Raw genomic sequence first — 1,131,351 nt, 5'->3', positions numbered from 1 at the left:
GACATTATCTTGGGTATTTTTAATGCAATAAAAATTTTTGTGTGTGGTCTCTATATATTTGTTTCCTGTGAATCTGATTTCGAATTGTTTTGATTATTATGAATTAAACATATTAAAAATATATCAATCTTATCTTAATATCAAAAATGTATTTAAGCAAAAATAATTTCACTTACACTTTTTGAAAAACAATAAAATATATTTTTCATGGAATGAAATAAAGCTGCTCGATTAGCGAACATATTTTTTATATTTCGTAATTGCTTCTAAATTATGATTTGTAAAAGCGGGATAAATTACCCCAATAATTCTTTACGAATGAAACAATAAAAGAGGGAATCTTGCCAGACGGAGTTAAATTACGTCTTGAAAATTTTTTAAAGAGCTGTTATTGTTTTTTTTGTGATCGTAAAAATACTTTTTATGGAGAGTAATAAGTGTCGGTGAGAATATAACAAAATCATTTTAAATGAACAAAAAACAGCATGTTAATTAGAGAAGGATAAGTTATACATATTTGTTTGTTCCTTTATTTTCCAGTTCCAGAAAAATTGTTTTTATATATTTTATATATTATATATATATATATATATACCAACGAAAATGTTTTCTTCATTATTTATAATATTTCTTCAACATTTTGAAACTGTGCCAACCATGCTATGCTGCATGGATTTAAACAAGTGGTAATCAGAAGGAGCTATGTCTGGTAAGTACGCTGGGTATGGCAGAACTTTTTATTTGAGTTACAACAGTTTATTCTTGGTAATTATTGTAACAGCATATCAATCTCTTGGAAATAGTTGATTCGTCATGCGCTAAGATGTCTAAAGCTCTGAGAGAGATTCAGCTGGGTTTTCGTCCAGTAAGTCTTACCTCGCCTCAGTCATTATCTTCGAAATTTGTTGGTTTTCCAGATAGTTTTTTATAACTTTCATCAAAATCGCCACTTTAAAATCGTTGGAACTAAAACAGACAATTGAATTATGATGGAGCAATATCAATATACGTTTCTAAAAGTGTTTCATAAACAAGTAAAACAATGAATACACTGCGTGGAGAAATACTTTTTAAACAGGCAAATGCCAAAACCATAGAAAAGTGAGATTTGAAGTTAAGTGAGTAAAAATTGCGTTTTCCCACAGGATCAAACTCTTTTGAGCTCCTATATAATTACGGGAATATTTTATAACATTTTATACCAGATTATTATGGATCCAGAACATTAATCATTCCAAATATGTATTGCTTAATTGAAATGGAAATAGTAAGTCTCATCATGCTCGATACACATAATCCAAAAAATTCAGAGTACAAATATAGAACATCTGCTTATTTACTGATATTTTACCTTAAACTACACATAACAATTGCAAGTTGTTCAGTCCACATTAGAATGTTCGAATGGAATTAGAGATAAATAGAAATAAATTTTCGAACGTATTTAAGTAAATTGATGAATTTGGAGACTGAAAATGATAATATGTGTTCTATCACAGTTTCTTTTGGCGAATCTGCATTTTTAACTTCAGACAGATATGAATCAGGCTTTACAAAACCAAAAAGACATGAAATAAGTGATAATAATGATTAAGTATTGCTTGTTTTGGTGGATGAGAAAATTCTTTATGTCCTGAAGAATAAATAGTTCTGTACATAAGTATTTTTATTGTTATTATTATCTGTATATTTTTATTTCCCGCTATATTCCTTGCTAGTGGCTCCGAATCGCATTATATTTATTTAAATTGAATGTATCTTCCGCCTCTATGTCTCACTATTCTCTGGATATTCTATTCTTTCACTCTATTAAATGTAAGCAACTTCTAAACAACCTAACCTAACAAATAAATTGGATGTTACTTTGCAATTTCACCAATAGATATCGCTGATGAAAATATCTGTCCACATCTGATACTTAATTTTTGATTTTAAAATTTTGTACGTAACTTATTTGAATAACTAAAACAAAAACAACCAAGTTTATTCGATAATATGTTGCATTAATAATGAAATTACAATATTTTATTATTTCAGTTAAAATAAAAAAAAAATGATTCAGAGTATGTGCTAATCCTTTTCCGGATTTGGGGAATTTTACCTCCTAAACTAAGTTATTCAAATTTAGATCCGCCATTCGGTATAGCTGAATATTATTTTATATCCCTTTTTTATTTTTATTTTTTTTACTCATGAATGGATATAATTTTTAGTGACGTTAATTATGCTTGTATTTTTGTGACTAAATTGTTTAGTGTAGGTTTTGAACCGCGGACATTGGTCATCGACAGCTTCGTACTATGGAAGACCACACAGTGGTAAAAATATGATATGACATGAAATGCAAAAATTCAAGAGCGTTAAATACAAATCAACTTTCATACAATTATCATTAGTCATTTAAAAGGGATCTATTAATGAGTTATTATCATCAACTGTTAAGCTGTCTAAAAGTTCTTTGAGTTGAACAATTTGATTAATAATTTGATTGCCTTCGGACTTTTTTTTTTGGTCCACCAGATCGTTTCATGTTATTGATATTAAAATCGCTAAAATCAATACTATTAAATCGTCGAAACTAACACCGACAATTGGGTTATCAGGAAGAAGCACCATTATTTGTTGATGTTGAATTAACCAACAAAAGTAGTGAATTTCGAAAATTCGCTTTTGAGCGTTTTATGATTAGAAAAAATGTTAGTTTAAGCAGAGAAATATTAAAACCATCGAATTTAACAATTATAGTCTATTCAAAGTTTTTTTTGTACATACATCGTCAAACCCGCCGTAATTTGTAGTTTCGTTTCAGAATCAGATAATACTTTCCTTCTCATTTTATTCTAGTTAAAAAGAGACACAAAGCTGTCTACTATGTTCAAACATGTAACCAAAGTCGTCCGGTTGTCAAACGTATGCAAAATTCTTGACAATAGTAATAAGAGGCTATAGATCTAACCTACAAACTATTATCGCTTTATAATTAACTGTAGTTTTTAGATATAGTATTTAAAAGACCCAATGCTGTCTGTTTAGTTCGAACACATAAACGAATGAGCCTGTCTAAGTCGTCCGGTTGTCAGACGTATGCAAAATTCTTGAAAGCAATGGAGATAAGAGGTTATTACTCTAACCTATAAACTATTGTGGCTGTATAATTAACCGTAGTTTTTAGATATAGTACATAAAATGTTAAAATAAATTATATTTGATAACATTTTTGTTTCATTATTTTATTTAGATTAGATTTTGTTTTAGGTCAAAGACAAAATAAACTAAAACTCAAAGTTGATAGGCAACATTGCGACATTTTGACGTCAAAATTTAGATGACTGTACATACAAAAAAACTTAGATTATAGGTTAGGTTGTTTACACTGATAAATTTCATCATTAGATGTTGCTGATAAAAGCGCACGCAAGTATATAATACTTTTTTTGCTTTAAGCTAAAAAATCTAAATAAGAGAGATATAAGCAAATGCCCTGAGATGGTATATACGCTGTTCAACATTCAATGTGTCAGACGTTCAATTTTTATTTATTGAAATTTGTTAGTTGTATTTCCTTTGTCAAATTAAATATGATTAATAATTAAATTTCAAAGGGCTAATGTTAAAACAAAATGTCAGAAAAATGGGGCTAAATATTTTATAAATAATTTATCAATTAAAAAAAATATATTTGCAATTAAATATGTATTATAATATAATAAATCACAGCTAATATCGTATTCGGTAAATAACAACGAAGTATAAATCAATCCATGATGTCAGATGATTATTCAAATGATTGGTCTTTCACTAAGCATTCGCAGGCGCTGGGATATGATATCGAATGTTCCTGAATTTTGTTGGTGTCGATGTTATAAACCAACAATTTTATATCTGATGTCCTTTGTACGCATTTGGTCTCGTAAGGGTAGGTGTTCAGTAATTTGTTTGATAAACAGGTAGAGTCATCTTGTTTCCTACAAAGAAATAAATACATGTTATTAATGCGAATTGATTTTAATGGAATTTTTAAAGTATAAGTATATTATATAAATCATATTTCGCTTTTAATTGTGTATGTGCCTGGTTAATAAAATTCCAGCATTACTTTGTACAAGAAGGATATTTTTGGAGTCTTTCACTAAATATATTCCATCGATACAAATGGTTGTTATATGGGAAAAAGAAATGGTTATTTAGAAAGCTGGTGAAGCTCAAAAACCTTTAGGGATATTGCTATCGAGTGCAGAAATGAGCTTGATATGACCAAAGAAGCACAAATGGTTCTTAAAGTTTTTCTTAATGGATTTACAAGCAGAAACGGGAATGAGACTAAATGGTTTTGCAGAATAACTACGGTCGGCTACATATTGCCATGTTATTTCCTGCAATAAAATAATTATGTTTTATTAATCCGAATTAATTTTAATGGATTATGTAAATTAAGTAAATGAAGTAAAGTAAATTATATCTTTCTCTTAGTTATGAGGAGCATAGTCAACAATATTCCAACAATACTTTGTACAAGAAGAATATTTCTGGATCATAAATTATTATGATTCAAAAATTGAGAGAAGATAATGAAGCTCAAAGATTTTTAGGAGGATTGCTATCGAGTGGAAAGAAGGGCTTGATATGATCAATGAACCAAAAATGGTTGTTTGGCAAGCGGATATAAATTCGTTTAGCAGCATCACCACTCTAGGCTACGTGTTGCAAAATGCACGAGAGATGGTGTTTAAATAAGAACAAGTTCAATATGTTCACTGATCAGACATGGTGATCTGACATAATCTGGAGAAATGTTATTTACACTTTTATTTGTAAAAAATCTCTCAATATTACTTCCTTATACAAGAACTACAAATATGTAAAATAAATAATGTATAACGTACGTGGAACATTTCACTATCCGTATATAAGATTCATATTTCTCCGTGTTGACCAAATACAGACTGTAACCTTTTCGGTTCTTGATCATGGTAGGAAATTCGGTGTAGCCACTCTCTACTAGACAGAATTCGCAGGATTTTGTCTCGGTGCGTTTGGTCTCTATCACGGTCGGTTTGACGGATCCCAGTGAACCGAGACTTTCCGTAATCTTCTTCTGTATATAGTCTGGCACAGGCTCCCAATATAAGGTGTCATTTTCTGATACCTCGAAGGATATTTGAGGAATATCTGCTGAGTGGTTCTGAAAAAGTAATCGTAGATAAAAAAGGTATTAAAAAGTTTTTCAGTCAATGAGTCTTCGGCTTTACAGATCGCTGGACAATCTTTGGAGTATGGGTATCAACTTTTATTGTATGTTATTCCAGCGATTAGAGATTTATGTGAAAAAGTTTTCATATTAAAAATTGTTTGGGCCGGAATTTCATTGAATACTGTATTATATATAAAATATATTACTTACTATATTGATGGCATGAAAGGCAATTAACAAAAATACACACAGATTATACATTTTCCGTTGCTTTTAAACCTCGAACGCTTGAAGACAGATACTCAATTGAGGAGTTACCTTCGCGCAGGGTTCATTTTATAGTATTTGTGGTTGAATGATCTGATTTGAATATTACATAGTCAGTGGTGATGACGCGACGGAAGTATACAGCAGGAATATTTGTGGCGTGCAGAGTATGCTGTTAATTTTTTTAGTCGGTATGTTTAAGGCGAAATTCTACCAACGTCAAACCCCGACAAACCGCAGCTTTTTCGATCTTATTCAATACTGTTATGATATACTGTTATTTAATATGTGGATAGCGTTTCCATGAACTGAGCGGTTTGGACCCAAGAAAATTTTACTTGACGTATATTGCGTATTTTGAGAGGTAATTCCTCTGGTTCTAATAATAATAGGGTTCTACAAAGAGCGGGACAAAACCAAAAGTGAATCGAAAATTTTTTTACCAAAAACGTCGTAATACTGCCACACTAAATTTGACCTGTAGTTATTTTGGCTTTGATATAAATTTGATTTTAGTACAAAATTCTAATGAAAATAAAACAATGAAACAAAAATAATGTTATCCAATATAATTTATTTTAATACTTGAGTACATTTAATGTATATATTATCGAATTATTTAAACTACAGTTAATTATATAGCCACAATAGTAGGTTAGAGTTCTTTTATTATATTTTATTACATTCAAGCATAAGTTCTGTTTTTATGTAGGAGGCCATATGGTGGAATTCAGTTGGTTCTTTCATTCACATTACCGGCCAGTTTACCGCGAGTGATTATATCGACATCCTTGATGATCAAGTTATTTATTTACTATGATTAGCTCTGTTTGGCACTGTCATATTCTAAGATGACATATATAAGATGACCCATACATAGAGTTAAAAAAAGTTCATTATGGGTCAGATGTTCATCTTGTCCAAACTGTTGTTTATATTCTATTTGTTAAATTATGAATATATGATCGGTTTTGTTTCAAAATATTAAAATAAAAGAAATACGGGGAAATATTTGCGATAACAATTTTAAAGTAATTTAACAATGAAAGAAATAAGTTTGTAATAAAATATGCATAATTATATATCGTATTTGACGAATAACAACAAATTATAAATCAATTCGTGCTGTTATTATAACCACTATTCACCACTGAGCACTCGCAGGCGCTAGGATATGATATTAAGTACCCCTGAACTTTGTTAGTGTCAATGTTGTAAAGTGGCAATGTAATGTTCGTTATCTGTTGCAAGCACTGGGTTTGGTAAGGATAGGTGTTCAGTAACCTATTCGATAAGCAAGGGGAACCCTCTTGATTCCTGTAATGAAATAAATGCATGTTGTTTATATATTTACGGTGCTTGAGGTAATTTGATTATTGTTGAAAATGCGTATGAGTAAGTATCAACTGTTTCCGAACCACCTAACTTAAACTAACTTAAGTTCAATAGTTTTGATATTTATCTACATAAATTACTACATCTACACAATCTACATATCTTACTATCAGTAATAGTAGCTACATGTGTTTTCAGCAGCTGGGCGAATAATTGTTCTTGATACTGATACTGATAATACTTGAAGATTTTTCCAAAATCTGTTCTGTTGTAAAATATTCTAACTGTCGAAATACTTCAAAAACACTAGTAATTTTGTGATATGCTTTATCACCTGAATTTCAAAAACGCTGTTCAGGTGTTTGAATTCCAACAAAGTCGTCGAATGTACTAGAGCCTCTAGAATGGTCTTACTTTGTATTTCGATTCTTCACAGCCTATCAGTCAGATCTTTGTCTCTTGCCTCAATATCTGAAAATATGGATCGCATTCTTTGGACGTAACCATGTAATGATTTGAAAAGGTGTATCCCGTATTAAGGTATTGATCAGACGACTGCAGCAAGCGCTCTGTTGTGTGTAACTGTCTTATTATGTAGAATTATGTAGAAATGTTTGCCATCATTATAGTTCAAATTTTCGAAAAGGTAGCTTCAGCACATTGTTCTTAAGGCATGCAAAATATTTTACGTTTCTATCTAAATTGATATTTTTTTACGGTAAGATAGGCGTTGGAGAGTGATGCACCCCCAATGTGCGGGGCCAGTAGCATCTGCTGCTCTTTATTACGTGCCTAATCCGGCACTGGTTTGAATTGAGGAAATCTGTTGTCGTAAGCTATCGAATACCTTCAGAAATTTATTGCAAAGCTGCTCTATTATATCCCAATTGTTGGTTTTGGTTTTAGTGATTTTAAAGTTGTGCCTTTGATGCCAATGTCAACGAATGGAGGACCAAAAATAAACTTATTGAGAGAAAATTCAGTTCAAAATCTCATAGGGCTTTAAGATTTTCTCCTCTTTTGAAGGGCCTATTTTCAGATGTATTCGATGGGAGAGCTTTAAAAGGAGCGAAAATGATTATTACAATTGACTGAAAATGCAACTTCGAATAGTTTCAACCTTTCGGTTACCTTGCTTGTCAAGTAAAGAAACAATAAGTTTTCTGTGGCTTGTTTTAATTGGAAATTAAGAGTTAATCTATTAAGATAATCCTAATCCTAAAGAGTCATTAGTTAGTTTATCAGAGCTATTCATGTTGATATCGAAGCGGAATATTAGTGGCCATAATTTTTTTTCTGCATATGGTGTAATATATTAAATCTGCTAAGATAGAATGAAATTCTTACTGCAGATGTCTACCGATGTCAGTAAATAAATTGAATAAGATATTGTTATAAAAATGATACCTGAATAACATATGCAAAATCATGCTCTTGCGTACCAAAGTTACATTAGTTGTGTGGAATACATAGCGTACTAACCAGATAATGTCTTCTGGCCACAGATCGATAAAGTATGGTTTGACTGGCACGAGGCCAGTCGAAAGGTCCTATAGATACTCTAAAATATTTAGAAACAAAATTTTTAGGCTAATATTTCACTATTTTTATTTTTTCTTTAAAATATCGATATTCCCCGATATATCGATATATCGATTTTTTTTGAAAAATATTGAGATATCGATATTTTTCTCGGTGGCCAACACGCCTAATTTGGATCCAATGCCATTGCCATCAGATATGCAGTCTTTTGGAAGCTGATCATGCTGATCAGTCTGGTTTTTTTGATGTGTTATTTTTCTACTGTGAAAAAACTCTTGCCAAAAATAGGGAAGCAAATTGAGGCTAGTGGTAGAGAATACCTTTATAAAAACATACTTGGCACATTCTGTTATCCGTAGGTATTTTTCCGTGTTGAACAAATTCAGGCTGTATCCTTTCCTCTTTTTGATTATATTTGGATATATCCTATAGTAAGAGTTTTCTCTACATTGACCACAGGTTTCTCTCTTGCTGTGCTTCGGCTTTGTTATCATAGTACCATAATAATTTTCTGATATCTCAAAGGAAATTTGTGGAATATTTGCTGAGTAGTTCTAAAAATCATATAAAAATTACGTCTTTCTTGTCGAGATAATCTCATTTTCTATCTTCAGGTTTTGTTTGTTTATATGATTCTGAATCTTGTTATCTTGTGAATTGACACATATATTAGAAATATATATAATACATAATATATGTTAATATTAAATCCTAGATGGGACCCTGTATGGTAACCAGATATTAAGTTAATATAAATGACCAAGTCCAGTTCTACGGAATGTATCCATAAAAACAGAAAATATCAACAAACTAGTATTTTTGTTGAATAAAGATCTTTTTTTTAAACATTTTTTGTTAGAACTTTGTATAATAAGCAGTAAAGCACAAGGAAGACTGGAAAATGGTAGATGAGATTGTGCCCAAACGTCGTCAATATTATGGTACTTTTAAGAACCAAACGCTGGTGGAAGCTAACTACTGTCGAATACTACTTGTATATAAGTCATGAAATGTGAAAGGTCTGGAACACAGTTTTTTTATATTTTACTTTAAAAACGATTTTATTTTACGGAAAGAAGAGACGGTATCCGTATCAGGATTCCCCTACCCGGTTCCAGGCCAAAAAAAAAAACTCGGGTTTATTACACTTGATCATATTCGAACACTGTTCCGAATCATCAACTCGTCGTTGTTTTTGGTCAAAAGTGAGCTCGCGCGGCACCCACTTTGTAAAGAGCTTTCTCATATCCAAATATTCGTGAATGACATGATGTAGACTTTCAGTTGATATCTTTAAAGTGTCTGCTATTTGATTCAGTTTCAATTTACGGTCATTCAAAATCATTTTGTGCGTCAACTGCGTTTACCGTCTTCGCTGCTCATTTCACCACGTCTAAACTTTTTTCCCTTTAAGAAGCAATATTTTATCAACACGTGAAATTTCTCTTAATCCATTTTTTTTTCATAATCACAAAACTTGCTTCACTCAAAATGCTATAATTCACAAACTAATGATGCGACACCTGTCAAATTTATACGCGCATCTTTTGAGGGTTAGAGCTAACTAAAAAACATATTTCTTTCCAATTGACCTGTTATGTTTATAGTATCATGCTTTTCTAGTTAGGGTTATATTATGGTACTTACAATATTAACTAAATAAGAAGCAATTAATAAAAACACACACAAAATATACATTGTTTTGTTGCACGTTTGAAACTAGAGATGAAATTGATGAGTTACCTTCATGTGGTAAGCATTTTATAGTGTGTATTTGCTGTTGAATACCACCTAGTCAGTGATGATGACGCGGCGGAATCTTTACAAACAGTAGGAATGCCGGAATTTACAATGTTAGCTGCAGTACTCTTTAATTGTTTTCTTAAGGTAATATAATATAAACTATCATAATCTAAGCTCGTCACAAATCGCATCTTATTCTAAATCATTACGATATATATAGTTGTTTTTATATTAATAGTATTTCTATGAACTAAGCGGTTTGGAAATAGAATTATTTTATTTGAATTAATCAGATTGTATAAAGAACGGAAATAAACCACTCTTTATTAATTCAAGTAATTAAAAAAAATTTTAAATCATATTTTGCAAATTGGTGATTTTTTCTCAAAATATCTATAGAATAATTCTATTCTGTATCTCTATCTATCCGCCACCAAATAACTTATTAAGATCTCTACAAAGTTCCTTATATTAAAATAGTTTTCGAAATGATTTAAAGACTTTTCCTTTTTTACGATCTGTAGTGTCAAAGATTCACCGTCTGATATTAAATAATTCTTAGCCAATCTTCAAGTTTTCTGATCGAGGTTTCTTATAATTATATTTCCATGTACAGAGGATTAAGAAAACCTTATAAATACTTAACATATACATAATATTTATTTATCAATAAGCTGTTGAGCCAACATTTGCTTTAAAACAGCTGCATTTCTTCACGGAATAGAGTGGTAGAGTATCTGAATAGTTTCCAACAGAATATTGTTCCTTTCTTGTATCAAAAGATTCGCTAATTATTCCAATGATATGGGAGATTGATATCTACTTCTCACTATGTCTTAAAACTGCTCACGATGGTTTTATATTGTTGTGTTTATAATGTGAGGTCTGGCGATTGTGGTGACTAGGAAAGATATTTGATTATAATATGGCAGTTTTTAACACTGATATACTAGTGATATCTGGCTGATTACTATGGCATTCTTGATTGTAGGAAATAGATAGTGCATCTTAGGATTTGGTGCTGTTCATGAGTCACAATGATTCATTGGACCATACCACATTCTTCAAATATAAAGTGTCCTATGTTTTTGACTGATTACCACTTTTTTCCCGCTGTTCCCGTTATAACGTGTTTCACACAATCGTAGCACCTTGATGAACGTTAACTTTGTGGAGCTCATAACTTGCTCTTTCTGTCGAAACAGTTTCACTTAAGCGAGTGTTGAGTTTTGCTCTCCCACGATTTGTTTGGCCACAATCCTTTTCAATGTTGTATTGTTTCTGTTAGTTAATTTTTGGTTTGACTTGAAATTCCTCTTTGCTGATGATGTTTTACAATATTTTGTGTATGTTGTTATTACTGTGGATACTGCTGTTCGTGAAAAATTAAACCATTCTTGCTCTGTTTCGTAGTCTGAGAGAGGTTCAGGGTGTATGGACACCAATAGCAGACTGAAGTTGCTGAAAGTATCCCCATCTGTGAAATTTGGAATTTCTTAAGTTGCGTGAACATCTCTTACCCCAATCTGCCGGAATTTAAGCATAAGCTTGTAGTTTAGAGTGTACGGCCACTGAAGATAGACTGAAGTAGTTTGGTTGCTCAGCTGTGGACTAGTAGAATTTGAGAACGCCCAAGCTTAGAAAACTACAACATAGCCTAAAGACTATGGACATGAACATCAAATGTTAACTAGCTGACGAAGGTTAGACTATTAATAGTCAAAGAAAATTTTGTAATAATTGTAAGTTGCCAAAAGCGAGTTACAATCACGAACATCCCTTGGTGAGTAGTATGGCGCTGGTAGGACTATATTCCTTTTCAAATGTTTGTTTTTATGAAATAATATAATTTTCCTAAAATAAAAGTAATGCTTTCATGCTTACACAATTTAAAACTTACATTTCACAAGCCTATGGCTTTTTTAGTCGTCAAAATAATAGATCTATAAAATATTTATCTATCTATTTAACTTTCAAATTCAATAACTTTTTTTGTTCTTTATAGTAATTGATCAAGTTAAAATATTATTATTAGAACAACTTAAAAAAAGCCTATATTTCAATATATTGATATATCGGAGAAAAAAATATCCATGTTTTTTGCAGTTAAGTGTCAAAATACACTAAACTTTTATAATTAAGTACTAATTAGAAGGTTTTTTTAAAAATAATTTAATGTTTTTTTTATGATTAGGAATGTGTTTAGGAAATATATCTATTTTTTTTTTTGAAAAGATATTGAAAAATATCGGCTAATAAAAATCGGTTAAAAAAATACTGATATGTTTCTATAGAATATCGATATTTTGAAAAACTATGTGATCTACCGGCCGGTTAAAATGATGTATGACGCAACGCTGTACTGATGTCAATACCGACGCTGTAAAAATGTATGAATAATAATAAGACTTCACGTAATCGAATGCAATGTTGTGTCAACAGTTAAAAGTGATCGGTGAAGAACGTATCCCGTTTTTCAAATATGTTTAAATCAACACTTATATCTTTATTAGTGTTATTAGGCTACTAGTATATTATTTCAGTATAATAATTATCTTTTGAATTTTAAAAATTATATTAAGTTCCATATATCAAGTAATACATATTCAATGAAGCCATAATCCATAGAATATTATGGACATTGGTTTTACTTAATAATTATTCTTAATAATAATTTTGCTTAGAAATTTTCGCTCTTTTTGCTCTCCAGGGTAGTTCCGTCTTATTTGATTTTTAGTGATGAGTATTTAAGGGTATGTCGTGTCGGAAATTCTCATTTTTGCATTAATGAGGTCAATGAAATTCTTTAAAATTTCGATGTAGCCACTACCAAACATTGACCATAAAACAGTTTCGAACTATTTACTTTAAAAAAAGAAACCAACCGATTATTTTACTCACAACTCAATATTATTAATAAAATTATATACCTTATTTCAGTTATTGCAATAATATAGTTTTTATGCAACAGGGAAATCACACATATGAAAATATTATTCATGCATTTGATTTACTGAGATAATTCTCTTTGGGAAAAACCAGGAATTCACCACATTTAATTAAATGTGCATATTAGATAGTTACTATATGTTTGCTGGTATATATTATACCGCGTCGACCGGTAATTCGGAACTCCCAACCGTTTTATTACTAATTACAGTAGCAAAAGGAATACAAATATTAAATAATAAGAGGAATTTAGAATGAACTTCAGCCAGAGTTCAGGATTATCTACTATTACGGAGAAACCAAGGAGATACAAACATTAAATATAAATAGAGAAAATTGATTGATGAACACTAACGAACACGGAACAAATGATAAAAAACCAATATGGAAAAATATTGAAAAAGGAAATATAAAATAATTAACGTAAAACTGAACGATGTCTCTTTATGGGGTATCAAACCAATCCTATGTTCAATATTGATAGACCATTTTTTTAACATTTATGTCCATTAAAAAAACTATCCTGCAAATTCTTTAAAATTCGTCTTGAACCTGAAATTGATCTGGCTGAATCTGAAAATCTGCTCAAAGGGCAATATATATGATGATACATATTGTCAATTCAAAATTATTTTGTACACACGTCATCTAAATTTGTGACGTCAAAACGTCGCAATATTACCCTATCAACTCTGAGTTTTAGTTCAGTTTGGATTTGATATACAACAAAATTCTAATCTAAATAAAATAATTAAACAAAAATACTGTTATCAAATATAATTTATTTTAAGATTATAGTAAATGCATATATTATCAAAGGACTTAAAACTACAATTAAGTACACAGCTATAGTTTGTAGGTTAGGGTTGTGTTTGATTATATTTACATTGAACTCTTTTCCATAAAACCTATGAGTTAAAGTTCTAGGCGCTTTTGTAGTTGTATCCCCTGGAGGTCTAATATATCTATTGAACAATGGTATATCCATGTAATATATTTTATTTTCATTAGAAAGCTTATTTGCCTTTTACGCTTAGTTCTTGTGTCCTTCGGTGTAGTGTTTCCTTGTAAAAACATTTTGATATCACTGTATTTCTACATCGTTTGTTCTGTTAATACATGTATACATATTTCTTGATATAACTAACTTTAATCACTGCATTCTCCTTAATGCATATGATACATCTGCAAACCAGTTACTATTCTTTCTCTCCTGACACTTTTAACTAAATACTCATATATAATATGAACAATTACACACATATTTCTGCATATAAATCTTTTACACTCTACAATAAGATTTGCTACAGTAATAATATTAATTAATATACTCACCATTACTTATTTCCATTCTCATCACCCTGTCTTAGAAACTGTAGCATTGAATCACATAATGTCCAGAAAGTTTCATTCAAGCGAATGTGAAGCCATTAATTTCCAATCTAACTAACGTTTGTTCACGTTTCTATCATTTGTCAATTTCTTCTTCAATGTTTCTTATCAAGTTCTTCCAAACCGAAGGTGTTATTAACCATTCCTGTTTTCATAGCGAAGTACAATATATCTGAAATTAATTAATTTTAATGCAATAAATTATTAATAAATGTTATGACTAATAAAACCTAATGTTGTTTTACCAATATTTACCTTTTCCATCAACTGTTGTTGACATAACACTGTTTTTATTATCATCTTGCGATAAGTGACCATTGGGTATATTGATCCTATTCTGAATATCCATGTCTCATCTAAATACATAAACTGAAATAACAGTTCTTTCTTCATTTTATTATAAGCTTATAAAAAATATATTTTTTTAAAAGCAATATTCGTAAGTTCCATTCAACCATCTCGATACTTTTCAGACTAGCAGTTTCCTTTGGAATAATTGAATTAAATTATGTTTATATTGAAAAACCACTCACTGTTTTTATACATTTCATAAATTAATCTCTGATGGAGCTAACATCAAGCTGATCTTGATTTGCTAAAAAATATGTTCAATAAAAATAGCAGCAAATTAATATTTGACAGTAAAAATGCTTACCCTTATTTTTATTTGTTGAGCATTTTATTGACACGAATATTGTTGCCACTTATTTTTGGAGGATTGACACTGTCCAGCTGATACCCTAGTTAGATTCAAGTTGTTATTAGATCCAATATGACTAAAATAGAATAAACTTAATCCCTAGGAAGATTTACATTTTTGTTGCCATCCCCAAATCTTCAAGTTATAATTCTGACAAATAATATCTAATGAAAGTATATAATATGTGCTACAACGCCACTCAGTGCATGCTGGTTTAAATGCCTTTTTTCGTTATATATTTCAAAATCATCTTGTTTCCGTTTATAGATTTTCATCAGCAAGTAAGATTGCGCAAGTATATTAATTTTATTTAAATTAATTGTTCAAATTACTTCTTTACAACCACTATTCAGGATATAGATTCAGCATGATTCAATCATAGTACGATTTTTATTAGGAAACTAGCGGTTTACCGCTTTAGAGTATTAAATATTGAAGTACTAAACTATTAAGACCAAGAGTATATACATTGCATTCACTGATAATCATCAACAACAAAAAACCCTTCATGTACCAATGTTATAAAATAATAGAAACTCTATGGATAGTTTGAAATTTGTTGCACAATCATGACACATGTACAATATACAATATACCTGTATTGTTGTGTAATGTTAAATAAAATTGCATGAAAATCATAAAATAACAGGTAGAGAGTTAAGATTAATTCATACTTTATGTAAAACTATATTAAAAAGTATACGTAACGACTTTGAGAGGGTTCTTTGCTTTAAAGAAAATTATTTTGGGTAGGTATCCTAATAAATATATTGGATTAAGGCCACTTAACTAATATAGTTTGGATTTTTTTAGAATATTAGAGCTCATGGATTCAGGAGTTACAAGAAGTATATATGAAAAAAAACTTTTTTTTATTATGAAGTATGAATGTCAGGGCGTTTTAGGTAATTTTTTACTAACAAGGAATTTATTAATAAGAGTTGAGAAATTGTAACTTGACTATATACCTTTGGTTCCAGATGTTCCTTATGATATGATTTAACTTTTGAAAAAAGAGAAATTAATTGTGATTTTTGTTTGCATTCAGTTGTGAGTAATTCAGTATATTGACAAGTTGAGACTGATTTCATAGAGGAAAGGCACCATATTTCAATAATAATGTTTTATTATATTGTTCCAAAGATTTATTTTGAGCTATTGGTTTTATTTTATTAAAAAGCTATTATATTCTTGTCTCGAATAAAGCGCATTACATCTCATGTATCCCTTTATGTTTCCAGGGGCATAAAAACAATTAGTGCCTACGATTTCATGGGCACAGTGAACTAATTTGTACTCTCTGTATGAAGGTACAAAATTTAACATCGATTAAAACCAAATTTGCGACATCCTACTAAATTTGTTTTCCTTGAACATCGATTATAAAATATTTTTAGACAATTACTTCTTTTAAGTAAAAGCTCATCTTTGTTATATTGTTTGGTCCTTTAATTTATCAGTGGCCAAAAAAATATCAAGGCAAACAAATAGCCTTCGGTAAGATTAGGGCACTTTATTCTCTACACCACCAAAAGAGTTTCCATATAAATTCATGATGTAGGACCGGCCGGAAATTCCCAACATCCCTCAAGAATTTCATTTTCCCGTCTCTTTCTTTTTTTTGTTCGTTAAACGTATTAAAACGGTTTCGGCTCCGCCACTAAAGCTTCATAACAAGCACATATCAATTTGCATGATATTATGATGTCTACCACCAAAATATAGTCTTTCCGATAAAATAGCCAATGCACGTTAAAGATGACGTCGAATATATTACCAAAGGCAGTTTGTAAAAACGTAAATTTCATACACTGGGACTATATTGATCTTTCTCATTTTGCTTATTAGCATTACTCTAAATAAAAAGAGACAGAATGCTGTCTGAAGCGTCGGAACATGTAATAAAAAAAATTAAAACAATGGTAATAATTGAAGGATATAAACCAGCATGTGTCTTATAAAGATAAGTATTGGTACTGATATTGCAGCTTATATTAAGTTAGTTTTAGTTTTTATAGTTAGTTTTTTAATTAGTTTTTTCTATATAAATACTGTTTAACATAATTATTTCAGAGAAAACTGTTAATCAGGTAAGTATATAAGTATAAATGTAGTTTCTAACATAATACTATTTTTGAAAGCATGTAATAAAAATACGGAAAATGTTTTATTTAAATTTATATATCTAGACGAAGACATGGATAAAATGGAACATTGAGCCACTCTAGCAAAAATGCTAATAAAGAGTGTAAGGGCAACAAAAGTTGATGGAAAAAGGTAAAAATACGAATAACACAGATTTTGTTACTCATAATGTTTTTTAATAATCAAATCGCAGATTCATTTTTGTCCATGATGGAAACAAGCAAGGCTTTATTCATGGAGCTAAGTTAGTTTTTTCACTCGTTAAATATAAATTAAAGGTTTACGTTTTCTGTGATTTATTTTTTAGAAACAAGCCCGTAAAGATTCTAGAAAGAATCATTATCCACAATAACACCTATGATTTAGATAAATACCATCAGATAGACAGATAAAGAAATTAACAGATGAAGGAATCATTAACAAGTGATAATTATCAAAATTAACAACTTATTATATATGTTAGTTTGTAATCAGATTATGTAATTCCCACCATTAATGACATGAACAAATCGACCCGAAATTCGTATCAAAGGTTGAGTTGGATTTCTTACGTATACAGAAATTAGTCAATTCATATAATTATTCAACTAAAATGCGTAGATCGTGGTTAAAGATGATTTTTCGGTTAAATTAGAGATTATAATGAACACTCATTTTGATAACAAAATCTACTATTTTGTAGCACATAATACAACGCTATAACTTGCTATAAGTTGGTAACAGTGACTAAATAATAAACGATCAAAAGAGTTAAAAATAACTGTATAAGTAACTACGTCATTGAACAATCAAATGCTAGTAATGTTGACCATTCCTGACGTAGATGGTGCAGGCAACTAGAAATTTAAATAAACTGATTTTACAGAACATACCAGTTCAATATTTTGATAATACATGAGGAAAAAGCAATATATAAAAGGCTAGAAGATGAAAGGCTAAACACCTCGACATTCTAATCTAATGAAGGTGAATCTGAGGGAATCTAATCATAAAAGATGGATAATTAGACTTACTGCTCCTAAATAAATTGCAAAGAATATATCAGATAACACTAACTGTAGTATACGCTAAGAAGGAGTTTCTTTGAGAATATATTTTAAATTCCGTATCTAAATAAGAAAGCTACGAAATGAAGACTCATCATCTTATACGTCTATTTCCTTTTTGTTTGTAATTTCTAAATTATTAGCAATAAATCTATTTAAATGGCTTCCATTAAAAGAAGATAACATAATTTCAGCAAATTAATATAATTGTTATTATATATTTTAAAGTCTCCTTTTTACCAACTAAGGTTTATCTGGATTGAACCTACTGTTAACTGGTCAGTGACCAACTAAGAGACTATTCCAGAAGACTCCGTGTCTTACTTAGCCTAGTCACTGGCGTGGCTGGTATAGTTTTTCCTTGTCGGATTTTCCATTGTTGCCTGTAGATACATTTACAATTACAATCACATACATAAAGTATATCCATGCCTGAGTTGGCGGCTGCATATCAATTTTGTTTCAAGTAAAAATATGCAACTATATACAAATTCATAAAATTCTGGATTTGTATATAGTTGATGTCAGGTTTAAATTAAGCAAAATGTTACCCAGATAGTCTTTGTAGATGTAATTAGTATTGGATTAAACCTATTTGATGTGCCAAGAAATCCATGATTAATCCATAACTAATATGTGGAGCTGATTCCCTAAGTGTGATGAATTAATCAATTGCTTAATTTGCTTGCTGGCTAATTCAACATTGGTGGCAATGATTTAGCTTATTTAATTTTATTTTTAATTTTATCGTCGATAATATAGGGTGTGGCAAAAGTCCCGCTACCATTTTGATTTGATATAGTTTCGCTTTAACCATTGTGTTGTGTAGACGTCCAAATTTTATTATGGATAAATATACGCCACAAGAACGAGCAGAAATAGTGACAATATTTATTGAAAATAGTTGTTTCATTATTGACACTCAGTGAAAATTGCGTCAGCAGTGCCCTTTTGTGGACTTTTGCCCCACCCTATATTGTTTATCATCTTTTTAATTGAAAGTCTTGTGTCGTTACAAAGACACGACAATTTCTAATATCAAAACGTACAATGAAATACAAGTGAATATAAGTGATTCATTGCGAATATAAGAAAAAAACATATATTTAATAAATATTTTTATTTATACGTAAAACAGTTAGCGTCAACATTTATTCAGGCCAGTCAGTTTTCATGTTACTTAATACATAACAATATTTTAATAAATATATAATACAAAGAAATGTATTAAGAGTGAGGACGCTTATTTACAGGAACATTTACAACCGCTCTGTATCCAGAATATGTCATAATCCAGCGTATAATTTTCATAAACCATCAAGTTAACTTTGGTGTACTGTTGTTGGCATTGTGATTTGAATACTGTGTTGCAATAGCTCGAGTCATTTTCTCTACGGTTATAAAAAGAATCATGAAGTATACGTTAGCATAGTTTGAACGTCAAAACTTACTGGCAAGTATGTGTCACGAACCATGATGAGTATTTATCGGTATTGACGATATATTTCCAATGATTTGCTGTATTTCTCATGATTTTCGGGTATCTCGGACGATCAGAGCTCCTAGAAAAAGAATCAATTTTAATTAGCTATTAAAACAGACACAAAGGAATTTTTTAAAGGAAACACATCTGAAACAAAACGAATATTAATTTACCTGCAAATATTTTCTTCTGTCACTGCAGTTTTAGACTCCAAGACGATTTCAAAAGAGTCTCTGGAGCTGTTCATCAGCGTTTCGAATATAGATCGTGGTGATCTCAAAAGGTTTTCGATGATATTTTGTGGATAATAGAAATCTCCCGTCTCACAAATGTTATCTTCACATTTCTGATATTCGTCCATGTAAATCGGCCGTATGTCGCGCAATGTTGTTTCGTTTACTATTTTGATTGATTTGGTTTGGTATCTAACCTGAATTAAATATAATCCAGATTGTACTATCGACATACGTGATATTCTGTCATTACTTACCGATGCCGCAGAAACATATACATTTTCCTGTAGTATTGTTAAAATACCTAAGAGAACGTATTTTAAAGCCATGCTTTCTGCTGTGGTATATCACTGAATATGAAGATTACTTGGCGAGTGTTCGGTTTATATACAATCAATCGGTTTACCAAATTCCGACAATATTAATTATTAAAAAACCGCAAAATATACGATTTAGTTAGTTTCGTTAGTTTAGTTTATACCAAACGGTATTTCCCGATTGATTTGTTGTGATTGGTTCATATGAAATTGAACCAGAGCCAATCATTTGCCAGCAAATCAGGTCGGACATCCCATAAGTTAGCTTCGAAATTATATATATTATATGCTGGTTTTTCACAACAGAGGGTGTTTAATTTTGAAGAATCTACCGGATTTATTTTAATTTAAACTTTTAAATTACTATTTCACATAATTAAAAATTAAATGCAATAGCTGCCAAAGGGCTAATGTTTTTTGTAAAGTATTGAAAATAAATTTTTAATGAAGATTTTTTCAGTTACATATTACATTAATATAATCATAATTTATAAGTTAATTTATTATTATTGTTCTGTTGTATTTGTATCAATACACATGTAAGACGAATACGTCAATATGCAAATTAAATTATACTATTTGAGATGAAGTTAAGGGCAAACATATAAACACTCTTTAAGCTCTTGTGGTTTGATTCAAAATATTGGATTAATTTCGTAAATATATTTGATTTAGAGATCACTGTGCAGTTTTTCGTTGGTTATGTAGGAATAAGCACTGCTGTGTGTTTTAGTTCAACCCCATCTTTGCACCCTATAAGTCCAAAGGCGCTTTATAATTGACTGATAAACCAACCTCTGTGGTTCTAGGTCAAATTAAAACCAACTTCCAACTTTAATTTTGAGTCCGATCTGCTGCTCTCTAATATGATGTCTAATACCATTTAATCTACCTAGTTACCGAGGTATTTTGATGATTCTGCTTGAGGAATCGGGCATCCCTCAAATTATATAATTAGGTTTCTGTCATTTCGCCACCTCAAAAAATTAATATGAACAGATTTAGAGCTATTAAACTGCAGAGTATAGAGTACATTTGGCCCTTTAGGCAAAGATATGTGTTTTGCAATAATGACTGTATCGCTGGCAAATGTTATTGTATTTTTTCTATTTTATTGGCATATCAGCAGCATAAAGCAGATACAGGAGTCCAAAAATACTACCACGGAGCACCAGATAAAATGAAGAAGAATGAAAGTAATTAATGGATATTCAATTATTCACCTCAAGGATTATATAATATTATTAATATATTATATATATATCAATATATAATATATATCAATATATAATATATATATATATATAATATATATCAATATATAATATATATCAATATAGAATATATATCAATATATAATATATATCATTGGAAGCTATATTCAGCTGGACTAAGTATGCGTTGCAATGCCTTGTAAGTTAAACGTGTTTGGTTTCTTAATGTTTGTGTTGAAGTGATGTTGAATAGACAATACGTTTGAATTTTCCCTCTGGTGTATACAGAAATAAGTTAATGTTTACTAGCGTATTAGAAATCTACCTATAGTTGTGCATGTTATATTTTAAGCTACATACAGTGATTGTTTCTGTGCCTTGTTAATGATCGTTGCAAATGCCGGATATCATTGTAATCGTTGCCGGACACTATTTGACGCTTGTGGGCTGCCTATTCATAACTAATATCGGTCGTCGATGTGATGAAATTATTATAGAAATTGCTAACCAATTGCTTAATTTGCTTAGAGGCTAACTTAACACTGGTAGATTCATCTTTTTGAATTTTACTTTTAACTTTATCGTTGATAATGTTGTTTAGAATATTTTTGATTGAAAATCTGGAGCCGCTGCAAAGTTGGTAAAATAACATTTGAGAGACGATAGAAATGACAATTTTTATTATCAAAACCTATGATTATATGTAAGTGGTTAAATGAAGTGAATTCTGAGATTTCAAATAATTCGTCTTATTTCATTGTAAGTTCGATTGACCTCATTACGTTGGATTAATACGACTAATATTGACGTCGATGGTTTTATCTGCTAAGATAGCTTGTTCACTGTGCGGCTGTTGATCTCTGTATATTCGCGATATTTTACAAAACTTTGTGAATCATTATGCCTATTGTTGCTGCAATTTTATAAAGCTTTGTCGATAATATGGTACATTTTGTGGATTTATCGATCTTACTTACCATTTTACTAGTACACAGACGTCAGCGCATTTTTATTTTTATGTTAAGTTATTTAACTGTGATTTTTCGATTGTTGAGATCCAGAGTTATCTGAAGAAGTATTTCTTTCTAATTTCTTTGCCTGTGTAGTGTGTTTGTGATTCGTCAATATCACAGTATCTGAATATCATTATTTACTATGTAGCTTACTCATATGTTGGGAAAAAGACTTATTTGTAACAAATTATGTGTATCACTGTACGTACTAAATTGAAACATAAAAAATATGTCTATGTTCAAGCGTTTCAAGTTTTTCCAAATACATTTGATTTATTACATTTGATTATCACATATTGTGAAAAAATAATGTTTTATAATTGTATATATAGTGTTGTGTGTTTATAATGTTTATATATGATATTTTATAAACGGAAAACATTTCGGAATTAATCCCAGTGAATTCCCAATATTAGTTATTAAACCAACTACCACGAGCTAAAGCTCATGCCGTGGATATAGTAGGTTGAGAACGTTGTGATAACCTACTAAGCCAAATAACTTAATAATATTTTCCACATATAGTTATGTTATATTGCATATTCTCATGTGAAGAGCTGTTGCTGAGTCTGACGTAACTAGATAATATCTTTAATTAACGTAACATAACGTATGTTAATATATTCTTCTAAAAACTTCTCTAGTTAAAATATTATTTTCATGACACAATTTTTTATTCTTATTATTTCTCAAATGAGGCTATGCTGAGCAAGTTGTTACGTAAACTATGCTGTTTTTATGGAAAATATATATTGGATAAATGATTTAATTTATATATTTTACTTTATACTATTCAAGGAAATAACAATGAATTCTAATAAAGGAAATAAGTTATTAGTTGTCAGATTAGATATTGTTTATTGGTGTATTTTGAAAATACACCTAAGTATTATTTTCCCAATTAGCTATTTTAAAAAGTATTGGTTTGCGCATAGATGAATGAATGAATAAATATTCCTGTTCAGAAGCTTCATGTAGAAGATCACAAGAGGTTTTCTGGAGTTTATTATTGTTTATTTTTAAAAACCGTTTCTGAGCTAGAGCGGTATCCTTTAAAGTAAAATATCCGAACAATCAGGCCCATATCAGTCTAGTTATATATAGTCTATTCAATGAAACAGCTAATGCATATCATTAAAATTTATGATGTCATCATGTCCCAATGTTGCCTCATTAACTTATACTTCTGGTTTACAACGTTTCCAACTTTATAACCGCTAAGCCGGTTAGGCCTCCCAGAATACCTAATCGTTCTCATCAACTCCTACCTATCGGACAGATCTGTCCAGGTTAAGATTGGGAAGAACCTTTCCAGTAGAAAATTAATCAAAGCAGGCGTACCTCAAGCCCAAGCCTTATTTAACCACTTTATTTCAGATCTGCCGAGAAAAGAGCACGTTTTACTCTGACGACACTGTTTTCTTCACGGCCTCCAGGCTCGAGTATACCATTCAGTGGTTTTAAATTTTGGAAGTTGCAAATCAACTGGTTGAAGACCCAGGGCATCATTTTCTATAAGAAGCGTTACGCATTGCGCGTCTCGAAACTCAAGATCGACCCCGCAACAATTCCATGGCAACATCACGTACCTAGGTCTCCACTTCGACCGACGATTCAGTTAGCATTCCCAAATCCAGAAAGTAATCCAGAGTGGCTCGGGCATAGCAAATCTCCTCTGCTTTTTTGGCAAAATTTCAATCTCCATCAAATCAGCTTATTTTACAAGATGTTAATCTTGTCCGTACTCCTCTACGGATCTAATGTCTACTTTAAGTTTGTTACACCCAACCAGGTGAAACGGTTTCAAGTTTTTTAAATAAGCTCCTCAAGAGAATCTTAAACGCTCCATAGTTGAAACTGACACTCCAGAAATCAAGCACTTTATATCTCAATCTTTCCACAAAAAACAACTCAGCTCATGTTCTTCTGAAAACTTGGTATTTTACGAGCTGGTCGACATGCTGGAAGCTTACCACCGCGTCACCGCTAATATCCCCTTTTTCCAGGCTGCAACGACTTCATCCATAGTTGCAGTCATATCTTTTGCGCTCATATAGCAGCACCGAGTCGTGTGTTAACTGAAGACCTCGAATTAATAGTTACTTTCACTAGCTGATTTTTGGCTGGGTCCTTGTGTCCATAACTTCCATCTGGTTGGCAAGTGTCATATCCCCAAATTTAATGCAGCAGCAGTAGTGACCTACAGGGGTAAGCTGTGGGCGGTTTCGGTTATAGTTTATTGGTAAGCTCAGAGCTAGTACCACATACCCGAGTCCTGCCGACTGGTATTAGGCCAGAACAAGAAAAGCTCTAAAAGAAGCTTACGTCAGAGATGTTGTAAAACCATCATTGAACAAATTTTCAAAAAATTATGATAAACTAAAAAGTTTATATAAATGACGAGAAACTTAACGACTTTTAGTACTTCGATGACTTTATACTGAGAGAGGCAAATTAAATGATTGATGGGTGGTAATCTGTATACCCCTAGCTTAAGATAGTTTTGAGAACTATCTTGGAAGGAACTTGTGGAATCACATTTCTGGATAAATATTTACTGATATTAAGTATCAATATAAGCAATTTTTAAATAATTTACGTTAATTATTACAAGTAAAATTGTTATATTAAAAATAACTATATAGTTGTCCATTTAGTACCATTGAGGCTCAAAATTACATTTTTGACATTCATTACCTTTGTTGTTAGATTTCTAGAAATCTGCTGGCGATTGTTTTTTGTCGGTTTTTGTTTTAGTGTAAAAAAAAAGACTAAAAAAGACAAGGATTTGCCAAACTTGCTGGACGAATACGCAGTTTAGGTTCTCAAATAACTTTCAGAGTGCTAAACAATTTATCTCTAGACATTTACAAGTGATGAAAAAGATAGAAAAGGACGGATAATAGCGACCATACAAGTAGACTGAAAATGCCATTTGTAATTGTTTCAAGATGCCTGTTTTATTGATTTTCACTAAAATGCAGTCAGCGTATTCATGAGACATGCGCCTTCAGATTACAAATTGATTGAGTAATATTCAATTTAATAGAGTAATATAGAGGGTTGACTTAATAGGCTCAATCGGAGAATGATTTTGCGTGGTCCCATCACTGAGTTCACTTTCTCGAGGCTCCTGCGTGGCTCGTTTAAATTATCCCCATTAAACATTTTAATAGTTAATTTCACTTCTATAACACGATTGTTTATACGTTTAAAATTAAAAAAAATAATTTAAATAGTTTATGTATTAGCGTATTTATATTTATACATATATTATTTTACGTATCTATATAATATTGTTTTAGTAAATTTTATAAGGAATTATGGGTTTTATTCTAAATCTTATTGGCCAGTCACACGATAATACAAGTAGATTGCGAAATGTCTTCATGATAAAATACTTTCCAGATGGGTAAAGACTGGTAAAGATGTAGAACATGAAAAGGCGTAGAATATGATGTAACATATTTTGATTAGTATATATTGTACCAATTTTTCTCAATGAATGCGTATTTAAAGTGTTAAAATGATCAGAAATTTTTCAAACGCCTTTAAACCCAATAAATCATCACCAATAAATTTGAATTTTCCAGTGAAAATCAGATATTCGAAATAGAAATGCGAGTAGAAACTATGTGAGTCCGTTCAATAAAACAGTGAACTTATGTCATCTGAGTTAATGCGGCAACATTGCGAAGTTTTGACGTCTGAGTTTTATTCATTTTGGCTTTGACCTACAACAATATTCTATTCTAAATCAACTACTTAAACTGTTAAAAATAAAAAACTATATTATAAATTAAAAAATACTGTTATAAGATATAATTTATTGTAACAGTAAACAGTAGACAAAGTTATGGTTATGTTTTATTATATTTACATTGAATTTCTTTCTATATCACCTATGAGTTACAGTTCCAGTGGCGTTTTTTATATAGTGGTATACCCTGGAGACTTAATCCATCTAATTAACAATTGTATATCCTAGTAATATATTTTACTTTTATTAGAGAGCATATTTAGTATTAATGCTTCGTTCTTATTTCCTTCGGCACAGAGTTTTCTTGTAAAGTTTTTTTGATACCATTGTATTTCTCCTTAGTTTCTTCTCTTGCTACTTTAACTACTACTTCTGTTACTGCTTAACAATTACACAATTACACACATAGCAATCATATATTAACTTTATACTCACCTTTAGTTGTTTCCAATCTCTTCACCCTGTTTTGGAAACTGTCAGCATTGAATCATAATCCTATACTCACAAAGTTCCATTCAAGTGAACTAAGATGTTATTTTCCAATCTATCTAATATTTGTTCACGATTACATCATTTGTCAATTTCTTCTTCAATGTGTCTGATCCATTCCTGTTCCCAGCACGAAGAACAATATATCTGCAATGAATTAATAATAAATGTTATGATTAATAGCACCTAATCAATTGTTATTCGAATGTTTACCTTTTCTATTAATTGTTGTTGTCATAACACATATTGGTCCCATTCTGAAATATTCATGTCTCATCTAAATATATATATTGAAATAATAAGTCTTCCTTGATTTTATTATATGCCTTTAAAAATTGTTATATTTTAAAAGAAATATCTAGAAGTTTCATTACACCTTTTCTTTGGTTATTTTTATACCATTTAAATCCTATGTCACCTAACAGTCTATGAAAGAATGCTCCTTTTCCCTCAAAAAGCTGCATAACCCTAAACTTTCAATTTATAGAAAATAGTACTCTGAAATAGTTGTTTTAAGTTGTATTTATATTGAAAACATTACTTTGTGTTTTTATACATTTCAGATATTTGATCTCTGATAGAGCTAACATATCTCTTTCGAATAAAAATGGTCTCTATTCGGTGAATCCAAGATTATATTTTTATTTTGAAATATTTCAGTGATCGTGTCCGTACTAATATTTGGTGCAGTTGCAACATGCTATAAATATTTTCAATAAAAACCGCAGCAAATAATAAAATACAAAAAGTAAAAGTGCTTACTTCTCTAACGAATTTTATTGGCAAAAGGCGACCTCCATTATCTCGTTCCTGTTCGAAGTAACTGATTAGAGACGTAATCTGTTCTATCTGGTTTCGAAATTTTCAGTCATACGAATAGTAAGCAGCGATTTGAAATTTATCAAAACAAGCAAAGCGTTAAAATGTTTGCCGGTTTATAACCTGTAGTTATTATAATTAATATTTTGAAGAATTTTGTGGACGTTTGACTACCAGACGACCTTTGCAGCGTGGTTCAAGGATATAATCGAACGTATCAGGCAGCTTTGAGTCTCTTTTTAACTAGAATAAAATGAGAAGGAAAATATTGTCTTATTTTAAAATCAATTTACAATTTGCGGCATACAATACATTAAATATCTTGATAAAAAACAAGTGAGGTAAAAAACAAGAATATCATATCATATCCTCGGAAGATAGGAGATAAGAATATTAGTAAGATAAGAAAATAGTGTTTGGCCAGTACGTCTGTCAGTATTCTCATATGACTCAGATACTCTGGGTTTAACTCTAATCTTCTCGAAAAAGACAAAATTCACGCGTTGCAGTTTGGAAACATTAGTTCTTGGATTGAGTTTACAAGACCATGATAACCATGTTATCGGAATATAGTTGGAAAGTAACTGGTAGATAGTTCTAATCGGAGGAGATCATCAACCCATTGCGAAGATCCATGATCAATCATGAAGCGTTACAGGAAATTCGGTTTAAGTAGCTTGCAGCAAATTACAATAGAAAATTATGAAAGTGCTATATGTCCAGCAGTGGTTGTTAGTTGTTGGTTAATGACGTTGATGGATAGTGTTTGTCAGTACCTTGAAAAGTAATAATATGCATAATGTTTTGCAATAGAGTCTGCACTATATACGTCAGAGATAAAAAACCGGAACTATATACATTTTTCGCATTACTTATTTTCGAGAAATTTTTCTGTACTATTTTTATTAATTACCTCGAATACGATGTTTACTCGCATTCTTTTTATAGTATATAAATATATATATTATTGGATTATATTATTGCGATTTAGTATTTAAATATAAATATTTGTAATAGTGGTTTGAATTATTGCGTGATGTGAGACAATGTTAACTTATATAATGCATAAAGAATAGGATAGTAGATTCTATTGGACGGATTCGCCGGATATTACTCAGTACAATCCTTTTATTTATATTCTAAAATTTAATTAATTTATGTATGTATGTATATATATATATATATATATATATATATATATATATATATATATGCATAGTGGGCATCCTTATTTATAAATTCTAGGAATTAATTGTGATTAAATAATAGGCCTCTTATATGTTTTTTAACAACTTGGTAATTTGGTAAATGAAATGTTTCGGTTATGATAAAACATAATATCGTCATCATTTGAGTGATGAACAATGTGTAAAATTACGAAAAAAATACATTCATATTTTCATATCAGCTTCCTTAAAAGAGCAAATTATTGACACAACTAAACACAAAGAGAGTGAATATTTAGTATATTAACACTGTTAATTTAAGCGGCATTCAGAATTTAATATTAAAATATACAAATTAAAAAACATCCATAGCGTGCCATACATACACCCACTATAATGTTTCTATGTGTATCTGTATGTGTATATATTCTATATATATATATATATATATATAGAAACATATATATCATATTACAATAACTACTCTAGGCCCAGGAGATCTATAAGTATAAGAAGCTTCAAGTCTTCGACTGGGCATCTTACTAATTCTTTCATTGACTCCATAAGGTAGACATCATGACTTTTGAACCATTGGTTTTGATATTGATGTTGAGATCGATGACAAGGGTTGTTTTAATTCAGCATAAGGAGACAGAAAAGTGTTAAAAACATTTTAGTGTTCGTTTAGAGTAGTTGAACGACAAGTCTGCAAGAAATCTAAAAAATTGAAAAACATATTGTTTAATAGAAAAATTGAAATACAAAAAGGTGACTTGTGAAATCCTTAGTTAAAATAGTTAAATTACTTTTAAAACTTAGGACAGCACTGGATAATATTAATATTCGATGGTTGTTAATCTAATTGTCAGTTTAGTTTTTCAACATTGTTATCTAAACCATTGTAATCTTAACCAATTAACTGTTATTAGTATTGTTCAATTTTAAACATCCATCCTTCAAGAATGCAATATATTAGGACGTATTTTCGTCGATTCACGAATTAATCTAAAATTTCATTTTCAATTTATGTCAAAATTTCGAGTTTAGTAAGTTTGGCACAAATCTTTTAAAATATACTAACTGTAATATTAAGAAATCTTAATTAGTAATTGAACTTTTAGGTCCAATGTTAAATTTTCTCACTAATACAAAGTGCTATTTCTTTGCAGTTTTATTTTCTTTTAACCATCGATTTGATAAAATTTTCTTAAATGTCTGTTCAGTGGTTTGGCAATATTCACAACATAACATAATTAATTTATTATCCTAAATAATTGCCTCCTAGGCTGGCCTGGTTGACGCAGTGGTAAAGGCGACAAGGCGGTCCCCCTGTTGTTGCTATAGTCGCGGGTTCGAATCTTTCTGGGGTATGGTTGTAAATTCATCTTTGTGATTTTTCAACATTTCTGATTGTCCTTAGGCATTTCTAAGTTGGTCACTAGCCAGTCGGTAGTCTTAATGACGAGGATAATGGTTTGGAGCCCACGTTAAATAGTGTATCCACTCCAGATAATCCCTAGTTGGTAAAAAAGGCATTTTAAAATATATAAAAAATTGCTTTCTAGTTAAAACTAAAATATTAATATAATACTTAACTTGTGTAGAATAAGTGACGTATGCGAATTAACAGACCTCTCTAATTAATAAAACCTGGTTATATATGTCTCTATATGTAAATTAACGATAAAGAGAAAAAAAAGCACACTATGAAAACCTATAGGAATATAAAGAATAACTATATATTACATTTGAGCAAGTCAGTAATACTAGAGATCTCCTCTGTTCCGTGCCAAAATGAAAAATCAGTATTTACGTGTTTGGATTCTATTTTTCGACCGTTTATAAAATGGCAACGTCGAACAATGACTCGAAAACTGCTCAAGTTAAATGAGTACTGATAATTCCTGAAGTTAGTTAATAATTATTAAATTCAATTAATAGATGTCTGAAATATGGATGGGCATGAAACTATATGGTCGGATATTCAGAACTTTGAAATAAGCTTTAGTGACTTTTGCAATTTTGGTACAAATAGAAGAAAATGTCATATTAAATTGTAATTGATTATTTTTAGGTTTCACTTGTTTTGGTTATAATTTTTTTTCACTGAAATAAAATTCATTTACTGATTAGAAACAACTATTACAAACTACTATTAGTTTCTGTTGTAACCTTTCATTTAGAATTAAATTTTCTTTTAGAATGACAAACTTACAACGACATAAGACGTTATTAATATAAGAATGATTATTTAGTTGACAATGAGGCATCAAAAAGTTCGGTGTATAATTTTCTGCATTCTGATATATTCTCAAGCAGAAAATAGCAGTTAAATTCTATGAATTACGAAAATTACTAGTTTTCATTTATTTGGATCACGTTTCACTGGTATCGACGTTTCTAAAGGAACATTAGTTTGATTTTAAATGTTTTTTCACTGTATTATTTTCTTCCGTTTTTAACTTAAAAATAACATTTATTATTTATTTAAATGTATTTTAACATATGCGGTATGTATTAAATGCTAGTTTTATATATTTACTATTCAACCGTAACTAATTAGGAAGAATGAATCACGTTTATTTTATAAAAAAAGCAAGAATCACTGTATGTATCATTCTGAATTTGTTGTATTGCTTTAGCTGTGAGCATATAACACATGACTTGAAAAGTCCCGGGCGTAACAAAGAAAATACTTTTTTTTTCAAATTTGGCTTTATTTATTAATATAATCTCCATCAACAGCCACACAAAAATTCCAGCGGTGCTCTAACATTTAAATAGCACTTTTGTGGAATGATTTATCTTTTACCTCAATATAGGCCTGTCACCACATGTTGTCCACTCAGATGACAATCGTTTGATTCCGGAGTGAAGTGATGGATCCATGTTTCATCCATTGTTACATATGAACGCAAAAATTCTGGTTAACACGTTCTTGTTGTTGGTCAACAGTGAGCAAACGCGGCACCTATTTTGGACAGAGATTTATTATAGTCAAATGCTCATGTATAAACATGTAACAATATAAACCACGTTCTTTTAATATTTTTATGATGTTAGCTAACTGACACAACTTCACTTTTCGATCATTCAAAACGATTTTGTAGATTTTGTTGTTGTTTTCTGGTGTTACTACCTCATTTGGACATCCACTACGTCCTGCATGATCGGTCTCTCTACGAATACGTTTGAAGTCAGCCGACCAGCGTTTTATTGTTGTTTCTGATGGAGCTGAGTCTTTATAACACTTTTGAAGTCACTGCTTCGCTTGAACGGTAATTTTACCATCAAGAAGCAGTCTAAAATTAATTTAAAAATAACATTGTTTTGAAAATAACAAAAGTAGTCCCCCTTATAACTCACAAACTTATGAGTAGAATGTCATGAAATTTTAACAGCTTTCTTTTGAAATAGTAACTGAACAAGCGGTGAATGCAATAAAACTAGCGCCATATATATGTTAGGCCAGGGCCCTTTCAGACTATGAGTTATAACCAATAGTTGCTATTTAAACATTTAATGATCTTTAATGATTCAAAAATTCTATGCAAAAGATGTTTTTTTTTGTGTAAACTTATCCTTCATTTGCTAAACGCCATTAGAATAATCGAGCACAAGTTCTATATAAGCTTTTTCTATTGGATTCTTGAAACTTACTAGATGTGCCTATAATTCCGTTCCATTCCAATACAACAGTTTCTTCTTAGAGCTAAACCGTAATTTTTTAAAAACATTTTGAAATTTTTTAAGTGCTGCTCTGCGAACCAGGTACGGTACTATATAAGTTGTCATCCAAATGATTTCAGCACTTCTTTGTCTATCTAAAGATATTTTGAATATACGTCATTAAGATTTTTAATATAATGCCTGCCGCAATTTGTATTTTTTTTTAACTGAGACAATATTTTTATTTTCTTTTTATTATAGTTAAAAAGAGACCCAATGCTGTTTGGTAAGTTTGAGCATGTAACCGAACCAATCTATAAGAGGTTACAAACCGGCAAACGTTGTTTTAACGCTTTGCTTGTTTTGATAAACTTCAAATCGCTGCTTATTATTATTCTGACTAAAAATGCTGATGCCAAACAGAACAGATTCCGTCTCTAATCAGTTGCTTCGAATAGGAACGTGATAATGGAAGCTCACTTTTGCTATAAAATTCATTAAAGAGTTAAGCATTTCTACTGCTAAATATTAAGTTGCTGCGGTTTTTATTGAAAATGTTGACATTAACATTGACATGTGCAGCTGCACTGCATATTAATATGCGCACAGTCATTAAAATATATCAAAAAATTAACAATATCATCACCCTGTCCATTAGTGGAAACAACTAAAGGTATATATAATTAATACACGATAACTCTAGGAAGTTGTATTGTAGAGTGTGAAAGATTTATGTAAATATATATGTGTGGAAATGTTCACAATTACACATGAGCAGTATGTTAGAATGTATGAGGAGAGGATGAATACTGAACTGTTTTGTAGATATGGTAAATACATTAGGGAGAATTTAGTGATACATTTTATGAAGAATACATAGTAGTACAAGAGTACATAGGTAGAACAGAAGAAATAAAATAAATATAGTGATCCAAAATTCAATTTTCTATAATGTGGAAAATATGTATTTTTAAAATGTTTCTGTCATATATTCACACCCTTAATATCTATTCTTTACGACTGCATTGTTTGACCAACGACTATAAAGTATAAGCATAAACACTATTAAAAATTTCAAAACAATATTTCGTGGAACATTATCAATACATTTTTAAAATATCAACATTGATAGAGAGTTCTACTGTTATAAATTTATTATATAAATGTTATATAATATAAAAAATAAATATCGAGTTTAACTTTTATAATATAGTATCAAAATAATTATTTATCATAGATATTATGAAAAGAAAATGATGAAGCCACTGTAGTAAATAATTTGGTCATATTTACGCTGTGTATATTTTCACTATAGCAAACGTGTAAGGTTTGGCAATATTCTCAATAAATATAGAAAGAAACGTGAAAAAGCAATACATTTTTTTAGAGTCTCGATATGTTTCAAAATTTTCTTCTACAATATTTTTCTTCTGGACGACAAAATTTTACTTCTTCAGAAAAGAGTTAAAGAAAAATAAAGTTTACCACTTTGACTCCTTTAGAGAACGGAACAGCTTTGTCCGTCAAAACGAGCACAAGGATAAAAATAAATTTTAATCACATGTAAGTATATTTAGAGTGGGAGCAGTTAAACTTTGTACTCAACACTTTATACAGTCTTTGTTTTTGACAAGTTATATTTTCTTAAAACAGATTTATGAATTAACGATTTGGTCACATAGTAAAAACCCAAATTTACCGTTAGCTACCGTAGCTTTAAAACTACTCTCAGCATTATTCTTCTAAAAAAAGAGATCTATCATCTATAAACTTTGATAAATTAAAGATGAAGTTGACCGCAAATGACGCTTATTCTTTTAAAATAAACGAAAATAAAATGTCATGCTGATGTAAAGAGTTGAAGATTATATAATTGAGAACTCTTCTTACAATCTAACAATTAAGTAATTATAATCTAATAATTAGTAGATTCTTTATTTTGTGAATGTTGGAACAATATCATCTCCAAATGCACTTCTAAGTTACATATATTTAAATAATGCAGACTTTGTGTTATCAGTGCAGGATATATCACAAGTATTTAAAAAAAATATCTAAAAAGTAGTAATAATATTGTTTACAGAGTAAAACAGGGATATAAAAAAATAAAAAATAAAGAGCTATTATATTCCCACTTTTTACCTTCCAAACTTTTTAGTTACTACTAGTTAATATTAATGAGGCATTGATTAGTTATAACTTATTAAATATTATAAAATGTTGTAACAAACTTGAGACAACTAGGCAAATAACTCATTTTTATTTCATTTGGTCCCATAAATTGTGAGTTGGTAGTAGGTATATTAATATTGGCATCTTTTGTTTAACGATTTTCATTACTTTACCTGTATATTTCTTGAGTTATGTTGAAATTTCCAACTTTTCTGTTGTCTATTGTATTCATATATGTCATTGTATTCGATAAAATATCAAGGTGCATAAAATAATCTCTAATATTTTAAATCTGCTCAAATATATTAGTCAGATCATAATGTTGTCCATATCATGACTTGTATTTGATATTATTTTTAGGTAATAGTAGGTTTTTTAAGAAAAAGGTAGGAAAGAACCTTCTATTACTTAATTAATATATAATTTCAAGTTATCTCCGTTGGTTGAAATCTATGTAGTAATCGGCTTAACGAAAATTTTGCTTGAGAAAGTAAAACACCATATATGCGAAAATATCACCCTAATATAGATTACAAAAATTTCAGAATAACAAAAACCGTCTATGCTCTGTTTACAAGGTAATTATATTTTCGCTATCGGTTTTTTAAGATTCATAATATAAACATCAATCAAACCATTTTTAATAATTTCAACTAATTGTATATCTTATGAACTCTAAGAATAAAATGTTCTTGCTTAAGAACTGGTCGTAACTGGAGATAGAGAATATCATATTGGATTGGAGGTAATTGGAAATGTATTAAGATTTTTCTGTAAATTTTACTGATATTAAATTTTAACCAATTTGAGGTTCCATTAGTAGATATATTTCGTAACAAAGCCGTCTCCTAATATTGCAGGTAATAAATGCATTCATTTATGCATCAAGAGTTCAAATGAATGTTTTAATTTCTTATTTATTGATGAGTTTTTAGTCTTTGTATGGGACACAAAGTAAAGTAAAAAGCAGTAGAATAACGAAAGCCGTAGAAGACACATTAAAGACGAGTTATCTCTAATAGTGAGATTCCATAATATTGCATAAGATGATAGTATGAGAATAATAATAATATGTCAGCTACTCTTGTAAAAATTGAATAGTGAAATAAATAAGTATATAAATAAATAAATATTAAAAATCTAATTTTGTTTAAAAATGTAGGTAAAGAATATGTATTAATACATAAATAAAGTAATGAAAATGTGTAGATAAAGTCAAATTACATAATAGTAGATAAAGTACATAATTTTAATTATATTTTAAATATATTATAATATTTATTTATTTCAATATTAAATTTTTATATTTTTTATATTTTTTATTTTTATGTTATATAAATACATATAATATCTAAATTGTAAAAGTGCCTAATTCTGTTCGTTGTTGTTTTAATTAATTTACAAATTAATTTATAAATATGTATTAAATATTCCATGTTTATGATTATAACATAAAAGTAAATCAAAATCATATATACTTATATTTGATGCTCTGAAGTTGTTGCAGTTCTGAAAATAATTCTATTCATGATACTTTTTTTTTAATGTTCAGTGATATAGTAATTTAAATATATTAATACTTTGTGGATTATTAAAATTTTATGGATATTCGGTTGATTTAATTAGCCTATAAAAAAAGGTTGGTGATGACATTTGTCACTGTAATATTATATATACTGCAACGTGATATATGCTCTAATGCAAGATCATTGTCAAGATCTTGATTTTTATGCTCCAGCTAAAGATCCACAATGCTTGGAAATATTAATTTGCTTAACTACCTAATCATGAGTACATTAAAAATTGAAGGAAACCAGTCGAAGAATCTATATTGAGATACAAGAAAAAGTTTAAGATTAATATGTTCTTTTAAAGTAATTCTCTTTAGTCTATTACAAGAGAAGGCCATTATTAGTTAAAATTAACGCTCTATTGCAAGATTGTACATAACGCTTACTAATATTAATTTAAGTGTCTAATTAGTACTCGTAATTGAGTACATAAAAATAGAAGGTATATATATATATATATATATATATATATATATATATATATATAATTCAGAACAAAGTCCTAAGAGGTATCGTAGATGCATCCAAATAATTACGGGGAAATTATTATTTTCATTAAATGCTTCAGGTACCGACTCTTGCTAAAATAAGATAATAGAAAAGTTACAAACTACTACAAACTACAAAATTAAATGTTTCGATAATTTGATGAACCTTTTTTTGCGATGCGTCAAGTATAAAAGATATAACGGAATTAGCTGAATGAAACAATTCGTTCTCTAATTATCGAATACTAATATAAGATTATTCTTTTGCTAGCTTGGGGGTAGCCACCAAGAAAATGTATGCTGCATTCCAAACACTGCTACTGACATGTTGCCAGTTGATTTTTAAATACCATTGCTTAACCTTTTGTTCAGGATGATGGTGGATAAATACTGATGAAGAAAAATTCTTTTTAATATATCAGCCGAATGTTGTTATACTCCTAATAATAATGGCATTTTGGGCATATATTGTGTCTTCAATTAAATTCAGTTCAATCAAAACATTTCAATTAAATATAAACTATTCATTAAATTTTGATCATAACATGATGCTGTGAACAAATATATGATGCTTTTATTTTAATAGAACAATAGCTGCTTCGGATTTAGGCATGTACTTAGTATACAGTTATGTTACACTACAATTCAATCTTTGCATTATATAAATTGATCTAGCTGGAAGGCGTCTCTACTATCTAGCTTAGGGTACTGGCCAGTTTCGAAAGTTGTTATTACTCTGCCTAATTTTTTCTATGATCGGTTATTCTCATGTTAATAGATATCTAGAGCAAACATGTTGACGATTGTTAGAAGAATAATTTTGAAAGTAAAACAAATTGATATCGCCTTTTTTATCGCGATTATGCATTGGCACCACATTGCAGTCACTCCCACTCAAGAGTAAAAGTATGGAAATGGCGAATAATGACATTACGAATTCGGTCGATTTTTTTGCGATTTAAATTTCACCGCCACGCCGCAAAAGAACGAACCGTACTTGACTTATATCACGTCGACGTTTTTCTTGTAAAACTTTTACCTTCAGTTACGACCAATCCTTACCGTCACTAGTGGTGATAATTATTAATAAGAAAATTATTGTTAAGTACGAATAATATTCATTCTGTTTTATGTTTTATAAATGCAACTTATAAAATATGCAGTTCAGAGAAATTATTTGGAAAATTACTGTGGTTATATATAAAAATTGCTAGGATCACTTTTAACGTCAATGGAAAACAAAGTTATCTATAAGAAACCACTGTTTTTATCAAGATCATTCTCGATAGTTTGTTGTATTATGTGGGGCAAAATCATTAATGTTGGTGTATTTATAATTGAATTGAATATATATATATATATATATATATATATATATATATATATATTTATTTATTTTTTTATTTTAAAGTCTCCTTTTTTACTAACGAGTACTCTTCTGGATTGGACCTACTGTTTAACGTGGGCTTCGAACCATGGTCCTCGGCATTAAGCCTACCCAATGATAATTGACCAACTTAGAGATCATCCCAGAAGACATCCGGTCCTACCTCGCCTGGTTGCTGGCGTGACTGGGATGGTTATTCTTTGTATTCCTGTTGCCTATAGAGATATTACAAACCAAGCCGTCCAACTATATATTTATTTGTTTTATATAAAATCAAAGTTATCTTTGAAAATATGTATAATTTTTCCAATATGGGCTTAAAATGTTAGAAAGTCTTAAAATAGCAATTAGATTGGGAATATATTATAATAAAAAGTTTCACAGTAAAGCTATATATTAAATTATAAATACGCTCCCCACCAAATAACTTATTGACTCATTTTTAACTATGCACTGGTATTCTATCTAATAATTTTATTTCAATAATGAATATTAATGAAAATGTTTCAAAGTTTCCCTAAGTATAGTATCTTCTACATTTTTATTTTAAACTAGCATACTAAAATTAGGCTATTATGAATTAATTCTAGTCTGAGGCTAATCTAACAGGTCATTTGAAAAGTCCTAGGCCTGACACATAGATGGCCCTACTAGAATTAAATCCATATGTTTTTTAGTTAGCCCTAACCCTCAAATGATGCTTGTATAAATTGTGATTTATACGGCTGTCGGATCATTAGTATGTGAATTATAGCATTTTGAGTGAAGCAACTTTTGTTATTGTGAAAAAAATTGATTAAAAGGAATTTCGCATGTTCATAAAATATTGCTTTTTGAAGGGAAAAAATACAGTTGAAGCAAAAACTTGGTTTGATGCCGAGTTTCCGCTAACACTTCCCCAGTAAAATCAACCATCAAGGATTGGTATGCTAAGTTTAGACGTGGTGAAATGAGCACCGGAGACGGTGAACGCAGTGGATGCCCAGAAGAGGCTGTTACCAACGCAAACATTAAGAAAATCCACAAAATTATTTTGAATGACCGTAAATTGAAATTGGATGAAATATCAGACACTTTAAAGATATCAACGGAACGTGTACATCATATCATTCGAATATTTGGGTACGAGAAAGCTCTGTGCAAAGTCGGTGCCGCGCGAGTTCACTTTTGAGCAAAAACAACGACGAGTTGATGATTCGGAGCAGTGTTTGAAGATGATTAAGCGTAATAAACCCAAGTTTTTGCGTCGATGGGTGCCAATGGATGAAATATGGCTCCATCATTTTACTCTGAAGCGCAATCGACAGTCATCCGAGTGGACTGCACCTGATAAACCCGCTCCAAAGCCTGGGAAAATGCTACAGTTGGCTGGCAAGATTATGGTGTCTGTATTTTGGGATGCGCATGGAATAATTTTCATTGACTACCTTGGAAAAGGAAGGACCATCAAGAGCGACTATTACATAGTGATATTGGACCGTTTGAAGTACGAAATCGCCGAAAAACGGCCGCATTTGAAGAAAAAGGAAGTGCTGCTTCACCAAGACAATGCACCGTGTCACAAGTCAGTGAAAACCATGGCAAAAATCCTGGAATTGGGCTTTGAATTGCTTTCTCATCCACCGTATTCTCCAGATCTGGCCCCCAGCGACTATTTCCTGTTCTCAGATCTCAAAAGAATGCTCGCTCGGCAGAAATTTTTGTCGAATGAAGAGTTTATCGTCGAAACTAAGGTCTGTTTTGATGCAAAGGACAAATCGTATAACCAAAAAGGTATCGAAAAGTTGGAGCGTCATTATAATAAGTATATCACCCTTCAAGGGAATTATGTTGAATACAAAAAGCAATTTTGCCAGTAAAATGTGTTTTACTATGGTAGATCGGTGAGTTTTCTATTGACCTGTTATGTTAAACTTAAATCGATATTGGCTTTTTATATAAAATTATTTGGATCACGTACGTCTACCGATTTTTTGTAACAACAATGCGATTTCGTTTTCTAACATAAAATAGTATTTATATAACGTTCGCTTTCTGATGGAAACTTTTACCCGTTCAAACCTCGCTGCAATAGAACCCGTTATGTCATCGTCGATTTTCATAAAACACATCGGCCATTAACCAAAATTACTCCAATTTAAATTTTAATCGGCCATTTTCTGTCAGTTTTTGACAGCGTCGCGCTCTTCCGCTTCTTGGATTTCCTTTCCGAGGACGGCGTTTTTTATGCAATTCAATTTCGAGTTAATTAGTCGGTTTTTTTTCCGCGCTCTTTACGAAAGCGCTTCGATTAACATTTTATCATCTCCGTTTTCGCCTTAATAGTAGGGGAGGTGGGGGGATAGACGAAATCGAAATCTGTAACCTGGCCAGGAAACGTATATTAAAATTGTTTATTAACTACCGTGAATGGTCATTTTTGGTGACACAATTACAAAAATAATTAAAGAACGCAATTGTTAATTATTTATGACAGTTTTAGTTATTATGTTATTAACTTTTTTGTTATACTTATCCTGAAATGACCCAATAACAATTAAGATGTATACAATTATCTATAATTTTTGTTATCCATAATTAAATAAAATTATGTATAGTATATTAGGTCCTTGCATGAATGTTGATCAGCGAGATCTATTCGTAAAATTGCGAACTATCTATATAAAGAACTGTTCACATTCTCAAACAACTTTTAGAGAATTTTCCAATTTGCCAATTTACATTTAAGCGAAAGATCGAACAGCGGGTAAATGGAGAGGAATTGACTGAAAATGCGAATTATAAACCGTCTCAACATCGTGGTTTCATTGCTTTCCAGGCAAAAAAGAAAGGGCTTCCTTCTATGGCGTATTGTGAGTGGCGATAAAAAGTGATTCTATTTTGCTATTTCCATTACTGTCTCAAAAACCTTCTGATTACTACTTTTCGTTTCATATTTTGTTCAGATGCAGCATAGCTTGGCTCGTACATTATTTCGAAATGCCAAACCAACATAATTTTTTCAACATGATATCGATATGTTACCAAAAAAAATGGAAAAAGGCGTTGGAAATGTCAGAAAACATTTTGACTAACATATATTGAGATAATTTTTATTAAAAATGCATTTTTATAAACCTATTACAGAATCCTATATTTTCCAATAATTGCTTCAGCGACTAAAAATTGTAGTGGTGTGTAGTACGGTCCGTGCTCTTTAAAATGGCTGACATGCTATAGTCAGTCGGGTTAAGATCTGGCGAGTAGGGAGGCTTTTCTGCCGATTTGATGAAGTTCGGAAAATTGGTTCCGCATCAGTTTTGCATCTCATTTACCAACGGGCCCTAGCAGTGTTCTGTTGAAATATCCAATTCGCACAGCCGCTGAGTGTGCTGCTGAGCTGACGGAAGCACAATAGCCTCCAGATTATTGGGACGATACACTTACAAAAGGTTTTGACAGTTTTATCTACAAAATAGCACTACTTTTGTTTGATAGCCTAAAAACACGACAAAATAAGTTAGCATAGAGTCGAAACTTAACATAGTGGTATATAAACGCAGGGAAACTCAGATGAAATGATTAGTTTATTACAGTACAAAACTCTATAGCTTATAGCTTAGGCTTAGGTTAACATTAGGTTTCTACTTTTAAGGTTCACGCAGATTATGATTTTTATTTAATCAGGTAATTTGAAACTAGTAATTCGAATAAAGAATACAGTGCAAGTGGTATTATTTATTTTAATGGGCGATATAATCATGAAGTGATTGAATGGTTATCATCTTGTTAAAACCCCATGCCGTATTTATCAATATCATCTAATTTAGGTAGTTATTGCAACATGAAGTACCAGTAACTGTCACTGCTTAATGACCATTTTCATTTTTGAAGAAGAATTGATGGTGAAATGAGAAGATTCATGATCACACTCACTCCTTTATTGAAATATTGTACTACAATAATAAATAGTAAATTTTTACTAATCCTAGAATTCTTTGCCACATTTAATTTATGGATATGTTTCTAATATAAAATATTTTAACTAAATCTTCAAGCTGAATACAATAATTTTTAATTAGTTATTGTATCAAAATACAAAATACATTATAGTGTACTCAGTTGTTCGGCTTCAAATATTAGAATTTTATATATGGATGTCGAGTTTAATTTTCAGTAAAACTAGCAACGGAATAGCACAAAGCGGTTATAATATACTTGAAAACTTATTTGTTTTAAAATATTATGGAAGTGATTTTAATTAAATTTGGTCTACTGGACTGTCGTTTACGCAAAGGCGTCAATATTTTACAAAGGGCATTATCTAATGCAACCATGAAATTAAGTCTTTTGAGGCATTCATAAATATTTAAAATAAGATTTAGTTGATTATAATAATATATAATCAACAATTTGAATTTCTTTCTTTCACTTGACTGTTAGCACATCAGTTATCATTGCGGTGTGTACATAGTGTATAGTTTGCGCGTTCAATAAACCTCAGAAGAGAAAGTCTAGAGGGGCCAAATCGTATGATCTCGGTAGCCAATTCTCGTCACCTCTGTAACAAATAATAAAAACCTCAAATTCGAAGTTATTGACTTGCGGATTTGAGGCGAGTTTATTTAGAAAATAGCCTTTCTGATTGCATCTTCGGAGCGAGACACCTAACACTTCTACCTGGTTTAGATATGCGATCGACACCTTTCTTATATATAATCATAAAATGTACAATTTAAACCGGTTCCTAATTCAGCTCAATTCTCGGCATCCAGCCATCCAAGGCATCATGGAATTGATGGAATGAAATTAGGCTGCTGTTAAGTATTAAGTAATTAAAGAAAAAAATGGCATCCAAATGATATCAAAGCCTGTTAAAAAATTGATTTAAATTTGATACAGTTGATAAATAACGTACTGGCCATTTCAATTGTGTTCAAAATAAACTCATAATTGTTCGATTATTATTTCAGACAATGTATTATATTTTGAATGTATTTAGAAATGCACGTTTTGTTAGTAAAAGGAAAATATTTTATATTCTATTGCTGCAATAAAACTAAACTAGCTGTAATAAACAAGGTACTTTTCGTATCTTAAAGTAATATTGTTTAATGCACATTATTTTACATAGAACATACAAAAAAAAAGAAAGCTGTACCGAAAAAACAAACAACAGCTTCCTGATATACGAGATGAATATCAACATATTTTAAGGATTATTTTGAATATATATATTTACTAGTAGGCTATTTACAGAAAAAATAAACTCATCTATATTAAAATAAAGAATACTTTATTAGATTTGTATATCTTAATAAGTATTAGTTTTGTGTATAAAATAACATTTCACTCAATAAATTTTTGGTCTGCTAGATAGATGGTGTTATCACTGTTGAGAGATACATATACAGCTCTGCAGCAGTGCTCTTTATATGTGCTATACAGCTATGAAGTGTTCTTTATAGTGCTAGGGATTGTTTAAAATGGTAGATATAACTTTATGCTATTATTAATCTCCATTGAAATTTACAGTGGTTTTAGTGACAACATTTATATCATTTTCAAAACTATGGTTGAAAATTAATTCATTCGTTATATATAGGAAACAGAGACAATAGTATTGAATCTAAACGGTTACTTGATAAATTGTATGATGTAAAGCTTTTTTGATTTGATGGACCTGCTAGATTGGAAATCAGAAAAATTTAAATTTCAAAAGGCTAAAGATATAAAGGGAAAAAAATTGCAGAAAAACATATATTTATCAAAATGGGGGATTTTATATTTTGTTACTTCATTCATTTGTTCTTATATATCTTTAACTTAAAGTTTACAAATATAAAACGCACCAAATAGTTTATCTATTAACTGACAGGCATTTTGATCAGCTATTAAATAATTATATAACCTGACCCAATTAATGTACATCCGATAACTTTTACATTTCTCTAAAAAATAGAGTTTTCTGTTTAGTATTTATATTTATAAGTTATTTCGTCTTCTATTTTCGATATTCAGTGTATATTTGATGTGAAGAAATATGCTGTTGAAGCAACCACTTTTAAAATTAATTTATGGTGATATTGATCCATTATATTTCAGATGTTTTTGACTTTAACGAATTAAAAGTGGCGATTGGACAGCCTGAGGATCAAAAAAGTAGGGAGAACGAAGAAGTAGCAGATCTTACAAGATAGACTTACAGCAAAGTTTAGTGTATTAAAAGCCGCTAAAACCAAATGAAATTGTTATTTATTGAAAAAATTATTAATAATGAGTAGGAGACGTAAACTCATCTATGCAAAGGGTTATGAAGGATTAACTGCTGTAGATATAATTGGAAGTTCTACCTTTCTAAACATATTCATCATACATAGCGCCTTTTTATTCCCACTTTATTAGATTGATGCATGACTTGGAAATGTTATACTGCCCTTGTTCTCATTATAACATTTTCGAATACCCAAAAGCATCACAATTGATAACGAAAATAATTCATGTTTTTCATAATTCATAATTTTATAATTGGGGAATACATATTGATGTATTTTCTCGCACTCGTCTTGCTTGTGAATTAATCCAAGTGCAAATGAAAAATAGTAATAAATTAATTTAGAATTAAGATTGTACTAAGCGTACCTAATAAAGATGTTATAAAAAAAATTGATCAGTAGGCTGGGATTGATTTGTTCAATAACATATTATATACCGGCTGTATTTTGTAATAAATATAAAAAAAACACTTGAAATACTGTATTTTGTGTTTTATATTTTATTTTAAAGTACACAGCTTATAAACATTTTTATTTCGTATTATAAATACATGCGAAATAGTATTTGTATTTTAATTGAAGCATCTAAATATACGAAATATAGCAGAATATCATTTCTGACTATAAACAATAGTTAATTTCTACACATTTATAACATACGAGTACAAACGTCATCATTTTATTATAACATTACCTAGAATAAAATATTGCTGAAATAAAAAACACTTTCCCTAAATTAGTTCAACAGTGTGAAGTATATATGAATCTAATTTACGGTAATTTTTGACTACAATAGTGTATTAATATTTAATTGCCAATCTCCAAAGGATTTGCGTGTAACTAGCTCAGGCATTTCTATTACGATATATTACTTTAAGTGAAAGGTATCTGGATAAATCGGCGGTTATGGTTTGAATCATTTTATACCGCATAATTGAAACTAACTGTCGCATTGTCGGTTTTTGGTTGTAATATAAACAACACAATTATCAAGAGATTACTTTTAACGTCATAGAAGGATAAATATGTCGCACCGGTTTTTATATAACTGATTATCGCATACAGTGTGTAAACATTTATTTAATACAGCTGTTTAAATGTAACAGTCATTAACTATTTCATTAATATAACAGGTTAATTGAAAAGTCCCCGGCCTACCATAGTAAAACACATTTTTTTGGCAAAATTAGTTTTTTTAGTCAACACTCCCTTCAAGGGTGATACACTGATTATAGTGATCCTCCAACTTTTCGATACCATTTTTATAGTACGATTTGTCCTTTGCTTCAAAATAGGCCTCAGTTTCGGCGATCACCTCTTCATTCGACGAAAATTTCTTTTTAGCCAGCATTCATTTGAGATCTAGGAACAGGAAATAGTCACTGATGGCTAAATCTGGAGAATACGGTGGATGAGTAAGCAATTGGAAGCCCAATTCATGGATTTTTGCCATCGTTTTCACTGACTTGCGACACGCTGCATTGTTTTGGTGAAGCAATACTTTCTTTTTCTTCAAATGCAATGAAAATTATTTCATGCGCATCCCAAAATGCAGACGTCATAACCTTGCCAGCCGACTGTTGCTTTTTCCCACGTTTTGGAGTGGGTTCATCGTGTGCAGTCCACTCGGATGACTGTCGATTGGACTTCGGAGTGAAATGATGGAGCCACGTTTCATCAATTGTCACATATCGACGCAAAAACCCGGGTTTATTAGGCCTGATCATCTTCAAACACTGCTCCAAATCATCAACTCGTCGTTGTTTTTGTCGGTAACAACCTTTTTTGGGCGTCCACTACGTTCACCGTCTTCGGTGCTCATTTCACCACGTCTAAACTTAGCATACCAATCCTTAATAGTTGATTTTCCTGGGGCAGTGTCCGGAGACTCGGCAGCAAGCCAAGTTTTTGCTTCAACTGTAATTTTTCCCTTCAAAAACCAATATTTTATCAACACGCGAAATTCTTTTTATCCATTTTTTTCACATTAACAAAAGTTGTAATTCACAAACTAATTATCCGATAGTTGTCAAATTTATACACGCATCTTTTGAGTGTTAGGGTTAACTAAAAATCTATGTGTTAGGCCGGGGACTTTTCAATTGACCTGTTAATGTAGATGATTAATTCAAGCAATATCTAGGTTTTATGGTACATCATTTCTTTCGAAGTTTAATGTTGGCTTCTGTTATAAAGGTTTGCAGATTTACAAATTTAAAATGAATGTTAACTTTATAGAGCTTTCCCGTACTATTTTTGTCGAAACTTTTATTAACCTTGGGTTTTGCCCACTATTCTTCTTCTCTGCTAATGTTTTAGGTATTCTACCAATATACTACCGACTATACTGTCGCACGTAAGAAGTTAAACAATTCAACTGTTTTCTTCACAAACGCAAAAACTATTTATTAACGATTTGCCTTCTTTGAAAGACTGAGAAATCACACATTTCACCGATCGCTTGTTTAACCCGTCGTAGAACAAAGTGTATAATACACTGAAATATAATCTATAGACTATTCAAAGTTATTTTGTAAGTACGTCATTTAAATTTTTGACGTCAAGACATCGCAATGTTGCCGCATCAACTCTGAGTTTTAGTTCAGTTTGGCTTTGACATACAACAAAATTCTAATCTAAATAAAATAATTGAACAAAAATGTTTTGAAATATAATTTATTTTAATATTATAGTACATCTTAAAACAGTTAATTATACAGCCACAATAGTTTACAGGTTAGTGTTTTAACCTCATATCCCTATTGCTTTAAAAAATTTTGCATACGTCTGATAACCGGACGAGCAGTACACGTGCGTATTATTTACACGGAAGCAGTGTTTCCAACATGCAACCTGATGTATAGTCTAGAAAATAAAACAGACAATATCGTAAGCCAATGTTGCCGAATTAATGTTTTCCGGTTTGTAATCTCTATTTATTTTCAGTAGTGTCTTGAAAAATTTTGTCTTTTTTTAGCTAGGGTAAAATGAGAAGGAAAGATACGTTTTGATTTTGCATATTTCAACGTATTTTACATTTTTACAAAATGCATTTGTAACGACTATACTATATTACATACTGTTCATATTATTCTGTCTATTCCTTATTTTTTATACTTTCAACGAAAAATGAATCAAATCATTAAAATAAAGATGACCTTTTCGTTAATTAAATATATTTTAACATTTCTTACATATATACAGCAATATTTTATGGCCATGAGTGAATATTCCTCTTCGGTGCCTATATGGAAAAGTTTGTTGCCTGACAAGCAGGGAAACTAAGAATTTGAAATGACATTTTTAGGTAATTCACCATTTTTCTTCTTTTTGAATCTTTTGTGAGCTTTTTTGGTTCAGCAACAAATATATGCTATCAAATAGACTAGGCTTACAGCTTATTATCTTTCATTCGGAGGTTGAGCCTCTGTTGGGAACAGCGATTTCGGTTCACCAAGTATTTATCTTTATAAAAATTAACATGTGCATCAAGTCGAATGACTCGAATTTGCTTTTAATATGCTTATTAAACCTTAGCAAATAATAAACTATATTCTCAACTGTTTATGGATTTATTCACCAATTTTAATTATACATTTTATGCTAGATGACTTATTTTTCCTATATTTCATACACACTACTTGTTGCTTTACTACTTTTCTTTATAAGCTCTCTTAACCTAACTTCTAATCCATATGTCAACACGTTACATATAATTATATCGAAGACATACGAACTGCTTTGAACCATCGAAGATAGAAATATTGCCTATCGACGTATACATTATAAATAAAAAAGCGTCTTTACACATAAAGACGGAAGAACCTTTTTTTTGCTTACACGGCTGGACTAAAAATGATCAGTGAATATATCAAAGAAATTAGTTATAAATAAACACCGATATTTGTTATATTGTGAGGCATGTTAACATCATTCGTCGCTGGTACTAATAAAAGATAAAGACTGCAACTGAAACAACAACAGGAAATAAACATATAACACATGTGAATATTTTGTTGTTATTAACAAATTTGGTTTTACAACCGTTGATAACAACTTGTAATTTGCACTCTTCTATTTGTACTGCGCTGTTTGTTGTTCTGTAAAAAATATCCATACCCGTTGTAACTGTAACGAAAATCCAGCTGCCCCATCTCAGATAGTCAAGTTTGCAGGAGAGAGATAAATAAACCGAGCGATCCACTTAAAATTTCAAGACTTTTTTACGCAATGTATAAGAAGATTGATATTGTGTTTATTTTAAAACATTCCAGATCCTATCAAATAAAATAAACAGCAACCGTTCAGAACGAGGATAATGTCAGTAAATCAAACGCTTATTAAGTTTTTTATTTAAGAAATATTATTTAAGCGAAGCAAAAAATAAACGCAATAAATAAGTTATTTACCGTTAACAGTTTCAAAGAATATATAACCGATAACACACCTTTGCGATAAACGGATGGATATATAACATGAGAAGGAATATAGTATATTTAAACTGTAATAGTGAACTCACCTGTAACAGTGCCTCCAGCAATTTATAAATTGGTTTTAGAATCAGAAAATATTTTCCTTCTTATTTTATTCTATTTAAAAAGATATACATTGCTGGCTGATATGTTCGAACTTTTGCTGAAAAGTTGTTGTGGTTTTTAATGAAAATGATTTTATCATGTTGCAGTTGCACATATCAGGAAACTGTTACTCTGAAAAGTATCTAATAGAGATAGATCTTTGAGGGTTGTGGGACATCGTTTCTTACACTATTGAATAATATAGCACTTAACTGGTTTATAGATAACCCAGGAAGAGGTGTAATGGAGGTTCAGACATTTGGATGAGACATGGATATTTTAGAATGAGACCAACATATCCGCTGGCCACTCGATGAACTTTCAGAATAAGGGATTATGATTTAATGCTGACAATTACAAGTTATTATTGTCCGTCATTGTTATTGACCACAATCGATTAAAGTTATTGTTAACCATCCAGGTTAGTCCGTCATTGTTATTGATTAACAGGTTATTTTTGACAAACATTGTCAGTTATACCACAACACAATGCATGTTTCAAGTCGAACATTTTATAAAAATACGTCAAAACACTCAAATTAAATATGAATGTGCTAGTTGCCTTGTAGAACGGTCAAACTGGGGAAGTATTTTCCGAACAATTACCGACATTGGTAATGGCAAATTTTCTGTTGACACATTGTTTGAATACATTAAATTTCCTGTCAGCTCTTGTCACTTTCAGAATCATAACTGAAATAAAAAAAAAGTAATGCGTGTCGCAAATACAAGTCTTCAAGCATGAGACTTAACACATTTAAAGAGGTATAAACCTATGACGGTGTTACTTTTGCAATATATAATATGTATAAAATTTCACGCTTGATGCTAGTAGAATAAAATGGCATATGTGTCAAATCATAACACTCCATACTTAAACCTAGCGACATCTGTGACAAAAACCGGTAATGACTTTTCAGTACACCTCGTATTGTCTTCAAAAAACCTTGATGTCAATTAATTTTTAAATTCAAAATAAGATATCTGGTGAATTGACGGCTTGATTCTGTTAGTACCCAAAGTGATATTAACTATCTGACGAGAATTTTTCATTCACTAGAAGTGCCGAATTACCATTTCATAATCTGCAATTAAAAGTTGGATCGACAATCATTATGCTGCGGAACATCAACCTGCTACGTCTTTTAATGACACCCGGCTTGCCCTGAAGAAATTAACGGACAACATCATCGCAGCCAGAAGGGAAGTACAAAGGTGAAGACGTTTTAATTCCTTATGATTCCGAACGAATTGTTATTCGACTATAAACGACTACATTTTGCAGTACGGCTTGTATTTGTAATGTAGAAAAATACACCGTAAAGGCAGTCGTTAAGTTGTGGCATCACTTTTAAAATTCCACGTTTTACACATATCCTATTGCATTTCTACTATTCCCGTGTCAGAAAACCATCAACATTATAATATTATGTAACTAACAATATTATGTATCAAAAAGCATTACAACAAAAACTATGTTATCAAAAGACAGTACAAAGTCTCTCGGATCAGTTAGTATGAATATTTTTCACCTGTACCACCTTAAAGATCGATATGATTTCCAAATTCTGTCACAAAAATGAAATAACGTACTAATTTTGGCCAAAGTTTTTTTACAAAGGACTGTGAAATTAACATTATTTACTTTAGTACAGTATTAACACTCTATATAATATTTTCATTCTTTGCGTGGTGATTTTGTTCATTAAATATGAAATTAGGGGTAATGTTTAAGGATATAAAAAATATTTATGTTTCTTTCATTTTATAATAAAAAAATAATTTAAGTAAAAAACAAACAATAGATTCTAAGCTATATACATAGTGTAAACAATATTAAATAAAGATCATTTCGTTAAACAAAGCGATATAAGCTGCACACGCAGGTGCTTGGCATGAAGAATTTTCCAAATTGCAGCTTCTTTTTGTCGGACACGGTCAGTAGCCTAACTTTGTTGTACTTCTGCTTACAAACGGTGGAGAAACCGAATGGTTTGGCGTCGTGATCCATGCATTTGCCGTCCTTGTTTCTGTAAAAAGGTAATAAAATTATTGTAAACATTTATGTGCAACTTGAACTATGTTTATTCTAAATTAATAGCGTTTTATTAATATGATATAGCACTTTAATATAACCTATATTTGACTGTATATCTGTATATATATATATATATATATATATATATATATATATATATATATATATATTGCTTAATTTTTTCATTTATAGAAGCTTATGGTGATACAGTTCTAAAATCTTGTTTATTTTATTAATTTTTGTTAGTTTAGGTGATTTTAATATCAGTGATGACTTAAGATAGAAAATGGGATAAGGGGACACCGCACGGGTTTCACATCACACATCAGCAGAAAATGTTTGGATGGGTTGAAAAACATTTTTTCTAATGGGCCTAACGCGCTTTCACGCCTTAGACTTGAGACAAGGTATCTAAATTCTGTCGGGATACTGTCAGTTTTCAATCCCCCAGTGCCCGTCAATTTGTTTGTTTCTTTTTGCCCTCCTTAATTACCGAATAATGGCCATTGACACTTGGTTATTACAATTTGTTTGTGTATTTATGTCAACATTATCAAGTAAGGTCCAGACATCCAAAATCTGCTTGATCGCGTTCATTGTTTATGTCTCTACCGACATTTTCCGTGTCTGATCTATCTGCCTCAGTGTCGGCGTTGCTAATTACTGCCTCCTCCCAGTTCTTGATCAGATATATATCTGAACTGTTATTGTTCCCTTGTGGATCTCTAAAGTGGTACGATCCCAGCATTCGGCCATTATATGCTTGGTGTCCTCTTCACCATTACTACATTCGCACAAACCTTCAATCTCCCTTAATATAAATCTGCTGATATATACAGCCATATTTATTTGTCCTATTGTTAGTTGTACCGCCTTTCTGCTTAAGCTCAATCTCTCGCATCCCACCCTCTCGCAGAAGTCATGGAGAGTTCTGCAATCGATTGAGTTGTTCCGTGCTAGCTGCCATCTACCGATTGTTTCGCTTTTTTCTCACATTTGAGCTGTCCCTTATTTATCCATCCCTGGTTATCGATGTCTACTATCGCCTTTCTTGTTGCCTCCTTTGCCAGTCTGTCTACCCTTATCATTTCTGGTGTGGACAGGCCCTTGTCCATTGTATGTTTATAATAATAGAAATTTTACTCAGCACCTTCAATGTTGTCCCGAGGTTTTCTATGTACATATTCTTCCCTTGCGTACCGTGTTCGGCCCACCATAGCGCTATCTCGCTGTCTGTTTTGATAATTTGTTTGCTAATTGTTTTATTTAATGTAGCATATTGCAACTGATGATATCAAAACTATACAGAATATTTGTATATAACATTTAATTGTGTATTCAGTACTTCATTTCACTAATACATGTGTTCCATGTTGGCAACATGGTATCCATATGAATAATACGACGCCAATATTCTGCTCAGTCAGGTGGCAAGTCTTGTAGGGCATCTTTCAGTGGTCTATACGATTTGTCTGCGAAATATTAAATCAGTAAAATGGTGACATTTCACTTGGTACTCGATTTGTGGCGTGAGTGATGAAAACAGCGACAACATCCACGTTAATGAACATTATCCAGCATACACAAAATATGGTAAAACATAATTAGTAAAGAGGAGTAGTAGGTGAAATCCAAAGTTAATCGGCAGAGACAGACAATAATATTGTTTAATTAAAAACAATATGGTGGGAGCACCACAAAGCTACCATTCGTGGACTGCAACTGCGAAAAGCTTTTGTAACGGAAGCCAAGGCTAAGTTGAGGAAGAAGAAGAAAGAAGGTTCAACAAAAGTGATCATGAAACGTGGACATTTGATGATTCGAAGAATGGTGTATGGTCCGATGAATCATCATTTACATTATTTTCTACAAACGGTCGGGCTTATGTTATCTATTGAAAGTCCCAATAAAGCTTACGATTCGGACTGCTTGTTTCTTGCAGTCAAGTAGAAGGAAGAGTTTATTATCAAAATCGTGGTACTCAGTTTAGTTCTCCCATCCACATCATAGACAAACTTCTTACTCTCACTAGCATATTGATGCCACTACTATATTCTAAGATGATAATGCGTCCATATACAGCGCCAAGAAGATTCTTCTTTGTTTGAAGATCATCTGAATATCATCAAACATCTTCCCTAGTCAGTACAATCGCTAGAGCTCGACATAATTAAATCACCATGGGGAGTTTTGGAGCAGATAGTGAGGAGTAGATTTTCATATCCAACATCAATGAAGGAATTGGTGGATATTTGGGTACGAAAATGGAACAATATTCCAATGGAAACTATTCAGATATTCTAAGAATCTATTTTGCGAATAATTGTAACTGATTTAATGGTGGCTCATCACCTTGATGATATATATATATATATATATATATATATATATATATACATATATTAGATGTTCATGTTATTTTGTACATTCTCTTTAAATCAAAACGTATTACGGACTAAAGGTAAACTCTTCATAGTAGTAGCAGGATAATATTTCTACATCTCCTTCCCCATTTTATGAATATGATATTGATGTAATTATGAACCTCACAGAATAAATCAAAAGCAGTTCTATAATGTTATTCAAGAAGAAAGAGAAAGCACGGTTTCTGGACTTTATATTGTAGCAATAATAATATAATAACAAGATTTCTTTTTAGGTTTATGACCAGTGTGACTGAAAATATAATTTTAATTTTTCCTCTGCATGTCACATTGTTATGTTGCTTTTTGTTATCTATGTTACATTATATTTTCTAATAATTATATATACTGCGCCAATTACTCATCGCGATATATATGTTATTGTTACACTTGACTTTATCAACCCAAAAATTAGATTTGACCCATCAAGTAAAGGAAGCCTGAAAATAGTTTTGTTGTCTAGTAAAAATGATCGTATGGCCACAATTATTAACATTTAGCAAGTAGATATAAATTGTGGTTAGTTAGTAATCCAATTAATTAGCCTTTCGTTAGCCATAGTCATTCTTAATATCTTTAATTTTTGATTTTTTATCTTGCCGGCTTGGTTGGTGCAGGGATTAAGGCGGCAGGACGGTGTTCTAATACTCTGATAGTTACGGGTTCAAATGCTGCTATGGCATAGTCATAAATTTATGATTGTAGTTTTTAGTTATTTTTAAGCAAGAGTATAAAATCCGACAAGGGAAATGATCTCAGTCACGCCAGTAAACAGGCTGGGTAAGGCCGGATGTTTTTTGGGATGATCTCCAAGGTGGTTACTCTCTGGTCGATATGCGTAATACCCAGGACCGTGGTTCGGAGCCCAAGTTTACCAGTTAGTCCAGTTCAGATAAGCCCTAGTTGGTAAAAAGGAAATTCTAAAATATAACAAAAAATTAACTTATATTTTATTTTAATTATTCCTTAAATATGATTAAATATCTAGTTGGAAACTGGATAGTAAAAATATTGTTTGTTTATTTCACTTGAAGATAACACTACACTCACTTAAAATTCATCCCGCTAGTCTAGAATCCCTAGAGTACATTTAGAATGTAGAACTTTCCGGTTCTTATATGAAATTATTTTTTAGAATTGAGAAATTATTTTGTCTTATTTAAATTATAATGTCTTGTCAGAGTAATTCGACGATTTATTTTTCAATGTACCTGCCAAAAGTTTACTTGAATTTGCAGGTGATGTTAACTAATATGGAACTTTAATCCAATTTTCTTTATGGATGACGATATGAATCAAGATTTCCTTTTCTTTTTATGTATTGTTATTATATATATTGTATTTATATATTTTAGATATATTGTCATACTGTTTAGATAAATTTCTACCTGTGAAAAATATTGAAGAATTTTTGTTTCCAATAATCAGATTTACAGACATTTTGATATTTGATAAGATCTGTTTAATTTGTAGTGAAATAATATTTTCGATACGTAATTTTACACCTATTGTGAACGTTCAGATATCCATGATGTGAGCTGGCGGTAATTTTGGGGCTATGATTTTTAACGAAGACATATACCATCAAATTCTATTGTTTTGTTTCTTCTGCTTATATGAGTCAAAATTCTTTATGTCTTCTACGGCTGAACTAGCAGGTTGTAAATTAAGATATATCTTTAAATATTTTTCGACCTACTTTCTACGATTTATTCACTCAAATTTTTGAAATCATTTCTGGTTTACCATTCTCAACAATTTTAGGTCGTTTATATTCACTGTTGGTAAGTTTTTTTTTATTATTTAATTAATACATTGTTACTAGTCGTTTCCGTCTAACCTACAATTTGTCTTTATGCTAACTTAAATCTAGGTATATAACTAGGAGGACCCATCGGCCCTAACTAAGTCTCTGGTGAAATAATGTTTATACATGTCGCTGCTGAATTTTTTAATAAATGCACTTCACTACACAACACTACACAAGCTCAGATGGTTTGATCTTTTGAGTCTGTGTCCTGTTCTGGTGGTATCCAAAAGTTGCAATATTTCAATATTGGTATGAGAATGGAGTCTTTCCTCATGCCCCCTTGCAATTCTCTTGTTTTCTTGACTGACTGTGGGTATTTGAAGGTCTCGATGTAGCTAATCAGTCCTATAATATTTGGGTGCACCCACAATACCTCTCAGGACTTTGTTCTGAAAAATTTGGATTTTATTAATATTACTCTTTGCAGAACATCCCCATAATTGAACTCCGTATGTCCATATAGGTTTCAATATTTGCTTATATAATAGCAATTTATTATGTACTGATAATTGTGATTTTCTTCCAATTGGCCAGTACATTTTCCTATATTTCAATTCCAATTCTTTTCTTTTCTTCTTTATATGTTCCTTCCAGCGAAGTTTTTGCATCGAGATTCATTCCGAAATATTTAGTGTTGTTGATATATGGAATGATAGTGTTATTTACTGTTATTGGTGCTTGTACGGTCTGTTTATAGGTGAACTGCACATGTACAAATTTACTTTCATTAATTCTTATTTTCCAAGCTTGTGTCCAATTATTTATATTGTCACTTGCCTGTTGTAATTTTCATGAGGCTTCTTCACTATTGTCTCCGACAGCTATAATCGCAGTATCATCAGCAAATGTAGCCATCGTGATATTTTCCATTTGTGGTATATCACAAGTGTAAAGTAGATAAAGTATTGGTCCCAGTACACTTCTTTGTGGTACACCTGCTTTAGCTTCTTTTATTGTAGAGTAAACTTCTTCTTGCTTGACTCTAAACATTCTGGTTGTAATGTATGATTTTAATAGTTCAGTGTGTTGTTTTGGTAGAATCGTCTGTAGTTTATGAATAAGGCCTTCATGCCAAACCTTATCGAAGGCTTGTGCTACATCTAAGAATATAGCTGAGCATACTTTTTGACTTTCGTAGGCTTTTTCAATAACATCTGTTATTCTGTGAACCTGGTCAATTGTTGAGTGATTGTTAATAAACCCAAACTGTTGATAAGTAAACTCAATAATTTAGATTTTAGAAGCTTTTTATGACTGACACTTTAAACCATTTTCGATATATTCTTGCTTTTCATAACAAATTATCCATATTAAAATAGTTAAGTAAAATTAGATACGTTTCATCATCACCAAGCCGAAACCGAATCTTGCTCTTTTGAGGGCTCTTTTGATCTTGCTATTTTTCAAAAAACACTACTAGTTACTTCCAGTATTACTGTCGTGATTCATTATCATTCCAATACGCAGCTTCTTATTAATGTTTATAAAAAAAAAGAGTTGCTAATTTATTTTAAAAACGTATTGTTTTTCGACTAAATTTAGATTCGAGTTTTCTTTTCCTATAAACAAAGATGAACGATGCACGTATGTTTTTTCAGACGAGTTTCATTTGGGCTAATTTGAATGAAGAGAGGAAAGTGGTTCGTGTATATACGTGCGTTGTTTATTAAATAAGAGACCTAAAATCCGATCTTGCGTATGTGAAAAGTAAATTTCGATCAAAATATGGAAATATCTTCAGATTGAAAACGAATTAATATACACTACCAACTTAGAAATGTATCGATTTAAAAGAGATATTTTGATTTCAAGATGTAATTTCATAAAAAATATTCTCGATTTCTCGGTTTCGACACCTACACAATTTAAAGCTCGTGATACAGATTTAAATAACAGGATGAGTATGTGATTAGGATACATCCATTTAGGAAGCCATAATATTATTATCATTACCATTTAATCTGGATCATTTTAATAAAGATTTCAGTAAATAACATATTTTTATAACAGAAAAAAATACTTAAAATTAGTTCTTTATAGTAAAATTCGTACTAAATTTTGAGCGAATTTTTTTCTCATTTTAACTTAGTTAAAAAGAGGCAGAACGCTGTCTGATGCGTCGGAGCATGTGACCAAATTAAGAAGTTAGTTCTATTCGAGAACAAATTTAGGAAATATATAAAAATAGTGGGTAGTTTTTCAAAAAATTTAATACAATTATTTCACAGCAAACTGTTAGACTGTAAAGTTCCCATAGAAAACTTAGAACAAGCAGTTCTTCGTGGGATCTTGAGTAATTCCTTGATACACTGTTAAGAAACATAGCATTAAAATGGTGTAGAACAAAAATATTTGTTGGAGCTTCCAGACAATGCGTTAAAAGAATACAATTTTTAGAGACATATAATCAAATTAAAGAGTATATATTATTTCAATTTGTATATCTAGACCATTTGGCCACTCTTCGCCAGACCTTAATATAAAGAATGTAAAGACAACAATAGTCGATGGAAAAAGGTAAAAGTTAAAATAACATTAAGTTAGTCATAATATTTTTGTGATAATTCATTGCATATATATATTTTTTTTCATGCTGTACAGAGAAATGAACTATAACATGTTTTTAGTCTAGTCTAAAAAATCGACCGTTAACATTTTGGAGGAACAATCAATTATTGCTATGGATAATACGCCATATTATACTGGTGGAAAAGATTGTACAAGTGGTTCGACAATGGCTTCGGATTAATTAATTATATAAATAACATATAATTTAGTTTTGAAGATACCATGTTAAAGAGTGAGCTAATTAAAATTGTTACTCGATAAATGTTTAATTGTATTTTATGCAATTTACCATTTCAAAAATAAGTCTGGAAAATAATACACACTAGAAAAAATTGCTGAACAATATGATCACAGAGTATTAGGTATTGCTATCACTGCATAGTCAGTCCAATCGATTGATATGGGGTGTAGTAATACATTACTCCTTTTTCATAAATATTACAATACAAGCAAGAACGGTTAGGATATGTGGAAAGAAGCATTGTCTACCATAACGCCTTCAGTTTGGATAAACTCCATCAGACACAAATAAGGATCAATTGGCAAATAGTGGAATGGTTAGATAGTGTTAGATTGGAAATCAATAGTTTATTTATTAGCTTGAATGATGACCCAGAAAGTGACAGTAATTGAATGAAACTTCTATGTGAGATTATTATTCAATGCTAACAATTATCAAGATAAGGTCATAGGTGATGAGAGTCGAAATAACTGAAGGTGAGTATATAATTAATATAGGATAACTGTAGAAAATTTTATTGTAGGGTGTGTAAGATTTTGTGCATATTTATGTGTGTAATTGTTTAGAATATATATTTGGTTAAGACGTATCAGGAAAAATTAATACTAATGGTTTTGCAGATGTGGTAAATATATTAGGGAGAATGGAGTGAATCTAATTGTATCAAGAAAAATATTGGCAGATAGTGACAGGAAAAGCAAAGAAAAAATACATTGATATCCAAATGACTTGACAAGGAAAACATAGCAACGACGCAAGCAAGAACTAAAGTAAAATAGTAATTATCCTATTTAATGAAAGTAATAAACACACTTGTATATGCAATTGTTAATTAGATGGATTATGCCTCCAAAGTTCAATTGGATAGGCTATAGTTATTCTCCAATTAATGACTTTATAAACAAAGTTTTACCCACTTTTATATTCACTTTCTTCAATATTTTTTGTAGATAGAAATATTCACGAGATTAATCCTGAATAAGATAAACTAATGCAAGTAAGGTTCAAGAAGAACATATTGATTTCACGCATTATTGCAAAGCATTTGCATTACAACATTTTAGCAGAGGAGTGTTTTTATATAATTCCTACTCAGAAGTTGAAGAAAACATTTAAGGTTGGTTTATAATTTGTCGTAGTCAGGTCGTAGTGATCGTTATCATTAACTAGAGTTAGTATTTAGAAGACGTCCGTTATCGTTTAATTTAATCTTAAGCTTCCTGCGAAGCTCTTCATTTATTACTAAAGACGACTTGGAAGGTAGGGGGTTTAAGTATGTTTTATATGATATTGCGATGGCTGGAGCTGGGGACGGCATCCTGGTTTTCACGTAAGATCGTAAAAATAGGTTAAGATTGGAATTTCAAAAAGTGTGCGTTCGCTGCGATGCGGTAAATGTGTTGTGTGGTAACCATGGCGACAGTCCCGCGTCGCCCTAAGTGAGCCTCTGAACTAATCAAAATATTTTATAAAGATCTTAGTGGAGCGAATTTTAGCAAAACCTTAACGTTATTATCGTTAACAGATATGCTTCAAATTCCCCGTCCACTTTACTTATTATATTTAAAGAATACTTGTAAGTATTTAAAATAATTCGAAGTATTAAAATTAATTCAGTGGCAAATCAAATTACATGTGACAAATTCCTAATTGCCTTGCTATTTTCACTCAATTGTTTTCAAAATGTCAAATATGAATATATTATTTTATATATTAAGCACCACCAGCGGAGGTGCAACTAATGATACCAATATGTTATTTTAAATGTTAATCTGTTTAAAAACATATAGGTTAGACATTTTAATACACTGTATTTAATTTACTTATTTTATTTTGTAAATAATTTAATTATTTGTTTTCGAAAGTCAAATTATTGCAAGCGACATATGATTGTTTGTGTTCAAATATAGAATGATCAACAATGTAATGGACTGATCAAGAACGCTTTGATGATAGTGAATTTGTGATAAATTGAAGATTTAGTATAGTATCAGTGGAATTAAGGATAAGTTTCAGAGGAAAAATTGAGAGGAAAATGTGTAGCACATTCATCTCAATAACGATAAGATAAAATATATAAATACAGTGAATAATTAAGTTTAATATATAATAATTAATTAATAATTTAATAGTAACGAATTAAAGTAATATAGTAATAGCATTGTTTCATCGAAGAGCCGTATCAGGGCAAACTAAGATTTTAATTGAAAAACTAAGTAATGAATATAAGATCCTCCTTAACAATTATGAATGTGGGGTGTAACTGGGATTCTTAAAGAAGTTGTTGCTTAGGAATCGCCAGGAAACGTTTGGGGGCGAGATGTTAAGAAGATAAGCCATTGTCGGGCAAATAACTACCACTAACAGTACCAAGCCATAGAGAAAAACAATGTTCACAAGAGCCAAGCAACATCAAGTATTCTGTTTAAAACAATGCCATAATTCCATAGCATAGCTACGATAAGGCCAGTTAATATGTTAAGCTGAACCAATTTTTTAAAATAAATCGTTCGCTAGAATAGTTTTAACAACTCCCTAATAATAACACCCTTTATATAGCCCGTTTAACAAAACAGCCAATGCACATTATAGAAGACGCCGAACACATTGCCAATTGTAGTTTGTAAAAATGTTAAATTTTTCCTTCTTATTTTATGTTAGTTAAAATGCCACATAGTGCAGTCTAAGGCATTGGAACATGTAACCGAATCAGCTTATAAAATTCGGTTTGGGTTTATAGTAGTAGACGATTAATGATATAGATTAGAAGTAAACCGGAAAACGTTGTAAACCATAATTCTAAGTTAATGTGGAAACATTACGACCTGTTAAGTCATGTCATGAATTATTTTAACGTTAATATCTACTTACACACAAATTTCGTAAACGATTTGCTGTTGATAATTGGGAACGTTGACAATATATCTTGGTTTATTAGTGTAGAGATCTAAAGCTGCTTGAGGGAAAACACTGATGGGTCTTGTCCTGCAAAGATTTTCTGGTTCTGGTTCCCGAAGAGACTGGAGTGGTGTTTCCACGGCAGGCTCGATTAAGGAGCCGTTGCCGAACAACGCCCGGAATTTGTTTTTGTTAATCAGCTTCTGGATTATCTTCGTGGGATATTTGGATGTATTGTTGCAAATCATCATATCGATGCATCCTTTGGATGGTAACAATCGGTTTCTGCTATTATTCGAATGTTCCTTGTTGTCGTGTTTTTTTGTTGCTTTCTGAAATAAATAAAATTATTTAGTCAAAAATTTAGTACGTGAGAGATTTCGTTACTTTTATTATTAACGAGGCTAAGAAGATGACCTGACTTAAGTTGTTTAAGTCAAACATGTGATAATTATACGAAATAATAATAGTTGCAGTGGTATGACATAATTGTTACGATCACTTATGATTCGGAATGAGCCGGAATTAATATCACCACTTATGTCTTTAGAACGAGAGAGAAACTTTATTTATATCGCTGGTCGTTTATATGGTCCATTTTTGAACAGTCTCTAGACAAATTAAAAATCCCTCTGCTATTACTATACTAGGAATTGGCTCTTGTAGCGACATTGATCATATTTTTCACAATAATTGCGTGGACTGGAGGAACTGTTGAGAATGACTGGAAACAAAGCGGATTGAATTGAGAATTAATAGTTAGACTTGAGAAATTGAGCGATTCAGGGCTTAGGGCTTTTCCTCTCCTTAATTTTCAATAGTAAGCAATTGTGCTAATGTATTCCGTCTTTGGTGACCATAAACCCTAATCTGTGATAAGTCTGTCTGGTATCGATGGCCTAGGGATATTTTTCAAAGCTTAGACGTTTCTTAGTTTGAATACTTAATTGTTAAGGCACTTTATCGCGAAGGTGCATTGAATTTTGTGATTTTACAGCCTGAACTGCAATGATTATTTTAATTAATGCCAATCGAATATGAAATCTCTTTATTTTTTGATATTGAGTTGAATCTGGAGAATACTTTCAGAAAAGATCGGTCTTATGAGCTTGGAATTATACCGAGTCAGATCTAAAATTCGTAGGTTTTATCACCAAAATTGCTACTTTCTACAAAATAAAACTGTTTAAGTTTTTACGGAAGGAAGTGGGACGTGTTGAAATGACTCTATAGACAAATAATTCACGAGTAAAGTCTCATAAATATGCACTTACGCATATCCTTTCCTCGGTTAAAGGTTTTTATTTGAAGACCTAAATATGGTTTTTTATATTAAAAGTGATTTATCGAGTTATCGAACGAGGAATTTTATTGTGGATATTCTGCCCAATTATCGAGGGTGTAACCGTTACACTTGTTTAATCTGGATAGCGTCCATTTGCAACACCATTCCCTATTACTATCGATTATACAAAGTGAAAAATATGTATTAATTGTCATTAATTTATTAGTTTTAGAACAATAAGTAATTCTTGACGTCTACATCGAAGTTAGGCGAATTAATGAGTTTCTGATGCTTTCATTTCGGATTCTTACGTATTCATTAGGATGAGAATTAATTTTATTAAACATATTCTTATTTTGGAACATATTGGAAAACGTTCAATTGCCTCAACTGGCATTCTTGGGATTTAAATTATACTATACTTTTAATTCTACCAAATTATACTAATATACTGATTATTTATGATACACTGAAAGGTGTGAGTAGACGGAATATACTGATTCTTCACGTTTTTTACAGTTGCTGTTGATGAACTTTCTTCCACCGTGTCAAATTGTCAAGAGGAATTAATATTTAAGTATTTGTGTCGTTTACACAAGTAAAGCTATTTATTTTTAGATGATGGAATTATGAACCGAATTATTGTTGGTTCGCTGATTATATTAATAGGGGAATTATCTTGAAGAATACAATTTTATATTAGACTATTTTTGGGTAAATTTGGTCAAATATTGGTATAATTTGTGATGACTAAAATTAAGGGGTATTAATTTTTGTTTTATTTTTCTATTTATTTGTAATAGCGCCTTCTACTAGAAATAATTTACCCACTTTAACTTGCTTCATGTTTATCTTTCCATATACACAGGATGTACGTAGTTCCATACAATACATCTACTATTTAATGGTCTAGAAATGTATTGCATCTATCTACGTAACCTTTCTGCAATAATGTAGCGGTGTTTATGAGGAAAACTTTTTCAGTTAAAAAATCACGTGTTTTAATTTTGGATTAGAGTGGTCATATATTTTTAAGCTCTTAATGAAAAGAATTTATAGGCACGAGTTCATTCTGTTTTCTGCCGGATCGGGTTTACATACTCTGTTGGAAGTTATGCCGTTCGAAATAGTTTGGAATGTTATTTATTAGACGATTTTTTCTTTCGAATATATACAAACTTGCGGATAATCTCTGTTATGATATATATTGGTTTTCTACCTCTTCAAAACACAATATTTAATGATGCGATCTGTACTAAACTGATAAACTGGGAAGAGAAATACCGCGTTATTTTTTCAGGCTAGACAACAACTGTTTATTCATTCAAATGTAAGTTTATTTGTATTGCTTGTTTTTAGTTTTTAATATACGAATCTGTTGAGGTATCATATAACCCTCAGGAATGAAAAAAAAAACGATATATTGCTTAACAAATATCTTCGGATTTGGCACATACGCACTATCCCGCATAGAAGACCATAGAAAAGAGCCTTCCTTTTCTAATGGCGCTACATTCTTTTTGGTACAGTCGGTCAAGTCAGAACAATAATGCAATCTATAATATTTAGATTTTATGTTACGTTAATAATTCTATATTAATAATAATTACATTGTTGTGTTATTCTTGGTGGTTTAACGTATATCGGTATTTAAAATATGGAAGAACAAGGGTAAGTGCAGAATGTAAGGTTACATTTTTAGAAGCTATAAAATCCAAACAGTATCAATTTTATTTTTAGTGGGAATCTTAGCTGGTTAATTTATAACATATTATAACCAGAACAGAGAAGAAAATGAATCTTGTTGTGTTGGAAGTAGTCAAATCATTGATGAGGTTTGTCAAGAATAGTAGTCATAGTCAATAGTCAAACATGTAAATTAATTTAAATATGGTGTTCTTATAAAAATGGAAAGGCATATAGAAATTATTTTTATTATTTAATTTTATTCGATAATTTTTTAAATAAAATGTTTTATTCCACAAAATTTTCAATGTTTATTTCTCTCTTTATATATATTTTCAACATTAAGTATTCTCTGTTCCAATAACAAATGGAATGCCGTAAGCGCATGCGCCAACTACGGAGATATTAGTTGAGTAATGTATCCTGAAAAAAAGTTCTACTCGACTAAATTTTGGTATACATTTTAAACCTAATAATAGTATTATTTGCTACGATATCAGGTAATATTATTCAACGAAAAAGCAATTGCTATAATGTTACATGTCCAATCAAAGTTAAATTTACTTTTATACTAACAGTAGTATTATAATTTCAGTTCCTTGAAGAATGTAATATCCAGGTGATTTTTTAAAAATGTAATACCATCCCACACACACCAGAGGCATGTCCATTACTTTATTCCCCAACCAACTACACCATTATTTAAATTAACTCTTTTTTAATTATATTCTTTATTATTATTATTTTTATTATTATTATTATATATTAATACTTCCTCTGTGAATATTTTTAGTGAAGTGTGTGACAGGCGATGTTGAGTCCTATGAGTTTATGGTAGATAACATTGATGAGTCTATTGGATGGTTGGAGGATATAGCCTCTGCTACCTGAACGGAATTCGCTAAGTTAAATTAGATCTGTCAGAAATCTGGATTACATTTCCTGTTGATAAACTTTTGTAGATTGGAATAGTTGGTCAATTTCTTTATCTTCTCTTTTCTGCGCCATGGTAATCTGTTCCAGAACGATAAGCCACTGTGTTGTTCGTATTTTAAACTGTTTGTTATTGTATTTTTTAATGACAGGGTCTCATTCTATGGGCTCAGCTCATATCTCACTACATCAATCTGTTTATGAGATTGAGTATGTCGCATCTCTTGAGTTTTTGCCATGCTGTTGTCCTTCTATTCTACTTAGCGCCGATGCTAGCTCGTTTATATAAACATTTGCGCAAATACTACGATACTACTGCTTTAGGGAATACTAAGCATGCTCTATGTGCATATTGCCTGTTGACGGCTTTCTATACCATCATTTTACTCTTATTACTTTAATGGGATTGGGGACCTGTTAACCAATTCACACAACGGAGCTTACTGTCGAGTTGTTTACACTTGGTCCAGATGTGTTTCTGCTAGGTTAACTTACTATTCAAGTCCCCTCTTGTAAGATGTTATGGTTAGATAACTTTACTGACGGAAATGTTTCTCTGCTCCGAGTGTAAGGAACTTGAGTGGTCTTGGCTAGGTTTGCATTTATTTTTGCATTGCTTAAACTATTTCTTGATTTTATTCAGATGGTATTGGAGTTGGAACAAAGCCGTGTATGGATTTGATGCACTGAGAGTTGGTCAACGGCATTCTAAATTTATTTCACTTTCTTGGGAGATACCTAGCAAACGTCCAATGAAGATTTTCCCATTATGACTATAGGATTACTAAAATATAATTGTAATCATTTAGGAGGGTATTTAATAGTTTAATGAAGGTTCAGTGAAGGCGTAACACTGCAGGTTACCAAAGGGGCTTTTCCATAGACTTCAAGAACTGGAAATGCTATACGAGTACCAGCTGTCGTCAATGTTGATTGATAGTATATTGGTTTTGTAGGAGAGAAATTTTATGATCATTAGGATTTCGTTAGTTTTTGTCTTGTTATGCTACTTTCATGTCAGATATTGCTCAAAAAAGTCTTTTGGGAATATAGTATGGATCAAAGTTGGGAAATCGTATTGAGCAAGTACTCAATTCTGCTTGATATTATCAGAGTCATAAGATATTGTCATAGAAGTTTTAGAGATCTCTTCTTTTATGTAGTTTTAACTTAATTTCATATAGTTCAAAACACTTGTCGGATTTATAGACAGATTTTACGTTATTTGGCATTATATACAAATAAAAATTTAATCAGTATAAATATATGTAAGTTTCATTACAGCGTTCATTAACAATCTGTTTAAACTCTAGTAGATCCAGTCAAAAACGATATAATAAATGAAATCTTGTTTTTTAACATAATCTGGCACATCAAAAGCCACCTTTCTACTCACAATTAAGAAAATTTTGGGATTTCCCTCGTACTGGTACAGGCATATTTAAGTTCACACGTTAAGATTATTTTTTTTGGCACAGTTCGTATCCAACTGAGGATATTTAACTTAAACGTTGAGTTCAAATGATCGTAGCGAAGTAAACCACGAACATTTTAGTACACTTTCAATTTACAAGTTAAAGTTTTGTGTTATGGTTGTGAAAAAATTGTAAATTCTCAAAATATTGTGTACATTTGTTAAATAGGAATTTCATGTAAAGCTACTATAATTTACAAAAATATTATGCTACAGTAATAAAAATGATTTCTAATATGGGAAGTATGTTTTATAGCCTTTATGTAATAACATATAAGCAAAATATTATGGAGCTTTTATTGCAATGAATAGTTTATGTCATTTGCCGTATGTATTTTGGCACCTTTTTTAATATAATTTAACTACTTTGTGTGGCATCATATTTTGGTGAAATTTGTTGAATTGTGAAATTTTCGGCAGATATATAGACTTCCTTAAAAGTTAAAAATAAACTAAACGACTATAAAGGAGGCGGCAAGATGGGAATGTGAAATTTGAAATAATATCAACTAAGATTATTCGGTTATTAAATTATTAATATGGGTTAAAATTATTTACTTCTTAATGCACATTATAATTGATATGCAGATAGAATTGACGAATAAGAATTTATGAACCTATATTTTTGTTGATAGATGTTATTTTTATTGAATACTGTATAGTTAGTTCTGGTTTTAAAAATATTGCAGCTATAATATATTTTGTGCCATTATTATAGCTAGTTTTATGGGGTAATACAATTATTAGTTTTAAACAATCTATAGATTTCAGATTTCAGATTTTAGACGAAAATACTGCAACAAAAATCTTTAAAATAGCTCGTAAAACATCGATAATAAAATAAGACGATAATTTAGGTAAAGGTGCATTATTTTATTGTATTGTCAGACATTGACAGAAATTGACAGAAAACACGATATCATTTGTAACTATTATTTTACTAATTATTATAACAACACAATTTTCCAGTTGTTGTTTCATTTTATGTTATAAATATGTATGTAAGGTATAGTATCTGTTATATCGTGTGATGGATATAGCTATGTGTGTTTTAAGACGGCACATCAGTGACTGGTTTAAGATATAGTGAGGGAATTGTTTAAGCGAAATTGAATTTGAATATAATTTACTGTTCAATGGTTAAAAAGTTGATGATTATAAAAATTATAAAAACTAATTATAACCAAAATAAAGCAGCGAGCATATGGAATTTTAAAACTACTCTACATGGTTGTCTCGACTTGGTGAAATCATTTTAATCTCAAAGTCCGGAAAATCAAGTAGTAAATATAAAATAAATCAAATAATAAAGTAATATATATCACCACTATGGGCAGTAACTAAGGTATTGCAAAACTCGTCTTAAAAAAATAAGATATGGGGAATAAAAGTGGCCAAGATAAGATTAGCTTGAAGATTGGCCATAAGATTTTTCAGAGTAAGGTCATATCCGCACTGAAATATTGTCATCCCAGAAGAAACTTTGAGAATGATGGAGTGAAATTGAGTGCTAAGACTTGTGAAGAGCTAAATAAAAAAAAATGAATCATCCGATTTACTTGGCAGGAAAAGCAATTTTGACTATCAATTGTTATCGATACAATATGAGTATTAATAATCTAACGAATATATTCATATCGTATTTCTGTATAATACTTCCTGTTATGTATGCGAATATCTACGTACAAGAAAATATATATGGTTTTAATGGCATTAGATATAATGTATTAAACTAAACAAAAAATAATGATCAATCATATTTTTTACAAAACCTTTATCTTGTTATCTCTACCTAGTTTTGCAATTGTGTTAATTGCAAATCTATATGAGTATATAATGAAATAATATATAATAGAAACGGATGGACAAAATAATGTCAATACCTGATGTACACACAATGTTTTATTAATTATTAGGATGTTGGCCACCATATGCTTTAAAAATATGTTGTTTAATATTGTCCTATTCTTGTACAAACACATCGGTCGATTGCTTCTATAATATTGGAGATGGAAATCTATTTCTCACTCCCTGCTCTAAAACTCCCCATAATGGTTAAATTATGTTGAGGTCTGGCCAGAAAAAATGTTTAATGGTATTCTCATGTTCCTAAAATGAAGACTGAATATTTTGGACTGTGTGTATGAGCGTATTATCATCTTGAAATATGGCAGTGTTTAGCTGCAGTGGTAATGGAAAGCAAGTCAAATTCTTTTTCAGCTTAGTGTTGACTTCAGTTATGAAGGGTTTCGTAATTGTAACCCAAGTTTAGTTCTGCTGTCACTTTTACCGTGGGAGTTTTATGTCGTTTAGCCACAATCCATTTCATAATGTTAATGAATCTCTCTCTGTTAACTTTGGGCTTCGTCCACTATTTCTCTTGGCCGACGATTTTTTACTAAATCTTGCAGCTCTTCTTGTCACAGACGTTCGGGCTAACCTAGCACCAACGATTTGCCTTCTTTTTAACTCTGGGACAATATATTTCACCGATCGCTGGTCTTAGCCGTCGTAGAAAAAGGCGTTTCGGAGTGAAGCAATGAAATATAACCGCATTTATAAGGAATCGGAAATTCTTTATAGAAATATCTTGGTATCCAATTAATAAGAATACTGCAGAAAAAATTGTTCCTAGGTAATTGTTTTGAAGACTTTTTGTGTTCAAATAAGACTAGCACTACTAATGTGCTTGCGATTGTCGCGAAATCAATTGTCGTAATGAATCATGGATAATCATTCATATTCATTCAATCATTAATTATTACTCTTTCTACAATTGCTATTAGTTACACTTTTAACCCATATTCAAAAATATATTAACACGTGGATAATTTTAAAAAACATGTCTATTTTTCCAATGTTGAATTTAAGAATTATAATTAATATTAATGCAAATTATTTGCAATTATTTCGTTCGAACAATAAACCAGTGTTCTTATTGTTAAAACCGATTTGACGTTTATGTACTTTGCAAAATTATAAAATCCATTATAAAATAGATGTTTGAAGAAGAAATAGATGCTGTAAAAGTCCGGAGGAATAGTAATTTTAGTTAAACAACGGTAGAGGCCTATTGATTAAAGTCTGACACGTAATTGGTTTAACAATGTGACGATTTTAGTGCTCGTGTAAAAAAATAAAATAGAAAATTACCGCTGAAAAATAACAATATTTTTCCTAGGCTGATATACTATACTTTCCAGGAATCTTGAAATTTATTTAGGAAAATTGAAAATATGGGAATATATATTAACTTTCCAGCTCTAAATATTATCATTTATGCATAAATTACAGCTTCTTAAGTTTTATAAGCTTCTAATAAAGCAACACTGTTAAAGCGGTTATAAATAACACTTGTAATAACTCATAAATCGAATTCGCCTCTGAATGCTAAACAAGTGTTCGAATTAAGCAAATTTCCAAATATTTTGTCGATTTGAATTATTGATATTATCCAAATTGTTTAATAATATTCGAGAATTTTAAAATTATTCCTTCCGGAATTATTTTCGTAGAGAAAGGTCTCTGTAACATGTATGTCTAGATGATTATATGTTATGTTGAAGTTTTGCTCGTTTATATTGTAAATTGGGTAAGGGGCACTTTAAGCAGATTGGTTATTACATTTGCTAAGGCTATTACAGTCAAAAGGACTTAAGTGGCTGTAGATCTGTAATCTGTAATCTTTAACATATAAATACCAATATAAATAAATAGATCCGGGCATGAATAACAAAAATTAATGGACAGTAAATCAATGTCAATAAATATTGAATTGATATACTTATGATAGTATTAGCACATTCACAGATAAAAATGATAGAATATAAAAAAAATATTGACGAATCGGAAGGAAATGAGTCAGTTATCCGCCAATGACAAATTGCTGTTTTAACCAAATGATTTAAAACCTTATGGAAATCCGTTTGATTTTTGCCCTATTGCCACTTTTCAAAAATAAAAATTAAGATTGTATTTTACACTGCAGAACTCTTGCGATTTCTGAAAGAAAATATTCAACAACTGAAGACACAAGTCCCTTTTGAAGCCATACCCTTGAGAGGGTTTTTCGGAGACCGGAATAAACGGTAGTCATAAATGAATTGTAGAATAAACAAATTAGTGTCAACTCGAGCTTTGAAACCTTTTGTGTGCTTCTACCACGATATTTTTACATATTATCGTAAACCTGTAGTCATTCTCTTAAAATAATTATCGATTTCATTTCATTTCAGCAGTTATTCACAATCTTTAGTGTCTACTCTCATATAAATAGTGAAAACCTGTTTTATAGAGAATTATTAAAGTATTCTGATATGTTTTAAACACCTTATGGCCGGCTTGATTGGCGCAGCGTTAAAGACGACAGGACAGTCCTCCTGCTGATGTTATAGTCGCGGCTTCAAGCGGGTTTAGCATTTGTGATTGTCCTTATCAATCACGCCATTAACCAGGCTGGGTAAGACCGGATGATTTCTAAGTTAGTCACTCGCCAGTCGGTAAGTTTAATGCCCCTTAATGTCCCCTATTTAAAAAATGTGAAAAATACAATTAGATAAAACGGATGGCAGCGGTGTTACTTGGAGACGAAGCTTGGGCAGTCGATGGTAGCACGTCTAAACCAAACGATGGTCGAATACAGAATGAATGGAAATAGCCTTCAATAACATCCCAGATAAACGTCTCGGGGTTGCCGCCAGCTATTCGTTGTCGGGTTCTGTTGGCGGCTGGCACCCCGACCGTGTTCAACATCTGGGATTATTTTTCTGGGTATTTTGTAGACCGTTATTCCACGATGTAAAATTCGACATGCCTCAAGGTCGCTACATTATCATAAGTAGCTTTTTTAAATATCTGTGACAAATGCGAATTAATAAGTGGATTAATATAATTTTTAATTATATTTACGTCTTTAGTTAATACATGAACTAATTATTTATGCTACTTGGACATAATTATTTCCGCTACTTAGATATGCATAGATTTAAGTCACTGTAGCAGATTATAGGTTAGCTTCAGTGACTAGTAGCAATATATTAATAAAATTTTAAAGAAATGTGAACTTAAGGTTGTATTGTCATGTATTTGTGCGGATTTGTATTGTGAGTTTTTGACATCCGCGGGTGATAAGTTATAAAATATGAAAGGGTTTAAAATAAAATTAGAACTTTTAGTTTATTTTAAAATATTATTTTATTTAGAGAAAGAAGATGTGACTAGTTGAACGGCGATACAAAACAACACTGACGGTATAAATCTATTCGAACATAAATCAAAGTGCCTATGTCTAGACATCTCACTCATCACTACCAGTCAGAGTAATATAAGCACCCCGCCTCATCTTCGAATACACAGTAGCACGGCACGTAAATAAATTACATGAGTATTTGACCATTAAGAATATTTCTTCTTAAGAGATCCTAAAAAAATTATGGACATTCGAATGAAATAATTTTTTGTCAAAAATCTTGGTAGGAAAATAAAATATCAAGGATAGACGAATTAAGATTGCCCACATCGACAATACAAATTTTAAGAAATCCTCTATAACATGAGACTTCAATGATTCGATATTCAGTGATTTATTGGTTTTTTTATTTGTTTAATAAATTATGGAGTTTCTTCTTTACCAACCAGGGGAAATTGTCGAATATTGGAAAAGTCGATGCCATTCTTAAACATATCAGAAGTAACATCATCACCTAAACATTGACCGCAAAACAGTTTTGAACCATTTACATAAGACTGGATACTAAAAGAAACCCGATACAGGATTTTCACATGAATTAAGAGTGAATAATTTAAAGATTCGAGTGTTCATTTGTGAATTACTGCTGAAGTGAAACGAAGTCGGGCCATTTTTAAAAAAATGAATACAGGTGAACAGGTATGACAATAATGTGGCAAAAAAGTTGATACTTCGTGTTCAGAATAGGATTAGATTGGTACTGTTCATCAGCAGCTGCTTGAACCTAATTGAACTCTCTAGTCTTAACAATTCATGGTCATGATCCTTGGTCATAAGCTCACTTATGTGACACTACATAGGCCATTACAAAAAATTGGATTTTCTGGTTTTATATGGCTTGGTATTTGCCAGAATTCGAAATGGCATGTTTATTCTTGAAATTTACATAATTGTCTATTGATAATCGCTGCCCCAAATATGCATTAGAAACATCCATGGCCAAGTAGGATTTGAACTTGAACAGCGGAACTCTCGCATTATTAGGAAGACCATTTCGTTGGCTTGATCTGTGAACCAACAAGCCGTAAATTATTAGACATTATTTTTTATTAATGTTCTATGTAATCTATTGATAGCTTTTATTTTGTAATACTAACGTGCAATACATTATTTCATTTGACACGTATATATTGTGATAAACTGAAAATAAATCCATATTGTTTGTTTATTGTGAACAATTTTATTTTTTTAATTGGTGATAATTTCGGAATGCAAGGTAATATTTTAAAAACATTCCAAGATGTTGAAAAGGGGATTTTTAAAAGTATATTTTTATAATCATAGCGAGAGATAACCGAAGATTTATTTGTTATTAGTGGTTTATATAACACATTGTATAAATCAATTATTTTAGCCTCTATGATTGATGATATTTAACAGCTGTAATTATATATTTAAAATGCAAGTATCTATATTTAGAGTTCTTGGTTAATTATCAGTTTAATTGATAATAATCCTTTTTTGATAGTGATAAAAACAAATATTGTTAGACTTTCAAAACTGTGTTTGTTATCGAGATAAAATGAAGTAAACAGAAAATATTATCGCTACATAGTGCGTACAATTAATCATTTTTTGGTTTTCAGTGTTTATATTATATTTGCGGGAAATTTGTTCCGGTAATAAATTTAATGTGTTTATTAACATTTATTTATTAATAGCAGCATATATTTTAATTCTGAAGGATTTACAAGATATGTTGTTCCTTTGTTTCAATTTGCTTCGTATATTTGTAACCATCTTCATGTTGAAGCATCACTGATACTGTACTTTTCAGTATATGTCATTTCGTCGAAGTGTGAACAAAACATGTATTCAATGCGTTGAAAATGTCTTAATTTGTACCGTGCAAATCTAATTGGCGGGAAGTTTAATTTTTTTGCCTCCATTTGAAGAAAAAGGCGACTGAAGGTCATCGAATTTTATATGGAGCTTATGGCAATCATGCTTCATGGATTTCAACATTAGAATATTGATTTCGACGTTTTAAAACTGGTAATTATCGCATTCCAAAATACAGATGCCATAACCTTGCTAGCCGACTATTGCGTTTTCTCACGCTTTGGAGCGGGTTTATCGTGTGCAGTCCACTCGGATGACTGTCGATTGCACTTCGGAGTGAAATGACGGAGCCATGTTTCATCCATTGTCACATATCGACTCAAAAACTCGGGTTTATTACGCTTGATCATCTTCAAACACTGCTCCGAATCATCAACTCCTCGTTGTTTTTGGTCAAAAGTGAGCTCGCGCAGCACCCACTTTGCACAGAGCTTTCTCATACCCAAATATTCGTTAATGATATGATGTACACGTTCAGTAGATGTCTTTAGAGTGTCTGCTATTTTATTCAATTTGAATTTATGGTCATTCAAAATTATTTTGTAGATTTTTTTATTGTTTTCCTCGGTAACAACCTCTTTTGGGCGTCCACTGCGTTCATCGTCTTCGGAGCTCATTTCACCACGTCTAAACTGTTTCCCTTCAAAAAGCAATATTTTATCAATACGTGAAATTCCTTTTTATCCATTGTTTTTTAAATAACAAAAGTTGCTTCACTCAAAATGTTATAATTCACAAACTAATGATCCAACAGCTGTCAAATCTATACAGGCATCTTTTGTGGGTTAGTGCTAACTAAAAAACATATGGATTTAATTCTAGTAGCGCCATCTATGTGCTAGGCCGGGGACTTTTCAATTGATCTATTAATGCGTGTGAGCGTTTGACCACAGCGCGAAAAGCACGCCCGACCACATGCAAAACTGTTAAAAAAATACTCGAAAACATTAAGTCAGGGCCGTCCTCCTTTTTATTGCCCTTTGTTCCGACGTACCTGTAGGAGCAACGCTTCACTTTTTTGTGAAGATACTAAAAAAAGTGGGATTAATTCGTGGATTTCCTCAAGAAATATACAATTCCTTCGAGATTGAAAACACGCAAATTGACGGTAACGAAAAGATGGGTAAGGGTTGTCGATTAACAGTATTTTGCATACAAGATATTATGAAGATTACACATTTATGAACTATTGGATTTATGTATAACTAAACATTTCTTCAGTATATTAACAATTAACTGTAGCACAAAAATATACAACGTAAATTTAATCTAATATTAATTAATACGCATTATTCTTAATAGATAGATGTTATTAGAAACATCCATATACATGTTAGTTTAAATATTTACATGAAAAGTTTTAGAATGTTCATTTAACAAAAATTGATTACTTATTGACATTTTTGTAAAAATATTTCTGATCTTAGACCAAAATATCCTCCCATGAATGTTGGTATTAAGCACTTCTATAATTAAGAAAAACTTACAAACACGGGTATTAGTCAGATATTAAGCGATTTTTAAAGCCGATATAGGGTTCAAAGATAATTTGATAACAAAACCCGGATGTTACCACGTAATTACCAATAGTATTAATCGATAATAAAAGGTAAAAATAAATCACTCACCGCTACGGTACAACACACAAATACACTGACGAGACAAAAACTTTGGATTTTCATCCTTTCAGTTCGAAGTTATCACAAAAATTTGACTAGACAGCGTTGTCTACGGTTGAGCTTCTATCGGGCTTGTGACGAGCAACATCGTGTAAGTTTGTTTATATTATTTTTTCGTTTGTTTATAATGTTGTGACGTAGTAATTTTCGCTAATCCCACCTATAATTTCAGGGCTGCGAATAACATGCTCGAGTTTGAATCATGCGGACGAGCTGGAGGTCTGGACGGCGTGACTTATAGTCAATGAGGGACTGTCATCGGTTCGTTATGTGTCAGATTAATGAGGTTTTGCGGAAACGTCTATTTTAAGATATGCAAAAAGTACGTGTGGTATGACAATATCTAATATTATTTGTTGTATGTTGTATTTTAGAATTCCCTTTTTAACAACCAATTTTTATCAGGATTAAACTTATTATTTAACGTGTCCCAGTAGAGACTAGTAAATGACCAAATTAATGATGTTATCTGGTCTTAACCAATCTCATCAATCAAATCAAGTTACTGGTTCAATTATCCATATTTTTGATATAGCTGTTTTTCGGTGTTTTAATTGTCTAGACATATTTAAATTAAATTGTCAAATTATGTTCGGTTTAATCCAAGTTGTCTTTACAAAGTTTTATGCCACTGTTATTATTTAATTTATGGAAGCAGTATGTGATGAGTTCTATGTGAGCTTGCCAGTGATGGTTTTTTTTTCTGTAGCTGCTTGCTTGTGTTGATTTTAAAGCGAAGCCTACATAGAATATTGGTTGATAGATAATGATAATTAGAACGATCAAGGAAAATATTATCTTGATCATCTTTGGAGTGGGAATGAATACATTTATTACAATTGACAAAATAATGAAAAACCATTTGCAATAGTCTGTGAAAAGAGTTTACTAGATTTGTAAAAAGTTCGTGTAGTATAACAATGTCTAATATTATATTTTCTCTGTGATATTTTAGACTTCCCTTTTTATCAACCAATTTTTATCAGTATTAAACTTAGTATCCGTATTTTTGTTAAAGTGAACTTTGTTGTAGGGGCGGTAATAAATATATTCATTATAATTGACAAAATAATGGAGAACTATTTATAGTAGCCTCTGAGAAGTATATACTAAGTTCAAAAGTTAATAAAATCATGTATTCTAGTATTTTTATTAATTATTTTAAAAAATTTAACAAATTTTAAACGCCTTACGTAGGGAAGATAAACATTTATTATTATGAATACGAATTAGTATGGTCCCTGTTTTTTTATTAAGATTTTGTATTTATTGGGAAAGAATAGAATTTTGTTTTTTATTTAAAATATTGTCATCGCCAGCCACAACAGCTTCTATATTTCTGGCAACAGGCGGAAAATAGTTTATCGACTTAATATATGCGTGAATAATATCTGGGAATTGCTGTTCAAACAAGCTAGGCGTTGTCAATTGCAACAAGGTTAGGTAAATACAGCGTGTGGACTTCCATATCAAAACGTTTTCATGTAAATATTTAATGATTTTGCAAGATATAATAAAATGTGTTCTTACTGTTAAGTTAGTTTTCCTGTGTTACAACGTTTTCCTTCAGTACGGGAATTAAATGTATTAATCTAAACTTAGAAAGATCTCATGATAATTTAATTTGATTTAATCCTTCTAATAGATTTATTGATTTTGTTTTTATATTCAGCTCAAAATCGTTGTTACTATCAGTAATCTCTGATAATATGTGATTTGTAGATGTGTTTTAATTTAAACAGATGAAAGAAACCTATAGTGGATTCTGAACTTGAATAGAAACAGATTTATGATGCTTTAAATTAGTAATAATTCAGATTACCAAAGGAGATCTCATCAATACACAATTTTTACATAAATTGTTGATGGATTATTAATTTATTCATTGTACTGAATTCTTCCCAAAATTCTTCCATTGGTTGGATGATGTAGTTTGCTAATTAAGTTTTCTTTTAATTTTGATGTTAATGAACAACTATATAAGATGAGTTTATTAACTATTGAAATTATAGGATTACGTTTAGGTTTTGGGGGTAAATGATGTGGCTCGGTGAATGGAGATAAAACGAAATGAAACAGTGGTGTTTACATTATGTGACCGTTATTTATTGAAGTAATATTGAAATGTAAAAATACAAATAAAAAACAAAGTTGGCAGCGGTGTTATCTGGCGAGGCTTGGGCAGTCTATGGTGGCACGTCTGAACCAAACAATGGTCGGTTACTGAATGATTGGAAATACCCTTCAATAACATCTCAGATAAACGTCTCGGGATTGTTAGCTATTCGTTATCGTGTTCTAGTTGTCGCTGCTGGCACCGTGTTCAACATCTGGGATTAAATTTCTGGGTACTTTGTTCAACCTCATTCCACGATGTAAAATTCGACGTGCCTCAAGGTCGCTACAGGTTAAAGAAAGAATCAGCCGCAAAAAAAAATATTTCTAAGTTCGCTTGAGTATAATAAAAATTATCAGAACAATGTGTCCAAGTTAATAGAGGGATTTTTAATGACTAAATTATAATTTGGAGTACAAAATACCAAAATATCATAACTAGACTAGTTGTTGCCTGCGATAATCGGAGAGATTTTCACTCGTCAGTAATCTTTCTTATTGACGTTATTGTGAAATTGATAGAGGCGAATTACTCCAAGAAATCAATATAAATCTATAAATCTAACACATAAAAACTACAAACTACAAGTTTTATAAAACACTGATTTGAAAATGAAATAATTATTATAAAAATGTTGACGCTGGCTTGGTAGCGCAGTGGCAAAGGCGATAGGACGGTAGTCCTACTGTTGCGATGGTCGCGGGTTCAGATCCTGTTGGGGCATGGTCGTAAATATATGCTTGTGATTGTTTAAAATTTGTGATTGCTCTAGGCAAGAGTGTAAAATCCGACAAGAAAAATGATCCCAGTCACGCCAGTAACCAGGCTGGGTAAGACCGGATGTCTTCTGGGATGATTTCTAAAGTTGGTCACTCGCCAGTCGGTAGGCTTAATGCTGAGGACCGTGGTTCGCAGCCCACGTTAAACTTTAGGCCCTGTCCAGATATACCCATAGTTGATAAAAGGAGACTTTAAAATATTAATAAAAAAATATTTGACAAAAAAATTAAATTACCATGGATTTATTAATTGCATATTACCTATAAAGTTGTTGTCATTTAATTCAGTTTTTTATTTGGCATTTATTTACTTAATTAGCTGGGATTAGGCATCTTATGTTTCCAGAAGCTATATTATAATATAAAATTATTTTTAATTGCTTCTAAATTAGCTTTACCAAAGTTCTATAAACATTTGTCATTTTTTGAGGAGGACAGGCCCAGAGTGAGTCAAGTAATTAATTAATTTTGTGAAAAGCACTTTGATAAATGAACTTTTTTAAACATTAATTTTAAAAATTTTACATGACTGTTGGATTGGAGGTTATTTTATTTTTAGAAATTTCAATCGCATAAGTTTATAATAACTAATTAAATGAAGGAATTAACATTTAACATTTCAAAGAAACTCACTTTAAAATGATTATTAAAAACATATTGCTGGTAACATTTGCATGATACATTTGTTACAGTTTTAACGAAACTATTCATGTAGATATTACTTTTAAAACATCTAGTTCACTCATTATTTTTGTTCCTCCAGTACATATTTTAATAATGTTTGTTTCAATTAGCACTTTTATACATACAACTGCTTTTCTTTTATTTATTCTTCAAAAGTATTCGGTAGTTTCTGTCGTACTTAACACATCTTGAGTTTAAATTTGTAGAGTTACGAGCGTATTGTGATAAGACATTAATGTTTTAAATTTCGTGTAAAGTAATCTTATAAGCGTCGCTGTTATCTATTAATAAGCTACTGTGATATTTTGACCAAGCTACGTCATTTAATGTTTGTTTGACATCCATTGACAGCAGACAACTATTCAAAATTTAACAAATATGAAAATAAATGATTTTCGTGAGTTGTTTAAGTATTACTGTTGCCCAAGAATGCCATCACCGAAATCATAGCTTTATAAATATTATAGGGACTCTGCATCACCAATTTTAATAGTTAATAAGGGCTTTATGATATCCAGTCATCTCAGCTCAGTAAGAATATAACATGACTATTCATATATGAAAAGGCTGTCCACGCGACAGGTGCCGCTATTCATCACTCGTGTGTTATCTCTTCAGCGAGTGATTGGCGATGTTCAATGGTTATATACTTGAGTGTATTGATTATTTTTGTGGATAAGGACGACTTGATACACTTAATAAACACATATTTTTTTCGTTGGGTTAAGTGAGTTAAATATCTTATTTAATAAATTATGAAAAATGAAATAACAGGTCAATTGAAAAGTCCCCGGCCTACTATACTAAACCACATTTTTTTGCGAAATTAGTTTTTTTATTCAACATAATTCCCTTCAAGGGTGTTACACTGATTATAGCGAGCCTCCAACATTTCGATACAATAAAATATTTTTATAAATATCATTTTGTGGATGATAAAATCATTTTGTGGATGTTTTTAATATTTTCGTCGTTAATAACCTCTTTTGGGCGTCCACTGCGTTCACCGTCTTCGGTGCTCATTTCACCACGTCTAAACTTAGCATACCAATCCTTTACGGTTGATTTTGCTGCGGCAGTGTCCGGAAACTCGGCATCAAGCCAAGTTTTTGCTTCAACTGTGTTTTTTCCCTTCAAAAAGCAATATTTTATCAACACACGAAATTTCATTTTATCCATTTTTTTCCAATAACTAACGTTGCTTCATTCAAAATATATATAGTACAATAATGTTTTTATGATATAAATATGAATATTAAAAGAATTTCGAAATAGTTTCTTAACATTTGGTTGTTGAACCTATAATATTTGATAATATTTGAATTTTTGCAATATAAATAACATTATGTAATGTTATATATAAGGTATCAAATTATTAATATTAGATTGTTTGTTAGTAATCCTGTTTTATATATTATATTAAAATTAATTGTGAATAAAATCAATTATAAGTCTCCATTCACCAATATATCGTAAATTGCTATATCATTATCTAACTAAGCTTAAAATATTAGGTTTAACGACCTTTAATAAAAAGTATAACATTTCATATTGTGCGTTGTTATGTCACTAAATTATTAATCAAGGATTAACTCAGTTCTTTCAACTCTACAAAATATTAGAAAAAGGAGACAATATAGTTAAAGCTTTGCTAAGGTTTATTATATGCAGGATAGTTTGCATGCTTCAAAATGTGGAGATATTTGTTAAGTAATGTATCCTGTATTAAAGAGAGAAATAATTTTGCCTAGGCAGCTAAAAAAGCAGAAAAATTAACTACTAGAGGAGGACAATATTTTGAATATCATGAAAGTTGCATAACGCCCAATTTTTGATAAAAACAAATGGCGGAGACTAGTACGAGCATAAAATTTAAAATAACTGACATTACATAACACCAAGTGAGGAAGTTCTAATGATATTTTAAAAAGTTATGGTCATTTTTATCAGTATGTTAAATAACATGATGTTAGCCTAACGTTTGATAAAAGTAAGCACCAGCAAATTTACCAGAAACGTAACCGGTTACGTAACTCGGGATTGATCACTCAAAAACCGTGTACCGATTACCAGGCGACAAAAATTCGACTTCCGGGGTTCGAAAGTGTTCGTTTTTTTTCCTGCCCTATCCTTCCCGTGATAAAAAGTGAAATTCAACGAACCCCCTCATTGCAATTCACGTGATGGCGGAGTGGTGGTATGATAAGGCCAATCTTTCGGTTTACGTATAAATATATAAAAGTAGGTCGTACGAATGGACGACATTTCTTCCACGAGCGTCAGTGAGAGTGAAGAAGTTCTATCGGCTTGGCTTAATCGTCGGTGAGAGAGTCTTCGACTACTATCGCGCTAGTTCTTGGCGTAGAAAGTGACCGCGAAGATATATCGTGAGTGCTTTGTGGATGGTAATTTAACTGATATAATGAAGGTACGTTCATTACAGAGAAAAATATAAAAATGGTAAATTATTTATGCCGAGTTACACTAATTACACCATCATTATATTAAGTATTAATAAAATATATTTTAAAAAATTAGAAATTCAGAGAACAATCTACTTTTATCGCAAGCACTAACAAATTTAATTTAACAACTTTGGAAGTACTATATTTTGGGTAATAATTGACACATATTTTTTAATTGCGAAAATAGTGAATCTTAAATATAACAAAATATTGTAAAAGGATTTAAAAAAATTGTCTGTGGTATTATATTTTAATATTATTTTATAACATATCTCATGGAGAGGACTAATTTGTATTGGTGCACTTTCGTAATTAATAGCAAACTAAGAAATGATTATCACAGTTGAAATATATATTTAGAGTGTTTTTAATATAAGTATATATACGTAAACATTTCGATAACGTAAACTACACTTGCTTTAACTGAGATTAAATTAACTAGGGTTTGTGCTTGATTCAGCCAACATATATTAAATTCATAACTAAATAACAAGATTGGTTCAAAGAATGAGATAATATATGACAAGATATATACACTTATATTGAATTCAATAGTTTTTAAAAATAACTCATTTCTAATGTATTTATTTAAGCTATATTTTGATAACGATGAGAAAATATCTTTGATTTTGAATATCTTTGATCTGCCAAACAATCAGCTTGCTTTGTTACAATTTGTTTTTTGTGTTTCTGTTCATTCGTATCAGACAGTTGTTCTTTCTTACTTCCTTTTGCATTTGGAGAATTGGGAAGTACAAGCCGATTTGTAAAAAAATACTTTCCAAAAAAAACCATTCCAGATATCGGAATCAACAAGTCATTCTTATACTGAAAACAACATTGGCATAAATACATTGTATATACATTGAAGCTGGCGAAATATATTTTTTTAAAAATCCGTTTTAATTTTATTTCAAAAGCCTGTATATAAAAAAAACTCAAATTTTAAGTATATAATATCTAAAATTTAATTAGTCAACTAAAAACAAAAATCGAAAAAGCATATATAAATAAAAACGTAAAAATCTAAAACTAACATATATAAAACCGAAATTGATTTTTTTCCAACTAAATCGTTTTAGAATTATCTCTTTGAGGATGTCGATGTGACTTTGCGTGTCAAGAAAAAGTTAAAATAACTAAATAAATAGTTAGTTTTGAAAAAAAAAATGGTGAAAAATAAAATGAATGTTAATTTCATTGTTTCAAACTTTCTTAATATTGATTTGGCAACTTTCTCTGTCTGTGTGTGTTAAATTCGAGTGCAACCTTAGGTCAAAATTAATTTCTGTTTTATTTTAAAGGAATATCTCGAATGTTTGTTTATGTACCAGTTCTAACACCTTAAAATATTTTCGTATCAACTAGTTTTCTGATATTTACACATATAATAAATTCAGTTGTGGGTAAACAAGCAACGAATCCTTGATGAAAAAGAAATCGAATAACGATTATGAAAATGTGTGTTGGTGTTTAGAACTCTTTCATTTGGCACTTGTTCTGTAGTCTTTGATCAGTAAACAGGTTCTAATTGTTTAGAAATAAACAGAGTTTCATTCGGTTTTCTAATATTTTTGTTGCTTTTAAATAGATGTCGGGAATTGCAGCATCATAAACTTATTTATAACTATTATATTTGAGAAAAATTTTAACATTTGTATTTTTACAACCATAAAGTATAAGAAAATAGAATTATATAATTTTGTAGTAACTATGAGCTAGTACTTATACAAGTCTAGTTACATTTAGCGTCATTACCTGTACATTACATAATGTTTATGACATTTTATCTAAAGTTCCAAATCGAGTAATGAAATAAAAATACTAAACTCTGATTAAAACGATCTTAAAGTATAGTACAGTTAATTAATATGTTATATCATAAGAGCTGAAAAATTTTGGGCTTAACAAAGAAAACGTGTTTTTTTGTTGTTATTCAAAATTGGTTTTATACATCAACGTAATCTCCGTCAAGAGCCACACACTCATTCCAGGGCTGCTCTATTATTTCAATACCACTTTTGGAGAACGATTTATATCTTTCCTCTTTCATTCGAGCGAAATGTCTTACCGGTGAGCATTCTTTTGAGGTCTGTGAACGGCCAGTAGTCGCTGTAATATCGCATCGAATACGATGGATGTGGGAGCAATTCGACGTTCAATTTATGTAGTTTTACCATTGTTTGCGGTGCTTTATCTCGATGAAACAACATTTTGCTTTGCCATAGGCCGTAATTTATTTGCAATTTCGGCCTTCAAACGCTCCAAAAACGCTTTATAATATTCACTATTGATGGTATTTCCCTGCTCAAGATATTGGATGAATATTACAGTACGCATATCTCAAAATGCCGAGGCCATAGCCTTTCTAGCTAATGTTTGTGCTTTTGGTCGCTATGGATGAAGTTTACCAGTTGCTGTTAGATGACGATCGTTTTGATTCTGGAGTGAAGTCATGGATCCATGTTTCATCCATTGTTGCAATAACATATATAATATTATTATTATTATATAATAATAATTATCGTTGCAAAAATTCAGGTTTATTACATTTAAACATGGCCAAACATAGCTCAGAATCATCAACAGGTTTTTGTTTTTGGTCAATAGTGAGCAAACATGGCACCCACTTAGAACAGAGCTTTCCTACAGTTAAATGCTCATGCAATATAAAACAAGTTCTTTTTATATTTTTAGGACGTTCACAAACTAACGCAATTTCAATTTTTTGGATTTTTTTTATGTTTTCTGGTGTTACTACTTCATTTGGACATCCACTGCGTTTTGCATTATCGGTGTCTCTACGACCACGTTCTCAAGCTGTTGCTTCGCTTGAACGGTATTTTTTCCGTCAAAAAGACAGTGTAAAATTAAAACACAAAATTATTTTTCATCCATTGTTTTGAAAATAACAAAAGTAGTGTCAGTTTTATAACAATAACTCACATACTTATGGGTAGAATATCGTGAAACTTTAACAGCTTTCTTTTGAAGGTCAGTACTAACTGAAAAAGCGATGAATGCAATACAACTAGCGCCATCTATGTGTTAGACCCGGGATATTTCAGCCCATGTGTTAATAGTATTTTGTCATATTTTTATAAATTTAATTGATAATGTTGCACTTAATATTAGTATAAAGAAATACGGAAATACCATATATGGTGTGACATATGTAATATTTTCTTTTCAAGTCGGCATATATATGATAGTGGTCGTTCTAGGGATTTGATTTTTAATTTTGATTACATTATTAAAAGCTTGTTAATTAAACTGTTTATTACCCTCGTTTGGTTTGGTACTTTGGATTTTACGTTCCTTTTTAACTAGCAGGGTTTATCTTGACTGGATCTGCTCTTTAACGTGGGCTTCGAAATACAGACATCGGCATTAAGCCTACCGACTGGCCAGTGAGCAACTTCATGAGAGATCATTCCAGAAGACATCCGGTCTCATCCACCCTGGTACTTACGTGATTAGGACCAGTTTCCTTGCCATATTGCGTACCTTTATCTTTTGAGTAATCACAGATATATATTTACGACCATGCACAGCAGGATTTGAAGCCGTGACTATCGCAAAAGTGCGAGGACCGTCCTGTCGACCACTTAGGGATGTTAGGAATGAATTTTTCTTCTAAATTCCAATCAGTGACAGAGTTGGGATCTTATCAATTAAAGGGTTATTGAAGCCGGTTGATCCTTTTATGAGTTTCTCTGTGATTGTTTTTGTAAATTCTGATACAGTATGGAAATATGGAGCTGCCTGATTTACAATGATTTTTATTGAGACTGGTAGCCATCATCATTCTCAATGACTTGCTGGATTTGACGTCATCATCTTAGCCTGCGAACGAAATGAAGCTCGAGATATATAACCACAGCATGGTGACATTTTCCATCAATAAATTGGTTTCAGTGGACGATACTCATATGGAATTAAACGGGTTTTACGTGAGTTATTAACGACTTTTTATTTGAAAGGCATTATGTATGGAATGTAATATTAAACAGTTACGATCGTTCAGTTGAATGGTTAATTTTTTCTATCCAATAGATTCGATTAAATTTGAACATATGTTGATTTAACACCCGGCATCTTCATATTTATATAGACCTAGATTACTTTTATGCGAGGAAGTCTATCAAATCGCATTTTCATTATCTTCATAACGTCCGTTGTACGAACTTCCATTGGAACATATCGTCTACGTTGAGTTGAATTAAATATGAAGAATCATTAACGGTGATGACATCATCAAAATGGTTTTCAAAGAAATTGCGGACCAATGACATGGCTGACCAAAAATCCCGACGAAATTTTTTGAGAATGCATTGCCACCTGGTGAAGTTATTGAAAGTTGGCGTAACTCCATGTATGGTTTGGTCAAAATTGCCCATTTTAGACTTGTCATGATGATTTTGGTATCAGTGAATGAATAATAGACGACAGGTTAAATAGATGCTGGCAAAGCAACATGGTCGTTACAGGTTGTCAATATCGACCCACCCTTATTGGAAAACTCTATATCTAAACTGTTCTTACCGATTTCCAATTATGTTATTTGGTAATTGAAATTGTATAAAGGTGTTAAAGAGTAACATATTTTAAATTATATATTTTAGATTCTTAAATGTTTTGATGACACCTCGTGTATAAAGTTGTAATAATTGTTTCATATATATTAATTGAACTCAGTTATCATCACGGTTTTCATTATGAAATTATTCAATGGTTGTCTAAAATTAATACTAATTAGTTTTTGTACAAGAAACAAGTCTTAATTAACTCTTTTTAGAAACTAGAAACTATTTAATATGTTTCTCTTTTCCAAATCTACACGAATTAAATTTAATTTATTACCGAAATCGATTTTATAACACAACACAGGTCTTGTAACGGTAGTTAAGTCGAATATCCTCTGATTAACAGCAATTCTTTCTCGAACGGAAATAAGAAAGCGCGAGATGATGTATGCTTGACCTCAATGTCACACCGTCCTGGTGACTTTGAACTTCACTTTATTTTTTATTTGATATATTTTACATAAATGTTTATATATGCGCATTTTTAGTTCTTATTAATAAATTATGTTATTGTTTTGATATTGTCACATATAGAAAGTAAGAAAATACGATTGATTTTTGTTTGAGGAAATATTCCTGCCTAGAGGCATATAAAATATTTATATACAAATTTAAAAAATTCAAAGAATATTTTTAAAATACTAATAATAATATGTATAAATAATTTAAGCGAGTAGTTGACAATAATGAGGATCCGATTCTCATTTAATATAAATCAACCTGTTAATTCTAAAAATTTCAGTCGTCATATCTTACAGACCATTTAGGCTGGACAGCATTTTTACCCAAATTTCAGTTGTCTGTGCTTGCGGAACTACATTTCCTAGTTTTCCTAGCTCATGGCTAGTGAATTTCAAGCACATTGAATCTACCTTTGGTGATCTTATAACTTGAATTGCTATTTCCTGGATTCCACTAAATTTCAAAAAAAAAAACAAAATTTTTACAAAATAAACTCTACTTTATATTTTCTTACACCGTTTCTCAATTTTTTGCTTTTATAAACAGTAAATATAAATCTATAGTTTTTCCAATCCTAGCATAAATTCAATCTCCTTGCTTCCATTACTTAAAATTTTGATTCCAATATATTCATTTGATTTATTTGAATTGTTTACTTGTTCTATTCTTGCTCCTTCAATTTGATTATTTATATCTTCTGGATTTCCCAACATCATCATGTTGAGCTTAGGCTTCCTCCTTGTCCTAGTTCTGCTTAAATTTTGAAGCTATTTGTTTTCTTTATTGCCTGTGATTCTATAACTCCTTGGATTACTCTTATCATTTTATCAGTTACATCGTCTTGTTCTAGCGTAATTCATAATATTTCTCTTCTAATTCTGCTAAATGCCTTTTCCAAATGTATTTTACAGTTGTATTTTACAAAGAAATTGTATTTACTCATATTGTACTCATATGTTACTTATACTCAATTATATTTCATAAAATCATTATTCAAACAATGCATAAAAATTTAGTCTATAGAAGAAGTTAAATATATTCTTTAAAATTCTATAAAAATCTATAATTCTCGAACTGTAATTGCGTTTTTCTATTAATAGAAGGACGTGGGAGGTTTTTTCTAACATTTATTAATGATTTATAAGAAAAATACCTCCAATTCCAATAAAATAGCTGATTCAACTATCCACAATAATTAGAAAGATACTAAAAATATCATAATCCAATCAAATAATCACCCGGGAACGATATATTATAAACGTAGCCTCGTTGTGGATTCCTACGATCCACCAACCGGAAATAACTTTAATATCGGGCGGAATGCTGTTTTGAATGTTGGATAATGACCAATACGAGCTAACTTGGTCGGAGTAGTAAACATTTTAATATCGTTAGTAAACGTCAATCTGTTTCATCGTCAGAGCAATTCCATCACATGGTATTACTGACATCATAATACGTGAAGGAGGAATGTTATTTATAAGAAACGACGAATTCAATTAACTTTTTATATAGACTATTATTAACTATAGTCACATGGTGCCTTTTTTTAAAAGTTTAATAACCTTCTGGCACTAGAACACCTACATTGTAACATAAGCGAGGATCAATTTGTTTTTAGCAACCTAAAATAATCTATACAAATCTCATTATTCTCTGTTATACGGTTCAAGAAAAGCTGGTTTTACCTAAAGCTTTTATGCTTTTAATGTCCAAATTTATAGTAACACTTATTCAATGAAGCCATACTATAGCTCGCATGACAGGTAACAATTCATATAAAATTCTAGGAACAAAGTTGGCATTATTCTGTCACCCACTGTCAAGTGTTACAGCGATTTGCAAAAGCGAAAGGAAAAAATGTAATGTGATCTTGCTGGAAAACTGCATGGTATTTAGGGGATGAATATTCTAGCTAAGATCAACGTCATATCTGATATGCTTGTTTTTTCGAAAGATTCTGGACTTTTCGATGTTAAATTTGAGATAAATAGTTGAAAAATTAGTCGAAATTCTTAAAAATATCGAAGTAGAACGACATATTTCATCTCGTGACATGACTACTCCACGAAATATCGACTATTTAATAGTTTTGAACAATTTATATAATAGTGTATATCAAAAGAAGCTCAATTCTGGCCTTCCACATAAATTAACATTGAAATATCTAAAGACAAGGACAGCGTGTGATTACTATTTACTATATTTCACTACACAACTACATAATATCACACGAGCCTCTCTTTGGTTCATCTGCGTCCTAGTTCAGTGTTATCAAGAGTTGCACTATTTCGGTGTTAACATGGGAATGGGGTCATTTCTCATGCTTTGTTGTGAATCTGTTAATTTTCTCTATGACAGTTGGTATCTGAAGTTCTCGGTGTAGGCAATTATTCCTATAGTATCTGGGTTCACCGCAATACGCCTCAGGATTTTATTCTGAAATACTTGTATTCTGTTCATATTACTTCTAGCGGAACTTCACCATAACTGAATTCCATAGATCCATATAAGTTTTAATATTTGCTTCCGAATAACCAATACTTTTATTTGTATTTTAATCGAAGTTCCTATCATATTTTTGATATGCTTCTTCAATAGGAAATGAGCTGTATTCACAAAGAGTTTGTAGAAATCTCTTCACTTGTTAACCCACGAAATCTAAAAATTCTACGGTGGGTTAATTATCGTTTTACTATAACCAGTGATTAACGACCATTCATTAAAATAACACACATATTATTAAATAATGTTGGAAATTTATATGAAATACTCGAAAAAATGAAAATTTTCTATATCATTTATTATTAGAAAACTTATCGTATTTGTGTTAATTAATAGGTTTACACAAATAAACCTGAAATGGTTCCTGAAACAGATTTTCAATATAACTTTTTAGTTTTAGTTAAATTAAATTTTATAACGTAATGCAAGTCCACTAAATAGTTTGTGTGATTTAAGAAGAGATACATCAAGGGGGGTTAAATCTACTGAATGAACTGTATGATGAAAAAAAAGTCTCACTTTATCTATATTAATTTTGTGTTGTATGAGCAAGTGCATTATTGTATGGTATTATTGATGGAAATGTATTGTCTAACCAGCTCTTCCCATTCTTCTTGGCAGTGTCTAGACTCAAATTCGCTGGGTCAAAATAACGGTGGTAAATACAAGCCCCATCTAGAGTTATCCATAAAACAATAGGGGAAATGTATTGCCAAACCAGCTCTTCCCATTATTCTTGGCAGTGTCTAGACACAAACTCGCTGGGTTAAAATAACGGTGGTAAATCCATCTACAGTTATCCATAAAACAATAGGCAATTTATTTTAACGTTTATTTAAATTGATATTCGAATGTTTTTGAATTTTTTAACAATAATGGATTTTGGCGACTTTCTGATAAATAATAACTATATATTTTATATAAACTATATATTTTAGAAGAATAATAAGGTCCCTAAGTCAAATCTAAATTATATGATTCGAAACAAACCTGGAGAAGTTTCTGAAAGCAATATTTGATTGACATGATATATTAGTAGATTAAACCAGCATAATTAATGTTATTGGTAACAGTAATCAGAATATAATATCAGAAGAGTTGAAAAGCACACAGTTGAAAAGTTTTGTCACACGTTTGATATTAATAATTAGCGGGTCTATTATTCTTTTACGAAATATCAATTTAGTCAAATTTACGAGTAAAAGGACAATTAAAAGAGAAAATTTACTGTCGCCACCGTTTCCAGTACTACATTTCGAATGATCATCAACATCTTTTAGAAACAATTACTGTGTAAGGACTAAATTTAGAAAACTTCTGCTTCTCACATCGACAACTGTAGGTGGCTTTTTCACCTGTCGGGGATATATTGCCTTATTTGTTTGCACAGCAGATGAAAAAATAAAAAATGTTGGGTATCCAAAAACACTGCAATAAATATGTTATAAAACCAAACATTCTTATTTTAAGTAAAATGCGTAGTATAGGTAGTAAAAATTTTGTTTTATATTTTCAGTTATGGTCTGAATTGAAATAAACTCTTGGGACTATAAATGAATAGATTTTGAATCAAATACTCCTATATGAACAGAATATAAGTTGATGAAATATACTATGATTTATTGTCAACAAGTTGGTGATTTCATACTAGGATTTAAGTTTTTAATTATTCGTTAATTAAAACCATTAAATATAAATATTACGTATACTTTTAGTGTGGTTTTTGTTAGATATGATAGTTATAGGTCATTTAAATAAATTATGGTAATGCACGGATACCCATTTTATTACCACTAAATTATTTATTGTGCCAACTGTAACTTAATTATCACTAATGTGGTTAAGGTTTAAAAAATATTATCTGACATAATTATTTAGTTTTATCATTTTAACAGTTTCAATAGTATAATAGTTTATAATTATATATTTTTTTATTATTATTTAATTATTACATTGTTACTAGTCGTTTCCGTCTAACCTACAATTTGTCTTTATGATAACTTAAATCTAAGTATATATCTAGGAGGGCTCATCGGCCCTAACTCAGTCCCTGGTGAAATAATGTTTATACATGTCACTGCTGTATTTTTTATTATATGCGCCTCACTATACAACACTACACAAGATCAGATGGTTTGATTCCTTTGAGTCTGTGTCCTGTTCTGGTGGTATCCAAAAGCTGCAATATTTCAATATTCTCATGAGAATGGAGTCTTTCCTCATGCGCACTTGCAATTCCCTTGATTTATTGACTGATTGTGGGTATCTGAAGGTCTCGCTGTAGGTAATCAGTGCTATAGTATTTGGATGTGCCCACAATTTGTATTTTATTTATGTTACTCTTTGCAGAACATCCCCATAATTGAACTCCGTATGTCCCTATAGGTTTCAGTACTTGCCTATATAATAGCAATTTATAATGTACTGATAATTGCAATTTTTCTTTCCTTTTTGTCTTTATATGTTCCTTCCAGCGAAGTTTTTCATCTAGATTCATTCCGAGATATTTAGCGTTATTTATGCGATTATATTTTAGCGATATTTAATGTTATTGGTGCTTGTACGGTCTGTTTATAGGTGAACTGCACATGTACAGATTTACTTTCATTAAATCTTATTTTCCAAGCTTGTGTCCAATTATTTATATTGTTACTTAACTGTTGTAATTTTCGTGAAGCTTTTTCACTATTGTCTCCGACAGCTATAATCGCAGCATCATCTGCAAATGTAGCCATCATAACATTCTCCATTTGTGGTATATCAAAAATGTAGAGTAGACAGTACACCCATTTTCTCTTCCATAATGACATGTGTTGGGTACACAACTGACAATTGTTACTTGCTTGACATTAAAATACTATAATCATTATTATCAGAATATACACGTTTAGAGGTACTATTATATACCTAAACTAATCTAATTATTTTTATTGGTTTTAGAAAAATAGAATAGTTTTATTATATATTAGTTTTGAAGATTTTTTTAAACAATCACAATATTAGTAATATTAATGATTATTAAAAACTAATGCTTTGTTAACAACTGAAATAATGTATGAAATTATATAAACTTCGAAAAAGTTTCTAAATACCTACAGCTCTTAATGATGTTTTATCTTCTTCATAGTCATCAAACCGCTTATTTTTATATTTTTAGATAACAATAATAGCTTTTGTATGCATATGAATAATATAACACTTTTTTAAAATATTGAGCTATCTGAAAAATTACACTTAGGAGTTTTTTAAAGGGCATAACTTAAACACTTAAACAAATAACCTAAAATATAGCATTAAAATGTAAGTTACAAATTAGGTGTTTGTTAATTAATTTATATCATCAATTACTCTGATGAAAAACATTTTTTTAAAATATTTTTTATTGCTATATATGACAACAATCATTTACAGGTCATGAGTGAGATCATTAGTCAATGTGCTAGATTGGCACCAGAAGTATTTTTTTTTAAAATATAATTTCTTTTATAGCCCTCATGACAAACATGTGACCGATAACAGAATTTTTGGCAAATATAAATTATACATATCAAACTGATGAACTAACGTTTGTACCATTTAATGTGCAATTTCAAATCGCTATTAACTATTATTTATTTTCGCTTTTTAATCGCTTGGTCAGTTATTAAAACTGAAACAGGAACCACCGCAATACCATTAGCCAACAGTTAGCATACGAGTTTAATTCATAAGAAAAAAGCAAATTGTGAAATGTCCTCAAACAAAACGAATTACAAGTAATTAACATGTGGTTGTTTCATAAAAAATATTTTATACAAATTTTGAATTGTAGTAATGCTTTTTTACTTATTTTTATATGAACAATAAACTACTTTTGAGAGGTTTTTGTAAAGTAAATGATTTATAGAATTTGCTAAAGGCTTAAACATTCTTTTTAATTTTTTTTTGTAATCTAATCATAATTTTATAGTTAGCCGGTATTTTTCTACATCATTCTAGTAGCGTATCAATGAAATCAGTAGATGATGTAAACTGAATTGTGAAATATCCTCAAATAAAACAAATTATATAATAATGATATATTATATTATATATTATATGATTATATAATGATATTTTGAATTGCAGTCATGTTTTATTACTTACATTTTGTATAAAAATTAACTGGTATTGAGGACATTTTGTAAATTTAAGGGTTTATATATTTAGCGAAATCTAATTATTTTATAGTTAGCCGTTACTTTCCTACATCATTCTGATAGCATAACAATTGGTCATGTAGATTCGATAGAAATTAATTATTTAAGAGCAAAAGGGTTTATGCTTGTTGATATGAATACACTTTGTCTTCGGATAAATGTTGTACTTATTAAGAGATGAAATGTTTTCGGATGAAAATTAGAATTAGTTTAAAGAATGGTAAGTTGATACTGACTGACGATAAAATATTAATCAAATATATAATGAAAAGTATACCGCAAATTTGAAACAAACACTTTCAGCAGTATTTTCCTTTGAATTAAACATGTAAGTTTAAGCTGCCTCTCATTTCTCTTTTACCTGCCTATAATTTAATATCCAGTTTAGAAAAGTATGGAGTTTAAACTTAACATAATTAAAACAACTACTAATAAAAGTGTGTCTTTGTGTCATTCAGGTCTTTAAACGTACTTTTCGGAGTGATTTAGAAGTGCTTAATACATTTTCCGGCATATTCCTCCTATATGACGTAGAAATCACTATTTTGAACATATTATTTTTACATTTTTAAATAGATCGGATTGTATATACAAATAGAAACCACAATAAATTCGGTAAATAATGATGTGATTGAAAATAGTAAGACTTTGGAAATAAATAGCAAACGGGTTATTCATTTATCTATATTTATTTCGTTACATTCAAAGTGAACTGTTGTTGAATTATGTTGCTGGCCTTTAAAATCTCTCTGTATTGGAATTCTAAATGATGCCCTCGCAGCAATTCTTTGAGTTTAGGGAATAGCCAGAATCTGGTCGGAATTCTTATATGAGAACTAAATCCGGATAATAGGTTGGTTGGGAATTGATATTCATATACATTTCTAGCAGTAATCGACTATGTATGTAGCATTTATCTTTGGTAATATTATAATTCCGTCACTATATAGTCACAAGTTATATTTGTAGAACAAATGGTAATCTCTAAATAATTTTTCTCAATTTTTGCAGAGTTATGAAAGACGTATGTGGTCGTGATGGAGTACAATGTCTTTCGTATCGTTCATTTCTGGCATAGAAAGTTGAATTAATTATTTGGCAATGTTGCAATTCCTCGTGATGTTCCCATATTTTATTTCTAGTGGGATAGAAATACTTAGCATCACCTTTCTTGGCGCTAATGAAGAATTTGCAACCATTTGTGAATATTTTCGAGACTTGATTCCAGAAATGGCTCGGTTTCGTTTTATTTCAGCTGCATTTTGCAAATGGAAACTTGATCCATTAAATTTTTTACTATTGATTTATGAGTAAGTGAGGTATCGTACCAAATCAGGTGCTTCTTTTGGTGTCTAGTATTAACATCAAGATTTCCTGAAATATTTGAAAGCAAAAAGATAAAAAAAGTTATTGTAGAGAACGAGATCTAGTTAGAGAAGTATTATTAATACCGAATTTATAATTTAGATTGATGGAAGAAATTCATAATAAACAACACCATATATACTTATGTATTACTATTTGATTACATTTTTTTCGCTTAAATGAATCCCAATATATGTGCAGTATATTCAAAAAAATTATAAGGATATTTAGAATTCGCTCGAAAATCAAAAATATAAAAAGTATGGTGAAAAATCAACAGCATTATACTGACCAAATATTAGTCACGTAACGTAACGAATACATGCTTATAAGGATAATAATTAAAAGTTATTTACTATGTATACCTTCATTTAAAGAAATATTAATGAATGCTATACTCGGATAAAAACAATAATAAAGCCATAAAAGACCATAAAACTGTAAAAAAAGTTCTAAAGACGTTTTTTTACTACTTTCATTAATAACCATTAATGGAGTATTTAAATAGTATATCTGTGAAAAATCGATTCATAAACATGTAGTTTTTAAATGAAAAAAGTAAAATAAAGTATTTAATTTGTTCATTGAGTGTAAACGTTTCGCGAAAGGTGATGCTGAATTTAATACTTTTACTTTTACGGTTTAATGTTACATTCGAATGACAATATCCAGTGGTTTATCGATATTCTCCACTACTTTTTCGTTATAAATTTCTAGTTTTAGTATATTTTCGCTTTTTATTGCATGTTGTGCTCATTATCAATGTTACAATACTGAATATGTTAAAAAGAATTTACCATATCGTTTATTAGGGTCATCGGACATTTATTTACTTTCTCTTCTCACTTATTGTCTTCCTACTATCATCTGAAATAAGTGAAATGAAATTATTGTAATATCAAGTGTTAAAATATGTTTATATTTACCTCTAGTGGTAATGGATGGTGAGACATTAAAAAGGTATGATTGTTTATTATTACTTTCGTTTAGTTTGCGGAAACTGCCGGAAAAGAAAATTCCATTAAGAAAAACGAATTTGTACTTGTAAAAGTGACAACGTTCTAACCAATGGTTTTTCAATTTATGTATCTTCTCTTTATACAAATAGTTTTCCACGGAAGAAACTTTCGCTGTGAGGGAAGAGCTGGAAGTCAGAGTGAACTAAATCTGGCGAATAATGATTGTTGACATAATTCTTATTTGAATTCGGTAATCGAGTGAGAATATGTTGGGCTTTGTGAGTAGGTGAAATATTGAGGGAATTTTTGTTCCTGAAGTTAACAATAATTACAATAATACAAATTTTTTCTTTTTGTTTTCATTTCTTTTGTTATGGTGGTAGACTAATAAGTCATATAGAGCGCAGTAGTGACACAGTATTATAGTGGTGATATATTAACGTTTATGGCTAAATATTGTTACAATAAACATGCATAGATAGTCCCACATACCAAAGCATTTTCAAATTAGCGATTTTTAATTATTTAAATATGAAAACATATAAAACTGTAAAACAATATTTAGGTTTAACACAATACCAAAATTTATAAGGTTATAAACATTAGATCAAAAACTACAACGTTAATTACAAAGTGGCATTCCAATTTAAACTTAATCAAGACAATTCAGATGATGTCATTGAACTTTCATTAGTCAGGGCAGTCATTTAATTGAAGGGAATATAAAGAAATCCGAAAAAATTATATGCTATGATATAATATCGTAACATTTCTCTAACTGTAACATCTAATTTGTCACAATTATCTGAGAAAGGATCTTATTAAACCTATTTTTTATCGTAATACGTTTACTTTCGATCTATTGTTTTTTGTTTTACCGTCAAAAAAATCGGTTTCTCCAAAATTACTGTGACCACCTTTTTCACCATGTCAGTACCAAACCATTTTACCGTTTAACTATTTTTATTGTTGTAGGTGTAGTGTCAACGGTCAGTGAAAGTAGTTGAATAAAAATGACTCAGTGTAATATTGTAAACAGTTGAACGTCTGTAATATTAATTGTCCTAAACTGGCTACTTTGTAAGGCGTTCATTTACATCTAAGCAATTGTTTACTTTCACTACTAGCATTTCTTGTCTTTTGTTATCCAATTGATGAAAGATAGTTGTTTAATTTAAATCGTTTTATGTCCTCTACTTTCTCAAAGAGAGTTATAGCGAATTGACACTTGTATAATTATGATCTTCTATAATATCCCTTATGCCTTAAGTGAGAAGTAATCAGTGTCATTTCATCTGCTCGTTGTGCGTGTTGCTTCTTCTTTAGCATCTTCATGCCTTGAAATGTTAATTTTAACACACACTAAATTTTGTCAAGCAGATAAAAGTCATCAGTCGAATGAGAATGATCTAACTTTAAAATTTTATTATATATTTTGGGCAAAGCAAATTCCGTAGTGAGAATTGATACTATTTTAATACTCACCAATTGGATATGGGTTTTGAAACATATTACCATGTTTATCAACGTTTTGAACCATTAATATTTATCCAAATATATATTGTAGTAGTTTTTCTTTCATGATAATGATAAATCAACTTGATTGCAGCATCAAATATAGAAGTGGAGAGAAGTGAAAGAGGTTACTTGATTATATCATATTACACATCTGTCGGATATACGACTTTAGCATAGGCCAAAATATATCAGTATATATACATTGAATCATGTTATATCATATACTCACCTTGTATTTCTCTGTTGGTGTTAAGTATGAATCTTTTGAACATAAGATCTTGTTTTTCTTCAATTTCATTTTGGTTTTACTGTTGACATACTGTTAATGATTTTAAATCGAAATGGTTAATAATTAAAATACTTCAAGCTCTTGTTCTTTTTTGGATGATTCAAGACGTATAACTAGTTTTAAGATACAGACAGAGCACATCAGATGTAACCCACATTTAATGCATATATATTTCGACATAATGCACAAATGGTAATGTTTTTATTTTGACACAAATGCCTTAAAAGAGAATCTAGGGGAATGTTATTATTTACATATTATGTCAAGGATTTTGGGTAATATAAAAAAACTATGACGGCCATATTTATATATGGCGTCTTATAACCCGTTATATTGGTTAATACAGTAAAAAATGGATAAAGACACTAATTAAATTTCTTGTTCTATATTAACCGATTTAGAATTTAAGATCGAGCTTAGGTATTCGATTTTATTGTGTTGATGATCATTGAGAAACCCATTGACCGAATATATTAACATACATAAAAATAATATTTATCAGTCTCTTTAACTGTTCTTTTTTACAAACACTAGGCAATTTAAGATAATTCCCAAATTCATACCTTCTATATTTTTTTATGTAAATTGCCGTAAACGGTATGGGACTTGTACAAATATGCGAATGAAAAGATTGAGGCTTTTCTGAATGATGATTTATACCAACTTAAAGAATAAGTTGTAGGAGCACGAAATGTTAATTAACCATTGGTTTAAAATATATATTAATGTCACATGAAAAAAAAATGAAACACCTTTATGAAATGTTCCCATTCAATATGGCGTTAGCTCAAGCCTAGCCCCTTCAGACTATTATTTGTTTTAATCTAGGTAGAAGGTCTTTACTGAAAGGTGGTTTACTCTGTTTGGTTGAATGAAATATTTACTGAATTTTGTCAATTTTTGGATGACATTCACTTGTTGACTGAAATATAGTAAGCAGTTGTATCTTCCAATAGGCAATAATTTAAATCTTATATTCTTTTTTGCTTCTTTCGGACAGGACTATTGTATATCTCATTGTATATTTTTTATTCAGGCCTTACGCTATAGACATTTATAAAGGATTTGGTGAATTAACGACGACAGTCGTTAAAAAATTGAGAAGTATCTGCATAGATGTTCAGTAACACCTATGTATACATATGATCAGTTACATACGGTTACATACCTCATATGTTATAATCGTTTATTTTTTTCTATTATTAAACTCATTAAATTATCTACGTCAGGCTGGCTAGACGATTTATGAGCAGCAGAAACATTAAGTAATTCATTTTATTTAAGTAGCTGTAAATATAAGCAGCATTGAAATTTCATTCATATTATTGAAAAAGGACCGTAGACCTGCCTCTTCTCGAAAATATTTAGATTTATCGAATAAATTCAACGTTATGCTTCCGATATTTATTACCTGCTAATATCTAACTTTGTTCTGATTAATGATTTTATTTGCATTTTGGAATTTATTTGATAAGTGTTTTATATGAACTATTATTTCAGTAATTAGCGCTAGTTTGTAATTCATTGTTACTTGGGTAATAATAATTTAGAGAACGCGTCATATATTCTTGATTTATTGGCTCTATACATAACTAATATTACTATTAGGTAATGCTGATTTTTAATTAAGGTTCTACTAATATCATTTATTACTGTCAATATTAAATAGTAATTCTTTTCATACCGCGGTCGAAAGTACGTACTTTCGTCCCTAATAATAGGGAAGAAAGTTAAACATTTACTCCCTGTTTGAAGTACATCCGCGCCCTCTATAACGGCGGGAGGAAATAATTTTTGATGAGTATTTATACTCGTAACTAGGGACTATTTATTCTGTCGCTACAACAAATTGTTTGTCGTTGCTACCTCTAACATTAAAAATAATCATCAATGTTGTTTTGTCGTCACTCGATTCATTAATCCAGAAAAAATTAAAAATACCTTATCACCGAATGAACCCACGGAGGAGCAAGAAGATGTTATACGAAATTTTGATGCAGAATCGCGATTAATAATAAATACATATATGTTGGCAGGCATCAAAAACATGCTCATCAACATTTAAAGTTAAATTAATAACGTACTTTCGACCGGCTATGAAATAAAAATCGTATACACCGCACGGGCCAAAAGTTGAAATGTCGATCCTTGTGGTGTAATATACTATTTTAATAATTAATAAATACGTTAGTAGCTTAGCGTAGTTAACTGTCATTTCTGTCGAAGCTTAATTAGCATAGCGTCACTGGTTAACATTATTGATTTGGATTCGTATAATGATACAACTTCGTCCGCAATTATTCAAAAAAAGCATATGCTCTATCTAGAGAATTTGCTTCTAATAGGTTTTCATTGCTTAAATAAACAACGTGTGGAAGGTGCTAAATGTCCTAATCGTCCCTCAGTATAAGTTAAAAGGAAATTTTAGTCTAGAGACATGAATTTTAGGTATTTTTTTTAATGAAATTAAATAAAAACAATATATTTACTAGAGGTCTATTGATGTATAAAGAACACATAAAAGAAAAAAGGTGAACGAAAGAAGAAATGGCGGGTTCCAGTTGATACGATTGCAATCTTCGTAATAATTTGAAAGCAAAGAATAGAAAATTCTTAATCTGGAGAAGTGCTGCTATCATAGAAAAGTGCAAAAAAACGAAAAACATTTTTTTTGCTAAACTACGACTGTTGTAAAAACAAGGCATTTTTTACTACTTTTTTATATAAATAGTAACATTTTATATTACAGTTTTTATTGAATTGTTAAGGCGAGAAAACAATGCTGAAAATAAAATACAATTTATTTTTACTCTTCTTTACGTAAATTAATTCACAAAGACGAGTTTGTTTATTTAAATGAACAATATAAAAATATGAATGAAAGATATGAAATCGATACGTAATGATGAAAATCATAACGAATTGAATGGAAATTGTTTACTATCCTCTGTTTGCTTTTGGTTATTACTGATTCTGTCCGGATTCATCGGACCCAACTGATGACTATACTGACGACATATAAGAATTCTACTATTCTGATCTTATTTTAGTGTTCTTGATTATTTTTTTCCTACTCTTAATACTTGACTGTTCTGACTGTTCTTGTTCTCGCTCCTACTTCTGGGTAAAATCTCGATTCTATTGACCATTATTGGTCCTACTCTTCACCTTTGTTCAGTTTCTCACTCACGGGCCAAATCTTGGAGATCATGCTTATCTCCCGGATCCTTTCTCATGGCTGAGAAGTTTGTTTCAAGAGACTCTTTCCTGAACTCAGATTCGTTTAAGTTATCGGAGCGAGAAATTCTTTATCAGCTAGAGTTTCTTATGCAGATGGAACAAGTGCATGCCTCTTAAGAGTTTTATTAATATAATAATACTAAAATATAAATAATAATACAATTAATACAAAAAGGGATTTTCCACTAGGTCCAAATTTTTACAACCCTGTTTTAGCGCTGGACTCACATTATTCGAAGCACTCGACAATGTGCCGATGCGACATACTTTTTATTAGTCATGTGATATTAATCGATTCCAAACATTTGATAGAACATCATATTGTATATTGTCTCAGGTCATAATTTCTTCCCATGTAACAAATATTACGAATAAACAGTTAAATAGTCTAATATATTATATCCCAAAACTATACGAAAACAAGAAACATTATAAATTTTAGTGTATAAAGAAAGCTTACACCAAATTTTAAGTCAAAAAAGAGAAAGACATGAGAAGGCTCATGGGCATTTTTTCTAAACCAACTTGACAAATTTCGCAGATACGCGTTGTTATTTGCGGGATTTGTTGTTACGAAGGAATCTTTTTTATGTTTATATGTTTATATGTTTGTTGAGGTAATATAGTTAATTATTAAATAATAGAAAACATTAACAGCAGACAATACGAAAATAGGCGTATAAAATGTGGATTTTGAGTAAAATAAACAAAAAGGTAAGGCACAAATGGCAACACATACACACAAACAATATAAATAAAATAATAAAACAAAAGTTACAATAAATAAAATTTACTTTGACATAGTATTTATATCAACAAATTCTTTATAAAAGGAGACAATTATAAATAAAAAATATTTTTAACAAGTAAATTGAACCATCTTCACAAAATAAATATGGAACTTACTAAAAATTTAAAAGTAATCAAACTTAGGTATTTGACACAAAATTTGACTTTTATATTTAATTTAGCTTAATACCTACCTAAACCTATTTATCTATTTAGAGTATTATTTTTACTACTACGAATGGATCACTTTCCGGTCGGTGCCCAACCCAAACAGTTATATAATTTTAAATTTGTTTTGTTGGTAATTTAATTTTTTATATATGTCACAATGTTATATTATTATTTCTGTATTATTTGGCTGTAGAAGTTGAATTTCTGAACTCTCAATCTGGACATTGTCACGTTTAAAGCGGTCCATAGACGCTCAATATTATTGTACAATACGGGTTGCATAATATTTTGTTGACGGTCCCTATCGACGGACCGTCTCAATATTATTGTGCAATATTTCGTTTTGTATAAAAGATTGTACTGCATGGAGGCGATATTGAAGATTGTGCAATATATAGCTCCAAAGCGAGCACAAACGTATAACAACATTCTACAAAACCAAAAATTGTACAAAAAAGGTAAAAAAAAAGATGTTGAGGATCAATATATTGCGTAACCTTTCAATCTTGTTGAACCTTCAAATATTGAACGTCTATGGACCGCTTAACGGTGAACGCATAGCCTTGTGAGTCAACAATTGAATTCCCATAAAGGTAATAATTTTTTAAATAGTAATGAAGTCTTCATTAAAAGTATAAACTGCTATAAAAGTTGCAATTTATATCGTTAAGTTACATCATGTATAACTTTAGGTGTAAACGTTCATATCAATGAATGTCAATTGCAAACTAAACAACAGAGCTTCCTAGAAATTTATTTCATTACTTGAATTAATATGTGGCCGTTAAGGGCAACTTTAAAATGATTTAACCGGAAATTCAAAACGTTACTGACTTATCAAACTGCCCTCATATATGGTACTAGCGACCCGCCCCGGCTTCGCACGGGTGCAATGCTGATACTAAATTAAATACACTACAGAAAAAATATGAACGTTGTATATAAAAACATAGCGGCCCGCTCCGACTTTGCAAGGGCATAAAATATATATGCCTATGTTACTCAATGAAAACATGATTAAAATCGATCCAGTATTTTTGGTTCATTCATTACTGCCCTTGGCCTGCACGCATTAAATTTGGAGTAAAACAATTCCTCTTCCCCTATACTTACTATGAAGATTTCCTGCTATCTTTGGAATATCTAAATTCATACAATTTTTATTACATTACACATTTTTAAACGCAAATTTTAAATTTGTAATATCTCCGAAAATATTTGTTTAATTTACATGCTGTAAGGAACCATATTGATCTATATTAATTGCACACTGTATTTAAGGTACTTAATTCGATAAGGATTAATGCCTTATTGCTTAAAATAGCTTCGTAAATAAGCCATTTTCTCACGTAAAATGTAAACAATAAAAATGGTTAATGTGGGTTATCCCTAAAAGATAAACATATACCATCGCGGACTTTTTTGTAGACCTTTTTATGGTGTACAATACTGTAGTACATTAATTTGATCTAACTCGTAGGGTTAGGCAGCGTTTTTGCTAATTGCTAAATAAGCCTAAAAAAATAGATTAATTTAGGACATCACGTTAGATACCTCTAAAATTAGCAATGTTGCCTTAGTATATTATGCATGTATTATACATATAAACCTTCCTCTTGAATCACTCTATCTATTGAAAAAAACCGCATCAAAATCCGTTGCGTAGTTTTAAAGATTTAAGCGAACATAGGGATATAGGGACAGAAAAGGCGACTTTGTTTTATACTATGTAGTGATAATAGATCCAATAATTCACTAACTTAACTTGCTTCTGATCTATAGTTGGTTTAACATTGCGTAATAATAAATTCATAAACACGGATTTAAAATAAACGTAAAAAAATAGAACTAATAAAAACATTAACATATATTCATAAACCGCGGGATGTTTACAGATAATGATTTGATTCCAATCGGACATTTCTTAATTTTATTTTGAATACGGATATATCCGTTAAATTCATAACATACAGAGTGTAGTCTAGACCTTGAACCATGCGGCTTTCACCTTGGCGTTCGTTGGCATACTTACTGCCAGAATGAGTTTAATTGACTATAGGAACGAGCTTGGTTCATATGAATGGTTTATGCATATATTTTAATAAACAACATATACATTATAGAAGATATGTTTCTAGAAAAAGTTATAGACAGCATATTTTAAGCATTTGATTTTGTTTCAGATTTTACACTTCCTCTTGATATGCACATGGGCAACGCTATCAGTTAACAGATGCTACGGTTCTGCAGTTTATGGGTCGCCATATTATCCAATCAAAATAGAAGATTTAACAGATGGTGACATAAAAGAAATCGAATACTGGGACGAATATTATCACAGGTAAATTCTAAAATATTTTAAATATTCTAAATCTACTCCTCACTGTATAATCTCCATAGCTGCCCTCATGCTTGACTATAGGAAGCAAGTAGTCCATACAGTAGCCTTCGTTTGGGGTTCTTCATATATAAATTCGGCCATTTCTAGGAATCAATGTAAACGATGATTCATTTACCATAGCACACTATTCTAATCATCAAGTGTCCAGTTTTTACTTTTTTTTGACAGTTGAACCACTTCTTTCACAGCTTAGCATTGGCTTCAGTTATAAAATCTTGGCATCTAAATTGAGCAATACGTGTCGAACTGTTTATACGGAATCAAAAATGTAACAATATGTACTATATTGCATGGTGTTCATGTTCTTTTACCCCTGTATATAAAAATGCTTAAACTTGCAGATATTTGAACAATATTCTTATATTGCATAACTTTTTTTTTTATTTTCATTTATTTTTTTAGTCCATCTTCGACCAATGTAGAACTCGAGTGACCTTGTGACAAGACGTGGTCAACGTCTGATGAGCGCGCGCCATTTGTATACAAACATGTATTTGTGTTAAGCACTAGTCGTGCGAACTGGCACGATTTATTTATTCCAATACTTTTTGGACAACTCTTGTACTTTATCTGTAACAAATATAATGTCGAATGTCACCATTTATTTTGTATTTTGAAATGAAATGGCAATTGAAACTGTAGGAATTCAGAAATTATTTTAGGCAACTGTTATAAATTAATCCTATACGATGAGCAATGAATTTTGCTGTATATGATTTGCAATTCAGCATTAATTACATTAACCACTTATCTTAACACTTATTTTCGTTCTGCACATTTCGGAGTACCTGACGATCGATGAACTACATCATTCCTATATCTTAGAACCTCATCAATTCTTAAACATTTGGAGGAAGTCGACAAAAAAAATTGATATAAAAACATCGACCATAAAAGACGTTTATACCATTTACAATCAATAGAGATGCTGTTGATAACATCATAAAATATGAAAAGTGAATCATATTCGACAATAATGTTTACAAGTAAAACATAACCCGTCTGGTGATATTTTTGTTCTTTCTTAGCATAACTCCATGTTTCTACAAGACCAAATGGGCTTTATAATTAACTGATAAACTAGTTCTTTGATTAAAAATCTAGAGGTCTGAGAGTCTCTGTCGATTAACCAGCACAGTTCTTTGAGATATTTAGAATTATTGATCATTTTGACTCTGGTTTGTTCTGTTTTTTTAATGATATTTTCAATTTTTATTACCATCAATATGGATAGCCAGGTATTTCGCTAAACAGCTGGGCATCCGTTAAGTGACATGGACAGGTTTCGAATTATTAAGTTGTATATTTCAGTGTAGTGCATTTGGAATCTTGATGACTGCCCCTTGTATTTGCTATAATGACACTTTTTTCTAAATTGTAATTAATTAAAATAATAATGTTAATAATAGGTAATGAATATAAGCTACAATTTGTTTTTTTTTTAACCGAATAGTTTATTAGAGATTAATTAAACAATATTAAGAAAATGTGTGTAAAAAAATAAATAAAGAATAAATTTAAAATAAATCACCATTTATTTATTTTGTTGCATGTTTTACAGACCAAAAAGATCAGGTTCTCCTTCAGGCTCCGGTGACATAGTAACTCAATTAAAATCAGCCGTGGTGTCTGGATTAAAACAAAAAATCGGTCAAGTTGCTAAAGCATCAGCTGGAGCGGTAGCTGGTGCATCTGCAGGTGCCAGTAAAGGCAGCGCTGCGGGAAGTGCCGGTGAAGCAAAGGGTCATGATACCTACGGACCTCCGCCTGTACGTGACAAATTTTAAAATAATGACGTTATATGATGACATAATTTGGTTATTTACAGGTCGAAAAGCCATTTAATTTATGGGAGTTGAAGAAATCTGTTCTTAACACTCTTCTACAAGCAGTTAAAGCCATACAGGGTGGCGTCCTAGCCATAAAAGGCCAGTTAATTAAGGGTAGCGGTTACTTGGTGTCGGGTGGTGGTAAGCTGTTAGCAGCAGGAGGAGACAAAGTTACTGAACTGGGAAAGAATATCATACATAACTCAGTTTTGGTACCACCAAGCAAAACACACCCATGGCATTCTGGTAATAATTTTCATTAAATAGTCGTTTTTTTAACTGATCTTATTCGGCAGAAACATATGGGGCGCCAGCAAGTTACTCTGCCCCAAGTGGGCCATCTGAGGTGTATGACTCACCTCCACCATCCGCCATAGGACCTTCATATATTCCAGAAAGCTCATACGAAGGACACTATGATTTTAATGATGGTAACTATCTAAGTCATTTTAATTCACCAAAAACAAAAATAGATCCGAATATTTGTGATATTAGTTTGTGTTATCTCCAGATATGCGATTAAGATTGCTCCAGCGGTAACCGATTTTTGCCATTATTATGTCAGTTACTTGAGTTATAACACTGAGCATACTATGAAATATTTCCACCAAGAAAAATGTATTTAAATTAAATCTTCTGTGTTATATTCAGTCATTACTTGAATTGAGATAATATGTATATATAGCTATAATTTTATATCAGAAAATACTAGACGTCGAGATTTAATAAATCCAATCAGTATTCTCTCATGGTTGGAAATATATTTCCATCTGAATAAATTGTTAGTGTAATAACATTTTAATTTATAATTTATTATAGTAATGCTGTTTTATTTTTATATATATTTTTTACAGTTAATACAATTTTCTCCAGAAAATTGAGACTACTTGTTACATTGTTTATGACTTGTACGATGTATGTTTTGCGATTGTACGATCTTCAGTGTTTCGGATACCTAAATGTTGAGTAATCTTTAGTAATTACAATAAGGTATGATACATACAAAATAAATGATCCATCACATGTTTAGGAACAATTATAGAGAAAAACATTTAATCAGAGTAGAGAATGATAGCATATTTAATTTACCGAAATTGCAATATTTCTAAAATGAGATATTTTATATGCAATATTATACAATATTATTAAAGTTAATTAACTGAAGACTTTAATTGAATATGATGATCGGTGGATATTTCAAATCTTCAAGATAAAACCAGTAATGTTATTAGTGATAGAGTTATAGTAAACAAGAGTAAAACTAATTATAATCCCTTTTGTCGACTTTCTGAAATTCCAGAAATATTTATACATATCATCAGCATTTATAGAAATGCTTTAAAGGAAAAACGACAAGAAAAGTGAAAGCTTCTTTAAAGAAATTTCTATATCCAAATAAACTGACCTTGCCTGAACCTGTACCTTATTTATTAAACAAACTTTCTGTTTTATAATATTATTCTAAATACATCCCGTAAAAGTGTTTTTTTGATGAACTCGACATCAACGATTTAAAAATTATATTTTTATATTATTAAAATTACTTTTGTTTTTCACGCTCTTCAAGTATCAAGGCTGCAATTTCTTTGATAAAATTTAGTTTTTTAACTATATTTCTGATGATGTCCATAGTAAAATTGTTGAAATCGTTTAACACACTTGCTTATGTTTCATGTAATAATACATGTGTTTACTATGCGTAACGATAAGTAAATTTGAAATTAAAAATTTTTAAAATATTGTGGATTACTCATGTCAAATTTTTCATATAGATATAACCTCATATTTTAAAATTAAATCATAGTTTCCCTGTGAAACATTTTATAATATACACCTTTGACCAATATAATGTACCTAAGTTAATGTGAAAGTGTCTGATCCAACTTGTTGGGGCGAAAATTTAGACGTTTAGAAATATACACGATGTTTGTTAAAACCAACAGTAGGCATATATGGGTTATAACTGTAATAATTGTCATTGTCCTTAGACAAAAGTGCAAAATCCGACAAGTAAAATGATCCCAGTCACGCCACTAACCAGGCTGGGTAAGACCGGATGTCTTCTGGGATGGTCTCTGGCTAGTTGGTCACTGCCATGTGGTAGGCTTAATGCTGAGGGCTGTGGTTCACAGCCCACGTTAAACAGTAGGCCCAGTTCAGATAAACTCTCGTTGGTAAAAAGAAGAGTCACTCACTCAGTCATAAAATCGTTTCAAATAGTGCTCTAATTCGATTATGATGATTAACATAGTTGTTATTTCATTACATTTAGGAAGGTTGACCTGGGACTTATTTAATAATGCGTTGCTTAAAATTAACATATCTCCAATTTGTTTAGATATATATAATAAGAAGACTATACGATTTTATATATAGAACTTTTGTTTATTTTTTGCTTGTTGCTATCTTAACTTTAGTGTTTGGTATATTTCATCGTTCTTGCACGTTACTGGACAAAAAATCAGCACATCGAATATGTTTATTTAAAATTTGGTGGTCAAACTTTCCCTCCTGGGTTTACAGTTTCGTTTTTTTTTCGACGATCTTCTTACTTTCTATCGTGATTCAAACCATTATTTATGGCAGAATAAATATGACGAATACTTGAAGGATGCAGGATTCCCGGAAAGTCACTTTTTAAATAATTTTTAGTCACTCGACATGTAAATAGTATTATTTTCCAATACATTTTCGTTATATATTAAATTGGTTTAGATGATTTATAAATATTAGTGTTGTGACTAATGTTTTTCAGGCTGTACATTGCAGTGTAGAATGTTTAAATATTTGCGGTTTTCGAATTATAGATCTGATGATTCATTAATAACGATATCTAATATTTATAATAACTAATAAATTAATTAGTTTTGGATTGCAGAACTTTATTTTTGTTTGGTAACGGCTGTTGGTCTATTTTTACTATTAGCATCATGAATGAATTCTTATCATTTTTTTCGTTTAAATTGGCATTTTCTGAGAAAAATGTCTGGAAGTTCGTTCGTTCGTAATTTTTTTTAATAGTTTTGCTGATAATATCACTATTGTTGAATCGATAACTACAATTTCTATCCGGCTCGAAGGACTATGGTGAATTACTTGTTTAATTCAAGTAAATAATTTCCGGAACGGTGGTTTAATAGGCCCAAAAAAATCTATTTTTAAAGACATCAGTGATTTACGAGTCTGACATCAATTAGTTCCTGTGTAATCGTTATCTTTCTTTAAATAAAAGTAAACAGTACAGTTACAATAAAATGCAACACTATATAATACCCTAACGGTCTTCGATCTTATCTTACAAACTTGACTAATAACTAGTCTTGAATAAAAACATATGAATATTTTCATAAATTGGTCGTGAATGCGTGCGAACCTCGTTTTTCTTATTCCACGATCACCAACTAGAACCAAATGGTTTTTTGCTGATGTCGCTTCAGGTTCGGGATAGTGAAGTGTTATGCGAGCGACAGAGAACCTGGGTTACGACTGGGATTGTCGTAGTTGGTTTAGTACCGAGGTTGGATAGGGATTGTATCAAGATGTTTTCGTGTTCTAAAGCGTCTATGGAGAACCTTACACTGAGCGTGTTCGTGAAACTCTTCACAAACGGGATGTCGTTCCTTATAAACCATGAGGCATTGAGTAATGCGGGGACTTTTTTTGGATTGGAACACTTGGAGTAGTTCATGTTTTCTTTCAGAGACATACCTGCACCACATCTGTGCTCCGTAGAGTTAGACTGGACGGACTAGCCTTTTGTAGAGTCACTTTCTGGGGTATTGGAAGTTTAATTTTTCTGCAGAGGAGTGGAAATTACTATAGTATTTGGGCTGTACGCGCCATTGCCTTTGCAAATAGCATGCTGTATTTGATCTGATGATTGGAATCTGCGGTCGAACTGGAGACCACGGTATGAAACTTTCTGGAACCAGGGGATAGGGACTTTATCGATTTAGAGGTGATAGGCGCGGAACTCCTTTTTGCAGTGAAACAGAATAGCCTGAGTTTTGCTCGGGTTTATCTGTAGCAGTCAGAATTTGTACCGCACATTTGTCTGGTTCAATTGGACTTGAAGTCTGTAGCGAATAGCGTCGGAGCTATAACCGTTTGTGGAGTGGGAAATCAGCCATGCAAAAATTTTACAGAGCAGGGGCTAGTGGAGCACCTTGCGGGACACCTGCGGAATTCTGTTTTCGAGAGGAGACTGCGTCACCGACCCTCCCTTGAAAGGGCCTACCGTCGAAGTATGAATATATTAGAGAGATTAGGTCATTCGTTAGACCTAGCTGTTTTGCTTTGAATATTAGACCGTGGTACCATACTTGATCGAAAGCTTTGGAAATATCTAAAAAAATGGCTCCGTGAGTGCGAACCTCTTGGTTAGCCCTATTTAAGATGGTGTGTATGTCACACCCGCTCTGAAAGTATACGGTATTTGACAATCACCTTTTCTTGGAACCAATAGTGACTTATGAAGGTTTTTCCTTTCACAAGTAAACTAATGGACAGGCAGTGGCAACAAAACGTGCCAGAGAGACCCAAAATACCGCCATAAAGCTATAAAAAGGCAGATGTTTTAAAAACGGTATTATAAGACATAAATATAAGAATTTTAAAGACATATTTGACATAAAGACTTGATATTCCCCGAACAACGATATCCTCTCGATGAGGTTTTGAGGGAATCGGTTCATCTAACTCTTCGAAATGTTTCAGCTATTGTGAAGCGTGTTAACTTGACCATACAGCACAATTTTGAAAATGACACTGAGGTAATTCTTCAATACAATTTCACTCTATTTCGGTACATTTATTTTAAGTATAACACTACTGTAGAGGTTTTTGGTAGAGGTTTTTTCGTTTTGATTTTGACTTTTTCCACAAAAGTTTTTGAGGATTGAAAGGCCAGAAGGATGCTAGATCTGATAAATAAGTTGCGTGCTGAAAGTTACTTTACTTTAGTTCAGCGGATTTTAGCGATTGCTTTGCCAACCATATGAATTGGTGTATCTTGAAAATTGGCTTCTTTTCCGTAAGACGCGTTTCTTTTTATGATTTATAATCAATCCCCGTATATTTTAAATTCTCTTTTTTATCAACGAGGGTTTATCTGAACTGGACCTACAGTTTAACGTAGGCTCCGAACCACGGTCCACCGTAGAAACCATACCAGAAGACATCTGGTCTTACCCAGCCTGGTTACTGATGTGGCTGGGATTACTTTCCTTGTCGGATTTTACCCTCTTGCCTAAGACAAGTGCATATATTAAACAATCACAAACATACATTTACGACCATGTCCCACCATAATTCGAACCCGCGACTATCGCAACAGTAGGCGGACCGTCCAGTCGCATTTACTACTGCGCCAGCCAGGCCGGCATATTCGATTATTAGTACCCATTACTGTACTCAATATTTTGAAATCAAAACCCTAAAAATTGCAAACTGTACTTAGTATTAAATCGCCATCCAAATGATGACATTCTTCTGAAAGACAAAGTATTAAAATGACATCGTACTTTTTAATTCCACTACAGGCGTATAGTGCTTCGCGATCTGATTCAATGATGTATTATACATAGAAGACGTCACATCAGATAGTGGATGCGTGAAAACGCATTTTAATCAAAATAAGTGGTATTCTTTGTGGCGTCTTTGCGTCTGCTTATTACTCGTGATTTCTGGTAATTATGACGACAACTCATCATTAAAATTATTCAATTACAGTCCAGTCATATTTTGATAGCATGTCAAGCTGGAGAAAATGTACCCAACGCAGTAGTTATTCCTTATAATAATAATTAAACTGCAGGTATATTTTAAAAAATTTAAAAAACTTTTATTTTATAATCATATAAAAAACTAAGAACATCTGTGTACCTCGGATCTTGGATTGTTATAGAAAAGTATCATTTTTAGTTTAGTGTGGAAAAAAGTGGCAATGATGATTCGATTTGTAGTTTTCAGTTGACTTATTTCTCCGCAATTTTCCTTTTTTCTTAATATTTTCATATGCTCTCATATACGTATTATCTTGTTCTTTCAGCTCATTTTACTCAAGCGTTTGTATATGATAAATAAAGCACCAACTAAAGCAAATTATTTGGGTACATAACCTTAAAATTACATTAAATACATGGCAACCTTAATAAGCTTGGTGCTCATATACAAGAATGCCATACGCATGATGGTGTAAGAATACCGTAGAATTAGATCATAACTTTAAGTACTACAATTTAATAGATTTAGTATATTAAGTTATTTACTTCAATACTGAATAAAAAAATTTAAAAAGTTACGCCCCCGGGTGGGCTCGAACCACCAACCTTTCGGTTAACAGCCGAACGCGCTAGCCGATTGCGCCACGGAGGCTATGATGGTAATTTTAAATTAACCATAATATAAACGAAGGTTCATTGTACGTCACATTTTAAGTGTAATTTACGGGTATTATTCATAAAATTAATCTATTGTCAATGACATAAACAATAACTTAAAAACAATTCAATGTATTTATATTTTAGCAATTCAACAGTGAATTTTTACGAATGTTTTTGGGGTGATATTTATATTTCAGAAACTAGAATGTTATTTCTAATAATAATATAAATTCTAAGGTCGTAGAGTTCATAATCAATACTTAGGTAGTTACTTTAAAATGATTAATTAATATTATCCGCAACTGGTTGACAGGCAACCAGAAAAACAATTCACTTACTAAAATATATTTTCAAACGCGTCGTTGCCAAACCTTGCAAAATATATGTATATTTGAGGAATATAATATAAATACAATAAATATAAAATGAAATTCACAAATTAATCTAAAATTTTCCTTCATCCTCAAGTTAACATTTTTTGGTGCAATTGTTTTTTCCATATTATAATAACTGTACTATGAAAAACCTATATTTATAAACATATTTCATTTTGAAATCATTTTCAAAACAAAAAAGAGAAAAAGACAATATAATTTAACGATACAACAATAACAATATAATAAATATAATAATTAATTTATTAATATATAAATATCTCTATAGCAACAAAAAGTTATACATCTATAAAAATATGCGATAAATTCCTTTCCATGGTACCCATGAGGTAGAAGTCTAGGTGAATTTTCTATGTGTTGTGTTTCTCTTAAGTCTATCCAACAAGCATCCATTTAGTTTTATAATTACATAATAATATTTCTATACAAATATACAAACTCCAAACTTAACTTATTAACTGATAACTTTGTGGTCGATATCACATCATCTTCGATTATATTTTTTCGATTACAATAAACAAAATCGAATCCTATCCCTGTTTAATTACTCATTTCAATTTTCCCTTTGACCTCATTTACAAAAGCTTCAACACTTGTATCGCCACTTTTGAATCTATCGAATTCAACCAAATTGTTTGCTATATATTGTACAAATCTTTACGAGTAAATAAACCTAATCCATTCAAATGCTCACGGATTTCATCTAATATTTGAATTTTTAGCTTTAGTTTGATATTAGTCATATATCTATATAACTTTAACAGAAGTAACCTTCCATCAAGTTATGTTATTGGCCTGTATGTTTTCCAAAGTGTTGTGTTTGATATTCCTTTCACTCTTGTGTCAATTTTACCCCAGCCCCCGAAGAATTAAATTCCTCTTATCCTTTGATACGCTCTTATAAATATGGGTTTTGATGTCTCCACTGTCACACAAATGGAGAAAACAACAAAATTTCCTCTGTAACCTCCCTGTAATATAAGCAATATACCAACAACTTTTAAATCAGCAAAAACTTTCCTTTTATATTCTTTGTATTTGATTAAGTTTAAAATTAGTTTCGTATTTTCATACATGTCTTTTAAAATCACTGAATATGCAATAGGTACAAAAGTATATCGGCTGCCATTGTGTAGTAATACAGGTTTTAAGAGTAAATAGTGCTCACACTACTACTAAGGAATGTGATATGTTAGACAACTGTTTCAATAGATATCGATTGATAATAGATAAAGATTTTAACAATAGAATAAGGAATTCAAAACACATACTTTTTTTTATTTTGGAAAAATTGCGTCACACAGTGCTATTTATAATTAAAATATGAACGGCGCAATAACAAATAAACTATAAGCAGATATAAACAATCAAGAGCTGCTCTATTTCCTACCAGTATTAGAAATTGCCGAAGATTTTTAATGTCGACTGGTACCATCTAAACATAACTCCTACTAAAATAATTTATTACTATATTTTAACGACTATATTTTATATTTCGCTTATCAACAAATTCAACCAGAAAATAGCACAATGAAAGCGAGTTAATAAACTGTTTTCCGTTTTTGTTTTATTTGTAACAATAAACTTTCAATTTGGTTGTTTTATACTTGCCCTAACCCCATATCTTCTTATATCCGCAGTGAAACTTCATCACCCCTCGGATGGACTGATTATATTACGACGAATAGCTCCGAACAAAGACAAATACTCGTCACAAAGTAAATCTTCGGACGTGGGTGGAGCAAGCCCATCGGCGTCGATAGGTTCAACGGCTCATGCTGGCGTCAGCAATCTTGTAGGTAAAATATTGGGACTGTCCTCTTTGGAGAAGCCCAATAATATCGCCAAAGAGCCTGCGTACGATAGCAAGGGGAATCAATACACTCCGGAAGATAGTCACACCGGTTTCAGTCCACCATCGCCACCGCACTATGAGGCTCAGTCAGCTCTCGCATCTCCTTCGCCACTTCCAGCACAACCTTCTGGACAACAGAGCACCGGAAACGTCGATTTCACCTTCACTAATACTCACCTCAACACCGTTTCTAATAACATTCCATTTGGAGGCGATTTAGCATCACAGCCTGCGGCCTATGGCACAGACGGTGCATTCGGGGGTTATCAGGATTACATGGGAACCCAAGCTTCGAACAAATACGAGAGTAAAGTGAAGTTCACACGCGGGGAACTGCAGGACACTGTCGCTAGCTCGCAAATTCAACTCCCAAATGATGCTCCTCAAAGTTTGGAAGCTCTGAAGGCACTTTTGGAGCAGGAGAAAACTAACGACCATCATCCAGCACCTATATATCATTACAAAGCACCCGAGGCTGCACCGTCAGCATCAATACTCGATCCCGGTTTGGCTTCGTTGGCTAATTTCTTGCCAACGGAAAGTTCCAGAGTGATAATGAATTATAAAGATTCTGTCAGGGATTATACCAAGTTGAAAACATATCCATCGACTAAAATACGAGCTAGCTCTCATTCCGGAAGGTATAAGACAACGCCTTCCAAGAAACGGAAGAGGACGTCTCAGGAAATTCGTTACACTAGACCAACTAAGTCAGATTACGAGGTCATAAAGTCGATTTCTTATAAGTTGACTCCAGGAGGACCAAAAAGACTGACGTAAAGACATGTGAGTTACTGACTAGACTAACGACCTTTCGTAGTATCACATCATTAACAAACGTAGCACTTTGTGTACATATATATGTTTAGACATCAGTTAGATTGTTCCTATTGTTTGTTAATTCATCCGCATTGTATCACGGTACTGTAGTAACATTTTGTAAATATTTTTCATCGACCTTCCAGTGTATAATATTTATTTCTCGTCAGATGTCATTAAAATTAAGGTCATTTCAATCCACTGCTAACGATTTTGTTAATTTTCAGAAAGCCTCCATAACATCCACAAAGAAAAATATTACCAATCACCCAATACGTTTCATCATAGTTAAAGGCAACTGAAGGCATAACAAGATGGACGAGGATAACGTTCCTAATTTCGGTCCAGTTAATATACATCAAAATGCTCAATATATATATTTTTTATTATTTTATTTAATTCTATGTAGTTCTTAAGTCACCATCATCTGTTAATACATTCATTTTGTAAAATTTTGATACATTTTAAGATGTAAATTTATTTATTTTTAGTTGTAAATAAAATTTGTTATAATAAAATTTTGAACAACTGACATTCCGACTGTATTTTACATCACCTCATATTAGCACACCCCACATCAGCTCATATTAGTCGGTAACTGCCGTACTATTTAACAACTGTTTGGAACATAGAGGAAATGTACCTTTGTCAGAGACACGGTGAAAAGACCCTGGGTCTTAGAGGATTGATCAAACACACTGTTTGAAATCAAAATCTCCTCGTCCCTATGCAGTGAAACTAAATCGTTTGAGACTGGGACATTGTTATTTCTCCCATGGGCACGGTTCTAATTCTTGTAGAAGAAAGACAATCATTCAAAAAGTAACGGTCAAAGACAGGGCAGATGATCACAAAATTCACAGCTTGCTGAAACGTATGGAGATATCATCATTTTTCATTTTAGGGTGATGTCTCCCCTAAGCCTAATCCATCTTTTGTAAGTTTTTGTTAATAGCCCTAATTAGATATCAATCCTAAAAGTAAGAAAAGAGAAAGAATTTCTTTCAGGTCTTGTAATTTAATCACTGTATTTTCTCCTAGAGCATTTACTATATCAGCTACAAAAGAACTAGTGTCCATTCTCTTCTCGTGCATTCGTACCAAAGGCATATGGTTACACTGATTAATCTTTGTCATATACGCTGGACAGCTACAGTCATATCTATACACACAAATCTAATATATATTTGTTGGTATTTATATTGTATGTTTTATTGAAATATTTTACTTAAAATTTGCCTGAATGTTGAACAGCCGTATGTACTTTGTACTTGTCTTTTGTAAATTCTGCTCTCTTATGGACTCTGATAATTATTTTGCCTTGATGGCTATTATTCGATAGTTCCTACTACTACGAAAAGTTCAAACTACGACTTTAGTATTTAACTCTCTAACTCTAGTACATACTGTTTGTTGAGGTCTTGTTAACACTTATTTTATTTATACCTAAATTTTTCTTTGTCATATATTTTGGCATGATTTATTGTAAACATTTTTTATACAAGTCTGTTGAATCTAAAGCCTCTTGTTATAAAGAAAAATCATAATTTTATAGTCGCGAGATGTGGAATTGATAAAAAGGAAAGTGGAAAAAGGAAAACTTTCGCAAACTAGAAAAAAATACCCCTTGCTTTTCAGCTTCGGATCCCAATAGTTCTATTACTTTACCTATCAGAGAGTGGGGAAATCCATTCCTTATCCCAAAAATAGCCCGAATACAATCCTGGTTGGTTATTCCTAGAAGAGCCCGGGGATCATGATGGTGATTCTTCCCATGGAGGTGTGGCGTAGCGATCAACGCGAGACAGTTACGCCTCGTCAGGTGGAGAAATTGGATCGATGTCTGGCTAGACCTTGGCCGCTTATTCATCGTATCGGCACTGTAAATTATATCGTGAAGTAGTTGTACCACGTCATCCGCTTCAATAAAACATAATTGTTTTACTAGTTTTAGCAGTTTTCTTTATAAGATACCACGTGCTCACTTTCAATTCTCACACCAGAAGTGATGTTCGAGTGGTAATTACAAAAGTACAAAGTTTTAAAAAAGAAACGTCGACACTAACTTCACACATTTCGTTTTCCTTTTTAGTGTCCGTCACTATCGTGATCTAGCGAAGGGACAAAATCCAGACGATAGTAGAGCTGGACAAAATATATATTTTGCTATAAAATTTGATTTGTGTTGGTAACCTACAAACTATTGTGACTGTTTAATTAACTGTAGTTTATCAATTAATATGTATTAGTTGTTCTATAGTGTTAAAATAAGTTGTAGTTTATAGCGTTATTTTTGTTCCATTATTCTGTTTACTTATGGAATTTTATCGTCAGAGTCAAAATAAAGGAAAACTTAAATTTGGTGCGATAACATTGCATTATAAATTTTGATGATGTGCGTTGGCTTTTTTATTGAAAGGGATATATTTGTATTTCAATTATTTACGTAATGCAATTACAAGTAATGTCCGACCCTGTACATTAACCATTAAGCAGCCTAACCTGCCGAATCATGGACTGGTACCCCTAGCTGATTTTTTATCTATGGTTACTTTATGACTTTTAATTGAAATGAGAGGAAAGTCGTCTGCATTTTAGTTGATAATTCGTGGAGTTTTGGCATATACATATCAGACTAATATAATTTGAAAGATCTTTTATCTAAAGTCTCCTCGTTAATTTGGATGCGTTAGACATATCACAGAACTAGAAGCTTATTTGGGCACTTTGGAGGTATTTTAGGGAACTTGAGTAAATGCTTGATCCTAAGACTCAACATTGGTGTGGATGTGTTAGATCTGTAGATGAGGCTATTTAGAAGGTTTGCAACACCTTTGGAATGGCGAGTTGAATTTGTGGATCAATTGAGTTTTTGGTCAAAAAGTAAATCTAGCTACATCGATCCCAGTAGTATAATATCTATATTGTATTCAGCCACCATAAGCAAAGTGGGTTCAATTGACTTTTAAAATTTTATGATTATTAAAAATTGTTTTAACATATGCTTAATTTTTCTTGCAGAAATTTTTTGAAATAATAATATCAATGACGGTATTATCATAGGTATATAATATATTCGTGTCTCATTGATCTTGTCTCCTAAGAATTTCCTTCACCATTTTGTGGATAATGACGTGTTTTAATTCTACAAATTAAAATACTATTCTGAATAAAACAATATTTTTAAGTAAACACAATATTAAAGCTTTATTTATTAAATAAATAAAAATAAATTCCGTTAATAATATAATTCACAACTAAATTTTGTGAATGATATTATTTATGATGTGATCATTCATTTATCTTAAAAAGAGACGTATTCAGAAAATTATTAATTTAAAAATATTTCGTGAAGAATGTAGGATTTTGATATCATTAATGATTATTTTAATAAAATACTATTTTTTTACAGTAATTTTCCGGAGCAACAGCGTCTATAACGGTACTACCATAGATATTTAATACATTATTTAATCTTTATGACCATTTACAATTTCCTTCACCATTTTGTTTTTAATACCTATTTTAAATCGTGTAACTCTGAAAACTAAGATATTCAATAAAACAACATTTATCAACGAACACAATATTAGAGCTTTATTTATTAAGTAAATAAAAATACATTCTGTTAATAATAAAAATCACAACTGAACTTTTGTGGAGATGTATGTATAATATACAATAGTTACATTATATTAATCAGTCTAATAATTTAATTTTTATAGACAGTTTTCATATAAGACGCATCTCTTTTAGCTGTTACTTGCATTGTTTAGCAGTAAAGACCAATATTGAATTTAAAAAAAAAAACAGAAAAGGAGAGTACGTTTTATACAAAAAAGCCTATCATTTTTCTTTTCCAGCGTTTTGTACAAATCAATTTATATTAATTAATATCTAAACTTTTTTGATCATGCATGTACAACATGACGGTACTTTGAATTGATCGAACATGATCTGTTTCGTGCTGTTTTGGTATACCATCAATCGTTTGGTGTCGTACTGTTGTACACATGTGCTGGTATAGCCGAATGAATCGAATGGTATTGAACATGCTCCATCACTAAAAAAAAAGAAAATATAAAAATGTAGCTAATGAAATATTAATTAAATATTTCTTAGGGAAAACAGTTTCGATATTTCAACGTTCTTTTTTATCCTGGGGGTGAATTATGTTTGCGCTAGTTTGCTTTTTATTTTGATTCAGAACCAATTAGTGATAAAACCAAAGTTATTACTTGTTGAACAAGAATGTGTGTATTTAAAGCTTTTGAATTTAAATACATTTAATAATAAAGTTTTTAATATGTTTTTATTTATTTTAAAACGAAATATTAAAATAGTATTTTATATAAATGTATTTGTTACCAACGACGGTTTATCTGGACTGGACTTATAGTTTAACGGGGGCTCCTAACCACAGTCCTCAGTATTAAGTTTATCGACTGGCGAGGGATCAACTTAGAAATTGTTCCAGAAGACATCCGGTCTTACCCAGCCTGGTTACTGGCGCGACTGAGATTATTTTCCTTGTCGGATTTTGCACTCTTGTCTGGGACAATCATAAATATTAAACAATCACAGACATAAATTTACGACCATGCCCCTGCAGGATTCGAACCCGCGACTATCGCAACAGTACTGTACAGAGGACCGTAGTGTTGCCTTCACCACTGCGCCGACCAAGCCGGCAGTGTATTTTTAGTTTCACTGTTACAAATGGTTGGTAGTGCATAAACTTATTGAAGAACCCATTATAGTAAAGGAGAAAGAAAAACCAAATATTTTTTCTTAACATTTCCTAAGAATTATTTTTTAATATTTTACCAGCTAACGGGTCTTAATGTTTGGAAATTCCGAGTTATTATTTAACTTATACACCAGATGCTATATCAGCCTTGGGGAGAAGGAATATACGCTCAATTATCTTTTTTTGGGCATGATAAAAAATCCATAACCTCATTAAGACAACACCAGTTATTAGGTAATAACCAACATGTAATAATTTTTCATCACGAAAATGATTCATAGGAAAAGTATTTGTATTTCCCTAATGGTACTAACTAATTACTGTAATAATATTCACTATTCACTCTCTTGATGGATCCCCAAATATTTTAGTATTTTGCATTGTTTGATTTTTTACCGTTGTATATATTTATAAAACATTGATGAACATCATCAACTTTGAAGAGACGGTGGTAGTAACACAAAGAAGGTGAAGGAGAAAAGGATGAGTAAGTAGTGTGTAAAAATTGCGTGTTTACGATGGAGACTGTGATATTTGATGAGTGATGTGTTTAGAAGTGAGAGCTTCGTTTATAAGTATAGTTGAAAAAAGTAGTATAGATAGTGACCTTAATTAGTCTATTCGGTCGACCATTCTTATTTTCTCTTCTTCTTTTTTTAGTGATTTTGATAGAAGATAACGATAGTAAAATATCAGCAAAAAGCTGGTGTATTAGATGTGATGATTAGAACAAAATATAATTTTTTCTTCAAGGTTCTGTTACCATCCAAGAAATGTATGCAAGAAATGAATTTAGTCTATTAAATCAATATCAAGGTGAATATTGTAGTAATTTAAAAAACTTTCCCAAATGCTAGAATGAGGAATCAATTATTTCTGTATGTAGTTGGGTGACGTATGTAAGTTCGAATTTTAAGAGAGTTCTAGGCTTACTGCCAAAAGAGACGTAGGTTTACTGTTTAATTTCGATAACCAAATTTTGCTATTGGTTATTATTGTATTACGCTATATAGCCATTATCATATATATTATTTCATATCAATAAATTTGTAATTTTTTAGGTTTAAAATATTTAAAATCAACATGACAATATGGTGAATGCAATAATATTATTGCAAGTATAATTATCATTTTAAATTAGTAAAATAAAGTTGATTAATTTCTTTGTATTTTAATTAGTTTTTATATAACACTTAATATTATTGTATGCATTAAATTAATTTATCTTCCGATAACTATATGTTGCAGAATGAGTTATACACCTAGTCGTATTAAATATTAATATTATTCTATTTTCTGGTTTTTAAATTTATTCTGATGTTAGGTACATACGTATAATGCAAAATATGGATTGTTGTTTTTATTTTGGGTTTTATAATTGTTGCAAGTATCAATATATATCCTTATAATTGTAATAAAGTTATCACAATGTTAACTTATTATTATTTATTAGCAAAAAATAATATTGCTGATGTTGATGTTATCATTTTTTGTCAACTGATATTAACTTGACTGTATTTTTATTTGAAATAACATAAAATGGTTTAGCTTGCATAAATAAGCTTTTACAAAAAAGTATCAGCTTAGAATGATCGTATAGTAATGATATGCGAGGTATGAGAGAACCTGAAACATCTTTAAATAATTATTTTGTCAGCTTATTGCAGTATTAACAATATATATGAGCGGATATGGATTTAAAATGACAATAACATTGAAACAACCATTGACATAAATAAATGCTTTTAGCTTGCACAAAATGTTATTTATTAAAATATTGTTAACAACATTTATTAAAACACGTTGTTTGTTTATTTTTATAATGGATAGTTTGACTAATTTACTGACGAGTTTTAGATTTGTTATTAGTTCAGTAATTCTATGTATTCAACTTAAAATGCTGAAACTACAGATGTATGAATAACACTTTATTGTTTCACATTCAACCAATTCTTTGTGGTAAATATTGCATGATGTATTGTCGTAAGGTACGTTATGGTTTAATATTATTATTTAAATTGCTATTATATTTTCTATGGTATTTTAATAATATTTCATCCGATAGGTATGGTATTAACATATTAATATCTTGCGGTTTTTCTCCTTACCTGACCGCAAGACGAATAAGAATATCATTAATATTAATATAGTAAATATATATGTAGGATGCATTACCAGATGATTCTTTTACTAATTAATTTCTTGTTTATTTTAAATTAACGAATAACTTTTTTGTATAAAAATCCAGCGCTTGGTCCGTTGGAAGAATAAATTTTCTCTCAATGAGCTTCAGTTCTTAGGCTCTGTAGTTCACAAACTAGTCTAATTTGGTACATTATAAATTCCACTGCTCTTATTCAAATAAAATTGAATTGTCTTTTTATTAAATTTTAGATCTTAAACAAAAACTGATTTTCAAAATTATATTTTCCTTATTCATTACTTTTTAGTGAAACTAGAAGTAATCCGTTGTTTAGGGACGTTAAACTCTTGTAGCTTACTGTAAACATTATTCTATTTATTTAATTAATTAATAGTGTAAAAATGAGAGATTTCATTCGTATATTCAACCGAATTAAATTACCAATATTTAAATCGTGAGGTTTTTCTCTTTAGGAAACACGCTGACTATATAATCAACAGCCAACTAATCGACACGAATCTAATGAATATTTATGACTCATTTTCATAGAAGAAATTAAATTGAAAGAAATTATCTCTGGAGTGGTATTATAGAAACACTTTCCGCGCTATATATAAGGTTGGTTTTAAGAGAGATGTTACGAATATTTAATATAAACATACTTTTTGTTTAATTTTAATATTGTCGGTGTCCAAATATGAGTTTTTTATGAAATTGTTCGCTATGAAGAAATAAAATGACTAAAGCATTGACAACAGACTTAGCCTGCTATTTCAAACTCTAAAACATCCAGTTAGATCAAGTATTCGGTATCAGTAAAACAGGAGAACATTTTCTTACTCATCTACGTCTGATCTAATTAGCCGATTCGACCAAGCTGTAGAGTATTTTTCTTCTCTAAGATGATGCATATGGTTGGGGGGACATATTAAAATTAAGATTAAAACTTTAAAGGCTTATTTTACCAATAGCTGCAATATCAGGATACTGTTACATTTTGAGATCGGTAAGTTTTTTTTTGTTTAAGGCAAATCGTATATGTGTGTCTGAGAGTGCCTATTAGTCATTCGATTGAGTGCGATAATCAGTGCAGAGTTGACGAACAATTGCAACGCAAATTCCAAAGGCTTGGGCATGATTATTGAATTAATGGTGAACGAATTCCTCTCAGATTTTTGTAGCGAATTTCTTTTTCACTGAGAAGTTGCATGAAAGAGACATGGATTAATATTATCGATAGCCCTAGACCAAGAGTTTAAGAGTTTTAAATTACCTTCATTTATTTTCTATGTTACCTCGATATATTCTTTAAAAATAATAATAAAATCATCGAGCTGTAACAAAATTGGTTATGGCCGAATAAAGTGATCTACCAACCATACAACTAATTAAATATTAATATTAAAAAAGGGACAATTGACTATTAATCATGTTTTAATAATTTTAGCTTTTTAATATTACTGCTTCCATGATTATAACTGTTTCGATTCAATGATTAGTATAAATCATTGCTAATAGATAGCTGGTTTTTGTTCATATTACTCCAAGATTGCAATTCTGAAAGTGTCTATTTTGATTAAATTAAAGCCCAATATTTTTCTAATAAAATACTGTTTGTTTGGAGTGACTTGATGTTTTTACATGCTAAAATTTCTTTCAAAAGTCATTAAAATAAATTGAAATTTGAAATTTCATACGAGCCTGTTAACAATTATGTTCAAGTTGTTGGCTTGTATCATGAAGTCTTGGCCATATTCGTCTGGATTTAATCTAGTAGTGGAATGTATAATATAGAGTAAGGTTCTTACGTCTTGTTTACATTTTAGTATTATATAGAGAGTCTCCAAGAAAGCCTAACGCCTTGGTGACATTTTAAACCGCAATCTTGTCAATTATCTCAGCTGTGCGAAATACTAAAGATTTATTGGATGAACGATAGCATCCCATTTCCTTTAACCGCATTTTTTCGAAAAAAAAATTGAAACACAATCAAATTCAAAGCACATCTATGAGATTTTTAGCTTTCTTTCTCTGGCCAGTAAAAGGAAATTAAAGGTTATAATTAAACATCCTTGTTCTAACTGGGTAAGACGAATCGTGACAAAAGAGCGTGCACTAGACTGTTGCCGTAGCTATTTTTTTGTAATATCTTAGTAATTCCATATAAGGGCAGCAAGCGTCGTCTTTTACATATTTGCATTTTAGATATAAATATTTCGGAACCACTTTATATTATCAATCATCTTATTAAATTATTCCTTAGTTAAAAGGTAATGTTTTGAAGAGTTTAATTTAATTTAATATTATAATTTAAATTAATTTAATAAATATTAGATCAACAATAATTCAGCGCTGTAATTCATGTTAACATTTTTTTAATCATTTTTAACATTTTGTTAATCGCATATAAACTATTATTATATTAGACATGATGATATTTACTCTTCTCGTCATACTTATATATGTTAAGTAATTTGTTTTTAATGTAGTGGTGAATATTAAACAATTTAGTAAATACCAAAAATATATATCTGATAATCTAGATTATTGTTTATAATGGTATATTTTACTAAATATTAAATTAAATATCATATTAAAAGGGGTGTCTTTAGTTAAAAGGTCATTTGAAAAGTCCCTGGCGTATCATAGTAAAACATATTTTTTTGACAAAATTAGTTTTCTTTATTCAACATACTTCCCTTCAAGGATGATATACTGGTTATAGCGACCCTCCAACTTTTTGATACCATTTTTAAAGAACGATTTGTCCTTTGCTTCAAAATAGGCTTCAATTTCTGCGATCCCCTCTTCATTCGACGACAATTTCTTCCCAGCGAGCTATCTATTGAGATTTATGAGCTAATTCTATTGAGATCTGAGAACAGGAAATAGTCTCTGGGGGCCAGATCTGGAGAATATGGTGGATGAGGAAGCAATTCGAAGTCCAATTCATGGATTTTTGGAATCATTTGTACTGATTTGTGAAGCGGTGCATTGTCTTGGTGAAGCAGCACTCTCTTTTTCTTCAAATGCGGCCATTTTTCGGCGATTTCGTCTCTCAGATGGTCCAATAACGCTATGTAATAGTCGCTGTTGATGGTCCATCCTTTTTCAAGGTAGCCAATAAAAATTATTCCATGCGCATCCCAAAATACAGACGCCATAACCTTGCCAGCCGACTGTTGCGTTTTCCCACGCTTTGGAGCGGGTTCATCGTATGCAGTACACTCGGATGACTGTCCATTGGACTTCGGAGTGAAACGATGGAGCCATGTTGGTGGTTGATTTTACTGGGACAGTGTCCAGAAACTCGGCATCAAGCCAAGTTTTTGCTTCAACTGTAATTTTTCCCTTCAAAAAGCCATATCTTATGAACACGCGAAATTCCTTTTTATCAATTTTTTTCGCAATAATAAAAGTTGCTTCACTCAAAATGCTATAATTCACCAGCTAATAATCCGACAGCTGTCAAATTTATACAGGAATGTTTTGAAGGTTAAGGCTAACTAAAAAATACGGATTTAATTCTAGTATCGCCATCTATGTATCAGGCCGGTGTCTTTTCAATTAACCTGTTTTATGAATAAAATATATTCGAGCGCGACTTTAAAATAATTATTTTGATGACGTTTCATCACCAAAGATGAGGCTTGGATCTGTCATTATGATTCTGGATGAAAATAAAAAGCTAATAATCGATCAGTTTTTGTGGATTCAAAGGGAATTTTTTTTGTTGACTACCTCGAAATCCGTAAAATATTAAAATCAGATTATTAATTAATTAAATATAATAATTAATAAAACTTTATTTATTGAAGATCAATTTTCATCAAGATAGCATACTTGGTCATACATCTCAAGCTCAAGTCAGTGAAGTTATGTAGTGTATTATAGTAAGCAAAATAAAGTGTACTAAACTAAGTATTGTATAAGTGTAATTAGAACTCATTAATATTAACATGCCGACCTCCAACTTCTAATTCTAGTATTCTTCTCATGTTTCAAAATGTCGTGTTTAGATTAAATATTCTTAATTTTAGGTACTAGTATCACAGATCATTGGTATATATCGCAATTAAGAAAATAAAGTAATTTTTAGAATAAAAAGCTAGGTTATTCATTTAATATCCTGGACATTTCTTTTTAGAGTTATATACATCTATATAAGCTCAAGTAATAATACAATAGAAGGTAAGATTACTATGATTCACTAACATTAATTCGAAATAAATTTAAATTATCATATAAGATTACATTTTATTGTAATTAATACAAAAGATTACATTAAAGATCTTACCTCACACATTTTTTGTACTCTATGGCTTGTCTGTAATTTTTATCGTCATTTATTACTAATACTTCTGTGTCTTGAATATTCTTCAACTTCTTGGGATAGAGAATTTTTATCGTCTGAGTCCGACATAAACTTTCAGCTCCTTCTAACTCATCTGGTATTCCTTGTCGGTTACCTTTAAATTGATATAACTTAAAACGTTTATTAATCAAATGACTAAATGTTATACCAATTTCTATGGTTTCCTCAAAATATTGTTTCAAGAATGGACTGGCTTCCAAAAATTTACGAATATCCTCGTATGGATAGTTTGGAACATCTTCTTCACCCATCGCCTCTGGTGGTTTCGTGGTGGTCTTTATGTTGCTTCTGGTTGCTGTCATCGGTTGAGGTGATGGCATTTTTTCAGGTGGGTTATAATGTTTGTGGTCTAAAAATAATAAAAAATTATAAATTATGGTAATATTCAATATATATATATATATATATATATATATGTATAAAATATACCTCGATAATGTCGATATTGATATTCAGGATATGGGGTGCCATAGTATGGATCAGGCGGGGGAAGATAAACACCCTTCCAGTTACGTTCTGTTGAAACTGCCTTGATAAGTGTTATATACTGAAATAAAAAGTTACTGTTAGTTCTTTAAAAAACTATATCTACAATATAGTTAATAAAAAACACATGAAATATTTAGTATATTGTTACATTTTGTTAAACCACAGGCTACTAAAATACAAAGAACATGCTTGAATTTGTCTATACGTAATTCCAAGTGATGAACCTTTATTTTATATCTCGGTCAATGTTTATAGTGTGATATAATTAATATATAATTAACAGATAGAACAAAACATCCAAATCAAGTGCTTGTGATATGGCGGATCCAAATGGATATGGAGATGAAACTATTTTAAATGCAAGGAGTTATGAGATCATGTATGATCGCCAAATTATTTGAATGCATGGTCATTAAAGAAGCTGGCATAGTAGATTAAAACACATCTCCTATTTAGGGTGTTTAGTTGCTTGTCACTATTAATTTATTTTACACATTACATTATTAATTATTCATTAAGAGTTATGACGCTGGTCAGATATGATTTCATTTCATTATATTGCAATGGCGCGGGGCAAATTACAAAGTGTAAATTTTTGTGTTCAGTTTATGAAGAAGTCATACATTGAGTTTATTGTTATATCCAGATTTGTGTAAATCGTTCTTGACAGATTTGTGGCATATTTGTCCATATTAATGCACAAGTATACATAATTCTGAACCTGCGGAACCATAATATATAGAAGGTATATTGGCGGCTGAATATAAATCAGCAGCCCGTTTGTGGAAATTGGGCCTAGTTTTTTAAATATTCAATTAATAAATATAATATAATTTTACTATTTATGACCATTAACAATAATCGCTGATAATGTCTTCGTCCCAAAATCCTGGTATCCTCGCTGGTATGTCACCCGTATCGCGCAAGTTTTGTGGGAAAAATTCAAGATCTGAATGCAGAACAAGTTTCAGACAGAGAGACCTTCGAGCCCCAATCTTGTGGTAATTTCGCAACAAATTGTCGATTACCGGTTGGTAATCCGGTGATTGGTTACAAAGAAAATTGGTGAGAAATTTGTGAATAACACTTTTAAACACGAAAGCCCGCGCTGTTGCTTGTTTAACAGACATATAACATGGTCCGAAGCACTTTTTTTGATCTTGTTCCAGAATGACCAGCTAGAACCAAATTGTTTTTTGCTGGGTTACGACTAGGATTGTCATAGTTGGTTATCTACCGAGGTTTGTCGATGTGTAGTGATTTTATTAAGATGTGTCGTGATCTAAGGCGCCTAGGGAGAACCTTACACTGAGTGTGTTCGTGAAACTCTTCACGAACGAGATGCCTAATTCGAGGTGAATAGTGACGTTCCTCATAAACCACAGGGCATTAAGTAACGCGCGGACTTTTTTGGATTTGTACACTTGAAGTATTTTGTCTCTCAGAACTGTATCACACCTGTGCTCAGAAGAGGCAGACTGCACAGACTATCATTTTGTAGAGTCACTTTCTGGGGGATTGGGAGTTTACTTTTTCTGCAGAGGAGTGGGAAGTGAATTGGAACATGCGGTCGAGCTGCACATCCTAGGTTGATACCTTCTGGAGCCAGGGGATAGGGTATATATTTATCGATTTGGAGGCGATAGGCGTGAAACTCCTTCTTGCGGTGGAACAGAATAACATGAGTTTTGCTCGGATTTATCTGCAGCCGCCAGAATTTGTACTACGCAATCGCCTGGTTCAGTTTGAGTTGGAATCTGTTGCGAATAGCTTCGGGATTGTAACCGATTGTTAAGAAAGCTGTATCATCTACATAAAATGCTGTGTGGGAATGTTCGTGGAGTGGGAAATCAGCCATGTACAGGTTGAACAAGGCAGGGACTAGTGGAGCACCTTGCAGTCTACTGCGGAGATTTGTTTTCGAGAGGAGACAGTGTCACCGATCCTCACTTGAAAGGGCCTACCGTCCAAGTATCAGTCTATCAGGTAGATTAGGTCATTCGGTAGGCCAAGCTGTTTCGCTTTGAATATTAACAAACTTGATCTTTGAACAGCTTTGAAAACGTCTAAAAGGATGGCACCAGTGTTTCGACCTTTTCTAAGACCTACGAGGCACATCACAACTGACAGCGGTTATAAAGCGCAGTGCTGCCACCATGCGCGAACTCGAAAATTAGAACTGATCTTGACACACGGATAGAAGAGCTCAGTTCAGGCCCTCAATTAAAGTTAAGACTAGTTCTCATCTGCTCGGTCCTAAAAGTTGATCAGAATTTGTAAACTTGCGATCGGCACTTAATTTATTTTAATTATTTTAGCGCAATATTCCATTATTTTTCTCCATTCTCAAAAGCGTACTTGAAAAAAAACTTTGAAGTTTGAAACTTGCCACTGTACCTCAACAATATACCGATTGATAAGTGACCAATTCGAAAGTATTCCGAAAGTATTTCCACAAGGTATCCGGTGTTACCCAGCCTGGTTACAGAAGCCACTTTATTTCAAGACGTACTTAGCAACGTTATGTTTTGGTTTCTTATAAGAATAATAAAGCTATGCCTGAGCTATTTCCGAATGCTGTAGCAACGATTTATTCTATATATTTTTTGTTTATTTAATCTTAATTTGCGTAACTTAGACTAAACGGATAATTCTAAGTGCTCATTGGAACTTCACTACTCGAATTACCTGTTGCCAAATTTAGGGCTAATCATTTTGTTGTATATAACCAAATAACACAGCTTATAAAAAATAAACGAAAAGTGAGAACTAGGTTATAAAAATTATAAATATTAAACGGAAAATAGTAAATTCATTACAACAATAGAAACATTAAAATAAATTGCAAAAATATGTACAAAATAATAAAACCTACTACACAATTAATAAAGCTTTTTATTATTAAATAAACAATGCAACTCTGCACGATTGCCTTGAAGAATGCATGTTGTGACTTTCTCGCTTATACCTTGGTTCTTTTATTATCTTCTTTTCTTGGTGTAATTTTAGATCATCACGCTATTTTAGAAGAATATCCTCATTTAATGGAATGTGATATTTAATATTTGTCGGTTGTTTTAGTGATCCGGGTGTAGAGGAGTGATCGAGTAATTTGCTAAAATTACTCGTTGCATAAACTTTCTTGAAACTAATAATTAAAATGTCATAAAAACAATGAAAACACGAAGGCTCGTTTAATTTGTATTTTTAGGCTTACATTTTTAACCGAATAATATAACCGTTAATAGGTGTTTAAATTAATAATTGATTTTATATTAAATTTCAAACAGTAAATTATTATAAATTATTATGAGGGTTGTTTTAAAAGTAATGTTTGTACAATATGAACAAGAGGAAATTGAAGACTTTACAAACAATACCTTGAAATATGATTATTAAGTTACAAAATAGTAATGTATCTTAAGACAGTGATGTTATTTTAGTGAAAAATATCCAGTCTTTGAAATGTGATTATTATCCCGAAAGATTATATTGCCTAGGTCAAAGAAACCAACATCGTAATTAGATGAATAAAGAAGACATGGAATTGGTTTAAACCCTACTCAAATAGGTTTGGCGGTACCTCCAATTAACGATATGAAGCATTCGATTTGACTAATACAATGTCAGGGACGTTGTAAAGTCTATATTTAATCGGAAAAATTGACTGATGTACCTTGGTTTCTGGCTATTTCTATTTCTATGGTTTATCGATAAATCTATCCGATCTCATAATTGAAAAGTGATGAGCGATATTTCATTAGTGATGGCTTTAGTTGTTCACCTGATTCGGCATCTTTACTACTGGCGGCTGAATTTCCAACAAGACAGTGACTCGAACGTTTAGTGCTTTAAATAGTGACGAAAGCGAGTGATTTTGCCAACTGGCTAAGTGATAGATAAACACATTCGTTGATCTTCAACATGATACAAATGGTGTTATTGATGATGAAGCAGACGCAGGATAATCCAAAAAGACAGTCGAAGTTATCGTAAAACATATTAGTAGGATTAGTATGTATTTTTGCTATTTCTAGTAAATGATTAAAAAGCATGGTTCTTCGATTTCCTCTGAAAAGATTGGAGAGTTAAGTTGTAGAGTTGCCAAATGCAAAAAAGTGAAAAATATGGTGACTGCGAACTACATATGACAACAATCAAAATAGAAAGACTGCTACAAAACTTGTCTAATAATGAAGACGATTCTGATGAAGATTTCTCTGTGAAACAAGAAAAAAATGTTCAAAGCCTAGATTAAGTGATGTGATATTTGGAAGATGACAGCGATAATGTATATCACAGGTCAATTAAAAAATCCCTGGCCTACCATAGTAAAAACAAATTTTTTTGGCAAAATTAGTTTTTTTTATTCAACATAATTCCTTTCAAGGGTGATACATTGATTATAGTGACCCTTCAACTTTTCGATACCATTTTTGCAATACGATTTGCCTTTTGCTTTAAAATACACCTCAGTTTCGGCGTTCATCTCTTCATTCGACCAAAATTTCTTACCACTGAGCATTCTTTTAAGATTTAAGAAGAGGAAATTGTCGCAGGGGGCCAGACCTGAAGAATGCGGTGGATGAGCAAGCAATTCAAAACCCAATTCATGCACTTTCTTTTACTTCAAATGCGGCTGTTTTTCGACGATTTCGTCCTTCAAATGGTGCAATAACGCTATGTAATAGTTGCTGTTGAAGGTCATTCCTTTTTCAAGGTAGTCAATGAAAATTATTCAATGCGCATACCAAGATACAAACGCCATAACTTTGCCAGTCGACTGTTGAGTTTTCCCACGCTTTTTAGCGGGTTTATCGTGTCCTGTCCACTCGGATGACTGTCGATTGGACTTCGAAGTAAAATGATGGAGCCATGTTTCATCCATTGTCACATATCGACGCAAAAACTTTGGTTTATTATGCTTTATTATGCATCATATTTAAACACTGCTCCGAATCATCAACTCGTCGTTGTTTTTGGTTAAAAGTGAGCTCGCGCGGCACCCACTTTGCACAGAGCCTTCTCATACCCAAATATTTGTGAATGATATGATGTAAACCGTCAGTTGATATCTTTAGAGTGTCTGCTAATTGAAAATTGAAATTTGAAAAAAAAATACGTATATTACTGGTATCAAGCAAGTATAATATTGGTCCAAAGTCCATTACATGCATGCATGGATTTCATATGTGAATATTCGAGGCCCTATATTCTAAAGTGATGATGAGAAATGTAGTATTTGAACATCCGGCTTATCTAATCAGTAATATGTTCGCTAGCATGTATTCGAAGTCTTAGAGATATACATTATCAAGTACTTGGACCACATCTAGAAACATAACTGAAAAAAAATTTTTTCTGCCAAATGTCTTGTCCATTTCTAACTCTGTCCAGGTCCTAAATCTAATTTGGTAAGCCGGATAAAGCAGACACGTTATTTTTAATGTTATTTAGTAATGGTAATATATAAACATATTGCATCAATTGTTCTCATTTCTCGCCCTTTTAAAATAAAAAAAATATCTGGATAAATACAAGTAACTAATAATATTGGATACATGTTATACGACTGGTAATTTATGTAATAGATGGTAATTTATGTACAAGGGGATTAAATGTTACACTCCTCTACATCAACAAACACGATAAAGTATTTTTATGAAAAACAGTTAAATATTGGAATAAAAAAAGGTCGACATATATAAAAAAATTTACCCTTAATACCAGATAAAAGTGATTACATTTAATCGTTATTTATTTGTCTAGACGCGAATTGAAACGTTTTACGTTCAGTAATAACAACGTTGCTATAAAAAGCCGCAAGAGCCAGTATGTTAATGGTATCGATCAAGGAATACTAACAACACAACAATAGCAATTTACTTTGTTCTATAATGATTGTCTTTGACCGCTACTGTAGATCGCAGTTTAAAAAATTCTTCGAGATACCGAACAACATGATCTACGCTTCCTATTCAGAGAAACCACTAACTAGTTTCTTTATAAACCATGCCAAGGAGTAAGTTGTATTTATGTTGTTGTTTTTTTGTCAGCACGCAATTATAATTACAAAAATATAGCCTTTTATTAACCTGCTCTGTGGAGCAAGAATAAACTATTTTAATTTAATAATAATTATATGTGAATACAAGTTGTCAGATACAGAAATTTTGATAGTAGGGTAAATGTTGGATAGATACCATGGAGGATAGCATGTAGCGACTTCTACGGAAACCAAGTCCGCAGTGTTTTACCTTTTGTAAGCTTACCCATCCTTCCCACCAGCGAATGCCGTGTACTTCACTTGCGTTGCCATTTTACGCGACGGCAGTGTACTGGATTTAGGTTTATGCGCCCGGAACTTTTGATAATATAAAGCAACTAGTTTTTTAAAAAATTATATATGCATCAAGTAATAGCAATAACATTTTTTTCCAATACAATCTATTTGAAAAATTGGTGGTAAATTACACATGGTGGTGATACAAATAATAGTAAAAATTTGTGATAATTTATGTTAATAAAAGAGTATCTGAAGTAAGTAATTGTCAAATATGATTGTGCCATCTGAAAAATTAAAATATTGTTTGGTCAAATACATTATTATAAAAATAAATGATTATTTTTATAATTTTTTTATCTTATCATTTAGTTAATATCGATTAAAATTAAGAAGCTCAGAATATTCACAATTTTATCTCAGGGCAACTATCCCACGACTCCAATTATCATTTCGGCATCTAATTCGCGCAGTAAGCATCTACCCCCGTATATAGGACATTTTTATTTTATAAATGAATAAAACTGAACTAGAATTATTAAATTATCCTGATTATTTTCTTCCTTAATAAATATACAAACCAACACTAAAGTATTGGATCATTAAATGCTTGTCGTCTATATATCCAATCTTTGTAGAAGAACATGTCCCTCAGTAAAATTGAATAATCATGAACTTCCGCAAGCGGATAACATTAAATATCTGGGAATGCATTTCGATCGATGCTTGACATCGAAAAAATTTACAGTGACAAAACGCAAACAGGTTGGGGTTAAACTAAACTAAATCTACTGGCTGATAGGGCGTAAATCTAAATTATCATTAGATAACAAGTTTTTACTGTATAAGTCAATACTTAGGCCCATTTAGACCTATGGTATTGAACTGTGGGGTACTACTAGCAAACCTAGATGTCCCCCAGAGGTTACAGAAAAAAGTGTTGCGAGTCATCGTCGATGACCCTTATTACGTGTCCAACAAGCTGATTCAGCGCAATATCCCCATAGAACCCATAACGAGTGTGATTCGGAGTGTTGGCGAAGTACTCTGAAAGACTATTAGTGCATCCCAATGCATTCGCCAATCAGTTAAATGTGCGCGATGACAATGTAGTGCATAGGCTCAAATGCAACGAACTATACGAACTGATTAATAGACATATAGAGTGAGATTTAATAATATCTTGAATAAGCTATAATAGGTTTTAGAATAAGGTAGAATATACTTTAAAATAAGTTAGAAGAGTATTTAGAATTATTAGTATTTAGAAAGATTTAGATTATAAGTTGTACAGTAGATCACTTACTGAAGTGATCTTTTACATGTCAGAATGTCTAATGCAAATTTACACCGATATGTAGTGCTCCATATATGAGTGTTGTTCCATGTCAGATGCGATGGGAATAATTCAGCCTCTTCATTTCAATATGCAACAATTTGTAGTTGTGGAATTTAGAATTATTTTTAAAACTAAGGCGCTAACTACGTCATTGCAGTCACGTCAGTAACCAGACTGGGTAAAACTGGATTGTTCAAATATATATCTCCAAGTTGGTAACTTGTCAGTCAATAAATTTAATGCTAATCAACCCTAGTTGGTAAAAAGTAGACTCTAAATCCTAATTTTATAATCGTACATTTTTTGTGGACAGTCATTCATATTCCACCATATTTTCAACAAAATATGTGAGTTCTAACGAAAAGGCCAGCTGTCAAACGACTCAACTTGTTTTTCGAACTATCAAAACTTCCAAATGTGGCGCAAAATTCTATTCTTATTTAAATTTTAGGTCATCCTTTGTAAGCACATTCACTTTGTAATTTTCTAAGCACAACATTGAATATATTAGCAGGAATATTGCAAATGTTAATTATGAATGTGTAATATCAATTTAAGAGTGCTATTATTTAAAGACAACCTTCTGATATATAAAAGTACAATAACTGACTCATAACGTTGGTAAGAAACAGGTCGTGCAAGTATAACCAGTTAATTTTATTACTCATTTAAAATAAATAATTAACCAAAATATGGCGAAATCACTTCCAAACCATAACCAAATCTGATTCACGTTTTGGTTCAAGTTTATAAACAAAAACGACTATAAATGGTCGGATATCGTATGCAAAGTCTTAAAAAATGCACTGTCATCAAATTTAAATTGATATTACAAGATTTTATACTAAAATACAAAAATATATCGTCACAATTCATTCACAAACGATCTGTAAGCGGATACTATAAATCAAAGTCTGCATCTGCAACGTTCATACATTTACCATGACTGTGTTCTGTCAAGAGATGTAGGAATCCTATTCCTCTCTAAGTTTCTAAGTAATTAAAGTTATTTTAATACCCAAGTTGTTCCCAATTAGTATACCAATTCTATTTGGTCTAATTGTTTTTTGGGTGACTTTTAGTTTAGCATGTTTTATCCAGCATAGACTGTGATCTCCAAATTTTTGATGTTTAATTACCTATTATTAACAGTTAGTAAGTACTATCATTAATCACCAATTCGATAAGGCACTGTGTCAGTATTACAAAATGATTTTCATGATTTAGAATAGATCGTGATTTTTCTAATTAAAGTTTGAAAAGTAGTTTGAGTGTTGTTCATCAATTGCCATCGTAAACTTTGATCTCCTGAGAGGTTATGTAACTTACGTAGCCTTGCTATTTGGTTTTCTGAAGCATTGGGTCTAGTGAAGTCGAAACATTAAAATATTTTGAATTTCTTTTATTAATTAAACTTTTAGGGATTATTTAGAAGGAACAATTAGAATGTTTCTTTCTTCTTTTAATTGGAATTATTTTAGGACATAATTATAGAGCAACACCCGTATATTTCACAAAATATATAATTACCTATCTCTTGTCTGTGGAGGTCAATAACATTACCATGTATAAAATTAGCTAAAAAAAGTCTACACGTGCTGGAATAATCTTCATTTACAGAAACACATCTTTTATTGAGGAGAAAAAATCCGAATGCCATTCACCAATAAAATTTGCCCTAGTTTATGAAACTGATCGAAAAGTATAATATAAACGATAAAAATAAACGACGCGCGGACGCAATTGAAGTATTTTTGTTTCAGAGCACATTTGAAAGTTGTTTCGTAGAATGTATCATCACTTCTATATTTTATATTAGCATAATTGCGGTTATACAATACAAATGTATTGTTCGGTAATGTTTGATGGTATAATATATCAGGTTGTCAGCTGGTATTATTAAAACAAACGCTTATTATAATTTAATCAAATGAAATAGAAAAAAACCATCAAAATAACATCTAAGATATATCGTTGAAATTTGTAAATTAGCGGCGATATGACGTAGATTTACATAAGACACCTGAGCGTTTTATTAACTAGTTTCCTTTGGAGGTAAATAAATTTCGAACTGAGTGCATTTCTGACAACAAAAATATTATTTGATATATTTACGTTATCCTGCAATGAACAATGACTCTCTCGAGAATAAACAAAAGATGCGCGGGTGGATTAAAGTTGTTGTTTTTTTTCACAGCACACTTGAAAGTCGTTTCTAAAAATATATTATCGCCTCTACATGAAATTATCATAAATGAATTAATTATTTACGAAAGGAACTGCGACTGTACGACAAAGTATTGTTTGATAATGGTTAGTGCAATAAAAATTCAGCTTGTCATCTGGTTCTATTAAAATAAACGATTAGCAAACGCTTATTAGAATTTAATTGAATATTGTAAAGTTTGAAAAAAATAGAAAAAACTCTAAACACGATCTTAGGTCTATTATACAAAATGGACACGGTTTTATGTTTATTTATTAGTTAGAATGAAATTCACATACGCTTTGGCAAAATTAAGTCCTGATTTTAATGTTTGTTTTTTTTTGCTAATTTATACTTTTTGTGAGGTCCAATGCAGGAGCAGATCTTGAAGACTTTTTCGGTTAAAAAATTTAGAATGTTGAGTTTCTTCAAACGGTATATAATAACTAGTATTTTTACTGGTACTTTGCTTCGTTCATATTTCTGATATTCAAAGGTATATATTGGGATATCGGACCATCGTTGAGTGATATACATTAACTGTTCTTATTCCCAAATATATTCTTATAGCGAAGAAAATTATATGAGGGTACAAACATAAGTATCTAGCCAGGAAAATTGAGACTGTGTAATGGTACAGGGAGATATCACTACTGAACGAGTGAAAGTTGAAAAAGGTTGTAAAAGGACCTGGTTGTCCGAAAATTGAATATAGTTTTTAAACGATGAAAAGAGATGATGGTTAAGTGTATTAACGTGAAAACGCAGTTATTTTGTTGATGTTATTATTAAAACAATATTATTAAGAAGTTGAGGCTTATTTCAAACGCATATTTCAAGTGTGTTTTTTCTCTTTTTGGATAGAATTGTTTTATTATTTAGGATAAATGATATCGTTGATGATTTTGACTTAAAGATGAGCGATCTAATAAACAATGATGGCAGAAAACTAATGTAGATTGATCCAAATCTTTCATATGAAATAATAGTCTGCTGCTTAATTTCAAGGTTGTTTTAGAAATGAAGGTGTCTGGGCTACAAACGAATGATGGCAAATAAAAAAAATTAAATAAACAATATCATCATATTACGATCATAATGCCACATAAGAAAATTTAGTTAGATTAAGTGAGATTGTTTAGTTTATTTATGTTTTGTAGTCATATAGTTATTTATTTAATGCGATTATTCTGTAGGTTTTAGGTATAAATAAATAAGTGACCACAGATTTAAAAAGCATTTAAAATTATTCTTTACTGATTCGTAAGTGTTAATATGACTGAAGTAATCGACATGAAAAATTGCAAAATTTTGGTAACAACAAATATTGGTTATATGTGATTATCTATGTTATTTACTGATACTTAATATTAAGGATAAATAATACCTATATTTGACAGATATTATATAATAAAGAAGTAAATATTTTAATAATCAGAATTTATGTGCAATAAAACCTTTCAAAAAGTAAATAATCATTATTTGGATGTTTCACAAATGAGTCATACTAAAAAAAGATTGAAGTTATACTTAGAATTGCATTGTTCTTTGGTAAATGTGGTTATTTGACGTTCAGCAAGTGATACCGGTGATACGATTGTTCTACCTCTTTTGTTTTATTAAAATATACATATAGAAACAGATCACCTACACTACTTAGTGGCGTAAAAAGTGTTTTTTTAATTAATTAATTATCACAACAGTATTAGGTTGTGTAACAGTATATGATTATAGAAAATATGTTTTTTTTTTAAATTATCACTTCAAATACACTAGTAGTAACAGGTCAATTGAAAAGTCTCCGGCCTGACAGATACATGGCGCTAGTAGAATTAAATCCATATATTTTTTAGTTAGCCCTAACCCTCAAAAGATGCGCGTATAAATTTGACAGCTGTCGGATCATTAGTTTGTGAATTATAGAATCTTAAGGGAAGTAAATTTTGTTATTGTAAAAAAATGGATAAAAAGGAATTTCATGTGTTCATAAAATATTGCTATTTGAAGGGAAAACATACAGTTGAAGCAAAAACTTGGCTTGATGCCGAGTTTCCGGACACTGTCCCAGAAAAATCAACCATCAAGGATTGGTATGCTAAGTTTAGACGTGGTGAAATGAGCATCAAAGACGGTGAACGTAGTAGACGCCCAAAAGAGTTGTCACCGACGAAAACATTAACAAAACCCACAAAATGATTTTAAATGACCATAAATTGGATTTGAATGAAATAGCAGACACTCTAAAGATATCAACTGAACGTGTACATCATATTATTCACGAATATTTGGGTATGAGGAAGCTCTGTGCAAAATGGGTGCCCTTGGCGGGAATGATATTGAATACTTTTCAATTGACCTGTTATATGTTATTAAGCAATCGTATTTTTAACTAAGCTAGCTACGTCAACTTAATCAAATCTCGATAAAAAACAAGCAAAAGAAGCTGTCTGAATATCAAAAGAGAAATCAGTATTGGAAGAAAATTATTTCTTCGAAACTAGTGATTGATAAAAGAAAGACGAAAAGCTAGAAGTGGATAACTAGAAGCTAGAAGTATAGAACCAGAAATACAGTAGACAAAACAATATTTAATGGGATTAGTAATCAAGTAATCAGGTTAATTAATAAAATATTAAAGAATATAAACAGAATTACGACGAAAAATATGTCAGTGAATTAAGCCTGAAGCAGACAAAGATTACTCGCTAGGAAAGTAACTGGGAGATTAAAAATACTTATAAGGAATTAAAAATGACTGAAATGAATGGCGTTTAGCTAACGTGTTCCATCCGAATGATATGGAATTTACAATAGCTATTAGCGCGGTATATCTGTAAATTTAATTTTTGTTTCTCCAATGGAAGTTGGCACGGAAATTGCTCCTGGAGTTGATGACATTTCAGCTTTATTGACTTACATATTCAATGCCTGTTTGAGATTAAAATGTGTTCAGGAATCTTTTAAGATTGATCAAATGATAATGCTTAGAAAACCTGACAGACCGGCCTAACAAGTCGAATATTTCAGCTACAGCCCTATTTCGCTACTGCCTGCGATATCAAAGTTATTTGAGAAACTACTGAACTTAATATAAATATCAGATTTCAAATTTGTAACCAAACCAAACCAAAGTAATACAAGACTGTTAAAATAAAGTTCCACTATTAATTAACAATGCTTCTGGCTATGAAACGAAGAGCTATTGGATGACTTCGAAATCAAATTGATAACACGAAATAAGGTTACTTATGGCAATACGAAGGAAACCAGAAGATTGAAGCAAACCAAACCACATGAACTTTCATATTTATAAGTGTTACTTTTAAGTTGACTCTTACCTGATATTTTACCCAGGTAATAGCTGAAAATCGTAACTTTGACAGAAATCTCTCAACCATCAGTCGGATGAAACAATTATAGTACAGATTAATTTAAGCAACTAATTTAGACTTAAAATGGGTTGCCCTCTTTACAGTCATTAAAAGATATAGGAAAATAATATGACAATTTAAAGTTAATAAAAAAAAAGAAAAAATTTAATGGCAGATCTGATTATTTAATTATTTATCTGAATAAATGTGAATAGGCAACAGTGTTTAATATACAGAAGTAACAGAATAAAATATTTCAGCTATTATAAAATGGCTACATTGTTTATTATTTCGTAAATTATTTAAATAACGGTTTCTTACAAAGATTTATTTTCGATGTATTTATAACCACTAATTTAGGTTACCAGAACCTTAAAAAATACCTATGAAACATCAATTCCTAGGAGGTGTGATAAGAAAAATCATAACGCACTTACTGGGAAATTAAATATACAATACAGCAATTTTAAAATCTATATATATTTTCGATAAAATAAACATTTCTGTTGATTGTTAAACATGCAAACCTACTTCTAATTTTTTTAAAATTTGAATTTTAATCTGTTCTCGCTGATCCTTTTTATTTGTTGTAAAAATGATTAAAACAATACGAATGGAAATGCGAATTTACAAAGTACGAAAATTAATTATTACATCTTAGAAAATTCAAGCGCACGCTATTGTAGAAATATATAAACAAGGTCGTTAATATAACACTAAACACATCTTAGCATTTATAGGGTGTCCCAAAACATACCTAAAACAGAAAACACAGCTGCACTGATTGAATTCAGTCGCAGACTGCATGACATCTATTGTTAACATAAATATCACGGAATTTAGACTGCTTGACTAGTTGTATTTGTTTATTTGATAATCACATGTGAGTTCTGTGAACTTAAGTTTGTTATTTTCAATGATTAAGGAACACATTGGAGTAAAATTTATTTTTATCTCTTAGGGTAATGTTTCTTCAAAAATTAGTGTACATTTTTTCCCTGTTTCATATCATTAGGCTTCAATTCTTGTTTCTATCTCAATTTCATAAACATATAAACATATTTTTGATGAGTATATGATGCTTGCAATTCATGCCCATGAAATATATCCTGGATTTTTACCAACATTGTTACCATTTAATTATAACCGTTTAACAGTCTTCTAATATTTTATTAGAAATTGGATTGAATGTGTAGTCGCTCAACATAATTCAATTATGTTTATTCGCTATTACGCTCTTCATTGTTCTTCATTTATTTATTTTTACTCCAATCAGCTATGAACTATTTTATTACAATTCAAATTTTGCATTAATTTTGGGACGCCTTATAGCAACTATTACACGAGTATATAAGCAGTGCTACAAGTTTTTATATTATACTGAATATAGTGCTGCTATGGGCTAATTTTGTATTTGTAAAATTCCATTAATTAAGTAACGGAATTTATAATATTTATAATGGAGAAATATTGAAACGAACTTACTATTATCCTACTATAGATTGTTCATTGGCACATCTCTCATGTTAAGTTCTTTTCGTAGCTTTTTCTACCGTATGTGAATAAAGATAACTAATTTCTTCGTTAGATTATTTATTTCACCCTTTTTTATACATGTCGTATTCTAAAGCCAATTATTTATTTTATACAATCGGAATAACACATTTAAAAATGTTTTGAAAATGCGAGTTGTAGTGGCCATAAATGATGTATGCATTTTGGAAAGGATTTAATATGAGGTCTTCGTCGAATTTTGTGTTTTATTGACCAAATTTCCGTTATTTTTGGTCGAGTGCTTAAAATAAATGTTTCTTTGAATAAATTATGTTAAAAAAGTTAAAATATATAATATAATTTACCTCCAATTAATTATAGAAAGTCCGTGTATCCCAACCTTTTTATTAAAATAATTAGGTACGACGAATAGCGGCAATATCTGTATCACACAAGCCGTTAGTTTAAAATAGCTGTCTCTCAATATATCAGTTTATGTATATTAATCCAGAATTCGTTTTGGTTGATAAAATTATTCTGTAACCAAACCAGAAGCAACACTTTTTCAATATTATTCAATATGCGCGCAAATGTTTAACACATATGTTAACATCAAATACGGTGGTGTTATCAGTATCTAAATAATACTCTCTTTATTCAGTAAAAGAATAAACCAATGGATATATAATTCTTGTAAGGTATATAAAAATCTGTATATAATAGTTCGATTGTTATAAGTTGTGATAGGTTTTTTAATAAATATATATGGTCAATATCTTTGTGGCAATATACTGTAGTCGCAACTAAGTTGATATTTCAATTAGCACCTCTCTCAGAGCACTCGATCTTATTTTTGTTAAGAAAAAATTCTGTTTATATTAATATACAACTCAAACATATTGATTACAATCTATATTAATCTGGATGATGTCGTGTTGGGTTTAAAGTTTCAATTGTACGTTTGTCAGTTTACTTACACATTATTGTTACTTTTCTTTTTACTGATTTCTATTAGCAATCTATGGTCTCGAAATATACACGTTGATACAAAGTTTATATTATTGATAATAGTCATTTATCCTATCATTTAACTTATTTGTTCTCCTAATAATATTGACTGCTAATGTTTGGCCCTGGCAATAATACTAAATGAGCTACTAAATGAAGGAATTACTGAGTTTGCAACGTTGATAAGATTTAACATTTCAAAGACCATATTAATGAAAACCAAACTTAAAAAGTGTAAAAACACTTGACTGTGAAACATTGTAATGAATTGTATGATCATATTAAAATTTTGGTGATAATTATGAGAAGAGATAATAATTTCAATAAATCACAAATTTTAAAATATATTTGAAATGTTGAACAATACCGTTAATTAAATAATCTGAAATATAATTATATTGTTATTGTCAAATATAATATAACTGTGTTATTATGTAATTTTGGCCAAAAATAATTTTTATCGAAGTGATTAAAAAATTAGTAGGAACTTGATAATTTTAAATAAAACAGTTGCAAATATAGTATAAACTACGTTTAAATTCCATATTTTTACTTACTGTTTATATATACCATCATTATATCTTTAGAATTACTGATAATGAGTTCTAAAATCTTGAACAAAATTAATAAATATAGGTTAAATATGAAGGACGTAATTTTTCCATGTAATATCAGTTCTGTAATTATATTCTGCGTTTCTATGATACAGTTGTTTTTTTATTGATTTATCGTTATAACAGGCGTGGTACTTTATACAAACATACATAATTTATTATCGATGGTGTTGGTAAATATTAAAAACAAGCGTTTTATTATGTTAAATATTTCCAATGACTTTTTTAGTTATATAAGATACTTAATAACACATTTAATAAAAACAAAGGATGAAAGTCATCGATACTTTGTTAAAGCTTATGGCTTAAGAGCCAATTATTTTATATAAATTAAATTAGAATAATTTGAGACAGTATTTAGTTGAACAGCTATGTATTAGGTCATGTTTGAAGAATATATATAATCAACAGCTAGTAAAATAAAATATCTCAGATAATTATTATACAATTTTATGCTTTTGGACATTTCGTAGTATTATATAGTTAAAATAACTAGTGTAGTTTATTATGAATTTCTTCCCTTAAATTTTTTTAGGTACTGAAGTTTACAAATTGAACTCAACTATTATTCTGCCACCACTGAAGACACTTCACACTTGAGAGACATTTCAGAAAGTCAATCAACAACTGATTTAATGACATTCGTATAGGATTCGGACTTTATTGATTAAAACAAACTGATCCATTGCATTAGTTACATATTACAATACATCTTTAGGGGGGGAACTCTGTTTCGGAGGCTCTATTAGCTAGGTTACCACTGTAATCATCAGTATTATGAGAGTTGTAAAAGGCAATAGTCTAAAGACCAATTTCAAGGCAACTTCCAGAATTCTATATCATAAACGTTTTTTGGTAAAATACAGATTTGTATCAGAAATAAGTTAACAAAATCGTAAACAATTACAGAATCAAGGACAAATGTATCACTTACTAGGAGCGCTAACAGGTCAATTCAAAAGTCTCCGTACTACCATAGTAAAACACATTTTTTAGCAAAATTAGTTTTTTATATATATATTATAGCGACCCTCCAACTTTTCGATACTATTTTTGTAGTATGATTTGTCTTTTGCATCAAAATAGGCCTTATAAGTTTCGGCGATCATCTCTTCATTCGACGAAAATTTCTTCCCAGCGAGCAATCTTTTGAGATCTGAGAAAAGGAAATAGTCGCTGGGGGCCAAATCTGGAGAATACGGTGGATGAGGAAGCAACTCGAAGCCCAATTCATGGATTTTTGCCATCGTTTTGAGTGACTTGTGACCAGGACACTGGCTTTTAGCGCGCTCTTCAAATGCGGTCGTTTTTAGACGATTTCGTCTTTCAAACGGCCGAATAACGATATGTGATAGCCCCTGTTGGTGGTCCTTCCTTTTTCAAGGTAGTCAATGAAAATTATTCCATGCGCTTCCCAAAATACGGACGCCATAACCTTGCCAGCCGACTGTTGCGTTTTCCCACGATTTGGAGCGGATTCATCGTGTGCAGTTCACTCGGGTGACTGTCGATTGGACTTCATTTCATCCATTCATTCCAATCATCAACTAGTCGTTGTTTTTGGTCAAAAGTGAGCTCGCGCGGTACCCACTTTGCACAGAGCTTTCTCATACTCAAATATTCATAATGTGAATGATATGATGTACACGTTCAATTGATATCTTTAGAGTGTCTCATATTTCATTCGATTTCAATTTACGGTAATTCAAAATCATTTTGTGGATTTTTTAATGTTTGTCTTCGGTGCTCCTTTCACCACATGTAAACTTAGCATACGAATCCTTGATGGTTGATTTTCCTGGGGCAGTGTCCGGAAACTCGGCATCAAGTTTTTGCTCCAAATGTATATTTTTCCCTTCAAAAAGCAATATTTTATAAACACGCGAAATTCCTTTTTATCCATTTTTTTCACAATAACAAAAGTTGTTTCACACAAAATGCTATAATTCACAGACTAATGATCCAACAGCTGTCAAATTTATAAACGCGTCTTTTGAGGGTTAGGGATAACTAAAAACATGTGGATTTAATTCTAGTAGCACCATCTATGTGTCAGACCTGGGATTTTCCAATTGACCTATTATTAGAACTATCAAATTCAGCTCTGGATGCTGAACTTGATAGGCGTTGTGCTTAGAATCCAACAGTGAAGCGCCTATTGCCCAAGAACTACAAACGTTTTTTTTTGTTCATTAGAACAACAATAATATTGAATAGACAACAATAATATTATCACGAAACCAAACAAAATACAAAATATACAATTGGTTGTTGTTATTGTTCGAGAAAATAGACGAGGTGATACGAAGTTCATCGGGTCATCTGGTATGCAATATATTATGTAAATAAATAATCAAGGGATCTACAGCTACTTTGAGAAATTTTATATGTAATAGGTAAATTTTTATTCATTGGTGGTATTCGCCAGACATTAGTTCATGTGATTATTATTTGGTATATCGATGAAGCAAGAATCCTTTGTGTGGTTCTTTGCGTCACATATTGACTCCAGAAATAAAGTTATAGAGAGCTTTAAAGAAATTTTGTATACTGGAGGAAAAATTTCCATAAATTTTCAATCATTTCTGAAAAGGTGATTATCTTAAAATGATTTCTATAATTATCATGCATTATAGTAGTGTAATATGGAGTAATCTATTGAACATTTTAGCTGTTTAAAGAAACAGTACTGACACTTACTTCAAAATCAAGGTTAAATCAATAAAAATAGCAAATCATATTGACATAGTTATTTATAATATATCTGCCAACTTTGTAAGTATTATTACTTATTGGCCATATTTTATTTCTACAGAAAATATTGTTATACTTTCTACACAATAATATTATTAATCATATAGGTGGGTTATTTTATTATTATTAATAATGGAGCATAAAATCCAAAGTTCATTAAGGATTCCCGGAATGAGTAACTTTATCAGCTTGTCGAAAGAATACAGTTATAATGACATGTTGTTGCAGTAAACATTAGTTTTATTCGAATGATGTGGCGTTACAAAATATTATTTTTGGTATGGCCTGGTTGAAATTATTTTCGAAGTACCAGACAGAACAATTGAATTAATAAATTGTGTTTATCTCCATTAAATTAGTCTGGCAGTTAGTTCGTTACGTAGTCATTTAATTTTTTGTTGAGATATGTTTGCTTAAAATATTATACTTTTTGAAGTAAAATAACCGTAATTTTAATGATAATATTGTATTTTAGTTTTAATAATTCGTGTTAATTAAATAATTAATATTGAACTGTAGTTTTTTATGTGATGGGAAATGTAAACTACAGTAAACTATTAGTAAGATCCATTGAGATGCTAACAGTTATGGTATTGTCCCATGGGTTGTGCCTAACATATTAAATTATCTTCTATTTATATTAAATTATGGTACTACTTCCCATTATTTCTCAGTACTTTGGGTTTTTTGCCTCTGACATATTATTCTAGAGCTCGAACAATGACATTTGCATATAAATAAAATGCAAATATTGAACGAGGTATATCTCAATATAGATTATCTTCTTAATGTAATATAGAAACTATTTTGAAGAGAAGAATGGTATAAAAATTCTATTTATGGATTTGTATTACATGCTGAATGTTAAAATAAATTAACGAATTTAGTATTAAACCAGTGGTTGTTGCGTTTTGTTAAATGTTATATAATTATTAATTTTTTAAATATATCATTACAAAATATTAATTTTATAGAATATGTTTTAGGGTGACTATTTTTATATAGTAATCATTCTTTATAGCTTAAAACTATATCTTTCTAACGTATTAATATATGATTTAATTAGCAGGGTATATTATTTCAATATAAAAAGTTGGAATTGGCGTAATCAATATATGATGTTCTACAAAAGATGACATCTTTCCCTTGTCTTCTTTAACAAATCTATTTTTCGTAAAATATATGGGGGCAAAGGTTCCGCTACCATTGACGCATTTTCCGCTGAGTGGTAATAATGGGACGATTATTTTCAATAAATATTGTCATTATTTTTGCTCGTTCTTGTGGCGTATATTTATCCATAATAAAATTTGGACGTCTACACAACATAATGGTTAAAGCGAAACTGAGCTAAACGTCACATAACCAAGATGCCGCGCAATTGAAATGGTAGCGGAACTGTTACCCCATCTTGGTGTCACAAAATGGCAGTGGGATTTTTGCACCATCCTATAGTTGTTATTAAGTGTTTATTTTTTTTATAAAATATAAAATAACAATTAGTTTGAATTATAAGTTTTCAAACTTGTAATTTTGACGAAGAGAACCAAACGAATCGAAGCATTGACAATCGCCAGTGATGAAGGATTCCTCTGTTAAAAATATTAAGTCCTTACATATTTTGTCTTTTTATTACTATTGCTGGTCTTTGTTGCTACGATTGATAGTAAACATTGTGCAATTGATGTCGATAGCTATTTGCAGCAACGGTTTCATTAAGCTTTCGCAGTTTGTAATAAAACTACATATGATCACATCAGCTACATCAGCATCGGTGAAAATACTGCTTCCGGGTTAACTCATGACATTTTGCCTTTGAGATTATTGCAGTAGATCCAAATTAGTCTTCGTGGCAAATCGTGATTCATTAATTTAATTGTTGAAAAAGCTGTGTGTGCTGTGGCCCCATATTGCTGAAACCAAATATCCTTTAGTCCTTTCTCTTCCATTTCAGGCACAAGAAAATCTCAAATCATGTATAGGTACCGTTCAGCAGTAACAGTAACAGCAAGACACAATGCGTCACATAGAATACTTCTTTTGTTGCCTGGTAATCAATGAACTGATGAAAAGTGAAACACTGCGAGTTTAAAATAGACCGAAATAACGGGTGCCTTTTCCCTTCGTTTGAATCTTTCATATTGCACATAAATATCTGGACATTGTTGATTCATCAACTGCTAAGCTACCTGATTTTTTTGGTAGAGTATGAGTTTGGTTTTATCCACGCTGTTCGTGTCATTTATAGCAAAATCGACACTTTTAAATGGTTGAAACCAAAATCAATATCACTTAGAGCTTCTAATTAGGAGGTATTTGATGGGCTTCGATATCAGACTTCTTCAAATCTGATAATAAAGGTAATGACTGTCGAAAATGTAATTTTAAGTGTTCTGTGATTAGCGTCTGCATAGACTAAATGATTCAGTAATTCTAAATAGAAATTATTATTTTATGTAGCAAAAAGGTCAATACCATTGAATTATAATGGTTAGGTTTGGCTGTTTAACATGTGTTTATTTTATATACTTTTTTCTTTACATTTATATTTATTTATTTTATTTTATGTTATATTTTTTAATTATTATTAGATTTAAAAAAAATTTTTTACATTTATTACTTTGCATGTTCGCACCTAATATTACGTAGTATGATGTGTAAGCGTAGGTCAGCATTAGTGGCAAAACGAACAATTTGTGGATATTATATCACGCTGTGTATTTTGCAGGAATCAAGAAGGTGTGATCTACTATGAATTACTAAAACTAAATAAAATTCTAACTGGCGATTACTATCCATTATTATTAATGACCTTGAAGAGATTATTGAAGGCAAATGTCTAACGAAACCCCTAACGATATATGAAAATTATTTCTGTTAAAATGCTTCTTTAAAAGTGTCGTACACCACAAGCTCTACTCGCAAGATATTGCTCCGTTTGACTATCTCTTTTCCCTGGGAGTTTGTCTTTATGAAGACTATTTTTCGTCATTGTAAACTAGAATAAAATGAAAGATGAAAATTGTTTCATGATTTTTTTTAATGCATGGATTTTATATTATCTAATATATTTCCTTAATATCTCTTACATCAAATAACTTAAAAAAACAAAAACAATTAAGTTATGTTAATGATAATAATTTGGTTTACACCTTTCATTCCATTTAATGTCTCTTGCCAGATAAGATTACATAAAATTATTGCAGAACATATACCAAGAAAGTTTATTATTATATATTAATGCGATTATTTTAATTTAAATACTTTTTTACAGTTTTTAGTAATTTTAAAAAAATTAAATACGTTATTGAATCTAGTATATACTTCTAGTATAATGATATCATATCATTTAATATAGTCATATTTTTATTTTTATAAATATTATGGACCTCAAACTATATTACTTAAATTCTTAAATATAAATTAAAAACGATATATTTGCTTACATAATTATGTCAGTTATATTTGAGGTCGAATGTAGAAATGTAGAAAACAAAGCAATCTCTTTGACTTTTAAAGGCGGTTACAAGATATGAAAGTTATGACTGTTAAACAAATATACCTCCTAGTCATAAAGGTCTTTATACTTTATATTTTATGGTGTTATATAGTCATAATAGGCAATAGTAAAATGCTTTTTATAGTTAGCGTAATTTAAGATAAGTTTTGTTTTATTGGACGATGGAAGTTTGCGGATATTTACTGAAAAAATTGATTTTATGAGAACACATATTTATTATAGTGATATATATTGATATTTGATTACAACATAAAGTTTCTGTATTGCTGACGTACCAGAATTACATATATTTTATCATTTTCATCAGAATACGAGTCATTTATTAGAGTGTTAAAGTTTTAAGGACAATGCATTTCGCGTCGAAGATCATTGGAAATCAAGGAAATGGTTACGGTTTGGTCAAGAATATAAGAAGAATCACTATCATCTGCAGAAGCAGAAGTTATTAGAAACTAGTGAACGTACAACCACATATTCTGGTGAAAACCTCTGAGGATACATTTACATGAATATCCTACATTACCCGCCGTATTTACCAGACATTGATACACTTGATGAATTCTCCTTGCGGTCTGATATGGCGCCTAATATGTCTGAACAGTACTTCGTATTATATGAATATATCAAACATTTAATGGATATGTGGATGGCTTCAAAAATTCAAGCATTCTAAATAGAACATTCTTCGAAATAGAACATTTATGGAAAATAACTAACGATTGGTAATAATTTGGATGAATCGAACTAATTTGTATTCTTAATATATGTTATAGTTCAACGTACTTTAATTAATAACAATGGCGTTTTAGTTTAAAAAATACATATTAATTATAATATTGATAATTTTTGATAACACCGCTAATGAGCATACATTTTTGACAGAATTCTAAGGTCTATATATTTTGTTGGTTAATATGTAATAATGTTAAAGCACTACTGACACATAAGAGATACAGAGGGATTTCTTGAATTGTCTATATTTGAAATTAATTAAAACATAATTACCATTATTAACATAGGTTAGGTATTCATTTTAAGATTTTATGTTCTTCGAATAAAGTAGTTAAAACTATAGTTGTTCATTGAAACTTAGGTTTTAAACCGTTTAAAATGTGTATTTAATAACGATGTTGTAATACGTTTTTATTCATTTATGAAATCGGTGCTAAAATTAACAATAACATAATAAAAAAAACTGTTTGTTGAAGCGAGTATTATAACTGACATGAGTTACATATTAATATACGAATGTGATGCTGTCTAACAACGTTGTTTGTTATTATAATCGATTAATTTAGACAGAGAAGAAAGGAAACAAAAACAGAATACTTACGGCGATCAGTACAAAGGCGACGACAGTACACCAGGAGTGCTGGTCCATGACTGTTGGCCACATCGAAAACAACACTCTATACACTTGACCTACCCTCAGTTGCTGATCGGTGTTTGGTTTTTAGTCGCGGAAACACAACGCAACTCGGACTAATATGGATGCGGAATTGCTCGTGGACGTACAGAGTCGGACTGGGATTCCCTCGTATTATCGAGAGCTTCGGTCGGGAGATGCGTGAGATGGTTTGAAAATCGACGGTTTTTTTGTATTCCTCATGGGACGCGAGCCAATCGTTCGAGGTCGACCGACAGCCACGCTTCGAATGGGACACAAAAAAACGAGACAGTTCATTTATAAATATTGGCATAAGCGCTCTGGTGTCGATGGTACGCGATGGCTGGATGATATTGTTTGTACCCCTCGCCAAGGGCTTATTCATGAAATTTTATGAACAATATGACTCATTAATTTTTTTTTATTCGTAACTAATTGTAGGTATTTAAAAATACGTTATTGCAACTCTTATGCAATATATAGAGGTTTAGTGTAAAATTTTAAATTTTAAAATAAAAATAAATGAAACAAATAATTAATTGTTAAATGTTTTTATAGTTTTACCGATTATTATTTATGTAATTCATGTTGATTTGTTAACTAAAATAAACGGCGTTAAAATGATCTACGTTCGAAGCATGAATCAAAACAATAAACTAAGAACAAGCGACCACCAACCAATTGCTGCTATAACTCATTGCAGAGTTGGAAAACAGGAAAAAATGATTGAATCCTACTCTGAAAGAATTACAAACAAAAGATTAGCAAGCAATAGGCTAGTGGCTTCAAAAATCAGAAATTATAAAATAACGATATTCGAATTGCAGTGTGGAATATAATGGAATCCAGCAACATCATACTGATCTACAAATATTCCTAGAATTGTAATAAATGGATATTTGCCTCATATCTGAAACTTATTTGACAAATGAATCCTTCATAAAATTTAGAAAATATTTGTTATTATATTTTACATCCTGCTAATACCGCAAGTGGAGGAAGTGCCATAATAATCAAAAAGAACATTGATCGCTATCAATAATCAGGAATCAGTTTAGAGGAACATCAAGTAATAGCAGTAAATCTTAAATTATCTGCTTAATTCAAGGGCAGGACAAGATAAAATCAACTTGTTTTAAGAAAACGGGCTATTATATGAATCAACTTTATTTATTTACTATATAATAATTAATTATCAGAACTTTAGTTATAAAACTATAATGGGTAAAACGCTAATTACAATTAATAAACAATAATGATTTTATATATTCTGTTGAACCGAGTTTTGCCTTTTTATCAGAAGTAACTGTCATTATCAGTGGTAAAAACTATGATTTTCTAACACCTCTTCTGAAATGCCTGGGACAGATTTTGTAAAGACAAAATATCAGTACTACTTGGAAATAGGCAATGTGCGATATTTTACATGATGTATTCACCCTATCTGGAGCCCTATCTATTTCTATTGCCGGTTTCGTGATAATTCCACATCAAATCAGATTAGATGCCTCTTATGCCATTGTTGTCAATACTTTAAACATAATTTTATTACGGTATTGTGAGTGCGATAAATTTTCAGCTAAAGTGCAGAATGGTTTTCTGCATCCTTTTCTCCAACTTTTTTTGTGGTAGACTACCACTGTAGGCAAAAGTGTTATTGAAAATTCAAGAATGCAAGAAGATATTATTTATTGTGGACGGTGAAAATAATTGTTATATTAGAGCGAACCATATATTATAGTTATAGGTACATTATTTTGAGAAATTAATCAGTCCTTAATTAAAATTTTAAAATTAATCAACAAGGTAATATTAATATAATAATACTATAACCAACAAATATGAATGGATGTTACAAATCACCATTTTATATTACTGTAAAATGTGTTAATGCAATTCTCATGTAACATATAAAGGTTTTGTGTAAAATGTTGTTGTTAAATGCTTTTATAGTTATTCATATCGATTTATTGAATCTTCTGGATATTTTATTGTTAAATGCACAACTTATAAGAAACTAATGAGAGTAATTTTAAAACTTACATGTAAATAATAATATAGGAATATTATAAACCAGGAAAAATAATATAAATTAAATTAGAAACTGACTTTAGAAAATATTAAAATAAAAGTATAAGGTACTTGTGATAAATATTAGAATTATATAACAGATGATTGAGGTGTTCAATAAGTTCATGAAGTCTGCATCTGTCTGTCAACAGTAAAATTAAATTGACTCCATAATATTTCCTACGAGGCTGTGCCAAAATTACAAAACATTGAAATATAGAATGGGTTAAATGGAAACTTAAATTGGTACACCCGTAACCATGTTTTGCGAATTTGAATCATTAGAGGGACCGTGTTAAAAAATCCATTCTTTCTGGAACTCTTTTAGATTCTGTTCTTATTTATTCTTATCCATTCTTTTTAGGATTAAACTTTATATTTGTTTTTTTACTTTTGTGTACATTTTTAAGGAAATTTGTTGCAATGATGTTATTTTTGTTAGAATTTAAAGTAAATATTATTTGTTTAAATTAAAATTACAACATAATAAAATATTTTCCAGGATGTGGTGGTTTAAATAAAATAAATTATTTTTACAGGAAATTATTAATACAGGAAACCTTTTATGATCTCCATCAAGATTCCGAACAGGGAGTTATAATCTCTATACTTCAGACCGATCAGAATCCAAATGTGGAATCATTCCTTTGCCAAGACGCTATTCCTAATCGTAATTTTAATAACAAGCCATCGATATTTTAATGTGGGCTAAGCAGTTGCTGATCTTCTTCAAAAAGAAGACAGAAAATACTTAGAAGTATGTATAAATTAAAATATTTTTAAAAGGATGTAAATCGAGATGTTATGTTATTGTTACATATTACAAACGGTAATAATGAAAAAATTTATATGGCGACATATAATATGCATAGTTTCCAATTTCCAAGTCCTATAAAAAATATATCACAAAGAAAAGGTGGTTTCCTAGTTCAAATTGTAATATGTAATTACCATATTCGATAAATTGAAATATTGATTTTTAAATATATTTTGAACTAATGACTTTTAATTTATAGTTTTTCGCTTAATATTATGTAAACAATAACAATATATAGTTAGGAAATAAGTTATAAGTTGTCAGACAATATAATGTTTTTTTTTATAAATTTTAAAATTGTTTTAAAGAAATGTTAACCAGCATTTAAATAAAATATTTTGATAATTTTTTTATTTTGTATACAATGAAGTAGTCTCTTAGAACATTTTTAATATGGTTAGTAATTTAGAGATTTTTTATATAGAATTTGTTAATTGTAACAAATAATTTTACAATATATTACTAACTAAATTTGTTTGTTTTCATTTAATTAACTTTGTGTAAAGAAAACCTAAATAATTTTAGATTCTTTAATAATATTAAATGAAATTTTTATGGGTTTTTTACATATTTTTTCCAAATAAGTTGTAAATGAAAATCCTTCCGTGGTCGTACTAATGTGGTTTTCTGTTATCTTCATAGACTCTTATGATTATTCCCGTGAATTTGTTATATATTGTCGTACCTACATTGACCGTGAAGTTTTATCAGTATCGTATGGTGGATTAATTCCACGTTTTTACCGTCCAAAAATTCCATTGTTTTAACCAATGTTTGAGAGCTTGAATTGTCGTGATAGATAATAATTCGCATCCTCTTCGACTTTTTCCGAATTTCTCCGAATACTCCAGGCAGTGAACTACTCTTATTCCATTTAGAATTGTTTCTTCTTATGATCGTGTTCTTTTAGACGATATAGCTTGATAAATAATTAATCTAAAGTGGTTATCGATGTAGTTCGAATTTATTGTACTTAAAAATAAATAAAACTCTTATATACTCATGTATCATCATTCATCTCATATATCATAAACATTATTGATCTATAAATAATAGTAGTTTAAAACTATGTTAAAATGAAACTATAGAAATAGATGAAAGTTATGCAAACTTATAAATATTCAGTATTACTTAATTCGACAATACGCAATTGGGTAAAAACTTCCAAGAAATGAATATATGGCATATTTCTTGAAATGCAGGCAGATACCATGATCTCAATGACCGGAATTTTATTGTTTATAAAATGGAAATATTATTTACGTTACACACGCAAACTTCCGTTGGATTATGATGAAATCGGTTCGGTCATTAGGAGTCTCTGGAAATCTTGTACGTACATTTTTACCGGACATTATCACTATTAAATGACCCATATGGCGATTAACAGAAAGCCCATCTTTAGATTAAACCTTTACTAATTTTCTGCACAATTAAGAGATCATTAACGGATCATTAAAGTTTTATTTGGATTATTGACCGACATAATACACTTCGTAATTAGTTTAGAAGCGAAAACCATTTTAACAAAATACCCGGATAGCTATTATCTACTTTCCTTTCTATAGAGTTAAAAGATTTTCAGATTTTATAATTCGAAATAAAACTTCTATATATATTGTATGACTCCTCTTAAAAAAAAAGAAGGAAGAATTGTTTAATTTGATGATTTTGAAACTGTTATCATTAAAAATAGTGTTGGGAACTATCGACTGAAATCGACTATCGACTGTTTAGTAATTGACTACTTTTTACTATTGACTGTTTCAGTCGCTATTTTTGGTTCGACTGATTTTGCTACTTTTTACCAGTGACTGTTTCAGTGGACTGTTTTCAGTCGCTATTTTCGGTCCAACTGATTTTGTTACAATTTACTACGGACTGTTTCAGTCGTACTTTTAGTTACTACTTTTGGTTCTACTTGTTTCATTCGACTGATTTTTAACGTTCTGACTGTGTCGTCCTAGTCGCGACCTTAATAAAAATGTACCCAATTTATGCTTACATAGATTTATATGTAATATATGTAGTTTTATGATTTAGTTTGGTAGTTTGCTTGTAAATAACAATATATTGTATATTAATACTATAGCGTTCGATATTTTTTAAGACTGTTAATGTAATAGAGTAAAAAGATTAAAATTGGGAATGATAAATAGTAAAATATTTTGACTTTGATATTTTTTTTTTGGCAATAATAGGTAATATTTCTTATTTTTGTTAAAAAATATTTCCGTTCAATAATAAATAAAGTAGTTATATATCATGCAGATCATTTTTAATTTGTCATGAATTAGTTTTTTTTATGATTAGGTATATGTTTAATTTTTATATAGCATTTATAGTTATTGTACATCTTTAGTTTTCAGATTTTGTTTAAGTTCTATTGTATTGTCTATATTTATTATAGTATATTATTTGAAAATAGCAATTAACACATTAAAATACAATAAAATATTTGTGGGGTTATTTTTCCATTCCATAGAATAATTCTATAACATTCTTTTAACTAGATCCACAGAACAGTCAAATACAAAATAATTCTATTTCGTTTAAAATTGAATTATAAATTGCATGTTATGTATTATTATTATAATAGTATTCAGTAATTAATTTTTCCTTTACTTTTTTAAAGTTAGTTCGTGAAGGAATTTATGGATCTCCGTCTCGCTTATACTACCGTTGAAAAATATAATCACATATAAAATTAACTGCCCCAAGCAATTAACTCCGTCCTTTCCTCTCTTACAATTCGTCTGACATTATGAATTGAAAAAAAACAGTCGAACCGTGCACAGGACTGAAAATAGTGTTTACTATTTTCAGTCGCAAGATTTTTTGACTATCAACTGTTTCGACTGTTTTGCGACTATTAACTGTTTCGACTGTTTTCAGTCGATAGTTCCCAACGCTAGTTAAAAGTGTTTAATTATTTTGAAGCATATAGTTGATGTTGGAGCCACAAGCAAGCTCACTAATATCTAATAACACTATCTCAAAACTTAAAGAAAGTTGTAGAAAGTGATGGAAAACATTTGAGCTAATATAAGTGACACCAGTTTTTAGCAATATATGTCTTATTAAGGTGAGAAAATGATCATCATATATTCAAGGATCTAATACATCTTAGAGGCATGAATAATATGTGAAATAGTGTAATTAGAACACAGTTTATTGAAATATCTTTTCCTGAATGTTTATCTTGAATTTGGTTAGGTTTATAAATCATAATTATAACTAAATAATGTTTATATCGGTAAAAAGCCTGCGGTACTTTTAAACCAAACAATACTTCCTTCTCTCGTATTTATTGTTTATTATATTTTAGAACATGAAGTCAGTCATCTCGTTTGGGTCGAACTTCCTGAATGTAAACCTGACATTTCACTAAAATTAGGTTTTTGTTTGCGAATAACGAAAAACAAAACGTATCTGATGACAGATTTCGTTCAAACTAAAATGTTATAAAATTACTCAAAAATGTTGTTCTAATATGGTTCTAAGCGACAAATATTTTATTTTATCAATTGACAATAATATAGTGTGCATAAATGAGTTTTGATTGTTTTTAACTTCGAACTTTTATTAAAAGGAACTCCTACAATACTTTTCTGTTAAGGAATTTGCGTTGAAACATTTTTTTTATATTGAGGTGATACAAGAACGATTCAAAATTTGGTTTCTTGATGAGAACTAAAGTGCTCCTCGACCAGTCCATGATTTAGAGACCGAAATATTTAGTAGTGAGTGGGAACAATTTCTAGTAAATACGGCAAGCAGGAGAGGGCTTTCAAATCATCAACATCATTTTGTAGCTGCATTTTAAATAAATGATTTCGTTCCTAATAAAATATTGGAAAGAACTACTATTAAGAAAATGCGTTAAAATATGTATCAGTCATAAGCAGAAAAATCTCAAGTTTACAGATGAGCCCAACATTTAAGTATTCAAGTTACTAACATTATTCAAGTATCGGAACTATATAAAAAGAGTGGCAAACATAGGGAAAAGACGGATTTTAGACTTGATGGTAATATTTTCTCTTTTCCACATCCACTATTTTAGAAAGGCAAAAGTTTGTGCAGCTTGGTGGATACCATATAGCGCTGATACCAATCAGTCATCAAGTAGTATGTAATACGTGTCACGTATCACTATAAAGTATCACGAAGTTGGTGAGGTCATATTGAACGTCGTGTCTGTTTTAGAACCTTTTCGCATAATTGCAATCACTGCTAATTTGAACAACAGTGTAAAGGCGACATCTTCCATCTTAAAATGCCTGAACAACCTTAATAACTGTTAAAAAGTTCCTCCATAAAAAACTTTCGAAAATCTTATCTACCGAACCGCAATTTGGTCTAAATCCTATCTACCCTTCTCGGTTTATCTCTTAGTGAGCCATTTGTATGATTTTCATAAATAATATTGATATTTTTCGAAAACTGGTAGCAGGCTTAGTATTCAATTCACCTATTCAGCATTTTTGTCATGTATATTTTCAGGGATTTTGCAAGATGTAACAGCAAATTCTCATTTTGTAAGAGTTCCCATTATTAATAGAATAGAATTTAATGTTTCATTTTTATAAACATTCGGAATTCATTTTGGAAGGTATATTTGATATGATTATTAACATGAATAAACGTACCTCAACTTACAACAAAACGCGCTGTAAATATATTTGATGGTTTGATGGTCAGTTTGGGATTTTTAAGATTTAAAAAACTAAAATAAAAGAACTAAAAACTAAATTATTACTCTGACAGCATATATTTTTTATATCTGAAACCATTTTTTGTAATTCTCATTTCTGTGAGCTCAGGTTTGTATTTATTAGCATTACGATGTACTTCACCATGACTGACTATGAATTACACACATTACAAATTACAATGGATAATATTTAATGTTTTAACTTTTTTAAATTTAATATATTCTAGGCCGTTAAAAAGAGAGGTCGTTAATAATTATCATGAATTTTATTAAGATTAATGTTTCTTCAGGTTATTCGAATTCATTAATAGATTTCGAAATTAATCAGATTTAAATGCTTGTATCTCAGCTCTGAAAGGTTTTGATATTTTTATTATAATTTCATTGAAAATCAATATTTGCCTGCTTATGTGAATAATAGAAGTTTTTTTATTATTTAACTCATGATTATTTTTATTCCTAAGTATATTAAAAGATAAGGGGATTTATGATTATTTTCTTTATAAATTGTTGTCTTTTTTCAACAACAAAAATATTTTGTATATTAATTTTTAACATTTTTAAATAACGAATCTAAATAACGTTTCTAGAAAAGTAGATTGTTTAGAAGCATGGGTCTTATATTTTAAAATATTCTCCTTTTTTTCAACTGAGATTTATATGGATTGGACGTAGTCTCCGAACCATGGTTCTCAGCATTAAGCCTATCGACTGAAGAGCTACCCAGAAAACATGCGGTTTTGCACAACTGGGATGATTTTCGTCATTTTATTTTACATTCATGCATTACGGACAATCGCAAATATAAATTGACAACCATATCCCAGCAGGATTTGAACCGGTTACTATCAAATATATACTTAATTTATGTTTGTAATGTTATTTATGCAAAAGTGAAAATTTAACAAAGAATAACCATCTAACTATTAGGCTAAACAAAATTGGGTATCCCCTTGGATGGTATTAAAACAGTGCGAAGACACGTTTATTTTTTTTATAAGGAGAAATTAAATTTGATTTTTCTCTTATTATGTACCACTGCATAACTATTATATTATTTATTGCATTATATTTGTAAAAAGTTGAAATGTTTTACATTATGGATTACTTTGTTTGTTACAATATTTTGTTGATAAAAACACACTTTTATTTAATTTTAGTTTATTAATATTTATGAATAGCATTACAATTTAGTAACATACATACATAATACAAAATTATTTTATAGATTATATAATAAAAATCCGGACTTTACACCTACGAAATACTGAAAATATTTTATAATCCGTTAAAAATAGCAGACAATCACTGTGGCAACAAGGGTAAAATGGGATTTAAAAAATCCACAATGGATCAACCGAAACCCGAATAATTAATGCTGGAACAATTTTGTATTATTCATAAATTCTTTTTCAGTTGTAAGCGTTCGTCATTTTACTGATGGGATTAACACCAACGCTTGAATATTTACGTTTTGTGGTAACAATTAGACGAAGATTTTATAGTATCATTTTCCAAAATAGCTTTTTTATATAAATTTTTTTTGCTTTATCCTGATTTACGGATTGTGACTGATATGTATAATAATATAATATTTTGTGAGTTATTGATATATATTATATTTAATGAGTTAATGATTAAATAACAGTGGTAAGGGGATATAAATTGGGATGAAATAGAAATTAGAATAATTAGAAGTTGGAAATTACGTTTGCTATTGTCGTTCATGCACTGTAATACAAATCGAAGGAAAATAATACATAAGGTAAGTTTTAACTGAAACCGGATAACATGAATTCTCTAGTTCTATAAATATGATAAAGTAGCTATCATCATTTAATTACATTTTATTAAGTACGAAAAAAAGCAGTTGAAAAGATCATTATTTGAATATTTACGTTTTGTGGTAACAATTAGACGAAGATTTAGAGTATCATTTTCCAAAATAGCTTTTTTATATAAATTTTTTTTGCTTTGTCCTGATTTACGGATTGTGACTGATATGTATAATAATATAATATTTTGTGAGTTATTGGTATATATTATATTTAATGAGTTAATGATTAAATAACAGTTGTAAGGGGATATAAATTGGGATGAAATAGAAATAAGAATAATTAGAAGTTGGAAATTACGTTTGCTATTGTCGTTCATGCACTGTAATACAAACCGAAGGAAAATAATACATAAGGTAAGTTTTAACAGAAACCGGATAACATGAATTCTCTAGTTCTATAAATATGATAAAGTAGCTATCATCATTTAATTACATTTTATTAAGTACGAAAAAAAGCAGTTGAAAATATTATTATTTGAATATTTACGTTTTGTGGTAACAATTAGACGAAGATTTTATAGTATCATTTTCCAAAATAGCTTTTTTATATAATTTTTTTTTGCTTTGTCCTGATTTACGGATTGTGACTGATATGTATAAGAATATAATATTTTGTGAGTTATTGATATATATTATATTTAATGAGTCAATGATTAAATAACAGTGGTAAGGGGATATAAATAGGGAAGAAATAGAAAGAAGAATAATTAGAAGTTGGAAATTACGTTTGCTATTGTCGTTAATGCACTGTAATACAAACCGAAGGAAAATAATACATACGGTAAGTTTTAACTGAAACTATATAACATGAATTCTCTAGTTCTATAAATATATAAAGTAGCTACCATCATTTAATTACATTTTATTAAGTACGAAAAAAAAAACAGTTAAGAATATCATTTTAATTGCTTATGAAAATGTTTTAGAAACTGTTAAGATATGTGAATCGTTTACAATATCCTAATTGTTAGCAAAGCAGTGTATTTTACTTATACATATTTTTCAAAATATGAAAATAGAAATTTCACTGCGAACCAAATCCGCTAAATACGGTAGAACTAAATTTGGAATCTAATATTATACAAGTGCTGTATTGTCGCTGTGGAAGGCTGGGGTTTCAAAGCCCATGTCGTATTTTAATATAAATAGATATTGCCTGTTCTTTTTTGTTTTGTCATATTTTAGAGTTCTTTCTTACCAACTAAGGTTTATCTGGACTAGGCTTATTTTTTAACGTGGGCTCCGAACCACGATCCCCGGCACTAAACCTATCAACTAGCCAGTAATAAACTTAGAGATCATCCCAGAAGACATCCAGTCTTATCCAGCTTGGTCACTGAGTTTTTTGACCGAGATTTTTATTCCTTGCTGGATTTTTCATTGTTACCTATAACAGGTCAATTCAAAAGTCGCCGGCCTACTATAGTAAAACACATTTTTTGCCAAAATTATTTTTTTTTATTCAACATAATTTCCTACAAGGGTGATACACTGATTATAGCGATCCTCCAACTTTTCGATACCATTGCTGTAATACGATTTGTCCTTTGCTTCACAATAGGTCGCAGTTTCGGTGACCACCTCTTCATTTAAGGAAAATTCCTTCCCAATGAGCATTCTTTTGAGATTTAATACAGAAAATAGTTGCTGGGGGTCAGATCTGGAGAATACTGTGGATGAGGAAGCAATTCGAAGCCCAATTCATAGACTTTTGCCATAGTTTTCACTGATTTGTGACACAGTGTCATTGTCTTGGTGAAGCAGCACTTTCTTTTTCTGCACTTACAAATGCGGCCGTTTTTCGGCGATTTCGTCCTCCAAAGGGTTCAATAACGCTATGCAATAGTCGCTGTTGATAGTCCTTCCTTTTTCAAGGTAGTCAATGAAAATTATTCCAGGCGCATCCCAAAATAGACGCCATAACCTTACCAGCCGACTGTTGCAGTCCACTCGGATGAGTGTCGATTGGACTTTGGAGTAAAATTATGGAGCCATGTTTCATCCATTGTCACATATCAACGCAAGAACTCGGGTTTATTACGCTTGATCAACTTCAACCACTGCTCCGAATCAACTCATCGTTGTTTTGGTCAAAAGTGAGCTCGCGCTGCACCCACTTTGCAAAGAGCTTTCTCATACCTAAATATTCGTGAATGATATGATGTACACATTCAGTTAATATCTTTAGAGTGTCTGCTATTTTATTCAATTTCAATTTACGGTCATTCAAAATCATTTTGTAGATTTTTTATTTTTTCTTCGGTTATAACCTCTTTTGGGCGTCCATTGCGTTCACCGTCTTTGGTATTCATTTGACCGCGTCTAAACTTAGCCACCAATCCTTGACGGTTTATTTTCCTAGGGCAGTGTCCGGAAACTCGGTATCTAGCCAAGTTTTCGCTTCAACTCTGTTTTTTGCTTTCAAAAAACAATATTTTATCAACACGCGAAATTCTTTTTTATTCATTTTTTATCCATTTTTCACAATAATACAAGTTGCTTCACTCAAAATGCTACAATTCGCAAACTAATGATCCGACAGCTGTCAAATTTATACATGCATCTTCTATGCGCCATCTATGTGTCAGGTCGTTTACTTTTCAATTGCACAAATAATGCGTGTCCCAGCAGGATTCGAACTCGCAACTATCACAACAGTAGGAGGACAGTCCTGTCGCCTTGATCATTGCGCCAACCATTAATTTCATCGCATATTACATCATTGCATACCTTGGAACTTTTGAGGACTTATATCGGTTATTATCCTTGCAACTTTTATTTGAAATTTTATGATTTTTCATATGCAATTTCCCGTGGAACCTTAAAATTAGGGTACATTATACTTCGCAGTAAAAAAATACTTTCAGTAAATTATATTTTTTATTGCCTGGGCCATAGCGAAAAGTAATAACGTGAACATTGCAAAAAGACGCACTCTATTTGGAATAAATAGTATATAATGCCTATGAAATAAGCTGCGAGAGCAAATTTTGTTACTAAGTTGTATTTTAGACAATTTTATATATTAAATGTTTATTAAATATTTTATTATTAAAAGAACTACATACAATGAAGAAATGAAAGTCTATTAGCATTTTATACATGCTTTGATCTATTTTCCTTATAATCTTTCGATAACTAATGGATTTACCTGGGAGGAAATAATTATAGTTTATGAAAACATTCATATATATTATATTATATTACATTACATTAAACTAAAAAGGTATTATGTAACGTTACATAATATACAGTACATAAATTACACATTTTATTACGTATTATTTATGAAATATTATTAAATAATTTATAACTTTTTATATGGCAAATGCGGTTCTTGCCACCATAACTCATTTGTTTAATAAGTTCGTTATTTATATTCATACGATATATTACATATATATACGGCAAGTGTTTTCGTTTTTCATAATAATAGAGGCAAAAACTCATAACCAAACTTAAATTATTAGAAGAGAAACACAAATACAAGAACGAGTGTAAAAATAATTTAAAATATATTTTATTTAAAAGGCACATGGTACACATGTTATAACTAGCTATTAACTACCTAGTAATTGTTTAAAAATATTTCAGACACAAACTTAATCACCCTTTAGTCGCTGATGCGCCAATGTGATAAATTATGATAGTGTTACGATACACTTTTCATAGACAGTTTCGCTATCATAGTACAAATACTTTGTTCAACTTCAATCTCCGAGTTAGTCCAATGTTATCAAGTAATTGTTGTACTTAGAGATTTTTACGTTCACACAATTTCACTTTGCTTAAGCAATCTAATTTGTTGGTCTTTGAGGATGCAATCATTTCTTGTACCACGGTGCCTTAACAAGGCTCCCAAGAATTTTGCTTTGATAAGTTTATATTAGATTGTTCGACTTCTTTGTGCAAGCTCATAGCTGCTTATTGTAGGTCCACATTGGCTTCATAATTTGTTTATATAATAAAACAATGCGAATTAGTAACTCAAATTATCATTCAAGAAACCGCCACATCAAATCTCATATAAAATACTTATGGTTTCATTTTAAAATGCGTTTGAGCTTGTTGGCATACGAAATTGATCTAAAACCAATTATGGCACGTAAGTAATCTATTTTTCTGTATATGAACTCTACATGGCTGGTATCACACACGTGTGTTCTGTAATGTATATATTGTTACATGAATAAAGAGTAGATTTGGATGTACTAATATGATTTTGACCAAAAAGAGGCTTAGAAGAAGTGGGAACCAGACTCTTCGGGTTTGTAATTAGTTCGTCGACGGCAAATTGGTCATGAAAAGTTTAGTATCAGTTCGGGACTAAATTTTTTAACCTTTTATTGGAGATTATTTACAAATTAATAAAAATGGATTTGTCGTTGCAAGTTTTTGAGTCATTTGGATGAAAAAAATCGTGAAAAACTTTCGGAAATTACGAACTGTTTCAACATCCAACTTATTTGTCAGATGTAGCTCCCTATGACTTCTGGTGTTCCATTAAAATTTCCAGAATCCAGACCGGACAATTGTTAATAGACGATGATAGAATAACTATTTTTACCATAAAACACTAACACACAGTAGCAGGAACGAGTTGACCGCGATTCGCCGGAAATCAAGAAAATTACCATATGAACATTATAAAATGGAAATGACATCTTGGGAAAACGAGAAATTCCTATGAACAATTGATATGCCGTATGGATATTTCGGCTTTTTCTCTATCGGATTTTTTGTGGTTTCAGTACCTCGAATGCACCGCATCGGCTTGGTTATGAAGAACTGATATGAGCGGAATAACGATCGGATTTGTCTTACTGCGAAATTCGACAAGTAGGAAATTATTATCGGATGTATATTAAGCTTTTGTTTTGAGATAAAGATAAATATACCAGGAATACACCTTTTGTGTGGGGGAAAATGTGTTTGCATTGTTACATGTATTTTAATCAGCGACAACTGCCGGTGAACTAACTAACTCTTAAACAACCTAGCCTAACTATTAATTTCGATGATTTTTTAGAGTTTCCAGTTTTGTATATGTAAACAGCCGCTAATTATGGAACCCCCAAAATTGTATTTTCAACATTCTTTACTTTTGTTGTTTGGCTTGAAGAAATATGTTTCCAAAGTCCATGAATCATATCACAATTCTCGGTTTGGTTTTCAATAATTTAAAATTGTTAGTAGCAAAGAATGGCCTGGAGGACTAAACGAATCGAGACAACGAATTGCAAAAATTATTTCATAAAAACTCAGGTCAAATTCGAGAATTTTCAGATATAATAAAAACATATAATGTTTATAACAAAAATTGGCTGAAAATGCAAATTTCAACCACGTTATTTTATTACTTTTGAGACACACAAAAAAGATTTTTCAGTGACGTACTATTTTGGTAGTTCCAAGTACAAAAATCTATGATTTAGCCCAGGATCGGGAGTGACATCCACATCGATACCGAAAGTATTGCTACCGCTATGATGAGATTAGTTAGGATATGGTGTTATGAGCTACAGCCCAATTAAACTGTTGCCATGAATGTTTACTGATCTATTAGATAAATGTAATAGCGTGTTGTTACAATAAGGACCAGCAATAGCGAATATCAGACGCAAAGTCATTTTCTTGCATGACAATGCTCGGGTAGGTAATGAGGGAAAAAAATTGAAGAAAATAATGTAAAATTTTTTTATTAATACATATTGTGGCAATTTTATTAGTAAAGTGAAAAATATCGTTCTAATACACACAAGTTACTAAAAATAACTGTTTAATTCATTTAATATTAAATATTGTTCGTTTTAGAAAAAAATATATTTTTTTAATTATTCTTTATACATTATTACTGGTCATTGCCGACTGACTTATAATTTTTCGCTACGGTGACTTAAAACTAGTTACTTATCTAGGAAGATCGAGTTGTCCTTACTCAGTCTCGAATAAAATGCAATAAAAGTTTTCAGAATTACTTTTCAGTGCTTATATCATTTAGTCCATTTCACCACTCAACTACACAAGATCACACGTTTTGGTTCTCTTGAGTGTAAGTCATATTTCATTATCCAATACTTCAGTGTTAACATCTTTCCTCATGCATTGTTGCGAATTTCATAAAATCCTCTATGACCATTGGAATCCGAAGGTGTAAACAATTGTTCCTATAGTATTTAGGAGTATTCACAATAATTCTCTGGACTCTTTTCCAGAATACTTATATTATGTTGATATTACTTGTCGCAGAACAACTCCATACCTGAAATCAATAGTCACATATTAAGCAGTAACATATTATGAATACATAATTTGGATTTTTTCCAAATAACCACTGCATACCATAATATATACAATAGATACCAATATAAGTTATATAAATTATTTTTAACAAAAAAATTGAACCGACTTCAAAAATAAATAGAGACTCACTAAAAAGTAAAAAATAATTAAACTTACATTATTTAATCAATCTACTACACGTATTTTATATTCTACTATATACATATAATTTAGCTTAATACCTACCTAAACCTATTTATCTATTTACAATATTATTTTAACTCCTACCAACTGATCACTTTGAAGTCGGTGCCGAGCAACAAATTAGATTTGTTTTGTTCGTAATTTAATTTTCTGTAACTGTCACAAAATTATATTATTATTTTTGTATTGTTTAAGCTCGGCACCGACAGCAGATATCGGCGAACATACATTAAAAAAATATACAGCTGAACATAGAACCCGTTCATTTTCTGAAGTCGGTTAATAATCGGAAAGTGTTTTGAACACGAAAACTATTAATTTGTTTCAAAAACTATTTTATTCAAGGGAAGAAGAGGTAACTTATTGAATGGCGGTACAAAGGAACACTGAGGCTTTTTATGTATTAGAAAATAAACCAAACCCATCTCACTAATTCATCATGATTCATATCAGTCTTAAAACAGACTGTCCTTGCACATAGTTTGGCCGTAACGGTTGCATTATATAATCTACATATCATAATCATAATTTTTTTGTATTTTAAGAGTATTTTTTGTTCTGCTTGATATGTTCTTTCCAACGGAGTTTTGCATTCATATTCATTCCAAAGTACTAAGCGTTATTACTGAGAAAAAAATAATAAAATAATAAGTTTACTAAAATATTAGTTTAATTGTATTATTTTCTTATGTATTATAACAGACAATTGTAAGTATGTAACCATAAATACACGTATGCGCTTTCGCTAATAGAAAGACAATTTATATTTTATTTAAGTATAATTTGAAAATATTTACTGGTTTGATCAACTGCGAATAATTCATTAATCATTAATTTATTAATTAATATAATTATTAATTATTAATATAATATTGTTTACGGTACATTTTATCAAAGGGAAATTATAAATATTCATAATTTTTAATTATATGTAATCCCAATTATATGTCTACTTGTAAGAAATAAATCACATCTAATAGTAAGTAATGATCAATTTATAGGAAACTATATTACATTGACCATAAATACACGCTACGAAATTGAGTATACTTCGGATGTGTGACGTCATTCCTTCATAATATTGGGAAATAACAAACTGCGTCATATTGCACACATATAATATTTATATAACGAGTTGCGTAATGATGACCATGAAGAATTTAATCTGGGTAATAGATAAAATTATAGAAAACATTATATAATAGTTATTGAATAAGGCTTTTGCAATATTTTTGTTTGATTCATTCATAACTTCTGAATGCTACGAATTAATAGGTGGGTATGAAATACGGAATCTGAAAAACGCATAAAGGAGCTTAAAATATAAACTATAAACAAAATTGAACTTAGTAACAAATAGATCATGAAATATAGTCTTTTTTTAATAAGATTTGAAATTTTTATTAGGCGCTCGCATGTATTCTAATAATTTTTTTAATTTAAAAAAGTCATTTAAAATAGTATTTTAAATCAATTCGCATGGTAACAATTTTCCTTTATTTATATATATCTTAAAATCTCCTTTTTACCAACGAGGGTTTATCTGGACTAGACCTATAGTTTAACGTGGACTCCAAACCACGGTCTTCGGCATTCAGCCTACAGATTGGTGAGTGACCAAGTTAGAAATCATTCCTGAGGATATCCGGTCTTACCCAGCCTGGTTACTGGCTTTACTGAGATCATTTTCCTTGTAGAATTTTGTACTCTTGCCTAAGGACAATCATAAACGTTAGACAAACACAAACCTAAATTTACGACCATGCCCGAGCAGGATTCGAACCCGCGACTATAGAAACAGTAGGAGGACCGTCCTGTCGCCTTTACCACTGCGCCAACCAGGTTGGCTTTGCTAATGTTGTTCATACCATGGTAATTTATTTATGGAGATTATTAATATATTTTTATTACATTTCTTTGTTTAACGTGATAATTTAAAGTTTCACTTTGTTTTATTTAAAGATTTGTAATGTCAAAAAAAAATTTTAAAAGTTTTTTAATATAATAAGATTTGTTATTTTATTTTTTAAGAATAAGTAAATATAAATACTATTAAATTTTTATTTCGATCTCTCTTCAATGCTGTTAATAAAAAATGTAAATCTTATCAAACTATAAACCTTATATAAGCTGGAAAGTTCTCTTTTTTGAATTAGTACTGAAATACAGTTACTAGTGACTTCGTTTTCAAGAAATTATGTCCAGCGATATTTGAAAAATTTAAAAAGTTTTCTACAGCTTTTGACAAGCCGATATTTAAAAAATAATAACATAATTTATTTCACATAGAGCTTTACTCAATTTGGCTAGAAGCTTTTGAAAAATACTCTTTGTGTAGTATTGTTTTAGAGAGTGTTGAAAAAGTAGTTGTTGCATCAGAATATTAATTTTTCTGATTAATTACCTTTCAAGATCATATCAGATATTAAATTTCGTTTTGGAAACCATTCAAGGGTGTACGAAAAATCTGTTTGCTGTTAATTTTTTATTTAAAAAGTTTTGATATATCTTCATCACATTAATGCTCGTTAAAAATACTCGTAGGTATTATTTCAAAAGCTTTAAAAATAATAATAGTTAAAAATAATAATAATAAAATAGTTTAAAAATAATAATCTTAAAATGAAGTTAGTGTAGTTCACACGACAAAGTTATATACTACAAAACTGAACATACCAAGTGTAGTGATGCCGTACAGGAACAAGCGTTTGTTTAAATATTTATCTCTCTTTCGTGATCGTCAATTCGATGATACAGATTAGGACGGATTAAGGATTATAGCGAAGTTTTATCCCTGTTGTCATTTTCGTACTACGAATAGGGGTAGAATAAGGGCTGATTAAGTTATCTAGCTGCTAATTCCCTCGGAACCTACTCGTTTCACACTCTGGCCTCCGAAAAAGTGATTTAAACTTCTCGAAGGAAACGGTGTGTTTCGGTTTCGGGTCATCAAATTCGGGGGCCATTTAAAACGGAAAACGAAGATTGGCGACCTTCGGACTTTAATGCTTTGTCGGGCATCTCTCTGAAAAATAGTCACACTTTCTGGTCACGTGCCTCGGATTTCGATTTATGATATTTAACAGTTTCCAGGTCACAAGCAATAATACGAAGAAAAAAAAAGATTAATTTAAATGGATAGGTTATTAGAACATAAAGTTGGAATTATTAAGAATTAGTAATTCATTAATTTCAATTTATTTATTAATATCATGGCCATGTGCTTATGTTCCTAATTAACTAATTAATTTATTACTATACATTTATCATGTGTAATGTGTATATATATTTATCAGGGAATTTTGATTAGTTTGAAGTGGTGCAGACTCAAAAGAACCAAGCCGTGTTATTTATTGTACTTGTGTATTGAAGTGTATTAAATAGTATAAAAACTAAGATCTTCTATTTGTTTAATTTCATTTTATCAGGACTAAGTAAAGATCAATAGGTACCTAGTTTCCTACATAAGTCGGCAACGAATAGTAATAATATATTAATAATAACAAAAATATATCTTTTCGAAGACAAAAATATATAACTATATTTAGTAATAAAAAAGTATTAATCAAAGGGCGCTATCACTGGTGAGTACGTTGGGTGCTATTTTGAGTTCTACCTAGTGTATTCTTCTATTCAGCAACGCCAGCATCTCTGGAGACAGTTTCCGCTAATGTCTTTTAATACTGCAACTTTATTTTTAGAAAATATTATTGTTAAATTCTATGTTGAAATATTATATAACGTTTGAATTAAATAGAAAAACTGTAATTTTTTTAATTAATAATAAGGTATGTAGTGTAGGGTTATATTTTAACCAGCACATCGGATATATATATTTTAGCATTCTGCTAGCCGTACGAAATTTTTTGCAGAAATTTTATGTAAATTTATCTCAATTACGTTAATATAACGTTGAATCCCTTCTATCAAAGTAAAGATGGTTGAGAGCTTGTTCAAAGGGGTTCTTTACTTCAAATTATCTTCAAGATATGAACTAAGTTACAATTTAAGTCAAAATTAACTAAAAAGCTGATTATTTAAAATTGTGACATTTTTCATTACAAATTTTGTCGAAGTAAGTTCACTGTCGAATAAACTATGTATAAATCTAAAAATCTGACGTGCATATGGTTATATAATGAAAAGTCCCCGGCCTACCATAGTAAAACACATTTTTTTGGCAAAATTAGTTTTTTTATTCCACATAATTCCCTTCAAGGGTGATACACTGATTATAGCGACCCTCCAACTTTTCGATACCATTTTTGTGGTACAATTTGCCCCTTGCTTCAAAATAGGCCTCAGTTTCGGCGATCATCTCTTCATTCGACGAAAATTTCTTCCCAGCGAGCATTCCTTTGAGATCTGAGAACAGGAAATAGTCAGATCTGGAGAATACGATAGATGAGGACACAATTCGAAGCCCAATTCATGGATTTTTGCCATTGTTTTCACCGACTTGTGACCCGGTGCATTTTCTTGATGAAGCAGCACTTTCTTTTCCTTCAAATGCGGCCGTTTTTCGGCGATTTCGTCCTTGAAACGGTCCAATAACGCTATGTAATAGTCGCTGTGGATGGTCCTTCCTTTTTCAATGTAGTCAATGAAAATTATTCCATGCGCATCCCAAAATATAGACGCCATAATCTCTTTTCCAAAAGGTCCACGATAGTGCTCTGTCAAAAAAAAAAAAAAAGGCCGAAAATGAACGCATAACTATCGGCATATAACGCGTGATAAAGCGATTTTGTAAAATTTTCGTGTTTGCTTGAATATTTTAAATATTCGTGAAAATTTGCGTGGAAATATAAAGCTCTACTTCACACGCTTTATTTACAAGTAATACTTTCGACTACCACTAGTTCCATTCGATCACTCATGGCCTGATGAAGCACTTTTTACGAAGAAGACCAAAAATTGGTACCGGGTCGTCTCGAAAGCCGGCGAATTTTTTTATCACAAAATCTGTCCACTGCTTGAGAAGTGAAGAAACCGTGGACAATAATTTACATAATTACATTCAGCTAATTATTTTGAATAAAGTTTCGAGGTTACAAAAAATCTCCAAAGCTTATTAGAGGAGATGTTTTGTTCCTATTTGTGTAGATCTTACCATTTCAGTTTTATTCAAGTTTCTAATGTTTTGATTCATGCGCATTCATGAGTTTGTTATTATTTATTTATAATTGTCTTTGAACCTGTATTGTTCTTTGATGGTTGGTGATTCAGTGGTTCTGAATTTTCATCAAATCAAATTAGAAAAATACATTAATAAACAAGGAAAAAACTAAATATCGAAATAAATGGATTTAGAGCGTGAATCATCGTTAGCTCTAAATATCATTAAAGTTATATCATTAAAACTACGGCCAATAGATGTGTCTGATAAGAATTAGTTACTGGTTTAATTTAAAAATTATTACATAATAAGTGTTTGATTAATATTTAAACGAAAACCAATCAAAAACAACAAATTAATCTAAACTCGTTAAACCTACTTCCTAATTCGTCTTAAAACAGGTTTTAATATCACAGAAACCTCTTTTGTATTTTTAGAATGTTGAACCCGTACCTTTTATACCGGTTCATTAGTTAAAAATACGAAACGCCAGATCGGAAACAATATTAAAATTTTTAATAGTCATAGCCCACTAATATGAATTAATTACTTCTATTTTTATGTTTTGGCAAGTCTCTCAAATAACATATTAACAAATCATCGTCAATTAATTTCAACTTAGTAGATTGGTTCGCATAGATACCATACAACAACTAGTTAACGTTGAGAAGGCGAAGGAGTGTTATTTTAAGCTAAAAATAGTAATCAGCAATGGCGCTGTGAATGTTCACGTGAGGACTATCTTGTTTTTCTTTATGCTGATGTTTGTTTTTGCCTATTAAAAGCCTGTCAATAAAATGTGTACGAGTATCGTTCAAGAAGTTGTCAGAAAAATAAAAACGAATTAACTTAGGTGAGCTCTTCATCAAACGTTTAACGTCATACAATAAGTAGGATTTCGGGAGATTCTCAAAATGGACATCTAATTAAGTGCCGAAATAGAAAAAACTACTGTAGCTGTTGCAATAATCCTAATTTTAATTTTTCATTTGTCAGTTTTTCTATCAATATATTTTAAAGTCTCCTTTTTACCAAAGAGGGATTTTCTGGACTGGACCTACCTTTAACCTAGGCTCCGAATCACGATCATCGGCATTAAACCTACCAACTGGCGAGTGACCAACTCAGAAATCATCCCAGAAGACAGTCGGTCTTACCCAGTCTGATTAGTGGCGTGACTGGGATCATTTTCCTTGTCGGATTTTGCACTTTTGCCTAAGGACAATCACAAATGTTAAATTGAAAAGAAATAAATTTGAAAGCTCAATTGAAAAGTCTCCGGCGTACCATAGTAAAACACATTTTTTTGGCAAAATTACTTTTTTTTATACAACATAATTCCCTTCAAGGGTGATACACTGATTATAGCGACCTTCCAACTTTTAGATACCATTTTTGTAGTACGATTTGTCCTTTATTTCAAAATAGGCCTCAGTTTCGTCGATCACCTCTTCATTCCACGAAAATTTCTCCAAGCGAACATTTTTCTGAGATCTGAGAACAGAAAATAATCGCTGGCGGCCATATTTGGAGAAAACGGTGGACGAGAAAGCAATTCGAAGCGCAATTTATGAATTTTTGATACGGTGCATCAAGACATTGATGATGCGGCACTTTCTTTTTCTTCCAATTTCGCCAATTTCGTCCTTCGAACGGTCCAATAACGCTATGTAATAGTCGCTCTGTTGATGGTCTTTCGTTTTTCAAGGTAGTCAATAAAAATTATTCCATGCGCATCCCAAAAAACAGACACCATAAGCTTGCCAGCCGACTGTTCCGTTTTCCCATACATTGAAATGGATTCATCGTGTGAAGTCCACTCCAATGACTGTCAATTGGACTTCGGAGTGAAATGGTGGATCCGTGTTTCAAGCATTGTCACATATCGATGCAAAAACTCAGATTTATTACTTGATCATGTTCAAATACTGCTCCGAATTATTAACTCGTCGTTGTTTTTGATCAAAAGTGAGCTTGCACGGCACCCACTTTGCACAGATCTTTCTCATGCCCAAATATTCGCGAATGATATGATGTACACGTTCAGTTGATATTTTTAGAGTGTCTGCTATTTCATTCAGTTTCAATTTACGGTCGTTCAAAATCATTTTATTGATTTTTTTAATGCTTTCGTCTGTAACAACATTTTTTGGGCGTCCACTGCGCTCACCGTATTCGGTACTCATTTCACCACGTCTAAACTTAGCATACCAATCCTTGATGGTTGATTTTCCTGGGGCAGTGTCTGGAAACTCCTTCCATCTTTGGGGTCTCTTTAATTTCAAAAAGAAATTGTCTCATCTGTGATTTTATCTCTATTTTATATTATCAACGGTTTATTCACAGCCACTGTTTACTTTTTTTCTTTTCTATTCTGCGCAATGGCAATCAGTCTCATAACAATAAACTAATGTGTTTTCCAACTTTTAAACTCTTTGTTGTATTTTTGTTGTAAGAGAGCTTGCTCCTGTGAATGCAGCTTTTATCACTCTACGTGAATATATTGCTGAGACTGGGGGCGTGACATCTCCTCAGCCTCACGTTCTCTTGCTCTCTTACTCTACTCAGCAGCAATGTAAGCCCGTTTGTACGTTATCTCCTGTGCTGTTTTATTCCATGATGATTTATTTCCTGCTTCAGTGAATGTTGAGCATATTCCTTAATGCTTTGCTCTGGAGTCTTTCTAATATATCCATATTGGTATTGCTTGCTTTAGTGCTTCCATAATTGAATGTCTTGTATCCACATTGGCTTGACGATGGCTTTATAAGCCATCATTTTGCTCTTATTACTTGAGTGGGAGTGGCAACCTATTAACCAGTGTACAGCGCGGAGTTTTGGTCCAGATGTGCTTCTGAAAATTTAATCTACGATCTATGTAAAGACTCAGGAATTCTGTATGTTCTTTTTGTGAGATGTTTTCGTTATATAATTTTACCGACGAACAAGTGCTTCTTCCGAGTATGTAAGTAAAAGGAATTGACTTGGTTTGGTTTGTCTTTATTCTTCGCAGCTTAATCCAATTCTCTGTTTTATTTAGATAGCAATAATGATGTTTTTGGGTCAAAATGCACTGACAGCAGTGTCGTTAGCATAGGTCTCAGTTACTATGTGCTGTGGCAATCTGGTAAGTCTTGGTATTTTACCTGTGTGTACTAAGTGGTAGTGTGAGTGCGTAAGTGACTTTATAGCTTGTATGATAGTTCAACCCTAAGACCTTGTCCAAGGCTTGAGTTATGTCCAATAAGACAGCAGAGCAGTACACTGTTTTCTGACAAAAAATTTGGTATCCATTTTGTTTATAATTTCTTATTCAGATTTAAATTGTCGTACAAAATTGAAAATACTATTTTTTTGCGATATGACTCTCTAGCATCAACTATTTTGCCCCTTTTGATTAATAAAAAAACGCCAATTTTATCAATGTCGATTTTTGTGGATATATGGCTACGCTTTTACTTATTTATACAATTGGAAGAAGTTGCAAATGCATATGCTGCTCTTGATTCCACTCATGTTTTATCTTTTGCTATATTAAGTCGTGATTGTCACGAAGTCGTGTGATTTCTATATGTACAATAAGTATTCGAAATAGAACTTTTTCGTTTTTATAAACATACATTGATCAATGTAACTTAGACTTTGATGATGGTTGTCTGGTGTTTCACGAAGGTTTTTAAAAACAATTTTTGATGTTAGGAGCGCCATCTCTTGGGTCTTCTAATGACTTACCGAACGACCTACCTATATATTAACTGTGGTACCAAAAAGGTAACTTTAAAGTAGGCAAACTTTTCCAATTACATTCTAACAAAGTAGTTCAGCAAAAAGAAAATTTCCTTTGAAATCGTCATTGCTTGTTGAGACACGGGGTAACTTAGATTTGAAGGGTTAATGGAATAATTTTGAAGTTCTATTTAAGTATTAAACCGAATAACCAAAATTATTAAATAATCCTAGAAGCCTGACCGAAACAGTATACAATAAGCTTTAAGTTTTTTAATTGTCTATAAAGTATATAAAAGGAAATGACAATTTTTAAAACGCAGACAAAAATTATATTCCAACTCTGCTAGTGTTTATTGCTAATATCACATTTGTTGACCTGATATATTAACTCAAAGGTCATAGAGATAAATGTTATATGAATCAAGTAGAAATTCCTTATTATTAAAACATATTGATATACTCACACGTAGAGCATCATTATCTTGTTATTTTATTTGGTTTATATATATATATATATATATATATATATATATATATATATATACACTGGAAGTTATATATCTATAGCTGAACATAATAGCTCAATTTTAAATTTACGCAACCTGTATCCATTAATATCACCAATAATTTGACTGGTTTAAGCCAGAGTAAATACAGATTCGTTTCGGCCATATATATTTTATTAAAGTATTTCTCTCTAATTATTTTAATATTTTATGTGTTTATCTTTTTTTTTTAAATTTCTGTTGATATATCCTTGATCATTTAAACAATTAAAGGATATCGCTTTGATTATTTAAAATTCAAACTTTTATATATAATTACATGTCATATGATAACATGTAGTTGTTATAGCTAATAATAGTTTCTACTTGTTAAAAGATAATGATTAGAGTAATGTCTATCGTTGGTCACTGTTTTTTGGCAGCATGCGAATAAGCATAATAAGCTGTCAACATTTAGTTGGTTGGCATGTAAGTAGTAGGGCTCCCGTACGTTTTACTCAACTTGGTATGAAGAGTTTTATGACCTCACGAAGTTGATACGTGTTATTTGAAGTAATAACATATGCACCCAGGATAGGAACATACATTTTTGTTGACTGGAATGCCACCTCTGTGTTAGGCTGAGAACTATTTTATCAAAATCATTTTAAACCATCCAAAATATATTCTTATATGAGAATATATCTTATCGTATATGAGAATACTTCGTCAGATCGGGCTGCAGAGTAGAGAAGCAATAACATCCAGTGTCATTTTAAATAGAAAATAATGTAAATACTAACGTAGTGCAAAATTAGCTTTTAATTATATGGAATTATACTGAGAGAACGCCCAAATATATAGAAATTGGTTCGAGATATATTTACTTCAACCACTACTTATTGATAAAATTATCTACAATTGAAAATTAAGAACCTGCATTTTCAGGTAATAGTCAGAAATAGCATTGTCTGATGTCTAACACGCTTCAGGTGTAAATATATAACAAATATTTAACTATATTTATATATTTTTAATATATCCAATAACACTTGAAACAATTAAAATGTAATTAAAAGCAACATTATACATCTAACTACACCATGCATATCCTTTACATAATAACACATGAATTAAAAACGTGTTTTATTGAATGTCCGGCTTATTAAAATTAATTAAAATACGTATTAATAAAAGTTATTGCTTCTGTATCTGATGCATACATGCAATATGTTTCATATAGCTGTAGGTAAAATGTGATACTATTTGATATAATTTACAATATCAATAATTGAAGCATTTGAACGCCAAAGTGTCCAGAAGTTAATTAGGAAATTATTGATGTAGTCAATGTATGTCCAGAAGGACATACACAGAACACTGTAATTAATATATAATGTTATATTTTAATGCTACGGTTCAATTTCAACCCCTGTTAAGTTTGGGGCCTCAAGACAATATATTAATAAAATATAGGCTTCCTCGGAATTTGTCTTTTCTACAATCGAAGTAAATTTCGTTAACACTTCCCTCCAGAGGAAACTAACCAAAATGTTGTAGGAGATACTGTATCTTCCTTTGTTAGTTTGCCTTTCATGATTTTCTGAATTGTAGTTTTTTACTGAAATTTCCATGATACAGGCTGTGTGGAATGGTTTTTTAGTGTCTTCAAATTGCAATAGTTACTGGCCGAGTAACCGATCTATTACGTTTGCATTGCTCAATCAGCGTTTGGTAACTTTACATCTTCAAATGAGATAATTGTGACATTAGTCCCACTATCTAGTGGTATTTTTCAAAGCACAGTCGTTTCCTAATTCTAAAGGTTTACGACTGTGAGTACTTTCAATCTAACTTTGGCTACCTTAAATTTTGAACTGTAATACTTTTGCTATGTTATGTTTGTTTTATTCATCTAGGTCAAAAGAATGGGTTGAATAACTGCGGAAGCCTTTATAGAGTAACGCCACTTTGTCTTCTTTTCATGAAGAGTAAGCTATTCAACTAAATAATGATTGGAATACTAATATCTTATCTGAATATTTTATTTTAGATTAATTAGTTGCCCCATTAGTTGAAGAGAGTTATAGAGTCTTATTCTATTATTATAGAGTCTTACTGGGTATCTCATCAGAAAAAGATGCAGAAGCAAGATTCTAAACAACTGGATAAGACAAAAAACTGGAAAACTGCATACATTAATACTGCAATAATGCATTACATTGCATGGCTTTCATTTATTAAAGTATGTGGTATTTAAAATAAATCTCCCAAGACGTACATCTTTTGGTTGTTAAGAGATTGATGTTGAAGAGATAATTTTTCTTAAATAATAGCTAAATTGGTTGATTTTAAACATTAAGATGGTTGACTCTAAACTTAAGTCTTTAGGTATTCTTTAAAAAATACCTGAATTTTTTTAAATAGATAAATCAACAATATAATTTGTTCGGTTTCGCAGCTTGTGAAATTTTTTATATTACTGTAATAATTTATAAATTGTCACAAAAATCAATAAACTAAAATAAGTGTCAATGTATTGTCCCTTTCTGTCCTTAGATCGAGCTACTTCTAATTCATTGAACGCTAGCGCGATAATTAGTTTACTCAAATTAAAAAAGGCTGCTTTTCAACCAGCAGGTAAGGATCAGGTGTATTAAATATACGGGTGCTATACAGTATAAAAATGTTTTTAAAACCATAAAATTGTTTTCTTTATCGGTTTACAAATATTATTAAACATGATAGTAAATCTTCAAGTTTCCTATTTAAGTTTTGGTATTGTTAATTCACTGTTTGCAATAAAATTTTGATGAATGCGGATATACTAAACAACTGGGGAAAAGGGTAAATTTGTATTACGACTACCTGACACATAAATAGAATATAACGGGATTTCCTAAGAGGAACAGAACAGCTTTACATTGACCACTACGCTATAAATAATCAGTGAATTCAGACCCGTTGGGCGTAGAAACGTAACACATTAAGTAATTGGGAAAGGATAAAAAAGTAACGTACCATTATTAAAAATTTTTTTATAACAGTTTAATTTTTCCGTTTTATATAGCAGAAATCATACAAAACGTTATTAAGTAATAATATTTTTGCTGTTTAATAAATATTTTTGTATTTATTACATTGTTACTAGTTGTTGTCGACTAACCTACAATTTGTCTTTACGATAATGGGTCATCCTGTACATATAACCAGATTTAGGTTATATATACAGGATGACCTATCGACCCTATTTTAGGGGTAGTAGGGTGTAATAATTTTGTGTATTAGCATTACTTTTTTTCTTAACAATAGCATGAATTTACATGTAAAGATGTATTTGTCCCTATTTTATGTATGTTTCCTATTTTGGTATTATAAAAGAGTTGTAATACTAGAAGTATTAACATGAGAATGGAGTCTGTAGTCATGTCTCCTTGCAATTCTCTTAATTTCCAAAGTGGCAGTTGGTATCTGAACGCATCGGTGTAACTAATCAATCCTGTAGTAACAGATCAATTGAAAAGTCAAATTAGTTTTTTTCATTCAACATAATTCCCTTCATGGGTGATACACTGATTATAGCGACCCTCCATCTTTTCGATACCATATTTGTAGTACGGTTTGTCCTTTGCTTCAAAATATGCCTCAGTTTCGTCAATCACCTCTTCGTTCGACGAAAATTTCTTCCCAGCAAGTATTCTTTTGAGAACTGATAATAGGAAATAGTCGCTGGGGCAGATCTGGAGAATACGTTGGATGAGGAAGCTATTCGAAGTCTAATTCATGGATTCTTGCCATCGTTTTCACTGATTTATAAGTCGGTACATTGTGTTGGTGAAGTAGCACTATCTTTTTCTTCAAATGCGGCCGTTATATATATATATATATATATATATATATATATATATATATATATATATATATATGTATGTGAATGTAGTTTCAATACTTGTTTGGATAACAGCAATTTATTATGCAGTGGTAATTGTGATTTTCTTAAAATTAACCATTTTTCTTTATTCTAACTCCAGTTATTTCCATTTCTTTTTTACATGTTTCTTACAACGAAGTTGTTTTATCCAGATTCATTCCGAGATACTTTGCATTATTACTATATGGAACTATAGTATTAGTTATTGCTATTGGTTTTTGTGTCGTCTGATTCACATATATATTTTCCAATTTTGTAATAATAATGCCTGATATAAGTTTTATGCGGCTTGTTCGCTATTGTCTCCGACAGGCTGAGTAGCAGTGTCATCATTAAATGTAGCCATCCTGATGTTTTCAATTTGTAGTATATCATATGTGTAGAGTAGGTAAAGAATTGGGCCCAATACACTTCCTTGTGATACATCTCCTTTAGCTTCTTTTATTGTAGAGTAGGCTTCCTCTTGTTTGACTCTATATGTTCTGACTGTAATATAATATTTTAGTATTTTAGTCTGTTATTTCGGTAATTTTCCGTAGGTTATCCGTCTTGTCATACTTTATGGAACGTTTGTGATACAACTAAGAATATAGCTGAGCATACCTTTTTACCTTCATAGGCTTCTTCAATTATCTTTGTTATTCTTTTAGTATTAGATTTTTTTCTCTATAATGTTTACTAAATATTAAACATTAATTAATATTAAATTAATCATTTTTTATAGTTAATTAATATTTTTATTGACTTTAATGACTATTTGTTTGTTATAAACTTTTGAAATCCAACAGGTTTATTATAAATATTGTCGTAATATATGTATATTTTATGAACACTTAATTATCGATAAGCTTTTTGACATTTTCCAAAAGCAAAAACTCTGGGAAGCATCTGTTTCAAATCAAATTATTATTTAATATGGAGTTCGGGTCGTATGTCATGTTAACAATGGCAGTGAAGCCATAAGAACGATCATTCTAGCAACATGGGACCTCAATTATAGGCATAAAGAAATGTGGTCCTCCATTTTAAAATATAAATTGTTTCTCGTAACGATTCGTTCTTTGGTGACTTCGAAAGATAATTTTCATTTTGTTGAATCCGTAAACAAACTGGCGACTGCATTTTCTTAACTTCTCTATATGTTTAAAGTGGTAATTTTAATATATTCTTTAATACGTTTGAAAGGCATATATATATATATATATATATATATATATATATATTTTTTTTCACCCTTTCAAAAATGAAATTATAATTGGAGTGTACTTTTTGTGGCTGATTTGTTCAAATATTTAACAAATGTATTATAGCTTTGTTCATTGACATGCCCTAATTAGCTCCGTTAAATTTTACTTGATACCTAGTAATATGTTGAACAAGTATTACAGCAATTGTTTACTTGTTAGATCTTATAACAACTCAAGAATAACGTGAGGTGATGCCTCATGTTGAATTTAAAGAACTGAAAGATTTAAATATTAATAACTTGAGTATTAACATAGAACGAGGTGTTATAATATATGACATGTAATATTATCTGATGGTATTAGCATCTGTTGCTTAGTTTTTATGTATTTAACAGTAAACTAAGAAATATTAATATTTATATTATTCACAGAATGTATCGTATATTTCTTTGTTAAATTCTTATTATTTTCAGTGTGGTACTTATAAGGTTTCTCGTAATACCAATTTTAGCTCATGTGATTGTGATGTAAAATGGCAAGACAATATAATAACATATGATTACAATAAATATATACTCGATGTATGAATAAGTCTATGTTTTTTGATGGCTCTACCTGTAATAAGTTCTTCATAATGATAGCTAATTATTTATTTAATTGATAGTAAGTCACCGTTTCTAATAACAAAATATCTTTCTGTCTTAAAAATAACAATATTTAAAGGAAATTAAAATGAAATTATTCCCCTTCTATTTTGTCGTATTTTTCTATGAAGATATCTCAAATATTGTGATATTGACGTGAAAACTCGAACCAGTTACAAAATATGGTTCATACGTTATGTTACCAACATAAACCTTAGAAAACCTACCTAGAAGACCACATACTCCTTGCAGGATTTAGCTATGTACTTCTTATTATAATCTTTCATTAATACGTTCCTTAATAACTTCTTCGAAGTTTTTATTCATGTGTTATTGCACTGAGAATTCTCACACCATCGATATATGTGAGAATACATGATTGTGGCTCAAAATAATTGTAAAAAAATATATTAAAGCTTCAGGTCACAGACATAAATCAGAGCAATTCTAGTATTTCAAATTTTTCTTTAAAATCATTCTTTTTGCAGAGAAATGTAGAAATATATTATGGCCAAAATAGATGCACCAATAAATCGACGAGTAGATGTTGAAGATCGATCGTCATTGTTTATTGAAATAAAGTTATATTTACAGTAAAAATAAATAGTGGGAATTTCAATAAATTTATTAAGATATCAAATTAGTAGCAGGCTTTTAAATTAACTTTAAAGGATTTACAATAGATGGAGTTACTAAGTACTAAATCGCATTCGGTACATTTGTAGACAACTTCACGTTGAAGCTTCACTGACAGGCTTCACTTTTCAGTATGTGTCATTTCATCGAATGGTGAAGGAATCGATTTTTGAGAGCCTTGAAAATATCCAAATTTTACCCTTTTTTACCTTAATTTCAAGAAAAAAATAACGGATGACGATGTTATGGAAAAGCTAAAAAAACTTCTAGACGAAGATTTGACGTCATTACTCAATGGTAACCCATATAAAATGCAAGAAGAATGTTGCATTGTAGGGAGTAATATAAGAAACCATTTCCAGTTGCTTGAAGAATATAGGAATGATCCACAAGGTTGTATATTATGTGCCGTATGAAATGAAGTCAAGAAACATTGAAAGTCGTTCACACATGATCATAATAAGCGAAAAAGAACCGTGGTGAACCACGTGGGGATACATCAACAGCAATTGCGAAGCTGAATAGCCATGGCTGTATTTTGGTGGGACCAGCTTGGTGTATTCTAATATAGGCTGCTGAAACTTAGTGAAGCCATCAATGCGTTAATATCAATAACAATAAATGCAAGTGAGGCTTTTGAACTGAACAATGCAAGAAAAACGACTGGTATTTGAGAAAAGACCCGACAATGTTATGCTTCCGCATGATAACGTTTGAATAGATATTGCAGAAATTGTAAAAACATACATGGAAACATTATAATTGGAAGTGCTACCTCAGTCTTCGTATTCTCCAAACCTTGCCCCTTTGGATTGCTATGTGTTCCGATATATGAATCACGACATCTGTGAGTCAGTAGTGCTTCACTTTTTTAAACGACCAAAAATTTAGTCGATTCGTGTAATGCTTCAAAAGATACACCCATCTATCGAGATGGAATCCGTAAATTGCCTGAATGATGAGAAATAATGCAACGGCTATCAATGGAAAATAATTTGAATAATATATATTGTACGGATTCTTTAAAATAAAGCTTTAAATTCTTTAAAAGTAATTTATATATATTAAATTAGGCACATTATTCCACTACTAATAATTATTAAAGATAAAATATGAAAAAAATTTTATATCAAATGTAATAGAATATGTTAAACTATAATAATTTCAAGTTAAAAAATCATCAGTGAAACTAGAAATCATTAAATAGTATTTATGAATTCGATTGATCATTCAAAAGAAGTAAATAAATATTAATGTTAACAAAAATCATCAGAATATTTTAAAATAAGGTTGTTTTATAATTTTATTAAAACAGATTTGTTTATATTCAATATTGTCAGATACATAAAAACCGGATTCCTTTTCATGTGCATCCTAGTACCATAAAATCAGGAAGCTGGCGGCCGTTAAGATTCGTGCTTGCGATACACCACCCAGAACAGGTAGCAGCTAATTCAGCAGGTAGTTCTAGTCGATCCAGTTCGATTGGTCAGTACGACGCTGGCACTCAAAACAGGTGCGTCGTCGTCGAAAACGAGTACCACCTGATCAGTGGACGCGATCGTCAATCGTTTTCCGGGAACCGTCAGGAACAACCGAGTTGGACGACAGCAACAGTGATGAAAACGTATCGCTAAAAAAATACGTACAGTGAAAGTGTTGTTGACGGACGATTACGTGAAGCGAACATTTAATTAATCGGCTCGGTTTCTTAAAGAGAACGAAGGACAATGGTAGCACCATTATGCACGATTCAATTATGGATTATATTGGTGGTATTGGTAAGTGAGAATATTATTTTGGTACGAAGTTAAGGTCGTTGCGAACCTTAATAGTTCTCTTTCAATATAAAATTATCAAAACCGAGTTTTTACGATAAAAGATAACATTTTTAACCTATATCTTGAAGTAATGATAACCATCGATATATAGTGAAGAAGTGATGGTTTGTTATTTTACTTTATATATACAGTATTCGATATTTATTAACGTAAATATACGCCTTCGTTGTATAGGAAAACCTATCAAAGTCTCATATAAACTAAGAAAAAAACAATTTGTACAGACGTAAGTGGATAAATTAATCGTTAGTTGGGTAAATAGTACAGTAATTATATTGAACTGTTGAAATTCTGGCAGTAGTTATAGTAGCTAGCGGAGTGAATTTATGAATACAAGTAAAACAATTTGTTATAGATAAATTTTCAGAAGTTTTTTTTTTTGATAAAACCTTTACTAGATACGTTTAGTACAGTCTTATATGCAAGAAAATACATCAATATGTAACAGGTCAATTTAAAAGTCCTTGGCCTACCATAGTAAAACACATTTTTTGCCAAAATTACTTCTTTTTATTCAACATATTTCCCTTCAAGGGTATACACTGATTGTAGCTACCCTCCAACTTTTTTATACCATTTTTGTAGTACGATTTGTCCTTTGCTTCACAATAGGTTTCAGTTTCGGCAACCACTTCTTCATTCTTCTCAGCGAGCATACTTTTTAGGTTTGAGAACAGGAAATAGTCGCTGGGGGTCAGACCTGGAGAATACGGTGGATGAGGAAGCAATTCGAAGCCCAATTCATGGATTTATGTCATCGTTTTCACTGACTTTTGACACGGTGCATTGGCTTGGTGAAGCAGCGCTTTCTTTTTTTTCAAATGCGGCCGTTTTTCGACGAGTTCATACTTCAAGCGCTCCAATAACGCTATGTAATAGTCGCTGTTGATGGTCTTTCCTGTTTCAAGGTAGTCAATGAAAATTACTTCATGCGCATCCCAAAATACAGACGCCGTAAATTTACCAGACGACTGTTGCGTTTTCCCACGCTTTGGAGCGGATTCATCGTTTGCAGTCCACTCGGATGACTGTCGATTGCACTTCGGAGTGAAATGATGTTTTACCATTATGATGAAGTAGAGAAGATCACATATCCTTTCACGTACCTTGGCACCCTAAGAAATACAATGATGTTCCGAAGACAACTTGAACATTTTAGCATGACAATGATTCCAAACATACAGCCAATATTATAAAAATTAAATATTTTTTAATTTTTATAACATTTCCAAAAGTTAATTGCTAAAATTGCCCAAAGTAAATTTTATTTAGTAAAATAGAGCTAATATATACAAGTAAAGATAGCCCATTTGCCACATTATTGTAGACTTGCAGTAAAAATTTTGTTTTATAAGGGTTAAAAAAGTAAACTAAATGAACCGTTGCCTCAAAAATACCTGAAAATAATAAAATACGGATCTCACACCGAAATATTTGGAAAATAAATATTTTTTTTTCAAATACATTTAAATATGTCAATATTACTTAGCGTTCTATGTGTTTAATGGCTGTTTAAATTTAAGCGACACTGCTTCATTAATGCTTTAATTAACCAAGATATGATGCTAAAGGTATATATTTAGTTACGTAGCTACTAATTACAAAAATCATGATGATCAGTTTAGGAAGCTAAATAAATAACTTATATTATTTTATATTATATATTATTTTAGAAGTGTTAAAATAAATATTTCAATATATATTTTGTTAGACATTGTATGTGTATATTCATCAACTCAAATAGAATCAAAAAATTCAGGGTTGGGATTTCATGACCAGATAAAGCTCAGTCGGCTAAAAACTAGCTGTAAAATATATATTTTGTTTGAATGTTTTTATTATAAAATTTTGTATAAACTATCTTCGTTAAATTTAATAAATAAAGTCATTTATTTTCTTTTTCTTACGATTGAAATTACAGTATTGCATTCTGACACTGATTTTTTCTAGCCTAAAATGTATTTTCTTGTTCCAAATAATAATTATTTTCAATAAGTTTTTTTTTAAATAACATACTAGATCATTCACTAAATTTTTCTGTTAGATGAAAGATCACAAATATATTTTATGATTTAACATGTTCTCCTTGATCGTAAAAATATATTTATTTCAGTGATCTATTAGAAGATTTCTTCCATAGCTGCTGTTATAATATCTTGAATATTGACATTGGATGAAAATAATTCTCCATTTTTGAAATGTGAGGTTATTTTCACATTACTAGAGGTAAATCTGACGAATTGGGTAGCTATATAAACAAATTGTACTATCACTTACTAATTTTTATGATTGTTTAGATGTATGAGAAGTTTGTTTGTTGACGAAAAAATTAATTTTGCTATTTTCTGTTGCTCGTTGACTTGCAGTTATGATATTTTTGAGATTTAGGTATAAAAATATGTACTTATTTTACATGGCTGCATACGTGGTGAAGTTAGTTCAGTTATGCGGTTTAATTATCTCAATATATAAATTTGTATGATCTCGAGAGTGAACATTACAGCATTAATTTAATTATCATCATATCCCGTTTCCCTTTTATTAATCTATTGATTTTTACAATTTTTTATGAACTTGTTAAATCCCTCTGTTCTGTTTATAATGAAACTTTATTTTCCGCAATATCATGAATGGACTATCGAGGTATAACTAATATTAAAATTAAGATGTATTTTAAATACATGTAATAGTTATTTGAAGGCTATTAAAATCCTAGCTAGGTCAATATTTCAAAGTCCATATGATATAAAACCTGACAAACTTGTATTGAAACTACGATTCAATAGTTGAACGCAAATATTTAATGCTATTTTTATATATTTCTATATATTATTATTATTACGCCAAATAATATTGATATAAAATTAACGGATTAAAAATTAATACATACTAATTACATGACCTTCCCAATTTAATTTTATATAAGCAAAAGTACAAGTGTCGAGACAAAAACACAGGGTATCTTATTATCTTTTAGAAAGTTTTAAAACGTTTCTTTTTGTTTATATAATAGATTTGCAGGTTCTTGGTTAATTGATTTAACAATTAATACTGCGTTGTTATGAAGAATATACACATTTTTGAGCATATTATTCTGTTGCGCTTAATTTTGAACACATTCAGATAACCATGTCCATAACTATGTCCCTGGACTATTAGCTTTTCATGGATTTTTGGATCGTTAATATATAGTTATAAAGTTAAAAAAGGGTCAGCGTATATTTGCTTTGTATTTCTTAATAATTTGTCAATATTACCATATAATTTCATACAATAAAAAATAATATATATTATTTAAGTTACTTATCTAATATCATTACACAAGTTTACAAATTCGAGTCAGTTTTGTATAATATGACAGTATTATAATGTAAGTATAAGATATGCTCATCTATGCCATTTAGATTCGTAAAGGCTCAGGTGTTAGGAAATAGTTCGCCCTCGTTTTGCTAATATGTCCAAGTTGGGTACTTTTGGAGCTGTTTTTTTAGCAATGAGCCGAATAACTTAATTTTTAATGTGATCGAGGAAAGAAACACTCACATTTTCCTTAAGGATTGCCTATCAAGTATTTCTGGATTGCAAATGATAAACAATGAAGTTAAAACATCATAACCACCACTTACACATTTTTAAAGATAGAATTGAACCAACAAAATTAAATGTTTTTCAAATTTTTCTTCGTTTTATCAAAATTATTCTATTTATGCACAGTTGTCCTCTTTGTTATAAACCTTCTAAATTAATTCGTAGTTCCAGGGTGGTTTTTAGAAGTAATTGGATCAAAAGTATGTTGTTGTATCGTATAATAAGTTGATTTTGACTTTGAGTTTATCGAGAACAAATTTTTTAATTATGTAAAAAAATAATATTTTAGTCGGAAAAGAATTGGTCGATTTTCATATATAGCCTATTCAAATTTTTTTTTTGACATACGTCATCAAGATGTTTAATATATTACCTGCCGCAATTTGTAAATTCGTTTTAGAATCAGACAATATTTTCCTTCTCAGTTTATTCTAGTTAAAAACAGATATAATACGTTCTGATTAGTTCTAAGACGTAAACGAATGAGCCTGTCAAAGTTGTCCGGTTGTCAAACGTATGCAAAATTTTTGAAAGCAATAGTGATAAGAGGTTATAACTCTAACCTATAAACTATTGTGGCTGTATAATTAACTGTAGTTTTAGAGGTACTATAATGTTAAAGTACATAATATTTGATAACGTTTGTGTTCAATTGTTTTATTTAGATTGTAGTTTTGTTGATTATCAAAGTAACTAAAACTCATGGTTGATGCGGCAATATTGCGACGTATGTACAAAATAACTTTGAGCAGACTATGTATAGTTCTTATATTATCCGACTGATATGGTCCTGTTTATTAAAAAAACAAGATGGTAGGTTTGTAAAATATAATAGTTTTAAAATAAAATGACCATCTTGTTTTTAAACCTACATGTTTCATAATTTACTCAAATTTTGTATTAAAGAAACCTTAATTTAAAAATAATGCCGTACAACTACTTTTTTATCAATAGTTTAACAGATATTTATATATTATTTTAATTTTGCAGCAAAATGAGTCATCAGCTAGGCCACAAGATGGCAATACTGGCAGCAAAACTATAGAGTTCCTCAACGAAACGAGATTGAGAATTTTAACCAATCCTCCCAAGAAAGGTATTAATTACAATGGAAAACTGGAACCCATCATGCATAATATATGATGTTACAGATCTACTCGATAATGATCAAGAAATAATATTTCCTGATGATCCGGAGTTGGTTAACCCGGTGTCCAGAATAGACGTATTTTCCAAATGTTCGGAGGATTTTCCGCTGTGCGAGAACGCAGAGGCCTATCCGTACAATCATTTAAAGACTGTACTTCAACAAAATCTTGTATATAAAGATCTTTTTGGTGCTGACGAGGTGCGGAGCGATTGTTTCCATTTTTCTTTTCAAATTTATTGTAGATCATGATTTTTTGTTTTAGGTGCCTGAAGTGGCAAACCGAATTGGTGAAGAAGACGATGTATTCGTGTGCAGATCGATCACCAGAACTATATTTCCGAAAATGGGTCAAAATAAAAATAATAAGTGGAAGTTTATTATTAACCAAGGAGATGAAGATGGATTTGTACAAGGCGTTAGGATAGAGATCTGCAGAAAGTAAGTTTTGATATCTGTTAATCATAGAAAGGACTTATATTAAACAAATTGTAAATTTTGGTAAATTATCACGATTGAGTGAACTATTGTTTTTTGTGCTTTGACGCTATGAAAGGGTTGTATTCAAGGTTTTAGACTATACTTGGCAAGTCTTCGTGTGTTACATAACATCTCAAAGTGGTAAATTTTGCGATGGCAGTTGATAAACAGCACATTTATTATAAGTTCCAAGAGAATAAAACTTCTGAAGAACTTATATTGTTGTTGAGGTTGATATATATTGTTGCGTGACTAACTATTGGCAAAGAGCCTTATAATTGTTAATTTTGATCTTAATAATCTGATCTGATATTGCAATGGTGAAGGAAGAGAACAGATATTTACAAATGTCCCTAAAATAAGAGAATTGGTTGATTTTAAATGTCTGTTTTATAAAGTTACGGAAGAAGTTATTTCGATTTTTCTTAAAAAATGGCTTTAAAGCTGCTTATTGCCCATATTTTGAAAGAGAGTGTCTTTGTGCGAAAATATCGTGATAGAAGTTCGGAGAAACTTCCCAAATGTTTGCAAGACGCTACGGAATGTGTCGTATGCGTTTGACGGGACTGACCAAACCATTAATATCTCTATTATTTATTATATCTACTATCTACTACCAACAATAAATGCGATTAAAGAAACGACAAGAAAACAGACATGTGTTGAATCACTCGGCAAATATTGAGCGAGATTTCCTGGGAGGTTTTGTTGCATCTACCGTATAGCCTGGACCTTGTCTAGGCCATCTATGATCTGTTTAGGTATCTGCAAAACTCTGCTGAGTGTGTAAATTGTGTAAAGCTGGCTATGGAAAGACTTGAAAATTAGTTAGTTCAGATTTTCAACCAGAAATGTAGAGATATTTTAAAGTGACATACGGTGACGTCAATTTAAACGGCACATATATAATTTATTAGTTCTTGAAATGTACATGAATATATTCGCTTTTTTTATCACATTACAATTCTTAGAACTGGCCAGACGGTAACTGAGGACCTGTACATTTAACAATTGATTAAAAAAATAGAATATTTTTAATGACGAAAGGCAACTTATGGCACAATAGAGTTGACAAGTAATATTGCTACATGGCTAAAGTTGAGATATAACTTGATTGGGAAGTCGAGTTCTGAACGCCGCTTATTTACCACGTGAACTTAACTATATCTGACATCCATTTATATATTATGTTAATATGTTATGTCTTAGATGTACTTTAAATCCTCATACAGAAAGCAGTTAACAATATTTCAAAGACTAAGTTCCTTGAGTATTTTTTATATGAAATAATATTATTCAAGAATCTGTATAAATTGAGTAGAACACTTAATATCTGTTATAACCCAAAAATTGTGCCATTTTGAATAGGAGCAACGTTATTCAATATGTTTTTGTTTAATATATTCCCATCAATTCTCACTAAATTAAAACAACACTTACGGGAAGCTTATACTCGTACTTTATTTACAACGAAAACAACTTTCAAAGTAAACTGTCGACTTTAACACGATTTAAATCCGCTTGTCCGGTCGTTAAACCAACAAAATAAAAAAATAAATAAAATCAATTTGATTTAATACATTTAGAACAGCGTGTGTGGGCGAATCGATCTAGTTTATTAGAATTTTATATATTAATTGTTGACTATATTAACTACCTTTTCATGTCTGTATCTTTTCCTTTAAGTGTGTATACAAGTTGGAAAATTGGAAAGCGTATAGGCCACAAAGAACTATTAATTTACTTATAAAACCATTTTATTCAAAAGGTGGCAATACAAAACGACTTTGAGTGTTTTCATCTATTTGAAAACAGACCAAACCCACCTGACTCGTTCAGTATTTACATAAGGCTGCGATGGTCAGGTCCGTAACTGTTGCATTATATAACATACATTCATTAAAAATGCTTCACTAATACACTTATATATTTTTTATCCATCTCAATTTTAAAGACAACAAAATTTATCGATTAAACCGATTATCACTAAAACTATCTATTGAAGGTTGGGTTGGTTAGAATTACAACTATAGCTTCTAAACTGTATTTGCTTTGATATATTACTACTTTCGTTAGAATGTGTATAGAGTAAGAATTTAAAAAAACAACAAAATATAATATGTAAGTTAAAATAATAAATTGTGGAAAGGAAACAATTTGTATAAGGTATTGGACATGAATATGAAGTTAAGAATTAAACATATTAAGGTTATAATAAATAAAACCCATCACGCTTTTATTTTACTGTATACAAATCCGAGGTTAACATGGTCTTTAGGCATGTTAATTTACATTTATCTTCTTTATTCAAAAAATTAGTTTCAAAAATAGAACGATATGGTGAATGTTATAATTATAAGCTAAAATGTGTTTATATATTGTTGAAATATTTTTTTGATATTCTATATCATAAATAAAACTTTAATAGGATATTTCAGTACTACTTTTTATTACTTTACGTTTAAACCCTGCAATGGTAGTTTGATCAATCTGTATAATAACTAATATCAATAATAATGATCTTTTTCTGTTTTAGTTTAGATGGAGAATGTGATTTTCCTGGATATCTTCCTGAAGGATACAAAACATCCTGTCGGCAAAAATATGTTTACAGGTATGTGACGAATTTAGCTTTTAATTACATTATGTGTCATTTCCTGTCAGCATTTAAATATCAGAGTAGTATACTATTGTAAACCGGATGCCACTTACAATCTCTCCTATACTACTCGTTCTATTTTGTTTCTATTAATACTCAATGAAGGTGTTACCTTATACTATATACATCAATTTTGTTACTTTTTTTACTATTCTTTGGTCATATTTTTTTTATTACTGTAAATAAAAATATTTCAATTCTCTCCATTGACTGAATCGAAATCAAATAACCAAACAAAAGCGAACAGAAACAAACAGAAGCATTTTTTTTTTGAGTCAGGAGACTAGATGCAAGTGTGACATAGATACATTGGTGGTATAAAAAAGTGCATATAAATCAAACTTTCTGTGTATGAAGCCGCTTTCGCGTGGAACCAAAAAAGGTAGCTATAACTATTGTAGCAATATATGCCGAAGAATATTTGTGACTGATGTAACTGAGATGATGGTCCTTTTTAGTGTTGGGCATAGTCGATATGAACTATTATGAAATATAAATAATTGTTCTAATCTAATGGGGATGTTGCGGATCTTTCAATAATTTGAATGTTTGGCATTTAAATCATTTACAATATGCTTTTATAATACAAGCATTTTTTGGTTTTTCTATAATGCGGTCGACTAGTAAGCGGTTTGAGATATTTAAAAAGATAAAAGTGGTGATAGACCCTTATTTTGATGTGCAAAATAATGACATTGCTTCATTTCATAGTATGTTGGAAAGGTCATGGAAGGCTGTGTTGAGTTATTGGAATGTTTCGAGAATGTGATGTTGGAATTTAGCAGCTCTCAGATCCTTATATATTCTGTATATCGAAAAACTCAAACACATAGCTGAAACACACAACTCTTAACAATTTCTGCGATCTTTTTTAATTTTATGGAAAGTGATTTATTTTATTTTTCCATTTACCTCATTGAAAGTGTTCTTTTTCAAACGAGTGTCTGAAGAAAAGAAAGAGAATGAAATACCAAAGATTGAAAACATGCGGAATGCCGTTAAGGATAATTAGAATTCCGGAAAAACTGATAATAAGGATATTAATAATAAGTTCTCCGAAAGAAAAACTGCAAAAAGTAAGATTTTGGAGTCCTTTAGTGATGGTAAGCCATTTATAAAATGAGAACTGTTTGAATCCCTATATTCGTCAAGCGTCGACGAAAGCCAAGAAGAAGAATTTAAAGCACTTGCAGTATTACTATATGTCAAGATGAAATTGCTCCTTTGTAGGAAGAGGAATCTGAATGCAGCCATATGAAATATTCTGTAGTTTATAGTACCCAGATATTTCTTGTCATCGTCAGTCAGTGTAGCCAGTAAAAAATTATTTATTGCTGCGTTACTAGACAGCGAATTTTTAGAACACAAAGAAGATACAACATTAACACTTGTTTAATATAAAGAAACAGTTTCAATATTAATATGAATAAAAATGTGATAAAAATAAAATAAAAAAATATTGAATTTACCATTATATTTTATTTATGCACTTCTAAATTAAGATTTTCCTCATCCCCATTCGCGAATGTTAAACTTATAATATCAGCCCAACACTAATAATTTTTTATAAATTATAACTGTTTTGCTTTACAACCTGAAAGACCTTGCAAACAAAACACTCGGTTTTGTCGGTCAGTATCAGTTTTGTCTAGAGAAAAAACAGTTGCAACCACCATTTGATTGATATTATTATGGAAGAATGTCATTATTTAAGTTAAAATTAATACTAATAACAAGTTTTGCTTTTATAAAAAGAACAGTCAATATTCGTTTATATTTACATAATTATATTATAAAAAGAAATCTATTTAATTTAGTTCACGCACTTGAAATCATGATGTGAGAAAATAATAATTCATATTGGATCCGTTAAACAACGGGGATTCCCCAGCAACTAAAAAGATATAATGTACGAATTTGAAGTATAAGTTGGATTTGTAGAAAATAGTGGTGCCTCATAAAATAGTAACAGAATAAGAAATAACTTTATTGGTGACTTTTCCGATGAAACCACCGCGCCCTGCATTTTATGACAGAAAACCCGCTTTTTAAATATTTGTTTCTTTAGGATCTATCTTTTTAGGGACCAATAAATTAATTTAGCTGCTGGGGAATTCCAAGTCTATTAAAGTTATTATTCTAGGTACTGGTTTTAAATAAAGATGTATGCTCGGATGTATATTAGAGGGATAACAAATTAGTTGAAGTTTTTCTAAGTTTTGAATAATACATTATTTATTACTATTTGTTCAAATTAATTTCCATTGTTGAACGGAAGTCGTTGAACATGTTGCCACTACATTATGTTGAAATTGGCTTTACTCTATTTGACGGATACCTTGTAACAGCATAAAGTTGAAATATTAATAATTATCATGTATTATATAAAAGTAAAAATATGATCATCATCAAGAGATTACCATTACTACCAGATACTGCTCTTTCTGGTTACTGCTTATTTTAAGACGTTGTATAAACGATTAAAAATAAAGCATTTTCTTAGTAACTTAGTTTCTTAGTTAGATTAACGAAAATATGTATGTGTATGATTTTAATATTAATTGGTTTAATTATTTTGTCAGAAATGTATTGTAGAATCAAGAGCAGTATAATGTTGTTGATTGTATGAAAATATATCACTAGAATGTTATATCGGTGCGTTATTGATACAGCTTCTCCACTTTTTCCACTTTATAAGCCTTTGTTAACATGCAAGGTGTACATATTACAGAAAAATTGGGGAGCTTATATGTTTATTTGAGGCGAAAGTATATTTCTGCATATGTATACAACTTTTTACAAGTCTAGACTATTATTTAAATATAATAGTCGAAGAAAAATATATTTCTTAAGAATTGTACTATATAGAGGTAAGATATAATGGGTTGAGAAAGTTATTTAAAGCCATTTTATTTATATACATTTAAATGTAAATCCTATTTTATCCTTTTTGGGTAAAATCGTAATTTGGTTACTGTAGATCTTCTCAGACGCCTGTGCCAAAAACTAAACCAAAGGATTCTCATAGGCTTCTTTTGTAATTAGCTTTACTTTATTAGCTTTTTGTTTCTCTCAATTTTTGCAGCGCCGTTAAGAATACGTGGTTTGGTGTTGTTGTGATGATGTTGATGATAATGCTATTAATCAGCTTTGGACCTTTTTTTGTTTGTTTCGTCGTTTTGTAAGGCTTCTCATAGTTTTTACCGATGAATTTTTCACATAATCATCATTATCATAATATTGTCGTCGCTCGAAGAAAGTGTTCACTTCTCAATAAAAACTCTGCCGTTGGTGCTGCAGTATTCCGGCAATTCTTTACTAAATCTCGTCTACTAAAAGTTGATGGTCAGCCGCAAATATTCTAGCATCGCACAATGGTAATCCCTTATGTTTTTATATTGGTTTCCATGAATTTGGCACTTGTTTTTTTCCGGAGCTGTTTGCTCAAATTCTTTTGTAACAATTGTAATTATTCCTTAAAATCAAATACCAAAAATAAAAAAAGGTTTAAAATTAAGTACCAATTTTATTATGTTTAATAAAGTTAATGTTAATTGTATGGTATGGCATCATTGAAAAAATTTTAGAGCAGAGCGGGATCATATAATGAAGATTTTGTTCAAATATACATTAAAGCATACAAATATAGGAAATAAAATCATAACTATATTTATGAGAGATTTCATGGAAATAAAGACAAAATGCCTATATAAAGTATTACTACGATTGCTTGTTAAGTGTTGTGTATAATCTGAGGATTAAATAGAGCAGCCTTGACATTACTTGCTAATTGAATAAATACTGTCGTACATTTTATTAAGAAACAGTATTAATTCCGCAGTGTCATCATTTACGTGGATCTCATAATGCTCTGAAATAAATGAAAATAATTAATAGGGCGTTATACTAAACAGGTTAGCAGGATATTAATTAGAGTTCATTTAATAATGACATGAAAAATAAAAAAAACTTACGGTGAAATGTACATCATCGAAATTCAAAAATCAAGTTTATACTATTAGCCATCTAGCTGCAAGTTAATAAAATAAAATAGTGTTTCATTTCACATGCGTCCCTGTAAGACCAGTTTCTGTATTCTTTATATTTTGTGAGCTCGACAGACTCCATTCGGCCCTACTAGAGATATACGTCTTAGTATTAGGGAAGAGCGAAATTACTTTTTCCTCAATAAAAATATTATGACAATAATATATAAAAACCCATTATATATATATATATATATATATATATATATATATATATATATATATATATATATATATATATATATATATATATATATATTTTAATATGAATATAATATAAAATTACCAATAATAAATATATTGAAAGGATTAATGAAATATTAGTTATAACATTAGATAAATCATTCTTTTTCTAAAATTAATGATCTGTTTCTTTTTACAGGAGACTGCTTTCGGTAAACAACGATGGAAACCCGATACCCGATACATTCAAGATTCCGTCCGCGTGCTGCTGTGCATACAAACAAAATCTGGACTTTTTGTCACGATTTGGAAAGCAATTCACCCCAGCGACAAAGCGGAAGAACAAAAAATAGCGAAGGCGGGAAGCAATATATTTTTCGGCAGCCCCCCGTCAACGGGGGGAAAACGCGCACCGAGGAAGGCCCAGTTAAAATACCAAAATTCGCGTTTGGTCCCGAAGCATTCTCTCTCATATTTCCGCGTTGATGATCTCTGTTTATGTTTTCGTTTAGACGATTCTTGTGTTGTACAAATTGTATATAGGTTATGTGTTAAAGTGTGATCGTTGGATGGCTCATGCGTTGCCCTGGTGGGAAATGTTTATAAAAATATCTGAGATATTTTATTATATATGATTAGTTTTTTTACATTTGTATTTGATGCATTTAGCTACTGTATATATGTAAATAAAATGTCTATTTAATACCCAGCATATATATTGTTCTTTTTGATGTATATTTTTTTAGATGTCATATATATTTTTTTAAATTTGTGTATTATATGGTTATTTAGGGTAAAATGATGTGGCTCGGTGAATGGAGGTAAATCGAAATGAAACAGTGGTGTTTACATAATGTGCCCGTTATTTATTGACAATATAAAAAATGAGAAAAATACAAAGATAAAAAGGATGGCAGCGGAGTTACCTGTTGACGAGGCTTGGGCAGTCGATGGTGGCACGTCTTAACCGAACGAGGGTTGAGCACTGAATGACCGAAATACCCTTCAATAATATCCCAGATAAACGTCTCGGGGTTGCCGCCAGCTATTCGGTGTCGGGTTCCAATTGGCACCCCGCCCGTGTTCAACATCTGGGATTATATTTCTGGGTATTTTGTAGACCGTTATTCCACGATGTAAAATTCGACATGCCTCAATTCGCTACAATACTCCCCTGCCAGAATTTTACATAAAATTACTTCAACAAAAATACAAAAATGTTTGCAAAAAATATCAAATACAAAAAAAAACATATACCAAACAAAATGTGCTGTGTAAACTGGGCTTTGAAAAAATATGATAGTTCGAAACGGTTGTGATCTGGTACGGCTGTTGATATCTTCCGGTCCTACAGATACCGTTGCATCATCGTCGCTTTGGCACCTGAATGTGGTCCATCGACGACGTTGAAAACAAGCTATTCTTCAGACAGGGCTCCCGTAATCGACGCTGTGGGAGGATCGACTGTTCGACGACGTGGTAGCTTATTTTCTTCGACGACGAGACGTTAGCAATTCTGGTACTTCAGCGAAGACATAACGAGTCTACGGTGACTGCAATCGGTACCTAGCTTCTGGAGCTGCTCTGTGACTAATCCGTAGTCACATACGTTAGGTTAATTCATAAAAAACAAATAACGACGGTATCCGACCGAAGCTGCCCAAAGCCTTTTAAATCAAAATATCTGCCATTATGACGGAGACGGCGAGCGAAGGAAGACATTATGATTTAAACATAGCGCCGAAAGAAATGTTTAGCCGAGACGCTGATGATTAGTGATGAAAAATATTCAAAAGATTGTGAAATAAAAATTTTGACAAAAAAAAATTTTAAAAAATTAATTGGAAATAATGAAATTAATCGGAATAAAATGAAAATGAATCTTGAAGGTAAAATTGAAAAGGAATCGAATTAAAAATATTTAAAATTTTGAAACAAAAAAAATATAACGGCCACGTAAAATACATACCAAACACCATGTTCCACGTACCCTCCATTCACGAGTCCAAACCCAATTTTCCGAAAGATCACGTCGGGGTCACCACTTTAGGGTAAAATGATGTGGCTCGGTGAATGGAGGTAAATCGAAATGAAACAGTGGTGTTTACATAATGTGACCGTTATTTATTGACAATATAAAAAATGAGAAAAATACAAAGATAAAAAGGATGGCAGCGGAGTTACCTGTTGACGAGGCTTGGGCAGTCGATGGTGGCACGTCTTAACCGAACGAGGGTTGAGCACTGAATGACCGAAATACCCTTCAATAATATCCCAGATAAACGTCTCGGGGTTGCCGCCAGCTATTCGGTGTCGGGTTCCAATTGGCACCCCGCCCGTGTTCAACATCTGGGATTATATTTCTGGGTATTTTGTAGACCGTTATTCCACGATGTAAAATTCGACATGCCTCAATTCGCTACAGTTACTAGTCGATACCGACTAAGTTACAATTATTTTTACAATAACTAGATATTGATACATAACATATCTAGGAAGACCCATCAGACTATCTTTGTTTTTAATAATGCTTAAAAACTGCTGTTTTTCTATTAAATGCACCATACTATATATTGCAGTACACAAGATTAAATGGTCTAATTCTTTTGAGTCGATGTCCTATTTTTATGTTATCCATTAATTGTAACACTTCGATATAGACATGAGAATGGAATCTCTTCTTATGTCTTGTTACGATTACCTTGATTTCCTGAGTGACAGTTTGTATCTGAAAGTATCGGTGTAAGTGCAAAGTCCTGGAGTATCTGGGTGCACCTACAATAATTCTCAGGACTTCGTTCTGGGAAACATGTATTGTATGTATATTATTATTCATATAGGGTTCAATACTTGCTTGTATAATAACAATTTAACGGGTAAATTGAAAAGTCTCCGGCCTACCTATAGTAAAACACTACACTGCCTATAAAAATTGGTTTTTTTATTCAACATAATTCATGATACACTGATTATAGCGACCTGCGAACTTTTCGATACCATTTTTGCAGTAGGATTTGTCCTTTGCTTCGAAATAGGTCCCAGTTTCGGTGAAAATTTCTTACCAGCGAGCATACTTTTGAGATTTGAGTACAGGAAATAGTCGCTGGGGGCCAAATCTGGTGAATACGGTAGATGAGGAAGCAATTCGAAGCCCATTTCATGGATATTTGCCATCGTTGTCACTGACTTGTAACACGGTGCATTGTATTGGTTAAGCAGCACTTTCTTTTTCTTCAAATGCGGCCGTTTTCGGCGATTTCGTGCCTCAAACGGTCCAACAACGCTATGTAATAGTCGCTGTTGGTGGTCCTTTATTTTCCAATGTAGTCAATGAGAATTATTCCATGCGCATCCCAAAATACGGATGCCATAAGCTTGCCATTTTCCCATGCACGATGAACCCGCCCCAGGTTCATCGTTTGCAGTCCACTCGGATGACTGTTGATTGGACTTCGGAGTGAAATGATGGAGCCGTGTTTTATCCATTGTCACATATCAACGCAAAAACTCGGGTTTATTACGCTTGATCATCTTCGGACAGTGCTTCTGATCATCAACTCGTTGTTTTTGGTTAAAAGTGAGCTCGCGCGGCACCCACTTTGCACAGAGCTTTCTCATATTCAAATATTCGTGAATGATATGATGTACATGTTCAGTTGATATCTTTAGAGTATCTGGTATATAATACAATTTCAGTTTACGGTCATTCAAAATCTTTTAGTACATTTTTTAAATGTTTTCGTCGGTAACAACTTCTTTTGAGCGTCTACTGCGTTCACCGTCTTGGGTGCTTATTTCACCACGTCTAAACTTAGCATAGACAGGATCAAGTCAAGTTTTTGCTTCAATTGTATTTTTTCTATTCAAAAACCTTTTTATCCATTTTTTCCACAATCACAAAAGTTGCTTCACTCAAAACGCTATAATTTGTCAAATTTATACACGCATCTCTTGAGGGTTAGGGCTAACTAACAAAACATATGGATTTAATTCTAGTAGCGCCATCTATGTGTCAGGCGGGGGAATTTTCAATTGACCTGTTATAATTTACTGATAATTGTGATTTGGCGCCAATTAACCAATTCTTTTTCCTATATTTGAAGTTCTTTCTCTTTTTGCGTGTTTGTTCCAGTAGAGTTTTACATCAATGTTCATTCTGACATACTGAGCGTTGTTGTAATATGAAATTATAGTATTATTTAGTGTTATTGGTGTGTGTACGGTTTGATTACACGTGAACTTCACATGCACAGATATACTTTCGTTAATTTTGATTTTCCAGGTTTGTGCCCTACTATTCATATTGTCGTAATTCGTAAATATGTATCACTAAAAAGAGAAAAATTAAATGTTTTTAACATAAAAATTGAACTGAGTTCAAAAAATAAATAAGGAACTAACTGAAAATTAAACAGTAATCGAACTTATATTTTTAACACAAGAAATATTTTAAAATGAAATATGTATATAATAATCGTTGTAACAGAAAATAATCAAAAACCTTATTTAACCTATCTACTACACGTATTTTATATTCTAATATATACATACAATTTAGCTTAATAACTAACTAAAACTATTTATCAATTTACAATATTCTTTTTAACTACTACCAGCTAATCACTTTGAAGTCGATGACGAACCGAACTATTAAGTTGTTACAACGATTATTATGTTCATATTTTATTTAAAATTTTTTTTGGTTTAAAAATCTAAGTTTGGTTATTTTTTATTAAGGTTAGTAATATACTTACCTTTATTTGTTTCCACTCCCTTCACCCTATTTCAGTAATTGTCAGCATTAGATCGTAATCTCACGTTGAGGAAGTTTAATTCATGTGAATAACTAGCTGTAAGTTTTCAATATATATCAAAAATTTGTTCATGATTCCACCATTTGTCTATTTTTCTTCAGTGTGTCTGATCAAATTCATGCAAACAGAAGGTGTTGTTATAAACAATGCTTCTTTGTACATATCTAAATAGTTATTGCTTATATATCCTTCTTGAGCTGCATGTTAATAGGAAGGAAGTCGTAATAACCTGTGACCATATTGTTCAGCCATCTGATCTACCGTGTATCTTTTCCTGGCCTCTTTTTAAAGCAATTAATTACCAAAAAAGCAACTAAACATTTAATTTATATTAAACTAGTAACAATGTGAAATAATTTACACTTTAGTATGGTTTCTTCAAATATTCAAATATAAAAAACTCTACTAAAAGACTAAAAGAACAAAAAATTCAAATACATATATATACATATATATATATATATATATATATATATATATATATATATATATATATATATATATATATATAATTGAAAAGCAATGCCTGGAACTTGCATTAGACCTATTCGTAGATTATTTAAATCATTTAAATCTTTTATTACTGAACAGTTTTTGAAGCAAAATGCTAAAACAGCACTTGCTAACTAAGGTTTTGAGGCCTTTACAGGCTGATCTGGTTACATGTTCGAACGTATCAGATACCAATGTATCTCTTTTTATCTAGAATACAATGAGGAGGAAAATATTGTTTCGTCTTAAAACTAATTTACAAATTACGATAGGTAATACATTAAACATATTGTTGACGTGAGTTTACTGTTATTTCGAATAGACTGAAGAACAAACATCAAATAACAATTAGGTATACCAACAGTCAGGTTCCTTTTATACTCTACTGTCGAATATTAATAAAATGACTTCCTTAAAATACCAAATTTCCCATTTTCCTTTATTTGCTTTTCCCTTTCCCCTTTTTTCCTAAAGGTGCGTATTTGGATTTCATTATGAGGTCTCTGGTGTCTTTATTTAAATTTCCTGGTAGTGTACGTGTTTTAATTTGATGACGAACTGAAAAGCGACCCCCGAATTTATATTCATCGCTGTCAAAATTATGTATTACGCACACAATTCTGCTATGTGATGAAAGGTTATATGCCATATTAGGAAAAATTAAGAATAAAACTCAATATTTTTGGTGTATGTATTTAGAATTAATTTTACAATTTAATCTAATACATTAGTTGGGAAGAGTAGTAGATAATTTATGGATCATGTTATTCATGGTTATTTTGTTATGTACGACATTTTATTGAAATTATGTTAGGGAACGCCCTGGGTAGTTGGAAATATAATAGATTTTTCTAGAATCCTTCAAAGAAAGAGTAAAATATAATAACTTATATATATGCGTCTTTGTTTGAAGTTATTAAATTTTAACTTTATGGCATCTAAGTATCAGTTGCTATATTTTCTTAATGTGTCATAGTGTATTAGCATGCATAAAGTTGGAGACTAGAATTCAGTGTTGACCTAAACTTTCTCGCTAGATGATTGTTTTTTATCCCTAGATATTGCAAATATTATCAATATCAAGCATATGGAAACCTTATAAGTTCGCATGATGAGCATCTCAAGCGATGGAATTCTATTCAACACTTAACCAAAACCTAACCACATGGATTAGTCACACTGCAAGTAATTAACATTTCAAAGACTTTATTTCCTGTCGATGACTGAACAATATTTTAATATAGAATAACAAATAAGTCACTAAAATATGGTAAGGTCTCAGGAGTAGAATAAATGACTTAAGGATATCAATTAATGAAACAAATCAGAAGCAAACATTTCAGAGCCATAGGAAAGAAGGAAGGTCCTGAGGCATAGGAAGCAGGAAATTAATACATAATATAATAACATAGAAAGAAGTTTCGGCAGAACTATATAATTTTATTTTCTATCGATAAGTCAACAATATATGAACATAAAATAATAATTAAATCACTAAAGTGTGGCAAGATCTCAGGAGTATACCAAATTACTTAGGGATATCAATTGATTAAACAAATCAGAAGAACATATTTCAGGGCGCTAGGAATGGCATAGGAAGCAGGAAGTGAATACAATAAGATAGAAAGAAGCTTTGACAGAACTTTATAATTAGATACATTTTGATATAAATATATGGGGAAAATTACTGATGCTTGAATGTATTCTGATCATTATTTCACCTTAGCTTTTATCGAGAAAAATTTGTACACTATATGCTTTCCGTGAATATATATATTTATATACTATCCTATATATTCACCTTTCTACAACACTCATTCTAATTATTTTTAAGTTTTAATAATAATAATTTAGAATTTTATATGGCTCGGTGAATAGAGGTAAGACGAAATCAAACAATTATGGTTACATTATGTAAACGTTATTTATTGACATTAAATATACAACATAATAAAAAATAGAAATAGATGAAAGATAAAATGGAGCGGCTTTGGTTTTACCTGAAGACGAGGCGTGTGAGGTGAACGATTGTCAGTGACTGAATGATCTAAACTACCCTTCAAAAATATCTGAAATCAACATTTCGGGGTTGCCAGATCTTGGGAAATCGTTTACTAGTCGGCGCTGCTAGCAACCAGCACCTGTTGAAAATCTGGGATAATATTTTCTGGGTATTTTGAAGACCGCAATTCTAAGATGTAAAATTCGGCATGCCTCAAGGACGGTACAATAATATAACATGTTCAGTTTAAAAAGTCATATTTTATATTTTTAGAAATCTTTCCATTCATAGTTTGTTAAAAATAATAATTATGTTCTTTTACTACACACAATGGTTATCTACGATTTAGATTTTTTTATAGAATTTAGAAAACCAAATACAATAGCCAGCCAATACCTTTATTCTTAAAAGAAAACAGACGTCCCTGTCGCAAATAACATGTCTATCTCAGAAAGAATTTATTCGGATTTGAATGGGAATCGTATGTAAACAGTTTACTACATATACAGAGAGAATTGTATATTTGTTTAGAATATCAGACGACTAACTTAAAACAGCAGTCTTTTGATTTATTGGAATATATTTGTACAATTGAATTTATTTCGACTATTCATAAAGTAGAAAGAGAAAAATTGATTTGTGATTGCAAAAGTTATCTTATGTCTCTAAGTTTCATCAGAGAAAATGAAAGCACTTGAGTTTAAATATAGGAAAAATTATTAATTAATTTGTTAATCCAATTAATAAATTAGAATTTTCATAATATAATAATTTGTTATTATACAAGCAAATATTGAAGCCATATGGACGTAAGGAATTCACTGATGGGGATGTTCTAAAACTAAGTATTCAGAGAGACCGTGTCACTCAGGAAAACAAGATAATGAGAATAAACTCATGTCAACATTGAACTATTACAACCCTTAGATAACACTAAAACAGGATGTATAATCAATTGAATCAAGCTATTTGATCTTCTATAGTGTAATGAGGATTTAAAAGAAAAACAGCTGTGTTAATACCTAAACATTATTTACACCAAATAGTAATATAGTGCCCATGGGTCCTCCTAGATATATTCCTAAACTTGTTGTAAGTTATTGTAAAGATAATAAGAAGGTTAGTCGACATAAACAAACAACAATGTGGTAAATAAATAACAATAAAAACAGCAACAGTTTTTACAGCTTAAATATATTATTCCAATATTAGGGATTATCCGTAAGTACAGCTGTTACTTCTCTGCTTGGCGAACAGTGTTTTATATGAAACTATTTCAGCTAGAAGTCAGAAGTAGTTAAATCTGGCGAATAATCTGGATGCAATACGTAGAATAATTGTACTAAAGTTAAGTAATAGTTTTTTTTCTCTTTGTGATTCCACAATCCGCCCTATAGGCAATATGTATTTCTTATGTCTATATTATATATACATGGCATGTAGAAAATCACTTCATTAAACGATCTCCTGTTTAAAATAATTAAATTATGAGTTTATTCTCAAGCCTATTATTTAAAATAATAGGCTTGAGAATAAACTCATACAACAACATCTTCTTATCTAATGATAACTTGGATTTGCTCCCGATGAGCCAATACATTTGATATAATTGTAGTCCCAGTTGTTTCAGTTTAAAGAGTATGTGCTTCTTCCAGGTTAGGCGTCGATCTAAATGCATACCAAGATATTTAACATGCTCTGCTTGGGGGAGTTGACGATGATTGATATTCACTGGTGGACATGTTCTTCTACGTAGGGTAAACGTTTATTATGGATTTTGTTTCATTGGCTTTAATGCACCATGTCTTCAACCATAATTGTAGTAATAATAAAAATAATTTGCATTCAATTGGTTGAAAATTTATGAATAATTTGAGATTATTATCATATACTCTTTTAATAAGAGTCCCTTCTTAATCTTAAAAAACTGTAAAAGCTTGCTTCTATGTCTGTGTATCGGGTTCGTTATTATCCACTCTTTTGGTACACCCAGTTTTCTTCTGCAGTTATTAAACTAATTAGAATAGCCATTACATAGCATCAATGTGATTTCAGATTCTTAATATTGTGCTGATATTCTATTATTATTTGTTATAAAGCAAATTGTTTTTTTTATCCAATTTTGGATGTGTGATGTTACTTGATGAGTTTTTGGATTATTTGAAGTGGACCTACTGCTTAATCTGGGCTCTCAACCATGGTCCTGGATATTAGGTCTACCAGCTGGCCAGTGACTAACTTAACAATTATCCTAGAAGACAAAGACATTCGGTCTTACCCTTTTGGATAATCACAAACATAAATTTACATGCATGGTTACCTTGGCAGGATTCGGAACAATGACGTAACAGTAGAAGGACCAAACCAGCTTAGTTAACCATTAAATGAATTAAATTAACAAACAAACTAAAATGAATCTACTATAAACAAATAAAAACACATGCTATTTTTTAACACTTCACACTTAACTTAATACATATATTCGTGCGACAGTGAAATGACCATTGTTGTGTTAAGGAAAGAGTTGGTTAAAACAAGTGACATTTTATTATTGTTCTTATTATGATGTTTCTTAAAAAGCAAGAAGAAGAAATATATTATAACCGTATTCAATTTTTAATATTCCAAAATTCAATGCCGAAGTCAATTTCAAATGCCAGGCAAGAACATGAATATAAAGGATAGTACGTAAGTAGTTCACTGCTCATAAATATGAAATGGGAGATAACGAACAAATAGTCTTTGGCGCACACTTCAATACACAACCAATCTGTCTCATCTTTTTTATCAAATTTTGCTTTAAATACCGTTATTTTTTTTTACTGTCAGTAGATAATCGAATGAACACTTTCGAGGTCCGGACATCTTAGATGAACATTTCTTACCATATTAATTTTTTACACATTATTCTTCATGCTTTAATGCATTGCTCGTTACTTGGTTTGAAATATAGGTTAGAGTTAAGGTTATAATGTTCCGGAAATAGAAACAAGGAAAAAGGGAGAGAGTCATTCTGGTATTTTACACTCTTTGACCGCATAATATCAATCCTTAAGTCGCCTATCGAGCTCTAGCAGTCACAGATATGTGAGTTTAAAGTCATTAGAAAAACCGAAATAGCACAGGATAATTTTAAATATAAATCACAAACGTCTCTATTTTATGGTAATAAATACGTGAAATAATAAATATCAATTGAATGAATTTACAGATATTAAAATGAGGCAATAAAATGATTTTACGGGTCGTTTTATAGTATTTCAAACGAACCAATCAAATGCCTTTTGAGCCTTTTAACAACAAACTAAAATGACCAATTAAACGTATCGAAGAAGTGAGAGAAATGTTTCTAGTGTACATAATAAAAAGTATTGATCTACTAAGATAATGTACTTTGTCCCTGATCTCTGAAAATAATTTATTCATATTAATTAAAATTAATTTCCTATGTTTTTAGTTGTTTTTCTATACTCTGTATTTACAAGATTTGCCTAAGTCATTTACTTGCTTCTTGCAAAACTTAAGAGTATGCGAAAAAAGCGAATCTGATGAGTCAAACATCTGATGAAACAAACAGAAAAAACGTTGAAATTGTTGAGTGATCTGTTATCTATTCTGTAATAATCCACTTGTTCGGCATTTAAAAAAAATAAGTAATCTGTTATCATGCTCGTAATATTCTACACCCTACTGACCACATCAAATACACAGCATAACTTGAATGACCATGAGTGTTCTGCTCCTGAAGATAAAGTTAGAATCAGAATATTTGTTACCTAAATTTAATTTAGTTTCAACACTAAAATAAATGGTGACGTAATAACTGAATATTGCAGTGGTGATTAATTTTTTTCGTCATGATATAATTATGGAATTATTTTTGCTTGTAAAAATAAGATTAAAGCCTATTTTTGGTCGATATTGGGTGCAATATATCTAAACAATCAATCAGCTAATGAGAACAATAATTCATATCTATGTCATTTAACATTTGGCAATCTTAATATCCTCCATAAAATATCAACTAGATAAGAAAATTCGATCCATATGCAGTCGAAATTGACTATCCTGATTGTTTATATATAATTGACGGGAAACAACTGATTCGTATTACGTATTTTTATTGATTTGAGCTTGATATAAAGTAGAATCAGAGTAGGCACAGGAAAAAAATGTTTACTCGGTTTGCTAGTTTGGATTTCGACCGGTCCAAAAATAACATTTGCGTTTTCGTGCATACGGCTGCCATTTTAAGAACAATAAGCAATTAAAATAGACCGTTCGGGTAAATATTTATCATATCACACTTAAACTTGATTTTTCAAAAAGGAACCTGTGGTTTTGGGAAACAGATCGTTTCAAACAGATTTAAATATATGCGGTACCTGTTTTATTGTATTCCGAATATATAGGGTAAACATTCGTTATAAATGTTTATTCTAGTAAATTTACACTTTACTACCCACTGAATGGTGAACGGAATAAAGAAACCGCAAGACGTACAGATTCAACTACAAAACTATATAAAATATATCGGTTAATATCTGGTCTTTTTCATGATATGAATTTTGTTTGTTCATACGAGAATTTATCTTTTTGGTTCTATATTCGGAGATATATCCCAAAATACAGACGCTATAAACTTGATACCCGACTGTTGCGTTTTTACACGCTTGGAGCGGGTTCATAGTGTGGAGTCGACTCGGATGACTGTCGATTGGACTTCTGAGTGAAATGATGGAGGCATATTTCATCCATTGTCAAACTTCAAACACTGTTCCGAATCATCAACTCGTCGTTGTTTTTGGTCAAAAATGAGATCGCGCAGCACCCACTTTGCACACCCTGTTTTTTTCCTTGTAATTTAATAATTTTGCTACAAATATATTTTTGAATGATAAACATTTGTTTAATATATATTAATGATTAAGAATAATAAATATTATTATACAAAAACGTTGTAAATACTAACAATAAGAATTTAAAAAAGGCTGAAACAATACTATAGTGACATGTTTCTTCTAATTTTATTTAGTTAATATATATATATATATATATATATATATATATATATATATATATATATATATATGCACTATATATATATGCACTAAACCGAAACCGCCTCATAGTTGACACCCGCTGATCGGGCAGCCGTTATTGGGTTCGAGGACTCTGTAAAATAACTAACTATTGATTCGAGAACTTGAGTTAACACACGACTGGATACAGTATCCAGTGCGTATGGGGCCAATCAGCCTGACAAAAGGGAAGGTCAGCGGTGACGCGGTTCCCAGCACGCCGACCAGTTAGCGAACAAGCTCATTTTCAGAAGAACTTGAGCTGAGTTGTTGTTTCTGGAATGATTGAAATATGAAGTGCTTTATTTCTGGAGTGTCAGTTTCCCTATGAATTAGATTATTTCTGACAAACGATGGCGCGCTTAATATTCTCCTGAGGAATTCTCCTTGTTTTGAAAAACTTGAAGCCGTTTGATCGGTTGGGTGTAACAAACTTGAAGTAGATCCATAGAGGAACCTTAACCGAATTAACATCTTGTTAAATAAGCATTTGATGGAAATGGGTAAATCTGCTAGAAGGACAGATCAGAAAAGATGGCAGGTTTGCTATTCTCGAACCTCTCTGGATTGCGTTTTGGATCTGGGAATGCTAACCGAACCGTCGGTCGAAGTGGGGACCTAGGTACGTGACGTAATCAAGCCATGGATTTGTTGCGGTGCCGATCTTAAGTTGCGAGGCGCGCAGTGCGTGGCGCTTCCTATGGATAATGATACCTAAAATATATAGTACAACCCATTAAACACAGTAATTTTAAAAAGGGGTCACTTACCTTTATTATTTTTAGATAGCAGTTATCATATCACTGCATCAATGTGTTGCTCGATCCAAATCGCCTTGTACTCGTCAACCTTTTTTTTCATATCATTTACCTTTTGTGTCTGAAATAATTTCAATATTGCTAACAAAAATTACACATTCAAATAGTGATTAAATTATTAGAGTAAAACCATTCACCATGCAGTAAATATAAATTTGCATCCGTCTATGTAATTCAAGACTCCATCCTTGATGGATGAATTGCTTGATGACTCCATTTATAAATTTAGGGCCACCGAATTTAGACAATATTTTTAATTTGAAATTTTATTATTTTTACTAATGAAATTTCCACATATGCATATACAGCCGTATTTCTCGGACCCGAATGTACCTTCTGTCGATTTTGGATTATTTGGTAGCCATTGCACAATTATAAATAGTTGACATCTCTTCAAAAACCTATATACAGTGTACTAAAGTTGTATAAACATAAGAGTTTTATGATATACTCTTACCATAATCTTCAAACGAGTTAAATTTTTATCTTATTAGTGTTTTCTCTCTTATTATAACTTTATTTATTATGTTACTAGCCATACTTAAAATAATTTAATATTCTTTAAAAAGCTCAGACGGTACATATTATTTTAGCAATAAACGTTGCTTTTCCAGAAAACGATACTGTACACGTAGCGTCGAAAAGTGATTTACAAGACAGTTTATTTTATTGGTCATTGTGAAAAGTATGGTCGTTAACCGTCAAATGATTGTTGGGGACCAATACTCTACGAGAAGAAAGCGCCATTCGCGTTTATTTGATTGAGAACGAGTTCATTTTGATCACTAGAAAATATCCTAAAAGGGAGAACTGTTCGTCGAATCTTTCCCGAATATTCGTGCATGATGTCGTGCAGAGCTTGAACGATTTGCTTCGTTCATGTCTGTACTCACCATATGCTGAACCTTGCCCCATTTTGCGAATATCATATATATATATATATATTTTTAATTTAATAAATACATTGTTACTAGTCGTTTCCGTCTAACCTACAATTTGTCTTTATGATAACTTAAAATTAGGTATATAACTAGGAGGACCCATCGGCCCTAACTCAGTCTCTGGTGAAATAATGTTTATACATGTCACTGCTGAATTTTTTAATATATGAACCTCACTACACAACACTACACAAGATCAGATGGTTTGATTCTTTTCAGTCTGTGTCCTATTCTCGTGGTATCCAAAAGTTGCAATATTTCAATATTGGTATGAGAATGAAGTCTTTCATCATGTCCCCTTGCAATTCTCCTGATTTCTTGACGGACTGTGGGTATTTGAAGGTTTCGATATAGGTAATCAGTCCTATAGTATTTGGGTGCACCCACAATACCTCTCAGGACTTTGTTCTGAAATATTTGGATTTTATTAATATTACTCTTTGCAGAACATCCCCATAAGTGAACTCCGTATGTCCATACAGGTTTCAATATTTGCTTATATAATAGCAATTTATTATGTACTGATAATTGTGATATTCTTCCAATTAGCCAGTACATTTTCCTATATTACAATTCCAATTCTTTTCTTTTCTTCTTTATATGTTCCTTCCAGCGAAGTTTTGCATCGAAATTTATTCAGAGATGTTTAGCGTTGTTGCTATATGGAATGATAGTGTTATTTAATGTTATTGGTACTTGTACGGTCTGTTTATAGGTGAACTGCACATGTACAGATTTGCTTTCATTAATTCTTATTTTCCAAGCTTGTGTCCAATTATTTATATTGTCACTTGCCTGTTGTAATTTTCGTGAGGCTTCTTCACTATTGTCTCCGACAGCTATAATCGCAGTATCATCAGCAAATATAGCCATCGTGATATTTTCCATTTGTGGTATATCACAAGTGTAAAGTAGATAAAACATTGGTACCAGTACACTTCCTTGTGGTACACCTGCTTTAGCTTCTTTTATTGTAGAGTAAGCTTCTTCTTGCTTGACTCTAAACATTCTGGTTGTAATGTATGATTTTAATAGTTCGGTGTGTTGTTTTGGAAGCATTTTCTGTAGTTTATGAACAAGGCCTTCATGCCAAACCTTATCGAAGGCTTGTTCTACATTTAAGAATATAGCTGAGCATACTTTTTGACTTTCGTAGGCTTTTTCAATAACATTTGTTATTCTGTGGACCTGGTCAATTATTGAGTGTTTGTTAATAAACTTAAACTGGTGTGTTGGTATTTATTTTTTTCTCTCTATGCCAATATCATATGATTTCTCATTTCAATATCACTATGATCTCCGCGAAATTTCATGTTTTAGAAAGATGTCAAAAAAATGTCGGAGGAGTTAATACTGAAATAATGATTTTACGCTAAAGTTTTATTTATTTTATTCTGCATTAAAATTAACAACTCAAACGCAGTTAGTTCGTAAATATATTAAAGAAGATTATAGTTATTGTTACTACACAATAAAAACATTATATAATTTATATTTCCGCAAGTAGTGCCTTATTTCATTCCGGTTTTATGTATATATGTAAAACTCGTGAAAATCACTCTATTCCGTTTATCTATCTCTATAAAAGTCTACGATATTCTAAACAGCGCCGTAAATGTTTAATGTAAAACCTGAGATAAATTTTAAATATATTTGTAAAAAATAATATTTACGCACTCGCTTAATTTGCTCCCCGTTCGAACATCTATGTTTCCTAGAACGTTACCAATGTTTCAGGAACAATGCGCATTTAAAATAGATCCATCTATAAATATTTATCATAATCCACTTAAATCACATATTTTTTAAAGAAACATTGCTCCGATGAAAATAGGTCGTTTCAAACAATTTAAAATATATGTAGTTCTTGTTTAGTTCTGTGTTAAATTTATGTAGTCCAATGGAAGTGGAAAGTTATTCTTTTAAGTTTGAGTGAAGTTATTTAAGTAATATTTATGTGGCCAACCCAGTCAGGAAAATTAATTTTGAATTCTAAATGAATAAGTATCACTTAAAACGATTGTTGCGATGCTTAAAACAAATGCTATAATCAGAAAATTCTAAGTTTCATACTCGTTATACCGTTGGATCTGGGAAGAACACACAAGTACTTCTTAAATGTTTGTTATTGATCTCTTAACTATAGTCAATTCAAAACAGCATTGAACCCACGTGATCTGTCAAAAACTTGCAATATTGCCGCAGCAACTCTGAGCTTTAGTACATTTTGACTTTGATATTTAACGATATTCTAATCTAAATAAAATAATTGAACAAAAATGTTCCAGCCACAATAATTTATAGGTTAGAGTTGTTTTATTATATGTGCATTGAGCTTTTTCCTACACCAGTATAGGTAGAGTTCTAGGCCCGTCTTTTATGTAGTGGTATCCCCCGAAGACCTAAACCACCTAATTAACAATTGTATATCAGAATAATGTATTTTACTTTCATTGGAAAGCATATTTACCTTACACTTAGTTCTTGTTCCCTTCGATGCAATATTTCCTTGTAAAGTCATTTTGATATAATTATATTTCTCCTTAGTTTGTCCTATTACTACTTGTATGCAACTTTCTAGATAAAACTACATTTAATCACTGCATTCTCCTTAATTCATTTGCCGTATCAGCAAAAGAGATAGTATTATTTCTCTGCTCATACATTTTAATCAAAATGTCATATATATTCTGAACAATAACACAATTGCTCATAAAGCTTTCACACTCTACAATATAATTTCCTACAGTTAAAGTATATTAATTATATATTGACCTTTAATTATTTCCTCTTTCATCACCCTGTCTTGGTAATTGTCAGTATTGGATCATAAACCAACATTCATAAAGTCTCCATAAAGTCCCAATGTGTCAAAGACTTGCTGATGGTTCTAGTATTCTTCAATGTATCTGATCGACCTCATCCAAACGGAAGGTGTTATTTTCGACAGACAGAATATTAAATTCAGACAGTTCTGGTTTGAGTATCCTCCTCGACCTGAAGTGGATTAAATATGCAGTGATAGGGAGGAAGATGTAATACTGTGTGGCCATAACGTTCAGCAATCTGATCTACCATATATCTTTTCTCAAGTTTATTTCTAAAACAGTAAATTACATAAATTCCAATTAAATATTTCATTTATATTTGCAGAGTAACTATTAAAACCTGTTCATTGCACTATGATATGGTGCATTTTCCATAACAATAACTCTTGGTTCCTCCAAATTCTTCACCCTTAGACTCACACCTGTTTCCAGCATGAAGAACTATATGTCTGCAATGAAATATTAATAAATGTTATGACTAACACAACCGATTCGATAGTTATTCCAACGTTTGCCTTACCTTTTTCCATCAGATTTTGTTGTCTTTACACTATATTTATTATCATCTTGCAATGTAGACCCAATGTACTATTTTGGAATATCCATGTCTCATCTAAATATACTAATTGATATAATTATTCTTCCTTGATTTTGGTGTATATTTTTAAAAATTGTATTCTTTTAAAAACAATGTCTGGAAGTTCCCTTAAACCCATTATCTTTACACCATTTAAATCATATACTACCCAACAGTGTATGAAGGGATGTTCTACATGTCTCAATAGATGCATGTCTTTTGGATTTTTATGGATACTTTCCGGACTAATTTGCTCTGAAATAATTGTATTAAATTATGTTTGTATTGAAAAAACTACTTACTGTTTTTATAGATTTGGTATATTTGATCTCTGATACAGATAACATCAAGCTGATTTTGATTCGTGACCTATTTCGCATAAAGACATTTTTTTTGGTGAATTTAAAGTTATTTTGTTTTTTATTTTCTGAAATATTTTAGTGACCGTGTCATTATTAATATTCAATGCAGCTATAATGCGCAAGAAATATTTTCAATAAAAATCCCGGCGATTTGCAATTTATTAAAACAAAGCGTTAAATCAACGTTTTCCGATTTATAACCTGTAATTATCATATTTTGAGGAATTCTGCAGTCGTTTGACAAACGGACAACTTTTGCGGGCTCATTAGGTTACATGTTCGAACAGCGTTCTCTCTCTTTTTAAATAGAATAAAATGAAAAGGAAAATATTGTCTGACTGTAAAACGAATTTACAATTTTCGACAGGAAGATATAGATGACGTGCGTCACTACTGTTTTGAATAAACTATATATTCATTTAGGATAACAAACTCTTGGGTTCTTTGAAAGGTACAAAGCCAGTTTATTAATAAAATTGTAAACATATTTCTACAATACATAAACAATTAATACGTATTTTTCACATTTCATTCGGAAATTTGTATAGATTTCAGCTTAACATAATTTTTCTCTGAAATATCTCTTTTAATATTTAACTTGGCTTTTATTTTTATTACTATTTCAAAATATATAAACTCTTATTTTTAAAATTTATGTCAAATGTAAATAATTAATTATTCGTCAAATGATTTACAAATCTCATCAACAAAAAGTAAAAAGTTGCTGGTAAATTTATCACAATTTTCAGGCATGACTTCTCATTTCTTTGTAAACTTGATTTTGACAATTTCTTTCACTATATCATTTCCCTCCAGACGTTTATTTTAAAATACATTTTAAAGTCTCCTTTTACCAACTATGGGCTTATCTGGAGAACTGTATCTACAGTTTAACGTGGGCTCCGAACTACGGTCCTAAGCATTAAGCCTACCGACTGGCGAGTGACCAACTTTAGAAATCATCCCAGAAGACATCCGGTCTTATCCAGCCTGGTTACTGGCGTGACTGGGATCATTTTCCTTGTTGGATTTTACACCTTTGCCAAGGACAATCACAAATATTAAACAATCACAAACGTAAATTTACGACCATGCCCCAGCAGGATTCGAACCCGCGACTATCGCAAAAGTAGGAGGACCGTCCTATCTCCTTTACCACTGCACCACCAAACCGGCTCTAGACATTTCGTTATTATTTCTAATATATTTAGCTTTCAGCCTGTAAAATACAGACACATTTAAATAACTTCTTTATAGTGCTGGTCATTTAAATTGAATTATTTTTATTTGGAATTTTGTTGGAATTATCACATGCACCTATAAAATTATCACATATTGTTTTCCAGTTAAGAAATAAGGGGTATAATTAAGAATAACTGAAAATCAATTCAATAGGAATATGATATAAAATTAATTGAATTGTTGACAATAAAACAAGCAAGTTTAATAAACTTTTTTTAATTCGTAAAATTTGCTATAAGATATTAGGTTAGTAATTACGTGAACTTAAAGAACAGTTTTTATTTTAAACTGTTATTGATTGCGTAGTGAACACTGTTTTATTACAGTGGATTCGTACGAAATATTTTGTTCAAATATGGCATCCGACAGATATTCCCAAATTATTGCAATCAGAATCATGAATAGTAAAATAAAGCAGGCAAATTTCACATTCTTCAAAATCTGAAAATTAAAGCATAACATAAAAAGGAAACACACAAGTATAGTTTTAATTGATATAGGATTTTTAATAAGTGCGAGTCTTACAGCGGTATTATACACTCACAGTGGTAAGTTACATGAATGAACAAATAACGCCAAATAAAAATTAAACTTATGTTGGGAACTATCGACTGAAAAGGATTATCGACTGTTTAGTAATTGACGACTTTTAACTATCGACTGCTTCAGTCGCTATTTTTGGTTCGAATGATTTTATTACTTTTTACCAGTGACTGTTTCAGTCGTATACTTTTAGTTACTATTTTTGGTTCTTTGTTTCATTCGACTGATTTTTAACCTTCTGGCTCTGTCGTCCTACCCGCAACCTTGAAAAAAATGTACCCAATTTATGCTTACATAGATTTATATGTAATATATGTACTTTTATGATTTTTTTGATAGTTTGCTTGTAAATTACAATATATTGTATATTAACATAGTAGCATTTTGGAACGACATGTTTCAGGATTGTTAATGTAATAGGGTAAAAAGATTAAAATTGGGAATGATAAATAGTAAATTATTTTGATTGTTTTTATGGCAATAATATGTAATATTTCGATTACTCTCTCGATTTTTGTTAAAAATTATTTCCGTTCAATAATAAATAAAGTATTTACATTATTTCATTCAGATCATTTTTAATTATGTCATGGATTACTTTTTCTATGATTAGGTATATGTTTAATTTTTATATTGTATTTATGGTTATTGTACATCTTTAGTTTTTAGGTTTTGTTTAAGTTCTATTGTATTGTCTAAATTTATTATAGTATATTATTTAAAAATAGCAATTAACACATTAAAATACGATAAAACGTTTGAGCGGTATTATTCCATTCTACAGAAAAAATTCATTCCTTTTTACATATTTACAGAACATTCAAATATAAAAGTAATTCTAATTCGTCTAAAATTAAATTATATTAATAGTATTCATTAATTTTTTTTCTTTTATTTTTTAAAGATAGTATGCGAAGGAATGTACATCTCAGTCTCGCTTATACTACCGTTGAAAAATATAAGCACATATAATATTAACTGCCCCAAGCATTTATCTCCGTCCTTTTCTCTCTCACGATTTATACAGGATTCGTAAAATATTCGTACATCTTCGTCTGACATCACCAATTTAAAAAAATCAGTCAAACCGTGCATTTGACTGAAAATAGTAATTACTATTTTCAGTCGTTAGTTTTTTGACTGTCGATTGTTTCGACTGTTTTCAGTCGATAGTTCCCAACGCTAATTAAAACTATGCTTAATGAAACGATGCCAACTCATACGAGGTTCACCAGGTTGTGACGCATCCATAAAAAGTTGTTTGGTGGGTTTTCGGGAGAAGTAGGTTTTTCTCGTAAGATTTTGTGATTTGCTCATTCATCTACGTGCTAGGGTCAAATACTGGATTAGTTAAATCCGTGTCACAGTGAGAATATATTGAGAACATTTGAGCGGTGCTGTTTTCTATACATAACAGGTCAATTGAAAAGACCTGACACATAGATGGCGCTACTATAATTAAATCCATATATTTTTTAGTTAGCCCTAACCCTCACAAGATGCGTATATAAATTTGACAGCTGTCGGATCATTAGTTTGTGAATTATAGCATATTGAGTGTAGCAACTTCTATTATTACGAAAAAATTGATAAAAAGGAATTTCGCGTGTTGATTAAATATTGCTTTTTGAAGGGAAACAAATACAGATCAAGCAAAAACTTGGCTTGATGCCGAGTTTCCGGACACTGCTCCAGGAATATCAACCATCAAGGATTGGTATGCTAAGTTTAGACATGGTGAAATGAGCACCGAAGACGGTGAACGCAGTGGCTGCCCAAGAGAGGTTGTTACAGGTGAAAACATTAATAAAATCCACAAAATGATTTTGTATGACCGTAAATTGAAATTGAATGAAATAGCAGACATTCTAAAGATATCAACTGAACGTGTACATCAAATCATTCACGAATATTTAGGTATGAGAAAGTTCTGTGTAAAGTGGGTGCCGCGTGAGCTTAATTTTGACCAAAAACAACGACGAGTTGATGATCAAGAGTAATAAACCCGAGTTTTTTCATCAATATATGACAATGGATGAAACATGGCACTATCATTTCACTCTGAAGTCCAATCGACAGTCATCCGAGTGGACTGCACACGATGAACGCGTAGGAAAACCCTAGCAAGGTTATGGCGTCTGTATTTTGGGATGTGTATGGAATAATTTCCATTGACTACCTTGAAAAAGGAAGGACCATCAACAGCGACTGTTACGTAGCGTTATTGGACCATTTGTAGGACGAAATCGCCGAAAAACGGCCGCGTTTGAATAAAAAGCAAATGCTGTTTCACCAAGACAATGCACCGTGTCACAAGTCAATGAAAACGATGGAAAAAATCTATGAATTGGGCTTCGAATTGCTTCCTTATCCACCGTATTCTCTAGATCTATCCTCCAGCGACTATTTCCTGTTCTCAGGTCTCAAAATAATGCTCGCTGGGAAGAAATTTTCGTCGAATGAAGAGGTGATCGCCGAAACTGAATCCTATTTTAAAGCAAGGGACAAATCATACTAAAAAATGGTATCGAAAGTTGGGGGATCACTATAATCACTGTATCACCCTTGAAGGGAATTATGTTGATGAAAAAAAAACTAATTTTGCCAAAAAATGTGGTTTACTATGGTAGGCCGGAGTTTTTTCAATTGACTTGTTAATAACATACTTGGTTCCTAAAAAAACATAATTTTATTCTGTTTTTACTATTCGTTATATATTAACATCGACCCAATGTTACTAAAAAATCCTTTATATTAATAAACATGTACAATTATATAATTAAAAATCCTTTATATTAATTAACATGTACAATTAAATAAAAACTAACCCAATCCTGCCAATGCCTGTTTTCAATGCAGTCGCGGTATCTCATGTGACTAAAACTGACAGAATGATATAAGGGCATCCAGGTATCAGGCATTAACTTCAACAGTATATTATCTATACATTTTCTGATTTTGAATGTACGAGTTGTGACAAGATCGCACATTTCTGTATAGTTATATAAGGCCAAATCACAAATAACGTGCGCATCGTCTTTTCTGGTTTTTGTAAAAATTTCAATAGCGTCTTTAATATTGTCCTTCGTCTGGTCTAATATTTTATTTAAATATGCACAATCTTCAAATCCCGCATTCATTCCTGGAAATTATTAAAAATAAATTTAAATAAACTTTGCATTAATATAAAGTTACGTTTTCACAGTTTTCAATTTCAAGGTAAAATGGCATTGTAATTGTTGTATATATAGTTGGACAAAATAATATGAACACTTGACATATACACAATATTTAATTGTTAATAACATGTTAAGTCACTAAACGAAATAAGAGCCAAGATCCTATATCATTGCTGCCAGTAATATTTAAGATTTTTGAAAAACTCCTGTTGAAAAGAATAAAACCGATCATAGATATGAAAAACCTAATACCAATACAACAGTTTGGGTTTATTAACAAGCACTCAACGATTGACCAGGTCCATAGAATAACAGATGTTTGGCATGAAGGCCTTGTTCATAAACTACAGAAAATACTACCAAAAGAACACACCGAACTATTAAAATCATACATTACAACCAGAATGTTCAGAGTCAAACAAGAAGGAGCTTATTGTACAATAAAAGAAGCTAAAGTAGGTGTACCACAAGGAAGTGTACTGGGTCCAATGTTTTATCTACTCTACACTTGTGATTTACAACAACTGGGAAATATTACGATCGCTACATTTGCTCATGATACTGCGATTATAGCTGTCGAAGACAATAGTAAAGAAGCCTCACGAAAATTACAACAGGCAAGTGACAATGTAAATAATTGGACACAAGCTTGGAAAATAAGAATTAATGAAAGTAAATCTGTACATGTACAGTTCACCTATAAACAGACCATACAAGCACCAATAACATTAAATAACACTATCATTCCATATAGCAACAACGCTAAATATCTTGGAATGAATCTTGATTCAAAACTTTGCCGGAAGGAAGATATAAAGAAGAAAAGAAAAGAACTGGAATTGAAATATAGGAAAATCTACTGACTAATTGGAAGAAAATCACAATTAACAGTGCATAATAAATTGCTATTATATAAGTAAATACTAAAACCTATATGGACATACGGAGTTCAATTATGGGGTTGATCTGCAAAGAGTAACATAAATCAAATACATATTTTTCAGAACAAAGTTTTGAGAGGTATTGTGGGTGCACCCAAATACTATAGGACTGATTACCTACATCGAGACTTTCAGATACCCACTGTCAGCCAAGAAATAAAGACAGTTGCAAGGGGGCATGAGGAAAGACTCCATTCTCATACGAATATTGAAATATTGCAACTATTAGATACCACTAGAACAGGACGCAGACTCAAAAGAATCAAACCATGTGATCTTCTGTAGTGTTGTGTAGTTAGGTGGATATATTAAAAAATTCAGCAGTGACATGTATAAACATTATTTCGCCAGATATTGAGATAGGGCCGATGGGTCCTCCTAGTTATATACCTAGATTTAAGTTATCATAAAGACAAATTGTAGGTTAGACGGAAACGACTAGTAACAATACATTAATTAAATAATAAAAAAAACATGTCGAGCCAATACTTGCTTTTAAAATAGTTAGCAAGAGTATGCGAATAATATACAATGGAATGTTGTCCAATTTTTGTACCAAAGCGTCTCCCAAGCCAATTGCCTCATTGTTGGAGATGGAAATCTACTTCACATTTTCTGATTTAAAGCTAATGTGTAGCTCAATTATGTTGAGGTCTGGCAGTTGTGCTGACCAGGAAATATTTTTAATGATATTCTGATGTTCCGCAAATAAAGGCTGAATATTTTGGCAGTATTTGATTGTTTGGTTGTATATGACAGCTTGGCTGCAATATGCTAGTGATGCTAAGTACTTCATGGATGAGAATGTCGAGATATTCGGCCAGCCGAGTATCATCCCGAGACATTGTCGTCTAAATCATAACAGAGACTCCCACACTCTTAAACTGCATAAAGAGAATCATCACTGGTCTAGGTTGTATGTTCGTTGCACCACTTCTTTCGCAGCTTAACGTTGGCTTCTTTTATGAAAGGTTTCACGGTCTCAGCCCTTCTATGACCGTAAGCTTTGTGGAGACCCACCGTATAGTTTTTGTCTAAATAGTATTACAAAAGTGAATGAAGAATTCCGCTATCACTTTTGTCGCGGTAGTTTTATGTAGTCTGGACAAGATGAACAAGATGAACTATATTGAATGGTGTTCATGTTATTTTATCTACCTACAATATATCGATATGTTTCCAAGTTAAAATTTGAAATGAATGCGTCATCTCTAATTTTGTAATTTCTATTTTTTAAACATCTGATAGCCGTTTTAATACTGACGCGATTTATTAATTATAAATATTTAATAATTTTAATATATTTTAAAATATGTGGAGAATGCGCCTTTATAATATTTTAAAAAATCCTCATAGTGTGGTAGTAAAGTTTACGAGTAAACAATCTAATTTTGTTTATCGATACCTGTCCATGTGTCAGCAAGAACATTGAAAAATCGTTTTATTTGCTCGCGAAAATCCACCGACCAACGAGAAACGATATTTTATGCGATTCAAAAGAATTCCAATATGTTTTGAAAAAAAAGTAACATATCGCATATTATCAACGGGCCTGCGTTATATACAGCTGCTATAGTTAAAAATATCCTGCTCATCTCTTCGCATACTATTTGGTATTTTATTTTATCATTTTTATTGAGAATGGATGAACGTTTAGTGTAGTTTAAGTAGACGTTTTATCGTTACATAATTACAATTTGTAATTTTGAGAATAAACTGACTTTTATACGAATTATAAATAAAATAATTTTAACAAAAAAATTGAACCGACTTCAAAAAATAAATAAGGAACTCATTAAGAAGTAAAACATAATCAATCTTAGATTTTTAACACCAAAAAACGTTTTCTATATATATATATATATATATATATATATTAAACTAAAACTAAATAAAAATAAACAGAAACCTTATTTAACACATCACACGTTACGCCCGTATGAGGAAAAATAGGACTAAGGAAACAGTGATTGAAAATAAGAAATCCTTCAGACCTCGGGGTCCGTTGCCTAATCTAGGTGATTTCTAATTAGAACAATAACAAAAAGTTGCTGCCTGCGCCGGGAATAGGACCTGTAACCTCGTCGTGTTAGCTGAACGCTCTAAAGCCTTAAAAGCAGTTGCCCGCAATATTTCTACGACTTATCATATCATATGGTTAGTGCTTTAAAAGAAAACTGAATGGCTTTTGCACTGAACGACTTCCGATTTTTCGTCACATCAGTTCAGCAATAACATTACACATATCTTATTATTTTAGATTAAAACAATTTGTGAAAACTTTGTATGTGCTTTTGAAATTTGAGGGTTTTTGAGATCCTAGATTATGTTAATTCACAGCAACTTGAATCCGCATTTGATAGCTTTACAGCTTGAACATATGGTGGAGATTAACGGACTACCACTGGGTGTTTTTCAAAGCCTGAAGGCTTCTCCCTTAGAATAGGCTAGGGGTATTTCAGCCTTCAATGCCTTCAATAATTTAGTTTCGTTTAATTGAATTAATTTAATACATATCTGGAATATGATCGCCCCGAAATTCTATGGACTGCGCCAAGAAAACAGAAGTCTCCATTTTGCCAACCAGGCTTTATCTGAACTGGAGCTATTCTTAATGAACTTAGAGATGATTCCATCTGGTCTTACCTAGCTTGGTTACTTGAGTAAATTGAATTACTTTCCTTATCGGATTTGCATTTTTTGCCTTTTAGATAATCACAATCACAAACATAAATGCGACCATGCCCCATGCAGGATTCGAACTCGTGACTATAGCAACAGTAGCAGCCTTCCTGTCACCTGGACCACTGCGCACCTAAGCCTTTAGCAAATTTTTGAATCAAAAAAATTACAAATTGTTTCGCAATGTGATGTTCAGTCATATACTGCAAAATTGGAAGGAAGGTCTACCCCATCTGTTGTATTTTCGAGAAGTACCAGTTAGATAACGAGTACTACAAAGAAGCTATTTAATTTAAATACTATAAAAAACGATTCAAATGTTGATGATGGATGATGAAAGAAAGTTGATCCGCAATGAACAGTGCTTTAAAGCTTTGTTATATATCTATATCACATTATATATCATACAAAATGATACAATAGGCTTCAAGTGTTTATAATTTTTGAATGTAAACTGTTTAAATATTATAAAATGATGCTTATTTTTATACCATATTGGTTTCAAATGTAACGTATGGTTTCCGCAATTGAAGCTAAATATATACGATATGAAAGATATATGATATTATCGTTCTATTGTTTGCATACAATATTGTCTCCTTTGTGCCAGATAATTATGCAATGACAGATAATTATGGTTAAATTAAACAAAGTATAGTTTTCACTGTTTATCATTTTTAAAATTAATAGATGCCTACCAATTAGAAAATGTAAACTATTTAAACGCTAACAGTCGAGGCAATCGTTATTATATTTCTTTTATCTGAAAATATATTATATCTTGTGCCTTTGCTCTGATAATGCTGTTGCAATTATATTTTGAAAATTGTCAACTGTGAAGCATTTATATCGGATGCATGCATGAATGTAATATGCTGAAAAGGTACTACATCTGAACTGTGCTGTGGGCCATGAAAAAATGATATCTCATATTGTTGAATGATTGTGGTTTAATGATTTTTTTGTAGGCAATGTTCCTTTTTAATGAGGAGCTCGTAATGCAACACATATAAATTTCAAAGAAAGGCCCATATAAAGTCATCTTTAGTGCCGATTTTGCTGGTATTCTAGCTAAGGATTTAGATTTCGTTTTTGATTATTTTACCATATCCACTTTTCATTACGAGTTACACAATTATGCAAAAACGACTTCTTTACTGTGGTTGAAACGATATTTGATACATGGTGAAACATGGATAATGACTTAACATCTTTCAATAAGATTCACAAATGGATTGGAGACTGCAAAATATAGCTTAACAACTCGGAATCTGTCCGTGACATTTTTTGTGTTAGGACTAAATTATATAAACTAAATTAAAACACTTACAAGTGGTCTAATTCCTTAAATAGAATTAGCGAAATACGGTATCCATCTCGATTGCAAGTTAAATTGGAAACATGTTAGACAAAAACTCATCTTTAACAAATCTGAATCAAAATAAAAGTACTGTATTTGATAGTCGGAATATACTGCTGAATTAACTAAAGAACAATTAGATTGCTTGACCAATCAATTACAAAGTCTATTTGAATTTGTGGGATATAATTATGGATATGCACTAGATATCACACAGGCAATATATTACCATATATTGTGAGTTACTGAAATTATCTAGAACTGCTACAGAATATTACCAAACAAAATGCAGACAATTTTGTAACTTTTTAGTAGCAGATCTCACCCTGCTAAACCTCCAAAAAAATACTTTTAAGTCATAAAATTGCCCCATTACCCAGAAACTATTAATATTTGTTTTTGTTGATGCCATCTAAGTTTTTGTAAATTTTCCTTAATTTTATATATATTTTTACATTTTTTATATATATTTGTGACGTCGAAACATTGCAATGTTGCCGCATCAACTCTGAGTTTTAGTTCAGTTTGGCTTTGACATACAAGAAAATTTTAATCTAAATAAAACAATTGAACAAAAATGTTCACAAATATAATTTATTTTAATATTATATTATATCTAAAAACTACAGTTAATTTTCCAGGTACAATAACTTATAGGTAAATTTAAAACCTCTTATCACTATTGCTTTCAAGAATTTTGCATACGTGTGACAGCTGGACGCCGCCTGGTTGTCAGATGTACGCTAAATTATTCAATATATTAGTTTAGTCGAAATTAGTTATTTCGAAAAGGAACGAGATAATGGCGGCCCTTTTTGCCGGAAAATTCTATTATATTAAATAATATAAGTCCCTACAATTGTATTGAAAATATTTTTTAGTAGGTTGCTGCCGATCTAAATATTAGTGTGAATAACATCGCTTACAAAATGAAGAATAATACATTAGATTCACTCAAGAAAACCCGTCTACATACAAAGTGGGTGACGAATTTTAACCATCTTAATGGAGACCAAATATACGAAATATATAAGAACAGTAAGTACACAAACTATTTTATCGATATAAACATAATTTAATAAAATAATTTTGGAGAAACTTGTCTCTTTGGAAAGTATATATAAAAGAATTAGGGAAATGTAGCTCTTTGAGGGATGTAAGACATCCTTTCATACACTCTTACAGGGCATAGTGTTTAAATGGTGTAAAGATGATGATGATGGTGATATAGAGGTTTAATGGCACTTCCAGACATTACCTTAAAAAGAATAGATTAGCCTTAGTTGGTCTTTATATTTATTAATAATTAATTGCCGATATGTTGCTGGTTGAGAAGGACACTTCATTAAAAACTGTTTGGATATGTGGAAATAAGCATTGTCAACCATAATACTTTCGGTTTGAATGAACTCAATAAGACATACAGAGGAAGTAACTGATAAATGGGGGAATCGTGAACATATTTTATACAGATTAGAAATTAACAGTTTGGTGTTTTAACTGACTGAATTCGACAGTGACTCGGAAAGTGAAAATAACTGAAGGAAACTTTCAGGATATCTGATAAAGCTGGAAATTCCTAAGACAGAGTGATGAAAGTGGAAACAACTAAAAGTATGCACATAATTAATTGAATGTAAGTGTAGAAAATGGTATTGTAGGGCGTATGCACAGATATGATTATAGTTGTTCAAAATTAAATATGAGCATTAAGTTAGAACATATGAAAGAATGAATAATAACTGTTTTGTGGATATGGTAAATGCATTAGACAGAATTCAGTGATTAATTTTAGGAAGAATGGTGTACACCTAGATGACTTGACGCACCATCGAAGGAAACAAGAACTAAACGTAAAAAGGTGAATATGCTCTCGAAGGAAAGTAAAATACATTTATCAGATGTATAATTTTTGATTAGCTGGATTAATTAGGTCTAAAGGGTGATACCACTACATATAAAAACGCGCCTAGAGCTCTACTTCATGGATGGCGTGGAAAACAGTTCAATGTAAACAAAATAATTCAGTGTAGTTCAATGTAATTCAAATCTAACCCACACACTATTATACCTGTGTGTTTAATTGTACTTTTAAGTCCTACGATAATATTTCCTACGATTTTGTATTAGATGTACTATAGTACTAAAATAAATTAGATTTGATTTTTGTTCAATTATTTTAATTAAATTAGAATTTTTTTGTATGTCAAGGCCAAACTGAACTAAAACTCAGAGTTGATGCGGCAACATTGCAATGTTTCGACGACCCAAATATCCATTACGCATTACTAAAAAAACTTTGAATCGACTATATGTATTGTGGAAACTAATTTAAGAGTAAGCTAAGCAGGCTCTTACCTTGTCCGTAAAATGGCACCATTGCATGTGCTGCATCACCAATAATTAAGAACTTATCGCCCATATGAAACTGACTGCATTTTATTGACAGTAATGGCGAAGGTTCGTTTGAAAAATAGGTTTCAACTAATTCCTTTTTTCCTATGAGATCCAAGCTGTCAGGAAATATATCAGAAAAAAAGGTTAATAATTCAGCTTGAGTAGTTAGGGATCGAAACTTTTCGAAAGGCATAAAAAGAGTTACTGTCCATGAACCATCTTGATTAGGTAGTGCAATCATCATGAATGTACCTACAAAAGAAGGTTTAAATTCTTTCTGTTGTTATGATTTTAGTCAGCTATATTTGATTATGCTATCAAAATGAGGGTTTTATTTATTTAAATTATAACCGAATTTAATCCTGCTTAAATATTATTAAATGTTTAAAATATAACGTAAATTATTATTTTTCTTGATTTGGAATTTAACATTACTTGTAAAATTGACACCAGCAGGATTGCTGCATGATTTATTACTCTTTGTAAATAAATAAATAAATGTTTCTTACTCTTTTTATTACCACTAGGCCTTATATGTCCAATCAGAGTAATGAGATCAACATTTAATAGAAATATCAAAACGATTAAATCTTTTGAAATAACATAACATTTGAATTTTTCCATTTAATAGTTTTTTTGCCTTTTTCAATGTCGTCAAACTTTTATATGTAATAATATATTCCTTGAAATAATAGATCTCTAAAACTACTTCAATAGATTTAGTACTCGCAGTTTGATTGATTTGAACCATATCAATCGATTCAAATTCGATGCCTCCAAAGCGAAGTTTGAGGAAAAGTAATAGCCAGTTCTTCGTTAAGAGTTAAGTCCAGTAAATAGGGAAGTTGCAAGAATATTAAACCCGATTTTTTAAAATAAATAAACCGAGAATAATTAACTGTATGTGAGGAGGTGTTATCAGGAAAAAAAAGCAACTAGAGCTCTTGGTACATAACTTCAGATTCGTGAGACGAATATCTTCATACAATAAAAATTCTGGTTGAGAGTTTGGACTGAAAATAATTTTATAATGACCAGAATTACTTATGTTTTGGTCACTCTGTGACATAAAGATAATTATTTTGGATCAGGACCAAGTATTTGATTTGGGCGATACTTTAATTGGCATAGCCAATTTTTCAAATATTTCTCTAATATATCTTTTAGATGAAGTTCTGGAATAACTATTGATTATTTATTAAGAAATATATATAAGTTGTATGGAATCTATCAAATAGTTAGTCAACTCCTTAAGAATTTTATAGGAAAATATAAGTCTTTTTCTTACATATAATACATTATATTGTAATATATTGATAATTCTAAAGAATTTTTCAGCTCACTTGAAGTAAGATGAAAGAATTACTATTGGACTCCTCGAGCATTTGAGATCGACTTGCTGTAAAAGGTTTCACCTTCATCCAATTGAAATTGTCGAATATATAATCATAATAAACTAAGCTATATAAATAGAACAAAATTTGACTTAAGTACTAAAAATAACAACAAAAAACTGATAAACGAAGAATAGATAAGCAAAAATTAAAAAAATATATATATAATATATATCTATTATATTTTTATATTATATTTTTGTTACATCTCGCTACGAGATCGTTTTAGGAATTCTTAATTTAAGACGCGACAATGGTCCCGACTATGGATTTATAATCATATTATACGTTTTAAGATTATTACTGATGTTTCTTGGTTTATCCACCTGTTTAGTAACAGATAGTACAAATGTATGAGTAGATGCGAAGCTATTAAAATCAGATAACCATTTACAAAGGCTTACCCGATATTATCATGATAGATTCTATGTTACAAAGAAAAATAGATTTACTGTGTATTAAATCACATTAGGTACATTTGTAACCAACTTAATGTTCAAGCTTTACCACCCAGCTTCACTTTTGAATATGTGCCATTTAGTCGAAGTGTGAACGAAAATGTATATCGGGTAAATCGCATTTACATGACCTTTTACTTTCTCACTTCGAATGCTTTGTAAACGACCTTTTACAAGTGATGATTTGGAAACCGAAGGCAAAGAGCATTCTAGGCAGGCAAAAAAATAAGACGAGTATTTGCAGGAACTACTCAATGAAATCATCAATGAGGATCGCTATTGACTACAACTAATGCTTGATGAAATGAAAATGAAAACAGCCGGAATACGAGCAAAGATACAAAAACTTTGTTATTCAGCATGACAATGCTTGACCATATGTTGCAAAACGGGATAAAACATACATTTACGACTAAAATTGGAAGAACACCCCACCCATTTTTCTCCAGATTTCTTCTATTTCACTACTTTCACTTCCTATGAAGATACCAAAAAATACGTTAATATATATGAATAGCCTCAAATGATACAGCGTCCTTTTGAGATTGAATCTGAAAATTATGTGAAAGATGGGAAAAATATGTTTAACCGATTTTTCTCAACAAAGCATCAAATGAAAAAAAAATCGTTTAAAAGTACGTTGTAGGCCCAATATAATAAATGAATATTATAATATTTTAATATTTTTAGCATCTAGGATAAGCCAATGCCCCTGTTAGAGGAAGTGAGCCTTCTGGCTAAATCAAACCTAATAAAAGGAAATTAAAATTGTTTCCATACCTCTAGGCCATATATGAAGATGGTTCTTTTCCATCTTATCCCCTCTTTCTGTCGGAATGGAAAGTTCTAAGTAGCCATGTTCAATGTATTTTTGTGAATAGCTAAACAACAACTGTTTTTGCATGTAATTCCTCATACATGAGAAAGCTCCATCAGCTCCAATTATTAAATCCGCAGTAACTGTAATATTTGTTGTAATATCGTTGGTTTTCTCACTAAAAAATTATTAATATAAATTAAAGAGACGTTAACAGGTAATTATGTTTAAACACCTACTTCCATAATGTAATAGTGTTTTCCATTAAATTAACACTTTGCAGTTTATGACTAAACAGCAATGTGGTGCCTTCGTATTTTTCGGCAGCTGAAAAAGTACTCAAATAGTTGTAAAATAATATTTTAGAGATATTGCAAAAATTACGACTAAAGTTTATTTAGATTTACAGGCAGTAGTTTTTGATTGTATATAAATTCGGTATTAATGTTAATCAAAATCCCTAGAAGTTATATCGTAAAAATGATCTTTAAAAATATATTTCGGTTGTAAAAATATAATTAGCTATAAAATTAGCACTTATTTTATTATTATAACATCATATTATTCAAGATGACATTGTGCATATTATCGTTAAATTAATCATATTTAACCTCTACTTACAGTTATGGTAAAATATTTGATTAAGGATCTATAAGACGCATTATTTCAATTGTATGAATGAGCAAAAATTGTACTTTTATAACGTCGTTTTATAGCCAATTAAATTTTATGGCCGCGGAAAATTTCAAGATTTTTTTCACAATAATATTACGTGCCATGAATGTTATTGTTTTATAGAAATATATCTTCGTTCTTCTCATTAATATCCAAATTAATATCGCGAAAGTGATACATACGTCAGAAAATTCAAAGTAACCTACACCTTTCTAATTAAAGTATTTTGGATCCTTGAAATGAATACAGCTATTCAATAGCTACTGCCGCTATTGAAGCATCTCTGTTCAGAAAGAAAATTGGGAGGTTTGGCAAAGTCAAGAAAGTCTAGAAATCTATGAATTCGGCTGACTGACCTTTTTAGGGTGTATAAAAATAGTGAATATCTTTTTGAAGAGCACTGGATTAATTTTAACAAAACGTTCTTTAATACGTATAATTTAGCTCCATTCATTATCATCACTATTAGCTATACATTGAAGTTCGTTTCAAAGATTTCAACTTCCATTTGTATTGTTTGTGTCACAATTTTTGCGTCTTTTAATATTATCCCTTCATAAAATGTATCGAAAAAGAATATTAGTGCATTTGGTATTTAACTACTTTGCATAACATTTACCTAGTTTTGAAAAGTTCATACATTGAAATATTGGGAAAAATGGGATTGGTGCATTCCGAGATGTTTTTATTCTAAACCAAGCATGGAAGATACTGGAGATAAATTTGGATGAATTTTAAAGAAAGTGGGGCACACGAAAACTTTGCACCAGATGTTGAAATATTCATTTGATTATCAACTCGATACTAGTTGATTAAAGAAGTTTGATCGTGAAAATAATGTATACATCAAAATAACTAATCTATAATATTACAATAACAAAAACAAGTTATACGTATAATTTGAAGCTACGATTTTGATTATACATAATACATACAGGTTAATTGAAAAGTCCCCGACCTGACACATAGATGGCCTACTAGAATTAAATTCATATGTTATTTAGTTAGCCTTAATACTCAAAAGATGCGTGTATAAGTTTTACAGCTGAGCGGATCATTAGTTTGTGAATTATAGCATTTTGAGTGAAGCAACTTTTGTTATTGTGAAAAAAATGGATAAAAAGGAATTTCGCGTGTTGATAACATATTGCTTTTTGAAAAATACAGTTGAAGAAAAAACTAGGCTTGATTCCAAGTTTCCGGACACTTCCCCAGGAAAATGAACCATCAAGGATTGGTTGGAAATGAAGCACCGAAGACGGTGAACGCAGTGGACGCCCAAAAGAAGTTGTTACCGATGAGAATATTAAAAAAATCCACAAAATGATTTTGAATGACCGTAAATTGAAACTGAATGACATAGCAGACACTCTAAAGTTACCAAATGAACGTGTAGGTCATATCATTCACCAATATTTGCGAATGAGAAAGCTCTGTGCAAAGTGTTTGTCGCGCAAGCTCACTTTTGATTAATGATTCGGAGCAGTGTTTGAAGATGATCAAGCGTAATAAACTCGAATTTTTAGGTCAATATGTAATAACGGATCAAACATGGCTCCATCATTTCACTCCGAAGTCCAATCGACAGTCATCCGAGTGGACTGCACACGATGAACCCGCTCCAAAACGCACGAAAACGCAACAGTCGGGTGGCAGGTTATGGCGTCGGTATTTTGGGATGGGTATGGAAACATTTTCATTGACTACCTTGAAAAAGGAAGGACCATCAACAGCAGGAAGGACTATTATATAGCGTTATTGGACCGTTTGATGGACGAAATCGCCGAAAAGCGGCTGTATTTGAAGAAAAAGGAATTACTGCTTCACCGAGACAATGCACAATGAATTGTATTCTCCAGATCTGGTTCCCAGCGACTATTTTCTGTTTTCAGATCTCAAAAGAATGCTCGCTGGGAAGAAATTTTCGTCGAATGAAGATGTGATCGCCGAAACTAGAATAGGCCTCCTATTTTGAAACAAAGGACAAATCGTAATACAAAAATGGTATCAAAAAGTTGGATGGTCGCTATAATCAGTGTATCACCCTTGAGGGGAATAATCTTGAATAAAAAAAACTAATTTTGCCAAAAAAATGTGTTTTACTGTGGTAGGCCGGGGACTTTTCAATTGACCTGTTCTGTATGATTATACTTACCATCTAAGAGAACCTGATTTAAATAATTTCGTCCCACAGAGTAGATATTCTAAAAAGAGAACAAAGAAGAAACGTTATCAATATTAAATGCGATATAAACAAGACAGTTTTTTATGTTTAAAAAATAATTAACAACGAACTAAAAAATTCCAGCTGAACTGTTAGCAGCAGTTTCCAATTCCAACCTGAAATCTGTTGAATTATATTAAGTTTTTCTGTTTTAAAACTTTCGAAAGGAACTAATTACCAGTTAAAAACTTTGTCAGTAGCTAAACTTCAGAATTTCTCGCTAGTGTTAGAGATTTATTAAACAGGTGTTTTTTTTGGAAAATTGCTTACGCATCTCAGAATGTTTAATCAATTTAAGTTGTATTAGATATCAATTTAATTACATCTTATGCTTTTTTATGCCGAGCCAAATTATAAACATGTAAAAGTTTTCATATGCCAAGTAGTTTTGAGGAAGTTACAGACATTTTTATACTTCTTAATTTTATATTAAATTTTTGTAAAAAGGTTATATGTAATAAAAAGTTTATATACATCTGAAGAAGCTAGTTTATACATGACTTAATTTTCTTAAAATTCTTAGTATAGAACAGCATTTTAAATTTATTATGCTTCTTTTGTAAAATTTTCCTACTGATACATAAAAGAAATAAATTAGAAAGAGGTATACTAAACTTGTTTCTATCTCAAATACATTCAAATTTTAACATTTTTTTGGGCATTTTTTAAATCAAATTTGATATTGATCATATTTGATCATATTACCAATATATAAATTAGTATAAAACACTACAAATCAAAGGCCTGTGTTTAAAATATTTTGTGAAAATAGAAAATAGCTATTGTTTAAAAGTTTTATAGTATAAAAATATACAACGTTAAAACGCTACCGAATTTACACGAAATCAAAATAAATGGTGTCAGCACATTACAATCTTGCCGCATGAAATCTGATTTTTTGTTTAATTATTATTGCTATGCTTTGCAGAATTTTACAGATATTTGGCAACATGGTCCATCAATACCAATCCAAATCGAATGTTATAGACTGTTTCGGTTACATGTAGTAAATTAAATAGCTTTCTATCTCATTTTTACTAGTATAAAATGAGAAAGAAAAAGCCGCTATGGGTTTAAAACTGAAATTGGTCTATATTCGACATAATCTATAATGTGCATTAGCTCTTTTATCGGGCGGGCTATATATGGAAATATATCGTATAAAAGGCCGCTTGTTTGCTAGAATGTACTACATAAAATAAATATAAGTCGATGAAATTTCTACGAGTTATTATATCTTAATTTTAAAAATAATAAACTATGAACGAGAAACCCTTAAATAAACATCATTCCAAGTTTTTTTACATTTTGTTATTTCAATACAAAATTTTTGACAGCGGTTTTGGTTTTATAAATGTGTTGCTAAATGATGTTGATGAATGATAAAATAACTAAACGAATTTGAATTTGTTATCTATCAGTGTCCGTTTAATATCTAACAGAATTTTATATAGAGCCAATTTGTTTTATAATTATTTTTATAGTTATTATGTCTTGATAAAAACTTATGCTTTTAAGCAATATTTTGTTTATCCCAGTTTTTCTCCCCATCAGTCCTATAATAGCCCAATGGATGACAATCAATTTTTTGACGCAGATTAAAACATCTGATTGCACCAAAGCAGAAGCAGGATGCGCTTAAGATGGAAAACGTGTGTAATTGGATCTCAAATTTATAAAAACGTATTGGGTACTTAAACGTAAATCTGAATTATTAATAAGCAATATTTTGATGCACATTAGAAAGCAAATTAAATAATAAAGTTTTTGGTGATTTTGAGACGGCATCCTTGGTCAAGCATTTCGTTAGCTTTATTTTATTCTGGCTGGAAATCCATGCAATATATTTATAGTATTTGGATGATCAAATGACCAGAATTTAGGTCTATTTTGGGATATTAAAAGTTAAGGATAAGGTTATACTTACTCATCAGTTTTTGATATAAATCTCTCATAATCGAAACTCCAGGACGAAGAGTTGTTTACTGTACCCTAGAACGAAATTTCTTGTAGATAATATGTGGGAGTTCAGAAGATATGTTATATGGAGGAGGTAAGTCAAAAGGTTAGGTTATTCATGTTGAGGAGACAGTTGAGTTAAGATTGTTTATATCAACTCTGAAGGCAATGTTGAAGTAATAAGTAACAAAAGACTAACCAAAAGAATAGATATACAAAGAAAATTAAAAGAGAAATAATACGTGTCACAGTGAGAGTAAAAGCTTCTAGTAATCTAAAATTTCAATTAAGACTAAGGAAAAATGTTGTATGTATATTATTAGATCTATTTATAACGTTCTAATAAATAATATTACTGTTGTAAATATAATTTATATATTTTTAAATAATCTAATATAATACATACGTATATACACTAATCAGACACAGGATGTGTTAAAGAAAATTTAACATGAAAGCATAAGCTTTAAATGATTATAATATATACCAAAATTCATTCGAACAATATTTGAAATGTAAGGTCAATTTTTGTTTGGATATGAAGGGCCATAATACTGTCTCCTGAATAAAACATTATTTACAATTCCACCCCCCATCAAGTATGTTACTTGTATTCAAGCTAAACGAAAAAAGATGTTTTTGTGTCGAAATTCTTCTCTTAAAAAACAAGAGGATTATTATTTTCTTAAAATACCGGAAGGTATTTTATTAAATATTTAGGAATAAGTATAGTATTTCCGTTCGAAGCTGTTTTTTAGGTTATGTTAATGATGAATGCAAAAAAGATAGCTAACAAAATGAAATATAATTAGATGGGATTATATCATTGTAAGGGAATAATTATATCCTTGTAAGGCAACAAAATGATGTAATAAACAAAAAGTATGACGTTACGTTATTTTTGATAATATAAATAATCTACCATTTGCCATTTGTGCATCAATCAAAATGACATTTCCTGCCTGTTTATTTATCGCAATATAAACCATATACAATATACGTGACTTACAATATCAGGTCTTATCACATTGGATATTTCGTATAACAGCGATATATAAAATAATTCAATTTTGTCATAAAATAGGAGTTAATAAAGCTTTAAGATATTTTTACAGAGCCATTTCCTATTGATCAATTCAATGTATATATATGAAATCAATGAAATAGGACGTTTGATATGCACTCGTTTGAATCAGATCAGGATTGCTTTAAGAATTATTTTCAAAAAACAACTTTTGTCATATTTGGTTTGATTGTTTCTTTTAGATTAAACATATTAGAGATGCCTACTTCCTCTTTTCTTTTTAAATTAATGGGATATCACAGCAGCAATATGTGCTCATAAATGTTAGATGAACTACTTTTACTTATTCAGTGAAAAATTGTTATCACCGTAGATGGCTTATCAATCAGGACGTTGGTGCTGGTCCCACAGAACTTCGAATATTCTTCATCAAATCTCCACCACTGTTGATAATCAGCTATAACCGCTCTGGTCTCGGATATGTTTATTCTTTCGTTTTTTAGAATGTTCTCTATGTTTTTTGATATATGCTTGCAGCTCGCTGTATCATTTCAGAGACTGTAACAATATCCAATCTAGGGAAACATGCGGAAGGATATGTAAAATAAGTATCAGAAAGGCCCGAATTTTGAAATGATTGCAGTATTTCCTATTTTCGATACGTTATATCTTAGAGAAGCGAAAATTCCTGCAGCTTGGCGGATTCGGCTTATTATTTTAACACTATTCTTTCTTCTTGTATATTATCGATCTTCTGTATTTTTATTCCAGACCATCAATTTGACTTCCATAATAAACACGGAACAAAAGAACAAACATCCAAATTAGTTAACCAAATTAACAAAAACTTAAATGATAAAAATATTTCCTCGCAGCATTTCTCGATATATCTCAAGCTTTCGACAAGTTGTGACATACTGGATTGCAGGTTAAATTGAAAAAGCTTTTACCCCAGACGCACTTTCAACTACTGAAATCATACCTTATATTTTACAAAATAGGATGACGAATACACTAATCTGCATCCAATATATTCAGGTGTTTCACAGGGCAGTGTTCTTGATCCATTGTTATATATATTTTCAACAGCTGACCTACCTACTCCAAGAAAGACTACTGTTGCTACATATCATCACCCAAGCATTCAATATAAGCCACAAGAAACCTCCAACTTCATCTAAACAAACTGGAATTATGGTTGAAAACATGGCGTATCAAAGCAAATGAGTCAAAATCTACCACGTCACGTTCACTTTTTGTGGAAGTCCCTCAACAAAAATGAAGAATTACGAACTCCTGCAAGTAGACAATGTTATATATATGGGAATATACTTTGATCGATGTTTAATGTGGAAAAAATATATAGTGACAAAACACAAACAGCTTGGGTTTAAACTAAACCAGTTTTATAGGTTGATTGGGGCGCAAATATAAATTAACCTTAGATAACAAGGTTTTGTCGTAAATGGTATTAACTCTGGTGGTACTACTAGCAAATCTAACATAGCTATTCTTCAGATGTTTCATAATAAAGTGTTGCGAGTCGTCGTCGATAACCCGTGTTACGTCTCCAGTAAACTAATTCAGCGCGATATCCCCTTAAACCCCGTAGCTATATATAAGTGTTAGTGCAAAGTACTCTGAAAGACGTCATGATGAAAGTGCGTCGCCATACAGTTAAATATGCGCAATGACAGTGAAGTGACTCGGCTCAAACGTAAACTACAATAGGAGTTGATTAATAGACACATAGAAGGAGATATAATAGCCTCTAAAATAAGTTAGAATAAGTCAGGATAGACTTTAGAATAATATTTATATTATATGTTTGTACAGCAGATTACTTACTGAAGAGATCTTCTATATGTCAGTATAGTTATATTGTATAATTTAATAAAAATATATAAAATTATACTTATTGCCCACGGGCTGATTGTTAAAGTGCTAAGAGATTAATAATAAAAAAGATCTCTTGTACTTGAACTTCCGTTAACATCCGCTGCTAACTGGACGCTGCTTACATTTAGAATAGCAGGCGATAAACCTGTTTCAAGGGTTTTAGTCTTTTCTTCATTATTTCTAAAACCTATAGATCTGTAATGCGAACTAACAGCTAACAACTGTCATCATAGGGCTAGCATCAGCAACAATCGGATCGGTTAAAGCGTTTGTTATATAACACTTTTTAAATATTTTCCGAGTAATTGAAAAATACCTGCTCTGAGTTCAAATGAATTTGACAAATAATTTTGTTAATGAATAAGAAATCTGGAGAAGTCAAAAATTTTTTAGGATATACGTTGAATTACCAAAGCTGTTAAAAGTAAAAGTCAGTGTATATCATAGTGTACAGTCGAAGCCAGAAAGAAAATTAATAAAAATGACAATTCTAATAGGTTATTTCATAAAATGTTTGGTCATGAGAATATCGTCTACTCATCAGCGATTCGATCTAAATTCTAAACCTGCTTGCGCTTTCGGTAGATTCTTCGGGAGTTCTTTGATATTCGTAAAATTTTCATTGGTGTGCTTTGCCAAAAAATGATATGAGACTTATTCCTTAATTTTTATTATCTCATTTTTTCAGTATTGGCACATTTATTGCCTTTTTCCATGGTTACTCTTTCCGATTGTCAAATTTGCATAAGCAAAACTTGAAGCCATTGAACTAATCTTTCATCACAGTTTTGATTTAAAATTGTATGAAAAATTAATTATTACACCTTGTGTTTAATACCAAAAGGATTGGACAAATAGCATTTATATAACGTTTGAAAATCTTGGACCTTCAAAGATATGGTTTTTTTTTAAATTGGAATTTAAATGTTGACGAAAAGAAGCAAAAATGTATCAAAACATATTAAGTATTTTTTTAAGGCGCCATTTAAATTAATTTATGTTTCAAAGTGTTTTGAAGTCCGCTATTAATCACATTGTATTATATAAACCATCGGGTTTATTTTATTGGAATGGAAACGAAGACAAATGCTTCTGAACTATATTTCATGTAAATCAATAAAATCCAATACTTTTTTATAAAAAAAATCTCGTTCATAAATCGAATAGAGATAAAGCTATCGTACAATAGATAAGTTAAACGAGTGAATTCTATTTTGAATAAAGGGGAATATTCTTTGCTTTTTTTACACAACAAAAGCAGACCAAATATAAAATATAGCGTATTTTCTGTAAAATTTTGATATACATTCTGAGAATTGAAAACTAGTGCTAGTTTTAGAAATAATTAATTAATTTCGCGAAGTTTTATAATGTTATATATTTTTAATTGGTAATAAATAAGTGACAATAACTTTGTTTTAATAAGTTTTGCTGACATTTGAGTTAATAAACAAGTTTTTATTTCTTGAAAAAACCGAATAGGTTTTTATTGTGTTGGTAAAAAGAAATTTTACGTTTTTAGAATAGTCTGGTTCAAATAAACTCATTCAAATAATATCAAGTAAAACAATAATTAAAATTATTTGTCTATCTATTGTTCGACTTAAAAAGCTATTTATTCAGAAAAATCGCTATTGTCGATCAAATGATGCGCATAGCAGGAGGAAAAAACAGAGGATATAATCTCCTATGGGCCCCTATAAGTTTACTATCGATAATCTCAAAAGTATTTTAGAAATATTAGAAAAGAATGATTATTATATTAATTATTAATTATATATATATATATATATATATATATATATATATATATATATATATATATATATATATATATAACATTAATTTGGCCTTCATAATAGGCACACGACTATAGAACAAGTGAATATATTTGAAAACACACATTTACCCTACTAAATCACATGTAAATGCTTGGAAAATTTGCAAGAAATATATTTATGAAAGCAGTAATTTTCTATGTGGCTGATCCTTAGATTTTTAAGAATATAAACAAATATAGCTGTTAACAGAAAAGTTATATTTACAAATATAATTATTTTTATGACACAATAAATTTATATCGTAAAATAAAAAAAATTTATAGTCTTATTTATTTTTGATTATCATGTATAAACAATCTTGTTTAGATCTAAAATACATACAAATATTTCTTATTATTAATGTTCCAATTACATACATAATTTGTGTACATCACTCAGTTAGAAAGTATATTCTGTGCATATAGTCTATCGGCCGATAAATGACCAGCATAAGCATTATTAGCGATGATATGGAAATGTTGTGTGCATCTATAGAAAGTCAGAAGAATACCCTGTGCAGGATTAACATCTATAGCTCTAACAACTATAGTTGCCTTTGCCATTGTGAAAAACTATGTATTTATATATATAAATTAATATAATGAAAATGGAAAAAGAGAAAAATTAAACCAGTTTTTCAGCTATAAATCCTTTGAAAAGTTGTTCAATTTCCTGAATTTCCCGTTTCATTTCCGTAAATTTATCGATGATCTATAGTATATTTTACATATATTTCTTGCAGATTTTATAAATTAATATAAACATTATTTATAATGTGTGACAGATTATATATAAATACGTAATTAATAATAATATGGGTGCACTAATATTGTTGGTTAAAATAACACAATACTTACAAATTCCATTAAAATAAGGAAATTTATTGAAAAATAGCTGACGTGAAAATATTTGTTGTAATTTAAGATAATTTAATGTAAAGCTGCTACATATATTTTGAAGATTTTGAATTTTAAAAAGATATTTATTGTGAACATTTGATGTGTGTCTCAATCTGAATGCTCTCTAGTCTGTGAAACTTATTATGAGGGTCACTATTTATATTTCGGGAATAGGAAAAAAAAACAAATAGTTAAGCAGCGAATGAATGCGAATTAGAGTATTAATATATTAGTTTGTCGATGCACTTTTGTCATAATCTATGTCGAAAATTTATCTATATCTATATCTATATAAAAATCATCGCACGAAAATGTCCTTGATTCAGTTCCATTTTTTGCGGAGACGAAACGTTCAACTAAATATAAAGTAAACAAATAGCGTTCCAAAATTTTCTATTACGTATATCGTCAAAAATGTGAAACTTTACGATGGAACCGTCAGATGGACTCACATGACAACAGTGTTGCCAATTCCCGAAATATAAATAGTGACCCTCGTAATTCTTCTTGAACGCTGCGTGATAGGTTCGATACACACTGATGACATATATATGATCAAAATAGATGCAAGCATCCAATTATATAATAATACAAGAGAGTAATATAAGAGATATAAGAGATTTTGTTTATACGTTATTTTTATCAAGTATTAACAGTATTAAGTAATTACGTGTAGTATAGAGTTGAACATATAGAATTACAATGTTTTAAGGCCTCATTGTTAATTCATAGGATGTAGATGCGAAAACTATAGCAACCTATCCGTACATATAAGCTGCAAAGGGTTCGAGGATTGCCCAAATAATACTTTTTCGTTCTATAGAGTCTTAACCCAAATTTCAGGGGATTTAATTGAAACCTTGATAAATAGTATATTCATGGTGATTTGAATTTCTATTGATACACTTCATTTCGTATTTTCCATTAATATTTCCTTCATGTTTTATAGTTTTAAATTAAATAAATAGAGCTGAACGTTGGAATTTAAATAAGGTATTCATGTCTTTACTTCTCAAACTAAACTGGCAAAACACATCAGTGACTGTGTATAATAATCAAAATATAATAGACCTACCTGTTTGTTTACTGGATCATATAGAACAGCTGCCGTGTTTCCACGTTTAGAATGCAACAATCGGCCTTTCATTGGTATTGCACCTTCCAGAACCTCAGTTTCCAAACCGATCAATTTCAAGGCCTTTCTTCCTCGATGAGACAAAGCCAAATTAATAGATCTGCCTCTCGTGAAAGCCGATTTTCTCAAGTCTATTAAAGCAAAATTCAGGTTAATACAGAGATATTAAAATTGAACGTACTATTGATAAGAGGAAAACAATTTTTTGATTCGAAACCCATTACATGTTATCAATGTTCAATATACTCTCTTTGAATTTTCCTACGTTTGTCCCAATGTTTATTGAGTTAATTTGAATATGTTCAGATATTTGAACAAAGTTTTTTATATACAGAATGCAATGAAACGTTAGAGGGAGTTAAATTTGGCGGCTTTTTTAATAACTAATCTTTTCCACTCTCTAATTGTCACAAAATTTTCTGAGCCATGTGAAAAATTATGAATATTAACTATTTTCTCAGTATATTTTACATGTATTTCTAAAGCCTAAGAAAAGTTCAGCTCATGAACGCTGCTAGACATATAGGAAATACTGAAATACCTTTGGCGTCCAAATCAAAACTTTGCCTCTAGTGTAGAAGAACGCGAAGAGAAACCATTAGATTAGAATAGGCTGTTGTTGGCATTATTAAGATTTATGCCACACTCAAGAGGAGTTTGCTAAAACATTGGAAGTCACAAATTAGTACCGAAAGAATTTTCAAATCGAATAATGATGGCTAGTGAGAAATATTACTACGATTACTTTCCAGAGAGTCAGAAAGTAAGAAAATGGTGAAAATCTGATCATACATCAACTTCAACGACCAAATCGAATATTCATGACAAGAAGTCAATATTGTATATCTGGTGCATCTTAAAGCACCCTATATAATAGTAACCTTAGTGTATTATATTCTGTAATAAGTCCTCTTGCATGTCATACTAAAACTGATGAACACTTTGGAATTTGTTTGATGTTTTGATCTAATCCGGCTCTTCATTTACTCCAGCTTGAGGTAGGCACCTATTTGTCTTCGAATCATAAGATTCATTTGATTAATGGCGATACTGTAATAGTAGCTATATGAAAAAAAAATCACAAATAATTTGCAGCTAATTTGCAAGCTCCAGTAAAAAATAACACCAGTAAAAAGAATAAAAGAAATAAACATATCTCTATATGTATAAATAAATATGTAGTTTTAGTATATACTATCCAAGTGTCATATACAGCAAACTATTGAAATGACATTGAACCCAAAGCTACGCTGGAAACTTCACCTGAAGAAGAAGAATGCAGAACCGGATACTAAATTAAGAAAAAACGGAAATTATTAGCCTTTTAGGACATATTATATATAAATATTGGATTGTGCCAAGAACAGTAATTATCATATAAATAATAACTTCAATAATAACATACAATATTAGTGAAAAAAAATTATAACCTAAGAAACCTCAGTGTAAACATTTTTTACGCTTTAGTTATGTCTATATTTTATAAAGAACAACTTGTTAATTAATAGCATAATAGCTGCCAAAATGAAATATTTATGGCCATTAAGTTCTGCTCAGTGTATAGTAGGATCAGCAAGCTGTAGTATGTTACGAGTTGCTAAAATTGACCCAAGCTGTTACTACCGTTGTCTACCGACCTCAGTTGAACAAATTGATTGGCATAGTGTTGTAAAAAATACAACTAACAGTAATAGAGGCAAAATCATCTTCTTCCATGACAATGCTCGGTCACATGTTGCAAGAGTTGCGAACGATGTACCATTGCAGCTCGAATGGGCAGTTGTGTTTCATCCATTGACTTGTTTGTATTGATATAATGTTGGTTTTGAAACGCAGTTTTGAAGTACCGAAGAAGAGTGAATGGTAAGAAATCATGCAGGCACCTAAACGTTAATATTATTTTTCCTTCATCAGCAGATATCATGGCGGCATTAAAATTATTTTTAGAAAAAGTGGCATGTGGATTAACAACTATTCGTTATTCATTATTTATATTGGTTTTATGGAACATCCCCTACTATGGGGAACTGCTAGCAAGTCTAATATATCCATGATACAACGCTTTCAAAATAAAGTGATGCGTGCAATTGTCGATCCGTACTATATATCAAATGAAGTAGTACAACGCGGTATTCCTCTAGAACAATAATGATTGTAATTCAACGTGTTTGTGTGAACTACTTCGAAAGAGTGTCAGTGCATCCCAATGTACTCGCTAATCAGGTAAATATGCCAAGTGACAACATCATCCGATGTGATTATTGGACATATATAGACGTTAAAATATGCTTTAGAATAAGACTAATTGGTTACCTTAAGTTGATGAAGCGATTTTCTACATGCCAGTTAGAAATAGATATAGTAGATATTTCTGGTGAATAAATACTTACCGGATCTTTTCTCATACATAGTTACTGTATATCCTCTGCTAGCCAGTATGCATACACACAAAGCACCCACCTAATTCAATCAATTCTAAATGACATCAATATTACTATTTTACAATGGATTCTCTTACCAGTCCGCCTCCGATTACAACTGCGGTTCCTTTGGAAGTTTCTTTATTTTCTTTAATAGTTTTGCGACTATGGTTCATTTCCATTTTTTTTATAGTGTAGTTAACAGCATAACGTTACAGAGACTGAAAATAAAAGTAAGGTTTCTCTGTACCTGTGTGGTTAGATATCAGTTTACCTAGGAATGAAACCTGACTTTACTTAGTTCAGTAATAAAATTAAATAAGAACGGTGCTATACAGTGTGAACAAAAAACACGTTTATTTCATTTTAGTATATGTATTATTTTCTAGCTCTTCTTTCGGATATCGTATTATAATTCTAGTAATTCGTGAAATAATCTGCGAAAAGCGTGAATAATTTGCTTAAGATTTTCTATTGCTTAAAATTATATTAATGTTAATTGCAGCAGACGCAATTTTTATCAGTTTGTCTTTGTTACTTCATTTCCTGGGTTGAGATTAAAAATCCTGATGTGTATATTGAAATATTACATTAGACAATAGTATATCTTTTATAAATAAAACAAATCGTCAGTATTATTTTGGGGCCACTAGTGTATTAGTTTGAACTGCCTTCTAATTTATCGCCATAACTTTATAATGTAGACACGTCACCTCACTAGACGCAACACTGAATACCCGATGCCGCACTATTCGTGCTATGTAGCATATGATGTAGTATACATTGCTAAAGAAGAAACACAACATGCTGGAATTTCGATGGGAAGGAATCGAGATCTAACATGTAAAAATGTAAATTTACAAAAGATCAACTAAAAATACACTGTACATTTCATAGGAATATTGTCTTTGTCTTGGTTAAAGAATCGTTGAAATTGTGGTTTTCGTCTCGTTTGGTTTTATATTCTGAAAGCAGTAATTAAACAAAGTCACCTCTTCTTCCTTTGTTTAAAACAGCTTTTTGTTAATAGTTTTCTGTGTTTAAAACCCTTTTCCATTATATATATATATATATATATATATATATATATATATATATATATATAATATGCTATAACTATATACTAACGGTAATTTCAAATCGTGTTCTAACTGCGGTCGAATAAATATAGATCAAGAATATAATTGAAATATGTAGTGACTGTTTGTGGAAAAGCAGCTTTGCAAACGTATCTCACATCTATTATAATTTAATAATAAAGTTAGTACGCCAGAAATGTCTTTTCTTTTATTATTAACAATACCAAGAAGAAGATGACCTAACTTCAAATCAATAAAATGTACGACTATCTTTCCTCATCTCTACACCAGATGTTAACCGCATTGATGATTAGCGAGAGACAGAAAGTACAATAGCGTTCGATAATACCTACAAATAAAATAGATTTACTTGGAATTTAACGACCGTCCACATCAAATACATCAACAGAGAGTACAACGCAATGACATTGAGCGACTCCGTAGACGCAGTGCTCCTGTGATCCAGGAATAAGCAGGATTCCACTACGATTCGGAAATAAATTGTGATGCCAATAAATCAGTTACAATTGTCAAAATGGCAATTGGTTTAATGACAATAGTTTGTCAATATTATAAGGTATTAAAATACAGCGGTTGTGTTAATACAATAAGTTATGCCGGTGGAAAAATATAATTACCACAATTAATCTTACTTCCAGACCTTTTACTCTCTTTAGCTTCAGGTAAATGAAATGATTTTAATCATTTCTTGATCAACATTGATATGTTGGTATGACCAACAGAAATATAACACTTTATTTTATTCCCATTTTAAAGGAACTGTACCATAAAAAGATTTTTGTAGTAATCAAATTGATATCAGAAATAGGTTAACAAAACTGTAAACAATTGCAAATACAAGGACAAATTTATCATTTCCTAGGAGCGTTCTTACCACTACAAGACGCAGATGTTGATATATATGAATTCTACAACATACAATTATTGTCCAAGAAGTGTAGGCACCTTGTTCATCAGAATAAAGATTTAGTCAAGATGTTCCATGGTGATAAAAAGTTTAACGGGTCATCAAGTTCGAAATATAAAAGAGGTATTGATTTTGATTTCTTGCATATTTAAAGTAAATTTGGGTGGCTCTTTTTTGTGATCCATACGAATCCATGTGATTCATTCTGAGTAATAGTTCTTCGTTCAAGTGAGTTTTAACGTTAATAAATTTTGCTTCTTGAACTTGTGTAATAGTGGAAGTTTTTGAAGCACTAAATAGATTTTTTCTTTTTGGACTCTTTATTTCTTACATTTTTGGTTTTATTTGCGTTATATTATGGAAGGCATATTCTGGTATTAAGTAAGTGGGATTTACCTAACAGGTCAATTGAAATGTCCCCGACCTACCACAATAAAACACATTTTTTGGCAAAATTAGTTTTTTTTATTTAACATAATTCCCTTCAAGGGTGATACACTGATTATAGCGACACTCCAACTTTTCGATACCATTTTTGTAGTACGATTTGACCTTTGCTTTAAAATAGACCTCAATTTCGTCCATCACCTCTTCATTCGACGAAAATTTCTTCCCAGCGAGCATTCTTTTGAAATTTGAGAACAAGAAATAGTCGCTGGGGGCCAGATCTAGAGAATACGGTGGATGGGGAAGCAATTCGAAGCCTAATTAATGGATTTTTGCCATCGTTTTCACTGACTTGTGACACGGTGCGTTTTTTTAACGAAGCAGCACTTTTTTTTCTTCAAATGCGACGGTTTTTCAGCGATTTCGCCCTTTAAACAGTCCAATAACGCTATGTAATAGTCGCTGTTGATGGTCCTTTCTTTTTCAAGGTCGTCAGCCGATAACATTGCTAGCCGAGTGTTACGCTTGAAGCGGGTTCATCATTTGCGATCCATTCGGATGACCGTTGATTGAACTTCGAAGTGTAATGATAGAGCCATGTTTCATCCATTGTCATATATCGAAGCAAAAACCCGGATTTATTACGCTTGATCATCTTCATTGCTCCGAATCATCAACTCATCGTTATTTCTGCTCAAAAGTAAGCTTTTGAGTGAGCTTCAACTATATTTTTTCCCTTCAAAAAGTAATATTTTATCAACATGCGAAATTCATTTTTATCCATTTTTTTCGCAATAACAAAAGTTGCTTCACTCAAAATGGTATAATTCATAAACTAATGATCCGATAGCTGTCAAATCTATACACGCATCTTTTGAGGGTTAAAAAGGATATGAATTTAATTCTAGTAGAGCCATCTATGTATTAGTCCGGGGACTTTTTAATTGACCTGTTATATCGAATAGTGGAGCATTATACTAAGATTGCGGCAAATCCAGGTTTTAGTTCTCCTCAAATATATATATATATATAATATTATATTGTTATATAGTATTATGGTTGTTTGTTCAATCGCCTTTAATTTGAAGAATATTCTAAAAAGATGTTATGCAAGAAACGCTCAATAATTAGTTCATCAAAAGATATCATTTTATATTATGTAATATTAGGTTCTACAGAAGTTATTCACATATTCTAAAACATATTTGATAAAATGCTTAAACATAAACAAAAATATACGATTATAAAGCGGAATATCTCGAAAGAGATTAAAATCAATATATAAGTTTTAATATTAAATTATTTGAAAATTTTCTGCAGATAGTCTTGTCCACCTAAGGAAGAAATGTAAAGGACTATGTGAATACATAAATGATGTATAAACTAACTATATAATTTGCATAGATGGAAAACATAACATAAATAGAAAAAGTTAATTAGTACTCTGTACATAAAAATAAATAAAGGCATGTATACTTATATTTGATGCTCTGAAGTTGTTACAGTTCTGAAAATAATCTTACTTATAATACTATGTTATAATGTTCAGTGGCATAGAAATAGTAATTTACACATATTAATATTTTGTTGATTATTAAAAGTTAATGGAAATTAGATTTAGTTTTGATAGTTTGCACTGAAAAAGAAAATTACTAAAACTTGTAACATATCATTTTTAAATTAGTCCTTTTACTCTATTATGAAATAATCATGACTAATTTAATATATTTTGTTCGAATTTCGACCACAGGGCTGTTATATAGTCCTTTAAATTCTTCCATACTTTATTCACTATTAAAACTTAATGGAAAATATATTTATTTAGATGCCGTTTATATGTTAATGAGTGTTAGTTCTTGAAATAGTTTGCATATATTTAAATATAGACTTTTGTTACTGTGATGTTATATAATAAATATATTTTTCTGATATTATATAGAAAATATTGTCAAAATAAGTTTTAGTGATATTAGCATGTTATTTTAAAATTATTCTCTTCACTCTATTAAGGTTGAAAAATGATTAATTTAATAAATTGTGGTCGAATTTCGACCACAGGAACTACGATCACTAGTCTATATAAGTTTATAAGTGTTTAATTTTTGAGGCTTAGTTATATTAATACTTAACAATTAATGTCGCAAAATCGAACGGTAAAAATGCCACTGCGATTTTTTGTATGCAAGAGCCGCTTTTGTGTCTGGTAAATCGTCGGATCTAGTGCGCATAGGAGCGCCTGGGCGCTCGCCAAACTTTGAGAAGTTGCCGGGACCGATCGTCAGTTTTGGCGCGAGCGAAAACAGACCAGCAGGACGGATCCGGGCATCTACCACAACCACCTGTACGCATTTCCGGAGAAATTTTTGATCTCGCGAACTACAAGTCGCCATCCGCCACCGAAAAGAGACCGTTAGGTGGATCAGTTAAATAGTGGGAATAAAACTGCTCTAGTTCAAAGGATTTTATGAACTTGTCTTCGCTGATTGTAAGTGTTATCGATGTGTTACCGTAAAGAGACCGCTATTTGTTTATTTCGCCGTCGTCAAACAATAGGAAGTTAATCCTGAGACGTTATAAATTACAATTAAATGGCGGCAATTAACAATCAACATGGGTCGGTTTAGATAATACAATTTTATATTTACTTATAAGTTTGTCAGTTCATATTCGGTGAGTGGGATTATACTTGCAGTTTATTATAATTTAAAAGTGTCTGTAATCCAACGCATATCATAAGGAACAGTCCTATCATTTTTTTGCTCCTTTTATTGCGTATTTAAATTTAATATTCTTAATATAACTAATATAATTGTAATAAATTAATATAACTTTAAAAAAGTGAGCTACTTTATTTGTTATTTGAGCTACTTTTTCAACACTCTGAATATTTTCTATGTATTTTTTATAAAAATACCACAAAATTAAGATAATTAATTTTAAAATAATATTTTCTTAAATAATACATTACTTTAAATAGGCCCTTTTTAATAATTTTAATATTTTTCAAGTATAGTGTTTTTGTAATATTTCAATTATTTTCAATATTGATATATTCAATTTATCGTAACAAAAACACGATTTAGTTTAAAATCAAACTATTAAACACTATAGTTTATTATTTTATTAAAGATGAATATCACATAATATAATATAGCAAGTTGAACATTATAGACATTTATTAAACAAGTTACATTTTAATCCAAATTATAGAGAATTAAAATTATATCACACATTTTTAGGTGCCTTTTAGTTAATATCGTGCGTTTTTATTTTATATCGTGCAGTGTTATCTTTATATATTAATATTGAAATGAATCACATTTATTATAAGCCCGATTGCAAGTGCTTCTTCTTTGAGTAAATATAAGTATTTATATATTGGATATAAAACATTACGTTCCAGCTAATATTGATTAATTATAGTTAAGTATCTCACAAGAAAACAGTAATTATTTCGTTTCGTTTCAATAAAAAACAACTAATTAGTCTCTCAAAATAAATAATATAATGATAATGATTCTGACTACACCAGATAATTAATTCCTCTTTTGACTCGAATAATTAGATTGATTTAATTAGGACATTTCATTTATATTACATATTATTAGTATTTGAATATATAACGTATGACAATAGAAATATTGGAATGATGGATTTAGAAGTTATATGATATTAAATAATTTTCAATATCTTTTATTGAAAGTCGATAGCACATATTATTTTAGATAGAAGTACTATTTCAGTTCTATCATAATTATATATAATAATGCTCTACTTCTACTATATGGCTGGAGAAAAAGTAATTTCAATATGTCCTAAGAGATGGTTTTAGAGCTGTATCTCTAATAATATTTTTTTAATGAAGTCTCTAATATGAATGTTTGAAAGGTTCCATAGAATATTTTCGATATAAAGGTAGTATTATTCATTTGCTCAGTCAATAGGTATTGTGCTTTTGCTACTGAATCGCAATATTGTTCTTCGTTTTGCTGTTTACAAACTTGAAAACATGAAAAGTGGAAAACATACAGCAACAATGTGCGAGAAAGATCACAAGCAAATTGTCGCAATGTTGGCGAAGAAGATAACACTAAGTGATTTTAAATATTTAGTTTTAGATATGTTTGATTTTTTTAGATATATTAATGAAACCATTAATTAGGTTCAACTGTCAGTCAATAATTTGGTTAGGTATTAGACGATTAAAAATCAGAATTGATCAATAAAAAAGGCGTTCTCTTCTATAATGACCATTAGACCATACCCATTTTTAATTACTTGACAAAATTGTAAAAATATTAGATGAAAATATTGAAGCATTAATTATATAGCTAGAGCAATAATTTCTTAACGGTATAAAGCTGTTTTTTTAGCTAGCTAGCTATACACTATTAAAGTTTGTGTGATTAGGTTCATTGTAATCTTTTGATTTCCTATGTGATGTCCAGTAGCTATGTTGCTTAAATGTTCCGGTGATTTAGTAGCCTTATTGGATGCTTTAAGACGAAATCTTGGATAGCTTTATAAATCCATTCGATTTATAGTTAGTCGTGCAGCTCTTCGTTGGTTACGTAGCGCTAAGAATTGGCAAATAATCGTAGAACTTTGTTTTGACAGCGTTGGATTTATACTTAGTCTGATATTTTAGTGCAACCCAATATTTGCACCTCATTGGTTTAAATTGTCCTTACGATGGAATTAATATAGATTTTGATCAGCACGGTCACTAATATCGAAATAACTTCTAAAATATTATTAATCAAAATGTACTCAGAGCTTAACAGATTAGTTTTTAAATAGCTAACAGAATTAGTTTTTTTTATTCAAATTAATTCCCTTCAAGGGTGATACACTGATTATAGGGACCCTCCAATATTCTATACCATTTCTGTAGTACGATTTGTTCTTTGCTTCAAAATAGGACTTAGTTTCGGGGATGAAGAGACGCATTCGCTGAAAATTTCTTCCCAGCGAGCATTCTTTTGAGATCTGAGAACAGAAAATAGTCGCTGTGAGCCAGATCTGGAGAATACGGTCGATGGATGGATTTTTTCAATTGTTTTCACTGACTTGTGATAGGGTGCATTGTCTTGGTGAAGCAGCACTTTCTTTTTCTTCAAATACGGCCGTTTTTAGACAATTTCGTCCAATAACGCTATAGTCGCTGTTGATGGTCCTTCCTTTTTCAAGGTAGCCACTGAGAATAATTCCATGCGTATCCCAAAATACAGACGCCATAACTTTGCTAACCGACTGTTGCTTATTATGGGAATACACGCTTTGGAGGAGGTTCATCGTGTGCAGTCCACTCGGATGACTGTCGATTGGATATCGTAGTGAAATGATGGAGACTATCGTAGTGAAATGATGGAGATATTTTTCATCCATTGTCACATATCGATACAAAAACTTTAGTTTATTTCGCTTGATCATCTTCAAACATTAACACGTCGTTGTTTTTGGTCAAAAATGAGCTTGCGCGGCATTCACTTTGCACAGAGATTTCTCATAACCAAATATTCATGAACGATATGATGTACGCTTTCAGTGGATATATTTATATACTGCGTTCACCGTCTTCGGTGCTCATTTCACCACGTCTAAACTTAGCATACCAATCCTTGAAGGTTGATTTTACTGGGGCAGTGTCCGGAAACTCGGCGTCGAGCCAAGTTTTTACTTCAACTGTATTATTTCCCTTCAAAATGCTGTAATTCACAAACTAATGATCCGACAGCTCTCAGCTAGTCAGCATCTAAAAAACATATGGATTTAATTCTAGTAGCGCCATCTATGTGTCAGGCCGGGACCTTTCAATTTACCTGTTAGGAGCATTTATCCTTGTTAGAATTCATACAGATTTTATCCAGTACTCTTTACTAGCTGCCATCATGAACTATGTTATTCTGATAGTTTATGAAACTAGCATAGACGTGTCATTCCGCGTTCTTGATCCAATCTTTTCAAAATAATAAAATCCGCGAGAATAATTTCAATTTCCAGAGCTCCAGAACCTATAAGATAAAATAGAAACAATAACAGCACTCCCTCTCAAATGTTGCTTTGCTAAAATAAATAGGCATTTTGAACATAACAAAATTATATTTATGATTTTCTGTGTCTACTAAAATGACTAATCATAATTTATAGGTTTCTAAAAATTCACAAAATCTATATATATTAAAATGTCAATAAGCTATAGCTCTCACAATTTCATGCTATTCCTTTCAAACCTTTTATGATTAATTACTGTGGAAAATGTTCTAAACTATTAATGCTGCTAACATTAAAAAGTATACATGAATTTTATTTCGTTGGAGTCCGAAAGCTAATAATATATCTTTCTTGTAACTGATATTGTTTCAGTAGCCATAATTAAATCAGTTTAATGATTATAACTAATATAATATCAATCAATATGGCGTCATAAATTTGATGGGGCTATAAATGTATTTTATATATCTATAAATTTGATATTTTCGTATTACTACATCCTACTAATAATAAATGAGTATACTAACTTTAATATACTTTTTTAAAGAAAACCAATTATATCTCGGTGAATACGATTTTTATTTTAAAATAAAGCATACATATTTAACAAGATTCTGAATTCCATAGGGCTCTATTACATTCAAGCACGCATTTCGAAGTCTGTAACGAAATGAAGTACACGTGGAGTTGAAGTAAAAAGTAAATTCTACTTAAGGAATAACATTAATTTTGAGATACTCAATGCTCGTGTATAAAATGAGGGTAGTTTTCTTTCTAAAAATACACAGTTCGAGCTATAGTGAGTTCAAATTTGTTAACCATACTTGAGTAATTTATGAGATTATAAAACAATATATATCTGTTTGTAACTATATATCTATAAAGTACCACTGAGATTAAATTGTAGCAACTATATAGCACATATAATTGCTTTGAAAACGATTTTAAAATCTTGAGCTGATGCAACACGATGTCCTCGAGGCGGCTTTTTGATTTTAGTGAAAAACTAGTAGTCTGACGGGGCTAAATCAAACAAATAGGGTGGCTCTGAAATTATGTTGGTTGCATTTTTAACAAACTGATGAAGTGCTCTCATAAATTTTGATTAGTTTTCATTTTAAACAGGTATTAATTGAGAAAAATTGGTATAATATATATTAATCAAAACATTTTCCATTATTTTCTACAACTGGCCACCTGGTGATACTTTGTCTAAACAAATATGTTGATTTGGTTGGAATCCAGTCATGGATACAACTTTAAATTTTTTCGCCATTTGGACACCTTGTATCAATCAAGTCATATTGCATCGATCTTAACAAGTGGTAATCAAAAGGCGTTATGCCTGGAGGGTACGCTGTGTGTGACAGAACTTCTCATTGGAGCTGCAACTGTGGTCGAGTTGTCATTCAAAAGAACTACTTTTCGTTTTTTTGTTTATTATTGGCCTTTAGATTGGACTTTCAGGTATGAATATTCCGCTTCAGCGTCGATGTGGATGGCTCTGCTGGAGTAACCCATGAATGTTTACTCTTGGTATAGTCGTAATAGATCCACGGTTTATCGCCAGTAACAATACGCAGCAGAAAACTCTTCTTTGTTTGCGTGGTAAGTAGCGAAACCGTGTATTTGAAACGGTTCGAAGTGACATTTTCAGTTAATTCTTGTTGTAGACAATTTTTCTCTTTTGGACCTGTCACATTGCATGTTAACGACTAGAAGCAGTTATTTTATCAATTACTAAGCTGTTTGAAAGTTCTTCAAAGTTTTTCCAATAACACTTGCCAAATATTTAGTTATCTGACAACTACCACTTTTAAATCGTTGAAAATGAAAGTGATAATTAGAATATAATGAAGCAGCATCAAAATAACTTTTTAAAGGAGCTTGATTGGCAGTGGCAGTAGCTATTTTCAAATGACACAATAAAACTGATGATGTTGAAAATGCAATTTTGGGTATTTTCGATATTGGCTTGGCTTAATATAGGATACGTTACTTCACAACTATCTCCGGATTTGGCGCATGCGTATATGCAGCTTTATTTACTTACCTTCGTGATTATTAGATTTAATTTCTAATATATATAAGCAGGTAAACAGGTTCAGGAGATAAATGAAAATGGTAAAATTTTGGAAATTATATATATATATATATATATATATATATATATATATATATATATATATATATGTATATTACTATTATAAGTTTCAGTTGTTTTTGTTTTATGTTTTAAGCGCCAGTAACATAAATAAACAAGAAAGAGTATAAATAAATCACGTACAATACTAAGAAAAAAACGAAAACAAAAACTTAACAATTCGTTGTAATATTTCTGGAATTCCACTTGAATGATTTCTTGAGACTTTCTGTAAAAGTCTTTGTGTCATATTAATATGAATTGAGACTTTACTGATACCAAATACACTTGACATCTTATCGGAGTGCTCTCTGATTTCGTAACGGCGAAGGATCCCGTTACAATATCGATGAAATTCCAGGAAAGAAAAATACTGGATCGCTGTAAAAAGGGTAAGGCGAAATCTGGTTATTTCCATTTTTGTGTGGGTTGTTATAAGAATCAAGTATGTTGTTTTGGAGGGGTAGAAGTGAGTCCGATGAATTGTATTAAATCTCATAAAATTAAATTCGAACCCAAATATTTTTATGTCTTCTAGAAACAAAGAAGGCTCGAGAATTGAAGAATTCTTGAGAATTTATTTTAATATTTTAATTCCAATTTCGGCAATCATATTTAATTATATAATATAATAAGTTTGCAAAATTTAGTTTTGATGCTTAATTTTTTTAATCAACAAAAGAGAAGAAACTACTAAAATTCAGCATCTTTAAAATATGTAAGAGTAATATGTGTAATATTTAATAATAATATAATTTATATCGAAGTGAATTGAATGGATTTTTTGAAAGCAATTGAGAATTTAAAATTATTTTCATCAAATATTATAAAACTATCTAAAGGAGACTGAAATATTATTATTACCTTGTAATTATTCTACATATCATAGTATGTTTTCCACTTTATAGTATCCTTTTTTTACCTTATCTTACTAGAATAAAACTAGTGCAGTATTGGGTTTAAATGTCATGCTTATTGGTTGTAATAGCTCAGCAATATGAATTAGCTATTACAAAAACTGTTAAATTATCCAACTGGGATCATAGGCAAGCTGAGAATATATCGATTGATGATCTCTCGAGCAATAAAAGAACCTAAGCTGTTAAATTATGACTTTTTATCTGTTCACTCCATATTATTCTCATACTCATGTAAAATTAACTATAAGCTCTTTTAGTTTTGTTCTTTATATTGTATGTTTTGTAATATTAAAATGTATATAGTGCATAGGTCCTAAATAGCCCTCGAGGCTGATGGACCTTTAATAAATAAATCTAATCGAGCAGTAAAAGGGCATTAAGGGACAATGGAGTAAAGGTAACCTGGAAAATGAAATTATTTAGTAAATTCCGATTCCGATTATATTTTTAGAGTAAATTATTTTAATTTTATATGCTATACAGAAACTAGATTTATATATAAATTATTAGATTTTAAGCATCTCTTTTGAAGAAACTCACCTAAACCTTTTAAATGTATATTCATGTTTGTATTTTAACCATATAATAATAAGATGTAATTGTTATTTTAATATAGTTAAATGTATTAACATTTTTTCAATTCAGTTTTGTCTTTTTAAAGGGTGTTAAAATAAAAATATGTTAGGCCTATAAATTAATTTTAATAGATTAGCAACACATAACGTTGTTGTGTATTAAATCGCATCGGCTGCATTTACAATCGTATGTTGAGGCCTCAATGACAGACTGAAGACAGAAAGCGCTCTGGATAGGCAACAACAAAGCAAAGACGAGGTTTTGAAGGAATTACTCGATGAAACTATCAATGGGGGATAGATGTATAACATATCGAGTACAATTGAATATTTGGGCACATGGCGTCAAAGAAAGAAACTGTTTGTTGTGTATTTTTCTTGTTATACAGAATTGACCAGAAATGTATAGTCCTGGCAATAAAACAGACAACGCACGTCATCAAAATTTATAGTGAAACTTTGTCGCTCCAAATATAAATTTTCGTTCATTTTGACTTTTACTTAACAAAATAGTAATATAATAACAATAACGTTATAAAATATAATATATAAAATGTATAAGGTTTAACATTGTAGCTCATCTAATGCATATATTTTCGAAGGAATTAAATTGGATTTAATTAAATAGCCACAATAGTTTGTAGGTTAGAGCTTTTTTCATTATATTTACATATTATATTATAACTCTTCTTCCACATCATCAATAGTAGAGTACTAGGCGCGTTTTTTTATGTAGTGGAATCTCTTGGAAGCTTACCATATTAATTAATTGTGTATGCAGCAAAGTAATTTACTTTCATTAAAGAGTAAATTAACGTTTTCACAATTATTCTTGTTTTTTTGATAGGCATTTTGATATTCCTGAATTGTTTCTTATTTCCTTTTGTTAATTTGTGTACATTTCTTTAATATAATTATATCTGCAAAACAGTTAGTACATTTCTGTCATCATAAATTCTAACCTAATGCTATGTATTCTAAACATTTGCACCAATATCTATGCACATAACACTTATTCTTCAGTGTCTTAAACTACTAGAATCACTCTTTAAGACAATTACTAAATTGTTAATTTCTAATTTATTGAACACTTGTTGATGAATCCACTATATGTCAGTTTCTTTTTCTGTCAGTAGAAGTTGCGTCAGCGAAGGTTGAAGACAAGCCTTCTTCCTACAAAAGCTTTACCTTTTTTCATTAACTTTTGTTGTGCTCACACTTCTTGTTACCATTTTGGCAAGAGTAGCACAATGTTCAATATTGAAATATCCATGTCTCCTCTAGATGCATAAATTGTAATGGTAATCTACCTTAAATATATTATAAGCCTTAAAGAACTATATTATTTTAAAAACAATGTCTCAAAGTTCCATTAGACCTCTTCGTTCTGTTCTTCGTGGGTTATATTCACACCACTTAAATCCTATGTTTTCCAAGAATGTATTAAAGAATGAATTACATGCTTCAAAAAGCTGTAAAACTTAGGCATTTTCTATGAATAATTTCCAGGCTGTCAATGTTTTCTCTGAAATAATTGTATTAAATAATATTTATGTGGAAAAAATTTGTCAATAATTCTATAGCTTTCATCAATTTAACTTCGAATAAAACTAACATCTAGATTATTTTGTTTCATCATCTGCTTTATTTTGGTCTCTCTTTGTAGTCATCCGCTATCAATCCTTCTATTAATATAAAGTGCAGCCGCAACAGGCTTGAAATATTTGCAATAAAATAGCATCAATTTAACATTTAATAATATACATACTTGCCTCTCTAATGAATTGTAATGGTAATTGTAACAACAGTTACAAGTTAAACCTTCTTAAAACAAGCACCAAGAGAACGTTTGCCGGTTTCTACCGTATGGTTATTATCATTAGTTTTGAATCATTTTGCAGACATATGACATGATGTTGGTTACATTTTCGGACGCCTCATGCTTTTTTCTGTTTCTTTTTAAAGTAATGTTAAGTAGTAAAATGAGATAGTAATATTCGCTCCGAGTTTAAAACAAGTCCTACATTTTTACAAACTGAATTTGGGAATTCATTCGACGGTATTGTTGTTGGAAGGATTATATACAATATTATCAACATATCACATCTAAAATAGGTCGCCGCGATAGCTGGATGCTTGATGATATAAACCCAACAGGACAGAATCCTTCTGTTGTTGTTATAGTATTTTGTTAGTTAAGTTTATTTATATACAAGTGTTTTAAAATTCTAACAAGAAGAACTGTAGCAGTCGCGACAGTAATCAGGTTGGTTCATGTTGAGTGTCATTTGCGATGGCCACAAAGTTGGTTTCATAGTTTCATAGTTTGGTAAAATGCAATAAACTCATATGTATCATTGTTCTCTTTTATTCTTCTTGATCTTGACGATATTTTCCAAACCAAAGTAGTAGTATATAATTTTCAAATTTTAAATTAGCCATTTGTACATTGAATATAACACAATATTTTGTTTAAAATATCAAAAATATTACGTCATTTTCACCAATGAGTTATTTTTAATCGCATATGATATCCAGCGTACATACAAAATGGGTATTAACATTAATGCCCTAGAACTAATCAAATTAATAATTAGACTGGAACAATACCGGATTAGTTGAATTCCTGGTCGTGTGTTTCCATTTAATTTCAAATTAAATATTTAAACCCACAATCGTTTTAGTTCCATTGGTATTGTCATAAGAGTAGAAGTACAGCAGGAAATACGTGTTAAATAAATGCGAATTAGGTATTTTCTATTATCTTATACGAAATACGATTAATACGAAATTATTGGGTAACTAAAATATGTTGTAAATGTAAAGATATGTTAATTTGCTGTATTATCCATAGCTACTATCCATTGAAGTGTCTGCTGCTCAACCGTTACTATAGAATGTCAAATGTTCTTCATCAAATCTTGTCGTTGATAATAACTAGACCCAAATCAAATTGCTTCTTGGAACTGACATCTATTCAAAACATCGATTGCGCTACAAGAAGCCTAAGATATTTGTTAATATTTTTCGTTTTGATAATTTTTGCCCTCGCATGATCGACAAAAGTGGTTTTACCATTTTGCAACTTTTTTTTGCTGCTGGTACGTATCTCGTCCAATGTTGGTTCATCGTCGGGATAACATTTTTCGAATATCATTTGAATATAAAGCGCATTTGGTAGATCGTATAATGACTCATGATCACGACCTGCATGAAATATTTCCTTCATTGCTAAAGACGCTCACCATGCCACTTTAGAAAGTATTTGCCAATAAATTAATTTTAAATGATTTGCAACATATGGTATTACTGTTTTAGGGTAAATGATGTGGCTCGGTGAATGGAGGTAAAACGAAATGAAACAGTGGTGTTTACATTATGTGACCGTTATTTATTGGCTATATAAAAAAAAAGTAAAAAATACAATTAGATAAAACGGATGGCAGTGATGTTACCTGGTGACGAGGCTTGGGCAGTCGATGGTGGCAAACCAAACGATGGTTGAGCACTGAATGAATCGAAATACCCTTCAATAACACCCCAGATAAACGTCTCGGAGTTGCCGCCAGCTATTCTAGTTGGCGCTGCTGGCACCCCGCCCGTGTTCAACATCTGGAATTATATTTCTGGGTATTTTGTAGACCGTTATTCCACGATGTAAAATTTGACATGCCTCAAGGTCGCTACACTGTGTATTAAATCGCATCGGGTACATCGGTACCTCACTAAACTTTCTCCGTAAACCTAAATATTCTAGAAGAGAAAAATATTAAAGTAAACATTTAAATTGCCGAATCGTCAGACGAAGGACATTGTTGTACGGTCAGATTGGTCGCAACTGCACATTTATTTTAAGCTAGAATGACAGATTCTCTGCCACGCATTGTTGTTTACGAAAGTTGTACGTACGTTTACGTACTTAGGAAGTAGTTTTTAGGTTAATTTTAAGTTTGCAATAGTTTGTTGAGGTAATATAGTTATTGATTATTTAACAGAGAAAATTATCAGCGGATAGTACTAAAATAAGTATATTACAAAAAAACATTGAAGATAAAAAGTAAATAAACAATCTGAAACCCAGAGTGCAAATGACGCATGTGCATAAAACAGACGAAACCATACGTATGGAATTGCTGGATGAGTATATTGCAAAATTAAAACAAGTTGAATTGTCAAGAGTCCTTGAACAATATCCTAAAAACAGATTCCCCGAAAAGACATGCTACGTTAACAGTTGGAAAATTATTATAATAGTTAGATAATGTGATTAATTTGAAAGTATGGAAAATAATTTTGGACACTGTACGACCACACTAATACGTATCAGAAAAGAATAATTATCTTAGTTAAACAGAAAATATAAGTCATAGAAGATAAGTGCTTAATCCATACAATTTTGCACTCTTTAGGCAAATTTCAATTAAAATATCAGAATATTGCAGTAACAAATAAAATAAATAATGTGTTACGCGTTAGAGAATAACTGTGTCGAAATACATTATATTCATTCTAGTTTTTGTTCGAACATTATATTTGTATTGCTTGTGTTTGTGTTTTATGAAGAGACCTTGAGGCTGTGGCCTGTGGTCGAATTTTACATTTTAGAATAGCGTTCTACAAATTTTCCAGAAAATATTATCTCAGATGCTGAACACGGGCGGGGTGCCAGCAGCGACGTCCAATAAATGGTAACGAAGATCTGGCAATCCCGAGACATTGATATGTGATATTATTGAAGGATACTTTGAATCATTCAGTCACTGACCATCGTTCAGACGTGTCACCATAGGCTGTCCAAGCCTCGTCTTCAAGGAACACCTCTGCCATCCCTTTTATCTCTTATCTAGTATTATTTCTATATCATCAATAAATAACGATCGCATAATCAATGAGTAACTCTCACTGTTTGTTTTCATTTTACCGAGTCATAACTTTCCTAAATTTAATTAGATTTTTTGTTTATTTAGAGATTATTATTTTATTTCATAGATTAATTAATTTTTTTTTGTTTCATTTGTTACAATACAATTTATTTTGCGATATATTATGTAAAATTTTCTGCACTGTTTGTCTGCTCTGGAGAGTTATATAAACCGAAAGAAATAATAAATCACATAATATTATGTTACTAATTTTTTAAATATTTTCTATTAACTATACGTTATATTCACACTGTCCTCAAAATTAATGACATTTAAATTTAATGATCATTTAAACATCTACTTGTTGTTAATTTTTTGAACTAGCTCCAAACCAGAAAATTATAGGTATACATTATAGTTAATATTTGATCTTTTTCGTTTTTTTCTTTACTATAACTTTCAAATAAATTTTATTTTCATGATATTTAACATAAATATCCCTAGGATTTTCTATCCCTAATAATTCATAGCTTATTTTCTTATTTTTTTGCTCCTAATTTCCTCTATTAAGTAATAAGTAGTTATATTACCACAATAATCTATTGTAAGCACCAAATTAACCTAAAAACCTATCACGCCAGTTTAAAATAAACGCACACGAGCACTTTTGTCCAATCCTCACGCATGTTAATGTCCTCCTCCTGTCTTCGTTCCTTTTACAAATACCATGACATACCATAGATTTGTTTGTGTTTTAAGAAAAAAAAACTCTAAAGAAAATAAAAATATAAAACTTGCTCTTACGTATGTTTAAGTACCATTCAATCAGCGGAAACTAAACATATCTATCGGTTCTTACGAAAAATATACAAAGTAAAAGCAAGAAAATTGAAATCGAACGGTGGGAAATGTACGAACGACCAATTCAAATAACGTTAATCAACAGATGCGGGAGAACCCTTTTCGTTTGTCATTAGACCTTCCTCCATCAACGTAACCGTAGATCTAAATCAATTTCGTCTCGTTTAAACTGTACGGTTTATATGATAAGAGCAAACCTACAAATTTGCAAACGTGATGAACTTATTAAGGAAAAAATATCTAAGCGAATGCTCATCTGAAACGTACACAATAATTTTGCTGTTTTGGACTTATCTTGTCGCTTTTTATACCAGAGTAGAGCGAACGAAATTATTTGCCAAAGAAGGGAAAAGAAGATGAAAAAAGACCTATAATCTAATAAGCTTAATTTTAGTCAATCAATTTTTCCTCTTTGTCTAAGTATTTTTCCCCAGTTTACTTTATTTTCTTTTTGTGCTAAATTGGATTTATGCCATATCATAAGAATTATCTAGTGTGCTATTGATAATAATGGGACACGTTTTATTTCTTATGTTATGAATTTTAGGAATTCTTTGTTATTAACTCTTCAATTGAATATTTACTTACTGAAAGTAATTGGTAAAATATAACTTCAAAGGTTTTCCTATTTTTCGGATATAAATATATTGTGACGATAAAATAACGGTAATTTAGAAACTATTGATGGATATAGCACATTTTCAATATTTCAGGAGCATTTTTCACCATGGTGGCGATGTCGGTAATTCTTTGAATCATCCCAATGTGCTTTCACGTTATATACTCAATGTAACTATTAGTTGCGTTATAATAAAAACACTCTTCTTCATTTTGTTTGACGTGCAAGAAAATGCTAGCAATGTCAATGTGGTTAGTTAATTTTTTATTTGTTGATTCAATAGCAACTGTCAGTTCAGATTTTTTTTAGTTATTGAAGGAAACAGAGATTTAATTGTATCGCCAGTTTTGGCAATATGCCTCGCGAAGTCAATATATAGATGTCACTACTGCGAATTCATTTGCTTGGTTAATTGTCTTTTTTTATCGAGTTTGGGCGTCCTTTTCAGTGGGCCTTACGCGGCGAAAAGTTTGTTTAGTTTTTTTATACGGCTTAATGTATAACATTAGTCGGAATTACAATATAAGTATAAGGCATCTTCGATCTACGAAGTGTTGTTTAACAGAATACACAGCTTATCAAGAAATGCAGTGAAACTTCAATGAAGTCAGGACTATTACATGTTACAGGTTACTATTACATTACATTACATGTGGTAAACTTTATCAAAGGACCACTCAAATGTCACACAAATGTGACAAATGTTAAAATGTTTGAAAATTTGTTGAATGATTTCCTGACAGGTGCCTATAATTGAGATTTAGACTGACAAATCAGATTTCTTGAAAATGAACTGTTATCGTTCACATCTACATCCACAACAACATCTAGATGTTGTTGAACTTAGCCAAACTTTTAATATAACAAAATATAAGAATAATATAACAAAATTTTAATACAAATGATAATAAAATAATAAATATTCTATTAAATATAATTTATTTTAACATTTTGGTACATCAAATGCATTTATTATCGAAGAACTTAAAACTACAATTAATTTTACAGCCACAATAATTTATAGGTTAGAGTTGTTTTATTACATTAGCTTTACCTTTTCTCTACATATTACTTTACATTGAGCTTTTTTCCACACTGGTATCGGTAGGGTTCTAGACGCGTTTTTGTATGTAGCGTATCTGAGTATATCTTTGTATATCTGAGTAATGTATTTTACTTTCATTAGAGAGCAACTTTATGTTTTACGCTTAGTTCTTGTTTCTTTCGATGCAATGTATCCTTGTAAAGTCATTATGATATTATTATTTTTCTCTTTAGTTTGTCCTGTTACTATCTGTATATATATTTTTCGATAAAACTACATTTAATCACTGCATTCTCCTTAATGCACTTGCTAGATCTGCAAAACAGTTAGTGTTATTTCTCTTCATACTCTACATGTTAACCAAAGTTCATGTATATTCTGAACAGTAACACACATGCTTATAAAGCTTTCACACTCTATAATACAATTCCCTACAACTAAAGTATATTAATTGTATACTGACCTTTAGTGGTTTCTTCTTTTATCGCCCTGTCTTGGTAATCGTCAGCATTGAATCATAAACTAGCATTCATAAAGTTTTATTCAATAACAGTCACTTTCAGAAATATTAGTGAAGTAAATAATCAAGCTTTTTATTTCCAATCTATTAAAAACTTGCCCAAGATTCTACCATTTGTCAATTTCTTCTTCAATGTGTATTATCGCGCTTACAAATTGAAGGTGTTATTTTCGACAATGCCTTTTTCCATAAATCCAGACAGTTCTGGTTTGAATATCCTCCTCGATCTGAATATCTGTGGTAACAATTCTTTGCAATACCCCATATCAACTCAATTGGTTTAAAAATGCAGAGATATCGAGGGAGAATTAATACTCTGTGGCCGTAACTGGTAATTGATAGAGAAAGCAATATCAAAGAAAAACAAGGAACCGTAAATGAACGCATGATTTGTAAGAAACAATTTCGAAAGCTAGAAAAATAAAAAAACAGGATAGTAACTCCAAATATATAAAATAACAATAGTATATCAGTATTTTGAAAACTGGACAGAGGCTGAGCTACTCCAAAGTATCTTGAAAGCCATAGTTCATGAAAATAATATCTCTATGTAATATTTTAAAACAAACATCAGTCGAAATTATTTTTCTATGATTAATTTTTTTTTTCATGCTATTGTTATTTTAATATATAATGTTTATATATTTCAAAATGCTGGCCGGCTAACCAAACAAAAAAACACCCGTCTAAGGCTATTCATAATCAGCAAAGCAAATGAAGTATTTTTTATCATTTTTAATTAAAAATCTGTTATTATTTACTGATTAAAGCCAAATACTTTGGAATAACAGTTTTTTTAAACAGCCGCTTGTCAGTTCCTGTGTGGATTATTCGACGGACCTCTTTATAAGAAAACTTGAAAAATTATGGTGTTAATATACAATTCGTCAAAAAATCCTCAAGAACTTGTGATTTAATAAGCCCACCTCATGTTTTTTTTTTATTTAATGAACGGTGTGGTTAATTAATGAGTTACAGTTGATCGATATGTTTTTTAAAATTAATTATTATTATTGATCTTTTTGTTATATTTTAGAGTCTCCTTTTTAGCAATTCGGGTTCATTTGGTTCATTTAATGTGCGCTTTAAACCACGGTCCACTGAATCCTCGTAACCAACTTGAAGATCATCCCAGAAGACATTCGGTCTTACCAAGATTGGTTACTAGTGTGTTTCGGATCATTTTCCTTGTAGGATTTTGCAACGACAAGAACAATTACAAATGCTAAATAATCACTAATATAGATTTATGACCATGTCCCAGTATATCGCAACAGCAAGGGAACCGTCCAGATACAGTTAGTAGTGCAACACCTTTGCAATAACGAAGTTCGAGTAATTTTGTTCAATTCAGTTAATAATCCTTTAATAAAATATTTTAAAAAATACAAGAAAAAGTTGATTGTATAATACTGTTGTTGAATATATTAATCTGGTAGAGTTTAAAAAGGGACAAATAGATCATTGAATGATATAATTAATTATAAAAACTGTGAGATTATAAGAAAATTAGGAAAGGAAATATCTTGGACATGATATTTATCATTTTTCATACAGCATATTTTAGGAGGACTCTTTATAGGAGTTTATTTCTAGGTTGTCATCAAAAGACAACTGTTTCTGACTAAACGGATAAAAGAGAACACAACCTAATAACTAACAAATAAGGGAACAGACTGGAAAATATTTGTAGAACTCGGTTCAATTGAAAATACTAGTCAAGACAACCGAACAATTAAACTTAGAAGCAGAAAAAATTGTTGCAGATATTTGATAAGCTTGAAATAATGCCCTATTTAGAAGAAAATCAAAGGAATCAAGAAAAATTAAAACTACGAAAAAAAAAAGGTAACAACGGGGAACGCCTGGAAATAAAAATAGCTGAAAGAATATAACGCAAAGATTAGAAAGGGAATTATTGCAAAATTAGAAACGAATTCAGAAATAAGTATCTTCGATAACTATTAGATGACTAGGATATAAACTATTCGCTCTGGAAGGCCACTAAAAACCTAAAGTGATTGCCGTGTGAAAGCATTTGCCGATTATTTAGAACAACTTGAAATCTCTAAACCTAATGAAACTGCGTTCGAACACAAGCTACCAATCAGCTGATGCGACAATAATTCAATAAACGAGAAAATCTCAAAGGTTATAAAAAGTGACATCAATCTAAAGAAAGCATCGGACTTAATGATTTTGTTGATGAAAAATTGTAAAAAATCAAAAGTCAAACCAAAAGAAAAATGAGGGTCTGGAATGCCTTGACTAAAAAATCTATTGGAAACGTTCATATATGTGAAAGGAGAATTCACGATTTTTACGACTGCAACAGTCTCAACCGTTCAGAAAAAAATACAAGAAATATTATCGATTTTTCGAACCAGCTAAACTAAACAGAGATATTAAAATCCAACCACTCATTTTGATAAGATAACGATAATCATTATTAATTAACAGGAAGTACACAGAACTTTATAAATCGCATTTATATAGATAATTTATAATGAGCAAAGAATAGTCGTAAATTAAAATGCGGTTGAAAGACCTCCCATAAATATTTGGAAGTTATTAGGGACGATGTTTTCGCGATGTTTTTCCTCATGATTTACGACCCTACACAAATGTTTGTTGTTTTAATTTTCACTGAATGGAATTTATATTAAAACAATTATGAAATATAATTAAAAGTTTTAATAACTGAAAATAGCAACTTGTTGTTCCTAATTGCATTTAAATGAACGTGATTAATTTTGTTATATTACGTTATTATTAAGTATATTAGTAAGACTTTCATGTTCATAAGTTTACTGTAAGTGTATTTTTGAAATGTATTGTAAAACTAGCAGACCCGGCCAGGCGTTGCTGCGGCTAAAGTATACGTTAAATTATATTGTAGTAAACTATTCAATACAGTGAAATTATCATTTACGAATAAAGACGAAAACGTAGTCGATATTAGAATCCACGGGATTGAGATTTTAACTTAAGGTCAAAATTTAAAAACAATTTGTAAAAAATTTCCAGGGAAGAGGTGATATTAAGCATAAATCAATATAAAATGATAGAACTGCACCCTAATACTAAATGCATTAATCTTCCAGACAATTTCTTCTCTATTGTTTAGGCAAAATATAAATTGAGACTAAATAATTGAGAGTATTTTCTCGGACAAACAAAATAATTACTTCGATTATAAATGACTCAGTGAAGTCGAGCTATTTTGACAGCCACATATCATGATGTTGACAAAATTAACATCAATTGATCTGATGTATTTTAAATCAATCGGTTCTGTCACTAAAAACAACTGTATGGTGTGGTATCCATGCTAGAAACATCATTGGTCACTATTTTTTTGAAAATGACCAAGAATTTTGAAGTTACTGTTACTGCTGAACCGTACCAAGACATGATTCGAAATTTCCTTGTGCCTGAAATGGAAAAGCAGGAATTAGATGACATGTGATTTCAGCAAGATGGGGCCACGGCACACACAGCTCATTCAACAATTCAATTATTGAATGACGTTTTACCATGAATACTAATTTCGTGAAGTGGCGATTTAGCATGGCTAACCAAATCTCCGAATTTAACGGCACCAGACCCTTTTTAAGGGTTTTTTTTAATCAAAATTTTATGCGAATAAGCCCCAAACGATTTAACATCTTAAAGACTGTATTCGACACGAAATTGCAGAAATTCAGCCTCAGATGTTGCAGGATGCCACGAAAAATGCCTTAAAAGGAGCCGAAAGTTACATAGCGAATCGCGGTCACCATTTAGCCGATAAACTTTTTATGAAAACCAAACTTACTTATCTTTCCTTTAAGCATACTCATAAGCAATCAAAATAGTAGCGAGACTTTTGCCTCACCTTGTAGAGAGTTTCACCAAATCACAACTTCTACAGATTTGTTTTGCAGGCATTACAAAATAATTTCAGTAAGCATGGTTTATAAATATTTATTGCAGCAAACAAGCATCTTTTCCACGCTTATCGAGCATAGAACATTAACAACTACGGCAAAGACACTTTGAATGGACTTTTACAACATAGTCTTTGCATTTTTGTATGTTTTAGCAGGCACATCACTGACATAAGTTCCAAATGATGTTTAATGCAACGCCATCAGCTGACAGCCGTTATAAGAGCTCAGTTCTGCCATCATGCGCGAACTGGAAAACTATTATTGAAGATTTGAGTTCATGGAACCGAATAACGTTAATTCTTATCATCTGTTCGGGTCTAAAAGTTGACCCGAATTTGTAAACTTGTGTTATTAGCAATTTTACGCCAGCAAAATTATTTATTAAATCGAGTTTTCCGCGAAATTTTTATTTTACTTATTTAATTTGACGACATTTGGGGATAAGATAAATCGATTGTTTTTAGAACCTCCAGTTAACGGACGTTTTCCGCAAATGTGTTCATGATCTTAAGTATGGTGTTGTTTTTTTTTTCAATAAAATATGTTACGCGACAGCGTTATTTCATTACGAAATATTTCAAACGAATTTTCTATATAATAAAAACGAAATGAGGGAAATAGGCTGAAATAAATGGAAAAAGACAATTTAGCTAATGAAATTGAATTTGTTAAATTATATTTTTTGCCTTCTTTTTTTGTATATCTCATAATACGGTTAGCGCCCTTCTGGATTAAAAGTTTGTGATCAAACCCTCTTGGGTGTATTGGCTTAATGGATAGGCAAACGGAATAAATTCTTTATTTAACGAAGATGTCAATTTACGCCAATCTCGTTAGACTTTCGGATATCAATTGAATATGTTACAGAAATACTTATTAAATTTTATTATGACAAAAGCGTTCTTACATTTCAGCTTAAATCATAATTATTGGGGTTTTAAAACTTTTTCAATTTCAAACCACAATCCTGAAATCAACCATGCAGTATTATTAAAGTAAGCAAATTACTTAACTACTACTGATGTGAGCGAATTGGCTAATTTCTAAACAATTCGTACTCTAACTCATTAATTTAAGGGGTGAATGTATTGACGGATTTTTGCATCCCATTAAATTCAAAATTAATATAATAAAATAATTTTTAAATTAAAACAATTTTTAAATTCAAAAGTTTATGATAATTATGTAATCTGATTGCTTTACCAATTTTGGACTGATCAATAAAAAACCCTTTTGCATCTCAAAACGCTGACCCTTGGTATATTTCCAAACACAAAGTCACTTAACCAATAAAGCAAGCAAACTTGAAAGAAAAAAGTCACTTCAGTCTGTTTACCTCAGTATCATTAATGTAAACTTACTGAGTAACTTTATAACTTATTCGTGTACTTTATTTGACATTTAATATTTTTTAAGAGGTTTGAATATTATTATTACATCAAGATTAATACTTATACTTTCTATATATTTTGCTATAATACTTTTATATCGTTCTGGGGAAAAGGGCTCATAGATTCTTATCTTACCCTGAGCATGTATTGGGTATGAGTAGTTGAAAATTTCCATCTTAGTGACAAGACATGAACTCCCGAATATTAATACCATTACGTTCCCTTAGAAAAAATCTCTGATCCAGGTATATTATTATTAGTAAATTGTTAAGCATATTTGTTACATTATTGAAAAATCTAAAGAAATTAATTAACTCAGATCAATCTATATAATACGTAATTTTATATAATTATATTATGCAATATCAAATATTTTTTGTTGCTGTTATTTATATGAAATAGTGACATATAAATTTTTATAGTAATATTAATAATACAATTTTAAAAGATCTAATTTTAGCCAAAATTTGAAATATCTGAGCCTCATTATAACATCTAGCATTGAAAATTGGAAGGAATATATAGCAGTGGGTGCTTTCACAGCTAGAAGTAAGAGTTATAATGCCTTATGAGCATTTATATATTACTAAGAATGGCAGGAAATATATAGTCTGCTATCTTAATATGATAAATTACGGCCATATATTTTATTTTATTAGTGCCATTTCTTTCTCATTTTGGTATTTATATTACCTAAAAATAATTTTTTTTATATTATTACAATTTTGCTGGGGCATGGTGTCAAATTTATTTTGTGATTGTTTAATATTTGTTATTGTCTTAGGCAAAGGTGCAAAATCCGACAAGGAAAATGATCCTAGGCACGCCAGTAACCAGGCTGGATAAGACCGGTTGTCTTCTGGGATGATTTCTAAGTTAGTTACTCGCCAGTTGGTAGGCTTAAAGTAACCATAGTTCGGAGTATATGTTAAACTGTAGGTCCAGTCCCTAGTTCCTAGTATCCTAGTTGGTAAAAGGAGACTTTAAAATACAGAAAAAAAAATCGAATTGCTTTGCAACAATGTGGTAAATTATTATTTACTTTAATCAAAAGAAAAACGACTCTAACAGTCATTGTTTGCTGCTTGAAAAGATTCAACTCATATGCACAACACATGAACGCAGAGAGACGGCCATTAAAACAGAGAAAGTGCGATAGTAAAGTAGAAGATAAGTGCCATCTGGTTTGTAGATGACTATAATACGAATAATCTAGATGACTATTTTTGAAAAACTATTTTATGACAATTCTGCGTATTTATTTTTCCCGGACTAAAAGTTAACTGACGGAAAAACTGAAACATTTTTTCAGCAGATTTTCCATCGATATAATTTTGGATTATCCTAGCAGATATAAAGAACTTGATTTCAATAATACTATTCCCAAAATTCCCATATGGCGGTTGTTTTATTATTGGGTGCTCTTTAGACTTATTAGATGCATTTATTAATATTCTTGCCAAGTGTTATACTGATAGCATTTTTACTTAATATGCTATCATATTTGTACACATTTTATTCCAGTGCGTCTGGAATACTTACTCATTTAATTTCTATAAAATCTCCAGTATTCTTTTTAGAAGATGTATTTAGGCTAGTTAAGTTTGTTAAGTTATTATTTTAGATACGGCCACAAAGTATGGTCATTATCAATTTTAACTATATAGGTCAATTTTTAACGGCGAAATATAAGATAAATAGTGATGATTAGAAAACGGCGAGTAACGTCAATGTTTCAAAGCGCTTCTGATAGGTGTTTAACTTTTCATTTGTATTTTAAATAGCCTCTCTATAGTATATTACTATTACTAATCAATATTTTTCTGATAGTCTCCTGACATATAGATCGCATCACTGCTGACAGATCTTCTAACGATATGCTTCCTTATATCATATTATTAGTTTATACATTTCACTAGTAGTCAAAAAATGTTTCTATTTTCAAAGTAATGGATAAAGTAATAACATGCTATATTAATCGAAGTAGTTGCTTGATGAGTACATGGTACAATTCGTTATCAATTACGCATCAGGAAAATTTACAAAAGTAAACAGAATTACTGGTAGTATGTAAAAATGATTAAACTGTGTTTGTTAGTATACCCAATATTATCCCCCCTTTACGAAACACGCAGTGGCCTTTGGAAGACAACCCTCCATGTTTTGACAGCAAATAATCATAGAATACTTCAAAGACACATCACATTGGCTGAGAATATTATTATGTCGAATAAGCAGCACATGCAAGCGTATCCGAGTGTCCAAGGCGATTCCTAATCGTACTCAAGAAGGTCTTTAACAGATTTCAAATTATCTCGGAACAGAAACAAGTTAATGATGGTAAACGATGTCGTAGGTTCGGTAAAATGGGACTGCAAATATACAACGAACGCTACGATGAATATTCACACAAAAATATATTTCAATATAGCTCCGTCCTTATTGAAAGGTCCGGTATAATAATAAGTTGCAGCGTTGAGTTTGCAGGTGCGTAAAATTGATTTTAATCATGCAATCACCTATTTCATCTCGAACCGCTTCCCTTAATTAGTTTCAAAGAATATTCCGTTTAACAGGCATTCTTATTTAAATGTAAATTGGAAAGCTATAATGGTAGTGATGAATGTCTGGAGGCATGTTAATGAACTTTAACGATATCAGGATTAGTTTAAGTAATTATTCTATTAAATATGGCTGTTGTGACGGCCGAGGTTCTAGAAAAGAGGATATAGAAGTTGTCCAGGTACTTGAAAGTGTTCTTACTTCCTTATCAGGAATTTGAAATAAATACGTTGTTAGATAATATTTACTTCAGTTTCATAAAACAAGAGGCAAGCAAATCTGCGAACTTAGATCATCAGCAACGAAAAGTACGGTTGGGAGAAATTATCAAAAAGGTGTTACTTTTAAATTGTTATAATATTAAGTTATATGTTGTTCGTATTTGGGGTTTTATTATATAGCTCGGTGAATGGAGGTACGACGAAATGAAACAATGGTTGTTTACAGGGTGTATCCGTTATTTATTGGAGTTGTATAAAAAGTTGAAAATACAAATAGATAAATGGGTGGGGCGCTGGGTTTACCTGTAGGCGAGGTTTGGGCAGTCAATGGTGACACGTCTGAAGTAGACCAGAGCCAGACATTAAATTAAGGAAAGTACCCTTCAATAATCTCTCAGATAAATGCCTCGGGGTTGCCAGATATTCGTTATCGTGTAGCCCGCCCATAGTCAACATATGGGATTATATTACTGGGTATTTTATAGCCGTTATCCCACGATGTAAAATTCGACATGCTTCAAGATCACTACAGTATATTACTTTCACATTGACGAAATAATATACTCAGATTACCATCTAGACTATTTAAACATAGTGCAGAATACAAAAATCATTGAAAAAAGGCCTGTTTTACAAGACAAACTAAAGTATGTCTCTCTTCTCCGTTGGATTTCTTCGATAGTTCTCGTAGCTAACTGCTATTGTAGCCCTTTTATTTGTTAGTTCATTTTCCGTCCTGTTTGTTCACAGCTGACGATCTCAGATAGACTTTCTTGCAAATTAATGAAACAATTTACTTTGCACTATTTTCTTGTACAAATTACAATTTTAGTGAAGCGAGGAGATCGTTAATTTGGGTCTTTGTATTTAGACTTCTAGACCCTGACTGACGAATAATCGCGAGTTGTGAATTTAGCGAATTTAAGTGAAAGAGGATTAGAAAACCTTTTTTGAATTAGCCAAATTGACCAAATGAACCAATTAGTCTTTTGCTGATTCCGCTTCGGATTGAGGATGTTTGGTTTTGTAGGTAGGGTTATGGTCAGTTATTATGTTGCAGGGTTCTAAAATGGATCTCACACAGCGTGTTGACGTACCGAATACCTGATTCTAGATGGTTATTCGCGTTTCTCAAAAACCATGGAGCATTGAGTAGCGCGCGGATTGTTTTTTTATTAAACCACTTAGAGTAATGTAGGTTGTCTATCGATGACGTACTTACACTGCACCTGCGCTACATAAACGCAGATTGATCGTACCGTCACTTTATAGAGAACCACTTTATGGGGGATAGGAAATTTACTTTTTCTGCAGAGTAGTGGATATGTGATGTCGTACAGGCCATTGCCTTTGCAGCTGGCGTGTTGGTTTTAGGCTGACCATTGGAACCTGCGGTCAAATTGAAGACCGAGGTATGACGATTTCTGGAGCCAGGGTATAGGAACTTTGTCAATTTGACGAAAACGATGGGACATAATAGCCTGAATTTAGCTGCTCGGGTTAACCTGCATTTTCTAGAATTTGTACCATGCTATCACTTGTGTTACTTTTGCCTGAAGTGTGTGTAGGAATGTTCGTCTGGTCGGTCGGTCGGAATGTGTACCTGTCGAAGTGCTACTGTCGTGCGAATTTGTACAAGAACTGAAAACACTGGCTGAATAAAAACTTGTTTATTGCGTTTTAATTTGATACATGTGGTCAACGGGAGAATTGACAAAATATTACGTTAGGTAAAGGAGGTGCGGTAGCGCTGTGGAAATGGTACTGTTACAAGGGGGTAGAGAAAAGAAAAGAGAGCGAGACGTCGTCGTGGTGGTCTTTTATAGCCGGTAACCACATGGTACCAATCCACCGGAGTTGCCGAACATTGAACTTGCGATAGGTGAATGCGTGGTGGCCTAAAGAGTCGTAGTCGTAAAGGCAATATCCGGTGGTGATGAATGCTGTGTTATCTGCATAAAATGCTGCGTTTGATAGCTTGGGTAGTGGGAAATCAGCCATGTACAGATTGACCAACGCTGTGGCCAATGGAGAAGCTTGTGAAAGATATTTGCTTCCGAGAGGAGACTGAGTCACTGATTGGTAGGATCTATCTTCCAAGTATGAGTGAATTAGGGATATTAGGTCATCCGGTAAACTTAGTTTATTGACTCTGAAGATTAGGCCATTGTGCCACCCTTGGCCGAAAGCTTTGAATACGTCTAGAAAGATAGCTCCAGTTTTGAGACAGTTATGAAGAACCTGATGAGGAGTGACCGCGACGCGGGCAGGTTGATGATGGTTGGAATATTTGGAACGGAAACCGAATTGTTCATTAGGAATTATGTGGCTTGCTCGAGCGTAATTATTGAGAGCGTGCAATATCGCTTTGTCGGCAAGTTTAATTAAATAAAATAACTATTTAGGCAAATAATTAACAATTTTAATTATTTATCTCTCCAGCGTCCTTAACAAATATAACGGACATAATTGCACAATTGACAGACAACCAAACCGGGAATCAGCAAATTAATGTACGAATTATTGACCTATTCAACATATTTACTTTTAACTGTAAAGTGTGAGAACCTAAACATTTCTTTCTTCAAAACAGTTATTATTAAATCAAATAATTATAGCCCTCGTAATGGAAACTATAAATCGAAGGGATCGCTGTACTTTCAAAGATGACGTAAATTTTTGTTTCATTTTCGTGAAATTTTTGAAACACCTAATAATTAACACATATGAGTAACTATCACTATTGTTAAATATATTAATATAAAAAACAAAACGTCATGTATTATGGATTTTCTATTACGACACAAAATAAAGTTCTATTCATACTTTCTAATTAATTAAGACCCAAAAACAACGGGAACAATGAGACTATCTGCGAAACCATTCATCTCCGTAAAACAAAACGGTCTTTGCCACATTCTTGATAAGATTGGATCTATTATATTGGCCTATCTCATCAGAGAATCGTGTCTATAGTCTTTTATAAAGGCTTAATAATGGTATCAATCAACTTTTTTTCAAAATATTTTCGTTTCCCATCATTTAAGCTTAAATATCTCGTATATATTTACATATTATAATGTATAATGGAATGGGTAAAAGGAATATGTATTTTTTATACAATTAAGATTTATATTTTAATTGTGTTTTTTAAAATTAACATACAGAATGAAAGGAAGGTTGATATTATAAGAAAAAATATTTATATATGATTTCTTGTTACTGTTATTGTTATAATAATTTTCCTTTAAGAAATAATGTGTTTGCTAATACATAACATCATCCATATTTCATTTTTATCTTGAACCAAAATGCCATTTGTAAAATGTGACGGAGATTATCGATTTTCTGATTAATAAGTATAGGAAAATGATCAATTGCTGTGTTTTGATAGGAGTGTTTTTCAGTGATTTATTAGTTTTCACTACTCAACAATCGACTATTTTCTGATATATAATAGTACTGAAAGAAATAAACGAAACGGACAGATTTATCTTGTTTTGTTACAACGCTAGCGATTTAGTAGATTACCAAAACCGACATATTTTTCGATTTTTCAATGTAAATTTGATGTATAAATAGATTAAAGGTATTTGAAGTTCGATTAAGATGAAATTGTGTTATTTGTCATGTATATTATATGATTATTTTAGTTATTATGATTGAAACTATGCTTGTAAATATATTTAATTGGCTATACTTGCTAAAAGACAGAGATCGATCGATCGAAAGATTGTCATGGGAATCGTGGATACATTTTCGCAGTTCTTCAGAAGAGAGACCGCCTGCCAGACAAACTATGCTGTATCGATATCGGTAGTCAAAAAGCGCTATGTCTGGTCAGTAAGCTGGGCGCGGTAGAACTTCCTACTCGGGCTAAAACACCGTATCCTCTACAACTTGCAATGTGTGGCTGAGCGTTATCATAAAGGAGGATATCTGGGTCTTTCGTCTGTTGAAAATTTGCAATTTTGGATGTTCCATTATTCTGCTGATACTTTTTAACTCAATAATACTAAGTGGAAATGTATTATTATATGTAGGAACATATTAATACCATCGAATTTAGTAATTATTTAATATTATTTAAGTACTCTTATTACCACATAAATCGTCAGAGTAAAATATTCAAAAATGTAATCAAAAATGTATCAATTTACGTATTCCACCTCGAAAGAATGAGATATGTTTTGAGGCCATCAATGAATCGATCAGTTTGTGGGAATCTTCATAAGAAGTGAAAGAAAGTACACAATTATTTGTGGAAGTAAAAAGCTTGCGTTTGGCTTGACATTAGCTTATTCTTTTAACTAATTTTTTGGGAATATTATCGAAGTTTGTAACTATAAAGTTATGCTATGGCAATTCTGACATGAGAGAGTAGAGTCAGCATTATAATATATACTAAGTGAATCGTTTCAAAGACTGTATGGCGCGTGAAACAGTATTGTTGAAACAACATGTACACCACATGTATATCGTCCTATTTAAGTACAAAGAAGGCTGTAATGATCTCCGAGAATTGGGTAGCAGTAACGGTGGCTGGTTAACCTATATTCGAAGAAATAAGGTCCAATGATGTACTATCATCTACGCAATAAGACGTCCTGGGTGCCTTTATTGTTAAACAATAATGTGTGTCTGAATTCCAAGTACAACATTTTCAATACTTAACTAAGTTGTAAAAATAAAAGCTTCTGCTGGAGAAGTATGTTATGTTGAAAATGTCGTTCAGCAATGAAAATTCGTTGCTGTTCTCTATAAGACTTCACTTTTATTAAAGTAACATGTGTCAAACTTTTTTTTACTTACCAACTTTAATAAACCAAAGTCGACAATTGAAAATGACTAGAAAAACGTTTTTTTATCTATTTAATTAATTTATTGGTCAACATATTGTTAAACGCCATAATTAAGAATATATTTCATACTAAAATATCGTTTTCGCAGTATGAAGTTTTTGACTAGCATAAACAGCATTGTCAGTGCTTTGTAATTGCATAATCTCTGTATACATTCTGGAAATAGCAAGGTGCAGAAAATAGACATATTATTTCTCAAATTCATACGAACATCAGTCTACAACCAAAGTCAAATTAACCAACCCAATTGATTTGATTCAACCCAACCAATCATTTTTGATACTGTATAGCAAAAGCAGATGGACAAGGCCAGCCGAGAAAAATATAACGCTTAAATTTTTTCAATCGCCCCATAAAGTTTATTTATCAGTTGGTTCGTAGATCATGTTAGGAATAAACGACCCTAACTTGCATGAGGCCTAAAATATGTGGTGGTTGCTTGGGCTGCAATTCGAACTATATTGCAAAATTATGATTCTCTAAACAAGTATTGAAGCCAGTGTGGATCTACAGTGTATAACTAAAGGGATATAGACCTGGATAAAGACTCAATATATATCTATTATATTCATATATATCATATATATGAATATTATATTATATATTATATATAGAGGACATCTACATAAGACCTTAAAAAATAAAAAACGACGAACTAATACTTAACGAAAATAACGGGCCTTAAAAAATGTTATATAGCAGAGGTTTAGATTATTTATTATTGGTTCTTAAACCAACGCAAAAGCAAATAATATACGGATAAAAGGGAACAACGAAGAACTGAATATAACTGATACATTTTGGTCGATTTTACATCATTAAATCCAGTCACACCTCTTAATGGATATCGAAATATTACGAATTTGCACAAAGAGAGTTCTCAAGGCAATATTTTGTGAGAAATCTTTCCTGTTCATTGAGCAATAGTCTCATTTAAATCTGTAACATTGTCATTGAATTATCTCGTTTTAAAGTTCATAAAACTTTCTCGGGGTCCATTATTCCTTCCCGATTAGGTGCGTCTGCCTCCTGGACAGATTTAAAAAATTTAATGGGCATTTATTCATGGTCCATAGGGAACGATTTCTTTTTAAGCATATTTTTAGCTTTTCCGATTATGAAGGATAATACGTGTGGTTTTCTCAACAAGCTTAAGTGAGTTTGAACTAATATGTACTCAGTGTTTTCCTTCATAGTGCATATTATTGATACTCCGAGATCTATATTGGAAAAAAGTACAGCTTTATGAAAAGTGGATAAAAGCTTGACAATGGCATATTCAAGAATATGAAAGATTGAATTTTGTATACTTTTCCGCTTCATAGTCGATAGGGAATAGGAATTATTGTATCGTATTCTGGCCGGTGATGATGGATTTAATAAGTACCCAATCTAATAGCAACTGTTTAACTAAATAAGGCTGAAAATCGATATGGCTGCAGTTTACAATAGATGAGATATGATAGATGAATCTTGCATCGAACACCAAAAGGAAGTTATTGTGGTAACATTTATGTATACGTCTCAAAACTGATTAAATATCGGGTGCTGCTATATTTTCGCCATAAAAATATATTACAAAAAATTGCTATAATATATATTAACCAGAATTTTTACCGTAACTTTTTTCATTTTTCTGGTATCATACCGTGCAAAAAGATTGTCATAGGAATCCATCTTCGCACTTCTTCAGAAGAGAGACCGCCTGCCAGCCAAACTATGCTGCATCGATGTCGGTAATCAAAAAGTGCTATGTCTGGTCAGTAAGCTGGGAGCGGTAGAACTTCCTATTCGGGCTGAAATACTCTATCCTCTACAACTTGCAATGTGTAGCTGAGCGTTATCATGAAGGAGGATGTCTGTGTCTTTCGTCTGTTACTATTTTTCTACTGGTCTATTTAGCAATAACAGGTCCTTTAATTTGTTCAAGTGACGTCCTGAAAATATTTGTAGTAACACTCTTATTCAGTTTTAGTAGCACGTAATATATGATACTTTGGATTGCTCTCTTAGACTATCCCTAACCTGTTCCGTTTCACCATTTTGTCTGTAAAATTATTTAATGGGTGTCGACAACATATTTCTTTTTATCAAATAATAGAAGTAATGTTGAAAATTTGTAATTTTGGATGTTCCATTATTCTGCTGATACTTTTTAACTCAATAATACTAAGTGGAAATGTATTATTATATGTAGAATATATTAATACCATCGAATTTAATAAGTATGTTAGATTTAACAGTTTGTTATATTGATACTTAGCATTTTCATGTGAGAAAAGTATACGGGAAAGCACCTAATATTTAAATTAATACCTTTTCTTTTGAATTATTATAGCGGGCCATTCGAAAGGGTAACTTGATGATTGAAGAGATCGGTTATATTACTATATTATTTAATATTATTTAGGCACTGTTATTACCACATAAATCGTCAGAGTAAAATATTCAAAAATGTATTAAACCTATTAATTAGTTTTAAAGGATTTTTTTAATTCCAAGTTTTGTTATGAAATAATAACACAATCTATTGTATTGTTCATCGATAGCCACCAATTTTTTTCCATTCTTCAAGCAATTTACGTATTCCACCTCGAAAGAATGAGATATGTTTTGAGGCCATTCACGAATCGATCAATTTGTGGGAATCTTCATAAGAAGTCAAACAGTCGGAACAAGTAATAATCAGAAGGATCAAGGTGAGGAGAACAAGGCGTGGGGTTCCACATTGTTATACTGAAGAACGACACTGTTGCGTCATTGCTCGTATTTCCGCCATTTTTCGCACGGTACTTGACCCAAACGCATCAATTGTAATCAATTACGATCCCCATTAATAGTTTTATCGAGTAATGCCTTCAAATATCCGTTTTCAATTTTTTTTGGCTGTCTAAAACGCTGTTTACCTTCGGTGTCAAAATCATTGCTTTTAAAACGCCGAGGCTGTATTGTCACGTTGGAATCGATGGAGTATGATTTCCACGATCTAAGCAGATCTTTGGATGACATTTAGCTGGATTTTTATTAAAATTGAAGCAATATTGAACAGTAAAACTGCCCTCAAGTAGGATTTATTCGGTTCAAATTCAAACATTTTCAACGAACTGAATAAAATTTTGTTCACACTTCTACAAAATGACACAACCTGAAAATTGAAGCATGTCAGTGAGGCTTCTACATGAAGTTGGTTACAAATATACCCAATTTAATTTAGTACACATTGTCACTATCTGCTTGAAATAATTTAAAATTGATTGATAGGCCTATTAAATAAAAAGGAAGAACCATTAGAACTTGTATTACTATTAAACACTTACCAACCTTCGAATAATCAGAGTAAAGCTCCATATTCCGGGTAGTGGAAGTATCACATATTAATAGAAGGACGAAATTCAGTTTACTGATAATAATTATGGATTTTCGTAGCATTTCAATAAATTTTTCCAACTATATTTTTATGAAAAACTTTGTGATAATTTGTATTTTACAATTATAAGATTCTGACAGATTTTCTGAAAAATACCCAAATGAATAAGACTGTATTTCCTTAAGAGTTATTTAATTTCAAACATTAAAAACTTTCTGGTCACACGTCATATAACTTCCATTACACTAATTTTCTTCTGATGCTGTTTTAGATACATGAGACCGGTTACGTCGCCGCTTCGAGGAATTAAATTTATTTTGTATACGTACACTAAAGTATACGGCCGTGGGACATATTTAAACTTTGGTTTTGCCGAGGAAGTCCTTAAAACGTTATTAACTTCATCAAAAAGTCAAATGATCAAACTTTTGTTTGTCGGCTGGCTGTTGTTATATTGAAGTTTGGGATGTCGGATGGCCATATGGCAATTTCCGGATACAAAGTAAAGGATAAAGCGAAATATAGGGATTATTAGCAACGTTTATGTTAGAAGATGGGAGGTTTAGAAATTAAACATTTATTTAATCATTTGATATATATGTATTGTTATATATATATATATATATATCCGGGTGCATCTCGGGTTGTTAGATAACCAAGATATATAATAGTAAGAGAAGATATATATAATACAAGAAGTGGATACGAACCAAAAAGTAGCTATAAAAAGTATTCTGATTGACCAAACAGTGGCGAATAAAAATAAAATCATGTTCATATCTGTGTGTCTGTTATTACCATATAATGAAAATAGGAGATAATTACATATATCCTTAGATGCAAAATTGAAATGGAGGGAGTATATTGAAAACTGAGCTGAGACCATTAGGTGCTTTGTTACATGTTGCATTAATCAGAAAAAGTGATATTCATCAAATGATATATGATATCTATGGAGTACGCTGGGTGTGGCAGAACTTGTCATTAGAGCTATAGCCGAACATTATTTACACTTTTGGTGTGTGATCGAGTGATTTCATTCTGGCGTCTTGCTCGCAATTACGTTAAATTTCTTCAATTTTGTTCGGTTTTTAGCAGCTCGTAATATAGCACACTTTTCTGATCACAACTCATGCATATGGATATTTCACTTCGAAATCGACGTGGATGGTTTTTCAGGACTCGTCCATGACTTTTTGCGTTTGGAATTTTCGTAGTAGGTCCAATTTTTATTACAGTAAGTCACAGAAAACTCTGCTTTTTTGTCCATAACAAGCAATGGAGTTAGTATGTTAAAACTTTTGGAAATTGCGTTTTCAATTCGTCTTTCTTAACTTTTCCTCCTTTTCTCCGACTTTCAGATCTCCTCGCATGTTAAAGCCTGAAAACAAATTATAATTGACATAATTAGTAAAATTAGTAAGTGTATATCCTCAAATTTGTTATTATGTATTTTATGTAAATTTGAAAACTCATCTTTGCAGGTAAATAATCTTTAATTGCCTTTTTACCTTTTTATGGCTTTTATTAATCTATAACTTCCTACTTTGCCTCATGTTCCACAGATGAACTATTTACGCACCAACAAATGAGGAATTAAAATACCATGAAACTATTTACAACTGTTAACACCCTTTGCAACATTAATTTTAAGTTTTGATGAACAAACTAATTTATTTATTACCTGCAATATTCCGTTAGTGCTATTTGTTATTAAAGGTAATTATTTTGAAGCATTTCGGCTACGCTTAACTTCTTCCGATTTGGATAGCTCTGCCGGACTTTTACGGTACATCTCCGCCAGATTTTGATAGTGAGAATTACGTGTCCCCGATCATATATTGTATATATTTTATCACCGACCTGGCAATTCCTGGTTGTTTGATATTGGTGTATCTCGTTCTACACCAATTTACTAATTTTTGGCGCATATTACATAAAGATATTTCCTCCTCCACATAGGCTTTCACCCTGCCATATTTCTAGTCTACACGTGCCACCGTTTTCTTCAAAAAGGAGGAAAACATACATAACTTGTTCTGCTTGTGTCACATAAAATATAGTGGGAATTAATATTAAATAGTGATGTTGCTACAGCTGAAATAAAAAATAAAAAAAAACATATAGAGAGACCTGCATTTTCAAACTCATCAGCATCTTAAGCTAAAGTATAAAAATTAAAAATAATAAACATGAGATGAAAATAAATGAACATCAATTGAGAATTTTGAAAAACAATAATTTCCATTCATTAAGAATTTACTTAAAATTCTATATTGTTACAGATATCAATACACTCTGCGTCCATCCTCCAACCCTGGCGAACAACACTACTTTCGCTGTTCCCATTAAATTCTACCTCATGGACAACGGCACATGCGATGTCATCGAAGAGGATCATATCACGAGGAATGTTGTGTTTTCCAGCTTGGTTTATACGATGTACGCCACCATTTTCGTGGTGGCTTTACTCGGAAATGTGTTCGTTTGTTATATCGTGCTCCAATCACCGAGGATGCGAACTGTGACCAATTATTTCATCATGAACCTGGCTGTTGGCGATATTCTGATCGCCTTACTTTGCGTACCATTTACGTCGGTACCGTTACTGCTACAAGAGTGGCTGTTCGGGAAGTTTATGTGTACAGTTGTGTGTTATGTTAGTGCTTTGAGTGTTTTAGTTAGCGCTTACACCTTGGTAAGTACAGCTACTTCATCTATTTGATTTTTAGAAGTCATAAACCGTCAGCGAATTCGCATTATTATTTTATAGATGAATCAGGAATACGTACGTGGCATATCGTTAAAATATACATTATATTTTATTCATGAATATATTGAATTAATATATAGTCTATTCAATAATAGGGTGGACTCACGTCATATAAATTTATGTCGTGAAAATGTCGGAATAATAAGCTTATTTTGGTTTTGATATATAACAATATTCCAATCTAAATAAAATAATGAGATCTGTTATGAAAAATGTTAACATATAATAACAGCAATAATAGCTTGTAGGTTAGAGTTGCTTAATTCACCTAATTAACAATTGTATATCCAATATATATATTAAGTAATGTATTTTACTTTCACTAGGGATCATAATTACCTTTTTATGTTTAATTGTTGTTTCCTTCGTTGCTGTTTCCTTGTCAAATCACTTCAATATCACAGTATTTGTGTTACTAGCTGTGCACAATTTTCATGTTACAGACTTGTCCATAACAATAAATGATGGTTCATCTTGCTTCTCAAAAACGTATGATTGACCTCTATATAGTAGCCGCTCCTAGACTTGGAGGAAAAATACTCTGCTCAAAGAATAAACTCATTCCTGTTTCTAGCTCGAAGAACAATATATCGGCAGTGAATTATTAAAAAATTATTATGATTAACAAAGTTTAATCAAATGTTACTCTAAGTTTTACTTTTTTTTGTATCAGCAATTTTTGTTTTTTACTCTATTTATTAGAATATTGCCAGGGATGGTCTAATATTTAATTTTAATATATTTATATCTAGACACAACTTAAAAAGAAATCAAAAAAGAAAAAAGAAATATTAATTTTATCACACCCTTTTAAAGACTGTATTTTTTTGAAAGCTATATCTGTAAGTTTCGTTAGACCTTTTCATGTTTTATCTTTACAATAACTAACGACTTTATTTGATGACCTACATCACTCAAAGAGCTACATATTCGTAATTTTCTCTGGATACTTTCTAGACTAACAATTAGCAATTGTATTAAATTATGTTTATATTGAAACACTCACTGTTTTTATACATTTCATAGAGTTAATCCCGAATAGAAATCCAATAATATATAGTTTTTCTTCTTTTGAGTACAGTGGAGCTGCAATTCAATAAAAATATTTCCAATAAAAGCCACAAGAATTTAATATTTAATAGTACTAATACTAACTTCTCTAACGTATTTTACTGTCAAGAGGGTACATCTGTTTCTGATTGACTATTTATTGGCTTAGGAATTTTCAGTCAGAGCAATCGCACATATTAAACAGCTATCTAAAATTTACCAACAAGCAGAGCACTAAAGCAACGTTTCCCGGCTTATAACTTCTTATGTTTCATATCACTAATGTTTTGAAGAATTCCGCAGACATTTGACAACTAATAATATTTATAAGTTAATACTGTTAGAGCACTATGTCTGTTTTTAGTTAGAATAAAATTAGAAAAAAAATATCCGATACTAAGACACATTTACATGCTGCAGTAGGCAACACATTCTTCATCTTGATGACGTAAGTTCATTTCTATTTTGTATAGACTAGACATAATCGCTATGTAAATTAGAGAAAAATATGGCCTACAGACAAACAATTGGGGGAAACTGAAAATCGGAAACTCAAACAAAACAAAACAGTTGTTGCTAATAATTCATGCATTTGGGCCAACCAAAACATACAAAAACAGCACAAATTTAACTAATTGGTGACATTTATCGTAATTATCATGTTAGTGGTCTTGATTATCATGTTATATTAATATGATATTAGATATCTACTAATACCATGAGTAATCATTAATCGTGTAAAATATTTTAGATATATACAGTAATAATAATATTTTGCAATATTGTCTTAAAATTGATGCTTGTGGTATTAGTTTTGTCACTATTTATACATTATATTTGCAATTACATTTGCATTAATTCATTTAACGTTTATATTACAGGTGGCTATAAGCATAGACAAATATATGCTGATCATGTACCCGTTAAAACCACGTATATCCAAACGATCGGCCACATGGATAATAGTAGTTGTTTGGGTATTTGCTGGTATAACCGTATTGCCGAGTGGTATATTTGCCAATCTGATACAGCCGGAGATGGAAAATGTAACAGTGAACTTCTACCAGAAATGTAATAAGTAAGTAATTGTTATAAACTAGTGTTGAAATTTTAGTTGAGATTACTAAAATATTAGAATTTAAAATTGTATTATATTAATAATTTTAAATAACTGCTTACATGCATTTTGACCTGCGATATCTGTTGGTAAGAATGTGAAGTAACAATATAAAAAACTATCAAACAACATTTTTGTAGTACGATTTGTCCTTTGCTTCAAAATTGGCCTTGGTTTCAGCGATCATCTTTTCATTCGACGAAAATTTATTCCGAGCGAGCATTCTTTTGAAATCTGAGAACAGCATATGGTCGCTGTGGGCCAGTTCTGAAGAACACGGTGGATGAGGAAGCAATTCGAAGCCCCCGAGATGAAACACGTTATTTTTCTTCAAATGCGGCCCTTTTTCGGTGATTTCATTCCGTTCAAACGGTTCAATAACGCTATGTAATAGTTGTTGTTGATGGTTCGTTCTTTTTCAAGGTAGTCAATGAAAATTATTCCATGCGCATCCCAAAAATACAGACGCCATAACCTTGCCAGCCGACTGTTGCGTTTTCCCATGCTTTTGAGCGTGTTCATCATGTGCAGTCCACTCGGATGACTGTCGATTGGACAGAGTGAAATGATACATCCATTGTTACATATTGATACATAATTTCGGCTTTATTACTCTTGATCATCAACTCGTCGTTGTTTTTGGTCAAAATTGAGCTCACGCGGCACCCACTTTGCACAGAGCTTTCTCCAACGCAAATATTCGTGAATGATATGATGTACACGTTCAGTTGATATATTTAGAATGTCTGCTATTTTATCCATTTTCAATTTACGGTCATTCAAAATTATTTTATGGATTTTTTAAATGTTTTCTTCGGTAACAACCTCTTTTGGGCGTGCATTGCGTTCACCGTCTTCGGTGCTCATTTCACCACGTCCAAACTTAGCATACCACTTCTTGATGGTTGATTTTCCTGGGGCAGTGTCTGGAAACTCAAAGCTCGCCGACGCCAGATTTTAGAAATGTCCAAATTGTCGGCTCTTGAGAAAAGAAGAACTTGAAAAATTAGCATTGGGAAAACCTTGGTTTTAGCCTTTTCCTTATGATTATCATTGTTATCGATATTTATGATGCCAAATATTTGAAGAGTTTCCATGCATTTGCTTTAAATATGTTTTGCTGTTGTAAATTTTTATTGTGTTTGTTAAATTTATTTTATTTACGAACATTCCTTCATTACGAACTCTGACAATGTTAATTAAAAATGAAATTATGAAAAGCATTTATTGAGAAAAATAGGTACAATATATATTAACCAAAATGTTTCCTGTCATGTTCCAGGATTTTGCCGTTTGATCGTTCTGTCAACATGTCGATACTGTATCGAAGGAACAATATTAGTTTGTCAGTGTTCCAGTCTCTCAGTTTTTTAGAACCGGTCCATTTGAAATCATGTAGCATCAAAGTTATTAATTTGAATTAAACTGAATTTCACAGCAGAACTTCCCATTCGAGATGCAATAGTTTACTATGAGTTATGACCCACTTTGCGACTATTACTGGTTATTGCTAGTCATTTTTGCAACAAAACGTCAGAAACAGTTTCATGCGGTGAATATTTCGCTTTGGTTTCAATGTAGATGATTTTTCTCGAGTAACCCATATCTTTTTGACTTAAGATTGTAGCTGTAAAACCGCTTTTTATCGGAGATGGCAAAATGTCACAGAAAGTCCTCCACTTTTGTCTGGTAACCGTTGAAACCACTGTGTTAAATTTGTTTGAAATAGCATTTATGGCCCTTTTGACTTCTACCCATTCCCATGTAATCTTCCGGAAACTATTGATTCTAAACTATCTGAATGTTGATTTTAATAGTTCGAGCTGTCTTTTCGTTCTGAAAGTCTTTGAATCCATTGTTTTCGAACATCTTTTGTCCACCAGGCCATTCTCTTGTATTGACATTAAAATCACCACTTTTAAATCGTCGAGATAGAAACCGATAATTAAAGTATGACCAATCAGCATCGCTATAGGGTTCTAAATGTACTTGATGGGTTTCCACAAGAAAATTTCATCAAATCAAACAACAAAATTAGGGAATGTCGTATATTTGTATAATTAATACACTAAAGAACTCAACAAAACCAAATAGTAACTTGTTATTCTATATAGACAAATCTCAAAACCATAAAATCTAATAAATTATCTATACATAGAAGGTTAGGCTATTTACATTGATCGAATATTCACAAATAGATATCGCTGATCAAAAAACATGGATTCATCTAAAATATGATATAAATATATGTTATATCGTGGAAGGGAACAATATTAATCTTTTTAAGTGGTTACAGTTGAAATAAAACTATTTTACTAAAGTAAAAGTGCGTTTTCATCTTTGCGGAAATCAAACCTTATATATCCATGATAGTATTCAATAAATTGACAAAAAATAACTGACAAAATTATTTTGAGCTCAGTAACAGGGACTTTATAGTGGACGTGTTATATACACTTTACAAACTTAATATACGGTCTATAGTCTCTAGGATATCGATTACCTTTCCGTTCCTAAACCCATATATCCACCCTCCCTATCGATCTTAATCCATCGTCATCTTAACGCCAATCTTAGTTGAGGCCGTGCTAAAACCTGAAAAATTGCCAAAACAAAAATTAATCAGGATACATTCGAATAATCGAGCTCGCTCATTAGGCTTAAGCGTTCCTTAAGAGATGGCGTTTATGCCCATTTCTGATTTTCAACTTCGCATTTAATACCAGCTGGTACGCGTAATCTCATCGCTTGATCTCGTTAAAAAGAAATTTTATTATACCGACCTGAAAATCTAATTCTAGATCGGCCTCTAAGATATTTCGTCCGCAATGATGTTGCTTTTAAAGAGGAATAATGGCGAGACGACAATTTTCCGTATGCAACGGTCGTAAAGGGATTTTTATTGTCGAGAAAATTTTATTGAGTATCGTAAATCGAATTTATTATATAATTGATGTTTATCAGTTATAAAATGTGTTGAATATAAAATATATTTTTCTGGATTAGTTGGACGGTTACTTTATTTTATAGCTAATATTAAATCTATTTATTGGTAAATTAATGGAAATAATGGAAACTTATAGTATAGTAAAATCATCCATGTAATATAATAATTTTATGATTATTATGATACTCTATTTCAAAAGCAAAGTTAAATTAATCAATTATGCAGGTATGTACTTTTCGATAACATTAAAATGACTAGAAATGGGTAACGTAACATTAACTAGAGACACAAGTAAAATTGAAGAAGGAATAATTTCGCCTAATCGCTATCTTTTTTGTTTATTCTGCATTTTATTTTCGAATCAGTGAGTTTTAATGTTTTGATCGATTTCATTTTTAAGCTGCAATCCAAAGAAAACAATTTTTTTGAAACAAAACACTTTGAAAATATTTTGTTTTTAGCAATATGATTTTTCTGTTGAGTTGTTGACCTAATTATATATAGTCTAAGAGCTACCAACGTTTTTGAGAGAATTTCACGTAAGCTGATCTTTTGATATATCATATCTTTCGCTCTCCCGGTCGGTACCCGGCCAATCTGACTGGCGGCAAGGGTTGCGTTTACTAGTGCGCATCATATCTAAAAATGTATAATAATTTATTTTTAAATTAATTAAGAATCGATTTTTTTACGACTTTTGATACGCTTAACAAAAATATTTAATTCCTTTTCAGATATTTTTATGATTGTTTATAATGTGACAGACGCTACTTTTTATTTATTAAAAAAATACAGTAGAGTATTTTTACCTATATACACATAGTATGCGCACTGATAAACGCAACCCCTGCCACCAGCCACATGGGCTAGGTGCCGACCTAGAGTAAAATATATGATATGTCAAAAGACCAGTTTATCTGAAATTCTTGTTTTCTCTACGTTGCTAGCTCCCTTACTATTAGCAGAGTTTTATCAGCTGGTGTTGGGTATTGTTACTATGAGTCAATTCTCTTGGTTGGATTATCCTTGTGTTTTATTTTTTGGTATTGGGTAATACCCCAATAATTAATATCCTTATTTCTTACAAAAAAAAAACGAAACCCCCGGTAGCTGCAAAGGAAACTTCTTTTATTTCAGTACTGTGCCATCTTCAAGTACAGGTAACATTAAATTACCCCTCCTTCTTAATGAATAAAAACGAAGACCAATAATATAAAGGACAATAACCAGAGCTAATAAAAATTATTATTCGCAATATTCGTTTTCATTACCCCAAAATTACTAGGAATTAACTAATGAAATGAAAGATCAAAATATTTAGAACTAAGATAAAAGGATGGCCACTAGCTTTCTAATTGTAACTGTCAAATTTCTAATTTGGCAGAATCAGATATCAAAAAACATCACATATAATTCTAATGAATTTTCCATACTAAAAACATATGATCCAATTACATCAGTACTGAAGATGATTACGATCTATCTTCACATTATTCTCCATTATATAACCATATACCAGGCCATGACTTAATATCAGGACAATTTCTGCAGAAACTGTGAGGAAAGACAATTATAAAACTCACAAACTGATAAATGCGGCATTTCGATTAAAATATTTCCTAGACTTCTGAACAATTATCAATAATTTCCAAAGTACTTGACAAAACTTTTATTGAAAAGAATAAAGTAATACAATTCTTGGATAACATTAGAGTTATAAAATAAATATTATTAGACACTAAGATGGGGTCGATGAGTCTTCCTAGATATATACTCCTATTTAAGTTAATGTAAAGATAAATTTTAGGTTAGTCGGCAACGACTAGTAACAATGTTAGTAATTAAAATCACTTTCATTTCCACATTCCGTTTCTGTGTTTCTGAAACAATTATTATACATTTTACTTTTGAATAATATCCACTAGGATCTTTTACGTATATCTCTTTAAATATTGTTAAAAAATTACATTCAAGTAACATTTTAATTGTATCTATTTTTATAATCAAACAACAAACTAAAAAATATAATTTATATAGATTTGAAATACGAACTTTCGCTGACATTATACAACCCATCAAAGCTTCATTATAATCGGATCAATGGTTTTGGTACCTATGGTTAATTTACCATAATAAATATATCCCATTTACCATCGCTAATAAACAAATGGACATATTGGAATGGATTCAGAGTGGATTTAGAAGAAAATATTAATTAAAAAAAGAGCTAAAAAGGACTGTTCAAATAACTGAGCTTTGGTATGACCGTCAAAACAAATGAATAATTTGTAAATAGCATGCGAGAGTTAATCAGTGAAATACCCAGGATCATACCTGAACCAATAAACACCGACAAAATATGCTAAAACAAATAAATACGAAACCATCACAGCAAAATATTTTTCGACCTCGAAAAAGTGATTAACTAAATAAATGTAATGATCAGAAATACTTAACGTGTCGCATATAGATTTGTAAAAAAAACAAGAAATATTTTGGAGCTCTTTCCTTGTTAATGTTGTGTTAAACGTAGATATATGAATAGTTATTAAATCAAAACTTAATTAATGGAAAATCTAAATATATATATATATATATATATATATATATATATATATATATATATATCACATCCACCATTATGTTAAAAAGCTGTGACTGACTGCGAAGACCTCAAGTGTAACTGACAAATCATCACGCCATCATTCAATCATTGTCTGTAAGTACAACTAATGGAACCATCGTATAGAACCAGCTTCCAAAATTGTCCAAAGTGAGGGTATATACACTAGCATATGACCATAACAGGGCGATTGAAAAGTCCTCGATCTGACACATAGATGGAGCTACTAGAGTAGTTATCCCTAACCCTCAAAAGATGCCTGTATAAATTTGACAGCTGTCGGATAATTAGTTTGTGAATTATAGCATTTTGAGTGAAGCAACTTTTGTTATTGTAAAACAAATGATAAAAAGTAATTTCGCCTGTTGATAAAATATTGCTTTTTGAAGGAAAAAAATACAGTTGAAGCAAAAACTTGGCTTGATGCCGAGTTTACGGACACTGCCTCACGAAAATCAACTATCAAAGATTGGTATGCTAAGTTTAGATGTGCTGAAATGAGCACCGACGACGGTGAACGCAGTGGACGCCCAAAACAGGTTATTACCGACGAAAATATTTAAAAAATTCACAAAATGATTTTGAATGATCGCAAATTGAAATTCAATGAAATAGTAGACACTCTAAAGATATCAACTGAATGTGTACATCATATCATTCACGAATATTTGGGTATGAGAAAGCCCTGTGCAAAGTGGGTGCCGGACGAGCTCAATATTGACCAAAAACTACGACGAGTTGATGATTCGGAGCAGTATTTGAAGATGATCAAGCATAATAAACCCGAGTTTTTACGTCGATATGTGACAATAGATGAAACATGGCTCCATTATTTCACTCCGAAGTCCAATCGAGAGTCATCCGAGTGGACTGCACACGATGAATCCGCTCTAAAGCGTGGGAAAACGCAACAGTCGGTTGGCGAGGTGCAGCTTCATCAAGACAATGCACCGTGTCAAAAATCCATGAATTGGGCTTCGAATTGTTTCCACACTCACCGTATTTTCCAGATCTGGCCCCCAGCGATTATTTCCTGTCATCAGATCTCAAAAGAGTGCACGTTGTGAAGAAATTTTCGTTGAATGAATAAGTGATCGCCAAAACTGAGGCCTATTTTGAAGCAAAGGACAAATCGTACTACAAAAATTGTATCGAAAAGTTGGAGGGTCGCTATAATCAGTATATCATCCTTGATTGGGTTATAAGGTATGTTGAATAAAAAAAATAATTTTATCAAAAAAAATGTATTTTACTATGGCCGGGGACTTTTCAATTGATCTGCTACAGTCGAAGACAGTACGAAAATTCGATATCTAATACACCCGGCTAAAATATCAAGACTCTCGTCAACTAGTCCAAAAATCTTATCTACACAATCGCGATTCAGTTCAAATCACGCAAGCTTTTAAATTACTACCTATATAATTTTCATAAATACTTTACCGAAAATTGATAGAAGATTTATTCTTCTATAGTTATAATAGATTCTTTTATAGTTTTTTTTTCTACAATCTATACTATGTCCTACATGGTTAATGAGTTAATACCATTCAAGAGCCATTCAATTTAGTTATCCGGTGATTATAAGTGACTAGAATAGACGAGAATACAGGGAGACTGGATCAAGATCTTTCTTGATACATCCTGATGCTAATATGCTCTAGTAATAGCGACTATTCACATTTCTCAGAAACAAAAATATTATTTTCAGTTATAAAAAATTATTAGTTTTTATTATTTATCACATAAAATTAAATTAGAATTTGCAGAATATTATCTAAATCAGGATCGGAATTTGTATTACTGGTCCCACTAAATATCATTATTAGTTAAATTATTATAAATTCATTATGTGTCAACCAGATTGTTGAGATTGCGACAGCCGAAACAACCTTAAATAATAAGAACCGAAATTTGGTCAATACAGCAAGGGTAACAGAAATTTGCCCTCATAAATATTTATACGTTTTATGTAAATACATTCAGTAGGGATGCTAAATCAAATAATTTAAATTTATTACATAATTCTTCATCGTTAGGGGAGCTTATTTCTATTTCAGTCGTGACATATATATCATTGTAATATATGGACTTAAATTCTATGATATTTCTGTTAATCTCATCAACTACAAAGCAACAAACAACTATCTTTATTAAAAAAATATTTATAGATGATATGTTGCATTTATTCGAATAAGAAATACATTAAGAGGTTATTTGTTGAAGTTGGCGGTTGGTATATAAATTCTTTTTTTCAGCATTTACAAGATGTTATTGAATTGGTAGCATGTCGCTTAACTTAATCGCTTTTCTCTATAACAACTATTTTAAAAATACTTTCGATAATGCAGTTGGAAAAAGAAAGTTATTCCCGGATAGTTTAGTTAGTTATTCCCATAATGATCTATTTAAAAGGTTGGCAAAAATGTTCGTCGGGTCGGTCGGTCGGAACGTGTGGCTGTCGATGCGATTGTTTGTCCGAACACTCATTACGATTTTGTGGAAGGAATTTGCATGAGAACTAAAAACACTGGTTGAAGAAATACAGTATAAATATTGATTCTATTATTTATTATAAAATCTGATTGCATTGCTTATTATCATTTTGTTGACAACAATATTATCCAGATAATGAAATATTTAATATTATTTATTAAATATGGATCGGTATTAAATATCTTGACAAGGAAAAACTCGACAGAATTGTTTGCGATCTGGTTAGGGATATTTGAAATGTAGCTGTTTCTAGGTAAACCGATTTATCATACAACCAAGTATTTTTTCGACAGATGCGGAAGAAAAATGATGTCGAAAATAAGACGAGCAACGATAGAGTATAAGCTGATTTCTATAATAATTGAATATTATATCATTCTTTATTAACAGGCCAATGGAAATACATATTCTGGTAAAAGAAGGCCTTATATTTAACTAAGGGATTTAAAAAATTGGATAATTTTTCATTTATTTATTAAAACGTAGATATATATATTTTTACCAGATTACTCAATTTATTATTTTACAAATTTTTACGATATATAATACTATATCTAAGAAAACTGGCGTCTAAATAAAACTTTATATAAGAGACTCACAATTGTACTGCTGATTTAATTTAAAGTATCATCTTTAACCTTTCCGGATCCGTGCTATAAAAATTACGTTTTAGATGGTGTGGGGTAACTATGATAACTAAAAGTCTAATAAAATGAACAGTTTGTTAATTGTTAACATATATTTACATTTTACATTAAATTATTAGTTTCGCTAAAATCATTATTTTTACTGTCAAGATATGAATATGCTTTAGTTTCGTTTCGGTGGTCATTATAAATTGGGTCTTATATTTACCGCACGATATTTTAGTCTGTCTATCCCGTGATCTGACCCAAAAGCTGCATCCTCGAGTTGCATAATGTTGAATCTCTCTAGCAGGATTTTCTTGAATCCTATCTTGAAATTCTCAAGAAATAAATCTATTGTAGTTGTTACAGTTTGGTGAAAATTATTGCTATTTTGTTTCCTTGTTAGAATATTTGGGAGTGCAAGTTGTTGTACCAAGTTTTATAAAAAAATTCCTCGTATAAAAAGCATATGATTTCACGGTAATTAATACGATGAATAATTTAATTAATTTATAATTAATGATCATGGATTTATATGGAAGCTAAAACTAAAAATAAAGACAAATTCTATAATTTAATGTCATTAGCGTAACTTCATAAAAGTTCCTTGCTGTTTAAATGCTTTCTACGTTATTTTTCCATTTTTTTTTTCGTAAAATAAATATATTACATTTCCAGTCAAATAAACAGGTTTTACTGCACATTCAATATATTTCTAAAAGTTATACTGGCAATATTTATCAAAATATAAGCAAATAATTGAAATCTCCGTAAATTGGCGAATTTGGTTTAAAAGATAAAAAACGCAATGTTGACGATGGTTTGATACACTAGATACCTATATAGTTAATAACTAGTAATATTCCTGCCATTTGCTTTTAAATAATAAATATTTAAAAAATGTCAATATAATATCCACTAATTTTATGATAAATAAAAGTCTAATAATATGTACAGTTTGTTTATTGTTAATATATATTTACACTTTAAATTAAATTACTAGTTTCGCTTTAATTATTATTTTTACAGTCAGGATATGTTTTAATGTTTTAATTTCGTTCCGGTGGACATTACAAATGGGGTTTTACATGTACCGCACGATATTATAGTCTTTCGATCCCGTGATCCGACCCAAAAGCTGCATCCTCCCTTTGCATAATATTGAATCTTTCTAGCAGGATTTTCTTGAATCCTATCTTGAAATTCGCAAGAAACAAATCTATTGAAGTTGTTACAGTTTTGTGAAAGTTATTGCTATTTTGTTTCATCGTTAGAATATTTGGAAGTGCAAGTTATTGTGGCAAGTTTTGTAAAAAAATTGGGAACATTTTAGTGTATATAGGTATAGGATATAGGCATTGCTATAACCAAGCTTTAATTATTCATTCAATGAACTTGTCTATGCTAAGCAAATGGTGTACAAAGCTTTTTGATATTTGCATTTCTGGTCCATGATGTAGAACTACTGCCTCAATGTCATCATTTGATCAAGTTTTCATAAATTATTCAATTACTCTCGCAGAGCTGATGAAATTAAACGAATATTTTAACCTTATATGAAGTTGGTGAGCTATTGCCTTCAAATTTTTATTATTTGTGAACTATTACTCAACAATCAATAGGACTTATTATCAATTTTTGCTGTTGAGAAATTTAAACCTGGCGTAGCCTTTGGAAGTCCTTTATAATGTGTCTGATACACAAGCAGCTTCTATCTCCCTACAATTCCTTAACGTAGATAGGTATAACCCTACTCAATATTCCCCACAGATTACACAATGAAATATAAAAAGCTGTATCTCTAGCATTAGTGATGATTCTATAGAATACATTGAGTTAGTATCGAATTTTGTATTTTTTGTATAACATTTTTTGACTCTTACTTTCAGTCAGAAAATCTGGTCTATAAAACTTAAAATTATATATATATATATATATATATATATATATATATATATATATACATACATATATATATATATATATATATATATATATATATATAGATTCTATATATATAGATATATATAGATATGAAGTTGTTCATTTAGCAAATGCTTTTTTCCATTTAAAATAACTTGTATGAGTTAATTAATTACTGAATTTTATTTCAATTAACAATAAGAAATTTTTTTAATATTCAACACTTCTTTTATTCCAGAAATAATTATTTTTGGTACAAAACGTCGTATATATAAACGCCTGTATTAGTTTAGAAATAGAACAATGTTAAGTTTACTTTCGAAACATCCACAGACTGTTACCTTTTTGCTGACCTATTTTGCTACTATTGATTTCCTTATAACAATAGACCCATATTAGTGTAAAATGAGTCATTAATTTTTTTTGTTCAAAATACAAACATGTCCAAATACAATCATTTTTGTGTTATTTTCAGATATATATGCCAGGAGGATTACTCACTTGTCGGCATTCAGTATGAATTGATTTACACCACAGTTCTCATGGTAATGCAGTACATTATTCCCTCCATTGTGCTCCTGTTTACTTACACTAGCATAGCTGCAGTAATATGGTGTCACAGGATACCGGGCGAAGCCGAGAATACCAGAGACAAACGGATGGCTAGATCAAAAAGAAAGGTAAAATAGTGAATTAGTAAATTGTTTTAATCGAGTTCAACTACTGGAGTGTTCGATAAGTACGCCAGTGGGTACCATCTACTTTTGAATAGTAGAAGCAAAATCCTTCGTCTAAAACTAAGAACTTCGTCGCCATTTTAACCCTAATTATAACAAAATTAATTTGAAAATATTGAAAGATTGTTTTGAAATGGCTTAAACACATGTACACAGTGAATGAGATTTAACTATATTACCATTGTTCTAAATCACAACAAGAGAACAAAAAATTGGTGTTTTGAAATCTACCAGGGTTTTTCCCTGAGTTCTTTTTATTCTATTATGAGAATTTTGGTCGCAAATTACCTCCAAGTTGGTTAAACAAGAAATACAAATTCTTATTGTAAGTTTTTGGATCATTTAATTATATTAATTTCCGTGAAAATTCTTTAAAAGTTCTTTGCAGAAGAAAAAAAAATATATAAAAATAAAACACCTTCACCGCCCAACCTATTGGCCAGATTTAGTTCTCTCATCTCATGATTAATTTTTTAGGAATGCATTTTCACTATTACGTATGTAAATTTGTATTGCATTCATTTCCGTTTTTAGACATATACGTTTAATTTCGTCAAACTTATTGAACACCCAGGTATACAAATTATTCTACATGCTTACAAACCTTTTTTTAGTTTTGAATAATTCTACCGTTTTCAAATAATATATTACCCCCTCAAGTTTAATTACCGTCGCAGCTTTTATTTTAGTTAGGTATATGCAAACACTGAATTCTATTCCTGTCTACAACTTATCGGATTTGTAACAGATGGTCTTTGATTTTCCTAAACAAATACAAACTATGTGCTTCGCTTTTCAAGAGTTCAAACTACGTAAAATGTTTATTGGGTTTATCAGATTGCGAGTTTTCAATTTTACCTTAGTTTAACATATGATATATACACATTCTGTCAAAAGACAAACCAAGATATCTATTTTAAAATTTATTGTATTAGTGTTAAAGTTCGGAATAATACTGCTATGACATCTGCTATGATAATCTAAATGTCAACGCATTTTTCGAAATATACTCCAATATATTATCTTCTATCAATTTTATCGTAGTGGTAGTTTGAGTTACAGTTGAGTTGAGTAACAATAGGGTGGTAAAACCATTTTAAGTAAGCTTTTTTGAGGTAAATAATTCCCGATACTTTTTGACATAATGTATATGATCAAGATATTTTACAACATTTAACGCTTAAAATTTAAGTTGCTCAAATATTTATAGGATTAATTCCTCATTATTATTTGTATTTTTGGTTAGATTTATATGACCTTAGCTGATATGTTTGTAGCTAATGACATTAGCGAGTTAATAGAATTTTGATTTAGTTATAAACTGTTCAAAATGTTGTTATTTGAATGGTGTTTGATTAGTACAAAGTATTTAAAGAAGACCGCCAACATATAGATGACAATCAGCAATCTGATCATTCTTCGAAATGTACCGATGTATACTAGCCATTTTAAGCAAATTAAATATTTGGCATTCAACATTCATCGGGTAACAAGTAGAGTATTTTTGCAGTTACTGTTGCAGTCAATTTACTTGATTTTAAATGACTGGTTAGGCGTCAAATGCGTATCACAAGTATGGACAAGAATTATATTTGAATGTTCTTCGACATAAGCGTATTTTTTAAAATGTAAATATAAATGTATATCTTGTGTAGTACTATGGGGATTTGCTTGATTTAATATCGGCGAATTTCATGGATTTCAGGCATTCTTTTTAGTATGCTAAAATATGTAAAACCGACTATAAGATACCATTAAATGACATTCGAGAAATCGAGTTCAATCACTGTTTCAGACTTGTAGACGCATTACATTGAATTAAATGAGAACTTGTTTTATTTAAAAATCGTACTGCACTTTGATCCTAGTATATTTCAAGATTAATTCTTTATAAAATATATTTGGTAATTTGGGTACGAATAATATTTACAGAGGCGGGAGGGGCTTTTAGTTTTAGTGTGTAAATATACAAACACAGATCAAAACAATACAGAAGTTCATATATTTTCTGATGACTTCTTGTTTTCTGAACAACAGCAGTATACGATAGCTAGAATATTTAAAAGCATGTTATAAGACAAAATTCGGCAAAATATAATGAATATATTTGTTTTCATGTTTAGTATAAAAAAGCTCTGCTAAAATATATTGAATATTGAAAATCGTAAGATGTTTTAGAATTTCGATTGCAAAGAATGTAGAATTGGAAGTTCAAGTCAAAAGCATCTATGTTGATAGATTGTTCGTCATTGTAACCGTAATATTTGTGCTGAGCATAAAGGCAAGGTAAAAATCCAATAACTACTACACCATCACCAATAAAAATCTACATAGGATCTCTAAAATTGGAACATATACATTGCCTTATTCACCAGATATTGTCCTTTCGAAAATTATGTTCCGAAAGCGTAAACGCAGGAATTCAAGTATTTAAGGTCAGTGGGACACCAGCAAAGAGTGGTTCTTCTGCTAAAGTTATAAGCCGAATCTTCTAAGCCAATACCACACTTCCAGTGCTTTTGTTTCTCTAGGATTGTGCGTGTATATGGGAGGAAATATTACAATCAAAACTAAAACCCGTCTATTTTGAACGCTAATCTTGGCAATATTTCTGTAGGGCTCCAATATTTTGATACAGTTACAAACTGTGACTTGAGGTTTTTCTTTTTTTACGCATTTACTTTAAGATCAACGCAAATTCTACATATCTCCCTCTGGTATCTTTAGAACTCGTTTCCATTAGAAATGTAGCTATTAAAATCAAAGATTCTTCCACAACTGTGCAGTTATGAAACATTCAGAGCAGCAGATTACTATGATGTAGTTATGTCTATTGAATGAAAAGTGAACGATAAATAAAAACGATTTATAAAAAATGTAAATCTTTTTTCTGAAATAAAATGTAAACCCAAAAAATTACCAAATATACCAAAACCCAAATAATTAATAAGGATATTAATTATATATGTGTTTCAATAATGTAATATATCTGTCATAAAAACGAATTACATTTAAACTGTAAGTGATAAAACATTATTGTTATTTTCGTTTACGAGGGAAAATATGACCGGGATTTAATGACACATCGTCTATTACTTCATTTTTCTATGTACATAACGCTGTACAAAATTGAAAATATTTCGGACTAAAAAATAACCAATTGTCATGTATTTTCGTCAGCTGAATTCTTCCGGAATTCCGGAATTCAAAAATCTCCATAAAACGTACCGATTCGCTCTAATTTTAGAGATACCTACAAGTATATTTTTTGCATTCAGAATTTTCACTTGGACGAAAATTTGTTTTCCATGTTCCATGTGATACCATTGCTGTAATGGATAATGTAGTTCCAATTTATTGAATAAGTTTTGTAAAATATGTATATTAACGGTTTCTTTATATAAAAGTGTTTAGGTTTTGTGAAAGCCAAGCTTTTAATTGCTCGAAGGAACAAATTCCTGTATTGAATAATGATAATACCAAAGAAGACAACTTTATTAGACCACAGGTACGTTAAATTTAAAAGGACTAACTCAGTATTGAAGGGATATAAAATATGATGATAGCTGATAAATAATAAGAGCCACTGAAATAAACAATGCTTGTGCATGGAAGCAGATTTAAGTGTAGCGATATTCCAGACATCATAATTATAATCAGTAATAAGAACCATAATTTAAATATTTAATATTTAACATTTTCTATGAAACAAAAACATTAATATAATAGATAAAATCAAATTAAAGTTACTTAAAGCTCAAGTTTGTTATATACATTTTTCTTAACTCAGTATCATCAACCAATGACTTAAAGATATGAGGGAAGCTTTAATTTTTTTGTAGGACAGGGCAAATCACGATATTTCTATCGAGGAAACAAATATTCCTACCTAAAATTCACCTAATATTTTTTATGGTTATTAGATTGCGAATTAATAAATTTTTTTAAATGTATTCTCATAAAACAATTGAATACTATTGATAAACTAAAATATATTGTATAATATAGAAGTATATTCTAGAAAATATTATATTTTCTGGTCACTTGTCGGATATTATATGATCTTGAGGCTAAAGCATAATCACTTAACTGTCCTATTGTGTGACTGTACCCCTTTAACAATTTATTTAATTTCATCACATCGTTATTAATGGAATTAAACAAGCTATATAAATTATGCCGGTGATTATACCACTAAATCTTTTTATATACTATATATTTCATCACTAAAATTATACCGATTAAAATTAATTAAAGATATGCATTTTTGTTAGTCGTTATTTTTAAACTTATTAAATTGTTTCATTAAAAATATTGTAACTTGAAACCTAAATCATGGAATGATATGATATTTTCTCAAATTTTAATAACTAGGAAAGTAGTGATAACTACGGCTAGGTTAACCAAAAAAAATGGAAAATATTTTAGATGATCAATTTCAATCTTTAAAAAGATCGTATAATTTGGTACCTGAATACGAAAACTCTTCAAAGCCGGAGGAAAAGAGTAGCAGGAACACAATATTGTTTTACGAATAAACAATACCAATTCTAATAATAATACTACAGTCACTACTTAACTTCGTTCAAAAAACAGGGCCGTAGTAAGACCAAAAAAATTGGGAAAATTCTATGAAGAAGATAATAGAAGAAGCAGTGAGAAATATAACGAAAAACAACTATATATAGATGAAAAATTAATTGGAGAAAATGAAGTGAGTAATATAGAAACAGGGGACATTTTCGCAAGAATTACTGGAAAAGTTACACATTGAGTTAAGAATATATAAAAAACAAAAAATAAACTCTAAAAGATTAGCAATATTAGTCTAATAGAGGCGAAACTACAATGAAAATGAATAATTGTAGATAGGAAATTGATCATTAATGGGAAATAAATCATTAAAGGATGGAAATTGGAATAACCGAATAAAGAAAAGAAGCTAGAAGTTGAAGAAAGGAGTGGTTTTGGATGAATTCTAACAATTTTAGGATTCCAACATAAGACTTTGATCTTATTTTTTCTTCAAAAGTACACAACTAAACTCAATAAAACAAGAAAACAAGGAACTTTGACATCAAAGCCAAAATAAAACGGTAAAAGGAGAAGGTTGAAAAGTGGAAGAAAATTTGCGATGACTGATTTAGAAGTGGCAACACCCTTTAATGGGTTGCTGAGCTAATAACTCGTTCATTAATTACAGTAATATATAATTTTATTCATAACCAGCTTGTTAATTTTATTCATTAATGTAAAGTAAGACAACATAAAAAAATCCAGCATATGAGAGAAGATATTTTTTAATTTTTATTTATGTTAACTGCTAATATAGCTAGTAAGAATTTTAAATAATTCAACTTAGAATAACAGTTTCTTTATTAAAATTGCTGATACGAAAACTAAATATTAACGAAATTAACAATAATTGGAGCTTTGGGACTGCAAACTGTACAATATTGAATCTCTATTTTACCGTGAAACCACTAAGCTGTACATGTAGAAAGAAAAAAACGAAACAAATACGTTCCACACAATAAGCTCCACGTTTAATTGGAATTTTCGAGGAAATTAGAAACTTTGCAGTGAAACAAAAGGCCTCGTTCTGAACAATTATCGCCTAATAAAGATTGATTATTCATTTGGGGTATTTTGAGGTGCAGCTTTGTGAAAATACTCGGTGATAATCGAATTTCACTTGAAGTTTTCGAACTTGAACGATCGACGAAAGACACTCGCCCCCCACCGAACCCTTCGTCACATCAGGATTGGCTGGGTGGACGCTTTTGCATAAATTAACCGGAAAATCTATTTTCCATGATTCTATTAACGATTATTGATGAGCTTCATTGGTGATTTTGTCGAGACGTTTAAGTGAAAGCCTATAAATAGATGATGATGTCAATTAAATTTGAATATGTTGCCGTATTATGGTTAACAAGCCCTTCGTATTAAAATAATAAACACTTAGATCTATGTACATTATCTATATACTTGGATCTTAGATTATAACTATAAAGGTTTAGAGGGAAGATTTAATTTTTACATTTTTTTTGCCAAACCAAATGTTAAATAGCATTAAAGGATAGGAGATACGGAATCTGTTGGATGCAGATTTAATTTAACACACAAGAATAGCTTAGAGCTCATTTATTCCCAAGAAGATATTTCTTAGTATTAAGACAGTAATCGCTTCGGTGGTACATATACTAAAATTTGAACGATACAGAGAAGATTAGCATGGCCCTGCGCAAGGATGATACGTAAAATCGTGAAGCATTCCATATTTTTCTATATGCCATCGATTATGCTCCTACAGGAAACCAACAAAGTCCCCTACAGACTCCTTCCAAGTGCGAGGCTATACGGTTAAAAGAAAAGACAGGATAAACCACGCGCGTCCTTCAGGAGGAGTTGCTATCCTGATTCATAATAAAATTTGAAACAGTGGCAGTCAGAGTATACTTGGATGGCAAAGATATGTCGGTATGTAACTTGTATCTGTCTCCTTCAGCAAGTGTCTAAGTCATCCATATCAGCTCACTCAGGGACACTATCACATTTAGATCTGAGCATATGCTCCCCCTCACTGTTTGGATTGACAACATGGACGGCAATTGCTAATCTGCATGGTAGTGATCACTTCCCCACCTTGGTGGAATTTACCAACACATCCAGCGTTTTAGTTACAATAACCGGGCTTAACACCAGGGAAATTAATTGGAATCAATATAGATCACTAGTGATAACTACACCGATCACTGAAGATATAGACACAACTGTGAAAGAGTTTACCGCTTCTATTATTAGTGCAGCTAAAAGATCCACTCCCACTAACACTACAAAAATAAAAAAACTTCCCGTACCGTGGTAGAATAACGATAGCGCCAGAGTGGTGAAGGGTAGGAAAAAGGCCCGCAATCGATTCAAGCTGTATCCAACAGCTGAACTATTTATAAACAATAAAAAATTGAAAGCATTCGCTATAAAAACCATCAGACAAGCAAAAATTAGCTCCTGGAGAAAATTAACCAGTAGTCTCACTCCGCAGACTTCATCCCATGCTGTATGGAGGAAGGTGAGGACCCCTGTAAATTTTCGGACTTGCTTGCGATACATTATCACTCCATTCTTAACTCGCACGAAGAAGAGAATATGAACAACATCACTGAGGTAAATACAAATACGTATGACTGCTTGGATGATGTCTTCTCAGTGGAAGAACTTAATAGAGCTATAAGTAGGGCAGGGATACATCCTGTGGATTTGATGATATTAGCTTCACTCTAATTAAAAATCTAACCCATTCCCAACAACTACATCTGCTTGGCATATAGAACGAAGTTTGAAGGAAGGGACACTTATTATGGAAGCAATCGTTCCTAGTCCTACCCAAACAGTAATATTAATTTATATTTGTTTTGTTGGTAATTAAATTTCTTGCATATGTCATAAAATTGTATTATCATTTTTGTATTTTTTGGGCTTGGCACTGACTTCAAAGTAATCAGTTGGTAATAGTTAAAAGAATATTGTAAATAAATAAATAGGTTTAGTTAGTTATTAAACTAAATTGTGTGTATATAGTAGAATATAATATATGTGTATTAGATAAGTTAAATATGGCTTTTGTTTATTTTTATTTAGTTATTAAAATGATTATTATGTACATATTTTATTATAAATGTTTCTTTTTGTGTTAAAATATAAGTTTGATTAATTTTTAATTTCTAGTGAGTTTTATTTATTTTTTGAAGTCGGTTCAATTTTTTTGTTAAAAATATTTTATTTCTCTCTTTTTAGTGTTAGATATTTACTCAATAAATTACGTAGTTATTTTATTTAATATTACAATGTGCAGGCCAATTAACGGTGCAGCCCGTATGAGGTAAAATTGGAATAGAGAAACAATGATTGAAAATAAGGAGCCCTTCAGGCCCCGAGGTCCGTAGGTAGCCTAGGTGATTTGACAAATGTTCTACTTAAACAACAAAAAGTTATCGTCCCGGTCGGGAATCGAACCATCGATCTCCGTTCGAATGCTAAACGCTCAAACTGCTATACCATAGAAGCAATTGTCTACAACATTTCTACGAGGTCTTATATGCTATAGCTAGCGCTTAAAAGCAAGCTGAATTGCTTTTCTATTGAAGGACTTCTGATTTTCCCTTATGTCACCTTAGCAGTTACATTATACCCTATTATCTGGTTATTTTAGATGAAAAATATGTGAAAACTTTGTACGTGCCTTTGCAATTTGAGAGTTTACGTTGACTTCCCACAGATCCTGATTAGATTCCAATAGGACCACCTCGGAAGAGCACTCTTTCGAATAAAAAAGAATTTTGAAAATCGGCCCACAACTGACGTAGTAATCGCCGAACATACTTTAAACATATATACAGCCGAACATAGAACCTCCTTTTTCGAAGTCGGTTAAATAGATAGTGTATATGAGCTGACATTTCTTAAACTACCATAAATATTGGTTGATGTAAATTATAATTAACAATAGCCGGAACGAAGATTTTCTATATTAAAATTGCTTATACATAAAGTACTTATGTTATATTTTATGTTTTTTGAAAGAATACTTCATTAACTATATAACGTAAACTTCTGTGATTTAAAGCGTTTTATCGTAAGATCAGACATGTATCAGCGATATCACCTTCAAGTTTGGCAAAAACATTTAATCAAATAAAATACATTGTATCAGATTCTCTAAATAAATAATGCTCAAGAATAATTTTTATCGTAAATTAATCCTTACAAACTTTGGTTTAGTGATTTCATGGTTGTGTTTTCAACTGGGTGGTCTTGATGAAAATTTGTAGCAAGCTGATTCTAAACGTTGTGACAATATTTTCACCATATTATATTACAAATTTAAAAGAAGAAAATTTGTTTCACATCCTACGAGGCTGATGCTAATGCTTTGAAGTCATACAATTTGGCGCCCTTTCTGGAGATTTAATTTCGTTGGTGAAACCGCTTCAAAAATTTGGACCACTACCTAAATCTAAAGCTTTTCGTGAACCTATTTAGTTTAATTACGAATTGTTCAAAACAATATCCTTTATTCTTGTTAAAATTTTTGATGCTGATAGATGGCTGCAATATTTATACGATATCCATATTTTAGTCCAGCAATCTATTTTTTTACTGATCTTATAGAAGGTGGAGAGTTCTTATACATTTTTAACGGTGGTCCATGGATTTATTTATATGCTATATCATTTAATAATACCAACATTACTACTACATAATATTTAACTTTTGCCATTATAAAAGTACAATAACAGATCAGCTTTAGACCGCTGTAAATGCACTATTTGAAACTACACATTTAATATTCATTAAACATAAATGAATTGTTTATATATATTTAGCGACAAAAGTCATTGGGGCCGGTCTTATTGACCCATTAAATATATCATTACAGATATTCAATCTAGTAAGGACATGTAATTATCTTTCTCATGCAAAATTCACTCGCTGTGCATTGATTTCTCATCAAAAATAATCGAAAAATTATATAAACAGTTAAAGTGTCTTTTAGTCATTGGTTAATAAACATTTCGTATACCGGTACGAATTCAGTTTTTACCTAAAACTAGATATAAATTAGTTATGAGAACAATACTATTACGTTCCAAACTAACGCAAAACTTCATTATTCATTTTTATTTTGTTACCAAAGTAGTGTTGTCGGTTCGTTCATACTACATCCTACGATAAAAACTTTTAATTGTAAAACTTCCTTAAAATGGCATGTACTTAAAATAATCGTCCAACTATTCAAAAAAATATGGTAGTTTGTGGATAATATTGTTTTAACTAAAACAAAATACAAAACCACAGGATACAAAATGATAACAGATAATTGGTTTTTCTATTTCTAGTTTTAGTGTTAAGATAACTTCTCTTTACTTTCGATGTTTTATAGACAAATTCCATTTTTTAAGCTTTTTTCGTGTGATTAAATACAATTAACCTGCATATAACAGTCAGGATATTCTGCGCAATATGATGTGCAATATAGTACATCGTGTTTTATGTTAGCAACACTGCTTCCGTGTATTATTGCGACGAGTATATATCGCTCAGTTTACATGTCAAATCTTGTAAGTTACATCTCAGCGTTTTAAAAGTTTTGTTTTGTGGCGATTAAAAGAAACGACCGGTGAAATGTGTGATCTCTCAGAGTTCGAAAGAGGGCGAACCTTTGGTTATCAGCTGAATATTATATGAAGTTGAATTATTTTAACAAAATGTATTTAAATTATTTTGTAGCGAATCAGATAAATGCAATTTCCCAAAATTAACATAACGTGTAACGAGATAAAAATAGTATTCATGACGTCGGAGATACGCTACCCCAACATCTTATCTAAATCTAAAATTTAGTTGGTTTAAATAAGTTTCACCGATTCTTATATAAAAATAACTCGATAAAGAAATAGGTTATTAATTCTTAAAATTAGATTGTGAACATAGTCTATTTTAGTAAATGAATTTGCCGAGTAATTTAACATCATCTGAATGTCCACCTTAATCCATCACGATTAAAATTGACGTTAAATCAATATCGCTATACAGTGGTGTGATCTCGGTAGATTATGTTTTTTTATTGGTAAGAACTGTGGTGCTGGTAAAGGCGGTAATTAATTCATTTAGCCACTTGACGTAATCGTAAAGGGGTTATGTCCGGTAAATGACCAAAGCTAATTTATTTTTCTCCTTTCATTGTATCGCATTTCTTATATCGTTTTATATATTAATTGGGCGAAATGGTGTAAGTTTGTAAGAAAACCTGCTCGGAATATTAAAATTTTAATATCCAACACTGCAGGATGGTGGAGTAATGGTTTCGTGATATTTGCATTTGATAATGCAAGTAAATGGAACTCTTTCCTTAACATCTTCTTCTGCATAATTATTTTAAATATGATGATATTATTAATGAAAATTGCATTAAAATAAAAAATAAATATATCTACTTTTTTAAGCAAAGTTGTCTTTATATTGTTCCAACATGCACACATTACGCTCATAATCATAAGCATTCATCACGCCAAGAGACAATTCTTTCTGAAGTATATTTAAAGTATAAGTATATATTCAAATCGCAATTAGTCATGTGGTACTATTTCGGCCTAAAAGGTTTTCTGAATTTCAGGTTTGAGATCAATCAATTCTTTCTATGAGCTAAAATTCTGCAAAAAGCCGGGCTAATGGCAAATGGATAAAAAGGAATTTCGCCTGTTGATAAAATATTGTTTTTTGAAAGGAAAAAATACAGTTGAAGCAAAAACTACGCTTCATGCTGAGTTTCCGGATACTACCCCAGAAAAATTAACCATCAAGGATTGGTATGCTAAGTTAAGGCGTGGTGAAATGAGCACCGAGACGGTCAACGTAGTGGATATCCAAATGAAATTGTCACCGGCGAAAACATTTAAAAAATCCACAAAATGATTTTGAATGGCCCTAAATTGAAACCAAATGAAATAGCAGACACTTTAAAGATATCAACTGAGAGTGTACAATATATCATACACGAATATTTGGGTATGAGAAAGCTCAGTGCACACTGGGTGCCGCGCGAGCTCACTTGTGACCAAAAACAATGACGAGTTGATGACTCGGAGCGGCGTTTGAAGATGATCAAGCGTAATAACCCCGAGTTTTTGTGTCGATATGTGACAATGCATGAAACATGACTCCATCATTTCATTCCTAAGTCAAATCGACAGTCATCCGAGTGGACTGCATACGATGAACCCGCTCCAAAGCTTGGGAAAACGCATCAGTCGGCTGGCAAGGTTATGGCCTCTGTATTTTGGGATGCGCATGGAATAATTTTCATTGACTACCTTGAAAAAGGAAGGAGCATCAACAGCGACTATTATATAGCGTTATTGGACCGTTTGAAGGGCAAATCGCTGAAAACGGCCGCATTTGAAGAAAAAGTGCTGCTTCACCAAGACATTGCACCGTGTCACAAGTCTGTGAGAAAGGTGGCAAAATCCATGCATCGGGCTACATCATTAGTATAATTGCTTCCTCATCCATGGTATTTTCCAGATCTGGTCCCAGCAACTATTTCCTGTTCTCAGATCTCAAAAGAATTCTGGCTGGGTAGAAATTTTCGTCGAATGAAGAGGTGATCATCGAAACTGAGGCCTATTTTGAAGCAGAAGACAAATCGTACTACAAAAAAGTTATCGAAAACGTGGAGGGTCGCTATAATCAGTGTATAGCACTTGAAAGGAATCATGTTGAATAAAAATAACTAATTTTGCCAAAAAAATTGTTTTACTATGGTAGGCCGGGGACTTTTCAATTGATTTGTTATGTTGACGCAAAGCAGAAAAAACAGTTTTGACACAAAAAACATTGTCAGTATGAACCACAAGAATCTAAGAATTGCTTACAAAAATATAATAATTGAATAAGAAAATTATTATATTCCGCAAACATCGTTTATTTGGTTTAAAAATTGATATTTTCCCGCATAGTTCTAATGGCAACGCGTTTAAAAGCATGACGTTTTTCTCTCGCAAGGAAACTTTTGTTTTAACTATTAATAGTCAATAGAATACTATTTTTTTCCAATATAAGATAAGCGACTTAATAAAATATAAAAAAGTTTTTATCCATAGCCAAAAACTCCTTTTTTAGTTTGTACCGTTAAAATATGGTACAAGTTAAAGCTCGTTCTGTTTCCAGTGCATAATGTTGTTTGCGTGATAAAGTATTTGTCGCAGTTGACGAAAATAGGAAATATATTTAGTTGTTGTGGTGTTGGTGTATCGCTTATTTGTACGACGAATCTGTTATATGATACTAATGTATAGTTGTAGGATTTTCCGATGATGGATTATCTTGAAACATTATTACATAACTTACATATGTCTAGTTAATTTAGTCGACGATAACGTAGAGGTTTTAGTAAATCTATTTTAGATTTTATAAATGAAGGCATCCTTAGGTAATTAGACATTATTAACTTAAAATTAAATATTCGGTTGATTTTATATTGTGTTTGAGTTACTTATTATTTATATTTAACAATACATGAAACAATAATAAAACACTGGAATAAGAACGTAAATAAACATGTTAGAATTCAAGACCTATCTTATGAAGCAGCAGATTCTGTAAAATCATTATTTTTGTTGAATTATTCTACATTAACCATAGTATTCATCAAATGTTTGGCGAACGATATTGATAAATAGGTTTCCGTGTATAGTGTAGTTACTACTAGCTATATTAAATAACGAGGTTGTTATTTTAAATAAGCCCGCACTTTCTCACTAAACATATTTTACCGAATAGATGACTTATTTTAAGACCAACTTTTCATAGTAATATTTCCAATGCGAACATATTTAACCGATGTCGTTTCCATAACGTATGGAATTTTCCAATTGGTACGAGTTGATAACGGCATCCTGTTAGAGTTGTCAATTATCCATATCAATATGGCGCGTTTTAAAACTGATGAGCGCCTCGTCAATCCGTACCTTGATGAGGTTATTATTTTGGCATCCAGATAATGCAATTAACCCTGCTGAACTTATTCTTGTGTGGTTTTCATCGTATACTCGTGTGTCCATCAGTGGTATCTGTATAGCTAAGATAAAAGGTATAATATCTTACATATAACATCGACGTGCTCGGGTTTATAAACATTAATAATATTTGCTATTTTTTATGATTTAATGTTCGCCAAAATTATTATTGCTCTTACGAGTTAGGAGCACGGCACAGGAGGTTAAAGACATGTGACATCTCCAGCCTCAGCGACAGATTCACATTCATGCACATGAAGGGGCATTTTCAATATTTAAACCTATTTCGGCTGGAGTTCCCAAGGATGGTGCCTTGGAACCACTCCTGTATCCGAGGCTGCAGAAAACGTACAAATAGCAGTCAACAAGATCTACAAATGGATTAGAGCGAAACTTGCAAAAATCAAGTACCTGCACTGGTTAGTCGGAATATCTAAAATCGGATATTGACCTAAAATCATTGAGATTGATTTATTAGTCAATCAGAAAGCCAATTTGGACCTGAGGTGCAAATATGGGGATACACTAAAAACATTAAACCAACTAGTAATCCTGCGTTGCCAAAACAAAGTTCTACGATTTATAACCAATGCGTATCGCTACGTAACCAACGAAAAGGTGCACGATGATCTCGAAATAAAATGGACATAGGAAGATTGATCTAAGATTTAGCCTTAAAGCATGAAGTAGAGTTAGTATATCATAGCAACGGGGAAGCAATAAAGCTACTGGATAACACGCAGAAAATCAGAGTATTGAAGTGGATAAAACCACATGAACTTGTATAGTGTATAAATGTTTGACCTTAAAACTTTACTTTAAGCAGTCTTGTTCAATTTCGGTAAATAGATTCTGATGTATTTATTCCACACTTGTCTAATTTGTATATTCATTGACATATATGGAAGCCACTGATGGAAAAGTTTTTATAATAATATTATAAATAAAAACCTTACACATAAAAAGCTGTCTAACATAGTGATTTATTGTACAGTAATGTAAGTAAAGAAAAATGTAGCCAAACCCTTTAAAGTGTGGCTGAGATGAACTGATTCTTTAGGGAATCTGCGAAGGCACATAGGTAATAAAGTATTAAAATGTATACGAAAAGGCAATATACGTGACTATGTGTTCTATAACGGTACTATATAGCACTATAAAATCTGGCGAGAATAGTCCGGACGGAGCTATATGATCTTTCCTATCTAAGATAAACATCTTGTAACAGTCGATTCATTAACTGCAAAGCAATCTGAAAACTCCTTAAGCACCCCTATTTTGAGTAGGACTTTCATTCAATATGTCTTGCAATTCAAACTTTCAAGCTTGAAAAATTTCTTTGGCCGTGCAGGTCATTATTGATTGATTTTTTATTATTATTATTTAATTAATACATTGTTACTAGTCGTTTCCGTCTAACCTACAATTTGTCTTTATGATAACTTAAAACTAGGTATATAACTCAGTCTCTGGTGAAATAATGTTTATACATGTCACTGCTGAATTTTTTTTACTATATTTTTTTAATATATGCACCTCATTACACAACACTACACAAGATCAGATGGTTTGATTCTTTTGAGTCTGTGTCCTGTTCTGGTGGTATCCAAGGAGTCTTTCCTCATGTCCCCTTGCAATTATCTTGATTTCTTGACTGACTGTGGGTATTTGAAGGTCTCGATGTAGGTAATCAGTCCTATAGTATTTGGGTGCACAAACAATATTTCTCAGGACTTTGTTCTGAAAAATTTGGATTTTATTAATATTACTCTTTGCAGAACATCCCTATAATTGAACTCCGTATGTCCATATAGGTTTCAATATTTGCTTATATAATAGCAATTTATTATGTACTGATAATTGTGATTTTTTTCCAATTAGCCAGTACATTTTCCTATATTTTAATTCTAGACAATTCAATTCAAGAGAAGAATTGCTCTTTTTTTCGTTATATGTTCCTTCCAGTGAAGTTTTTCATCGAGATTCATTCCGAGATATTTAGCGTTGTTGCTGTTGATTCATGTGAAAACCACCAACCTCACCATAAGTTTCACATAATGTTATCGGGGCTTAAGTGTTGCAGAGTTTATAGGGTTAAGGGATTCGACAGCAGATGTATTCAAATCAAGAAACACAATTAATGAATGGTGAAAATGTAATTCTGAACGTTCCACGTTTATGGTTTCGATTTTAAACTGAATAAGTCAATAATAGTAAATTAAAAACTGTTTAAGTGTTTGACTATATTTAATCGATGATATTAGAAAACCACCAGAACAGCTAAAAAGCAGTTTGGTTATTCGGCAATGGAAATAACTGAATTAGAACTAAAACAAAAATGTGGGTATAATGGAATAACGATACAGAGTAACACCATTCATCTAACATAAATAAGAGTATGTGTTTTAAAATTAATATTACATTGTTAAAAATTTTGTCTATTGATTTGGTTGTCTAACGCACCACGTTCCTTAGTAATAATAGTGTTAATACTATTTACTGTTAAAAATTAATATAAAATAAATAATAATAATAGAAAATAGCTTACATAAAAGTATTGATAAAATTGATTTCTGTTTTTAAAAATGAAATATTACTTTTCCAATATCGTCGGTCTATAAAACGGGAACGAATAAACACATAAATCCGGAACGATCCGGTGCACTGCTATGAAATTATCTTGCCATTTATTTTATGTCGGGGCACCTTTGTCGTATAACACCGACGTTCTCGCCTAATAAAGAAAATATTTTTACGAATTGTAATTTTGCGACTGGTTTAGTTAAATATTGCACATAATGCTCTATTAGATCTTAAGTATTCGGTCTGTGTCCCGTTTTTACGCTCGACAGTCGAAACAAAGCAAAATTCTGCACTTTCAGGGAACAATGAGCAACGGGTGCAAAGTAAATAAGCTAGCCTTTATTTAAATTATTTTGACGGTCGCTTGGACCGTTTAAATGGCATCTTCTTGCAACCACAATGTAAACTCGTTACGTCGAAGTTTTACAATTAAAAGTTTTTGTCGCGGGTCCAATTATGAAGCGATTTAGTGGAATGAGCGTTCCGATGGCGTATAAAATGATTCACTTCATTTTACGCTAAACAGGAACCTTTAAAAATTTATTTGTTTTTAACTTTTTTCTGATAATTAGAATTTTAATATTAGTACATCGTTACTAGTCAATGTACATTAATTTATAATTTGATTTTACAAAACACAATAATTAGTTATACTTATTACATCACGTGATTGTTACTGCACGGGCTACGGACTCCAGTGTAATCTGGGTGTTTGACAACTGAATTATGTACCGATTCAGATCGGTTTGGTCAATTTTCTAATAGATAAAAACCATCACTGTCGTTTTGTATCGCCTTTCAAGAAGTTGCCTATTTCTATTAAATAAAATAGTTTTAATATGAATATTTTGTTTGCACTTTGGTATATTAATGTTTTTTGTATTTTAAACCATTTCACATTTCAACATAATGTTCATTCATACTACAAAATCAATGGTTTAATTATATGAGTCTGTGTCCTGTCCTATTATTATCAAGGAGTTGCAATATTTTCGGATGGTCAATACATTTATGTACGGATACTAAATATAAACTTATACCGAAATAATTGTGAAAAGTGTGAAGTAACTGAACTAATGCCTCACTCTATTTTAAAAATATAGGAAGCAGAGTTTTGTTACCTTATTTTTCCATACAGTACAGTGAAATGTCGTAAAATACATATGTAACCTTTTATTTCTTCTATCTTTATCCAAAGAAATCGCAAGGCTATGGCTGCAAAAGATACCATGAAACGGAATTATAAAACACACCAACTTCCGCATTTAGATTAATTTGTAGCATTTAAACTAAGAAGTGTACAAGACTTTTGAAAGATGGCAGAACACATCATGACCCCAGCTACCTGCAAGACATCTGAAAATCTCTTATTAAAAGAATAAAACCGATTATAGAGAGAAAAAACCTAATACCTACACATCAGTTTCGGTTTGTTAACAAACATTTGACAAATATATGCGGCGGCCTTATTTATAAATTACAAAAAATATAAAAAACAACACACTGAACTATGAAAATGTTACATTATAGCCAGAATGTTTCGAGTTAAACAAGAGAAAGATTACACTAATCAATATGAGAAGCTAAAGCGTGTACCACAAGAAAGTGTATTGGGACCAATTATTTACCTAACTACTCTACACGTGTGATATACCACAAATGGAAAATATGACGATGCCACTGTGATTTTTGTTGTCGGGGACATTAGCGAAGAAGCTACACGAAAATTACAATAAGCAAACAACAAATAATTTGGGCCAAACCTGGAAAATAAAAATTAACAAAATTTAAACTGTGCATGTACATTTCATATGTAATCAGGCCTCACAGGCGCTAATAATAAATAATACTACTATTCCGTATTGCAACAACGCTCCTGTTAGTATCTTGGCCTAAGTTTTCTAGAACAATGTCCTGAGAATTATTGTAGATGCACCCAGATACTACAGGACTGATTACTTACACTGATATCTTCAGATACCGACTACCACTTAGGAAATCAAGAGAACTGCAAGGAGACATGGGGAGGGATTTCATTCTCATGTCAGTTTAGAAGTAATACAGCTCTTGGATAACACCGGAATTGTAGGTTAGTCGGCAACAAGTAGTATCAATGCAAAGAATGAATTATAAAAAATTGGTAGTAACCTACAGAATATTATAGATTAAGGTGAATTATATATATTATTTTATAATATACATCATATACTGTTTTAATTATTTTACTTTCATCAAAATTACTTAAAGTAACAAATTAAAGATAAAAAACTGATTATTACACGCGTATAATGAAATTATTATGACTATTGTCCTCATTACAACTATTAATGTAAAAACGTTATTTTAGTTGACTTAAAACTTGATTACCCTTAGAAAGTTTCTTGTTAATATCAAGTTCCTAGAAAAACTTATTAATTAAAACTTTTTATCAGTAACACGGGCCTAATTAGGTCGCGGAAACAAACTTTTCCTTAATCTGGTAAGTATCTACTACATTTTTAATGTAAAGAACCTAAATGTATTAAGTGTATTTAACACATAATTATAATCTCGAATATTAAGATATAATTCAAAATAAATATTACAACCAAAAATTATTAGAATAGCTAAATGGATCTTGGCACATGAATGAATAATTTAGGAAATCTTTTATGATGCCTGATATGATAACTGATGCAGGATATCTAATCTTATCAGAAATATCTTATTCTAAATATTACTCTGAAGCCTGTACTTACTCTGGCAGTAAACCTTTCAATCTACACATTTAACTGCAATTATTCATACTTAGATTTGGCTGATTTGATACTGATTGACAAGTATATTGTAGGGAATTGACTTCTTCGAAGACTTACAACACTAAGATTGAAAACTAAATAAGATTCGTTTGAGTTCTAAAGGGATATCCCCTCATTCAAGGCGCATGATTGAATATCATGGTGATTTATGATTGAATTGTGGGTCTATTAGATCTGCTAGAAGTATCCCATGGTTGTTTTCCGTATGACAAATGGGCCTAATTATTTCAGCAGTAACAGTGATCGGCAGATCAGCAGTATACAGCAAACATAATATGGTCCCAGTACGCTGTCTTCCGAAACTTTTGAATATATTGGATGTATTCATCATCTTGATTTATAGAAAATTGTTTATCTGTAAGAGTAGTATTTCAATAGCGAAAAATGCTGATCAGCGAAAAAGTTCTTTAGTTTAATCAAAAGCATGAGATATATTAGCTGTTCATTTAGTTTACCAATATGTAGCTCTGTGGTTATTGCGAAATCGAAATTGATGTTCAATATTAGTTAACAACATTAGTTTTGACATGTTATAATTTCAGTTCCAGTATTCTCTAACATTTAACTGCAATTATTCGTTCTTAGATTGACAAGTATATTATAGGGAATTGACTTCTTCGAAGACTTGACAACACTAAGATTAAAAACTAAATAAGATTCATATGAGTTCTAGAGGGATATCCTGTTACATCCCCTCATTGAAGGCGTATGATTGAATATGATGGTGATTGGTGACTGAATTATGGGTTCATTAGATTTGGTAGAAGTATCCCATGGTTGGTTTCCGTATGACAAACGGACCTAAATAATGATTTGTACAGCAGTATTCTGTTATCTAAGGACTGCTTTGATTTACGTCTGACTATTCAGTACAATGTTTCAGTCGTAACAGTGAGCGGCAGATCAACAGTATACAGGAAACATAATATGGACCCAGTACACTGTCTTCCGAAACTTTTGAATATATTGGATGTGTTCATCATCTTGTTTTATAGAATATTGTCTATCTGTAAGAGTAATATTTCAATAGCCAAAAATTCTGATCAGTGAAAAACTTCTTTAGTTTAATCTGCAGGCATGTGCAATACACTTTATCAAAAGCATGAGACATATTAGCTGTTCATTTGGTTTACCAATCTGTAGCTCTATGGTTACTGCGAAATGTTCAATATTAGTTAACGAAGGAATTCTTGACTGCAAACAAAAAGAGAAAACCAAAAAGGAGTAAGTGAATAACTAAAAATTAATAAATTTGTAAATAATTCGTACTAGTGATCACCATCTAAAAGTGATATCTTAATAATTCCAAAACATGTCTTCATTCATATATAACATTAATAAAATATTAACATATTAAAATATATACAAATAATTAAGACTAATTTCCATTAAGTTTGAATAATCAATAAGTGTTAGCAAGTTCAAATTACTACACCACTGAACGTTATAATAAATGTATAGGTTATAATAGGCATAAAATATTATTTTCAGATCTATATATTAAATTTATCTTTATTTATGGTTAAAAGATAAATATGGAATATTAAATGAACTATTAACTTTTTAAAACTTATAAATCTTTCTAACTAAATAATATCTTTAAAAGTTATACACACATTTTCATGAAGTAAATAAATACTTATAGAGTTACATATCTTGTTGTATTAATTGTTAAATACCTTAAGATTTACCAGGAGGTTAAAATATTTATGAAATTTCTGTTAATAATTCATAACTTCTATTTAATCCATGGGTTCCATCTGTGCAAATTATGTAGTTAGTTTTGTTTTACCTACATATTTTCAATACATTATTTATGTATTCATATAATTTTTAACTTGTATCCCTTTTTTTTTCGCCTAAAACTTATATTGAAAGACAATAAATATACCAGGCTTATTTGACAAAAGAAGAATTGCTTTACCTAGATTCTTAAATTAAACTGCATCATACTTCACTTATCTTTCCACTGTAGAATCTTTAAAACAGTAGCTTTCATTTCTTCCTATCAGTAAATGCTTTTATTTATAACTATTAATTACTTACAATCTCACCATTGCAGATAATTTATATTTATTTTATGTTGTGTTGCTGTATAATGTTAATCTTAATCCATGGTTTGACTTTCGTGGTATTGATTAACAATGAAATAGACAATATATATTCTAATTCCTAATTTGATTTTAACTTGATAATGTCAGACTCGGTGTCTTCATTCCCAGATTATTTTTGTTGTGTAGTCAAAGTCTTTGTCAAGGAAGTAATATATCTTTCGGCAATATTTGCGGAAGATTATTATGGAATAAAAATGTTTAATATTAACATTTGTGTTGTTAATAATAATTTGAGCTTAAATATATACTTTTTAAAAATGTATTTTTGTTATCCTATTATCAAATGATGTTTATCCTGACTAAACCTACTGCTTCGGTATTAACTCTATCAAGTGCCATAACGATGTCAGGTAAGTATGACTAGGATAGTCATCTGTCGTCGGATTTTACCCCCTTACCTAGAAACCATCACGAGCACAAGTTAATAAATTACTACTTATTTAGTCAATTTGAGCGAAAAATTTTTCCAATAGATTACAAACAGCAGCAAGTAAACAAGCTGTAAACGAAAACCAAGAGTCCAGGATATAAAAAAGAAAGTGGATGCCCATAAAGAATCTTGGGTACCTCACTGACAAACCCAAATACATATTTAATAGCCTAATAAAACTATTGCTCGTAAAAGTAAGATCGATTCGGGTCAAATGGACTTTTCTCATAGTACATAAATATAAAAACTAGTATGGTAAGGGAAGTAACATAGTCAATAGCTTCTATTTTTTCCATTTCCCGATACAACAGTAATTTGCATTTATAATAAAAAGCCTGCATTTAGAAGCCATTTTTATTTATCACTTAATAGTCGGTTTCCTTCCGGTCTGAGTAACGGCTTTTAAATCCAATGACTAGCAGATTTTTCCATATATTATGAAAAAAATATTACTGGTGTATTTATCCGTCCGATTTTTATTCACAACTGGATCTCACCCCTAGGTTCTCTGATTCCAGATTTGGGCAGATCTCCTAGGGGAATTTCTTGGTCTGAATGTTCCAAGTAGATGAAATATGCGCATAGAACTTATTTGACAATGTTAAATCTAAAATAAATATAAACAGCACTAGTAGTAATATATAGCAAATCGTAGGCAGGTAGAGGTTTTAATGAGATAATCTTAAGCTAAACTCAAGCTCTATACGCCTTCAGTCATTTAATTGTTGGAAAAATGCGACAAAACGGGCAAAGTTATAGTTTGAGAAGTAAGAAGTAAGTAGTTAGCGTAAATTGGATAACAGTTGATTAAGCATATATTATTGATGTTTACATTTTAACCAAATAACAGGTATTGAATTTGACGTCTCATAATTTGTATATTCGGAGAAGAGATGTTTTAGGGAATAATGGAGTTGTGTAGTGACTTAATAGACCTGATAGACTATTGCAGGCTGTAATTTCAGTAGCAGGAAACTACCGGTTGACCATACGCGAGGAGTGATGCCATGGCGAGGAACGCTATAACTTTATTCTCAACCGAACGCCGTAAAACAAAAACCATCCTGTTAATCTGCTTAAGGTTGAGATATTCAAAAAGTCCCAAACAAGGATAGATTCTTGGAGGTCATTAATTTGATGGAGCAATTTCCGATTCATAGATTATAACCTCATAAAGAAACTTTTCGCAACTGCTTCACTCAGACTGAGTATGAGGGAATAATTTAACCGCCTACCCTATAGACAACAGCACATTGACCAAGGTACTAGAGGTTGGAATATCACAGTGACCATGTATCTCTCACTCTTTCAGATTCTTGGAATACCACAGCGGTCACAATTGAATGAATCTGACAGGAGTGAAATCATGGATGTGATTTAGAGTTGTGATTATAATTGTAAATGTCTTTAGGTAATAGTGTAAAATCCGACAAGGGGTAACTCTTCCAGTAATCAGACTAGGAAATTAAAAAAAAGAAATCAAATAAGTAAACTGTCCCCGCTTGCATGTAAAATTAAAAGAGTAGTACTCGTTAAATGAAGCATTGGATGCTACAATTGTACTATTATAGTTTGTCCAATAAAATGGCGCCACCAAAATTGATGGCTGTTCTTAAGAATTTGACAACATTGTTGACCTCTACCGACATAAATAAAATTTTATACACTATTTCTCACTATTTAACTACTGTGTCTACTACTACTACTACTGTATGAGAAATAATATCTACTGCGAGTTTATATCGAATTTAACATTTTTACAAATTGCATTTGGCAGTATATTCGCTATTTTGTAGGAAGGATCCGAAGGACTCTCTCTCTCTCTCTCTCTCTCTCTCTCTTTTCTCTCTCTCTTTATATATATATATATGTAAAATCGATAGAATGGAGGAAAAGTAACATAATATACGATCTGCAATAAAAGTATAGAAAAAATTGATATATATCTTCTACATTTCCGTATTAGCACAGTATCACAATGCGGATGGAGTATCTAGCCATATAAAATTGCGTTCGACAAGCAGTAAATATCTGAAGTTATGGAAAAGCAAAAAAATATTAAATTTAATCTAACAGGAGAAACACCCACAAGCATGCACAAATATATACAGTTGGAAATATTATGTAAATTCTGAGCCAACAGGGGTATATTCTATGAACTTTTCTCGTTTACAGTGAGCATATATTAGGTCTATTTCCGATAAAACGTGAACGATATTAAAAAAGTTTCTTGCGGAGTTAAAAATAATTTATATTTAATGAATATCATTCGTATTTCGTATTATAATAATAGATGTTTAACATTGCCGCTTCAATTTTAATCTGACACAAACAGAACCTTAACAGGTCAATTAAAAAATCCACGGCTTAATATAGCAAAACACATTTTTTTGGCAAAATTATTATTTTTATATTCAACATAATTTCCTACAAGAATACGTATACATCCGTATACGTATATACGTATACCGACCCTCCAACTTTTCGACACCATTTTTGTAGTACGATTTGTCTTTTGCTTCAAAATAGGTCTCAGTTTCGGAGATCGCCTCTTCATTCGATGAAAATATCTTCCCAGCGAGCATTCTTTTGAGATCTGAGAACATGAAATGGTCACTAGGGGACAGATCTGGAGAATACGGTGGATGAGGAAGCAATTCAAATCCCAATTCATGGATTTTTGCCATCGTCTTCAGTGACTTGTGACACGGTGCATTGTCTTGGTGAAGCAGCATTTTCTTTTTTCAAATGCGGCGACTTCGTCCTTCAAAAGGTCCAATAACGCTATGTAATAGTCGCTGTTGATGATCCTTATTTTTTTAAGGTAGTCAATGAAAATTATTCTATGCGCATTCCAAAATACAGACGCCATAACCTTGCTAGCCGACTGTGGCGTTTTCCCACGCTTTGACGGATGACTGTCTATTGGACTTCGGAGTGAAATAACAGAGCCATGTTTCATCCATTGTCACATATCGACGCAAAAGATCGGGTTTATTACGCTTGATGATCTTCAAACACTGCTCCGAATCATCAATTCGTCGTTTTTTTGGTCAAAAGTGAGCTCGGGCGGCACGCACTTTGCACAGAGCTTTCTCATACCCAAATATTCGTGAATGATATGATGTACAAGTTCAGTTGATACCCTTAGAGTTCATTCAAAATCATTTTGTGGATTTTTTTAATGTTTTTGTCGTTAACAACCACTTTTAGGTGACCACAGCGTTCACTGTCTTCGGTGCTCATTGCGCCACATCTAAACTTAGCATACCAATACTTGATGGTTGATTTTCCTGGGGCAGTGTACGGAAACTCAGCATCAAGCTAAGTTTTTGCTTCAACTGTGTTTTTCCCTTCAAAAAGCAATATTTTACCAACACGCGAAATTCCTATTTATCATTTTTTTTTCATAATAACAAAAGTGGCTTCAGTTAAAGAGCTAATGATTCAGAAGCTAATGATACGACAGCTGTCAAATATATACACGCATCTTTTGAGGGTCAGGGCTAATTAAAAACATGTGGATTTAATTTCAATTGACCTATTATATTGCAAATATTTTAGTTATTATTATTTCAGTGACGGTCCCATTCACCGGTCCCAGGCAGCAACAGTCATAGTCGTACATGGAATAGGCAAAATAATACGAAAACCACGCTATAAAATATATCTTATTTGGCAATACTGCTTCCGCATAAATAAAGCGACATTAACAAAGTGCGTATTGTTCAATATACATGGCAAGTCTTGTAGTTTATTGTTTTATACGATTTAAAAAAGTAACCGGTGAAATAGGTTATATACCAGATTTCGAAAGGACAGAAAACTGTTGGTGTTCGATCATCAGAAACATCGATGACGAAATCACCTGAATTATTTTACATTTCTGGATTGACAGAATCTAAGATAATGACAACATATACGAAGCACCATTGCTGAAACAGTAAGCAAAAGACAAAATTAAATGTCAAAGACCGACATTAAAATGAATTGTGGCCTGACAACATAATATTACCGCGACAAAATTGACTGTAGAACCTAACACTCACTTCACTAATAACGTTTCTATAAAACACCTAGCACTATTGCGGGAGATCCATATCTCTAACCTTCATGAGAGGGCAGCGATGGTAAACCCTTTGAACGGAAGAAAACATTACGCTGCTAAATAACTGATGTATATAACTAAATATCTTGTAAACTGCAATGATAAAATTTCAATAGCCTAAGATACAACGTGGGGAAAAAGACCCGCTACTATTTTGATTGCCTATAACTTTACTCAAAGAAGAGATAAGTAAGTTTGGTTTTCTTTTTTTTTATTATGATTGAAAAATTATATCGGCTAAATGGTGACCGCGATTCGCTATAAAACTTTCGGATCTTTTTAAGGTATTTTTCATGACATCCTGCAACATCTGAGGCTGAATTTCTTCAATTTCGTGACGAATTTTGTCTTTAAGATCTTGAAACAATTCACATAAACTTTTGATTTACAAAAACCCCATAAGAAAATCTGTTAAATCCGGACATTTGGCTGGCCATATTAAATCGCCACTTCGCGAAATTAGTCTTCGTGAAAAAACGTCATTCAATAATTGAATTTTTAAATGAGCTGTATGTGTTGTGGCCCCATCTTGGTGAAAGCACATGTCCTCCAGTACTTGCTTTTCCATTTCAGGCACAAGACAATTTCGAATCATGTCTTGGTACCGTTCAGCAGTAACAGCAACTGCAACACCCTGGTTATTTTCAAAAAAATATGGAAAGACGATAGACGGAAAACAGCAAATTTCAAAAGCGCGTACAATGTTTTCACATATTTTTATCTAAAACTAGCTGACCCGACAGACTTCGTCCTGTCAAAAAGATTTGTAATGTGGCAGTTTTTGTGCCTACGTATTTTAAAAAATTCTCCTGAACAGAACCATCACCCTGGTGATAGGGCGTTGTGAATAAAAAATAATTAAATAAAACATATATAAGGATTGAAAAGTAAGTAATCGCTTTATTGTTAATCATGTGAATCATAATTATTATTATTATTATTATCATTATATTGCTTTGTGGTATACGATGTTTTTTGTTTGATTACCTGGCGCATAGATAAACAAATCTGATGGTTTTCCAACACGGGAACAGGCAACATACAATTGACCATGTGAGAAACATGGGTTTTCTAGATTAATACCACAAACACTTAATGATTGCCCCTGGGACTTGTTTATAGTCATAGCAAAAGCAAGCCGTCAACATGTCTATAGGAAATTTGCCATTACCAATGTCAATGAGTTGTTTAGAGAATATGTTTCCAGATTGGTCATTTTGCAACTCGACACGCATATTCTTGCTTAAATGAAGTACTTTAACATGTTTCCACAAATTGGAGGACTTTAGACATGCATTGAGTTCATCAGCTGGCGTTGATCGTGGAATCACTGGCAATGTTTGACGAAAATCTCCTGCTAATAAAATCATTGCACCACCAAATCGGTTATTATTGCTACGTAGATCTTTTAAGGTTCTGTCTAAAGCCTCCAAAGATTTTTTATGTGCCATCGTGCATTCATCCCAAACAATCAATTTACATTGCTGCAAAACCTTTGCCATTGCAGAGTTCTTCGAAACGTTGCAGGTTGGAGTTTCATTGCTTTGCATATTTAATGGCAATTTTAGTGCTGAATGGGCTGTTCGACCACCTTCAAGCAAAGTTGCTGCGATTCCCGACGAAGCGAGTGCAAGTGCAATTTTATTTTGTGAGCGAATTGTTGCTAATATTAATGAAATAAAAAAAGTTTTTCCTGTACCACCAGGTGCATCTAAGAAATAAATCCCTCCAGTTTCATCATTTGTTACTTTCATAAGAGTTTCAAATACATACTTCTGTTGTTCATTTAACAGTGGAAGATTTGTTTGAATTTATTCTTTCAAAGCGTTGAGATCATACAGTCTTTCTCGATGCAACTCTTGGTTAAAAGCGTCATGCATTGGACGATTGGGCGCGGTCAGGCCTAATTGAATTAATAGTTTGTTTGACATTATCAAGCACATGTCCTCAATTGAAATCAATGCTTCATTGTAAATTTCTTCACTGATTTGTATATTTGGATTTCCCATTCTATTCCGTATTTGATACAAAATATCATCACACATATAATCTTTGTACTTCATCCACAAATCAATTGGGTTTGATGGGAAGCATGTAGATATGATTATAGAAAACAATGTTCGTATTTGATGAGTGTGTGATGATATTACAGCATCATTGAGAGTTTGATCCCAATGAGCGTCATTTTCAAGCAATTGCAAACGTTGACAGGCTTCTCTGTAGGATCCACACAATTCACCATCAACAGTTCGTAACTGTTGGAATGATGTTGGGCCACGTACATTGACTAATAGCAGTCGTAAATAAAAACATTCATCATTGCTTGGATGTACTGAATAAATCCGGCCAATCGCATCGGTGGAATATACATCTGTATATCCTGGAACTGGTTTTCCTTGTTTCCGTCGTATAAATCTCCTTGAGGATTGATTCCAGGTATAATATTTTGGCATTTCAGAATATAGCAATGTTTGTGCGAAATCATCGTTTTGGCATGTCTCAAAAAAACTGGTTAATGTAGTAGATGGTGGCTGAGCAGCTCTTTGTACTGCGTTCTGTGCTGTAAAATACACTCTTTGTCCATTTTCTAAATGCACAGCTAAGTGAACAACAGAAGGGTGTCTCTCATGAATAGGAAAAGAAAATATTCGCCAAACTGCTTCATTACTACTGACATAGCGGCCCATTTGGTATTGGGTAACTTCATCATTATAATTCTCTGCACCAATTTCAATCACAGCCATATCACTCCCTTTGCTTACATATTTGCAAATGTATTTAATCGATTTCACTGAATGGCAAGATTCAACGTTGATGTGTGCTTTGAATGTCTTTGATAAAATGGGTGAATATGGAACAATCCAACGATTATCTATTTCAATATCTTGTTGATTTAATTTGACAATTGTTGATTTTCCATTGTCTGCTGTCGATCTGCGACGATACAATGGATAACCGTCATTACCAGTAATTGTTTCCGATATTAATGTCCGTGGATATCGTTTTGAACATTTACCATCCATCATACACGGTGAATTTTGATTAAGAGTTCCACAGGGACCATGTATCATGTTTTTGATAACTACCTCATGCAATCCAGGATCTACTTGTACATTAGGGATTTCAGCTGATATCACTGCATCAACTTCATTTGGCCTTATCTTTTCAACCAACCAAATCAAAATGTGTGCATGTGGCAGTCCTCGTTTCTGCCACTCCACAGAATACATCCAGCAGCGTGTCTCACCAAACACATTATGTTTTACGATGAAATTCATTAAAGATTTCAACTTTTGTCTAAAGACTCTGGCTGTAATATCATGACGATCAATGGATGATTTCCCAGGTAATAACTCCTGCTTAATTTCTATCCATTGCGGATTGCATGTAAATGTGATGAACAAATCTGCTGTACCATAATGACGAACATACGACATGGCATCTTGAGCATATTCGTGCATATGCCGAGGGCTTCCGATGTATGTTGCTGGAAGAATAGTCATCCGACCGACATTCTGTGCATTTCCATCAGTATTAATCGCATCTCGAAGGTGAATATACTCTTCAGATCGGAGTTTGGTTTGATTCAACCTGATGAATGTTAATCTCTCCGTTTCAATTTTAACATACATGTCATCAACATATTTGTGATATAATCGCCGACATTTCAATATGCGATTATCTGCATTTTCCCGAATCATTAGGCGGTATGAATAATAGTTCATTGAACTGACTTTTTTGTTGGTTTCAGAACCTGTAAACAGATTTTGTTTTAATAACATTCAAATATAAAATTAAAATACATAATATAGTGACTGAGATATTATCGCCATAGCTAAACTAATATTTTAGTTACCTGTAATGGGATTTATCATTTTTATTGATAAATCGTAGCCATCTTCACCTTGCCAAAATATAATGGGATATTGCAGTGCATCATATGAGCGGTGTGTTTCCTTTATAGGTTGTAATTGAAAATTCCGACGATGTAAAACAATATCACGGGATTCCAAGTTTTCTCCAACTACAACGATAGCAACTTCATCAATAGTTGGTGCATTAAAACGTCTTGTATGTTGACCTGCAGGTGTTTTATCAGCTCTGATTACAATTTTGTGATTATCGGATGGCATCAGATCCAGGGCAGTTTTAAACAATATAATCAATTGATTGTGTTGATGAAATAAAGTTTGTAATTGTTCTACAATAGACCTTTTTACTAAATTGTTATGTGCACAACGCAGATCAATTTCTTGTGGTGAATTGCCCATAAAATAAATTTGCAGGAATTTGTTGTCGCTATCTGACACTGGTAACAGTGAACCTGCTCTGTGATATATTTGCCCTTGTATCTGTAAATAAAAAAAATATTATGGTGTGGTATAAATTAATGGATTGTCAATGATCAAACTTAAATAATATTTGATCTTAAAAAGTATATATTTAGTTTTAACTAATATCTATCAAATATAAAATATAATAAAAGTGTCACTGAAACTGAATCACCATATAATATGATGACTAAGTGATATATTTCGTAATGATTAAGAAATTGAAGATTAGTAACACATCTTAACTTTGGTGACAGAAAATTTTGTTCGCTAAAATAATTATGAATAACTGCTATAATACATACCTTGAAAGTTGGCATAAAATTTTCCCGAACTGCATTTGTTGCCCCAAATGAAGTCATTTGAAAGCAATTGTTATATTGTTGAATATGTGTCAAAAAGTGTATAGAATCTGTTCCTATTCCTGAAACCAATGAGTACAATGGTTCTGGTGGTGGATCCAATTGTATCAATTTCACTTTACCATTTGCGCAACACAATCCATTGGCTTCGTTTTTGTATTTTAATGCCTTACAGTGTGAGCAAACCAAGTTCATAGAACCAATAACAACACATTGGTAGTTACTGTAGTCAATTGACACATCGTAACTGAAAGCAGCTGGATTCAAACTTGCGCGATTATTAGTTGAATGTCGCGCTCGCGCTTCACGCGAATCAAATATAAATTATTTTTTCACTAATCACGAACTAAACAAACACTAACTAACTAAACACTCTGCACAAAACACGATATACGAATTTGTTTCGTGTATCACTTGACAATTCATCTGTCATCTGTCAAAAGTCATCTGTAACAGACAACTTTTTTTTTTTAAATTTGATATGACTTGAACTCAAATCCTTTTAATCCGTACGAATTGTTTTATTTATTTAAAATTTTTTATTTGTTTAAAATTTAATTCAAATTTTAAATAAATAAAACAATTTGTACGGCTTAAAAGGATTTGAGTTCAAGTCATATCAAATTTAAAAAAAAAAGTTGTCTGTTACAGATGACTTTTGACAGATGACAGATGAATTGTCAACTGATACACGAAACAAATTCAAACAAAAAGGGCTATTTTTAGGGTTTTTCCAGCAATAATTCTAATTTTTCTCGCCGTAAAAACCATCCCTGAACTTCAACGAACATTTTAAAAAAAGATTTGGCCAAATTGGTCCAGGCGTTGTTGAGTTATGCGCTTAGGAACATATTTTGCGATTCATTTTTATATATAAGATAATCAGATATTTGGGAATAATGTTATTGCTGAACTGATGTGACGAAAAATCAGAAGTAGTTCAGTGTAAATGCCATTCAGGTTTCTTTTAAGCACTAACTATATCATGTGAGAAGTCGCAGAAACGTTGTGGGCAACTGTTTGTATGATGTAATGGTTAGAACGTTAAGCTCACACGCAGAAGTCGCGGGCTCGATTCCCAACCGCGGCAGCAACTTCTTTTGTTCGAGTTTGATTGGACAATTTGTTAAATCACCTAGATTAAGTAGCGGATCCCGGGGCCTGAAACGTTCCTTATTTTCAATCATTGTTTCTTTATTCCTACTTTTCCTCATATGAGCTGTACTTTTACTTGAGCTATCCATTGCAATATTTAATAAACTGCTTAATTTATTGGATAAATAGCTAATACTACAGAGAGAAAAATAAAATATTTTTAACAAAACAATTGAAACGACTTCTAAAAAATAAATAAGGAACTAACTGAAAATTAAAAAATTAACAAACTTAGGGTTTTAACACAAAAAAAAATTTAAAATAAAATATGTACATAATAATCCTTGTAATAACTAAATAAAAATAAACAAAAACTTATTTAACATATCTACTACATGTATTTTATATTCTACTATATACACTCACACAATTTATTTTAATACTTACATAAGTTTGTATAACTATTTATAATATTAATTGAACTACTACCAACTGATCAGTTTGAAGGCAGTGCAATAAGCTTGAAGGCTAAGCAATACAAAAATAATAATATAAATTTGTGATATATACACAAAATTAATTTATTAACGAAACAAATCTAATCTGTTGCTTTGTTTCAGGCTTATAAATAACATAAAACTTACAAACCGACTAAAAAAATTTTTGTTTAATATTTGATGTTATTAACGATAATAGTCTATCAATTTAGTATTAAAGAATCACAAAACAAAACTAAAAGCAATGGATCTCATTCACTCTTTGCATAATAAAACCGAAAAAGCCATTAAGCCCACCATAAAAATCCGATAATCACGTACAGTCTATCCAGTTTTTCCTTGGCTTTCCATTAATCCAGAAATATCCTTTCCATGCACGAAATCTATAATAGTCTTCTGAACTGAACCCACCTATGTTTCGAGATTGTCTAAGAGTGGGATTAGATACAAGTTCTCCATAAAATTTCTTAACATAAATAGGTTCCACATAAAACAATACACACAAAACAGCTTATTGCTGTTCAACTTTTTTTAAATCCTCTTATAAAATCCCAACTGATGCGAAAAGGGATATTTAGTGAATCGTAAAACGTGATTTTTTCAAATATAGCTTATCAAAGTTGAATTTCCTGTCGTTCACCAGATTAAATAAGCAGATACTAGGACTTTCAATAAATTAACAAAATGGAAATAAGGAAGATTTGTGGTTATAAAAATCTAATACACTTATTCGATCCTTAATTTAACTCTAATTTAGATAATCCGTTATTACATTGGTTTCCCGAAATGCTTGCATGTAGTAACCTCTATTCTCCATTTAATGAAAGCCATTTTCCAGGAAATAAACTGAAAGGGGATAGAAATCACAATGAGCTTAAACTAGTTGTTGAAATAATTCGTTCTCTAAGTCAATAATTTTAACGATAATTTTTGGCTCCCAATATCTACTTTTATCGTTTCATTATTAATGAGTATACATAAATTTTTTAAACTCAAAACTTTAGGCACTGTTACACTAAAGTCTATATACACTGAATAACTCAATAATGCCAAATGAGAAACTGCTATTTTGCGTAAAATAATGTCAAAACCGTCGAATTTTACAATAAGGTTAGGTTGTTTGACACTTGTAGCAATTATTAATCAAGTATTAATTTTTCATTTTCAACTTTAGCTAATCAAAATGAATGTAAGAACTCAATATTAATTAAAGTAAATCAAAAGTGGAATAACACTAATAAAATGTTACGAAGTCTGTTACTGATCAGTTCACTTATTTCATACAGAACATCATTCTCTTATTTCTGTATCCTAAATAAGCTAATAATTACAAACGACATAATATCTGTGGAAAAGATAATATGGCGCTCATGAATAAGCGGAATTGACTACACAAGTTTGGTACTAATAGCGCTAAAGTTTAACGGCTGTACGATGTTTAATGTGTTACCGTACGTTTAAATGATTTGTAAACAAAGAACGAATTGACAGAAATTGAATTTCGATTATGTTCACATAGCATAATAACTATAATACAGCGTTAAATTATTTATGGTACTATTGGCGAGCAGACCCACCGAATTATTTCAAATTTCTCATTTATTTGAATGTATGAGGTCAGGGCTTTGAGTAAGTTCTGTTCATGATGGTCGAATCCCAAGAATTTACTTTCCTCGTAGTTTATATCTTATATTTACTCTAAACTTAATGCTATGCAAATGCTTTTGTTGCAAACTGCTTCTGAATTGCACTGTTTTACACAAATTTTATAATATAGCATAGAATTTTTTTGCCCAAGCTCTGGTCTCCATAAATTACGACAGGCCTAATAAATTAAGAATTCGCATTTGAACTGTAAGTTTTTTTCTGTCCAAATTCGAGAAAATTAAGATTGTTTAAAATAACTTTAGGACGCCTTTGGTGGCTTTACATCGTGAACTACGGACTAGATGATTTTCAAAATACAAATAGTTTATAATACCAATATGCTAGGGGACGCAACTTTAATCCTGCTTTTGTGACCTTACATTAAATTAAGTTTTTCGGATTCTTTAATCGAATTCAATAATTGAATTAATTTACAATATCTTATAAACCTCCCGGAATAATACAGACTATGTCAGTAATGAAGTGTACAGAGACAAAAACAAAACATTTAGTTTACATGAAAATTCTTTTATTTCAAGAGAAAGGAGTTGTAAGTTGCTGAATAGACGGACCAGACAGTGTTTAACACGGATATCCTCCAGAGGTTCTAGAATAAAGTGTTGCGAGTCTTCGTCGATGCTCCATATTACGTCTCCAATAAATTAATTCAGCGCGATATCCCCTTAGAACCCATAAAGAGTGTGATTCGAAGTGTTAGTGCAAAGAACTCTGAAAGACTGTTAGTACATCTCGATGAACTCGCTAAACATTTAAATGTACCCGATGACAGTGAAGTGCGTAGGCTCAAACGTAAACTACCATATGAACTGATTAACAGACACATTGAACGAGATAAATTTCCACAAGTTGAGGCAGCTTTTTACGCAGACGACACTACTTACTTTGCTTCTTTAAGAGTAGCACCGCACATCCGAAGCAGACTCCGAAAACCATTCGATGAGACGGTCCAGTTGTGACATTTCTGGAAGTTGCAAGTCAACCCACAGAAAACCCAGGCCATCTTCTTCCACAAGAAGCGTTTTGCACCGAGCATTTCGCTTCTTAAAATCCAATGGTCAGAAGAAGCCACCTATCTGGGTCTTGTCATCGATCGCAAGTTTAGGTGGAATTCCTACATTCAAAGGTCCCTCCATAAAGGTCAAGGTATTGTTAATTTGCTGTTCCCGCTTCTCAACCGGGCCAGCAGTCTTCCTCTCTCAATAAAATCTCTCATGTACAAGATGCTAGTTCGATCAGTCGTTCTATACTGCTCCAGTGTCTATCTAAAATAGGTCTTACCTAGCCAGGTGGAATGTCTTCAAGTATTTCAAAACACAATTCTCAGGAGAATAATCAATGTCCCTTGGTTCGTCAGGATTCATAAAGAAACAGATGTCCCCCAGGTTCACGATTTTATATCCGAACTCTACTCGAGATATTTCTCCACTCTTCATCTCTCGGACAATAGATGTATTACCGAGTTGGCCGATATTTGGGGCCAATAAATCATTCGAATCTTCATGGCCTTATTCTATCACAGCCGACACTTCCCCGTCGTACTCTAACTCCAGATTCTCTCGACCTTCTCCGGCGAGCGATTAACTCATGCACCGCAAGCTGTGTGGTGTGTTTAGTGGGTAACCCAGAGGGAGTCACAACATATCCAGTCCAACTAGCTTACTTCTGCGGGTCTTCCCAACCAGGTATTCGTAATAGGATTCCCCTTCCCGGTTCCAGGCCAAAAAAAAAGAATGAGATAAAATAATCTCTAGAATAGGTTACAATAGTCTTTAGAATAAGTTTGGATAGAGTTTAGAATAATTTAGAATATTATCTAGAATAAGATCTAGATTATAAGTTTAGCACCAGATCACTTACTGAAGCGATATTCTACATGCCGGTAGCATTATATTGTATAACGGAAATCATATTATAATGCTTATTGCCCACGGCAAAAAAAAGTTTCAAGAAACTTGATAAAGACAATACAGTTTCTTTTTTTTTAATTGATGAATGTAACATTACTGGTATACATCCCATAAAGACTAACTTTATTTACTAAAAAATCGTAAAAAGTTATCGTGTCAATGTAACTTCGCACATATATGATGTCAAACCGCTTTCGAAATATACATTTCCAATTTCACAAGTGAAAAAAAAACCGCCGCTCAGTCTGACTTTTAATTACATTAAACGTTTTCCAGATTTATTTTCCTCCCTTTTCGCATTGAATTTATTTTCGGTGATGGACGGATTTAAACGTCTCCCAATTAGTGGACCGAAAAATATACATGACGTAATTTTTTGTTCGTATCCTCTAGTTCGAATACAACTAAACATATATGCGTGTGTTTTTATAAAATTGAATTTCATTTATGTGGATGATATTTTGTTTTATATTTTATTTTTATTCGGATATTGAAGCTGTTATGTCGGTGTCATATTTCAACTAAAATAGAATATAGGATAAATATTAAAATAATATCATAACGCTTGACTTATTTATATTTTTGTAGCTTTAGACCACAATAAAATAATCTACAATATTCTGATATATAGGAAACTATATCGATTCCTTCGAACTGAGAACATTAGTTCCAAGACATTGTTCATCCAATAAATATTTTTAATCTCTTTATATATTAATCGGCTTAACAAAAATATTGTCTCCCTTTTACAGGAAAACGGCAGGAAGCTTAAAATTTGATACGGTTAAAGCTTATACGGAGGAAGAATTTTTTTTACTTTTTTTATTTAGTGGTAATTAAACTCCAGTAAAACGAAATACGCCCAAATCAAGCAACCAGGAATAGCTGTCAGATTGGCGATGTAATATATAAACAAATATTATAGGCTTTATTTTCGTTAAACCTGACCGACCCGCTCCCAGCTCCAATTCTAATATAGAAGATTACTCAAGATACATTTCTCCACAACAACTCCGGTTTTTGCGCATGCGCATATTGGCTCCATTTTATTTTAAAATAGAGAATTATCCGAGTTTGGCGCATGCGTATACGCAGCTTACTTATTTTTTTAACCGACTTCGAAAAAGGAGAAAGTTCTATGTTCGACTGTATAGTTCTTTTTATCGTGATTATTAGATTTACTGTCAAGTGTATTAGGCAGGCAAATAGGTTCAGGAGGTAAATAAAAAGGGTAAAATTTTGGAAATAATTCTATTTAAGATTTTATTTAAAAAATATTGAATAGAACGAAATAATCAAAATATAATTAATATATATCCAACTGTTCTATTTTTATTAAAACGTCATATTGCACATCATTATTATTTTTTATAAATAAAAATACAGAAATATGATATATAATTGATTTAATGTTGAAACTACATATAGGAAGGGAAAAAAACATTGAAAATTATTGAAATAACACATTTTATTTAAGAAATTATTGAAGGATAATGATGAAAAAAATATTGAATTATTGAAATTATAAAATATGTTGTATTGACAAAAGATGTATGCAGAAGCAATGGAAAACCTACCTGTATTGATCCGTATGAAAACTATTTTGCCGAACTAAAAAACTACTTAATCAACATTAATAACAAATCGTTTTGCACTCAAATTCTAAAATATAAAAGTTAACCCTCGTGTAATCCACTAATAATCGATAAATCGCGAACTAAATAAATGTATCTTCAAGATTGTAGACAGCGAAAAACAGAATGAAAAAGCTTGAATTGGGGTTTTAATTATAAGCAACGTTTTATAGATGATTTATTTCTATTTCTTTTGATATCAGATCTGCTTTTACGGAGCTAAAATTTTGGCGCTTTAGTTATATAACAAATAATCTCGTTGTCTCTGGTGAAAGATTAAAATATTTCTTGAATTAATTTTGCCGTAATAGTCAAGATGTCATTCTTATAAAATGTTTGAAATAATTATTAATAACAAAAAATAAGGAGACAAATATTGTAAAGGCTTGGCTATGAAAGATTTCATAGCATTTTTATTTAGATAAATTTCAATAAATAATTTAAAGCCGGCTTGGTGGCGCAGTGGTAAAGGCGATAGGACGGTCCTCCTACTGTTGCGATAGCCGCGGGTTCAAATGCTCTTAGGGCAAGGTCGTAAATTTATGTTTGTGATTGTTTAAAATTTGTGATTGTCCTATATGTGATTGTCCTAATCCCAGTCCGCCAGTAACCAGGCTGGTTAAGACCGGATATCTTCTGGGATGATTTCGAAAGTTGGTCACTCGCCAGTCGGTAGACCTAATGCTGATGACCGTGGTTTGAAGCCCACATTAAATTTTAGGCTCAGTCGAGATAAACTCCTAGTTGGCAAACGGAGACTTTAAAATATATCTAAAAAAAATAATTTAGGAAAATATTTTTTTAAATTAACAGTTTCATTTTAAAACAATTTACTCTTAAAAGTTAGAGTTAATATACATATGCTTTTATAGATGAACCTTGGTAATACTGGGATATTTTCATTTACATTACACGGTATATTTGACGAGCGCCTTGTCGTATAAGGTAGTATAACTCCAGAAATCGGTTCACCTATAACAAAATACATTATTTTTTGCAATCTACAATTTGGTCTATTGCTGCGATACTTATAAGATCAATTTATCTCCTTTTTTGAAGAAAAGGGTGCCTCCTGGAGGCGTGAAATTTGGCACGGTTAAAGCTTACTTCGAGGAAGGTTTTTTAGGCCAAAAATGTATTATATGGTTGTTGAAACATCATAAATCTAAAATTTTGACGAAAATTGTTGCTATGTGTGACGTCATCAATTTTGATGACCAAAATTGGCTGTTTAGTTAACATCTTGCTCATCCATATGTGAAGTACCCCAGTGGGAGCACCAAACAATATTTTAGGTTGAGTTTGAAGCCTTAGATCTGGACTTGAAGAATAATGAATAAAGAAAAATTAATAAATTAACCGGAATATTAAAAACGAACTAGCAAAAAAAACTAGACTGTGAAAACTAGTTGTAATGGAACTGTTTTACTTCCATTTCTTCGATAACATTGAACAACTTAATGATACAGTAACTGATACATTTCGTAGAACAACAACACAATAAACAATGGGAGCAATTACAACAAAACAAGCAATTCAAAGTTATGTCTAGTAAGCATTCAATTAATATCATAAAACAAATCCATCATTATTATCAAAATACGAAACGGAAGGGAGGGACTCGATCTTAAAAGTTTAATTCGTTCATAAAGCCCCACTTTACCCATAAAACCGGGTCATCGTCGGAACTGATTTCGTTAGACTTTCGCTGCAAATTTCCACAGTAACAAAGTTAATGATATACGACTACAGCATTATCTGCCAGAGATAAGCTATCGTGGATTGGGGTGTTTCAACTTAGGAAGCAAAATCGAGGATGTCACTTCCGCTGCTAAATTAATTAACTGCATTTGTCGTTTAAATAAACGCTAAGCCGAATTGATTGGCTTATCGAAGGAATCATGTCCCATAGTGAGTGTTGTGTTAATAAAATATAATGAATGATTACGGGCCATCAATTATTTTCAACGTGTTACAACTTGATGTTATAGTCATATGTGTTATAACATGATATGATATAATGATACTGATATATGTGTACTAATTAATAAATATTATGACACAATATAACCAATAATAAGACCTTTGGTATTAGCAATGAAATAATTTGATGAATATTTAATGCTAAATTTTGTTCAAATCAGAAAACATTTTCTAGATCAAAAAATACTGAGATATATAAATTTTAGTCTATGTATCATTTTCAAATTGGCTTTTTTGTGTTATGTTGGTTATACCTTAACAACTACAATACACTAAAACACACCACACTATTGTCAATGTACTCTTTCTCATGTGCATTCCTCAACATGTATGCGTTTATTCCTTGTCTCTCCTTTAGGTAGATACGGCACATCTTCTCTATATATTAATTGAATTTTGCTTCCTTTTTAAAGCTTATATGAGGAAAAAATTTCGAAGCCTAACCGTTTTTGTGTAATATGCGATATTAACATGAAAATTGAGTGAGTTAAGATAGTATTAAACGATATTTAATTTTAAGCGGATTTATTTAATATTTCGTTTTACTTATGCTTATTAATTATTAAAGATTAAGAAAAGTACGATGATATAAAGTTAGCTTTTTATATGTAGGGTCAACAAATTATTTTAATAAAATTTGAGAATAATATTAATCGTCCGCCTGGTCGATTTTTCATATTCATAAATTAAACATTAATTAATCCATTTTCAATATTAAGATTTTCGATTAATTCAAAGTCTGATGAACTCAGAATAGCTAAGAAAATACCGTTATTGCTTAAAATAGGAAGGAGTTATTGCATAGTACATTAATGTTTTAAGAGGTAATTTTAAAATTTATTTAGATTTTTCTATATATTTTATCAATTTTAACTTTTGTTTTAGCATTTCGTAAAGAAGCAATAACCTTATATTATAGGTAATAAATATATTAATCTGTGCATTAAGAGTTACAATGACTGTAGTTAGTGAGTTGTTAGTCCCCATTTCGGACATAAAACAAAGTCAAAAGCAGTAGATTAAATAAAATTATAGAAGATAAATTAAAGACAAGTTATTTCCAATAGCGACATTCCAAAATATTACATTAAGCAATAGCTTGAAATAAATAATTATACCGACAGGAAAAAAGAGAAGAAATAAATACTGTTTCAATTAAATAGTGAAATAAATAAGTAAAAAAACGATGCAATATTATTAAAAAATTTAGGTAGTTTTTAGATATTATTCTTTCTTCAAATAAGCCTGATGTAATTTTATAGTATATCACTATGAAGATAAAATGAAACTGTCTACACAGTTCTCATAAATAGAACAAATGGGACAAATTTTATTACTTAATAAAAAATATAATGACTTAATAAAAATAAAAATTACTTCATTTAATATTCCATATTTATACAAAAAACTAAAGAAAAATTATATATACTTAAATTCAATGCTCTGAAATTATTAATGTTCTGTAAACAATCTTACTTATGACACTTTGTCATAATGTTCAGTGGTGTAGTGATTTAAACTTTAATCAACATTATTTGGTGAAACTTATTGGAAATTAAAGGAAACTAATGCCATTAAAAAATTAGATAGTGTTAGTTTATGAGATATCTTGCATGTTTTAATAAACACACATTTTTTAATTTGATTAATGTTAAATAACAAATATATTTCTAATGTTATATTGAAAATATTCTGAAAACTAATTTAAGTAACATTGACATATTAATTTCTAATTATTTTGTTTGCTCTCTTATGACAGAAACCTGACTAATGTAATACACCATAGCCGAATTTCGACCAGAGGGAAAATTTTGTTTGCAAACTGGGTAATAATAAAAAGCCTATTACATAAAAATAAAATTAATAAAGGCTAAGACTACGGACTGTTTAATGGTGTATTATTAAATTAGGATAATACAACTGATTTTGCAATTTAACGACTCAAGGAGTCAGTAGAAAGGAACAGAATACAGACAAAAATAATAATATAAATAATATTGTGATCGGTTCTTAGTTGCGATAATTTCATGTTGAAATTTTTTTTCATCTTGGTTCAAATTGAAAAAAGAAAGAAACAACTTCTCGAATATTAAGAATACATAAAATTAGCTTGCCTGTTGAAGTTTTTCTTATTTAGTAGTGTTATGTTTTTTATACGACTTAATTTATTACATAAATTTGTAATATGATGTTCGTAAATTTGATTATATTTTAATATATTTTCATTATTTATTTGCTAAAGATTATAATATACTAAGAAAAACTAATTATTTTAAATGAATATCATACAGCTTTATTCATATAGAGATATATTTTCTATTTTTTTAATTTTAGCTATCTCATGTTGAAGTTCAAATTGAATAAACTAATATGATATGAATAAAATTTGTATAAATATAGGATAGATATTGTAACAATTTAGTGCTATTGATCCGAACGTAGACTAGTGAAATCGCAGATCTATGCCAATAAACTGAAATTCATCTACACACGAAAGTCAACATAATACAGGTTATTTAAATTCAGCCAGAAATTGAAAAATAATTCTGTTGATATCTTATTTACTTATATTATATTTTAATATATCTAACATTGTATTGAACTCATCAATATATGTTAGTATTCTTAGAACAACAACTGACAAACTAGTCATACTTTGGGAAATGTTTCAACCCTTTTTCTTTTTGCCCTTATTTATATTTAAAGATTCCGTTCGAAAATTACATCAGGGCCAGTCACTGAAAGTTACAGTTTGTAACTTCCTGGCGAACAAAAGTTAAGGATACCACTCCTTATATTAAAAAGTTACTTATTCTGCCTCATTCAACTGTTTCAGATATAAGATTTAATATAATTTAATAATTTTGGAATATCTTTATACATACAACTTCTTTATATATCAGTGAAATACTAAACCACTAAACAAATTTTTCTGCATTATTTTTGTGTGTATTTGAATAAGTAGACTGTATTTCGAATAGGGTAAGATTGGTAGGAGGCATTGCTATAGGATTCCCAAAATATTGTTTATATTATTTTTTATAAAGAGTTAAAATCTGTCTCACCATTTTTTCCACCACCCATACTTCTTTTGACGGAAAAAAGCCATGACTGCCTGGTCCGCTAATTTTATACAAATATAATTCCAAGATAAGAAAGAAACCTGCCAGAAGCAGAATTTTAAATAAAGGAAATTAATAGTGTTGGCAGTAGACCTGCTCTGTTAACCGGAATACACTAGCTTTGCATTCAAATTACTTGCTAAGAGTCTTAGTAAACTTTCAGGGGCGAGAAGATTCTCCATATTCAACAACGTTTTCCTTAACATTCAGCGACTATATATCAGGGAAACTCGGAGTAGAACGAGACTAAGAAGAATTTCTTTTCTTAAATGATGACGTTCTTATGCATAAATTGACCGATGAACACATCGATCGATGACAATGTTGATGGCCAATCTAGCGTCCTCTGTATAGCATGTAGCGTCGCCCTCTTGGAACATCGTGTCGTCAACATCAATATCCTTCAATTTAGCTAACAATAGATCGAATCATTTTGTAGTGTGAGTGCTTTCCTGTGTGAAGTATAACCTAGATATTGTTCTAGAATTAACATCCGCCCATTAATTCGATCTTACGATAGCTCACGTTTTAGTATACGAACTTCATTTCCACCGCCAGCGTGGCCGGTTTGTACGGAATTTCCCCAATCTGCAACGAATCTCACGCTGATTGGTGAATGCGAAAATGTGGTGATTTTGACATCTCATAGTATACATAATATCGATATTTCACTGCTAATGAATTTTGATATCTTGTTTCAATGAGAAAAATCCCTTGTTTACAAACTAAAACCAGAAATAAGGAAATTTTGAAAACTCTGTCTAAGTACACCAAGTCCTGTGCTAATATTTGAAATGCTAACTTCAGCAAATTAGAAAATGTGGATAATTGGAAAAAAGATGAAAATGCACCTCGTATTGCTGATGCAGATATCTATAAAACATTACAAGAATTTTATATTATATTGACGTCAAATATTAACTTCAGCGATACATTATTTTCTTTTGTATCCGCTGTATATACATTAGGAGTTCAACTGCTACAAGCTAAGTTAATGATGTCAATGCTGAAGCGATTTCCAGAGCTTCATAAATGTGTTACAGAACAATAATTGGATGACGAGTGGAAAACTCATGCTATGTCAGATATTGATCAACACAGACTTGAACTTCACGAAGATAACGTAGATGTTGAAAATTACGAGAATAAAATGTATAGCCCTAGAAACGCTATGGAACAGTACCTGTTCCCAACCATAAAAATGTACAGTCACAGTTTTATCACATTTAATTAAAACACATAGCAAAACATCGTTTCGATTTTTTGTTGCTTCATCTGAACCTATGATTATCGTCCTGGATGTTCAATATAAAATTTCATGCCATGATTTTCCTTAGATAACACCACGTAGCTAACTTGACATTTGACGTTTTAAAAACTAAGAATATTGTTCCGTATCAAATGTTAACTGTTTCTAATTACTGTCTTTCCTGTCGTATTATTTCAGATAAAAAAACCATCCTGTCCATGTTGAGTAGCGCTGATTTATGATTTGAATGAATATATTTCGTTTTCCTCAGGTCTGATCATAATTTCCGTTTCAAAATATATCTATTGGGGCAATACATATTGAAAAGTCAGTGACTATATTTGTTCACTTATTTGAAAATATATTATTAGCAATTTGAGTGCTCGTGACACGGAACCGTGCCGCCGAAGTTTAGCATCCGACACTCGAGACACGGATCCCTGTCGCTTGTAATACAATTGTTACTATGATTAGTATAAAACCAGGGCGGAGAAGATAGCATCGCGCAATGAATAGCTTATAGTAAAAGGTTTCGGGCGTCGAAAAACTGAAAAAAAAACGCTAGTAAGGCTGGCCCGTCTGGGATAAAAAACGAATAAAAAATGAGAAACATGTTACTAATACTATATATATATATATATATATATATATATATATATATATATATATATATATATATATATATATATATATATAGTATTAGTAACATGTTTCTCATTTTTTATTATATATATATTCATATATACTAGCGTTTTTTTTTTCAGTTATATGTGTAAAATATGTAAAAAATACAATTTTCAATCCGGACGAGAAATTTTTGCGTCACACGCTCATGTCACCGATCCGTGCTGTATGTCAAAAATGATAATACATTCAGTAAAATAAAGAGTGTATTACCATTTTATTCTAATTTACGGCCTTAATTAAAAAAAAATGTTTACCTCTGGCCACATGTTACTGTCACAATATAGCAATCAAATGTGTTAATAACCTATTATTAATCTCAAATTAACGATAATTATTTGAAGGTATTCATCTTCATACATTCTTTGGTTTATCAAGTATTTGCGGTACTAAATGACATTTTGATTTTACCATAGAACTGTATACTAATAATATTGATCACAGCCAACGAATTTTTCTAGTTCAAAAATGTATTATGCAACAATAAACATTTTTATTTCAGTCACAATATTGTCCATGACTAATCCCTACTTATTCCCATCTTTTGAGATTAAAGATATTATGTCAAAGAGTACTCAAACCGTCCATGTTAGTACAAGACATTTATTGAAATGATACTAATGAGAAAAAATTAACAGTAGAAGGAAAATAAAATAAAATATTTCGTATGTGATACTGATACAAAATTAGCGAGAAGATTACGATTTATAAAATAAACCAATTTTCGGTTTTATTGAAATTTCTTCAAATTGTTCCAAAAAATATACTACTATTTTAATATATTAAATAATTACTTTCAAGTTTATTTAAGTTAATTTTTTTGTTATTAAATAATATTGCAGCTAAAACAAACGCGCCCTCACAAATTATAAGTTTTAAACATAATGTCAGCATTACAATTCAGTGCTTTCGCTTAAATTAAATATATTATTTTTGTTACAGATGATAAAAATGATGATAACAGTTGTATTTGTTTTCACCCTCTGCTGGCTACCATATAACATGTTTCTGGTAAGTTTTTATCCATATTTTAAGCTTTCTAATTAATGATAAAATTGCGTACGATATTATTTCATTTATCACAAAGTTTATTCAGACATAGTCAATCTGTAGCCGTTTTAACACGTTGTTTCGTGATATACCCAACGATGTACGTACGAGCGTCAGATTGTTGTAGCTTTGATATACGACTCATCCTTGTTGGATGATACTACAACGAAAGCAGGAAATATATTAGATGTTTAATAAAGACAAACGGGGCGGAAACGTTGGTAAACTAACAGGAGTTGTACTTACTGTACTGTGTATATTACATAAACATATTTAAATTCGGTCTAACAGTGTTGGAATCCCGTATTTCACTGCTTTATTTATAGATAATTTGAATGTACTATATTCAGCATTACGCATTCCTTACATTAGAATAATTATATCAGTATATAGCCACAATAAGGTGTAAAATGACAAATGTATTAATATTGAGAACAGTACATCTATTGAAATAATTAAAAGTTAGTCTCATTTATGGATTCACTAAAACTATTATTGACTTATATACCCATTTTTAAGAATTATTTTAAGTTGAAACTCTATTGCTAGGAATCGGTTGAATGTATTTTATTCAAAGTATTGTCTATTGATAGCCGCTACTTTTTCCCATATGTCAGGCAATGTACCGATTCCACCTCGAAATAACGATGTATCTATCGGGGCATCCAAAAGTCGAGCCATTTTTAATGTATTCATAAGCAGTGAATCGTTGCTTAGATAGGTCACGACTCGTATATAGGAACAAGTAGTAACAGGTCAATCGAAAAGTCCCCGGCCTACTATATTAAAATATATTTTTTTGGCAAAATTATTTTTTTTATTCAACATAATACCCTTCAAGGGTGATACACTGATTATAGCGACCCTGCAACCTTTCGATACCATCTTTTGTTGTACGTTTTGTCCTTTGCTTCAAAATTTTCGGAAGAAAAATTCTTACCAGCAAGCATTCTTTTGAGATCTGAGAACAGGAAATAGTCGTCGAGGGCCAGATCTGGATAATACGGTGGATGAGGAAGGACTTTTTTCACTGTCTTGCGACACAGTATATTGCCTTGGTGAAACAGCACTTTCTTTTTCTTCAAATGTGGCCGTTTTTCGACGATTTCGTTCTTCAAACGATCCAATAATGCTATGTAATAGTCGGTGTTGATGGTCCTTCTTTTTCAAGGTAATCAATGAAAATTATTCCATGCGCATCCCAAAATACAGACGCCCATATAGACTGTTGCCTTTTCCCATGCTTTGGAGGGGGTTAATCGTGTGTAATCCACTCTGATGACTATTGATTGGACTGCAGAGTGAAATGATGGAGCCATGTTTCATCCATTCTCATATATCGACACAAAAACTCGGATGTATTACGCTTGATCATCTTCAAACACTGCTTCGAATCATCAACTCGTCGTTGTTTTTGGTCTAATGTGAGCTCGCGCGGCACCCACATCGCCACAGAGCTTTCTCATACCCAAATATTCGTGAATAATATGATGTACACGTTCAGTTGATATATGAGTGTCTGCTATTCATTAAATTTCAATTGATGGTCATTCAAAATCATTTTGTGGATTTCTTAAATGTTTTCGTCGGTAACAACCTCTTTTGAGCGTCCATTGCGTTCACCGTCTTCGGTGCTTATTTCACCACTCCTAATCTTAGTATACCAATCCTTGATGGTTGATTTTCCTGCGGCAGTGTTCGGAGCTTTTTTTTGCTTCAACTGCATTTTCAAAAAGCAATATTTTATCAACACGCGAAATTCCTTTTTATCCATTTTTTTACAGTAACAAAAGTTGCTTCACTGAAAATGCTATAATTCACAAACTAATGATCCAATAGCTGTCAAATTTATACACGCATGTTTTGAGGGTTAGGGCTAAGTAAATAAGTTATGGATATAATTATATTAGCGCCATCCATTTGCCAAGCCGGGGACTTTTCCATTGACCTGTTATGTTTCCTGAAAGTGATTGTTTTATATTTCCAGAATTTGGAGAAATATTAAAAGTAATTTAAGTTGATTTTGCAGGCTTGGAAGAGGTAATCACGTTTTTTGCTTTCGTTTCTATCTTAGAGGTCGCGTAAACAGAGTTGTTTGATTTGAACCATAAAAAAATCTATTACTTAACGAAAACAATAATGTGCTATTTGTATTGAGTCATGAAAAACCGATAACGTGGAGTAAAATTAGGCTAAAATACTAGAAAGTGAATGAAGTACTATCAACTAGCGCTGCCCACTATTCATAAAACAATTTCCATAAATAAATAAAAATTGAAGATGATATAATATTAGATATAATGTGCACAAATATATTTTCAGTAATACACTAAGCACTACAAAATAGAAACTAAAAATGTTAGTTTTTTTCTCTCAACTCGTTATTAGAATGGGTTGGCGAAAAAGTAACTTCGTTGGTTTTTTTTCGTGAACTGAATGTATTCATATACATTTCAACCACTAATCGATGATATATTGCAGCGTTTCGATCGATCACCTTTGGTCACCATTCTGGTAAAATCATAATTCCGTTACGTTAAATTCCTGACATTTCTGTGCGAAAAAGTGAGTAGGGTAATCTTCACAAGCCTCTTTTGAAGCCAGCTTCACACCATAGAATATTCTTCAGAGATAGGGCCAATTGGTAATTGAACGGAGCAAAATCTAAACTCTACGGAGGATTTATCAAAACTCAATTCCCTAATTCCCGAGTCACTAAAGATTCATGTATAATAAAAATGTATAATAATTATATACTATATACCAGTAGGTAGTGTTATAATTATTTTAATACAGCACCTTTCCTTGTGATTAATTCTGACTGTTTCAAAAAACGCCTGCTTCAGTCGCATTAGTTATTGATAGTAGAGAATCGAATAGATCGTTTAGACAAGTCTGAGTCGTCAAGTTAGGATTCAGTCGTACATAATCCATTTTTAATCGACCGGAAGCATTCATTTAAAATATACTTATAAGAAAAAAAATTTACCAACTTTTAAATAAATAAGGAACTCAATAAAAATTAAAAAATAATCAAACTTAGATTTTTAACATAAAAAGAAGCATTTTAAATTAAAATATATACATAATAATCGTTGTGATAACTAAATATAAATAATCAAAAACTTATTTTAACATATCTGCTACACTTATTTTATATTCTACTATATAAATACAATTTAGCTTAAAACCTACCCGAAGCTATTTATCTTTTTACAATATTATTTTAACTACTACCAACTAACTACTTTAAAGTAGATGCCGAACCCAAATAGTTACATTAATTTAGATTGTTTTGTTGGTAATTTAATTTTTTGTATATGTCACAAAATTATATTATTATTTTTGTATTGTTTGGGCTCAACACCCACGTTAAAGTGATCAGTTGGTAGTAGTTAAAATAATATTGTAAATTTATAAATAGATTTAGGTAGGTATAAGCTAAATTGTGTGTATGTGGAAGAATATAAAATACGTGTATCACAACGATCAATATTTACACATTTTATTTTAAAACGCTTTTTTGTGTTAGAGATCTAAGTTTAATTATTTTTTAATTTTTAATTAGTTCCTTTTTTTTTTTTTTTTCTCGGTTCAATTTTTTTGTTAAGAATATTTTATTTTCCCTTTTAGGGTTAGCGTTAGTGTTATATATTTAACCAATATATTACGCAGTTATTTTATTTAATATTACATTGGGTAGGCCAAGTAAAGGTGCAGTTCGTATGAGGAAAAATAGGAATAAAGAAATAATTATTGAAAACAAGGAGCGCTTCAGGCTCCGGGGTCCGCTAACTAGCCTGGGTGATTTAACAAATGTTCTAACTAAACAACAAAACATTATTGTCCCTGCCGGGTATCGAACCCACGACCTCCCTTTGGGAGCTAAACGCTTTAACCATTACATTATACGATCAACTGCCTAAAATATCTCTCGAGGTCTTGTACGCTATAGTTGGTACTTAAAAAGGAAACTGAATGGCTTTTGCACTGAAGGACTTCCGATTTTCCCTAACATCAGCTCAGCAATAACATTATACCCAAATATCTGACTATTTTAGTTAAAAAATATGTGAAACCCTTTTGCGTGAAATTTAAGCGTTTCCTTCGATGTCCCTCCCTGTCCCCGCAAGATAGATCGCCATGAGCACTCTGTCGAATAAAAAAGAATTTTGAACATCGGCCCACAATTGACGCAGAAATTGGCGAACATATATAAGAAAATATATATACAGACGAACATAAAACCTTCTCCTTGTTCGAAATCGGTTAAAAAATGACTCTATATCGCTTGGTTTCAGCAGTGAATCACAAATAGTAATTTGGTCCATTGAACTATTTTACCGTTGATTCATGCGGAGACCAGGTATCGATATTCTTTTAATGTCCAGTTTTACATAATGGTTATTCCAGTCCTATATAGTGATTTGACTGAGTAAATGAGTGTAATATCTTTATATTTAGAATTTTCTTTAGAGTGTTTCAAACGAAATAGTACAGTATTGTTTCATTGAATAAGTATTACTAGAGTTAAGCGATTTTAAACACATCTGCTAAGAGAACCCAAATTACGAAAATACTTTTCTAATTTCTTTTTGCAATTAACTAAATATTAAGCTTTATTCCAAATTTGATGATATTCTTTAAGATATCTTAATTATATTTCATATATTTTAAATGTTAACATGAAATTTTAAGGATTTTTTGAACAATTAATGATATTATTAAGATACACATTTTATTAACATCCCTGTTGGGTTGTAATAATTGGGGTTAGATCCTCTGAGGCTTTGTGGTATTTCTCAATAATTTCTTATGGCTGTTAAATCTCTTGGGACGGAAATAGCGTGAGAGTTCATATTAAACTTCAGTTACAATTATATCTGGTATACGATGTTAATATATCTGTTGTATGAGCTTTTTGACCTTTTATTTTGAACTCCCTTACATTTTTTATTTTATTTTATTTTATTTGGAATAACACGTTATATCCCCTATTGAGTTTTTAATACAAATAATTATTGTTATCGATTAAAATTAATTTGGAAGAATTTTCCGTTGTAACTAATGAATTAATCCAAAAAATCTTCAAACTATTGTAATTGTTTAATTAATTGTAACTTTAATGTATATATTTGTACTTTATTTTAATTGACAATTTGACATCCGACATTTTCCTGTCAAAAGTCCCGCGAATTGAATTTTTAAAAAGCCCAATCATTTAAAATTCGGTTTTAACATTCGTTTTAAAAGGCCGAACGTTAAATAAGTATAAAAAATAACTCCTTGTGAATATTTATCTAGTATTTTTTATGTTAATATTATGTTCTTGAAACAATATTTTTCAAGTCAATTAATGATATTAAATATATATTTCTAATACGGTAATATCTCTCTCTAACTATCACTAAACCTTGGTGTAAGTTGTTCTCGTGTTTCGTTTTCGACTTCATGTGATACTTATCTGATAGAACCCTTTATACCTATATTTTATAGAACCTGAGATATTACAAAAAATAGATAAATGAAAGCCATAAAATGATTTGTTTTTTCTTCGTCTCTTTCAACTTCGACACTTTAAGTTCTTATCTTGTAGAAAACTTTAATGCATTTCTAGTTTAATTGGACTTTTTTATGAAGTTTGAAAATTAGATTTGTTTAATTACTCTTTTTTTGGTAGGGTCATGCACTACCATAGAATGTCGAATGTTGTTCAATAAATTCTTAAATACAAAACGCAAACATAAACTGCATTAGTAGCTGTAAAGTACGTTTTATTTTTCATTACAATTTCTCTTACCAACAGTTATATCAAAGATCCGCCAAAATTATATACATATATATATATATATATATATATATATATATATATATATATATATATATATATATATATATATTCAAAATATTTCTTTACGGTAAGCAGAAATGATAACTTTCCGTTTGATGAAGATTGTTTTCCATGGAATAGAGACCTAGATTTAACAAATAAGCTAGATGTTAATACTTTATATTATTAATTTTAATAATGGCCTTTTCAATTCTTTTCTTTTCTTTGCTTATCTTAATAAAAAAAAATAATGCATTTTTCAATAAATAGTGCCTTACTTCTTTTTTTCAAAATTTAATTGACCTAACAATTTACTATAGTTAATAGTAACTGGAGCAATATTCTTTGGTACTCCAAGAAAATCTTTCGCTAAACATTGTGGCTGTTAATTCGCAATCAGAAAGTAATTGCTTTAATTTACAATTAGGCTGTATCCATAGTAATGAAATAACATCCATAATGTTTTTATTTAATGTCCCAATGCTACATTGATTGCGTACAAGTATTGCTGTGTCTTCATTATTTTTATATTTAATTTAATTCTTATATACGAGGGTAGTTCAAATATGATCGAGACATATACGATTATTTACTATTAAAAAAATGTTTTCCCATGTATTTTCCCTCACGTAACTTCGCGTGTGTTTTCAGAGGGTTAGAGTAGTAGGCAGCATTAATAGAACATTGGGTGCGCAGAAAATCGACGTAAAGCAGGCACCGCCGATCCCGGAACGCCGTACACAATACCTTACCCGCGAACCTAGTTGACTTCGCATTGACTGGCACCCCATCCTAAAAAGCCGTCTCCCTCCGCCTCGCATCGCGCCAGCAAGCGGCGCCAAACTTTCAACCGCGCAAATGTTTGTTCGAAATTCAACAGTTTAGGTACCCATCGCGATGTTACTTTGCGATATTGAAGGTGTTCGTAGATGACAGACACTACACTACTAATACTGATACCGAATTCAGCAGAAGTGTCTCGAGCATTCATCCTACGGTCCTCCAAAATGAGTTGTTCTACGCGGCAAACGTTGTCTGGCCATTCTCGACGGTTTCGCGGCCATCCTTGAATGCTTTGGCCCATTTAAACACGGCAGCCCAACTCAGTCACTCACTACCGAACAGAATTCGCAAATGCAGAAAAATTTACGTCTTTTTAACGCCTCCACACACTAAAAAACGAATGACAATACATTGCGCAACGGCGGTCGGCACTTGACGTTCGTTCATGGTTGTAGCAGACGCGTGAAACATGCGCTCCCGACCAAAACTATGCCATACTGTTCGTAACGGACCCAGCTGTCATATACTCAATCCACGACTTCAAAACATACATGCGCGCCATCTACAACTTTTATCTCCATCATATTTGAACCACCCTCGTATTGCGATATGTTAAAATGGCATTGAATTTTTGTTCTACCGCTGGAGAACATTACGAAAATTCCACTATTTAAAATGATAGCTAGAATTAACATCATGGTCAGAAATATTTATTTGAAAAGGTATAAATTTTAAGATATTATTTTAAAATAATTGCATGTATAATCAGTTAATTTAGGATATTGAGGAATTGCATGTATGAAATAACTTTAAAATCAAAACTAAAGGTGTACAATGTAACTAGAGGGCTTATGTTTACGAGCATTAAAATTGACTACAAATCATATTTCATTATGACTGGCATACGATTTGCATACTATAGCAAACTTTATCTCGAAATAAATCAAAATTATGACTCTGTATTACACTCAATGTAATCTAAGTTTTTCGTGTCTTACCTAACTGCTAGTACAGCATATATTAAGCTCTGTTTGAAAATAGCACATAAATAAGTACGTTTTTGATAAATCTGCCGTGACAGTAAAATCAAACATTTTCTCAATGTAATATAAGGGTCTCTAGTAAGGGTGGATTTATATTAAAATGGGATAAAAAAACTGTGTTTTTGGTTTAATTTTATAAATACAAGTACCACAGATATTCACTGAAAACTGGGGGGTAAAGAAAAGAAAAGAGAGCTAGATGTTTTTTTTCGTTTTCTAGATTGATCAGCTAGAACCAAATGGTTTTCGACTGATGTCGCTTCAGGTTCGGGATATGTTTGTTTTGCGGGCGACAGAGACCCTGGGTTACGACTGGGACTGTCGTAGTTTGTTAACTACCGGGGTTTGTGAACGGGTAGGGATTTTATTACGGTGTTATCGTGTGCTAAGAAAAGCTTTAAAAAACTTTGACAAAAACAAAGACTTGGCATTTTTTTAGGAATAACAGCGACAAACGCATATCTCCAGGACTTTGGCAAATGCTTTAACCTCAGAATGGAGTTAGTCAAAAGGTTCGATTCGAAACGTCGTCGTGGTGGACTTTTATAGTCGGGAACCGCATGGTACTAATCCATTGGGCGTTGCCAACCTTTGAATTTGCTGTAGGTGAATGCATGGAGGCCTAAAGAGTCGTAACCGTCGATACAATATGATGTACAAAACTGGGATACTCCTCTAAAAGATCAGTGTTCAAGTAACTACGGAGCGATCACCAATCTGAACCTGTTTCCTTTATTTGAAAAATTGTTCCTTTTCTTGATTGCAAATAAAAATTGTCAATTGCTGTTAGATAGACGGTGTAGACAATATTGCAAGCTCAATAATATTATTAACATAATGTATTCCCTCTTCTATTCTATATTGGAGAACCTCCTAGGTAGTTGTCTTAGTGAAATTTCCTCTGAAAGCCGCTTTTGCATTTGCAAGAAAATACTAACTATACGCCAGACCGGTTTCCTGCGTGAAGAACAATATATCTGAACTGGATTACTAATAAACCTTTTAACTAACAAACCTTAATCAAATGTTATTTTAACGTTTACATTTTTTAAATTGATCTCGGATAGCGTTAACATCAAGGTGATCTTGATGGTTGGTTTGGTTTTCCTTTTTTTAAAGATATTTATCGGTGATTATCTCTAACGCATTTTACTGGCAAGAGGGGGCCTCCACTATCTCGCTCTTGTTCAAAATAACCAATTAGAAACGCAATATATTTCTGAGTCGGACTATCTAGTAATTTGGACATTTTCGATCAGACTAACAATAAGCAGTGATTTGAAATTAAATCAAGCAAAGCGGCAAAACAATGATTACACGTTTATATACCTGTAATTATTGTCATTAATTTTTTGAAGATGCTGGTATCTGACAACCGGACATCTTTTGTACGCTGACTTCATTACATGTTCAAATATATTGCATCATTGTGTCTCTTTTTAACTAGAAAAAAAAAGAAGAAAGATATTGTCTGATTTTAAAATCGATTTTATTAATTGTGATAGGCAATAAATTAAACATCTTGACTTGAGTACACTCTTATTTTGAATAAATTATAGCTACATAATCATAGGTGGAAGGGCGAGTCCAAAATAACAAAAGCTAATATATGTAAAACTAATGACGAATGAAAACAGTCGTATTAATTTGTTCGATAGTTTAATTCAATCATTTGCTGATGATTCCATAATTAACTATATTAGCTATATAAAACCATATTTCTATCAAAATCGGACTGGTAATACCAATTATGTGATTCTACCGACACCTCTTCTTTTATTTTTTTAAGTTTTATAAGTTTAAAATATGGATCTATCATAGCTTGGAACATATTTAAAGAATGTATATTTAAATCGCAAATTTATACTACCTTATTTCAAAAGAATTTCTTAGATGTTGAAGACCCTAGAGAATATTTTAATTTTTGAATGTGTAACTAATACTAGGCACAGGTGACAAGCAAAAACGTATTCGTGTGCGACTTTAGAAGAGATTTATAATCTAAAACCAGATCTCGGAAACATTAAAATAGCTGTTAAGTTGTCGTATTACCGACAGAAAACTCAAAGTGTTAAAAATAGTATTTCATTTTCCGATATATCGAAACGTTTGTTTATTTAAAAATCTCAAATTTTCTTCACCATTAGTTCGTATACAAAAGGAAAAAGGTTTTCTATGGCATCAAAGTTTGTTGTTTATGTTGTTGAAAGGTTTTTTTCGTAGACTTATATCGGAGGCGCTTTTTGTATTCTGGTTCTTGTCAGACTTCGTCGTGTGTAAAACCGAATTCAGACTCGAACGAATATTCTAATCGAAAAAATAAACTTTGCTTCGATTGTAAGACGTCGAAATTTGAATAATATTCTTGTAACGTGTTTTCTAGTAACACGTGGATTGTTATTCAAAACATGTTCGCAAAGAAACTAAATATCAAACAAAATTAATGTAAATTATTTTTAGATATTTGCAATAGAGTTTATAATTTTTTAAAAATGTATCTTAAAGTCTCCTTTCGCCAACTAGGGGTTTATCTGGACTGAACCTACAGTTTAACGTGGGCTCCGAACCACGGTCCTCGGCATTGAGCCTACCGACTGGCGAGTGACCAACTTTAGAAATAAGTAAGACCGGGTGTCCCAGAAGACACCCGGTCTTACCTAGCCTGGTTACTGGCGTGACTGGGATCATTTCCCTTGTCGAATTTTACACTCTTGCCTAGGACAATCGCAAATTTTAAACAATTACAAACATAAAATTACGACCATCCCCAGCAGGATTCCACTGCACCATCAAGCCGGCTAGTTTATAATTTTTGCGGTATCAATAACATTAGATATGTTTGTAACTATAATCGTGTCAAAATTTCGATTTTTCGTAGCTCCTAAAATATCGTAAGGAGCATCTTATATGTCCATATCCGAGATCTCATTAAGAAGAAATAATAAAGTGAAAGAATTCCTCACAAATCTTTATATCCAAGTCGGCCGATTTGAAGAATAAAATTTCAATAGAATACTAAGCTAAATATCCAACTTCGATATTGGGTAATGAATCATGATATAAGAAAGCCCTAGGACACAAACAATAACATTCTGATTGAAAGGTAAATATTCTCTCCTAGCACCGACTGTTTGTTGATGACGATGAAGCTTTTGATTAGATATATTCAGGCAAATCAGCAAAAAAGATTTAATGTTTTATTATCATTGAACTCGACAAAATATCATATGAAAAGCACATAGAAAGATACAACGTACCAACTATTAATGAAGTAGCAATTGTTCTGTGGCTGGTGATATATCTAAACATTGACATATACTGATACCACGTAAATATACTATGGTGCAGATGATCTAAGACAATCACCGTTCTGTTAACGTTTTACAATATCTATTGATATTTTGGAAATGAGAAGATGGATATTATTTAAACAGTAAACAAATAAATCCAATGATAGACGTTCAGGCTCAGAAATTATCAAGACAGTTAGCGCGATGAATTTCTACGTATATCAGTTAATGACCAGTCCCAATGCGAAAATTGAAAGTGAGCGATTACGGTGTACAAAATGTAATCAAGTGGAACTTTGCTTTGAAGACTATATACATTTGCGTAGTGGTATCATCAGAAGCGCAGATGGAACACAAGTCCATCAGAGATAATAAAAATACTTTACATCAAATCACATTACAATAAAAGAACGAAATTTCATTCCTGTTAATATTAAGATTAAACGGATTTCTAAAGGTTTATTTTTTTGTACAATAATATACCTAACACGAAAATTACATGAGTTTGTTCTTTGTTGCTCAATTAAAACGGATTTATGTTTATAGTATGGACTTATACTCAATTGATAGGCAAAGTTCTGATAATTGTATGCCTGACGATATCCGGTATTTTAACAACTATTATGTTATGTTATAGGCAACAGGTCAATTGAAAAGCTCACGGCCTGACACATAGATGGCACTACTAGAATTAAATCTATATGTTTTTTAGTTAACCCTAACCCTCAAAAGATGCGTGTATAACTTTGGAAGCTGTCGAATCATTATTTTGTGAATTATAGCATTTTGAAGTGAAACAACTTTTGTTATTGTGAAAAAAAGATGGATAAAAAGGAATTTCGAGTGTTAATGAAATATTGCTTTATGAAAAGGAAAAATACAGTTGAAGCAAAAACTTGTCTTGATGCCGAGTTTCCAGAAAATCAACCATCAAGGCTTGGTATGCTAAGTTTAGACATGGGGAAATGAGCGCCAAAGACGGTGAACCCAGTGCAGGCCCAAAAGAGGTTGTTACCGACAAAAACATTAAAAAAATCCACAAAATGATTTTGAATGACCGTAATTTGAAATTTAATGAAATAGCAGGCACTCTAAAGATATAAATTGAAGGTGTACATCATATCACTCATAAATATTTGGGTATGAGAAAGCATTTTGCAAAGTGGGTGCCGCGCGAGCTCACTTTTAACCAAATGATCAGATGATTCGGAGCAGTGTTTGAAGATGATCGAAAGTAATAAACCCGAGTTTTCGCATCGATATGTGACAATGGATGAAATATTGCTCCATTATTTCATACCGAACTCCAACCGACAGGCATTCAAGTGGACTGCACACGATGAACCCCAACCCATGCTCCAAAGCATGGGAAAATCTAACAGTCGGCTGGCAAGGTTATGGCGTCTGTATTGTGGGATGCGCATAGAATAATTTTCATTGACTACCTTCAAAAAGGAAAGACCAACAACAGCGAGTATTACATAGCGGTAGTCGCTAAAATCAGTATCACTTTTGAAGGGAATTATGTTGAATAAAAAAAACTTATTTTGCAAAAAAATGTGTTTTACTATGGTAGGCCAGGGACTTATATATACTAACCGTATATATATATATATATATATATATATATATATATATATATATATATATATATATACGGTTTGTTTTTCTTTTCATAATTTCTTTTATTATCATGAGCACTTTATTACCTTTCTATTTCTTTTTAACAAATATTTATAAATTAGGGAATAAAACATATATCTTATATATCCATAAGAATTTTATATATAAATATGGCTTAAGGGTATAAAAATGTTTTATGTGCATTTTGGGGAAAGGCAAAAATATTTGCTTATTACTGGAAAATATTGAATGGATTATTTTTTGAATAATACTCATATGAGTTAGCTTTGTATAATCTTTAATGTAAATAAGTGCCGATTCAGTTATAAAAACAGCCCTTCTAAATATTTTTATAGGGATACATAAAAAACCGAAACAATAAATCCAGAAAAATATCGGCGCTTTTTATGCGAGATTTTCCATTCATCATGTATGAGTTTATGTATATATTCTGATTTTTCATCATGATCATGAAAATGTTTATTAAATTGCATATATTTTAAACATTTTTAATTTGTAATATTCTAATAGTGAATAACCTAAAATGTAATTACTAATAATAATTTAAATTAATATTTAATTTAATTATTAATATTTATACATACCCTTTAAATCATAATTAACACACATCGTTACAACTCATTTTCATATATAGAGTTTATTACCAAAACGAAATATATTTTTGCCACCCTTTTTCGCAATAGTAAGATATTTATAGTTCCAAATTTTATTTGCAAATTTTTAGGATAATTTCCCTCGAGTCTCGCATTTATCTATTATTATTCGACCCCCGAGATGTTCTGAGACGCCACATCAGATTATACTTTCCAGAAACTTACCATAACGGTGAATAACTTTTGATTTGTTCTGACAAAAACAAGATGATGCACCCACTTTATCTTTTTTACTATCGGCCAATCGCAAGCTGTCAAATATTTAATGCATTTGCCAAATTATATTACAAATAATAGCCGAATATACTGAGTATATATAAATTGACTGCCATAATAAGTCGATCTAGCCATAATTACAAAATTAAGAGAGTTTTACAGACACTAGGACAAATGATCAGATAGAAAAAATATCCGCGCTATTCGGGGTCATATATCGATCAAAATATGTTAGCTAATCTCTTTCAATTTTTGCAGAAATGTAAAGCCGTCGATTAAAGGCAGTGAAATTCATAAAGCACCTACGGAGTTGTTAAATATCAACTGAAAAACCAACTCATTGGCCGCCTAATCCAGAGAAAACCTCCAAACCTGTAGGATTTCTTCATAATTTGAAATAACATATTCAACTATAAGTTCATATCACACATTAGTCAATCTGATATTAAGTGAAAATATGATTAGAAAATAACGAAACTCAACATTAACAAACGAGTGAACAGACTGGGAATGATTTGCTAACGAACTGAATAATTGAGTTCAACTACCTATGTACCACCTAAAATAGCGGAACAATTAATATCCAACAAGATACTTGGAATAATGCTCCAGATATTAAAAGCATAATTAAAGGAATTTATTATCCCAACGAAATCAAGCTAATGGTAGCTGAAAAACGAAAGCTACGAAAAAAATAGCAACAAAATGGAACTCCTAAAAATAAAAATATTTTAATTTCTTTCGCAAAATCGTCTTAAGCGATGAAGCTAATTTTTCTTTATCTTAATGGCTTTATTAAACGTGTTATTTGGATTTTATAAAGGGCTAATAATATAAATACAAGCATATGTAAGATCCCATTATCTGATGCGAATATTGGACTGGATACGTTATTTTACTTCTCCAAAAATAAGGCTAATAAACTGGTTACTTATGTTTCACCTATATCAGTATTGTTAAATATTCAGATTTATTCAGATTAAAGAAGAATAAATGATTAAAGAAGAATAAATATTTCTCAATGTTATGGTATAAAGTTTTTCTATATAAAATAAATAATATTTCTGACGACGTTTCTATAAAATTTCAATCATCAATCTAAAGTCGTTTTTGCTTTATTTCGCACTGTACTATTGGAACTCTCTGGGATATGAAGGGGGTTTATCGGCTCTAATGTTCAAACTTGAATGAGTTTTTCACCCGTTTTTCTTGTACGTTTCTATTTGAGTGATGAACAAAAATATATAAACCCAATTCTAAACATATTTATATTTTTAAAATATCTCCTATACAAAATTCCACCTAAATAAATGATGTAATTAAAATCTTAAAACAAAGTTTCTAATTGAAAGTTTAAAGTTTTTAAGGTAAATCATTCAAGAGGAAATTTAATCTTGAACTTATAAACTAGGGCGTGCAAAAATAATTTTAAATGGGGTTGGGTTTTGTTTATTATAAATTAGTTTTGCTACTTGAATTAGTTTAGATTTAAATTTTTAGTAAAATCTTAAGATAATTTCTAAAAATTTTAACTTTCAATTTTCATATATAAATCAATATGGTGCAGAACGTGTTTCATTTAAGCATTTCCATTTTTATATATTATTTATATCATATAAATTTTGCTATATATAATCGAACAGGTTATTGTTGTAAAACCACTTAAGTGTTTTTAACCTCTATAACGGTTTCGTTCAAGTTTTTCAAACAAATTTAGTTTCAATTGATAATGATCGCCCATGACGACTTAGATCAGTTTAAATAGATTATTTGCATCTAATTCCGCATTGCCATATTCATCTCATCTGAAAATTATTTTAAAATAAAGAAGTAAAAAATGATTTTGAAAATTGTTTACTGCTTTTAATAATTATGAAAATTACATTTTAAATTCAACATGTTCAGTTACATATTTGTCACTTGTTTAAGATTTCGCATCACAAGCAAAACCAAGGAATGTTAAGGACGAAAGTATAAAGGTATCAGTGAATAATAATTGTGATATTACTGGCCTCTCTAACAAATCCGGTAATATATCATATTACTGGATTTATTGATTTGTCTTTAAGTAGAGTAAATCGGTTTAAGATAATTAATTTAAGCTTAAATTTATTTGACAGCAAATAATTAACACGGAAGTTTTAATCAATATTCATGATTTTCTTTATTCCATAGTATTTAAGAAATTAATTGAATTGGTTTTCTGATTGATGAAAGACGTTGAAAATCATAATAGTTATTAATGTAATGTTAATTTGGGTATTTTGTTAAAATTGTTTTAAATTAAATTATAAACGGGTTGTACCATTATGAGCAAATATGAGTTGGACAAAGAAAATTAAATATTAGTTACTAAATTTGGATATTTTTTAGTGAATCTTGATGAATTTATTCTTTTATTGATATTCAATTAATAAAACATTCTTACAAATGAAATCTGCATATAGTTGTCTTTAGATAAGATTAATATGGAGTATTACCTACTATTCCTTCTCTTTTAGATAATATTGTTTGTCATTTTTTCTCACATACATCTCACTTCACATATATAGCATAATTCTACTCATAACAATTTTTCACAATTTTTTTCAACAATTTTTTTACGGGTTTATCTGTAGAGTACCTACTGCTTAACGTGGGCTCCCAATCGTAGTCCTCGGCTTTAAGCCTACCGATTGGCTAGTGGCCAACTTAGAAATCATCCCAGAAGACATCCGGTCTTACCCAGTCTGGTTACTAGCGTGACTGGGATCATTTTCCTTGTCGGATTTTACACTCTTGCCTAGGACAATCACAAATATTAAACAATAACAAACATAAATTTACGACCATGATGAATGCGATCCTGTAAACGCATTAAAATACTGATCAATGCGGGAAATCCTTTAAATTCTTCGTTCAAAAGTTCAAAATTCTTCGTTTATATCACTAATGATCTTTTATGTAACATTACGTAATTCAATTTGTTCAAACAACGATGACATACAACTGAAATATTAATTTTAGGTCTTGCTCACTGCGTATAAAAGTCAGTAAACCGACAATTGTCATATGATAGAGTGTCATCACAAGTTTCTAAAGTGATGGCCTTGGAATGGAAAACTTTTGTTTTACGTATAAAAATGTAAAAACCATCGAGTTTAATACTTAGATATAGTTTTTTTAATAATAGTGTCAATAATTATATAAATATATAAATATTAACAATTATATTTTATACGCAACTGCCCTCTTATTAAAAAAAAATTGTTTATTTAAAATAGATATCATCTAATGTGAATGTAACATAATTGGACTCTCGAAAGAAATACGGGGGCAGAGAAATCTCTGATTTGAACAGAGGTATAAGAGGGAAATGTATCTTGGGATTAACCGAGATTCTGTATAAATGTATGTGCTGGTTGGGTGAGATGGAAACAAGGCTATCCAATTACTAAAAGTGGATTTTGGACTGTCGCTTGTCGAGGAGGGTTTCCCCGGTGTCAAAAGCCGAGTAAAAATATAAAATATTTGTTTTCATTAAAAAAATTATGGTTTGCTTAACCAAAAAGTATCTGTTTCTTACAAAATATATGGTAGTCAACCAAAAACTCTTTCTAGGTAATTATTTATTGTCTACAAATTTTATAGACCCATTATTTTAATAATTATGGATTATAATTGTAATTTCTAATGCATATTGATGATGCACGGCTCATCAACCTATATGATAATTAATGGTACATTGGACAAATTCCCAATACGTTGTATATGTTCTAAACCATTAATGAAGGTAGAGAGCTATCGGCAAGGACATTGATTCTAAAATACTCAACATTTGCTTTAAAAATTAATATTTAAATAAATTGAAATAAAAGAAGTCTTATTTAGAAGAAATGAGTCAAAAAAATTTCCATTATGGTCTGATTACATAATTACAACAATAAAATGGTTTGATGAATCTTCACTATGTTTAGATTCAATTGATTCATTTGTAGTTGATTTTTGTGACTTGTTGAATTTTCGCTGTTTGTATAATAGCAGACAGATGCTTCAAATACCTCCAACAATAGGAACAATACAACACATGCCGGCTTGTCTGGTGCAGTGGCAAAGACGATAGGAGGGCCCTCCTACTGCTGCGACAGTCGCGGGTTCGAATCCCGCTGGGGCATGGTCGTAAATTTATGTTTGTTATTGTTTAACATTTATGACTGTCCTTAGGCAACAGTGCAAAATCTGACAAGGAAAATGATCTCAGTCATGCCAGTAACCAGGCTGGGTAAGACCGGATGTTTTCTGGGATGATTTTTAATTTGTCAATAACTCACCGGTCACTCACCAATGTAAAAATTATTTTCGACTTATTTCCATTCATTTCCTTTACATTTTACGTCAATTTATATAATCTTAATTCACATTGAAACATGCCTCTAAAATGAAAAGCTTAAAATTATACAATAATATTAAAGAGCTGCAATATATATTTTGTCGAAAGCTTTCGTGGTATACTTATATATGATTTTTAATTCAACATTTATCGTACAGTTATTACACATATTCTACACTTACAACTATTAAGAAATTTTCTTTGCAATTTTTTTAAATATAAATGTATTTTTACTGCTCAATTATAAAATATTTTGAATATTTAAAAGGTTATTTGGAATTATCACGAAATATCGTATACTTAAATGAACCTACGACGGTAAGAACCTGTTAAAATAGGAAAAAAGAAAAATAGTTATTAAGTTCTTGTATGTATTATAATATGATTTATTTAAAAAAGGCATTTATTGTGAGAATTTGAAACATAAACAAAGCGAAAAAGCCTGCAATAATGTGTCAATCTAAACCAATATATCGCTTAAGTGTTGATGTGTCCTGGACATTCTATAACATTTTGCACTCCAACAAGTCCTACAATGCAAGGTTTCACCACTATTAAATAATTTGGGAAATACATACCGATGTATTTATCCCGCACTCGTCTTGCTTCTGTATTAATGCAACAAAACAGTAATAATAAATTAATTTATAAATTAAGACTGTACTAAGCATATCTAATTTAAGATCTAATTACTAAAAAAAACTAAATATTTCAAGCCAAAAACCGACAAATGGGATATGACGGAGGAACACACTATACGTTTCTGAAAGCTTTTGATGAGTTTCGGCAACATATTTCTTCAACGTAAATATCGAGTGATAAAAGTATAAATTTGAACGTTCCACGATTAACGTCAACTCAATAATACTAAATGAAAACTGCTCTTATTATGGGTAAAATTAATCTGTTAAAGTTAATAAAACCATCGAATATATTCGTTCAAGTTTGGTTGTTTAACACATTCACATTCACATTTTTACCAATGGATATCTCTGATGAAAATATGCATCACTAACTGGGTTCAAAAATATATTATTAAAAGAATACACAAAAGTACACCTGACGGTAAAAACATTTGGCTGAATAAGGCAAATTAAAGCCAGATACTAAGATATTTCATCAAATTCTCTCAGAAAGTAACAGGAATTGATCATTAAAGGTCTCCACCCAAAATGAGTGTTAAACTCGTAATTCTCCATAACAAGGCATAACAATGACAGTTGACATCATTTAGTTCATGACAGTGCTCGATTTTGTTGATCATCTTAACTGCATCTTAATATTTTTATGATGAATAGAAACACATCGATCAAATAAATAATCATGTTTTAAATTTTACTTTTTAGGGTAAATGATGTGGCTCGGTGAATGGAGGTAAAACAAAATGAAACAGTGGTGTTTACATTATGTTACCGTTATTTATTGGCTATATAAAAAAATGTGAAAAATACAATTAGATAAAACGGATACCTGGAGACGAGGCTTGGGCAGTCGATGGTCGCACGTCTAAACCAAACGATGGTTGAGCACTCAATCTATGGAAATACCTTTCAATAACATCCCAGATAAACGTCTTGGGGTTGCCAGCTCTTCGTTATCGGGTTCTAGTTGGCGATGCTGGCACACCACCCGTGTTCAACATAATATAGAAATATAATCCCAGATATTTCTGGGTATTTTGTAGACCGTTATTCCACGATGTAAAATTCGACATGCCTCAAGGTCGCTACAACTTGTAATCTAAAATATTAGGTAAGGCCTACAATGAATTAAGAATGAAAGTAAATATAATTTGCATACTAATTTAAGTTGTGACTTATTCGAAATTAATTTGAAACATTTTATGCAACCGAAATTGTCCGATGAAAATAATACGAATAGAAACTCTTCATAGCCGCATGAAGTTCGAATTTTAAATTGAACTAATTTTCCGACTGTTTCAGCGTAACAGAAAACCACTAAATCAAGTAAATAATTTCTGAGGGACCCTTTAGGTAAGAGGGTCTGTCGTTGTGCTATAATTGAACTGTACTCAGCATAAATTATCCAAAAGCCAATGGGAAACTTCCGCAAAGCTCTACGTTTAACTTATCGTTTTCGGATAATATTTAACTAAATAGGTTACCGTAACTATATTTGACATTGTGATCGGAATAACATGGTGTACTAACAATATAATGTAATACAATGTAATAAAATACCTCTATTTATAAGTAGGATTTATTTATGTAGAATGCAAGTACATGGTGTCTACTTATTCAAAAATATCAATTTAGAGAGAACAATTCATAATTACAATCAATCAATAATTAATGTTAAAAATGATATAATAAATACTTCCCACATATATCTCAACTTATCCTGAAATAATAACAAATATCAGTAGATGAGTCTTATTGCATCCCCTCCTCATGCAATTCCCCCAATTTTCCCCCTGGGACCTTCACTACCCCGTTCATAAACATATCTTTATGTCTATTTTATAAAATGGAACATTGTCCTTATCGTATTCGGTCCAAGTTCTGTGAACTTCTCCACTCTTAATCAGGCCTCAAGCTCATATATACCGATGGCTCCAAATCTCGCAGCCGGCTTGGCATTGCATTTGTGAACAACCTGTCATTCCGTTTCAAGCTCCCTGAACAGGGTTGATTATTGACCACTGAACTCTTCGGGATATTCAAAGTTTTATCCTACACCACAATATAATACATCAAATAATGGCTAATCCTGACCGACTGTCGAAATGCTCTCGAATATTTCCTGAAACAGAAGTTTAACCATCCCCTCCGACTCACTGTCAATCATCCGTACCATCTATCTGAATGGGATCAGGACAAGTGTACTGTAGATCCCTTCTTATGTTAGTATAACGGGAAAGGAGCGCGCGGATAGTGCGGCTAAATCGGCCAAATTTGTGTCCATACTGACCTCAAAACATTCATTTCTTGTTTCAAAAAGAATGAGGTACAACGTCGTTGGGCCCAGCAGGCCAACCATAACAGGTTCTTTGAGGTTCAAGTTATTTTCTCCTCTTTTCGCGTTCCTTTCCTTCGTCGCCATGCCATATTTTTGAATCGACTGAGATTGGGCCACTGTCGTTTCTCGCATGTTTATTTGATGACTTCGAGCACGTCTGCTTATTGCGAGTTTTGTCACCATGCCGCTATTTCACTCTACCACATACTGAACGATTGTCGACGGCTCACCCAGGTTACAACTAAGTATGGGCTGCAAAATTTCGAAGCTTCGAAGCCAATTCTGATTTCCTAACCCAAAACATACACAACCAGGAAATGTCTCATGTTTTTTTTTATTTTTCCTCAGATAATTACGTGTGAGTTATTAACCTTTAATTAGGTTTTATTTCTTTTGTTTGAAATTTCACTGGTATAACAGTGGATGATCAATTGTTTCAGCAACAAGAACATAATAATAATAATAATAAATTTTATTTCAAACGTAATACATAACACGGTGTTTATTTTTAACTCAATTCCAGGAAAACATGTTCTGTTAAATTTTTTGTAGAGTAAAAATCTGCGAAATAAAAACAATTTGTTGTTTGTTTTCGCAATGTTGAAAGGACGTATATTTGAAAACAACTGTTTTCTTTCTTTCAATATTCCATTAAATGTTTTACATCTCTTATGTAAGTAGAATTGAACAGTGAGGGATCTGGAGTTAGGCCACTTCCGCCAAGAAAAAACCGAAACGAGACAAACAAAAGGTTCAATTTTGGGAGCTCCCTATTTAATCGATCGTGGAAATTTAAATAAAGGATTGTTGAGTTCGGCCCTTTGTCTTTTATTGGGATTGTTGCTGATAAAAGGAGAGGACTGTCCATTGTTTTCGGGGATTGGGTGAGAATCCTCATAAGAATTTTAATAATGTTAGGGAAGCATAACGAAAAAGTATCTTTTTCTAATATTGTTGTTTGAATGTAATATTCGATATATTTTTAAAACCGTATTTTAACAATATCAATTGCTAAAAAACAGAGTTCTTTATCATCGCCATAAATATACTTTTTAAAAATAACCTTTCCGAATAATAAAATTAAACTTTTTGGTGTTAGCATGTCCAAATAACAATTTTGGCTGGGCAGCTAATGAATCGTCGACCAAAATTCGCATTTCGTCAAATCCTTTAAAACGTATTCCATCTAAGCCATTCTGCGTCGATCTAAACAAATGTCAATCAGTAGGCAGTAGATATGGTGAGTACTCTGAATGCAGTAGAACTTTCAGTTTCAACTGCTATAGTGCGTCCTATATATATACATATGATAACTGTCGGATCATTAGTTTGTGAATTATAGCATTTTGAGTGAAACAACTTTTGCTATTGTGAAAAAAACGGAAAAAAAGTCGTCTGTTGGTCAAATATTGCTTTTTGAAGGGAAAAAATACAGTTGAAGCAAAAACTTGGCTTGATGCCGAGTTTCCAGACACTGCCCCAGGAAAATCAACCATTAAGGATTGGTATGCTTTAAACATTAAAAAAATCCACAAAATTATTTTGAATGACCGTAACTTGAAATTATTAAAATTCACTAATATTTGGGTATGAGAAAGCTCTGTGCAATGAGAGTGCCGCGCGAGCTCACATTTTACCAAAAACAACGACGAGTTGATGATTCGGAGTATTGTTTGAAGATGATCAAACGTAATAAATCCGAGTTTTTGCGTCGATATGTGACAATGGATGAAACATGGCTCCATCATTTCACTCCGAAGTCCAATCGACATTCATCCGAGTGGACTGCACACGATGAACCCGCTCCCAAGTGTGGGAAAACGCAACAGTCCGCTGGCAAGGTTACGGCGTCTGTATTTTGGGATGCGCATGGAATAATTTTCATAGACTACCTCGAGAAAGGAAAGACCATCAACAGCGACTATTACATAGCGTTATTGGACCGTTTGAAGGACGAAATCGCCGAAAAAACGGCCGCATTTGAAGAAAAAGGAAGTGCTGCTTCGCCAAGACAATGTACCGTGTCACAAATCAGTGAAAACGATGGCAAAAATCTATGAATTGGGCTTCGAATTGCTTCCTCATCTACCATGTTCTCCAGATCTAGCCCTCAGCGACTATTTCCTGTTCTCAGATCTCAAAACAATGCCCGCTGGAAGAAATGTTCGTCGAATGTCGCCTATAAAAACGGTATCCAAAAGTTGGAGGGTTATAGCGACCTCCAACCTGGAGGTGTATCACCCTTGAAGTGAATTATGTTGAATAAAAAAATTATTTTTTCCAAAAAAATCAGTCTTATTTTGGTGGGCCGGGGACTTTTCAATTGACCTGTTAATCACTACACACTCACGAGACTTGGCCATTAATCAAGTAATTTTCGGAATATACAAATAATATTGGTTGTATTTTTTATTTCAATAAATTATAAATAAAAGGGTATCTTGTTTTTTCCACATTTCCGCAATGTATTCTAGAACATACGATAAAATAAAGAAACTTTTCTAACGTAAAACTTTATAAACATAATAGGAGCAACGTCTCAATAAGATGTCAATATACAAAAAACAATAACGCGATAGAAAACGTTATTGCATTGTCATTTTAATTCAATGGGCACTAAAACCAAAACCCAAGTTTTGTCGAGTTAGTATTACCGTTGCTTTATGACTGACAAAAATAAAGAAGCAAAGCAAATAGACATTACTTTGTCCCCCGTTTGAAACGAAATTTCTTAAGAAAGAAGGGTTAAAATTAAAAGGTTACTGAAGCACGCTTTATTTTTATTACCCTACGAGATTTGGTGGAATTGTAAGATAGAAGACACTTCGGCATTTAATTGAGTAGCACAGTTGGTTCGGGTTTATATGGTTTTGCAGAAATAGATTCAATAGGAAACGGAATAGTTGTGAAATAATTGCTTATAAAATTTACATAAACCTACAATTGTTTTAAGAATATAAAAGAACTAAATAATAGTGAAGTTAACGTATATATTTTTTAATAATATTTTATACAATGTAGAAATAAACTAAGACAACGCTGAATTCGATCAAAATTGGGGCAGATTTTTAAATTATTATACAAAATCGCATCTGTGGAGGGTAGACAAATTTTTTATGTCATGGTACAAAAAAATTCAATGTTAATTCATGTAAATTTAATAAACAATTTGCCTTGGTAAATTTAATTAACCACCTGATCAGACATTTTATATTGTAGCTATTTACCCGCCCTTTGGATACTACCCATTGCATATAAACCTTTAGAAATAGTTGATTAATCGACTTTAATCTGTATGAAAGTTATCCTAGAGTTTGAACTGAGTCTTCCGTGCATTTTATTGCCTTCGAATTTTTTGGTCCTCCTATCCGTTCCTCGTCATTGGAATATGACGGAGTAACATAATTCAGCAGAGTTATTTAACTCCAACAACAAAATTAAGAAATTTATCGGCCTTAATAATATAAATTAATTGTAAACGATTTAATACCGACGGTGTTGTGTATTACATCGGGTACATTTGTAACCAATTTCACATTTTTTTATGTGTCATTTCGTCGAAGTGTGAAAAAAATGTTCAGTGCGTTTAAAAATGTCTTAATTTATGCCTAGTAAATCTCATTTACGGTGAGTTTTGCTTTTTTACACCAATTTGAAGAAAAAGGTCATCGAAGCTTATGGCAAACATACTCCATCCAGTTCAACATATTGTTCGATGTTTTAAACTTGCTAATTACTCTTCGTGAGTGCTATTCTGCCCTATTGGCAATAAGTATTTCTTATGTCTATATTATATATACATGGCATGTAGAAAATCACTTCATTAAGCAATCTTCTGTATAAAATATTATCTTAATTAATTAGTCTTATTCTAAAGCTTATTCTAAAGTCTACATATGTCCAGTAATCACCAAGAGACTCTGAAAAGCATTTGGTCATATGTAAAATGCTACTTCAACGGCAAAATTGGAAATGTTTTTTGCATCTTATTGGCGATGGTGATGAAAGGTGGATTAGGAAAACTAAAACGAAAAAATCATGGGACTAACTGGTTGTATATCAACATCAACGACAGAGCCGAATATCCATAGCTCCAAGCCAATGCACTGTATTGGGTGAGATTGGTTGCTGTAGTATACTATGTGCTGCTAAAACGAGGTATCGACTATAACTGATGCGTTTTAGCCTAGCACTGCGAAAACGTCTTTCTTTCGAGATAGAATACGTAAATTGTCTGAAATATCGGGAAAAGTATCTCCTATAGATGGACAATAGTTTAAATAAAATACATTGCAACTATTTATTATATAAAATCAAATTTTAATCATTCGTTGATTCTCGGTTGTATACATTGAATAGCTCAATAATACTAAATGAAAATGTACTATTTTATGTAGAGAAATGTCAAAACCAACGAATTTAATATCAGAGTTAGAATTAGTTAAATGTTTGATAGTTACTTTGATACTTCGCATTTTTACCAATAGACATCGTTGATGAAAAGCATACAAGCATCTATACAAAAAAAGAAAAAACATCAAAAATAACTAATAAAAATGTTGAATAGAACACTGCACCAGTAGTAAATTACTCGCAAGCATGTTTAGATATACTTTAAACCCAATGGTACTTAATATATTTCCTCTAGAACATATTGTCCATCAATTTGTTCAGCAGTGGACCTAGTAGTGATAAACATTAATTAGTAAAAACAAACTCTAAGAAGTAATAAAATTTAACATTTTTATATATTTTCCTCTGTTGGCTATTATTTCATGTTAATAATAATAATATACATAAATGATAAGCTCTTATGTTTCTTAGACATACAAATAATAGTGGAGTTGAATTTACTAGTATTTAACCGACTTCAAAAAAAGAAGGAGTTCTATGTTCGTTTGTAAATATATATATTTTTAATGTATGTATGTTCGCCGATTTCTCCGTCAATTATAGACCGATTTTCCAAATTATTTTTTTATTCCAAAGACTGCATTTCCGAGGTGCCGAGCCTGAACCATACAAAAATAATAATGTAATTTTGTGACATGTACACAAAATTAAATTACGAATAAAACAAATCTCATTTATTGTTCAGCACTGACTTCAAAGTGATTAATTGGTCGTTAAAATAATATCGTAAATAGATAAATAGATTTAGGTAGATATTAAACTAAATTGTGTGTATTTTTTTTTATTACTCTTCGTGAGTCCACAATCTGCCCTATTGCAAATAAGTATTTCTTCTGTTTATATTATATATACATGGCATGTAGAAAATCACTTCATTAAGCAATCTTCTGTATAAAATATTATCTTAATTAATTAGTCTTATTCTAATGCTTATTCTAAACTCTACATATGTCCAGTAATCAGATCAGGTGGTGTTAAACGTTTTAGTCTACGCACTTCACTATCACGTCGCATATTTAGCTGATTAGCGAGTACATTGGGATGCACTGACACTCTTTCGAAGTACTTCACACAAACACGTTGGATTACACTCGTTATAGGTTCTAGAGGAATATCGCGTTGTATAAAATGCTGGGTTTTTTTAAAGAAAGGTATCTTTTTATAGCTTGGACCGTATTGAAAATACGTCTTCACCCTACGAAGGTTGGAACTGGACTCCAAATTGTGTGTATATAGTAGAATCTATAATACGTGTAGTAGATAGGTTAAATAGGTTTTTTGTTTATTTTATTTAGTTATTACAACGATTATTATGTATTTTATTTTAAAACATTTTTCTTTTTGTGTTAAAAATCTAAGTTTGATTATTTTTTACTTTCTAGTGAGTTCCTCATTTATTTTTTGAAGTCGGCTCAATTTTTTTGTTAAAATTATTTTATCATTCAACATATTTACTGTTATATTAACTAAAGTAGCTATTCTTATTGTTTCAGATATTCAATGCCAAAATTCCCGATTTTGTTAAACCGTACCTGTTCTTCATCTTGCATGGATTAGCGATGTCTCATGCATGTTACAATCCTATTATTTACTGTTGTATGAATACCCGATTTCGAGACGGTTTGTTCCTCATCTTCAGGACACTGCCGTGTTTCAAAGGCTGCTACGTCCGAAAATCAAGAAACTCGCTATCATCTACATTCCACAGACATGTTGGTAAGTTTACCGCAATTTAATATTTCATAAATATTTTTATCATACCTATAGTGTTTTGTTTCGTTTACAAGTTTGTATAATTCTATTATAATATAATAAACAATAATTGTAAATATATATATATATATATATATATATATATATATATATATATATAGCCACAAAAATGCTTCTTTGGTCTTTTCAATAAATTCACGAAGCCCTAGCAATTCATATAAATAAAGTGAAACACCATTATACTATACTGAGATTAAATTATCACACTACATAGTTTTACACGTAATATTCATAATCCAATATATAAAAATCTAATATAGCCCGGCTTGGTTGGCGCCGTGGTAAAAGAGACAGGACGGCCATCCTACTAGTCGCTGGTTCAAATCCTGCTGGGGTATGGTCGTAAATTTATATTTGTGATTATTTAACATTTGTGATTGTCTTGCCTAAAGAAATGCAAAATCCAACAAGGACAATGATCCCTGTCACGCCAGTAACCAGGGTGGGTAAGACCGGATGTTATCTGGGATGATTTCTCAGTTGGTCACTGGCCAATCGGTAGCCTGAACCCTGGTTGGTAAAAAGAGATCTTAAAATATATTTAAAAAAATTATAATATTTTCCAAATAAATACCAAGTTTCCAACAATAATAATGTAAGAATTTTCTAATTGTATTAAATAATGTTAATAAAAAGTTGAAAAAACACTGGAAGCAAGTTAGGTATAGTTCCAAACAAAACGAAAGAATCGACTGCATACTATTTATGCCCCCTATTTCTTTTTCTTTGGAGGGTTGAAACAAACGCACTATTTCAGTAGTCACGATTTAGCCCACAGAAAGGCTTTTCTTGTATTATATTGTTGAAGGTTCAAGCGCCTCATAACACTTATTTAGGCAACGCCCTTCACTTTAGATCTCAGAGTAATAAAAATAACGATGTTAACCCTTATTAGCAAATAGTAAGCAGTTATTCATTTGACGAATTTGAAAATAACTAGAGCAACAATTTATTTTTCAGATATTTTATGGTATATATCTCTTAACGAGTTTTATAATTTTTGACTAATGCCTAAATTTTACCGATACTAGAGTTGTAAGAAGAAATATTGGGTTTGTTGTTTTCAAGGATACTAGCTGACTCAAAAAGAAAATCGATTTTAAGAACCGGAAGAGCCCTAATGAAGGGGTTAAATGAGAAAGATAATAATAGATAAGTAAATAATAGATAATAGAAAGATAAGTAGCTTAAATTGAAGCAAGCTTGTGCTTCGTATAAGTATATGGATCCTACCAGTATTTTATATTAGATAATGTAACTTTGGTTTTTCTTAACATATGGTTTTAAAGTCGCAATCCAAAACAGACAAAAATCATAAAATAGCAGAAAGACGATAATCTATGAAATATCATAAATATAAAGGTCCTTGATTTACTAAAGCAAAAGTTGGTGCGTTTTAAAAATGGAGATTCCGAAAAATAATTTTCTCGTTGGTCGTGAATTCTTAATATACACAAATAACATTGGATACAAAAACAAATCGTTTTCGAAACAAATAAGATTCCGTTTGTGAATGCACCATCTAGTTCAGACTTTACACTATCTGTTTACCCTTTGTTACGATTTCTTCAAAATTGCCTTAATGGTGTAAAATTGTCTTAAATGTGTGTTAAAATCACTTGCTTCATTTTATCGCTCATAAATCTCTAACTTTTTTATAGTGAAATTATGGTTTTTGACTTATTATAAAGTGAAAAGCGCAAAGTTAACATATCTTCTTGTATAACAACTTCTTGTCGTCCGCACGTTGCTACAGCTCGAATGGGAAATTCTCCCACATCCAGCATACTCATCAGATATAAAACATGGCGATTACAACTTGTTCAGATCGGAGCAAGATATCTTGGCTTGTACATGGTTTTATAATGCTTGTTTCGGCACTATCTTTATTTTATGGTATTATTAGTACTGTACTAACAGAAAACAAGGAAATATTCTAGATGGGAAAAATTCTACTACAATAACAGCTGTGCTAATATGAGAGCAAGAGCTTACAAAAAGAGTTTTTCAAATTTAACCGAAACATATAATACATTGGTCTTGTGTATGTCTTAAATTATAAAGGAAGGAAAATTACCGTAAGAGCGAGATTAGCGTAGGATAATTTTAATTAATTTTAGATTGACGACATAAAGAACGTTACAATAATGGGGGAAACTTCAAAATATGCGCTCCTACATGAGCGAGATTAAGTGTAAATAAGCAGTCATTATTTTAATGTTATTAAGAAAGTTTTCCGTTTAGAATATATTGTTCGAAACACACTTAACGAAATACCATCAAATAACAGCCCACTTTCCTACATTTATTTTTAGTCACAGAAAATCCAAAATTAATAAAAATAAATTATTAAGCGGAGTAGTCATATAAAATGTATTAGAAAAATTGCTACAACATATAACAATCAAAATTTACGCAAATAACTTTCTACCATTTCCCCTTTTCACGAAAAATGGCAATGTCGCATCTAAAGAACGAAATTGGTTTAGCAGTGATGGAATCATCAAACCATTTCCGCACTTCTTCATAATTTACAAACTGTCTGTAAGTCAACTCATGCTGCATTGATCTGAACAATCTGTAAATAAACGACGCCATGTCTGGTGAGGACGCTAAATGGGACAGAACTAGAATGGAACTAGACAGAACTAGAATATATTGTTCGAAACATACTTAACGAAATACCATCAAATAACATCCCACTTTCCTACATTTATTTTTAGTCACAGAAAATCCAAAATTAATAAAAATAAATTATTAAGCGGAGTTGTCATATAAAATGTATTAGAAAAATTGCTACAACATATAACAATCAAAATTTACGCAAATAACTTTCTACTATTTCCCCTTTTCATGAAAAAATGGCAATGTCGCATCTAAAGAACGAAATTGGTTTAGCAGCGATGGAATCATCAAACCATTTTCGCACTTCTTCATAATTTCCAAACTGTCTGTAAGTCAACTCATGCTGCATTGATCTGAGCAATCTGTAAATAAACGACGCCATGTCTGGTGAGGACGCTAAGTGGGACAGAACTAGAATGGAACTAGATAGAACTAGAATATATTGTTCGAAACATACTTAACGAAATACCATCAAATAACATCCCACTTTCCTACATTTATTTTTAGTCACAGAAAATCCAAAATTAATAAAAATAAATTATTAAGCGGAGTTGTCATATAAAATGTATTAGAAAAATTGCTACAACATATAACAATCAAAATTTACGCAAATAACTTTCTACTATTTCCCCTTTTCATGAAAAAATGGCAATGTCGCATCTAAAGAACGAAATTGGTTTAGCAGCGATGGAATCATCAAACCATTTTCGCACTTCTTCATAATTTCCAAACTGTCTGTCAGTCAACTCATGCTGCATTGATGTGAACATGCTGTAAATAAACGACGCCATGTCTGGTGAGGGCACTAAGTGGGATATAACTCAGAATAAAATGCAGCTTGATTCTGCAACCGTGAATATTTCACAATACTGGCATCGTATTTGCGTTCCTTGTTGTTTGTTGTCCTTCCTGCAACATAATTTCTTTTTTGTCAGGCCAGGAATGAAGCCGTAATGTTGGAAGTCAATTCGTGCAGTAACCATTTTCCCTCCTGGACGTATCTGAAAAGTTCCTCGAGTATTTAAACCGGATTTTCACCTAATAAGTATTTCAATTAATTACTATCAGACCCTTTTGGTTCTCCAGGCTGTTTTTTGTAATTGATTTCAAAATCTCCACTAGAGCATTGAAACCAAAATAAAGAAATTCAAAATTTGTCTTTCCATGATTAGCGTCGGTTTACTCTGGATAATTCAATAACACTACATGAAAATCTGTCGTTTTTTGGTAGCTGTTAGGGTACTAATCCTTCTAACAATTCTTTGCATTAATATTTCGCTTTATAAAATAGATATCACTGACCAAAATACGCGCAAATAACACGTCTTATAATGAATAAGGGAATTATGAACAAACCGTTATTACTCTTTAATAGTCTATTGTTCTTTAATTATTTAATACTGTTTATCATCGCTATTAATGTCGATTCAAATAAAGCACGAATATTCTGAGTTGGAAAAGGATTTCCCAGTTCCATATAGGTTTTCACGAATTTTCCAATATATAACTCTCATTTTATAAAATCACATTATTTTTAATAACCATTTTTCTTAAAATTGTTTGCTAAAGTGCAATGATTACGATTTATTCATTGAAAACTCCGTAAACATTTTTTTACATTTATTTTGATTAATTAGTGGTCTAGAAATTAATAAATGAAATTAAAATTTAAATATTAACAAAACTACTTAAATTAATAATTAATTCGCGAACTATCACTTGCTGGAATGAATTACCATGCTAAATTAAATTCTAATTAACGATAGCTCCAAACCGAATATATCACTGTGCCCTATCTATCTATTTTCATATAAACGAAGATTACTATTTGTCAGCATAAATTTCCTAACTGTTCTCACCACCGTAGTAATATTTTGGTTGGATCGGAAGAAACTTGTTTTCCATTAAAGAATTTCTGAGACGTGAGAAAAACCAGAAATCAGAACCAAATAGTTTAATGTTCTAATAAAAATTTAATTTTTTTTTAATAATTTTTACATACTTTTGATCCAAAAAGAAACTATAATAATCTGAGATTGCTGGTTTATCAATTTGGTTAATGAAAATTCCTTCTGCATTTCAAAAACATAATGCCTTTTTACCATAAACTATCTTTTTGATTATCAATTTTGACGGTAGACCCAAATCTCATCAGTAGTGATGATATAAAGCACAGAATCATTTTAATCATTGTTTAAATCGCACTCGATACTCAGTTCAAATTTAAATGTCTTCTTCATGTCTGAATATTTGCAGTTAAATATAGTTTAATAGTAAAATGCTAATTATATGATAATGAAATATTGGCGAATAAATAGATACAATCTTAAAGTTTCAAAATTGGTTGAAAATGAATACATGGAAACAATACATAAAATATTGTTAATCAATTAAATTAATTTATTATTATTAATTTAATTAAATTAATAAGTTCTTATGATACATGATTTATTAAGATGTTTGCATAATCATAGCGATATCTCATAATAATCATCAACTAAATTAGACTGTTACGTATGATAATCAGACAGGTCAGACAAAATGCAGGATATTTTTGTAATAATCCAGAAATAAATGCCGACAATATACGTTTCTTCACAAAATATTAATTAATAGGCTCATGATTTATTTGATTTAATAAATAGCAATAATATAATGTAGTTAATTCTAGACCTGATAATAGTTAATAAACACTTCTTGAAAATTAATTTTCCGTTATTCAATTGCTGATCAATATCAAAACCGCAAAAAATTCGAATAAAAATAAAACTTAACAAGGGAGATTCTACGAGATTGATGATATTTCTGAAAAGAAAATGATTGGATAAAAATTGCGCTATAACCGTCAACACTGTTAGTCTTCTCTACGTTTTCCGGAATCTTTATTAAGTTTTATTCGCTATCAGCTTGCCAGCGAAGTATCGTTCCATATTGAGTTATTGAGAAGATTCCTCGTGGCATAAATTATCTTTTGGATTTTGTTAGCTGACGAATATGTAATACAAAATAAGATTTCGGTCTATTAAGGTTTATCTTCCATATGTATCAATATTATTTTGATATTCAGCTAAAAAAAAATTATATTATTTTTTCAGTCGGTTTCCAAACTGTTTTTATTTCAAATTTTGCCATCCTTGCAAATGCCACCATTTTTCATTTCCAATTTTCTCATTATATTCTTCGGCACACAAATGGGTTAAAGTAGTCTTGGCTTCCCTAGTAATTGTATATAATTTTTCTTCTTCTGTTTAGAGCTCGAACGTCTACTCACTGAAAGGCCTCTGTAATCTTTTAAGTATAGTGGTAGCTTAGTAAATTACCGAAAGGATGTAGCTTTGTTGAAACAATAAGGTGAAAAAAACATCAGAAAGGTATAATAAATTATTAAATCGTCGAAATATTCAAAAAGGACTGATTTAAATATTCTAATATTAAAGGGGTTATATTTATAGACTGTCCAAAAACTTAAAATAATTTTTAATATTTCCAGTGAAATTACATATATGTTGCACCACATAGGAGTAGGAAAAAATATCCAAAAAATGCTGGGCTTTAGTTGTTTGTACATAATAGCTTAAAATTAATTTGTATTTATTGTTAAAATTAAGTGTGATTAACTAGATAGTTAATAGAATTAATGATTAGATAATCTGACGAATATACAGTTAAATTTTCAAGTATATGGGATGAAAATTTTTTAAGAAAAAGACGTATTTACTATACAAGCACCTTAGACATCCCAATGTTTTATTCTTCCAGCTCTTTTGTGGATAATGTATGAAGACAAATTTAATATAAACAGATATTATCTTTCAACGTCTTTATATAGAAATACTTGAATATCCTCACAAAAGATCGAATAAATATTGTAAATTATATAAGAAATCAAGATGTGTGTAAATTGTAATATATATATATATATATATATATATATATATATATATATATATATATATATATATATATATATATATATATATATATATATATATATATATATATTGTACTTATTGTACTATATATATATATATATATATATATATATATATATATATATATATATATATATATATATATATATATATATATTAGTATTAGTATACATTGAGTTATCCTTGTGTACATACTGGGAATATAGATTCCAAACAGACATTTTTTTATTAAAAATACCTTTATTATGAATAATTTCTTATAGTCATTACCAAGTTTTTAAAATATCCATAGAGAATAAAAGTTATTAATAATATTATTATTAATATGTGCGTCATTATGTTGCATTATGCAGGCCAATATCATTATCATCAATCACTAGCTGGCAATCTAACAGGTGTTACACCTTATTTCACATACAGTGATGGGTGCGTCTAGCTTTTGTACGAGTTGTAATCATGATGACTTATGAGGTATAAAAATTGATATGTGCATAATATTGATAAGTCCGTTTTTTGACACGATTTTTTTAAATTAAAAACACAGGTTAGAAAAACTTTTGTCAGCATAAATGTTAGATGTTTTCGTGTATTTTTATCACCGATATCATTTGATGAAATAGCCCAATATCAATGTAAACAATTTAACCTAACTATTAAATTCGATCGCTTTAACCTTTTTGATCATAGATAATAGTGTTCGATTTTATATTTCTATTATTACTTTTTATGAACGACAACAATTCTGATGTAGAACTCTATTAACACCTTTCGAAGCTTTTGGTGATGCTGCTCCGTCATAATTCAATTAATGTTTTTGGTTTCAACGATTTAAAAGTGGTGAAGAGTCTAATTGTGGGACTAATTATAAGTCTCGTTTGTATAACACGTTTATAAAAGCGATAGTGAAAGATCTAAAAGACGAAAAAATTACGGCCACACAAATTGAGTGAACATTTTGCTGTGAATATGGTGAGAAGTTCTATCTCACTCAAGGTACTCACCAAACATAGAGCCTTTTGAAAATAGCGTTTGTTACAAATAAATAAACATTTTTCTCTCAACGGAATATTTCATTCGGGATAGTTCATCAAAATATATATAAGTGCCTACATTTTCTTATTTTTGTTCCAAAAATTATCGCCATTTATGTGTCACCATTAGAACCGTTGTACGTTTAATATTGATACATCGGATATTCATCGAAATTGAGTCAAAAAATCGAATAAATACGTGGAATAAGCAAATAAGTCTTATTTCGTAAATTCATATTTGCAATACACTGTTATACAACGAAGTATTAAATTGTGTGCTATGTGCTATGTGTTTTTTTATTTGAAAGACCAATAGTTATATATTCTGAATGTATTACTGACTGTAATACCTGATAAATTATGTTAACCGCCATTCCGTTCCTTTCCGAGATCGTTTTATCATTTTGATTTAATGCTCAATGGTATAAATTAACCATGGTCGTTTGACATCAGTAACTCAATAATAACCCACAGGTTCGCAACTACATGACTGAAACAATATATATTTTCCGACTCTGTTAAAGTTAAAAAAACAAATATATTATTGTATACGCTTATAAAAAAATATAACTCTAAAAGGTAAAAGAATTCTTTCGGCACCATCATTATTTTAAACAAATCCCCTTTTATTTGACCTCAATAATTTAGGGTCCCTTTCAATAAGTTCGAATGTACTTTTTTCCTCGCTGGTCCATTTATTCCTTACCCTTTATAGAAGACTTCTGTTGTTTTGAGTTAAAGTTATTTCAGATATTCGGCCTAAATATGATTGAATATTTTCAGTACAAAATAAGATTTAATTCGTACAAAAAATATTTTCGTTTCACAAAAAGATATTCAGAAATGATGAACAATAAATTTTAGGTAATATTTAATAATTCGTGACTAATTTGTTTTGACTAAAATGTTGAAAATTGATTAAAATTACCGGCCACTATCATCAAATCTAGATTAGAATATAAAATATATTGATTCTTTCTCGTCAGTGACAAGTACTCGGCTTAATTTTTCTGAACATAATTATTTCAGAGTCAATTTTGATGCTGATGTTGATAGACATTGATAGACACATTTTGTCTGATTATGACGATTTGTTTTACTTCAAAATAGACCTCAGTTTCGGCGATCACCCCTTCATTCGACGAACATTTCTTCCCAGCGAGCATTCTTTTGAGATTAGTTCTGGAGAATACGGTGGATGAGGAAGCAATTCGAAGCGCAATTCATAGGTTTTTCCATCGTTTTCACTGACTTGTGACACGGTGCATTATGTTGGCGAAGCAGCGCACACGTTTTTTGGCGATTTCGTCCTTCAAACGGTCCAATAATGCTATGCAATAGTCGCTGTTGATGGTTCTTTTCAAGGTAATCAATGAACATTAATCCCTGCAATCTAGGCAAGAGTGTAAAATCCAACAAGGAAAATGATCCCAGTCACGCCAGTAACCAGGCTGGGTAAGACCGGATGCCTTCTGGGATGATTTCTAAAGTTGGTCACTCGCCAGTCGGTAGGACCGTGGTTCGGAGCCCTTGTTAAACTTTAGGCACAGTCCAGATAAACCCATAGTTGGTAAAAGGAGACTTTAATATATATATATATATATATATATATATATATATATATATATATATATATATATATATATATATATATATAAAAAAATGTAATTCGCTAAAAATGTTATAATTCACAAACTAATAATCCGACAGCTATCAAATCTATACATGCATCTTTTGAGTGTTAGGGTTAACTAAATAACATGGATTTAGATTAGATGATTAGTTAGAGATTTTTGATAGAGATTACTAGATTGTTGTCGGAGGAATGTTGCAAAACAGATGTAGGATATGCGATGTTTGCAGCCTCATGTATTTAGGTACAAAACTAAGTATATGAAATTATGTATCTTACATCCAATGATCCCAGAGTCTTAGGGACGCAAGTTTTGGAGTGAATCATTCAGCACCAAATGAAATTTATAAATTTGCCACATATTTAATGCAATCTGTTACGTATGTTTTGTTGTTATCGACACTGCAGACAAAATTATCTCATATATAGTCAACTTTCTCTTTGCGCATGCTCCAATTTCCCCATGTTCGTTCGTTCCCAGAGATGTGATGCTCATATTGTTTACAAGCAAAAGTTTAGACTGAATGTTTTCGGTTAACATTTACATTATTTTGAAATTTATCCTGGAATGTTTAGATAAAATAATGGGGGAGTATTGAAAACAAAAGAAAATATTAAAACAGTCTCTTGGAGTTCTCGAACATGACGCCGGTAATATATTCGTAGAAAACGATCCATGCAATTTAACTAATATTCAATGAATTTCGGGAATTAACAGAAATTCCCTTATATCCTAGTAATAGTTTTTTTAGCCGGTAAACTCTGAGGGGAGAATGCTTCGCCGTTTGGCTTTAAATGTATTTTCCATTAAAATTCTAAAATTTCTTTAGATTGTTATCTTTTATGTTGTCGGTTGTCTCTTTAATCGACGTGAAGGACCTTGCGTAACTGGTATTTTCGAAAGTTTTTGTAAATATTACACGTATTGTGTATTCGTAATATTACCGTTACACAGTTCTTACACGTATTCTGTATTTTTCTTACTTTAAAAGTAAGAAAAAAAAGTCTCATATAATGAGAAAAATCAATCTGGCAACATGGCGATATCATGTCGAAAATACGATTCTGGTTTGGCAGGGATTCAATTATCGATCAATATTCCCGCTTCGTCGGAAATTCGAAAGTTTGTTGCAGGTAATCCAAGCCATGTATGTAGCAAGAATAACAAAAGTGTATAGCTATATATATATTCTGCTACGGTATTAATACTCCTGAGGTAACCCATGCATTTTATGTTTTAACTTATTTTTGTACAAAACCCTTCTCTTTATCTTTAACAGGAATCAATTGATTATTAAGAAAAGTAGACGTCGTATTGGCAATCTCTTGGTAATTATTTGAAGCATTTCTTGGTGTAGTTGATTGGATTTGGAGCAAAAGTATGTAATATCCGAAAAGCTCAGTTGAAGATACTCAACAATCTCTAGCTGTAAACTATTCCAAGTAAGAAATATACAAGCTCTGAAAAACATCCCTTTTCCATGGATTCCCGGCATATGCTTTACAGTTCAAGACGCAAAACCACCAAAAGCGGGCTGACGTTGTTGTGAATAAATATAGTCTTCTGAAATTTGGACGGAAGCTTGCAGTTCAGGGTGAACAGCCACCAAATGTAGATTAGAATAGCTCAGTTTCTTAACCGTTTACTATTCAGTAGACGAGGACCATATCGAAATTTGGGTACAAAAACTATCGTTTCAAACATTTTCAAAGGCAAACTGGCGATCGAAGGTACAAGCGATATTCAAAAACTATTTTGATAAAAACTACATACTGTCTAGATGGAATAGCGACCACGTACATCCCTGTGGTCGTTCTTTTAGAAGAGATGTATTATATAATATCAGATTGCGGCTCTAAATATCGAGGCCATCCGGTTTAAAACTACGCGAATGGTAAACGACTGACACGCGTTGGTCTTTTTTTAATAACACACAAAATACTGGAACAACAATGTAAACGTAAAATGTTCTTAAAACATATCATCTATTGATCATTATCATCATCAACTTAAACCACATAATCACATTACTTGTCACTCTTGTCTGAACGGCAGACTAGAAACAAATAGTTAAGCTGAAAATTAAAGCAAGAGGAAAGAGCAAGCTGACAATATGTGATGAGATTTTAACTATATACCCATGGAAAATTTTAAGTAGAAAACCTTCGCGCCGCCTATCGTATTAACCAGACATTAATCCTGCCGACCACTTGATCTAATCGATAACTCATTGCGCGTGTACAGCACTTCACGAAGAACCTAAAAATTAGTACTATTGTTAGGTCGGACAAGACACAACGTTGCATCTTCGCTGAATAAAGCTTAAAGTTAGAAAAACACCTCCAAAATTATTTGTACACACTATTATGACTTCGGAATAAATACTTCCTTTATATTTTTTGTAAAAATATAATAGAACATTGATGTAAAAAATTGTGAAAATCCACACGAAAAAAAAAACATCACTTTATATATTGTTTTTTAGTTTTTAGTTGACAGTTAAGAGAAAAAAAGGCGGAAATTGAAACCGCCGAAACCAAATCCAGTATTCCTTGCGGACGCTTTGCAATTATCGAAAACCCTTGGGCAGGGCTCGAGAGAGAATGAGAGTGGGTGTATTTTTCAATCAAAATACATTAGAGATTTTTTCTTCATCACTTACCTTCACTCGCTTATCCCCGTTCAAGAACCACGAAATTTCTATTGCCCTTTTTTATTTCCAATTTAAGTGATCTGATTTATAGACTATAAAGAAAACAAGGGCATTCTTGTTTTAATTAATTTTTATTGATCTAATGCCCTGTCCATATATATACTCGAATATATCGAGGTCTTATAAAAAAACAAAAGATATTATGTTATACTGAGATAAATCGAATTTTTTGTTAAAAAAGATGGAATTCTAACGTTTGAAATGTATTTTTTTAAGGAAAAACGTGGCGAAATATTTGTTTTATGTTCACCATAATATGGCTGTATTATTTTACGACTTGCAACATTAACTTATATCATATCTATTCTGACTTTCTCAATATCCGCAATTTTATAATTAAAACACAATACAGGCCCGAAGTAGCCCCATTTAATATTAAAACTTTTGTCACTTCTACACTTTTGTGTTATTTAGGGGCTGAGAATAGGGTGTATAAGGTATTACAATAAATTGTATCACCTACATAAAAAATATGAATACAATAAAATGAACGTAACTGTCTCATACAACAAATAAAATACAAAAATAATACAAAGATTAATTATATCACTCAATGGGTGCCCGATTCCTCAAGCAGAATCGGCTAAATACCTTGGAATCCATCTTGACGGTAGATTAAATTGCATCACGTTAAACAAAAAGCAAAACACATTAGAACTAAAATAAAACAACTATACTGGTTAGTCGGAAGATATTCTCAACTTGATCTAAAATCAAAGAGGTTGATCTATAATACAATTATAAATCCAATATGGACTTATGTGGTGCAAATCAACTAGTCATACAACGCTGTCAAAACAAGGTTCTTCGATTGATTACCAATTCCTATCGCTATGTACCTAATGGAGAAATGCACGATAACCTGGAAATCAAATGGATTTGCGAAGTTATCCAAGATTTCGCCTTGAAACACGAAAGAACATTACTAAATCATACTAACGTGGAAGCAATACAGCTGCTGGACAGCGCTCAGGATGTCAGGAGATTGAAACGAACAAAACCATAGGAACTTATATAAAGTGTATACATTTAGTGTAAACTATAGCTATAAGTTAATAATTAATAAATAATTATAATTTTATAATTGAGGAATACATACTCATGTATTTTCTCGCACTCGTCTTGCTTGTTAATTAATCCAAGTACATCGGAAAATTAGTAATAAATTAATTGTAAATTAAGATTGTACTAAGCGTATCTAATAAACAAGTAGTGTTAAGCCACAACATAATATTGATTGACTTTGCGACAAAAAACTTTTTGTGGTATTTTCAACCTTTACCTTCATAATTTTAACATTATTAGGCCCTGATTTATACTTTTATAAATCACCCATTTAATTCTAACAAACTGAAAAAATATTAATTTTCTTAAAAAGACAGTTTATTTATATTCAAAAGTCGATACCACACTATATAATTATATATACCAGTTAAAACACAACATAGATGCTTAATCCAGATTACTTGGATTTTTTAACATGATTTAACCATTTTTTAAATAGTCGGAAGCTCTTGAAGGGAAATCGATCACTCATTTTTTTAGTTTCTAGGCACCCGCTTATAAAACACTTCTTAGATCGAGAATTATAACGAACTAATTTGCATCAAAATTTAGTCAGAAAAATGTAGAAAAATATTAGCTTACTCTTCTTGTCCTATGCAAAGAATATATCACCCAAAAAACAAAACAAACATAAAAGTCATCATAGAAATTATATTATATAGAATTAACCAATTCAAATGCCTTCAAGATTCTGAACATAACAATTCAAATAAGCCAATAAATTTATCCAAAAGGCGACTGCTATGTCGTCATATATATATAATTTTAAAGTCTCCTTTTTACTAACCAGGTTTTACCTGGACTGGTCCTACTGTCTAACGTGGGCTCCGAACAACGGTCCTCGGCATTAAACCTACCGACTGTCGAGTGACCAACTTAGAAATAATCCCAGAGGGTTCATTTTCCTTCCCAGATTTTGCACTCTCGCCTAGGACCATCACAAATAAAAATTTACGACTATGCCTCAACAGGAACTAGCCGAACCCGTGACTATCGCAACAGTAGGTGGTGGACCGTCCTGTCGTACTTACCATTGCGCCAACCATGCCGGCGACATCTAGATTCCGGACGTCGCGACTTCTGCACACTTGCCTGTAAAGTTAAATATCTATGTTCTCTGTGACAGTGAATGCGAAGCAAAATATGTCAAACAGAGTTTAAACTCCGCACTAGTTGCAATACAAAACTTTTATTACTTAAACTTATTATTAATTTATTAATATTTAAGTTTATATATTTAAAATATTTGTCCATAGCATTTTACCATTTAATATGGTATTTTTAGATATTTTGTGAACCTTCTCTTTCTAACTGATCCCAAAATTATTGGAAATCCAGGTGATTGAAGACCACCCATCGGGCCTTAATAATTAAATATTGTAATTACAGACAACCACCAGATTGTTGAAGAACATATCCTCGAGCACTAACTATTCCCATTCGTAATTAATGCATAACTATGGAAGAATTAGGGGTTGACTCAAATAGATATTGACAAATAATTGAGTGTTAAAAAAGTGTTGCTTAAAAACCCCATTAATATGGATACTACACAGTCCAGATATAACTCTACTTGAAAAAGCATTTCCTTAGCAGATTTAACAATTATATCAAAATCACTGATATCAGTGGATAGTTTTTTTCTGGTATGCAGTATTAGTTATAAAGTAGTATTTTTCCCCACCGGACTATGTTAATGCTCCTTTGATTGCCAACGTTCGAATGAAAAAATTACAGGCTGGAAGTTCAAAGTTATTTTTGAGTTAACCTTTTACAAAACCTTTGCTATTCTATAAGCTGTTCGAGAAAAAAGAGGATCGTTTAGATGTGGGATAATATTAGGATAATACTTCTTTTCTTCTGTTTCAGAAAGGATGGGGAGGTATTTTTTAACTTGATCTTTTAACGAATAGATCACCATATTTATACCAGCGCCGTTAGAACTGTATATATTTCTAGCGTTATATTGATTTTACATCAAAACTAAATTTATTCGTTATACATTTAATATAAAAGCCGAAAGGTTATACTTTAATAATTTAATTATTCCTTGGGCACTTTCTCTCAGCCAAAAGATATATTTCACTGTGTATTAAAATTAATCAGGTTTTGATATATATTCACCGACCAAAAAAGGACAAAAATGTCGTGTCTCGAATCTGTATTAGACTATTTGATAAAAAATGTGGGGACAAAAAAAGCCCGGGGGAAATCTGTTCGACCATAAATTACTTGTTTGTCGTAGCTAAAATGGGCATTTAGCTCAACAATGACAGTATCATTAAACTGATGACCTATCTCTCTAATATCCGACGTCGTAAATTCAGAGAAAGAAATGCACAGCATGAAAAATCTTTATCTGGATTAGCTTTCAGCTTATTTATATTCTCATACATTAAATAGTATTTAAAATAATTTAGGTATGTCGAAACACTAACGTAGAGTTGGGGGCTAATGAATAAAACAGTCGCTAGTCCCAAAATATTAGGACCATTCGATATTCAAAAAAGTACTCAAATAAAAATAGTAATTACTAATTTATTTAAATGCAGATCTGTTAATGTTTTTTTTAATCGCAACATAAAATCTATGCATTTCTTTTCGTACTAATTTTGAAAGAAGAAAGCACGGATATTATCTTGTGGCTCTCTATTTTGTAAACACCTGTGCATTCGAAATTATTTTAAATTGACAAGCGGCAGTAATGTTAATTTTGTATTTTAGTGTTACTGGGAATATCCAAAAAAATGGGACGAAATTATGGCCCCAAATATTTCTATTATATTTTAATAATTTTTTAAAATATTTTAGAGTCACTATATTACCAATCAGGGTTTATCTGGAATGCATTTGCTACTTAACATGGGAACCAACTTTGGATATCATCCCAGAGGATGTCCGATGTTAGTTAGTCTGGTTTCTGATACAACTTGTATGATTTTCCATGTCGAGTTTTACACTCTTGTCTCAGGGACAAACACAATTAGAAAGAATCACAAACATAAATTCACAACAGGAACGAACAGCATTCGAACCCGTGACGATAAAAACAGTATGATTGCCCTGTCAACTGCCAACTATATAAAGAAAATATAATAAAATAAAATTAAATATATAAAAACCAATAATGTATAATATTATCTCGCAAGTGTTAAAACAAATCAACTCAAAATTAATCTATAACTATCTATTAATATCTATTAACTATTTAACTACCGCACACATTTGAAATTAAACTGTATTTCCATTTATCGTTAACTGAAAATGCTTTCAAACAACAATTCGCTACTTAAGGAAGGAAGTTAATATGTAAAAGACTCAAACCATAAAATACTATGTTTGTCTCTACGTTTTGTGGCATGCAAAAATATCAAAAGATTTCGAAAATTTAAAAATCCAGTTACAATGGAGCTTTATGTGATGTGAACAGTCAACAATATTTCACTATTTATCAATCAAAGTTTTATTCCCTTTTCAATTTATCCTATTGATTAAAAATATTGAAAGTTAAAGTGTTCTTAAATGCTGCTATATTTACGTACATTATTATTTAAAATCATAATACAAAAAATAATAAAACCATATATTTTACTTATCAGACTATGTGGCATCACCTTAAATTCCGTCCATTAGGTCATGGGTAGGTTTTCACAGGGAGTAGTGATTTATAGTATTAGAAGAAACATTCAAATAGTAGTCAATTACAAAACATTTCGAGTCAATTTCATTATATATTTTATAATTTTGAAGTTAAACCTACTATATATCACAATTTTGATGTAATTCGTGCTTACAAATCTACGAATTATACAAAAACAAATATCTTACACCCAAAAACGTTTAGGTATCATGATTTCCTAGCAATTTCAACAATTGTTGAAAGGTTAAAATATTTAATTATTTCCACATTGCTACTAGTCCATATAGTCTATATCCTGAACACGAATATTGAAGCAAATATCTTTTAGATTTTTATTTGTCAATTAACAGCAATTCTACCAACAGGATTTTAAAGCTCATCGGTGGCTCGTAAAGTAATCTATAAAAATTCCCTTAAAATAGCTTTTGAATGTCTTTCTAAATATTTTTGAAGGGGTCCAAAGAGTGTAAGTCCATAATTTTATCAATGCAATCTTATTACGTAACAATTGCTAATAACGTAACAGCGCAATTGAAAAGTCCCCGGCCTACCATAGTAAAACACATTTTTTGGCAAAATTAGTTTTACTTATTCAACATAATTCCCTTCAAGGGTGATACACTAATTATAGCGACCCTCCAACTTTTCGATGCCATTTTTGTAGTACGATTTGTCCTTTGCTTCAAAATAGGCCTCAGTTTCGGCGATCACCTCTTCATTCGATGAACATTTATTCCCAGTGAACATACTCTTGAGATCTGAGAACAGGAAATGATCGCTGGGGGGCAGATCTGGAGAATACGGTGGATGAGGAAGCAATTCCAGGCCCAATTCATGGATATTTGACACGGTGCATTGTCTTCGTAAAGCAGCATTTTTTTTTCTTCAAATGCGGCCATTTTTCGGTAATTTCATGCATCAAACGGTCCAATAACGCTATGTAATAGTCGCTGTTGATGGTCCCCCTTTTTTCAAGGTAGTCAAAGAAAATTATTCCATGTCCATCCCAAGATTCAGACGCCATAACCTTGCCAGCCGACCGTTGTGTTTTCCCACGCTTTAGAGCGGGTTCATCGTGTGCAGTCCACTCGAATGACTGTCTATTGGACTTCGGAGTGCAATGATGGAGCCACGTTTCATCCAATTTCACATATCGACGTAAAAACTCGGGTTTATTGCGTTTGATCATCTTCAAACACTCATCCGAATCAACAACTGGTCGTTGTTTTTGGTCAAAAGTGATCTCGCTCGGCATCACTTTGCACAGAGCTTTCTCATACCCAAGTATTTGTGAATGATATGATTTACACATTCAGTTGATATATTTAGAGTGTCTGCTATTTCAATCAATTTCAATTTACGGTCATTCAAAATCATTTTGCGGATTTTTTTAATGTTTTCACCGGTAACAATCTCTTTGGTTCTCATTTCACAACGTCTAAACGTAGCATACCAATCCTTGATGGTTGATTTTCCTGGGGCAGTGTCCAGAAACTCGGCATCAAGCTAAGGTTTTGCTTCAACTATATTTTTGCCCGACAAAAAGCAATATTTTATCAGCACGCGAAATTCCTTTTTATCCATTTTTTCATAATAACAAAAGTTGTTTCACTCAAAATGCTGTAATTCACAAATTGGTGACCCGACCGCTGTCAAATTTATACACGCATTTTTTTAGCAACTGAAAAACATACGGATTTAGTTCTAGTAGCTCCGTCTATGTATCAGGCTGGAGACTTTTCAATTGAAATGTTAACATCTAAGGACCAAAGGAAGACCAAACTAAAAAAGTATTAGGTTTAATTAATTTTAATATTTAATTTCAATTAATTGTAAGGCATGTTAATAAAAATACTAATAATATTGATTGTGTAAAAAGGTTATGTCTACATTTTTAATAAATTTAACAATTTATTTCTCCACCCCTGATAAAAGCAATATTAAATTTCAATACTGCATTGTTCAATAAAAGAATAGTTTTAAAACAGACCAAGCTATGTTTATCATCAGTGAATTGTATATTTGAATGGCCTCTGTGGGCTTTACACTAAACAAAGAATCTATTATAAAACCAACGGGCTATTTTTATGCAAAATGTAGCAGTGGAAGCCCTTAGACGGCTCAAAGCAATATCAATATCATTCAAGATTCAAACGAGAGAAACAATAGGATCTGTATTTTCAGCTATTAAAGTTTACCAAGTTATTTGTTAGACAACATTGACTTTTTATGAAATTGTAAACTTTATTTACCACTAGGTTATATATTAAATTAATATCTGAGATGAAAATTTCTGGAATATATAGTATTGAAAATTGTTGAGTTCTTAAAATATTTCAGTATATTTTTGTTCTCCTTCGTTTCCTTCTTCATTATTAAGATATTTTTTAGAGAAATAATTGTTTAAGATTTAAAAAGAGGCAGGAATTACAGGGGTCTTCAAATGCTTCTGGCGCATAAGTTAGATGTTAAAAGGATTTATATTGTACTTCATTGTTATAGCGATGATTTCTAGAGATCTAGACTATAACATTCTGATGATCATTTCTTCTGCAAACCTAATTATTTTTCATGAATTTCTGCTTTTAATTTATCCAAAAGAATACAATAATTACAATAATAATGTGAGTTTATTATTAAATAAAATGGAAAGAAATTCTTGAAGAATCCATGATTGCATTCTTGCTTCAAATTGATTGATCAAATGATTCTTTTCGAAGGAATTCAAACACCCCACGATGCACAATTTTATTTATTGTCAAAAAAATTAAACGTTAGTTTCAAATATTATCTAAATATAAAATAAAAGAACAGAAATGAATGATTTAATGTTCTTATGGAAGACGAATCAAAATGTTATCAAATTTTGAGTTCCATGTTCAATAAAAGATGAATTCTAACATTTTTAAAAGGAATAATCTAAACTATATATACTATTTACTTTTTAATATAAATATGGCGCCTGAGCGTATTATTTAATAACAAAACAAAAAAACTATAATTAACTATTGGACAATAAGAACATAATCCTGTAAAAAAAATATCTTTATCCATATTAATTTCTTTGGCATGGATTATGGAGTTATTATGCAAAAGCTAACATTAATTAATTATTATAAGATATTTTTACTAGAAAGAATAATATGGAAGTGACAGCAGAGATAATTAATTTTCTAATACTCTTAATTTTATGTGTAACTAAAATATCCGTCAGTAAACACATCCCTTTTGTATCCCACAAATAGTATTCATTATTATGAACTCAAATAAAATATGAAAGTCACTTTATGAAAATTATATATAATCCGAATATAAGATAAAGGATAACATAATCCTATATAATAATAATCTTTATCCATATTAATTCCTTTGGCATGGATTATGGAGTTATTATGCAAAAGCTAACATTAATTATTATAAAATATTTCTAGTAGAAAGAATAATATGAAAGTGACTGCAGAGGTAATTAATTTTCTAATACCCTTAATTTTAGGTGTAACTAAAATATCCGTCAGTAAACACATCCCCTTTGTACCTCACAAATAATATTCATTATAATGAACTCAAATAAAATATGAACTTTATGAAAATTATATATAATCCGAATATAAGATAAAGGATAACATAATCCTATATAATAATAATCTTTATCCATATTAATTCCTTTGGCATGGATTATGGAGTTATTATGCAAAAGCTAACATTAATTAATTATTATAAAATATTTCTATTAGAAAGAATAATATGAAAGTGACTGCAGAGGTAATTAATTTTCTAATACTCTTAATTTTAGGTGTAACTAAAATATCCGTCAGTAAACACATCCCCTTTGTATCCCACAAATAGTATTCATTATTATGAACTCAAATAAAATATGAAAGTCACTTTATGAAAATTATATATAATCCGAATATAAGATAAAGGTGCATTAGTTACAGATAAAATTTATTACAGTTTAACATAATTTTTGTATATTTGGTGTATAATATACGTTCATGACCCTATTAAGTAAATGTTATAAATTGTCCGGCTTAAACAGTCATATTATGACACATCCGTCAATAACAAGAATTAGCGTTTAGAGCGTAACAAGAATTAGCGATTTTGTATCACTATGACGTAATTTCCCCTTTCCACTATTCGAGTTTTCAACTGAATGAACGTCATTTGCTGGGTACCTTTATTTTACCTCTCTTGGTGACAGATACATGGCACTGTGGAAATAAGTTGTTGAGGCGTGATTTTAAAGGCTTATGATTGACGAATTTGGAGTAGAAAGGAAAATATGTACTGGATATTCTAAAATATATGTAGAAAACAAATTAGAACTCAAACCGAAGCTAATTATAATGGGAGATATACAAAGATTTTTCTACATACGCCATCAAGATGTTTAATGTATTGCCTACCGCAATTTGTATATTCGTTTCAGAGTCAGACAATATTTTCCTTCTCATTTTATTTTAGTTAAAAAGAGGCACAATGCTGTCTGATTAGTTCGAACGCGTAAACGAATGAGCCTATTAAATCATCCGGTTGTCAGATGTATTCAAAATTCTTGAACTATAAGCTAGTGTGGCTGTATAATTAACTGTAGTTTCTAAATGTACTATAATGTTCAAACAAATTATACTTGATAATATTTTTGTCCAATTATTTTATTTATTTATTTTATACATATTTTAAGTCTCCTTTTATCCAACTATGGGTTTATCTGGACTGGGCGTAAAGTTTAACGTGAGCTCCGAACCACGGTCCTCAGCATTAAGCCTACCAACTTTAGAAATCTTCCCAGAAGACATCCGGTCTTACCCAGCCTGGTTACTGGCGTGACTGGGGTCATTTTCCTTGTCGGATTTTATACTCTTGCCTAGAACAATCACCAATTTTAAAGAATCACAAACATAAATTTACGACCATGCCCCAGCAGGATTCCAACCCGCGGCTATCGCAAAGGTAGGAAGACCGTCCCATCGCCTTTACCACCGCGCCACCAAGCCGGCTAATTATTTTATTTAGAATTGAATTTTATCGATGTTAAAGCCAAGCTGAATTAAAACTCAAAGTTGAGGCGGCAACATTACGACCTTTTGACGTCACAAATTTAACTGACAAATGTACAAAATAACTTTGAATCACGAGACCTGTCACCAGACGTGACAACTCCTGAGTAACACTTACTGAAGTCGATAACCTATTATTTTACTACTTGAGCAATTTTATTATTTTGACTATTAAGTCTGATTTCTCTCCACTCAATGAAGCCCCATTTCTTTTATGAAAAAATCTGCTAATTGCTCTAGAAATCTAGATATGATTTATAGATATTTAGATTGTGGTAACCATAAACTGACCTCCAACTAAGTCGTAGCAGGTCAATACTGTTGTAACAGATTTCAGTCCCTTATTGAGTAACATGGTATATTGAATAATAACATGTACTATTATTAAATATACAACCTTATTCATTTCACTATCAGGTGCTATCTATTTGACTATCACAATTGTTTTCCTCATTTACACTTAAATAACTCCATAATTCCCCCTAAAGCACTTATTTGTTTTTCTTTCAACAATAGCTTAAACAACTGTATTTAAAGAGCAATGCGCAATTAAATGTGATTTGTGTACCACGTTATCCAACTAATAACATGAATTTTTGTTGAATGAAGAGGTGATCGCCGAAACTGAGGCCTATTTGGAAGCAAAAGACAAATCGTACTACAAAAATGGTATCAAAAAGTTGGAGGGTCGCTATAATCAGTGTATCACCCTAGAAGGGAAATATGTTGAATAAAAAAAACTAATATTGTCAAAAAAAAGATATTTTACTATGGTAGGCCGGGAAATTTTATTGACCTGTTAAGTCCAGTTAAACTCTAGTTTTAATTAATTAAATATATTGGAACGTAAAAATAGGTCATGCTCGGATATACAGTTCGTAATTTAAAACGTTGAAAAATATTTGATGCCTAACCTTGCATCAGTCTATATCAGAAATTACTCCATAATTACTAACTTGCTCCAAAAGATCCTATTAATTGCCAATCCCTTTTCGATATCATTTATGCGAACCGATTCTGCCGTTGACGTTTCGAACAGGTTAGATCATACTGACGAAGGTAATTAGAAAAGTTTGAGTGTCAAGACTGAGTATACCCGCTAAAGTCACACCCCCTTCAACCAGCTATCCAATGCTGCTAACCGTACCTATATATTAACAAGGTTTCGCAGTTTATTTTTAAATCTTCCGGCTTGATGAGGGTATATTTCAGGGAAACCCTTTCAAAATAGTTTATGTAAACGGAGAAAAATTTTATTATAATATTATTTTAATTTCTTGTGATTCGGGGCATACCACTTAACAGGTTATGAACTTTAAAAACATATTGAGTTACCCAATGTTAAAGCGAGAGTAATGCTGCAGTTACTGACAATAAACTTGTAACAGGTCAATTGAAAAGGCCTCAGCCTAACACATAGATGGCGCTACTAGAATTAAATCCATATATTTTTTTAGTTAACCCTAACCCTCAAAAGATGCGTGTATAAATTTGACAGCTGTCGGATCATCAGTTCGTGAATTATAGCATTTTGAGTGAAGCAACGTTTGTTATTGTGAAAAAAAATGGATTAAAGGAATTTCGCGTGTAGATAAAATATTGCGTTTTGAAGGGAAAAATACAGTTGAAGCAAAAACTTGGCTTGATGCTGAGTTTCCGGGCACTGCCCCAGGAAAATCGACCATCAAGGATTGGTATGCTAAGTTTAGATGTGATGAAATGAGCACTGAAGACGGTGAACGCAGTGGACGCCCAAAAGAGGTTATTACCGAAAAAAAATTACACAAAATGTTTTTGAATGACCGTAAATTGAAACTGAATGAAATAGCAGACAATCTAAAGACATCAACTGAACCTGTACATCATATCATTCACGAATATTTAGGTATGAGGAAGCTCTGTGCAAAGTGGGTACCGCGCGAGCTCACTTTTGACCAAAAACAACGACGAGTTGATGATTCGGAGCAGTGAATGTTTGAAGATGATCAAGCGTAGTAAAACCGAGTATTTTCGTCGATATGTGACAATGGATGACACATGGCTACATCATTTCACTCCGAAGTCCAGTCATCCGAGTGGACTGCAGACGACGAACCCGCTCAAAAGCGTGGGAAAATGCAATAGTCGACTGGCAAGGTTATGGAGTCTGTATTTTGGGATGCGCATGGAATAATTTTCAATGACTACTTTGACAAAGGAAAGACCATCAACACCGACTATTACATAGTGTTATTGCACCGTTTCAAGGACGAAATCGCCGAAAAACGGTCGCATATAAAGAAAAAGAAAGTGCTACTTCACCAAGACAATGCACCATGTCAAAAATCCATGAATTGGGCTTCGAATTGCTTCCTCATCCACCGTATTCTCCAGATCTGTCCCCTAGCGACTATTTCCTGTTTTCGGATGTCAAAAAATCTCTTGCCATAAAATTATAAATTAGCAGGTTTCAGTTTTTTTTTCGATAAAATACTAAACCCTTCTCTCCTTTCATGGTTTGAAAACTTTTAACATGCTGTTTTAGGAATATGACCTCCATTATCGACCAGTTTATTCAATTTTTCCTGCAAATCACCTTGGAAAGTTATATATAGTAAAGCAGCACGTTCAAAATATAAATCTTCATGGAAAAATTACCTCAATTGCGACAAGAAATCAGCAATGTTTTGCGATTTAAACTGTTTATTATGAAATTTTCTAAAGCCGAAGGTCATGTCACTAAAACGTCCTTAAATACAACATAACTTGCTTCAAACTCCTACCCCATTTCAATACCGGCCCGCCGTTATTGAAAAATTTTATATAAGAAGTTGTCGTTAATGTATTAATGATGGTTAATAAGGTATCAAGAATAGTTGTTATTTATATCTGAGTCGCTATTTATAGTCCCATAAATTGTTTTTAAGGGATTTTTATATGAATGTTTATTGAAGTGAAAAATCGGTAGAACGTATTTTATTCAAAGAATAGTCCATCACTAGCCAGTACTTTTTCCCAGTTTTCAGCGAATTTACGGATTTCATCTAGAAAGAACGATGCATCTTTTGAGGTTATGGACGCATCGACCCATTTTTTTTGGTGTCTTCATAAAAATTGAGGCGCTGCTCAGACAAGTCATTTATATATTGTAATAATTGCTGTAATTGTTGGTTGTAATTGTGATATGTTATAGTTGTAATCAGAAGGAGCAAGGTCTGGAGAATAAGGCGTGTGGGTTAGCACATCCCATTTTAATATTCCAAAGTATGTTTTAATTCCGTAGTTATTCAGACATTTTTAACGATCTAAATAAATATTTTGTTCTCATTTGACGAGATGAAATATATTGAATAGTGAAGCCTGTTTTTTACCTTTAGGGAAAAATCTAACTCATTGATATATAATCATGATAATCAATACACTTTTACATGAGCTTGTACTAATCAGAAGTACTCGAGGTACCTCCATAACATCGATTTGGCACCTCTCGGAAGACCCATTGAGTGATTTGTTGTTTGTTTGTATTATATATATTTTTGTTTTAGAAATATTATACACAGGGTTTGATGTAACACGTCTATAATTCTGGGGTATTTCTTTGTACCAATTGACACAAGTATCTTTTTTGACTTTTTACAAAATATCTTTTTCGCAGCTATCTATAATATTTATGCGATATCTTATTGATATTCGTCATACTGATACCCAAGGATGACTCAGTCTTACGATAAGTCACATGACGATGTCCAAGGATGGAGCTTCATCGCCAAAAACCGAAAGAAATGTATCGAGATATTTCTGACCTGTTAATCCATCGTGTTAATAATCTACTTCGAATGTCGCAAAAAATCAGAGAAAATATTCAAGAGTTAGCTCCTTTTAATGAGACAATATTTTCAAATCAGTATAATCAACAGACTTGTGCTCTTAACTAATCAAAACTTAAATTTCACCTTTTATATTTTGAATCAAAATAAGATAGCAGATTTACAATTTAGATTCGGAAGGAATTAAAAGCTGACTAAGGATGTGCTAGTGTCCGTCGACACAGAGATATTTTTAATATTTGTCACCTTCTCTTGAAACTTACTATAACAAGTTATATAAAACTGTTAAAAATATTTATTTATATTTTTAAAAATCTGTCATCTAGTTTCAGCAGTATGTTTATTTGCTATAAAACAATTTAAGACTCTTAGTATTCAGCTATGAAATCATAAATATTATGATTGCGTCACTTCCCTATTAATCAATTTTTAATTAAACGCCGTGAATACTAGTTAGTATACCGTAAAGTAATCTATTTTATGACTATTCCAGTTATTCAAATGTCCCTTTTCATTTATTTTTGATTAAATATACTTTTCAACGGCGGTCTTGCTGGATATTAATTCAGTTAAGTTTGGTTTGATGAACACGGATTTCCAACTGTCATTCGAGATAATTTTCGGCGAGAAGGAAGAAGACGGAAACAAATTAGAACTTTTGGAAATAATAAATTTTGGTCGTGTCAAAATCTGATGGTTGTTTCTCCGACGAAAATATTTATGTTAATTTGCTTAATAAAAAAGTAATCCAAAGCAATGTTCAATAGTTTTAATTATTTTGTAATATTGTATTTTCACTTATATATTTGATCTCTTTTTATAAACATCGGTTTCTTTCAAAACACCTAAAGATAACCTCATTTCCTAGATGTATCGGTAATTATTTTTCGATTTTTTTTCGCTAGACGGTAGTAAAATTTTATTTATTCAAAGTATTGGTCATTTGATTCTATGCAGTTTGCCCATTTCTCAGACTATTAATGGATCGCATTAGAAAGGAATAGTTGCCCCTTTGAGTTAGAGCATACATCGAGCCATTTGTTAAGTTCAAGTTTAGTGTTAGTCGGATGAAGGCAGGTCTGGGGAGTACGGTAAAGTGCGATAAACCTTCCCATCAAAATGATTTCAAACTTCTTTGACAGGTTTTGAAGTATGAAATAGCGCATTGTCGTGCTGTAAAATCAATCAATCATTTTCAATCACTGCACAGTTCTGTAGTCGGTAGCGACCAAACTGTTTCTCCCGGTCCTACCGTAACCAAAGCATGATCATGCGACCAAAGGAGCTTTACAGTTGATGGGTGGGCTACCATAAGTGAAAACCATTTTTCGTTTGGTATTTTCGAAACAAATCTAATTTTCATCACTCATTATTTTAATAAATCGCTACCTTTCATACCTTGAAAACAGCATTTCACTAATGATTTTTCGAGCTTCCGATCTATCACATCGATTATAATAATTCACAAATTGCTCACACTCAACTTTTTTGTCAATTTTGAATTAAATTGTTAATGCCAGAATAATCAAAAAATATATGTATCAAATTATAACATTGCATGCTCTTATGGCTAGTAAAATCTGTAAAAAAAAACTAGAAAGTAATTACCGACACCCCTGATGTTATTAAGTGCTGTACAATTTTCAATCTGATATTTTCTAAATCACTTTTAACTTTTTGTCAAAAACGAACTCAATGATTGTCTTCAATCAGTTAGTTACTGTGTACCCTTAAAAGTTCATAATAAATACAATCCTGAGGAAACGTTCAATTGTGCCTTGGTTTCAGCTCATGTAGCAACCATTAATATCTCTAGTTTTGAATAATTCCAATGGTTTTAAAATATCTGGAAATTGTTGATTGTGAAAAAATACTTTCTACAAATTTCTACTAAACAACGATGATATTTTTTCATGAAATAATAATGAAGTAATATTCCCCGTAAATACACTTTCTTGGTGATAAAAGTGCAGATGTTGTGAGTGAGAGCAAATGAGGTGTGAAATAATATGAGGTGTTAAATATTAACTTCTAACTATCTAATATTGCTATTATTTCGTTAATATACCCATTACCATACGTCTATATTACAATTTAACGTCCTTCAGCTGCAGCTACTTTATAACTAAAAGAAAAAGCAATGTTTTCTAAAAATAGTGCTTGTTGGGTTCAAAACTAATCATGTTTACTCACTTATGAGCATCATGCTGTAGCTAATTCTCAAATATAATGATCGGGAATTGTAGACAAATTTTTTCCCTTGATATAACAAATTTCTGCTCGCCATTTAAAGCCCCCATTTTCCTCTAGTGACTTATTTTTTAAAATGTAGAATTTCAATTTATTTTATAATATATATTACTTAATATAAAGAAATAAAACGAGTTTTTAGGGGCACCAACATTAACATATCAGTCAGGAATTTCACTAATGCAATAATTTTTGCCAGAGACTGATGTTGAATCGGCCATATTAACAGACAAACACTGGTGTGGAACACATTTCAGGCGACGTAATGCATGGGACGATTAATTTACGTTTGTCTTTCATTGCGAGACAAATTAATTGGCGGTTCCTGTAGAGCCGTCAACGGAAGGACGACGGTATTATAGGCGGTGGGTAATTTAATAATGGAAAAACGAGATTACGAACTCTCACGATTTATTGTCCAATTTATATACCGGGGAGATCTGGACAGTACTTTATTTAATAGAAATAAAAATCATAGATCATGGTTTTTCTATATAACATCGATAATTAAGAATATAGATGCTAACACTGAAGTACATCAATATATGTCGGTATGACACTTTCATTAATTAGAAACTAATAAAATAATATAGAAGAATCAGAAGCAGCTCTGCCTTGGACTACAAGTGTAACGGTTGGAGTCGTGTTCTTCCGTACTCTATACATGTGTTAAACAACAAATAGAAAATGTTGCTATATCTAGAGTTGCTGATGACACTACCATACTTAGTACTGGAGACAATAGCAAAGAAATACCGAAAAAAAGCTATACGCAAGTTATAATATAAAAAACTCGACCCAGATATAGAGAATAAAAGCCAATGAAGGTATATGCATATTGAATTCACCTATCACCAAAATTGTCTATATACATATAATTACTACTACTATCCAATAGAGTACCAATACTACCAAGTATTTTGACATAAACGAAGAACAATTACTTACACCGAAACCTTTGGATTCCAACATAGAGACATAGCGAAACGTAGAGAAAGTTGAAAGATTCACAACAAGACATGCGGAAAGATTACACTTCCATGTAAATATCGAAATGGACAAGATTAAACTAGATCGTAAGCTTAAGAGAAATTAGATTGAAAAGTGCACTAAATGGTAAAAACACTGAAACATTTTACTAACTTTTACTTTATTTTATTTTATTAGCGACTAAGTAAGGACTATTAAGGTTTTCATAAATAAGTATCTAGTTTTAAGTAACTGTAGAGATAAATTGTAAGTTAGTCGGCAACAACTAGTTATAACATATTAATGAATAATTGCTTGGTAATTGCTGAAATTTATAATAATTTGAGATACTGAATATACTATTGTTACACATCTACTAAATAGCTTTGATATGGTATATTTATATACTATTTATATATTTATATATACTTGATAAAGACCAATGGCCTCTTGTTTTACCTTCCAAAGAATTTCATACAATCCTACTAACAGATTCTTGTCATATTTTCATACCTTCCTTATTTAAATACGTAAGTTGGCCTTATCACTATGATACGGTTACGGTTCATTAACTATCACTTAATAGACATTGGAAACCATAACAAATATATCTGCTCACTTGGTGTTCAAAGTCAAACAAATGTTCATGCAAATAGTAATGTCAAAGCAGAATTTACAAAACTTCATTAATTTGTGATTTTGTGATTGTATGTGAACCATTGAAGGAAATCTTAGACGACATCTATCGAATAGAGCACATGGCTAACCTGAAAAGTATTTTTTTTAATGTTTTTTTTTAAGATTTTAAAATAAAGTTCACTGACATAAAGTTAAGTTTAAAGTTCACTTCATATCGCATATGAAGAAAAGAGTGGAATGTGAAAAGGTCTGAACTCGTAGCTCAAATCAATCGTTACGAGATCCATGAAAATCTATGTTAAAGCGTTAACATGTGAGGGTTCCCATCTGATTCGCCACATTTTGACCAGTCCGAATAGATGAAAAACAGTTCTTCAAATATGGTCATAATGTGTACACTGCCAAAATATGGGAAAAAATAACGACTAGCAATAGTCAGATTTTTTTATCACATTATTTTGTTATTTCACAATAAATACCCAATGTTTCAAGAACTAAATATATACTTTATTAAACTTATTAAAAGAAATTATGCTAAGTTAGAACCCATCAATAATTATATAAATAATATTTAAACATCTTTTCTAACCGAGTTATAACTGATTAAGCCAATTTTAGTTTAAGCTACGAATATTTTCTGTTAGTTTCAAACAACTTACTTATCCTGAACCACCATTCATTCATTATAAGTAGCAAACTTGCACTTACCACTATGTTATTAATGGAGGTTTTGGAACGGATACATAGATAGCTTAATAACCTTACAGTTCATTATCTAATATATTAGGGAGTTTAACAAGTTTGCGGAAATGAGAAAAAATTATTCGATAATTAAAAAAAAATTATGGTATAATCTCTTTCAACTTCACTACGTTTATTCCAATGTATCTCTACCACTGTTGTGTTCTTCTTCTTCATTTAATTTTTTGTGACGAAAGAAGTACATTATTTTAGTTAGAAACAAACAAACAAAATCACTCATAAGCTTTTTATTTTGATTTAGACTTAAAATAATATATCAAATATTATCCACCGTGATGAAACAATGATCAAATTCTTCTTAGTGAAGATGCAGCTATTGAAATCTTTAATTTAATATTTAGTTCTGTTATAGTTTTTCCTTTGGAAAATAATCAATGGTTTAAGTTAGGCAAATAAGGACTCTGGAATAATATAAGTTGATTTTTTGTATATTGTAATTAAAAAAACTATAGACTTGTAACTCCTGCTTTTTGAGACATATTTACACAAACATACATAACGCTCAAATAATATTCCTTGGCGACAATTAAAGTAAGTGAAAGGAACTTAATAATGAGCAATAATATGATTTCTATGTCGTAATAATCAGGGTAATATTTGAAACAACGAATATACGCAAATGAAAATACTTTTCAATACCAAATTTCAAGTACACCCTCAGGTGATTCTAGGCAACATTTTCTAATGAAAAATTTTTACACTGTTTTTTAATTAAAATTAACTTTCCAGACTACCTTGATACTTGCTGATTTATGAAACTAATTTGATGTTGCGTGGGTTCCTATTAAAGGTATTTAACAATATCGATGATGTACGGTCTGTACCAGCAAGTAATTTTATTCTTGTTTTAAAATTTTAAATTTCTTGCTTAAAAATACCTTGTTTAATAGTTCCATGTGCTGTTGCAATTTAATTTCATGACATGGGTGATACTTCTTATTTACACATAATAAAATTGGACCACTGAACATAGAACTTTCAAGATTTATTAATTTTTCCAACAAATTTCAAAAAATCAGTTTGCGAATAACCTTTAATTATTCAGTAAAGTTTATAATTATGATTAGCGTTGGGAACTATCGACTGAAAACCGTCGAAACAGTCGAGAGTCGCAAAAGAGTCGAAACAGTTGATAATCGAAAAACTAGCGACTAAAAATAGTAATTACTATTTTCAGTCAAATCTACGGTTAGACTGTTTTGTTCAATTCGTGATGTCAGACGAAGATGTACGAAACCTTTCCTGTATAAATTGTCAGAAAGGAAAGGACGGAGATAATCGCGCAGTTAATTTTATATTTGCTTATATTTTCCAACGATAGTGTAAGCGAGACGGAGATGTACATATTCCTTCACGTACTAACTTTAAAAATGAAAAGAAAAAATTATTACTGAATACTATTAACATGCAATTAATAATACTATTTTAAACGAAGTAGAATTACTTTTATATTTGAATGTTCTGTGGATATGTAAAAAGGAATGGAATTTTTCTATGGAATGAAATAATACCCCACCAATGTTTTATCGTGTTTTAATATATTAGCTGTTATTTTCAAATAATATACTATAATATATATAGACAATACAATAGAACTTAAATAAAACCTAAAATCTAAAGACGTATAATAACCATGAATATTAAATAAAAATTGAACATATTTTTAATTTAATTTTGTATTAAACGGAAATTTTTTAATTATAATTATAAAATTATAAATTATAAAAATCGAAAGAGTAACCGAAATTATAAATATTATTGCCATAAAAACAAACTTTTGATTGAACTTTTAAACTTCACTATTTATCATCATAATTTTAATATTTTCACCAATTTCAATGTTTTCAATTTTCAGTTTTCAATTTCAATTTATTGCAATATTATCAGAAAATATTGTAAATATATATAAAAATTCACGCGGTATACGTTTTGTTTAATAAGTGCCTCAGACTCAAAGAGAAAATATGAATATATACAAACAGTCTAAAAAATATTTAAGAATTATTTTGATATGTACATTTTATTATATATAAATCTACAGCTTCTATCAACATACAATACTTAACAATTTAATTTATTCAAAAATTCAAAAAAGGTATTGAAATACTTTCTATATCAAAATTACTTTCTGAATCTTCTTCTTCTTCTTGTTTTTATTTTATGTTTTCTTTAATATATTAAACAAAGTCGGGCTTGTTCGAATATTTATAACTCAAGAACGGCATGGCCGAATTTTCGCCCAACTTCGTGCTTCTCAAACACAAGAACAAAGAGAGGCAGCCCGTGAAATGGCTGATTAGAAACGAGAAATTGTAGAGTTTATCGAACAGATCAACAACGAGATAATTTTCGAAGCGCAAGAAGAAATACTTCAAGTGTTCATTACAGCTCGCATTTTTTTATTTGCAGTGATATAATGAACGTAGTTTGCAAATACTGTGATAAATAAAACAAAAATTATCGTATATCACAAGGTGCTTCCATGAAGAGAATTAAAACGATTGATATTGTTAATTTTTGTACTTCAATATTTTTTGTGTTATTATCTTAATAAAATTCTGAACTTAATATTTATTTTACATCCATTGTATTGTATCCATGAAATCAAAAATTTAGTTCAGCTAATAAGCAGTACGGCATTCATTGACTGTTAGGCGGTAGGAAGTTGGCCGGGTCAGCTAGTTTCGGAACAAGAATGAATCTTCATCAAATCAGAAAGCTTAAAAAACATTTGAACATTGCTATCCTGGATTATAGATATCTCTATATCTACAGAGACAAGAAACAATAGCATACAAAATATTGAAGACACAAAACAAGAAACATATAATCTTTATGAAATATATTTAAAAAAATATTGGAAACTTAACCTTCTTTAGTTATTTTATGTTTCTTGTTTATTCAGATTGAATTAGATAATAACTTTGAAATCAACCAAGAAAATAAACTTATAATATATTTTATTCAAAAATATATAAAGGGATTATTTTGAAAATGACGAAACCCAAAATAATATAAATCAGACCTCTTAAAGCTATGGAATTAATAATAAGTTTAATAAATTCAAATACTGTTACACAATTAAAGTTAAATAAGAGTAGAAACATCATCATGATTAATGTTCTTTATTTTATGTGTATTCAGCGCTAAGCAAATTGCTTTCTTCTTAAATTCTTTGTAAATTGGCTCTATTACTTAAAAAAACATCTTCACTCTTATAATACCTATCATGCTGTCAAGTATCTGGAGCAGTTTTAATTTAATTTAAGCTAATAAAAGAAAAAAGAAGATTTAATAGATATCCTGACATACATTAAAGCTCTAAAATCAATTACATTTGAATATATTAAAATATACTTTCCTATCCGCAAAATGATACGCCTAAAAAAATTCCACCATAAAGATGTCGGATCGTGTGTTGCCAAATATAAAGTAAAATACGAAAAGAAAAACATTTTCACGCTATTTTCGAATATTTCATGGAAAGTAGTTTTCCGGGATTTTGAGCCAAATAAAAAGGACGACTTTACCGCAAAAATATCCTTTGAGCAATCTGGCGTTTAAACGCACGAGGAAGAAAAGTTTTCGGGAAAACTTTTTATTGAGTGTTAGATAAAATCCTCAAATCACAATATTGATTATTCGTGTCATTTTTATTTCATTTCTGTATATTGTAGTTGTATGTAAAGAACATTAAAGATAAACTGTATTAATAAAATATCAGTATAAAAATATAACTTTCTAAAAAAAAACGAAATATGCCAACATCAAGCAACCTGCACTAGCCATCAGATCTACAACAAAAATAATTGAGGCTCCATTTTCATTGAACTTAGCCGACGCGCTTCCAGCTCCAAGTCTTGTACGATAGATTATTCAGCGTTTGTGTTGCACGTAAATCAAATACGGAGATCTAGCTTTGCAATAAAAAAAAAATTTAATATTTTTTTAAAAGGTTTTTAAAATCATAATCCGGTAGTATTGCACCGAAAGACGGTAACATAACAATTTTAATTCGACCGACTAGTCGAAATTGCTAGTAAACTAGGTATGAGATATTAATGAAATTCATTTTTATTTGAACGGCCCATGTATTTCAATATATTTGGAATTTAATTGAGCGTAATATCCTTCGAGCGTTCTCACAGAGGTGCGGGCCTAAGTGCTCTAGTTTTCAATACGTCTGTCGCATATATAAAACTAGATTTGAGCGATGACCTGTATTAATTTACTTTTATTAACATATAATCATGAGTCTGATGCCAGTTTCAATATTTACCGTCAACTTACTGCCAAAAATATAGTCTGAATTTAGAAAAAGAAAACTTAATCCAAGGTTTTTACCGGCATTGAAAGTGTAAAGGTCAGTCAATTCGGTAAAATCAGGGTTCGATTGTTGCTTATTTAATAGACAGGAAGCTTTAGAAAACTCCACTAGAAAAAGTATGGAGGAATCAATCGCACAATCTTTATTGCCACCATCATGATGGACCCACGCGCCATCGTCCTTGCCCTCGGTAATCATCATTCAGTAGCGCGCATTGGGACGAGCTGCTAAATCGTGTAACTTGCCATGGTGATTTGGAGTGACTAAGTAATTAACAACACTTCAAAGAGACTATACTAACACAATATGGCCGCCACAAGCTACTTACATTGATCCACCCAAATTGAAAATCAATTTATTATTCTATAAGCCTCGAAATTTTCATATTAGTAGTATTCTATTGGTATCGGCTCCAGAGCAGTACATCAATTCTACAAAACTAAGGACTGTAACCTCAGACCGCGGAGTTTTTTGATTATCTTGTTAAAGATTCATCTCAGTCAAACCATATAGCATCAATCGAAATAAATTATAATCGTAATGCCTTTTCTGTGCAAGTTTCATGTTAGGTGATTGCTTTTGTTTTCATCTACAATATTTAATTTTTAAAATATTAAGTAACAATATAAACAAGCATTTATCAGATCATCATAAATAGATCTACTCTCGAAGCAAGTACTTTCAGAAAATTATGGCGATGCTGCTCCATCATGTTGTAGGTTTCGGTATCAACTATTTACATGTTGGAAATTTGAATCCCAATGAGAAGAAAAACTGTCTGAAGAACCAAAATATTTAGTCTCTTGATACTCTTTAGCAGGTATTCATGGGTCAACCTGCAGTGACCAACCTTCAGTCTTGTTAGTACATTAAGTATGTGCTGATTTTGCTGAAATGTTGCATCTAGAACATTCTTTAACCTCCCATAGCATATTTACATCCATTAGGATCGTAACGAAGCTGATCAAACTGTTCTGTGACAGTTCTGGGTAACAAACTTTCGAGTCTCTTCCCCAGAGACTGTGAGACTGTACTTATCAACGATTGCGACCTTTTCTCACCTACTAGATCATCCGTCCATTCTCTACCGATATTTTCAACATGAATGGGTGTCCACATTGACCTGCCTGACCTTTGAAGTATTGTATATTTCTTCTATATAATAGGCACCAAGAGGTTGCAAGAGCAAAGTGAGTCAAGCGTTAATAATCAGTAATAATAATAGTCATCGTGGAATCTATTGCAATTAAAATATTTTAGGTCTTATTGCAAAAAAGACCAATACCGATCCTAGCGTACTCACGTCCTTCGGATATAGTATCGCCATGTTGCTGGAAAGATGGGAAAAACTTGCAGAAATTGACGAGTTTTTTTTTAATATGTATTGTACCAATTTTTCCCAATAAATGCAGTTTTTAAAATTAAAAAATGATCAATGAATTAAATGATAAAAATACATAACCTAATATTTTAAAAGATGTTGCTGAATCTGGTCATGTTAATTAATTATCTTAAGGTACGACCGTTTTTTGTCTACTGTTTAGATCAGACGCACCAATAATGACCTCTTATATTGTCGTCGATAAGTTTGAGCTCGATTTTGTCCGACTTAGAAAACAACAGTTTTGATAGTTCTAACAATCCCAGTAGTGGCTGGTAACATCTTGCTTGCAAGTGACTATGAAAATATCCGCCAATCCTTGAAAAAAATTGTATTTTAACTGGATTAAAGTTCTTAAGTTATTTTTGAATTCTTTAGCTCATCTTTCCCAAAAAAAATCGTAGACCTCTTAGTGGCTTTAGACATATAACATGTAGTAACATTATATTGAAATCTCATAACTGATTTATTTTCATTAAACTCTTACAACTTTTTATCTAAAAATTACCTTACAATTCGTATGTAATATTTCAATCTATTACATTTTATTACGACAGCAACCTGTATATAACAAGTAAATTAACGTGTATATTTCATATGTTTTATAAATTAAAAATATTGCTAGTAAATAAACTTCTATCAAAATATATTTAGATATTTTAATCTTACGTTAACTTCTTTGCTATCAGGTAAGCCTATATTTAGATCGTAAAATTCGAGACAAAAAAACAGGTTCTACCGGAAAAGAAATATGTACATTTCACGAAACCTTTACCATATATCATTCGCAAAAAAAAGAATGAATGCGATATTGATAAGTCGTTTTCTGGAGTTTGTCGAAAGCATCAGGAAATAGAACTTTCGTCGAAAATAACCTTAAAAAAATAGCAGCGAAACTTTGTGGAAACCATAAATATTTGTACCTTGTGTAAGCGATTGTTCGATTTTCCCAGCTTTTCGGACAAGAGACTTTTTAATGCAAAAGAAAAAATGCTTAAAATAACAGTTCGTACGTATTTGTATGTGTGTTTTTGATGAAAGATATAGAAATAATAATATATTTTTAGCAAAAAAATTTAACCAACTTCAAGAAATAAATAAGGAAGTCACTAAAAATTAAAAAATAATCAAACTTAATTTTTAACACAAAAAAAAAACATTTTAAAATCAAATATGTACATAATAATAGTTGTAATAACTAAATAAAAATAAGCAAAAACCTTAATTTATGTACCACACGTATTTATATTCTTATATTCATATATTTATATCTTTATATCTTTATATTCTACATATAGCGTAATACCTACCTAAACCTATCTATCTATTTACAATATTATTTTAACTACTACCAACTGATCACCATGAAGTCGGTGCCGAGGAATTTGTTTTGCACGTAATTTAATTTTAAGAACCCAATCGAAGCCAAATTATATTAATTTAGATTTCTTTTGTTCGTAACTTAATTTTGTGCACCTACTTCAAACTCGAAATATTCATCAGATCCTGACTTGGCTCCAACAGGACCACCTCGGAAATGCAATCTGCTGTCGAATAAAAAAAATTATGATAATCGGTCAATAATTGACGGAGAAATCGATGATATTATATATATATATATATATATATATATATCCGAACACAGAACCTCCTCCTTTTACGAAGTCGCTTAAAAAAATTAAATTAAGCTTCAGGTTGCTTCATCATTTTTAGGAAATAACTTCTTAGAAGCACATTGTCAGAATGTCAGAAATATCTTCAGATCATAAAAATAAACTTTTGCAACAGAGATAACATTAACAATAAAAAATAAGTAGGCAAATATTATTATAACCGGCTTCGTTGGCGTTGACGGTCCTCCTACTATTGCGATAGTCGCCGGTTCGAATCCCGCTGGGTCATGGTCGTAAATTTATGTTTGTGATTGTCCTTAGACAACTTCAATATCCGACAAGGAAAATGACCTCAGTCACGCCAGTAATCGGGCTGGATAAGACCGGATGTCTTCTGGGATGATTTCTTAGTTGGTCAATCGCCAGTCGCTGGGCTTAATGCCGAGGACCGTGGTTCGGAGCCCACGTTAAATTGTAGGTCCAGTCCAGGTAAAAACTGGTAAAAGGACACTTTAAAATATTTTTTGTAAAAAGATTATATGTTATTCCACTATATCAACAAATTCGGATGCTCTATTAGCTGCAAACAGCGGTGTCTGTTGGGGAAAATACGGAGTATTAATAGAAGCAGCAAAATTTTTGTTCTTCTTTATTAATTTGGTTTTTAACATTTCTCAATTTTCCATTCAGCATTATTGAGTTGTTCAGTCATTTAGTTTCAGTTCAATTGAGTTTAGCCTCTCAATCTTCAAAGACCGTGCAACCTTCAAATTTGTATTTACGATATTCATTACTTTTGTTGTTTAATTTAAAGAAATTTGCTATCGAGGCTCATCAAACCCTTTTATAAATTTATGGCGATGCTTCTTCATTTTATTCCAATTGTCGATTTTGATTTTAATGATTTAAAAGCGGTTACATTGATGCCAATGGCAAAAACAATCTAGAAGATCAAAGAAGTTCGAAGACAATAAATTGTAAGACTTACTGTACAAAAACCGAGTTCAAACTCCCCAAGAATGAGGAACATTCCCGCCCACTAAAAACTCATACAGTTGTATGACAAGGCTTGGCCAAATGTTGCAGTAACGATATACTTTTGCAGGCTCGAATGGGAAGTTCTACCGCACCTATAGTGCTAACCAGAAATAGTACTTTCTGATTATCACTTGTTCGGATGGACAAGGTCGACTGGACACAGTGAAAACGCGTAAAAATTAACTATTGTTTGAGTTGTAGAGAATGAAAGGAAATATTGTTATTGTTGTTAAGATATATTGTACTTTTAGAATCACTATCCGTAGCAAATCCATACCCGGTGTGAAAACATGAATACCTAATGTTTACCTATCAACTGTTAAAGTCATATTTTATTTTATCAATTATTTAATACAATTAGTAATTAATGGAATTATGACAATATTGTTATATCACCCAGTAAAAGATGTTATAAAAATAAACTAAAAACAAATTGAGAAATACTTTTAGCGATGATTTATAAAAATGGTATTGGGGCAAGGAATCGAATCTAACGAAGCTACTGATAAAAAGATAAGCAGAAAAATCAACGCGTTTGTTAAACAGTAAATCCCAATACTGTGCTTTTTCCGGAAGCTCTGTTGGTTTAGGTTGTCCGTGAAGGCGAACTAGCTATTATGTCGGAAAATTCCGGAAAATTACGCTAAAATCAGACAATGAAGCACGCTCTCATAGTTTATTCAGGAAATAATAGTACACTATTACTAGCCTTAAATCAAGAGGATAATAAACTCTTGAAATTAGAAAATTGATTTCAGGTGAGTTAAGTTAGAAAGTTAGAAGTAAAAATTCGCTATATTTCTGCAATATCTTTTTGGTTATAATTCTAAAATGGTTATCTTAAAACTTAACCGTTTTGATCTGTAAAATAATTCGTTCTTTACAAATCAGAAGAACTTGAAAATCCTGAAGTGATCAAGCTGATTATGATAAATGACCAAATTTATTAAAAAATGTTCGCCTTCTATTACAACACACTAGAAAAAACGTTACTTTTACTTTTGGTAGAGTATCTCTGCATTATAAAGATAGTGAGCGCTATGAAGTTTGACATGGTTCTGTATCCAATAATATCTGCAACTCAAGGTTTTTAAACATTATTGGCCTTGTTCTTTGTCACTAGGCTTAACATTACTCCTTTAAGATAGAGAAGGTTCCCATAGCAATCGATCTCTAACATGTGCACTTATATATATATATATATATATATATATATATATATATATATATATATATATATATATCCTGTCGGAAGAAATTGAAGAGAACATACAACCAAGCCCTGAAAAAGTTGTTCCCAAACCACCACCAATAACAGTCTATAAGGTAGGAATAATAAAAAACATCCATGACTTATTGAAAACCATTACTACGAACTACACAATTAAAACAGTGAGCTATGAAACAATTAAAATCCAATTGTTCGAAGCGGATCACTTTAAAGTTCTTATAAAAGAATTAGATGAAAGAAACACCCAATACCATACATTCAGGCCAAAATCCGAGAGAACATTTAAATTCGTATTAAAAGGATTACATCACGGGACGGACTTTAACACCATCAAAGTAGCACTAGCTGAAAAAGGCCACGAGGTCGTAAATATTCACAATATACGACATCACACGACAAAAAAACCTCTGCCTATGTTTTATATAGACATAAAACCTAATGGAAATAATAAGGCGGTGTATGAAATCACCAAATTGGAAAATAATATTATTAAATGCGAACCACCACATATAAAGAGAATTATACCACAATGCACAAGGTGTCAAGCGCACGGGCACACAAAGACTTACTGTCGCAAATCATATAGATGCGTAAAATGTGCAGGAGAACATAAGACAGGAGATTGTACTCGTAAAGTTCGCGATGAAAAAGTGAAATGTGTTAACTGTAATGGAAATCATCCAGCGAACTACAAGGGTTGCGCAGTTCACAAGCAACTGCAGCAGAAACTCTATCCTGCCTTAAGGGAAAAAAGGCATCAACAAAAACAATCCACTACTACCAATCTACCACTACCCACCAGAACAAGTCAACCAGACATAACTTATGCCCAAATAGTTGAAAATGGTTCAGCACAAAAACGAGAGACAATATCTCAACCTACTGAAACTAGCAACATCTCAAGATTAGAAAATATGATGGCCAAACTAATGGATCAAATGAGTACGATGCTTGGTCTACTCACAACCGTCGTAAGCAAACTTGCCTAATGCCTGAAACCAATAACTACAAAATCGCCGTCTGGAATGCCAATGGGCTCCAACAACACGCCAGGGAACTAAAAACGTTCGTAAATGAACAAAATATTGACGTTATGATGGTTTCCGAAACACACTTTACGGACAAGAATTATCTGAAAGTTCCTAAATATAAGCTTTATCATACAAATCACCCTGATGATAAAGCACATGGAGGTACAGCCATAATAATTCGAGATGATATAAAGCATTTCGAAAAAGAAAAATTCCGCAAAGACTACCTGCAAGCCACCAGTATAACCATAGAGGAAGCCCATGGACCATTAACAATTTCTGCGATTTATTGCCCACCCAAACATAACAACAAGGCAGAACAATTTCAAGAATTCTTCCGTACGCTAGGTAATAGATTTATAGCAGGAGGAGATTATAATGCAAAACATTTAATGTGGGGTTCAAGAATAATAACCTCAAAAGGTAGAGAACTGCTCAAAGCCATAAGGATAGATAACTTACAACATATCTCTACTGGTGAACCAACATATTGGCCTTCAGACAGAAATAAAAAACCAGATACAATAGATTTCTGTATTACAAAAAATATTGATCCAAAAAAGTGTCAAGCAGAATCATGTTTCGACCTGTCTTCTGATCATTCACCAATAATAGTAACAATTTCTTCAAAAATTACCATCAAAGATAAACCCCCTTCTCTGTGCAATAATAGAACTAACTGGCCCTCATTTAGAGAAAACTTAGACCAAAATATCTCTCTAAACTTACCGTTACAAACTGAAATGGATATAGAAATAGCAGCAATAAATCTTACAAAAAATATACAGGAGGCAGCATATTCCGCGACTCCCAACATTGAAACATTTCCAAGAAAAAATACACATATATCATGTACAATACAGAAAAAGATAGCAGAAAAAAGAAATTTACGACGAAATTGGCAACAGCAAAGGACTGAAGAGAATAAAAGAAAATTTAATAGGGCCATAAAAGAGCTGAGAGATCTAATCCAAATCGAACAGAACCAAGGCATTCAAGAATACCTAGAAAACTTGACATCAACTAAGGCTACAGACTATTCGTTGTGGAAAGCAACAAAAAAGCTTAGGAGATCCCAGCAGCATAACCCACCTATTAAAACAAGCGAAAATAATTGGGCGAGAAGCAATAAAGAGCAGGCCGACATTTTCTCAAAACACTTAAAAAATGTTTTTAAACCTTTCCAGTCTCAGCTACATAAAGATGACGAAAATAAAATTACTAGCTTTCTAGATTCGCCATTTCAAATGGATTTACCGCACGAGAAATTAACGGTCAAAAAAGTTAAACATACAATAATGAGAGAGATTAATATTAAAAAAGCTCCTGGTTATGACTTAATTACTGGCAAAATTTTAAAAGAACTATCAGAGAAGGCTATAAAACTATTAACATATATATTTAATGCTATGCTACGAATTAATTACTTCCCTAGTATCTGGAAAGTAGCTAAAATATTAATGATACTTAAACCAGGAAAAATACCACAAGATGTGACCTCCTACCGACCTATAAGTTTATTACCAATAATCTCGAAAGTTTTCGAGAAGTTATACATAAAAAAACTAAACTATATAATAGAAAAAAGAAAAATTATTCCAGAACATCAGTTTGGCTTTCGCAATAAGCATGGGACTATAGAACAAGTGCATAGACTTGTAAACCAAATAAACGCTGACCTAAATGCCAAAAGATATTGTTCGGCTGCTTTCCTAGACATATCTCAGGCTTTTGACAAAGTATGGCATACGAGCTTGCAGGATAAACTAAAGAAAGTTTTCCCTCATCCGGACTATCAGCTACTAAAATCGTATCTCACTGACAGACATTTTATTGTAAATCAAGGCGATGAACATACCGAATTAAATCCCATATATTCAGGAGTTCCGCAAGGTAGTGTACTGGGTCCAGTACTGTATCTTCTGTATACGGCTGATCTGCCCACCACAAAAATAACTACTGTGGCAACATATGCAGACGATACAGCAATCTTAGCATCCCATGAAGATCCAGTCACAGCATCAATAAACCTACAAACCCACCTGGAGCAAATACAATTATGGTTGAAGACATGGCGCATTAAAGCCAATGAATCAAAATCCACGCATGTAACGTTTACCCTGCGTAGAAGAACATGTCCACCAGTAAATATCAATCATCGCCAACTCCCCCAAGCAGACCATGTTAAATATCTTGGTATGCATTTAGATCGACGCCTAACCTGGAAGAAGCACATACTCTCTAAACGGAAACAACTGGGACTAAAATTATATCAAATGTATTGGCTCATTGGGCGCAAATCCAAGTTATCATTAGATAACAAGGTATTGCTGTATGAGTCTATACTCAAGCCCATTTGGACATATGGAATTCAACTATGGGGTACCGCTAGCAAATCCAATATATCCATCATTCAACGGTTCCAAAATAAGGTGTTGCGTGCCATTGTTGATGCTCCGTACTATATTTCAAATAAAGTGATACAACGCGATATTCCTCTAGAACCTATAACGAGTGTAATCCAACGTGTTTGTGTGAAGTACTTCGAAAGAGTGTCAGTGCATCCCAATGTACTCGCTAATCAGCTAAATATGCGACGTGATAGTGAAGTGCGTAGACTAAAACGTTTAACACCATCTGATCTGATTACTGGACATATGTAGAGTTTAGAATAAGCATTAGAATAAGACTAATTAATTAAGATAATATTTTATACAGAAGATTGCTTAATGAAGTGATTTTCTACATGCCATGTATATATAATATAAACAGAAGAAATACTTATTGCCAATAGGGCAGATTGTGGACTCACGAAGAGTAAAAAAAAAGAAAAAAAAAAAAAAAAAAAATATATATATATATATATATATATATATATATATATATATATATATATATATATATATTATAGGATTGCATATTTTTATGAATTAATTTAATATTACTTATAATCAATCTAAGAAAAAAATTTTATCAAAGAAAAAAAGAAATTCATTTTATTAATTAAAGTATAAAGTAACTGAAACGGATAAGATTGTCAGCAAATATATCTGATGATATAACCTTTTAAAATATTTTTATTTTAAGTTCCTTTTATTCTCTTTTCATTATAGCATCTCCCGTATTTATCTGATAAAGATTACTTCAAGAAACTAGTCTTGACGTGTAGATTGATTGATGTATGATTTTGATGAATTATGTATTCTTTATATTGTTGGTAAATATGCATTTCATCATCCTCAAAAAATGTAAGCTTTTTTCGTGTTGTTGGGTTTCACTTATCATTCGCAATATAAATGACAGGGTTTGGTGAGTTGATTAAAGCCAGAGGTCGGTAGGTAACGCTCTTGAGCAACTAGAAAATGTTTTTGATATCTTATTTTCACTTCGTTGATAGAAAAGTTAAGTCGATAAGCCATTTTGTAGATAATTTATCCAAAATGTGATGAAACCAATCTGGAGAATATTTGTCATTTCTTACAGTTTTACAACCTAATATGACCTAAAATATATTTTGAATGTGATGCATACCACTTTTAAAATATTTATAATCGTTTTTTGATCGACTATAATCAATCAAAAGACAAAATTATAAACCGAAATACCACATTTTATTACTAGAGAACTTATTGAAGAACCTATATATGCTGAACTAACTTAGATCTAGCGAACTATTTCCATTAAAACATACACGTGGAGAGATAGTTTATCACCCGAGACACTCACTCTCAGGAAACAAACTTTCCATATTTCAGCATTTTCTTGCGAAATAGTTTTTTAAACTTTCGCCATAAAAATACGGCAACAGAAATCCATTGAAAACTTGCATGTCCAAACTCCCCCAGTTTTCAAAAAAAATCATGACAATTTAAGTAATTATATTTTGTTACTGCATGAAAAACTCTTTGTTGAAAGAGAATGAAGCAGCTTATGTGTGGGATATATTAACGAAACTCTCTTTTAGACGAGAACTCCATGTGTGTCATTGTATGTATAGAATACAAGTGGTAGTACCCAATATTAAATAAATCTGTCCCATGGAATTGAAGTTACCTTAACCATGTTGACTAAAAGGGTATTCATCGATCAACAAAAGCATATCAAAAGGACAAAAATGCACGATTTGTGTAGTCAATGCATCTCAAATACATCTTGCTGGAACCACTAATTCTCAACATCCCTATCGTTCAATTTGGTTCAAAAGAAAACAGACATCAACCATATACAGCACTGAGTCACATGAAAATGATTTATTAAAGTTATTGTTTTGAAGTTATATGGCTGGTACAAAATACTAGTATTACTTTTTTATTATTTTTTTTTAAATAAATGTATGATACAAGATCAGAAAACATATTTTTCAACTTATAGTACTATTCGTTTCTCTTTTACAAATAAAATATTATATAATCGATGAACGCTACACACAATAAATACCTATCGATATAGACTAAATTCGATATATAACGTATTCAATGCATCGATAATATGTATCAACTATCCGCCTCTACTTTACGTAAAATAAAACAGTTTTTTAAGTAAAATAATAGATTTTTGTTTAAAACCCCTTCACTAAATATGACTTGTGTAAACTTTTTATCCCTAATACCAAGTGTTCATATTTCAAACTTTAATTTAGTCATCACTTCTTATTCTTGAAATAGAATTGTTCTTATAAAATAAAAGTTTGTTTTCATTTTTATACAAATCAAAAATGGCGAAGTCAGAGGCATTACCCTAGCGAGATAATAATATATTTCTCAATTGAATAAATTCAGGTAACCGGAAACGAACAAATTATCTAGAAAAGAACATAAGTTGACGTTGCTTTGCAAACTATTCCTAAGTTTCTCAGAACATTCCTTCCCCTAATCTGCGAAATGATAGAAGCACTTATTACAACGCAAGCAATTACTATGGTATTACATAAGCCTGCTGACATTGGAAATTTGGGAAGAAGATCGAAGTTTGATAAAATACCCGTGGTTCGTGAATTCCTCGAATTTTGACATTCTGATATCGAAGAAAACACACTAGGTCATTAGAACATGGAAATAAACTTCACAACTCAGGCTGTACAGCCACCAAGGGCTGACTGGTGTTGGCTTGATTACTTAATAGTAGTCTATTGGAATTCAGACAACATATAAACTTTAAAAAATAGCACCATAGCCTGAAGACCATGAAAATTTGACTAGAAACATTGTAAAATTTTAATATGTGAACTGGCGAACGAAGGTACTATCAATACTAAGAAACAATTTTGTGGTAAGTATAAGCTTATTGGTTTTAATTATTTTCTTACGAGTGGTAACACTTTTTATCCCTACATAAATATAAACAGGTCTACCACTTGATAAACTAACTTGGTAGCAACTTGCTGTATTAGCATTGTTATATTTAATGCAATATTTATTACTGCCCATTGTCCCAAAAATTGAAGTTCTAGCACTTAATTTCATAAAAGCATTTTAGCATTTGAACATATTGAATAGTGACAAGTTACATAGTAATTTATTATTACTGACTGAGTAATAAACAAAGAAATTACAACATTTTATTAAGAATTGATCCAGGGAGAACTTCCTAGTTAATTTACGTATAATCTGTAGACTGCCAGGACAATTTATATTTGATTTAATATCCGATATGCAGGAACGGAGTATAAAATGTAAACGTAAACAAATAAACTTTGGAAACGTTTTCATGGCAACATAAATTAATTTTAACATTTGCAAGTTTAATGTTTGTTGATTAATATTTAACGAGCAATGTAATTAGAATGTTTAAATTAGCTAATTTAATATCATTTATTAATATTCAAAAGTTCTTTGTTACGATCTAGTTGATATTATGCCATTTTTTAGGTTATATTTATGTTTCAACATATTTTTTTATTTCTGTATAACTATTTTGTTATATTTTTGCTTTAGTCGAACATACCTATTTTATTATACTCTTTGTAAATTTAAAATTTTAGTATTAGTTAGTCAGAGTATAGTCTGTGTCTGTTAAGAGGATTTAAAAATAGTAACAATTATTTTGATTTTCCATTAAAAAAATTTTACGAGGACATATAATATCGACCAAAGTCAAGGAAATAAACGTAGGAAAATTGGCTGGTGCATTCCATTGAAGCGTTTCTGAAATATCTTTACTGATTTTTGCAACATATAGCCAGTTCCTATTGGCAAATTAAGCAATTGCAGGACAATAAATCCTGAAGGCTCACTTATGGATAGGATGACCTACGGGATTATTTAAGACATTAAGTAGTCTTAATCCGGCACTATGTATGGACTAAGCATTGTCATGTGAAAAATCACTTGGTCGTCTTTTAACGTAATTTGGGATTCAATACTCAATTTTATGACAACAATTTTTATTCGTTCTAATATAAGAATTCGAAGGTTTCAAATTACTTATTTAGTGACTCAAGTTCAAGTTTTACAGCCCTCTCAGATTAGTATTTCATCAGCCATTCTCAGAGAAGTTTTCATTAGTGTAAGATGATCAGTGGTAGGTGGAAGGTTCTTTTACTTAAAAAATCATTAAACTAAGCATTTATTTATATGATGATCTCCTAATATTTTATAGAACTTTTCGAGTTACTTTGTTCAACCCCTTGAAACTTTTTAAATTATATGACGCTTACTATATATATATATATATATATATATTTGCCCACTACTGCCTATATTTTGAATGCGTGGAACTTATATCTCTAATATGTCTATATATACGACCTTCTTCTTCATCATCAGATATAAAATGAATATTTCGTGATGTATATAAAAAGAAAATGAATTCATCTCATTATCATATCGTGATATGATCAGGTGGAATAAATCCTTCATAAATTATTTCCTTTGTATTACAAGGCCTTGATGAACCAGGCCTTTAAGAATTTCGTTCAAATTACATTAATTTGATGTTTTAGAAATATTAAAGATGTGAACGTAAAGTTATTGATTAGTATGTTTTATAACAATAGGTCATTTAATAGATTTGCTGTTTGATAAGATGATTTTCCCTTTAACTTTTACAAATACGATCTCCTTTTTCTCGAAAACGCATTAACTCTAGTACAAAAATAAAAGTTTCTCTCAAAAACCGTGAAAGTGTTTTCATTTTTAATTGTAACAGCAGAAAGATGGGTTGTTGGATATAAAAGTGGTGATCCAAATTTTGAAGAAAACCACGTAAACGATAGCATCTATTAATTATCCGAGAAGAATTTAGTATTGAACGGCTAGTATAGACAATATATTTAAAAAGGAATTATATTATATTGCGAAAAAAACCAAATTGCTGGAGTACATTAATACGAATTAACCCAAAAACCTTTATAGGGAATCTTTGAGGCTGAGCATAAATAAATTGTTTGTTTTCCTCGATTAGCTGAGTAATTTCCAAAGAAAATAACATAGTCCTCTTTGTCCTACAGTCTATTCTTGTGTTACATAGAAAACAATATTAAATTACCGTAATTTGATTGCTTGGATATATTTAGAAACCGTAGGGGCAAACACAATAATTTCTCTTTTTCAAGTAATATAAGGTTATGAGATTTTTTCTGTGTTAGTTACACCTTTTGGCCTTTTATTATATTATTATTAGATTTCGCAAGAATCATATTTTTCTTATTTTGCTATATATTAAAAAATATATTTTGTGTAAAATGTGTTCGAATTTGGACAAGACAGATTTATTACTTAAATTTGAATGCTGAAACTCAATAATTAAATTATCAATAACACGTATTCGTAATATATCAAGGTAGTACTTGAATCTGACTACAAAGATTTTTGGTGAATTGTGTAAATAATTGGCGAAGTTTTATAGTATGCGATAAAATTATTTTGAATATATATTTTATATGTGGTCTTGCCCTTTCAACACTGGTAACCTTACAGGTATTTATTTTAATTTAATTTAATTATTATATTGTTACTAGTCGTTTCTGACTAACATACAATTTAAATAACTTAAATCTAGATATGTACATCTAAAAGGGCCCATTGTTCCTATCTTAGTCTCTGGTGTAATACTACACTGTCCGGCTACGCTGTTATACAAGATTCTCTTCCTTAGCCTCCTTATGATTCTCTTAATTTCCTGAGTAACTCGGTACTGAACGTCTCGGTGTAAGTACTCAGTCCTGTAGTACATATAATATTTCTCAGGATTTTGTTCTGGAAAACTGGTATTTATATTATCTTTCGCGAAAGATCCCCATTATTATTTAGGGTAAATGATGTGGCTCGGTGAATGGAGGTAAAACGAAATGAAACAGTGGTGTTTACACTATGTGACCGTTATTTATTGGCTATATAAAAAAATGTGAAAAATACAAATGATAAAACGAAATATCAGTTACTAAAATCGTATCTCACTGATAGACATTTTATTGTAAATCAAGGCGATGAACATACCGAATTAAATCCCATATATTTAGGAGTTCCGCAAGGTAGTGTACTGGGTCTAATACTGTATCTTCTGTATACGGTCGATTTGCCCACCACAAAAATAACTACTGTGGCAACATACGCAGACAACACAACAATCTTAGCATTCCATGAATATTCAGTCACAGCATTAATAAACCTACAAACCCACCTGGAGCAAATACAATTATGGTTGAAGACATGGCGCATTAAAGACAATGAATTAAAATCCACCCATGTAACGTTTACCCTGCGCTGAAGCAAGCCTCAAGCAGAGCATGTTAAATATCTTGGTATACACTTAGATCGACGCCTAACCTGGAAGAAGCACATACTCTCTAAACGAAAACAACTTGGACTTAAAATATATTAAATGTGTTGGCTCATCGGGCGCAAATCCAAGTTATCATTAGATAACAAGGTATTGCCGTATGAGTCTATACTCAAGCCTATTTGGTCATATGGAATCCAACTATGGGGTACCGCTAGCAAATCTAATATTGCCGTCAAACAACGGTTCCAAAGTAAAGTGTATAATAATGTTGTGTGCCATTGTTAATGCTCCGTTCTATATTTCAAATAAAGTGATATAACGCAATATTCCTCTAGAACCTATAACGAGTGTAATTCAACATGTTTGTTTGAAGTACTTCGAAAGAGTGTCAGTGCATCCCAACATACTCGCTCATCAGCTAAATATGCGACGTGATAGTGAAGTGCGTAGACTAAAACGTTTAACACCACCTGGTCTAATTATTGGACATATACAGACTTTAGAATAAGCTTTAGTATAAGACTAATTAATTAAGATAATATTTTATACAGGAAATCGCCTAATGAAGTGATTTTCTACATGCCATGTACATATAATATAGACATAAGAAATACTTATTGCCTATAGGGCAGATTGTGGAATCACAAGGATTAAAAAAAATATGTACTGATAATTGTGATTTTCCTTCAATTAACCAATACATTATCCTATATTTTAACTCCAGCTCTTTCCTTTTCTATATGTTCCTTATAGCGACGTCTTGCATCAAGATTAATTCCGAGATACTTAACGTTATTGCTATATTGAATTATAGTATTATTTATTATTATAGGTGTGTGTGCGCTCTGATTATATGTGAACTGCGCATGCAATTTTGATTTTCCAGGTTTTTGTCCAATTATTTATTTTGTCACTTGTCACTTTGTCACCTGTTGAAATTTGCGTGTGGCTTCTTCGCTTCTTCTCCAACAGCAACAATCGTAGTGTCACCAGTAAATGTAGCCTTCGTAATGTTTTCTATTTGTGCAGAGTAGGTATATAATTGGTCCCAATACACTTCCTTGTAGAATACCTCCTTCCTCTTGTTTGACTCTAAACATTCTGGCTGTAAAGTAAGCGATTGTTCTGTTAATAAATCATAGCCTGGTGATTTTTCTAGATAAAAACGTTATTTTGATGATTTAATTTACAAAAAAAATACCTGAATTTTATACTTGAAGTACTTTATATTTTTTTTCACGGAATATGCAGACTATTAATAGAACTAACCATCAAAAACTGTCGACAGTAAATCAAAACATCACTATTAAATTTCCTGACTATCTTCTGAATTCTTCTGTTATTACCTGTGCACATTTTCTTGAAAAAATTCTACCAAATTCCTGTATATATTCTTCTCGCATTGTCCAAATGTAATTGGATTAAACAGTTGATTTTTAAATCAGAGGGAAAACATGTTCTGGTTCAATTCTCCATGGAAGTCGCTTTAGAACTTGGAGGAAAACACTAACTCTGTTCCAAGAATAAAACGATTCCTGTTCGCGACATGATGAATGATATCTGCAATGAATAATTAAAAAATATTTTGACTAACAAAACTTAAGTAAATGCTATTTTAACTTTTACCTTCTTCCATAGGTTTTGTTAAATTTATACTCTTTTCATTAGCGCTTTGCCTGGAGTAGCCCAATGTTCCATTTTGGAAAATTCATGTTTCTTCTAGGTACACAAATTAAAATAACGAAACTTCCTTAATTACAAGCTTTTAGTTGTATTATTCTAAAAGCAGAGACTGTAATATCCATTAGCTATCTTCAGAGAATCCAGTTTAATTTCTACGAACTCTTTGAACAATCTAATAGAACCTCAAAAATATTTTAAGTATATATAAAAAAAATTACTATATATCCCCTGATTGGTATAAGGCATATGCCTTAGGCGCTTTTCCCCTTTTTTTCCTCCTTAACTGCTTATTAAAAAAGCTGTCGGATTTAATATCGGCGTTTTTTCATCCATCTCTATCGACGCGGGCATGAAAGTGACAATCGCCGATCGGAATCCGACGCGATCCAGAAAATCTGAATTGATTTTATCGCCGCCAGTCGAGTGAGGATTTTATCTCGGCAAAAAGTGCTTTCTTTAAAATTGGAATATTGCGAGCCGGGTCATTTTTTCTGGTCCTTCGAGTTAGAAAACATCGCGATAAGATTGTTCCAATCCGAACCAAGACGACTCTGGTTCAGTGGGTTGGATAATAAATATTGTCGGTGGGAAAAAAATTAAAAGGTTTAAGTTTTTGATTTTTTTGAATTTTTTGTTATTGTTTTTGTCGCATAACTTAAATTTATAAAACATTTATTTTTTGTTATATCTTTCTTAAATTATATGTATGATTTAATTAACATTTATCACAGTTAAAATAAGAGATTACATTATTTTTTATTGGTGCAAACATTCTCTTTTGCATAATAACAACGCTACACATTCCATTACACTAAATTGCGTTAATGAAAGTTTAGGAACATCTTGCCTTATTAACAGGCGAAAGATAATTATTAGAAGAATTTAAGAATTCCGATTAATTATTATTATCATGATTTTCATGGTTAGAAGTAGGGATATAGGCCCCTATATATAAATATCTGCAAACCCTGAAAAAATATCGATAATTATTCACTCCAAGCCTAATTTTCCACAAAAAATTCTTCTGATGACCGAAGGTGAAGATAAATCCCAAAACAGTGTTTGATACTCTTCATATTATTGCTTTATCGATCAAAATATTAATATATTGGCCTAAAAATACGGACAAGAAATATCAATACAATTTCGCCACTCCTAGCTAGAAGAATGATTCTGTTAAGAGTTAAAAAACACTACTTAACTGCGTGTTAAGAAAATGTTCCCCTTTTGTTAAGAAATTAATTAATTAAAAGGGTTTGCATATATTTTGTTCAGTAATATCAAATGGTGAAAGCATCAGTGTTAGCAACTGTTAAACAACCCAGCAAATATCAAATTCGATAATTTTAACATTTCTCCATTTAAACTGCATGGAAAATTCAAAACTTCATTTTCGATATCCCTCACTCTTGCTGCATGATTTGACGAAATCTGCTACTGAAGTCCGTTAAACATTACAAATATATGGTGGAGCTGCTTTGTCATATCCTAATTATCAATTCAGCCATCGAGTTGGTTTCAAGGACTTAAAACTGATAATATCCAGCTAAAACTCTAAAAAAACTTTCAAACAGCTTAGCGGTTAATAAATTTGTTATAGTGTGACGTGATATACTGTATAAGGAATTGAATAAATTGAATAAGATATTGTAGTTTGAACCTGATTACTTCCCGATACCACGTATGAAGCAAAACTGTAGCTCCTCTAGAGTTCTGTCCGCTAACTCGACTGCACGTCCTACTTTTTTTTCTCAAAATGAACCCGGGGTCTTCCACTCCGATTTAAACTGGAATGATGGTCTCTATCCAAAGATGATGATCATTCTTAACCCAAAAAATTACTTAAAATTCATTATTTTATCTTTCAATCGTTTTGATGGTTGTTCAACATTAAGAAGTGATAATATTTTTTCATAAGCCGACTGTTCTCTGTCACCTTTTGGAATTTTTAACCAAATGTCAATTAAATCTTTATTTTTTATTGTAACATCCGTCACTAAAAATAAAACTTTGTTAACCGCAACCCACACCAGTTCAATTTTTTTTGGAAATACTATTTATTATAGTTTATGATAAATTAGTTTATGAATAGTTTATTGAAGAATCTTGGAGTGACGCAAATGGATTTTTTAAAAACTCGAACAAAGTTTAAAATACTGGAGGATTTACACAAATTTGGCTAGATAGTTCTAAACTGTAAAAAATTTAACAGAACACCTGATTTAAACCTGATTCTTTGCTGATGTTGACATGTTAAAGTTTAGAAGCGTTGCTAAACAAAAGCGCGGCGACCCAATGTAAAGTAATGTTTTTATGTTATTTAGTGACAAATAGTCTGCCGAAAAGTTCAATAGAAATACTAAAATTTAAAAGTTAAAAATTCAGTTTTTAGTTTAATTTTTGTCCATTATATATCACACTGTGCGATGCGAGAAATCCAAATGGAGCGAAAATGGTATCATATGAATTGACTGAAAATGCTATTTGGAATCTTTTCATCATGGTGGTTTCATTGCTTACCGGGCAAAAAAGTGAAACATAGCCTTTCTTGTTCAAGCACATGATTTTTTTCTCCAAATAAGTACCTCTTGAAGACTTTATAGCATGTACATTAATAAGAACATCAATATGTACATAATATAACCGAATTTTTAATTTATGTAACCCATTTTTAATCACATTACTTAATGATGATGATGTGAGAACATATACCACCCACCCTTATAGAATTACCATAACTACAACTGTTTTTCGAAATAACATTTAATAGATAAATAAAAAATAATAAAATGTTAAGAGCTAACATGGCTCCCTTGCTGTGCTTTAATATTTAAAATAATCTTTCGGCATCATTAATTTTCATGGAATTAAAATATTACGTACTATTTCGATATTACATGATGTCTGTTGTTTAAATCGATAGATCAACTGGCACATAACACTTTTAACAGTAAATAACACGAGTGTGATACGCAACAGCCTAAAACTTTTTTATTGAAAAGAAAAAACTCATACGTTTATCGACGATATAATTTGTTTTATTCGATCTCTTTGATGTTTCATTAATTTCGTCTGAAATATTTCAAAAAAATAGATTTATTTACGTCGATATTCATGTTGAGATTGCTTAGATACTGGAGCGATTCAAAGTTTATAAACATCGACATTATTATTTTTATTAGATTTATCGTTAGGATACCCTACATTCAATTATTTCTAATAATAGAAGAAAATACTGAAATAGCTTAAAGTTGAATTGGAATATTAGAAAATATGAACTTATGTAGAATTATATTTTAATTATTCAATAATAATAATATTGCAATATTGGGTGTACATTTTAGTTCGGTCTGTTTACTTACGCACAAAAGTTAAATAGTAATATTCTATGATAATTTCGTTGGATTTCATTTTCCAATTCTGAGTCTTTATATATTGCCACCAAAACTCTAAAATAAATTGATAATCCAAAATGTTTCAACATTTAAAAGTATAGACAGTTAGTCTAAAATAAAGAATCTGATGTACCAAAAAAGTTCGGAGATTATGAATTACAATACTTCTCAAAAGAAATAGCTTAGCAACTAATGAATCAGCTATTTCCAGATGTGAGTCCATATAAGAGCCATAACTACCATAACACATTTTCACGTTTTAGTTGCTTCTCAGGCAAAATAGAAGTGACTTTTGAGGAGTATTATGACTGGAAAGGAAAAGTTTTTAAATCACAGATTTACTATGAGTTAGTCTAGGATAACCATCTACATCGCTACCAAAAAGGAATATTCATAATAAAACCAAATGAAACTTAGGGATCAGCCACACCAAACACAGCACAGTACAGCCACACTATTATAGCTATATTGTTAAGTTCTGACGTATCCAGTATACTCATCAAACATTGCGTCTTGTAATTACCATTTCATCAGATTTATTAAGTTGGTTGGAACACGATTTCGAAATGCTGAAGAGCTGCGAAAATGTATTGATGATTGAAGCGCTGCCCAACTAACATCGCTGTTGAAACATTATAGAAAACCTGTAGAAAATTATGGAAATTTTATTACCAATTTGTATTACACATTACCAATAATTACCAATTTTTGACAATACAAAATAACAACACAGAATATTCTTATAACATGATAATCTTATCATAATTATAACATTGGATTTATGATCTATTTTGCATTAGACAATTTTTAACAAAATTTATCGAGAGCATCTTTGTAAGATGCTGGAAATTTATTTGTACACCCAATATTCAATAAAATCTAATATAAATATTGTAATATCAGTTACGATATTTCTAGTTTATATATGCTGAAAAATTCGATAAAATACTTTTATATGCTTAAATATCTGCAGCTTTTAGGCGAATGATGAAGACTGCCGAAAATGCAGCGAAGCCCGAGATCGATAGCACTGGAATTTCCCGGTGAGTCTCGTTTACCAATATTACCATAAAACCGGAAGTATTTTATTTTATTTCGTGGTTTTCTTAATTATCTAGCAGGAGCTCGTTCTAGATAGTGGCGGTGTAAACCGGCTGCCATATTCTGTGCAGAAATTTACCGATTATAAAATACCTGCTCGCTTAGTGACTAAAATCTAACACGCCAAAAACCACGAATTATTATTTTTAGTTAAAAACGAAGTCTCCCTTAATTAGTGGGAGATAACGTATTATATAAATTATATCATTACTTATCATAATTCTAAAAATGTTGACAATACCAATATTCAAAAATGTTTTAAATATTTTATATGTTTTATAAAAAATAGCTTTACTTTTACATCAGCTGGAGTTAATTCCAAAATGTATTTAGAAATGTTTTTAACAAATATAATACAATTTTATGTAAATCAGTACTATTTTTAATGCACTTGAAAATAGATAAAATAACTTTGGAAGAACATATTGCGTTTCAGATCTTTCTAAGCAAGGTCTTGAATAAATATACTCAATGTCAATCTTTTAGACTTTTTAAGTAACTACTACAATATACACGGGATAAATAAAATAATATGAACACCATGCAATATAGTACATCCTGTTGCATGTTGACGACACTGTTTGAGGACAATACAGTGTCAATACAGCGCGTATGTTCATGCTCAGTTTCCATGCCAATTCTTGTAAATAACATGTCATTATATGATCTTTATGGATATAAAATGCTCTCTAAACGCAGTGGTTAAACAAGCAATCGGTGAAATATGTGATCTCACAGATGTTGTTTAATGTTTCACGTGTACGACAGTAAGCACGGTATTGGCAGCACTCACTAATCATTAACTGATTAACAAAATTTACAACCATTAAAAACATTAAAATCGTACAAACAAGACAAACATTAAAAAGGATGTTTCAGACAACAAAAAAACATCGCGGCAAAAGTTACAGCAAACGTCAACACTTAATAACAAGCAATACACTTATTATCACTATGGTTTTAATTAGCGTTGGGAACTATCCCCTGAAAACAGTCGAAACAGTCGATAGTCAAAAAACCTGAAAATAATAATTACTAATTTCAGTCAAATGCATGGTTCTACTGGTTTTTTTTTAATTCGTGATGTCAGACGAGGATGTACAAATCCTTTCCTGTATAAATTGAGAGATAGGAAAAGACAGAGATAATTGCTTGGAGCATTTAATTTTATATGTGCTTATATTTTCCAATGGTAGTATAACCGAGACGGAGATGTACGAAAAGGAAAAAAATAATTACTGAATACTATTAAATTGTAATTAAGAATTTCATTTTAAAGGAAGTAGAAATACTTTTATATCTGAATATTCTGTGGATATGTAAAAAGGAATGGAATTTCTCTATGGAATAGAATAATACACCATATATGTTTTATCGTATTTTAATATGCTAATTGCTATTTTTAAATAATATACTATAAAAAAATATAGACAATACAATGGAACTTAAATAAAACTAATAAAAATAAGCATAAAAACTAAATAAAAATTAAACATATACCTCTAATTATAGAAAAAAACTAATCATGAAATAATTAAAAATGATCTCACTCAACTACTACAGCTTTTTTAAATAAAGTAAATGCTTTTTTGTTATTGAACGAACATATTTTTTAACAAAAATCGAGAAAGTAATCGAAATATTATCTATTATGACATAAAAAATATTTTACTATTTATCATTCACAATTTTAATCTTGGAAAATATCGTTCCAAAATGCTACTATATTAATATACAATATATTGTTATTTTCAATCAAGCTGGCAAAAAAATCATAAAACTATATATATTGCAACAATTATATTATAAAGAAACATACTTGTTCATCTATGTACATATTTTAATATAAAAATGTACATAATATTTGTACGCCTTTTAGAAGAAAGTAATCTTTTTAATTCGAACACCCCAAGAACAATATTTACGTCTTCGGAAGAGATTGATAGCCACACAAACCATCATCATTAATATCGTTTATTTTCAACCGGTCTGCTTCCAACTACACATGAGATTTTAAACAGATTATATTGTCTTAAATCGTCTGATAATTTACCACCATCCATCTTAATATTACACCGCATCGTATTTCCATTTACTTACCAAACAGATGACGTACACTCATTTATCCTTCAGACAGAGTCCTTATCGTTTTGCCACTGAATGAAAACTCATATATTTTATGTTAATATATCTGGCTGTGATTGATGCTAATTGATACTGATATTAAACCAGATCTAATGATATAATCGATATAAAATATTATAATGACTTCAATATCTTGCAGATATGGCATATTTCTGGTTACATTACTTTGAGTTATAAACAAGAATATTATTTCGCAGGATAAGTTAGAGAAATATCTATTTTGAGAAATTTACTGAGCGATGATCTGCGAATTTGAGTTTGGGGCTACGATATTATGGAAAATTGGAATAAAATAAATACTGATTTATAGGACGCATATATTTATACATTTCCAATGTAAACAGTATATTTTAGATTTGCTGAGTTGTCCCTTAAGAAATTTTCTTCCTAATTGGTCAGAAATACGAGACAAAAGCTTTTTGATTTTTTATATAAATAATGCGCCATCTTACGCAGCTTTGGTTTTTCTTACCTTTTTCATAAAATATAAGTTACATTATTCTGCTACTTCCGTAAACTCAAAAACCACTTTATCAAAAGAGGAACTTTATCAACAACAAGGAAATTGAATTTGAAATAGTGAAGATATTCCCAAGAAAAAAACAGGCCATTACAAAAATTCACAATAGTTTTTATTAATATATTGTATTCCAGAAAGATTCATATTGATTATCAAGTTTATGAAAAAAAAAACACTTTATATATATATCTAATATAATATATCTAATATAATATATCTAATGTTGAAATTACGAATAGTAGTTATTTCTTATGTTGAACAAAACAAATAATAGATCTAATAATAGGTCCAAATATAATAGTTAACTGAATATAGCTTAGTTTTTCCAACACTTATACAGCATGGCAGCTACTTTTGTCAAATTAGTAAAACAATCTTCCTGCTACTACGATAGTTATAGGTTTAAAACAAAACGAGCACTTCTAAATGTATGTTAATGATTGTTTACAATTTTGATTGTCCATAGGCAAGAGTATAACATCCAAGAAGTAAAATCATCCTTGTCATGTCAGTAACTAAATTAAGCTCACAATAAGCAAAAGATTAATCAATTAGGTCCTAGATCAAGAACTTATTTAGAACTGCAAAAGTTTCTTTAAAGAACGGTAGTTCTTAGGTAGGTCTTCGGTAGTCTTTCTAACGGTAACAATTGCAAACTTAGGAAATAATGTATAACTCATATTAAAAAGACCTTAAGAGACCTTGTATGTATTTACGTATCCATATATCATTCATACTTTAAGATAATTAGAAGAGGAAAATGTACAAAAAGGTGTTTTATAGAAATTAAATAAGTGAAATTCTGTAGTGGCAAATCACAACAGTAACTGAGTGAATTACGGTGCTTTTAAATCATCGATATTTCTAGAATTTAAGCATTATACTGAGTTGGGTATAAAAATTAAGATAGGCAGAAGTCCTACGGAGCTAAATCTGAGGTGGGTCAGAAATTATATAACTTGAATTTTTAACAAAAAGGTCACAAGGGGTTAAATCATGAGATGGCACATTATCATGATGAAAAAAACAGCCAGTTATGAGATGTGAACCAACAACTACGGCTTTTTGATAGGAATAAAATCACACAAATAACAATGAAACAACATTGCACGTTGACAATTTCAGAAATTTAACGGTATAACAAAAAAAATTATTCAAAATTTAAGCGAAATTCTTATTGAATCACATTAATTTGCACGAATTAAAATTGAGAATTAATGTCAAAATAAGGTAATAATCAAATTTCAAACGCCGAAATCAAAAAATAAAATAAAAAGTGAATGTAACTTGAATATATAGCAGAAATAAAATTCTTTCTGCATATAAATAACCTGTCAAACTCAAAAGCTTTCAGGTTAAAAATGATAGAATACCGATCCTAAAAGATATTTTAAGCGACACATCAATATCAAATGTCAAAAACGCAAGTCAGCCCATCAGTTATGCTTTTTGTCAATGTTTATTTAAAACAACCGGAAAATGCCTTTCCGGGTTTCGCTGGCAATCTGGGAAAAAGGCTGGGTATACGGGGAATTCATGAAAATACTCTCTAATGTCGGAATATTAATAGCAATTGATAAATATTGTATCACTAATGTCATTAATTAATTTAAATCTTATCTTATATTATTGAGAATATTGTAGAAAATATAAAATGTAGCATGTTGTTTATAGTAATATTAAGAGTAGTTGTTAGACGTATTTTACAAGGTTTGTGTATGGAAGATTATGAGTTATTGATGTATGATACAAATATCCGTAGCATCCTATCATGGTAGCACGAATCCGATCAGTTCAATTTTGAATTATTCTGCCCCATAGACCCGGTTAAATTTGAAGAATTACCTGGTTTATAGGTCTTCTGGCCATCGAATGATTCTAGCTTATATGCATAGAACTACGACTGACGAAACATTTTAGTGAGTACATATCGTATGATCTTGACAAACTTACCTCACATCTGTAAAATACAGCCATACTCTTAAATGATGATTTCTCCGAACAAAATTGTGGTGTTCATTTTAATATTAATAGTAATAATATTCTAATCTTAATTCTAATAAATAATAAACAACGAGCTAAACAGAAACTGCCAAAATATCATAGTCGCCATATACTGCCAACAATCGTTAGTTTTCAATGTGTTCTATTATGCATAATCAACTGAGTAGAGTAACATTGAAAATAGAACTCCATTATTAACTTACTTGTAAAAGTATAACAATTTACATTACATAAAATATTTACGCAATTAACATAATTACTTTACTATCCGCTCTAAAAATATTTAATATTATTTTCCAATGAATTTGGAATAATTCCTACAAGTCCTGGGATATAAAATTTGTCAATTGTTATGCAATTATTATAGAGAGAAAAAAACTAATACCGACACACCAGTTTATGTTTATTCACAAATATGAATAACTGAATAGGGGCATAGAATAGCAGATATAATAAGAAGCCTATGAAGTTAAAATGGTACCACAAGCCTTCGATAAGGTATGGCATGACGGCTTTGTACATAAGCTACAAAAATTTACCGAAACAACACCCTACAATAAAAGAAGCTAAAACCACAACCACCACAAAGAACTGTACTTGGCCAATTTGCGAATGAGACTGATGTTCTCGCTGTTGGATATAATAGCGAAGAAGTCACACGAAAATTGAATTGTGAATGAGAGTTGAATTGAATTGAATGAGAACAGTGCAGTGGCAATATAAATAACTGGACCACCAATACACAAGGACCAATAACAATCAATACTACTATAATTCCACTTTTGATCAAAAACAACGACGAGCTAATGATTGGGAGCAGTGTTTGAAGATGATCAAGCGTAAAAAATCCGAATTTTTGAGTCAATGGATGTGTGACAATGGATGAATGATGACAATGGAAACATGGTTCCATCATTTCACTCCGAAGTCCAATTGACACTCATCCGAATGGACTGCATACGATGAACCCGCTCCAAACCGTAGGAAAACGCAACAGTCAGCTGGCAAGGTTATGGCGTCTGTATTTTGGGATGCGCATGGAATAATTTTCATTGACTACCTTGAAAAAGGAAGGACCATCAACAGCGACTATTACATAGCGTTATTGGACCGTTTGAAGTACTAAGTCGCCAAAAAATGGCCGCATTTGAAGAAATAGAAAGTGCTGCTTCACCAAGACAATATCACTTCTTCACCGTATCACAGGTCAGTGAATCCATGAATTGTGCTTCGAATTGCTTCCTCATCGACTGTGTTCTCCAAACCTATTTCCTGTTCTGAAATCTCAAAAGAATTCTTACTGGGAAGAAATCTTCGTCGAATGTAGAGGTGATCGCCGAAACTAAGGCCTATTTTGAAGCAAAGGACAAATCGTACTTCAAAATGGTATCGAAAAGTTGGATGGTCGCTATAATCGGTGTAATACCCTTGAAGGGAATTATGCTGAACAAAAAAACTAATTTTGCCAAAAAAATGTGTTTTACTATGGTAAGCCGGGGACTTTTTAAATGACCTGTTATTGTAGGTGCACCCAGATACTACAGAAGTAATTACTTACACCCAGACCTTCAAATAAGGACAGTTACAAATCAAAAGAATTGCATTAATAAATGTAATTGTTAAAGTAATCTTTAAATCTAAAAAATAAGGAAAAGTGGAGAAAGAAACCTAAAAATCTTTGAATATGAAATATAAAACAGATCAAGAAACTTCACGTTCAGACTCTTAATCAACTACGCTTTTTACATATTAAGAACTGTTTAAGTTCAAACTATATTGTTCCCAAGCGATAGCACCTATTATGTTAGGGAAATTATAATGCACGTGTGAAAATTGGCACTAGGGAATATACTCACATGAATAACGAAAACAGCTTTCATATTCCTCGCCAATGTAATTTAGCCTGGCTCAGTTCTGGAACGTGTTATAAAAGAGAAATATCAAACAATGTCCGTGCGATAGAACGTGTATTATTCTAGGAGGCAATAGAACGATGACCCTGGAAACATTCACACCCTGGTATAGTTTAATATATTTAAAATAGCATCTACATTGAGACATAAAAATACAGTGCCTGTTATATGAATTAGTGATGTAAATAATATCAATTTTTCATCAATTGGAGGATGACAGAAATCTCAACTATTGCAGCTATTATATTACTATATCCCGTTCAATGAAACAGTAAAGTCACGTAAACTGGATTTATGACGTCAAATCGTCTCAATGTTGCCGCATCAACTTTCAGTTTTAGTTCAATTTGGCTTTGATAGATAACAAAATTCAAATCTTAACATTATAACAAATCTAATGTATATATTATCGAAGGAAACTACAGTTAATTATACAGTCAAAGTTCCTTTAACAAGTATTCCTTCTCTCCTCATAGATTTTAACCAAATGCTCATATATTTTCTGATCAACTACACACCTTTCTATGCAGAGTGTCATACAGTTATCCTGAATTAATTATACAGTTGCCTTTAGTTGTTTTCACTCTCATTACCCTGTCTCGTTAATTGTCAGAATTAGGTCATAATCTCAAATCAGTAAAATTTCATTCAGTCACCGTCAATTTCTGATTTGCTATTCAAATCAAAAACTAAGTTGTTAATTTTTAATATATCTACCGCTTGCCCAATCTACTTAACACGATTCCACAATTTGTTAATTTCTTCATCAGTATGTCTGATGGAGGTTATCCAAATCAAAAGTTTTGTAGATAATGCTTCTTTCCACAATATTCAGATAGTTCTTGCTTATCTGATCAATATGCAGTTATCTGATCTACAATATAACATGTAGAAGGTCACTTCAATAAGTGATTCGCTGTACAACTTGTAATCTAAATCTTATTTTAGATACAATTCTAACTTATTTTAAAGTCTAATCTAACTTATTATAATGATTGCTCTAACTTATTCTATAAATTATTAGATCTCACTCTATTTGTCTATTAATCAGTTCGTATGGTTGTTTGCGTTTGAGCCTAACCACTTCACTGTCATCGCGCATCTTTAACTGTTTGGCGAGTTCATTGAGATGCACTAATAGTTTTTCAGAGAATTTCGCACTAGCACTTCAAATCATACTCTTTATGGGTTCTAAAGGGATATCGCGTTGAATCAGTTTGTTAGACACGTAATATGGAGCATCAACCATGACTCGCAACACTTTATTCTGGAACCTCTGGAGGACATCTATCTTAGATTTAAGATCTGATTCTTAAACCAAAGCAAAAACATATTATAGTTCAATTCTCATGGTAGTCACCCATGGACTTGCAGGAAAATATTAACTCTGCGCCAGGAATGAAACCATTATTGCTTCCAACAAGAGCTAATTAAGTGCTAATCTAACGTTTACTTTTTCCCGTGGCAACTTTTGTTGTCTTTATGCTATTTTTATTATCATCTTGCCTTGAGTGGCACAATGTTTGATTTTGATCAAATATTAATTTCAATATACAAATTTAAATAGCAAGTCTTCCTTGATTTTATTAAATTGTTTTGAAAATTGTAATATTCTGGAATATATGTCCGAAAGTTCCATTAGACCTCTTCTTGTGTTATATTTACATCCCTCAAAGAGCTGCATATTTAAGTGCTCTATGGATACTTTCCAGACTAAATTTTTCACTGAAATAATTATATTAAATTATGTGCATATTGAAAAAAATAGTCACCTTTTTTATACATTACATAAATGTTATCTCTAATAGATGTTAGAAGGTCATCTTGATTCATAACCCGCTTGGTATTATGACGATTCCATTGTGGTGAAACCAAGATTATATTGTTTTTTTTCAGATATTTTAGTCTCAATGCTCGCGCTTTCAAAACAGCTGTAACACATTGAAAAATATGTTCACTAAAACGCAGCAATCTAGTCGATACTACCTGTATAAATCGTTTTATTGGCAAGCGAGGGAATATACTGGAGGGAATGGTCCTGTTCGAAGTAACCGAGTAAAGAGGCAATTGATGATTTGAAACTTTCTCAATAATTATCGCTAATGTCTTGAATAATTTTGTAGATATTTGGCAACTGACTTTTATAGGCTGATTCGGTAATATTTTCGAAGTAACACACTGCATAATATCCCTTTTTAACTAGAATAAAATGAGAAGGAACATATTATCCGATCCTAAAACGAATTTACAAACTGTAATAAGCAATGCTAATTTTCTAGATCTATTAAATTCACCAAACAGCCAAAATTTGATAGAGCTAAATGATACGAATATAGGTGAGATCAAACATCGACCATGAATTAAAGGAAGAAAAAAAAACAAAAAAAAACACTTTATTACTTCTGCTCAACTTCCTTGTATTAGATGAGTTTTATAACCATTCATATCTAGACATTGCGCCAATATATTGTGTAATAAAGTGGAAACAACAGGCAATTATCGGAAACTAAGCTTAATGGAGCATTGGTAAAAAGATGGCCTCGGTTCATTGGGCATTTAATTAAGCAGAAAAAATTGAATCGAGTTTTGTTAAACGGATTTAAAGGAACGAGATCTCAAATTACGTGAAAAGTACAATATTTTTTGTATAAAAGATTTTAATTCAATAAAAAAAACAGTTTAGCAATTTTTTATCAATCTTTTAATTTACCAATCTATCATATTACCTAAGCTTAACTATAGTTGCTTACTGTTTGTCAATACCTCTTTCGCTTAGCTCAAATCCATAGAAGCTGTTCAAAATAGAGCAGACCAGTTTTCTTAAGACGCTTTCAAATCCTCCTCACCCATAGTACTACTTTCTTTTAGTCGTTGGATATTGGCCTTAATCTTGGCTTTGTCATAAAATCATTAAGTGTGCCTTTAAGATAAATCATCATTAGGATGAATCCTCTCACTTTTCCTTTTCTTGAACTTCCCATAGCCTTTCACTCACGACTCATAACTCTTTCTCAACGTCTATTCCCTATTCTAGAGCTGGAAGTTTTTCCAATATTGTTAATCTCATAACTTTCAATCACTTCTGACATATCCAAGTCCTACACAGTCTTCTACTAAACTTCTCAACATAGATATTTTCCAAACTGATAATGAAGCCATCACTGTAAATATTATTACCCCACCTTCTATAATTAAATTATGTGTGTTCTTTGCCAATTATCTTGACCAGAAAATTATGGTAAGAAATAGCTCCAAATCATCTATCATTGAGTGTAATTTCTGTAGCAACAGCGGCAGCATTTATAATAAACTCTTTGATCATGCTTCAATTATATTTCCGAATTTTTACCATATTTATGGTATCCCAAGACATAACTGCTTCCATCCACAAACACTCGTCCTTCGTCTCCTAATTTTAAAACCATATATTATTCGTTTCTAACATGCACTCCTTCTTACATAGGAGTATCAGGAATATCAGGTAGCGAACATGCTAATGTTCCAACCAGAGCGCTTTCAGACATACCAATCACATAACATAACTCATACTTACCGTTAAAGGAATCACCAACAGTACCCTGCGACACCAGTAGTCAAATCTAAAGAACAACAGTTTTTTCCAAATTAATTGTTATCAGTCACTAAATAACAATAGTGCTGAACTGAATAAAATAATAAATTAAACAAAATAGGATATAATAATTTGCCAAGTACGGATATAAATGCAGCAGAATAATGTAGAAGCATAAGAATTTAGTTTCACTAAAAGTTTGATAAACAAATTATTTAAATTTATAACACATAAGTCCAATCCTTGGTAAGATAACATAAGGATCCTTTGTTGGTATAAAAGCACTTCTTACGTAAATTACTTTCAAGAAAAGTGACACAAATTGATCTAATTCTTTGCATAAATGCGAACTACTGCAACAACTCGGCTTTATTTGCAATTTAAAGCAGGCGTTTTTTCTTCACTTCGCGGTTTTCGCTACGAAAAACGATTTCGTCTTGTATTTCAATATATGTTGGCTCTGATTTATTTCACGCACACGAAGGATTTGCGCGTCTGAGGGCGTGGATTTTTTAGGACCAATTGTCAACTCGTCTAAGTTTTTTCTGTACATTCTTCAAGTTCAAATCATCTATTACCATTATTTTATTTATTTTGTGAGCATCAGGTTACTAAAAAAAGTTAATATAATTTGTAGACATATGTAACGTTTTATTATTAATCTATGATTGAGAAGATATTCTGTATATATGTAGTATTTATATTTTTTGTATTAGTAATAGTATTATTTGCGTAATGCGTGAAAGAAAGAAACTTGTAAGTAAATGTCTGTCACTGGTAATAATCACTCTGGTATGCAAGATTTTATCTTACAATCCTTGTCTTTGTTGAGATTACTTAATTGCTTATAAATCATTTAACTCTCTCGATGGGTTGTCTCTAATTAATTTTGACTTTTATTCTATTATCTAACTCTATTCCAACTAGGACTTATCCGGACAGACCTATATTATTTACCATACCCTTTAAATCACGATTCTATGTATTAAGGGTTATTCTAATTTAGACATTTACAAAAATTTTCTTTCATATTTTACATTGTAAAATTTTCTTATCTAAAAGCGAAACTTTTGAGACGGTCGAAACTTTTGAAACTTTCGAAGACTGCTGAGAGGATATCTCATATTCTCCTGAGCTGATTTACTTGATATCTGGTGTAATCCGTTTCTGTATTCTTCTGTAAAAAAGTTAACATTTTTTCAGATTTCTAGACTAGTATACTACCTTTAAAGCAACCAATATAAAAAAAATTAATCGTTTTTTAAATACATCAGAAATATTCAGTGATACGGTATATTCAGCATACAACATTTCTCTAATATAATTTTGTTTGTACAAATTATATAATATAAACATTAGCTTAATTTTCAATGAAGTTTTTGACTAGATAACAAAAGAGGAAAAAAAATTACATCCATAATCATTGCATTATTATTTAGAGTGAAGAAAGTACATATGGGTCACTTTTTACTATTTCGGCTTTTTACCTTTTCAGCTTTTAAATACTACCACAATAGCTTAGTTTACATACGAAGAAATTACTCAAGAAATAAGGAAAATAGTGGAAAAAGGAAAATGTTTTAACGCATAAGATAAGTTGATCCACGTTTCAGCAATTTAATAACTAGGTGAAGAAAAAAACGAAATGTAGGATAAATTAGTTTTTGGAGACGTATTGTATATATGATATGTCGATATTTTTGTAGATGTCCTGTGGCCAACTGATTATATTTATGATCTCTTTTGTTCCCTAAATATTCTGAAGTTTTTTTAGTTTAGTCTTCATTAAAGAGACTGAAATACATTTTTTTGTGAAATTATTATATCATCACAAAAATTATTGACCGAATTTACACATTTCGTGGTATGTTGATTTAGCAAACGTTTTAACGCCTTTTTCTACGCCAATGACGTGATACATTTTTGCTTATGAGAAGAACTCGGAAAGTTTTTCTGGAACTTCCAACAGTATCCTGATATCATTGATACTCCATTTTCATTGGTACCTTGTATCCGTCTCTTTAATATCCTAATGAAATGATGAAATCGTTGTTTCTTGCTTTTCACTCACATCCCATAAACTTTCCGGAAAATAGTCGAGATAGAAGTAAATCCAAATCATCTAATATCATTGATTGTGATTTTTGTAACAACAGGGACAGCATTTATAATAAACTCTTTGATCATGCTTCAATTATACTTCCTAATTTTTGCCATATTTATGGAATCCCAAGACATAACTGCTTCCATCCACAAACACTTTCTTCCTTCGTCCACCAATTTTAAAACCATATTTTATTCGTTTCTTTAGCATGCACTCCTTCTTACATAGGAATATCAGGTAGCGAACATGCTAATGTTCCAACCAGAGTGCCTTCAGGCATACGAATCACATAACTCATACTTACCGTTAGAGGAATCACCAATATTTTTATATAATTTTATAAAATTTTCACTCACATCCCATAAACTTTCCGGAAAATAGTCGATATAGAAGTAAATACATGTACTTTTAAACTCATTAGGAAATCTAAGGATTGAAATACTTGAATGGTTAGGATTATAGGTTTTCTGTATATTAATTATCTTTATTATTTCCTAAACAGTTCTCCATGATTTTATGAAATGTGTGTCAGTCCTGAGCCATCTAATGTCTTCATCTTTATATAGAGGTAACGATGTTTCTTAAAGGAGGTTCTTTATATTTAAGATATATAATAATTCTCTGCTTTGTCATAGATACAATATCTAGGACATTTAGTAAACACAGCTTTTTATCTAAGCAATATGAACATAATTTTAAAATCACTATACACTTTGGCAACCATATTTTAATTTGCGTTTAACCATTTCTAAGTTCGTATTGGTTTCTTTGAGGCGTTTGGAATTACCTACCATGTCGAAGCATAAAAACCACCGTTATGACGCAGAACTGTTTTATGGCATCTTTCTAATGAATCTAGATATTGCGCCTTGACATCCTAGCGTCCCAAAATATATGGAAATCAGTTGATAATACTCAAACAGCTTTTTTGTTACAGTCCTGTGGTATTTTTCACTTCAAAATGTTTTAAAAGTTGAGCACAGTAATGAATGTTATTTTAAAGTTTTATTTTCTCCATTGTATTATATCAATAATTTTAATATAATTTTTTTTTAATTCCATTAAAATAAAAGCTTTGATATGAAGCATTTCAAACGCAGAAAATTTCAAACGACCTTATACTTTAATGTTAAATACTCCTCGTAAATAGCTTTTAAGTCCATTTACCTCCACTAAAATCTCATTAATTTCATCTGGTCGTGTGTTAACTGAACGGCAAATAATGTACGGATATTAATAGGAGATGGTTATATATCATTTTGGATGAGGCAAACCAAACCCTAGGAATCTGATTTAGCCCGAAGCCGACAAACGCCGTTGTAAATAGTTGAAGGCATATTCGAGAAGGATGACGGTGGCTAGATATAAACCCCTTTGAGTGCAGCGACTGTATTAATAAAAGATGGTGTACAACGCCGCCTGCTCGAATTTGCGACAAAGCGTGACTATTGAGACACAAAGCTTTACAAGTTTGAATTTGGGTATTGACTGATATTATATTGTAGTAATTTAATTACCAATCAGTTTCGTGATAATTAGTAGAAAATTAGAATTTAATTAATTTGAGATTAATTATATCAAACAATATTGTATTCACATGGATTCACATAATGTTAACTTTGCTCGAGTAATTACTTTGATTATAAATAATGAAAATACCAAATTATTTAATAAAATCTTTTGAAATAAGAAATCATTTCTAGACAATAAACTTTTGTAATCAAAAACAATATTTTTTGACCGTTATCTTGATAGGAAATTTATATCATTTATATCATTCAGTTAGTCTAAAAGGCTTCACTAAAAATTCGAGCTTATCATTTTACCTGTTTAAAGATGGAGTATGAACAACGTGTATACATTTTACAACTGTCGGATCATTAGTTTGTGAATTATAGCATTTTGAGTGAGTCAACTTTCTCTATTGTAAAAAAATTGATAAAAATTAATTTCGCGTGTTGATAAAATATTGCTTTTTGCAAATTTTTGTCAAATTCCAAGATACTGCTCCAGGAATATCAACCATCAAGGATTGGTATGCTAAGTTTAAACGTGGTGAAATGAGCACCGAAGACGGTGAACGCAGTGGACGCCCAAAAGAGTTTTTTCCAGCGAAAAGATTTAAAAAACCACAAAATGATATTAAATTATCGTAAATTGAAATTGAATTAAATAGCAGACACTCTAAATATATCAACTGAACGTGTACATCAAATCATTTACGACTTTTTGTGTATGAGAAAGCTCTGGGTAACGCGAATGCCGGGCGAGCTCACTTTTGACCAAAAACAACGACAAGTTGATGATTCGGAGCAGTTTTTGAAGATGATCAACAGGCTCTCGTGCCTCATCAACCCGCCCCAAAGCGTAGGAAAACGCAACAGTCGGCTGGCAAGGTTATGGCGTCTGTATTTTGGGATGCGCATGGAATAATTTTCATTTACTACCTTTTAAAAGGAAGCACTATCAACAGCGACTATTACATAGCGTTATTGGCCCGTTTGAAGGACGAAATCGGCGAAAAATAGCCGCATTTGAAGAAAAAGAAAGTGCTCCTTCACCAAGACAATGCACCTTGTCAAAAATCCAAAAATTCGGCTTCGAATTATTTGTATTCTACTATTACCTGTTCTCAAAGAATGCTCGCTGGGAAAAAATGTTTGTCGAATCAAGAAGTTTAATTAATTTTAATTTTTAGTCAAGCCCTTATTTATTTTAAAGTCGGTTCAATTTTTTTGCTAAAAATATTTTATTTTTTTCTTTTTAGTATTAGATATTTACTCAATTAATTACGTGGTTATTTTATTAATGGTGCAGCCCGTGTGAGGAAAAATATGAATAAAGAAACAATGATTGAAAATAAGGAACGCTTCAGGCCCGAAGTCCGTTATTTAACCAAGGCGATGTGACAAATGTTCCAAATAAACTATAACAGAAAAAAATAGTTCTCCGTGTCGGGAATCGAACTCACGACCTCCGTTCGGAAGCTTAGCTCTTTAACCATTACATAATAGAAACAGTAGTACAATATAAATAATATTTCTACGAGGTATTATCTGCTACAGTTGTGCTTAAAAAGTTAGTACCTTCCCCTCATCAGATTCTGATTTGGTTACACTGAGACCACCTCGGAAGGGCACTCTTTCGAATAAAAAATGGAATAGAGAACTGTGAAAATCGGCCTACAATTGACGGAGAAATCGGCGAACATATATCAAAAAAAAAATGTATATATATATACAGCCGAACATAGAACCTCCTCCTTTTTCGAAGTCGGTTAATATTAAATTAAAAATATACAACTCGGTACAATAGATTTTATGGGAATTTAAATACTAATTATTAAAATGCTCATATAAATAATTATATGCAATATTATATGACGTTTAATTAGTCCCACTATTGATACATAGATGGTGCTCCTCGAAGAATATATTAATTTATAAAACAAATTTTGATTTAAATTTTTTGTATTATTGTGTCCCTTAGAAGAATAATTAAATTCACATAGAAATGTTAAGTTTCTGAAAAACCTATAGATCAAGTAATTCCTATTAAACCGCGCAGAGTAATTTATAAATATATTAAGGCACGATTAGTGCTCAACAGCATAAAATGATCTGTTTCCATTAAGTCGAATAGGCTTAATAAGGCAAAACGACACGCAATTTTGATACGTCTGGGACCATTATTCCTGAACATTGTGCAAACATCGAAAACACGGGAAATAAAGAGGGATAAATCAAAAGGGCAGAAAAAATTGTACAAATATCCGTTTTAATTTTTTCGGCTCACTATGAACTTGAAAGGGGCGCGGGGCGAAGGGGTTTGGCTTCGAACAAATTGATTTTAATTTCGCACGTGGAGACCGAACCTAACAAAGAACCAGAAATTATGATTTCGTGACGTAAGTTCGGCTAATCTAAATGGAAATTTAAAATAAAAAAGGGGACAAAACGGAACAAGCTTATATTGAAGGAAAATGGTAATGGGGAACATGAAGTATATGTTATTTGCAGCTGTCAGGGCAAGATGATTCTGTTGATCGAGCAAAATTATAGAATACGGAAATTAATTTTAGATTTATTACAATAAAAAATTCTTAAATAAGTTACATTTAAATATAATATTTTAAGTTTTTAAATAATATATAATATTCTTAAAATAATATTTAACTAATATCTCAGTAATTTCAAAAACATCTTTCTCTACATCATCCAAGATTTTCTAAATAATTTGTTGCAACGACACTCAACTTTTCTATGTTTGTTTTTGGGTCACAATTCGACTTCTGCCCAGAGCTGATAATTATGTTGTCAATTCTAAAATAATAACCGTTACTCTTCTTAGTAATGGATATTACTAATTGTTGGAATAAATATTTCAAAATTAAATCATAGCTGTGGTAGATTTCGTCTTGTTTAAAAAAAACATAATTAAAATAGGAAACTAAGTAAGACTGAAGACTTTATAATAATTAATAATTGTTGCGATGTATTATGTCAAAATATAATGAAGGATTATAAATTATTTTATAAACATCTCTCAAAACAACGCTTTTATTACGGAATCATGCGATTTCGATAAAATCAGTAAATATTCATATATGATCGATTGCTAAAGTTAATTACTATGTTAGTCAGGCAACGATATCTGCTTTGTTAAAACATTGTAATTGGAACTAAGCGAACAACGCTATTAAGAGCAAAACTTGTTTGAAGACTAGTTGTGTCCATGTTCCTATATAGCTTTAATACTTCGAATTAGAATATGATCAAGCTCATCAAATATAACAAAATACGTGATAAATTAAAGACAAAGAGAGTAATTAAAATTTAAAAAAACTAATAACATAAGAGTCATTAGAGAAGGAAAAATAAGTTATCCTAATCTCTACTGTCTGACTCCTGTAATAGCGACAAAAATATTTTTTACGACAATTAATTTTTTCACATGCCTTTTCGAAAATTGTTGTTTCATTTACACCATTTTATTGAGCAATAGTCAATGATAAGGTTTCATGGTTGAAATGGAAAATATTGCATGTAACATTATTTCTGTAGTTAGAATAAAAATTGTTCATCGGAAATCGGTAGATCATCATTACTTTCACTGCTCTTTTAAGATATAAGACAAATCGAGCATAATACACAGTTGATAGACAAAACAACGTGAACACCATGCATAGTAGAACTGTTTCCATGTAAATAACGCAACTTATTGCTCATTTTACATTTCAACTCAAGGTTTGATTCAACCTCCGACGGTTAATATATATAATAAGCAAACGGTGAGATTAGTGTTGGGAACTATCGACTGTGTAGTAATTGACTACTTTTTAATATCGGCTGTTTCAATCACTATTTTTGGTTCGACTGATTTTACTACTTTTTACCGGTGACTGCTTCATACGAGTGTTTTCAGTTACTATTTACAATGGACTGTTCCAGTCGTCTACTTTTGGCTACAATTTTTAGTTCTACTAGTTTCATTCCATTAACGTTCTGGCTCTGTAAGTAATTATTTTTTCCTTTTCTTTATTACAGTTAGTACGTGAAGAAATATGTACATCTCCGTCTCGCTTATACTACCATTGAAATATAATTAATGCATAAAACATTAACTGCTCCAAGCAATTATTTCCGTCCTTTCCTCTCTTACATTTTATCAAGAAAAGTATTCGTACATCTTCGTTGGATATCACGAATTAAAAAAAAACAGTCGAACCGTGTATTTCCCTGAAAATAGTAATTACTATTTTCACTCGCGAGTTTTTTGGCTATCGACTGTTTCGACTGTTTTGCGATTATCGACTGTTTTGCAACTATCGACTGTTTTGCGACTGTCGACTGTTTTGACGGTTTTCAGTCAATAGTTCTCACCGTTAGGTCAGATATATGATATATCGGTCTTTGAAAGAGGCCAAATGGTTGATACTCGGAGCGTCCATGACACAAACAGATGAGTTTTCACATAACACAGTTTCACAAGTGACCGTATCCATGGTTCTTGCAGAATCGCTAGACTTCAACATGTTGTAATATTATGGGGAATTTCAGTGCAGACAGGGAGAAGTAAATTTCCATCTCCCACAGCATTGAAGCAATTAGTGCATGTTTTGGAACACTAATAGGACAACATTCCATTAGCTGTTTTAAAAGCAAAGGGTAGCTCACCACTTTATTGATAAATTAATATTGTGTATATATCAACTATTCATACTATTTTGATCATCTCCTGTATGAAACTTTCGCACCTATTTAATGTTCCATTAGATAAAGAAACTAAGCATGACACTAACAATAGTTGATGAAATCACATATATCTTGTGAGAGCAGTAATGTTTCCGGTAATCTTTATTCGATAATTGTATACTATAAGTTGTTTCAAAGGTATAAAGATAACATCATTGGTCTACGCAGTCAAAAGTTATTACCCTTTGAGAGTGGATATTCCGCAAGGTCGTTTTTGTAACATTCTCCCTTTTAAAAAGTCGTTCCAGAAATTTAGATGTTGAAATGAATGACGAATTAAATGATGAGATGCATGTATTAAAACAGCATACAAAATATTTAATATAGACTGATATATTCAACATAAGACTGGATACCAAAAGTTTTTCGCCCAGAAATCCCTGAACTTTTACAGAGACGAAAATATGATTTTGCTAGATACTGTTAAAATGTCATCAATGAACGACACAAGTCTTATTGATTGGTTTTGAATTATATATGAATAAACTTGCTTTGAAAAGGAACGAAAACTCTAAATTATTTTACTCTACCATTATTTTCCTACCACTACTTTCTACTCCCAATACATTAATTTATTAGATCAATTACTATATTAGACTTATACATTAAAAATTATTTCTAATTAATTTGAAGCTTCAAAATCTTAAAAGATATAAAGCAATACACCACACAAGTACTTGCCGGGTTTGTTGACCCAGTTGTCAACGCGATAAGACGGTCCTCCCACTATTGCAATAGTCAAGGATTCGAATCCCCCTGGTGGGACATGGTCGCAAAAATATGTTTGTGGCCATCCAAATGGCATGAGGACAAAATCCTACTGGGAAAATGAACCCAGTCATGCCAATTACCAGGCTGGGTAAGAACGGATGTCTTTTTGGGATGATCTCTAAGTAATTGGCAAAAAGAAGACTAAATTATAACAAAAAACAGTACTTATATAGATGATTTTGGTGATTTTAAATATTTATTATTGCTTTGTAGTATAAAGTCGTCTTAGTTTTAATATATTCTTGTCACAGTGCAAATAACAGTGGCACAGTTAATAAGGATGAGGAAAGATACACATAGATGCACAGGAAAGATACATAAGATACGTGTATTAAAAAACAGTTTTAGCAAAATAGTTGAACCGACTTCAATAAATAAATGAGGAACTCACTAAAAATTAAAAAATAATCAAACTGAAATTTCTAACACAAAAAAGCATTTTAAAATAAGATATGTACATAATAATCGTTGTCTTAACTAAATAAAAATAATCAAAAACCCTATTTAACCTATCCATTACACATATTTTATATTGTACTATATACTAACAAAGGTAACACGATTTAGCTGAATACCTATCTAAACCTATTTATCTATTTACAATATTATTTTAACTACTACCAAATGATCAGTTTGAAGTCGATACCAAACCCAAACAATACAAAAATAACAATAGAATTTTGTGGTTGTCCACAAATTCCTGCTCAGTCTTATATGCTATAGTTATTGCTTAAAAAGGAAATTGAATGGCTTTCATTTATTTATTTCATTATTTCATCACATTAGCTCAGCAATAACATACCCAAATATCTGATTATTTTAGATACATATGAAAACTTTGTACTTGACTTTAATATTTGATCGTTTCCCTCGATTTCCCTCCATTCACTCAACAGATCCTGATTTCGTTTCAATGGGACCACCTCAGAGGTGGTGCCCGCAATATCCGCCCACAATTGACGGAGAAGTCAGCGAACATACATTAAAAAAATATATATACAGCCAAACATAGAACTTCCACCTTTTTCGAAGTCGGTTAAAAATATTCTTAATTATTGTTGATAATTATTACTAAGGTTAATTATCGTGATACGATAACACTGAATGGTAAATTATGATTTACCATCAGAATTTGTTTCTGCTCAAAGCCACTAATTTTGTACAACTCTCGCACAATAATTTAGAAGATAATATAAATGACACCTCGATCTTAAATCCCGCCAAAGAAAAGAATCTCTCCTTGTCAAGTAAATTGGTTGGAGTACACCGGAATCCAATCGGTCGAAAACCAGGCGAACTTTTCAAGTTGTTTAGAAATAATTAGTGTTCTCGTCCGTTTCTAAAGCGGTCCTTTATTTGGAGTTCGACCTTTTTTTGCTTACGAACCGTCCACGTCGTTTATTTATCAGGTGCTCGAAAGTTTGCCAGCTCAAGAAAAAGGAGCTGCGGAGGTGTAATTAATATTCGCATAAGGGACGCAAAAAAGCTCACCGAAGCATTAGAAATAGATGATGTCGTGGTCCCGCAAGTATTTATGTTTCTTTCGGTTTACGGCGTGTGGTGAATAAAAAGCCATAATCTTATCATATTTAATATGATCGATTTATTTTTAGTTTCGTGTACAATATTTAAAAAATTATATTATTGGTATATAGCGTAATTTTTGTATTTAAAAATTAATTTGTACTAAAAATTAATTTTAAAAATCTATTTTATTTAACGAAAAGAAAAGGCGAGTGGTTAAACAGCGATACAAACTGACACTAAGGGTAAAAACTAGCTTTGGGAACTATCGCCTGAAAACAGTCGAAAGAGTCGATAGTCAAAAAATAATAATTACTATTTTCAGTCAAATCCACGGTTCAACTGTTTTTGTTTTTTTCGATTCGTGATGTCAGACGAAAATGTACGAATCCTTTGCTGTATAAATTGTGAGAGAGGAAAGGACGAAGATAATTGCTTGCTTGGGATAATTTTATATGTGGTTTCTTCAACGCTATTTTAAGCGAGACGGAGATGTATAAATTCAATAGAAATACAATACAATAGAAGTTAAACAAAACATAAAAACTACAGATGTACAATAACCAAAAATAATAAATAAAAATTAAATATATACCCAATCATAGAAAAAAAAATTTCATGACATAATTAAAAATGATCGCACAATAAATACTAGAGCTTTTTTAAATAAAGCTAATGGTTTATTTATTATTAAACGGAAATAATTTTAGCAAAAATCGAGAGAGTAATCCAAATGTAATTTATTATTGCCATAAAAACAGTAAAAATATTTTACTATTTATCATTTCCAATTTTAATCTTTTTACCCTATTACATTTACAGTCTTGAAAAATATCATACCAAAATGCTATAATATTAATATACAACATATTATTATTTACAAGCCAACTACCAACAAAATCATAAATCTACATATATTACCTATAAATCTATGTATGCATAAATTGGATATATTTTTGTCAAGGTCTCGGCTAGGATGACAGACCCAGACGTTAAAAATCATTCAAATGAAACAAGTAGAACCAAAAGTAGTAAATAAAAGTACGACTGAAACAGTCGATAGTAGATAATAACAAAGTCAGTCGTACCGAAAATTGCGACTACTGAAAACTCTAAGGCTAGACTAGAACAAGTGCACATGTGCAGTTCTAGCCAATCGAAACTTGTATAAACATGGATGTGTAGGTTTTTTACTGTGGTATAGAAGCAATCCCTACGTCTATTTTAGTTATTTCATTCGGAAGTCCATTGAAAACAAATGAAAACTCCTCCGATCACAGTACGGTCTGGAACCAGTCCAGTACTAATCATATACTACAATATAAAACTCATAAAACAACTTAATAACTTAAATAAATATTAACGGAGATTTAAAAAAAACATTAATAGCTACATAACATAATACACATACAAAACATCAAAGTCTTGATGTTGAGGTGGTCGGGTGACAATTTTACTAACAAAATTAAAATGTATCTGAGCTACCAATTTTCACTGATAGTGATGAGTATTAATAATATCAATAACAGACAATGACAATGGCAATTAATAGTAATGACGGAGTAACCATAATGGCTAACAATAATTCCAATCCATATTAGTCAATTACAATAATGGACAATCATAACAAACAACATACAACAGATAATAGATAACAAATAACATAGAACGGATAATTGGCAATATTAAAGATGCTAGGATAAAGTTTGACATGTGCATACTGTACGAAGGTAACAATCGACGTACTAGCTTCTATGTTAATACTAATAATAATCGACGTGCAAATCAAGGGAAGCAGATGCTCGATATCCTATAGACTCAAGAACCAAAAATCAGAAACCCAAAACTGGTTTCAAAATTGAAAATTAAAAGGAACATGTTCAAATAGCCTAGCTTAAAATTTAAAAATGATATCTACAATCGTAATGATCGGTTTTAGTTCTTAGCTCTTGTGATTTTTGGCTCCGCTTGATTACCATTCAGAAATAATCAGTTCATTCAAGCCTAATTTTCTTGTATGCTGAAGATACTCACTTAGATAATTACTTTATTCTATACACATTAACCTAAAATAGAAGAAAAAGCATACACTAAGTAAAATAAAAATCAACTGCTTACATTTCTAGTTAATGTTAGATGATTATGACAATTGTACATAGAATCATCGAAAGCTTCGAAGCATAACAATAAAATAGTTATTCTTGAACTTGTATGAACAACAATTATTTCTTAACTTAACTACCGAGGACTGTCATTTGTCTTCCATCAATAGGGTAGTTTTATAAATTTTGATCCACATATTTCCATTTAATTTAGAACACTTTCAAAGTAAGTTAAAAGTTTTTATTTGAAACCCTACCTTAATTTTCACATATTTCAAAGGAACTAAAATCGACATCTATTTATCGCGTGTTTGCATAATTTCCATAAAATATAACGTGTTATTATAACCCAATATTCAAGGACAACAATTGTTACGCGGTATTTGTTTCTGAACTAATTTTGGGTCGCTACCTTTTAGTTTGACAACTACTGTGGGGATAAAATCCAAAGTTATAATTTATAGGGTTCAAAGATACGTATTAACAAATTTCAAAAGCACTTCAGAAGCAGGTATATAAAGTATCCATATGAGAATTATTTTATATATTATATAATGGAATACAGTATACCTAGCTTACAATAATAGACCAGGTTAGATTACAACTTACCATTGCAATTGCATATAAGTCTTATTCCTGATCATGGTCCAAAGTCCAAAGTAAAGCATCCGACATATAACAATAATAGATAATATGACAATATTATTTAACACCTTAGCAAAAAGGGTGTTTTTAAAATGAAACTAAGCATTTATATCCTATTAGAAAATAAATTTGTTTTTCATTCTATCATTGCGATAACAATAACCCGAAGAACTAAGTCGTTTGAAATAAAAGGTAAATGAAATGTTCTTTCCAAATTCATTTCGTCTCCTTTAAAGTTAATTCTCGTAGATACTACATTAGTTGTATGCCAATATTTCCTTCAGTATGGTTTCTCAATTCAATTTCCGAAGTGGCGTTTTAACGGTTTTTACTTCTTCAACCAGACCGTCCAGAAGACCGATGGAGTTAAATCAGACGAATTTGTTACAGAATGTTATCAGTTGACTATTTTTATTAAAAAAACCTTAATAGGTACATCGTATAGTAATGAAAAATTTAAAATTTAGTAAAACAATTAAAAAACATAACACCTTTTCATATTTATAACTTTAATAACTCAGTTTATGTGTAAACGATGTTTTTATAAACTTGTTATTTACTAAACATTCCGAAATATAAAATTTTAAAATCAATGGTGTTTGACAGCAATAAATTATCATTAATTTTGAGGAATATATGAATAAAAACGAAATTACTTAGTATAAAAGAAATTGCCACTAATACGTTAAATTAGTGTATTGGCATTAAATTAGATTGATTAAGTTTACTTAACCTAGTTAATAACTTGAACGAGAGGGGAAAGAGTGAAGCCTCTGCTACTCATTTAAAATCAAAATAAATCTAAGAACGATATGCACAAACTTGTCACTAAAATAAAATCATATATTCACAATATTTTCAAAAATAATATAATTGTTAACATTTTTCTCTATAATGCAATAAGTGAAGCGCATAGTACTGAAACTTAATATTACATATTTTGTTCTAGGTGTTGAAGGCACCGAAAGCACATCCCTCCAACGTAACAATACATTCACCACTTACGTTACCCTGAATCGAAAAAACCGTCTGTCCACTTATCAAGCTGCAGCTCGGTCGGCATCCCTAATGAAAGGCGGAAATACCAACGGAACCTCGTACGTGAAAAGAACGAGAACTTCAAACGAAATGGCGGATGAACCAATTTAAACCGAGAGCGAGTCCAGCAAGTGAATACATGAACTTTCGTAAAACGTGTAAAGTTATGTATATTTTTTTCTCGGTTATAAAATGCAAGTATTACCTAAACTGAGTATATAGTTCTAAGTAAACAGTGACCAACAAAAATTTCAACTATCAATCGACTATATAGATAGCTATAACTTAAATTTTTATTAATTAATTGTCCAGTATTAAATCGAAAGCAGAAACTTTTGTCAATTCCAGGTGTATTGTCTTAGGGGTTAATCCATCCAAAAATGAGATTTTTGTATTATCATCTCAGACTAAGAACTTTCTCTCGCATATCACATTTAAGTTAATTCCTGCAAACTCATATTGGACCAGTGCAGTGTTCGAAGGTTGCACAATTATCAACCTACTATGCTCTTGTTATCTATAGAACGAGATATTTAGATTATTTCACATACTTGTACCAATTAATACAAATCCAAAAGAAAGTTATCTTGCTTACATCATAAGAATAGACATTTGTTAATTATAGAAATATCCCCTGTAACAGTTCCTTCGCAGTTTCCATTATGGTAAGTAAGATAATAAGATTCCGTAGCCAAATGCACTATCAATTTTAATATTATTTTCAGAGCCTTAAACTTTCACACGATTATTTTTTCCTTCACTTTTCTAATTTTATACCTTCCGGTACATTTTAATGATAGAAAATTAATAGTAAACATTTTATTAAATTAATGGAACTAACTTTAACTCAAAGTAGCACTACTTGTACTACTTCCTAAGTACTAAGCATCAGTATATCGATAATTTATTATCTTGAGGCGTCCCTAAGATTTAATACCTCCCGCTCTATATATTTTAAGGAAGTATAGCCAATTTATACTGGCAAAATCTATTAAAATCTTTAATGCTAAAAGATGCTTCAAAAGTCCATTTGAAACAGTTAAAAAAGGAGTAGGCCGGCTTGATTTGCGCACTGGAAAAGACGACAGGGCGATCCACCTACTGTTGTGATAGTAGCGGGTTCGAATCCTGCTGGCAAGGTCGTAAATTTATGTTTGTGATTGTTTAATATTAGGCAATAGTGTAAAATGTAACAAGGAAAATGATCCCAGTCACACCAGTAACCAGGCTGGGTAAGACCGAATGCCTTCTGGGATGATTTCTAAGTTGATTACTCCCCAATCTATAGGCTTAATGCCGAGGACCGAGGTTAGGAGCCCATGTTAAACTGTAGGTCCAGTCAAGATAAACCCTCGTTGGTAAAAAAGAGACTAAAATATAAGAAAAAAGATAAAAATGGAAGAGATCTAAAGTAAAATAGCCCCTAAATATAAATGTTTAGTAAATGTATACGTTTGGTTTCACAAAACAAATGTTAATATTAGCCACAAGGCACTCATGGATGATGCAAGATTGAACCTATGTATATTTTTTAGCAACATTATGGTTATTGAGTTATTGTTACTACATTTTTATCGACTATTCGATATATCATAAATTAATTCATTAAATTTAGCATATAGTGTATTATAATTTGTACTTCTCTACTGTGTAATTTATATTTTATTTTTAAATAATTTTTATTGGTCACTGTTACCAAGTAATGCAACACTGTCTTTGTTTTATACGAGATAATGATGTCTATTATAACAATGAATTATATCGATGTACAAAACAGCTTGTACATTAATTAATCACTATTTATCTTTAGATTATTGACTGTAAATATTTTGTAAATAAACGAATCTGGGGGAAAATTTACTATTACTGCACAAAAATAAAATTAGGTCCAAGTATTTATGTAATTTACGTCCAAGGTATTCGTTCAACGAAAAATACTAACCAACAAGTCAAGCTATTCACTTTAGTTTTTACATATATAATGTTAGCTAGTTTAATATTTTTGTATATAGATTTACGCTAGACTTAGTATACGTAATATATCATTGTCTACTATAAGTGATGATGTCCATCTATAAACAACAAGCCTATAAAAAAAATTAATAAAACAGAATTGGCAATATAAAATGTGTTTTTCATTTTTTTATCGCCTTATTCGAACCTATCTACGACTTACGTATCGGAGATAAAATTAAATCAAAAGACAATATTTACCTTATCAGTATGGTAAAGTAGTCGAACGCATGGCCTACTATAATTACAATAGGCCGTGTTATCTTTCTCTAAAATTTTCCATTTATGAACCATGTTTTATATCATTTAATGATTTATTATATTTGCTAATTATTGTTCATTTTTGATCTCTATCAAAAAAATCAGTTTACACAAAAATAATTTCAACATAATTATTTCCAAATATCCTACCAAATATGTTACGCGTTTGCATCTATTTTAATCAATGATATTTATTGTTGAAAATATATCTAAACAATTTAAACAATATTAAATTCGATGGTTTTGATATTTTCTACATAGCAGTTGATAAAGAAATACCCAACAGGAAAAGAAATAGCTAACACACGAATTGACTAAAAAAGGTGTTTTGAACTGTTCCAAAATCGCGGCTTCCTTGCTTGTCAGGCAAAAACGAGTTATTTGCGATCTTTCGTGATTGGCAATAAACCTTTCAACGCGGTATTGTTATGTTTCAAGAAATATCTGAAAAACTGTAGAAAATAAATGAAAATATTTCGTTTAATATATTTTGTACCAGTTTTCTTAATAAATTCCTTCTTAAAAAGAAAAAAAATATCAGAACGTATTCAACCTCATATTATATCAAATAGTTGCACTCATTTTATCTATACAAAACCATACATTCATATTATATATACTGGTGATCATAACTTCTGTAAAGTGAGAAGGTTTTCAAACCAAAACATTTGATTTACTTTAAAATACTATTTTATTTTAAGGATAGAAGAGGCAACTTATTACCAGGCATTATAACGATACTGAGGGCTGTTATCTGTTACAAAAGGAACCAAGAAACTTTTATCTCGACATTTATTTTTAAGCATCTTACTCATTTCACCATTCAATCTTAACACAAGTAACATTTAACCATGTTTCCTTTCATACACAGTTAGTAGTCAGGGCCATATTATTTGCGCGAAATAATATCTTCCACCTAGAGGAATGACCAATGTGACGTAGGTGGTCGTTGTCCCGTCCGAACAGCTAATAATTGTAAAAAAAATATTTTTGAGTATCCCCTGTACCTTGGTTCGCCAGTTTGTCTTTAATTAAATTAGATATGGACGTTTCTAACGAAATTTCCATGATGGTCAACGGATGAGAAACTGACTTTCGATCTGCAAGCTTCTGTCCAAATTCTCGTAGACTGTTAATTCACAGCAACTTCAGTCCACCTTTGGTGACCTTACATCCTGAATTGTCATACTAGTGCCGGAAATCCACGGTCTAGGACAGTTTTTAAGAGCTGGAGTGTTTCCTAATTGGCACAGTTTATAGCTAGCAGTCTTTGAGCACCGTCAATCCACCTTTTGTAACTTTACAGATTCATATGTCACACTTTTGCCCGAATTCCACTTAACTACATGCAGAAAGATTCCGAGAACGTCAATCTGTCATTTTTCCTTGATAACTAATAAATAAAATGTTAATTCAATGCATTCAAAGAGAACAGCTTTTTGATATCCCTGGAATTCTACCGACTACGTCATTTATGATATCTAAAAGATCCAAAACAACAAGAACTTTTTGTTGCACTGGAAAAATTATTTCATTTTACCGAAAGAAGAGGTGACTTGTTGAACGGCGATACAAAACGAGTTTAAATATATTCCAAATAAGTCGAACCCTTATCTCTAGACATTTTATTCATTACACCATTCAGTCTCCACATAAAACACATAGCTCTATTTCTTCGAATACACAGCCGTAGCCAAGTCCATATAGGTCGCCCAATATAACGTACATACACATTTATATATCTTCGTGTCTTCGCCTTCGTGACAAAAATTAGCGTAGGTCGAAAGTGACAAAAAACCGGCTTTACAAATATACTCTGTTTTAAAATTAATTTAAAACAACCGGCTTGTTTGGCGCAGTGGTACAGGCGGCAGGAGAGTCCTGCTGCTGATGCTATAGTCGCGTAGTTTGTTTAGCATTTGGGATTGTCCCTAAGCAGTTCAAAATCCAACCAGGAAAATAATCAAAGTCACGCCATTAACCAGACCGTGTAAGACCCAATGTCTTCTGAAATAATTTCTAGTTGGTCACTCGCCAGTCGGTAGGCTGGACCGTGGTTCGGAGCCCACATTAAACAGTAGGTCCAGTCCAGATAAATCCTGGTTGGTCGAAAGGAGACTTCAAAATATAAAAAATTAGATAAATATTCTCCGCCCACAAATGTAGCACAATTGTCAAAAATGTTTTATTATTTCACAGTTATGTTGTTGAAAGTTATCCGATCTAACGAAACCACGTTTTACAAAAATTTTAATATAGTCTATTCTATTTTTTTTTGTACATGTGTCATCACAGATGTTTAATATATTGCCTGCCACAATTTGTAAATTCGTTTTAGAATCAGACAATATTTTCTTTATCATTTTATTATACTTAAAAAAAGTTACAATGCTGTCTGATTAGTTCGAACATGTAAACGAATGGGCCTGTCAAAGTCGTCAGGTTGTCAGACCTATGCATAATTCTTAAAACCAATAGTGATAAGAAGTTATAACTCTAACTTATAAACTATTGTACCTGTGTAATTAACTGTAGTTTTTAGATGTACCATAATATTAAAATAAATTATATTTCATAATATTTTATTGAATTATTTTATTTAGGTTAGAATTTTGTTATATGTCAAAGCCAAACTGAGCTAAAACGCAGAGTTGATGCGGCAACATTGCGATGTTTTGATGTCACAATTTTAAATGACGTATGTCCAAAACAACTTTGAACAGACTGCATGGCTGTTTTATGTCTTTTATCGAACGATGAATATATATTAATGAACCAATTATAATAACTCACACATATTATATAATTACGGCCGTTAAACCGCTATAATAGGCTTTGATGATATCCTATATCTTGCGTTACCAACTGAAGAAACCTCACAAATTCCTATATAGTATTTATTTCGTTCCTTTACAGTAGCTACACTCGTTTGACAACCGCTGATTTGTAACACGTAAGTGCGCAAATAGTGCTGTTCGAGATGGCGGACGACATGCTTCCAAGCACAGTGACGTTCGTCAACGGTCGGGTAAGTAAATAAACATTAACAATCCGGCAACAATGCGTAGGGATTGTTTTTCGAATCGGGACGGTTCGTTGACGCTCAGTCGGGCTGCAACGAAATTAACTTGATGGGGATAAGAATGAGATTAGAATAGAAGGGTGACAGGGTTGACGAGACCAGTCTGCGAGTAGAAATTGCCTTTTTCCTCCTTCTAAAGGGTTATTTTTTAACTTTTAATTAACAACTTGACGTTTACTATGTTACTGAAAAAAATTGTAATTTCTAAAAGTAAAAGTTAAGATATGTTTAATCTTTAATTCAGATGGATTAGATAAATGTATTTAAATTCCCAATTTAGAAGACGTGGTATTCGAACTATTACTCTAAATATTAGTTTTAGTTATAATAAAATAGTAACAAAGCAATAGTCTAGACACAGACAGAGTGTGAGCTCTATTAAAACTTCTTGTTTACCATTGTAATATTGCTAAACCTTTTACATAATACGTTTTATGAATAACTTATACAATAATATTGTAAGCAGATATTTTATATAATTTCGCATTACATTGGTAAAACTTTTCCTTTAAAAATATGTTGATTTTATTGAATTAATTACTAATAAACTAATATAATTTATTAAATGTTTCTCTATATGTTTCTATTATCGTAATCCATATTTCAATTGAGAAAAAAGTTTAAACAATCAAATTTTAAATATTAATTAAACATAACCAGCTAATAAAAACAGATTTTACATATATGACACAGAAATTCGATTACACATGTTGATTCATTAATCTGCGACTTTTCATCATCATTAGGTTCTTAGACAAACTACTAATGTTTCGCCAACCTTTCTACGGAATTCGAACTGCGCCTATAACATTTCAGCTAATATAATGAGAAGCATAAAGAGAAACAAACAAGACCTGAAGATGACACAAGCGGTTCTCTCGAAAAATTGTTAAAACATTAAAACTTCTTCCAATTTATGAATCAGATCACTGTATAGCAGTACTCTATGAAACAATACTTTGAAGTATGAGAAGAACCACATTAGACATTAGAGGGGGTTAAATCGGGCGAATAAGCTGGTTGTTGAAACAATTTTTCTTCAGTTAAACGGATTTTTTTCAATTATTTCCATGCAATTGATTCAAAAGGTCCAATAATAACCTAAATTTATTATTTATCAATTTGGCTGTAACTACTTTTTAGTTGTTTTCTGAGCTCAAACTCACTACTGTTCTAAAGAAATTCATACTAATCTTTAGGTTCTTGTTTGTCTGACGGTAAACCACAATTTCATCCATGTTGGTGAATGGTACACAGAATCTGTTTTGCCCTTTATAAAATACAAAGGTCTTTAGCAGGGTCATATTCGAAGGTATTTCTCTACCATTACCGCATCTGTTGTGCTCAGGGATTTTTGATCTAAAGCCATATAATATATGTTTATATTTATATTCTAAACGCTTGCGTTGACGTTTTCTTAGTTATGTCATCATAGATTCAAGAAATAAAATTAAATTTCAATAAAACTAATATAGTTTATTTTTATTCGAGTTCAAACTGATATTTCATTCACAACATAATCTTCATTTGGTTTATCAGTCAGTAAAAATTGAATTTATTTCACTTGGAGTCTCTACAAATTGCCATTCATGGATTGTGTAGGATTTTTAAGATTTGTTAGAGTTTGTCCAGGTTTTAAGACTCACCCCCCCCCCTCTATACCAAAAAAAAAAGGATAAGCCGGCAAAACGAGACAAACAAATTTAATTTAATTGTAAGGTTGATTTTTAACTTTCACATCTTTGTGCCCCTACGTAATAACTACTGAGCTAGCTAGTTGTAGGACAGTCCTCCTACTGTCCTACAACTGTGATTGTGTAATGGCAAGAGCAACAAATTGACCAATGGTATAAGTGTAAAATCTAATAAAAAAGTAATCCCGGATATTTTCTGGAATGATTTCGTTGACCATGATGAATTTAGTCACGCCACTAACTAATGCCGATGACCGTAGTTGAGAGTCCACGTTAAAAAGTAGGTCCAGCGCAGACAAACCCTAGTTGATATAAAAAATACTTTAAAATATAACGAAAAAAGAACTATAAAGACAATCTCACCTCATTGTAAGAAAAAAACAAGACAAGATCGACCCGCTTCGTACGCGTCATAATGTCGATATACTCTTCGACTTCAACAATATTTCTTACATTAAAAACAATAATGTTTAGTCAACACACGATATTTTGTATGTATTGCTTTGAAAATAAGAAAAAAAAATATATCACTAAGGCCACTATGAGCTAATAATTCAAATAGTAATAATTAATGGTTAGTAACGAATAGTAATGAAATGGGGTTGTCATTGTAAAAGATGGAATATTTTCAGAATGATACCTACTTAGTCTTACTGTTATCATACCATTAGATATTGTTTAATGTATTACTAGAAAGTTGTAGAGCACAGCAATAGCTTATAATGGACAATAGTGAGGTTATATAATAATTATAAGTTAAATGAGAGTATGAATATGCAAAACCTATTTTATTTTTACTTTAATTTACACCATTTGGTTTCCTAACAAGTAAAACTGTATCAAATGCGTTTAACATAATTATCCTTCTTTTAACAATTTCTGATAATATAAATATATCCATAAATACTAACAAGAAAATCATTATAATACCCTTCGAATCTTTTTAACGTAAAATAAAAATGAACTTCTACCATGTTATCATCTAATATAAATATAATACAGATACATAGAAATTGTTACATAGAAAGTCTAACGACACTATGAATAGACAAAATTAGCTAATGAACAAACATATACTTTTATGCCCAAGGTGAATGTAGTAAAAGCAACTTAGCAACATCATTCCTGAATATTTTTCAAGTGGAAATAGTCCATTAACGCTATTTTCCTCGTTTTAAATTAATTTTACTGAAGTAAATGTGGAATTAAAGCCAAAGGAAATAGCTGAAAAGATATTCAGCTTCAGATAATTTCCATCTTTTTAAGGTCATGTCTAGTTTTGCTTACAGAAAAATATTACATAATTTTGGATTTTATTTTTGTTACTTGTGATAGTACATATTTCTTTCCAAATTAATACTAATTATATATTAATTTTTGAATAACAAATTTTTAAATTAAATAACAAGGTTAAAACATTTTGAAAACTTTTGGCTGATCTATTTTCGTTAACCCGCTGTTCTCAATACAGATTATATTCCTGTTTTTCTAAAATACATCCTGACGTTTATTCATATTATGTAGTTTTCTCTGGTTGGTAGAGTTCCAGTTTGTTAGAAAGTTTTGTAAGATATGACAGTCTCCTGTGACATGTTGTATTGTTTCACAATAATTATCTTTTATCATCAACAATTCAACAATCTCGAATCCTCGACTTTTTTCCTCCTGACCATTGTCTAAATGGACTGCCAAATGGACTACTGTAGGGTGCCGTTCATGGTTGAAATTAAAAGATACGCCAAATTGCTTCGTTGCTACTTACATAGTGACCCATCTGGTACTGTGATATTTCGTCATTTGCATTGGTTACAGCGAAGACGGCCATATCGCTACCTTTGTTAACATATTTACATATGTACTTTATCGGCTTCGCAGAGTTACAATATTCCACATTGATGTGTTTCTCAAAAGCTTTGGATAATATTGGCGAATATGGCACGATCCAACGATTGTCTACATCAACATTTTGTCCTCTTACCTTCAAACTACCGATCGCCCATTGTCCGCCATTCATTCCTTCGCCATCATTTCCCGTTATGGTTTCAGCAATCGGGTCTCTTGGGTATCGCTTGGAACACTTGCCGTCAAACATACAGGATGAACTGTAGTTGAAAACTCCCGCAAAGTCCATGTCTCATGTGTTTGGTAACTACTGCGTGCAATTTTGGGTCAAATGTGGGAAAGTGGCCATGAAATTGTCCTGTATAATATGTGTAGCGCTAAATGATGCTATCTGGAAAGAGCTGTTATATTTCTGAATGTTGGCCAAGAAGTGCTTAGAATCATTTCCAATCCCAGAAACTAAAGAGCGTAAAGGATCTGGTGGTAGGACCAATTGTCGCAATTTTACTTTACCTCCAACACAACATAATTCAGTAGATTCACCACTGTATTTTAGCGCCTTGTAATATTTACAAATTATTGTCATTTCCCCAATTGTTACCAATTTGTCGGCACAATAATCTATTGCCGCATTATAGCGGAATGCAGCTCGTTCCAGGATCACAGGAACACTGTATCTGCGGAATCGCTTCGTGTGAGTTCGTCGTGCTTGCTGTTGTTGTGTTTGATGTGCACGAACTCGTTGCATTCTAACCCTATCTACTTCATTGTCACTCTCTAAAAACGCATTTCTGACATAGCAATACGACTATTTTATGTGTTTCTCTCTGGCCATCAGTGCGATTAGTATGTGAGGTAGCTCTTCGCATATTTGATTGACTGCGACAACCTAAGTTAGGTCTCCTCGGCATCGTAAATTAGTCAAAGTTAGAAAAGTTGTCGCGCACTTAGCAGTAAAGTGTCACTATAAAAAAAAATTAACAAAAAGAAGAGAACATAATTTGAAATGTCACTGTCACAAAGGGTCACACATAACAGCATCACTGAATAGTCACTTGTCAAAATGTAATCTATATTGATGTTATTATAAATAGTTAAACAATTAAAATACTCTCACAAATTAATTATTTCTTACAGGCTAATTAATTACAGAATATTTCGAGTTCAAACGTTAATAGAATTACTTTATCAACAAATTAAAATAATCGATGGCATTCTCATTAAAGGAACCCGAGGAGGGTATCCAAAGGTCGAGTATCACACGTTTCACAATTTTGTCGATATTCGAAAACAACATCGCAATAATAGGGCACTATTAGAGGGTTACTTTTGAAAAGGATATAATTACGTTTAAAGGAATGTACCGAATAATTAGGGGCATGTTTATCAATAATAGCAGATATTTGTTTTGGTGAATCTTTTTGGGTGTAATTTTCATCAAGTTATAAATTTTAGGAACTCTTTGGTTATATGTTATAATATTAGAATTAATATTAAAGCATGTTATTAATTTAATCCACAAAACATGTTCTTAACTTTTTTGATAACTTCGATTATTAAAATCGATATTAGAAAATTAAATTCGATAGTCTTGATATGTCTCTACATAAATAAAAAATGTTCAACAATGTTGTTATTTTGACAAAAAAAACAATAGCTGTTGCTGAAGCCCCAGAACACTCATAGAAACGTATGGTAATACTACTCTAGTAATATCACTATTGGTTTAAATGATTTAAAACTTTGTCACAAGTCCACTGCACATTTACAAATGGATTCTGATTTTTCGAAAAGCATCTGTTAAGAATTTAAATTTCATCTTGATAACTTTATTCAAACAAATTAAATTCTTCATACCTAAAATATTAAAATTAACCTAAATTTTACAGTAATATATACTTTTTTTATTAATCTCCTACGTCAACAATCTGTCCATGGGCAATAAATATTATTATATGATTTCAGTTATATAATATAACTATCATAACATGTAGTAGATCACTTCAGTAAGCTATCTACTGTACAACTTTTAATCTAAATATTCTAAGTACTTTTCTAACTTATATTAAAGTATATCCTAACTTATTCTAAAAACTATTCTAACATATTCTAGAGATTCGCACTAACACTCCGAATCACACTCGTTATGGGTTCTATGGGGATATTCTTAACAATAATTCAAGGACGTTATGTGATATAAATTAGATCTACTCTGAAATCGTAAGAAAATATAACATTACTATTGGACAAGGAAAAATAATTATTCATATAAATACGGTTTTTGCCTAATTTTAGCCATTTCATTCTATTAGCTTGAATTATATGTCTCGAACATATATAGTATTTATGTAATTTCTTTTAATTAATATCAATCCATATTAATTAACTAGTGATATTTCAATCATAAACTATTAATCGAAATGTTAACATTTTCGACATCTAAAATAATTTCTCTGAACAAACAACGTTCTATGTTTAGTTCGATTGGTTGTTTAATTGTACGCTAAATATGTATGCCATCAAAGGATAATGTTTCCTTTCGAAAATCATCTCTTGTGTTGCTAACATTACTGTTATATTCAGTTGTCGGTAAAGCCATACAATTCAAGAAAATAAATATTCTAAGCTTGTGGTTTCTTTAAAATTCACTTGTTGATGTCAAAGTATGAAATATAAAGTATGCTAAATATATCTCTGATTTATCTTCAAGGTGTTTATGAGGTAAAGTAAAATTGGGCAAATATGTATTAACAAATAAAAGTGATCTGACAGAAATGTATGGACAGATACTACTTTTCCTATGTACTTGGATTAATTAACAAGCAAGACGAGTGCGAGAAAATACATCAGTCTGTTTTCCTCAATTATAAAATTATATATTGTATATTATTTATTGATTATTAACTTATAGCTATAGTTTACACTTGTATTGCTTCCACGTTAGTATGATTTAGTAATCTTCTTTCGTATTTCAAGGCGAAATCTTGGATAACTTCGCAAATCCATTTGATTTCCAGGTCATCGTACAGTTCTTCATTGATTACATAGCGATAGGCATTGGTAATCAATCGAAGAACCTTGTTTTGACACCGTTGTATGACTAGTTGATTTGAATTTTTAGTGCAACCCCATATTTGCACCCCATAGGTCCAAATTGGCTTTATAATTGTACTATAGATCAACCTCTTTGATTTTAGATCAAGTTGAGAGTATCTTCCGACTAACCAGTATAGTTGTTTTCTTTTGTATAGAGTGATATAATTAAGTTTTTATTATTTCGCCTTAATGAAAAATGAACGTGGACAGATTTGGAGCTATTAAGTTGAATTTTCCAATCTTTCGTCTATTTGTAGATTTTGTTGACTGGCACTTGCACTTTTTCTTTTGCCGTATATCTTTTTATATCTTAGTTATATCTTTTGCCAAAATAATTGTGTCGTCAGCAAAGGTTCCAAGGAGTGTTTCTTTTGTTGTTGGAATGTCAGCAGTGTAGAGCAGATACAGGAGAGGTCCTAAGACGCTACCTTGTGAAACTCCAGCCAGAATTGATTAACTATGACAAGCTTTTATCTAGTTTCAGATAGTAGAGTCTCACTAGTGGTTTCACCAGGTTCCTTTCTAATTCATCTCTAATGCCACCAAATATTTTGTTTTTCTTGTGCTCTGTTTTAGCGACTATTATTAAAACAACGATTCTGTGACTACATTTTTTCTTCATAAAAAAATTACGAGTTCGAGAAAACAGGTTAAACTTGAAATAAAACACGATTTAGTCGAATCAGAACATCGAGAGAACATCTTGGAGAACGAACAGGGCTGTCTAGTAGAAAGTAATCTAACTCCTGAGATATATACTCAGAATATATCTAATTCCTTTTGTTGTAGAAAATAACGTCTAATTTATTAATTTATACAGAATTTAGTTTAAGGAACTCTGAAAGAAAATATTAATGAGTTAGAAATAATTATGGGTTATATAAAAAAAAACATGTTCGAAATTCTGGGGAATCATAGTTATACTGTATTTTAAATTATTGAATTTATTACGAAGCTGAGGAAAATATGAATCCGGCTATGCAATAATTGATGTCTAAAAGACGTAACACTATTTACGTTACCCGAGTTACAGGGTTCCGAGATAATTATCCCCGATTATACCTATTATTTACATCAACAACTCGATATTGAATAATTAAAATAAAACATAAGTCATGAAATGTGAAACATATCGTTTACCAACTTGTCAGTTGGTCGTGAGAATGATTGCTTACGTATCTTTTTGATAATTTCTGTAATTAATTATTCGTAGTTATTTCAATCATAAATGGTTTAATATGTAAAAGCTTTAAGGTTCATTGTGTATTTTATATTACATTTAAATAACTATATTACAATTTAATTTAGATAAAAATACCGCGATATTTAGTTAAATATTTTTTTAATAAATATTGCAATATATACAGTTTAATCGATAGATTCATCTATACACGATTGAATATCAGAAGAGGTGACAAGAAAATGGAAATTTAGTTGGGTTTGATTGCAAAAACAAAGGTATTATATTATATATTGATTCATAGCGTCCTCTATAATATTAACAGAGACGGCTAATAAAACTAAACTAATTTGGTAGGTGGTGACTGACATTTTATAATTGTTGATATTTTTTAATTATATTTCATAATTTTCTTTATCTTAAATTTCTATTTGACTATTTTCTATTTAACAGTGTTGATAATACCAATGCAAAGTATTTGAATTCGAGAATAAACGCAAATAATCCAAACCAATTTCTGTTTGTTACGCGATGTTAAATTCGACGAAAGGAGAGAATTGTAGATTTTCAACATTTGAGGTTCGATTTCTAAGAATATTTGCCCAAGAGAATTATCAGCGTATCTTTATTTTAGAATTTAATAAATCTATTAAGATGACCATATTGTACTAATAATTTGGAGAAATATTTATATAATTTTTTAATGTTTTTCAAAATAAAAAAAAAAGTTTAAAGTTAAAAGAAACCCCTTTTTAAGCTATTTTTGTATAAACTCCTTTACTTTTCACAGACCGAACAAATGTACTTAAAGGAGCAAGATTCGGACTATACAAGTGAATACTGTACAAACTTACCAGTCTGCTCTGTATAGTCTCTTTTCGGAGTCAAAAAAAGCAAAATATAACTGAAAAAAATGTTTTCCACAATCAATTTATTTAAAAATTTACTTTTAATAGATGTCGGTGATACTATAAATGATATGACGTATTCTATATATTTGAAAAATATTGCTTTATAAATAAATTATTCGTCTGTTCACTTTCTTCAATTGGTATCAAATAACTCAATTTACAAAAATAATTTGATAAAATAAATACAACGATATACTATACGACACAATATTCACATAATTCAACTTAATAGAAAATCAAGGCAATACTACCTGGAATTTACTGCCTACAAATATACGATCGGAAAAAGGAAAATCATTTGTACGTACTAAACAGCTTAGCAGAAAATTTTGTAAATGTTAGTAACTTTAATGTTAAAAGAATAAGATAGGAGTTTAGAATAACAGCAGTTAGAGATAATGAGTTGCTGCTGATGCAACTATATGTCACAGGAAACTTATTAGCCGACTGACCGACACCAGATCAATTAGTTTATTTCATAGCCAGAAGCAAATTTTCAAACCATATGGACATTAAAAAAAGAGATGTGAGCTCAGATTATCAGTGATTCTGATTCTAACTGAAGCGATAATAAAAAAAACATCAAAATTTAACATTAAAAAAAAATGAACAGACTCCCAAAGATTTACAGAAGGACTCGGTAATCGCATCTATGAATGGCATTTCCCTCTCATCATAAACCAAGGAACACTCGAGCAAGGAATCATCTAGATCGGAATTACATACTAAGCTAAATAGTAAAATCACCGTTAATATTTGATTTTCACTCATATTAATAAATTTAAAAATATAATAATAATTTAATCAACCAATAAATCAATTTAAAAACAGCTAACACTTCTGTTAAAAGTTTAGAATGTGTTTTACTCAATTTTAACATATAAATAGCAAACAAACAAAATTTACATTCACTTCATTATATCACAGTATAATGGTTAATTTAATATCTCTTCTCTCTGCTTAGAATCTGGCATCGAAAAAGCAGATTTGCTCCAAGATTACACTATCGCCAAAAATAACAGCCACAACCACAAGAGAGGGGTAATATTTCGAAAACGGAATGTCGCCTAAAAGTCCCAATTCAGAAGTCTGGAACATACGTCGATCAAAAGGGGGAGAATGGAATAATTGCGTCTTATTACGGCGAAATCTATTCCCTTTCGCATATTGTCAACTTCATATTTGAAGCAGCTTGATCTGTTTTAATGTCTCCCGTTCGGTTATAATGAAGATTGAATCGAGTTTAGAGAGAAATCAATTTTATATGAGAAATATTGTATATATGCTTTTAGTCTTTTGTATATTTCATATACTCTGTATTATTATTTTAGTTTGTGTCAATATTTACAAGTATATGAAAATTTCCTTTCCTTAATGTTCGGTGAGTTATAGAGGAAAATTAAAACTTTGATATAACATAAATATATTATAGTATTTTACGGGCAAATATTTTATATACGGTATAAATAGTTAATTCCTTGTTTCTTTGTTATTTAATAGAATATACTATATACTTAATATAATAAGATACAGATTTAAAACAAATAATAATACCTGAAATATAAAAGAAATCTAAATTATTTGGTGAATGAAGAGGAAATTCTAATTTAACTGTCAAAATTTGGTAATTGGAACCACTTTGTTGTTGTTTGTTATGTTTTAGTTCCTCTTGCTTAGCAACCAGAATCTAGGATAGTTACGTCTTGACGCACTTTACACTCTTGCCCGTACGAAATCACATTTTGAAATACTCGTTTTATTTTTTTTATCTGTCCAGAACACTCTTTGTCTTGTGTGTCCAAATCACCACTATTAAAACGTCACAACCAGTATTCATATGTTAAAATTGAGGAAGCATGTCTGCCATAAACTTTACGCAGCATTCGAAAACCGTAAGTCTGGAACATACGTCGATCAAAAGGGGGAGAATGGAATAATTGCGTCTTATTACGGCAAAATCTATTCCCTTTCGCATATTGTCAACTTCATATTTGAAGCAGTTTGATCTGTTTTAATGTCGCCCGTTCGGTTATAATGAAGAATGAATCGAGTTTGGAGAGAAATCAATTTTATATGAGAAATATTGGATATATGCTTTTAGTCTTTTGTATATTTCATATACTCTGTATTAGTATTTTAGTTTATGTCAATATTTACAAGTATTATGAAAATTTCCTTTCCTTAATGTTCGGTGAGTTATAGAGGAAAATTAAAACTTTGATATAACATAAATATATTATAGTATTTTACGGGCAAATATTTTATATACGGTATAAATAGTTAATTCCTTGTTTCTTTGTTATTTAATAGAATATACTATATACTTAATATAATAAGATACAGATTTAAAACAAATAATAATACCTGAAATATAAAAGAAATCTAAATTATTTGGTGAATGAAGAGGAAATTCTAATTTAACTGTCAAAATTTGGTAATTGGAACCACTTTGTTGTTGTTTGTTATGTTTTAGTTCCTCTTGTTTAGCAACCAGAATCTAGGATAGTTATGTCTTGACGCACTTTACACTCTTGCCCGTACGAAATCACATTTTGAAATACTCTTATATAACCAAATCTTTTAATATTAATTAATAAGCTCGATACTTTATTACAGTATACAGTAATCTAGTGAAATTTAGTACTCTAAAATTGTAACTGCACAAAGAATATGAGGATGGGTCCTGCTCAAGGATGACATGCGAAATCATGATACTTTCCACAATTTAATGAGAAAAACTTCCTTGGACGTTTCCGCTTCTGCATCTACTTCCCATCTAGAATTTTCTCCTCTTTTCGTAGATTATTCGCTCCAAAAACATAGATAGACAGATTATATTTCTGACTTGAATTAAACCGTCTCCATTTCTAATAAGCAAGGACTCTAACTAATCTACGATGGTTCCGGTACTTCCTTACTATCCCCTATTAGCTCTATTATACCTTTATAGACCTGTAGTTCCCTAGTAGCTCTATTATCCTCCAATATCCCCTAGTAGTTCTATACTCGCCACCTTTGTCCAACAACTATAACACAAGTGTATTGTGGCTATAGCAAATGAGAGTGAATTGAACATATTTTTCTATAGAAAATTAAAAAATATTGATAATATATATATATATATATATATATATATATATATATATATATATATATATATATACGTTTGATAAAAAAAATTCTCCAAAAAAGAACTTTTTGTGGTGTAAGAGTGAGCTAGTGATCAGAATGAAGTAAATGTATAAATCCAAGTTTAAGTCTTATCTGTAATGGGCTGCATCCATTTTTATTCTCTATTCAAATACATTTTTTGACAGGCGACATGTTGTATCAAACAAAAAATGAAAAATGTTTTCGAATATTTTATATACAGTAAGACAGAAAAATTTTGTTACAGATTTGATATAATAGATGAATGTGTAGAGAAAACTGAAACCAAATGTCAACTAAATCGATTCAGTAGAACTTAAGATATCATGTCATGCCAACTGCCGCTCTCTAAAACAGCTATGTTTTATAGAGCGGCAATAGTTATATAAATTATATTTTAAAAAATTCTCTTAAGGAACTATTCTAAAAAGGTTAAGCTTTTAAAATATTTATGTCCAAATGTTTGGATAAAATATAATATATTTATTTTATTCAATGTGTACAAAAATCAATTAGAGAACATTGTAAATTACTTATATGAATACAAACGTATGTACATTATTATTCAATATCGAGTTACTCTAGTAAAACAATCTTTAAAATCAGCATATATTCATTAACATGATTTCTGCCGTTATAATTATGAAATATCAGTATCAAAATATCTATTATGGGCCAATAAATCATTTATTTTATCCGACATAACATTTTCCACCTATAACATGGATCGATGGCAGTATATACATAACATACGAAATATTTAATTTGTGAGCCTAATATTTATTATTCGAAGATATTAAATTCTCTGTCATGATGAACTAAATTATGCAAAATCTATATCGAAGGCTGAAATATGTCAAGTTAGGTAATTATAAAGTAATAACAAATTTACAGCAAATAACGTTGAAACTTAATGAAAATTAATGTACAGGAGAACACTTTAAGGTGCGTTTACCGAGGAATCATCTCAACTAGGTCAATATAAACCGATGTGCCTTTCATTAATCGAGTTCGCACCCCAATGAAACCGAAAAAGGAACTGAATGTGGCAATTCCAACGTCGATAAAACTCAATATAGGAAGATATCCATCCTAATTTATATCGCTGTCAGTATCTAAAAGTAGCAAAACCCTTGAATGTTATCGAAAAGAAATAAAATTTATTCAAATATCCGAAAATTAGATTGATATTAAACGTAACTTGAAATAGTCAAATTAAACGTAAGTTGCTCTATAAGTTTTCTTTTAAATACATTTTATTATTCAATAGTTATTTTCGACTTAATTGTTTCTAACCCGGAAATCATATTGTAGGAATGTTCGTCGGGTCGATCGATCGGTCGAAATGTGTGGCTGCCGCTGCGATTATTTGTCAGAACACTCACTACTATTTTTGAAAGGAATTTGCACGGGAACTAAAAACACTGGTTGAATCAAAGTTGTTTATTTCAACTTGCGATTGATACATGTGGTCGATGGGAGGATTGACAGGATATTAGGTTCAGGTGAAGGAAGTACGGTAGCGCTGTGGAAGTGGTACTGTTACAGGGGGACGGTGATAAGAAAAAAAAGCGAGACGTCGTCCTGATGGTCTTTTATACCCTGGAACTGCATGGTACCAATCCACCGGCGTTGCCAACCTTTGTAGTTGTTGATGGTGAATTGGTGGTGGCCTAAAGGGTCGTGGCGGTCGCCACATAACTCCCCTCCTAGTGGAACAGCCGTGGAACGTACCTAAATGTGGTGCAAGTTCCGAAATACACCCGCAATCACGCAAACAAACGCCCGGGGACTACTGATGAGATGGGGATCCCAACCTGAGCGAGGAGTTTTACGGGATCAGCTGCCATCGGAGCTGTAGCAGGACGTCGTTCGTCTTGAGGCGTTTAGCTTTGTTTGAGGGTACTTGTAAATGTGTTACGTGTCCCGTTTCGTGATGCGAGGGTGCTCATGTGTTGCTGGTATACATGATGGGCTTCTGTGGTTTTCGTCCATCAGGCTAGTCTCGAGGGATGTCGTCGACCATGTGATGTTGATGAGTTCCGTTCCTCGTGCTATCCTTCCATGCACGTGTCAAGCACCTGTCGAGTGGCTTATGTTGAGTTGATTTACCTGTTAGGCACTTTGATCACGTCGGGGTCACCAATTGTAGGAATGTTCGTCGGGTCGATCGATCGGTCGAAATGTGTGGCTGCCGCTGCGATTATTTGTCAGAACACTCCCTACTATTTTTGGAAGGAATTTGCACGGGAACTAAAAACACTGGTTGAATCAAAGTTGTTTATTTCAACTTGCGATTGATACATGTGGTCGATGGGAGGATTGACAGGATATTAGGTTCAGGTGAAGGAAGTACGGTAGCGCTGTGGAAGTGGTACTGTTACAGGGGGACGGTGATAAGAAAAAAAAGCGAGACGTCGTCCTGATGGTCTTTTATACCCTGGAACTGCATGGTACCAATCCACCGGCGTTGCCAACCTTTGTAGTTGTTGATGGTGAATTGGTGGTGGCCTAAAGGGTCGTGGCGGTCGCCACAATATAAATTACACACATACATTTTTAACATTTACTTATTACATATTCATCCACTGTATCATATCATCTATAACGGCTATTAACTGTATATTTGCATGTATTTTGAGCAACTCTTAAACAATCAAACCTGATGGTTAAATTCAATATTTTGAACATCTTTTGACATTTTTATTTACTTAAAATAACAGTTTTTTTATTTTATATTATTATGTTACTACTATTATTACAATGCACTGTTGCTGACGCCCACCATTAATGTTACATTTCAAATGGGTTCAAAGTTTTTCTTCACCAGTTCACCTTCCTCACTCCCAAAGATTTTACCAGTTATATTAGCTCTTGATTACCATTTATTCAGATCGATGCAGCATGGCTTGGCTGGCCAGTTTGGAAATACTAAAAAAATGCGAAAATGAATTGATTATTGGGCCGCTGTCTATATAACATCGTTGTTTCGACATTATATCGCCACATCTCCAATAAGATAGGAATGAATTCTATAAGATAAAGGACAGGATTGTAACTATTTTTTTTTGTACTGATGTTCTTCAAAAAATGGCTTCTAAAGTAAAAAATTTTCAGAATACATGAAAGCCCCTAATATATATAATCCTTATACAAACATGCAAAATACCAATAATAATAGTATATTCAATGCATCATTCTTGATAAAAGCAGATTTAATCACTGCATTCTCCCTAATACATTTACCATATCTGCAAAACAGTTAGTATTTCTCCTCTCCGCAAACATTTTCAAATATATTCTGTTGTGTTCTACATACACACATATCTGTGCACATAAATCTTTCGCAGTCTATAATAAGATTTTCTACAGTTATCGTATATTAATCATATACTCACCTTTTGGTTGTTTCCACTCTCAGCGCCTTGTATTGCCGACAATATTGCATTGAATCATAATTCCATATTCAGAAAGTTTCATTCAAGTGAATAACTAAGCTCTTAATTTTCAATCTATCTATATTCTACATTCCTCAAAGAGCAGCATATCTCTAAGCTTTCTATGGATACTTTCTATAGACTGTACTCAGTTTTCTCTGAAATATTTTCATTAAATTATGTTTATGTTGAAAAAACTACTCACTGTTTTTATACATTTCATATATTTCATCTCTGATAGAGCTAACATCAAAGTGATCTTCATTCATCACCCGTTTCGTCTAGCAGCTGCAACACGCTAAAATACATTTTTAGTAAAGACCGCAGAAATTTAAGATTCAACAACATCAACGCATTTTACTGGCAAGAGAGGGCCTCCATTATCTCGTTCCTGTTCAAAGTAACTGATTAGGGACGCAATCTGTTCTATCTGGCTTCCACATTTTCAATCAGACTAATAGTAAGCAGAGCATTATGACAATGTTTGCCGGTTTAAATGTTAGTTATTGTAATTAATATTTGAAGAACTTTTCATTCCATGAAAATCAGGCGACGTTTCCAGCTTAAGTAGAATAAAATGAGAAAGAAAATATTGTCTGATGATAAAACAAATTTACAAATTGCGGCAGGCAATACATTATATATCTTGATGACATGAGTTCACTGTTATTTTTAACAGACTATATAATTAAACTTAACAAAAAAATGGAATTTGGTAGAAATACTGATATTGGTACCGATACATCTCCTGTTACTTTTTATAACAATAATCAATGGCGGCTTTTACAAAACCATCTTTAATTATTCAGCATCTAAATTAGCTATAATTTGAAGTATCACGTTATAAAAAAACATTCAAGAAAAAATTCAAGAAATGTGATCGTAGCAAAATTAACAATACGTATGGCAGCGCCATGGCGATTAATAATACCTACAAACGACTGAAACGTAGAGAACCGCTAATTTGACGCCCTCGACGGTTTTACCATCGGTAAAATTCAATAGGGGAAGGTGGTTACGTGGGTTTATTCAGATGTATGGAAAGTAACAATAACAGGGTAAAGCTTTCGGAAGTTTCGAAAACGTTTGATGTGGTTCGTTCAGTAGCAAGGCACATACATCGACAGCTAATTTGAATAATAATTGCCTTTTACTTAACGCAAATCAGACCAATGAAGTCACTATATATTTTTATATATATGGTGACTCATTTATATATATGAATATATATATATATATATATATATATATATATATATATATATATATATATAAGACGACCTTGTATATATATACAGAATTAAGTGAGACCCAGAATATATACATCTGTTAATTGACATTTTATAATAAACTCAACGAAGTTTCTTCTTATATATGATCATTATGTTTCAGTTATTGGGTCAATAGAACTTTGTAACTATGAAGAGAGACACACAGTGAGTGAGTGTACGTTAAAAAAATTTCTTGAAATGTAATGTTCTCATGTTTTGATGGTTGTTACTAGATGGATAATTGATAAAACATCTTTATAACGCCAATTCATCTTGTATTACTGAACTTTTTATTTAACCCAACAACAATCCACACATTCCATAAATTTAGAAGAAAGTAGGTAAGACTTTTATCCTTTCTTACTACCTTAACATCAAACCCTTTGATACTAAAATATTTAGGTTTGTGTCACCTTTACCATTAACATAGTCAACTTAAAATCTCCAAGGTACTATCATGGTATCCCATTGTATTTATATAGTACTGCTAATAATCCAGTTGATCATGAAAAATATTAATTCTTCAGGCTAAATATAATTTTTTGCAAAACAGAACGTAAAATGTTCCCGAATATTTAATCGAGATGCAATACATTGTTACTTTTAAAATGTTTGGCAATCCCACTAACCTCTTGCAGGCCGTTTAAATATGTGTAGTGTCCCTAACGAAACTGTTTTATATTATACCAGTATAAAACAATATGACAATATTGTTTATAATGATAATAATAACATAATATATAATTATATATATAATAATTTAATATGACAATAATAAAACAAATATATCAAGAGGAATTTAATATTCATACAATGCGCTGTTTAAAAAAAGTTTACATTGAAACAGACCCAATGCTATAAATAACATAAATTCTATATTATATTCATACATTGTATCACATTTTTATAACGTCTATTAACTGTAGTTCTTTTCCAGATCATATATAATCTTGAAGACATTATTCAAACTTTATGACCTCATTTACGACCGGAGTTATTATGACGCTATAAATTCATCTTCTTTCGAAACAAATTAGTTCTCAATGAAACACACGTATTCCGAACGGAGTGATGCTGCTTTTAATTTGTCTCTAATTAAAGCCTAGCTCTCGATTATACGAGATGTTTTTTATGCCGACGTAGTCAGTGAGTTCGAATTTAAATAGAATCCAGCCGACTTGATTTTTTGCAACGATTTTTTTTTGTTTGAACACAGTTAAGGGCTCTTCTCGGGATAATCAGATGAGATAAATGGGAATAACGTTTAATTACTATTTCTCTTAATTTGTTCGACTTTGTCCAAATTAATCACTAATAAATCTCAGTATTCTAATATACTGCTGTGATCAACAAATGATAGGACCTTAAATAAAACTTCAATCTTATCCTCCGGGTCGGTAACAGGAGTGGATAATGTGACATGGTGGTTGTTCTACTGCTGCGATAGTCGCTAGTTCGAATCCCGCTGGGATATGGTTGTAAATGCATTTTTTTTATAGGATATAGGATTTTATATAGGATAGGCCGAGGCTAAGCCGACAAGAGTGGAATAGTCCTTTATGTGGATAGAAGACCACGTTAGGCGCATGTACTAAAAATAGAAGAGGATAGATATATAGAGATAGACAACTATAGCCCGCTCAATAAAACACTGAAGTTGCGTCATCTAAATTGATAGCGTTAGGAAGTCGCAATGTTGCCGCATCAAATTTGAGTTTTAGTTCATTTTGGCTTTGATATATACAAAATACTCTTATCAGATATAATTTAGTCTAATCTTGTAGTACATCTAAATCATATAGTATCGAAAAGCTTAAACTACAATTAATTATACAGTCATAATAGTTTGTAGGTTAAGATTGTGCTTTTATTATATTTACATTGAATATTTTTCGACACCACCTAAGAGATGATTAGAAGATATTTCTAGTTATCTTTTATCGTGGAAGCATAATCGGCCTAATAAACAATTGTATAACCGAGTAATGTATTTTACTTTCATTAGAGAGCCTATTTACCTTTAAGGTTTAAGTCTTATTTCCTTCGACGCAGTGTTTCCTTGTCAAGTCATTTTAGTATCAATGTATTTCTGCTTAGTTTGTTCTGTTACTACCTGTTGACATCTTTAATACAGTTGCCATATCTGCATAACAGTTAGTATTCCGTCTCTATACATTCTAATCAAATACTCATCTATATTCTGAAAATTTCCGTTTTCTTCACTCCTTTCACATTCGCAAAATTTTATTCAATCAGTATCACTTTCAGAATCGTTATTCAAGTGAACAATTAAGCTGTTAATTTGAAATATATGTAACACGTATTCAAGATTTGTCAGTGTGTCTGATCAATTTCTTCCAAATCGAAAATGTTATTATAGATAACGGTTCTTCCCATATCTCTGTAGTTCATGTTTATGTATAGTTCTCGACCGGTATGACAACAGAAAAAAAGACGTAATAACAATGTCTGGAAGTACCTTTAAACTTCTTCGTTGGTTATCTTAATAACATTTAAATCCTGTATTATCCAATGGTATAAAAAGATAATTTTATATATTCCTCAGCTACATATATCTAAGCTTTCTATGGATACTTTCCAGACAGACCGTTTCCACTGAAATAATTGTATCAAATTATGTTTATATTGAAAAAACTACCCATTGTTTATATATATTTTATATATGTGATATCTGATAGACCTAACACCAAGGTGATCTTGATTCGTTATCCGCTTCATATGAGAACGGTTTCATTTGTATATATATATATATATATATATATATATATATATATATATATATATATATATATATATATATATAATAGGAATAAAATAAAATAAAATAATAGCAAAAAAGAAACCATGATTGAAAATAAGGAAGGCTTCAGGTCCCGTGATTCGATACATAGTCTAGGTGATTTGACAAAAGTTCCAACCAGACTAGAAAAAAAATTCTGCTGTCTTCGTTGGAAATCGAACCCGCAACCTCCGCAGGTGCACTTCACTTTCTAATCATTACACCATATAAACACTTGTCTGTAGTATTTCTACGACATCTCATAGGATATGGTTAGTGCTTGAAAAGTTAACTGAATGGCTTTTACACTGAACTACTTCCTATTTTTCATCACGTAAGTTCAGCTATACCATTAAATAAAAAGATCTGATTATTTTGAAAAATATGTGAAAACCTTGTATGTGCCTTTGAAATTTGAGATTTTCCTTTCGAGGACTGAGGACCACCTCGGAAGTGCACTCTTAAAATAAAAATATAATAAATCGAATAAAAAAAGAATTTTGAAAATCGGTCTATAATAGACGGAGAAATCAGCGAACATACATTAAAAAATATACAGCCGAACATAGAACCTGCTCCTTATTTGAAGTTGGGTTAATAAAAATTACAAATAACATTCAAATAATATTCCTTGTTGAAAGTTCCGTTTTTTGACATCTAACCTTTGTTTTGCCTATTAACTTTGTTGCTTCTGTTTCGGCTCATCTATATATTGGTATTAGCTTAGCTATCTTATATGTTTGTAATAATTTTTGTGCGCCAATTACATGAATTCTTTGATATGATTATTTATGTATCGATACACGTTGAAGGGCGTTCATATTTATGAATTCGTGCTCTGTATTTCTTAGACGATTTCTACCAGTTAAAATTGCTTAAATATCGTTTGTATTACATCCTTTGTCATTTGTATAATTATTTTATTAAAGAATATTTTATTTAACATAGTTCTTCCACAACAGAGCATAACAAACAGGGTACCTCGATTGATCACACAGTCGTGACAGATAGCAGTACAGGAATACCTCAGTATTCATTACTGTTCCAGTCTTGAAGTTGTACCGTATGGATCACGAAACGTTGGCTAGCATTAATCAATCTCCAATTCTGAAGTCAGTTGTTTAAATATAACTTATTTGCTATATGTTTCCACTCATGTTAAAAATTTAAAAAAAAATATTGAACTGACTCTTCACTACTGATGTCAAAAATTCAACATATAAGGTAATATAGGTTCTATGAATTATTTTGGAAATCTATGAAACCGTAAACCGTAAGATTCTTGGATATTTAAATTTAACAATTTTTTATTATAGCAGCATTTATATTTAAGAAAGTTCTACTATGCAACCGATTGTATAGAAAAAGCAAGTATATTAAATAATTAAGGTTTATTTATTGAAGCAGTTTTTTTTTCAACTTAGACAATATTATTACGATTAGTAATTATAATATAATTACGATGTGTGGATTAATTTACAGTAATGTTAACTATAGTTTAGTTGCTAAGTCATATCTTAATTTAGCAACTGTCGTTACCGATAATGTGAGGGTACCTTAGTTATTAGGGACAACCAAATTATGCAATATAAACGTAATGACGTCCTTTATGTCTATTATTAACTGTTGCGTCCTCCAAGCCATGGTATTGGTGCTGTATATTGTATAGGACTATTATCGAAAAAATAATAAAATAGTATTAGGTATAACGATAAATTTTGTTAATCGAAAAAAAAATGTTTTCAATAAACGATATATTGTTAGATTGTTTATATATTTTATTAATGTTATATATTAAATTGAAATGGGATCTTAGGATATTAGGATCTTTTAAAGTCCCAGTTGAAATTTAAGCAAACGTTTTTCAAATTCTTATAAAACTAATTTATCCGTGGTAATGTGGTTCACTTCGTATAACTATCAGTCCAAATAATTTAGAATTAAAACCATATTGAATATTCAGGAAGTCTTTTGAATTTAAAGATTGTCCACGGAGCTAAATTAACTAAAGGAAAAAAACAAACGTTATCGTAACGCAACTCCAGCTTCTTGACATAGAATAGATACTCAGTAGTATACCATATATATATGAACACATTTCCCGACAGAGCAAATCAATGTGGAAAATATTCGAGGTATATTTCAGTAATCTACACAACTAATACACTACAGTACTCTATGATCTAAGTAACACTTCCATTTTTATGAAAATATCTAAAAATGGTATTTTGGTGTGACATTCTATAAATATTACGACGGATAATAAAAGTTATACAAGCAGATTTGGAGAAAACTCTTTGATAATTTTTAAGTTTTATTCAGAATAATTAGCTTAACATTTTAATTAAAAAATTGTCATTAATTATCTACGTTAGCCTTTTTCTAAATGTTTGCCTTTATTTTGCATTCGATGTCATATTCACCTTTCTTATGTTTTTGGAACCACCACCACCAATTTATTTTAGTTTCCCCAAGTTTACAGTCATGTAAAAGTCAAAATATCTCCTCCGTAGATTTTTTCAATTTAAAAAATTAAAATGGAATTTTCCGCAGCATTTTAAAAAACACACAATATTTACAGTAAAATGTCTTCAAAATTAATTCGCTCTCCATATGCATTAAAGATTAGATGAAAAGTAAACAAACTATAATTAAAAATCTAATTTAAACTGAATATCCCTCGTTCTGCTGTAACTGCTAGTGATAAAAAACAAGTTGAGTTTTTTTTATTTCAAAGGTTAAACTTGATTGGTTCCAGTTCGCTTGTTTTAGTCGTGCGGCGTTACAAGTCCAATTGCAAACATTATCAATGTCAAACAGTTAGCGCGAATGATGATGCGGTCAAAATAAACTGGTTCGTTTTAGCTTTCCAGTCTCAACTTAATTATACCACCAAGTGGATGAATAATTAAATGAGTTAAATTGAATAAAACAACAGTACATTTCAAAAGGCATATTCAAAGTAAAATAAACATATAATGTTTTGGCTTCGAAGTATATGATCTTTATTCAGTTAATTGTCATTATATTTAAACACAAAATATATAAGAGAGCACAAAAGCCTTATTCTGAGAAATTATTACAATATATTTTATTAAATATATTGTCAAGCGTTGCAACATTTCGGCTTAAAAAATATTTCACGATTTAAATTTGAAAAACTGATTGACAAAAGGAAACATTTCCTTCAAGTAGAGAAAATGGGTTAGGGATTTCAATTTAAACACTTGCCCATATTTTTTCGCAGATTTTATGTTGAAAATCACTTAATCACATTCGTAATCCTATAATAATGGTTCATATTTAATATTTTGATATTTAGCAATTTCAAGGTAAATCGATGTCCCATAGCGATCTCCGTTTAAACTGTCAACTCCACATCTTCATACGCTATTTCTACCTTCCAGAAATCACTCCTGGCCGCCTTTCTGTTTTAAGCCAATATGTATCTAAAAATGATAAATTCATTAGTGAAGAAAGAGTAGTTAAAAATGGTAGGTGGTAGGAACTTTTGAAATCACTCCATAAATGAGTTAATAGGATTAAAAAACATTCAAGTTATTTAAAAATCGAATTTTAATTAAATATTTTATTTAATTACTAGTTGACCGCCTTTCTGTCTTAAGCCAATATGTATCTAAAAATAAATATTTAAACTTACTGAATATAGTAATTACATATTATGTATATTACAAAACCTCCTTTTCATTTTTATATATTTTTATAGGTACTTAATTGGACAATATCCATACGATATGCAGCTATGCAAAATTTTCATTTTTGCCCTGTGTAATCCTACTTATTTTTTCATCCATCAGAACAAGGAATAAATAATTATTAATTTCCTTATTAAATTACCTTTGCTCAGGATATTCTACATAATTAATCATTTTAAAAAAATCACCATTTCTTGACATAATATCTGTATGAAAATTTTCGTCAAATTTCGTTTTGTGTATTCTTTTGCCAATTGCTAAGAAAGTGTAGAGATATATTGGCACACAAACGAATTAAAATAGGTCCTAACCGCCTTTCTGTCTTAAGCCAATACGTATCTAAAAATGTACTAATAATATAATAACATAATTTCTAACATTGTCTGGTAATAAGTGAAGAAAGAGTAGTTAAAAATGGTAGGTGGTGGGAACTCAGTAGAAATGTTATCATCAATATATTCATTATCACTTCTGTATCCTATGAACATAATGGATTAATAATTTTTTTAACTATATCAACCATGATATTAAAAATTTAAATGTAAGTTACAATAGACATAAATCATAGAATAGGCTGACATGGAATGAATCATAAATGAGTTAATAGGATTAAAAAATATTCAAATTATTTAAAAATAGAATTTTAATTAAATATTTTATTTAATTACTAGTTGACATTTGTTTAAAACATTTTCAAGACACGGAAAAAACCATATATAATCTGACTGAACTTATTTTCTAATTGTACATGGTTATTGGTATGGGTCTTAAATATTATAAACTAAAAAACTGTATATTAAAAACTAATTTGTCCAAAATATACTTAAAAATACAATATTTAAACTTATTGAATATAGTAATTACATATTACATATATTACAAAACCTCCTTTTCATTTTTATATATTTTTATAGGTACTTAATTGGACAATATCCATACGATATGCAGCTATGCAAAATTTTTCATTTTTGCCCTATGTAATCCTACTTATTTTTTCATCCATCAGAACAAGGAATATATAATTATTAATTTCCTTATCAAATTACCTTTGCTCAGGATATTCTACGCAATTAATCATTTTAAAAAAATTACCATTTCTTGACATAATATCTGTATGAAAAACTTCGTTTTATGTATTCTTTTGCCAATTACTAAGAAAGTCTAGAGATATATTGGCACACAAACGAATTAAAATAGGTCCCTGGTACCAAAAACAATATTTAGATAAAATAATATAGTAGCAGAATCATAAATATATATGTTACACTTACATGTACATTTAGTCATTGGTCTTTTTGATGTTATACTGTCTAGTTCATAATAGCATGAAGTTAAAGGCATAGATTCTTCTGTTTCAAAGCCATCTGCGGAGAAGCATGTGAAAAAGCATAATTTTCAGCTTTCAAACCTCTCAATTTACTTCCATTAGAAAAACTAATATTTTTATTTACTTAATTCTTTTTTAAGATTCTATTGTGGGTTGAGCATCTGTGATCTTTTTACCTCCGGCCCTCTAAAGACTTAAGAGCACGATGAGAACTTGGTTACGGATGTTTCCATTTAGGTTCCCATTCATTATTTCCTTGTTTTCTAGCTTAATGATAGTACCTACTTAGAGTGTAAAGATTAACTTGACATTTGATAAAGAAATAATTATTTACAGCCATTATTTACAGCTTTAATACGACACCTACATACTGCTATTTTTTTAACTTGAAAAGAATAAACTGTACTCACACTTTAAAACATCTTTCACTCACACTAGTATATCAATTTTTGGAGATGGATCATGAGTTTTACCAGATAGAAAAATAGCAATAATCTTAGGAGTCTTCTTAACTTATTAACAAACAAATAAACAAAATACTTACTCCAAATAATTCAATTAAACTTATTACAATATAAAACGGTAAACTTCCTAACCAGAAAAGTAATATTATTCGAGAAAAACTGTAAAATGGGCTTTCGCGAAGTTCGTATTGCGGCCGGTAATTTCATTTAAAATACCTATCAAGGAATGACAAATCGAGTTAAAGCCACACGAATGGTTACGGCCAAACATTTTCGGAATTATTCCATCACGAATATCGTAAACTCTGATGTTTTATTACTTTTGTTGTCAAATAGTAATGAAGTCTATTTTCAATTTAATAAATTTCACTTGGTAACTGAATGTAGTTTCTACATTGAGTACATTACAGTAAAAACTATTTACTTTTAACAATAACACAATTGATTAAGAGAAATAATTAAATCATTGGAAATTTTCATGGGAACACAACTTTCCTTAATTGATTTTTTTTTCAAGAAGTTGACTAATTATATCAGCCCTAGTACAAAATATATGTTAATGTTAATGTTAATGTTAAAATATGATATGTTGATGTTCTAATATAAAACAAAGCATACGGGTCAGAACTCAGTTCTGCAATTATACGGTACTGAAAGAATTGTCAACCCTTTGTAATGTACTTTTTGTCCAATTGTGAATGACAAAATAAAAAATACAGATAATTTTGAACCTTGACCTGTTCGGATCCCACGTTGAAGTGTATGTCCAGTCCAGATAAACCCTCGTTGATGAAAAATAGACTTAGTATATTAAAAAAAGACATGGCAAAGAGAGCCAAATCCTAATATATAGTTAATGTCACCTCTCTACGTATATGGCTTACTGACTGTCATGTCATTTGTCGACGTCACTATTACTTAATTTGAGCCCAAATAAATTATCTATCGACGTATTATGACGCTGAAAAAGTACAACTACTTGTGAATAATAAACTAGTTCTCTCTTCGTCGTTGGAGAACTTATTCGATAGCTCGTGTAGCGAATTACCGTTGAAGCCCTTTTATTTGTTGGTTCACTTTGCGCTGTCGCCTCTCACAGCTGACGATTTCAGCTAGACCTTCTTACCAATTACTAAAACTCTTTTATAATACTTGTATTTTGCACTATTTACTTTATTTTCACTATTAATTACAATTTAAGTGAACCAAGGCGACTTTTAATATGGGTCTTTCTATGTAGACTTCTTGACCCTGACTCACGAATTATCACGAATTATAAGTTTAGTGAATTTAGTAAAATTTTCGTCGAATGAGGAGGTGATCGCCGAAACTAAGGCCTATGATGAACCAAAGTATAAATCGGACTACAAAAATGGTATCGAAAAGTTGGAGGGTCGCTATAATCAGTGTACCACCCTTGAAGGGAATTATGTTGAATAAAAGAAAAGTGCCAAAAAATGTGTCTTACTATGTTAGGCCAGGGACTTTTTAATTGACCTGTTAAGAGTTGGAGTTGGCAGCGTATTGGCCAGCTCCAATAAAAATTGGGTTTAAAATATTTTTAGATATGTCATTTGTACATCTACTTCTGGATACCTAATTGAGACGTATTTCATTTTATTAGAAGCCCTTTTACCAACTAGGGCTTATCTGGATTAAAGCTGCTGTTCAATGTGGGTTCCGAGCCACGGTCCTCAGCATTAAGCTTACAGACTGGCGAGTAACCAACTTGGAGATTACCCAAAAGACACCCAGTCTTACCTAGCCTGATTACTGTCCTGACTTGGATCATTTTTCTTGTCGGATTTTGCAATATTGCCTAAGAACAATTACAAATGCTAAACAAAGAAATTTCAGGTGCCCTCGTTTCCTCAAAAATTAAGGAATTTCTACTAAGCCGATTCAAATATTAAAATAAAAAATACCAATATAAAAATAATAAAAATGAAGAACTATAATTGATTAACAAGATAGTTAATGTTTAAAAAATAAAAAACGTACAAAACAATTTTGCGGTCAGTAATAGCCACCAAATTTGCGACAATAACAATCTCCGTAGTATTGACCATTCGCAGTCGTTTTTATTTCGCGCTAATCTCGTTAGCCCAACTTATGAACTTGCCAAAACAATTTCAACTTATCCACGCATCAGTTCTAATCATTGCCGGGCCTCAAGTTTCGTGTCCACGCTTTATTAGTCCATCAAAAATAATCTTTTTATAACCCGGGGAAGCGACAGCGTTCAATCCCGAGGAGTCGTAAAGCTCAGAGTTATAACCCGCCCTTACTGTCACGCCCACACCCCCGAAACCGTCGTCGACGTCCCCCCCTAGCCCGTCGTGGATTCTTAACCTGACCTTTTCCCCATATTTCCGGTTCATCAGTCGTCAGCTGCGAGGTGTAAATTTGATCGAAATCCCATTTCCTACCAGACCGACACTACAGGAATGAATTTGAAAGTAGGTCGATTGTTTTTGGTGTTATTCTAGTAGAGAAAAGGATTCTAGTAGATAATTAAATATTTTGTATATAATGGCTTTATTTGGATAAAAAAAATTCAAATTTAAAATTAACATAAATGTAGAGATATTTATGTACTGATTAAAAATAGTGGTTTGATCGCAGATAAATAGAGATTTAACTTTATAGCAAATTTTGAAGAAATATTTTTTTAATGGTGTCCTATCGGGAGGAAAATTCTTAATGCATACACAGGAATCCTGTTAGATTACAGACTTCCTAGTTATGTAGGAATACCAGTCCTTAAGATGGGCTCATAACAGCATACATACCACTAAAAACAATCCAATCTCAATCTCGGCCAGATCCAAGCTCTTGAGAGAGCTGTTCATCTTGGGTCTCTTTATTTGCACCCTGCTTTTATTTGTATAACGATTCATAGGTAGACGGATACATTGGGATACCGACACTATAATGGAATAGCAATCGGAGTTCGAGGCACGTCCGGTCACTTCGAGAGCTAGACCACGACTTTTGAAGAAACGTCGAATATCTAACTAAATATCAATATTTTGAAGTTATTGATAGGCTTATTGGCTTATTTCGTTTATAATGTATTTGCTTTCGTCGTCACTTTCAGTGTGACTTACGTACGGAAGTGTGTTATTAGATTTTTAAACAATTTAGTGATTAAATTATTAGTAATAAGTTCATTAATACAATATAATTATATCGGCGGAAACGCTCAAATTTCAAAGGTACGTTTTTTGACAATAATGCTTCATTTATGCGCACCTACACAATGATACTAAAACAGCTAAGATAGTTGAAAAAAGTTTGTAAAAAGCTCCTTCATGGAAATCTAAAAATGCTAAATAATCAGTTGATCAATTGATCGAAAATATAAACCTGAAAAATTACAACTAAATAACGCGGAAACTGTTAGCGCCAATTTTCCGCCAAATGTATCAACATCAGAAAGATATGTATGTATCGATGCGAACATTCGCTTGCTCTGATAGGTACGCATTTAAAAACAAAGGGAAAAATTAAATATTGGACATTAAAATGTATTATTTTTTAAAATAGATTGAAAATTGGTTTTTAATTATATGGTCATAATAGCGGACCTGATAGACGTTATCCGGCTCGAAGGTTAGCTTTCGAAAACACCATTTTCAACCTTCTTTTTTATTATAATTATTCATTAGAAATGATTGAAATCATTAGAAATTAACACGCAGGCCTCATAGGTTGTTATATTATTTATATTTAAAAAAAATAAAAGGTAATGAAAATATTCCTAAAATTCTATCCAGCCCTATATATTGGATCCATTTGTGAATCTAAACGATCCCACGATCCAATCAAAAACACATACAAAATTTAATCAAGATCGGTTCAATGGATTAGTAAGTGATCAGTGACATACATCAGTATGAACTTTGAATTTTTTTTGGTTTGTATTTTCATTGGTTACTTCATTCGTTTTGGCCCTCCAGCACATTTTTGGTCTATGATCAAAACAAAATTTCATTCACAAGAGATAAATATTATTCTAAACTATCAATTTTCCTTCCATAATAAACACGGAACAATAGAACAAATACATAGGTGTCAACCAAATTAACAAAAACTTAAACAATATAAAATATTGCTCCCCTGCATTTCTCGATATTTCGAGCCTTCGACAAGGTGTGTCACACTGGACTGCATGTTAAATTGAAAAAGCTTTAGCCCCATACGCACTTTCAACTGCTGAAATCGGACCTCACAGACATATTTTATTACACCCAACATATTTGGATATTCCGTAGGGCAGTGTTCTAGACCTATTGTTATATCTATTGTGTACAGCTGACCTACCGACCTCAAGAAACACTACTGTTGCAAGTCAAATTGTGGTTGCGATATGTAACATTCACCCTTTATAGAAGAACCTGTCCCTCAGTAAAATGAAATAATCATGAACTTCCCCAAGCAGACAACGTTAAATATCTGGGAATGCATTTCGATCGAGGTTTAACATGGAAAAACATATAGTGACAAGACGCAAACAGCTTGGAGTCAAACTAAACCATATGTACTGGCTTATGGGCGATAAGTAATGTACTGGGCGTAAATGTCAGTTAGCATTAGATAACAAGGTTTTGCTATATAAGTCAATACTTAGGCCCATTTGGACCTATGGTATTGAACTGTGGGATACTACTAGCAAATCTAATATAGTTATACTCCAGAGGTTCCAGAATAAAGTGATGCGAGTCGTCGTCGATGCCCCATATTACGTGTCCAACAAACTGATTCAGCGCGATATCCCCATAGAACCCAAAACGAGTGTCATTCGGAGTATTAGTGCGAAGTACTCTGAAAGACTATTAGTGCATCCCAATGCACTCGCCAAACAGTTAAATGTGCGCGATGACAGTGAAGTGCGTAGGCTCAAACGCAAACTACCATACGTACTGATTAATAGACACAGAGTGAGATTTAATAATCTCTAGAATAAGCTAGATCACTTACTGAAGTGATCTTCTACATGTCAGGGTAGTTATATTATATAACTGAAATCATATAATAATACTTATTGCCCTCGGACAGATTGTTAAGGTTCTAGGAGATTAATTTAAAATATATATGAAGAAGCTATATGTTTCTAAGAAAGTTAAATTATATTAATTATTTGATGGTCTTCGGCAACAAATTCCTTCAACTAAAACATGGGAAAAGCTAAAGAATATCAGAAATAATATTTTGAGATTCTGCACACACAAAATAACTCAATAATTCTAAATGGCAAATAGTTATTTTATGAAGATAAATGTCAAAACTAAAGAGTTTAACAGCTAGGTTAGATTGTTTTTCAAATATTTCAAGGGTCAATTAAACAAGGGTTAATTTTTTTTTAAATTTATATTATGTAATATTGCCATCTGCAATAAATTTAAATTGAAATTTACCTTATAAAGTTTGACATTTCTAATGGTTCAAACAAACCTTTCAACATACTAGAGTTATTCATGTTTCTATGAATATAAATACACTATGGACACTATGAAACGGTAACTATTTTGAAACTTTCTGAACAATTTATTGATAGTTTGCCGAATTCAGTTATAGAGATAATCAGCTTAGGGATAAATTTCATGCTTGAAAATGGGTTGTATAATCTTCTCTGCATAATAGTTTATGTTTCAAATGAAAGTTTTAGGTTCAAAGTAAAGAATAAATTGTCAGAAAATTGGTTAAAAACAAAAAAACTTAAACATTATTACTATTTATGACGGTAGGCTTTTAAAAAGCCGCAGCATTTCTCAACAAACAGTGCATTCTAGAGCTTCACTTTCTTTAAATTTTATATTATTGTGGTGCATTTGTTTATTCAATATCACACATTCTTTTATAAACTTCTTCTATTTTATCTTTCTTCTTGTATTTTTATCTTCTTCTATCTTATTATTTTATAATGTTCAATTGCGGTCAATATGAGTTGATATGATTAAGTTGGTATGATTGTCCTGGATTTGAAGCAGAATATATGGCATCCATCGAATAGTCCCAAAGACTACACCAGTCTTAATATGTTGTAGGAATATTCGTTAGGTCGGTCAAAATGTGTGGCTGTTCATGCGTTATTTGTCCGAACACTCACCACTATTTTTGGAAGGAATTTGCACGAGAACTAAAAACACTGGTTGGATAAAACTTGTTTATTTCGACTTATAATTGATACATGTGGTCGACGGGAGAATTGACGGGATATTAGGTTAGGTAGAGGAAGTACGGTAGCGCTGTGGAAGTGATACTGTTACAGGAGGATAGAGAAAAGAAAAGAGAGCGGGACATCGTCGTGGTGGTTTTTTATAGCCTGGAACCGCATAGTACCAATCCACCAGCGTTGCCAACCTTTGAACTTGTTGTTGGTGAATGCGTGGTGGCCTAAAGGGTCGTGGCGGTTGCCACAATGTATATCCCAAAAGCACGTGATAAGAGTCGATTGAAAAATCTACATTCAAAATCGTTGTTATTTTCAAAGCAATAATAAAAATTAATTCAAAATTATTTTTTGATGTACTGATTGCATGTGATACAAGTGATGCCTGTTTGGATGGGCCTAAACTAAATAAAGTATTTAGAGCAGGTCCTGATAGATAAAGAGATAATTTAAAAGTCCAGGGTGCGTCTAACAACAAGAGCTTGATCGCCACTGTAGCATATTTCTAAATAATCGTCCTTCTATTTTAAATCACGGCACCAACAGGTCAGTCGCTTTCAGAAAAGAAAGGGCCAATAGAGAGAATGCCTTTGGCTAAATTTTTTTCTTCAAGAGCTTCTCCGTGTACTTCATGATAACTCTATAGGGTATATCCTCTAACACCCTCTCTAGGTAATTTACTGTTACTTTCATAGTATTTTGAATTATCTTGTGTTGAATGAATGAATCTTGACCTGAATTTTTAAAAATTGCTTGTCCTTTAATTTTTAAAACATTGTCCTGATAATAAATACTTAAATATACTTTAATAATACATTTAATGAGAAAAATTGGTATAGCCTATTTTAATATGAGTATTTTCAATAATTTCCCTTAATGTCTCCCTGTCTTGCCACCATGATGACACCACGTCGGACGATGTTGGTTCAGCGATAGTCATCGATCGATTTTCGTAATTCTTTATCATTCCAAACCCTACCAAGCAGACCATGTCAAATCGATCTAAGTAAATGATAATCAGAAGGCGCTATGTCTAGTTAGTACGCTGGGTACAGAAGAACTTATAATTCAAGCTGCTACTATGTATCCTTCGCAAGTCTTCAAACGCCTGGCCGAGTTTTTTAAATGACTGTATGTATGTTATCGTTGAGATAAGGATAACACTTGTTTTATTAATATGTCATAAGAGTTCAACTATGCTAGTCACAGACATTTTATTAATTGTTCAACAAATAATCAATCTGTCAATCAATAATAGTTCATTCTTCGTGTCTACGAAAACCAGTGTTTTTAAAATTTGAGCGGCAATATCGTGGTCATTCAGCTGGTTCTGTGATCAATGATTACTGCGAATGAATATATCGACATCCTCAATGATGTAGTTCTTACTATGACAAGCAGATTGCCCTTGGTTTGAGGAGCATCTGAATATCATGAAACATCTTCCCTGAACAACACAATTGCTGAACCATTATGCAGAGTTTTAGAATAGATAGTGAGAAAGAGATTTCTATCTTCATCTTCGTTGAAGCAATAGGTGGATATTTTGATTCAAAATATTCGGACTAAAATGGACGAAATTAAAAGTTAACTGACAAGAGACCGGCGAGGATAAATAAGGAATGTGGCAACTTAAAGCAACTGCGGACAGCAGAACTCAACACTCACTTAGTAATACCGTATCGGCGAAAATGATACGGCCAGTGCTCCACAAAACTAACATTCATGGATGCTGCTGATGATTTAGGGCCTCGATTCCGAAATCCCAACGAACCCTGGATGTGTAACGAACTTGATTGAAGTGTGATATGCTCAGATGAATCAAGGTTTACATTATTTCCTACAGGCAACTGAATTTATGTATAGAGAACACCACGAAAAGCCTGCGATATCCAAAAACCCTTCTTCCTACAGTCAATCAACAAACAATAGAGAGGTTATAATTTGTAATTTTTCAGCTTGTCCTCATATTCACACTACAGACATGACTACTTACCCAGTATGTCATTTTACAAACTTATTCATTTACATTCACTGCAAAATTTAAGTCATTTCATTAATTTATCCTATTTGTAACAACTGAAACTAAACTTACCTTTGACTATCCATATTTGTAATCCTGTTAAAATGCTAAAATGTTAAACTAAAAGGCCTTCTTTTTGAGTAAAAAGGAACATCGCAATATAACTTCCATAAATCCATAACACATCCATAAAGCATTTAGCCTAGCTGTAAATTTGGCAACATCGACCTTTAGCATTTCGGCTTGCGACGAGTAGATTGCGCCGATGAATATACGAATAGTTCCGAAAGTAATCGAATCTCCGGACGACGATGATTTTTAATGTATACTACACATTTCCATCTCCAACATCATTACAGCGATTGACATGACAACGACACTTTCAGAATGTATTCCGCGAAGATTGCAACTGTTTTAAAATGAAATGGTGGCTCAACACCTAATATCAACTATTAATAAATTAATATTATTCCATATGTCAGGTGATCATATTATTCTGTCCATCTCCTGTATATGGGTATAGCAAAGAAATTCAAACAAATGCATATGTTACAATAATTGTTACTGTAACTTAATGATAACGGTCTAATTTACTCCACTACTAAATAGAAACGTAAATATTGAACAAGTTACAGATATACAAGTAACACAGTCATAAATAATCTTTCGGTTCTAGCGCAACGTCTCTTGTCGGGCTTCCTCACCCTCCTTTCCCCATCCGATTTAATTGAAACATCAAAGTGGTGCAAAATCTATATCCCCACCTAACTCGACGCGCTACAAGCGGAAAAATAATGCAGAGAATTTCGGTCGGGTCGTGTTTTTAACCCTTTTGTTTATTTCCGTTCTGATCCGGGCATATTTAATCCGTCTGGGGGTGGAATGAAAAGTGGATTTTCCGGTGCCGGAATGACGAACTTTTTCAATTACCGTATTGTGTTTCATTATAGCATGATGTTGGTGACGCGACACGGTGATAATGAGGATGAAGATAGATCGCATCTCAACTTACAAGTGCAAATTGATCGGAATCGGGGTGAAAGAAGAGTCGAGGTAAATGTTATGATTACACCCTTTACTTAAAAAATTATAAAATTAATATGGGTTCTTTTCACTTTTATATTAACCCATGTATCCAACATCCATTAAAATGGTATACGAGGGTTACTATTTATATTTCCGGAATAGGAAAAAAAAAACAAATAATTAAACTGCAAATATATTTTTATTGTTTTTCAAACTACTCGCCACGATAATCGATACACTTTTGCATACACTGAAACTAATTTTCAAGGCATTTATACCATTCCTAATGAGGTATCTTCAAAACATGATTTTTGAACGCTTCAATAGCTTCTTCGGGCTATTAAAATCGTTGACCACGAAGTTTATTCTTCACGGATGGGAACAAAAAGGAGTCATTGGGTGCCAAATTAGGGCTGTACGTTGGATGGTCCATCAATTCTATGTTTTGAGTACACTTGTTTGATGTTGTTCTATAGTCTCTCGTTTGAGAGCTCGCATTGTCATGATGAAGAACAATCCGGCGTCTCTTGTTCGTTTTCCTTATTTCACTGAAGACTTCTGATAAAAAAATGCTTTGTACCAATCAGAATTTACTGTTCTACGATCCTACATATTACATAAATATGATATGATAAACCTTGTACATTGATATGAAGGTTTTCCTTTCTCATTACAAAACTAAGATTTCCAAGAAACTAAGAAAGGTTTAAAATGACTATTTATAGTATTTATGTATGCTTTAACAATGCTCAATCTCAAAAGTTAATCAAAATGTACAAATGACTTAATCTTAATTTACAAATATGCTATAACATATCAACAAAAGTTACATCTCCTTTTATAACTATTTGGTATAATCTTAGATGTTAGGACGTAATAGCAACTTAACAAGGTCCGCAACTTTCCTAATTATCGTGATTAAGCCGAGAAAACACCTTACCTGTTGACACATTCATTAAACTAATTATCGTTAACACCTACAACACTATTTAACCTTACGTTTAAATATTCCTGACTTCAGACAACCGTATAAAGTCTAGATAAAATTTTACAATACAGAATAAAGAACTAACGAGTCTAATTAGCACAATGTAGTTACTGAGTTAACAGAGGCCATAATTAAGTTCTATTTTAATACAGCGATCCATTTTACCGACATTGAGTCGACGTGTGCTTAAACGATACATGTCAATATTTCATGTAATTCCAACTAATAATGAATTAGTTTTTATTCTTAGATAACTTTATATTTTTAAAATCATTCTTTTGTGCTTCTTTTTAAAATTGCTGTACAAGCAAAACGATACACTATGACAAGTCATATATATATATATATATCGAACATTGAACACTTTTATCTCCAAAATCAGCAGTTGCTTAGCAAAATATTCAATAATACTATTAATATTGAATAGTATATTGGCATTTTTGAATCTATTGAGTATACTAATAAAGAATAAATATATTTAAAAAAATTATAGTATATTTAAATAAATTACTCATTTACGTCTACCTTATTCACCGTATTTGGTCCTACTGACCTGGACCCAGTGTGAGTTATAGCTATAAATGAGGCTCTTGAAACAAAGCAATGTACCATGAGTATTATGACAATTTGTACATAAAACAAACTTTGAACACTTTTATCTCCAGAAATAATAAAAAATATAAAGAAAATGGGAGTAAATTTAAACAAACTACTTTTTTACACCCACCATATTCTTCATATTTGGTCCCAGTGACCAGGAAGTGACCCAGTGTGAGTTATATCTATAAATAAGGCTCTTGAAGCAAAAAAAATATACCGTATAGTACCATGAGCGTTATGACAATTTGTACATATATCAAACTTTGAACCCTTTTATCTACAGAAATCAGCAATTATTTAAGAAAACATTCAATAATATTATCAATATTGAGTAGCATATTGGTATTATTGAATTAATTCAGTTTACTAACAAAGAATAAACAATCTCACGTATATCAGAAAAAAGTGCTGTTTCACTAAAATAATGTTGTGTTACAAGCTAATGAAATAAATTACTCATTCATACCTACAATTCATACCATCCATACTTGGTCCCAGTGACCTGGAGATGGGACAATGTGAGTGGCAGCTCTTGATTAAATTGCAGACTTACTCAGATCAAAATATTCATTCATTCTTCCAAAAAATCGTTTTTACATCCAAGAAAAAAATACGTATACTTTTTACTAAATGGAAACACGACGTGGAAACTATATTTAATGTGCTTAAAAAATATAAACCAGCTTAAAAGTATCGTATCGAACAACAATCAATTTTATTCGGATAGTACGAAAACGACACCGAGCCACCTAACTGACAACTAAGGCGGAAAATGATTAATGGCAATTCGTTTGTACGCTCTCGCTCTTTGTACCCTGACTGTAATTTGACCTGTTCAGTGTCAGAAACGCAATAAATGAACCGGTATTGTTTTGGCACTGAATTGCTTAAATGGCGCAATGTGACTGATTGCATTGATTTTATCGTGTGCTGGAACGTTCACGAAATACGTGATTTTGTAACAGAAGACATTTTTAATTCACTTTAATTGTCGCTAAGCTAAAGTATCGAATTGTATAGTAACAATTAACTACTTAAAGGGGATGAACAAAATAATATAAACATCTGACATCTACATAATATATATTTATTAATAAGTTGCTAAGTTATCATTTGCTTTTAAAACAATTGTAACTCTTCGCGAAAAAGATTTGTAGTGTTTTTAGTGTTTGTAACATCTGCCTATTGCTTCAAGAATAGTGAAGAAATCAGCTTAACAATCTTCGCAGCTACGCGTTATAGTTCACAAAGGAAAGTTGTGGTTAGGAGGTAATTTTAACCGACTTCAAAAAAGAAGGAGTCCTCTATGTATATATACATATATATATATATATATATATATATATATATATATATAGAAGAGTATACAATACAAATCTAATTTGTTGCTACTCAAATTATTAGTTTAAATTAATGCAACAGATCATCAAGAGGAAGACAGGTTGAAGTGAAACTGAACGCAAAAGTATCGCTGCCGAAGCTGTAAGACCGCAAAAGGTGAATTGAACGTGCTCATAGTCGCCAGTCATATATATATATATATATATATATATATATATATATATATATATATATATATATATATATATATATATATATATATATATAGAAGAGTATACAATACAAATCTAATTTGTTGCTACTCAAATTATTAGTTTAAATTAATGCAACAGATCATCAAAAGGAAGACAGGTTGAAGTGAAAATGAACGCAAAAGTATCGCTGCTGAAGCTGTAAGACCGCAAAAGGTGAATTGAACGTGCTGTGAGTCGCCAGTCATAAACTGTTAAAATTATGAACTCCAACACAAATTTATATCAATAAAGTTTTATTCTTAAAACAATTTTTTTACAACAAACACAAAGAAGTGTGGACTTGGTGGAACGACTGTAGAAGGCAACACAGCAGGTCTAATCCTAGTCAAACAAAAAGGAAACTCACATAATGTAAACATATTAATCATTATATTTCGTCACTCTATATGGATTTTGGTTCTGTTTTTTTTTTAGGATATCCAGTGGAGTTACGTATATATGCACATAGCTAATCATATAACAATATAAAATCCACTAAGGAACAACCGTCGAAAATAAAAAGGGTACTGATATATTTCTTGTTATATTCTCCTTTTTACCTACTAGGATTTATATGGACTGGGCCTACTGTTGAATGTGGACTCCGAACCGCGCTCCTCGGTATTAAGCCTCCCGAATGGCGAATAACCAACTTAGAGATCATCTCAGGGGACATCCGGTATTACCTAACCTGGTTACTGGTGTATCTGAGATCATTTTCCTTGACAGATTTTGCACTCTTACTTAATGACAATCATAAATGTTAAACTATCACAAACATAAATTTACGACCATGTCCCAGCAGAATTTGAACCTTCGATAATCGCAACAGCAGCACAACCGTCGCCTTGACCACTGCGCCAACCAAGCCGACACTGCAAGATTTAAATAAATAAAAAAATAAACTAAAATATTAAATATTGCTCAGATAAAGAAATTTATAAGGCTAACTGTAACCGAAAATTAGAAATTATTTCAAAAAGCCTTTATTACAAAATAACAAGTAAACATCAATCAGAAATTACGACATATGTCATCATATTTTTAATTAAACTGGCAGAAAAGGCAGTACGAAAAAGTTATATGTTTCAAACGAAAAAATATCCGAAAAATGTGAATCCTCTAAAAGATGCGAGGAAGTGCTGACTCAAAGAACGGTCATCAGAGCCTTGTTATCCATTCAGTTTGTCCTAAATTGCTATTTTGTCACAAAGCCTCTTCCGGAATCACCCTCGTGCCAACAACGGTGGTAATTTGATTTTGACTGTTTTTCCGTATTCCGAACAGGCTTCCAATAAAATTATATAGGAAATAAATGTTTTCCAGATATATCCACTTGGTTGTTTGGTTTGGAATATTTATGCGTATTCTTAATTCTATTTAAAATGTTAATAACACCTAAGTTTTATTAGATATATTAATTAATTCTATATTCTATAATTCTAAAAAAATGTAATTAAAATTAAAATGCGAAGAAAAATTATGATATATTCTAGATGTGATAAATCAACAAGAAGTTATCAGGGCAGGATAATTTTCAAGGTTCTCATAACGAAAACTACAATAAAACCAAAACGCAAAGGAAATATGTTAATGTGTGAATATACGCAATTGAATATACCGTTGCTGTTATTTCGTTAATAAAACATATTATAATTGACATCATTTTTGGTTTCTTTATTTCAATTTTATTAATGTTCCCATTACCTTTTATTTATATTAATTAAGGTTATTTAGTAATGAAAAAACGTATGTTAGTTAATTTAAGCAAGACATTAAGCATCCATTAATATCATTGAGTCTTTCAACTTTAAAAATAATAGAGAAACAGCTTAAATAATATAATAATATAATATATAATAAGTACATTAACGAAATTTTCTTACGAGATTTAAACAATAAGAATCTAACTAAACTAAATTGAAATGTTACTTATTTTAAGTGTGCATGTACTCAATTAATTAGTAATACCTTGTTATTTCCCTGCAGTCTCACTGTTAATTTCTAGCCTAACATTCTGTAAGAGAAGGCACGTGAAGTTATTTATAAGAAAATGTTAGATTGTATATTTTAGGTTACGTTTTCATTATTATTCTATTAGCTTATTAAAATTTGTCTTTATTTAATTAAAAATAATGTAAATGCCTGTAATCGTATAAATTTAAAGAAGTGTAGAATACGAATTATTAGCAAAAGTTAAAAAACAACCCTTAAACTTTTTTTTATAAACTTTAAAACAATGAATATTAGATTGCCATCAAATGAAAATGTATACTCGGTAGTATGAAATTATCAAGTTCTTTGGAATTAAATGTAAGTAATATTGCAAGTATATCATTTATATGTAAAAAAAGAAAACAGGCTTATTGACAAAACTTGCTATTGATTGATATTGCTTCAATATATTTCAGTTATTCAGTGTATATAAATGCTAATCATAAAACACTCATTACTTTGCTTTGTTGTACTACCACACAAATTCATTGAAAATGTTATGGATTGATAATCTGACTAGCGATGAAAGGTAAATATACTAAGATAATCTCGGAAGGCCATCAGCTAGTCTTGAAGAGCCAAAGCGGAATAACGCATTAACGGTTGTGCAAATGGTGGACTCTCTCTGACTGAAAATTTAATGTATTATGAGCAGCTAAGATCAGAATAACAGTCGCACATTAATTAAGACTTATAAAGGATACACTGCATCTCGAATGGCAAGTTCTACCAATCCCAGTATTCTCACCAGACATAACACCTTCTGACTAGCATGTATGACCTGGCTAAAACATCAAATCAAATTGACAAAACAAACAAAATATTCCCAAGGATGTTAGACGGAGGCTTGACCTCGTAAACTAGGAAATTGAGTGCGTTTTAACGTTTATCAACATCTTGTTTTCTGAGCCTATAAACAGTTTTGAATTGATATAAAGTTATGTAAAGAACCTGAAGAAAGAAGTAATTAAAGAATACTTTATATTTTTAAAGCAAACTTTAGATGATGTTTTAAATGCAATTAATCAGCTCCAACTGAAAATGTATTAATTAATGACCAACGCAAAGTAATCAGATGGGTACGAAATGCTCCTAAAAAATTGGTTAATGCGTGTAGGATTACTTTAAGCAAGCTAAAGGCCTGTGGATGGGTTAAAACCATATAATATATACTCTTGGATATCTGAGTTTTCGTTAGATAATCGAGAAAATATTGTACGGTCATATATTACTAGAGTAAAGGTCTCATGAAAGAAGAGACAGTGGATTTACATCGAAAGTCCGACTATATATCACAATCATCTACTTTTTCGTTAGTTCGGACAATATATAATTTATACATTTGTTCACATTATTGTGAAACTCTATTATCACCTTTTCAAGCTCATTATCGAAATGTTTTTTTATACAATATATGTTATTAATATATATTAATCAAAATAAATAATCATCTAGCTTTTAGTATTTACACTATTTCTATAATTTATAAGTATTATTCCATCAGTTTACGTATAGGTCTATAAAGTAGTATTAAAGGATTTTTTTTACCTGAAGTTTGATTGTGATAAATCGGTACAATTCAAGGTCTTGTCCATCGATAGCCCTTACTTTTATAAAAGCAATGTATCTTTTGAATTAGACCATTTTTGGAGGATATATTGCTTAACAAATATCTCAGGATATGGCACATATTGCCTTTCTTTTCTTTTCTCTTTTCGCTCAAGTTAAAACAACAAAAAAATCTAGAATATTTGAATCTTGTGTTATATTAATAGTTCTATAGTCATAATAATTAGGTTGTTGTATTATTCTTGGTGGTTTCACATACACTACCATTAAAATATGGAAGAACAAGGGTAGGTGCAGAATATAAGGTTGAATTTTTAAAAGTTATAAAATCCAACAGCATCAATTTTATTTACAGTGGGAATGGTAGCTGCCAAATTTATAACACATCATTTTCAACGGCATCTAATAGGTATCAACATCTACCAATATTTAATGATAAGAACAACAGAGAAGAAAATAATTCTGGCCCAGGTTTGTCCATCAAGAATTGTAGCAAAAATTGTAGTAACTGGTAATAATTAGACATTTATTTTAAACATAATATATTTTAGTAATGATTTGAATTTTATGTTATTGGTGAGATATTGCTAGAATTTTTTGGAAGTGAAAATCGAGGAATATGAAATTCGGAGAATCAGAGAAGAAATTAGACAGACATTTTGCTAAGATGTAAGAACAGTATACAGTGTTACTATAAAATAATTAAATTTGGTAATAAAAGTAAACCTGTATCAAATAAACAAAATATAAAGTTATGAATGACAACAATGACACCCTAATGATCTAATGACAAGGAAAATACAATGCATTATTATGTAAGAGTATTGGTAAATAAATTATTGTATTGTAAAAATAATGATGTATTGACTGAGATTTCTCTAACATCTAATTGAATATATGGTCAATATCAATCCCTACTATACAACGTACAAAAAGAGCAATAATCTTTGGCGTACCCTGGTTATATTCCTAAATGTATAACAGTCATTTTTAGAACACTATAGATATTTTCGTCTATCATATTCGAATACATCGAGGAGGGCTATGATATTTTATATAAGTATATTTCATATATTAAGTCTCCAATAAGGTTGTCTGACCAATATTCGAGAATAAACTAGCCTCTCAATTGCCTCTATTCAGTTAATTCATGAATTCATTATTGTATTGAAACATTACTAAAATATGTCACATAAAAAATAAGATTTTTTTTTATCAAAGAATGGAAACCAATCTTGTTGGCTGTCTTGATTTTGAATAAGATTTCTTTGCACTTATAAACTCTCTCTGTGATAAAGGGACATCTTGAATGAGATTAATTGGCTCAATCTATGCAGTTAATCACATTTTTCTTCAAAAATCAGAGTCATGGGATACTGTCGACCTGTTGCACTTCTTCCTTCCTTCTTCTACACTGCCTGTATTTTCTCCTTGCAATTAATACATTCACAAGATCTAATCGAACTTCTAATAGTGACTTTTGAAATAATCTCAGATTTCAGACATCAGCAAAGCAGACATATTCATTGATGGGTAGTATAGCATGGCTCTTAAAACATCTTAAAATGTTCGCTTAAACCTACTTCGCATATATCAGAGAGCAATGATTTTTGCTTTTTTATTTTGAAATAAGCTTTCGGTATAAAATTGCTCACCGGAACGTCTTGCAACGACGTTTAATTTTAAAATAAAACAAACAAGGTCGATTCAACAAGAAATCTTGGATACCGGTATATTTAGCGAGAACTAAAATTCATTATTTTCCGACAGAACCTTGGAAAAAATCTATTGTAGGTAGGAACTAAACGGTAGGAAAATTCCAAGTAAATGCGAACTATTTTGACAAGCGAAATGGCTACGATTTTCTTTTCTTTTTTTTGCTATTTTTAAATGGAAATGATTTGTTGGAAATGCCATTATGGTTTGGAAATTATTCTCGCGAAGAATCATAAAATGTGTTAGTAAAATATCTCAATATTGTTCAGTTGACAAGGGAGTAATCTGTTTGTCTTGGCTTTTCGTCCTTAGTGATATAATAACCGATTGTATAACGTAAGAATTATTGTTTTTAATTATCAATATGATATGCGTGTTATATTGTTAATCATAGGATGTCCGTATTTGGACTTATGATGTGTATTTATGACTAGCAAGTTCTTGGTTCAATTAACAAAGCATATTTATACATAACCAACGAAGTGGACAAATGACAAATAAATCTACTACTAGAATGGAATATTTAGAAGTTTACAAGCAATATAACTTCTAGACAACGCAGGAGAAATCAATATTGAAGTGCATAAAAAAAGAAAATGTATATAAATGTATTTATACTGCAACCATCTTCCTTGGGTATTGTTCCAAGTATAAATAAATAAGTTGACGTATAATTAACATTGTGCTAAGCATATCTAATAAAAAATGTAAAAGTAATGTTTTGAGCAGCATAGATCCCGCGTTTAAACATTCCTTTGAAGCGATCCAAGAATCAACTAAGAAGAAGCTATTATCGAGCTATTATCGGATTATCGAGTGAAACAAGCGGTAGAACTTTTACATTTAAGCACGTTCATGCGTCTGCACCTCCATGGATAGATTTGCTTTGCTCAAACATACCCATTTCAATTTATTCTCTGTTTTCATACACATTACTCTTGAAACTCTCGCTTTTGAAACTACCCCTGGCCATATTTATTTAAATTAAAGGAACACGAGAAAATTTTCCTGCATATGACGCTTGAATCAGGCTTACAACTTGAATAGAAAAAAATATATATGACGCTGATACAAAATTCCGTAAATTTGAAGGTTGCGCTATTAGAATTGTCCAATCTTACAACAATATGTATTATAATATTTTATCAAACAATATGCTTAACAATCATAACGTTCACAATAAGTGCGATTTCCTATTATTTATGTATATTTTTCATGAATATTGTAAACAGCAGCCACAGAAAATAAATTAGCATATTCCTTTATTACACTACCGTAGCGCTATTACTATTTTGAATTTGACACGTAAGGATCCGTAACTCACTAAATCTCACTCACTAAACTAGTTCCACCAGACAAAGAGCATGTGATTTTGCGACAAACGCGATTTGGCATTGCAGTAGATAGGCCAGGTAATAACGATGATTTTTTCACTAGGAATTTTCCAAATAAATCAATTTTTTATCGCCCCTTACTGTTGGATTGGAATTGGAAAATGATATCCATTCATTACTATGAAGCAGCATTACCTGTCATTAATTTCACGTAGCACCCATCTTCCCATCCTTTAGATCTTTCCTTTCACTTGTTCACAAAGGAACATATAAAGAAGAAAAAAAACGAACTGGAATTGAAATATAGGAAAATGTACTGGCTAATTGGAAGAAAATCACAATTTTCAGATTACACAATAGATTGCTATTATATAAGCAAATATTGAAACCTATATGGACATACGGAGTTCAATTATGGTGATGTTCTGCAAAGAGTAACATAAATAAAATACAAATTGTTCAGAACAAAGTCCTGAGAGATATTGTGGGTGCACCCAAATACTGTAGGTCTGATTATCTACATCGAGAGATAGCCACAGTCAGTCAAGAAATCAAGAGAATTGCAAGGAGGCATGAGGAAAGACTCCATTCTCACACGAATATTTAAATATTACAACTATTGGATACCACCAGAACAGGACACAGACTCAAAAGAATCAAACCATCTGATCTTGTGTAGCGTTGTGTAGTGAGGTGCATATATTAAATAATTCAGCAGTGACATGTATAAACATTATTTCACCAGAGACTGAGATAGGGCCGATGGGTCGTCCTAGTTATATACCTAGATTTAAGTTATCATAAAGACAAATTGTATGTTAGATGGAAACGACTATTAACGATATATTAATTAAATAATAATAAAAAAATTAACAACATTGCACAAGATCAGATGGTTTGATTCTAAAACAGAAAATAAAGTGCAATTTTAAACAAATTTTTAAGGAAATTATTAAACCCCACAAACTCGTTATTAAGTGAAAAACTCAAAGGAAGTTAATATTTTGGAGATTTTAATGTTACGAATACATATAAAACAGGCTTTGGTATTGTAAAAAATTACTGCACGATATTTTATTAAATCATTTTTATAGATTATTTTCAGGTTGGGGAACAATACTTTTGGTTTTTTCTAATATATGACTTTAAAGTAGGATATCTCTAAAAATAATTATTCAATCAAGCCATCTTACAACGCTTTTAAAAAGTAACTTTTCATAAATATTCTAGATACGGAGGTGGCGTCATTTGTTTACTTAGTTAAAAATTATTGCACTTTGAATGTGAAGATTCCAGAGGACCGTCATATTTAAAGGAAAAATGAAACGCAGCCTCACCGAAAATTTTTTGGTGTTTATGGCGATGAGTGGTCAATAAACATCCAAGCCAGAATTGCTTTGGAAAAGGTTCACGAACCATTGTAAGATCACTTTTTAACTCCAAGGAAAGTGATATTATTAGATTATTAAGATTTAAAAGAAATTACTCAAAATAAGTTGAAGGAACCATAACGCTAGATCACACACATCTTTATTGGCTTGGCAAAAATTGAAAAGGATTGACAGATAAAATTTGATGTATCATATAGCCTTACCTACCCACTACTACCATATGTTCTACCGGTCTCTGCAAAACTCTCTTAAACTCTTTACCCAACTTCAAAGGAAACTTGTAAACATTACTTGGTTCAGGTTTTCGCTTAGAAGTCTCGAAATTTTTGAAATGACACAATTATTGTTTTCCCAGACAAGTGGAAAAAGGTGAATCGGTGAATGGAGGTAAAACGATATGAAACGGTGGTGTTTACATTACGTGACCGTTATTTATTGGCAATATAAAAAAATGTTGAAAATACAAAATAGATAAAACGGGTGGCAGCGGTGTTACCTGGAGACGAGGCTTGGGCAGTCGATGGTGGCACGTCTAAACCAAACGATGATCGGTTACTGAATGATCAGAAATACCCTTCAATAACATCCCAGATCAATGTCTCGGGGTTGCCAGCTATTCGTTATCGTGTTCTAGTTTTCTCATGTCCAATTTTACATCGTGGAATAACGGTTAACAAAGTACCCAGAAATATAATTCCAGATGTTGAACACGGGCGGGGTGCCAGCAGCGACAACTGGAACTCGGTGACGAATAGCTGGCAACCCCGAGACGTTTATCTGGGATGTTATTGAAGTGTATTTCCATCATTCAGTATCTGACCACCGTTCAGTTTAGACGTGCCACCATCGACGGCAGAAGCCTCGTCACCTGGTAACAAAAAATAACGGTCACATAATATAATCACCACTGTTTCATTTCATTTTACTTCCATTCGTCAAGCCATATCAATTTACCCTAAAGTGGTGACTCCGACGTGATCTTTCTCAAAATTGGATTTGGATTCGTGAATGGAGTGTACGTGCAACATGGTGTATTTTACGTGACCGTTATCTTTTTTTTAATATAAAATTTTCAACATTTTTAATTCGATTCTTTTTCCATTTTACTTTTGTCTCTTGAACATTAAATTCTTTCAAACATTTGTTCCTCATTAGAATATGTTTTAGTGCTGGAACAATGAACCTTAAATTTAATTTCAATATTTCCCTTTCATTTTTTAAAACTTTTTTGTCCAAATTTTATTTCTTTCGCAATCTTTTGAACTCCTAGACATTTACATCACTATTTAATCATCAGCATATCGACCAAACATTTCTTTCGGCGCTATGTTTAAATCATAATATCTTCCTTCGCTCGCCGTCTCCGTCATTTTGGCAGACATTTTGATTTGAAAGGCTTTGGGCAGATTGCAGTCACCGTAGACACGTCATGTCTTCGCCGAGGTACCAGAATTGCCAACGTCTCGCCATCGAAGAAAATAAACTAGCACGTCGTCGAACAAGCGCTACTCCCTCAGAGTCGATTACGGGAGCTTTGTCCGAAAAATAGCTCGTTTTTAACGTCGTAGATAAACGAAATAATCAAGTGCCAAAACGACGATGAAACAACGGTATCTATACCACCGAAAGATATCAACAGCCATACCAGAGCCATAACAACGACAACCGTTATGATTTATCATATTCAAATATTTAAAACTCTTTTCATGCATCATTTTTTTTTGTTATTTAAAATAGTTGTATGTAAAATTCTGACACGGGAGTATTGTAGCGAACCTGGGGCATGTCGAATTTTACATAATGGAATATCGGTCTACAAAATACCCAGAAATATAATACCAGATGTTGCACATGGGCGGGGTGCCAACAGCGACAACTAGAACTAGGTAACTAATAGCTGGAAATCCCGAGACGTTTATCTGGGATGTTATTGAAGAGTATTTTGATCATTCAGTAACCGACCATCGTTTGGTTTAGACGTGCCACCATCGACTGCCCAAGCCTCGTTACCAGGTAACACCGCTGCCATCCGTTTTATCTATTTTATATTATCCACATTTTTATATTGCTTCAATAAATAACTGTCACATAATGTAAACACCACTGTTTCATTTCATTTTACCTTCATTCAATGAGCCATATTAATTTATCCTAAAAATATTATTGGTGAGATGGAAAATATTTTATTCGTATTGAATAGAGGATGGGATATGTGATTTACGTCATATTTAATATCATAGAATACACATTTCAGTATATTTACATTTCAAATTATATTATTAGACTAATTGTTCGTTTTTCATATTTGTTAAACATAAAATTTGTAAGATTGAATGGTATTTTTTAGAGTGCTTTAAACAATTTTTAGCTACAAAACTGAAAATGACGATATAAATGAACACCCGGCAAATATTAATAGCATTCAGTAGACAGAAAAAGGGAACAATATAGAGCGTGTGAACAGGATCGAAAATTTCCTTTATTTAGTATATATACGGATATGATTAAATTACCAACTACATTAAAGTCACACAATGTAATGTCATACATGTGACTATATGACTTATTTTAAAAGTATTATTAAAACGTAGTAATCATAGATAAAATTTTTGATCTAATTATCTTATCTAATTCTAATAATCTCTATAATCTAATTAGAAACAAATAATCACAACATATATATTTTAATAAAATGTTAAACGGTAATTATAAATCTAATAATATTTGAATAAAATATGTTATTAAATTATTAAGTGCTTGCGAAACGGAAACGAAAAACGCTTCTGCATTTTAAGAACCAACTTAATTCACGATATTAAATTTCCTCTAACACAGTTGATTTTAATTGAAATAGAAGCCCTAAGCTAACAAAATCTTGACCGAATGAAATAGCAAACGCCGAGGCTCAACGATTCCCGACAAAATTGTGGAAAATTTTTCCGGGTTTACTTGAACGCTGTTCTTGAATTATGTTGGATGCGGCAACTAACACAGCGTGAAAAACGTATTATTTTTACAAGAAAAGCAATTACTAACCTTGCAGTTTACCTTTTTGACAGTTCTCATTTTAAAAATTATATTAACAATACTGCCGGATACAAAAATAATTATAATTGAAATAAAATGCTTTTGTGACTTATATTATTATATTATTTAAAGACCCGTCAGCCTCCGACTTTTTAGGGTAGTTGTTACATGTTTTGTTATATATATAATTTATTAATAAAATTTAAAAATTGAGTGTATCTACGTAAAGGAGTCAAAACTATAATAGTATTTATAATTCCAGGGAACAGAGATATAACTAGAAATGTATAATAATAGTAAATAATTGTTGGATACAAACAGATGGCAATAGTATTATATAACGTAGTAAGCCGAGTCCTAGTATTTGAATGATGTGATTGATAACATTTTGTGCACTTATCTTATCCTAGTGAAGATTAACTTATTTTAATAGTTTATATCTCCCTGTATAAGCCAGAGTCTCTGAGGAAGGTGATCAAGTTATCCAGATTGCCTATATCAAGGATATCTCTTAGGTTGTCCCCAATATAATATTTTGTATTTCCTGCATGATGTCAGTATATGCTTGACTGTGATTCTTGAGCTGCATACAATGCATTTTGCGAGAGGTACTTTTTAAATAGGATTTATGTGTGAGTCTACGGTATCTCCTCTTCAACCAGTAGAGTATAGATAGTTGATACTTCTTTATATATTCATAATTTTTTCATATTGATAATATACTTCTGTTTCCCCACAATTGGGCCAGTTATCTCTAGAGTTCTGCTGTGTACGCATAAAATCTTAATACCAGAAAAGTATTTTTAATAAAAAAAATTAACCTACTTCAAAAAATAAACAAGGAACTCACAAAAAATTAAAAAATTATAAAATAATAAAACTAAAATTTTTAATACCAAAAAAACATTTTAAAATAAAATATGGACCTAATAATCGTTGTAATAACTAAATAAATATAAATAAAATCCTCATTTAACCTATCTACTACACGTGTTTTATATTCTACTATATACACACAATTTAGCTTAATACCTACCTAAATATATTTATCTATTTACAATATTGTTTTAACTACTGCTAACTGACTACTTTGACTGATTTTTGATATGAAATTTATTTTGTTGGAAATATTATTTTTTGTATACGTCACAAAACTATATTATTATTTTTGTATTGTTTGGGCTTGGTATCGACTTCAAACTGATCATTTGGTAGTAGTTAAAATAATATTGTAAATAGATAAATAGGTTTAGATAGATTTTAAGCTAAATTATGTGTATATAGTAGAATATAAAATACGGGCAGTAGATAGATTAAATCAGGTTTTTGTTTATTTTTATTTAGTTATTACAACTATTATAATGTAAATATTTTATTTTCAAACGTTTTTTTCTGTGTTAACATCTAAGTTTGGTTATTTTTTACTTTTTAGTGAATTCCTTATTTATTTTTTGAAGTCGGTTGCATGATGATTGAGAAGCTGCAAGAAAAGTCGACTCTATTGACTGTTCCACATCTCTTATACATTGTTAAAATGTTAAAAAAAGTTATTCTGTTGAAATGTGAGCTTTTAATAAATTAAACCCACAGATGATATAATTCAAGAAATATAAATCATGTCGTATTAATATATGTACAGCATTCCTTTTTATATTTCATTTTACATTGGTTTTTAAATCGGTTATTTTAATAGCCAGTACATTTTCAAACTTACAGTTTATATATGAAGCTCCAAAGTCCTCAGGTGGCCATCCAAATCCCTGAATCAATATTTTAAGGTCCGGTAATACCACGGATTAGTTGTGTTTCTTGTTCAACTCCAATTAAACTGCTCAACTTCCTAGCGTAAGGCGAGCTATTTCCCATGTGGATCAAATGCTATCTTGAGATTCACCGATATAATACCCTAAGAAACATTCGGCATAAAGTTCAAAGACAAGGTTGTGTTAACATATCAAATGTTTTTAATATTTATTATAAGAGACAATCAGAAATGTCTCTATATTTTTTACTATAGTCTCATTTTGTACACACTAGAGTTCAACTTGGCAGTAAAGCTACTAACTAACAAGTCCAGAAACTATCCCAGACGAGATCCTCTTTTATCTACTCTTACTATGGCGTAATCGGTGATGTTGTTTCTCGTTAGTTTTACTCCGCTACCTATAGACAGGTACAAGCATAAATTATAAATTATCATATTCTGAGATTGATTCGAAACCTGGGTGCTTTCGATACTAGACGGGTAGAACAGTAGCCAGTGTATTATGTGCCGATATTTATCCCCGAGTGGTGGGAATCCTTAACTTAAAAAATGCACCGCTGATTCGGTCGTTTCAAACTGAACATAAACCATTTTCTTTGTTTCTTTGACCTGTTTACCAGAGTGGAGAAAATTATTATACATACTCATACCCTGAAAACCATTCTGGAAGTTGTAGAGTTGGATGGTATATCCGCAACTGTATCCGTGCATATGTTACTAAAGCTACTCTTTCGATTTCATCTGAAGAATATTGCTTAATTATCTTCGGGTTGAATAGAAGGCACTCATAACCGCATAAATTTTGAGAGGCGTGAAAACACGCTAACATCTAAAGAAAATTTCTAGATATATAAAATATATAGCAGAGTAACTATCGTATATATCAATGGAACGAATAGAATGAAAGTTATGGCGTACAGTAACAATTGAGGAAGCGCCAGTCCACAAATACCAGGTCAATTGAAAAGTCTCCTGCCTACCATAATAAAACATATTTTTTGGCAAAATTAGTTTTTTTTATTCAACATAATTCCCTTCAAGGGTGATACACTGATTATAGCGATCCTCCAACTTTTCGATACCATTTTCGTAGTACGATTTGTCCTTTGCTTCAAAATAGGCCTCAGTTTTGGCGATCGGCTCTTCATTCGACGAAAATTTCTTCCCAGCGCGCCACACGGTGCATTGTCTTGGTGAAGCAGCACTTTCTTTTTCTTCTAATGCGGCCGTTTTTCGTTTTTTCATATGATGTACACGTTCAGTTGATATCTTTAGAATGGCTGCTGTCTGTCATTTAATTTCAATTTACGGTCACTCAAAATCATTTTGTGGATTTTTTAAATGTTTTCGTCGGTAACAATCTCTTTTAGGCGTCCACTGCGTTCACCGTCTTCGGTGCTCATTTCACCACGTCTAAACTTAGCATACCAATGCTTGAGGGTTGATTTTCCTGGGGCAGTGTCCGGAAATGCGTCATCAAGCCAAGTTTTTCCTTCAAATCTGTTTTTTCCCTTCAAAAAGCAATATTTTATCAATACGAAAAATTTCTTTTTATCCTTTTCTTTCACAGTAACAATTATAATATATATATATATATATATATATATATATATATATATATATATATAATATATTATAAAATATTCAACATTAGACATTAATTTAATTGAATTAAAATAACGCATTACTGGAAATACATTCTAAACCAAAAAGGAATAACATAGTTAGAAATGGTTCAATACGTAATAAAATTTCCTACAAAATTATTTAATTATAGTTTTCGTTTCGCCGAACAAAACACCAGCGATGCGAATTAAGCAATAAATTATCTGCACGATCGAAAATTCTCTATGCAAAATGTCACCTGAGAAAATATTAGATTACAGCCATAGTCAGCCCCAAAACTTTCCTTAAAACCTGAATAAACGATTAAATAATGGATGGATTTTGTTAAATTCGTAAGTTCAGAATAATTTATTACCACCCCGAAATGACCAGTAGGTCTAGACCCACTATATCGTACGTAATTTATAGAAAGATTATATTAAAATTATGAATCTTAAATTATATTTTTCAACATGAAACACATCGACCACATGATATCACTTAAAAATAGAAAACTAGGGACTAGTAATTTGTTAGGTAATTGTATATGTTAGAAATTATTATATATCGTTATAATATCACTATTTATTGAGAATAATGGATACAGCATATAAGAAACAAAATATTTTCATCTTCTACATCTTATTTTTATCTTTTACTATTATTTATTTAACAGACTATTAGACCTAATATATGAAAACAAATTATAAATACATAATATTTTGACTGAAAAAGAATGACAATAAACTACAGTTAATAAAACTAGTTCAGTTTTGCAAATATCAAACAGCAGGTAACTCGTCAAATTGCCCGTGAAATATTGAAATCTAATTTGTATGCGTCGCAAATCAAAACGACAATCAAACAAGCACTAAGGCCCCCATCCACCCTATTAGTTTGAAAAATGCAAATTCAGTTTTTGGCGTGTCTATGAAACATCCAAGTCTAATAAACCGACGTGGCAACGGTGTTTATTAATCCGCTGAATTGTTTACGCTGATTTGTCAGCAATTATTTATTTTCATTCAGTACGAATTAAACCTGTAATTAGTTGTTGATGTGGACCGCTGTAAACAGATTTCAGAACTTTTATTTTTAAATGGTGTTGCTGATAGAAAAGGAATAACAATTAATACGAATATTTAAAAAATATAAAAGCTTTAAAAATCTAATAATCAATAATTTAGCTCTTTATATAGGGTTTTCCCTATATAAAGGGTTATTTCTTTGAATATTATATGTTTTTGTCAATGTTTTAAGAAAAAAAATATTGAGAAAATATAAACAAATAAAATTCACTTTTCTAGACCCACTATATCGTACGTATTTTATGGAAAGATTATTTTAAAATTATGAATCTTAAATTATATTTTTCAACATGAAACACCTCGACCATATGATATCACTTAAAAATAGAAAACTAGGGACTAGTAATTTGTGAAGTAATTGTATTATGTTCATTTATTCAGAAATTATTATATATCGTTATAATATCATTATTTATTGAGAAAAATTGTTACAACAAAATATTTTCATCTTCATCACCTTTCATCTTCTTTGAAACATGGCGAGACCGCATCGAAAAAACAATTGACAGCGATATGTTTTGACACTTCTTCAGCTTTTTGAAACCATATGCTAGGCAAGCCATTGGTTATCTAATCAAATTGCAACAGTGTATCCTTCACAGTACTTGCAACGTGTGGCTTTGCAAAAGGATCACTTTGTGTTTATCACCCGCTATTGTCGGCAGACATCTGCAGTAATAGTGTCATTCGGTTTCAGCAGCTCGCAATACGCTACACTAACCCTATCATATGTACAGCAATATTTTATGGCATTGAATATTCAGCTTCGGTGTCAATAGGGATAGCCCTCCTGGCCTAACCCAAGACTTAGATTGTTAAAAAACATACACCATATAAAATTATTTTTTGCTTGGAAATCAATAAAATAACAATGTTGAAACGGTCCAAATTCAATTGATTTATATAGTAGTTATTTTCACTTTTTTTGGATTTTGTTAACCGAATTTAAAACATCTGAAAACAGTTAGTAAATCGTTTAAACCAAAACAGACATTTGGAATCTGATAGAGGAGCATGACCATAAGTTTCTAACTGTATTTCAAGAGATTCGGCAAAATATACCTTCAAAACAAAAGCAATGAATATCTGTATATACTGAATAACTTTATAATACTAAATGGAAAACAGTTAATTTACGTAGAGAAATGTTAAAATCATCATATAGTTAAGTTAGTTTGTTAAATAGTTACAATACAGTGATCGATATTTCTAATCAAAAATATACGCAACAATGATTTTTAATTAATTAATATATACTAGTCTGACTGAGTAAAGGTTGCAAATTGATCGAACTTCAGCCATAACAGTCATCTTTTAGCCTTCTCTTCTCTGCTCACTTTGTTCCTTATCCACTTCCCTAATACCGCCCTATAAAAGTAGATCCAATTACGTGCTAATAGAATCTGTTCGACGTATTAAATGGGAGCCCCATCTAAAAATAATAGAGCAAAAGTGTTTCCTTTCGACAATCAATTTTTATTCAATAGATCGCATTTGATGGGTATGCCCGAAATATTGATATTTCATACGACGATGTGGGTTCTTTTTACGTGAAAATAAAATTGAGATAATGAAGGCTGTTGAAAGGAATTGGGCACTGCAGGGGGGAGCATCAGATGAGATACGTTCACGAAATTTAATACTAAATATAACGCGTACAATGTATCTTGCTAGTGAAAGCTTTACTAATTTAGAAAATACTATACTAAAAATCTAAAAGGATTATTTATATTCTTACTCCAAATTAAGAATTACCAAAAACATATTAATAAATAATATTTTATTTTAGTTTTCAATAAGTCTATGGTATTGATGAAAATACCAAGACGGTTAACAACAATCTTAGTCCATAGTTGTCAATAAAATTGACGGACAATCATAACAGACACAATAACGATGACTGATAGAAATGATTAATTATGACATGTACACACGGCACGAAGAGAAGGTAACGCACGACGTACCAGCTTTATGTCCGAACACGAACAATAATGGACGTGAAATGAGTTCAAAGGAAGCAAACGCATTAAATCCTGTTACTCAGTTTAGTAAGCCTCGCTAGGATTAAGCTAAGATCTTAAATAATTAACTAATTAACACTCTTGCTATTTTGCACTTACTTTTCCAACTGTAGCTATGATGAACATGCAATGCGCATAAAGGTATAAACCAAAGGCCAGACACTATATACGCCGTCACCAAGAGTACTTCAAATTATCCAGAGATCATTACTACACATCAGGAATTTTGGCCACTTTGGTGTTAGTTTCTGGTTTATAAAATAGTTGTAATTTATATTTAACAAGCATAAAACTATTATAATTAATTTACAATAATTTGAAAATTATGGGAAAGATATAAAGATACGAATAATTAATAAAATTGAGGAGAATAAAATAGATAAAGATAAATAGACAAAAACATAAATAGAGGATCATGAATAGGGAATGATAAATGAAGAACAATAAAGCGAAAATAACAAAATAGAGAAAAATAAACTAAAGGTATACTCTGTGAACAAACTCCCAATTTGAGGAATCTCAGGTTGGGTGGCATAAAACACAGTAAAATAACCTGAATAAGAAAAAGTTAACTCGCATCGCTCTGATACCATAACATCACGTTGTAAAGTTTATAATACTACACTGCTACAGCTAAAGGTAATAAATGACCTCAAACTATCTTTTCAGCTCGAGTCGCATCATCACAAGTGAACTCTTATGAAGTTATAACGTCCCTTAGATATATTATATATCACATCTGGTGATTACAGTCCACAAAAAAACTTATTTCTGTTGCTAAGTATTCACCAAGGCGTCTAATTCTACAATACAACCAACAATAATACCATAGATATTCGGAACGATTTATGATTTCCTTGAATGGTACTTACAATGTCTTTCAAGAAAATATTAATAAAATACAAACAAATAAAACTCGCTTTTACATTGCCCATCATTATTTGGCTTTGGAATTCTGGTAAAAATTTTATTTTCATCATACGGTCACAATTTTCCGTAAAAGCCAAATTTTTGTTGTCAGTTAATCATTGGTATGCATTAATACATTTACCTAGGGTATATTGACCAAATCTTTCCAAATTTGGATGCAGATGCATCGTCTGATACATTCATACTTGGAAACCCAATCATTCTAAGCCATTGTTTATTTTTCTACTAGAATATTCAAGCAGACTGGAAATACCAAAGGTTATTGCATATCAACTGCACTATTCCCTCTTATATGTAGATCAAGCAAATTACCATACTATGGTGAACAAATTGTTTGTATGGTCCACAAGTATACTTCCGTTTCCTCAAACAAACCAAAATCAAAAAATTGTAAAGATTTCGAAAAAAATACTTTAAGAAATATACTTGCCATTGATGTTTAAGCTCACAAACATCCGTTTCCATCTGCTCTGATACCATAACATCATGTTGTGAAGTTTGTAATACTACACTGCTACACCGACAGGTAATAAATAACCTCAAATTATCTTTTCAGCTCACCACCACAATCCCAACTCCAATTGATATATTGCACACTGTAAATCTAAACAAGACCCACGCGATAATTTTTTTCTTTTTAAAATACGTAGTATCTACGTTTCCGTATACGTAGTTCCGAATGTTCAGTTTATCAGTCATCATTATAAACTTTGTTATTCTGAGAAGTTAACCTCAAACGTTATTCGTGATCTTTGAAACTTTGCATCTAATGCTTTCAAAACAGCAAAAAACCAAAGAAATATATCTATTACAATTACGATATTAAACCCGAAAAATGTCTGATATTGAAATAATCGTAATTATAATAATCACTATACGAATCTAATAATAATAAATATAGATCATAATAATAGATAAATAGATACGAGTAAGTAAGTAATAAAGGTTATTTTTGAATGAAATTAACATGGGCTTTATTTAACATACTTAGAATGGTCCGATTTGGAATGGTCTGCCTTAAATAGAAAGCAGACATTATCAGACTAAAAAATCAAAGGATTGTACTAGTTAGTCGGAGGACGCTCCCGACTTGACCTAAGATCAAGAAGACTGGTTTATCGGTGAATTATAAAGCCTATTTGAACTTATGCGACTGCACTAAAACATCTAACCGTCTAGTAATTGAACGATAACAAAACAAGGTTATTTGATTATCCAGCAATGCTTATCGCTGCATAATCTACGATAAAATTCACAATAGCGAGGAAGCAATAGAGCTAGATAGAGAGATTTACTGATGTATTATCTCGTACTTTCTTATCAGAACAATAATAACTAATTCATCTGTAAATTAAAAATTATGTACATCTCTAATGTAAGATGTAATAAAAAAAAGAAAACAATTCTGTTGTTCTTCTCTCATATAAACTAGTGTTCCTATTGTCAAAAAAATTAAAAATCTCATAGTAGAAAACTCTCTTGAAATAATTTTTCATCAGCAAAATAATTCGCAAGCACAGTATGTGGCAATCACTAGTGCCAGATCCGCACTATCAGGTATATGTGTGAGAATCTTCCCTTCAAGCTTCCAAGGGCTCTAGATAGTCATTATATAACTTAAACTATATATAAAGTACTATACTCTTCTAGGAAATTGAGGTTATATTATTCAGAGTACAGGTTCGAATTAAATTTGACCGCATGCATTTCTTGCTAATCCTACCATGTGCAGTAAAACCGTGCTGCGCGCCAATCCTGGCTTCACCACTATCTGCTCACTTGACCATCGGCCACGAGCATTTTCGATTGATGTTTTGCCCACTGATCCACTTTTCATCGCAAATAACCGACTCCATGAAAAAATAGAGATTTTATTACGATTCAACAGCAACCCCAAAAAAAACTGTCAAATAATTTTTTTTAGCACAAAATGTCAGTTTCTGAACAAACTTTGACAGCGCGATATTAAATTTATTGCACTATTATTTATTTAACAGACTATTAGACCTAATATATGAAAACAAATTATAAATACATAATATTTTGACTGAAAAAGAATAACAATAAACTACAGTAAATAAAACTAGTTCAGTTTTGCAAATATCAAACAGCAGATAACTCGTCAAAATGCCCGTGAAATATTGAAATCTAATTTGTATGCGTCGCAAATCAAAACGACAATCAAACAAGCACTAACGCCCCCATCCACCCTATTAGTTTGAAAAATGCAAATTCAGTTTTTGGCGTGTCCATGAAACATCCAAGTCTAATAAACCGAGGTGGCATCGGTGTTTATTAATCCGCTGTATTGTTTACGCTGATTTGTCAGCAATTATTTATTTTCATTCAGTACGAATTAAACCTATTAGTTGTTGATGTGGACCGCTGTAAACAGATTTCAGAACTTTTATTTTTAAATCGTGTTGCTGATAGAAATGGAATAACAATTAATACGAATATTTGAAAAATATAAAAGTTTAAAAATCTAATAATCAATAATTTGGGTCTTTATATAGGGTTCTCCCTATATAAAGGGTTATTTCTTTGAATGGTATATGTCTTTGTCAATGTTTTAAGAAAAAAAATATCGAGAAAATATAAACAAATAAAATTCACCTACAATTGATTCCCTAAAATGTTGTTCTATTCTGGGTGCTTGAACTCAAAAAATTAACTTAAAATAGGTGTATGGGATGGTATATTTCGCTCATTAAAAATATTGCAAGAAAAAAAGTGGTGATTCATAATCGATACTGTCAATCCAGCCTTGTTATAATATAAAAAACTTTTATCGTAAACACTTCAATCACCATCTCATACCCGAGGTATTCAAGCACGGACTTCATCGTATATCCAGTAGCGTAGTAATCTCACAACGTAACATAAATAGTCTAAGTTATTCAACCGTTCCAAAACAAACTAAGTTGGAGATCCCGAGAGACTAGAAATTCCGTTTTCGAGCACTTTTTTTCTAAAAACTATTATTTTTATTCGGACAAGGTAAATGCAATGAAAACTGCCCTGCTTTATATGTGATGTGGAGCTCTACATTGAATAAAAAGAGTTATTCTTTATAATAATTTAAATATTATATTTCAAAATAAAATGTATAGTATGAAAGCCCAACATATTGAACAAACCAATGAAATAGAAGAAGTAAAGCAAATAATACAGAAACAAGAAATAAGAATACAACCACTAGGGGTATGAGAAAGACAAAAACAATATGAAACAAAATGATGAAAATTGTAATACAAATGGAAACATTCAAGAATATATGTAGAACGAAATTTACTATGTAGGCGTAAATAAAAAAAATATGTTTAAAGGATATTTGTTTATTTTAGTTATAAAAAAATATATGCATAATATAACAAACATCATATAAAGTACTTACCTAACAACAATAAATCTATTAAACTAAAATTAAACAGGAAAACGCCGATTGAAGAAATAGTCGGGCGAGTTCTGAAATAGATAAAAAAAGTACCTGAGCAACCAATTTTTGAGAATAAGAGTTAGATATAAAGAAGTTAAGTCAGCCAAATAATTATTAAATAAATTATCGGCTAGGTTGATTAACAACGGTGATGATACTGATAATTAAGGCCAGTTGACTGTTAATTAAAATTATGTATCGGTCTGTTGATAGTCATGTTCAATGCCGATAGTGATAACAATGCCTAAACGTGTCATTAGGGAATAACAATGAAAGACAATAGCGATATATGATAGCGATGATAAACTCTGCTTGGATGAAGTATGACATGTGCACACGATACGAAGGGATAGCGCGCGATGTATCAGCTTATATCCTAACACTAACAATAATGACGTGCAATGAAATCAAGGGATAACGCGCGATATCTACCGTCACTATTGTCATTAGCCTCTGGTTTGTAAGATAGCTACAATTGCAACCATAAAACTATTATCTTTGATTTATAGTGATTATGAGTTATAATAATTAAATAAATAAATAGCAGAGAATGTCCAGAATAAATTGATAACTGAATAGATAAATGAATAGATAACTGAAGAGATAAATGAATAGATAAATGGATAGATAACTGAATAGTGAAATGAATATATAAATAAACAGTTAAATCAATAGATAAATGAATGGATAAACAAATAGGTAAATAAACAAATAAATCAATAGAATTTAAAATAAAAAGAAAACTGGAATATTCTGTGAAAGACGCACCGTTTTGAAGAACTCGGATTGTGCGGCATAAATTACTGTATAATCGGTACGGTTGATACGTTACTCTGACGGTCGCGGCTGCATAAATGAACTTTCATAGAGCTCGAAAAGTCCTTGGGCATGTTAAGTTGTCAAATTTGGCAACTGCAGTTCGAGGAGGGGGTTAAACATATTACCAATTATGGCAATTGTTTTTGGTGCTGGGTGTCTGCAAGGGTGGCAGATCCCAGTCGAGCAGAGGTGACAACCTCCCTTTTTTAGTTTCTTCGCCGTTATCTTAATTTTACCAGATACATAAACGCACCAATAAAATATCAAATTACCATTAAAATATGTTCGATGTTTTACCGTTAACGTAAAGTTTCTAGCGGTCGAATCTGGGATTTCCAACTCCTCGAGCCACAAGTGTTTCTTTTTGGTTCGTTTTTCTAGAGATGAATTTAAAAAATTATATAATTCGCTTTTACATATATAGACAAAGAATCTAAAAAGAAAAAACACTAAAAACATATACTAACTAACATAAATAAAAAAGGAAAAGGAACTGTAAAAAAAGAAGGTACAACAACATAATAAGGAAAAAACAAAAAAAAGTTGCTTAAAAAATACTAATAACAATGATTTTAACGAAAACCCAAGGATATGACCAAAAGGAAATTAACAAACACTAAATAAAGGATAAGTAATTAATTGTAATATTAAGTAATAACATTAATTAGTAATATTAAGTAATAATATTTATATAAAAAGGATATAAGAATGTCAAAAGTAGGCGGGTGTGAGGGAAATTAAAAAAAAAGCTAAAACTAGCGTCGTCCGAAGAATCTCTTTCTGCAGCCTGAAGCCAATCATTTATTAATTCACTTCTATTAATAAGGATATTAATTTATTTATTCCATTTTTTCTTGTTATTGGCCGCTTGTTCTTGTTTATTGTTGTACACGCAATAAAAACTGATTAAATATGAATTATTACAAGTCATAAAAAGGTACTGATAACCTAGATAATCAGATTTACTTAGATATCTTTAGATAATAGTTCTTTTCGATTCAATAACTAATATAACTATAACTGATTATGTCTAATTAAGACTCAGATGATCGAAAAGTCTGTATTAAAAGGATTATGATTAGGATACATTTCCCCATTGCTCACCGCACCTGATACGCAATAACTTCGTTATCCGATACGCCTACGTGGAAAATAGCCTTTTTTTCTCCTTTTGGATTTAATTACATTAGCAACTTTTCCTTTATGCTTTCGCAAGTTCGACATTGGTTTTTCATTTTTAAGGTCGTTACTATTTTAAGACAGGACCCCTTCTAATTTGAATAATGACGACAGAGAGACAGAGATAATTTTCTAATTTTCTATGGATTAAACTAATTTATTCGATTTTTATGTAATATATTTAGACCGTTTTTTAACCATTAAATATTAAACATGCCGGCTTGGTGGCGCAGTTGTTAAGGTGACTGGATACTGTTGCGATAGTCCCGGGTTCGAATCCTGCTGGACATGGAAGTAGTTTATATTTGTGATTGTAATTGTACATGTCTTTATAGGCAATAGTGGAAAATCCGACAAGGAGTAACCACCCTAGTCGCGCCAGTAACCAGGCTGGGCAAGACCGGATTTCTTCTGGAATCGTCTCTAAGTTGGTCAATGGCCAGTTGGTAGGCTTAGTGCCTAGACCGTAATTCGAGGCCCACGTTAAACAACAGGCCAATTCCAAATAAACCCTCGTTGAAAAAAGTATTTTTTAAAATATTTAAATAAAAACATTTACTTCACCGATGAACTAACATTGTCGGTATTTTCCCTTATTTAATTTTAATTAAAGAATGTTATTCTTATTTATTATATTTAATCTATGTAAAATATTTATTAAATGTATTTTAAATAACCCATAATTTTGTTGCATCCTTCGAAAGCTTCATTCAGAAGATAGTCTGTCAAAATTGAGATTCAAATAAATAAATGATTGGCTTTTCATTAAATTTAGAACGATATCTTCATCTCTTTTCGCTATTTATTTATTTCAAATAAATTATTAATATGTTACTAAAATGGCAAAAACAGAGAGTAATCTGAGAGTATCATCGTAAAATGTTTAAACTCTCTTTAAACAAATATCTATCGCTCATCCAAAAAAAAATACTACAGCTTGCTTCACGCAGTGGTCAATATCACAGGGCGATCCTCCTATAGTTTATCATTATTATCATTATATATGATTGTCTATAAGGCAAGAATGCAGAATCTGACAACGAAAATCATGCATGCCATGGTTCGGAACCCAGGTTAAGTAAGCAATAGATGCAGTAAAAAAGAGACTCTAGAATATGGCAAAGAGGTTGAAAAAAGGCGATGGTTTGTAAGCTCTTTATAATCTATTTTGGATATGAAAACCTTAACCTTAACAAACAATTTTAATTAATAGTTTAGTGATTAAAATAATTCCCATATTTTATTTTCAAGAAAATAGTATAACGTACTTTAATCAAATATGGTAGCAACCCTAACTAGATGACTCCATTTCATTCTGTTGCTCCAGCGATACCTATTTTATGTTTAAAGTACTTTTTATATATTCGCACATCAATATAGATTTTTTACTGAATAAAATATGTAATATATTGAATTTTCTAAAGAACAAATCACCACTTATTTCTCTCTGTATTGCATACCTTTTCGAAGATTGAAATTAATCGATGAGAAACTGCAAGCACAATACTCAAGTTTTCTCCAATTAGTATTCTAAAATATCGATTTTTTTAATAAATTTCGATAAGATCCAGAAGTACTATTAATTCCCAATAGTTGAATTATATAAATAAATTTCTCACGATCAACACAATAAAATCCAACTAAGTAATATTAAGTAATCTTATTAAAACGTCATATACTATGGTAATACGTGAAAAATGTAATGACTGGTGGCTTCTAATGGCTTACTACTCTGATTTGTATTATATGATTAGTTATAATACTCTAATACCAATAACAGGCTACAATATATTATGAATAAATGGAAAATATAGCTATTCTGAATATTTTCAGCTCCATATAAACCCAAATCGCCGTAAGCCCTATCATAAATATATACAGTTATGTTTGCTTTTATCTCTAAATGATTCTTTTTGAATAGTGATTATTGATTATTGAATTATTCAGTTCCTGTTACAATTTCACCCAGAGTATTCCCATTAGATATTATGATATACTAAATAAAGTATAACAACTTTGCCTTCGATGCTTTGCTTTTCTTTCTTCTTTTCGTTGATTATATATATTGTACTTAATATTTCACACTTTGTTGTTATAAAGTGTTGGTTGAAGTCCATGGTTCGAGGTTCATTATACTATGTATACTGATGCTAAAATATTAGCACAGTTTATTTTTTTATTATTTAGTCTTCTATTTAACTAGGCTATCATACCAGTAAAACTAAAATATTTGTTTTTTAGCGCATTTGGCTGTGGACAACTATAGACATAAAATTGTATCTATGACGAAGCAAAATTCGATCACCCGTCTGTGACAGGCGAATATGTGCATTAATAATATAAATAAAACATATATAACATCTTAATAAAGATCATACATAAATCATCCCATAAGACATCAGGTCTTCCCCAGCCTGGTTACTGGCGTGACGTGGCGTGACGACACATATACTAAACAACCACAAACAAATTTATGACCATGCCCTAGCAGGATTCGAACCGCGACTACAGTAGGTGGACCGTCCTGTCGCCTTTACGACTGCGCCAACTAAGCCGGCGCCGCTACTTCTGAAAACGAAATGAAAACGTACTTGAGCAACAAGAATTGATTGTTATCACGACACAGTTAATATTGTTGCTGTTATATAGTCCTGTTGGATCATAATACTGCTAGATAATAGTAGCGATAAATAATTATACCGACAAATAATGGTACTAATAATAGATAGTATTGATAATATTACTAACAGACGATAAATTTAATAGTCAATAGTAATGACGAATTAACAATGATCACAATTTAACAAGAAGCTTAGTCAATAGTATTCAATAACAGCAACGAATACTCATAGATAAAAATGGATGACAGCGATAATTTATAGCAACGATAAACATACTAGGATAAAGTATGTGCGCACAGTAAGAAGAAAAGGTAACGGAATGGACCTGTTTCTACACGAATACTAAAAATAACGTGCAATGAGATATATCAACAATAAAATCAAAAGATACATATACTGATCCTGCCATACCAGATGCCAGGATTGGTAGGCCTATCGCATGGATAAAGCCAAAATCTCAATTAAACAAATTAGTAACACTCTTGCTGTTCTTCACTCACTTCTCCTAACTCCAACTGTAATAAACACGCAATGTGCACAAGTAAAATAGTCAAAGGCAAATCACTCTAGATACGCCACGGCCAAGAGCCGACAAGAAGCACTTTCGGTGGCGTTTATGTACGATTCTAGTAAAATGCTATTATTTTTAATTCACAGTAATTAAAGAATGATGGGATATCTACAGACAAACAATAAAATATAATGATATAACAAATAAATAAATAAAAACGGATATTCTATAAACAAACTCACTATTTGATTAAATTCAAGTTGGCTAGCACAAAACACAGTAATGTGTGTGTTTATGTATCTTGAGCCCTTATATAGTTCTAACGACATAGGACATGTTAAGATATTACATCGGACAATAACAGTCCAAAGAAAATTTCATGATAATTATCTCTGTTTCTGAGTGCCGGAGACCTCATAAAAAATAGAAGCGGCAACTCCTCTTTTGAGTATCTTATCATTATTTCAATTTTCCTATAAAGAAAATAACTCTATAATTAAAAATTCTGTTGAACCACATGTGTTTTTATCTTCGTTTTTTACAGAACAATATCTAAAATAGTATGCTAATAATTCACTTTTACAATATCTTACATTAGATTTGCTCAGTACAAGATTAATTTACAAATTAATTTATTACTACTATACTATTGTACTTGTAATACACAGGCAAGACGAGTACGGTATTAATACACCAGTATGTATTTCCTAAAATAAAATAAAACTAAGCTACTTAAGTTAAAGTTAAGAATACACTTATACACTAAACAAGTTCGTGAGATTTGGTTCTCTTCAATCTTCTGATTTCCTGCGTATTGTCAGTAGCTGTATTGTTTCCACGTCACTGTGATTCTTCAACAAACTTATTTCATGTTTATTTCGAAATCTTGGACCAGTTCGTTGGTTATATAGTGATAAGAATTGGTAATTAATATTTATTATTATATATATATGATAATATAATAATGAATATATATATATATATATATATATATATATATATATATATATATATATATATATTCATTAAAGCATTAAGTAATATAGTTAAAAGCTTATAACATATATAACACGAAAAATCCACTTATATCAGCGGCATCGCGAAAATCATTCATCAAAAACCGTATTTCAAAAAGCGGTACAGTGCTTTGCCATCCAGTAAAACCGCACCGAATTCCCGTTAATCCATTAGCAGCAACAATAATCCAGTAGGTCAATAATTCGGGAGCAATTTTTCGGCATTCGACCCTTTCCGTTTTGTTCGACAGTCGTGCGTGAAAAGGTTGGAGAAGGTGAAATAAATTATTCGGCAAACCGAACGACCGGAAGCTACATCGCACTCGAATCACGTGAGTAAATTATCAGTGAAACGGTAAAGAAACGCCCCAGATAGTCGACATATTGCATCGAAATCGGAATGGACATACTGTTTTGTTTTATTTTCATCCGATTAATCGTTAATATGAATTTATAGTTATAGTACTATAGTATTACTGAATTTATAAATAAAGTATTTATTGCAGGATTGAACTAATTCGCTATTTTTAACTGACTTCGAAAAAGGAGGCGATTCTGTGTTTGGCTTGTTAAATTTTTTTATGTATGTTCACCAATTTCTCCGTCTCTTGTGGACCGATTTTCAAAATCCTTTTTTTATTCGAAATAGTGCGCTTCCGAGGTGGTCCCATTGGAACCAAGTCGGGATCTGATGGGATTCGAGAGAAATCCTCAAATTTCAAAGGCACGTACAAAGTTTTCACATATATTTATCTAAAATAATCAGATTGCTGAACTGATGTGGCGGAAAATCGGAAGTCGTTCAGTGCAAAAGCCATTCAGTTTACTTTTTATGCACTAACCATATCATATAAAAAGTCGGAGAAACGTTGTAGGCATGTGTTTCTATGATGTAATGGTCAGAACGTTGAGTTCACATATTTTGTCATTCACATTCACATTTTTTTCTTCTAGTTTGATTGAAACCTTTGTCAAATTACCTAGACTAGGTAGTAGACCCCAGGACCTGAAGGATTCCTTATTTTAAATCATTGTTTGTTTATTCCTATTTTTCCTCATACACTGCTGCACTTTTGCTTGAGCTACCCTTTGTAATACTTAATAAAATAACTGCATTTTTTATTGAGTAAATATCTAACACTAAAAAAAGAAAAATAAAATATTTTAACAAAAAAATTGAACCAGCTGCAAAAAAATAAATAAGGAACTCACTAAAAATTAAAAAATTACCAATTTCAGATTTTTAACACAAAAAAAAACGTTTTAAAACAGAATATGTACATAATAACGCATTGTAAACTTGTTGTTAACTAAATAAAAACAAGCAAAAACCTTATTTAACCCGTCTATTACACGTATTTTATATTCTACTATATGCACACTATTTAGCTTAATACCTACCTAAATCTATTTATCTATTAACAGTAGTATTTTAACTGCTACCTACTGATCACTTTGTGTGGCAAACCTAAACAATACAAACATAATAATACAATTTTGTGTATATGTCAAAAAATTATATACGAACAAGACAAATCTAATTTGTTGCTCAGCACTGACTTCAAAATAATTAGTTGGTAGTCGTTAAAATAATACTGTAAATAGATAAATAGGTTTAGGTAGATATTAAGCTAAATTGTGTGTATATGGTAAAATATAAATTAAGTGTAGTAGTTATCTTAGATAAGTTTTTTGTTTATTTTTATTTACTTATTACAACAATTATTATGTACATATTTTATTTTAAAGCGTTTTTTTTTGGTTAAAAATTCTAAGTGTGATTATTTTTTAATTTTTAGTAAGTTTCTTATTTATTTTTTTGAAGGCGGTTGAATTTTTTTGTTAAAATATTTTTAAAATAAAATAGTTCTCCAGTAAATTAAAAGATTTTATTTTAAACCTTACACGTTTCACAGCTTTTATTATGCACATTATTTCATATTTTATACTTATATTTAAATATTTATTCTGTATAAAACCGAAATATTTACCTCTAGAACTTCTGATGCGAATTTTAGATTTGGAGAAAGTGATTGTCTTAATGTATATGTTTATATGTATCTATAATAACAGAAATTAATCCATTAGATGATATTAATCTTCATGGTTCAGTTTTTTTAATACAACTGTTTAGTTTCCTGTGTTTATTCACGTAATATCATCCATTATGTTTGTATTAATGTTTTTTTACAATAGATAGACAATATAATCAATTAATATGTATTAACATAATCCAATAGAAATGTCAAAAATAAACTAATTATGGCGATATTTACACTAAAAGAAAAACATAGCCCACTAATGAAAAATAATATTGATAAGTAATAGATATGGTCTTTGGTTATAAATCATTCGAATAGAAGATATCGTCGTTATTAGTTGCTTGCATGTATTTTGATCATTTTTTCATCATTTCATTTAAATGAAGGACTTATTAAGTTATGATTATGAATATTTCGATTCGATGCCGATGTGGTTAACTCTCCGGGACTATCTCATGTATTTTTAAACAATACAGCACATAAAACTGTTGTTTGTCTGATAGGCAATGAAATTTCGACTTTGAAACGGTTCCAAATGGCACTTACAGTCAATTGGTGAGGTAGCCAATTTTTCTCCTTTTAGTTGTTTTCCATCGCCATAATCCTCTGGAAACAATTGACTGATGCGTGAACTGTTAAACTACCTGAAACTTCTTTGTTAATTTCATCTAAGTTTTCATACAATAAGTCCTGTAATTAGTTGTCTTCAAACTTTTTTCACTTTTAGATAATTCTATCACATTGATGTTAAAAACACCACATTTAAATCATTGAAGTCGTTTGTCAGTGAAGGTATTACGAAGCACCACCATTTACTATAGTGGTATTACATACTAAATAACTCAAGAATATTAAATATAAAACTGTTATATTTACAGAATTTTTATTTGTTGATTGTTGAAATATATCGATATCTTAGAGCTGTTTAGACTTTATGACGTAATACTTGAAATCCTAAGATGACCTCCTTTTTGTGATAGGACGACAAGTTTCCTGACAATTTGGATAACTAAACGAGTAATTGCATTAAAATAGAAGAGAATAGACTTCAAAAATGTTATTTGATTTACAAATTTTTTATCTGATGTACGTTCACTAGCACACACTAAAAACCTCTCTGTTTTTCCCAGTGGGACTCCACTTTGTACATTTTCACTTGTGGCAAGAATCCGCAAACTCTCTCTGAAGCGTCCAACTTTAGTCTGATACTATTGAGACGCTCTTAGCATCTGTTCTTTCTATCCCTTTACTATCCTGATCATTCATTTTGCTCTTCACTAACATTTCCCACCTTTTTCGGAAAGTACTCGCGTTGAGTTTTTTTTTTTTTTTAAATTACTCTTCGTGATTCCACAATCTGCCCTATTGGCAATAAGTATTTCTTATGTCTATATTATATATACATGGCATGTAGAAAATCACTTCATTAAGCAATATTCTATATAAAATATTATCTTAATTAATTAGTCTTATTCTAAAGCTTATTCTAAAGTCTACTTATGTCCAGTAATCAGACCAGGTGGTGTTAAACGTTTTAGTCTACGCACTTCACTATCACGTCGCATATTTAGCTGATTAGCGAGTACATTGGGATGCACCGACACTCTTTCGAACTACTTCACACAAACACATTTAATTACACTCGTTATAGGTTCTAGAGGAATATCGCGTTGTATCGCTTTATTTGAAATATAGTACGGAGCATCAAAAATGGCATGCAACACTTTATTTTGGAACCATTGAATGATGGATGTATTAGATTTGCTAGCGGTACCCCATAGTTGGATTCCATACGACCAAATGGGCTTGAGTATAGACTCATACAACAATACCTTGTATCTAATGATAATTTATATTTGCACCCGATGAGCCAATACATTTGATATAATTTAATTTAAGTCCAAGTTGTTTCCGTTTACAGAATATGTGCTTCTTCCAGGTTAGGCGTCGATATAAGTGCATACCAAGATATTTAACATGCTCTGCTTGGGGGAGCTGATAATGATTAATATTCACTGGTGGACATGTTCTTCTACGCAGGGTAAACGTTACATGCGTGGATTTTGTTTCATTGGCTTTAATGCGCCATGTCTTCAACCATAATTGTATTTACACCAGGTGGGTTTGTAGGTTTGTTGATGGTGTAACTGGATCTTCATGGGATGCTAAGATTGCTGTGTCGTCTGCGTATGTTGCCACAGTAGTTATTTTTGTGGTGGGCAGATCGGCCGTATACAGAAGATACAGTACTGGACCCAATAGACTACCATGCGGAATTCCTGAATATATGGGGTTTAATTCGGTATCTTCATCGCCTTGATTTACAATAAAATGTCTATCAGTAAGATAGGACTTTAGTAACTGATAGTCCAGATGAGCGAGAAGTTTCTTTAGTTTAACCTGCAAGCCCGTATGCCCCTAAGATATGCCTAGAAAAGCAGCCGAACAATATCTTTTGGCATTAGAGAATGAAGAAAATTATATTTTACCTTCATTAGACATATTAAATCTTGATATGCTTGAAATGATTTCCCAGAACCGTCTTTATGATATCCTTAAAAACAATCCACACTTCTTTTTGAGGATCCGTCATCGTTCTGATAAATTATGTGTCAGTCATGTTTGGTGCAACGAAAACACATTACTTTGTATTTGTTTCATAAACTTTAAAAGTATGTATTTGAAAAAAAATTCTATCGTAGGGAAGTGCAATGTAGCCGTAAAAGCAACTTTACGTGAACTCGTTTTAGTTCAGTTATCTGTGCTGTTCCATGGACACAAAGAATAAAGAAATTTGGTAAACCCAGTTTGTTGTCTGATCAACATGTACAAACTTTAAAATCAGGTACTTGTTAATTATGGCTTTCATATTTTTATACGCGAAGGGCCCATTCCAAATTCTTGGAGGTTTATTTGAGCTGTCCGAAATGATATTTAGGATTGAACTATAAAAACCGCCGTTGTCAAGAAAATCTTAAAAATTGTGAAGATCTTAAATGCATCATGACGTCCTGGAATTTTTTCCGCATTATTTTCGTTTTTAACATACCAAAATCTGTGCATTTTCAAAAATATATGTAATCAGTTAAAATACTAAAATAGCTTTTATTTTTGCAGACCTGAGTTATTTGACAACAGTTATATTTAAATAAAAAAATCTTTTAAAATTAAATTCCAGGCTTGAAAAACAAATAATGAAGTTGTACCCAACCGATAAAGAATTCCGTTTAAAATATTGTCTCTTTAATGTTACTAAAAAATCTATTCGTATAAAAAAGCTTCAAGTTAAATTAAAATTCTTTCGACGGGGTGGAGCTCCAGTTACATAGGAAACCAAATTGCACACGTCTTGGTGTATTTTTTGTCAAAGAATTTCAACGAAAATTCCTTTAAGCTTTAGGTTTGGTTTAGACTTTTATTATGCATGTAATATATTTTTTTTATATAAAAAAGCAGATTATTATTTTTTTAAATTTCAAGTCATGTAATATGATTCATGTAGGAAATAAATATTTGTTTGTTCGTAGAGATCATTAACAACTTATTTTCGTTCAGTAATTTAGTTACAGTGTATGTTGGGCTTGTAACAGAACAACAAAATATTCTAAAAGTTATTCACAATTTCGTTGAAAAATTTTGTATGTAAATTGTATTGTATTTAAATATACGGCTTTTACTAATATGTGATTTTTAAGTACCTTATACATGTTACACCAGTAATATTTAAAAACATTTTTAAATATTTTATTAAAACAATTTTACGTTATATACGAGGGTTGCTATTTATGTTATTACTCTGGACATATTTCTTTGGCTTTTGATAATGTATGGCACACAAAGTTACAGGTTAAATTAAACAAACTCCTCCCTCATCCACATTTTTAGTTACTAAAATCTTATCATAGAAATTTCACTATAAAATTAGACTCACCTCACTGAATTACATCCAATATATTCAAGCGTTCGACAAGGCAATGTACTGAACGGTATACGAACCAACCGATCTATCGACCAGAAATATCTCTAGTGTGGCAACATATTTAGATGATACAACTATCGTTCTATATCATATACAAGTATGGCTGAAGACATGACGTATTAAATCAAATGAAATAAAGTCCACCCAGGTAACATTCACTCTGCATCGAAGAACATGCCTACCAGTGAACTTTAACAACTGTCAACTTCTTCAAGTCGAAAATGCTAAATAGATCGACGCCTAACCTGGAAGAAGTATATAGTTGTTAGGCGAAAGTAATTTGGACTTAAACTATATCCGATTAGTTAGCTTATCGGGCGCAAATCCAAGTTATGAATAGAAGAATCCAAGAATGAATAAAATGGTATTGCTATACGAGTCAATACCTAAGCATATTTGGACATAGGGAATCCAATTATAGGGTACTGCTGTCAAGTCTAATATAGCCATCATACAACGGCTACAAAACTAAGTGTTGTGTGTCATTGTCGATGCTCCATACTAGGACCAATAAAGTGATACAACGCGATATATTTTGTGTTAACCAAGTTAAAAAGAGTGCTAGTACACCTCATTGTGCTCACTAATCAACTATATGCATGACGTGATAGTGACGTGCTTAGACTAGGATTAACTAATTAAGATAATATTTTACACAGAATATCACTTAATGAAGTGATTTTCTATATGTAATGTATATACTATAATCATAAGAAATGCTTATTGCTCAATGGGCATTGTTCAACCATTAGGATTAAACATTTTTGAAAAAATTATATTTCTGTACTCAGAAGCTCTGAATGTTCTCAGACTCCATCTGACGTTTTCATTGAACACTTAGCATTATTGAGACTTCTTCAAAACACTTTGTAATGTGAGCTCTTTACAGTACTGGTAAATGTTTTCTTACGATTATTTTTGAGCCTAATTATATTCATGGTGATAAGACACTGTAACAAAACTGGAATAATGAAACCAATCGTCCCTGACCCTTGGATTGGATTAAACAACTAGAGTCCCAAAATCGGTTGTCATATAAAGATTGTCATATGATATCCGTGAATTTCAGGTTTCGCATCGCATGATCATTTAACCCTAAAAAAATATTTGTCTGCGCTGGATCCTGCTTAATCTAATAAATGCTTGATAAATGACTAATGTGACTTGGTGTAAGTAAAGGTTAAAAAGTACTTTTAAGATGAGGATTTAAAAAAAATTGAAAAGCGTATTGAGGAGTTACCTCAATCCGACTAGTAAAAGTGCTACGAAAATTAGTTCCAGCACATAGAAAAGTACTCCGGTTTTCACATGTAATATCTTAACTCAGTTATAAATAGTAGAGAATTTAACAAAATAGATTCCATTTCGATCATCAATATTTGTTTTGGCAAAGCCCACTGTAAAGCAAGCGTCTCACACCAAGTTTTCTGCTATAAGTTGAAAAGATTCTAATTATTTTTCAGTTAAATTAGCCTGTTTTACTTATAGAACCAGTCATTGGTATCATCGAAAATCAATATGAATATTAACTGAACAGTCACTAAATTCTAACAACAATATAATATTAAAACTATTTAATACCAGCTATTGTGGCGTTAATGAGTATAGTAAAAGAATATATAGTTGAGCATTGTGATGCTACAAAATCATTTCACAATATATTTACTTGTAATAACTTTTTTTCAAATTCAAAAAATCTTTATAGTCGCAAAAAGATTTTGGCTTAATTAGCTGTAAAAAAGCTCATAATAACTAGGCTTACCACTATTGCTGATGATACTAAAATAAATAGCAAATGTTAATAATATTCTTCTTATAACATGGAACATGACACATAATACACTCATAATAAATTTTCAATCTTATTGCTTACCTACAAAAAGATTATTGTAAGTATTTGTAACTCTAGGTAATGAAAAACATCAGAAACTTATTCACGGTATACAAATTTTAATTTGTGTAGATTTGAAGACACACATTTACATAATGCATTTTATTTCAAGAATCTAAGACTTTGTTGATTTCACGGAGGTACTGCCGAACTACTCAAATTTTTGTTTAAATAGGTTTTGCCAGTGGTGTACATATGAGGTATCTTATTTACTTTAATATATTTAATATATTATTTACATTTATGTTATTTATATTATCTAATTTAATAGTGTAATATGTATTAATGTTCTGTAATAGTAGGTCAATAAGATATTTATTTTTAAATCCATTAGTATTTAAAGAATTATTGGAGTAATCTTATAAAACTATGTTCGTATTTCCGATAAAAATATCGAAATTATGTTATTATATATATATATATATATATATATATATATAGTATTACAAATATATGTTAAAATTAAAAATACATTTTCATACAAGTCACTTGCTTTAAACTCTGAACTGCAAAAGTTTAAGTTTTAAATTTTATCTCTATTCTCTTCATTTTACAATAACAGCTATTAGGGTTCTATTGAAATGCAAGGACTTTTACGAAGTACTAATATAACAAAACTTTAGAAATAAAGAAAGCGTCGGTAAACAAAAGAGAAACTGAAAACAACTTTCTATGCATTTATAGAAATTTCTACTGATAAACTTTTTCAATAAGTGAATAACGAAATCGCCTTAGAATTTTATTTTTATATCACTCATGAGCATACATTTACGCAATTATAGTTAATAAAAAAAGAAATATCATTAGAATAATGCATTTTAATTAGCCGAATAATATTTCAAAATGAAAAAAAAAACTGTTGCACACAATTCCCAAATTTCATGCAAAATATGACCTGAATTTTATACCGTTCATTATGAAGAGAGGAATTAAGGAATTGAAAAAGACTGAAGGAACTGATAATGCTAAACTATCAACATCAACAAATGGATTGTAATTTTTCAAGTCACCTTTACCCTATTATCTTCATTCGGGTTTCTAAAAACCTACTACCGACTGTCAAAAAAAATGCATCCAAAGCGTGTTACAGTCTAGTATGGATTTTAGGCATTGAAAGTTACATCTTCAAAAATGCTACTACTGTTGCTTGATATCGCAACATGTTAATCGAGTTATTCCTGGCCAACTTGGATGATATTGTTGTAGACAATATGTATTTTCAACAGGGCAGTTCCATTGATATATAGCCAATTGAATATTCAATTACTTAATGGGCACTCACACCATTTGATTTCTTTCGTGAACAAACAGCAAGACTATTGCTGGGGAAGGAAACGAAATTCACTCATATTTCTGAAAAGCTATTATTGTAATATTTCGACAAGAGAAAATATATAGATAAAGCCACGAATGCAAATTGTCTGATATGTTATTTCACACATAACCCCAGTAAATATATATGATTCAGTTATTTAAAAGTTACTTATGTAAATTTTCGGACAGTAAAATTACTTTTCTTAGTTTTGAAAAAGGTTTTGTGACAAAACACCATTCATTTCGCCAACATTTTCAAATTTCTATTTCACACAAATAAACAGCAGAAAGAGTTTCCGTATATTATGACCTCTGCCTTATAGAAACGATGTATGGCTTTTGCCAAAAAATCTTTGCGTCTCCGAAAGTCAAGATCGAAGGAACTATATGTATAAATTATAGGAAAACTATGGAAATTTTGATGCCATTGTTTTAATTAAATTACCAAACGTATATCAACATTATACATTTTTTCCTTGTCTTATGTTTCCAGCTGAGTCAGAGTTATTTCGGATGATATTTTATTTTGTTTCTTAATAAAGTCGAAAGTCTTAAGTAAGTCGAAAACAAAAGACTTAGTAGAAGCGTTCAATATATAAGGTGACTGCATGCAACCTAATCTAACAATTAAATTATTTAGTTTTAACATTTCTCAACATAAAATAACAGTTTTTAAATTAGCATTATTACTGTTGCTGAAGTATTTCAGACACTTTTAAAAACTTATGTTGATACTGCTCCACCATATCCCATTTGTTAATTGTCTACGATTTAAGTATAGTAATTATGTCAGTGACAAAGATCGACACGCACCACCAAAAAAACCTTCAGATATACATACAAAAAATTAATTTATATTCCCTGTATTAAAATCCTTCGAACTAAATAAATGTTAAAACTAATCTAGTTTCGATTCCGAATATTTTACAACATTTCTGTAAAAAAAATCTTCATCAATCCACATCGCTATTTCATTTCATTAATATATCATCAAAGGATAAAACTATATTCTATTAGATTAATTAAAAATGTTTTAAAATCCGTACAAATTGGATTTATATTAAGCAGAGTAGGACCTAATTTCCAAAAATCACTTACGGATCGACGATAATCTCGTATAAGAATAATTTTAAAGTCATTTTTCAAATATCGACCTTTCGGTTCGCTCGGCATCCTTTTAAGAAAGATTAGAGAAGGTAAGGAATAGGTTGCTCGATAAACGTAAACGATTCGAGTGGCATCGGCTTCCTTCAGTGACAGCTCAACTAAATCACTCGAAGACAATGGAATACCGCAGATATATGGCGGAATTTGAAAAGTGGTGACAAATTGGGTCTGTTTAATTTTTTTTATTATACGAGATAAATATGTTAAATTCAGGAATAATCAAATTGAAATATGGGTAACTCTATGTTACGATGTACTCGTTTCTTAAGAATAACGGCACAACATAAATGTTAAATTTTAATCAAATTATATGAGATTTTTATTCAAACATCTCATTTGTGCATATCTGTAACTTGCATATTGTAAAATATTTTTAACAAAAAAAATTAACCTACTTCAAAAAATATATAAGGAACTCACTAAAAATTAAAAAATAATCATAAACATCTTTTTAACACAAATTTTTCTCTAAAATAAATTATGTACAAAATAACAGGTCAATTGAAAAGTCCCCAGCCTACCATAGTAAAACACATTTTTTTGGCAAAATTAGTTTTTTTATTCAATATAATTCCCTTCAAGGTTGATACACTGATTATAGCGATCTTCCAACTTTTCGATACCCTTTTGTAATACGATTTTTTCTTTGCGTCAAAATAGAAAATTTCTTCCGGCCAGATCTGGAGAATACGGTGGATGAGGAAGCAATTCGAAGCCCAATTCATGGATTTTTGCCATGGTTTTCACTGACTTGTGACACGATGCATTATCTTGGTAAAGCAGCACTTTATTTTTCTTCAAATGCGGCCGTTTTTGGCGATATCGTCCTTTAAACGGTCCAATAACGCTATGTAATAGTCGCTGTTGATGGTCCCTCCTTTTTCAAGTTAGTCAAGTCGCGTCCACTGCGTTCACCTACTTCGGTGCTCATTTCACCACGTCTAAACTTATCATACCAATCCTTGATTGTTGATTTTCCTGGGGCAGTGCCCGGAAACTCGGCATCAAGCCAAGTTTTTGCTTCAACTGTATTTTTTCCCTTCAAAAAGCAATAATTTATCAACACGCAGTAACATAATATGTCGATATGAAAATATAAACGCAACCATCCGACCTCTTCAAAGGAATGCTTGGAGATGTTAAGTATCACGAAACACTAGACCTAGACAAGGGACAAACAAAGCAGTGGGTTTCTCCGGGTAAACGTGTATCAAAGAAGGCCAAATTATATCTACCATTGGCTACAGTTTTTTGATTGCACGCGATATGCTTATACATTGTCTTAGAAAATCTAAAAGGATCACCGGCGAATGTTATTAAGAAGTTCAGCCATATGTAGTCATCATGGCAATAATCTAAAAACTAGGTTCCAAACTGCTACCCAATTCAGCATATTCTCCAGAATTAGCCCCTTATTACCTATTTTCTACATCCAAACTTGAAAAAATGGCTGGGTGGTAAACGATTTAGGTCTATATGAACCAAACGACTATCTTAAGGGCCTAGAGAGAGCCTACTATTCGGAAGAAATAAAGAAAGGAAAAAATCATTTCAAACAAAAACTTTTCGTATACTAGAAAACTAATTTATTTTAACGGAAATAATTGGCGACTTACACAATACTTATTGACGTATAATGTGCGTATATTCAAAATGATGCGCCTTTTAAACAAATAATAATATACAAGTTAGGAAATACCGTTTAAATAATAGAATATTCTGTGGTTTTTCGTAATTAAAAGAAATTCGATAAGACGATTTACTATATTATATATAAACCGACACCAAATAATAGACCGTTATATCAACTGATAAACAAGAACCAAAATAATGGCTTTCATATATATTTTCCTCGGTACTCTGGCGTTAATGCAGGAAATTGCTTATATTACAGAGGCATCGGTAAGCAAGAGTTTTTTAGTATTTTAATACCGTAATCTCCAATCTAACTTAATTTAATTTAGATAAGATATCAATCTAATTCAGCTAAAATAGACAACGAATTAAAATTACGTGACATGCGACCAATTTATGAGGAAGAATATCAAAAGAAATGCAGCGATAACATATGTGAAATGCCAGATTTCTATTACCCGAAAGAAATAATCGAAAACCTTTTGAAATCGCCAAGTTCGATCTTTAAAACTCTCGTTAACAACTCTAAGCAGTTTCCTGATGCCGTGCTGCAGTCCAGGACACCAAGCAAGGAAGAAAACATTTGCAGGTAAATTATTGAGATATATTATAGCATTTGCGCAAGATTTGGCTTGAATATAAACAGCAACTATTTTTTTAAATTCTATTTTTTTTAATACACGCGTCAAAATAGGTCTAAAATATCAAAGAAGACACCGCTATTAAAGCAAAAGCAAGATATTGAGAAGCATGATAGAGGTCAAATTTTCTACGCTAAGAGATACTATCGAAACTGCCCAAAAAGTATAAAGAAGAAACTGATAATATCAACTTTCAACTGAGAATTCAGAAAGAATTAAAACGCATAAAATAAACACTACAAAGATAACAATGAAAAAAGCATAAGAGCTACATAAGATGGAACATGACATCGTAAAGTAGAGTAAAAGAGTTACAAGCATCTTGAGGGAAAATACAAATCTATTGTTTTAACACTGACTACAGAAATATATAACAAACAATATTAATACCAATAAAGAAAAGAAAAGTTTTAAAGATACTTAAATAATAATATAACAGTAATTGAAGCACGAAACATGAAGACAAAAATTGAAAAATAACTGTAAATAATAAATTGATCATAAATGGAAGGAGGTCAAATAAGAAGACCTAGAAGGAGAGAGTGAAAGAGAATCAAAATTGAGAAAGGAAGATGTACAAGAACAAAGAGAATATAAGTGAAAAAATAAGATTTTTTTATTATTTAATTAATATATGTTATTAGTCGTTTCCGTCTAACCTACAATTTGTCTTTATGATAACTTAAATCTATATATATAACCAGGAGCACCCATCGGCCCTAGCTCAGTCTCTGGTGAAATAATGTTTATACATGTCACTGCTGAATTTTTTAATATATGCACCTCACTACACAACACTACACAAGATCAAATTGATTCTTTTGAGTCCGTATCCTGTTCTGGTGGTATCCACTAGTTGTAATATTTCAATATTCGTGTGAGAATGGAGTCTTTCCTCATGCCCCCTTGCAATTCTCTTGATTTCTTGACTGATTGTGGGTATCTGTAGGTCTCGATGTAGATAATCAGTCCTATAGTATTTGACTGCACCCACAATACCTTTCAGGAAAAAAATAAGATAATGCAATGAAATAACAATATAAGAATAGAAAATGAAACCAAAACCACAAGAATGGAATGAGGAACTAAAATAAGTTAATAAAAAATATATCAGTGGTGTCCATAAAAGCATAATAAAGATCGAGAAATAATCACAAAACAAAAAAAAACAATAATAAATAAATAAATAGACGAGAAATGTTTAAAGACTGGACAAAGATGTGGAAGACCTAGAATTTTTTCTAGAAACAGCAATGCATTTTTGAGGTGTTGATTATTTGAACCCCAATCTAGTAGAATCTATTCCAATTTATTGAGAACCAGTAAAAGATGGCGTTACATACCTTATTCTCAAACATATTTCCACATCAAATTCGCACCGGACATTTCTTCAAGTTTGGCGACTAATAAAACTATTAAGGTGAAAATAAAATGTATCGCTTAATATAATTTTGCTCGACAAATCTATACCTAATAACGTATTTGTTCTTGATATTCAATAATTCATTCAACGAAGTTCCTTCTCTGGGCATGATCATTTGGTTATTATGTATACAAAATTGATAGCCTCTGGAATTGTCAATACTTGTTCACGAATTGATGTTTCTGAACTTTCACTGACCCTTTTACACTCTGCTCCAATTTTTCATCATTTGAATCATTTCATTTCAATATTTGAATGACCTCTTGAAGGCCGTTAGATTTAGCATCATAAATTCACCCAATTTTTCTGCACTTTTCAATTATCCTCTTCATAATTGAAGAACTTAAACCCGCATTAAGATGATAATTAGTATGAAACTATATCAACTAAACTTTCGTTAATTGAATTGAATTTCTTTTTAGGAACATTGACCGTTATAGATCTCCAATAATTATGAGAAATACTAACAATCACTGGAAATATATCGTCAATGTCGATAAACACAAACAATGGCTATTAACGTATAGTTGCGAGTAAGTTATCATGTTAAACATTATTGAAAACATGCCATAATTATTATATATTTTTATTTTAAAATCGTAGCGACAGCGAACTGAATTACTGCAACAAAATATTCAAATCGCAATGCCAACAACTGTATACCAAAATTAACTTAATGATCTATGAAAATAACCAACTGGATTATGATATATTTTGGATAAAGAGTGGTTGTAAATGTTCTTGTAAATAAACCATTATAACCAAAAATTTATTTATATATTTATTCTATATATTATATTTTTTAATATATTTTACGTAGTGTTTGTATTATAAAATAAAAATAATTGTTATTCTATTACTTTATCTATAAATACAATGCTTCTGCTGTTTTTTTTTTTTTGAATTTACACATACAGGATCAAACAAACCGCTATAACCGCATCATTGAGTAACTTTTTTTTAATCTCCTAGAACCTGAACAATCTGCCCGTATTATTATTTCAGTTATATAATACAACTATCCCTACATACAGTATATCACTTCAGTAAGTGATCTACTGTACAACTTATAATCTAAATCTTATTCTTCTACTATACTAACTTATTTTAAAGTCTATCCGTATAACTTGTTCTAAAAACTATTCTAGCTTATTCTAGAGATTATTAAATCTCACTCTTTGTGTCTACTAATCAGTTCGTATGGCAGTTTGCATTTGAGCTTACGCACTTCACTGCCATCGCGGATATTTAACTATTTGGCGAGTGCATTGGGATGCACTAATAGTCATTCAGAGTACTTCGCACTAACACCCCGAATCACACTCGTTATGGGTTCTGTGGGGATATCACGCTGAATCAGTTTGTTGGACACGTAATATGGGGCGTCTACGATAACCCGCAACACTTTATTCTGGAACATCTGGAGGATATCTATATTAGATTTGCTAGTAGTACCCCACAGTTCAATACCATAGGTCCAAATGGACTTAAGTATATATTGACTTTGTTAAGATGAAGTTGGAGGTTTCTTATGGCAGATATTGGATCAATTTGTAACTTGTGGTGTGTTATGTTTTATTAATTAGTAATTAAGAGGGTACAGAAATACCAAAATCATCGACATTAGCAGTTCTTTACTGAAATTATCACTAATTTTGCAAATTATGTTTATTTAGTTTATTATTCTCTTGGTATTCCACCAGCTGCCCAATGAGCTATAATTATTTGGTGGAATTTATATCATAAAATGACATGTAGAAGATCGCTTGAATAAGTGATCTTTTGTACAAACTTATAAACTGCTAATTAATTCAAGTAGTAATCTAAAAACTATATTACTTTGGGTCATACTAGGGATGCCATATTTACGTATTATATAATTTTATGTTCTTATATTTTTTTCAAATAAATTAAATATATTAAATATAATACATTGGTACATTTTAAATGTTTGTTAAACTTTCTTTATTTTTTACAACTTATCAAGAATATCGATATTTTTGGGCCCATATTTTATCTCAAAAATATCGATACATCCTTTATAAAATGTCGATATTTTTCCTAATTGTTGGAAAAAATTCATTGTACTTTATTCTCCGATATAACGATATATCGATTATTACGAGTATAAAACTGGAATATCGCTAAATTAGTTACTATATGTGTATTTTTAAATAATTGTGTCATTTGTTTCACAATTGTTTAAAGGTTTTTAACAATATATTGACTTCGTACAAATGAAACACAAGCTGGCTTGGTTGGCGCAGTGGTAAAGGCGACAGGACGGTCCACCTAATGTTGCAATAGTCGCAGTTTTGAATCCTGTTAGAGCATGGTCGTAAATTTATGTTTGTGATTGTTTAATGTTTGTGATAGTCCTAGTGTAAAATCCGACAAGGAATATGATCCCAGTCATGCTAGTGTCCAAGCTGGGTAAGACCGTATGTCTTCTGGGATAATTTCTAAGTTGGTCGCTCGCCAATCGCTAGGCTTAGTGCCGAGGACCATAATTCGGATTCTACGCTAAACTGTAGGTCGAATCCAGATAAACCTTCGTTGATAAAAAGAAGACTTTGAAATATAAAAAAATAAAACACAATTTTTTAATACACAGATCAACAGCAACAGCTGATTAACAAGATTTAGAGATATATATAATTATGAAAATATTGATTTTGTTTGAACGATTTTTACTTAAACTATTTTCTATATATCCATGACATAACTATTTAGACATAATATTCATTTTCAATATGGCTTTCCCCGTTCACCAAGTTCAAGTTTATTTTAGATGCTGAAGATGATAATACATAAAATTATTAAGTTCATTAAAATTATGATTTCAGTGTTAAGAGTTAATCAAAAAACAATTAAATAGTTATATGATTTGTTAATTTTGACTTTAAACTTCATACTAAATCTGGGTAATAAATTCAGAAATTATTATTACACAATCTATTATACACAATGAATTTTTCTGTTAGATACTAGAATCATAATTGAAGCCAACACTATAAACTTTTTAAATTGTTGCTTTAATGTGATTTCCATAAATGTGGCCATTTTTAAGTAAAAATTATCTAACCTTTATCAAGAGCTATTCCTAACGAGTTCATTAAAAAATCAGGTTAAACAAAATTTAGAGCAAATCACACTCAAAAGCTGTACTGGTTGACGATAAGATACTCCTCATTTAACCTAAAATCAGTGAGATTGGTTGGTTAACCTATTATAAAGCCCATTTGGACTTGTTGGAAACATCAAACCAACTAGCAATCTAACGATAGCAAAACAAAGGACTTCGATTAATTACCAATGCTTATCAAAGAAGAGCTTTTTATTAAAACATGAAATAAAGATAATAAATGACAGCGACATAAAAGCAATACAACTACTAGGCAACACCCGGGAATGAGCTTGTATAGTGTATAAGTACTTAATTATAATTTTAGCTTAAGTAATGTATTTTCTTTAAAGGGAATATTTCTTTGTCTCAACGGATTCTTGACCCTTCAAAAAAAAAAACCAACTAGTTTATACAAAATACCTGCATTTAAACAAAACTATATAAATCTCCATTAGTACAGCCTCAAGACAAAACCGTTAAAATACATTTACCTCTTAAAACTCGAGAAGCCCGACATAAATAAAATATTCCTCAAAGGCATTTCGTCGTAATAAATGTTTCTCTCATTTTAGTTCAAGTACGCATTAGTCTTTTACGGTCTGCGACTGTTTACAGACTTATGCAATTATAACTTGGTTGCAGATGACTTGCAAGAAACATCACTTTATATTAAAACCAGCTTATGTACATTAAAATTAATTGACACCGAATACTCACAATTTATCAAAATAAGTTATTTGTTACAATATATTTTATACTTGTACAGAAATATTTAAAAGGACAACAAGGAATTTAATCTCGAAAATATTGTCCATATATCTAATATTTTATTTTTCCTAAAGAAATAGCAAATACCATTAATTATATTTGGTTTCAGCTATGCTATTGTGGACAAAATTGTAGAAAAATCCCAGAAGCGCTGTGCAAACTGTATGGCCCCAAGGTACATTGTCTGGATCTCAGTTTCAATGAGCTAACTTCCCTAAAAGGTCTGGATGCCTTCCCAAATATACAAGAACTAGTTTTGGATAATAATCAGTTGAGTGATACAATTGTTTTACCCAACTTACCCAAACTGCATACGTTATCATTAAATAAAAACAATGTAAGTTAATAATTAAAATATTTAGAAGAATATATGTTATATTTAATTTATACCAGTAATGTAATATGTATTAAGAAATTGAACTCCATGCACACCTTCGCATTCGCCATTTATTTATAAAGTGAATCTATAAAATGCGTTTATAAGGTTTACTAAGCTTTTTAAACTTAGCAGTATATTTCATTTTTACACATACATAATCAATGAGATCGTTAATTCGTTTAAAATAGTGTAAATATATATAGTATTAAATTTAAGTTAATAATTGCATTAATTTTTTTAATCTGTGTGGTATTATAAAAATTAATTATTTTCAGATATGCGATTTAGAACCTTTGTTAACCCAAATTCGCGATAACGCACCAAACCTAACATACCTAAGTCTTCTAGGGAATAAAGCTTGTCCTAATCAACTATCTTGTCAAGAAAGTAATGAAGAGGATTACATTAGATATAGGTAAAATAAAAATAACTCTTATGAGTATCAATAGGAATGAATAACATATTAATAAAGCATGTTTTAAGGTATTTCGTCTTGTATCACCTTCCAGGATTACGATTTCTAGACTCCAATAAGGTTGAGGAACAGGAATTGGTCGAAGCTAAACGCAGAGGTCAGTTTATGAATGTGATAAGACCGAAAATGGCTTCCACTGCCGACAATCGTACTACGAGACTGGAGCGTGATTTAAAATACAGCCCTTTACCCAGATCACTTAGAAACCCTCAAGATTATAAAGGTATGAATAATAAAACCATTTCTAAATGTAAAAATTTAACTTGTATTACTCAGCGAAGACTTAACTCTCGACTTTCGATTAAATCGAAATGGTGCTTCCTTATAATATAAAAATGCCCTAATACTTACCAAGAGAGTTTTTAAAAACTCAATGTGTGAGAAAATATTAATCTAATGTTCTACTATTTATAATCCATACCTTTCTCCGTGTTATTATTATATGAAGTCGGTAAACCATAGTTAATTAAAAGGTTTTTAAATAAACACCCAAATAATTCAGAATCAAATTTACCACATATTATTGAAATATAACCTACTATTTCAATCATTGATTAACTCGTTTTATGAAAACTGCAACCTTATGTATCATGTTATGCATAGTGTTAAATTAATGTAGTTGAATTTCCTATATTATCTTATAATTTCCTTTATTTTTCAGGAGTGTATGGCCGATGTCGTTATCGATATAGTGGAAAACATTCGGAAGGAAATCGATTCATCTGTAACAATGATTTGTAATAGGTTTTAAGAATTATTTTAATAAATGTTTGTATAATATATTTTAGTAATACATATTAAAAACAGTTTTTTAATATAATGGTAGATTATTGCTTCAAATAAATAAATATTGTCAATAACGATCCTTAAATATTTATAGTCCACAAAAGTTATTTTACTATAAATAGGTCGTTATAAAAGAAATAATGTATTTAAACCAAATATAAAAATAGCCAATTACATTCATTATTTAATAAATATGTATAAGCACTACTGTTTTAATATTTCAAGACCTTCGGATTATTTTTATCTATTTTGTTGAGACAGTATGATTCATGCTATTAATATTAAATAAATTATAAACAAGAAGTTACAATAAAATAATACCTTCACCATTTCAAAGAAATGTACTAAATGACTTATTGTATATGTATATATAGTATAGAACGAGGAATAATTATAAAATATTTATCCTTTTATAAAGTTTGTTACTAAATATATAATAAATATTACAAAAACAGTTCTTAAAACTGTATTTTAGATTTGACTATTTATGCAACTAAATATACAGCCAACACTATCTCAATTCTGTAGATATCCACATACATGAAATTAAATGATCAGTATTATTGGAGTTAAGCCTAAGGTATTATTAAGTTTATATATAATTAAGATAAATAAAGATTCAAAAGAAACCTATTATAAACAGGGGAAAAAAGAGAGAGCTTGATTAGAAAGAAAGCCTAAAACGGAGTGACATTTGACAGGTTATACTTTTCACATAATATACAAAATAGCAAACGTAACCAGTTAGATTGTAAATATATTTATTATTTGTTGTGATATCATTAATGGGTTGGGTTCTTATTATAATTTTCTAAAAAAATATTAAAATGAATTGATAATCTATTATAGCATGCACAAAATATGGGTAAGTTTAATACATCTATTAAATATTGCCTAGTTTCCGCCTATTTACAATCTTACATTGTTCTAAATATTATATGTTTTTATTTTTTAGTCGAGGTAGAAGTAGAATTTGATTATAGTGCTAATGAGCCAGACGAATTAACGATAAAAAAAGGAGATATAATCAAAGATGTGATTAAAAAACCAGGTTAGTAAATAATATATTTCATTTTAAATTTTTGTCCAAGTTTAAGAAAGTCTTAAAAGGCTTTAGTAAATAATAATAGTAAATAATCATAAGTGTAATGTATAAAAATTTATTTTTAGGGGGGTGGTGGGAAGGCACCCTTAATGATAAGAAAGGTGTTTTTCCAGACAATTTTGTTAAAGTCATTGAAAAAGATCATGTAGTTCTAAGAAATAAAAAAGATTCACACAGGTAATATGACAGTATATTAATGAATCAGTAATTGTTACATTATCTCTATTGTCAGATAAAGTAATTTTTTTGATTAATTATATAATTATTGTAATAACATTTGATCAATTATAGGGAAATTTGTTACCTTTTAGGATTCGACAATGTCAAGTGATATTTAGCTATGCTCAAGATCATGAAGATGAACTTAATCTTAAAGTGGGAGACATTATAAATATCACAGGAGAAGAAGAGGAGGGGTGGTGGCGTGGTATTTTGAATGGAAAAGAAGGTGTATTTCCATCAAATTTTGTAGAGGAAATAACTCCATCGCCTAATAAACCTAAACCAACAAATAGAGATGACATTTTGAGGTTAGCTGATGATGCCCCTGCCTTGCCCGCAAAACCAGGTATATAATTATTGAGCATAAGTAGTGTTATGTGTAACTAGTGCATTTTTATTATGATCAGTTAAGCAATTATATGAAGCTCAGTTTGCCTATTTTGCCGTAAATGATGATGAATTGACCTTAAAAGAAGGAGATATAATTAAATTATTAAGCAAAGATGGACAAGATCCAGGATGGTGGCGAGGAGAGCTAAATGGAAAGATTGGTGTATTTCCAGATAATTTTGTAGTTCCTTATCAACTTAGTACAGATGATAGAAAAGCAAGTTCTAAGGTTAGCTTGATATTATTGCAGTACTTTTATTATTATGCATTCTTCATGTATATTATTCATATATAAAGCCCACAGAATCAACTAGTGCCATTAAGCCAAGTTCAATTGCATCGCAGAGAAAATCTCTTGAAATCAAGAAAGCTGAACAATCCAAAGCTACACCTGCTCTCCCCGGTGAATAAAAATACTTAGTTTTTTTTTGTTATAATAAAATTAACTTTAAATATATAGGTAAGAAGCCTTTAATGTCTATCAAGAAATCACCTTCAAGTTCAAGTAGTGGTAATTTATTTGCAAAACTAAAAGATAAACTTGTTGATGCTGTGGATGGTGCTACTGGTAGTAAAGCGAAAGAAGTCAAGGATGTGAAGGAAGCAGAAAGTACTTTAATACCAACAACTACAAGTGGGAATGTCTTTGATCAAGTTGAACGGCGGCCACTATTAAGTGATGTTAGAGCCAATAGGGCAAGACCACCAGGTAAGTGATCCATTTGTACTGTGCATGATAACCATTGATTTCTGAAATCAAAAAACTTAATTGTTTAATTTACAATTGTCAATTTAAAAATTATTGCTTATTGAATTATTTTTCCAATATGCTTTATTATTTTCATGTTTTAAGTGCTAATTCTTATAAACTCAATCACTTGTGTGTTGTTGTTTTTATATTGCCTTGTATTATCACAATTTGATAAAATATTGATTTACAAATATGTATGGAAATATTTCGAAATATCGGATAATATAGGCTCAAAACATATAAATACTGTTTATTAAACAAACCTTAGAATAGAAAATATCGCGAATTTATGGTTTATTCCACTGACCTAGTTTACTTTCATTTTACACTATTTCATTTTCAGCAGGTTTTCTTGTACATAAATGATTACTGTTATTGCTATATATAAAGTCGCTTTACAGTACTTTAAATGCTGTAAATTGTTTATAACTTGTCATAAGTTGTGACAGTCTTCAATAATATTATTTTGTAGTTCTGCTAATGTATCTATATTATTGGCACAAACATTAATTCAAATATTCGTAATAATAATTTAAATTTCTATTGATTGGATGTTTATTAATGAGTTATTAATAAACATTAGTTGATTTATTATTTTTTAAAGCGAAATTGATTTAAATTTAATAGAACCACGGTTTTGATTCTCTAATTTCAACTGTAGCAGTTTTAGGAATATAATATTTTATTTATCTCGAGCCATGTGTATGCTGAGATTCTAGTAACGTTATCATAAATACATACACAACATAATTCTCAACAAACACAGATGATTCAGGTAGATGCATAGTTCAGTGGACCAAACAAAAATGTTCTGTGGCTTACATAGAATATCGTTAGCATCTACTAACGTAAATATTTTTCATTCGGTTCCTTGACCTTTTCCTCAAAGTGGAACAGGTTCCTAATGATATCGATGCACCGTTCACTGGCTATTTGTGTATCGTCCGCTGTCTTCTCTCATGCTACAACGTGTTTCTGTAATATATGACTAAGCTTCTATTATGTCACCGCCTATTAATATTAAATCCGTAACCCGTACTATTTTTTTCATCGACTGAACACACTTTTTATCTAAAGTGTGATGTGTCGAAATGGTACCTGAGAGGATAGGTAAATTTTGTCTCTATAGATTACCGTTATCGTTTTTCACCATCCTTATTTCATAAAATTACATTGTTTATAGGGTTTACATTGGGATTATTATGTTTCTAAGAATTTAATTTTATAGAATTTATTTATATTTCTGTAGAACATTATATATTTATTATTATATTCCTATTCGTTTTCTACGTGGCTTTGGGGAAGACAAATATGTTACCGTTTTTGTTTTTGCATAACACTTGTTAGACTAAATGCAATATTAAACTAAATCCGATTCGTTGTTTTTAGTTGCTTTGGAAAAACCCAAAACCTTATCCATTATAAATCAGTGTCTAACAGTTGGTCTATAGATAAGTCAGATCACGATCTTTACAGTCTTCTATTCAAAGATTATATCGTTTTTGGATTAAAATAAAAATATGAACAATTGAAGGAAGAGAACATAAAAAATAGACAGGTCAATAGTTGTTATAGTACAGTGCCTGTACTATAATTTATTTTATAGTGTATATGTATATTTCTTGTAGATTACGAGGGGTAGTATTTATGTTTTGAATCGTAGTGACTTAAGTTTTGTTAGATGATATCTGACATTTATTAAACAATGATTATCATTTTTATTTTATACATCTTCATAAAAATTAAAAATTTACTGTAGCCCTGAAAATATTCAGAATATTTTTGTGCGATAATTTGTTACAATCCACATTGATATCGGAAAAACACTCACTTTTAGTGAAAAGGTCTCGTCATTTGCCATATAAAATGAGGTGTATACAAAACAATGATGCAACTAAGAAATTTTAAACAAGCAGCAAGTTTTTGGCTATTTGGTTATACATAGCGTCGGATAATTTATTACATAATTTACTGTATTTTGAATACAAATTCATGTCCAAATTTAATTTAAATTACAAAACGATATATTTTGTTTTAAATTGTAGATAACCCGAAATGCTTTGAATTGTATACCTTTGAATTTTCATAACAACTGTTTGATATCACAATTATCTTTTAATTGATAAGAAATTTAAATTTAATCTCATATTGTTAGAATGTGGTGCATGAACAACTACAAAGTGTAATATACATAAATATACAAAAAAGTGTTTGTTACCGTTATTATAATACGTTAATGATATGATGGTATCTCGCAGTGGTAGGAACTTTCTATTTAAATTGTTCGTATGAATTATTAGTATTATCGTGTATGTTTTAAACATTCATTTTGAGCTCTAGTCTATAATAATGAAACGATAATTCTTTATTATCATTTTTACTACGCAATTAAATCATTACATCATCACAGGTATAATTTGGTGTTTAGATAACTGACTCATCTGACTTACTCTTTCGTTTAATGTATTCATCGTTGAACATATTTAAGTTTCTTGGAAATAATAATGAATAGCCAACTATTTTTTTTAAATTTTTTACTTTTATTTTATATGTCAATTGAAGTTTCGGCATATTAAATGAATCTATTGTTTAATTTTATTATCCTACAGATCCTTTGAACGTCTTAAAATGAGTAATTTTTAATGGATCATCGAATGAATCATATTGTTTTAAGGTTTTTACGTTCAGTCTGCATCACTTTGTTAGGCAATTAAAGAGTATGTAAATTTGTACTGTTTTTTCAGTAGTTTTCAACTGAAGAAAATAATTTATGTTGTTATCATAAACATTTTTAGAGCTTTAGCTTAACCAACGACGTTTTCCTCACTCAACAGAATCATTTACCATAACAACTTTTGTAAAAGCATTACTAGTTGTAAACTTTGTCAGCCTCGTTCTAGATGGGGCTATTATCTTGTTAACATAGTCATTCATTCAAATATGACAACTGAAACTCCTTTATTATCCATGTGTTCCCCCTCAACTCAGTAGACCAAAGTGAATTCATTTATTACGTAAGAAGATTTGGCGGCAGAAGGGGGTTTACAATATTTTTTATTATAATAATATACAATATATTTCATCTTACTAGCGTTTGGGACACATCAAGACACGATTGTATAAAATAAAAATAAGAATTATGTTTCATTTAGTATTTCGTTTAGGTTGGTATTTTACTTTCTTTAGATTTTTACTTTATAAATATTAAACAGAGGGGATCGACCTAGTCTTTTTTTATCTATTTTCTTTTGTATTTTATTATTTCTTTCTTATATAATAAATGAATCGCACCTGAGCGACCTAGTCTGTGGCTACCTGGCCTAGACTCATTAGTCTGTGGTAAGCGGACTCTACAGTTTCGACTATGTGCGATAATTTCGTAAATATTTAGACGTTTCCTCTTACCAAAATACTCTCAATATATTATATTTACGAAAAAAGAAACACAAATTTGGTTTGAAAATTGTAAAGGATCTCTTAATATTACTTCATCTATTATTCTTAACATTATAAAAATAAGTATTTCGATTATTCTCAAATTATTAGGTACTTGCATGTACTCTTATTTAATGTTTTCGCTTTAAAGATGCTTTTATCGAGAACCATTTTTGTACTTTTATTTTCTCTCATTTTCTAAAAATGTATCCCGTATTTTTACCAACATATGGAAAAAACGATTTGGTTTGGTATTGGTTTGGCAAGGATCAAACCATCGATCTTTTTTACCTTTCTTCGACATTTCGAAAAGGTGTACCCAGCAACAAAACCTCCCATGCGAGCTTCAACAGGTATCCTTCATCACCTCATAAGTCTTACAATTCTGTGTCTTCGAACATTTCCAGGTCGTTCTTTATCATTGACATTAAAATCACCACTTTTAAATCGTTGAAACCAAAAGCCACAGTTAGTATATGACACACCAAGATTACCATGTAACTGTTTGAAGGGTTTCGGCAGTAAATTTCTTCAAATAAAACGATAAGGCCAGGCGCAAAATGAGACGCGTGGCGTGGCGAGGTTTTGTGGATTTAAAGAACGATAGCTACCGCGCAATATTGCTTCGCAGCCTGCCGTGACGCAGTTTTGGCTAACGTGATTTTGCGGAATAAAGTTTTCTTGTCGCAGTAAGTAGAATTAATCGAAGCCGTTCGGATTTTACAAGTTTTATACGATAAGTCATGTAGACTACATGATGACAATTCTTTAATTAAAGTGAATTATCTGTGAGTCTTTCTTCTTTTTAAATACGAACTTCTCAGTTACCTTTTACGTACTAGCCATCTGGCAGATAGATATTATCATTTCAGATTCGAATTCGTCTTCCGAATCAGATTCCAGTTTAGTTGTTCAGTTCTAACAGATCAATTGAAAAGTCCCCATAGTCCTACCATAGTAAAACATTTTCTTTTGAGAAAATTAGAAAATTTTTTGCTTCAACTGTATTGTTTCCCTTCAAAAAGCAATATTTTATAAACAAGCGGAACTCATTTTTATCCATTTTTTTCACAATAACAAAAGTTGCTTCACTCAAAATGCTATAATTCATAAACTAATGATCCGACAGCTGTCAAATGTATACACGCATCTTTTGAGGGTTAGGGCTAAGTAAAAAATATATGGATTTAATTCTAGTAGTGCCATGTATGTGTCAGGCCGGACTTTTCAATTGACCTGTTACTACTGTGCATAACTCGCGAGAACTGCAATAGTATTTATGCAATTACGGCGCGGTTTCGGCGTCTGGCAGTTTCATCTTGCGTACACTCGCCGTGACCCTCAGGAGTCTCGGAAATGCAGTTTTGTGCGTTTCATAAAACTAAATAGAAAACTGCATTAATAGATGTGGTTGATCAAAATACATGCAATCGCTTAATATGCCTATATTAACTTAATATAATATGTTAATAATAATTATAATTCTATTCTTAGTACATTAGGTGTGATATCACGTGTCACCTTTTTCTCAGCTGTAAATGGGACAATCTTGTTGATAAAAACTTCAATTTTACCATTATTCAGGGAAGTTACGTTGATTCTTCTTTCACTACAACAATGATGGCTAAATTTATTCCTCTTAATATTGATTTAGCCGTGTGGAGCAGATAAAGATTACATTACCATACTGATAATTTTCGGCATCGACGGAAATATCCATCCTGGAAATGCTTAATGTACTCAAAAACCCACACAGCAGATAAATTTCAGTAGATGTTTATATTTCACAACTTTAACTGAATGAAATTACGCTAAAATTGATTGTTGCCTAAAATTCTGTTTATTTTTTAGTATTTTAAACGAATGGTTGAAACAAGATTAATCAGTAGCACCGAATGAAATATTTCATCATTTCTTTTCATTTCATTTCTTTTCAGGTATCCGAAAAATATTGTTTTAATACCATAAGTACTTTTTTAACTAACCATTATTATCAAATGTTATTAAATGATTGATAACATACTTTATCTTTTGATAACATTTCTATATACGTGTATGGTATTGAATACATGTTAATGTCGGTAAAAATTTTTATAGTTGATGTATCGGATATCATAAATTACTGATATTGTAAATTGGAAAATCCGGCATGGCTTTACTTTGTATCATTCGAAATGATACGTTAAGTAAAGACGAAATATATGATATAAGGTTGTTCTAAATATTTTTGTTTTTATTTAAAAAAGTAGAATGTTATCATTAAAATTCAAAACCATCTTAAATTGATTATTATTGAACTTTGGAATATTGTTTTATTATTAGTCTATTAAATCGGTGTTACTCAATCAAGCAATTATATTTTAGGTCGTCGTTTGCCAACGTCCGTCTTCAAGGAAGACGATGAAGACATTCCGGGTATCCCAAATGGCAGCGTGGCGGACTATAGTGTAAAATCAGAAGATAGCGTCAAATCGGAAGCCAGTTTCAGCAGTGAAAACTTGGACGTATCCTCGTCGTCTGAACTTGACGGCGGTGACGTCAAACCACGCCTTCGAGAATGGGAAAAGCATCGCGCACCGTGGCTTGAAGAGATGAAACTTAATCAAGGTAAGACCCGATAAAATCTAACACCTCAAATTCATCAACTGCAACACTATTTATTTTTAGCTAAAAGAACGTCTGTGTCACCAGTACCGGACCTAAAACATAAATTGCCGGATAGTGAAGCTGGATCGAAGTCTAGCCAGAGCTCACCAGCAGAAAAAGAGGTTAACATTGCTGATATGTCCAAATCGATGTCGGACATAAAACTAAGCCCCATTGATGCCCGGCCTATTACTAAATCGGATAAAACACCACCACTTCGCATCAAACCTTTAATTACAAGTTCTGTCAAACCCACATTTATTGGTAAATATTTAACTATTTTTATTTCTATTTGTTACATTGTTACTAGTGGTACAATTACTAGCCAACTAACCTACAATTTGTCCTTACAATAACTTAAATATAGTGTATATCTAGAAGGGCCCATCTGCCCTATCTTTCTAGCCTCTAGTTTAACATTCAATTGAAAAGTCTCCGGCCTACCATAGTAAAACATATTTTTTTCTAAAAATTAGTTTTTTTATTCAACATAACTACCTTCAAGGGCGATACACTGATTATAGCGACCGTCCAACTATTTGATGCTATTTTTGTAGTATGATTTGTCCTTTGCTTTAAAATAGACCTCAGTTTTGGCGATCATCTCTTCATTCAACGAAAATTTCTTCCCAGCGAGCATTCTTTTGAAATCTGAGAACAGGAAATAGTCGCCTGGAGCCAGATCTGAAGAATATGGTACATGAGGAAGTACTTCGAAGCCAAATTCATGGATTTTTGCCATCGTTTTCACTGACTTGTGACACGGTGCATTGTCTTGATGAAGCAGCACTTTCTTTTTCTTCAAATGCGGCCGTTTTTCGGCGATTTCGCCCATCAAACGGTCCAATAATACTATGCAATAGTCGCTGTTGGTGGCCCTTCCTTTTTCAAGGTAGTCAATGAAAATTATTCCATGCGCATCTCAAAATACAGACGTCATAACCTTGCCAGCCGACTGTTTTCCCACGCTTTGGAGCGAGTTCATCGTGTGCAGTTCACTCGGATGACTGTCGATTGGACTTCGGAGTGAAATAATGGAACCATGTTTCATCTATTGTCATGTATCGACTCAAAAACTCGGGTTTATTAGGCTTGATCATCTTCAAATACTGCTCCGAATCATCAACTCGTCATTGTTTTTTGTCAATAGTGAGTTCGCCCGGCACCCACTTTGCACAGAGCTTTCTCATACCCAAATATTCGTGAATGATATGATGTACACGTTCAGTAAAGATCTTTAGAGTGCCTGCTATTTCATTCAATTTAAATTTACGGTCATTCAAAATCATTTTGTGTATTTTTTAATTGTTTTCGTGCCGCCTTTGGTGCTTATTTCACTATGTTTAAACTTAGCATACCTATCCTTTATGGTTGATTTTCCTAAGGCAGTGTCCGGAAACTCGGCATCAAGTCAGGTTTTTGCTTCAACTGTATTTTTTCCCTTCAAAAAGCAATATTTTATCAACTCGCGAAATTCCTTTTTATCCGATTTTTTTTCACAATAACAAAAGTTGCTTCACTCAAAATACTATAATTCACAAACTAATGATACGATAGCTGTCAAATTTATACACGCATCTTTTGAGGGTTAAGACTAACTGAAAAACATATGGATTTAATTCTAGTAGCGCCATCTATGTGTCAGGCCGGGGACTTTTCAGTTGAACTGTTAATAATGTTTATGTATTAATACTGTTGTTTTTTATTAAATGCATCTCACTACACTATACTACAAAAAATCAAAGGGTTTTGACTCTTTTGAGCCTGTGATCTATTCTGGTGTTATCCAAGAGTTGTATTACTTCGATATTGATATGAGAATGGAGTCTGTCCTCATGTCTTCTTATGATTATCTTGATTTCTTGAATGGCAGTCTGTATTTGAACGTCTCGGTGAAAGTAACCTGTAGTACCTCAGTGGACCCACAATACTTCTCAGTACTTTATTTTGGAAAACTTGTATTTATATTAGTTCTCGCGGAACATTCCATATGTCCATATAGGTTTCAATACTTGCTTTTATAATAGCAATTTATTATGTACTGGTAATCGCTATTTTCTTCCAGTTAACCAATACATTATCCAATATTTTCACTCCAATTCTTTCCTTTTCTCTTTTAGATGTCCCTTTTAGTGAAATTAACTGATAGAAGCATGCATGAGGTGTTTTCAGAAGCTTGTATTTTGTTTTGTTGTATTTACACCTAATTTTTATGGTTTATAAATCGATACTTTGTTACTCAAGTTTAAAAAAAAGTACATTTTCTACAACTTTTTCTCATCTTTTGGTAACTGAAACGATATTGTTTCAAAGGAACCATGTTGGTTTGGCAGCGATCCAATCATCGATAATTTTTTTCACTTCTTCAGCATTTGGAATTAAAATAAGAGTAATTAATGGCGAAAATGTTGATATTTTAGGTTATTAATTGATATTCCGAGATTAGTTTAACAAACAGCTTTATTGATTTAATACACCTACCTAGACTTTAGAAGAGTCTATAAACGAAAAATGAATAATCTATAACAACGTAGTTTTTCTCTTAACTGAAACTTGTTTGTTTAACAGTTGTATACGTTGATATTTCGCATTTTATTCAATAGTAATCGCTGATCAAAGTACATACAATCACCTAATAATTATTATATAATTTCCAAAAAGTACACAAAAAACATAAGGCTCAAGACACACACGGCGTTTTTTTTTCCAGTCACGGTTTTTGTAGGAATGTGGGAATCTAATGAAATATCTATATGTTCTAGGTTTATTAAGAGTGGTGTTTTATCGAAAAACGATATATCGTTATTTTTCCTACAATCCTACCTACACGTGACAGTAAGTTTGTAAAGTGATTTGTTATTCAGAATGAGAAGAAATCATCAAAATCAGAAATAGTGAGCAAAGTAGGTAGCGACGCTTTCTGTCTCTAGAATAATTATCGGTAGAGAAGAGTCGAGCCAGCGGAAAAAAACGCGGTGTGTATCTGGGACGTAAAGAAGCGATTCTATTTGTTCAAGTAAAAAAGGAGGATAATCAGAAATTTATTTTTGAAATAGGATCTATGCCTCCATCAAAGGAACTACCACCGAAAACTACACCCCCACAACCAAAATTATCACCAAAGCCAAAACAAGAACCTCAGGAGATCATCTCCTCTAATACATCCAGTTACCTGGGTTATTCGTCTAGTTTTTCTCACTCGTCCGAGAAAATTGTCAGCTCTACTTCTACAAGTGAACCTGTTATCACCTACAAGCAGTTCCAGGATGTCCTGGGTAGACTCGCGCGGCTAGAGTTAAAATGTGACAAACAAGCGCAACAGATCGAAGATTTGAAAAGTCGTCTTCAAGTCGAAACTGATATGAGAATTATGCTGCAAGAAAAGGTGCTTCAAAATAATATTCAAGTGTGAGCACTACGTTTACTACATTTCCCACTAACGTCAACTTAACACTTAACGCTTATTAGCGAGAGATGGCGTTTTTTTGTTCTTTTATTATTCTCTCTGCAGGGTTCTATTTTTATTACAAGTGATTAATTGCTTTTTGAATAGCTTTACATAGGGTTTAATATATAAATGTTGCTCTTTTTAAAGGATGAATCACTATTCTTGTCAATTCAGCGTTAAATTTTGTTTTTCTCTATAATAAATAATTTATATTTTTATACGCGATAATAATATATCAGCTAACCTAAGGTTAGTTTTTAGAGAATCACTTTTAAATGGTTGTATTTTATAAATAATTTAAGGGTAAAACCATATTTAAAAACTTCCGCACTTTTGCAAATATACAAATGGTTATGAACTTAATTTGTATCATTACGATTTTATTATATTGATAATGAAATGCTTTTTTATTTTATTATTAGGCGTGTTTCGTAATCGTTCTAAACGTTAGAAATGTGAATTATGATTGAAATGAAATTTTGAGAATAATTATATTTATATATCGGAGTCAATAAGATTTTAGTGCCATTGTATAGGTCAAGTAGGCACATTAATGTGCAAAACACGTTTGTCATTTAACCATTTCTTATTCCCGATACTGCGACAGTATTCAACCTATACGCGAGGCCTTTATCTATTAACAATTGGATTAACATCAGGACTGATAGCGCAAAGGTACTTAAGTTAATATAGATTTTTTAAATCAAAGATGAATTAGTGTAGAAAACATTTGCCTTTTGTAAAAAAGAGTCTTTGATAAATGGTGAATATGTATCGCATGGTTTTAATGCATGTCAGTTCCATTTTTTATATAAAGTATGTTATGAGCGTAGCTTATACTTATCTTGTATTTGATCGATAACAGGCCTAGGTTCTATTTTAAACGTTATTTTAAAGTACATTAACCCAAGTTTTTTATGGATAGTATTTAATGAGTTACCTGAAATATTCATATTTTTATATATCGATTTAAATAAAACAAAAAATATTTAAGTCCATATACGAATTTAGCTTGATACTACGCCAACTTCGATCCTATTAATTCGTTCAACCCTCCTTTAATATACATTAGCGTGTAAGGGTAAACTAAAAAAGTATTAGATAAAAGACGGTGATAGGTATTATGCTTTTTTAAATGTAAAAATGCGATACCCATTTTTATCATTCTTTTTATGTTCTTTATAGTGTCACACTTCAAACCGAAGAAAAGGTTGTTTATTTAATATAAATGTGCAGAATAAGCGATATATGGCTTAGGTTTAAATATTGTAACAAACTACATTCCACAAACTTATTTTTATTGTATATAGAGCAGATTCAAGATTGTAAGTACTTATTGTTGGAGAAAATAACTATGTAAAAACGAATTAAATAAATATATTTGAAATTTCTATTTATTTTCATTTAAACATTTAAACATCAAAATTTGGTAAATCTATTATATTGGAATAATCGAAATAACAGTTTTCAATATAGCACGAAAGAGGATTTTTTGTTATATTGGAGACTCTTTTGTATCTACTAATAAATGAGGTTTATCTAGACTGAACTCAACCGAGTACTAGTGTGGCTAGAATGGTTTTTCCTTGTTGGATTCTGTACTCATAAGTATATATATATATATATATATATATATATATATATATATATATATATATATATATATATATATATATATATATATATATATATATATATATATATAGGTAGAAGAATGCGATGTTTGTGAGTGCAATGAGGAAGGTATAGGATTTAAACTATTAATTTAAATTATGTAGATCCTGAAAAATATTCATAATTCATGTTGATTAGTTGTATATTATGCAAATGTATTTGGTTGGTTGTTTTCTATAGAGGTGATTTAACTTGTATTGTCATAGCTCTAATTAAATTCATTTACATCTTCAGTCCTTAAATTTCTTAGTTAACACAAGAATATGAAGCGACTATAATACTTCAATGAGTCAAAACTGAATTTATTGTCGAAGAGGGATATATATATATATATATATATATGTATATATATATATATATATATATATATATATATATATATATATATATATATATATATATATATATATATACAAAACTGATAAACATGCATGTTATTTTCAGTATAAATTTGTAAATGAAAACATGCATGTTATTTTCAGTTTTTTAATAAAAACAAATTCTGCAAAAATTTAATTGTCTTAAGTATATTGATGCAATAAAAAATATGCATGGAAATATGTATATGTATAAGCTTTTTCGCTACTAGTGCTCGCTGCAGCGAATGGAAAATGTAAAGTTGTATACTATCGGTTGGGTATAGGGGAAACAATATCGATATTATATATCCCGGGATAATATCACATTCATATTTAATAGCAATAGTAGAAACAAATATTATACTTTGAATATAAGAGAAGTTTAAACCAATTGTTACCAGAAAAGGATGTCGGCTAGGAATGTTAGGGATGCAGAATTTTTGGCACTCGCTTATACAGATGCCGATTTTAAAATTTTAAATTAAAGTTCTGAATTCAGGAACGAATTAATGAAATGAAATAACAATTTTAACACCTTTAATTTTGTAAGTACATTTTCAGTAGGTAAATAAAATAATTAGTGACAGTGTTGTTTCAAATATGATAATATATGTCTAAATAAAGTAGTGTAACAAAATTCCCAACAAATAATTTAATTGATATTAAATTTAATAGGTTTGATACCACAGAGAAGTTACTTATACATCAGGGAATTTTCAAGTCTAATTCTACTCTTACTATTCTACTATTTTATCATGAAAACGAAATTTTTCAATGCCTCAATAAATTATATTAAAGTCTATTATATTAAAGTCTGAAGTTTTCAAAATAGTTTATACTTTGTATAATTATATTATTAAAACAAGGCAATTTACAAATGAATATTTAATTATGGAATATTCTTATATTGTAGATAGTTGAACTGATAGTTTAAGTATTTTAACTTTTGGTTAATAAATCGATACTTTATAATAAAATGTAAAGTCTTTAATTATACATTAATTGTTCTGTAATGTAAATTAATTGTTCTTGCTGATTGTTTTGCAATTAGTTTAATACAAAACGTAATTTAAGAAATCGCAATGTTAAATAAGATTTATTCAATGTAGCCTTTGGAAACATGCTTATTATATTTTGAACTTTTTTAAAATAAGGTTTCTTTTTTCAAATAAAATGATGAAGATAGGGAAGATAAACTACATATCATTGCTAGCATTATATGTTACCATTATAAGAGCTTAATAGTTGAATATTGAAATGAGTATTATTATATATGTATACTTATTTCACTGTGGTATACTTTATGTTTATGTACTTTATGTTTAATTTTATCTATTAATATATGTGTTATATTATTATAGCGATGTATTACTTTAATGTTGAATTATTTCTCCAACAGTTTCTATATGTGTAAAAAACTTTGTACCAGTGTAATTAATAACAGATTTAATTGTTATCTGAGATACTCTGAATAAACTTGTTTTAATAACTTGATCGTCAGGATATAAATATAATAGCCAATCTATACATTTGTGAAAAGTCAGTGTTTAGTAAACAATAGGTAAATGTTGCGGTTTCAATTTTTTTATTTACATAAATAATGGCTTTCAAAGCAAATTTAAACTATTTAGTTTTATTTAATAGAGCAAAAATATAGAACATAGAAAATTTTAATGGATAAATATTTATTGATACCCTAAATAAAATTGTTTTAATAACTTGATAATAGTTATGATATAAATTTAATAGCGAATGTATATGTTTGTGAAAAGCCAGTCGTTGGTAAACAAAAGGTAAATGTTTCGGTTTCAATTTTTTTACTAATATAGATGTTGGTTTTGAAACAAATTTAAATTATTCAGTTTTATTCAAAGTAAAATAATTATTTTTGTATTTGGGAATACAGTAATAAATGTTCTCTGCTGTTTTATTTTTTTTTGCTTGACATTGAATTAATGTAAAAAAACTGTTGCATTAGTGTATTAACCTTAGCTCTAGTAAGCGATATCAAAATAAGCAATTATTTTTAGCAATATATAGTTGCGGCGAAGGCACAGCCTTGACCTCGAATCCTTGAGAGTTTTCCAAATCGAGCGGTACGATCCACTCCCATCCCCACCACAGTCCATATCTGGATTCCCGCGCTCGAAACCTTCCCGGAAGCTCGCACGCGCCGCCGTCTCCCGCGGGACTCGCGACAGGACACCACGGTCCTGCTGGTGGGGCGTGGAGGGGAGTTGGGCGAAACAGAGACGGGAATCGAGCAGGATCGAGAACGTTTCGGACTGGCAGTCTGGTTAGCGCGTGGAGTCGCGTGCCGATTCGGCATAAATCGCTCGGAAGCAACACGTGGCCTTGGCCAGGTGGCTGTCTTCTGGCGTTCGGGGCTCCGTTTTTTCTCGTTGCTCTTTTCGGTCCTTGGCGCGCCGCCAAATTCCGTCAGGATATCTACTCCTCGAACTCCGGCCGAGGGACCCGCTGGCATAGCTCGCATTATCCACCTGCGTGCCTTACGATTGCCGAGAGGGATCCGGTGCGGCACGTGTTTGACGTATTGTAAAATCCAGCGACGGTTTGATGAGGGGGATGAGGTGATAGTTCGAAATGCAGGAGGACCCGACGTCGTCCTCTTGTGAGGTTTTGGCTGCGGCGACGAGGGAGGCGGCCTACCTGACCGACAAAGAGCGCGAAACTATTTTGGCGGTCCTCACAAAAGACGAACAGTTGAGGAGGCAGCAACAGGTTAAAATTCTGTAAGTTTTCGAGTTTCGCTTCCTAATCTTTTCAATTTCCCTTCTGTTTTCAATTAAAACAAATTATATAATATACAGTTATAAAATATTTTTGTAAATTATAAAATATATTTACAATTTAATGGTATTTTTATTGTGTTTTTTTTTTCATATCTTATATTAAAAACTAATAGCAATGAAAATTATGAAAGACCTTCTATTTGTTGATACGATATTAATATAGTTACTTGAAAATCAATTATTTTAATACATTTTGTTATTAATTACATCTTACATTAGACAGGCTTAGTACAATTTTAATTTATAAATTAATTTATTACTACTGTTCTGTTGTACTTGCAATAATGCACAAGTAAGGCCAGTACGGGATTAATACATCAGTATGTACCTCCCAAATTAAGATAAAACTACTTAAGCCAAAGTTAAGAATACAGTAGCTGTATTGCTTCCACGTTGCTGTGATTTAGCAACCTTATTTATTGTTTTAAGGTGAAATCTTGGATCACTTCGTATATTTCGAGGTCATTGTGTAATTATTTATTGGTTACGTAGCGATAAGCATTGCTAATTAATCGCAGAACTTTGTTTTGGGTGCGATGGATTACTAGTTGCTTTGATGTTTTAATGTAACCCCATATTTGTACCCATAGGTCGAAATTCGCTTTATGATTGACTGAGAAACTAATCTCTTTGATTGTCAAAGCCAAGTAGAGAGTATCTTTCGACTAACCAGTACAGTTGCTTAACCTTGAGTCTAATCTGCTCTTCTTTTTGTCTAACATGGTGATTCCAGTTTAACCTACCATTGGGATGTATATCAAGGATTCTGCTTGAGTTGGACACCCGTTAAATGATATAATTAAGTTTTTGCCATTTCGTTGCAACGCAAAATTAACATAGATAGATTAAGCTGTAATTTCTAGTCTCTAGTCCATTTGTAGATCTTGTTGACGCCTCCGCTTGTATTTTTTTCTGCAGCCTTATGCAGAGATATATCTTTTGCCTACTAAGTACTTCTTCTATTGTTGTTGGGATATCAGCAGTGTTGAGCAAACATAGGAGTAGTCCCAAGATACTATCCTGTGGAACTCCAGCCGAAATAGGTTTAAGAGTTGAGAATGCACCTTCATGCGAGATACTACATTTTCTTTCGAAAATATATGATTCTAGCAGTCGACAACTTGCTCATTTTTGTAAATTGGTCTCAAATGCATCTCAGTATTTATATATTGTCTCGTACTAGAGTAGTTTCGGTTTTTATTTTTGCAATTGATTAATAAATATATCTACGTGATGTATCATATGATCAAAGATTAAAAATGATAAGAATTACAATAGATTTATTTTATTTAAAAAGGCTCTGGTAGTTATTGTGCCATCATATGTTTAATTTTTATGTAGTATTTATGGCTATTGTACATCTTTAGGTTTTAGGTTTTGTTTAAGTTCTATTGTATTATGTATATTGATTATAGTGTGTGATTTAAAAATAGCAATTAACATATTATTAAAATACGATCAAACATTTGTGGGGTTATTATTCCATTGCTTTTTACATATCCGGAGAACATTTAGATATAAAAGTAATTCTACTTCCTTTAAAATGAAATTATTCATTTCATGGTAATTATTTCTTTTCTTTTCTTTTTTAAAGTTAGTACATAAAGGAATTTGTACATCTCTGTCTTGCTTATACTACTATACTAAAAAGCACATTTAAAACAAACTGCTCCAAGGAGTTATATCCGTCCTTTCCTCTCTCACAATTTAAACAGGAAAGAATTCGTACATTTTCATCTGACAACAAAAGCAGCCAAACAGTGCATAGTAATTACTATTTTCAGTCCCCAGTTTTTTGACTATCGACTGTTTCGAGTATTCTCAGTCGCTAGTTCCCCTCGTTACTTGTTTACGATTTTGTCGACGGAGCATTTTTATTTTATTTGTTTTTAAATTAAAAAGGCACATTAAAATTTAATATCTTGGGAGATTTGAGAAAAATATTGTTTACACATCAGAAAAGTGATACAATAACATATTTAATATATAAAAATATAAAAACACTCGAAAGGTCATAAAGGTTCGAGAAAGTAGGATGGAAAATAAATTTGTGTTCATTAGGAAGATTCATGCGAAATTTATTTCGTTTAATGTTAAACGGTTTGCGAACTTATCTAAATAAGAGAATATTTTCATTATGTATATTTAGGTGACGGCTACGAGAAAATATCTGATATTTGGATATAATTAAAATGATTATAGACATCAAAATGGAAATACCTATACAATTTTAATATAAAATATCATTCAATCTTACAATTGCTTTCGAATAAATTTGAAAATTTATGAACAAGTATGAATAATGAATTTTCTTTAAATATAAAAAATCATTTTTTATCCATATAACATTATTAAATATTAAAAATTTTAACTGCCACATATCTGTACCTCTGAAAACATTTTTAAGTTTTTGGTTGTGAAAATTTAAGTGAGTCCCGATTTTTTTCTCTCAAGATTAAAAAGTAAACCCGTAGTGCCAAATCCGGCAAATATAGTATTTTTCTTATCCTATTTCTAAATCTATTTAAATTATTTTTTGAGTTTATTTTGGTTAACAAAACTGAGCAATTAACAAGTTATTTAACATTTTTTATATTTTACGTCAATATATATAAATATTTCTTTCTTCGCTTTCCTTTTATGCGTCTTTACGCGATTCCAAATATACAAAACCTATAGAAATAAAAATATATTTTGATTTATAGTTTGGATTACAAAAATGGGAAAAATTAAAAATATTTAATTGAAAAAAAAAGTTATTTAATATTTGTCATATTTGGCGGAACTCATATACATTTATATATATATATATATATATATATATATATATATATATATATATATATATTGAAATATTGAATTGGATGATGATTGAATATCCTAGCACTGACCGTATAATATTATATAATATATATAATGTATAATAATATATAATATATATAATATTATATTTTATAAAAATGTAGGTACATCGATTTGATAACGTGAACAATAGTTATATAATTGTCAAATATATGATATAGTGATGTGCTAACAATAATTTCGTATTATTTTGCTGTCGAATAAAGATTTACCAAGAATAAAGTTAGAATGTGTTATGGTAGAGCATATTTTGTAAATATATTTCACATTTGTTATTATTTAGTGCATGAAAATTTACTTTCCATTATTAACACTACCAAGGAGAAGACGACCTGATCTAGGTTGTCAAAGTCATTCTAATAGTTCATTTGAAAAAACCTCGGCCTACCATAGTAAAACACATTTTTGTGGAAAAATTAGTTTTTTTTATTCAACATAGTTCCCTTCAGGGGTGATGCACTGATTATAGCGACCCTCCAACTTGTCGATACCATTTTTGTAGGGCGATTTGTCCTTTGCTTCAAAATGGGCCTCAGTTTCGGCGATTACCTCTACATTCGACGGAAATTTCTTCTCAGGGAGCATTCTTTTGAAATCTGAGAACAGGGAATAGTCGTTGGGGGCCAGATTTGGAGAATACGGTGGATGAGAAAGCAATTCGAAGCCCAATTCATGGATTTTTGCATTCGTTTTTACTGACTTGTGAAACGGTGCATTGTGTTGGTGAAGCAGCACTTTCTTTTTCTTCAAATGCGGCCCTTTTTGATTTCGTTCTTCAACCGGTCCAATAACGCTATGTAATAGTCGCTGTTGATGGTCCTTCCTTTTTTAAGGTAGTCAGTGAAAAGTATTCAAAAATGCGCATTCCAAAATACAGATGCCACAACCTTGCCAGCCGACTGCTGCGTTTTCCCACGATTTGGAGAGGGTTCATCGTGTGCAGTCTACTCGGATGACTGTCGATTGGAGTTCGGAGTGAAATGATGGAGCCGTGTTTCATCCATTGTCACATATCGACGCAAAAACTTGGGTTTATTACGCTTGATCATCTACAAACATTGTTTTTGATCAAAAGTGAGTTCGCGCGTCACCCATTTTGCACAGAGTTTTCTCATATCGAAATATTCGTGAATGATATGATGTACACATTTAGTTGATACCTTTAGTGTGTCTGCTATTTCATTCAATTTCAATTTACAGTCATTCAAAATCATTTTGCGGATTTTTTTAATGTTTTCGTCGGTAACAACCTCTTTTGGGCGTCCACTGCGTTCACCGTCTTCGGTGCTCATTTCACCACATCTAAACTTAGCACACAAATCCTTGATGATTGATTTTCCTGGGGCAGTTTCCAGAAACTCGGCATCGGGCCAAGTTTTTGCTTCAACTGTATTTTTACCCTTCAAAAAGCAATATTATATTTGGATTCGAGAGTGACTTGAAATGTAGTTCATATACATCTAACAGAACGGAAGTACGAAAATGAAATGAATGCAGTGCTTTTGTGATCCATTATTAAGCATTTTTGTTTATATTTTGTATTATGAAATGCAAAAGAGCAAAATCCGACAAAGGAAATCGTCTCAATCAGACTAGTAATCAGGGTAAGACCGGATGTCTTCTGAAATGATTACTCGCCAGTTGGTAGGCTTAGTACCCAGGATCGTGGTTCGGAGCCCGAAGATTTCGAAGCAGTAGGTCCTGTAGCGATAAACTCTAAATGGTAAAGGTTGTTGTAAAATCTATTTGGCTCCTTAAAATATTAAATAAACGAAGCTATATTAACAGAAAAAATGCATTAAAACTAAAACCTGTAATAATAATTTTATATTGCATTGCTACATAAAGTAAAATAGTGTTTGGTTATAACCTTTACTCAACCTTTATTGAAATTAGTTAAGATACACATTGCTATTTGAGTTTGCGTTTGCTGTATAAATAAATAAAGTCGTTTGCCGATGTATAACAAGCTTTATTAACAATAATTAAAGCAATATACTCTTAAGTATCTAACTGTTCCTTTCCTGGATGATTTTTCATCCTGTAATTGTTCTCGAAGCAAATAAATGAGAAGGGAAATCATTGCATTTACTGTATTCGATAGATGTCCAAAAGAGCCCTACATAATATTTGCCGAGATTACTACTAAAATAAAATAATGTTAAGAAGCAACTCAAGAACTATTATATCTTTAAAAGTAAAAAACTGCGAAATTTGCGGATTATAAAAGATATTATTTAGAAAATTGAACTGAAAGAATGTTTTTCTAAAAATAATGATTTAAATATAACAATTCAAGAAGTAATTTCAAAAAACTCACAAGAAAAAGGGAAAAGGCGAAATAGAATAGTAATGGCATTGTTAGTATTGTAACCAAAGTATTAGGTGCTTGCATGTTTTTGATTAACGATATCTATTGACAAAAATGCGAAGTAACAGTTCAGTTCAATGTATACACACGGTAATCATTAAACACTAAAAATTGATTTTTTGACATTCGTTGCCTTTGTTGTTTGATTTCCATTAATTTGGTACCAAAGGCCAAACACTTATTGTACTTTAAACTTATGGTGATGCTTCTACATCATATCCTAATTGTAGCTTTTGTTTCCAAACAACGGTCTGGAGAGTCAAAATAAGATGAAGGACAATGAATTGTAGCAGTTATTGCTGGAAAATTGAGCTCAAATTCTCAGGAATTACTAGGTATATCGGTCAAATGCAAAGCGAGTAAGATCCGAAAATATTATGAAGTAGTATTTTACTATGCAATTTAACACATATTTTAGCATGACGGGTATATCTAGTACTACACTGTATAAATATTTTTATATGTACGTAACAAACAAGTTTCAAATTATGTGGTGTAATTTTCTTTTTATTTAATTTTTATCAAATGTGATTTAATTAAAATTATATACTATTATACAATTATACCAATATAAAACAATGAGATTAATATATAGCTTAATTAAAATTATTTCGGAGTAATTAAATATTATCAATATCACCTCGAATTTGCAAACACATTTAAAATGTATCGATAATTAGTGTAACAGAACAATTTTGTTTGACTAATTTCTGTTTATGTATTACGTGGGAAGTAATTATAATGATTACGTAGTAGGTTATTTATGTTTCAGATATTTTAGTTTCACTGAAAACTGATTAAAGTTTTACCCTGCTCTTCACCATCTTGACTAGAATTGAAGTTCAAGGTGATATTCGCTATGATCTGAATGTATTTCACATGGTTACTGTGTCGTCGGTTAATGTTTCTTTTATTGTTGGGATATTGGCAGCGTTGACGCAAATACAGTAGTGGTCCCAAGATACTACCTTGGGGAACTCCAGCCAGGTTTAATTTTTGAGAATGTCCCTTCGTGCGGGAACTTTTTGAAAAGATATGATTCCAGCAGCTGTAATTCTGCTGTAGCTTGTGAAATCTCCAGGAATATTGCAGGGCAGTATTTCTTTCCTTCGAATGCCTTTTCAACAATTGCTGTTACTCTGTGCAGTTATCCCAAAACCTGGGAAGTCACCAAACGTAATAAAAGCCTATAGACCTATGGCACTGCTGCCAATAATAAAGAAAAGAATAAAACATAGAAAAAACCTACTACCAACACACCAGTTTGGGTTTATTAACAAGCATTCAACAATTTACCAGGTCCACAGAATAACAGATGTTATTGAAAAAGCCTACGGAAGTAAAAAAGTATGTTCAGCTATATTGTTAGGTGTAGTACAGTCCTTCGATAAGGTTTGGCATGAAAACCTTGTTCATAAACTACAGAAAATATTACAAAAACAATACACCGAACAAGAAACAGTTTACTCTACAATAAAAGAATCTAAAGCAGGTGTACCACAAGGAAGTGTACTGGGGTCAATGCTTTATCTACTCTACACTTGTGATATACCACAAATGGACAATATTACGGTGGCTACATTTGCTGATCATACTGCGATATCCATAGCCACAGCCCTTTTTAACATTTGAACATTTGAGCTTCAAATATTCTAACCGATCGTTCATTTTAGCCATCACAGAAAAAAGCGTATAATATATTTAAATACAACCTACAAAACTTGGTATGTAAATTAATATTGACCAATACGAGACGTATTTTTTATACGGAGGCAGTATTACCAACGTAAAATAAGATGTACTATACTGCATGGTGTTCATATATGAATTAATTCCCCTGTAATATATCTTTGATTATAAACATATTGTTTTTTATTCTCAGAAAATGCAGTTTAATGCAGAAAAGAATTACCGCAAGTGACGGAGAATATTACAAAAAGATCACAATTAAAAATTCCTTTTTATATTTTTAGATTATTAGGCCTAAGTCTCCAATTTTTGTAGAGGTTCTCAGAAAATAGCTTTAATCAGACTGAGAGGAGAGTCATATTTTATTACTCTGATAAATCTTAGCTCTTAATTTTGAATAATATTTTCTTAGAAGGATTATTTTTGAATAAACGAACTCTCGCTGCGGAATAGCACTGATCTAATTTAGTTGAAAACATTTAATAAAATTACATTTTTTGTGGGATCGTCACGTTTTCTAAATAAGAAGTTAAAATGTATAATTTATTTTATATATTTTTGCAACCTTTAGCATAAATTTAAATAACACCAACCTGAAAATTTACATTTTAGTCTGGGATTTTTTGCTGTTATCACCGTCTAGTTACAAGTCGAATAATAATCTTGCGACCAATGGTATGAATTCAAATTTTGAAATATTAAAAATATTATTCAAAATATTGTTAATGTTTTCAGTTAATCTCTGAAATTAAAGTATGAAGTATATCAAGCGTTTGCCCTATAATAATATGCTTTAAGTTATTCTTACTATTTAAAATGATCGAAAGGAATGGGTTCGACGCAGCGATAAAAATCTGAATTATTCGCGCACTTAGCTAACGTATTCTAACCAAATGATATAAAATCTACAATGGAAGTTGCCACAGAAATTGACAATAACTTCAATTCTAATAAGGCCCCCGGAATTGATAATATTTCACCTCGGTTATTGAAAGAGCTGCCATGAAAATCAATCATCTTGTTGATGTTGACACATATGTTCAAGGCCTGTTTGAGACTGAGGCATGTTTTAAGGTTGCTCGAATAATTATGCTCAAAAAATCTGACAAACCGGCAAGACAAGCCGCATCTTAAAGTCCTATTTCGTTACTATCTGCGATATCAAAATTATTTGAGAAACTACTACTAAAACGTATTAAGCCATTCGTAAAAATACCAGAACTCCGGTTTGGATTTCGAAATCGTCACTCAACAATCAACCAATTGCACAGAGTTTTTTTTATATCATTTAATTATGACATTGTTACTAGTCTTTTCCGACTAACCTACAATTTGTCTTTATGATAGCTTAAATCTAGGTATATAACTAGGAGGACCCATCGGCCCTATATCAGTCTGTGGTGAAGTAAGATTTATATATATCAATGATATATTTTTTATTATATGCATCTCACTACACAACACTACATAAGATCAGATGGATTGATACTTTTGAGTCTGTGTCCTGTTCTAGTGGTACCCAAAAGCTGCAATACTTCAATATTCTTATGAAAATGGAGTTTTTTCTCATGCCCCCTTGCAATTCTCTTGATTTCTTGACTGACTGTGGGTATCTGAAGGTCTCGATGTAGGTAATCTGTCCTATAGTATTTGGGTGCGCCCACAATACCTCTCAGGACTATGTTCTGGAAATTCGTATTTTATTTATGTTACTCGTTGCAGAACATCCCCATAATTGAACTCCGTATGTCCATATAGGTTTCAGTATTTGCTTATATAATAGCAATTTATTATATACTGATAATTGCGATTTTATTCCAGATTAGCCAGTACATTTTCCTATATTTCAATTCCAGTTCTTTTCTTTTCCTCTTTATATGTTCCTTCCAACGAAGTTTTGTATCAAAATTCATTCCGAGATATTAAGCGTTGTTGCTATATGGATCAACAAAATAACTGTTATAAAATATTAATTATTTTAACATTATAGAAAAACTAAAAGATATATTACAGAAGTAATTAAAATTACAATTGAGCATACAGTTATAATAGCTTGCAGGTTAGGGTTTCCAACTCTTTTCAATACCACCTATGAGTTAGACTTTTAGATGCGTTTGTAGTTGTATCCCCTGGAGGCCTAATTCACCTAATTAACAATTGTATATCCAAGTAATAAATTTCATAAGAGAGCATATTTACCTTTTACGCTTTTTTATTTCTTCTGTTTTTCGGTACTGTATTTCCTTCGATTATTGTGTTCTTTCTCTCCTGACACATTTTAATCAAATACTCATGTATATTCTGAACAATTACACACACTTTGCACTCTACAATAGCATTTCCTACAGTTATCATATATTAATAATATACTCGCCTTTATGTGTTTCCAATATCATCATCCTGTCTTAGCCATTGGCAGCATTGAATCATATCATATTGAGAAAGTGAATTGAAGTGAATAACTAAGCAGTTAATTTCCAATCAATCTAGCATTTATTCACAATTCCATCGTTTGTCAATTTCTTCTTCAATGTGTCTGATCTCGTTCATCCAAACCGAAGGTAATCATTAATCATTCCTGTTTCCAGCATGAAGTACAATATATCTGCAATGAATTATTAATAAATGTTATGCCTAATAAAACCTAATCAATTGTTATTCCAACGTATACCTTTTTTCATTAACTTTTGTTGTCATAACACTATATTTTATATTTTTATTATCATTTTGCCATGAGTGATCATAGGGTGTATTGGTCCTGTTCTGAAATATCCAAGTCTCATCTAAATACATAAATAGAAATAATAAGTCTTTCATTATTTTATTATATGTTTTTAAAAATTGTATTCTTTTAAAAGCAATATCCGGAAGTTCCATTGCAGCTCTTCGATACTTTTCAGACTAACAATTTCCTTTGAAATAATTGTATTTAATTTTGTTTGTATTGAAAAACTTATTTGTAAATATTTCATATATTTAATCTCTGAAAGAGCTAATATCAATTTAATTTTATATATTTTTAATTTTTTGAGATATTCCAGTGACCGTGTCCATATTAATATTCAGTGCAGCTGCAACACGCTAAAAATATTTTCAATAAAAATCGCAGTAGATAAATATTTAACTGTAACTGTAAAAAGCTTACTTCTCTAACGAATTTTACTGGCAAGAGGGGGCTTCCATTATCTCGTTGCTGTTCAAGGTAATTGATTAGAGACGACATCTATTCTGTTTGACTTCGGAATTTTCAATCAAAATAATAATAAGCAGCGATTCGAAATTTATCAAAACAAGCATTGAAATAACGTTTTCCGGTTTATAACTTCTAATCATTATTGTTTTGAAGAATTTTGCGTACGTTTGGCAACCGGGCGGCTTTGGCAGGTTAGTTCGGTTACACGTTCGTACTTGTCCGACAGCATTCTGTCTCTTTTTAGTGAAGTGAGAAAGAAAATATTGTCTGATTCTAAAACGAATTTACAAATTTCGACAGGCAATTCATTAGATCTTGATGACGTATGTACAAAATAACTTTTTACTATAGAATTATCATAAAGTAGTCTTTCAAAAATAGTCTATTGTAACTTTTTCAAAAACTCATTGTGGCTCAACACCTTATTAATAAATAAATATCGTGTATATATGTAGTGTTCATATTATTTTGTCCATTTCTTGAACGTGTATATTACTTTATACATTCTTTGTATATGTAAAAAACATATTATCATATACACGTGTAAAAATTATAATGTTAACCTGCTAGCATATTCAAACGAGCATGAAGTAGGACGTACTAATTTGGACTAAACACATTTAACGCGCTAATATGCCACAGATGCTGCTTTTCATCTTCATTCAGACGCTCGCCCATTTACCCGTATCAGTCTAACATAATGCTTAGCAGTTTAGGGTCTCAGGGTCCCATATGGCATCTTAGTGCCTCCTTGATTGATGAGTCCCTCATATAACCGTCCGAAAATAACCAAGCGATATTTTTCTGCAAGCGTACGGTATAATGCCTCAGCGGCACGTCAGTATAATTGGTCATTTATCGTTGTATTAGTCAATTGTAATTTGAATTTTTTTCTAAGAACAATTTTAATATACGAGAAATTTTATAAATTCCCACCGGATGAATATTGCAGAATGTTAGATCAGTAGGAAAGTTCTCTCGGTTTTGTATATTATTTTTCTTTATATGGTTTAACATCAATCATAGTTTATATTCACAGGATAGATTATGAGGAAATGTATAGTGTTGTTTGTTTAGCTTAGCATTAATCTTCTATTTAAACTATTAGTAACTATCTTAAGTTTACCAAGAAGTAATGTGGTGCTGAAGAATTAAAATGCATTCAACGATTCGAAAATAAATTAGTGTTGATACATTTATTTAGAATTCTGGACCTATTATATTAGGTTGTCTGAAGATTTTTCAAGGATTCTACAGACGCATGCCTATGATCCTATATTAATTGTAAACACGTTTTTATTTGTTTCATATTTTATCACTCTGTGTTGGTAAATTGTCAATAATTCAGTCACTTTCACGATCAGAATCACTGTTGAAGTCAATAACCAAATCGTTAATTCTAAACTATCGAATACTTGTTCAGAATTCCACTATTTGTGAATTTATTCTTCTGACTGCCTGATGGAATTCTTTCTAAAATAATTTTTTTAGGCTTGTTTCTAAAAACACTAAGTTATATAAATAGAAATAATAAGTCTTCCTTAATTTTATTACATGCTTTTAAAAATTCTATTATTTTAAAAGCAATGTCTTAAAGTTCTTGCAGGCCTCTTCGTGGGTTATCTTTACACCTTTTAAATCCTATATTTCCCAACAGTGTACGAAGGAATGATTTATATACCTCAAAGAGCTACATATCTCTAAGTTTTATATGGATACTTCCCTCACTAACAGTTTTCTCTGAAATGATTGTGTTATAATATATACGTGGAAACAATTAATTGCAGCTTTTTATACATTTCATAAATTTGATCTCAAATAGCGCTAACATCAAGGTGATTTTGATTCGTCATCCTCTTTGTATTATGCCGCTCTCTGTATTCACTGACTCTCAGTACTTACATAAAATGGAGCTGCAACACCCTAAAATATACTCTCAATAAAAGTATAACAACTTAATAATATAATATATAATATAATAATACAATATTACCTTTCTAAAGCATTTTACTGGCAAGTGGGTATCCCTATTATCTCTTTCGTGTTCAAAGTAACTAATTACAAAAGCAAGTAGACACACTGTAAGTTCCTGATTCTGATTATTTAATCATTTTAGCATTTTTAATCATAGTAATCACCAATATCAAACAGCAGTTAGAAATTTCTCAAAACAAGCGCCAGAACAACGTTTGCGGGTTTGTAACCTTAAGTTATTAATATTTTGAATAATTTTGCAGACTTTTATCGATTGATTCGGTTACATGTTCTATTACGAATCATCGGGTAATATACCACTTATGGCCTGTCCCTGGTAATTTATACCCACTAGTCGCAGTAATCTTTAACATGTTCCGACTCATCAGGTAACATTCTGAGTACAATGAGAAGGAAAGATCCGCTCTGAGTTTTAAACGAATTTTGTATTTTTACAAACTAAATTTGACAATACATTCGACTTCATATATGACGTACATTCGCTGTTTTATTGGAAGGACTATACTTATGGTGATTGTGTTTTATCATATTCCAATTGTCGGTTTTGGTTTTAACGAGTTAAAACTGGTAATTTTGATGCAAATGGTAAATAACAGCCTGGGCAACCAAATAAGTTCGAAAGCAATGAATTGCAAAACTTAGCGGCCGAAACTTAAGCTCAAATTCCCATTATATGACAGGGATTCTAAAGGAGGGAAAGTAATTACCACTTGAATTGACTGAAAATGTCATTTTGAAGCTTTTTAACATTGTGGTAATCGTGTTTGTGTCAGGAAAAAAATGATTACTACACAGTTACGAAATGCTAAAAAGTATATTTTCGCACTAATCCAAAATCGATCTTTCGTTTTTCAATAAATACCTGTTTTAAAATGAGAAAACGATTAGATTACATGCACCTAATATATGATGACGTAATACACCAGATCTAGCAATGTAATTATTTTAACAGTCAGAATCTTAACCATCATACTACATAAAATATAGTTAAAAAGTGATATATTAGAAATCTGAAATATTCCTAAAAATCCCAAAACCGAATTTCCGTATAAACGTAAATAACTAATACACGAAGATAACATAAAATTGCCATTAAAACCTGAAAACAAAAAAGTTTGGTACGAAAGAGAAAAGAAACTTTCTCTTTTTCCTTAAACTTTCCTCCTTTTTTCTTGGGACGTAGATAATAACAAAATACATTTAAACAGAGAAGAGTTTTAACATTATCCTGTAACCTGAACTGGTTTATGTTAATTGTAAATTGCCTTGTATTATATATATATATATATATATATATATATATATATATATATATATATATATATATATATATGATATATCTCTGAAGAAAACGAAAAAAAAAATATATATATATATACATATAAATGTATATATATATATATATATATATATATATACATATATATATATATATATATATAAATAAATATATATATATATATATATATATATATATATATATATATATAAATATATATATATATATATATATATATATATATATATAAATATATATATATATATATATATATATATATATATATATATATAAATATATATATATATATATATATATATATATATATATATATAAATATATATATATATATATATATATATATATATATATATATATATATATAAATATATATATATATATATAAATATATATATATATATATATATATATATATATATATATATATTTATATATATATATTTATATATATAAATATATATTTATTTATATATATATATTTTTTTTTCGTTTTCTTCAGAGATATATCATATATATCATATATATATATAAGGGCTATAAATGTAGCAAAAAAGTCGGAAGAGAAGGAAGAAATTGATTTTTTGCTTCTAGGTTTATACTAAAAGATATATAAATTTTTATAATAATAATATTGATTGCAATATTTCTTCTTATATATTGATAGTTTCTTTCTCAATGCTCGGCCCAAATGCATGAACTGCAGTAGCTAGCGGTGCTTTCATGATAATTTTGTCTAGTTTAAGTCCTTCATCTTTCATCAAATATTTTCAGTTCGTTAAGGCATTATTTGTAATTGCATCAGGAAAAGAAAAGAAGTGAAAATATGTAATTTTTTTGTCAAGCTTAACCTATTTATGTCAACCATTTTGCAAAACTCAATATATTTACCTCTTGTTGAAATTAATATTATTGAAACAAACATAATTCAGTAACAAAAATATTTTATTTTACATATGGAATAAATGAAATAAAATTAAAGGATAAAAACTGTATGCCTGTTGTATTCAACAATACAAATATTGCCAATTGCAACAAATATATACAGTGATGTTTAATAAAAGGGGTATCATATTTGTACATCCAGTATTCTAAAGAATTTTAATTAAATATTCTTACAATAGACGACGAAGAGCCTTTACGTTTCTGTTTCCAATTTCTCATCGTATGATGTCGTCTGATTTGGAGTTTTCAGTTTTGTCGTTGCCAAAAGAACAAAAAAACAATTAGAAAACTATTTCCGATTATATCAAAGATATCTTTTTTCAAAGGCCTGAATACTCGAAAAAAAATCCAATTTATAAGATGAACAGATTGTTTTGTTGGAAAGTGTTCGAAAGCTTAAAAATTTTCAAGAGTTTAATTTTTTAAGAGTTATAATAGAGTTATAAGAGAAATGTAATAAGAAGAATTTGATATGTATTCTTGAATTCACAAAAAATTCACAAAGCCTAAAATATCAGTTGTTCAAATTAAATTCAATTTTAAATTCAACTAAATTTACTGTTTATTGTTTTTAGTTTATATATTAGACCTAAAAGGAAAAAGTGAAAATAAAACATGTAGGGTAACAAATATTTATTTTTTATTTATCTATATATTAAAACGCACGCAATCGTGTTTATTTCGCTTGGTCATCTTCAAACACTGCTCCGAATCCTCAACTTGTCCTTGTTTCTGGCCAAAAGTGAGCTCGCGCGACATCCACTTTACACAAAGCCCAAATATTCGGGAATGATATGATGTAATTTAGGGTAATTCAGTGGATTTTTTAAATGTTTTCGTCGGTAACCTCCTTTGGGCGTCGACTGCGTTCACTGTGTTCGGTGCTCATTTCAAAATCATTTTGTGGATTTTTGGTATGTGCTCGTCGGCATGATCTTTTTTGCTCAACTGTATTCATCGTATTCGCGTCCTCATTTTTTTCACAACAAAACTTCACTTAAAATGCTATAATTCACAGACTAATGATCCGTCAGCTGTCGAATTTATACATGCATCTGTTGAGGGTTAGGGCTAACTAAAGAACATATGGATTTAATAGCGCCATTTATGTATCAGGCCGTGACTTTTTAACTGATCTGTAACTACTACTAGGTTCTAATCCAAAATGGCCACTATAGTTCATTAGCTTCTACCTCTCACTTACTTGTAAATGGCAAATTGATAAAATCAGGCGGAAACTACCGAAGTTTATCGAATATCGGTTATGATTCTCCAAAAATAATTACTACTATAACATTCAATTTACATAAGTATTTGTCGACACTACAAAATTCTTCAAAACATTTAATTAATAAAACTTTAATTTAATTAATTAAACAAAACGCAGAATTTATATTGATTCTGTAGTCATCTCATTTTTTAATCGCTCCTATAACTGTTAGATTTTTAGTCTGAATACAGTAAGGTGTTCTTATTTTTCCTTGGATCTTCATCACTGCACGTTACTACTTTCTAATACATCGATGAAATCAAGTATATTGGTCCATCATGAAAGTGATGTCTTTTACGATACCAGCAAAACATTGTGCAAAATTAATGTTCATAATCTTCTTCCGAAGCAATCAAATATGTTTTCACTAACGCGCTTTCTTACAGGAACTAACAATGAAAAATTATTTAGCAGGAAACAGTTTTAGACACGACTTCCGAAGATTGCGTACCGTTGCCGAATGGCACCATGTATCAAGTACCGTAATACTAAAGTACTTTTAAATAAGGTGCCTTTAAAATATCACTGATTATTTTTAGTGCTTATGCAGACCTCCGCGACAACGAAATTTATCGTGATGTAAATTGAAAGTTTCTGTTCGTTCGGTAACCAATCGTAATAGCATCTTCAGGTTGTTGTTGCTTTTTTATTGACTTGATAGGTGACATTATGTGTTGTTGTTGTTGGTTATTTTGTGCTAAGTAAGTTTGATAACCGTTGGTAGCGAGTTATATAATTCTAAATTATATATATATATATATATATATATATATATATATATATATATATATATATATATATATAATGGGTCATACTTTTAACACATTTTAACAATTAAATAAAAATATATAAAATAGGCTTTTCAATTAATATATTATTGGGTAATCAGATTTAATTCGTTACGTGTAAAAAGAAAAACAACTATTCTTTGTGATAATAAAATTAATTCTATTAAAACTATTGTCTATTATTGCATATAATTTTCTTTGGAAGCAGATGAAATCGACTATAAAAGACAATATTTCCAAAGCAATTTTGGACAGAAACTAAATGGAAACAGATCACATAAACACAGGTTGATCAATAATATCATACATTTTCCACTAACTTAACAACATGTGTTGCAATTAATTGTTGTTAGGCCAATCAGCTGTAATAGTTTTATCAGATTTTAACAGCTAAATATGAATCTTTAATACTATAATAATATAGCACAATATCTTACCTATCACTTCTATTATATAATGCATTATTGATTTTCTTTTTTTTTCGAGTTAGTTCAATGAGTTTTAGATGTTTACGTACAGTTTTTTTATTGCCACTTCAGTTTAATGTAAAATATCTTATATAAATCGAGTAAATATATCGTATACGGCGAATTTATTCAACATAATGAATAGCAAGTTCTAAAATAATAAAGTACAGAACACAAATATATGTAGAGAATATAAAAAATATGTAATGAAATTATGAAATGAAAACTATAAGAAACTAGCTGACCATAGCTGAGATTCAATATATGTTGTATTACCTTATTAGCTGTATAATTGTTTAGTATTATTATTAATTTTAGCCAAATGCACCTATGTACTTTAGTTTTTATCAAGTCATACGAATGTCAGAGATAACCTTGGAAATGCTTGAGTTCAAATCATCAGAGCACTGTTGTATTAGCGAATTGTGGTTATTGTTCCAAGATCGACGGGTCACCACCGACCTGTTCGATCTTATCTAAACGCAAAAGGTTCATAGGTAACTCCTACGTTTGGCCTTCAGCTTTGTCGCCTCCGACCTGAATTCGAAGGAGGGGTTCTTGCTGAGTCGTGTTATATCTCACTTGAGAAATTCGCATTATATGTGCCTCCAAACCTTTTGTAAGCCATTAGTGAGAATAAAGTCATTCTCTCTGATATTATGAACTCGGTTTAAGTTGGTATTTTACTGGTGGTATTTTATAATTAACACTCTACACCACAGAAAAATCAAAAAAGAATAATCAGTACGAAACATACAAACAAGTATTTTCAAATCCGAAGGTATGAATGAATGAACTAAAGGTTTTTTCGTTTTGTAATCAAAAATTCAAAATCAATTAAAAAGGAATAATGCAAAAATGGCGACATTTTACTTTTAATATGGAATTTTAGTAAACAACTAAAAAAAATTACGTTTCACTGAATTATATCACTTTCATTGAATCATACACAATTCATTCCAATTTTATTCGGTTTATTTGTGTATTAATTTGTTTAGTCTATTTAATAGAATTATTTAATTAAAAAAAAACGTGAAGTTGATTAAATTAAGTGCTTTTACGCTCAGACTTTTTTCTGATAATAACGAATGCAGCAAAAAAAAATTATCCAATTTGATGCAGAAGTTATGAAGTTAAGTTATGCGCCTATATACATTTCGTCGATTCATTTAATTTTTTTTTCATTTCATAAAAGAGAAATTTAATTGTAAGATATATTGAATAATAAAACTAGTAATGTTAAAATGTATAATCTGGAATTTGTTAAAATGTATCGAGCACCATTCCTAGCTCTAATCCTGGGTAAAGTTAAATTGCCTTTTGAGATATTTAAGAGTTTGGTTACTGGTTAATCGACAAAATTAACTAATTACAAACAATTAAGGGCCCCAATAAAATGTTAGTTCGCTGTAGAGTTTCATATTAGATATTATATCTAATCTAAGTAATCCAAACAGATAGTAAAAACATAAATAAGATATACAAAACATTCTCAATTTATTATATCGCTATACTTAATATTCTATATAAAAAAATTAAGTGTACAAATAAGTTCTTCACATTTAACAAAAGAAATATAACGTAATCTTAAAGTATTAGCAATTTTATATCAGCAATGCATATGCTTTTTGACCGTCTTCAAAAAAGGAGGAGATTCTATGTTCGGATGTGTATTTTTTTATTTCTTTAATGTATATTCACCGATTTCTCCGTCACTTATAGACCGATTTTCAAAATTCTTTTTTTATTCGAAAGAGCGCATTTCCAAGGTGGTCCCGTTGGAACCAAGTCAGGATCTGATAGGGGGAAATCGAGGTAAAACCTTAAATTCTACAGGCACGTAAGTCATGATAAGTAATGAGCAATACTTTTTACTCAATACATTTCGCCAATTTTTCTGAATGAAGCCCTGAAAACTTGTTTATTAACTCTACATTAAACTAAAATTAAATGAAATAATAACCAATTAAAAACGATGTTTATATTTAGCTGATAATACAGGAATCTGTGAAATTATTCAGGGTCAGACCGACAATTCAACGGGTTCTTAGGTTAAATCCTCTTAGGAAGGAAACGGAAAGGATAAACAGAAGTATCTCTACCCGGCCAGGGATCAGAACGTGCAATTTATCTTCTAGTTTAGGAACTAAATAGTTCCGGCAGATCTTTATTCTAATTTTATAGTCATCCCCTTTAAAGTTAGTTTTGACTTTGACTCATTCAATGAACTGTTATTCTCTCTTTGTGTTATGAATTAACTTAACTGTGTCGTGTAGTAATAACTGTTTAATATTTAAATTGCCAGCCAATTTAAATGGCAAACATTTTATAGAACTAGGTATGGAAACTTTGGTTACAACTGAATGTCCAGAGACATTGTTTTGGTTAATTGCTTTGTGATTAATTAAATTATAAAACTTCCACCGGATCAAACTGTTAACAATGAATAGATTTTGTTATGCGTCGTCTGCTTGAATGTATATGTTAGCACAGCATTTCTTATTTGTGATTTATTACAACCTAGGCTCTTCTGATTAAATTGAACAAGTTTTCGTGACTATCCAATAGCTCTAATTCGATAACTGTTTAATGAGTGGAAAAAGCATTGGAATATTTGCATTTTGTTCCAAAGAGGGTTGCTTTGAAGGAAACGAAGTTCCTTTTATTCAAACCACACATTCCAATATGCCACAATGTTTGTAATTGACTTTTCATCATTACAGTTTCAGCATCTGCATTCGGTTTTAACAGTTCGTGATATAATAAGTTCATGAATGTTCTGCGTTGGTGTCGATGTGGATAGCTCTCCTAGACTCGTTGAAAATTGTCGTGCCAACAGAAGACTCTGGCTCGCAATGAAACCGCAATGTTGAAGCGGTTTAAAATGACATTTTCAGCCAATTCATGTGGCAGCCATTTTCTCTGCCTTTTGGATCTGTTTTTTTCGACTGTATATATACGTTTGGAAACAGTTGATTAATCAACTGCTAAGCTGTCTGAAGAGTTTGAGCTGGATTGTTACCTAATAGGTTTTGGAATTGTTTTCGTACTATTTTGGTGCTACAGATTGTTTTTTATCATTGAGATGAACTCTCAAGACTCTTATGCCTTGTTTCTTCCATCTTGGTCTCTGGTGCAATAATGGTTATGTATTAACATTGCTGTTTTTTTCTATTAAATGATCTGCACTACCTAAATGGTTTGTTTCTTTTGAATCTGCGCTCTGTTCTAGTGTTATCCAAGAGTTATTATTATACACTTCGATACTGAAATGAGAATGAAGACTCTTCTCAAGTCTCCTTGCGATTCGGTATATCGGTAAAGGTTTTCGGTATATCAATTCTCTAGTACCTGAGTGCACCTACAATATTTCTCAGATCTTTATTCGGGAAAGCTTGCATTATATTACTTTTTCCATATATAACATATTTGCATCGAGTTTGTTATAATATAGGAATTTATTATCTACCGATAATTATGATTCTGATTCCAGCGAAGTTTGGCATTAAGATTCAATCCGAAACATTTTAAAATGAAAATAAAATCTCCATTATCAATTGCTAAACTTTCATTCAATTTTCACTCTTACATTTTTACAATATATAAAGGGATATAATAAAATCTTCCATTATAGCTCTGATATTTCTATTTTAATGCTTCTATCATCTAGAGATTGATTCTTTCTTCTTGCTTCATTCATTTGTTTGTCCATGGTTGCCTTAGAATCATTAGAATCGATTATTTTATAAAAATAGTGAGTTTTCAATGAAGTATATACTTAACTTATAGCTCTTTATTAAAAATTTAGGTAGTTTAGTCTACATTCTACATTCATTTACATTTTTAAATGCCTAATGTTATATTTTAATAATGCTGAAATGAAAAGATAGTTAAAGATCTGTTTTTTAGCATTTTATGAAAAAATATAATATTCGGTTGTTCTTTCTAACAATATATTACTCGTAAAGGTTGTCATTAAGCGTCAATTTCACTACCTTTTATTTCATTAGAGAATACATAATGATTTATACTTCAAATATGCCGGATTTGATATCAAATAGTGTTTTAATCGTGCCTATTACCATATTTTAATTATAATTTCGCGAATTTAAAATGTAATGTGCTGCCGAAAGCCGTAGTTGGAGATATTATATTATAGGAGAAATGACTAATTCAACAATCGACGTATTAAATCGTATTATTTACTGCAAAAATTTTATTAATTATTGGGCGTTCACTTATCAATAGCACGTAGAAACCTTTCGAATGATTTTGGTATCCGTTTATTAGTGGAGATTCGAATCTTACAGCTGACAATATTTTTCATAACAGTTATTTTCAATACAATATACAATATATTTTAGAGCCTTAACATATTTTACCAACTTGACTTTATTAGGGTACTGCACTTACTGTTTAACGTGGTTTTGAACCACGGTCCTCGGCGTTAAGCTTACCGAGTGGCGATTGCCCTAACAATACAAGAAAACATCCGGTCTTACCCAACCTAGTTGCCCGAGTGATTGGGATCATTTTCTTTGTTGGATTTTGAACGCTTGCCTTTTGGACAATCACAATTAAAAACAATCAGGAACATAAGTTCACAACCATGCCCAGTAGTCTGTCCTATCGTCTTGAATACTAAGCCAAGCCAAGTGGTTATTTTCAATTTTATTTAAAATAATTTTTTTTACAAAAAACTAAGAAATAACTCCAACACTTAATATAAGGTATAAAGAGTCCTAAATTGGGCGAAATATTAGATATATATTTATTTATATACCGATATTTTCGTTAAAGCAATATGATCGTGGTGAACAAATTAGAAGCTGTAAATGGACGCCCATTCATTGAACTGAAATACCCCGCTATTTTAACTAATTAAATATGTTTGCAACGTTTGTCATTGTACATTCTAATACTGATAGGACTAATCACAAAGCGTACTGCAAAGCAAACATCCCGTGATAATGCGCCTTTACAGTAAAACAGCTATTGCAGATATAAAACCAGGAAAAATAAATAGCCCACTTCCTCAAAATGATATTTATCTTTTGTTTCAGGGCAAGTTCGTTTATCACTGCGAAAACGTACTGCATTTTTGCTTTTGACGTGCATTGTTTAATTTAATTTGGCGTGGGAATTCATGTCTTAGCTACGCGCAGTTCTAGCAAATTAAATATTTTTCATTGTATCATCTAAGATTTATTTTTCATATACACCTACAGAGCAATTTGAATTAATATTGTTTCAAATATTGTGAATTCAGATTAGTAAATATGATTATTTATCGAATTATAAATAAAATATTTAATTTTGGTTTAGTTAAATAATTATACAAAATAAACTGGTTTTACGACCGAAATTACAATACAAAATTATTTCAGGCAATTAAGTTTACCTCTCTTGTTTTTATTCGTTATGGGAACATGAGCAACATTGTTGATTCTTCAAATTTAACTATTTATTAAATTCTTAAATAAAACACAGATTATATATTTGACCTCTATAGGCTTATTTTCATTTCCGACCTGTAATATCTAATATTATAAATATAGTAGCATATATCTACTATAAAAAATATAGTAGCAGATATTACAATATTATGTTAAAAGTTATTGTTTTATGATTAAGTAAACCAATTGTTTGTCCATTTAAGTCGATGGAATATGACTATTGTTCACAATAGCGTATTGAAAATGATGTTAATTCTAGCCATACGGCATCGATCTGAACTGATCTGAAGCGCAAAGTCTGGCAAATACCGTGGTTGTACAAAAAGTTTTAACTGGAATTTTAATAATATTAGTACCTGTTTGTGATTGCGCTTCCGTCACTGGTAATTGCTGAATATTTTTGCTATTCTTACAGTATGCTAAGTTAATTGTTAATCTTATCGAATGTTAAATATGAATTCCGACTTGGATGATTTCATGAGATTATTCATTTCTTATTATTATCAGTAGATGTATCTTCTTTCCCTCATTCATTTACTTAAAACTAAATTATTTACATAATCTTTGAATACTATTTGGTAATTTAGGTGCTACCTAGAGTAATGATGTAGTTGATCGTCACTTTTTGACTGTCGAGTTTCTGAGATTTCTGGCCGAAACTTCGAACCAAATAATTTGCCCATTAAGCCTATTTTGGAATAACTAATACACCATTAAAATAGCTTTGTAGAGATCGAAATAAAGATCTTTAAAACTTCCCGATAATTTGTCAATATATATATATATATATATATATATATATATATATATATATATATATATATATATATATATATATATATATATATATATTAACTGAATATAGAACAGGAAGCGGATTTGACTAGACGTTTAAGATCTAGATAGTAAAATTAATAAATTAATAAGAATTTAATATCTGGAAAAAAAGTATATATATAAAAACGCGCTGTTGAAAGGTATAAAAACAAATTATATAGTTAAAATTAGTTGGTAAATATTAGTAATGGTTTGTATTAAACAACGAATGTACTTATTATGTATCAGCATTAATTTGCTATATTAAAAGTCGCCCAATCCATTCGATCGATTTCAAGGTAGGTCGAACATACCTAATCTGTTGGTGCTGTTAATTAGTTAGCACATTAATGTTAGGTAATTTTCTTCTTTTAAGAAATTTATAGGTATATAAATGCGAATCATCTGTAGTACTTGGATAATACTATAATAAATGTTTTAGCAGTTACTAGGTTGTTTACTACAAGTTTTAAATTTATTATTTTATTGTTTATTATAAACTTTCTGTATTTGTTTAAGTATAGTATACTTGTTTCATCCTTGCACTGTCTATGAAAAAATTTGTTGAATTTTTTTTCAGGGCTTTTATTAATAGGCAGAGATCAGAACCAGCTATATCTCCGAATAAAGTAGATGTTATAACAATTAGTTAATGGATTTGTGCATTAATATATATATATATATATATATATATATATAGATGATAGAAAATTGAATATATATCCGACGCGAGTATTATCCAATAGTTGCAATATTTCAATTATAAATTCGAGTAATTGAAACCGAACTATTAAATTTAGAAGCAGAAAGGTTTAGTTTGCAAAACTGGTTACTTAATTATGTTAAGATTGGAGTAATATTACTGATATCGTTAATATTTAACTGAAGAACTTAGAAACACATAAAAACTGGTAGTAATTGATGGTTCTGGAGACATAGTATATCATTGTATTAGAAGTAATTATAAAAAACATTTTACGCTGACATTTTTAATACAAATCTTGCTTCTTGTAAAAACGTTTGGGGCCAAATCACTAGTATCGATTCTCTCTTTTAAAAACCCAAAATAACGAAAACTTTAAAGGACATTAATTAATCTACATATAATATTTTAAATTAAATAATAAGAGTATTCTAATAGGATTTTTTATTTTATAAGAATATAAATTGATTATATATAAAGTAATATTATACACATGCATTATTTGTTGCGATTTATCTGACGACAAGAATCTTCGCAGGCAATTTTTCATTTCAAAGTGTAGTTTAATTGGCTTTCTAGGGCATACGTTTTCCACTCAAAGTACCGATCATCTGTGAACCCCGAATAACTGTATACGGCCAAGTTGAGGCGCTTGCGTCGCCATTCTCCATCGCAACGTAGCCGTACCTGTCGAAACGACTGGTTATCTACCAGGTACCGCCTTGAACTCATCTCGACGACGCGACGGTACCAGACCGGCGAGATCCGACAACGTCGCATAACCGCCAATCTCCGTCCAGGTCCATTGTACCAGTACCACAACACAGAAAAGTGAAACGTGTTGGTACTCAAACGGGTTCCGTTTTTTTTTGGGTATCGAAACTTTGACCAGGACCAACGAATTGTTTTTGTTTATTTATCATCGCAGTATCGGCTTTTTCGGTGGTGGTGAGTGTGCGATTGCCTAACTTGTGTTTGGGTGCCGAGGTTTGTGCCCTGATCGAGAATCGATATCCTTTCAGCAGCCCCGATTAACTACAGTGATTCTAACCGAAGACGGTGAGTTTTTGATCAGAATTTTTTGCATTTGCATTGTCTCGATTGGACTAACGATTTTCGAATATTCGACCAAAATGCCCGTCAAGAAACCGAACTGTTAATTTCAGAAAGCGACCTTTAGACATTTATTGGGACAATTCCGCCAGTTGTCGCAGTGACAAGTGCATTTACCTCTTCGTGGATCGTTTATATCGCGGTTAAAGTCTCAATTTATTTTATCTTTCGATGGATTGGATCAAATATACCATCGTGGGTTAATGACCGGCAGACGTTTACATCGGAAGGAGCATCATATTGTCATATTTTACCGCATAGACGTGCTGGTCATACCTAATTTGATGGAACTGGTGCCATTTTGGACTTGAATCATTCTGATGTGATTTCACTCAGCGACTCTGTCCAAGTCATTGCATTTTCTTCTTATTATTTTTTTCGGTAACAAGTTTGGTGATTTGCTCTCGTTTATTTCAATTTGCGTGGGTTATATGGTCGGAGCACAATTTAAATAATAAAATTTCATTAGCATATTTCAATTATCGTGTTATATATAGAAGATTGGAATAAATTATGGCTGAATGTTCATATGAGGTATTTTAGTATCATTATAATGCTGTACTAAAAAAATAATATAAACATACTGGCATAGATATTAATAATATGTATCCGTCATATAATTACCTGAAGTGGATCAATCCACTAATGAATATAGATATAAACCACTAAAACTTTTAACAGAATAGGTATTATTCAATATTCAAATATTCCATACCTTTTAATGTGTAGTATTAACACAAGTTGGTCTAGTATTGTATTCAAGAATTTTAACAAAACCTTTTTTGGTACTTTGGACTAGTTTTAGAAATATTTTTGTTATCTGCAACAGTTCATTGTGTCACTATGTAAAACACTAAACCTAGTCAAAACCTAGTAAGGATATCTGTTTCTAAAAAAATACTGATTGATACATCACACTCAGTATAGATTAAAAATCCTAGTTTTTTAAATAAAGCAATATAAATTATATATGTTGTAGGTTAATAATGCTAATTATTCACTGTTTGATTTTCCAGTCGTGTAAAAATACAAATTCAAGTCAATTAGAATCAAGTTGCTATATAAAGGTCATTTATTCATATCAACTGTAGGAACAAATGCAGTGATTGATGATGCCTGTGATCAATAATAATTAGTTTTAAATTATGTTACATAATTACATCGTTTCAGACATTTACTTTGACATTGATAATTATGTCTAACAGGTTTGAGATGTTTTGTGACACAATACGTACCAAATTTTCAACAATGCTTTCGATTCTAACGCTTATAATTTTTGATTAGCATTTTATGAAAAATCTCCGATCTAACTAATTTTATTGTTATTCATCATAATCAATTTGTTAAGTAATGTTATGTAAAGTAAGTTTGTATTTCGGTTTTGCATATTCACGTTTAATTTCTATATTTCTGTTACCAGTGTAACAAAATTTTAACAAGAAATATTATTTGAGTGCCTAGAGAAATAATATGGATTATACTTATATAAATATTATATAAAGAGGTATACTTAGCGAACTAGTCAAAATAATTCAAGAATTCTACAGAATAAATGCCAATATAGTTACAGCAGACAACATGAAATTAAAGACCTTCCAAGTCGGCTTAGTTGGCGCAGTGGTAAAGGCTACAAGACGGTCTACCTGCTGTTGCAATAGTCGCGGGTTCAAATCCTGCTGGGGCATGGTCGTAAATTTATGTTTGTAATTGTTTAATATTTGTGATTGTCTTACGCAAGAGTGTAAAATCCGACAAAGGAAATGATACCAGTCACGCCAGCATCCAGGCTGGATAAAATCGGATGTCTTCTGGGATGATTTCTAAGTTGGTCACTCGCCAGTAGGTAGGCTTAATGCAGAGGATTCTGGTTTGGAGCCCACTTTAAATTGCAGGTCCTGCCCCAGACAAATCCTCGTTGATAAGAAGGAGACTTTAATATATATATATATATATATATAAATTCAAACACAAGCAGGACAAAGACAGGTTAGATGTTCAACAATGTTCATTATATTAACTGACGAATTAATAAAGGCATGTCAAATAAACAAAACACACTACACATAGAAATGACTACATATAGAAATAAAAATATAGAAAAAATAGAATTGTCAACAGGTATATATGATTAATTGTGAGTATTAATAGTAAGTAAATTGTGAGTGTAAAAATAAAATATTTATTGAAATGCTATAATTGAAAAGAAAAACATGAATTCATACATCACAGTAATATACAAGGAATGGAATATACAAAGCAATTTACAGAGATAAGTAAATTACATGCAGCAGAAATGAAATTCCTTAAAAAAATCAAGGGTGTGACAAGATAAGTAGTGGTAAGAAAATTCTTCAATATTGAATCAGGGTAAGAATACATAAAAAGGAAAGAACTCAATTGATAGAGACACTTAGAGCGTACTGAGAAGGCCTAAACTAATGAGTGTATCAGAAAACTTTTTCTTAAATAACGATAGGAAAACCTCCGGTCGAAGCAAGAACACTGAGCAGAGATAGAAATGGAAGCAGATGTATGAAGAAGGGGAGAATACACAATAAACATAACACAACTACACTACTACCTGTTACTGAAGGTGTTTTGGTTATATATTATTATAACATATATTATTTAAGTGTTATGTGTTATTTGTTTCAAGCTAAGAGGTTCTATAATACAACTATAAAGCCAATTTGGACCTATGGGGTGCAAATATGGGGTAAAAAATCAAATCAACTAGTCATACAACGCTGTCAAAACAAGGTTCTTCGATTGATTACCATTGCCTATCGCTATGTAACCAATGAAGAACTGCACGATGACCTGCAAATCAAATGGATTTGCGAAGTTATCCAAGATTTCGCCTTGAAACACGAAAGAAGATTACTAAATCATATTAACGTGGAAGCAATACAACTGCTGGACGGCGCTTAGGACGTCAGGAGATTGAAGCGAACAAAATCATACGAACTTATATAAAGTACATGCCTTTAGTATAAACTATAGCTATAAGTTATTATAATTTTATAATTGAGGAATACATATTAATGTATTTTCTAGCACTCGTCTTGCTTGTGAATTAATACAAGTACATAGGAAAAGTTGTAATAAATTAATTGTAAATGAAGATTGTACTAAGCGTATCTAATATAGATGTTATAAAACAATTGTTTCAAGCTATTTGTCTCAATGGGTCGATATTATGGACCGATAAATCTTGGTTCTATATAAAAAATTACATCATTTTTCTATCACCTTGTACGCCTGATTTAGCTCCACTGGATTTCCAGCTATTGGACTCTGAGGACTATCATTTCAAGTTAACTTGGGAGATAAAACTGAATAAACGCAGGCTATTAAAAGCTATTTCAGGAATCTAATTCAATAATAGCGCTAACAGTAGCTAGCGGTATCAAGGATTGTAGAAGTTATTTTATCTCATTACCTACGGCATTTATAAAATCATCTCTGTACTTAAATGATATTCGTTCAGCAAAACTAAAAATTAAACTTCAACCATTTCTTATACATTGAAAATAAAACCTTTAGGTGGTATTATGTAAAATTGTCTATAATATATTATATTATATAGATGTGCGAGTTCAGATTATGATATTATGTAATCGCTATTTTTAGACGAATATTCACAAATATCGGACCGATGCGCGATTTTTTTTCTTTCGAATATTTAGAAAATAAGCGATTTTTATTAAAACAAAATTATTGAAAAAGACTTGTTCTGATATATTATTTCGTTACACTCTATCTCTCTCTTTCTTGGCCAACTTACGTGAGCATTTTCCGGATTTATCTCCAGCAGATCGCGTTTCACGTTGGCATTTCAAATATAAAGACTGCGACCCCGATTTAAAAAGCTTAATGATATATTACGAGATCAATTAGCTGGCAATCGTACTAACCTGAAAGTTGATCGAAATTGCCGAACCGAAACCACTGCAAACGAGAAAGATCAAGAGGTTAGTTCAGTGGTGAAGTCGACCTTTTGATGGTGGTTTAGTCTGAACCAATATCTCACACCTTCACGGCGCGTTATAATGATGGGTATAACTGACAGTAAATTAATTTCTTGTGTTTTAATGTAACTTAAATGTTGTTAAATGTTTAAATGTACTAGATTAAAAATAAAGAAATTAATATTTTTCGACTTCAAGTTATCTTTTCTTTGTTTCAATAATTCTACAAAAGTCGACACTCAAATAAATTTATATTTTAAATCGTATGATATATTTCTTGCTTATATTTGCTTTTTAATAATATATTTTTCTTCAAAAGTTTTTTGTGTTTTTTTTTTGTAAATTCGAGCTAAATTTAATTTCGATATGTTGAACATGATATGATAAATTATATACTTATATAATTATATATTATATACTATATATTAAATTTTTAATGTATACATCTTAACTGAAAGATTACTAGTTTCTAATACAGAGAAACTAAAATATTTATATTCAAAACAACAATTTTGTAATTTAAAAACTATGACTTCTTACATATGATGTTTATTAGATAGTATTTCTCTATCATCGAGGCACTTTTATTTTTTAAATGTTATGTTTATATCTAATCCGAATCAATAGATTTCTAAGTAAAAATTAAAGTTAATAATAATTAACTTGATTAAAGATTTCTTATTATAATAAAATTATATAATGAGCTTTTCTCCGCTATTAAATAATAAATAAGAAAATAATGTATACACAAAAATTGTGATTGATTGATGCTTTCACCGTATAGGTCAAAAATAGTGAATATGGTCATCACTTGTTTTAATTTCTGCGAATTGTAAGTCTTATTAAGCGAAAGCATAGCTCAAACTCTCAAAGAACTTTTAGATACATAATAGTTAATAAATTAACTATTTTCAGGAGTTAATTTTCAGGAAATAATTGAAATTGTCATTTCGAACCGTTCCAATATAGCGGTTCCATCGCTTACCAAGGAAAAGAGAAGTCTTCTGTAACATGTAACTCAAAAGTGGATCTGTTACAATAATTTCCAGCTCAAAACGGTATGGCCAGGCATCTACATCGACATCGGACCAGAATATTTATCGTCTTGCATTGCATATGGTGGGATTAGCAAGATGGAGTGTATTACGAGCAGCTAAAACCGAATCAGCCTGTTACTGCAGATGTCTATCGATCCCAATTGAATAAATTGAATGACATAAAGTTGCAAAAGGACCAACAATAGCGAGTAACATACGTAAAGTAATCCTCTTGCATGACAATGATCGGCCACGTGTTGCAATAGTTGTGAAAAATACACTCTTACAACTTGTATGGTAACATTTTGGCGAACTGGTTTTCTATTGAATGCACCTTACCACACTACACTACACCACAAAATCAAATAGTTTGATACTTTTGAGGCTATATTTCGATATAATCTTGAGAATGGAATATGGAATGGAATCATATCTCCTCATCCTTCTCTTCCTGAGTGATAGTTGATCTTGGCATTTCTCAGGATTTTGTTTTGACAAATTTGTATTATATTTATATAACATATAGGTTTCAACACTTGCTTGTATAATTTATTATCTTGTGGCAATTTATTATGTACTGATAATTGTAATTTTCTTCCAATTAACCAATACATTTTCATATATATTAACTTATATTTTCATATATATTGCCCCCGGCAACAAGAATCTCAGTTTCATCAGCAAATGTATCCATCGTGATAATTTACATTTGTGGTTATCACATATGTAGAGTACGAAAAGAACTGGTCCCAATATAATTCCTTGTGGTAAACACTTGCTTTAGCTTCTTTTATTGTAGAGTAGACTTCATCTTGTTCAACTCTAAACATTCTGGCTGTAATGTGAGATTTTGTTAGTTCAATTTGTTGTTTCACTATACATTTTAAGTAGCTTTTTCAATTACATCTATTATTCTATGTATCTGGTCAGTTGTTGAATGTTGAAAAATGATCATCTGATTATATGCAAGTACATAATACATAAAATATTTAATATGACTAGCTTTCATATAATGTGTCCTTTTTATGACTTGACCTGTTAAAGAATTTTATTTACCTCATTAGAAAAAGTCGACGATATATATAAACAAACTGGGTTATACAACTGCGGCTGTTGCAGTAGGTTATATCATTTTTATTGGTGAAATAAATCTTTTTTAGTATGCATTAATAAATTATTTTAATTAGAAACATTTAGAAACATATAGTTTGTTGCTATTTATTATTTCGTAAGTTTACGAAAGTTATCTCAGCGCTAGAATTTATTTTATTTAAAAAAAGTTATATAAACACCAGATATCATAATTTGCACACAAAAAGTTCGAAATGCAACGGTTCCTACGCAAGCGTTCGCTTTAGAAACAAGTTTTTTCAAACAGGCTGGTTACCGTTGAAAAGCGTGGGTTATATTGTCAGATAAACCATTCAAATTATACGCCAATGGTTGTTTTCTAACAAAGTAAGACAACAAAGGTTTTCTTTATCGACAGATACCATATCTGGTATTGTTGCATTCAACATAAAAGGATTAAGACAATTTGTATCCAAATATATATGCTAATTATTCCCATTCAGATTCAATAGCTATACATAGTCATATTCCGAGGCAATAGCTTCATTATGAATGTCATTTTTTAATAAGGATTTTTTATGTTATATAATTATATATATGTTATGATATATTTTTATGTCATTATTTATTAAATTAAATATTTAATATATCAAATTCTTAATCAAATAAAAAAGTTAGGAGCTTGTATGTATTTTCATCAGCGATATCTCTTGGTGGAAATACAATATATCAAATTGAATATTTACTGAATTGGATGGTTTTGATTTCCCCACCTAAAATAACAGTTTGCTATTTAGTATTATTGAGTTGTTTCGTGTCACATAGACGCTAATCATGGAACGTTTAAAGATGCATTTTGGGCATAATTTGAATCGAATAGATTTGAAGAAATCTAATGTTGAAGCTCATTAAACAGTTATCACGAGCTGCTAAGACAAATGAAAGTGTCACTATAAATTTGTGCCAATGTCAATCGAACACATTGGATGAAGTGTTGTTTCAATAGCGAGTAACATGCTCAAAATAATTCTACCGCATGATACATAAACTTTTGCAGCTCGAAGGCACTGTTAGTGCTCCATATTTTTATATACAATGTTTGTATAATATTTTTTTTCAACGTAATATTTTAAAAAGTATTATTTTCGAGTATTATTATGTTATAACAATGGTGCTCTTAGGCTTCATGGGACATCGATCAGAATACGGTTATTCCGTTCCCATTTCAGCTTTTCAATGTCAATTTTTTACAGATTTTGTTAAGTGTTAAGTTTTTTTAACAGATCGATAGAAATTATGTATTCTACATCGAGCTTAGTATTCATTTAATCCTGCAGCACTTCTAATTTGCAAATTTATAGAATTCGAAGACTAGTTAGTGAATTTAACGTTGCCTTATAATAGTAAATTTTAGAAGCATTTATATTTTACTAAAATTTATACTAAAAAAAAGTACAACATATTATAGTTAGTTATGATGTGGATATTATTTTCATTTTAATATTTTTACTTCCCCTTTTTTGCAAATTTTCTAATATTGGAGATTAATAATTAATTAACCGTACATTTATGACTTGTTATTATTTATTGATTTCATTTTAGAATGTTCACTATCTTGCTTAGCGCTCTAAACAATTAGTGAAATCCTAGGCCACATTCAGAAAAAATCATGAGTGTTATTTTTATACCTCATACAGGTTTTTTTACGGAAATTATTGTATATGCTTGATCAACTATTGGCGATATTTTTGAAGATACTTAACTTGGATATTTCGAATTGGCTATTTTTATAATACTTATATTAGCAAACAAATTTAATTTTATTAGATTCAAACATTTTTTTCATTTGCAAATGGTTTTTTGGTAGGTTAATATGGGATTAAAAAGTTGCAGACAGAAATATATACGAGACATTTTGAAGATTAATTAATTTAAAATACCACTACCGACATAAATATTGCGTCATTTGTATTAAGCTATGATTAGTTTATTTAACCTTTGTCACCATTTTAAATATAAAAAAAGGTATTGAGTTTTTTTTAATTAAATGTGTTGACTGGCGTAGAGAGTTGGTAACGCTGATTTAATTTTAAATGAGCTTTATTAGTCTTATTGCAATATATAGGTTTTATTTTCTATGAAATGTTATCTATAATCATTTATGCATTTTTATAGAAATTGGAATCCACGTCAGTATAGATAAGAAGGTGATTTTTAATGATATTAGATATTATATATCCTGCTTTCATATTACTCGATGAAAATTTAATTTTTACTTACTAATGGATTGAATGCTTTTAAATTTATATTTAAGTCCAACTGAACCAGGCGATTGCGTGGTACAAATTCGGGCGGCTGCAGATAATCCCGGGTAAAACTCAGGCTATTATGTTTCACCGCAAGTTCTTTATGTATATATTTTTTATCAATTATGTATCAATTTTTGTGGAAATTGGAATAAACTAAATATCAGTATAGATAAGAAGGTGATTTTTAATGATATTACATATTATATATCCTGCTTTCATATTACTCGATGAAAATTTCATTTTTACTTACTAATGGATTGATTGCTTTTAAATATATATTTAAGTTCAGACAATTTCTTTTTATAAAAGTAGTTGATGTATAGGTAGTATAGAAGAAAGATGTAGATCTAATTAAGCTAAAGGGTGTCTCATAACTCATAAGTGTTGGCAACCTAAAATACATTTTGATTGCTGACCTTTTGGACTTACTACATTAGAGAACACTGAGCATTTTTTAGCAAAATAATCTTAAACAAAGAAGCTCATTTTCACTTATTTGGTGTTTATAGTACCCCCATTTGATTGTTAGCTTTATTATCGTTATTTTAGTATTAGAATTTTTTTTTTATTGACTATATATTTGGTAATTCTTCTATTTTTCATCTAATGCAAATATTTTAATCTATTACATAATGTTTCGTGACTATTTGGTATATATTTGTAATATAATTTAACAAACTTATATATTCAGAATCAGTTTGTTTGACTACTAAAAACCTGACTAACTCTTGTCCTATATATGCACTATCTCCAATATTATAAGAATTTTTTGTTAATAAAATAGGCTGCTTTGAATGATGAATATGTTACTACAATGATGGCGCATTGCAGCTAGTCTTCAAGCAACAGTAATTTTTGTTAAAATTATTTCTTATTAAACATTACAGTAGCTAGGTTCTTGTATTCTAACATTTTAAGTAACCTATAAGTCACATTTAAGTTATGACGTGATACATAATTTTAAAACATTCCAAAAATATTTCTTTGGCGTAATGTAATTTATAATTATATTGTTTCACATCATTTATCATTGGATATACACCATTAAAACATCATCAATGGTAACAGGTAATTTTTGATTGATTGATTGATTAATTGAGACTCGCCATAATGCTACATCATGGGCGACTCGGTGAAAATGATGGAAAACAAAGACCACCAACAGCGATTTAACCTAAATAAAGTCAAGAAGCCGATGTTTAATAATGTTGAAACATGTTTTGATAAATGGCTTAAAGCAGATTGTTTTCATAGTTTAAACATTTATTTACTAACGACTATTCTATATCTTATACGGTTTGAATTCTATATTGGTAGTACAAATTAGTTGTTTAAATGCTTCTGTTGTACAAAATTTATCTGTTATCTGTAAATATTAATCAAAGTGTTAGTTATAATTATGTTAGAGAGAATATGAGCAAATCTGTGTCAAAATTAAATAACCCTACGGTTTAGACGGTTCACTAAGACATTAAACCAACTTATAATCCAATGCTGCCAAAACAAAATATTTTAATTAATTACTCATGCTTATTAATCTGCTGCTGATGATACCAAATTTACTAAATTACAGCAACTTGGAAGCAATACAACTATTGAATAACCCGCAGAATATCAGAGGACTGAGATCAAACCAAACTATCTGTATATACATAGTCCGATTAATTAAAGAGCGACTCACAGTTGATGATGTTAAAACGTCGCAATATTACCGTATCAACTCTGAATTTAAGTTTTAGTTCATTTTGGCTTTGAAATTTAACTAAATTCTGATCTAAATGAAATAATGAAACAATAATAATGTTATGAAATATAATGTATTTTAACATTCTGTTACATTGTGTTACCACCTATGAAGTAGAGTTCTCGGCGTATGTTTTAGTAAAAGTGTCCTCTGGAGGTCTAATTCACCAAATTAACAATTGAACAACCAAATAATGTATTTTACTTTCATTAGGAACATTTTACGTTTAGTTATATTTAGGTGTAGTGTTTTCTTGTCAAGTCATTTTGATATCACTGTATTTCTTCTTAGTTTGTTCTGTTCCTACATGGATACATATTTCTTGATATAATTAGATTTAGTCATTTCATTTTTCCTAATTCATTTACCATATTTCCAAAACAGTTAGTTTTCCTTCTTTCCTCGTAAACTCTTCACGTGCTTACCTTTATTTGTTTCCACTCTCATCACCCTCTCTTATCGGAAAGTAAATGCTTCTTTCTATATATCCAGACAGTTCTTACTTGTATATCTTTCTCGACCTGCAAGCCTATTGATATTTAAACATGTTAAGGTATATTTCTCCGTGGTAATCACCCTTGGACTTAGAGGAAAATACTCACTTCGTTCTAGCAATGAAGCCATTACTGGTTCAACAAGATCTTATCAATTGTTATTTCGAATACTAAAATAATTTTGAAAATCTATAATCGACGGAGAAATCGGTGAACATACATTTAAAAACTTTTTTGAAATCTATTAAAAAAAAACAAATGAACTTTCATTTTATTTTTGCGATTCCATTATAAAATTATAAAAAGTTGCATTTTGATCAAAATAATAAATATTCGGTTGTCTCCTGTATATTTTCACCTTTTTATCACAAGCGTTCCTAATTTATATCATCAATATTTGGGATAATAGCGGCCAAATAAAAAATATTCTACTACCGTGGAGTTCTATGACCTTGGCGGTTTTGTTAATTCAAGGCTCGTTCGATTCGCAATCGTCGGATTGTGGTATTATTTTCGCAGTTTTTTGATCTTTTGGTTTATTGGTCGAGTACGATCTATTCTGTGACTGTGCTCCCGCAAACTGAATACAATTCATATATAGATTTTTTTGTGTATTTGGTGAATGCGACTATGGGTGATTTCTGTTAGTTATGTTATTTCTGTAAGTAATTGTAAAATGATGGATTTTTTTCGAGTAACGTGATTATTGATTTTTTTTCGTGCTGGTAACTGTGGGTTTATACGAGTAATAAATCATCATTAACAGGTTTTGGTAAAGTTGTAGTTGTTTAGATCCTGCTTAATAAAGTCTGTTTGCGAAATAATATTATATATTTGTTTTAATTTTTTTTGATTGTGAATTTTTATTTTTGTTGTCTGAAAATATCCACTCTGTTATTTATATTGATTTAATTGGAAATCAAATTCCGTTTGTAAAATTTTATTCGTATTAATTAATTTTACGTTATGCGATAATGTACCGTGCATTGCTAACGAAATACATATTTTTTTAAATATATTCATTTCAAAGTTCCACTCTATTCAAGATTATTCTTTATTTAAAAATATTTCTTGGTTGATTTTCCTGAGGCAGTGTTCGGAAACTCGGCATCAAGCCAAGTTTTTGCTTCAACTGTTTTTTCCCTTCAAAAGCAATATTTTATCAACACGCGAAATTCCTTTTTATCCATTTTTTTTCACAATAATAAAAATTGCTTCACTCAAAATGCTATAATTCAGAAACTAATGCTCCGACAGCAGTCAAATTTATACACGCATCTTTTGATGGTCAGGGCTAACTAAAAAACATATGGATTTAATTCTAGTAGCGCCATGTATGTGTCAGGCCGGGGACTTTTCAATTGATTTGTTACATGTAAATTTTATGTCAGCAGATTTAGTCTGATTCAAATTGATTTTCTATTGCTTGGTTCAATTTTTAATTTACCGATGTTTACAGTTTTATTGCTGCTTTCTCGTAGTCTCTGCCTAAAGCTTTTATTATTTAAAGATTCTATATTAGAGGGTGACGTTATTTAAGAACTTCATCTATAAAATTAGTTGTTTCTAACAAATTTTCAATCCGAATGTATTAAAACAGTTTAGTAGTCATTTTTATTAACTGTTTCTGTTGAAATGTAACATATCATAAAGAAAATAATGAACTTCATGTTAATTTTTGAGCCTCTTTTGTTCCCCCTTTTGATGAATATTGTAGGCAATATATTTTATTATCAGGTGTGCAGTAAATTGAAGAGATTAATTACTAATTAGTAATGGGACATGACTGCAAGATATTTAAAGTGACCTGTTTACAAAACTGTTGTTGTAGATATTATTTTTATTAATTACATCTTACATTAGATATGCTTAGTACAATCTTAATTAATTAATAAATTTGTTACTACTATTCTGTTGTATTTCCATTAATACACAAGCAATACATCAGTATGTATTTCCCAAATTAAAATAAATCTGGAAATCTGGTATTTCTATAAATGGTTTTATACGTTTAAACAGTTTTTGTAGATATGTTAACTTTTAATACTGATCAAGTTATAGTGAGGCTTATTTTTTATAAAATATATATGTTTATGATAATATCTCGTTGTTTACTTTTAACCATTTATTAATAATTTCGCACGAAATGATAGAAATATCACTAGGAATTATGTTGATATTAATTGACTTAATCAGCTACAGTCAAGAAACTAGTTAATAGACCGTACTAATTTTTTTTACCTAATATTAACGAACAATAGTACATGTTATATTCTACTATGACTATCTTATCACTATTATCTTCTTGGCAATTTATCATTTAATATATAATAAGAATATAATTTCCATTAAACATATGATATATTTATTATTAAAGAATGAAAAATGTCCATTACAGTGAATTACTCTTTTAGAAGGCTATATATTAAAAACTTACGTAACAGTCATAGTCAGAAATCAGCAAAAATGCAGTGTGTAGATAGGTTAAATAATCATTATTATATATTAGATGGAAAACCGAAAACTAGGAATTCAAAATTATTTAAAATTAAAAAACTTTACTAATCGACATGTATATGGCATTATTTGTTTTATTATATTATGTGACTATGCGGTAAATAAATCACTTTTACGTTTAAAATTTTTAAAATAATTAACTAGAATTTATTTAACTCAGCGTTCCAATTGGATTAAAATATTGCCTCTGTGGTTCTCTGTGGACAAAAACAAAAAAGCAAGCTACTAAAATATTATATAATACACATTACTAAAATACACACAGTTTAATATATAGAAATATATCAGTTTAATACAACAGCTCTGATGTATATAATTATATAATTATACTGGTGTATAATTAACACATATAATCATATCTGAGATATTCACGTGTATGTTAGAGTCTGAATAAAGAAAGACGCATACACATTTTAATTTAAACGTGTTTATACATATTCTCTTAACATTAATGTAAACTATCCTTACTGGGTATTGTATTTCATCACTGACACGTTTATCTCTATGCAAAATGATATTTGTATTCGATATATGCATTTTACAGAAATTCTAGACAGTAAAAAATAAGTATACAATGTAAGAAGGCATTCTAAACATAACCTCTATGTCAAATAATGATAATTATAATTTAATTATATTTTATTTTTTATTATGATATAATACGTTTATAATTATCGCTAGCTTCAAGATGTTGTATGCAGTTATTTGGAATATTTTAATAATAAATATATAATAATGGTACCATTTATGCCATTAAGTAGCCTATTTTGCGAGAGTAACAGTTTCCCACATAATCATTCTGATTTCAACGTACTTGTTTCAGCACTTAATTCATCTACCATTTTTAACGGTTGATATGGAGAGAGTAGATTCCCCATAAACTTTGCTACAACAAAATTAGCTACAACCAAGAAATTGTGGATTCCCCAGAAAATCCAAATAATATCGGTAATCGATCATTCGATCTGCCTAGATTAAATGCCTTCAAATTATTTGATGACTTATTGCAACCTCATAGTTGCCCTTCGTAAGTCCAAATAAGCTTAATTATAAACTGATACAATCTCATTTATCTTCAAGGTGATATTGCATCTTCCGATTACACAGTTGTTTAATTTTGAGTCTGACGTACTCAGCTTTTGCCTAAGATGATGTTCCATTTTATTTTACCAGTTTTACTACCACTGCTACGCCTTTTGTTCTATAATTAGGTCTATTAACCATAAATAATATAATTTTCAAAAATGTTATTATTTCTGGAAAATAAAAATTGTGCTAGTCATTCATTCATATAAAAATAGCTATACATTATATACAGCGTTTCTAGAAACTAAAATAATCTTATTAATATGTATATCGGCATTAAACCGAAACTTAAAAGATTTTGTTAAACATAATTGAAAACCTGTTAATTTCTGAACTAATATGAATCAATTTATATAAATTTACTAGACCGATATATTACGCATCAAACATTTTATATAAATAGTTTGAAACCGCAAAAATAGAAAATCGAAAATACCGCTCAATAATATTTATGCAACAACATGAAAATTATAGCATTCGTACATTTTTTCGATATATATAGAGCTAACTTCGGTAGCATTTAATCAGTTTGGTCATTTGTAAATGAAAATAAGCCACAATTGATGGGGATTCGATGATATTGAGATTGAATATTTTAAGAAAATTACCTAATATTATATAATATCGGGTGTACGACTTAATTTTTACAAAATGTTTCTATGAGTTTAAAAAATTATGTTTAACATAGAAATATTTGCGCAGACTTTATTTATTTATTTGCGGAACCTACGAAAGTATCGGATGCAAGGTTTTACGAGAGCAGAAACCGAGTCTACGTCAGTTGCATAACCTCTCAGTATAGCAGAGTTCACGAGAAGAGAGGCGTTGGTTTTATATTATGAACTTAATTATTGGTACAAACGATTTTGAAGCGGTGATTTTGGATGAATATAATCCTTAACACAAATACAAGAACTTTACAGCTCAGCTAGGAGCCATCCAAAGAGATTTTATAAACACTTGCAACAAATGAAAAAAATTTAAACATGTTTTGATATAACACAAATCTCACACAAGTCTCATCCATAAATATTGAAATGACGCAAAAAAATATTGCAACCTTTTGAAGGTCCCGTTCAAAGTTAATTTTCATCGTTAACGAATTCGGCATCCATTTTTTTTATAAAAATGGTCGTTTAGCTACATAAGATTTTCTTTTCACTTATATTAATAATAGTCTAAATCTTCTTCGAATTTCAGTCCATTGGGGTGTTATGTCAATTATTCATTGCATAATTTTCCTTACACACAATTATATCTAACAATAATTTTGATATTGATTTATTTTTCATGTTTTCATCGTAATTTGGCTAATTTTCCAAATATAAATAAAAAATTAATATATTTGGCTATTGTAAAATTCGTCATAATTTTTATATACCTTGAATTTAACTTGTTCTTCTACTTAATTCTTTAAGTAATTACTATAAAGTAAATGTAGTAATACGAGAAACTTTTAATATTTGTATATGTTATATTGTATTATATTATATTATGTTATTATATTATTTCCCCCTGGATATACAGTGAATAAACCATATAACTGAAAATGTAAAAAATTACACAAGTTAAATATATAGCCGTAATAGTAGAATAACGAATCTGATTCGGGTCGGACTACAAGAAATACCTCAACAAATTTGGGTTTAAAATTTATAGGGGTAAAATTATAGGGTAATCTAACATAAGCGATTTAACAATATTTTATACCCTTTTCCAAGAGAAACAGTGACAAGCTCAACTTGGAATACTAAAATTATATAGCAGTTTAAATTGAATGGTTGAAATAGAATTTTTGACAAAATTTACACATAATTAATAGGAATAATGATTAATTTTGAAAATCACTTCCATAATATTTAAGTATATTAACGTTTTTTAAAAAAACATGTTTGTCCACAGGAAGTAAAGATTTTCGACAAGATTTTTTTTTCTATTTAAAGATTTAGATTTGCGCCAACATATAACTTCATATGAAAACATGTGAACAAACATTGGGTGGTCGATTTTGTCCTTAAAACGGTCCAATAACGCTATGTAATAATCGCTGTTGATGGTCCTTCCTTTTTCAAGGTAGTCAAAAAGATATATTTTATCAACGAGCGAAATTCCATTTTATCCATTTTTTTGACAATAACAAAAGTTATTTCACTCAAAATGCTATAATTCACAAACTAATGATCCGACAGCTCTGAAATTTATACACGCATATTTTGCTCTAACCTTGGCTAACTAAAAAACCTATTGATTTAATTTCAGTAGCGCCATCTATGTGTCAGGCCGGGGACTTTTCAATTGACCTGTTAATATATAATATTTTCACCTCAATCTAAACTCTAAAGTGTCTAAATCATGATATTTGTTGTTGTGTTATTCACCCATATTTTATTTATTTTATACAAAGCATTTAAGCACATTGCCATTATACCATTTTCCCACTAAGCCCGTTGTTACCCCTTCTAGTTTTAACGACCGTAAAATTTCTGATATCATCTGCAACTATAGGCACCAAATTATAATGAATATATAAGTAAAACTAAAACGTTTGAGCGACTTTGTTATTGGCACTAATATATTTCCAATCTTGAATATCATACACCTATAGAATAATCCCTAGAATATCTTATCGTTTTACACAACATGGCAAGAACTTGATATTTTACACTTCGAATTGTTGCACATAATCTTGATTTGGTTCCTTCCTTCTGTATCCTTAAGTAACATCTCACTAACGAATAAGATTTCATAATGCCTCTGTCTCTTTCTAATTTCAATAGGAAACTTGTTTATTATTCCCATAGACTTTGGCATTTTCATAATAAATCAACTACCAATGATTTATATAATTCTTGAAGTATTTATTGCGCGTTTTCATCAAGCAATTCCTCTAATTCTTAATTATTGAACTTTGCCGGAGGACTGGGTCATTCAATATCTTGCACACCAATGTCACTACGCTCTGAAAACGAAGCACTTTCAATAGTTTTGCTTAGCTAGCACTCAATTATTAATTAAATATATTTATATCATAGTCAGGCATCATATATTTACATTATAGACATATAATGATCCAGACACACGAAATAAATGATTCAAAAATATCATCATTCAGTTTAAATAATAACAGAATATAAATGTCACATAAGAGACAATTATCAAGTAAGACGTTAACCCATCAGAGTGTTATTTGAAATAAAATGTTGAAATTCGAGATAAATAATGACCGTACTATAATAATACATTGCAGAGTATAGGATGTTTAGTAATATTACATAAACCAAAAGATGTGGAAACTATATTTACCTAAAAGCCATTTTCAACACTGGATACTGTAATCGTTTTGAAAGCAGTATATAAGCAAAAAAATCATAAAAAACATTAGATTTCCGTTAAGAAATTATGTGATAAAATCACCATTAGCAAAATATCATTACGGCGACCAACATGAAAGCGATATAACTGTAATGTCAAATTATATAATCCTGTCTTAATAGAAAATTACCTTTCAGCGGTAGTTGATAGGAAATTGTAGGAAATTATGTATCTTAAAAGACAAGACACTGCATCAAACTAACATCGATTTGATACCGATAATTATTTATCGGTATGGTATTGGTTATTAAGGATATAAATGTTGCTATAAGTTTTGCCAAACTGCATATCATTGTGAGTTTTATAAAATTAATAGTTTTATATATCAAAACCTATTTCTCCGGAGCAGTATTAAAGGCGACAGGATGCTACACCTACTGTTGGGATAGTTCCTGAATCCTGCTAGGGAATGGTCGTAAATTTATGTTTCTGATGTTTAATATTTGTGTATTGTCCTAGGCAAGAATGCAAAATCCGACAAGGAACATGAACCCAGTCACGCCAGTAACCAGGCTGGGTAAGACCGGATGTCTTCTATGATGATTTCTAAGTTGGTCACTCGGCAGTCGGTAGGTCTAATGCCGAGGACCGTGGTTCGGAGCCCACGTTAAACTGTAGGTCCAGTCCAGATAAATCCCTATTTGCTAAAAGCAGACTTTAAAATATACCAACTACTTTTCGTTCTCTTCATTTTTCTAAGCATTAGAATACTGAATTTCTAGAATAGTTCAACAGTATTAAATAGAGTAAATAGGGCAGTTATTAAATTATATGCGATGGAGATCTTGGATGGAAATATTACTATGAGACTATGTGAATATTCAATGTTTTACAGTTTCATAAATTATAATTTTTTTTCAATTAAAGCTATATAATATATAATTTAAATTAATTAAGCGATTTTCAAACTATTTATTTCTTGATGACCTGACCAACCCAAATACCACGAAAAATATTGTAGTAGTTTGGACCGTAGACTTTTCGCTCTATCTATTTTTATCATTTTAGTATTTTAATTATATTTAATTATTTAGTATTTTTGCTGATAGTGGCATTTACTCCTTTAGAAGTATAACGTATGACTGATCTCTAGCTATTTATTCGTACATATAAATATTCCTCTAATACGGCCAGATCTAAGATGAAATAGAGTTCATTGTAGTGATCTTCAAAGAGCGGAAGCGAACATATTTCTCCGAAATATTTATTGAGACGCCAGGAGATCTGTATCCTTAAATTAAGCTTACATTCATGATTCTGTAGCAGTAGATGCATTTGCTTAGATTTTAGATTATTTCCTTTATTCTAACATATATAGCCGAAAATTGATTTAACATCAAATTTTAGCAAATTGATCTATTTTTTTTGTTGCATTGTAATTTCTTTTTTTAATATTAAATATAAACTATATTTATTGTTAAATAACAGATATGATGACATATAAATATCAATATGTATTATTCACTAATAATTGATACTATTAAATTTTTCAAAGATCGGTCTATTAACAGCAGAATTTTCTATGGAATATTGATAAATCGAATCTTTTGCTGCCTTTGAGATATGAAATTAGTTTCATTATAGTATAATCCTCATATTAATATTATAGGCTCACCTGATAAAATATGTCAATAACATGGCTCCAAGCTTTCAGAAACGCCTAATAATAATATGCTTGGTAGCTGTGGATATTGTTCATCAAAAAGCAAATAATACAAAAGATATGTTTCCACCGACATAAACACTTTTGTTTGGAGTAAACAATCATGGGATATCCTAATTATCATAGCGATGCTCATATATATAAACAGAACTGAACTATATACGATGGCAGATGAGTCCAACTTAAAACTGAGAAATATCCTGAACACGTTTTCGTATTCCCCGACGGTTCTCAGAGCGATGACTATCTGGGAGCAGTATTTACATAGGTGATCAAGTACAAAATATACAAGACAAATGATTAGTTATCGCCCCCGATTCAATGAGCTCCTTAAAGTGCCTCCAACCGTACCTACCTCTACACCCGCTAGGAATCCTTATCCGTGAACCTCCAAATTGGAAAGAAGCGGCAAAACTATCACCTTTATGTGGCTCCCTTCCCACTCTGGGATCATTGGAAATAAAAGAGCGGATTATTTAGCCAAGAAGAGAGAGGGATCACTTGCTAAAAATTTCCTCTTCTGGGGTAGAGATATGAAGCACCACTCTACTAGAACCTTTAGACATCTAGACCAACTTAGATTGGATCTAACAGAAAACAACAAACTTTGGGAGGCGAAAAAAGAATATTATCAGGGCATTAACGTAAGGTTATTCTCGCCTTTCAGCATTGGCCACTGCAAACTGACCCACTGGTTTCTCATTAAAGAAGTACCACTGTGCGTCGAATGCGGTTCCTTACTGCCAACATACAAATCGAATACCGAAGATAGAACTCGCAAAGACGATTAGTCAACATGGGAGAGACGATGGACCAGTGACTTAGGCTGGAGAACCTGTACAAACTGATTAATTTTCTAACTGTAACAGTTCAAGTTCATGTGATTTTTTTTAAATCTTGTATCCTTATTACTGCCATCGGTTATGCGACCACTATACTGTAGCATTGATATATCGATGTATCTATATGCTTTTACATGTTTTGCTTGTCATATTGCAACATACTTGTAATAACATTACATACTTAGACTGATAGTCTAAATGTGTTGTATATTGTATATTATTATATGTATATAATAGACCCTAAATAGTGCCGGAGGCAGATGGGGCCATAATATATAAAAATAAAGACGAGTCCAAACGGAGGTCAATTCATGTGGTAGTCAATGTCATGTCATCTGTCAATCCGTTTCAATATCAACGTACTTTTTTTGACAGGGTATCACCATGTTTTCAGAAACATGAGCAAAGTTGTACAAACTGATGTAAAATGTTCTCAATAAATGCCTTTTTAAAATGAAATAACGATCATAATACCATGCAAGCACCCAATATATACTCGAACATATATTTCTTCATATTTAAAAGTATATTTTTGTTTTTTAATATATGAAAAATATTGTTTCAGTCCTGTTCTCATAGTACCTAAGAAAAAACATTTGATTCTAAAGGTCGTTTTATGATAGACTAATAAATAGACAGAAAAATAATTATTAATAATTATTACCTGATATTTATGTTTTTATTATATACTAAAAAATAAAAAATGTGGTTCTAAACTTTCAAGGGCAAAAATCGGTCAAGCTATAAGCCCAGGGACTAATTTTTGGCCTTGGTTTTATCAATGTATTATAACAAAAAATATAGAGATTTATATTAAATAATTTCACATAATTTTAATATTAAAATAAAAGTATTTTAATAGTTTTGCTCCAGTAACATTTTTTAAAGTAATTACACAATACTAGTTTTATATAATAAGTAATACTTAACATAAAATTATTTCATTATCAAAAATTAAGGCACAGTTGGTAAGCGAATATCTGGTAAGCGATGCCTGATGAATACTGTGTATCAATTATGATATTCCAGAGCTTCTAAAATATGTTGTAATTGTTTGATTAATTTCTTTTTCTTATTACTTATTACATTTGATATAGCGAACTTATAACCCATGTTATAATTTTAAATACATTTATTGCCTTCTTAAATTTTTTATTAATTACATCTTTCATTAGATATGCTTAGTACAATCTTAATCTTGTGTATTAAAAAAGCGCGTGCGAGATTAATACATCAGTATGTATTTCCCAAATTAAAATAAAACTAAACTACTTAAGTTACGAATACACTAAAAAAGTTCGTGTGGTTTGGTTCGCTCCAATGTTCTGTTTTCGTGCGTGTTGAGCAGTAGCTTTATTGCTTCCACGTTGTTGTGATTTAGAAACCTTATTTCATGTATTAAGGTGAAATCTTGAATAAACCTCTTTATACGGAAGAAGAAGAATTTAGAACATATGTTACTGATTGTGTCTTTTGTGGAATCCAATATTTTTTGGGTCCTCGTTCATGGTTGCCTATGACAAATTCCCAATAATTCAAATCAAATTCCCCAAATTGGGTACCTAAATTTGCTGATTCGCCACAAATTTCCCTCAGAATTAGTTTAAGAACGTTTCATTTCTGTCTCAACCGTTTAAGTAATATTTAATTTTTTAAATTTTCCATTATATGCTTATATAATATACTTTTTCCACATATTATTTCAAGCACTTTGCCACTGCCACCCAGTTCCTCAATGCCTTCCCCTGTTGTCATTAAAGACACTGCAGTATTTGTATTTAGTCAATTGCGGTTATCTGTTTTTAACTTTTGAAGGATATTAAATTTTCGCCCGATCAATATGTTTTAAAACGACAATACTAGTAGTAAGGATATCACAATTTTTATGTTTGGCTACCAGTATTCTCTTAACCGAGTTGGTCGGTGCATTGATAAAGACGACGGAACGGTTCTCCTGCTATTGCGATAGTCGCGGGTTCGAATCCTGCTGGGGCATGGTCGTAAATTTATGGTTGTGATTGTCCTTAGGCACGAGTGCAAATCCGACAAGGTTGGTAAAAAAGAGACTCAAAAATATAAAAAAATTAAAAAAAGTATTCCTTCTCAGCGTTTTTAAGGAGAAACGCCTAACTTAGTAGCATTCATCATCAATGTTATATTTCATGTGCAAGAAGTTCTGGCACTAATGATTTAATTTGTGGTTGTTGAAAATTCTTATTTTATAGAAATCTGCAATACCAACACAAGGTACATTTTCAGCCATTTTCAAAATTTCCTTACTCTTACCAGCATTTAATCCAACGTATAGATCTGGATCGAGTTTCAATATGATTCACCAAATTGTTAATGTAATGGCTATATAATACTATATAATAATATGAATAATGTAGGCACACTGAAAGGAGAGTTTTGCTTAACAAGACTTGTGTTTCTCATGCTGTTATTTCAATTTAGTAACAGACATTGTCGTTTACTTCTGAGATTTATTTATTTCGGAATTATGATTGCTGTATTTAACCTTACGACATTACCCTACATTTCATTCTTAATTGTGAATATAATAAAAGCACCCTCCAGGTTTTAACGATATTTCCACAGATAAAGTCTTAATATTCGAGAACGAGCAAGAAATAAACGATTCTGACATTATGGGGATCATTTTTACGTCAGGCAACATAAGAATTCTCTCTACCATTGAACGAAAAAGCTTCAGTTCATAAATGGACATTAGATACTGTCAAGGCGATTTCCTGTATTGCTAACATGGACAGGCCTTATTTAATATCTATAAGCGAAACAGGAACTGTATATCGAATGATCGATATTCCAAACGTGAACTAGTTATTAATGTAATTAGTGTTGGAAGTGTTTGAAGAGGCGTAAGATGTTGCCAGTACAACAAAATAATATTTGAAGGATTTGTTTATTTATAGCGACGTGCAGAATTATTTTTGTTTTATCGTCTATTTTATTTAGTTATACGACAGCTTGTTGATCTATTGGCCCGCGGCTGAACTAAAAGTTGAACATTAGATGTTAGAGGTTCAAGGTGATCTTTGTTGTAAGGATGTAGTATATGAGTGAAAAGTCATAGAACCCTGTGAACGATGAGGAAATATAAAAATAACAAAATTCCAGATATTATTTTTTTAAATTTATTATTATTTATTTTCAGTAATAGTAATTTATATCATTAATTCATTACATAATATTAATCTCTTAATGCTACAGCGTGCACAATATTTTTTGTAAGCCCGTCTTTAGCTAATACAAACAAACTTGGTGGTTTACCCGCTCAAGATCATGCAACGTATAATTGTCCGTGGGAAAAACATGGTGTGCTCAAATCTAAACCACAAACAGACATTGTTTGGCCTGACCAAGTGATAATAATTGATGTTATCAAGCGGTTATGAGTAATGATAAAATTATTTAAATGACTATTAAAAAACAAGGGTTGGTGATAGGAAAGTGAAAATTTAGGGTTGTATGTATTTTTAATGCCACATAATAAAAAATAAATAAAAAATTTGGGGTGGACAACCCTTAGCACTTAGGGGTTTGAAAAATAGATAGTAGCCGATTCCCAGACCTGCTGAATATGCTTAAAAAATTTCATTAATATCGGCCAAGCCGTTTCGGAGGAGTATGGGAACGAACATTGTGACATCAGTTTTCAAGATGTGAGTAATGGGTACTGTATTGTTTACGGGAATAGTTCAGTCTACATGAAAACATTGATTTTCTAAACTATTTAAAATGTTTAACCTCTTAACAATAGTCCCTTAAGAGAATTCTTCAAAATTTAATTTATTTTCGGAGACATAGCTGTTTTAATGACGCGGCATTTGGAAGCAAAATATTAAAGGCAATTTGTTCGAACTTTTTTCGAGACAGTTGGTGTGATATCTCAAGTTCTACTGAACCGATTTTGTTGACATTTGGTACGAGTTTTCTCTATAAATTCATCTATTGTATCAAATCTGTAACAAAATTTGTATTTCTTACCATTCGTAAAATACTCGAAAATATTTCTCGTTTTTTGTTTGATACAACACGTCGCCTGTCAAAAAATGTTTTTAACAAAAGAATAAAAATACATTCAGTACATTATGGATGAGACTTAGGCCTAATATAATGACCCTGAATTATGTGGATTTTAATCTGGAGCATCTGGACTTCTTTCTTCTTGGATATCTTCGATACTAAGAAGGAATTAGGGAAGAGACATTTCTTTGACGCCTAAAGAATATCATTCAAAATGTATATTTGAAAAAACATGTATATGAATGAAGAAGCAAGATTGATAAAAGTTCATATATTCCAACGAATTGAAAACATCACGTTTGACAAAAAGCAAAATACATTAGAACCATAATAAAACAACTATATAAATATAATAAAATATAATAGAATAAAACAACTATACTGGTTAGTCGGAAGATACCCTAAAATCAAAGAGGTTGATTTATAAGACAATTATAAAGCCAATCTAGACCTATAGGGTGCAAATATGGGGTTACACTAAAAATTCAAATCAACTAGTCATCCAACGCTGTCAAAACAAGGTTCTTCGATTGATTACCAATGCCTATCGCTAGGTAACCAACGAAGAACTGCACGATGACCTGGAAATTAAATGGATTTGCGAAGTTATCCAATATTTCGCCTTGAAACACGAAAGAAGATTACTAAATCATACTAACGTGGAAGCCATACAACTGCTGGACAACCCGCATTGTGTCAGGAGATTGAAGCGAACCAAACCATACGAACTTATATAAAATGTGTACCTTTAGTGTAAACTATAGCTATAAGTTAATAATTAATAAATAATTATAATTTTATAATTGAGGAATACATATTAATGTATTTTTTCGCATCCGTCTTGCTTGTGAATTAATCCAAGTGCAAATGAAAAGTAGTCATAAATTAATTTAGAATTAAGATTGTACTAAGCGTATCTAATAAAGATGTTATAAAAAATATATTCCACAAGAGCATAATAAACTTTATAAAGAATATAATGATTTATAATGCTGCATTTTAAAATGCAGCTATGATAACTATAATGTTATAAGCGTTAATTAGTTCTTTTTATGAAATTTTATGAAATTGTTTAAGCTATTGTTATTTTTATTAGGTTTGCAAATCTGTTTTAAACAATCTGTATATGCTGCTGAAGCTCGATTGTGTTTCAAATAATAATAGACTTTTAGGCTTTTTGTTAGGGTATTTAGGATATCAGCCGCGAGTCAGTATTTTAATACTGAATATTTCGGATTTTTCGCTGCATTTTTGCAGATTATATATTGGCGTATTTGAGCTAATACCATTAATGCAGTAACATTCCACTAATGAAAAATTTTGAAATATTCCTGTTTTTAACAGTAAATGTTTACATTTCCTTTCACATGAAACAGTATTTAAATTGTGTCTTTTTATGGATTAAACAACTGTTCTGTTAACGTATAAAAATATTGTGTATGGATATTTGGTGATTTTCGGTCTTAATGGGTTTTAAAATATATATGGGTTTGTGAGAACTATTTGAATCAGCTCTTCTTCCAGAATTCTCAGATGTTTTATCGTCATACATTGACGCAATTATGATTTTCTCAGAAAACTGGCGAACGATCATCAATGAAAATGGGCACGTACATCTCTAATTATTTTTTAAAACATATTAATATGCACTTATATTGAAACTACACCTTGTGATATTTTAAACTACTAATGTTTTTCCAATGCAATTGTTTCAAATTATGTCTAGCAACATTTTAATTTTTATGGCCGTCCGTGGTAGGTTGACAGTGATAATATTCTCATAATCCAACTTCTATAATACACTGTTGATAATATTTCATGAATAGCTTCATGGTTGTTTTTCTTATGGACATTAATTTTGGAACTTTAGAGAGTAGTATTATTTTTAAATGAAACAGTGCACCATGCACCATCAATCACCAGCAATAACTAAAAATTATTGCACAAGTGGCCGAATAGACAATAGTTCAGTATATACTAGATTCATCAACAAAAGTCGATGCTAAATCATAATAGTTCTGATCAATTACCTCATAACCTTCAAGATGAAACTGTGGTGACGTCAGGCCCCTTCTTCTTATCGCGAACTGGCCACAGAATAAGATTGACCTAAAACGAACAAGGGCACGCAGAAAAATAAACAGCAGATTAATTCATCTTTCGACGTCCAACTATCTTACATTCAATCAACAATCATCCTTTCAATAATCAAACATTCATACATTTTCATTAGTTAATTAGTTGTATAATAGTTAGTGTTATTAATAAAGTATTAAGGGAAACATAGTTTCATTCAATAAATTACTCTAAGATCTCTATAAAACATAGCTTCTCTTTAAAAAAATCATTTTGAGGTTAAAATTTGCCTAATATTTTTCCGCATTTCCTAAAGTTGTTCAAGGATGAAACGATACATTTTCACAACTTTCTTGTATCATAAGTTTGTATGTTGAAAGCTGCACTTATTTAGAATAAGGTTAACAGTTCCACAGACGAGCCCTTAGTAAATGAGTTATTTCTCAAATAGTACTACCCAAATTTCGAAAATTAAATATGTACACCGTTTGACATATAGCTATATATTTTAAAGGTTTGACTATAATTTTCTATTCTCAATAATTGTAGCTTAATCTTCGTAATATTGTCAATATTCAGTTAGCAGAATTATTGTTTATATAAATCGATATTCGATATACATCTAAATATTATTATATGCTTCTATGCATACTGTTAATTCTTCACCGTTAGTGTATAAAATTATGAATATAATATTTTTTACGAATCACTTATGATTCGGGACGGGACGGAATTATTACACCACTTATGGCCTTGGAACAAAAGAGTAACTTTATTTTGATCCCTGGTAATTTATACCCACTCGATACAAGTCACAGCGCCCTCTACTAACTTTTCTTCCTCCTTTCTATACTGGCTCTTGTATCGAGACAAGTCATATATTTAACAATATTATGAGAGGCATAAGAATTTTAATGTTGTTCTATTGTGAAATAAAAGGAGTTAAATATTTTATTCTATCATGAAATAAAATTTGTAAAAATTTGCTTATTATAATTTGACAAGGCATTATTTATCAAATTTGTATGCCCTTCAAACTCAGCAGCTCAGGATTTGGCATGTTATACCTATGACAATGAACTTTCTTTCGGTATAGTCTTTACGAAGTGCGTTAACATTATTACCCAAACTTTTTGTTCCTGCCTACTGCAAATGGTCAACTTAAATTTGGGGGATACGACATTGTTATATGGCTTTAAATATAACCACTTTTTTACATTATTGTTGTTTGAACACAAGTCTATTTTATATTACTCCTACCTTTACAGGACACAGCTTTACTTTAAACATTTTGAAATATTTTTTAGTTAATCATTTTAATAATTTTGTTTTGTTTTAAGCATAAACTCATTGTTTTTTAAATGTTATGGTCAATAATTTTTGAATTAGATTACCATAACCAGACACATTAAATAAATTAGTTGATAGATCGCGAATAATTTGACTAGGGTTTCCGAAAAAAATATCGATATTCATCGGCCATATCTTTTTCAATATATCGATATTTTTTTGGGGATCGATATATTTCGATATTTTTTTCAAAGGAATATTGATAGTTGTAAATGAGTGTTTCGAGCTTATTTGCAAAGTAAAATACTGATAATAAAAACCTAGTGTTCTCGAAAGAGAGAATCGAACTTTTGTTTTCATATTGCTCCTATGTTATACATGTATCAATTCGAGTTTTGAGTTTGTTTGTTTCGTTTTGAGATTTCTCCCCTTTGGGCATCAAGTGAATTGTGTGTAGTTTGGTGTCAATATTTTGTGTTATTTTTACATATTTTCTAAAAAATATCGAAATTGATATATCGATATTTCAAAAAATAATAAAAGTATCGATATTTGATGTGATGTAAGTTTAGAATTGTACTACAATAAAAAAATTAAAGTCAGTGCCACGAGACAGTTGAGATGATCGCAGTTTTGAATTGATATAAATTTATATTGATGGTTATTTATAGGCAAACATGTAAACTATGGCAAAACAATAATATCTATCACCTCAATTACCAGGCAGGGTAAGAACTTCTAGAATGATCTCTAAACCTGCAGACTTTTACTAGGTGAAGTTCTTTGTAAGCCAGATAAACAAATAGATAAAACCACCTAAAAAAACTCAAAAGACTTGACAAAAATAATATTAAGATTTTTTGTTAATCGCGAATTTAAGCATAAACCATTTTTGAATCTTTTTTTACCTTTTTATTTAACTTTAGCACAATCTCTGTTAAACAATTTAAGCATTTTAAAAATAGCCTAATTTCGCTTTGTTTTTACAACATGTCTTAAACAGCCTTACAATCCATAATTTTTTAAGTTCAAATCACCTGTCCTTCAAACAACAACAACAACAACAACAACAACCGCAAGCTGGTTTTTATGGAGAGTTTCTCACAAAAGATTACAAATTATCTTTTAATTAGCGTTTAATTCCAAAACAACTTAAATTATTATTTATGTATAATATAAAAGTCATAAAATATTATTAAAAGTAATCTTTTAATCATCATTAATTTATTTTCCTATTGGCAATATTAAGGACGCTTTCCAAGCTATGGTAAAATTCATTTTATTGATTTATTAAAACTTATATTGTCAATTATGAAATTATTTACACTTTTCTATTCATTTTCTGTTAATTTATTACTTGTCTGATTATCGACCTACTATTCTAATATAAAAAAAATGAATGATTACTTGTCCTTTATGTGTTCCTAAATCGTTGATCCGATTGTGCTTGAATTGTGGTGGGTTGTTTTATATACGCCTTCGAAGTTTTTTGGCCGAAATAATCTGTATAAATAAAAATAATTTTTAATTGAAATTTTGCTACGAAAAGTGAAATTTTGCTATGCACTATAGAAATAGAAACCATAGAGTAGTGTATGGAGTGTTAAATTAGTACATTTACTTTAATAAATGTTTTGTGTGGTTTTAGGCGCTGAAATGCTATTTCCTGCTGCTGCTTTTGATTGATTAGTTTAAATTACCATCACAGATACCCCTATAGAAAATATTTTATTAACATATTTCTTTGGTGGAGGATTTCGTATGCATCATGTGACAAACCTGTGGCGTCAATAATGGAAAGTAAAATTCTAATTAAATACAAATATTATAAAATATTAAAATACTATAAAATAAATAATATATATATATATATATATATATATATATATAGTTTTGGGCTTCTTCTAGCTTCTTTATATTCAACTTCTATACTGGATATTTTATTTAAATGCTTCTACATGTTCTATCTTCACTTTCTAAATTTAGTTATTTTTCTTTTGGCTTTCCCACCATCAAGAGTTTGTTTTTGTTCATTACCATTTCATGTTACTCCGCTAAATGTTACTCAAACCATAGATATAGTAACCAAAAAATCTACAGAATATGTAGTACAATAATGTCAACAAACTTTTATACAATTAGGGCTATCACAGGTGAGTTGATTTCAAAAGTGTTCAAAATCTTGCGCGGAACTATAAAAGTGCCCAGTAGCTCAGTGAAAGTGCTATGTTAGCAGCCAAAAATAGCGATGTCAATGCTACTTATTACAATGCTAATTCTTACAGCATTGAAAATATAATACCACCCCGAAACATAAAGAAAAGTGATCGATTGTATCAAGAAGAAATTGTCGGCGATATTGACGCCCTCAAATACTATCACATTTTCAGAGAGAACAAAACAAAACCAGTATTATTGAAACCACAATTTCAAAAATATAATATAAAAATGTTTTGTGGCCACGCCTTATAATTATAACTAATTATTATTAATTAATTATGCGTTTTACATTCAAGTAAACCGTGATGCAAATAAAGCATAATTTTAAAAATTCCTCGAGATATTCTCAATTAAATCCGCTAACACAAAGTAAAACGTTCATGAACCCTTTAATAACAAAACCGGTGATTTTTTTTATATAGAAATTGCTTTCGTTGCTTTGGAAGGCTGATTTTTTTCTTTACTTATTTCCCTTGTTTTTCTTCAGCCTTTCGTCATTCCTCACGATAAACCGCTTTCCGGTTTTACTTCCTTGGGATGTTCGCTCATCTCTAGGTAATTAAAGTAATCTATTTTGACCAAAAAGCGGAAGAAAAACATTCCTTTCTGTTTGTCTTGTTATCTCTATCCAAAAACAATAGTTTGTGAATATATCGATAAATATATCTACTGCAGACTATTTTTTTCATATTAATAGTAATTTATAATAAAATATAATCTTCTTTACTAGACGTGATTATTATCTGTTTAACGACTGCCGTCTTAAACCACTGAAAATGATATTTTCTCCTTTAGATGAAGAGATACCTTATGCACTGTCAATATTAAATGAACTATTGTTCCAAAATCTTTAAATCAAGAGATTATAATTTTAATTAGTCTCTAAACTATAAAAAGTCATTTCAACATCGCTTTTAATGTTGTTGCAAAAATACAATTAAAAACGGTTTTTACACACACAGTACTGGAAATAAGTTCACATAAATACCTAAGGGTTGTTGCTTTACATTATATTATGTTTAATTCAAGTTTTATTATTTTCTGATCATTTTTTCTAGCTGCAATTGCTGCATTCGTCTTTTAAATGACATATCATGTCTTCATATTACACACTGTCGGTTCCGAGCCCTCGATATACTAGAACAGCCTTAGTTTAGCGACTATATACTTTAGTTTTCTTTAATATTTTTAAGTATCCTTTTTACCAATGTGAGTTTATCTGGACTGGGCCTACAGTTTAACGTGGATTTCGAATAACGATCTACGGCATTAAGCCTATCGATTGGGCAGTGACCAATTTGGAGACTATCCCAGAAGGCATTCGGTCTTACTCAGCCTGGTTACTGACGTGACTGGATGGCTGTTGTCGGATTTTCCACTATTGCCTATAAAGATATTTACGATTACAATCACAAACATAAATTGAATCCATACACCAGCAGTATTCGATCCCACGACTATCGTGGGTGTGTAGGAGGACCGTCCTGACGCCTTGATCACTGCGCCAACAAACCCGGCATATACTTACAGTATTTAGGGTGAATTTCTTGAGGTTTCCCATTATGACTTCAAGTATGTGGTATATTTTCAAATTGTCAACGCACAACAACAGTTGTACTTCCATATTCCATGAGTCCGATAGATCTGAGTTTTATGGATTATTGTTTTGTATTTTATGAGCTAGTGAGTAGAGACTCGCGCTAATCTAATACCCGACTTAAACCGAATTAAGAGCTGAAAACTAAGCTAAACTTTAACTACAATATTTTCCTTTGTAAAAATGTTTTACTAATTCATAATCAAAATAAATTGAAAACAGTTTTATTAGTATTATAATTAATTAATAATAGGTTTCACTTTTAAACAATAAAATGCACAACAAAAATTATCCGGTAGAATTCTCTATGAAGTAGAAAATCGTATTTTTTGAAATGTTTGTTTTATAAGTTCACACTCTTAAAATAAAAAGAAAATAAAATAGTACAAAAAGGAATGGCTCATATAAAAATGTCTCTAACTTACATTACATAATAAAAAATATCACAAACACTGATCAACTTTTTAAAAAATGTTTCATGGAGCGTTGTGGATGCATTCGAAATATATTAATATTTATATCGATATTTAAAAGTAACATTTTGAACTATCAATATAAATCCTGCTTTCAACTAATGTCAGTAAGTCAGACTTTGATAAACATATTAATGAAACAAATGTTAACACTAGAAGAACATTATTAAAAAAAGTTGTTTAGAATTGTGAAGATGCCTTTTGTAACATATTAAAGAACAATCAGCCTCTATCAACCTTTTGTGATAAAGTTACTTATTTGCTTATATTCTTAAATAAAAATAAACTGCTTTTCTTTATTGGTTCCATTCTATCACGTTCATGGTGTAATATATGATTTGAGATGGTAAAATTGGTGTCATAATGTCAGGACTTCGTTATATCTTTCAATTTTTATTATATTATTTCATTAAATGTCTCAAGTCCTCTCCTATAAATACTATTTTTTATTGTTAATTGTTTTTGCAACATTTATTTTTACTATTGGCTTATAAAATAACATAATGTATTTGCAACCTGAAACATTTGGTTGGTACTTTGTGCATTTACTTCATGTCTCCTACTGAGAATAATTTGAAATAAATATCAACAAAATGTATAATGAAATATTTAGTAAGATATTTCTTTATCTTATTTATTATTATTTTATCATTATCGGCTTTATCATCATAGTATTAAAGATCGAGGATGCCGTAAAATTGTCATGATATGTCCTATGATGGGCTACCAGCAATCATTTGATCATTCTTCTACAGATATGATTAAGGAAATAATAACTTTTGAAGACCTAATTGAAGGTTTAACTTATAAATATTCAGGCATATTTTATTACGAAAGATATTGTCGAATTAATTTCATTGCTGTCCTTAAATGATGATATTTAATATTGTTTCAATTAATTTTATTTGCTGAAAACAATGAAAATAGCTCTCGTATGTCGAAAATGTTTTTAGTATACATACAGTCAAACATTTCAAGATTTATAATAGAAATATTACTACCAGTGTTCCTAAATGTCAGGTAAATATGGGGTACACTGCTTTAACATGATCTCGAGTTATGAAAGACATTCTTTGGAACACAAATATTTGATAACAAAGAAATATTTTCCCTTAGAAATAGAGAACTAGCTGCAAAACCTGAAAACAGGATTTCGGAGTGAATAATATAATATTAAAAAATTTTATTTTGGTTTTAATAACTTTGACTTTCATTCCTCATTAATTATAAAATAGGAATACTATAATACTGATACAAAGAAATATAGCAACGTCTAGCTAAATTAAAATATTCAGATATCGGATTATATAGTTGTTTTTTGTTGCCAATTATGTTTAATTATTTTAATAGAACGTATCCGGCTACCACGAGAGTTTAAATTTATTGTAACAATATAAAATTAAACAAAATATGTCGACCATTTTAGGATTCGATTTCGATTTCGTATCATTTTGTTTTTGCTTTTTGAACGAAAACAATTTATTTAATGTCATATTGAAAAATATTATTAAAAATTTGAAATATTTTATTAAAATCAAACAAACTCCCTGCAATTATTCATCATTGAGCTTTTTGAATATTCTGTTTAGTTAAAGCATAATTTCTACTACTTGAATTCTTTAAGGAAATCGGTTACTTAATTCTAAAGGATAATTTTTCCTTTTATATAGTTTGATTATTTCAAATTTCACCCAATTTTGTTTATTTAATAATCATTTATTGGCCTATAAATTAATTTTAAATGTTTTTGTTTTGAAATGTTTGAATTTTAAGCTTTGTTGTGAAAAATCGGTACAATATATTTTATTGGTATATTTTTAAGAATTTAAGCGCCTCAGACAGGGTGCAATTTATATGTCGGAACATACAATAATCAGAAGAAGCTAGATCTGGTGAATACGGCGGATGGGGTAGAACTTCCCATTTTAATGTTCCTAACTATGATTTCACCGGTTTTGCAACATGTGGTCGAGCGTTGTCATGTTGAAGAATAACATTGTTGTGCCCGTATTCCGGTGGTTTTTCGAAGAGTTCTCAGCTAAAACGCATCAATTGTAGTCGACAGCGATCTCCATTGATAGTTTCATTAGGTTTGAGCCGCTCATAGTATATTACACTAAGTTGATGCCACCAAATATAAATTATTAGCATGGATCCATTGATATTCGGCTTTGTCTTAATTTCTACGCATGTACCTGGTCCAGAGCCAGGTAATAAATCCGTTTTCCATTTTTACGTGGAAGCGTTTACTTTGAATGCCTCTTGGCATCAATTCATAGGACACACAGATTCAAGCTTTCGAAGAATTCGGCATATTGTTCTTGCGTTTGCTGTCCCGAACGATCTTTGTATTCGGTGGCAAAATCACCACAATTAAAAGGCCGAAACTAGTATTCATATGTTTAAATGGATGAAGCACGGTTACCACAAGCTTCACACAGCATTCGAAGCAACATTCAGCCACTTCACTCAAATTCGATTTACTCGATACTAATTTAAATAATTTCGAGGCATTTTTTTGTTCACACTTTGTAGATATGAGACATACTGAAAAGTGAAGATACTTGATACGATTTAATATACAGTAACAACATCTGTCGTAAATCCTTTAAGATTTATTTATAGGCCAACATTTTTTGTCTTTGTTACGATAAATTTTCCTGAAGATTTGTCTAGATACTCGTTTTTTTTTCATTATTTGTTGTATAGTTTTTATGTATTTATTATCAAATTCTAGACATTTCAGTGTTAATGAACTGTTGCCTTACTTTTTTGGGATACCTTCAAACGCACAACAGACGGTGAGGTTTTAGCCTCTCAGTTTTCGTTAACATTTGTTGCTCTATGTTGATAATCTCCAAAAAAATGTTATAGTGTCTGTAATTCAATGAAATTTAATTAATACAGTGTATAGACGATTACAATTATTAAAGTTAAATTTATTACTACTTAATAAATACGTTAGTTGAAAATATAAGGGTATTTTCTGACAGTTTAACAAAGTATTATATAATAATACAAAAACTAATCTAAAATGAATATAGCCACTATCGTAATGTGTTCTAAAAATCCAATATTCACATCCATATTCGGCGAACAATCATAAAACAAAAATCGGTGTATGTAACACGAATAAAAAACAATGATCAATTGTGTAAAAACTCAGCCTACTTCGTATAACATATTAGTCCATAAAATTGCGTAAATCATTCCCATTCATTTACGAGAACGGGATAGTTTGCGGTATGGTTCGTTGTTTCTTGTTTCTTTCTTTTAAAACGCTTTATCAATCATGTTTTTTTCTCTCTCCCGTGGTATGACGCTGATAAAAATAGCTCGACTATATAATAAAACACTAATGAAATATAAAAAAAGTATTGTTACTCAACCAACGTAGACCGGTGGGCGTTTCTTTCAGTTTTCTCATTCAAGGCCATCCTCGATAGTGGCGTAACTAATTTTCGTATGTTATTTCTTCGACAGACATCTGAAGGCCGAACTACAGAACCTACGCCGGAAGGGGGCGCTGAAGGTGTCGGACGAAGCCTACCAGGATCCGGACAGGACATGCGGGCGGTGCAGGTCCGATCTGGGCAGGGTTATCAATCGGGGTGCTTGCTGCACCTCCTGTAGATTAAAGGTGTGCAAAGCCTGTCGAGAATACAACTTCCGTGCAACCGACTGGGTCTGCACTGTGTGCTACAAACGAATGTAAGTATTCGATTCATGATTAAATATTTGAAGATGTTATTATGTTTTCATTTAATTTATAATTTTTTGAATCCTGCCCTGACCATGGCTGCTTTTAATTGTTTAGGAAAATCTGCTACGGAATAGTTACGGCTTATTTAGTCTTCACTGAATAATTTTATAAATATACAATTCAGTCCCATTTAAGTCTTCACAGACTACCACAGTTTATTAATACAAAATTTCTAAAAAGCCAAGTAGCTGACATAACGAAAATTAATTTACAGGCAAATATATTTTATATTTATAGTCAAAAATGGGTGACATTTCTGAAAATACACGCTCCCTAGAAGTAATCTTCTTACGATATAATACATTTACATACAACATTGACTGATTGTTCTTTAGTTCGAAACAGTTGTTGAATTTGATTTCTGAAATATTCTTAATGAAATCAAAATATTGGTGAATAGTGCGAATATGTTATGAGAACATAGGAGAATGATATGAGTAACACTATTTGAGGAGGTGTATGATGAAAACAAAAGAGTTATGACGCAATAATTCCCACCTTTTTTAAACATATCTTTGTCCAAATAACACAATATATGTTATTCAAATATTTCAAGTTGTTGGTTGTGTCGCTAAACATGTTCTGATCTGATTTGATTATAACAGTGGGGTGCATAACAAGTTGCCATCTTTTGCTAATCATATTCCGATTTTCTCAGAGTTTTATCATCAATCACAATTTTCCCACAACCGTTGAATTAGTGTTGCTGATAATCCTCTTAAGTCTCCATTAATATGATCTAGAACCCGAACAGTCACTACATTTTTCTTCTAGTTTTTAAGAATCTGATCAACAGTACATTTGGTAATTTTCGTTATATAATGACACGTGTTATATAATATCGTTTCGTTGAATAATCTTCTGTGCTCTTTGTTACTGGGAGGGAAGTCCTTCTAAGAGAAGAAGAAGAGTAAATTTTGTCGCACTCACCTTAATAAATCATATTTTCAGCCACAATTGAATTTTGTTGAGATAAGAGTAAGTAAGTTGAGGAAGTTATAGGTGCCTTGTGGTATTATTGGATGCTCTTGAGATGATAAGACAGTCGTATCGTCGGCATTTATTGCCAGAATAGAACTTTTTGGGGTCTGTTGGTCAGCTGTATATGAGAAGTATAATAATGTTCAGTGTGTTTGTCACCCTAATTCAAAAAAAACTGTCTATCTGTGATGTACGATTTTAGGAGATAACTGAGGCAGAGTAGAGTGCCTACAGAACCTGTTGTCAACGTGCTACACCGTATAAAAATGTATATAATAATATTAATATTAAGTTATTTATTTGGTTAACTAATATGTGAACTTTTTGTTTGTCATAATTTTTAGCCTTTTAATGTAAAGTTGATCAAATACTTTATACACTTTTCTACCGGCTATTTTAAAGATTCTCTTAGTCATTAAATTAAATTCTAGAGCTTGTTCAGTATTGTTTCATTAAGTATCGTTCCTTTTACTTTTCTAATAGTACATTATTCCTGTGAGAGAGACTCTAAATTTGAACTCTGGCACAATGGGGATACGGGATTCCTTTCAATTATTACATCTGTCGTATTAACTTTAGAATATTTTAACAGCTTATCAAATATAAATATACTGTATATACTGATCCCATTACATGATACGATCTGAATGTTTAATTTTAGAATTAATGTTTTAAGTCAATAGTATCTTAAGATAATTAATTACACTTTATAGTTATAAGATTTCAACTTTATGTCACCAATTTACAACCCAACTGTACTGATCATATTTTGTTTGGGACAGTGGACAATGTCATCTATTAAAAATAATGTTTGTTGTTGAACAGCTACCACACTGAATAAGTGCGGGTCTATCTTGGCAGCATCGATTTAGTATATTGTTTAGAATGAGTGTTTACAGTGACGCCAATTGTGACTGAAAAAACTTAGTGGCAAAGTACATTTTTTGATGATCGGATATGTTAACCATCCTACTACCACTAATGATGGAATGTATTCAAAAAGTCCGTTCTTTTATATCCCATTAACAGGAAATTCTACCGAATATTGAAAACCTCTTTCTTTGGCCCAAGTTGAACCACATAGATATGAAGAATGGGTTATTCCAGCAGAATGTTATGTGCCCCATAAAAAACAACACAATTGATATTCTGCATTAATGATCCAGTTAAATCGGGTGATTTGACTCCGCTAGAATGGTTTTGTTGGGCTTTTTGTAGTGATGGATGTATGTCAATAGCCCGCTTTAGTAATGGCTTAAAATGGGACCGAGTCTATGCGGCAGACTCACTGCAAATTGGACCATTCAAATCCATACTACCGCGAAAAGATTTGGTGGACATTTAAACCCTGTTATATTCCTAATGACATACAATAAATCAAATAAATAAGCTAAAATAGTTTCGTTAATTTAAGCGTTGTTTCTTACCATTTCAGCTTCTACCCAATATTATTAAAACAATTGAAAATAAAGGAGTATCATCAATCTTCTACATCTATTAACATTTTATTCTTTACTATTCTTATTCTATAATCTTAATGTTTGTTTTAATTTTGGAGTTGGTCCTTGTATATTTCATTTAAAGAAATTGTCATTCAGTCTTTATATTCTAGATGTGATTCTAAATCTATCAATGTTAAATCAGATCAGTCTTAGTTTCGCAGTCATAGAAACCTCTTAAAATTGTTTTAACATTTTCGGCAAACAAATATTATAATAATTGTATATATAATAATACAAAATTGTATGAGTTACAGATATTTTATTTTAGAACTACAAAAATATTATAATATATAAAACAACTTTAGTTGCATTACATGAACAATATCATATATCCAGTCGAATTGCTACAAACTTGTGAATTTTGAATAGCACTATCGGCGTCCACAATTGCTAATGGACATAATGTCGCCATAACTAATGGTGAATTGTTACATCCTACTACCACATTAGTGCTGTTAACTACTTGATCTTCAATGGGACAAGCTTGTAGAATATTGGCAGCACATACTGATGCCGTACAGTTAGTTGAGCCAATGGGTACAATCTACATATCATATAATTAGTACCGTTGATAACTTAGATTTTGGATCATATTATCATACCTTGGCAGCTAAATTAAAACCGTCCAATAACGAAATACTGTATTCGTCATTAGTTGAAGTTATTGCAATGTTAACAGCAGTTTTAGGACCTGTAGTAACTTCAGCATTGACTGGAAGAGCTTTAATGGAGCCGGACCATTCATTCAATGGATTTAAAATTATCTGCAAATATTTCATTTAACGTTCATTTCATTAACATTTTAATTTAATTTATTTTATTTAACGAAAATATTTCAAAATAATACACTATGGAATATAAAAAGACACCACTTAGTTGTTCATTTTACTTTCGCATTATTTTTAAGAGGTTAAGTACTTTTTATTTTTTATTAGTTTATAGATAATGGAAATGTGAAAGGTATTTAAGTGCATTTTTGATAAATACATAATTTTCATCAAACAATAATCATGAGATGTATCATGTCCAAATCATTAATATTATATATAGTATTATAATATTATTCATTGAAAGAGTATGTTTTCAATTATTTTATGCAAATCCAAATTTGTATAATTTTTTTTTGTGTAAGACATTTTTTGAATCTTATATTACAAACCTAAATATAGCTTCTTAATTAAAAATTTAATCAGTTGGTAGAGATTAACGATACTGCCAATCTATTTTAAACTTATAGTTCCTAAATTTTCCAGTTCGATGATGTAAAAATATATTTATTGTAGCAAAATTTCGAAAATGTTGATAAAATAGTGAAAATAAATGTCAGTTAAAGTTAATATATAAAAGTACTGATATAATGAAACATTGAGATTATTCTCGTTCTAATTCTAATAAACGGCTTTTGAAATCTTTATTCATACTGTAATTATGCTCTATCGGAAACAACATACTGATACATCTGTTCAGATACCTCACAAAATACCTTTTAATAATTTGTAAGATAATGATAATATGTCTTGGACATCACCTGGGTGACGTTATTTTAAGGATTACAACTATCGTCCATGCATTTCAAGAATCGAGAAAATCTACTTTGAAAACACTTAAATAAAGAAATTTTATATATTTTATGTAATCTTTTCTTAAATGAGAGAAGCAGAAAACTCGGAAAAAATGGTTTGAGATAAATTTTATGTTAGTTTTTAAAAAAATGATATTAATAATCACAATAAAAATGAAAACTGAATACTGAATATGGGGGTCAATATTTATATTACAGGAATTGGCAACACTGTTGTCATGTGAATCCATCTCACGGTTCCATCGTAAAGTTTGACATTTCGTACGATATTCGTACTCAAAACATTTTGTTGCACACACACTATTTATTTATTTTATATTCAGTTGAAAGTTTCGTCTCGGCAAGAAATGGAACTGAATCGTGAACATTTTCGTGCGATGATTTTTTACGATTTTCGACGGGGATTATCAGAATAAGAGTTCATCAATCAATTTAACTAGAGTTTTGGCGATGAAGCTCCATCAAAAACCACTGTGTATCGTTGGTTTAGTGAAGTCAATCGTGGTTGTAGTTTGCTGTCTGACGAGTTTCGTAAAGGTCGACCAAAATTGGCTGTTGTGCCAGAAAACGTCGATGCTGTGTGCGAAATAATTAAGCAAGATCGTCATGTCACCTATTGTGAGATTGAGGCATCCCTAAGCATTAGTTCAACCAGCATATATGCGATTTTACATGAACACTTAGCTGTGCGAAAGTTCAATCGCGGTGCTTCGAACGACGTTTAGAAAATTGTGACAGGTGACTAATCATGGATATATTCGTATGAGCCCGAAAGTAAGCAGCAGTCGACTGTATGGGTGTTCCAAGATGAACCAAATAAAACAAAAGCTGTTCGTGCACGAAGCAGTTCAAAGAAAATGGGGGCCTGCTTCTTCGGGAAAACTAGTCATATTGCAACAGTGCCTCTAGAGGATCGTAGAACAGTAAATTCTGATTGGTACACAACCATTTGTTTGCCAGAAGTCTTCGGTCAGATAAATAAAACAAACAAGAGACGCCGGATGGTTCTTCATCATGTCAAAGCGAGCTCTCATATATTCGCAAGGCATCTGTGAAGAATAAACTGCGCGGTCAACGATTTTCATCACCGGAAGAAGCTATTGAAGCGTTCCAAAATCTTGTTTTGAAGATACCTCATTCGTAATGGTATAAATGCCTTGAAAATTAAACCAATTTTCGCGTATGAAAAAGTGGATCGATCATCGTGGCGAGTACTTTTAACAATAAAAATATATTTGCAGCTTAACTATTTGTTTTTTCCTATTCCCAAAATATAAATAGTGACCTTCGTACAAGAAAACGTTATTTATTTCAAACATTAAATTCTTTATTTTTGTTGTTGAAGAAAACGATTAAAAAATTCAACATTTTCAATAATAAAAAATAGAGAGAGATTTCAAGCTTCCAAACGCTACTTGCTGTTATTAAAATTGAAAGAATTCTCTTAGAAAAGGCTTCTTATTTAAGGTCCAAATACTGGTATTGAAATATTACCATCTAATAATACTAACTACTCCAAAAAGAATTTAGTTATAAAGGTAACATACATTTATATTAGGACTTACCAGTGAGTTTGATGCTACTATATACTGACTTTCATCGATAGAAATTAAGAGATCAGTAGAATATCCATTTTTAATTTTAATTACTTTTCCAATGGATGAAGCTACAACTACCAGCAAAACTAGCGACCTGAAAAACTGCATGTTGTATAATTTTACTTTAATAGTTACTCTATCACAAATTATTTTCTTATGCATTATATTTTTCAAGCTGAACATATTTATACCAAATTGTTACCACCTGCAACGCGAAAATATTTGATAAAAGATTAGCGTTTATAACAGAGATTTAAATACGTAACCGAATAAATAACGCGAATAATAATTCCAACTGTAAAATAATATAAAGCTTTATTAAATTCAGTGAAAACTATTGTTGAAGATTCGCGAGGAAATCGTAAATTGTAAATAAAACTGTTGCACATGAACTAAACCAGTTCCGATCTGCTTCACGCTTAGATAATATAATATTTTACTGGCGAAGACAAACATGTTATCCAGCTTGTGTGTGTTTAACATGTAAATTGATCTAGAATCTGAAGAGACTCTGCACTTTTCTTCTAGATTTTAACAATCTGGCCAACCCAACATATCTGGTGCTCTTTACTAATGTATTTTTCTTCCTAGTTAAGCCTCGATCCAGATGCATTTCCATATGTTTAACATTCTCTGCCTACGGGAGTTTATAGTTATTAATATTTATTGAGAGACAAATCCTTTTACACTATGGGAATATGATGTCAGTATATTTAGACTCATTCGCTTTAATACGCAATCTTTTCAACCAAAATTGAATTTTGTTGAGATGAGAGTTGTTGTTCAGAAGCAATTGTTTCCTTATGATTAACACAGGATACTCTTGATAAATAAGATAATCTTATATACAATACTACATACAAGAAGTATTATAATGTTTAGTGTATTTGTCACTCTATTTCACAAAAAAACTGTCTATCAGTAAGGTACTATTTTAGGAGATTTCCTAGGTTTGAAAATCATACTGATTTGAACTACTTTCCAAGTATTAGGGACATATTTAACATAACATTATTAACTTGATGCAGTTTTTTGTCAGTTTCTTTAATAACTCTTCTTGTTATTAGATCAAATTCTGGAGCTTCTTTAGTATTGATTTTTTAATATTATTCGTTTTACTGTCCTAACAGTACATTTTTTTGTAACTAAACATATATTACTGGTGAAGAATAGCAAATGTGGTAATTAAAATTAATGCTGTTCGGTGTTAACCGCATAATTGCATTAAATAATAATGAAACTTTAGCGAATTTTTGCAGGCTAAATTTAATTTTGCATTCAAACCTACAGAGAAGACCGTTTAGCGTGTTTTTTTTTAAATACAGGTTGAAAATATATAGCTTTTAAACACAAACATGTTATCTAGCTTGTGTGTGTTTAACATGTAAATTGATCTAGAATCTGAAGAGACTCTGCACTTTTCTTCTAGATTTTAACAATCTGGCCAACCGTATATCTGGTGCTCTTTACTAATGTATGTTTCTTCCTAGTTAAGCCTCGATCCAGATGCATTTCCATATGTTTAACATTCTCTGCCTACGGGAGTTTATAATTATTAATAATTATTAAGAGACAAATCCTTTTACACTATGGGAGTATGATGTCAGTATATTTAGACTCATTCGCTTTAATACGCAATCTTTTCAACCAAAATTGAATTTTGTTGAGATGAGAGTTGTTGTTCAGAAATAATGTTTCCTTATGATTAACACAGGATACTCTTGATAAATAAGATAATCTTATATACAATACTACATACAAGAAGTATTATAATGTTTAGTGTATTTGTCACTCTATTTCACAAAAAAAACTGTCTATCAGTAAGGTACGATTTTAGGAGATTTCCTAGGTTTGAAAATCATACTGATTTGAACTACTTTCCAAGTGTTAGGGACATATTTAACATAACATTATTAACTTGATGCGGTTTTTTGTCAGTTTCTTTAATAACCCTTCTTATTATTAAATCAAATTCTGGAGCTTCTTTATTATTGATTTTTTAATATTGTTCGTTTTACTGTCCTAACAGTACATTTTTTGTAACTAAACATATATTACTGGTGAAGAATAGCAAATGTGGTAATTAAAATTAATGCTGTTCGGTGTTAACCGCATAATTGCATTAAATAATAATGAAACTTTAACGAATTTTTGCAGGCTAAATTTAATTTTGCATTCAAACCTACAGAGAAGACCATTTAGCGTGTTTTTTTTTAAATACAGGTTGAAAATATATAGCTTTTAAACACAAACATGTTATCCAGCTTGTGTGTGTTTAACATGTAAATTGATCTAGAATCTGAAGAGACTCTGCACTTTTCTTCTAGATTTTAACAATCTGGCCAACCATATATCTGGTGCTCTTTACTAATGTATGTTTCTTCTTAGTTAAGCCTCGATCCAGATGCATTTCCATATGTTTAACATTCTCTGCTTACGGGAGTTTATAGTTATTAATATTTATTGAGAGGCAAATCCTTTTACACTATGAGAATATGATGTCAGTATATTTATACTCATTCGCTTTAATACGCAATCTTTTCAACCAAAATTGAATTTTGTTGAGATGAGAGTTGTTGTTCAGAAGCAATTGTTTCCCTATGATTAACACAGGATACTCTTGATAAATAAGATAATCTTATATACAATACTATATACAAGAAGTATTATAATGTTTAGTGTATTTGTCACTCTATTTCACAAAAAAACTGTCTATCAGTAAGGTACTATTTTAGGAGATTTCCTAGGTTTGAAAATCATATTGATTTGAACTACTTTCCAAGTATTAGGGACATATTTAACATAACATTATTAACTTGATGCAGTTTTTTGTCAGTTTCTTTAATAACTCTTCTTGTTATTAAATCAAATTCTGGAGCTTCTTTAGTATTGATTTTTTAATATTGTTCGTTTTACTGTCCTAACAGTACATTTTTTGTAACTAAACATATATTACTGGTGAAGAATAGCAAATGTGGTAATTAAAATTAATGCTGTTCGGTGTTAACCGCATAATTGCATTAAATAATAATGAAACTTTAGCGAATTTTTGCAGGCTAAATTTAATTTTGCATTCAAACCTACAGAGAAGACCGTTTAGCGTGTTTTTTTTTAAATACAGGTTGAAAATATATAGCTTTTAAACACAAACATGTTATCTAGCTTGTGTGTGTTTAACATGTAAATTGATCTAGAATCTGAAGAGACTCTGCACTTTTCTTCTAGATTTTAACAATCTGACCAACCGTATATCTGGTGCTCTTTACTAATGTATGTTTCTTCCTAGTTAAGCCTCGATCCAGATGCATTTCCATATGTTTAACATTCTCTGCCTACGGGAGTTTATAGTTATTAATATTTATTGAGAGACAAATCCTTTTACACTATGGGAATATGATGTCAGTATATTTAGACTCATTCGCTTTAATACGCAATCTTTTCAACCAAAATTGAATTTTGTTGAGATGAGAGTTGTTGTTCAGAAGTAATTGTTTCCTTATGATTAACACAGGATACTCTTGATAAATAAGATAATCTTATATACAATACTACACACAAGAAACATTATAATGTTTAGTGTATTTGTCACTCTATTTCACAAAAAAACTGTCTATCAGTAAGGTACGATTTTAGGAGATTTCCTAGGTTTGAAAATCATATTGATTTGAACTACTTTCCAAGTGTTAGGGACATATTTAACATAACATTATTAACTTGATGCAGTTTTTTGTCAGTTTTTTTAATAACTCTTCTTGTTATTAGATCAAATTCTGGAGCTTCTTTAGTATTGATTTTTTAATATTGTTCATTTTACTGTCCTAACAGTACATTTTTTTGTAACTAAACATATATTACTGGTGAAGAATAGCAAGTGTAATGTGATAATAATAAAACTTAATAGTGTACCCACACAACTTTTGTAAAGTGTGGCTGAGCATTGCATGAAAATAAGATGGATTTCCATGTGATTTTAGTAGATCATAATGCGACATATCTTGCTTTATGGTCATGAATTTTCAGCTTCGGTGTTAATGTGTATGGTTCTGCTCTACTGATCTGCCACATTTTGCACTTGGAACTATTGTAGTAGATACTTTTCAGCGGCAGTTACCATACGTCATAGAAGACTGTTCTATTTTTGCATAGTAGGAACAAATTAACAGTTAATTCGTTTGGTAGATATATTCCCATCGTTTGGATCTTTCTGGTGATGTGTAAACGTATGAAAATATTTGACTGATTAACAGCTAAGCTGTCTCTAAAGTTACTTGAGAGTTTGAGCTCGATGTTAATTAAATAAGTCTTACAAACCATTGTCTTTTTTGATCTTCTAGACCTTTCTATGTAATTGACATCAAAATAATTTGAATAAAAACTGGCCATTAGGTAGGATTGAGCAACACCTCCATAAGGGCTTCCACAAAATATTTCTTCAAATAAAATAACAATCCATCACGTAAAGATTGAGTGTCTACTATATAACATAATTGATTTTTATGATGTAATATATTCATTTTCATTAAAATTTTCTGAGCACAATTAATAATAATGTTGAACATTCAATTAAGCTGTAATGAATTGGGGTCAAGCGACCCATGTTTTTAAAAATACTTTATATGCGATATCATATGCTATATTTTTTATTGATGATTTGAAGGATTTTGTTTATTACTTTGTAATAAAATAAGGAAATACCGTACAAATGCAAACGTGCGTTCACTAATTTGATACATATGGTGATTTAATTTCGTACACTTTACTTATTTTCGGTGATTAATGATTAAACTTGATAAATCTTGATGATTAATAATTAAAATTGAATGATTAAAATAGTTAGAACTAGATAATATAGATATGATAGATATGTATCTAGATATAGTTTAGACGATTTCAGTTTTTACATAAATATACAGATACAAAAGACCACTTGCCATTTACCGCCTCCCATAGCTTTACCTTTTGCAACGCCATATTAATTTATATGACTCACTTTTAAAAGTTTTAATTAAAAAAGTATCAGTTTGTTGTTGTTTTAAGATATTTCTCATCCTAGGAAGTGGTTATACTGAACTGTATGAAATGCTTAGAATTTGGTGTGTATTTATAAAAATACACTACCACATATATTGTGTTCTGTAGTCTTTTTATGAATTTACATCAAATTACATCATCTATTTGATTGGTTGATTTACATCATTATTATATCAGAAAATGTTACAAAAATAGGCTGTTCAACTTCCTCAATGTTAATATGTTGTCTTAATATTAAAATGATGTATTTAAGGCAACAAAATTTAATAAATAAAAAAAAAAGATTCCTAAATAAAACATAATATTTTACTTATTAAAGGTTTTAAAATTTACAATATTAACAGTGTACAATATTAAAATAAAGTAGAACTTGATAGAATGAATTTTCTATAGCAAAATGTCTATATAATTAGAAAAAATTACTTTTTTCAACATTTTATTGGTAATATACATATTTCCAGACATTTTCGAGCTAATAACGGAATATGATAATAAAAAGAAGAAAGGTAAATTTTATGCATTTGAAGAATGTTAAAATGTCTGTAATAGTGTAATATCAATTAAATTAAACGTGCAAAGATATATTATTATTATGACATAAGACATAAATTATAAGATATATTATAAGATACATTTTATTAATTAATTAATGGTTTTAAAGTTTCAAAATAATCGTGCATTAATGAAAAATTAGTAGAAAATTATAGAAATAATTTATCATAGGAAAATGTTGAAACTTTTGTGAACAATCTGGTTAGTAATTACATATTTCGCATTTACATCAGCACATTGTAAACGTGCAAATAACTAATTATTCTAATATAAAGAAGAAATACTAATGTTACACTATTGAAGAATATTAAAATTTCGATAAAACTCTAGTAAAAATAAAATAATCCAGTTCAATTGTTTTAACATGCAAATATATATAAAACAACAAACTTTTATTTCTATTATTAATGTTTTTTTATAAATTCAATGCTTTATTGGGAAACATTGTGTTTAATAAACGGTACCGTTTTATATTCACGTCGTCAAATAAGAAAGATTTTTTTGACAAAATATTCATAAAAATAGAAGTAGTGTCTTCACTTCTTCAACTTTTTCAGTTGATTATAGATTTCTTTTTCATTATTCATATTAATTCTTAATGTACACTATTTAGTAAATATTTAAGGCTAATTTTTAAAATAACTAGCATACTGTAAATGAAATATAATGGAGATAATGTTCATGATTGATGTGAATAATATTAATTAAGGTATAATAAAAACTATACTATTTTTTAATTTAAATTTTATTTATTCTATATGATTACATTAAATTTAATATATGCAAGCGTTTGAAATATACTAAATATATCTGATTGTATTAAAATAGAATAACCATGTAACTTGTGGCAGAGTTACAATGTCTAGTGTTGAGTGTTGATGAAAGTTCATCCACTACAGCCAGAGGACAGAGCCTGGCCATGACCAAGGGGCTATTTTGGCAAGCTACCACATCTCCGAGGGAATTAGCAACTTGTTTATCCAATGGACAAGCTCTAAGAATATTAGCAGCACATGTTGAAACGATGCAATTATTGGAATCGTTTGGTATAACCTACATATATATAAAAAATTAAATTATATTAAAACTATCAACACACTATCTCACCTTCATTGGTAAATTGAACCCTTCTATTAAAGAGACACTGTAACTGTCCTCAGTATCAGAAAAAGCGAAATTTACTTTAGTTTTAGGACCATTTGTTACTTCAGAGCCTATTGGTACAGCACTAAGGGATCCCGCCCAGTTATCAGCTAAAGTTACTTGAATCTAGAAATAGTACGTGCTACATAGTTTGTACTTATATGTTGTATATGAAATATATTTACCAAAGAGTTTGGTAAAACTGTATACTCAGCCCCATCGAGAGTTAACAAGATTCCATCGGCACGATTATTTTGAATTTTAACCAGTTTCCCAGATGTTAAAGCCACCATTAAACTGAAGGTGAAAAGCAATTTTGCGAGCTGCATCTTGCAATGAAAGAAAACTCTTTAAGCGATAATTTAATCTGGTATGTTGATATGCAGCTATTCCCCGTGTATATATAGTCAACGTGGTTACCACCAACTGAGAAAAATATTTGCACAACAATAAAATTTTATTAGAATATGGATTAAACTAAAGACCACTGACTTGACGGAAATATTTTCCTTTCTGAAAAATACGTGCCTAATTATTAGGTTTATTATGCTGGAATTTTTCTTAGATCAACAATGACCTCGTTTGGTGATAAATTAAATAGGTCGAGGAAAGTTTAACGAAATTAATAAGTGTTACTAATCAGAGTTTATAGTCTTTTTATTAATAATTAAGTGCTGATTTTCACTATACTGAAAAAATGAAAAATAATTATTATGCCTTTGATTACAATTACATCTTTTTTATAATAAATACTAGTTGAATCTAACTCAATATGTTTAAATAGAAGAAATGTAAAAAAAATCCTTGTAATTCAATATGTTTAATTTCATAATGTATAATTTTTTTTCTTCGTCTGAACAGCTCTTCAACTCTTATGAAGATACTAAATAATGGGTCGATTCATCGATCTTTGGTGACGGGATGTTTAAATTGCCTGAAAGATGGAAAAAGTAGCCACTATACTTGAAGGGCAGTACTTTGAATAAAATACATGTACTGACTTTTCATGATAAAGCTTAATATTTAAAAAATTCTTTAAATTAATTTATAGGCCAACGGATCAGGTTACTCTTTAAATTTAGGGTTTTAAGTTTAAACTTGCGATAAAGTATAGTGAGAGTGACCAATTTTAGAAAACATTCCAAAATACATCCGGTCTTAGCCAGCCTGGTTACTGGCGTGACAGGGATCATTTTCCCTGTCAGATTTTACACTCTTGACTAGAACAATCACAAATTTCAAATAATCACAAACATAAATTTACGACCATGCCCCAGCAGGATTCGAACCCGCGGCTATCGCAACAGTAGGGGAAAGTCGTTTCGCACTAACCACTGCGCCACCAAGCCGGCTTTGAATAATTTTGGACACTTTTCTATTCTCACGATTGTTTATAATTAATATTTAAAAGTATTTTTTGCATAATAATTAGGAAGAAACGAAATCCTATTTCCTCGATGGCATGATTAGTAAATATATGCCGGCGTTAAGGGGACATGGCAAAACGGTATCTCAATATATCAGTCATAATAATCGTTGAATTCCACAAATCCATATTCCATTTATTCGCCGATCTGCAATACTGCATGACTAAATATACACAGACCAGGTATAAGCCTCGAGTTTGAATTTATATTGCTGCTTGATAGGGACCATTTAAAAGCCATATTTCATGAAATTGTAGTAGTTCCTATTATATATGTTATTTAGGAATATCAAACAATTTTCAAATATAGTTTTTAGTATTATTTTAATGCACAGTACTGCTGAAGTTCAATTTTAATATATTATCTCATAATTTATTAAAATAAATATTTGAGTATATTATTTTATTTTTTACTATAGGAGATTTTGTAGCTTGTAGTTCTCATTTATATTTCATGAAAATTAATGCTATATAAATACTATTTAATAGTGATAAAATTAAAATAAAATCACTGAGTATTGTGCAATTACTGCTCTGTTCCAATTATCCGGTAGCTTTTTAACTAGGTAGATTTTTTTCATGTTTTTGAGGTTATTTAAGAGTTAATTTTGGGTTAATTATGTTTCCAATCAGTCAGTCATATAGAACACGTGACAATTATGAATTATTAGGTGATACCCGCCGGCTTCGCTGAGTACACGATATGTGTGGAGCTATGAAATTCAGCTGTGTGACAGCACCAGTGACTCCAAAGTCCAAGTAATTCAAAGGTTCTAAAATAGTAGACGGTTCCAAAATTCCAGAACTGAAATGTAATGTTTATGCATCTTCGAATGTACGCGTTTGTGACCTTCATCGCGACCTAAAAATTGATATAGTTATGGATGAATTAGGAAGTTAGAATAGCAAAATGTATCAACGCGGAAGCGTCTAGATTTCTACAGGTAAATAATGTCATTAGACGTCTTAAAAGAAAAAACCTTCTTTTCTTGCAAACGTTTGAACACTAACTGATTGAGTGAAAAATAAATCAGTTGTAGCTAGTTTTAATAACTGAATTGTTTAAAAAATTAAGGGGGAACCGATTTCCTGTACTTAATTTTATCATTTGACTATATTTTTTAAGAACTTCTCTATGTACATGATAAATCTACAGGATATATCTTCTAACATATTCTTTAGGTTCTTCAATGTGACTTTGACTCTCTTTTGAAATAACTTGTTTTAATTATTCCTAACTGCACTGGTTTCTATCTCTTTCTTTGTTTTTTTGCTCTTAACTGAATGTATTAATTCAGTTGCACATTTAATTCGTCACTATTTTTATTTAAACCAATTTAAACAAACGCTAAGGCGTCAATCTGTTAATGATAAAAGAAATAATTATTTTTAATAATATCTTTTCTGATTTTTTAAAACGTTTTAACTATTTCCAGAGAAATAATCAATATTCAAATTATTGATCTCGATATACAGCATCTTGTTAAGTTGATAATATCAACGGATACCATGCAACGTCAAAGCTTCACACAAAATAATTATGGGGCCGTGTTTTATTACAGCAAGATTTTCAAGCTATAGGTTAAATTATCTGGTTTCTGTCAGAATTTCCCGAACGTATCTTAAGGTTCATGGAAAACGTAAGTTTTCATCAGGGACGCGAAACAGTTTGGAATTCCTGCTGCATTTTCGCTTTGAACGGTATAAACTTTTATGTCGGTTATTTTCCTCCTCCGTAATATAAATTACAATGGCAGATGATAGCCTTACTGTTATTAAAAATATTCCTTAGTTTTTTTGAATTTCATTGTGTTGTGTTTTCTGATGTTGCTGTCCACTTACTCGAATATGGCTACTGTCATGTTCTATGTCTCGCTGACGTGACGTAACTCGTTGCAGATTTGATTGATTTAGACGACCTAAGTCAAGTCGTCTTCTCCTTGGCATTGTTAATAATAAAAGTAAAGAATGTTCACGCGTAGTAAATTCATAACCAAATAATTCTTTTGTGGCATATTTACAAAATATGCTTTACCCTAAATGGTTACTACATATTTCAATATAATTCTTAGTAAATGTTTACATGACCGTAATTAGAATTCGATTTCAAATTACCGTTAGCACATAATTCACATCATATATCATATCTGACATATATGTCATTATTTTTCATTTGATTTTCATTTTAATGATTGAACGTATCTATAAAAAAATGCCTATATTTGCATGAAATGTAAATAGTGGTAAAGTATTAAATAGTCAGTAGCGATAAATGATCAGCAATGCTTCATACATTATATATTCTAATCGTGGATTGATAATACTGGCCGTTAGTAATCAGTATTCAACCAATAAATATTTGACAATTAGCAACAATGCCGATGCATTGTGAGAGTGAAACGATTGATGTCAGCGACTGTTTGTATGTGAAAACAAAATTGTTGTTTTTACTACTTTCCTCGCAATTATTCCATATCTACTCATCATATAGCTTCCCTAGATTTCCGCAAATATTTCAAAATCAGAATTAGCCAAATCGGCTCAGTATCAGCACCAGATGTCGCTGATCCCAATACATGCGAGCACCTAACACTATTAGATAAATAATTGTTTGATTTTGCAAAATTATTTCATCAAATATTTTCCAAAATTATTATTTGCCACAGTTGTCCCGAAGGGATTGACAATATAATAAATAACATTCCAGTGACCGCTGGTTCAATAATTGGAAAATGGGATTAAATGTGGCTGGTTTTGTCGATCAGCATCGATAGGATTGCTTGTTCATAATTGCGATTTGTTAATTAATTTCAAATAGCCCTATTTATAAATAAAATATGCTATTTAGCATAATTTTTCATTTCAACTTTCATTAAGATACCAAATGGTATAATAAATTTTGTCGACTACTAAGAAAGATCGGATTTTATGGTTTTAAATAGATTTTTATATACAAATAACATATGTTTTTGTTATGCTGCAAGAAAATTCAGCCTTTGAAACCTAAAAATGTTAACTTACTGTTAAAATATTAACCAAACTGTTAAATATTAAAATTTCAAGTTTCTAAAGCACTTTTTGAACGACCACATAGATTGTCTTTAATAAAAGACTTTTAAACTAATATTTAATTAATATTAAATATTTAGCACAAGAAAACTGAATAAAATTTTCGTTAAATTTTGGTCTCGTCAAAATAGCTACGTCTGTTTTTAATACTTGTGCACTAATTTTACGCATTACTTTTATTAACTTATATAAGCGTTAGGTGACCATTTACTTTGTAAATATTTCCACAACTTGCTGATAAAAACCACAGTTTGCCAATGATGCTGAGTTCGATGGGCATCGATTCATCAGTTTTCTATCAGTTTCATCCCATACTAATTCGATAGGTCTAACGATTGTGATGACAATATCATTATTTACAAAATTTCTCCATCTCGTTCTTGCTCTATAAACCCTTGACCTAGTTTTGACTAATATTTAGGCCATGGACTTGTTAAAAAACAACAATTTCGGCCAATTAGATTCACTATCTGAAGGGTATCGCTTTTTCTCTGAATTATTTCCAGCTTTACCCTACCATTACCATGCTTAACAGTCTGCACAGTGCACGCTTCTGAAGTCCACATTTTGATCGACACACACACAAACGTTTATTAGGTCAAAAAATCTGAAACCGTCCATAGGACCTTTCTGCAGTTTTTTTTTTTCGTCTTTCGTTTTTTTTTAACATTACTATAAATTTATCTTCCTGCTTTGTTGTAGATTTGGAACGTCCAAATCTGTTCCGGTTTTAATTTTCTCAAATAATTCGTTTTTGGTGTAAAATTATAATATATACCTTAACATATAAAATATTTTTGATAAAAAAATTGTAATAATGTAAAAGCAATGACCAAAACAGCCAATTTTAATAAATCAACAATTGGTGGTATAGTAACATTTGCGGTCATAAAATGTGTGTGTCGGTTCCTTTTTTCAGAATAATGGAATTTATAGAAAACTAGTGATTTTGTGAATTATTGCTTTAAAGGCCGTCGTAAAAATAAAAAACTCCAGCACTAACATTTTTCTCTCTCTATTAATCTCTATGGATTGTATGTCTCATTATTTTTCCATCTGAAATATTAATAATATGCAGCCTATGGAATATTTTCTTAAATAACATGTATTTCCCTGATTTCCACGGTAAAAGCAAGTTTAGGTCTATTTTGGTGGCCGTACATCTCGAAACACGATGATTCTGTCGAACTTCCAGTATACAGAGTCAAAGATACTTGATAGGTTGCTTGATTCTGAATAACTGAATATCTTTAAAAGAGAACAAACCAACAAGGAAGCTTTTAAATGGGAGAACACATATAATGTCGTCGCAATATATAAATACATAAGTAACATATGGATATTTAAAACAGCATCTTTGTTATCAATGAGCGTCTTCAAGGATTCACCGTTAACAACCCCACTCATCTATATCCATGTTCATTAATGAAGTAAACAGATGAAAATCAGTTGATGTATTTAGTTACAATGTTCTTTATGCAAATTTGATCATTGGCAATTAAAGAAGATTGACATTACATCAAGCATCATATAATAGTCCAGGCAATAATGTTTTTAACGTTCTAAGAGGTAATTAAAAGGGAAAATATTTAAGAGTCAATAATTTTTGTTTGCTTATATATCATTATTTTCAGACATATTTTTTATTAGCTCTAAATAATTATCATATAAATTTTCTTTTCAAGCATATTTTTAAGACATAAGAGTTTTAAACATCTGCTGGATGAACATTTGTTGACTATTAAATATAATTGTCACATAATTATGCTATAATCTACATATTCTCATATCGGATATCAATGTTTGCTTTCGAATTTTTTGTGTGGTAAAATAAGTTTCCTGCAGCGTCTTTATTGATGTGGTATTCAGGTGTTTCCGGTTATTAGAAACTCAGTTAAAACCATAATTACTGACTGTTTCTTCTCTGCTTTATTTGTCTTCGTTTTTCTTACTGAATTATACCCGATGTTCTCATTTTCCAGGTAGTTGGTAGTTATTTTGTTAAGCCGTAATTTGTTCTCTTTAAGAGTTTTTTTGTTTTAGTAATTTATTTTATAATTTTTTCAGATGCATAAAATAAATATTTTTATAAGCGTAGTACTTCTGTGGTTGTAAAATAGTTTACCATATTTGAGTATTCGAGTTTTTATTTTCCTAATATAGGTTACATCGGTAAAATTTAATTTATTTTGTTCAAATAAAAATTTACAATTACATTTATATTATGAATTTTGCCTAGATTTATTTAAAATTAAAATATAAATAATTGACGGGTGTTAGATACATTTTCCAAAAACAAAGTTAATTTTGTAAAGAAATTAGTAATTTTTTACTTAAATCAATAATAGAAACTGAAGAATTAATTTAATATGTTATTAATATATATGTAGCCTGATGTGGTGGCGCAGTGGTAAAGGCGACAGGACGGTCCTCCTACTGTTGCGTGTCTTAAATTTATGTTTGTGGTTGTTCAATAAATTCAATTTTTACTGTTAATCACACTCACTTTATGGCCATAAAAGCGCCATCTAAATCTTAATATAACTACCCCCAAAATTTGATTTACTTTTGTAATTTGGAATGAAATCTTCTGATAGTTGACTTGCTTTAATTCCACTACAACATATGCTATTATTGGCCATAATGGTATTTCACGTGTCCTAGTTCTTTTTAATTAGAATTGTTTATTATTTGTTATGGAAACTTATTTTTTTCAATATAATATGACTCTATTAATTAAAATAAAACATTAAATTGATTTTCCCACTTCATATTTTAAATTGACTAATAAATTGATTATATTAATTATTAATAGCACAATTAATATTTGTATACATAAATGTTGGAAAATTTCTCCATATATGATCGGTACTGTATATCATAAATTACAACAACTATAACATAGCACTTATAAGTATAGCATAAAGCAAAGCGTAGCATAAAGTTTGTCTCGAAATATTCTTTTTCGTAGTACCTTTTTTTAAGTTACTCTAGAACTAAAATAAATGATTTACTGAGGGGATAAAGTAATCAAAATCGTCAATAACTTTTCCGCTCTGAAATAAATCTTTTTATTCTCTCGCTGACAGAAAGAAGTTAGAAGATATATCGCCATTTAACGAATAATAATTGAGAAATTTCGGGTTTTTAGAGATCAACAGTTTACTGCTTTAACGGAAACTTCCTTGGCATATTTCCAGAATAGTTGCTTTATATATAATGACAAAAGTTATTAAGAAGAGTTTAATATTAATAGATTATATTATGATATGCGAGCTCATGATTTAATTATAAGATATTTAGTTGAGAAAGTTAGAAGAATTTTTACTTTATTAGTATTAGATCTTTATTATGTTTTAGTAAGATCGTTGTTACATGAGTTGACAGTGATTATTTTGGACAACAAAATTCTATTTTAACTAACATGTTAAAACAAATTTGAAATTTACATTAAGTATTTTGTTATTGGATTAAAAATATTATTTACATTACAGGGAGAAATTAAAAGATACATTTTAAATAAAAGAAGTCTGTCATCTTTTTACCTACGTCCCTCGGCAATATGGACACGCAAAACATGGTTACGGGTGTGCCCATTTAGTTCCCATTCTATATCTATATCTTTTTTATGTTTCCATGTCCACGCGAGTAACATCACATTTCAGAGTAGAAAAGGTTACCATGGTAACTGATAAATAGTACGTTTGGCATTGTATTATATACGAATTACAAGGCAAAACGCTTTTATAGCAAGGTAATTTATTTGTATGGTGATGGTACTGATATTGTGTCTGATTAAAAGTACAATCATAGGTTCAAACAAACATTAAAATGGTGATTTTGATATTAATAGCCGGTCGCATCTTGGACAACCTTGAAAGTTTGCTAGAGCTGTGCTTGTTTTTTGTGCCAAATGGAAAAGTTTAGAGATTAGCAACACAGCTTCTACATATGACTAAATACAATCCAAATATATGAATACGTTCATAATATCCACTGATGATTCACTGATTTTTTATGACGACTGCAAACATAAAAATCCTGCATATATAAACTAAAAAGTACTGCTGTGCATCTGGTGGCACATCAGCAGAATTATTTCTTGCGAAAAGTCCAATTCCATGAAGCCGCAAAGCAATATTTCGGTATAATAAAGGTCAACCTTACGTAACTTGCAGAACTCATTCTTTAACTTACCCACCATATTAACCAGATTTGGCATCCGATCCAACCAACTGATTTTTGCATCGAAATTTATCCCCAGATGCTTTGCATTATTGCTATATGAGATAACAGTATTATTCATTGTTATTCTCTTATGTGTTTGAGTTCGATTATATGTAAATTTAATATGCAGTGATTTGCTTTTGTTAACTTTTATTTTCCAAAACTAAGTCCATTTATATCGTTGCTCGGCTGTTGTATTTTTCTAGTTAATGTCTTGCTATTTTCAGCAACAAGTATCGCGGTATCATCAACTACATATCACGTGTCTTAATTAGGTAAAGAATTGACCTCACATTCTTGTAGAATACTTGTCAAAGCATCTTTTATTGTAGAGTAGGCTTCCCCTTGTTTAACTTTTAGGTTTAAGAGTTCCATTCCGAGTTTAAATGTTGGTTTATTACAGAATATTATTACACTGCCATGATTATCTTCATAAGCTTTTTTTAAGATGCCTGTGATTATATGTACTTGGTATATCGTTAAATGTTTGCTAATAAAACCAAACTGATAGGCAGGTATTAGATTTAATCTTTATATAATTGGTTCTAATATGTTCAACAAGTTTTTTTCAAACTTAAGGTTAAGGTTAAGGTTCTTAAACGTAAGGTTATCGATAGCAGTAAAATAGGTTTGTGAAACCTTATTCATATAATACTTTTAGGTTTATTATAGGCATTTTTCAAAAGTCGAAATGCTTCAGTAATCATGTTGGCAAGTTTGATAATATCTTGGTAGATATTGCTGCACTTATGCTAACGGTTACTAAATTAGACCTCGCGTTTTCTTTGGATTGATGACAATTTTTAGAACTTCGTCGTCGAATTTTCTTATTATAAATTATATTCAAATTCCCTTTGGTTTGAATTGAAGGTTTGGTTAAAAGTGTCAACGAATCCCTCACCCTTTTGTTGATGCTTTCTCAATTTTCACTAGGTCTCTTATAGAAAGAACTTGTGCCAACATGGCAGTTTTAGATTTTTGGTGATTTTTCAAAGGGGACACTTATTATCTCCATCCAGCTGACTTTTCGCATCGAGATTTATTCCAAGATAGGACATTATTCAGAGAGTTGTTGCTATATCGGACGGCAGCATTATTCATTATTATTATTTTATGTGTTTCACTTTGCTCATATTGAGCTTTTATTTGCAATACTAAATCCAGTTATTTACATTTTCACTCCGCGATTGTAATTGTCTGATTCGCTATTTTCGTCAATAACAATTTCCTCAGTATCATCAGCAGATATCGCCATATTGATATCTTCGGTTTATAATGTTTCACTTCAATATAAAACTACAGGCTTCTTGGCCAATCTGATGTTCGCTGGTGATAGCGCTATATTCGCTGATACAGATGTAGGGCCACTCGAAGTAAAAATATAATCAGCCAAGCTACAGGAGCTTTACATTTCCTAAGATGGTGCTTGAAGGACAGGAAATATTACAATCAAGATTAAAATTCGCTTCTTTCGAATACTTATCTTGCCAATTCTTTTGTATGGCTCTGAGACACTGTTACAGTCTGATAGCTATAAGATTAAGAACTTGTTTCTAGGTACATGCTCTACGAGATCGTGTTCGAAATGAAGTCATTCACTTAAAATGTGGGAATTAGTGCACAATTGAGGAAATAATTCAGCGAGGCAGATTGCAATTGCAGATTGCACACATATCCTATATATATATATATATTATATATATATATATATATATATATATATATATATATATATATATTATAATAATGAGATAAATAAAAATATCATCAAACAAATAAACAAACAATTAGTTAAAACTTAAACTTAAACCAGGTAATAATAAGTAAGTTAATTATGGGTAATTATGCATAACGACGTGAGTAATAGTTAAGTGCGTTTATGACTATGTTAATACAATACAGAGAATTGTTATGTATTATGATGCAAAACAAAAACATTTTATTTCCAACTACAAAAATATTATTACGTTATTAGAAGATTTGCTTGGTAAATATTTACTGCTTGTTAAATTTTGAGATGATGAAGAGGGTGTACGAACAAAACAATTTATTAAGTAATATTACGTACTAAGCTATTGTTAAAAGTATTCAGTGGAATTAGTCATCATGTATATTTCCACTGATACTTGATAACAAATGTACCTGTTGCATTTGTTACTATGGATATATTCCCATGAATTACAGTAGTTTACGAGACATAATTATTTTAGTAGAAATCCTTTCGAAAATTCTGTTCCTGATAATCCGCCTTTTTATTACATCCTTTAGTAAATTTCAGTACTGGCATCCCAACATAAGCTTAATTAGTAATTTCCTTATTGTTAACACCAATTCTTTATTTACACAAAAGTAGATTGATTGTCTCCCTAATATATTAACATACGATATAATTAACAAAAAAAAATTACGGTCGCAAACTGCATCCCAAAAATTGTTCAATAAAAAATTAAGCCATATTTAAATTAAGTTTTCATTTGAGAAAATTAATTATATTTTAGTTAATTAAATTTCATAATTATATATGAAAAGTATTGTAAAATTGAATATATATATATATATATATATATAGATTGAATATATGAATATATATATATATATATATATTGTCGTACCAACTCTGAGTTTTAGTTTGGCTTTCACATGCATCAAAATTGTAGTCTAAATAAACAATTAATCAAAAATACTGTTATCTAATATATCGAATTATTGAAGGACTTACTATTATTGAAGAGTTATAACAGTTTGTAGATTAGGGTTGTATTTGATTATATTTACATTGAACTCTTTTCCATACCACCTAAAAGTTCGAGTGCTAGGCGCGTTTGTAGTTCTATCCCTGGAGAATCTGGAGGCCTAATTCACATAATTAGCAATTGTTTATCCAAATAATATATTTTACTTTCATTAGAGAGCATATTTACATTTTACGCTTAGCTCTTGAGTCCTTTGATATCACTGTATTTCTCATTGTTTTGTTCTGTTAATAACTGTATACATTTTTCTTGATAAAACTAGATTTAATCAGTGCATTTACCATATCTACAAAACAGTTACTATTCTTTCTCTCCTGACACATTTTAACCAAACGCTCTTCTATATTCTGAACAATTACACACATATCCGTGCACATACATCTTTTACATTCTACACAAAGATTTCCTACAGTTATCATTTAATTATATATTTTACTTGTTTCCGCTCTCATCACCCTGTGTTAGAAATTGGCAGCATTGAATCATATCATATTCAAACTTTCTGCACGCATTGCTATAAAGTTTTTATTAATAAATATTATGACTAATAAAACCTAATCAATTGTTATTCCATCCTTTACGTTATTCCATCCTTTAGCAACTTTTGTTGTCATAACACTAATTTTATTGTCATCTTGCCATGAGTGACCATTGGTCCTAGTATATTGTTCCTATTCTGAAATATCCACATCTCATCTAAACACATAAATTGAAATAAGAAGTTTTATTGTATTCTTTTAAAAGCAATATCTGAAAGTTCCATTAAACCCCTTCGATACTTTTCAAACTAACAGTTTCTTTTGAAATAATTAGATTAAATTATGTTTGTATTGAAAAACTATACTGTTTTTGTACATATCAAATATTTAGTATCTGATAGAGCTAGCATCAAGCTGATCTTGATTATATATTTCATTTTTTGAGATATTTCAGTGACCCTGTCCATACTAATATTCAGTGCAGCTGCAACACGCTAAAAAATATTTTCAATAAAAATCGCAGCAAATTTACTTTACATTAATTATTCAATTTCTCTTACGAATTTTACTGGCAAAAGAGGGCCTCCATTATCTCGCTCCTGTCCAAAGTAACTGATTAGAGATACAATCTATTCCGTCTGGCTTCGGAATTTAACGTTTGCCGGTCTATAACCCTTATTGTTTTGAGGAATTTTGCATACGTTTGACAACCGGGCGACTTTGACTGGCTAGTTCGGTTACACCTTCGTACTTATCGGACAGCATTGGGTCTCTTTTTAACTAGAATAAAATGAAAAGGAAAATATTGTCTTATTGTAAAAGGAATTGCTACAAATTGCGGCAGGCAATACATTAAACATCTTGATGACATATGTACAAAATAACTTTGGATATACTATGGATGATTTATACGCATAAGGCAGTTTGTTCATAATTCTTTTAACACTGTCAAGGTGGAAGGAATATTATCATTCCAATTAAAACAACTTCCAAACTTTAATTGAATTTCCTGCTTATTTTTAGCTTATTGGAGTAGCTTAACGTCCATTACTATAATATTTCTTATTCCAACGAAATTTAGTTAATTTTTCTTTTCTAAAAAAAAACATGTGTTTTTATTTCATTTCCAATTAATGTCAGTAAATGTGAATATAGTGTATGTCTCGTAAGAAAAGACAGTAGACATGTTCATAATCAGTAAAAGTTAAATTATTCATGTTTGTTGTTGTAATAGGCAACCCAAAAATCAACCCACATAAAAAAGAAACAGGAAACAGATTTTTTGCAGCTATTGTTTTATCATTACGTGTTCTGAGGTAAATAATTTTATTTATAATAATTTCAATCTATTTTGCAATATTTAGTTTAAATATTAATCAAGTTTACTCAAGTCACGTTATACATGAATGATAAAGCAGGTTAAAAGATATTGATAAAACTCTAAAAACCTGCCAACCCATGCCAGGTATAAATGATCTAACCTGTTGTTTTGGAAATCCCAGTGGCTGTTATATCTTTAACAACCTATATTATGGTGACTCACTGAAATTGTAACTCTGATCACATTTCTTAGAATTAATTGTTATTTATTAGTTCAATATCTGTATCTAACGAAATTATTTGTAAATATGTAATATTAATATTGAAGATATTAGTATCATAAGAGGTTTAATGTTTTCGTAAGTATGTGTATAAAAATATTATTGTTGTTGGGAAAATAATATTGAAGATTCGCATAAACACACTCATATTTATCATTACGAGCGCTGGAATTTTGAGAAGAATCATTGTTGTCAGTATTGTGTGATAAGTTTTCGGAAAGAGATAACCTACAGATAACAGGATATCAGCTACAAATACAATTTTCTCTTAGTTTTTTTTGTGAAATTCTAGCCAGCCAGCCTATCTAGCCAGTCAGGCCATGAACTGATTAAACGCGATGAAGAGTCCACAACATTGGAATATTCTGCATAACTAATATCTTGCAGCAATTTTTTCTATGCATCCCTTTTAAGAGGATAATCACTCAAGTTTATTTTTACTAATGCTTCGGTTTCCCTTAATAGTTCGTCAAATTCAGGTTCATTGATGTATTTGCTGCAATAAAACTGGAACAATTACAGTTAATAAATATTTTATTATAATATAAAAACTACTTAACGTGAAGTAGTTTCTTGATGGGCAACATATTACCGAACCACTTGAAACATTTATACAGGCTTAAAACAGCTGTAGATGTGGACAAGGACACCAATTAAACGTTGTTCAAATGCATTGAACGTGGTGAAAGTGACATATCGGCGCTACGAATAATTGTTGAGTGTGTGTGTAGAAAGTTGCATGGTTTTTCTTGAATGGCCAATTTTGATATAATCACCTCAGAATTATTCAACAATATTCTACAAATACATATAAAAAATTCGAGATATAATAATTAAATACAATAGAAATTTATATGCATTAATTAATATAGCGAAATATTATTAAAAAAATTCATAACAGTTACTTAAATTATATAGCCAAACTTAACAATATTGTTTTCAAACAAACTATGCTTTTAATTAGTATATATAATGATGCGGTAGAAAACTATTAACTTAATGTTCGCTGTCGTTCCAAAAAAAAAGCCAAGTTCAATCTATCTGACTATAGGCCCGTCAGCCTGATTAGCTCATTCTCCAAACTTGCCAAAAAAGCGATACTAGACGCTTTTAAGTGTTTCACCGATGCACAAAACATAATCGCAAAGGAACAATTCGGTTTCCGTGCCAAACATTCAAGCCTTCATCAAGTTGCTCGCGTCGTAGCAACAATCCACCAGGCATTAAGGAAGGGTCGAAAAACTGGAGCCATCTTTTTATATGTTTCCAAAGCTTTCGACCAAGTTTGGCACGACAGTTTATTATTCAAAGCTAAACAGCTTGTTCTACCGAATGACCTAATCTCCCTGATAGATTCAGTACTGGACGGTAGCTCCTTGAGATCTGTGACGCAGTCTCCTCTGGAAAACAAATCTCCGAAGGAATTCCCCAAGTGCTTCACTAGCCCTTGGCCTGTTCAATCTGTACATGGCTGATTTTTTGACATGACAATTTAATAATCAGTTAATGTTGAACAGCTTCATTCTTTTATTTTAAAAAGCATTCATTGATAAAAATTTCTAAAACAATATATATTTATCAAATTACTTAATTTTTTGTAACTTTTTCCCATATTTATATCAACATTGTGATACCGTGTCTACGGAACGATTATGGTTTGACTTTCTATGCAACTTTCGGCGGCTCTTTTTAAGGCATTTTTCATGACATCCTGCAACATCTGATGCTAAATTTCTTCAGTTTCATGACGGATATTGTCTTTAAGATGTTGAACTCTTTGGGGCTTATTCACATAAACTTTTGATTTTAAAAAACTCCATAAGAGAAAGTCTGGTGCTGTTAAATCCGAAGATATAGCCGGCCATGCTAAATCGCCACTTCGCGAAATTAATCTTCGTCATTCAATAATTGAATAGTCGAACGAGCTGTGTGTGTTGTGGCCCCATCTTGCTAAAACCACATGCCCTCTAGTCCTTATACTACCATTTCAGCCACAAGAATATTTCAGATCATGTGTTGGTACCGTTCATTAGTAACAGTAACTGCAACACCTTGGTCTCTTTCAAAAAAATAGGTACCAATAATGTTTCCAGCATGAATACCACGCCATACAGTTGTTTTTAGTGGATGCAGTGATGTTTCATGAATTAATTGAGAATTCTGTGATTCCCAAAACCGACTCTTCTGTTTATTGACGTGGCCACAGAGAAGAAAATGGACTCATCGCTCATTACCAATTTAGACGAAAAACCTTCAATTTCACCAGACTCTCAGTACATTCCTACACTATTTCTGCTCGTTATTGTGGCGTATATTCATAATAAATCAAACATAATATCCGTAATAAAATTTGGACGACTACACAACACAATGGTTAAAGCGAAACTGATCTAAACGTCACATAACAAAGATGGCGCGCAATCAAAATGATAGCGGAACTTTTGCCCCACCCTATAATAGAAGGAATAAAAAGATATTATAACTTAATTTTTTTTTAAATACAAATATGAATAAAATGGCTTCAACTGTAGTCACTTTAGTCATTGTTGCATTTTGTCATTACTGTTAACATAAATTATATATGTTGTTACTTTAAAATATATTACAAAAATAATTATATATTACTACTTACAAAATATTGTAAGTTCACCAACAATTTGAACCAAATAAATTAAAAATATTACAGAACCTTTTCGATATTTCTCTTAAATGTTACATTTTATCCAATAAAAGAGAACATATTTTGCCAAATTGACTGAATTTTTGCACAGTAAGATGTTTTGTTTCGTTTTAATATCAATAATAAATGAACAGGAATTAAAATATTCAGTATTTTTAAATAAGACTGTTTTTATATCCAAAAACCTGGTGCTTTACTCAAAATAAATGTCTTCGATTTTAAGAGATATTAAAATGTTCAGGCTTTATTGTTCTCTGTAGAATACCATTCATATTTAGGCCAAATTGCTGGATTAAGTAGGTTTAGGTAAAATTCGGGGATTTTTCCTTTTCAGAATACATTAATTATAATTAATGCCCGTTAAATAACCAGTTCAAATTAAAATGCATATACTGCAGATTACTATTTGCGCAAAAAAAATCAGCTTCGTTAATGATTATTGGGTATATATAAGTGTCAGAATGTTTTGTACAGCTTAAGCTTAACCCTTAAAAAAATCGCCAACTTTGGCCATTACTCATTTTACGATTTTAAGATTTTTTAAAAATAAAGTAAACATTCGTCGTTATATTGGTAATGTCAATATTGTATTCTCTTGTCAATACTCTTAAAGAAAAGAAGAATATGTAATGCTGGTACAAAATCATTAATAATTGAAGATTGTGTTGTTGACAGAAGGCCAATCTTGCGCTTTTTTCAATATAACGTTTCATATTATTTTTATATTACATCTTTTCTTGAACAGAAGAGATTTATCCGATTTTGTATCCTATATAATGTATTATTATTTCTCTTCATTTGGTTTAAATTTTATAATATTTCACAAAATATTTCTAACTAATTATTAACTTTTATTATTTCGCCTATTATTAATTTTAATCACCAATTTTATCATATAAAAAGTTATTAATTTTAATATAATAAAAAAATGTATTAAAAATAATAATTTCACAAAACGTAATTTATATGGTGCGTATTTATTATTGTTACTTTTAATGATAAAAACAAAAGTCATATTACAAAATATGATACGTTATCAAAAAAGACAATAAAGTTTAAGGTAAAGCAAATAAATTAGCTAGCAACAAAATAATTCTGCTTGATATTCTTCCAAGTTATTGAATGAAATGAATCTCTTAATTACGTCAGCAGTCTTTTACAGTAACGATTTCATTTGGTTTTAGCGGCTCGTAAAACATTCCCTTAATGAAATAATTAGGTGTTTGGTTCAATATCTAACATACAACTGAAAAATGAATTTTATAAAATCATATATGTTATATGAGTATTTTTTTAAACAATATAATTACGATCTATTGTTACTAAGGAAAAATTATGAACCAAAAACAATTAATGTATATGAATACTATTATTTAATAGTAAAAACATCGATCAAGACATTAAACTTTCGGTCATCCTAAAGAAACATGTTACTTCAAGTTTTGTCAAGAAATCTATTCATTAACTTATTCCTTTTCAAGAGTGATATTTTTTGGTGCCTTTATGGTGACATCACTTATTTTTAGGCTTTATCCTTTGTGACATATGAATGTGTCAACTTTTTGTAAAATCACTTGATCAATTCTAAACAGCGCTCTGAATTGTTAACATTTTTAGTAAGTCTCCATCCGATGTTCTAATATATTTAAGGTTCTTTTACTGAATTTTGCCGCAAGACCAGCGCATTCAGCACTATTAAAATTTTTGTAATTGCATTAATAAAATATGTTCAGTTCAGTTAATTCTAGCATATGTGTTAAACAGTATTTTGTCCCTAAAAACATTTTTTTTATTTTAAAATAGTACATAAAAAGTTATTTTTCTAGAATCACTGTGACTTGTAAACAAACAATGTGTCAGATAACCTTTTCAAGTGGCTTTACAACTTTAACTTTACTGAACTGAATGTTAAGACCAGTCTCCATCCACTGTTAAGCCAAAATTGCTATCTAGATCTCGTTGATGTCTTATACATATCATGGACATCGTTGATGTTTTTTTATTCAAATTCCTATGATCCTCACAATTGTGATCACAATATATCCTCACAATAATTAATTTAATATAATAAATTAATAATTAATTTAATATAAATAATATAAATAAATTTAAACGGTATATATATATATATATATATATATATATATATATATATATATATATATATATATATATAAATTAAAAAGTTCTCGTCGTTTTGTTATTTAATTTAGACGTTTATCATTTATTGAATCGTTCAATCAAGTATAAAAAATATTAATTTACTCCAACCAATCGTGAAGATTAACGCTAAATGCCAGTATTCTCGAAGGGATCTTTAATATAATGGAAAAAGTTAGCAACCAACAAAAAGCTCGATATTATCAGTAAATTGAAATACTGAAACTTATGATCATGAGCCAAAAACTTGAGTAACAGAATACCATTGTTGTAATAAAACATCTAAACTATTGATTTTAACGTATTTAGTATGAAAATAGTGATTTTGCTATAGTAATAAATCCAAATAATTATCGTTAGACTTAATAACAATACTATGGAAAGAAAATAAATTCTTAAAGGAAAAATAAAAACATATAAAAGTTTTTATATCTTTAATTTGGCTTTCTCTATTTTTTTATTATACATTGAAGAGATAGCAACCACCGTCATTTTCCGCTATTTTCTTGCCGTAATAACAAAATATATTGCTAGTACAAGATAAATATAGTCAAAAAAGCAAAAATAACAGAATTATTTCTTGTTGTATATTATTTATAAGACTTATACATTTGATTCTGATCTTCTAGGCGGTTATGATAACATGTATTAAATATTACCATGGATTTTAAAAAAGAACTATTTATTAATATTCGATTTATTGCCCTTTATGTTTTAAAACAACTAATTTTAAACTTAAATTTTAAGCAGAACCAAAGTTAAGATTGTACTCGCTGGCTTGACAAGTAAAGGTCTTATAGTCGTAGCTGCATACATCAAGCTTTTTACAACAATTTTGGATAATCGACGGGTTACTCTGAGATTCTGCAGGTTTCGGAACTAGAATGAACTCCAGCATAGCAGTATTCGTCGATATGGAAAGCGTTATAAGCATAATTACAAGCAATAACTTGGGTTCGTTCTGGATTCCAGATTTGGAGTTCACCGGAACAAATTTGGTTGATATTTGTACCGCACTAAGCTTTCCACTGAGCTATTCACCACCATCACTATTACCATTTACGGCTTTAGTCTGAAATATAATACATTAACTCTGGTTTATTAAGTACCAGTTTCAATTAACTGACGAAAGCCATGGTGTTATAACCATCAACCAATAATATATGATAATAGTCAAATCCGCCATATCGTTTCAGGATGGTTTCAATAAGAGTAGTTGGAGGAGTATCAGTAACTCTGGCACATTCGATTCTGTTGCCGCAATCTCCAGTTATTGCAATGATTAATTTGTTCTTCTTAGTACCAAGTTACCGATTCCCTTTGAAATAGTTCCACCATCAGCTAGATGATCGTGTGCAGGGTTTCCCTGGATCGCAATCCAGATTGGTCCTCCATCCAGATTTCTGATATTAAAATTTCAGAATATGCCACCAACGTGACAATAAAAACCAGACAGATTTACATACTGCAAAAAAAACCGTTTTAAGTATAATCTAAGATTTTCCAGACGTGTTTATTAATCAAACTCTTCCATCATTAACATCAAAGCTCATTAATAACATTAGAAAACTTAATGAAAAGTAAAAAAATAATTGAACCATAAGTAATAGATGAATCAATCAAGGAAGCACTCAATATTATTTTCATCAACGAAACTTTTCTCTTGTGTGTGCGTGATTCCACTAATTACTCAAGATAATTACTAACGCGTCTTTGTCTGCTAGAGTGCTAAAGATTATTGATGTTTTTACGGTATTTTAACTTCCCTTTTCAAACATACTCTTATCGATGATTACAGTCCTTTGAAATAAAAAATTAATTGAAGTAGCAAGTATTAATATACAATTACAGTTAAACACATTTGTTTGTGCCATTATCATCAATTATTTAGTTGTGTTAATGATTGTTAAATTAAAATAAATTTATAATTAAAATTAGTAAACACTGAGAAAAAATCAAGACAAAATTTAGTTTTTATTGTATTAAATAACCATAAATAAGTGACATAGAGTATGATTCCATCCATCAGAGATCATAACGTGCAATAAAATACTGATGCATAATTCAGAATCAGGTTAATTACAAATCAGTGTTTTCTTGTGATTATTTTTTTATACTTTAGTGAGTTCCCTATTTATTATTTTTAAGTCGGTTCAATTTTTTTTGTATATATATTTTATTTTTCTCTTTTTAGTTTTTTTTTGTTCTGGCTTTAAAAACCAGGCGGTGGAATGCATGACGCATACCTGGTCGCGGAGACAAGCCGTGGAGTGACAAGTTGGACCGGGTTATGTGGGACAGCCTCTGGGCTTACCAATACACTAAACCGAAACCGCCTCGCAGTTGACGCCTGTGGATCACTACTGCTACTGCATTAAATTTGGGGATATGGCACCCGCTGATCGGGCAGCCGTTATTGGGCACGAGGACCCGGCGATTCTATTGATTCGCAAACCTGAGTTAACACACAACTGGGTACTGTTGTATGGGGGCAAAAGTTATGACTGTAGCGACGGATGAGGTCGTTTCAGCCTGGAAAAAGGGGGGAGGTTAGCGGTGACGCGGTTCTAAGCTCCCAACATGTCGACCAGCTGGCGAACAAGCCCGTTTTCAGAAGAATTTGAGCTGAGTTGTTGTTTGTGGAATGATTGAGATATGAAGTGCTTGATTTCTGGAGTGTCAGTTTCCCTATGAATTTGATTATTTCTGACACACCATGGAGCGTTTAATATTCTCCTGAGGAGCTTATTTTGGAAAACTTGAAGCCGTTTGACCTCGTTGGGTGTAACAAACTTGAAATAGACATTAGATCCGTAGAGGAGTACGGACCGAATTAACATCTTGTAAAATAAGCATTTGATGGAGATGGGAAGTCTGCTAGAAGGGCAGATCAGAGAAGATAGCAGGTTTGCTATCCCCGAACCTTTTTGGATTGCTTTCTGAATTTGGAAATGCCAACCCAACGGCCGGTCGAAGTGAAGACCTAGGTACGTGACACCCTTTTTAGTGTTAGATATGTATTCAATGAATTACGCAACTATTTTATTAAGTATTACAATGGATAGCTTAAGTAAAAGTTGTCCGTATGAGAAAAAATAGGAATAAAGAAACAATAATTGAAAATAAGGAATGTTTCAGGTACTGAGCCTACTACCTAGTCTAGCTGATTCAACCTCCGCTTGTGAGCTTGCCTTTCTAATTATTACTATACCATTGAGACAGTTGCCTATCATGTTTCGACGACTTCTCATATGTTATGGTTAGTGCTTAAAAAGCAACCTGAATGGCTTTTACACTGAACTACTTCCGATTTTTTGTCACATCAGCAATAACACTATACCGCGATATTTGATTACTTTAGATAAAAAATATTTGAAAACATTGTTCGTGCCTTTGAAATTTGAGGTTTTCCCTCGATTTCCTCCCCTTCGCCTCATCAAATCCTAACTTGGTTTCAATTGAACAACCTCGGAAGTGCCAGTGTGAAGAATTTTGAAAATCGGTCCATAATTGACGAAGAAATCGGCCAAGATACATTAAAAAAAATATATACAGCCGAACAAAGTAGTCATTTAGTAAACAGTCGCTAGTTCCAAATGCAATATATATATATATATATATATATATATATATATATATATATATATATGTATGTATGTATGTTTATATATGTGTGCTGATTCTGTACCATTCTGTACCATATGATGCATAACACTGACTTGATCCATATCAATAGATTTCTTCCTTTAAAATACTTTTAAAAAATTAGAGTGAAAGTAAATAATGAAATATGATCAGTATTCAAAGTGTTCTTGAGTGAATGTAAATTTTTTTAATATAAACGATTTTTTTTTTGATGTCTGTCTCTAGATATGTAAAGTTCATATTGTGAATGAATAGTGATTAACGCTTTAGACCATTTGGACCCAAGAATTTTGAAAAAACACGTTTTACACAAAGTTAAACTCAAAGTTCTAAAAACTATCACTAAATTAGTAAATTCATGCATAAATTATTTGAATTTTCACTTAGTCGCCATAATTATTTTATTAGAAAACGATTTTCAATCAAAAAAGAATTTCAATTAAAGTAGAAGAATTATTAACTGGTAGAGGAATATAAAATAGTAAAATAAAGAGATTTTTACAACTATAAATAGGTTTTTTATTCTCATATCTTGTATTTTTCGATTCATTTCAGTAAATTTATTGAACAGCTTAGTATCTGTAGATCTGTAGATCTGAAGCTTCCAATTTTTATAAAAAGAAATGAAAAAATTGGTAAGTGGTTACCTACCATATTTATTATTATAAAGCTTGAAAATGTTCGTCAATAAAAATGAAAAGTGACAAAACTAATAAAAACAAGGTCATTACCCTCTCAATAAATCTCACTTCTTTCCTTTTACAAATTCTAGTGATTAATCTATACCAGAACAACTGTTATTATATCCACTTATGGTCCCTATCTCGTATAATCACTTCACGTGTACATGAGTATTTATGCGATTTTCGGCTCATTACTGATACGATATTTGTTTATGATTGTCTGCCAAAAAAGTGCCATATGTCGCCAGTAAAATATTTCATAACATACCGAATGATAATAAGATCCAAGCGGATCAGTACTTGTAATTTGTACTGATATTATTTTAGTACTACTTATCTAAAGACACTTAATTTTTTATGTGTCTCGAATTTCAAGATGTTTATAGTGAAATTAAATTGGCTTAAGTAGTGTTCTATTTTATGTCACACGTAATACTTAATCATAATAGATCTGTAGTACTTTAAGAAATTACATTTCAAAAATAGTAATAGTATATAGTAAATAATAAGTATTTATTCTGCTCATTAACTATTACATCTGTACATTACATCCTTTTTAAAATGCAATATATTAAAAAATAATTTGATTATGAATGATAGTGATAAATATCTCTAGTTTAGTTAACGGAGAGATCGAATTGTTGTCCCAAATTTTGCAATTTTCAACCCAAATGAAAGTCGTCTTCAACATCATCATTATCATCAACCCATTGCTGGCGCTCGAGCGCCCTTCACTAAATCTCGCCACTATTGGCCTGGGACAATTTCAGTCTCTTATTTTTCAGACCATGATGATCTTCTTTATGATCTTGATCCGTGACTACTTTGGAGATGTTGCGTCTTCCATTCAACATATCGAAGATAGAGAATTCTGTGAAGAATTCGTTCATCTTCGACATTTTCACAGACATTTCCGAACCATTGCTACGTCTCTGGGTTTGTTTCTTACCTGTGCACAGATTGTCGCATTTTAATCTAATGACTTCATCTCTTAGCGCCGTATATGAAGTCTCTTTCTCACGCATCATTTTAGAAAAGCGAAAGCTCCTGCAGCATCTCAATCTTTGATGTCATTTTCTTCTCCTGTTTTGCTGATCCCAAGTAGTTGAGCTTGTGCACTTACTATCATACTACGTTGCCGATTTTAACCCAGCTTGTTTATTCTTCATCGATCTGCATATAATTTGAAGATGTTGAAGCAGTTGCCTTTATCAGCAAACAACGCTTAAGTTTTAATTTTATTCAATTACTTTACTCTTAATCTATGTTAATTTGTTTCGTACTACCAATATTTAATAGTTTAATACAATAAATCTTTGACTTATGGCTTAGAATTTGATTTTTCTTTTTTATCTTTATAAAATTCCAATCATATTTTCTCAGTTACTAAATAAAAGAATCAAGGTTTAAGGTAATTAAGAAACCAATTTCACTCCGAGTCAATTTATATATTTGTAATTTTAATTTCATGTTTATTAACATCAGTCTGATAAAAATGAATCCATATTTAAATGAATTATATTTTTCAAACTATTGAATTGCCTTTAAGCAGCACCAAAGTTAAGGTTATACTCGTTAGCATAGCAGGTGAATAAACTCTTATTATCATCATAAGCATAACTGTAAGCATCTGGACAAGCATTCTTAAAGATTGCCGGATAGTTGACAGACCAGTCGGAGCTTCTGCATGTATCTGCAGTTGAGTGAGCCCCGGCGCAACAGTATTGGTCAGTGCGGAAAGCATTGCAAGCTGAATTGCACGCTATGACGTGGTTGCCATCAGGATTGCGAATTTGTAGTTCACCAGGACATATATAATTGATATTGGTGGCACACTGTACTTTTCTGCAGCTGTAGGCACCACCGTCGCCATTTCCATTGACAGGTTCGATCTGGAACAGTTTATTATACAACTTTTCAAATAACTAGTTAACAAAATGTAACTCACCGAAGCCATAGAGTTGAAACCATCAACTAGTGAGATATCGTAGAAATCGGCTCCGCCATATCCCTTCAAGGTAATTTCAATCAAAGTTGCTGGAGGAATGCCACCGGCACCAGCACATTCAACTCTGTTACCACAGTCGCCAGTGTAACAATGATTTCCATGGTCTTCGTAACACCATGTCCTAGACCAGAATCTACCGGCCCAGTTGCCAGGAGCGTCAATGCTTCTCTGGGAAGCATTTGCTAGTTTAAACTATTTAGACTTATATATTTGTGACTACTTACGGATTGGCCTTGACCAAGTTTGAAACCACCATTAGCTAGATGTTCGTGACCAGGATTTCCTTGGATACCAATCCAGACTGGGCCACCATCGAGATTTCTGATATTGAATCGGACGGCATTGGAGGATGCCAAAAAGGCCGTTACAAAAATAAGTGCAAGCTTCATTCTAAAAGTAAAGACCAATGGATCACTATTTTTGAAAAAATACTTTATGACAATTTTAAGTATTTATTTTATCCGGAATGAAAGTTTTTTCTGCGGGAAAAAATTTACTTGAAATAACAATTGACATTTAAAATAGCGTAACTCTAAAATGCGTGCTAAACCCCCCCAAATGTTGTTTTGGTCGCATTAGACGATTTGCATAGGTGCAAGTATTATTTATGGATTATGATTTTTCTGTTACATTTAAACATTCTGATGGGTATCGATATAAGGCCACCTAATTTAATTATACATCGGTAAAAACTGCAAACAAGCTGTTTATGTTCATTCAAAGGCAGATAAATGTATTTATTTTGCAAAACGCGAACCAGCCAGTATAGCTTGAACATCGGTAATTTATTCACAGTACTAGATTATTGTAATAGTAATATTTACTATTTTATCGAGATAAATAACACCTTAATAACATTTGAGGTTAGGCCTGATTAGTTTCGTTTATTGTGTATATGAGTCCACAATTATTTTGTTATTTCATCAGTTACGAAATAATATGGAAAATTATATTTAATTTAATGTAATGGGTTTGGTCGTACAAATGTGCATGAAGTCAGTATAGACAATATTTCTACAATATTCGAATGCCTATGAAACTTAATAAGAGAGACAGTGTTAACGCAAAAAGTTGTATAATACCGACAATTTACCAAATGTTGTTACTGAAGAAAAAATTAAGAAATTATAGGAGAACCTAATATGCTAAAGCTTGTTTAAGCACAGATTTTGTAAAATATTAGATGAAGTAATGCTGTTGCACATGCTTATAAGTAGAATATATATTTTATATATAATAAAGATGTTGTACTAGCCCTGTGGTATCTTCAAATTATCGTCACAACATAGGTAGGTTTGGTATCAATACGATTTTGATTAACTTAGCAAATAGAGCACAGTTGATTTCAATAATATAATTTTATTATTGGGTACCCCTTACCCCGTTTTAATACCCCTTTGGGTTATTACTTTTACTTGATGTCATAAATCCCAGTTTGGTTTTATCGCTTATCTTTTCTTTCCGTTAGTAGTACAATAACAATTTTTTAACTGCGAAATAAGAGATAAACAATCCAAATAAAATCGAAGCGAGCAAAAGTTGGAATGAGGAAATGATGCCTAAGGAACCGTCAAACATTAATGTTTCATGACGCTTATGATCGATTTTAACTTATATCCGATTGCTATTGAAGATTTTTGAAGTTTTGTGTTTCTATTTCTGATAAAATCTTAATAATCCCGCTTTTAATTTTGAAATAAACGTGTTATTAATAACCTTTCTATAGTATATTATTATCTGTGATAAAACGTTACATCATGAAGTCATTTCTGTATAATTTTTATTAATTAATTTATTTATTGAAACTAGTACAAAACTAATTATAAATGTTTGTCTATCTTAGCATACTAATAATTTATCAATAATATAATAACGAAATATTTCCAAGCAAGAAGTCAACGGTATCTTTAAATTTTCTGGAATTGATGGGTTTGAGCAAACAATAGAGCGTTATTTGTAGATAAACCGTCCAAAGAAGTAAAAAAGTGTTATCAACAAGTTATTTCATTGAAATCACCCAAGGTTTTTTTAATGAAGAACCCTCTTATACTAATGCTACGATATTATGTTTCCATTTCCATTTTTGAAAAAAGCGATAAATGAAAAACATCTATATTTGAATAATAGTAGAATATATATGAAATATATGAAATGAGTTCAATGAAAACCAAACAAAGTCATAATATTTTTGTTTCATTAAAAAATAATAATTGAAATTGGCTTTGAACGTTGAAAGGTCTTTTATAAAGTCACCAATAAAAGTACAAATTTGTATTATATGCTGCAAGAAATTAAAATATATTTTATAAACAAATAGCTTTTAACTAATTACTATTAAATAATTTTCGATGTATCGGTAACTAAAAGATCAATAACCTTGTAGAAAATTATATGTATATTACTAAATAAATTGATATTTATGATGATGATATATTTTAAAAAATCAATAATTCTCTAAATGTATTTAACATTATATTGTAAAGATAAGGGGCGAAAGTTAAAAAGCCAAGAATCTTACTTGATGTTACTTGAGTTTGTTGCGGCACCACACTGATACATGACCATGATTTTGTTGTGGTTTTTATACCAGTTTTCGCATTAATTAAGGTGTATGCATCTTGAATAAGGAATTCAGAGTATCGATATCAGCAACTACATTTTTTTACATACCTAATGTAGCCGCTGTTATGTACGAAATTTCCAAGAGTTATTTTTAAAATGTTTTTGTTTTATTTGTATTTTTTTTTCAAATGTATTTGTTTGATTGAAATATAAGTTCATGAATTTTTATAATTGTGTTAAAGTAGTATTAGGTTGAGTTATAAAAATAGAGTCTACATTTATTTTTCAATTATTATATTATCTCGATGTTAGTCCCCTTAATGAAGACATTAACGCCGGAAACAAACAAAATTTAGTTATTAGGAACGGTCCTGTATTTGGATCAGCACCATCTATAGGTGAAACTGCGAAGTTATAGTGTAAACAACCGTTAGAGAATCTAATGTAACCTAACTAATAAATTCGATGGTTTTTATATCCCTGTATATAAGATTACATTTAGTTTTAGTTTTCCACTTAGTATTATTGAGTTGTTTAATGTTAGCAAACGAAGCCATGAAATACATGAACAATCAGAATTATATTTTTGATATTATATTTGTTATTTGATTAAAAGAAATCCACTGCCGAATTCATTCAAATACTTTTATAGTAGCACAATGAATGGTGACGCTGCTCCATCATATCACAATTGCCGCTTTTTATTTCAGTTTAATAGTGATGTTTTTAACGTCGATGGTGAGGAATGGTTTCGTAAACCAGAAATTTGAAGACAATAAATTGCACGACTTATTGGACGAAAACCTGGCTATTGTAAAGATCCAAAACTAGAAAATATTGCTTCTATATGAATTGAGGATGGAAAAATTTTCTGTGACGTATTGTGACGTGGAAGACCGAAAAAAGTGTCAGAAAATTATGGAAATTATTTTTGTTAATATATATTATATTAATTGTTCTCAGTAAATGTCTTCGTGGAAAGGTAACGAAAATTTTCAGAAATGTAAATAAAAAATAAATATTCTTCAGGGCTATTTAGCAAATCTACCCAACCGATCTTCTAATTTCTATCGGGTCAGTATAATGAATTTTGGATAAGCCTTTCATATACAACCTACCATTCTACACCAGCTCTTTACTTGATTCAAGTTTATTTAAACTAATTATGGTTAGTTCGTAACAAAATAATGGCAAATAAGATGTTCTGGCAAACATTGTGTTCTTCAGAGCGGGTATTTTCTCCATGTTTGTTTTCAGTTAATCAAAAAAAAGATCACAATAATTTGACTTTATTGTTTCAAAAGTGTGTATATATTCAAATTCATTCCCATCCCAAAAAAAACTGATGCTCGATCGACATTCCTTTCAGAAGATCCACACCATTCCTTAACCACTTGTTTGTGTCTTGTTTTTAAGTCTATATATTTATTATTTACAAATATATGTCGAAGAATAGTTAGACAATTTAGTATTATTTATTATTATTATTTATGTTCATATCAACCGGAATGGTCAATGCAAGTACGGTCCTCTTATTGCTGTTATAGTCCCGGTTCCAATCCTGCAGGAGCATAGTTATACATTTTTGTTTGTAATTGTTAATAATTATGATCGGTCATAAGACAAAAATAAATTAAACAAGGAAAATGTGCCCAGTAGTGGTAACCACGCTGGGTAAGACCGGATGACCGGATCTATACGCTGGTCAATCTCCAAACGGTAAGTCTAATGTTAAAAACCGTAGATCAGAACTCAGGTTAAGGAGTGGCTAAAAACGCTCTAAAATTTAAAAAAGATCATATTAAAATTAATGATGTTATCTTATATTTAACCCAGTCATATGAGTAATTAAAATAACCTATTATATCGTAATTCTTAATAACGGTGTATTTATTATAATTCGACGTATTTTCAGAGAATATTTAATGATGGGAAGTTGCTTGTTATTGTTAAAACAGAAATACCCTTTGGTTTAATGCTTATATAATTAATTCATGTGTTTATATGCATCTTTATCTCACTGGCAGATATTCGCAGAACTAAGGAATATCCATACATTCCAACGAATTACTTTTGAATATAAAATATGTCTCAAGTATGCTTATTTACCAATCATAAATAAAGAATCTCTGAGGTATAGTATATATTTATATTATTAGTTCAATTTTGAGCCAATAAGACACTTAGAATAATAGTATAACTGTTTGTCTAGGAAATATGCCTAATGTATATCAAAACTAATGTCTGTTAATGAAGATTTTGAAAAATAACTTAATATGCTAATGTATTGCTCCGTTTTTCTTCAATAACAACAATATTTTTTTCTTTATTATTAATTATTCTTGTATCTTTAGTTACAGATTCTTTTCTCTATTTTTATCACAATACATTTGAATTTATACCATAGATTTTCAATTTCAATTATGAGATAATGTTCTCTTCTGTCATTTTATAATTTTTACTTTAGTTCTATTCTGATCATCGTCACATTGTTATATTCTTTTCTAATACTATACCCACTTTAAAGGGTCCATAGTGTTTTCAGTTTTTATGGTCTCTATATATTAGGAGATAAATGAATTTTAACTTTTTAATCCAAGTTGTTCTGATTTTTTATCAATTGAAGGGTTTTTGCCTAGATTTTGTTATTCTAAATAATAGTTTTATTTACACTGCAATTCAGTTATGGAAATAACTGGGAAATGTTCTTGTCAAATGTACTCTGCTAACATTTGCAAAAATAGTCTACGCAATGAAAATTATCATTTTTGTTTAACACTTTAATGAAGATGAGTGGCTATTATAAATGATTATTATAAATAGCGCTGGACTCAAGACGGAGCCTTGAGGGACTCCTTTAATTACGGGAAAAGTAGACTAGGGGAAGTCTCTCTAAGAAACTCGGAATGATCTATTGTTAAGAAAATTTCAAACGAATGCAGATAATTAAAATGTTGTCTTCGTATCCAAGCCTACTTCATGATGAACTCACTATTCACTAGATGAAGCGCATTTTATTGATCCGATGACAGCGAATGTATTCCTTGATATCTTTTTCAAATCCTATGAGATGATTGTGAGTAGATCTGGTAGAGAGGGCACTAAAATTACACTCAATACTAGAGAGATGCGGACTGGTTTCCAGAGACCAGAAGAGATGATTAAGGATAATTATTTCGAATAATTTTAATAGATGGTCTGTGAGGCAGATAGGTCTATATATAGAAGCAAAAGTAGGGACTTTATAGGATAGGGTTAGTAATAGAGGGAGCATGAGGGAAGAAATATACCCATAATCAGAAAGTCATATTTGAAATTGATAAATGTTAATAAAATATATTAAAACAGGACATAGGGTTCAATAATTGCTATATATTGTTATTTTCCTATTCCCTTAGTATAAATTACATGATTTAAGGAGCTCCGAAATTAACATTGTATTCGCTAGCACGACAAGTGAATGTACTTTTATGGTCATCATAAGCATAGCTATAAGCATCCGGGCATGCGTCTTTAAATATCTTAGGATAATTAACCGGCCAATCCGTACTCTTACAGGTTTCAGGGGTAGAATGAGCTCCAGTACAACAGTACTCGTCAGTATGGAAGGCGTTACAAGCGGAATTACACGCAATAACCTGATTATGATCTGGATTCCAGACTTGAAGTTCACTAGGACAGATTTGATTAATGTTGGTACCACACTGAGACTTTTTACAACTGTACTGGCCACCATCACCGTTACCATTAACAGGCTCGATCTAAAACATTCAAATAACATATATTGATTTTAATTTAAGAATACTTTAAAAAATCTTACAGACGCCATGCTGTTAAAACCATCAACTAAAGATACATCATAAAAATCAAGTCCATCGGCTCCTTTCAACGTTATTTCTATCAGGGTTGTTGGTGGAGTACCGCCAGCTCCACCACATTCAACTTTATTACCACAGTCTCCAGTATAACAGTGATTGTTCTGATCTTCGTAACACCAAGTTCTAGACCAAAATCTTCCAGCCCAGTTGTCAGCGGCGTCAAGACTTCTCTGATAAAGTATTACCGTTTGAGATCCAAAAACATACGGTAGACACTATATTACCGATTCACCTTGAGCTAGTTTGAAGCCACCATTAGCGAGATTTTCATGGCCGGGATTTCCTTGAATACCAATCCAAATCTGACCACCATCCAAATTTTTTATATTAAACCGCACAGCTTCGCAACAAGCTAGTACGCCAAATATAAAAGCAAGATAATATTTCATTCTAAAAATTGAAAGCATGATTATCATATAATCCTGAAAGTTTGAACATAAATACAATTAAGTTGAAGAACAGAGTACTATGCTTAAAGAGTTAATTCTATTTTGGAACACTACTAAATTAAAATATGACAAAATTGTTGACTATTTAAAAATAACCATTTATTCTTCAACTTTATAATATTATGTCTATCATTATGGTTTATAATAAGGTTTTCTGTGAAACGTTGGAAAAAAAAGTTTGACAAAAAAGGAGTTCCAGTTAATAAGACCTTTTCTAATATGTATTGGAAAATTATTTTGCAACACTTACCTGTTTTGCTTTACAGTCACACAATACTGATGAGTGCCCGGCATTTTTTCATTGTTTTATATACAATTTTCCACCTATTATAGCTTTAATTAGTTTAAGTATATATAAGTAATTATATGTTTCATATTTTATCACGTAACCTCGACAACAAATAAAACACCTGAAAGTTATAGTTTTTATTTATCAAATTTAACGGATAATTAACTTTAATGGTTTTTATTGTAAACACAAATTACCTCTGCATTAAAAATTTGTGAATTTCAAAATTAATTTGCTATCATGCTTTTAAAACTAATAAGTTTAAAAAGCTTTCAGGACTTTAAAATGTTATGTTACGAAATTCACAATATTTAAAAAATGTCAGTGTATTTCTTATCATTGTCAATAAATAACTAATATGTATTAGGGCCTATTATTTTTTTATGAAATCATTTTATTACATAACGTACGAGTAACAGACATCTTCAGAAATATTGAAAACTAACATAATCTAACGTGTCTTATAGTCTTGGTGCTTTGGTTTTACAAAACCCAGCACGGATAAACACTGTTAATTTTTCTGTTCCTTATCGCTTTTAGAGCATATCTGGTAGTTGGCGAATTAGGTGATTATGAATCAGCTCAACACCTTTCAGGAATCGTGTTTGTAGGTTTGGTATAAATTTTGTAACCATGGCTCCCTCGGTCACCCTGTACATCTGAGTATTCTTGGTAACCATGCTTTGCTCATGCAGTGTTTTGTTCAAAAAGCTTTAAAAAATTGAAGAAACGATTGGAAAATAGTACAAAGCTAGAAGGATATTATGTTGAGAAATTATTTTTATTTTCATTGCCTGGGTAACACATCTTAATACAATTCATATAGGTGTAATGATGGTTTCATTTGGTTTGGGACTCATAGACATAACACTATATTCAGCAAACCCTAATTATAAATGGGTTTAACTTCCAATGCATTATAGTTGAGGTTAGTTATCAATTTTGTATCATCAATCTTGAGCCATTTCACTGTGTTTACCTTTTTGAGGTTTAGCATTTCAGTTTTAACAGTTATTGCACCCAATAACCTTGTTCTGGTATAGTACGTAATATCTCAAAAAAAAAACAAAATGTTGTTTGATCAACCTCTGATAACTCTTCCGGGTCCAGGCACAGAAACTAACATCAGACATAAGTATTCATGAACGTAAATTGAACACTTGACAAGAATTATTTGAAAAATATTTCCAAAAATCTACTCACAAATGAACTTCTAATATTGCACCAAGTTTGTAAAATTTCCAAAAAGATTGTATGGAATATATATAATACTTGTAAATAATCCCTGATGTTTATTGATATATTTGTTATCAATTTAAAATTTCTTAATTGAAGTGTTTGTATATTAATTATCCTGTGTTTTTAAGAACATTATATTTTGTATTATATCAATATTAATTATATATCAATAAAAAGTGGTATTAAGTATCTGATAATTGAGTTTGTCATACCGGTAAAGAGAAATTAAACTTTTTTCGGATAGTTACTGATTTTAAATTTTTCTAATTAAATATTTTAAAGTTATTGGCCCTTATCATAACAATATTTTTAAATATACAAATAAAATTTCGGAGACTTAATAAAATATTGAATGTATTGCGTTATATTTTACATTAACATAGTTAAACTTAATTATTAAGCAGAACCAAAGTTAAGGTTGTACTCGCCGGCTTGACAAGTGAAAGTACTCTTATGGTCATCATAAGCGTAGCTGTAAGCATCAGGGCAAGCATTTTTGAATATCTCTGGATAATTGACGGGCCAATCTGAGCTTTTGCAGGTCTCGGGAGTAGAGTGAGCACCAGCACAGCAGTATTCATCGGTATGGAAGGCATTACAAGCAGAATTACAAGCAATAACTTGGGATCCTTCTGGGTTCCAGATTTGAAGTTCACCGGGACAAATTTGGTTGATGTTTGTGCCGCACTGAGCTTTTCTACAGCTGTATTCACCGCCATCACCATTACCATTTACGGGTTCAATCTGGAATGTGAAATATTATTTCTGGTTTATAAACAGTTTCAAGTAACTTACGGAAGCCATGCTGTTATAACCATCAACCAAAGAGATGTCGTAATAATCAATTCCACCATATCCTTTCAAAGTGATTTCAATAAGAGTTGTTGGAGGAGTGCCGCCAGCTCCGGCACATTCAACTTTGTTACCACAGTCTCCAGTGTAGCAATGGTTGCCTTGATCTTCATAACACCAAGTTCTAGACCAGAATCTGCCAGCCCAGTCATCAGCAGCATCAAGACTTCTCTGAAAAATCATCCGTGGTTGTAATAAAATAAGTAGTTTTGATAAGAATAACTTACCGATTCACCCTGAGACAGTTTGAAACCACCATTAGCTAAATGATCGTGTCCAGGATTTCCTTGGATACCAATCCAGATTGGTCCACCATCAAGGTTTCTGATGTTAAAGCGAACTGCCTCAGAATAGGCCAACAAGCTGACAAGAAATACTAGAGCAAATTTCATTCTGAAACAAAAATATAAATGATATAGAAGCATTATAATATGTGGTAACAAAATCAAAGCCAATTTTAGCGAAATAATATATTTATTGTTCTGATTACTCACCTAACGGTTCCTTATACCTCACAAGATAAAACTAATTTTTAGATGTCGGTCTGTTGCTTTTATACAGGATTTTTCCCACTTCATATTAGTTGTGAAGTAGGCAACTTATCAAAATAATTTTTTCGACAATGTTCGATAGATCTTATCTATATTAGTGTCCTTAATGAACAATAGGATGTTGAGAATATTTTATCTGTTTATTAATATGTGTAGCTCAATGTTATTGTCGTCTGCGTAAAATTTGGATAATTGCTACTTTATGATTGATTTTCCCATTTATTGAATTTTTAAACATTTCACTTGTTTAAGTTATCATAGATAACTCTGTCTTATCGTCTGGTAACAAACACAATTCGCAGGAGATCCAAAATTTATCGGATTTACCTAAACTTGTTATTGGCCTGACTACTTTAAGAATAAAATATGTTTATTATTCTATAATTATGTATATTATGTGGTTGCATGTATTCTGACAATTTTTTTAAGTTAAAATTTATTAAGTGAGAAAAATTCGTACGATATGTATTAACCTATATATTTTTTATTATTTTCTACAACATTTTTTTTTCTAAATTTTGGCAACATGGCGATACCGTGTCTAGACAAGGATTAGTTGGGCAGCAATCGATCTATTTTCCACCTTTTTTCATTTATTTTCGAACTAATTCTAATCAGTAAAGTACTATACTTATGAGCACACAGGGTGTGGCGGAACTTCCCATTCGAACTGCAACAATATATCCTTCATAACTCTTGTAACATGTGTCCTAATATTGTTGCTAGAGAACAACTTCACATCTATTACTAGCTTTTGCTAGCTTTTTTGCAATAATGGATCATTTAATTCGAGATTGGTAGATTGTAATTTTGTAATGTACACCTTGCTGTTTTACGATATGCACAAGACTTAAATGTTTTGCTTCGGTGTCGATGTGCATGGCTATCCTGGACTAACTCATGAATTTTTATATTTGGTATTATCATAGTGGATCCACTTTACATGATTCGTCACCATACGCTAAAAGAAAACTATTATTTTTTGCAACTTAAGCAATGACTAAGCAATGGTGTAGTAATAATTTTACAACTGTACTGGCCACCATCGCCGTTACCATTAACAGGCTCGATCTAAAACATTCAAATAACATATATTGATTTTAATTTAAGGATACTTTAAAAAATTACAGACGCCATGCTGTTAAAACCATCAACTAAAGATACATCATAAAAATCAAGTCCATCGGCTCCTTTCAACGTTATTTCTATCAGGGTTGTTGGTCAACTTAAGCAATGACTGAGCAATGGTGTAGTAATAATATTTGAAATATAATTTTAAGTAAATTCATGCGGTACCCATTTCCATTTTTCTACGGCATGTAAACAACTTAAAACAATTGATTAACCATCTGCTAAGCTGTATGAAAATTATTAGTTGAGCTGAATTTTCGTCTATAAGTCTTGCAACTCATTTGCATTCACTGACTGCATTGCATTCACTTCTTAGTCATTGATATAAAAATAATCACTTTTATATAGTTAAAATCAAACTCGAAAACTGGGCTAGGAAAAATATCGAAAATAAATCACCATACATTTATAAAAGTATTTTATTAGCATTGCGGTTAGACTTCTTCAAATGAAACAATAAAAGTAATGAATGTCGAACACATAATTCGTTTTCAATCTTTCCATGATTATTCAATACTAGCGGCCCGCCCCGGCTTCGCACGGGTGCAATGCTGATACTAAATTAAATACACTACAGAAAAAAATATGAACGTTGTTTATAAAAACATAGCGGCCCGCTCCGACTTTGCACGGGCATAAAATATATATGCCTATGTCACTCAATGAAAACATGATTAAAATCGGTCCAGTATTTTTGGTTCATTCATTACTGCCCTTGGCCTGCACGCATTAAATTTGGAGTAAAACAATTCCTCTTCCCCTATTCTTACTATGAAGATTTCCTGCTATCTTTGGAATATCTAAATTCATACAATTTTTATTACATTACACATTTTTAAATGCAAATTTTAAATTTGTAATATCTCCAAAAATATTTGTTTAATTTACATGCTGTAAGGAACCATATTGATCTATATTAATTGCACACTGTATTTAAGGTACTTAATTCGATAAGGATTAATGCCGTATTGCTTAAAATAGCTTCGTAAATAAGCCATTTTCTCACGTAAAAAGTAAACAATAAAAATGGTTAATGTAGGTTATCCCTAAAAGATAAACATATACCATCGCGGACTTTTTTGTAGACTTTTTTTTTGGTGTACAATACTGTAGTACATTAATTTGATCTAACTCGTAGGGTTAGGCAGCGTTTTTGCTAATTGCTAAATAAGCCTAAAAAAATAGGTTAATTTACGACATCACGTTGTCATTGTCATCATCAAAATCCGTTGCGTAGTTTTAAAGATTTAAGCGCACATAGGGATATAGGGACAGAAAAGGGGACTTTGTTTTATACTATGTAGTGATTATTCAATAATACTAAATGGATGATTGTTATTAGGTTAGAATGTTTAAGTTTATACTTATACTTCACATTGTAATCAATGAATATCGTCGTATAACACATAGAAGATGCTCTAACAATCTACCTAATATAATAAGCGTCAAAATCTCTAAATATAAATTATTATTTTAGTGCATAAGAAAACATCACTAATTTTTAGAGATGTATATCCTCTAAAGATTCTGTAACTTTGTATATGGGTAAGATCTTAGCACAAAAGTCATAATTATTTTTGGCTTGTCGATGTAGGCGAGCGATTTTAGATAAAACGTAACAATAAATCAAAAATGTAAACTTATAGTTACACATTTGAAAGTTCTGCAAAGGTTTCTTTCCATAAATGGATTGTGGCGTAATCTATTTGAAATGTTGCTCCATCTTACTGAAATCACAGTTCCTTCAAATTAAAGCGATTTATTTACAAAATGAAGAAAGCACAGATTATAATCACTATAATCACCATTTCTTTCTAGACACTGTATTTTTTGAGAAAGTAACTGAAAGTACCGACGTAACAATTCTACAAAAATTAAGCTTCATTTCTAAATAAAATAACTAAATCTGCGCTTTGTAGGGCTTCATACGATTCTTACACGAGTTAAATTTTATAAATTTGTAATCCAATATATTTCCAGTAAAAAAATATAATCCAGCAAAAAATGTCACAAAATGGTTAAAAGTGGATATCACCTTAAGCGTAAATTATTTGGCGGTAGCTGTAAGTTGGTAATTTATTATTGCATTTTAAAATTATATATCGCTTAAAAACACTAATTATTGCCAACTATCAAAATAGTTTAGTTTATAATAAGTCGATTGTATGTATTTTTGTTTCTTTGTTAAGGAATATGGCAATCGCTGAACGTATAACTTTCTGAAATTCAAAAGCTCGGTCAAAATATTCCTCACATTGCCTAATGAATTGTCTGGCCTTGCATTAAAGATATCTTGGTTAATATGAACCTCCAAAACCATATTTCCAGCAGGAAGCTGGAAATATACAAATGAGTTCACAGATCTTCCTGAAACTTGATAGGTATTCATAAAGAAACATTTTTAGGAAATATCTCACCGCCAAAATATATCTCAAAACTTATTATAAGTTGAAGCCAAAATCTCGAACCATCATTCAAATAGTCTACTCGGTCCTTGTATATGTGTTTTATATCAAACGTGCCACGACGACTAATTTATTCAATAACTTTTACCATAAAACAATTAATATGATTTGAAGAATATTATATTAACCAGTAAATGGATTTACAATTTTCGATAATTCTTATCAGTCTCTGAAACTTACACGCTTCTAAAACACAAGTATCCTTAAACAATTTTGATAGCAATTAATTATTAACTCTGTATTTTAATTGACAATTAACAACTTTGTAATAGGATAGTAATAATATTTTCCGTCAATAAACCTTTAACTTTTTTCAAGTCAACTCTATACCACTGAAACTTTAACTAAATTGTTCAATATGTGAGGCAATCAAGTTTGGAATTACTAAAAGTCGATTTCTATAATAATATACTAGAATATTAAATATTCATATCTTTAATTTTTATTTATCGACTGTATTTATAAAAACAAATGAAATACTGTAAATTTAACTGAAGATTCTATTTATTGCCTTATATACTATAAAACAAACATATTTAAAATCAAATATTAAGCAGAACCGAAATTAAGGTTGTATTCGCCGGCTTGGCAAGTGAAGGTACTCTTATGGTCATCGTAAGCATAACTGTAAGCATCAGGACAAGCGTTTTTGAATATTTGTGGATAATTGACGGGCCAGTCTGAGCTTTTGCAGGTTTCGGGAGTAGAGTGAGCTCCAGCACAGCAGTATTCATCAGTATGGAAGGCGTTACAAGCAGAATTACAAGCAATAACTTGGGATCCTTCTGGGTTCCAGATTTGAAGTTCACCGGGACAAATTTGGTTAATATTTGTGCCACACTGAGCTTTCCTGCAACTGTATTCACCGCCATCACCATTACCATTTACGGGTTCAATCTGGAATGGGATAAATTAACTATAATTCATTAAGTGACAATTTAAATTAACTTACGGAAGCCATGCTGTTATAACCATCGACCAAAGAGATGTCATAATAATCAATTCCACCATATCCTTTCAGAGTGATTTCAATAAGAGTAGTTGGGGGAGTACCGCCAGCTCCGGCACATTCAACTTTGTTACCACAGTCGCCAGTGAAGCAATGGTTACCTTGATCCTCGTAGCACCAAGTTCTAGACCAGAATCTGCCAGCCCAGTCATCAGCGGCATCAAGACTTCTCTGAAAAATCATCCGCGATTATAACAGACAGGATTAGTATTCAAAAGGATAACTCACCGATTCACCCTGAGCCAATTTGAAACCACCATTAGCTAAATGATCGTGTCCAGGATTTCCTTGAATACCAATCCAGATTGGTCCTCCATCAAGATTTCTGATGTTAAAACGAACGGCCTCAGTATAGGCCAACAAGCTGATAACGAATACTATAGCGAATTTCATTCTAAAATAGAAACATGATACACATAAAATAACATTATATAATAAATAAAATTACGATATTTTATGAAATAATAAATATATGATTCTATGCTACTACTTACTTGGTACTAATTTATACCTTGCAATATAAAACTGAACTTTAGTTGTCTACGCGTTGCTTTTATATATAATTTTGTCCACTTGACCAAATTATTATGAAGTATGTAAATAAAGTTTATCATTTTTTTTTAATTCTTATCTATCTCTCTCATTTCTGAACAATAGGGGATCGAAAATATTATTTTCAAGTGTTTTTAATTTTGGCTAAGGGCTATTTTTGCACTATTTTAATTTAATCGAACATTAAAATTCCCATGACTGAATTATATTTTTGAAATATTTTGTATACAAAATATTTCATTTGTATTGTGTATTGTATATTGTATATAAAATGTTCATAAATATAATTTAACCTAATTATCTGGATAACTGGATAATATCTCTTTGATTTTAGTTTGTAATAAGGGGCAGTATCTCTAAGCAAATAATATCAAGAAATTTGAATTTGTGCTTAGTACTTATCTCTAACACAGCCTTTTATAGCTTTAGGATATAAGTATACTTAAATTTGGATTAAATATTTAAAAATTATTGTTTTAATGCTGAAGATATGAAGTAACAATCACAGACATTAGTATGATACAATTCTAGATTGTGAATTTTATGTTCCGTAAGATGCGAGAAAAGCTAAATGAAGTCAAGGATCTACTAGATCCGGTAAAAAAGCTGGATATTAAAACAGTGTATCATTCAGAAAATCTTTCAAAGATAACTTTTAGACTGTCTAAAAGCCTCATCCATATCAAAACGCTTTCAAAATCCTTTCAATAGATTTTTATAGTAGCATTCGAATATGTTTTTGGTGCATAGTTAAAGGTTTTTCTATTATGCATGTTAAATACTACTAATATTCTGATCTATATTGCCTCTAAAAACTAAGAAGGTCGAAAATGTATAAATCCGACTCGTTAATTTAACAGAAAAACAGCCAACACCGATATCAATTAATACTCGTGCAATATTTGTCAAAGTCTTTCAATAGACCGCAATCATTCCCAAAGTCAATTTAACCATGGGGTAGGTTAAATTACTTAAAATCAGCCGGATCTATGAGTATTTATTGTCGATTGTTGTCTCGTGTTATTGAACATTAGAACGTTCATAAATATTTAAGATAAATAGAATAAGATTTTCCTTAATATCTCACATTCAGCTTGTTTAATTTCATTACTGCATCAACCTTGTTGAAAAACAAGATGGAATTTATCACCAGTCGTGAGTGATCAAAAGATAATGAACAGTAAATTTAACATACATAAATCTATGACGACTCATCATTGCAAACACCACTCAAACAAAACTATTATGAGTGATTGTTATATATTGTGCTTGATGTGTTTGAGTTAAATAGTGAAAGAAACAAGCCTTTATGAAGCAATGTAACATCGTAGTTTTTCACCATATGTTACAAAACTCGTGAAAATCTACATGGAAATGTTTAAATTGAATCTTCCGTCCTTCTCGCTATATTGGTCGAATATTACTCCTTCCGTACATAAAGAATTTCGCTTCCGTTTATTAAATATTGGAAAAAGTAACAAATAAAACACACAATTTAGTTACAACAGTTGTTATTTATATGTTGGGCCTTATAATTAAAAATCATATATTTATAATCGACATTGAATGCATTCTTTTCAAACATATTATCCGAGAAAATAAATACACATTTTCATGCGTTGAAATCAAACTTCATAATATTTTTAGCGTTTCTATTAAGATAACAGTTTCCCAAATATTCTAGCAAACAAATGGTCGCATACTATTTAAAGTTAACCGCTTTATACTGATCTAAAACTACTGTCACTTAATTGCGCAACTATTTTATAAATATGCTTTATCCACGAGTAAACTATGTTGGGTTTTGCTCGTCTTGGTGATTATTCCAACATAGATTATTAAGAATTGTTATATACGGAATATTAAGATCTCTCATAACTCATCGCTATATGTTAATCTTTGAACCAACCAATACGAGTCAATTTTTGAGCATCAGATAATGCGTTAACCAAAGCGAATGCTTTTAAATGCAAATCATTATACAATATCGCATAACGTACAGTATCAATGTTTTCAGACACAACAATCGATTTTGGGCAATATTCACTGGGTCGTTCTGCAGGTAGATGATGTCTGATAATATTTAGTGGTACCAGCTCAGAAATATAAATAACATAACTCAACAATAAATACTCAATTTTTGATAGAATAAGTAAATGTACGTTGAACTAGGGTTTTTATAGAGTAAAACCTTTCAGTATTCTGTTTATCAGTATAGCAATATTAAATTTTCAGATTATTATCATTTTTATACCATATAAAACACTTGTTTTTTTTTTGAATAATTAAAGATTGTAAATTTTTCTAGTTAAATATTGTTATTAGCCCTTATTATATTAATATTTCTAAATATACAAATAAAATTCCGAAAATATAATGAAATATAGAATGTATTGTCTTATATATTACATAAATATAATTGAGCTTAAACATTAAGCGGAACCGAAGTTAAGGTTGTACTCGCCGGCTTGACAAGTGAAAGTACTCTTATGGTCATCATAAGCGTAGCTGTAAGCATCAGGGCAAGCATTTTTGAAAATTTCTGGGTAATTGACTGGCCAGTCTGAGCTTTTGCAGGTTTCGGGAGTAGAGTGAGCACCAGCACAACAGTATTCATCCGTATGGAAGGCGTTACAAGCAGAATTACAAGCAATAACTTGAGATCCTTCTGGGTTCCAGATTTGAAGTTCTCCGGGACATATTTGATTGATGTTTGTGCCGCACTGAGCTTTTCTGCAACTGTATTCACCGCCATCTCCATTACCATTTACTGGTTCAATCTGAAATATGAAATGTTAGTTTTGGTTCGTTACAGAAAACATATTGAAGTAACATACGGAAGCCATACTGTTGTAACCATCAACCAAAGAGATGTCATAGTAATCAATTCCACCATATCCTTTCAACGTGATTTCAATAAGAGTTGTTGGAGGAGTGCCACCAGCTCCGGCACATTCAACTTTGTTACCACAGTCTCCAGTGTAGCAATGGTTGCCTTGATCTTCATAACACCAGGTTCTAGACCAGAATCTGCCCGCCCAGTCATCAGCAGCATCAAGACTTCTCTGAAAAATCATCCGTGGTTGCAACAAAAAGAATTAGTTTTAATAGGAATAACTTACCGATTCACCCTGAGACAGTTTGAAACCACCATTAGCTAAATGATCGTGTCCAGGATTTCCTTGGACACCAATCCAGATTGGTCCACCATCAAGGTTTCTGATGTTAAAACGAACTGCCTCAGAATAGGCCAACAAGCTGACAAGAAATACTACAGCAAATTTCATTCTAAAACAAAAATATAAATGATATAAAAGCATAATAATATGTGGTAACAAAAACAAAGCTAATTTTACCGAAATAATATATTTTTGTTCTGGTTACTTACCTAACGGTTCCTTATACCCCACAAGATAATACTAATTTTTAGATGTCGGTCTGTTGCTTTTATACAGGATTTTTCCCACTTCATATTAGTTGTGAAGTAGGCAAATAGATTATTTCAAGAATGTTCTTTAGATTTTATATGATAGTGTCCTTAATGAACAATAGTATGTCGAGAACATTTTATCTGTTTATTGATATGTGTAGCTCAATATAATTGTCGTCCGTATAAAATTTGAATAGTGGCTACCTTATGATTGATCTTTCCCATTTTTTGAAATTTCAAAGATTTCACTTGTTTAGGTTATCATTGATTACTTTCCTTATTTAACTATTAGGGCTTATCTCGAATCTTTTGCCGAATTATATGGGCGAATGATGTGTTAAGATCAACTTTCAATATTATCGTATGAATTTTCATCTATAAGTCTTGCAATTTATTTGCATTCATTGTTTTGTATTTATTTCTCTGTCACTGACATCAAAAGAATCACTTTTATTTCGTTAAAATCAAAAGCAAAAACAAGGCTTGGAAAAATGCCGAAAGAGCATCACCATACATATATAAAAGTGTTTGATTAGTTTTTTATAATAATTAATGACAAACACACAATTCATTTGCAATCCTTCCTTGATTATTCAATATTATTCAATAATACTAAATGGAATATTGTTACTAGGTTAGTATATTTAAAAGTTGTTTATACTAATATTTCAAATTTTATTCAATGGATATCATTGTATATGTGGTATACGATCTGTCAAACTATATAATGCAATAAGTATCAAAAGCTCTAAATTTAAATTATTACTTTATTGCATAAGAATCAATAACTATTTTTAGAGAGTTATAATCTCTAAATGTATAAAAAGTGTATAAATTTTATTAAGAGTACATAATTTGCCATTCATACTAAAAAACTTCGATTCGGTAACTTCGTATATCGATCTCAGCAAAACATGGAATGTCTTCCAAATCGTCATTATCTTTGACTTGTCGATGTAGACCAACTATTTTAGAGAAAATGTTTCAATCAATAACTCCAAAATGTGAAATTATACAGGTTTAAAATGTATTCAAATTCTTCTTTCGATAAATGGATTGTGGCGTGAGCTATTTAACTTGCTTCATCTTAGTTTGCTCCATCTTATTGAAGCCACACCTTCTTCACAATAAGGTGATTTATTTACGAAACGAAGAAATCACTGTAATCACCATTTCCTTCTCAACACTGTATTCTTTTTTAAAAATTCCTACCAATGATACCTTTAGTCATCATGTTATATCTCTAAATATTCTTCATCTCTAAATAAAATAACTAAATCTGCGCCTTGTAGGACTTCATACGATTTTTACATAAGTTTGATTTTGTAAACTTGTAATCCCATATATTTCAGCAAGAAAAGCTACAAAATGAATAGAAGCGCAAATACCACCTTAAGCGCAAATCATCTGCCGGTAACTGTAAATTGGAAATTTATGATTGCTAGTTTAAAATTCTATATTGCTAAAAATACTAATTATGACCAAATGCCAAATTACTTCAATTTATAAAAAGTCGAATGTATGTATTTTTGTTTCTTTGTTTCTTAGATTTTCATAAAACTTGATGCGTGTTTAACAAAACATATCTTAAAACTTATTATTATAAGTTGAAACCAAAAACTTAAACCATCGTTCAAATAGCCTACTTTGCCCTTGTGTATGTTTGTTATATCAAACGTGCTACAACGACTAATTTAGTCAATAACTTTTGCCATCAAACTACTAATATAGTTTGACGAATCTTATGTAGACCACTAAATGCATATGCAATTTCCCATAATTCATATCAGTCTCTGAAATTTACACTTTTGATAGCAATTAATTATTAACTCTACATTTTAATTGACAATTAACGACCATGTAGAAGGATAGTAATAACATTTTCCGTTAATAAAACTTTCACCAAAAATAATTTTTAAACAATCCATAATAACTCAAGTCAACTCTATACCACTGAAACTTTAACTAAATTGTTCAATATGTGAGGCAATCAAGTTTGGAATTACTAAAAGTCGATTAAAATAATAATATACTAGAATATTGAATATCCATTTCTTTAATTTCTATTTATATACTTTATTTAAAAAAACGAATAAAATACTGTAAATTTAATTGAATATTCTATTTGTTACCTTATATATTATGAAATAAATATGTTTAAGCTTAACTATTAAGCAGAACCGAATTTAACAATTTAATTTTTCGCTCACTTGGCAAGTGAAGGTAGTTTTATGGTCATCGTAAGCATAGCTGTAAGCATCAGGACAAGAGTTTTTGAACAATTGTGAATAAGTGACGGACCAATCTCAGCTTCTACAAGTTTGGGGAGTAGAGTGAGCACGAGCACAGCAGTATTCATCGGTATATATGACGTTACAAGCAATAACTTGGGATCCTTCCGGGTTCCAGATTTGAAATTCACCGGGACATATTTGAGTAATGTTTGTGCCACACTGAGCTTTTCTGCAGCTGTAATTACCTCCATCACCATTTAAGGGTTCAATAGAATGTGATAGATTAACTCTAATTCATTAAGTGACTCAACAGGACCAAAGAGATGTCATAGTCACCAATTCCGCCATATCCTTGCAGAGTGATTTCAATAACTGTTGTTGGGGGAGTACCACCAACTCCGGCACGTTCAACTATGTTACCATAGTCTCCGGTGAAGCAATCGCTACCTTGATCTTCGTTCCACATTAAGTTATAGACCAGAATCTACCAGCCCAATCATCAGGGGCATCAAGGCTTCTCTGAAAAATCATCTATGTTTAATAACAGGTGACAAAAAAGGAACAAAGGAAACCTACCGATTCGTCTTGAGACAATTTAAAACCTCTATTAGCTAAATGATCGTATTCAGGATTTCCTTGGATACCAATCCATATTGGTCCTCCATCAAGATTTCTTATGTTCAAATGAACTGCCCCACTGTAGGCCAACAAGCTGATAACGAATACTATAGCGAATTTCATTCTAAAATAAAAACATAATACACATAATATAACATTATATAAGAAATAAAATTACGATTTTTTACGACTTAATTAATATATCATTCTATATATTACTTGATACAAAGTTTATACCCTGCATAACAAAACTAAACTTTAGTTGTCTGTACCTTTATTTAACATATTATTGTTTCCACTTGACCAATTATTATGAAGTATGTAAGTGAATTATATCAATTTTTATAGTTCTTATCAATGTTTCTCAATTCTGAACAATAGGGGATCGAAAATATTGTTTTTAAGTATTTTTAATTTTGGTTAAGTGTTATTTTGCACTATTTTAATTTAATTGAATATTATATTTCCCACGATTGAGTTATCTTTTTGAAATATATATTGTATATTATAGGTTCTTAATATATTTTAACGTATTAATAAATTGTTTTCAACATTCGTACAGTATTTATAAAAGTATGCCAATAAACCGCAACCGTTCTCAGAGTCAATGTAACCTACCCCATCACTTAAATTCAACCGGATCTATGAGTAGAGGGTCATTGGAAATTAGACTACCTATGATATTTAAAATAAAATGAGAATTTTCTTAATATCAAACATGCCACTTGTTTAATTCTATTTCCATATCCACCTTATTGAAAAGTAAGATAGAAGTTATCACCGGTCGTGAGTGATCAAAAGTTGAAGAACAGTGAATTTAAAATACAAAAATGTATGACGCATCATTGAGAGCTCAACTCAAAGAAAACTATCAAGAGTCATTGTTACATATTGTGCTTGATGGGTTTGAGTTAAACAGTGGAAAAAACAAGTATTTATGAAGCAATGTAGCATGGTAGTCTTTCACTATATATTACAACCATATATTACAAAACTCTATATATACCTAAGATTTTTGCTTTCATTGGTAAAACTAAAAAATATAACATAAAATTTAATTACCATAGTTGCTATTTCTATGTTGGTACTTTGAATGTATTCTTTTTAAAAATAATATCTAAGAAAATTAATACACATTTCCATGGGTTGAAATCAAGCTTCATAACACTTTTTGGGGTTTCCGTTAAATTCTAACTGACATCTTCTACAGGTGTCGATAATTATTTACCAAGTAATTCATTTTTAATATACAGCAAGTTAAAAAAAGTTTTTGGAAGCCATATCAGGGGAGTACTGTAGATTAGCGCTCAATTTAATGTTTTGAGCCGTCCTGATAGAGAATGATTCGCCAGTTCTTTGACGTTTTCCTAAGTCTTCGGGAAAACAAACGATCGTTTACTGTTTAAAATTGACAATTCTATATTGATCTAAAGCTATTGTCACTTTGTGACAGGTAATGTCAAATTTAATTAGGCAACTATTTTGTTAATGTGCTTTATCCTCGAATAACCCTTGTTGGGTTTTGCTCGTCTTGGTGATTATTACGATTTTGATTATTAAGGATTGATAGATAAGCCAACACGAGTCATTTTGAGTACCAGATTATGCGTTAACCAAAGCGAATGAATCCTTTTTAATGCAAGTTATTATATAATAACGTATTAATGACTGTCGTAATAATGTAATAATGTGTCACATAACGTACAGTATCGATGTTTTCTGGCGCAACAACCGATTTTGGATGATATTCACTAGATTAGTTCTGCCAACAGATGGCGTCTGCCAATATTTAGTGGTGCTAGCTCAGAAATATAAATAGCAATTTACATAATAACACTCGAGAATAATTAAAATATTTCCTTTATATTTATATTCTTTTAGCGGATTAATTTTAATGTACTTAAATGTAGATGGGAAAGTGTCAGTATTGAAATAAGTAATAAGAAGTAACAGACTTGCTTGAGAGTCCCTCTTACTTTCATATTTCAAGTATTATTGGTACTTTCCAAATCAGACAATAAATGAATAATTCTGCAGTAAATAATTTATATTTGTCTGTAAAGATAAAATAAGCTGATATCATATAAATGTAATTACAAAAAAAAATTAATACTAATAATATTACATTATACATTAAGTTTGCCAACTAATTTATTTAATTCATAGAACAATGCGAACATGTTAAAATGTGACGAACACATCAACATGTAAAAATAACCACCCTTTAAACACACTATCCTCAACAATCGCTTCTTAGCTTCCTTCCAAAAAGAACCAGATCTTCGACCTAAAATATAAAGTAAAACTCATTAAACACAGTAGTTTTAGAGAAAAGTCACTTACCTATGTTATTCTTTAGACAGCAGATGTATCGTTGACGGATGAATTGCCTGATGACTCCATATATACATTTTGTGACCCCAAAGAAAAGTAGTATTCTTAATTTAATGTTTTATTATGTCTACATCATAGCGAAATTTATACATTCTAATCTCTTGGGGCTGAATATATCTTCTGGTGATTTTGGATCATTTTGTAATCGTTAGAGAATTGTAAATGTTTGAAATCTCTTCACGAATCTATAAATAGAATACTGAAGCCGTATAAACATAAGAGTTTTATGTTATATTCTTATCCTAAACTTCAAACCAGTTGAATTTCAAAATAGTATTCGTATTTTCCTCGTTATCATAACTTTGTTTATTATATTATCGGCCATATTTACAATAATTTGATACTATTAATAACGATTAGAAGGTACATATTATTTCACCAATAAACATTGCTTTTTAAGAAAAGAACACTACACGTACCGTCGAAACACGATTCACAAGACATTTCATTTTGGCATGCCATTATGAAAAGTATGGTTATAGACAAGAGAATACAGGGTTCCAAACCAAACGATGAAAACCGTTAAGTGATTTTGGAGACCGAAACTTTCCGAGAAGAACCGAACGACGCGTCATTTAGAAGTTTTTTTTTAATTTTTGGTCAATTTAGGCACTATTTAGGCACTAATAGGATGTCAAGGTTATTTGAACATCATTCAATGATGATGTTTGATCAAACAATATAATATTGCTGCTTTTATTATATGTTTACTATTCTCATTTCAGTACATGCATGCTGTCTTTTTTAATACTTTATTATACTTCATTATAAATGTTTGGTCCTACAAAATCAATAAACTTCTGTCTGAACGTCTTTAATCAATTCCTTTCAAATATTTGTGCAATATTTCATTTGAATTTGCAGATACATACGAAGGTGGATAAACATGAAAAATTATTTGTAAATAATGAATACTTAAACAACGAAATAATTAACTATACTTCACAAGCTCAATAAATTTAAGCCTATTTGAAAAGTGTTCTTCTTTATTACATTTTTTACATTTAACTAAATTGAGCTACGTCAGCGCGTATCCAGACATCGCTAACAACAAATACAAATAAAAAATACATTTAATTTACTTCAGTCTCCACATATTTTCTTGCTGATATCAAATGATACGCACTAATTAAGAATTTTATTTAGTTCTTTGATTATCCTTTGTCTGTATGAGGAAAAAGAAACGATATAAAAGGTTAAAAGATTTTAATTAACAGAATCGGTTTTTTTTTCTTTAATGTTAAAAATATAAATAAGAGGGGAAGCCTTTTTTCTTGAATGCCTGAAGTCCCAAAGGTATCGGATAATAAAACTCTAAGACTTTAATTATAAGCGAAGCAGGAAAATTTTAAACATGGATGATATTTAAGCAATTCTGTAATTATACCGCATGAATTAATATCACCGTTGATGCTGTAATATATTATTAACTTACAATTTGTATCTACGGTGGCTTAAAACTAGGTACTTATCTAAGAAAACCTAATCTAATAAACTAAATGCTTGATAGACTTGTCTATAATAAAATTACATTACTCAACTAAGTTTCAAATACTGATATCAATTACTGTCAAATTTATATGCATGTTTGTACACATAAAAGAGATAATATATATACTTCATATAGTCTGATAACAAAATCAATATGATCTGTATATCAAGTCGAAATAACCTCGAAATATAAACATTATATTTTATGAAATCTAAACATTTATTGATTTTATTATTTTATTTATAATAGTATTCAACACTGTATATTATATTTAATTTATGTATTATATTATTTAAGTATTGGAAGTCGTAAATATGTCGTCGTTGCTACAACTAATAATTAGTGAAAAAACATTTCTGATCAACTTGCTAAAACTTCTGTAATTCGACCAAATTTTATCGAACAACAGCGTGGATACTAGTTTATTAGATATAACACCGGGAACCTTATTGAAAGATGAGAAATGAGATTTGCCACGATGATACTAAACATCAGTTACAAATAAACATGCATGAGAAGTCGGGAAACCACAGCTCATCGCCTCTGCCTTCATTCACTTGGCTATCTTAAGAAAAATCCTTAATAAATATTGTTTTAGACATAACCAGCAATAATGGCAGCCTATGAACTTGCTATCATACCATATAATGTTACCAAAATTGTAAAAAAAAACATTTCTTCTAGGCTGTAACCGTATGCTACCAATAATATAAACAAATTAGAGATATATTTTGAATAAACCATAAAGTTCTGCTTCATTCACTCACACTAAATACCCAGTTTTTGATGAAATAAAATACAGCGAATTCATTAATGTTGAAAATCTTCAGTAAACCTTTTCCCTTGTGATATCATATATTTTACATTATTAGTTCTCATATTTACCTACAAATATTTTAATATTATTCTTAACCATGGACAAACTCAGGTAGCAAACATAGTAATTTTGAATAACTACAGCATTTTAACAATCTTCAAGATACTTTATACTTTATACTAGCCATTTTGAAAACAGAATTCTTTAAATTCATATAAGCGTTACTTATGTTATTCAGGGAGTCATTTTTAGAATTAAAATTACTTTTGAATACTTAATACAGTTTTTTATGTATTTAAAGTAAATTTCTTTTATTTCATTTTTATGTCCTTATAATAAGTTATTCATTTTTTGGCTTTCAAAACCATATTTATACGCACCTTTATAATACGTTTCATATATGTCTATAATAAACATCGTATACATAAAAAATATGAAAATTATTATAATTATTATTAGACGTAAAAAGAACATTAATAAATTTTGTATATACCAACAATATAAAGTAATGATAAAAATTATAATGAATATTATGTGATTTTTTGTTCACTCAATTGATCAACTGATGCCGCTGTTAGTACTATAGGACTTTACGAGTATTCTTCTCATATAACCTTTTACACATAACTTCACATATAAGTCAACACATCATTCAACCACAATAGTTCTGTCGTCGAAGCTCATCGTTGTACAAAAGTCTGTGAGGAATTCATTCGGCCATCATTCGATAACATGCCCAAGATACTGTAATCTTTATGCACTAATAGCCTCATATTAATGAAATAACGGCACTCAGAATTTGCTTAAACATCGCATCTGACATATTTTAGGGTCATAGACTGTGTCCAAATCTGCAGGCCATTCAAAGGAATTGGTTCCAATCCGGCTTGTCCAGATTTTAGTTTTAATTATAACGATTTCTGTCTTCTAGTATTAGATGTCAAGTTTACGTTTCTTTTCATTTGTTGCCTGCTCGAGTTCGAATTGTTTAAAATTGGTAAATTCCCAAATATCCACGTCATTTTTTGTTTTGAATTTATTAAGTATGAATGACACAAAAAAAGTATGATTTCATATAATAATTATGAAATTGTGACGAGAACCACATACTTCTGTACTTTTCCTTCCTTATTTCTTTAACAATTCAGTTCTACACACTCCAAATCATCACTTAACAGGTCAATTGGAAAGTACCCGGCCTACCACAGTAAAACATATTTTTTTGGCAAAACTAGTTTTTTTATTCAACATAATTCCCTTCAAGGGTGATACAGTGATTATAGCGACCATCCAACTTTTCGATACCATTTTTCTAGTGCGATTTGTCCTTTGCTTCAAAATAGGCCTCAGTTTCGGCGATAACCTCTTCATTCAATGAAAATTTCTTCTCATCGAGGAATCTTTTGAGATCTTAGAACAGAAAATAGTCGCTGGAGGCCAGATCTGGAGAATACGGTGGATGTGGAAGCAATTCGAACTTCACCTTTCAGGATCCAACAGACCCATGGTTGTGATCTAACTAATAGTAATAATAGTAATAATAAAGAATTTCCTTCTCTACAAGGTGATCTCAAAAAAATATCCGAAGGATGATAGAGATTCATGATTCTGGTACATATTTCAATCGTAAAGCAAGCAGAAAAAACCCAAAGTATTGCTACTTTCCATTATTCTGAGTTTTTATCATCTCACATTTAAAATACGTGGCGGTAATAAGTAAGCTTGTTTGATTTATGCAATCTGATTTTAAGTTGATATTATCAATAGTCAAATATTAATATATAAATATTTCTAAAATATGTAGATCAACCTCAAGTATTATAATTTTATCGGCCCAATAAACAAAAAACTCATTTGTTTCAATAACATAAAAAACGACTGTTTATTTAATATAAAGTGTTTCACTGTTTCTGTTATCAATTTTTTTTCTGTTCAACGTTCTAGAATAAATTTAATCTTAACTATCTCTATTATTATTCATTATTCAGGATATTGCTGCGTTCTTCTCAAATATATTTATTAGAGCATGGGTAACAGAGCGTTGTTGAGACCATTGAAATGTTTGATTTTTTAAATTTAATAACTGCGTCCCTTTTTTACGGTTTTTTGAGGTCTTTAAATAAAGTATAGACTAAAATCTCTTTCCAGATTATAACATATTTACATATTATATTATATTATACTCCACTGTGATGGGAGTTCTATGGCGATAAGGGTACTTTAAATAATGTTAAATAATGAGATAATATACCCAGCGTCTTCATTGAGCATTTTAATGGTATGCTATAGTAATTCCTTTAAAAAGGCATTAATTTAAATATTTAAAGGGTTTTATTACCTATAAACGGTGATTGTACCGTAGTCGTTAGAGTTATTCCTCAATAGCTTGTGTTAGATAAGCTGCATTGTTCATTTTATAAACTTAATATGATATAAAGAATGTTAAACTTGATAATGGTTCGTAAACAATATATATATATATATATATATATATATATATATATATATATATATATATATATATATATTCAAGTTATTCAAGTCATTAACTTGACATTGGTCGTTGTGCCATTTTCAATGTAATCGATATTTACTCTAGTGTACCATAATGAATCCATCTTTCATCAGCAATTGTAAATCAAAACTCCTTCAATTTATGTTGTAATATGTATAATTATTGCGCATCGATGCAAACTAAAGCTGTTTATAAAAAAAATACCTTCTTTTATAACAAAAGAAACTTTTTAAAGTAGGGTTTACTTATTATTTATTATTAATAATAAAATTAAACATAAATGTACCATAATCAGTCAGTAACTTGACACGTAATATTAATATAGCCAGAATTAATGAAGGTAAATGTTATAAATTGAAAAGGGTCCCTCGAAATGAATCAAAATGTCCTTATACATTTATTTCCATTTAGCTTTTCTACTAATTTCGACCTGTGTAATGCCGCTATAAATCTTATATTATTCTACGAATTCTATACAAAAAATGTATTAGTGAACATATTTGTTAGTGCTAATGACTCCATTATTAATTAAATATATGTTGAAGAATAACGATCTTGTATATATGGGGTATTTTTACTCTTTTATGTATAAAATGAGATGTTTAGTTTAAACATATTTCACAAATAGTTCGTGAAATGTGCTGTTTTTTGTCATTGAAATGTTCTCAGCGTGGTCATGATAATCCGTGACTAGTTCATCTGAATCTCCATACCTGGATGAATAGGGAAAATATAAATTAGGATTTTTGGTGGAGATGTGAACCAAAAATGTGAAAATCCAATTATTTGGTATTTTCTTTAATATTCACCCCGTATTGCTTTATAAAATATGTTGCAATAAAAAAATGACACTTCTTTCAAGCACTAGATAATGTTACTTTGAATATGTGTGCAAAATTTGAACAAGAATGTTTCATATATTTTTAAGAAATCAAGTCCACTGGCTTCAAAACAAAGTTTTGAGAAAAAGCGGTTAATATTTTAAGTTGATTTCTTTTTTAATTTACATGGAATGATCGATTTTCATCTGTTGCAGCGGTAATGTCCAAAGCATCCTTTTAATCTTATCTATGACTAATTGTTGCTTCTCCGGTCCCATCGTCCGCTTTTTTTCGGTTATTAATAGCGTTGGGAATTACCAACTGATAACGACTATCGACTGTCTAGTAACTGACTACTTCTATCGACTGTTTCAGTCGCTATTTTCGGTCCGACTGATTTGACTACTTTTGACTATCGGCTAGTTCAAGGGTTTGTCCTTTTCTATATTTAAAAAAATTATACATATTTTTTAAAAAAATATCGATATATCGGAGAAAAAAAATTGTTAATTTTTTGCAATATATACTGAATTTTTTAATAAACCCTTGCAATCAGATCAAAATATCGCAATAAAAAATGTTGATATTTTTTTAAATCCTATAGTTCAGTCGCTTTTTTGGTCCGGCTAGTTTCATTCGACTAGTTTTTCAGTTTCTGGCTTTGCCGTCATAGCCGCGACCTTAAAAAATGTAAAAATATGTAATATATGGTTTTATGTTTTGTTTGTAGTGTGATTGTAAATAACATATTGTACTTTAATATGGGACGATTTTAGAACTCGATTTTACAACATGCTTTATTAATGTAATAGGATAAAAAAAACAACTTTTTGAGTGATAGATACTAAAATAATTTTGACTGCATTTACGTTATCTTGGTCTTTTTTATTAACTTTTTCGATATTCTAAGTCTCTCGAAGTTTTTTAAATATTTAAACTTCTTCCAGTTCCATTTCAAATCTTAAAATATTCATGATTAACCACAAATAAAATTGTTATTGTATTTAAAAAGCGTGCGATGGTTAAATAGTTAATTCATTCATTTGTTATTACTCCACTACTCTTTACAATCAAGTCAAATATATAAAATATAAACATTTTAGATCATTCAAAATTAAACTGTTCTTTTGAACGCAATATAATTCAAGACTTGGATTATGATACGTACATCTTTGTCTCACTTATAGCAAAGTTGAATAAAAAGACATTGGAAACCACACGTTGGATTGAAATAGAAATATACCAATTAGTATTATTATATTATGTCATTGTTACTCTCCAAATATTAAGATATTATGAAACATATTTGGGCCCATTATTCCATTAGTTTTACTAAACTACCAATTGCCAATTTAAAACTTTTATTTAAACAGAACTGATCTGTACATCACAGAGATTCAAACAATTTTCGCCAGCCTTTCCTCTCTCAAAGTTAATACCGGAAAGTATTCGTAGATCTCCGTCTGTTATCATGAATACAAAAACAATCGAAGCGTTAATTCGACTGAAATAGTAATTACTCTTTTCACTCCCTAGTTTTTTAACGATTGACCATAGTTTTCAACGACAGTTATAAGTTTAGCGACCTTGAGGCATGTCGAATAGAATAGAATAAAATATCTTAGAACCTCATCTAACCCCTTAATTATTTAGTTCATTCACGTACGTATTCATGGAATTTGTATTTTCGTTAGGGTGAGATGCTCATGTTATACTATATTATATTTAAAATATATGCCTATATAAACAAATTTGAACATCATAACTCTATGTATCCAGTACCTTGATTACATCTGGCGAATAAACAGCTGACTCCTGCTCTATTGTATTAATTGCCTTTCTGTTTTACACTGCGCGTAAATGTTTCTGCGGTAACAACTTTTCTATTGACTAATTTAGATAATTTACTCCATTCTGACACTTTATATTAAAACATTTCTCGGGTTGAAAGTTATTAAATAAGACAGAAAATGTAAAACGATTTCATTCACACTATAAATCAATTTTTTTATTAACTATAGTTTACCACCCACGTATCTTTCCTCACGTATTTCATTATCAAGCATTTCTAAGAAAGAAAAGGATAAAGTGATTTTTTTATTATAGTGAATTATTATATTTTGCTCTTGCAACTTTATTGAGTTTATTATATTTTCATGCCACCACAAAAATGAAGTAAAAGGTCCTTTTTTAAGAAGGGTTGCCACGTTATATTTTTCGCGTTTGTGGTCTTCTCTGTTTTTTTTTATATTTAAAAAGAAAATGGTTCACCAACTTTCCCAGTCTCTACTTATATTTTACAAGTGTAATTTCAGTGGTGTGACTAAAATATGGAGTCAATAACTGGTGTAAAATATTATGGCACATTTAGTAGTAATAAGTAATTATTATTACAATGGCAATAAATTATTGTTTTGTACGGCGTGCAACTATGGGATTGTACAAGGAAATCCAGTATCAACATTATCAAAACTTACCAAAAACAATGTTCTTTGCAGCATTATTAATGTCGTCATCGTTTTTAAGAGATCACCATTTGCTGACATAACATCTGAATTAGAACTTGAATTAAATTTGGTTTATAGTGTGAATAATAATATAGTTAAATTATGTACGAAAACTGTAGCATAAACTAAGGGAATGCCATACCATCAAACGCTAATTAAACTTTGGTCCGAAGTCTAAAATCTGGGCTTCAAGAGCAATATAAAGTTAAAATTACTAGATAGTTATAATTAATAACTATCTTTAATTTGTGTACCATATTCCTTTTATATATTATAAAACTAAATATACGAATCTACAAAATTATCTTTCCTTTTCAAAGCTATTCTGAAGAATGAAATAAACTGAAAATTTTGACACTAACATGGGATGGGAAAAGTTCAGAAAACTTGGTATTTTTTGTTCAAAATTAGCTTCATTCATCAACGTAATCTCTATTAAAAACCACAAGATCATTCCAGCGCCACTTGCTGTCCACTCAGATGACCATTGTTTCGATTCACTGTGAACTAATCCATATTTCATCCACAAATGTCACAAAAATTCCAGTTTATTACGTTTAAACATTGACAAACTCTGCTCAGAATCATCAACACGTTCTTGTTTTTGATCAGTAGTGAGAATACGCGGCATACACTTTGAACAGAGCTTCCTCATAGTCAGATGCTTATGCAATATTAAACCAACGCGTTCTTTTGATATCTTTACGATGTTAGCTAACTAACGCAAGTTCAATTTTCAATCACTCAAAACGATTTTGTGAATTCTTTTGATATTTGGTGGTGTTACCACCTCATTTGAACGTCCACTGCGTTCTGCATCATCGGTGTCTCTACGACCACGTTTGAAGTCACCAAACCAACATTTTATTGTGGTTTCTCACGGAGTGAAGTGCTTATATCACTTCTCAAGTCATTGCTTCGCTTGAACAGTATTTTTTCCCATCAAGAAGCAGTGTAAAATTAAAATACGAAATTGTTTTGAAAATAACAAAAGTAGTGTCACTCTTAGCACAATAACCCACAAACTTATGAGTAGAATGTCACGAAATGTTAACAGCTTTCTTTTGAAACTTAATAAATACAATAAAACGCCATTTACGTGTTAGACCGGGACTTTTCATCCCATGTGTTATGAGAATCGATTTAGAGTCACAACGACTTAGGGCCAATATATAAGTTTTAGATTGCCTTAAACATTATAAAGTAAAAAACCATAAATTAAAAAATAATTTATCCAAAATATACTCACCAACACAAGATTTGAATTTAGTGAATAGCGTAATTACATATTACAATTTTGATTACATAAACTCCTTTCTTTTGTCAATTTATCCATATTTTTATAGGTACTTAATTGAGCACGTATTATATCCGCATCATATGTACCAATTCAAAATGTTCATTTTTCATTATAATTTATTACATTGCCTTTGATCGAAATCTTGTACACGGTTAATAGTTTTAAAAATTACCATTTGCTCACATAACATCTGAATGAAAATTTTTGTTAAATTTGGTTTTATGCGGTCTTTTGCTACTAAATAAAATAAATCCACACATAGCTTCGTGCCCAAATGAAAAAAAATAGGCTAAATAACATTTGGGTAATGTAACACAATCGTAGAATCGTAAAAATATATATAATAATTCTTTCTTGCAATATTACCATATATACACTTCATTCCTCAGTCTTTTTGATGTTATACTCTCTTGTTCTTATCACCATAAAATTGAAAGCACAAATTCAACTCAAAATTCAACAAATTGTTCTAATTATCAGTATTCAAAATTCTCAATTTAATTCCTTTAAAAAAATATTATATATCTAATGCTTCTAGTACTTATTTCTAATGCTTCTAGATTCTAATGTGGACTGAGCAACTGCTGATTTCTATATGATGATATTTAACTTGTACCCATATTTTTCTTTTCGATAGCTTAAGGGGAATGATCTGTGAATATACACATATTATTACATACATACATTATTTTAATTATCAATGCAGATGTAGAACGAAAGTGAGTGATAACCATGGTTACGGGTGTGTCTATTTATGTTTCCATTCTATTTCTGTGTAATATATCACCTCGCTATGTTAGATACACAATAATACTGTGAATATAACAATAACCTCAATATTTTATTTTTTCTAGGGAAATTCAAGCTGCTTCTGGTGAATGGATGAATGAGTTCGTCCGAAGGCCTAGTCGTCGCAGAGATGCCCGTGTCTACGTTCCAGCTGCTGATATTATTAAAAGAACCATTCGCCGATCATGGACAATTTCGAGTAAGTGATAGACTGTTTCAGTATATCATTCATCAAAACACTAAGTGTGTAATTTAATAATTATATTCTACCATTATATTGTTTAAATATAAAATGTCCTAATTTTATGATTTTTTTCATTACACAAACCTCTCGAAATTGAATAATAATAATATAGATAAATATCTGGGCCATAAGGTACCATTCAGTTTTTGGCAATTTAAAAAGAGACAGGTTAAAAGGGTAACGTTATTTTAGACATAAAATTGACACTCAAAATGATAAATTCATAATTCTATTACTTGGAGTAGGTTTCAGTAAATGTTTCAAAAAGTTTTCCACAATCTGCCCGTTACCCTAAATCTCAAGGGTTAATTTGAATTATCTATTTTTTATGGAATGCACAATTTATTTAATATATAGGTTAATTTAAGATTTACTCTTACTTTAAAATCATTTACAGCAGTGGCGCTTTTATTTTTCTGGTTAATTGACACAGTTACCTAATAGTTATTTTCTGATACTTAACTACTTACTATTACTACCACTACTTACAGTAGTATTACAAATTAATCCGGCGTAATACCATTTAAGACATATAGATTACTGATTAATTCCATCTAATAAGTTGAAAAAGACTACTTTATATATTGCAAATACCAGGTGCACCGAAAAGTCATTACCGGATTTTCTAACAGATGTCGCTAGGATTAAGTATGTGTAGGAATGTTCGTCGGGTCGGTCGGTCGGTCGAAATGTGTGGCTGCCGCTGCGATTATTTGTCAGAACACTCACTACTATTTTTGGAAGGAATTTGCACGGGAACTAAAAACACTGATTGAATCAAAGTTGTTTATTCTAACTTACGATTGATACATGTGGTCGATGGGAGAATGGACAGGATATTAGGTTAAGGTGAAGGAAGTACGGTAGCGCTGTGGAAGTGGTACTGTTACAGGGGGACGGTGATAAGAAAAGAGAGCGAGACGTCGTCGTGATGGCCTTTTATACTCCAGAACTGCATGGTACCAATCCACCGGTGTTGCCAACATTTGTAGTTGTTGATGGTGAATTGGTGGTGGCCTAAATGGTCGTGGCGGTCGCCACATATGCAGTGTTGTGATTTGACACGTATGTCATTTTGTTCTAGTGGCATTAAGCTTCAAAGCTATACATATTATATTTTGCAAAAGTAACACCGTCATAGATTTATACCTTTTTGAAAATGCCAAATTTCGTGCGTCAAAACGTGCATTGACGAAACGCATTACTTTTATTATTTAATTAAAATAAAAAACCGCCAAAAGTCATCGTTTTCTGGTAGAAACTTACAAAGAGGTTAGGGCATGTAACCTTGAAAAGGTGCGAGGTGTAGTTTCAAAAAAGTGGTTATTTCGATGTGCAAGACAAAGGACATTCCGATAGACCAAAAGAGTTTGAAGATGTGAAACTGCAAGAGTTGCTGGATAAGAGCCAACCCAAAACTCAAAAACAGCAGAAGCGTCAAATATGGACCAAGAAATGACTACCGACCGATTACGAGCTATGGGGAAAATTCAAAAGATGCGAAGCTGAGTGCGACATTAATTGAATGACTGGCAAATGGAAAATCGAAAAATCGTTTGTAAAATACTGTTATCAATTATCAGTTATTAATTTGAACGATGTATTGATCGAAAAACGTCCAGAATGGGCCCAAAGACACGGTAAAGTGATTTTACAGTCACATAAGGTAAAACCAGTCAATGAAGCTGTGAAAGTACTTTCATAGGACATATTGTCGCACTCACCGTACTCTCCGGACCTTACCCCAACTAAATATCAACTTTCACATCAATGTGACACGCACTTGTAGAGCACAGCTTCGTCAATTTCGAAGAAGTTAGAAAGTGGTTCTATGAATGGTTTTGCTCAAAGGAGAAACAGTTTATGCTGTATAAACAGTACAGTATGGAATAAAACGGGTAATAGCTTGAATAAATAAATTTTTCCATTTTCTTGAAAATTATGTATTTTTTCCGAAAATACGATAATGATCAGCTGGTAAGTTCCAGTACACCTGGAAAATGCTCAAATGGTCTTAGTTTTCTATTTCGTATTATTGAGTTTTTCAATGTATAAAGACGCTAAACAAGTAGGAAATGTGTTGTTTCAATAACAGCATAGTGATGCTATTTCCGATATTTTAAAATTGAGGGCACTGGAAGGAAATTGGAGTCCATTCAATTACTTACTTACATTACTTCAGCTTTAGCTTAAAGAAACCATCATTGGTGAACGTCGCCCACAATAATGTATGTTATTAAAGTATATTCATTACTTCCTACGTTGCTCCTTCGGACTACCACTTGCTCTACTTGCTCTATCCACTGGTACCGCCTTCGAAAAACTCAATGGTTACATAATTATTGAATTGGCTCAAAAAATCAAGAGCATTTTCAAGGATAACTGAAGCATGGCGAAAAGTCATATATATGTCATGCCTAACAATGAATAATGTTAATACTTAAACAATAAATACATGTGACTGTAACAGCTCATTCAAACCAATTCAAAATTTTGAAAACTAAATTTAGGGTCACTTCATTTGCAACTGTTTTTGGAAATGAAAATTAGAAAAATGTTAATAAAAGCTATTTATACAAACAGACACATTATATTTTCATGTTGGACTACACGGAAAGGCTTAGGTGACAAATTCACGCCGTATTCACCAGACATTGTTCTTTCCAATTTTCACTTATTTCCGATGCTACACAGCTATTCAATGCTACACAGTTTTAATAAAATATAATCCTATATAATAGAATAGATTCTTGAATACTCAGAATATATGACCTGCACCTTTTTCTGTTTTAGACTTTCTATTACAAATATAAGAGTCAAAAAAGAGTCATGTAGTTAGATAATGCACATATTTTTTTCAAAGAACAGCCTTGAATTTACAACAAAATTAATGGTTTATGTAATGAAAGCTTAAAGTCATGAACAACTTTATTAATTTATTTTAATGTACCAATTGCGCTAATCAAATATTATAAATATCAAATAAATAAAACAAATTATTGTTTTTTAATTATCCGGATGATAATATATTTGATACCCTTGAATGGAAATATAGAATATATAGGTACAACATTTATACTTTATGTAATATCATTAAACACTTGATAATAATAATTATAAAAATGTAAAAATTTAAAAAGTTTAAATGGTAAAATTGTCAGTAGTAAGGTTTTTTTTGGCAGCAAATTTGTATCTATTTTGATCGACGTATAGCTCATAATGATGTTGATAATCATTTTCACCAGCGAAGTTATTATATTTTTGCAATTTTAGAATTCATGACAGTGTAATTACAGAGTATTTCCAAGTATCTGTCACTTTGTAATCTAAACTAACAAAAGTCCCACTACCAATTTGATTTCGCGCCATCCTGATGAATATACGCCACAAGAACGAGCAGAAATAGTGACAATATTTATTGAAAATATTCTGTTATTGCCACTCAGCGTAAATTGCATCAAAAATGTCCTAATCTTCCAATGCCTCACAAAATCACATTTTATCGTTTACATGCAAATTTTCGAACTGATTGAGTTGAGTACAGTAATGCAATCCTAAGGCTGTCTGGCGAAAATGAAGATTTTTCATCTAAATTGATAATGAAAGATGAAGCCCATTTTCTTCTCAGTAGCCACGTCAATACACAGAACAGCCGGTTTTGGGGAACACAGAATCCCCAATTAATTCATGAAACATCATTGCATCGACTAAAAACAACTATATGGTGTGGCATTCATGCGGGACACATCATTGGTCCCTTTTTTTTAATTACCAAGGTGTTGTAGTTACTGTTACTGCTGAACGGTACCAAGACATGATTCGAAATTTTCTTGTGCCTGAAATGGAAAAGCAAGGACTAGAGGAAGATTACGGGCTTTCAGCAAGATGGAGCCACAGCATACACACACCTCTTTCAATAATTCAATTATTGAATAACCTTTTTCCATGAAGACTAATTTCGCGAAGTGGCGATTTAGCATGGCCAGTCAGATCTCCGGACTTAACAGCACCAGACTTTCTTATGGGTTTTTTTTTAAATCAAAAGTTTATGTGAATAAACCCCAAACGATTCATTATCTTAAAGACAATATTCCATGAAATTGAAGAAATTCAGCCTCACATGTTGCAGGATGTTATGAATAATGCCTTAAAAGGAGCCGAAAGTTGCATAGCGAATCGCGGTCACCACTTAGCCGATATAATTTTTCAATTATAAGGAAACAAATGTAAAGACCAAATAAACTTTTTTATGAAAACCAAACTTACTTATCTTTTCTTTAAGCAAGGTTATAGACAATCAAAATGGTAGCGGGACTTTTGCCCCGCGTTGTATTATTAAATATATTATTAAATGCTTATAAATATTAGCTTATAAATTAGCATATACATAAATTATAACTGCAGATCTATGAACTAGTATGAGATTATAATAATGTAAATCCGAAAACAAAATCACGTTGTCATTTGAGTTTAAAAATCATCAATTTAATTTATTATAGATCCAAGTCCAAGATGGGCAGCCTTAAGAACATCTTCCGAACTACGCCCTTACAACAGTTTGCCTCGAGGTCAAGACATTTCCAATTATCCCTCATTAGCCGGAATTCGATCAACTGATACACCCAGGAAATCGCCAACAAGACGGACCAAGTCTGAGGACGTCTATGCCGAAGAAAAGGAAAGTCCAGGTAACAGTCCTTCTTTTAAAATCGTATTCAGCGTTTTTAATGTATTCTCTATATTAGTAGAACCTGAAAAAATACCTAAACGGCCCGCAAGAGTGAACCCACTGATGTCTATATCTTTGAGGGAAAGTAGGGAAGAAAAGGAGCGAAGAAAATCCCCTAGAAGAAAAACGGAACCCGTCGCGGAGAGTTCCGAAAATAACAATAAAAAAGAAAGGGAGAACAATGATATTAAAATAGGTATGTCATCGGGCTGTTTTAATGTTTTCTAGAGTCATCTGGATGAGAATTGTTCTGGCCACATTTAAACTCAATATAGGAAATAACAAGGTGTCAATATCTTATGTCGGTTTGTTTAAGTTCATTATTTTATTTTCCTCTTAGTAGTATTATGTTAATATTTTACTAATAATTTAATTACTAGTTTAATAATTATTATTACTAATAGTGTTTATTTAAAAAACACATTTGTCTTAGAAATGAAACTGAATAATTGTTTTTACGCGCCTCAGTCAAATTTATGTGATACATGATGTTGAGGAATCAAATTTTTGATTCGTTATGGGTCGAACATAGTGGCAGCTGAAGCACAAGCGCTATAATGCTGCAGAAATCCAAAGAAGCTCCTAAAAATAATTATCTAATCTCTCATTACTTCCTAAAATGCAAATCCCACTTAGCAGTCGCGAATTCTTGCTGTAATAAATGATAAATAGAATGCAGTGGAAGTGCGAGACATGGAAGTAACATGGACCAGTGAAGCAATCTACCATCGGTAGGCTACCGATTCACGCTATCGCTATTATTTATCTGGGCCATAGGATCGTGCTCTGCGAACTCCTTCAAACACTCGCGCGGTACTCTGCTGCCCCGATATGTCCATCAAAATAGCCTAAAACAAGGTCGATATTTAAGTGGAAGCCCATATGTGATATCGGTTATCTGTATCGGAATTTTAGGCGACTTTCGGCCAGTTAATGATAAAAACATTAATAACGGTCGTGGAAGTGGACTTTAATTGAATTAATGTGATTTTTTTTAATTCTTACGGATTAAAGATGGAATTTAAAGGAAAAGGTAGACCATTACCAGATATTATTATCGAGATATCTAGTGCAAGTAGAGAGAAAAGTTACACCTGAAAATTTAATACAGAAATTTATTTTTAAAAATAACGGATTTGTGGATGTAACACAAAATGCGTTGTACTATTTTCCATGCCTACTTTTTGGTGGTGATTGGATGAAAATAGGGGTCACTTATCTAGAGTACTTAAATATGCATCGATAGGGCCAACCAGTAACAGGTCAATTGAAAAGTCCCCGGCCGACCATAGTAAAACACAAGTTTTGGCAAAATTATTTTTTTTATTCAACATAATTCCCTTCAAGGATGATACACTGATTATAGCGACCCTCCAATTTTTGGATAGTATTTTTGTAGTACGGTTTTTCCTTTGCTTCCAAATGGGCCTCAATTTCGACGATCACCTCTTAATTCGACGAAAATTTCTGCCCAGCGAGCATTCTTTTGAGATATGAGAACAGGAAATAGTCGCGGGGTCTAGATCTGAAGAATACAGTGGATGAAGAAGCAATTTGAAGCCCAATTCATGGATTTTTTCAATCGTTTTCACTGACTTGTGACACGGTGCATTGTCTTGGTAAAGCAGCACTTTGTTTTTCTTCAAATGCGGCTCTTTTTTTGCGATTTCATCCTTCAAACGGTCTAATAACGCTATGTAATAATCGCTGTTGATGGTCCTTTCTTTTTCAAGGTAATCAATGAAAATTATTTCATGCGCATCCCAAAATATAGACGCCATAACCTTGCCAGCCAACTGTTGCGTTTTCCCACGCTTTGGAGCGGGTTCATCGTGTGCAGTCCACTCGTATGACTGTTGATTGGACTTCGGAGTGAAATGATGCAGCCATGTTTCATCCATTATCACATATCGACGCAAAAATTCGGGTTTATTACGCTTGATCATCTTCAAACACTACTCCGAATCGTCAACTCGTCGTTGTTTTTGGTCAAAAGTGAGCTTGCACGGCACCCGCTTTGCACAGAGCTTTCTCATACCCAAACAAATATTCGTGAATGATTTGATGTGCACGTTTAGTTGATATCTTTAGAGTATGCTGCTATCTATTTCATTAAATTTCAATTTACGGTCATTCAAAATCATTTTGTGGATTTTTTTAATGTTTTCGTCGGTAACAACCTCTTTTGGTTGTTCACTGCGTTCACCGTCTTCGGTGCTCGTGCTACCACGTCTAAACTTAGCATACCAGTCCTTGATGGTTAATTTTCCTGGAGCAGTATCCAGACGTCTTTTTGCTTCAACTGTATTTTTTTCCTTTTTTCCGCGAAATTCCTTTTAATCCTTTTTTTTTCACAATAACAAAAATTGATTCACTCAAAATGCTATAATTCACGAACTAATGATCCGACAGCTGTCAAATTTATACGCGCATCTTTTGAGGATTAGGGTTAACTAAAAAACATATGAATTTAATTCTAGTAGAGCCATCTATGTGTTAAGACGGGGACTTTTCTATTGACCTATTACTGTGACTTCTTAATTAGATTCTGCGTATTGAATAAGTATACAGAGATATACAGAGATATAATAAAAAAATTTCAAAACAAGTTTCCCAAAACAATGTTGAATGCTCTATGGTAGTGTAAACATTTATCTCTCAACTTTTCTATAATTCTCAATTAAAATCAAGCCATTCAGTAAATTTATTCGGGAACTGGTCAACCTGGCGAGTTCTAATACTTCGGAGATTCGCTTCCTCCTCACCCCTCTTTACATGGTTTATTTTCATCCCTTAATGCATGTTCCAGTTCCAATTATCCAGCTACGGCCGCCTTTCTTCAAGCTGAGGTTATATCAACACAATATCAAATCGCGTTTTTTAATCAAAGAGCACAATTTATCGAACAACTATAATACCATAACAAATCATAAAAATACTTAATAAGTGTACAATTTACTTACTTAATCCTCACATAAAGTTATCTGATTCATTATCTAGTGGCTGAAATGTCTGGTATAAATATTGACCAAATTCCTACATATCATAAATCAAATTCCAAATATTTTTAGATAAGTTACACAATATAATTTCCAGAAATTCTATATAATTCTAATAAAATTATGTTATGTTTTATCTGAAGTACGTCTACGTGATTACTCAACTAATAAACACCCACTAGATTGAAATATTGATAAACTCATACAAAAAAAAGGAACGGTTTAGTATCTACCCAGTTAAAATCATCAGGTACTGTTTAAAATTGATTCATTGTAGATAGTGTTAAGTGCACAGTTCTCAGTTTCTTTAGTTTTTTTTTCTTTAGTAAAAATTGACTTTCACACTCGCACTTCGTATTTGATATTGACTGTATTTGCTTAAAAAATAAAATAATATTTCAAAATAAATCCATAAATCTGAAAAAAAAACACTAAAAAATACTAGCTAATCTATCATAAAATTGCGTACTTCAGAGCTTTTTGTCGTAAATCTTGCTGTGTATATGGTACAATCAACAAGGAGTAGTGTATTATGAGCTCCGAAAACGACGTCTTGTTGCAATGAATATCAGAAATGCCATGAAAACGCTAAGACACATTGCAAGAGTTGTGAAAGATACACTGTTGCAACTCTATGCCACCTCTAGCGTATTGAGCAGGCATAACGCCTCTTGATTATCACTTATTCGGATCAATGCATCATGGCTTGACTGCCAAATACTGAAAAAATATGACGATTGGCTCAGTGCAAAGCCAATAACATTATTTGGGAAGAATAAAGATGGGAAAAATAGAAAATGACACAAAATATTTAAATTAATATATGTTATACAATTTTCTTTATCAATAAATCTAATATTTTGTAATATTTTTAACTATTTTACTATTAACTACTAAACTTAAAACAGATAAAAAAAAGTGTTACTTTAATAAAAAAGAGATAGAAAAGTTTCTGGTGACTTTGGAATAATTGATTACTGATATGATTGTTATATGTCAATTTAATGTTTATAGGATGTTAGTTTTGTTTCTTTGGTTGTATTTTTCTAGGTAACAATCTGCATCTAGGTACAGGTACTTACTTATTTTTACTTATTTTGTCAAATTTAGAAGTTAATAATATAATGCCCTTAAAATAATTTTTTTTATAATTTAATGTCACTTAATTTGTGTTTTAATTAAACGATATACATTCTCAAAAGGTATATATAAGGTACAAAAGGGCTGCGTAAATGCTGAAACAAGCGCAGCCAATTGCTAATTTAAATAAAGGTAGGAGACCTACTGACTATTAGTTACATTTACATACTAGTTACATTTTTAACAGTCATCGAGAGGTCAACTCATTGCGCTGCTCGTTAAAGGTGGTAGTCGAACGATGCAAAATGTAGAGAATATGTCATAAGATAGGGCCTCTCATTTGAGTGTTTCTAAATATTTTTTAAACTATTTTTACATGTGTCAATACGACAATCATTCGCCAGTTGAACATTTATTTTATTATCTTTTATCGTATTGTAGTCGTTTTTCTATCAACGAAGCGCATCAGATGTAGTCGTCTGTGTAGCTATGAATCCCCAGGTATATGTTACACCTTCTGATAAATTGCCATGTCTAAGCCACTTGTTTCTATTCTAGATAATGTTATAATAAATAAGTGTGATAACTCGTTGCAAAAATCTCTTCATTTTTCTCGTTGAACTAGCAAATATAGTTGCAACCGGTCATAGCAATATCTTTTATAAGACAATACGAAGAAATAGATATTTGTATAACACATATTATAACAACTTAACATTAGACTTACACTTATAACAACTTACACTTATCTTCCTTGTTGACATTATTTAATTTTATTTATGTATTAATAAAATAGATTGTTTAATTTTTTTTCAGAAGAAAACTATACTAAACAGAACGATATGAAGTCAGAGGATGAAGCAGACAAAGTGCCAGAGAGACACGTTAGTTTTGATAATTCCAAACCATATCCAGACTTAACTGCATTTAGAAGCCGTTCATTATCCCAGAGCAAATCGAGCAAAGATGTAAAAAAGATGCCATTCACCACCAGATCTTTGCCAGAAGAATCTATAATGAAAGATGATTGTGAGGTAAAGTAAAATGAAAAAAGGCGTTTAATATAATAAAGGTATTGTTTTTAAGGTATATTTAAATTTAAATTTTAAGGAAACATAAAGGCTACTTTGGTTCAAGTTGCAGACAAATCGTCACTTTCAAGATTTCATAATCAGTTGCAGGAATATTTCCGATATAATCTAATCACTATAACATCATCTATATAATTTTCCAATTAACAGATCTTTTAACAGGTTACTGCATATATAAATTGTACTTATAGTAAAATGCGATTAAGAAATATTAACATTATTTTAAATACTTTATCTTATAAATAAAATCACGTAATAAAAATACTTATATAAAATTTCGTCAAGCACATACAAACTTTCTTTATATACTATATTTATATTAAGGTCTTAGACTGAAGTCTAATGCCTGAGATATAATAAGACTTTCTGTATCTATAGCAATACATTCTCACTATATTAAAAATGACATATATTATACAGTATCGTAATATATATGGAGATTTCAGTGAGCCAAACCTTACAGCATTTATCAAAATAAGTGATTTTGCTACGAGACAATGTCTGGCGAATACAGCAGGATACAGTTGTATTTCCCACATTAGTGAAAGTTGGGAGATTTCCAATAGCTACACTATGCTATTTGTCAACTATATCAGATCACCACAATCTTGTGTCTAAATTTAAATGACAATGAGTTTAATTTTGCAGATGTTAACAGTGTCCATAAAAAGCAAATTAAAAAAGCTCGTTTATTAATTATTTACATTGTGCTAAGAAAAATTAATGGCAAAGAAAAGATTGCATTAGATCGTTTTTATTCTTTTTTTTTTCTTTTCAAGAAAATGATATATGATAATTTAAAATAGAAATATTTTCGCATTTCTTAGTTATTCTCTATTAAAATAACTGTGTTTAAGACTACAAATGATAAGTAACATATTCATCACTACATTCTATACATGTCACAACAAGAAAGTACAGGACAGATTATTGGTGGTAGCGTTGTGTATGGGTGATTAATGTTTTACAAGAGAAAGTGGTGACCGTCTGAGTCTTTGACAACCTTAAAATCTTGAAAGTTGAATTTCAAATTCCTGAAAAAAGCTTGATGTATAGGGAAATATTTTAAAAATTGAAAGATTCGATCCACGTGTCGCCTTGTAACACGTGTCTTCTGATTAGTCGCCAATAATAACGGAATTTTTGTGGAAAATCGTTATAACTGATGTGTAGTATATTTTTACATTAATTTTTTTAATATTTTATTTAAAATATGCACATAATTTTATAATTTGCTTCGAATTGAATGATCTTCAGAAATCCTCACAATTTAATTTTGCTTGATAAATAATTATTAACATCACCGTCATATATAAATATCACGGGTGTTGTTATCTATAAAAGTTTTATTCTCCCCGTATACTAAATAATCTCCTCTAAATGTATTATGTATTCCTGGCCGTGACGGTTAGAAACAAACTTTTATTCCCGACGCTACCGCCTCGTTACCGTTCTGCCACTGCCTAAATAACTGACGTGCGAGGGACAAAAGACCGTCTCTGACGTTTCTGTTTGTGTTTTGCAGGATCCTGGACCGGTGGAATTGTGCGATATCGAGCCAATCAGCGGCACCGTGTTCCGGAAGATGACGGTGCGCCGACGACGCCAGGAAAACATGCGGAAGCTGCCAGCGGTCGACGCCGGTGAGTATTCCTGCGAATCGTTTCGCCATTGATGCTGTCGGGAATGTCGATAGTTTAATTTCGGTTCGGATCGGCGGAAACGCGCTTTCGAAACCCGCCGCCTGACAATACGGCTTCTCGTTCCACTCTTATCTCCCGTTTTGGGGAGCTCTCGATGACAGCGGACGGAATCTGCAAAACACGGTGACTCATATCTTGAGCAACCGGCGTTTACTGGCTTTTTTTTTCTTTTATACCGTTTTAATGTTCGGCCATAATTCGCACCCATGCAAATTTAGTGGGCGAATGATGGTGGCTATGTTGCCATAGTTCTCACAATTATTTTTAATACATTTATCTATATATTACTTTTAAAGGATATTTACGACGAAAAATCGGATCCATGTCCATTTATAGCAACTACCCTTTCCCATCTTTCATGCAATTTACAGATTCAATCTCGAGAGAACGATGCATCTTTTGAGACTATTCATGAATAGACAATTTTTGATATCTTCATAATAAGTTAAGCGCTACTCAGACAGGTCACGACTCATATGTTGGAACAACTTATAGTCAGAAGAATCAAGGTCTGGAGAATACAGCGAGTTAATTTTAATGTTTCCAAGTATTTTTTCACCGGTTTTGCAACAGTTGATCAAGCATTGTCATGCTGAAGAATAACATTGTTGTATCTTTGCTCGTAGTACGGCTGTTTTTCTCACAGTGTTCGGCCTAACCGCATGCCTATTGATGGTTTCATCAGATTTTAGCACTTGCCGCAAATACGATTTTCTCGGTCAAATTCAGATATTTTCAAAACACTAAAAAATAGGTTTATTAACACTTCGCCGAAATGTCACATACTGAATACTGAAGCTTCAACATGAAATTGATTACAAATGAATCCGATGCGATTTAATACACAGTAACACCATCTGATGTAAATCCTTTAAAATTAATTTATCTTTTACGGAAACTATTACTTATTCGTATGATGGAAATCGTTTTCCACAAAATAAAAAGAGGTATCAAAAATTCATAATTCAAGAGAAATTATATCGGGCGGATATGCCGGATATTTAAACAACTCGTAGTTTAATTAATTTTGGTGATTTTTTTTGTTACAGTTTTATGACAAATGATATATGGCGAAGTTTCACTTCTACTGTTGACAAATAGATGGTACTCCAAACTTATTGAACAACCTAGTACTAACCGTCAACCAATCAGTCCGGGCAAAATCATGAAAGACGAGTTCCTTATAATTTTTCGATTATTTACATATCACAATTTCTGCTAGTTTGTTACTGACTGTTAAGATTATCACAAATTCAGTACTAAAATCACGAGATGGCCTAAAATCATGAAATATAATTTTAAAGATTTTCAAAGTTTGTGTAATTGCTATTGATAATTCGTAAAATGAGTAGAGAATGATAAAATAATAAAAACATGGAAATCCTTAAAAAATAAACAAGGAAAAACAAACTCTATGTAAATTAATGATTAACTAGATGATCAACTATTATACAAAATTAAGCAAAGAATATTCGATCGAATATTTTTAATGAAAAATTGATTGTTAAAAATGCAAAAGAGTTTTTTCATATCATTATTAATACTTATTTATAATTATTTATCTCGTATTCCAATAGTTTTTTTTAATTACATTTGATAGTTCTATAATGCGTAATAATAAATAATTCTTATGACAACTAATATATACATGACACGTAAAAAATCATTTCAAGAAGTGATAACCTCTATAAAATATCCTATTATAAATCTTACTCTAAAGTCTAGATATGTAAATTAGTTGTAGTTTTCGATTGCCAAATATGTGTTTCTTGTAAGTTAGGCATCAGTACAAATGTTTGCCAAAATATTTAGCATTATCAGCTTAGGTTTTTTAATAGTTAAACTATATTTTCGACATAATTTTAGTGTTTCATCTTTCATAAAAACATTACCATGGGTCCCATACCATCGCCATAATGAGGAATCAAACTAAGAGGTTGTATAAGAGCTGAAAAATTGTTAGCAATATTTTTTTGTTCAGCGTCAATTTTTTAGGTTGATTAAAGGATGCCTTGAAAATGGTAAACAAAATAAATCAGATTATCATGGTAAACTTGCAAAACAATTGAATTTTAAAATTAAGGAACTAGAATACGAATTGTTTCAAATACAGCTTATTCTGCAACTAATTTCTGACACTTTCGACCACTGACGTATTTTTATCAAACGAGGAAGCAGGAGCTGCTGTACAGTGGTATTTTACGAAAATGCCACTGCAATAATGGCCTGCAGTAATTGGATCCATAAATCAGAGAATCAATAGAATCATTGTATTGAAATTAAACGAAATTATACTGAGAAATAAAAGGTAGCTTAAAGCACATATTTACAATTATTCGTTTCTTCAAATCCAATTCTAGAATTGATTTATAATTATGGTAACTATTATTCTTTTTTATACATTATTTTGTTAATATTTGTGTATTATTTTTATAACATTTATCCATTATTCGAATTGACAATTCCGGATAATAATATATAATAATATATATTTGTACAGTATATGAAGTTCTAAAATTAAATATTTGCATATAAAATGAACGAATATGAAATAGTATTAAAAAAACTTCATATAAGTAGTGTTTGAGTTTCTTTTAATGGCATGTATATATTCTTTCATTTTAAAATAGGAACATAAAAATGTACATATAAACACAAATTAAAATTTGGCAATTTGTCTCAACAATGTTATTAATAAAATATATGCATCAAATTTTTTAATTTCTTATTGACAAAAATATACTGTATTTGCTTGTACAGATATAAATGAATATTGATTAGTATTATTTATTACAATATCATGAACTCAGTATTTCTTGGAAAAATGTGCTATACAATAATAAAAGCCTCTTTTTCACTCCATTTAAAATACATAAACATTAAATTGATTGAACACAAAACAATAATCCAAAAATAACTTGAATCTAGAGGGAAATCGATAAGGCGCAACAGTTCCAAGCTAAAAATGATTTTTATTACAATTTCCCGGAAAATTTCGTTTTTCATTGCAAGTAAAATGGAGCGTGATACCAAATACATTTTAAATTAACCAGTCGATATTTTGGACTAAAAAACGATATTCGTTAGAAGTACGGAATTCAAAAGGGACGAAAGGTATACATAATCACGTCGTGTACCAAAGAAAAAGAAAACGAACAAAAGATTATGTCACCGCATTTTTCCAAAAAGAAAGAAACACGTTTATTTGAAAGACCGAACGCTAAATAATATGGTCTGACAACGTTGTTTAGACTTTTCTTTGAGAGAGCCTCCGGAGTTTTTGTCGTTTCACTTTTGTCAGCGCTGTTTTTAGTGTATAATAGCGTAATGATGTAAACTCGAAGAAGCAAGTACCGCAATTAGGATAAGCAATTCGGGTTAGTGTTAGTGGTGGTGGTGGTTATGGTAATATTAGAATTTCTACTTGGTGAAATGGGTGCTATGGTGAAGGGTTGCGTTTGGATTGCTTTAAAAGGTATGTAGATCAAAATTGTATGTTACGTTCCGATTTGTTTAGTCATATAGTGCAAATAATGCGTAGAAAATAAACTGTTTTTATATTGCTGTTATTATATTTTTATTCATGATATCAATATTTATCATTTAAAAAAGTTGATTACGGTACTTATAGGTACAAAATATGCACATTATCTTTAAATTTAACACAATAATAAAGATGAATCTAAAATTTTAATGCACTGGTTACATGTAATATAGCTGATGTCTATTTAGCTGGGTTTAACATAAATAAAGTGTTACTCCTGCATTCGATACTTGACTATGGCCCAATAATAGGAGCTTGACCGCCACTGTAGCAAATGTTTAAATATTAAAACCTGAAAGACCAATTTACTTTTAATGTACTATATACATTTAACAAATAATAAATTGTGGTTTTAACTGTTTATGAACTTTATTAGCTATTTTTAATTACACATATTACACTAAATAACTTATATTCTATGTTTTTTACGCTTCTTGTTTCTTCTCCACATTTCTTAATTCTCTATTTTAACCAAACTTCTTTTTTTGAAAACGAGGTTCTTTCGTCCAAAATTGGCTTTATTCATTAAGAGCCGCACAATCATTCCAGCGCCGTTCTAACATTTCAATGCCACTTTTATAGAATGATTTATCTTTTGCCTCAAAACAGGCCTGCTACCAATTGCTGTCCACTGAAATGATTCTGTAATGAAGTGATGGATCCATGTTTTATCCATTGTCACATATAGATACAAAAAATTTTTACAACACAAAAGTTTGTTACGTTTAAACACTGGCAAACTCTGTACAGAATCATCAACACGTCCTTGTTTTTGTCCAATAGTGAGAAAATGCGGCACCCACTATGAACATAGTCAAATGCTCATTCAATATAAAACCAACACGTTCTTTTGATATCTTTACGATGTTAGCTAACTAACGCTAACTAAACTTCACTTTTCGATCATTTAAAACGATTTTACGGATTTTTATGAGGTTGTCTGCTGTTACTACTTCATTTGGATGTCCACTACGTTCTGCATCATTGCTGTCAGTAAACCAACATTTTATTGTCGTTTCTGATGGAGAGCTTGCGTTGCTTTACTTGAACGGTATTTTTTCCCATCAAGAAGCAGTGTAAAATTAAGACACGAAATTGTTTTTGATCCATTGTTTTGAAGATAATAAAAGTAGTGCACTCTTAGCAGAATAACTCACAAACTTATGAGTAAAATGTCAAGAAATTTTAACAGCTTTCTTTTGAGTGGCATAAAACTAGCGCCACCTATGTGTTAGGCCCGGGACCTTTCAGTCCACTTGTTATGTCAAACGTTATATCTAATTATCTTGAGGGCATCTGAACTACTTCCAAACCATAGATGAAAGAAATCGCCTTTCGACGTATACACCATAAATAATAATAGCGCCTTTAAACTTGAAGACGCAACAGTAGTTCAAGATAATTTTGATTAAAATTTTCTAAAAGCTTCTCCGTACTCTCTGGATTATCTTCTAGAATCTTATGTAGGTTCTTCAAAGTAACTTTGTTAAAATTTTGGATTAACTTGTTTTAAAGCAACGTTTTGTCAACTATTTTCTGTGTCACTCTCTTCATTTTATGAGATTTAAATGTAATAAACTTTTCCATAAATTTCTTTTGTACATACCTTGTCCTGGCAATACCGAACACTACAAGAAAATCCTAGTAGTGCACTATAAAAAATCCGTATTATCCTATTTGGTGTAATGCTTCTGTAATTATTCGCCTACATACATTTCGGAGAGAATAATAATAAATTATTCTTACTTTTAAAAGCTATACCAAAAATTAATACAATTTTTTTTCAATCAATTTTTTATTGAATACTGTACTATTTCATTGTACTCTGACTATTTTTCTTAAATTTGACTGAATTTCGTTAATTCAGCTATGAATCTCGTTTCAGCGTTTGTTTTATGTTCAATAGTAATACGTTGTGGATGAATTTTTTATTGTCAAACGCCAAGTGCTGCATTTTCCATGTAAATATTCAATAATCCAACCAATTAACTAATTTCCCTATACTTCTTCGTTCTTATTTATATGCAACTTTATATCGCGAACCATATCTCTAATGATTATACGTACTGTAGCAATTTTCACCAACGGATTTACAATGGCCACTAGATAGTTTGGTAAAACATCACCAACTGATCCAATGTTTAACCAAATCCAATGTTTAACCATTCCAATGTTAATTAATGTTTATTAATTAACTCAATATTCCTCAAAATTTCATTATTTACATTGCAGATTCAAGACCATTAATTTGTAGATAATAAACCATATAATAAGCTTTTAATTTTTCATATGCATTATATGCCTCTGTTTCCCTGAAGCTATTACAAGTTGTAGATAAAAAATATAATAAAATACTACTTGGTATACACAATTTTTATTCATAACTGGACCTAATGTTCAATATGGGCTCCAAACCACGGCCCTCGGCATTAAATCATCCCAGAAGACATCCGGTCTTGCCCAGCCTGGTTACTGGCGTGACTAGGATCGTTTTCCTTGTCGGATTTTACACTCTTGCCCTAGCAGGATTCGAACCCGCGGCTATCGCAACAGTAGGTGGATCACCTTTATCAGTGCGTCGCACAAGCCGGTTAAAAGCTATTATACTTTTATTGATTTGGTTTCATTTGTTTAACCACTACTCTTTATGTTATAGTCAAGACCCAAAAAATACTATGATCAAAAGTACTAATCTTATAAAACTAAAATTTTAAAAATGGTGTGTGAACGTACACAGCATCATCACTTTCAAAATAGTTTTTGAATGGTAGCATAACATAAATTGTAATACTAACTACTTACTTGTTTAACGTGTGTCTTAATCATTATTATTGATAATTGCATATTAATTATATAATATTTCGATTTTTAACAAACTTGTTAAATTATGTTCAGTATACGTAAACTTCCTTATATTACTATAAGTGCAGCATCTTAAGCAAAATTATTGCAATATCTTCGATACCTGTATTCCCACACAAATGCTTTTTCTATGTGCATACTTTTTCGACAACTTTCAAGTTTACAATCTCCAAGGTCTCAGAAAATGCAGCCCAGCCTACATATTTAAAACATAAACAAAAAATTAATTAATATTGTATTCTAACTCATTTTTCGGACAGTTAAAATTTATATTTTAATAAATTATAGTCAATAAATACTAATAGTATATCAGCAATATGTTAAAAGTTTATTTTCTAATATCTCTTTAAGTTTATAATTTGTTGAATGCGCAGGGTTAAAGTGCTTATTATTTTATTCTATATCATTTATTATTTTATAACGTATTAATCCTTTATATTTTACTTACTTATATTTTAAGCTATTTATAATCAGTTATATATGATTTTTTTAAACATCTTAAAACACACTTTATTCATTTGCATGAATTAATTATAAAATAACGCTTTTTAGAAATGCAAAACCTTGAGAATCGTGAACTGTAATTTTTAATTGCCACGTCAAACCTAGCGCATTCGCCTTTATATAATAACTCGCTCACATCGTAACTCATCTTTAATTTTATAATAGGTTGGCGTAGACCTCCAGATTCAGATCTAATTGACATTCTTCTCCCAGACGGCGAAGACTACCGTTTGGTATTTGTAAACTCGGACGGCTCCTCCAAGGAAGAAGACGTGGACGATAACGACAGTTCATCGGCGTCCAGTTTCCCCATAGACGACTGCGACTGGGATTATTTCGAGCCAGGGGCGGCACGTCCCCATCCCGTGCTTGGCTGGGCCTCGCCCTTCGGCTCCCCGAGGGTATACCGACGACGTTTCGCCGACTCCCCCCTAGGTAAGTGTCGACAGAAAAAGAAACAGAGCGGTTTAACGTAATCTTCACGATCGACGACCGTAAATAAAAGAGAGAAAACCTACAAGTTAGCGTTGCAGAACGAAGCCGTAGTTGCGCGATGTTTTCACTCGTTATTTTTTTTATATTACCGGGCAATGTTTAATAACAAGTAAGGAACGAGCTTTATAATTTGCATTTTCTGAATATTACAGTTCAGTCGTGACATTCCATTTTATCACTCATTCATTTTGCCAGAATAAACTTTTTATACGTTGAATTTTAATTCTTAACTAATTAAAATGTATCTAATATATCAGATGTACATACGAAATTTGATTATACCATCCAACAACCTATACCCCATAGAGCAACTGCTATTCAACATATATTTCGTTTTTTTTTTGGTTTTATTCATTCATTAATTTTATTTAGTTAGTAAATTAAAAGAGTAAATAACTATATTTTAAACTTTATCAAATAAATCAAATGTTGTGTATCCCTATTTTAACATGTGCTGATTTTGTTTTACAAGACAATGTACCACACGGACAGTCGGTAATACTTAATGAAGAAAAACACAAATATATAGTCTATACAAAGTAGCAGTGAACTTACGTCATCTCAATTTATGACGTCAAAATCGATGACGCCGCATTTGAGATTGAAATTTTAAGCATTTTATTATTTAGCTTCGATATATAACAAGAAATACAATTTATTTTCATGTTTAGTTCTTGTTTCCTTTGCTGCTGTATTTTCTTGTAAAATCATTCTGATATCACTGTATTTCTTTTTAGTTTCTTCTGTTACTACTTGTGTACCATTTTCTTGACATCTAATGCATATATTATCGAAGTATTTAAACCACTCTTAATTAAACAGCCACAACAGATTATAGGTTAGACTTATTTTATTCTATTTACATTAAACTCTTTTCTAAACGACCTATAGTATCCCCTAGAGAATTAATCCACACATTGTGAGCCACTATTCAAGTCAATAACGAAACTGTTAATTTGCAGTCTAACACTAGTTCACACATTCCTTGTACATAATCCTTTCCTCATTTTCAAACTTTCCACAAATCTACTGTTGTAATTCTTTACCACATCCTATAATAATTCGATTTGATTGAATATGCAATGATAAAGAGGAAGACGTCACAGTCTGTAACCATATTATTCAGCCATCTTATCTACTGTGTATCTTTTTTCGGGCCTATTTCTATAAAAATAAATTACATAAAACAGAATTAATCATTTCGTTTATGTTTACAAAGTGTTAATTGGGAATATCTCGCTGTTTAATATGGTACATTCATAGCTTAATTTATGTTTTGCAAGCCATTCTTTTATCACAGCCTTTGTCGACCATACTATTTATACTATTTAAATCCATTGAAGTTTTGGTATAAATCAAACATTGACAGAGGTTGAACTGAGTGAGTACTGCTTGGGATCTGTCTGACTCATTAGGATCCAACATTTATCGCTCATCATGCCTTGGTCCCAAAATCCTTGTAGCGCCTTTCAATTTTCAATATATCTTAATGTACTCCTTACTCGTGCTCTCCTTACTCGTAGCTCCTACCATCCAAGTTTTGCAGGAAAGAATCAAGATGTACATGCAGAAAATGCATGAGGGGCATTCGAACCCCATTCTTGTGGTAATTTTGGTTGGCTTCGATACTGATGATACGTCAAGACATTTATCTCTGCTGTGTTTTTATATTTATACTGCCGACATTCATCGAGCAAAAGTGGTAATCATCTACATGATCGTTCTGTTCTCTCCACTTGTACAGTTTTATTCTGCAGGCGTTACTAAACAATTTCAGACCCATGGTTTGTCAGTGTTTTCAACAGCAAAACTGCAAAAAAGTACTGCAAATACTCATCTTTGAGTATATTTGTCATGATATCTCCACGTTTACTGAGCATATAATATCCACAAACGTAACCAAACACTTTGCAACATTGTCTTCATCTTACAAAGCACAATCGCAGCTAAAATGTTAGTAAATTAGAAGTAATCTGACTCTGGTCCAAAAATTGACCCGAATTCTTAAATTTGTAAAATCAACTGTCAAATACTTCAAAGATTATCAAAATCATCGGAAGTTGAGGACCTATCAACAATCGACTATTATCTTTGGAATGGTACAATGGAAGGGCGTATCCATTCTTTTTTTGCGGACTGCTACTTTCAAAAAGGATGAAATATTTAAACTGTTATTAAACAGTTAATAATTTGAAGTGTAGAAAGTTATTACAGCCAACGGGCCATCAACATTAAATATAAATATTAAGAGTTTATTCATTTCTCCCGCAATTTCCAATTTTCGTTAAAAAGTATTTAAAAAGACATTTATTGAGAAAAATTGGTATAATATTCATAAATCAAAATATTTTTTAATCAGTTTCTACAACTTTTTTCCATCATTCGCTGAGAGCACAGGACTTATTATTCCAGCTGCAAAATTGTATCGTTCACAACTCTTGCAATATGTGGTCGAACGTTTACATGGATACTTCTCATTTTCATCATAGTTGATCAAAAGTTGAAAAATATAGTTAGTTGATGCAGAAATGTGTAAAGCAGCCTGAAATGTTGGAACCAAATTGAACTATCACTGGACATCATTACCGACTACAAAGAAATGTGGTCGGAAAACTCAACGAAATCATATTTCAACAAGGCAATATTCGTGTAAAAATCTCGAAACCAATGAACATTGAAAACACTCTAATAACTACTGCTCAAAAAAAGGAAAAATTAGTAACCAAATTGACAATTTTGCTGGTTAAGTCTCAAAAGTTGTGTTTAATTGTGTTGTGAATTGGTGTGATGAAAATGTGTGTAAAATCAACAATGGAGATCTGTACAATCAAAATCGCTCTAAGGTCTTTGTTTCGTTCGTCGTGAGAGGCAACACAAAAAATATACCATAACGCAGGACAACAATTATGGTCAAATATAAAGTCAACAAACGTCTTCTATCATTCCTCTTATATTATCACATTTTATATTCGATATATTATTATTAATATTTATTAATTAATTGGTCAAAAAAGTTTCTTTCCAAGTCCATGCGAAAACTCCAAAAGATTTTTTATTACGCAATAAAGAGAATTAGCACAGAGATTGATATTAAAGGGAAACACAATATTTTTATTCAAATTTCATTTAAGTCGAAGTAAAAAAATGGGATATGCGTTTTCTTTTTCATTCTTAACCCTTTAGAAAAAAGGAATTAATATATTTTAGGCATTTAAAATTCATAGCTTTTTATTTTTGATCAAATTTGCGGGAAATTTAACAGTTTATTCAAATTTTCCGTGATTATATTTAAAAAGTTTAGGCCTCGCTTTTATTTCCATAATTACATAATAGAAATTAAAGAAATAATTGTATTACCAAATATTAGTGAAATTATAGAATGTTTAATGATTACTACAATATTATCGCTTTGGCAACCACAGTGGTCAAGGTGACAGGATGCTTCTCGAACTATTGTGATAGTCACGAGTTCGAATCCTCCAACGCATGGATATAATTTATATTTGTGGTTGTTTGTAATTGTGATAAGGAAGAATATTAAACTAGACAAAGAACAATCATCCCAGCTTTTCCAACAAGAAGCATCGGTAAAACTGGATGTTTTTGGGTTTCTGTGATTGTATCTAAAGTTGATCAAACAAACAAGGTTATGAAATGATATGAATTGAATTTCTGTTAAAAAGTTGTGAAGTATCTTTGAAAAGAAGTACTATCGTGATAAAAAAAGAAGACAAATAAAAGCTAAACATAGAAAACGAATAACATTGAAAAAATATTCCTTGTTGATGCGATTTTGTTTGAACAATAATTAATTTCATATTGGTTACACGATTCACTTTGAAAGTTATTAAAAACAAAAAGCTTTTCAAAATTAAAATGTAATATAATGACCCCAATGTCACTTGAATTTAAACGCAGATGTTTTATTCTTTCAAATTAGTGTAAACAAATTTCTTATCACTTCATATGCAATGTGCTATTATAATAGATGAGGTAATACCGTCGAGCATAAAAATATAACTATTGTGTAAAATATCATATATTATATTTAGAGAAATATTCACATACATAAAATTTTAAAAAATATTATAATATAACATATTCATAATAAAAATAGAACAGAAATCTCTGCTAGCTGATAACTTACATTGTTTATCTTAATTATTGTATTAACTATTATCGTTTACAGATTACAGTTAATATAGTACGTAGTTTAACTTGAACCTTACGTTCTAAACATTTTGCAAAACTTTTACATATGTTACATGAAATATATGTTACGTAGTGTTTAATACAAAATCTTTTAATTTACTTGAAAACTACTTTATTTGAGCACAAACAAGTGACGATTTGTTGGAACGACTTCACGAAACAATATTTCTAATTCTAAGCGAAACTCTGATATAAACGCATCACAACCTGACACCAATCCGAATTATTAGAATATCCAGTGCTGCATAGATCGTACTATATAACACATATACTTTTGTCACAATTTATCCTTGTATTATATCTTCCTCATTGTCCAAAATTGAAAAGTTTTATTTTCATATAACTGGTCCGCATGTGGTATGAAAAGAATTTTAAAATCTCTTAATTAGTAGGCGTATTCCAATACGTATGTTTTTGTTTTAACGGTTTTATATTGATCTAAAAAATAGATTAATGTAAGACCGATTAAGAAAACTTTCTCTTTCACATAATAAAGCCTTCGTAGGAACAACTAGCGAAAAACAATTAATACGTTTAATCATACTTTAATTTATAATTTTCCATGTCAAATTTTTGTAAATGTTAAACTTAGATACAAATGTTGAAATCAATTTCCTTTTTCCTTCCCCTATATGGACTGTATGCCCTAGAAGCGCTTTTTAGAGCTTAAATCAGGTGAACACGGAAACTGCCGAATAACATTTTCAAAGGCAAAAGTCGCTAAGATGCCGGCTTGGTGGCGCAGTGGTAAAGGCGATTGGACGGTCCTCCTATTGTTGCGATAGCCGCGGGTTCGAATCCTGCTGGGGCATGGTCGTAAATTTATGTTTGTGATTGTTTAAAATTTGTGAATGTTCTAGGCAATATTGTAAAATCCGATAAGGAAAATGATCCCAGTCACGCCAGTAACCAGGCTGGGTAAGACCGGATGTCTTCTGGGATGATTTCTAAAGTTGGTCACTGCCATGTTGTAGGCTTAACGCTGAGGGCCGTGGTTCACAGCCCACATTAAACTTTAGGCCCAGTCCAGATAAACCCATAGTTGGTAAAAAGAGACTTTAAAATATATTTTTAAAAAAATTTAAAAAAAAGTCGCTAAGAAAGCGTTTATTTCAAATTGTTTAAGAAAATCTGCATTGGGGAAGTTGTAACTCATATTAGAGTAATAAAATAAATACGAAGCATAATATTTTCTTACTTTTAAACACAATTATAAAGTTCGTCCGCCTTTTATACGACAAAAGAAATGATTCTTTATATGTCGCACTTAATCTTTCTGAAAATTCCAAATTATTTTATTGTGTTTGTCAGAAATGAAGTTCAGTTAATCATTATTAAATCAGGTAGGAAGCACGGCGAATATTTTTGAAGCAAATTTAAAATTATGTAGGCATAAACGTTTAAATTTTCTTCACATAATTTAAGGATAAATCTGTGTCAATTTAGATGGCAGCTAATTTTGACCCAAAATATATCACAATTTAAGAGTAATTATTTATATTTTTATTACTAAATATTAACATTTTACGAAAATACTAGGTTCTTGCATGTATTCTGATCATTATTTTACTTTAAAAAGCCTTCATTGAGAAAAATTTATACAACATATATTATTCAAAATAATTTCCTACAGTTTTTCCCATCTTTCTGGTAGCAACGCTACTCATCAACTGGCAAGGTCTCTGAAAGTTTATTGAAAATTTGAGTTAGGTTTTCATTCAATAAGTCTTGCAATCCATTGTCTTGGGTTGTGTTGAAACCAAAACTAATAGTTTAAAAACTAAAGTTTGGTGGACTCCAGCCACAAATATATTCAATTCAAACTACAGAAGTAATGAATGTCAAAATAAAGTTTTGATCCTTCCATGATTGGCGTCCTTATATACTAAATAACTCAATAAAACTAAGTGAAAATCTATTATTTTATATAGAAAAAAACCAAAACCATCGAAAACCATCAATACCAACCAACTCTTGCTGTCTTACTTGAAGAGCGAAAACGTTAATAAAACATTGTCACTTAATACTTATTTTGTGAAAAGCAATTAACAAAAATTAATTTCAATTTATTTATTATATCAAGTAATCAAGCAATGAACACGAGGAATTCATTATGACGAATGATTAAATTTGAGTCAAAATATCGTAAAGAATATAATTTCGATATTTTTGCACTATACATTTAAAAAATGGTAGTAATTATAATAATAACTATCTAAGATGATATAACCAACTATGGAAGATAAAAACAAAAATTAATTGCATATAAGAGAATGTTATTTTATGGGGAAAATAACTATACATAACAAAATTCAGATCAACAACCTTTAAGATAAGTTATATTTCACAGCTATACCTTATATTAGTTTGTTAAGTGTTAAGCAAGAAGAGAAAACCTCAAATAAATAAATTAAACGAAAAAATAACACATAACACGAGATAATCTCAATTATAAATCTTTCTTAATTAATTATCAGACATTGAAGATGTTATCACATTATGGAGAAAATAACTATACATAGAGAAGTTTGGATCAACAATCTCTAAGATAACTTAGACTTCACAGCTAAAACCTCCGATTTGATATGTTAACATTCATTCGTATCAGTACTGGTAAAATATATCGGTATATTGAATTTATCTAATATAATTCGTAGTTTAGTTGTGTAGGATTGACGAAATTTGTAGCACGTCTTGACATCAAATGACGAAAATTACTTCAAAATTGTTTTATAAATTCTACATTAAGAAACGTACAACTTAGGTTAAATCAATGAAGTAGACATGAAGCACATCATTTACTTGCCTTTAAACATAATTATGTTCTCGAGTTTATCTGTCTTTCTCAGAAATTGAAAAAGTTTTTTAAATATCCTCATTTAATTCTTTATTTTTGAAAAGCATTTAACAGCAAAGTCTAAATCAAGTAAAGCAAAAATGGCTTATGGGGAATTAAAAAAATAGAGGCAAAAGTACGCGAAGAAAATATTTTCGATATTTTTGCACACGAAGAATTAATTAAGACAAATGAATAAATTAAAGTAAATATTATGTGAAGGCCAAAAAAGGCATTAACTATAAAACTAAGAACATAACACACTCAGGAAAAAAAAACAACATAAACAAATAAATTAAAACGAAACATTAGAAAAACAAAGATCTTTCTGACATTTTCACAATATAAACGAAAAAATTAGCAATAATTGTAATAATAACAAGATAACACGAGATGCTACATATAATTACATAAGTTATAAACAATAATTAATGATATTTAAGAGTACGTAATATTATAGAAAAAATAATTATACTTAACAAACTTGAGGTCAAAAAAATCTTCAAGATTATTCAGATTTCACAGCTTTCAGTGCTAGTGAAAAATATCGGTTAATTGTTTATATTCGCAGTTGGCGAAAACGAAGTTCAATTAATTATTATCAATTCAAGTAATGCGCTCGAAGAATGACTTAGAGAAGTATAGAAAGTAAAGGAGATATTTTCGGTATATTTGCAATATATCGTAATAACTATAATGATAACAAAATAACACGAGATGACTAACTACATAGGATAAAAACAATAATTAATTATCATACATTCAAGAGAATGTGACATTATGATAAAACGATTCAGAAATAATTATTCATAAAGAAGTTCAGATCAACAGCATTTAAGATAATTTAGATTTCACAGCTAATATATTCCACTTGATATATTAAAACACATTCGTATCAGTACTGGTGACAAATATCGGTACATCGAATTTACATTATCTAATTCGTAGTTTTGTGATGTAGGATTTTCGAAATTTGTAGCACGTCCTGACCTCCTTTTGCGGCATCTGTTTCAGGTTCTCCGTTGCTTCAGCGAAGGCCGCGCGTCTCTTCCGACGAGGACGTCAGCGTCACCTCCCCCTCCGACGTGTCGTTTCATCCCCGCGTACCCGAAACGCCCCGCTGTCTCCATCAGAACGCGACCGGCCGTCAAACCGTCCAGACTAGTTATCCGGCGAGCGCATCCTGCAAGACGTGCGGGGGCAGCACGACGCCCGCCGCCCACTATATCCCCATCCCGGTACCGGTACCCATTCCATTTCCAGTACCTTGGAGCGGCGGTACCAGTAGCGCCGGTGGCGGGGATCTGTTGGTACCGTTGTACCGGTCGTTACCCGATTTGGCACGTGGCGCCGAATTCTGGCAGTATCTGGCGCAGATGCCCGGTTTCCCGTGGTCTTCGTTGGAAAAGCCGATGATCGGCGAGACTGCCGACGAAAAGCACGATGAGGGTGAAGACGAAAGGAAAGATGACGAAGGAGACGACCGTAATGAGAGTCGAAATAACGTAGAGGAAGATGAACCTACCGGCCATTTAGAGTGTGAAAATCGGTGAGTCGATTACTTAAGAGTATTCTAATATATTTTATAAAATTTTATTAATAATTTTACGCGGAATAATCATGTAAGTAAATAACATTGGAATCTAGCAAATAAAAATATAATATAATATTTATTAAATACACTGTTTTTATCAAAAAACAAACATACGGTTTTTACACATCTGTATAAATAATATTTTTAAATATATAAGTGGATCAATGTATATATAAAGCTAACTAATATTTTCTAAATTATTATTGATAGAATATTTGTTTAAACGATTTATTTTAATTTTAAGCCATACATATCAACAACCTTACATGAATTATGTATAAAAATTTAATATTAGATAATTTAATTAAATGTTGTTTATTAATAAATAAATAAATATTTTATGAAATCAATTACGTCTTAACAGCTAATAAAGCAATGTTTTCTTATTATCCTAGTCAACACATATTCATTCAACATATAATACATAAAGATAACAAATATTGAAATGGCCTGCCATCTAGTATATAACTGTGTCATTACAATCATAATTGATTAGATATCTGTATTTGAAAAACTATTTTGTGGAATTATTTTATAAATGATTTATATAAAACATTATTAATTAAAATAACTAGAATGTTCAGTAAAATAATACTTGATATTGAATGAATATGAACACTTAATATTACTACTATAAATAATACTTGTCCAATGAGTAATATTATAGAATTATTTGATTCCATCAATTTGTTTGAACTCATATTAACGTGTAAAGTTTTGCTAAGACACCGGACTGCTACAACATCGACATGGTGCAGAGATCTTTGTTCATGATTCGCAGCAAGTTTTTGATGACCTGGTTACTTCTAAAGTACCATGGAAAAGTAACTGCACTCCTCACTATTTTGTTCTGAAGCTGCTGAATTATGTTCAGGTTACTCTTCTTAGCACAACTCATATTTGGATATCCATATGTCTTTCTCAGAGAGTAAAAAAATTCCTAACATATCTTACTTAATTCATTACTTATTTTACTTGTGAAAAACTTACTAAAAATAATTAACAGTTCAGTTCAATTAATTATCATTAAAGCAAATGAACAACATGACAAATTAATTATGACTAATGAATAAATTAGAATCAATAAAAAAAATGGGCGAAAAAAATAAGTAATAAGTATGACAATAACATGATATACAATACCCATATTTGAATATCCATTTGTCCATATGGGCTATTGTAAATAGCCAATACATTCTTGTAAATTAATTACAGAATTTTACGCCATTTTAACAATTCATTTAGCAGAAAAATCACTAAATTGAATTACTATAAAATATTCCAAATAAAGAACGTTGTTGAATGATCATTTTCGATTTTCATCATCCAATGAATCAAGTTTAATATAAAATTTAATATAGCATGGCACAGATGTTTTTTAGTAGTGGATGAATACAGAAATTCAGAAAGTGTTTGGTTTGCAGAGGAAACAACTTCAAATAGTATTCCATCAGGGCTAAAATAAATAGTGAAATAATATTTAGCCATTAGCTATGATCTGAGCTATGATGAATCATTTTGAATAGATACCAAAACAATAAAATTTTTATTGTGACGCAACAATTCTTCATTGTAAACTTTACTAACTTTACCATATAATTTATAGTACTTATATTTATAGTACTATATGTATATAGCACTTATACAGTACTTTAATCAAAAGAAAACTGAATGTTAGTATTAGCTTAGTAAATTTTACAATGATTATTTTTCGATTTCAACATGTGAATGCTAATAAAAGATATATAGATATAGAGATGTCAACGTATATGACAAACAGCCTTTTCCTGTGTAAATAAAACACAGTATGTTTTATTTGATGTTATTTCAGTTAGTCGGTTGTTTGTTTAAGCAATTTACTTCCGTAATTTCGTCTACTTTTTCGACCAAATTTAGATGCTTTCAAATAACAAAATAGGCTTTTTTATTGAAGTTTATATAGCTTATATTTTAGTAGTCTCCACTACCTAATATTTTTTTGAAAATTAACTGCACTCCTCAATATTTTATTCTGAAGCTACTGAATTATGTTCAAAGTAAAAAAATTATTAACATATCTCACTGAATTCATTACTTATTTCACTTATGAAAAACTTACGAAAAATAATTAATAGTTCAGTTTAGTGAATTATTATTAAATCAAGTAAAAACAAGCAAAAAAAAATTAACTAATGAATAAATTACAGTCAATATTACAAAAGGAAGATATTTTCGATATTTTTATAATATGGGTGAAAAAAATAGTAATAACTATAATAATAACAAGATAACACGATATACATCACTCATATTTGGATATCCATTAATCCATTTATCCATATGGGGTTAAAGATTTGCCTGTACAACAGTTTTTTGTTGTATTATGACAGGACATTATTTAAAACACAACCAAATTACTATAAATGTACTAAATACTAATGTATAAAAATACGTCGTTGAATGATCATTTTGGATCATCATCATCGAATGAATCAAGTTTAATGTAAGATTTATCGTAGTCATGAGTAATAATTCAAGTCTTTGGTTTGCAGAGAAAACCATCTTCAAATAATAATCTATCAGAATTAAATTAAATACTAAAATAATTTTTCATCGACCAGAATATTAGCCATGTTTAGCTCCTCCTGATGTATTTTTATTTCGCTTCCACGAGCTTATTGAACAACTTAACAACATAAACGTTGATTAAGGAAAAAAGTAAATGTATATCTTTTTTTCAGAGGTTCATCCGCTTCGGAATCCTCTTCTACAGACTCCAGCGCCGATGAGGGCGATCAACCCAGAGTACGGCGAGTATACAACGTCACTGGCCCTCCTTCAACGAGGGAAAGCGACGATGCCCTACCTAGCAGTGATGTAACCACTGATAATGATGACAACAAATCGTCAGCCGATGAGAAAGAACGGGAGGAGGAAGAGGGCGAGGAAGAAGAGGAAGAAACTTCATCTGGATCCGCGGATACTGACAGTAACGATACCGGCACCGTGGCTGATCAGAAACCACGGCGTTTTTCCCGAGTGTTTGTAGTGAATCACAAAGAATCAAGTGCTAGCAGTGGTAGCATGGCATCGTCTAATAGTGATACGGATAGTACAGATAACGATACTGATCTTGAACTAGACTGTACCGTTGTGTTAACGAATATAAAGCATATCGATTCGGAAAAAGTGGAATGTGAAGGAAAGAGTAATGTGGAGGGAGATGGTGAAAGTGGTGCCAGTTTTATAGGCATGAAATATATTGGTGAGGATGGCGAAAATTCTAGTACGGCCGGTATAAATAAGAAACCAGTTAAGGAGGTAAGGCGGAAGCACAGGACAAGGAGAAGTAATAGTAAAAAGAAGAAAGCGGACGAAACCGAGGACTGTGATAGAGAATTGGTTAAAGATAACGAAATAAGCTCATCAAACGCTGAACAGGAAGACTGTGATAAACCCATCGAATTTAACGAACCCACAACGGAAGACCACAACGAAAATGCTGAAGAACCGGCGAAAAAACAAGCGGACGAAAATGTTTCGGAAGACAATGACTCCATGGATCGCAACGCTTCGTCACCGGCTCCCCCGAGTGTAACGACGCTTGATTACGCGGCGGAGGCGACGGCAGCGTCGACCGTCGAGGATAAAGGCCCCCAGGTCCAGGAGATGGACGTCGAAGCCGCTATCATCGGGAAATTCAAAACCGAGTCCGTGTATTCCTCGAGTCCGGGCCTGAGCGACGTCAGTGCCGAGTCGCTGAGCTCCAGCGACGCGGAAAAAGAGCCGACGACGCAGACGAGAGAGACGGAGCACCAGGTGGAAGTCGGGCGAGTTCGCCGCGCAGGTGGTCGGCAGTCAGTGATCGGCGAACGTTCGGGTGCGCGTCATGGTGTCCGATACACCAGTCTAGTGATGATAAGGAACGATGAGGTACCGCAACAGGTGAATGTGGTGTCGTCGTCAACAAACGACGTGGTGGTGCGCCACACTAACCGTGAGGAGGAGGATGAACGTCCAACCCTTACAGGTAAGATCACGCGCAAGAACTTGTTGTTATCGCACCTACCGAATCGGCATGCAAACTCATGATAATTCAATCGAAAACAGCTGATTATGATATATAGTTCGCGCTCGCTAAAACAAAAGGTTCCATCAGAGTCCGTATTGTAACGATGAGTAATAATGGCAAGAGTTTCGGAATGGTAAGCCTTGACATTATGGGTTATGGGTTTCTTTGTCGCGCACTCTCATTTCTACTCGCTCACCGTGGCTGTTCATGGTTTTATTTTGCGTTTAGAAACATTCCTGCGTCAGTTCGTTTCGTTTTCTTTTGGTTCCACCAATATTTCATTGATTGTCATTTCTTTTATTCAACAAATAAAACTGACCCATCGAAAATAATCTTTATTTGCATATGGGTGGGTCACATTTTTCTTTAACAACAACTTCCTTAACTCAACAGTCTCGACTCAACTGTATTTTAGTTATATATTATTCAGATTTTGTTATTTCATTCAGTGTTTAATTCTTGATTAGTGCAGTTTAGTTTTCCATAAGATAGAGGTTTAAAACGATTTAAATAGCTGTGAAACGAGGATTTACCTGTATGTAGGCTTTCACTGTTATCAAGCAGAGTAGTGCTTCCAACAGCCAATGCACCGAACAACCTATAACCGAATTAGTCAATAAAATTCGATTTGTGTTGGTACTGGTCGACCCTGTTGTCAAATGTCTACAAAATTCTTCTAAACATTAGTTATAATAATTAGAGGTTGCAAACCTTGTAAACTTACGTGTTGACGTCACATATTTTGATAACGTGCATTGGTTGTTTTATTGGATCAAATTCTGACAATAATTCGACAAACATCGAGAACTGAGTTGACCTTGAAAATCGTGAGACATGAATCTCTATTGTGGGCCTATATTTTTTTATCGAAACAAGAAATTGTTAGATAGGTCTTTCTCCTCTTAGAAATGCCAACCAATCAGGGTGCAGGACGAGGTATTTAATCGAACTTTCGGTACCACCTTGAGGAACTCCAGAGGGGAGCACCAAGGATATAATAAATTATATCCACCAAATCGACCAGATTTTCTGTTCTAACCGTGTATAAACTAGATATGTCCGCCGCGAAAAAATATATCCATATTTTAAAAAATGTATAGTCTATTCAAAGTTTTTCTGTTCATACATCATCAAGATATTTAAAGTATTGCCTCCCGCAATTTGTAAATTCGTTTTAGAATCAGACAATATTTTCCTTGTCATTATATTATAGTTAAAAATAGACACAAAGCTGTCGGATTAGTTTGAACAGGTAAACGAATGAGTATGTCAAAGTCGTCCTGTGGTCAGACGTATATTCTTCCGACAAAATTCTTGATAGCAATAGTGATAAGAGGTTATAACTCTAACCTATAAACTATTGTGTTTTAGATTTTAGATATACTAACAGATCAATTAAAAAGTCCCCGACCTGACACATAGATGGCGCTACTAAAATTAAATCCATATGTTTTTTAGTTAGCCTTAACCCTCAAAAGATGCGTGTATAAATTTGATAGCTGTCGGATCATTAGTTTCTGAATTATAGCATTTTGAGTGAAGCAACTTTTGTTATTGTGAAAAAATGGATAAAAAGGAATTTCGCGTGTTGATAAAATATTGATTTTTGAAGATAAAAAATACAGTTCAAATAAAAACTTGCCTTGATACCGAGTTTCCGGACACTGCCCCGGGAAAATCAACCATCAAGGATTGGTATGCTAAGTTTAGAGGTGGTGAAATGAGCACCGAAGAAAATTAACGCAGTGGACGCCCAAAAGAGGTTGTCACCGAAGAAAACATTAAAAATATCCACAAAATGATTTTGAATGACCGTAAATTGAAATTGAATGAAATATCAGACACTCTAAATATATCAACTGAACATGTACATCATGTTGTTCACGAATATTTGGGTATGAGAAAGTTCTGTGTAAAGTGGTTACTACGCAAGCTCACTTATTACCAACAACAACGACGAGTTGATGATTCGTAATAAACCGGAGTTTTTGCTCCGAAGTCCAATCGACAGTCATCCGAGTGGACTGCACACGATGAACCCGCTCCAAAGCGTGAGGAAATGCAATAGTCGGCTGGTAAGGTTATGGCATCTGTATTTTGGGATGCGCATGAAATAATTTTCATTGACTACCTTGAAAAAGGAAAGACTATTATATAGCGTTGTTGAACGGTTTCAAAGATTTCACCACGTCTAATGTTAGCATACCAATCCTTGATGGTTGATTTTTCTGGGACAGTGTCCGAAAACTCGGCATCAAGCCAAGTTTTTGCTTCAACTGTATTTTTTCCCTTCAAAAAGCAATATTTTATCAGCACGCGAAGTTACTTTTTATGCATTTTTTTTCACAATAACTAAAGTTGCTTCACTCAAAATGCTACAATTCACAAACTAATGATCTGACAGCTGTCAAAATTATACACGCATCTTTTGAGGATTAGGGACAACTGAAAAACATATAGATTTAATTCTAATAACGCCATCTATGTGTCAGGCCGGGGACTTTTCAATAAACCTGTTATATATTGAATAATAATAAAATGAGTATTTTAATATAATATACATGAACATTTTAGTGAAATCAAGTTTAATTTTAATAATAATTCCAGTTTAGCGACTAAACTTTGGGTATTCGGATTTTTGGGCTTCTAGTAATTAATGGAAAATTAATAAACTAAAATAAACTATACACAATGTCAGCTGCTGTGTTGATATTATTAAAGGATGATTTTATATAAGTAAACAATTATCTTTGTCACTTTAATAAATATTAATGATTTTTGTGCGAAATCTATCATTATTTTTACTATTCGGTTTGTTATTTATTTTGGCTTAAATGTTAAATAACATATTTTCTTATCACATTTATATTAATACCCAACAAATGCATTTTAACGCTTATTCGGGTTTTGTTGGATACAAACGATAATTAAGATTGTTTGTTATAACCTCTGAGCTATGATGAATCATTTTGAATAGATGCCAAAACAATCAATTTTTTATTGTGACGCAACAATTCTTCATTGTAAACTTTATTATGTAGTTTATAATACTTATGTATATAGTACTATATGAATATAGCAGTTATACAGTACTTTAATCAAAAGAAAACTGAATGCTAGTATTAGCTTAGTAAATTTTACAATGATTATTTTTCGATTTCAACATGTGAATGCTAATAAAAGATATATAGATATAGAGATGTCAACGTAAATGACAAACAGCCTTTTCCTGCGTAAATAAAACACAGTATGTTTTATTTGATGTTATTTCAGTTAGTCGGTTGTTTGTTTAAGCAATTTACTTCCGTAATTTCGTCTACTTTTTCGACCAAATTTAAATGCTTTCAAATAACAACATAGGCTTTTTTATTGAAGTTTATATAGCTTATATTTTAGTAGTCTCCACTACCTAGTAATTTTTTGGAAATTAACTGCACTCCTCAATATTTTATTCTGAAGCTACTGAATTATGTTCAAAGTAAAAAAATCATTAACATATCTCACTGAATTCATTACTTATTTTACTTATGAACAACTTGCGAAAAATAATTAACAGTTTAGTTAATTATTATTAAATCAAGTAAAAACGAGCAAAATTCATTGTGACTAATGAATAAATTAGAGTCAATTACATAAGGAAGATATTTTCGATATTTTTATAATATGGGTGCAAAATAGTAATAACTATAATAATAACAAGATAACACGATATACAACACCCATATTTGTATATCCATTTGTCCATATGGGGTTAAAGATTTGCCTGTACAATAGTTTCTGTTGTATTATGACAGGACATTATATAAAATACAACCAAATTACTATAAAATGTACTAAATAAAGAACGTCGTTGAATGATCATTTTGTATCATCATCATCGAATGAATCAAGTTTAATGTAAGATTTATCGTAGCATGGCACAGATATTTTTTAATGGTAGATGAATACAGACAGTCATGAGTAATAATTCAAGTTTTTGGTTTGCAGAGAAAACCATCTTCAAATAATAATCTATCAGAACTAAATTAAATACTAAAATAATTTTTCATCGACCAGAATATTAGCCATGTTTAGCTCCTCCTGATGTATTTTTATTTCGCTTCCACGAGCTTATTGAACAACTTAATAAAATAAACGTTGATTAAGGAAAGAAGTAATATTGCAAACTTTACTATATAGTTTATAATACTTATGTATATAGTACTATATGAATACAGCACTTATATAGTACTTTAATAAAAAGTAAAATTAATTGTAGTATTAACTTAGTAAATTTTACAATGATCATTTTTTCGCTTTCAACATGTGAATGCTAATAAAAGATATATTGATATGGAGATATCAACGTGAATGACAAACAGCCTTTTTTGTGTAATTAAAACACAGTATGTTTTATATGATATTCTTTCAGTTAGTCGGTTGTTTGTTTAAGCAATTTACTTCCGTAATTTCGTCTACTTTTTCGACCAAATTTAAATGCTTTCAAATAACAACATAGGCTTTTTTTATTGAAGTTTATATAGCTTATATATTAGTAGTCTCCACTATCTAGTAATTGTTTTAGTTTTAGCAAACCAGCCCAAGTTTCTATTGGCCTATAAATTGCATAAATTGTAAAATATTGTGAAAAATCGGTACAATGTATTTTATTTTTCAGTATTACTCATCGAGACTCGCTGCCTTTTTCCATCTTTCAGGCAATTTTCGGATTTCATCTCGAAAGCACAATATATTTTTTGAGGCTATCCACGAATCAACCCATTTTTGACATCTTCATAAGAAGATGCGCTGCTCAAATGGATCATGACTCATAAATCGGAGCAAGTACTAATCAGAAGTGGCAAGGTCTGGATAATATTGCGGGTGGAGTAGCACTTCAAATTTTATGTTTCCGAATATGTTTTGCAACAGATGGTTGAACCTTGTCATGCTGAAGAATATCATTATTGTGTTTTTGCTCGTATTCCGACCGTTTTTTCGCACAGTTCTTGGTTCAAGTGAATTAATTGTAATCGTTAGCGATTTCTATTGATGGTTTCATGAAATAAAGCCTTCAAATCCTCGTCTTCAATTTGTTTAGCTGTCTAGAAGGTTCCCTGCATTCATTGCCAAAATCTTCATTGCAAAAATGTCTTAATGCTATTGCTTGTAGTGCAGCAGGACTTTAGTTCTGACTAGTCGTATCTTAGTTGAAAGTGACAATCAGAGGAAAACAATTTGAGAATCTCGCTCTAGGTAATCTGTTTATTAACTTCATAGTAATCAGAGCCGTCATGTCCTACTTTGTTGAAAACTTGAGCTATATCTAGAAGTGCAAAGCCCAAAAATTTTCCTTTCAAACGTTTTCTCGATTACATCCGTAATGCCATGTACTTGATCTTTTTCTTCAATAATTTATTTGAAACGTTTTAAAAATAGTTTTTAAAACAATTGTAATGAGATTGGTAGCAGTGATATTAGTCGATAAGTTCATAATAATTCTGCAATCACCGTGTAATCTCTAGACTGAACTATCATGCATCGAAGACAACAAATTATAATTTAGAAGGTACAATCTTTGATGAATAATATCGAGCAAAATATTGAGCAAAACAAGCCATATAAATATTAATACGTTTTCCTTATTTTTGTATAATATGTGCTTAAAGTGCCTTAATTACCATCTGTAGAGTTCACCAGTAACACTTTCGGATGGTTTCAGCAAGGAATAATTAATTTCTTATTCCATTAAATACATAATATTACCTCGATACTGCTTCAATATTGTATTTCGCGTTAACTGTAATCGAACCTGCTTCCTTCAGTATATCGTGCCTTTAATAATCTCGCAAAATATATATTTTTAGATCGCCAGAAACAACCCTATGCCAAAAAAATCATTCTTTGCAAGTAGTTTTTATTGGATATTTTTTATGTTCCATTTTAAATCCAATTCCATTTAATTCCGTTCCTACTAACAGATGATATGGCTTACCTAACTCGCTAAAAAGCTACATTTTATATCCGGTTTTATTTAAACACGTTTCTATTTTTACTTTACTATTAGTTTACAAATTTTATCTAGATAATAGATGTTAATAGATTGTCTGTTTTCCTTCGTGACAAACGAGATCGCCTTTGTAGCTTCTTGTTTTTTACCGGATTTTCTTAGTTTGTCCGTTTAATCTTTCAAGAATGCTAAAAAGTTATGAGTTTTTATATTAATCATAAACTATTTCAACTTTTATAAATATTGTACGACATGGTCTAAATAACAGTTAATTTAATCGCCAATTTTGATTGTTTGACGCTTGACAGTACACTTATTGCGACTCCTTCAACTTTTTAATTGTTTTTTTTTATTTTGTATCAAAATAATCGAAATAACGAAATTAACTATTATTTTAAAACACCAATATTGCTGGTCTCCCCATATCTCAGTTTTCAAAATAAAACATAGAGAAGCTGTGTGAAGTTGTTAGATCTGAAGAGCATATCAGATCGAGTCCCTATGAAATACTTGTTACACAGCTCAGTTAGAAGAGATTTCATAGTTAGACCGAAGATTTATTAATAGAAATGATAATTTTTCGGGCAGATCGGGAATAAATATCGTACTAAAACAAATATTTCGAATATATCTGTGCCACAGAATCCTAACAAAAGTTACCTAGCTACAAATAACAATATCGAAAATTACTTTGTTACCGACTTAACATACATATTGCTACAAAACATGAACATGACCAGTTGCATAAGTTAACGAAATGACCTGAATATTATGTTGATATCAAAAAGAGAAACAGTAACCAAACTAGCAAATTGAGTAACTTACTGTGTATACTTAGATTAAAAATAAACTCATGATTTATTTATTATATATTTTATACTTGACAATATTTTCGATATATAAATGGCTGGTCAAAAAATATTGCGAAAATCATGAATAATTTTTTTAATTAATAAAAGCAAACACAAAAAAAGGCAATCTAAATGATTGTCTACTGAACAATGTATTGAGATTGTAGCTATTTAAAGTTTAATATTTACAAATACTGGTAACTTATGACTATAATAGTAGCTAATAAATTATCGTTGCCCAGGACAATTAGAAGGTAACGTTACATCATAAAATTCATTTAAAATGTTAGAATAACTCAAGGTTAATATTTCAAATATATCCGTCGTATTAATTAATAGTCTTTCCGTTCGAAGAAAAATATAATTGGCAACCGATCTGAGAATAGGGACTACATTCAATATCTGTCACATCATGTCCTGTCATATTTTACAAACAGAACTAGTTTATATAAAACTGATATCCTACAAAATCTATTTATAATTGTGTTATTGTTTGGGTTAATATTAATCGATATAATTAATGGGATGTACTTTTAAACAAAATTTTAGATAATTATATTATAAAGATAATTGTATTTATCCATCTAGATTAAGTTATAAACGCTTTTAAGGTAAACCCTATTGTCGTCCTTCCCAATCCTGGAATCTCTTCATGAACTTGTTCTTCAGAGATAGGCTTGAACTCTGTTAATCTCCACCACGCCTCGAGAAAAAATCACATGAGGTCATGTCTAGCGAATAGGAAGCTTGGGGCTGTACTTCTTGCATGTTTAAAGTTGTTATATAGTGTAAGCAAGGGCTTACGAATAGTGTCATAGACTTTCATTTCATTCATATCTGACATATTGATGGCAATATTTAACATTAAAATACCAGGTATACCGAAAAGTCGTTACCGGTTTGATCGGAAAAAATACATAATTTTCAAGAAAATAGAAAAAAGTTTTTATTCAAAGTATTGATCATTTGATTCTACACATCTTGCCCATCTTTCAGGCCCATTTATGCAAAAAGTTGATAGTCGAACGAGGCAAGATCTGGAACGTACGGCAATTGCGATAATATATCACATCCAAGTGCTTTCGACGCTTCCTTGGTCGGCTTCCTTGCTTTATGAGACGGCACTTTATCATGCTGTAAAATCACTTTATAGTGTCTTCAGAGCCATCCTCGACGTTTTTCGATCAACACGTGTTTCAAATTAATCATTTGTTAAAATTAGCGACCATTATTAACTGTTTCATCAGGTTTCAACGGTTCGTAATACACCACGTCACTCTGATACTACCAAACGCAGAGCGTTGTCTTGCGACCAAAACGATTAGGCCTTGGAATCGATCGGCCACTTTTCATCATCCATACTATACAGAAATGATTTCTGATCATACCTTTGAAACAGCATTTCACACATGATTTTTCGATTGTCCCTTTGCTTGTCGACTTATTACACTAATCATTTCTTGGGCCACATTTAACGCCATTTGTTAACGCCCATTATTTTTGAGCTTGGGTTGGGTCCTCATCCAATAACTCTCCCACCATTTTGAAACTTTTTCGTTCGACCATAACATTCTTCGTCTTTCACATCGACCACCTTTCAATACCACTATTCAATTTTCGAAACCACGCCTCACATGTTTTTAAGGTTAGAACATGCTCACCGTTTCTACCAGCAAACGATGACCTATAGCGGCTTGTTTCTTTTGATTAAATAAAAAAAATAATGCATGCCGCAAATGTACATACCAAACTTGACATTTTCAAAGAGGTATAAATCTATGACGGTGTTACTTTCTCAAAAAACTCACTCTGAAGCTTGATGTCAGTAGAATAAAATGATATATGTGTCAAATCATAACATTACATAGTTAAACCAAACGACATCTGTTAAAAAACCGGTAATACTTTTCGGTACACCTGGTAACTAAAACCTTGTAATACCTGTATGTATAAACAGTTTTATAGAAAATTTAATACAAATTCGCTAGACGCATATTTATTTTTTTTTTAATTACCAACAGTACCAAAACACTTGTTATTCTTTCAACGACTGTGCAAATCGACAATAGTAGACCTAAAATGCATTGATATTTTCTAAACATGCTTGCCAACACAGCAACAAAAAAGTTTTGTCAATCAGATCACGTAAAATTTTAAAATTCCCATTACTTTTTGAACGGGCCTTTTTGATGTAGTGTATCTCCTTAAAGTTCTTGTTGTATAGTCTTGAAATTTCGTTGATTTTCAAATAAGGATAAAATCTAATAATATCTAGACACTTTCATTGATCACTATCGATTTGTTGGCGCCAATTTTAAACTGCAAATTATTTTTCGTCGTTTGTCGAATGTCGTTTTGATTATTCATTGAGTTGTCATTTTAATGATACCGTCGTCATCAGTTTCTCATCAAAACATTCAGTCAAACTATCATTGAAAATTGGGATTGGTTGTTTGAATATTCTCGTCTATGTTTATTTCTTGTTGAACCTGAAAATATAATTAGATCCATAGATGTGTAGATCCATAGATCGAAAAAGTGTTTATAATAATAATAATGAAAGGTTTGACGTCCGTAAAATGCAACTTTTAGGCAATGCAAAATGAGCTTTTTTTAAAAAACTCATGAATTTAACTCGAAAATAGATTTGAAAGAAATTTTAAGATTTAACACTTCATCAGGTTTAGAAAGATATTTTTGATATAAATTAACGATACAAAATTGGCACGTTATGGTACCAGGTAAATGAAACAATGAGAGATCGATAATCTGCAGGGATTTACATAAAGCCCGTGAAATAAAAGTCTCATACATTTCTTTCCTCAACTTACATTTCTTTTCCTATGTTTTTTTTTATTTGGCAATTGGCAGCAGTTTATTTTGTCTGGACAACGAATTTAAATTGTTTATTATAATAATAGTTGTTGATCTATCTTAATTATGTTAATAAACACTGCTGCAACACACACATAGCTGCATTATACGTATTTGTTTCGAGAATATCCGAAGATTTCGCGTTTTACCAAAAGAACCAAGAATCATCGCAATGATGTCTCGCTTCCTTTTATGTGACTCTACACTTTCTCACTTATTTTAAGTTCGAAAACAAGAAAAAAAACTCTAAATAATGACATAAAACATGAACGAGTAATTCTAAGTAGTATGTGGTACTATTTATTGTGTGCTTATCTTCAGTCTAATAGTAATTATGGCGTCCTACGAATTCTTTGAGATTTGTTATCGACATCCATATATATATATTTAGAAAATATCACGATTTATATTGGCAAGAAATATAAGAATTATTAATAGTTTTAGTTAATAAGATACCAAATATTAAAGAACTATCCAATTAATTTTTATCCTATTTGTCCTATATTTGAAATACTGATATACAAAACGTGTGAAACATAAAGGAAACATTCGTTTAAGATATTTCTTTTATATTTTGAAATCGTTATACTTGATCTAGAGGAATACGAATAAGGCAGTGGTGAGTCAGCTTATTAGAGTTTCTTGTGTCGTACAGAACGATAGCTAACGGTTTCGAGAAAAAGGTATTTATGTCTACAGAAAGTACGCAGTTACGGAATTCATGCCTTTGTTACTAATTGGGTATTTGACATCCATAAAACTGTCTTTTTCTTAAACGGTTTCAAATTGACGTGGGTTTTCAAAGTACAATATTCGATCTGATTGGATGTATATAACGGAGAAAATATGCCTTATTTAGTTAGCTTTAAAATTGTAATTAGTCTAAAACTATAACATAATTTTTTCCCAAATTTTGATGTCTCCGAATTCCAATAGTCTACGATTGAGCAACTGAGTTACTGCAAACCACCTTGTGGTCGTACAGCCCTAAACTGTAATGCTTATGCTTACCTAATTTCAAAGCTTGAATGTTTAGGGTAAATGATGTGGCTCGGTGAATGGAGGTAAATCGAAATGAAACAGTGGTGTTTACATGATGTGACCGTTATTTATTGACAATATAAAAAATGAGAAAAATACAAAGATAAAAAGGATGGCAGCGGAGTTACCTGTTGACGAGGCTTGGGCAGTCGATGGTGGCACGTCTTAACCAAACGAGGGTTGAGCACTGAATCACCGAAATACCCTTAAGTAATATCCCAGATAAACGTCTCGGGGTTGCCGCCAGCTATTCGGTGTCGGGTTCCAATTGGCACCCCGCCCGTGTTCAACATCTGGGATTATATTTCTGGGTATTTTGTAGACCGTTATTCCACGATGTAAAATTCGACATGCCTCAATTCGCTACAATACTCCCCTGCCAGAATTTTACATAAAATTACTTCAACAAAAATACAAAAATGTTTGCAAAAAAAATCAAATACAAAAAAAACATATACCAAACAAAATGTGCTGTGTAAACTGGGCTTTGAAAAAATATGATAGTTCGAAACGGTTGTGATCTGGTACGGCTGTTGATATCTTCCGGTCCTACAGATACCGTTGCATCATCGTCGCTTTGGCACTTGAATGTGGTCCATCGACGACGTTGAAAACAAGCTATTCTTCAGACAGGGCTCCCGTAATCGACGCTGTGGGAGGATCGACTGTTCGACGACGTGGTAGCTTATTTTCTTCAACGACGAGACGTTAGCAATTCTGGTACTTCGGCGAAGACATAACGAGTCTACGGTGACTGCAATCGGTACCTAGCTTCTGGAGCTGCTCTGTGACTAATCCGTAGTCACATACGTTAGGTTAATTCAGAAAAAACAAATAACGACGGTATCCGACCGAAGCTGCCCAAAGCCTTTCAAATAAAAATATCTGCCAGTATGACGGAGACGGCGAGCGAAGGAAGACATTATGATTTAAACATAGCGCCGAAAGAAATATTTAGCCGAGACGCTGATGATTAAGCAGTGACGTAAAAATATTCCAAAAGATTGTGAAATAAAAATTTTGACAAAAAAAAAATTTTAAAAAATTAATTGGAAATAATGAAATTAATCGGAATAAAATGAAAATGAGCCTTGAATGTAAAATTGAAAAGGAATCGAATTAAAAATATTTAAAATTTTGAAACAAAAAAAATATAACGGTCACGTAAAATACATCATTTTCTACGTACCCTCCATTCACGAGTCCAAACCCAATTTTCCGAAAGATCACGTCGGGGTCACCACTTTAGGGTAAATGATGTGGCTCGGTGAATGGAGGTAAATCGAAATGAAACAGTGGTGTTTACATGATGTGACCGTTATTTATTGACAATATAAAAAATGAGAAAAATACAAAGATAAAAAGGATGGCAGCGGAGTTACCTGTTGACGAGGCTTGGGCAGTCGATGGTGGCACGTCTTAACCGAACGAGGGTTGAGCACTGAATGACCGAAATACCCTTAAGTAATATCCCAGATAAACGTCTCGGGGTTGCCGCCAGCTATTCGGTGTCGGGTTCCAATTGGCACCCCGCCCGTGTTCAACATCTGGGATTATATTTCTGGGTATTTTGTAGACCGTTATTCCACGATGTAAAATTCGACATGCCTCAATTCGCTACAAATGAATACTTTTGCCCGAACTCCTATTTAACTACACCAAAGAATGTTTGGAGTAATTGCAAAGCAACCTGTCTTATTTTCTTGATAATTAATTTGATTGCGGTTAATTGAATGAATTCAGAAGAGAAAAGCCTTATGACCTTCTTGGAATCCTATCGGCTGTCCCAGATATGGGAATGGGAAAAGTTCAAATAAAAAAAAGTCCAGATTTATTTAGGTCGCCTTTTGGTCCTTCCCCTTTTGGTCTTGCTTCCTAAATTCTTACTTCTTTCATGCACTGTAAGTGGTCCGATCAACTGAACTGTCTCCTTTCTATATATTCTTCCAAAGGTTCAACACTGAAGTATTTTCTTATTCTCATTCTTTTCATCTTAGTCTAAAAATTGTAATTAAATTAAACAATCTTAAAAATAAATTAGAAAATAACATTGAAAACAATAATCAGCTTTCTCCACTTAGAAATACTTAGTTATTCCATCTTTCAGATATGAAAATCACTTAACATATTTTTAAAAGTGACAAACAAAATCTCTAACCTTATTCACTATTAAAATATTCATTCATGTTTAACATTTTTTTAAATTTTTAACAAATTATAAACTTATAATTGAAAAATGAATATTATTTCAATCAAATTAAATTCCAATTAACTTAATTTCACAAAAAACTTTTCTCATGGTTCTATGTTCTATGTTTTACACGAAAATTGACTATTGTTATGTTGTTTCAAATTGGTTTATTCATACAGATCGAAATCAACAATACGTCGATGGTTCAGAACGTTGTTTGGAGCAGAACAAAAAGGATTTCTTACATTGACAGAACAGCCAGTAAATACTGTCCAAGACAATTTAAAATTTACAAAATTACAAAAATTACAAAAAAAGGCATTGAAAAGTTAAGGTGCCTTGAAGTGAATGTATTTGGAAGAGGAAAATGTTCAATAAAATCGAGTTTCAAATAAAAATGGTTATACCAGTGATGAATTGTGAAGTTGTTGCGAGTGAAGATTCAGCCACATTTTTAGCAGACTTTCTTTTTTTAGAAATAATAATCCTCATTTGTTTAAAATATAAATAAGTAAAGCTTTCGCAAATGCTGCATTGTTGCATTGAATATTTAAAACTAAACTTTTTTTATTTAAGTATTAATCTGTAGCAGTGTCTCCAACTTTAGATAAACCAATACAAAATTGAGATCTCATTCAAGTAACTGTTTTATGTTTTATCTATTTGTAGAAAATCGTACAAATATATTATTAAAATCATTATCAATCTTTTATACATCTATATTGTAAAATTGGCAGAAGAACTTAAAATTATTATTTGATCAATACACTATATCATCTTGCATATTATCGATAAAAGTACTTTTAATTTTAAACTATTTGTAAATAGCCTTTCTTGGCACAAAAACGGCCAAGCGAAAAGGTTGTTTTTATTGTTGTCCCTTTACGTAACTATAGCATTGAAAATTTAGACATTCATAAGCCCAAGCCAAGCGCAGTTAAAAACTTTTTATATTGTCGTCTAAAAATATAATTTTGGTGGCGCAGTGGTAAAGGTCCTCTTACTGTTGCGATAGCCGCGGGTTCGAATCCTGCTGGGACATGGTCGTAAATTTATGTTTGTGATTGTTTAAAATTTGTGATTTTCCTAGACAAGAGTGTAAAATCCAACAAGGAAAATGACCCCAGTCACGCCAGTAACCAGTCTGGGTAAGACCGGATGTTTTCTGGGATGATTTCTAAAGTTGGTCACTCGCCAGTCGGTAGACTTAATGCTAAGGACCGTAGTTCGGAGCCCACATTAAACTGTAGGTCCAGTCCAGATAGACCCTAGTTGATAAAAGGGGACTAAAATATATTTAAAAAAATATATAATTTATTAAATATTTTTTATAAAGCGTGTCCCAAAATTTAACCGAGATTTGAATTTGGTTCCATTTGTAAGGCAATGTGTTAGTAATATCAAAAATAAAAACAGTTTAACAACTGACGGAACAATAAATGGATGCTTACAATGGAATTCAGATGTAATTGTTGTGCTACTGTAAATTGTAACACTATAATGTGTTATAATTTGGTGGAGATTTTAGACTAGATATATCACTGACTGGTGACTTGTTCTAAAATGGAAATACTCGATGACGTGACATATTAACCGAGATTTACCTATTCAAATTGCATGACATTGACTTAGATGACATGTGATTTCTACAATACGGTGCCACATACCATATAGCCCGTGAAACAATTCAAGTATTGCATCACACATTTCCTGACTGTGTACACTCTCGTTTCGGTGACTTGATTTCTTTCTGTGTGGTTAACTGAAGTAACCGGTTTGTACCAACAAGTTCACAATCACCTAAAGGAAAAGAACCAACTCTACTTCAACCAGATTCGATAAAATTGGGTCTATGTACCAGCACTAAATTCAATGAAATTTTACAATTAAAAAATAAATGTATCAACTCTTACGACACCCCATATATCAAGATTGTAAAGTTACATATAAAAAAGTAGTAACACTTTCTCATAAGCAACTGTAGTCATAGGAACGACTAGTCCTTTGAACTATAAGAACATCATATACACAAATGAAATATATAATACTAATATTTATATTTGTTGCAATATATTATTAGACAATGTTCAAAACAGCTTCATGGTTATTGGAGCTGAACGGAATATATCTGCCTCAATGCATCGACCTAATTGAACAATAATGTTTATATAATCAAAATTGATCGCGTGACCTACTCTATCTAACCGTTATTCCGAAAAGAAAAAAAAAACAAAAGACTACTTAGATCCAGCCGTATATCTTTTTCGCGTAGGAAGATGTCGTTTTTATAAAATCCAACGGCCCAGAGTTGTCAGAGCTGTAGACACTGTAAAAAAAACTTACTAATTTTATCAGGAAAATCCTTTAAATCCTTCATGACCTTTTAAGACAAATGACCTATACCAACTACCACCCCAATTGGTTGTATTAAAACATATTTTGTCACGCATGGTTAACCCTGCTCATTAATGCAGATCATTAGACAAACTTTCTATAAATAATGACGGGTTTATATTGTAACGTAACCTGGCTAGCGTTTCCTTTTTTTAAGGTTTATTTTACATAATTCTCGATGTATAATGTTCATGATATTTCTCAAGTTTATGAGGAATAATAATCTTGAGCCAACTCTTTTTCTTAATACATTAAGTAATATAATTTAAGGAATTAATTAGTTTGCAATTAATTATTGCCAAACCGCAGAGCTTTTGCCTAATTTCAGCCTTTGGAGCAGACAAAATACTGCATCTCCATATTGCCCATACAATACAAAAATAATAATATAATTTTGTGACATATTCAACAAATTTAAATTACCGACAAAACTTATCTAATTTGTGACTCGTACCGACTTCAGATTGATCATGTTTAGTAATTAAAATAATATTGTAAATAGATAAATAGGTTTAGATAGGTATTAAGCTAAATTATGACTATATAGTAGAATATAAAATACGTGTAGTAGATAGGTTAAATAAGGTTTTTGTTTATTTTTATTTAGTTATTAGAACGATTATTGTGTACATATTTTATTTTAAAACGTTTTTTTTTGTCTGTTAAAAGTCTAAGTTTGATTATTTTTTACTTTTTAGTAGAGAGTTCCTTATTTATTTTATGAAGTCGGTTCAATTTGTTTGTTAAGAATATTTTTGTCACTTATGTATAACCTTATGTTCTCTGAATTCATTCATGTTGGTAATTATCTTTGACTGGAACGTTTGTTCATTGCTAATGAAAATTGTTTGAATAACATTACTAATCTAGATAATCCGTAAAAATTATAAAACGTTATTATTCTTGTGACTTCAAATTATATATTTTTTTGAAGCTCTATTTAATTTGTGCGATCAAAATTCATGCCAATATATTGCCACATTTTTGAATGTCTTGAACGTATATCTTAGATAGGCTATGATACTACATGATGACATGATATGACATTACATGATGCTAAGTCAAGCAAATACCATCAGTATAACAAATGGTTAATGTTGAATTATCACTAATTTCAGTTAACCACCATATCTAGTTTATCAATCACAATGATTATTAGAAGTAAAGCATTTCAAAGTAACAGAAAATTATATCGCCGAGATGTAATGTATATGGAAAATATTGCTTGATACGACAGTTTTGTCTGTCACGCACCAACAAGAAAACATGTTGCCACAGGCCACCACCGTCGACCTACCTTTATTGAAAACTTCTATATAAACCTGGTTTAGAAACGAGATCGACTATTCTATCTTTGGTGATATCAAGACCGGTATAAACTAGTCGAAGCCTTTATTTTTATGTTTAGAATCAAACAGACTGGGCCACCAAATGAGAGATTAACATTTATATATCCCATCAACAAAATTTCCAATGAATTTTAAACTACTGCATAATTTATTAGAAATCATAAGATATTTTAGAAAAAAAAAGATTCAATGCTTTTCGCAATGACTCATCGTGACATTCTCATTGATAATCCAATCTCTACGCTTCTAAAAATTTTATTACGATATTTTGATAGAAAAATGAAGATTGAACTGAAAATAAGTCGTGCCAATGAAATATTTCGATTTTAACAAGTCTTATTTACTCAAATGTAACAGAAGTGTAAATTTTATTGAATGGAATTTTTCATTAAACCAGTTATCAAATAGTATTTCTGTTGATAAAAGTAATGTCAATTATCTGGTCGATACTGAATTTAACTAAAACTTGTAACTGATAAGAAAGCCTCATAAATCAGAATTCACATAAACACGATTATATATCTAAATATTCCATCTTTTTCTCTCAAATGTTTATCTGTAAACAATTATCTTTAGATTTGTCAAGTGTTTCATTGTATTCGTATTGTTCCTAATTCTCAAAACAGTCGATAAATCACATCAATTAATAACAGGCACATACATACACGAAAAAACTATCTTTATCTTGATTCGAAAGTGTAACTTTTACTGTTTGTCAATGAAATATTATTTCGCAAGGCACGGACCCATGGAAAGCCATGTTTGGAGAACAAAGAATGCTATAATGACAAGTCTATACTATTAAGAGACAAAATGTCTATACTATTAAGAGGTGACTAATATTATTATGGTTTAGTTGGATTTGAATAATTTAGACACGAATTATTAAAATTAACTGTTCTTTGTTATCAAGAAATTTGATATTTATCCACGTATCTTCTATGTTATCTTAAATTTGAAAATGCCCTTTAAACAGAATATAAGAATGGTTAATATAAAGAACTATCAATGTAGCTTTTCTGATTTTACAGCAATACACATAACAACATTATCGAATAACATTGCCTTTGTTGATAATTATTGTTTTATCTTGATCCATGTTAAACAGGTTCTAAGATATTTCTTTCAAGTGCCTTCTTTTTGAGTAGATATTTTTTACCATCAGTTACAATTGTTATTTTTTATTTCACTGTTTTTAAATACCTTTCGATAACTCTTTTTATTATATTAAAATGATATTGATTTGGAAAGGATCCAACGAACCAATCCATTTCCCCATTTAAAGACAAGTGTTGTCAAGAAAAAGAATGATTTTGCTGGTCATTTTGCCATCAAATGTATTAATCGACGTCAGTAGTCATCTGAAGTAACAATTTCGTGTGGTTGTAACCATTGTGTGGTCCATTGTCTCAGCAAGGCTTTATAGCCAAGATTATTGCGCGTCGATGTCAATGTGGACGGCTATCCCGGACTAACTCATTACTTTATGAGCTTGGGATTGTCGTAGTAGATCCACTTTTTATCCCCAGTCATAACACGTCATAGAAAAATCTCCTTTTTGTCTGACAAGCAATTAAACTGCTATGTTGAAGGGTTCAAAATGGCACTTTCAGTCAGTTCGTGTGGTAACCATTTTTCACCTGTTTGGATCTTTTCGTTTTTCGTCCAATAAGTATTGCAATGCATTTTCTTTTAACTTTGTTCTTTACCATTAACATCGCAATTAACACTTTTAAATCGTTGAAAGCCGACGATTGGAATATCACGAACCTAAGGCACCATATGTTTCTAAAAGTGTTAGATGGGCAGCAGATTTCTTCAAGTGAAACAACAAAAGTAAAGCATGTCGAAAATACAAGTCTGAACGTCGATATACTGAATAATATTATATGGAAATTTATAATTTTAAGTAAAAAAATTGCAAAACCATAGAATTTGACAGTTTTTTAAGTTACATTATTGAACAGGTGTTTAGATTCATATATTTTTTACATTTTTGCCAATATATATATATATATATATATATATATATATATATATATATATATATATATATAAACATCACCATTCACAACCACTTAATAATAATAATGGTCCTCAAGCTATAAGATTCTTGTTTTTATTTATCACAATCAAATCATTGATAAACCCAGAGAAATTTAACAGAAAATACAACCTCTGGGCCTCTCATTAGACAATATTAACAATATTTGAAATTTCAAGAAGCATAATAAGTGCTAAATTTGTTGCTACATTGCTGATTTTAGGATGATTTTCATATGTGAATTTAGTTTGATTTAGCAGGATGATACGAAGGTGATAAGATATCTAATTTACGGGACTATTTTTTCATCATCAAGCTCAAAAACATTTCTCACCGAGTTCTTTAATACAAGTTTAGCCTCTATCTCTTTACACAACTTATTATATATTCCGCACATATCCCGCTATAGACTCTTGCTAAACACTTAATAAATTAAAAAGTTGTTAGGTTTGTCCAGCATATTTATCCAATAGTTCCACCACAGACATTTCTTTAATTCATGTATATTTAACAGACTCTATTCACTGTATGCTTCAACAAACTAGCGATTTCAATAAAAGCAGCATATCCATAAAGGCTGCCTTATATCATACATAATATATGTTAAAAGCCAAGAAAAATAATTGGCAAATTCGTCAATTTTTTATAATTTAAAGAAGCGAATAAAATGTATTATTTAAAAGTTATTTTTATTGTAAATCGATAGACATCAAAATTAAAAAAAAAGAGATGACCAAACCTTCCTGACACATATTTTACATGTTATACGAAAGTAACAAATTATATGAGTTTATGAATCATATCGTAGCAAATCAAATACGTTTGTGCGATAGTTCTTTGTTCCTAATAAACCTAAAATATACAAATCGTTAAATATTTACAATATTTAAAGCACATCAAAGCTAACCGGCGCCGAAAGAATAGAACCTTTTTGACACACAGGCAACCGTTAGTTAGATGTCGCTTTCTATAAATATGCGTTATATGATGACGTAACGTTGTTTGTTTTACGTGATTTGTGCAGAATTCCGCCATATCGGATCGGAACTGTTGTGCGCGCACGTACTCGATGTCAAAGCCCTCCTAGTCGTATCAAGGTCAATGGGATATCCTTCTGGTTTCGGATGGTGCTACCGATCAAAAAAAAAGTGAAACTCGGTCGAGATTGGTTCATTACCGCCGTTTATTGATGATGATGGATGGACCCGGTGTGAGAGAGAAAGTATGAAGCTGGTCGAATACCTGTACGTTTTTTTCGCGCATTCTTTCATCAGGGAAGGGGTTAGATTAGGCAGGAGGCGTTGCGAAGAATTTTGCGGTTATTTTATTGAACAATTTTTTGTCAAGAATTGTATTTCAATTGTGATAATATTTTGCATTTTGTTTTTGTGTAGTATTTAAATATCTATCAGAACTATTCAGATTTTCTTTTTTATTTGACTGTAAAATATAATATATATTTTATCCAACACAAATAGAAAGAATCCTTTTTTAACCGACGATTTCTCCCTCAATTGTGGACCGATTTTCAAAATTCTTTTTTTATTCGAAAGAGTACAATTCCGCGGTGGACCCATTCGAATCAAGTCAGGATCTGAGGGGGGGGAAGGGGGGTCGAGGGAAACGCTGAAATTTTAAAGGCACGTACAATGTTTTCATATATTTTTTATCTAAAATAATCAGATATTTGTGTATAAGTCATTGCTGAGCTGATGTGACGGAAAGTCGGAAGTCGTTAAGTACAACGGCCATTCAGTTTGCTTTTAAAGCACTGACTAGAACATATAAGACCTTGTAGAAACACTGTAGACAACTGCTTCTATGGTGTATCGGTTAAAGCATTTAACGGCCAAACGGAGGTAGCGGGTTCGATTCCCGGCGCGGGCTATAACTTTTTGGTCGAGTTTAGATTGAACATTTGTCAAATCACCTACGCTAAGTAGCAGACCGCGGCGCCTGAAGAGCTCCTTATTTTCAATCATTGTTTCATTATTCCTAGTTTTCCTCATACGGGCTGCACTTTTACTTGGGCTATCCATTGTAATACTTATCAAAGTAACCACATAATTTATTGAGTAAATATCTAACACTAAAAAGGGAAGAATAAAATATATTCAAAAAATAAAATATGTACATAATAATCGTTGTAATAACTAAGTAAAAATAATCAAAAACCTTATTTAACCTTTATACTACACGTATTTTATATTCTACTATTAAAATTAGTATACAATTAACAACTAACTTTAATTTGACTTAAATTACTAATAAACATCTACAACAAAACTATTTTCCACTGAATCATTTAGTCGTTAAACATTTGCAGAGGCTGGAGGTTTTTTCCATTTGAGACGTCTAATAACATTATACAAATTTAGAGGTCTGGACGCTTCCCTATTGACATGGTCCTAGAATCTTCGGAACATGGTCATTATTGGGAGTTAAGTTGCAAGTTTTGGTGTAGAAGCATCTGCACTATTTGCATTAGCAATTCGTCGGAGTTTTAGGCTGTTCTGTATTGGCTGGATCTCTTGTTTCCACAACTTGACTATATAGTTTAGAACCTTGAAGGATTTTAGTCTCATTTTTCATGATCGTACTTTAGAAGCTTTTGCCACTATTTTAAGTATATTTTTAGAATATCTTATATTTTGGGGTCCCTTAGTGACTTCTCGGTAGTTTGCAGAGTGGTTTTTGCCATAATGGCAGCATTTTGGTATTATATTTTCCGACTTGTTGCACGTTAATAATAGGTGAAGTTCGGCCTACTGGACGCATTTAGCTGGTTTGTTACAAGAATTTTTGATGTGCCCGAATCGCAACGGACATGTTTCTCATTTAGGTATTAATTTATTACTTTTTATCGTTTGTTTCAGTGGTTTCTGTCAATTCTATTCGAACTAAACGATCGATCTCCCACCACGTTATTTGCTTTTAACGCGAAATTCACTTCCCTGAAATTTTTGAATCAAATCCCTTTCAATTTAATTTTTCTTTTCATCAAATTTTATTTAGTAAAGTCTGTCTCATTTGCACATTTTTCAAAAATTAAATCAATTAAAAAAAGTTCCCAGCAATCATGCTAATATCGCCAAAACTCGAAATAAAATTTCAGATTTGTGTTATTCACACATGTTCAATCTTACGATAGGATGTTTTGCTCCGCACAATTTCAACATAACTTACCGATATCATCTTGTTTTTGAAACAGAAGAGACTTATTTAATAAAAAGAGGACACTCTTGTAAAATGAAACTGAAATTTATGTTGCTTATTGACAGATAATTATTTTTTACTTTAATCAATAAGTTCTAAAGTAAACTAGAAATTGTGAAGGAATAATATCTGGTAAATACTACAAAAGCTCTTCAGAAACTTGTCTATTTTCTCTTTTACTATTTGACAAGAAAACTAGGATGACTTTATGACCGCACATACGGTGAAATCAACAATTCACTGTTTATCCTGAAGTACATAAACCCTTTTAGGCTGACATAAAAACAGAAAATTTGAAATACATAAAAACCACCTCCTATTTTTTATGTTAATACCTATTTTATGTATCAATAAAAACAACATTGCATCTTTTGTTCAGAAATAAAAGCTAGTGGTTTTTTCTTACTAAAAAGGTTTTTTCAGGTTTATATCTGTAATCAAAAGAGTTGTTATTAGTATATCATAAAAGAAAAAAATTGCAGCTATTATAATGTATATTTTAAATAAAATAATGATTAAATTTGTATTATAGTATGGAACTATTAAAATTAAATTTTCCACATTCATTTTTTTGCTGTATTCAATCATCTTTAAGAAGGTATTTGACAAAAATTGGTACCATATATATTTCTCAAAATATTGCCCATCATTTTCTACAACTTCTTTCAATCTTTCTATTAAAATGGTAATACTAGATCGATGCTGGTTTAGGAACGATCCAATCATCGATTAATTTTCACAATTCTTCAGCTTTTCGAAACCGTATACCAGCCAAGACATGCTGCTTGTATCTAATTGAGTTGTAATTGAGCTAAGGAGCTATGTTCAAAAGAAGGGATCCAAAATTTGGCTTAAAATATAGGAACATTCATTTCAATATAATCATAAAAAATAACTTAAATGATTCAATGTTATGTTTATGATACTACATAATATTCCTATTGTTTAAATATATAGTTAAAACTATAAAATATTTAGTATTGCCTTATTAAGATTTTATAATTATGATCTTAACCGAGTCGTCTTTTAACGATATAAAACACAATATATCATCGCTAATGAAGATTATACCATATTAAGAATTTGTGATGGTACCTTTTTTGGAAATATGAGTATTAAAGTTAACATTACTCTATTTTGTATGTGGCATAATACATGTCCATAATGAGAAATATACATCTGCTGCAGCTTCCGAGAAAGGGCACTAACCGCTATACTTGCCAGTTCAATCTACTATATACCATCAGTCTTGAAAGTTACATGCAAAATCTTTCAGCACTAATGATGTGCTATTTGTTAGGTAAGATACTTGCCAGTTTGTAACCGACGGTAATGGTTAATATTTATTATATTTATGCGTTTTGTTTATGTATACTTTATTATTGATTATGTCATAAAAACAAAGATCAAAACCTTGATGTTTAGTTACTTTAGTTAATCAAGTCAAAAAAGCGATGATAACAAATATTTGTTGTAGGTTAAGGTTTATTTTTTTTAATTTGAATAACCTTTGGTAATTAATTGGTCAACTTGTTTTTCAACATCAATCAGAATGAATCTCAACAAGTCACTTAATATCGTCTTAGTTTTTCAGTTTTTAGGAAGTTAATTATTCCGTTCCATAAATGCCCTAACAAGCTATGTATTTTAATTTAATATACGAGGGATGGATAAAACAAGATGAAGGCCATACATATAAACAACATATATTTATTAATAAGATATTGAGAAACAGTTGCTTTTAAAATGCTCATTTTTTAATTTATTTAATAAATTAGTATACAGCTCACAACTAACTTTAATTTGACTTCAATTTGACTAAAAACACTGAGTTCACATCACCCAAATGTGATTTCTTAAAATAAAATTCTATATGAATACAAATATTATAAAATATAGAAATGCTAAAATTTCAGATAAATACACTGAGATAATATGACATGTATGTATATAAATAAAAATAAGTAAATATAAATAGAAAAAAGCTGCAACTCACATACTGAAAGCAGACTAAGTCTGCGTCTTTTAATACTTTATTTACTGGTTCAACACAAAAATGTATTGAGGCGTGTTATAATTATTTTTAAATTTTATTGTAATAATTGTGGATCGAATAATTAAAACGGTTTAATTATCTAAAATATGTTAAAATAAAAATAAAATGTTAACTGGTCTGAACTTGGTCTACGAATTATATTATTTTTATTACTGTATAATTGAACGGAAAGAAAAAGAGCATCGAGTTTCTTTTTTTTAACATATCTGTTGAAGAATGAGTATTCCCGACTTCATGCATTAGATCCAAAAAAAAACACCTATCTCGTCAATGTTCATTAGTTCATAGTTCGATGCAAACACATTTCTTTAAGTGAATGGACCCCTTCAAAATTTTTAAGTTAAGTTTAAGTTTTAAGTTTTCAAATCAATAAAAAGGGCCATTTAAGTCATTACAATTTGACACTATATGTAGTAATTATTTACTTTAAATGTAATTCTGACATTCGCCCCATTAGGACATATTTTGGGTTTAAACTCCTACATGATACTTACATGATTTCTTTTGTTGTTTCATCTTGAGTCTAAATACCAAACGCAAATCAAACACATACGTCATTAATCTAGCTAACTTGAGTTGTTTGGCTGAAAATTTTTTCCTAGGAAGAAAAAATCTATTTTCTTTTAGTTCTGCGCATAAACTGGATACACAGCATTTTCGAGGCTGAAGATACTTTATAATCAAATAATAGTCATTACAATTAAGTGAAGAAACTCAATAAAATAAAAAACAGTAAAGAAAAATCATCGTATACTCTACGTCAGGCACCCAAAAATGGTGACATAAAAAACTTAAATAAACAATCGTGTTATAGAACTGAAGAATCAAATGCCTTTGTGGAACAATTCAAACGAACCAATCAGACGCCTCAAAAAGTGATCTCTGTATTGGTGGGACCACGCAAAACAGTGCCCCGACTTCGCCTATATAAGCGAATTCAAAAGCTAAAACCAATATTGACACACGGATAGAAGATCTGAGTTCAGTGCATCAAATAACGTTAAGAATCGTTCTCATTTACTCGGGTCCAAAAATTAACGCCAATTTGTAAACTTGTGAATATGAATATTTATCCTTTTGACGACCTGCCGCAGTTCTTAGAAATTTGCCGGAATTTAGTTACGCTACATTAAATCGAGATAGAGATACCGCACATCCTCTACTAACTCTACCCATAGTTATTCACGCAGATCCATTAAAAATGTAATACTGCTAATGACTGGCGATATTATTAAATCCGTTGTTTTTACGCCCACATCCTCGAGTTACCTGATGATTCAGATAAAAGTTTATATTGAGACGACATTTGCATTCTCCGCTTGCTGCTGCTAATGCTAATGAAACCGAGCGTTCTGTTCCTTTTACCTTTCTGACTTCCAAGAGCAAGGTTGTCTTAAGGGACTAACGAGCCATTTACACCGCTAGAAAATTTCATTTTAATTGGGTTTCTTGTTAAGTGTTTTCTTGTTCGTTTTCGCGCAGCTGGAATGAACGAATTCCGATCTAGTACAACTTTGTAATAAGACAGCAATTTCAGACGGCGCTTTATGCAGATTTTAAGTTTAGTATCTGATTTTAATTGCCTCGATGAAACTTATTAAATTATCTTTTTCATAACGAGTTAATAAATATAATAATAATTTAAATCTAGCCAGCTCGGTGGCGCAGTGGTAAAGGCGATGGGACGGTCCTCCTACTGTTGCGATAGCCGCGGGTTCGAATCCTGACGGGGCATGGCCGTAAATTTATGTTTGTGATTATTTCAAATTTGTGAATGTTCTAGACAAAAGTGTAAAATCCGACAAGAAAAATGATCCCAGTCACGCCAGTAACCAGGCTGGGTAAGACCGGATGTCTTCTGGAATGATTTCTAAAGTTGGTCACTCGCCAGTCGCCAGTCAGCATTAAGCTGAGGACCGTGGTTCGGAGCCCACGTTAAACTTTAGGCCCAGTCCAGATAAACCCATAGTTGGTAAAAGGAGACTTTAAAATATATAAAAAAAATTAAAAAAAAAATAAATCTGAAAATATTTTATCAGTAGGGTAGCGTGGGTAAGAGTTCGTGGCCCTCTTATTTGAGTATTCCAATTTAAAAGTCTATTATATAGAGTCATTATAAAGAAATATTCGCCTAAAACAGTCATTATTATTGTATATTGTTCAGGTTACAATAATAATAATCACAATGTTTTATATAATAGTAATATATATTTAAAAAAATTTATACCGATATAATAGGTATAAACTTTATTCGTTTATTTTTAAAGAGCCAAGTATTTTATTGCACTGTTAATGTCTAAAGCATGGCATATCTATGTGCATATCTACACAAAGGCGTAGTCTTAATTACTTTTAATGCCCTCTGCATGTAGTAATTATAATTTTCGAACTTTACACAGATAAGCGGTTCTGCTTCTTTCAGATTCATTCTTCTGCCAATGAAATTCGTTACAATATTTTGACTGAAGTTTCTCCCGTTGTTAAAGTAAGACATTGCGTATCACAGCGTGTTGCCGAAGTAGCTAAACGAAGAACAAAGACATTGTAGGCCAGATTATGCAAATCATAAGAAATATAGACAGTTTTAAAAAGGTACAGACATAGTGTGAACCTTTTTAATGGAATAACTATAGTGTACCATTCAAATTTATTGTTTTCTAATTAAAAAGATCAGGTATATAAACATATTATTTAAGATACTATTATCATCACTGAACTCACACAGTCGGAATATAAATTGGAAAAATATTTTAGGCTAAGCCCCATTTAAAAAATTTAAACCTGTAAATATACAAAAAGATAGGGAATAAATTATTTCTACTTTATGAAGTCTTGAGAGTTGCAAACTATTAATGAAAAATAATAAGTTGATCCAACTAGAATGGAATGCAACGGAAAAGCGAAATAAGTTATGCATAAACATCAGAATTGTCTATTTTTGAGCAAATAATATATCAACTGACAAATAACATTATATTATTTACCTGGCTGCTCTTGAAGATGATATTTTAAACTTTGCTCCTTTGGGCATATTGTACTTTATGATTGTAATTGTAAATGTGCTTGTTATAACATATTTGATAACTTCTTGGCGGCTTCTTGTTTTATCCGACCTAACCGTTTTTTATAAATATATATATATATATATATATATATATATATATATATATATATATATATATATATATATATATATATATATATAAATATCCTTTCTTTACATAAATCAAGTTGGCTATCATACTTTAGATAGTAATTATTACATAGCTGCTTCAAACACCAAAAATATACGCACATACTTTATTTGACGTTAACTGATAAAATCGCTAAAACAATGGTTGTTATCTGGTAGTCGTTAAAGCTTATATATATTTAGCAAATTATGAAATAACAATACCTCTATTAGTCACAATGATTGCTATGATAAAACGAACACAATGTAGAAATAACATACATTGTGTTCCTTCGTTTCATTATAACGAAACTAAAAGGTATTTCGAGAAAATCTTTATAAATTCCTTATAATTATACATAAATAGTTAACTAATATAAAATATATTCTGATAAGAATATGTAATTCTGATAGAATAGAGCTACAATACAATACAATTTTTTACATCTTAATATTGACATCTTCTAATATGTAAAACCTGAGTTTTCTGGCATTTCAGTAAATGTTTCTTCAAAGTCTGTCAAAAATATTTGTGTACCCAAATTGTGACATCAACTACAAAAATTCCCTATAGAGACAGGGAGAGCACCAAAGTTCATGCAGTTATAAGTTATAGCACATAAAAATTTGAACACATTGAAATATCCCGGGCGTAACAAAGAAAACGCTTTTTTTGTTCAAAATTGGCTTTATTCATCAACATAGCTCTAACATTTCAACACCACTTTTGTAGAACGATTTATATTTTGCCTCAAAATAGGCCTCAATTTACGATGTTAGCTAACCAACGCAACTTAACAAATAGTAGTGTCACTCTTAGCACAATAACTCACAAAATGATGAGTAAAATATCATGAAATTTTAACAGCTTTCTTTTGAAGGTTAATACTAACTAAAAAAAAGTTGTTAGGCCCGAGATTTTTCAATAAGTTCATCATATTATCCTCTGCTTCTACTACTGTCTGTTGAGATATTCTATTTTACTATCTATTTTACACCATATATTAATAGTTGTCAACGAATTGATGTCTTACTCTTTTGAATTATGAATGTTTCTTTGGAACAGATATTAAGCTGTTAAACATATATATTAATTACTTATCTCCAAAACATTCTAACGCATTAAAGAAACTTTAATCCAAGTTCTGTTCTTATTTAAAAATGGCACCTCTAATAACATATTCATAGATCATTAATTAATCGAATATCTCAATACCAAAAGTTTATGAATTAACATTTCCTTCAATACATTGCTATTAAGTATGACTACATGCGTGATGAATAAAAATGTTCAAATATCCTTTAATAACGATTACGTAACTGTATGATCATATGGTAACATTCAAGTTTAGATTTACCTCATTGGTATTCTCTTAGAGTCTCCTTTTTGTATGTTGAAAGTTTTCTTTAGATTTTAATCTATTACCATGTTTCAATTCGCAAATTGATAATTCTAAATCTCAGTTACTTTATGTTTGCTTTTATCAATACACAAATTTTAGTGGAGCAGCTTGATGAAACCTAGCATTTTCTGGTGTCTAGTTATAAACTTCCTGACCTCATCTTCTGTCACAATGATTACATGTGTCGGCGCCTTTCTATTTGTATGGCACTAGTCCTTTGGGATTATATCGCTCAGTGAATGAATGATTCAAACGGCTCCTGGCACTCCACAAACTCTACACGTAATTTTTTCTGATTTAATATTTTCTGGGTATTTTGTATGCCCCTATTCTGAGATGTAAAATTCGAAATGCCTGAAGTTTGCTATAATACTCCTCTGCCAGAATTTTATATACAATAATGAATAAAAAAAATACAAAAAAAAGATGGAGCAAAAATACTTACTGCAAATTAGTGATATATCAAAACAAATATAAATATGCTGCATACAAAAAACTTTGAAACAGAAGTTTGAGAAAACAAAAGTGATTTATGAGATTGACAAATCGGAATATACTGACATGTGAGCATTTTGGAACGCTTGTACAGCTATCGATATTTTTCGGTCATACCGATCACATTGTTTCATCGTTGCTTTAGCTCTTCAATGTGTTCTATGGAGGAGGTTAAAAATAACCTAATTTTTGAACAAGAACCCGCCATTGACGCTGTGGGATTCAACGTTTCGATGACATAGTAGCTTATATTCTTCGATGACGAGACGTTGACAATTCTGGTACAGCGACGAAGACTTGACGAGTCTGCGGTGACTGCAATCGATACTTGGCTTCTGGGGCTACTCTGTGACTAATCCTTAGGCACATATGTTACGATTTTTGAGGGGAATCAAATAACGACGGCATCCGACCGAAGCTGCTGAAAGCCTTTCAAGTCGAAATGTCTTCCTATAAGACTGAAACTGCGAGCGAAGGAAGACATTCTGATTTAAATATAGCGCCGAAATAAATTTCTAGTCAAAATGCTGATGGTTAGAACCAAAAATTATAAGTTAAAAGCTTTATGATTTCCAAAGTTTATCAGAAATATAAAATTTGGAAGAGAGACTAAAATAATGAAACGAATTTTATGAAAGTTCTTTATTCCATCACTAAAACTGAATTTAGTTAAGAACCATTTTTCGAAAAATCACCTCGGTGTCACCATTTTGGGGTATTATATAACTGGGTGAATGATGTGTAGGTAAAACGAAATAAAAGCATTATGGTTACGTTATTTATTGATGTAATATATAATGTTAAGAAAATACAAATAGATAACAGATAAAAGGGAGCGGCAGTTTTCCATACAGTTTTCTATATGTATCTGCAGTTTCAGATAAAATATCATAATCTTTATAAATATTTAAATGATTTCTAAATTTAATTTTATTATTTATTTGTTAAATCTACGTTACTAATTAAATATTTGCTCTGTTTCAGATAAACCGAACCAAATCCATTCCGAAAGTAACGTGACTGTGATAACTTCTCCTGAAACTTTAAGCGCCTTCGAGGAAGGTCTTGCCGACGACGACTCCTGGGTGGAGAACCTGAGCGACGATGACTTCCCCACCAACTCGATATCAGAAAACTCCTCGTCCGGGGATGAGGTAACCTTGACATGTTCAGCTGCCATCGATCAGGAGGATGAACTTCGCGGTTACCATCGTCCGATCGACCTCACCCTCCACACGATCGTGGAGGAGAGTTGCGAAGAGAGCGAGGTCGAACAGGCACCGCCCAAGCCGAAGAAAGAACGGCCCGCCTCGGCCACCGATCTGGAGAAGTATTTCTTCTTCGGGTTAGGTGACGGAACCATACCATCTCTTAACTCGAATCGGGAGGATGCTTTCTCGGAGACCAGCAGCATATACTCCGAGGGTATGGAGTCCCTCGGAGGAGCCGAAGAGAACCAAAACGAGAACCCAGAGGAATTGGCGTCCTCTAGGTTGGAGAAATATTTTCTCAGCGGTTTCATGGGTTTCACTGCGGAGCGAAGAGACTCAGACGGCAGTGTCGGAAGTGACAGCGAAGGTAAACCGAGCCCGGAACAGAGGAGGAAACGTCTGGTACGGGCTAGGGGAACCGGTAGGTCGCATTCGAGCTCATTGGATAATCTCCTCGCGAATCCCGATCTGGCTGGTAGCGACCAGCAGATGGACGTGCAAAACAATTCAGAAGCGGCCGGTTCTAGTTCGGATTCAGACGCGTACGATGAAGCTCTCAGTTTTGAGAAGTCGGACGGTCAGTTTGATACGGTGAAACGCAAGAAAGGCAAGAAACAGAAAGCTAGTTTAGAGGACGTGAAAAACCTAGAAACAACACAAGAGGAACAAGAAGGTCGGGAGAGTGATGAGGACGAAGAAAGGAACAAAACTCCACAACCAAAAGTATTAGCTATGCCAACCAATTTGACAACGAATAAAAACCAGCAAAGTAGAGATAGCGGCTTCGTAGGCAGCTGTGATGATCTGTTGAAGGATCAACGAGATATCAACAAATCTCCGGATATTAGTCTACAGCACGAAAAAATTACCGACAATCATTCGATAGGTAAAAAAGATGATAAAATCTTCACGGAATCTTTACCACCAGCGACAAGTCTAACGAGAAAAGATAGTTTCAATAATTGGAGCTCCGACGAAGAAACCAACCTAATGATGTGCAAGATGAGGCAGTTTTTCAAAACCATGGTTGCTAATTCTTCGTCGTCTAAACCGACAACGCCCACGCCTGGGGCTCGAATATCGCCTAGACCTCTACCACGCGCTGGTAGAGCTCGTTGTAAACCCCCTCAGTTAGTTTATTTCGAAAACGAATTAACACGACTAATGAAGACTGTTCCTGGAATCAGAGATGATCAGGTGAGAGAAATTGTTGAATATTTGAGTAGTGAGGACACATGGAGCGATTCATATGACTCCAGCGATTACACAAGCAGCGATCTGGAAGGAGCTTCCACGAAATCGGCTTTACAACAACAAATTTCGGACAGCTGTCAAGAAATTATTAATAAATTCGATGCCGGTGCTGACGATAAAGAGGGCGATGCTGGCGATGGTGGAATCGTTGAAGATGGACATGGATTGAACAAAGAAACTGCGCTAGTTTATCAGAAACTGGTGGCTAGTTTCGAAAAAATGGCGACGGAAGATCAGCCTCAGGACGCATCAGGTCCTAACTCACCACCTCTCATTGCCAAAGTGATGCATCATATTGGAAGCCGATTGGTGGCTTTGATGCACGAAGTATCCAGTGGGGAAAGTCACGCTTCCAATAGTCCTAAAGGCCGTGGGCATCATCGACGACTCCAACAAAAGCTAAGCAACGCTTCCACAACCACTACTGACGACGACAGCACGTCTGACACGAATTTACCTGACAATTTTGCTGAAGAAATTTTAACCAACTACAACATGCTTCCTCGGAGTAGATCACACGACCTATTAATGAGTGATACAAGCAAGAACCAATCTATCGGTGGCGCTTCGGAAATATCCGAAGAGCGTGAAGCCAGTGATTGTGAACGGTTCTCTTGGAGAGGTAGTTTCGAATCGGCATTGTTAGCCACTGATTCACGCAACAAACTTTCGTTGATCGGTGGCGAAGGATCGGCATCCGCATCAGCGTTGGCAATCGCAGCGAAGCGACGCTCCGCTGGTGACCTTCTCTTTAGTCATAAATCTTTGAGTCGTGAACAATTAGATAGAGTTAGAAGTTGTGGTAGTATTGGTGGTGGAAACAGTGAAGATAAGTTATGGGTAGCACCGGCTACTAGGCCTGGACGTAGACGCTCTAGCGTTCCAGATGCTGCTTCGTGCGGGTCGGGAGCGTCCGCTGATGGAGAAGATGAAGATGACGATATGGAGAATCGCGCCACTTTGCCTAGAAGTATGCAGAACGGTCCTCAAACTACCAACTCGCTGCCAAGATTACCAACAACCAGCATAGCGACCATGCAAAAGGCACAGAGTCATCATTTTTTGCCTCAAAATGCTAAAAGTGCGCGGTATCGCCCACCAGGTTTCTCCAGATTAATGCCGACACAGCCGAAACGAGCTGCTAGTGCACCAGGTTTACAACCATCCCATCAACGCCGTGGTCGTCGATCCCAACAATCCAGTATTCCTAGTGGTGAGTTTTTGGCTTGGTTTGCTTTTGGTGATGGGTTTTCCGGGCTATATTTATTATATAATCATTTATATTCTCCATTTTTTTACACGTATTGTATTAAACGGTATAAAGAAATATATACTGCTTTGATTCAGTCTCATTTTATTCCCTAAAAAAATCCCTGTTGATTGTTTTAATAATTTTAAGTGGGTCAGTAATTTGATTCAGTTACATTCATAACTTATTACACTAATTGCCAAACAATATTAACTAGTATGCTACACTACAAAATTTACTTTAGTATACCACTCTATAAATTCAAATAAATCGATTTTTTTCAAAGCTTCACCGTTCAAGAATGTGCTCTTAGAGGTTTTTTGAAAATTGATATTATCTTCGGAGAAACTTTAGAGGACATTGTAGTCTAGTAATTTGAAAAATGATTTCTTTATATTTTTAAGACTTTATCGTTTAAGAATATATCCTTAAGAAGATTTTTCAAATTTTAAATTGTTTTCGATGATTTTTTCGGCTGCTTTAGTGACGCGGCACCTAAAACTGAAACTTTAAACGCGCATTTCTCGACAATACCTTTTTCGAGACTCTTGACATTATATCGCAAATTCTCTGAAACCGATTTGTTTGAAGTTTGGTGTTTGGTTTGTTTTTGATTATATTTTGTTACATTTCCATTACTGTAGAACTTCTGAATTTTCTAGGCGAAAAACTGAGCCAAGTGGTTTTAACAAACTTACAGAAATCGCTACTGATGTTTTTTTAAAGATTTGAATTAAATAAGTTGTTATACAATTCAAATAATTTTAGAACAACTTTTATTAATTAGTAGTACCTAGTAGCACTTAATAACCAATAAGACTTTCTATGTGTATCTCACTGCAATTTTTTAATGCTAATTTAAAACAATACTTAATATCATTTTAAATAGATATCGTCTACAACTAATCATATTTGAAGCTCAGATTTAGCCATCAGAATCAATATCCATCCAAAAATACATACCACAATCTCAAAATGATGAAAACATTACAATTTTCTGTGCGTACTCTCTTATATAAAATCAGATGATAAACATTGTGATAAAATGGATTGCATCATTATATAGCATATATTCCAGGTATTTGAGATAAACTGAAAATAAATAGACGTTATCGCAAATATACCGGCTAGTTTATTTGTTAAAAGGTAATTTCTGAAGTACTTTAAAAAAGCAGTAAACGAATAATACATTTTCACTAAAACTATTCAGTATTTTTATTTTCGCTCACTATAAGAAAGGTAATGATATTTTCTGCCTTTTTGGAAGTTACTTTGCTCACTCAGTCCAAAGTTTTGACTCTCCCCTTTGTCGTTAATTGTAGATTTATATTTGCATCCATGAATATGAGTGAATAGAAAAGCACAGTTTGCGTCAAGCACAGCAATATACAAACAATATGTAATCTATAGTCTTTTAATACCAGTTGTTTACTATCTCACGCACTTTTCTTAAGTTTGTGTTGTTGTTTAGATAAGATTGTCGCACATTGAAGAGTTTATGGAGAATTGTTAAACTTCGTCAAGCACCGTACAATAGTTGAATTAGCTGTAGTATAATGCGAAATGATTTGTCAAATTCAATTGAGATCTAAACCACTGTTCACCAAATGTCGTTCCTCCACTGCTCTTCAACATAGCACTAAATTCAATTATGCGATCATTTTTAAAAAACACACATGACGTTCAGCATGATGCTACAAAACTGCTTAACTGATTTGATGTTTCCTGACGATAGCGCTAAATACTCTTATACAGATGTTGAAGTTTCTAGCCTTTCACGATATGCATTGCAAAGCTATATGGTTTCAGCGTTAGTAAAAAAAGACCAAAGTATTGGCAAATGACGAATCACCTGCCTTATTGGACATCTTAACGGGATCCTGTTACAGCAAGTAAAATAGTTTAAGTGCTTGACATCAGCAATATGGAAGGAGATAAGTGCAAGAGTTTTTGGTTCTCTAAGATGGCAGATATGCAAGAGAGGACACGGATCATAAAAAGCGATCTAAAAAATATGAGTCTACAACAATCTATGGCCCGGTGATGAAATGACTTCTATTACACTATTATTCAGTACTAGTGAACACGTTTAAATATTCGATATTCGACCGTCATTTATTAAGTTAATAATGTTTATTTTGCAAAAGATATATTTACATATTTTGTATACCGTATAAATTGATATCGTTGATTGCAAGAACATACATATTTGTCACTTGCTTTTGCGATCGATTGTTCCTGCGATAGCTATCAAATTACAATATATAGAGAACAGTTGAAAAAGCATAGTTAACTGATCTCATTTGCATCTCTTAGTTCTTTATCAGTTTTATTTTTCAGCATTACTATTAATCAATATTTAGTTGGTGATTTGTACATTTATTTCCAAGACCTGTGATAGATTCATTTCAAATTAATTCTAAAAATTTACACAAAATCCTAAATAATATTCTTAAATTTACCTCTATTACAATGTTATAACTTATCACTAAAACCAACCAGGTGGTAGCTCTAGATATCAAGTTAACTAAATTTCTTAAAAATCAAATTGTGTTCAAGCCAGAATAACATATGAGAGCGAGAGTTCCCAGGATACTGTGAAAAATGTATTCTTGTGGAACAAAAAGACAAATAAATATTAACCGATTTGACCCAATATGAACGTATTGCCTTCTTATATGTACTTTTTTTATGTCTTTGCAGTACATTTTATATTCAAATTTTAGTTGTGTACAATTCTTTAATGCAGTACATTGTGAAGAAATTTTAGCGTTATCTAGATTTTAACAGATTTTGCAATATACGGACAAGCTATATTGCAAAATAACTGAGTATTTGCTTGCTTGATGATCATTTGAATGTCACTATTTGGTTTAAATGCTGAAGATAACTATAATCAACAATTGTCGTCCATGATGACTTCCTTCGAGTTGGATTTTCATCATATTTCAGCATCTTTAGACGTTTTTAAGACTAGTTTCAAGATTAAGTTATTAAGATTAAGTTAAGATTAACAGAACTCCATAATTTTCAGTAACACTTTTCTTTCAAGTTAAACTATAAAAATAAAATTACCCGCTAATAGTGTTTTGATATCTTGTAATTTGACATACGTAGAACTGATAAAAGATATGATTTTGTATATATATATATGACGCATAATAAAAAAATAAAGCTTATCAAAAGAAATTTGATATAAATGTAATGAACAGAAGTGTTTAATATCATACAATATAAGATATATTGAACATATATTGAATAACATAATTATCCTAAAACTAAATGTATATACACCTAGAAATTGAAAACATAGTCAGTAGCAACATATTTATAGATAGACTATTAATAAGTAAAGATTACAATATAATTAAAGTGCTATAATTATACATTTTATGAGCTTCATTTGTAACATATCATATCTAATATATCTATTATATTATTATCCATTTAACTATTAATTTACATTTTCAGTGGTATTTATTATTTTATAGTAATCGAGTAAATATTGACAGTTACCAATAATCATAATATATTGTTATATTTTGCGTATACATATATATAAATTAATTGGATATAATTACATAAATGCTACAACCATTAAACATTATTAAATTAAATTAAATATACAAAAAGGAGGAGAGTATGCTAGAATAAATTTATTTAAAAAAAATATAACTGCATATAGGACTTAAGAATACAAAAAAAAGGAATGTTGAAAAGGCAAATGATGCTGAGGAAAAACAAAACGAAAATTATTGTGTTAGAACGAAGAATAGAAGAAGAAATTGAGAGATTTGGTTTTAGGCGTACTGAATGCGAAAGTGATTTCCTTTTTGTAATAGGACACACGTTTCTTCACAATTTTGGTAACTATGTGTCCTGGTGATATCATTTACCTTGCTGTTTACTTACATCTCCCAAATTTTTTACAAAGACAAATTATAAATTTTAAAAAATACTCTAGGACCAGCTTAAAATCAATCCATGGTCGTAATGAATTGTGAGTCAGTCATAAGCCGTCTAATATCTGGTCCGACAAGAAACCCTTGAGGAAGGTTTCTTCTGAGAGGCTTGGAAACTTTGAAACTATGTATTTAAAGCAATTTCCATCTTTGAGAAGTTATTTTAGAAATTGCTTAATCAACCTAACTTGATGTGCGCCGCTAAAAAACTTTTATGTAGAAGCACCAATGTTTCTTGAAGGACCTTCTTTTCTCCAACAACAAGGGTGCTTAACCTCAGCTCTGGTATCCCATATACAAAAGCAAGAGAATTTGTTAAACGCAGCTTCTTCTCATACCCTTTATATATGCACCTCTCATGCGGTACGTATTAAAGGAATCATCTTACACATTTTGAAACATTACAGATCTACAAATGATTGGCAAAAAAGAATTCATGAATAACCAAAATTTCTTTACAAAACATTTTTGCTAAGAGAATAGAAAAACTACTTAGAATGTATGCCATTTATATTTTGATAAATAATTGAAAATTAAGTACTCTTTTAGTAGATGATGACATATTTATATATGTCTTTATATTACATATGTCTATATATAGCCAATAAAATTAGTATTTACGTCGTCTTAATATGTACAAAATAAATGTCTACTCTTCCATTGCCATCGAAAAAGTATTACAAAAACAAAACTCTATTTAAAAAAAGTTATTATTTTTTAACTTATGTAATTTCAATACAATCGTGTAGTAATCAATCTGGTTATTATAATGCACAATGGATAATACAATTCCCTATTAATCATTGATAGAAAAAAAGTCAAAACAAAAATGATGAATGAATCTCATAAATTTGCATTGTAAACTGAAAACCTTTTATAATGAAACTGGTAGGTGGAATTTTTTTGCCAGTTACAAGGTTGAGAAAACAGATAAAAACGTTGTGGTCATTGATGGCAAGGTAACAGTTCTCAAAACAATTTTTACATATTTACAAATACTAATTTCCAATTCCACATTAATGTTATTTATGTAGAATCAAAATAAACATCGAACTTGTATAATCTTTTTAAATTTGAATAATTTTAATAATAATTTTGAGTTAATATGCTTTGAATAAATAATAAAATTTAATTCAATTCTTAACTTATAAATAAACTCAGGCTGGTTCTAGCCATATACATATTAGCATTACCTATTATTATTATTAACCACAGGAAATCAAATCAAATTAATGAGAGCACATAAAATTACAGTATTTCATCAATTACCTTTACAAAATATTGTCCTTAAAGATACTTTAACATGCTAAATTCTCTAAAATGTTTTCCTCTCAACTAGAATTCTTAGCTTCTGCTTATTTTCTTTCAAGTAATTGAGGTGATATTTTTGTTTGTATTTTGAAAATGTATGATTGTTCAATAATGTTAGAAGCCCATTTTCTTCTGATTCATTTACACTTGTGAAAAGTAACCGGGTACATAATATCAAATATAATGTTCCGTATAACTTGGTAACTGAAACAAGAACCAAGTACAATGTAAGGTACTTATATACACAAAAATACATAGTAAACAAAACAAATGAAATCTAACCCCAAATTTGATGCACAACATTATTTACATCAATGTTACCTTTACGAAGCACATTAAACATTAGGTAAATTCACGTAAATTTGCCTTCAGGTACTACTAGGTCTCTCTTTGCACATATCTCTCTGTTTCTGTAGACAGTGTTCTGTATTAGTGTTTCTGACTTGGCACAAAAATAAACAACATATTTAAAGTTTTATCAATGTGTTATTATACTGAGAAGTTAATTCTAGAATGTAGGATTCATAATTATAACACCAAATTATTACAATTAAGTATCAATAAAGCTTATAACTGTCACTAAATACTTACACACCATACAACTTTAGGTCATTTTGTTGCGCTTTTAAAATTACATTATTTCTAACAAAGCGTAAAAATATCGTGGTGATGTTTTGCAAAATTAGTCATCTTGTCCATTGATGCGTTTAAGCTGAACTTAGAAACCTGGTTGGGAATTATTTCATCGTTTTAAGAAATATTTAAATGACAAAAAAACTAGCGAGAACATAGGAATCCAAAGTCCTTTTTTAGATTTATAATTTATAATATTTAAAATTTATTATTTTATTTTATATTTAAATATTTAAGATTAATAATATTTTTTTCTTTTGAACTTCTTGATCACTTGAAAGTAGTAATTAGTAATTTTGTTTTTAAATATATTTCACCGTTAGATTGATCATATCTATAACATTGTAGTAACGTGTGTCCTAGGCATTACACTTATTTATAACTTGGCATTGGTTTTATTTTGTGTATATTTCATAACAAGGATATATACTAGGTTGGCTATGTTATTTCTGGATCAAGATCGCTATGTTTTTTTAGATGTATTGAAAATCATCCAATAATTCATAATAATGGTATTATATGAGAGAAATCGTTGAATAATACCATACCGATTGAATAAGAATATCATAGAATAGTCTTACTTAAAAATAAAACGATCTCCATTCATCAAGAAAACGCAGGGGTACATATCAATGCTTAGTTTCAGTAAAATCATCACAATAATAAAAAGATTTTATTATTTTTTAACATTTTTAATTTTATATTTATTTTTTATGTTTATTTTGATTTTTTTTATAATCTACTTAACAGTATTTTTATAAATAATCTTTTTTATTGTATCTTACTATTATTTATTTTATTTAATTTATTACTATTATTCTGTTATACTTGCTTCAATATACGAACAAAAGTGCGGAATAAATATATCAGTACGTATTTCCCAAATAAAAAATTAAATTAGACTACTTAAGCTAAAGTTAAATATAACCCTTCTTCACTATAGAATTTCTTGTGGTTTGATTTGCTAAGCGTTGTCCAATAGCTATGTCACTTCCACGTTACTGTGACTTTAGTCGGTATTAAAAACATTCTAGTCTATATATTATGATGATAAATATGTGATTTACTTCTATATAGATAGGTTTTAAACCATTTGTGATATTTAAATTTAAAAAATATGTCTAAGTAATAAATTTAAATGTATTGCAAAATAAATTTAAATTGAAGCCTCTTATCGTCAAATAACAATTAACCACGCAGCCAGACGAAAAGCATCCTAATGAACGATGCGTAATTTACTGTTTTCGTGAACAGCTGGGGACTGTTTCGACTTTGATCATGCAAAAATGCAAATCAGAGCGGTAGCTTTCGCCAGTTTAATTATAATTGCAAAGAGAACTATACCTTTGTGCTATTTGTTTAATGAGATTGATCTTATTTTTAGCCTAAATAGTTTTCGTCCTATATTAAATGAAAGAACGCGTTTAATTTAATAAGTATTCTCAATTTATTATATGCTTATATTTAGGTAGGTTAACCTACAAATTAATGAGAATAAAAGAATCTAGTTAACCATGCAGAAAGTGGTAGTTTAGATTAGGAAATATGAGATTAGGAATACTGATAGTATATAAAAAATAACTCATTGCATATGCGTTTATTGAGAAAATTTGAAGTTAAAGTGATGTCTTAAAAACGACATGAGCACATTTTAGTGTGAAGAAAATTAAGGAAAAGAACTTGATGAATTGGCGATTATAACCCCATCTAGATATTGGACGTCAAACATAATAATAATGACATTTAGTATTTAACAAAAATAATGAATTATGAATTTTCAGAGTATGAAATCAGAGTATCGTGTTTCCATCTTGCTGGTACAGTATTCTGTACTAAAAAAACTGAAAATGCTTTGAAGCATATTTATATAACCTTCGACTTCTTGCTACTATGACTTTACTACTACTTCATATGACCTAAAATTATTTTTAAATGAATAATGAATGAATCTATTATTTGAAATAAACGAGAATTACGAAATTTAAAGTTAAAAAAACTATGCCTGGTCAGTATGGTGGTTAAGGTAAAACTCTGTTCTACTATATCTATCTATAACGATTTCTCTCTCTTGAATCTTGAGTGAGTGGTTTTTCCATATAATTGTTCATGTTTTTCAGTTTTTCACCAGATATAATTCAGCAAAAAAATTAAATTTTATTCTAATTGTGAGTGGAAACTTTGCAAGTTATCAAATACCCTTCTGACCATCATCATATTAAATCATATTCATCCAGTGTATAAATTTTCGTCACATCTAATTGCTGTACAAGATACTACAACTGTTTAAAAAATATATGTATATACCATTTCTATACCAGAGAATATAGATATCTATTTAATAAATGCTGAGAATCATTATTTATTTAATATAAGTCGTAGCACTCAAAATATATGGTTTTGTTGCATTTTGCTAATGAAACTAAAGAAAAATAATCAAAAAAATTTATTTAACCTATCTACTACACGTATTTTCTATTTTACTATATACACACAATTTAGCTTAATACCTACCTAAAGCTATTTAAATATTTACAATATTATTTTAACTACTACCAACTGACTACTTTGAAGTCGATGCCGAGCGACAATTTACATTGGTTTTGTTCGTAATTTAAGTTAGTATATATGTCATAAAATTATATTATTATTTTTGTATTGTTTAGCCTTGGCACCGACTTCAAACTGATCAGTTGGTAGTAGTTAAAATAATATTGTAAATAGATAAATAGGTTTAGGTAGGTAATATACTGGATAAGTATATTTTTAGATTTATTGACCAATTTTCCGAGACTTCCTTCATACATAATGCTCAAGAATGTAGGTTTTGCTTTTTCAAATCATATTTGTAATACTAGAAGTTATTCATTAATTCCGCGACCATTAAAACTATGCAGTATTTTGTTACCTATTATCGCTGTGAAGGAAAAGGAATTCCTCATAAGATATATTTCTTTGCCGGTAAATAATACCTGGAAAACTTAGTACTTCTTTAACAATGCCATAAAACATGTGTTTGTAGCTATATTTATATCCTTGTGCTACCCATATTGTTTGTAGCGTCGATTCAAACACGAAAATAATACGCAAGCCGTTACATAAAGTAGACTGTTTCTCTCCGGGTATTCCAAACCAGCATTGAACTGAACACATTATATTTAACATTTAAGAGGCATTACATCAGAAAGTACAAGAAAATATCAGTTATTCAACCTATATTTCCGTCCATAAAACAACGGCATCAACAATACGATCGGGTTCACAGTGTACGACGACACCTTGGCCAACCAGCAAGACCTTTTTCCTATAGTCTATTCAAAGTTTTTTTAGTAATGCGTAATGGATATTTGTGACCTCGAAATATTACAATGTTGCCGCATCAACTCTGAGTTCAGTTTGGCTTTGACATACAGGAAAATTCTAATCTAAATAAAATAATTGAACAAAAATGTTACCAAATATAATTTATTTTAACATTATAGTACATCTAGTACATATATTATCGAAGGACTTAAAACTACAATTAAGAACACAGCTATAATAATTTGTAGGTTAGATTTGTTTTGTTTACCTTTAACTCTTTTCCACGCCATCAATGAGGTAGAGTTTCTAGGCGCGTTTTTTTAAGTAGTGGTATATCCCCCTGGAGTCCTAATTCACCTAATTAACAATTGTATATCTGAAAAACGTATTTTACTTTCATTCGAGAGCATATTTACCTTTTTACGTTTAGTTCTTGTTTCTTTCAATGCTGTGTTTACTTGTCAAGTAATCTTGGTATCACTGTATATTTTATTTCTTCTGCTACTATCTGTGTACACCATTCTTCATAAAATTAATCACTGAATTCTGTCTAATGCATTTACCATATCTACATAACAGTTAGTATTCATTCTCTCCTCATACGTTCTAACCTAATGCTCATGTTTAATTTTGAAGAACTACAATCATATCTGTGCACACAAATCTTTCACGCCCTATAATACCATTTTCTACAGTTATGTTCAATTAATTATATGCATACCTATAGTTGTTTCCACTCTCATCACTCTGTCTCAGGAATTTCCAGCATTATCACATATCCTGAAAGTTTCCTTCAGTCACTTTCACTTTCCCACTCATTGTCCAATTCAATCACTAAACTTTTAATTTCTAATCTGTCTAAAAACATGTTCACGATTCCACCATTTATCAATTATTTCCTCTGTAAATAAGCAATATATCTGCAATTAATTATTAATGAATATATTGACCAACAAAACCTAATCGAATGCTATTGTAACTTTTAGCTTCTTTCATCAATTTTTGTTATCTTTACACTTTTTTTTGTTACTGTCTTGCCCAGAGTGCCACAATGAACCATTTTGAAATATTCAAGTTTCATCAAGATACACAAATTCAAATAGTTTATCTTCCATGGTCTTATTTTATGCCTTTTAAAATTCTTCTTAAGGTAATCTCTGGAAGTTCTATTAAACCTCTCCGAGGGTTTTCTTTACACCATTTAAACCCTATGCCCTGTAAGAGTGTATGAAAGGATGTTTTACATCCCTCAAAAAGCTGCATGTCCCTAATTCTTTTATGTATGCTTTCCAGACAGACAATGTTTTCTAAAATAATTTTAATAAATTATTTTTATATGATAAAATAGTTTGTGTGCTTACTGTTCTTATACATTTCGTATATTTGGTCTCGAATAGAGCCAATATCAAGATGGTCAAGATTCATCACCCACTTGGTATGTAGACTTTTTCTTGGGTGAATCTAACGTATTATTCTTCATTTTGTAAGCGATGTTATTCACAGTACCCACTCTAATATATAGCCCGGCAGGAACCCGCTAAAAAACATTTTCAATAAAATTCTAGGGACTTATATTATTTAATAGCATCAATAATTACATCTCTAACAGAATTTATCCCCAAAAGGGGGCCTCCATTATCTCGTTCCTTTTCGAAATAACCTATTAAAGCCGCAATCACTTTGTGACCCTGAATGTCTATTGTTTTCGGCATTTCGACTTAAATTATCAAAATAATCAAAGGGCTAAATAATGTTTGCCGGTTTATAACCTGTAGTAATTGTAACTAATATTTTGAATAATTTAATTTAGCGTACATCTAACAACCAGACGGCGACCGGCTGTCAGACGTATGAAAAATTCGTGAAAGCAATAGTGATAAGAGGTTTTAACTCTTACCTATAAATTATTGCGACTGTATAATTAACTGTAGTTTTTAAATATACTATAATGTTAAAATAAATTATATTCGATAACATTTTTGTTCAATTATTTTATTTAAATTAGAATTTTTTTGTATGTCAAAGCCAAATTGAACTAAAAACTAAAACTCAGAGTTAATGCGGCTACACTGCAATATTTCGACGTCACAAATATCCTTTACGCATTACTAAAAAAACTTTGAATAGACCATAACTATTTTATTTGCGAGTATAGCATTTTCCAACCAAGACAGCGCGTTCGGTTCTCACGAGGCAGAAATTCAAAAACCCACTCCGAGACGGATCACAGTGACGTGGAAATACGGTACCAAGTAAACGTATGTGTGTGCATAAACCTACCTGATGGTACTTGCACGTGAGTCGATACTAGTCCCGGTATATTCGACGACGGAGATTTTAGTTTTAGAAAGCGAAATGTATTGGATTTCTCTCCCGCGGTAAATAGACTGGCGTGTATCGTTATTTCGTAGAGAAATTATGTAACTTTCTGCCGTAGTACCGTTTTATGGACAAATGTTTAAACAGTACCGATTATAAGAATCAAGCAATCGAACCAGTATACTGTGTTAGGTAATTTTTTACACTCCAAAGCTATATTTAAATGAAAATAATAACAATAGAATTAATTGTTTGGTATTAAGTAACGGTATGGCCGACGATAACTTCCTGGAAACCTTCTTGAGGAACTGTATTATTTGGTTTGTCTTACAGAGCTCCAGTTTCACAAAGAACCACAAGTTAAATATCAACATTTTTCTGTAACTTTTTGATTAAAATTCTTACGAGTGTAAGGTGGAAAGTGCTCAATCTGGCTTAAATACCTAATAAACAGAGACGTATGTTTCTGAGTGTTTTAGTGTTACAGCTCGTTCTTTTAATTATATGTTTTCAGTAGACGTCTTATGTGTTTTTTGTTTAAATTGATAAACCAATTGTTTTGAATTGTTTGGAAGTTAACAAAATGTTGGGGAGATTTTGTTGCTTCCAATGTTAACCATTAGAAAGTGGTGAATTTAAAGTTCCCTCGAAGATAACACACATTAAGTACCGCCAAAAAACTACACCAGAAATAATCGAAAAACTACATAATATCGTGTTTAACAATAGACTAGCGATGAATGGTGATAGTTGAGCCTGTGAGTATATAGGATCAGAGCATGTGAAATAACAGGTCAAATGAAAAGTCCCCGGCCTACGATAGTAAAACATATTTTTTGGAAAAATTAGTTTTTTTTATTCAAAATAATTCCCTTCAAGGGTGATACACTGATTATAATGACCCTCCAAGTTTTGGATAGCATTTTTGTAGTACGATTTCTCCTTTGTTTTAAAATAGGCCTCAGTTTCGGCGGTCACCTCTTCATTCGTCGAAAATGTCTTCCCAGTGAGCATTCCTTTGAGATCTGAGAACAGGAAATAGTCTCTAGGGGGCAGATCTGGAGAATACTGCGGATGAGGAAGCAATTCGAAGCTCAATTCATGGATTTTTGCCATCGTTTTCACTGACTTACAACACTGTGCATTATCTTGGTGAAGCAGCACTTCCTTTTTCTTCAAATGCGGCGATTTCGTCCTTTAAATGGCCCAATAACGCTATGTAATAGTCGCTGTTAATGGTCTTTCCTTTTTCAAGGTAGTCAATGAAAATTATTCCATGGGTATCCCAAAACACAGACGCCATAACCTTGCCAGCCGACTGTTGCATTTTCCCACGCTTTGGAGCGGGTTTATCGTGTGCAGTCCATTCGGATGTCTGTCGATTGGACTTCGGAGTGAAATTATGGAGCCATGTTTCACCCATTGTCACACATCGACACAAAAACTCGGTTTTATTACGCTTTATCATCTTCAAACACGGCTCCGAATCATCAACTCGTCGTTGTTTCTAGTCAAAAGTGAGCTCGCGCGGCACCCACTTTGCAAAGAGCTTTCTCGTACCCAAATATTCGGGCATGATGTGATGTACACGTTCAGATGTGTAATCTTTAGAGTCTGCCATTTCATTCAATTTCAATTTACGATAATTCAGAATCATTTTATGGATTTTTTTAATATTTTCGTCGGTAACAACCTCTTTTAGGCGTCCACTGCGTTCACCGTCTTCGGTGCTTATTTCACCACGTCTAAACTTAGCATACCAATCCTTGATGGTTGATTTTCCGGGGGTAATGTCCGGAAACTTGGCAGCAAACCAAATTTTTGCTTCAACTGTATTTTTCCCTTCAAAAAGCAATATTTTATCAACACGCGAAATTCCATTTTATCCATTTTTTCACAATAACAAAAATTGCTTCACTCAAAATGCTATAATTCACAAACTAATGATCCGACAGCTGTCAAATTTATACACGCATGTTTTGAGGATTAAGGCTAACTAAAGGACATATGGATTTAATTCTGGTAGCGCCATCTATTTGTCAGGCCGAGAAATTTTCAATTGACCTGTTATCTTGGACAAAGAGTTAGGAATACAGAAGATATGCGCAAGATGGGTGCCACATTCACTAAATGTTAATCAAAAGCAAATGCGAGATGGATCTACAACTAAATATTAGAAACAAAACGGTTGTTCAGCACTAAACAGAGCAAAGCCTAATTTGGCACCCTCAGACCATGTGGCCAACCATATCAAGTTCTTTAGAATTAAAACACAGTTTTTCTCCTCTTTTTACGTTCCTTCCTTTAGTCACCATGCAGTAGTTCTGCATCCACTGAGATTGGATCACTGTCGTTTCTCGCACGGTCATTTGATTACTTCGAGCCTCCTTACCTCAGTCCACGCTTCCCCAGCTTAGGCTGTACAACTTTAGGAATTCCTGGATTTCTACAAGAAATCGATTATCTTCATGAAAACTAGTCTATGCTAGTGTCTTCCATATGTTCTCAAACTTGTTTCTGTGCAGTTTTTCATATCCAATATGAAGATCCATAGATAAATATTTTTACAATATTGTAAACTTCTAGAAAGGAGCTCTAATGTTATAGAAACGCTAGGCGAAGTATATTGAAGTCAAAGAGATCATGTTGAAAAAAAATCGGTATTTAACTGAAAATCTAATTTTTCCTTTGTCAGACTTCAGATCGAGAACTTTTTAAATTACCATCGTATTGCTTCATATGCATGTGATATTATACATGTATATTCATTATCATTATCGGAAATATATATTACATATAGCACGTTCGTGACTTTCTTTTAGGTCAGTAGTAATTGTTTACCACTTTAGTATTTATTTTGAGTTTTTTATATATCATATTATTTAAAAACGTGTCGCTTCACTGTTAACCTATTCATGAGCAGTGATTACTTATTCAGAAGGTGTACAGTAGTTTTTTAAGTTTATTAGTTGATACTTTAAACCGTGGCTCAATAATAGTTCACACAGTTTAATATATAACCGTTAATTCTCTTGGAGCTTAAAATCATCTCAGAATAACAGAGTTTTCGATGGAAATTAATAAATAGCACACAGAACATTACATTTTATACGAATTGTGTGTGCTTCGAAACATTAAACGAACAAAATTAAAAGTACATTAAACATTACTTAAAACGTTACTCAATACTTCTCAATACGTTTTTCTTGCAGATTATGGGGTCTTTTTACAGGTTTTACTGAATAAAGCTATTGCTATATTCATTTGACTTGACTGGACTAATTCATTCTTGGACTATTCCCTGCCACGTCGTTTTTTCCAAGTATTTTTCTAAGCCTGTGTTACTATGTCATTGCAATGGACATCGATAGTTCACTGTAATAAAATGATTATTAAATGCATAATGATCAAAACAGTGTCTACAATTCCAAGAGATACCAAATTGCAAAGTTAATATTACTATTAAACGTGAGATTTTAGCATTTTGTATTTCGATGTTCTTTACAAGATAATATATATATTAAAAACTTTCTATGGGGCCAACTATTGGGGTGGAGAATCAAGATACTTTTAAGATATATTAAATTGTAAAAACAAATGTTATAAATATATTGTTATAAAAGACATTTTATAAGTATATATAGATGCTCTAACTCTTGTCTATTGTGCACATTTTGAAGCATGAATTTACGCTGCTGTTATTGAAGCTGATGTTAAACTGTGTCTAGTAACTTCGAAACTACCTGGCTGCTTAGTAAACCGCTTAAAATAGTTGCAAATAGATCACAAAATTCAATAGATAATTCAGGATGTAAATTATTCAATAGCCAATTGGCTTATCTACGGTAGTATGCTTCAATAGAAAAATGTTAAACTTTTATCAAACAATTAATTTATATTATATTAAATTATACTTTACTCAAACATGTACATATTTAGGTGAATATAACTATTGTAAAAGTATGTATGAAGACTAGACAAGTATCGTGGAAAGTCCATATATAAGATATCTGACCTGAACTTTATTAGCATTTGATGGATGTACTCCCACAGGTGCAATTATTTTTTTTAACTCATGAAAACACTCTTCATACAATTTAGCTATATTAGTTCATAATTTTTTGTCTCTTTAAACTCGGGGTAAGTCCGCTATTGTCGAGTAGTTGCAATCCTTTTTTTTTATTCACCCACTTTTTATCTTAGTATTTTTTCGCAAACCATTTATTCTACTACCCGTTGGTAAGCTTAAATCTTTTGTGGATGTCCATGTGTCTAATAGACAATACCGGGAAGAACTTATGGAGTATTAATTCTCAGATGCAAACACCACGTTTTTTTAATGATTGAAGAGTACTTATTAGCGAATGAGCAACGTGTACCTCTAGAAACTAAATAAGAGTGAGAGTCATGGATAGGTCGATTTTTTTATTTATCATTATGATTGACTGTAAGTATATTTAGATGGTATCGTGAATTTTAAAATGACTGTCCAGATGCAGTCCAGATTTTAACTGCTTCACGTGTTGGAGAAGTTGATGAAGCTGTTCAAGAAATTTTAATACAGATTTTTTTTACCTACAAATATCTGGTACTGTTACTTTCCACACATGCCTCGTATTTACTGAAAATAACGATATTAATTACTAAAAATTCTCGTACTTAGTTTAGCTATTGCAATAATGCATGTCAAAATATTTCATAGAAATAAAGAAAGAAACTCATCGAAGGTATTTTAAGTAAACCATTCTGATATATATCTGATAATATCTAACAGCAAATTTCACCATAGTACGCTACAAGTAGTATGACCACATGGTGTAATTAACCAGTAATAGCTTAACAAGCTAAATGAAGAAATATCTTTTAGCGGTATTTCATTAAACTCTATAGATTACCGACAATTTCCAACGGACATTATTTATTGGTATTAGTGTACGCTTTCGCTGTATTACTTGAAATTATCTTTAAACGACAGACAAAAAAATCATCAGAATAATAACATTAGCACCCTCTTAAATACACTGTTTTTAATTCTTCCACTATTTATATATTTTATTCATTATCAACTTAAATTTAGAGACTCCCGCTCTCCATCTATTCATCAACAGCAGAACTAAAAATTCGAACTTTTTTTACACAATTTACAGTTTAAATTCCACAAACTTATTGAAAAATCTGGTACTGTTTATATATATATCAAATAATACTAAAGCACTAGTTATATGTAGAATGTAAAAAAATAGACTTCATATTCTTTATTTGGTTGCAATTAACATAAAACAAAAAAAACAATAACTTAATTTTAGAATAATTCAGTGTGCTGGATTTTGTAAATTTAATAATTAACTGCAGATTTTATTCGTTATTTTTTAATTATGATTGTTATAATAATTTATTATAAGCATTTAATAAGTTGTGGTTCAGTAATTAAAGCTAATACGCCGTAATTTTGTAAAATTATCTTACATCATATATATCTATCCAAACGACATATATATTAGTTTTTTTCAATTATTTTTGTATACTAAATATATGACCAAATTATTGACTGTGCCATTGACACAGACAAATAATTTCAAAATTATCAATTGACATAAAATTTCACCAATTAGAAAGACTGAAATAAATTATAGTGTAGCATCTATAATTTAGATTGTGTAAAACATGCGTGAAGCTTGTGGAGTTACCAGTCTCATTTAAATTAATTTAAAACCATTATATATATATATATATATATATATATATATATATATATATATATATATATTATTCTTTATTTGTATCACGTATTAATTATTATCAGTGATCACCCAATGAACAAAATATTAATTCAATTAAGTTCATTATTTTTTTTAAGACTTTCTTACTGATATATGATTAATATACATCGAAAAACGTTATGTTGGTTTATCTAATATAAATATAATATCTATAAAATAACTTAAGATCTTAACAATGTTTTCAAAATAATTAAAAATTGGCTTAATTCCTAATATTTTCAGCATTGCAATTAATTTACAAATATGTCAATTGATACAAACCAACAAACATCAAAAGTCTTTAATCAAAAACTAAACCGTCTAAATAATAAAATGCCCACACTATGACTAATTACAATATGTACGTTTTATGTGAAATAATGGTCAGAAGTCACTAAATAAACAATATTTTTTGAAATTAAACGAGATCGTTTAATAACAATTTCAGTCGTAAATCTATTTACAGTTTTACTTTAAAATTCTGCTATATTTACAAAATATTACACAATATTTGTCGACATACGTATTATAAAACAGGGAATCTAGTGTATAAAAGGCAAAGCTTGACAGCACTGGTTTTATGAACGTACCGCATAAAATAGGTGGTTGTCTGTCTATCTCAGCTTTTTGTTTATATAGTACATTTTATATATAAATTTTAGGCTATTTGTATACACTTCTCCATACTTTCATTAGGCCATATCTCACACTTATGTCTCATACACTCGCAATGCCATTTAAAAAAGCTTTGGCTTCGCTCAGTTAATGTTCAGCCAAATTTTAATCTTAAATCATTGCAGTATAGTATTTAATCGTACAAATTAGTCCCTTAATAATGTAATAGTGTTCTTCGTACAAGATACCGAAAAACAAAAATGCTTACAGCCAAAACGCCGGAAAAATTCAATTGCTTTCAAGGTTAATGGTCTTTTTTTTCATCCATTTCGTACCATGACCCAACCTTACGGCTAATTTCAAGTCGGCTTTGCATAATTCAGGTACTTTCACTACAGCAGCTTCAGTGGCGTAGCATCGCTATTCAAAGGGCAATAATAAAACCTTGATATTCGGATGGAATCTTATATATGTTTACTTTGATTGTTTGTATGCACTCAAAATGATGTTTTTAAGCTCGTTTTCTGTGTGAAAGTCAAATGCTATTTAAAGACCTTTACAAAGCTTTAGAAACATGGATTTGGCAACAAAATATTCAGAAATAACTGCACGAGAGTTTTACTCAAAAATAAAGTAATGATGCCTAATTTCGAAAAATAATTCCTTACTCTTCTTTCAGAATACATTATTTCTGAAGTACTGTATTTTAACATATTCTTGTACAATGTAATTGTTAATCCACAATATTCTCGATGTAGTCGCCAAATAACATATATATGTTGAGAAGACTTTAAATTAAAAAAGTTATTAGATAATCAACAAACAAGTTATTTTACGTATTCATTATGAATTCTAGATTCCGAGGGAAACGCTCAAATTTCAAAGGCACGTACAGTGTTTTCATATATATTTTTTTATCTAAAATAATCAGATATTTGGGTATAATGTTATTGCTGAACTGATGTGATGAAAAATCGGAAATAGTAGTTCAATGTAAAAGCCATTCAGTTTGCTTTTTAAAAACTAACCATATCATACGAGAAGTCGTAGAAATATTGCAGACAAATCTTTCTATGGTGTAACGGTTAGAATGTAAAGCATTATAGCAGGCATATATAAAAAATTAAATTACGAATAAAACAAATCTAATTTGTTGCTAATTTGTTAAAATAATATTGTACATAGATAAATAGATTTAGGTAGGTATTAAGCTAAATTATGTCTATATAATAGAACAAAATACGTGTAGTATATAGGTTAAATAATATTTTTCTTTATTTCTATTTAGTTATTAGAACGATCATTATATACGTATTATCTTTTAAATTTTTTTTAAGTTTAATTATTTTTTAATTTTTAGTGAGTTTCTTATTTATTTTGTGAAGCCGGTTCAATTTTTTTGTACGATGCCTCTTAAGACTTTGTTCTGAAAAAAAATTATTTTATTTATATTACATTTTACTGAATATCCCCATAACTGGATTCCATATCGGTTTTAGAATTAGCTGTGTTAATAGCAACTTATTATGTTCGAACAGTTGAGATTTTCTTGCAGTTAACCAATAATTTTTTTTATATTTCAGTTTCATCTCTCTCCTTTTTAGGGTTATTCTTGCAACGGAGTCTTGTATCGAGTTTCATCCCAAGATACCTGTTGCTATATGGGATGATAATATTTATCATTTTGCATTGCATTTATTATCGAAGAACTTAAAACTACAATTAATTTTACAGCCGCAATAATTTGTAGGTTAGAGTTGTTTTATTATATATACATTGAGCTTTTTCCGCACTACTATCGGTAGTGGTCGGTGGAAGGCCTAATCCACATAATTAACAATTGTATATCTGAGTAATGTATTTTATTTTCATTAGACAGCATATTTATGTTTTACGCTTAGTTCCTGTTTCTTTCGATTGAATGTATCCTTGTAAAGTCATTATGATATTACTATATTTCTTTTTAGTTTATCCTATTACTATCTGTATATATCTTTCTTGATAAAACTACATTTAATCACTGCATTCTCTTTAATGCATTTGCCATATCTGCAAAACAGTTGGTGTTATTTCTCTTTCCCCAGATGTTTATGTATATTCTGAACTACAACACACGTGCTCATAAAGCTTTCATACTGTATAATACAATTCCCTACAACTAAAGTATATTAACTGTATACTGACCTTTAGTGGTTTCCTCTTTCATCACCCTGTCTTGGTAATCGTCAGCATTGAATCATAAACCAATATTCAATCATTCTCACTTTCAGAAACACTAATCAAGTGAATAACTAAACTGTTTATTTCTAATCTATCAAAAACTTGCCCAATATTCAACCATTTGTCAATTTCTTCTTCAATGTGTCTGATCGAGCTCACACAAACCGAAGATGCTATTTTCAACAATGGCTCTTTCCATAAATTCAGACAGTTCTGGTTTGAATATCCCCCTCGACCTGAATATCTATTGTAATAATTCTTTGCAATATCTCGTATCAACTCAACTGGATTAAAAATGCAGTGATAGGGAGGAAGACGTAATACTCAGTGGCTAACATTCAGTAATCTGATCTACGTATGTTTTCTCAGGCTGACTCCTAAAAGAGTAAATTACACAAAATGCAATTAAATATTTTATATATTATATATATTTCTTCCTTGATTTTATTATGTTTTTGAAAATTGTATTCTTTTAAAAGCAATCTCTGGAAGTTCTATTAAACCCCTTCGTGGGTTATCTTTACACCACTTATATCCTATATTATCCAACAATGTATGAACGGATGTTCTACATCTCTCAAATACATGTATATCTTTTGGATTTTTATGGATACTTTCCAGACTAACAATTTTCTCTGAAATAATTGTATTAAATTATGTTTCGATTGAAAAAACTACTTACTGTTTTATACATTTCGTATATTTGATCTATGAAACACCAGGCTGATCTTGATTCGTGACCTGTTTCGCATAAACACGGTTTCTTTTTGGCGAATTTAAGGTTATATTGTTTTTTATTTCTTGAGATATGTTAGTGATTGTGTCTGTACTAATATACAGTGCAGCTGTATGGCGCAAAAAAATATTTTCAATAAAAACCGCGGCGATTTCAAATTTATTAAAACAAAGGGTTAAAACAACGTTTTCCGGTTTGTAATCCGTAATTATAATATTTTGAAGAATTTTCAGACATTTGGCAAACGGACAACTTTTCCAGGCTCATTCCGTTACATGTTCAAACTTCTCCAACAGCATTCAATCTCTTTTTAAATAGATTAAAATGATTTTTATTCACCATGTCAGTAATTTTCCGGTTGCTTCTTCGTTATTATCTCCTACAGCAAGTATTACAGTATCATCTCAAATATAGTCATAGTCATCACAATGTGTGGAGCAACATTTCATCCTTCATCCCTAAAGAATGGGCCCTGTTACACTTCCTTGTGATACTTCCTTCTGGTTTAGCTTCTTTTATTGTAGAATAACCATCCTCTTACTTGATTCTAAATATTCAATCTATACATAATGTGGCAATATTGGACCCCGATACGAAACCCCTAACGATTGAATAAATAAAATCAGTATTCAATAAAGGTGTTATTGTGCGCCACTGCAAAACTAAAACAAAACGAAATATTTTCCCATTTAGAGGAATAAAATATTATAATGAATTGTTAACCCGCTTTTTCTAATGTAATTCAGTTAAGATCGAATTTAAAGCATTTCACGGACGAAACTGTGTCTCGTTCCAGATTTGCCATGTTGATAAACATCAGATTAATTTTGACGCGCCTACCCACCGTATCATTATACTTCGGTAGGCATTTTAATTTACTAATGCGTATTTCTCGTACGTTTCGCACTCGCTGCGTTGCGGTTGGTTCGAATTGGATGTCGTTTCACTGACAGACGCCGCCTTGAAACCATCGTATTCTTCATATTTGACAGAAATAGGCGCAGAAAATGCGAGTGACGTTATATGTGCCTGGACGCAACTCTGATAGGCGTATAATTTATCGTGATAGTATACTAGGATTTTTTATTGTACTCTAAATATTTTAAAATTGATTAAATTGTTATATCGAGAATAATAAAAGAATTATCCGAGAGAATATCCTAAAATTGTGTTCTTTATTAACATGTACCCCGGGGTGGGCAGTTTTTGAATTAATTATAATTAAAATATGTAATTAATATAGGAATTTGTATTTAATTTCTTAAAACTGTAATTTATAACTGGCATTTCAAATACTTATGGCCAAAATAAATTTAGTGATCTTATTAATAGATGCATTCTACAGAAAATAATCTTTCGTAAGTAAAATGGCGACCACTAAATATGTCAATTTTTAAAGTTGGCAAAGCTGCACCTGTACTATACGTCCATTTATACAAGTGTCTTGTCAAGTTTATTAACTGTCACCTGTAATAAATGGAGCCATATTGACAAAAAACATCATAACAGATAAGAGTAGAAGAATATCTTGCAATTCATTCCTGAGATACAAATTAGGAAGAACATAAAATAATGCCTGAAAGTAACAGGAATAGCAGTAATATTTAAGAAGATGAAGATTTTATTGGTTTTCTAAACTGGGACATTGATAAACCACAGACACCAAAAATGGAATCAGTTAGTCAATTTCCTAAAGGCTAAAAGCAAAGAGCTTATAACGATATCCAAATATAAAAATTGTTTTCATACAATCTAACACAGCTTTCAGTGGTCATCAGGACTTGTAGTAAGATAATTTTCATCAACAGGTTTCATTAATTCCTCAAATTAATAAGATGGGCTGGATTAGTTCTATTCTAAATACATCGTCTGACGCCTGACTGTATTTTGTACTTTTTATATTGCATTTTAAATAAAAATTGTTTAAATACAGTATTTTATATTTCAGATACACCACTTAAAAATATTTTGAATTTTGTATTTTAACTATATACGAGATACTATTTGGTAGTTTGTTTCTTTTTTTTTAATTAAAGCAAAAGACATATTTTGATCAGCTCGGACTGTATCCCAAGAAAAAGAATTACTGAAAAAATAATAAATGCAATTAAGTGCAATCAAATCTTCTTATGATCTAACAACTAGGAAGATTCCACGGAAACTACCAGAAAAGGCATAAAATTAATGATACTTATATGTAATGGAATATCACCAATAAATTACTTCTTTCGAATTTTTGTGGCGGCTAAAATGTACATGATTCTAAAACATGAAACAACCTATAAGATGCTCAAGCTTAATACAATATTCGAAAAAATATGGCTTGGCTGAATTTTTGAATATTTTTACTTTTTTTATTATTAAATTATTACATTATTACTAGTCGTTTCCGACTTAGTCCAACCTAAAATATGTGTCTTTATGATAACTTAAATATACGTATATAACTATGAGGACCCATCGGGATAAAATAATGTTTATACATGTCACTGCTGAATTTTTTATTATATGCACCTCATTACACAACACTAAACAAGATCAGATGGTTTAATTCTCTTGAGTCTGTGTCATGTTCTGGTGGTATCCAAAAGCTACAGTACTTCAATTTTCTCATGAGAGTCTTTTCTCATGCCCCCTTGCAATTATCTTGATTTATAGACTGACTGGGTATCTGAAGGTCTCGATGTAGGTAATCAGTCTTATAGTATTTGAGTGCTCCCACAATACCTCTCAGGACTTTCTTCTGAAAAATTTTTATTTTGTTTACGTTACTCTTTGTAGAACATCCGCATAATTGCACTCTGTATGTCCATACAGGTTTCAGTATTTGCTTATATAATAGTAATTATTTATATACTGATAATTGTGATTTTCTTCCAATTAGCCAGTACATTTCCCTATATTTCAATTCCAGTTTTTTTCTTTTCTTCTTTATATGTTCCTTCCAGCGAAGTTTTGCATCAAGGTTCATTCCGAGATATTTAGCGTTGTTGCTATATAGAATGATGTATTATTTATTATTGAATGTTATTGGTGCTTGTACGGTCTGATTGTAGGTGAACTGTACATGCACAGATTTACTTTCGTTAATTTTTATTTTCCAAGTTTGTGTCCAATTATTTATATTGTCACTTGCCTATTGTAATTTTCGTGAGGCTTCTTCACTATTCTCTCCGACAGCTATAACCGCAGTATCATCAGCAAATGTAGCCATCGTAATATTCTCCATTTGTGCTATATAACATATGTAGAGTAGATAAAGCATTGACCCCAGAACACTTCCTTGAGGTACACCTGCTTTAGCTTCTTTTATTGTACAGTAAGCTTCTTCTTGTTTGGATCTGAACATTCTGGTTGTGATGTACGATTTTAATAGTTCGGTGTGTTGTTTTGGTAACATTTTCTGTAATTTATGAACAAAAACTTCATGCCAAACCTTTTCGGAGGCCTGTGCTACATCTAAGAATGCAGCTGAGCATTCTTTTTTACTTTCTGTTATTCTGTGGACCTGGTCAATTTTTGAATGCTTGTTAATAAACCCAAACTGGTGTGTTGGTATTAGATTTTTTCTCTCTATGATTTACTTTTAATGAAAACGCTGTAGGTTAAAATAAAAAAGATCTAGACCTCTAACTACGAAGAAACACATACTAAACGAAAACAACTTGAACCTAATTTAATCCAAATGTTTAATATCGGCTTACTTAACAATATATTGCTGTACAAATCATTACTTAGGCTCATGGGGTACTTCTTGTAAATTTAATATAACCATCACTCAGCGGTTCCAAAATAAAGTGTTGCGTGCTCCATACTATCTGGTATGTGATACAGCGCGATATTCGTCTAGAGCCCATAACGACTATAATTCAATAACAAGTTTTATTTTTAAATACTTAGGAAGAGTGTCAGTGCACAGTGATAACAGTGAAATTATAGGCTTCAAAATTATTTGCATACTCCATACATGTGATATACCACAAATAAAGTATATTAGAGACAATAGCGAGGAACTAGATATGAAGGACATATAAAGTGGATTAATTAAAACATTTGCTAACATGCGATCTTTTTAGTGAACGGATATAGACTTTAGTGCAAGATTTAGAACAAGATGTATTACACAGGATGTAATGTAAATAATAATTATTATAAAAAATACTTGGCCATTGGGTAGATCGATAAACTACTGATGTTAATATAAAAAACTAACATACTGTTGTGATTTCGAGACGATTTATTGATCCATATATCGATTGTATTGTATTAATAAAAGAGGACTCTCATGGAAAATGAATAATGGTATATTATAATGGTACGAAAATGGTATATTTTATTGGCACCCTGAAAAACATTTTTTTACGGCACCCAAACCCACAAAAAAAAAACACAACAAGGGCTCATCGAAAAGTGTGTAATATTTACGATGATGAGTTCTTAAGTAAATTAGTTCGTTCTGTAAATTTCCATATTAAAGATGATCATTGCGTTAGTGGACTTCCATGACAACACTAAACCAGACACATCTTTAATGATTGCAGAAATTGAGAGAGATTGGCTGGGAAGTTTTGATTTATCCATTAAATAGCCCGGACCATGTCACGTCCAACTATGTCTTAATGATGCAAAACTGACCCCAACTGAGGCTTGTAAAGTGTTCTACAGAGATAGAATTATATGGTCATTTAATCAAAATAACACATATATCATTAACTGTTTGTTTTACAAATTTATGTGAACAAGTACCGAAATTATTTATATAAATACAAATAGTTATATAAATTTAATATACAAAATAACGCCTTGAAAATATGTCACCGTAACATATATATGTCTTCTAAGATAAAAATCAGTATGCACTACAGCGAATTCTGAACACCACCTGGAACAAACAAATTCTTTAATTTAAGTTACTTTTTCTGTTTTATACTATCAGTGTTTTATTGTGAAATATTTGAAATATTACTTTTGCTCGCTGTTGCAAATGTTTAGTTTATAATAATGATTATTTGTAATACACATTATAATAAAATTAATGTAATACAATTTGAACTTTTAATCTAAATTCATGCTGTTTTTATGTATAAATTTCCTTCAACTTTCATAACTTATATTAAGATATAAAAAACTATAAAGTTACTAAAAATTACTTATTGTATATTTGTTTTAGCTTGCTATTATTATCGAGGAGTAATTAATAAGTTTTAACTATAATAACATATTACCTAGAAAAGTGAAGATGGAGTTATTTATTATAGGAAGAAAATAAAAAATATGGTTTTAGTAAAATATTATTTAAATACTAGTAAACATTTGTATGAAACATTTTCAAAATACATAAAAACTCTATCTAATCTAACTGATAACTTATTTTCTAGTCGACATTGTTATTGTCTTAAATATTATAACTAAATACAATAAAATGTATTTATCCAAGTACTATCATTAAAATACAATATTTCCAAATATTATATTTTATATGCAGGATTTATATTGTACACTATACATATTATATGTAGTATATGCAAAATGTTTCACTTTTGGCCTTAAACTAATGTTGATGTTTTTATTCATCAAGACAAGTAACACTTGTCCATTTAATTACCATTTTTCCTATTACGTTGTTGCTTACATTAATTTATCATGATGTTGAAGGCAAATAAACGTTTTAGAAAATAGCGCCCTTTGCATACTTTTGGCAATACATAAAAAAGTCTAATGATAGCGTTAGACACAAACGAATTATATTAGATTCCTGGTACAATTAAATAACATTTAGATAACATAATAACAATATACTACAATAATCCGACATTATAAAAATATCTGTTTTATTCATCTATTCCTCGAACTATTTTCTAACTTCTTTGAAAGTAGCGAAGTGCTGCTCTGCAAGCGCGTATCTCATTGCTGCCAATAATCGATAGTCAAATGGGGCAAGGTCTGGAGAGTACGATGGGTGTGATAATATGTCCTATCCAAGGGCTTTCAAGGCCTCCTTGGCCGGTTTTGGTTTAGGAGACGGTGCGTTATCGTGCTGTAAATCACTTTACCGTGTCTTCGTGTTCGTTCCAAACGTTTTTCGATCAATACATCGTCCAAATTGATCATTTGCTGTCTGTAGCGATCATTATTAACTGTTTCGCCAGGTTTCAACAGTTCGTAATACACCACGCCACTTTGGTTCCACCAAACACAGAGCATTTCCTGTCACCAAAACGATTTAGAGTTGATCGGCCGGCTTCGCCAGGCGATAACAATGATTTTTTGCACTTAGGGTTTTAAAAATAAATCCACTTTTGATCATCCGTCACTATTCGATGCAGAAATGACTTCCGAACATAACTTTGAAGCAGCATTTCACAGATGATTTTTCTATTTTCCATTTGCCTGTTGATTCCAATTGATGTGGCACCCGTCTTCAGATCGTTTGGATTTTCCCCATTACTGTTTTTGTCAATTATTGAGTTTCTGTTGGGTCTTCATCCAATCACTCTAGCAATTCGCATGTTCAAACTTTTTCGGTCTACTAGAACGTTCTTTGTCTTGCCCATCGAAGTTACCATTTTTGAATTTTCGAAACCACGCCTCACATGTTTTAAGGTTTGAGCATGTTTGTACCAGAAAATGATGATTTTCAGCGACTTTTTTCTTTTGATAACACAAAAAAAGTAATGCGTGCCGGAAATGCACGTTATCAGGCACGAAACTTGACATTTTCAAAAAGGTATAAATATATGACGGTGTTACTTTCGCAAAATACAACATGTATAGCTTGATTTCAGTAGAATAAAAAGACATATGTGTCAAATCATAACATTGCATACTTAAGCCAGTGACATGTGTTAGAATAACCGGTAATAACGTTTCGGTACACCCGGTAAATACTGATAAAACTTATGACCATTTAAAATAAAAAGTACTATCGAAGTAACAGGGAACACATGTAAAATTAAAAGAGCACACGCAAACTTAACACTAATATTTCTCTATCCTCTTTGTATTCAAAATGTGTAGTATTTTTCCTTCTTTCTTGGCATTTACGGAAGTCGGAACCGTCACGATTTACATAACTGTATTTCTTTGTTTACGGTTTGTGAATGAACCTATACGTTTACTTGGCTTCCTGCTAAGTCTATGATGCAATGCGTTGCCGTGATTAATAATTAAGCTGACCTTTTACATAAATCTAGGTTGCCAAAAAATGCCCAATGACATTCTAAAATAAATATGTACTGCTTGCGCTCTTAATGCCACCCGTTCAAAAGCAACATTAATGTTGGGTGATATCACAGTACAGCTCGGAACAATTAATAATGGCAAGGTAAAATGTACCTATTGGAAGTATGCGACTGATCTGCAAGACTCAGAACGTTTAATATTCCGAATATTAACTAGCTATTGTTACTTGCGTAGTTCTCCACTTTTGATCACGTAACAGCACTGAAATTACGTGAGCAGTAAAGGTCAGCAGCTTTTTGTCCAAACGAAGATAGGTTTTCGCTTAAAAATAAAGAGAAAGGTAACGACGATGTTGCAGTTTATATCGCTGACCAGCTTCAACAGAAAAACTTTCAATATTTAAATAAACTAGTGATCGCCCTGTGGTCGACATTCGACCACCTTTTATTAAGTTAATGATGTTTCTCCCATAATAAAACAAAGAGAATTACTTAAAAGTGATATGTTAATATTAGTAAAACATGTTTTGGCAATATTTTTAATATAAGATCAAAAATACATTAATTACAATAACAAATGTCTATATATTAAAATATATTTAACCATTTTTAAATGGCATTTAACTAAATTTCGGCTGGAGTTTCACAAGGTAGCGACTTAGGGCATCTCCTGTATCTGCTCTACACTGCTGACATTCAAACAACAAAAGAAACACTACTTGGAACCTTTGCTGATGACACAATTATTACGGCAAAAGATATATCTCTGTCTAGGGCAATAGAAAAAGTGCAAGTGGCAGTCGAAAAATCTAAAAATGGACGAAAGTTTGGAAAATTCAACTTAATAGCACCAAATCTGTCCAAGTTAATTTTACATTGCGGCGAAATAATAAAAACTTAATTATATCACTCAATGGATGCCCGATTCCTCAAGCAGAATCAGCTAAATACCTTTGAATTCATCTTGACGGTAGATTAAATTGGAAACATCACGTTAGACAAAAAGCTAAGCGTTAGACAGAAGAACTGCACGATGACCTGTAAATCAAATGGATTTGCGGAGTTACGAAGAAGAAAGAAGAAACACGAAAGAAGATTACTAAATCATACTAATCTGGAAGCAATACAACTGCTGGACAGCGCCCAGGATGTCAGGAGATTGAAGGGAACAAAACCAGACGAACTTATATAAAGTGTATACATTTAGTGTAAACTATAGCTATAAGTTATTATAATTTTATAATTGACGAATACATATTGATGTATTTTCTCGCACTCGTCTTGCTTGTTAATTATCCAAGTACATAGGAAAAGTAGTAATAAATTAATTGTAAATTAAGATTGTACAATGCGTATCTAATAAAGATGTTATAAATAAATTTAACTAAATCTAATTTCCCTTTAATTTTAATATTCATCAAAGTATTAATAGGTTTAAATTATTAATATTATAGTAGCATTATCATGATTATTATCAGAACTGTCACAGAACTTCATAGGATGTCATATATAAGTACATATGATTTTTATTTACTTTTATGTAATAAACATAGACATAGAATATTAAATGAAGTAATATATATTTATATTTTAATTAAAACAATAACTAGCACAATTAGCATTTTATTTTTTACAATACAGAAATTATATTAAAGTATTGTATTTACAATCATATGTATTAATATAATTGCTATCTTTTAACATATTTTTCACCTAAAATATATATTGAAAAACAATAAATTGAATAGAATACTAGACTTATTTGAAAAGTAATAATTTATTGTAGACTGAAAACTCACCAATTGAAGAATTGAAATTCTACAAACTATTTTATAATTTCTAAGATTCTTTACAACATTAATTTTAATTGTTGAGGCACAATCTAATGTATTTATTACCTGTAGTATTCGGTTACTGCTTTGTTACGAAATACGTTTACTAATGAAACCTGAAATGGATTAGACGTTAGTACCAATAAGCTTTATAGAACAACTTAAGAAATATTTCAATTACCCCCAATACAATAATTTTGCTACATCCTATTGACTACGTCTCCAGAACCTTATCAATTAATGCCAGTTCACCAAATCAAATATCAAATTACTTGAAATTTTAAAAATAGAAATTGAATTTACTAATGTTTCTGCCATGATAGTTGATGATGATTAATGTTTCTGTTATATTAGGATGAAATTCTCGAAGGATGTGTTTTCTTTCGTAGCTGAATATACCTTCAGATGAAACTGCGAAAACGGACGGACTTATGACACGTAAAATGAAGCTTTATCTGATCATAATTGACTTAATCATTAAGTCATAACTACCATAACTCTTTGATAGTTCCAACACTACGGGAATAACCGCAAGTAATACGACATCCTAAACAACACTGCTGTCGATGCGATTGTTTATCCAAACACTCACTACTATTTTATGGAAGGAACTTGCACGGGAACTGAAAACACTGGTTGAACAGAACTTGTTTATTTCGATATTAAATGATACATGTGGTCGACAAGAGAATTGACAGGATATTAGGTTAGGTAAAGAAAGTACGGAAGCGCTATGGATATGGTTCATGTTACAAGGGGTTAGATAAAAAAGAAAAAACAGCAAGACGTTTCGAGCGTTTCTATAACTACCATAACTCTTTGATAGTTCCAACTCTACAGGAATAACCGCAAGTAATACGACATTCTAAACAACACTGCTGTCGATGCGATTGTTTATCCAAACACTCACTACTATTTTGTGGAAGGAATTCGCAGGGGAACTGAAAACACTGGTTGAATAAAACTTGTTTATTTCGATATTAAATGATACATGTGGTCGACGAGAGAATTGACAGGATATTTGGTTAGGTAAAGAAAGTACGGAAGCGCTATGGATGTGGTACATGTTACAAGGGGTAGATAAAAGAGAAAAAAGAGCGAGACCTTTCGAGCGTTTCGAATTTTGTTTTGGTATTTAATTTGAAAGGTTATTTAACGTGTGTTTTAACCTCACGTCGTTACTTTTTCAAGAGTTATTTAAACTCAAATATGCACATGTTTTATTTTGAAATGTTTTTTTTATGTTAAAAATTTGATGATTTTTTAATTTTTAGTGAGTTCCTTATTTAGTTTTTGAAGTCGGTTCAGCTTTTTTTATATTTAAAATATTTTATGTGTATAGAATAGGAAAAACTGAGCAAATCAGTGTACCAAAATCTGTAGACGAGAAAGCTTGAAAGTTAGCGAAAAGAACGTCGGCCGAGAAATATTGGTACCTGTATATAAAGTTTTTTTACTATCGCAGAAAATGTAGGAAATGTGAGTGAACAGCGAGGTGGACAATTTCACCAGGATATCAAATAAATGAACAAAAATTACCAAGGATAATCGAGCGTCTGAATGATATCACACTGCTGTTGTAGACTTCAGAAGGACCATCTCATCTTCTGTTGAGATTCTTCTCACAAACGACTAGCCTCCCTAAGAAAAAGAAAAGATTTTAGTGTATGCTAGTGAACGTAAATTAATAAATAATTGTAATAATTAGTGATGAATATCTACCGTTAACGGGCTGTAAATAAAATAATATTTTCAAGGCTAGTCCCTTTTATTTTAATAACTCGTATATCATAGTTACGTAAATTGTCAAAAAAAGTGTCGTCATATGACAAAAAACCCATCGTTTTCGGATTCAGCACACCTGAAACATAAAGATTACGTCACAAAGCCTAAACAGCTCTTCGATTTTATTAATTTTATTAATTTAGATAACACCAGGTCACGGAAATCATGAAAATCCTCTAGCAATCTCTCAAATAAACATCTAAGTTAATATAAAACCCATATTAATTTCTTCTCATAAATACACTCATTTCATATTATAAAGCTTGCCTGCTACCTTTTTTCAATAATATAGAAATCGTACAATTAAGTCAATTAACGAAAGCGTCAACCAGTTTCCCGTATATTAATAGTAATTAGTCGCTAATATAGTAAACAACGTTACATACAATTTGATTATTGCTTTTCCAGGAAGCAATTTGCGAGAATTGGTTCGGGCCTCGGGTCTTTGAAAAGAACAGAAAAAAATTTATAAACAACTTTCTTTTACGTTAAGTAATTCGAAAATAGAAATAAATCGGTATAAAATCCGAGTACTTATATCGAACTGTTTATCTAAATGAACCTAAATCAATTTATTAACGGCATTAACGATATTTGTTCTATATTTAAATCCAATGCTCGTAAAACTCCAACCAAAATAGCTTTAAATATTCAGTCTCCCTTGAGAAACTCTAAATATTCTTTTAAAAACATAGGACTGCAGCAATTGACAATAGTTGCGGTAACAATTTGCTCATCTCGTGGATTAGTCTCAAATACCATAACCAGTCCGTGAGACAGCCAAGAACACTGCAAGGAAGTATTGTTTTTCTTTAACCGGCTTCGCAAAAGGAGGAGGTTCTATGTGGGGCTGTATATTTTTTTAATGTATGTTCGCCGATTTCTCCGTCAATTATGGACCGATTTTCAAAATTCTTTATTTATTCGAAAAGGTTCACTTCCGAGGTGGTCCCATTGGAGCCAAATCAGGATCTGTTTGAATGAAGGGGGTATATCGAGGGAAACGCTCAAATTTCAAAGGCACGTACAAAGTTTTCACATATATTTTATCTAAAATAATCAGGTATTTGTTTATAATGTTATTACTGAGCTGATTTGACAACAAATCGGAAATAATTTAGTGTAAAAACCATTCAGGTTGCATTTTAAACACAGCCCTTGTGTTTTCAATATTAACTATCGTAGCTTGTATATCCTCTCTTTTTATTGCATCTTGTTTGAAATTTTAAATATTTTGTTTTTTAATTGAAGCTACTCCACTTCGAGTAATTTTCCTCAACCGCAAGCTTTGTGTTTGTTTGGCTTTGTTGGTTATAGATTTCTGCGTTTTTCTCCGAACTTGTGTCTTGCTACACTTTTTGGTGACTTCTATATTTTTAAACGATATCATTACGCATTCTTGAAGCTTTTCGTTTTCAGAGGCAGACGATTTTGCAGGCACCTGTCTTAAGCCTTGTACTGTTTTGCACATGTTCTCCACATGTTTTGCAATTAACAATGTGTCTTTTCTGCTGTTTTAGTTTTTCGGGTACTGTTTCCTTGCTTTTTATATGTATTTGTGTAATGTTTAGCAGCACACTTCGGGCTCACTTATGCAAATGAATATTTTTCATCAATCCTTGTAATTGTGCATATAGGTCATTACTTAATTGACTAAAATAAATTTAAACTGCTTGCCAATTTCGAAAAGAGCGCATCCGAGGTTTGAAAAAGCATTATAACATCATATTTACTCTCCGCCTTCTTCCTGGATCTGCCGCCACCTTTTTTCTGTCCGATGTCATAGAATGTATGAAATCGCCCCAATATCATTTAGAATCAGTATTTCGTCATATTGCAACCAAAAATAAATATAAGGTGCTCTTAATTACTTAATAAGCAGCCAGTTTATCTCATTTCCCAACACTTTATATATATATATATATATATATATTTCTTTAGATGGCCCATATTTCTTTATATGGTACTATTTTTTTAAAGCAGTTATATTTTCATCCACATTCATTTTTAGTTATGTGTTACTGAATATAAAGATATTTTAACATAATTTATAGATAGAACCCCTTAATATTTCGATATACACATTTTACATCACAAAAAAAACCATACTGTTTTTAAATTAAGAATAACTGTTAATTTTCTTTAAGAAGGAAATAAAGTCAACACATATTATATATTTTGATTTCCGATTGCATAAAAAATATTAGATATTAAAAAGGCATTAGCATTAAAATTATAGCCAGATTAACTGGTACTTTTCTATGTTTGTTTAGTGGCCTTACTCTCAAATGACTAAACAGTAATCCTATTATATCTAAAAGATATATCTTCAATTTTATACAGAATTTACAATATCTATAAAATTTTCCATAATTTTATAACCACTATATAGAAAATGTTATATTGCAAATATAATTCTTTTTTATCATCATATTTCAACATTTTCATAAATTTAAATATAAGATAATATCTAGATAGCACTAAAAAAACCTATATATAGTAATTAATGTATTGTTATATTTAGCTGAGCTCTGATTCAATGGCTAGGGTATATTCCGGGGCAGGAGAGGGATGATACGATACAGATCAGTAGCAGTAAGAGAACAAGTAGAATTCGGATTGCAGTACAATTATAAAGCATCCGCCTTGGAGATAACCGGCCAGTTTATCTCATTTCCCAACACTTTATTTATTTTTTTAAGCAGTTATATTTTCATCCACATTCATTTTAGTTATATGTTACTGAATATAAAGATATTTCAGCATAATTTACAGATAGAACCCCTTAATATTTCGATATACACATTTTACATCACAAAAAAAACATACGGTTTTAAAATAAGAATAACCGTACATATCGACCATATATATTTCGGATTTAATATATGGGAAATACATTTTATGGCTTCTCGATTAAATACGCGGGAGTAACTTAATCTTGAATCCCATAAAACAATACACAAAAGCAATTTACTTTCCTGCAATTAACTTGGAACCTTTCGTTTGTGTCATAAAGCAATTATAACACGGTTCTCGTACAATGAACTCTCTCACTCACTCATTTAATAAATATCCTTGAAACGGGAATGGTTTGTCCGTAATCACGGAAACGAAAAAAAGACAATCCTACCTGCTATTCGCCTTATTAGTTTTAAGATTCGAGAAAAATTATCTTTAAATGATGGTTTTCTATTTTTGCAGATGATGTTAGTTTATCTGAGGCTCACTCTTCACCCATGCTCGCCTCCAGAGGAGGCAGCAAGAGCGCAACACCAAGCCCAGTGGCACCCGGGTCTCGTAGGAAGATTGGCTCGATGTCTAGCCACGAATGGCCGACTAACGATGATGATATCGACCGACTGGTGGCCATGCAACATAACAGAAGCAGTCTGTCAAGCTTGGGGGTAAGATCTGACCTGTTACTATAAAAAAATATGTTTTATTTTCAAATATATTGTGGAACTAATATCAATTCTATTATGTCATTTTATAAATTCGTAAAAATCTGTGATTTTAAAAGTGAGTAGATACTAAAACAGACTAGATGAAAATACAAATACAAATTAACTTGTTGAAACGCTTTCTGCAATATTCGAGTGTTCGACATAGTAATAACACAATAAGAAAAGCTGATTATTAAAGTACCCCCTCTTCCTTCGTTTCAAGCATAATTTTACAAATGTTTCTTCATAATTAAAATTAAAAATGCTAGTAATATTCTTTGTATACGAGTAATGATGTAAATAAAAATCTGTAACTATGTAAATAAAATCTAATTAAATATAAATATAAAAAGCTGCAACCTAATTGAGAATATCACCTTGAAAATATAATCAAAATTGTCTAGCCCCTTTTCCCTTTTTTTTTAAATAAGGTGTATTAAAGTTCTTATCTTTTTGTTCCCTCATATTGAAAGCAGACTAAGTCTGTGTCTGTTCATATTTTATTTACTCAGTGAAAACAAAAATCTATCGAGGAAAGTTATAATTATTTTTACAATGTTATTGTGAACATCGTGGAAGGGATAATTAAAACTGTTAAATTGTATGATACACGACAGAATGGAGACAACATACCAAAAAGTAAGGACAACAACAACAAATTAAAATGTATGTTATATATCAAAATTACTGCTGTGCTCTTATCATGGTAAAATCGAGGAGTTAAAAAGACAGCTACTAACTACTAGACCTCAAGTTGAGACTGATATTATAGTCAAGATAGTATCTCATGATTGTTTTATTATATTGTTAATAGATTCTTGAGTTAAAAAGACAGCTTAAAGATGTATTAACTACTAATTATATTATTTTATTTTGTATTAATGTATCTTTTAAACATGCTTGCTGAAGAATTAATTTGTCTCCATGCATACATCCAAAAAAATCCTACCTATCTCCGTTAAGTAGCCTTAAGCCAAAATATTAATTATAAGTATGTTAACCAATATACATTTGTTTAAGTAAATGAACCCCTTTAAAATATTTTTTATTTGATGGCACTTTACAAACGTCTTTTCAAAGGGCAACAAAATTTGGGTCTATATATATTGAAAGGCTTTATACTAAAACTTTCCATGTAGTATAGACACCTTTACCCTCAATGTAATTTTACTTTCGTCCCATTTGAACACACTTTGGGTTTAAACTGTGGGTAATATTTTCATGATTTTTCTGTTGTATTCCTCTAAAAGCAATATAAATATATAAATATTATAAAAATTCTATATAAAAAAAATTGCATACTTACCAAGAAACAACAATGCTAAGTCACACACACATCCTTAATCTATAAGTTAACTTTCTGCTGTTTTTTCTAAGGAAAACTACGACTCGTTTTTTATTTCCGAACATATACTGGATATACAATCCTTTTGACACTGAAGATTAGTAAAAAAGTTAGTTTTAGTAAAAAATACTAAGCGCACTCTATATCAGGCACACAAAAATGGCCTCACAAACTGCAACAAGCCAAAAAAAAAACAATCGCGTTATAGAAATGAGCCAACCACATGCCTTTGTAGAGCAATTCAAACGAACCAATCAGAAAAGTGGTCTCAGTGCTTATATTTTTTCTGTTTCGTCTATTCAAATTAAAACTTTATATAATACTCTATGTGTGTAATTTCGTCGCTAATATATTTAATATAAATTCAAATTTCCCCCTATCTGTAGTTACCTAGCGGTAAAACTTGAACTTGTATTAATACTGAAACGACGTCTGCCGGCGGAAGGGTTTACCTAGTGTATCACTCTGATCGTATATCGTGAAATTTCTCTTCTTGTCTGACAATGGTCGTCTTTATTTCCTTCATATTACAGATAACCTCAATTTTGGCAACTACAGTTTTAACCAATTTAACATATCACCATTTTTATTCTCAAACGTCATTTTATCTGCATTCCCTTTCGTTAAAGTTGCGGTGAAAGTTTAGTACCTTCCCTATAGCTTTTTATACACTTTTTTTTATTTTCTTTAAGAAGGAAATAAAGTCAACACATATGTATTTTTATTTCCGATTGCATAAAAAATATTAGACATTAAAAAGGCATTAATATTAAAATTATAGCCAGATTAACTGGTACTTTTCTATGTTTGTTTAGTGGCCTAACTATCAAATGACTAAACAGTAATCCTATTATATCTAAAAGATATCCCTTGAATTTTATATAGAATGTACAATATCTATAAAATTATCCATAATTTTATAACCAATATATAGAAAATGATATATTGCAAATATAATTCTTTTTTATCATCATATTTCAACATTATCATAAATTTAAATATAAGATAATATTTAGATAGCATTAAAAAACCTATATATAGTAATTAATGTATTGTTATATTTAGCTGAGGTCTGACTCAATGGCTAGTGTATATTCCGGGGCAGGAGAAGGAAGATACGGATCAGTAGCAGTAAGAGGACAGGTAGAATTCGGATTGCAGTACAATTATAAAGCATCCGCCTTGGAGATACAAATTAAACAATGCAAAGATTTGGCTCCAGTCGATATAAAACGAAGTAGGTCAGATCCCTACGTAAAGGTAAGTTTATAATCATATTTGTACCGCAAATTAGCACGTTATCACATTTTCTTCTAATTTTTAGGTATACTTATTGCCCGACAAATCAAAGTCTGGCAAACGCAAAACAAAAGTAAAGAAACACACTCTTAATCCTGTATTTGACGAATGTCTCAAATTCCACATGAGCTTGAACGAGTTAGAACTGAGAACATTATGGCTTACCGTTTGGCATTCGGACATGTTTGGACGTAACGACTTTCTCGGCGAGGTCATGATGGCTTTGGAAAACAAAGTATTCGATGACCCAACGCCTAAATGGTATAATCTTCAAGAACGAGTTAGTATCTTATGTCATTTTCAAACAAATTAACAAATTATGTCCCTGTGTAACCACAACATAATTTATATATTTATATATAATTATTTCATGTAGTTAAATTCCTAAATATAATTTTGTTACAATTAGTAACAAGATTAATTAAAGGTCAACGTTACCATATAATCGAACAATCTAAAATTTCGTTAAGTTGCAAAATAACCAAAATATAAAATGTTACTATATGGATACCAATTATTACATACATTTACATATTTATGTACCTAATGCATTCATATAGTACAAAAATTACAACGAATACACAACTTAAATACTGTAAATGATTGTAGACAGAACCATTTGACGACATGCTATCCTTCAAAGGCGATATCATCGTCTGTCTTAAATTTGTACCGCCGGACATGACAGTCCACAAGAAAGGAAAACGATCCAGGGGTTCGCTACATGTGTTAGTAAAAGAAGCCAAAGCCCTCACTGCCTTTAAAACTAACGGGACATCAGACCCCTTCTGCAAGAGGTAAATTAAGCTCTAAATTAATATTCTAACGGGCTAATGTTATATTGTTTGACAGTTACCTACTGCCTGACAAAGGAAGGAGTTCAAAACAGAAAACTGCAGTGGTGAAAAGAACTGTGAATCCAGTATGGAACCACACCTTTGTATATGATGACGTTACATTACAAGAACTAGCAGAACGTTGTTTAGAGTTGACTGTGTGGGATCATGATCGACTGGCCAGCAATGAGTTTCTAGGAGGTGTTCGATTCTCATTAGGAACAGGTAACAAATGATTCTATTTTACTTTGTATAAAAAATATGCTTAAATATATAAAATTATAACAATTATATATTATTAACCTAGGTAAACATTATGGAAAATCTGTGGAATGGATGGATGCCACTGGCAAAGAAGTCAGTTTATGGAAAAGTATGCTAGAGAGACCCAACTTCTGGGTAGAAGGTTGCCTACCCCTCAGACCTACCCTGGATGGACGCCTATAAGCGTTACTTGTTGCAATATTGACGCATTCCCATTATCATTACCCTCATCCGCTGTGTCAAGCCCGAATACTCAACCCATTCCAATAATTATGTGTCAAATTTTAATGCGTTTTTACATTAAAATAGTTTGTTTCATGTTGAGGTCCCTGAAGTTGTATCAGAGGATTTACTATTATTATTTTTCTAAAGAAAATAATTTAATCTAATGTTTATGAATGTCCCTAGTATAAGGAAATTGTTTTTAATTGTAAAATATCTAATGTTACGATGCATATATTTTCTTATAAGAGTAAAATATTAAATGGTTTTTAATACTTAACAATTGTTTATTTTATTTATAATTTAATAATTGTTGAAAAAAGTTTTAAAGGCAAGATAGTATATGTGATAATATATAAGTAATGAAATGTGTAGGATTGCAAATAAAAGTTCTAATTTACATTAAAACTGCCTTACATAACAATTTTATTTTAACGGGAAAATGAGATGACTTATTGAAACTATTGTTGGGTCTGTACTGTTGATCCAACCATATTTTAATATATATGAAATGCGAGTAGTTATGTCTTAGACTATTGGAAGTTGGAAGCACCACGACTTTGGATCAACTTAACTACTCCAATCCACCTAGTTCAAGGTGTACAACACCAATGTTCACAGAAACACCAGTCTCCATACACAAAGAGCAACATACTTTATGAATTACAATGCTTGCAAAGAATAAGTGTTTCCTAATTTAAATGTAATTTTCTATTGCACTGTTTGTAATAAACTTTGTACTGTTTCATATATCTGTAGTTTCAAACAAATTGATCAATTCTTAAATCAAACTTAATTTTGGGGTAAAGTTTCGGCACTATTTTTTAAGTTTTAGAAAACATTAATTTTCATTTATTTAAATAAATACAAATCTGCTGCAAGGTTGATGATATTAATCCTTATAACCACTAATATCGTTTAATGGTTTGATTTTTCTTAGAGAAAAAGCAACATATAAATTCGCCATCTTTGATTAGGTTATCCTCATAATAATCTTGTATTATATAAGATTATAGTTTCATTATAGTTTAAATTATTCTATCCCCTATTAAATTATTGTTTAAAATATATTGTATAATATGCTGGTACAACAAATACATTCTGGAAACTTGAACAGTTAAACAATACTGGTTGTCAAACAATATAAAAGAATTTTAGAAACTGAACATGTTTCATTAAAAAATTATTAATCATAGCTACCTGCGAATGCGAACACAATCTGTCATAATTATTTGAGGTCCGACCGTGTTCGTGTCCTCTTTCCACATCTTTTGAGTATATTAGCCGATCTAATTATAAGCAAAATATTTAAAAAGACATCAGTTACGGACCAACTAAGGAGAATAATATTGTTTTATTTCCTACTGTTAAGAAATTAAAAGTAGATATACTATTAATATTGACACTAAGTTAAACAACGCGGCGAATCAAAACTTTTGAGTGGAATTATTTGAACATTACGGGAGGTTGCTACTAATTGTAGCAGAAAATCTGAGATTGAAAGAAACATGTATATTGTTATACAAACATTAAATCAAATAAGAAATTATAAATATTAATGAAAATCAAATAAATATGCCATCTCCTTCAGTAGCAGATCCCTGATATAATATTGTTTTCCTCAGTACGCAAGATTCCAATGCTTCTGTGAAAAGTCTGCCAAAGATATGGTATGCTAACATTTCTGTATGTAGTCTAGTTTATATATCAAGTCACTATTCCTGCAAAGTCTAGGTGTTTTTCCTTGGAAAAATATTCTATGAACCAAAAAGAGAAAATAAACAAACACTTATATTACACAAATAAATTTATTGTATGTATAAGAGAAATGTAATATATCTTACTTAAATTAAAAGAATGCTCTAAACTTCTATAAAACTTCTTTTATGACTTAAATAAAATCGTCATGTAAATACAACCAAAAAGCTTCGTATTTGGACACTCCTAATGGTATATCAAAGGCATAAAAACAATAAAATCACTTATTCAGCAAGTGAAACTTCATCTAATACATCTTTAAATATATTTACAAATATATGCGGAGCCTAAATTTCTGGGGAAAATAAAATTCCTTTCTTTTAAGACTTCACTTGTGTTGGGGACGGTCAACTAATTGTCTTTACTAAAAAAATCAAAAGCCAATGAAACTAGTTCTGAAATTCAAATGTAACATTATTTTACCTGGATTCTGGTTTGTTTTTGGGTGGCTTAAATGACTTTAGCTTTTTAGTTTTCGATTTACCTTGAGCTTGAAAATTTTGCCAACTATTAACTCTATTTTGTCTAGATTCCTGAAATTAATTTAGAACTATAGGTAAAACAATCTACTAAATCTATACATACTTCAAAATTTTTCTGCCATTCTTTTTGAGCCTTAGCATTCTCTTCTTCCTCAATTTCCTGTTCTCTCTTTCTTTTTCTTTCCTCTTGATCCCTTTCAGCCAATTCTCTTCTTTTTCTTTCTAAATCTGCAAATAGTTTCATGGTCAAAACATAAACAGCATGTTTGTATTTTTCTGGGTCATCCTCTGGTATATTATCTTTGCCCTCTTTTTTGGCTTTCTTTCGTTTTTCAACCAGCTAAGAACCAGTACCCTTTAATAGTATTTAATTAAATTGATAATTGCAACACCTACCATAAGATCAGTTCGACCTACAGCTTCCTCAATAATATCCATGCACTTCTTTCGAGTTTCTTCATTTTCTAAAGTTTTCCAAGCCTTATTAACAGCTTCAAACGCTTGCTGAGCTCTCTCTGAATCATCTTGATTTTTATCAGGATGTACTATATTATAAAAAAAATAAATAAATATACCTTTTCAAAAACTATACTTTCATATCTACCTAAAATAGATAATCTATGATACTTTTTCTTAACCTCATGTAATGGTGTCTCAGGTTCAACTTGCAATACATCAAATGGGTTTAAATTTCGATATGTAGCACCAGGTCGTAAAAGTCGTTCTATTTGCTGTTTTGGTGTTAATACAGAGTCTCTTTTTTCAATTTCTTTCACCTAAAATAATTTGTTGTATAACATAGGTTATTAAAAAATAGCCCAATAAGATACCTCAGTGTAAAAGGTGTCAAACTGCCTGATTTTATCTGGATCCGTAGTACTAGCCATTTTTATATTGTTTATTAGTATTTTCGACAGTAAATTTCCCAGTTGAATAATACTGGGAAAACTCAATTATTTGTGTTTTGATTGATATTTTTTGTAAGCTTTTATTTGACAACGTTAAATCCCCTATATTCTGTCAACAGAATAATAAATAATAACGAAATCTGTAAATTATGTCCGCCGGCATCTCTCGGGCGGTAGCTAAAGTTAAACTATTTTCATCTAGACGACATCTTATAAAAAGAAATCTGGATGAGTATTTTCAATGATATTTGCACAAAATTTTGTATATTTATTTTTTCTACTTAATTTTTATATTAATATACTTTTATGTTGGTATACAGTTTAGTAATTTAAAGAATTAATAAGAATTTATATATATTTTCACAGTCCAATAAAATGTTTTTCCTGTTCTCTCATAATTTTAAATACAAATGTATATCTATTTAGCATTATATACTTGGCACATTGTTGTTTTTAAACAAATATGCGGAATAAATTGAATATCAATTAATTGAGCTAGTTCAGAATTTATAATGCATAATATGATATAAAAATAACTATAGTCAAATATATTACTTTTACGCTGAACTTGTCTGACTTTAACAGTTCATTACAATATTCAAAAATTTTAAAAATACTTGGATTCAGACGATAGAAAATTATTTAATTGGAATTACATAAAAGTATTTCTGAGAAATCTTCATGAATGGAAACAACGTAATTGAAAACCCTGAAATTTTTTTGGCATCTATAGGATTTATTTTGTATTTGGTAGATATATAATATTTATAGAAATTGTTTAAATTACATATTTTAATTATATACAGTAAAATCATATCTTACACAAAATAATATATTTGATTTGAAATTAAACTGAATTGAACTACTTTGGAACGATTATCGGTTCATTTTATCTCTGTCGATTGATAATAATATATTTAGATGTATCTCATGATCTCCTCCTTAAATGTATAATGTGGTAGTTTATAGAGACTTTTAAATATTACAAATGATATATATAAACCTTTCAAATTAATAAAGAAATTTTCAGATGCTATTTTCTTTTATTTAATAGATATTATGTAACTTTCAAAAATATATTTTAAATTTCTATTGTTTCTAAATAGAAATGTTTTCACTAACAGATCATTTATACATATGTAGATGTCAAACAAAACATGTTTCTATAGCAACGATATATAAACTTTCGCGGGTTAAAATTATTCAAGGCCAACTATGTATACCGTTATAATATCCGTTCGAATACTGGTAATTACAAATTTTCATAATTATTTTTTAGAAAGTAAGGCTTTTTAAATTTTTTTAAAAAGATTGAGTATATCAGGTAAAAGTTACTTTTTAAAATATTGAGTTTTGGAATTGTTCTAATTATATATTAAGGTTAATTAATATTAAGAATGGTTATATCAATGGAATGCTTGTATTTTTTTAAAAATGGAACTACAAAAACTAATGATTATTAGGCCTTAGGTGTGTTTATAAATATGAATGGTGAAAGATAGTGTTTCAGGTACAAGCTTTCCATTATATTAGTCTTTTTTAATGTTGTGATAAAATGTAGCGATAATCTGTTACCAAAATAGAAGATATTCATTATGAACAAGTATTAATTGACAAAGCGCCGTTCCTAAAAACGAGTGCAGGCACATTTGCGAGTTCTCTAGTAAATTATTTTCCGGACAAGCCGACGCAAAGCAAAACGGTTTAACGTTCAACATATTTTACTATTTGTTTACAAATTTTTGACTCGTTAAAGTCAGTTTTTGCTTATATTACAGATGGAAGCAAGGCTGTTAAAAACTAAAATATCCTAAGAATTTTACTCCTAATATTCATAATCCCTAATCCTTAATAATATCCCTAATTTCTTTAAAATCGCTGAAACTTGCTTAAAAATTATAACTATCTAAAGTAGCTATCGTTTTTCGTTATGTTTCATGAAATTTAATGATAATAAGTTTAATAATTCTTTTGTAATATTATGTAGACTATAAAATGAGTTGATATAAAAAAGAGTTAAGATATATACAATTTATCCAAACAAGTTTTGAACCTGCGTCATCTAAATTTTTGACGTTAAAACGTCTTATGGTTGCCGCATCAAGCCTGAGTTTTTCAGTTCACTATATATTTATATATATATAAGGTTATATATATATAGTTATATATATAAGGTTGTGTTTGATTATATTTTCATTATATTTACATTGAACTCTATTCCATATCCTCTATGAGTTAGAGTTCTAGGCGCGTTTTTACGTTTTTTATGTTGTATGCCCTGGACACCCAATCTACCCAATTAACAATTATATATTGAAGTAGTATATTTTACCTTCATTAGAGAGCATATTTCCCTTTAGTTGTTTCTACTCTCATCACGCTGTTTTAGAAATTAGCAGCATTGAATCATATCATATTTAGAAAGTTCCATTCAAGTACATACCTAAGTTGTTAATTTCTAGTTTATCTAATATTTGTTCAAAATTCCATCATTTGTCAATTTCTTCTTCTATGTGTCTGATCGTGTTCAACGAAACTGAAGATGTTATTAACCATTCATGCATTTCCAGCATGAAGTATATAACCAATAAAACCTAATAAATTGTTATTTAAACGTTTTTCCATCAACGTTTCTCATTTCTCATGGCATTATTTTTATTATCATCTTACCATGAGTGATCATTTTGTGTATTCCTTGGGTCCTTCAAATAGGCCCAATTCCTTCAAAGTTTATTGGGCCCCATTCTGAAATATCCATATCTCATCCAAGTATATACGTTGAAATAATAAGTCCTTCTTTATTTTATTATGTGCTTTGAAAAATTGTATTCTTTTTAAAGCAAAATCCGGAAGTTCCATTATACTTCTTCGATACTTTTCAGACTAACACTTTCTTCTGAAATAATTGTTTAACCAAAAAATAAAATTTGTTTTGTTAAACAAATTATGTATGTATTAAAAAACTATTCACTGTTTTTATACATTTTTGATAGATGCTAACATCAAGCTGATGGTAATTCGTCACACGTTTCTTATGAAGGCTGTTTTTTTTTCGGTTTTATTTTTTTGGGTTATTTCCTTACTATTCAGTGCAGCTGCAACAGGCTAAAAATATTTTCAATAAAAATCGCAGCTAACAGTAACATTTAACAGTAAATATGCTTTCTTCTTTAACTTATTTTGCTGGCAAGAGGAGGCCTCCATTATCTCGTTCCTGTTCAAAGTAACTCATTAGAGACGCAGTCTGTTCTGTCTGGCTTCGGAATTTTCAATCAGAGTAATAATAACCAGCGATTTAAAATTTATCAAAACAAGCAAAACATTAAAACAACGTTTGCCTATTTATAACCTCTTATCACTATTATTTTAAAGAATTTTGCATACGAAAGACAACCGGACGACTTTGTATCAGGCAGATTTGTATCTCTTTTTAAGTAGAATAAAGTGAGAAGGAAAATATTATCTGATTCTAAAACGAGTTTACAAATTGCGACAGGCATTATATTAAACATCTTGATGACGTATATTCACAGCAACCTTGGATAGACTATAGGTGCATATTCTACACACATGCTTATTGCTTTTATTGAATGAAATGAGGTTTTTGAAGGGTGTCCATGTTGTTATGACATATCGATGATTCGATGATGAAACAATGAAGGTATTTTTTAGTGCCATGCAAGATATATTATTGAGTAACTTTAAAGATAAATAGAGGGGGCGTAGAATCATCAAATGAATTTCAAAACCCTTAATATCAATATTTCCTGCAAAAAACGACAATGTGAAAAAGACACGGTGAAGGTGTGAAATGTGTGTACTTTTTAATAACTTTATTCATTTCATGAAATGAACCCCCTCAAGGTGATCATTAAATTTTTAATTCACTTTAAGAAATTTTTTCTTACTTGGGCAATAAAATTTAAGCACTATTTAATTCCTGGATCGCTATGCACCAAAATTCCTAGTGTATTGAACTTTGGTTAATCCTCTCTTAAAAGTTTTGCATTCAGGAGCTATTATTTTAGTTTCAACTATCAAATAATTCATCCAAGAATAAAAGCATATAGCCGTTTGTGTAGCTTCTTTTGGAAAGGGATTGATTTCTAAAATTATAAAAATTAATATTTGATATTTTATATGATTATTAATATGAATAAATGTAGCTCAACTTACAACAGAACAACTGTAACTATTATAAATGTATTTGATGGTTAATCCAGTCGGTTTGGGATTCTTGACATTATCAACCGTTTTTTAAAGACAGACTAAATACTTCTTCGAAGTAAAAACATTCTGAATTTCTTTACTATCTGTGCATCCGAGTACACAACACTTTCTAGATCGAGAGTTCACTTTACTTATTATACTACCATCTTATAAATATTAATGAGCTTAATAACTTAATCTCTAAACGTTATAAAAATCTAAACGCACTACTCTTTACGTTAGATACACTGAAAATGGCGCCCGAAACAAGCGATAAAGCAATAAAGGCACGGTAAACCCAAAGTGAACCAATCGGATCCCGTCGCGGCTCATAGCATAGCGATTAAAACAAATAAAAAGTTATAGGTAGCGACATCTACATGTTGGACGTCGCGAAACATTTCCCCAAAATTTATCTCTCTCCAAAACCTCCATTTCTCTATGGTTTTAATTTGACGTCTGGTGAATATAGACAGCTAAGAAAGAAAAATTGTTCTTACTTAGGAACTGAGGGTAATTGATATGGTTTTGGAGGCAGAGTAAATCATTGTACTAGATGTAATTGTAAATGTTATTCAGATTTTCCTGTAAATGTTATTAGTTTTAATATCTTATCCAAAGTATCATCAAATAATGCAGGTAATAAATACGTTAATTTGTACATCAAAAGTCAAAATGAATGCTGCAAAGAATATTAACAATTATAAAATAGCTTCATACAATTTTAATTTCTCATTTATGGGTAAGTTGCTAATTCTAAGTAATAGATTAATGAATGCCATAGAAAGCAAAGATGAGCTACCTGCAAGGACGAGATTTCAGATTTACAACAAAATTCATAAAATAATACCTTGAAATAAATACAGCTACTATTTTAAATAGGGAAAAGTGGAGCAAATAATTAAAGAACAATGCAAGAAACTATTATTTCAATTGGCCTGGTGTACTCCTTGTTTTTAAATATATATCTTTTCAGTGAGAAATATAGATTAATTACTATAAGATTATACGAATGCATAATTGTAATTGTAAGTAGTGAAAATATGCAGTACTTAAAATGAAACTTACAACATAATTTGCATAGATCGAATACATAGGACAAATAGAAACATTTTTGAATTATTAATAGTAATTTTGTAAACATTTTAAGGCATTGATAAATATTAATGTGTTTAACGATTAATTTATTCTTTTGATTATCATATCATATTGATGATATCATTTTGATTTTTCATTTCATAGACCTTTTTAGAAAGTATTGAAAAGTTAATAGTTCATTTAATGATTGTAAATACATTTCTTTGATATACATGTTTAAAATGTAAAAAAATAATTTTCCTAATTGTGTTCGTTATTGTTTTAATATAGATGCTAAAGTTGTTACAGTTCTGATATTTTTGTTATAACGTTAATAGGTATAATAATTTAAACCTATTAATACTTCGTTTTTTATTGACACGGAAAGCAATTTAAAAAGGGTTACTTCTTCAGATGACATATATTACTTTAATTAACATGATATATAAAATATACTTCAGATTTTATGTTGAAAATATTACCAAAATAAGTAATGTTAACAGATCATTTATAAATTATTCTCTTTATTATGATATCAATCTTGTATTATGATCTACTATAAGAGATTGTGGTCGTATTTCGACCACAAGGTGATCCTAGTATTTATAAATGTAAAAGACTGTGGGGACATATAGATATATCGATATAAGTCTCCAATATTAAAAAAAAATTAAGGATATTTCATAAAAATTAAATAAATCTTTCGTTTAGTGATTTTCGGTACTTACTTTTAAGGTTTCATTAAAATATTCGCTATTTTAAAAAATGTTTAAAGAATATCGATATTTTTTGGACCAATATATCAGTATTTTCATATCAAAGTATCACTATGTCTTTTGTAAAATATCGATTCTAGTTGTTACAAAAAAAACATCGATATTTTTTTCTCTTAATTTTTTAAATATCGAAATCGATATATCGATATTTAAAAAAATATCGCGGTGACGGAAACAATATTAAATGAATTTGCCATAGAGTAATACATAGAGTGTTAACTTCTTACATATAATTTCTGAATTGTTTTGCGTGGTCTTAGCAGGAAGGCGCTGAGAACGCCATTTCGCTGCATTTCATTGTTTAGTTCAAATTACCATTACAGGCACTGCAAAGAAAATATTTTATTAGGAAGGCATTTCATTGGTTGTTGATTTTATACTCATCACGTGACCAACCACTGACGTCGCATTCTACTGACTGAAATTTATTAAAATAAAATTCTACATTATATCATAATAAAGAATAATTAAATGTAAATATAAAAATAGCTGCAAACTAACTAATTGAGAACACAACATTTCTTCTGGCAGATATAATCAAAATTGTTTATAGCGACAATGAAAAGTAATATTTTAAACAGCAACAAAAAGTAAAAATGTATGATATATATCAAAACGACTGATGTACTCTTATTATGGTAAAATTGAGGAATTCAATCAACGAGAGGGTCATCAACAATTTAATAAAACAATTATGAGATTCTATTTAAAGTTAGTCTCAACTTGTTGGTATACGAATTATATTATTTTATTTTGTATTAATATATCATTGAGTGGAAATAAAAAGAGCATTAAGTTTCTTTTTTTTAGCATATTTGTTGAAGAATGAATATTTCCCACTCTATGGATTAGATCCAAAAAAATTCATCTTAATCTCGTTTGTAGCCTTAACCCTTGATCTTAACTAAATTGCATTCCTTTGAATAAATGAATCCTTTCAAAATAATTAAGTTTCTAGTTGATGGCACTTTACAAACAATATTTGTAAAGGGCAATAAAATTGGCACTGTATATGTTCAATAGCTTTGCACTAAAACTTTTAATATATCGTCAATTCAAAATAGCAGTGACACGGGAAACGTCGCAATGTTACCGTAGCTATTCTGAGTTTTAGTACATTTAGGCTGACATATAACAAAATTTTAATATAAATAATATAATTGAACAAATATTCTATTAAATATAATTTATTTTAACATTATAGTAAATCAAATACATTTATTATAGAAGAACTAAAAACTATAATTAATTTTACAGCCATAATAATTTCTAGGTTAGAGTTGTTTTGTTATATATACATTGAGCTTTTTTCCACACTAGTATCGGTAGGGTTCTGGACGCGCTTTTGTATGTAGTGGTATCCCCCGAAGGCCTCATGCACTTAATTAACAATTGTATATCTGAGTAATATACTTTACTTTCATTAGAGAGCATATTTAAGTTTTACGCTTAGTTTCTTTCCATGCAATGTATCCTTGTAAAGTCATTATGATATTATTATATTTCTCTTTAGTTTGTCCTGTTACTATCTATATACATCTTTCTTGATAAAACTACATTTAATCATTGCATTCCCCTTAATGCATTTGCCATATCTGCAAAACAGTTAGTGTTATTACTCTACTTATACATGTTAGCCAAACGTTCATGTATATTCTGAAGAATAACACACATGCTCATAAGGCTTTCACACTATAATACAATTCCCTACAATTAAAGTATATTAATTGTATACTGACCTTCAGTGGTTTCCTCTTTCATCACCCCGTCTTGGTAATCATCAGCATTGAATCAAAAACCAACATTCATAAAGTTTTATTCAATCACAGTCACTTTTAGAAATACTAGTCAAGTTAACAACCAAGCTGTTTATTTCCAATCTATTAAAAACTTGCTCAAAATTCTACCATTTGTCAATTTCTTCTTCAATGTGTCTGATCGAGCTCATACAAATGGAAGTGTTATTTTCGACAATGCCTTTTTCATGCATAATGCATTGATGCATTATGTTATGACTAACAAAACCTTTTCGATAGTTATTCCAACGTTTACCTTTTTCCGTGAACCTTTGTTGTCTTTACACTATATTTATTATCTTCTTGCCATGAGCAACCCAATGTACCATTCTGAAATATTCATGTCTCTTTTAAATATATAAATTGATATAATTCTTCCTTGGTATTGTTATGTATTTTTAAAAATTGTATTCTTTTAAAAGCAATCTCTGGAAGTTCGATTAAACCCCTTCGTGGGTCTTAACACCACTTAAATCCTATATTATCCAACAATATATGAACGGATGTTCCACATCTCTCAAATAGCTGTATATCTTTTGGAACTTTGTGGATACTACTCAGTCTAACAATTTTCTCTGAAATAATTTTATTAAATTATGTTTCGAGTGAAAAAACTACTTACTGTTTTATACATTTCGTATATTTGATTCAAGATTGAGCTCGATTCGTCACTTGTTTCGCATAAACACGGTTTCTTTTTGGCGAATTTAAGGTTTCAAAGCGATTCAAATTTATTAAAACAACTTTTGTCGGCTTATAACCGGTAATTATATTGTTTTAAAGAATTTTCAGACGTTTGGCAAACGGACAACTTTTGCAGGCTCATTCCGTTCTCTATTAGCATTCTATCTCTTTTTAAATATAATAAAATGACAAGGATAATATAGTGACTGTAAAACGAATTTAAAACTTTAGAGACATATATTGACACTCGTGTCACTGCCATTTTGAATGGACTATAGTTTAGTCACATTTAACCTAAATGTAATTTTGTTATTGCTCCATTTGGACACATTTTGGATTTAAACTCCAGATAATATTTTTACGATGTCTTTAGTTGTTTTGAGTTATACTCTATATAAGTGATTGTATACATACCAGGTAAAAACAAGTCATACACAAACACACACATCTTTAATTTGGGCTGTTTGGCTTGATCAATTTTGAAATCTTTTCCAAGGAAAATAATATTTCCATGGAAAATAATACTTTGAGACTGAATTTGAGACTTTTGATACATTATAATCAAATAATAATGATCATAATTTATTCACAAAATTCTGAACGTACTCTAAATCAGCCACACAAAAATGATCATAAACAAACTCAAATAAATAATCGCGTTATTGAAGTGAGTCAACCAAATGCGCTTGTGGGGCAATTCAAACGAACCCATCAAAAACTGGTGTCAATGCCTGCATTAGTAGGCCCTCGCGAAACATTTCCTCGGTTTCGCCTATTTAAGGGGGATGTAGGTGTAGGGGTTTCAAGAAATTTAATTGCCAGCTTGGTGGTGCAGAGGTAAAGGCGATGGGACGGTCCTTCTACTGTTATGATAGCCGCGGGTGCGAATCCTGCTGGAGTATGGTCGTAAATTTATGTTTGTGATTGTTTAAAATTTGTGAATGTTCTAGGCAAGAGTATAAAATCCGACAAGGAAAATGATCCCAGTCACGCCGGTACCCAGACTGGGTAAGACCGGATGCCTTCTGGGATGATTTCTGAAGTTGGTCACTCGCCAGTCGGTAGGCTTAATGCTGAGGACCGTGGTTCGGAACCCACGGAGCTCCGGTCTAATGTGAAGAACGCGTGACGTAGTACGGGACATTGGAAGAATTCTTTTGACAATAGATATTTTGGAATAAATGTATGAACTGTTAGTAAGCCAGCAAGGATAATTACATTTTAAAATCAGTTCTAATTTAACTTCCACAGCGTGCTTTCATTTATACTAAAAATTTCTTCGTATCCAAGGAAAGAGCATGGTGGTTCAATCAAGTCTAATATTACTAGACCTCGTAAGAGATTCCATTTCATTCACGGAAATCAGTTTATAAATAGACAGTTAAATAACTGTAGTTAAAATGAAGAAGAATGAAAAAAAGTGAAAAAACTCTGAATGAGCTTAGCATTACCGTTGTTAGCAGAAGCTTCAATTATAGCCAAGAAGTTGGCAATCGATGCATAACCCGACAATATCGACGTAGATCTCTGAAGAGTAAAGAAGTTCGGAAAGCTTGAAAAGAACAGCAGCAAGCCGAAAATGACAGATATGAAGCTAAACAAGGACTACAATATGATGCTAGGAGAGCTGATTAATTAGATACAATGCTGTCTGATACGTTCGAACATGCAACCGAATCAGTCTACAGAATTCGCATGGTTGTCAAACCTTCGCAAAATTTAAATCGCTACTTAGTACTCCTCTGATCGAAAATACCCAAGCCATTATATAGAATCAGAAACATATTGCGTCTCTAATCAGTTACTTCGAACAGGAACGAGATAATATATGCATTAGATGTACTAAGAACTAATTTTGCCAAGGGAATTATGTTGAATAAAAAATGTGTTTTACTATGGTAAGCCGGAGACTTTTCAATCGATCTGTTATATCGACATTTTAAAAAATATCGCCATGATAGACACCATAATAAAGAAAATTATTAAATTATATCGGGTGTGAAATAGTTACGGTACATCCCCTCCGAAACTGGACCTGGACCACCTCGCGGAGGAAGGAGCGCGTTACGCAACCCGCCGCCTCGCGATCGCTGCCTCCGTGGCGCCAAAGATCGCGCAGGCGCACCGGCGGCCCGCCAACGCGCCCGACATCGCAGCTCACGGCATTCCTGGTGCGAACGTGGCACCGGTCGTCTCGTACTGCGCTTCCTCTCGCACGGCGTCGCCTTCGTCGTAGTCGAAGCCTAGGTCCGCGCGCGCGATACCACCCGACCCCACTGCGTCATTAGGAGCGACGAGACGATATCGGCGGCATGGCCTCTTGAACTTCATTTGGTGTTTTTGTGAGTGCGATCGTCGAGGATTTTTCCGAGCCGGCCAAAAGGCGACCGCGTCCGTCCGTATGACGTTGTGCTCAGTGTCGGTCAGTGAATAACGTCCGAATTCTGCGTCGTTGTTGTTGTTGTTGTTTGTTTACGTTCAGAGTCGTCCGCGAACGATCCCAAACTGGTCGGTTCGAGAGGTAATCGGGCGAGCGAGGAGGATCAGGATAGCGACATTTATGAACGGTCCGTATTCGGACTACAGTCCGTTGGCCAAGATGAACCTGAACATCATGGAGCCCCTGGCCGAGGTCGGGGACGGTTTCGAGCCCCAAACGAGGGCCAGGTCCAACACGTGGCCGCTACCGCGGCCCGACTTTGCCGACCCAGCGGAGGAGGGAGGACAGGGGGCGGGGGCGGCGAGCGCCACCGCCAACTCCGCCGCCGGCAACAAGTGTCCCGTGCCGGTTAGTCTCAATATTGTTTTTAATCGCTCCCCATGTTTCAACGACAATGTTTTCCCGCAAACTCATTTGTTTTGATACCGCGCCTCGTTCGTTACCGACAACACGCTTTTGATAACCGGCGACCAAAGTTTAATAAAAAACTCATTTCTAATCATATTTATGTCGAAAGTATTTATATACTCTGTTGAAACGTTGTACGAGTACACTTGTTTTGATTCAGATCAATACACAACGTTCAACTCATCAGCACCTTCATTCTCGAAAATTGCCAACTTAGATTGCTAAAAAATTATGTCCCAAACTTTATATCCTCACAATAAACATCAGAGCAATAGTGTGCAGGTACAAGTACCATCATCAACGCCATGACAACTATCAGTATTGTTACTTCCAACATTGTTATCTTCATTACATTGTTGAAACAGATTTTCATAAAAACGTTTATGACAGATCTAAATTATTCTTTTGATAATACTATAGCATTTAAATACTTTTAATGTTTTTTTTTTATTTTTGTTATCCGGTGTTAAACAACTTACAACATTAAGTGTTATTCTTCAAAGTATTTCCAAAACCGGGTTATCATAATTTCTTAGAATGAATCTGTGTAAATGAATATAAGAAATATGGAAAAATGTTGTTCTCTTAACGTGAAGATCATCAACATCAATAAAAATCTCATTCCTAATCAAATTTATGTCCAAATTATTCATAAATATTCAGTTGAAACGTCGTATGAGTACACTTGTTTTGATTCCGACCAACACCTTCATTCTTGAAAATTGCCGATTTAGATTGGCAAAAAGTTATGCCCCAAACTTTATATCCTCACAATAAACATCAGAACAATAGTGTGCAGGTACAAGTACCATCATTAACGCCATAACTGTCTGTATTTTACTTCCAACACTATTATCTTCGTTACATATAAAAAAATATCATAAAAACCTTGATGATAACTCCAAATTATTCTATTGACAACACTATGGTTTTAAAAAAATGGATGCCCAATGTAATCAATTTACAATATCCAATATTATTCTTCGAAATATTTTTAAAACCGGATAACCAAAGTTTCATAGAATGATTTTGTATAAACTAAAATAAGAAATATGGGAAGATATTGTTCTCTTAAGTGAATATCATCAGCATCAATAAGAAACTCATTCCTAATCATATTTATGTGTGTCGAAAATATTTATAAATATTATGTTGAAACGTCGTACGAGTACACTTGTTTTGATTCCGAACAGAACACAACACCTTTCATTCTCGAAAATTGGCGATTTAGATGGTCAAAAAATTATGTCCCAAACTTTATTTCCTTACAATAAACATCAGAACAATAGTGTGCTGGTACAAATATCATCATCAACGCCATGACAACTATTAGTATTTTTACTTCCAACACCGTTATCTTCATTACATTTTTGAAAGAGTTTATCGTAAAAACGTTTAGGGAAACTCTAAATTATTCTTTTGATAATACTATAGCATTCAAATACTTTTAATGTTTTTTTTTTATTTTTGTTATCCGGTGTTAAACAACTTACAACATCAAGTGTTATTCTTCAAAGTATTTCCAAAACCGGGTTATCATAATTTCTTAGAATGAATCTGTGTAAATTAATATAAGAATATGGAAAAATGTTGTTCTCTTTACGTGAAGATCATCATCATCAATAAAAATCTCATTCCTAATCAAATTTATGTCCAAATTATTCATAAATATTCAGTTGAAACGTCGTATGAGTACACTTGTTTTGATTCCGACCAACACCTTCATAGCTATTTATAAATATTGTGTTGAAGCGTCAATCGAGTACACTTGTTTTGAATTTTAGAAAATTGGAAATTTAGATGGGCAAAAAATTATGTCCCAAACTTTATTTCTTGAGAATAAATCGTCATTCAGGACAACAGTATGCAGGAACATAAAATATCTCTTTAAGTACCATCATCAACGCCATAACAATTGTCTGTATTTTTACTTCGTACACTATTATCTTCACAACATTTTTGAAAAAAAATTATCATAAAAACGTTTATGACTCTAAATTATTTTATTAATCATACTATAGCAATCAAACACTTTTTATGTTCTTTTAAGGCTACTAACTGATGCCCGTGTTAAACAAATTACAATATCGAATGTTATTCGTCAAAATATTTGCAAAACCGATTAACTAAAGTTTCGTAGAATGATTTTGTATATATATCAAAATAAGAAATATGGAAAAATATTGTTCTCTTAAGTGAATATCATCAGCATCAATAAGAAACACATTCCTAATCATATTTATGTCGAAAATATTTATAAATAATTTGTGAAAACGTCGTACGAGAACACTTATTTCGATTCCGAATAGTATACAACATTTTAATTTTCGAAAATTGCCGATTTTGATTGGCAAGAAATTATGCCCCAAGCTTTATTTCCTAATTATAAACTGTCAATTTAGGACAACAGAATGCAGGTACCGAAAATATCTCTTTAAGTACCATCATCAACGCCATGACAACTATCAGTACTTTTATTTCCAACACTTTTATCTTCGTTATATTTTTGAAAAAGATTATCATAAAAACGTTTATGACAACTGTAAATTATTCTATTGAAAATACTATAGCATTCAAACAATTTGTATGTTCTTTTAATGTTATTAATTGATGCCCCTGTTAAACAACTTACAACATCCAGTGTTATCCTTTATAATATTGCCAAAACCGGATAATCGAAATTTCGTAGAATGATTTTTGTATAAATTAAAACAAGATATATGGAAAAATATTGTTCTCTTTATGTGAATATCATCAGCATCAATAAGAAGCTCATTCTTAAACATATTTATATCAAAACTATTTATAAATAGTCTGTTGAACCGCCGTACAAGTACACTTGTCACAAGTACACCATCATCCTCGAAAATTGCCAACTTAGATTAGCAAAAAATTATGTCCCAAACTTATCTACTAACAATAAACATCTGGACAGTAGTATGTAGGTACGAGTACCACCAAAAACTCTCAGTATTTTTACTTCCAACATTGCTCTTCTTATTATATTAAAAAATATGTATCATAAAAACCTTTATGGCAACTCTAAATTATTCTATTGATAATACTAAGCATTAAAAATTTTTATTTTAATATTCTTTTAATGTTAAATATAATGCTTAATCTAACGTTACTAGTGATCGCCCTGTGGGTGAAATTCAACCATAATCTATTATGTTATCATGTTTCTCTCATAATAAAGATAATAATTTAAAAATGATATGTTAATATTACTCAAACTTGTTTTTACAATATTTTCAATATGGGATCAGAAATATATATTGATATATAACATAACAACAACAGCAACAAATGTATATTAAAATGTATGCAAACTAGCTCAAAAATTAACATTCACTACCTTTTTTAAGTGACATTTTATTAAATTTAATTTCCAATAAGTTTCAATAATCAACAAAGTGTTTATAGGTTTAAATTACTACATAACGTAACATTATAACAACAGTATCATGAACAAGATTATTTTCAGGACTGTAACAACTTCAGATCAAGTATAAGTATATATGATTTTTAATTACATTTGTGTTCTAAATATAAACATGGATTAAGTAATACATATTTGTATATATAATTTAAATAATAACTTGTTGTTAAATGAACTTTATTAAATGAACTATTGACTTCTCAAAACTTAGGTCTATAAAGTAAATAACTAAAATAATTGATAAAAGGTTCAAAGAATAAATTGTCATATAGTTACATATTTTATTGCTTTCATGGTTAAACATCATAATATTTAACAGTAATTTAAAATATTTACCAAATTACTGTTAATAATTCATCATTTCTTCTATTTGTCCCATGTGTTCCATCTATACAAATTATGTAGTTTATCTACATATTTTTATTACTTAATTTATGTAACAGGTCAATTGAAATGTCCCCGGCCTACCATAGTAAAACAGATTTTTTTTTGGCAAAATTAGTTTTTTTTATTCAACGTAATTCCCTTCAAGGTTGATACACTGTTTATAGCGACCCTCCACTTTTTCGATACCATTTTTGTAGTACGATTTGTCCCTTGCTTCAAATTAGGCCTCAGTTTCGGCGATTACCTCTTCATTCATCGAAAATCTCTTCCTAGCGAGCATTCTTTTGAGATCTGAGGACAAGAAATAGTCGCTGGGGCCAGATCTGGAGAATACAGTGGATGAGGAAGCAATTCGAAGTCCAATTCATTGATTTTGACATCGTTTTCACTGACTTGTGACACGGTGCATTGTCTTGGTGAAACAGCACTTTCTTTTTCTTCAAATGCGGCCGGTTTTTCAGCGATTTCATCCTTCAAATGGTTCAATAACGCTACGTAATAGTCGCTGTTGATGGACCTTCCTTTTTCAAGGTAGTGAATGAAAATTATTCCATGCGCATCGCAAAATACAGATAATTGTGATTTTCTTCCAATTAGCCAGTAGATTTTCCTATATTTCAATTCCAGTTCTTTCCTTTTCTTCTTTATATATTCCTTCCAGCGAAGTTTTGCATCGATATTCATTCCGAGATATTTAACGTTGCTGGTGAATGATACATGTACATGTTCAGTTGATATCTTTAGAGTATCTGCTATTTCATTAAGTTGCAATTTACGGTCATGCAAAATCATTTTGTGAATTTTTTAAATGTTTTCGTCGGTAACAACCTCTTTTGGGCGTCCACTGCGTTCACCGTCTTCGGTGCTAATTTCATCACGTCTAAACTTAACATATCAATCCTTGATGGTTGGTTTTCCTAGGAAAGTGTCCGGAAACTCGGCATCAAGCCAAGTTCTTGCTTCAACTGTATTTTGTCCCTTCAAAAAGCTATATTTTATCAACACGCGAAATTCCTTTTTATCCATTTTTTTTCAGAATAACAAAAGTTGCTTCACTCAAAATGCTATAATTCAGAAACTAATGATCCGACAGGTGTCAAATTTATACACGCATCTTTTGAGGGTTAGGGCTAACTAAAAAACATATGGATTTAGTTCTAGTAGCGTCATCGATGTGTCAGGCCGGGGACATTTCAATAGACCTGTTATTGATATAATTTTTATCTTTAATACATATTTTGCACCAAAAATGAAAAAAAAAACAATAAATTGAATAAAAAGGGGCCAAATTGATAAAAAGTATAATTTCTTTACCTACATTTTCAAATAAAATTTTATTGTTCTTGATTTATTTATTACATTATCCAATCTTGAGAAAAGTAGCAGTAGTTTTTTCCTGGTAGTAAATTTATTTATGATAGCTTGAATCATTTTATGTAATGTTCTGGAATCTGACCATTGCAGATAGCTTTCTTTAATTGGCTACAAATAATACATAACATTTAAAGATCTCACTGCTTTTATTCAATTTAGGCAAAAACTTGAAGCCACTATCATCTTCAACACCTCCGTTATCTTAGTTGCACCTAATTCGTAATATTTTTCAACAACCCGTTTTCAAAAATCGTGCATTCAAATTAAGAGAACACATCGTATGTATTCTAACTGATGTCTGAACTATTTTTATATCTCGTTAATTTTCAGGACTGTAACAACTTCAGATCAAGTATAAGTATATATGATTTTTAATTACATTTGTGTTCTAATGGATTAAGTAATACATATTTGTATATATAATTTAAATAATAACTTGTTGTTAAATGAACTTTATTAAATGAACTACTGACTTCTCAAAACTTAGGTCTATAAAGTAAATAACTAAAATAATTGATAAAAGGTTCAAAGAATAAATTGTCATATAGTTACATATTTTATTGCTTTCATGGTTAAACATCATAATATTTAACAGTAATTTAAAATATTTACCAAATTACTGTTAATAATTCATAATTTCTTCTATTTGTCCCATGTGTCCCATCTATACAAATGATGTAGTTTATCTACATATTTTTATTACTTAATTTATGTAACAGGCCAATTGAAATGTCCCCGGCCTACCATAGTAAAACAGATTTTTTTTTGGCAAAATTAGTTTTTTTTATTCAACGTAATTCCCTTCAAGGTTGATACACTGTTTATAGCGACCCTCCACTTTTTCGATACCATTTTTGTAGTACGATTTGTCCCTTGCTTCAAATTAGGCCTCAGTTTCGGCGATTACCTCTTCATTCATCGAAAATCTCTTCCTAGCGAGCATTCTTTTGAGATCTGAGGACAAGAAATAGTCGCTGGGGCCAGATCTGGAGAATACAGTGGACGAGGAAGCAATTCGAAGCCCAATTCATTGATTTTGACATCGTTTTCACCGACTTGTGACACGGTGCATTGTCTTGGTGAAACAGCACTTTCTTTTTCTTCAAATGCGGCCGGTTTTTCAGCGATTTCATCCTTCAAATGGTTCAATAACGCTACGTAATAGTCGCTATTGATGGGCCTTCCTTTTTCAAGGTAGTGAATGAAAATTATTCCATGCGCATCGCAAAATACAGATAATTGTGATTTTCTTCCAATTAGCCAGTAAATTTTCCTATATTTCAATTCCAGTTCTTTCCTTTTCTTCTTTATATATTCCTTCCAGCGAAGTTTTGCATCGATATTCATTCCGAGATATTTAACGTTGCTGGTGAATGATACATGTACATGTTCAGTTGATATCTTTAGAGTATCTGCTATTTCATTAAGTTGCAATTTACGGTCATGCAAAATCATTTTGTGAATTTTTTAAATGTTTTCGTCGGTAACAACCTCTTTTGGGCGTCCACTGCGTTCACCGTCTTCGGTGCTAATTTCATCACGTCTAAACTTAACATATCAATCCTTGATGGTTGGTTTTCCTAGGAAAGTGTCCGGAAACTCGGCATCAAGCCAAGTTCTTGCTTCAACTGTATTTTGTCCCTTCAAAAAGCTATATTTTATCAACACGCGAAATTCCTTTTTATCCATTTTTTTTCAGAATAACAAAAGTTGCTTCACTCAAAATGCTATAATTCAGAAACTAATGATCCGACAGGTGTCAAATTTATACACGCATCTTTTGAGGGTTAGGGCTAACTAAAAAACATATGGATTTAGTTCTAGTAGCGTCATCGATGTGTCAGGCCGGGGACATTTCAATAGACCTGTTATTGATATAATTTTTATCTTTAATACATATTTTGCACCAAAAATGAAAAAAAAAAACAATAAATTGAATAAAAAGGGGCCAAATTGATAAAAAGTATAATTTCTTTACCTACATTTTCAAATAAAATTTTATTGTTCTTGATTTATTTATTACATTATCCAATCTTGAGAAAAGTAGCAGTAGTTTTTTCCTGGTAGTAAATTTATTTATGATAGCTTGAATCATTTTATGTAATGTTCTGGAATCTGACCATTGCAGATAGCTTTCTTTAATTGGCTACAAATAATACATAACATTTAAAGATCTCACTGCTTTTATTCAATTTAGGCAAAAACTTGAAGCCACTATCATCTTCAACACCTTCGTTATCTTAGTTGCACCTAATTCGTAATATTTTTCAACAACCCGTTTTCAAAAATCGTGCATTCAAATTAAGAGAACACATCGTATGTATTCTAACTGATGTCTGAACTATTTTTATATCTCGTTTACATGATGTTGATTTTGTAAATGGTCACATTGATAGTATATAAGTATTTTTAATGATTTCAGCAGATTAACTTGATTATTCAACTTTCATTCAACAAATTTCCTAGAAAACAACCAATAAATTTGGTTAAATGAATATTTTTATGTATTTTTCAAAATAAATTTGTAATTGAATATTCTGAAATTAATAAAAAGCTGGAAAAAATATATTTATTCTAATTAATGTTGTACTTACTAAAATAGATTTATACAACGATGGTGAATTTTTTATTAGCTTAAGGTGATTATTTCATTATTTAGTTTACCATTATTGGTAAATGTATGATGACTTGGCTTCTAAATTAGTAGAAGTTAATGAAGAAAATTTATTATTACTAATATTTTTGCTCATTTTTTCAGAATCTATTATAATTGATTATTCTCAAAATAATAAAAATCATTAATTTATTATTGTTCCATGTAAACTCAGGAGAAAACATATTAGAGTTCTTATTTGTTGTAGATGTAAGAATTGACGTAGTGATTAAGCGTAAAAATATATATGTAGTATTTTTGTTCGCATTTTTTGAGCTGTATCAAAATGATCGCCAATTATTTTTAGATGTCGCAAGTATTTATAATTTTTGTTGGCATTTTCCACTCACCTACTGATTTTTTAGTATATAAACAGGATAAAAATACGATTTGTTAGTAATCCAGCAACAAGTATTTTAATATCTGCATGAGATGCTTGGTGATATTAAGTAATCTTTGTTTTACTGTTATAATTAAAAATTGTCTTAAAAAATTTTTCAAAAATTACAGGAAGAATTCTTCTCTCATTTGCTCTAATCTATCTGGGCTATTCGATTAACTTTAATTTACGATGTGCATTTTGTACCAATGAAAGTTGTTCAACTGTAGATGTTACCTCAAATGCTCTAGAAGTGTGCTTTAACAAATGTATTAAAACCATCTTATATAACAATATGCCTTTTTCATCCTACAACTACGATCACATATAGGGGCTTTGGAGTTATTTTGGGTACATTTAGGATTAAAAATGATATCATCTTTTGTTTTGAGATCTTTTAATGCTTATTGTTACTAGATAATGGATTTTGTTCTTTCTTTATTACTGCCATGACTTACATGACATTTATCTCAACTGTTGCTTAAATTGTTCTTCAATTCTTGTACCTTGTATCTTGATCCAACAATTTGCTCTCAATTGGTTGCTTTATATTAACAGGTCAATTGAACAGCCCCCGGCCTGATACACGGGGCTACTAGAATTAAATCCATATGTTTTTAGTCAGCCATAACCCCCAAAAGATGCGTGCCGAGTTTTCGGACACTGCCCCAGGAAAATCAACCATCAAGTATTAGTATGCTAAGTTTAGATGTGGTGAAATGAGCACCGAAGACAGTGAACGCAGTGGACGAAAACATTTAAAAAATCCACAAAATGTTTTTGTGTCGATATGTGACAATGGATGAAACATGGCTCCATCATTTCACTCCGAAGTCCAATCGAGAGTCATCCGAGTGGACTGCACATGATGAATCCGCTTCAAAGCGTGGGAAAACGCAACAGTCGGCTGGCAAAGTTATTTTCAGTGACTGAATTGGAAGGACCATCAACAGAGATTATTACATAGCGTTATTGGACCGTTTGAGGACAAAATCGCCAAAAAATGGCCACATTTGAAGAAAAAGAATGTGCTATTTCACCAAGACAATGCACCGTCTCACAAGTCAGTGAAAACGATGGCAAAAATCCATGGATTGGCTTCGAATTGCTTCCTCATCCACCGTATTCTCCAGATCTGACCACCAGCGATTATTTCCTGTTCTCAGATCTGAATAGAATAGATAGGTGATCGCCGAAACTGAGGCCTATTTTGAAGCTAGAAATGGTATCGAAAAGTTGGAGGGTCGCTGTAATCAGTGTATCACCCTTGAAGGGAATTGTGTTGAATATAAAAAAAGTGTTTTACTATCGTAGGCCGGGCACTTTTCAATTGACCTGTTATCTGTTTAATTTTTTGCCATTCTCCACCGATTTTTAGTATTTTGAGCTCTTTTTCGTTTCTGTTCCTTTCCACCACCACTTTCTTGTTGCTTTGATATAGTTTAATATAACACAAAACATTATTTTAATACTATGCTATTAATAGTGACTGTATAAAAATAATGCGTTGAATTTAATTGTATTAAATAAAAAGTATATGTAAAATTGTTTTGTATATACACCGATCAACATCATTATGTGAAAGGTTTTTAGATTATTTTTATTCGTCTCATATTTTATATAATTAATACCGTAATAACATAATGAAATACCGCAAATAGTATATTATATGATCACTTGACATAAACTATTTTATTTATTTCAACATAAGAAGTACAAACTGTTAATCTAACTAATCTTACTGTACCTCGAGATCGCATTGTAAAAGTAATTGAAGGATCATGGCTACCATATAGTTTGGAAAGGTTATTCACACCAATCGAATTTTAGCGCCATTCGATGCCACCTTTTTAAATTAATCTTGTACGAGTTGTATGAGGTCTCAGGCTGATGAACAGGTGAAAATTGTTTAACAAGACGTTGTTCGTCGGCCATAAACAGTTTCATTACGTGTGATGTTAAACTGTTTCAAATATATAAGGAATAGTATTATTTATTTTGTTTATATATATTTATTAAAAAAAATTAATTTTATAATATTAAATTTAATATTTAAAATTAAAGTTTAATAAAAAAATTGTTTTGTTCCTTAATACAAGAGGGTGCAATTTTTGATTTTTATGAAAAACAATTTTAAACAAATCACTGGTTTGGTAGTATTTCATTATCTTAACAAAATGTTGCCTAATACATTCAGTTTCCCGATAGATAGCCAAGTCTTAGTTCACGATTTAAATACTTGCTTTGAATTTTATTAAAATGTTGATTGAGACAGTGATAATTTTAATACAGCCGACTTTTCTCCAATATTGAAATTCAGAGGTGTCTCTTATAAAGATAGGGCTTTTATGATACTTTTGAAGCTTCATATTGATGGAAGTCTTATCTATGTTCATTACTAAAGGAGCATATATCAGGTAAAGGAGTTCAAATGTGGGTGAAATCATTTTGATCAATATCTATCAATATCATTTTAATTTCCTTGTGTAAGTCATTCAATTTATCATTAAGCAGTAACTTTTTTGACTATTAGGGTACTAGATGTAAAATCTTAATGAATCAAGGTTCTCGAGACAGCTTGTGAACTAAAATAAAATTTTGATTCTCACAACTCTCATTGTCTCTTTAATTTGAGGTACTCTTTGGTCCTATTTAAATTGAATTAGGCCCATAGCTTAGGCCTTTATTATGGACACCTTGGTGTACTTAAATCTAGTTTAATTTTTCCAGAAAACCTGTCATAAATAATTTAATTGCAATAAACAAAAATAGTAAGCCACGCCATGGTTCTTTGAATCAACTATTCAAAATCTGTACAGCAACTTTGGCAGCCATGACTTTCTTATATCACGGATTCTGATTAAACCAGAACGTGGCTTTTTTGGATTGCAGCGAAACATGCACTAACACTTACACGTGAATAAGTAATTTATAATAATATGAGCTGAGTCAGATATTTTTTATTGTTGAGTAATGTTATTGACGCCTTGAATATAATCATATGGTGAATAATATCAGTTAGCATCACTTTTAATGTAATTTAATCTTTTTATTTAAAAATAACTGAGACCAATAAATTCATCATCGCAAGACTCCTACCGAACTGTCACTTTTTCTAGATCCAATGGCTTGTTTACCAATACACGTGTGTTTGTCGAATTTCAAATCTTTTTGTTATCGCAACCTTCAGGAGGAAAATGAGTTTCGTCTGAAAAAATTGTTTTGCAATTAAAATATATCAACATTTCTGAACGTTGTACAAGAGTAAAACGATAATATGAATTTCAAAAATAAACTGAAAGAGACCCACTCGATATATTACCTGTAAATTTATATCATTAACAAAAACTGGAAATCCTTTTTGGTTTTTTAAAACATATTTCAGTTTTGACAAGATTTCTATGTATTACTTTTTTATATTTGATAGGGTCAATTTATTCTGCAATTATTTTTCTTGCCTTGTACTACAATAATCGCCTATATTGTTATGGTTAAGTACTACTACGTTAACCGTCCGACAAGTGACGAATCTCGCGTTGGGTTGATTGGAAAATCATTAGTTGGACGGAGCAAAATCTAGAGAATACGACAGAGGGATCTTTCTCATTTGATAGTTTCAAAAAGCCTACCACTTTTGATACGCTTGTTTAGCTAGAACATAGACTTACATTAAAATATTACATAGAAATTAATTCCATACCTAACACGAAAAATTACAATTTGTGATAATTATTAATCAAGTTGCGTCAAGTATTTTTTTACAATTTCAGAGATTCATGTTAATTTTTCATGATTATATATATATATATATATATATATATATATATATATATATATATATATATATATATATATCCAATGTTCGCCGATTTCTCCGTCAATTATGGAGCGATTTTTAAAATTCTTTTTTTATTCGAAAGATTGCACTTCCGAGGTGGTTCCATTGGAACCAAGTTAGGACCTATTGGGGGAAGGGGGGGAAATCGAGGGAAAACCTCAAATTTGAAAAGCAGGTACAATGTTTTGACATGTTGTTATCTAAAATAATCAGATATATGTGTATAAAGAACATATATAGGGAATATAAGGGAAATAGTTCAGTGTAATAGCCATTCAGTTTGCTTTTTAAGCAATATCCATATCATATGAGACGTCGTAGAAACAACATAGGCAACTGTTTCTATGTTTTAATGGTTAGAACGTTAAGCAGACACGCAGAGGCCGAGGGTTCGAGTTCCAATAGGGCAGCAACTTTTTTTCTAATTTGGTTGGAACATTTGACAAATCACCTAGACTAAGTAGCGCCAGGGCCTGAAATATTCCTTATTTTCAGTCGTTTTTTTATTCTTACGTTTCCTCATACGGGCTGTACTTTTACTTTTACCGACTTCAAACTGATTTTTATTTACTTATTAACGATTATTACGTACATATTTTAGTTTTTACAACAAAATGATTTACGTCGAATGATATGTTACCTAGCAATAGAGGAAAATATTTTTCGAAAATACGTTCGATATTTTATAAATAGTTACGAAAACTGTAAAACATCCATACAAATAAATAAGCATTTTCGTTAGTCTGATGTGCTTTGATGTATTAAGTTAGAAAAGTAAAATTAATTTAAAAACCTATCAATTTAATTTATTACAAATTCCTAAAAATAATATAAAAATATCATCCAATATATAATTATATTATTAAAAAATATAAAATAATTCTATAATCAGTTTAAATTACATCTCAATAACTTAATAAGCTTGGCTAAGTGGTTTAATTTTTGTCAAGGTGGTCTTCTATCGCCTGAAGTTAGTCTTCTTAAAACAACTGTCACAGTAAAGGAAAATCTAGATAATTGCAGTTGTTGGGGTCTAACTGAGATACGGTTCTTATTATACTGATGATATTTATTGTGTGTGATTATATTTAAGAAAGTTTATGCCGAAAAGCATTTGTGGAAAATGATTTTACAATTGTGTTGGGTTTTTGATATATAAGATTTGATTATGTCTCTGGGAAATAGTTTTTGATAAAATTCAACTGACTTTTTCTGAATTCTGCCCTGGTATGGTTGTAAATTTTTATGTTTTTAATTGTTTATAATTCACATTTTTCGAATGTCTTTAGTCTGATTTTTTTTTGTGAGAAAGTGAGTTTATTTAAATCATGATTATTTCATTATTATCAGGGAAGTTCCCACCATCAGACTATCCCTTCTAGTTCTACTACATTACCTTTTTCAACATCAATTCTACCTTTACAAAGGACTGTGACGACTCGGAAACATTTCTGTGTGGAAAACTCTATAATTTTTTTCTCAAAAATGTGTGTTTTATATTTCGGGATTATGGCACGTCATAGTCGAATTAAGCTCATCAATGTTCTAATGATTTGTTTTTGTTGAATTCACAAATAACAATCAAAAGGAACGTTAGTGACTAGGTAGAAACACTGGTTTAGGACGATCCCAAATTATAAAAATAACAATTTCGGTTTATCATAGTTAATATAATAATGTGTTAAACTATTGTGTTATTTTTTTTCGTATTTTGACGTAAACTGATGAAAACATTGACAGCGAAATATGGTTTGGATTTGAATAAGAATGTTGTGTCATGGCAATGGTCCTGCCTTAACAAGATAAAAAGACAAGGACTGTTAAATTATTCGCTTGATTATCTTTGATATAACTACCAATTGTAGTTGTTTCTTTTTTATCACATATTACATGGTACACTAATAAACGAATGAAATGAAAAATAGTCAAAAACGAAAATAATTTGTTCTGAGAAAGAAATATGATTTGTTTTTAAGCGATATTTTTTATTCTTGGCGCAAAACTATACATTGAAAGCACTTAATAGTGGGTTTGTATTGTATTGGATTTGAATATGAATAAAAACGTTAACAATTTTGGCGAGTTTTTTGTATGATTTTGCTTCAAGAAGATAACAAGCATTTTAAATTATTTCACTTTTTGTCGAATATGTTTTATATTATAGAAATGAGTAGTACTGGGAATTAGTCAATAAAACACAGATTGTTTATTGCATCGTTTTGAAAAGTAGGCTCTTCGGAAACAATACAGTTTTGGCAACGTATACTCCAATTGTCAGAATATTTTTTAGGGTTCCTTGAAGTGGTAAGTGTTGGAAAGATAAATAAGTCGATCGAAGCTATCTCAGGAGAATAATACGGCAGTTATTCCATAGTGTTTATTGAGGTTTTGTTCAGAAATTCGCTGACAATTAAGAATTTTCTTCCGACAGATCCGTGTTTTTCCTCAAACTTAACTGACGATTATCAGTCACTATTTCCGATACTTTAATGATGTTAACAACTTCAGTTCATAGGGAGACACACCTTCCGTCACACCTCGGATAATTTTGAATCCATTGTACACACTGTGCATGAGTTTTCAATGAGTTAGATTCAGAATCAGATTCACCGCGATTCATCATACGAAATTCCACTTCTAATGCAAAATTTATGACAAATTATTTGTTTGATGTTTTTATCCATTGTAAAGTAAAAAACTAAATGATGAACCTGGTAGTAAGAGAACAGTTGTGCCAACTTAAAGACAAAATTATTTTTGTTTTAAAGAGCTCTCAGATAGAGCAGATCATTTATTCCCGGTACTTTCTTAATGTAACGAATTCGCTGAAAATCCCTGTTTGAGCTACTAGAAGGTACTTGTGATACTTCAGTTATAATTTGTTGTTTTTACAATAAATCAAATTAAATATAGAATATTTAGTAGGAAAGTAAATATACATTTATGCAACAAAATATTTCTTCCTTTTTTAAATTACATAGAAGACCTTCGTTTCTATATGCTAATGTTGTTATATCGTATTGTGTATTTTAAAATGTGTTTGTTAAATTAACTTTTTGTTGTGTTACCTTAGGCGATCGTTCCCCCTTGTATTTCGATTTAAATGTCCACTGTTATTTGTATATAATTGTAATTTTCGTTGATTCTAAATCAGAATGATTTATGCTGGCACATATTAGTATTGGTTTTCAACTCCAAGTAGAACCGCATTTTGATTTTCCATTATATATTTATTTTCATATGTTTCTTCTATTTGAATTACTATGATAAATAATATTACATATTATTTTTCGTATTATATAAAAAAATAGTTGATAATCTGTAATAATTGAATCCTAAAACCTAATATCATTTTAACGATCCTAAAGCCGTCGTTTCAATCAATTTTATTGATACTGGTGGATTGTCACTGGCTCGAATCCTGCCTTGGTACGGTTGGAAATTTATGTTTTTAACTGTTTCTAATTCTTAGAAATTATTCTATAGAAGCTGAGCTGAAGACCATGCAATATTTGATGCATAAATATCACTACACCATCATCAATACTAGTTTAACTGCTGGGGGTACTATGGGCCTAGAAATTAATGTAAAGTAATTTACAACAGGTGATGCTATGCTAACAGTAGTTTTAAAACACAGGTATTAATACGCAACGGTTACATTTGTCAACCAACTTCATGTTGAAGCCTCACTTACAGGCTTTAGTTTTCAGAAAAAAACTTACTTGAAATATTAAAATGGGAAGTGCTATTCCACCCGCCGTATTCTCTAGACCTTGTTCCTTCTGATTACTATTTGTTTCGATATCGATTCGATTTCGAGCCTGTCTAGCGTGATCCGTCTAAAAAGTGTTGCACTTCTTTTGAAGATACTAAAAAGATGGAATCCGTAAATTGCCTGAAAGATGAGAGAAATTATGCGGCTATCCATGGAAATTATTTAACAAAATACATTGTACTGATTTTTCACACTATATATATATATATATATATATATATATATATATATATATATATATATATATGCCTGGTTCGTTGTAGTATTTGAACACTTTTATGATGGTGTTTTTGATAATTAAAATAATCAAAGTAAATTATGTTCCCTAAGCCATATAAATGTCATTCATACCGTTAAAGTTAGTATGTTAATACTGTATAGATATTCAACTAATTAATAGGGCTTATTTTAAGCCAGTAATAGTCAATGCATGTTGTCATATCAATTTTCGTTTCGGTTTTAAAAAGTTTCTAGGCATAGTTTGTTTTTCTTTGTTGTTCAGTTACAAAACAGAGATTGAGATGCTTTTCAGTAATGTTATCATAATGTTAAGTATTTGTCTGGTACATTGTAGTAAAAAGAACACCTTTATAACCATATCATAATCAAAATCAAAAAATAATTAAAATAATGTATGTTCAGGAAGGAATATAAATACAAAGGGGAATAAACGATAATATATATATATATATATATATATATATATATATATATATATATATATATTATATATATATATATATATATATATATATATATATATATATATATATATATCTGGACTGGACTTACAGTTTAACGTGGTCTCCGAACCACGGTGCTCAGCATTAAGCCTACCGACTGGTGAGTGACTTTATAAATCATCCCAGAAGACATCCGGTCTTACCCAGCCTGGTTACTGGCGTGACTGGGATCATTTTCCTTGTCGGATTTTACACTCTTGCCTAGGGCAATCACAAATTTTAAGCAATCACAAATATAAATTTACGACTATGCCCCAGCAGGATTCGAACCCGCGTCCTATCGCCTTTACCACTGCGCCACCAAGCCGGCCAAAATAAATTTATTGATCAACACAAACTAAACATTTAACATTTTTTATGTAGCCACCTCTGAGCTCTACACAGTTTTGCTACCGATTTGGAATTCAAAATTCCAAATTTTTCTTGCCCCATAAAAAGTCTGAGGCCAATTGCGCACATACCTCTCTACTGCCTCATTACTTTCATTTTTTTTGCCTCCAAATAATTATTTCGATGGTACAAACAAAATATAATCACAAGATGACCAGTCAGGGCTATAAGAAGGGTGCTCGAGGGTTTCCCAGCTCATTTATTCCAATTTATTCCTTGTCAAAACTGCGGTGTGTGGCCTGGCATTGCCATGAAAGATGATGACGCCTCGAGTGGCCATACCACGTCGTCTGCTTCCATACACGATTTTTGTCGACCACAACACAACAACTCAGAATAGTAATCCGCATTCACTATTTGTTGATCGTAAATAAAATTATGGGTAAAATTCAATGGGTAAAACTCCCTTTGAATCAAAGAAAATAGTTTAAAAACTTTCACAAGATCCTGACTTTCATTTTCGACACGTTCTCGTCCTTCTGAATTTTCTGACCCACGTATGTCATCCAAAGCATTGCAGTTCATATGTATAGACTGCATAGATCATATTAGATCATATCATCCAACTATAATGGTCAATACATTTTGTCATTTTTTCATTAGTTTTCGTTTTTGAACAGTTTCTAGACAGTTTGTTTTTCTTTGTTGTTCAATTAGAAAATAGAGCTTGAGAAGTTTTTAATTTTTAAACATTTGTCATTGTTTGCATTTAATATTATAATAACGAAAACTGTTTGAAAAGTGCTTGGTGTAATCTACATATAGGGCTGATACCTTTGAGAAATAATATTGTTCATAAACATAACCTTCCACACTAATATTATCATAATGTTAAATCATTGTCTGGTTCATTGTAGTAATATGAACACCTTTATAATCATATTTATGATGCAAATAAAAATAATCATGATAAGTTATGTTCAGGAAGGAATAAAAATGTCATCCAAACCATTGCAGTTCATATGCATATACTGTATAAATCTTCTAATCATTAATAGAGCTCGTTTCAATCCAATGATGACCAATATATAGTTTGTTTTTCTTTGTTATTCACTTATAAAATACAGCTTGAGAAGCTTTTTCATTTTTGTCATTTTTTCCATGTCATTTTTTATATTATAATATACAAAAGCTGGCTGAAAAGTGCTCCGTGGAATCAATGGATAGTAATACTATCAACAATGTTGTCGTTCTCCCGTTTTTATCTATGGATGATCATCCTTTAAATTTTTTTTTTTTTTTTTTTTTTTTTATTATTACTCTTCGTGAGTCCACAATCTGCCCTATTGGCAATAAGTATTTCTTCTGTTTATATTATATATACATGGCATGTAGAAAATCACTTCATTAAGCAATCTTCTGTATAAAATATTATCTTAATTAATTAGTCTTATTCTAATGCTTATTCTAAACTCTACATATGTCCAGTAATCAGATCAGATGGTGTTAAACGTTTTAGTCTACGCACTTCACTATCACGTCGCATATTTAGCTGATTAGCGAGTACATTGGGATGCACTGACACTCTTTCGAAGTACTTCACACAAACACGTTCGATTACACTCGTTATAGGTTCTAGAGGAATATCGCGTTGTATCACTTTATTTGAAATATAGTACGGAGCATCAACAATGGCACGCAACACCTTATTTTGGAACCGTTGAATGATGGATATATTGGATTTGCTAGCGGTACCCCATAGTTGAATTCCATATGTCCAAATGGGCTTGAGTATAGACTCATACAGCAATACCTTGTTATCTAATGATAACTTGGATTTGCGCCCAATGAGCCAATACATTTGATATAATTTTAGTCCTAGTTGTTTCCGTTTAGAGAGTATGTGCTTCTTCCAGGTTAGGCGTCGATCTAAATGCATACCAAGATATTTAACATGGTCTGCTTGGGGGAGTTGGCGATGATTGATATTTACTGGTGGACATGTTCTTCTACGCAGGGTAAACGTTATATGCGTGGATTTTGATTCATTGGCTTTAATGCGCCATGTCTTCAACCATAATTGTATTTGCTCCAGGTGGGTTTGTAGGTTTATTGATGCTGTGACTGGATCTTCATGGGATGCTAAGATTGCTGTATCGTCTGCATATGTTGCCACAGTAGTTATTTTTGTGGTGGGCAGATCAGCCGTATACAGAAGATACAGTACTGGACCCAGTACACTACCTTGCGGAACTCCTGAATATATGGGATTTAATTCGGTATGTTCATCGCCTTGATTTACAATAAAATGTCTGTCAGTGAGATACGATTTTAGTAGCTGATAGTCCGGATGAGGGAGAAGTTTCTTTAGTTTAACCTGCAAGCCCGTATGCCATACTTTGTCAAAAGCCTGAGATATGTCTAGGAAAGCAGCCGAACAATATCTTTTGGCATTTAGGTCAGCGTTTATTTGGTTTACAAGTCTATGCACTTGTTCTATAGTCCCATGCTTATTGCGAAAGCCAAACTGATGTTCTGGAATAATTTTTCTTTTTTCTATTATATAGTTTAGTTTTTTTATGTATAACTTCTCGAAAACTTTCGAGATTATTGGTAATAAACTTATAGGTCGGTAGGAGGTCACATCTTCTGGTATTTTTCCTGGTTTAAGTATCATTAATATTTTAGCTACTTTCCAGATACTAGGGAAGTAATTAATTCGTAGCATAGCATTAAATATATATGTTAATAGTTTTATAGCCTTTTCTGATAGTTCTTTTAAAATTTTGCCAGTAATTAAGTCATAACCAGGAGCTTTTTTAATATTAATCTCTCTCATTATTGTATGTTTAACTTTTTTGACCGTTAATTTCTCGTGCGGTAAATCCATTTGAAATGGCGAATCTAGAAAGCTAGTAATTTTATTTTCGTCATCTTTATGTAGCTGAGACTGGAAAGGTTTAAAAACATTTTTTAAGTGTTTTGAGAAAATGTCGGCCTTCTCTTTATTGCTTCTCGCCCAATTATTTTCGCTTGTTTTAATAGGTGGGTTATGCTGCTGGGATCTCCTAAGCTTTTTTGTTGCTTTCCACAACGAATAGTCTGTAGCCTCAGTTGATGTCAAGTTTTCTAGGTATTCTTGAATGCCTTGGTTCTGTTCGATTTGGATTAGATCTCTCAGCTCTTTTATGGCCCTATTAAATTTTCTTTTATTCTCTTCAGTCCTTTGCTGTTGCCAATTTCGTCGTAACTTTCTTTTTTCTGCTATCTTTTTCTGTATTGTACATGATATATGTGTATTTTTTCTTGGAAATGTTTCAACGTTGGGAGTCGCGGAATATGCTGCCTCCTGTATATTTTTTGTAAGATTTATTGCTGCTATTTCTATATCCATTTCAGTTTGTAACGGTAAGTTTAGAGAGATATTTTGGTCTAAGTTTTCTCTAAATGAGGGCCAGTTAGTTCTATTATTGCACAGAGAAGGGGGTTTATCTTTGATGGTAATTTTTGAAGAAATTGTTACTATTATTGGTGAATGATCAGAAGACAGGTCGAAACATGATTCTGCCTGACACTTTTTTGGATCAATATTTTTTGTAATACAGAAATCTATTGTATCTGGTTTTTTATTTCTGTCTGAAGGCCAATATGTTGGTTCACCAGTAGAGATATGTTGTAAGTTATCTATCCTTATGGCTTTGAGCAGTTCTCTACCTTTTGAGGTTATTATTCTTGAACCCCACATTAAATGTTTTGCATTATAATCTCCTCCTGCTATAAATCTATTACCTAGCGTACGGAAGAATTCTTGAAATTGTTCTGCCTTGTTGTTATGTTTGGGTGGGCAATAAATCGCAGAAATTGTTAATGGTCCATGGGCTTCCTCTATGGTTATACTGGTGGCTTGCAGGTAGTCTTTGCGGAATTTTTCTTTTTCGAAATGCTTTATATCATCTCGAATTATTATGGCTGTACCTCCATGTGCTTTATCATCAGGGTGATTTGTATGATAAAGCTTATATTTAGGAACTTTCAAATAATTTTTGTCCGTAAAGTGTGTTTCGGAAACCATCATAACGTCAATATTTTGTTCAATTACGAACATTTTTAGTTCCCTGGCATGTATCCTTTAAATAGAAGAACTTTGGTAATTTCAACTACAATTACAATATATAATAAAAAATTAGTAATACTAAATCCCAATATGTATTGATATTCATTTTCTAACGAGTTACAAGGCTCTAACGTTATTTTCTCTCTTTTAGGTTCCCGTGTCCGCGTTACCAACGAAGAAAAATTCTAGCCGTCGAAACGCGTGGGGCAATCTGTCCTACGCCGATCTGATCACACAAGCGATTACCACATCACCCGACAAACGGCTAACCCTCTCACAAATCTACGAGTGGATGGTGCAGAACGTGCCTTATTTTAAGGACAAAGGTGACAGTAACAGCTCAGCAGGATGGAAGGTGAGTCCTTCTTTCGCATCATTATTTTTATATTAATCTGCGGCGTCTCGTCTTCGTCGCGACGTCAAATCACCCACCACCGTTCCCCGCAATACGCCCATCGACGCGGCATTTGAGGTAGAGGGGGCGGCGGGGGGAAGGAGGCAATACGCCGTCCTTACAAAATCCATCCAAAATTGCGTTAGCGACAAAAAATATTAAACTTGGGTTTTACGTTAAACTACACTTACCTTCTTTGCGAAGGAGAAATCTCCTATACAAGGTAGGATTGATTTTTTTGGGCTTTGACAGTTTTTACGATGTGTCGAGTTTTTAATTATATGTTTTGAATAAATTTAAATAATTTATTTCGGCTAATCATTTGTGAAACTAAGGCTGTAGAAAAAGTACAGCTAGAGACTGGGAACTATAGCTTAACAATTTGAAATCTGTCTATGTTAATTTTGCGTTGCGCCCAAAATAACAAAAACCTAATTATATCACTTGATGGATGCCCGATTCCTCAAGATCTTGATGGTAGGTTAAATTGGAAACGTCACGATAGCCAAAAAGCAACGCTGGTCAGACTCAAAATCAAGCAACGATACTGGTTGGTCGGAAGATACCTTCAACTAAGACCAAAAATCAAATATATTGTTTTATCAGTCAATCATAGAGCCAATTTGGACCCATATTGTGAAAATTTAGGGTAGCACATCAAACCAACTAGTAATACAACGTTGTCAAAGAAAAGTTCTACGTTTAATTACCAATGTTTATGTCTACGTAACCAACGCACAGCTGCACGATGACCTCTAAATTAAAATTTAGGAAGTTATCAAAGATTGAGCATTAAAACATAAAATAAGGTTACTAAATTACAGCAACGTGAAAGCACTACAGCTACTGGAAAACATGCAGGAAGTCAGGAGATTGAAGCGAACCAAACCACATGAACTTGTATAGTGTAAAGTATTACTCATAATTTTACTTTTTATTTTAATTTGGGAAATACATACCCACGTATTTATCCCGTACTCGCCATGCTTGTGTATTGAAGCAAGTACAACCGAACAATACTAATAAATTAATTTGTAAATTAAGATTGTACTAGGCATATGTAATATAAGATGTAACTAATAAAGAAAATTTGAAATAAGAAAAAAATATTAGAAAATTAAATAATTGAAAAGAAAATTTAAACGTTCTAGACAAATTACAAATATTATTTGCTGTATGTTTTATCGGCAATTGTGATTGGCGATGAAAAGTAGATCTATTAGGACAATCTTAAGCACAAGTCACGGGTTAGTTCACGAGATCCATCCTCATCGACACTGAAGTGGAATGAATCTAAAACCAAATGAAATTGTTGCTGAAGATGTCGAATGATGTACTGCTAGAAAAAAAATATTTGGGAAAACCAATCCAATTATGGTCAATCAATTTTGGTTATAACCTTCATCAATATATATTGTTATTGTATCTTATTCGATTTTGTTATCGTTTTTCAAATGTGTCTAGACCCATTTTTTTTTGTATTTTACACTGGAAAATATAGCTCGAGAAGCCTTTTAATCAAAAGCGTTTTGAAAGGTACTCAGTGTATTCACATATAGAGATGATGCTTTTGAAAAATTATATTGTTTCGAAAACAAGCTATCATAGGAACATTTTAACCACCATTTAAATAGAATAATTTTGGTGATTTTTACAATAACGAAAAATGTATTTGTTTTTGTAAATAGAAAGCAACCGTTCGTTTCTATGTCAGTATAGGATATGTCCTTTTTTTGTTTTTAGTTAATTTAGTTTCATTTAATCGAGCTTCGACAACTTTTTTCACAACAATCAAAATTAGAACACAATCAACACAATATGAATTCTTTACGGCACAGTAGATACCAAAAAAGAACATAAACATGTGGTTTTCTGTTGAGAAACTTCATTCAGGATTATTATACCAATGCGAAAGTTTTCATCGGTTTTTTGGGATTGAATGCCGGTTCACGGAAGATATTATATTAATGTACTGAAGATTTTCAACTACGTCAAAAATAAAATACGTCTACATTTGGTGTTTTCTTTTAATCAAAACAATTGCATTGTTTTTGCATTCACCATATTCTCCATACTAGAAGTCGTGTGAATAGTATCCCATTTCAAATTATAGAAAAATTGGGGTCTATTTTCTCTTTGTCGAAAAAATATGATATGATATGGTACAATAGTATTTTAGGCAAAATCGAATGGGAAGATATTTTTTTTGTAACCACGTAAACAAGACTTTGTTATATTATTAGTTATATAAGTACCACTACAAGACTGGTTAGTTATAATAAGAATAAACTCTGATGAGGCCAAGGTACTAATATCATACTGATTGCATGTATATTAGCGTCGATTGTTCTGATATGAAGGGGTTATTAACAGCAATAATACCCCCTCGATTATTGTCTTTGTTTCGCTTGTTTTGAAATAGAGTCGTTTTTGAAATACTAATGAAATTTATTTGTGACACCAGAACCAAATAAAAACATTTGGGAACAGCACAATTTAAGAGTTTGATTGAAAATACTTTTGCACAATTAATATTAACGAAATATATTCACTGGAGCTAATTGATAACGAATCATTGATATTGATCATTTAAGATATACATTAATTAATAAAAATGATCGGAAATAATAGAATAATTTGTGGACTTCGGGTTATCAGCGGTCCTACGTAGCGTGTACATCCGTTAAATAAAAGTTTCTGTCATTTCATTATTTGCATCTAAACTACAGTTTGTCTGTTCAATTTGAATATTAAAAATGTCCCAGAACGTATATCCGAACACATCAGCGTTCACAGTTAATCAAAAAAAAAAATATATATCTTCGTCTTTCGCCATCTCTCACTCTCGCGCCATTCCAATGAAAAAAATTCCACGTCGAGTCAAGGCCTACACCGATCGGCCGCTGCCGAAGTGGTCCCGGCATTAAAGCGAGAGTGGTGGCCGACACTCCGATGAGCCGGCGCTAATGCGCAATTTTTTCGGCTTCGTTTTCGATTCATTTATGCGAGGATTATCTTGGAAACCGTCGACTGTGGGAAAGCAGGCTTTTTCACCTTCGAGTGGTACCGGCGCGACCAGTTCGCAGTTCCCTCAGCGATCGAATATTAAAATGAAAACTACCAATCGACCAAAGAGGTCATTTTAACTTGTTATCAAATTAATTCAGTACAAATAAATTTATAATTAGAATTGATGTTACGTCCAAATAGTGAGTTTATATTTTAATGATGACGATTGTTTTTGTTATTTCGCATGGCCAGACTTGATGTGTGAAATTTATATTTGAGATGTAATTTGGAAATTGTGTGATACATTTAACAGTACCACCACTCAGTCAATCTTAATAGTAATCTTATTTTATTCTATTTTCTTTTTATTTTTAAACAGTTATTAGACAATGTTTCTATTTTTGCTTTTTTTATTAGAAAATATAGCTTTACTACCTGTGCCTGGTTTAATCTACATATAGGATTGATGCTTTTAAAAAATTATATTTTTTGTAACTGTAACCCCTCATAGAAATATTCTTAAAATGTTCATAAATTAACTAAATATTTTATATGAAATATTTTTAACCAAAAAATTGAATTTAGTAAATACGGAATTCATTAAAAATTAAAAATAATCAAACTCCAATTTTTAACACAAAAACGCATTAAAATAATCTCTCGGGCTCGGGTACCGACTTCAAAGTTATCAGTGTTCCCCTTTCCCCCAACAGATCCGGACTTGGTTCCAATGGGACTACCGCATGTACTTTTTCGAATAGAAAAATAATTTTGAAAACCTTGAAACATACATTCAAATAATATACAGTCGAACATAGAACCTCCTCCTTTTTTAAAGTTGGTTAAAAAATAATAAATAATTTGACGCTGTTTTTTTTTCTTGAAAATTAATACTTAAAAAACATCGTAAACATATAAAAAAAAACCACTAGGAAAATGAACATTTTTCATAAGAATTGATATGTTGTTTAACCAGGTTAGAAGCAAAGACTGGAGAGTGGTAACCGAAAAAGACTGTCTGATACATTCTCTTCAAGGTTTTACAGTGTCTTCATTTCTTAACCAACAAGTTACAAACAACGTGCAGGAAAATATTACTAAACTTGTGGTAGTGGTGAACGTAAACACTAACTAAATTATTTAAATATTTCCACGTATTACCACGTCACATATTAAAATATCTATAATAAGTACGTTAAACAAGTTTGGGATGTGTTGGTGTCATCAATATCTAAAACCTTTGAAGTAAACTTTAACATTTATGGCGATGAATGAACTTAATAAAATGTAAACAAGCAAATTTAAAAACATCAATTTCATATTATTCTAAGATATCCAAGCTCGAAATATGTTGAATAATAAAAATCGTTTGATTATATTTGTGTATAAGTTTCTTCATTTTTTAGACAAAAACCCCTTCGTATTGTTTCTAACGCGGTGCTTCCTGCAAGTCACTGCTGACAATATTTTGTTATGTGTGTGTTAAACTTCACATCTAATAATATATTTTTAACACTTTTATGTCATACGATATGGATCAAGATTACTATATTTGACAGATATTTTTATTGGTATATCTAATCCGGATTATGAATTGAGACATTATTTAATAAATATGAACGAGCCAATATCACTAGGTTTTTAAATCAATAATATGGAAGTAATCAATCTCTTATTATATAGAGCCTATACTATGATGATTTACATGATCCAGTGGCTTATAATAATTTTTGTATTATTTGAACCTTATATGCCCTCAGATGCCACCTTTCTTTTCGTAAAATACGCTATGTTTATGTTAATTTAATTGATATGTTCTGCGGTCAGATTTCACAAATGTTTGTACAATTCGGTTGATAACGTTTCTATAGTTAATTGACATCTGAAATAAGATATGTAAATATATACGCTTGATTTATTTAACAATTTGAAAAGGGTAATTTTTATAAAAACCTTTTGTAATAACTATGATCAAGAAATAAGTTCTACTTTCTATGAAATTCAAAGAGTTAATTAATTAAAAAGTTACCAAAAATAATTTCATTTAGTTATGGGGTTGATATGTAAAGAGAATAATGTATAGTATAATAATAATGTATCTGAGGTATGGGTTTTCGTTGTATTTCAGCTTCTTGATCCTTTAAATGCTACCACTAAGTATTATGTTATGTTACCAGCAACTGTACTGCTACTTATTTATATAGGTTATATCAAATTTTACGCAAGATTTAAATTAAATAGACAGCTCCCTTATTTTTGAGGCAGTGTTCAGTTGTAGTGCAATACAAAGGTGGTTATGAGATTGTTCACATTATATAGGTAGCCAATTCTGATCCACATACAGTTTTTCTGAATCTCAAATGTAGCATTTTAGAGTCATTTGGTGATAATGACAAACAGTCATCATGGCAAAGGACATATCCCTGCCTAGGGCTATAGAAAATATACAGTGGTAGGCAGCAGAAAATGGTAGTATAATAGACAGAAACTTAATAATATCATTTGAGAGATATTCAACCTTATACACAATCAATTATATATCTCGGTATCCATCTCAGATCGGATGGTAAATTAAATTCGAAACCTCACGTTAGCCAAAAAGCTGATCTGCACAGTTAAAATTAAATAACTGTACTGATTAGTCGGAAGATAGTCCCACGTTGACCTAATATCTAAGAGATTAATTTATCAGTCAACGATAAAGCCTTTTTGGACTTATGGTGTGCAATTTAGTTGCACTAAATCGAATAGTGAATCCAAGTAAAGCAAGAAATAAACTATTACAACGCCTAAGAAAGCAGAAAATTGAAGCGAACCAACCACACGAATTTGTATAGTGTATAAGTGTTATTCTTAACTTTACTTTTAATTAGAAAAATGAATATTGTTGTATTTATCCCACTCATCTTGCTTTTGAATAGATGCAAGTACAACAAAACATTTGTAACAAATTAATTTGTAAATTAAGATTCTATAAGTACATCTAATATAAGATCTATTAAAAAAGTGAAAATGTAACCAATTATCCTTACTATACATGCTTGTGTCACTTGAACAGTTGGTGAAGTTAAATATTCCGACGATATTTTGTAGTGTAGTGTTTATTTTTGAAATATAAATAAAAGTGAAAGAAACCCATTATTATATCAATTAGCCCTAAATGGTTCTTGTTAAACTGTTTTTTTTTGGCATCAAATTTAGATCATAAATGTTGGGACGCCCTTTATTTTATTTAAGGTTTATTAACAATGAACTGTATCATCATGAATGAAAGTTATGTGATTTCTGGTCATTATTCACCTAATATACTAAGTTTCTACTGTAAAACTGTGTGTATTTATTTGTATTAATTTGCTTTAAACGATTTCACTGATGAAACTTATCGAACGTGAATGGAAATTTGTTATTTTCATTCTGATAAAAGATAACGTAGTTTGAACTTTGTTTACTTCCAACCACTTCGAGATAGATCCAATGTCTCAAGGTTGTTCGTACAGTAAAAGAATTTTTTCAAATAATTATAACGATATATCGAATTCGTTCGAACATTCTCATCGACTAAATTATATAACGTTTCTTTCTGTTTTTATTCTCGATTTAATTTTAAAGCAATTATTAGTGATGAGCGGTACGTCGTTTGCGTCATTACTACAATTCACTTTCGTTTTTTGTTCATGTCTGTTTTTGGTTTATTAGTATACATTTAATTTAAGTAACAGCAACTGAGATGAGTAGGAAAATAACAATATTTTGTATTATATTATCGATTATTGTATTGTGAATTTTTATAGGATTTTATTCAGATCAAGTATCAATCAGGGTTGAGAAAAAAGTTATATTAATTTTATTCTTGCACTTCAATGATGATCAATAATCTATGTATCGTTTTGATCAATGATTTTTGTCACTTTTCTATAATATTATAGATTTACATAATTTCGTCACTGTAGAATTGATATTTCGAAGCAAAAACTGAACTAAGTAATTTTTCAAAGTCTCTTTTGAAGCCAACTTTACACTCTGAAGAGAGTTCCGCAGATACTGGAACAAATGGTAATCAGACGGAATGAGATCCGAGATATATGCTCGATGCACCAACATTTCCTAGGCAATCTGAATTTTTATCGAGTCATTAAAGATGTATGTGGTCAGGCGTTGTCTTGATGGAAGACAGTGTTTTCCTTTGATCGATTTTGGTCGTTTTTTTAAATCTCCTGCTTCAAACCTATTAGATGTTGACAGTAAAGAGTCATATTAATGATTTGAACAGAATACCAGGCCAGAGGTCAAGTTCAAGTCAATTACTTTCCAACCTCGCCAAATATTTAAAATTGTCTTCGTTGGCGTCGATGCGAGCTTTACAACAGTTTGTGAGGCCTCTAGGAGTTTTGATCATTAAATTATCAGAAAATATTATTACATGTATGCGGTATAATAGAAAAAAAGCATTTAGATTATTTCTACCCGAAAAGTTGATTGCTGCATGGTCTGACTGTATAGTGTTTACATTTTTATGGAAAAACATCTCGAAAAATTCCATTATTAAGTAGTATCACATTATTAAATACGTTATGAAGTTATAGTATTCTTCATGAAATAGTTTGCATAGCAGAGCCATATGGCTAGAGAATTAATGAAGAAAAGATGGAGATATTGACAACTAATGAATCTCCTCTTACTGCACATCTCAACGGCATCCGATTAGAGCAACTGTAGGAATCCAAGTATTTGGGATGATTCATTTAGGAGAAAAAAGTGACATCTAGTGCTGAAATAACAAGCCGCCTCGACCAAGCTGCAGAAGTTTTTGCTTCTCTAACATGGTCCATGTGGAAGAGAGAAATATTATAACGGAGACTAAATTCTGCCTCTTTTGAACACTTATCAATAGGTTTGTAAAGCTCTGTGATTTATTATATTCTAACATATAAGACTAAGCTGGAGGTCCTTCGAAATGCGATGTTTATCTGGCAAATTTTACATATTTCTCTCCAATATCATAACAAATCAACTCTGTTGAATGAATTCTTCGCATATTTCGGTATTGAAATCGACCTTTTAATGGAAAATATAGCGAACAGCTTCGAAAAAGAGATTAATCAAGGCCTTAGAAAGGAATCTGAAAAATACAGTTGCAGTCGATCGCGAGTTTTGGTGAGGTCTAGTGAAGAATATTCTCTCTAACGTATTACTTAAGAAGTAGACACTCACCCCGGATGTCAGCTAGATATTCATGATGATGGTGATGATATATAATTTTATAGTCGTTTTTATAGCCTGTATATGACCTTCTTCGTTTGATTTGATCCACATTTTCTAGTTTAATTTAATTTCATTGCTAAATACTATTAAAAATTCAAATTACTTCAGTTTAGATTTACAAAAGGTTACTATTCATTCATTTTATTCTTTTTTCTGAGGTAACTTGTTCTACAATCTCTTAAAACAGTACAATATCACCTAAACAAGATTGTTTTTATTGATATGCTACCGGTCCCATTTTCCGAACGAAAATAATAAAAAGAGACCTCCTGTCCCTACACATCCGTTTCAATAATTTATATTAATGATATGACTTTGACCACTTCTTGAACTCGATTAATATTCTTGTCGAATAGCCGACTGGTTGACTTTTATCGATGAGAGAATCTCCACCTTCTTTTACATTTGTAATCAGGCTATTGACTGTCATTTGACAAGCCGATACCGAGGCACATTTATCGTAATCCCTGTCGGCTTTTACTTCTACGAACAATCATTTTCGTTAATTTGAACGATCCCCTACTGGGTCGAACTTGATCAATTCAATATCATCGACCAGCTTACTTATATGGATTGACACATTTCCTAAATCAGAGATATTTTGTCCATATATAATTATATATAGTTAATATTAGTGTTGGCAACTATCGACTGAAATCGACTATCGACTGTTTAGTAGTAAACTACTTTTTACTATCGACCGTTTCAGTCGTGTACTTTTAGTTACTATTTTTGGTTCTACTAGTTTCATTCGACTGATTTTTAACGTTCTGGCTCTGTCGTCCTAGCCGCGACTTTGACAAAAATGTAAAATAGCAAAATACTTTTGACTGTTTTTATGGCAATAATAGGTAATATTTCGATTACTCTCTCGATTTTTGTTAAAAAATATTTCCGTTCAATAATAAAGCATTTATTTTATTTAAAAAAGCTCTAGTAGTTATTGTGCGATCATTTTTAATTATGTCATGAATTAGCTTTTTTTCCTATGATTAGGTATATGCTTAGTTTTTATTTAGTATTTATGGTTATTGCACTTCTTTAGTTTTTAGGTTTTGTTTTAAGTTCTATTGTGTTGTCTATATTTAGTATATATATAATAAAATTATTATTGGTATATTATTTAAAAATAGCAACTCACATATTAAAATACTCCGTCCTTTTTTTTCTCACAATTTATACAGGAAAGGGTTCGTACATTTTCGTCTGACATCATGAATTTACTGAGGTTAATTGGATAAATTAAATGACTGAACGTTGCAAGAGTTGTGAAGAATAAACTGTTGCAGCTCGAAAGGAAAGTTCGTGTACCAATTTTTCTTAGTAAAACAGTCTTATTGAATTGAAAATGTGAATAGGAGCATACAAGCACCACAGTGATTAGCAATATAGTGATATATGAAGCATAGTGAATCAAAAGTATCTTTTAGATCGCTTTTTCTGCTGTCAGTTACGTTGCCAGTTTGAATAATTTAGAGTAATCTTTTTCTCAAGTTTTAGTAAATATTTCTGATATTTACTAGATAAGAAATTTTGTTCGTATTAAGATATTATATTATTTTAAATAAAATAATATTCACATAAAAGTAGAGTTCTTCTTAGTAAACCTTGAGGAAGCTGATAATATATATCCTGCGTTATAATACGTTATAATGAATCCAAAACATTTCGAATTTAGTGTTATTTAGATAATCTCTGTAGATATTGATTTACTTAAATTCTTTTTTTTGTTAATGTTGTGTTTAAGTAAATAATAACAGTAGTTAAGTTTAATGATTTTACTAATCATCGGTCTATTGATATTGTTTTTTTTATAATTTTAGTTAATTCCTGAGTTAAAATATTCCAAAAATTAAAGTGTTTCACAAAGTATTATCGACCTTTTAACACCTATTTATAAATGTATATTTTTGTTGTATTGTAGTCTTCTTTACCAGCTGTATTCAGACCAGATACTTATCTGGGTTTCGCTGTTCAATTTTTCACGGTCTTCGGCATTAAGCCTAGTGGCTGGTGAGTAATGAAGCTATTATATACATTATCAGAAGATTTCCAGTCTGGTTAATTGAAATAGTGATTTCACCCTTGTTTTTGAACAATTACAAATACAAACATATAAGCTGACGTTATTACTGCTAACAATTCTCCCTTGGGAATATAAAATATGTCATTATGCCCACAGTATATTCTTGTTTTTTTAAAGTTTATTCTAATGTTGTTACGTTAAAGAATTGTTTCATTGGTGTCGATTGTATGAAAACATATATTTGAAATAAAACTGACTATGTGCTCACTGTGCTGTCTAAATTTTATACGTTTCTTCATGCGACTTTTTATGTTAAATCAAAAAGACTTTTGTTTGCACAAATGGTTACTAATGTTAATATATATATATATATATATATATATATATATATATATATATATAAGCATATGGATGCGTTGATTATCACTGACCTGATATTTTATGGTCCAGCGATTTTTTTGCTATTAACTTTGGCTTGATTGGTTGTTATTTGATACCAATTTTTTTAAACATTACAAAAAAAATTAATTAGTTATGATGTATTAAATCGCATCGGGTACATTTGTAACCAATTTTCTGTTGAATCTTCACCTATAGGCTTCACTTTGCAGTATGTCTCATTTCGCTATGTGAAGCGTGGACAATTTTTTTTCAGTCTGTTGAGAAAGTCTGAATTTGTACCCAGTAAATCTTATTTGCGGAAAGTTTCACTTTTTACTTCATTTTGAAGAAAAAGGCGACTGAAGGTCATCGAATGCTGTGTTAAGCTTATGGCAATACTGCTTCATCGATTTAAAAAAAAAATTGAATTTTTTAAAAAGTGGTTTCGAACTATTAGAATTGGTTAGTTTGACACCGAAGACAGTGAGCGTTTTTGACAGCCAGAAAGATTGCAAGACTTTACTCGATGTAATCATCAATGTGGATTGCTCTCGGTTATAATTGATGCATTTAAGTCGAGAACTGCGCGAAAAATATCAGGAATACGAGCAAAGACATAACACTGCTATACGTCAGGATGATAACACCTAACCATATGTTACAAAATCAGTGAAAACGAACATATAAATATTAACATAGGAAATGTTACCCCACCCGCCGTATTCTCCAGATCTTGCTTCCTCTGATTATGATAATACTTGTTCCAACATGTGAGTCGTGACCTGTCTGTGTAGCGCTTCACTTCTTACGAAGATATCAAAAATGGGTCGATTCGTAGATAACCTGAAAACATACATCGTTTTTTCGAGATACAATCCGTAAATTGTCTGAGAAATGGGGGAACTTGGTAGCTATCGATGGACAACAATAAATTTGAATAAAGTATATTGTATGGGTTTTTCACAGTAAAGCTTCAAATTAAGAAAAATATAAAAATTCAGTGTGTTTCTCAAGTTTCAGCCAATATTTCTAATGGCTACTGGTAAATAGTTTAGTTTTCTTTAATATATCAGCTGGTTCATTGACGACGTTATTATTTTTATTTATTTAAAGTCTCTTTTTTACTAACGAGTCTTTACTGGGCTGGACTAGACCTACTGTAGAACGTAGGCTCCGAACGACGGCTCTTGGCATTAAGTCTACAGACTGTCGAGTGACCAACTTAAAAATTATCCCAGAAGACATCCGGTCTTAGCCAGATTGATTACTGGCGTGACTGGGATCATTTTCCTTGTCGTATTTTGCATTCTTGCCTAGGAAAATCGCAAATATTAAATAATCATTATTAAACAACAATTATTATCTATACTGCTTATATCCCAACAACAAAAGAAAGAGTACTTGGAACATTTGTTGAGAACAAAGTTATAATGGCAAAAGCTGTATCTCTGTCTAAGACTATAGAACAGGTACAACTAGCGGTCAACAAGACCTACAAATGGATTAGAGACTGGAAAATACAGCTTAATAGCATCAAATCTGTCCAATTTTGCCTTGCGGTGAATTGACAAAAAATTAGTTTTATCACTTAACGGATGCCCGATTCCTCAAGCAGAATCGAAATACCTCGGATTATATCTCAATGCTGTCTATATCTCGACAATAAGCAGAGCAAATTACACTCAAAGTTAAACAACCGTACTGATTAGTCGGAAGATACTCTCAGCTTGATCTAAAATCAAGGTTGGTTTATCAGTCAATTTTAAAGCTTATTTGGACCTATGTGGTGCAAATATAGGGTTGCACTAAAACATTAAACCAACTTGTAATCCAACGCAGCCAAAACAAAAGTCTATGATTAATTACCAATGCTTATCGCTATGTAACCAAGAGCTGTACCATGATCTTGAAATAAAATGGATATACGAAGTGATCAAAGATGTCACCCTTAAAACAAGGTTGCTAAATCACAGCAACGTGGAAGCATAACAGCTACTAAATGACACGCAAGAAAATAGAAGATTGAAGCGAACCAAACCACACGAACTAGTTTAGTGTAGTGTATTTTTAAGTTTAGCTTAGCATAAGTAGATTAGTTTTATTCTAATTTTGGAAATACATACTGATGTATTAATCCCGTGCACGCCTTGCTTGTATATTAATGCAAGTACAACAGAACAATAGTAATAAATGATTTTGTGAATTATGATTGCACTAAGCATATCGTATGTAAGATGTAATTAATAAAAACAAATATCTGCGAGTTGATAGGAAGAACCCAGGTACCGTCTTACGAAACAATCCAGACTAAGCTAGTTAGGATTTACTGATGATGATGTTGTAAATAATATATTTTATCTTCGTGTTGTGGGTTGTATAAATATGTTAATTTTCTAAGACTCTACTAGCCAACCTTTTCGTTGCAAAAACATTTAAAATAGTGTCGGATCCCACCGATCCTCCATAGATAAAGGCGACCATAGCGAGCTGGGGCGTCACCGAAAACCGGACAACACCAAATTCAGCGAAGGTAGGTCGCGCGTTCCGTGACGTTTTCACGCATACGGCGGCAGTGATGCAAACTGATGACGTAACCACTTGTTCTATATCCAATTATATGATAGGTCGTAATAAAAACCCGATGTAAATTCGAACATAAAACGTTTCAGCTGGGACGTAAAACATAATGGCATAATAATTTTCAAGTTAATGAAGGTGAACAAGCTCTTGGCGCCCGAAACTGTCAAATTATGAAGCAGATGAATTAATGCACGTCCCTTTTCCAGATCCCGTTTTATTGCTCGATTGTTTTCTGCTTAGAAGCGTTATTTTTTAGCATCGCTCGTAAATTAGGCCGACGCATTCCAAACGGAAAATAAAATGATCGTAAAACGTTGGGTTTAAATATCATAAGTAAAATATGGCACGATTTTGAGCTAATTCATACATGATATGACCAAATATGTAGACAAGCCTTGGTTTTAGAAATACCAAAGGGCAAAAGTAAACTGACATCTAATATATCGCGTTAATATTTTATTCTTGAATCTGACCTGCGCATACTATTTCTAATTTTTAAGTTATTTCTAGCATTGTTACTAGACGTTTTCAAGTAACCTACAATTTGTCTTTACAGTAACTTAAATCTAGGTATATATCTAGAAAGACCCATCTACCCTGTTTCCGCCTCTGGTCTAATGATGTTTATGTATTAATAGTGCTGGTTTTCTATTAACTACACCTCACTAGACTATACTACACAATATTAAATGGTTTGAATTCTTTTGATTCTGTGTTCTATTCGAGAAAGGAGTCTGTTCTCATCTCTCCGTGCAATTTTCTTTATTTCCTGAGTGATAGTCGGTATCTGAAGTTCTAGGTGTAAGTAATCAGTCCTATAGCATCAGGGTGCACCTACAATACTTCTCAGGACTTGGTTCTGGAAAACTTGTGGGATATTTATATTACTTTTCGCGGAACATCTAGATAATTGAATTCCGTGTGTCCATATATGTTTCAATAATTACTTGTATAATAGTCATTTATTATGCACTGATAAGTGAAATTTTCTTCCAAGTAACGAATATATTTTCCCATATTTTAACTCTAGTTCTTTCGTTTTCTACTTCAATCGACTTCGAAAAAGGACGAGGTTCTATATTCGGCTGTATATTTTTTTAATTGTATGTTCGCCGATTTCTCCGTCGATTATGGATCAATTTTCAAAATTTTTCTTTTATTCGAAAGAGTGCTCTTTCGAGGTGGTCCCATTGGAACCAAGTTAGGATCTAATGGGAGAAATTGGAGAAATCGAGGGAAAACGTCAAATTTCAAAGGCGCGTACAATATTTACACATACGCACATATTTTTTATCTAAAATAATCGGATATTTGTTTATAATGTTATTACTGAACTGATGTGGCGAAAAATCGGAACTAGTTCAGTGTAAAAGTCAGTCAGTTTGTTTTTTAAGCTCTAACGATATCATATGAGAGGTCGTAGAAACGTTGTAATAACAACTGTTTCAATGGTGTAATGGTTAGAACGTTGAACTCACATGCGGAGGTTGTGGATTCGATTTCCAACAGGGCAGCAACTTTTTCTCCATTCGGGTTGTACTTTTACTTGGGCTATCCATTGTGATTTTTAAAAAAACAACTGCGTAATTTATTGAGTAAATATCTAACACTAAAAAGAGTGCAATAAAATATTTTTAACAAAAAAATTGAACCGACTTCAAAAAATAAATAAGGAACTTATTTAAACATCTATTTATCTATATTACAATATTATTTTAACTACTACCAACTGATCAATTTGAAGTTGATGCCGAGCCTAAATAATAGAAAAATAATAATATAATTTTGTGACATATACACAAAATTAAATTAGGAACAAAACAGATCTAATTTGTTGCTCGACACTGACTACAAAGTGATCAGTTGATAGTAGTTAAAATAATATTGTAAATAGATAAAGAGGTTTAGGTTAGTATTAAGCTAAATTCTGTGTATATAGTAGTAGAATATAAAATACGTGTAGTAGATAGGTTAAATAAGTTTTTTATTTAATTTTATTTAGTTTTTATAACGATTATTATGTACATATTTTAATTTAAAACGTATTATTTTAGTGTTAAAAATGTGAATTTGATATTTTTTTCATTTTTAGTGAGTTCTTTATTTATTTTTTGAAGTCGGTTCAATTTTTTTGTTAAAATATTTTTTAAATGTTCCTTCCTTCGAAGTTTTGCGTCAAGATTCATTGTTGCTATTTGAAATTGTAGTATTACTTATTGTTATAGGTGCTTGTGCCGTCTGATTATACGTGGACTGTCAATGCAAAGGTTAACTTTCGTTAATTTTAATTTTCCAGGTTTGGGTCCAATTATTTATATTGTCACTTGCCTGTAGTAATCTTAATTACTACTTTAGCTTATTTTATTGTAAAGTAGGCTTCATCTTGTTTAATTCTAAATACTCTAGCAGTGATGTGAGATTTTAATAGTTCAGTGTGTTGTTTCGGTAACATTTTCTTCAGCTAATGAACAAGGCCGTCTTGTCATACCTTATCGAAGACTTGTGCCATATCCAAGAATATAGTTGAACATACTTTTTTAATTACATTTGTTATTCTATGAACCTGGTCAATTGTTGAATGTTTGTTAATAAATCCGAACTGGTCTGTCCGTATTAGGTTTTCCTCTCTATAATCGATTTTATTGTTTTCAAATACCTTAGATATTACTGGCAGCAGTGAGATATATTTATGGACTATTATTTTATTTTATTTTTCAGTTTTTGACTATTTCTAATAAAAATCCAAGTCGTATTTTTGGGTGACCAGTTATAGTGGTGCTACTAAAAGTAATAATAGAAATTCAGGAAATGGCATTTCTAATATATTTTGCCTGAATAATTTGATATATTTGTTACAACCTGTTTTAAATAAATGTATTAGGTGTATAAATATAACGCGTCACTTGCTAATTTTAAAAAATCTGTAGTTAATGAGCATCGAAGCATTATATATGTCAAGGCTGATTTTAAAGTTTTCGTGAATAATTCCAATAATTTAAATATATTGATGTTAATGTCGTGAGGATACGGATCATAGCGGAGGGCGAGAAGTGTATGAATGTAATTAATGTGTTTGAGTTGATCATCATTTAAAAAAGAGATCAAATGAAAAGAAAATGATACATTCTTTTAATGTGTTTATCGTTTGTTACCAGCAGGATGGATAAAGTACTAGCTAGCAATTGATAATATTTTTAGTAACACATGCATTTTGAGTCAACATCCTCCTTTCGGTCAATATTTTTCTCTGTAAGATCAATCTCAATGCTACATACTTAATTATATGTAATATATAAATAATAATAATAATAAAAATAATAAAAAGGTATGTTTTTCAAATTCATTTATCAGAATTTAATTTTATTCTGATGTAGCACAAGTCATAATTTTCTTCATTTTTTATAATTATTATATAACTATGAAAACAATTTATTAACTAATTCGTTATTTTTAACAACACAAAAGGAGGATTAGAAGAATTTTATGTATAAGTGATATCGTAGACATATATTTTGTTTAGTTCAATCATCAAATTAAGATAGAGTGTTTGGAAAAATAAATACACTTGAATATTAAACTAAACTATATAACATAGAGAATTTTCAACATTTTTAATAACAAGTTGTAACGAGTTAATTAGGATTCTATAATTAGAAGTCTACCACCGACCGACTGAATTTAGATTATCCCAGAAGACATTCGGCCTCTAACGGCTTTCATGATTGGAATTGTTATTCTTTGTTGGATTTTACACTCTTTTCTTGTTTTTTTGTTGTTAATTTAGTCAAGTTGAGATTAATTTTCAATTGAAATATATTTTAAATTGGAACTTGAGACCAAAAAATTATCTATTTATGTTTTATTGGCTATGTGCAGATTATGGAAAAACCCAAACAATAATCAATGACAAACCATTTGGTTACCAGGCATGTTGGTCGATATTTTCAGCAATAAACCGTAACAGTGTACTAAATTGTTGGATTTTCCCTTAGAGGGTGGGTAGTAAGACGTGTTTAATTGCAGCTATTTAAATTTTTATTTTTCAAATATAATAAAATACTATAAAATGCAAATGTTATATTACGAATCCCCTGATAAAACCACTTACTCTTTATTTTATTGTATGTATTGTTAAAATACATGATTGTATTCAATATAAATTACTTGGATTTTAGATATAACTGTTAATTGCTCGAAATTAAACTTTTTCTTTTTTAATAAATAGAGAAGATTCTGGTTCAATAGTCAATCAAAATAAAATCGTGCAATTAATAAATATGACTACGTGATAACAGACTAAGTTTAATATCTAGTGACTCACGATATTATTAAGGGGGTATCGGCACTTAAGTGTTTATTCACGTTTCAAAATGCGTCTCATTTGACATGTTTCTAACTTTCATAGTGTTCTAAAACAGAACAAAAAATAACTACCTGTTTTTTTATTTTAATTAAGTTTCAAGTAACTTGAGAAATCATTGTCGATTATGGTGAAAATTTCGAGAGAGAGCGTTTCGGCCAGCGTATCTCAGATACAGACATTTGATTAATCGAGAATCGCCAGTCTATATATTGTGCTTCCCTTTCCTACTAGTTCAATTTTTTCAAGTTCTTTATGCTAACGGAGCTGTTTTAGCTTCTTCCATTCTAATTCACTTTGATCTTCGTTACGTCTGACGTTAAATACGTAAGTTTTAGTGCATAATTTTCAAAATTAATAAAAGCCGTAATTTAAAATTGTTACAACTAAATAATTAGAAATTTAAATTGTCCGTGCCTCAGCATGTATATGATTTGAAGCAATAGACCCAATTAAATTCAATGATTGATTATTGGTTTGAGTTTCTGAGTATATATTGAGTATTAAGGAATTTCCAAAGGGAACTCTTTATACTACAGGTAGTTTAGCAACGCTTATCAACTATCGTTCGATTCGTTCTGACCGACCGAGTTAATTCCCACAGAACAAAGTTTGCAAAAGTTCGAAAATTTTGGAATATTGAACAGAGAGGACTCTTGAAGATATATTCTTAAAATCCTAAATTTTAAAAGTATCCAACCATTTTTTAAAATTTATAGACAAAAATTGAATAAGATGATAAGAGGAGAAGTAAGATAAGGCCCAAGGAGCATTTTAAATTATATTATGTAGAATCGATCTCGATGACTGAATATCAGATTAGGTAATCCGGAAACATTTTATTGTTATAATAAGAAAATAATCAAATTTACTCGTTTTGTCTTCGAAATCAAGTTCGTTCTGTGGAACATTTCCCCACTTTTATGGCAATATGGGTATAACGTGATAGGTAAAACTATTTTGGTTTGGCGGCGGCCAAATTATCGACCCATTTCCGGTACTTCTTCATCACTTCTGTGGCGACCGCCACGACCCTTTAGGCCACCACCAATTCACCATCAACAACTACAAAGGTTGGCAACGCCGGTGGATTGGTACCATGCAAGTTCCAGGGTATAAAAGACCATCACGTCGACGTCTTGCTCTCTTTTCTTATCACCGTCCCCCTGTAACAGTACCACTTCCACAGCGCTACCGTACTTCCTTCACCTTAACCTAATATCCTGTCCATTCTTCCATCGACCACATGTATCAATCGTAAGTTAGAATAAACAACTTTGATTCAACCAGTGTTTTTAGTTCCCGTGCAAATTCCTTCCAAAAATAGTAGTGAGTGTTCTGACAAATAATCGCCGCGGCAGCCACACATACTGACCGACCCGACGAACATTCCTACAATTGGTGACCCCGACGTGATCAAAGTGCCTAACAGGTAAATCAACTCAACATAAGCCACTCGACAGGTGCTTGACACGTACATGGAAGGATAGCACGAGGAACGGAATCCATCAACATCACGTGGTCGACGACATCCCACGAGACTAGCCTGATGGACGAAAACCACAGAAGCCCATCATGTATACCAGCAACACATGAGCACCCTCGCATCACGAAACGGGACACGTAACACATTTACAGGTACCCTCAAACAAAGCTAAACGCCTCAAGACGAACGACGTCCTGCTACAGCTCCGATGGCAGCTGATCCCGTAAAACTCCTCGCTCAGGTTGGGATCCCCATCTCATCAGCAGTCCCCGGGCGTTTGTTTGCGTGATTGCGGGTGCATTCCGGAACTTGCACCACATATAGGTACGTTCCACGGCTGTTCCACTAGGAGGGGAGTTATGTGGCGACCGCCACGACCCTTTAGGCCACCACCAATTCACCATCAACAACTACAAAGGTTGGCAACGCCGGTGGATTGGTACCATGCAAGTTCCAGGGTATAAAAGACCATCACGTCGACGTCTCGCTCTCTTTTCTTATCACCGTCCCCCTGTAACAGTACCACTTCCACAGCGCTACCGTACTTCCTTCACCTTAACCTAATCCTGTCAATCCTCCCATCGACCACATGTATCAATCGCAAGTTAAAATAAGCAACTTTGATTCAACCAGTGTTTTTAGTTCCCGTGCAAATTCCTTCCAAAAATGGTAGTGAGTGTTCTGTTGGATAACCGCAGCGGCAGCCACACTTTTCGACCGATCGACCGGCCCGACGAACATTCCTACACTTCTAAACCATATGCTGCATCAATTTGAAAGAGTGCTAATTATGAGGCGCATATCCCTGATCAGTGCGTTGGGTGTGGAAGAACATCCCATTCGAGTTACAGCGTATACAGTGTATTCTTCACAACTCTTGCAAAGTATGGCCGAGCATTGTCTTGTTGTTGTTTGTAATTACATGTCGCTCAATTTGTTCAATTAACGTCGATATGCATCGCAGCAATTGTTTAATTCGGTTATTACCACACCTTATTAATTCCACTATATTAATAGCAATGTCCTGACTATAACTGACTATCATATACTAATCCTTGATTTATTGAATTTGAGATTGTCCCACTTTTCACCTTTAGTTACGATGCGCCAATGAGAACTGTTCTCGTTTGCTTGGAAGGCCATCAAACCGCCATGTTGGAATGGTTCGAAATGACATTTTTTCTGTCAATTTGTGTGATGCTATTTTTTCTATTTTTGGATCTTTCCCATCGAGTCTAAGCATCTGGAAATTTAAGCTGCTAATCAGTCCGAAAGTTCGCTGATAGTTTGACTTTGGTTTTCGTCCAATAAATCACATAATTATGATTCATTATTTTCGATTCATCTTTTTACTTTTACTAACATTTTAAAACACTTAAGTTGTTGAAACCAAAACTGAAAATTTGACTATGCATCACTATAAATAAATTCGTAAAAGTGTTTGATGGGTTTTGGCAGCAGATTTCTTGAAATAAAACAACATAATTAAGTAAAGTCTAATGAATTTTGAATGTTCCATCGAAATATATACAACCGCCTAATACATATTTCTAAAAATATATAAAAGAGATAACGTAGCTCATAACTTAATACAGGGATTAGAAATAGTATTGTGGCGACCGCCACGACCCTTTAGGCCACCACCAATTCACCATCAATAACTACAAAGGTTGGCAACACCGGTGGATTGGTACCATGCAGTTCTGGAGTATAAAAGGCCATCACGACGACGTCTCGCTCTTTTCTTATCACCGTCCCCCTGTAACAGTACCACTTCCACAGCGCTACCGTACTTCCTTCACCTTAACCTAATATCCTGTCAATCCTCCCATCGACCACATGTATCAATCATAAGTTAGAATAAACAACTTCGATTCAACCAGTGTTTTTAGTTCCCGTGCAAATTCCTTCCAAAAGATAGTAGTGAGTGTTCTGACAAATAATCGCCGCGGCAGCCACACATTTCGACCGACTGACCGACCCGACGAACATTCCTACAGTATGATAGGAGAACTAGCTGATAGTGAAACAAATATATAACAACCAATAAAACATATCCAGAATATTAATGTGGCAAGCGTTTTTTTTTCTTTGATCTCCTAATATAACGTCATCTAGAAATTGCGACGCTCTGTTAAGCGTCGGTATGAGGGTCGAGCACGGCGTCCGTGACGTCCAGAATTCGCGAGTAAAAATAGAAAAAGATGGGCGTTGCCTAAATGGCGAGTTCGCGAACGGCAATTTTTCGACAAAAAAAATCGAGATGTGGGCTACGTGGTTGCCTCGGCGACCTCGCCGTGATTTTCCGTACCGAATTATCTAGGAAAACCGAGATAATTTTAAAACTGTTGTTTTGGTGGATGGATGGGCGAGTTGTCTAATACGCGCTCACAAAGTATACGCATTCCTCTATGATGTTTATATGAATTTCGGGGAATCATTAAACGCGGGAGTTTATTTTCTCGGGGTGTTTGATTTGCTGGTCTCTTTTCATTGAATCGGAATAAAATCTATTTGATCACCTACAACAAAAAGTCCGTACCACTATTTGAAGTTGGTTTGATTTATATCGATCCTACGCAGCGCGAGTGATGGGTTTTCCCGGTGATTTTCTTTGAAATGAGTTTTCTATTTTACATGTTACTGTAGGCAGTTTATAACACCACTGAAATAACAATTGCATGACAAATATAAGTGTCAGGTTACAATTATTGAGAACTAAGATATTGGTGGGAGCTTTCGGATATTAAAATTTAAAATTTATCTTAGGCCATTGCCTTAGGAATAATATCAATATGAGGTAATATCAAAATAATATCATTTCTTGTGACTTGCACATTTTAGCTTTCGTATGTTTTTTGAAATTGAAAATTAAGCAGCATTAGCAACACACCCTACTAAATTTTGATGGGTAGGAAGTTCTTTATTGTAATTTTTACTCTACTAATGCTTAGTACAACCTGAATTTTTAAAACTAATTTATTATTATTGTTCTTTTGTACTTGCATCAATATCCCAAATCCCTCCAATTCCAAATTAAACTAATTAAGCTTAAGTTAACATTAAACACTTACCCGCTATACAAGTTCATGTAGTTTGATTCACTTCGATCTTCTGATTTCCTGCGTGTTGTCTAGTAGTTGTATTGATTATGCAGTGCTGTGATTTAGTAATATTATTCCATGTTTTAAGAGGAAATTTTGGTTAACTTCGTAAATCCGTTTACTTTCGAGGTCATCGTAAAGTTTTTCGTCCATTACGTGGCGATAAGCATTAGTTAATTTAGAACTTTGTTTTGGCATCGTTAGATTACTAGTTTTATGTTTTCCTGCAACCCCATATTCAAACCTAAGTCCAAATAGGCTTTATCAATCGTAGGTCGAGAGTTGAGAGTATCTTCCGTACCGTTTTTTGATATAGAGTCCGATTTGCTCTGCTTTTTGTCTGACGTGATGTACTGCAATAATGATGTAATTTATTTCGTTTCTTAGAAGACAGCAGGCAAATAAACGTGTTGTAAGAATGCAATCGTGAGTTTGAGATCTATCATGTGATAGATCATGTGTTTATTCCCCCCCACATTCTTATTCATTGTAGCAGTATTTCTGCATACAACGGACCTGCAATTTCCTTCAATTCTTCATATCGTATATAATACCTAATTATTGATAGTTTAAGTTTTTTTTTCAATTCAGTCACAGTTCTCTTTTTTGATAACAGATGCATATTTAATGAGTTATTTCTCAAACACATTACAGAATTTGACTTGCAACTAGCATTGATAGAAGGTATGGCAAACTAGATTTTTTTACTTTAGTATTAACAATTTTTACTCTAAACTAGTATTTTTAACTATTACTATTATTTTTATTATATTCATAATATTTATTGAGTATTTATTTTTATTAAATATATTTACTATTTAATATCAATAATTTTGATTAGAGCCGTATATAATATTTAGTATCATAATATTATGCAAATTCATATAAGCTCCATTAATTTAATGTATAAAATAATAACCTATATCTAAATATTTCTTTATTAAATAAATTGGACGATATATTTCAACATTTCATATATATTAAACATTTTAGATTCATTGATACCGAATATTTTTAAAAATGGAAAACTACTATACAAATGACATCAATCAATGGGGATGACGACAGTAATCAACAATTACAAAAATATTGTATTTTGTAATTAAATAGGATTATTCAATTTATAAAAATACATATACTTATATGGAGATAGATTTTTTGGGGTAAAATGGAACCAATGAGATAGAATACATCAGTGATGTTATATGTACAATTCTTTAAACAATACTTCAACATTTACGACGACCAAAAATATAAAAGTCCTTCGTCTATATATTGGTTGGTTGAAGAATGATCGTTTTTGATAACCTCTTTATTTTCGGAAAGTTATAGAATTTTAAAAAATATATATACACCTTTATTCATCAAGCCCAGGGGATTCTATGAGAACTTCGACAATTTATAGGTCTAGCACACAGCAATTACTTACTTTAAAACCCATAATTACAACACGGTATGCATTACTTTGATACTCTCGTGCCCAAATTCATTGTTTACTTACTGTATACTGCAGTTATAATACGAAAAATCGGGATTTTATCTGAAAACCTTTATTTCCTGCAGAGATATGTTAATGAAATAGTTACTAAATTAAAATGTTATACAATGTTTTGGTTCATTAGAAATAATCCAAATTGATAGTTCACTTGTAATAAAAGTAGTTAGTAGCAGTTGTTAACAACATATGCTTAGTTAGCACGTCGCAATGCTGCTGCGTCAAATTTGACTTTAATCGATTTACAACGTTAGCCTCTATTTATTATAGCTAAAGTTTTGAAGAATTTTTCGGATATTTGGCAACATGGCCCACCAATATAATATAATATAATCGAATATTAAAAAAAAATTAAATTTTCAAACATATTGCCTATGGGTTCTTACTGTTTTTATAATGTCTAGTGTTAATAGTATTGTTGATAATTAATAACTTTCATTCGACGACCATAAAATGTTACTCATGTTATCTTAAATGATGCCCGGGTTCTTTATAACACAATTCTACGAGTAACCATCCAATTAAATGGGTTTAAAAGTCATCAGGTCTCGCGAATCGCCGAAAGAATGGCCGATTTTTGACGATTTACGTAACAATCCTGCGAGCCCATACTATTTACGTTTCGTTAGCCTTGAAATATGAAGGAATGCAAGATAAACAAACTTGTGTGAAGGTTCCGCTTACATGTTATGAACTCGCTCAAAATTAAATCACCTTCCAAATGTCAATACTATGTTTAATTGTTTCGTCGAGGAGGCGACATAATGTTATTACGTTCGTAATAGTCGTTATTATATGACTAACAATTATTAAAGCAATTGATACCGGTATAAAAACCATTGTTTCTTTTAATTGGACAACTAATGGAACACCGATGGAATTTTTAATGTGTAAAATTCAAGCATGAAGTTAATTGTGTCTATTAAAGTTGGCGTTCGTTATTTTTTGATTCGGTTTCGTCTTCGTTTTATGCGATTTAAGTGTGTATTTTTAACTATTTTTATATTTTATTTATTATTTAATTAATACATTGTTACTAGTCGTTTCCGTCTCACGTACAATTTGTCTTTATGATAACTTAAATCTAGGTATATAACTAGGAGAACCCATCGGCCCTATCTCAGTCTCTGGTGAAATAATGTTTATTCATGTCACTGCTATATGTTTTAATATATACACCTCACTATACAACACTACACAAGATCAGATGGTTTGATTTTTTTTAGTCTGTATCCTGTTCTGGTGGTATCCAAAAGCTGCAACGAGAATGTGGTCTTTCTTCATGCCCCCTTGCAATTCTCTTGATTTCTTGACTGACTGTGGGTATCTGAAGGTCTTGATGTAGGTAATCAGTCCTAGAGTATTTGGATGCACCCACAATACCTCTCAGGACTTTGTTCTGAAAAATGTGTATTTTATTTATGTTACTCTTTTCAGAACATTGAACTCCCTATGTCCATATAGGTTTCAGTATTTGCTTATATAATAGCAATTTATTATGTACTGATAATAGTGATTTTCTTCCAATTAACCAGTACATTTTCCTATATTTCAATTCCAGTTCTTTTCTTCTTTATATGGTCCTACCAGCGAAGTTTTGCATCAAGATTCATTCCGAGATATTTAGCGTTGTTGCTATATGGAATTATAGTATTTTTTAATGTTATTGGTGCTTGTACGATCTGTTTATATGTGAGCTGCAAATATACGTTCATTATTTCTTATTTTCCAAGCTTCTGTCCAATTATTTATATTGTCACTTACCTGTTGTAATTTTCGTGAGGCTTCGTCACTATTTTCTCCGATAGCTATAATCGCAGTTTTATCAGCAAATGTAGCCATCGTATTATACTCCAATTGTAGTATATTACAAGTGTAGAGTAGATAAAGCATTGGTCCCAGTCCACTTCCTTGTGGTACACCTGCTTTAGCTTATTTTATTGTAGAGTAAGCTTCTTCTTGTTTGACCCTAAATATTCTGGTTGTAATATACGTTTTTAATAGTTCGGTGTGTTGTTTTGGTAGCATTTTTTATAGTTTATGAACAAGGCCTTCATGCCAAACCTTATCCAAGGCTTGTGCTACATCTAAAAAAAGAAAATATAGCTGAGTATACTTTTTTACTTTCGTATGCTTTTTCAATAACATCTATTATTCTGTGGACCTGGTCAGTTGTTGAATGCTTGTTGCTAAACCCAAACTTATTTTTAAATGAATATAGATTTTGGAAGTTTTTTTAGTTTTAGTGTGGTTTCCCTCAACTTTTAGTACACTTATTCCAATAATCCTACAAAATACCTGCTACCAAAGCGATTATGTTTTTGTTAGATAAACATTGTTTAGTGTTGAAATAATTTTGTAAAATGTTGTAAGAGCCGTAAGTCAGAGGGACCTAAATCTGATGGGCTAAATCTGATGTTTTGGTGCTTCAGGTCATTTTTCGTCATTGACATCATAATTAGCCCTTTTAAATAGTCGAAACCAAAACCGACAATTTGGATAAAAGAGAGCAACACCACCATACATTTCTAAAAGTGGTTGATGGGATTCGGCTGCAGATTTATTCAAATTAAACAATAAAAGCTATGAATGCCGGTAAGAAAATTTTAGACGTTCCAAGACTAACGTATGTATACATAATGTTATGTTATGTAGAGATATATGAAAACTATCGGATTTGACAGTTGTTTATAATGAGGCTTCACATTTTGGCCAATAGATATGTTTGATCAAAATACTTAATATCGTCTATTAATAATTAGTACTTATCGGATAAAAGTTAAATTCAATGAGTAAGGAAGGAAAACTAGTGGATAGAGGTAGGCAAAAATTAATTAAAGACTTTTTAACAAGTAATGATTAAAATTAAAGCTAATGTAAGTCCTCGTTTCGGTTTTGTATTGCAAATGGATAGTGATGCTAGTGGCCTGTAAATAAATGTTTTTTATTACATTTACACTGTAAGATTAAGCAGAGTAAAATACTGTTGAAGGACGGGCCGCCTAATTAATAAGAATAATATAATTTCTTATATTCCACGAATATCTATAATTCAATTAAATATTTTATAACAGCTGGTATATTTTTAATTTCGTCCGTCATTTATATTCGACAGAATTTTCGTTTGGTGTTTGTTCTCTTTTACCGGACTTCTTTCAACGTTTTTCGTGTTTTATTCGACGCGATCCTTTTGATGTCTTAATGTATTTTTAATATAATATTATAATTGGAATCGTTTTTCTCGATACCGTGCTTGAAAATGAAAATACTTCCTATGGGAAACGTAACCATTTTAAAAAATAAATGGTTCTATCAACGTATTCAATTAACTGCTCAATTAGACTAGTTATTTATTACCCAGCTACTGTCCTGAATTAATCCTCACTTTTTTCCCATTTAACTTGCCCGACTGTATGCCCCAGTAAGCCGTTTTTTGTTGAATGAAGAGTTACTAAGCTTAAACTCATTAAAACTTAAAAGTACTTAACGTAAATCCAGACAGGTTTTGCAACTTAGCCTTAATTTCAATCAAGACGTCAGATCGTCTGTCGTCCTATGAAATATAACGAAATTAACACGGAGAAAAATCAATCCTGAAAGGACGTCCCGATGTAAACATCCTCCGAGAGAGGGTTTTGTCGTTTAAACGATCTGCATATTTAATGACACACATGCGGTTTACGAATAAAAATGCAGTCGAGATTTTTCGTATTAAGATATTAAACTACTTTGCTGTTTTATTGTGCGACGGTTACGGACGATGTAAAAGACCCTGATTCTACCTAATAGCTGTTAAATATCGGCCGTATTATGGCAGAAATGGGTTTGAAAGTGTCTGAAATGACTACCGTAAACTACTCAGACATAGAAGGCGATTTCTCATCATTGTTCAGAATGAAATGTGAATTACGCCACACCTGAACTGCAAACGATATATTCTTAATTATCAATGAACTCACCAAAAAATCAATAATTAAAATAAAAGTTCGAAACTGGTCAACGATTTATTCTGAACTAATACAAAATAGCATACCGCACGAATGTATTCCCACTGTGCATCTGAATTGTTTTTTCTGAATATTTTTTTCTTTTTATATATTTCTTCTAAGTATATGGCTGAACGCTATATATATATTAAGCTTTTGTAATTCAGATTTTTTTAATTTTTACTCTTCAAGTTCTATTGACTCTTTTTATCAACCAAAACAAGCTACACCTAATTATTATGTTCATTAGAACAGTGTCCTACTTAGCATGGTCCACACAATTGATTGAATTAAAATTTTTCACTATTTTCTGCTAACAACTAACAATAAACGTTTCCAAAACAGCTTTGTTTTGGCAGTGTAGGATTACTAGTCGGCTTGATGGCTTACTAGCTTAGCAACCCCTTGTTTGCCTCCGATAAGTTTAAATAGGCTTTTATTATTAACTGATCAATCAATCTCTTTGATGTTATGTCAAGTTGAGAATGTTTTCCGACTAGCCATCTTCAGCTTTTTGTACGTGATATTTCTGCTGGAGGAATTTGGTATCCCTCTAGTGATATAATTAGGTTTCTAGTCTTTCACCACAACGCAAAATTGGCTTGAACAGATCACACGCTATTGAGCTGCATTTTCGATTCTCTAGTTCAATCCAACAATATATGGCATCCCAACTATTAGTTTACAAATTACGGTGATTTTAGGGAAAGACTATTTATAATTTTCAAATCAAAATAATGAATGCTGTTTGGTATTGTTCAGACGAAATGAAAAATATTTTTTACGTTCGTGTCTGGAATCAGAGGAAGCCTACTAGGAAATTCATCTTAACCGAAAACTTATTGAGTAATGCGGTAAGATTGATAAGTGAAGTGACAAGATTCCTAATATTCTTTGCTAACTTGCAGACCACCTTATATTTGACTGGCTTTAATTAGTCATCAAAACTATTTAAATCGTAATGTGAAAGTTACTTTTGATTACTAATATAAATATTGTTATATTATGTAATTATTTCAAGCGATTGTGTCCAAAATTACGTAATAGAACTTGACAACAAATAGATTAATAAGATGATAAAAGTAATAAAGTATTAATTTGTATGTTATATATTATCCTGTCTGAATAAAATGCCTAAACGTATGCTGTCACATTTCATCCAAGGTATATTAAGCTTATTTTATTTGGCATATCTTTAGTAAATTTTCAACTTTTTACCTAATAAGCGATATTCTTGAGAAAAGGATATTAATTACAATTTTAATTAGTACAAATTAATGTTAAAATTTTCCAGATATATAAGAAATATCATTGGTCATTTTATAATAGCTGTTCTTTAATTTGTATTTTTATTTTAATATTGTTAATATTTAAGAGCGATAAAGTTCCTCATTAAATGAAAGATTTAATTAATTCTTTTGATTAAAATTCTCTTTATATAGCATAGAGTGTGTCTTATATAGACTCTGATATTTTATAAATGATTTCATTTATAATATTAATATATTACAAGGCAAATAATATTACATTTTAAAAAGATGAATTGTTAGTCTTTTCTTGAAGCTATTAATGTAAAGTTAATATTATTATATTAAACATAACCGAAGTGAACGGGTTTGGGATATAAAGAAACAACATTATAAAAACATTTATTGAAAACGTCGAAATATCGTTTTTACAACTTGGTACTTCTGTACTTTAACCGTTACAACACTGAAAAACGTACATACCAAAACGAATCGAAGCTACAGCTGACAGTAATAATCTAGGAACTGTGATGTGAGAGTTTTTATTTAGCAGTATCGAACGACAGACACATTTCAACAGATCTAGTTTTCAGGTATCATGCCAAAAAAAAGACTGCCCGTGTTCGCCTTGAACCGTAGAGTTAAAATGCACTCAGATCACCAATAAAACGCACACTCTCCGAATAGGATAATTATTATATATAGTAATAAAGACGGAGCTGCAACGGAAAATAGAGCAACAGATCGGTAGGTCTGTAAAATTGGGCGTAATTTCAATTTCTCCAGCCGTGACGCGATAACTCTCAGTGCTAAGGTCGTTGTTTTTAATGGTGTTGAAGAATGAAATTACTGAGCCTACTATACCCGTGTTAGGCCGTTGTGGAGAAAGTGACTATCGTTTGATGATATAGTATCCGTGTTTTATGGAACTTTATGTTAAAGAGATTTTATATTTTTCGATGTGTACGATTCATAATTTAATACGTAATAAATTTACGGTAATACAGTATGTTTGTACTACCTGCATTTTAAAATTTTAGGTATTTTCATGTCTTATTTCATGTTTTTTTTTTACTTTCACTTAAAATAATCTTTATTATTTTAAATAGTTAGCCAATAAGTTTATTGAAGCAGTATGTTATACATACTTATTATATACTTTCATAACGGTCCAGATTTCTGACTCTTTCCAACTATATGTGAATTTGCTAACATCTAGGTCTGATATTTTCATTGACGCCGTGTTTTGTATGTTAATTAGCTGGACTTGTTTACTTATATATTAAATTAAATCTGAACTATTTTAACAATTTTAATTAGATACGTTTTTTTGATATAGAATTTTACCGTTGATTTTAGCAATATTAATCCACAGTTAATACTAATTGAGCCAGCTTAGTTAACGCATTGGTCAAGGTAGCAGGAAATCCAACCAAGAATAACCATTTGAGTCACGTCAGTAAACAAGCTGGGTAAGATCGGATACCTGGCCGGATCGGCTACGCGACGTGTTTAATATAAAAAACGCGAAAAACAGAACCAAGTATCGGAAATGATGTATTTCAAGAGAATGAAAAGACTGACAATGATGGACATGATGAGAAACACAGCATTAAGAAAAGATCTCAACAGATAATCTTTAAAAGAATACATAGAAAGGAGACAGCTCAGTTGATGGGGAAATTACAAAATCAAGACAGTTTAAAGGAATTTGAGAAAGACCCTTTGTATTGTGCAACTTAACGTTTTCGCAACTTTGTCATTTGCCCTTTTCTATCTATTTGAACATATATAGATACTCTCACATGTTATATTTCTCTTTGGTATTCATGACAGAGACAATTATTACCTTATACTTATTCATAATTTTGAATAAATATTGTTAAAAATGTCAGAAAGATAAATTTGGTAAGTATGTCTATAGAAATCTAATAGTTATTTCCCAAAATACCGTTTTTATAATTATAGCTTTATTACGTATTTTGGTCTCTCTGAGATATTGCCGGTTAGTGTTTGATCTCATTTTGTTGCCTCTATCTGGCGTCTGGGTTATTTGAAAGATAGAAAAACTTTTATACTTGGCCATTGACTGGATGGGAAAGTGATGGCTTTCAAAGTAGGCGTGATTGAGGTGTTTTAATTCATTCAGTAAGCTCACAATTTGTTATAATTCGCGAGTCAGGGTCGAGAAGTCTAAATAGGGAAACCAATATTAAAGATCGCCATGGTTCACTTAAATTGTAATTAATAGAAATATAAGCAGTATAAAGTAAAGTGTTTCTTTAATTCGCAAGAAAGTCTAGCTGAATTTATCAGCTGGGGGCAACCAAACAAACAAACAAATGTGCTACAACGGCAGCTCTCTATGAGAGCTATCGAAGAACTTCTCCAATGACGAAGAGATAACTAGTTTTTTATTAACAAACATTGGGTATTAACTGAATAATTTAATGATTAATATAAAGAGAGTGTGGGAACCGAAGAGAAGAGAGAAGGACCAAAGAACGATCTAAGTGAACCTGTGGTGAGTATATCTGCGTAATACTGCAGAAATATTAACAAATCATTATCTGTTTGAACGTCCACGTGTAGTGCCTATTTTTAGTTTACGGCCGCGCGATCGGTGTAGTAGGCCAGAATTCAGCTTTATTTGTAAACAGAGCCAATAATATCTAATTTGCGAGACGACGTTGTCCTTAGAACGTCCCCGTAGGCTTGGCAACGTCGCAGAAAAAAATCGCACCTCTCTCACGTCCCCCGAGCGGTACCAACGGCAACGGTCTGGCACAGATTTCTTCCACACATCGTGAGCGATCCCGGTTTTCCGCGAATTTCGAAAAGGAAAAGCAGAAAAACCGATTGCCGTTTTTTCCACCGCCGTCCATTTCGTAATCGCCCGTCGCGGCCGTTTACGATCCAAAGTTCGCGCGATTTTTTCCGTCTACCGCCAATAGCCGCGCGATACGGGCATCGGCAACAGCGCTAATTAGAAATAGTATGGTGCGCAATTGAACTGGTCACGCAGAATCATCGGCAGCAGGTTTTGTCGGACGCGATACGGGGTAAAAAAAATATCGAACGCTTCGGTGGAATTCTAGGAAAAATGTATCGAAATTAGTAAGGCAGGGAAGACATTCTGTTCGGTGGTCAGATTTAGATATCAATTTAATATCTAGCTCGAACGCGATAATGCGTACTCTTTATACTGAGACTCGTTCAATTTATTATTAGAATGAATGTAGTATAATCAAATCAGAAGAAAAACTAATTATTATATTTTTGGCACAGGATGTTTTCTTCAGTGGCTTCAATATTATCGTGATTAATTTTTTCTGTCCGCTCTGTTAGATTTCATCAACAACCATTAAAAACTCATTGTATATTGCAACTGATCGTGATTTTATGATAACAAACTTGTTTCGTCTTATCATCTTTGAATTTCAGATTTAAACTCAACGTTTTCTACTACAAATTTGTACATATTTCGTATTTACTATAGAAACAATTGTTACATTATATTTGGCGTATAACTTCTGACAGTATTTATCTATATTTATTTTTATATTTTTATTTTATATATTTATTTTTATTATTTAGAAATTTACCCAAAATATGCCATGTCATGTTACAAATAGAACTTAGTATTAAATTATTTAATAAATTCGTGGAAATGAATCGGACTCATAGTGATTAAACATACTTTTACTTGTTTCGAAGATAAAACAGCTTATGGATCCATGACTGTAGTTTAACGTTAATGTATCCGGTGGTCTAATTTAGTCGTTAATGCACCTAGAGTAAATTGCATTTGCGGGAAGTTTTATTTTTTTACTCCAATTTGAAGAAAAATGCAGTGAAAGTAATCGAATGATGTATGAAGCTTATAACAAATATGTTCCATCGGTTTCAATATGTGAATATTGGGTTCGACATTTGAAAAGTGATGATTTTGAGAACGAAGATTAAGCACTTTCTGGACAGTCAAAAAAAATCAATACTAGGATTTGAAATTATTATTGGACGAAATAGCAATTGTGATCGCTACCGACTGCAATTGCTGCGTTTAAGCCAAGCACTGTGCGAAAAAAGCATGACAGACGCTCGACTATATGTTGCAAAAACGGTGCAAACATACATGGAGCCATTAAAATGGGAAGTGATATTCGCCAGACCTTCTTCTTTGTGATAACTACTACGAGTCGTGACCTATCTAAGTAGGGATTCACTTCTTATGAAGATACCAATGTGTTGATTTATGGATAGCCTCAAATGACACATCGTTCTTCTGAGATGGAATCTGTAAATTGCATGAGACATGGGAAAAAGGAGTGGCTACCGATGTACAGTACTGTGAATAAAATATTTTTAAAAAAATTTAACCGACTTCAAAAAATAAATGAGGCACTCACTATGAGGAAGAATAAGAGTACAGAAACAATGATTGAAAATAAAATATTTTTAACAAAAAAAAGAACTACTTTCAAAAAATCAATAAGGAACTCACTAAAAATTAAAAATAATCAAACTTAGATTTTTAACACAATTTTTTTTAAAATAAAATATGTACATAATCGTTGTACTAACTAAATACAAATAAACAAAGCCCTTATTTAATCTATATTCTACTATATACACAAAATTTAGCTTAATACCTATCTAAATCTATTTATCTATTTACAATATTATTTTAACTACTACCAACTAACTACTTTGAAATCGATACCGAACCCAAACAGTTATATTAATTTAGATTTGTTGTAGTAATTAAAATAATATTGTAGACAAATATATTTCGCTAGGTATTAAGCTAAATTGGTTTTTGTTTATTTTTATTTAGTTAATTTAATTAACTTGTTGATTTTTGGTGAGTTCCTTATTTATATTTTGAAGTAGGTTCAATTTTTTTAAAAATAATTAATTTTTCTCTTTTTAGCGTTAGATATTTACTAAATAAATTACGCTGTTATTTTATTAAGTATAACAATGGAGAGCTCAAGTAAAAGTGCAGCCGGTATGAAGAAAAATAGGAATACAGAAACAATGATTGAAAATAAGGAGCGCTTCAGGCCCCGGGGCTCGCTACCTAGCCTAGGTGATTTGACAAATGTTCTAACTAAACAACAACAAAACGTTATTGTCACTGCTTTGAATCGAAACCCGCGAGCTCCGTTCGGGAGCTAAACGTTTTAACCATTACACCATAGAAGAATATTATAGAACTGAATGGCTTTTGCACTGAACGACTTCCGATTTTCCATCACATCAGCTCAGCAGTAACATTATACACGAATACCTGATTATTTTAGATAAAAAATATGTGAGAACTTTGTATGTGCCTTTGAGATTTAAGCGTTTCCGCCGATTTCTCCCCTTGCCCCCAACAGATCCTGATTTGGTTTCTATGGGACCACCTCGGAACTACACTCTTTCGAACAAAAAAATAATTTTTACTTACATACAAACTTACACAATAAAATATAAAGTCGAGCATAGAACCTCCTCCTTTTTTTTTGAACTCGGTTAATAAAATACATTGTATCGAAACTCACTGATTTTTCAAAATTAGTCATTATCCCAATTCAAGTATTTATAAAAATAAACATTTTATCCATATATGGTCGGTCTGGTTTATGTAAAGGTTTCACTTCCACCTACAAACTTATTTCATATTGCGGATGTATTCGTCTTCGTCAATATCACCGATTTAGATCACTTCAGTTCAGTGAATTTGCGTATTACCAGGAAAAAAAAAGAGAGATAGCTAGAGAGAAAAAAATACATATCCCGCGGGATTACAAGAGCCGCCCGAAAGTTCTGATTAAGATTTGTATGCAAAAAGTTTTCGGTCCTGAAAGATATTGAACGTCTCAGTGAGTGATTGGATCCGTATATTGAACCATTGTGGCTACAATGACGAATTTCCCTCAACCCTCCGACTCCACCGCATGGGGACAAATTGAACGTATGATGCAGGTGTGTCCGGTTAGTAGTGGGTATAAGGAGAAATTTCATTTTGTCCAATTCAAGATAATATAAGGAAATCTGATTTATTTGAAGCCAGAAATGAACGCGCTTCCAATAAATGGACCCCAAATAAAAGGCGTGTATATCATTTGGCCTGGAAATGTTACTAAATGTTGAGATATATTGTTCTTATGTCCCACGATAACAAAAATCCTTATTGAAATGAAATTTTATGATATTCATATAGTTCATTAATCTGAATAAAATTCGTTATTTTTGAATAATTTTTTAAAATAATTTTAACAGTGCTTAAAGAGACAAAAGCCTTTTGAAACTAGTATAGTTAAGTGTTGAATTTGTGTCGCATTTTAAATTTATGCGGACCACCAATTTGAATACATCAATCAAAAGCTAATTAAATTTATTGACATTTTAGATCGGGACTTATCTGGAAAAATTGTTACTACTACGGTCGAGTCGAATGTTGAAAAAGGAATATGACAAAGTACGGGAAGAAGCGATTTTGTTCCATAACAATACAGGCGGCATGTTAACTACACGGCAAGTTCATGAAAACTTTCTTGGAAACGCTTAAAACGTCCAGATATTGTTCTTTTTGTAACATTTTCATTTTTATAAAAATAAATAGCATAGAAAATTTGTTTGAATTTGCCTAGAACAATCACAAATTTTAAACAATCAGCAGCATTTGAACCCGCGGCTATCGCAACAGTAGGACGACCGCCCTGTCGCCTTTACCAATAGTATAGAGATTGACCAGAGTTTCAAAAGACACTCTGTTGACTTAATATAATAATATTTTCGTAAAAATGTAGATTTTAAGCAATCAAAATTATAATTCAATAACGAATAAATATTTTATAAACTACTTTTGAAAGAAAGTTACCCACTTAACACTCATTTAAATAGTTTTTATTTCAGAAACAAATTAGTTTTTTCGAATGTAAATACTATCCAATAGAGAAAAAAATAAACCATCGACTCAGATGTTTGTACGATGGCAGCAATGCCCACCAGATGTTCGCCATATCGTTAATTTGACAACAAGCCTAGCTATAAATATAAGAAAATATTATATTTCAATGTTGCATTGTTCACGAATACTCTTGACCTATAATATAATATTATTTTTAATTTTGCTTTATCATGATAATTAACGTATACGTTGCTGCTGAACAATCATAATTTTTTATTGCGGAATGGTTGGAATGCCTTACCACTTAGACCTGTTTAAAGCAAGCCTCATATGTTAAAATTATTTCAACAAAAAAGATATTAACATAGAATTATTTATTGGGAAGTAAGATATTATGGCGATTTTATGGATGTTTTGGATGATGGTAATATCTGGCCTGTAGATTAATTTTATAACAGATGATGTTACTATAAACTAAATCGCATCAGGTACATTTGTAGCCAACATCATGGCGAAGCCTTACTGACTTCACTTTTCGGTATGTGTCATTTTATCGAGGATCAAAAAAAACATGTTTTCAGTGCGTTGAAAATGCCTGAATTTGTACCGAGTAAAACGCATTTACGGGAAGTTTTACTTTTTTACTTAAATTTGAAGACTGAAAGGGGCTGAAAGTAATCGAATGCTGTGTGAAGCCTATGGCAAACATGCTCCATCGATTTATCGATCGATCAAGAAGACAAGAAGCAGCCTGAACAACAAAAATTGAACACATTACTTGATGAAATCATCAATGGGGATCGCTATCGCCTACAATCGATGGGTTTAAGCCTAGTACTGCGCCAAAAAATGCGCTTCAATGCGAGCGAAGATACAACGGTGTTAGTATGACATCAGTATTCAGTATTTTTTTAGTATGATATTGTTCAACCACCTGTTGCAAAAACCGGTGAAAATATAGTCGGACACATTGAAATGGGAAGTGCTTCCTCACCCACTCTATGCTCCAGATCTTGCTTCTTCTGATTCTTATTTTTTCAGACAGGAAAAAGTAGCACCTTTTCACGTTCAAAGCTTCAAAGTAAAAAAAGTCCTATAAAACGAATTTATAGGACTAATAATGGTTACACAATTTGTGTATTTATCTAAAAAAATTTGTTAATCGATGTATTCATTTATATATCTGGGTCATTGATAAATTATTTCATGAAATAAAACCAGAAAATACAACAACACCCCATTATAGAGTGAATTACGTCAGTGTTCAGTGATGATTAGCGTTGAGAACTATGGACTGAAAACAGTCGAAATAGTCGATAGTCGCAAAACAGTCGAAACAGTCGATAGTCAAAAAACTAGCGACTGAAAATAGTAATTACCATATTCAGTCAAATGCACGGTTCGAGGGTTTTTTTTTAATTCGTGATGTCAGACGAAGATGTACGAATCCTTTCCTGTATACGTCGTGAAAGACGAAAAGACCGAGATAATTGCTAGGGGCAGTTAATTTTATATGTGGTTATACTTTCCAATGTTAGTGTAAGCAAGATAGTGATGTGTAAATTCCTTCACGAACTAACTTTTAAAAAGAATAGGAAAAAAAAATTACTGAATACTATTATGATAATAATACATAATTTTTATATTTGAATGTTCTGTGGATCTGTAAAAAGGAATGTAATTTTTCTATGGAATGGAATATACCCCACAAATGTTTTGTTATATTTTAATATGTTAATTGCTATTTTAAAAAATATACTATAATAAATATAGACAATACAATAGGACTAAAACAAAACCTAAAATCTAAAGATGTACAATAATCATAAAAACCATATAAAAATTAAAGATATACATAATCATAGAAAAAGAACTAATCCATGACATAATTAAAAATGATGAAATAAAAAATAAATAAAATAATATTTAAATAAAATAGTAATAGAATAAATAAAATAATAATAATAATAAAATAAAAAATAAATGAAATTATATAAATGCTTTATTTATTATTGAGCGGTAATATTTTTTAACAAAAATCGAATGAGTAATCGAAATGTTACCTATTATTGCCATAAAAACAGTGAAAATAAGTTACTATTTATCATTCTCAATTTTAATCTTTTTACTCTATTACATTAACAATCTTGAAAAATATCGTACCAAAATGCTATAATATAGATATGTAATATATTGTTATTTACAAGCAATCCATCAAAAAAAAACTACATATATTACATATTTACAAATCTATATAAGCACAAATTGGGTACCTTATCGGAGGAGAGAGCCATAACGTTAAAAATCAGTCGAATGAAACAAGTAGAACCAAAAATATTAACTAAAAGTACGAATGAAACAGTCGATAAATAGTACCAAAATCAGTCGGAACGAAAATAACGACTGAAAACAGTTACTGGTAAAAAGTAGTAAAATCAGTCGAATCAAAAGTAGCGACTGAAACAGTCGATAGTAAAAAGTAATCAATTACGAAACAGTCGATAGTCAATATCAGTCGATAGTTCCCAACACTAGTGATGACACACTATGATTTTTTCTTCTTGGTGAATATTTTCTCTAATAAATATAACGGTTCATTGAAAAAATCTTATATCTTGACTGATATTATATTTATTTATATTATTAGTGATATATCATTTCTACATTCAAAACATAAATTATATCAGTTTTATAGTTATATTGATGTTTTTGCCAACAATTCTAGGATGTATACGTTGTCTGATATTTTTATCTGATTTTTTCAGGTCTGTATGTTACTCAGAGTTTTTTTTTTCTTTTTTCTTTGCAGCTTTCACGACTATACAATTGTATCTTTGAGTTTGGGACAGGACATTCCATACAAAGGACGTCGATAAACACAAATGTTTATGTGTATAAGTATTTTTTTATAATAAATGAAAGTAAAATATATGACAAACAATGTGTGCCTAGAAGAAATTGTTGGTATAGATAAAATAAACGTCAACAGCGAAATGTCAACGTTCAACGTGACAGAAATAGGGGTGAACTGTTAAAAGATACAAAGACAAACGACAATTAATGAGAGTAATTATTCGTTCCGAATCTTATTTTTATAGAGGAAAGGCGATGGCAGTTGCTCAATAGGTGGAAGACAGACATTGGGGATTGGTCACAGAATGCACAGCTCGATGCAGAGCTTGAGAACATCAAGTAGCTGTGCAAGAATTAACATTGTCCCAGTCTCAGACGATTGAGTTTCACTGCATGGGAATGGGTAGAGGGGACAGGAATGAGACAGAAAAAGTCACTTATTATTTCAAAAAGTATGTTTAATCCATCTTCTGAGTCTTAGCGTATTTGTACTACTGCTCTGGTAAAGGTTCTGATGATAAGATAGAGGTCAGCGTGGATACAATGTTCTCGAAAGGGAGTCGAGAGTGGACGGCACACGTCGTCGCGGCGTCTGCCTATATATAACTATCCCTTATCCAAATATAAAACTCACAATAAAACAGAAAATTAATGATTTTGCAGCTTTCTCGCTCGATGTTCATTGTTTACTAAATGTAGACTGACGTCATATGATACTGGCGAGCGTTTTGGCGTAAATTTAAATCGTACAAGAGTTTTTTTTCTCTAAAAATCTTAATCCCGTGTATAAAAAATATATTTTTGAGAACTACTAAATACATTAGAATATTATAGGATATTTATCTACTAATTAGTCCGCATTCCAATTGAATAACATACTATTTTCAAATAATTCAGCACATTTCAGTGTTTAATTATACTTGTTGATTGCAGATTATTGAGTATTGAGTAATACAAAAAATACATTACGGCATATTTATTAATAATAAGTTTCCTTCCAAATTAAATTGATATTTTTTTCTAAAATGCTACTTTAAGGCTATTGACGTCTATTTTTTTGAGCGCCCGCTTATATAGGGGATTTTCAAAATAACGCCAGGTCACTCTGACATATTTTTATTACCATTTATACGCGGAATCGAATACATAAGATAAAATATTTAGTGGCGTTTCGTTTTTTGATCTAGTTAATTTATTTTGTGGTTGCTAACAAACATCTTTCGAACTAACAACTTTTTTGCGCTTGTAAACTGGAACGTTATTGAAATATTATTGAATTATTTGCTTTCATTAATTTTTCAAAGTTAGTGTATATCGTGTTCATTTCATGATGTATTAATATAATGCTGATGTCAAATCAAATCAAGTAGAATTACTTGAACTTGGATAAAATCCAAGATCAGATTGGTTCTATTATTTTTGGACAGTTTCATCATTATTTTTAATTACTCTTATATAACTTAATAATTAATTGCAATAATGACGGTCTAGACAAAAATAGCAAGATCTAATAATCGTAGTATGTTTTTTTATTGTGAATCAATTCCTCCTTTGTCAAACTGTCAATTAGGAAACTTATTTCAGTTTTGTGGTGACAAATGGCACTTATTGTGTCGAAATATAAATAGAGAGGGACAAAGGGGCTTGCAATGATTAAACTCAAATAATAGAAAACTCAAAAAAAGTCAGCTGTAGATAAGAGAATTGCAGAGTGAATTCCAAAATATGAGAAGCATACAACATCCTATATTCCGCCTAAGACAAATAGTAAAAAACTATGTTACAACCCTATAAAACAGCCTAGCATTCATATATTTGGAAAAGGTATTTGACAGAGTAATAAGATACGTATTACGGTTCATATTGTAATACGTACAAAAAAGAGTAATTCAAGAAATCTATAAATAACATATCTAAAATTTAAGGACTCAAGACAAGGCGGAGTCCTAACCCAACTTTGTTAATGTTTGTGGATGAAATCCTATGAAATATTAATTAAAAACGCGGGATTTCACATGCCCAAACATGATAGCAAAGGGATATGGAATGATATTGAACAAAACCAAAATTTTTATGGTTATGGAAGAACCGAAGAAAGTAAATATCCAAAATCGAAAACAAGAAAATATAAATAAATTCATTTAAATATCTGGGAATAGAAATTGAAAGTAACGGAAGCTAGGAGAAGGAAGTTTAAGTAGAATTGGAGAAGCTATGAATTTAGCAAGAAACAAAGGGCAAAGAGACAATAGATACCGAATGCAACACTTACACCATTCGTGTGGTACATTCTCATGGAGGTAAAACGAAATGAAAAAGTGGTGTTTACATTATGTGACCGTTATTTATTGAAGTAATATAAAAATGTGGAAAATACTAAATAGATAAAACGGCTGGCAGCGGTGTCACCTGCCTAAACCAAACGATGGTCGGTTACTGAATGATTGGAAATACCCTTAAATAACATCCCAGATAAAGGTCTCGGGGTTGCCTGCTATTCGTTATCAGGTTCTGGTTGGCGCTGCTGGCACCCCGCCCGGGTTCAACATCTGGGATTATATTTCTGGGTATTTTGTAGACCGTTATTCCACTATGTAAAATTCGTGCCTCAAGATCGCCACATCGGCGTTGAAAGACTCAGAAAGACTCTGCGAGTACACAATTTTGAGAAGCGAAGAGTTTTTAAACGCCATATAAAACTAAATTAAACTAATTATCTAATAATATATGAATCAACAATCAGTTGTGCTGTAAAATTGATCTTTTACTATGTATTTCTTCCATTCTCTGTACTGATATAAAGGTTTTCTTATTCTATAGTATTTTAAGTTTTTCCGTTTATACAGTTAGGAAATATGTTTTTTTCTTATAATTTAAAGTTTGCTCAACTTGTGACAATCGGTAGTATTCAGTCTTTTCATCAAGTCTCACATGGATTTTTAAAATTAAAAATAGAGTGTAAAAGAAATAACTTAAGTAACTTTTTTATATAAGATTATTATTATTATCTAAAGGTGTTTTACAAGTGATTTCTAAGACATTTTGTTGATAATATACTGAAAAAAGAAATTAGGAAAGTTACTCAGTATAACGAGTCTCCTCAAATAAACTAATATGACAAGCAAATTTAATCAACATTCTTGAAACATGCATAATAATATGATAGTGATCAGTGAACTTGGAGTATTAAAAATGACTTGGGATCTATATAAATAGTAGTATACAAAAAATCAGGAACTTGTATATTTATTAAATTTGAACAATTTATGGGAAAATATCAGAATAAACGTTTCCTGGCTCAATTTACGTCAAAACAGCTGCTAATTTACAACAGAAGAAAAAATAGTGCTAATCGATAACGAACACAAACCAAAGCTTGGTACCACCTTTAAATTCATACGAAGGTTGTCGACATACGTGTAATATAATTTTATTCGAAGGCTACGCATTACACATTCATCTACGACGTTCCTAGTTTATACAAGGATATCAAAAGCATATAGAATTAAATAATGGAACACAGTTTTCTTTATTGTATTTGTTTTTTTTCTCAATTCTCAAAGGCAGTTCATTATTACAACAATGTAAAGTTATATTATTATAAAATGCTAATTAGATGTTTTATGTTTTAGGAATTCTTTCCGGTCATTTCCAAGTATATAAGTTATGAAATGTGAATGATGAATTTATTTCTAAGTTACCTTGTTTTAACATAAATGTCCATGATATATTCTGTATAGAACGGTTTCCTAAGTTTTCGTTACTACAAATGGTCTACGGCTGAGGAACTGAACTATTGCAATCCAATTTTGGTCACCGTACATCCAGAACTATAAGCTTTTGTTCAAATTTCGGTAAATTATGTTATTTCACAGCCACTTTATTACGACTTTCGTGGAATTATATCCTAAACTGCGATATTTGTGACAAGAATTTACGGGTTAGTTGTGTTTTTCAGAGCTTGGGTGTTTCCTAATTGTAATAGGTTGTAGCTAGATTGCCTTCTATCGTTAACTTGTATTCTTTTCTTGATAATGTGCTTTTTCTCTTGCTAAGTAAGTTGATTCCGGTTAATTAATTAAATTTAAAAGATAACAGCTTTGTGAGCTTCCTGGAACTGACTGTGCCAGTTTGGAATTGTTAAGGTTTTAAAATTACAAAAACTTTTATTTTAATTTTATCTTTTTTTTTCGTTAAAAAAATATTCCAAGTAACTTAAATTTTATTGCTTCACTTTATTAGCTTTCTTTACATATGAATGTGATGATCGCATTCAATTTGATCGCTGATCTGAAATTAATGGAAATCATGCACTGATCACCGATTAGAAAGGTGCCATTTTAAAAATTTTTCTTTTACTAGGGCCTCCATTGTGAGCAGCATCTCTATTCTTATGGATGATCCAAAGACGTGTTAATTATTTGATAGTTGTGAGTAGTTACGTTTTGTCTTGTTGTTTTACGTTTTTTACTCAGTTATAATTTTAATTATAATTGATAATTTATTATAATAGATTGATATATTTATTATATATTTTTTATAATCATTAATAGTATTATTAAAAAACAATGAAAATGTTTTCAAGGTCGTAATAAATATTATTAATTTTGTTTTTATCTAATTCTAATTTTAGACATTTTATTATATAATTAAGGCTAGTTTGTTTTTTTTAAATTGTCAATTCATTTACGTTATCAGACACGTGCTCAATACTAGACCATGACCGATGACCGTGGAATAAACGTCAAAACATCATTTCCATGTGCATTATTTTTGAAAGCTATTGCCCAAAATCTTATGTCCCCGCAAATTTAATAAAAATACAGACTGTAGGTTAATTATCTTAACATTTTTTATGATATCAACTAATTACCTTGGAAATTATGGAGATATTTATTTAGTTTAGTATATTGTAATTATATATATATTTATTTGGAGTGTTATCTTTATTTCAGTAAACATTTACTTATCATTGTAAAACCAAGCTTATATTTTAGGATTTAATATACTAAAATTCGATAAATTGTTTAGGGCTAACCTATTAGAAGCTCATGGAATGCTTTATTAGTGAATACGAATTATAAGTAATTAATTTCGTTCCAAGTACGGTTCATATACATGAGTTTGGTGCGAGTAAAATCGGTTTCAGTAAATTACAGAAAAAAATTTTTCATTAATACTCCATCAGTAAATATTGTTTTGAACTGCACGACTTATTAGTTCTCCCTTTTAATCCAGTTTTATAGTTTGTTGTTGTATTTCGCCGAAGAGTCGGATGATTATACTTTTCATTGAAGTATTAGGTCCTTCAACCTGTTTTAATCAACGATATCTATTGGTAAAAATGCGAAGTATCAATGCAAATAACTGCTAAATTCGAACGCTCAAAATCGCATTTTCGACGTTGAGTATTTTTGTCGTTTATTTTAAAGAAATTTGTTGTCGACGCTCATCAATCACTAAGAACTGTTGCGGATGCTGCGCCGTCATATACCACTTATTGATTTTAGTTTCCCTTACTTAAATATGGCGATTTTAATATAAATAATGAAGACCCAAAAAGTTTGAAGACAATTAATTGCAGGCTGGTACACAGTTTCAAAATATTGAAAGAGTGTGAAAATGACAGCTGTTATCGCAATGTTACCATTATGATGGGAAAATCGTAGAAAATGATATGAATATAATGATATATTCCAATTAATATACATTGTGTTAATATACAAGGCACCTTACAATACTCATGTTTATTAATATTAATCTTAGCAGCGTGTCCATAACGATTAATGGCAAACTTGAAGGCATAAAAGAACCATTATTTTGAGGCTGTTGTAGTAGATTGTATATTTCTGTTGGAACCAAAACAATGCTAAATAGTCTAGTAAAAGAAATGAGTAACTGCATCTTTCCATACAGTACTAAAAATGTTCATACATTTTCAAAATTTTCAGAATGTATTATAGTATAATTAAAGTATATTACTAGTACTAGTATTTTTTACAAATAAGTGAACTTATATAATAATGTATTGTATTTTCGTTGTCATTAGATCATTAGGGTGTTGTTTTGATAGTTTTATATTATGTTTATTTGATCCAGATCTACTTTTGTTAGCAAATTTCATTATTTCATAGTATCGCTGCGCACTGTTCTTACATCTTAGCAAAGTGCTGTCTGATTTCTTCTTGTCTGATTCTCTGAATTTCACATTCTTCGACTTTCACTCATCTACAAAATCTAGCTACATTTCAGCTATAATATAAAATTTAAATCATTACTAAAATATATTATGTTTAAAATAAATTTCTAATTATTACCAGTTACTACAATTTTTGTTACTATTTTTGATGGAAGAATCTCATGACTTGACTACTTCCAACACAACAAGAATCATCTCTGTTCTTGTTATCATTAAGTTTTGGCAAATGTTGATACCTATTCCGTGTCGTTGAAAATGTTATAAATTTGACACCTATCATTCCCACTACAAATAAAATTGCACACTGACATTCTGCACTTACCTTTGTTTTTCTTTCTATATTTTAAATCCAATGTATGTTAGACCACCAAGAAGAATACAGCAATTTAATTATTATAGAATTACTATAGAATTATTAATGTAAAATAAAATCTAAATATTCTACAGTTTTTTTTGTTTTGATCTGAGTAATGTATCCTTGCCCAAGCAGGATTCGAACCCGCGGCTATCACAACAGTAGGTGGACTGTCCTGTCGCCTTTACCACAGCGGCAAACAAGATGGCATTTCTGAGCGCAGAAAATATTTTAATAAATTAGATTTTAAATTTAATAGAATTTATAAAAAATCAACGGTTATATGGAGCTTTTTATCTCATTTAACAAATCTCTATGACATAATTCCTAGTATTTCCCCGTTTTAGTTGATCTACGACGAAATCGCATTATTTAACATTTATGTTTATTCTAATTGTTTTTCGACCAATGCCGCGCGATCGAAGATCCCATACAGCGTTTCACCAAAATAAATTATTAATTTCGCTCTTATGGTAAACTATACACACACACTTCGATTTTCTTAAGGTTAAATATTATTGTACCATGACGTTGTGCAAATACATTTTTATAGAGCATATGGTGAATGAACTGTGCAAGCATTTTTTAAAATCAATTTCCATTTATTATTCTTCGTGGATATGTTTTATGTGACTTGCTTAAGGATTTCACGATTCAAAGCAAATATTGACCATTATGGCGATATTTGTCAAAGGATGAATTCTTTTGCATGATAATTAAAGTCAATCACTGTATGATTGGTTAACGTGAAAAAATACCGGAGGTGCATATATATATATATTTTTGCGACGATATTTATTATGTCCTTAATTGATTATTACTATATGACTATTTACTGATTAGTTATATAGAGTGTAATCACATTATGGAGCCTCACTTTCGCCAACTAAACTTTATTTGAACTAGAGCTTCTGCTTAAGTATCTTTTGAACCATGGTCCTTGACATTAAGTCAACTAACTAACCTTATTTACAGTTATGGAATAAACTGAATTATTATAATGTTTTTAATGTAATGTATTACATCATGTTACATAAAAATTAAAGCAGATTAGACTCAAAGTTAAGCAACTGTACTGCTTAGTCGGAAGACACTCTCAACTTGACCTAAAATCAAAGAGATTGGTTTATCAGTCAATCATAAAGCATGGACCCCTATGGGGTGGCGCTAAGACATCAAAGCAACTAGTAATCCAACGCACTTAACACACAGTTCTACGATTAATCACCAATGCTTACCGCTACATAACTAACAAAGAGTTGCACGATGACCTTGAAATCAAATGGATACATGAAGCGATCCAAGATTTCGCCTTAAAACATGAAATAAGGTTGCTAAATCACAGCAACATGGAAGCAATACAGCTACTGGACAACACGCAGGAAATCAGACAATTGGAGCGAACCAAACCATACGAACTTGTTTAGTGTGTAAGTGTTTTCTTAACCTTGGCTTAAGTAGATTAGTTTATTTTACTTTGGGAAATAAATGCTGATGTACGTACTCGCTTTGCTTTTGTATTAATGCAAGTACAACTGAACAGTACTAATAAATTAATTTGTAAATTAAGATTGTTTCAAGCATATCTAATTCAAGATGCAATTAATTTAAAAAATGTAATGTAATTTCTAAATGTTATTATTGTTGTTACATCATACATTAGATATGCTGAGTGCAATATTTATTTACTAATTAATATTTTCCTATTTTGCTCTTGTACTTGTATCAATCAACAATCAAGACGAGTTCAAGATAAATGCTTTAAATAATATTTCCCAGTTAATGTTAAATTAGGCTACTGACATTGGAGTAACGTTAAGAGTTACACATTAATACATTACACAAGCCAGTGAGGTATCGTTTGCTTCAATCTGCTGATATCCTGCATGTGTTACAGTAGTTGTATTACTTCAGCGTTGGTAATTAATCAAAGAACTTTGTGTGACAGGATTACTAGTGGGTTTGATGTTCTAGACCATATTTACAACCCCAAGTTGAAATATACTTTAATTGACACATAAGCCAATTTCTTTGATCTTAAGGTAGTATCACTTGGGAGTATCTTGAGACTAACCAGTATTTTTTGAAGTTTTTTTATTTTGAGTTTGCTAAGCATTCTAACGTGATGTTGTTTAATGTAAACAAATGATTTTTTCTTTAGTCCAACTCTTATCTGTTGCTGTCTGTAGCTTTTTGTTTTTTTTGCTTTTTTTAGCAATCTTCTTTGTATATATTATATAGATGCATAGCCACTAAATGGTATTAACACCATCTTGTTTCAGGTAACCTAATATATTGTTATTTACGAAATTTTTATCTGTTTAAGCGCTGAAATAACACATTTAAAGAGTTGAATTGGTGGTGCAGTTAGACAGCGTCGTGTTTGGACTGTATGTCGCGTGGGAAATTCCAAACCAAACGCAGCGTACAATCCTGATGCTTATTCGCACATGTGGTTACTTATTGTTTAGACGCGTCTTTATGAATATTTCATTTTTTTAAAATGACATCATATCCATAAAGACAAGTCTAATTGCTACTTGAGCATGTCAAATTAAATTTATCATCCAGGTCGTATTTCATGGATAGTCTTCGAAATTATTGAACTATTATAAAAGCGTCTTAGTTCTTACGTAATATAATTGATGGAAAAGAAAAAAGATCTGCCTATATAAATAATGAGGAAATAATATTTAGGTTTTAAAAATACGAAATAAATATGATTATTGGAGATTACATGTAATTCAGTTCTACTTCCCATGAAGCAGCATCAATAATAAAAACGAAATTACAGTATTTGATAAATAATGTAGCGAAAATACCCAGAGACTTCTTATGTTCGATTCGAATAATAGTTTCGATGTAATTTCACCTGTGTATTTTTATTATATCTTAGTTATATAAAATTATTTATTTTTAAGTAGATAAAAATTTAAGCTTATATATTTTTGAATTTATTTACTTTTATTTTTTGATTTTATTAACTTTTCCTCAACCAAAATATTTGCATAGCGTAATGTTATTGTTTAGAATTCCACTAATAAGCTCTTTAACGCCCAAATTATATAAATAAATTGTATAAATAAATAAATATTTTATATCAATAACAATCTAAAATGTATGTCAACTCTTTGTTAATGCTCTTATGCTAATGATTTCGTACGCCTTCTTTTACCATCTTGGTCTTCTTATTAACTATTGGCCAAATAGCTGAATTGGTTCGACATTAACATTGTTGTGACCTATCCCACTCATTATTCCAATTTTTAAAAATAATTTATTGATTTTCGCTTTTATTTCTGAGCTGCTAAAGAAGTTCAAGTCAGTATTCAGTTCGCAAATATAACTAAATCATTTTTTGTTATAAAGCGATATTTTTTTTATTTATTTCGATTCTTTTATAATATCGTATTTTAGATATGATATAACAATAAAATAATCGATACAACTAGATTGAGAGGTTAGCTTCAATCAGTAGTACCTGCTTTTCCGACTAATTGTTTCATTTTAACGCAGTGTAATAGCAAAACTTTATTATTTATATGTTTTTCTAATATTTTTGTGTCAACCACTTTGTGTTAAATTTAAGCTATATAAATGAATAACAACGAGAGAATAACATATATATATATATATATATATATATATATATATATATATATATATATATATATATATATATAGATAGATAGATAGATTAATGTAGTTATAAAATATAGTAGATGTATTAATATAGCTATAAAAATTGGTTGTTATTGCGTTTATTGTATAAACACAAATTTAAGTTTTTAGGTGAACAAATAAATATCTTACATTCACCAAAGATGGTGTTAAGAGTTAACCGAGGTTAAATTCTCTAAATTAAAACGTGGTAAATTGTGAGATTGTCCATTTTAGAACATGTCCTTCAATTTTGTTGAAGATTTCAAGATTTTGTAATACTATCACATAGTTTTGTTTTTCTGCTATTCGAATGTTGAGCTTAGTAATTGTAATATGCGATGAGCTTTTATTTTATTTCATAAATTTGAAGAAAAAGAAACTGAAGTTAATATTACCACGGTTGACATGAATAAGTTGTCAGTGTTATGATTTGCTGTCACTTTTATTGAACTTGATTGAGTAGCACAAGTATTTAGTGGTCAATACTCGATTCTTCTTTATAATCAAGTCAAATATATAAAATACAAAAATAAATAAAAGGTAATAAATTTGATCAGTTATCTCTTTCCCAAAGATAGTTCGAAATGGACTATGTTCATCTCCGTCTCACTTATGATAAGGTTGAAGAAACTTAGCACATGTTGGAATGAATGGGCACATGGGCTGAAAAGTCCCGGGCAACATAGATGGCACTAGTTTTATTGCATTCACCACTTTTTCAGTTAGTAAGTACCTTCAAAAGAAAGCTGTTAAAATTTCATGATATTCATTTTATAAGTTTGTGAGTTACTGTACTAAGAGTGACACAATTTTTGTTATTTTCAAAACAATAGGTCAAACAACACAATTTCGTGTTTTAATTTTACACTGCTTCTTGATAGGAAGAGTCCCCGCTCCATTAGAAACAACATTAAAACATTGGTTTGCTGACTGTAATCGTGATCGTATAGACACTGATAATGCAGAACGCAGTGGACGTCCAAATGAGTTGGTAACACCAGAAAACATAAAAAAACTTCCACAAAATGGTTTTGAATGATCGAAAAGTAAAGTCGCGTGAGTTAGCTATCATCGTAAAGATACTAAAAGATCGTGTTGGTTTTATGTTGCATAATCATTTGACTATGATAAAGCTCTGTTCAAAGTGGCTGCCGCGGTTGCTCACTGTTGACCAAAAACACAAACGTGTTGATGATTCTCAGCAGTGTTTGGCCATGTTTAAGCGTAGCAAATCGAAATTTTTGCGTCGATATGTGACAATGGATGAAATATGGATCCATCACTTCGCTCCGGATTCAAAACGATCCTCATATGGGAGGACAGCAACTGGTGACAGGCCTATATTGAGGCAAAAGATAAATCGTTCTACAAAAGTGGTATTGAAATGTAAGAGCGGTTCTTGATGGAGATTACGTTGATGAATAAAGGCACTTTTGAACAAAAAATTCCGCGTTTTGTTTGTTACGCCCTGGACTTTTCAGCCAATGTGTTACGATTAAATGTATTTGGGATCATTATTCCATTTTTTTTCATACTGTCACTTGGCAGTATAAAATTATTGCACGGAGAATGAAATAATTATCTCCGTTCTTCTACTAGTTCCTTCCGACTAGTTCGACTGTTTCTAATATTTTCGGTCGATAGTTCCCAACGCTATTTATATATCGTCGCAGTGAAATAGTCGATCCCGAGAGGCTGCCACGCGTGGCGGTACCTTCTACCTAAAATCAGCCCCGGTACATCGACGAATTGGTAAATTTAATCGGCCATCTGTGAATTTAATAACGGCAGTTGTCCGTGCATCGTCGCCTTATCTTATCGGCCGGTTGAAATGCCTGGGTTATCGGCCAATCGTGAGCGCCTGATGTTGCCAAGTCGACGGCTACCCAGTTTCGAGACGGATCGGGGTCGTACGGGTCCATTCGGAACAATCCGAAGCCGATTGGAATTTGGCCTAATTTTGATCGGCGCTCGTTCTGACGCCACTCTTAACGCTGGGAATGTGGAACGAGTTACATGGGATTTAAAGTTCGAGGATTTCGTCAGGATGTCTTTGCTATTCATTAACAAGACATTCGATGACGCGTGATATTAAATGTAATAATTTTTAATAACAGGTCAATTGAAAAGTCCCCGGCCTACCATAATAAAACTTATTGTTTAGGCAAAATTAATTTTTTTATTCAACATAATTCCCTTCAAGAGTGATACATTGATTATAGCGACCCTCCAACTTTTCGATACCATTTTTGTAGTATGATTTGTACTTTGCTTCAAAATAGACCTCAGTTTCGACGATCACCTATTCATTCGACGAAAATTTCTTCCCAGCGAGCATTCTTTTAAGGTCTGAGAACCGGAAATAGTCGCTGGGGGCCAGATCTGGAGAATACGGTGGATGGATGGATTTTTGCCATCGTTTTCACTGACTTGTGACACGAAGCATTGTCTTGGTGAAGCAGCACTTTCTTTTTCTTTAGATGTGGTCGTTTTTCGGCGATTTTGTCCTTCAAATGGTCCAATAACGCTATATAATAGTCGTTGTTGATGGTTCTTCCTTTTTCAAGGTAGTCAATGAAAATTATTCCATGCGCATCCTAAAATACAGACGCCATGACCTTGTCAACTGACTGTTGCGTTTTCCCAAGGACAAATCGTACTACAAAAATGGTATCGAAAAGTTGGAGGGTCGCTATAATCAGTGTATCACCCTTAAAGAAAATTATGGTGAATGAAAAAAACTAATTTTGCTAAAAAAATGTGTTTTACTATGGTAGGCTGGGAATAATAATTAGTGGTTACAAGAGGCAAACATTGCAAATTATAATTCTAAATGAATGCAGTAACATTGCGACGTGTTAACGTTATAAAATTTGATGACGAGATGTTTTATTGCATATATTATATTTAATTTCATGTACATATTAGTATTATTAATCCTTTATTGGCATGAAAAGCGAGTTTTTGAATTTAGAGGAAAGTCTGTTGGAACTAAATAAGTGAATAGGAAGGTTGTCGTATGATACGAGATGCATTTTTGAAGAAAATAAAAGAAAAGTGAAAAAAGAAAAGCACAGAATTAATGGTGTGTGATAATGCGTTTTATCGTGATGACTGAACCATTTGCTTATAATTCAGGTATTTTGAAGCGTATAACCCCAAGCAGATGATGCATAACAGTCAAATGATATTCTTTTTTGACGCTTTTTAGGTCCTTCTGGATTCGTAGAGCTTAGCGATGCGCGATGATAGAATTATTAAAGTGTTGGTCAAGTAACAGGTTTTAGTGACCTTTATTTAACTATGCCTATAAAAATTAGGAATGCAAAACTATATTGAGTGCGCTAAAATTGAGTTATCCATATATTATATTTAATTAAATTTAATTAATGATTTAAATAAGAAATTAAATTAATTAGTAATGTTGTTATTGCTGATATTAATTCTGTTGTAACCTCAAGAACAGAAGGTAGAACAGGTAAAACTTAAGTATATAAGTATATATGCAAGGACAATATAAGAATATATTTATTAACGTAACTGTACTTGAAATGATTTAACTTGTACCGAAAGTATAAACGTTAGGAACATGAACAAAAATATAATCCAGAAGAAAAATCAATACCGAGGCCCTGTAGTATTCATTTATAACAAAGAGGTATAGAAATACATAATATTGTTTTATATTATTTCTATACCTTTAGATCTATTTGTTATCAACGTAATATATGTATATATACTGGATGTTCCTAAGTAGAGTAATATTATTTTTGATGAAATAGGTTTATTTTTATGTTAATTGATTTTTTTTTGTTTCAGGTAGGAGAAGTACTTTTATCATATTAATATACTTATTGGTAAGTTTTATAGAATGTTAAATAACATAACAAAATTACTAACGTTAAAGTGTGTAAGACGTAATTGAGAAATTTTTTAATGTTGATATTTTGGAGGTAATGAAATAACATTTTTATGCATGAGTAACAAACACTAAAACTACCAAATGAGCTGTAATGTCGAATGTACTATTTGTATAGCATTTAACTAAAATTTTTAGCAGCTTACTTTTTACCGAAATTACTTGTAACCATGGGGCACTAATGAGCAATTTTATGATTATTATGATTATTATTATTCCAGTAAACATTAATGCTTTGTGAAAACTGATACTACAAGATCGTCATGTAACTTATTGCGAGATTAAGGTTTCCTTGGGCATTACTGTGTCGTGGATATTTGACCGTCAAAGACTTGGAAAATGTGTTTTTAATATTAACACGATCTTGTAGACATTTTGTGTCGTATTGATAATCGAAAGATTTAATATGAATCGAAGAAAATGTTTGAAAAGGGATTGACATTCATAACTTGTTCATTTTTGGTAATTATTTTAGTTTTCAAATTCCTGAATCACCTATTTTATTTCTTTTTCTATACTTCATGTAGTATATTAAGCGATGCTGAATATATCTCATATTTTCTTGAACTAAATTATTTCGTACCTTTTATCTGTTGCCTATTGCAAATTAAATTATTAATTTAGTCTCTATTAGTTACTTGCCAAGTGGTTTAAATTTAAGAAAAACGCGTAATGTGATTTATATTAGGTTGGTAATGCAGTTGAATTGTTTCAATCTCCGTAATTTATCTGTATAGTCAACTCATCAGCTAATACGAGGGCAGTTTGATAAGTTAGTGACTTTTTGAAGAAAGTATATAATTGTTTTCGACAAAAAAACTTTATTTCTCAACATAATATCCTTTTAGCTAAATCCAATCCAATTCATAGTATCACTCTATTCTATTCTTGCATCCTAGCAAAACGCTGTCTAATTTCTTCTTCTCTAGTTCTCTGAATTTCACATTCTTCGACTTTCACTTTCAACAAATTCTAGATACATCTCACCTAAAAAATAAAATTTAAATCATTACTAAAATATATTATGTTTAAAATAAATATCTAATTATTACCAGTTACTACAATTTTTACTAATCTTGATGGACAAACCTCATTAATGACTTGACTACTTCCAACACAACAAGAATAATTTTCTTCTCTGTTCTTGTTGTCATTAAATTTTGGTATATGTTGATATCTATTCGATGTCGTTGAAAATGATGTGTTATAAATTTGGCAGCTAACATTCCCACTGTAAATGAAATTGATGCGGTTTGGATTTTATAAATTTTAAAAATTTAACCTTACATTCAGCACTTACCTTTGTTCTTTCTTATTTTAAACCAATGTATGTTAAACCACCAAGAATAACTTAACAATATAATTGTTATTCCTATAGAATTATTAAGGTAACACAAAATCTAAATATTCTATATTCTTTTGTTGTTTGTCCTTGATAAACTGTATGGATCGACTCGAAAAGAATGTACCACCATTAGATAAGGAAGACAATACATAGTTTATTCTTTTCTATGCAGGGTAGTGCGCATGCGCCAAATCCAGAGATATTTGTTAAGTAATGAATCCTTAAGATAAGACTGACAAATTTATAGTGATATGGCCTTTGACATAATCATCAACTTTATTATTTATTATTAGCTTTATTATTAACAGTTCTTAAATTTTAAGTATTTATCGACTTGCTATTAAAAATACATTTCGTTTTACCGCGTATGTTTTACATTGAAAACATCTTTGATACTTTTAAAAAGAAAGTGCTCGAAGAATGTGTTGGCTAAGTAGAAGTAAAAAAGAGGACGAACGAATATTACACCTTTTATAAGAGCGGTGGACAATGATCTATTGAAAAACGCAAAAAAATCCAAGACAACCAAGCCCAAGTGACGATAACATTTTATGGAATTAATTTCTAACTTGATTAAATTAGAAAAGAGTCTCTCCGCTTCGAGTGTCAAAGACTGGCGGCAATGTTGCCGGTTTAGACTGGTGGTTCTCTTATTTATAAGGTGACCGCGATGATGAGATGAATAATGAATTGATATATAGGATGTTATTTTGTAAATTTTAATATCATTGAACGTTTTTCTGCATTCAGTTTGACCAATATTTCTCTATTTACCCTTTTTTAATGTGTATGTTTATTATTATATATTTATATATAGTATATTTATTATCAAAAATTACCTTATTGGTTTTCACGGTATTCTCCATTATGATCCTATACTTCTGCATGCGCTTGAACCATACTTCGTAGCACTTTTTCCACTTTGATTGAGGTGCCTCCAAAACATGGCTTTTTAATGCATCAACATTTACTTCAGGTGTTGAAAAACGGTATCCACGCAAGTTATTCTTATATGTGGGAATAAAAAATGTCTTTTGCGGTCAAATCAGGGCTGTACGGAGGATAACCCATCAATTTGGCTTTTTGGGCAATCGAAAGATGGTTGTTGTAGCCCATGTGTGAGAGTTTGCCTTGCCATAATGAAAAATGATGTTTCGTTGTCCCTTCTTTTTTCGTATTTACGAAGCACCTCTGGAAAAAATAATGATTGCATAAAATTCACCATTCTACGTTGCTCTGTTGGCACCACGTGCAAGTTTTATTTAGTTTTTATTACATTTTGCGGATTCCAGGTCTTTTCACAGCTAAATATTGCTATAGAGTTTTGTGACATAAGTATTTAAGGATAGGGCTTCATCGCCATAGGTCGATCGAAGTTGATCGAAACACTCTTGTCTCGATAATCCATATCGAAGGCCTTCAAAGTTCATAATTTTTTTTCACTGGTGCAGAAATTTAAATTCACTGTAACTAGCACAAGCTGTAGTTAGATGACAAAACTTTCTGAAGATGGTTATAGTTATGAAGATCGAACTTCCAATTGGAAACGGCAGATGGACACTAACCACTTAATAGGCTCGAAACATAAATAGTAACCCACGTATGAAGGCTTATTTTGGGGCACATTGGTTATATTAAAATCCGATTAATAAAGTTCAATGAATAATATATATTGTAAGGTAACGCTTGGACAGGTCTAGCTCATCAGTACTCTACACCATGTTAATATGTGTCTCTTTGTGATAACTTTTATGTTGGTGGTCTACTCAGCAATGTCTGCTTGGTGAACTACATAGACTGTAAAATGGGAAAAGTGATTTGTTTCTATTGCATTTCGATACTGTCTATATATAGGTCAATACTCAAACACATTTTTAAACATTTTAACGCGAATTTATCAACTGCCCAATATTCTGTATTGGTGTATACATATATATAAGTATGTGGTGTTAAAATCAACTGAAAAACTAATTCATGTTCACTTCTAACTAATTTACTTAATTTAATTTATTAACTTTTTAAAAGTTTTTGCCAACACGTACTTCCGGAATTTTACTTGAAATCTTTTCAATTACGTCTCTAATCAGAAGTACAGCGTACAGTTTCTTTCTTTAACATTTGAATAAGTCATGTCAAGTCATAATGAATAATTAAATATTCGTATATGCTTGCTTCTAAATAATCAATTGATAAATTAATATAGAAATCTTCTAAATGACATCTATTCATAGAACATCTCTATAAATTTCATACCATAAGGAAAATTAAATTTCAATATCTAAATTCACGGTTTGTTTACAATTCTTTTAAATTTAGGGTATCAATGCATTCTTAACAATAAAAATCGTCCTACAGTGGTTAATATTAACAAGGTTACTATTAAAATCTTTGTACATTTCAATGGAAATTACTAATCCATTAGGTAAGACTGTAAGAAGTTTGTAAAATCTTAAAAATAATTAAATAATAACCTATTTACTTACACGGCATAAAATCATCATTAAAGTCAGTGAATGAAAATAAGAATTGTTTGAACATTCAGCTGATACGTAAAATTTTGCTTCTTCTGTTTCCTGGGGATATTGGGAGACGAATGTGTCCCTTTCCATTACGTTGATTAATTGATGTCAATTGGCCCACTATTTTATTTACAAAAGATCAAACTTTCAAATAAAATACTTTCCGCTACTACTATTATCATTAATTAAATTAAAATTATAATAACAAATTGGTCGTTAAAAAATAACATTGCTTTTAAAATAAAATATGTTTATTCATATTGTCGTAAAACATAATAAAATGTACACGTTATCGTTACGCATGCATGTTCGTAAAAGACAAACAAATGAAACGAATCGTAAACAATTTATGTAACCATTCGTTGAAACGCAAAATGTATCTATTTTTTCTTATTGATCCAGAACAGGTTTAAACATTAATACGGGATGATAATTATGTTTATTGTCCTTACACGATAATAAAGTGAAATGTTGAAAAGCACGAACAGCATTATTGTGTTTGAGTATCGTTCAAAAGAGTATAACATAGCGATAAATTTAATTACCGCTGACAATACGACGACAGTGATGCGCTAATTTTAATAATTGTGCTTTTTTTCGATCTTTGTTCGCAGATTTTTTCCTACATCCTACGTTTTATGATTCACTACCGCAAGTCTTGTGATAGATATATTGTTGTGGTATTAAATGCGGTTAATGATGTTCCGTATATAGCACGCGTTATAGACTAATGATGGCCAATAGTATGGTTTTGCTTCAGTCAATTTATTGCATGAGAATTATCACTTTTAATATAAATAATTCAAATAATATCCTAAAACCTTAAGTACAGTATTTAACTGTTAATTATAATAATAGATGGGGTTATTATTGATTAATCACGTTTTGGTGAATTTGATGAAGCTCTAAGTACACTGGATGATACGCTAAAATGGTTAGATCGAGGAAAACTAGTTGCAGGAAACATGAAGTATAAGATCATTGCAGCAGCAAATTGCATACATTGTTCATTAAAAATTGTTGGTCGAAGAATGGGGAGTCGAATAGCTCTCAGTACCATTTCCATTCATTTCATTGTCATTTCATTCTTTTTGATCTTCCTAAGATTTATTTCGTAATTTGTGTTTAATTTGTCATGAAGTTCTATATATCCTAAGTTGTCTTTTAGTTAAATGATACTTATATATACAGAATGAGCATGATTTGAGTATTAGGAACTGTAGTACAGATGTAGAACCTGTGATGAATGGGCAGATTGTCAATGTGGCTTTGTATTAGGTTGTAATTGCTTTTAAGTTACAATATGGATAAGATAATTAGGTTTCGTATGAAATTAAGTTTACGTTATAACACATAAAAAATGCATGTTTTGTGTTAGGTATATATTTTGTGAAATGAGTATATGGTATTTCTTATTTTGGTGAGCACTGATTACCCTGTAATATTTGGGGCTGTACGGTATGCTGAATTTTCAAACGTTGGAATTGATGGTACGACAAGTAAATTGTAATGATTGCAAACTAGGGTATCGAATGTGTGTGCTGTCGAAAAGAGAGATCAGTAGTGGCGGCAAATTTTGAATAGGTTAGAAAAGAGTCATCGGGGACGGTCGATATATTCAACACTGGAGATCGTATTTCAATGTCTTCAGATGTACACTAGTTGGTAAAGAAATTACTCTAAAATATAGAAATGCATGTTTTAATAAAAATATTATAAAACAAGTAAGAATATTGACAGCCATTTTAATATTAGGAATAACCTTAATATGATGAGCCAAAGTCTTAAGAAAAATAAGAACTAGATTGTCACTTAATTTGCTTTTTTTTTCTGCCAATATATTTTTTATCTGTAATTTTATATTTATTTTTTATTCTTTTGTCTTTTTTTAAAACTCTTTTAATTCTACATTCTTTAATATCTTCTCTGTAATATTTGTAGTTGTTATATTTACTATTTATAATATATATATATATATATATATATATATATATATATATATATACTCTACATTCAGTATTCAGAATTATTAACTTGTTTCGAATGCTCCATTTCTGTATATTTATTATTTCTGTAAGCTTATTATTGCAGCAATGAACAATAATAATTTTATTTAAATAAAATTGGCTTTCTGGCTATAAAATATAGTAATTATAATAATAAAAATAACTTTAAAAGTAACTGATATTCTATATTTGACTATTATAGCAGACAATTGTTTTCCACTGAGTACTTTAATATGATTTCAAAACGTCTTTCTCCTAAAACCTGGTTACGAATACACACATTCTATAATATGAAGGAAAATATGAATATTTTTAGAACTATAATTAGTGGAATTTTTATTGAAATTTATGCAAATACATTATATAATATATGATATTCAGTATGAGACTGATATAATATTGTGTATGAAATGACTAACACGTGTTTCGATGAATTCATTCAAACCATTCTATGAAAATCACTGATTAATCAAAATAAAACGACTGGAAGCGGAGCGGAATCCAAAAATAGGTGGCCGTTAGTGAGGAATCCAGGCTAATAAAGTCGAAAACCCGGATGTAGACGGGTGCCAAACGACATTGCGTCAGGTGAAGTCAAAGAATTCGACGTGGGCGTCGTTCCGATGTCTTCTAATAGTGACCGGCACGTGCTCGACATCGAGTGGAACCACGTGGCCGCAAAGATAGTGGCCTAGGAGGGCGGAACTTGTCTAAGGGGGCAACAGGTGGGTGGGCACAAGCCGCCTTATACGGTACATCGCATTTCCTAGGCGAACCGAATTACGTTGCTCGTTTTATAGCGTATTTACTGAACTAATCATCATTAAAGTTCATTAAATCCCTTTCTTATTTGGTACATTAATTTTTTTTTCATATTATTAGCTGTATTTACATTTTAATTATAAAAACAATTACAATTTGATTTAATTAATATCATTATAATAATTATGACACGTAGATAATATATATAGAAATACAGACTAATAAAAACATTATTATGAAATCTCTAAAACTTTATGACCTTTATTTCTCTAGACCTTTACTAAGAACTACCATATATTTTGAGCAAATGCTATTCAAAACAGAGTTTTAAACATTTTTTTATTTTTAATATATGAAAATTCAACTGACAGATGCATCTGAGTGACAGAGTGACATTAACCGTAAAATATACAGACTAAATGGACACTTACTTGTACTTTTTGGTATTATATGGTCTGCCTCCTCACTGCCTGAAATTGAAGGCACATATTCCTCTATTTCTATATGATCTATATAGGGACATAATACAATTTTAACTATTGAGGTATCTCTATTTCGAAAAAAAATTTACTTACTTTTTACACTATTTAGATTGCAACTGGGAACTGCATCTTTGTTAAACAGTGGTCTGCCATATTTGGGTCTATAATCTTCTACTGTAAAATTCAAAAAGCAAAATCTTTATATGCATATATAAATACTGGTGAGAGAGTCCCTTAAGTTTATCATTCTTTACCTTATCAAGCCATTTCTGGCTTAAAGCAAAACTCTTGGGAAAACGATGCCGTCTCTTAGAACCACAAAACATTGAAATATTAAAGTATTGAGATAAAAATTAAAATATTGAAATCGAGTCTGTATATTTTGTGGTTAGAACCTTCACTTGACAAACGCTTATTATATAGTTATATTTTGACATTTATAATTCAAATCGAAATAATCTGTAATATTTTTATCGGTGGCCCTCCGGCTGTGTGGCCCATTTAAGTTCTCATTCTATATTTCAATGTTTTGTGCTCTCATTGTAAGTTTTGTTCCGAATATTGATTAATGTTTTTACTTATTGTATGTTAATATTTTATCAACGTTAACTTCTTCAACATAAGTTTATTTAAGTTTTTTATTAATTTAATTTAAGTAACTTACTTTACATTTTATTTTTTTTTTCAAATTGTCGAAATGATAGATAAAGAGCTGTGTTTTTTACTTTGTCACTATTGTTGTATGATATATGAACTTATAACGTATAACGAATATTCGAAGTATCATTTTGAATAGTGTTTCATGGTTAAAGGAAACAGCGGTTCTGACTCCAGCAAATGATTGTTCTGATAGATTATATTGTGATAGGTAACCTCTGGATACCTTAATAGCGGTAGAAATTTGGGTTTACTATCCTGTGAAATATTACGCGTATCAATAATGTTATTGCGTAATTGAAAACCCAACTAAATTATATAATGAGACCAGACCTGAAGCGAAAGTGAAGGAACATTTTCACAGTAAAGTATCAGGACGGACGTGTATTCCTAGAATACCTTTGATTCCATCAAATTGTCACTTTCACTTAAGCGTTTACAGTTTCCAGCTGGAGCTTGTTTCTCAATATCAATTAATAAAGTTCAAGGGCAGATTTTGCAAGTGGCTTCTGTAGATTTCCAAGTTATTCTCATAGTTTTTCTCATGGCAAATTTTACGTGGTATGTTTACGAGTCAATTCAACTGAATCTAATTCTACATTCCACAACCAGAAAAACAAATGAAGTATGTTGTATACTGACAAGCTTTAAATATATAATTTTGTAGTTTATCGTTACGTATGTTAATTAAATTATTATTATTATTTATTTCTCTTTATTCATTATTATTTATAATAGGCGGTATGGGAGCAATGAATTTTTGAATTCAGAAGTAAAGTACATTCAAATTTTTACATTTATTTTCATTTATTTATTGTTTTGAAATTAGGAATTTTGATCGTATCTCAGCGAAGTGGGCGTATATCATCTAATAGTTCTATATATAGTACTAAAAGGTTTGGTTAAAACAAGTGGTTTAAATATTGTAACTCATCTTGATTATTGAATTTGAATCATCATGTATTTTTTAGAATTGTTTTTATAGTCTAGTGAAGTCCCATAGATATGTGAAGTATTGCAATTAGAAATGCAAAATTTGGGCACAAATATCGCTGCTTAGGGTGGAAAACCGTCAAGGCCAAATTGATGTTGTACAATGACCTTCTTCATGAACTTCAATGTATGTATGGTTACCTGGAGCCTAGAATTAGATAAACTGTTTTACAATAGCTGCAACCTGTCAAGATAGGACAACGACTATGTGTATTTCTTTGCTCGTTATATAGCGCGACTAATACGGCACTGGATATTCCAAATTCTATAGTATCATAGTACTATCTACTTACATCAGCAAACTAAGACTTGTTTATTTTTTTCTTATTTAAATATCGGCAGCGAATAGCAGACAAAGAGTACTGTAATGAAACACATTTTTTTTAAACACACAATACCATAATATCAATATTAATAAGTTGTTCAATAACTAGTGGCACGTTATATTTACGAGTCAAGCTGTCGGCATTGAGCTTACTTGTTTTTCTAGTCGATAGAAGGACTTCAAGAGTTTCATAAAAATACCGCTTTTTCTGATAATTTCGATATTTTATGTAATTAACTGTTCTCGCAGATGTTTTCTATGGATGATTTGTCACAATTGAAGAAAACCGACACATTGGGATTGTTTTATTTAGGAAAAAAAAAACCTGACAGAGTTTTGTTTCTCTCTACTCTATTATTAAAGATGATTTTCCTTGACATATTTCTAAATGGGGACCCATTTAAGAAACATTTTTATTTATGTATTAGAACACGTTGTGAATTTAAAAAATATATATATTAAAAATTCCTAATTTTATTGTGTTATTTTATTTATTATTCCCCTTTTGTTTTCTTGTTTGTTAATATGCTTTTCATCAACTAGAGTGTATCTGGACTGGATCTACTACTCAATGTCTTTGGACTTTTGGCATTAAGCCTACCGATTGAGGAATGACTAATTTAGATTCAATTCCAGAAGACATCCGGGCTTAACTAGCTTGATTATTGGGATGTTAGTGTTTGTTATATGCTGATTATCCAAACGGCAGGAAAACATTCGCCTTGACCTTTGGTGCTATTAAGCTGTCCTATTACTGTTTTTACCAACCGGCTATATAAAGTGGTTACTTCATATATTAACATATCCGTAATTTTATTTTTTGTGCGGTTTTCTTATTAAGCTAAAATATTTTAAGACAAATTAATTTAAAGTATCAATTTCATTCTTCATAATAATCTTACTGTTTTTTTTTGTTACTTTCTATTTGCATTCTTTGCACGTCGTATAAATTAAATATGTATATTAATTTAGTATATGTTATGTACAGTACTACGAATAAATTTAACTTAAATTCAGGCTATTTGGCGACTGCACGTTCTAGTTAAAGTCATCAACTCCTATCACAATCATCGGTTAACGATCCATTAAGATAAATACCCCTGGGGCCTTTTAATTCTTCGTTTTGCAGTTAAAAATTAACAGACACTTCTGCGACTTATTAGGAGTTAAATATAATATAATTTTGATTCTCGTAATACAAATGCTGCTTGATTCGCAATGAACAATAGTGAATCTTAGGCATTCCTGCGGTTTCATTGTGGCTATTGATTTAAGTTCAATTAAAAAACTTACATTAATTAAAAAGCATTTTATCAAAATACTAAGCTATTACTATAACTATTATAAAATACTATAACTGTTATGTTATATTTAGGAAGTGAGTACAAATTGTGTGACTAAAGTTGTTATTTAATGTTATATTTTCCTTTTTTGTTTGCAAACAGCATAACATAACCCGTAGAAGCAAGAGAGCCTAAATTACTAATTATTATTATGACATAAAATGGCGAGTAATAATGCAACAAAACTACAGTCCTGGTACCGCAATCACCATATTTGATGCACTTTTTTTTCTAAAGGATACCACGCATGAATATTTTCGCAGGAAATCTTTCCAGAATCAATCAATATTAAATAACTTCACCTAAGTGTTAAATTCGATGGTTTTAATATTTCTTTACATGAAATAATAGTTTCCCATTTAGTGTTATTCATTAATTTATTTTCTACAAACAGAAATCATGGAACGCTCAAAAATTTTGATAATCATTATTTTTATTATTTGATTCAAGGAAACCTGTTGCCGAAGGCGGTCAAACACTTTTTAAAACTTACTGCGCTGCAGCTTTATATACCAATTGTTGGTTTTGGTTTTTCCAGTGATATTGATGACAATGACAAAGAACGGCCTGGAGGACCAAAAAAGTTCGAAGGCAATGAATTGCAAGACTTATTGGATGAAAATCCAGCTCATAATAACAGAAAACGTTCAGACAGGTCAACAGTTAATGAATCAACTATTTTCAAGCCATTACATACGATGGCAAAGTTCCAAAAGGATGCTAACATCGTTCTTTCGATACGGTATCTCTATGTGATCAGAAAGAGGGGAAGAGGTTGTCGAAAATGGTGGAAGTACCTAACATAGTTAAATATAAATAAATAGTTTAAAATTGACTACTCATTAGTAAACTATTCTTGTGTAATTATATGTATATTTTTACAGTATCACCATTTGGTAAACAGAAATGTAATTTGCTCGCTGATAAGTCATATCTCTTATTTGAAAATGCGCGGGAAGATCTATTTGTTTTTTTTTACAAGTAACGATAAGCGGCAACGTTGCATACGTCGCCGTGTGACGACTACGGCTGTTACGTCACCGCCACACGGCCAGTCGAACGTCCAAGGTCGATTGCGCGCAGGTTCGAATTAAATCAAATCGGAAACGGCTTTTTCTGGGCGGCAATCGGGACAGTTGAATTTTTTCTAATTACTTTTGGGAAAGATAACCCGCATCGTAATTAGTATTGGCGACGTATCGTGAAAATATGTATATGGTTGCTTACAGAGGAAACATTAACGATAAATGAGTGTGGAGAGTTATAAAATAGGCTGTTAATTTTATCCCTACTATTAATTCGAAAGTAATGAGTTGTCAGGGTGTTTAAATATTTATAAAAATTGTGGTAAATGCAAAATATATTGTCTAATTTAATATAATAAATAAAAATATAGGTCCATATTTTATAGATATTCTATAGAGTGTAAAGAAACGATAACATAGCTTGACGCTACTTTATGGCTCTGTTAAATTAAAATTGTTAGAAGATTATTAATTGAAAATATTAAAAGATAAATCGCTAATAGTCATTAGTAAAAATTATTACTGTCGCAATATGAAATAATTACATTTCCCTTAATATTTGAGGATATGAGAGAACTCAAAACACATGATATCAATGAATCAATGTAAATGGAATCACGATACGGTGAAGCAGTAGTTCCGACAACTGAGCAACTTTTCGTCGTCCAAATATAGAAAAACAAAAGAGAATTTTAGATACCATTTAAATATATTATCTTTCTATTGTTTACATAATTATATTTTAGAAAAGATAAATTTTACTGCACAGAAAATGATTTGGATATCTCTACTAATAACGTGCAGGTGAAATCCACACTGAGTCTGCGGTACCTTTCTACAGAGTGAGAGAGAGGGTTAGCGAATAATTTTACTTTATTCAGTCAATGTAGAATGACCAATAAATAAAATCAACAGGGAAATATATTTACTGAACATAACTGTAGAGTCGTTTATTCTAACATATGGACTGAAAAGTCCCGAGCGTAACCAAGAAGACGCGTGTTTTTTGGTTCAAAATTGACTTTATTTATTAAGTTAATATCCGTCAAAATCTACACAATCATTCCAGCGCCGCTCTAACATTTCAATACCATTTTTGTAGAACGATTTATCTTTTGCCTCAAAATAGGCCTGTCACCAATTGCTGCCCACTCAGATGACGATCGTTTTGATTCCGAAGTGAACTGATGGACCCATGTTTCATACATTATCACAATTCCGGTTTGTTATGTTAAACATGGCCAAACAGTGTTCAGACTCATCAAAACGTTCTTCTTTTTGGTCAACAGTGAGCAAACGCGGCATCCATTTTGATTTCTCATAGTTAAATGCTCATGCAATATAAAACACCACCACCAACACATTCTTTTGATGTCTTTATGATGCAACTTCACTATTAGGTCATTCAAAAGGATTTTGTAGTTTGGTGTTACACCTCATTTGGACGTCCATTGCGTTCTGCATCATCGGTGTCTGTACGACCATATTTGAACGTCACAACCAATGTTTTATTGTTGTTTTTGATGGAAAGGAGCCCTTATAACACTTATAAGCAGTGTAAAATTAAAGTACGCAATTGTTTTTGATCCTTTGTTTTGAAAATACCAAAAGTAGTGCCACTCTTAGTACAATAACTCACAAACTTGTTAGTAGAATATTATGAAATTTTAACAGCTTTCTTTTGAAGTTTAGTACTAACTCCAACTCTATGTTAGGCCCGAGACTTTTCAGCCCTAGTGTTACGTATCGGGTTATGTATCCATCCAAATTCTTTTAATATTCTTTAAAATTTAAAAATCTTTCATATTGATGTACATTAGTAGATAATGTACAGTTGCTTTTAGCACAGCCAAAAATGTATGTTTTCCCCAAAATGTCACCCCCAAAGAATTTTCCATATCGCCCTTCTGTCTATTTTGGTTTTGCGTCTTCATCTATTCGTAGTACCTTAAAAGCAACAAACACGTAGCCAAACATCTAAAATACAGTTAGAATAATTGGTATTTGTTTACTATACGAGACTGTTATTTTTAACTGATTATTTACTAATTTTACTACTGTTTTTTATATTTTACTACTTAGTTTACAATTCTCAGTAGTAAAATACTATTACTATAATAATAATGTTATTGATCGAAAACCATTTTATTTCATTCAAGCGGTTCTACATTTACATTTTAGTTTTTTGGTTTTTAACTTTATATCCCATCAGTGAAAAAGGAATGCGATTTAACTAACGGAATGATTAATAACTAGGACGATTTTTCAAAATAAAAAATTATATTATATAATATTTAAAAATATTATTTCTGTAGGAAATACAAGTTTTGAGAAAAAGCTTTTCTAAAAAGCTAAATTTGGACCAAAACTAACTAAATTTTTTTTCAATAAACCCATATATATTCTAGACCAAGGATATATTACTATGTTTTCCGTTTCCATCATGTCTCTTATTGGTGTTCAAACTTATCATAATGGGAGTGCTGTATTTTCTGATTATATTATATTAAATAAACTATCAATGCCGATTTTATAAATGCCTTAGACATTAAATAAATACAACATTGTCGTGATTACTTATTGTTGGGATTTTAACCCGCGATTTTGGTGCCCAAATATTATTTTTTTTAACAAATTATGACTTTGTTAACTGATGCCAGACGTCTAATATCTTGGTTTTACTACATGTTACTTTATGATTATACGTGTTCTACTGGTTAACTTAATCTTATTTCTTAGGATTACTATATGGAAGCTTGTTTCTAAAAATGGTAAGGATCTTTCTTCTTTTTAAACTAACGAAGATAGAAATATAACTAATTTATACCTAACTTAATAAGGAGTCTTTTATATTTATAGACTGAAGTCTATATTTTATTCCAAATACTTATAACACCAGTTCAACCCACTAGCTATTATGCCAAAATACTACCCTTTTGAGTCTAAACACGAGTCAACCAAACTTTTTTACGTTTCTATGTAGTTTTTCGTATTTTTTGCAGTATGTGGCTAAACGTTATCATGTTGCATATCTTGATTGTTTTTTGTTCAATGTTGAATTCAAGCACATCGCGCCATAAATCAAAATGATTCTAATATATGGCAGCGATAATATATAATGTTTCACTATGAAACATAAATTTACAAAAAATCCTTCAAAATTGATCATTAATATTTAATTGAAGTCTTTTTAAGTTGTATGAAAGTACAGAAATATTATGCAATGTTATATCGCTGTATACTTTAATCCTACTGCCAATCATATTAAGACCAATTTCGGAAATTCCTTTTTGTTTCAACATTGTGCAACGTTATATTATACTATAAAAAAATTTGCAGTCTTACTCGAAAATCTTAGTATTAGTTTATTCTATACAACAAATTTTACTATTGGATTTTACAAACATGTTCATTTACAATATACTTTTAATAACTGTGATGACTTAGTAATACTATTATATACGGTAAGTAGAATATTAAATATTAATGTTGGTCTTATAATAGGTTCATCTTCAGTCAATGTGATGTGGTGAGGTTTTAATCAGCACTTTAAGTATGCGACTATTTTAAAAGGATATACCAATCACATTGACAATTAGCGACGCATATAGATTCGTAATTATTTTTAATGGACGTAAGTTACGCGTATTCCGAAGGTGTAATCAATGACGATCAACTACTCATTAAGGCATTTTCCGGAAACTTGTGGATTTTGCGTGACAAATTTACTTCACGGTCGACTTACGGTCAATTAATTCGTCTTAAATTTAAACATTAAAGTTTTATTTGAACGTAACTAGTTATCTAATGTTTGTGCTTATCTTTGGGCTAATATCTTACGTATTTACATACCTATATTTGTTTACACACAATAGTAGTAGAGTAGTAATGAATAGAGTAGACAATGAAGGAGATAAAATGGTTTTTCTAGCTTTAAAAATATTTAAACAAAAAAAATATAAACATAACGGCTCCTCAGGATAATCTGAAACGCTCCAGGGTTTGTCAGAAATAATCAAATTCACAGGGAAACTAACACTCCAGAAATCAAGCGCTTCATATCTCAATCCTTCCACAAACAACAACTCAGTTGAAGTTCTTCTGAAAACGCGCTTTTTCGCAAGTTGGTGAACATGCTGGGAGCTTAGCATCGCGTCACCGTTAACCTACCCTTTTCCAGGCTGAAACGACCTCATCCGTCGTTGCAGTCATAATGTTTGTCCCCATGCGACAGCGTCCAGTCGTGTGTTAACTCAAGTTCGTGAATCTGTAATTACTTCCACTGTTTTCTTGTTTCTGTTTTTTCACCAGGTCCTCGTGCCCAATAACGGCTGCCCGATCAGCGGGTGCCATATCCCCAAATTTAATGCAGTAGCAGTAGCGATCCACAGGGGTCAACTGTGAGGCGGTTTCGGTTTAGTGTATTGGTAAGCCCAGAGGCAGTCCCACATAACCCGGTCCAACTTGTCACTCCAGGGCAAGTCTCCACGACCACGTATCCGTCATGCATTCCACCGCCTGGTTTTAGGTCAGAACAAAAAAAAACTATAGAAAATTAGTATTGTGATTAGAAAGTTAAGATTGAATATAGAAAACTTGTACTAAAAATTGCGAAAGAAATGTTCTACGTACGAAACTTCAAATCGGTAACTTTCGGTAATTTTGAAATTACGAAGTGTTGCTGAAACACAATAAAGTAATGCATTTTTCTAAGTGTGTCGTAAACGGTGACGAGAAAGCATTACTGTGGGCATCCAGATATATTAGAGACCAAATATTTATTTTATTATATTTTTTATATATCGAGCAATCCAGATATTCGACCATTTATATCGAAGTTTGCAAAATTCTGTCATTGAATTCATAAAAATTCTTCCATCTTTCTCTCAGGTCGATAATATTACATCTGATTAACCATCATATATAATATATAATGTACGGCCTAAGAATTTGATTAATATGCACAGAAATACTTGCGGTATTTTTAAAGCATATGTATTGGTACTTCACCATATTATTAGCGTGAGGTTTTTGGAGGAAATGGTCTATTGTGTGGTAATAAACCAATGTCATATATGTTCTACGTTTTCTTTGAATTCTTTATGTAATATTTTAAGGTTACATTAGGGTATCCATGTTAATTGTTTTATGTAATATTTGGCTTGTGACATGGGTCAGAAGGTTACGCGCATTCCTCTTGCGGCATTGTCAACGGAACGTGAAATTAGATGTGTTATGAATGGCTCGGTAGGTACTTAAAATGAGCGTTTAAACAGGTGAAAATTAAGCTGAAATTATTCGAGATACTATCCTGGCTGTGTTTGTAATTTTCAATTTTATTGTTTGGTATGTTGTCGCTGTGAATATTATTTTTTATGTAATATATTTTCGCTAAAGTTCTTCGAGTTTCTAAATCTAGTTCTGTATTATCACCGACTTTTTTTATTACTATATAATTTTAACATAAGAGGTTATATCTCTTTGTCTATGGAAAAAATTAATATTTTTAAAAAATGTTAAGTAAATATAATCCATTAGTCTTATTGTAGTAATTTATTGGATTTACTGATATGACATATCGTTGAATACATCAGTAGTAACAAAAAGAATTAATTTATGGACGTTATGGTATTATATGTTATAATGTTTATTCATTGTTATGGTATCTTTTCATGTTTATATATAGGAAGTACACATTTATGCTTTTTTTCTTATGAAATAGCGACATAATGAAAATTTAATCTATCGTCTGATTAGCCTCGATGATAATCACCAGTAATATATAGAAATTAAGAATTGCTGATTTTTTTTTTATTTAGAAAACAATTAGAACGATTAGAACACATTTGGATAAACCATCTATATCATATAGTTTGAAGGTACTTACAAGATTTTCTTTAATATTTCTTCTAATCTGAGGACTTTGTCTATGATATATTCGATTTTGAGTATGTATCCTCTTTCATCAGGCATCGAATTCTATATATGTGAAAATATTTTATCTCTAAAATCAATTCTTTAACAAATGAAGCTTTTCTTCATAACATAATCTTCGGACATCAAATTCTACGAAATCCATCCAGTTTGCCTCGATTTTTCAAAACATTTTTTATGACATATTTATAAGATACGCTTAGTAAAATCTTAATTATAAATTAATTTATTGCCACTTTTCATTTGTACTTGTATTAATTCACAACCAAACGAGTGCGAGAAAATGCATCAATTTGTATTCCTCAATTATAAAATTATAATAACTTATAGTTATAGTTTACACTAAAGGTATACACTTTCTATAAGTTCGTATGGTTTGGTTCGCTTCAATCTCCTAACATCCAGCATTTGTATTGCTTCCATGTTAGTATGATTTAGTAATCTTCTTTCGTGTTTCAAGGCGAAATCTTGGATAACTTAGCAAATCCATTTGATTTCCAGGTCGTGCATTTCTTCGTTGGTTACGTAGCGATAGGCATCAATCGAAGAACCTTGTTTTGACAGCATTGAATTGTCCTGTAAATTAACCTCTGTGATTTTAGATCAAGTTGAGAGTATCTTCCGACTACCCAGTATAGTTGTTTTATTTTGGTTCTAATTTGTGTTTTCAAAACATTGTTAATTATGTTTAAAAAATTCGAGAGGCAATTCTTCATGGATGATGATTCTTGCTATTAACTAATCTTTGGGCTTCAAACTTGTCCAGATTGGAGCGCTTTTCTCTTTTTTCGAAGATTTTTCGAATATTCTTATGGAGCATTTTTTTAAGGCACTGATGATAATCTTGTTGGTTACAAAAATGTCACTCGATTTTATAGGCAATTTTTTTACAACTGTATAAAAATTCTTAGATGCGAGTTTTTAATACATTACAAATATAGTTTGAGGTCATATTGTGGCGATATAATGTGGTTTAAACGCATATGAACAGCTTTTATTGTTTCTGTTGTAAATTAAGGAAGAAAACTGAATGCTGACTGATAACGCAAGAGATAATGATACTTTTAAATACATGTTAATAATAAATCTCGATTAAAGCTTGACCTATACACCTATTGAACTTATTTGATGTCAGCGTTAAAAATAAGTCGATGTTAACATTAACGTTGCAGGCTTTAAATTAATAATAACGAGAAAGTGGTCTGAACAGTGATTTTATATGGAAAATAGGGTGCTGTATATCGGTAATGTTGCATTATATGATTTTGTTGCTAATGAGCTCGGATATTTCTCATTTTTCCATACTAATGAGATAGAAGTCGTATTTACGTAACTCTTTGTAATGAAGTAAATTGCTACAGTAGTAAAAGAAATGTATCCGGATGATACGTTGTTTAAATTTACTATTTCATTTTATCTGTTATTTTTAATTATTTGTTTTTTTATAACATCTTTATTAGATACGCTTATTACAATCTTAATTATTATTATTATTACAATTAATTTATTACTACTTTTCCTATGTGCTTGGATTAATTAGCAAGCAAGACGAGTGCGAGAAAATACATCAGTATGTATTGCTCAATCATAAAATTACAATTATTTATTAATTATTAACTTATAGCTATAGTTTACACTAATAATACACACTAAATGTTCACACAAGTTCGTATGGTTTTGTTCGTTTCAATCTCCTGACATCCTGTGCGCTTGCAGTTGTATTGCTTCCACGTTAGAATGATTTAATAATCTTCTTTCGTGTTTCGTTCGTATTATAGATCAAGTTGAGAGTATCTTCCGACTAACCAGTATAGTTGTTTTATTTTGGTTCTAATGTGTTTTGCTTTTTGTCTAACGTGATGCTTCCAATTTAATCTACCGTCAAGATGGATTCCAAGGTATTTTGCTGATTCTGCTTGAGGAATCGGGCATCCATTGAGTGATATAATTAAGGTTTTTATTATTTCGCCTTAATGCAAAATTAACGTGGACAGATTTGGAGCTATTAAGTTGAATTTTCCAATCTTTTGTCCATTTGTAGATTTTGTTGACTGCCACTTGCACTTTTTCTATTGCCCTAGGCAGAGATATATCTTTTGCCATAATAACTGTGTCATCAGCAAAAGTTCCAAGAAGTGTTTCTTTTGTTGTTGGAATGTCAGCAGTGTAGAGCAGATACAGGAGAGGTCCTAAGACGCTACCTTGTGGAACTCCAGCCGAGATATTTTTAAATGCCGAGAACGCCATTTCGTGCGATACTCTAAATTTTCTTCCGAATAAATATGACTCCAGCAATTGACAATAGTTACGCGGTAACAATTTGCTCATCTTACAGATTAATTCCAAATGCCAAACCCGATCAAAAGCTTGTGAGACATCCAGGAATATTGCAGGGCAGTATTTCTTTTCTTCAAACGCTCTTTCAATAGCCGCAGTTACTCTGTGCACTTGATCGATTGTTGAATGGTGATTTCGAAAATCAAACTGGAAATCTGGTATTGTTACTAAATGTTTAACACGTTTATATGTCAGCTTCTCAAGTAGCTTTGATATTGCAGGTAGTAGCGAAATAGGCCTGTAAGATTCGACTTGTTCTGCAGGTTTGTCAGGTTTTTTGAGCATAATTATTTGTGCAACTTTAAAGCATTCCGGGACATGCTTCAGCCTTAAACAGGCATTAAATATATATGTCAACATGATGATTGCTTTTCGTGGCAGTTCTTTCAATAATCCAGGTGAAATGTCATCTATACCAGGTGCCTTTTTAGGATTGAGGTTATCAATTTCAGTGGCAACTTCCAGTGGAGAAATTAGATTTAGATCTACATCGGGTTGATAAATAGGAGATGTATCCATGGTAGATTCTATATCATTAGGCCGAAAAATGTTAGCTAAGTAAAATTATTTGTTTGCTGATTATTTCTATCATTATATCAAGTATCATTAATAACTGTTGTATATAAAATTATATTTTTTTTCAAAAACATTAGTATCATAAACATATATATCAATGTGTAAGTTCCGGTACTGTTGTTAAAGATAAAACTTGTTATTTTATTTCTATAGTATTTTTAAGTTTCTATCTTTTGCCAAAAATATTATCATGACTCAGACTGTATTAATCGTAAAATATATATGAATTGTTTATTGTTTTTGGTTTTTTAAGGTTCATTATTTCGTATCAGTTTTCGTTTCGGCCCTCTAGTGCAATCTTCGTGAGTCCGTAGAGTCTGGAGAGTCCAAATGTTGGCCTTAGAAACCAAATAATTCTTATGTTTTAGTACTGATAAACTTTCCAATTTATAAAATATAATCTATATATTTTTATAGATACTACCATCATCAAAATATAAGAATAGTTTTGTTGTTTATTATCATCCTTTTAACTGTCGAAGAGTTATATTATTTGGGTGTTTTACATTGAAGTTGTTAATTTTTAGTAGCTACAATTATGTCTCCATAATTTTTTGTTTTTTTTATCAAGGCCATTCTACGCAGCTTTGGTGATATTTCCCTTCAAAATTGAACTGATATCAATATTGAACTCTAATATCTTGATTTAGCTGCATTTAGTTGAACAAAGTTTTAAGGGCTATGTCAGATATGTAATTCGTACTGATTGAGAATTGAGAAATTTATTATTAAAAATTATCTCAGTGTTATTACTAAAATTACATTCTGAAAAATTATTCAATTAGTAATATTATGCAATCTTGAATCACTGACATGGTGAGAAAGTCTTTGTTCATGACTTTGGGCAAGTTTTTAATGGTATGCTTCTTTATGAAGATTTGTTTCTGATTATATACTTTGGTCTGACATAGTTGAATTATGTCTAGATTGCTCTTCTTGTGGTATTATATGTTGAAAAGCATAATTTATTCCAAATTGGCAATACATTGTTCTAAATTTGATATCCCATTCTTCTGGTTATCTAGAATCACATCCAGTGTCGAAAAAAAGTTTATAAAAATGCACTTTAGGCAATAGAGAATAAATGAATTAGGAACATCATAATCACATCACAGTGGTATATTAATCAGAAATATTATTCACAGATCAGGATCGCTGGCTAAAATATATATAGTGATCGGAATAGAAGTTTTAAATTAAGAACATAGTTTATGTTAATTGAATTAATGATAATACTGCCAAGGTCAATCAGACCATATAACAATTTTTCATTTTAATGTGAGACGAGTTGCGTAACCATCCAAACTTTGCAAGAAAGAAAATATCATTTATAGAAACGTTGCCGTTTTTTTTGTTTAAATTTTATTCTGCCAACCAGTTTTATTAACAGGTGTTATTAAATAGTAGAGGCTCGTCTTGAATAGGCGTCAGAAATATTTGAATTTCATTTTAGCTGTTAATTAAATTAATAATGGAGTAAATTTTAAGGTTATTGTAATACAAATGAGAAATTCAAACCGTTGTATAATAATGCTACAACTGGTCTTGCTGTGGCAATAAAATATCATCAAGGACATGACATTTTACATACATTAGCCACACGTTGCAGTGAATAATTTAGTATATTGTCTTCAGCATATTATTAGAAGTAGACGGATCAATTTTATTTGTGGAAATATGTGGTGATATTAATGTTAATAAATATGCTGTGTCACATTCAAATTCAATAAATAAAAGCATCTGGATGCGAGTTATCTTGGTTTACAATACATAAACGGTTTCTTTTATACAAATGTCATTTTTTCGTTAAAATTCGGTATAATGTTAAAAATGTTACCAACACTAGCTCGATGGTATGTATTTGGTTCTAAGAAGTGAAGTACGGTTTCGCCATGAGATCAGCGATGATTGCAGCAAGTGATAGTCGGGTATGTAGCTTATCACAGATTATGAAACATTTTATTAGGAGAAACTACTTCCAAAATCTTATTTCTCCTCTAAATTTCTTGAATTTAAAGGTGTAAAATAAAAGATAATGATTTGCTTTGTTCAAAATTCAATACAACACAAGGAATAATATGTCATGCTGATATATGTGTCATGAAGAAATTTCTTAAAATAACGTATTAAAATAGGTAGTTTTACTATAGTATATAAAGAGTTTAACGTTTTGTCAATTATTTAAGCCATATATTGCAAGTAGGAAAGTTCAGGTCAGGAGAGTTCAGTTTTTCCATTTTTTGTGACTATTATTTTTGAAAATGAGTAAAATAGACACATGTGGAATTTCTGTTGTTGAATATGTTTTGCATCAAGAATTTAATTTTTCCACTTCATGATATTAGTAATTATATTTTAATTGTGTCAAATAGCTGTCATATCGTTTAAAAGAACAATGACATTGTTGATATAAGCTATATTAGGTATATTACGTTATATATACATATATATATATATATATATATATATATATATATATATATATATATATAAAATTTCACATGTTTCTTTCTGATATTGTATTACAAATGAAATTATTCGGTTAATATTACACAATTACTGTATCAATCTACTGAATTGAAGGGGGAAGCAACTATTTCCTCACAGACTTCTGTTGCGAAATCGACTTATTGGATCATATATGACCAAATAGAGATGGACCATTATCTTATAGAGTGATTTGAAAAATAAGAGTCTAACCAGACCAGAATAGTTGCCATCTGTCGTTAACAGTGGCGAGTTTTAGTGAAATAGATACACTATCCAAGTGTCGGATGTGGATCGATGATGACGATTAAATTCGATTTCTCAAGATCGAGATTTTTTAAAGATGTTTAAAGATTTCCGAATAGAACTCCCAAACTTATTTCTGGTCGATCTTTTAGTATATTTATATATGGCATTGGCAAATTGTTTCGTTTTATTTAATAAATATTTTTGCGTACCCATTTTTTTTGTTAGTGTAAACATTCTAATTTCTATTACGTTTATTTGAAATATTTTAATATATTAATGTAGAAAATGTTTGTTCCTTTAAATTTAGTGTATTTAAATTATATCTGGAGATTAAAAAAAGTTTGACAATACCAAAAACCCTTAATTCTAAGCAGCAAAGACACACTAAAACTATTGTAACAAATAAATTGCTCCAAGGGAACAGATCTTTAACTCTACCTAGCCAGTGAATATCGTATTTTATAAATTAAAATCATCTCCGTTGGATGCCTTTTTTCTAGTCCATACAATTTGATTGAACGATAAAATTCGGTATGGTTAATTCATCAGCTAGGAAAGTATTTGCTGGTATGGAAATCATGGGTTATTCACATGACTTAGAACTGGCCTGATGTTCTATGGAGGTATCTCTGTGAATATTTAATCAGGTCAAATCGACAAATTCTGTCAAAGTGTTTTGAAATAAAGATGGCCAATATATAGCCTTTAGGTGTTTTATTCAGAGCTCCTGTGTCCGTGTCCCAACGAAAAACAACAGGGATTTGCGACGGTAGCCAATTCCCCGATATAAAGTTTCGAGAGATCGTTAACCCATTAGGCGTTATTGGATGTCTGTTTACGTCTGTTTACCGATTTAATAGTCTTCAAAATTATTTAAATCAAGAAATTACTTAATTAAACTTATATTACCATTTCTGAAGTTTTTTTAATATAATAACAGGGCAATTGAAAAGTCCCCGGCGTACTATAGCAAAACACATTTTTTGGCATAATTAGTTTTTTTATTCAACATAATTCCTTTCATGATGAAGGTGATTTCATCAGGTGATACACTGATTATAGCGACCCTCCAACTTTTCGATACAATTTTTGTAGTACGATTTGTCCTTCAAATAGGCGTTAATTTCAGCGATCATTCCCAGAGAGCATTTTATTGAGATCTGAGAAAAGGAAATAGCCGCTGGGGGCTTGATTTGGAGAATACGGTGGATGTGGAAGCAATTTGAAGCCCAATTCATTTTTTTGACACGGTGCATTGTCTTGGTGAAGCAACACTTTCTTTTTATTCAAATACGGCCGTTTTTCGGCGATTTTGTCCTCCGAACGGTCCAATATCGCTATGTAATAGTCGCTGTTGATGGTTTTTCCTTTTCCAAAGTAGTCAATGAATGTTATTCAAAATCATTTTGTAGATTTTTTTAATGTTTTCGTCGGTAACAACCTCTTTTGTGTCCACTGCGTTCACTGTCTTCGGTGTTGATGAAATGATTACTTAACTGTGTCTCATTGTTGGATATGCGTTTACATAGTGTTGACGTCGTTCTTGGCACCTTACTTGCAACTGTTTTAAGGGTATACAGTGTATATTCAAAGATATATTGAAGAAACTTTATTAAGGAAATATATTTGGTCATGAATTATATGTTCTATTTTCCTTAAATTCTATGATGTATTAAACTGATTATGGCAAATTTAATTTGCTTCTATATCTGGAGGTGATTAAGTTTTTAGTCTTGATAAAATTAAATACCTACTTTGTAATGTCGTAGTTCTTGGAATTGAAAATAAACCAAACATGAATCAGATACAAATACTAAGGTATACAAATTATATAATTAAGATTTTTTAATTTATGTTCTAATTAATTAGTGCATATTAAATATGCAAACTGGTATATAGTAAATTAATAGATTAGAACAATTAATTATATTAATTATCAGCCCGCAATACTTCAATATGTTTATAATTTTACTAATACATTTTTGATTGTATTAGTCTTTATTTTAAAGTTTTTTTAATTTGAAACTATATTGTGAAAGAACCAGGGTTCTTTTGAGGCATAAGATGTGAAGTACATCTCAGATATGTTACATCTCTTATGTCAGAACAAGTAGTAATCAGAAGGAGCAAGGTTTGTAGAATACGGCAGTTTGGGCAGCACCTGCCATTTTAATGCTTCTAAGTTTGACCGGTTTAACAACATGTGGTCGAGCGTGGTCATGCTTAAGAATAACATTGTTATTTAATTTCGTAATGTAATCGAGTAATGCCTTCAAGTCCTCGTCTTCAATATTTTTTTTGTTGTCTTTGGTCTCAAAATTTCTATGCTCTGAAAAAATGTTTAGTTCACACCTCGAAACACGACGAAATTACAGTGAGACTTCACTTTAATATTAATTGGAACATGAATAGAATTAAATAGTAGTATCATTATTTATTTTATTTTATTATATAAAATTGTAAAATAAATATTATATTGTAAAAAACAGGTGATCGTTCAGAAAAGGCTGAAAAATAGATATAAAATGTATACCCATTGTTTTGGTTTGTTTACTTGCTTGTTTGCTTTCTTTGTTCGTCTTTTGTTTATTTTTCGTTGATTACATTATGCATATGTGACATCGTAGCTATTTGGTATTACGATGAGCCACTTTCTGTCTGAAAGTATAATTCGCTGGATTATATGTAATTAGTTACAAGTTAATGGTGATTTATTTATTAATTGACTGTTTCTATTCATTACACTTCCTAAATTCCGTACTTCACTTCCAAAGTATTCCCTGTTGAGAAAACTAGACTAGACATGATGAATTAAATTAAAATAATTATCATCCAATTATTTGTTTATTTGTTTGTTTACTTAATTCGTCTTAAATTGATTTGTGTTTATTATTATACCTTTTATCTAATAACAATAAAATAACGATTTTAATAGTCACTTATTTTTCATTTTAATTGATTTTACTAGCGGTGTAAATTAGTTTTGGTTTTGCTCTAAGCGATTTTAGATATTTTATTGTTATTTTAAGTTTCAATAAGCTTTATCTTAAGATATCAAGACTCTTCAACCGAGTAGTTTTAAAATGGTGATTTAGAATGGAGATTATGAAACCATCATAGATGAGAAGCATTATGTAGTTGCATTTCAGCCGATCAATGAGAAAACAACGTTATACAAGCAGAATATTCGCAAAGTAATTTAAATGCTGGTATGAAAATTTAATTAAAAATGCGTCCTAATTTTAATATTATTTTATTAATTGTCGCGTTCCTGTGATTTGAAGTAATTTGTAGGAATAATTTGCTTGATAAATCTTCAATTTAGTTACAGAAGTATTCAGTGTTGTATAACACAAGATACACCATTTACTGTACATTTAAAAGAAATGATAGCCCTATCTAATAACAAATGATAACAGTAAAACTTGCATCGAGTGGAACAAAAAAAAGAAACGAATATGAATATCTACTTTACCGAACGTGAAAGTTGATTAATTAATCGTCCACCTGATGCAAAATCAAGATCTGGTTATTCGACTGACACAGCCAAGTGTAAAATTTTACGACCCATTAACCATTCTTTGAATTGCTGCTAATAATAGTAATATCATACAGCCGGATCGTCATTTCCTTTATATAATCAAGAAATAAAAATGTTTAGTAATATGAGTAATTATTTATAGACTTGTAGAAATGTAAGTGTAATATTGTTTTTTTTTAGTGGAGGTTGTTATTAAAATAAAAAGTTAATAATATATGTTAGAAATAAATAAATATTCTAGTGTCCTTGAAATCTTCAACAAATTTGAAGGAATTGGCAACATTCAAGGTTGATCAATGCAACTCGTGGTATATAAAAATTTATCAAGGATTCATGAACGAAATGTTAATTAAGAACGTTATAAAGCTTTATTATCTGTCATGCATTTTAGCAAATGTTTGCACCGAAAATTCTAAAAGCATATATAATTTCTTTCACTTTATATTTTTCATTATACTATAGACATTATACTATTATACTAAGTTTAATTCACTATTGTATAATGCTTTATTTAATTGACTTATTTATTTGAGAGCATCATGAAGTAATACGTTAAATATGCTAACTATAATAATATAACTCATAAAAACGTATCTATGGTTAGATAGAAACATTGAAATGAAAAGGATGTCTAGGTAACTATTATTTATTGTAAAATAGGATAATTTTCCTTTCTTCTGTTAATCTATTCTAAGTGTATTTGTCCATAAGACAAGAGTGTAGTATCCTGCAAGGAAAATTGTCCCATGAAACTGAAAAAAAGACAACTTCTATTGCCAAAACATATATACTTGCTGACAACATATATGCTTAAGCTTCAAGAAGGCAGCTAATTATCACATCGTTTCAGTAAAATACTTGTAAACTCTAAGAGTAGATTATCAACAATATGACATTAAAATTTCTGATTGATTCTTTATGAGGCGTATATGGCTGTTGAGTTTAACATATTCTCCATAGCTATTAACTATTTCTTCTCTCTTTCTGTGAGTTTCAATGATAGCAGATCCAGTAGGCTTAACTGAGCGTTTTTGTTTATCAAAATAAGTTAGTCTTTATCGTTTTTGTAACAATTATTTTACTTTCAGAGTTTCATAATACGGTTCGATTTGTTTTTCCATTTTTTAAAACTATTTACTGTGAGAAATCATTTAATAAAATAATTTCTCATAAAATGTAATGTTTCCATCCTATGTTTTCAAATGCGCTCTCTTAATTTTTGTGGTATATTTTTCTGGATTAAACAAAGGAAGTAGTATTTATGAACTGGTAAATAGTATTTTGTTACTTATTTGATATTTTCGATGTCTGTTAAAATATATTATTTATACATTAGTAAAAAATCACATAGTTGAAAAATAAAGAAATAATTTAGTTTATACATTTCTTCAATTATGTTATATCATATCACACGATCATATATCATTATGTCATACAAGAGAAGGTATTTTGTTAGCCTTTCAAGATTAGTTATATTATATACAATATGTAATAATATGTAATGTAATGATGCCATTTGCAGTTTGCTTTTGGTGGTCCTCTCATTAGCACTATTTTTAATCAAAATATTGGTGTCTTATAGCTCACGGTTCAACAACTGAGCTATTATATTCTGTCTTTGGTGGCCAGACTATGCTTGTTCACTGAAGCTTCAATCCGTCTTTGTATCGATGGTATCCCGTATTCATCTATATTCCAATAATTTGTGGTCAGGAAATTTTTAGTAACTGTCTGAATTGTACTAAAATATATTAAGGAACGCTTCGATTAACCTTTCGCTACAATGTCTGCCCGACTTCTTTTTTTGATAAGTCATTTAATTCTGGTTAACTGAATAAATTCTGGAGAGTACAGACTTATGAAAGTCTTAGACAGACTTAGAATCTGTGAGGAGTTTGTTCAACCACAGCATTGCAATTTGCGTCTCTTAATTTGTTCCTGAATAGTGCTCTGATTGTTGTCGCATCTTTAATGTCGAATTCGAATTCGCATTGAAAATGAATTAGCAGCACTTCATGACATGTTTCATGATTTCATGGCGATATTAATTTATACACACGTTCACACGTTACGTTGCTGTTATAAAGTCGTTTAAATAATTTTATTGATTTTTATATGACACTTAATTATTTATTGACGTAATGATAAATTACGTTGTAATATATAACAATATCATGGGTCTACGTCTTTAGATATTTATAGAAATTATGCTTGTACGATTTAAATGAATAATTGGAAACCAATTCTTGGTCAACCTTTGATAATATATAATTGCAGCTTTACAATGTAAAGATATTTTTAAACAAACCGAAAAAATATAATTGAATATCCTTTAAATCAACACCGTATTGTGTAAACGATTAGTATCATCGACGATGACGATAAGAACAGGTCATACTGTTCCCCTCTATATTTAGATTATTAGAACTATTATCGGGCCGTGGAGATTAGAAAGTCCTCAAGAGATTACCGATAACGTAAGGTCAAAATTCCCATAGATAATAAAATCAATGCCTGTCGCTTATCTCACATTTCGGTTACTGCACAAAAGCCGAACGAATAGTTAATGATCTCTAAATCGGTGGATGTTTTTCAACAGTAGTATCCTAATTGGTAGTTTCGTCGCTTCTGCGAATTTTTATGTGATTTACTAGGTTTGCCAGACCGATACAAGCGATCGACAAAAGAATATTAATGACTTAATTTTTTCTGGTTTTAGTATTTTTTAATGAAACTAGCTAGGATTAACAATAATATTAATCCTTAATTTATTCTCAGCAATTTTAATCTCATTTATTGCTAGTTATCACCAAATAAAAATATATAAAATGTGAATTAATTATGAGGATTTTTTATTTAATGTGGTATTTTAATATAAAACATTGTTTTTATTCTTTTTATTTGATTTATACTCTTTTAAATGATATTGCTTTCATGTTATTCTATGAGATTGCATGATTTCTATGACGCTAGAAACGTCTTGATATATCTGATGATAGCGTTATATATAAGGATTGAATCATTGGATGTCACTCGATTAAAGTGTGAGAATCAGTGCCCAAAGGAGGAACAACTCCAAAGATGTAGATTGCAATAAGTTGTATGTGTCAGTCAGTTTGTATGTGGCAAAATCGACATTTTAGACAGATAGAAGATGCAGTGTGCAGGTTCAAAACGTCTTGAATGAATGTCATATAGTAGGTAGCTGAAAATAGAATAATATCTGAGTCTAGATTGCGGTCGAGTCTTAATGTACGAGATCCCAATGAAGAAAGATGTTGAAATCGCCCAATACGCGGATGCCACAGGTTTCTTCACCAGTTCTCGTTTTGTAGATGTCGCTCAGAGGAAACTTCAAATTCAATTAAATGCCACAGTCCAATGATTTCTGGAGGTTGCAAAACAACCCTCAAAAAACCCAGGCCATAATCTTTCACAATCAGAAAGATTTCCGTGCTTACCAGCTGAGAGTGGAAAAAGTCTCAATTCCGTGGTGATCAAAAGCCACATCTTTGAGCGTAGATTCCTATGGTCATCACAGATAAATAAAGAAATCTCCAAAGGCTACGGTGTCGCCACAGTGCTTAACCCTCTCATCTGTAGAAAAAGTAAATTGTCTCCGATGATTAAAGTTTTGCTTTACAAGCTGCTTATCAGACCCGTCATGTTATATGGACCTAACACTTGGTATCGGTTTATCAGGCCGGAACTAGTGGAAAAGTTTCAGCTAATACAAAATAAACTCTGAACACACCAGAAATAAGACGGTTCGTTTTTTCCTTACACAAGAAATTCCATGCAACCTCAGCTCTCTCCAACTATTCTCACATCAGATCACTATCAGAGGCGTTCCCAGTCAGGTAACCCCGAAGACCATCCTCCCAAAAATCGATTCTTGACGTCGCCAAAGGTTCCTATACTCCAAATAAAGCGCGTTGAGTTAACATCAACAAGGAAACCTTTTCAGCTGGTAAATCAGGCCAAAAAAAAATTGCAGTCGATCGATAATAGTGGCGAGATTTCATGAAGAATAATCGCGCACATAATTCTACGCAACAACGTTAGCATATTGGTTGAGAGGTAGACACTCTTCCAAAGTACTCCTTATGGATTTATGATGATGGAGATATTGCCAATTGATAGTATTATGCACTATTGTATCCCGATTTTCCATAGGAAGGATCGATATTGGCAACCTGTAGCGTTTCTTATTTGGCTTATATATTAAGATATTGTTTATTATTTAGTCAGTGATAAATAAATCATCATGGAAAATTACACGGTAGAGCAGCACGTCTAAATTATAAATTATTATGAAAATGTGTGTTTGTTGGTGCACATTAAACGATGATAACCGATTTATTTTGACCCAATTGACCAGTGTATGATACGTTTGGTTTTATCCATAGACAATTTGAGGGTATAATTATCTCTGGCGTATATGACGTAAATTTACAATCAAGGTAGTGGAATTTTGACCCCCTAAAACTTTTTCTTTGCCTTTAAAATCACTACCTATACCCTTAAAGTTAATACTACCTAGGACATTGACTCGCCCTTATCACCAAGCTCTAAAGTTGCTTAAGATAACGTATTATTGTGATTATGGTATGACTTCTTTTACGTTTATAGGTTACGGTAACTGGGTTGTCCTATTGTATTATGTTGTATGGACATATGTTGATGTCGTTCAAGAAATATAATCACAAACAATAGATAAATTTTTATTGAGAATATTTCTAGGAGTTGAGAGAATATTTTAATGATAAGTCGACGCAATAAACATTGCCAAAAGATTATCTATGCTGGTGAGGCTTTATTTAATTTGTATTTGTAGTATTTTATCAACAACATAACAACACAATGGATTTTAATTGTTTAAATTATTTGTATGATCATTTAATTATATTTTTTGTTATATTGCCAAGAAATTCATAGGAGTAGTTATTGATATCATAGTCTCCGTATATTAGCCTGTAACTGCTGCCCCAGCTGTGTACTACTGTGAGTAGATACGAGCCTATAAATTAACTTTAAAGGATTTACTGAGCATTAAATTCGTCGAAGTGTGAACAAAAATAAAATTAGTGTGTTAAAAATGTCTGAATTTGTTCCGAGTAAATCGTATTTGCTGGAAGTTTTACTATTTTATTTCGATTTGAAGAGAATGGATGCTGAAGGTCATCGATTGTTGTGTGAAGCTTATGACAATCATCATTCATCGATTAACGTATAAATACTGATTTCAACGTTTTAAAAGAACATTCTATAAAAGTAAGCAACACTATAAGCAAAAACCAATTAATAAATCAGTGGGGATAGCTATCGACAAACACTCGACAACATGTTGCAAAACCGGTGAAAGAAGTTATATAAAAATGAGACATGCTGCTTCCCCACCCATCGTATTCTCCGGACTTTGATCCTTCTGATTACTACTTCTTCTAAAAAATATTTAGAATAGAAGTATTTTCGCAGTTTTTTGAAATAACAGGATCTAAAATTTCTGAATACGGAAGGAAAAGGCTACCGAAACGTTTGAAATGTTTCTAAAGCAAGTTAACCAGTTTGCAATGTTCTTAATGCAAACATTCTATCCCATGAAAAGTGGAATTATTAGTGTTCGAATCTTTTAGAGACTCGACAGTTTGAGGGTGCGTGAAGATGCAGGCTCTGTAGGTTGAGTCAACTCTTGTAGCTGAGCTATAATCGCAGTTGCAGATTTTTTATTGCCGAGTCATATAGTAATCTGAAATGTTTGTATCTCAGACTTCCTTCAGAATGTTGGCTTAGTTTAAGTCAATATGTACCATATATCTCGTCTTTTGTTAATTATACTATATAGTGTCTTATTTCGCGGTTAAAAATCAGTATAGAAAAATAAAACAGATACACTGAATAGGAACGAACCGAAAGAAAAAAAAACAGGTCAAAACCTCATAATTGGAACCTTTTGAGATTCGATACATCATCAAGTTCGATGCTCGAGGGTATCAAAAAACGGGGGCCCAAGTAAAACTTTCTCCGAGTCCGATACATCTTCGTAGGTTGGCCCTGGGGGGATAGTGGTAGGGGCCCGGGCCGTCGCCCTGTCTGAAGTCGACGCCAGTGGTCGCGAATGAACCAAAACCTAGCGTAAAGAGAAAACCCGTTGGAATTTGGGCGACGGACCGGCTAACTGTGATTCGATCAAGCTGGACGCATTGTATACGGTGCGTCTATGAAGTTTAACGATTTTTAATTAGACGAATTGTTTAGCACTAATTTTAGAGAGCTATCAGACGCATAGTTTAATGCCGTAACAACACAAGAACTTATATTGAGGCAGAATTATTTTTAATTTAACTGAAGTTGACTTTAAAATATCGAGAAATTATATTTAAAAAACGACATTCAGTTTTTGTGAAGTTTTTTCATTAAATTTAGATTGACTAATAAAAACTAACATCCATTCACTATTAGTGACTTTGTTAGCCAAAATCTAGCTTTAATAGAGTCCCGAATTATGTTAGTAAGACTACGTTTAAACAGAGTATTGACCAGTAGTTTGATTTCGAATTGAGACACCTGTTATTCCCTTGATGAACATGTAAGATTTTCTCATGTCACTTTCATGATAGGCAGACATATTCTTGACAATTAACGGTTTTATGCTCTTCTAGCTTCTAAAAGGACCCATTTAATTTGAAATTACCATGTGTAGTATCAAGTACCTTAGAATGTATTGTTCTAATTAAATTATATTTATTACTGTAAGTGTTTATGTATATTTGTTTCGAAATCGTGTGCTATCTAAACCATGCAACATCTGCTGAAGATTGTAACTACGCTGGGTCGCGGCAGAACTTCGCTTTTCTTTCAAGGTTTTTGTTGCAACAATACGTCATTCAATTTGTTCAATTGCCATCGGTAGGCATCTACAGTAACAATTTCAGCTGATAACATACTACACCTTGCTAATCTCATCACATACACAGTAAATCTTTATGGGCCTGAATATTCCTCTTCAGTGTTGATGTGGATAGCTATCCTGGACTAACCAATGATTTCGCGCTCGTGTGATTGTCGTAATAGATCATTTTTCATCGACCGTCGCAATATACTAGCGAATTCGCAATGGAACTACGAAGTTCAAAAATGCATTTCTGGTCATTTCATGCCGTAGGCCTTTTAAATATTTTCTTTCACATATAAACATCTAAAAACTGTTGCCTAATCAACTGCGAAATTGTCTGAAAGTTCTCTGAAAGTTTGAGCTGGCTTCTCATCCATTGAATTTTGCAATTCATATTCTTCGCACTTCTTAATTCCTCAAACCCTTCTTTGTCATTGACATATAAATCACCATTATTATACCGTTGATATCGAAATTGACAATTAGGATGTGTCGAAGCAACATCATAATAAGTTTATAAATGTGTTTAATGGGCTCCGCCAATAGATGTTTTAAAATTTCTTGAGCGTTCCATGATTAGCGTCTGTATATATTGAATAATACTAAGTAGAAAATTGTTATATTATGCAGAGAATTCTAAAAACCATCGGATATAATGCTCAATTCAGATTGTTTAACAGTTGTTTATATTGGTAGTTTACATTTTCATAAATTTATTGTCGATTGAATAGTTTAAAAGAGATATATTAATATTTCCTTGAAAAGTATATATTTAGTGAAAACAATGTGGAAGGTTTCATAATTTTGTGTAAATTATGCAAAGATCTTCGATAAACTGATTATTCATTGAACTCTTGAAGGCTCCACACTACTAGGTAGGTACCAACTATAGGTAGGGTCTTTTTTAAACCTTTTTTTTAAATTTGTAGTGATGCCTCCAATAGGTAGACCTAATTAGAATTAGAATCCACCTTTAGATAAATTTTCATTAATTATCTGAACTAAAACCAATATTTGCTACCAAAATAGAGAAAAACAATGAAGAAATATATTGCACTTTTGGTGAAACACCTTTCTAGGTTTCTGTAGTTAAAAAGGAACTGTTAACATACTTTTGGTATGTTACTGTCAAGAGCCTTGTATCTTGTGATTATCTGTTGTTTCCCGAGCAAAAAGAAACCGACAAAGTCATAGAAGAGGTGTAATGCTTCTTCGTATTTTGAAAGAAACTGGACAGAAATTTGATCATCATCTACAGAAATTCGTGGAATAAGTAGGTGATTATGTAGAAATATAGCGCACAGTTTCTTATTTCCTACAATTTAAATTTTTATGAGAATTAGCAATGTTTATCTGAAAAATTGATGTAACTTTATTTCTGGATCGACCCTCATAGTTTATATTGCAAAGCCTTGAAGTCTTTTTGATTCAACGATTAAAGCAAAGTTTGTCTCCGTTATTTTACGAAAATGCGACAATCAGTGTCCTGTAGTGTAAGAAATACTTTTATTACTTGGTAAATGAAATACAAATATTCAACAAATATTATAATGGTCACTTACAACGGTGATTACTATAACAATCGTCTATCAACTACGTTAGCAAGATACTCTTCGAGAGACTCTAAGAAACTATATCATTTGTAGTCAAGGCGCCGGCCTTTCTATCCAAAAGTGTACATCTCAGCATTCCCATCGCCCGGTCCCAATACCACGTCTGGCTTGATTAGCGAATAAGTCATCAGGTGCCCTGTACGTAATTCGTCAACAATGCCGTTCTATATTTTCTTACAGCAGAGGGACGATGTATTGTAGAGAACTCTAGGGATGTATGTTTTTAATAAGACATAAATAACATACTTTACGTAATTTTAAGATATATATTAAATTCTTATTAAATAATTTAAATAAATATATTAATATACCATTTAATAGTCTATATCTAGTGAAAACAATGTAGGACGCTTCCCGATTTTACGTAAATTAGGCAAATAGCCTCTATGAACTTGATTATTCATTCAACGATGAACTGATATGAGTTGTTCTTCATTTTTCCAGAATGGAATGAGTACTAAATCCTAATATAGGGGAATTGGCGAACGTATTACCGTTTCGCAGAATTTTATCATAACCGTCTCATCCAACACATAAACAAGGTGACGTAATTCGTTGTTTACAGTCGTATCGGTTGGAGTATTTTCGTTTGTCAGGTCTTGGAAACGTAGTAATTTCCTGGAAGGCAAAAGTTCGCCTGTTGTCGTTGTGTGGGTAGACGCGTCGTATTTTGTTTTTTTTTCTTAATCGACAATTGTTGTTTGCGTAGGGGCGTGGCTTACGTGGATTTTTTCCGTATTCAATTGCGTGGCACTAACTAACAACATGGGATTTCCTCTGGCGGTTGTGCTTTATTGTTTTTTTTTTAATGAAACATCTCAATGGATACGGTCGTATTTATATCATACGAAACATACAGACGTCATGAGCTACATATCTGTTTATTTTACGTCGTTTTGCGAATGATTTATGGAGCACCACTATTCCAATTATTTTACTAACGAATTATGGCTCACTGGTGTCTTCTTCTAGCTGCCAATTAGCCTACGATCACCTTTTCGCTACTGATACGTGTTTCCCGATATGTGTCGTTTCGTTCTGCAAATTCCATTAAGTCATCTCAGTATTCTCGTGCTCTAGTTAATTTTGATTATAAAATTAATTATACTATTATATGCGATATATATCCTTGGCGAGGACAGACATCGGTATCAGACCGGTCTATTTTAGCATCAATCCACTTGAATTAGCTTGAGACAAAAGTCAAGTGCGAATGACAAACTCTGTATTGTCCGCCATACATTCCTTTAATCATTTGTTTTTTGTACGACATAGTACTTAAACAGAACATCACAGACTATCGCCTAATAAATCAATTTCTTTCTTATTCTGATAATTATGTTTACTAATAATTGTCAATAAATCAGTTAGTTGTATATATTATAATTTAACAGGTCACTTGAAAAGTCCCCGGCCCATAGTAAGTAGTAAAACGCATTTTTCTGGTAGAATTAGCTTTTTTTGTTCAACATAATTCCCTTTAAGGGTGATACACTGATTATAGCGACCCTCCAACTTTTCGATGCCAATTTTGTAGTACGATTTGTGCTTTGCTTCAACATAGTCGCCTCAGTTTCGGCGATCACCTCTTCATTCGACGAAAATTTCTTCCCAGCGAGCATTCTTTTGAGATCTGAGAACATGGAATAGTCGCTGGGGGCCACATCTGGAGAATACGGTAGATGAGGAAGCAATTCATGGATTTTTGCCATCGTTTTCACTGACTTGTGACACGGTGCATTGTCTTGGTGAAGCAACACTTTCTTTTTCTTCATTTTCCGGCGATTTCGTCCTTCAAACGGTATAATAACGATATGTAATAATTTCTGTTGATTGTCTTTCCTTTTTCAAGGTGGTCCATGAAAATTATTTCATGCGCATCCCAAAATACAGACGCCATAACCTTGCCAGCCGACTGTTGCGTTTTCCCACATCTTGGAGCGGGTTCATCCTGTCCGGTCCACTCTGATGACTGTCGATTGGACTTCGGAGTGAAATAATGGACCCATGCTTCATCCATTGTCTCATATTGACGCAAAAAGTCGGGTTTATTACGCTTGATTATCTTCAAACACTGTTTCCAATCATCAATTCGTCGTTGTTTTTGGTCAAAAGTGAGCTCGCGCGGCCCCTACTTTGTACAGAGCTTTCTTATACCCAAATATTTGTGAATAATATGATGTACTCGTTCAGTTGATATCTTTAGAGTGTCTGCTATTTCATTCGGTGTTCATTTCACCGCGTCTAAACTTAGCATACCAATTCTTGATGGTTGATTTTCCTGGAGTCCGGAAACTGGGCTTCAAGGCAAGTTTTTGCTTCAACTGTATATTTTCCCTTCAAAAAGCAATATTTCCCTTCAAAAAGCAAAATGCTATAATTCACAAACTAATGATCCGACAGCTGTCAAATTTATACACGCATCTTTTGAGGGTTAGGACTAACTAAAAAACATATGGATTTAATTCTAGTAGCGCCGTTTATGTGTCAGGCCGGGGACTTTTCAATTGACCTGTTATATAAAAATATATTGTAAGTTTTTAGATAACGCACGTACCATTTCTGGTTTAGTATTGCATTAATAAGTTGTAAGTTCTTCGTATTTATTTCTAAAATGGCATAGTAATTTTGATTCCAATCAAAAATGATTGTCACATATAAGTAAATTCAACCACTTTTTCTTGCCTTTTTACAAGGAGTAGTACGCTCTTAATTGGCTATATAACTTCAACGGACCGAATTCTAATGAAGTCTAAATCAGTTGAAGCAAAAAAATAAACCTGAAAAGAACATTATATATCTTTTATTTGATCTGCCAAAACATTATGTTATTTTTATAAAATATTGTGCAAAACGCATGTATTTAGTTATAAACTACCCCACAGCATATTAGGATAATATAATGATTTTAAATGTCTCAAGAATTTGTTGAACTGAGGAGCCTCGAAGAAAAGGTTGTTTGTTCCTAGTTAATATCAAATAACTAAGAGCATTCAAATAAATAAAAATATAAGAAAAATTATAATCATATTTTATATTTTTTATTCATCTAGCAAAATTTTCTTTTATTTTTATAAAGCTTTATTTTTGTAAAAAGTGAATATACTGCTACCTGCAAATACAATTTTTATAACTTACAAATACATTTATTCTACATAGCTTGAATACGCAAAAATCAACATTATGTTACATTCTGAAACTTACCCTTTGTTAAAGACGATTACTGATTTTTTTATATTTCCCATTTTTCCTTTTTTTTCCTTTCCTTTTATGTGTGTATTTCCCTATTTCCCATTTTTCAACCAGTTGATATACTCTTCTTATCTTGAAATTATGAATGTAAATCTCATCTCGAAGGTATGATGTAATAATCCCTTTTTTGAGGCTCTCAACGACGAATCCACTAGTTATCTTATTTTCATAAGTAAGGAAGCGCTGTTCAGGCAAAGTCATTAGTCATATGTTGGAACAAGTAGTAATTAGAAGGAGCAAGGTCTAGAGAATACGGAAGGTGGAGTTTTATAGGCAATAAACACTTCCCATATTTTTCTCCGGTTTTGTAACATTTTCTACGCACTGAAGCATTTTGTTCATACTTTGAGAAAACAACGTGTACTCATAAAAAATTCTGTCACAGAGGGTTCAATCACATGAAGTTGGTTACAACAAACGTGTGCCCGATGATGTTAGATGCATTTTCTTATTAGAATGAAATATAAAAATACTAACATGTTTTGAACCAACTTTCTATGCCTTTCCTAAAATACTTATAACCACTATATATTATTTAACATTAGCGAGCATAAGAGGCAAGTTACAATATTTTTTCAATTATTCCAAAAAATCTGTTTTGTTTTGGACCATTTTTCTTAACGTTCATTATATGTCAGCATATATTTATACAAACTAGAATATCACATTATTATTCCATTTTATATTACTTCCATTTTCTTATTTATGCTCTATTTTTATAAAGAAATCATAATATCGGAAATATATCAGAAGAGACTTTTTAAAAAAAATCGAAACGTACAAAAAACAAACCGAACACAACTAAACGGGGAAATAGAAATCGAACAAGATCTTTTTTAAAGATATAAAATGTTTAAGACACACTCACGAACAACAAGTTCAAAGATAAACTGACATTGTTTTTCGGCATTATTTTAAGTATTTAAAAGTATTTCAAGAACGAGGCGTAGATAAAATTAAGAAGAAAATGTTTTAAACGCGAATTCAACTTCGAGTATGTCCCGCCTCCCTTCCTCCGTTTATAAAATTAACAAACATTTTCCTTATCTTTTAATAATAAATCATCCGTACAATACTAACGTCGAACAACTTGTTTACGTTGATTACGACCGAGATTTATAATTTATTTAAAGTAGTAACAACGAAATATTTCATAGGCTGGAATATAATTAGTACAAGGCCGATTAATTTTTATCTTGTGCCGTAGAAAGAAGAGGTTCTTTTCTGCGAGAAGAAAATATTTGATATTCCAGTGGGATATTGAGTGTATAGTAATTTATGTATCACCTTTTCTAAAAAATAGTCTTTAATGAGGTTATTATGTGCTTTAATGGGTTATTAAATTATTATGTACTAATAAAATAATACCATCAACTTCTTTATATTAGTCGTAAATATGAATATTCTTTCGCAGTCCATGCTTGTATGTATGCTGTATATATGTATATGTATATAACAGGTCAATTGAAAGGTCCCCGGCCTGACACATAGATGGCGCTACTAAAATAAAATCCATATGTTTTTTAGTTAGCCCTAACCGTCAAAAGATCATTAGTAGCTCATTTTTGACCAAAAACAACTACAAGTTGATTATTCGGAGCAGTGTTAAGATGTGTGAAGATGATCAAGCATAATAAACCCAACTTTTTGCGTCGATATGTGACTATGGATGAAATATGGCTCCATCCTTTCACTCCAATCCCAATCGACAGTCATCCGAGTGGACTGCACACGATGAACCTGCTCCAAAGCGTGGCAAAACGCAACAGGCTGGTAAAGTTATGGCGTCTGTATTTTGGGATTCGCTTGGAATAATTTTCATTGACTACCTTGAAAAAGGATGGACCGTCAACAGCGACTATTACATAGCGTTATTGGACCGTTTGATGGACAAAATCACCGAATTTGAAGAAAAAGAAAGTGCTGCTTCACCAAGACAATACACCCTGTCACAAGTCAGTGAAAACAACGGCAAAAATCCATGAATTGGGCTTCGAATTGCTTCCACATCCACCGTATTCTCTAGATCTGGCCTCCAGCGACTATTTACTGTTCTCAGATCTCCAAAGAATGCTCGCTGGGAAGAAATTTTCGTCGAATGAATTGGTGATTGCCGAAACTGAGGCCTACTTTGAAACAAATTGACAAATCGTACTACAAAAATGGTATCGAAAAGTTGGAATGTCGCTATAATCAGTGTATCACCCTTGAAGGGAATTATGTTGAATAAAAAAAAACTGAAAAAAATGTGTTTTACTATGGTAGGCCGGGGACTTGTCAATTGACCATATATATTTTCCACTTTGGACCTGAGTGGCGTTTTTGATGTTGCTATGTAATGTTGTGTTTGATCTATCTGATCTGAATCCTTGCTGTGTATTTGCTAGGAGTATTGAGTTATTAATTATGTTTGCTATAACTTTTGCTATTAGTTTTCACATACCCTCTGTGGTTTGAGGATAATTTCTGATCTCCTTCTCTTCTCTGTTATATACATACGGATAATGATGCCAGTTCGCCTCGAATCGCAGATATTAGACACACTATGCTGTCCCAAACACCAGATAACATTGTACTCATTTTAGTAATCATATTGAACTAACCTGGAAATCAATCATTTTACTTCATGTTAGGATATATAATAAATTTTAGTCTCTCCAGAATTATGTGAATAGAGAAAATCTCGATTAGAATCTTTGATTGAGGAAATTATTGAAAAATTTGGTGTAGATGTTCTTTTTTTAGTTTGTAGAATATATTTGATATACATTACTGATAGGCGTGCCATTGGTCCGCCACTACTGTATTATAGAATTAATTTTTCGGTTAGATGGTCTCAACACAATCCGGTTTGTTGTTAAAAAGCACTGTGTATAAATTGGTAACGAGTATTGTAAATACAGTAGGGTAAATATTTCGTAAATTTTAAATCGTTAGTAAATATAGAATAGCGGTTATATTGGCAAACTTCGAATGGACATCGCCTGTTGCCAGTTGACGAACTCAGTTAAATTAAAAATATAATTGGCCTGTTTATTTACATTTCTAACTTGTATTTTGTTGTTTCAGGTAAGAATCAAAATTAAATTGGTGCCAAACATTTTCGTATTGTGGGTAAGTTTAGAAGTATTTCGATTTTGCTTGAAATTGGAAATTTTAAAACAGGATTTTTGCACTAATCAATTTTGTTAATAAAATGAAGACTTTTTATCAGTTTATCATGTTGTTATTCTGTACTAAAATATGAATTCATTTCAGAAGAGCATGAATTGATACATTAACAAAGTACTGTTCATCCTTTACTGATACTTTTCATAATTTACATCTAATTTCAGTGAACACAAAATTTAACATAATTGATTTAGTACTAAACTTTGTGAAAGTAGCTGTTAGCATTGTTGGTCAGTATTTGTATTACTTTTAATTATAATGCGTAATTGAATTAGGAGTACATATTTGGTATTTGTAATTGAATTACTTTTTTAAAATTTAATAGTATTGAAACTAGTATTCCAAATACTTGCTACAGCTTTAGATACATTCAGGCAACAATTGTTACAATGGAAAACTTGTACCTATTTTAGTATCTATAAGAACCAGATTAGATCGGTTGCAGGATTTCACTGTGAGACATTTTACTGCTGTTGCTTCACAACTAAGAGAGAGCTTAGAAGAAATATTTTTCAGATTTTTTAAAACTTCCACGTGAATTAAATGGATCTCTATTAACATTACAACAGATACGATGTAAGAAATTAAAAATCTTCCCCGAAAATTACAAAACATGAAATAATATCTGGGAGTAACGGGAGTAGCAGTACTAAGTAAGGATGGTGTTTTTAAAGTTTTTGGAGTTTTTGAGTTAGAGTTAGTTAGCTGCCTAAAAGATAAAAGCAAGAAGCTTACCATCTTGGAATGCTACTCAGATATAAAAAATGTGTTCTTATAATGCTGTAATGCCACAAGTTTGTGCTCATCAGGATCTGTAGAATGATTGTTTGCTTTAGCATGTTTTATTCATTCCCCAACAAGTGGCTGTTTGTACCTTTAAAAATCTACTATTCATGAAAGGAAGTCCTTCTTTCACAGATTAATGAATTGGAATTCTGTTTTCTGTATTAAATACACGCGAGATAGTTTTTTTTACCTTTTACTGTCAATAATAAGACACTAATTTAGTAAACTATGATCAGATATAACAGATCAATTAAAAAGTCCCCGGCCTGGCACATAGATGGCGTTACTAGAATTAAATCCATATATTTTTTAGTTAGGCCTAACCCTCAAAAGATGCGTGTATAAATTTGACAGCTGTCGCATCATTAGTTTGTGAATTATAGCATTTTAAGTGAAGCAACTTTTATTATTGTGAAACAAATGGATAAAAAGGAATTTCGCGTGTTGACAAAATATTGCTTTTTGAAGGGAAAAAGTACAGTTGAAGCAAAAGCCTTCATGCCGAGTTTCTTCCGGACACTGCCCCAGGAAAATCAACCATCAAGAATTGTTATGCTAGGTTTAGACGTGGTGAAATCAGCACCGAAGACGGTGAACGCAGTGGACGCCCAAAAGAGGTTGTTACCGATGAAAACATTTAAAGAATCCACAAAATGATGTTGAATGACCGTAAATTGAAATTCAATGAAATAGCAGACACTCTAAAGTTGTCAACTGAATGATCATATCATTCAGGAATATTTCGGTATGAGAAAGCTCTGTGCAAAGTGGGTGCCTCGCGAGCCCACTTTTGATCAAAAACTTGGACGAGTTGATGATTCGGAACAGTGCTTGAAGATGATCAAGCGTAATAAATCTGAGTTTTTGCGTTGATATGTAACAATGAATGAAACATGGCTCCATCATTTCACTCCGATGTCCAATATAACAGTCATCCAAATGGACTACACATGAACCCGCTCCAAAGCGTGGGAAAACGCAACAGTCTGTATTTTGGTATGCGCATGGAATAATTTTCATTGACAACCTTGAAAAAGGAAGGACCATCAACAGCGACTATTACATAGCCTTATTGGACCATTTGAAGGACGAAATCGCCGAGAAACGGCCGGATTTGAAGATAAATAAAGTGCTGCCTCACCGAGACAATGCACCGTGTCACAAGTCACTGAAAACGATGGCAAGAATCTATGAATTGAGCTTCGAATTGCTTCAACGTATCTCATCCACCGTATTCTCTAGATCTGGCCCCCAGCGACTATTTCCTGTTCTCAGATCTCAAAAGAGCGCTCAATGGGAAGAAATGTTCGTCGAATGAAGAGGTGATCGCTGAAACTGAGGCCTATTTTGAAGCAAAGGACAAATCGTACTACAAAAATGGTATCGAAAGGTTGGAGGATCGCAATAATCAGTGTATCACTCTTGAAGGGAATTATATCGAATGACAAAAACTGATTTTGCCAAAAAAATGTTTTCCTATGGTAGGCCGGGGACTTTTCAATTAACTGTTAGCCATAAAAAATGTTATAATATCTCACTTAAGCCACTTCAATAATGCTAATAGAAAATGGACAGAATATTGTGTAAAATTTTAAAGTTTAATTCATTAAAATTTCTGCATTATTAGAGGTAATTAAAATCCCTAAGATACTTTCAGTTTCATATTTACCGAACAATTTGTGGATTTATTCTATTAATTAGTATCAAAATTGTCGAGCGAACCCTAATGGTTTGACCCTCATGAACGCTATTAAATTAAATCGGATGCAGTCCGATCAACAAGTAACGGTTCCCCAAATGCTACCGTTGGCGATGGCAGCGATTCCGGTTCGAGAGCAACAGAGACGGGTAGAGGTAGCCCGGAGGAAAAGCCGCACGTTCTCCATCATCTTCAAATCGTCGTCCATCTGCGGCCATGCCAATCGACCTTCAGAGATCGGTAGACCGAGAAATTCGACCTCAAAGCCGACGATTTCGGATGGCGGCGGTGCCAAGTTCGTCGTTTTTTACTGGACTTTCATGATTTTTTAACATTGGTAATTATTAGCGTTGGGAACTATCAACTGAAAATAGTCGAACCAGACGATAGTCGCAAAACGGTCGAAGTAGTAAAAAACTAGTGACTGAAAATAGTAATTACTATTTCATCCCTATACACGCTTCGACAGTTTTTCTATTCGTGATAGCATACGGAGATGTACGAATTTCGTCCCGCACCAATATTGAGAGAAGACGAGACAAACAGTACAGATCGGTTCATTTTAAATAATTTTAAATTGGCAAGTGGCAGTGTGAAAAACAAGAACGGAAGTAACAATTTTTTAATTATCTTATATTATAGATATATATAATTTAGATATATTTAATTTATTGTCACTGTTCTGTTGTTGGGATTAGTACATTAGTGTGCATTCTCCAAATTAAGATAAAACTAAGCTACTTAAGCTGAAGTTAAGAATAGAATTACATACTATATAATTCATGTGGTTTGGTTATGTGATTTTTTTGCATGTCGTCCAGTAGCTGTATTGCTTCCACTTTGCTTTGATTTAGCAACTTTATTTTATGTTTTCTGGCGAAATATTGGATCACTTCGTATATCCATTTGATTTCGAGGTCATCGTTCAGCTCTTCGTTGGTTACGTAGCGATAAGCATTGGTAATTAATCGTAGAACTTTGTTTTGGGTACGTTGGATTACTAGTTGATTTGATATCTTAGTGTAACGCCATATTTGCACTCCATAGGTCCAAATTGGCTTTATTATTGACTGATAAACCAATATCTTTGATATTAGGTCAAATTGGGAGTATTCTCCGACTAACCAATACAGTTGCTTGATTTAAAGTTTAATCCGCTTGGCCTTTTGTTTCACATGGTGTGTCCAATTTAACCTAACATCGAGATGTATTCCGAGATATTTAGCTCATTCTGTTTGAGGAATCGGGCATCCGTCAACTGATATAATTAGATTTTTATCATTTTGCCTCAACGCAAAATTAACATGGACAGATTTGGAGCTGTTAAGCTATATTTTCCAGTCTTTAGTCCATTTGTAGATCTTGTTCAATGCTACTCGTACATTAATAAATAATCTTAAAAATAGAGCTTCAAGATTACAGATACAATATATTGTTATTTACAATCATTCTACAAACAAAACACGAAAGAGTAAGAGTAGAAAGTAGCAGGACCGAAATCAGTGACTAAAAATACTCGACTGAAACAGTCGATAGTAAGTAATCAGTTACTAAATAGTCGATAATCCTTTTTGGTCGATAGTTTCCAGCTCTAATAATCGTCGGCGGATATCTGTGGAGAAATATTTTCTACCATAGATTTTGCCACGTATTAGTTTCTTTTTGGTAATTCTAATGAAACTACACATATAATTCTATTTGAATTGTTGTTAGTTTGTTCAAAAGAGTAATTTTTGTTTTTCACTAGGTTGTTCACTAAGTTCGAATAAGTTTTTTTTGTGACCTAAAATAATTTGAGAGTTGTTTTTACATTTTTTAATGTTTTATTTGGTTACTTTGCAGCGAATTGTGTTACCAGCACACTAAAACCTACAGATCTACAAGATCGATATATTGTACAGCTATAGTCTAGCATTAACATATCTGTCTATGTTAATTTCTGTAATATTTACGGTTTTAATATGGATATATCCTGCCATATTATAATTAGAGAATATTTTTGATACAGATATATTAAAACGTGCGCATTTTGGGATCTGTGATAAAATATTCGGTAATTGTTATCTGGTAATGTTAACTGATAAGTGTTATCTGTTATATTCTGATGTATATCACTAGGTTTCTTATTAAATTAAAATGTATAAAAGTTAAAAATATTGCTACATAATGTTGTTTAGTCTCATTTTTAATATTATGTTAAAGCCACCTGATGTTATCACATAATTTCATCATTGTTATATATATTAGTTAAACGAATAAATAATTTTGTATATAAAATGAAATTTTGAGTTAATTGGGCTAAACATTGTGCATATCTTCTGCGTTTGTTACATTTTGATTAACATATAGTAAACTACTTGGTAATTTTGATATATACAAATTTTGAATAAAAGTTCGTTGTTTTTAAGCAAATGTCATAAAACGGCTTGAAAGTATTGTAATATTTTATGTATTTTTTAAATATTTGTCACAATATTTGTTAAATTTTTACTGAACTACTTTATTCAACAAATCTTCAGCTGGAAAAAAATTCTTGATATGATTCATTGATATTATGCTGTCAATATATTTCTAGTAGTAGTTAAAATAATATTGTAAACGGATAAATAGGTTTAGGTAGATATTAAGCTAAATTGTGTGTATATAATACAATATAAAATACATGTAGTACATGGGTTAAACAAGTTTTTGTTTATTTTAATTTAGTTATTACAACGATTGTTATGTACATATTTTATTTTAAAACGTTTTTTTTATTAAAAATATTTTATTTAAATATCATAATTTTTATTTCCTATTTTATTTAATTCCTTGTTTATTTTTTCTTTGTAGTCGGTTCAATATTTTTGTTAAAAACATTTTATTAAAATAAGTTAACACCCATGGCATTAAACGTTTACTGTATGGTATATTGATCAACAACAAGCGCTCCTACTTGTTATTTTCCATTTGCCGAAACACTATCATCGTTGTTATGTGTAGATTAAATCTTTTTCCATAAATAGCTCTAGAAAATCTGTTATGTCATAGATGATTGATCTGTGATAGGTTCGTCTTTCAGCACATCAATGGCAATTAAACTCATTACCGAGCGTTTGAAATGAGAAATTACACGACTTTTTTTTTCATAATTCGGCATTTTATTTACCTTGCTCCATTATCTTGAGGACCTCGCATCAGGATTTTATCTAATAAAAAGTAAATAAGCGATAACGTAGTGGTATTAGATGTAATAAAGGTGATATAGTCATTCGATTCGTTTTCAACGCAAAATATTATGTCAAGCAATGTTTTTATCGAGATGTTGTAATAAAGACAATACCTGAATCAGAAATTATTGTTTGGGTTTTCAATAGTTCTTTAATTAGGTATCGTAATATTTATATATTTCATTAATTGTAGCGGAAATGACGAATCTTGTTGAATGCGTGGCAGATTTATTATTCATTCGGTTACAATCTATAAATATTTTTAACAACTGTAATTTGTCTACGTGTAATTTTTACTACGATGTTTTGGTTTTACAATACAATTTTTACACGAATCGATATGTTTTAGTGAATGAACAACTGTAGAATAATTACTTGATATTTTGAAAATATAGTGCCGTTACAAGTCGTTACAAGTCGTAGATATTACATCTATCTAATCATTTTCTAGACAGCTTTTTAAGATATTTTTAAAAATATCATAAATTATTTTGCAACAACTAGGAATCATATCAATATTTTACAAAAAATAAAAATATTGATATATCGGCTCAAGAAAAATTTTAATATTCTCTAAACATTCTAAAAAAAAGTTTTTTTGTAAAGTTTAAGATATTTTTTCGGCATTCCTAAGGGTGTCAAAAAATATCTATATTACTATATATAGATATTTAAAAAATATCGATATATCGGAGGAAAAAAATATCGATATTTTTTTTGCAATAACTATAAAAAATATCGATAATTTACAAAAAATATATCGATATTTTTAAGAAAAATAGTGAAATATTAACTTAAAATATAAATCGTTAAAATTAAGTACCAAAATTAGTACTAATTTTAAAGGTTTATTAAAAATGTTATTTTGATTTATTTTGAAAGAATGTCGAAAGATATCGGCTAAAAAATATCGATACATCGGCCAAAAATATCCATATTTTTTTCAGAAAATATCGATATATTTTTTTGCATCCCTAGGATGACCTAACATATATAAAATTTCAAGGGCACTTTCTTGAAGGAAATACAGCAGTTACTTAAAATCAGTAATAGCAGGATAATTGAATAGTCGGCGGCCTGACACACAGATGGCGCTCTAGAATTAAATCCATATTTTTTTAGTTAGCCCTAACCCTTAAAAGATGCGTGTATAAATTTGACAGCTGTGAAAAAAATGGATAAAAGGGAATTTCGCGTGTTGATAAACATTGCTTTTCAAAGGGAAAATATGCAATTGAAGCAAATACTTGGCTTGATGTCGAATTTGCCCCAGGAAAATTAACCATCAAGAATTGGTATGCTAAGTATAGACGTGGTGAAATGAGCACCGAAGACGGTGAATGTAGTGGAACCCAAAAGAGGTTGTTACCGACGAAGACATTAAAAAAATCCACAAAATGATTTTGAATGACCGTAAATTGAAATTGAATGAAATAGCAGATACCCTAAAGATATCAACTCAACGTGTACATCATATCATTCACGAATATTTCGGTATGAAAAAGCTCTGTGCAAAGTGGGTGACGCGAGAGCTCACTTTAGTCCAAAAACAACGACGAGTTGATGATTGAGTTGAGTTTTTGCGTCGACATGTAACAATGTATGAAACATGGCTCCATCATTTCACTCCGAAGTCCAATCGATATTCATCCGAGTTTACTGCACAAGATGAATTTGCTCCAAAGTGTGGGAAAACACAACAGTCGGCTGGCACGGTTATGGCGTCTGTATTTTGGGATGCACATGGAATAATTTTCATTGACTACCTTGAAAAAGACCATCAACAGCGACTATTACATAGCGTTATTGGACCCTTTGAATGACGAAATTGCTGAAAATTGGCCGCATTTGAAGAAAAAGAAAGTGCTGCTTCATCAAGACAATGTACCATGTCACAAGTCAGTGAAAACTATGGCAAAAATCCAGGAATTTGACTTCTTTCTCTTCGAAGAAATTTTCGTCGAATTAAGAAGTGATCGTCGAAACTGAGGCCTATTTTGAAGCAAAGGGCAATTCGTACTACAAAAATGGTATCGAAAAGTAGGATGGTCGCTATAATAAGTGTATCTATCACCCTTGAAGGGAATTATGTTGAATAAAAAACACTAATTTTGACAAAAAATGTGTTTTATTATGGTAGGCCGGGGAGTTTTCAATTAACCTGTTAACATCTACAAGTCTATCAAAAACACTTTGAATAGACTTTGCAACAACGTTCTCTATTTGACACATTCCGAAGCACAATGACAGTAGAAAAGCAAGTTCCAAATCATATCTAATGCGACGTCGTCACACAGCTATTATAACGGTGCAGTGCTGCCACTCTGCGCGAACTGGAAAACTAGAACCAATCTTGGCAGACGGATTGAAGTTCTGAGTTTAGGGCATCAAATAATTTTAAAAATCATTCTCATCTTCTCGGGTCCAAAAGTTGATCCGAATTTGTAAACTTATGTTTTATTTTAAAAAAGCGGTATTACATTTTAATAGGTGAACACCAGTCACCTTTCCATATTGTTTCGCAATACATTTTACGTGTTTGTTTTCTCATGTAAAATAAAATTATTTCATTTATGGAGCATAATATTTTTGATTTTTTCGAATCTCCTTCAATATGTTTTCAGTTGCTTAAAAAACAATTTGGCAGACAGAAAAAAGGGGAATCAAGACGATCGATCTTTGGCATACAAACGATATAATTTACATGGCAACACTCTGGAGGCAAATACCCGAATGATTAGTTGCTTTATATATTTTATTTCGTAAGACGAAAATAAATTCAATGAAAAGTATTCCAATGTGTATTCTAATCCTACGAACTGAATGATTGCTTTATATCGTTTCTTATAAGCGGGAATACTAAAGTACCGTTAACTAGTATACCATTAATGAAAGTAAGAAATCGTAAACTTTATATTCATTAATTCTAATCAAGTCTTCCCACGCAAACTTATTAATAACTAGCTGAGAAAAGTACTGCCTTGTTATAATCTTGTTATATCATGTAATTAATGTAGAATATGGGGTTAGAGTCAGAAGTACAAAAAGCTTCCTTTTAGTTCGATACCATTCTCCTATCTATATCGACACTCTCTAGTTCTTCATGGTTCGCAACCCATCCAATAAAAAATCCCATACACGTCATAGATGACGTCGAATATGTTGTCTATTACAGTTTGTAAAAATGTAAAATTCGTTTCAAACTCGCAGAAAAATTCTATTTCAGTACTTAGTTGGGCCATGTTGTCAAATGTCTGCAAAATTCTTCAAAACATTAACGACCACAATTTATAAACTGGCAAACGTTGTAAACTAAAAGTCAAATTTGATGCGGCAACATGGCGATCTTATATTCATAGGGTTTGTTACCTCAGATATTGTGAATGCTAAGGAGTTGTAAAACGTTATTATTTGGTTGTAAAATGGCAGATAGCAATGAGTTATGAGTGTTTACTATAGGCACTCATTCATACTCACACATTCATACTCAATATGTATTTATTTTTATAATAAATAATTGAAAACAGTATAATTCCCGTTTCGTATTTCCTATCAGAAGTTGTGCGATAGCTTTCTATATTAGATTTGTCAGTCTTTGCTACGAAGCTTTATAACACTCCTGCTTCAAACATTGCTAGAAAACATGAAGCATTTTTGTTTTTGTGAATGTTTCATTTTAGTCTAATATTTTGACAATTATTTCGTCTTAAATGTAAAGCGATGGATATACCTTTTGCAATTCATAGATCCTTTTCCTGTTTAGCCTCCATTAGATCTAGTTACAACATGACAGAAAGCAAAAAACTGGTCACAATTGTCTATCATCCTAGAGAGAAAAAATCTAAAACCAACATACCAGTTTGGGTTTATTAACAAGCATTCAACAATTTACAAGGTCCACAGAATAACAGAGATTATTGAAAAAGCCTACGAAAATAAAAAAGTATGCTCAGTTATATTCTTAGATGTAGAACAAGCCTTCGATAAGGCTTGACATGAAGGCCTTGTTCATAAACTACAGAAAATGCTACCAAAACAACACACGGAACTATTAAAATTGTACATTACAACCAGAATATTTAGAGTCAAACAAGAAGAAGCTTACTCTACAATAAAATAAGCTAAAGTAGGTGTACCACAAGGAAGTGTACTCACGAACTTATGAAAATTACAACAGGCAAGTGACAATATAAATAATTTGACACAAGCTGGGTAAATAAGAATTCATTCAACAAAGTCCTGAGAGGTATTATGGGCGCACCCAAATACTGTAGGACTGATTATCTACATTGAAACCTTCAGATACCCACAGTCAGAATTGCAAGGGGGCATGAGGAAAGACTTCCATTCTCATGAGAATATTGAAATATTGCAGCTTTTGGATACCACCAGAACAGGACGTAGACCCAAAAGAATCAAAGCATCTGATCTTGTGTATTGTTGTGTAGTGAGGTGCATGCATAAACATTATTTCACCAGAGACTGAGATAGGGCCAATGGGTCCTCCGAGTTATATACCTAAATATACGTTATCATAAAGATAAATTGTAGGTTAGACGGAAACGACTATGTATTAATGTATTAATACAATTAAAAAAAAAGAATTGTGTATCAACAACAAACTGCTGGTTTTACTTAGGATAAATATTTATCTCTTAAAAATTTTATAGTGACTCATCTATAATTGCTTGGGCTGCTATACTCGTCGGTCTATTTGAAAGCCTATAATGAGTCTTGTTATGTTTTTTCTTGTTGTATTTTACATTTTTCATATTTGAAGTGATATCTTTTATAGGTTAGACCTTTTCTTCCAATATATAAAATTAATATTAGTTTGTTTATCCTGTATGTGTTCCTAAGTCGTTGATCTAATTGTAATGAGTCCTTGGGGTCAGTACGTTTGTTCTGAGCATGAATATCTTATATTTTGCATTATAAAAATAAAAACATATTTGAAGGGATCTCCTTAATATAAAATTAAATATTACTCAAAATATAAAAACTATAACATATCGATATTTTATTGGTTAATCTAATTTTTGTATTCTATATAAAAATAAAAAAAACATATTTGAAAAATTACTTAGTCTTGACAACTGTTCGAATTTTTATACTTTGATAACCTAAAATTAAATGTGTCAGACAGCGTTAACCATAATAGATTAAATCTAATTCTAAATGTATATGCCGTCTAGCTCCTTAGCTGTGTTTTTACGACTTGTCTTCTCTAAAAGCCCATAATGAAGCAAATAAATCACTATTTACATTTCGGATTTTATACGCGACTTTTGAACACTTGAACTTTTGAACAGCACGTTGAATATCGCTAAAAAAGAGTTATTCAACTAGATCGTAAATATGCAATAAAAATGTTCGCCGCTACAAAAACCTGTTACAATATTAAACGATACTTTATTGGGCATGAGTTCTTCTGGTTTTCCTCGACAAAATTACCAACTATTTACTACTTTTTTTTACGAGAAAATAATTTACAAGTGAAATATTGAAGTAAATATAGGGGATTTTCAACAAGAGTGAGTCGATTTTGAAATAATATAATAAATAGTGCAATCTTAATTTCAGATTATGTTGCTGTCCTCTAGAAATATTCTTTCATCTCAGGAAGTAACATTCGTAATTACTTTAATGAATTAGTCGAAGAACTTTGCGATGACGGCGTTGTATTATGGATATCATTTTGCGCTGATATCAAAACAAAAGAAATATCGGCTCTAACTAGAAAAAATATTTTAGAACTTATTGAACCCCAAGCTCGTGGAGCTTTTTGGTTCTTTTTTTATGCAAAAACTTATTTCTAGTCTTATAGTATATCACTAAATTAGTGGCGACTAAACATTTTCTAACCTTCCTAAGTCTTTCAAACGAATCGTGGAGACCTTTATTGGAATTGGTTTTGGGTAAACCACTTTTTATTTTATACGTCACAGTCGATGAAAACGACTGTCAACGAAAGTTGTTATTGTTTTAGTTAGGAAATTATTCAGTGACGTGTTAAATTGGCTTCACTTGGATAGATCATTTTTTGGTTCTAATCAAATTGCAACCAAATCTTTTATTATTATTAATCGCTTAGAACATTTTTTATGATTTCCGTTATAAAATATATCTATACTGACATGTAGAAGATCGCATCATTAAGTTATCTGTACAAAATTATAATATAAATCTTATTCTAAAGTCTATCCTATCTTATTCTAAAGATTATTCTTATTATTCTAGAGATTATTATATCTAACTCTACGCACATCACTCATTCGTTTGAGATTATGCATTTCATCATCGCGCACATTTAACTCTTTGGCGAGTGCATTGGGATGTATCAACAGTCTTTCAGAGTCATTTGCACTAGCATTTTGATTCACACTCGTTATAGGTTCTAAGGAGATACTATAAATTAGTTTGTTGGAGACGTAATATGAGGCATCGACGATGGCTCGCAACACTATATTCTGGAACCTCTGAAGGATAGCTATGTTAGGTATTGTTTCTTTTTGAGTGAAAGGAATTGAAACTTGAAAAACTTAATTCAAAATAAAATCAAACTTGGTTCAATGGATACTTATATTGGTGCTCAAATTTACTAATATAGCTTTCTTCTATACCAAATAACTTAAAATAACATAAATATAAGTTCTTAACTGTGCCATTGAAAACATTAATGAAATTGATGGAAACAAACAAAATTGATGTAAAGTATCGTATAATAAAATCGAAATAATAACATCGATATATTCAATTATGTATATCCACAAACTATTGATACATTTCCTTTGCATATGGTTTTTTTCACTCCATCTGGATGCCCTCAGTGTGTCTTGTACGTCTGAATATATCTGCGGTTTCTTCATATTTTCATGTAGTAAATTTTACATTCTCTGTCATTATGTGAGAATTGAAAGTTATTCTGCCATGGTAATTTTGCTGATATTGTCATGTTTATTCATATTTTAATTGTAGTTATGTTTCGTTCGTATTTTGTACCAGTGATACATAGTATATAACCGGTAATTACTGGGATTTATATATATATATTCATAAACGCATTTTATCGCCTCAGCTTCGAATTTATTTGATTGCTAATCAATTACCAGTGTTTTGTTATTTTTGATAAAATATGTTTAAAAATTACCTAACGAAATAAATTACAATACAAATATAGGGTGGTCCAAAAGTCCCGCTACCTTTGACGGAATTTCCGGTAAGTGGTAATACTGGAACAATTATTTTCAATAAATATTGTTACTGTTTCTGCTCGTTTTTGTGGCGTATATTTATCCATAATAAAATTTGGACATCTACACAACACAATGGTTAAAGCGAAACTGAGCTAAACGCCACATAACCAAGATGGCGCGCAATCAAAATGGTAGCGGGACTTTTGTCCCATCCTATTTAAGGAATTTAACCTTATATATAAAAAAGTTTGGCAAATCCAAGTAATATCAGTAAATAAATCGTATATACTACCATTCTTAAAAATAACTCCCGTTTAGTTCGGTGGGATGAAGAAGCCTTTCCAGATCGCAACGTTCATCTTCATAGCATTCACGCAGTCGGTCACATTGGGGGCTTCGCCATTTCTTTTGTGGAACATTTTTATTAAGTGAAACCTTTGACAGGACGCGGATGCCAAAAGGGCAATTCCTCTCGTCCAATTAATTCGTTTGGTATAATTGAAATTGTGAACCGCTATAAAGCACATATTCTCTTTTAACGCTCGGAACATGGAATGACGCAACATTCGGCCATTTCTCGTCAGCAGGAACGGTAAAACGGTTTTTACTTTGTGGGGTGTTATAATGAGTTCTTGCGAATTAATTAAATTGTGTTTTTTTTTTTGGATACAAACAAATTGGAATGGATTAGTAGTAGCATGTAGTAGGAGATGAAAGGTGTATCTGTCGATATGCTTTTCATCCCATCATAATTAATATTTCGATTAATAATCCCAAGTCAGTTAATGTAGGTTACATCTAATATATTTTGTATTAAGGTAGGTTTAAACAGAACTCAAATAGTTATAAATAAAGAGGCCCCCATATTTACACGATAATAAATATAACAATGATGTCATCGTTATTTTTTAGATGCTGGTTAAAATTATTATTTATTTTTCAAAAATCGAATTCCACATCTGTATATTTTAAAATTAATTTAGACCAGACTTAACAATAATATTAAAGATTACTAGTAACAATAAATAACGTTAATTTATCCTACTAAAAGGTCATTAATGCTACTGGTTTTATGTATATATATTACTTTTGAGTTTTATTTTATTTTCGAATTTCCTCTTATTTTCAGATTTTGAAATTTATTGACTTTATTATTATATATTATTTTTTATTATTTTCTAGAAATAGTATTGGTATTCAGAATTAAAGCGTTATTAAACTTGTTCAGGCATATCACGATACTGGAACGATTGATTGACCGATAATTGAAACGTGTCAGTGTGAGTTATCATTCGAATACATGCTCATTCTTAATTGGTCTTAACTAACCCGATGACAATATTCTTTGATATATCTATTAAAATTTTAATAATTTAATATATTCATTGATGGCTTATAAAGAAATGCATTGTGATAAAGCAATTGCAAATGTTAAAAAGGTATCATGGGCCTATTGTTGCTTCTTTAAGCTGGAGTTAGTAGTTACAATTTTATTAGAAAGAAGGTCCTTTCGACCGCTTATCTAAGTATGTTTATTAACTAAAATCTGGGAAATATTTCAGATGCGATAGTTCATGAAATAATATGTTCCTCACTATATTTGATCATTATCGGTGCTGTCATTATCATTGATGTGATTATCATGTGATATGATTGAAAACCTGCAAGCTGGATTCGACATATGTTGATTGAACACAACCTAGAATAACCTGACATTTCATTATGACGAAGAATTGTGCGATAGGAAGTGCATTTTGATGATTGTTGATTATGGATCAGAATTTCTAATGGAGTCTTGGGTACATCCCAAGGTGCACTTCAGGATGACAGTGCTCGATTTCAAGTTTAGTAATAAAAGAAAAGAAAGAAGCTCTATTTCCATCCGTTTACCATTTGTACCGGTCAATGTAGTTGGCTTTAGCAAATGAACAATTTATAACATTCGATGGTGTACATAAATTTGTCTTGTTTTTTCGCTTTTGTATTCGTATTTTACCAAGAAGTTTCCATAAAGTCATAAAAATTAACGGACAATATTTCTAAAATTAAATTTGTTGCTTGTAAATTAGTTTTATTTTCCTAAATGTCAACTTTATTTACTCAATCGGCATTACGTATTTTAAGTGACTTTTATTACATAGTAACATATTGCAGATTGTTTCAGCAAGTGATGTCCTGTACAAACTTATAAAATGGAGCTGAATTTAATGACTATGGTCTATTAATTAGGTCGACTGGTATTATACGTTTTAACCTACACTAATCTACACTGCCATTTTGGATTACACTGGTTATGGGATCAAGAAAAAGTTTGAATATGCAAAACCTCCCGAACCCCAAATAATTGACAGAAGGCAGAACTGTGGCCTAAGAAACGATTAGCGACCGATTACGGGTCATGGGGAAAATCCAAAACATGGGAAGATCGGTGAAAATCGGAAGAAGTGATATTGCCTGAGAATACTCGTAAATTTACAGAAGAAACTAATACACTATACACCTGAAAATTTAAGAAGAACTTTGTTTTGACATGGTCGAATTACTAGTTGGTTTGGTTTTACTGTAACCTCGTATTTGAACCCCATCAGCTTCAGTCCAAATCAGCTTTATAATTGACTGATAAATCAATTTCTGCCATTGTAAGAGCATTTTACAACTAACTAGTACACTTCTTTGATTTTGAGTCTGATCTGCTCTGCTTTTGTCTAATGCTACATACAGACCGGGCCAACGAAAACCAACGAATGGGTTTGTTGGGATATTTATGGTTCTGTTTGGACGGTTTGATGACAGCCAACGAAAGTTTGTTCGCTTCAATTCGTAGAGTCCGTAGAACATCAAATGAAATGAATGGAATCGACGAATGCGGTGTGGGCGGTAGGTATATAAACAATAATCGCCACCGTCGTTGAAAAATATGGATTCACGCCGAAAGAACGTTTGCTCCTAACCGCAAATGCAATATGTACGTTTCATCTAAGGCCAATTAATGCTCGGTATCCCACGCCGAATCTCATTCGTTGGTCCTTGGTTGGCCCAGTCTGTACGCAGCATAACGTGATGTCTCTTGAGAATACTCATAAATATACATAAAAAAATTGGTACACTATATACCTAATATTTACGAATTGAAAACCCGGTATTCATCGGTCATTAAAAATAATTTTATATAGAAAAACGTGTAACACGGGACGTAATTCCATGGATAAGCTGATATTATCGCCTCGTTAAATGGTATAAAATTAGATACTCGCCGCAGTCCATCATAAAACCCGTACAATGAAAAACAATACCGAACGATGGCACGTCTTTGGGTCGGTCTTAATACCACCTCCAAAGACGGGTATAATCACAGGTACGTCAATCCCCGTTTTCGACCAGAAGCAGGTAACTCGGCCACCTTAACTTAATTTGAATACATTAAGAGGTCGATGGGGTTTCGCCGAACGACCTCATTAGTAATTGAGCGATCCGATCCGGCCACTTTTCCCCCTCTTTAATTGACTAAAAGGTATCCGGACATCGGCGGACGCAAATTAGAACTTGTGTCCGTGGCTGAAATTAAACGGTTTAACCGGCGAATCTGCTAAAAAATTCACGTGCTTCGGATGCCGCCGTCGCTTTTTGTTAGCGACCAACAATTCGAGAAATAAAATTCGATCTCGGGTTTCCGTTCGACCAGACGAATTTGTGGATCTTCAAATTGAATGTTCAGTAAGAGCCAGTAGGTATACATTATTCTGCGTATGACTTAGTAGTCTATCAAAACACCTGATAGAACATCATGCTTTAATCTGAAATATTTAGGCTGTACAATATGGCTCGTTTATAATTATTAGGTTTACGATTTTTTTTAAGTTTAAAACTTTATTGGGAAAAATAAATACAATGTAACAGGCCACTTGAAATGTACCCGGCCTGACACATAGATGGCGCTACTAGAATTAAATCCATATGTTTTTAGTTAGCTCCAACCCTCAAAAGATGAGTGTATAAATGATGCGTATTGACAGCTGTGGGATCATTAGTTTGGGAATTACAGCATTGTAACTGAAGCAACTTTTATTATTGTGAAAAAAGTGTATAAAAAGGAATTTCGCGTATTGATAAAATATTGCTTTTTGAAGGGAAAAAATACAGTTGAAGTAAAAACTTGGCTTGATGCCGAGTTTCCGGACACTGCCCCATGAACCATCAAGGATTGGTACGCTAAGTTCAGTGGGCCTCCAAAAGAGGGTCTTACCTACGAAAACATTTAAAAAATCCACAAAATTATTTTGAATGATTATAAATTCAAATTGAATGAAATAGCAGACATTCTAAAGATATCAACTGAACGTGTAAATCATATCATTCACGAATATTTGGGTATGAGAAAGCCCTGTGCAAAGTGGGTGCCGCGCGAGCTCACTTTTGACCAAAAACAACGACGAATTGATGATTCGGAGCAGTGTTTGAAGATCATCAAACGTAACAAACCTGAGTTTTAGCGTCGATATGTGACAATGGATGAAATATGGCTACATTTTTTCACTCCGAAGTCCAATCGACAGCCATCCGAGTGGACTGCACACGATGAACCCGCTCCAAGGCGTGGGAAAACGCAACAGTCGACTGGCAAGTTTATGGCGTTTGTATCTTGGGATACGCATGGAATAATTTTCATTGACTACCTTGAAAAAGGAAGGACCATCAACAGCGACTATTACATAGCGTTACTGTACCGTTTGAACAACGAAATCGCCGAAAAACGACCGCATTTGAAGAAAAAGAAAGTACTGCTTCACTAAGACAATGCACCTTGTACATCCACAGTATTCTTTAGATCTGGCCCCCCAACGACTATTTCCTGTTTTCAGATCTCAAAAGAATTCTTGCTGTGAAGAAATTTTCGGTGAATGAAGGGGTGATCGCCGAAACTCAGGCCTATTTTGAAGCAAAGGACAAATCGTCCTACAAAAATGGTATCGAAATGTTGGAGGGTCGCTATAATCAGTGTATCACCCTTGGAGGAAATTATGTTGAATAAAAAAAAAATTGCCAAAATAAATGTGTTTTACTATGGTAGGCCGGGGACTTTTCAATTGGCCATTTCAATGAATTTTATTCGTTATTATTGTTTTATAAGTATCGTCCATTGATCTTTCGGTTGTATGTGTTGGGAATAGCCACAAATCCATTTTTTGGATATCTTCATAAGAACTGAAGCGCTGCTCAGACAGGACACGATTATTATGCCTAAACAAATAGTAATCAGAAGAAGCAAAGTCTGGAAAATACGGCGATTATGTTTCCATCGGTTTTTGGAGCACGTGGTCGAGTGTTGTCATGCTGAAAAATAGCATTGTTGTGAAAAATAGTTTGTTGTTGTCTTGTCACTGTTCGCCACAAATGCATCAGTTGTGGTCGATAGTGATTTTCATTGATGATTTTATCGGGTATGGCCTCAACATTTTTTGGGCTGTGCAGAACACTCTTTGTCCTCGGTGTAAAAATTACCGCTTTTAAAACGTCGAACGACTTCTTTTATCCAGCGTTAGAAACATATTCGTTTATCAAATAACAATTATATTCTGACACAAATCAATTTTCACTATGATTATTTCTAACTCTAACTAGTAAATTATCTTTAATTACATTACTATCATATTATTTTTACATCTATTCTATATAATATCATCCAAGCCCAAACAAAAACCTGGCGGTTATTGCTTACTTTGATCCTTTACACGATAAATGTTTGTACAAACTAAATCAATCATAAATAATTTCGAAAAAAGAAGCCTATACTTAAGGGCAATTACATCCACCGTCCACTCGTTCCGGGTAAATTTACTTTTCTTTCAAGCTACTTTTTCTAGGAAAGCCGTATTTCCGATAGATTTCCATTTAATTTGATGCCGTTCTATACACGACGCATAATATACAAATAGGGTTTTGATCGTATTTATCCTTGAAGTACGTCCACGCCCATAGACTAGAAGTATGTACGTCCGCGGACGGCTAAGTAAAGATACAATAGAGCTTTCTGGTTGTTATCTATCATATCGTCTGTAGACCGTAATTTTTAGAGTGGTCTGAGATAGTTGTGAAACGTATTAATATTACTCACCTTTTTTTGTCGTTTAATCGTATACTGGCGTTAAAATATTATTAACTAATCTTAAGAATTTAGATCAATTAGTAATTTAATTAATAGTAACAAATATTGTTATGTTAATTCTTTTATTGCACTCAATATTTTTTCACATAGTAGTACTTTTCAGGCACTGTTAGTCATGCAGCTAGAATTTTTGAACATTGCAGTCATTATATTATAAGTCAATATATTATCCAGGCTTCGGTTAATTAAACTTAATTAATTTATTTCAATAATTAATGAATTGATTATTAGTTAGTCAATTATTAATTAATATTCTCTCTTCCTTAAAGAGGTAACAGGGGATATTAAGTCCTTTTCAATGTGCCAAGGCTTGTTTTCCCATTCAAGTTGCACTAGGGTATGTATCCTGAGATCTATAAATGGGGAAAGATCTTTATATTGTATGGTATTGTTGTTGGCCACTCACAACAGCGTCTTTAGCAAGGTCATTAGCCAATTCGTGCCCAGGTGTGCCGTTGTGGCTGGTGATCCAGACAAATACGATGTTGTTTTGTCGAGATATAACCAGACCGTACAATTCTGCACTACTAGCGGATGCGAGGAATACATCATTGATAGCTTGATGCGAGTTTCGTAAGTATAAGCATATAAGCCATATTTTAGCATGGCTATTAAGTGATATTGTAAGCTTTAAGATTTCCTGTTCCCCTAAGGGAACATTTCAGGTGTCAGCTGAGTTTATATTGAGACCTATGACATATTGCAACTCCTATAGAGGACTTATGTTAAGAGCCATCCGTATAATCTCTCAGTTTGCGTATTCTGACAAGATTTGAAATAATAATCTGCTCAATATTGATGAAGTATAATTAATTAATTATCTTATTTTTATGTTCTCTTATTACATCATATTTAAATTCTCTTTCTCTGATTCAGTCTACATTTATCTGCCGAGTACTCTGACTTAGGTAAGCGGTAGAAAAGAGGGACAGGAATCTGTAGTATCCCCTTGCTGAACTCGCTGTTTTTCCTTGCCGTCTTTACTTCCCAAACTCAGTGTAGGCTGCCTTGTCTTTTCCATACGCTGTAAGTAGCCACATCAACATAGTTGTTTCCTCCCTCCATAATTCTCTTCTGATAATTTTCTATTGGGATATTTTCTTATTTCTGTGTTTATCATCCTGTTCTTTTCGTTATTCTTCTAAGATATTCCGTTGCTGCTGTTCTGATTTCTTCATGATAATAGCTATGCCTCGCGGTCGAACGGCTAGAATATGTCTATATATCGTTTTGGTTTTATTTCTTTTGATAATATATTTGTTGTTTATGACGAATTATAACTTCATAATTTTTTCATTTCTGTGGTTAATTTCTCAGAACAGAGAAGACTCCACTTGACTATTTATAACCTTTCATTATTATTTCACCCACAAATATTACGAAGTTTGGCTTAGATTTCCGCTTTGTGTTTCATGTATATTTTATAATAATTATTATTAATATACTATATTTATACATATTTTTGTAATCATAATAATTCTCTTCTGTCATTTTCTAAAAGACTATTATTTTAAAAACATTTTAATGGAAATAAATGGATATATCATAATGCCGGATACTAAAAGAAGCTCGATACTTCCATTTTCACACACAAGAAAAGAAACATGTAGGTCGACTTTCAATTAGTTGCTGAAAAGAAACGATATCGAGATGTTTTCGAAATCGAGATAAAAAATGGATCACATGCGACAATAATGTGGAAAAAAGATCGTAGTTGAAAGCTGAAGAAGTTTCACAAACGTTGGCAAAGCCCATATTAGCGCCAAGAAAGGTATTGCTAAATATTTAGTAGGATTGGACTTCATCATGAGTTAGTTGAACTTGGCCAAACTCTGAATTCAACGCTCTATGGTCAATAACTAATGTGATTGAAGCAAGTGATTAAAACAAAGTCAGAATGTATGAATAGAAAAGAAGTAGCTTTCTATCACTATAGCGCCATACAACATTTTTGAAAAACTCTCTTAAAGACGTAAAGCTTCAAAAGAGACATGTGAAAATTACTTCGATCAAATTTTAGTCCAGAATTCACTTTAAAACAAATGAAAAATCGAAATTTGCTTTTCCTCTACTTACTATATCGGTTCCATTCATGATTAAATTGTATGTACAGTAGATAAACAAGATATATGAACATCATCTAAAATAGTACCGTTTTGTTGCATGTTGCCAACACTGCTTCCGTATAAATAATGCGACGCGTCATTGGTCAGTTTCCATGCCAAGTCTTGTAGGTTATATTTTACTGTATTTTCAGTGGTAAGATACCATCGGCACTCAAAAAGTGTAGTGGGCGAAATCCTGAATCAATAGTTAAAAAATAGACCGACGAACAAAATATTGTGGCCTTACAATATAACAGAGCACTTAACATTCACTTAAGTAATACTATTTCGACATAATATTATGGTGGGAGCACTTTAAAGTCTACATTCCCGGAAGGGCGAAACTCTTTATAACGAATGTCAACATTAAGTTGTGAGAGCAGTGGTACAATGATTATAAAACCTATACACTTGATGATTGAAAGTAAGAAGTCCTATAGTTAAACATGGGAGAAGCGCCGTTATGATTTGGACGGCAACAGCTTGGTATTCAGCTGGTTCCCCATTCAAATCACTGGCCTGCTAACTTCAAATGGGATATCTCAATATCCTCAATAATAAAGCTCTTGTTATGACAATATTTTACTGCCAAACTCTGCAATTATTTTTATATATACTGTTAAAATGTTGAGCCTTGGTTTGAGGAGCGTTGAGTGTTTATTGATATATTGGAGACGAGTTATATGAAGGTTTAGAGCAGAGAGTGAGGAATAGATTTTCATCTCCAACAATGGGACAATATTCAGCGAAGAAAAGTAGTTTTAAAATCAAATTGTGGTCCAATAGTTTATTAATAATTTTTTTGTTATTTAAATTACATTACATTGTTACTAGTCGTTTCCGACTAATCTGCAACTTCTTCCTTTGTCTTTATGAAAATTTAAATCTAGGTATATAACTAGGAGGACCCATAGGCTCTATCTCAGTCTCTGATGAGATAATGTTTATACATGCCACTGCTGTATATTTTATTACATGCACCTCACTACACAACACTACACAAGATCAGATGGTTTGATTCTTTTGGGTCTCTGTCCTGCTCTGGTGGTATCCAAAAGCTGCAGTACTCAATATTCTCATGAGAATGGAGTCTTTCCTCATGCCCCTTTGCAATTTTCTTGATTTCTTGCCTGACTGTGGGTATCTGAAAGTCTCGATGTAGATGTCAGTCCTGTAGTATTTGGGTGCGCCCTCAATACTACTTCTCAGGACTTTGTTCTGAAAAATTTGTATTTTGTTTATGTTACTCTTTGCAGAACATCCCCATAATCGAAATCCGTATGTCCATATAGGTTTCAGTATTTGCTTTTATAATATCAATTTATTATGTAGTGACAATTATGATTTTCTGCGAATTAGCCAATACACTTTCCTATATTTCAATTCCAGTTCTTTTCTTTTCTTCTTTATATGTTCCTTCCAACGAAGTTTTGCATCAAGATTTATTCTGAGAGATTTAGAGTTATGGAATAATAGAATTATTTAATGTTATTGGTGCTTCTACGGTCTAATTGTAAATGAACTGCACATGCAGAGATTTACTTTCGTTAATTTTTACTTTCCAAGCTTGTGTCCAATTATTTATATTGTCACTTGCCTGTTGTAATTTTGGTGTGGATTCTTCACTATTATCTCCGACAGCTCTAATTGCAGTATCATCAGCAAATTCAATCAACTTTAATTTACAGAATTTTTCATTGATTGACACATAATGTTCATATACGTGAGCTGAAGCAGTTCAAATTAACGCTGTCCGTTTTATACCTATTAGAAAAATAAAATTGCTTTTGCAACCCGACTAAAAAAATCATCGGAACACAGTGTCCTACTCCAAGAGCAACTGTTTTTCGTTATCGATACGATGTATCAGTCCAGCATCTCCCCCTCCTAGTTTTACTCGATCTCTCCAATAATGTTAATCCGCTGCCGGTCCGGTTCATTAACTAACCCCCACTGTTGACACACACTGAGATACGTCGGGGGTAGGATGGACGGGCGAATCTATGGGTGGGAAGCCTACTTTTTAATCATTGTCTGTTGGCGACCGGAAATCACAAGGGCCAGTAATGAAAGTCAAAACAACGACAAGGTTGACTTAGACGTGATGAGCGAGACTAATTAAACACAATCCGCGTATAATTGACGGATTGATTGGGCTAGTAGTATCCCCATCCAGTCGATATCAGATCTATCGACGGGACGGATGTTCCGGGGACAGCAGGACGCTAATTTACAACACGCGTCTGGTTAGCTTGCTGCCTGCCACTCTCGTTTATTTTATTTTACAGTAAAATAATTAACTTACATTGTTCTTGTATTTTGTTGTCTGTAATAAAAATTAGCTAGATCTTTAATTATGTAGGGTTTTATTAATAGGATGGTCACTGATGGTAGTCTGTGGCGGTCACATTGTTTTGGTGGCGTCTGTTTCATATTATTTAATTTAATCTGTTTTTTATTATTCAACTACCTCAGGATTGTTTAGAAGAAGCACATACCTGCTACATTCAATTAATATTTTTTTATTAATTACATCTTACATTATATATGCTTAGTATAATACTAATTTACAAATTAATTTACTACTACTGTTCTCTTGTATTTGCATTATGACTTTTGATGAGATTTATCTTTTGATTTTCTGTGTGTTATTCAGTGGCTTTATTGTTCCCACGTTGCTGTGATTTAGCAACTTTATTTCATGTTTTAAGGCGAGATTTTGGATTACTTTGTGTGTCCATTTCACTTCGAGGTCATCGTGCGACTCTTCCTTGGCTACGTAGCGATAAGCATTGGTAATTAATCGTAGAACTTTGTTTTGACTGCGCTGTATTACTAGTTGGTTTGATGTCTTTGCGTAACTCTATACTTGCACCTCATAGGTTCAGTTTGGGTTTGATAAACTAATCTCTTTGATTTTAGGTCAAATTGACAGGTGGCTTGATTTTAAAGTTGTTAAATGAAAACAATTTTGACTTAAACTAAAGTAAATGAATTGACTTCGAATGATCCATGACGCAAATCGAAGTTGTCCTTAATTGTTTCTCAAGATATTTCTGTATAAATTAATATTTAGGCCTGTTTGGTTCTACGGAATCCAACTATAGGATACTTCTAGCCAATCTAATATAGCCATCATTCAGTTGTTTCTAATGATGTCATACAAAATGATATTAGTTTAGAAACCACAAGGAGTATACTTACCAATCAGCTAAATGTGAGTGATAACAGTGAAGAGTGTAAACTAAATCTTTACTAGTTAGATTTAAAATAATATATTTTACACAAGGCATCTCTTACTGAAGCAATAATCTACATGTCTTGTATATAATAATTATCATAAATAATGCTTATTGCTCATTGGGCAGATTGTTGAACCACTAATGGAAATCAAACAATTTCACTCACTGAATGACATTTATTTTCGTACGTACTTATCATGGTCTTCCTGGAATTTTAGTCTCTGCACCAGTTATAAAACGTGCAGGGTTTCTTTAAAAAAAATCTAAGAATTATTTTACTTTACGGATAGAAGTGGCCACTCATTGGACAGACTGTACCAATGATATTTTCTCAGCAACCAGGGTCGTACTATATAGTATATATAGGTCAACTAAATAAAAAAAATTCATTAATACCTCACACACATTTGCTTTACTCCGTTTCAACATCGACCCGTCCTTATTGAAAAACTATAATTGATTTAAAAACGGTAATTGATGTTTTGTTAAAAACTCTACTTACGCGATTTTCTCACATCTCCTCTGTCATTAATTTACTCACTCATTATTGGAATTTTTGACAGATCAGAGCAAATTAAATCTAGATTATTTGGCAGGTATATCAAGCATTTCCAGCTAAGCTCAGTTTTTACTGGATCGTAAAGTAGGCTTTGGTACTTGAAAAAATACAATCCTAAAACAATTTTTTGTTGATTATATTATTAACCATTTGATCTTGTATAGTGTAGTGTAGTAAGGTGTATTTAATAGAAAAATACAAGTGTTAATATATAATCATTATTACATCACAGACTAAGATAGGGCTGATGGGGCTTCCTAGATATATACCTAGATTTAAGTTATTGTAAAGGCAAGTTGTGGGTTATCCGGCAATTACTAATAACAATGTAATAAATGTTTGGAGATATTCATTTTACGCATTTTTTCTAAACATATTAATTTTTTTTATACTTGATGATTAATATATTTGATTTGAACATTCAGTAATACTATTACACATATGAATTCATGTTAAACGAATAATACATGTAATAAATTACGATTTCATTCAATCATCGTTTTTTTCCTAGTCTTAACGCCAAAATCAACGCTTCATCGCTCGCCTCGCCACATCTAAAAAGACCTCGAATTTATTTCGTTAAATTCGCAAAATCTCCATTCCGCACGACGCAAAACATCAGAATACGACGGGCCCGAGTGCCGTTCAGGGCGGTATGGCGTAGTAAAAAGCCCCCAACACGGATTTTTTCGGAAGGACTCGCAATCCACCCGTCATCTCTCCCGGTTCCCTTCCATCAGCCCGTCCGACCGTCTCCCGTCGCCACCCCCCTCCTCCACCCGCGTGCTCCCGTTGCTTCCCCAACGCGCTCCTTTTTCCAGTCGGCGCCCACGTTCCAGAAAGACGCCCCCGTAGACCGGTGCAAAGCGTCTCCGCTGCCGCCGACGACTCAATTAGGGTGGCGGAGACACGCGCCGCCGCCGCCGTATCGCCTCCCCCCACAGCCCCCCTCATTTGTTCCTGCTCCCGCGTCGCTACGCCGCTCTCGAGGGGGTCTCTCCGAGTAATTATCGCTTTACGGTTGCCTCTCTATGAACCGCAATTGGACCGAGGCACCCCCTCCCGGCACCCGTTCTCGTTTCCGTCACGGTGTACCCGTTCCCCTCGCTCCCTTTCGCTTCGTTTTGTTCTCTTTTTAATCGTCGTGTGACAGTTGATCCTGTCGGACGATAAAATTTTATTTCTTGGTCGGGATTTACGTTCTGTCGATGCGTTTTGCAGAACCACACGGTAGAACGTGAGCGTATCGTCGGTGTGTGGCTTTTTTTCAGCTTACGCGTCGTTCTAATTGGAGCTTTTGAATCAATTCACTTGAGTTGAAATATTGGAATTTTTCCATCGACATTTTTTACATGTTATAACAGTTCAAATGAAAAGTTCCCGGCCTACTATAGTAAAACACATTTTTTTTTTGGCAAAATTAGTTTTTTTTGTTCAACATAATTCCCTTCAAGGGTTATACACTGATTACAGCGAACCTCCAACCTTTCGATACCATTTTTGTAGTACGATTTGTCCTTTGCTTCAGAATAGGCCTTAGTTTTGGCGATCACCTCTTCATTCGACGAAAATTTCTTCCCAGCGAGCATTCTTTTGAGATCTAGTAACAGGAAATAGTCGCTGGGGTCCATTCTAGAGAATACGGTGGATGAGGAAGCAATTCGAAGCCCAATTCATCGATTTTTGCTATCGTTTTCGCTGGCTTGTGGCATGGAGCATTGTCTTGGTGAAGCAGCATTTTCTTTTTCTTCAAATGCGGCCATTTTTCGTCCATTTCGTCCTTTAAACGGTCCAATAATGCTATGTAATAGTGGCTGTGGATGGTCCTTGCTTTTTCAAGGTAGTCAATGAAAATTATTCCATGCGCATCCCAATATACAGACGCCATAACCTTGCCAGCCAACTGTTGCGTTTTCCCACGCTTTGGAGCGGGTTTATCGTGTGCAGTCCACTCGGATGACTGTCGACCGGACTTCGGAGTCAAATGATGGGGCCAATGGATGTTTCATCCATTGTCATATATCGATGCAAAAACTCTGGTTTTGACTTTGTTTTGATAAGTTGGGATTGTTACTGAATTTTTTGTGTGTAATACCATAGCTGAAAACCATAAATCCACACTGGCTTGAACAATTATTTATATATATTATAATTATATAAATATTATAATTATATATATAAATTTATAGATTACATAGGTACTAGTCGTTGCCGACTAACCTACAATTTGTCTTTACAATAACTTAAATCTAATTATATGTCCAGGAGTATTAAGTAATTTATGTATTAACACTGTAGTTGTTTCTGTTAAATGAATCTTACTACACTGTACAAGAATAAATGGTTTGATTCTTTTCAGTCTGTGTCCTGTTCGTTATCGTATAGGTATTATCCAAGAGTTGTATTACTTGCAATTCTTTTGATTTCCTGAGTGACAGTTGGTATCGAAAGGCGTCGGCCAATTATGTATGAGGTTTTAATGACTTTTTTTCTGAAATTATGATTGAATTGCTGATTTTTTGCGCGCTCTTTTTTAAACTAGCTAAATTAATTTTAAAGGATTTACAACAGATGGTGTTACTATGTATTAAATCGCGTCGAATACACTTGTAAGCGATGTCATGTTGAAGTCCCACTTATAAGCTTCCTTTTTGATAATATATTTCGTCGAAGTGTGAACAACAATTGTTTTTCAGTACGATGGAAATGTCTAAATTTGAACTGAGTAAATTATATTAGCGGGAAGAAAATACAATTCAATTTGAAAAAAAGACGGCTTAAGATCACCGAATGCTTTGTGAAGCTTATAGCAACCATGATTTATCGATTTTTGGTAATTTTCACACTGAAGATAACGTGCGTTTTGGATAGCCGAAAAAACAAAAAATAATAAAGATGAGAATTTCAAGGCATTCTTCGATGAAAACAATCGATGGGAATTACTATCGAAGACAATTGATGTGTTTGAACCGAGCACTTCCCGCTGCAATACGAGCAAAGACAATGTTATTCTTCAGCTCGACGCTTCACCACGTGTTGCAATATTGCGATATGTACTCGTTCATAAGAACTAATCATGTCACGTATAACTTTAGCCATTGATTATCAGTTAATAGATCCTCGTGATAAAAAAGAAACAAAAACCCCAATAACCAGCAAAAAGAATAGAATCAAAAAATAACAGAAAGAAAGACGATAAAGAAACCTCTTATTGTTCACCTGAACGGCCCTAGCGTTACGCATAAAAGAATTTTTCGTGGGGGCACGGAGGTATATATATATATGTTGCTCTCGTACAAGAATTAAGTCTTTTATATTTAATTTTTTTTCTCTCCATCTATCTCTCTTTAGTTGGAGGATGGAGGAGGAGGAGAAGGGGGGGAGGGGAGAGTTGAGTTCGAAACCGGGTTCATTCAATTTTCCTTCCTTTTCAAATTTCTACGTCCTTGACACAAGCAGTATCGAAGTAAAGTAAGAAGGCCTACAAAATGGATCGAATCGTCAAGTTTCAAGGCCTAGAGTCTTTTTATTTTTCTCTTAACATTAACTTATATATAATATTACGTCAATTAAATCGGTATTTATTAGCGGATGTTCAGTCTTTTAACCTATTTGACCTTTTCTGTAATGCTAAATTATGCTGTGTTTAATTTTAATTTTGAAGTTCCTAAACTATTATGAACTAACTAATTAGATTCTTGTATTGTCTTCTTATGTATTGCCATTGCTTACAGTTTTGTATCTATAATATCCAATTAATCGTGTCTATGAAAATTAGTGCATCCAGAATTTTATTCTGAATAATTAGAATATAACTATTCATATATTTCCATATCTATATACAATTTAATGTATACGACAGAATTGTATACCATGTAGGTTTAAACATTTGTTGATGGATCTACCTAATGTTCATTATATTTTTCCAGATAACTAACTTTTGTTTATAGAGTAGACTTTTTTATAAACCAATTTATTGACTTATAACGGTAAGGTAATCAATTATCCGTACAGCGTCGAAAGACTAATATTTTCAGTTAAAAATTATTTAATTTTTCTGTATCATTTTCCCTTGAATTCAACAAATTTGGTACAAAGTTTCTCCAACATTAGTATTCCTTCCTGGAAGCCAGATCCTGAAAGATTGTGAAAATATTAATTTTAACTTCTTGACACATTCTTTTCAAGTTTGGGAACAGATACTGCCTGAAGGTGCCAATGCAGTATTAACTAATAATTTACCTTTCGATCTATTTCATTTTCTTAGTCACTAAAATATTAGCTTCAGTCTATTGTTTCGACTGCTGTTTTGTTTTTAGAATGAAGTGGTAAACCCATGTCTCATTCATGGTGGAGGATGCTGCCAGAACGAGAACTGTTCATTTTAGCCTCACATATGAAGTTTATACTCAAGGATAGAAAAAAAAGGAACAATCTTAAGGACAAGAAACATTCAACTTTCTATAGCATCTTTGTGTTCTTTTTGTAGATGTATCAGTGTTCTATAAATATCTCTATAAGTTAAAATTTCGAAGTACTTGAACGGTTACAGTTTGAATTTGCTATGGATTATAGTGTTACATACCATCATTATAAATATGATTCTCAGAACTACTATTTTTTAAATATTCAAACATAGTCCCGCCTTTACCAAAAGTAGCCAGAATTAATCTGACATTACCTTCTTTTATTGAACTTTATATTCCATATAAGCACAAATAATCATACATGAGCGATGTAAAAGCAACTAATCGACTTTATTAAACATGAGACCTAATAAATCTAATTGTTATCTCAATATTTGTTTCTCAACAAGAGCTATTCTTTCAAAAAGCTTCTTTTCTAATACATAGATGAACTATTCTAACAATATATATAACAATTCATGCTATTTCAATAATTACTAAAGTTGCAGTGGTCTGGGTTAAATAGCTGTGATTATTCAGTTTCAAAACATTTAATGAAAATTAATTAGGTTTTTTTATTAGGTATAGTTTTTTTCGAGGGAAATACTGCTAAAACAAACAATGAATAAAGAACTTACCAGCTATTATTGAGTCTTCTGGCCGCCGTTTGGAATTGTTCAAGCGATATTAAGATGATTTCTTATATCATTATGTAACAATGGATGAAACAAGGGTACATATTTCGAATCCATAGTAAAACATTTGTCATCTACTTGGACAACTTATCTGTTGTTCATTCTTTTATCTGCTCATTCTAAGCAACTAAAACAACAATGGTACAGGAAGTTTGTTAGAGGTTTATAGGAATGAATATGGTATTTAAAGTATTGTGATGAATATAGTCAATTTTACTTTAAAAACAATTTTTACGCTGTTTGAATCATATTTTGTATTCATATTAAATTCAATTAATGTTATATTATTTTACATTAAAACCTGCCTGAATGTACAAACTTCTGCATCAAAACAAATGCATGATATATTTGGGACAGCAAATTCGAAAAATGTTTTTGTTTATTTTTAAATTGCTTCTCACCATTGTTACCGTGACAGTTGGTAAACACAGAAAGTTTGAACATTTTTGACAGGACGTTTTAATGGACAAATCACAACTTACATAAGATAATGTGGGAGAGCATACTTTCGGCTAATTATACTTTTTTGTTTCAGGTATGTGGGACGGAGAGATTTTTTTCTGCCAAATATAAACTCGTCGGCTAGCAGTGAGTACGGCGTTTTTTTTACGATTTTACTAGATGTCTAGATCAGAATACGGATATGCAACCATGTGATTGGTCATGTTTTTCAATTTGTGGTCTAAGTATTTTTGTGGACTGTTGTTTCTTTTTTAAACTATATTTTCACTTCTTTTTAAGCAATATGTCCTCAAGATGGTTAACTTCAATTTTTGGAACTGCTCTTTTAAAGTCCCACGGAAAGAAGTCCCCGATATATTATTTGATGAGAGACAAGCTAAAATTGATAAAACATAAAATGCTTTGATTGAGCATTTGCGAAAAATTAAGGGGATTTTAATAAATCGTAATGAATAAACCAAGATTTTTGAGCCTTTGAGATGGATATAATCACGCAGATTATGCATTACATTGTCCAAAAATAAATAAAATTAATATTTCACTTCATGAATCAGTTCCTACTGATTGTCAGTCAGGTGAAACACATTTGACAAAGATATATTTTCATTAGTTTAACTTTCTTCTGTAACGAATCAAGAACTCGAATGAGATCACTCAAATCCATTTGACGCAATATATGTCATAGGATGTCGAAGGCTTGATGAGTTCTTCTTCCATGCTGTTTTCCACTTCCTACTTCTAATTCATAAATTTGGGGTGGAATAGAAACTGGAATTTAATGAATCAGGAAATTGTTTCTATTTATTTATTGACTGTCCTGTTTTTATAATAGTTAACAAAAATATCAACCATCTATATAGTTTGTAGACACTAAATTACAGGCAATAGCAAAAGCAGCATTCTAGTAATATAATTGAACATGAGTTGCAATATATATCTATATGGGCAGCCCATTACTAATTGTGGTCTACCTTTAAAACAAAATAATGCCAGTGTGCAATCTTCGCCAGGTATATTAAATTATGACTCTGTAAAGAGGAATAATAAAAATTATTTTTTAAAATAATCTATAACAAGATATTTTGCACCAATTAAACCAAAAATACTATGAAGCGTATTGTTATAGCAACGGCGATGCTCGTTTATAAACTTGAAACATCTAAACAATTTCTATTTTGACAGTTAAAAGGTGTCCCAGTTATAGTATACCTTGTTGGCAGTTCCAACCGACAGATGAAATCCATAATGAACAATACTATTGATTTTTATGTTATTACTATGTTACAGTATCACAGCAGAATTGGAAATAATATTTTTAAAAATGTACGGTTATATGAATATAATAAGGAAGATCCCCGTTTAATGATCTATCGCTACGAACTCGTCGAATTCTCCTGACGAAATGTAAAAGCGCGTCATCTAGACTCTTTCAGCCGGAGCTAATGTATTAATTTAGTTCTCGCCCTACTATGCGTGTATTCGGCCGTACTATCAACGTTGACCCACTTAAGGCACAAATTAATTGAATCAGATTTTGGCCGATTACTTCATCATAACACTCGCGTTGGATGATTACTAGTAGAGTCAGTAGTAGATTGTTTGATAAAGTAATGTTTAGTTTTTATTTACCGACGCCGATCTTGGGGTTAATTGTTACAATCGTAGATTTTGCCGTCCCTGAATGTTATGTAATTATCCAATGAACTTGGTCTAGACTTTTTTCCTTAATATTAAAATAAAATTGTCTTTATTTTTATGACCACATACTGTTATTATTTATATACATTTTTCAACAAATTTTGATTCAGAGTTCCTTTTTATTAATTAATTGTATTAAGCGCTTTGTACCTATATATATATTGGTAAATGTTGGTAAATCACTAAAAATTAAAAAATGAAAAGATGGAAAAGATAAAATATAATTTTAAGAAAAAATTAAATAAAGCTATTTTTATAACTGCAAATCTTTTTTTAGCTTTAACGAATTTATTGGACATCTATTAGTATTTTAGGTGCTTGCATGTATTTTGATCAGCCACATCTGTTTCTACAAAAGCGAAGTACGAAAATAAACAAGGGTTCATTAACATGTTTCGACATAAAATAGCAGTTTTTCTTTTAGTTTTATTGAGCTGTTCAGTGCACATAGATGCCACTCATGAAACGCTCAAAAATGCATTTTGGACATTCATTGCTTTTTTTGTTTGATTTGAAGAAGTGTGCTGTCGCCATGAAACCCGACTTACAGAAATTTACGGTGAAGCTGCTCCGTCATCTTCCAGTTGTTGGTTTTGGTTTGAACCATTTGAAAGTGATGATTTTAATTTCATTGAATGGAGGACCAAAACGCTTATTAGCCAAAACGTTTTCGGGCGAAAACCTAGCTCCAGCTTTCAAAGAACTTCGAAATGCGACGCAGTTTATGCTGAAAATGTTATTTCCAGCCGTTTCAATATCACGATTTCATTGTTTGTCATATAAAGAGTTTTGCTGCGACAATCCTAAGCCCTAAAAATAATTTAATACAAGAGCCCAAGAGTGGTAGTGTGGTGTGTAACGAGCTGTTAAAACTGAATGAAACTGTTACCGACGCCAATTTAAAGTAAATGGCATATTACTACAAATAAGACCAGTAATAGCGAGTCAGACAGACGCAAAGTCAGCATCTTCCAGAACAAGTTGTAAAGCTCGAATGGGAAGTACTGCTGCATGCAGCGTACTCACCAAATATAGCGTCTTCTGATTACGACTTGTTCAGATCGCTGCAGCATGGTTTGGCTGGCACACTGCTGCATAATAACAAAGAGGTAAGAAAATGTATCGATATTTGTATCGCTGCAAACCAACATCGTTCTTTGAATCTGTTATCACCAGTCCAGTCCGGTACGATGGGAGAAAGTTAATCATAGGAAATATTTGAAATTTTAAAAATGTATCAATACAAGCAAGCACCTAAGCCATACGAAATAGTAAATGTCTTCGGCCGAACAGTTATCGAAGGTCTGCACGCACCCGAGGCTCTACTCCAAATTGCCGCCGACGTCGGTCTCGGGGAAGCAGTGGCGCCAGGTATCCTTGGAGACGCTGGCGACGGCAGCGTCTCCTGGCAACAAGCGTCGGATAGCTTGCCGTCCCCGTCGGCAGAGTGCGCCGCACCTGGACCCGGAGCTACCCTCTCGCTGCTCCGCTATCCCCCCCTCTATTTTTATCCAGATATTCACAGGGTCTTGTAGTTATGAGAGCAAGACCAGAACGATCGCCGTGTTTTTTTCCTCATCGGTCGCTCGTTGCTCCTGTTGTTGTTGTTGTTGTTGATGTTCCTCGTCGTCGTCGTCGAAACAAGAGCTTGCGGTGGGTGTACGAAGAAGGATAGAGAGCTTGCCTCAGAAGGATAGCTGCCGGTTGTTTACCGAATTGCCGTAAACAACCGGGACGGAAGCAAGTGAAAAGCCCGCGAGGCAGGTCAGTGTCATAGTGGAAAACAAACAAACAAAACGGGCACACCAATAAAAATGCGTGAATGAAACGATGATAATTCCGCAGAACAGAGAACTTGAAATGGTTATACCGGCAAGGCGGGTGTGGCACCTGTTTGTAGTCATCCCCCATTTGAGGGGGGCGTTCTAAAAATAATTAAAATCACCTGAATTATTAATTAACTGGGAAAGAGGCGAGCCGGTGCCTGAAAGAATGTACATTTATACGAAGTGGTTATGAGTGGTATTTCAAACATTAACTACGCATCTCTTTGATGGAAGACGAAAATAACGTTTATATTATTAATGTCAATCAATCTTAAACCTGATCATTTACTAGATTTTTTTATCTTATATTGGCTTTATATATCACCTTCGCAAATCCATTTAATTTCCTGGTCATCGTGCAGTTCTTCGTTGGTTACATAGCGATAGGCATTGGTAATCAATTGAAGAACCTTGTTTTGACAGCGTTGTATGACTAGCTCATTTGAATTTTTAGTGCAACCCCATATTTGCACCCCATAAGTCCAAATTGACCTTATAATTGTATTGTAGATCAACCTCTTTAATTTTAGATCAAGTTGAGAGTATCTTCCAACTAACCAGTGTATTTGTTTTATTTTGGCTCTAATGTGTTTTACTTTTTGTCTAACGTGATGCTGATCATAATATTTGTTTGTCAAATAATAAAGATGTCTAAATACATAACTACACATAGAATATTAGGATGTACTGATAAAAGTTGATGGATAGTTCAGACCTCTAAGTAGATACGGGAACATGCAATATATAATAACACTGAAAAAAAAACAAATTGAATGTTATCCTGATTGAAAAGCTAGAAAAAATTTATATCTAAATTGAAAAATAAAGATAGGGCAACGACACTTGTTTAAATATCTGTGAATGCTAGAAAAAAAACTGTGAATGACATACTATGGAGTGTAAATTTATAAAAAAAAGATATATCAAACAAAACGAAGGTAGAAGTTTGCAAAACGATATATAGAAACTAAATACTAGAACAAAAATAAAATAAAGAAAAGAAATAAAAGAAAATAAAAACAAAACCCAAATAGCGGAAATTAAATATCTTGGAAGATTGAGAAGACAATGACACAAAGCAGAAATAAAAAAGGACCTCATTTAGAGAAACAATAGGGACCATTAAAAGGGTATAGAAAAGTGACAGCTTATTTGATGGAGCTATTTACATCATGTGAAAGAGACAGGACTTGTTAATAGAATCTAAGAAGTCAGGACTGAAGAGAGATATCTCCATGTTGACTTAAGTGAATCTGGGATCAAGGTATAAGAGAAATACTACAGAATAGAAGAAAGCCCAGGTTGAAGCAAAAGTATTGAACAGAAACAAAAAAGGATGGACAAAATTTGTACATGGTATATTATGACACCAAATATAATACATCCCAACCATTTAGATATCAATCAATTTATCAATACTGTTGTCTTTTTGTTTTTATCATAGTTTTGGTTTATACCAATCATCATGGTTGTCATTTTTCACATGCTAGTTGTTGGTTTACTTGTGTTTATTTTTCACGGCTAAATAGATGAAGCCTAGACTTGTAGTTACTTGTCAAATAATTCGTTTCATATTGACAAAAGTATTGATAAAATTCTTCTAAATTATGTTTTTAATTTTAACCAGGATGTATGCGAGAAATAATAAATCGCTTTTAACTTTTATTATTTTATTTATAACTTCAGTTACACGTCGATGATTGAAAATAAAATGATTGAAATACTTTTTAAATTATATGCTTGAAACGAATATCACAGTTTAACGAATAATTACTAAATGTTTTGGTATACGATATTACAAGATGTCCATCGTCGACAGTGAACCAATCAACAGTGTATAGAGATAAACGATTTTAGTTAAAAAAAAGTGAGGTGAATACACTCACGGCCATCGACATTACGACCTGTAGAATACATTTTTGCTGAAGACTTAGCTGGGCTTATCAAGTTAAAGATATTTTTAAATTAAATATACTCATATTACTTGTTTTAATTAATCAATAATGAACTAAATATTGTTATTCTATCAACTATAATGTTTTTGGACTGGATATAGTGCAGAGATATAGGTCTTGAATCATATACATGGCCATCATCATTAAAGCTACGCCATTACAAATATCTACGTCCATAGAAATATTAATACAGCTATAAATATTATTTGTGATGTGAGATGTGATGAACTTTAAAAAATCATATCAAATTCAATGTTGATCATGTGAGAATATTCAGCGGTCGGAGTAGTTCCAATATGGCCTAGAGGACGGCATATCACTCGAATAAACACTTTGAAAACTGATTACCGTTTCTAACTATTGGAAAAATTGATCTATATAACTTATATTCAAGAACAACTTAATGAAAAGCCAGATACGAATCATATCGCACTGTTCCTCATCTGAATTCTGTTTCTATATATATATATATATATATATTTTTATAGAAGGGGCAGCAACATGCAATGATCTGTAATTATTAAAAGAAATAAGTCATCTCCGTTATCAACGTTTGCGGTTGTATTAATCATATTAGCAGTAGTTGTTTGAAACATGCCGAGAATCATTGATAATGGGATCTAGTTGCCTATGCCGGCGATATAGTGGTCTGATTATATTTTTACAGAAACTTTCATTGTCCTTTAATATTTTAAATTTTCTATTGAGAATTGCAGAGATATATAGATTTCAAATATAAATATTATGTATACAGTTTTTAGTCGTACTGACTAAATTTCCTGTGGAGACAATATTCTGTCCTGTGTTAGCCAGTAGAGGATTCAAACTAGCCAACCATGAAATACAACGTGTATTCTATACATGCCGTTTTCATTCAACATCGGACTGTTGCCCTTGACTTCGCTAAATAAACGCCACTTTATATTCACCTTTGTAACAAATATTATTGATTTGCAAGGTCACAGTGATGTCTTGTGTTCCTCATTTCCACTTTCTAAGTAACTGAAGTTCCAAGTCCGGAAACCTTTTAGCGAGTGGGAAGACTAAAATACACTAATTAGGAGTTTCGAGAAAATGAAAACTGTTTTTTAAAGAAATATTTTATTAAGTTTGTACATAAACGAGTTATTTTCGGAGTTTAAAGACTGCGAAATTGGTTTGGCTTAACCCTAAGCGTGTTATAATTTGGCAATGTCGGGAAATTCGAGAAAATGTCACGCTCCTTTTTATAATTAGTGATGTTATTACTGTTCTTATCACCGATTTTTTTCTTATTTCGACTTTATTAAACATTTCGTTATATTAAAATATTTAATAGCTATTTATTTTTGATGTAGGTGGACAGATGTTAAATTTAATTTAAATTCTTATTCCGTTTACGATGAGTCTTTTTAGACTGTCAACATTCTTCTCTCCATTCGAAGTTTTTTATAGAATATTTTTCCATTCAATTAAATTTATTTTATATTTATAATTAAATAAGTAATTTCGTAACATACGACCAAGAATTAACTTTTTTAGACATTTATTTTACTCTTCAAAACTAATATATTCATTCTAAGGTTTTTATTATAGAACAACCTCTCTTTGCTTTCTCAAAGTATACAGCAGTTTCGGCAATTAAATTTTCATTGGAATTAAATATATTTCCATGAATCATCACATGTCTGCAGATAGCCAGTAGTGGTCAGGTTTGGACAGTACTTTATTTTAATTATCGATTTTATCAACTTGAAACAGGGGCCATTATCTTAGAATAGCATTTTTATTGTTAATATGTGTGATGTGTTTCAGATTCATTGTTGATAGTTTTGGCTTTCACAGGATAGTGGCTAACTAAATACTATTCGCGTCTCAAAATATGAATGACTAAACCTTTCAGCTGATGTTTATGTTTTAGGGTGACTTTCCTTGGCTTTAGTTTGAGGGTTTGATGATATCTTTAATTTGAGTATCTAATGATGGCATATATTATCATGATAGGATCTCTACATTTTACTTCAATAATCAGTATTTCTAAATTGGTTCATTTTCTGGTTAATTTCTTTGCTTCAGAATCTTCATGACAGCTGTCTATTTGGCTTCAAGAATGTTTTTCCCTATTATCTGTCAACAAGTTAGATGCAGAAGTTTTGCAATTGCAATTGGTATAAAAGTTGAATGTGAACAGAGTTGCACTTTGTGAGTGATTAGAAGAAGCGATGGGAAAGATCTAAAAGCAATTAAATATTTGAAAAATCGCCAGTAAAATGCTACTTCAAAGGTATGAAAGGAAGACATTTCTGGATCGGTTAGTATCGGTTGTTGGTAAAGCAAAATAAATCATGGTTATCACCTGGCGAAGCCGGCTGTTCGACCATACTCCATATGTCTGATGGAAAAAATGATCAATTTGAACTGTGCATTCGGAACATTGTGAAATGCCGCATGGCGACGACTCATACAGTAAAAGTAGGCTAAGGAAAAAACAGTTTTATTAAAGTTAAACCTGGTTCCATCCAAGTTAAAAAGTGTTTTCAAGAAGTAAAAATGGGTAAAAGTGATGAATGGTTCAGCTCAAAGGAGAAACAGTTCTTTTAGAATGATATTCATAAATTGCCTGAAAGATCGATAAGATGTTAAAATATAGTTAAATGGGCAGTACTTTGAATAAATAAATTTTAACTATCCATTTGTAAATAACGTGTTTTGTTTAGCGATAAAAATAGGAAAGAATTATCGACACACCTGGTGTGATGGATAAAAATGATTGAGTAGACTGACTCCTGAAAGAAATATTATTTACTGTAGGTTTTATTACACAGTAGTATTAATCTTGTACATTTTTACAGCATTTCATGCAAGTTTGGTTTTAGCTAGACATAGTAACGTGTCATTTCAACCAAGAACTCTACGTTTTGAACTATTGGAGATATATTAAATACTTTGACACAAATAATTAATGCACTTTTTTATTGAAAATAAGTTAAGGACCAAGCCACTCCCTATGATTGCCTATATTAATAAATATTTTATTCAAAATATGATTTGCCTATACTAATAAATGACCTAGACACAATTATGAAACACATATGGAAAATCCATCGTGTTATTCCATCGAGTTATTCGTAAAACAAACTCAAAACAATCGAGAGTTTTACAGAACTAGCTTTGAAATATTTACAGGTATGGTATCAAGACCATCAATACTAAATACATTATTTGTACTTAATAGACTGAAAGTAGACATTTATTGCTTTAGTGTTTAACCGATTTTATTGGGTTTCGTTCGACAGTCGTAGGCGGCAGTCTCTTTTTCCTATCCATCAAGGCGCGAGATGCGGCGGATTTGGAGCCGTAGCCGTCCAAATCCCCAAAATCCGATTAGATAAGCGTCCCGTAGTCTTTGGCGCCGAGACGCACCTAAGGACCGGGGTCACGTGACGCGGCGTCTGGACGAAGGCACATTATTGACGACGTCTACATATCCTGATCCTTTCTGGGTCTTTTGATGGCGCTGGCCATTTTCTCTTTTCGTCAGTCGTTTGGATATTTTTTTCACCGAAATAGTCACGTTTCAGTTCACCGAATTTAATATTCGCTCGAGGACAACTTCCGCCGCATTTGATTTATCGTCTTGAAAAGCATGTAATTAAGTTCGCAACATTCATTTTCAGTATTTTCGAGTAACGACACACCTTTTATCAACGGAAAATTTAATGATGCTAATGCTCGAAGATGTATTGGATTTTAATTCGGATGTATACATGCCGACGTGTAAATATCTGCAAAATATTTTGTTGAGGATTTTCAATTACGTTCAAGTAAAATTGCGAGAGATCAATAATTTTCGAGAATTAGATATAAATATTGACATGTTTTCGCGATAAAATGAGATACGATATCGCAGAAAAGATATCGATTTTCCCTTTTAAGAAGTCGTAGATAGATTCTTAAAAAATGTTTTCATGTTGTATAATGCACGTGCCCCAAGAAACTAAAGGGAAATAAAAATTGCTTTAAATTAATTAATATTGGTAAATACAACAGTTTTTATATAAATACCACTGATGAAAACAGCACTATTGAAGGATACATAAAAATCATCGTGGTCCGGTAGATTGATTATACTGCGCTAACGCGCGCGTCCCCTGTGTTAGAAATATTTAAATATTCTCAGTATTGCTTCGGACGTCGTGCGTAGGATTGTGTCTTATCTATAACCAAACTTCTGATATCGGCATAGTGTTAGTCTTTGAGGCGTAAAATATACTCTGTATTAGTTATTAAAATAAAGGGTAATGTTAATAATTGAAATTACTTAAATATATAATTCTTTATTACCTTGTCAAAATTCAATTGTTGAACAGTTCAAATTAATTTTTTGCCTCTAATCCTTCTTGACTTATCGTGCCCTACCTAAAATTCATTCGTAAGATAATAATTATATCGATAGTTTTATGGAAAATACTACCTTGATGATAACTCCTTATACAGTGGTATATAAACTTCTTGTTTTCTAAGACATTCTTTAAGCAATATTTTTTTTCTTTATCGTCCTGTGGCTTCCAAAAGCCTTTCAAAGCCTTACAATTTCTTAAAATATAGATTATATTGTTTAACATCTATATTATGGATCCGACAAAGATGCTGCCCAATTCAGTATGTATGAATACTAAAATCATTAATTTTGAGATACAGACAAGGCAGATGATCCTTGTTGTTATAGGCTTTAGTTGTGCAGCAAGCTCATGGTGAAATCTTTCTTTCTCTTGCTACTAAGTATGTCATATTACAAACTTGATTTGCAAAATTTAAGTCATTTAATTAATTTATCCTGTTTGTAATAACTGAAACTAAATCTACCTTTGACGCTCCATATTTGTAATCCTGTAATTTTGTAATAATTAAAACGCTGAAATGTTAAACTAAAAGGCCTTCTTTTTAAGTAACAAGGAACATTACAATATAACTAACAAAATTCTTCGACTAATTACCAATACCTAACGCTAAGTAACCAACGAACAACTGCACGATGAAAACTGCCTGGAAATCAAATGCTTTTTTGAAGTTATTCAAGATATCGCCTTAAATCATGAAAGAAGATTATTAAATCATACTAACGTGGAAGCAATAAAGCTACTGGACAACGCACAGGAAATCATAAGATTGAAGCGAGCGAAACCATACAAACTTATATAATGTTTATACCTTTAGTGTAAACTATAGCTTAAGTTATTATAATTTTACAACTGAGGAGTACATATTGATGTATTTATCTCGCACTCGTCTTGCATGTGAATTTATACAAGTAGAAATGAAATGTAGTAATAAATTAATTTATAATTAAGATTGTATTAAGCATATCTAATAAATATGTTATCAAATAAAAAAATGGTTATAAGAAAGTGTAACGGGGTTCAAATTAGCTAAATACATAGAGTCTATTTATTTCAAATGATGTACCAGATGGTGGTAGCAACTTTGATGAGTACGGTTAGATGGAAATTAGAAAACATAAGAATGTTTATAGTTTATGCAGTAATACAGTAACAATTTTGAAATTATAAATGAATAAACATATATTTATAAATGAACCTGTCAATTTACCTATTATAGTGACCAGGCCTCTATATCTATAACATTTAAGCAGAGTTTGATTTCATGTTGTAAACAACGACAGCATCGGTTTCATCTATGAAACAGCATTTTTGTCATATATTTCTTGAATTCTTCCTATTCTATTTATTTTCTATCTCTAATACCTTTTACAAATCAATAAAAGGTATTTATATCTGTTTATTTTTGTTTATTCTTTTTCAATTATTTATCTTTTGTTAAATATATGGTCCTGTCTACAGGTCCTGCGATTATGTTAGCATCTTATTTGTTACTGATGTTAGACGATTCTTTATTATTTGTTCGTATTTATTCATGACTGTGCACAAAAGAGTAATCCCTCTCTAATTTATAACAACAGGAATAAGGAAAACCTATATAAATAGGTAATAATAATACAGGCTCTGTAATATGTTGCGAACTAGCTCTAAAACAAAATATATCTTTGTTCAAAGGAAAATATATTTTAAATATATTTACACAAATACAGGGAACTGTCGATTAATGTTGCACTAACTAAGAAGTGATGATAAGCACTTTTCTATAATTCGAAGATTTTTGAAATTAATAAATATTTAATAAAATAATTTAATATTATTTTTGTATTTATGATTATGAAGGATAGTTATAATACAAAAAAATTATTTATTCTTCATTTTTATTATATTTTGGCTCACCAAAATAGATGGTATTTAAATTGTTCCCAAAACGGTAGCCCGATAAATACATGCAATTTGCTTCCCTGATTGAATAAGGAAAAGTGAAAATGCAGCGAGAAATCGAAATCTGCGAAAAGAAAAACGCCAATTCTACGCAATCGATTTCAGGTTTTCGAAATCGGTTCTCCTTTCTCAAAAGAATCCGAAATATTATCGATCTGGCTTATGGTCATCCTCTCGCCTTCCCAATCGTAATTTACGACGTAAAATCTTAATTAAGGTAGTTCTGTAATATACTAATGAAGTTTCGTCATTAAAAATTTAAATTAAGGTTTATCAGTTTCGGCTTAATAATAAATCTTTTGGTTGGCCTATAATTTTGTTTTAAGAAATTCGTTTTTTCACTTGGTTTAGGAATAGTTTAACAGAATCTACTAATATTTCATATTCATAAGGGTTTTATTTTTACAACTATTTGAATATGAAATATTAGTGTAAATTATATTTAAGACGTAAGGATCTTTTTTTTTTTGGTTAAGAAGGTGTTCGTAATAATGCATCGTCTTTACATACATAAAAATATTCTTTAAATGGATTTAATAACATCATTGTACTAGGTTACCCGAAGTCTACCTTTTTTTTAGGGTTTTAAGTTTTACGGTTTACTTTGAAATTATATATATATATATATATATATATATATATATATATATATATATATATATATATATATATATTTGTTACATAAATATTGTTTTTTTATTGCAAAGTACATTGTGAAAAACCTGTATCATCAAACTTTAACGCCCTCCAAAGCTCGAACGGTATCTAATACTGACATCAGCAGTTCTAAAGGTATAGTAACAATAACTATACATTTCATAAGGCCTCCACATCGTTATCAAGGGTACTACAGATAGCACTGCATTAAAATCCTTTTTCTATGTTGGTATATGTCCTTTTATTCTTCGCATAGATTTCGTAAACTTGGAAATATTATAGATCTGGAGTCTTTTTCGTTCAAAAAGTCAAAAGATCGTGAAATTATTTCTAATTTAAATATAACTTTAAGCTCGAAGAAAGAATCTTAAAACTTAAGTCTTTATTTTATTCTACTCGTAATAAAATTTGGAACACCTTAAGGTAGAATAACCTAGGATGTATTATCATAGAATTTTGAGCATTGCTTCACTTAACTCTTTTATTTTCTTACTCTACTGGTTACATTAATCAAATAGTTGATTAATGGTTTTTTTGACGGTCCCTGATTTACATTTTAACTTTGTTAATATATATCCTCAATAGTATCGATGGAGAGTTTTTTTATGTTCAACATTTTTTGTCTTTTCTTCCGGAGAGGAAAGAACTATCACCGATGCGGAAGATACGGTCATTCAATATTTATTCCGTCCTTGTGAATTACTGATTGTGATGCTGAATGATATGGACCAGAAACTGAGCACTCTTGAATTCGAAACGCAAGGCAAGGAATTTAGTGGATTTCTTGAATCAGCACATCCTCGCTTTTGCGAAAAATTTTACTGTGGTTACGTTATTTATCAAATATTTAAGACCAATCTTGTTGTATTGCATTCTTTTATTTGATTCAAATTGCCTCGGAGCCAATCTTTTTCTGCCAAATATATGGCAGCACCACAGGTAAATGCAATGAATTTAGAAATTCAGCTGTATGGATTCTTCCGGAGCCATGGTAGATTGATATGGGGAAAGACGATTCTAGACTTAGTGGTAGCATTTTCTTAATTAATGAATAAACCTGAAGATAGATTGAAGGCTGTTAGGTGATAACACACTGAAGTATCTAAGCTACTATTGCTGTAAATTTTTAAAATATTGGACATAATATGAAGCTCTGCAAATTTTTATTACTTCTTCATAAAACAATACTGAAAGTTAATTTTTTGATTTTTTAAACATTTTATTTCATATACACTTTGACCTCATAATTGCCAATGGAACATCAAAAATTACACTTACACACACAAATACATTTACAAACATTCGACAATTGATTTTTATTTTTAAGGAATTTATTAAATAGACTCTTCATAACAATTTTATAATTTTTAATATTGATATTTCAAATAATGTTTTACTGCAAAGGAGTACACAGTTTATAGCAAATTTAATATTATAAAAGGAAAACATGAAATATTGTATACAGTATTAAACAGGAACATAATTACCAGTTTCAACTATAACAAGAAAATGAACTAGGAGCCGTTTATTAAAAGTTAATTAATTCAATTTGCTTTGATCCTCTTTAGTTTCGAGTCAGCTGCATGATAATTTAAAAAAATTAAACCCACCTTCTTACTTTAACGTGCAAATTTAAAGAATTGCCTCGAGGCCCACCACTTTGGCAGTAATCAAGTTTCTGAGGAATTGTTCGCGATTGTGTGTTCTCGAAGTGACTGTTCCCTTCGTTGTTATTAAGTGAGTTTTTGGTAAACACTGTTTACAGAAATTGAAAATTAGTTTTTTTTTTCGAGGGAATTAATTTTTCTTTCAAATTTGTTCCCGTTTCTAACTGGAGAAAAGTTTGGTTTGGTATATTTATTGTTTCAGTATAAAACATTATGATTTAGTTAAATGCAAGGAGTCTGATTAGGGAAACAATCTAACAGGTCAATCGAAAAGTCCTCGGCCTGACACATAGATGGCGCTGCTAGAATTAAATCCATATATCTTTCAGTTAGCCCTAACCCTCAAAAGATGCATGTATAAATTTGACAGCTGTCGGATCATTAGTTTGTAAATTGTAGCATTTTGAGTGAAGCAACTTTTGTTAGTGTGAAAGAAATGGATAAAAAGGAATTTTGCATGTTGATAAAATATTAATTTTTGAAGGGAAAATATACAGCTGAAGCAAAAATTTGGCTTGATGCCGAGTTTCCGGTCACTGTCCCAAGGAAATCAACCATCAAGGATTGATATGCTAAGTTTAGACGTGGTTAAATGAGCACCGAAGACGGTGAGCCCAGTGGACACCCAAAAGAGGTTGTTACCCACGAAAACATTTTAAAAAATCCACAAAATGATTTTGCATGACCGTAAATTGAAATTTAATTAAATAGCAGACACTCTAAAGCTATCAACTGAACGTGTACATCATATCATTAACGAATATTTGGGTATGAGAAAGTTCTGTGCAAAGTGGGTGCCGCGCGAGCTCACTTTTGATCAAAAACAACGACGAGTTGATGATTCGGAGCAGTGTTTGAAGATGATCAATCGTAATAAATCCGAGTTTTTACGTCGATATGTGAAAATGGATGAAACGTGGCTCCATCATTTCACTCCTAAGTCCAATCGACAATCATTCGAGTGGACTGCACAAGATGAACTCGCTCCAAAGCCTGGGAAAACGCAACAGTCAGTGGGCAAGGTTATGGCGTCTGTATTTTAGGATGCGCGTGGAATAATTTTCATTGACTACCTTAAATAAGGAGGGACCATCAACAGCGACTATTACATAGAGTTATTGGACCGCTTGAAGAACGAAATCACCGAAAACGGCCGCATTTGAAGAAAAAGGAAGTGCTGCTTCACCAAGACAATGCACCGTGTCACAAGTCAGTGAAAACGACGGCAAAAATTCGTGAATTGGGCTTCGAATTGCTTCAATTCTTGTACTCAAATCTCAAAAGAATGCTCGCTGGGAAGAAATTTTCGTCGAATGAAGGTGATCGCCGAAACTGAGGCCTATTTTGGAGCAGAGGACAAATTGTACTACAAAAACGGTATCGAAGAGTTAGAGGGTCGCTATAATAAGTGTATCACCCTTGAAGGGAATTATGTTGAATAAAAAAAAATTTTGTCAAAAAAATGTGTTTTAGGATAGTAGGCCGCGGACTTCTCAATTGACTTGTTACTTGTTGCGCGTGTGAGGGTGACAACAACGTTGTTACAGACTTGCCAACTGGGATATCTAAAAGATTCTGCACTTTAAATTAATTTTCCTAGAAAATGAGGTCAAAATCCAGGGTACCAGTGTCATTAAGAAGGGTGGAAAATGTGGAGAGTGTTTATAAGTTAATTAGAGCGTAGATCATCATTACATTTACACAAGTACCTAATACGATATTTGACGGTGTTCATGCTCATGTTCCTTTGACTGACCACATCAATTAACGGGACTCTTAGTTAAGTTCATCGAATCCTAAACTAACCACCAGAAACTTATTGGCTTTATGATTGGCTTCATTATCGTTCCTTATTTGTTTGAAGATGAAAAGTATGGATAAAGATCAATCAAGATAAACTTTGAGCTGATATTAGTTGCGTAAAATATCAATTTTTGACACACTTTGTTTATTATTTAATAAATAATTGATTTAGAATTGACGAATATAAGTACTATTATATAAGTAATGTTTTATAATAATTTTTGCTTCGATCTAGTATTCTAATAATAATATTCTAATAAAAAAAACATTATTATTATTATTAACAATTATCGGTCTGTAATTCCTTTTCGAGACATTCTTATATGATAGTTGAGTTTCACATGATATTCTTGTGATTGGTTGAGTTGGCGGAATAAACAATATCATAATTTTTACTTTTACTGTACTGTACGGCGGTTAACCCATCAATTCTTCATCCTCGATTTTTTTCCAAATATCCTCGAAGATGTTTCACAAACAAACATTCGTATAGCATCCTACGTGACAATATCATTGTTGACTACCCTGAAAATGTATTTTTCAAGTTACTGTAAACCACAGAAGAAGGTTGTATTCGCCAATTCCATGTTTGCAGTGAAACACTCAGACGACATTTGAGAATATTTAGTGAAAAGGACTAAGGTCAGAAATAAAATAGCAAGTTTCGTTTAGCTATACATGTAACTATTTAATGAACCGTATTTGCTTGGTTATATAGAACTTTCCAAATCTGCTTTCCACCAGACATTATCTATGTTTCATTATTAAAATCATTATTTAACATGTAATACTTGAATTTTTTTTTTCAAAAACATATGGCTGTTGTAATCTTCAGCATGATTTCCATGTACTTCAGCTGTAGATTTATTTTGTAGTAACATTCTTACTTTTTATATCACGAATCTGTAGATCACATACTATATAAAAATTGTTTTTGTTCCTTAGACTTATCTATAGTATATACTGAATTTCAAACTTATAAGAGAGCTCATAAGAGAAGCTTTTGGATACCTTACTGATGTAATCTCTTTCTGAACAGCAATACATTATTCCCTACTGATATGAATAGATTGACATGAACACGCTAATAATATACCTGGTGTTTTTGCAGCGAATATGTGGATTTTTAATTGCTTACGAAATGTTATTACTTATGATGACATGTGAGATAATAAAACAGACTTGTTCTAATCTTTTTTTAACTTATATAATAAATATATCTTATCTTATTAGAATGGTCCGATAATACTATTGATAAGTTGTACTACGACCTAAAAAATGCTATAAACATTTTTATTGCCATCAGCGCTCGTTACCAATTAGCTCGGTTTTTTTGTTGACATTAATTCGTAACTTGATTATCTCAAATATATGCAAATTCATTTGGAGGCCACCACGAAATGATAGTTACGCTATTGAAACGGTGACGGAGGAATTTGTATTAGTGTCATATTTGTCAACGCGATTTATGTAATTAGTTAATACCTAGGAGTTTAGTTTTTAATCCGCATAGAACATTTAGCTACTATTAGCGAATGAGAGAGGTATTAAGAACAATCGATGATAATATTAGCAATAAGTAGGTTTAAGACATTAGTGTTTATAACCTACATTAAGGGTTTATCATAATTAATATCAGGATTATGATTAAGAAATTGACTGAGAACTCCTAATTTTAATTAATAAATTAATATTATTTCGAAGTGACCTTTGATGAGATGTGAAGTCGTTTCAACACTAATAAATTTTTTGGTACTTTTTGAATGAATTGCTATTATACAAGCAAATATTGAAACCTATAAGGACATATGGCATTCAATTATAGGTATGTTCCGCAAATACTAATATAAATACAATACAAGTTTTCCAGAATGCAGTCCTGAGAGGTATTGTAGGCTGACCGAGGTATTAGAGGATTGATTAGTTACACGGGGATTGAGTAGTTACACACTGACTGTCATTCAGTAAATCAAAAGAGTTGCAAGAAGACTTGAGGAAAAACTCCATTTCCATGTCAATATCGAAGTAATAAAACTCTTGGATAACACCAGAACAGGACACAGGCTGAAAGGAATGAAACAATTTGATCTTGTGTAGTGTAGTGCATTTATTAGAAAAACGATGGTACTAACACATAAACATTATTACACCTCAGACTAATATACTGCCGCTGGATCGTCCTAGATGTATTTAGACTGGTGCTTGACTTGGAAGAAGCACATACTTGCTAATTACGCCTTAATGCCGATTATTTTCCAACCGATTTTTTCCCACATATTCATTTCCTTTATTGGTGATTTAGCCATTAATATTGAAACTTTGTTATTATTAATATTTTTGATAGAAATATATTTATACTAGTTTCATTACATTTTATATTATAAAACAGTGACCTTCAAATCAGCTTTAAATAATCTAATTAAAACTGTTATTAAATATGATTAAACGGTCTAGTTATAAACGATTGTTGAAAGCAGCAAGTGCTTTTAATTATCTCTTTTTTTAATATCGCTGTATATATTACGATATTTCTTATCTGTTATCAGTCGAAATTTCTTTATTACCTTTCCGAGCAAAGGTTTCAGTTAAAATTAACAAGAACCGACGTTCGCGTAATTAAAAAACTGTGGTGTATTGTAATACTTTGCTAAGATAAAACAAATATTTGGTCAATACATGTCAATAGCCTTATTAAATTTACACAATTACGCAATAGGCCGTTACTTTTTTTAAGCTGTTGTGACAGTGTCACATGTGGAAATAAGTGACAAGACACGTATGTTAATCTTTATCTCTTCAATAATTAATATATTCGTGCAGTAGAACAGGAAAATTGGTGACAAATTGAGTAATGATACATGTAATGTTCTATATAAGCAAAAATATATTTGATGTTACTATTACTTATTAATTATTTATTATTTAATCATTGTTACATATTTTCCTGTATCGTATAGGATATTTCTGAAGTTTAAATAAAATCTCCATCTAAAAATGTATTATTTAGGAAATTTTATGACAAAGGACATAAAAAACAATAAATTTCAAGACATATTGGCCGAAAACCCAGCTCAAAGTCCCAAAGAATTTTCAAACTGTTTAACAGTTGTTGAATCAACTATTTCTAAATTTTTACATACGATGAAAAAGTTCCAAATCAAACGAAACTGTCCATCACATATTGACTGAAAATATCATTTCGAACCGTCATGAAATTCGATTTCTCGTAGAAATCCGAATAGTCGTTTGTATTTTCTCCTGTTAAGGAATTTCTAAAGTTTTGCAGCCCATACATAGCTCTAATCTGGGTGAGTCGTAAACTGTCGTTCAGTAAATAGGTAGACAGAAATAAGGGCAAGGTGACAAAACTCAGAGTGTGTACGCGAGTTCGAAGTCATCAAGTGAAGAGTTTTCTCAGTGTATTATGATTAAGGTTAGTCCATGAGAGTCGTCCTCTGAACAGTCTTGTTGGGCATCTGGTGGGATCAGCAAGGTGTAGTGTTTTTTGCAGATGTCTAATGATTAAATGTTGTAAAAATTACTCTTATATAAGAAAAATAAAGAGTCGATCATAATTTATCATCTATCTATTTTAAATGTGAATATAATCAATTAAAAACATGGGAGATGGTAATAATGCGAAAATTATTAATCAAGCATTACTGCCTCGGTCAAGCCAATCAATATAATTCAGTCGTGAAATAAACTTATATAAAATTATTTTCGAAGGCGTAGCTCAACTATATAAGCAGATAAAAAAAACAAGGCACGTCCAAAAATGGAAGAATTATGAAATGACTTCATTCCTATCGAGATATATGTTGCGGTAGGCTTGTCATTTCTCTTACGTAACGATTTAAATAAATTTTGAATGGCTTTCAATCCGTTGAGAGCCATACATATTTAAAAGCGTGTTGAAAGCTTTTCGTTAAGGTGGGGAAGTTCGGGATTTTGATTGGAAAGAATTTTAACCTGTTCCTTTCGGATCGATTAGAATACTGACATTGATTTAAGAAAACCACTCGACTATTTCATACACCATTTAACGGGCTAATATTATTTTAATTTGTATTTAACGCGTTATTTACACCATAACGATTTCGACACTTATGGTCATCCTATTAACACAAGTTTCGATGTCAAGATCATTCGAAATATTAATAGTTTTATGGGCAATATAATATTGTATCTCCCAGTATACGAGGGTCTTTTATATTTTGAGATTTATGATCAAATCCTACTAATTTATTATTTAACTAATTTTTGTTAACTGTTAATATTTCATGATATTTTACTCATAAGTTTGTGAGTTAGGTAAATTTCGTGCTAATACGACTTTTGTTATTTTCTAAACAATGGATCAACAAAATTTCATGTTTTAATTGTACACTGCTTCTTGATAATAAAACATAGGTTTACTGACTTCAAACGTGGTCATAGATGCAGAATCGATGATGCAGAACGTAGTGGACGTCCAAATAAGGTGGTAGCACCAGAAAACATTTTAAAAAAATCGACAAAATCGTTTTGAATGATCGAAAATTGAGGTTGCGTGATTTAGCTAACATTGTAGAGATATCAAAAGAATGTGTTGGTTTTATATTGCATGAGCATTGGGCTATGAGAACGCTCTGCTCAAAGCAGGTTCCGTGTTTGTCCACTGTTGAACCAAAACAAGAACGTGTTGATGATTTTGAGCAGTGTTTGGCCTTGTTTAAATGTAACCAACCGGAATTTTTGCCTCGTGATGTAACAATGGATGAAACATGGATCCATCACTGCACTCCGAACTCATAACGATTGTGCATGGAGTGGACCGAGTCATCCGAGTGGACAGCAACTGATGATAGGCCTATTTTGGGCTAAAGTTAAATCGTCCTACAAAAGTGCCATATGTTATGTTTTAAATCCCTGTAGTTTGTTTTTTTTTAAACAGTTATAAGGGGAGTTCATTTTTATATTCGAAGTTGTTGTATCAAGATAAATATAGTATTAAAGTGCGAGTAATTAACATTATCACACAAATAATTGAATATCGTGTATTTTTCCGGTTGCATCATTCTTGGGTAGCATATTTATGTTAGCCTAACAATCAGGAGTATAGTGGCGTTAGCACTACAATCCGCCCCACCAGCTTTCTAGATGAAACTAACTCCAGATCGTAAATTGTGGATTTCTTTCAAGTTTTAGTCAATTGTTTTTTGAATATAGATGTAATGACTGGGCAATGTTTACTATGAGACAATACAAGATAGCACACATATTACCTAGCCATATCAATCAGATTCCGGAACATTTCATTTCTAATCGTCATTTAAAGTCACGACACAGATGTCAATAACATTCAAAACTTGTCAATCAGTTGTAGTATATGGATGGTTTTCCGGGAGACCGGACCGGGGAGACAAAAATACTTTGAATTAATAAATCCACGTGTGAAAATGATGCCGTGTTGAATTCAATGGAAAATGGAAATTAGTGGGAGTACATTCATCAAACTTTAATCATAGTCATCATCATCACTTTAGTCATCGTCGATGCCCCATATTACGTCTCTAAAAGACTAATTCAGCGCGATATCCCCTTAGAGTCCAAAACGAGTGTGTTTCGAAGTGTTAGTGCAAAGTACTCTGCAAGACTGTTAGTGCTTCCCAATACACTCGCCAAACAGTTACATGTGCGCGATGACAGTGAAGTGCGTAGGCTCAAACGCAAACTACCATACGAACTGATTAAAAGATACATAGAGTGAGATATAATAATCTCTAGAATAAGTTATAATAGTATCTAGACTAAGATTTAGATTATAAGTTTGTACAGTAGATCACTTATTGAAGGAAATCATAAAATAATACTTATTGCTTACAGTCAGATTGAACTTCAGGAGATTAATAAAAAAAATTGAGTTTGGGTGTGAAATCTTAGATCTGGATTTTAGGAATAATATTAAAGAAAGATTACAAGATAGTGAATAGCTACTGGTAATATATGTGCCATGCACATTTCAACTAAATAAGAAAAATTGAACCTACATCGAGTTAACCGAAGTATTAATAGAACATTGTATTTTTTTTCAAGAATAAATTCTAAAATCTGTTTTTAATCATCTCTTAGACATCCCGGTCAATTTCGTAGGGTACCGCAACCGTAAATAGTAGTAAATACTTTTTGAAACATAAAAAAATATTCGGTGAAAGTGTTGTGCGATCAATCGAACTATTCAATCGATTCCATATATAGTGTATATTCGGTAGCAATGGCCGACCGAGTCAAAACCGCGCAAAGGTCACCGATTACGATGAAATTTTTTAAAGATTGCTTTGCATAACCGAATGTATTATTGTCATTTAAAGTTTATTGTTATTATACGAAGGTGTCCTTATATGGAATAAAAAAACGAACAATAACTAATCGGATAAAGCTTATATGTTTCTTTAATTTCAATCGACTAAAATTATAAATATTTATTAAGAAATAAGTGTCTAAAATTAGATCCTATTTTTTGATGATGATCACTCTCGAATGTATACAATTGGAAATAGTTTTAATCTATTTGAAACTATTTTATTTTAGAAGAAGGTCGGTCCTAATCTTGTACTAATTTTAATGAACATTTTAGATTGTAAATATTTGCGTATTAGCCGTGTGATGGAGCAACTAATTCCTGAATATATTTCCTCATATTTGGAGAGTACAAATGCTGCTCAGTAATCAGCCTACTGCTGCTCTCCCTATGATCATATACAGGGAATAGATGAAGTAAAATATAATGAAGTTTGGAGATCGGTTTATTTTAAATATACGAAAATATATATAGGTTCGAAAATAATCATGATCTGTTGATAAATATACCAGATAATAAGTCCCTTCTCTAGTTGTATTCTGTGTTGCCGTTTGACAGCCTTGATATGCATCACATTTATCTCAGTTTATAATCGTCATCTTTCTCTTTTATTTCCTGGGCATGTTGTGACTGCAAATCAATCATTGTTACCTGATACAACCTCAATATACTTATTATACTATCATATATCGCACTATGCTAGCATAACGTAAATCTAGACATAATATTGCACTAAACTTCGGCCTTTTACATTTTTTCCAGTTATTTTCGTACTATTTGAAATTAATATTATTTGTCATGGCAAAAGATGTATCTCTGTCTAAAGCTACAGGAAAATATAAGGGGGTCAAGGTCAATACTAGGGGTCAACAAGATTAATAAATGGACTGTAGAGTGGAAAATACAGCTTAATAGCTCCAAATCTATCCATGTTAATTTTGCGTTGCGGTGAAATGACAAAAACCTAATTATATCACTTGACGGATGCCCGATTGCCATTGCGATTTGTGTCGTCACGCAAAACCAGCTAAATACCTCGGAATATATCTCGGTGATAGTTTAAATTGGAAACATCATGTTAATGGGAGATAATCTCAACTTGATCTAAAATCAGAGACATTGGTTTATCAGTCAATCATAAAGCCAATTTAGACCCATGGTGTGCAAATATAGGGTTTCACTAAAACATCAAATTAATTAGTAATCCAACGCACCCAAAACAAAGTTTTACGACTAATTACCAATGTGTATCGCTACGTAACCAATCAAGAACTGCACGATCACTTCCAAATCAAATAGATAACGAAGTGATCCAGAATTTCGCGTTAAAACATATGGTAAGTCTGCAAAATCATAGCGACGTGGAAGCAATATAGTTACTAGACAACGCGCAGGAAATCAATCAGTTGGAGGGAACCAAACCAAACGAACTTGTTTAGCATTTTATTGTGTTCCTAACTATAGCTTAAATAGATACAGAACAGTAGTTTTTTTTTTGATAACATCTTTATTAGATATGCTTAGTACAATCTTAATGTTAAATTAATTTATTATGTAGTAATTATGTAGTTCATTTGTACTTGGATTAGTTCGCAAGCAAGATGAGTGCGAGATAAATACATGGTTTGGTTCGCTTCAATCTTCTGATATCCTGCGCGTTACCTATTGTTTCCACGTTAGTATGATTTAGTAATCTTCTTTGGTGTTTTAAGGCGAAATATTGGATAACTTCGCAAATCCATTTGATTTCCAGGTCATCGTGCAGTTCTTCGTTGGTTACATAGCGATAGGTAATTAGTTGAAGAATTTTGTTTTGACAGCGTTGGATGACTAATTGAATTGAATTTCTATTGCAACCCCATATTTGCACTACATAGGTCCAAATTAGCTTTATAATTGCCTGATAAATCAATCTCTTTGATTTTAGATCAAGTTGGGAGTATCTTCCGAGTAACCAGTATAGTTGTTTTATTTTGGTACTAATGGGTTTTGCTTTTTGTCTAATATGATGTTTCCAATTTAGTCTACCGTCAAGATAGATTCCAAGGCCTTTAGCTGATTGTGCTTGAGGAATCAGGCATCCATTGAGTGATATAATTACGTTTTTATTATTTCGCCGCAATTCAAAATTGACATGAACAGATTTGGAGCTATTAAATTGAATTTTCTAACCTTCCGTCGATTTGTAGATTTTTTGACTGCCACTTGTACTATTTCTATCGCCCTAGGCAGAGATATGTCGTTTGCCATAATAATTGTATCGTCAGCAAAGTTTCCAAGTAGTGTTTTATTTGTTGTTGGAAAGAACAGTAGTAATACATTAATTTATAAATTACGATTGTACTAAGCGTATTTAATGTAAAATTTGATTAATAATAAGCAAAATAATGTTATGTCATTTTAATTTCCAATTATCAATCGACTACAATATTTCTATTTATAATTTAAAACAATCGAACACATTTAAAATAAACCTAAATAATATTTTATGATTTACGGTTTCGTTATTTAATTGTCAACGACTGGTTAACCCGATACCGACGCCCTTGTCGTTCCGCCGGCACTTTTCCGACACCAGAAGCTCGTAACGGAGGCGCGTGCCGTCACTCTATTATGTCAGTAGGTCGTAAAATCGGCTCAGGTACACCGACTGTGACCCACAAACCTGTTGATATCTCTCGGCTGTGGAACCCCACGCGAAGGGCCAGGACCGAACTTATCGTGCTCGATCTCTACGGTCTCGTTTTTTGTTCTGGGTATCGCTCCGAAGCCGATTTCTTTTTTGCGTCCGAAGGGGATAACGTCGTCTACAATGATATCGGTGTTGCTCTATTCTTTCTTTTTTGATGTTTATTGTTTCCATCATGGATGGAACGTGTCTTTAGGATTTTTTTGTAGTTTATTGTTAGTTTATTAATTAAACTTTAACATTATGATAATCTAGCAAGAAATTAATTGAATAAGAGAATATTAAATTAAAATCCAAAATTCTAGTCGACAAGGTATATGAAAACGTCTAAAAGTCGTAAGAATAATATTGCCATTACATGGTCTGACATCAATATTAATCAGTCAAATCAGATTTTACTATTAATTACTTTTCTATTAAGAGTACAAGTTTAGAACAGAAGGTCAAGAAAAGTGATCGATCAGCAGTTCATACCTATTTACCATTAATTGTAAGATATTCTGATCGATATACTGATATACTGTATATTCATATTATTTAAAACCCTTTTGATTGCAATGGAATATTCGGGTTTAGTGCCTAAGATGAGATCAGTACCATAGGCGGAGCAGACATAGCAAATATTTTCATCAAAGCATTCATGTTCAATCATAATTCGATGTAAATACTTATTAGTGAAACAAAAAACCACTTTTTAACGTCCTTTTGTTTCAACTGATTAAGGCACACTTGTAAATAATTTAGACGTATTTTAGTTCTATGAAAACTGTTATTCCTCAATTGATTTAGATCTTCACTGATTATTATTTCCAATATTTTGTATGCGACTTATTTGTCATAGAATAAATCAACCACTTTTTCGCAATTTTATGAATTTTTTACATTTAAACGCACATTGTACATATATACTAGTTTCTACTATCTAGTAATTTTGTCTTAATAATGTTATCCGAGTCTAGGTCTAAGGCCTTAATTCAAACTTAAAAAACGTTTGATGAGTGTACTTTTACTGGCTCACCCTACATATATTTAAAACGCCACACTTCTTCAAATATAATTTAATTTAAATATACCAGTTCGAAGATTTTTGTTACATCAATTAAGTCCGGTGTACCATAAAACGTAAAAGTTCTCCTAATGACTTTTTTCTGAAATGTTTGTATATATCCATATTTGATTTGTTGTGTTGCTACAAAAACTTAACAAATTATCATTTGAAAGCACTGGTTTTTATTTTATTGAAGACATAAAATATGTTTAACAATTATATTATTTATTAGTACAAGTTCTTAAATTAAAATTAAGTTAAACTATTAATAAACATTTTCTGCTCTATTTATCAATTTCTGATCGTTTTTGGCAGAACGAATTTTTGACATATATTTAACATCTGTGAAACCACAATGAAATCAGTTAACATTAAGTAGAATTCACAACAAACAGAACCATCTCTTGGAAAAATATCTATAAATCTATTATATTATACCTAGTAGAAAAGTTTGAAAAAATGTTTTAACTTATCTATTGAATTCATTGAAATGGCTTAAAAAGCCACTTACTAATTACGGTTATATACAAAAACTAGTTGACCAGGTGAACTTTGAACCACCTAGTAGTCAATGAATGTCGTGTGATCTTTTTGAACAAAACGTGAAACAATTTTTTTCTTTTTTTCTGAAGTAAATTTATTAAATAAAATGTAATTAAATATAAATATATTTAAAAATAAATAAATATAAATATAATCTGTAAAAATAAATAAATATAAATATAATCTATAACAATAAATATAAATATATAATGTAAATTTATGAACAAAATATAAATATAATATAAAAATAATCAGAATGAGAATGAGTCAAATGACCATTACCTTCTGGAGTTTGTTCAAATGTCGATGATACTTGCTTCGAACACCCTGGTTGTGGGCCTGGAACGATGGAAGTAGGTACTACAAATATAGTAAAACAGTTTATAAATTAATGGTAACAATTATGAACAGAAATGTGACTGACTCCTTCAATCTACCTTCTATATCATTTTGATTTTGATCCACTTCCATTTCTACATATTCTGGGGTCGTGGTATTATTTTCGTCATCACTAAATTGTTCATAAGTACTTAAAAGAAAGTTTAAATGTATCACAAAAATGTCTATGACCCATGCTGTAAGGATCATAAATCCGTTTCATGTTTAACCCAACCAGTTTAAATTTTTTAATGTTTTCTACTCATTTCTTAAAGAACGCCGGGTACTTTTTTAACGGAAAACGATGGTGCATTTCCTCACTTTCTATGCATCCGGGCACACAACACTTCCTAGAACGAGAATGCATTTCAACCACTGACTTGTATATACTAATAAATTATTTTATATAATAATTATTTAATGATATATATGTTATAAAAATCTAACCACACTGTTCTCTATATACGGCACATTGAAAAATGGCGTACAAAATAAACAAACTATAGAACGACATGAACCAATCAGATCCCGTCGCGGATCTTAGCATAGCGAATAAATCAAGTAATATGTTAATGGTAGTGACATCTACATGTTGGACGTCGCGAAACATTTCGCCAAAATTTCCCATGAATTTAAATCTCTATTACTCTATGTCTATATTTTTTTTATATATTTTGTTTTATGTGACTTTTTTATATTAACCTCGCTCTAAATTATTCGAACTATAATTATTAATTTTCCTCCTTGATTGGATTAGTAGCAAAAATATACAGTCTGTATAATTCCGATTCGAGTATTTCATTTACTAGATTTACATATGCTATTTTCTCACTATTTTTCTTTCCTTTTTTCATTTTATTCTATGACGCGTACTATGTCACTGATCTACAGTGGATATCAATTATTTCAAATAAGTTAAAAGCGTGGGTGACGCGACCTGCAATAACGGAAGATGGCCGAGTTCCAAACCTAATTTTTATAAAAATTAATTTTCTGTATAATTTTTTGAGTGAATTTTCAACAAATCAGGGATAATTAAAATCAGTCTATTGGTTCTTGAGTTATAAATGGTGTAATTAATCCAACTTAAGAGTTACTTGAAAGTAAATATATTATTTTTTATACTATTATTCTATTACCAGAAAGATAATATAAACAATACTGGACGATAATTATATTTTAATAAGAAACATTTTAAAATTAAATTATATAATTTTTATACGAAACTGATCAGATTTTTGGTCCTTAAATCCTCAATGTCTCATTGATCAATGGTTTTTTTTGGTTCATTCATGTTTGAATAAATATCATTAAGAGGTTGTCGCTACGATATTATTATTAATATGAAAATAATTTAATCGATATTAAATTATCTCGTATCTAATTGAACAGTTTAATAACAATATTTCCGTACAAGATTGACGATATAATATTCGTTTGTTTTATCAGAAATAACCTTGTTGTTAGTACACTTGACACATACTGTACTAGTGTTGATACAGTCATTGTTATTTTCCAGGGGACGATGTATCTACGCTGCACACAGTTCTTTACCCGCTTGTTGTTTAACTACAGTATCACAAGATTCAAATAGTACTTGTTGATAATAGTGGCTATTTTTTAATAGTTATTTTTAGTATTGGGAACTATCGAATGTTTAGTAATTAACTACTTTTTACTATCGACTGTTTCAATCGCTATTTTTGGTTCGACTGACTTTACTACTTTGTTTTCAAGTCAACTTTACTCAACTGTTACTACTCAGTTTTCAGTCGCTATTTTCGGTTTTCGGTACTGATTTTTAACGTTCTGGCTCTGTCGTCTAGCTGCGACCTTGACAAAAATGTACCCAATTTAGACTTGTTAATGATAAATAGTAAAATACTTTTGACTATTTTTATGGCAATAATAAGTAATATGTCGATCATTTTTAATTATGTCATGAATTAGTTTCTTTCTATGTTTAAGTTCTATTGTATTGTATTGTCTATATTTATTATAGTATATTTGAAAATAGCAATTAGTGTATTAAAATACGATAAAACATTTGTGGGATATTATGCCATTCCATAGAAAAATTCCATTCCTTTTTACAAATCCACAGAACATTCAAATATAAAAGTAATTCTATTTCGTTTAAAATGAAATTGTTAGTTGCAAGTTAGTACGTGAAGGAATATGTTATGTACATCTCCACCTCGTTTATACTACCGTTAGAAAAAATAAACACGTATAAAATTTACTACTCCAAGCAACTATCTCCGTCCTTTCCTCTCCCACAATTCATACAGTAAATAGTTCGTACATCTTCGTCTGACATCACGAATTGAAAAAAACAGTCGAACCTTGCATTTGACTAATTTTTTGACTATCGACTTTTTGTGACTATCGACTGTTTCGACTGTTTTCGGTCGATAGTTCCCAACGCTAGTTATTTTAAATATCCCCTTGACCCGTAAACTTACCAGTTACGATGAGTCTTCCTAATATTCCCGTTCTGTTCGAATAAATCTACATACGGAGTTCTTTGCGTAGGTCTACTTCAAAAATCCTTTTTCATTATCATTGTACAAACAACTGATAGAAATAGATCGAGAGCTTCGCAATAACCAAATAACGCAGCACACAAATTATCCAATAATATTCCGCTATTGGAAATATTTATCTTATAAATAATAAAAAGTATATTTATGTATGCCGACAGAGAGAAATAATATTGACAGTACTTTTTTATTATATATATTAAGCTGGAACAAAAACACGAATTTTCACTATATTAGTTTGCTTTTATCTGGAAACTTACATGCATAAAATTACGTCGTATATGAGTTTAATTTAAAAAATAATTTAGGATTTATTTCTAATTTTTTGGAAAATAGCATCTATCCTAGAATATTCAATAAGTCATGTCTGTTAATTTGATAAATTCATGATACAATGACATGTAGAAAATCGCTTGAATAAGTGATCTTCTGTACAAACTTATTATCTAGTATTGTACTTAATTTAATTACTATTCTATGTTATTCTAAAAACTGTTTTATATGTCCATTAATCAGGTCGGATGCTAGTAAACGTTTTAACCTACGCACTTCGCCGATATCGCGTACATTTATTCTTTTTTTTACATATTTTAAAGTCTCCTTTTAACCAACGAGGGTTTATCTGGACTGGACCTACAGTTTAACGTGGCCTCCGAACCACGGTCGTCGGCATTAAGCTTACCGACTGGCCAGAAGACATTTGGTCTTACTCAGCCTGGTTACTTTCGTGATTGCGGTTATTTACCTTGTCGGATTTTGCACTCTTGCATCTTGGATTCGAATCTGCGACTACCGCAACAGTAGGAGGACCATCGTGTTGCCTTTACCACTGCGCCAACCAAGCCGGCCGTACATTTAATTGTTTGGCGAGTGCATTAGGGTACACTGACACTAATCCAGAATACTGAACATTGGCATTTCGAACCACACTCGTTACGGTTTCCAGGGGATACCATGCTAAATTAGGTTATTACTGGCGTAACATTGAGCGTCAACAATGGCACATAGCACTTTATTTTGTAATATCTGTGGATGGCTTTGTTTGATTTGCTTGTAATACCCACAGTTTGATACGATACGTCCATATGGGCCTAAGAATTTACTTATATCAATATCTTACGCCCTATGAGCCAACACATCTGGTTCAGTTTAAGCCCAAGCTGTTTACGCTTTATTAGCACATGTCTCTTCCAATTTATACGTCGATTCAGATGCATTCCCATATATTTAATGTTATCTGCTTGCGGGAGCTGATAGTGATTATTAGGATATATCGGAAGATAAGCCCTTATACGCAGGGTAAATGTCAGGTAAGCAGATTTTGTCTCATTCGACTTAATACGCCATCTTTTCAACCATAAATGAATTTGGTTGAGAAGAAGTTAGAGGTTCCTTCTAGTTGATATTCGATCCTCGTGAGATAATAAAATCGCCGTATCGTCAGCATGTTTTACCACAGTAGTGGTGTTCGAAGTCGGTATGTCAGCTGTATACAGGAGATATAACTATAGGTCAAGGATACTGGCCTGCGAAACATCTACATATATTGGATGTAGTTAAGTATATTCATCGCCCTGTTTCAAAATGAATTGCATCTGTGAGAAGTGATTTTAGTAGTTGAAAGAGCGGATAGGGCAGAAGATTTTTCAATATAACTCAGTGCCCAGCAGCCGAGCAATATTTTTTTAGTTTAAGTTTTTTGTTTATGATTTGTTTGTTACGGAACCTAAATTGATGTTCTGGAATAATATTTATTTCTTCTGTGATTACTTTGAGCCGCTTGATGTATATTTTCTCAAAAGCCTTGGATACCATAGGTAAAAGGCTTATACGAAGACACGTCTTATGAATTTTTCCCTATCCAGGATATATTTAGTGACATATCTAAAAGTGACAAACGATATCTAGAACTTCAGTGAAACTAATCTACCTGATATCAGTTTCACAACGAGAAATAATGATTATGCATCCAAGAATATAGATGATGTCCAGATTTTTAAAGTTCGATTTTCTGCTTTAAAAAGAAAACAGAAGTTTTCAACGTATTCTCAATCCAGTGTTAACTTGCGGATTTCGATACTTCGGGGTATAGTGTCATTCTGTCTCTGTTGAGATCTTTGATGAACGCTGTAAACCAGACCACCGTACAATGATTTCACGGGCATATGCAAATATTAAGATACTTGTTTTATGTAATGATTATAACAACATGCAACATTGTATTATTTAGTATTACACTATAATTTTCGGTTCACTAGCGAGGATAAAGCTTTAAAATTTACTCTTTTTAATAATAAAAAATATATCACAGTAGATAAGCTATTTACTATTAAAATTTGACATTTGTTGTTATGTTTTAATATTATATAACTTCCTACAAATAGGCATGGAAAATATTTATTATATCATAAAATATGTGAATATCTTTGATGCAATAATTATGTAGTCAAATTAGTGCATATCTGTGACGTTAACACACTTTAGACAATAAATAAATTGATAATTGATCAATAATTTTATAATCGTTTTGTTACAAGCGAATCAAACCAATTCAACGGCTCCTGCAGAAAAATTGATTATCGATTTTGCGATGTGCTGACATGATATTTTTGTTCCGAAATGGCGAGGAAGGCGTTACAGGAAGCTATATAAAGTGTCTATATTTTCCGTACAACTGTCGTATTAAAAATTATTGTTTTTAATAAGTATAACTTTTGTTTTAAGTATAATTTATGAATTAGGTGCTTGCATGTATTGTGATCATTTTACATTTTTAAAATGCTTTTATCTAGAAACATTGGCACCGTTTCTACACCTTTTCCCATCTTCTGGTAAAGTGCCGATACCATCCCCAACCCATATTGTTGGTGGCACCGGCCTAATCATTGGAGCCTTGGTGCATCGATTTGAACAAGCGATTTATCAGAAGAACATCCGGCGAGCTGTTACAGTGCATAGATTTCTTGATTTTTTGGCTACAATACGTCATTCTATTTTTTCAATTGGCATTGGACTGCAGTAACAGTTTCGTTCGATTTTAAAACTCTTAATACACTAACCCTAATCCCATTATATGCAAAGCATGACTTCATATCTATGAATTCTTCGTTTAAGTGTTGATGTTGATGGTTCCCCTAGATTTTTTATACTTGGAATACTCACACTAATCATAAAACACATGAAAAACCATTTTTGTATGGTAAGCAATGGACTAGCGGTATGTCAACTGCTAAGCTGTCTAAACATTCTTTGAGAGTTTAATTTTGTTTTTTGTCGAATAAGTTTTGCAATTCATGGTTTTCGAGTTTCCTCCTTTAGGTTATTCTTTGCTACTGACATTGTTGTTAAGATATAATGGAACAGTATCACCGGAAGTTCCTAAAAGTGTTTGATGGTCTTCAGAAGCAGATTTCTCTAAATCAAACAAAAAAAGTAATGAATGTCGAATATGTAGTTTTCAATATTCCATGATTAGCGTCTGTATACACTGAATTACTCAATTGTACTCAAAACCATCAAATTTAATAGTTATGTCCGGATGTGAAGCTTTTAATCGTCAACCGTTGAAGTTACTAAAGGTATATATAAAGAAGCACTATTAAAATTTTCAGATGTATGGAATGTTGTTAATTACTATGCCCCAGCAGGATTCGAATCTGCGACTACCGCAACAGTAGGAGGACCGTCGTGTTGCCTTTACCACTGCGCTAACCAAGCCGACCGTACATTTAATTGTTTGGCGATTGCACTATGGTACACTGACACTAATACTGTACATTGGCATTTCGGACCACACTCGTTATGGTTTCCAGGGGATATCATGCTAAATTAGGTTATTACTGGCATAACATTGAGCGTCAACAATGGCACATAGCACTTTATTTTGTAATATCTGAAGGATAGCTTTGTATGATTTGCTTGTAATTCCCCACAGTTCTTCCACAATATCTTACGCCCTATGAGCCAACACATCTGGTTCAGTTTAAGTCCAAGTCGAATAAGTTTTGTCGAATAAGTTTTGCAATTCATGGTTTTCGAGTTTCCTCCTTTAGGCTATTCTTTGCTACTTACATTGTTGTTAAGATATAATGGAACAGTATCACCGGAAGTTCCTAAAAGTGTTTGATGGGCTTCAGAAGCAGATTTCTCTAAATCAAACAAAAAAAGTAATGAATGTCAAATATGTAGTTTTTCAATATTCCATGATTAGCGTCTGTATACACTGAATTACTCAATTGTACTCAAAACCATCAAATTTAATAGTTATGTCAGGATGTGAAGCTTTTAATCGTCAACCGTCGAAGTTACTAAAGGTATATATAGAGAAGCACTATTAAAATGTTAAAATTTATGGAATGTTGGGATCTGAATGATTAATAGACGGATAAAAAGATTACTACGTATCGTTATCATATTCTTTTGTTATACCGCTCCCTCTATAATTTCTCTTGAAGGTATCCTATCAATTAATTTGAAAGAATTTACAACAGGTGCTGTTACTGTAATTTAACTTGCATGGGGTATATTTGTAACCAACTTCACGTTGAGGCCGTACTTTTAGGCTTCAGTTGTCAGTACGTGTCATTTCGTCGAACTGTGAAGAAACCACTTGTTTCAATGCAGTTGCGGGAAATTTTACTTTTTACTTAAATGTCAAGGAAAAGATGGTAGAACGTCGTCGAATGTTGTGTTATGCTTCTGGAGACCATCCTCCATCGCTTTCAACGTGTGAATACATGTTTAGATTTTTCAAAAGTGGTGATTTTCACATCGAGGACAAAGAGCATTCTGAACAGTCAAAAGAATTTGAAGGCGAGGACTTGAAGGCATTACTCGAAACCGTGAGCGTGAACTACACAAACAACAACAATATTATTCTTCAGCATAAGAACGCTTGACTACTATTGAAACGGTGAAAACATACTTGGAAACATTAAAATGGTCCTGAAAGATGGCAAAAATCGATAGATAATATTTTGAATAAAATACATTGTACCGATTTTTCACAATAGCCTTCAAATTAATTGGCCTTTAAATAATTCAAATAGAATAAATATATTAAAACCTAATCAAAGAAAACTTTGTGGATATGGAATTTAAAAATTGTATCGAATACTGGATATCATATGGTCATATTGTATCACTACTTTCAAGATTTTCTTTTTTTTTGGGTTTACTATTTGCGTTTTTTTGTCACTTCAAGATTTGATTGTAAAAATGTGTGTATATTATCACCTTCTATATATTATCCGTCCACTTACAAGTCTGGACTTATAATAAAAAAAATTATAAATAAAAAATAAAGGACAAGAAATACTTTCTTAATACGTGAGGGTATCGTTTCACCATACGAATCGTATCTCATAAACGCATTTCACATGACAGATTAGGAAACGTCAGTCACTCTTTCCGCACGACCTATTTCCGTCATACGCCGTTTACCACCATGGCCGTGCCAGTTCAATCGAAAAAAGGGCGTAGTTGTATCTCGAACATATTTTCATCACTCTCATTGCGACAATAACCGACCAAAATAAAACCCGATACATACCGAAAGAGAACGAGATTTGCGAATTTTTCATGGATGCCCGATCAGCGTGGGCGAGATAAATTCGACCATCCTCGTCGGGTCCGACGTTGCCAGCTCGGGAGCGAATACCCTATTGTTATGGATCGGGTTTGCGGTTGTGGATCGTGATGACGGTGGGCGGCGCGAGATCCGGCAACGCGGCGCTTGTTGGACATTTTAATCCGTTCATTGTCGAAGAGGTTATTTATCGAGGCGGTGTTAATTTAAACGGATCGGTCGGTTGCCGTTTCGGACGCCATATTAAATGCTAATTAATTTAATTTAAATTGCGCGGTGAAACTAATTGACTAATGCCTGTCAATGGAATTCTAGTTGGCGTTGCGAAAGAGACGTGACGGGAGAGATAGAGAGAGAGAAAAAAACGGGAGAAGTGGCATACGCGCTTGTCACCCTGTTTGATTCGTACGGAACCTCTATGATATTTACTTATTTTTAACCGACTTCGAACAACGTTGAGGTTCTATGTTCGGCTCTATTTAAATTTTTTAGAATGTATATTCGCCGATTTCTCCATTAATTATGGACCGATTTTCAAAATTCTTTTTTTATTCGAAAGAGTGCACTTCCGAGATGGTCCCATTGGGTTATTGTTATTAGTTGTTAAGTAGTTAATGTTATTGTTGAGCTGATCAGTGACCGACAATCGAAAGCCGCTCAGTTTACTTTTTAAACACCAACCATATCATATGAGAGCCGTGGTAATATTGCAGGCAACTGCTTCTATGGTGTAGTGGTTAGAGCGTTCAGCTCACAGGCGGAGGTCGCAGGTTCAATTCCCGGCGGAGGCCAGGACTTTTTGTTGTTCTAGTTTGGGTAGAACATTTGTTAAATCACCTAGGTTAGGTAGCTGACCCCGGGGCCTGAGGCGGTCCTTATTTTCAATCATTGTTTCTTTATTCTTATTTTTCCTCTTTGTGGGTTGCACCTTTACTTGAACTACCCGTTGTAATACTTAATGAAATAACTGCGTAATTTATTGAGTAACTATATTTTGAGTGAGTATATTTTGAAAATTGAACCGACTTAAAATAAATAAGTAACTCACTAAAAATTAAAAAAAATAAACGTTTTATATTAAAATATGTACATAATAATTTATGTACATAATAATAGTTGTAATAACTAAATAAAAATAAACAGAAACCTTATTTAACATATATACTGCACGTATTTTATATTCTACTATATACACACAGTTTAGCTTAATACCTATCTAAACCTATTTATCTATTTGTAATATTATTTTAACTACTACCAACTGACCATTTTGAAGTCGGTGCCTAGTCCAAAGTGCCAATACAAAATTAATAATAAAATTGTGTGACATATACAAAAAATTAAATTACGAACAAAACAAATCTAATTTGTTACTCGTACACTTGTTGCTATATCAACTGAAAGAAAGGTAAATGAAAAATGGAAAAATCGTCTGTGAAATGCTGCTTCAAAGGTATGATCGGAAGTCATTTCTACATGAAATAGTGACGTCATCACCCATCATTAAAGCGTTACCGAATTAGTGTATTACGAACGGTTGAAATCTGGTAAAACGGTTAATAGTGATCACTACCGAGAAGAAATGATCAATTTGAATCATGCATTGATCGACAAATGCCCAGAATGGGCCCGAAGACACGTTAAAATTATTTTGCAGCAGATGAATCGTTTTGCTCAAAGGACAAATAGTTTTTTAGGAAGACATCCATAAATTGCCTCAAAATGGGGCAAGTTGTACATAATTAAATGGCCAATGCTTTGAATAAATACATTTTTCTGTTTTGGAAATCATGTAGTTTTTTTCTGAAAAAAAACTGTAACGACTATCCAGTACGCCAGTTTTTGGTACACATATTTTTCTTGTAAGAATTATGCTTACACACTCCACTGTTAATTTTTTTATGAAAACCATAGTGTGCCTTTTCTTCCTAAAAAGGTTGATACCAATTAAGTTTTCGTGTTGGTGATAGAGAAATGTTTGTTTAATACCTTTCTCATTAGAGGCGCAGTTAGAATTATTCTTACATTTTCTGACTTTTGTGCAATGGTGGTATTTACTACATGCTATGTAAAGATTAGGGCGGATTAGATTTTAGGAAGGTGGCTAATTGGCCCAAATATATATGTTTTGTCGTACAGAAATAGAAAATACCTTATCATATACATGAAGAAAAATTTAATTAATATGATTATTTTTGGCAAAAGAATTATAGAGATCAGTAGGGGTAGCAATATTTGAACACCCTACTAGTGGCAAATGTGTATAGCCTCCGTTGCTTTTGTACATTATTAGTGGAAATAAATTGAAGTGTATTACCTATGTTTTATATATTTCAACTCTTGATATTTATGTTTTCATTATTTTTGGATTATGGTACATAATTCTACAATGAAGAGACTTGAAGAGCTTACTTAGTTTAAAGTTTTTTTTTAAATATATTTTAAAGTCTCCTTTTGCCAACTATGGGTTTATCTAGACTGAACCTACAGTTTAACGTGGGCTCCGAACCATGGCCCTCCTCAGCATTAAGCCTACCGACTGGCGAATGACCAACTTTAGAAATCATTCCAGAAGACATCCGGTCTTATCCAGTCTGGTTACGGGCGTGACTGGGATCATTTTCCTTGTCGGATTTTACACTCTTGTCTAGGACAATCACAAATTTTAAACGATCACAAACATAGATTTACGACAACGCCCCAACAGGATTCGAACCCGCTGCTGTCGCAACAGTAGGAGGACCGTCCTATCGCCTTTACCACTGCGCCACCAGGCCGGCCAGTTTAAAGTTTTATCTAACTGTTTAGTTACAATATAGAATCAACATATTCCATTAATAATATGTTGATTATTCTTTTTTGGTTATCTTGAATAGAATAGAAGTTTCAAGAAGTGGCTATTAAATTAACTCTACTAAAATAAAAATTAAGGAAATATGTATATATTCTTATATGAAGTATGATCACTTTTTTACTTAGAAATATTACTTTCTATTAATTGGTTTCAAAATTATTATTATTATTGATTTATCGAAACTTTGATTGATGATATTCACAATATTGGTATCCACTCTATTATAATTAATTAGTGAAAATCTCACTATTTACTATTCAAATGATCCTTGTTACTTAACATGAGTTTTCCATGTCGAGGCCAGATTTTGAAATACCAAATTTTATTAGTAAGTCGTGAAAATTTCGAAAAATTTTAACGCTCAGATGACGAACGTCCCACCAGATCGCTTGATTTCCTTCGATACATCGTGAAAATTGTCTCATAAATATTAAACCGGGGTCATATTCGGTTATATATTTTCGAACTATCAATATTTGAAGGTTAACCTAACGTTGTACGTGACAAAAAAACCTTCTCGATTGCCGGTGTTGTATATATTTCCAATTATCTACGTTGTGTTTGTCTTTGTTTTGCTCTGTGGTTATCACTTTCTAATATTAACGTTTTTATCTCTAACAGTATAATCAGATTGGTGTTCTCACATCAGTTATGTGGTATTAAGTTAGGTCGTGTATGTTAATATTTTAAACTTACAAATCGGTTGCCATTTCCTAGCCAAACAGTACCCCACATGATCTACTAATAGAAATATTTCGAGCCAAAAAAAATATTTACATTTATCAGATCCTAGTTAACTTACTTAAATAGGTTGAGACAACATTCATTATTATGACAATTTAAATGAACATAACAAAATCTGAAAATTTTTTATATTAATTCTAGTGATATTTTTAATGTTTTAAGTTATTACTGTCATCAAAATGTAATAAGACGTAAAAACAGTGTTTTTATAGATGCTTAAATGTATTCCGATTTTCAACTTCATACAATATATATTGATTGAAATATCCATCTACATCTTTTCTCATACAAATGACGATACCGTGGCGAAATAACCATAGTGGCGAGACAGCTGTTAAATCATGGATTATTTTCCGTACTTCGCAAACGACTTTTGCAATGTGTGACCTTTTTTGTAAATAATAGGTCGTTCAATATGTGTTCAATAGACATAATCTGGAATAGTTTTATTGAGTTTTAGCGGGTCGAAATACAACATATATTGCTGGTATCACCGTATGCACAGCGGGATTTTATATTATAACCATGAATAACATTCCAGTTCGACGTCTGTGTAGACGATTCATTAGTGATGTTGTTGTAACATTTTAGGCTCGGGCTTACAGACAAATATTACTACAGGTATAAATGAAAAAACTGATAAATTGCCGTTGATTTTTATTAAAATAATTTGTTAATAATCTCTCAGGATATTTTTATTTATATATTTTTATGTTTTGTTTCAGGTATGTAGCATGTTGCAGTTCAAAATATTCGAAAAAATGCCTTAATATATGGACGAAGGTAAAAAACATATATATATATATATATATATATATATATATATATATATATATATATATATATATATATATATATATAACCATTACTTTAGGATTTATTAAGAGTGTCTTTATTAATAATTGTTATAGTTCGGTCTTGTCTTGTATGTCTTGTCCAAAAGTTATATGTGCCAGTCTAAGGCAGCATCAAATATTTTTTTAATAATTGAATCTTACATTAGATATGCTTAGTAGAGTCCTAACTTTTAAATTAATTTATTAGTACTGTTCTATTGGATTTACATCAATACTGTAGCAAGAAAAGTACGCGATAAATACCATAATATAGATTTTCCAAATTAAAAGTAACACATACACTAAACAAGTTCGTATGATTTGATTCGATTCAATCGCTAGCTGTGGTTTATGAAGCTTTCTTTCATGTTTTACGACGAAATCTTGGATAACTTCTGGATCTACCAGATAACTTCTAGATCTATTTTATTTCGTCACCGTCCTTCGTCCTTCGTCGTCGTTAGTTACGCAGCAATAAGCATTAGTAATTAATTGTAGAACTTTGTTTTAGCAGCATTGGATTGCTAGTTGGTTTGATGTTCTAGTATAACTCCAAATTTGCATCTTATAGGCCCAAATTGGCTTTATATATCTATATGTAAATCTTTAATATCTATATATAAATATTTAATATCAATATGTATCTATATATCTGATAACCGAAGTTTCCTGATTTTAGGTCAAGTTGAGAGTATCTTCCGACCGGTACAGTTGCTTCATTTTGAGTCTGATCTGCTCTGCTCATTGCCTAACATAATGTATCTGATCTTCAATTGATTTTTTTAAGTATAAGAATACGTTGAGAATCTTGTACGTTCTAGTAAATAGGAGTTAAGTATAGATAATTTTTTCTACATAAACCCAAAATATAATATAATATAATATAAATTTAATAAAGATGAAATCTGAATATTTTTCAATGTTTATTAATCCGGTATTATTAGAATCGAAAGTTGCCTTGCTATGATGAATTAGTTTGGTACTCACTCTATGCTATAATCACTATACGATATGTATCAATTTACTTGATAATTACATTATATTTTTCGGTATAAATTTATATAAGTTCAAAACAGTTTTAGGGAAAATGATGTGGTTCTGTGAATGGAGGAGGTAAAACGAAATGAAACATTAGTGTTTACATTCTGTGACCGTTATTTATTGGTTATATAAAAGAATGTGAAAAATACAATTAGATAAAACGGATGGCAGCGGTGTTACCTGGAGACGAGGCTTCGGCAGTCTATGGTGGCACGTCTAAACCAACCGATGGTTGAGCACTGAATGAATCCCTTCAATAACATCCCAGATAAACGTCTCGGGGTTGCCACCAGCTATTCGTTATCGGGTTCTAGTTGGCGCTGCTGGCACCCCGCCCGTGTTCAACATCTGGGATTATATTTCTGGGTATTTTGTAGACCGTTATTCTACGATGTAAAATTCGACATGCCTTAAGGTCGCTACACAATTAATGTCATTTTCTACGTAGGAATCCGAAAATGTTATTTTTTTAAATCCTAATAATTTATGTCTCGCTATGAATAAAGTTCTGGGTTTTCTTTCAAAAAATGTAAAAGTAGCCTTAAGATAAACTAATTTAGTATGTCACTGCTTATCATGGAAAATCACAGCCGTAGCCATGTTTTGCCCCATTTGGAAAATGAAGCTGAAGAGCTTTCAGTCACAAATTTTATATAACCTGACTAGAGCTTTGCCTTAAAAAAAAAACGCCCTTTTTTATTGTCAGTATGTTTAATCTTTCCCATTAATTTTATGTTTATTTATGTAAAATATCTGTCAGTTATATGGGTTTCCAAAGCATATTGAATACTAATTTTTTATGTAATAGTCAAAAATAAATATTTCCATGGAACACTGGCGTCTCTATGCGTCAACATCGCACAATATTTGAAACAATAACAGTGCGTATATTTTTTTCTAAAAAAAGTTTGAATTTGCTGGAAATAATCCCTTAGCATTAATTCACAATCCTTATAAATAATTTAAAATAATGATATACATATAATATAGCAGTAGTCATTGTGGATACAAATGTTTATATTCATTATGCAAAAAAACCAATTGTTTATTCATGTAACAACCTATATAGAGATACAATGTACATGCGTGTTATGTTTATGCATTTAAATAAAATTATATTTTAATTTTAAAAATGCTTACCTAAAAAATGTGATAAAATAACACGCACACAAACGCATGCTTCTTAAAAATTGCGACAATAATAAAATACTATTGTCAGCAATAATTTTATATAGAACTGTATATATAGCATACTAACATACCAGAAATTCAATTCTTCTTAGCTTGCTTTGTTTTCGTCCTTCTTCATCTACATCTTCTAGCATTGTGTTATTTTAGTCTTCTATTCTTCCAGCACCTTCTTACGCATTAACTTATCTTCTTAATTTTTTTTTGTTCGCATTACCCACAGTTTATCATAATTTATTTCGTTATTAGTTTATTATTACTTAGTTACTTTCGAAGAGTTTGTGTCTAGTGTATAATTTCAAGTCTCGTCGGTATTATTTTGAAATTTATTTGCGACCAATTAACAGGTCAATTGAAAAGTTCGCGGCCTGCTATAGTAAAACAATTTTTTTTGCAAAATTATTTTTTTTATTCAACATAATTTCCTTCAAGGGTGATACTGATTATAGCGACCCTCCAACTTTTCGACACCATTTTTGCAGCACGATTTGTCCTTTGCTTCAAAATAGGCCTTACTTTCGGCGATCACTTCTTTATTCGACGAAAATTTCTTCCCAGCGGACATTCTTTTGAGGTCTTAGAACAGGAAATAGTCGCGGGGAGCCAGATCTGGAGAATACGGTGGATGAGGAAGCAAGCAATTCGAAGCCCAATTCATGGACTTTTGCCATCATTTTCACTGACTTGTGAGACGGTACCCTGTCTTGGTGAAACAGCATTTTCTTTTTCTTCAAGTGCGGCCGTTTTTCGACGATCCCGTCTGTCAAACGGTCCAGTAACACTATGTAATAGATTCTGTTGATGGTCCTTCTTTTTTTAAGGTAGTCAATGAAAATTATTCTATGTGCATCCCAAAATACAGACGCCATAAACTTGCCAGCGGACTGTTGCGTTTTCCCACGCTTTGGAGTGAGTTCATCGTGTGCAATCCACTCGGATGACTGTCGATTGGACTTCGGAGTGAAATGTTCGGAGCAATGTTTCATCCATTGTCACATATCGACTCAAAAACTCGGGTTTATTAGGCTTGAAAATCTTTAAACACTGCTCCGAATCATCAACTCGTCGTTAGTTTTTAGTCAAAAGTGGCACTCACATTGCATAGAGCTTTCTCATACCCAAATATTCATCAATGATATGATGTACACATTCAGTTGATATCTTTAGAGTGTTTGCTATTTCATTGAATTTCAATTTACGGTTATTCAAAATCATTTTATGGATTTTTTAAATGTTATCGTGACCTCTTGACGTGTTTAAATGACCTCTTTTGGTCGTCCACTGCGTTCACCGTCTTCGGAGCTCATTTCACCACGTCTAAACTTAGCATACCAATCCTTGATGGTTGATTTTCCTGGGGAAATGTCCGGAAACTCGACAATAAGTCGACAAACTTGACTTTTTATCCATTTCTTTCACAATAACAAAAGTTGCTTCACTCAAAATGCTATAATTCAAAAACTAACGATCCGGCAGCTCTCAAAATTTATACACGCATCTTTTGAGGGTTAGTGTTAACTAAAAAATGTTAATATGGATTTATTTCTAGTAGCGCCATCTATAGGTCAGGCCGGGGACTTGTTATATGACAGAAATAGGTACTATATCAGTATATTCAAATAGAACTATATCACTTTAAAAGGAATAAAAATATAGAAATATACTGATATAAGAATCGCTACAATTTCAAGCCTGTGTTGTTGAAATATTTCCAATATAATAAAGTGCTGTTTCATATCACACAATTTTGAAAGTGTTTATCGATAGTGTATTCTTTTGTTGAATGGCGGAAACTTATTTGTACACCTAATATCTTCAAATTTATTACTGCACGGTAACGTACAAATTATCCTGCATTGACTAACACGAACAATTGCTACGTTTTATATGAATACGAAATTAAAATATTTATGTTAATCGTGTATGTATGCGCGTTGGGTTTTATTACTTGTTCGGAATTACTGAAATATGCCGGGAAATTCCACAAGAAAATCTGTCGGAATTAATTACGACTTTATTCATCTATGATACGAGCAATCTGAATGTTATCGTTTGCTTTTAATCGTTTTTAAAGTACAGCCGTTTTATCTAGTCGAGCGTCGCATTCTTTTCGTCATAGTAATACCCCTTTAGTATTTGCAGGAACGTTATGTCAAAATCGGTAAAATGCTGTAGACAATGGGAATAGACAATGTAATAGATTAGAACCATCTAGATTATTTCAGATTTGCTGTTCTTCGGAGCGGTATTTATAGATTTTGTGAAATAGTTTTAAATTGATTATTCTGATATTTTTCTTTGAATATTTACTATGATAATTAATATGTGTTATCATAAAATACATATTCTAAAGATCAAGCTGTATTTTTATTGGCGTCAGGAGCTCAACAATTTGCCTAATAGACAGAAAATATTTGTCATGATAATTATTGTACACATAACATATAATAACATACACATAATATATAACATATAACATAGAATGTCACTTCAATGGCTGATCTCCTACGTGAAATATCTCATTTTAAGTGGTAAACGTTTTGCTCTACTCACTTGACTGCTGTAACTCACATTCAGCTGATTGGCAAGAACATTAGTGTGCACTGATGCTCTTTAGAAGTTCTTAACACTAACATGCTGTATCATATTATCTATATATTCATTAGAAACGCAGTACAGAAAATCGACCAATAAATCGTTGAAAAAAGTTGAAAGTCTGTAATTTGGGCAATACTTAATGATGTTTTTATATTCAAAAATTGTAATAAATTAATTTATAATAATATACATTTGAAATTAATAAAAATCAAATAAAATTCATTTTTGGTTTCTTAATTATAAATATTCAAAATTATGGTTAAATACATTTAAAAGAACCTTTCTTCTGTTTCACCATTAAGTCTATTCAAGTAGTTATGGCACATTGTAAAAACCACTATGAGAAACTACTACATAACTCAATCGCGTTACGTACGGAAAATAAACGACTAATGCAAGACCAATAAATTACTTTTATTGCCAAGGCGACAAATCTAGTAAAATTAGAATGTGACGTTTTGTATTTGCGTATGCATCTCCACTATTCGAAATATTTTCATTACTTTAACATAATGCTTTATAACATTTATAACTTAATATTTAAAACTTTCGTTTCTTTGACTTTTAAGTTTTTGATTTTTGTTATCTAATTAGATATTGTATGCTAAATATGACTTGACACTATGTAAAAATGTACATTTAATATTAATAGGAATGTGAATTAATTCTGCTGAATAAAAATCATTGTTTAAAAGTTTCAAGCTTCAGTTCGATCAAGTTTTTAAAACACTCGATTAAAATTAAATGTTTACTTTAAATGAACAAAAATAAAATTTCTTTCGCCAACTAATAATTCATTATGATAACTGATAATTGATTATGATAATCAGTGGAGGGAGTCGTATTTTTAAAATAGTTTTTTATCATTGATTATAAATGGGAATTAATTTTCAGAATTTTAAAATAGTTACGCCATCTATTCCAAATTTTTAAATTAAACTAACTTTGATATGTCTTATCTTAAAAAGCTCTTTTTTCTGTGTCATTTTAAGTAACCTATTTTTTCTCACTTTCTCAAAATTGTGGATTTTGTTTTGATATATAAGAAATAATGTTGTTAGGAAATTAGAGGTAATATTCTGAATGGGAAAGCACGTTGACGTAATTTTGATGTTTTGGAAGTGGTGATTTCGGAGAGGTTTAGGAGAACGTCAAATTCTACGGAGAAAGTTTGGGGATGAGTATTTAGGAACCCAATTACTCCAAGTCCCAGAGCAGCTAAATCTAACAATCAAAACCGCCCGAATTAGGAAGCTGGACATAAATCCTTCAGAAAAAAGGTCGAATAACTGAATGCGAAAATGTTAAAGAAAAAATTCTTGCTGTTTGATAAATCAATATATTAATTAATTTCCAGTGTATTTCGTCTTTCCTTATGATCCTTAAGTATGACATTATTTCCTGCAATCGATTAAGCTCAAGATACTGCTCAAACAAGTTTTCAATAACAAAAACCTCCGACATGACTAATTGTTTTATTCGACCCATTCCTGCTCGACTACCGTAATATCATGTACAATTTTCGACAGTATACCTATTGATAATTGACAAAGGTCTTCATCCTTTTCCCGAGCTATGTTATCCAGAAATAAATAAACGCCATTGACTCATTCTTTGGGTTTCCCACAACAATCCCGATTCCAATCGGGAAATTGCACAATGCAAGACCGAACAACAAGGTTCACAAAAAAACTGCGAAACCTTAATGGCATTCTTGTTGTTATATAAGCAGGAGTATTATTTATTCGTATCGATACCAAAGAACGTTGAATTTTCTGAATATGGGTCAAGGCAAAAGCAAAAGCGTGTCATTTTTTCGATTGCAATTTAAATGTTTCCAGATATAACAAAATAACTTTAGAGACGGAGACGATTTTTTAAATTAAATTAAGTGTCAAAATTGGGAATTTTTGTTTACTAATGGACCACTTTTTACTATCGAAAGTTCCAGTCGCTATTTTCTGATAATTTCTGTGATTTTTTTTATTGTGACTTAGCTGTCCTAAACGCGACCTTGAAAATGATGTACCGATTTTATGCCTATATGTAAATATGTGGTTTTATGTTTTCTTTTTAATTGTAAATAACAATGCACATTAATATAACATAATTTAGGAATGTCATTGTATGTTTTTTTTATTAATTAACACTGCTGTATTTTTTAATATATGCACCTCACTACATAAGATCAGATGGTTTTATTCTTTTGATTCTGTGTCCTGTTCTGGTGGTATCCAAACGCTGCAATATTTCAATATTCTCATGAGAATGGAGTCTTTCCTCATGTCCCCTTGCAATTCTCTTGATTTCTTGACTGACTGTGGGTATTTGAAGGTCTCGATGTATATAGTATTTCGGTGCGCCCACAATACCTCTCAGGACTTTGTTCTCAAAAATTTGTCTTTTATTTATGTTACTCTTTGTAGAACATGCCCATAATTGAACTCCGTATGTCCATATAGATTTCTGTATTTGCTTTTATAATATCATTTTATTATGATTTTCAAATTATGGTGAATTTATATTGATTTTCTTCCAATTAGCTAATACATTTTCCTATATTTCAATTCCAGTTCTTTTCTTTTCTTCTTTATATGTTCCTTCCAGCGACGTTTTGCATCGAGCTTCATTCCGAGATATTTAGCGTTATTGGTATATGGAATATTATTTAATGTTATTGGTGCTTGTACTGTCTGTTTATAGGTGAACCGCACATGTACAGATTTACTTTCATTAATTCTTATTTTCCAAGCTTGTGTCCAATTATTTATATTGTCACTTACCTGTTGTAATTTTCGTGAGCCTTCTTCACTATTACAGCTGTCTCCGACAGCTATAATCGCAGTATCATCAGCAAATGTAGCCATCGTAATATTCTCCATTTATGGTATATCACAAGTGTAGAGTAGATAAAGCGTCGGTCCCAGTACACTTCCTGTAATTGTATGTAATACTAATAATGTAATGAACAGTTAAATAATTTTGATGTATATATGTATATATGTTATCTTAGCAACTATTAGGTCTTTGATTGACTTTTTCGATTTTCTAAGTTTCTCGATGTTTGCTCAAGACATTTGACTGTTAAATATTTATCGGTCATTACTCCACTTCTCTTTACAATCAACTCAAATATTTAAAATATGAACATTCAAAATGCTACTTTTCTTTTGAACTTAATAGGATCTAGCAATTATCTCATTCCCAACGAAAGTTCGAAAAAGCTTATGTATATCTCCGTCTCATTATTTCATTTCTTTTTTCACATTGCCACTTGCCATTTTAAATTATTTAAAATGAACTATCTATTCAGCGTAGATAATCTGAATGTTTATTTATTGATGCATTTCTATCCAACGTGACTATATATATTTGTGAATAATATATTTTGCAAGCTGATTTCTGTGTTACACCCATTCTAAACCGTGAGAATCCCTGATCCTTTCCAAAAATTAGCCATATAACCCTTTTCACACTGATTATCATATAGAATGATCGCTTAACCCATTCACTTTCAACCACCCGCATTGTCCACCCCTTGAGGGCAGCTTTTGTGGTTCTTTCTTGCCGGTTGGGAATTTTGGGAAATTTCAATGGTTGGACAGATGGTGACATTGTGGCTTTTGTCGTGGTTTTACCTAATTCAGCCGTCAGCAAATGGTTTTTGTTGAATATTGATAAATCGTGAGAGTGATTTGAATGTTTCTGTCGATGCAGACGATAATCGAACAGCTTTTGTTGCAGATTAACGGATCCGATAATACTATTTCTGTTTAATAAGTTTCTACAAACGATATGTGATTTACGATTATTGCTCTTGTCATAAATATTTGTATTTTGAAGACATCATGGCTTTTAATGCGCTAATAGTAGCACAAAATTTATATTAGTTTTCCTATTTCCAATCAGATTATGTATGATTGACTTTTAATGAAGTAATTTTAGTGAGTTTATTTTAAAGTCGATTATACAAAAGTTTTTAGATTAGTGCTTGAACGTTGAAAGTTTAATATAGTATCATTATTAATAAGAAAAAAGCTATTTTCATTTAAATTTCAGGCAATATTTGAATAATCGGAAAATTGCGATTTATTTTTGGGTCAGTTGCGATTTCATATCGAGTATCTTTTGCTTTATTTGTTATATTATTTTATTACAATTTTTTGAAATAAATTATCAGAACTGAATTTTTGGATGAAAATACAGTAAATTTTAGTAATAATATTAAAACACTTGATTTACATCACGAAATTACACTTTGTGTTATTGTGGATTAAATCGCATCGGGTACATTTGTAGCCAATTTTGTGTCGAAGCACTAACAGGTCACTAACAGGCATCACTTTGGAGTACATTCTAAGCTTCACTTCTTCTTAAGCGGTTCTTAGTATGTATTATTTTGTCCAAGTATGAACAAGAAATTTGTTCAGTGCATTCAAAATGTTTTTACCGTGTAAATCACTGGTTTCAACGTTTTAAAAGTGGTCATTTTGTGACTGAAGACAAAGAGCCTCTCGAGTAAGCCAAAACATTTGAAGACGTGTATTTGAAGGCTCGATGAAATCGTCAATCATCAATGTTATCAATTATTTATTACGTTTTAGGCAAGCACTGCGCGGAAAACCGCCGAAATACGAATATAGACACAATAATGATGTTCTTCAGCACGTTACCAATCCGCTGAAAATTTACTTGGAAGCTTTAAAATGACCGACATATGGGTCGGGACTTCTAATGAAGATGCCAAAAATGGATTGATTCGTGAATAACTTCAAAAGATACAACATTCTTTCGATATGGAATCTGTAAATTAACTGAAAGATGGAAAATTGTATCGGCTATCGATAGAAGATACTTTGAGTAAAGTATCTCTTATAAAATCCTTTAAAACTAGTTTATAGACCTAATAAAATATGAAGGTTTTATAGTGGAAAGGGAAAATTCATTTATAACAATATTTTAATTTAACTAAACTATAAATAGAATTCTACCCCTTTACGTGCGTAAGAATCGTGAATGTTACGTTTCGAGTAACCGTAACACTTTATCTTCCACGCCATCTACACTCACATCTACGCAGTAAATTAGGTCATAGCCTTGAACATTTTTCTGTTCATAGACTCTACCATTTACCAACGCTTTTTACTGACAGTGGGAAAACATCGATAAACATTTAGAAAAACGTTTTAGCTTCTAGATATATCGAATATATCTGTATAATAGCTTGTTTAAGCTTCATAGATTGATAAGAAATTACTCTATTAGATGATCGTTCCATAAAAAAAATTGGCTAACAGTAAAATCTAAGTACGGAAGGTCCGCTCTATTCGCCAAATTTAGTTCCCTTAGATTTCTAACTGTTCAATATCATCAACATTGAACGTCAAATAATTCTGATCGAATTTGGAAATAGGAAGGAATTATTATATTTAGGAATTTAGATATATTTATTTTGTGGATTAGTACTGGATGAACTGCTGGGCTATAACGAATATAAAAATATTGGCTATTTTAAATACATTTTACATAACATAACAAAATAGCCTTACAGTCCAAACATTGCATTAAATTATCTCTAGCTTAATATACTATATATTACTTGCAAATTGTTTTTGTAGTTTTTTAACTTCTGACTTTTTATTTTTCTCTTTCTAGTTTTTTCTAATTATATCTAGCCACTGTTAAAGAAAAACAATTCCTTAATATAATTTGCTTTTATTAATCAACATCCTCTCTTTCGATAATGAGAGAGTCGATTTACTTGATTCGAATGTGTAATGATGGATTACATGTTTCATCCATTGTTACATATCGAGAAATATTTTTATTAGATACGTTTGAACTGTTCCAATAGTTTTTTGACAAGTTACACGTTTTTTTTTTGTACGGTTTCAGAGCACCCTGTGATTGGTATTACAACGTAGCTAGTAACATATTTGAGGTATCAAAGTTGATTTATGTCAGACAACTTCACTTTGGTTGTTTTTAAAACTATATTGTGAGGCTTTTTATATCTTCAAAACTTCTTTTGTGTATTTTACTTTCATTAGAGAGCATATTTACCTTTTACGTTTGGTTCTTGTTTTCTTTGTTACAGCGTTTCCTAGTCAAGTCACTTTCATATCTCTATATTTCTCCTGAGTTTCTTCTGTTACTACCTGTACGTCTTTCTCGATAAAATTAGATTTTACGAATGAATTAATGTAATGTAATATATTTTATGTCTTTTACTTTCATTAGACAGCATATTTACCTTTTACTTTTAGTTGTGCAGAAGAGTTAGTATTTGTTTGATGTTTTTTTCTGAACAATTACATAGATATCTATGCACCTAGTTTTCATACATTATCTATAATAATTGTGTAATTATCTTTATTTGTTTCCACTCTTATCACCCTGTATCTACAATTGTCAGCATTTGGTCATAACCTCACATCCGTTCACTATGGATCATCACTATTACTTTCTGAGTCGCTATTCAAATCGATAACTAAGCTGTTAATTTCCAGTATATCTAACACATGTCCAATCTATGTATCGTGATACCATAATTCATCAATTATTTCTTCAGTATGCCTGTTGGAGTTCATCCAAACCACATGTCTTATTGTAGACATTGCTTCTTTACACATATCCATATAGTTCTTGTTTGCATATCATTCTCGACTTGCATGTTTTAATGTAATTATTCTTTACCATACCCCATTTCAATTCAATTGGATTGAACATGCAGCGATAAGGAGAAAGATATAATACTATGTGGCTATATTGCCCAGCAATCTGCTCTACTATGTATCTTTTTTCAGCCTTATTTATAAAAACTATTACAATAGATAGCCCAAGTAAAATTACAGCCCGTATGAGGAAAAATAGGAATAAAGAAGCAATTATTAAAAATAAGGAACGCTTCAGGATCCGGGGCCGCTACCTAGTCTAGGTGATTTGACAAATGTTCCAATAAAACTAGAACAAAAAAGGTTGCTGCCAATGTTTCTACGACATCTCATATGAAATGGTTAGTGCTTAAAAAGTAAACTGACCGATTTTTAATTGATGAACCGATCCATAATTGATGGAGAAACCGGCAAACCTAGAACCTTATCCAGTGTTGATGTCGGTTAAAAATCTATAGTCAGTCGACAATGCTAACATTAATTAATGTGTAAGTTCATTGAGTAACTGCGCTTTTTATAAATAATTTTGTAATCTAAGATAGTGTCACAATATGTAGATTTTTAAAGTGCTAAAAATGTAATATAGGGTCTAATAATATCGAGTAACTAATTGTGATACTGATGCATTATTTAGAGCTTAGGATGAGTGATATATTGTGTGATTCATGATGATTTAAACGTAATATTTCAGGTAGGTGTCGGTGTTGGATATGAGTTTTAATGATCTCGTCGTCGAAACCCATTCATGTTTATCAAGAATTAAACGTGGCGTATATTCGGAAACCTATCATCGTTAGCGCCTCCCTGGTACACGATCATTTGACCTAAAATCGTTCTTTATCTGGATTTAGTATTCTACTGATTCGATACCTTTAAATCACACGCCCTATCAATTTAATTATAACTGATAGGCCGAGTTCGTTTCGTAATATAAATCTTTACGAATCACCATCGGTGGCGATGATATATTTTTGACGCGACGTCATCCGGATGCGCGACCGAATTGTTCCGCAACATCTCCACGACAATGACAGGAACGTTTAAACGTCCCAGCCGGATGACGTCGATCGCCTACCGCCGGAAAAATACCAGTTGCCGACGTTACGCAATAATCCTGCAGGTTCGTCCAAGTGCGAAGTAATTTAGTCCTTAACGAGGACGTAGCATCCACCGCGACGCTAAAGGACGACGTCGCGTGCCACCAGTGTCGCCACGTTGAATATTAATCGATCGTCATGGCAATTAAAATATATGAGCGTTGTACCGTTCAAAGATTTGTACTAAATATTTGAACTAAACTCTAGTAAATGTTACATTAAGGGGTTATTCCAGTCTAGAAATTTGAAAAAATCGATTTTGTCATATCTTCGAATCTTAATTCTTTAGGCCTTCCGGGGATTTTTAAAAATTTAAATTACTTTAGGAGATATGGCTCTTTTATTGACACAGCATTTAAAAATGTGTTTATCTCGAAGCTACTTTTTTCGAATTCTACTGAACTTCAAATTTGGTGTAACCTTCCTTTATACATGTTTCTATCGCATCATTGTGAAAAAGTCAAACACATGTTTTTTCGCCAAATTACGGATGTTAGCAGAAACGAGACATTCTTTGCTATTTTTTAACAGTTCCGAATTTTTCAAAAATAGTAAAAATTCAAATTTTGTTATAGCTTTACTTTGGTACGACAGAATAATATATAGAGAGGGCTCATAACAGATTTCAAATAAATTGGTTCAGTAGTAGTAGAGATATCATGTCAAACGCCTCGAAAAAATAGTTTCGGGAAAAGCAGTTACAACGAACGGTTATCTCTGAAAATAATGTAAATTAAAAAAAAATCCTCTTAAAGGCATACTTTTCAATGGTTAAGCTAGGAAAGTATGAAAAAACAACGATTTTTTCAAAATTTCTATATTTCTAGATTTCAATATATCTTTCTTTGTTATATTTCATAGTCTCCTTTTTACCAACCAGTGTTTATCTGCACCGGTTACTACTTAACGTAGATTCCGAACCACAGTCCTCTGCATTAAACCTATCGGACTGGCGAGCGACCAACTTGAAGATCATCACAGAAGGCATCCGGTTTTAAATTTTCCTTGTAGGATTTTGCACTATTGCCTTAAGGATAATCACAAACATATATCTACAACCATGCCCTAGCAGAATTCGAACCTGTGACTATCGCAACAGTACCAATGCGCCAACCAAGCGGGCGAATGGTTGACACAAGTCCTTCTTTCTTTTCTGGTGTAAGTGGTACGTCATGGTTCTGGGTTCGGCCATTTGGTACAGACGTTTGGAAATGGTTTGGGTCATCCCTTCCTGGATTTTATTTGAAGCCGCCAAACGAAGCTGTGGATTGCTGGTCACTCACTATGTAACATATGTCTACACATTTCAAAGACACAGGGCTGATGTCAAGAATACCACAAAGTGATTCCCGTGATGTTACAGCAATTTTTCCGTGTTTGAAGTTGTATGTTGTTGTTATTGTCGTTGTATATGTAGTTGTTGTATCTCCTTTTTTATCGCAATTCCACAAAATGGTCAAGTATTTAAAGCAAATATTGCAACATTAAGTTAAATTTTATACTATTGTCAATACTGTGACCATATTGACGGAAACAAATTTTTTTATTAATATAAGATTTTGTTTAAAAAAATTGAAAGGTTATAATGTGTGGTAAAAATCCACTGTTTTACATGAATTTGAAGGTTTTAACCATCTTAACATACTTAGAGTCATTCGATTTACATTAACTATGACGCTATTTTATTTGATGATGTGATGTCAATTTGAAGATAAATCCCTTCCTCTCATAGAAGCTTTTGTACCTATTGTCAGAAAACTTGGACAGTCGATTTTCACAAGCCTCCATTGAGGTGAATTTTTCAACTTTTCATCAGCAAAATAGCTTGCTATGGACAGGAGCAGATTGTAATCACTTGGTGTCGGATCCGGACTCGGGAGCCACTGGAGCTTTTGGAGCAACAAAGCTTTAACAGCAACCGTTTTATATTGACGTTGTCGAAAGTCCACTGATTCAGTCTCCATCCACTTTTGAAACGTTCCATTTTCGTTAAGATTCAGGAACGATGCAGACATGAAAACTCTGCCATGAAGATTTTTTTAGTTTAAGTCGTATGACACAGAAAATATGTAATATATAGCGAATTTTCTCTTTGATTTTCTCTTTTTTGAATAAAACTCAACTTTTACTAAATTATTAAATGTATTTTTTTAGCTCGAAATGTCTATTAATGCCTTTTAATTTTAATTTTAAGCCTTTTAATGCTATTTAGTGTAAACTCACCGGAGTTTTATAAGGCAAGATACCATTTATTTTTCATAGTGAATTATTTTTTCATGTTTTTAAATCATCTTCGACATTTTTTACTTGACCAGGTTCTCTTTTAAGTTATTGACCTATAAAATACTTATACATTTTAATCAATATTATACTTAGATACCTTTCAACAGAGTTATTCATTGATTTGACCAGAAAATGTAAAAGCTTTTGTTCGATTCGTAAATGAAAATCCTTAACTATATTGTATCTAACATAGATAATTAAATAAAAATGTTACATAATTCCTCAACACGATCACTGAGTCACAGTCGTTGAATTTTTATTTCAACTAATCATCATTAAATGCACACGATAGCCTTTACTAATTATATGCATTTTTATAGCATGTAATTCTAAGAATCGTTCGTCTATTAGCATATATTTTACATGAGTTGTTCTCTAGCTACTAATTTAAAACCAAATTCCGAACAATAGAACTATCCGTGAGAATTAATTAGTTTGAATCTGAATGTAATTACGAAATTTTATTTTAATACGCAAACTATTCGTTTCGTATCGACTTTTATCTTTGGAACTTGATGTACGATCATTTCTGATATATTTTGCCGACAAATGTACAATTTTCTTTAGAAAGATATATGGGAATAAAATGGAAATGTTACGCCACTGATATACCCTGGGGAAACATCCAGGCGTCACCCCCAAGCAACAAGTGCCACTCGTTTTCCAACGTCGTGTCGGGAGTTAAAAGTTTCCGTTGGCGGGGGAGTTGTAACCCTGTTACTGATGGCCGGCCCCAGGTCCTAGTGGTTGTTAGCACGTTTTTCCAAGTTTTTCCCATTTCCCGTTTCATCAGTCATTTAAGATGATTTGATTCGGCTTGGTGAGCCTCGTCGTTACGCTGTTACGATAGGCGCTACATATTCTAGGAAATTATAAAACTAGAATGTTAGTTTATTCATATTTACTCCAATGAAATTGTTTCAAAATTATGTATTTTTTAATTCCTTTAATCTTGTGCCTTTAGAATATCGTACATACATCAATCTATATTTTAATTACTGGATGCGTGCATATATTCTGATCAATCATCTGAATTTTTTTTCTCACTTTCTTTCGCTTTTTTCTTTGCAACACGATGATATCGTGTCGAAAGAACAATGTTGGTTTAGCCACCACCTAATTATCGATCCATTTTTGAACGTCTTCAGTATTTCGAAACCGTGTATCAACCAAGTCATGCTGCATCAATGTGAATAAAAGGTAGCCATGGCTATTTGTGAGTCTGGTGGGCTGAGTGTCACAGAATCCTGGTACAATGTTCCTTTCACAGTTGTTGCAACGTGTTGTTACTCGCTGTTGCTGTATTTTTGCAACAAGGCGTCACTTAACTTATTCAATTTAATAGGTTTTAGCAGCTTATAATTCATTAGATCTTGTTTTACAAGACTTTACAAAATGTTTTGGTCATAAATGTTCCACTTCGGTATCTATATAGATGGCTTTCCTGGACTAACCCATGCTTGTTTTTTCTTTTGATTATCGTAATGGGTCCACTTTTCATCACCAATAGCAATATTATACAAAAAACCTTTTCCGATTTTGCCGTTGAAACAGCATTGCACATATGATCAAGCACTTTTGCAGAAAACATCCAAGTTTTTGGATCATTCGCATGTTCTTCAAGCAGTTGAAAATAGTTTCTTATGTTATTCGTAACAATTCTGCATATTGCTCTTGAGTTTTACCTGGATGATCATAGAGTAATACCCTCACAACCTCGTCTTCAAATTTTTTTACCGAACAGACAGTTTACGCCTGGTGTCTTCGGTGTCAAAATCAAGGTTTTCGGTGTTTGATGAACTTCTGCCGCCTTTCTATTCAATTTGGGGTAAAAAGTAAAATCCACAAATGCGATTTACTTGCTATAAATTCAGAAATTTTCGAGATGAATGAGATTTAATACACATTAACCCGATGTGTTATAAATGCTTTAAAATTAATTCATAGGCCTAATAAATGGTCTGAAAGTTCTTTGACTCGAATTGAACGTTTGAATTACCTTCGAACTTTTTTTATTCTCTAGGTCATTATGTCATTAACATCAAAATCACTACTTATTATATCAGTTTATGATATATTTATTGGTATATGACAGCATTTCGAAGAACTAACTATCTTCTGTATCTCTTAAACCAGCCTTATTTTCATTAATTACCCTATGGACTTTCTCTATTTAGATTGCTTTCACCATTTTTGCATTTTTCGAATATTCTATAAGACACTAAAGAGTTAGTTCTTTAAAAGATGAATAAGTTCAGTTTTATTTAATTCCCTCTTTTGTGTTCCTTACAATTTCTAACAATTCTCGTTAATATCTTATTTGGTTATCCTCACTTGCAGTGCTCAATCTTTAATATCACACTTATAATTGCACTCCTTGGCATAGCTTCGCAGTTGAGAATATAACAAATCTAATAAATAATCTAAGTCTGAGCTAATTTTGCATTTTCACTGTTGACACATTTATTAGAAATATGAAATTGAAAATTGTTTTTAAAAATCGGTTATTTTATCAAATATATAAATCATAAGCGTATAAAAATAAATTATTGCGTTTTTACTAAAAAAAAAACTCTCAGATATATGACTCATAATTGAATGTTACATTTATTTTCATCCATATTCAACGAAACGATGTATGGTAATATATATGTTCGAAGTATATTATTCTTATTTAAATTATGTTTTTCTAATATCGTGAATACATTTTCTTAGCAATATTAATTTAATTTTTATTGAATATTAAATTTGACAAAAGGGATTTCTTTTTTTTGATATTTGAAATATTTTCATTGATAAAAAGGTAAGCGATAGCATCATACTTAAAAATATTATCACACAATTATTTGACTGGTGTGAATTATGGCGTCATTATACTTAATAAGGAGCGAATGTAATTATATATATTGAGAGGTGTTAACGATAACACCTCTCAATACCAGTACAGTGGGATAGAAATACTGCGTGTCAATTTAATTGATTATTATGTTACGTTCATTTTGTTTATTTTTGATGCATTTACAAAGAGTATAAAACGTCACAGAAACATTGATCGTTGAAGCTGTACTACAGCTCTTCAATAGTTTTTTTTTTCCAAAATTCAGTAACGATTTTTCACATTATATTATTATACATTTAGTCATTCCAACCTATTGTTGTCAAACAGTAGTAATTTCCTTTTGCATCTTCGGATTACTATACTAAATATATTGCTTATGTAAAAACTGTTGTTAAACTGATGTTAAAATGTGTGTTAACTCTAAGAAATTAAACATCGCCAAGCACTCCTTTGAAGTGGCACCTATTGAGCGGATAGCTTTTCATATCCAAATATTCATGTAAAATGTGATGTACTCACCCAGTTGCTACAGCTTCAGCTACTTCACATATCTTAGTAAAATATTATTTTACTATTTTTTGCCTTGATGTCTTTTGAATGCCCTAAACGTTCGGCATTATAGTGTGCTAGTACAAATACAACAGATCTCAATAAACCACTTTTTAACCATTGAAATTCATAATGCATAGTTCTTATAACATTTATCAAGCATTTCTTAGGTTTAGGTGATGTTTTTTTTTGCGTAAAAAGGAGGAGTAAAAAGAAATAAGATAATTGCTTTTTTTCAAATTTTCTTTAAATTCGAGAGTTTATCTGGTTTCAATGGCTGTCGAACATCAACTAAATGACGCAATTTGCTCAAAATATCACAGTAGCCTATTATGAGAGTATCAGTGATGCATTTAAACTGACTTCAGTCATTGAATTATCAAATGTTCTCGTATATAAAGAGTTTTTTGATCTAGATTTAATACAACATCTTTTTTTGTTATATCCAGTTACAGCGCACGAAACTAACCAGTCGTTCAATGTTACGCCATTTTCTATTAATCATAAAATGACTTTATTGCGTTATGCAAGGTTTATCTTATTAATTATTTTTCCGTCTGTAACGCGCAGCCATGATAAGAATACATCTTGGAAAATTCCGACCGTTACAATGCATAACAGCAAAATTCCTCGAAACCCATATAATAAAACTAAAATAGCGAATCAAAAAAATTCATGGCGGCCAATATATCATCGCCGAGCGATCGTTTTTACGATCTATATTAAATTTATCCGTATGCCTGTCGATGTGTGAGAATAATTAGGTTACATTTTCTTTTTCAATCGCTTGTTGTATGTCTGCACGTATCATAAATTATTAACAGATGAGTTTGCGTAATAATTCGTGTTTTAAAATGAAATTCTTTTTGATGTTTGTTTTTAGAAAACTAAAAGAAATATTTTATTACTAGTCTATTACAGAAACAACATGAATACATTCCCCTTCAGAGATATTAAAGTTCTTCAGGCAATTTGCTATGAATATAACAGCTGTATACAATTATGAGAAGATGTTTTTACATTGTTCTTCACCGTAGAGGATGATACAATTATGTTAAAAGTATGGAAAAACAGTTGTGACCTCAGCCATGATGTTCTCAGGTGATTAAAGAGTTATAAAGATATTAAGTCTTTCTTGTAATATAGTTCAAATTGTGGAACTATATTACTTAAGGATAAATGGAGAATACATTAGTATATCAACGGCTTTCCAAACCAACTATTAATAATAACTTGTGCCGGCTTGGTTGGCGCAGTGGTAAATACGATAGGACGGTCCACCTACTGTCGCGATAGTCACGGGTTCGAATCCTGTTGTAGAAGGATCGTAAATTTATGTTTGTGATTGTGCTAGGCAAGAGTGTAAAATACAAGGAAAATCATCCCAGTCACGCCAGCAACCAGGCTGGTTAAGACCTGATGTCTTCTGGGATGATTTCTAAGTTGGTCACTCGACTTAATGTCGAGGACCGTTGGAGCTCACGTTAAACTGTAAACTGCCCAGATAAAACCCTAGTTGGTAAAAGGAGACCTTATAATATGCATAAAAATATTAACTTGTTCTGAAATTTAATTGAATATTAATAATCTGATATCTGTAAACTCAGACTGTATCAAATCGTATTCTTAAATAAGTTTTCCGCGTTTCTTTCCAGGATCACTTTAAAATGAAGTTGCTTAATCATTTTTAGTATAACATCTATGGTTTTGCATCTGAGCAGCCAAAAAACTGTTTATAAAGTAAATTGAGTGGCTGAATTCAAATCAGCAGCCCGTTTAAATTCATTCAAATTTTCAAAATATTGAATAAATTCATTCTTTTACGTTACGTTTGACGTTATAACATTAAGAACTGTTCTCATCTGCTCAGGTCCAAAAGTTGACCAGAATTTGTAAACTTCTTTAGTTAGATGCCTTACTTTTTAGTTCATTCATCATTTAAAAATTCAAATTAAATTAGGTTACATGAGCTAAAGCTATAATTTTGGATAACGGTTGGAGGTCGTCATGTAGATTTTCGGTGGTAGCGAATTGTTAATTAATCGAAACAATTTATTTTCACAGCGTTGGATTACTAGACGATTTGATGATTTAGTGCAACCTCATACTTGTGCTCCATAAACCCTTTGATCTTAAATCAAGGCAGGATTATCTTCTGCTCAGCTGTTTGTTTAACATGACAAAGATCTTAAATGAAAAAATCCTATGAAAAGGAGTCAGTCATTACTTCTCAAAATGATCAGTCCCAAAATGATTGAAGAATAATGAAGGAATTCGAAGAATAATAGGTTAAACGTATCCGAAGTCAGAGCTGCACCAATAAGAGCTAATAATCTTTGTATAAATTATTCGTCTTGCAGCTCTTTTTTTTTTAATTTTATAACTTTCATGTTATAATAAATAATGTATGAGGTAGGCAAAAAGTTAAATATTATAACATACCTAATCATATCTAGTTATATATTTTATAATTATTTTTATTCGAAACCCTTTCATTTATTTTTTATAACAATACCGATATTCTTATATTATATTTAAGGCTTATTTAACTCATACAGTTTTAAACAATAATGGTAATCATAATAATTATTTTTCGGAGAAATAAATATTTCTGATAGTTTTAACCATTCATAAAGGTGCATTTCATCTTGATCGGTAGAAATACATTTAACCATCACGTGATTTCGGTGTGAGCAGCAGACTGTGAAAAGACGTACGCAGTGGGCTGAAACATCGTCGTCATATTTTAAGTATACTTTTGATATTTGCAGTACGCTTCATTAAGATGCCTTTTTTCCCTGCTCCTGCTGATTAACAGCCTTCCATTGTCTATACAAAGCCTGATAGGTATACTACTGTTATTTCTAGGATTTGGACAGTACTAAAAACTGAAAATCACTGACCAACTACAAATATAAAATATTGCGAATATACGCATCACTAGGTTGACTTTTTTCACTGTTGATTGATAATCCGCTGTTCTTTATTATAGTGTCTGATCTCTATGCTCATTCATTTTTTGAGGCTATTTGTGGTTAAAGCGGTAAATTAACAATGCTGTTCAATGATTTTCTCGGTATTGTTTTAAAATCGTTTTTTCCTTCTTCGTACTTTATTTTACGTGTACCGAACAAGACAATAACAGAACAGTAATCCCCCATAAGTCTCTCCTAAATTCATTTTATTTTTAATTTGATGAGCCTCGCGTGACTCTCTTTAATGCGTATTAAACGCAGTGGAAGTATCTGGAACCATGCGAGCTAATTCTTTTTTGACCAGAACCGTATCTTTTTTCATATTCAGGTCGTTTTTTTGCTTCAACGACCATACATGTAACAATGGTGTGTAAATTACCTGTTTTTCATTTTCGCCAGCAATTCGATGCTAAAACCAATTTTAAATTTCCAAATTTTAATACGTATACATCTTACATTAGATATGCTTAGTGTAATTTTAATTTACCAATTAATTTATTACTACTGTTTTGTTATAGCATTAACCCACAGGCTAGGAGTGTAGGGGATTAATACTAAAATGAAACTAAACTACTTAAGCTAAAGATAAGAATACACTTGCTGTTTTTGCTCTGCTTTTTATCCATTTCAACATGGTATTTCCAATTTAACCTACTATCGAGATGTATTACGAGGTATTTAGCTGATTCCTTTTGAGGAATCGGACATCCATCACGTGATATAATTCTAAAGTGATCTATAGTTTCTGTTATGTCGCCGCAGCGAAAAATTAACATGGACACATTTGGAGCTAATAGGTCGATTGAAAATTCCCCGGTCTAACATACTAAAACACATTTTTTTAGCAAAATTAGTTTTTTTTATTCAAAATAATTCCCTTCAAGGGTGATACACTGATTATAGCGACCCTCCAACTTTTAGATACCATTATTGTAGTACGATTTGTCTTTTGCTTCAAACTAGGTCTCAGTTTCAGCGATCACCTCTTCACTCGACGAACATTTCTTCCCAGCGAACATTTCTTTGAGATCTGAGAACAGGAAATAGTCGCTGGGGGCCAGATCTGGAGAATACGGTGGATGGATGGATTTTTGCCATCGTTTGTACTGACTTGTGACATGGTCTTGGTGAAGCAGCACTTTCTTTTTCTCCAATGTTCAATTTACGGTCATTCAAAATCATTTTATGGGTTTTTAAATGTTTTCGTCGGTAACAACCTCTTTTGGGCATCCACTGCGTTCACCGTCTACGGTGCTCATTTCTCCACGTCTAAACTTAGCATACCAATCCTTGATGGTTGATTTTCCTGGGGCAGTGTCCGGAAACTCGGCATCAAGCTAATGTTTTGCTTCAATTGTATTTTTTCCCTTGAAAAATCAATATTTTATCAACACGCGACATTCCTTTTAATGCATTTTTTTCACAATAACAAAAGTTGCTTCACTTAAAATGTAATAATTCACAAACTAATGATCCGACAGCTGTCAAATTTATACACGCATCTTTTGAGGGTTAGGGCTAATTAAAGAACCTATGGATTTAATTCTAGTAGCGCCACCTATATGTCAGGTCGGGGACTTTTCAATTAACCTGTTATTAAGCTGTATTTTCCAATCTCTGGTCCATTTGTCGATTTTATTGACCGCTACTTGTACTTTATCTCCAGCCCTAAACAGAGATACATCTATATGATAACTTTGTCGTCGGCATATGTTTCAAGTACTGTTTCTTTTGTTGTTGGGATATCAGCAGTATAGAGCTGGTACAGAAGTGGTCCCAAGACACCATCCTGTGAAACTCCAGTCGAAATAGGGTTAAGTATTAATAATGTGACTAAATTTTCTTTTGAAAATACATAATTCCAGCAATACTTATATGTATGTTAATTAATTCGAAGTATCGGTAATGAAGTCAACGTGATAATCAATGTAGATTCGAATACCGCCCGGTCATAAACGAAAATTCATGTATTGGATACATTATACAGATATATATTAAATACATTATTAGATACATATGATTATTCGTGATGAAAGTGTAAAATTCGACAGGGAATAATGGTTTTACTCATGTCTCCAAGGAAATACCCCTCTAGTTATAGATGTCTTCTTTTAAGATTGAAAACATATATCCTTCTAGCAAAAACTGGCAATAAACAGTAATTTTCAGTTATAGATCAGCAGAAGGCCGATTATTTGATGGAGTGTTTTCAATCTCACGCGACAAAATATGTTGATTACAATTTCAATATTAATGTAAATCAAGATGTCAATTCAAGATTTTTGAATATATATCCTTAAAAATGTGATGTAAAAGTAAGATGATTTAGGATATCAAATATTTAGATGTAATAACGAGTAAGATTTTAATAATTTTAGTTATAGATTGGTTTTGTTAATGTAAAGGTACTCGTTAATTCATGCATAAATTATGCATTTTTTCTGTGTTAATCCCAAGAAATAGCCGTTCAACTCGGCAACGGAGCATTAGGAAAATATTTTTCCAACTCGAACGATTAAAATTAAAAATTCAAAACCATCGTTCAAGCGTGTTCGCCGAGTTTAAGTCATTATTGCCGTTTACAAAAAAAAGCACACAGAAATTATAAATAAACGAGTAGTGGGCAAAACGATTGGGATTTTACCTTTTAGGATTTCTAAATTGATTTGTGAGCTCATTCAATATTCAAAAACGGTTTAATATTCTTTAATGCGTCGTTTTTTATTTTTTAAATTTTTTTGCAATATCAAGACGGAAAACGATTGGAGGGAATTATGTTTCAGGAAGGTTGTTGTCGCTTTATGATCATTAATTAGTTTTTTCTATCGGATTTGCTATTCATGTATATTAGTGAACTGAATTACAGTTTTTGACATATATTACTTTCAATTCTTTTAGTTTATACTGTTTTGAACAGTGAGATAACTTTATTTACATTAATTAAAGGAAATATTTCTAGAAAAAAATCCTAATTATGTTTTCGTGTTATTATTTTTATTTAATCACCACTTGAACAGCTAGCAACAGCAACAAAAACCATAATATTGCTATGCATAAAGCTTTTTACATATTTTTTTAAAAATTCATCACATTTTTTATTCTTTAAAATTTCAGAAACTCAACAAATATACTAAGTTTGACGTTTTCTTCATCAATCCTTTTTGCATCGTATTTCTTTTCCATTCTTTAGTATATGACATATATAAACTATTCAACGTTTGTTTGTACGTGCGTTATCAAGATGTTTAATGTATTGCCTTATTCTAGTTAAAAAGAGACACAATACTGTTTGATTAGATGGAATACGTATACGAATGAGCCTGTCAAAGTCGCTCGGTTGTCAAACGTGTGAAAAATTCTTGAAAAGAATAGCGATAAGAGGTTCTATATAGAACTCTAACCTATAAACTATTGTGGCTATATAATTAACTGTAGTTTTTAGATATGCTATAATATTAAAATAAATTATATTTGATAACATTTTTGTTCAATTATTTTATTTATATTAGAATTTTGTTGCATGTCGAAGCCAAACTGAAATAAAACCCAGAGCTGGTGCCGCAACATTGGAACGTTTTGTTGTCGCACATTTAAATGACGTATGTACAAAATAACTTTGAACAGACTGTATAACTAGGAACAGACTGATATGTTGAAAAATACAAACATCGTTTTGTAGTTATTTACTTTTTAAATCACTGGTTATTCGGCACTATATAATCAATATTTTCTGATTATCCCTTAATCCCTTCATTGCCTGTTATATGCGGCACTTGTTTCATGCATCATGTTTCTCTCCTAACAGCGTAAAGGGACTATTTTAAAAATGATGCATTACTAAAACTTGTTCTATCATCTATATGACAAGCCGGGGACTTTTCAATTAACCTGTTTTTAAGCTGTATTTTCCAATCTCTAGTCCATTTGTCGATTTTATTGACCGCTCCTTGTACTTTGTCTCCAGCCCTAAACAGAGATACATCTTTTACCATAATAACTTTCTCATCGGCATATGTTTCAAGTACTGTTTCTTTTGTTGTTGGGATATCAGCAGTATAGAGCAAGTGCAGGAGTGGTCCCAAGACACTATCCTGTGAAACTCCAGTCGAAATAGGTTTAAGTATTAATAATGTGTCTTGTGCGAGACTCTAAGTGTTCTTTTGAAAATATATGATTCCAGCAATACTTATATGTATCTTAATTAATTCGAAGTATCGGTAATGAAGTGAACGTGATAATCAATGTAGATTCGAATCCCGCCCGGTCATAAACGAAAATTCATGTATTAGATAGATTATACAGATATATATTAAATACATTATTAGATACATATGATTATCCGTAGATGAAAGTGTAAAATTCGACAGGGAATAATGGTTCTACTCATGTCTCCAAGGAAATCCCTCTAGTTGTAGATGTCTTCTTTTAAGATTGAAAACATATCCTTCTAGCAAAAACAGGCAATAAACAGTAATTTTCAGTCATAGATCAGCAGAAGGCCGATTATTTGATGGAGTGTTTTCAATCTCACGCGACAAAATATGTTTTCAATAATTCAATATAATAACAAATTAATAATTAATAACAAATTAATAACAGTAATTTCAATAACAAAAATTTCAATACTAATGTAAATCAATATGTCAATTCAAGATTTTTGAATACATATCCCTAAAAATGTACCTAAGTTTAAGTACAGAAATTTTTCGCATATAATTTGTTTCCATTTTTAGAGTATTTTTTAAATAATTTCCAATTGTATTTTTTTAGTTCCTGATTATTTTGAGACATTTATCAATGCCATTATGTCAAGATCGCCGGAGTACTAAGCTGTAATGTATTATTCAGTTCAATAATGTTAATTATAATCTTATCTTTGGCCTTATAAAATATTCATCACATTTTGCATTGCACTATAAGTAGGTATAGTTTTAATACAACCCGGTGTCAAGGTTATTAGCATATTAACTACATGTCTAATCGCCTATTCTAGGAAATGCAAGCAGTCAAAGGTGATTAAATCGATTAAATATATTAGTAATAGGCACGGTGATAGCAAAAAAATCACTAAAATTATGATTTATAATAATAACACAGCATAGAAAAACTCTAAAGGAATGACTTTTTTATATTATAAATTTTTTGGTATTATTATTTGTTTTGATAAAGTACAAAATATAAAAATCAGCCCTTTTAACTTGTAGGGTTGTTTTGCTCGTTCAGGTGTTGTTTGCGCCAATTATCTGATATTTCCTAGATATAAAAGCAGTTTTGTGCTATCAACTCTACTAAATTAGAAACAGTAATTATTTAATCTTATTTATTAGTAGGGATTTGTTTCAGCTTTTCAATGAAATCGAATAATTAATTACAGTAATGTGAAATGGGCGTGTCAGATTAACTTCTATTAAATGTTATTTTTGAATTTTTAAGTAAACTTTATGTTCTTCTCTTATGTTATTTATGTTCTTTATTATCAGTAATCTGTTTTCGAAAGTGTCTTGCTATTTTGATTTCGGTCTCGTCTGCTTTATTGCTAAATACTACATTTACTTGATACCTATTTATTAACCGATTTTAACTGCCTGATGGTTCATTCTGGTTTCTATTCGATTATTTGCCAAATTGAAAATTAAAAGAAGTGATCAACATACTTTAAACTAGTACATATTTTATTTATTTTGCGTGCACTAATTTTTTCAACAATATATTCAATATTATATGGCATATCACTAAGATGGTTTTCAATTATTACTATGTATAATTTTATGAGTAAGCTAAATACACATCTAAATCATGTTTTTATCATTACGAATTACATAAAAGGCCAATAAGAAATCTCCATACTTGAGTCAAATAAAACAAGGACGTATTAACTATTAATAGTAAAATTTAACCTAAACCTTATTCACAGTCATATTTTTGAAAGAATACACTTGTAATACTGTTTTGTAACTAATTATATGTTGCTAGGTATTCATATAGGCAGACGGTGGTGTGATAACAATGAACCTAACCTCAAATTTGATTGACAGTATTATTGATAATATATTATTAACCTTGATATTTAGAGTCGCGTTATAAAGGTAGTACATAAAGTATATAATTACGTCCAAGTAGTGTCCGTACAGTAATTGACTCAATTTGAAGATACATCTACCGGGGCTCACCTTGCAACATTTAGCAACAAATTTTAATTTTTTTTCTTCACTGAAAAGTTAAAATACTTATTCGAATTCGAATTTTTATCAGTGTATATCATCGAGACATGTTTCCAACATACAATATTCCGATGGATATATGTTCTGGATGTTTGCACGATGAGTGAAGCTGAAGATGTTGGGAAGAAAAAGCCATAACCAATTACAAAAAGGACAAACCTAGCCGTATGTAGCGTAAATATTGTTGTTCTTTTTTGTTATTGTTTTCAAAATCTCATTGTTGAAAAGGCATGCGAATCAGAAAAACATATGCAGATGTAGCATATATTTCGAAAACACTTGGCATAAGGGACTCAGCATACCTGTCTGGAACTGTTGTGTATCAGCTAGAATGTTTAGAATCAAACAAGAGGAAGTTAACAATAATACAGAAACACACCGCCCATATTGAAACCAATTCTTCACTTACTCTGCACGTGTTATATATCACATATGGAACATATCACCATGTTACCTTTGCTGATGACACTGCAACACTTGCCATTGGATCAAATATCATCCATGAATAACATAGTATTATCGTACCATACAGTAAGAACTCTATGAATTTAGATCCACCGCTGTTGCACCCAAAGACTTGGGTCCTTGAGAGAACTATTTGATACTGTGTAGTGTTGTAATGTATGTAATAAAACAGAGTGTTAAATAACATGAGAGCATGTTACGGTAAACTAGTCGGCAACAATGATTAATAAATATATTTTAAAAAGTATTTACAAAAGCGTGACGTCACTATTTGACACGTACATACGTCATTATTTGTTTTGGCTCAAAGTTAAGATTGTATTATCTAAAACAAATACATTTTCATTGCAAGCTTCTATTTTTTGTAGAAGTAAAACTTATGTTGTATAAAATAAATGGGAAAACCATGGTTTTTCAATATCATTCATCGTATTAGTTCGATGAATTACAATTCTAGAATACTGATGGTTTAATGGAGCCTGTTGACTAAAGGAGATAAAATCTGAAGCTGGAGCCAGCCAAAGCATATATGCGACACAAAATGCACGTATGCGATGCATGCTACTACGCAAACTTACCTTAGTTAATACGAATTTCATTAATCGACCGCTCTCTAGAAGATAAGTTCTTATCTCGAATTAACCTGGGATATATTAGATGTGTTCACTTGTTTGTGAATGTCAGTTTTTCCATTTTTACTCGTGTATTTTTTTATTATTCGTTGACATTTCGGTTATCAGATTCATGCCAAGGCTTTATCATAAACCCGCGGTAAATTAGACTTTCAATTACTGTGAAATATTTCCATTTACCGTTATAAAATCATATATTTAGTTTACTTTTTAATTAAAGATGACATTTTTCTACAATATATGCCATTTGAAAATATATATGCTTATATTTTAGTATTAGTATATATGTTATATATTTTATAATATTGTGTTTGGAAAGAAATTTTGTTTTATTTTTATATTTTGCAAAGTTAATTTATTTATGTAAATTATATACTCTTATTTCAAAAGCTTTAATTTCGTCTTTTTATTCTGAACTTCTGAGGTTTCTGAGAGAGAATCTGAATGAACTTATTTTCATTAGCCTTTTTTGAAGGCAGCTTTGAACTGAAACCATAGCAAATTATGATCATGTACGAACTCAATTTTTGGCAAGTCACTGAAGATGATTGAGTCTAGCTTTATCCGGATGCATTGCAAAGACAATGCATTTCTATTGTTCAATTTTTTTAAATCGCTAGCTTAAATTCCATTATTTGTCGATAGCAGAGGGTCAAATTAATGATTTAACAAAGTTGAATATTCATTCATTCAAGATGAGTGATGTTTTTATCCGTTTTTCAAAATTTTTCGAGCTTTGAGATTTCATTTATTCTCAGCAGCAATTAATATATTTTTCATCACTAATCCATTAATTCAAAGTATCCTGTTCATCACTATTAAATCACACAATTTTCAATTAGCCTGCGCAGCATTTTACCCTTTTATTGAGTAAATAGGCAAAATATGATGAAAATGATTCTTTTGAATCTCTATTTTCAAAGATTAATATCTTTGACTGAGTAAACAAATTACATTACTCCTATATCTGGTATATTCTATGGAAATAGTTGCAGGGTATGCATTGTGCATCGTCTTGGTGAAGCAGCACTTTCTTTTTCTTCAAATGCAAACTTTTTTCGGCGATTTCGCCCTTCAAACGATCCAATAACGTAACGAAAAGTTCCCGGCCTGACAGATAGATTGCGCTACTAGAACTAAATCCATATGTATTTTAGTTAGCACTATCCCTCAAAGGTTGCGTGTATAAATTTGACAGCTGTCGCATTATTAGTTTGTGAATTACAACATTTTGAGTAAAGCAACTTTTGTTATTGTGAAAAAATGGATAAAAAGGAATTTCGCGTGTTGATAAAATATTACTTTTTGAAGCGAAAAAATTACAGTTGAAGCAAAAACTTGGCTTGATGCCGAGTTTCGGGACACTGCCCCAGGAAAATCAACCATCAAGGATTGGTATGCTAAGTTTAGACGTCGTGAAATGAGCACCGAAGACGGTGAATGCAGTGGACGCCCAAAAGAAGTTATTACCGACGAAAATATTTTAAAAATCCGCAAAATGATTTTGTAAATTGAAATGAATGAAATAGCAGAGAATAAAGACCTGAACCTGTACATCATATCATTCACGAATATTTGGATATGATTTTGACCAAAAACAAAGACGAGTTGATGATTCGGAACAGTGTTTTAAGATGATTAAGATTAAGAATGGAAATATATTTAAGATGATATAGAGATTAAGATTAAGAATACGAATTACAGTGGTAAATTGTTTTATGACCTGTTAAGCCAATAAAAAATTGCATTTGCATTTGATACTGTGTTAAAGGTTTGAAGTAATAAATCAATAACGTAATTGTATCATTATAGAATACATGGGAAGATTTAACGGAATAGATATTCTTTCGAAGCAGGTGTTAAATAAGTTCTATATTTTATTACCATTAAAAAAAATAATACTACGGAACAATATTTTAAGTGATATTAATAATTTTTCTGGTTGATTGAAATTTGGCACAATAGCAATAATTTAAAATTATATATTATGAAATTAAAATTATAATGTTTTTCGTAAGCAATAATATTAGAATAGAAATGTTTTTTACTGATTCCCAAATTCTACCATATTTCTTTTAAAAAAATTTGTATTCGAATATTTCAATTAAAAAAATTCATCTGGTTTTTATTATGTTTTTTTTTAATGTTTCCAATCTAAGTAAGAATAATTTTTCCTTCGAAACAATAGGATTTAATTATTAATATATTTGAAGAGAATCATACATTAATTTCAATGTTTTTTGCGCTCAAAATATATTTCCATTTACGGCCAAGATTTTGTGGAGTTTAAAAAAAATCGGTAGTTGTTGGAAGCCAGATCTAGATAATACGATGAATGAAGTAGCGTTTTATCTGGTGTAATGGTGTAAGGTTTTCCGCCATTGAAGTACAGTATCTATTAAGCGTACTAAATTATTTCACTAAAACCACTGTAACTTGGTAAATTTTGAAGAAGTTTTATATATGGACTTATTAATAATATGGATTTATTAAGTGAAAAGTTAGATATGTTAGAAGTTAACAGTATTTTAATCTTTCTTTTATTATATGTGATCCAATGAATGGAAATAATTTGTTTAAATCTTTGTTTATTACTCACAGTTCAATGACCAGAATAAAATAGAACATACAGTTTTAAACAAAGTTATTATATATAGTGAGCAATAAAATCATTAAATTCAGATATTTTATATCAAATTGTATATATGTATATTTTTCTTTCAATGTTTTATTTCTTCCTCAAACATTTTTTTCGTTACGAATGGTTCCTCTTTCCCGTACGTATAGAGACCTTTTTATCTTCGATATTTTGGTTTGTGCTGAACGAAATTGATAAAAGTCTGATATTCTACCGTTTCTAATTTTACATTTTTGTTTCTGTTTCAGGTCAGTAAAAGCATCGGTAAAAAAACAGTATTTTTTTTGTCAAAACCCGAATGTAAGCCCTAATTGGGTAAGTAGATAATTATGTTTCACGATTGGTCGAGCGCGAATTTTTTTTTGCTAACCAAATGGGCTTTGTGATCTGCCCATTTACTAAAACAAAATCAATTATATCGAAACGATTATGTTAGTCGTTTTGGCCTAAAGCTTAAGCCGAATTTTTTTCTGAAAATTTTGATTAAATGTGTTTTTATAAAGTTCTCTTCGACCGAGTTATTTGAAAGTGATTAGGTGTGACATTCAACGTTGATCAAGTCATATTTGATCATACTCTAATTTGTTTTCTGCGGTTGTTGAAATCAATATGTTATGAAAAGTGCGCGAGTTACTAAATGCCAGTAATTTTTCCTATTAATACATTTCCATTAGTCGTCGAAGTAACTTAAAACCAACTCAGTATTTATGTATCTTTAGAATCTCTCGGTTCTTTATTGGTCTCTACATTTATACTCTTGCTATATCTATTGGTGAAATATGCTTTGACATGGCCATTAATGACATTAATCAAATAATAGTTTTTTCTTTAGTATTATTCTATTATTCAATAGCACATGGGCTGAAAAGTCCGGGTCGACAAAGAAAACACGTTTTCTTTTTTTCTATATTGGCTTTATTCATCAACGTAATCTGCGTCAAGAACCACACAATCGTTCCAGCGCCGCTCTAACATTTCTATACCACTTTTTTTCAACGATTTATCTTTTGCCTCAAAATAGATCTGTGACCAGTTGATGTCCACTCAGGTGATGATTGTTTTGTTTCCGAAGTGAAATGATGGATCCATATTTCATCCGCTGTCACACATCGACGAAAAACTTCCAGTGATATGTTTAAACATGGTCAAACACTGCTTAGAATCATCGACACGTTTTTGTTTTAGTATATTCAAATTCAGTTCCATTACATAGTCAAATTCTGATACAATATAAAACCAACACGTTATTTTGATATGTCTATGAAGTCTGTGGATATTTTAAAAATGTTTTCTGGTGTTACCACCTCATTTGAACGTCCACTGCATTCTGCATCATCTGTGTCTCTACGATCATCTTTGAAGTCAGTTTATGTTTACGTTTATTGTTGTTTCTGATGGAGCAGAGACTTTACAAGTCACTGCTTCGTCTGAGAGTTTTTTTCCATGAAGAAGCAGTGTAAAATTAAAACATAAAATTGTTTTTGATTCATTGTTTTGAAATTAACAAATGTAGTGTCACTCTTAGCGCAATAACTCACAAACTTATGAGTAGAATATCATGAAGTTTTAACAGCTTTCTTTTGAAGATTAGTACTAACTGCAAAAGCGGTGAATGCAATAAAAATAGCGTCATATAATATATAAACGATAACTATAGAAGGGTGAAAATTATATTTTCGACATTTATTATTCTTGCTGCTTGATTTCAAGAAACGTATAGTGATACAGCTCTGTCAAATCCCAATGGTCAGTTTTGGTCATCAACGATTTAAAGCGGTTTTGAGGTGAAGACCGAATGAAATTGTCACTGTGGGACTCTACCGACGTTTGTTGAACATTCTGAACAACATATTGTTGCAAACAAGATCAGCAGCAGCGAATAAGGGTCGCAAAGTAATCTTCTTCATGTCAATGTACAAGAGTTGTGAAGGGTACAATGTTCGTTATTTTACGGTTTCGAATTTTTCAAGAAGTTCCAAATTGATCGATGGTTGGTGCCAAAAGCTGCGTTCTTTTCACATGGAACCACTATATTCCCAGAAAGGTGAAAAAATATTTTGATAGATATATAAAATAACTAATTATCAGTTCCATTTTCATCTGCATAAATAGGTTAGCTCTGGATTGCGTTAATATATATATCTATATAAATTTATTTGCTCCAACACTAATTTGATATATTATTATATATTATCTACGATACGATTATAAACAGTCAAATATTAATAAAAGCAAGAAAATTTATAATAATATTTATAATAAATACAATTATTAAACATTAACAAAACCTTAAAATGAATTGTAGTAACTATTAAAACCTATATTATTATATAATAACACAGTATAAATAAGAATAAAAACTGCAAACATATATTAACCCACCTTAATGATTTGTGATAATTGATTCCTTTGTGATGATTTCGTTTGTAGTATATCAAATATACGCTGTTAATTCCAATAATAGGGTTCTTTATCATTAAATTCAAAATATAGTTAGTGGGTCACAACAAGAATTAAGTATGCTACAGCTGCAGTTTTTGGAATAAAGTAATGTCGCAATATTAAATTAATATACAATATATTAATATAGCAGCATTTTTGAACGATATTTTTCAAGATTGTTAATGTAATATTGCGGATAAAAAGATAAAAATTGTGACTGATAAATAATAAGATACTTTTGAATGTTTTTATGACAATAATAGGTAATATTTCGATTACTCTCTCGATTTTTGTTAAGAAATATTTCCGTTCAATAATAAATAAAGCATTTACTTTATTTTAAAAAATTCTAGTGGTTGTTGTGCGTTCATTTTTAATTATGTCATGGATTTTTTTTCTATGATTAAGTATTTTTATTTAGTAATTAGTATTTAGGATTATTATACATCTATGTTTTTTATATATATTTTAAAGTCTCCTTTTACCAACTATGGGTTTATTCGGACTGGTCCTAAAGTTTAACGTGGGTTCCACGGTCGTCAGCATTAAGCCTACCGACTGGCGAGTGACCAACTTTAAAAATCATCCCAGAAGACATCCGCTCTTACCCAGCCTGGTTACTCGCGTGACTGGGATCATTTTCCTTGCCGGATTTTACACTTTTGCCTAGAATATCAAACAATCACAAAGCAGGAGGACCTGCCACAAGCCGGCGATAAAATATTTGTGGGGTATTATTCCATTCCATAGAAAAATTCCATTCCTTTTTACAGTTCCACAGAACATTCAAATATAAAAGTAATTCTACTTTGTTTAAAATTAATTTATTAATTGCATATTAATAGTATTCAGTAATTGTTTCTTTCCTTTTCTTTTTTCAAGTTAGTACGTGAAGGAATATGTACATCTCCGTCTCGCATATATAAGCACATATAAAATTAACTGCTCCAAGCAATTATTTCCGTCCTTTCCTCTTTCAAAATTTAGACAGGAAAGGTTTCGTACATCTTCCTCTGATATCATGAATTGAAAAAAAAAAACAGTTAACCGTGAATTTGACTGAAAATAGAAATAACTACATTTCTAGTAAGACAGGAAATAGTAACTGAACATACACAACTGAAACTGTCGATAGTTTCCAACGTTATTAGTTATTACTATATTACTAATCTAAAAATAATTAAAAAATGAAAAATCTAAAAAGACCTGCAATATATATATATATATATATATATATATATATATATATATATATATATATATATATATTCTGGTTAACTGAGCGTAAATATGAAAAATCGTTCCGAATTTAATCTAAAAAGAATAAAATGGTGGAAAATTAAGCGGCGTTTTTTCATCTGTTTCTCTCTTGTTCGCTCCGTCCCGCCAGCATCATCACTTGCAAATCCTCTAATGCACGAGATTTGTACTGAGAGTGGAATCGTCGGGGCTTCATAAAGAAAAAGAGATACAAAAAGAAAATGACGGCGAAATATTCGAATTTATTCCACGGGCATGGCCCACGCCTAATCGCCAATGATATTTTTTGCGCATCGCCGAAACCTTGACCTTGCCCAATGATTATTCGAGCTCGACATCATAATGACAGTCGAATTCGCCAGACGTGGTGACTTCAACGGTCACGTTGTCATCGTAGCCGAATTATTTTACTAGTAAAATCCACCGAATCATGACTTGTTTTTACGCCTAATTCAATAATTGCAGATATCCTGTCTCTATTCCGCCAGTAGTAGTCAAACTATTCTGTTAATACATTAAAACAGGTTTTATTCGTGTAGTAATATAAATACTAAAGTTTGATATAGTAATATAAGATCGATGGTAATACGTATTTTATTAAGAGGTATTCTAAAAATGTGATTACTAAGATTTTAGAATAAATAAAAGCCCAGATTTTAAAATTTCGACATATTAAGTCAAACATCAATCAAAACCGTTACGAAACATTGACGTCACTTAACGTTTCATAATCATTACTTCGGTATTTTATCATTTGTATACGACTGAATTTTTTGGATTATTTACCAGAAAGACAATTGGAAAATTCTAAAAAAATTAAGCCTTTCTATAGAGCGGGGTAAAAATTCCGCTACCATTTTCCTTCAGCTCAGTTTCGCTTTAACTCGCACCAGACTTTTTCTTATGGGTTTTTAAAATTGAAAGTTTATGTTAATAAACCCCAAACGATTTAACACCTTAAAGACAATATTCGTCCCGAAATTGAAAAAAATCAGCCTCAGATGTTGCAGGATTTCTATTTCTTTTTTTAAAAATATATTTTGGTGTCGTTTTACCAACTATGCGTTTATCTGGACTGGACCTACCGTTTAACTTGGGCTCCGAACGACGGTCCTCAGCATTAAGCCTACGGACTGGCGAGTGACCAACTTTAGAAATCATCCCAGAGGACATCGGATCTTGCCTGGTTAGTGGCGTGACTGGGATCATTTTCCTTGTCGGATTTTACACTTTTGCCTAGGACAATCACACATTTTAAACAATCACAAACATAAATTTACGACCATGCCCCAGTAGGGCTCGAACCCGCGGCTATCGCAACAGTAGGAGGACCGTTTTATCACCTTTACCACTGCGCCATCAAGCTGGCAATTTCTATTTCTAGTCATGAAAGTTATTTTAAAAAATATACATTTATACATGAAAAAAATTAATTTATTCCGAGATATTCAAATTCAGATGGTAAAACTTATTCTTGTACAATATTTTGGAACTCTTGAGGACTTTGTTGTAGGAGTATTTACAGGCGTGAAAAATTGTATTGTTATGTATTAATATTAAAGTATGAAATAATTAATTAATTAATTGAAACATGGTTACATTTTGTTTAATTTTATTTATTGTAGGACAAGGGTAAATAACAGATAGCCTGATGAAATATTGTTTTAGTTAGATAAACCACAATTGCTGCCGATTGATATCTGTAAGAAATAAAGCCTAAAGTTTTCGTATTTTATTAATGTTGAGAACATAAAATAGTTCCATTGTTTGAGGTCAAAAATTAATTTATTTACTGTGTTAATGAACGGGTTAATCGAAGTTTTGTCACAGTGAATATACAAATCCTTTCTTTTTTACCCCTCATTCAGTTGGAAAATATTTCAGTTCATAAGGCGTTTATTTGCTGTGTTTGCGAATTATTAATTTAAGAGAAATTTTTTGGTTACGCATATTTTACAGTTTTCTTTCAGTTATTAACAGTAAATTAAAATCTCAGGCAAATGCTGCTTGCTTAATATAATATTTGACATATTCAAAATAGTAAACATTGTGATGTTATACGACACTTAAAGTGATATAAGTATTGACAGTTTGTCCAACCTATCAGTGAACCACCCGAAACTTTAAAGCGGAAACATAGCAGTCAGAGCCATCTTTTGACAACGGGCCAAATTAATTTGCAATTCCCATATATTTTTAAAGCTTATTTTATGTTATTTAAAAATGGATGACTTTAAACATTTATTTATTTCAATTATATTTTGTGTTTATTTTTTTAGTTCGAGCTTCTATAAATATATTTATATATTTTTTAACGGCTCTTTCTCTGTGACATATCGTTGTTAAGCCGAACCTTGTATGTTTTCAACAAATTTACTTTAATTGTATTTTTTTAAATTGATGGTGTAAAAGCCGTAAATATTTAATATAAAGCGTGATATTTTTAACTTTAAATAATAAGTGATAAATAATGAATCGTGAATATTCAACCCAAATCTGCATTTTTTTTTTGTAAAAATAATATATCTCTACATTTAGATTTAATATTTGTAATACGACTATCTTAACTTCGCATTTGATGGATTGAAGAAATATTCAAAACTCAAAAAAAACCAAATCGAGTACACTATGTTAAAAGGTCAAAAGTGAAAGGACTCAAATGGAAGTGGGTAGGTCGCGTAGCTAAAAAATCATCATAGGTGAACCAAAACGGGTACCAAATTTTAGAATGGGTAATACACGAAATACACGATAACGAATAGACCACGATGTAAATTGAAGTGCAAGGTCGGGACAACGAAAAACGAACATAATAGAATCAACGATCCATATTATTTTAAATAAGAGTATCTACCATGTGTAATTTTAAATCGCTTAGCATCTTTTTATATAGTACAATTATTACAGTTTCAATTTTTAACCTGACGGTACCAAAAATGATTATAAAATTTTAGATTCTGACATTAATTGACATCGTTAGTTACAGATTTTCCTCTTGTCTGTCATTTAAATGCCAAGTCAAGAACAGTATAATGCTTTTATGGAGTTTGCGTGTATTTTGATCAGCGATATCTGTTGGCGAAAATACAAATTATAAATATAAACATCTGTTAAACTACCTAACCACCTAACCTGAGTGCCAAATTCGATAGTTTTTACATTTATTGATACATAGAAATACCTAGTATAAGATATATTTGAATACAAAGATATAAAAGATAATATAAAATAATATTAATATTTAGAATTTTTTAAATATATTTTAAAGTCTCCTTTTACCAACTATGGGTTTATCTGGACTGGACCTACAGTTTAACGTGGGCTCCGAACAACGGTCCTGAGCATTAAAGCCTACCGACTGGCGAGTGACCAACTTTAGAAATTATCCAAGAAGACATCCGGTCTTACCCAGCCTGGTTACTGGCGTGACGAGGATTATTTTCCTTGTCGGATTTTACACTCTTGCCCAGAACATTCACAAATTTTAAACAATCACAAACATAAATTTACGACCGTGCCCCAGCAGGATTCGAACCCGCGGCTATCGCAACAGTAGGAGGACTGTCCCATCGCCTTTACCACTGCGCCACCAAGCCGGTTATTTAGAATTGGATACGTTTTTTGAATCTAATGACTCTTTTAAGGATTGTTTAGTTCCTTTCCATTTAATTAAGAGTATTATATGAGTTATAGCACTGTGTGAGTATCGCTAGTTTTTTTTTCGTTTTCAATTGGCCTCCCTTCCCTAGTTGCAAGCCATTCTTATGAACATATGTGCTTTTTTGTATATTTTAAAGTCTCATTTTTACCAATGAGGGTATGATGACTAGCGAGTGATTAAGTTAATTAAATCATCCCAGAAGACACCTGGCTTTACTCAGTCTGTTTAGTGGCGTGACTGGGATCATTTTCCTTGTCGGATATTGCACTCTTGCCTAGGAGATGCCTCAGCAGGATTCGAACCCGCGATTATCAAAACAGTAGGTGGACCGTCCTGGCGCCTTTACCACTGCGCCAACCAAGCCGGCTAATATTCAGAACTGGATACGTTTGTTGAATTTAATAATTGAATAAGTCTATTAAGGGTTGTTTACTTCATTTCTAGTTAAGGGTATTATATGAGTTTTAGTACTGTGTAAGTATTATCCATTATTATCCCATTAATTAAAATTAAATCGTAAAACGTGACAGTGCTTTATCTTTGCTTTGTTGTAAAATATAAATAACTAAAAATCAATCGACAATGCAACAAAGAAAAAGAGAACTGTTTTCGTAAGAGGATATTTTACGTAAGAATATCTTAGAATATTGACGTCGCCGCTACAGAGTCCATATTTAAGTCCAACCGAACGGTTGTTAAATGGATGGATATGGCTAATTATTTAGAAGGAAATACCAATACACCAAGCCCAGGCTATGAACGAAAGTTCCCAGTACTGAATAGGCAAACTAATTCAATCAATTCCTCAAATATATCATAAAGTAATAAAACAAGTTTCGTAACTGAATACTAGGATATCAAATTCAATTCCATTTATAGCCGCATCTAAAAAATTATTAGTTATTTTGAATATGATTAACAATTCTTTTCTTACTCTTGTTAGTCACATACTTGTAATGATCTGCAAGGAAATCTTAACAAATCTGATAAGACAAACGTATAGAATGTTGTTTCAAGTTTTTTTCAGTATATAACTGATACTGCAGTTGTAGTTATGTTTCTTATTAACAAATATCAAAATCCAGTATTTAATAAGAGTTAATGTTAGTAAACTGTAAATTAAGTATTTTAAAGGAAACAGTGGGTTGATATAATATTAAGGCAAGGCAACAATATATATCTATTTTACTATTTACCGAAAAAGTTGTATAAATATGAAATCAGATGGTCGATTAAAACTGAACGTTCGCAAATATAATGCTTGAAAAGAATTTCGGAAGCACTGCTTGAAATCGTCTGGTTTTATCTGAGCGAAACCGAGCAGTAGACAAAAAAACTGCCCAATAAAAAATGCTACTTTTTACGATGGCGCATTGTTTTTGGTTTGGAGTTAATTTCGACGGGATTGGCACAGGTCAGTAATCTCATGGCTGCCTAGACGTTCATGCACTAATGTGACTATGACGTAGCATTTAAAAAAAAGCAGTGGCGCGCATTCTTTCTTTCTTCCTGCGGTTTTCGGTGCCTGATTTACGACTGGTTTTTAACTGTTGCTTTTACTGCGCAGTTAGGAGATATAGACAATTACGTTGTGTCATTTTGATTTAGGTATTATGTTTACGTAAAATATGAATTGATCATATGAATCGCCGGGTTGTTTGCATGCATTTTATTCCACGTTTTGTTTACAATTAGTTTTGTTGAATACCTAGACGATATTTTTTGTATGCCAGTCATATATTAAGTAACATATTATTTTATGATATTTAGGGGATGATAATTTTATATTGATCTTCAATAATTTTAAGTTATTTATAATTGTTTTTCCTTTCTGACATTGTACCAGTAGCTCTGTCATGTCTATAAGCGTCTATTTCTAAACCTTGCTAGTTCATCAGCCCATTTTCATGAGGCCCAACATTTTCAACGCCCAATAAAATATTATTGCAATATGGTTCAACTTTGTCTAAGTCTATATTTGGTTTCTTCTAGATCCAAGTTTAATTTGGAAGAAACACATACGACTTGTCGGAAGCCAATCGAAGCTATCCTTAGAAAACAATATATTGCCTTACAAATCAGCAGTTAGGCCCAGTTATCATTCAGTGGTTCCAAAACAAAGTGTTGCGGTATTAGTCTATGATTCGTTCTAGATATTTAATGAAGTGATACAGCATGATATCCCTCTAGTACCTATAACGAGTGTAATTCGTAAGCGTTAGTATACCACAAAAGAGTGTCAGTGCACCATAATGGACTTGCCAATTATCTGAGCAGATAAACGGACATATATAGGCTTTAGACTAAGATTTAGTGCAACATATTTTAGAAAATGAGAGCACCTTAAGTGATTTTCAAGACGTAAATAATATTTAAAAAATACTTATTGCCAATGGGACAGATTGTTGGAAAATAAAATAAGGGAAATAAAAAAGTATCTTATTATGTCTTTTGACATATTCATTGACATGTCGTATTATCAGTCTTAGTCTGTTGTATATCATTAAGGTGTTGAGTAATATATATGATTTTATGCGTTATATTACTGTGAATTTTATCATCTTTATTAATCTAATCTATTTTTGTTTGACGCTTGTTAACGTTATATCTTTCATTCAAAAATTTTTATATGCCATTTAACAAACGTGTCCAAATTATTTTAATATGTATCTATTAATTTGATTTACTAATTGATGGTGCCGCACAGATGTTAGGCTGTATCAGCGATTGGGCTTCATGCTGAAACGGAAAACTGTCATATGAATTGGCAAAATAAGCGTTCGATTTTAGCTTTGACTATCATTTTTTCCATAGTCAGTTTCTGATAAATATGTTGGACAATTATAATATTCGGTGAGACAACAACCATTTTCAGGTATTTCCTGAAGCTGTGGAATTATGATTGATGCAATTTCTGATTTCTATGAATTGAGACCGTTGCCGGCAGGATTTCCACAGGCAACTCTGAGCGATGGCATCTCGCAGACGCTATATATGACTGTCGGTACACAAATAATCGAAATTTAAGCAGCTTTTTATGTCATAACGTTGACGCAACGTGGACGAACGCAACGACATGCCACTGCGCATCGTTGCGACCGAGTCGGATTTTTTGGCAAAAGGTTAAAAATAAACGAGCGCTCCGTACCGGCCTTGAACAAAAGTGACCGCTAGATTTTTTAAAGCGTCGGGGGCCCCGATTGGGGACCGCCAGTTTCATACCTTTAGCACCTACGCGGTAACTCTGCGCGCGAGCCATTATCATCCATTGATGGTACCTACCGGTTACGATAGTCGCGTTATTATATGGTTTTTAAAATGGACCGGCCCAAATTATGGAGGTTTTTTACGGTTTCCTTTGTCGTACCGTATTGTTAGAATTAACCTTGCATGTTTCCTATAAATTCGGTTTAATTGTGGGATATTTTCATTTTAAATTGGCGGTAAAAGTACAGTAAATAATAAATGGCAAACCAGAAATTCTCAAATACATTCTTAAAGATCACGGATAATATGAAAAGTCAATGCATTGTAAGAAATACTTTTATTAAATTAATCAGAAGTAGGATTATATTCAATATACGCTCAGGATAACCCAAGGCGTCACGTGCGATTATAGATTGAACACTGAAAGATGGATCTGTTCCAGAAAGATGATGCTGATAGTGTTAGTTAATAATTGACGAATATGGAAATGCCTTTACCGCAAAGGCTTTACGAAAATACGGCGAATACAGTGAATTTGGCAAGCAATGAAACCTGACTTACAGAATCATGTTTTTTTCCGGCGATAAAACAGATAAAATGGACGATATAATAAGAAAATAGTGAAATTTATTGTTTATCCAGATGACGAGTATTAGGATTGGAAATAAAGTTGAAGATGTTGATATCCTGAAATCAAGGGACTTTGGCAAGGCTCACAAGGCGTTTAGGCTATGGAAAATAACAACCGAGACTGATAATATGTCAACAAAAACATAACATAAAATTTATGTAGAGGATTTGTGTTAAAGGAGGGCTTCAGTGATTATAAAATGTAGATACTAACAACATACGCACAAAATAAAATGTAAATATATGTTGGTAAGTGGCATATGGTATGGTCCGATTAATCCTAGTTTAGATTGTTTCCTACAAACGTTAGGTTTATGTATGAAGAACCCCAAAGAAGAAGCATGAGAGACGTTTTATTAGGATTTGGGCAGCAATATCTCAGTATTTAGATGATCCCACCATTCATACCACTGGCCATATTCCAGCGCTCATACAGACAGCTAAAAGATTCAGTCTTGATTTAAGAAACAATAAAATATAACAAAACATCATTCCTGGTCAGCAAAAATCGTCAGACTTCAACCTAATTTAACCGCTTTGGGATGTTTTAGAGCAAATAATAAAGAATAGATTTCCATCTCCAACATCATTGAAGCAATTGGTGGATATTATGGCGCAATAATGGGACAATATTCCGTTGGGAACTCTCTACGAATCTATTCCGTGCAGAATTACAACCGTTATAAAAACAAATGATCGTTCAACACATTATCAATAAATAAATATTTAGTATGTCAGAGGTTCATATTATTTTGTCCATCCCCTGTATATGTAGCAGCATTTAATATTATGTGTAATGTTATAGCAATCAAATAATTTTTAGTTGGTAATGTAGATACCCAAAACTTACGAAATCCTAAAAACAAACACCTGTTCAGTAAATATGTATTTATAGTTTAAAATATGATAATGTATATTTGACTATTACATGTTATTTATTTTAAGCTTCTATTTAGTTAAATATTATTTTTGTTGATCAATATTATTTATCAGTTACTACTGTGGTGAAAGGAAATTAAGAATCCTCTGTTAATTAAATCAAATTTTATGTAATCATATAATAAATACGTATTACAGTAAACTTGGGTGTCTATGTAGATGGTTCTCTTACACTAACGCATGACTTCTTATGTTTTTGGATTGTCATATCTCAATATGCTACAAGAATGAAACAACAATGATGTTGACACGGTCAAAAATGATATTTTCAGCGATTTCCATTCATTTTCCATTTTCGTTCCTTTTGGACCTTTCCCATCGCATACAAAGGCATGAAAATAGTTGATTCATCAAATGCTAAGTTGCCTGAAAGTTACTTGAAAATTTGAGCTGAGTTTTTGTCTAATAAGTCTTGGAATTCATGCTCTTCGAATATTTTGGGATTCCAGGCCGCCCTCTGTCAATGACATCAAAATATCCACTTGCAGTGACAAAACCTATCAAATTTAACATTTAAGTTGCTGACCGTTGATACATCGATAATTCTCATTTTTCCCAATCGATATCGCTAATTAAAACACATGCAAGCATTTATAATTGTTAGAAATCTCTTAATGATACATCTTTGTTATTATTATTATATAAAATATATGCACTGACTGTTAAAGTATTAGCTCGATTTTAGTAAAAATAAGTATATTTTGAGGCTGTGGTAACATTAATGGTTTTTGAGAATTTTCATCATCAAACTACTCAATGGATGTAATTAAAAATTGTACGTGTGTTTTTCTACATGCATCTAAATATATAAAATATTTTTTATATAAATTTAAGATAAAAAAATAACATCAGCGTCAGTAGTTTTAGTTTATATTGAATATTCGATAGGCATTTGGTTTAAAGTTTTAAAAAATATCACAAAAAATCTAATTATATCCACAGTTAATTTATTTTAGAAGGTGCGATTAAAGTCAAGCTGCCGATTGGAAAACTCGCGGTTTAGAGAATAATTCCAAATGTTTTAAATAACATTCTTGAATAGTGAACACATCATTTGATTTATTAATAATAAAATGAATAGAGAATGCATGATGGTATAAGCCCTTTCTATTACATTTATAATTTATTTAAATTGGTACTTACTGTTTGTTATACTATAATTATAAATACATGTGTTAGGAACTAAAATATGGTAAAATCTGAATTTATTATTCATTGATTTAACTCTGATACACAAACCTATATCTAAAAATATAAACACTTTTTTACTGCCGTTAATTTTTAGACTCTGATGTTTATTATTAAAATGAAGCCTGTCGGCATCTGCACAGGTCAGTGTACCCGAAACTACACCAAAAAAAAATCAGAATTCGCCACTCCGCTGATACAAAATTATTCCAGAAATGTCATATATTTTCGTCAGGTTTATCCAGAATATATCAAAACATTTTCCAGTGTGTGAAGGGGACGGGCATCCCGGCAAACGTCCACGTACAAAAACACAAAATAGCATAGCAAATGCAACAATCTAAAAGCGGCAGGGCACGTTACCAACTTCTTGGCAACTGGTCAAGAACGGCCATATGAATATTCGTCATATACATGCTCGAAATCCCTCTATTCGACTTATATTTAATATATTTTATTTTTATTTTTAAATATGCCCATTTCGGAAGCATTTAACGTTCCAATTTTGTCGGCTCTCAATAATTTTATGCCAAGTTAATTTATTACTTTAGTTACTAAGCACTTACGAAATGTGCAGGTTATGAAAACAAAAACTGTTACCACACTTTAAAACTATTTTATTTGGCGGTGCAAAACAAATGGTACTACCGGCTAGGGATGTCGGCCCCCTAGAAAAATATGGGTATATCGTCATTTTTGAAAAATATCGATATATCCCAGAAAATATATCGAAATTATTTCCAATAAACCAAGACAAATTGATACTTTATAAAATATTTATCCATATTTAAAAAAAAGAAGTACCAAAGTACCCTAAATTTACTCATCCATATCATACTTATTTATCAGCCAAGGTCACTGAATTATGGTGAATGCGCTGCATTATCTAAATTTTGCTTTTGCTGACACAGTCACAAAGTTGAGTGCCAACTCCAAACAAATTTGAGAATGTCTCTAAATCAAAGAGACTAGAGTGCCTGCTGAACAGCCAGTATATTTTTCAACCGACTTCAAAAAAGGGGGAGATTCTATGTTCGGTTGCATATATATATAATTTTTTTTAATGTATGTTCGCCGATTTCTCCGTCAATTATGGACCGATTCTTAAAATTCTTTTTTCATTCAAAAAACGCAGTTCCCAGGTGGTCCCATTGGAACCAGGATCAGATTGTGGGAAGGGGGGAAAATCGAGGGAAAGCTTCAAATTTCAAAGGCATGTAAAATAATCAGATATTAGTGAATAATGTTATTGCTGAATTAATGACACAAAAATCGTAAGTAGTTTAGTGTAAAAGTCAGTCAGTTTGCTTTTTAAGCACTAACCGTATCATATGACACGTCGTAGAAACATTATGGGCTATTGTTTCTATGGTGTAATGGTTGGAACGTTAAGCTCACACGCGGAGGTCGTGGATTCGATTCCCAACAGAACAGCAACTTTTTTTGTTCCAGTTTAATTGGAACATTTGTAAAATCACCTAGACTAGGTAGCGGGCCCCAGGGCTTCAAGAAATAAATAAGGAACTCACTAAAAAGTAAAAAATAATTAAGCTTAGATTTTTAATACAAAAAAAAAGTTTTAAAATAAAATATGTACATTATAATCGTTGTAATAACTAAATAAAAATAAACAAAAAACTTATTTAACCTACTACACGTATTTTATATTCTACTATGTGCACCTAATTTAGCTTAATACCCACCTAAACCTATTTATCTATTTATAATTTTATGTACACTGATCACTTTGAAGTCAGTGCCGAGCCCAAATAATACAAAATTAATAATATAAAATTGTAAGGTATACACAAAATTAAATTACGAACAAAACAGATCTAATTTGTTGCTTGGCACTGACTTATTATTGGTTACATATTTTATTTTAAAACGTTTTTTTTTTGTGTTAAAATTCTAAGTTTGATTATTTTTTACTTTTTGCATCACGTTAGACAAAAAGCAAAACACATTAGAACCAAAATAAAACAACTATACTGGTTGGTCGGAAGATACTCTCAACTTGATCTAAAATCAAAGAGGTTGATCTAGAATACAATTATAAAGCCAATTTTTACCTATGGGGTGCAAATATGGGGTTGCACTAAAAATTCAAATCAGTTAGTCATACAGCGCTGTCAAAACAAGGTTCTTCGATTGATTACCAATGCCTATCGCTATGTAACCAATGAAGAACTGCACGATGACCTGGAAATCAAATGGATTTGCGAAGTTGTGCAGGATTTCGCTTTGAAACACGAAAGAAGATTACTAAATCATACTAACGTGGAAGCAATACAACTGCTGGACAGCGCGCAGGATGTCAGGAGATTGAAACGAACTAAACCATACGAACTTGTGTGAACATTTAGTGTGTATTATTAGTGTAAACTATAGCTATAAGTTAATAATTAATAAATAATTATAATTTTATAATTGAGGAATACATACTGATGTATTTTCTCGCACTCGTCTTGCTTGTTAATTAATCCAAGCACATAGGAAAAGTAGTAATAAATTAATTGTAATAATAATAATAATTAAGTTTGTACTAAGCGTATCTAATAAAATACTTTTTAGTGAGTTCCTTATTTATTTTTTGAAATCGGTTCAATTTTTTTGTTAAAAATATATTATTGTATCTAATATGTAGGTTATTTTGTTTAAATATGGACCTCTCAGCTATAATCTACTCTGACACTTAAGGCACTCTAGCTTAATAATACCACATTACCCTGAGGCACTGCTAGTATAATTATTATATAAATTAATTCGTTTATATTGTTATACAATGCGTAATTATAATTGTTTTATCAAATTTCGAAAAAACGTTTTAAAAATTCATCAAGCACTTGTAATTTAAGTGTTGATAATGGATACTCTAGAGAGCTCTCTAGTTTTATTAACTGGTTTATTTTGTAACACTATAGTCAAAAAATAAAAATAAAATTATTCGGTAGTACTACATTTAAAAATATCATCATATATTGAAGCAAATTGCTGTCAAGTAATTTTCAGCCATACATTATTTTCTTCCACAAATATCAGGTTTATGGTCAATAAATGTCCGAATTAACATAACTTATTTTTCTATTTTTATAATTTACCTATTAGCAATTTCACTGTTATTTCAGTTTGAATGCTTTTAGGAGTTTAAATAAATTCTCTGTTATTCCATTGGCTCGTACTTATTATTGGTCTCTAATAAAAGAAAATAAAAGTTAGTAGAACTTTTTAGTATTTAGTACACTTTTGTGAGATTTGATTCCGCTAGACTTTTTCTTTCATGGTTATCTAATGTCGCAAATACAGCCGGAAAGATGCCAGATTCATTTATAATTGGACTAATGTGTTCCAGTCAGTACTCTATAGTCCATACGTGGGTTTTTCAATCAGAAAGATTTTCTTTAATATCTCACACATAACCTGTTCTATTCCATTTCAATATCGAATATCTCTAAACATATGATTGAAATTAAATTATATGAAACCTATTATATATTGAAACCCATATTTTATCAGCTTATTATTGTGTTTGATTTAAACTATAATTTAAAGATAAACACATTTAAAAATTTTCCGAAAGTTTTTTTTTTTTGACTAGAGGAAAAAGTAAATTCATTTAAAAATATATTTTTAAGTAAATGATCATATTATAAACCTTTTATTTTCATTTCCTCTTACTTAGTCTGTAATAAAATAAAATAAAAGTTAGTATAACTTTTTAGTATTTTTACGATTTAATACACTACACAACTACTCATGTTCACATGGTTTGATTCCCCCTGAGTTTATGTCCTAGTTCAGTGTTGTCCAAGAGGTGTAAAAATGTGAGTGGTGTCTTTTGCGAAAAGATTTAACCCAGGGTACCTAGCATTGTTACAGTATGGGATAATATTATTATTCATATTAACTAGTAAATGAATGGTTTGGTTTAGGTGAATTCGATATCAACTAATATACTCTTATTGATTTTTATATTCCACGTCTGCATCTAATTATTTATATTATTACTTACTGGCTTGTGGAACATCTGCTTTTATTTCTTTCATTGCTAAGTAAAAATCTTCTTATTAAGCTCTAAATATCTTGGCTAAGATGTAGAAGTTCAAAGTATTGCTTCGGTAGCATTTTATGGAGTTTATAAGTGAGTGACTTATACCAGATTTTATCGATAGTTAATGCTCTTTGTCCAAGAATATAGTTGAGCAACCTTTTTGACGTAACTCGTATTAACTACTATGTCGCCAGAAGTATGCTATAGACTCATTTAAAATTGAACCACTATGTCCCACACAATATATAATTGATACATAGGTCTTTCAAATTGGAAATAATTTCATTAATACTTCACACCCCTCCTCTTATGGTCCTATAAGCCTGTTACCTGTGATCTATAAACTTTCTAAGAAACTATACATTAAGAGATTCAAAATAATCGCAGAAGAGAGAAATATTATTCCAGACCATCAATTTGGGTTCCGTAATAAACACGGAACAACAGGACAAATACATAGATTAATCAATTAAATTAATAAAAACTTAAACGATAAAAAATATTGCTCTGCTGCATTTCTCGATATATCTCAGGCCTTCAACAAGGTGTGGCACTGGACTGCATGTTAAATTTAAAAAGCTCTTGCCCCCATATGCAATTTCAACTGCTGAAATCATACCTCACAGGCAGATATTTTATTGTCAAACAGGGTGACGAATATACTGAACTACACCCAATATATTCAGGTGTTCCGTAGGGCAGCGTTCTTGGCCCATTGTTGTATCTATTGTATGAGCTGACCTACCGACTTCAAGAAACATGATACAGCGGTTTTATCATCCAATATTAGCCACAAGAAACCTCCAACTTCATCTTAACAAAGCGGAATTGTGATTGAAAACGTGGCGTACCAAAGCAACTGAGACAAAATCTACACATGTGACATTCGCCCTTTGTAAAAGAACATGTCCATCAGTAAAATTGAATAATCATGAACTTCTGCGAGCAGACAACGTTAAGTATCTGGGAATACATTTTAATCGACGTTTAAACATAAAATAATTTTAACATAAAAGGACATATAGTGACAAAACGCAAATAGCTTGGGCTTAAACTAAACCAAATGTATTAGCTGATAGGGCGTAAATCTAAATTATCATTAGGTAACAAGGTTTTGCTCTATAATAGTTAATACTTAGGTCCATTTGGACCTATTGTATTGAATTGTGGGGCACTAATTGCAAATCTAACATAGATATCCTCCAGAGGTTCCAGAATAAAGTGTCATCGTCGATGCTCCATATTACGTGTCCAACAAACTGATTCAGCGTGATATCCCCTTAGAGCCCATAACGAGTGTGGTTCGAAGTGTTAGTGCGAAGTATTCTGAAAGACTATTACTGCATCCTAATGCACTCGCCAGCAGTTGAATGTGCGCGATGACAATGTAGTGCGTATGCTCAAACGCAAACTACCATACAAACTGATTAATGGACACATAGAGTGAGATTTAATAATCTTTAGAATAAATTAGAATAGTTATATAACGGAAGGATAGTTATATAACGGAAATGATATAATAATAGTGAGTGTCCACGGGCAGATTTACGAGAGAACTACGCGATTAACAAAAAAAACTTGTTCAATTCCATTTAATGATCGATTTACTCTACACATAAGCTAATGGTAAAATATTTCGTTATTTTTTTGAATAGGGGAAAAAGAAACTGATTTAAAAAATATATTTGACAAAGTAAATGATCACATTATACATTTTTTATTTTGACGTATCCATTCTAAGTACGCTCGAGAATGGGATATAAATTGAAACAATGACGGAAAATTAATCGCATCCCACCTGTCTCTCACCTGGACGAGTGGCTCGCCAAGGCGTCTCGGCGCCAAGCGTCTTTTGTCCGCTCCGGGCGCCATAGAGACTCCCGCTCTCGGTTAATGGACCATTTTTCGTCCCTTCCTCACTACTAATGCTCCCCCGTCGCTTCTCCAAGCCACTCGACAGCTTTTTCCTTTGGGGTTATGTTCGATTACATGCCGAATCCGTCGAAAAGTCGATAGGGACCCGTTCAGGTCCTTTTGCGATGGAAACTCGATGAGCTCCTTCAGGAAACAACTTCGTGATTGACCTGATGATGGATTTTATATTAACGGCTGTTAATGGTTGATTGAGAAACCTTCGCTTGAATTCAATTTTCATCGTGTCAAGTTAGAATTACGTCTTTCTTATATTTGATATTGGCTGAGCGGAAACATTTCGTCATTATAGTATTATGTTTCGTTTTGCAACGCAACTTTCTTTAGCTGTTTGTTTATAATCCTCTTTTGGTATTTTTACACCAGATTAAGAATAATTTAGGTGCCGCATCACTAAAGCATCTATATCTCCAAAAATCATTTAAATTTTGAAAAATTCTCGTAGGAGCTTCTTAAATTGTTAAACTAGAATAATTATATTAGAAGCTAATGGGTTTAAAATTGGACATAAACATTTGAGCACGTGAAAGGTGGTTAAAATAAATATATTTTGAAATGTTTTTACGAATAAAGATAGAGGATATATAAAAATATTTAGTTTTCTTTCAGTATTTATATTTATTCAACAAAAATGCGTCAAAAATATCCTAATAGTCCAGTCCCTCACAAAACGAAAATTTATCGTTTACATGGGAATTTTCGACAGTACGGTACGACAGCAGACAGGACTCATTCTGGAAGATAACGGACGTCTCGTAACGCTGAAAATGTGGCTCTCGTGCGCGATAGTTTTGCAGTCTCCAGGAACATCAATGAGACGTGGTTCCTAATTACACATTTCTACAGGCAGTTTAAGGCGAATTTTGAAATCGAAATTCAATTGAATTAGTCCAAAAATTGCTACCGACAGATTTTGATCAACGAGTTGAATATTGACGCCCATTTTCTTCTCAGTGGCCACGTCAATAAACAGAACAGTCGGTTTTTAGGGAACACAGAATCCTCATTTAATTCATGAAACATCATTGTATTCACTAAAAACAATTATATCGTGTGGTATTTTTACTGGAAACATCATTGGTCCCCATTTTGAAAATGACCAAGATGTTGCAGTTACTGTTACTGCTGAACGGTATCAAGACATGTTTTGTAACATGACATGAAATTTTCTTGTGCCTGAAATGGAAGAGCAAGGATTTGAGGACATGTGGTTTCATCAAGATGGGGTCCCAGCATACACAGTTTATTCAACAGTTCAATTATTGAATGACGTTTTTTCCACGGAAACTAATTTCGCGAAGTGTCGATTTAACATGGCCAGCCAGATCTCCGGAATTACCAGCACCAGGCTTTTTCTTATGGGGTTTTTTAATATCAAAAGTTTATGTGAATAAGCCACAGATGATTCAACATCTTAAGGGCAATATTCGTCACGAAATTGAATAAATTCAGCCTCAAATGCTGCAGGATGTCATGAAAAATGCCTTAAAAAAACCGAAATTTTTCATAGCGAATTGCGGTCACCATTTAGTCAATATAATTTTTGAATCATAACGAAAAAAAAAAAAAAAGAAAAAATAAAAAGACCAAATAAACTTTTTATGAAAACCAAATTACTTATCTTTTCTTTGAGCAAAGTTATAGGCATTCAAAATGGTAGCGGGACATTTGTCTCACGTTGTGTGTGACGGTAAACTTTCAACGTATCATTGAGGATGTGACTATTATTATTTTCTCCGGCAATAATGACCACTTCATCGATTGTCGGTGAACTAAACTTCCTCGCTTGCTAATCGACAGGTATCTTGGCAGGTTTGAGGACGATTTTGTGACTGTAATATGGCATCCGATTCAATGTAATTTTGAACATTTTTACTAAGTCGCTGTCCTAGTAAAGAAACGTCTATAGTTCTTGGACAATAGTTGGTTATTGTTCGATTGTTGAATTCTGAGCACAATGCCTGCAATGCACAATCAATGTCTCATCAGGATCATCTCGTCTGCATCTGGAGTAGTTATATCGCTCTTAATAAGGGATAAATTGTACCGAGAAATTACCTTCAATGTTTAATACATTATATATTATAATCGTGGTTGGATAATAGTAGCTGAAAGTTTTGATCCGTATTTAACATTTTTAGTACCAAAATAAAGGTTCGAATGCACCCATAAATATTTGAAAACAGTGACACTTTGTATGATAAAATAATATTGTTGTTTATGTTATTATTCTCATTAATATTTTTATTTTCTCACCATACAAACCTTCCCTGAGCTTCCAAAAATATTTCAGAGCCGAACGTAACCAAATCGGTTCAGCCATTTTCGAGTTTTAGCGAGACTAACGAATAGCAATTCATTTTTATGTATATAGATTATTGTTTTTGATAGTTATTATTGGTTAGAAACTAAATTTACGAATATATTTGTTGTATTTATAGTATATATATTTTTAATGCCTTTCTGAAAGCGAAACCGAAAAAGTTACCCCCACCCCCCTCCAGTTTTCCATTTTTCCTCTTGGCGTGGCCCCCATCAGCTTTCTATAACATCTCTACAGGCCGCGTTATTAATTATTAGGCGTCAAGACCGACTAACGACGACGGTGTTCTTTTCACCCGGCCACCATCTAAGATTTCCACGGAGGAAACAGGCGGCATAAAGGGACCGGCCCGAGGCGGAGCGGGGACCCGGAGAACCGGGCGGATTTCACCCCCGCCCCCCTCCTCCCGGAACGTTCTCCTCTTGAATAAAATCGCCCCTAACAAGGGCGTTTTGGAAGTAATCTACACGTTGTAAAACGATAATTAGTCTTGGTAAGACGGCGGGGTGAGTCTTGGTTTTTGTGTGTCACGGTGGATAATTAATTTTGCGGATGGAAATTCCGATCTGTACTTTGCGCGTTTCTCGTCTCGAGATTAGCGTCGCCCCCCGTCCGGAATTTTTTCGGGAAGTAAAAAATCGAAATTAAAAAGTACCTCGAAGAATCGTCCAGGTCATGCCATAACACTGATAACTTTGTATAACAGCTTAGTATATAGCCTGAGGGTCAAGCGAGTTCCTCAGATACAACTTCCTATTGCGTGAATACAAACTTTGAGGTTTCGTTGAATAATTTTTTTATAGGAGCGCCGGAAGGGCATTGAAAATTGAGATTAAATCTGTTTAATGTTATTTTCCCAATCTTGAGTTATGTGGCAGGCACTAAAATATCAATATTCTTTTTTATATGTTGAGAACTAATCAGAGATAAATTGCAAATAGACATTTCTTGGCTGGTTGGTCTAAAGCATCTAAAATGCCTTATCTAAGATTCGGTCGTACCATTTCATTGAGTATATCTTTATTTTTATTTTATTATTAGAAATATTAATTTCCAACAAATAATTATACTTAACCAATTAAAGACTAAACAATCGAGGTTTTAAGCAATGCACTACCATATCATACCAGAATATTTTTAAATTTATCTATTAAAATTGGTATACAACTAACAATTAACTCTAATCTGATTTAACTTACTAACAATCGACTACAACTAAAATATTTAGTGTTCAAAAATTTGCAAGATAAGATTTTTTTTTTCAATTTGGGGCATCTAATGATATTATGCACCTTTAAAACTCTGGGCATTTTCATGTTCACATGGTTCTGAATTCCTCTATGATGAGAATCGGCATTTCTTCCAATAGTGTCCGGAACCACATCCATTTCTAAGTTGCGATGGAGGTCACACACTCGTACATGCCAAGGCGCATTCACAATATACTTCATCGCCTTATTTTGGAACCTCTGAAGCACTTGGACATTGGCGCAGCCCTACAGCTGAATTTCATAGCTCCACACTGGTCTCAGTATTTGCTGATACAAGCTCAATACAAGCTTTAACCTTGCCAAATTTCACGCCTTCAACTGGCTCGGTTTTGCCTCCCTCAAAACGGAAGGCAAATGTTTCGTCAAGCCAATTAATATTTATAATTATATAGTTATTTTAATTTATTATTTAGGTTTGTACTATAACTATTTATTATGCTTTTTTTATTAAGGATCATTAATTATTATTGGTCGTTATGTTTAAAAAAATATTAATATAGGTAATAATACATAAGAATGATTGGAAATGAAGTGCATGCGAACCGAAGGTCCGTTGAAATTGGTTTAATTAATATTGTGTCAACTGTTATAGCGGCGTGGAGGCCTTCCATTGGACATTTCTGTTTGCGCGTCGCCGGCCGGCTTATTTTATGCACGTCACATACTAGAGGAATTCCAGGTGAATATCCAATGCGCACTCAGATCGGTGTCCGCTCTGGCGGCTAGCCAACACGCGCCCACTAATATCGTCCGACCGTACAGGATTGACAGTAGCGTTTCCATGATTTCCGGCCGAGTAACATCGTTTGATATAGTAGGTTTTCCAAGTTTTTTTAACGCTAATGCTGAAATTTAGTTGTGGGCTTCAAAAATATCATGATTTTGGCTGTGGGATTTTGAACTTTGAAGCATTACTCAGCCATACTGCTACAATGTATTTTATTCAAAGTATTTACGATATATCCGAACGTTTTCAATTGACATTTTTACTTGACCTTTTGTAAGTAATGCTTGACAAAAATATATCAATTTTGATTTGTTATCTCCTATAAAGTCCCATCGGAAGTCGTCTTCATGAACTTTCATCCGGAACCATCTACGATAACTTTGTTTCTAGAGGCGCAGGATAATGCTGTGTGTGCAAATGCAAAAGTGTCATCTGCAAATTTATTCAAATTAAGGAAGTAACGTGTAACGTAACAAGACAATTGAAAAGTCCCCGGCCTACCATAGTAAAACACATCTTTCTGGCAAAATTAGTTTTTTTTTTAACATAATTTCCTTCAAGGGTGATACACTGATTATAGCGACTCTTCAACTTTTCGATACCACTTTTATAGTACAATTTGTCCTTTGCTTCAAAAGTTTCAAAGTTTCGGCGATCACCTCTTCATTCTATGAAAGTTTCTTCCCAGCGGGTATTCTTTTGAGATCTGAGACCAGGAAATAGTCTCTGGGAGGCCAGATCTGGAGAATACGGTGGATGAGGAAGCATGGTTTTCACTGACTTACTATATATATATATATATATATATATATATATATATATATATATATATATATATATATATATATATATATATATATATATATATATATATATATATCATTAATACAAACTACACTACAGACTACAGACGGATGAACAAGATGTAGTATATGATTGGTTCGTTATGCTCATGCTCATTACTGTAATCTACATCTGATTATGTTTATTACGAATATATGGTTATGTTATTAATTTCTTATATACAGTTGTGACAACCTAATGAAATTCAGAATAAATAACAAAATATTTTTTATTAGTAAGTAATCGAAGAAATTATTGAAGCTGAGAAGACAAATTGAGTTTATTATTATATAGTAATCCCAGTAAGTATTCATTAGTAAAATTAAACACTGAGTAAAAGTATAATATATACTAGGATTTCACAATATCTACCAAATCAATCTCTTGGTTCCTAGTGGTCATTGAAATATTTGATGCTTACCCATGCACATTTGATTATAATACGTAAGGACAACATTGTGCATATTTGAAGTACTAAAAGTGTATAGATGCTGTTAGATAAAAAATAAAATTACAGGACAGGGATCCAGATATACAAGGAATTTTTAAAGCACAATGGTGATGTGAAAAACATATCTGGAAAGGAAATACATCGATGCTTTTACTTCAACATTGGAATATATCATATTTGATATTAACTTTGTTTTATGTGTTTCGTTTTATTAATGTTTTCAATAGCTCATTTAAAATCCTTTGTCTATCTTATTTTTAAGTTATTTAGTGAAGAAGAAAGTCATATCGGTAAATTTGGGCAACGTAATATGTACCTGTTGAAACAGACTTTTTAATTTTTTAATTCCACTATTTGGCCTAAAATATTGATGATTTTGATCGTATTATGATGAATTATTTTTCAAGGAGAAATAATATCGTTAAATTTACTTCTCTAGAAATATTTTGCATTTTATTTAGGAGCGCTATATTATCTAGCCAATGTTATAGCTCAAAGTCGCTTGTACCTAAAAGTTATTTTATTGATTGATATCCAATCGTACTGTATGATGTTTTCATGAAGTCACGCAGTTTTACATTATTTAACTGGTTACGTTTCCTTTTGTTAATGTCGTCTTTCCCTTGAGCATATTTGAACATCTAATATTAATTTGAAATTAGTTTTGAACAATTTTATTCATGAATATTGTGGTTTTGTTTTACTATAAAAGATTAGCGCGTGATCACGTTTTTATATTTCAAGGAACAATTGGTTGCCAACGACAGTATCAAAAAGTGAATGAACGTGAACAGAAACTTGGCTAGTTATGACAAATTAGATATCCATTTGTTGTAGGTAAGAATCCTTGTCCTTGGCATTGTTAAAAATTGATATCTATGTGTTGTCAATTGTAAAACGTACAGTTAGAACACAATTGTATTTTTGTTTGATCCTAATTAATATGTGCCTAAAATAATACAAATTTCATGCAACTATTTCTCTATAATTTCAGTAAATTTGTGCTTTGGATAACATAGAAGGAACATAGAAACCTAGATTTGGGATTGGTCGTCAGTTTATATTCTCTTTTCGTATGTTATAAGAACTGAGATATTTTGATCAGGTATAGGACTTTAAGAGAGAACCGTTGCAATGTTACGAAACTTCTTGTTTCTGCAAAGAAAATTGATTAGAGTTTTCTTCTAAATCGGTCCGTCTTGATGGTTAGGACTATCAAGTCTGTCCCATCCTTGGCATTGCTAAATTAGTACCATTGCTAAAACATGGACATTATACCTATAATAAAAATATAAACACAATTTTTTTCAATTTTATTGTTATAATATTTGCAATAGTGAAACTGTCATAATTTAAAATATTTTATTTGAAATATTGTCGCAATTTAATTTGTAAGACCCCAGCCTGATCAACAAGAATTAAATTTTTTCCTATGGTCTACAAACAAGTGGTTGTGTAAAATTTATAGTGTTTTAATTTATTATTTTATTATATTATTATGTTTTATATAATATTATTTTATACGTTTTTGCAAAATCGCTACAAATATAAGAAGATAAATGATTTCAAATCTGCGGGTGTTTCTTTATTATAAAACAAAACAGTTATTGGGAGTTCTATTATTGATAATATATGTTATTTATCATGAATTGTGAATATTATGAATTGTAATTATTTATCGATATTTAAATAACGTTCACTTAACAAAAGTTTTAAAAACTCACTTCCGAATACCTTCAATTCGATGCAATATTTAATCATTTAATTAACATTTATAACAGATTTTTAATGTTAGATAGTAAAACCAATCAATATTAAAGAATGAAGTAATACGTGTAAATTTAGCTCAATTTTTTTAGTGTAATACTTTTAAAATTTATTATACATATTACCGAGTTAAAAGTAAAGCGCATTAAACTTTGAGATGTATAACAATTGTTGATGTATTTGATTTAATTGTCTCTCACTAGCAGAAGTCTTTGGTTGTAAACATTATCGTCTAAACGGGTCCCTTCACTGAAGCTTACGTTCTTAAATTTACACTGCGTAGGAGCATGTTTAATATTCTTTCAAGGCACATTTTTTTTTAGTCATTATTATGTTCCTTTAAAGTTTGCGTTAATTAATTATCGTAAGGATAAGAATGAATTTTTTAAATTTTTTTACATTTTTTTCAAAGAATACAATTTGAAATTATCTGTTATAAATAAAGCTTCATATTTAATTTTTTTACAAGTGTTTTAAACTTTTTTGCATATAAAACGGAATACACATTCTTGGTGAAATAAAATGTCTTTTCCAGTTTACCAAAATGTTATTTTTAGACATGTAACGTTTCTGAATATGGCGGGTGGGTTTTAGTCCTAAAGCTTTTTATTTCGAATAAACCTTATACTTAATATTTCAGTTTATTTGTTTTATTTAAATAAATAATGCTGCAGTATATATGATTCGGTCTCTATCTTAGGCTCTTGTTGCAAATTTATGAATTTTAGTACTTAAATTTGCATATTTCATGGTATTAATAATTAAGTTGCTTAAGATCATTTTCTACAGTTTCTTATTTCGACTTATTGAGTAAATTTGAGATTAATTAGATAATAATAATTTATAGGTTAGAGTTGTTTTATTATATTTACGTTTACCTCTTTTCCACGCCACCCAGGAGGTAGAGTTCTAGGCGCGTATTTAATCCATCCAATTGACAATTGTATTGTTTGAATTTATTTTGAATTGTACCTGAGTAATTTATTTTACTTTCATTAGAGAGCATATTTACCTTTTACGCTTAGTTCTTGTTTTCTTCGATGCAGTGTTTCTTTGTATAGTCATTTTAATATTGATTATTCATAACAATAACTGATGGTTCCTCTAAGTTCTTTAAAAGCTGATTTTCAAACCACTGCAAAAGCAAGTTATGGTTCATTTCTCCATGGTAGTCATCCTTGGATTTAATTAATTCTGTAGCACGAATAAAACCATTTCTGTTTCCAGCATGAAGAACTATATGTCTGGAATGAAATATTAAAAAATGTTATGTCTAAACATCATAACGAAACCTAATCGATAGCTATTCCAACGTTTACCTTTTTCCATTATTTTTTTTGTCTTTACACTATATCAATATCAATCATCATCGATCAACGTACGATTCTGAAATATCCATGTCTCATCTAAATATAAAAATTGATATAAAAATTCTTCTTTGATTTTGTTATATGTTTTTAAAAATTGTGTTCTTTTAAAAGCAATATCTGTGAGTTCCATTACACCCCTTCGTGGGTTATCTTTACACCACTTAAATCCCATATTACCCAATAATATATGAAGTGATGTTTTACATCCCTCAAATAGCTGCATATCTTTCAGCTTTTTATAGATTCTTGGCAAACTAACAATTGTCTCTGAAATAATTGTATTAAATTATATTTTGATTGAAGAAACTACTTACTGTTTTTATACATTTCGTATATTGGATGTCTGATACAGCTAACATCAAGCTGATCTTGATCTGTCACCCGTTTCGCACAAGGGCGGTTTCTTTTAGGTGAATTTAATGTTATATTGTTTTTTATTTTTGACTGTAAAACGAATTTATAACTTTCGCTAGGCACATATTGATGACGTGAGTTGACTGCTGTTTGGAATAAACCATCAGTACCCAATTTTCATTAGACACATAGGCCACATTATGTCACGGTAGAGACGAGAATTGTTAGTTGGTAATGAGTAGTAATGTTATTAAAAAGTGAAAAACATAATTATATAATTTATTATTAGGACAAAATTTAATGTATAACTACTTGATTAAGAAAGAAATATATCAATGTGATCAAAGCAGTAAGATGTAGAAATTGATTTGAAAAATAATGTTCATGATGTATGAATGCAATCGAAAAATTATTTATTATCGGTTTATGTAAGAGTATTATTCGTTTTGGTTAACGGTACTATTTTACCTTCTGAAGATTTTCAAACATTCGGTTGACTATTAGTAAGTATTTTTGTTAATACATGCACAAATGCAATTCAACCTATTCCACTGGGAGTTCCTACATGCTGAATACAAACAATGACTAACAATTTACTCGAATTACAGCAAATAATGATAATGATTTAAACCATTAATATCTGCGGGCTCATCAGTCACCGCCGTTTAGACAAACGTACCCGCCCCGTTTATTAATTTCTGTCCTTTTTATGGGTTTTTAATCGATAATCCTTTAGTATGTCAACGACGTTTAATGTCCTCTAGCCATTTTCGATGTGATTTCAGATTTGTCCGTTTAGCTGATTATTTACTATGCGATCTCGATAGGAATACTAATAGGAAATCTTTTTCTTTTATTATATTGCAGTTTTTTTAAAGAGAAACCACTCCAGTTAGATGCGGTTGATTTATTTTTATTATGTTATTATTTACTATTTGTTATTTTATTACTATGATTTTTGAAGAACTATTTACTTTTTTATCAATTTATAGTGCCATACTTTTTGCTACTTTCGAAAGTGTGAGAATTTCTTTTATTCTGACCTGATGACGTGTAAAATGTGAAACAAAAGTTCTAAAAAATTATTCTTAACTACTAAGATTGTAGTTATATGGTGCGTCTTCTTTTGCTGAATATAAGAGACATAATCGTCCACGTAATAATTTACATAGACAATAATAGATGTTATAATAATAGATGTACATTTTTAAATTTTAAATATATTGTTCGAATTGCTCTGGCTTCATAAGTTTACTCTCTTCTCTATTCTAAAATAATAAAATAGCTGCAAATTCTAGATGATTACACTTTAGAATACCCCTAAAAGAAAATAAATTAATTTGGATTTTTATATTTACTGTTTCTTGCTTTCTTTGTCAAACCCTCTACCCCCTTAACATCTAGAAGATCTCCTAGTATAGAAGCATGAATTTTAGGTACTTTTTCATGTGAAATAAAAAAGAACCTATTAAATATTAATGTTTGATGAGTGTGTGAAAAAATTATGTCGTACAATAGCCAAACAATATATTTTTAACTTTTCTGATTTTTTAAGAATAGTAAAAATTTTGTTACAGTTAGCAACCGTCTTGAAAAAGGTAGTTTAAAGAAAAATACGTTAAAGTTATTGCTCTACTAGGTTTCGATATCAAGTCACTAAAACACTTTTTTAAGGTCCTATTCTTAAAGGAATAAATTAAAGGCTTAAAATTTTTCAAATCTATAGACTACAATACCCCCTAATATACAAATTTTTGTTATTAAAATACTTTTTTTTAAATCTATTTTAAAGTCTCCTTTTACCCACTATAGGTTTATCTGGACTGGACCTACAGTTTAACGTGAACTCCGAACCACAGTCCTCAGCATTAAGTCTACCGACTGGCGAGTATATAACTTTAGTAATCATCTCAGAAGACATCCGGTCTTACCCAGCCTGATTACTGGCGTGACAGGGATCATTTTCCTTGTCGGAGTTTACTCTCTTGCCTAGCACAATCACAAATTTTAAACAATCACAAACATAAATTTACACCGTAGGAGGACCGTCCTATCGTCTTTACCACTGCGCCACCAAGTCGGCTTATTAAAATACTTAATAGTAGCTTTGTGAAGTTTCAAGAAAATAAATGATTGCATGTTTTGTATCGGACAGAGAAAATGAAAGTGGTTTTCTATACAATAATGTAGGCACGTCGAAAAATATAGATATTATTATTATTTATACATTATCGGTATTTAAATTAAAATGTTTATTAAAAAAATACTATAAATAGACTCTTTAAAATATTGTAAAATTATCTCATTAATGCCGAAATCATTAGAATGCCGAAAAAATATTTCTCTGCAGAAGACATCCCTTAGCTTACCATCTTCACTACGTAACTTTTATTAAATCTATAATTGAAAAGCTTCTCTAAAATCTCAACCTCCATACTCGTCAAACTTCGTATCTTCTCTCTATTTTATGTTCAGTATTATGAAAAATCGAAATTCTATTGAAAAGTATTTGGTTTGAATTGCGAATTTGAACTTTTTCGTATGGCATTTCTTGGTTGTCACAAAATATAACCACCGAAGAGGTATACTTTAAAATATCCATTACATTAACAGAAGACTTGAAGTTTGCCGACTAGTCATTTTAGAATATTTTTTAAGAGGAATAACAGGATAATTTTTATAATCATGTACAGATAGTTTATTACTAAGTTCTACATGCCAATATCTAAGTTTTTGCTGTTTTTTTTTTCTACGAAGTTTTTTAATTCGGTTTTACGAAGATTTTGAAATCCGGCAAGGAACAACAATAACAATTAAGCTGGATGAAAGTTTATGTCTTCTGTAAGGTCGTGCGCTCTCTTGGTCATTCGCCAGTCGGAAAAAATGAGTAAATGTGATTGGAAAAAGTAAATACACATATACAAATAAGCGACTAAAATATAACAATTAAAGTAGATTTTTTCGATTTTATGGAAACTATTCAAGCGTCTCTCGAATACATATATATGTTAACAAATGAAAAAAAGACTGGTTTCTGCGTGTCCCTTTATTCCTTTAGTCAAATTATTCACTTTTATTATCCCGCATTCATGGCGTGCGACTGCTAAGCTTTTGAGCCACGTTAATCCATATCGTAACGATTCAGGTCATTGCTCGATATGCGTAATAATTTCCGAAAAACCGCAAGGTTATTATTAAGCTGTTACCGCCATGCATTATTCTCCTGTTCGCTATTGATAGCAGGCGTCATATGACATTGACATCGTACACGGCGGGAATTTTAAATCCGTCTCTGTTCACCTACCCAAGTCGCATTTAATAATGGTCGATCATACCAGGTAGCGCTGCTCTGCTCTTAAGGCCCTTTTTTCGACGCGGGAGGAAAGAGGGCGGCTTAACTGAAACAGGCGTTTTCAATAATGTTATCGAGACCCTCAGGGTGGCGAGTGGCTTACTTGATGAAGGGGAAGGAAGTTTTTCCATTATTTCCATGATACGTTTGGTAAATATTAAATAAAGGAACATGCTAATTGAGATTAAAACGATACTGGAATGGAGGCGATTTAACAACATTTGTTATTTTGTTATGTTCTTCGAATAAATATAATTAATCGCACTATAACAAATTAATAAATGCCAGAGGGTTTTGTTTTGTCGATGTAAATTAATGTAATTGGTTTATTGGTATTGACTTTACGTACATTGATTCCATGATATTTGTCAAAATAATTAGGATGCTATATACTCAGGATTAATTAAAATTTAATTTACAGTTGACCAGGAAAAATACTGTAGTTTTTTCAATAGTATATTTACTAACAAACAAATGCCATCCCCAGGATACAAATATATAAGTATATTAATCTCTTAAAGATAATTTTTTTTGCTATAGGTGTAAACATCATATTTTTCTCAGCACGGAACATGTCATAGTACCAATCAATTAATAAATAGGAGCCCTATTTTTAGTAGAAACTAGTGAGAAGAACATCCTTATTATTTCAAAATGACCAAAACTATGTTAAATAATATTATAGTGCAATTAATTACAACGGTCAAAAATAACAATATACAGTTTTTCTTGTCCTGTACACCTGAAACTTCTCAAATAATGTTTATATTAGTGTTTATATTAGCGTACACGTTGTATTTTTTATGACCAACTGCGACTGTTGTGGTTTCAACGTTTGTAAATTTACGTTTGTGATTGTTTATTATTGCGATTGTCTTGAAGGTAAGAGTATAAAATCCGATAAGGAAAATCATTTCTGCATACCAGCAACTGGGCTGAATAAAACTGTATGTTTTCTGGGATGATCTCTAAGTTAGCTCCTCTCCAGTTTGTAGGCAATAATTGTGAGCCTACGTTAAGCACTATAGTAATCCCTCCTTACATTCCGATAAGATGGCAGTTGTTGGCGAAATCACAATTGATGAGGAATCACGTACGGGTTAGAAGGACAAAAACATGTAATTGTTAGATTTATAGTTGAATTTATTTGTCTGTTTATTAATGAAGAAAAATCTATGTACATATGTACGTAAATACGTCGTGGGACAAAAGTCCCGCTACCATTTTGATTACCTATAACTTTAAAAATTTTTTTTAAAAAGTTTTTCATAAAAAGTTTATTTGGTGTACTTTTTTTTTTTCGTTATAATTGAAAAATTATTTCGGCTAAATGGTGACCGCGATTCGCTATGCAATTTTTGGCTCTTTTTGAAGCATTTTTCATGACATCCTGTCAACATCTGATGCCGAATTTCTTCATTTTAGTGACGAATATTACCTTTAAAAAATCGAATCGTTTGGGGCTTATTCACATAAACTTTTGATTTTAAAAAACCCCACAGGAAAAACTCTGGTGGTGTTTAGCCGGCCATGCTAAATCGCCACTTTGCCGAATTAGTCTTCGTGGAAAAACGTCATTCAATAATTGAATTGTTAAACGAGCTGTGTGTGCTGTGGCCCCATCTTGCTGAAACTATATGTCCTCGCTCTTGGCTGTAACAGTAACTGTAACAGTTTGGTCATTTAAAAAAAAAGTGATGTTTCCAGCATGAAGGCCACACCATACAGTTGTTTTTAGTGGATGCAATGATGTTTCATGAATTAGTTGAGGATTCTGTGTTTCTCGACCATTCTGTTTGTTGACATGGCTACTGAGAAGAAAATGGGCTTCATCGCTTATTATTAATTTTGATGAAAAATCTTCAATTTAACCAGGCAGCCTGCAGACACTGTTTCTGCTCGTTCTTGTGGCGTATATTTATCCATGATAAAATTTGGACAACAGAGCATAAAATTTGTTTTCCTTTATAGCAATTAAAATTGCGATAAAAAGATAAAATAACAAAAACCATCTAGAGGACGCGAGTTACAAAGTTATATGTACTTACAAAATACAATTGCGTTTGTTTACAATGTTTTTTTTTAAATCAAAGGATTGTGAGTTGTTTTATTTTCTTAACGTCTTTCTTTATGTATCCTTTATTCCAGTGAAGAATCCAAGTTTAAAAATAAATCCTGCAGTTGATGAGCAGATAACAAAATCTTATATATTTTGTCTAATCTTTAAGACGTAGTTGATTTTCCACCAAATTATTGAGAAGTTAAGTTCAACGAGTTCCTCTTCCATGAGTTCATTTTCATTAGCAGCTAAAACTTCATCAAAATCTGCTGACTGAAGTTCTTCCTGAAACCTTCTCCATGTATTTGACGCATAACTTGTAAAATGTTAGTGACTTCTGCTTTTTTGTCCGGCACTGCTGAGATATCGATAACAATTTCTGGCCATAGGTTTTTCCATCATGCATTCATACTTGATGGTCTTAAGTTGCTTATTGCATTTTTAATAATGGTTTTGCAATGAACAATATTAAACCATCTCCAACTTTCTGTAACAATCACCGGATGTCCAAGTAAACCAGACCCAAGAATTAGGAGTTGCTTCTCAAAGCACAACCCTTATTTTTATTTTTTAAGGGCAATGATTTAATGATTTGTGAATATTGGCTTCAATAAGACCACCTGAGGCATTACAACAAAACAAGAGAGTTAATCGGTTCTTAGCTGGTTTAAACCTAAAAAGAGGAAGAGGAGGCTGCGATAGCGCTTGTAACGAGGGTTTGCTTGCTATAGGTCCAGTCTAGATAAACTCTAGTTGGTAAAAAGGAGACTCGAATTATATATACACGTATATATTGAAACATATATTAACATAAACTAATACTTCCATTTACTTCATTTCTAGGTTGGTAATGGCAGAATCTATTGAATTAGTAGTAGTAGCAACTCGCCTGCTCTTGGAACGAAGATATTAAAAGGCTTATATTGCTTTACAAATACAATTAGAAAATAAACATTGACATTAAATATTTTCGTTGTTGTTGCTTAATATAATCGATTGAGGAAACATTAAGAATTATTTTGTTGAATTAACAATACAATTAAATAATATACAATATTACAATGAATTTTCTTTTTGTTTTAGGTAAATTACCTCAATACTTTGAGAGCCCTTAGCATTTTACTGCATCAAGTGGTGAGTTTTTGAGTTGACTGAAATCATGGCTGATATATTATCGACTTTAGTAAGACATAATATTTTGCAATAAGTCAAATGGGGTAGGGAGAATTCTTAGGGCATTTTTTATGCGTTAGGGGATGTTGCCTCCCGCCGTGTTAACGACTTTTTCCCATAATTTTATTATCCCGACGACCGTTTTTCTTTCCTCGTTTATCTACAGGGTGGCTCGAAGAGAACATCCATTTTTTATTAGCTGCTTATTCGAATAATCGTATAGGAGTGCGTAGCATTTTTAGCGAATTTCAAAGTAGGAAAATATTTATGCAAACTGCACTGAAAATCCGACTGTTTAGTCTAAATCCTAAACGAACTTCGTTGCGCATCAAATTGGTTTATTTTCGGATTTTAGCGATGGCGATCTCGTTTGTTTTCATTCGCTTTTTTTAGTTGAAACGATGAATGAGAAAAAACCTATTTGATATTTTTCGCGTTTTTTTTTCATGCCTGGGCGTGTACCGTTATGATTCTTTGGTTTATTTTTGAAAGGTGAACGTTTAAAAAATACATAGTATTTTTATACATGTAGTATGATTTATTAGACATATATTTTATCGGACCATCTGATATTATTAGCTTGTACTAGGACTGTTTAACAATGTTTAATTTGGCCAGCAAAGTATGTTAGTTATTGTTTTCCTATCACATTATAAAACAGTTTAATGTTAGTCCAAACTAGCAAAACTAACAAGTTAGTGAGCGAAGTTTAGTACACATTTAGTTAGAATAGCTTAATTTGTACTACTAAATTGTTTAATAGGTTTTAAGGTATTTATTAGTTGCCTTTTTGACCACTTATCTGATTTCAATATTATTTTATAATACTTATGCTTGACCTTTACTCTTTTGTGTATTTGTAAATTATTTCTATTTGCTATAAAAGCGTACCAGACAATTCAACTTTTACGCTAAATATTATTTGGGGAATATTTATGTAGTTTACACTATTTAATAAAAAGTCCATAGTCCAAAGAAACCAACGTTATGCATCCGAGGTCATGTCTTAAGTGTTGAGGAAAGTCTACAAATGGTGTAACAAAATTAATTTTAATCTTAACGATTATTTCTAATATAATAATGGTTTAATGGTAATTACATCTTTTTAAAATAATTATATTAATCTTATAAATAAAGCAGATTACTAACAGAATTAGCTGTATGCAGAGTGTAAGCTACTCTAAATAAAATAAACAATTTCATTGAACTTTTTATACCAGATGAGAAAAAATACTGTTATAGACACTTAGCATAATGAAAATGAAAAGTTATATAAATCATCAAAATATTTCATTAACCAACATCAGTTTTTAATATATACTCTTATATTGAATAGAGAACATGAAGTGTAACTCTTGAAGAAAATATGTGTGTATATTAGTAATATAAATAATCATCCAAATATAAAAACGAATACGGTCCAAAGCTTGATATTCTTGCAAAATAAAGGTCATATATAAAATAATTATAAGAACGTTAATTCATCGGAACATTGCAAAAGCATATTTTTGAATTTGGCTTTAATTTTTAACTAATACATATTATAAACGCAAAAATATAAGAAGTAATCTTTGTTATTGTTACACATGTTGTTATATTGCATAATATATAAACAATAATACTGTATATGATGACGTAAATTATTGTATTTTGTTATTATTACCAAGTATAACCACAAAGGTTTGGTTTGTAGCTAAATTTGTTATATTTATTTATAAAATTCGTTTGCACGTCATGTATATATTGTTATTAAGTTCTCATTATCAACGCTGATTATCCAGCTTAGTATATCAATAAAATGCTTGTGATAAGTTTTACAGTAAACTTAGAAAATATATTTTATTATTGAAATTATTATTATCTCCTAAATTGCTTTGACATATAAAACTGTAATGTATGTAAATAACCTGATTCGTAAGAGCCAATAACGTATTTTTAACATACTATTTCGTGAAATAATAATCAAAATGCGATTTTTATTGGACAAATATTGCTAATATGTAAAGGTCCTGCTGTTTTCTAACTTATAATTATTTTTCTTTTAACAAAATTAATTCAAATATAACATCTAGGTCACTCTGTACATACCGGAACATAAAAAATGCAGATAAAATTTGGTCACTGAGCATGAAAACCTTGCCGAAAATGGCCGGCTTTGATGCCTCTTTAATTTCCCTTCGTATTTTCCGCTGTCATGTTGCCGTTCCTTTTTTTCCCTTCTCTCCGGAGACGACTACAACGAGGGATCCAACAGGTAGTCGGGGTGGTGTCCTTACAGGGATGGATTTTGTGTATTTTATTTCTATTCTGGTGAATATAATTTGGAATTAGTGTGAATAAAGCTATGTGATGAGCATTGTATGCAGTATAATAACTGAAAAATGAGAAAAATATATATTTTACTGGATGATATTCTGGTGTTAATATGACACATGGGCTGAAATGCCCAGGGCCTAAGACTTAGATGGCGCTAAAATTTATTAAATTAATCGCCCTTTCCGTTACTACTAACCTTCAAAAGAAAGCTGTTAAAATTTCATGATATTCTACTCGTAAGTCTGTGAGTTTTATGCTAAGAGTGACAGTCGCACTTTTGTTATTTTCAAAACAATCGATCAAATACAATTGTGTTTTAATTATACACTGCTTCTTGATGGGAAAAATATCGTTCAAGTGAAGTATTTTAAGGACTGCACTCCATCAAAAACAAAAATAAAATGCTGGTTTGTTCACTTTAAAAGTGGTCGTAGAAACACCGATGATGCAGAACGCAGTGGATGTCCAAATGAGATGGTAACGCCAGATAATAACAAAAAATCCACAAAATCGTTTTGAAGTGAAATTGCGTGAGTCATCTAACATCGTGAAGATACTAAAAGAGCGCGTTGGTTTTATATTGCATGAGGATTTGACTATGTTAAAGCTCTGTTCAAAGTGGGTGCCGCAAAGCTCACTGTTGTCCGTAAATAAGAACTTGTTGATGATCCTGAGCAGTGTTTGGCCATGTTTAAACGCAACAAAACAATCTCCAGTCAACAATTTGGGTTCCGTGAGAATAGTAAATGCCTGGAAAATAGACTATAATACGCTGCTGCCTTTCTAGGCATAAGTCAAGCATTTGATAAAGTCTGGTATAAGTCTGGGACAAGGCAAGCAACAGCAATATAGAAATAACGTTTCATAGCAAGACTTTCACGAACATGCTCAATATTCCTAACATAAATCCCGTTTATGTGAATCCCTTTTTTCAGATATATTTACGGAAATAATCAGGTAGATATATCAACGAGCAAACAATTATATTGATAGTCACACTCAGAGCCTCACTCCATTTGGAGCAGACACTGTAACACCTGTATCACAAATTTATAAAGATTGACCGATCTCCTATCCTATCATGAGAAAAAAAAATATCGGTATTTACTATCTGAAGACTGAGTCACTCTAAGCTTACCAATGAACACTTTCTTAAAGGGGATTCTAACCCTGTTTGCACAAAATGTGGAGGGAAGTTCAAAATTAACATATACTGATTGAATGCAATGGAAATTGTCAAAGTGTCAGCTAAACATTCGTTCCATGTCTTAAAAGACTTTAATATTGAAAATGTTATGGTATTCTTCAAGACTGTAGGTTTGTAGATAAATTTAGGATACTACCTGTTTTTAGATATGTTAATTCATTTTATCGATTTACATGTAAGTAAGCAGCTGCACCTTTGTATATGTGCATATTTTTTCTTATGTCAAGTAAAGTAAAATTTTTCGTACTGCCTTTTTTACTTGTTTATTTATCAAATTTACTTGTTTAAAATCTGTGTACTAGTATAAAGTGGAGTAGGTATAATTTTTTTTATTTTTAAATCAAATATTTCTATGGTCTTCGAAATTTGCTTGTAGAAGTACAAATTACAAATTGTTATGTTAATATAATAAATTGTTATGTTACATGTTACATTTTCGTTTTTATGTCTTTCTAATAAAACAAATAACTTATTTAGCAATAATAAGTAATTATTATTCTAATCTTTTCTTTTGGTCATCTTTTGGTGACTGTATTACTGATTAATTCAAGAAAAACAACACCTTTGGCGTGGCATTGAAATTCTTGTTCCAAAACAAATAAGATTTCTGGATGCTATGGTATCTTTCCAAGCCGCAATGATACACGGATTAAACGCGGCAGGATGTGGTTTGTTTGGCGAAGAAAAAAATTCTCACCACGAAAGTCTTGGTTACCAAATTGATGCACTACAGTTCCCATAAGAATTACGGAAAATATCGATGTGAGATTGCGGTAAAACGATAAAGGCAATGATTGTACTTTAGTGTTTGGTGGTTTTCGGTTTGCTTTATCAATATTTTCTCTTTTTCGCTTTCTGAGGGAATCAACATGAAATATGCAAAATAGATCGATTTTTTTTCTTTGATGGGAATATCAAGTTCACTGAACTTATTAATTATATGAGTGCATCAACATATTTACTGAATGCATCAGTGTCATTTTGAAAACACTGGTTTATTAATTGCTCTAACTCTAGGTTTATATTCTTTATTTTTTCGAACGTGAATTCAAATTGATATTTAATTCAATTGTTGTCATCACAGCGACTTGGCACTTAATAGAATTAATATTTTCCTAAATGAAGGCACATTGAGAGAGTTACTACAAACCAGTCGGTAACAGCTCATGAAATATATGTATGCACAATTAGCTCTGACCAATAATTTTGTTAGATTAAAAAAGAGGTTAGTACAATTAGCGATAGGAAACTTATATTGATGACGGGATTGTGAATGGTATAGAGCTTTTCTGGATAAGGACAATTTATAGACTGTACAGGGATAACACTGTCACATGACGGAATAAGAGATTAACTTAGGCTAAACAATTTATTAAGTATGTCAACGGCATTCCTAAGCAAACACTATATCTGGATGCAATGACTTTTACACATAATAATCATATTTTGGAATCATTATGTTATTATAAATATCTGCCAAGAATGATTTATTATGATAATTAACAGGTCAATTGAAAAATCACAGTATTCATTAACACAATCATCATTAACAGGTCAATTGAAATCAATCACAATTATCATTAACAGGTTAATTGAAATGATTATAGCAAATCCTCCAACTTTTCGATACCATTTTTGTGGTACGATTTGTCCTTTGCTTCAAAATAGGTCTCGGTTTCGGAGATCACCTCTTCATTCGCGGAAAATTTCTTCCCAGCGAGCATTCTTTTGAGATCTCAAAATAGGAAATAATCGCTGGCGGTCAGATCTGGAGACGGTGGATTAGGGAGCAATTCGAAGCCCAATTTTGGACTTTTGCCACGGTGCATTGTCTTGGTGAAGCAGAACTTTCTTTTTCTTCAAATGCGTCCGTGTTTCGGCGATTTCGTCCTTCAGACCGTCCAATAATACTATATAATAGTCGCTGTTGGTGGTCTTTCCTTTTTCAAGGTAGCCAATGAAAATTATTCCATGCGCATTCCAAAATACAGACATATATATATATATATATATATATATATATATATATTTATTTATTAAATTAAAAGTTTTTTAGCTGATTAACAAGCACATTGTGGTGCGCCCAATTTGTTTTTGTATAGCAATTTTGAGGTGATATGAGGTACGTTTGGAAGTTTTTCTAAGTTCTAAGACAGCCATGTTGTTACGATAGTCATTAATCTAGTAAGTAGATTAGCTGTACATAGGTAATACGATATCAGGTCCAGTAAACTGCCTTGGAAACTCCTGAATATATTGAAGATGCTCATCATCTTGTTTTATGAGAAAAGATCTATCTGTGAGATATGATATTAGTATCTTCCTTAATTTAAGATACAACCTTGCTTGACACCTATTACGTCAAATAATTGAGATATGTCCAAAAATGAAGCCGAAGTATATTTCTTGCCATTTAAGTCGAATTCTACTAAACCCAAATTAATATTCTAGAACAATATTAATTTTTTGTAATATATTATTAAGACATTTTACAAATTTAAAAATTCAAGCATTAAACAAATCTGTGATAACAATGATAGCAACGATGATCAAATGAATCCATAATAATAGATTTCCAGAATCACATTATTAATGTTGTTAATAGTAATACGTAGAAATTGGGAAATTTTTAGAATATTAAAGAAATTGCGCTCTGCTTGCTGTAATGCGCAGCAGATCATAAACGTTTAAAATACTTTCAAGGGATAAAAACAAAGGTTATCACGGTATGAAACTAAAATAGTTATCACACTTGCCTACTATTAATCATTGTCCATGTTCTCGTAACACCATTTATACATTAATATATAGCTAGATTGTTTTAGCTGACCTAAGCTCGAATGCATTCAAATATGCGATAATATTTTTGCTTTGATAAATTCGAATAAATATGTTGCACTTAAGGTCATGCACATCGTAAAGTTAATAAAATATCCAATCTTTATACGAGGCGCTATCGCCATTTCATAGAATATATGCAATTTTAATTAATAGCCATTACAGTTAACACATATGTGGAATACATTTTTGACTGAATTGAGGGGTCTTTGGTTTGCATCATCATACAACTGTACGGGTTTTTTTCAGATGAAGTAGGTCAAAGATGAACGATTGCTTTTTCGCTGTTGTCATCGCCTCTAACGTGGGTTTTATGTATTTTAAAAAGAATTTTGTTTTAACATTTACAATAAAAGTGATTTACAAGAATATATATATTATATATATATATATATATATATATATATATATATATATATATAATATTCTCCTTTTACCAATTATGGGTTTATCTGGACTGGGCCTAAGTTTTAAGGTGGGCTCCGAACCACGGTCCTCAGCATTAGCTGGCGAGTGACTAACTTCAGAAATCATCCCAGAAGACATCCGGTCTTACCCAGCCTGGTTACTGGCGTGACTGGGATCATTTTCCTTGTCGGATTTTATACTCTTGCCTAGAACATTCACAAATTTTAAACAATCACAAACATAAATTTACGACCATGCCCCAGCAGGCTATCGTAACAGTAGGAGGACCGTCGCCATTACCACTGCGCCACCAAACCAGCAGAAAATATTTTTAATTTGTATTTTGATTGCTTGGAATATTGATTGATACTATTTACACTACCCTTCAAAAGTTTGGAAACATTCTGTTCCTAATTAACAATATAAAAGAAATCCTGCAATAATGTCTATATATTAGGTTATCTGAAAAGATATAAGGAAAAAACGATTTCCTTCTGAAGTAAATCTAGTTGACTGAGTTTTGTTTCTTTACAAGACAATGACGCTAATCATTCGTCAAAATTATGCCAGAAAAGAACAGAGTTTCGTACAGAAAAATCTATATCATCAGACCTCATTTCCATTGAATTAGTGAATTAGTATGGGCGGAAGTTGAAAAGAAGAGTGTAGAAACGATGCCCACCGAGGTCACCACAGTTGTGGAAGTAAATTGTATAATACTGAATATTTAACTAACTTTAACGAACTGTTTTTTTTAGGGTTTGATTAAGATTTTAGTGTAACAATTTATAACTATTTATATTATAACTATTATTTATTCTTTTGATTTTTTTTAAGTAACCATATTTTTTCCAAGCATTTGAACGGTAATTTATATATATATATATATATATATATATATATATATAATTACCGTTCAAATGTTCAAATATATTATTTAGGTTTCATTAAATAACCACTTTTTGAAATAATTTATATACGGTCTGAAATAGTCAAAAAACAGTTGATTATGCCCGGTACACGGCCGTTATATTAGTTGCCCAATACGCCTAATACTATTATACGTAATTAACCTTTTCAATTGATCTCAATTGGCGCCATCTCGTTCTTATTCCACATTTTATTTCGTAACTTTTTAGGCAAATTCAAATGATGTTTTCACTGTATCGCTAATTCGTCGTATTGTGTTATTTTAATTCCATTGAGGGGGGGGGGGTTATTTAACAGAATAAAAATACGACCGCAATTTAAATTATAAACAGGAGTTGGAAGCTGTACGGACCCCAAGACGTAACCTTTGAGATATTGGAGGTGAAATGATAAGAGAGGAAGGTCACAAAAATAAATCCAACAACACCAAAACGAAGATATCACTATCTCCAACTGTTATATGATCTTATTTTTTTAATATCTATATTTTTGTCTTAATAATGACTAAGGGAAAAATAATTTACAATTAACTTTGAAACTTGCTATAGTATGACTTCATTGAATAAGTTTTTCTGGTGATATGCTTCCCTAAAACCATGTACTAGGAGAAAACGAAATTATTTTGTATTTTATATATCTATATTTTTCCGATATACTAATTTTTATATGTTATTTCTTGTATTAGATTGAACTGATCCCCAGAATGGGAATTTTAAATAAGGGAAAATTATTTAACACAGTGATATAGTAAAAACACTAAAAACTTTATAATTGTCTATAATTTCCATGATGAATTCATGACGCGCATTAACTATTTATTCAATAATTTATGTATAATTGTTTTCAAATTACTGCTGTGATTGATTGAGGAGAATGTATTAGTTCAAATTGGGTTGGTTAATTTTGCAAATAGCTCTGCAATGTGATCTAAGGACTGAGCAAAACTCAGACCGTTAAGCCGAGGTAAATTTTTTAAAAGCAAAACTCATTGCATGTCAACTTCGAAGATTTTACAATTAGTTAGTGAATAACCTACTAACGAATTATACTAATCAATTATATGGTAGGAAATTAGAAACTGGATTAAATCGTGGTACGTATAATATAATAATATATGTATATACTTCATTAATTCGTCAATCCATTTAGTTTGTTCATCGTTTCAGATAATATGTTGTATTTGTAGAATAAAAATATTTATGTTTAAAATTAATACTGAATCTGTGCTGAATTGTTCTTTAGAGTGGTCATTTCAAATTTGTTTTTATACCACATGTTAAACTGAAAAGTATCCAATAATATTTACTCTCAAAATAATTACATGAACAAACATAATTAAGCCCTGTATTTCTGCTATATGTTTACGATCCTAATGTTTATACAATTTAATTAACTATTTTTACATCATAGGTAATCGTAACCAATAATTTGGATACGTTGCTTTCATTAATAAAATGTTGTTTATATTTATATAGATTGGTCAAAAGAGGGCTTTGTTTATAACAAATAGATACACTTTGTTAATTTGTAACGTGATTTGCAGCGACCAAAAATTTAATTATTGTATTCCCTGTACTGTTTGATCTTATATAATACTTGATAACGATATATTTCGACAGTAAAAACATATTTTGAGTATAAATAAGTAGTGTATTCTTTTGCATTGTAATTTCCCTCAACTTCAATATACTTATACCAAATAATCCTTCAATTTAGAAATCCCATCACAGTAGTACAATAATTTTCTAGTTTTTCATGTTATATATACACCGGCAATTTGAAAATTTTGTAGCACATTAAGAATAACATGAAGAATATAATATATTGTGTGTAAAATAGTCTATGGTATATGAAAATTGTTTCCACAAACAATGTGTTTTTTGACCTATAAAAAGTACAAAAAATTCAAGGAAATAAAATCTAGCAAATAAGTTGAATGTTGCAACAATTCATAGTGATTTTAGCGAGTTTTTTTTCGAGCTTTCATAAACCAGGTGCGTTTTCTTGATAAAATTTTTGGAAAGCTGGGCTTTCTTTTGTTAATATTTGGAGGCCCCAAAATGTACTTAGTAATAAACCTGAAAAATTTGTAGCTAATCGACGGACAAAGTCCCATTTACAAACTAAAAATCTTGTGAAAAAATTAAAACATTTCGATGCTGTGCCGATTTCTGAACACGAACCCATTTTGAAGCAGAACAATCGGGTTCGCACCACTACTTAGCTTCGTGTTTTGATTCAGATTTTGTTTGCCTCATCCAAAGCAAGAAGCAAAGCAAACAAAGCAATAACATTTTTTTATTAAATATAATTCAATCCAAAATCATTAGGTCTTGTTTGTATTCTTATGACGTTAGAATGACGTTACTTAGAAACTTATTGAGCAAACTGTTAATTCTGCTTTATAATCGAATAATAGAATATTTGAGAAGTTGCTTCTTACACGGAAACAGAGAGGTAGAAATGAATTAAAGACAGAATTAGTAGAATTAATTAGAAATTAGTACCTCTGCCGACGATTCGTTTCTTGGCAAATACAACTACAAACCAACTAGTAATTCAACGCTACCAAAACAAAAAACTAATCGATGATCTTTTGTTTTAATGTGGGAAATATATTTCTTTCTTTATTTATTTGCTATTAATTTAAATTATTTATAAATACTCATTGGCCGTTACTTAGTCTCTAATAAAATATGTTAAAATAAAGGTTGGTGTAAAACTTTTCAGTCTTCTTATCACACAATATTCTCATTACACAACTACACAAGATCAAATAGTTTGGTTCTCTTGAGTCTGCGTCCTAGTTCAGTGTTAGCCAAAAGTTTCAGTACTTCGGTTTTACATGGCTTATATGTTTACATTTCTTCTATAACTATTGAAATCCGAAGATATCGGTGTAAGTTCTTGTAGTATCTGGGTGGATCCACAATAGTTATCAGCACTTTATTCTGAAATAGTTGTCATGTTAATATAACTTATGGAAGAACATCCTCATAACTAAATTCGTACTTTCATATAGGTTTTAGTATCTGTAGAAATTTATTATGTACAGATAATTTAGATCTTCTCCCGAATAATCAATTCTTTTCAGTTTAATTTGAGTTCTTTTCTTTTCTTTTTAATGTACTCTTTCTAACAAAGTTTTGCATCAAGATTCATCCTAAGATACTTAAGGATGTAGTGTGGAAAATATTATTTTTCATATTTATTGGTATATGAAAAGTTTGGTTATGGTTAATACAGTCATTAACTTTTATTCTCCATGTTTGGCTCCACTTATTTGTATTATTATTTGCGTGTTGCAGTTTTTTGTTTATTTCTTTGATATTGTCTCTAATAGCAAAATCGCACTGTCATCAGCACATATAGCTCTAATGCCATTTTTTACTTGTATGTCACATGTGTAGAGTAGATAAAGAACGAGATCCTGTTCTTGAAAACACTGCTTTGCGGTACACCTACTTCTGTTTGTTTCATTGTTGAGTAAGCTTTTTCTTGTTTAACTTTAAAAATCCTGGTTTAGGTACAGGCTTTTAAGAATTCAACTTACTTCAATGTTACTTCAGTAACATTTCAGACTTTATCAAAGGCTTGCTTTTCGTTCAAGAATATAGTTGGGCAATTGCTGAAAAATTCTATGTTCGTCTGTAATTCTATGTACCTCGTCAATTGTTGAATATTTGCTCATAAAAGCAAACTGTGGTATAGGTATTAACCTTGGAGACTTCTTTTGTTGTAGCAAGTTCAATCGGAGGATTTTAGTTCAAATTATGTTCAAAGTTAGTTTCATTTAGTTTAAAAGTTTTGTTCTAAATGATCGACGAGTGCTTCAGCTTTTTATTGATCATTGCATACCTAATTTCCCCCCTAGGTCTCTTGTAGATGGAGTGGGGACTAATCTGTTTCTTTGCCATATATTAGATCTGCGAAATTCAGCATTTACTTAATTTTACAAAGAAAAGATGGCGTATGTTATCTATAGGAACTATATTTATATAATATACATAAATATTTTTCGTATTAATATGTCTTTTGGGTGACCGTTGAATATGTAAAGTAACAAACGGCTTGGGTCGCGTCTAGCAATGGACGGCGAACTAGTTTGACAGGTGACACGGGGAGCCGACCCCGAGGTGCTAAACCGGCGCCGCCACGGCCGACGCCTCCACGTCGGGACGCCGACGTTCGGCTATCTCTTAATCCGCCGCCGGGCTCGATCCACCGTCGAAGATTAATTGCCCCCACTCGCCGTGATGCTGGAGTTAACTGAGTGTGGGGGAACGGATGGAGGAGGCGATGGGCGGCGAATGCAGTGTCCCCTACACCCGCACTAATGAATTATTCAGTTTTCCTTTTTTCTCTGGATTACGAGGACAACGATGTATTAGTGGGTGAAGCCAGCGATAATTAATTTGACAATATTTCATTTCGGATGGTGATGGTGTCCGCTGTAGTTTTAATTCTTTAACCTTTTGTAACATCCTACTGGTTCAATGATCTTTTATTCTATTTTAACGTCTGATTTTATAAGAAAATGTATATGAACATCACTACTTAGCATTTAATCAAGATATGTGTAGCAATAGTATTGGTAAAATATTGTATAAGTCTATTAATTCCAAAACAATGTTACGATGCCATTGTAAAAAAAAATATTCACTAAATTCAGACCAGTATGTATATCGAAGCATTTTGTTTTGGCAGCGTTGGATTACCGCTTGATTTGATGATTTAGTGCAAGTGCTTTACTTCCACACCGTCGATCTCAATTGGCAGATAAACGATTCGCATTTTAGGTTAAGTTAATAATATCTTTCGACCTCCGCGTCTGATCTCCTTTGCTTTTTGTCTAACATGAATTTCCAAATTTACCTACCATCAAGAAGGATGTCGAGAAATAAAAATATTAATGTTATTCTTTATTTGCTTTATTGTGTTATCTCTGAACTTAGTGAATAATTTTTTTACAATGGCATCGAATTTTACATTGGGATAGGTTTTGGTCAAGTGATGCGATATCTGTTATACATGCTGCTTAATGAGAGTTAATCAATCGGCAGTTGGATAAACATTTTAAACAAAAAGAGTATGGATTCATTTTAAAAATGTTTAGTGAACTTTACGAATCTACTCATCGTTTGTCTTACTATATCATGATTAGTCACATTAAAAATAAATGACCAATGACCCATTGTTTGGATTTAAAATTTGATTTCTTAAATCTATAGCATATCGACATACGATATATCGATACATTATAGATTGTTTTTGAAAATATATTGATTTTATGAAGGAAATATCGTTAGTGCAATAAAAAATATGGATATATTTTAAAGAACACATCGTTATTAACAAGTCAATTGAACAAGTCCCCGGTCCACCATAGTAAAACAAAATTTTTTGGCAAAACGGCAAAATGAGATTTGAGAACAGGAAATAGTCGCTGCGGGCCAGATCTGGAGATTACGATGGATGAGGAAGCAATTCAAAGCCCAATTCATGGATTTTTGCCATCGTTTTCACTTACTTGTAACACGGTGCATTGTCTTGGCGAAGCAGCACTTCCTTTTTACTCAAATGCGGCCGTTTTTCGGCGACTTCGTCCATCAATCGTTCCAATAACGCTATGTAATAGTCGCTGTTGATGGTCCTTCCTTTTTCAAGGTAGTCAACGAAAATTATTCTATGCGCATCCCAAAATACAGACGCTATAACCTTGCTAGTCGACTGTTGCGTTTTCCCACGCTTTGGAGCAGGTTTATCGTGTGCAGTCCACTCGGATGATTGTCGGTTGGACTTCGGAGTGAAATAATGGAGCCATGTTTCTTCCATTGTCACATATCGATGCAACGACTTGATCATCTTCAAATACTGGTCCGAATCATCAACTCGTCGTTGTTTTTGGTCTTTCTCATACCCAAACATTCGTGAATGATATGATGTACACGTTTAGTTGATATCTTTAGAGTGTCTGTTACTTCATTCAATTTCAATTTGCGGTCATTCAAAATATCATTTTGTGGATTTTTTTAATGTTTTTCGTCGATAATTTTACTCTTTTTACACTATTACATTACCAATCTTGAAAAATATCGTACCAAAATGTTATAATATTAATATACATTATATTGTTATTTGCAGGCAAACTACCAAAAAAATTATAAAACTACATATATTATATATAAATCTATGTAAGCATCAAATTGAGTAGGTATTTGTCAAGGTCGCGGCTAGGACGACAGAGCCAGAACGTTAAAAATTAATCGAATGAAACTAGTAGAATCAAAAATAGTAAAAAAAGTACGACTAAAAGTGTATAGTAAATGGTAACAATATCAGTTGCACCGGAAATAGTGACTGAAAACAGTCGACTGAAACAGTCACTGGTAAAAACTAGTAAATTCAGTCGAAGCAAAATATAGCGACTGAAACAGTCGATAGTAAAAAGTAGTCAATTAGTAAACAGTCAATAGATAATTTCAGTCGATGGTTCCCAAAACTAGTGTAGACATAATTATATGTTATATATTTTACTATTTCAATGTTGTACTGGTTTTACTTCATTTACCATTTCAACAACCGTTTCTGAACTTTATCGATAAATATAGTACGAAGTAAATTGGCGAAAACCCCATCGTCTTCCTACAGGAAATATTCCGTTCTCGAACTCGCTGAATTATGGAATGGTATAAAACTGCATCTGCAACTTTGATTAGTATCAGTCGTGGAGTCGGAACTGTTCCCCTTTTGCGACGATCTGATTTTTTGGGAATTTTACGACGCAAATCTGAATATGAAGAACCCTCTCGACCTCGCCACCTTCATTTACATAATCGTCTTCCCGAGGGTTACCTGGGACATCCGGCTGGCGCCGATCGTCCCGTAATCCTGGTCATTCGGGCGGGCGTTGCGGGAGTTTAAGAGGGTGGCTCCGTTCGCCCACCGATCCTCCGTTTTTTCTCCTGTACTCCCCACGGATTCTGTATCGTGCGTAGGGTTGATCAGTATAAAATTGAATGTTAACTTGCGAAACAAAACTACGCATACTTTCATTATTTCATTTCATTTCATTTCGAAAATAGAATTATCTTTCTATGTTATGAATTTCGTATATTCTGCAAAAAATAAAAGTTACTTTTAGATAACTTTTTTATCATTTTATAATTAATTAGCATAATGAATGAATAACTCCTGCATTTCTACATTTTTACTAATTAAACTTTATGTTCACATTAATTTTGTACTATTTCTGTTTTAATATTGTTAGTATGGGATATCATAAGGCTTCTGAATTCATTCAGTTAACCAGAATCAAATTAATTATCAAGGAAACAAAACCGGTTAACGTTGGATTAGCAGTCCTTCCGCAGTTACTTGAAACATTCCTGGGAATAGTTAAGTGGAGTTCGGGCAAAAGCATCGTAGAAGGAAGCTCTAAGCCAATAATATATAAACTATTCCAATTAGGAAACTTTCAAGCTTTGAAAACTGATAATCTGTGGATTGCCGCACAAGCATTAGAGTTTGTGGTCTAAGACCATCAATGGCGGACTGAAGCTGCTGCAAATTTACATAGTCTACTAGTATTTGTAGAGTTGTATAGTGTATAGTCTACGCAGCAATATTAAATCGCTTGGAGGATAATTTACACTTCAAAATGTGGAAGTATACGTTGACCAAGCGTTTACTTTAATAATTTGATTGTCTTAATACTCGTTTTTTATTCTTGAATTAGCACTTGAAATATAAGTTTGTACTAATATCGATACTTTTTCGACATCCCTACATCATGGAATTTTCCTATTTTTCTCCAAATGTTCTGATTTTAAATTAGTATTGATTAGAACTTTCGAGAAGGAGAGTTCGGAGGGAGAAAGTATTGAGGATCATAATAATGACTAAATATAATTTTATTGTCGATCCGTTTCTGTTTGATAGCGTGACCTTTTGGATATTTTGGAATTTTGATTCGCAAACCATTGTTTATCTAGACGTATTAATAGTTTTGAATTTTTTTCAATTGATTATCGAATAGTCATTTTGTCAATTGCTAAAGTATATTTTTTAGTCATTAGGCAATATCTATGTGACCACCACAGACTTTATTAATAAATTAAAATATATTTTAAAATAATGATATTTATATATCGTTCTATGTTTTTCTCATTAAAGTGCGAATTTTTACAAAGATTGAAACTTTTTCAGTCACTATATAAATGACGCTAGACAGCTTTTTGTTCAATCAGAGATCCGACTCGGAATTAAAATTTGTACTGGTTAGTCGGAAGGTACTCCCAATTTGAACTAAGATTTAAGATACTATTTATTTATCAGTCAATTATAAAGACGAGTTGGATACATGAGGTTGAACTACAACATCAAACCTACTAGTAATCCAACGCTGCCAAAACAAAGTTCTACTATTAATTACCAATGGTTATCGCTACATAGCCAACGAAGAGCTGCACAATCACCTCGAAATCAAATGGATACACGAAGTGATCCAAAACTTTGTCTTAAAATATGAATGAAACAAGGTTGCTAAATCACAGTAGCGTGGATGTAATACAGTTACTGGATAACAGACAGGAAATCAGAAAATTGAAGAGAACCAAACCACAAGAACTTGCTTAGTGTATACGTGTATTCGTAAATTTAGCTTAAGATTAGTTTTATTTTAATTTGGGAAATACATACTGTTGTATTAATCCCGCTCACGCATGGCTTGTCTATTAATTCATGTACAACAAAACAGTAGTAATAAATTAATTTGTAACTTAAAATAGTACTAAACTTATCTAATGTAAGATATAATTAATAAAAAAGCTTTTAATGCTTCTGTATTAAACAAATATAACAAAATTTTAGTAGTCAATTAATTTATAATTTATAAATTAATAATGTACTAAGCATAATATAATATAACGTGTAATTTTAAAAAAATTATCCATGAAGATTTATAATTTTGCAATGTTAGTTGGCAATTTCAGCTTAGTACTATCTACTTGCATAAATAAGATAATAATTTTAAATATATTTTAAGACTAATAATATTTTAAATTACAGTATCTAAAAATATTTTCTTAAAAAATTATAAATTAATTAATATTTCACACACTCTCGGAAAAACCACAAATCTTTATTTTTTTTCTTTTTATATGTATAACCGCACACTATATATTTTGATAGTGTTTCGTTTTTTCTTGGGATTCCTTCGATTCCTCGTTCTCACGAAAGGGCCACAATTTTGCTTTCCATTCTAAATATTTCAGTGGTCTCAAGATATCGCTATCGAACTAGATCACAACGCTGATTGAACGTAAGTGGCCCCAATCTGCATACATTGTCCCCTAGATGCATAATTTATAACGAGCCGGTTCTATTATGTACAAGATTCTCTAAAAGCACATAATATTTCCATTAGTAAGTAATGTTTTTTGTTTAAATCCTGTCTATGTTATATATTACCTTGCTGTTTCACTAATATTACGCCTGATTGTATTAATCCATTCCAAAAAGGATTATTTAATGTATCTAATTTAATTAATGTAGGATTCTCGTCAATATCATCTCTAAATAGAATTATTTTAATGTTGTTAGTGTCAATTTCTTCTGGCTCGATGAATTTAAAAGATATTTTGAAACTTTAATGTAGATCAAAAATTGGCTTACACATTTAGTTTGGTTCGGTAACTGGAAGAACTTGTATAGTGTATAACTAATGTATAACACATACAGTTCTATACAATAGTATTTTTAACTTAATTAGTAGTCTAATTTAACATTAACTTGGAGATACATACGATGTATTTATCATACACTCGTCTTGCTTGTACATTAGTGAAAGTGCAACAGAAAAATTGTAATTAATTAAGTATATCTAATGTTATATGTAATTGAAAAATTAATGTAGCAAATTATTAAACTAAATTTAAGGAAATTGAAACAAATTCATACCGATACATCTGTACATTATTGAATTGTTCCTAGTTAAATAGTTCTTAGGTCTAACTACTTTGAAACAGATTGAATAGTTTAGTGCTAATAAGTCAATATGTACTTTAATCTTAGTCTAACTTTCAATAACTAGGGTGATTTATGAGATTAATTAAAATCAATGACGTTTACCTTTACTCAGAGACATTCAACAATCCCAAACTGAATATGAAATCTGATTTCTCTAACTGAATGAATTGTTATAACATAAATACTGGGATGTGTATAATTCAAACGAGTTATATAATGAATAATGAATTGATAGGTTGTAATGTTGTCAGAGTTTGCGCGTGAACTGGCTATACTACGAAATGCCTTTCACTACTATGCATGATTTATATTTATCTACAAATAGTCAGGGCTGATTATTTATGTCATCGTAACTACGATATCAATAATTTTTTTCTACAGCCAAATATCATTTCCTTGAATATATATATATATATATATATATATATATATATATATATATATATATATATATATATATATAGATGGAGCCACTAGAATTAAATCCATATGTTTTTTAGTTAGCCCTAACCCTCAAAAGATGCGTGTATGAATTTGACAATTGTCGGATCATTAGTTTGTAAATTATAACATTTTGACTGAAGTAACTTTTGTTATTGTGGAAAAAATGGATAAAAAGGAATTTCGCCTAAAATACAGTTGAAGCAAAAATTTGGCTTGATGCCGAGTTTCCGGACACTGCCCCAGGAAAATCAACCATCAAGGATTGATATGCTAAGTTTAGACGTGGTGAAATGAGCACCGATAAAACATTAAAAAATCCACCAAATGAATTTGAATAACCGTAAATTGAGATTGAATGAAATAGCAGACACTCTAAAGATATCAACTGAACGTGCACATCATATCATTTACGAATATTTCGGTATGAGAAAGCTCTGTGCAAAGCGGGTGCCGCGCGAGCTCACTTTTGTCCAAAAAAAGCGACGAGTTTTTGCGTGGATATGTGACAATGGATGAAACATGGCTCCATCATTTCACTCCAAGGTCCAATCGACAGTCATCCGAGTAGACTGCATACGATGAACCCGCTCCAAAGCGTGGGAAAACGCAACAGACTGCTGGCAATGTTTTGTGGTGAAAAAGGAAGGACCATCAACAGCGACTATTACATAGTGACGGCCGAATTTGAAGAAAAAGGAAGTGCTGCTTCACCAAGACAATGCACCGTGTCACAAGTCAGTGAAATCGTTGGCAAAAATCCATCCATCCACTGTATTTTCCAGATCTGGCCCTGGAAGTTGGAAGTTGGAAGGTTGTTATAATCAGTGTATCACCCTTAAAGGGAATTATGTTGAATAAAACAACTAATTTTGCCAAAAAAAAATGTGTTTTACTATTTTAGACCGAGTACTTTTCAATTGACCTGTTGCTTATTATTATGCTTGCTGCTGCTTGTATGTCTTATCTTGATATTACACTACCTATAGTAATAGATTCAGTATCATCACCGTTAAATTAATATTGTCTTGTTTATTTTTGCTGCATCTCATGGAAAATTTATCTTATTCCAAATTAAATAATTTTACTGATCAGTTATATTCACATCCATAATTTTAGGTTTTTGAAAATAGAAAGCATATATTGATATATTGAAGCTAGAAACTAACAAATAAGCAAACCACCCAATGCATTACAGGATATTGCATTATATATGCATATTTATTCTACTAGAAAAAAGAACGTTTCTGCCCTACAATGTTCAAATATATCAATTTTCTAATGGACATTTCTCAGTTTTCCTTTGTAGTATCTTTCCATTTTTCGGTATGTTCTAATTTTTAGAATATTTCTCATATATTATATGATAATGAATTTCAAAAGTGTGATATAAAAAAATGTAAATGTGTGTAAAGATGTTTAATGAGCTCTTATTCCATAAATATTGATCAGTTACAGTACAAGTAATGTCTGTTGTTTATACTTTAGCCAAGTGACACGTACTGATATTCGGAAGGGAATTAAAACGTCGTAATTGAATAATAATTGAATAAAAATAAATAGTAGATAATATATCATTCAGATTAGACTCACTTTATCTAACCTAACCTAGCGTTTAAATGACACGCGCTACAGCGGCTTTAGTGAAGCAATTTTTACAATTTTTGTTTGTTATTCTAAAGGTATGGTGAATTCGGCATTTGTTCCAAAAGATATTAAAAAAATTGATAATTATATCAAGTGAGTGAAGTAATAGAAATACAAAACAAGAAATTATATTTCACCAGAACTAAGCTTTGTGTCACAGATTGATGAAAGGGATAGTCTTGAATATGAATTACATTTTGAACTTTTCCATCGGTCGTATAGTCCAGATCTGATCCCCATTGAAGGAGCAACAATGAACTAAGTGGAATTTTGCCTAATTAACTAATTGGTTTTATAAGTTGTGCCTGGGACTTATCGAGTTACCGCTCAAAACTTCTTTGTATACCTTGTATTATCCAATAGGATTTCTTTTACGATGATAAGAATATTAAAAATTACGTACAGCTTTAAAATAACGAGATTACTGATATTATTATTGAGCCTGACTGTGAAAGCTGTGTATTTGAAGAAGATGTGACTGTTTGGAGGTGATGGTTGAGATGTTTAGACATAGGCAGTCTAGTTTATGTCGAATTTCTATTCTTTAATCAAATTTTTGAATTGTCAATGTTGTTCTGCTAGGCTACCAAAAACGGACTGAAGTAGCTGAGAACTAACATAGTGTGGTGGAATTTGGACAGAAGCTTGCGGTTCAGACTGAATGGTCACCAAAGATAACAGCTCAGTTTTTCAGCTGTACACTCTTGGAATTTGATGTCACCAAAACTTGGGAAACTATTCTATACGGGAATACCATAGAAATTTCTGTAAAAACAGTGCCATAGCAAAAAATTTTGCAAACTGACGGACGAAGGTATAGACGGTACTCAAAAAATGAAATTATTAGCACTATAACCTGCCTAGACGAGAAAACAATCATATACATCCCTGGGGTCATTTGTTTAGGAGCAGGTGTTATTACACGCGACTATTAAGGGCCCTGTCTACGAAATATTCGAGGACGAGTTAGGGTACTTACATGAATGGATGGTAGTAATGATTAAAATGCTTAGTCATATGGTACATTGGTTTATATTCAAATAGACTTAAATTGTGACTGTCCTTTTGTATCGCCATTTAACAAGTCGCCTCTTCTTTCCATAATATACAATATTTTTTAAAATGAAATAATATATTTTGTGTTTGAAACCCTTTCGTATTTTATTATTTAAACAAATTCGAAGTAGAAGTTTAAATTCTAATTAAGTTTGTCATACGCATGCCTTGAATAAGGTTTGGCATGAAGGCCTTGTTCATAAAGTACAGAAAATGTTACCAAAACAACACACCAAACTACCAAAATCGTACGTTACAACCAGAATGTTTAGAGTTAAACCAGAAAAAGCTTTCTTTACAATAAAAGAAGCTAAAGCAATGCTTTATCTACTCTACACTTTACGTTAGCTACATTTGCTGATGATAATGCCATTATAGCTGTCGGAGACAATAGTGAAGAAGCCACACGCAAGACAAGTGACAATATAAATAACTGGACACAAGCTTGGAAAATTAAAATTAAGTAAATCTGTGTATGTGCAGTTCACCTACAATCAGATCGTAGAATCATCAAAAACATTAAATAATAATATCATTTCATATAGCAACAACGCTAATATCCAGGAATGAATTTTTATGCAAAACTTCGCTGGAAGGAACATGTAAAGAAGAAAAGAAAAAACTGGAATTGAAATATAGGAAAATGTACTGCTAATTGGAAGAAAATCACAATTATCAGTACATAATAAATTGCTATTATATAAGTAAGTACTGAAACCTATATGGACATACGGTGTTGGATGGGGATGTTCTGCAACAAGTAACATAAACAAATTACACATACATGAGGAAAGGCTCCATTCTCATGAGAATATTGAAGTATTACAGCTTTTGGATAGCACCAAAGCAGGACAAAGACTCAAAAGAATCAAAACAACTAATTTTATGTAGTGTTCTGTAGTGAGGTGCATTTAATAAAAAATACAGCAGTGACATGTATAAACATTATTTCACTAGAGACTGAGATAAGGCCGATGTTTCCTCCTAGTTATATACCTAGTTACCCTCCTAGTTATGTAATAATTAAATAATAAAAATAAGAGTTTGTCATAAACATATTCATTTCGCATATGTTAACTCGCGTTTCCCATTTCCAACATTTCTCCTTTCTTCCCTCCTTAACGGAATGGCAAAGAATCGAACAGAAAACGGAAAATTCGTCTACCCTTCGTTCCGCAACCGCTGACCTTGCATCGTCGGCCATCCGGAAAAGCCGGAAACGAGACGTAGAAGTGAGAACAGATGACTTCCGGCGTCCGAGAGACCGAGCCGCGTCCCAACGCCCCCGACACCAAGACGCCGACCGACAGGTAGATGTGTGTGTGTGTCTTTCCGCGTGCAAGTCGAGAGAAACTCGGGAAAACTGCAAAGTTTCTTAATTTTTATCGCGGTCTGCGCTTTCTGTGGCGCCCGAGGACCGTCTGTCGTGGTTTGTGTGGGAGGATTGGGGCGAGGGAACTGTCATGAGTTTTCCGTAGGAGGAGGAGGTAAAACGGCTGAAAGAGTATGTAATCGAAAAAGTTATGGATAGAGCGTTTTACCTGAAACAGTCGTATTTAGGTCACGATGAGATCGGATAATACTCGAGGGAGAACGCAATATGCATTTGATTTGTGTCTTTCGAACGTGTATCTAAAGTTGTCTAATAAATTGAAAATATTGAAATTTATGCCGCGCTTTATTGTACAATAAACTTTGCTCGGATATTGCTAAAAACAATGTTATCGGTTGTGATTATTCAGGTACTATATATTCATCACCGATTCTCGATAGTGATAGTTTAAAATATGATTTTGTGGTATTCCCGATATTTTTCTAAATTTATCTTCAGAGCTAAACCGGCCTAGACAACCCAGATTATTTTTAGCATTTCTTTGCATACTTGTGTTAGATGAATATATTGTGTAGAATGTGTTAAAATGAATGAATAGTACGATTCGTAGGAACTTATTTTCTATGCTATTTTCGACATTTATTTCCGTTATAATTGAACAATTGTCTTTTATATTTCGGGATTGCCAGAACCAGTGTGTGATTAAGTTTTTTTCTCTTATTCTTGTTGGTGTATATTTGTAATTAGTGCAGTTTGAAATAAATCATCTCCACTGACCATCGCAAGTGACGATTTTCTACTGATTATGAATCTAGATTTGATTTGCTGATTCTTTTTACTTCCTCATATAAATTAATTTTGCAATATGCGTATGTTATGTCTTATATATATATATATATATATATATATATATATATATATATATGTGTGTGTGTGTGTGTGTGTGTGCTAAAAAAGCTATGCATTGATAATATTTGAAATACTGTAAAAATATTTTTCAATGTAACAATGATCAATAACTGATTATGATGAGTTGAAATTTTTGATTGTAAGATTAAGATTAATTTAATTGTATTTATAGTTTATATTATATTTATCAAGGCCATTATAGGCCTAATAAGGCTATATTTTACCAACGCTTGTTACTAATATTCGTGAAACACTGTATTTCATTTTATATAGAGCAAAACTCTAATATTGTGCTTACCTTCATTATGTAATAATAATGATATTCTCTGTATCTCACGATTAACTGTTTTAAACATTTGTTATGAAATAGTTTTATTTAGAAGATTTCTGAAAAGTCTGTTAGACATACTAATAATAATTATAATTTAAAACCCCCATTTTGTATTAACTGAAAAGCATATATATATTTCGTAATAGTAGTGGAGGGACTTAAAGTTTTGATAAGATACTACGTAACGAAATAAATAAGTTTGTTTTTACAAAACTAGTACGTCACAAATCTTTGATTTTGTGGGTAAAGTTGTACCTTATCTATCAGATTTGGTCATTCATCGCTGCTTTTTGTTAATTAGCAGTCTTCTATAGAAATAATATAAATGAGTAAATTAAATTAACTCTAATAAACTCTTGTCTAATTAAAAAAAAACTCTATTCTAAAACAGGGTATCATCGAATTGAAGAAACATTAATTTTAAAGAGCAGTGTCGACTAATGAGACAGGAGTTCATCGGTTTATTGAGAGGAAATTGAGAAATTGAGAAAGAATATTGAGAAAAAATGAAGGAAAATCAAACCCTTTTTTTGTTGTTAACTAATCACAACTGTCTATATTTATACTAAGCGGAATTTGAATATCAGTTTTTTTCTCGGCAGATAATAAAAAGTTTATTCTAAATGTTTTGGTAAAGGCACTACAAATTGAATGATCAAAGTCTTCAGTTAACATATTTCAAGTGACACAAATGATCTTTCTGTTTACAATGTTTCTGTATCTGCCATTTTAAGAGATTGAGCTGATAGTTGACTTAAGATAGAAAAGAGAATTTCTGGCGATACCTGAAATCTGTTTCCGAAAATATATTAATATTAGAATAATAGTATGTGACTTAGTGGATTAGTGGATCGTAATTAGAATACGATTAGAAATTCGGTGCATAGTTATATCATATTTGACATATATGTCATTATTTTCACCTAATTTTCACGTTATCAAATAGATATACCTATCAAAAACCTACATACGTAAAGTATTAAACTATCAGTGCCAATATATTATACTAGTACTATACTGACTATGAGCTGCACTGTGATTTGAGGGGTTTCCATCTGTTTCGAATGGTGTTACGATATCTAAAAATAGGAAAGAACAAAATATAAAAGAATAAAAATAGGAAAATAGGAAAGAATAAAAATATCTACATATAGGATTGTTTACCCTCAGTCTTGCTTTGCATCGCCGTTCAACCAGTCGCATCTTCTTTTTGTTAAATAAGATAATTCTTTAAATTAAACTAACAATTTTTGTTTTCCAAACCCTTTAATATATTATAGCGGAACCGGAATCAAATTAATTATCAAGAGAAGAAGACAGGTTGACGTTAGATTGGCGATCGTTCCGTGGTTCCTCGAAGCGTTTCTTGGTGTAGTTAGGTGAAGTTCGTGTTAAGTGAAGAAAGTGCTCAACGAGCCATAAACTATTCCATGTAAGAAACATTCAGGCTTTGAAAAACATCCCTAGTCCGTAAACCGCACACCCATTACAGTTCAAGATGTAATGCTATCATAGGCGGATAGAAGTTGCTGTTAATTAACATAGTTCAAATTTGAATAGAAAGTTGCAGTTCAGGGAGAGAACAGATCAGTTGAAATGTCCCTGGTCTGATACATAGATGGCGCTACTAGAATTTAATCCATATATTATTTAGTTAGCATTAACTCTCAAAAGATGCATGTATAAATTTGACAGCTGTCGTATCATTAGTTTGTGAATTATAGCATTTAGAGTGAATCAACTTTTGCTATCGTGAAAAAAATTCATAAAAAGGAATTTGGCGTGTTGTTAAAATATTGCTTTTTGAAGGGAAAAATACAGTTCAAGCAAAAAACTTGACTTGATGCCGAGTTTACGGAGACTGTCCCAGGAAAATCAACCATCACAACAGTCGGCTGGCAAGGTTTTGGCTTCTCTATTTTGGGATGCGCATGAAATAATTTTCATAGCGTTATTGGACCGTTTGGAGGACGAAATCGTCAAAAAACGGCCGCATTTGAAGAAAAAGAAAGTGCTGATTCACCAAGACAATGCACCGTGTCAACAATCCATGAATTGGGCTTCGAATTGCTTCCTCATTCACCGAATTCTTCAGATCTGGCCCCCAGCGACTATTTTCTGTTCTCAGATCTCAAAAGAGAAAAAGCAAAGGACAAATCCTACTACAAAAATGGTATCGAAAGGTTAGAGGTTCGCTATAATCAGTGTATCACCCTTGAAGGGATTTTTGTTGAATAAGAAAAAACTAATTTTGCCAAAAAAATATATTTTACTATGGTAGGCCGGGGACTTTTCAATTGGCGTGTTAGGATACCAAAGGCGGATTGTAGTAGCTCAGTTTCGTAGCCGTAGTCTATTGGAATTTGGAATCGCCAAAACTTGAAAAATCATTCCTATTTTGATGGACACCATGAAAAAATGGGTTGGAAACAGTGGAAATTTCGAAGACCCTCAAAGGCAAACTAGCAGACAAAGGTACAAGCGATGCTCAAAAATGATTTTATAAGAAATATAAGCTGTCCAGGCGCGACAACGACCACGTCCATCCACATTTTTCAGGAGGGAAGTCTTACGTTGCGTGATTGTTGGACACGGGCTATTATATAGTGGTTTTTACCTGTTCTGTAATAGATAAAAACACCCAGTGCCATTTTGTATCGCTGTTAAATAAATCGATTCTTCTTTCCTTAAAATTAAATAGTATTTTTCAGTAGATTAATAGTTTTTCTGTTTTAAGCACATTTTATATTTCGTAACTTAAATATAAAACCATGAACTAGATTATTTTACACTATATGAAACTTGTCATAAGGGCGATAGACAGACTGTTGAACAAATTTACCGCCACCACATTTCCCCATCCGCCGTTTTCTCCGCATTAATCCCATATCGTACTGGAACGTCAAAGTTGAAAACCGACACGACAGGAAAACTAACAACCGCGAACTTATTATATCGACAACGAGGACAAGCGGAGAATAAACGAAGGGTGGAAGCGGCCTCCTTCCGTCCCGCACTCCACACGCCACCGTCGCCGGCCCATTGCCTCTCGACGCCGCCGCCGCCTTACCCCCGATTAACTCCCGACCCGACCCAGTCACATCCAATTGCTCATCGCTCCTTTTCTCCTCTTCTCCCACCTCGCCCGTGATATAAATAATTCGCTCCTTCGCCAAAAATTAAGCGCCCACCGAAAACGGAAAAGTTTCTATAACATTAATAATCGAATTAGCATCCGATGCGAACTAGGGGGGCGGGGAGGTGCGACGAAAGTGGATTAATTCATTACGGGGCGACGAGGGTGAAATCTCTGTTCTAAACGGGAGTAGTTAAGGGGATGTCGAATAAATTTCCATTTTTATTCCACCCCCGTTATTCTTCGCGATGTTATTAATTTTATATTTACAGGATGCACTTCACCGCACAAACATTTATAACTGCATATACAGATTGTCATAATGACTGTTATGAACAAGTCATGTTTATATATAAATACATAACAAGTCAATTAAGAAGTCCCCGGCCTACCATAGTAAAACACATTTTTTTGGCAAAATTATTATTTTTTATTCAACATAATTCCCTTCAAGGGTGATACACTGATTATAGCGACTCTCCAACTTTTCGATACCATTTTTGTTGTACGATTTGTCCTTTGCTTCAAAATAAGCCTCACTTTCGTCAATCACCCCTTCATTCGACGAAAATTTCTTCACAGCGAGCATTCTTTTGAGATCTAAGAACAGGAAATAGTCGCTGGGGGCCAGATCTGGAGAATACGGTGGATGAGCAAGCAATTCGAAGTCCAATTCATGGATTTTTGATACGGTGCATTGTCTTGGTGAAGCAGCATTTTCTTTTTTTTTTAAATGCGACCGTTTCTCAGCGATTTCGTCCTTTAAACAGTCTAATAACGCTATGTAATAGTCTGTATGTTGATGTATGTGGATGGTCTTTCCTTTTCCAAGGTAGTCAATGAAACTTATTCCATGCGCATCCCAAAATACAGACACCATAATCTTGCCAGTCGACTGTTGCGTTTTTCCACGCTTTAGAGCGAGTTCATCGTGTGCAGTCCACTCGGATGACTGTCGATTGGACTTCGGAGTGAAATTATGGAGGTATGTTTCATCCATTGTCACATATCGACGCAAAAACTCGGGTTTATTACGCTTGATCATCTTCAAACACTGCTCCTATTCATAAACTCGTCGTTGTTTTTGGTCAAAAGTGAGCTCGCGCGGCCGCCACTTTACACAGAGCTTTTCATACCCAAATATTCGTGAATGATATGATATACAGGTTTAGTTGATATTTTTAGTGTCTGCTTTTTCATTCAGTTTCAATTTAAGGTCATTCAAAATCATTTTGTTAATATTTTAAATGTTTTCTTCGGTAAAAACCTCTTTTGGGCGTCCACTGCGTTCGTCACCGTCTTCGGTGCACATTTCACCACGTCTAAACTTAGCATACCAATCCTTGATGGTTGATTTTCCTGGGGCAGTGTCCGAAAACTCGACATCAAGCCAAGTTTTTGTTTCAATTGTATTTTTTCCCTTCAAAAGGCAATATTTTATCAACTCACGAAATTCCTTTTTATCAATTTATTTCAAAATAACAAAAGTTCTTCACTCAAAATGCTATAATTCACAAACTAATGATCCGACAGCTGTCAGATTTATACACGTATCTTTTGGAGGTTAGGGCAAACTAAAAAAATATACTACAACCTCTATCGGAACATCATTACCGATTTTATTCGGAAAAAAATACATATTTTTTTTATTAATCTCTTACAATTTCAACAATCTGTCCGTGGGCAATAAGTATTATATGATTTCCTTTATATAATATAATTATCCTGAGATGTAGAAAATCGCTTCAGTAAGTGATCTGCTGTACATATTATATTCTAGATCTTATTCTCCATACTATTCTAAGTTACTTTAAAGTATATCCTAACTTATTCTAGATATTATTAAATATATTTTTTTCCTTTTTTTTTCACTTTTCTCACACACACTTTTCCTTAACATTACTACTTTTCTTACTAATATATCATAAAATATCAAATTATTTCAATAATAATACATAATTCTATATCTGCAATCATCATATGATGAATGTGACCAAAGGTCATTTATCAGTGGTTGAATTTGATTTTTCAGGCATCGACGATGACTCACAACACTTCATTCTGGAACCTCTGGAGTATATCTATGTCAGATTTGTTAGTTATACCCCACAGTTCGATACCATAGGTTCAAATGGTCCTAAGTATTGATTTATACAGCGAAACTTTGTTATTTAATGATAGTCAATCAGCCAATACATTCAATACGTGGGGCGGCAAATTAAATCTTGGTTAAATTTTGGAAAATCTATTTTTGAAACAGTTGAAACCATTTTGTTCTATTGATTTTGAAATAAAACCAACTTTGGCTATTAACTTACATTTACAGTATTTCTTAAAGATATCGAAAACATTTAATAATTTGTGACTAATTTGTTTCTTTTTATTGCAGAATTCCATCAGACACAATTTATCACTACACAATCGTTTTATGAGGGTACAAAATGAAGGTACTGGTAAATCGTCATGGTGGATGATCAATCCCGACGCCAAACCAGGAAAATCAGTAAGACGCAGAGCAGCTTCAATGGAGACGAGTAAATTTGAAAAAAGGCGAGGTAATAAATATTTTTCGAAATTTAAGTATAGTGTAGTAATTGTTGTACTATAACTACAAGAGGTGGCAACAAATTACAACAACAAATAACAAATTATTTAATGTAGCTAAATGGTCTCTCATGATTTTAGGTATTTATTTTTGTTATGAAATACTTATTTTAGTTATCTTTATTTGCTTTAGTTCTCTACACTTTTCTTAAACATTACTCCTTTTATTACTAATATATAAAATATTATATCAATAATCATACAGAATTATATATCATCAATCATCATGTGATGAATGTGACCAAAGGCCATTTATCAGTAATTGAATTTCATTTTTGGAATCATTCTTAAAACCTTCTTCTATTTCTTCTAAACTCTCCAATATTATGGTATTTCTATATTTTTAAAGTCTCCTTTTACCAACTTAAGGTTTATCTGGACTGGACCTACAGTTTATCGTGGGCTCCGAGCCACGGTTCTCGGCATTAAGCCTACTGACTGACGAGTGACCAACTTAGAAATCCAGAAGACATCCGATCTTACCCAGCCTGGTTACTGGCGTGACTGGGATCATTTTCCCTGCGGGATTTTACATTCTTGCCTAGGAAAATCCTAAATATTAAACAACCATAAACATAAATTTACGTCCATGCCCCAGCAGGATTCGAACCCGCGACTATCGCAACAGTAGGTTGGTTGTCCTGTCGCCTTTACCACTGTGCCAACCAAGCCGAATTATATTTGTATTTACTTCTTCTTGTTTTAATATATTTGTATTTTTCTAATGTATTCAGAATAGTTTCTACTAATTTCAATGTTGAACTCGTGGCCATATTTTTCTTATCAATTAGTAAAGCTGAATGCAAAACTAATTTTAGGTAGCTTACTCTGTTCCTTTTTTGATAACAGTATTTTTATTTATATATAAATAATACCACTTAGAGAAATTGTAGTATATACAGCGCCGGGATTTTCATTATATCTTGGTTTTAGGGCGAGTTAAAAAGAAAGTGGAGATGATGAGAAATGGAGCGCTACCAGATCAACCAGCATCTCCTAGTTCTTCGGTGTCGGAAAATTTGGATATGTTCCCAGAATCACCGATCCACAGGTAAAGACCGAATTAGATACTATATCTATTAATCAGTTAAATGAGCTTTTTTACACGATAGAGTTTTAACATTTTATTTTTTGTTCTTAACAATCATTCCCGTAGATTATTCGAAGTAACAGAACTAGAGCATGCTTGTAATAAGTCTTAGCAATTTACAGATATTAGCGAGATAGCCAGATAATATTGTTTTTTTTTTGAACTTGAACATATCGACCCGCTCAATTGTGGCTAAAATTTTATGTCAAAATTTTTGTTTGGTAAAGATACGTTTTAAAAATTATTTTTTTGTTTTATTCTCACAGCTCCGGTGGTTTCCAACTAAGTCCAGAATCAAGACCAAGAGCTTATTCAAATCCGTCCGTTTTTAGGTAAAACAATGATGTTTTATGTTCGACCTTTTCTCTCATTCGAAAGTTTTGATGTCGGTTCATATGTATAAACTAACATTTCTTAAAGTCTCAATAAAAATAAAACCATGCGATAGAGTCAAATGTAATTAAAGTATTATAAGTGAATGAATACAGTTATCAACAGATAACAAAATTTTACGAATTAATTATTGGAACATAGTTAAAGGGATATATGAGTTTTGAATGTTATAATTTAGTATATTTTTTCTATTTTTAAGGCAATATAAACTAATTATTTTTACAACTAATTTAAGAAAGAACCATAATTAAAAAATATTGTCTATTTATTTTTAAATTACTTCATCACTATGCATATATACTTCAAATACTTTTAGCAAAAATGTTACTTTTGTTAGCTTTTCTAAGAAAAGAAGGGCATATTTCTTTGTTAATAACTTTTTATATTATAATGTTTGTTGTCGTAGAAGTGTTGTGATCTTGATTCTCTATGTGAACATTTTAATCAATGTCGATTTCAATTTACTAAATATCACTACATAGTAAAAAGATCGATTGTTATTGATGATTGTTGTACATAATATTTATTTCTATCTGTGTTTCATTCGAATCTTCAAAATCCGCATATAACGAAGACTATAGAAAAGGTAGCACTATACTTAATATATTTTATCAGTAAAAAAGAATGATAAATCAAATATATATAAAAATATATATCCATATCCCAGGTTGAACTGTTTCAACGTTATTATGTGATACACTATTTAAAGAAATAACCATTATTAAATAATATTGTCTATTTATTTTGAAATTACTTCAGCATTATGCATATGTACTTCAAATACTTTTAGAAAAAAAATTACTATTCTTAGCTTTTCTAAGAAAACAAGGACTTATTTCTTTGTTAATAACTTTTTATATTATAATGTTTGTTGTCGTAGAAGTGTTGTGATCTTGATTCTCTATGTGAACATTTTAATCAATGTCGATTTCAATTTACTAAATATCACTACATAGTAAAAAGATCGATTGTTATTGATGATTGTTGTACATAATATTTATTTCTATCTGTGTTTCATTCGAATCTTCAAAATCCGCATATAACGAAGACTATAGAAAAGGTGGCACTATACTTAATATATTTTATCAGTAAAAAAGAATGATAAATCAAATATATATAAAAATATATATCCATATCCCAGGTTGAACTGTTTCAACGCTATTATGTGATACACTATTTAAAGAAATAACCATTATTAAATAATATTGTCTATTTATTTTGAAATTACTTCAGCATTATGCATATGTACTTCAAATACTTTTAGCAAAAAAGTTACTATTGTTAGCTTTTCTAAGAAAACAAGGACTTATTTCTTTGTTAATAACTTTTTATATTATAATGTCTGTTGTCATAGAAGTGTTGTGATCTTGATTCTCTATATGAATATTTTAATCAAAATCGATTTTAGTTCACTATATATCACTACATAGTAAAAAGATCGATTGTTATTGATGATTGTTGTACATATTTATTTCTATCTGTGTTTCATTCGAATCTTCAAAATCCGCATATAATGAAGACTATAAAAAAGACACCACTATACTTAATACATACTTATCAGTAGAAAGGAATGATAAATGATACACTATTTAAAACCATTATTAAATAATATTGTCTATTTATTTTAAATGACTTCAGCATTATGCATATATACTTAAGTACTTTTAGCAAAAAAGTTGCTATTGTTCGCTTGTCTAAGAAAACAAGGGCGTATTTCTTTGTTAATAACTTCTTATATTATAATGTTTGTTGCTATAATAACTGTTGTGCATAATACTTATTTCTATCTGTGTTTCATTCGAATCTTCAAAATCCGCATATAGCGAAGACTATAAAAAAATACCACTATACTTAATATATATTTATCAGTAAAAAAGACTGATAAATCAAATATATTTAAAAATATATATCCATATCACAGGTTGAACTGTTTCAACGTTATTATGTGATACACTGTTTTGAGAAATACATGCTCTTAGTTATGCTTTTTGTAAATAACAATAATTTAATAAATTTGGTATTTTCCATTGCAATATTTGATTATATTTGGAGTTGATTATAAGAAATGTTAAGTATATACCGAAACAACTTACCTTGTCTGAGAACACCATACACTAACTTTCATATATGTACTTGGGGTCAGTTCTAACAGCTTAATCTACTTGTTTGTAGTTTTTTGATTGCGTAGTGTAGTTTCGAGATGACCTCGAGGTAGAAAGAGATGAAATTTCCTTTTAAAGTTTTTCTGTTTTCACATTCGGATATTTTATCTCTTTGTACGTCGACCAACAGGTGAGTAATTAGAAGAAAACTTTTTGTTGTTGGCGCTATACGTAATTATCCCTTTTCCTTTTGTAGTAAAAATATTCATTTTGTTCATAAAATGTCCGTTCTTTCAGCCAAAGTGTTATTGTTTTAATAGCAAGGGGAAGAGGCTTTTTTTGATCGATGGTCTGGAAATATAAACGTTGGGGTTGGGGCTCCGTATCGATCTTTCTCCTTATTTCGGTGTCGACAATACTACATACTTTCACTCCTCACATAATTCATGTTTTTTCTAAAAATGTACATTGTGAATGGATTAATTGCACTTTTTTTGAATCTATGTCTAGTTTTGAGCTTTTGGTTTAATGTTAGTTAAAACAAGTTAATGTTTATGCTTATGATAAGTTAAACTCTGTTATATTATTTTATCGGTTATATTTTATATAGGTTTTACAAGCTAGTTACAATAAACGTATATTCACAAATATTCTTTCAAACAGAATAGATTATTTTACTCTATTGGATGTCTGCAGAAAATCTCAGTATTTGATTGCAAACGGTGCAATTTGTAACGAATAGTTGATAGTGAGAGTTGATTATTTTTTTATTTGACAAATTGGAGGTACATGTAGTAAAGTATTCTTTACAAAGCAAAAATTACCTGGAAAAATTGACAGGAACTTTGTTGGACATTATTATTTTTTATGAAAATTTTCTACAACCGAAATCACTTGCATAATAAAACGTTTTGAACGTGGTGATTTTGACTCGAAAAACAATAGAGAATTAGAATGATTCCTGGATGAAAACGCGTGCTGTATACAAGAAAGGCTCCCTTTAAATGTTGATCAATCAACAAGTGATGGTATGATTCAGTGAAATGAGTTGATTCAGAAGCGATAAAAGAGCGATGGAACTTTGAGAGGCCACCTTGCAAGTCAAAATATTGATTCAAATTCCAGAAAAGTCAAAGTCGATTGAAGACCGATCCAAATATTAACATCTTCAAAAGAACGAAACATAAAACATAATTAAACATAACTTACAGCCATATCAGTGTCGTTGACCGGAATAGTTGAAATTGAGTTTTCGGTAATATGCTACTGTAATTCTTTTATCGGGTTCTAGTAAATTGTAGTACATCGTGCCAAATTGGTTGGACCATATATAAAACGAGGCCTTAGCTCCATGAATATTGGTCATTATTAGCATTTCCACGATTTTTGTATTAACTTGAGTTTGCCATAGTGACTCATTTTGTCATCAGGAACCATACGATACAAGAACCCTTACTTTTGTAATATCTCTAGGCTTTAATTCATATGGTACATAATATCATTAAAGCTCTACTCTACTTTTAAATTGGTAAGCGGCAGTGTGAAAAAGGGAATGTAATATGTTTCACCGTATATTCATATTTGGAAAATAACAGTGAATAATATAATAATTTTTTTTTATTTGCTACATTATTACTAGTGGTTGCCGAATAAACTACAATTTGTCTTTATATTAACTTAAATCTAAGTATATATCTAGGAGGACCCATCGGTCCTATCTTAGCTTCTGATCTAATAATGTTTGTGGTTAAACAAATCTGTTTTTCTATTAAATGCTCCTCACTACGCTACAGTACACAAGATCAAATGGTTTGATTCTTTTGAGTCTGTGTCTTGTTCATGAGTTGTCTTAGTCCGATATTGACATGAAAATATAGCCGTACTCATGTCTCCTTGCAATTCTCTTGATTTTCTGGGTGAGAGTCGATATATGAAGGGTAGTTATTGGTTTATTTCTTTTTCATTTCAACGTGTGCTTACGAATGTGTTTTTTTTAATTGTGTCATAAGTGAGATGGAAAAAATTTAACTGCTGGATTCCATTAACTAGTACGAAGTTGAAATTTCCATGAAAGAATTCAAGAGGCTTGAAGAAACTTTGAGCGACGTACTAGTAGTTTTCAAGATAACATAAATGCAGTTATTTAAGGTACAAACTATTTCAACATAAAACAGCGACAATGTTTGCGCATTCATCCAATATGATATTCAAATAGACATTTTAAGATATTTTCGCTCAGTTTAATACAGTTTCCGTTATAGATGTTTAATGTGTGTGATTTTTAACTTATCATAAACACGATAACGTTGTTTTCTATGGGTTGATGTCGAAAATTCACGGACGAACAAATGCTCAAGACTAATACAAGACCGTGACGTTATTTTCGATGTAGTTAAGAAATAAATCCTTTATAGCGGTGGCGGATTCCAGCTGAGTCCCGATTTTAGACCGAGAACGTCATCACAATCGTCTGCTCGATTATCCCCGATACCCGCAATGGGCGTCGAGCCCGAATGGGGTTCGGGATTCAATGGGGCCACCTTCAACGGTGCCGAAATGGTGAATGGTACCCCGACGCCGGGTGCTCCCGGTAATTATTCGCCCGACCAACTAGCTGGAAATCTGGAGCAGAGGATGAAACTCCAGTCAGACGCTTACATCGGTATCGGGTAAATTTACTGAATAGTAAACGCTTCATTTGCTTGTACCGTCGAAGGGAAACTGAAACCCTTGATGGCATTAAACGCTAATATAATTTTAGAGTTTGCGAGTGCTGCAGTTGTGGATTAATTGGTACCATTATATTTTTTCTAGGTATATAAACGAACAAACTGCCCAGACACAACCTCCACCGCCATATAATTCTTCGATATTCAACGACCAATTTCAAAACAGGGAGTTCCATTCGATGGCTGCTACGTCACCTTACGCTTGTTCATTACACAGAATGCAACAGTGCAATTGTTTGCCAAACTGCGTTAAAGTTGAGGTAAGTTATATAGCGTAGGAGGTTTTTTTTTGGTCCGAAACTGGGAAGGAGGATCCTGTTACGGATACCTAACCGCTGCCTCTGGGCTACTCGTTATATCCTATCCCATCAGCTGATCCCTCACTGATACTTCTTACTGTAAGCAAGATATCCGTGACCGGTAACACCGTTAAGAAAAGAAATAGATGTAGAGGCTTAAAAAATCAATTTTTGTCTCATAAATCGATAGTACAACTAACATATTCAAGAATATACTCTGAAAATCTCAAAGTAAAATTCCAAACAATTTAACAGTTATAAGCGTCTTAGGAAGTATTCTTTGTTTCTTTTAACAATAGAGATTTTGGGTGTAAGTGTATAGAAGTATTACTGACCTATCAACGATATTTACATTTTGAAAACAGCTCTAACTTAGCTTCCATAGCGTACGATGCATTTATAGAAAAAATATCTTCGTAATCCGAAAAACGAACATGCCGTAATACCAGACCACGTAAAAGATTATTTCATGGAGAACGGCATACAGATCTGCAGTCAAACAACTGATGAAACTGAAGAAGAAGAAGAAAAAGTGAAAGAAGAGATAGAAAAAAAGAAAGTAGAAGAAAGTAAAAATTGAGACAATGAATATTTATCTAGAAATGATTTACTGGACCGGAATTCTACTTCAGGAAATGTAACCATTGGACTGTCTTTACTCTAATAAAATATTTAAAAATATTAAAATGGACAGGTTAATTTTTTCATTATAGTGGTAGGGATAACATGAAAATTAGACATATAAAGTGAGCATACGTATTTCTTTAAAATATATTTGAAATTGACCTTTATAGTCAAGCTCTAGCGAAGTGAACAAGATGTAATATATGACGAAATAAAATAAATATCATTTCAATTCAGTTTGGTTATGTTTGATAATTTTATTGTATACATGTCCGTATTTCGTTGAGAACTACATTTAGCTAAGGTTCCTCTTTGAAATACAATTACAATTACTTTCTTCGTACCACCGATGTGCCTAAATGTTCTTTTTTAATTTCATATTTTTCATCCAGTAGCATTTGTATACTTGTAGTGTACATTCCAAACATGTATAATAAGATCTATAATAGTGTCTATAACAGTGTCAGTTCCATATTCTTATTAAACATGAATCAATAACACTAATATTGATATATACAAATTTAACATACTCTACGAGAGAGTATTATATAACTAGTTTACAGTCTCTGTCATTATTTTAGCTTTTACATTATCCTGGTAATTTTGTTGATATTGTCACATCTAGAATATGTTATCATTTTTATTTATATTTTTAATTTTTATTACGTTTCTGACTACATTTTGTATCATTAATAATTAGTACACTAACAGATCCTTATGTAATATATATTCGTAAACTCAGTTTGTCTAAATAACCAACAACAAACATGTTTTGTTATTTTTTACGTATTTCGTAACATTGATACAATCATATCTAATAAATTAACAAGTCTATAAATACATTATCATAGAATTAGCCAATAATAAACAGAACTTGATGTGGTTTATCGAAATGCGCATGCGCAGATCCAATCACTTCTGTGTAGTCTTTTGAAGTCACGTGATATTGTTTGTAATTATAATGTTTGCAACAGCATTTTTCTTCTTATTTACTAAAAACTGCATTTAACTCTCAACATTGTAATTTTCCTGCCACAAATTTCAAGGATATTTTTGTAACTAATATTAACATATGGTAGTTTTATATTGATTAACTTGTTTTTATATTGTTATTTTAATGAGTAGCAGATATATTCCAATAGAACACCAGTGGGCAAATTTTAAAAATATCTTTGTTGTTGTAAAAGCCTATGAGTTTTATTAAAAATTATACAAAAATATTGAATAGGCGGATTCGAAATACAAATAGCTTGAAGGTTGTAATAAAAATAATATTGTTGAATTTTATTGTCTATTTGCAGATAATCAAACGGAATAATAGGCAGTGTAACATATTAAGTGTCACTTTAGTTTAATGTTTTGCAACTATAATGACTTTTCAAAAGTTTTATTTCAAAATTCGGTGAAGAAATATAATGATACAGTCAAACATAAAAGTGTACCTTAAAAACATGTTACTTATTTAAGTTTATATGTTCTTTTTAAATCATATATATTATTTTATATTCATAATTTTAGTAATGACAAACGTTCTAAAAATAGCTATAAATATATATTTATTTTAACAATTATCATAAGAAATACTGTGTAAGGGCAATAAGACAAATAGTTCAATATCTAAAGATAATAAAACCAATATAATTTATTATAAACGTATTTGAAATGCCATCAAAGTAAAACGAAAGCTGAATCTTCTTGTAATACAATAGACAATTTACACTTTAAATATTAAGATATATTTCAGAGTAATGAAAAAAATAAGAATAGCATCATATCGTAATATTCATTCAGTACGACATTCGGTAACATTTAGAATGCACTGAAAAATGTTATTGTCCACATTTCAACTAAATGACACATACTGAAAAGTGAAGCTTGTCAGCGAATATTCAACATCAAAATTGATCAGAAAGGTACCCGATAAGACTTAGTACACAATAACGCCGTAAATCCTATAGAATTAATTTATAGGTCTAAGATGACAATTTGATGAAGTGCCAAAAGCTGAAACGAGAATAAATATGTAAAACCACCGTGTATCGCTGGTCCAATGAATTCAATCGTGGTCGTAGTTCGCTGTCCGACGAGTTTCGTGAAGATCGTCCAAAATCGGCTGTTGTGCCAGAAAACATCGATGCTGTGTGCGAAATGATCGCTAAAGCAAGATCGTCATGTCACCTAGTGTGAGAATGAGGCATTCCTAAGCATTAGTTACACCATCATATATGCGATTTTACATGAACACCTAGCTGTGCGAAATTTATGTTGGCGTTGGATCCCACACAAATTGACAATCGCTCAAAAAAGGCTCCTGTCGATTGGTGCAAAGAATTGCTTAAGAAATTCAATCGCGGTGCTTCGAAACACGTTTAAAAAGTCGTGACAGGTGACGAATCATGGATATATTCGTATGAGCTCGAAAGTAAGTAGCAGTATGGGTGTTTCAAGATGAACCAAATCCAACAAAAGTTGTCCGCGCACGAAGCACTTCAAAGAAAATGGTGGCCTGTTTGAAATAAGGAAAACAAACAAGAGACGCCGGATTGTTTTTCATCATGACAATGCGAGCTCTCACACATCGGCTCAAACAAGAGACTATTTGAGCACTCAAAACATCGAATTGATGAGTCGTCCCCCGTACAGTCCTGATTTGGCACCCAATGAGCTCTTCTTGTTCCCCTCCGCGAAGAATAAACTGCGTGGTCAACGATTTTCATCGCCCGAAGAAGCTATTGAAGCGTTCAAAATTTTTTAAAGATACCTCATTCGGAATGGAATAAATGCTTTGAAAATTGGATTAAACGTATGCAAAAGTCTATCGATCATCGTAGCGAGTACTTTGAAAAACAATAAAAATATATTCGCAGCTTAACTATTTGTTTTTTTCCTATTTCCGAAATATAAATATTGACCGTCGTAAAAAGGCCATCTGTATTACATTTTTTTAAGAGCATAGCTTTTTTAACAGAATATAACGCCTAATTAAACGTCATATTTCTGGCTATTCTATAAACTTAAAATCAACTGCTAGGACATGATAGGGACAAAGATATAGCTATTTGAGATGATTTTTGAAGCTTTAAAGGGAAATTTCGTCTAACGCACAAATTATCACTAATGTATATTTGTTTAAAATTTACATTTTATTCCAGAGGATGTCTCCAACGGGGATGTCGCCATCATATCCTCACTCCGAACCATCCCCAGACCCTTTAAGTTCCCATCAGTATATGGGTTCCCGACTACCTGCCAGACCGCCATCTTCTAGCCCACCTGTGACTCCACAGAGTCAAGGCACGCCATCAACAATGATGGGGCAATATATCGGCGCTTTAAACGTTGGCGATGATCTTAACATCAACGTTGAATCGTTACAGGGAGGTTTTGATTGTAATGTTGAAGTAAGTTCTCACTGACAGCATCAAGGATCGAAATAAGTTTCTCGTTTTTGATGACGTATAGGATATTATCCAACACGAGCTAAATGCTGAGGGTTGCTTGGATTTTAACTTCAGCGGGCAGCAGCAGTCAATGGCACAGCAGGCTGCGGAATCGGCGCTAAGTCTTCAAACTGCACCACCACCGGCTTATTCGCAAGCTGTGGTGACGACACCTTCATGGGTTTCGTAACGTCTCGATGAAGTACAGGTGAGTTCATTTAAAATTCTAGTTACTATTCTAAGCAATTAATCTTGACTACCATTAACGAGCTGTAATATAAGCCATGCTCTTCATCTAATATATCAGAATAGATAACAATAAGAATATTGATTTAAACGATATATGATAAGTGTTCAGATTGTAAGAAATAATAAGCCATATCAACGAAATTTTGTTCTGAGGTGATCAAATGTTCATGTTGAGTAAATATTCACCTCACAAACTTCAGTGCAAAGTAATACATTTTTGATTTCTTCATATTTTACTATGTAAAATTTAACTTGCTTCGTTTTGTATACTTACGTAACTATAAAAAGCAAGGATAATTAGTATATTAATGAATTATGTTAATAATGTTTTGTAAACATCTTATATATATTTCTTCATTTGATATATTACTGCTGCGAATATGCATCCAGGGGTATCCACTGACTGGGAATGTTTTTCAAAACTTGAATGTTTGTTGGAATACTTTATGGCTAGGGATGTTTGAACGCTTTTAATCTACCTCTTGTGACCTTACTGAACTGAAGTACGCCAAGGAGTGCCTCGAGTAACTTCGGACTGATTACCAATCTAACGTTTTCAATCTTCTTTTCATATACAATAAAAAATATGATACCAAAAATGTGAAAGTGTTTAGAAAACAAAAACTATTAATTTACTTAAAAAAGCTATTTTATTTTGTGGTAAGAAGAGACTGTTACGGAAGAAGACTTCTTGAACGACGATACAAAACGACATTGAGGGTTTTTATCAAACTCAGCCTTTATCTCGACGTTTATTTTTAGACGTCTCACTCGTTATACCAGTCACTCTTAAAACATACCTATACTCAATTTGTAATTAGGTGTGTTTGTCTTAATTTTCTATAATTCTCGTCAAACTCGAATTTAAAGCAATTAAAAATATAATCAAAGCTCTTACTTGTATTTTTTAACATTATTATAGAATCAATATGTATTGGATGTACTTTGTGTATTTACTTACAAAACCTGAGTTGAATTAATTTGAAATTAATCCAAAAAAATAACGAAAATCCTAAATAATATCCATTAGGATTACCTCTAATGCATTGTTATATTGTATCATCAGAACTATTGGGATAACTATGATAACTTCAACAAGACTTACTTACTTGCTCTTCTATGATCTCCAGATACGAGTATCATCAAATTTAAGATAGAATTATTCGATAGTCGAGTATATAGAGAAGTCTCACACCAAATTTCAAGAAAAGGATTAAATGGAGCTTTAGATGTGTCAACCGTCTCGAAAAAAGTAGTTTCGAAAAAATACATATTTTGGTTCCACTACATTAAGTCATTTTATCTTGTAAACTATACCCTACCATAAACCATATTAAACTTTGAAAAAAAATCGATATTTTCAAATTTCTAGTCATTACCACTCATCGTCTATGTTGGAAATCTGAAATAATTCTCAACTTGTGAAAAGATCATTGATGAATTTCTCGCATGTGAATCTGGTTTTTAATAAAGTAGACAAATTAATTTGATGTCACTACAAATAATGTAAAATGATTTGGTCTGGTTGGACCATAGAGTGTTTTGGTCCTATATTGGTTATAATAGTTTTTAATCCCAAGTTGCATTTGTTCTTGCATGGTTTCAACAGCACTGAAATAATCAAAAACGTGATAAGAGCTTAAATAGTACTGAAACAATTCCGATTACAGCAATCTCATTAAATGATATCAACTTTCTTATTTGCTAGTAAATAATTCGTTTAAAGGAACATTTCCTGTGTTTTTTATATTTAAAGTGCGTTTACGAACTGTTCTGGCTTTTAACCATATCTGTTTTTTTTTTAATGAAACTCGCGACATCCAAAAAATCATCACTACATGATTTTTTTCTGAGTTTAGTAACAAAACATTGAAGTCGCATCGATCGAAATAAGTAAGAATCAACGGTCCTATAGCCAGGTGAATATGGCGGGTAGAGTAGGGCTTCCCAACGTTACAACATAGGTTTTTACAGGTTTTGTATTATTGTTGGATTTATAATATTGTTAAGCACTCATACTGACTTGTATAAATGCTTGTGTAAAGTAATTCTATTCAACGTTTGTATGAAACATATCAACTGCAATCGACACTAATTTCCAGCTAATGCTATTAAATTCAGTAGCAATATGTTTGGGAAATACACATTGATGTATTTATCCCGTACTCGCCTTGCTTGTGTGTTGATTCAAGTACACTACAACAGAGCACTAGTAATAAATTAATTTATAAATTAATATTGTACTAAGCATATCGAGTATGTCTTTAATTTAAAAAATTACGGAAACTCTGTATTGTGACATTGTTTATTATGTAATTTCATAAATAGTATAATTTCATAGTATAAAATTTCATGTTTCTAGTATTTCGTTAATGAAATTAATATGTAGAATTTAGAACAATCAAAAGAACCTTTTAATTTAATAGATATAATTTCTAAGAATTTGGTTTGAATTATTAGAAATTTCGGGAAATATCAACAAAACATTTCTTTATATCACTAGTGATAGATATAGCAAGCTGATAAACCATCAATTTCTATTTTAAAATATTCTAATCAAATGTAATCAAAAGATAATGAGACTTACACTGGTGATCATCCGAAATGTCTTAATAAAAAAATGAAATAAAACCAAACCTTAACCAAATATTCAACTTTTTATCAGTCAATCATAAAGTCAGTTTGGATCTATGGGGTGCAAATATGAGGTTGCACTAAGACACTAAACCAACTAGTAATCCAACGTATCCAAAACAACGTTCTACCAATTTATTACCAACGCTTATCGCTACGTTAACAACGAAGACCTCCACGATGACCTCGAAATTAAATGGATATACGAAGTGATCCAAGATTTCGCCTTAAAACATGAAATAAGGTTGCTAAATCACAGCAGCGTGTAAGCAAAACAGCTACTGGACAACACGCAGGAAATCAGAAGATTGAAGCGAACCAAACTACACCAAACTTGTTTAGTGTATAAGGGTATTTTTAACGTTAGGTTAAGTAGATTAGTTTTATTTTAATTTGGGAAATACATATTGATGTATTAATCCCGTACTGATTAATCTGATTGGGTCTGTGGTTATGGCCTAAACTCAAAAAAAAAACTGTTTAGAGAATGTCTTATGTACCCAACTTTTGAATGTAACTTTTTTAAAGATTGGGAAAGACGTTCCTCTCGTTAAAAAAGTAATTAGGTTTTCTTAAACCCTGCATCGGTATCGGCCGGATGCAATAGGTTATTCGGAATACTTCGAGCAGTAATTCGCGTGATTAAGGATCAGTGCTCGATCTGAATTGCACTGCGAAGACATCGCCAATTAATCTGGCAACTCATCCGGATGCCGGGAAAAACTTGCCGAGGCGATTTTCCACTCGGATACTTCGCGGTCTCGCCATAAAAAAACTCATTAATTACTCTAAACAAATTACGGTATCGACGGGTCGAAATTTTTAAATTAATTTCGTAAGAAAAACTGCCACCCCTCCAGTTTACGCTTTGGCGCCCTCTTCTGAATCATTTTCACTGTAATTTTTATGAGATCAGGCCGTTTTCGGTGGCCGATCGTTAAACAATATTATGCTGTTGCTGTGTCGTCCAGCTGACATAACAGGTTACTTGAAAAGTCCCCGGCCTACCATAGTAAAACACATTTTTTGGCATAATTAGTTTTTTTTTATTCAACATAATTCCCTTCAACTGTAATGATTATAGCGACCCTCTAACTTTTCGATACCACTTTTGTAGTATGATTTGTTGTTTGTTTCAAAATGGGCCTCAGTTTCGGCGATCACCTCTTCATTCGACGAAAATTTCTTCCCAGCGAACATTCTTTTAAGATCTGGGAACAATAATTGGTCGCTAGGGGTAGATCTGGAGAATACGGTGGATGAGGAAGCAATTCGAAGCCTAATTCATCGATATTGCCACCGTTTTCACTGACTTGTGTCACGGTACACTTTCTTTTTTTTTCAAATGCGGCCGTTTTTCGACGATTTCGAACGGTATAATAAAGCTATGTAGTAGTCGCTGTTGATGGTCCTTCTTTTTCAAGGTAGTAATTGGAAATTATTCCATGCGCGTCCCAAAATACAGGCGGCATAAACTTGCCAGCCGACTGTTGCATTTTCCCACGCTTTGGAGCGGATTCATCGTGTGCAGTCCACTCGGATGACTGTCGATTGGATTTCGGAGTGAATTCATAGAGCCATGTTTCATCCATTGTCATGTATTCACGCAAACACTCGGGTTTATTACGCTTGATTATCTTCAACCACTGCTCCGAATCATCAACTCGTCGTTGTTTTTGGTCAAAAGTGAGCTCGCGCTCCACTTTACACAGAGCTTTCACATACCCAAATATTTGTGAATGATATTATGTACATGTTCAGTTGATATCTTTAGAGTGTCTGTTATTTCATTCAGTTTCATTCAGTAACAACCCCTTTTGGGCGTCCACTGCGTTCACCGTCTTCGGTGCTCATTTCACCACGTCTAAACTTAGCATACCAATCCTTGATGGTTAATTTTCTGGGCGCAGTGTCCAAAAACTCGGCATTAAGTCAGGTTTTTGCGTCAATTGTATTTTTTGCGACTCAAAAGCAATATTTTATCAACACGCAAAATTCCTTTTTATTCATTTTTTCAACAACAAAAGTTGCTTCACTTAAAATGCTATAATTCACAAAGTAATGATCCGACAGCTGTCAAATTTATACACGCATCTTTTGAGGATTAGGGCTAACTAATAAACTTGTGAATTTAATTCTAGTAGCGCCATCTATGTGTGAGGCCGGGGACTTTTCATTTGACCTGTTATTAAGCGTTCCAATTAATTAATAGCGAGTTTAAAAAAACACAGTGTTTCTTTAAAATCATTTTAAAAACATGTATGTATTATTAAAAATATTATTTATGGCTAGTTACCGTAGAATGACGTGACTTTTCTAAAAATATGCAGGTGAAAAATTCGAATATCAGTTTTATATCTATTGTCCATTTCTTGAATAAAAAAATGATTTTTCTCATTATTTCTCCAAAAAAAAAAAAACGCTTTCGGTGACATAGATCTACGGTCGGGATTACTTACAGTCCTTATATATAGCAAATATAGCCGTTGAGTTTATAGCCAAATGCAGTTTGTAAAAATGTAAAATTCGTTTTAAACTAGGAGCGGAAATTTTGTGTTCGGATTTAGGAATTATATTTTAAACTTATGACCTTCAAGGATCAGTTAGTGTAATTTTCCACACGTATTTAGATGTTTGTTTTTTATCTTATTAAAAATTATCACATTATCAGTATTATTGCCATTCCTACCATTCTTGATTATTTTTATTTATTGATTCTGCCTGGTTTTTGTCTTCTTCATATGGGTCCGGTTGATTTATTTCGATCGACTGGTGATCGCTAGTGGATGCTGTCCCATTTAATGTTGATTATTTTGTAGCTATCGTTTTTGTTAGTTAATGTGATCTCAGTTTCGCGTCCAGTGGCTTCATCTTCCTTAGCCAAAGCCAATGCTTATATATTTTAAATATTTTTTTCACTAATCGACATGGATTCATCCACTACGGTTGATTACATGATGACAGTTTTGTTCAATACTGCCATTGGTAAATAAAAAAGATATGAAAGGATTCAGCATTCAGACTATTTGAATTCAAAAATTAAACGACGTTCTTATCAAAGTCGACTCGGCGTTCAATATAAACTCATTCTACGGTACTACACTTTCGCACCTTTCGGTAAGAAACGAGACTTGCTTTAAACAAATCGATTAATTTCTATATTCTTCGTCAGAACAAACCATATATAGATATATAGATATATTCCAAGTAATATCATCAAATATTTTCAGAATCAAATATTTTCAGATGTTCGTCGATACTTCATTTCATTTCATTCTTCGTCGATACTTGTGTCTTGAATTTCGAGTTGTAGTACTGTATTTGTATTCTTTGAATTTAGAATGGAAGATATGTCTATTGTGATAATTTTTTGTATAGCCTCAGCATTACTTGTAATACCAAATACTCATTCTTTGAATCGAGTATAGCAGAATTTGAGGATTCTCTTTCAAGATATCCTCACACCATAGAACGTTTTGCTGAGTGCATTATTCTAGTGAAAAGTTATAAAATAATAAAAATAGATTGTAAAAAGATTTATCTGTCTTACCTGCTGACAAAATAAATCTTAACCAAAAATTGTCGCGACCTTCATTATTTCCTTGCATTGTTTAATAGCCAAGAATATTAATTGTTGAGTATTAATTAAATGGATGAATTAAAAATTAAATGGGGAATATTAAAGAAGGGTTTTCCTATCGGAACATTTAATTATTAGAAATGTTTAGTATTGATATAGAATATAGTTCATCACCTCTTGACGGTTAATATTTTTTTACGACATTTAACTGCTACTGTAAAAAGTTCTTTGAAACGATACTATTACATACAAATCTATGTAAGCTTAAATTCGGCACCTTTTTGTCAAGTTAGTGGCTAGGAGGACAGAGCCAGAATATTAAAAATCAGTCGAATGAAACTTGCAAAACCGAAAATAGTAAATATATGTACACGACTGTATGTGTACGACGTCGAGTAGATAGTCAATTTTAGTCGAAAGTTCCCAACACTAATAAATAACTTTTTGTCTAAAATTGCTCAAAGCAGTCTGTAGTTCTTTAATTGTCTTCTTAGCACAGAATTAAATATATATATCCATAGAATCTTTTTTTTTTCTAATGCGATTTCTAATTTTCGTGTTTAATATTGAAGTACTTGAAGCACTGACAATTGTTAGTATGCTTCTGTTATATTCATTTCTGTAACGTTTCTGGTAAAATAATAATAATGAGATTATGTAAATTGCTTTAAATTTTTTTAAAAAAACTTGGTAATTTGTAGGAAGCAAATTTTTTTCACTAAATTTTTTTTATACAACTTTGATTACGATCTTGGAGACACTTAATCTTCGGAGGTCGAGGAGTAAGGGTGGTGAAAATGCCGAGTTGAGACGGTAATTTTTCTGTTTTATGTACCCTCTGCTATTCGAATCGACGACACTTCGTTTATTGCCGCGGTTTATCCCCCCGGGGCATTTGCATTTTGTCTAAGGGTTGTTCTTTTCCAGTGTTCTGTGATGGATTTTGATTGTCTTTTGGATTTTATCCAATGAGAAAATCCATCGGTTTTGTTCATCGGACTGAACGATGACTGGTTTTAAATGAGTTATTAATTCGTGTGCAGCTTGCCAGAAATAATTGAGACGAATAGAGAGATTTTACATATATAATTTGTTTTTGTGGCTGTCTTGACACTTGGATGATCTTAGACCCAAGGGATTTTTATAAAAATAGTTTGGTTCTATTTTTAATATTATATTTATATTACAAGATAATCGATATTTCAATCAAATCTTTTTTTTTTTCAAAACTATACCTAACTATTATTAAAGACTTAACTATTATATTTTTAGTTTAGCCATTTATATATTCAACTACATGAAACATAAAGCTACACGTTAGAATACATATAAAGACCAATAAATACCCCTAATAGTCCTGTATTCTCGATGTTTTACTTGAATGCTGCATTGATACATTCTTTAAACAGTCTCTAGTTAATTTTAAAGAAGGCTTTGCCACGAATTTAACCAATATTTGCTAAATACTAGTGTTGGAAACTATCGACTGAAGACAGTCGAAAAAGTCGATAGTCGCAAAACAGTCGAAACAGTCGATCGTCAAAAAAATAGCGACTAAAAATAGTAATTACTATTTTAAGTACTAGAGTATTTTAAGTACTTTATTACTAGAATTAGTAGTAGTAATTTTCAGTAAATGTACAGTTCGACTGCTTTTTTCCATTCGTGATGTCAGATGAAGATGTAGGAATTAGTTAATTTTAAATGTGTTTATATTTTCCAAAGGTAGTATAAACGAGACAGAAATGTATATATATATATATATATATATATATATATATATATATATATATATATATATACATTTATATATATATATATATATATATATACATTTATATATATATATATATATATATATATATACATTTATATATATATATGTATATATATATATGTACATTTATATATATATATATATACATTTATATATATATATATATATATATATATATATATATATATATATATATATATATATATATATTGGTCAGTAGTTGTGTCTTAAATTTGCAGTTGTGGAACTATATACGGAAAAATATGGATATCCCGCATATCGTGTTCTAAAATTGCCATTCTTTTATTGATGACATCTAATAGACAATTTTGTATTTTTTTTCCCATTCACTTGTTAAAATCCTGGAAATCATAGAAATCATAGAGAATATCAGAAAATGTATTTATTACAAATATTTAATATACTTTATTCACCTCTTTACCGCTAATACTTTTCAATCGATGCAATTTCTGAAACCTTTGGAACCTTATTTTAGGTTTAAGGATTTTAGGAAAAATGTTTTGACAAACAAAAGAGTTGATTAACAATCGTGATAGTTTATCAAAAAATTATTACCTATTATACCAGCCCAAAGTATTACCTATTATGCCAGTCAAAAGTATCTTACTATTTATCTTTTAGAATTTTATTTTTTTTGCCCTCAAAAAATAGCGTCCCACAATGCTGATATACTAATTTACAATATATAGTTATTCACAAGTAAGCTACAAAAAAAAAACATAAGACCACATATATTACATATAAATCTATATAAGCATAAGTTTGGCGCATTACTTTCAAGGTCGCGGCTAGGACGATATAGCCAGATTGTTAAAAATCAGTCGAATGAACTGGTAGAACCGAAAATAGTAACTAAAAGTACACGACTGAAACAGTCGATAGTAAATAGTAATAAAATCAGTCGGATCGAAAATAGCGACTGAAAACAGTCACTAGTAAAATCAGTCGAACCAAAAATAGCGGCTGAAACAGTCGATAGTAAAAAGTAGTCAACTACTTAACAGTCGATAGTCGATTTCAGTCGATACTTCCCAAGACTACTAAATACTCAGAATATACTTCTATAGAGGATTTTTTGTAATTTGTTTTTTTTTTTTCTATCTACATTTCGTATTTAGAGTATCTACAAAAGGTTGTACAGTCGAAAAGTATTTAGTTATTAAGTTTTAAATATTATATTTTATTTAAAATAAGTTTATTTTAATTAAAAGAATGGAAGTTTTATCAAGAGCGAAGAAAATATAATTACTGAATCAATAGCTCAGTACTAAATCAGTAAAATATTGAAACTACTTATATTTCTCTTAATTTACGTATAGTAATGTAATGTAAATATGTATAGTATATATTATAGATAATCTATTCAAAGTTTTTTTGTACATACGTCATCAAAATGTTTGATGTATCGCCTGCCGCAATTTGTAAATTCGTTTTAGAGTGAGACAATATTTTCCTTCTCATTTTATTCTAGTTAAAAGGAGATTAAAAAGAGAGACAGTACTCATTAGTTCGAACACGTATAGAATGAGTTTGTCAAAGTCGTTCTCTTGTCAGACGTATGCAATTCTTGAAGGCAATAGTGATAAGAGGTTAACTCTAACTTCTAAACTATTGGGACTTTGTTATGTTTGACAACCGGACGACTTTGATAGCTGGTTCGGCTACATGTTCGAACTTGCTTGAATTGTGTCTGTTTTTAAATAGAATGAAATGAGAAGGAAAATAATGTTTGATTCTAAAACGAACTTACAAACTGCGTCAAGCAATACATTAAATATTTTGATGACGTATGTGCACAGCAAATTTGTATAGACTATATTCTATATTTCCAATATTGAAATGAAATCAGACTACTTAAAGCTAAAGTTGAGAGTAACATTATACACTACACAAGTTCGTGTTGTTTGGTTCCGTTCAATCTCCCTTTTTTTCTGATAAGCCCAAAGCAGGCTTGGTAATTAACTGATAAACTAATATTTTTTATTTTAACACAAGTTAGTAACATCTTCCAACTAACCAATACAGTTCTTTGATTTTGAGCCTGAAAAAAATATTTCATATTTCTTGAAATATTTCATTTCAAGGACAGATAGTCAGAATGGGATATATGATGTAAATTAGTTGCATCCAGAAATTACATATAGTATTAAATGAATGAATTATTTATTTTTATCGTATTTACCTCAAATTATTTCTCAAATTAAAATTTTAATCTATATAAAAGGCCTTCGGAAGAATCTGGCGATTTTATTTAATATTATCTTCGGCAAGATATTTCTGTTACCATGTTAAACAAGTTTACACCATGCGATAACATAATCAACATCTCTTACTGTAAAGTTGGTGAAGGTGACAAAGAAATATGAAAAAAATCGACTGGTTTTGTACGCCCACGTTCTTTGTCCCGCTCTTTCAGTTCGGTTCCCCATCTTTCAGTTAGTTGCCTCGTTATTAAGTTTATGGCGGCAATTTTGTCAGGCAGGACACTTTTGAAATTCAGATTTAATTTAGTCCCGAATGATAATGTCATTAGGTCTGCGGATTTTTCAATTTGACAGTATAAATTATCATTTGGTTAAGGAACGACATTTGCTGTAGCATTTTTGTGCGTAGTGCATTCGCTTAAATTGTGTAAAAATCAAATTTAATAACGTTAAATATAGATTATGTCTTTTTTTATCATATATAAGGATGGGAATATATTTTCTCATTAATTAAAAGTTTGCTTGTTACAGGAGAAATAAGTGGTAACTTGTTAATTAGTCGTGAAAAACATGACATGCGATTTTTGAGCAAAATACATTGTTTTAAAAATTGTTGATGGTTTTTGTAGAACATTGAACTAATCTCTATAAGTACCCAAATGGGTTTAATTATTAAGTAGCATACGTATAGATATATCGTCAAAACTTAAGAAATTAGGAATGTTTCGTACATTATAAAGAATTCCATAAAGGATAATTAAACAAACATAAAACAAATATAAAAAAATATCGATATTTTACAAAAAATATATCGATATTTAAAAAAAATTAAAATAGTCAAATATTAGCCTAATTTTTTTTTTCAGAAAATATCGATATATCAGAAAATATCGTTTATTTGCTCAATAATATTGTTTTTATTATATAAACCGTGTAATTTTCAGTTAATAAATTGTTATTTTACATTAGATATGATATTTATTAAGTATAATGATCAATAGAATATTTCCATTTCGATTGATTTTGATAAAATTTTTCTCCAGATACGCAATAAACGAACAACAATCGTAATAAATGTCCCAATAAACGCGACGAAATATCAGCTATTAATAAACAAAATCATTATAATTGCCTACGTTATTTTCTTAATTGGTAATACAACGACTATATTACAAACACAAATTACATTAACAACACACAAATTTGCTTATAAATACCATCAAATCGGATTTGTAACATTTTTAAAGTTGGCCGTGAAACAAACAAAACAGAAGTTACGATCCAGCTCATCCGCACTATCGCGGAAACGCCCGCTGAAAAGGCGGGGGTTGGACGGGTGGAGCGGCGTAGCTTCCAAGAGAGTAAATCGTGTAACAAGTAGTTGCAGGCAGATGTTGTTTGCGGAGAGCGTACACAACGGGGACGAGCCCATTGGAAAACAACATTGTCCGTTAACTATATGCTGCTGCTTATCCTACGGCGAAATGAAAATAAACATCAACTTGTTGCTTCCCAATGTAGTGCATATAGTTGTTGTTTTGACTGTTTCGTAAGGTGGAAAAGTTCTCTTTCATTTATATGGGTAAAATTTTCGTAAAAGCTGTTAAATATCTGCCAGCGAGTTTTACTTCCGTTTTTTTAAATATACCTATTATTAGGTTGTAAAACAATATAACATCATCTTTTGTCACATTTTTCAGTACACTTTCATATCTGAAATAGCTCTTTTCTGGAGATTTTTTATGTATATATTTTACAAAAAGTAACAATAATCATTTGAAGTTAATATTTTAATGTCAATTGAAAAGTCCCCTGCCTGACGCATAGATGGCTACTGGAGTTAAATCCATTTTTTAGTTAGCCCCAACACTCAAAAGATGCGTGTATAAATTTGACAGCTGTTGGATCATTAGTTTGTGAATTATAGCGTTTTGATTGAAGCAACTTTTGTTATTATGACAAATATGGATAAAAAGGAATTTCGCGAGTTGATAAAATATTGCTTTTTGAAGGGAAAACATTCAGTTGAAGTAAAAACTTGGCTTGATGCCGCGTTTCCGGACACTGTCCCAGGATAATCAACCATCAAGGATTGGTATGCTAAGTTTAGACGTGGTGAAATGTGCAGCGAAAGCGGTGAACGCAGTGGACGCCCAAAAGAGGTTGTTACCGACTAAAACATTAAAAAATTCAACAAAATGATTTTGAATGACCGTAAAATGAAATTGAATGAAATAGCACTTATATAGATATCAACTGAACGTGTACATCATTTCATTCACGAATATTTGGGTATGAGAAAGCTCTGTGTAAAGTGGATGCCGCGCATTACTTTTAACCAAAAAAAAAACGACGAGTTGACGATTCGGAGCAGTGTTTGAAGATGATCAAGCGTAATAAACCCGAGTTTTTGCATCGATATGTGGCAATAGATGAAACGTGGCTCCATCCATCCACTTCGAAGTCCAATTAACAGTCATCTGAGTGGACTGCACACGATGAACCCGCTCCAAAGCGTGTGAAAATGCATCAGTCGGCTGTCAAGATTATGGCGTTTGTATTTTGGTATGCGCATGGAATCATTTTCATTGACTACCTTGAAATAGAAAGGACTATCAACAGCGACTATTACATAGCGTTATTGGACCGTTTCAAGGACGAAATCGCCGAAAAACTTCGGCATTTGAAGAAATAGAAAGCTGCTTTACCAAGACAATGCACCGTGTCACAAATCAGTGAAAACGATAGCAAAAATCCATGAATTGGGCTTCGACGTTACCAAGTATAAATTCATCGCAAATTAATGGATTAGAGCACAATGGCACATAAAAAATCTTTGGAGACATAAACTGACGTAGACCTAGATGTTTTCATTCTGAATTCTAATATTAATAGATGTTGAGAATAAATCAGTGATTGTGTTAGGAGATCAGTATTAACACAAAATCAATTTTAAAAATGCAATTTCTAGAAACCATTGAATGTTGTGGCTCTGGTGGCTATCACTGCTTAATTTTTAAAGTTGAATGCCTTGCAATATGGCCGTGTGAAAGTTCATTAATCGATTGCCGAATTGTAATTGAATGGAAAATGAGGATAAAGCGCAACCTTTCTAAGTTATTCATTCTGATTCCATCGATTCTAATTTGACTTGCTCGTATATAAAACTGTACGCCTAATTATTGGTATTTTGAAAAACCAAATTCAAAGGAAAATAAAATATTAAATCCTTAATGTTTATGTATGACCATGTATACCACGTGTTAATATAATAAAACTTTCTAAAAATTGATATTATATTAAACTAAGAAATTATTCTGATGAACTATCTATGATGAACAAAAAATTTAGTGAACAAATTCAAAACTACATAAAAGTTCAGATCAAATGAATTGTGCACTAAGAAATGAATATGTGATTTTTTTGATCAATATATGCCGACCAATAACGACAAATTTTATTAATCTATCTTTCCCTAAGAACTTTCTACAAAATATTAGAGAACCTAAAAAAACCTGAATGATGATAAAGATGATGAAGTCGATCTCAAGTTATGGGGAAACCAACGGAAATAGGGATTCGATTTTTTATATTCATTTTATTTATAAAATAAGAATGCTATATCGTTTTTTTTTTATTTAGTTTGTAAGAAGTAAGCCTTGACTTTAAGTGGTACTTTTTTATTACGACAGTAATGCCGAAATATATTTAAACACTTGTAATGCTAATTAGTTTTATTTTTCAAAATGGGTATTTAATTCTTGGCATTATTTTTAAATTATTATTTATTTTAAAAAACCTGTGTTTTGCTTATTTATTTCTTATCTGCTTCACACATTCTAAGAAACGTACAACATCCTTTTCGTTGCAATATATTTTATCATCCGACCAAAAAAAAAGTAAACGACGACGGAAATTTTTCCGACATCCAGAATATTCAAACACAGCTACACGTATTTTTTCCGAAAAATTAATTTCCAGTTTGGAGACGTTCGCGACGAGGAAAATGACAAAGCCTCAAGAGCACTCAAAAGGATTAACTCGAAGTGATATTTCGAGCTCTTCAGTGCGAATAAAGTCCAGGCCCGTACTCGAGAACGGTTTGAGTATCGTGCCCCTTAAAATACCTGAGATATAAATCGAACGATGTTTTTATACCGATATGAGTAATTGGTTCGGATTCAAAGTTTAAAATTTGTTAGAAAGAAGTACGATTTAACGTATGGATATTAAAAGAATATTTTTTTTGTGTGCATTTTTATTATCGTATCAGTGAATCTAATCAAGTGCTTCATTGTTGATAATTTATGTTATTTCAAGATTAGAGTTGGTTTTTAGTTGGTCTATAAAATATAAATAAAAATAAATTGTTAAAAATATTTCATAAATATTATATATTAACGATTAGGATAATGGAAATCACTTTTCGGCTTGTGTTTATTATTTTTTCCTTTGAGAATATTTTTAAAACCCTGTTTAAAAGTTGCAGATGCAAAAAAATTTAAAAGCATGAGATATGAAATCAGTATACGAAGATATCGTTATCTTGCCTATTATAAATCACTAACTAGTAATACACAGTGCTTATCTCTTGTTAATAAAAATGTAGTTCTTTAAATTTGCTATATATAATATGCTGTAGTTATAATAACTATTAATACTTGTTCGAATTCTATCCAAATAAATGTGGCTTTAATAAAGGCTTTTGTTAAAATTGGAGCTAAATTTTGCTAACAATCATCAATTTAAAGACCAATGATTTATCAATGGCCTATCGAGCATATAAATTGGTAATAAATAATAAATGTATCAGCATATAAAATTAATGTAAAATATAATTAAATATTAGGTAAGAAAGAGCATTAACTGAAGAAATTTATTTAGTTAACTGAAATAAGAGGGAATCGATGAAAGAAACAACGCAAAAGAGATATAAATAAATGTGTTTATTAGCTTTTTCTTGAAAATTTCGCAATTATAAGTAGAAAGAGAAATTATAAATCTTAGATGGGCTAAAAAATGAAGAATCAAAATTATATAACGTAACATTACAAATTGATCGCTGAATAGTCGATTTATATCTACATTTAACAAGTCTACAAGCCAGCGTATATTTTTATGCTTTCATCAGTAATTTTATCCAACTAAATAACCACTGGAGATAGTTAACAAAATATATTATCCCATTCTCATGCATAGATGAAAATTAGATGTTAAGATAATTTTTGTATATTTGCAATTTTATTTCTTGCAATATTGTCCATAGTTGGTTGACTTTTCTCTCATCTTCAGGCAATATTCCTGGTTAAAAGCCCGGTATTTTGAGATAATCCAAAACTTAACCGCTTCTTCGAAAGTGCTGCTTCGATAAGCCATGAATGATTGGCGGGAACAAGTAGTAATCAAAAGGACCAATGTCTGGTGAATTGGAGAGATGAAGTATTACTGTCCATTTAAGTTTTCATGGATTTTGCATGATATAATTGAACGTTTTAATCACTAGGTCGTACTTGGCTTCTATAAGGATAGTTTGTATTCAACTCTATCCTTCCTACTTCCTATCTTTCCAAAAATAATATTATGTGGGATGTACGTTTAAAAGACAATCAAAATTATGCAATTAACACTGTATTCTCATCTGTTTGACATGGTAGAATAAGAAAAAAATTTATTATAGATAAATTCTATAGAAATTCCTTTAATACGATTCTGATCGAAAAAAAAAACTGACGTAGAAAAGGAGGAAAAATCTAGATTGAAATATATGACTGCGTCTTCCAGTGACAGTTCATCCATAATAATCCTTTTAGCGTATGGAGAGAGACAAGCCGACCTCAATACGTTATCAATTATTGTTATCGGTAATTCGTTTAAATTGCGACGTTTCATTATTCGCGCATCCAAGTCCAAGTCGGCCGCGTATGTGTGGCGGCGTCTACTGTTTTTTTTTCCCTTCACGTCGCGTTAGCCACCGCCGTCTTGAAATGGCATTAAAATTGTACGGAAATAGGAATTTCTTCGATTTGTCAGAGAGAATAGAAACCGTCGAGGTGATCTAAAAACGTCAGTTTTTGTCGGAAATATATACATCAACTTTTTCTAGTCGTTCTTTCGAATAATAGATTCTCTGATGACCATCAAGAAAGTTGTACTAGTAATATAGACTCATTAATGTAGCTTAACCCTTACTATTAACGATTTAAGTTAATGGAACTCTGTTTTCCAAGTTTTTTGGCTAGTCTTGCCTTACATAATCTCAGAGTGATTAGTTTTCGTTTTTATACACGAATAGTATTTTAGAGTAAATATTTGCAGACTAGATTATCAATGGAACAAAATAGTGGTATATATTATATATATTATATATAGCGGGTCAATCAAATTTGGATGAAAATATATGGAAAATAAAAAAAAAACCGAAGCAGTAAATTAATGTTTTAATCATTTTGATTACAAATGTCTATGATATTATATCTACTATTATACTTGCTATTTAAACTTAATACGAATTTTATTTAACCTTACTAGTTTGCTATTGACATGTCATCAAGCAAGATAAACGTTCATTAGTCATAATATCATATAACTCTCGTTCGATCGCTGGAATCTGATGCAATCCCCAAGGCAAAAATAAAATCAACTTCCACGTGTATATCATCATCGTTCCACTGACCTTGTAAGCCAATATGTCCCCAAGACATCCAATTTGAACCACCAGTTTCCCGTTATTGCACGATAGACGAGGTGCAGACAGGATGGATCTCAGACATAATGCAATCAATTAGGTCATCGAAGACAGGGTCCGAGGAGAAATTCTCCGGCATATATATCGTCTCGGATTCGAAGCAGTTTGTCAAAGCGGGGACGCGTTGTTACCGTAACGGTTCCTCCTGGGTCTGTATTTATTTATGACGTCGTTTCTTCGGCGATAGTGGCGTGGGGGGCCGACTGGAGTTTTATCTGGTCGACGCTTGCAACCTCCCGTCCCCCCGTCGCGAGATGGATTTGGTTCGGAAACAGCGTCAATAAGAAAAAAAAGGGAGAGTTTAAGTTATCTGTTCGGTCGTTGCCGTTAGATGAAACTACCGCTGGAATATTACAAGTTATTCGCTGTTAATAAAATGGAAGTTCGATCTGAATTTTATGACCGGCTGCGGAGGAGCGAGAGGGACGGGCAATCGATGGAGCCATTAAAAGTTTTCTTATCGAGTAGGAAGCGAAGTTATACAACATATTACGATGTTTTATATGGTGTTTCAAGGCAGTGTCGTTTGTGTTTTACGTGGGCTATGACAATTATCGCCGCTTAACTTTTATCATGGCAATTAAATGTTTGAATTCGTTATTTTCCCGGCATTATCGCAAAATAAAAGTTGTATTTAAAAAAATCAAAGTTGCTTTTGAGATAAACTGATAAAGCCTTACTATTTATTCATAGTGATTTCACACTACTCGCGATTTTAGAGTGTTTCAGACAATATACATAATTTTTTCACATAAAAGAAGCGTGAGTTCTTCAATACTTTTTTTTATATTAGGTTTTTGTAATAAATCGGTACAATGTATTTTATTAAAAGTATTATTCGTTGATGGCTACTCTTTACCATCTTTCAGGCATTTTACGAATTCCAGCTCGAAAGAGCAATGTATCGTTTCATTAGTCATAATATCATATAACTCTCGTTCGAACGCTGAAATCTGATGCAATCCCCAAGGCATAAATAAAATCAACTTCCACGTGTATACCATCATCGTTCCACTGACCTTGTAAGCCAATATGTCCCCAAGACATACAATTTCAACCACCAGTTTCCCGTTATTGCACAAATTCACAAATCGACCTATGTTTCGGCATCTTTATAAGAATAAGTCGCTCAGGTAGGCCATGACCCATATGTCCCAACAAGTATTAATCAGAAGGAGAAAGGTCTGGAGAATACGGCGAATGTGGTCGAGTGTTGTCAGATTGAATAATAACATTGTTGTAACTTTGTTCGTATTCCGGCCGCTTTTCGAGCAGTTTCAACGCAAATTGACGATTTCATCGAGTGATGCCTTCAAATCCTCGCCTTCATTTTTTTGACTGTCCATAAAGATCTTTGCCTTCGGTATCAAAATTGCCACTTTTAAAATGCCGAAACCAGTATTAAAATTCTGATATCGATGGAGCCTGTTTGCCATTAGCTTCAGGCATCATTACAATTTATTCGCTGCAAATTCTTCAAGGGATTGAATTTTTTTTGTTCATACTTCGACGAAATTATACATACTGAAAAGTGAAGCCTCTTAGTGATGCTTCAACATGTAGTTGTTTAAAAATGTTGTCGATTTGGTTTAATATACAGTAACATCATCTGTTGTAAATAATTTAAGATTAATGATAGACCTGATACGTAACATTTTTTCTTTATTTAAAAATCTATTAATATGAAGACGGTATAGCACTATTAAAAATTAGGAAAGGGTGTTGATTGTCTCGAAAAAGATCATAGAGGGAGTAAAATGGCTACTACCTAATTAACTAAATATGTCATGATCTTTTTGGTTCTTTTGTTCGAGAGTCAATGAGTTATATGTAGTGTGTTTCTGTTATATTTTTTTCTGATTTTGTTCTGTTTCCGTAATATTTGCCCTGTTTCAGTTCTGTTTTGATTATATTATTTTCGTTCTATTTTGTCTCTGTTTCAGTCTTGCTTAGGTTATGTTATTTTGTCTGGATTCGCTTGTTTTATCTGGGTTCTGTTTCGATTATGTTTAGGTTCTTTTTCCGTTCTATTTCTGCTCTATTTGAGTTATGTTTTGGTTGCGTTTTGTGTTTTTTATTCTATTTTCATTCTTATTTGATTCTGTTTCAGTTTCTATATTGTTTCAATTCGATTTCCGTTCTGTTTCTGTTCTGTTCTGGACAGTGGAGCAAATGATTTTACACAATAGCGCTCATTTACCAAGTTGTAAAATATACACTGCTATAATTCGAGTAGTTTACATATACCTGTCATATTTACCAAAGTTGGTTCCTAATTAATTGATTAGCTTGATTTCTGAATAACATCAAATCCAAAATCATTTTGTCTATACATTTTCAAGCAGCGTGTTTCAAAATTTGTTCTTTGTTCAACTGTACACACACTGTGCACTGATTGTCACATTTTAAACAAAGGGTTTTATTAGAACTTCCAAGTGGCATCGATAGATATAATAATAGCAAAAATGGTTAAACTACAAGAGTATTAAACTTTCTGGGATAAAGTAGAATTAGCAATTTAAAAATTTTAGATATCTAATATCTCTCCTTATGTCTTAAGCATCTCAACTAGCACGTTTTTGAAAACTCTTTCCACACTCTTTGGATACTGTTAAATTCTCCATAAACCTCTAGAGAATTTTTATTGGAAAAAGATTGAGCTAGTATCGAATTTGCTGAAAGTACGCTTGGTCGTAAATGTAGAGATTCTTAATATGAAAAATAAACTCTATCCTTGATGATTGATTAGCTGAAGTAGCTAAATTGTAGGAGCGATCAAAAATGTGGTGGTATGCTAGAGGTATGTACATGCGTGTTAAATGAAGAATGAAATCAAGAAAATGAAGAGTTCTGTAAAGTTTTTATGGTAAAACATTTTTTCAAGTCAGGAATCTTTTAATATCTGTATCTGTATTCACTGTTTTACCATCCCAGTACATAAAATATTGTGTCATTAACAGCGGTGAGAAGAACACTAAATATTTGTATGTTAGCTTTAATTATCCTTAAATTAGTTTCATTAATAATTAGTACATATTTACCATACATAATTAACTAGTACTTATTTTAAGTCACATTATTTTCAGACTTACATATTATCTAATATTATTGATCTTTAATCAATTTAATTATGGTTTTGTTATTTATTAGGCGTTACTTTCAGTCTTCCGCGATGTGTTTACTATTTAGATGACATGTTTATAACTTTTTTACCAATCAAAACTAATTTATTCATATTTGTTTATAAACGAACGATAACAATGTTACTAAAACTAATTAAATATGTCACAAAATCTCGAGATAAAATAATAAATACTACATTATAAACGTTTACAAACGTTATTTGCTGTCGTATAAAAATAAGAACATAAGAAGATTATTCTGAACAAGGCATTTTAGGATAGCAGTCGTACTTTGGAATTAGTTCTGTATATTTTTTACGTAATTGCAATTATTTTGAAATCATTTAGTTGTTATCGTACTACAGATAAATACTATTACATTATTAGAACATATTAGGGCCTATACAATACGCATGGAATGATATAAATTAATGTAAAGGTAATGTGAATACCAAAAAATCGATAAATTATATGTAATGGAGACATTTTAGCGATTGCATTGCCATTTTAGCAAAAGATCGAGCGATTTTGAACACGCAGCGTTCGAAAGACGTCGGCGTCCGATTCGGACGACGCCACCGTTGGCAATGGCGACGCGCTGGCGTCTGTCGGGGGTGGCGAACAAGTGAAAGCTGCGTGGCGTCGAGCCAAAATGGGGGCTGTCTTGATTGTACCCTCGTAAACGGGCAAGATATCCACATTACTCTCCTTTTTTCGGCATCTTTTTTTTATTTCGCTTCCTTTTATTATTATTACTATTATTATTGTTTCGTACAGCTAATATTGTTTCGTTTGATGTCATTTGTCACATGTTGAAAAATGAGGGACAGTATTATGGTTGAGGTCGAATGAAAAACGACCCTAATTTTCGTACCTGTATGTTTTCTTTTGCATATGCAATATTCTGAAGTGCTTTATATATATATATATATATATATATATATATATATATATATATATATTTAAATATATTATTATTAATATTATTAAATAATTATTATTAAATTTTAAACAATTGTAACACCCACTGAAAATTAAGGGTAACTAATATACGAATATACTAAAGATACGAAGCGATTTAAACGATTAAAATATTAACCATACTATTGGTTTTCTTTTCAAAGACGAGATCCCTACTATGATTTGTTAAATAGTACTTGAAGACTTTTCAAAAAGCAAATAGGATATTGTTAAAACTTTGTACTCAAATAAATGTTTTGATATTTAGCACATAAAGAGACTAGATCAAGGAGTGTACTATAGAATTAGATAAGAATCTATTATGAATTTATTGCTCTTTTATGTTGTGTTTCGGACAGTATAACATGCATATAAAAATCTTAAATGATTCTCTGGTAGTTAGAACATAGAATAGAACACCGTGTTATGAAATCAACTCATGCTTTGTAACTTCTTTCAAGAATTTTTTTTAATTCTCTTCAACAACAAGTACGTTATGTTTTGACAATTATAGAGAGGAAAAACTTAATACCAAAACAACATTTTGGTGTTATACAAGAGGTTTGAACAGGAGGAATTCTATTCTACAATTAAATTCGCTAAAGCAGGTCATTTATCATAAGTTTATTAAGGCCAATTATTTATCTTCTTTACCCAGTTCCAATATAAGTAATTGGAGGCAAATCTATAAAATAATAATTCACCAAAGCAAATCTGCATATGCAGTTCACCTATAATCACATCGCACCAAAACCAATAAAAATATTTTTACAAAAAAAAAATTGAACCGACTTCAAAAATAAGTAATATGTAAATATGTAACTAATATGTAAAAAATAATCAAACTTATAACAAAGATTTTAACACGAAAAAAAACATACCGTATCGAAATAGTTATATTAAATTAAATTTGTTTTGTTCCTTTTTAGTTTTATGTTTATGATATGCTTTACGCCAGCCAAGCCAGCTGAAAATGGCTTTAATATTATAAATTAACAATGCAATCGCCAGACAAACCATTATTTTCCGTCATATTTCTTTTAAAAATATCTTCTGAAATCCTGAGAATATTGCATGTATAATATATAATAATTTTTTAAAATGTTTTAAAGTCTCCTTTTTACCAACGAATGTTTATCTGGACTGGACCTACAGTTTAACGTGGACTCCGAACCACGGTGCTCGGCATTAAGTCTACCGACTGGCGAGTGACCAACTTAGAAATCATCCCAGAAGACATCCGGTCTTACTCAGCTTGGTTACTGGCGTGACTGGCATCATTTTCCTTTTCGGATTTTGCACTCTCGCCTAAGGACAATCACAAACATAAATTTACGGCCATGCCCAAGCAGGATTCGAACCCGCGATTATTGCAACAGCAAGTGGACCGTCCTGTCGCCTTTACCCCTAAGCCAACCAAACTTGCAGAAAATGGCTTAATATCATATTTTAACATCGTCAGACAAACCATTTTTTCTGCTATATTTCTTTTGAAAATGTCTTCTAAAATTCTAAAAATAATGCATATATAATATATAATAATTATAGTTGATCTTACCATGGAATAAAAATAAAATAAAATATAAAATATTTGCCCGGTTACTGGGTTAAGATCACCCCGATTTTCCCGTGAGATTGTAACGACTGGCCATATTTTACGTTTGCTCTTCATACGTCTTGCTAAAAAATCCATCTGTCTGATACCTACAGAATCGACGAAATTCTACGAATATTCATTTGATTACCTGCATGGTTATCGATCTATTTTTATCTTGTATTAAACAGGAAACCGTTTCATAAACATCAACAATACTACGAAGATTAAAAGGTTCAAAGAGAGCATTTAATGAAAAAATCCATCGACGGTACAAATAACTCTTTGATAATAATATACTTTAAGGTAAATCGAAACCCTTTAGTGACGGTAAACAGAAAAAATTAAAATTTTTCAATTTAAGATACTCATAGAGCGAACTGGAAACTAAATAATGAAACGCTGTTTATTTACACTTTTCTGGAAAGTCTGCTTATTTGTTTATTTGTTTCATTATTTTTTGTTTACCTTTCATTCATAGTTTGCTGAAATATTTTTACTTTTGAATAAATTGCAGATTTTCTGGTTACGTAATAAACTTATATTTGTATTATTTATTTAACATGTTATTCAACGACTATAAAGACACAAATTATTTCGCTATCAAAAATTGTATTGTAAAACAACAAGCAGCATTATATTTTATTCAAAATATTGTTTAGCTACTACTTTTTTTCTATCTTTCTAATAAAACAGGATTGTCACATGGCAAAAATACTTTCCATAATCGATTCAGTCTTTGGAAAGGTCCTGAAATTTCTAATATTCAGAGGGTATAAGATCGGGCGAATACGACGTGTAAGGTGGGGATCTCTATAAGTGTTTCCATGTAGATTTTCACATATTTTACAACATTTGCTTAAACGTTACAGCCTATGGAGATGTACTATGATGATGTCCTTCAGTTGGGACCTTTAGTTATATACGACCTCTCTCTTACACTTTCCATTATATACCTACTATATGATATTAAATTATAACATGTATTTAACAAAGTATTATAACATGGAGATATCTTTTTGGCGCGAAAATGTCTTATATATCTATCATATTTGGACAGATTTAAACTAAAGCAATAGTTATCATAATCACTTGTTAGCGGACGTTGGGAAAAACTTTTTACTTCTAAACCGATCAATTATCACTGTAAATGTAAATGTTCACTAAGTATCGCCATCGCTGATGATCAACCGCAACTATTCTGGCCTCAGATATTATTCAACTTCTGTTTTTTAAATAAAACTATTTATACCCATGTATAGTTATATCTATATTTTATTCGATGAACTTTACGAAACTACTATATTATTTTATCTATAGTTATTCCAGCTCTTCTTCCTCTATCTTCCCATTCACTTTTTTGTGTTCAGAGTTTTCTTGTTTTCTAAGTCACTCTATATATTTTTTAAATTATTGTCATAAAAGATTCACCCCTTCTCAGTCACTGCAATGTTCACATTCATCACGCCACTGGCCTTCTTTGGAGGTGATCTAAGAATGTACCCAATTTTTGATATCTTCAAAATTACTTAACTGTTTTAAGCCAGATTGTATACTATTAACCGAAATAGATGATAATCTGGAGGAGCAACGGTTATGGAAAATATGGCGGGTGGATAAGATGTGCTACCATTTTAATGCTTCGATATAAACTGTAACCTCTTATATGCGGATAAGCATTCTTTATCAGTCATACTCTCTTTTAATCATCAGGCCTCTTTTAACACAGTGGCTGTTTTTCTTTTAATGTCCAATTCGAAAGCATAAATTCAGTTTAATTCCCATCTCCATCAAATGCTTATTTAACAAGATATTAATTCGGTCCCTACTTCTCTACGGATCTAATGTCTACTTCAAGTTTGTTACACCCAACCAGGTGAAACGGCTTCAAGTGTTCCAAAATAAGCTCCTCAGGAGAATCTTAAATGCTCCATGGTTTGTCCGAAATAATCAAATTCATAGGGAAACTGACACTCCAGAAATCAATCACTTCATATGTCAATCATTACACAAACAACAACTCAGCTCCGGTCCTTCTAAAAACGATCTTATTCACGAGCTGGTCGACAGACTGGGAGCTCAGTACCACGTCACCGCTAACCTACCCCTTTTCTATGATAAAATGACCTTATCCGTCCCTGCAGTCATAACTTCTGCCCCATACGACAGTATCCAGACGTGTGTTAACTCAAGTTCGCTAATCAATAGAATCGCCGGGTGCTCGTGCCCAATAACAGCTGCCCAATCAGTGGGTGCCATATCCCCAAATTTAATGCAGTAGCAGTATCGAGCCACAGGCCGATTCGGTTTAGTGTATTGGTAAGATCAGCAGATAATAGCGTTCTCTTGTGTGCGCATGCCTAGTTATTTCAATCGACTAGGAATGATTTGTTGAGTAACCCCTATCAAGTAGAAAAGTTCTTGCTGAGTTTGCAATCTTCGTCCAGCATCTTCTCCAACATCCAAGCTCAGCAACTTCTCCACTACACTGTTATTCCACGTGGAAATCAGCTGATTTATACCTCTGATAATTTCCAGATACGCATTTTATGTGCTGTTTTTTTCAATTAAAAGCATGAAGCTTGTTAATGGTGCTTTGTTGGGCTCAAAATTATTCCTGTTCAGTCACTTGAATGTTTATCGCGCTGTATCTAATTCACGAATATTTTACCATTTCAAATTCCCGTTCGCCATTTTGAACATCCGTTTTTTGCTGATGCCATTTCTTGTGAAGTGGATGATTTATTTTATAAAAATATATTTCTACATTTTAATATATTAAAAGCAAATTTTTGGATTTTTAACTTAAGTGAAGGTGATTTAAAAAATAAGATTTGCGACTTTCCACTTCTAAATGTTTTCGATTGGCATAAATTGTGTTAAAAAGGCAGGGGATGTATAAAGACCAGTGTTCATTGAGCTCAAACTGAGGAGCATTGGCATCTAAATTTCAACTATTTTTTTGATAATAATATCATTAGAAACTTAAAAATATGTTAATCTCGTATCCTTATCGACATGACAATCTACAGCCATTTATGTTTCAATATGTGTTCATTATAACATTTTAAAATAGAGATATCATGATTCATTACATAGGGGTGGGTACATATATTGAGTTTTTGTCGAATTTGTATCGGTTATGTATGTAATCGCAACAAAATATATTCCCGATAATCCCCCGGACACGGGTAATCGATTCAGGATGAGTCCGCATCGTAACTTTTGCAAATCATTCATGATGATGAAGCTGGAATAAAAAAGCTGGAACTAGGGGTCGGGGGTACAGAGGCCCAACATTAGCCTGCCCTGAATCATTTGAGACACTAAAAGACGCGCCCCCCTCTTCCATTAAGATCTATTGGACATTTTAATTGGTGCAACGTCCGTAGCTCGGGATTTATCTCTCGGCAGGATCGAGGAAAATTAACCGACTACTCGTTTCTTAATTCCTGCTGTTAACAGTTGCTCTTTCCCATCGCCGATAATTGCTTGCAGGACGATTAGTAAATTTGCCCATTTAGATGGTTTTCGTTTGTTCTGTAGCCAATATATTTGCCAACAACTATTCGGAGGAATAAGTCCGTCGTTGCTGTGTTGGGATGTTAACTGTTAAGGTCCTTATCAAGTGATATATCGATAGTCATCTGAAATAAAGTAGATTGTTTTTGAACTGATATTTTTACTGAATTTATATATACATTTTAACAAGGGATTAAAAAAGAATCAATTATATATATATATATATATATATATATATATATATATATATATATATATATATATATATATATATATATATATATATATATAACGATCAACTCTGAGTTTTAGTTCAGTTTGGCTTTAACATACAACATTATTTTGACAACAACATTGGCCCAACTATTAATTTTTTGAATTTATTTTAGGTTAAGATGGTATTATCTTCCGACTAACTAACAATTTTTTTTTTAATTTTGAGTCCGATCTGCTCAGCATTTTGCATATCATGATGTTTCTAGTTTAATTACTAGCTATGTGAATGTCGAGGTATTTTATTGTTTATGTTACAGTAATTAGGTATCCTACAAGGGATATAATTAGGTTTCTGTCTTTTCGACATATGACAAAATTGATATGAAGAGATTTCGAGTTATTAAGCTGAATGTCCAATGTCTAGTTTATTTGTGGAACTTGTTGACTTGAAGATGTAACTCCAGGAATATCTAGCATGGCAGTATGTCTTTTCTTCAATCACCTTTTCAATAACTGCTGTTACTTGGTCGATTGTTGAGTGGTGATTTCAAAATTGAAACTGAAAACATGGTATATTTGTAAGTGGTTGATCACATTTTAATGGCAAATTCGCAAAAAAATTTGGATATGCAAACATAGCAAAAACATATTTTAAAAATGTATAGTGAGATAGGTCTGTAAGATGCTATTTCTCCTGTTAGTTTTCTTCCCGTACACACTGCCTTCATTCACGAAAAGATATTAAATATATCATCATGATTGTTGCTTTTCGTAACGGTTGTTTCAATAATTTAGATGAAGTATTATCGACTCCAGGAGTCTTTTTAGAATTGAGATCATTGTTTGTATATTGTTCTGTTGAAATACTATTGCTAGATATTCTGGGGAATAATTTTAGTTTCGTCATTGCAACTGTTTCATAATAGGTTAACGTGTAATATTTTTTCGAATCATCTTGCAAATATTATCGAAAATATGTCGAGACAACGCTTTAAAAATTAATTAATCCTATTACTTTAAAACGTATCTTTACTATAATATTTTAATATGTATATGTTATACCTGTATATTTTATATTCAATGTTAAAACAGATCTCTTATTCAGCTGACATGACACTGAAAACTTTATCTATAATCTGTATACGATTAAAAAAGGAGCATGCCTTATAAAGACAGAAGATTTCTGAAAGCTTCTTTTGAATATTGTTAAATTTACGTGATAGAGATAGAAGAATTCTATAAATTAAAAATATATTTACTATTATTTTGTATCAATTATTTTCAACTATACGTAACAAGCTCCTGTTGCATATAACATTATAATCAATGTATAGATATATATGTGTTTCTAATTTTGTTTTTATATTGTTTCAGATACAAACTTAGAAAAGAATTCCTGCTACTGCGTCACCGCTACGATATGAAGAATTTTTAGTAAAAGAAACCAACTATAGATAATTGCAATGTTAGTTGTTTTATATGCAAAAATGTAACAGTTGATAAAGTGTAAAGGCATGCTAGACAGAACGTAGACTTCAGCCATCGAGCAGACAGTCTCAAGTCCTACCATTCAGGAACCCCTACGAATTGCTGCATGATTTTATAAATATATATATAAAATGATCTCTTGATTATGCTCATGATTTATATACATGTTTTGTACATAATACGTATATAAAAGCTTAAATGCAAAATAGTATATACATATATATTTATGTAAATTTATGGTTAACTGTATATTTTATCATTTCTGAAAGAAAATGGGTTATTTCATTAACATAAATTGAATTTCTGGTAATAATGTAATCGCTAACTTTTCGAATCTGATGTGTATATAAAACGTGTTGGATATTTTGTGAACGAAACATCAAGATCAGGAAGTTACGGATTCATTACATTTAGTGGGATTGTGCTAAGAACGTTTAAAAGAAAATTATTTTTTATATACGTTAGCTAAGGAAAGTGTGGTTATAGATTAAAGAGACGTTTTTGTTTCTAGAACGAATTGAAAAACTGTTCAATTTTTGCTCTGTGCCATGTTAAAGAAACATAATGATAATACTTAAGTTTGTTATGTAAGGTATCGAGAATGGCGGTGTTCAACAGTTGGCTTAAGGAATATTTGACAGCAGCGCGAGCGAACACCATTCTAACAACAACATTTTACGATCTGGTGTTCCGTTAGTTAGCTTATCTAGTTAGTATATTCGTTCGTTTGAAAAGGGAAAAGAATCGATCAACAGAAATGTTCATTTCGTGATATATTGTAGATTTTGATATGATGGGAATCCAACGTTTTTATTTTGTCGTTGAGCTCAAACGATTTGTAACTTCATCCGAAACGGTTTTGACTCGACATTGTTTTGGAAATGATTAAATGGCGAAAGATGAAGTAAAATGATTAACAGAAGAAAGAATTAATTGCGCTTGTCGGGCTCAAAACTGCTCGTGTTTAATCACCTGAATGTTTATCGTGGTGTATCTAATTCACAAATGTTTCGCCATAACAAAATCCCGTTCGCCATTTTGAACTAATGTTTTTCGCTGGCACTATTTTTGTGAAATGGAGGATTTATTTTATAAGAAAGGTGATTTAATTTAACAGCAGCGCGAGCGAACACCATTATATCAAGAACATTTTACGATCTGGTGTTCCTTTAGTTAACTTATCTAGTTTAGTATATTTCTTCGCTTGAAAAGGGAAAAGAATCGATCAACAGAAATGTTCATTTCGTGATATATATTGTAGATACTAATATGATGGGAATCCAAGGTTTTTATTTTGTCGTTGAGCTCAAACGATTCGTAAGCAAGTCAACCCCCTCTTATCCCGCCCATTTCTGACCCGAAACTGTGTTAACTCGACATTGTTTTGAGAAAAAATTATTAAATGGCGAAAGGGAGAATTAATGGCGCTTGTCGAGCTCAAAACTATTCGTGTTCAATCATCACATTTTATAAAAAAGATTTCTACATTTTAATATATTAAAAGAAAGTTTTCAGATTGTTACCTTAAGTGAAGATGATTCATTTTGGCAGCAGCGCGAGCGAACAACATTTTACGATCTGGTGTTCGGTTAGTTAGCTCATCTAGTTAGTATATTCGTTCGTTTGAAAAAGAAAAAAACACGATCAACACAGATGTTCATTTCGTGATATATTGTAGATATTGATATGGTGGACATCCGACGTTTTGATTTTGTCGTTGAGCTCAAACGATTTCTAACCAAAATCCCCCGCCCCCTTTACCCCGCCCATTTCTGATCCGAAACGGTATCGACTCGACATTGTTTTGGAAGAAGATGATGATAATAGGTAATTTACGAATTCAGTTCCTAAACTGTGAGGGCTGTGAAATTCCTGCGTGCGTCGCAATTATTTTCGCGCTGATTGGCCTTATTGCGCCTTAACCGTCGCCAACTGTCAGTAGCTAAATTGTAACTAAAAACAAATTTTTTCCTCGATGGCCTTCGTTTCATCAGTTTCTACGACCAAAATACGTGCAGGGAACTAAGCTAATTATTAAGCGTACTCTTCTCGTCTTTTAGGGATTTGAATAGGGCGATTTGTACATCTCGAAACGCAGATGGCTAGGCCACGAACCCTAACCTCGAAACAACGAAAGGCTTCTTTGGATTTCCCTTTTTTAGGTAAATTTGACTAAATGAATAATTGTAATATAGAACAAGAAGTTATCAAAAAAGGAGACAAATGCCGAATATCTGTTTATTTTTTTTATATATAAAAATATATACATAAAGAACGTATATATATATTATTACGCCTTAATTATTGTAAATACATTACGTAGCATTAGGTGCTATCTTGTTTATCCTTTGTTGTTTTCTTTTAATATTTTTTTATAATTATAAATATATATATAGTCTAATACGTAATTATACGCATCTCGTCATTACGGTACTGGTCATAAACACTTTTTTGCCGTTATATTTTTATATAGTTTTCTTTTTATCATTTTTATTATTTTTCATTTCACTAGAAGTTTAATTCTTTTTGTTTTAATTGTATAGGTAAATACTAATGATACATATAAATGTTCGTTTATATAGTGACGTGCGGGTTATTGTCTGCGGGCGCTGTATAACATTATGTAGGCTCATAAATACACTGCGATCCGCACGTGGCTTTATAAATAATTTTGCAGGTTCTGCTTTTCGTAGCAGACAAATAAATCGAAAACCTACTGTAGTAATTGTCAAAGCCATATAATTTTTTCCACAAATAATTGTTACATGTTCGATGTAATGCCAAATATTTTATTGTTGGACAAGAGACAATCGACGAAATCCAATGTTTTCGTTAGTTCCATTACTTGTGCTTTATCAAGCAGCCCCTCGAACGCTCGAACAGGTTAGATTTCCCGTTGTCTCGTTTTTGGTACCTAAATGTGTACGTGTACTATATACAGGGTGTTTTCCTAACAAAGATGCGTCAGTTCCGTTGCGATTGCATCGAGGATCAATTGTCATACACACAAAAAAAATGTAAACGAATAATGTTATGGGGTAATGTTTATGATTTAATTAAATTATCTTTGGTTTTAAAATATCCTGTATCATGAGGGGGAAAACCTACACCATGTAAATATATTTGTTATTGATTGGTTGAGTTGAACATGAGGCGATTTTTGTATCTTATTTTCTAGTTCTTAATTTAGACAATATTATTGGTCATGAGAATAGTAAATGACTCAAAAACCTCAGTCAATTATCGATTTTTATAAAATTATTATTATAGGGACAAAACGTCAATTGCTAAGGATTTACACATTTCGTTCAGTTTTATGATTTTTTTTATACGGAGATGCCAGTTTTATTCGTAACCACGTCATAATTCTCACACAAAATAACAGCTTTCGTTCGTTTTTTTTTTAGTTTCGATAATATGTATCTTTGTTCATCACTAGACACTTGGTTGCTAATGAAATTACATCTTCCATCAGTTCGTCAGTTTTTGAGTTATTCGATGGGTTGGCCAAGAATGAAAGAGCAAAAGAGCTATCTTTCGGCCGTCCCATATTGATACAGTGATATAGCCTCCGTGTCAGGTGCCTCATTTTTTTTTATTCGTTAATATTTAAACACTAATTTTAAGAAAATTATATAAATATGATATAAAATCACATATTTGCTGTTTCACAAAAATAAAATGGTGAAAAAATTAATGACTTTTTTTAAAATCCTTTCTATCCTAATAAACATTAAATTAATAGTGTATTAATTGCTCCTACTATTTTTAAGTCTCCTTTACACCAATTAGGGTCTATCTGGACATTAGCAGCAGACAATATGCGTGTAAAAACTGATTTATAGGTAAAATATTATAATTTAGTAACACTATTTTTATATAATGTGTAAACACATTCATGTTATTTTTTTTATAAGAAAAGTAGGCCTTACCACAGCTATAATAGCAAAAGTGTGAGTGGAATTTGTGAAGATTACTGTATTCTCAAGTGATTTTCCTTCACATTTTGCATTCTTGCTATAGTTGAATATTAATGTACAACTATGCCTCAGCAGAATTCGAACATAAGACCGTCCTAGCGCCTTGACCACTGCGCCAGCCTAGCCGACAAATTGCTAGTTGTAATCCTAGGTTACTCAAACAGTTGGCGAAGCACAATCTACTTGTCAACAGTAGGTGAAAGTAACAAATAATATAAACACTAGATCAAGGTCTATTAATAATTTATACGATAAAATAAACAATGGATAATGTCATAAGGATGGCTCAAATATAACAATTAAATTTTGTGGGCATTTTATCACGTTTCACAGCTCTTGAAAATAAAGTGTCAGTAATACATAAAAAACATTGATCGTTGAATATATCAAGAACTAAATTACGAGAAGAAAATAGGATTTCATCAGGCAGGAATATTGTCTGTCTGGTTTGTACCATTAGGTTTTTTTCCTTAATTTAACCTTTATAAAAAAATACAGAAATAAACCTTTCTGTTTCCCAAAAACTTCTCCTTCCACTGTATGCAGGAAATAATTTTTAGGATCTTTTAAAAATAAAAAGTCAATCTTGAAGCAAGCGCAACATTAAATTATTTTCCAGTAACATTAATTGTTTTACTTGAAATCCTTTGAAACCTCTACATATCACATCTCAAGCATCCTTGACCTCTACGAAAACCTTACCTCTGATACCATCACAGAAATGAGAACAGACCAACAAACTCGGAAATTACTACTGACTACAGTACAACAATAAACAGCAAGGATATGTGTATGTTATATCAATAAACACCACGATCAACAATTTAGCAAAGCTGTAGTGCGACAACATCGAGGAGAACCATAAGTTATCTACTAATTTTACAGCTTCTTCATTTAATTATCTATAACTTAGTGGCTCCCATCATTAATTTCTCAAAATTGATACTTGTATAACTTGAGAGATATAAATAAAAAGATCATCCAACGGGAAAAGAAGAAATAGAAGCAGAAGATCAATCCAACAAAACTAAAATAGAAACATTTCGATAGCAGTCATCACCCACGATGAAACGTTTCAACGAAGAAGATAATTTCCGCAAAAACAAAGGTTATAAGAACCATTAAAAAGCAGGTTCGTATTAATATTGATATATTGGCCCAAAAACTATCAATATTATCGAAACATTTTAAAAAATTGCAATATTTTATATATATATAAATCTTAATATAAATAAATCGGTACATAATTTTAAGAATTTGTTAAAATGTTTAAGAAATATCTTTTGAAAAAATATCGGCCAAAAGTATGGATATCTTTTCGGTATCCCTAGGTTATATACGAAGACAGCTTTATAGGTTAGTGAGTTTTTGTCAACAATGCATTAAGTCCGCCGTTTTTCCAGTATTTTATTCCATCCATATAACAGGCTTTCTCTAATTAGCGTATGTTTCAATGACATCTTCATTCTACTCAAATCTCTTACCATACAGCTAACCTCTAAACGTTTGCTAAATCTGTGTGGGGTGGATGAGGTGGCAGATCGTAGCCTAATTTTTCTATGGTGACGTGTGTATGCAACCATGCATTGTCTTGTGATTTAATTGAAATATAGTCGTTTTTGATCAAATTAATAGCAAATCTGCCCAATGCCCAATAATATTCACAATTCATAAACTTGGAACAATTTCCCTCATTTATTTATCATATACTTCCTCTAAGGCCTATACATTAAATTTAAAGGGTTTATCACACATGGTGTTAGTGTGCCTAACTTCGTGTAACAGCCTCACTTTTTCACAGTTCTCACTTTTGTGTCATTTTTCGAAGTGAGCACAAAATTAGGCGTGAATCTTATATGAATAAGAATAAGTTCTGGTTTCGACATTTTAAAAGTGATTATATTAGCACCGAAAGCAAAGAGCGTTCTGGGGAGTCAAAAAATATTGAAGACGGGGATTTACTCAAACATAAGGAGAATACGCAGAATTGTTGGAAGTATCACAGAATACATTGAAGCCAAGGCGTTATATAAAGGCATAAAATCGGAAAGGTTTGTTGCATCGTATTGTTATTGGTTAATCCATTAATTAACATTACGATTATCTAAAAGCGATGGGGACATGGGGACCATCTGGTCATGCTCAATATCAAGATCAAAGCTGTATATCCATGGCTCCTAGATCGGCTTGGTGTGATATATGGTGTAGTATAGAGCTGCTAAAACCTAAAAAGCGGAATACGAGTACAGACACAGCAAT

The 1,131,351-nt window shown here is 31.3% G+C and overlaps 23 protein-coding genes, 4 long non-coding RNA genes, 3 other non-coding genes and 1 pseudogene across 49 annotated transcripts; 11 read left to right on the top strand and 20 right to left on the bottom strand.

The window, feature by feature from the left end:
• Positions 1-3,642: 3,642 nt before the first annotated feature.
• LOC143194950 (uncharacterized) lies at positions 3,643-10,112 on the bottom strand. Of its 4 annotated transcripts, XM_076401759.1 has the most exons (4): positions 9,983-10,112; positions 8,656-8,889; positions 4,884-5,182; positions 3,643-3,965 (listed from the first exon to the last, which is right to left on the bottom strand). In XM_076401759.1, the coding sequence occupies exons 1-4, from the start codon at positions 10,031-10,033 to the stop codon at positions 3,776-3,778; spliced, it is 774 nt and encodes a 257-aa protein (XP_076257874.1). In that variant the 5' UTR covers positions 10,034-10,112; the 3' UTR covers positions 3,643-3,775. The 4 variants fall into 4 exon arrangements, with proteins under 4 accessions (XP_076257874.1, XP_076257876.1, XP_076257877.1 ...); XM_076401761.1 differs by lacking the exon at positions 8,656-8,889 and having other exon boundaries at positions 9,983-10,087; XM_076401762.1 differs by lacking the exon at positions 9,983-10,112 and having other exon boundaries at positions 8,672-8,811.
• Positions 10,113-19,444: 9,332 nt separating this feature from the next.
• LOC143196546 (uncharacterized) lies at positions 19,445-20,382 on the bottom strand. Its single transcript, XM_076404293.1, has 4 exons — positions 20,284-20,382; positions 19,967-20,223; positions 19,762-19,872; positions 19,445-19,701 (listed from the first exon to the last, which is right to left on the bottom strand). Exons 1-4 carry the CDS (start codon positions 20,353-20,355, stop codon positions 19,554-19,556), a joined length of 588 nt encoding a protein of 195 aa, XP_076260408.1. The 5' UTR covers positions 20,356-20,382; the 3' UTR covers positions 19,445-19,553.
• Positions 20,383-50,678: 30,296 nt separating this feature from the next.
• On the bottom strand, positions 50,679-75,226 carry LOC143194997 (uncharacterized). The gene is made up of 3 exons (XM_076401829.1): positions 74,997-75,226; positions 60,874-61,232; positions 50,679-50,952 (listed from the first exon to the last, which is right to left on the bottom strand). Exons 1-3 carry the CDS (start codon positions 75,048-75,050, stop codon positions 50,778-50,780), a joined length of 588 nt encoding a protein of 195 aa, XP_076257944.1. The 5' UTR covers positions 75,051-75,226; the 3' UTR covers positions 50,679-50,777.
• Positions 75,227-75,235: 9 nt separating this feature from the next.
• LOC143194996 (uncharacterized) lies at positions 75,236-115,222 on the top strand. Of its 2 annotated transcripts, none has more exons than XM_076401827.1 (7): positions 75,236-75,369; positions 103,337-103,494; positions 105,116-105,323; positions 105,383-105,629; positions 105,680-105,814; positions 113,802-114,802; positions 115,063-115,222. In XM_076401827.1, the coding sequence occupies exons 1-6, from the start codon at positions 75,361-75,363 to the stop codon at positions 114,794-114,796; spliced, it is 1,752 nt and encodes a 583-aa protein (XP_076257942.1). In that variant the 5' UTR covers positions 75,236-75,360; the 3' UTR covers positions 114,797-114,802; positions 115,063-115,222. The 2 variants fall into 2 exon arrangements, with proteins under 2 accessions (XP_076257942.1, XP_076257943.1); XM_076401828.1 differs by lacking the exon at positions 75,236-75,369 and adding an exon at positions 80,873-81,054.
• Positions 111,685-111,758, bottom strand: TRNAN-GUU (transfer RNA asparagine (anticodon GUU)). Its single transcript has one exon. It is a non-coding gene; the product is annotated as a tRNA-Asn (tRNA).
• A 3,183-nt stretch (positions 115,223-118,405) lies between the features above and the next one.
• Positions 118,406-150,838, bottom strand: LOC143194844 (uncharacterized). Its single transcript, XM_076401582.1, has 5 exons — positions 150,515-150,838; positions 126,533-126,650; positions 126,252-126,452; positions 126,026-126,197; positions 118,406-118,898 (listed from the first exon to the last, which is right to left on the bottom strand). The coding sequence occupies exons 1-5, from the start codon at positions 150,575-150,577 to the stop codon at positions 118,733-118,735; spliced, it is 720 nt and encodes a 239-aa protein (XP_076257697.1). The 5' UTR covers positions 150,578-150,838; the 3' UTR covers positions 118,406-118,732.
• A 32,973-nt stretch (positions 150,839-183,811) lies between these two features.
• LOC143196548 (protein spaetzle) lies at positions 183,812-196,659 on the top strand. Its single transcript, XM_076404295.1, has 6 exons — positions 183,812-184,007; positions 188,646-188,751; positions 188,807-189,003; positions 189,068-189,243; positions 191,819-191,896; positions 196,370-196,659. Exons 1-6 carry the CDS (start codon positions 183,957-183,959, stop codon positions 196,521-196,523), a joined length of 762 nt encoding a protein of 253 aa, XP_076260410.1. The 5' UTR covers positions 183,812-183,956; the 3' UTR covers positions 196,524-196,659.
• Positions 196,660-215,569: 18,910 nt separating this feature from the next.
• cn (Kynurenine 3-monooxygenase cn) lies at positions 215,570-243,453 on the bottom strand. The gene is made up of 9 exons (XM_076404560.1): positions 243,252-243,453; positions 243,124-243,193; positions 240,674-240,864; positions 231,929-231,977; positions 229,344-229,425; positions 229,062-229,267; positions 226,391-226,681; positions 218,699-219,012; positions 215,570-215,768 (listed from the first exon to the last, which is right to left on the bottom strand). Exons 1-9 carry the CDS (start codon positions 243,333-243,335, stop codon positions 215,619-215,621), a joined length of 1,437 nt encoding a protein of 478 aa, XP_076260675.1. The 5' UTR covers positions 243,336-243,453; the 3' UTR covers positions 215,570-215,618.
• A 4,389-nt stretch (positions 243,454-247,842) lies between these two features.
• LOC143194842 (RYamide receptor) lies at positions 247,843-449,542 on the top strand. The gene is made up of 8 exons (XM_076401575.1): positions 247,843-248,032; positions 281,707-282,119; positions 284,126-284,322; positions 295,455-295,659; positions 340,804-340,872; positions 367,625-367,847; positions 448,057-448,456; positions 448,508-449,542. Exons 2-7 carry the CDS (start codon positions 281,784-281,786, stop codon positions 448,254-448,256), a joined length of 1,230 nt encoding a protein of 409 aa, XP_076257690.1. The 5' UTR covers positions 247,843-248,032; positions 281,707-281,783; the 3' UTR covers positions 448,257-448,456; positions 448,508-449,542.
• Positions 301,899-302,004, top strand: LOC143196755 (U6 spliceosomal RNA). The gene has a single exon (XR_013005823.1). It is a non-coding gene; the product is annotated as a U6 spliceosomal RNA (small nuclear RNA).
• LOC143194839 (uncharacterized) lies at positions 322,210-326,457 on the bottom strand. The gene is made up of 3 exons (XM_076401571.1): positions 325,966-326,457; positions 325,186-325,681; positions 322,210-325,083 (listed from the first exon to the last, which is right to left on the bottom strand). The coding sequence occupies exons 1-3, from the start codon at positions 326,215-326,217 to the stop codon at positions 323,141-323,143; spliced, it is 2,691 nt and encodes an 896-aa protein (XP_076257686.1). The 5' UTR covers positions 326,218-326,457; the 3' UTR covers positions 322,210-323,140.
• A 3,767-nt stretch (positions 449,543-453,309) lies between the features above and the next one.
• On the top strand, positions 453,310-538,635 carry LOC143194833 (leucine-rich melanocyte differentiation-associated protein). Of its 2 annotated transcripts, none has more exons than XM_076401562.1 (5): positions 453,310-453,447; positions 536,898-537,125; positions 537,443-537,582; positions 537,651-537,865; positions 538,304-538,635. In XM_076401562.1, the coding sequence occupies exons 1-5, from the start codon at positions 453,400-453,402 to the stop codon at positions 538,381-538,383; spliced, it is 711 nt and encodes a 236-aa protein (XP_076257677.1). In that variant the 5' UTR covers positions 453,310-453,399; the 3' UTR covers positions 538,384-538,635. The 2 variants fall into 2 exon arrangements, with proteins under 2 accessions (XP_076257677.1, XP_076257676.1); XM_076401561.1 differs by lacking the exon at positions 453,310-453,447 and adding an exon at positions 487,359-487,640.
• LOC143196782 (U6 spliceosomal RNA) lies at positions 464,848-464,952 on the top strand. The gene has a single exon (XR_013005844.1). It is a non-coding gene; the product is annotated as a U6 spliceosomal RNA (small nuclear RNA).
• On the bottom strand, positions 468,044-490,371 carry LOC143194835 (uncharacterized). 2 transcript variants are annotated; one of them, XR_013005396.1, is made up of 4 exons: positions 489,668-490,371; positions 469,017-469,109; positions 468,773-468,969; positions 468,044-468,305 (listed from the first exon to the last, which is right to left on the bottom strand). It is a non-coding gene; the product is annotated as an uncharacterized LOC143194835 (long non-coding RNA). The 2 variants fall into 2 exon arrangements; XR_013005395.1 differs by having other exon boundaries at positions 469,028-469,109; positions 489,668-490,369.
• LOC143194834 (uncharacterized) lies at positions 530,962-533,777 on the top strand. Its single transcript, XM_076401563.1, has 4 exons — positions 530,962-531,096; positions 531,159-531,418; positions 533,316-533,426; positions 533,497-533,777. Exons 1-4 carry the CDS (start codon positions 531,025-531,027, stop codon positions 533,642-533,644), a joined length of 591 nt encoding a protein of 196 aa, XP_076257678.1. The 5' UTR covers positions 530,962-531,024; the 3' UTR covers positions 533,645-533,777.
• A 481-nt stretch (positions 538,636-539,116) lies between the features above and the next one.
• On the top strand, positions 539,117-551,816 carry cindr (CIN85 and CD2AP related). Of its 2 annotated transcripts, none has more exons than XM_076401558.1 (10): positions 539,117-539,293; positions 539,384-539,479; positions 539,599-539,710; positions 539,845-540,101; positions 540,163-540,374; positions 540,443-540,548; positions 540,606-540,854; positions 546,696-546,938; positions 546,999-547,241; positions 550,034-551,816. In XM_076401558.1, exons 1-10 carry the CDS (start codon positions 539,290-539,292, stop codon positions 550,387-550,389), a joined length of 1,878 nt encoding a protein of 625 aa, XP_076257673.1. In that variant the 5' UTR covers positions 539,117-539,289; the 3' UTR covers positions 550,390-551,816. The 2 variants fall into 2 exon arrangements, with proteins under 2 accessions (XP_076257673.1, XP_076257675.1); XM_076401560.1 differs by having other exon boundaries at positions 539,118-539,293; positions 551,611-551,816.
• LOC143194832 (uncharacterized) lies at positions 540,741-541,855 on the bottom strand. Its single transcript, XR_013005394.1, has 2 exons — positions 541,719-541,855; positions 540,741-540,895 (listed from the first exon to the last, which is right to left on the bottom strand). It is a non-coding gene; the product is annotated as an uncharacterized LOC143194832 (long non-coding RNA).
• A 2,820-nt stretch (positions 551,817-554,636) lies between the features above and the next one.
• On the top strand, positions 554,637-790,897 carry btsz (bitesize). Of its 6 annotated transcripts, none has more exons than XM_076401545.1 (17): positions 554,637-555,211; positions 615,529-615,756; positions 686,888-687,021; positions 691,566-691,754; positions 691,815-691,991; positions 696,691-696,908; positions 698,491-698,608; positions 705,744-706,013; positions 714,136-714,670; positions 717,436-718,724; positions 748,826-751,519; positions 786,410-786,612; positions 789,062-789,256; positions 789,321-789,575; positions 789,905-790,092; positions 790,148-790,356; positions 790,439-790,897. In XM_076401545.1, exons 1-17 carry the CDS (start codon positions 555,063-555,065, stop codon positions 790,576-790,578), a joined length of 7,191 nt encoding a protein of 2,396 aa, XP_076257660.1. In that variant the 5' UTR covers positions 554,637-555,062; the 3' UTR covers positions 790,579-790,897. The 6 variants fall into 6 exon arrangements, with proteins under 6 accessions (XP_076257660.1, XP_076257661.1, XP_076257659.1 ...); XM_076401546.1 differs by having other exon boundaries at positions 691,812-691,991; positions 705,792-706,013; XM_076401544.1 differs by having other exon boundaries at positions 691,812-691,991.
• LOC143194829 (uncharacterized) lies at positions 618,531-621,634 on the bottom strand. The gene is made up of 3 exons (XM_076401556.1): positions 621,439-621,634; positions 618,894-619,055; positions 618,531-618,835 (listed from the first exon to the last, which is right to left on the bottom strand). The coding sequence occupies exons 1-3, from the start codon at positions 621,631-621,633 to the stop codon at positions 618,602-618,604; spliced, it is 591 nt and encodes a 196-aa protein (XP_076257671.1). The 5' UTR covers position 621,634; the 3' UTR covers positions 618,531-618,601.
• Positions 627,782-628,578, bottom strand: LOC143194830 (uncharacterized). Its single transcript, XM_076401557.1, has 3 exons — positions 628,383-628,578; positions 628,162-628,323; positions 627,782-628,107 (listed from the first exon to the last, which is right to left on the bottom strand). Exons 1-3 carry the CDS (start codon positions 628,524-628,526, stop codon positions 627,874-627,876), a joined length of 540 nt encoding a protein of 179 aa, XP_076257672.1. The 5' UTR covers positions 628,527-628,578; the 3' UTR covers positions 627,782-627,873.
• Positions 647,488-650,320, bottom strand: LOC143195688 (uncharacterized). Its single transcript, XM_076403084.1, has 3 exons — positions 650,291-650,320; positions 647,720-647,884; positions 647,488-647,664 (listed from the first exon to the last, which is right to left on the bottom strand). The coding sequence occupies exons 1-3, from the start codon at positions 650,318-650,320 to the stop codon at positions 647,626-647,628; spliced, it is 234 nt and encodes a 77-aa protein (XP_076259199.1). The 3' UTR covers positions 647,488-647,625.
• LOC143194823 (uncharacterized) lies at positions 652,348-655,594 on the bottom strand. The gene is made up of 4 exons (XM_076401550.1): positions 655,447-655,594; positions 653,153-653,318; positions 652,869-653,096; positions 652,348-652,812 (listed from the first exon to the last, which is right to left on the bottom strand). The coding sequence occupies exons 1-4, from the start codon at positions 655,491-655,493 to the stop codon at positions 652,465-652,467; spliced, it is 789 nt and encodes a 262-aa protein (XP_076257665.1). The 5' UTR covers positions 655,494-655,594; the 3' UTR covers positions 652,348-652,464.
• LOC143194824 (uncharacterized) lies at positions 658,843-659,790 on the bottom strand. Its single transcript, XM_076401551.1, has 3 exons — positions 659,593-659,790; positions 659,311-659,538; positions 658,843-659,251 (listed from the first exon to the last, which is right to left on the bottom strand). The coding sequence occupies exons 1-3, from the start codon at positions 659,782-659,784 to the stop codon at positions 658,904-658,906; spliced, it is 768 nt and encodes a 255-aa protein (XP_076257666.1). The 5' UTR covers positions 659,785-659,790; the 3' UTR covers positions 658,843-658,903.
• On the bottom strand, positions 661,682-662,830 carry LOC143194825 (uncharacterized). Its single transcript, XM_076401553.1, has 4 exons — positions 662,692-662,830; positions 662,425-662,590; positions 662,141-662,368; positions 661,682-662,089 (listed from the first exon to the last, which is right to left on the bottom strand). The coding sequence occupies exons 2-4, from the start codon at positions 662,587-662,589 to the stop codon at positions 661,742-661,744; spliced, it is 741 nt and encodes a 246-aa protein (XP_076257668.1). The 5' UTR covers position 662,590; positions 662,692-662,830; the 3' UTR covers positions 661,682-661,741.
• On the bottom strand, positions 666,831-667,924 carry LOC143194826 (uncharacterized). Its single transcript, XM_076401554.1, has 4 exons — positions 667,848-667,924; positions 667,582-667,747; positions 667,297-667,524; positions 666,831-667,241 (listed from the first exon to the last, which is right to left on the bottom strand). Exons 2-4 carry the CDS (start codon positions 667,744-667,746, stop codon positions 666,894-666,896), a joined length of 741 nt encoding a protein of 246 aa, XP_076257669.1. The 5' UTR covers position 667,747; positions 667,848-667,924; the 3' UTR covers positions 666,831-666,893.
• On the bottom strand, positions 670,278-671,412 carry LOC143194827 (uncharacterized). The gene is made up of 4 exons (XM_076401555.1): positions 671,294-671,412; positions 671,028-671,193; positions 670,743-670,970; positions 670,278-670,685 (listed from the first exon to the last, which is right to left on the bottom strand). The coding sequence occupies exons 2-4, from the start codon at positions 671,190-671,192 to the stop codon at positions 670,338-670,340; spliced, it is 741 nt and encodes a 246-aa protein (XP_076257670.1). The 5' UTR covers position 671,193; positions 671,294-671,412; the 3' UTR covers positions 670,278-670,337.
• Positions 673,443-674,443, bottom strand: LOC143194828 (uncharacterized; annotated as a pseudogene). The gene is made up of 2 exons (XR_013005393.1): positions 674,146-674,443; positions 673,443-674,088 (listed from the first exon to the last, which is right to left on the bottom strand). The product of XR_013005393.1 is annotated as an uncharacterized LOC143194828 (transcript).
• A 1,702-nt stretch (positions 790,898-792,599) lies between the features above and the next one.
• LOC143196432 (dnaJ homolog subfamily C member 8) lies at positions 792,600-793,855 on the bottom strand. The gene is made up of 6 exons (XM_076404106.1): positions 793,688-793,855; positions 793,462-793,633; positions 793,254-793,402; positions 792,961-793,197; positions 792,799-792,908; positions 792,600-792,739 (listed from the first exon to the last, which is right to left on the bottom strand). The coding sequence occupies exons 1-6, from the start codon at positions 793,742-793,744 to the stop codon at positions 792,727-792,729; spliced, it is 738 nt and encodes a 245-aa protein (XP_076260221.1). The 5' UTR covers positions 793,745-793,855; the 3' UTR covers positions 792,600-792,726.
• Positions 793,856-804,458: 10,603 nt separating this feature from the next.
• On the top strand, positions 804,459-1,128,708 carry foxo (forkhead box, sub-group O). 7 transcript variants are annotated; one of them, XM_076401536.1, is made up of 11 exons: positions 804,459-805,095; positions 826,345-826,548; positions 1,057,049-1,057,099; positions 1,086,109-1,086,274; positions 1,087,257-1,087,374; positions 1,087,680-1,087,745; positions 1,092,323-1,092,577; positions 1,092,723-1,092,897; positions 1,096,713-1,096,961; positions 1,097,023-1,097,208; positions 1,124,999-1,128,708. In XM_076401536.1, the coding sequence occupies exons 1-10, from the start codon at positions 804,868-804,870 to the stop codon at positions 1,097,188-1,097,190; spliced, it is 1,680 nt and encodes a 559-aa protein (XP_076257651.1). In that variant the 5' UTR covers positions 804,459-804,867; the 3' UTR covers positions 1,097,191-1,097,208; positions 1,124,999-1,128,708. The 7 variants fall into 7 exon arrangements, with proteins under 7 accessions (XP_076257651.1, XP_076257652.1, XP_076257653.1 ...); XM_076401537.1 differs by lacking the exon at positions 1,057,049-1,057,099; XM_076401538.1 differs by lacking the exon at positions 1,087,680-1,087,745.
• Positions 851,745-852,309, bottom strand: LOC143194820 (uncharacterized). Its single transcript, XR_013005392.1, has 2 exons — positions 852,055-852,309; positions 851,745-851,987 (listed from the first exon to the last, which is right to left on the bottom strand). It is a non-coding gene; the product is annotated as an uncharacterized LOC143194820 (long non-coding RNA).
• LOC143196690 (uncharacterized) lies at positions 864,965-868,346 on the top strand. Its single transcript, XR_013005787.1, has 3 exons — positions 864,965-865,432; positions 865,530-867,374; positions 867,523-868,346. It is a non-coding gene; the product is annotated as an uncharacterized LOC143196690 (long non-coding RNA).
• Positions 1,128,709-1,131,351: the final 2,643 nt, after the last annotated feature.

This window comes from Rhynchophorus ferrugineus, unplaced genomic scaffold (genome assembly GCF_030347505.1).
Source record: "Rhynchophorus ferrugineus isolate W39M unplaced genomic scaffold, kcgeb_rfMv2 rfM4, whole genome shotgun sequence".
Classification (NCBI taxonomy): domain Eukaryota; kingdom Metazoa; phylum Arthropoda; class Insecta; order Coleoptera; family Curculionidae; genus Rhynchophorus; species Rhynchophorus ferrugineus.
The sequence above is the reverse complement of the archived record's forward strand: the minus strand, read 5'-3'. Positions and strand labels throughout refer to the sequence as shown.

What these genes read in the sequence shown, in the direction of transcription:
- LOC143194950 (XM_076401759.1), bottom strand. Translation starts at nt 10,033, where the DNA reads ATGTATATTTTGTGTGTGTTTTTATTAATTGCTTCTTATTTAGTTAAT. An exon ending in CCAAGTATGTTTTTATAAAG is followed by an intron (nt 5,183 to 8,655) that starts GTATTCTCTACC and finishes TTACTTTTTCAG; the next exon opens with AACCACTCAGCAGATATTCC. An exon ending in CGGATAGTGAAATGTTCCAC is followed by an intron (nt 3,966 to 4,883) that starts GTACGTTATACA and finishes ATTTCTTTGTAG; the next exon opens with GAAACAAGATGACTCTACCT.
- LOC143196546 (XM_076404293.1), bottom strand. Translation starts at nt 20,355, where the DNA reads ATGGCTTTAAAATACGTTCTCTTAGGTATTTTAACAATACTACAGGAA. An exon ending in TATATGTTTCTGCGGCATCG is followed by an intron (nt 20,224 to 20,283) that starts GTAAGTAATGAC and finishes TATTTAATTCAG; the next exon opens with GTTAGATACCAAACCAAATC. An exon ending in ACAGAAGAAAATATTTGCAG is followed by an intron (nt 19,873 to 19,966) that starts GTAAATTAATAT and finishes TTCTTTTTCTAG; the next exon opens with GAGCTCTGATCGTCCGAGAT.
- LOC143194997 (XM_076401829.1), bottom strand. Translation starts at nt 75,050, where the DNA reads ATGAAAATCCAAAGTTTTTGTCTCGTCAGTGTATTTGTGTGTTGTACC. An exon ending in TTGTGTGTTGTACCGTAGCG is followed by an intron (nt 61,233 to 74,996) that starts GTGAGTGATTTA and finishes TATTTATTTCAG; the next exon opens with AAAGCAACAAAAAAACACGA. An exon ending in ATCGTTTACGAAATTTGTGT is followed by an intron (nt 50,953 to 60,873) that starts GTAAGTAGATAT and finishes ACCTTTTTACAG; the next exon opens with AAACAAGGACGGCAAATGCA.
- LOC143194996 (XM_076401827.1), top strand. An exon ending in TGGGACGAATATTATCACAG is followed by an intron (nt 103,495 to 105,115) that starts GTAAATTCTAAA and finishes CATGTTTTACAG; the next exon opens with ACCAAAAAGATCAGGTTCTC. An exon ending in ATACCTACGGACCTCCGCCT is followed by an intron (nt 105,324 to 105,382) that starts GTACGTGACAAA and finishes GGTTATTTACAG; the next exon opens with GTCGAAAAGCCATTTAATTT.
- LOC143194844 (XM_076401582.1), bottom strand. Translation starts at nt 150,577, where the DNA reads ATGTGGCCAACAGTCATGGACCAGCACTCCTGGTGTACTGTCGTCGCC. An exon ending in TCGCCTTTGTACTGATCGCC is followed by an intron (nt 126,651 to 150,514) that starts GTAAGTATTCTG and finishes TTTTTATTTCAG; the next exon opens with TATATAACACTTATCAAGGC. An exon ending in TGAGGAAACCATAGAAATTG is followed by an intron (nt 126,198 to 126,251) that starts GTATAACATTTA and finishes ATCAATTTAAAG; the next exon opens with GTAACCGACAAGGAATACCA.
- LOC143196548 (XM_076404295.1), top strand. Translation starts at nt 183,957, where the DNA reads ATGGTAGCACCATTATGCACGATTCAATTATGGATTATATTGGTGGTA. An exon ending in GGATTATATTGGTGGTATTG is followed by an intron (nt 184,008 to 188,645) that starts GTAAGTGAGAAT and finishes TTAATTTTGCAG; the next exon opens with CAAAATGAGTCATCAGCTAG. An exon ending in AGGATAGAGATCTGCAGAAA is followed by an intron (nt 189,244 to 191,818) that starts GTAAGTTTTGAT and finishes TTTCTGTTTTAG; the next exon opens with TTTAGATGGAGAATGTGATT.
- cn (XM_076404560.1), bottom strand. Translation starts at nt 243,335, where the DNA reads ATGGAAATGAACCATAGTCGCAAAACTATTAAAGAAAATAAAGAAACT. An exon ending in TATGTATGAGAAAAGATCCG is followed by an intron (nt 240,865 to 243,123) that starts GTAAGTATTTAT and finishes TTGCTTTAATAG; the next exon opens with ACTTGAGAAAATCGGCTTTC. An exon ending in AAATCAGGTTCTCTTAGATG is followed by an intron (nt 229,426 to 231,928) that starts GTAAGTATAATC and finishes GTACTTTTTCAG; the next exon opens with CTGCCGAAAAATACGAAGGC.
- LOC143194842 (XM_076401575.1), top strand. Translation starts at nt 281,784, where the DNA reads ATGGACAACGGCACATGCGATGTCATCGAAGAGGATCATATCACGAGG. An exon ending in TAGTTAGCGCTTACACCTTG is followed by an intron (nt 282,120 to 284,125) that starts GTAAGTACAGCT and finishes TTTATATTACAG; the next exon opens with GTGGCTATAAGCATAGACAA. An exon ending in TACATTCCACAGACATGTTG is followed by an intron (nt 367,848 to 448,056) that starts GTAAGTTTACCG and finishes ATTTTGTTCTAG; the next exon opens with GTGTTGAAGGCACCGAAAGC.
- LOC143194839 (XM_076401571.1), bottom strand. Translation starts at nt 326,217, where the DNA reads ATGAACTTGGTTTGCTCACACTGTAAGGCATTAAAATACAAAAACGAA. An exon ending in ATTTTATGCCAACTTTCAAG is followed by an intron (nt 325,682 to 325,965) that starts GTATGTATTATA and finishes TTTTATTTACAG; the next exon opens with ATACAAGGGCAAATATATCA. An exon ending in AATGATAAATCCCATTACAG is followed by an intron (nt 325,084 to 325,185) that starts GTAACTAAAATA and finishes ATCTGTTTACAG; the next exon opens with GTTCTGAAACCAACAAAAAA.
- LOC143194833 (XM_076401561.1), top strand. Translation starts at nt 487,470, where the DNA reads ATGAAAAGTGGATTTTCCGGTGCCGGAATGACGAACTTTTTCAATTAC. An exon ending in TATCATTAAATAAAAACAAT is followed by an intron (nt 537,126 to 537,442) that starts GTAAGTTAATAA and finishes AATTATTTTCAG; the next exon opens with ATATGCGATTTAGAACCTTT. An exon ending in AAACCCTCAAGATTATAAAG is followed by an intron (nt 537,866 to 538,303) that starts GTATGAATAATA and finishes TTTATTTTTCAG; the next exon opens with GAGTGTATGGCCGATGTCGT.
- LOC143194834 (XM_076401563.1), top strand. Translation starts at nt 531,025, where the DNA reads ATGGCTTTCATATATATTTTCCTCGGTACTCTGGCGTTAATGCAGGAA. An exon ending in CTTATATTACAGAGGCATCG is followed by an intron (nt 531,097 to 531,158) that starts GTAAGCAAGAGT and finishes AATTTAATTTAG; the next exon opens with ATAAGATATCAATCTAATTC. An exon ending in CTATTAACGTATAGTTGCGA is followed by an intron (nt 533,427 to 533,496) that starts GTAAGTTATCAT and finishes TTAAAATCGTAG; the next exon opens with CGACAGCGAACTGAATTACT.
- cindr (XM_076401558.1), top strand. An exon ending in TGCCTTGCCCGCAAAACCAG is followed by an intron (nt 540,102 to 540,162) that starts GTATATAATTAT and finishes TATTATGATCAG; the next exon opens with TTAAGCAATTATATGAAGCT. An exon ending in ATAGAAAAGCAAGTTCTAAG is followed by an intron (nt 540,375 to 540,442) that starts GTTAGCTTGATA and finishes TCATATATAAAG; the next exon opens with CCCACAGAATCAACTAGTGC.
- btsz (XM_076401544.1), top strand. Translation starts at nt 555,063, where the DNA reads ATGCAGGAGGACCCGACGTCGTCCTCTTGTGAGGTTTTGGCTGCGGCG. An exon ending in CAGCAACAGGTTAAAATTCT is followed by an intron (nt 555,212 to 615,528) that starts GTAAGTTTTCGA and finishes TTTCTTCGACAG; the next exon opens with ACATCTGAAGGCCGAACTAC. An exon ending in CCGATCATGGACAATTTCGA is followed by an intron (nt 687,022 to 691,565) that starts GTAAGTGATAGA and finishes AATTTATTATAG; the next exon opens with ATCCAAGTCCAAGATGGGCA.
- LOC143194829 (XM_076401556.1), bottom strand. Translation starts at nt 621,633, where the DNA reads ATGCATAAGAAAATAATTTGTGATAGAGTAACTATTAAAGTAAAATTA. An exon ending in TAGTAGCATCAAACTCACTG is followed by an intron (nt 619,056 to 621,438) that starts GTAAGTCCTAAT and finishes AAATATTTGCAG; the next exon opens with ATAATTTTAAATCCATTGAA. An exon ending in GTTTTAATTTAGCTGCCAAG is followed by an intron (nt 618,836 to 618,893) that starts GTATGATAATAT and finishes TATGATATGTAG; the next exon opens with ATTGTACCCATTGGCTCAAC.
- LOC143194830 (XM_076401557.1), bottom strand. Translation starts at nt 628,526, where the DNA reads ATGCAGCTCGCAAAATTGCTTTTCACCTTCAGTTTAATGGTGGCTTTA. An exon ending in CAGTTTTACCAAACTCTTTG is followed by an intron (nt 628,324 to 628,382) that starts GTAAATATATTT and finishes TACTATTTCTAG; the next exon opens with ATTCAAGTAACTTTAGCTGA. An exon ending in GGTTCAATTTACCAATGAAG is followed by an intron (nt 628,108 to 628,161) that starts GTGAGATAGTGT and finishes ATATATATGTAG; the next exon opens with GTTATACCAAACGATTCCAA.
- LOC143195688 (XM_076403084.1), bottom strand. Translation starts at nt 650,320, where the DNA reads ATGGATCAAGTCAGTGTTATGCATCATATG. An exon ending in TCAGTGTTATGCATCATATG is followed by an intron (nt 647,885 to 650,290) that starts GTACAGAATGGT and finishes GGTACTAAGAAG; the next exon opens with AACAAATTAATCATTGCAAT. An exon ending in GTTATAACACCATGGCTTTC is followed by an intron (nt 647,665 to 647,719) that starts GTCAGTTAATTG and finishes ATTATATTTCAG; the next exon opens with ACTAAAGCCGTAAATGGTAA.
- LOC143194823 (XM_076401550.1), bottom strand. Translation starts at nt 655,493, where the DNA reads ATGGTCATGTATCAGTGTGGTGCCGCAACAAACTCAAGTAACATCAA. An exon ending in ACAAACTCAAGTAACATCAA is followed by an intron (nt 653,319 to 655,446) that starts GTAAGATTCTTG and finishes CTTTACTTTTAG; the next exon opens with AATGAAGCTTGCACTTATTT. An exon ending in GTTTCAACTCTATGGCTTCG is followed by an intron (nt 652,813 to 652,868) that starts GTGAGTTACATT and finishes AAACTGTTCCAG; the next exon opens with ATCGAACCTGTCAATGGAAA.
- LOC143194824 (XM_076401551.1), bottom strand. Translation starts at nt 659,784, where the DNA reads ATGATAATCATGCTTTCAATTTTTAGAATGAAATATTATCTTGCTTTT. An exon ending in AACTAGCTCAAGGTGAATCG is followed by an intron (nt 659,539 to 659,592) that starts GTAATATAGTGT and finishes ATACTTTATCAG; the next exon opens with AGAAGTCTTGACGCCGCTGA. An exon ending in GTTTTAACAGCATGGCGTCT is followed by an intron (nt 659,252 to 659,310) that starts GTAAGATTTTTT and finishes TGAATGTTTTAG; the next exon opens with ATCGAGCCTGTTAATGGTAA.
- LOC143194825 (XM_076401553.1), bottom strand. Translation starts at nt 662,589, where the DNA reads ATGAAATTTGCTCTAGTATTTCTTGTCAGCTTGTTGGCCTATTCTGAG. An exon ending in AACTGTCTCAGGGTGAATCG is followed by an intron (nt 662,369 to 662,424) that starts GTAAGTTATTCT and finishes ATGATTTTTCAG; the next exon opens with AGAAGTCTTGATGCTGCTGA. An exon ending in GTTATAACAGCATGGCTTCC is followed by an intron (nt 662,090 to 662,140) that starts GTAAGTTACTTG and finishes TTCACATTCCAG; the next exon opens with ATTGAACCCGTAAATGGTAA.
- LOC143194826 (XM_076401554.1), bottom strand. Translation starts at nt 667,746, where the DNA reads ATGAAATTCGCTATAGTATTCGTTATCAGCTTGTTGGCCTATACTGAG. An exon ending in AATTGGCTCAGGGTGAATCG is followed by an intron (nt 667,525 to 667,581) that starts GTGAGTTATCCT and finishes ATGATTTTTCAG; the next exon opens with AGAAGTCTTGATGCCGCTGA. An exon ending in GTTATAACAGCATGGCTTCC is followed by an intron (nt 667,242 to 667,296) that starts GTAAGTTAATTT and finishes ATCCCATTCCAG; the next exon opens with ATTGAACCCGTAAATGGTAA.
- LOC143194827 (XM_076401555.1), bottom strand. Translation starts at nt 671,192, where the DNA reads ATGAAATTTGCTGTAGTATTTCTTGTCAGCTTGTTGGCCTATTCTGAG. An exon ending in AACTGTCTCAGGGTGAATCG is followed by an intron (nt 670,971 to 671,027) that starts GTAAGTTATTCC and finishes ATGATTTTTCAG; the next exon opens with AGAAGTCTTGATGCTGCTGA. An exon ending in GTTACAACAGTATGGCTTCC is followed by an intron (nt 670,686 to 670,742) that starts GTATGTTACTTC and finishes TTCATATTTCAG; the next exon opens with ATTGAACCAGTAAATGGTAA.
- LOC143196432 (XM_076404106.1), bottom strand. Translation starts at nt 793,744, where the DNA reads ATGGCTAGTACTACGGATCCAGATAAAATCAGGCAGTTTGACACCTTT. An exon ending in TTGACACCTTTTACACTGAG is followed by an intron (nt 793,634 to 793,687) that starts GTATCTTATTGG and finishes AAATTATTTTAG; the next exon opens with GTGAAAGAAATTGAAAAAAG. An exon ending in AATGGCAGAAAAATTTTGAA is followed by an intron (nt 792,909 to 792,960) that starts GTATGTATAGAT and finishes AATTAATTTCAG; the next exon opens with GAATCTAGACAAAATAGAGT.
- foxo (XM_076401536.1), top strand. Translation starts at nt 804,868, where the DNA reads ATGAACGGTCCGTATTCGGACTACAGTCCGTTGGCCAAGATGAACCTG. An exon ending in TCAAATCCGTCCGTTTTTAG is followed by an intron (nt 1,087,746 to 1,092,322) that starts GTAAAACAATGA and finishes AATCCTTTATAG; the next exon opens with CGGTGGCGGATTCCAGCTGA. An exon ending in GTTTTGATTGTAATGTTGAA is followed by an intron (nt 1,096,962 to 1,097,022) that starts GTAAGTTCTCAC and finishes GATGACGTATAG; the next exon opens with GATATTATCCAACACGAGCT.